Below are 994,316 nucleotides of genomic sequence, written 5' to 3'. Positions count from 1 at the left end.
GAGTTGTCACTGGTGGGTTTTTCTGTTTCCTGTTTGTTGTTTTTTTTTCTGTAACAGGTCAACAGGACCCTGGTGTCCAGGAAAAGGCAAATTTGGGGCTGTCTTGTGATTGGAGGATGGAGAGGGCATTTGGGTCCACTTCCCTTGCCCTATCTCATTTAATCCCCACCGTAACCCACGAGACACGGGTGTTGCTTACATCTACTCTACAGGGCAGAAGGCCGAGACTTGAAGAAGTGAGGTCATTTGCCCAAGGTCACACAGCTGGGAAGCAACAGCAGTCAGGCCCCAGCTGGCTGGCTCTAGAATAATCCCTTGTCAATGTGCACACGCTCTCTACCTTGGGACAAGCCCCCCGCCCCAACCCCCCCACCCCTTCCTGTCTGCCAGTCTGGAAGTCACCCTTGTTCCTGTCTCTGCCCAGTGATGTCATTCTTTACAAGTCTGACCCCTGTTCTCCTTGAGGACAGGGATTCCTGGGCCCCTGTGACTGTGTCTGGATCCCCGCAGGTGTTTAATGTATTTGTTGAATGGATGAAAGCCCCAAATAATAACGCGATTTTAGTGACTGGGGAGACCCTGTCAGGTAAAAAGGTGAATGTGATACCATGCTCTGGGCTGAGGTCTGTGCACACCCATCGTGAAGTTCAGACAATGAATTTGGGAACCTTCTGGGCTCCACAGGAAGGCTGGGAAACAGTCACCAGCTCTCAGATAAGCCTGGAATCCGGTTTTCATGTCGCTCTGCAAGATCAGCTTCCGAGAGGCCTGGACGGGGGATGATCCCTTCAGACAGTTGCTCCTGCTCCTGCTCCTGCTCCTGCTCCTGCCTGGGGGGCCAAGGGCCTCAGTACTTTTCCACACCAGGCTCCGAGTCCAGATCTGCTCCGCTTTGCGGCAAACCCGACAGGGCAGGTCCCGTCTATCTCAGAAAACCATCTTCAGAGCGTTCCTTTGAGGCCGGCTTACCCTGGCCAATCTGCGGAGAGGCTGGAGACGTTCTCGGGCAAAGCTGAGCCCCAGGCAAAGCTGAGAAGCTGGGAAAGGAGACGGTTTCTGTTTGTCATTCTGCCCTTCAGTGCCCTCTCCCTCCACGTGGTTCGTTCCTCTGAATCTTCCCAGGTCCTCTGTGCCCCGCTGATGACCCTGAATGAATGTACCTGCCAACTTATCCCACGAAGTGTGGGCTGACGAGGGCCTGAGATACAGGCTTGAGAAAGGAGCCAAAGAAAGAAATCTCAAATGGTGGAATTTCTGTTACCCATGACCATAATAAGCAGTGGGGAAGGTGACAGTTACCACCATATACTGGGCCCCATGTTTTTTTGCCTGCTCTGCATACATTGTGTTATTTAATCCTCACAATAGCCTTAGAAGGAATATTCTATTGTTCCAGTTTTCCAGGTGAGGCTAACTAGAACTCAGAGAAATTATGTATTTGTATCTTCTAGCACGTGGTAGAGCCAGAATTTGAACTGAGGTTAACCATTGCTCTTAATCACTGTGCTGGGAACCCCATGTGGTCGACAGAATCATGGTCTCAAAAGATGACTGCATCTCATGGCCTGCTGTGGTCTCTCCTCTGTAACTGGGCTCTGTGGCCTAGCACCCTCATTCCCGCCACCCCGATCATGGGCAGAGGCCTGAGAGGGGTCACCACCGAGGTTTCCACTGGTCCACAGCAAGAACATGGCAGCCATCCCCCTCCAGCCTCTGGGCTCAGGCCACCCATGACTATGACATGCACGCTGCCTGGGGTCCCCTTCTGGGAACAGCTCCTGTGGAGGTGCCAAGCACCTTGGGGAAGCCATCCCCCAGTACCCTGGTCTCCCCAAGGCCAACCCAGGTCCCTGGTGGGCGAGCTTCCTTTTTGGGAAGTCCACTGTCCCGTTCACGGCCACTGTGTTGGAGTCCCCAGAACACGCAGAATCTCCCCAGGCCTCCAGCAGCATGATCACCTGTGACCTGGCTCGGGCAGCCACCAGGAAGCAGCCTGGTGGCCAGCCAAGCAAAGCCAACGCCAGCCCCATCCTGAGCAGCCACCACCAGCCACCAGACTTCCAGGCACTAGGCCCTTTCGAGTCCCCTGCCCCGCCCCTCCTCCTCTACTCCTTCCCCCACTCCTCGCCTCACCCCACAGGCGAGGCAGGCTGCAGCAAGCAAAAGCAGGGGGCTCTTTTATACCAAAACAGCAAAACACCAAAGAGAGTGGGGAGAGCCCCACTCTTCACTGCCCAAGCCACACAGAAGCTTCCTGATGCCCCATAACCTGTGCCTCACACCAAGTGGGAAATAAACCACAAGCAGCCAGCATCGAAACAAACAAGCAAACGAAACCAAAGATGCTCACATGCTAATCCCCAGAACCCACAAATACGTTGTTCTCTTACATGGCAGAAGGGACTTTGCAGATAGGATGACGTTCAGGGTCTTGAGATAGGCAGATCATCCTGAATTATTCCGCCGGACCTCATATACTCACAGGGGTTCTTATAGGAGGGAGGCAGGAGGATCAGAGGCGGAGAAGGAGATGTGAGCGATGAAGCAGAGGTCAGAGCCATGCGAAGGCTGGAGGGAGCCACAAGCCAAGGAGCGTGGGCCACTTCTAGAAGCTGGAAAGGTCAGGAACAGATCCTCCCTTAGACCCCCCAGAAGGAGCATACCTCTGCTGACACCTTAGTTGGAGCCTAGTGAGATCGATTCTGGACTTCTGACCTCCAGAACTGTAAGACAGTCAATCTGTGCTGTTCTGAGCCATGAAGGTTGTGGCAATTTGTTATAGCAGCAACAGGAAACTAATACAGTCTGCAAACTCAGCCATGTAGGAAGATGTTTCCTTCACCTGCCTTTTCAGCTAACTGACCACCGTAAGGCTCTTCCCATAAGTGGCACCATGAATTATGGGTTTAGAAAGAAGGCAGGATTTTATCACATCTGTTTGGGTTTCTGAGTCCTCTGCCACTGACGAGCTGTGTGGCCTTGGGCAGATGTCTCCTCCTCTCTGAGCTTCTTTCCTCCTCTGTCCAACAGCAGTGCTAATGGTACCTACCTTGAAGGATCAATATGAGGATCAGGGGAACCAGAATGCGACCAAGTGCCTTGTAAATGGCCCAGTGTGACCTGAATGTGAGTCGTTCAGAGCATTAGCCCGTCCAGTTCTGAAAGTCTGGATTCTGTGAGGAAACAGTGCTCTTCTGAGCATTCGCTCTGCCTCAGTGGGCAGATGACTAATTTAAAATGTTGAACTGTCTCTAGTCAGTGACTAGACACCCATCTGTCATGAAGGGAAGCTGGAAAATCTACTTGCGGGAATATAACACCATGCAGGACTCATATATATGCTCAAGAACACATGTCAAGGATTTTTCATTGCCGATTACGGTGAAACACTGTAACCAACCTGAACGCCACCAATAGGAGAGGTGCTAAATAAATGATAGGGCAGGCCCCCGCCGGAATACTATGAGGTCATGAAAAAGGAGGCGGCACTATCTGACCAGGAAGAATAGCCAAGATGTATCACTTCCTGAGAAAGGCACTAGACCAAATGTGATGAAGCCACACAGTCAGCTTAAAAAAAAAAAAGATAGAGACATATGTATATTTGGTTATGCCTAGAAAGTGTGTGGGAGGAGTCAGGTCAAACTGTGGTTACCCTTAAAAATGAAGGAGGGGTGTGTGTGCATATGTGAATGTGTGTGTATGTGTTGGGGAAGGTTTCTTTTTTCTGATAAGAATGTGTTAAATCAATAAAAACTAAGAAAAAAAAGAGGCCAGGAGTCCCCCCGTATTGCCCACCAGGAGGGCACCCGCCTCTATCTGCCCCAGTGCTGTGGCCTTCCCCCACCTGCCACTCTTTCCTTTGGTCTGTGCTGAGCAGGTGACCCTTCCTCTTCCCTCTTACTCTTCACCGGGCTCATTTCTAAACCCTTGAGTCGCCGAGCAGCGTGTCTGCCGTGTGACTCGTGGCAAAGTCAGCAGTAAATCACACACGTCCACGTACTGGTAACCTGGCCTTCATCTGGAACAGCTCACATTAGTCACCGGGAAGGAATATGTCTCAGTGCAGGTATCATCACCTGTGATGCGTCGGCCCCACATCTCTGAGGGCTGAATCAGGTCTGTGTGTCAGGGAAACCGGGCTCATGTACTATAGTAACACTGGATAGCTGGACCATTTGTTTAAACAAAGCAATTTGCATCCCTTTCCTGAAAATTTTTCATTCAGGAAATATATCTCAGACTGCCGGCCAAGGTGGAGGCATAGGTAGACACGCTGTGCCTCCTCGCACAACCAAAAGAAAGACAACAAAAATTTTAAAAACAAAAAACAACCAGAACTGACAGAAAATCGAACTGTATGGAAGTCCAACAACCAAGGAGTTAAAGAGAAAACCTACAGGCAGCTGGGTGGAGAGGACTCATGGCAAGGTGGCGGCTGGTGGACTGGGCAGTCCCACATTCTTGTGAGGATAAACTGGGAGGAACAACTGGGAAGTGAGACAGACCCCACAACCCAGGGTTCCAGTGTGGGAAATAAAGCCTCAAAACCTCTGACTGAAAACACCTGAGGAACACCCAGCCTCACAGGAGAGTTCGTTGGAGAGACCCACAGGGTCCTAGAATGTACACAAGCCCACCCACCCGGGAATCAGCACCAGAAGGGCCCAGTTTGCTTGTGGGCAGTGGCAGAAGTGACTGAAAACCAGCAGAGAGCTGAGCAAGCGACCCTGTTCCCTCTCTGACCCCTCCCTCACGTACAGCATCACAGTGAAGTAACATGGGGTGCCCCACCCTGGCAAATACCTAAGGCCCCGCCCCTTACTAAATAACAGGTGTGCGAAGACAAAAAAAAAAAATGATCCAAATAAAAGAACAGATCAAAGCTCCAGAAAAAATACAACTAAGTGATGAAGAGTTAAAATACTGGTAATCAGGATGCTCACAGAACTGGTTGAGTATGGTCACACAACAGAGGAAAAAGTGAAGGCTATGAAAAGTGAAACAAAGGAAAATGTATAGGGAGCCAACAGAGATGGGAAGGAAACCAGGACTCAAATCAATGGTTTGGACCAGAAGGAAGAAATAAACATTCAACCAGAACAGAATGAAGAAAGGAGAATTCAAAAGAATGAGGAGAGGCTTAGGAACCTCCAGGACAACTTTAAACATTCCAACATCCAAATCATAGGGGTACCAGAAGGAGAAAGAGCAAGAAATGGAAAACTTATTTGAAAAAATAATGAAGGAGAACTTCTCCAATCTGGTGAAAGAAATAGACATGCAAGTCCAGAAGCTCAGAGAGTCCCAAAGAAGTTAGACTCAAGGAAGCACACTCCAAGGCACATCATAATTACATTACTCAAGATGAAAGATAAGGAAAGAGTCTTAAAAGCAGCAAGAGAGAAGGAGACCGTCACCTACAAAGGAGTTCCCATAAGACTATCAGCTGATTTCTCAAAAGAAATCTTGCAGGCAAGAAGGGGCTGGAAAGAAGTATTTAAAGTCATGAAAGGCAAGGACCTACATCCAAGATTACTGTATTCAGCAAAGCTATCACTTAGAATGGAAGGGCAGATAGAGTGTTTCCCAGATAAGGTCAAGTTAAAAAAGTTCATCATCATCAAGCCATTATTATACGAAATGTGTAAGGGACTTATTTAAGATAAAGAAGATCAAATATATGAATAGTAAAATGATAACAAACTCACAACTATCAACAACCGAACCTAAATAAAACAAAAACAAAAATGAACTAAGCAAACAACTAGAACAGGAACAGAATCACAGAAATGGAGATCACATGGAGGGTTATCAGTGGGAAAGGGGAATGGGGAAAAAAGTACAGGGAATAAGTAGCATAAATGGTAGGTAGGAAATAGACAGGGGGAGGTTAAGAATAGTGTAGGAAATGTAGAAGCCAAAGAACTTCTACATACGACCCTGGACGTGACCTAAGCGAGGGTGGGGGTGGGGGAATGCAGGTGGGAGGAGGTGTACAGGGTGGAGGGGAATCAAGGGGCAGAAATGGGACAACTGTAAGAGCATGATCAATAAAATATATTTTAAAAAAAGAAGTATATCTCTACCTGAGTTACCAATGTTACTGGGGCTGGGCTGATGAATCACACGGGCTAGGGTGGAGTTAGTAAGGGCCTCAGGGCTTTAGGACACGGTTCCTGAGACCCTGAGCCCAGCCGGCCGGCAGTTCTCCCTCCTTATCACCCCATGCTCCTTTGTGCCCCATCCTGCAAGTCCACCCTCTGGTCTCAGGATCAGTGCCATTCACCCAGCTACTTCCCCACGGCTGTCCCGCTCCCAAGCTCTCTCCCTTGAGTCCCTTCTCCACAGTGCGCGGTCAGCAGCGTGGGGCGGACCTGAGCGATGGCGGCTCCTCACTGCCCGCAGCACCCAGACCAGACCTCTCGACAAGGACAAGCCCTTGGCGATCAGGTGGGACCTTCTGATTCGATGTGCTCAGCCTCCTTATTCATCGCTCCCTCGGGCTCCGTGCTCTCTCTCTCTTCCCACAGGTCCCTTTCCCTCAGTGATGAAACCTTTCCAGAAGCTCCCAGTAAGCTTCCTTGAAAGTCGCTGGCCAGAGCTGAGTCACGTGCCCATCCCGAAATCCATCGGACTTCCACGGCTGAGCGGTCACGGAACGCGTCGCTTCTGCCCACACTCCGGACACAGCGCCCACCGGTGGACATTTTTGGAATGAACTTCGTAAATACATAAGGATTCCTCATGGCCAAATACTGAAAACAACCTGAATGTCCTTCAGTAGGTGAATGTTTAAACTGTGGTAGAGCCCTACCGTGGAGTTCTACACGGCGATAAAAAGGACCAAATTATGGCTGTATGTACTGACCTGGGTGGATCGCAAGGGGGTAATGCTGCGTGAAAAAAGCTGATCTCAAAAAGTTACATGTTGTAGGCTTCCATTTATATAATATTCTTGGAATTAGAGAGATGGAAAAGCATTGCCAGGGGTGGGGATGGGGGTGGTGGGGAGGGGTGGGGGGCTGCTACGCCGGAGAAGCATCAGGGTGCTTCGGGGGATGGAACAGTTCTGGATCTCGACTGAGGTGTTGGTTACACACACGCACACACACACGAGTGAACACATGTGCAACAGGAAACCTGAGCGAGCTCTGTGCCTTGTTTCAATGGCAGCTCCCTGGCTGGGGTGTTGTAGTTCAGTTATGCGAGGTGTTCCTGCTGGAGAAGGCTGGGTGGGGGACACGCAAGATCCCCTTGTAAGGGTTTTTTTGTTGTTGTTGTTGCAATTTTCTGTGAATCTATAATTATTTCAAAATAAAGATGTCAACCCAAAGAACACATCAATAAAATAAATACAAAGATGTGGAGGGAAGGACCTCACAAAACCTGTGCGGCACAGAAACGGTTAAACTGCCCAGATCTCCAGAGCAGGTGAGCGAGCCGGGCTGCATGCCTAAGCGAGCAGGAAGCATAACTTTTTCCATGACTCAGCCTAATTTATCTTCCGAGCCCCTGTTCTGCCAGGTGGCAGAAATGTTCTCCTCCCTTTTGCTGGGGTTGCATCTACATTCTGAAGCCTTACGTCCTGCCAAAGTCCCCCTAGGGGCACATCTGGTACAGGTGCCACCCATCCCAGTCCCCAGCCTGGCTGCTGGCTGCTGGCCCCTGCAAGTCCACGCTGAGCTGTCCCTCCCCCCTGACTCCCGCAACACGCTGAGCCCAAGGGAACCCTGGCAGAACAAATCCCTATCTGGCATTCTCTGATCCACAAGCTGTCTACAGATATGTTTTACTTGGTTCATTCAGGATTTTAAGAAATTAGTTGGCAATATTTGAAATGGGACTTTTTTTTTTTTTTTTACATAACTAGCTAGCTGGAGCAGATTGTTCTGGGCACACGTCCCAGTGGGTCAGTGATCTGCTGAACCGGCCTGGGTGGTGGCTGTCACTTTAGACCAGGCATGCCTCCATTGTGGGTTTGCCACAGTCCCCACCATTCCCTATTGTCCATCCGGCCTGGATTCACTCATTTGCAAAATCTGCCTGGCCCTGACTCTTTCCTACTTCTGTGTCACTTCTGGGTCCCAGGGGACCGTGTTCTGCCTGTCCCTTGCTGGGGTGCAGAAACCCACCTGCCTGGATGAATCGAATGGCTGTTCCTTCTGGGATCGGAATGATCCCGCACAGGGAGAGGACACCATGGGACACAGCCCAGGGCCGTTGTCCTCAGCTTCCCTTGTTTCCTTTCATACTCCCCTTCCCCCTCCTGATCTGGGAACTCTATTATAGCGTCTGAAGAGGGAGGGGGCCTTGGTAGCCCCGCACCTGTGTTGTCCCCACCCCCACCCCCAGTCTACTCTCTGGCCACACACACGGGGACTTTCAGTTTCCTTCGGCTTTCAAAAGCCAAAAGCCGGGGCTGTTTGCTTTTGCTTCTCTTTTTCGCTGTGCCATCCCTCTCTGCAGACACGTGGTAGCGGCTGTCTGCATCTCTCTACGGGACACGTGCTGTGCTAGGCTCTTCACATGCAAATTGGAAATGAGGCTGAGAGAGAGGAAGTGTTTGTCCCAGGTCAACAGCGACTGAGAGGCAGAGCTGGGACCACACACAGTTCCTGTCCCGTCAGCCTTTCTGTTCCCACAGAGGTAAGGTTTTATTTCATGCCACCTTTTCTGCTTCCTGGGCTCCCAGGTCCCTGGCAGGGGCCAGTTGGAATTCTTACCTGGATGAAAGTGAAAGGCCACTGGTTGAACTGTTCACAATGCCCGCCTACTACCCAGCTGATTGGCAGGGTGGCCGTGACTGACAGGTTGCTGATGCATGACACTAACATTTTGACCCTCCGCCCCTGCTTTAACCTCAAGAGTGCGGAGTCACGACAGCCAGCGCCTAGGGACTTCCTGCAGAAGAGCAGGGATAAAAATGGAAGGCAGAAGCCAGAGGTTGAGTCAGAGAGTTGGCTGATCCAATTAAGGAGAAAGTAGAAGCTGGCTGTCGTCAATTTGCAAATCATCAGCTCATCTTGCAAGCTGGGCAAAGCCATTTCTCCGAAAATCCAATTACAACGCAGAGCTGAGAGGGCAGCCCTGGGGTTTCTGCTCGGCTCCCTGTCTGCCCCACCGTCCCTTGGCTGTCTCATGTCCAAGGGCGTTGCTAGCAATCCGTGAGCTTCTCGTCGCGGGGGCTCCAGGAGGGCCGTTCTCTCTCAGCAGCTGGGCACCAGGCATTCCGTCCTCACCCTTGACTGCCATGGGTCCCTCCAGCCCTCTGCTGACCCAGAGACTGGCCGCAAAGAGTCAGCGCAGCCCCGGGAACAGACAGACCCACCCCATACCCTTGGATTTTCTCAGGGGTGGCATCTGGGCCTGGTCTGGGTCGTGCCACTGAGGCCCCCTGGCCAGAAAGGGTGAAGTGGTGTTTCTTAAAATTCAGCGTGATTTAACGTTTCACATTTTGTGTTCATTGGGACTGTGATGTTTTCCTGTTGGAAATGAAACCGTTTCTTCCGCCTTACATTGCCTTTTAGCTAACACGGGGCACCCCTCACAGAGCAGCTCTGTATCAGAGCTGTGCGTGTGGGAGGTGGTCTGGCCTGGCGCGTGGGGGCACGTGGCTCCGTAGCCGAGCTGCCTGGGTTCAAACCCTGGCTTTGCGATGACCGAGTCCAGTTCCTTGGGTGAGCCATTTACCCTTGTGGGGCCTCCGCTTCCTCATCTGTACAGTGGGGTTCGTGGCGATCCTGACCAGGTGGGTGCCTGTGACACCCAGCAGGCCACGCCTGGCTCGTGAAAAGCTGCTCTGTGAAAGGGAGGCTCCTCTCCTTTGTGGAGAAAAACTCCCAACGTGAATGGAGCAGTGTGGGTCCCAGAGGGGGTGGGGTGGTGGGTGGGGCGATGCTCCTCTGGAGTCCCGTCCCTGGTCTCAGCAGGGTTGTGATTTGAGAGCCGAGGACGACACAGTCTTGGCGGATGAATTTGACTCTCCAGGGTCGCAGCGGGCGGGCGCCTGGGAGAGAACCAAGGGTGAGCGCTCTGCGGACTCACTCGGGAGCCACAACGGCCCGCAGGAGCTGCCATTCCCTCCCCGTCTCATTCGGGATTATGCAGCACTGGTGGGGGGGGGGGGCGGGCAGGCAAAGGATGGAGACATGGGGCCCACTCTGAGGCCTTGGCTTTTGGGAGGCGGGAGGGCGGTGGGGAGGGGAGGTGGGGAGGGGTGCGAGGGTGGGGAGGGAGCCAAGCAGCCTGGGGGCAGAGGCAGCTGTGCTGAGTCCTCTGGGCTCCCGGGGCCCCGCTGCTCCGCTGCTCCGAAGGAGGAAGCAGTGGCCAGAGGTGCTGACTTCCGAGTTAGCGAGCTCGTGTGCTGCTGGGGGGCGGGGGGAGGGGTGGGAACTGCCACGCGACCCCGTGGAAACCCCCTGGTGGCGGGTTGTGTCCCGCTCCCTCCTCTGGCCCCAGGCCTTTTACTGCTTTTCATGTTTCCTTTTTTTTTGAAATATTTTATTTGTTTATCTTTAGTGAGGGAAGGGAGGGAGAAAGAAAGAGAGAGAGAGAAACATCAATGTGCAGTTGCTGGGGGCCATGGCCTGCAACCCAGGCATGTGCCCTGACTGGGAATCGAACCTGTGACACTTTGGTTCGCAGCCTGTGCTCAGTCCACTGAGCTACGCCAGCCAGGGCACATGTTTTCTTTTTCGCGGAGGTGTTACTTATAGTCAGTGAGGAACAAAGCTCTTTAGTAGACAGCTCCGTGAGTTCTCACTTACGTGTGCAGCTCTGTAGCCACCTCCCAGATCAAAATCTAGGGCATTCCCAGGACCCAAGGCGGCTGCCTCAGGCCCTGCCCCCTGTCAAGCCCCGCCTCCAGGGAACCCCCAGTTCTAACCTTCATCCCGGTAAGTTGGCTTTGCCTGTTTTTGAACTTCAAATAAACAGAGTCAGACAGTTCCATAGGTTCCCCCACTCTCAATTTTGCCTTCCACAGTTTCCGTCACTTGAGGAAACCCATACTCTGAAAATACTGAATGGAAAATTCCAGAAATAAACAGTGCATACACGTTAAGTTGCACATCACTCTGAGTGGCGTGTCCCACTCTGTCTCACCCCACGCTACACGTTCCACACGGCATTTTGAGAGGGGCGAGAGAGACCACATCCACGCAACTTGCGTTACGGCAGGTTGTTACCATTCTTCTATTTCATCATTAGTTATTGTTGTCAGCCTCGTGCTGTGCCTCATTTAAAAGCTGACTTTATCTTAGGTACGTATGTGTGTGCAGGGAAAACGTGGCACACGTCGGGTTTGGTGTGTCCGTGGTTGGGGGCTTCCCCTTGGGGTCTGGGAGCCTAATCGCACGGCGAAAGGGGACGACGTGCGCATGCTCTTGTGTCCGACTTCTTCCACGCGACGCTGTGGCCCTTGCAGGGTTTTTGCAAAGCTGCACCTCGCTCTTCTCTGCTGCTGGGTGCTGTTCCATCGTGCCGATACACCCTGACCTATGTTTTCGTTCTCCTGTGGATGGGCTTCAGGCTGTTCTCTCCAGCCTGGGACCATGGTGAACGAAGCTGCTGTGAACGTTTTTGCACCTGGATTTGCGTGCGCTGAGGCTCTGGTGTCTGCCAGGCGTACGCCCTCTCGGGTCTGTGGGCCTTTCGGACTTTTTATGTGAAAACGCTCCAAGATCAGGGAAAAGGGAACTAGAACGTGGCAGGCCTGGGGGCGGGGGGTGGGGAGCGGAGAGGAGAGCAAGAGCATCACCACCAGCATTTCCCCTTTCAAAGATGTCATCTGATCTTTGATTTTCTGCCCTCGAAAGTAAATTATCCCCCTCCCCCTCCTGGGGGTGCCTATTGAAGTCCTGAATATCGGTAGACCTCAGAGATGGTCAAGATCACGTGCATTCTTCCCGTTCTACAGATGGCGACACTGGCGCCCAGAGAAGCGACTGGCCCGAATCCTCGCAGCTGGGAAGGGGCAGGGCCAGGAACACGAAGACTCCTGGGGACTAGCAGCCTCGCCCGTGAACCGGGGGAGGAGGGGTCACGGTCACTGATCTTCGCCAGCGCTGTCGGGCGAGCCGGAAGCTGTCGTCCCCAAGGTTCAGAGACTTCTCGCAGTCATCTTACCATGCTTATTGCATGTCAGTTCCTAGATTTACTCTGTTCAAGAGTCAATAAACCCCCCTGACCACCTGCTACGTGCCAGGTACTGTCTCGGTCTCCGGGCATCCAGCAGGGGACAGCACCGACCAGCGTTCCTGCCCTCACATAGCTTGCGTCCTCTCAGGGGAGAAGGCCGGTAAATGCATAAAGAAGTTGGGTGAAGTTCGTGGGTTAAAGGGAAGAACTCTAGGACCACACAAAGCAGGACGGAGGATGGGAAATGCTGGCTGGAGGCTTGGGGACAGAGCGAGCTGGATGTCCACCAGGATGACCGGGGAAGGTAGCATTCAGAAGCCCTGAAGGGGGCGAGGGAGTGCTGTCACGTGGGGTGGGCGCTGCGGGGCGGGAGAATGTTCTGGGCAGAAGCAAGAGCAACTGCAAAGGCCCCGAGGCAGGACTCTGCCTGGGGGGGGGGGCGGGGTTGGGAACCTGGAGGAGGACCGTTGGGCCAGAGCAGGTTGAGCAAAGGGCAGGCGATGTGGTCAGAGAAGCGGGAGGGCAGAGGGTCCACAGGGCCACACAGACCGCGACAAGGACTTGGGCCCTGACTCAGAGTGAGGTGTGGAGACTGTGGAGTCTCCTTCAGGGTAGTGACACCCGACTCAGCGCTTCTGAAGACCCCGCTGGCTGCCATGTGGGGAAGAGAGGAGGACAAAGACAGCAGCAGCAGGGACACCGTTGAAAGGACTGTGACCATAATCCAGTGGCAGACGATGGGGCTTGGCTCCACAGGGACAGCGGAGGGAGACCCGTCCTGGTGACGTGTCGAAGGCAGCGATGACAGGACTTCCTGGCAGGCTGACATTGGTCTTAATGTAAGGTCACCTTACATGCAAGGCACGCACGCTTTGCCAAGAAGGCCACCGAGTCTCAGGCACCAGCGCTTCCTCGTTCTCCTACATCGTCTCTCCCTCAGGTTCTCCTCCCCGCAGTCAGCAGGGGAAGGCCTCCTCGGGTCTTCCTCCCACGCAGGGCCGAGCCCTTGAACCGAGTGCGTGCGTGTTGGGGCAGAGGAAGTCACTTGGACTCTGCCTCATCTGTCCCTTTATCTGCTTCTCCGCTTCCTCTTTTCTGGGGGGGGGGGGGGTGCATTTTGACAAAGCCTTACAAGCACCTGAATGATGGAACCTCCTGGGAGGCGACCCTGACCCTGGAGGCCTTGAATGCGCTCCAGCCCCACCCCCTTCCTCCTCCGGGCCGAGTCTGTGCCGCCTCTGGGCCTCAGCACTTGCTGTCCAGCTCCGCTCCTGGAGTGGCATTTCTGCCGCCTCCTTCATGCTTCGGTTCCTGGAAAACATCGCTTCCTCGGAGACGCCTCCCCTGATGTCTCTGCTCTCTTCAGAGCGTTTCCCACAGTGTGTGATGATTTACCTGTTTGCTTGCTGGTTGCCTCGGACCTGCGGCCCCTGAGGGCTGCGAGGATGACTGTCTCAGGCACTCTCCCCTCATTCTGCAACAGGGACCTGATCCTAGGTCTCTTTTACGAGTGTCTGAACCTTTAAACTTGCCCTTGCCTCGCCCCAAAGGACCCTGGCTTGACGACTGGGTAGGCTCACATTCCTGGAACATCCGTGGTGCCTGTGTCCCTTCTCCGTGTGTGGACTGTGGCACATTATTTCTACAGACACGCAGGGTTTGTGTACCAGGAGGGCTGCCTGGGGGCGAGCACGTCATCCTGCCCTCACCTCCCCGAGGGCACTTGGCAGGGACAACTGCACACTGAACGCAATCCTCAAGGAAGCTTCCAGGGGCCCGGCCCGTCCACACCTAACCAGCCGGTTGCATTCCAAGGGTTTCTTGGTGCGGGTGCGACGGGAATCAAAATATTTTCTCTCACTGCAAGGATGTTATTAAACCCAAGATGCTTCTCCGAGCTGGCCCATGAGAGCGTCTTGTTCAGTACCTGCCCTGGCTCCCTGCCAAGGCCACCTCTCTGGCTGAGGAGGTTGGGAGGTGAGGGTGGAGAGGAGTCAGGGCGAGGAGGGCAGGGGTGGGAGGTGGGGGGGGGGTGGAAGGAATGTTCACACGGGTGCCCCGGGGCCTCCTCCTGGGAGGTGGGGCACTGGAGCCATTTTCGAACCTGCGGGCCACACGGGGGCGGCGCGTTGAGATCAGGGACGTCAGAAAGAACACGGGTTTTGGAGTCAGGCAGAACCAAGTTTGATGCCGGCTTTTCCTCTTAACCCACAATGGGAAACTTGCCTCGAGATGGAGGCCTTTTTGTCCCTCCCTATCGGGGCTGTGCTAAGGATTGAGTGTGATTAACCTTGACCTGCCGCCTTGCCCGTGTCAGTTTCCTAGGGCTGCTGTAACAAATACCAGGAACTCGGTGCCTTCAGCGATGCAAATACGTTGCTTTATAGCTCTGTAGCTGAGAAGTGTGCCACGGGGCCGCATCAGGCTAGAAATCAGGGTGTCAGCAGGGCTGAGCCCCCCGAGGCTCCAGGGAGGATCTGCCGGTCTCCCTCTTCTCGCCGCCGGCGGTGCCCACAGGCCTCCTCCGCCGCCTTCAAAGCCGGGAACTTGGCTGAGCCTTTGTTCACGCCAATCACTCTGACCCTCTTTGGCTGTCACGCTTCTGTCCCCTCCTCCTCTGCCTCTGTCTACTTTTGCGGCCCCCTTAGGATTACTTTGGGCCCCTCCTCAACCCTGAAAAAGGATAATCTTCCTATTTTAATACGATCAGCTGATTAGCAACCTTAATTCACCTTTGCCACGTAGAGTGACAGAGTCACAGGTTCTGGGGGTTAGGATGGGGCATCTTTAGGGAGCTACTCACCAGCCCACCAGTGCTCGTCCACACTCGTCTTTATTTGCCCTGGGGTCTCCCCCTCGCCACACCCCACGCCTGGCTGCCTGATTGTCCCTGTGGGATCCTGACGCCCACAGGGCGAGGCCCTGTGTGGCATGCCCAGGGGCCAGGCGGAAGACTCATTTGTCCTGTAGGAACTATGAGGAGGACGCAACGCAGGTGGCTGGACAAGGTGAAGTTTACGGCCATTCTTCAGGTGCCCCGACTGTGCGTCTGACTCCCTCGGGGCCACCCACACGGCCCTGTGGGGCTGTTTTCATAGTCTTCTCTCCCTGGGAACAATGGCCCTTAAAGTGTCCTGCTGCTCCCCAGCTGCCGCACAGCAGATGGCAGGTGTGGGGCTCTTGGAGGCCACCTGCCTGGGACCTTTCAGAAGAAGGGAGACAGCTGGAGCCTCCTGTTGGGGACGCATCAACAGAGGAAGACCTCGTGGCTGGTGGAGGCCTCGTGGCTGGTGGGGGCCTTGTGGTTTGTGGGGAGCCTCGTGGCTGGTGGAGGCCTTGTGATTTGTGGGGGGCCTTGTGGTTTGTGGGGGGCCTCGTGGTTGGTGGGAAGTCTCATGGTTTGTGGGGGGCCTCGTGTTTGGTGGGAAGTCTCGAGGTTTGTGGGGGCCTCGTAGTTGGTGGGGGCCTTGTGGTTTGTGGGGGGCCTCGTGGCTGGTGGAGGCCTCGTGGTTGGTGGGAGGCCTTGTGGTTTGTGGGGGGCCTCGTGGTTGGTGGGGGGCCTCGTGGTTGGTGGGGGGCCTCGTGGCTGGTGGGAGGACTCATTCTCAGCTCACCTCCGGCTGGGCAGCCTGTCACCCTCGAGCATGGTGCCTTGCTCAGGGTCCAGGTCTCCTGGCTGGGATGGCATCTCAGCTGGTCAGCAGGTATTCTGATTTGTTCGGAGACCAGCTTCCAAATTTTCCTTGTTCCAGGGAAGGTGTGTTTTTTGCCTTCTGTGGGGGAAACAGACATTTTTTTCCACATTAAGAACCACCCAGGTTGCAGGGAGGGGACAGGGATAGTGAGGGGCCTGCCCCTTGAAGCGCCGTCTCTCCCGCAGGACCTCTGGGTGGTCTGGGCTGGTTCGCCTCTCCTGCTGAGCGGAACTGGGCTGGGCTGGGGCTCAGAGGGACGCCTCTCTCGCCATCTAGTGGAGAGTGGCAGAACTTCAAGCTGTAGTGGTCTGTCTACACTGGAGCTGGTTATCCAAGGGCAAGCGTCCAAACCCTGGCTGGGTCACACAATCCCCTAAGGAGGTTTTAAAACATACATATGCTCAAGCCCTACTGCATACCTACTGCATCAGAACCTCTGAGGTCTGGGATCTGCATTTTAGCTTTGGAATGCAGATCTCCAGGCCTTACCTGCCAAATCTGTTATTAGGCTTTTTTTATATAAAGATTTTATTTAGAGAGGGGAAGGGAGGGAGAAAGAGAGGGAGCGAAACATCTGTGTGTGGCTGCCTCTTGTGCACCCCCTACCGGGGACCTGGCCCACAACCCAGGCATGTGCCCTGACTGGGAATCGAACTGGCGACCTTTTGGTTTGCAGGCCAGCACTCAATCCAGTGATCCACACCAGCCATAGTGGAATCTGGATTCTTTTTTTTTAAGATTTTTATTAATTTATTTTTAGAGAGAAGGGAGGGAGATAGAGAGAGAAACATCAATGTGCAGTTGCTGGGGGTCATGGCCTGCAACCCAGGCATGTGCCCTGACTGGGAATCGAACCTGTGACACTTTGGTTCCCAGCCCGAGCTCAATCCACTGAGCTACGCCAGCCGGGGGAATCTAGATTCTTAACAAGACTTCTTCAGTAACTCCTATGGCTTGACCGGAACACCACTGACTCAGCTGTCCCCGAGTTAAACGAGACAACTGTGGGATGCGGGCTTCTCTTAAAAAGTGGATGCTATGGTTGTTGTATTACTAGAAGCATAATACCCCGGTTAGGGAAGGATATAATACAGAGGTTAGTATCCGGGTTTAAGCCCTACGTTTACTAATGCCAACTGTGCGACCTCGGGTCCACGTCTCAACTTCTTCCCGCTTCTGCGGACTCGGGGGTCAGGCAGAAAGCACGTCGTGGCGCAGGGCCTGACTCTTAGGAAGAAGATCCGGTGTGCACAGTCCCCGTGCCCGTATCTGCCGGGAGCACAGTGTGCGATTCCAGGGACACAGTTATAAAGGGAATGTCCGGGGGAGGAGGAGGAGCAGGAGGAAGGGGACAGGAGAGGAAGAGCCGAGGGACCTGGAGAAGGTTTGAGGGTCTATAACTGGGGGTAGGAGATATTTGGGGAGAGAGGTGTATGTGCTACTTAAACAATCCCCCACCAGGCACCAGGCCCCCCTGTGAAAGAGGCGGTCTGCAGGAGCAAACGCCTGTGAACCCCCCGCACTGGGAAGGCCGCGGACCGGCTCCCGGGGCGGCGAGATTGCCGTGCTGGGAGCCTCCAGGCGCGTGCCGAGGGAGAGCTCCGCGTGTCTGAGTCGCAGGGCAGTGGGGGGCCCACGGAGGCGCTTCCATCCCTCACGGCCTGTGGGCTGATCCGGGAGGGACACACAGACAGGCATTTGCCACAGTGGCTCCTTGTATGTTTATGTGCCTGCTCAGTACATGTATGTCCATATGGATGCATGCCTAATACTGAGGTTTCACAGAAGTAGGTGGCAAGGTCAGGCCTGAGCCAAACTTAAAATACATACCGTATTTTGCCATGTATACTGCGCACTCACGTGTTTGTGCGCATGATACACGGGATTATTATACCTATGGTTTGTAATCACTATATCTGTGTATAAGGTACATCCTTATTTTTCCCTCAGAAATTTGGCAAAAATGTATGCATTATACAGGCAAAATATGATATATATTACTGTTATGGACAAAATGATTGTATTTCACCCTTCCCAAGTTCCTATGTTGAAACCTGACTCCCCCCCAACCCCTGCCACCATGTGATGGTATCAGCAGGTTAGCAGGTTGAGCCTTTGGGAGGTGATTAGGTCTGAGGGTGGAGCCCTTAGGAATGGGATTAGTGCCCTTATAAAAGAGTCCCCAGAGAGGTCCCCGCCCTTGCACCCTGAGGACACTGAGATGACGGCCATTGGCACCCTGGACAGGGCTCTCAGCAGAACCTGACCACGTGGGTGCCCTGACCCTGCACTTCCGGCCTCCAGACGGTGAGACGTAAACGCCTGAGGTTTAGAAACCCCCCGTCTAGGCTACTCGGTTCCAGCAGCCGGAACAGACTACGACATGAAGTCCTAACTACAGAGCAGTAGTGCACGGGGCAGAAACAGCCTGGGGGTCTTAGGGCACCCACCCTCAGAGAGACTCCCCACGTGGGTCTGGAGATTGAGCTCGGTGGCGTGGTGCGCTGCTTCCCTGCCAAGGGAGACTGTCCCCCACAGCGCCTCCACTCTCAGGCGCCTGGGGTGCTGCCGCCCTGGCAGGGCTGCCTTCCGCAGGGACCCAACTTGAGGCCACGAGGACTGTGGCGGTGGGCTCACTGGGGCAAGTGGCCGAGAAGCCACGGCCACGGTGGTTCCGGAGAGGGAAGGCGCACACGGACCCACCCTTCCTTCGGCCCCCTGCCCACCGCACGCGTGTCTCCTGGGGCCTGCGCCCCCGGCCTCATTTGTTCGTTTCCCTCAAAGCACCCGCTTTCAGGGGGCGGGTGTCTCTTTGGTCCTGTGTGGCCCGCGGCTCTCCCTTGGGTGATGCTGCGTGCCGTCGGCCTCTGCGGGGCTCCTGGCAGGGCCCCGCTCCAGGCGTCCCCAGGCTCGGTGTCCCCAGGGGGCCGCGGCTACGTCCTCAGCTCTGGACTGACCTCCACCGTGAGCTAGAGCCCAGTCACCCCGGGGAAGAACCTGGCCTGGAAACTGCATTAGGATGAGGGGCGACATTCCTCAGGGTGTCCAAAGGGTGACATGGCAGTGAGGAGAGACAGGGCGGCCTCCTCCCAACACATGCAGCCTGGCCTCTGACCTTGTAAGGTCCCAGGTGCCAGGGAGGGGCACTCTAGCTAGGGAGATTGGGTGAGCTAAAAAAAAAAAAAAAAGAATTTAGGATTATCTCACCCTTCTGTGTCGTTCTGTGCAGTGTAGACAGAATGCTTGACGTGCAGGGGAGGTCATGTGTGCACACACGTGTGCAAGTGTGTGCAGGTGTGAGGTTAGTGGGAGTGAGGAGAAGGGGCAGGAGTCGCTTGAGGGCAAGCCCAGGTGGCTGGTGGGTAGCTGCACTGGGGCTCTTGGGGTCAAGCAACTGAACCCCAGTTCAAGGTGACTTAATCCAGCGGTGGGGGGAGTGTGTGGACTGAATTATGTCCCTCCAAAATTCACACGTTGAAGTCCTAACCCCCAGCACCTGAGAATGCGACTGCATGGGGTGACAGGGACTTCAAAGAGGCGCTAGAGTTAACACGAGGCTATCGAGGTGGCCCTGCCCCAGTGCTGCCGTCTTTCTAGGAAGAGATGAGGACACAGACACACACGGAGGGGAGGTCAGAGGGGACACATGGAGGAGACGGCCATCTATGAGCCGAGGAGAGAGACCTCAGAAGCAGCCAACCCTGCTGGCACCTTGACCTTGGACTTCTACCCTCCAGAACTGCGAGAGGTTCAGTTCCTGTGGTTTAAGCCCCCCAGCACTTGGTAATAATGGTGGCCGCGGCAAAATAATACAGGGAAGGGATGGGGGAAGGGGGCGCGTTAGGGTGTCACTCAGCCAAACCGCAGGAAGCAGGAGTGGACCAGCTTCAGGGACAGCTGGATCCAGGGCCTGTGTCGCCCCTCCCTGCACCCTTCTCCCATCTTGTGTTCTTCTCTGGTTGCCCCCACTCTCGGGGGCGCCTCCTGCGGGACGGACATGGCAGCTCTGCGGCACTGAGGCACATCTTATGGCTTGAAATCCAAAAGCCAGGGAAAGCTAACTTTTCGGAAAGGTCAAGGGAAAGATTCTGTTTCCCTGGAGCTCGGTGCCTACCATCCCAGGGCCTGGGGACTGCAGGGCTGCGATTGGTCCGGACGGCGTCATGTGACCTCGCTGAAGGTGGGGGTGGGGTGAGGGGGTGGAGGCCATGGGGCAGGGTGATCATCAGACCCCCACCCCCAAAAAGGACAGGAAGTGGGGGCAACGGCGGAAGCAGGGAGGAATCCCTCAGCAGGCGTCTGAGGCCCAGACAGGGACAGGCCACGCAGCCCGTGTGTGGGGCAGAGCCAGGGCGGCCAGCTCCGCCTGGCCTCTGAGCATCCCAGTGGTGAGAAGAATGAGGCGGCGGACACCCCGGCCACTTAGGAATTGGCTGCCAGGCCTCGGGCAAGGAGGCGTGGTGTGGGGCTGGCTGTTGGAAGTACTCACCCAACCAGGCCCTTGCAGTCCCGGAGCGACCACCTTGTTTTAAGTCCGGAGCCCGAGGAGCTGTCTTTCCCTTTAAACCTGTGATTATAGAGCAATTTTCTGCCAGGTGGAGGGGGCGGGCCCAGCCGGAGGAGGAGGTCCTTCCGCCCGCCCGGGACTGTCTGGCTCGAACTGGTCACCGTAAACAGCTGGGTGTGGCCAGCCCCCTGCCCACGCCGAGATCCGCGCTCCCACTGGCCAGCTCAGAACGCAGAGAATCTAGGTACTCACTCTGTGCCTCAGTTTCCCCATTCGTCAGGCGAGAAAAACAATGCCTCCCTGAAAGAGCTCCGGGGGTTTGGAATGGGCAAAAACACGTACCGCCGGCATTCTCGAGGCGGGATGATTTTGCCTCCCCAGAGGGCATTTGGCTGGAGCGCCGTGATGTGGCCCCTGGTGGCGGGGGGGGCAGTTAGGGACACTGCTGTCCCCGAGCAGTGTCTGTCCAGAATGTCAGTAGTGCCCAGGCGAGAAACCCCACCGCGTGGGACAGGGCAGCGCCCAGTCTGTGTTGGCTGTTACTAAACCTGGCCTCTGGGTCGGGGGTCCCTGAATTCTCAGTCCTGTTGCTGGGGCTCCCGTGAGCGGCTGGGCGCGTGGGCTCAAATTTCTTTCCCTCTCTGAGTAGCAGGGGCTGCTGCTCCTGGGGTCCGGCTGCCCTGCCCCACCTGCTATGGAGGGGGAAGCAACCATCGGTAAAGAGGAAGGCTCTCTGGCTGCATGAAAGGATCCCACACTGTCCCCTAAGAGTCATAGGACACTCTTCTCGCAGTGCATTGCCCCTTCAGGGCTTGTGGCCGGCGCCGACCCCGCCTGGCTCAAGCCAAGGAGGTCCCACCCTAAGACTAGGCTAGAACTACCAGAGAGAGGCCGTGTCCTGTGCGGGGCTGCTAAGCTGGGAGGTCGTGTGTCTCTTGGTCATTTTGCCAAAAGATGGGGCAACCTGTCTGGGAATGAATTTGACAGCGAGGAAAGCAAAGCCAAGAAATAAAGAGAGATGAAGATCCTGAAAACGGCACTTCACCCTGAACGCAACCTCGTCCAACCCAGCGGCGTGGTCCTGGGCTGTTCTTTATGTAAGCCGGTAAACCCTTTTATTTTTAAACCAGCTTTTGAGTTGGGTTTCTGTCACTTGCCACTGGCTAATACAGATATCCTACTTGCTCTGTCCTAGAATCTTTTTTTTTTTTTTTCAGTTGGGAAAGTTTCCCAGCAGGAGAAAGCATATCTGGGCAAAAATATCCATTTTTGAGCAGTTCCACGTGGTAAGGTAAGTCCTAGGCTGGAAGGTAGGGGAGGGTGGGATTACCAATTTTGCAGTGGGGGGTGCAGGTGGGGAGGGACCAGCCTGAAATTTGGGGGCAGATGACTGTGTGTGTGTTTCTTCTCAGTGATTTCTTAGCTTCATAGAGCTGGGCAGGCCCCTCAGCCTTTCCAACCTCAGTTTCTTCATCTGTGCAATGGGTTCATGACCTCCTCAAAGAGGCTGTGGGGAAAATTAAATGAGCACACACACAGAGAAAGGCCACTTCGTCGTCAGTAAGTGCTGTGCAGTAGTCTTTATTGTTACAGTGTTAAAATTCACTCTTGGGAAGACACTCGGGGCCATGACGGGCCGCCAGCAGCCAGGAACAGCAGCTGTGTTCGTGGGCCACTCGCCTCCTTGGCAGCCCCCAACCCCCTCGTGTGGGAGGGCCTGGGAAATTCTCCCCACCACCCGACCATCGGCAGCAGTGTTAGATTCAGAGGGTGCTGCTCCCCACAGGGTGTTTTTTCGCACAGGGTTTTTTTTTTCCTGCCCCTAAACTGCCAGGAGCCTGTTGGAACCTCGGAAGGTGGTGCAGAGGTGATAGTGCCCCGAACACACAGGTGTTGATGGGCAGGGGAGGGCTGGCCTTGGAGAAGCCGAGGGGCTGGGCGCCCCTCCGGTGAGCCTCAAGTCCCATCTGGCCCAGATCATCCCATGCTGCCCCACCCAGCCCTGTTCAGTGACCTCACGGTTCGGGGTCACTATTCCGAGGCTCCTCCCGCTCCACTGCGTCTGGTCAGGTTGTCTGCCGCCGGCCTCTCAACCCCTACTGCAGCCCTGGTGGGCTGGCTGCGATGCTGAGATTCCTGGGGGAGGGCTCTGTTCAGCCCAGCACAAAGGGGGCCCTCAGAGGCATCTGGGGTCAGGGAGCTGAGTCTGCCAAGCAGGTGCCTTCCGATGGCTCCGCCTACCCCGGTTCTCCTCGGCCTCTGGTCCCCAGCTCCCCTTCTCAAGGGGCAGCACCTGCAGGCCTGGGTGACGACACCTCCAGGGAAGCACTCTGTATCGTTCCCGGGTCCAGCCGGTAAGGACCAAGGCCAGGACTCAGGCTGTTGGGACAGGATGTGGCAGGCCAGCGTGCTGCAGGTGGCCACTCCGCCCGCCTTTGCCAATGAGCTACCAGAGCTTTGTGCCCCCTGCTCTTCTGCCGCCCTCCAAGCGGAGTTGGGGTTTTTTCCAGCAGACAAAGCTCCCCTGATGTGACTCTGTGGAGGTTGTTTAGTCATCAGCCAGCTTGTTCTCCTGTTGAAAAGCCAGCTCCCAACGCTTGCCTGGCCGCCAAGGATAGGAGCCTCGAGTGCCGTAGGAGGGACGGTGTGGTCAGCGCATCATTCGGACCAAAAGGTGCCTTTCGGGTTGCCCGTGTTGCCCCAGGGCCGTCCAGCCTAATGCCGTCCCTGCCAGTGACCCCCAGTTGTCTGCTTGCTCATCTTGTCCCCAAAGGGATGGAGTCAGGGGACAATGAAAACTTGATTTCTGACCACCTGCAGGAATGATTACCCTCCTGGTTTGCTGCCCCCAAGAGGCAGGCCCTGGGGGGCCGGGTCACCCAGCCTGGGTGCTGGCTCAGGAAGGATCTGGGGCACCAGCTTAGCCTCAGTTGGGGGGGGGGCGTTGCTCTCCAACCTTGGCTGTGAGCTCTGTGGCTTTAGTCCCGTGCCTGGCTGAATGCCATCCAGATCCTGGGGTTCGGGGCCTCTGCAAAGCCAAGGCAGGTGCTAGAGCGTCACCCCTCAGTCCCTGGAATCAGAAATGTGTCCCTAGGAGGCCAGACATTCAGACGAGAGGGGCATCTACCTGCCCGCCCACCGGGCAATTGGTTCCCCGGGGGGGGGGGGGAAGAAAGGCTGTGCTTATGTGAAGGTGGGAGAGAACGCGGTGGCTGGGGAGGAGTGCTCCTCAGGAGGCAGGCGCGGGGCTGGGGCACTCTCGGAGGCTGACGCCCGTCCCCTGCGAGTGTTGGAGATTCAGACCGCTCCTGACTCCCCCTGCCGGCGGCTTCAGTAGAAGTGCAGCGTCGCGGCTCCAGTGAAGGATTCGCTTTGACAGCTGAAGGGGAAGCGGACCCCCCCCGCCCCACGACCTTCCCACGTCGTCGCTGAGGTCCAGGAACTCAATCAAGCCCGAGCACTCAAACTGAACCGGTTTCCAGGGGCTGTGCTCGGGGGATTCCCCCCTCTGTGTGTGGTCGAGCCCTGTGGGGGGCTCTGGGGAATGGAAACATGGAACATTCCTTGTGCTCCTCCTGCACACGGCTTCCAACATCACAGAGGTACAGAGAAGCAGCTCCGTGTTGGCTCTGCGTCATCGTAAATGAGAAATGAGACAGCCGCCCACCGCCAGCTTCCCACCCGTGTCCTGAGAGGTTACGGAGTGTGTTACAGACATTAGCAAGGGTTAGTCCTCACAGCATCCCTGGGAGGGAACCGGGAGTAGAGCAGATGAAGGGGTTGAGGCACGGAGAGGTGAGTTCACCGGGGAGACGCCCCCCAGCGAAACAGCAGCCCAGACGAGCCGTTCCGACTGTGCCCTGCGGGGTTCATCTCAGTGAGGACCCTGGGCGAGCACACCTCTGTTTCAGGTGACAGTCGTCCCGGCAAAGGTTTGCCGGGGGAGCTGTGAGCATTTCCCTGCCGCCCACCCCAGATCTGTCGCCACATTTGGCGCAGCTGTCACAGACCCCCTGACTCAGGTGTCCCTGATCCTGCCATCACCGTGCTTTTCACCCCGATGACCCAGGCTGTCTGCACCTCCTGGGAGTGTCACTGCTAAGCCCCGCCCTGCATGGGCCATGCTCCAGCTGTGAACCTGTGGAGCTGCTCTGGGGAGGGTGGGGAAACAGCTCTTGTCTACCCCGAGTGGCCCCGGGGTTTTTAGGGGACAGGAAATGACTTCCCTGTTTTGCTTTCACCCAAGAGGGATTCGGGGACCTGAAGAAGAACCCAGGCTCTCAGTCCCAGGGACGAAGATGCTGGCGAGGGGACGGCCCTCCGTGTGAGGTCTCAGCCCGAGGCAGCACCTCCTGTCACCTCCCTGCCTGGGTCCCGTGTGGACTGGCCAACCTCGGGCTTTGCCTGCTCCAACCACGGTCACTCCCGGGCACTGCGTGCCCGGCTGGAGTCCCATCCGCGCCCCCTAGGAGGGTGCCTGGGGACCTCCTCCCACTGTGGCGGCTCAGTTCAGGGCTCCAGGACAACAGCTGCCGGTCAGTCACTCTGAGGGGCTGGGCACGGCGACAGATCCTCGTGGCCGGCACCCTCCCGTGGAGCAGGAGGTCCGAGGCGGGGGTCTCCCCGCCCCTTGCGCCCCGGTCTGGAGTTGCAGCGGCGTGCTGGGATTCTTCCAGGACCAGAGGAGCGTGCTCAGCCCGAGGTCGCTATGTACAGTGGCTAGGCGGCTACTCTTCCTCCAGGCGAGACCCCGTGCTGGGTCCGGCGGGGCATTGGCCCTTACACGTTGGTGACCTCCAGGCCATTGTAGCCTTCCAGGCGGCCCTGCTCGGGCCTGCCCTGCAGGTCGTCGTCGCCGCAGTCCTCGTTTTGGAGAGAGCCGTAGTCCTCATGGAAATCGGGCTCCTTGCTGCTGAAGCCCCGTCCTATCTTCCCCAGGGGCAGCTGAGGAGAGAGGAATGAGACCAAAGGACGGGGGGGAAAAGAATGGACCTTTCAGGTCTGGGAAATGCAGGGGCGGGGGGGGCTCTCATTCTAACTGCTGTGTGACCTTGAGTAACTCATCTAACCTCTCTGTGCTTTCCCTGTTCATAATAAGACTCCACCGTGAGTTAACATCAGGAGAGAGCTCTGTGTCCCCAACTGGAAGGGGCCCGCCGGCCACCAAGGGTGAGGACAGGTGCAGCCTGTCTGACTGTCCGAAGCCTCCTGCCTCCCTCCTCGGTGGGGGAGTGCTCGGGGACACGTGCGACGGAGCGGAGCTGGAGCACCGTGGGGGGGGGAGCACTAGCACGGTCTGGTGTGGCAGGTGGGGGGTGTGGGTTTCAGAAGCCCCCACACCAGGGCTCGGATCCCCGCTCTGCCATGTCCCTGCTGTGTGACCCTGGACAAGTCACTTGCTCTCTCTGAACCTCAATTTTGTCAGCTACAAAATAGGAATAATAATTCCTTTTTTTTTCCATTATCCCCCCACCCCCCAAATGAGCATCTTAGATACTTTTTCCCTCCTCACACTCCTGCCGTGAACTTATACCACAGATATACCGAGCTTCAGTCTATGGACTGTTGGTGTATCTCTGCTAGTTATGTAAAAAGAGTACTTTTTTTTTTTTAAATTTCTGCCTCCCGCAGACCAATTTTTCACCCTTTTGAGGGTGTCGCCCTCAGTGACGATGCTCATTCTGGGCAGAGAGCGCCTCGGGGGGAAGGTGGAAACTTATTCATGCTTATCCCCCGTGCTTAGCGTGGAGCCTGGGATGTGTCAGGGACCCCCAATCGTCCACTGAAGCAATGGGAGGATTTTGGGGTTATCCACTCCCGCCATCTGGGTCTACGCACTTCCATTCTGGGCCCTGGGTCGGCCTGCGTCCACGTGATCGCCCTGAACTGCGCACGTTTCCTCCCATCAGCGCCCCCTCTGCTGCTATTGGTCGGGTCGCCGGAGTTCAATCTAAGTCCGTGGTTCTTAGAGCCTGGGGCGCTTAGGAGCCCCCGGGGTGGCTTGCATGCAGGGTTCCCTCCACCCCAGCGGGTGGGCCCCAGGATCTGCCTGATGAGCACCCGCCCAGGCCGCGCAGCTGCGGGCGGGGGAGAGCTGCCCCGTGAGCCTCCGCTCTGAGCCTCGTGGGGCTTCCGTGTCGCATGAGTCCCCTGAAGGGCGACTTCTCCAAGCTGCACCTGTGTCCTGGCCCAGTGGCCCCCTCCACAGGCCAACACAGGAGCTGGGGAAGGGCGAAGCGGACCCAGATGATAAAAAACCCTCCCCGGGCTGCAGGACTCACAGGTGAACGCACGGGGGCGACTTACCCGGCCAGCCTTGTGCTTGAGGCCGCTGCTGTTCTCCTCCCTCCCCGCGCGGGTGACGCTGGAGGCCCTCCCGGGGGGCGTGCCGAAGCGCTCCGCCTCCCGGATGCCCGTGGAGCTGGGGGAAGACACATTTCCAGTGAGTGGGGGGCCCTCCCCCGCTCAGCCACTGCCTCACAGGGACATGCGCACTCACACGGCGGTGCCCTGCCTGCCCCGGGGCGGCGGTGCCCCTGGGGCTGTGTGCTCTGTAAGGGGGTGATAACAGCACTTCTCCCACGAGGTCGCTGCGGGGATTAAACGAGATGATACACGCAAAGGGCCGAGAAGGGGCTGGGACACCACGAATAACTGCTGTGATTATATCTCACTGAGACCAACACCTGGTCTGAGTCCCCTAGCTGTGCCGTTGTGCCAGCTGGTGACCTTGCTGGGCCTCAGTTTCCTCATCTGTACAATGGAGCCCTGCACGCGCCTCCGGTCTTAACAAGCTTTATACCCGGACCAGAAGGTGGCTGCCTCCAGGGTGTGGACGGGGGTTGGGGACGGCCCTGCCACCACCGTGCCCCAGTCGCTCCCCGTGCGTTTCCGGCAGCAGGTGAAGGTGGGGACCTTGTCGCTCCTTTGGACGAAAAGGTGTGAACGTACAAAAGCTTCAGGGAATAAACCGAGCACGGGACGAAGGGTTTTGGAGGCTTGGCATGGCTTATTCAAAATGTCTAGTCACTTCGTCAGACCTCGAGGGAATGGGACGGTGGAAGGGTCAGTTCTGACGAGGGAAGGTTCTGGAGAACAGGGCATCGCGGTGGGGTTTCCTGAGTCCTCCGAGACCCTGGGAGGCTTCCTGGTGCAGGAAGGAAGGTCTTCCGCCCAGGGGCGGGCTGAGTCTCACCCAATCAAATGAGGATTTGCTACGGGCCCAGGACGGAAGGAAAGGGTATTCACTGTGAGCCAGGCCTGCCCCTGCCCCTGGGTCCCGCACCCATGGGAGCTCCTTCAACCCCCTCGGAAGCCCAGACGGGGAGCAGTGGTTACTCCCACTTCAGGTTGGGGAGCTGAGGGCAAGATTCCTGCTACAATAAAGTCCCGCAGGTGGTGGAGGAGCCAGCAATCCCGTGCCCTCCAAACCCAAGCCCCGCCCCTCGGTCACACAGACCACGCCTCCAGGCCCCGAACCTGCCCCGCCCCCAGTGCCGGTCTCCCGGCTCAAGCTCAGTGAGCATTTGGGGTGCGGTGGCCAGGGATTTATAAAACACCACTTTCTCGTGGGTGCCTGGAAATCTCAACGGGCCCCTTCCATCCCTGCTCGGGTGACCTGCCGAGTGGCCCAAGAATGTCCCCCTTGCCCGTCGCTCGGGCTCCTGGGACCCAGGCTGGGGAAGCCTGGCTGCCAAGGAGGTGGAAAGGGGGGGCCAGGCCCCGGGTTCTGTGCACCTGGGAGTCAAGTCTCAGAGTTCCCAGGGGAATCGCTGGTCTCCCCTGAAATGATGAGGAGGACCCTTATGTGCAAATGCGCAAGGGGAGCCCCCAGGGGAGCCCCGCCCCCACCAGCTGAAGAGGAAATGCTTTGCTTTGCGGAAAGACTTCAGTCTTCCCGCGTGGCCCGGGGATGTGACCTGTCCATCACTGTGGGGCATCTGTGTGTCAGAGGCGCTGCATGCCACTGGCCTCCGTGAGTTTTTGCTACAGGGCCCCGGGGGGCACATCTACTGGGGAGCAGAGCCAGGTGCGCGTTGCCCCCCCTTAGAGCTTCCGCGTGGTGGGAGGTGCCACCTCGCCAATGACACCTGTCCCGTCTTCAGCAAGTCCCAGCACCTCTGCAGCCTCAGTTTTCTTATCCACAAAATGGGCATGGCCCCTTCTCACTTGGCTTCTCTCACGGGGACGAGGATCGAGTGAATGGAGGGGTGGGACCGCACTCTGTCGGTGATAATGCGCGAAGTAAGCATGTCAGGGTCCCCCCAGCCCGGCACTGGTCTGGGACAGTGTCCCGGGTTGGCCCCGGTCTCTGCTCGAGCACACAGCAAGTGCTCAGCGAACGGTCACCTGACCCTAGCAGCTACAGTCGTCTGAAGGGGGCGGCCCCGTGGGAGGACCCTCGTTTATCCGTCCAGGGGTTTATCCTCTGGTCACTTTTCAGATGGGGAGACGGGGCGGGGGGGCTGACACAGTCTGCTCACCTGGACCAGAGGACACCATCCACATGCCTGTCCCTTTCTCAGACCTTCGTCCCCGCAACGACCCCTGCCTGGAGTGGCCGCCTCGACAACTGGCGCTCGCCGCTGAGGCTGGTGCCAACTGTCCCCAGCTCAAAGCCACCCTTGTGCGGCCTTTGCTTACAACGTGACTCCAGACCTGACTGCCTCTCTCCCTCTTTCTGGCCCACGACGTTTGGGCTTAAGCACTTCGCTTCTCTGAGCCTCAGTTTCCCGATCTGTAAGCGGAGGCCGACCGCCGTGTGGCGAGGGACACGTGAGGCCCGGTGAGCGAGGGGCCGCGAGGGGAAGTCAGGGCCGCCCCGCTCGGAGCCCCGGGGCGCGGCCGCCGGCAGCCCGCACGCACGCACGCACGCACGCACCTGGCCGGGGGGAAGACGGCGCTCATCTCCTCCGCCAGGTGTCTGCGGAGGATGTGCTTCCCGCTGGGGATGCCCAGCGCGGTGGCCATGGCCTCGGCGTTGAACGTGGGCTCCAGCACCAGCACGGCGCCGTGGACCCCGCTGTTGGTCAGGTTGTCCGCGTACTCCTGAGGGCAAGGGCGAGGTTGGTGAGCCCGAGGGGCCGCCCTGCTGACCTGCGGGGTAGCCTGCCGGCCTGAGGGGGCTCCAGCTCCAGGTCGGGCTATGTCCCCAACAGCAAGGGCCTGACCCCTGGGGGACCCGTCATGTAATAATGAGGGGGAACCCTAGCCTCACTCTTTGAGGGCCTTGAGGGTGGTGACCGAGACTATTTCGTCCCTGACCCATGCCAGACCTTGGTGGGCAGCCCATAAATAAATCCTCGAGTGGGAAGATGGGCCCGATTCAACCCCACGCTCGCTGGGGAGAGGGAAGATGGCTCAGCACCCCCACCCCCACTGTGAGGAAAACAGTGTGGGGGGGTCCTGCTGGGGGGGAGGGCTGAGTGGCTCCCTCCTCTTGAGGGGGGGGGGCAGGGTATCGTTGCCAGCCTGGGTAACGATGCCCCCGCTCGCACATGAGTGGATACTGATTCCCACGCAGATATGCATGGGACCGACACCTGCCTGAGAGCCACCCCACCCCCGCCAGCACCCCTCACCTTCAGGTCGATATCTCGCACCCACTTGAGCACCCGCTGGTTGGTCCAGACCACAGGGTCTGTGTTCTGTGTCTCGCAGCGGGCCCGGCGCTCCTGGAGGGCCTGGCGGGGACGGAGACAGGGGGTTAGTCTGGGGGACACGGGGGCACGCTGAGGTCACATGGGGAGTGAGGGTCCACGGTGCTCGCAGGGACCTCGGCCGGCCCGTGCGGGGGTAAGCAGTGGGACCCTGAGGGATGAGGCTCCCCGTCTCCCTGGGATTGAGCACGGGCCTGCCCCGTGTGTAAGCAGTCGTTGGAAGGAGAGATGGAGAAAGGGAGAAATGGGTGCAAGCCTGGATGGTGGGCAGATGGATGGATGGATTCACGCATGCGTGGGTGGATGGGTGCACGGCTGCATGAGTGCCTGGATGGACAGATGGGTAGAAGGGAAGACGGCTGGGTGGACAGACAGTGAGTGCCGGAGGGGCAGGCGAGGCTGTGGAAGGTGCCTGCACCCCACAGCCTGGGTCTCACCTCTCTGCTGAAGTTCACTTGGTACAGCAGCTCGATGCCCAGCAGGATGCTGACCTGGTGGAACTTCTTGGACACGTTCAGGTGCTTCTCCAGGTCCCGCTTCATCAGGGAGTTCAGCATCCGCCCATCCACCAGGTGGTTCTGGAAGGCCTGGGAGTACTGGGACAGGCCGATGTCGTTCAGCCAGGCCTTGGCCACCCAGTGATGGTCCAGGTCGGCGGCTTTGGACAGGCTGGTGAAGAGAGACACGGCCAGGGAGAGGGGTGGGTGGGGAGAGGTAGACGAAATAGAGGGACGGGCGGAAATGGTGCAGAGATAAGCAGAGGTGAGGAGAGAAGGGGGAGCAATGGTAGGGGGGAGGCAGGGAACCAAGAAAATCAGAGAGGTAGGCAGGAACGGGTGTGGAATGGGGAGATCGGAAGAAAGAGATGGAGTGGAAAGAGAAAGCGGGGAGGAAGAGAGAGGAGAGAGAGAGAAAGAAGAGGCAGAGAGAGAGAGAGAGAGTGTGTGTGTGTGTGTGTGAGAGGGAGAGAGAGGGGGGGAGGCAGAGCCCCAAAGAACAACGGGATCCAGAGAGACGGGGGACAGGAAAAGAGAAAAGGCCCCTCTCGGACACACTGACGGTGACAAGGGACTGAGGCAGAGCAGCAGGGGCCTATGCAGCAGGAAGCAGCCTGGGGGCTCTGCAGCACCCCGAGGCCCACAGACCTGAAGCCCACAGACCCTTGGCCTGGCCCGTGCAGGTGTGTGTCCTTGGACTTCAGCCAGAGCCACGCAGCGGCGCGTCCTGGGATCAGAATCAAAGTCTGCCTTTTGTGTGTTCTAAGTCCTCTCTCCTCCCCGCCACACCTCAGATCTCTTTGTATCCCACACAGAACTTACCCCATTGCCACGCACACAGTAGGTGCACTACAAGTACTTCTCCCACGCACACAAGAGTGGATGCCCTGGCGGGGGTAGTCCAGTCGACTGCCATTCCCGTGCTCGCCACACGGTGGCAGCCTCGCAGAAGGAATAAGGACAGCATCTCCCACCCCCACCGCGGGGACTTGGAGAAATGACCGGAGGGGCTACTAGGTAGGGGAGAAGCGTCGTTGTGTAAGTGGGAGCCGCAGGGGACCGTGAACCAATCACAATGTGAAAGCAAGAAAGGAAACCGCGGGACTCACAGAGTGGTGCCACTCTCCTTCCCTTCCCCCCAGGTAGAAGCAACACCCCCCCACTCCTTCCCAGCTCGGGTCAGGGCCAGTGCACGCTGGGAGAAGGGTGAGAGGCTCGTCCCCGTTCACCCTTCTGTGGGGGCCGCCCTGCCACCCACCCAGGCTGGAGACCCGGGTTGGATTTTTCAACTCCACCTGACTCAGTTTCCTCCTTCGTACTCTCCACTGCTCCCTCCAGGTACCCCCTTCTCTCCCCTGGGCTTTGCCCGCCAAGCGGTGCCCTCGCCAGTCCCTCCCCCCAGACACAGCTAGCAGATCACGCCCCTCTCCCGCTGTCGGTCCTCACTGGTTCTTCCCTGTCCTTCGTTCGCTCCAAGAACACGCACTGAGCAGCTACTGAGCGCCGCGCCTGGGTGGGTACTGCCCTGTCGTGAGCACCGGGCCCTGGAGGCCCCTCCCCTCCTTTCTCCCCTCACGCTCTCCATCTCTGGGGGACACCCCTTCTCCGAGCTCTGGACTCCGTCTGCAAACGGGGAGTCCTAAATTCACGTCCCTCCTCTCTTCTGAGCCCCAGGTTCTAACTAACCGCCCTCTTGACCTCTCCTGGCGGTCGCAGCCACATCTGATGGGCTCCAATTGAAATGCCCCGTCCCCTTGCCCAGCTCTTCCCCACCCCCCACGGTCATCCAGCTCCCTGTGCTCACTTGCCCCGCCTCTTCCCTCTCCCACCCTGTCCTTCTGTCAGGTCAGTGTGTCTGTCCTTTTCTCTCTCCTTTTCTGGGTTCAAGCCCCAGCCACCTCTGGCATGGATTTCTGCACCTGCCTCCTGACTATGCCCACCCTCCCCGCCCCTGCTGATGCACGCTCCCCGTGGCTGCCAGACGGACGTGTAAAGACATCAGTGAGGGCACGCCGCTCCTCTGCTCAAAATGCCCCTGTGGAGGAACCTTAAATGCGTATCACTGAGTGAGAGAAGCCAATCTGAAAAAAAAAAACTACATACTGTATGGTTCTGAGTACATGATGTTCTGGAAAAAGCGAAACTATGGGGACGGTAAACAATGAGGGCTTGCCAGGAGTTAGGGGAGAGGGAGGGATGGACCGGTGGAGGGAGCAAGGAGGAGTTGTAAGGCGCTGAAGCTGCTCCGTGTGATGCTGCAACGGTGGATGCACATTGTCGTAGGTGTGTCCGACCACGCAGCATGCGCCCCGCCAGGAGCAAGCCCTCACGTCCGCTATGGACCGGGGTGCTGCTGACGGTGTGGCCATACAGGCTCAGTTGTACCGAATGTCCCACCTAGTGGGGGACGGGACAGCTGCGCGTGTGGAGGAGCCGGGGTGCATGGGAGGCCTCTGCACCTGTGCCCCAGTGTTGCTCTGGATCTAACGTTTCTTTAAAACAATGAGTCTTACAAAAATGAGGGTGGAAACAAAGACTTTTTTTAACCAGCAAAATTGAGAGAAGTCATCCTCAGAGGAATGGACTCCAAGAAAGGTGAAAGGGATTTCTTCCAGAGGAAAGAAGTCAATCCACCGGTGGCAGTTTGGACTGCACGAAAGAATCTAAGGGAGAACTCCTGAAACGGAGCCACAGAGAGGTAACCCGATTCAGAGATGGGCACCCGGCTTTAACGGGCATTTCTGTACAGGAGATCCAGGGGGACCCAAGGCACCTGTGACAAATGCTCAAGGTCACTAATCCACAGGGAAACGCCAAATCGAAACCGCAGCCAAGTGCCACCTTACACCCATTCGGATGGCTGTTATCCAAACCCCGCCCCCCCCCCCCCCGCAACATCAGTGTGGGGATGTGGGGGAATCAGAGCCCTCGGGCCGCTGCTGGCGGGGACGTAAAATGGTGCAGCTGCCGTGGAAAACAGTGTGGTGGGCCCTCCAAACGTAAACATAGTGTTCCCACCTAACCCAGAATCCCACTTCTGGGTGTGCACCCGAACGAATCCTGAGTAGTAGGGTCTTAAAGGGGCGCTTGCCCACCTGTGTTCCCAGCTGCACTACTCACAGCAGCCACAAGGGGGCGGCCACCCCAGAGTCCCTCAGCAGACGAAGGGGGATGAGCCGCAGGTGGTGAAGGCGTACTAGGGAATATTATTCAGCCTTTTAAGAAAAAAGGACACTCTGCAATATGCTGCAACATGAATTAACCTCGAGGACAAGGTATAATGGAGCACATTATTCACAAGCATGAGGACAACAGCACAGAGGCAGGAGGAGGGATCGCTGAACGCTGTAGACGGAGCTGTCTCAGGCCACTCGAGGGAGGCGCTGGTGCACCAAGTGGGCGTGTTGTAGCCCGCGGCGCGACGGCGGGACGCGAAACAAAGAGGCATCGTCGTTCATACGCCAGGGGTGGGAACACTGAACTAGTGGAAAATAAGCCAGTAGAAGAGGGAAAAAGGACGAAGGGTAGATTTAAATACAGTGGAACCTTAGTTTCCAAACTTAAATGTGCCCCAGGGGGCCGTTCGAGAAGCGGTTTGTTTGAAAACCGAATCGCTGTCCCCCAGGCGTCACAGCACGACAGGGTTGTGGGGTCCCCGAGACGGAAGTTCTGCTCGACAACCGAGTCTTTTTTCCCCCCGTGAACCACTTGGTGGTGGAGAACCCAACTGTTCGAGGTGGGAGAGGTTCGAGGACCCAGGCGGGACTGCAAAGTCAAACAGGAGAACTGGACCGTGACTTTGCTCTGGGGGAGGAAACTCGGAAGTCCTTGGAGGGGCCTGACGAAGCCTGCTCTCCCTTCCGGCGGGGGCGCCCCCCTCCCGCCCCCACTGCCGCCCCTGCACCCTTTCCTTCCAGCCCCGTCCCCAGGCTCGCTCCGCAGCGCCCCTGCAGGCCCCACCCCCACCCTGCAGAGCCTGCGCGGTCTGAGGTTGCCCTCCAGCCTGAGCCCTCCTCCTCTGAGCGTTTCCTGCTAAGCAAGAGTCACACGTGGAACTTGAAAATTCATCGATCCGAGTGCAGGGGTTGTTCTCTGCAAGACAGCCGGCCCGGTGCCCGCCCAGGGCAGACCCTTCACGGAAGGAATGACTGCAGGAGGAGCGCTGGGGTCCTGGCTTCCCACCCCTCCTTCCGCCCCTCCGTCACCCAGAACCACCGCGTCTGCCGCCACGGGCCAGGGCCTCCTTGTCTCCCCATCCACAGTCCTGCTCCCCAGCCCCGTGCACCCTCTTCACCTGCCAAACCCTGCAGGACTGTGCGGAGACACTGGGCTCTCCGGAGCCCTCATACCCCTGGGCTGCTGCTGGGTCAGGGCCCTGTCTGGGCCCAGAGCCTCTGGGGCGTCCTGCCCCCCATCCTGGCCTCCCTGGCTCCTTGCTGCTCTTCTGGGGGGCGGGACCAGTGGCGGCACATCTACGAACGCCCAGGGGTCCCACCTGGGCCCCACCTGGCTCAGTTAATGCTCGACAGCGTCCCACCCCTGGAAGACAGAGTGGGGTGTGGGCTCCGGGGGGATGCAGGCAGACCCCCTCCCACACCTCCAGCGCTGGCTCCAGCCTGGTCACTTCAGAGGGACCCCTCTCAGCCCCAGCCATCACTGCCCGGTGTCCCTTGCAGGAGTCGGAGCTCGGGGCTCCGTGCATCACATGCCACGGCACCTGTGCGGTGGCTGCTGGAGCCCAGAGCCGCCTCCTCTCCCGGGCAAAGGAGGGGCTTGCTCAGCACATTGGTGGTGCAGCAGGCTGTGGGGCGGGGTGGACAGGCCCCCTCACCGACTCAGGAGGAGCCCACTTACAACCCGCAGCGCCCCTCTGCATGCCAACAATGGCCACACGCCCGCCCTTCATGACATTCTCCTGTCATCACAGTCATCCCCATGGCACCCCCCTGGGCAGCCCTCCCTCAGCGGTGGGTCTGAGCTGCAGGGAGCGCCCAAGTGGAATAAAATGGCGTGAGAACTTACAAGTCATTCAAGACATTTTATGAAACTGGACTCTGGCCCCTCCCCCAACTGGGGCTGCATGAGACCCTGAGATCAAGTTTGGGCACAGACTTAGACATCATCCGGGTCACTATTCAACACAGAAAGCACGAGGCTGCACTAGCTCCAAGATCTTGCTCCTTTGTGCCTCGGTTTCCTCATATGCAAAGTGGGGTTGATCGTGTTAGCCTCCTAGCGTTGCGAGGACTAAGGGAAACGGGAAGGGAAGGCCCTCAGCTCAGGCCCCGGGGCACGCTGACTGTTCCATAAATAACAGTAGAAGGGGCTGTTGCTCTTGTTTCAACACAAAGGGGACATGGGAGTCAGTTCAAAGTTAGATACTTTGTAGCGTGACCTCATTCCCAGGACTTCTCTGGGGCCCCCTTTCTCCATCGTTAGTTAAAATGGGGTAAGGATGTCTCTCCTGCACTGGTGTTGTGCCGGGTGAAGTGAAATCGTACCCGTGAAGTGACGGGGGATGCTTTGGCACGTGCCGGTGAATTGCGTTGTCGGTATTTTAGAAATGAGGGGAACGGGCCCAGAGAGGGCAATGTCCAGCCCCAAGTCACACAGCACGTGTTCAGTATGTGGCCTGGGGTTCTTACCCTGGAGTTCTATGGGTGGGTCAGAGGATGCTAGGGTGCAAATTTGTGACGTTTTGTATATTTCTTCTGGCAAAAGTGTCAAACGTTTTTATTAGATTTTCAAAGGGGCCATGACCCCCCACAGTTAAAGAGCTGCTGTTCTGATTCACCCCCTTGACTTCACGGGGGGAGGAGTCCCAGAGAGAGAGAGCAAGGCCACACGGCAAGTTAGAGACAGGCCAGGTGTCCGCAGGGAGTGAAGGGGACCCTCGGTCGGAGCCCCTCCACCTCCAGGACGCCCTGCGGTGTCCAGTGCTGGACCCTGATCCTTGGAAACAGTCCTGCTTGCAGCTCTCGGGATTTTTCAAAATCCGTGTACACGTGGCTGCTGATGAGTCTGCCCCATAGAACCTTGGCTCCTGGAGGTGCTCGGGGTCAGCTGTGTTTCGGGGGAGCTGGGGCCGAGGTCCCACCCCTTTGAGGGGTGCAGCGGGCAGCCCCATCCTGTTCAGTGAGCACGGGCAACATTTACTGAGAGGGACCAGGGTGCGGGAGAGGGGGGCCGCTTGGGGGACAGAGGATGGTGAGCACTTCTGGGGACTCGGAGGAAGGCCCTGGTCAGGAGTGGGTGATGGGACGTGCTGTGGGACCCTCAGGAGGGAAATCTCAGCAGGCCGCAGGTCCTCCGTCCCTCACCTCCAGCCCTGGAGCTGTCACCCAGGACGGGCAGGAGCCTGACTCTCGGGCAGGGCCTGCACCTTCCGGTTCTGCTTGCCTTCTGTCACTGCCTGAGTTTCCGATCGGATGTCCTCATTTCCTGCCACCTTGGAGTGACGTCCGGGGCCCTCTCCTGGGCACACAGGTTTGGTTTTCCTGCTTCCAAACCAGCTCGATTGCCCAGCCCCAGCCCCCTGGTTTTTATTTATTTATTTATTTAACCCACAAAGCTGCCTCTGCAAATAATAGCACACACCACCAGGTTTGATTAATTAACTGCACAAAAATGATGGGGAAACCAGTGAAGGAGATAATTATGCACAATACAAGTGTCAGATCCACCCACTTGTTCCTTCTTCCCCCTCTGCACACACTTGAGTGAGTGTGTGTGGGGGGGGGTAGGGGGTCCCTCTTTCCCTGGGGCTGCCTGGTGAAGGAGCTTCCCCAACCAGTCCTGCTTGCGTAGGTCAGGGGATAGACGGGGTGGGGGGTGACGGGAGAGACCTCTGGCCATTCCCCGGTGTGCTTCCCGAAGGGTGCCCCCTCCCACCCGGCCCTGCTGGGCCCCCTCCCTGCAGGGGTCCCATCCTGCCCCTCCCTGCTTATGCCTCCTTCCTCCCCCTGGAACCCTCGGTGCCGGGGACTGAGCCAGAAGCAAGCAGAGCAGGCGCTGTGGCCAGATTCCCAGATCCACTCAGGCTGGCCCACCCGCGGAGACAGAGGAGTTCTGGGGGTGTGTGCGGTCTCCCCGACTCCTGCACTGCGGGGGGGGGGTGGATCACAGGGCACTGTGGGCCTCACTTCTCCCTGTTCTCCATCTTTCCGTGGGGGGACTGGGCCGTGCCTGGGCCTCCTGGCCAGTGGCGTTTGGGACTGTTTTAGCCTCACCCGGCCCAGCCCACAGCGCCCTCCATCCCACCTGTGTGACGGGAGGCCCGGGGGGCAGGCGGGGGGGCTTCTGTTCCTCTCCCGGGGAGCCCCGAGCGAGCGCTGGCTCACCTGCGGCCCGCCTCCGCATCGCGGTAGTCCTCGATGGCCAGCCGCAGCTTGCGCCGGTGCAGGGAGCTGCACACGCCCAGGCCCAGCTCCAGGTCCTCGTCACTCAGACTCAGCAGCATCTGCTCCCCGGAACGGAAGGGTAGGGACTGAGTGCCCCGGAGGGAGGTCTGCGGTGGGCGCCTAAGGCCGTCCAGGACCGCTGTTGGCGGGGGCTGAGCCCCAGAGGGGTCTGCCGGCTGCAGCTGCCTACCCCGCCCCCTCCCATCTCCCGGCCCACCTTCTGGGGGTTCGGGGCAGAGCACCTGGGGCGACCCTGCTGCCCATCTTGGACCAGGGCTCCTGGAGGTGGGCGGATGTCCATCCAGACGGAAAGAGCCCTCCTGTGCAGGGCTGCCCCCACTGCAGCCAGGTCAAGGAAGGCCAGTCCCACGTGAAAGGGGAGGAGGCGGAGGCTCAGAAGGGCTCTGCGCCTTGTTAGAGAGACGTGATGATTTATTATTGGGAGCACTGGCGCCTGAGCCTCGATCAGCCAGCTCCTGGGTTACAGCTCCTCCTAACCCTGTGGGTGGGGGTGGGGGTGGGGGTGGGGACCAGACTAGCTCAGGGTTGGTGAAGCTCATGGGAGGGCCAAGGGGGCGTTCCCACGGGGTCCCGGCGCCGGGGGGGGGGGCGCCTCACCTTGCCACTCTTCACGTTCTCCGCACAGGCCTTGACGTACATGGGCATGGCCATGACCACCTCCAGCCAGGCCTGCACGGTGCCCGCCTTCCAGTGGGACATGGGGGTGGTCCGGACCAGCTCCACCTGCTGCAGCCGGTCCACCTGCTCCTCGCCCTCCGACAGGCTGAGGCTCTGCCTCGTGGGGCTGCACTGGCTGTCCGAGTCTGCAACACAGAAGCCACAGGGCAAAGTTGGGTGGGGGACTGGTGGGGCGGGGCCGCAGGGGGCGGGGCCGCAGGGGCGGGGCCGGGGCCCGGCAGGCGGCAATCCGGAGTTCGCATTCCCTGATGCAGGAGGAGGGCAGGGACGTCTTCTCTCCACGCATGTCTTTTTTTTTTTTTTAAAGATTTTATTTATTTATTTTTAGAGAGGGAAGGGAGGGAGATAGAGAGAGAGAGAGAAACATCAATGTGCGGTTGCTGGGGGTTATGGCCTGCAACCCAGGCATGTACCCTGGCTGGGAATGGAACCTGGGACACTTTGGTTCCCAGCCCGCGCTCAATCCACTGAGCTACGCCAGCCAGGAACGCATGTCTTCTTTTAAAAATCAAAATGGCTTTTGTTTTGTTTTGCCACCCCTCCCCCATTACCAGAGTAACCTATGCCCCCCACAAAGATACACGTTTTAAAAACGTAATCCAGAGAGGAACACACATAGAACAGAAAGGGAAAACAGCCCCACACCCCACAGGTTCAGAGACGGCAGCTGCCGGTAGTTAGCTAAGTAGGCTGGGAGGTGCGCCCGCGCCCAGGCTACACCCGCGCCCAGACCCCCGCGCCGCGTGCCCGTTTTGGAACGCACTGTTCTCGGGTACAATCGGGGCCCCCCGCCCCCCTCGCAGGAGGGGCCTGCGCCATCTTCCGGCAGCACGACACTCTCCTCGCGGATCGCACGAGCTCCGTCTTGTCTTTCGCCCGCCTGGGTTGACGCACAAGGGCCCTTCTCCACGCCTCACTGTTACTGCAAACGATGCCGCAGGGATGGTCTCGGCGCAGCTGGGCGGTCTGTTTTCTTAGGACGATGGAGCCGGGCTCTGTTCCTTAACACACCGCGCCTGTTTCTGCAGTGGCCCTCCCAGGCAAACTGTCTTTCCGCCAGCACATCCCAACCCTGTTCTTCAGCCCCAGGGTGGGCTGCATCAACACCGGATGAGCAGGCCAAGTTCGGGTTGGCACGGAGTGGGCCAAGGGGGGCGGGGGGAAGCATCTCTTGTCTAAATACGGCAGGATTATCGAAACCCCAGCAGACGAACTCAACACCGTGAGCAAACGGCGAGTATTAACAAATGAGCCAATGAGAGGGTCCCTCCCGGGACTGTGCATCGTGGATCAGAACGGCGTAAAAAACATCCTTATCTGTCAGATTGGCCACATAGTTGACACATCGCGTATGAAGTGCACACAGATGTTCACAATTACGGAGTTTGGGATCCAGGAAGAACGGCTATTTTCCTCTCGCCTTTGCGTATTCTTGAAGTTCCATGATAAATATATGGGCATTTATAATAAAAATGGGGAAAACGAGAAAGCAGGAAGCAGCGTAAATGGTTATTGATGGGAGTTTATCTGAATGAATGATGGCCCATTCAGATATCAGAATAAATGCAGTTAAGAAATCTGTCACAGGAGATTTTTTTTAAAAAAATTAATCCTCACTCAAGGATGTTTATTGATTTGAGAGAGAGAGAGAGAGAGAAGCATCGATGGGTTGCCTCCCATATGCACCCTGACCAGGGGTCGAGCCTGCAACCCAGGCAAGTGCCCCGACCGGGGATCAAACCCACCACCTTTGGGGACGACCCTGCAGCCAACGGAGCCGCCTGGCCAGGGCGCAGGAGAATATTTTTGACACGGGAACGTGACCACAATCTGTCACTCAGCAAAGAAGCACAGCACACGCAAGACAGCAGGCGCCACGTTCTGCCACCCGTACTGTACACACGGTGTGCGAGATGGCCTGTATAGCTGCAGCCGTGTGCATACATGCACGGATGTGCACACTACTCTACACATGCACATAAAACACAAGGCGGGAGCCCTGGCTGGTGTAGCTCAGTGGATTGAGCGGGGGCTGCAAACCAAAGCATCGCAGGTTCGATTCCCAGTCAGGGCACATGCCTGGGTTGCAGGCCACGGCCCCCAGCAACCGCACATTGATGTTTCTCTCTCTCTCTTTCTCCCTCCCTTCCCTCTCTAAAAATAAATAAATAAAATAAAATAAATAAAAAGAAAGGAAGAATCGTTTTAAAAAAACACGAGACGGGTAAACGTGAGAGTCTTTGTCTCTGGGAAGGGAGGATGGGTGACGGTGTGAGAGCGTGCGCACACGCATGTGTGAGTGTTCGAGATTATTGGTGTCCACACGCTTTTCTGTTTCCCACGTTTTCTGCATGGACTACGTTACTTTTGAAATTAAAAACAAACAAACAAACAAACAACCCAAACCACAGCCTGGAAATCTCGCTTTTCCAAACTATGAGGCCCTTCCCCCTGTTTCTTTACCTCCTGCTGTTTAAACCCCTCGAACGTCCTGGAAAAGATGGCCTCAGCTCGGCAACTGCACACTGTTCTCTCACCCCCAAGGTGCTCCCCCAGAGCCTTCCTCCCCGGCGCCTGGGGCCTCCAGCTGCCTAGCCAAAGCCCCTCAGGCCTCACGGCAGCCGGGCCTGGAGGATGCCGCCCACGGTCCAGCAGGGCGCCGGGCAGAGCGCCCAGACTCTGGACGGCCCTCGGTCTCCACCTCTGCGAAGCTTGCACGACGCTGCTCCCTGTCACCTGCGTCACTGAGTGGCAGTGGGCGACAGACGGGTCTCGTCTCTGCCAGGAGGGTGGGGGTTGGGAGGTCACTGCAATGTCACTCCATTTCTCAGGAGGGCGGAAGGGCCGGAGGAAGGGCAGGTGACAGGTCTGAGCAGGTCACGGGTCTGCAAATATGTGCAGCTGTGGCGCCCGGGGACGCGGAAACTGCAGCTGCCTCTGCACCCCTCCTGGGGGCTCCAGGTTCTTCCTGGTGAGACAGTTGCCCCTAGGGGCACAGAGGCCCAGCCTAGGTGTCCCCGCCCTGCCTGCTGGCGCCAGGCTCCCAAGGACAGGCCTGGCTTGCAGGGAGGTCTTTCTGATCGGGCCCTACAGGAGTGGACTCACGAAGAGGTATTCTCCCTGGGCTGGAGGGAGCTGGGAGCCTCTGCCCCGGTCCTGTAACTGAGTCCTCTCTTGTTACATGGTGACAGGCGACATGTGGCAGAATCTGGTTACCCCAAATTCCAAGACACAGCCCCTGTCGTCTGTTTGGAGCAGGCCTGTGGGAAGAGACCAGGTTTTGGAATTGGACAGACCAAGGCTTTTGGCAAATTTCTTTACTGCTTGAAGCCTCACTTTTCCCACCCATAAAATGGGTATAATAACACACCTCCTAGATGAACACAACTACTACAAACTCTGAATGTGAAGCCGCAGCAGGCACTCCGTCCAGGGTGGCTGTCATCAGTAATGAAGGGCTCCTCCCTCGGGCACTTTTGTGGCCACGCCTGGAATGCAGCTGCCGCTGCCCCAGTCCACTGCCTTGCAGGGAGGAAACGCAGCGGCTGGCGCTCAGCTCAGGTGCTTCGGGAGCGAGCCAGCCCCACGCCTGGTGTGGGCAGGCACCCCCTGTCCCAGCCGACTCCCCGCCTGGTCTGGGTGACAGGGCCGGGGCCGCCTGGGGAGGCGAGGGGTGGGTTTGTGTGTTCTGTGCCAAGGTGGGGAGGGGGGTGTGTCTGCAGTGCTTGGCGATGTCTCCCCAAGTAAGGGGGATAGGGGGGCATGGGAAGGGGCAAGACGGGCAGCAGGAGTCAGAGGCAGAGAGAGGGGCAGAGAGAGGGAGAGAGAGGGAGAGAGAGAACTTCCCAGAGAGGAGGGAGGAGAGGCTCACCCAGGGAGGGAGGCTGCAGGAGAGAGATCCTGCAGGAGAGAGATCCTGCCCGGGACACAACAGATACACAAAGATAAACAGGAAGGAGGAGGGAGTGGGTGGAAGGTGGAGAGGGAATTGCAGATCAGTGGACAGACCAAACCAAAACCAGAAACCAAAAACAGGAACGGACTTCCTGTGAGTGTGTCTTTGGGAGGGTGTGCGGGAGGTTCTGAGCCGGGAGCTGGCTTTGCAAGGCACGTTATTTACGGGCCCAGGCTCCAGGAGTGCCGGCCGGAGGCCACGCTGAGGTCACGTGAGCGAACCACACGCTTCGGTTGCCGAGAAAAGACAGCGCGTCAGCACCCCACCTCCCTCGGCCCGGCCACCCCCCCAGCCCCGGGAGACTGAGCTCCCAGGCGAAGATGCTGCGGACGGCCTGGGGACAGGGACTCTTTGAATTACAGGCGGTTGGCAAATGCTGGCGTTATGGCGCCAGATTTAATGTCCGGGACTCCATCAGTCCTGGCTTTTATTCCCCCCGTCGCAGCCCTGAGAGCGGGAATAACTCATGTTTAGAGGGACTGTCTGGGCCTTGGCAGAGGCTCAGGAGGGGCCCCCCACAGGCAGCCAGCCACTCTGGATCCTTCTGAACGCTGGGGGGCGGTGGTGACTTTGGAACTCGGGACTCTGCATCCTCCCGCCCACCCCGCAGCACAGGCACGCGGGCGCCGCAGGGCGTTCGTAGTCAGTTACTGAGGTTTCCCCGGACCGGGCCCGCAGGAGCAGCTGTGTTAGCTGGGAACAGGAGACACCCAGGCCTGGGGGTTTTACACAACCTCGTCCCCGCTCTCGGTGTCCGGAAAGTGGGGTAATAGTTACGTCTAATCACATAGGTCTGCGTGAGGACTCACTGAGGTGACGTATGAAGTGACAAGAGGCTCTGCCTGGCAGCTGGCGTCTGGTGGGCGTGCGGTGGCTGGGTGGGGGGTCTCTGGCCTCTGCAGCTCACGCCAGTCACCTCCAGGCACGAACAGAGCAGCAGTTGCACACCACGTGTGGCCGCTGAGCCCCTCGGCCACCGGCACGCGGACCGGCGATCTGAACACCCACTGCGTTCTGAAGACTGTACAAATCACGTGCACTAGCTCGTTAATGGCTTTTCAATGGACCACGTTAAAATAACAATAGTTTGGGGTATATTGGGGTAAATGAAATGTATTACAAAAATCCATTTCACCTGTTTCTTACTTTTTAATACGGCCGCTAGACAGTCTAAAATTATGTATGTAGCCTGAATGATGTTTTCACTGGACAGAGTTGGTGTGGATGCAAGATTTTTTGTCTGTCCTCTCATTTCATTCGCAACCCGCCCCCCGCCCTCGGTCCCAAAAAGCCCCCACATGGCTGCCACGCCTGGGTTTAAATCCCAGCATCAATCTTCCTCTGCAGCCCCATTTCCGACTCCTCCCACAACTGGCCACAGCTGCCAGCATTTTCATATTTTTCCAGCTTTACTGGGCTGCCACAGTAAGTCCGGGCAGGTGTGGCCCTGTGGTGTGGAACCAATCATCTCCAAGCTCCCGTGCAGGTGCTGTAACCAGGGGGCGCTGCCTCCCAGTTACATCCTGGGTTAAAGTCACTCCCATCCCCCTGGCTCAAACCCCCCACAGCTGTTTAACATATCTATGAAACCAGTTAAAGGTTATAGACATGTTAAATGACCATTCTAGAGGTTATCTGCAAAACTGTTGCTATGCAAAACATCTCTCAATGGCCCTGCTCCATGTGTCCCATCCCCCAGCTCAGACTTGTGGGGGGTAAGGACATCCTATATATATATTCTAATATTTCCTGGACACCCTGAGTTCTGGACCCCATTACAAATCCCTCCTTGGGGCCCCCCTTGGCTGCACCCTGTTACAGTAAGCTCTCACGACTTCGACTTATCTGAAAAAAGCCCATTTCCCTGTTGTTCCTCAAAGCATTTTGCTGGGCAAGCGGTTGTGGGTCGCCCGTTATTTCTTTTCGTGCTTCGGAGACAGTGCCCCGCTGTCGTCGGCCTGTTTAGCTGACGAGAGGGCGGCTGCCGGTCTGATTGTTCTCGTTAGCTGCGTGCAAGGTTTTCTCTCTGTCTTTGGTGTTCTGCCGTTTCACTGTGAAGTGGCTGGATGTGGGCTTCTTTCTTGTGCATTCTGGTTGGCACTCATGGTGCTTCCTGAATCTGTGGGTTCGTTTTTGGGATATTCTCAGGCATTCTCTCTTAGCATATGACTTCTTTTCCATTCTGTCTTTGCTTCTTTCTGGGACTGGACTTCCCGTCTTCCTTGTCTTGTAACGGAATGCTGCCCGGTAGAACTTCCTGCAGTCGGAGCGAGGTCGTAGGGTCTACACACTGTGCAATGTGCCAGCTGGCGCCCCCCTGTGGCCGTGAGCACTTAAAGGTGGCTGGTGCAACTGAGGAACCGAGTTTTTAAATTCAATTGATTCACACATAACTGGACATCGCCGTGTGTGGCCAGTGGCTATTGTAGCCCATCAGAAAGCTCTCATTTCTGCTTTATCGGTTTCTCTTGGGGCAGCATTTCTGCATAATTTCCTTAAACCTATTCCCATTTTTTAAAAAATTCTCTCTTTAGCCTTTTAGTCTGCTGTTTAACCCATCTTTTGATTTTTTTAAAAAAATGCTACCAACTATATATTTCTGCCTTTGTTTTTAAACGTTCTATTTGGTTCTTTTTCAAGTCTGCCTGGTCTTTTTAGATAGTCTCTTGTTTGCTCATGTGTGTGAGTTCATCTTAAGTTTCTTTAAGTATTGCATGCATATTGCTTTGTATTTGGTATTGACAATGACTGGCTTGGAACGGCCTTGGAGGGTTTCAACGTGCGGTTTGTCTCTGCTGCCTCTCGTGCGTGCTGAGCTCACGTTGGATTTCAAGGGCCTCTGGAGTCGAGGGGAGGGTGACCATTAACAGCCCTGACGCCAGCCCCGGACTCCAGGACAGACCCCCGCTTCTGCATGGGGTCACCCCTCACTGCTCCTGTTCTGGTATTAGCTCAGAGCTTTCTGTTTTTGGAGGCGGGTACCCTGGGGGATTGTCCTGACTTTCGGCGAAGCCAGCAGTGCATGAACACAATATGTCTTAGTCCAGAGTCAGTGGTTTCGTAGAGGGAGGCCCTTCAGAGCCCACCCTCCTGCACACTGACCCCGGGGACACCCTGCTTGCCGCGTGCACGGCCCTCACCCAGCACTCTTCACATCCTGCTGGCGTTGCCCGTGCGTGGGTCTGCCCATCTGCCCCGCCACCAGGGGAGTCCCTAGGTCAGCGGTCAAGTCCAGTCCTCTCTTTATTAGCCAGGCCTGGCTCAGGGCGATGCTCAATGCCATTAGTGGCGGGGAAAGCCCAGGTAATGGGAAAGGGGCAGGCAGTTCCATCTGTCCGTTTTTAAACTTTGAATCTGCCTGGGGCACCTCTCCTGCCGAACACCCCTCCTCGGCTCCCTGGACGGAGCCCCAGCTCCGTGCATGCCGAGGCTCTGCCTGTCCCCCTCAGTCCGTCCCCCTCCCCTTGGCGCCTTGGCCACCGGGGGCCTCCTGCGCTTCCCCGGAGACCCTGCCTCCCTGCCCCCCACCTCCATCTGCTCTGCCCGCCGCTGGCTCTGCCTGAAAGGTGGCCTGCTGGCCGCTGTCGCCTCTGCTCGGTGAACCCCTACAAAAGCTTCAGGGCTCCGTTTACATGCGGCCTCTTTCAGGGAGCCCTTGTCTGGTTCCCTCGAGTAGGTCGGTCACCCCCATAATACGCACCACCGACGCCCGCACTCATGGGCGCACACAGTAACCCGGACACGTTCCTGCGCCGCACGGCCCGTGGCTGACATTACTTAAGGGCCATGTCCCGTGGCTGACGTTACTTCAGGGCCGTGTGATGGTGTGATGAGTGTCCGTGCCCCCCACCAGCCTGCAGACTCCCGGGGGACAGCGGACGGGCCTGTTGCTGCTCCCTAGCTGTCTCGGGCACCGGGCTAGTCCAAAACCGGTGCTGTGGGGGCAGATGCCTCACGACCGGCTCTCACATTCTGAGATGCTGCTTTGGCATGAGTAGCATGTGCCTGCCCGTCTCTGCGGTATAAATTCTCCCACCGTGGCCGATGGCAGTCACTGGCGTGAGGCCGCTGGACACGGATGTGGGAGTCCATTGGTGAGCCTGCTGGACCCGCTGGCTCCAGCCCGCTGCTGCCGGAACAGGAGCAGCTCTCTGCGTGGGGCCGAAAGAAGGCAGGCAGGGAGGGCAGGCGGGCGGGAGGGCGGGAGCAGGCCTCTCCGTCTTTGGGCTCATCTGCCAGCCCCACCCCTTCAGCCCCGTCCTGCTGCCGTGGCTCCTCGGATTGGCGGCACCGCACGGTCTCATCCCCTCTTCGCTGTGGCAGGGCCACTCGACCTTGGCACCGTTAGGTGACATCTGGGCCGGATCGCCCTTTGACACGGGGGCGTCCTGTGCACGGTAGGGCGTTGCAGCATCCGTGGCCTCCACTCCCTCGAGGCCGGCGGGCGCCCCGGCCTTCCGCCCCGGCCCCTCTGTTCTCAGCCCAGCGCAGCGCCGGCAGCCGGCCGTGGCCAAAACTCCCTGGACGTGGGCGGTGGCAGCAGAGCCCCTGTCAGCACTTCTGAAGCCAAACGCTGAAGCCTTGTCTTCTTAAAGCGCTTCATTGTCATGTAGAGCAGTGACGTCTCGCGGCCCGATAACGGCCTCTGCGCCGCATGGAGGTGCTGTGTGGGAGCTCTCGGTCACCGGTCCCTCGAAGTGCATGCAACGGACAGGCCGGGGAGGGCGGGCCGGGGAGGGCGGGCCACGGGTGCCCGCCAGCGCGGGTTCGAACCGCTCGGTCAGTAGCTGTGCAGCTGCTGGGGCGACAGTTGGACGCCGGTGGGTCCCCCACCAGCACCCCACACCCGGCCCCAGGGCCTAGCGGGCCCGCTGGCGGCCCTGAGCTGACAAGCCGATGGCCCCCCCACCCCCCCACCAGTCCCTTAAAATACTCCAAACCATGACGTGCAGAGGAAAGTCCGACAGAGTTCTGTCTTACCAGTGGTAACGACTTTATGCTTAAAAAAAAAAGATCACATACTTTCCTCACGCTCATTTTTGGTGCCACTGCCTGGCAAGGGCCTGAGCTGTGCTCACTGTGTCTGTCTGTCCCCAAAACCTCAGCGGACAGCAACCTCCTCCAGACACCTCTTCCCGCCGCCGGCCCCTCCTCCCGACACCCTGGAGGTTTTCCAAGTGGTCAGGAAATTGACTTCCTGGCTTGGTGGGGCTCCCCACCCCCGCTCTGCGCTCCCCCCCCCCCCAGGTAGGTGCTCGGGAAGTGTTTCTGGGTTCACAGACTCGGGAGGAAGAGGTTAAGAAAGGCTCTGGGAAGGCAGACCCTGCTGTACGCTTTCAAACTCGCTCTCCCAACGGCCCCTTCTCCTCCTCGCTAACCTGTCCCAGGGCCAGCGTGCCTCATGCAGGAAGTTCTCCTTAGAGTCTAACCTGCAACGGACAGACGGCTCCCGTGCGCTCCCACATCTGGTCGCCTCCCAGCTTGTTTTGCTGGGCAACTTCTCTAGCGGTGGGTGGGCCTGAAATGGAATTCCGTGAGAAGCTACAGGGGGTCTTCAGGCAGAGGCTGTGGGCAGGAGGAGAACGGTCCTTCTCCGCGTGTGAGTCTGCCTCTGTAGCCCTGGGGGGGCGGAGCTGGGGGCCCCAGCTGGACCCAGGGTCCTCGCTGGGTTTTCAGCCTCTGCTCTTCCTTCCCGACCTTCTCCACTCCCCTCCCCCTCCCGTGGGCCTCGGCACATCTCAGGCACCTTCTGGCTCAGCTCTCAGCCTGTTTCCACGGGCTGCGTGGATGGTGGTTGCTGTGATGGCTGCAAGACCCTGTCCATTTGCTCATGGAGACCCGGGGACCTCTGGCTCAGGGCGAGGCCTTCTATGAAATCGTGCTAAGCCGTTAACACAAACTGTCCAGTCCGCCGCCTCCTTCCAAATGCCTCCCAACTGCCCCCGAGAAACTTCCTTCACAGGGTGCGGTGTGTACGAGCAGTATTTCCTGCTCGCCATGGCATTCCAAAATGCCGTTTCCTTCAGAATGAAGAGAGCTTTGGCGAGGCTCGTGCTGGGGGCATTCTTCCCGCCTGGACACCCACAGGGAGTGTCAGGGAAGAAACTGGTCCTAGCCTGGGCTTCTGCACCCTGAGCTCGGGACCTGGCGGAGTCTGCAGCCCGGGCTGACCGCCACCGTCTGCTCTGTGCTCTGTGCTCTGTGGCCGATGCCCCTCCCAAACCCGTGGGTACGTTCAACCAGAGCCTCCACACGGGGCAAAATGGCCTAGGAGGTTTCCACCCATCTTGTCAAGCGAGTCCTCTCTCTCCTTTTAGGTGACCTCCTTTGGGTCAGGACACCCCTTGTCTGCCTCCGACCGAAGCCTCATCCCAATGGCTCGTGGTTTTATGCGCTGCACTCGTCTCTGCTTGGGAAGAGGTGCAGTGCGACAGCCTGTTGGGCCCCAGCGCTTAGCCTCGTCCCGTCACTTAGGAAGTCTCCCTGGTGACCCATCTCTCCTCTCTGAGCCTCAGTTTCTTCAACTGTACGGTTGAGACAATGGTACATACTCCATGTGATTTTGGTGAGGACTGCGTGTGGGTAATTCACATCCTCTCACCATTTACATCAGCATCCTCAGCGCTTGGCGCTAGGCCTGGCCCATAGAGGGTGGTCGGTCGGTGTTTGTCGAATGACTTAACGAGTGTATGTGAAGCACCTACACATGCCAGGCACAGTAGGCGCTCAGTAAGTGTAGTTCGGCATGTCATCCTCTCCTCTCCCAGCTCCCGTCACTTCCTGCTCCCCTCCCAGAGGCCAGTCTTTGTCCCCAGTCCCCAGCCTGATACCCTTTCCCTACGCCTGGGCCTCCGGGTCAAGGCTGTCTCCACATCGGTGACTAGCTATCCTCCTGGGACTTCTGGGAGAGCATGAGCCACCCTTCTGCCAGCTCCGCCGGCACCTTCACTGAAGGTGAAGCCCTGCCTCCGTCCCTCTCTCTCCATCTCTGAGTCCCACAGAGCCCGGCCACGTCCACGAGAGATGGCTGGGCCCCTTGGCTGGGCTTGGGCCGCAGGCGGGCTGCCCCCGGGTCCTGCCGCAGCCCTGGCCACAGGGCCACTGGAGGGGCTCAGGATTCCGGTGCTGACTCCAGGCTCCCGAGGGCAGCCCTGCTGCGACTCCCCCAAGAGCCCGCACCCTGGGGATGCTGCTCTGGGTTCAGGAAACAGTGTGGTCACCCTACTGCCCATCTGTCCAGCAGGGACGGGCAGGGGGGACTCTGGCGAAGGAAGATGTGTGCCACATCATGGTGCCCCTGCGCACAGCCGGGTGGGCCAATGAGACTCTGGCCCAGGCAAGACCCGGGACGGCGGGCCGGAGGCGCCCGCAGACAGAGTGCAGGCTGGAGGGGGCGGAGCCGGCGGCCCAGAGACAAACGGAGGCGTGGGATCTTCTCCCCTGGAGGGAGGGCACTGCATTTTTAAAGATTAGTCTCCCCTCTTAAAGAACTGGGGTGGGTTACGTGACATTTCTGTCTTCTCTGGAACGATCAGGGGCTCTGGAAACGCCGGAGCCCACAGGGGCTGCTCCCCTTCGGTGGAGAGTGTACGACCCCACGGCCCCACAGCCCCCACACACCCCCTTCACTGCCTCGCCTGAGGCCTCCAGGTTGGAGACCTAGTGGCACAGGGGTGTGTGAGTGCCCAGGACAGCACCGGCTCATGGCAGCCGGCCGAGGAGGGTCCCTGTCATCCTCACCCAGAGCACCCCTGCAGGGAGGCCGTGAGAGCAGATCTCACCCAGCCGCGAGTCTGAGTCATTCCCGCTCCCGGCGGGAGGCCTTGCAGCCCCGCTGCTAACGCTGCCTGGAATGAGCTCACTGCATCCTCCCCGGGAGGTGGGCACGAGGGGCCTAGAGGCCCATTTTGCAGACGGGAATGTGGAGCTCGAAACGCGCAGGGCACAGCCAGGCCGCGGGGCCTGCACTTTACCCCGCTGGCCCCCACTCCCTCTTGGGGGACCTCCAGCTACTACCCACCATCACGCACCTTTCCCACAGCCCTGGGAGACTGGCGGTTTTAGCTGCATTTCACAGTGCGGGCAACCGAGGCTCAGAGGGACTAAGTGACCGGCTTAGGGTCCCACAGTAAGTGATCAAACCCAAAGACCTGGCTCCAAAGCCTGGCTTGTTCCTCGACGCCCTTCCCTGCATTGCTTGGTTTTTAAAATCAGCTCTGCTGGGTTCGGGCTGCCACGGAAGGGGTTTGTGTCCCGCACACACGTGCAGGGACCGAGGGAACCCGGGGATGGCTCGTGCACCTGAGCCACAACCAGCCCGTAGACGGCCTGCAGTGTCCCTCTGCGTACAGAGAGCCTCCTGCCCTGTCACCAGCGCTGGTCCCTGCAGTGACAGCTGGCAGAGGTGGTTTTCTCCCTCCTTGGCCTGGGACCACAGAGTCCACGCCGCCCCTAGAGACATCGGCTTCCTAACACGGAAGGACGCTGGCACTGGGCAGGCCTAGAGCCAACTTGGATGTGACTCCCACGTCGCCGCGCTGTCCCAAGGAAGCAACGGGGCAGCTCAGAGCCGGTGGGAAGGCGGGGCAGGCGGGGCAAGATGTCCTGACGGGATGGCAGGCCCACTCCTCCCCCTGCACAGGGCCCTGTGGCAGTGGGCTCGGCCCCTCTGTCTACACCTCGGACCCGCGACACCCCGGGGCTGGCATTGCTCAGCCAGTCTGCCGGGGCCCTTCTGCCTCCTGCAGGTGCTGCGCACTGACTCAGGGTCTCTCTGACTCTCAGCAAAGGCGATGCTCGAGTGGAGGGAGGTGCAGACTCTACTTCACCTTGCATCTGGCTCTCTGTACTTCCTAAGGTGCACGGGACTCCGCAGGAGCCACAGGGACCTCCCATGGCTGAGCAACATCAGAAATGTGGGGAACTCAGAGGCCTTCAAAAGACTTAGGGCCTGCGAGCACAGAGCGGCGGCTGACTGGGGGAACCACCCGTCCCCGGATTCCCCAGAGGGCGCTCTGTGGAACTAGATAAAAGGCACAGGCCTATTGTCAATCACGTGTGGGGAACACGAGCGGGGAAAAGAGAAGCATTTCCCTTCACTGCAGAGCGTGTCAGAGCCTGGCAAAGCTAACGGGCGTGTTGAGCTCCGAGGGCCGGACACTATGCCTCGTTTCCAAAGCTCAGTGACCCAGGGGTTGACTTTGAACCTTGCGGTCTGTGGCGCGCTGGCCTGGGGGTCAGGAGCCTGGGTTCCTGAGCCGGCTCAGCCACAGCTGCCCTGCTTGGCCATGGGCAGGTCCCCTCCTGCAAGAGGAGGGGACCGGGTGGGAGGCCACTGAGAGCCTTCTCAGCTCCGGAAGTCCTGCCACCCCGGGCCCTATACCTGGGCTGGCACTGGCAGCCTGGGTGAATTGCTGAACTTACCTGGGCCTCAGTCTTTGCATCTGTACAAAGGGCCGGGCCCTGTTCTGCCTGTCTCACGGGGCAGGTGACAGGTGACAGGTGGAAGTGAGATCATTGTCATCGTGTCATCATCATCGTCATCGGGGCTAACATTCATCGCTGCCCTAGCTAAGCCTTTTATAATGTGCTCACTCATTTTCTCCTTGCAGCCACCCTCTGACAATATCTTACTGTCCCTTGTGTACACCTGAGGAAACTGAGGCACGGCCAGGTTAGGTAACTCACCCACCAGGGAGCAAATGTCAGGACTGAGGTTTGAACTCAGAGAGTCTGCCCAGAATCTACACGCTTAACCTTGACCCTGGTCTGCTTTTGCGAGCGTGTTGTAAACTAGCGCCCCGTGTGACCTGGGAGGGGCATGGTTCAACACAATCTCACTGGGGTTCACCCAGGGGACGTGTGTGGCCTCCTGGGGAGTGTTCGTGCCCCTTGATTTACAGGCTGGGGGGGCGTGAGCAGCCCCCACTTTTTTGTTTTGCTAGAGTTGGGGGAGAGGAGGCCTGGACCGTCTTTCTCTGATGCAGAGCAGAGGGAGTCTGGGTGCCCACAGGGAGTGACTCTTCCACAGTTTGCAGGTGGGGGGTGGGGAGGGCAGAAGGAGGCCCCTGAGGGAGTTTAAAGATGACCGAGCTCACGGATTCCCAACTGGCTCGATGTGGTAGGCCCTCCGCTCCGATGAAACCCTGCCTGTAAGATGAGTAAACCAAAACTTTGAGCTGAAGGGCAGCGAGTGTGAGAGGGGAGGTGGCTGAGGACACCAGGAACTCACGAGACTCCAGAGGCCACAGATGGGTCAGCGCTGCCCTGGTCTGTTTTAGAGGGAGCCTGAAGCCCAGAGAGGGAGACCGGCTTGCCCGTGGTCACACAGCGCGCCATTGGCCCAGCTGGGAACCGGGAATCCAGAGCTAGGCTCAGGCTTCCTGACTGCACTGGGCCGAGGGTGGTGGGATTCCGGGGTGGCAAAGGCTGGGCCTCTTTGGGGGCCAAGAGCAGAGACTGGGCAGGCCCCTGGGGGGCCCTGAGCAGCTGCTCCACCCCGTACCTGTCCCCAGAGCGCGGCTGGGGTAGCCATGCTCTCGATTTAGGGTTCACCACTCAGTGTGGCTGGGGCACCATGGGCCCCAGGCCAAGGCCAGCAGGCCCCTCCCCCACAGAGCTCAGCAGAGGTCTCGGTGACACGATGACAATGAAGATCACACTCAGAACCAGGCCCCGCTCCTGCCCTGCCGCTGCCTGGCTCTGTGCCTCCAGGGAGATCGGGGAACCTCTCTGTGACTCGAATAGGGGTGCTGCTGAAGCGCCCCGGGCCTGCCCAGAGGACGGCAGGCACACCATGCCAGGCCCCTCACTCTGCTCCGCGGGGCCCAGCAAAGCCCCTGGTCACCGGCTACCTTGGGGATAGCCTGGGGTCTCGCTGCGGAACCCCAGAACTGCCCCAGGAAGGTGGGCCCGACCTGCCAATGACGGCCCCTTGGGGAAGCTTTCCGACGGCAGTCTGCGTTCGAAACCCGCGGGCAAGATGCCACCTGTGGGCATCGCCCCATGTCGCCTCTCTCAACTGCGCCCACGCGGGGAGCTCGTTCCCTACACACACGGCTCCCCAATCCAGCAGGGAGGGGAGGGAGCCCGGGAGCCTGCACCCTTAAAACGCAGGGCTCGGTCGGGTCTCACAACTACTGAGCTACGTACGTGTGGTTCTCAAACCCCTTTTCCCTTTTCTCCCTCTCTCGCTCACTTGCTATCACAGGCCTGCAGTTCATTCCTTCACCAGCCATGGCAGTCTTCTGCGGGATCTCTGAGGAACCCCCAAGGGTTCCGCGGAACGCAGTTTGCAAACCCCTGCTTGTTCCCCTATCTTCCTCTATCGGGTACAGAAATGGAGTCCCAAACAGCTAGCTCCCACAGGGTTGGCTAGCGAGGCTTTCTCCCGTTCCCTGACGCTTCCTGTTGACCCCTTGCCCCTGGCGGAGCACTTGGGGGGCCTGCCACGGCTGGTCAAGGACGCGCAGCAGTCACCGAGAACGTGGGCGCGGGAGCCGGTCTGCTGGAGCTGAGTCCCGGCTCTGCCGCCTCGTGGCTGTGTGACTTGGGGCAAGAGCCCCACCTCTCTGTGCCTTGGTTTGTTCCTCTGCAAAGGAGGACGGTAACAGTGTTTATCCCGGGGTTCGAGGCACGCTTGCCGCCCGACCAGGCCGCCTCTGGGCTCTGACACGTCTCCTTACACGTGTGCCACCCCAGGGCGGCCCCTGGGACTTCTGTCTCAAGGACCCAGCCTTCCTTTGGCAGCCTGACTGCTTCTCTTGGCCAAAACTTGCCTGTGAGGCCACGGCAGAGAGAGTGTGTCTCCACTGGACTCAGACAGACAGAAGGCGCTCAGGGCTGGTGTGTCCTAGGGGCCAGCGCCTCAACCCCCTGCCCCGTCCCAAGGCAGGGAAACCTGGAGTCTCTCCCAAAGCGACAATGGACCTGAACTTGGACTCCAAGGACTGGGCACACAGCTCCAGGGACGGACGTCAGGGTGACGCCGCCCGAGGCCCCGATTTCACGCCCCAAGGAGGACATTTGGATCCATCACCTTCCTCTGGGCTGAAAGCGAGTGAGTGTCCGGCTGCTTCGCACCCAGTTCCTCCCTCAGGCTGAACTTGAACCCACTCAACCCGCCAGGAACACAGACTGGGTGGCCAGTCCTCTCCGGGCACCAAAACACTTTCAGCTTTTGTGTCTGAGCCTACTAGGAAAGAAGGGTTTTTACGCTCGTTTCAAAGAGGAGGCTGCTGAGGTTCACAGATCGACAGCTTCCTTGCGGTCCGATGCTGGGGCCAGAGCTGCAGCGATTAGCCAGGCACGGCCTGACCCCACCCGTGGGCTGCAGGGTCCTTGGGTTGGAGCACGACACGCAGTCATGCATGTTCCGGTATTTTGGTGCAATTAGCCGCTACTTACTGGTAACCTATCAAGAAAGCGATCAGAGACTTCCAAACCCCCACACTCGGGCCTGTCAGTGAGCCCACAGCCGGATGCTTTCTGGGGGCTCTGATTCTGAAGCACGGCAAGGTCACAAGGTTCCCCTGGGGACAGGCTAAGTGACAGGAAGGCCTGCCATTTTCAGCAAGACTAGGTCAAGGTTTTCAGTCGCTGCTATTCTTGCTCCTAAAGAGCAATCCTCTTGGGATCCCTTTCCCAGGGCTCCGGCTCGCCGGGGACGGCGGGCTCAGCCCTGTGCTGTGTGGGGCCGGGTGTCTGCCTGTTTTCCAGTGCCTGGGCTTTAAGGCACCTGGCGGTGGCAGTTCAGGTTGGAATTACCCGTCTGCCAGATGCGGTCAAGGTTTATACCCTCGATTTGCCTGTCTAGTGGTCCTTTGTTGGTGATGTGCTAGGACTTTGATATTGAAACAACTTCTAACATACAGCCGAGATCAAACTCCTGAGTTAGTGTTAAGTTTATAGGGCATTGTATCGTACGAAGTTGAGTCGGTCTTCTAGAAGGTGAATTGTATGTATCCCCTCTTGTCTATTATTACCGCCAGGTTCTTGCTCCACTGGGAAGTGGGAACAGGTGGGTTGCAAAAGCTTAAGAGCCAATTGTTAGGAGTCGATGGGAGCGGGGGTGGGATGTTTTGAGGCCCATTTTGTGAAAATGCTGGCTTTTGGTGCAAGGGCCCTATAGATACTTTTAAACGTGTATTGTCACAGAGCAGACGACCCCACACCTGGCGGCCCTGCCGCCTCTGGGTTCCCCGGAGCCCAGGTGAGTGAAACCTCAGCAGCTGCCCAAGGCAGGTGGGGGGCCTGCCGCCTGGCTGTGGGTGGAGCTGCCAACCCTCAGGACGGGCGGTGTGGTGCAGCCAGGGCACTTCCAGGCAGAGTGACGGCAGGCGGTCCTCTGCAGGGGACAGGGACCTGTGTGTGTTTCTGCTCTGCCCTCCGCACCAGCGCCTCCTCTCTGGGTGGGTTTTCTGGGCCTGGGGGTGCCAAAGGCTGAATGAGTAGACTCAGTCACAAAAGCAGGAAGTGCTAGGCTGCGCCAGAGGCTACTTACGGGTGGGTGAGGGGGGCTCCAACCAGGCCCTGCCCACGCACATGCAGTGTCCGTCTGCCCGCCTGCTCCGTCCCAGCCCCTCCCTGCCCAGCGGGTGCGGCGCTTCAGGGCCCCATGGCCTCCCTGGGTTTGAAGCCCAGCTCTCCTGTTTACGGGGCTCCCTGACCCTGGATGGTTTAGCCTCCGTTTTCTCCGTGACGCTGGCTGTCGGAGGGCTAACCGAGTTAATACGTGCCAAGTGCGCAGCAGGACCCTGGCCTGTGGTAAGTGCTTAATAAGTAAGTGTTAGACGTGGTTATTGTTACTAGTATTAGGTTCCAGCCGTCGGAGCCTGCCAGCACGGGTGGGAGAGCACACGGGGGCCAGGGCACAGCCGTCCGGGCAGGGCCTTGTGCAGGGAGGCAGTGCCCGGCCCGGGCAGCTGTGCCCTGGCCCTGGGCACCCAACCCTGCTTCAGCGTCTAAGAGGTGCCACCTGAAATTGGTCTGTTTGGGACCAAGTCTCAGAGAACATAAGGACATTGTATGGCTTTTCAGTAGAGCTACAAAGGTCTGAATAGGGTGTGGCCCAGCCCCTGAGAAGGTCACGTGGTTGTAGGCGCGACCGCGAGGGTCTCGGCCACATCAGTCTTCTGTGGGCCAGTTTCTCCCGCCTGCCCAGCAAGGGGGCCAGGTTGGTTTCGAGACGGCACATAGGGTTCCTCCTTGTGCGCCAACTCCGACCGACGGAGTCCAGACCTCGGAAGCCACTTTGGGCTGGGCGGGGAGGGCTCTTAATGGATTCGCGATGTCCGCATGAGGCCAGGCAGAGGGCAGCGGCGGCATCTTGGGGTCACTGGCCCTCCTTGGATGAGCCCAGGGGTCCTCAAGCCTGGTCACCCCTCGGAATCACCAGAGAAGGTGTACCTTCCAGCGTGGGGCCGGGCTGAGCACGGCTGGGGGCAACGTGCCCAAGTCCCTCGCAGCCCTGCGCTCTGTGCCTGCCTTCTCCGCGAGGTCTCGCTCTCCCGGAGCTCCGAGCTTCCTCCCAGCAGAAGCGATGGGGGAGTTAAAAGGCCAGCCTTGCGTCAGTTTTATTGCTGGGGCAGCTTTCTCTTTAGGCTGGGAGACAGAGGCTGAGGGCGCGGGCTGCCACCTCGGATTGGATTGGTGTGGCCGGGGCCTCTTCCCGGGACACACTGTGCAGGGGTGTGTGTGGGAGGTGGCTGGGCTTTGGGTCTGGGGGATTTCCCGGGGTTCAGAAAAGCCGGGCTTACTCTGCCTTCATCAGGGAACCCCGTGGACAGTTCAGTTTCTCCTTTAAGCTCCTCTTAGCCCCCTTGGGGAATGGGGGAAGTTGGGGCACTGCAGAGGCCCATGGAGGCCTGCAGGAAGTAAGTAACATGCCCCCAAACTCACAGGTCCCACCTCTGGGCCTTCGGAAGGCATGCAGTGGGGAGAAGGGAGCCGGAGAAAGCTGACCGGGGTGCTGAGCTGGAGGACGCAGGGCCGGGGTGCCAGGCTCGGGGCTGGTGCATTAGGACCATGGGCACCCGGGGCGCCCACGGTAAAGCCGGCAAAGGCAAGACGTCTCTGGGAGACCCGGCCCGAGCCCCTCCGTGGGCCCAGAAGCCGGCCAGCTTTCCCCGGCCCCTCCCGTCACTCTCTCAGGAATATTCCCAAGAGCAGGTCGTGCGGCCTTGGCCTCCCACCCGGAGCAAGATAGAAGCAATCAAATAACATAGAGTTCGATAATATTTTAAAATAAGCTTTATTTAGATTTTTTTTTAATATTTTATATTTGCATCCATGCCTTCGAGAAACCTTGCCCACGGGAAAGGTTATTTTCATCTAGCGTTACCCATAACTCATTCGCTATTTGACGTAGTTCTCTTAAATAAATCATCCTTAGGAACTCTTAGAATTATCTCCTAATTTACAAAAACTGAAATGAAAAGGAACTACTAAATCATGACCAGGAGTGGTTGCCATCTTATTTTCTCGTAAGGGAAAAACAATACAAATCAATCAAAAGGAAAAAAAAAATTCACGGTGGGTGGGGGGGAAGGGAGAAGTGTTTTCTAAAAATCTCTCTCTGCCGAGAAAGATGCCAGGCCTCGGTCTGTCTGTGAAAGCCCGAGGAGGCCAGAAAGCGCCTTATTAGGTGCCCGGCCGGCTCCTGCCCCACCCCCACGGGGGCCGGAGGAGAGGGAGCCGCTGGCTGGGGCTCTTCTGTGTGTGTTAGAGGCTCGGGACGAAATATCCTAACCGTTCTGACAGAGACACTCCAGCATTTGAAAATCTCGCTTCTTGGTAAGAGCAGACAGTGTTACAGTTAGCAGAAAGCGCAGCTACTACCGTTTAGAGGGGGTGTGAATGGAGCTGGGTTAGTAGTTAAGGGGGAGCATTGGGTGGGTGGGGGGCGTGGGGTGGGGGCATTCACCAGCCAAAAGAAAAGGGAAGCTAGTTTATGGCCTGGGGGGGTCCCTGGCTTCTAGCTCACGTGATCTCTATCACCCCATGTTTAATGCACACAGTTCCTTGATGGTGACGCCTCACAGGCCGACTCTGCTCCCCGAATAGGCAGACACTCCTGCCAGCCCTCTCTCCTGGGGTGAATGGGCTCAGGCTGCCTAAGGGACCCCAAGAGACTCTGCCAGGTGTGGCTGCAGGAGCCAATGAGAATGGGGAGGGCAGGGGCCCTGGTCCTGACACTCTGTCCCCCCCACAGCCCTCCCCGGAGACGAGAGCCTCCCCAGTGACACCTGCCTGGTCAGCGTGCAGAGCAAGCCACGGAGGAGACAGACACAGCCGCAGGGAGGGACGAATGCCACTGGGGGACCCCCGTGGGGCCGCTCGGCTGAGGTCCCCTGCGGTCAGCCCTACCCTGTGGCCGTGCAGTTGGCTCTCTCCCCTGTATATTCATTCACCCTCACTCCGAACACAGGCCCAAGAGCAGGTGGCTCTCACAGGAGGCGCTCTGCTCACCGAGCTCAGTGTTCCGCAGTCCAGGTAAATAGATACACAGGGGGCGGCCTGGCGAGAGAGCGCTACGGACAGGAAGAGAGGTGGAGCGCACTTCCATGCAGGGGCGGGAGAGCCGGCAGAGAGAGAGAGAGAGGAGGAACTAACATAGACCAGTGAGCTCTGAGACCCCACGCTCCCTGGGTTCTGGCCACCCCGAACTCTACCCGCCGCGGTCTGGCAGCAGCGTGAGAAGAGACTAGACAGGTCAAAAGAAACACCCACCTCCCCGCCTCCCACCCTGCCCCCCCGCCCCATGGAAAAATATACATTCCAATATTTATGTAATAATTTAGATAGAATAAGTCTTCTGCATCTGTGCAAATAAATTAAACGGAACAATGTTCTTTTTCTTTTTTTCTTTTTTCCACAAAGAAAAGAAATGGCAACGCAATTTAAAAACTGGCAGGCCATTGAAAAGAGCCCGTTGGGCCTCGGCAAACCCGGCTAAGACGAGGCCCCTCGGCCGGGTTTGTGAGAGGCTTGCGGGGAGCAGACCTTACCCTGACGACGGTGGCGTTCTGTGGTTAAAGTGACTTGGGCGCGCCCCGAGAACAGGGTCTGGTCCCGCGCGTTCACACGGGGGCGGGGGTGGGGGTGGGGGGGCGCAGGGAGGGGAGGACATAAAAAACAGACCACATCCTCGGGCAGACGGGCTCCAGGAGTAGCAGTGTGGACGAGGGACATTTACAAGCACGGAGTGCACAATAGGTTTTCGTTATTTACAAATACACAGCAGTCCTTCAAGTTTTCAAGTTTCGTAAAAACGAGGAGGGGAGGGGGAAGGGGGAGAAAAACCCCAACGAACCGAACAAAAGGAAACATTGAAAAAAAAAAAAAACAAAGAAAACAAAACGAACCCAGGTTAACAACACAACTGTATCGCGCCAAAGACGACAGAGTTGACATATTAACACACGTCTGTAGTATGTACATCAATTACAGAGGTGGCGACGCAGGGGGGAGGGGTCACACGTGTTTGCGCCCGGCCACACCCCGCTCCCGCGCCGCTGCGCGCCCCACGCACGCACGCACGCCCCCGCGCGCCCCACGCACGCACACACGCACGCACGCACGTCCACACGCACTGACACGCCTGCCGGGCAGCAGGCCAAGGGAGGCGGGTATCACCAGTCCGCGTCCTCCTCTATGTAATAATCAGGGGCGGTACCATCAAAGAGGCCGGGGTCGAGGGACTTCCGCTGCTTCCCTCTGGCGAAGACGCGGGAGATGGAGCCAAATCCCATCTTCTCTTTCTTCTTTTTCCGTTTTTGGTCTTCAAGATCCTCTAGTGACTGAGGAGCCGGGGCCAAGGGGCAGAGGGGCAGGGAAGAAGAGAACAGAGCCATCCTGAGCTGGGAGCACAGCACAGGAGGGGCGGGGATGGCCAGTGGGGTGGGGGTGGGGGCAGGGGTCACCCGTGGTCAGGAATGCCAGGGTCTGCCCGGCCCTCGAGGAGGGACTTGGGCCAGTCATCCAGGACTGTCATGAGGATGTCACTAAAGTGAGGATAAAAAGGCCTGCAATGGCACCTGGCACATAATCAGCCTCTCGTAATGGTTAGCTGCTGGTGACGTGTGCAGCCTCATTTTAATTCTTGGCCCGCGCCTTCTAGTGCCCCCTAAGGGCTTGGAGGAGTGCGTGCATGCACTGGGCCATGGGCCGCCACAGGGCCTGCCTGCAGGGGCATGGGGCAGCGGCACCAGTTCCTGTGAAAAAGTCCCTGGGGAAAAGGGGGCCTGGGGGAGCCGGGGGAACCTGGAGAGTGAGGACGGAGGAAACCTGAGCTTTGTGGAGGTGATGGCCAAGGACCCTGGACCTGAAGGCCTGGACAAGGAACAGGATTGGCTGAGGTTGGGCGAGGAGGCTGGGGCTTGAGCTCTAGTCCCGACTGCAGGGTAACTATGGGGACTTGGGGGGCAGTGTCTGCCAGAGAGCTCTGCAGACTGCCACATGCGTTGCACAGACGTGGGGCATCATTCTCCGTCAGAAAGGTAGGGGCTAGACTAGCCGAATGGTTCCCAAAATACATCCCCCAAATTCCAGGCCCAGCCCACACCTGGTGGGACAGAATCTCCAGGGTGAAGGGCTTGGGAAACTGCATTTGGGGAACTTCCCTGGTGGACCCTGATGGGACGGACAGGCGCACAGGTCATCAGGAGGGAGCCCCAGGACTAGAGACGGACCTCAGAGGCCCCCCTGACCCTCGGATTCTTGTTGTTTTCCTCCCTGCACATCCCCTCCTTATCCTGGTTGACAGACTACTGACATGTTAAAAACGGATGAAAGTTTCCTGCAACGAGGGGCCCAGTGAGCTCACGGCTTGGGTCGTCGGACTTTGGCTGCCAGGAGAGAGGACATTACCAGAGCAGCAGGGTGCAGGAAGTGTGATGCACTTAGTAGGTTTACAGGTTCAGAAGAAGGCACGGAAGGACAGACCCACATGCGACTCGCTGAGTGCTGTAACTCCTGTCTGCCCCGGGTGCCCAGGTATGGGGAGTGGGGATGCCAGGGCCCCGGGGATGAAGCCGTGGTCGGGTCGGGGTGAAGGGAGGGCCCGAGGACCAAGTGAAGGAGCACCTACCTGTACAATAGGGTTGTGCAGGTTCTTCTGAACTGGGCCGGGACTGTCGCCCTGTAGCCAAAGGAGAAGAGGAAGATGAGACAGCAGAGACGCAGGACACACGAGCGCAGAGGTGGCCCGTGAGGCATGCATGGGGTGTTCCGTGAGACGAGGCCATCCCTCAGGGGCCGCCCTGCCTCTGAGTGGGGAGGCCTCCCCCCACCCCCTTAGCAGACACTCCCAGATGGCCGATGGGGAGGGCCTGGGGCTCGCTGGGGCTGTCTGGGTCAGGGGTCCTGGTCTGAGGCCCTTGGGTGCTCCCCTGCCTGCTCCAGCCTCTTGAACCCCGACGCCCTCTGACTCACAAAGCAGTTACTTAAAGGCTTCTAAGTTTCTGTCTCAGTTGGTTGATTGTGTTGGAACTGAGGGTTGGTTATACTTGGTGCTTTTCCTAAATAAATATGATTTTATAGAAAAAAGCAAAAAAACCCAAAGAATTTTGGAACAAGAAGACTCAGGAGACTCTGTAGCCTCGAACCACCCCCCCCCCAACACAATGAATCACTTATTTTATGGAAGGGCAGAAGGATTCATTAGCCTGATTTACAGATACCCAGGCTCCACACAGCCCAGTTATCATGCAGCTAATTAAAAGCAGAGCTACAATGCAAATTTGGGACAGTCTGGTTCCTCCTGGCCTAGTTCCTCTCCCACAGTGTACGAAAGTGCCTGTGCAAAAGCCTTCACAATACTCCATGATCAGTCTGTCCTGCGGGGGGTGGGGGTGGGGGGCGGCAGCAGATCATTTCCATCACAGAACTCATTGCTAGGGAGACCCCTGGCGGTTGTTTCCAGAATTGCAGGCAAAGGGCCCATGAAGAAACAAAGTCTGTGCCACTTGCCACATCCATCAACTTTCTCCAACCTCTCTGTGCTGAGTCACCACCTGGCATTGCTCAAAAGTAGTGGCCAGAACACGAGAGGATGGGGAGGGGGGTGTTCTTAGTCCAGACGTGGCTGTTCTTGCTGCTGTCCGGTCACACGACTGACAACAGAGGGTTACCTGGGGCTATTTTGGGGCTCCTCCTGGCTTCCCTGTGTGCACATCTGTTGATGTGGGGGATGAAGGTAGTTGAGGGGACGGCAGGAATGGAACACATGAGAGTTTAGTCTTTAGTCCTATCTCCAGGTTTACAAGCAGAGCTCATAGCAGGCAGCTAAGACGGGCTTAGTCTGGGTAGGGCCACCTTCGCCCAATTTACGGGGAGAAAAACAAGGCCGGCGCCCACTGCAATGGACCCAGACAACCGGCTTATCAGAGCACCCACGCCCTGGCAGCAGGGCCCTGTCTTAAGTGAACTTGGAAATACATGTGCTAGACCTGCCTCCTGCAGCAGCAGGTATGTGCCAAGGCCAAGTTGGGCAAAAGGCTAGGCCTGCGCCAGAGCAATTCCACAGGCCTTTGGAGAACGCTTTCTGCAGAATGCATTTCCCAACGGTGCTCTGGCTGCCAGAGCCCCTTTGGGCCCATCAAGAGAAGACCAAAAAAAAAAAAAAAAAAGGCCCTTGAGAAGTTACTCCCATTTGGGCTGTGCACAGATACTGAGGGCACTGGGCCACACTGTGAGATGCCGGCCCCTCAGAACTAGGGAAGAGATGCCAGAGGCCCCTCTAGTGGCCCCCCTTCTCCGCCTTGGCTCTGTCAGTCAAGACAGCCTTTGTCACCAGGGTGCTCTCCTGGGGAGGAGAGAACGCATTGCTTCCTTTTAGAAAGCCCCAGTTAAAAAACCACCCGGCCCTTGGGGAGGCCCCCAGGCCTGGCACTGACCTTCTCTCCAGTATGACGTGGGCCGAGTAAGTCCCCAGGCCCGCCATCCTGCTGCCCATGCACCAGGCTGCGGCAACTTACTGTAAGTTCAGCCTTAGCTACTTTTATAAGTGCCTTTCATTGTCATTGTAGTGAGAAAAAAATGTTTCCATTATGGTTACTTGAATATAGGACAGTTACTGATTTTTATAAATTGATTTTCAACGAGTACTGTTATGTACTAGCTTATTATTAGTTCTGTGGCTTTTCAAGGTTATTCTCCTGCGTCTTCCAGGTAGATAATGGTATCACGGCAAGTAAGGGTTGTTTTGTCTTTCCTTCCCACTAGATTCATCTCATTTCTTTTTTTTATTATCAATTTCGCTACATTCATTGAGTTTTTGAGAAAGCCTTCCCATGCACTTGAAGGAAGACCTGTTCTATTGTGTCTCTGTCTTTGGGTCCTGGCAGGGGAGCCCTGAGTACCAGCAACCACGTGCTGGAGCAGGAATGAGGCGCGGCCCCACCCCCAGCCTTTCCTATTAGAGCCCAGACATGGCGCCCTCCTGTCCTCTGACCCTTGACCCACCTTCCTCATCCCTGTCCACCCCCACCCTTGGGAGCCTCTGCCTGCCTTACAAGTCATCAAGAGTTAGGTGACTGGGGACACGGGCCTCTTGGTAGCTGGCACCCCGTATGCAACCACACAGGGTTTGATTACATAGGCAAAGCAAACGCACTTAGAACAAATTCATGGACACCTCTCCAGAGCTTCACGCCAAAGCTTCTGGAAGCTCAAAAAAATCTGGCTCGTTCCTGGATGAAGACTGGGCACTGGCCCCACAGGGACATGCTGAGCTGCGGGGGGGTGGGGGTGGGGGTGGGGTCACATCTGGGAGGAGAAGCCCACGGTCTTGGCTCGGACACAGCCCATCAGAGGGAACCCCGGGCGGCACAGACCCCGTGGCCGACCCCGGCCCGCCTTCCTCTGGATTTTCCTTGCCCTCCCGGACACAGGGAGCAAATGGGCCTCCTCTCTTTCTCTCCCCACATCCGTCTCTTCTCGCAAAGGGAGAGAACAGAACAGGAAGTGCCTCCGCCAGAGCGCTCCCTGGGTGGACGAGAGGAAACAGCGAGTGTGTCTTCGCCCCTCCGCCCGCCCCCGCGGGTTCCGGGCAGGGCCCCGGGCCGGGCCCTGCGGCTGCTGGCCTTACGTTGCAGAGGGAGTGCGTCCGGTGTCGGGGGGAGTTGATGTCGCTTGGCGTGGACGACCGGTCGCCTTCCGCGGCAGAAGCGTCGGAGATGACCGAGGGCTGCCGGGAGTGGCAGGGGCTCACCCTGACCGCTGGAAAGCAGGGACAGGTGGGAAGTGAGGGATGGAGGGAGTGTCCTCACCTTCCCTGCCCGGCCGGCGACTCCACCAGTGCCCCCATTACACAGACGAGAACACTGAGACGTGGAAGGCACGCCTGCCCGGCTCTCCGCCCCTCTATTCTGCAGCCCCACTCGTGGTCAGAGAGCAGCTTCCAGCGGAATCTCCCATCGTGGCCTCAGGATCCCACTAGGCCCCCTCTTCACCGGTGAGGGGGAGGAAGGGGCAGAGTTTCCAGGGACCTCAGTGACTGTCCCCACAAGGCTGCCGCCACCTGGACGATCCCTAAACCTGCTGGCACACACCAGCTTCCCCAGCAAGAAGCCCCGAGGCCACCAGCAGCTCCTGTCTTTCTGCCACACCCGGTCCTCACCAGGGCTTCTCAACGGGACCCCAGACCCACCCGCTGCTTTCCAGCCCACTGTCGCCCCCTGGAGCCCAAGCCGCACACTGCAGAGAGAGCCAGCCATCTGGTTGCTGTGGGGGTGACAATGCTCCTCCTGGCCTCAGAGGCCAGAGGGAGTAAAGCCGGCCCCCGCCACCCCCCAGCCTCTGACAGCGCCGGACACGCCATCCCCCTCCCGCCTCCGTCTTTGCTGGCCCTGCTGCCCGTCGGGCACCTTCTTGTCTTTCGGGCCCGTCCCCAAAGAGGCCCTCCTCAGTGACCGGCTCTCCCACTGTCTCGTTTCCCCATCAAAGCACCTGTTTTCTGTTCATTCCCCTCCTGGCACTAATGACCATCTGTCAGCATTCTGTAAGTCGGTTTAGGCACATGGTGTTAGCTGTCTTCACACCTACAACGTCAGCTCCGTGAGGACAGGCACCCTGGGTGCCTTGTCCAGACTGGACCCGAGCTCAGGTGCGTGGCCCGTAGTAGGTGCTCACTTGATAGTCGTTGCCTAAAAGGCTCAGCTGGCAGCCTGCACCAGGCGGCACCCAGCAGACCGCCTTCCTGGGTGCAGGTGCAGGAGTTGGGTAGAGGAAGCACATTGTTCTGCAAGACTGACTGAGTACCTACTATGTGCAGGTAGCACGTGGGCAGATAGGGCTATAATACCAAGAAAGCCCTTGCCACTGCCAATGCCATAAGGCCGGGGTGGGGTCGGGCAGTGGCATGGAGGGGCTTTGGAGCCAGAACCTGGGTTCCCAGCGAGGTGACGTGACAGCAGGACTTCGGGGCTCCGAAGTCCAGCTGCCTGCCCCCGACCTGCATGTCACACCAAGGCAGCCACTCACAGGGGTGACGGAGAATGGAGCCAGGGGGCTGCAGGCATGCAGAGGAGTCTGGGGCCTGTACTGTGGCCAGTGGGTGCAGATGCTGCCCAGAGGCTGGGCCCTTCCTCCGCCCAGTGCCTACAGTGAGCACCTTCCCACACATCCTGGGGTCGTGTGGAGCTGTCAATCAAGGAGCTCAGCCGTCTCCCAGGCTGAAGAGTCTTTGTGCTGGCTGCCTAGACACAGTGATTGGTCCTGGGGTGGGCATGTGACTCAGGCTGGCCAATCAGAGTCCTTCTTTGGGATTTGTTATGGACATAGAGATAGTTCCCCCTTCTCAAGGCTTTCGAGCTGAAATCCTGCAACTGCTGGGAACTGTTTGATGCCTTGTGGAAAGAGACAAATTCAAGATGAGGCCAGCGGGAGGTAGGTGGAGCTGAGAGACAGACGGACGCAGGTACCGCCTAACAGGTGAGATGCACCTGCGTCTGAGGTCCACCTCTGGGGCTGCTCAGTTACCCGAGCCCGTGGCTTCCGCTCCACACTCCCCCGAGCAACCACTGTGCCTTCCCCACCGGGCCAGACGGCTACCTAAGAAGCCCCCACGGCTGTGGCTGGGCCAGGACTCACCTTGCCGGTCTGCGGGATGGGGGGGATGCGAGTGGTAGAGAGTCTGCTGGCTCTGCCGGATGGCTGCGGTCAGTGGCAGGTCCGCCTGCACCACCCACTCCTGGTTGCCGTTGAGCACCGTCTCGCCCGGCATGGCGAGGGAATGCCGCTTGGGGACGTCCTTGGTCAGCGTGGCTAAGGACTGCTTGGCCTGGAGAGGGCCGGGGGACAGGAAGGGAGTGAGGTGACCAAGGGGGCGTCCTGGCCTCCTGCTCGGCCATCACCCGTCATCCCGAGAAACCCATGGACGGACGGACCTGTGCTCCAGGGCACCTGCAGCTGCATCGAGTGCCCATCAGTAAGTTAGGCACCTGCACGGCCGGCCTCACCTGGGTTTCACCCCTTAGTTCCTGACACCACAGAGTGAGACCGGCGGTATGGAGAGAAAGGGGGGGTAAGCACACGCCCATCACCCACTCTTGGGGGTTCGCCAGGGACTAGCTGGGACTTGAGGGGCAGCGTAAGAAAACAGTGTTTTGATGTCCATTCCCTTAGCTCCCCCCAGATTCAGCCTGTGATCGCCCCTTCACGAGGCACTGTGCACTGCAGGCGGAGGACAGGGCAGGTCCTCAACCTGGCTCTCAGGGTCACACAGTGAGAAAGCAGGGGACACGGGGATGCCCAGGGACCAGTGCGGGGCTGGGTTAGGGAGGGGTGGAGACAGCTCTTCCTTCCTCTATCTGGTGACTGAGGTCTCTTCGCTTTGGGTTACCTCCCCCAGGATATGTGGGGGTTTATTAGAAATAATCTCAAATTATTTGGGGGAGAAAAAGGGCACATGTTAGAAACATGTTAATGTCTATTCCTTTCATCACGGTCCATGTCTACTTCCCAACTGGCTCCCCAGGCTCCTGCCAGGGGCGGGGGACACACAGAGGGGCCCAAGGGGACCCCACCGAGATCTCCAGTGAATCCCGTGCCCCAGCGAATCTGAGCCACCGCGGGGCTGGCTGTGCCCCAGCGTGAGCACAGATACAGTAAAAACCTTCATCTCGTCTCTCCTGCTCCAGAGCTTCCCAGGCCTTGCCTAAGGCCTCGGGCTCTTCCTGGCAGAGCAGAGATTCCCGCCGATCAATGGACGAATGGACGAAGGGCCTGATACGCTCTCAGGACACTGTTATTTCAGACAAGTCACTGCCTCCTCGGCCTCCGCTTCCAGGCCTGCACAACGAGAAGCCTGGGCCGAGCGACCCACAGGCTCTCTCCAGCTCGGAACCCCAGGGGTCTGTGAAATCACCTGCCTTGCGCCACCAGCCCCCCGGGGCATATGAACCTATCGGTTAGAAGGAAGTCAAATGGAGGGTGTCAGCCCCACTCTCAAGCCCAGTGACAATCTCCTCCGACACTCAGAAAACCTTCAGTGCAACCGTCCTGAGTCCCAGGGAGGGGATGTGCAATTATCTGTGCCCGACCGAGGAGCAACCAGAAGCTCAGAGAGGTCAAGCGACTTCGCCAAGAGTGCACAGCAGGCACAACATCCGAGCTGGGCTCCAAGCCCGGGTGTCTGGCCGTGAGCCCCCTGTGGGTTTCACGGGGCCCACGCTGTGCTGGGACCAGAACACAAGCAGACTTCGTGATGCTGACTCCGTCCACGAGGCAGGGAGTGGGGTACGTCTAGTCCCCGGGGAATCAATCCCCAGCTGCCGGCCTGGGGCTGGCACGGCCGCCGGAGCACTCGGTGAGAACCGGCAGGGCAGCCGGAAGCAGGCCTCCCTGCCAGCGCCGGGGCTAACTCAGGACAGGACGCCGGCGCAACCCCTCTGCTGAGGGAGCGAGCGAGGCCGGGTGTGTCCTGGAGCCGCCCGTGCTTGCAGCAGCGCCCGCTCCATGAAGAATCACATCTCCGGGATCCCCGCACCTCCCGAGGGACCGCCTCTGCTTTCCCCTCCAGGCGCACGTGTGCCCGGGCCCTCCACCCTGGCACCGCTCCTTGGAGGCAGCTGCTCCTGGGGGGTTGCCCCGCTCCCTTCCTCCTGCTCAGTCCATCTCGGCTGCCCAGAAGGTGGACACAGGGGACGCATGGGCACCCACCGGGGTCTGCCGCCCTGTGGTGATGAGCCCTCTGCTCTGCCCTCCGGCAGCACTGCTGGGCTTGAACACGGGAGGCACGGGGAGGTCCAAGGTGCCCCCGAAACAAGCCGCCTGTTACAGCAGCCCAGGAAGAGCCCCGGGCAGGGTCACTCGCCTGTCTCCCCACAGGCCTTCTTCTCCCAAGTGCAGCCTCGCCCGCGGGGGACGCGGAATGGCGCCTTCTACTCGGCAGGCCATCCGACGCCACTGGCTACCGGACAACGGGGAGGCCCCCTGCGGCTGGGCCTGCGGGATGGAGTGCTTTACCCGGGGGCTCTGAAGCACAGGATCCTCTCCCTAACTGCCTGTCACGACGTGAAACCTCTGACACGGAGCCACCACACGGACGTGGACCGCAGGCGAGGCACGTGGCGTCTTAGTCAAACCCTGCACGCCCCCTGGGCCCTGCCACGGCCCGGTCCCCGCGGCAAGTCCCACGGCGTTTCTGACTCATCTCTCCCACTAAATGCAGTAAGACGCCGGCAGCTCTGACACCCTCTCCTCGTCTCTGAACCCCGAGTTTGGAGCTCCTGGGAACTGGCGAGTTGCTCCCACGTGAGAAGAGCTGAAACACAGCTGGGTTCAGACTCCGCTTCTACGCCTCAGTTGCTGTGTGGCCTTGAGCAAGTGCGTCCATGGCTGAGCTTCTGGGTCCTCGCTGGTGAGATGGGAAAATCCAGAGGGAGCATGTCTATGTGAGTAGCGCCCCCTGCAGGTGGACAATGAGAGGGCCCGGCACAGCACTTCGGGGCTTGGGCTCTGAAACCGGATGGCCTGGGTTTGATCCCAGCTCTGCCGCCTCGTAGCTGAGGGCTCCTGAGAGAGGCCCCTCGCCTCTCCTCGCCTCTGTGCCCTCATCCGCCCAGTGGGAGTAACGTGGCTGCCGTGGAGACTGCTTGGTCCATGGTAAAAACACTCAGGAAATGCGAGTGGCTGTTACTATGAAACAGTGTCTACTGGCACACTCGACAGTAGCAGCCACGGTTTAGGATTATTTACGTCCTCTCTAAGATCAGGCGATAAAAGCCAGGACGCAGGAGGGGAGAGCCGTGCAGGGCGCAGCCCTCACCCACCCTCTGGGTCAGGCCGACGGAGGCCCCCAGTTGCCCGCAGGGTCTGCTGGTCCGGAGGCCAGGGTGTGTGTCCACGTCACAGAGTGAGCCTGGCCCCAAGGGATTCCTGCCCCTCTGGGGAACGTCTCTCCAGGCCAAAGGATGGGAGGAGCTAGGGGGCAGTGACTTCCCAAAGCAGGAAACTGGCTGCCACCCTCCACCTTCCCGCCGTGCCTGTGAGCTCCTGACTTCCTCCAGTGCACATCCGCCCGTGCGCTTACACTGGTCAGAGCTGTGTCCTGGGGCGTGCGGCCCGAGGACGGAGGCTCCGTGCAGGTGGGTCTCTGCCCTCTGGCCTCGCCCTGGCTGGCGGTGCAGTAGGGGGAGCTGGACAGCACCGCCTGGGGCAGGCAGCCCTGGCGGCCTCCAGGTGCTGAAACCTCACAGGTGGTGGGCAACAGAGGGGACCTCCCACCAGGTGTGCACCCCAACAACACTGGGGCTGCCCGGGTTCTTAGGAAAGCCCCTTCCCTCTGTGCTTGAGCCCTTTTCCTTGCTACAGCAAACCCGCCACCTGAACTGTAAACATCCACCCGCACTGTTCACACCTAGAGGGGCTTGATGCCTGCTGGGAGGAGGAGGCAAGAACCTGAGTTTTGCTGGTCGGGACGGAAGCAGGCCGGGTAGTCTGGACATGGGGACAGTGGAAGCAGAGGCGGGATGGCTCTCAATCCTGACAGACCCCGGAATTCCCCAGGATGCTTGAGGCCAGTGCTCCAAGGTGTGGGAGACACATCTGTCTGCCCACAGGGCACCGGAAAGACCTGGGAGAACAGGGCCCTTGCTTCACCCCGCACCAGGGGAGCCAGCGCTGGGAACCCCACCTCCACCCCAAGAGAAGACCTGATGGCTGCAGCTTCTTCCGGCCCTGGGCAGTTCTCACCACTAGGGGTCAGCATGGGACAAGGAGACCCAGGAGGCAGCGCCCTGAAGTGGTCCCAAGAGGGACCCGTGGATCCTGACCAGCCCCCAGGCGGGCGGGCGGGCATGGTCCTGAGGGGAGTGACCGTAGAGAAACTTCATGTCTCCTCGTATCATCACTCGCCACACACAGGCACTGCACTAAGCACTTCCCTTGCGTTATTTCATGGAAATGCTCTCACAGAGCCCTATGAGAGGGGTCCTGCCCAAGGTCATACAGCTACAGGATGACAGAGGCTGGACTTGAACCCAGAACCCATGGCTATAAACACACTGTTAACTCACATCAGTGCTCTCAGGGCCTCCCCACCCCCTGGGGGCTCCCTACAGTTTCCCAGCCACCTGGTGGGGCAGACTGGATGGGATAAAGACCCTCAGCCCCACCCCAGTACCAGATAAAGGGCAGCGAAGCCCAGAGAAGTTCATCAAGCAGCCCAAGGTCACAGAGGAGCAGGCAGAACAGAACTCAGGGCTCTGAAACCTCGGTTTTTCTGCCAGGCCCCCCGGACACCACCTGGGCTGTCTGTCCCTACATGTGGGCCGCGCACCAATACAGATAACACAGCGTTTGGAAGTATTCTAAAGGTTTGTTTTAGATCAGAAAAAAGTAACACCTTTTCCCCTGATGACATTTCCCAAGCAGTCATTCTTGCTATAGATGAAAATAGGACCAAAAAAAAAAAAAAACCAACAAAAGGAAAAAAAAAAAAACAACAAAACTCACTAGTAATCCTAGCACCCAGACATAACCATTGTTAATGTTTTTGGTGTATTTCCTCTTAAATGTTTACCTAAACAAATATGTATATTTTAAACAAAAATGGGCTTTTTTCTTTTTATAGCAGTCTGGGGAATGCGGGAGAGTGGATGGTCTCCCAGCACCCCACAGCCCCAGGCCCTGGCAGATAGATGAGTGAAGAGGATGCCAATCATCACAAACCCCGCCCCTGGCCCCGCCCCTCCTCCTTGGTGTCCTGCCTGACTCAGCTTCAGGATTCTCGGATGAACCAAGGTCAGTGCCCTGTCTCCCAACACAGCGGATACCTGAAGGCGGGGGCGGGTTGGCAAGGGAGGGGTCTCACCATGGCCAGCTCAGCCTCCAGCTCCTTCATCCGGTTGTCCTTGAGGTCCAGCTGGGAGCGCAGCGCCGTGGCGTGGTCCGTGGCCTCCTTGGCTTGGCGCCGGAGCTCCCACTTCTCCCGCTCCAGCAGGTCCTTCTCCTTGGCCAGGGCTTTGACGGCGTCCTCGCTCTCCTGCGGGGGGCGAACGCCAGGGTGTCACCGCGGGGGGGCAGGGGGCCTCCTCACGGCCCGGAGATGCCCAGAGGGGCCTTGACTCCCGGCCACAGGAAGACCTGGGAGGTCCCGCTGTGCGTGGCTAGGAGCTCAGGCTCTGCAGTGAGGAAACCCTGGGTTCGAATCCCGGCTGTGCCACAAACTAGCTGGGAGGCTGGAACGGAGGTAAACCATTAGTAGATGCTCGGGAAATATTTCTCAACGACTAAATGAGCAAACGCTTGTCATGGGTACATTGTTTCACGTCATCCAGTCCTGGTTTCTCTGTATTTAAAATTGCGGGGCGGGGTGCCAAGACTCCATGTTTCAAAGAGTTCGTGTGAGGGAGGTATTTAAACAGAGTGTGGCCACAGTGAGGGTCAATGGTGGGTTTGGGGCTTTGCTTTGTTGTTTGGTCACATGTCTGTCGCTGGGAGACAGGGACAGAGGAGGAAACACCTGCAGCCCCATCTCCTTGGCTGCCCTGGGGTCCTGCCCCCACCCTCTGCGGTCATAGCCAGTGATGACACAGGCCGAACCCCTCAGCTCGCTGTTGCATCTGAAGGCAGCCCAGGTCCCAGCTGGTCACCTGGCCTGAGCTCCGGGTCAGTCCCCCCTGCGTGAGCTGTTTTCTCTGTGACACTGAGGGCAGGGCCCAGGGCTCTAGCTGAGCGCGCTGGGGCACCGTCAGCAGGCAAGGGGCACGTGAGGGCATGGCCTCTGCCGGCGAAAGCCACGCTTCAGAACAGCAGCTGCCTTTCCCAGAAGGAAGGGTCCCAGCAGGGGGCCCTGCCCAGCCCCAGCTGCCGAGCCACGGCCTTCCTATTCACCAAACCAAGAGCCACATTCTAAGGGGCCTGGGAGGCAAGGCCATCTTGCCTTGTCTAACAACCCCTGTCACCGAAAGCCTGACTCCCAGGTGGCCAGGGACCAGGAGGCTGAGGGGGACACTGGCCCTTTCTCTGTGTCTGTCCTCAGAGCTGTGGCTACGGCTCGGGTTCCGGGGCGAGTCTGGGTCAAATTCTGGCTTTGCAAGGAGGAGCTGCAGGGACTACCACGTCTCAGCTTCCTCATCTGTGACACGGGGGTGATACCACATGCATGTGAGGGTGCGGCTGTGAGGACTGATGAGCTAGTTCACACGAGAGCTTGGCGTGACGCCGGGCACCCAACAGACGCTCACGGCCTGCACCCCCATGTTGGCTCCCTGTGGCCTCCCCCCCCGCCCCCCATCTCGGAGGGTGGCCCTGGGTTCTCTCCAACCCGTTTTCTTGTACTGGTGCCCGATACTGGCCACTCAACCAATATTCAGATTCCTCAGCAGTTGCGAACCAGACAGAAATCCCTGCACCGTGGAGCTTACACTGAAGCCCTACTGTGCGCTCGCTCTGTGCGAGCAGGGACGTGCCATGCTCATGCACCGGCAGGCCCGGGCCCCAGAGTGGCAGCCTGGCAGGGAGCCCCTGACAGATCCCGCCGGTGACGCGGACGTGCAGGACTCGGGTCAGAGGCCGTCACGTGGAGGCTCTGGCAGTGCGGGCGAGGCGGGGACACACTTCCTCCTCTGTCACCAGCCCCCCGCCGCTTCGAGGTGTGCTCTAGCGGAGGTGGTGCGGGGACAGTCCCTTCCGGGACGCGTCCCTGGCACCAGCACCCTGGGGTCAGGATGCCTGGGTGTGAGCCTCAGGCCAGTCCATTGCAAACTGCCGCCCGCCAGCTATGCAGCCAGTCAAGCCGTTTGCCCTCCGAGCCCCAGGCTCGGCGGTTGGGCAAGCTCTGCACCACCCCGTCACCATGGCTACGGAGTCACTAGGTGACAGGAGTTTTTCAGTTCCACCGTAATTTCACGGGGCTGCCGTCACGTATGTGGTCCGTTGTCGCTGCTCAAAACGTCATCACGTGGCACATGTTTTTGTCTGTCGTCTGTGTGTGTGTGTCCCGCCCAAACTCCCACGCTGGAATCCTCACCCCCGATGTGACGGTTCAGGGGGTGGACTTCTAGGAGGTGCTGAGGTCACGAGGGTGGAGCCCTCACAAAGCAGACCCCGCAGAGCTGCCGCACCCTTTTGCCACGCGAGGTCACGGCGACGGCAAGTCTGAGGCCGGGAGGACGACCAAGAAAACGGGCTGTGGTGGGCCCCCTCTCCTCTCTGTTTCCACAGGGGTCCTCCTCATTGCCACAGCTTATCTCCAAGTGACAGGCCAGGAGAGGCCACCTCCAGAGGGACCCAGCTCACCAGCCATGAAGGAGGCAGAGGCAGGCAGCGGAAGCTGGGGCCCTGCTGCTCGGGCCGGCAGCGCCCGGGACGGCTGAGAGCCCCAGGCCGCAGGCAGAGGCTGTGGGCCACCTGGCCTGGGTGCCCTGCTGGGCTGTGTCCATCACGTGTGGGCGGTGAGAGGGGGTTGGGGCAGGGGAAGACCAGGGTGGGCTGCAGGGAGGATGAGGCCTTTCCATCCCCCTCCCCCCATCTCCGACACTCTAACCTCTCAGCTCCCAGGCAGCACCCGCGGGTGCACTCGTGTGACCGGCCCGTCGAGCCTTCTGTGGCCAGCAAAGCCAAGCACACCTGCAGCCCCCACTTTCTCCCCAGCGTGCGCGTGAACCTTGGTCACGGCCCTTGACAAATGGTGTCATGTGTGTGAAGAGCATTTTTCCATAGTGTTTCTGCCCCACACACCAGTAGGTACCCTCTTCAGCGTGTCCACACCACATACACCAAGTTCCTCAGTTACCTGACTTAAACTCCTACCCACCCCACAGAGCCCAACTCATAGTCACCTCCTCTGGGAAGCCTGCCAGGACTGCTTCCCTGCAGGCAGAATTTCCATCTATCTCACTGGTGCCCCCCAGCTCTCTCTTCACACATTTACTACGATATTGTTAATAAGGTGCAGAGCTAACGTTCAGTGAGCGCTGACTAGGTACTAGGCACCAGACTGGGTGCTCCGCGTTCATCACCTCCAACAGTCCTTGTCACGGCTCTCCGAGGCCTGAGCCACGCGCTCGATGGAGCAGACTCAGAGATGGAGGCTCTGAGAGGCTGAGGTGTCCAAGGGCACAAACGTGGGGAGCTGGGATTTGAACCTGGGCCGGCCTTTATCCAGAGTCCCCACTGTCGCCGACAGAGCCACCCTGACCAGCCATGTCCCATCTTAGTGCCCAGCCCGGGCCAGACACGTCGACGGCCTCCCCGGGGGAGCACGAGGTGATGGGATTTGAGAGGCCACCCCGTGCAGGGCGGTGGGGAGGGGAGCTGGTGCCTGCAGAGGGGAGGAGAGGGGAGGAGAGGGGGCGAGGAGGGCGGACCCTGACCTTGCGGTGCTGCTCGTAGTTCCGGATGAAGTCCCGCAGCTGCTCCTCGCGGCTCTCCAGCGTGGCGTACAGCTGCTGCATCTGGTTCACCAGGTCCGTCTTCTCGCCCTTGAGGCGCTTCCGGTCGGCCTTCATGGCTGGGGGACGGAAGAGAAGGTGAGTTCCAGAGATCCGAGCTATCTGTCGGCCCCGGAAGCTGAGAAGGGACCCTATTTATCCCCCTTTTAACAGACGAGGAAATAGTGTTCAGAAAGATGAAGCTTCTCTCCCAAGCTCCCATGCCACTCAGTGGCATTCTCGGGATTCGAACCCAGATCTGTCTGTTCCTGGAGTCCTAGTTGTCACCTCTCCGTTTTACTGATCCAACCAGGGGAGCAAGTCCTTGCTTTAATGTCTATCCCTGCTCTGAACTGCTAGGTCCCCGGTGTGAGGGAGCTGGAGGCCTGGTGGGCCTGAGACCCCCGTGGCCCCAGAAGCTGGTGGCTCCCTGATCCTGCAGCAACGACCCCACGGGCTCCTCTGAGCCCACCAGCACCAGCCAGCCCAGCCCACCAGTCCATCATCTGCCCCATTTCCTCCACGGGAACAGCGTTTGATTAAAAACATGCAGCGGCACAGGACACCCCAAGCATGAGCAACAGAGGAAAAAACGGATACACTGAAATTCATCAACATTAAAAACTTTTATCCTTCAAAGGATGCCATCAAGAAAGTAATTGGACAACTCAGGGAATGGGAGAAAATATTTGCAAATCATTATCTGATAAGGGTCTTATATCTAGGACACAAGTGTAGAAGAACTCTTACAGCTCAATAATAAAAAGACAAACAACCCAATTTAAAAAAGTGGGCAAAGGACCTGGATGGGTACTTCTCCAAGAAATGGCCAATAAACACATGAAAAGGCTCTTACATCACTAGTCATCAGGAAAATGCAAATCAAAACCACAAGCTACCACTTCTCACTCACTACAATGGCTAAAATAAAAAAGGAGACAACCACAAGTGTTGGCACGGATGTGGAGAGACTGTAACCATTGTATGGTGCTGGCGAGAATGGAAAATGGTGCAGTTGCTGTGGAAAGCAGGCTGGCGGTTCCTCAAGTGATTAAACCTCAAGTTACCTCATGATCCAGCAATCCCACTCCCCAGCATGTGCCCAAGAGGAATGAAAACATCAGTCCACACAAATACTTGTAGGCAAATGTTCCTAGTAGCGTTAGTCACAGTGGCCCGCAGGTGAAACCACCACATGTCTGTCAGCTGATGAATGCAGTGTATCCATCTAAAAGGATATTATTTGACAATAAAAGGAAGTAAAGAGTCATGCTACATTATGACTGAACCTTGAAAATACTATGCCAAGTGAAAGAAGCTAGTCACCAAAGGCCACACACAGGGTGGGTCAAAAGTAGGTTTATAGTTATGAGTATGCAAAACAGTTTATTCTTGCATTACCATTTGTTAATTATTGTATTATTTTCTGTATGAACAACTGCAAGCCTACTTTTGACCCATCCTGTATTGTGCGACTTCATTTCTATGAAGTGTCCGGAGTAGGAGAAAGCCCATGGAGATGGAAAGTAGGCACAGAGTGGTTAAGCCGTTTGCCCAGAGTCACACAGCTGCACCTGAACCCAGAGCCCACACACTGGATCCTACATTATGCTGTCTCTACAGTGAAGCCCCCAAACCCAGAGGGGCCTGTAGCCACTGCCTGCTGAGGACAGTGACATGGGGTGGGCAATGGCTGTGCCACCCTACCTGGTCCCTGACACCCAGCCCTGCAAACTTGGCCTGAGGACCCTGGGCTCCTGGCCCAGTGCCCACCAGAAGCTGACATCCTTCTGGCCCTGCTGGATGGAGGTGGGGGTCTCCATCCTCCTGCCCTCTGCCCTTTCCCCTCCCACCCCTCGTAGAACAGGGTGGAGGCAGGTTAACCGGGGCCATGTCACCAGGTGCGAGGAGCCACGGGGAGACCCTGCAGTGGGGGCCCTGGGTCTTGGGCGGCTCTTTAACGTCCAACTCTGGGCTTCCTGACTCCCACAGCCAGACCTGTCCTCTTCGCTGCCAGCCCGGCAGAGCAGCGGCTCAGGTCACCAAGGCCAGCATCCCAGACCCACCGGGCTGGAACCTTGCCGGGCGGGGACAGCGGGGCCCGTGGAGGGCGGACTCACTCGCTCCTCTGTCCTGTCAGGCAGCGGGTGGCCGCACCAGGCCCGAGGGTGGGCGTGGGAGGGGGCAGAGCTGGGCTGGTTTCGGCCCTGCACCCTAACCCGGTGTGACCACGTCACCAGTGAGCCTCACTGTAACAGAACCCAACGTCTAAAGATGGAACCTGGTCAGAAGGAACCTCCCACAAGAGCTGGGGCCCAGCTGTCACCGAGGAGTCTGAAATTCCCATCTGTCCCCTCTCGTCCCGTCCTGGCTGCACTCCCTGTGGCAGAGGTGAGTGGGTGGGTGGGAACCTGCATCGTCCCATTTCACGGGGGAGGAAACTAAGGCCACACGGCCAGCAAACAGCAGAGCGGACACCCAACTCCCGGTCTCAGGGAGGTTTTGGATCGGCGGGGCGTGAAGGCCACAGGGAAGCCCCGTTGAGAGGAAGGACTCCTAGGGGGGCCGCTGACCCAAGCAAGGGGGCCACTGTGGCTTCTCAGAGGGGCCCTGGGAGGGCGTCTGCCCTTCGGTTGGAAGTCGAACCCCCTGGGCTGACCTCCTTCAGCCCCAGCTGGCTGAGAACCAAACTCCAGGCTTTGCTCTCGACACCGGAGCTTTGCAAGGGGCACCCCCCCCTTTTCCTGGTGCATTGCTGGACCTTCCTTCACCTTTGCCAAGTGGCCTTGGAGGGAGTGACACTACAGCCCCCTGCTGGCCCTGCAGAACTCCTCGCGCTCCAGCCCTGCATCATCCCTGCACGCGCTGCGTGACGGTGAGGCTGCGTGTCCCTCTCTGTCCATCAGCGGGGGGCTGCACATGAGCACGCGTCCTTGTGTTGGTGGCCTGGGGGGGGGGAGGAACCATGCCTCCCCCATCCCCTGGGGGCTCCCTGAGAGCAAGGGCTGACCTCCGCCTTCAGATCGGTAGCTCCTCCCTAAGAGGAGAGTGAGAGCTCCCCCAAACTGATTAAGCATCTTTTGTGTGCCACGCTCCATGCCTGCTGCTGGGAGGGGGCAGGGACAACAAAACAGGGTCCCTATCTTTTGGGTGGTGGCAGATCTGATCGAGGACACAAACCCATATATACGCATGGATGACACAGGTCTCCACCCACCCTGCTTCTTCCCGAGAGAACCCCAATTTTGCCTGTGCCTAGTTAAAACACTCAGCTTCCCAAGCTCCCCTGCGGCGAGTGGGGGCACGTATCACAGTTCTGGCCACTGTGCACACAGAAGTCTACTGGGAAATCCACTGTGTTCTTTATAAAAAAGGTCACAGTAGGCTGGCAGTCTCCCTGGCCTTTTGCCCTTCCGTTTTCTTCCTGCTGGGCACGTGGATGTGACATCCTGAGGCACAGCAGCCATCTTGTAGGCATAAGGACGAGGACACAAGCTGACATGGGGAGCAGACAGACAGACAGACAGACAGAGGAGCCTGGACTGCTGATGGATGGCATCACCCAGGCCAGAATTCCTGACGACAGGAGAACAACCAACCCCACTGTTCATGGGATTTCCCGTTACGTGCAGCCCAGCGCACCCCTAACGGACTCATCAAGGCAGGCCGTGAGAAGTGCCGGCGCCCCCCCTGCCCCGGCTTCGCTTCGGGCTTCGCTTCGTGCTCCCCTCCCACAAGCTCTCCTCGGGGGTTCCTGCTCTGCCCAGCTCTGGGCTGAGAACCAAAACAACACAAGAGTGGAATCCCTGGGATGAATGACAGGCGAAGACCACCTAATAACAAAGAGAGGCGACTCGGGAACCACGGTATGAACAAGGCTGCCACCATGCTGTCCCCCAGCTTTTCCGAAGCCACATGTCCACGGCCTGCTCACGAAGCCTCCCACGAAGGAGCAGGACCCGGGGCACTGGGGGCTCCTGCACCGGAGAGGTGGGCAAGAGGGCGTGTGGCTGGTTCCCCACTGAGCCTGAACCGCGTGGCTGTGTCGCCCCCATCGCATGGGGTCTGGTGTTGCGACTCTTAAGAAAACGAGGAGGTTCAGCAGGACAGACCCCCTAAGAAGTGCTTCCGGCTACACGCACACAGCTGTGACCGCCACACAAGGGAAGGCTTCCCTCAGCCCTTCGTCCTGGGTGTGCTTTTGTTTCCCTCTCCCCAGGCCGCTGTGACGTTCCCCAAGCATTCCTACCACGAGCGGAGGTCGGCCCGGCGTGCCCGGCCCTCTCTGCCTCCGCGGAGGCTCCCCAGCGCTCTGTCCGCCTCCCCAGCCACCGGCTTCGCCCGGGCGTGTCCCATTCCGGCAGCCAGGCCAGTGGAACCACTGCCATGGTGACGGGTGACGTCATGCCCGGCAGGCCCTGCAGGGTCACGGAAGGAGACAGCCTGACTCCTCGGAATGTGGGGACCCTGGGGTGGGAGGAGGGTGCGTGCGGAGGGGGGACCCGTTTCTCTAACTCTGAGGAGGCCGGGTGCATGCACGAGATGGCGGGTGTCACCGGGGGCCCAGCTACAGCCCACACCGACGGTACTTCTCCGGGGATGTCACTTTTCTCAGACCTCTAATGCAGCTGTGGGTCAGCTGTGGGGCAGCGTGCCGGCCTGTGTCACTTCTGCAAATGTCACTCCTGGCGGGGGGACATCAGAGAGAGGAGGTCTCTGCACTGACCCCCCTCCCCTTGGGCAAAGCAGACCCTCAGGTCCAAGGCCCAGGCAAGGGGGCCACAGCCAGCATGCAAAGAGAACAGGACAGGTTAATTCTGAGCTTTGGTGGGGGCTGGGGGCATGGAAGGGAAGGGATTTCTCCTTACCCACCGAGGCAATGCATGCAGTGAGAACCTCGCTGGGGAGGGAGGGGCCGGGTTCTCAGCTCCCCCCTCTCTGAGCCTCAGTTTCCCCCAGCATGAACGTGCTAGACTCTGCGAGCTTCCTCTGGCTTGAGATCCTCGGACACTTCGCCTTGGTGGCTGCCCCCGTCCCCTCGTGTTCATGGCCGTCATCAGTCACCAACACCACACGGCGGGGCAGGACGAGCATCGGCCTGGGGTCAGGGGTCCTGGGTTCTGTCCCCGCTCTGAGACCTTGGGCAAGTCGCTTACCTCCCCAGGCCTCCATTTCCTAGACATTAAAAGGGTCCCCACGTGCCAGGCATGGCACTTTTCAAAGCCCTTTAGGGGTGTTCGTCACTTAATTCTCACAATTAAGTCATTTCACATGTCAGACGAGGAAGCGGGCACCCAGGGAGATCAAGGGGCCTGGCCAAGTAGTGAGTGGCAGTGCCCACCTGGCCTGCCACCCCGCTGCTCTGCTGTCCCCACAATCTACTGCTACCCCCCCCAAGCAATCCCGCACAGCCCGGGCAGCCTCACTGGCTCCTGGGAGCTGGTGCTGGGGGCGGGTCCCATGGAGGAGGAGATGGAGGCTCAATAAGGCTCCACTCACTCAACAAGACCCGCCCAGCTCAAGTGGTGGGCCCTGGCCTGGCATTCCTAAGTCTGACCTTGAACCCTTCACGGTCCTTCACTGACCCCGTGGAAGCACCCTGCTGTGAACGGCAGAGCCTGCACTGATGCAGACCACCAGTGGGTGGTCCAGCAGTCCACGCCAGTCCCTCTGTCCCTGCGGTGGCCACTCCGTCGTCCCAGGGGGCGTGCTGAGGTTTCCATTAGAGGCGGTTTGGCATTCTCGTGTGCACCCCCCAGCTGTTTGGTGGCTGCTGGAAGAAGGAAGGGTGTGTGTGTGTGTGTGTGTGTGTGTGCATGCGTGCGCGCTTAAAAGGCAGAGAGCTCTTAAGGAATCTTCCACCAGTTACCCTCTCTTGCTTGCAGGGTCCTCAGCCAACCCCCGACAGTCTCGTTCCGCATGGCCAGACTTCCCCTCAGCCGAGCTCAGAAGACTGCAGGCCTGGCTATGGGTGGCCCAAAGCTAAGAGCCCTGGTGCAAATGTCCAGCCTGGTGGACCCCCAGGCAAACCTAGACTCAGGTGGGCAGGGGTAGACTTCAGCCTGTTTCTGCAGATCCCAGGTGCTGCCAGCAGGGGTCCCCCTTTCTCTTCCTGTCAACATTCCTGACTGTTGAGCCTTCAGCATCTACCGATTCTGGGAAAAGAGGGGTGGGCAGGCGGGAGCCCCGAGGGCCTGGCAAAGCACTCTGAATAAAAACCCACCAAGATGTTCTTCCAGCTCAACTTTGTATTACAGATGGGGACACTGAGGCCTAGAGAGGGAAAGGGAATATCCAGTATCGCAGGTCTCCTGATTCTTAGGCCAACACGCAGTCGGGTTAAAAGCACTGGCTTTGGAGTCTGCCTGCCGAAGCCTCGGCTTCCTCATCTGTAAAATGGGGACTGAGAGTATAATCACCTCTGCCCTACACAGAACAGACTGCCGCATCCTGGGTGAACCAGCAGGTGCCGACCTTGAGCATGCGAGGAGGAGAGAACCTCGGAGAGACACGGCTCCAGACCCACGGAGCCCCGGATTCCAGTCTGACCTCTGCCCATTAGCAGCTGGAGGGCCTTAGGCCTGCACGCAGCACCTCTGAGCAAGTGTCCCCAGCTGTGAAGGCGCGTGTGACATTACCCCACGCACGCATACAGCAGGGGGTCATTAAATGCTATCGTTTCCTCCTGTCTTCCCACTCTCCAGGCTCCCAGGCCTGGCCTCAGGCCCCAGGAGGCCTCGGAAGGCACAGCCCAGGGAAGCACGTTAAACGCCCACAGACTTACAACAGCCCCAGGACGGCCATACACCCGTTTATTTTGTTTTTTCCTGTTTGAAAGCTGAGCGTGGTAAGTTAAGAACAGGTTACAGTTCAGCCTCCCTATAAAGGTTAATAAGCAGGCTCATGCCCCATTAGGAGGCACTTGGAGAAGAGAGAAAAGCCAAGTATGCACTTGGGCAGGGGGCAGCTGGGAAAACCCTACCCGCGGCGCCAGGCCGGGGCGGTCCAGGGTCTGATCTGGGACGGTTCTGCTCCTCATGAGTGGAAACCCCCTTTTTCTTCTCACCACCCGGTAAAGCGGGTTGGCCTGCTCCCGTGGCCAATGAGTGGCGGAACTGGCACTTGACCCCAGTACTTTTGAGATTCAAGCTCATGATCTTTCTGGAATCCCCATAGCTCCCCTCTCCAAGAGCAGCCTGGAAAGTTAGGCAGCCTGAGCTTTCCAACCTCCTGGCGGGTGTAGGAAAGGCAAATACCAGGAACACAGGTTCTCATGGATCCATCCTGTGGCCGTGCAGACATGACTAATCAATCAAGCTCCAGAGGACCCCGGGTTGATTGGAGATGTCTGCCACAGCCCAGGAATGAAATGCAGGTTTGCCAGGGAGACAGATGCCATCACCGACTGATCAGAGTTGGCATGTCTGAGAGTCTGGTCTAGCCAATGCTGTGCTAAAGACCACTGCACCCCCTGGAACCAAGTCAACTCCACTCAACCAAAAGAGCAAGGAGCAATTCATTCAACTGGCGGAAAACCAGGGCATCCACACTGACGAGATGGTGGCAGGCAAACTCCAACCTCCATGCTTAAAGGTCAGGGAGCAGGTGACCTTTCTGACTTGGGTCACAGGCAAACGAAGGATCGCTGGGTTTACTCGTACACCTTTAGATGCATCCCTCACTGGCAATGTGTGCTTCTCAGGGGCAGACACCTGGCCTGCCTCGTTCCCCACTGTATCCCCAGCATCTAGACCTGTGCCTGCACATAGTAAGTGCTCAGTAAACACTGACCGACTGACTCACATACGAAGGACTGAATACCCCTTCCCCCAGATTTTCTTAAGTGTCTGTATTTTTCAATGTCAGCAATTGATAATACCACCCAACCACATCTGTGGGCTTCGCATGGGTGCTGGACCGCTGGTCAGAGCAGGTGTCCACAGAAGAGGGAACAAAGGAGAGGTCTGGGCCCAGACAGGCCCAGGCTCTGCCGTCAGAGACCTGGGTTCAAAGCCAGGCCCCACCATTCCCCAGCTGTGAGAACTTGGGTGCGTTTCTTAACCTCTCTGTGCCTTTTCCCTCCTATAAAGTGGGGATCCCAGTTTCTACCCCACCCTATGGCGGCGAGCATTAAATGAGAGCAAGAGCTCTGCATTGCACCTGACAACGGCTTTGCCGAGCTTCACCTTCTGAGTGGCAGCGTCACGGTCGCTTCAGAGGGGACTGGGCACCCTGTTGGGGGAGTTTGAACAGAGGCCGCAGTTCCACTGGGTGCTATGGCGCCTTGGAACCTGGGTGGGGGTCCCGGGAAGAGGGGGTGCACCTTTATCAGCCATCTGCAGAGATTCCCAAGCACAGATGCCCAGCAGCTCCCAAGGAAAACAAAGTTTAGGTGGGAGGGGATCAGATAGATACCTGAAGATACAGTGTAATCGGAGGGGCTACAGTGGGGGCTGGGGGATTTGGGGGTGCAGTTGGGGTCTTTTGCAGGCTGTGCGTGGTCCTGCCTGGGAGTGGGGCTCCTGTCCCTGCTGTCCCCCACCCCCCCTCAGCTCTGGGTTTGCTCAGCGCTCACCTGGAAGCCCCGAGGGCGGCGGCCCAGGGAGCCAGGCCCCGCTTCCTGCGGAGGGAAATGAGAGGGCCAGCGGGGCGGGGGGTGCGCTTGTTTTCCAGTCTCGGAAGGCGAGTCCAGGAAAAGTCCTCCTTCCTCCGAATCACCACTAAAAATAGTGGTAGGGGACGGCTCGATCACAGACATTCCCGGGACTCAGGGCGGTGGAGGTTTCTGGAAAAGAGGCATCAGCCACGGGCCCCGCGCCCCACACAATGAGGACTATTTTTAAAGGCCCTTGTTGGTGTGTGAGGTCATCCTCAGGCAAGATGACGGGCCGGCTTGGCCTCAGAGGAAGAGGAGGGGGAGGAGGAGGAGTTCAGAAGGCAATGGTGGGTAGAAAGGGAGGCAGGGCGCCAGAATGCAAGCTGGTGCGCTTGTGTGGCCTTGGGGACGCACACACGTTCTCTCTGGGTTTTGGTGTCATGCCCTCAAGATGGTCCATCGGGCCCTGGGAACCTTCAGGAAGCTGCCCTGGGCACCGGGGGTCTGGTCTCCAGCAGAGACCCCACGGGGCCATTTGAGGGCAGATGCGGCGGCACACTGGTGGCTGCGGCCAGGCCCTTTCCAGGCCAAGTTCAGAAGGAGACAGGCTGGACCCTCAAGGGCGCAGACCCTGGAGCTAGACGGCCTGGGCTCCACCCCCAGCTCTGCCACACACGCGCGCACCAGAGCTGTGACTGGCAGCAAACCGCACCGCCCCAGGTCTCTGCGTCTGTAAAAGGGGGATGGAAACAGCTCCCACCTCAGCCTGCGTCCGCAAGCACGCGCCGGAGCGTTCACCAAAGGGCCTGCACGAGTTCACGTGGGCGCTCCCCATGAAAGCTCCGCCCTGGAAACACCCTATCAGCAGAAGGGCCGCACCCCTCGCGGCCCCTTCTCACGGTGGGCCGCTCGGTCTACCGAGGAGAAGCGACTGAACAACCACACGCAGACGGAATGTCAGGGAAGCCAGACACACAAGTGTGTGATGCCCCGATAGCATGCGACACACGCAAAAACTCATCCCTGGGGAGGCGCAGGAAGAGGCTGTTCCCACGGGGGGACAGCGGGAGGAAGGGGACACAGGAGGCTTTCAGGGAACTGATGATGCTTAGCTACTAACGGTAGCTAAACAGAGCTTCTTGGTGTGGGTGCTGCTCACAGACATGTTTCGTTTCTGACCATACACCAAGCTGTAAACTTGAGACCTGCACTCTTCAGTGTGGGTGTTATTCTTTAATAAAAAGCTCTAAATAGTGTCCACCTCACAGGACTGGTTTTCTACAGGCAGCATGCTCAGACGGTGTCCCGTGCGGGGGTGGAACTCAGGGAATGTCAGCCCTCATCACCTGGGGGCTGGGTGGCCCCCCTGCCACCAGGGGACACCCCAGGAGATGGCAGCTCGGTGTGTGGGCCAGGGGAGTGGCCACCTCCCCGTGAATCCTGCAGGTCTGCTGGGGCTGAGGAGGAACGTGAACTTGGGGTTGGTCCTGGGTTCGGAGCCCAGCTCCATTCTACACGGGCAACGATGGCACCGTTCATGCGGGACTGGGGTGGGGGGGGGACTGACAGGGAAAGACGCCCATATAGGGGTATGGACAGTGCTCACGTGATGTGGGTCAGTGCGGGCTTCCCCGCCCTGGGATGGTGATGGTGGTGATGATGATGATGGTGGTGGTGATGGTGATGATGGTGATGATGATGGTGCTAATGATGATGGTGGTGAAGGTGATGGTGGTGATGGTGATGGTGATGATGGTGACGGTGATGGTGGTGATGGTGATGACAACAGCCAACACTGAGTATTTTATGTGGGTCAGGTCCTGTTCTACATCTTGTATGTTTTCACTGAATTCTCCTTCACAGCCATCCTGTGAGGTGGTTACCATCATGATCCCCAGTTTATAAGTGAGGAAACTGAGGCAAAGTTCGGTTGGGTTGACTGGCTGGTAAGCGGGAGCAGGGTCCAGCCCAGGAGGTCCAGCTCAGGGCTCCTGCTCTTCACTCCGTCCAGGGGGGCGGTGGTGCCCAGCGCCTCATGGCCAGGGCGGACGCCAGCCATGGCCATGGAGAGAGTGGAGCCCGATGGCCCTGTCACATGACATCTTCCAACTCCCTGTGAGCCGCTGGCCCAGGGTCCTCCTGGGGGACCTGCAGGGTCACCTTAGGGACCCAAGCCTGCTGCTGGGAAAACACAGGTCACAGCCCAGGTGGGACCTGCAGCGGGATGTCCAGGATCTCGGTCCTCCTCTGCCTCCCACCCGCTGTGTGCCTTCGGGAAACCATGGGACCCCTCAGAGACTCAGTGTTCAGCTCTGTGCAATGGGCACGACAAAACCCTGGCAGCCGCACAGCCTGAGAGAGAAGCGCCTGCAGGGGAGTTTCATCAGCCATTGAGGACGTCCAGGGCGTGGGGACAGCCGCTCAGGACGACTGCCCACCTGTGCGGTCTGGGTGGACGAGCCTGGCTACGTCCATCTTAAGCAGCGTCCGTGGCCACGGCCCTGAGCCACCTCCTCATTCTCAGACTGGCGTTTGCCGCCACCAGACTCGCATCCGATCTTCCCTCACAAGACTCCGGGGGGGCTGCTGCCAGAGCTCTCTAACTTGGCAGAGGAAGAAAAGGGTGCTTTATTTATCAACCCCCTAAAGCTTCCAAAGCAATGATTACGATTCTAAATTTCTGTTATTGTGCCTTTGATGTTCTCCTCTTCCAGAAGGATGGTGACAGCAGTCAACAGAGGTGTGGCAGGGAGATATCACAGAAACAGACACTCTCGTCTTCTCTGATCGCTGGCCCCTGCTTCTGCTGTGCCGCCGAAAACTGGGGACCCCGGCCACGGCCCCCCCAGCCACGGCCCCCCCACCCTGGCCCCAGCAGATGGCAGGTTCTTGTTGCCACCCGGGCCGGGGCCCCGAGCTAGATGACACCGCCCCTTTAATTGACAGGGCACACGAGATTGATGGCGGGACGGGAAGTGTTCTGTAATTAAGACCTCTATAAACTATTTAGACCGCATGCCCAGATATATCAATGATTATGTATTTAAGTGTTAATGAGTATAATTAGATGAAAGATTAGCCAGGCCTGTCACGGACTAAACACACGTTCAGGACTGATAAACTCCTGGACTGTGAAATTACACGTGTGTGAGCAGACGTGCACGCTTCGGCTTCTCTGATGGGCTGTGATGAAGGTCATTGAAGAAAAGCCCGAAGGGCCGCCTCGCAAAGGGAAGGTCAAGGGAGTCAGCAGACTAGGGGGGAGGCTGTGGGGTCAGAGGGGAGGACCCCAAAGACCCCACAGGGTCCTTGGAAATTGGGAAAACCAAATGAGTGACTATATGTAAAAATTTGCTTGCCTCCATGGGTGGAGAACTTACTCCTCTTTAAAAAAAAAAAAAGATTTTGTTTGTTTATTTTTAGAGAGAGGGGAAGGGAGGGAGAATGAGAAACATCAATGTGAGAGAGAAACATCACTCCATTAGCTGCCTCTCGCACGCCAACCAGGGACCTGGCTCACAACTCAGGCACGTGCCCTGACCTGGAACTGAACCTGTGACCTTTCGGTTTGCAGGACGGCACCCAACCCACTGAGCCACGCCAGTCAGGGCGACAAGGTACTACTCTTAGGAACAGCTGATTCATCTCACCCCGCAGACAGGCCTGCGGGAATGTTTTATAGGGGTGATACTGGAGTCTCCCCCAGAATACCAACAGTTTAAATTCAATTACGCAAGACTAAGGAGATCACAGTGTCTGCAAAAGGTGTTTCAAAACAACGTCCTCTGGGAGGTCAGGAACAAGAGGAGCAGGATTTTGCTATCAGGACTTACATTTGACAAAATCTTACTGTGGGCTGACTGTGCGCTGGGCATGGAGCCAGCTGCCGGGAGCCTGGGTCCACAGGACGGGCGAGGTCTGTATCCAGAAGAGACTGGGTTGGCGCACAGGTCAGAGGGCAGGGGGTGAAGTCGGGCAGGGGCTGGGGCTGGGCCCCATGGGCCCTGTGCAGATGAGTCTGCTTTCCTCTGAAGGGCAGTAGAAGCTGCCTGTATTTGTTTCCTGGGGCCGCCGAGGGCCAGAGAGCCTAAAGCCACACACATCTACTCTCTCAAGGTGCCGGGGGCCAGGAGCTTGAAATCAGGCTGTGGCCGGCCCGTGCTTCCTCGCCTCGTCCAGCTTCTGGTGTCGCCGGCAAGCCCTGGCATTCCTCGACTTGCGGATGCACCACTCCAATTGCTGCCTCCGTCTTCGCCTGGACTTCTCCCCGCTGGGTTCTCTCTCTTTCGTACAAGGACCTCCGTCCGGGGTGATCTCATCTCAAGACCCTTACCTTAACTACACCTGCAAAGACCCTTTTTCCAAATAAGGTGCACTCACAGGTTCAGGCGGACGTGATCCTCAGAGGAGCCCACGGCACCTGCCTTACGATCACTCTGCTGCCTTGTGGGGACTGGGTCTGGGTCAAGTAGAAGCAGGGAGCCGGGGAAGGAGAGGGCGGTGGCCTGGAGTGGGGTGGCGGCAGTGGAGACACGGAAGTGGGTGGAGCTACGATACACTGAACAGGGGACCGCGCCTTTTCACTTCCCAGAAGGGAGGTGGTTTTCAGGAAACCCCTAAAACATGGAGGACTCGGTGGGCCAGACCAGGCAAGGTGCACCCCGTCCTGCCCACACCAGCGCTTTGTCTGCGTAGCAGGTGCCCCGCAGAGGACAGGCGGAAACCCTGTCACTGCAGCTCAATGTCACCAGCTCACGGAGGGCCACCTCAGACCCCACCCTCTAAGCAAGAGCGAGGTCTAGCCACACCAGGTGCCAGGAAGCCACATTTCTCCTTGACAAACGATTACCTGGCACTATGGGCTATACATCAGTCTCTCGTGAGTTTGACTCCCATGAGTCTGTCCTGAGAAGTCTGACTTGTTGGAGCCGAAGAGCAGAGTGTGGGGTTGCAGCAAGGACATGCCACCCCTTCGCCAGTCACCAAACCCATCCAGTTCCCATACACCCTAAACAATGTCAAAGTTGCACAGCGCTTACTGTGCATCAGCAGTGTCCTCAGGACTCACTGTATTATTAATCCTTATGGAAGCCCTACGAGGAAGGCGCCATTGTGGTGAACTACTGTTACTCCCACTTTACAGATGAGAAAACTGACCGACACAGAGGTTAGATCATGAAGCCGAGGTCCCACCACAGCACGGCACCAGCCTGCAGAGCCTCGCTTCTCGTGACCCCCAAAGACAAGGTCACCGGAGCCAGGAACCGAGAGGCAGGGATCTGGCCGGGAGGCTGGTCCCAGACGGCCCAACTGTCCCCAGGGTTGCCAGCAGCTGTTCTCTGAGCAAGGGGCATGTGCCAAGACCTTTCGCAGGAGAACAGCTTTCCCGACAGTGGCCAGTGCCCGCGCCCCCTGCTCCCCCCGCCTGCTCCACACAAGAAACACAAAGCTGAATTTCGGGCTCTCCTTCCCAGAATGCTAGAGGTACCCTGCCTTTAAAAGTCACTCCAGCAGAGCTCGACGGGTTGATCGAAGACTTGGCCTGGAGACAGACTGACATGGAGACAAGTGACGGATCAGACGGAATTCTGCAGCGGCAGCAACGGCAGCAACGGCCACGCCTCCCCCCTGCTGTGACGTGCTCAGTTTTACAAAACACCACCCTAGTCCTTCCTAGAGGCCCCACGCGAGGAGGGTGCAGGGAGAGCCTCCAGTTCCACTTCACAGAGGTGGGCATCGGGGCCCAGAAAGGGAGGCACTTGCTCACACATGAAGCAGAGACCAGGCTGGATTTAAATCACAGGTGAGGCAGATGGAGGCACATTCTCTCCCCCAGCACCCTCCCGGTGTGGCTGCATCTGGGGGCACCTGGGTGGAGGTAGCCCGAAGGATCTGAGTCTCATCCAGAAGGACCACGGACGTGACCTTCAGCTCTGTTCCTGGACTGAAGAGCAAATCCTACTTCCTGCTCGGCCTGTGGGTCTGGGCCCCTGGTTTCCGCAGACAGAATCCTCCCCAGCCACGAGCTCCAGTCCCCGGAGGCTCACTGGAGCATCCCTCCCGTGATGCCCAAGGTGTGCTGCTGGGTTGGGCGGTGACACACAGAAGAGGAAGACACAGACTGCTGGGCCAGCAGGGACGTTCTGAACAGCGGAAGTGCTTCCCCAGGGTGCCCCGGGGCCTTTGCACTCACCACCTGCCCTGCCTGAAATGCCCTCCCCCGCCCCCAAGTGCAGGGCGCATTTCCCTGCCTCCTTCGGGTCTCCGTTCACCGGCACCTTTCCAGGGAGGCCTCTACGGTGTCTCCTCGTCTCTGAACCTACTCTCTTACCCGACCCCTCAGTGCCGACTACTTTCCTTCTACGCTTTGTTTCCAAAGCTGTTCCATCTGACGTCATGGACGTTTGCCTTTGCTTGGTTATCGTCCAGCCCAGGTGGGGCTTTCGCCTTTCTGGTTTCCTGCGATGCGCACAGCACTGAGACCATGGTCGGGCACACGGAAGGCGCTTAATCAATATCTGTGGAAGCATTTAGAAGGGGCCACAGTGGAGGTGAGTGCGGGGTACAGGCGGGGCAGGAAGGCGGAAGGTCTCCATCGCCTGAGCTTCGCTACACTGGGCGTTGGGAAGAGCGGCTCCCAGATGAGAAGCAGCTGACAGCAGGCACAGCTGGTCACAGGCCACACTGGAGCCGTGGGTTGGGGCTGGAGGGGCCTCCCTCCACCCAGATTCCTGAGCGGTGCCCTCCACTGGGCCTGGAAGAACCTGGGGTGGTTTAGTCGTAGACCCGAAAGCTGGTGGGTGGCCGCTTATGTCTCCGACCCAGAGGTGAGGCATCACCTGTGCTCCAGGCCCCCACCCTGCCAGAGCTGGAAAAGACGTGGGCTTCACTGGGTCCATTTCAGACAATTTTCTAGCACTGAAGACACAGCCGCCTCTGGGAGGCTCTCAGAACAGGGCACGCTCTTTCTCTACCCACAGGCGGCTGGAGCTGGCCGCCTGGTTCAAGTCCCGGCTCCCCCAGTTGCTGGCCGGGTGACTCTGGGCGAGTCTCTTAACATCTCTGCACCTCTGTTTGTTCCTCTGTAACCCTCTGGGCCCTGTGCCAGCCTCACGGAACACACAGAACTTCTGCCTTTGAGGACTTTACGGCCGGAGCAACAAGAAGGTCTGAATACAAATGATGAGAGTCATGTCTACGTATTTTGCCCATTCACTCACTCACTCACTCACTCACTCATTCATTCATTTGGGCAAACTGTATTAGCTACACTGAGCCTGGCACCACACTAGCACAAAACCAAAATACCGGGAGTGTCTCGAGTAACAGCCCGGGGCAGGAGGCGCTCCGATGGAGGCTGTGGGCGGACCAGCCCTGGGGAGGAGGGAGGAGGTCAGACAGAGACCGCAAGCTGGACGGACCCCTGGAAAGGCCTCCGGAAAGAGGCAGGACTGGGCCTCTCCCAGACTCCTGCTGGCGGGCAACGAGCCGTCCAACTGCCTCTGGTGGCTGCAGTCTGGGTGCCCACAGCGCTGGGCGCCTGCCAGACCTGGGGGCATTTGGACGGGGTAAGGGGACAGACTGCATCCTCAGCCCCGACGGGAGGCCTGCACCCTGGAGGTAACGTGAGCCCGCGGTGGCCTTGCCTCTGCCCCGGGCATTGTGCAGGCCACCCGGGCTCTCACACCGACGGGCGCCATAAACAGGCCGGTCCCAGTCTCTGGGGCTCCGTCTTGTCTGCAAGGTGGGCACAGCCCTCCTGTTTCTGCAAAGGCTGGGCAGGGGCTGTGAGACCACCCTCTTCGGTGCTCACCGACATGCTGACGCCTACAACACCTGCCCGGCACCTTGCGCTGTCTCGGCGGACGCGCCCTTCTGGTCCCCTGAGCTTTCTGAGTGGCCGAGCCCTTTACAAACGCACGCACGGCTGAAACCGCTCCCTGAGGGGTCGCTAACTCAGCGAGGACAGTGACGGATCCGACTCACTGGACGGCTGGGAACTAACGGGGAAAAGGGGGGCCTTTCCCCCGCCCTCCTGCGTGAACTGCACCCGTGGGTGACAGGGAAGGAACCCCGCGGCCACGCGAAGAAGGAGCAGCACACGGGGATGCCGCCGTCCCGCCGCGTTTGTTTCCCGGAGGCTGCGGCTCCGGCGCTGCGCGTCCCGGGCCACCCACGTCACGGAAGGCACAACCAGGGAGCACGTGTCTGTCTCCAGGGGGAGGACCCCACGCCTCCTCTGAAGGAATCTTGCAAAAAAAAAAAAAGTGAAGCAAACGGTCGAGCCTGTGGAAGAACCGCCCGTGTACGAGAGGCACGAGGAACAGGGGCCGCACGGCCCCACGAGACGCACTCGGCAAACGTCAGACTTCAGATCCTGGGAAGCGCACCCGACAAACACAGCTCCTCCAGTGAATAATCAGCAAGAAAAATAATTAAAAAAAAAAAGAAAGTAGATGACAAGACACTTGAACCAATCACACTGTGTGGGTCTAACTTGGCTCCTGAGTCCAACAGTGTTTAAAACATTAATTTAGGAGCCGATCATGACTGGATATCTAATTGTTCTTTTTTAGGTGTGATAATAGTTTGGAGGCTATTTTGTTAAGAGCCCTTCTCTGTGACAGTGACATACTGAAGTGTTTACAGAGGACATGACGTGTCCTGGATCGGCTTCTCCGTAACACGGGGGGGGAGGGGGGAGTGGATGAGGTGGGTCAGGATCGGCCGGGGGTGCCATGTTGGGGACAGTCATGGGCACAGGGGTCCATCTCACTGCTCCATGGACTTCTGCACAAAACTGAAATGTTCCCTTAAAAAAATGCCACCAGGACGAGCGGAGGGCGGTTGATGCCTGTGCCGAGGGCTGCCGAGGGCGGCGCAGTGAGCAGTACACAGTGCGAGGCCAGCTCCTCCTGTGGTCTCACCCTCTCCCTCCTCTGCTGCACGGCTGCCAGCTGCCTCACCTGCGGGAGCCCTCACAGCCACCGTGCCTCTCGCCTCTCCTGTGCGCTGCCGGGGGCTGGACAGCGGCCCCTGGCTCTTCAGAGTCCTGTGTGAGGCATGAGTCATCCCAGCTTCAGCTCCTGCTGCTGCCGGAGAGGTGCCCAGAGCTGTGGCTTCGGTTCTCCCTGTCCCCAGGTTCACGTCCTTCCTCTGCAGAGCCCGGACGGCCCCCTGAGATCATGGGGAGTGTGGGGTCACAGCGCTTCTTCCCTCACTCACTTCCATCTGGATTCGGGGTGTGGGAGGGAGGAGCAACTGGTGCTAACACCCACAGGCACTGCCCCTGCCGCACATCAGGCCGGGCTCCAGCCCCGTCTCTGAGTTAAAAAAAAAAAACCAGTCCCTGCCTTCGCAGATGTGGCGGAGGACAGGCGCAGGCCGCTCCAGTTTCCCCGCACCCTTGGGTCCCTGGGCGGGGCTGGCTAAGCTGCAGGGCAGGGGGCCTGCAGGTGGCCCTGAGAAACTGCCAGCTCAGCTCGTAGGATTTATTTATTTTTTCTTCTGCAGAGAGAAACGCAGTTGACCTCCCAAGGAAACAAAAGGGAAGAATTTCCTGGCCAATTGTCTGGGGGGAATAACAGGAACTGAGCTAGTAACGGCCCAAACAAACAGCGCTCAGTGGTGAGGAGTGGCCTTCGGGACAGGACCAGGAGGGAATGGGACCTCAGCATCATCTCTCCCTGTCCCCAGCCGCCACCACTGCAACTCTGCTGTCCCTGCCCGGGGCTCTGGGGCCCATGGAGGACTGGGGCTGACTCCCATGATAACAGCAGCGTCTGCTATAGACCTTGAACTTGAAAGGTACATGGGGCAAGGAATTAAAAGGCTTAGGCTGAGAGCCAGAGACACCAAGGCTGGAGGCCCTGTGACACCCTGGACAGGTCACAGCACCTGTGATCTCTGATCCTGCCCGCTGGATCCCACAAAGATGGGGTGATGACTTGAAGGCTCCCCAACAACGACCTCTGCGAAGGGCTCTGCCGAAGGTGAAGTGATGGGCGGACACGGTGGGGCAGGGCCGCTCCTCCCCGCGGCAACATCACTCACCCCCGCGCAGCTCGGTGAGTACCGCTGCCCCATCGTGCGGATGCGCAAGGGAAGGCTCGGGTGGCTTTAGTGACTTGCCTTTGGTCACACAGCTGGTAAGAGCCCAGGCCACCTCCTCCTTCAGAGACCTGCACGGCCCAGGCGCCTCCCGCAGACGGTGCAACCTCAGGCCACTCACTGGCTTGGGAAAGAAAGCCTGTTCCTTCCCAGCGCTGGCAGCTGGGGTCCAGCATCACAGCCAGGTCCCAGGCTCTGGGACAGTGACCTCTGGCCCTGTTCACGGACTTACGGTAATGAGCTTAGGGCTGAGCCCCCAGGGAAAGGCACAGCTGGAGACAAACAAAGTTTCCAGATCCTCACTAAGCCTCGTGGACAGAACAGTTATTTATTAACATGGGAAGGAGGCAGGGAGGCGGGTCCTCTGCCCCAGAACTCAGCAGGAGTTCTGCCGGCCGGCCCCCGCCCCTCCCCCGGCCCCCCCCCACCCCCGCCAGGCGGCCAGTCCTGCTCACTGGGCCGCCTCTGCACTGAGCCCCCACCCTGGGCTGCCAAGGGGGCACCAGGCCTCTGCACACGGGTGACGATCTGAGCTGGTAAACCTACGAGGGACAAAACTTATGCAAATTGGAGCCGAGGAGTTTAGCGGGTGGCAGCGGCGGCAATCAAATCTGTTGGCAAGCAGTGGCGTGGGGAAAGGAGGAGTGCACGCTGTTCCCAAACAGTCTCCTCCGGTTTGGAATTACCCACTTTGTGGGGCCTCTTCCACATCTGCTGGGAGGGCAGGCAGGCAGGCAGGCAGGCAGGTGGGCGAGGCACCCGCCCCGCCCCGCAGAAGCCCAGCCAGGACCTCCCTCCTGCTCCGGGGGAGTCCAGACACAGGCGGCCCGGCTGGGCCAGCGGCCACGCCGGCCGCCCTGGCCTCAAAGCGCACCCTCCCGCTTCCTGGCCAATGGCTCTGAGCCTCGATGTGCTCATCTGTGATGTGGGACCATAAAGCCCAGGCCTCGTAGGACTGCTCACCCGCTGGGTCTGGAGTGACAGCTCGGGGTTGGAGTCCTGACCCTGCAGCTCACTGATGACAGTTTTCTCCGTAGTTACTGGGGATAATTACACTAATCCCAGTAGTTACTGCGTATGGGCTTGTAGAAAGGGTTGCAGGCATTCTGAACCTATTAACTCATTTAATCCCCAGCCAGCCCCAGAGGCAGGTCCTACTGTTCTTCCCACTTCCCAGCTGGAGGACCTGGTGCAGTCTCTATGGTGATGTCACGGACCACACCTGGGCGCAAGCCAGGACAGTGACGGCTGGGAGGCCCGCCCCGCAGCGTCTGGTTCCTGAGGCTGGCCCAGCCTCCCAGAGTAGCCTCGGCTGTCACCAAAAGCCTCGTGAGTGCCTGTTGGGTTCCTCGCAGGGTGTGGCCTCTAGAAGGCACGGAGCTACAGAGCTATTGTTATTAGGGACCTCACTGCTCCCCTGGAAGGTTGTAGAACTGCCACTTCTGGAACTTTCGACCCTTCTTCCATGGGTTTTCTTCTTAGCACCCACTGACATATTTTCCTTATTTACTTTCTATCCCACAGCCCAAGCTGAGTGTCCTCTCTGCGAGGATGGGTGTTTCCTCCGTTGGATTCATTGCTGTGTCCTCGGTGCTCGGAACGGTGCCTGGCACAGAGCAGGTGCCTAACGAACATCTGTGGACTGAGTACGTGAACGACCATCACTGCCCTCACCCCACAGCCAACCCACCGGAGTCGGCTGGCACCTAGGCAGCCGCTGTGGATGGGATGAGATGTGACTGGGGGTGGGGGGGGTGGGTCACACTGCACACAGCCTGGCCCATCGCTGTCATGACCTGCCCAGCCCAGATTTTTCTTGCTCACGTCCTGTCCCATGCCCGTAGTACTCAGCAAGCACCTGCTAGGTCACCACCCTCCGCAGGCTGGAGAGGCCCCCACCTGGCCTCAGCCCGGCAGAGTCCCAGCTCAAACCAGTCGTGTCCAGGACAGCCCAAGCCAACCACCTGCACCCAGGTCACATCAGGCCACGGGGATCCCCCTGTTTAAACCGGATGCTGAGTGCAAATGTTCTGTGAACCCTGAAGCGTCTGGCTTTGGGTTCTTGTCCATGAAGAGCTCACCGGGACCCCGAGGCTCACCCGTGGTGGGGGTGGGGGAGCCCTGCCGAACCCCAGGCCTCACGGCGGGGGGACCTGTCCCTGAGCACAGCTCACAGGCCGGGGGCCACCCCAAGACCTGCCTACCTGGACGTGCACCTGAGCCCAGCATGTGGCAAGCGCAGGGAAAATGTAAAAGGCAAGTGCCACCGAGGTCCGCCGGGAGGTGGGTCTCACTGCAGAGAGGACAAGACAGCGGAGCCCTGACTCCCTGGCTGCTCTGGCACCAACACCGAACCTCCTCAGGTTACAGTTTAAGCTCAGAAGGAAACGGGGTGGGGAGGGAGGGCTGGGCGTGACTCTGTGCAGTGGGAGCCCCGGGAAGGTGGGACAGTCAGCTCGGGCGGGTGGCCCCCGCCCCGGGACTGTATTGCCAAGTGCTGGCTGGCCTGGCCGGGTTTAGGCTCAGGCAGACCGGACCCCTGGGAGCAGGTATGTGCCCCCAGCAACCCCACAGGCAAAATCTACAGGACAAGTGAAAAGAGTGTTTTTTCCAAATAAAACCAATGACCACTTTAAAGAATAGAAGCCCGTGAGATTCAGGAGTCTTTGTGCCTGAGAACCTCCCGCACTCAGGGGCCTGGCCTGCACGTCCTCCTCAACGCGTGCGGGGCTGCGAGCTCCCAAACGAGCGAGCTCAGAGTCTGAGCCCCATGCGCAGCACCACCAACGGACCCCGGGTCTGCAAGCGCCAGGCCATGGTGTTTCAGTGAAGCCCCACAGCAGCTCCCGCTGCGCGGTGCTATCATCACACCCATTTCACAGATCAGGAGACTGAGGCACGAGAGCTAAGGGACTCCGGTGCCATCAAGGGCAATGCTGGAAGCACCTCTGACTTCAGGCTGAGTTTCCCCAGAGACCGCAGTGCCGTCCTCTTGAGGATGGCGAACAGATTCACCCAATGCACACCTAGCCCTGTGCCAGGGGACACACCCATCTTAGCTCATGTAATTTTCAAAAGAAAACGGTCCCCACTTTACAGGTGAGAGAGTTGAAGCTCTGAGAGGTCAAGTCACGTGTCCACGAGACAGTCGGACAGTGGGGGGGGCTGAGAAGAGGACCGTGTGTGGGGGCTCTGGAGTCCGTGTTGTTTCCCTTCCACGCGTTCCACGCCCCGCCCACCTCTGCACCCCGCCCAGAGCCTCCCCACGGGGCGTGAGCTCAGATCTAGGAAGCTGGCAGGCATAATGCGCACGCATGTTTCAGGGGGCCTCCGGGGGCGGAAAAACACTGCCAACGAAACCGCTGCCTCACCTGGGGGAGGACTAGCTATACCCCGACTGCAGACCCGCTGAGATGCGAAAAGCATGCACGTGAGGATCGATGAAATGCGGGACCTCCTCACGTGACCTAGGACAGCCCTGTGAGATGGCCTTGACCGTGCACACGAGGACACGGAGGCTCCACTTGGCTCTGGAATGAGTCCAGGGTCACGCGGCTCATAGAGGCCACGTCTGGACACTTGTCCTCACATCTGTCCACCTCACTGAGCCGTGTCTTTGATCCAGGAATGCCTGGCACCTTCTATAGTACCTAGAGCACAGGAGCCTCGGGGGAAATGTCCCTTAAAGGAGAAGGAAGGAAGGAAGGAAGGAAAGAGGGAAAGAGGGAAAGAAGGAAGGAAGGAAGGAAAGGAGGGAGGGAGGGAGGAAGGTTGGTTGTTTTGTTCTTCCCCATCAGGGCCGGGGGCTCAGGCTTGCCACCTGTGAGCTGATGCCACCAGCCCAGGTGTAAGCCAGGACCTGGGACTCAAAAGAGGTGGCTTCTGGAGCATCCCAGGTGGGGAGCACTGAGGGAGACACCTGGGAACAGGGGGTGGGAGCCCGCTTCTGTGTGCCGGGGGCTGGTGCAGCAGGCAGGTGTGTTTTACGTAAAACACACCTGGGGAAACATTATCTGACTGCCAAGTGCGGGGGCGGGGGTGTCTGTGGGTGCCGGTCCTGAGCCGAGTGACTAGCAAAGGCCAGCCCTGTGCCAAGCACGACGACGGAGCCCCCTCCCACCCGCATCTCCACAGCCCCGCTTTTGTGCTGGCGCTTGAGTGTGGAGAACCCCTCTGAAGAACAGCCTGGAAAGGTGCCATCCCTCAGGTGGCCCTCCGTTGGCCAAACCCAAGGGGCAGGATGGATTTTCTGTATTTTTTGAAGACAGCTTCATGGAGGTGTCTGACATCAAGTGGACAATCTACACGTCATGGAATGCACATAATTAGACGCATATGGATTATGTGTAGATGCCTGACATCACCCCCGCAGCCAACAAGGTCAAGATGGATTCTGAGCCGCGTCCCCAATGCCGGTGGGTCACCACGCACCTCTGCTGACGGGCAGCAGCCGCAGCTGCAGACAACAGGCACTGAGTACTTGTGAGACCCAGGCGCTTGGCGCTTCACACGCGTCCGCCGAGGAGGGAGGGTAGGGAGCTCACAAACGCTGGGCGACCCAAGTGCCAGGCCCGGGTCTGCCCCTTCCCCTGGGTGTGGCCTGGGCACCTTCCTCCACCACCCTGTGCCCGTCCCTCAGCTGAGGGTCACAGGTATTGTGCTGAGGAGTCAGAGGGTGAACGTCCGTGTACAGAACCCAGGACGGCCCCCTGGCTCACGGTAAGTGCTTCCTGTGTCAGACGAAGATGACGCGGATGTTGATTCATTTTTTAAAACAGAAAGCGAAGTGACTCATCCAAGGTCAGTGAGATAACTTATGGCCGAAGCAGGCTTCCACCCAGGCCGTCTGGGCTCCTAACCAACCCCGATGCTGTCCTCTCCAGGACACGGGAAGCTCAGTGCCCGACGACGCAGCCAGGGGCCCTCACCTCCGGGGCTGCAGACCTGCGGCCACGGCCCCAACGGGCCGGGTGACAGCGTGAGCAGGTCAGGTGTGCAGGCTGCTCTCTGCAGACCCCGCTGCGCCCAAGCCTCCCTTCCGGCCGCCCGCGCCTCACGAACACGGCCGGCAGGGATCCTCTGAGACCCGTTTCGGAGGCTTCCTGCCTCCGATGTGTCATCTTCGAGGCCCGGGGGTCTCAGCCCCTGGCAAAAAGCAGCCAGTTGGGATTTCAGCTCTGCAGGGCCAGGTGGGACACAGCAGGCAAAACCTCTTCCCGCCCTGAATCACCCTCAGAGGGATGGACACCCTAACCCTAACCCACGGCCCTCCTGAGGGATGGCTAACCCGGAGGGAAAAGGCTGCTGCGTCGAACAGAGGTGCACCCTGGGGGCCGGGGGCCCTCCAGCTGGTCAGGGCGGCGCAGGGCGGGGTTGCGGGCGGCCCCACGAGAGCACGGCTAAGTTCAGCAGCAGCAGCACTGTGGGTCAGGCCCTGGGCTCACGGTCCTGGGGGCACTGTTCTCCCCTCTTACAGATGGGGAAACTGAGGCTTGCAGGGACCCCGCGACTTTGCCGAACTTTACCAGCAGCCTCCCTGCGTCTGTGAAGCTGGAATCCCCATCCAGGTTTCCATCGCATCGATCCAAACACACCACCGCTGAGCGAGGAGAAGCCAGCAACGGGCAGGACTAAGTAACAGTTTCGTGCTCACAGCCTGCCAGGGGCGGCCGGGGGCAGAGGCGGCTCACACCGTCCAAACTCACCCCCGACAATTCCAGGAGGAATGAGCCTCGTCCACAGACGTGTTACTAGGGGCTTGGAGGGCCAGGGGGGCCAAGCAGGATGCGAACACAGGTGGCACCGGCTCCCACACGACTCCCTGCGGCTCTAGCTTGCGGTGAGGTGCCCTGGGGAGGCAGGAGGGCGCTGGGCTGTGGCGTGTTAGGTTCCCGGAGCTGCTGTGCCAAAGCACCCCACGCTTCGTGGCTTCCAACACACATTCAGTCTCCTCTTGTTCTGGAGGCCAGAGGCCTACGTAGGTTTCCTGGGCCCAGACCCACGTGTCCTGGGCAGCACCACTGGGCTCTCCCTGGGGGTTCCGGGGGAGAAGCCCCGTCCTCCCCCTTTCCAGCTTCCAGCGGCTGCTTACATGCCTCGGCCTGTGGCCCCTTCCTCCATCTTCCGACCCGGCAGCGTGGGGCCTGCAAATCTCTGTCTCTGCCTGTGAACTTGGGCTTCCAGCATCCTATCTTCCCTCTCTCTGACCCTCCAGCCTCCCTCTTACAAGGACCCTCGTGGTTCACCGGGGTCCAGCCAGATAAGCCAGGATAATCTCCTTAATTCACTCGCACCGGTAAAGCCCCTTCTGCCGTACGTACGTGGTGACGTATTCACAGTTCTGCAGATGGGGCCCTGGGCATCGCTGGGGCCACTGTTCACCACCTGCCACAGCCTGGGGCCGTCGTGTGCCCTCCCAACCAGCCCCCCAGGGCGAGGCCAGGCAGGAAGGAGTTGAGCTGGACAAGGCAGATGGAGGGTGTCCCACATCCAGCAGGAAGGCCCAAGGCGGGGGGCACGGTGCGGGCTGGGGAGACCCGAGGCACAGCGCCCGCACGCCTCCAGTCCAGGCCTGGCTCCAGGAGGGGCCACATCCCTGGGCTCGTTCCTCGAAGAGCAGAAGTGTTTTTAAGTTCTAAAAATACCACCCCGTTGCTAAACACACGCCGGGGCTCTTGGGAAATAAAGCAGCAGCATGAAAGGCCTGGTGAGGGGCGCCCAGAGATTCCGATCTGCGAGCGGATCAGGGCAGCTACCTCCGCCAGAGCAGCCAGAGCCATTTCCGAAGCCCTCAGGCAGAACTCAAGGCCAAGGTCAGGCTCTGGACGGGAGCCAGTGCCTGGGGCTCAAGGTACGGGGTGGGCGGGAACGCTGGAGAAAGGAAGTAACCAAACACTCGTGGGGGCCCCCCGGAGGGGGGGCTTCTCATGCTACCCCCCTTCTGTCCTCCAAATCGTCCTGCAGAAGAGGTGTTTTTATGTCCCTTGTCCCGAGGGGACACGGAAGCTCTGGGGGGTGAGGTGACTTGTCTCCAGTCACACACAGCAGTGAGGCCTGGGGTTCCAAGCAGGTCCATCTGACTCGAAGAAGACCAGCGTCCTTTCCACTGGACCCAAACCACCGCCAGGTTGTCACACTTGAACCTGACAGGCATTGGCGGTCCGTTGGCCCCAGCAGGACAGCACGGTTGTGAGTGCAAGTCCTTGGGCCGGCAGCCTGGTCTGGACCCGGGCTCCGCCCAGCCCGGGCTCTGCCCAGAGGCGCTCACCCCTCTGTGCTTCGTTTCCTCCTCTGTGTAGGGGACCCGGTGAAAGCACCCGCCTGGCGTTGTGAGGACTTAATGCGTTCATTCAGGTGCCGTGTTGGGGCTGGGACGGCGCCACACCGCGGAAGCCCAGTTCACACCCCTCCGACCCTCCGAAACCTCCACCCTCCCCCGCCTGTCCTCTGGGGAGTGCCCCCTCCGGCCGTACTCCCAGTAGAAGCCCGCAACAGCCTACCTCAACTTTAATTTCTTTTTAATCCTCACCTGAAAATATACTCATTGACTTTAGAGAGATAGGAAGGGGGAGGAGGTGGAGGGAGAGAGAGAGAGAAATATTGATTGGTTGTCTCCTTTATACACCCTGCCCAGGAATCGAACCCACAACCTTTTCGTGTACGTGACAAGGCTCCAACCCGTGCTACCTCGCCAGGGCTTTACTTGACTTTCAACTGATACAAAAGGCAGGAGGAGAGGGCCCAGGCGGCCCCTCCGCCCCCCCGCCCGCCGACAGCTCAGAAAATCCACAAGCCCACACAGGCCCATCTTCAGAGCAACTTTTAGCTGCAAAACCGTCAGTGACCCAGTCAACAAACAGTGGGGGACTGTTCACGTCCCGCCTGCCCCGAGCTGGCTGAGGGGCCTCTGGGGCAGCAAGGGGGACAGGGTACACGGGTCAGAGGGTCTCCGAGCCCCGCCGCGCTCCTGAGCACAGACCCACACTTCTCTTCCCTGCCGGCTCGTTCCAAACCAAACACACTTAAAATCAGGCTCACCACTGGATAAGCAGTGTGCTCAGCCCGCCCCAGGGCTGTGTCCTGAGGGCCTTACACACTCAGTATCATTAAGGAGCCCCGAGAGCCGGAAGGCACTACACCCATTTCACGGAGGAGGCAGATGGAGCTGAGAGAGGTTAAGTAACTTGCCCAAAGCCACACAGCAGCGAAGTGGCTGAGCTGGGACTCGCCAGGTCTGCCTGATGCCTTTGCCCTGCGAGGCCCCCAGTGGACCGACCTCCAGGTGCCCAGGGTCCTGGTCAGCAGCCCTTGAGGCTCCGGGCTCTGCCGCTCCCAGCCAAGGCCCTGGTCCCATGCCCTCAGGGGGCCGATGCAGGTGAGCACCCATGATTCACCCACTCATTCTCCCAGCACAGCTCACAGGAGGCCACGGTATTTCAGCCGTGTGCTGGCTGTCAGGGACAAATAGAAACACCTCAGGCATGATTCTCTGCCCTCCTGCGGCCTGCAGCAAACACATAAGAGCCCAAACACAGAAAACAAAAACGGTGAAACAGGCTCTGAAGCCCAGGATTGGGGCTGACCTTGAGAGTAACGTGGGGTGGGGCTGGGGGGGGGGCCACAGGGCAGGTCTCCTGGGCAGAGGAAGCTCCGAGGGCCTCTCTGGGCAGGTGACATTTAAGCTGAGACCACAAAGGTCGAAGGTTGAGGAGCAGGGAAAGCTGGGGAAGAACACTATGAGTGGCCTTAGGGCGTTCGAGGAGCACAAAGGACAGTGTGACTGCCAGGGGGGTAGGCGCCCCTGCACCTCTCCCCCAGCCTCCCCTGTGCAGGGCCCTGGGGCGCCAAGAGGGGCGGGGCTCCCAGGGCCCAAAGCTTCCCAGGATGGATGCCTTCTTCCTGCAGACGGCACGTCTTTGGGAAGGTCAGCCCTTCCTCCAGCGGCTGGGAGAAGCCGGCGTGAGGCGGAGCTGCCAGGGCAGAGGGGGCTCCCAGACCACGCCTGGCTGGTGAGCAGCCCCCCTGGGCAGCGTCTCCCTGGCTGATCTGCAAGCCTTTTGCAGGGCACTGGCTATGAAGCACGTGGCTACTTCTCCCCACCCCCTGGTGGTGTGGTCAGGGCGTCTCCATCTCTCTCTGAACCTCAGAAGGCAGGCTGGGAGGGGACCTGGGAGTTTTCTTATGCACTCTTCATTCCTGGGGACGGCCTGACTCAGCCATACACACCCACCGTGTTAAAATCCTGCCACCAGGGAAGGGACCCAGGCAGCAGAGGGCAAGGTGTGAATTACTGCACTTGCTAATCTGGGTGGGGGGAGGTGCATGGGAGTAAGGCAGAGGGATGGGGGCGGGGAGGGAGGAGAGAAGAGGTCTCCAAGGAAAGGGGGAGAAAAGCCCGTGCAGTGACCGCACGTCAAAGGCGCTGGACACTGCAGGGCACCGAAGAGCGAAACCCAGAGGCCGAGCCAGCTCTGCTGTCAGAGGGACTGGAAGCTGACACGGGTCCTCAGGTCGGCTGCAGGGGGCTTGCACACCTGTAGGGGTCAGGCAGAGAGGCTGGGCAGAGGGGGCCGCAGGCAGCGAGCTCGCTCTGGCTTTATAAAGGGGCGGCTCCTGCTGGCCGCTGACCTGGGGCGGACTGGGTCTGGGGTGGCCAGACCTGCTTGTGTTCTAAATGAAGGTAAAATCCCACACTGTGAAGTTTCTGACTTTTCAATGAGGGCAACAAACTCGAAGATGAAACAAGGGGCACATGGGCTCCGGTGAACACATCTGAGTGCCACCAGTTTTACAGCCCGGAATGAAGGAAGGGCAATAAAACAGGTGATGGCGCCTGAGATGCCCCCGGGCGCTTGGGCTGGGCAGGAGAGGGCTTCCGGGAAGAGGGGGCTCCCGCGCAGAATGTTGAAGGCAGGAGACAGGAGCAAGTCCGGGGCGGAACTGGACAGAAGACGCCCCCTGTGCCCCCCACCAGGGCATCTGCTTTTTTCCTTGTGCAGCCGTGCAGGCTGGCTGCTGCCTCCTTCTGACTGCGCGGGTATGGGGACAGAGGGACAGCCTGGGGGGATTGTCCCCAGCCCTCCTGGTCTGATGGAGCTGGAAGGGGGGCAGGCAGACCTCAGCTGGACTCTGCAGGGCACCCCCTGGAAAAGTCACAAGGGCTCCTGCGGCAGAGGGGGGAGGTCTCTGGGGCTGTCGAACAGGACAGGCAGGGAGGGTCACACCTCATCCCAGGAATGCGCCCCAAGGCCCAGCAGGGAGCCCAGGTCTCACCTTGGAGACACGCCACCCTCTCTTCCAGCCCCTCCTTTCTGCCCAGCCGGCTGTGCCCACTGCGGCCAAGTGTGCAAGGCCCCTGCTCACACTTGCACTAAGAACTCAGCCTCCTCCTCCTGCTGCCCAGGGAGAACCGCCTGTACTGCTAAGTGCTGCTGGTGGCCTTGGTGGCCCACACAGCCTGCTCTGCGCTGGGACGGAAGCATAGCACGTGGGCGAGAAGGTGCCTAGAATGAGGGTGTCACTTTAGTCCTGGGGGCTGCCTGTGTCCCAGTAGTCTCCTCAAACCTCTCCTCAGGTGGCTGCTACTATTACCCCTGCTCTGTGGCCGAGTCAGCTGATTCCAGTTCTCAGAGGGCCTGAGGGACTGGCCCAAGGGCCAGCAGATAAGATGCATCAGAGGCAGGGTTTGAACCCGGTGCACAAGAGCCCAGCCCCCACACAGCATCGCCTCCATCGGGGCTGAGAGAAGAACAATGACAAGAGACAGATGACATTCCACAGCCTGCAAGGCAGGGGAAGAAAAAAATGAGCAAAAACTAAAAGATTGTGCAACCGTATCTTCCCAAGAACAAAAATGAACGCTCCCAGGTGGCTCTGAGTCATGGGGAAATGCTAACCTAGCCCGCCCCAGCCTGGCCGGGAAGGCGGGGCGCACGGGGCTCCGGGGAAGCTGCCGTCCCAGCTGAGGAAATGGAACCACAGCTGCACCGGCACCTGGAGCAGGGCCTGGGCGGACATCTGTGAAGGTGCTGGTGGAAAGTGTGGCGGGAGGAGGAACAGCGACTGTCAGCCAGGTCCCGTGCGGGATCCCAGGAGCCCCTGCGAGGGGCGGTGGTCTTGCATGTGGCCTGCAGCCGGGTTTTCCTGCCTCCCCCTCCCTCCTCCCCCTCCCCAGAGCCCGACCCAGCTCAGCAGACACTGAGCAGAGTTGCTCATGGGACCCCACCCAGGCCAAGGGCGGCCCTTGTGAACGACGCAATCCCCAGGCGAATGAGCTCTGCCCCCAAACACGTACCAATCAGAAAAGGGACACCCGTGACAGGGTCCACGCAGCCCCGCGTCCGACCGCACGTATCCCGGAGCTGCCGCACTTTCCGGCTGCAGGAGGCCCCGTGCCTGGGACAGCCATGCGGAGTGCGGCCGCCCGTTTTCAATGGCACTTCCCTCCAGCAGGGCCGGGGCTGGGCTGCTGGGCAGGGACGCCCAGTGCCTCTGGGAACTCTCCCTGGGAATGTGGTCCCCCCAAAGGAAGGGGAGATCTCGCACCCCCTGCCCCCACAGGGCATGGAGGAAGCCAGAAGGGGGAGGAGGAGAAGGGGGGAGTAATGGGGCAGGCTCCCTCGGCAAGGCTGAATGAGGAGGGAACGAGGAGGAAATGAGGCCCTGCATGCAGCTCACGCTGCCTCTGGAGGGGGAGCCACCTGCTCCTCCCCTCCTCCTCTCTGGCCCAGGCTGCACAGCTTGCAGCTGCATCAGCTGTTTCAGCAGCTTAGGCTCTGCAGCGCAAGCCAGCTTTTGGAGCCCCAATCCAATCCTGTCCCTCCCTGTCTGAGGCCTGCGCTGGCTCCCTAGTGCCCTCAGGCTGCAGCGGGAGTGGCCCTGCACCAGGCGCCCCAGCCCATTCCTGCAAGCTGTCCTCTGCCAGCAAGTCCTGTGGCCTCCTCCCCAACTTGTCCTGCTGTGACAGCCTCCCACGGCCGCCCCTCCCACCACCCCACCCTGCCCACCCCAGGCCACTCCCAATGCAGGAGCCACAGGGGCTCCTTCAAAATGCAAATCAGACCCAGTGGCTTCCCTGCTTAAAGCCGGCGCCTCCTGCCTTGTGCAGAGCAAAGTCCAAACTCCCCGCTCCTCCTCCACAGGGAACTGCCCATCATCTCACCCCCATCTTCCTCCTCGTCTCCCAGCTATAGTGGCTTCCTCCGGCCCCCTGCCTGGAAAGCGCACGCTGCCTCCTTCCCGTCAGCCGTGGGTTCAAGGTCCCTGCTCCAGAGGCCTCCTCTGGCCACTGCACGCGACAGAGCTCCCCTCCCCACCCACTGTCTCCGACGTTACCCCACTGTAATAACCCTTATGGCAAGCGTGCCATCTTACCTCGCCCTTGTCTGTTCACGAATTTATTCCTTGCTCCCCCTCCCCACCGCGGGGCTTGGGGGAGCCTGCGGGGACTGCTCTGCTCTCTGTGATACCTTCGGCCGGTGAGCCCCGGGCGGAGCACGCGGCCCGGGATCTGTCGATATTTCTGGAATGAATGACTGTTTCTGTTTCTGATGCCTGGCAGCGTCCGCTCCTGGGCATGTGATTAAACTAAATGGAGAAACGCAGGGCAGCGGCTGCCCAGTGAGGACCTATTAATGCTCAGCTGGGCGCCTGCAGGCAAAGCCCTTTGGGCCCCCCGCCCCCCCCCCATGCTGGCCTCTGGGACGGTGGCCAGCTGGGGCCCCCTCAGAGTCCCCCCACCCCCAGCACACAGCTGACCCCTTTCCTTAGATTCTAAGTGGAGCTCCACGTTCCTGAAGTGACATTAAAATAAGATGAGGACAGGTCACCTATGCCCTCGAGCGCCTGCGAGCCCCATTCAAGGAGGGACAGGGGCCGTGCGGGAGCCCCGCCTCCGCCGCATGGGGAGGCTCTGCGTGCTCCTCGGGAACTACGCCGACCAGACCAGCGGCATGGCCTGCAGCAGGCCAACTGAGCAAGGAAAGTGGCAGGTCAGCACTTTCTGGGGCCTGCTGCTTTCGCATTAAAATATTCATCAAGGGAAGCGACTGCACCGTACCCGAGTTTCCTGTCTGCAAACGCGGACCAACACCTGTTCGGGCGCGTGGCCAGCGCACCAGCAACCCTGCGGGACACCTGCATCACGTAAACTCAGGGGCAGAGCGGGAAGACAGGCAGGCACTCGGACCGGGGACCGCAGCTGGCCCCCGCGAGCCGGTCCCCACCACAGGCTTCACAGCCTGCTGCTCACGGGCTCTGCCCTGCCTTGCCACTGAGGTACCGACACCATCTAACACACAGTCCCCAGGTGTCCCCAGAGCTGCATCTGAGGCTTTCACACCGCCCCTCCTCCCCATCCAGGATCCCAGGATCCCTCGGGGCAAGGGACTGTCTGGAATCCAGGAGGTTCCCTGTGTCTCCGGTGGGTCTTCCATGCCCTCGAGGCTGCCCTGTCCCCAGTCCAATGAACCCACGGGTGATGCGGTGGCCTCACTGCGTCCCACAGGAGGCCCACAAGGGCCGTGTGTCCACTCCTGGTGATTTTTCTAACGGGTCCTCTTACATTCACTAACTCGTGTCCACCCTTCCCCGGCTTCCCGCTTCTGATAATCCGTCTCTCTCACGATTCCTTGGGATACGCCAGCCTGGCTGGGTCTCCCCGGCCTGTCTGTCTCTGCACGCATCCTTGCTTTCGAACACGACAAGATGTTCCGGTCACACTCGGTGACTCTCCGCTGCCCCACACCTGGGTTTTCGGCCTTGGAAACCTGTTTCAGGCTCTGACTTCCAGAACTGTAACAGAATACATTCGTGTTGTCTGAAGCCGCGTCCTGCCCCAGGAGAGAGACCCTGGCATCGAAGAGTGTACTGACTCATTGGCTCTACCCCATAATGGCAAAGTGGTTCCAGAATTACTGCATCAAGAGCACGGTCCACAAACCTACTGCACCGACTCTGAGACTTGCTTCCTGTCCTTCCATTCGTTCAGGCTTTCAAACGTGTTCTGCCGAGTTTGGAGTACCTTGGTTTCCTATCGTGAGGGGTCCTCCTCAGGGTAAATCTCAGAAGTGTGATGGTGGAGTCGAAAGCTAGATGCACCTGTGACTCTGCAGCGACACCTCACCTCCGTGTCCCTCCACGGGGCTCCCACCACCCTGCCTTTCCTCCCCGCCTTTCCACCCCGTGTGCGAGAGCACTATTCCCCACAGGCAGGCCAGGAGAGAGCGATCGTGTAGTTTCGGAATTTTGCCACCCTGACAGAGAGCAGCGGCAGCTCAGGCTGGCTTTAATGTGCATTCTCAGCAACTGCTTCTTTAATCCACGGTGCCCACTTTCAGCCCCGTGGCCCAGGCTGGCCCTGCAGCTAAGTTTGGGGCTCATCCTGAGGGTGCTAAGCTGAGCATCCCCGTGGGGTGCAGGGGGTATACAGCTTCGTGGTGCCTGCCCATTCACCCTGGCACAACAAACGATGCTCATACTGAACTCTGGCACCTGTGGGGGGGTGGGGGGGTAGGGGGAGGAGCGCTTTGCATATCCGGAGAAACCGCAGAAGCCCGCCCTCCTTTTCCTAGAGTACGAAGGCTCCCTGCTGTCTTCAACAGGCAACGGCAACCTTCCAGCCTGCTGCTCTGATGACCAAGGACGAGCTGCCTGGCTCCCGCCACCGTGCTCTGAGCAGGAGGCCACGGGCGCCCGTGAGGGCTGGCGTCACTAATTGGGACTTCTGTGTCCTGAGTCAGCACCTGCCCGTCCCGTGCCAGGCTGGTGGGCCACAGGAAGGTGTCTTTGAAATTCAGGTGGTGGAGGGAATCTGGCATTGTGCCTCCAGCCCTCCCTGCCACTACACGGTCACCTGCTTCTGGCTGGCCCCGTGCCCACTGCCCATTCAAGGCCTCAGGGCACCTGGTCTCCGAGGGGACAAGTGGGGAGCCCCTGTCCCATCCACCCCAGGCCCAAGCCTGCTCACCTCCACCCAACGGCTGCATCGTGAGGGCACAGAGCACCTTCAGGTGTCAGCAGACAGGTGTTTGGCCTTCACAGTGTAGTGGTTAGGAGCGCAGGATCTGAACCCAGGACGCAGGGGCCAGAGGCCAACCCTGGCTGCACCACCAACCAGCCACGTCCCCTGCAAGTTCCTCCCACCCCTGAGCCTCAGTCACCCCATTCGTAAAGCTGGAGGGACAACAGGACCCGCCTCACAGGCCGGCTGTGGGGATCGGACGGGACCCTGTGCACAGAGAGCCGTGCATGCAGTGCCTGTCTAACAACTGTCCGCTCTGCGGGGGGACGGCCTCTGTCTGGGACCTCGGCCGGCTGACCAGGACCCATCCCTTCCCACAGGCGCGTCCCTTCCCACTTGGCCGACTGAGAGAGCTGCCCTGGGTGGGACACCGCCCCCGGGGCGGGGGTGGGTCTCTAGTCTGGGCCACCTTGGTTGCCGCACCCCTGCCACCCTAAAATCCTCAAGATGCCAACAACAGGGGGCTGCCTCTCAGGCCAAGCACAAGCAGGCGGAGGAGCACTACTCGCACCCAGGCTCACGGACACAGCCCGGGGGTCTGGTCGGGGCCAAGAGCGGGGCCTGAAATCCAGACGGTGTGCGTGGTTCAGGGCAGGGCTGCACCCCAGACATGCTGCCACACACAGCTGCCAGGGGTCACCGGGCTGAGGGTCAGCGGGGCTGTGTTCGAGGGGAGGGGACGCCTTTTCTCAATCCGGCTTCATGCCTTTTTCTCACTGGCACGGATTTCATGGTGTGGGAGTCCATTAACACCTGACCATGTGCATTTGCAACCCACGGCTTGGCGATCGGACCGCATCTTTCCAACGAAGATCTTTTATGTGCAGGAATGCTCTCCTGGGCCAAGGGTCCATGAAAATACAGACATCTGTGTTAGGGACAGGGGCCATCATGAGGGAGGACCCCTGAGAGCAGTCGGCGGTGGGAGTTAAGACATGGGTCTAGGGCTCAGCTCCTAGATCAGCGGGGGCACGCCCCTCCCCCCGGCCCCCGCCAGGGCCTGGCCTCCAGCTCCTGGCTGCAGTCCCCCCCTCTCCCGGGAAAGCTGATGTGCCCCCAGCATCTCCCAGGCCCCCTGCTTTTAGCCTCCGGAGCTACACTCTTCTGGGAGGTCCAGCCAGAAAACAGCCCTGTTTTGGCAGGACTGGTCAGAGGGCCTCACCCACACCCCTGCCCTGCCAGCCCCTCTCAACCCTGGGTCCGCCCAGGGCCACCCCAGCCCATTTTGACACACAAGGAATAGAGCGTCCCCATAGTTGCAGTCACCTGAACTGTGGTGGGGAAAGGAGAGAGGGGTGCACCTTCCTTCTCCGCTGGCGCCGTCGCCCGGCTCGCACCCTGCCAGGCCCAGGCCGCCCCAGTGATTCAGAGGCACGGGAGCGTGACCCTTCCACGAGCAGACAGAGGTCAGCACTCAGGGCAGCACCCACAGGTCACGCAAACCGCAGAGCCAGGCCGAGGAACGTCGCCCAAGCACGGGGACCGCCCAGGGTCTGTGCAGGCTGTGGGCACGTCCACGCGGGGTGTGGGCCCTGCCTCTGCTCTTCACCCCTTCCTGCTACTTACCCGGCAGTAGCAGGAAGGGGAGAGTCAGAGATACAGGGACAACACACTTCAGACCTGACCTCAAGGTGCCCCCAGCCTTAAAAGGCTGAGTGGACAGCCACCTCCCCGAGGAAGTGACAGTTCCCAAGTCTCCACATTGTTCTCCAGCCTAGGGCCCTTCACCTCAGGGCCCCCGCTCTGAGTGCCCTGCCGTGTGGTGAGCCCGGGGCCAAACACTCTGTGGGGTTCGGGGACGGGCTAAGAGCACCGGGAAGGCCCCCCCCAGGGGCCTGGCAGGGATCAGGGACACTGACTGGTCCCCTGCCACCCCCCGCTTCCAGGTCCTGCTAAAGACCGCTTTCCTCGGGCACCATGACCTACAGGCAAGGCCCGAATCAGAACGATCCATCCAGATCTTCATGTTCCAGAGCCTGCGGGCGAGCAACTTCTCTGGAGTTCAGGGGCTGCTGGCGGGGGCGGGGGGGGTGGTGTAGGTTCTGAGGCATCTGTCTGGGCTGCAGCGAGTGGGGCGGCATCACGGCTGGGACGATCCGGTGACAGTGACACTTCTGTAGTCAGATGACAGCATTTGTTCCTCTACCCCGCCCCCCCGGGCATCCCGAGCACGCTGCTCGTGGGACATTAGGACGGGGCCTGTGAGAACACCCAGCCCACGCCCCCCCCGCCCCCGTTTTCCAGGTGAAGCCCGCAGAGGTTGGCAGTAACGCCACCGCCGGAGAGCCCAGGCCTCCCGACTTCCGGCTCCAACACGCCCCACTGCCTCTGATTCACAGGCCCAGCCTGTCCCCAGGATCCACATCACAAATCATTCATCACTAAAAAAAAAAAAAGTGAACCACTTAAAGAGACAGCAGCAGGCTCCCGATGGGGCAGTGCAGGGTACTGGCTAAATCATACCCATCCTGGAGCCGGGCACGCCTTCCTCGGTTTAAATTCCACCCCCGAGCAATAGTTCCCTCCTCTGTCCCTCAGTCTTCTCATCCGGAAAATGGGGAGGATTATGAGATAACTCACGGGGTTTATAGCCCATGCATTCCTGGCCCATAAAAATATCCATTAAATACATATACATTATATTAATTACATATACATCAGATATAAATATTAATTTTTAAAATATTATGGCGTCATTGGGGTTTCCCTCCGCTCTTTCCCCTGCCGTCGTGCCTGGCCCCGAGCTGCACTGGAACGCTCCTTTCCGAACCGGTCTGCCTTTCGAGCTCAGTGCCAACCCCCGCCTCTCCCCCTCCTGCGCCCCACGTCCGGCCCCGGCAGGAAGGCCGGTCCAGCTCGCCTGGTTGTCAGCAGCTTCCGTCTCAGCCACTGGCCAGGCCGTGAGGTGGGAGCTATTTAAAGAGCTGGGCTGGAAGCCCAGGCCACAGCCCGTGTGGCTTCAGAACGCGCCGGTCCGCCTGTTCCTGGAATGCGAGCCCAGGAGCCCCGGGTGCGGGGGCCCTGACAGGCAGGGCTCTGCCCAGGTGGGGCCTGTGGGATATTGAAAGGTTCCCCGCTCCAAAACGCCCCATCTCCAGGATTCCTAACCCACCTTATCCTCTTTAAAAAAAAAAAAAAGCTTTGTTGATCATAAAGGACATACGATACATTGGAGATCTTTAACATTTACCACTTGGTATGGTCTGACACAGATACACCCCCGTAAAACCGTTGCCCCCAAAGTTCTGCCTCCCCTTTGTGAGCCAGGCCCCGGCCCCACCTCCCCCATCTCCAGGCATCCACCGATCTTTCTGACCCTACCGATGAGCTTTCATTTTCTAGACTCTCACGGACATGGAATCATGCAGGATACAGCTTGTCTTTCTGGACTCTCCCTCAGCGTTACTATTTTGAGACCCGCCGTGTTGCATGTGGCAACAGTTCGCCGCTTCACTGCTGAGTAGGACTCCAGGAGGACGCACGAGTTTGCTGACCCAGTGGTCTGCTCGCGCACACCGGGCTGCCTCCGCACCTGGGCCATGACGAACAAAGCTGCTGCGACCCTTCGTGCACAAGCGTGCGTTTCCGGTGTGAGTGAACTGTGGGACGTGGGACGGCTCGGTCCTATGTTATCCCACTGGAAACTTTCTGTGTTCCCACGATGCTTACAATCTTCCGACACATACGATTTGATTTCTACTATGGGCATTGTGTACTGTTGGCCTTCTCCCTCCCTGCCGTGGCAGATGGTATTTTTGCAACGATGAACTCAATAATATCTCCCCCACCACCTGCTTTTGACAGGGTGGAGACTGGCTGACCTTGTGGCTGGCCCGCCACGAACAGAATGCAGCAGAAGTGACCCTGAGTGGTATCTGAGACCACGGAGCCTTGCAGCTTGCACCCTGGTTTTGTGGAACCCTCTCTGTGGGGGGCCCTGAGCCTCCATGCACAAGGCCCAACTGCCACGCCAGACTGGCCACGAATGGGTGCCATGGTCCCGGCAGAGCCCAGACGTCCCACCAACGTGGCAGACACGTGAGGAGGCCATCTTGAACTTCTCGGCAGAACCCCACTGCGAGACCCTCCCCACCCCCACCGCTAACGCACAGACCCGAAGAACCGCCCGGCTGAGCCCTGCCAAGCCACCGACGCACAAAATCAGCGGACGTAAGGAAAACGGTGGTTGGTTTAAAAAATGCCACTAAGATTTGGGGGCAGCCTGTCACACGGCAACAGCCACCGGCACACCCTTCTAGAACATAAGAGCCACGTGTGTCTAGTTTGCTCACGGATATACCCCGAGTGCCCAGAACGACAACAGGACCTCCACAAGCGTTTGCTAGATGAATGAGTGAGTGGTGCTCTAGGCAGGACTCTATGATCACTGACACGGTTTCCACTGAACAGAGCGAGTCCTGGTGCAGGATCAGGGACCTGCGTCCGGCACGACGGGACTTCAGATTCAAACACTGTGACCCGCCTGCTGCTTGACCCTTCTGGAGCCTCCGTTTCCGTAACTGTAAAGACAGGCGAACCCCACCTACACTGTGGGGATCCATCCCTGCCCTTCCTGGGAAGGACGCGGGGAGTCATGACAAGCAGGGGCTCAAGGTCTGCAGCCCACGCTCCCACCTTAAACATGGCCGCTGTGGCAGCAGAGACCACAGGGGCAGGGAGGGAACGGGGTGGTGGGGACAGGGAGAGGAAACTTGTGGCTCATGAGACCCAGACCAGCCTCAAAGCCTTTATTCCCAGGACGACGTCCAGAGCCCAGACGGAGAGGGAATCCACACATCCTGGGGACTCAGGCCACTCCATGGCACCCAAGAACCCTGTGCTCCCCAATCCAGATCTTCCAGATCTGCTCCTCTTCCTCCTCTTCTTCCCCGTTCACTTCCTTCCTCTGGAAAGCGACGACTACCCCCTTGACCTCCCAGTTCTTGGCTAAGTATTTGCCAAGAGCAGAGGCTTAGAAACCGGATTCACTGGGGATCAAATCTTGGCTTCAACAACCACTGGCCAGGAGACTTTAGAAAAATCCAAACCTCTCTCACCCTCTCTTTGTAGATGGGGAAACTGAGGCTAATGCACACTAGCCAGCTGACAAGCGTTGGGAGGGTCAAGGGGCTCGCACAGGCCAGGCAAGGAGGCGAGTGCCTGGCTCCGTCCAAGTGCTCAATAAACAGCAGCCGAGGTAATTACTGCTCGGAAGTGACCCGCTGTGCTCCACGCCTCAGTCACCTCGACCACGAAATGGGCGGACGAGATTTTTCTGAATCGGGAGGAGAGACGGGCTCTGGCACGTGCTTCCGGAACAGGTGTCAGAGATGCCCGGGGTGAGTCCTGGTGGGTGTCTGTGCGTTTTCAAATCAGCCAGTCTTTCAGTTTCTCTCAGGACACGTGGAAGGTTTCGAGAATCAGCACGTTAATACGTAGTGGGATTTACCAAGAACTGCACCCAAAGCATTGAAGGAGATGCCGGTAGGGAGCTTGTTTGGGAGGCTGTGGGGGAGGGGGGCTTCTGGCCCTGGCAGGCGGGAAGGGGGACGAAGAGGGGGAGGGGGAGGGGACTGCACCAGCTGCCTTTCTAAGTCACAGAGTCAAGGTCACAGTATTAAAAACCCCAGATGAGGATGAGAAGAGAGGCCATTAGTGGCTCAGGTATAAAACCTATAAAAAGCAAAGGAGTCAAAAGAGATACAGGGATAGAATGGTTGTCAGTCACCAGAACCCCAGACTCTAGGGCAGATTTGGATATTATTCTATTTACAATGCTTTTTGTAGTGGATCTGTATTAATGGCCATTTAGAAACCCCCACCTCCCTGTATCCTCGGCCTTGTGGAGTCTCCATCCACAGGCCGCTGGGCTTGGTCATGTGACTTCCTTCGGCCAATAAGAAATCGACAAAGGAGGCACAAGCCAGCCTGCAAAGTACTTCTGCAGGGCAGCCCCGGTAATCTAAGATGTTGGCGATGGGAAACTGGATATACGAGATTTTGCAGCTTTTCTGTAAATCTCAAACTATTCTAAAAGAAAAAAAAAATACATGTGCACTAGAGCACGTGCCCTTTTTGGGAACCCAGCGGCCACGTGATGCAGCTCACCAGCGGGAGACTCGTGGTCCACCGGGCGGCTGCAGGAGGACAGCAAAGACGCTGGACGCTTCTTCTGCCTGACTATGAATCAGAGTCTAGGTCAGATGTAGAGTCTAGAAGCTTTCTAGGGGGATCTGTTAACTATTAAAAGCTGCCAATAATACATTAGGAAGACATTCTCTCTGTAGAACTCCCACTGGATTCTAAGATTTACCAACTAGGTCTTCCGCATCATGGCTGTGGGTCAGAGGGGCTGGCTCGGGAGCGGGGCGGTGGCCCTGCCGCGGCCCCCGGGGCCACCCGGCTAGATCCGGGGGCCTGCCGCAGTTGGTTCTGTGTGTGTGACTTCCTGGACAAGAGCGCACAGTCCCAGCCAGCGGGAAGGGGCCCCACGAAGAACGGGGTGAGAACGGGGGCGGGGAACCAGGACACACTGAGTGGCTTCCCAAACCCACAGGGCGCTGTGGGGACGAGGGTGTGTGTGCAGGAGAGCGGGGCAGAGCCGTCCCAGCAGCAACGACACGTCACTCCGGTCGACAGCCACTTGGGCCAGTGTCTGCAGGCCTGGTGACGTCTGTAAAGGCAGCCAGACCATGGCCACGCTTGCTGGGAACATGAAGGACACTCGTGTCCCCTCCTGCCCAAAGCCTGAGGCATTCTCTGTACCCTGGAGCTCTCTGAAGCAGGAATATCTGTGGCCTATCTGCAGGCCTGGCTGTAGATAATACAAAAAATATTATCCAACCAATTTATACCGAATGTGTTCTGGCTCCCAGGCCTGGCGCCGGGGTCTGGGCGGAGCCTGGGTCCAATCTGCCTCTGAATTCCCTGAGCCACAGGCACGGGTTCCAGCGGGGGGACGTTTTCAGGGGACATGTGTTGGATGAGCCAATTAAATAACGTGGCTCAGTTCCTCCCAGAGCTCAGTCCCAGGCAGGTGAGTCATTCTGAGGCAGGAAAAAGGCCCCCACAAGCCTCATTCCCTCTGCTAAAGAGAGAAAACGTGGGCATCGTCTCTGCCCCACAGTGACGGGCCATCTGCTTTGTTCCGACAACAAGGCCAGCTCGGTGCTGGCGGCTCTGCCCCGCAGGAGCCTGGCCAGTGACGAGCCTGAGAGGAAGCATAAGTCCCCCCCTTGTGCTAAGTCCCGAGGGAGCTCAGCATCTAAGGCTGCAACGATTTCCATAAACGTAGCGGCTTCAGACAATACAAATTCACTTTCTCACAGTTCTGGAGGTCAGAGTCCAAAATGGGTCTCCCAGAGCTCCGAGCAAGGTGCGGTGGGGCTGGGTGCCTTCTGGGGGCTGCAGGGGAGAATCGGTCTCCTGGCCTTTTCCAGCTTCGAGCTGTGCCCCGGCCCCTCCTCCTCCACCCTCGAGGCCAGCAGTGCAGGTTGAGTCCTCACCTTGAACATGGCCTCTGTTCTGCAGTCACAGCATCTTCTCTGACTCTGACTCTCACTCTGACTCTTCTGTCTCCTGGTCCCCCTCGCAGGCCCCTTCGGACTACCTCAGGCCCACGGGGGAAGTCCCCGCATCTCAAGGACATCCGATCAACACCCCTGATCCCCTCTGCCACGTCCTCTAACCGGTTCACGGGCTCTAGGAACAGGGACGTAGACATCCTGGGGGTGAAAGGGCATGATTCTGCTGACCTCAGGCCCTGGACTATGAGGCAGAGGAGGTCCTAGAGGAAGCCGGACCTGAGGCAGGACTTGGAGGCAGAGGGACCATCAGGAGGTGGAGGCAGGAGGAAGAGCCAGTGGGAAGACCCCGAGGGGAGAGAAGGGGGCCACCCAGAGGCACATCTGGGAACCTTGTGTACACAACCACGTGTACGTCCACGTGCTGGGAGAGAGACAGATGCAAAGGCACGGAGGGAGTCAGAAGGGGGGACAGCCTAACACCCCATTTCTCACGCTGTCTCCTGCTCAAAACCTCTGCGGTCCCTGAACTTCTGAGCATGACCCCTGAGGTTCGCTGTGACCATCTCCCACCCCATCCCCCCGCCCACAGGCTGATCTTCTCGCCTTTGCTCGAGCCGTTTCCCTGCAGCGACACCCTCTCTGCCCCTGCCAGCACCCGCTCAGGGCCCCAGGGGCCCCTGCTGCGGCCTGACCCTGGTACTGCTGGGTAATCCCGGCACACCCACAGCCCATTTCATAGGCCTGTGAGCGTCCGACAAGCTGATGTGTGAAAAGGGCTCAAAAATCCCGGCTGTCATCACGATCCTCAGGGGCCCCAAGACAAAGACTATCCTCCCAATCACACTCTGGCGCCATTCGCCCTTTTCACTGTGTGAGCGTTTGCATGGCTGGTGCCCAAGCAAGGGCGGGCAGCGTGCTGACGTCTCGGCGGAAACCCCAGCAGTGGCACCGAACAGAATCAGCGGGCACTGTGCCCTTTGCCCTGTGCACCTGCAGCAGGAGAAAGGGGGCAGTGTTACTCACAAACAGCCCCGGGGAAGCAGTGCAAGTGGTTCATTTGTTCTGCTACCACTGGATCTCCAAGCACACGCCGTTTAATGAGATGCAAAGGGCACTTAAATCTCTCTGGCTGCACAGCGAAGAACCGTGACTGTGTCAGGAAAAACATCTGTGTGGCCGAGTTGCCAGCTAAACTAGCCACTTGTCCCTAGAACACCGTTTGTCCTCGATGGGATGACTGACACACACACTTTGGTGCCCTGCAAGCTTCTGAACTGTCACCAAATGGGAGAAGTAAGCCTGTCACTTCTTAGGGAAAGGGCTGACAGGGTTTGCTGCCATTGACAGCACTTAGGTTTTGAGCAAAAACGAGAATTCCGGCGAACCTGACCTGCCGCTCTGGCTATAACAACTTTCTAAGGCTTAAAGACTTTATGGATAATGAAATGTGACAACATCGGGAAGATCTGCATTGCTCAGTGAGTCAGTATTTCCAAGTGACCAACATCAAATGTTAAAAAAAATCCCACGTGGGAGCAAAAATCCATTCAAAGTACCAATCGGGCCAGTGGCTTAGACGACTGTGACCCATCACAGAAACAAGGCTTCAGATCCTACGCTGCAGCAAACCTCTGAAGAAACTTCCATGGGGCCAGTTTCAGTGCAGCATCGAAGAAAATTATCCACAACGACCTGATAAGGCAGTTACTATACTCCTCCCTTTCCCAACGGCGCAGGTGTGAGGCCAGATTTCCAGCCAAGGAAACAAATCCCAGCAGCCTGACCGAAGGGGCAGAGAGGGGAACGCGGCAGTCCTGTGTAAAACCAGACATTAGAAAGTTTGCACAAAAACACAAAATGGCCCTGGCTGGCGTAGCTCAGTGGATTGAGCGCGGGCTGCAAAACAAAGCATCGCAGGTTTGATTCCCAGTCAGGGTACATGCCTGGGTTGCAGGCCATGGCCCCCAGCAACTGCACATTGATGTTTCTCTCTCTCTCTCTCTTTCTCCCTCCCTTCCCTCTCTAAAAATAAATAAATAAAATCTTAAAACACACACACACACACACAAAATGGTGTTTCCCTTCTCACGTAAATCTTTCTGTTGGGAAAAAATAGAGTTGTTTTTCATTAAAAAAATACTTCTATTTTTATATTCACGTGCGATGGGCTTATGATTATTTTTAAATTAATTATTAAAGATTTAGACTTTTTTTCCATTTTAATTTCTAAAACAGTAGATGACAACCGATCCAAACCATGCAAACAAAACAAAGGCTCTTTGGGGTCCTCAGTTCTGCAAGAGTTTAACACGCTCTCGAGACCAGAGAGTCTGAGAAAAAGAAACCGATTCACAAACACAGGTCTTTAGCGTGTGTTATGTGACGGCAAAGATAAAACGAAAAACGTGGAAACCAACGTCCAATAATAGGGAAGTGGCTCCATCAGTTTCGGTGTCTCCATTTGGTAGAACATTATGCAGTCATTAAAAATTGTGTTTTCCAAGAGTATTTATCGTTGTGGGAAAAGGCTCAACACACTCCACGTGCCATTAAGAGATTAAGAAAGGGAGGAAGCCCATGTTCATGACCGTTTCTACAGCCCCTTGATGCTCGGAGGAACCAGTGAAACCGAGGAGGGCCTGGGGAAATGGACAGACACCCCAAAGGGGCACTGGGGGCTACAATCTCCCCATGGGTGTGGAGCTGGGGTCACTCGGGGACTAGGGTACGTTTACACACACACTAGGGTCCGTGTGCAAGTGTGTGCAGCGACACCATTCTTTCCTAAACCACCGCTCATGGCTTCCGCCTGGAAACTCACAGGGAGATCAGACTCCTAAAGCAAACATTCCTGGACTCGTCCCCACAGACACACAGGAACCTCCTAAACCCATCTCCCCCAAAATAGATTCTTCGCGTCGCTTTGATGTTGGGACCCGGGGCTGATATTTTGGGCGTGTAAGTTCCCACACCTCCCAAGGCTGCGGGCGGGCGGGCGGGCGCGGACCTGCCAGAAGTCTCTGGGGGGGGCGGGGGGGGGGGGCTCTGCGTGTCCCCACCACAGGGACCCTGGCTGCTGCTGATTTGGCTCGTGCGTTTATTCCCATTCTCCGACGGGCACGTGAATCCCTTTTCCTGCCCCGGCCTCCTTCTGCCACATCTGTCTGCAATTCACTCACTGTGCGCTGCGGCCGGGGAAGAAGCATCCCATTTACGGCCGGGCAGGACGCCGGGCAGGACGCTCCGGCGGCTGAGGGTGCCCACCGGACTGCTTTTCAGGAACATGGCCTACCCTGAGCTCGGATGCGCTCAGGGGTGCTCAGGTCGGGGCCCCGCCTATTGGGAGGCGGGAGACCAAATCTCCAAGCAGACCCGGGCAGGACTGCCAACCCCCTCTCATGCCATCATCCCCGAGTAATTGCGCTCATGTTCTGGGCACGGGGCCAGGCACTTCACATCTCATGTAACCCTCACAACAACCCTCCGAGGTAGCTACTCTTATTAGCCCCTATGATAAGAAAAGCAGGTGTGGTTACTGGTACCCTCAGTAAGGAAACTATGGTTCAGAGAGGGTAAGGAATCTGCCCAAGGTCACACAGCTAGGAAGCGGTAAAGCTGGATCAAGCCCAGCTCTGATGTAGGCGTCGGCTGCACCGTTATGGAGCTCCAACAGGGCCCCATCTCTCTCGTCTGGGCTGACTTCATCCCCAGAGGGGAGGTGTGGTGTGCTGGTGTAGCAGACACAATTTCTAAAAGAAGTTCTGCAGACGTGGCCAAGTTACCTAACCTCCCTGAGCCTCGTCCAGGTGGCTCCCTCTGTAAAAGGGGGTTCCGGCCTCCTAGCAGCACTGAGGTAAATGGTGGGTCGAGTGCTTAGAACGGTGCTGGCACACAGTAGGTGCTCAATAAAGCTTTCCTTTAACAAATACTGACAAGTTGTCACTGATAAGAGTCCTGTTCCCACAAAGGAGCCGCCCCGTCAGGCGGACCTTGGGGTCCCTGGGGAGACCTTTGGAGGCAGACGGGAGAGCTACGGCACAGTTCGGGAGAAATGCCGGCTTAGCTCTGTGCCCCGAGGGCTGCGCCTCACACCTCACGTTGACAGCCAGCTCGCACCGCAGGGGCGATCGCCGCGCCCTCCCCGTCACAGACATTACAGGAGCTGGGGGGCAGGGTAACTGAGCCTCCGCCCACTCCCCTGCCCGTTCCTTTGGGTCCAGAAACAGCTGAGCGGTTTTTCTACTCTCCATGGGTCCAGAGGGAGAATTCTCTCTGGGCCAAGGGCCTAGAGGGCAGGCTTTGCCATCCTGCAGTGAATGCTGGCCACGGTGGTCGAGGCGGCTGCTTCCTGGGGCAGCCCCGTCTCCCCATGGCTGCACAAAGCTCAGGGAGACCGAAGGACCGCAGCTCGTTGGACCGGGGCCCTGAGATGGGGTCCCTTCCTTCCCGGAGGCTCCTGGGAAGGTGGGGGTGGGGGAGGGAGGCACCCACAGATCGGCCTAGATGGCTGGCTGGCTGGCTGCTAGAGAAAGCAGGCATGCTTGGCACCAGGGCTTCCCAACCACAACCCAGCCCACCTGTCTGCCCACTGTGGCCTGCAGGGGCCGCCCACGGCGCGGTCTCAGTGACCCCGTGAGACAAAACCCCGGCAGAAACGGGCCTCCCTGCCTGGGAGAGGAATCTGCTTCACTGAGAAGAACTCAGGCGTACAGAGGCTGTGACAGCTGGGTGAGGGTCATGCTCAGAGACGATTTCCCAGATGTCCTGGGGGGGCAGCCAGCGGCTGCTGGACGGACAGACAGCCTGCTTAGCCAGGGTGTGAGTGTTCACGGCTCACGCCTCCCCTCCGGTCCAGAAACCCGCTGTGACAGAGCCGGCAAATTATCCAGCAACACCCACTCTCCCCTCCCCCACCCTTAGACTGGCAGCTCGGACAGGGATGCCGAGTGGGGAGCGACACTGCCCACACGCCCCGCAGCCAGGCCCGGCCGCGTGCCCCAGCTGTTGCTGGGGGAGGGTCTCTTCCCCTGCGTCTCTCACAGGCCGGGGGAGCAGAGGCCCCCCGCCCCGAAACGCTCCTGGGGATGGTCACGGAAGACGGAGACGGACCGATTCTCCAAGCCCCTCCGTGTTGGAGTCTCCGCTATAGCAGCCCCAAATCAATCTAAGTAATTAGCCTGCTTTGGCTTCAAAAACAGCGTCTTCGGAGTATTTATCATTCCAGTAAACGGTAGGTGGAAAGCAGGTGGCCAGGTTTTAATTGCCTCCCTGCCTGCCCCCGTCCACCCCCTGGGGGAACAAAGACGCCCGGGGAAGGCGGATGATCACGGAGACCCCGGAGCCGATTCTCTGTCCCAGGGCCTGGACGGACCCTCCGAGCACTGTCCGAGGATGGCCTCCAGCCTTTCTCGAAGGACCTCCTGAGGCCCCTCCCTGCTACTGCCCAGAGCGTGGGCAGGTGGCTCCCAGACAGATGGGGATGCGGCTGCCGGCATCCCAGCCGGCTCCCCGGAGAGCAGGCGGAACGTGTGGGCCCGGTGGTTCCCTTGCTTTCTGCAGCAGTTTCTGGTTACGGGCCTGTGGTCTGCTGTGGCGAGAGACCACCCGGACACCTAGACCACGTTCCCTCCCAACGCGCCCACCAGGGCTGGAGGCTGCCCTCCTTCGAGGGGGTCTCCGAACAACCCGAGAAGAGGACTGAGCCCGCCTCCCGACAGGGCCCGCCACGGGGCGCCGGAGTGAAGTGCAGAAGCCGACGTGTCCTCCGGCAGAGAGCCCAGCGCAGGCACACCGCCCGGGGAGGGGAGGCGCCGGAGGACCCCCAGGGTGTGGGAGAGGAGACGCAGCCGCCTGGTTCAGCAAAGTTGCCCACCCACCTGCCACGAGGGAGAACGGTGGTGGGCACACAGGGGACGACATGCATGCCCGGACCCTGCAAGAGGCGGCTTTCCATCCCGGAACAGGCACGGCAGCCTCAGCGGGGGCCTGGGTGCTGGGGCGCCCCCGTGTCCCTGTCACTCCCCGGACCGAGGCTGGACTCCGGTCGCCAGAGCCTGCGCGGCCCTGGCCCGAGCCCGAGCCCCAGAAGAGGGCAGCGGAGAACTCTGCAGACCCGTCACTCACCCTGCAAGGCTTCTTTGGCTCTGGCTAGCTCCTGCTCCTTCTGGGCCAGCTGGACCCTGAGCTCGGTGGCTGAGAGGACCTCAGAGGACTTGCCGCCCTGCGACTCCTCCAGGTCCTTCGCCAGCATCTCCTTCATCTGCCGGAGAAGGTGCACTTCCTCCTGGAGCCGAGACACTTCTTCCCGCAGGAGCACTAGGGGAGAAGGGCACACGGTTAGGGGGAGGGGATGCTGGCTCACACCCGCTCCCTTCTTCTGGGGACCGTTCCAAGGCGCTTTGGCTTTTCCTGTTTGCTCTGCCTTCGGGGCCTTTCCCACGTGTGTGCAACAAGCAAACCCCCAAAGCCCAGCCTACCTCACAGAGTCCCAGGTCCGGTCCTGGGCCCACCCCCGCCTGCAGAGCACCCCTGGCGGGGCCCCACAGCCCACCATGCTCTCTAGGGCTCCATGGCTGGTATCGCTGCCCCAAAGCATCCACGCCCACGGCCGAGGGTCTTCCCCTCCCAGAGGGAGGAGCCAGAGTGGACAGAAGAGCCGGCGGGAGCCAGCATCCGGGCCCCCGAGCCAGCAGCATGCTCAGGGGAGCTGTAGGCACACGGCCTCATTTAATCCCCCCACCCCCCACCCCCGCAGGCAGGTACAGTCCTAACCCCCATTTCACAGATTAGGAAGTGGAGGCTTGGAAAGATTAAGCAGCTCTACGAGGCCATAGTTAGTAGGTAGCAGAGCTCGGACTTGAACCCAGACCTGGCTGACTCCAGAGCCTGAGCCCCCACCCCCTGAGTCTGACATCTGGGAAACACCCTAAAAGACATACTCAACACATCTCACAAAACATGTGTCCCTCAGGGGCCCGGAAGGAACAGGACGTTGGCATTCAAACGTGTCTGTGCAGGGAAGCGGACTCTGATGAGCGGTTCCCACGGCGACACTGCGGGCAGAGGTTTCTGCGGCACTTAGATTAACCCCGACGCTACCTACGTGAGTGCGCGGAGTGAGACCAGGGAGAGCCCGGTATCCCTCAGGCCCCGGGGAGCCTCAGATGGTACGCAGGCGGTGCACCTTTGTCCCACAGAGCCGTAAGCCTGCTCAGTCCTGCAGGCTGATTGACACCGAGACACATGGACACATGGACACACGGACAGGTCCGCTCCTCTGAGCAACAGCAGGCGCCAGGCTGCAGAGGGTGCCGGGAGCAGGCGAGCGGCTCCCCAGGGGAGGTGCCCACTGCGACACCCACCGTGAAGAGGGCACCTGCACCTCAGGGGCTAAAGGAGGTTTGGAAACGGTCGTCACAGCAGGCGTGGGGGCTCGCCTCCGCCTGCACCACTAAGCCCACCCATGGTTCCGCCCCTCCTGCCCTCCCTCCCCCCACACTGGTCCCTCTCTCTGCAACACGCCAAGCTCTTTCCCGCACCTGGAACACCCTTTCCCTGTTCTGCCCGCGGCCACCTCCTCGTGTGACACAGGTCACATGCCTCCTTGGCGGGACCTCCTCGCACCATCCCGTCCCACAGCGTCGTGGAAGTCGGGGGCGCCGTCCTCACGGTGAGGGTGGCAGAGGGACGTGACTGGGCCCCAGCTCTCAAGTCACTGGACCTTCAGTCTGACTCCCCCCCCCCGGACCAGGCACTCATCCCTTCCCCTCCGAGCCTCAGGCACCCCGTCTGTAAGATGGGTCCAACCCTCACCGGGCAGGGGGCTTCAAGGAGACGCAGGACGAAGCCCCCTCCCACGGGGCTCGGTCCACAGGGTGCGCTCAGTACTGATAAGGTGGTGGCGGCCCCGCCCGAGGCGCCGGCACTGCTCGGAGGTCCTGGGCCTCCAGGCGGAGCCAGGTCTCTCCCGGGGCGGGGGACAGGCTGACCGGGAGCGGAGCCGAGACCTCCAGGACAGGTCGTCCTCGAGGTGTCCCTCCACCCTGGGCCACCAAGGGCTTTCAAGCTCTGGAAGGTGCGAGGCTCGTGGTGGCCAGGAGAGCTTCCTTCCCGTCCCCACAGGCGCCTTCCCGCCAGTGGGTCTCAGCCCCATTGTCGCATCAGAGGCCTACAGGGGCCCCCGCCTGCTGCCCTTTGGTGTTGACAGCACTTTGGGCAACCTGCACAGAGCCCCATATATGAGGGTAGCCCACTTGTTTGCCACCTGTGGGCCCGGTGGGCGCGGCTCGCTGAGGACGGGCCTGGCTGTACCCTTCACCACAGGGTCTCGAGCGCCCCAGACAGTATGCGATGACACATGGCCGGTGAACGACTCCCTCCATCCATCCACCCACCCAACAAGAGTTTATAGCCACCTGCCACGTGCCAGCCGCCACCCTTGGTACTGGGGACTCCCGGGTGAATGTCACAGACAGGTCCCGCCCTCAGGCTAGCCCTCCAGACCCCACTGAGAACACGGTTCAGAGGGCCCCCAAACCACACCCCCCGAGGCAGGCCGTCTGCAGGGGAGTGTCCAGCGGCCCCGACATCACCTCGAGCATGGGCTGGAAACTGTCCAAGTGTCTCAGCAAAACTGCACAGTAGGCGGTCTGCTTTGGGGGCCCCTCCCCTGCCTTCCTTCCCGCCAACATTTGTGGGCCACCTACATGGCAGGCCCAGCACGGGGCGTCCGGCAAGGAGCAGGGAGCACCGTGGGCCTCGGGCAGCCCCCCGGGAGCTGAAGGAGCGCACACACATGTAAGCACAGTGAACAGGAGGGGCTGTCTCTGCTTCCAGGCATGAGGACCTCTGAGTCGGGACCTGGAATATGGGTGGGGGAGGGAGGTGAGCAGAGGGGACGGCGAGAGCAAAGGCAAAACGGCGGGAGAGGTCCCTGGGTGACCGGTGTATGCGTACAAGGCGAGAAAGAGCAAGAGGCGGCCTGGAGAGGCACACGGGGTCAGATTATAAAAGGTCTTAATGCTTACCACCCCTCTGCACCCCGGCCCTGGCTCACCATCTCCATCTGCAGCTAGGACTCTGAAAACCTTCACTGTTGTCCTCTGCCAGAGACTATATATAATGCTTCTGTCTCAACGTTCACGTGTTGAAAGCTAATCCCCGATGTGTATCGGAGGCGCGGCCTCTGGGAGGTGATCAACCGACAAAGTTGGAGCCCTCAGGAACAGAACTGGTGCCCTTCTAAGAGAGACGGCAGGGAGCTCCCTCGCCTCTTTCACCACATGAGGACGCAGCAAAAAGGCAGTTGTCTGAACCAGGAAGAGGCCTGGGCCAGATGCTGAATCTGTGGGAGCCTTGATCTTGAACCTGAGGCCTCCAGAACTCCAAGCGACACGTTTCTTCTGTTGTTTACAAGCACCCAGTCTGCGGTGTTTAAGTTACAGCCGCCCAAACGGACTGACACTCCCTCCGTCAACACTTCTCCCCAGTTGCCCATCAGCTGTCACCAAAAGCTTATTTCAGACTAAGGTGTGAGTAACTGCTAACATGCCCGGGCAGGGAAAAGACAGGTTAGTTTCAATTTTTTTTTTTTTTTAGGCATGTGACTTCTGGGCTTCCTCAAACTGCCCTGCAGAAGCTGGTGAGGTTGTTATCAGCAGACAGCACGGGGGGTTCCATCCGACCTGGTGTCAAACCCAGGCCCGGTCAGGGCCTTGTCGTGCGTGACCTTGTGTGACCCCCGTCACTTCTTCGATCTCAGTTGTCATGCGCACCGCATGGGGATCATGCTCCTACCGCCCCGCCCCCCACACCCTGCAGGATCACCAGACTGAGCAAATGAAATGAAGCAAAGCAACACAAACAAAAAACCCCAGATGAACAATTAAATTTGAATTCCAGACAGATATCAAATGATTTTTAGTGTAAGCCTGTCCTAAACATCATGTGGACACACTGACACTAAAAATTTATTTGTCGCTTATCTGACGTTCAAATTCAGCTGGGTGTGCTGTGTTCGACCCAGCAGCCCTGCTCTCTGGCACAATGAACTGGGTGGTCTCAGGAAGGGTGTGGCCGGAGCCCCTCATGGGAGCGGTGGCGAAGGCTCAGCCTTGGCTGCGGCCCTTCACTTACGAGGGGGCAGAGAGCGTGATGGAGCTGGGCACCTTTCTCCTGCACGACTGGCAAAGGTGGATTCTTCCTGCGCTCACCTTTCTAACAGGTGTACCTAACACTTAGACCCCGCCCCTCAGGTCTGGCGCAGAATAAGCAGGAGGGCGGGACACCAGGTGTGGCACCTGCAGGAACCAAGTCTCAGGAGACCAGGCTGGAAAAACAACTCCACAGAAAGGGAGAGGTCTGTGCACGCTTACTCACTGCACCTGCCCCGGCTGGGTGTGTAAACCAGAGCTCGCACACCCTGGACCTCCCAGGGGCAGAGATTCGCGACAACTCTGGGACTGGGTCACAGAGAGCCTCAGGAGACCGCAGCCCGTTCGTCTGTGGGCTGTGGGACCGGGGACAGGCCCTTCCTCTCCTGGGCCTCAGTGGCCTCACCTGTAAAATGAGACAGGTGTATAATACACTCACATGTGTTCAGCCCAGGGAGCACTGTCCGTGCCCCATGGTACCCACAGCCTCTCTTCCCCCTGCACAGAGGGGACCGATCACATTCCTCAGAAACAATGAAGAAGCCGGAGCTGGACGACTTGGGTTTCTGCCGCAGAGGACTGCTCCTTTGCTGTGTGACCTAGGGCAACACACTGCCCCTCTCTGGGCCTTCATATTCTCGGCATCCTTGGAAGGTCCCACTCTATGAATCTAGACGAATGTTACTGATGGTGCATTTGTCCCCTTAGCAGGAACGGGGTCCCTGCTCTAGTCTCCAACGGCACTGCTCAGTGAGACAGCCACCGGTCACGTGTGGCTATTTCTGTGCAAATTAATGAAAATGGACAACTTGGTTCCTCCGTTGCACTAGCCACCTCTCAAGTGCACACAGAGATGACCATCACCCCTGCACAAAGTCCTCCCGGCCGGAGCTGGCCCAGAGGGTGCATGATGGAGAAGGAAGGAAGCAGTCAGGCCCGCAGATGCAGGGACAGGAGGAAGCCTTTAGCCTAAGGCGACAGGTGCTGAGGAAGGGGCCACTGCTTCTGGAGAAATCGTCCTGGGCCTAGCCCAAGGACAGATAAAGGAAAGATCAATTGTGTGCCTTCCTGTAGTTTTGGGGCAGCCACAGTGTCCTGGCTCCTGGGGTGGGGGGTGCGGTGAGTGGTGTGAGGGCGGGGTGTCACCGAAGAAGCCACAGACTCAGCAGAACTCCCCAGGCCCAGGGAGCTGCGGGGAAGTGTTGCCTGACAGTGTCTCCTGCCCCAGGAGAAGCTGCTGGTTACCAGCGGTTACGCCCTAGGGGCTGGCCTTACAGGCAGGCAGGCAGGCGGGCCCAGCAGTGGAAGCTGCTGGGCTCTCTTCCCCAGGGCAAGGGCGTGGGGCATCCTCCCACTGGGAAGTGTCAAGGGAGCTGGGGCAGACCCTCCCTTCTCCGGCACCTCCCTTTTTGTTTTCTAGAGCAATGAAGCTAGTGCTCAAAAATGCCATTTGTCAGCCTCCCTTGCAATTAGGGTTGCCCACGTGACCGAGTTCTGGCCGGTTAAGGTTGTAGGACAAGGTCCCCGAGGAGGATTGCCCTCGGAAAAAAAAACGGGATTTGCCCCTTGTCTGCCCTCTTGTCTGGAAAGTGGACTTGGGCTGGAGCTACAGCAGCCACTTCGTAACAAGGAGACAAGAGGCGCACAGGGCAACAAACACACCTAGGGGAGAGAACAGAGCCTGGGGCCTGGACGGCATGGCTCAGCCTGGTGGTTCCATCGAGACCTGGAGCAGCACCGTCCGGGCAGGGCTGCCCGGCACAGGGGGCCTTAGGTTTCCCTGCTGATTCCGAGTCCAAGTTCTGCTGGCTGCCAAGGGCCAGCAGCCTCTGCGGGTTCGCCCTGGGGCCAGCTCAGCTGTGGAATCCAGGGAGTGGGGGAATCCAGGAGGAAGTGAGGAGTGAGGACTGTGGGGAGAAGAACACAGCACAGAAAGGAGGTGCCTGCCCCGGCCCTGGGAAAGAGCCCCGGTTTCTGATGAGCCTTTTCCAGGCTGAGCCCTTGTGAGCTCTCGGGGGCAGGGGGAGAAAAAAAGGGAAGACAGTTGTTTTTTGTGCCTGTAGGGCACCCCCAAGAATGGCAGGAACAAGGCACCGGGGGACCAAGAGACCCTTTGGGAGCCACAAGTGTATGCCAGCACCGTTCTAAGTAAGCTACTTCTCTGTCCTCACAGTAACCACAGGGGACGCGCCCCCTTTACAGGAGAACCCGAGGCACGGAGAGGACACATGGTTAAACCCAGGCGGTCTGGCTGCAGGGCCTTTGCCTGCAGCCACTGAGCGTTACGATCATACCCCTTCTCCTGCGGGCACGGCCGCCTGCCCACCCGCACGCTGACCCCCGGGGCCACCAAAGCCCGCTGCTCCTGCTCGGGGGGGCCCCAGGCCCTCCTGGACAGCTCCCACCACTGGCATCCTCTCCCCGGCCTGGAAGGTCACAGAACCTCAGCCTTTGGGCTAAGCTGCCCAGCATCCACGTGGGGGAGGGAGTGTGGGTTTGGAGCAGCAATGCAGCCCTTGGTTCCAGCCCCGAGGGGTCCTCAAAGCTCTGTAAATGACCGGAACTGCCACTGGGGAATCCAGCCAGGTCGGTCTTGCATGTAATTAATGGTTTACCTGTGAGGAGAGAACTCTGGGAACGCTGGCCCGGGAAGAGCAGCCCCAGGGAAGAAGGGGTGAGGCGAGCCTTCCCATCAGCCCCTTCTGCTCAGCCACGCTGCAGGGCCAGCCCAGGGGCCCCTCCTGCCTGGTCCCTGCTCGAGGAGCTGAAAACAGATCTCTTGGGCCACTTCCGTCCCCCCTTCCCTGTGCCGCTCCTCCCCTGGCCCCCACTCTGAGTACAGAGACAGACCCATGAGGCCAGGGACGGGCCCAGCAGTAGGCAGGGAAGGGCTGGAACCACGGTTTGCTGGAGATTCCGTGTTCTCCAGGCCTTTGTCGCTTGACCATGACACTGAACCCCGCAGGGGTGACGGGAAGCTACATGGCACTTGCCAAGTACAGGAGCGTCTCAAGTGACGCCGGCTGCTCTGCAAAGGTGTTGATCCCAAGGCCACGCCCCAGGCCTGGAGAGCCGCCTGGTGACTCCTGCTGCAGGTGGGGTGGGGGTGGGCGTCGCAGGAACCAGGTAACACGGCCTCTGTCTTTTTCTCATATTTCAGGTAATCGTTTTTTCCTCCAGGCGCTGTTTAATCCGTTGGTCCTGCCCAGGCTGTTCTCGCACAGCTGCTGGCTGTTCTCAACCAGACTGCCTGGGGCCCGACCGCCACGCTAACCCTCCTCGTCTATGATCTCGGGGGCCCGCATTTCCCATGGGAGAGCTCTGCCCACCCAGCTCCTCATCCCAGGAATCCGATTCCCTCCAGGGACGGAGGTCTACATCCTTTCGTACCCCCTCCCCCCACCCCCCCGCCAAGCACTGAGTTGGCAATGCCGCCAGGTGCCAGAGACAGAGACGAGTCCCCTGCCCTGGAGCAGGGACGGTCACAGATTTAAATGCAGAGATGCCCCCGGGAAGTCGAGGCATTGTAAGCACCCCCCCCCCCAGCACACAGCCCCCTAGTTCTCAGGGATCTCCCCGATAACTCCAGGCTCAGCGCTGCAGAATGCAGCCCTGTGGGTGGCCTGGTCTGACCCCTATCAGGGGCCAGTTTGTCACTGGAGGTCCTCCTGAGTCCACTGCTCTCTCTGCAAGCCCAGGAAGGGCAGCATCTGGCAGCTTTTCTGGGCCTGTGGCTCGACGCCACCACGGCACTGGCCCACTGTCCTCGGCGGTCTGCAAAGACCGCTCTGCAGGTGATGCTCATTCCAGGGGGCCATGTGAACCTTTAAATACACCCCCTGGCTGGAGGCGGGAGATGCAGACAATCTCCTGTCACCTGGGTGGCTGAATCCCTGGTGGGCAGTGACAGCAATAACAGCTCGGTCCCCAAACCCAATGCCCAGGTGGCCTTGAGGAGCCTGCTCCTTATCGACTGGCTGGGCAGGAGAGGAAAGGAGAGAAGAGGGGCAGGAGCTTTAGGTGCTCCTCCTCGTCACCCCCTCGGTGGGGCAGCAGGAGTTCTGTCAGCTGACATCCGTGCCTCCTGTCTTCCTGACACAGCACCTCCCCAAAGGGCAGCCGCCGGCTCTCAAGGCCTGTGGTTCAGGGGTGGAAATGTGACCCAGTCTGGCCAATTGGAGCACTGAGTTGCCCTGGGCACTGTGATTGGTTCAGGAGGAGGGCAAGGCCCAAGTCAGGCCAATCAGAGTCAGTGTCTGGACCTGGAGCTGCACTCTTTAATGATGGCCACGGTGATGGCATCTGGAGATGCAGGTGGCCACATTGCCACTGAGAGGGGGGCGCCAACAAGACAAAGACTGGATTCGGGTAATCCCCGTGTCCTGGATCACACCACACCTGAAGCCAGGATCTACCCCTAAACATGAGCCAATACATTCTTAAGCCAGTATGAGTTGCCTTTCTATCCTTGGCAATGAAAAAAGAATCCTGATAGACTGCGTCTGTCTGGGACCATTTTCGGGGGACCTAGCATCCCCACAAATGTAAAAACCCCCTGCTGTGTGCTGAGCACTCCGAGCTGTGCCTCTCCTTCAGGAACTGGTCAAACAAAACGGGGAGCGGACTAGCCTCCACAAACCACGGAGCCCCTACAGTGACCAGTCCCCCTGGCCTGAAACCCAGGAAGGCGCGAACTTTCAAGTTGGGCCTCAAGGCCATTTACAGACATTTCCTGCCCCAAATCAGCCTTCGTCCTCTTCTCCCACCTAACAGGGTCTAACAGCACCAGTGGCACAGCCACAGGGCCCCCGTCCTTTGCCTGAGGGGTCCAGCTTCCATTCAGGCCCCATGTGGGCCACGGGCCTGGCACTGGGCACTGATCCCTGGCCCAGTGAACTCCCCGGCCCAGCCTGTGGAGGCAGTGCTAGCCCCTGCATTTTGCACATCAGAAACGGAGGCCACGGCAGGGGGACTGGCTCGCTCAGGGTCATAGGGCTGGTTCAGCAGGCAGAGTCGCATACTCACAAGTCTGTCTGACTGCAAAGCTCATGTCTGTAAGCACTGGACAAGGCTCCCGGCCCTCAGCGTCACGATGTGCACACTTCTCAAACTGCGTGCCATGACGGAGAGCTGACACAGGAGCACAGAGGAGGAACCGGGCCTTTTCTCGAACTCTGGTGGAAATGGCTGGGGGCCCCATCCTTGGCTTTTGCCACAGGCTTCACCCCTCCTCAAGGCCTGGCTCCTAGCAGCCGTATCTAGGAGAGGGACAGTAATCACTGCGAGGGGGTGGGCAGGGGGCAAGGCCTGTCTGTGTCCTCGCCACCCTCACCACGCGTGACTCTCACCTCTCTGCCCTCCTCCCTGTTTTTTCACCACCCGGGGGGAAAAATGGCAAAACACGAAGAGGAAAAATAAAGGAGAAGGCCCGGCATCGGCTACACCCACCACCGTGTGACATGGAGGTGGGGGGGGGGCTCGGGGAAGACACGCAGAGCGCCAAGGCTTATCACACACTGGGAGGAACCTGCCTGGCTTGGAGGGGGGAAGCCCCGCCCTCGCTTTCTTCCCCACCCTTGAGTCTGAGTCAGCAGCAAAACACTCACATCTCAGCTTCCTTCCCCGCCCAGCACAGAACGCACACAGAGGATGGAAGACCCTGCCTGTCCCACTTGTCAAGACAGCGGTTCTCCCGGGTCCAGCCCCTGGCGGGAGAGCTGCCTTCCTGGGGAGACTGGGGGAAGACAGACAGTTCTATCCCCGTATCGCAGACAGCCCATCGGGGCCTCGAGGAAGGGGTCTGGAACCCACGACCTTGACTGCCAGGCCACTGGCCACCTTCACCTGGAGGCCAAACTGGACACACGCTTTGGCTAGAGCATCCTGCTCAGCCAGTCCCAGCCAGCAGCTCAGGGATGAAATGCATGGAGAGGTGCCGGGCACGCCACCGCCGGCCCCTGCGGAGGTGAAAGGCACAGAGAAGGGAAGTAGGCGATCAGGGCCCAGCCGGCGGCTCTCCTAAACGCGTTTCTGCCATCACACGAGGGCGGCAAGTCCGAGCTCCCTGCACCTTCCCATCCGTATCATGAGCAGATCTGACCTCTCCCCACTGGTTAAGCCAAGCCCACACTGCGGCCCAGATGGACGGCGGGCCTGGACGCCCTGTCTCAAATGCGGCTGCAGAAGGTGCTACAGGAATGTGCGGCTTCTGCCGTGGCGCGACCTCTGTGTCCCCTGCTTCCTCCCCTACAAAAGGCCACGGTGGCGGTCAGGAGCGGCCGTGCTGGAGTGGGCTGCTGGGCCGGACCCCGGCGCTGCCCTTTAGTGGCTCTTTGACCCAGGCAGGGCCATTTCTCCGCCCTTTTCTGGGGGGTGGAGACGATGAGAGTGTCCCCCTCCCAGGGCTGCAGCCACGTTCTGCAAGTAACAGTGATGTCAGGAGGCCGGGCACGGCGTAACCCTCAGCAAATGCCGGCAGCCGCTCCGATGCCACCACGATGGCGGAGGCGGGGTAGAGTGAGGGCGTCTGGGGCTCCAGCCGCTCCAGTCCTCCGTGGCCACTTGCTGCGAAGTGCCCAAGGCCCAGAAGGCCGCAGGGGCAGCGCGCCGATCCCCCCTACACCCCGCTGCTGATCACTCCACAGCCCGACCGAGCAGCTGCTCCAGGAGGACATAAAATATGCTCTGCATACTTTAAATGTTCCACCAACGAAAACTGGCAGGGCTGCCTTTCCAAATTGTTTAGCAATAAAGTCAGCAATGAGAGAGCACCGTGTGAGGCTCTCACCGCTGGAGCCGGGTCAGGAGCCTGCGAGGGGGGGTGGGGGGTGGGAGGGGAGGACAGGCCGGCCGCCAGTGCGGAGCCCACGGGGGCTTCCAGAAGGCGCCATCTGGGATTTTTCAGAGGGGCACTGGGATCACATCCTGGTGTCCTGATATGAAACTGGATCCTCCCTCTGGGAGCCGAGCCCCGAGCCAGCGGGGGCAGAGGGGAGGGCCCTTCCGGCCTGGGACGCTTTCCCACACTCCCAGGATGCCCCGGATTCCAGCCAATCGAGTTAATTGAAAAATTACCTCGGGCTGAGAAAGAGCAGGCCCCTGGGCCACAGGGGCAGGCCACAGAGCCGCACTGGGTCTCCAGGCTGACCCGGGGTGGGGACACCTGGGGCTGGGGGGCCGGAGCCTGGCTCGGCATCCCAGGGACAGGGGCCGCCCCATATGCTGGGCACACATCACATGCAGCCCCAGCCGCCTCAATGCCCGAGGGAGGCCCGGGGGCCCACGGACACCCAGGCCGCCCGGCGCCCCCTGCGGGGTTTCCTCCCAGGATGCTGCTCTGCGCTGTGCCACAGGACACTGCGCCCCCCCCCCCCCCCCGCAACCCAGTCCCAAGTGCTGACATGACTCGGAAGGAAGCAGACGCTGGCCGGAGGCCCACTGTCTGGGCTGGAACAAGATGGCACTTCTCATATGCAGAAGGCCACGCTGGGGGTGGACACTGCTTAGCTGAACCTTTAGTTTTTTTTTCTTCCAAGTGCTCTCTATTGCACCCGCCACCCCAGCCCTCCGGTGGGTACAGTGTGGGTTTCACTGCCCTCACTAAGGACAGTCAACCCCGAGGTCCACGCAACAGCCCCTCAGTTGGCCGCCCAGGGCGTGTGGGCCCAGCCTCTCTGGGCTGTTCCGTCCTTTCCTGCCCTCCCAGGGCCCGGGTCTGCTCGCAGGGCCCGGGGCACCCACGGTTCCACAGCGGCCCAGCCCATGTCCAGAGACCTCCGCAGCCACAGATTCTGAGACTCCCAGCCAGGAGGCCAAAGGGGACCCCACAGCCCCGTCCCTTGCCCCTGTTGGGCTACAAACATCAGGACGGAAAACGAACAAACGGGTTAGAAAAACACCCCTATTTCACTCGGGGAGTTTCAGCAGCGCGGTCTACGAACCAAACGTATTATTAAGACAGAAAAATGTGGGCTATTTTGGGGGTGGGGGGTGCGGTGGCGGGATGAGGAGGGGAAACTTGAGTCCCTGAGTTCCTGCTGTGTGTGTGTGTGTGGACAGAACTTTTACCCCCTTCCTTCCCTGCCGGCCGCTCTCCCCCCTACCCCCCCAACCAGGGCAGAAAACTCAACCCAGCACAGAAGCTGAAACCTGACTTCCCGTTCTGACAAGTGCTCGCTGAGCACCGAGACCGAGAGGCGGCGTGGTCTGAGGGGCCGTGTGTGACCTCCGCAGGGGTGAGGCGGTCTGGGTTTGAGTGCCAGCCACTTGCTGACCCCTCTGTGCCCCAGTTCCCTCGCCTGTAAAATGGGGCAATAACAGTACCTGCTTTACGGGGTTGCTGTATTAAATGAGTGACTATACACACAGAGCGACTACACATAATAAAGAACAGCGCTCGTGCACGCCAAGTGCCATCCTCAAACATGCTCGCTCTTTCCCCTCCGTGTCCCCCTCCCCCTCTGGGAGCCACCGCCTTGTGCTTCTGAGGTCGGCCCCTGCCTGGCAGTTCCGTCCTGGGATCCCCCAGGGGCTTCTCCTGGAACTCCCAACCGGGCACCCCAGAACATTCTTGTCTGAGAGGTGTCCAGAGTGGGGCTCCCAGCGGCTGGGTGCCGGGTGCCGAGGAAGCAGCCGTGCCGTCCTAACCTGGAGGCCCGGGCATGGGACGCTCCCTGCATTCTGCCGCCTGCCCCCCTCACTGCCTCCAGGTTACGGGCTGAAAAGGGGAGCAGTCACTTGAGCTCTGGCTGCGGGCTGCCTCGGACTCGCCACCGAACGCTTCCCCGGCCTGCCTGGCCCACTCCGCCAACTTCTCGCAAAGGTCAAACGCTCATTCCACTCTGCACGCTGCCCCTTGGGGGCGCAGAGGAGAAAACTATTCAAAAAATGTAAATTGAAAAAACCCGTGGCTCTCGGCTCTCCCCACACACACACACTCTCGCATGCGCACTCCCATGCGCGCACACGTGGTGCACGCCCAGTTCCGCAGGGCGCACAACCGCGTCCCAGCACCTTGGCCTTATGGCCGAGTGGGGCGAGAAGGAGGTGATGCGGAACTTTCAGCCACGGTGACCGGCCCCCAGACTGTTTCTCTTGGAGGAACACCAATGACCTTGCCAACCCAGGCGAGGCCCTCTCTTGCACGGGGCAGCATCCTTCCAGCTTCCTCTGGAGCACCTCCTGGTGGGAGCCGCCTGTTCTGTGCCCCAGTACCGACCGTAGCCTTGACCCAGGAGCTGACCCCAAGAAGCATCCGTTGAGCTGAGCTCAGCCCAGGGCACAGGCTCAGGGCAAAGGGTGCCTTTGGTCTGGCCAAAGCCCCCTAGGACCGCAGGCTCCTGGACACAGGTGATTCAAGACCAAACAAACATGCTCTTCCTCCAAGCCTCTCTCTTCTCCCAAGCTCCGCCCCTCCTGCCCCCACCCCTGCTCCGCACCCACGACCAGGAGAAAACGACACCGGGAATGGCAGGTTCTCGGTTTGGTGGCCGCAGCGCCGAAGTGCCCAGTTTGAATGAAGGGAAGGGTCGGCACAGACACCGGATGGGAACAGGCTGGAGCAGGTCAAAGGCTCTCTGCTGGTCTGTGCATTTCACTCGCCTAAGTCATCCTCCCCCCCGCCCTGCTCTCCTGGGCTGAGCTTCTAGCTCTCCCCTCTATCTTCTCCCCAGGCCACCAACTTCAAACCTGGAACACGGAGCCCTAGCCTGGGACCTCCCTCCCAACACATGCAAAATACCGTGGACACTCGTGGCGACTGGAGTAAACTGAGAACAGTTATGTGTGACAGAGTATATACAGGACTGGTGAGGGTGTATGAGAGTGGGGGGGTGATAGAAAACACCCTCCCCCCCCCAGTTTGCAGATGCCTAAAAACAGCTTCCATGGTCGGCCATTGCTACAGAAAATAAGGCAACGGCCCTAACCAGGAGCAGGTGTTTGCACTGTCACTGGACCGGTGACAAGAAAAGGGCCTGTGTCCTGTGGGCTCGCTGCCATGTCCCCGTGGACTGCAGGCTGATCACCAGCCAGGCCAGTGAGGTCACTCCATCTGCAGCGGTGGATGGTACGTAATAGCTGCAGACATTCCAGGAATCCAAAAAAAAAAAAAAGAAAAAGAAAGAAAATAAAATCCACCCACACCCCACAATGCAAGCTCTGGTTATTCTTCAGCCTCGAGGCCCTGGACAATGCAGCCCAAACCCGGGAGGCCAGAGGACAGGGAGGGGCGGCAGAGGAGCAGCTGGCACCGCCCTCAGCAAAGGCCACGGGCACTGCCCAGGAGTTCCGGCGAAGGCCCTTTCAGTAATTACAAAGATGAAGCCGGGGTGACCCCGCTGCCCAGGAAATTGTTCCCGCTCCTGATCGCTGGAGAAAGCTATAAATCTCCTCCAAATTGCCGTTTTCTCTGCGCGCACACCTGCAAAAAGCTAATTTGGCGGGGGGGAGGGGTGTGAGGGGTGGGACCAAATCCCCAACCGAGACTGGCCAGCCCTGGAAGGTAGGTGGCTGACACAAGTTAAACATTTCCAGGCAGAGAAACTCAGTCTCCTTTCAACGGGTCAGCACTCAGTGTATTGTTCTGCTCTCCACCATGTCTTTTTGTAATCTCTTGGCTGCACACAAATATTCACAAGACCCTCTTGCCAAGAGGCGAGTGCTGTTTGTTTGGCCACGGATACTGCTTATGGAGTCCAATAGGAGTATGTGAACTTGTCACTGAACGTCTTTGAGGTCCTTTTGGCCTACGAGCTGTCAGCTCAAGGGGTGGGGGTCCGGGGTGGGCTGCAGAACGGGGGAATGGAGTCCTATTTCAGGAGCCCTGTCCTGGCCCAGGCGACGGACTGTGGCCGCCCCACCTGCCCTAAAAGCACTGCATGAAGTTTCTAGCTCCCAGTCCCCCTGCCCGTTCCCAGGAGGGCCTCCTGACGCCTCTAGGCCCCTCCTGCGTCCTCTTAAACAAACATCAGCAGAGCCTGGAGCACAGGGCAGAGGGGGGGACATTCTCTCCTTGGCAATTCTGGCTCCCACCGCTCTGTCCACCCTCACAAAGGGCTCCCACTGGGCGGATCGGAGCAAGACGCCCTGCCCTCCTCCCCAGCGAGATCTGCTCTGTCCCGGCTGGGAGGAAAGACACCCGGGGAAACGCAGCTGGTGCAGGAAGCGGCTGTGGCTGTCTCCTCACGTTGGAGGAAACAGATTTAGTGCTCAAGATCCTCAAATAGCAGGACAGGGGCCAGGGACTGGATGCTACAGTGAGATCAAGTTTTGGCTCAATAGAAAGGTGAGTGAAAGCTTCAAGTGAAATCAAAAATTGCAGGGGCTGCCCGGAGAGGATGTGAGTTCCAGTCTTGGAAGGCATTCAAACTCAGAAGGAACATCTGTACTGGACAGTATGAGTCAATTAGTCTTCCTCGCCTCACACTTCCTAAGTAACGACTTACTCAAAGCCCCTGGAAGGAAGCAGCCAGATACACCAGGTACCCTGCCCACCCTTACAGATGCAGCTGATTGGACCGGGGTGGGTCACCTGATCCAGGTTCTGCCAGACAATTGGTTAGGCAGGAACTAATCAGATTCTCTGTCTCCCAGGCACTAAGGAGACCGAAAGGTTATAGGCCAGGCCCTGGGGCCACTGGAGAGGCAGAGGAGTAAAGCTGGGGAGAGTCCTTGAGGGTAAACAGGAGGGAGGTGCGCTGGAGAGAGAGGGCATGACCCCAGGCTCCCAGCACTCCTGCCCAGTCCCTCCAGGGTTGGCGGGCTGAGGTTGCCCGTTGTGACATTAAAACAAGCCCAACTTTGCCTCGAGCTTCCCTGGCTGGGAGCGCTGCAGCAAGAGGCAGGGCCCTCCCTGGGGGACGGTGGGGCTGGGTGAAGTCTCAGCCAGAACCGGGCATTCCGAGGCTGGCTCCGGGGTCACACACACAGCCTGTGTGTGCCCCGAGGTGTACTTCCTGCCCAGCACGGGGCCCGGGCCCTGAATGCATGCCACAGAGAACAAGCTCGGTCATGGCCAAGACTCCCAGCACCCCAACAGGGAGAAAAGCATGTAGTGGGCACACACCCTCGGGTACACACCACCCGCCCCCCACCCCCGTGGAAAGGCACGTGCTGTACTGCCAGCGCAGACCTCCCGTTCGATCAACATCATTTCATTACACGCAATCCATTGAAGACGGCTTATTACACAACAGCAGCTCCACTTACTAAGCACCTGCAAAATGCTGTCAGGCCCTGCAGGGTGGGTGCATCATTCCCACGTTAGGAGACGAGGAACCTGAGGCTCAGGAAGATTAAGCAGCAGCACGGCTGGCAGTCCTGGTGTGGGCTTCCCTCAACTCACACGTTCCTGACCAAGTGCCGCCAGCCGCCAGCCGCCAGCCGCCCGCCGCCCGCCGCCCGCCGCCAGCCGCCCGCCGCCCGCCGCCCGCCGCCCGCCGGAGTCAGAGTGCAGGCCAGACAGAGCCGATGCCGTCTCTAGAAACTCCTCCCCAGCAAGACCTCCCCACGCCCCGACGACTGTGTCTCCTAGTGATCATCCGCCTGCATGTGTCCAACTGGGCATCTCTCTGGTCGACTCCCATCTCTCCGGCACTCATTTTGGTGCTGTTTTTCCTCCCTTCGGCACCTACCATGGACCTAGCACAGTGCTAATAAGCATTGTGCATAGAATCTCGTTTACCCCGACTAGCTAGGGATAGCGTCCCAATTTACAGGGGAGTCAACCGAGGTGCAGAGAGGTTAAGTAGCTCGGAACGGACTGCACCCAGGCAGCCTGGCTCCGTGGCCTGCTGAGCATTTGGTGCCTGGTCTCCACGTTCCCTCCTTCAGAGCCCTGGGTCCAGGGACTTGTCTCAGTGTGGGAGCTCACTCTCCTCCATGGGGGCAAGATGGGGAGCTGGCACCTGTGCCCTAAGCAGCCCCAGGCACAGAGGCAAGCCCCCTGGGCCCTTTTGCTAAATTCTTACATTCCTGAGCTGTGCAGTCTCTGCCTTGCTGGGAATGGACTCAGGACCTAGGTAGGGGGATCCATCAGTGATTTCCACGGAGACGGCCAAGCTCCAGCGGCAGCCGGGAAACCTGACTTCCAACTGCAAGGCTGAGAAAGGCAGATGCTACCTGGAGTGCCCCGAGTGCCACCTGCCGCCACTGACCTGCGTGGGCTCTGCCATACCGGGGACATGTCAGGAGGCTGGTCACGGCACACATTTACGCCCGCCCAGGAGGGAGCGGGCACACTGGGGTAGGGGTGCTCAGATCAACCCCACCTGGGCCCCACACTCAGCACAAGCCACCTGGGGCAGGTGTGATAAAAGCAACATACATGGAAGGGTGGGAGAGAAAGCAAGGGTTGTAATTACCTGAGACCAGGAGAGGGCAGAGACCCCTGGGAGGTGGCAACTGCTCACCTTAAAGAAAGAGAAGGAAGGAAAAGGGGAGAAGGCCTGGACAAGTAGTAGAGGACACTGAGCTACTCCACAGGGATCCAGCACAGGGTCTGGCCCACGGCAGGTGCTCAGAAAATCTGCAAAATAACTAGGCAATAGGGTCTGCACCTGAGGCTTTCCTACACCTACCAGGGGAACAAACTCACAAGGTGCTGAAGGAATCATCACCACGACACGCAGTGGGGGGAGGGGGCAGCTCCAGGGTCTGCCTCCTGGCTTCCATCCCCAGCGGTGAACATTCTTCCTGACTTTCTTTTTAGAAAAACCCCACTTTCAGCCTGAGGGTTTCACTGGAGGCCGACAACCCCAACTTTTTCCAGGGAAGGGCGCACGACCTGGGTCTGGCCAATCGATGCATTCCATGCTAATGGGCCAAGTGATTGGTGCAGAGCTGTCACGTGATTAAAGCTGAGCCAATGAGAGTCAGCCCTGGGATTTCTGTTGGATATACTGGGAATGAAGTGTGCTCTCTACATGAGAATCCTAGAAAGGTCTTTACCTTTCTTAGACTCGGTGGTCATTTTTGCCACCAGAAAGGGCAGAGCCCAAACAGATGAAAGGAGGGTTGGGAGATGACATCATTGGAGCCCCAGGTTGCAGCGGTGCCTAAAGTTAGCGCTACCTCTCATCATTTCAGTTACAGGGAGCTATTAATTCCCTTTTCATGAGTCAGTTCCAGTTGCGTTTCTAACATTTGCAACTCAGATGGTCCTGTAACTACAGGACTGCCTGGGCAGGTGGTAGGAAAGTGGGAAGCACAAACAATACCAGGTTAGTTTTTCCATTGATAAACAGTTACTGAGCACCAGGCGCAGGCCTCTCTGAACCTCGGATGCCACCCTACCCTGAACGGTGGCGATCGTGTCTCCCTGCCTCACAGGGTGAACGGGAGACTCCCTGAACCCTCCTCTGACCGCTGTGCTCGTTAACACATGAAGGCCAAGAGCAGCAGCAAACCTACGGCTCTCAGGGACGCCTGTGCAGGACCTGTCCCTACCTGAGTCCCTGGCTGGAGTTTGCGGAGCTGCCTCAAGACCCTCCCACTGCACAAGGGCAGAGCCCAGCCCAGGGAGGGGACCCCAGGGGGCTCCCCACCAGGGATGGGGCCTGAACAGAAGGGCTGTGCCTGACACCTCCGAGGGATGGCATCTGTTGTCCCTCACTCCCGACTCTGCCGTGCCACAGCCGAGGACAGACACAAGTGACGCTGTAGTGTTGGCTGCAGCAGGGACAGGAAAGTGCTGGCGACTTCGGGCTCCAGCCGGGCTCTTAGGCGGAATCTCGCCTCCTTTGCTTCCTGGCGTTATGGTCTGGGGCAAGTTTCTTAACCTCCCTGTGCCTCAGTTACTTCAGCTGTGAAATGGGGTGGTGAATGGACCGAATTTATTTGGGTTGTTTCATGCAGGCAAGTCTGCCAAGCAGGGGTCCTCAGATCAGGCTCCCTGATTTGAGAGACTGAGCGTGCTCCAGGCTGGGCAGTGTCTCTTCCGGTCCTGCCCCCCACCCCGCCCTCCCCACCGCACCCCACGCCCTGCCTACCCACCTGAACTTCCAGAACTGACAGCATCCCCGCTGGAGCAGAGCCAGCCTCCTTCCCTCCTCTCCACATGTCAGTCAACGCCTGTGCCCCTCTCTGCTCTCCAGAAACAAAGTAACCGGGGGTGGGAGAAGCTGTCAGTCTCCTGTGGCTCTCTCGCTCTCCTAAGCTCCTCTTTCTCATTGGCTGTCGGGCGAGGTGTGTGTGGTTTTTGCATTTTCTCCATGCTTTCACCCAGGCTTGCAGCTGCCTGGCCTGACAACCTGGTGAGGTGTGACGGTGTGGGACAAGGGAGCCCTCCCAGCAGCTCCGAGGTCACACTCTCCACCTGCCCTTTCCTGCCTCTGTCTCTGGGCGGGCTCTGCATTCCAGAAGGGATCTGGGGTATGTGTCCCGACCCCTCCAACCCCCCTGCAGTTACTGGTGGGGCTGCAGGTGTTCTCCAGGTGCTGGCCGGCCTGCCAGGTGAGGCTCACCCACTGTTGTGCCATCAGATCGGCCAGACAGGGTTCCTCCTGAGGTCCCGAGGGAGCAGGAGGGACAGATGGGAAGTGCCCCATGGTGTCTGCCCCTGAGGAGGTTACAGGTCAGCAGGACCCGGTCCTGGTTACAGTGTGTCCAGATGACACGCACCCACGGCCTCGCAAACACTGACACACAGGGGAGGGAGGGAGCAAGGAAGGTTTTGCAGGTGGGTTGGGGGCCCGGGACCAGGTGAAACCTAGTGCAAGGTGGAAAGCTGACCCTGGTAAGGAGGAAAAGGTGGGTGGTGGGAGTGAGCTGGCTGGTTCGCAGCACAGTGAGGATACCCCGAGCCCCTCAGTGGGAGTCAGAAGGGGGGCTGCCAGCTGTTGGGGGTGCCCAGCACCAAACTCGGGCAAGAGCAGGTGCTCGAGTCCTGCCGGTGGAAGAACCTGGACCCTTGTTGGATCTGAGGGGGCACCGAGGGGGCACACCCTCCTGGTACCAGTTAAGGCTTCTGGCCAGTGGAAGCCCGTCTACAGAATGTAGGCACTGGGTGGGCGGGGGCAGGGCTGGTGAGGGCCCAGGAAAGCTGCAGACCAGCCAGGATGAGCCGCTCACCGCCCGCACGGCCTGCGCTCACCAGCGCCCTGGAGACAACAAGATCACCAACGGTGCCGACCGCATCTGTAAGGTGCCTTGAAGTGTGCCCAACATGCCCACGTCCACGGGCTCGGGCCAAGCGACCACTTGGCACTGTGGACCTCATTCCACGGAGCAGGGAAAGTGAGGTTCGGAGGGGAGAGACCCGAGCAAGGAAGGCCCCGCCTCCCCCGCCTCCTGCACGCGCCGGGAAGACGGGGTGGACCACTGCGGTCTGTGGGGCACAGATGGGCGCCGTGCCGGCTTCCTCCAGGCTCCAGGCCCGGTGCTCCCGAGAGAGGGCTTGGGGGCCTTGGGGAAACGGGGCCATCTGGCCCTCCGCTCTTGCAATTGTGGCATGAGCAGAAGGCCACCACCTGGGACACAGGGAGAGGAGACGGGGGCGGGGTGCTGCCGGCCGCTGCTCTGCTCTCCTCTCCTGTGACACCCCCATTATGGCCACCCCGTGGGTAAGGCCAGGATCCCCGAAGGCCCCAGTAAAAGGCATGATCGTCTCGAGACACACCCAGCAGCCCCGGGACGTGAAGGGGCTTGGCAGCTCTTGGCAGCTCGTGAGAGAACAGATCGGGGCAGAGGGGAGGGGGAGGGAGACGAGAAGACAGAAGATCTGGGGGGGAAATTTAAGTGGAAGGAGCTTCCTAAAAAGAGTCTCCTTCAGTGACTGGTTTCAAGCTGTAGCTCCGTCAGCATCGCCTTGGGGCAGCTCGGTTAAGACACCGCCTGCTGGGACCCAGCTCGGGTTTCTGATCCTGCAGGTGGCCCGCGGGCTGAGAATCCGCATCTCACCCCAGTTCTCAGTGAGGCCGGTGCTGCTGGTCCTGGTGCCCCATCTTGGGAACCACGGGCCTGGCTCACGTGGTTGTGAGGGGCGAGGGACAAAGGCCCAAGGACGCCGAGGGGCCGCCGGAGGCTGGAAACCCCGTGGGAATAAAGTTGGAAGGTGCTAGAGGCCTGGGTCCTCAAACTCCAGGGTGGGTGGGTGGGGGAATGTGTCTAAAATGCAGATTTCTGGGCCCGCCCCCAGACACTTGTCTGTCCTGGTCTGTTAGGGACCTAGGAACTTAAAGCCGCACACCATTAGGTTGCTGAGTGATCCCGACGCAGGCGACTCGGGGGCCACGTGGGCAGCACGGTGGCCTCCGAGGAGCGCAGTGGCTGCGGGAGCTGGGACGGGCCAGCGCCATCTCTGTCGTGACTTGCTCTGAAGCACAGCCAGCTGTGCCGTCGACTCCAGTGGCCACTAGCCACGTGTGGCCGTGAACACTTAAATCTGAAACCCGGTTCTCCTGTCACACTAGCTATATTTTGAGTCCAGCGGACGGCACAGATATGCAACATCTCCAGCTTTGCAGAGAGTCCTAGCAGACAGCGCTGGCCTGGAGAGGTCATGTTTTGTCTGCCTCTGTTTCCCCTTCTATAAAAAGGGCTCCTCCTGGGTCTTTCCCAGGGTGCGGGAAAGAGGAGAGACTCCACCAGGGGAGACGTTTCTAGTCCACGCCGGAAGCCCTCCTGCACCCGCGGCAGGGGTGGCAGCCTGACTCGGCGGGGTGGCATCCTCGTCTGCCCCAGAACCAAGGGGAGAGAGCCTCCACTCCTGCAGGGGGGACCCCAGGGATGCAAGCTTCCCCTCCCGGTCGGCCGCTAGTGCAGCCAGAGGGGCCTCCGGGACGCACAGGAAGGTGAGGGCTGGCGCCGTGGAAAGGAGGGCTGTCCAGCCAAAGGCCAGTGGGGACGGAGGAGGGTCTGCGTGGGGATCAGGGACGGCCGTCAGCCCCGGTCGGGTGTCTGACGCTGACAGGCAGCAGGGCACAGTCAGGGCTGCAAAGTCACAGACCCCCCTGGTTCTGTCCCTCACCGCACACCCCCACCCCGCAACTCCACCTGCATGAGGGAGCCAGGATGGGAAAGCTGGGCAAGCTGAGCGCTTAGAGGGATGGCTGGCCTCAGCCCCCATCCGCACCCCGGGGCTGACGCATCTCCCCCGGACCCTGTGGGCACCCCCGGCAAGAGTGCTGTCTCCATGCCCCTCTCAGCATCATCCACGGCCCTTCGGCCCCAGGCGGATCCCCAGGGCCCTGCAGGCTCCTTCCGCCCAGCGGCCACAAGCACACCACGGAAACCAAATGAATAGAAGCCCGTGCTGTCCTCTTAAAAAGCTACATTGAACAAAGTCAACCAAAGAAAGATGACGTGTCTGTTTAATGCATGGGGATGGCAGAGGCATTAACAACATACTGGTTTTAATCACAGGAAAAGAGAAATGAACTTATTTCTTCCCCACACCCTCCCAGCACACCTGTGCGGTGGTGGTGTTTTAAAGGAAGCACGGGGTGAAGGAAACTCGGGGGGACACTGGACGGAGGATGGGGGGCTGGACGTGTGGTCCCAGGGCCGTCCGCCGAGGGGGCGGGGTGGGCCGTGTGGAAGTCCTGTGTGACTCTGCTTACACGAGGCTCCTGGCGCGGGCTGATGCGTGGAGCCAGACGGCAGAACAGAGATTAGTGGGGGGTGGGGGGTGGGGGGAGTAGCTCTTTAATGAGGACGCATTCAGTTAGGGATGATGAAAAAGTCCTGGAAACGGCGGTGCTGGCTGCCTCACTGTGAAAATATTTAAGGGCCCTCAACGGTACACCTAAAAATGCCTGCATTCGGGCTATATACGTTCCACCACCATGAGAAAGGAGAAAAACGGTGCAGGGCCCTCAGCTCCACCCTGGATCTACGGAGCCATTTCTGGAAGTGGGCCCCGAGAATCTGCATTTGAGCCCGCTGACCCCAGGCCTCCGCTCGCTGCAGGTCTCCCACGCAGCGGCGGAGGGCTGCAGGCAGAGAGCCTTCCCGCCCCCACCATCCAGGCCCCGCCCCCACCCCCAGACTCGGCGGCCGAGAAAGGGACGGCGCTCCGCCCCCACCCACAGCTCCCCTCTGCGTGTGGAAGCAGTGAGAGCCGCCGGAGGAAGCACAGAGGAACCGCTCACCAAACACGCCTGCCACGCGCACCCCACTCGGGCCGACCCAACGACAAAGGGATCCAAGTGGGGCAGGGCGGGTGGCGGCCGGGCTGGGGGCCTGGAAGAGCAGGCCCCGCGGTGGGGGGCGGGTGCCAAGTCTAAACAATCTGCCTGCGCCCGGGTCAAGGGTGTGGTCTCCTGTGCCCCTCGCAGCCCAGCCCAGGGCCTGGCTGGCTCCATCTCTGGGCTCAAGGAAGAAGGAATGTGGTTGAATAAAAGGCCCTGAAATGCTGCCGGCAGCCTGGGGCGCCGAGCGGGGCTTCTGAGCCGAGACAAAGCTGAACTTGGGCCGTTCTCTCATGGCTGCATGTTGTGAGCGCGCTCGACAGAGACGCAGGGGCCTCTCTCGCACGGATCCTGAACCCATGTGGGCCCGGAGGAGGTGGGGGGGATGCACGGAGACTGGGTTAAAAAAGGAAAAGTGGGATTTAACTAGGACGTCCAGATACCTACTGTCCACTCCGGAACCCCTGCATCAAAAATCACCCAGGGCACTTGATAAAAATACAGATTTCCGGGCCCCTCCCACGCCTACGGAACCAGAATGGAGGTGAGGCCTGAGAATCTGCATACCAACAAGCACCCAGACACGGGGCCGAGTCTGAGGGAGCCAGGGACGGGGGTCAGGAGAGAAAACTCGCCGCTTTGCCAAGACGCCCACGTGACACTGACCCGGGAAACCACCCCACGTGACAGCAGCTCGGTCCCCTCCTCTCTCCGGGCCTTAGTTTCCTCCCCTTGTGGAGGGAGGGAGTTGCCCCAGCACTACTAAGACTCCCGTCTCAGGACTCTGCATTCTGGGTTCCCAAATGGTCACGGTCAGACCTTCCGCCAGGGGCCAGTGGGGTGAGTGGAGCCGGGGGTGCAGTCTAGGCCCCAGAGCCCCTCACTCAGACTGCCCCTGGCTGACTGCCAGCCACGGTGCCCAAGATGCCAGGGACAGGGTCCCCTGACTCCCAGCGTCACAGCCTCCGCCTGGTGCCCTGGTGGCCCTCGGGGAATTGTCCATCAGCTGATGATGGAAATTTCAGGGGGAAGATGCAATAGTCCCAGAGCAGCCTGGAACAGCCACTGACTACGGCCTGTGCGACCTCTTGAAGCCTCAACTGTGTCACCTGTAAGACGGGCAGAAGGCCAGGTATCTTACAGGGGCGAGGAGAGATCAACAGGAACGCAAGTGACGAAGTGCTTGGGTCCTGGCTGGCCCTTCGTAAATGGTTCCCCGTCATTCACGGGACCTTACCAAAGGGGAAGACACCTCCTTCCCTGCCTGGGCGCACAGGACTTCAAAGCTAGCGGCGCACTGGTGAGGCTGAGCCGCAGGGTGAGGGACCAAAGCACCCGGGAGCTGGCAGCTGTTGTTTTTAATCCTCTCCGAGGCCCCGGGGAGAGCTTGCTGAAGCTCTGAACAATTAAGAGGCACTGAACACACTCAATGCCTCTGATAAAGTTACAGCCCAAACTAGCTGGGAGGCTGAGCCAACTTGCAGACCCGGCCAGCAACTGAAGCCGAGGCCGCCAGCACCTGCAGATGGGCCCCCAGGTGGGGGCTCTTCCCGGAAATAGCCCACAAGCCCGGCACGTGAACCTCGAACCAAGGAAGGTCGCCACCAATGAACCCCTGGGCCCCCCTTCTCCTTGGCCCAGGCCCAGCACCACCCGGGTGTGGGCCAGGACCCCAGGTGGACTCGCCTACCTGTCATACCCTTCTGGCTGTGAATTTCTTCCACTTTGGGGGCTGCGGCGGCACCTCCTGGGCTAATGCCTCTCGGAGAGGGCTCTGAGGAACTGCCACAGTCGATGTCCTCGAACTGGCCTCTCTTGAAGGGATCCAAACAGCAGACGAGAGCGAGCCCGAAGTCCCCACTCTCATGGTGGCTGCCGCAAGGCGCCCAGAGGGGGTGGTCCTCGAGAACAGGGGGCAATCCTGACTTCTCCCCTCCCGGGCGGGCACTCATCTGCCACGCTCGACACGAAGTGCACCGACGGGGAAATAACCACACACACGCGGGCGCGCACGCACCGCGTAACCACGGCTCGCCACCCTCTCTGGAGTGTTCGCGGCCCTCGGTGACTCGGATCCCCGCGGCGACGGCTTTGGCCAGCTCTAATGACGCGTCAGGCGCGTGAGTCTGCCGGGCTAAGATCTGGGGACACGCCCGTGCACCCGGCTCCCCCTTTTGTCCGCTGGCCATGGTGTGGGTGGGAGAGGCGATCACCGGGCTGTGTTTGCCAGTCTCCTTAAGCCAGTGAAGCTCTTGAAAGGGTGAAAAGGGAACTATAGTCTAAACTCTCCCTCCCCCAGAATGGCTGGAGGGTCCAAGCCAATCACCTACTTAACTGGATCGGAGCGTTACAGAGAACATGAAGAATGCACAATGACCTTTATGGAAATTTCCCGAGGACTGCGAAGGCCAAAGAAGTAGCTAGCAGTCCTTCCGAATCGCCTGTCTCGTCAAATCCCAGCATTTCAAACTTCAACAATTTTAAAAACTTTTGCACACACGCACACACACATACACTCACACATACACTCACTCGTTCAAGTTCTGCAGACTCTGGATAAATGGGCATGGCCCCACCCCCCTACGGCACAGATAGCACCCAGCTCTGTGGGGAGGAAGGATGCTACGCACTCCTGCCCAACAGCTCCGAGGTGCATAATAGGAGCCCACTTTACAGATGGGCAAACTGAGGCACGGGGCATTAAATGGCAAGTAAGCAACAGAGCTGGAGAATTCCAGTGTGGGGGGGGGGTTAGATTCCAAAGCTCGCATCCTGGACCCACTCTGGTGTGCCACCTGCCCTGGCAGGACACAGGTGCAGCCTGTCTCACTGAGCAGTCCCACGAGGCGCAGGGAGGGTGCTGGGCCACGGGAGACCTCCCCAGGAACACCAGTCTGAGTTTCTTCCAAGAGCAATCACTTTCACTCTCAACTGTCCAGGACAGCCCAGCCCCCCACTCTCTGCCCCACCTGTCAGCCAAGGGAGCTCCCGCTACACCCTCCCTGTCCCGGAGGCTGGCTGCCTGACAGCATCCCAACTCGAAGGGAAGATCTAATCTCACCTGTGACCCAGCAGAAACCTACTGCTGACACGGCTCAAGGCGCAGCAGAGATAAGCAAATGCCTGAGCTGTTCAAAACCAGGAATGTCAAGGAGAGGACAGAGCTTTTCATACAAGACAAACACCTAAAGAAAACAGAGACTGGAAACTGAATGCAGGTCTCTCTGCTTTCTTAAGATCAGGGCCAGGTCTTTCCACACTGCCTTGAGGTCCACAGTCTGGGACCAAGTCCCGGATGGGACACCTACCGGCTGCTCTTGGGCGAGTTACTAAATTTTCCTGAGTCCCAGTTTCCCCAGGGATCGCTGTCAGACTAAGACAAAGTTGGACGTTTGGCTGGTTCCAAGCCTCGCTCAGCAGCCAAGTCCTGGGAGCCAAATACACACATAAGCAAAGGCCGGGCCCCCTCCTCCTTGTACTTTCAGCGAGGGGAGGGGCAAGAGGAGCTAAGAACTCAAATGACTAATAAAAAAGGCGGGAGAGGGCCCAAGTGGCTCTGGTGTCCTGGGGCATTTAGACTGTCAGTTCAGAGAGGAGCCAGAGGGGACAGGGGCCTCGGAACTGGGCCTGGAAGTCCGGGTGGGCTTCAGACGTGGACGGGTAGGGTATCCCGTCTACAAAGACACTAACTTACCAAGAACTCCTAAACACTGACTGACTGGGTTTCTTTAACTCACTGGCCACACCACGCCTCCTGGGGGCCTCGGCACCCATGCACCCCCTTCTCGAGCTGGCCCTCTCTCCCACCAGCTCCCCGAACACTGCAGCGCACCCGCTGCCGTCACGCGGATCCCTCACCTGGTCTTATTTTCCTGCACAGCACTCACCGCCCCCTGACACGCCCGGTGCGTATTTGCCTACTGGAAATTTCCTCCCACAGAATGTAAGCTCCATGGAAACAAAGGCTGTGGTTGTCTCGGTTGCTGCCACATCCCGGGCAGCTACCACCCCGCCTGGCGGGAGTGGACGCGGGAGAAATGCGACCGAACGAACGGACAACCGAAGACAGAACGAGACGCGTTCTCAGCCCAAGCCGGTTCGCTCTGCTGGGGCTCCGCAATGCTCCCCACCCCCCAGACGGAGTCATTCCCACGGCGCCAGGAGGGAAACCGAGTTACCAAGTGTCTCAGCAGGCCAGGGTGCAGAGGGAACACGTATCTAGTGTCTGTGTCTCCTGCTCCGGTCCCCAGTCCATGTGCAAAGAATGGTAATCTTCCCCTGGAAGGGACCCCACCCTGGAGGTCAGAGCTGTCGTCAGCCCAGGGTCTGTCACCCCGCTGACCTCAGGAAGACACTCCCTGTGAGCGATGTCAAGATGTCCAGCCCTCCACCCTGCCAATCAGGCATCCCCTCTCCCCTCTCCCTTCCCCAGCCGGGGCTCCATCACCCAATGGGGCGCTCTTTCGGCTCCTGAAACTGAGCATCCCATACGGCTGGGGACCAATGCGCTGAGATCCGGAGGCGAGTCACCAGACCGCCTGGCTGAAGTGTTTATTTCAGCAGCAATATCAGCTGGTGGTTCTAAGCCGGAAGAGGTCTCATTCGTTGCCCAGAGGAAATCCCCTTGTAACAGCCAGTGGCTTCAGAACCCACGTCCACGACAGGCTGTCCTCAAGGCCCCGGCCCCATGGAAATTCTCAGAAACGTCATTGGATCATTAGGAACCAGACCCGGAGAGGGTGAAGGGTGGTGGGGCAGAGGGAACTCCACACTTTCTGGTTTCGCTGCTGGCTGCCTCCTGTCTCAGGCCAGTGGTGTCACCTGTGTATCAGCACAGGGGATCTGCACCGTCTCTGCCCTACGGGGCGACCATGAGGGCCACCGGAAAGTAACAACCACCCCCAGACCTCAGACAGGTGCTCTCAGCGACACCGTGTCATTAGGGTATTGTTATTATGAAACACAAACGGAGTCTACACAGACACAAAGTAAACAGATGTATCTCCACCCAGCCCTCTCCCAAACGTTTACATAATAACAACCTCCACTGGCACGACAGCGGCCTTGGATCGCTCAAGTGTTTTTACAGACCAGACAAAAGTTTATCTTGACACGGTTTGGGAGGGTGGGGATGGAGCCGCCAGCATCCTATCCTAGAGGGAAACCCAAGTCACCCGGGGGCACTGACGGGTGCCCCGCAAGCGGAGCCGGCGACTAAAATTTGTTAAGCATCAACTCTGAGCTAGGCGAGGTGTTTTGCAGACAGCAGCTTTGCATGATGTAAACATGCGTTGACACTATTATTATTTCCATAAACGGAGTCTCAGAAAGATTAGACAACTGGCCCAAGCTCTCGCAGTTGCTGCTTCTTCTTTGCATCTTGTGTTGTTCTGCACCAAGTCCTGGGCTCGAACTGTTCCCTGCGTCTGGGGTGGAGGCGCGACCGCCTCCGGCTGGCCCGGCCCCGAGGCCACAGGGCCGGGGACTCAAGCTCTTTCCAGGGCTCCGCACCCCTCTTCCAGGCCCTCGGTGACCCGAGATTCCAATTGTTCCGGGACACCAGCAGCAGCTCAGCTAATAAAAGCCATCTGGCTGGCAGTCCCGGCTCCTGTGGTTAGAACTATGACCCCCAGGATTCCATCTCCTGGGGAGACCCACAGGGGGCCTGAAACAAGGGGAGGGTGGGGCTGGCTTTTTTCTCATAAGAGAAAAAATTATTAGGTAAATAAAAATAAGCCTCGTGTTTCCCAGCTGGTAAACGTGCTGCCTTGGGGGAGGCACTCTGGTGTCTACTGGAGACCAATGAGAAATTCCAGCCCCAAGGTGTAGGGCTGTGGGACTTGGGGAAAGTTGATTAACCTCGGGCCCTTTCTGTTCTCATCTTCTTGGAGATAACAGAGCCTCACTCCGTGAGTTGTGACAAGATTCAAGGGGACACTGCAGTAGGTTCAAGAGCACGTCCGCTCCCCTCCAGTTCTTCCTGGGAAATGTATTCAAACTTCAAACTGCCCAGACGCTCTTCGCTTTCCATCTAAATTTCTTCCTATCAGAGTCAAGCGGATCCACGGGTTCCTATGCCCGCCGCCCCCGCCCCCAAGACCTACCTTGCGGGGTGGGATGGGGGGTGTTACTGGGGAACCAGCTGAGACCGGGACAGCATGGAGTGGGCACACCCACACGGGGTATTTCAACACTGGGACGCTGTGCTCCGCTCGGGGCGGAGGAGCCAACGACGCACAGCTGGACCACGGCGCGAGCCTCCGCCGCCGCAATTTCTGTGTGCGCACTAGTCGTTCAAGTGTATGAGAGCTCTGTTCGCTCCCAGCTCATGCGAACCACTACTTCTCCTCTCCGTAAAGCAGGGCTCTCCTGGCACTTTATGCGGCTACCAGTTGGGCTACAGGTGCAGACACAGCGGCCGCCCGTACTTCGCGCGGGGCTGGCCCCTTTTCCACGCTTCCCAGAACAGGCGCTGGGGCCCCCGCGCAGAGCTAGGTCTCCAGGTGCCGCGGGACCGCACCGCTCCGGCAGGCGCGGCCTTGAACTCCCTCTGCAGCCCTCGCTGGGGATGGGGGGTAGGGTCGGAAAGGCAGGGAGCCCCGAGGTCCCCGACCCCGCGCTGAAGACTAACTCTCCATCCCGCGCCTCTCCCCCTGTTCCCCGCTCCGCGCTCTGGGCTCCGCGCACAACGAGAACTTTGCCACCAGCGGCTACTTGATCCGGGCCGGGAGCGCCCCCGCGCGCCCGGCCCCGGCGGCTCCCCGGGCCGGAGGCCGCACCGCCCTCCCCTCCCCGCGCGCACCTACCGGGCTGGCTGCAGTCGCCATCCGCTCGAAAGGAGGGCGCCCGGGCGCGGGGCCGATCTCCGGGCCCTGCGGCGTCCGCATACGGCTCGTAGGCTGCGGGTTCCGGGGGGCGCGCCGGCCCGGCCCCCGCCCCGCAGGAAGGCGCCGGCTCGCCCTGCGCCGCCAGCTGCCTGACCCGCTCCCAGGTGCCCGAGTCGGCCGCCCGCATGCCGCCTGCCCGGGGGGGCGCTGCCCGAGGCGGCGCGGTGTGCTCCGACGGCGGGCGCCGGGCTCACAGCCCCCGGGGCCGCCGCCGCATCTGGGCGCAGCGGAGCTCCGCCCCCGCCGCCCGCCGGGCCGCCGGAGCGCGCGGGACCAAGGCTCTCTGTCCGGCCGGACGCCCGGCCGTCCGCCACCGCCGCTGCCGCACGCGAGGAATTCGGCCGCGGAGCCTCTCACGTGGGAACGACTCTCACTCCCGCGGCTCCTCCTCCCGCTCCTTCCGGGCTGCCGAGGGTCGACCGCTCGCCCCGCCCCGGCCCGCCCGCGCCCCGCCCCGGCCCCGCCCCAGCCCCGGCCCGGCCCCACCGCGGCGCCCAGACTCGCCCCAACGCCTCGGGGCGCACGGCGTCGCCCGGTTGCGCGCCCGGCCCTGGCTATTCGGTGCGTCCCCAACGTGGTCCTTCTTGGAGAAGCTGACAGTCAGAGAGGCGGCCAGTGCCACAGGGGGCGGCAGTGGCGGCCTGAACCCAGGTCTTTGAAAGCCCCGAGTGAGCGAGCGCATCAAGGGGAAGCTACCCGGCACCCCAGCCTGCATCTGGCTGCACTCTTCTGACGCCCTTGGGACCGACCGGCTTGCTGAAGAGCTGCAGTCGCAGGGACTGGCCTGGAGAGGGCGGCGGGGGCGGGCGGGAAAGCCGTGGGAGCCCCGGGGACTCTGACTTCGCCTGTGCAGTGTGACCCGTCGTGCTCTGAGAGAATACAACGCCGAGGGCACTGGCTGTGTGGGTGGGGAAGAACACTGCCACGGTCCAAACCCATGGGGCGGCTGTGATCTGGTGGGGGAGCCCTGTGTCTGCACCTCGCTTCCCCGAGCCTCAGTTTTCCCACCTAGAAAATGGGGTGATGGTCATTTCCATCTCCGTCCATCATCGGTGCAGCCAATGGACTCTCTAAGGCAGCCCTGCGGCACGGGAGGTGGCACCTTGGAGGGTCTGAAAATCGGAACCCGCCCGCTGGAGTGGGTGCTCCAGGGGCTGGCAGTACTCACTCACTGTCAGGTGAGTGTGCAGCTCTGAGCCCCTTTGATCTGGGGATTATGATGCTCTTTAGAAGGAAATAATTATCTCCCCGAAGCCCCAGGAGGCAGGTCTAGTCCTCCACCCCCGCCCCCACTGTAGACGCAGGGAGCCAGAAAACATCCCCGGTGAGGAGTCACCACACACCCTTCAAGGCAACTCCAGCCCCGCTCCTGGGCAGCCTGCACCCTGCCCTTCCCAGGCCTGGCTGGTCACCCGTGGCTCCCCCTGGCCCAGGCCCGAGCTCTGGGATTTTCTAGGCCATTGGCAAATGGTTCTCCAACAAGCGGTAGGAACTGAGTGACTCTCCCCCCACCCCAGGTCTCTAAAACCGTTCACCCTGTCACTCTCCTGTCTCTGGGTGGGGAGCGCCGCCTGCCATCACCCCTCATGGCTCTCCCAGCTTCCACCGCGACATCTCCCTCACCCTCCCAGACGGGGAAGCTGGCCGGCCGTGGAGGTCCCGCAGGGCAGTCTCAGACCTGCTTCCCTCGTCCACCGGGAACCCCGACTGCCCCCTGGAGGGCTGGCCAGTACGGCAAATGCTGATGGTGCTCCCAGCTGGGAACAAAACACTATTCATGGTGGGGCTAAACACCCACACTGGTCTGGGGGAAGGAAACTGACCCCGCAGCAAGGGAGAGGAGGCGCTGGGAATCCCCCAGGTCCACTGCCTTTGCTGGGGTAACAGGCAGAACAGAACAAAGGAAAGACAGCCGTGGGCCCTGGTAGGTGGAGACGCTGGCGCTGCCCTTGCATTCCGGAGACTTCTGGTCCAGGAGTCTCTGTTTTGGTGCCCTCAGGGACCCAGCCGGGGACATGAGTGAGTGAGCTGGGCTGTGTGGGGACAGCTGTGGTTTGTCCCCTAAGAACATTCCAGTTGTATTCTTTGGACTTAGACGCCCTGTACATATGAAACGTGTAGGGAGGTTCTTCCACAAAGAGACATACTCTTTCCCGTTTCCTGAAGCATGTGGAACTCTCGGTCTGCCTTCTCTCTTCTCACTTTGATACAGACATGCACTTCCCTCTTAGCCCCACGACAAGAAAACCACAGCACGGCTGTGACTCTGTACACTTTTCACTTGGATTCTGGGTCAGGGAGGCATTAGGGAGTGGTGGGGACTGTGGCAAATAAGAGGCCACCAATCCCTGTAGAGGGTGCAGTAGATTGTTGCCATGCAGGAATGTGGCTCTTCTGTCACCAGAGGTTCTAATCTGTTCCTAGAGCTACTGGAAATATGAATATTTATGTGAAATCTTAAGTTTGAAATGCTGGCAACTCTAAAAAAAACTTAAGAAGAAGAAGGAAACGAGGGAGAAGGAGAGGGAGGAGAAAGATCAAGTAAGTAAGTTTATCTAGAGGTTTTTATCCAGCCCTCTGGCCACCGGGGCTCATTCCACTGTTGCCCTTATCGGTCCCCGCTGCAGCCTCTTAGAAGTCTGCACGCACTTCCGTTCTGCATTTCAACAGTCCACGCCGTTCATCAAGCCCAGGGTCCTGGTGAATTTCCACTGCTGTCCTTATCAGCAAAGTTGGGTCAAGAAGTGACAGCCACTTTCTGCTGTGAGCAGCTTGGGCAGGCTCTCCCAGAAGGATAACTCAGGGTGGGTTTCTTTGGAGACCCCAAGACCAGGCTAGCTTCTGAGCATACAACCTGGGCAGAAGGGCCCTGTGCCAGAGTTACTCCGCTGTTGTTGCCTTAAAATTCTTTTCTTTTTAAAGATTTTTTAATTTATTTATTTTTAGAGAGGGAAGGGAGGGAGAAAGAGAGAGAGAGAGAGAAACATCAGTTTGCTGGGGGGCATGGCCTGCAACCCAGGCATGTGGTAGGAACCGAACCTGCGACATTTTGGTTCGCAGCCCGCGCTCAATCCACTGAGCTACACCAGCCGGGGCTGCCTTAAAATTCTTTATTTTTTTAAACTGGGGGTCTCACACATTCATTTTGCATTGGGATCCACAAATTATGTAGCTGGTCCAGCTCCCAGAAGATTTTCCCAGTCTCCCAGGGATGCTGGGAATCGGTGGTGGAGACAGCTGGGCCTGGGACTTGGCTCCCTCTCTCCCTCTCCAGGGCGCGCAGGAAGGGAGGACCTGGGGGGTGGGGACAGGCTGCAGGAACCGTCTCCAACCAGGCCCGCAGGCAGACGGCTCAGTGAGAAGCAGAGGGGGAGGGGGCAGTCCGACCAGAGCGTGGGGAGGCTGCTCTGGATCTGAGCTCTGAGGCCAGACCCTGTGCTCACATGACCCTGACCTCAGGCCACCAGGGTGCCACCAAAGAAAACACAAACAAGGCTGGGGACGGGGACCAAAGGGGTCGGAGCAGCTCCCATCCACAGCGGCCCCTCAATCCCAGGGGAACTCCCTCCCTTTAGAGGGAGGAGAAAAGGACAATAAATATTCGGCCTGAGGAACACACACCGAGACACGTCTCACCAAGGGACCCCACTGTATCTGGTGTCTGCTTGCAGTGGGATACTTGAGCCCACTGGAATTTCTCAGGTATTTTTTCCCCTTGGCTGTGGTTTCAGCATCCGGAGAAGTTTTACTGAGACCTTCCAGCCAGCACTACTGTACTCTTTCCAAGCACCTGGAGCTAAGACCAGGTAGCAGGTCTGGATTCCTGGGAGCACGCACAGTTTTGTGGGCAATGCCCCTGTGAACTCCCGGCAATGGTGTCCGGGAATCTGGAGACCTCGAGGGCCACGCCAGGTCTCCCTAGCTTGTGTGCGACCTTGGGACAGGGCCTTTCTGTCAATGCACCTGGGTGCCATCACCAGCAGAAGCAAAAGGAAGGGCTGGGTCAGCGGGTGGGAGCAGGGCCTCCGCAGCTCTGCCTGCTGTGGTTGAGTCGGTCTTTTCTACCCTTCTCACGCTTGTGGTGTGTGTGTTGCTAGTAGTGACAGCGAGAGTATTCGTTACCCCTCACTGCATATCAAATCGCCCCGAAGCGCAGTGGCTTAAACCACCAGCATTCCCGCATGTATCCTCCCAGTGTCTGTGGGTCAGGGACCCAGGGGGGCTGAGCTGGGTGTCTCTGGCGCCTGGACTGTCACTGGCTGTTGTCATGGTGTCAGCCGGGGCTGCAGGCAACCTAAGGCTCCCACTGGGGAGGGTCTCCTCCCAAGCTCACTCACGTGGCTCTTGGCCAGATTCAGTTCCTCGTGGGGTGTTGCATTGAGGGCCGCGCTGGCCGCTGGCCAGAAGCTGCGCCCGTTCCCTGCCACAGAGCTGTGGACCGGCTCCCAAAGGGCAGCTCGCGTCTTCCAGAGGCCTCGGGTGTGCGCGACAGAGGGTGTGCGCAGGGCGGAAGCCGCTGCCTCTTTGTAGCCTAACTTGGAAATGACATCCATCACCTTTTCCCCCTTCTGTTCCTTAGAAGTGAGTCACTAGGTCCCTCCCACATGGGAGAGACTACAGGAAAGTGTGAATACCAGGAGGTGAGATGGGGGGGGCACATCTTGGAGGCTGCCTGCCCCAGGAGGCTGGGGACACATTCTCTGGAGGCGGAGGGGCCAGGACTCCGATCCTGCCTCTGACACTCACTGGTGTACGATCTGGGACAACAGAGTTGGCTGGGGGAAGTCTCAGGCTTTTTACCTCTAAAGAGGAGGTGATCACGCCTGCCACCTTGTACGGCTGTGACGGGAAGTTCTGAGGATAAGAGGCACATGCCGAGCTCTGAATGGCGCCTGGCACGGGGCGAGCCCTCAAACCATGGGCGTGGGGGACACTGCTGGAGGGGACCTGGGTGACATGCCCATGGCTTCTAAGCCAGACAAACACTGCCTGCTCTCTCCACGGACATCTGCTGCCTTCGATCCCTTCCTGGGGACTCCAGAGTGCCTTGGAAGGCCTGTGGCAGGCCCTAGGATGGCTTTGTGACCAAGGCCCCCTGCAGGGCTGGTGCTGAGCTCCCCCGGCCATCCCCGTAGGACTCTGGGGCCCAGGTGCAGCGAGGAGGCTCCGACTGCGGTTTTCCTCCAAACCTACTTAGACCTTTGCCCTGGGGGAGCAGAGGATTTAACTGAGGTCCACTCTGCCATCTGTCCAGAGCAGGGCTTCCTGGCTGGAGACTTTTGTGTGCCTGCCACAGGCTCCCTGGTATACTTTGATGATCTTTCCGGGGCCCCGAGGGACCTGGGGAAGATCCTGATCGCCGCTGCTGTGGGCTTGGACCTGCTGGGAGGCAGAGGCTTAGCCCCGAGCGGGGCATCAAAGCCTCTCCACCGAGTGCAGCTGGCCTCCGTGCCCCACCTGTCGGACTGTCCGTGAATGCCCAGTCAGGTCCTCGAGGGCAGCCGAGGAAAAAGTCCTTCCTCATCCAGGGGCCCCATCTGTCCTGTTTCTCCTCAGCCCCCCTTTTGGGCTGTTCCTGTCCAAAGCAGTGAGGTTTCTGCAGGAAGTTACAATGTTGCAGCGTATACAGAATAAAAACAGTAACATCAGAAACACTACGACTTACAATGACAATACCGGCAAACAGGGACACAGCGTTTACTGTGCTGATTTACATTTAAGCTTCCCAACACCTGAGAGTTTCGTGTGCTGTTATTATCACCCCATTTGACAGATGAGAAAACAGGCACAGAGAAGTCGAGCCACTTCCCCAAAAGCACCCAGCCAGTGCGTGGTGCAGGCAGGGCTGAAGCTGACGTGGTCCACCTGCAAAGTCCAGTGTAGTAACCACGGCGCTACCTCGGCAACAGGGGTTATTGACGGAGCGCCCACCTTGGCCCAGAGACTGTCCTTTCTGGCCCACTCCACCCTCCGAAGCAGCATGTCCCCATGTCCCAGGTGAGAAAACCGAGGTTTAAGAAGACAAAGGGCTTATCCAAGATGATGTGGCGGATACATGTAGGGTTGGGAGTCTAACTCTCGGAAGGAAGGTGTGTTTTCTGGGAAATGCCTCTGACATCAGGGTTAGGGAGAATGCTGGCCTGTGGCAGGGCGGAACCGCCCACCCATTGTTTTATTACTGGTGTAGGATGAGTTCTCTGCTGCCCCTGGTGGCCACTGGTGGCACTTCACCTCCCCATCTGGGGCCCTTTAACCTTGGGTTGGTGGCTTCTGGGAATGGCACCTATGCCCCCCACAGCAATTTTAAGACCTTTTTGTCTCCCCTTGCTACGTGTGACTCAACAGACCCAAAGGGCCATGGACCAGTGAGTGTCCAAAATAAGAATAATGGTTACTGGTTACTGAGCACTTCCGCCTTTGTGCTGGGTTCTCTGCTAGGTGCTTATTACTTAGATGGTACTTAATTTAACAAATGCACAGAGATAGAGTCACCACTAAGGGTTATTCACAATGCTGGGTAGCGCACTTGACACATACTGCTCATTTTAGTCCCCACAATACTATGTCAGGACTATCATTACCCTCACTTTACCAATGAGGAAACCAAGGAACAGAGAGGTTTAGTAGGTTGCCTGAGGTCACACAGCAGCATCCGGTGGAGCCAGGATTCAGACGTAGGCAGGTCTGGCTCCAGAACCTGCTCTCTTAATTATGATGCCATTATTGTTTATTATTATCACATTAGTATTCTGCTTTTACAGTTGGAGAAACCGAGGCTTAGAGTAGCGAAAGGATTCATGTAAGGTCACGAATCCTTGGTAAGTAAGTTTAGGAACAGTACTTCAGTCAAGTCTGTTTCATGCATTCATTCGTTAGTTCAACAAATACTGACTGTGCGCCAGCCACGTGCCAGCCACTGTGCTGGGCTCTGCAGGCGAACCAGCGTGCCTTGCAGCCTGCCAAGGGCCCCTGTGGCGTGCCCGTGTGGGACACAAAGAGGGCCAGAGGCAGGACCCCCGGGACACACTGGCAATCTCTGCAGAGGAGAACTGGTCTTTCCAGCACTCCTCTGCGCTGCCCTCGGGCCCTGCCTCCTCCCCAACTGCCCCCGGGGAACCAGAAAGGGCCTGCGTTCCCGGCTCACCTCCCTCCCAACTCCGTTTCCACTACTGTTACTGGCAGGACACAGACATGGGCCGTAAAACTGCTCAGACTTGCGAGGGGCCGCGGTGAGGGTCCGAGGCACGGCGTGCTGCACTCGTCTTTGGTCTTCTACTGACTAGTCAAGCTGGGAGAGTCGGGCCACCTTCCTGGGGCCTCAGTTTCCCCGCCTGTGAAATGAGTATAAGAATGCTGGCCTCTCCCCCCAAGGCTGTTCTGTGAGGAGCAGAGGTGACTGTAAGTGGGAACCATGGGACTGCAGAGGGCCAGGCAGACAGACACACAGACAGACAGCTGGGCTCTGGGGCCCGTTCAGTAATGGAGCCATTTGTTTGTTGGCTCATTCATCAGTCTGCACTCGGCATCGCTGTGCGTCCTGCCCTCGGTGCTGGGGTTGGGGGGAGCACGGGAAGGACCCCAGTGTGCGGGAAGCTCCCAGTGCACATGCAGGTTCAGAGGAGAAGGAGCTGCTGGCAGACGTGTGACTTCGGTTATACTCTCTGTGCCATGGACGCCTCCTCTTTGGGGCTGTGGTGAGCCCCTGCCACCCTGCCACCCACCTCCTCGACGCCACAAAATGATCCCGAAGACCTGGCGACTGAACTGCTTCAAGATTCTTGCATGCAGGGTGTCTGCTGATGCCCAGAGACGCTGGCCTGGCTTACCCCTTTAAGGCTTAAAGTGCCCATATCTCCTAGAACGACTCAGCTCCCACAGTGGCTATGAGCAAGTTGGAATTGGCAGGTAAGAACCCTGTGCAAAGGCCTGGGCCTTCCATGGGAAGGTCTCTGAGCTACCTGCAAATAGTAATTAGGCATTTCCACACGGAGATGGAGGTAAAGGTTTAGTTGGTCAAAGACAAGGCCAGCTTCTCCTCCTAAGAAAAACAGGAGTCCAGAGAGGCTGAGACACTCGCCCAGGGGCACACAGCAAACCAGGGATCCCAGCCAGACCCAAAGCAGTGGCTCTCGGAGGGCCCCCAGACGAGCTGCATCAGCAACATCTGCACATTCATGAGACATGCAAATTCTCTGCCCCACCCCACCTCCTGAGTCAGAAACTCAGGGTGGAGCTGACAGTCTGTTTTCACATCCAGCCAGGTAACCTGGAGGCTGACAAAGTTAAGGGCCACTGCCCTGCCTTAAGAAAGGGCCGCCAGGCCTTCATGCCCTTCTGAGTGGGAAGAAGGAGGTGGCGGAGCGTAGCAAGGTCACTTGCTCAGCGGCGGTGCTGTCACAGTTACATAACTCCCCCTCCCCCACCGCAGTGGCTTTCTGCACCCAGAGTCCAAACTCCGGGGCCCTCCCTTGCCAGGAGGCCACCTGCCTGGGCTCCGGGAGGCCTGTCCACACATGCCCACGGCTGCTTTCCTGTAATTACGGGCTCTGCCTGCCTGCCCGCCCGCCCACCCGAGCCGGGCATGTCAGCCAGAGGGACTCTGGCTTCTCTGACTCTGCAGGTGGAGCTCACGGGGCCTCCATCATCACCACTCAAGCAGAGGAGGGGCTTCCACGGCTGCCAGGGCCCCCCAGCAAAGCAGGGAAGGGCCTGACTTTGCCTGCAGCTGCCCCCGCGTGGGCCAAGCCTAGGGAGGACGGCGGAACTCTCTGCGCATCGGGAGGTAACCCGAGGCCTTGGCCTCCAGGTTCTCAGGGCAGAGATCTGCCATGGCCCCTGGTCCCAACGGGACTCATTAGAATTTGTTCTAAGTTTTTCTTTTCCCAGAATTGTCCTTTAAATATCTTTGGAACCGGCTGCAACAGGCAGATTTGTCAAACAGATACGTGGGAAGGACTGGCACCTTCCCCCTGAAGCTCCTCATTAAAATAAACAAGCAAAATGTGTTTTGCTAAATGTAAAAGAAGAAGCTTCAGTCTGGATTTGAAAGGCCTGACCTTTGGAAGCGCTTTGTTTCTCCCAAATCAGAGCTCAGCGGCCGCGGCGGCGGCGCAGAGACACTCGGGGTTTCCTGGGGTGAAGGACGGGCCTGCCCGCTGCTGGATGGGCCTAATCGCACCTCCCCTGTAAAGCCGAGGCAGGGATGGGTCTCCCATTGATCTGTGCCCACAGGGCCCGGCCCACCAGGCGCGCACGCTGACTAGAACGTGTGGATCATCAGTGGAACGGCCCCGGTTCTGGCTCGGGGCTTCCCCGCTGCCCTGCGCTCAATGCACAAGCCCCTTCCCATTTCTCCTAAGTGTCCCCTGTCTTAATAAATACCAACAGCTACCACTGACTGTGGGCCCCGAGGTGGAACTGACCCTCTAGTGGCATCGTCGCCCTGAACCGCTCAACCGCCCTCTGAGAGTGGGGGACTGTTATCATGCCCACTCCGCAGCCCGGCAAACTGAGGGCACGAGAAGGGAGCAGAGGTTGCAGACGGGTGGCCCTCGAATCAAATGTAGTTTGCAAACGGGTTTTCTTTTCCTAGCACTCTAGGAAGAAACGTTAAAAAAAAAAAACTAGTTGCCAGCATTTTAACGTTAGGATAATTTATGCCAAAAAAAATTCAGATATTTAACTGTATTTCAGGAAAATCAGGAGAGCTGGTAATAGCGCACCCCCATTCCATCTTACCCGGTGGGGTGTGCCCTGCCCCCCACCCCCGCTGCTCCCTGTGGTCTTACCCCTGCCTCCCTCGCCCACGCGTGGGTGCTCCGGGCATGGAGCGCTCCCCGCTGGTCTTAGGGACGGGCCAGGTCAGTGCTTGTCCTGCGTCCATCTGTCTGTCTGTCTCTCTCGTACACCTCACTAGTGCCCACTCCTGGGAGACCCCGATGTCTCAGATCAGAAGGAGCACTGGACAGGGAGTCAGGAGATGGGGGCGTTTGTTCCGCCCTCGGACCAGCCCTCGGGCACCAATGACCTCATGACCCAGAACTCCCCACTCTGAGGTGCAGGGCGTCTGAGCTGGGAGGTGGGGCTGGCGTGTCCCCGCCCAGCTCTGTCTGGGGACAGGGACGCCTGCCGGGCACGTGGCAAGCCGGCTGGTGCTCCGTGCTGCCAAGGGGCAACGCTCATCCGAGTTCCAGGAGCAGAGAGCATGCTTCCAACTTCCTTCCACTTTCTCCTTCCTGAACACGTTCGGCGGAGGAGGGCACTGGAGCCCAGGGACGGGGGTGCCTGCCCGCGGTCACACAGGAAGTTGGTGCCTGCGCGGGCACAAGCCTGGGGTTCCTCACCCCCTTCTGGGCACATTCTCTCTCCCTTAGGAACTTAGACACCTCCAGCTTCTTGGAATGGGGCCTCAGAAGGGGGCTGGAGTGGCCCACATGGGCAGGGGTGTCTGGTTCAGAGGCACGGCACGGGGCTCGTACGTGGTGTCTAAGACACAAACAAATCATTGCGGAGAGGACGGGGACCCGCGGGCTCCGGGACAGCGCGAGCCGCCGAAGCTTCTAGGAGGGAGACTCGGTTTACAGGAAAGGCTGCAGCACCAGCAGACAGCAGCCCGCATTTGGCTCACAGACATATTTTGTTTTCCCCACAATGTTTTCAAAAAACTCACACTCACTTCCAACATTGAAGAATCGGGGGATTTCACATAAAAGACAGGATTTCTGGCTTCTCTCGAAGAGTTTCAAGATCTGGCCAAGGCCAGGCCGCATCTCCGCTCAGCAACGACGGCTGCAACAGACCCGGCTCCCCGTCACGCCCCAGGCTCGGCCACCTCTCCTGCTCTGTGTGCGCTCCCTGCACATGGGCTTGGGGGGTTCAGTCCCCCTCTGCAGCCTCCCATGCGGAAGTCACCCCCGTCTCACCCTGGTCACCCCAAGCGAAATTATGGTTACCAATGGTTCTTGACCTGGGGGCAGTTTTGGCCGCAGGGGACATGTGGTCATATCTGGGGACATTTTGGGTTGCCACAATGGGGGGGGGCGGGGTCCCACTGACATCTAATGGGCGGAGTCCAGGGATCCTGCTAAGCATCCTACCACGTACTGAGCTGCGCCCTCCGCAAGAAATTCTCTGGCCCCAAACGTCAGCAGTGCTGAGGCTGAGAAGCCCTGAGCTGAATCAAGAGACACAGCTGCTCCAGGCCAGGGACACGATCCTGAGAGGGAGGTTCACTCACACCCGGGAAGGCCCAGGCCAGCCCTGCAGACCAAGTCCTTTTCTCTAATTGATGCCACTCAGGAGAAAGCAGACAATGCGACAGCCACCCGTGATCCCAGGTCCGCACTGAATGTTAGAAGTCAGGAAAGTGAGGAGGACGTTCCTCCAGGCAGGCACCTCTGCAGAGGTGTCATTTGGCCCCAGCTTTGAAAGGTATGGTCAGGGTAGGCAGAGCGGGGTGGGGGGGGTGGGGGGGCATGCTGGGCAGAGGACAGAACCTACTCAAAGGTGTGGTGGTGGTCACGGACTCAGAGGCACACACTGGAGGTGACATGCTTTCTGTCAGGTGGGAGGGGAGGGGAGGGGCAGCTGGGTGTTGGAGGAGGAGATTGTGGGCAGCTCCTAAGGGGTCTCCAAGTCAAGCTGGGCGGGAGAGAGAGAGCAGCCCGTGGGGGGATCCTTGCGGACGCAGTGGAGTATGGTTAACAGTGCGGCTTCGAGGAGTCACTTAAGCTCTCAGAGCCCGTTTTCCCGTCTGCTCAACGGGGATAGTAAGAGTAACACCAGCCACCGCACGTAACACTTACCACGTGTCAAGGCCCCAAACTCTATGTGATACATTCTGTCCTCACAGCAACGCTACAAAGTACATACTGTTATCACTTCCATCCTAGAGAAGAGGAAACTTGGAGCTACGGGTAAGTGAAGTGGCTGTAACTTTCCCAAGGATATTGCAAACAAGTAATGAAGGCGGGATGGGAACCCAGGCAGCCTGGCTCCTGTGTGCGTGCTCCTCACCACCGTGGCGCCCTGCCTCTCTAGAACCTTCTCAGAGAGTTGTCGTTAAGCCTAAGTGCAATAAAGCGGGTAAGGTGCCTGGCACAATGCTGGCACGGAGCTGGACATCTCACATAGGGTCACACGGCACGCGGAGCAAGGCCCACTTTGCAGGACTGATGAGAACAGGGCGCCGGAGATGCCCTGGGTGCACGTCGGCTCCGGGGAGCGATGGGGGTGGGCAGACGCTGCGCCCACTCAGGGGAGGAAACACCTGAGCCGGGTTTCCGGAAAGGCATCTCTCACCTGCACTTCTTGAGCCCCGAGACGCCCTCTCCACCCACACGGCCTTACATGTCCGTGACTTTGGTGACTCTGTCACCCCCTTGCCCCACCCTACCACCTGGAATGTTCTTCCCACCTCCTTGAACCCCCTTCCAACCCAGCTCAGAGGACACGTCTTTCCGGAAGCGGCTCAGGACATGCCCAGGCAGAGCGGTCACGCCCTGGTCTTTGTACCCAGAGCCTTGTTTCGAACTCAGTTGGTCCTTTCAGGGCCTCCCCCCTGCCCACAGGCGTCCCAGCCTTCACCTTGCATGTGCGTCTCCGGGAGATGGTGCTGAAATGCAGGCGCAGGTGGGGTCTCAGATTTTGCTTTTGGAACCAACTCCCAGGAGACGCTCATGTTGTTGGTCCGGGGACCACGTGCCTGAGTGCCACACACTGAGTTACCAAGGCTTAGGTCCCTTCCCTGCGGCCACCCTTCCTCCGTGGACAGGACTCTCCTCTGGGGCAAGAGCTGCACGTTCTCGTCTCGGCCTTTGTAAATCCCGGCAGTGGGGCGGGGGGAGGGCAGGGGGGAGGGACTGCCAAACAGAGCGCCTCACCTTGACCCCCATCCTCTCTGCTTCAGAGCACTCCCCACTCTTCCCCACGCCAGGCCTTCCAAAGCGGGAGGCGTACCTGGTGGGCAGCCTGGAAATGTCTCACTGCCACCTACTCTCAGCCTAGGGCCGCTAGCTTGCCATGGCATGCTCACTGATTTTACAGGGAGGGGAAGGGAGGAAGAAATAAAGGGGGAGAAACATCCATCAGTTGCCTCCCGTACACGCCCGGACAAGGGATCCAACCCGCAACCCAGGCATGTGCCCTGACCAGGAATCGAACCTGCGACCTTTCAGTTTATGGGTGATGCTCCAACCAACTGAACCGCGCCAGCCAGGGCGCAGTGATTTTTAAGAATCGCACGAATGTTTCCACGGAGCAGTTTTACGTTTTGTGATGTTGAAGAGAATACAGAAGGCCCTGACTGAGGGTGGTTCAGTTTAACATTTTTCAACTTTGACATGGTGCGGAAGCGATAGGCATTCAGTAGAAACTGTACTTCGAGATTTTAATTTTGATCTTTTCTCAGGCTAGTGACACGGGGCACAATCCTCTCTTGCGATGCTGGGCAGTGGCAGCCAGCCGCAGCTCCCACCCGGGCACGCGGTCACCCGTGGACAGCCGATCCCCTACAGTGCACTGTGTGGCCAGCGGTTTTTGGATATTGTGTTCTGAGCACATTTAAGGGGGGGCAGGCTAAGCTGTGATGGTCAGTAAGGTCGCTGTATTAAGCGCATTTTCAACTTGATGACATCTTCAGCTTACAGTGGGTCTGTCGGGACGTAACCCCACCGTACGCCGAGGAGGGTCCGCGGAAGCGTGCCCTGTTTAACACGGTCGTTGGGAGAGACAGACAGCTGAGGGGCTGGACCGCACAGCGAACTCCGGGCTCCCGTGGTGGGACTGTAAACTGGTGCAGCCACTCAGGAAACGGTATGGAAGTTCCTCAACACATGAAAAACAGAACTGCCACACGGTCCAGCAATTCCACTCCTGGGTGCCACCCGAAGGAAAGGAGGCCCCTGCCCACCCCCTCCCCCACCCCCGGTCAGCAGACACGTCTAGGGGATCACTTCCTTTTCTCTCCCCGCCCCCCAGCCTTACTGAGATATAACTGACATGTATGTTATATACGTTTAAGCTGTCAATGTGGTGACTGGATACATGTCTATACTGCAACACGCCTGCCACAATCGGGTTAGGTAACACATCCTCCACGTTACATTGTTACCATTTCACTATTGTTACATACGGGGAGAACGTGTATGTTCCCCCGTCAGGGCAGCTTTCCTTGCTAATCGTAGTCCCCACGCCGTGCACGAGGTCCCCGGACCGTATTCTGTACTCCTCTTACCACCGGAAGTTCACACCCTTTCACTGACCCTTTAATCTCCTCGTTTTCCCCATCCCTCAGGCCCTGGTCACCTCCATTTTTCACGCTCTGTCACTGGGAGTCTGACTTTTATTTTTGATTCCACGTATAAGTGATACTACAGGGTGTTCGTCTTTCTCCGTCCGGCTTATTTCACTTCACATAATGCCCTCCACGTTCATCCGAATGGTTGCAAATGGCGGGCGTTCCTTTTTTATGGCTGAATACTATTCCATCATGGGAACTATATATGCTATGTAACACTTTCTCTGGATCCGTTCCTCTGTGGACAGACACATAGGTCGTCTCCAGACCCTGGCCGTTGTAAAGAAGGCTGCAGTGAACACAGGGGTGCAGACGTCTTTCGAGATAGTGTTTGCATGTCCTTCGAATGAGTACCCAGCAGTGGAATTGCTGGACCACGTGGTGGCTCGAGTTTAATATCTTGAGGAACCTCCATGCTGTTTCCCACAGTCCCACCACCGTGCACAAGCGTTCCTTTTTCTCCGCTGCGTTCCCTTTCTCCGCCACGTCCTCGCCGGCACTTGCTACCTCTGGTCTTCCGAGAGCAGCTGTGCTGACGCCTGCGAGGTGATAGCTCATCGAAGTTTTCCTTTGCATTTCCCAAATGATCCGTGACGTCGGGCACCTTCTTATATGTACCTGTGCATCCCTGGTGTGTCTTCTTCGGAAAAATTCATTTCTGCCACCCACTTTTAAACGGCTTGTGTTTTGTTAGCCTGTTTCTGTTACTGAGTGGTGTAAGTTCCTTATGCATTTTGGCTATTCACTCCTTATTCGATATACGGTGTGTGAATATCTTCTCCCGTTCTGTAAGCTGCCTTTTCATTTTGCTGATTGTCTCCTCTGCCGCGCAGAAGCTGTCCAGTCTGATGCCGTCCCAATGCGTGGTCTTCGCTTTTGTTCCTTGTGCTTTTGGCGTCAGATCAAACATCCAAGACCGATGTCAAGGAGCTCGCCCCTCTGCTTTCTCCCATGAGTTTTGCAGCTTTAGGCCTTATGTGTAAGTCCTTTATTCACCTTGAGTAATTGTTATGTGTGGTGTAAAACAGAGGTTCAATTCATTCTTTCCCATGTGAATACCCAGTTTTCCCACACCATTCATTGAGGAGACCGTCCTTCCCCCACGGAGCGTTCTTGGCTCCCTTGTCCGAGACTAGCTGACCATATATGGGTGGGTTTATTTCTGGGCACCCGATTCCGGACCATTGTCTACCTGTCTGTCCGCATCCCCAGCTTGCCTCTGAGGCTAACCTTTCCTCACTACGAGGCGTGTTCCTGCCCCACCCCTGCCGACCAAGTCAAGAGATGAAAACGAATTTTCACATCCGCTTAAGCGAAGCAATTAGGAGAGTCAGCCTGCTCAGGGGAGATAGAGCAAGAAAGAGGTGGGGGGAAAAAAGCCAGTGTACTTTGAGTGCAATCACAGCCAGTGCTAAACTGCCCACTGTTCACATCCAAGCTCCACCGGGCGGTGAATGGTAAGCTGAATCCGTGTGATGTGTTGCTTTCTCGTTAAAACTTTGCATTCGGTATTTGGTCCGTTCTGATCATGGACGTCTGGTTAGCAGCCCCTTGGAGGACGTCCTGGAGGCAGGCCTGCTCCACCTTTCTGCAATGCAGGCTGTGGGACTCGGTCCTACTTGAGTCTTTGGGGCCAGCGGCACCTGCGGGGAGCTGCATGTACCTCCGACGGGTGGAAACAACTCCATTTGCTCTGGGGAGACCTCAGCCGAGGCTGCTCCAGCCTCTCACAGGTGGCACACGGGGCTGCCTGTGCTGCTGCCCAGACTGTGAGCTTTGCGCGAATCCTACCAGCTGATGGCCGCGCGGCACACCGGGCGTCGCCGTTTGGAACTGCACTGCACAGCTGCATCCACGGCTATGGAACTCAGCATCGCTGCAGCCGTCACTCAGCCCCTACCACGCATTGGGTTTTTGTACGCACTGACCTCCTCAATCCGAGCCCAAGCTGGGGCAGTTCCTGTGGCCGTCCCATGAATGAGGAAAATCGAGGCACGTGGGGAAAGTGATCTCCACCAGGCCACACAGCTGCAAGTGGCTGCACTGTGATGGGGACCTGGGTGTGCTGGGCCCCCTGACAACTTTGCTGCTTCACTAGTCCAGTTCACCAGTCAACCTGCTAACCAACCCGTCGACCAGCCAACTGCTCACTAGCTGACGCGTTCAGTGGGTGCCTACTGGGTGCCGGGCACTGGAAACCAGGAGAGGAAGACAGAATCCTGTCCTGGCCAGATGTCCTTTAGCGGATACTTAACACCCGGGGCCTTAGTTTTCCTCATCTGTCAAATGGAACAGCAACGCTGCCTGCCTCGTCGGACTGAGTGAGCAAACGCCCAGAAGGCACTGACAGCGGCAGGTGCCACAGAGTAAGAGTTCCATAAATGTTACCTGTTAATGTTAGATGAATGGGATGGGGATATTTTAAATTAAACTAGTACATTACATTCGTCTCTAGTATAACGTTTTGTTTCCAGCGATGTTTTGCAGAGCCTGTAGCCAGGGGTGGCAGGGAGCGGGGAGCGCTTGTCCCTCAGCTCCGCAAGTGGGTTCCCACGCCACCCTCGCGTGTCCCTGTCTTCAGCCACAAAGAGACAACGGGGGACCTCGCGGCCCCCCACTCTCATCCTCCCTGTGCCCACCTGGCCAACGCCCTGGGCAGGAGGAGTCCTGAACTCCAGTCCCCTGAGGGCACCCGGCGAAGCCAGGTCCTGGCCCCCGAAGGAGGGACCCCTGCCCCCAGGCAGAGCGCAGGGGTGCTCACGGCTGCCCATCGGCAGGGCTGGGACGAGAGGGATGTTGCACGGGAGGCTGATGCACAGCCGGCCCCAGGGCCACTGAGCCAAACCTGCCTCCGCGGCCTCCTTCCAGTCTGACTCTCGGGCTCAAACAAACAAGCGTGGAGATGCCGTCAGCCACTGTGTGTGCTTTTCCTCGAGTTTCCCGTGTCTGGCATCCTAAGTGGGTGAGCAGAGCGACCACGGGAGGTGAAGGATGAGAGGGGAGGGAAGAGGTGCAAATAAAAACGAATTCACCGTTTACGTGTCTATGAGGACAATCGTCTCAATTTTCTAAACCAACGACAACGAACACAGGCCATTTTCTGCTGAGGATCTGCCTGCCCACACCCTTCATTCCCTTGCCGGGGGGGGGGGGCCTGGGGCCCCTCCCTTCCCGCTCCACCCTCATGGAGGAGCTTTGTACGAGAACATTCGCTGCGTTCACCTGGGCTTAACGAAAAGGCCCTGCCGTTTTCCGGCGCTCACTGCATCTCAGGCTCCCCTTAGAAATAACACGGATGATGAAAAGAATGTTCTCAGGATGACGGGTCTCCAAGCCGGTGAAGAGTTACGCCCACCGGAGCGCGTCCTCAGTCCTCGCTGGCTCCTGGCACCCTCTCTTGGGCACCACGGTTGCATGTGCACACGTACCTGTCAGCCGAGGCTTTGCAGGGGCTGCATGCTTTGCTGGGCCCCTGCGTCCCCGGCCTGCCCTGCGGGTCAGCTGCCCCTGTGTGAGCTGACCTTAGGCACCTGTGTAAACTGTCCGTATCGTTTTATTTGAGGAAAGTGCCTGCCACCACCACTGGAGGCCCTTGCAGCACTCCAAAGAGAGGGGATTCACGGGCTCCAGGGCCACGTCCCCATAACCTTGACCTTGGACTCTGGGCTGCCAGGGAGCTTCTCCCACTTGAGGCTGTTCTCAGGGTGGGGTCTGGATGCACCCTCCCCACTAGCATGTTGGTGCATTTTGAATCCAACAGCTTCTCAGTGCCCCGGCTGCCGCTGTCCTGGGCCGAGCGCTATTCTCTCTCTCAGGCCCCCCTGCCTCCATCTTACTCCCCTTCCATCCAGGCTCCGCCCAGAAGCAAAACTTATAGCCAGTCAGACCATGGAACACCCTGCCTAGAACACTGACTTCCTGTTACTCTTCGGATAAATTCTGAACTCCTGCCCAAGGCATAAGTAGGCGGGTCTACCCTTGGCCCCTGCCCCCCCCCCCCAGCCCCACGCCTTCCCACTTATGACTTCAGTCACTCATCTCCACTGGCCTCGTGGTGACTGAGCCAATCTGCCTCCGACCTCAGGGCCTTGGTGCGTGCTGTGCCTCCTGTCTGGAGTGCGCGTGCCCTGCCCCACCTGTGCCCACGTCCTTCTCCCCAGTCCGGTCTCTGCCAGGTGCCGGCTCTCGAGAGGGGCCGTTCCCACGACCTGCCCTGAAGCAGCTCCCCACCCCTAGGTGTCCCCAACGGATCACTATGCTTTCTTTTTTCACGGCACTTACGTATCTCTGAGCTCATTCGTTACATGCTTGCTGGCTGTCTTTCTCCTGGAGGACCAGGGCCACCTGTGTCTTGCCACCACCGTGTCCTGGCCCTTGGGACAGTGGTGCCTGGCACAGAGTGGACGCTCAGTTGTGTGCAGACTGTATAAATCTGCGGGCCGTGTGTGCAGCACAGCCGAGTGGCACTGCATCCGGCCCTGGATCACAGAGGGCTGCGCCGGGAGGCTCGCTGCCCCGGACTCGCCATTGCTAGACGACAGAAGCGGCCTGATAGATGTCACCAAGGCAGTGGGCGCACCCCCGTGCTAGGCCCTTCCTGCGAGCCCGACCATGACAACCCTATGGGGCAGTCACTACTCTCGCACCCATTTTCAGGTGGTGAAACAGAGGCACCGACGGGCTTCAACTCATGCAACGTGGTGGAGCTGCTTGCGGAGCCAGAGCTTGCGCCTGCCCCACACGCATCCGAAAAGTACAGGCTCTCTCCCCGGGGGGCTCTAAGCAGGGCTCAGGGAGGGGGATGATGGCTCCCCAACACGCAGTCTGGGTTGGGGGCAGAACACGCACCCTGGGGCCCCTGAGGTCATTCCTTCCTCTTGGCAGCCACCACCTCGTCACAAACCCCAGGCTGGGCGCGGATGAGGGGCAGGGAGCTCCAAGGAGCTGCCTGGTGAGCAAAGGACACTGAGCCCCCAGGGGATGCAGTCGCTGGACTCTCCCTTCCCAGCCGCCCCAGGCCCTCCTGACCAACTTGGCCCCAGTCCCGCAGGCCTGCTGGGAGGGCAGCCGCAGGGCTGAAGCAGGGGAGGAGGGATGTGGGGAGAAAGACAGGGCCCTGGAGGACGGAGGGGGCCGGCAGGAAGACAGGATTAGGCCGGCTTCTGTGGGCAGAATGGAGAGGGTGTAGGAACCTGTCACTCTGAATGCGCAGGGAGGAAACGCAGGGTCACAAAGGGACAGGGACATAGGCTGGCGAGCTTCCTAAGAGGGCGGTGGACGGCCCCAGAGGGAGAGAGGTGGTTGTTGTGGAGTCTTGGGTACCTCGCAGGGGCCCAGAGGGAGAGGAAGAGAGGAGGACAGAGGAGAGGGGAGGGGAGGAGACAGGAGGAAGGCGGAGAGGAGGGGAGAGGAGGGCAGAGGAAAGGGGTGGGAAGGAGGAGAGAGGAGTGAGGGTGCGGGGAATGCCTAAGAGAGAGGAGGCTCAAATCCTGGCTTCATGATCTTGGCCAAAACACTGCGCCCCTCTCTCAGCTGTCTTGGGGCACTGACACCGACTGGTGGGTAGAAGGTTGTGTACATAGTTTAGTGTCTCACAGAGGCTCGGCATAGTTCAGGTGCTCGGGAGCCTTCGCTCCCTCCCCGATCCCACGTCTGGAAAGAGGAGACTGAGCTTCTTCCCTTCAGATCGTTCTTGGCGGCCCAGGCCAGAGTTCACGGGCCTCAGCTGCTGGCAGCGTCTACCCTAAAACGCAGGTGGGGGCTTTGACCAATATCAAGTCGGAGGCTGGCGAGCACCTGTGGGCCAGCCAGGGCGAGGGGGCTCTGCAAAAGGGTTACCAGGGTCGAGAGGGGACGGCTCACCGGGTGCGGCCACAGCCGACAGCCCCCAGACCTACTATGACCTTTGGCTGACAGCCCACCTCCCTGGTTCTGCCTGTGACCCTGACCTGGCGGGACACCCCCTGTGCCTTGTCGCTGGGATCCCCGACCCCCTCATCCAGCACACGTTCTCAGGGGTCCCCTCTGAGGCCTCCTGCCACCCACCGGTGGGAGACCTGAGTCTCTAAGAGGGAAGGTGACAAACTCTAAATGACACAGTCACCTGGGGCAGAGCTGCGGCTGGAACCAGCGTCTCCCCATCTGCGGAGCAAGGCTCCTTCCACTGTCCGTGTGTGGTCAATGCAAGCACCCGGTCAGCCGAGGGCTTCCTGTACCACTCCTGGGCCAAGGGCACTCTGGGAGATGTAATCAGGGTGTGGGAGCTGGGGAAATTCTGGGACATTCTGATGGTTTTTAGGGATGAGAATACGGGGTCATTCATCCAACTAAGAGTTACAGGGTAGCCACTATGTGCCACCCCCAGATACTGGGGGTGCAAGTCCCTACCCTCTTAGACTCCTGAAACGGAGACGGTTCTGCCAGCTGTGTCCTGGGGCCAGCCTGTCGCATCAGTGCCCTTCCCTCTGCACCAGGACTCGCCGACTCCCACTCTCTGCCCAGGCCTGCACCTGTGTGAGCCGCCTGTGTGCATGCTCCAGCTGATCCTCGCAGGCCGGAGGCTCTGGCTTTGACCTAAAACCTTTGCTCCCAAGTCATCCGAGCCCCCTCTGCTCTCTCTTGTCCTCCTCTGACTTCCCGATGCCATCCAGTTTTCACCTGTCCCCAGCGCCAACCTGCTGACCAGGTGCCAGTATCAGATGCTTTGCTTTGGCCTCTGGAGCCTGGACTGTGTCTCGCTCTGTCTGCGTGGCCGCTGCTGAGAAAGGGCTCCCGTCTTGCCCACGTTGGGACCGTCAGCAAATCTGAGGCGCGCCCCAATGCCCGGCCAGTGCCAGCTCTGGCTTCTGCCTCTCACTCTGATCAGGGAAATTTATGCCGTCGAGTACGATGGCTTGGCTGGGCCCTCCCCTCTGTGGAACAGCACCCCGCGCTCCTTTCCATAGCAATTGTCCTGGCGTGTCTCTGCGTCCAGAGATGCATCAGGACCGGCATGATGGATGTGTGTGGGTGGAGGGGCCCTGGGGAAGGGAGCCGAGACGTCAGCTCCTCTGCGTAATGGACTGTTGCTTTTACCTGCGCTCACCAGGTGTCACTCGCAGACACCATTCAGCGCACCGCGTGTTGAGTGCTTTACACACACAATCTCCCGCAGTGCTCCACGGCGTGGGGATGACGACTCCCTCTGCAAACTGGGGGGGTAGGGTGTCTCCTCAGTACCCGTGCATCCCTCCCAAGGTGCAGCTGCCGCGTAGCTTGCAGGCCCCGACCCTGGCCAGCTCCAGGGCTATGCCCTGGTTAGTTTAAGTAAGTGGGTGTCAGAGTGTCTCGACACTCGGGGGTCCCCGAGACTTGTCCAGGAGGACTGCAAGGGCCTCCTGTTTCCCACCGTGCATCTGTATAAGGCTGGATTTTCTGCACACATAACGACCCAAGGGAGCTACGGCAACGGCCCGGGTGCGGAAGCAGGTAGGAGAAATCCTGCCGTCCTCGGTGAAGCCAGGCTTAAGAGATCTGCAAGAGTACAAAATGCCATTCACTTCACTAACACTCTGTTTGCTCTGGAAAGTGTGGTTATTATTCATGAAATATGGTATTTATATTAACATGTATAATGGGTTTACTGTTATTTCTAAATGGGTAAATATTTAATCTTTTTCCGTTTTAAACTCTAAAGTGGTAAACACGATAAATATGTATAATCCACACAAAAGCTTGTCGGGGTCTGCTCTAATTTTTGAAAGGGTACCACGGGGGTGGGGGGGAGCCTGAGAACAAAAGTCTGGGAACCGCTGGTTTAAGCCACTCACAATCATCTCACAGCCCTTGCCAGTGGTTGGCTCAGGAGTTCAGGCTTAAACCAATCAGCATGTGGCATTCCCTTGGTGCGAGCGATTGGTTGGAGAATGTGACCCAGTTTGGACCAATGAGATGGGAGGAGTGGTTTGCTGAGCTGCTGAGGGCGTCCTTCCCTGCTCTCTGGCTGATTAGGAGCAACGCTGTCCTTTTCTCTGATATTATGGTGCCCAGATGTGATGCCAGAGCTTCCGCAGCTGTCTCACCTCCAGCCAGGGGAGGGAGCGACACTCAGAGGAGGGCAGAGCCAAGGGAATCACCAAGAAAGGAGACGGAGCCACAGATCAAGTTGACCTACATCTCGCAGTGCAGTGTCACGACTCAGTGAACATCTCTGTTTTTGCCAGTGGGGTAAAAAACACATACCCTATTTTACATATGAGGAAACTCAGGCCCACAGAGGGTTAGTAAGTGGAAGAGCAAGATCCAAAGCCAGGTCCTTTGTGTCCCAAATCTTTTTTCCCCCACCAGGTTACGTAGCTTTCAATCAAGTTAAGCTCTTACTTTTCTCCATCTCGAATCCGGAAAACAGGAAAAATGTCACTGGGCAGCCTTGCACTCGCAAGTGTCTTCCAGAGGCCCTCTCTCAGCCCCAGAAATGATGAGCTCCCTCTCCCACCCCTGGGACTTTTGAGGCTGCTGCTGGGTCTGCTTGGGACAGCCTGCGCGTGCCTCTCAGATCAGAGTTCAATGCTCTCGTGACCTGATGAGGCCACCACAGTGTTCCAGTTAGGGCTGGTGGTTACAAGCAACAGAAACCAATTCGAGCCAATTTAAACAGAACAGGCACATTTGTCTGGCCAGCTCACACATCTGCCGGGTGGTGGAGAGCCAAGCTAGGAGGGTGTGAAGCCAAAATGAATGCCCCAAACAAGCCACTGAGTTAGTTCTTGTGACCAGGCCACGCTGTTGGGCACAGACGCTCTCTCTTGCCTGTTGCCACCACTGATGAGGAGCCCATGGGTGTCGACACAACCACCTTTGGAAGCTGAATAATCTGACTTGCACTTTTTGTCTCTTCTTTGGGTACTGGCTTCCAGTCCTAAGCATCTGATTGGTGGAAACTATGTCATGTGTTCCTTCCTTAGCTGCAAGAGAAGCTGGGAAAAATTCTGGCAAGGGATGCCGACATTTTCAACTTGATTGAAGGAAGCAGGTCTATCTTAAAGCAACTGGGGCTTCTTCAAGCCCAGAAAGGAGGTTTGCATGCTGCGTGGCCCAGGTGAGGAACACATGTCTACTCCAGAAAGGCACTCAGCACACTGGAGAGCCCCTTCAAGGCTCCCAACGAGTGGGTCTGGTGGGTCAAAGTTCCCCGGTGTATGGGCACAAGTTTTTCTCAGGAACAAATATGTGGCTTTGGCTGGGAATTGGGCTGCCGGTTCTGCAGCACGGCAGGTGACTTGGCCAAGTGCAGAAGCAAACTCTCAACAACAACTAGGAGCACGCGCAGACTCCGGGGCCAGCACCCGGGCTCAGTGCCTAGCTCCGTCCTTTACAAGGGCTGTGCCTTGGGAAGTTGATCTAACCTCTCTGGGCCTCTGTTTCCCCACTGTAACATGGTGATAACTGCAGATACCCATTGCAGGGTTGCTGTGACAAAGCTCGGCTATGTCCAGTACTTACTTGGCACCTGGCTCATTCGTTGGGACTTGCCATAAGACAGCTGAGGGGGCTGCCGCATGTGAGCACCATCCCCCCTGTCTGAAACCTCGTCTGCCAGCCTCCAGGGCTGTCCCTCCTCTCTCTCCCTGCACAGAATCTGTTTCTACGATGGGGGAGCAGAAGAGAAGCCGCGTGTCTTGTAGAAAGTGTCCCTGAACCCCAGGTTCCAGTGATCTCACGTCTTTCAATGCTGACAGCATTCATTAAATTCATTCATTCATTCATTCACCCGACCATTTCTTCCTTCTTTTTTTTTTTTTTTAAGATGTTATTTATTTATTTATTTAGAGAGGGAAGGGAGGGAGAAAGAGAGAGAGAGAGAAACATCAATGTGTGGTTGCTGCAACCCAGGCATGTGCCCTGACTGGGAATTGAACCTGTGACACTTTGGTTCACAGCCTGTGCTCAATCCACTGAGCTACGCCAGCCAGGGCCCATTTCTTCCTTCTTATCCCACTGCCCTGCCCACCCAACACTCTTCCAAGCTCCTGCATGCTGGCCTCCTTACTCTTCCTTAAAGAAACCATCCTTTTACTCACCAGCACTCACTGTCCCTTGTCCAGGAAGACTTTTCCTCAAGACTGTTGCCTGGCCAACTTTTTCATGTTGCTCAAGTCTCAACGAAACTGTCACTGCCTCTGAGAAGCCTGACTCCTTAAACATAAGCAACTGCCCCTCTCACCCCCCTTTGCCTGCTTTTATGCCCTGGGCTCAGGCGCTCTGAGCTGACCTGACTACACTCCCAGGGCTAGCCTGGGGTCGGGGGGGGGGGGGGCAGGAGGGCGGGGCCTGTGGCTGGGATCTGGGCCACGGAGCAGAGCGGCTTGGACCAGGGAAAGGACAGAGCTTTCTGAGGTAGAGCTCTGACATCTTTGCAACACTTAGCACAGGGTCACTGAGGGATGAAAGGGCCCAAAAGATTTGGGACGTGAGGCCCACACTGAATGTCCAGAGAACCCCGCCCCCCCATCCCCAGCTCAAGTCCTGCCCTTCAGGAAGATGAGCCCTGGTTGGGTGACACATCAGCTGCTGACAGGGCACGGCATGGCCTTTGTTGGCTGCCACAGCTGGCCCCCCACCCTGACTCCTGGAGCCATGGTGATCCGGGGGGAAGGCCGCCGAGGGGGACGGTCACGGGGACTCTGACAGCCGAGACAGGAGCAGATCACTGTTAATGAGAGGGCCTGCTGATCTGGTGTCTTTGCTAATTAGGCTGCGACAGCTCCAGACCCTGCCAAGGGAAGCAAGTTGCTTATGCTAATCAAGGCAGGACTGCACTTCCTGCTGGCAGAGTCGCCCCGGAGCCCGGGGTGTGCACCCGGCATGCCAGGCATGGCGGGGGATGGGTGGGAAACCAATGCTGGAAAAAACCCGGAACAGCCCATGGCTGCACCCTGGATTCTGGGGCCGCCCGGTGTCCCCGTATCAGGAGCGAGAGGCACGGATGATGGGAGAGGCCACCGGTGAGGCCGTGAGAGGAAGAAGGGACAGGCAAGTGCCGGAAGGGGCCAGTTACAGACATCTTGCCCCTGAAGGTGGGGAGGTGGATGGTGAGACTCACTGTCCAAAACTCAGCCTCGAGTGATGCTGGCAGGGCAGGCTGCATGATGACATGTATGAGCCCAGTCTGTGGCCACTTTGCCTAGTGGACAAGTGGCCCCGGGGTAGACAGCAGCTGAGTCAGAAGGCTGGCTGGATGTGCAAACCTACCGCACCCCCAGCAGGGCCGACCGGCTGCAGCTCAAGTGACTGATTGAAGCATTCGAAGTTGATGTCTTCATCACCGGTGTGACAGCAAAGGATCTCAGCCCCTGCAGAAATCCGCGTGGAGATTCACTGACTTAACTCATTCACTCACTCACACACTCGTTCATTCCCTCAGCACCTACCGTGTGCCCGACACACGCCACCGGAAACAGAGGGACGGTACACTTAGAGTCTAGCAAGGACCTGAAACCAGCAATCGAGTGACAGCGTCAAGTCAATGGCTAACATCGACAGAGCAACCATGACGGGCTACGCCACGCCCTCATCCTTGACCTCGCTTGCGTGTCGTCTTCCCAGTGACCCTACCCAGTGGCGACTGTGGCAGCGCCCCCATTTTACAGGTGAGCAAATGGAGGCACAGAGAGAGTGAGGAACTTGTGTTTGCCCAGCTGGGAAGAGGTACGTCGGGAGTAGGAGTGGGCGAGGAGCTCCAGAGAGCAAAAGGATCCCTGAGAAGAAGGAAAGACTGAGGTGGAAGCGCTGAGGGCAGCAGCAGGAGTGGCCAGAGCCCAGAGCCGTGGGTGGGGGGTGACGCAAGGGCAGACGTTTGGTTTGGACACTCTGAGTGGCAGCACCGTGGGCTCTGGCGGGTCAGAGAAGCGTGCACGGGGAACCGTTAGCTTGAAACCTGCAGCCAGAGGGCCACGGCCGCCCACTAATTATACTCTTCATCAACTATTTAGCACCTCCCTTTGTAGCCGGGTCTGGCGCGGGGCTCCGGCTGCCGCATCAATATTTCAGTGGTGTCTTCTTTGCAGCTAAAAATGAGCTTGTCACTCACACAACTTTGGAGACACCTCAGTAAGCAAGGCTGTCTGCTCCTGAGCCGGGGCGAGATTTTGACATTCGGAGGGTGCCTTCTGGGTAGAGGAAAACTTTTCAAACGACGCTTGAACCTTAAACACAGACTTCAAGGGGGACAGATCGATGCTGCCCACTTTGAGCTCTGACTCACTCTGGCTTCCAAGGACTGGCCTCTTAGACCCAGCTTCACGAAAAGCTCCAGACCACAGGGTCAGGGGGAGTGTTCCCGATTCTGTGTTGGCTGAGGGAGGTGACAGAGCAGGAGGGGAAGGAGCAGGGGCCAGGGAGAGGGAGGGCTCTGCTTTCACAGGGAGGCCTCCAACCCACCCCCAGACCCCACCGATCAAAGGGCCTCTGCCTCTCGGGTGTCGCTCTGGCCCCAGAGATATTTCTCTCTGCATTCGTTTAATCATTATTGCTTATGGCAGCTCCCTCCTGCAGGCTGTCGGCCCCACGGGGTGGAGAGCAGGCGCGGCGTTGCTTATTGGTGCATCCTGACCGCTGGGACTGGACTGGGCACCCAGCAGGTGCCCCTGGATGGGCAAGGGAGGAGTCATCTCGGGAGTAATCCTTCCTCTCCCTCCCTTTCTTTCTCCTTTCTGGAAACTTCTCCTGCGTAGGTGCAGAGCACACAAGATGAGTCAGATGATTTGGCCTCGGTCCTGGCTATCAGACGGCTGGGCTGTAGGAGGCCCCCGAGGCCCGATGGCAGAAGCTTCCTGGGCTCACCTGCCCACGTGTATGAGTGACAAACACATGTAACCCTCAGCGTGCATTGAGGATGGCGGGACAGAAGGTAACGCGAAAGTCTGCTCTGGAGACACATTTTGGGGTTTCCCTGCAAACTTCTGGCACCTTCCTTTCTGCTCTGTGCCTTGCAGACCCTGCAGGTGGGCTCCTGTGGGCTGTCAGGGGAGGGTGGGATGCTGGTGGTGTCGTAGGGGAAACTAGCCTTCGAACCATCCAGGGGTTGTGCGTGCGTGCACATATGTATGTGTGCGCGCGTGTGTATATGAGAGAGACAGAGTGAGATGCGTCTAAAAGACAGATGCCTCTCTTCCCATAACGAGGGTCCAGCGAGGGCATCCAGGGACCCAGGTCATCGGAGATGGCCTAGAGCCACGCCCTCAGGGCGGGGCCTGAACTCCATTCTGGCATCAGTGTCTCTCCCTGGAGTTCTGGGAGAATTTAGTCCTTGTGGCGCTGCCGGGCCAGGCTCCCAGGAGGCCTCGGGGCTCCATCCAGGCTGGGAACGAGAACACGGATGCCGGCACGGCCCCACCCCTGTCTGGGCTCTGCCTGCCGCTGTGGCCAGGCGCTTGCTTCTAGGTGGGGGCACGGTGCACAGACCCCTCAGAGGGAAGGAAGCGGAGACCACAGGCAGGAGGTGGGAGGGGGTGCCAGACTCTTCTCCCCACTCTTCTCAGGAGCTGGGGTCACACCAACAGGCAGGGCCAGACCCAAGAGCCGGGCACACTGTCACCCCTCGCCCCTTGGGACCCCAGCTGCGACAGGTCTCGGGGCACCTTCCACCCCACCCCCAGCCAGGACATTAGAGATCATTTTCTATTTTAAGAGAAAGAGCTGCTCCTTGCATAAATGTCAAACAAGTAGGAGAAGTAAAAAGAAAAAAAGTATCCATAACCTATAAAATCCCACTACCCTCGCTGGTACTTCTGTTGGCTTTTTCTTTCCCTCCGGGACAATCGTATGGCAACACCGAATGTCCCAGACCTCAGATAGCATTATACAGGCGACCTTAACTGTAAACAAACCAACGAAAAAAGAAACCAACAATGTCCCGTAGACATTTTCCCATGTAGGTTCGTGTGACTTTAAACTGCTGGGTTTTAACCTGGCACATACATTGGAGATACCAGGAGGCTTGATAAAATACAGATTCCAGGGCCCCATCTGGAAACCCCCTGGGGGATCCGCCGTGGGGTCTGGAAGTCTATATGTTGAAAAAGCCCGAGAGGTGATTCTGATTCTCAGAATCCTGACCTATAGGATGCTTTCAAAAAGCATGTTTTAGAAGGGGGAAGAGGGGGGAAAAACAATTTCAATTGGACATCAGGAATTTTAAAAAATTCAGCGGAGGATATAGATCAGGGGTGTCAATCTCATTTTCACCGGGGGCCACCTCAGCCTCTCGGTGGCCTTCAAGGGGCCGACTGTAATGTCAGCTCCTTAACAGTTAAGGAGTCGTCACATGTATACAGTCCTAAAATTATTTCGGCCCTTTGACACAGATGTTTGGCTGCAGCACCAGGCGACTGCGTGTCTTTATACTTTTGCTTGACAATTTACAAAGCCCAGCTCCTGGCTCACTGATGGCGTGGGGTTTCGGTCAGAACCCCAGGGCGGCGCAGGGGCAGGGAGGAGGCAGAGGGTGCTTGCTGTTTATGTAGGGAGAAAGGAAAAAAAAGAAAAAAAAAAAAGAAAAAGAATCGGCTTTAAGGGCATGCCATGGGTTTGGCCGATTCTGTTTCTTTGTCCTACACGCTCTGCAGCACAAACAATGTCCCCAAGTGGGGCCTGGGATGGGGCCTGTGGTGCCGAACACCACCCCGGGGCCATGGAGAGCTTCAGTGACATCCGCAAGATGGACTTGTCCCTCAGGAAGCCGGCTTCACGCGACTCGGAGATCTCTCCCCCGGGGCCGCACGGAAAGGATTTTCCGCTCAGTTTTCCATTAAAGGGAAAGTCCAAGTGCCCAGAGGGGTCTGTGCCCAGCGGGGCGCATCCCAGCTGCCCGAGCTGGGCTCGCTCACCCTCACCCCACACTTGCAGGGCTGAAAAGAACAGGGGATTGCTCAGCGAGTTTGGGGGAGGCCCCCTGGGGTTCCTGCCGCAAGCTGCCTCAGCCCCTCAAGCCAGATTCTAACTCGGGGGGCAGGGGTGGGGGCCTGGCTTTCCCTTCCAAAGCGTCTTCCACTGATGTTCCTGCCCGAGATCGCCCGAGAGTCGGCACTGGGTCAAGACAGAGGTGGACAAACTTTTCTTTGTTGGCTTGTAAAGACCTGGAGCGTGAATGTTGCGGGTGTTGCGGGCCCTGCGGCCTCGGCCCCAACCTCTCGCCTCTGCGGGTCGCCGGGCAGAAGTGGCCCAGACGACCCGCGGAGGGATGCGCGTGGCTGTGTTCCCCGAGCGAACTCCGTTTGTGGGCCCTGAAGCTCGGGTTTCCCGTGCATTTCACTTGTTGTGACACAGCGGCCTCCTGTCGATTTTCGCAACCGTTTAAAAATGTAAAAACCGTTCGTGATTGGTGGGCTGTATAGAAACAGGCGAGGGGGAGGGTGGGGGGCTAGATCTGGCCTGCGGCCTGCAGTGTGCACATGGGCCGGGGTGTGTAGGCTTTTCCTGATCTGGAGCTGACTCCCCTGGGGAATTCTGTCCTGGGAGACACGGGTGTTAGGTCGTGCTGCACAAGCACCCGGCCTGCAAGAAGCCGTCTCGTTTTGGGTTTCCCCTGCCGAGCCAGTCTCTGACAAGGGTTTGGATGCAAGAGGTTTATTTGGGGACGGTCCTGAGATGGGGAAGGGAGACAGCGAGGGCAGGCTAGGTGGGTTTGTGCTGTGACAACTGGGTCCATCCTCTGTGACCCTCCGAGCGACTGTCGGACACGCCCAGAATCGTCTCTTTGGGAGGGCGAAGAGGATGGAGGGTTTCTTCTCCAACCCCTGGACTCCATGGGGGGTGAGGGGAGCATGCTCTGGGGCCATAAGGTGTCCCAGGAAACCACCAGCATGGTGGGGACTGTCCACAGAGTGCCCCTGGGAACCGTGGTGACGGGGGCAGGACCGGGACCCCAGCAGCTCTCCGGGGATTCTCCCACCAGAGGGGTGGCTCACTGAAAGATCGTGCACGGTTCTATTATCCTAACGGACTGGGAACCACACCGACTCCTTTAAAGAGACCCCAGCAGCGTTTTCTGCCTCAGTCCTGACCTGGTCCCCGTAATCCAGTCCACTCCGTGTTCCCCAGTCTGCCCCCTCGGCTGACTTGGGACCCCGGGATTCACCAGTCTTACCCATCACACCTGGTCCCACTTCCCCGTGGAGGTACAACTTCTCTCCACCGTGAACTGGGGACCCTCCGAGGCTACCCTGCCGGGTCCGTGCTGGCCCCCGGGGCTCTGTGCCGGAGGCACTAGCGGTGCGCACTCACCAGCCCAGGGGACAGACCCAGCCCAGCCTTTGCCCAAGTGCGTGCCTGTGAAAAACCATGGCCCCATGGCCAATTCTTTACTCAGTAATTAATTATCAATCATCACTTCATAATATAATATCTCCTGCCTGGTTTTTTTTTTTTTTTTAAGCATTGACTATACGCCTGGCCTCATGCTAAATGCTCTCTGCGCGTCCTCTAACCCTTCCGACATCCTGGGAGGGAGCACTCAGCATTCCCACGTGGTAGACTGGATCAGGCAGAGCCTTAAGGTTGGTGGACACTAGAGGTGGGATTTGAACCCATGTCTGTTTCCAAAGCCCATGTTCTTTCTTTCAGAATAAATTCTTATATCATATTGGATCCATGGACAGTAACGTATGTGGGTGGTGGCCAGGGACCGGGAGAAGGGGAAACGGGAAGTCAGTGTTCCGTGGGTGCGGACTTTCAGTTCTGTGGGAGGAGAGGAGTCCTGGCTGCGGGTGGTGGCTGCACAACCTCGCGAATATGCGTGACACCCCTGGGCGGGCCGCTGAAATGGTTAAGGTGGTACACCTGACGTTATGTGCATTCCGCCACAATGAAAATTGAAAGCATGTGGAACATACAGGTAAGTTACGAATCATATAACAATGAAATAAACACCTGTCGATCAATATCATCAGAACATTACCTATTTGCCTCTCCCTTGTCCTAAATTCTTGCCTCCCCTCATCAGGGGCTGCTGCTCTTAGAGGTCCTGAGGTTTATTCATTTCTTCTTTGAAAACATCTGATATAATCACTATGTATTCTTAATATCTTGTTCAGTTCCTCTTTCTCTGAACTTTTAAAAATGAGGTCTAACACACGTAGTCTCTCGTGACTTGCTGTCTTCCCTCAGCGTGACATGTCTCACACTCGTCCCTGCCAGGGGTAGCCATGTCATTGCTGCATACTGTTCCGTTAAGGGGTGATATCGTGACTTCTACATTTTTTGTTTGCTTATTTGTCTGTTTTTGTAACTATAAACTGTAAGCCCACCATGGTACATGGTATTAATGTTCAGAAACATTCACTGCTTCTCTCTGGGGGAGGATTATACTTGTCCCCAACGATGGCAGCTCTGGCCTAGCCACTTTCTCTGACCGATGCAATGCGAGCAGAATTGGACGTGTGCCACCTCTGAGCAGAAGCTTCTAGAGTCAGCACGTGGTTGGTCTCGTTCTCTTTCCCTAGCAATGTCTCAACAGGGGCTGTTCCATCAGCCTGGGTCCTGGAGGGAGCTGCCCTGGACGTGCCGCAGGAGTGAGAAACAAACCCTTGTTCTTGAAAGCTACTGAGATTTTTTTTTTGGTGCCATTTGTTACTGCAGCATGACTGATCTTATCCTGACTGATACATCCTGCTCTTCCCACCACAACCCAGTGATTACCAGTGTAGGGGTCAGAGGGAGTGGCCATTTTCCTAGGAGACTCGATTAATCAGCAAGGCATAAAGCCACATTCAACAGGATAAATAGGGTCACTATTAGCCACCCCCCGCCCCTGCCCCGTCCAGTATGTATGTTGAGGGCGATTCGTCCAATAACAGCTGGAAAGTGCTTTGAAGATAAATAGCATCTGGGGACAGATCAGCACCTTCTACCTGACTTCTGGGGGCCTGCACTTCCTCTCCCCCACACCGTGGGCCTTTGCTGTTAACTCTCAAGCACAGAGGCTGCAGAAGGGAGGCAGCGCCAGCCTTGGGGGCCCAGTTCTAGAAATGCCAGCTGCCACATTGGAAGAAGAGCGTAAGCTGGGGAAGGGGAGCACGGGTCAAGGCCGGAGTCTCAGCCAAGTGGGGAGAAGCCAGCCTGGGCAGAGGCCTTTGTGCCTAAGCCTCCTGGGTGTGGAGCCTCGTCAGGGCACAGCTCCGGTGAGACAAGTTCAAGGGGGCCTCACAGTGGTGCTCCGGGCGGGTGCCGCACGATGACAGACATGTCCCTGGGGGACCGGTTAATTTCCCTTTCTCATTAAAGCAACGGCAGTGCAGAAGGACAAATGCTGCTGTGTGCGCGTCCTGGTCCTCAGTGATCGTCCGGACAGGCTGTCAGGACAGAGGCTCATTTGGTGCCATTTGTATTCCTTGTCACTTGTCTTCTTGCTTCTTTATTCCCAGGGCGAGGGTGGTCTCCTTAACTATCCCCATCCACATGGCGAGCAGGCTCAGGCACACGCACACACACACACACAGACACACACATGCGCGCGCGTGTGCGCCACGATGCCGCTGCTGTAATGAGGGAGCGGGCACCAGGAACTAATCCATCCTAATGATAAAGATCATTATGGAGACAAAGGAGGAAGGGAAACAACACATTTCATTCTAATTAGGCCTGAAGCTCATTAGTGGGAGCAGGGAAGGAGAGTGATCGAGGAGGTGCACCCTGAAAAGTGCCTCTGGGCTCCCCGGGAGCACGGTGGCATGGAACACCACCGCAAGGCCGGTGGTTCCCAAACTGGGGTTCCTCACGGTACTCCTGAAGGGAGGGGGGATGCAGGGAGGGCTGCACGTTTGTTTCGAGAACTAAAAAAAAAATGCTTACTGGAAATTATTATTTTAGTCCTGATAACTGGGCACAGGCAGATGAACTAAAAATGTCAAGTTCCTTTGTTTAGGGCTGGAATGTCATCAGCTCTGGGGTAACTAATGTGTACCAAGGAGAGGTCTGATTGGGTCCTGATAACATCCTAAGAATTTCTGGGATTTTGGGACCATGGGGTCCCACCTCCGGGACCATGGGGTTCCTACTGAAACGGGTGTGGGTCCTTCACAGGGAGGCCAAGGCCATCGCGCTGCCAACCACGTGTTTGCTTCGTTGTACGAGGGGAAAGGCATAACTTATTATTTTAGTATGTCAGGAAAGAAATCTTTCAAACCGCAGGGTCATGAGGAGTAAAAATTATCAAAGTGGTTTTTGGCAACTGGGGAAGGAGGGAGAAAGTGAGGGAAAGGAGGAAGAAAGGAGAATTATAGCTCGGTTCTGGGTCACGTGCTTCACCAAGCGCTGTGCTAGCCGCAATACGTGACCACCTCCCTTAGCCCCCACGGTCGCGCGTGGGGAGCGGTGCCCGTGCTGGTTTGTGCATCCATCCCCTTCGCACGCCCTTCTGAGCACCTGCTAGGCGCTGCGCCGAGGGAAGGAGAGACACGGCATCAAACACAACAGAGACCCTGCCCCCCGTGCAGCTTCCATAAACACGTGCACAGACGCACACGTGTTTAAGTCCAGATAAGAGGGGGACCCCAAAACCCCTGCAGTTTATTTATAACAAGTTGTGTGTTTATGCTTGCGTGTTCAAACCTAGGTCAGTCACCTTCAAAGCACTCTCCGTCGGATGCAATGCACCTATCAAGATGTTGTTCCCACGGCTCAAAACAGTGTTTGAACTCGTCAATTTTGATGCCTTTTTAGTGCTTCTGCCATTTTTCGTTTCACCCCTTCCACATCAGCAAATGTTTCCCTTTGAGGACTTTTTTCATCTGGTAAATACAAAAAAAGTCTCTCTGGGAGAGATCGGGTGACTAGGGAGGGTGGGGCATGCGGGTTATTTGTGCCATTTTGGGTCCCAAACTGCTGAACACTCAGCATGGTGTGGGCTGGTGTGCTCGTAAATCCCCCATCGTGAAATGGGCAAAAAAATTTCACTGAAGCCGAACGCAGCCTCTCCCAACAACGCCAGCTAGCACACTGACACAGATGGGGTCCTAGAACACTCACCTAGCGGGGAGGCCTGTACTACAAGGGGCCTGCCCTCCTGAAAATAATCCCGGTTTTTGGGGTCTCCCCTTATAATACATGTACATTTAAACAGATATATGTTTATGTGTGTGAGCATGTGTGAATGCCTCTGTGTGTGTGTGTGTGTGTGTGTGTGTGTGTGTGTGTGTCTATTCAGGGGTTCTCAACGGAAGATGCTTTTGCCCCTAGAGGACATTTGGGACTGTGAAGACTTCATTCATTGTCATGACTGGGGGACATGCTCTGGTAGATAGAGACCAGAGACGCTGCTAAAATGCCCTGCGATGACCAGGCCAACCTCCAACGCCAAGAGTGACGCAGCCCCAGGGGTCACGTTCTGAAGCTGGGAAACCCTCTACACGCATGCGCACACACACAGTTCGGGGAGGGAGGGAGGGGTGTTACAGGAGCGGCCGAGGGAGGGTGGGTTTCGAGAGAGAGGACCCTTGAGCATGCACTGTGGCAACATGCCGAGCTCGGAGGAGGAGAGCGGTGCAGAGACAGGACCTCTACAACGTCTTAGTGCAAAAGGCAGGCATTAACAAATGCTCATGCGCAGAAATGCGTTGTTTTTCTGATGAACGCTATGAGGGAAAAGAAGGGGTGCTGTGACAGCGTCTTTGGGGGGCCTGACTTAGATTGGGGAATCAGGGAATAGTTCTCCGGGGAGAGGGGGGCACTGAAGGGGGACCGCAAATGATGGCAGGAGTCAAGCAGATGGAGCGAGGGGGGCAGGGTGTGCTCAGCAGCAATGAGCCCAGCAGGCGTAGAGGTGGAGAAGGACTCGGGGAGCTCTGAGCACTTGGAGGGAAGCCAGAGTGGCCGGGAGAGGTGGGCAGTGGGAGGCTAGGCTGCGGGGGAGGGGCAGGGGGCTCCCCAGGCTGGACTCCTGGGTTCACGCAAGCAAGAAAGCGGCGATTATCTCCCCATTTCGCGTTAATGAAGGAGAACTTGGAGGTAATGCTATTTTTGTTGATTCTTGATTTCTTGTTAAAACGTTTTCAGGGAAGACTGGATGCTGAGCGGTAATAGCTTCCTCTCAAGCATTTTCCCGTGGACAGTCATGTCGTCCTGTCCCTGGCGGGTTCCTTGGGTGAGCCCGGCTTTCTGTGGCGTGGGGAATGGTGCTCGGTCTCAGCGGGTGGCTAGGGGCCACTCTGTCCCATGCTATCGGGGGACCTTTGCCACCGCCACTGCCACACGCTCCCTTCAGAAGCTCTCAGGTAACGGCGTTTCCTGTTCACTTGTGAAAAACCGTTCAGGGAAAGGCAAGAGGACGGGCCAGCCTCTGGCTGCACTCAGCGTGGTCTCCGCACCGGCAGCATGGGCCTCACCTGGAACTTGCTAGAAATGCAGAATCTTGGCCCCACTCCAGAGCTAGTGAATCAGGTTTTGCATTTTAATAAGAGCCCCAAGTGATTGTCATGCACAGGAAGTTGAGGAAGCTCTGCTCTCAATGACCTTCAAAAATGCACTCGGCTCTGGGCTCCCGTGACTCTGGCGACAGACAAACATCCCCCAGTTTGGAGAACTTGACGGCAGAAATAGTCTCAGCAAGGCCATGCCATCCATAGTTCTGTTACACGCCTGGTACTGAGTGCCAATTTTATTCTTTAAGTCAGCGCCAGAGTAGTATGCGATGTTTGGTGTTGAATGCTCTTTGGGCTTCCTTGTTTTCAGGCTGTGAAACTCTGGGCAAGTGATACCATCTTTTTTGGGGCTCTGTTTCTTCATCTGTGTAATGGGGAAAAGAACGCCTCCCTCACCGGGTTTGTGTGGGCGTGCAAGGAGGCATACACCAGCGTTAAGTGCCTGCATCCAACTCCTTCTGGCCTGCCACCCTGCTCTGCAAAAACAGACTGGGCCTAGGGGAGGGGTCTGAGGGATAAAAAGGGGGCTTCCTAATCACAAACAGTAGGTCAGGGGGGTGTTGGCTAATGACAGAAAGCAAGCAAGTGATTTCCAAGTAGGCTGTATGCAAATGAGTAGCATGCTAATTTCAGAATGACGCCCCGAGTTAAAGCGGGACCCCTACCTGTCTCTAATAGGAAATCAGTTTTCTGGTTCCTAACTGAAATGCTCGCCAGTGTGCACGTGAGGGGGATGAGCTAGCTTGGAGGGGGCGCTGAATCTCTTGAAACTGTATCCAATGCTGTGTGCCTGTGTATTCGTCTAAGAAGTTATGCCAGGTTCTACCCTGGGGGTAAAAGATGGGGGGCATATAAGGGTGTCCTCCCCCTATCCCCGCCTCCGGCTCTGTCTCAAAGGCTTGCTTTAGGACAGGGCACCGCTTTGGGGAGGACCCTGCAGGCCCAGCCATGCCCTGTGCTCCCTTTCTGGGGGAGGGGCGTCCTCTCTTCTGTGAGAGTCCTAAGGAGGCCCCTCTCCCCCAGCAACAGCCAGAGGGCCGCCGCTGAAGTCCCCAACAACGGTTAGGGAGCAGCTTCGGAGAGAGGTGTCTGGCTCTGCATTCCAGCTCCCCACTTAGTCCCTGGATGACCTTTGACAAATCTCTTCAAGGTCTGTGCCTCGGTTTCCCCATCTGCAGAAGGGGGGTAATAGCAGGGCCTACCTTGTTCAAGACATTTAAATGCACCGATCCATCTAAAGTTCTTAGCAGAAGGCTCTGGAAGTAGTAGGTGCTTGATAACTGCCGATCCATTTTTTTAAATGCTCTGTAATTACTCTTATTTTGGCAGTCATCCTGGCTCACCCCCCAGAGGGCGGGGAGATGAAGTGGGGCTTTTGGAAGAGCAAGGCTTGGGCGGACGGCGCTCTGCAGAGATGAGCTCCAAATGGTACTTTATCATCACCATCCTGGCCCCTCAGGGGCGGAGCTTCCCCTTGCACAAACCCTCTTACTCCGAGATCTGAGGCTCGGGACTGGAGGAAGTTCTAGGCCCACAACGATAACCCCGCCGCACGTAGGGTACTTCCCAGGCATCCCGGCAGCCCCCACGCCGGCCAGTCCTCTTACTTGGAAAAGGGAGCCACGATTTGGAGAGATGAAACAACTCGTCTCCAGCGAGAAGCTAAAATATGGAAGAGGAGTTTTCATTTCAATCCAGGACTGTCTTCCCAGGTTACCCTTCGGGAGTTTCAAATGGGCTTTCTTCCTTGAAGAATTTGGAGTTGTGCTAAGCAGGGATTAGCCAGAACTGATTCAAATGACCTTCAGAGTCACAGTAAAATCTGGGGTTCAGCAGTCTCGACCCGACAGGTACTCACAGAGCTCCGGCTCCCAGAGCAGCTCAAAGCGCAGCGCAAGAGACTGCGGGAGGAGCAGGCAGTCCTTGCCCCAAGGAGCTGATCGCGAGTCTGGAGGAGGAGAGGAAGCTGACGCTCACCCCTCCACCGGAAGTAGCAGCTACGCTTGCTAACTAGACTCTCACTGAAACAACCCTATGGGGAAGATCTGGTGATTATTTCCAGGGTCAGGATGAGGAAACAAGTTCAGAGGGAGCCAGAAGGAGGCTGAGTCATGAGGTCTCCTGGCCTGCACACGGTGAAACAGACACACTCAGGTGTCTGACGCTGCAGCCTGAACCTGAACCCACCCTCCAGTGCCCTGCAGCCATTTCAGACCTCGGAGCTATCAGCTCCCGAAGGCAGGAGGGACACCTCTGCTTTGCTCTGTGCCGTATCCCCAGGGCTCAGACAGAGCCTGGCACATGCGCAGCTCTCAGTAAACCCTTGTGGGATGAAGGAATGAACGATGGAAATCAAGGTAAGGTGGCCAACGGTGCCGTGGTATCTGTGACAAAAGCCTGCTCTCCTTGTGCCTCAAGGGCCTCACAAAGCAGCCCCGCCTCTCCGGGCTGGCATTTCCCGGGGCCACGGGTGTTTGCTGCTGCCTGTTTCTGCACCCGCCACTGGTGACAAGGGCCAGGAAGGGGTCCGCTGGGAAGCTATCTGACTGGTCAGTCTGGCTTTTCTGGTGCAACTAGAAACACCCTGCATATCACAGGAGAATTTGCTTTGGGAAATGTTCAGTTTTCCCTTGGCCATGCGTAACTCCCAAAACACAGCATCCTGCACACTCTAGGGACGGGCTCCATGCCCACAGTGCCTCCCAGAGGCCTGGGGAGCGTGAGGCATGCTGTGTTGTGATTCTTTTCTGGACTCCACCGTTTTCCTCACGCAGACCGGGAGGCACTCAGGGACCTGGGTTTGTCTTCTTGCTGTTCTCTCGGTCCCCAGCACTCGCCTGGAGCCCGGTATAAATTATATCCCATCCCCTCGAATCTAGGCTGGCTTGTGACTTCTCGGACCGGCAAAGTACAGAAGTGGTGACATGTGACATCTAGGGTTAGGTCATAAAAGGCGTGCACCTTCCCATTGTTGGTTCGCTTGCAAGGCTCCTTCTTGGAATCAAGCCACGGTGCTCAAAGACGCCCAGGGGGCCTGGAGAGGCCCCGCGCCGGGGCTCTGATCAGCAGTCCCAGTGGGGCCCAGCCTGAGAGTCAAAGCAGCCCACTTCTGCGGATGAGTGAGGGCACCGTCTCGGAAGCAGGCCCTGCTCCCAGCTATCTGAGTCACCCCCGGCTGAAGCTCAGTCATGAGGAATCAGTGACAACAACATCATACCCCGGCCCTGTTCAATTTCCTGACCCACACAATTCCTGAGCATCAGGAAAGTGTGTGTCTTACGTCCCCGAGCTTGGGGTGATGTGTCCTGTAGCAGTGAGAACTAGAACAGCTCTGCAGCCCGAGTGCCTGGGTTCAAATCCTAGCCCCACCAATGATTACAAAGGTTTCTCGGGCCAGTCAGCCAGCCCCTGCGGGCCTCAGCTTTCCCAGCTACAGAATGGGCGTGCGCAGGGGCTCTGCCTTGAAGAGCCGTTGCAAGCATTACGTGGGAAAATGTGCATGAAGGATTCAGTACGTGCCCGGCGTAGCTGCCATTATTGTCGGCTCAGAGTGTTACGGGGTACCTCCCTTTGGTCACGTCACCCCTCCCTCCCCTCACTGCCTGAACCCCTCCGAGTACGTGACAGACTCCCCATCCTAAAGGTGGTTCAGACACTTCAGCTGTGCCGTGGGGGTTGTAGATTCACGCACTGACGCGCACAATAGATGCTGCGGCGGCTGGCGCTCGGGCCCGTCCCACCCCACGTGCTCGCCGTCTCCGGGATGACGAGACGGAGGCTGACTGCATCTCAGTCACCTCGGCTCCGTGCAGAGGGGCGTATGTGCGTGTGTAGTCACTCACGCCAAGCCGCATTCCAACCATCCCTCCCGGAGCCCAGCTGGGTTGCATGGGCTGGGTCCGTGGGGTGGATTCCTCAGAGTGAGGCTTCGAGTCCCCCTGAGCCAAGCAGTCGGCTCCCCGAATGGTTGTTCCCGTCAGAGATGCGGGCTGTCTTCGACCCTGAAGCCAGCGTAAGCGATGCCTGATGCTGATGGACCGTGATGGCGAGAGATTGCCCCGGCTGTTTCCTGCGGGGAAGCCAGCAGAGAGATGCAGTGTCGATAACATCTTAGAATTATTTACTCTCGTATGTAGCCCTGAACCGTTTACAAAGCAGTGGATATCCATAATCCTCTCTGACTTCTCCGTCACAATACATGTAATCGTTGATAAACGATGACCTAGTGAGTATTCCCCGTGTGCCAGGAACTACGCCGTGTGCTGCACATACATTAACCCGACAGCCTCGAGAGAACGGGGGGTTCACTCCATTGTCTGCTACGCAGCTGAGACGGCGGAGGCTCGGAGAACCCTCGATCTGCCCGAGGCCACGAGCCAGGCCCTGGGCCCGGCTGGGGTCTGGACACGTGGGGCCTGCACAAGGCCCAGCTCAGTGCAGACACCGAAATACTCGTTGGATTGATGAAAGTATTTGCAGGATATTCGCGATGACGGTGACTGTCAGGTCGTTTCTTTTCTAAGTGCCAAGCGCAGTTCTGGCAGATTGTATCTGTTCCCTCATGTGGTCCCCAACAGTCTCGTGAAGTCGGCGCCTTCATCGTCCCCGTGCTGCAGGGGAGGACCCTGAAGCACAGAGGGAAGGAGTAACCTTGTCCTAGGTGACCCAGCGACTAAGGTAAGAGCCAGCATTTGAACCCACGCTATGCAGGCCTTCGGAGCCTTTCCTCTGGCCGTGACCTTGTGGAGAACCACCCCTTCCCCTTCACAGGGGCTGGGCTAGGCAGCGCTGACCCCACCTGCTCACCTCTCAGCTCAAGGGCTGGCCCTTGACTCAGGTCTATCACAGGCTCTCGCCCTGTGGCCGTCATGACTGGATGTACGTACGTGACTACAGAAATGGGCCCATCAGAGTTCTCCCTGGGACTCTTTCTGGAGCGGGAGGATGTGAGGATGATGCGTGAGGCCATCTCCCTGGCTCCCGGGGGAAGGCTCCGTCGGTGGGAGAGAATGGGGCCGGCACACAAGGAGACCAAGCGGAGGCGGAGCCGCCAGATCAATGGTGGGAGGTGGGTCTAAGAGAATTTAGGTGATGCCGCTTAAGCCCCTGGACCTGGTCATGGCTGAAGGATCCGCCTGGTATTTTCAATTAACCAAGCCATACAGCTATGGACCACACACACACACACACACACACACACACACACACACACACACGGGGCAGTCCAGAAAGTACCCATCTAGGTAATATGAAAAACAGAGGCATCTATTGAAGAAGACACAAGATACAAGAAACACTGTCCATAGGACATGGACACCTCGGTCCCCTTCAAAGTAGGCACCTTGGGACCTCACACGGTTCTGCGAGCACTGTCACTCACGGATCTTTGCTGACTGCAGCCCGTACACGTTCGGCATTCTCCCGTGTTCTGCTTGCTGCAGGCCTTCCAGAGCGTGGGTCACTCTCAACAGATTCTCGACCACCTTCGAAGCACTTGTGCCACGCTTTTATTCGTGCTGCACTCATTGCATCGTCCCCGAAAGCGCTCTGAGTCATCTGAATAGTTTCTGCGGAGGAATGTTCAAACTCAACCCAAAATTTGGCGCAGACTCGTTGCTCTGCCCTCTCAGTCATTTTGAACGTGACTGTGACACAGTACACATGCTCGCTCGACAGTATCTACCACCCCCGCCGGCCAGCACAGTGAAGCCGTCATCGTTCACGCATGCGCATTCCAGTCCACTCGCCTTGGCTGCCAGGTTACATGGATGTTGCACAAACCGTTCTCATTATATTAACAGTGGTTGGGTTTTTTCTGGACAAGCATATATATATGCTTTAGATGGTTTGGGTTAAGTTTTTCTGACCTGAAAAACCAAGGATGTCTGACTAATCCAAGTGGTTTCAAGTTGCCCAAAGACCTACTTGTTTTCTGAGGTTCTGATTTCAGTGTGAATGAATGACTCTGTAGTGTCCGCAACGGGAGACTGGGCTTTTCTGAGCCTTGACACGTCTCTCTGTGCAACAGCCTGGGAGGGAGTGACCAGAGCTCACACCGGTTAAGCTCCATGTACCAGGCATCGTGGTTAAGTGTGTTACATAGATTACTCATTGATTCTCACAAGCACGCTATTTTTTTGTGTCATCCTCATGATCCTCATCCTCATCTCATTTTATAGGTGGGCAGACTACGGTATACAGAGAAGGCGAACTGTGCTCAAGGTCACAGAGCTAGTAAGTGGCAGAGCAAGGCAGGAACCCAGATCCCCACCCCCATGCTGAACTACCACACAACACCGTGTCTGCTTACCCTGCAGAGACCTGCAGAGACATGATGGTTGGAAGCCCCGGCTTCCACCTACACACCCACGGCGCGCCCTCCCAACCGCCTGCCCTTCGCTTTGTTGTCAAGAGCACGCTGCATCCCCTGCCTGGAGCTCCGTCTCCAGCCCGCATTCTGCAGAGCCCGTGGCAGCCACGATCTGATGCCGTGCCGGTTGCCGCTGCATTTGTGCGTGTAATAAACACAGGGACCACAAGATTGGACATCGGACAGGAGATAACAGGGGCGGTGATGGTGCGGATAGACCGGGGACAGGATACTGATAACACCGACGATTCCATCACGCCACCTCCTCACTGGCTGTTTCTGCCTTTGCGGCTCGCCCGAGATGCCCGCATGAGATGAGATCCTAACACCTGTGAGAGCACGGCCCCATTCTGCTTGTCTCGGTTTACTGCTTCTTCTTCTCAAACAACTGCCGTTCATCTCCCCATTCACCAGGCCAGCCGCTCTCTCCCACCACGCTGCCGCCTCGCAGAGCTTGGAGCAGGGGAAGCCAACTCCGAAAGTCTGTAGCTGCTCCAGTCCCTGGGCGGTCTATTTTCATACTGGGCAGGCGCTGTGTCCACATTTGCCTGGAACAGCCTGTCCCTCTGGCTTCTCCAGTGCGGTGTTTGGTGTGGAGAAAGGTGTCCCTGGCCTTGGGCAGGAGGCAGAGTTAGAACGTTCTCCCACGACCCAGAATCTTTGCACGCCATGTTGACTAGCTTCTTGTTGAGCGCGTCCGTACATCTTGGAGAGGAAAAGATCCCACTGAAGACGCGGCCCCAGGGGTTTGCCATTTAATCTGATTGGCAGTGCGTTGTCACCGAGAGCAGTTTCCACGGCAGTGTCACGCGGCCAGGCCCTGGTGGCAGCTCTTCCCGCGTAGTAATTCTTTTGCAGCTCGGAACATCACAACTGCTTTGCGGGCTGAGCGTCGTGTTATTCCGTTGCACGCGTGCAAACAGAAGACAGAGGTCCAGAGAGGGGAAGGGACAGCCCGAAAGCAGCTGATACGTGGCCCTCGGGATCTGAATTCAGAGCAGAGCTCCCCTACTGCCTGGCTTCGGCCGCCATTTCAAGTTCAAAGTCAAGGGCTGTGCCCCGCCTGTCTTGGGCTTTGCAAATCCCATTTGGGAACCACGGCTGAAACAGTACCTTGACGTTGTACTTTCAGCTTTCCTCACTACTCAGTGGGAACCCATTCCCGAAGTTTCACAGCTGCCCCATGCGGAAGGATTTCAGCTCTCCAGACGATTCCTGGAAGCTTGTCGGTGGGGCTGGAATCCCCCCTCTGCCGAGCTCCCTGGTTTGGCAAGACCGAGCCCTCACCGAGTCTGGTAGACCTTTCCTCTCCTGACCCACGCCTCACTCGTAACCGACATGCAACAGTTGCCTCCTAGCTGGATGAAAGAAGAAGGTCGTGATTGAAGAATGAATGGATGAGCCCGGCTGCCTTTCAGCCGCACCACCCACTGCCCCGTTCCAGCCCTTGGGGACTATTTACTGCCTCAGACACACACCGAGCCTCTGCCTGTGTGGTCCCGCCTGCCCGAGACGCCCACGCCCTCCCCTCTGCTCCTGAACGCCTAGCCATCCTTCCAGCACCAAGCTGACCCCCATCCCCCTTAAACTTCCCCTGAAATGACTGCTCGGCTGAGTGAAGTCTGCCTCCCCCCGCCCTCCCAGCACTCCACCTGCGCACACCAAATGTCACCGCGGCACTTGGACTGCACTGTCGTTATGTGCATGTCTGTCTCTCCGTCTGACAGGCGAGACAGGGTTCCCCAAGGTTAGGAACCAGATCCAGTTCAACTCTGAGTCCCCAAACCCAGTGTTCAATGAACGTCTTTGAAAATGAAACAGGGAGTTCAAGTGTCGTGTCTCTAGCTGAGCAGAAGACAGGTAAGGACCACAGCCATGGGGCCTTGGTCTCCGCTTCTGCCCAGAGCTGACTTTGAAACACAGCGACACCTGTGTCCTGGAACAGTCTAGGTGAGCGCAGAGGTTCCGTCATCCACGTCTCGCCCCCCAACAGAGTGGAGCCCCAAAGTCCTGCTGAGGTGCAGGTGTCTGCTGCTGAGATGGAGTCTGCTTGCCGCACAGAGGGACAAACCTTGGCTGGTCATCGGACCCCGTCCCCACGGCAAACACGTGAGGACGACAGTGCACACAACACTCCAGGTACCTCAAAGGACTGTCCCGGGGTGCCAACACCCAGCTACAGAAAATGTCTTTTCTTGCCATACATGGAACTGGAACCGGAAAAGTGGGCATCCGTGCTGCCTGTCACTACCAGAACCAATGAGCAGAGACAAGGATTGAATCCTTATGGGCGCTTTATTCAGAAGCTGGAGATCTGAGAAGACAATGGGTTATGTACCCTCAAAAAATCATCTTCACATCTCACCCAAAGCTGACCACTTTTATAAGGAGAAGAAAGGGTGGGTAAGGAGTTTGGAAAAAAGGTTAGCGGGCTAAGATTTGCCGTCTGATGTTAATTTTCCTAGTACTTCTTTATCTGTCACTCAACAATTCTTTATCTGCATCACAGACGTTCCCTCCCTGGGCCACAATGGCTCAGATGCCATCTCCACGGGAGATGGAGACCCCCCTCCCCCGGGGCACAGAGGTTGACTTGCTCCTGGCCCTCCTGGAGTCACGTAGGTCCTGCATTCCAGCTCCTGGACTAGCAGCTTTCCACTTGCATTAAGCCTATCAACCAAGGCTAACATCTTTAACTGCCAAGTTCCCCCTGTCAGAACCACAGCAGCACCGGGACCCCCATAAGATCAAATCCCTACTTTGCATCTTCTTAGCCGGGCAGATGACTCTCTTCCCTGGCTCTGTAAAATGGGTACAGCATAGTCCTTGTCTCAGCGTTGTCATGAAGACTAAATGAGACCGTGTCTGCAGGGGTGATAATATAAAAAACGTTTAACCACTAAAGCCCATGCATTGTGCTGAGACACGGTAGTGAGAAGCCAGGGAGATTCCTTGGCCAGTGGAATAGGGAAACAGACAGATAGCTGAACACCACGACCAAGCGATTTACAGCCAGATACAGAAGGTCGCCTCCCTGGAGATACGACATGAAGACAAAGGACCCAGCAGGCGAGGGCTCTCCCTCTGGGGAGTAAGTAGTCCCTGCCATTCCCTTTCCCCTCTTCTTCCTCTGCAGGCCCACATCTCCTAAACTCTAAGGGGCCCCGAGACTGACATCAGGGGAACCTGTCCCCAAGGACCCCTTTTCTCTGACTTCCCACCCTCAGCTCTGCTGTTGCTTCCCCTATGCTCAGCTGCTCCTTGTTGCACCGTCCCCAGCTTTCATAAATGCACCCTCACAGTCACCAGGACGCGTGTTGTGACACTTTCCTACAAGAAGTCAAGAACCGCCCCTGCTCCCAGCTATCCCCAGGCAGAGCCACCCAGGGCCGGGCCCCTGGGTGGCAATCGTTCCAGTGACCAGCATCTGGTGAAACTGGCCCCGTGTGCTGGTCCGCATAGCTGAGTGCACCCTGGGATACGCGTGAAGGGCTCAGACGGTGCCGGCGGACTGTGAGCAGGTGGAAACGGCAGCTCCTGTAATTATCGTGGCTGTGTTTTCACTGACCTGTCACCATTTGTCAGAAAGCCCGCTCGTAGGCTAGGTGCACACGGGGATGCTGATTTGAAAAATTCGTTTAAATGCCTTCACCCCCGGCTGGTTTTCGCCGTTGTCAGTGGGGAGCCTCCATGCTGTGGCGAGTCTCGCTTTGTCCCTGGGCTGGGAGTGTGGAGGGCACCAGTGGCCAAAATCAATCTGAAGCAATTAAACTCCTACCAGGTCTGATTGGAACAGGGGCTGGACTGATGGGAAACGCACTGGAACAGGGAAACCCCATGGGGCTCGGCCCCACGGCACCCCCCGAGCGGCAGGTGCCTCCTCCCAGGTTCAACAGCCCAACAACACAGGCGCCTCTAAGCGTCTCTTGGAGAAAGGCTTCTGCAGACAGACGGCAAAAAGGTTAGTTACTTCCTCTGCTGGGGCCCCTGGCACCAGGTTCACACATTTGTTACAGCAACGGTCGAGCTGCATTGTCATGATGCCTTCCGATCTGTGTCGTTCTCACTCTGTTGTTGGAGCCCTGAGAGGTGGGTGTGTTTCCTGTTCATACTTAGACCCTCCCCCCCTTGTGCGTCCAGCACATTCTACAGGCACTGCGGTCAGGCAGGCCTTTCAACGACAGATGACGGACGACACAACCCAAGCGAGTTTAAATAAAAAGTAATGACTGACTCACACCACTGGGAAGTCCGAGGGTAGTTCTACACCCGGATACAAAGTGGCCAAGGAGCTCAAATGATACCACCCGCCAAGAATTACTTGGCTCCTCTCCCCGTGTTGGTTCCCTGCTCAGACCGGCTCTCTCCTCCTGGTGGCAAGATGGCTGCCAGCAGCTCCAGCCTCATCTTCTCCCTTGTGCGAGTTCATTCATTGGTGCGTATGTATCTCTTGTCCAACGGTCTCAGGAAAAGCCTCCTTGTGTCTCCCTAGTCCTGCCTGGGTCAAGTGCCCATCCTGGAACCAATCAGTGTGGCCTGGGGGCTGTGATGCTCAGGACTGAATAGTACCTGCTGTATTACCTGCTCGGGACCGAGTATTATTTGAACTGGGTGGATTCACAGTGGGGAGGGGTGGCTCCCTGGAAGGAAATCAGAGGATGGGCGGTGAGTGAAATACTGCAGGTCCGCTTGAGCAGTCCGTGAAGCAAGAAACATCAGGGAGGAAATTGGGTCCTTTGTTAGAACTCTTTAAGGCTCGATGATAATAATGCCTTTTTGGTATTCCTTTCCCGCTCCTTCTTTTACGCCAGGGCAGGAATTCTGTCTTCGGTGTCTGTCTTTCTATTCCTTCTAAGAGGAAAGAAATCACACGCACTAAGGACAGGGGGTGCTGAGGGAGGGTACAATGGCCCTTCTTGGCAACTCGAATCTGGTAAGAAGCAAGTGTTTTCAACACCTACTTGAGCACCCACGTGCAGACAGAGGCTTCCTTTGCTAGATGCAGCCTCCTGCAATAACTCAGTTCAGGTCTGTTGGGAAAAGACGTTATATTTCCAGCTGATAAACCTTGCTTCGCTGAGATGTGTTCTAAATGCACAACGCACACTCTCAGTGCAGCACATGTGCGTAGGGAGTGCACAGTACGGATATGTGGGTAGTGTAAGTCTGTGGGTGCCAAGCAGGAAACACCCATTTTCTTTGAAAGCCCACAGAATACTTACATCTTAGACCACAAAGGAAATCTCACTAAATCTTGGAAGAGAGTCTACGGGCCTCCCTCCCTGACCGCAATGCCAGAAAAAAGAGGACACCTTTTTAAGAAGGCTCCATGTAAGACGGCTGCTGAGAAGGCCGTGGTACTGTGCTCTCCCTCACCTGTCCTGGCGGCCCAGGATTCCGTGCCAGGAAACGAAGACCGGGGTGGGGGACCTCCAGGGGAGGCGTCAAGGCAGGATGGCCCCATCGCTACATCCTAATTACTTTCTTTTACTGCTCTTTGGTGTTTGATAGCAGAGGCTTACGGATACACAGTGGGAACGGATGGAGGAATAGCAGAGATGCTTTAGACACCCGGAACCGCCTGGAAAGACCAAATAATCCTACCCTCCTTGTTAGCCGGAGCAAGTGACCGGAGCTGTGCTAGGGAGAGGGCTAGACAGATAAGGGCTTTTCATATCAGGCGACCCTGATGGCTGTAAACCCAGAAGGACATTCTAATTAGGTTCAGGGTAGGAGAGTGATAATCAGATTTCAGGTCAGATGCGGGGGGCGGGGGGGGGCGGGTAAAAGAAAATAAAAAGCAGTGAATGCAAGAAGTTAAAGATGAAGGCAATCTATACGTCTCCTCCGCCTCTCAGAAATGATCTGAGGTGGGTTTTTATAAATGCATGTAGTCACGCGGAGTGTGGTTCGGAGCTCAAACTTCAGAATAAAAAAAAGATCTGATTTACATCCCAGCTCTGCCACCTCTTGCCCTGTGACCTCGCGCAAGTCACGTGCCTCTGATTTCTTATCTGCGAATCAGGAGTCACAGTAGCTCCTGCGTCTCCCAGGCAGACAAAATGGGCTAAGGCACGAGGTGTGCCGGGTACGGAACGGAAGCCGGCCGGGAAAGTCGCCTCCGGACCCCCCAGGGGCCACAGCCAAGAGGCCAGCGTGCGCAGCTGCTGAGATCCAGCGCCCATAAGCTACAAGGGAATTAGAATCCCGGTCCTCATCACACCGACTCGAGCAGGTTTCACCTCCTGGCTCTCCACAGGACGCACGTGGGGAGGTGGGGAGCCGGGCCTGCAAGACGTCTCTCCTGCCCGTGTCCTGGGTGGAGAGTTCCAGGCTCTGTTCCGCTAGCTGGGGCCTCTCGGCGCCTGCCCGTGCGATAAGAATGCAAACAGAGGCATTTGGGTGCCTTTCTCTAAATGTATTCCTTTTTAAAAGTATGTCGTCTTTAGTTCTAGTTCATACAGTCCACACTTGGTTTTTCCATGGAGCTCCGTTTCAGGGAGAAGCAGAACTGAATGGAAAACTTGTACCAGAACGTTCGCAGCAGCAGCATTATTTGCAACGCGTGGAAACAGCCCCGGTGTCGGCCAGCCGGTGAGAGGGTAAACCAAGTGGGCTGTGTCTGCAGAAGGCAACAGGATTCTGCCGTAAAAAGGATCGAAGTACTGATGCACGCTACAACAAGGATGACCCTTGAAAACATTAGGGGAAGTGACAGCAGCCGATCACAGGAGGCCGGTATCACACGGTTCTGTTTATGTGAAATTTCCAGAGCAGGCAGGTCTAGAGACACGGAACGTAGAGCGGAGGTTGCGGAGGACTGTGCCCTGTGGGCGGATTACAGAGCGCACGGATCACGTCTCAGTAAAATTATTATTATTATTATTTTAAGATTTTTATTTATTTATCTTTTAGAGAGGGGAGGGAGAGAGAAAGAGAGAGAGAGAGAAACATCAATGTGCGGCTCCTGGGGGTCATGGCCTGTAACCCAGCCATGTGCCCTGACTGGGAATCGAACCTGCGACACTTTGGTTCACAGCCTGAGCTCAATCCACTGAGCTAGGCCAGCCAGGGCTTCAGTAAAATTATTACGAGAAAAAAAGTTGGCCACCCTGGCCATCGGCCACACTCAAGGGACTTGGAATTTTTGAAAGAGCTGGAACGGTCTTTTCCAGGTAATGAGCAAAACGGCCTCGGGGAAAATCAAGGGACAATAGATTTCATTGGGAAAAAGTCCCCGAAATGCTAATGAATCTGTGGGTATTCTCACCATTGTAATAGATTGGGCCCCAGAGTCTCTCTCTACGGGCCCCCTTCCGAGCCACCCGTAGCCCGGTGCGTGGAGCCCCGCGGTCCCGGAGCTGGGGGGCCGTGGCTCGGCCCGCAGGCTTGCGGACCTGGGCCTGTTTCCCTTCTGACTTCTCGCCCGTGTCCCCGCGGTGCTCGCCCTTTGACAGTCAAGGACCGGTGGTGTGAATACGGAGCTGCAGGTCAAATGCCGTGTTGAGTGCCTGCCGTACCTTATTTCACCGGATCCCCCTAGTAACCTCCACAGGGGGTACTGCCGCCCCCTGTAGTTTACAAAGGAGATGACGTGTCTCAGAGAAGCAACGCAACACGTGCGAGGTCTTGACCCCAAGCCCCTCGGACTCCGGAACCTGCTCCTCACCTTCTCACACCCTTCACCTTCACCCCTTCGCTCCCCTGACATCGAATCCAAACCTCTCCTGGCGGATTTAAGCTCGTTTCCCTCTGTTCCGAGTACAAATCGGTGCCCTCTGCAGAAAGCCCTGCGTGTGGCTGAAGAAAATTTCCAAAGCATCTCTGGGCTTTCTCTGCTTAATTAAGCAGCTCACCTCCCAAAGAGAAGCACCGAGGGACGGCGGAGGAGGAGGAACCTGAGTTCCCGCTGAGTTGTAAAGTCTCTGACTGAGCCCGCAGGAGCCTGAAAACAAATAGACGCTCGTGGTTTATCTTAGAACAATGGGCACACTGGCTGCCGCCGCGAGCAGAATCACTTAAGAAACACGTGAAAGGCACAGGTTGCTCCGAGACCGGCCCCTGTGTAAGTGGGGAATGTGGACTCTTTACATTCACATAGCAAATGCCCGCGGGGAGAGGTATTCCTGGCCACCCTCCCCCTGCCCGCACCCCCTCCCCAGTTTCTATGGCCATTATCCTCACAAGCACACGGCATCTCTGAACACGGCAGGGGTGTCTACCTGCATCTGATTTTACGGCGCAGACCCCGCAATAACAACGACTGCCTCACTTAAACCCCAGCCCCCAAGGCAGCAAGCCTATTATTTATCATCACCCGCCTGCCCACACCCCAACGGTGCATTCCAATGACTTCCGTGCTCCTTATCAGTAACAGAAGTAGCAAATGTACCACCGTTTTGGTGGCTTATTGAAAAATCGATCCCTCCATAGACCTGCTTTGACAGAAGCAGCGGAAGCAGCCTCGTTTTTTTTTTCAAGAGGTGAAAGAGCCTTCCTTTCCTCTTTGTTCTGGAAACTTCTGTGCCAACGGCAAGACAAGCTGGTGACGCAGCACAGGGCAAGACCTCAGAGGTTGTTTCCAGGTCCGACCCCGCCAGTCGTCACGTGCACTTGGGCCAGCTCGGCCTGAGCTTCAAGTTTCCGTGCGGAGAGTGGGATCAGCCCTTGGGGTTGTGCAGGGCGCCCCTGCCCCCCCCGCCGCCGACCCCCAGGAGCTGCTCCACTGCGAGTGACTTTCCTTCCTGCTGCAGGACAACCACTGGCTTGGGGGTCCCGGCTGACCCAGGCCAGGAGGGCCCTGTGACATCTCACCCGGGTCGTGGGCCCTGGGCTGGGGGTGCAGCGATCCATCTGAGAGCAAGGCTGCACCTGGTCCCCCTTGTGCCTCTGGTGACAAACGGACCAGGAGGTGAGAAGCAGCGACCCTTCGGGTGTCGTTGTGGGTGTGTTGGGCTGAGCTGGGGGGGCGTTGACAGAAATCACTCGAGGTGGCCATGGAGCCAGATAGCAAGGTGCAAATCCATCCAGAAACTCTTCTTAGCAGCGGTGCTGAGAAAGAATTCCACGCAGAGCAAGAGGCAACAGATAGAAATAACTGCGGTGCAGCAGGGAGACAGGTACCTAGGCGGAGGACTGTGGGAAAGAAGCGTTCTGTTCTTAACGTCCTCCTCCGTGTAGTGGGCTGGAGGCACACTGCTAATGGCCCTCGTGTATGTTCTGAGTGACGTTCCTGGGCCCCTGACCAGGTATTCAAGCCCCCTCCCTGGAAACCCCGAAGGAACCTCTATGAACAGGTGCCTTTGTTCCGCACAGCCGCCGCAGCATCCCTCCCCAGGACCCAGGTGGGCAAGGCTCTGCCCTTGGGGGTGCTGGCGTACGACCAGAGGAAACGGGCATCCTATTCCGGGCTGTGCAGGAGCAGGCCCAGAGGGTGGCTGGCAGCTGGGAGGGAGTAAGCAGAGCCACTGCCCACCACCGCAGAAGAGTGTCCAGAGCCATGCGCTTGCACGACAGGCCTGCCCCACACTGGCTTTAGGGACGTGATCCCATCAGCTGGCATCCTGGCCAGTGGTCCCCTGGGCAGGCGTGAACCCAGTGTGGCAGGCAGGTGCCGGAGCGGCACCCACCCAGCGGCGGCTCCATAATGGCGTGCTTAGATGTGGGGCATCTGTCCAGTGGGGCTGCAGGGACATCTCCCAGGAGGGAGGGGTGAGGTGGGGACCAGGAGGGGAGTGAGGTCAAGGATGACACAACTGGCAGCAGAAGGGCCAACTGGACAAAGGCAGGTGGTCCCGCTGGGTGAACTCGTGCGAAGGCTGCTCTGAACCCGCAGGGTGCCCGGTCCCAGGGACACACGCAGAGCTGAGAAAGACGGAGAGGCTGCCTGTATGTGGGGTAAGGCGGGCCCTTGGCACCACCCCCCGAAAGGAGACTCAGGTTTCCTTCTGACATTCGGGTCTGGAAACCAGTGTACAACTTCCAGGGTCTAGGGCTGGGGGAATTCGGGAGGTGCACGCTACCCAGGGGTCGGCCGTGGTTGGGCACAGTGGGGCCGCCTTCTCAGGCACTAGAGGACAGCTCTTTCCCCGCCATCCTGGCGGGCCCTCCCAGGGGAAACCTCTCCGGGGTGGCAGCCACCTAAGCAAACGTTTCCCGTTGTCTGGTCGGTGCCGTGTGTCACGCTGCGTGCCGGGGCTGCGAAGAGCAACACACAGCCCCCGTCATCAAGGAGTTTGCAACAGTGAGCACAAATGTCCGCGCGCCTGGCGTGGCAGGGAGGCGGACGCACAGGACGGTGGCCGGGGTCACACGTTCAGGGGCAAGCTGCTTAGGGTTGGATCTGTGCTCTACTTTCTTGCTGCGTAACTTGGGGCAAGTGACTTAACCTCTCGGAACCTTGCTTTTCCCGTCTGTGAAGTGGGGACGACTGTAGCAGCGCCTGCCTCCTTGGGTTGGTGTGAGGACTTCAGAAGACCTAGTCTGCCTGTCGTGACTTCCGCGTCCGTGGTTGGTCAAGAAGGGGATGGGGTCCTGCTGATGTACGGGTGGTCTTCGTCCGCACGTTAGAGTCTGGGAGCAATCGGGGGCCAGCTTTCTCCAAACTGAAGAGAACACCTCAGCAGCATTGGAAGATCTCAACGACGAACAAATTACAAAAAGCAGAAAACCTCCCCGAGTGCCCGCCTTTGCCGCAGCAGCGAGACGCTGGCGCGCGGAGCCGCTTCTCCCCACGTGGAAACAGCCGATGAATGAATGACGAAGGGGTCAGCCTGCAGCCGATTTCCAGTTTTGATGAAAACAGTCTCAATCAGCGGCGAGTGCCCCCCGGGATCAACATCTCAACAGAGGAAGCATAAACCCTAACATGTATCCTTGAAGGGTGCACGCAAGTGACCCCCGCGGAAGCTGGGCACAAGCCCCCCTGTTCAGTCTCCTCGTAGGAGTCTCCTTTGCTTCTGAGTGCACTCTGGTTTCAGAGTTCCCCGGGTCTGGGAGCGCCCGGCGCCCCTCCCCACCCCATTCCCATAAGCCCCGCTATTTTCGGCGCAGGGTTTTACAGAACGTGGGGTTTCCAGGAACACACGGGACAGGACGGCAGAAGTCTCTGTGCTAAGGTGTGTCATGCGTTCACAGAGCCAGGCACACAGTAAGCTCTCAGTCAATGGCGGCTGCTCTCGCTGTTGCTGTTGCTACTGCTGTGTGGACGGTGGTGATGGTTGGAGCTGATAACAGTTGGGGTAACACACCCCCAACTGAGGGGCAGGAGGCCTCAGCTCCAATGAACCTCAGGGTGGCCAATGGCGGGGGCAGGGGGGGGGCGCGCGGCAGACGGGACTGAAGGAATTTAACCCTTCATGCTCAGAATGGTCAAACACAGAACGCAGCAGCCCCCACCTCAGCTCGCTGGTCTACAAAATGAGGGCAGGGACTGGAGGGTCCCCAGGCCCCCAGCTTCGATTCCCAGTGGCCTCTCCTGGTCCAGCCCTGTCCCCTGAAGCCACCTTCAGGCCCCCCCTGAGCTGGCCCTTGCCTGTGCTCCTGGCCTCTCGCTACTGTTCAAGCTCCCCTCAGCCTTTGTATCCAAGGTGCTCCGGGGACACACGGCCCTGATGCCAATGACTCTGTGTCCGTGCGGCCCATGGAAGATGACGAGGAAGCCCAGGGCCCACACGGCCCTGGATGAAATGCCAGGCTGGTTGGATGACGCACAGCGCGTGGGATGGATGGCGGTGTTTCAATCACCACGCGGAGGGCGGGCAGCTGCCTAATGGAACCGTCGATCCCACTGACAGGCACCGTCTGCGGCGTCAGACTGGAAGAGCGGATGTTTATGCCCCCCCGCCCCCCGGGGTCCCCTGAGCTGAACTCCAAAACCACGCCCCAACACGCACACCTTACAGAGAGACAGAGAGAGAGAGGGCGCTACTGCTTCCTCGACATGGAGGGGGTCTTCCGTGAGCACGAGCTGTGTCCGCCCACCTCCCTGACTCCTCCCCTTGCCCACCTGTTCTTGTGACACCCCCGCAGAAGGCACGGTGGGCACACTCTCCCCGTGCTACAGACGAGGAAACGGAAGTTCAAAGTCAATCCGAGGCAGAGCTAGAACCGTGTTTTCCCCGTTCTGGCGGCCTTTCCCCAGGGTCACCCCGAAGTTCTGAGCTTGGTGACGCCCTCTTGGCAGAAGGAGACGACGGACTGAGAAAGGGAGCAGAAACTCAAGAAACGACACGAGAGAGGAGAGCTGGGGAGGCAGATGCGATGCTGTGGGGGGGGCCTGAGGGTGGAAAGGGAGACTCGGGAAGAGAGAGAGGAAGGACGACGACCTGGCCCCTTCCTCCCGCACGTACTTGTCTCTCACACGCACGGGACACTCATGTATCCATCCAACAAGCACCTTCTGAGCACCCTCTGTGTCCCAGGCACTGTCCTGGGCCTGGGGACCCTGCACGGAACGGAGCGGAGGAAGCATCTCGGAGCTGACCCGCTGGCGGGGGGGAGGCTGTGACGTGCAGACGTGCGTCCCTCACTGTGAACCCCAGGTCGCATCGGAACGCGGAGGTGGGAGTCCGAAGCGCAGGCCCTTCCCAGGCCCGGGGCCCCTCTTTTGTGGCAGCCGCAGGCTGATTGCTGCAAATAAACCAAGACGGCTGAGACGGAGCTGCAGCTCTGGGCAAGGCCAGGTAAATGCAGCCCCAGTCTGTCCTCCATAGGCCTCGGCGGGAGCCCATGAGGCGGCCGCGGGGCGCCCCTGAGCGTGTGGCCCCTGGCGTTGATCGACAACGGCCGCTTCAGAAGCCCTGGGTGGGCTCAGGGGGCTGGTGCTGCGGTGCCTGAGACTAGCACGCAGCACAAAGCCGACGGCGCCAATTGGGGAATTGCGTAAGCTTTTAAACAGATTGCCCGCATATCTTTTATTTTTATTGCGCTAGAAACACAAATGAAAACAGCGACCATTTGCCTCTCAATAAACAAAGGCAGTAAAAGAAAGGGGGAGAAGAATCTCTACCCGCTTTGCATTCCCTGAGCCTACTTCCGGCTGTGGTGTAGAGCAGGTTCTAGAAAGCCCACGTGGAGGGGGCTTCAGGCCCCTGCGGCCGTACCCGCCGAGGAGGGGGCGGAGGGACTGGCCCAGCTAACCCGCTGGCAGAGGCCGTGGATTCAGACAGACCCTGGCTCGGCCGGGGGTCTGCGCGTGCTGGCCGTGTGACACTGAATCAGTCCCTTGACCTCTCGGAGCCACAGTCCCCTTGCTGTGCAGGGAGAATGAAGTCAATGAAGGCGGGGTTGCCTGGAACTTAAAGGGCCCGCAGTACTAACTTTAGCAGTTACCGCCACCACGGTCAATGCCATTGTCAGGAGCAAAATACGGATGAGAAGTCACGGCACACCAGCCTTTCCCAGCTCTCCCCTTTCCCTCACTCGGGTGTTTCCCCAATCAAGTCCTTAAGTGTTTAATCCCATCTCGGAGGGCCTGGGCTAGCGCACACCGCTTGAAGAGCGTCTGTTTACATCACAAGGAACACAGGTTATCGGTGCCGCAGAGAGGACAACTTGAGAAACGAACCTCTGGCCCATCAGGGACATTCAAAACTAAAGAGGGGAGTGGCTCACCCCATCCTTCCCTCCCTCCTTCCCTCCCATCCATCCCTCCATCCACCTGCCCACCTAGCCACCCGGCCCACAAACCAACCAAGCACTGGGATGGGATGCGGGGCAGGGCACGGCATCCCCGACCTTGAAGCTGCCCTGAGAACCCAGGGGGAGGCAGGAAGAGACTGGGGAAGAAGCTCCACCTCCTCTCTGTTGGAAAGGGACTCTGTCGTCGGGGTCGGTTCCCACTCAGACGGGATAAATACATACCCTACGGCTGTGCTCACGTCTCCCTCACGGAGAACGGTCTCACCGAAACCTTGGCCCCGTGCCCCCGAAGGAAGCCTGCGAGACACACACCTTCCAGCACAGACGGAGCCGGGCTGACAGCCCAGGAAGGAGGCTGTTACGCGAAGCACAGCCGTGACAGTGCGCAGCGGGTTCGTTTCGGGGAGTCCCTATCGATGACGGGGAAGGCGAGCAAATGGGGTTGTCAGGCCTCGGCTCCGTCCCAGGGCCTTAACTCACAGCCCCCCCCCGCCCTGTTTTACCCCCACAGCACCCCTCAGAGGAGGAAGGCCTAGTTATTGCCCCCATCTTGCAGATGGAGAGACTGAGGCCCAGAGAGGCAAAGCAGCCGGCCTGAAAGGTGCGTCTGGGAAGAGACAGCGGGCCGGCGGCTTCCCCGGGGCTGGGCTCCGACACACGCCCGAGGCGAGCTCCAGGGCTGATCCAGACCGTAGGCTGCTGCTGAGAGCCTGAAGGGGAATGGAGAGGGGGTCCCCCTGGAGGACCTCTGTCTGGTCTCCACTTCTGTGAAGGTTAGGGCGAGGGGCCCAACTCCACACGGGCTGGAAAGCTACTATGGTTGGCTGAGTGGCTGTGATGGCGAAGACACGTTCAGGGTGAGATCTGTGCGGAGACCCCCCACATCCCCGAAGGCCCACTGGCGGGTTCCACACACCCAAGACCCGCAGCCGTGACAGCCCCGTAACTGTGTCTGCGAGGAGGGGAGGACCCCGAGGGAGCGTGGAGAATAAAAGGAGGTGTTGGGGCAGCGAGACGGTGGGGGTACTTCCTTAAAAAACCCTAAGGTTATAAAATGAAGATGTCTGGGTCCAGTAACAGCAAGGCTGGTTTGCTGCAATCGGGCCCGCCCCTGGGTCTTGGCCTTGCCGGCTCCTGCCCTGAGCAATTTCCACCCGAGACCTGCCCACTGAGGAAACCTTGCTTATCCTCGGGGCCTGGCTGTGAGGCCGGTTCCCCAGCCAGTCTCTGCCTTTGCGTCTGGCTGCTGCAACCCTGAGGTTCAAAGGCCTGGGAGGAGGAGCCGTCACAGCTGCCCCTCTCCCCACAGATGCCCTGGGCTGGCTCTGTCCTTGTCACCCCTCAGGGCTCAGCTTCAATGTCGCCACCTCCCACCCCCTACCTGAATGGGTCCTTTCTGATTCTTTTTCTTATTGTTTCCTTCTTGGGTGCCCCCTCACCACTCCCGCTGGCCCGGGGCTGGCACACACCTACACACACACAGAGACACACAGAGACACAGATCTGAACCAGCCAGCCGTTCCGCGAGAACCCAGTTTTCTCCCGGACTCTGCAGCGAGCATGACGTCATACGTGTCCACGCTGACCACCTACAGAAACTGAGCAGTGTGCCCCAGCTGCATCGGGAGGACTGGGGAGGGAGGGGCAGGTGGAGGGGGCCCCAGAGCGCTGCACTTTCACCCCGTCGCAGGGCATCAGGAGGAAAACCTCTCAAGTGCAGAGGCCCAGGAACAGCAATCCAGCTGTGGAGGGTCTCAGAGGAGGGAGACGAGGGGCAAACGAAACAGCCAGAAAAGTGTGGGGAGTAGCGGGCTGCGGGCGCCGGAATCCGGGGAGGGAGGCTGGGCCGGGGATTGGCATTTCTCGTTATAAGTCTTTTAGTACCCTTTGATTCTTTTAATTATGTGCATGTATTATTCTGGGTAAAGTAAAACAATTTGAAAAGAAAAGAAGAAGAGCGCAAAGGAAAAAGAGGTCCCGTTGCGAATTGCACGGCGCCTCTGATTCCTCCGTGCAGCGCGCCCCGAGATGATGGTGGGACATCAAAGCAGACAGCTTTCCCGGGGAAGCGAGCGAGCGAAGAACAATGTAAACAGATGTTGACTCCATTCAGCGCGGTAATGAATTTTCGGTATTAGATCCCGGGGGGGATGTTTCACTCAATGGTGCAGGACAACGAGGCATTCCCGGAGCTGCCACCTCGCCGCACACTGAGACAGAGGGGCCCCGCCCTGGGCCTCCCGGCTGGGGCCACGGGTGGGTATTTGGTTGTAGGCAAGACCCTCGCTCCTTCCACTGTGCTGCCTCAGTGTCCTCCCTGAGACCTGCTGGGCCCCCGAGTCCATTACCGTTCTGGAAATGAGAGACGACAGCAGACAGCGAGATCCTGCAGAGGGAAAAGAGAAAAACGCAGACCAGGCCGTTCACCCACGTATCCAACTCAAGAAGAACAAATGCCAACTGTGCGCCAGGCACGGTTTAAAGGGCTGGGTATAAAACAGTGAGCGAAACAGACGGACATCCCCCTTTCCTCTGGGCGCTTGCGTTCTAGCTGGGCATGAGGCAGAGAATAGAGAAGATAAGTCAGCAAAAGCTGCTGTAAGTAAGAGGGCATTAAGTGCTACATTGGAAGACAGGGCGGCAAGGAAGACAGGAGGGGCAGGTGTCTCGGGAGGGACTCACTGAGAAGGGGCCGTCTTGGCAAGCCCGTGGGAGGTCAGTGAGCCAGGCCTGCAGATGCCTGGGGAGAGGGGAGCAGCAAGCACAGAGGCCTGAAGGCTGGAACACTTCGGCCAGTTCGGGGACCGGCCAGGGGTGTGGAGCGGCTGGAACGGGGTGGTGAGGGGAGCATAGCGTGTAGGAGGTGAGGGAGGGAATCAGTGGATCCCTCGCCGAGTGTGTTCATTCCCAGGGATGCTCTGTAGTTGGTGGCGCGCTGCTGAAAACTGGCTTTAAGAAAATCCCTGATTTGTAGCATTTGCTGATTTCTGCAGCGATTGTCACTGAATGCAGCGTTGGGAAGAGATGGGCGTATCCGGCCCCAGCTCCAGCCCCAGCCCCCAGCACCCCACCGCCTGTGCACGGCCGTTGACCCTTTAAACCTACAGTGATTTTTAAAAAGGAACTCCCACTCCTGGGACCCTTCAATAAACGCTTTGGACAGAATACACCCTTTTCATAGCCCGAGCCTCGTGCGCTGGAACACAACCCGCTTTTGGCTTCACTTCTAAGCGAGTTACCGACAAAAGCCAGCGCAGGACCACACACAGGCCAAGCTGACTGCACCGCGGGCTTTTCCACTAGTTCTCGACATTTCGAATGTCCTTCCCTTGATCTTTGCGTGATTGGCTCATTCTCCACATTCAGATCTCAGTTCAGAGGTCCCTCCCGAGAGCCCTTCCGGCCCCCCCTCTTCCCCCACGAATCTCTTCATATTACCCTTTTTAATTTTCTTCAAAGCTCTTATCACTGTCCGAACTACATTTTCGACCCACCCAATCGACCGTGTCTATCTCCCCACCATCTTCTTCAGCGTGAGGGCGACCAGCTCGCCTTTGATATCTGGGAGGCTGGCACGTCTCCACGCATTCCACACGCCCAGACAGTGTCTGCTGCAGAGGAGGAATGCATTTAACAAACACGAGTATGCGGCCCTTCCGTCTGGTATCTCCAACAAGGGTCCTTCCATAAATGACCCTCCTGCGTGGATCTGAGGAATTCGTCTCCTTCAAGGACGAGTGACATGCATCATGGACAAGAGGCAAATGAGTGAGAGCCAGCTTCCTGGCTAAGTGACCCGATGAGTGTGGCTCTTTCCATCTGGCTGAGGGTTGGCATTTCCGGCCGCCTGGGGTTGAACGGCAACCGTTCCTCAGCAGCTCAGAAAGTCACACCCAGAGCCCGTCCATCACGTGCCGTGAAGGGCGAGAGGACTTTCAGCTGGCGGTTTACAGCACCCTCGCTTCTTGGCACCGGGAGAGCCTTCATCCTTGAGTCCACGTTTAAGGGGACTTTCCTGTGCTTGCTGAATAATGTGTCTCCTCCCTGGCGCCTGGATTCCCACAGACGTGGTTTCCACACGGAGAGGTGGGCGATGGGGCCCCAATGTCTAGAAAGGGAGGGGCAGCTCAGGATCGGGGAGAAAAGGCTGAAACGAGGTGATTTGCCAGCAATTCTGTGTGTGATTAGATGCCCACCCCAAATATTCCCAGTGCCCAGCCATCCAATCATGTCAGTGGCCATTGTTTAAGTCAAGAACATACCTGACCACTACAGAGGTGCGTTCGCCTATCTGCCATCACCGCGCACGCCCTGTCCCGGACTCAGTTCAGAGCCAAAAGGGATTCTTAGCCTGAAGCAGCCAACGTGAACCACACAATGGGAGGGAAAGCCAGTGTTTTCCGTGGCCAGGTGGTGGGGAGGGTCAGAAAAACTAAAGGGCCAGTCGGTGGCGGGGACTGGAGGCCCGCAGGCGCCGGCTGGAACTCCTAGAGGCACTGAGGAGGGGCGGGCCCAAGGCAGGAGGCGGGATGGGATCCTCTGGCTCTTCCTCTCTCGGAATTACTGCGACCCCGTGGACACCGACAGGCAGGTTTCCCTGTCTTGCCCACTCTGCACCCATGGGAGAAAGTGGTAGCGCTGACGCACCTCAGAGACCCTTCCTTCCACAAACCGAGCACCTGCTCCGTGCTGGCCGTCAGGGCGGGGGGAGAGAAAGACAGCCCCTGTGCTGGAGGACGTCGTACTCTGGTTAGGAAAAGAGAGCAACCGCAGCAACGAAAACCAGCAACAGGAAAATGAAACCACAGCCAGACGGATGGGATTATGCGCTGGGAACCAAGGACTGTCGGGATGGGGAGGCAGGGGAGCATGGCTCAGGGGCTTCTTAGTCGGGCCTTGAGGGGTGAACAGGAGTTTCCTGGTGATGACAGCAATCCTACCAATGGCTCGCAGTTATTAAAATGAACTTGCTTTGCTCAAGACAGTTTGTGGGGTGTGTTTTAGCTATTATTTTACTTTAAAATGATGCCTAGCATTTCTTGAATGTTTATTCTATGCCAGACACTGTTCTAACCAGGTATTACCCTCATTCCAGAACCTGGAACCTCGGTAGCGCCCTGGTTTTGGGACACCAGGTGCCTCCTGCTGGCCACTTGCAACTAAATCCTCAGAACCCCAAGGGGCAGGGGGGATGTCTTATTGACTCCTTCGTCTGCCTGGTGAGGGGCAGGGTGAGGTGGCTTGGGGCCTGCGGGCCCGGACTGGAACCTGTTCTTGGGCACAGGCAACACTGCTGGCCTCTCCGTCCCTCACTCAGTCACTGCACGCTGCAGCCCACTCTCTCCTAATGAGGAGGCCACTGCCTGCAGGAAGCCCTCCATGCTGTAAGCCTTGGAGCAGGTCTCCGACTTAGGGGTGGGGGCCCCCTTGGCCTGTGGTTGCCCGGCAGCCCGTGGGGTATGTCACCTCATCAGAGTCCCGTTCTTGTCTCCAGCCCCGGGGTTCGCGGTAGTAGAGGTAAGGTTTTGGTCCCCATCTGCCAACACTTGTTTTCAGTCCCATTTAGTTATGAATCGGCAGGGACAAGGGGGAGTCATTTATTGGTTCCCTCAACCCCCAGTACCGAAGGGGAAGGCAATACCCAGGGAGCTGCCTGGCCTGGAGGGCTCCCTGGTCACCGGCTGGGGACAGGAGGAGGCAGGAGATGGGGCTGCGGGGACCAGAGGAGCCCCTGACGCACAGCACCCATTTCCGCTTCTGATGAAGGGCAGTTCCCGGCGGACAATGCTTCAGTGTACAGGCCCCGGGTTCAAATCCAACTCCGCCACTTATTGGGGTGTCACTTTGGGCAGATGATTCCATCTCTGTGCCGTAGTGTCCTCCCCTGAAAATGGGGTTAATCACACCAACCTTCCTGGGACAGCGCAGGGAGCGAAGGACGGAATGCGTGTGATTCCGGCAGCCGGGAGCCCCGAGATCCTGGCGCTCACATCGGGTTCCGGGAGAGACGCCCGGATTTCATCCGCATTCCCCGGGCTTCCTCTGGCCCGTCCGCGGCGGACTTTAAAGGCTGTAGACATTTGTCTGGAGCGGCAGCCCATTCCTCATTCTTTCCTTCTTTTTGGATTTGCGCTGCAGGAACCGTAAAACTTTACAGGGAATTTTAATTTCTCTCCAGCGGAGAGCCAGCCATAGATACCCCGTCTCGCCCACCGCAGCCGTTAAGGCCACGCGTGGGTGGGGGGCGAGGACGGGGCGGAGCAGGTACGCAGACAGGCAGGTAAGTCTACTATCCGCCGCACTGGGTGGGAGGGCTGGATCACTCCGCGAGGGGCCGGAACTCCAGCACTGCTGGCGCGGTGGGCATTTTTAACGCACTTATGTCACACACTCATCAATCATGACAAACGGTTTCAAAACCTGCTTGCTCCAACGGCGGTGACCGAGGACAGACACACACAGACCCGTTAGGGAACCTACTCTGTCGTGGAGGCCTGCGGAAAGAAGTCTTCTTTGGCAGGAAGTCGTTTAACACAGAAGAATCCCCCAAACTAGCCCTTTAACATCCACCCTATCCAGACTCGGTGTTATAACAATAGCCACTGTTACATCATCAGTACATAATAGTAATAATAATAATAATAATCCCACGAGGTTCTCCCTTTCCATGAAATGTCTGAGTGCTCCCTTTCCCATTCATACATTTCCAGTGCCTGCCATAAGGTTCTCAACAATTTTATTAAGTAATAAACTTTAAATGATGATTTCCATTACATATGCATGATTTTTAAGACATTATCATCTAAACTATCACACTCTTTTCCTTTTTCCTTTTTTTCTTATTTTTAAAGAGGGGAAGGAAGGGAAAAACAGGGAGAGAAACATCACTGTGTGAGAGATATATTGATTGGTTGCCTCTCCCACGCCCCCCACTGGGGACCTGGCCTGCAACCTAGGCCTGTGCCCTGACTGGGAATCGAACTGGCGACCTTTCGGTTCGCAGGCCAACACTCAATCCACTGAGCCACACCAGCCAGGGCGAAACTAACACACCCTTATAAACAACGCATGCCACAGACAAAGGGCAGGGAAAGAGGAGGCCACGTGAGGCTACTTGGAAGGACAGGGAGGTCCTCCTGAGTGGGAACAAGGGGACTCCAGGCCACGATCGGAAGCGGGCAGTCACCTCTGCTTGCCAAGTGTGCAGCTCACCACGGCTGTGCCGTGGCAACGCGCTCCGGGTCTCTTGGCAAGGGTTCTGGGGAGGGCGAGCAGAGGACCCCCCTTTCCAGGGTCTCGGTAGTGGCGCACTCTTTCCCCCAGATGTCCCTGGGCCGAGAAGACTTGATTAACCACTGACTGAATGGGGTATGAGGAAAGGAACCGCCTCACCGTCACCCAGAGAAGAAGGCACCAATGCGCACAGTGACCAGCGGCTGGCAGGGCTTGGAGGACGAACACCCCAGGTTCCTTGCCCCTCAGCTGGGATCCCTCAGGTGTGCGCCCCACAGTCTCCCAGAGCTCCCCAGCAGGGCGATCTCCACTCGCCCATGGCGGTAACCACTCAACAACGTACGCTATCTTGCTCTCCTTTCCTCCCTTCCCCTCCCCTTCTCCCCCCCCCCCCACTGCTGCTCCCTGGGACCTCCCCTGCCACGTCCCGTAAAAGCCAAGTGCTCACACACGTCTCAGTGTCTGCTTCCGGGTGGTCCTGGCCCAAGACAGTGGCAGAGCGGACATGCATTGTCCTGCCCACTCTCCACTCAGGTCCCCTCCTTCCTGAAACCCTCTGGCACACTCGTCCTGATGTCTGGTTCAGTGGGGCTGACTCCGCCCCCGGACTCCGAGGCTGAGAGCACTTGACCGAGACATGCCACTGGCTACCGCGAGTGCCTAGACCAGCGGTTGACGGACTTTCTCTATGAAGGAACAGTCAGTAAAGTTGTCTGGCCGGGTGAGCCATGTGGTCTGTCCCAGCTGCTCAGCCCCACACTGTAGGACAAGCGCAGCCGCAGACAGTAACTGTAGGCTGTGTGCCAATAAACCTCTTGGGTCACTGACATTGGAATTTCACGTAATTTTCACATGTCATGATACGCTGCTCTTCTTTGGAATTTTTTCAACCACTTAAAGGTGCGAAAAGCATTCTCAGTGTGTGGGCCGTGCAAATACAGGGGGTGGGACTGGACTGAACCCTAAATCCACGCCCAGCGCGCAGCCGGTCTGGGACAAGGACCGTCGGCTGCAAGATATCCACTGGGAAATTTGGGCAAGGGGCGCCCTCGCTCTTTCGAAGCGGCCAAGCTGTCCGTTGTGTCTGGAAATCCTAGGGGCCGTTATGGGAGACAGCCTGCTCACGAACGAAGCGTACATTCAGGACAGCAGACCCCACAGTCGGGGACAAAGAGAGAAAATGAATCAAGCCCTAGTGACATCGTTTAAGCCCTAGGATCCAGTCATGCCTGAAGCCAGCCACTCTTCGATTTTCACTTTCAAGAGCTAACAAACTCACTCACTTTTGCTTGTGCCCTTTTGAGTGGCGTTTCTGTCACTTGCGACCCAGAGAGTCCTGAATAACCTAGTGAGGATGTCGGGGGACGATTCCCAGAGAAGGCAAAAGTAGAGGCAGCCTTGAAGGACAGGAAGGGGGGCCCTGGCCCTCAGCAATGCTGCTGGTCACGACCTTGCCTCAGTTTCCCTTTCAGTGGGCAAAACACTCTGTTAGCCCAGAGTCCAGATGGGGACCGAGTCCTGTTTTTGTAAGACCTGGGAGGTAGGCTCGATCTCTCTTGCCAGACTGAGAGCGCTGACAAGCAGTCAGTGCTGCGAGCTGGGCAGAGTCAACCACAGCCTTCACGGTGGTGGGCTGGCGGGGCTGCGGGGAGACTGCTGAATGGAGAGCAGCTCACAGGGCCCACGTCTCCACTTCATGCAGCACTTTTTCTTTGTTAAAGACGGACTTGGCCAATGATGGTAGCCAGGCTCTGCGGGGGTGGGGGGGTGAAGGAAGGGAGGGTTCCCCTTTTCCTCAGGGGCCCTAGCGCCACAGCAGAGGGGACTGGAGCCAGGACGGTCCGGGGCCTGGGAAGCACTCGCAGCCATGGTGGAGGAGGACCGAGGGTCAACGGGGGTGGGGAGCTCGGGTGAGTCCTCAGGTCCGAGGGATGGGCAGCCGGACCAGGTGCGGCAGGGCAGAAGCCGGGTAAACACAGGTGTGGTCCGGATAATAGCAGGTGGGGTAAGCAGGAGGCAGGAGGGGCCACCGGGCATTGTCTTCCTGAGCATACCAGCACCTCCGTTTCTTCCTGGTCTCTGAGCTACCTGTGCAGGCTCCGAGGGCGGGCACCTGACCCAGACTGCCGATTACAGTGCAGCATCCCTCGGCCACAGGGGTCAGTTCGGGGGTGGCCAAGGTGGGCCAAAGAGAGCTCTCCCTAGAACCTCTGCGGGAACTGTTGCTCTTTCCTCTGGGGTCCAAGGTCCATAGAACACAAACCTAGAGCTTCTGATGGTCACTTGCAATGACCCAGGGAGAGCCTGTCCGAGACTGAACATAACACAATGAAGAAAGAGCCAAAAAGAGAGACAGATTCATGGTGACATGATTTGAGTCCCTGGATCCAGCTGTGCCTGAAACCACCTACTCTTGGACTTCTTACACCAGTAACCAACCTCCCCCAGTTTTAAAAATTAAACCATTTGCCCCACCTAAGCAAAAAAGTGCTAATATAGCCATGAAGAAGGTTCAGGTGTTGGCCACTTGCCAGTGGGGGCTAGTGGCTAATGCCACTCTTGCTGGCCCCTCACTAGCAAGGGCTGGGGTAGACATGACCTTTAGGACAAAGTCTAACTCAGGGCAGCTCGCCAGGCCCTCGGGTTTCTGGTGTACGGCTGTCCTTCCAGGTTTACTCTTTGCGCTCTGGCCACGCTGGCCTCCTCTCATCTCCGCAGTCGGGTCATGCCTTTCCTGCCACTGAGACAGTCACATGTGCTGTTCCCTTTGCCTGTGACACTCACCTCTCCCGCCACCTGCCCGTCCCGCATACACCTCTCTACCCCCTCAGCACACACATAGATGCACGCACACACACACACTCACATGCACACGTATGCCCCATGGGACAAGCTGACAAACTGAGTCATTTTTTATTCTTGGCTTACATGTAACTTCCTCTAGAGAGTTTCCTGTGTTGCCCTCTGTCCCTGTTCTTGGTTCCTTAGTAACTCTGTACTCTTCCTCCTCACCCAGCACAATTTCCGGCTCTACTAGGCACTGATTAGACATGTGTGGAATGCATGCATGAATGAATGAATGAATGAACGAACAAACAAGGATCAACAAAGTCATCCACAGCTGTATTATTCACGCTTGTCCTGTCTCAAAGGGACGTGGGGTGTGGTCTCCCTGAGGATCTGTCACAGACCATGAGCTGTGACCCCAACGTCCAGGCTGGCCTTCTGTGTTGCTAATAAAACCCTGCATGTCCCGAGTAACAGCGGACTCGGCCGCAGAAGGATCACGCTGGTCGGAGCCAACCAGGATAGCCAGTCCCGCACCCCGGCCTTCCTTGCAGCCAGGTGTCCCTGTCCTGGGCATTGAGACATAAGCAGAAGTCTCCTCGGGGCTCTCCTGATTAAAAAAAAGAAAAAGACAAATGTTGCTGCCACTGTCTCTTCTGCCTTGAATGGGACTGTGGCACGGGAACACCAGCAGCCACCTTGTGACCAGGAAGTGACAAGCCACCAGCCCCTGGCGGCCACTCAGGAAGGTGGAAAGAGACCACAGCCGTTCCAGTCTGCCAGCCTCCGGTTTCTTCTTTGCTGGGGAACAAAACAAACCCCACGGCGCGAGCTGCCTGCAGTCCGGGTTGCTTCCGCTGAAGGCGCTGCTGACAGATGGGGCGCCTTCCTCGCTGGGGGTCCCGGGGACTGCCACCCCGGTTTGCAGTCGCCGGTGTGGCTGCCCCCAGGGTTCAGGACGCTCTCTGTGAGGTTCTGAGTCCCCGGTGAGCTGAGGAACGAACCCCAGAACCCACACGCCCCGGTCAGGCCAGGAAGAATCTAATTACCCAGTGATTGTACTAATTATTCCAACCAATTGATCAGTAATCACTGTAATTCCTAAACATGGTTTTTCCAGTAATAATTTGCGATGTATTTATTGTTTGTATGCAAACAAATTGGGCTGATAATAAGACTGTTGAGATGGAATTCCTGGGGTCCTGCATGTTTACATGGTGCAGCGGTGCATTTTTTTTTAACTGTAACATGTATGTTTTCCTCCTTTTTAAAAGAGAAAGTGTTTGCTAATACAAGAATGCAACTGTCACATTTCTGGCCCAAAGTTCCCCGAACTGTCACTCAGTAATCTACTCCGGGGGCGGCACGGACAACACAGTGACCGATTGTGCATGTCTGCAGTGGGCTGGGAGGGCGGGGCTCGGGCCCACGAGCCAGCCTTTGTCACCTCTGGCTTCAGCACTGGCCTCCGTCTCCTGCTGTAGCGGTTACCCCCAAACCTCAGACAAAAAGGGGGCACAGCCGACTTCTGTGCAAACAGATGAACGACAGAAGGAAGTCCAGGCCATTTCTCGTGTTTCCCATGACAACGTGTGACACTCACGATGGGGGACCCTGTCGCGCCTCGGGGAGGCCGTCCGTCCTTAAACGGGTCAGGGTTCATAAATCCCATAAACATTTCTGGTCATCTCTGTGCCCCAGCCCCCCACGGCCGGGCAGCTGCTTCACACAGAAAACAGGAGCCCGCCAACACACAGGCCCTTACGGACATTCTGTGAGGGACCTGGGTGCGCGGCTGCTCACCAGCCTCTGGATCCACCCCCGCCCCCTGCCACCAGAGGTTAGTCTGGGGGACTCAGTCCCCTAACAACACTCCTCTGGGGTTCAGCAGCCGGTGCCCGAACATCGTTCTCATCTGCCAGGCCTGGCATGAAGGAGGAACCAAGAAAACCTTGCCCCAGGCACTCAGAGCTCATTCCTGATTCTCCTCAAGTCGGCCCCTAGCTCGGTCCACTGCCCGCGGCGGCATCAGGGACTTTGGACAACGGAGGCCTCGGGACCGGACCCTCCAGTCTCCGTCCTTTTCCGGGGTGAGGAGAAAAACCGACGTGTGCAGAGCTGCGAACGCGTTATTTTACTAAGCTCTCACAACGAGTCCGTCCGTTGAGGTTAATTCCCACAGCACAAATAGCAACTCTGAGACTTGGGGGGCGTGGCCAACCCAGATCACGCGGCAGCGGAGCCAGGGTTTGACCCCCACGTGGTCTGACCCCAAGTCTTCACTCTCTCCTCCGCACTGGCCTGTCCTCCGTGCAGACACGTGGGTGTGGTGACAGCAAAGGCACCGGGACTGTTTTCGCCCGCGGTTTCTGGCCAGGCCCACCGAGGGTCACACAAACAAGTCGGGCTTCATCCTTCAACAGGTGCATGTTGGCGATGTGGGCGTGCCCAGTTCTACAGAAACTGAGATAAAAAAACCAAACCCAGTTGCCACCCGAGAAGAACTTACAGTCTCACTGGGGAAATAGAAGGAAAAACGGACAGAGCCACCAGAAAGGGAGCGGAGGGGCCAAGGTGGGTACCCAGGCTCAGAAAGCACCGAGGAGGGGGTGGCACTCCTGGAGAACAGGCGTCTCACCCCTGGGAGCAGTGAGGGAGCGCTGCAGAACCTTCTGGAAACTGCAACCTGGCTCTCGGAGAGCGTCGGTGGAGTGAGTGCAGCCCGGGGAGCAACGGCAGAAGCAGATGATGACTCACCCCGTGTTCACCAGAAACTCTCATTCGAGACACAAAACCCCCCTAAAAGAAACCCGTGTGGCCAGCCTGGGAGCGCCCGGCAGGGAGGCGAGTTCCTGCCCGAGATGGGCACCAGCAGATAGGCAGTCCCCGCCCGTCCTCGGATGCCGGGAAGTCAACCCTTCGTTTCACCGGTTGTCTCCTCTTTCGCAATCTGGGAGGAACGGTCAGAGGAGGCAGCCAGGGCTGGGGACGCGGGGGCTGCCGCTAACCAGTTCCACGGGGCTCCCAGGGGGCAGGGCGGGGCTCGGAGGCCAGCGTGGACCTGCTTTTCCAGGTTCAGGCCCTGCCCCTGCTGAGCGGCCTTGGGTGGGTGGGCCATTTACCCTCTGGGAGCGTCGAGACCAGCCAGCCGTCCACTTCAGCATGCGTTCACGGAGCGCCTGCTGCCACTCCGTGTGGGCCGTGGGCTAAACGCCGGAGGCACCGGGGTCCTCTTGGGGGACATGAGTCAGAGCAACAGAGAGCTAAACAGGCAATGGCAAGGGAGAGGGGAGGGCTGTGGTCACAGGGGTCTGGGGGTGGAGGAGTGGGATGGGAAAGCCAGCCCCAAAGGGTCAAGGCCATCCATAGGATGGATGAGCAGGGCTTGATCAGGCAAAGAGGGGACAAAACAGCTTGGGGCTGTTTTGATGGGAGGCCTGGGTTCTAGTCTCAGCTTTATCACGTACTTGCTGTGTGCCTCTGGGCAAGTGACTTGGCCTCTCTGTGCCTCAGCTGCCTCTGGGCAGTAGGGCAACGATGACGAAAGGCCGAGTCACTGGGTTTTTGTGAGGACGGCAGGAGTCCCATCAAAGCCCTCACACCTGACGGAGGCTGTGCCGTTACACACGCCATGGTCGTCGTATTCCTCGGGCCCTGGGCACGTATCAGTACACGCTCATTTATATACAGTCCACGGAGAGTGCGGGGCGGGTGAAAAGATCAAGGTGAAACCCCCAGAAAGGGCCGAGATGGCATTTTCTCGGACAGCTGAGAGAAACACGGGCCAACAGGGGCCCTTCCCAGGGGAGACAGCGGCAGCCGGGTCAAGAAAGGAATAGCCATCCCACCGGGCCTCGCGGCAGCCTGAGCACCTGCGGGACGCTGGCCTGTGCTCTCTGGCCGGCGCCTTCACAGCCTGACACGGCCCATCCAGGCCTCCGGGGGCACGTGAATCAAGAGGCAGTGCTGGCTTTTGCCAAAGACGTGAGCGATCCGTTTAGGCCTGGTGGGGGGTGGCAGGGAGGGGAGGGCTCGGGGAAGGCTGTGGGCAGTGTGCACTGTGGCAAGGAGTGTGTTCCGTGCATAAGGCACACGAGACAGTGTCCGGGCTTCCTAGTGACAGGGGGACACCACGCAGGAAACAGAGTGCCAGCAGCCAAACCGCCGAGGCCTGCCCCAGGATCTGCGGAAAAGCCTGCCCCGGACAGTGGCTTAGTGGAGAACTCGGTAAAGAAACTTAAAAACAGCATCATGGTCCACAGAGCCACGCTGAGGACTTGGGTGCCACAGAAGCCCCTGAGGAGGACACACAGATGGACAGAGGCTGCAAGGATGCACGACAAAGGCCACAGAGAACCCCGATCTGAGAGGCAGCCCCGGGGCTTGATGAGGCCATAAGGGCATGGCTGTGACCTTATGAAGATACTATGGCCAGAGTATAATATACATATCACCGAGCCACCATTTCTGGGGCAGCTGCCCTGCTCTGCTTGTCCTTAATCCTTGGAACAACTTTAGGAGCAGGGGAGTGAAGGTCAGGGGGCAAGCCCCATCCTTTGACCCCAAAACCTGGGTAATGTGCTGCACGCACCACTCGGGGCTGCTCCCAGCAGCTCTGCCCGCTACCTGGGGCTGCACCCGCCACACCTGCGGGACTCTCCCCTGGCCGCGGGCCGGAGCGCAGGGCGCAGTACCGCTGCTCTCCTGAAACACCGCTCTCAGGACCAACACCGCTGATGCTGTCTGCAGAGAAGGTTCCAGTACATAGTAACCCGTGTATGCCTCCCTTCCCCCAGCCCCTCCCCCCGCCACAGGGTCACTAACACATCTGCTCACGAGCACCCTGCCGGAGTCGCATCTAAAACGCTGCTTCCGCCTCTGCCCGTCCTCTGTCCCCTCTCAGGTCGCCTCTTCCTGGAGCACCGAGCACACTCCCCTCTTCCAGCCCTCACCCCAAGTGGTGTCCCCAATCCTGGCCCCCTGGCGCTGTATTATCTGTCCCCTGCCCCCAGACTTTGAGAATGATTCCCTCTCTGTCTCTTTCAGTTCCTCCGCACGGCATAACTGGTGGGATGCTTCTAACAGGTGTATGCCCTGACTGGGAATTGAACCGGCGACCCTTTGGTTCACAGGCCGGCACTCAATCCACTGAGCTACACCAGTTAGGGCTCAATGACCTCTTTAAAGGTCCTGTCTCCAAACACAGCACAATCTGAGGGGCTAGGACTTCAATATTTGAATGGAGGGGGCACAGCTAAGCCCATAGTGGAGACTTCTAAGGATCCTTTCAAGCTTGAGAACCTATCACTTATCCGTTTTCTTCTAGACCGTACTAATTTGGTCAATGGGGTTTCTATTCTGCAGGCACCTGGACTCAGAAACACGTTGCTAGTTTTTTTTATTCCCCACCCGGGAACGTCTGGGGACGAGGTCCTGGAAACCGTTCTCTCAAGAGCTGCCCACCCTACGTGCTCCGGGTGGCCCCTGAGCACGTGCCAGCTGGAGAAGCACTGGGTTGGGTACTGCAGTCCAGGAGGAGGCAGGGAGGCGGGAGCTGGACCACACGAGGCTTCGGAGGCCGTGGAAAGGCGCTTGGGACCATCTTACAGGTTATGGGAAGTTGTATCAGCCAGGGGTTCTCCAGGGAAACAGAACTGATGGGAGATACTTATCTCTGCGCTTGTTTGAAGGAACGGGCTCACGCGGTTGTGGGAGTGGGCCAGTCTGATACCTGTGGGGCTGGCTGACCTCGGGCGGGAGTGCCATGCTACAGTCTTGAGGGAGAATGTCTTCCTTCTTCAGGAAACCTCCATTTTTGTTCTAGAGGCCTTCAACTGATTAGACGAGGCCCACCCACCTTATTGCCTCCTTTACCTCCGGCCCACTGTTTAGATACGTTCATGCCATCCCCAAAATACCCTCCCAGCAACACCTAGATGAGCTTCCGAGGGAACAACTGGCGCTGCAGCACAGCCAGGCCGACACACACACACTTCACTGTCACGGAGGGTCAGTTCCGGCCCTTTCAGAGGCCCCAGGATTTGGTTTCTCTGGGTTCCCCTCAGGCCCCCTCACAGTGAACCCTCAGTGATTCCTGGTGCTTGGATGTGCCCCTGACAGTGCAACCACATGACTAGGTGCTTCCAAGGTTCTTGTCTGCAGCTCAGGGGTCCACCCCCTGGGGGCAGAGGCCTTTGCTTGGACCTCCGCTGTGCTGGACATCCTCAGTGTACTCCTTCCTGCCCCAAGCTCCGGGGGGCTGCCCTGTATGGAATGCATCAGCACCTCCCACCTCTGGCTTGTACCTGGGTTTGGCCAATGAGAGACAGCAGGCGGAGCTTGGAGGATGGGAGGAGAAGGGGGTGGGGTCCTTTCACTGTCGTTGGGGGTGGGCTGCATGCCTTGAACTCAAAGCCGCAGCTGCTAGTGGGCTGCTCCCCGCTCTGTACAGGCACCCCCTCCACATTCTGGCAACGGCTCCCTGTCCCTCGTCCCTTGAGGCCTAAAGGGGGTATCGGCGTCCTGCTATGGCACCCCCAGAGTACTGACTGCGCTGCCTCTCTGGGTTTCTCCTCATTCAAGCGGAACCTTGGAGACGACTCTGTGATTGAATTTGCTGTATAGACTGAATGTATGTGTTCTCCCCAGCTCCGTAAGTTGAAGCCCCGACTCCCAAACGTGCTGGTGGTAGGAGGCAGGGCCTTCGCAGGTGGCTACATCCTGAGGGTGGAGGCCCCGGGAGCGGGATTAGTGCCCTCGGAGGAGGAGACGCAGCAGGAACGGCCCGTTTTTCTTCCTCGCGAGGACACTGCAACCCAGGCAGGGGCCCTAACCAGTCGCCCCACCTGCTGGCACCTGGACGGTGCCGTTTCCCTGCCTCCGGAGTTGTGAGAAATCAGTATTTGCCACGTAAGCCGCCAGCCTGTGGGGTTTGCTTATGGCAGCTTGACCCGAGATGGGACGCTTCCCAAATCACCTGCCATCTGTTTCCGGCCATCCGACCCGACCACTCCGGCAGCACGCCCAGGGCTGGCCCCCTTGTGACCGAGAGACACCTACCGATTCAGTCACAACAGGCAGAAAAGACACAGAACCCTCCAGGGGGGTCAGGAGCCACGAAACCCCAGTCTTGTCAGCCGAGGGGCCAAGTCTCCGTGCCCAAACGCATTGCTCAAACACGTCGTCGAGCAGCGACGAAGGTGGGGGCCTGGGCTGGGAGCAGAGCTGGATGGCACTGGGTGTGGAAGGAGTTAAGCTTCCGATGCAGGGATGGCCAGCACAGAGCACTGCGCCCTTTTCTGCCAAAATATTTTAAATGAAACAGCTGTGCAGGAGCAAAGTGGCTGAGAGCTGCTCCGGCTCCGAGCATGAATCTGAATCACTCATGTTCGGTGTTTGATGGGCTGTGTAATTGCTCCAAACCCTATTATCTTCCCTAGCAGTTGCTCAAGTGTCATTAGGACACCTCAAATGAAAGGCTAAATTCTCCTATATACACAATTTTAATAATTACGGTGTTTTTTTTTTTTTAATTCTGTTTGGAAATGCAAAGGTCCGCTCCAAAAGGGAGGGGCTGGGAACGCAGGAATGCGTCAGAGACGCTGGAGGCCGGCCTGGGATGCTGTTATGTGTTTTGTAACTTTCTCTGGATTTTTAGTCTTTTATGCTTTTCATTTTCTGCCCCATGTGGGAAAGAAGAGAACAAGGCACACCCGCTGATGGGACTAGCAACAATCCACCAGTATGACCCGGCACCTACTACGGGCCGGTCACTGCCTTAGGCCCGGGGGGCGTTAGGGATGGGCGAACCTGAGAAGGAGGCCACGGTAATCTTTGTGCCACACCACACTGTTGTGTGGCTGATTTATTTTATGTCTCGGCGCTGCTGGAGAGTGAGGCAGAGTAGTGTGTCAGTCATGGGTGTATCCCCAGTAGGCAGCCCAGCTCCACAGACGTTTGTTGAATGACTGAAGGACTGTTCATGCAGTGTACAGAATGGGCCAGGCGCCTCTCTGAGTGCAGGGATGAGGCCACGAACAAGATGGATGCAGCCCTTGCCTTCTTGGAGCACATAGTAGGGGTGTAGGGATAAGATGCGCCCTGAACAAGTTCATTATCAGCATGATGACTGTTGCCAAAGAGAAAGTACTGGAGGTGCTGGCCCAGGGCGGTCGGTGGAAGTCAGCACACGGACAATCGGCAGCATCACGCAGGGCACCGAGGGGAGCGTTCTGATGGTGGAGCGGACGCGTCCGCCGAGGGGCCAGCACGGTCTGAAACTCCGGCTTGTCCATTGGGCCACCTCTGGGGCTTTGGTAAGTTAGGTCTGTAAACCTCAGCAAGGCACTGGCGACAGGCAGAATTCTACGATGTCCTCTTTTTCTTTTTTGGAATGGCCATATGTATTTTATTTTTTCTTTTTAAGTGAAATTGACTGGGGTGACAATGAGTAAGATTATGCAGGTTTCGAGTGGACAGTTCCATGAAATGTCACCTGGGCACTGCATCATGAGCCCACCACCTGTCCGATCTTTCGTCTGCCCACAAGACAGAAAGGCAACCAGCCAAATGGAAGACATTCGCTAACAACATCTCCAATGAAGGGTTAATAACCAAAGTATATAAAGAACTCATACAACTCAACACCAAAGAAACAGACCATCCAATTAAAAATGGGCAGAGGACCTGAACAGACACTTCTCCCAAGAAGACATGCAGATGGCCAACAGATGTACGAAAAGATGCTCAACTTCACTGGCTACTGGGGAACTGCCAATCCAAATTGAGATGTCCTCTTGACCTCCACCCGCTGGCGTTACACAGAGCCTGTGGCTTGCTTCTAACAAATAGAATATGGAAAAGGGGATGGGAGCTCACTCCTGTGATTAGGTTTCTTTCTATCTAGCTATCTTTCTATCCTCTTCCTCTGCTCATGTTATCTGCACACACACACACATAACACACACATGCACGCATGGATCTGTGACCCCGTCTTGCTTGAACATACCAGAGAGACCCTCCTTCCCGAGGACGCCCACATGGCAGGGAGCTGCAGGCAGCCTGGGGGGTGGCCCCCAGCCAGCCCACAGGCAGCCAAGAGCCAGGCCTCACTCCCACGTCACAGGAGACGAGCTGACCGCAACCTGAGGGGGCGCGGAGGCAGATTCCGCCACAGTCGGGCCTCCAGGTGAGGGTGCGGCCCCGCCACCACCTTGACCGTGGCCTGGGGAGACCCCCGGCTGAGCACCCTGCTCCACTACGCCTGGACCCCTGCCCCCCAGGTGCTGTGAGGTAATAAATGGGTATTTTTTTAGGTCACTGAGCTTGTAGCAATTGCTCTGGAGCAACAGATAACTAATAGATGGCCGGCACATAGTAGGTTCCGAAAGTTGGAGGTGAAGGAAGCAGAGGACACGTTAGCTAGGCCTCCCTCACCTCCTTTTGCCTCGTCCCCTCCCCCCAAAAGCAGTGGTCACCCTGAGAGGCCCAGGCCTGCACCACCCACGGGCACCTCCCAGAAGGACAGACACCCCACGCCGTGTGCCATCTGGGTTGCCTTGCTTCTGCGCCGGCGGCTGCTGCCTTGGAGCCGAGAAGAGGCGCTGGGGAAATGACGAGACCCCCGTTATCTGCCCAGAATCCGGGGACAATGAAGCCGACGATAACAAACTGTTTGCTTCCTTGTCAAGGCTGGGCGACAACTTCGGAGCCTCTGCCAGGTGACGCGGGGGCCCCGGGTGGCAGAGCGCAGGCTCCGCCATCTGCTCGGAGGCACGCACGCGCCCAGGTGTGTGGGCACGGGATGGGAGACGGCTGCGGGTTTGCTTCCGGACGCGTCTGATTTGCGTTCGGCGCCTTTTCCGAAATGGCTCCGATATCTCGGATTCCCAGAAAGTGACTCCCTGTGCCCCTCCCAGGTAAGGAGACCCTGCCCCCAGCGGAATGAGCAACCCCGAGTCCTCTGAGCCTCCAGCCCTGGCACGGCGGCGGAAACAGGAGGGCTGGTGCAAGACGGTCATTGGCATCATTATCTGGAACCTGCACTGTGAACAGGTCACACCACACACTGGCGGGCCGGGGGCGTGAACATGGCGTCGCACGCTGTCCCTCAGCACCCTGGGAGGTGGGTGCTCCACGTAACACACGCTACAGTGAGAAAGCTGAGGCTTGGACAGGCCACCGGGTGAAGTGCTTCAGGTGACGCCCGGCACCCAGAGGGACACGCTGCTGGCTTCCCCTCCACTGATCCCATTACACATCGTGAGGCATTATCCTTATCACGTGACTGCCTTCCCAGTGACCTACACAGACCCCCGCTTTGTGATCTTGTTGCTACGCAGGTCACTCCCCTGTCAGCCCTGCCACATTGGTAGGACTGTGAGAAGGGCCTAGAACGCGCAGGTGACAGAAGAAGCCCCCAGGTGGGTGTGAAGCCCGCTCAACTGTTCCCACCTCGCCCCTCACGTCTTCCATGGCTGCTTGCTGGGCTGGAGCCCCGGTTGGGGGCACTGCAGACGTAAGAGGCTCCAGGAGCCCCAGGAACCTTGGGGTGCCCCATGGGCCTGTGTCAGGGGTGCTGACGGTTGGGTGCACAGTCCCTGCTCTGGAACAGGGCAGGGTGGGGGCCCCTGCAGGGTCTGCGAGAAGGTCTCTGCATGACCAGAAGGCCAGTCCCCACCGGCCTGTGGTCAGAGTGCCAGGCGGAGGCAGGCAGCGAGGCGGACAGAAGATGCATCATCCTATCCACCACCTTCGGTGACCGTGGAAAGCCATCAACTTTAAATCCAGAGAAACTTTCCCGCGTGGACATCAGGGAGAATGGACACATGATGATTTGTTGCCCAACAGCAAATGTGCTTCCCGACAGCTGATGGTGCTGCTGCTGCTGCTGCTGGCCTTAACCACGCACAGAGAGCAAAGTGGGGCCTCACTCACTCTGAGTGGTGGGGATGCCCCGCCTCCCCAACTCCTGGAGGGAGGCCAGGCCAGTCCCAGCAGAGCAAACAACTAGTCACTGAGTGGGTCATGCACTAGCTGTAAGGGGAAGCAAGAACTCAGCGTGGCCGAGTGCCTGCTGTGCGCTGCACAGCACACCACCCGCGGTGGGTACCGGACCTCCTTTGATTCCACACATCCCACTTACACCCCCAGTGACCCGTTTTTCCATCGCTGCATGAAAAACACCCTAGAACTTATTGACCTAAAAGGACAATCTCAGTTCACTCACAAATCAGCAATTTGGGCACAAGGACAGCCTGTCTTTCCTCCACGTGGCATCCACCAAGGCAGCCCCATGGGGGCTGGAAGACTCACTTCCGCCCTGGCTGGCATAGCTCAGTGGATTGAGCACGGGCTGGGAACTAAAGTGTCCCAGGTTTGATTCCCAGCTAGGGTACATTCCTGGGTTGCAGGCCATAACCCCCAGCAACCGCACATTGATCTCTCTCTCTCTCTCTCTCTCTCTCCCCCCCTTCCCTCCCTAAAAATAAATAAATAAAATCTTAAAAAAAAAAAAAGACTCACTTCCGAGATGGCTCATGTGCACGGTGGTGGCCTCGGGCCTCAATTTCTCTCCGTGGTGACCCTCCAAGGGGCTGCTGGGGGCGCCTCACAGCATCGCGGCCGAGTTCCGAGGTGCTCCCATGGGAACCACCAGGCTTCCCGCGTGACTGAGCCTCCGCGGTCCCAGGACGCCACTCCTGCCACATGCTAGTGGCCAATCAAGTCACTGAGTGACTTCCTGGTCACCGAGGCTGATCCAGATTTAAGGGGAAAGGAACGAAATCCCGCCTTTCACTGGGAGGAGGAGCAAAGGACATGCAGTTTTCTTTCATCCACTACACCTACTTTCCGGATGGGGAGCCTGCGGTTTCGCAGACCTTGAACACCTGTCCACAGAGGGCAGCTGCAAGGTGGCGGAGACCCAGATCTGACCCCAGGTCCGAATAAGCTCTGAACACAATCTCTTTCTGCTCCACCAAGTAGCTCTTCAGACCAGCAAGGCAATACTAACGGTGAACACTGATGGTTGGTTGGTTTGGCTAATACGGCACGTCTCCAGAAACAGGCACAGAAAGACCGTTCACAATACGACCACGTTTGAGTTTCTTAAGGCTATGTGAGTTTTCCCAAGCATTCCGCTTCTTTAGCGAGACCCAAGCTCGGTCCAAGTTTGCACAGGTTAAGACTTGACCCACACACAGAAACCACTTAAGCCACGCATGTGATCTAGGCTACAAAACTAACTTGTGGATTTGTCCCGATCTTCCTTCTCTCTGTCAAGCATTCTTGTCCTACCACGCCTCCACCGGAGACCAGACGGACACACGTGGGTGCCCTGGGCCAGGGCTGCTGTGTACAGGTGTTCCGGGTGTGCATTGTCTGAGGAGACCGGCTGAGGGTAAGAGGGGTGGACACACAACCTGTGCTCCTTCCTCCGAGCCTCCCTGTCACGTTGTGGGACCCAGTGCACCTGGAGTCAGCGGGCCATCTCCTGATTTCCGCGGGGTGGCCTCGGAGGCCTCACACCCCGAACCAAGGCTGTCTACACTGCCTGGAGGAGAGGCTGCATGTACCAAGGGAAAGGCGGAGGGGGAGAATGTGACAGCTGTCGGTCTCCCTTCTAACACCTCAAGCAGTTCTGCCCTGGCCCCGAATCTGTACACTCTGTTCAGACGAGCAAACATCCCTCAGTTATTGGGACCGTCTTGCGTACACGACACCTCCTCGACCACCTAACTCTCGGGTATTTACATGCCCTTTAAAGCTCTCGCCCCTCTTGGGTTCAAGTTCTGATTCTTCCATGTACTTGGACCTTGGGCCACTGGTGTCTCGGGGCTTGTCGCCTCCCCTGTGCCACATGGATCAGAATGATACACATTTCATTAACTCTAAGACACCATCATCCATAACGCGCACCACGCTTCGCCACATCACAGAGAAAACAGAGCTGCCAGTCTGACTGACGGGATTCTAAGATTTTGATTCTAAGACGTGGCCTGATTGCTGAGATAAAAATGGAAACGAAATATGTCTTAGAACTGGTGGATTTAGTCAAATAGCTAGCTGCCTCCCATACAAACTGGATGTTGTCCAGAATTGAAATAAATAATGTGCAACCCCCTCCACTCCCCCCCCCCAAAAAAAACAGGCTTTGTAAACGATAAAGCACTAAAAATATTAATCAGATGAATGAGCTTTCAAATGAATGCACCGCAAAGACCGATGCCCTGGTAGAGCCCCCCAAGCCTCACGTCATCATTTTCACGTCCTCACGAGGTAGCTCAAAAGGCTGAGCTTACAGCATCCAAGTGGCCTTTCTACATGTATAACATTCCCACCTCTTATGATTTATCTGTGTAGACAGAATCAACTTGTGAGTTTTCCCTCGAATGGGATTCAAGACTCAGGGCTTAATTTATAGCTGGAGTTGACTCACATTTGGAAACAATGAACCGTGTTGTCTAAATGCATAAATACCGCAGGACAGAGCCAAAGTGCTAATTACCGTGGGGGGCAGGGGCAGGGAGGGAAACACAGCACAAATCCCGCTCAGTCTCCGGGTTTTCTTACGGTCGGCTGGGGGCCGGGGGAGGGGAGGGATCCTCGGGGCCACCTTCCCCAGGTTGTGCGGAGGGGGGAAATGGCTGAGAGCTTTGGATTGCGGTTTCCCTCTGGAAAGAAAAAGAAACAGTTTGGAGGCCACTGAAGAGCAGCTGATTCATAATGCTTCTGATCTGAAAAAAAGGCAGCTCTCTGGGGCCTTGAGCATCCTGTATCCTCAGTGGGACCAGCCAGCCTTGGCACCGTGGCAGGCGCCAGGACGCGAGCTCTGACTCCTTGACCCTCTCGGGCCGGCGGGACAGCTGGAACTGACCCATTCAACTCGGAAGGCCATGTGTCCCTGACTCAGGATGTCACCGCCACGGTGCCGGAAGTAGCCCCTCCAAGCCACGCTGCTGTCCTCAGGGAGGCAGCCTGGCTGGCGTCCCCAAACGAGCCACACCTCGGAATCAGACAGACCTGAGTTTACATCTGTGTCAGTGGCTTGTTACCAGACTTTTCTCTGCTTCCGTTTCCATATTGGTAAGACGGAACGAGCTAATGCAGGGGAATTGCCCATCCGAATGTCTGGAAGAGACGCTCAGTGAATGATTCCTTTTCAGAACCCCCTGAGGGAACTCTCTGACTCAAGGCAGCCAATGTCTGGTGAACCCCTACTATGTGCCAGTCACTGTGTTGAGGGAGACAGACCTGGCCTCTGCTCCCACAGGACGTAGAGTCCAGGGCTGGGACCACATAATGAGCCAAAACACCAAACAAACAAAATAAGCCACATTCAGAGGGAGGTAAGGACCATGGGGAAAGTAAAGCAGGACATGAGGCTGGAGAGAGAGGGGAGGTGGGGACACTGGGTGCTACCTTGGGAAGGGTCTCAAGGGAAGACCATGCCCACCAAGGTACCTCAGCCCTCGCCTGTGATTCTCCAGCCCAGTGGTTCTCAACCGGGGCTGATTCTACCCACTCCCCAGACAACATCTGACGATGTCTAGGGTCGTCGTCATCATCATCATCATCATCATCACCTGTGGGTGGCTACTGGCACCTAGTGGATGGAAGCCAGGGATGCTGCTGAACATCCTACAGGCACAGGACACCTGCCCCACCCCCGCAAACATGCCCAAGGAGTTATCTGGCCCCAACTGTTAACGGTGCTGAGGGTGGGAAGCCCTGACCTAGTCCATTACCCTGTGTGATGTTTTCCATGACACTTAAGAGAGCTGATGACGGTGGAAACCCCTCGGTGGAAGGGACCTGGCCAACTAATAGCCCCACCATCATCGTGACCTGCCATGGGTGACATCAGAGAGCCAGCCCCCCCACAGCCCCTGTCTTCTCCATGGGACGCAGGGGCACAGGGAAGCCCAGCTACACTCTGTGAACTGCAGAGACTGGCTTCAGATCCTTCCCCTCCTGGCCTAGCTTATCCCAATAAAGCTTATTCTGTTAACTACCAATTTAAAAAAAATGAAATGAAATAGGAATCACCATCTGGCTCTGGTCAGCTTTGGGGAGAATGGGTCCAGGAATACTAGGTCAGCGCACCTGGAACCTAAAATAACGGACATCGTCATGGTCGGAAAAGTGCACTGTCCTCCCGCCTGGTTTGTAGACTTACAGCAGTGAAAGGAAAAAAAATCAGAAGCAGGGAGGGACGCTGTCTCTAACAGGCACACAGGTGCCGCAGGAAGTGGCAGCTGGCAGCCTGACAGTGATGGAGGAAGAGCAATATCCCCTAGAGAGAGAAGGGAGGATGCAGGAAGCATTCGGAGTCTGGAGCCACCTGGACTCCCCGGGTACCTCTGCGTTGGACAGCACAGGCTGAGAAACTAGGTCCAGGTTGTTCTGTTGCTACCTCCCCACCACCCATACCCATTCCATGTCTCCAGAACTCTGGTTTGTTTGGGTGATAACACGTTGAACTCTAAGACGGGTTAAAATCAGCCACAGCCATCCCATTCTTCCTTGTCAGTGACTGGTGTAGGGATGGGCCTATGACCCTCAATCGTTCCAGTCAATCGTGTATCAGGGCAAGTCACACGTCCGCCTAGGAGCTTCTGGGAAAGATTTTCCTCTCTGATAAGGCAGGAAGCCACAGGACCAGAAAGTCATTTTTTTTTTTTGCACCACTCCTTCCTTCCAGTTTGAAAAATGGGCTTGTGAGGAAGAATTTGATGCCTGCAACTGTGGCAGCCACTCTGTGACCACGAGGAAAGCCTTTCCCAACATGCTGAGGATGGAGGGGAAAAAAAAACACAGAAAGAATCTTGAGTCCTCCATGATATTGCTGAGCCCTAAACCAATTCTTCAAACTGAAGGCTTTTTACTGAGAAAGAAATAAAATGCGTATGTTGTTTAAGCCTCTACTTGTTGGGTATTCTGTTACTGGTAACCGAAAGCATCCTAAGTGATATAGTTTCTTTTTGGTAATAATACCTCGCAGAAAGATGTCCATCCCCAGAGGTTAACATTTTAAAAGATGTCATCCCTAAAATGCACAAAACACCGTTATTTAGAAGCCTCTTCAGTCTGGAATTATGTCCTCCGCCCTTGCAGATTCCACAAAGTTCCAAATTACTCTCTTTAATTGCGCCCGAGACCCATGATCTATGACATGGATCATCTCTGCTTTCACAGCGACGTAATGCTCATGATCTCCGTGCACAGACTCACAGAATCTCACTCTTGGAAGATGTCACTTTGAGCCAATTTCCTCTATAACCTCCTCCTTTGTTGTCCACCCCCACCCTAGGTAGGACTGGCTTATTTATCTGGTGAGTACAGGGTAAAGGACTGGGCACCCATAGCCACCCACTCCTTGCTCCTGCCTCTTGGAGGGGTGAGCTTTCCACAGAAGGTTCACACTCTGCACTGCTCTTCCACAATCTTGGGTGTAGGGGGGCAGCCTCTACCCCTCGGGGAGTAGGGCCTGCTCCAGGCCAGTGCTACCTGTGTCTCAGTGAGGAGATAGGTCTAATTAGGGAGTCCATTTGCCTAGGGAACACAAGACACATTCTCCACGATTAGCTTTTTCAGGAATGAAGATATTTTGATCTAGCATTGTGTGACCAGGGTCAGTTCAGAGAACAGACTTTATTCTGGCTACTCTAAGCAGGAAGGTATATAGTGTAGGATATTAAATGGGTTATGGAATTGCAGGAAGAGCTGCAGAAGCAGATCTTTCAGGAATGAAAATCTGCACTATTGAACTGGGCCACCAAGGGCTCTGTTGCCTCTTCCATGAGTCTGATGCTTGCAGCCCCACAACCTTACCTCCTTGGGCACAGTCAGGAAGCTGCCTCTCCTGCTGCTTCTCCTGAAAACACACTGTGCTCGCCAGGACTAGCACCAGCAAACTGACCTGCTGTGCTCACCTCTCAGGCCCTGCCATGCACAGGAACCATTACTGAAGTGACTGCAGAGAAAGTAATTGCCTCAGGAGCATGCTTTCCAGCAGAACTGTAGAAGCAGCAAGAATGTGCCTCTGCCTTACATCTACCTTCCAAACCTCATGTAAATTTATCTCAGTGGCCAAACCTGAATCATATGCAGAACTCTAGCTGCAAGGGAGTCCTGACACCAACTTCCCAGCTGTCCCACCTCTGCAGGACAGGTTGGCCCGAGAGAATGAGGGTGGAATGGTTGATGAGTTCATATTCTTTATCCCCATCTGCATGGTGGCTATGGGTACAAATGCTAAACAAGACTACCTGTGTTCAAACCCAGCTCTGCCACATGCTAGCCCAGTGACCTGGAGCATACCATGTAACTCAGTGTGCATCAGTTTCTTCATCCATAAAATGGGGACAACGATAGGTCCCACCTTATGTGGTTGTTACAAGGATTAACTATCCCTTCTATGTAAACCTTTCCTGCTTGCTACCAGGAACTCAGAAACAGAAATAATTCAGATAGGAAGGAAAACTGGGACATGCGAAACACAGAGAACTATAGCTGGTACCTTGTAAGTACCTTAGAAGTGTTAGCTATGATGGGTTCAAAACTTGGCCCCTCTCAAACTACTCCCTAATAATAGCTTAAGATTAGACAGAGATGGTAATGGTTAGGATGTGTGTGTGAGTGTGTTAGATTCTTTATAGCTCAATGATAACTAAATATGTCCAAACTCCTTAACAACAGAACTGTCAAGAGGCCTCGTGTGTTTTTAAATGGGAGCTGATGGCAGGAAAGAAAATGGAAGCTGGTGCCTGACTATGCGCTCGCTGACTCTCAGGGTCTGCCCTGCCAATCAGACCTGTGTCTGGGTCCTGCGAGGGCCGTCCGTCTGAGAAGGCTGCAATGAGGGGGGGTCTGCAGGGGATGGCTGGCTTCACGCGTAATTCAGTGTCCTGTCAGGAAGCTGGCCTGACAGCTGATGAAAACGAAATGTAATTAAATGTCGACAAAAATGAACACGGCAGGGCATCAGCGGAAATGCCAAGCTGGTCACCAAGACCCCGCCCACAGGGTGCCAATCATGCCTCCTAGCTGCCCCTCTGGGACGACGTGAGCAGAAGGAATTGGCATCAGACGCTGAGACAAAAGGAGCAGAGGTGTCTGGAGCACCTGAGTGAAGTGTGGTCACATGCTTGAGGGGGCTGGGGGCTTTTCCCTGCAGACCACAGAGCCCAGAGTAAGTTCTTCTGCTATCTGGGGCCGGACAGAGGAAGACCGTGGCCTTGAAAGAAAGAAACTCAGAGGCTGTGCCCTCACATCTGTGTTCTGGTCTGCCTTCCAGAACTAGCAAACTGAGATGAGAGATAATTTGCCTGTTCTTCCCAAGAATGATTCTTCCAAAAATGACAGCTACCATTCCCTGAGTCCTTACTACACAGGAAGAGTGTGCTAATTGTTCTTTAATTGCATTCTTTGGCTGGTGGCAAAGACGGCTAATTGTGTCCCATCATCCATCCGCTTCCCCTCCATATGCAGTTATGGAATGTTCCCTCCACCCCTGGCCTCTGTACCCCAACTCTCGCTAACCTAGCTGGGCATATAAACGTCCAGAGACTCCGTTTTCCCAGCGTCCTTGGCAGCTAAGTTTGGTCACATGGCATGTTATAGTCAATGAGAAGTGACCAGTAGAGGTTTCTGGACTTATGGATCACATCTGTCTAAAGAATCTGCCTCCACTTCCCTTCCCCCCTCCGTGGGCAGGAAGGGGGATGGAGAGTCAGTTTTATCCAAGAGGCAAAGCCTCAATGTGTGACAGAAGGAACCTGGGTCCCTGGGCAATCTCATGGGGCAGAACCACCTCCTCTAGACTTCGGCAAAAGAGAAAAATGTATTTGTAGCTCTTAGGACTTTTGTGACAGTATTTTAGTCTGTACCTCAACGAATACATCTTCAACCTTCACAATGACCTTGCAGGATAGATACGATTTTCTTCCCCTTTTACCAAGGAGAAGCCCAAGGTTTAGAGCGGTGACGTGGCTTGCCCACAGTCACAGCAGTAGGAATCGGCAGAGCTGGGACCTGGTTCCAAGCCTGGCTGTGACCCAAGTGCATGCTCCTGTCTGCTGCTCGGAGATCACGCTTCCCTCTGTAGGGTCTGTGCTGATGGCTCTTTGTCTAGGTCTGTGCCTTGTGAAAGTTGGGACAGAGAACCTGATATGTTCGCCCCAAAGAGAAAAGAAGTGGGGGGGGGGAGGCCTTCTTTTCCTTGGTAAAGCTGATCACTGGGAACTTTGGGGGTCACGGTGTGATAAATAGGAATCATGAGTTAATACCCATTATTTTTGCCTCCAACCCCCTTTCCGGGAATTGCACCAGGATCTTGTGTGGGGGACCTCCCCTGCACTCTCGATTCATGTGGTTCAGGCTGGCTGACCCCGCTGGGCCTGAGTTAGGCCAATGGACCCTCTGTCGCTGGTGCTGGAGTTTGGTGGGGAGACACAAAGTCTCTAAGATTCAGAGTTCGTGCCTCCCAGCAGCAGACCCTGACAAGACTGGCCCTGGTCCCTGCCACCAGGAATTCTGGGTCACCCTGAGTCCTGCCTTTCCCAGCTTTGCTCGTCAGCTTTGCCTTTGATTTGGAGAGCTCTGAAACATCCCCCTAATCGAGTTCCCCTTTGCTTTTTCCAGGGCTGGTCTCTATTCCTCGCAAAGCCTACCTAATCACTAGAGCCGCTCCGAGCCAAAGACAGAGGAGGGTGATGGCACTGACCACGTCCAGAGAGGACATCGAGGGCTCCCGCCAAACCATCCACGAGCCCCAGGGCTGGTCTCAGAGATCAGTGTCACTAGGCCAGGCACCGGCGGGCCCAGGAATGGGACGAGGGACAGAGGCGAGGCTGGAGAGAGGACCAGGACTGACTTGGGGTGGGGAGAATGTTTGTCTTGCTGGGTTCTGGGGTACAGCTGGGTTCAGATAAAATGCTCCACGTTCACTGAAGGACAGGATCTACCTTGAACCAGGCTACACGGACCAGACACATGACCCAGGCCACTAAGGCTCTGCCAGTTGGTTGCGTCCAAGGGCCCTGGAGCAGGGCCATGAAGTTCATTCGGCACCCCTCCCCAGGCCCGGTGACGGCAGAGCATGGGGCGTGCAGCCATAAAGCAGTGGAAAAAATCTATCCCCCGATGGCGCTGGATTTAGGGGGCCCACTTGGGGCTGCACCTCATTTTGGATGCAGACTCCCAGCCAGGAATCCTTCGTGGGGGGCCGCCTGAGCTGCAGGCACCCAGGGTGGAGCTCATGCTCTGGCGGGAGGTCGCCCCGGCCTGGGGCCCTCCCAGCACCACTGGGGACCAGACCAGGGCAGGTCCCGCTTGCAGGGGCCTTTGACGCATGGACTCTCTGATCCTGAGTGTCAGGGCTGCTGAGCACACAGGGACTGGAGGGACAGGTAGGGACTGGAGGGACAGGTGGGTCTGGTGGCTGTCCAGATGGGGCCCTGGAGACGGCAGGGGACAGCAATGAAGAATTGCTGGGTCTGAATCGGTAAGACAACTTGCTTCACTTCTCTGAGCCTCAGGTTCCTCCTCCTCTGCAAACGGGACAACAAAACGTTCCTCTTGGGGACATCGTGTGGACAAAGGGAGGTGTTCGGTGCAGCATCTGCTGTATAATTAGTCCTCGATCCTGGTGTTAAGCGTAAGGACACTTCCGGTGAACCACTTTTGCATAATACTTGCCTTCTGTTGTCATGACCACAGTGGGAGGAGGTCAGGTCACTGCTTCCACCTTCGTGCTGAGGGAACCAGGCCCTGAGAGGTCGGGGGCTTTCCTGAGTCCCCGTGTGGGCTGGGGATAGAGCCCACGGCCTTCAGCCCTGGTTCACTTCTCATTCCAGAGAGTGCCCACGGGAACCCTGCCCTCCAGAGTCCTGGCCCTGTGGTCCTTTTTTTTTTTTTTTTTTTTTTACTTTTTTGAGACATAACTCGTACATGATAAAACTCACCGTTAAAAGCATAGATTCAGCAGTTTTTAGTATATTCACAAGGTAGTGCAAACATCACCACTAATTCCAGACTGTGCTTCTCGCCCTGCAGGAAATCCTGACCACATAGCCTAGTCACCCCACCTCCCCTCCCCTCAGCCCCTGGCAACCACTAGCCTGCTTCCTGACTCCACGGACTTGCCGATTCTGGATACTGCACAGGAACGAAGTCGTATAACATGTGGTCTTTCCCTAGCAGGTTCCCCAGGTTCACCCACGTTACAGCGTGTGTCGGCGCTTCCTTCCTTTTCACGGCTGAAAATCAGCCCGTTGCACGTCAGATCACCCTCCGTGTCTCCGTCCATCAGCTGGTGGACATCTGGGTGTTCCCGCCTCCTGGCCATCGTGAGTGTGGCTGCCGCGAGCATCCCCGTCCAAGTGTTCGTGTGCCCACGAGCTTCTGCTTCTCTGGGATCTGTGTAAACGTAGGGGTGGAACTGCGGCATCATTTTACGATCTCCTGGTTTCGAGATCGTAAAAACGTTGAGCTCTGCCACCCTGGGTCGGTCCTGGGGCATTTGTGGGCCGGGATCCTGGGGCGCCCCAAGTGTGCTGTGTCACCATCTGGCTCATCACGGGACTCTCAAACCACACACACGTCTCTCGGAAGCTATTTATACCCCAGCCCGAGTCCCCACGGCACCTGCTCTCCAGGTACAAAGACGTTCTGACAGTGTCTCCGTAATTCAGTAGAAGAAACATGTCAGAGACTTGTAACTTCAATATGGCCTTTGGGGACATCTATTATCTAATACTGCTTTATTAGTTGCATGAAGATATGAAAAGGAAGTCGGGGAAAGGAACTCTGATTAGGGTCTCCAAGGCTTCCTGTGAAATATGGTGTAAGATTCCGGAAATTAAACTGAATTGTACATTACATTTTTTTTAATCTGGTTAAAGCCTACTTTTCAAAAAAAAAACAAACCAAAAACCAACCAAGTTCTTCAGGGGCCTCCGAGTGGAAGTCAAATCCGCTTGCTAATTGTATCCTGAGCTCGTTGTCATGTGAGGAGCTTTGTTTTCTTGACATTGACTTGATCCGATTAAGTTAATGGTCGGGGAGATGGTAACGTCCCCCGGTCTGCAGAGCGGGCGCTGGCCAGCCCACTTCCGGTCATCCGAACCGCTCGACGGGGTCCTCTGAAAACGAAACGGAAGCTAGCCTGGGACCTGGAGGTGCTTTTCCGGGCATTTACCGCTGGACCACGTCAAGAGTCTAAAGAGGTTTCAGGTGTTCCTCCTGTCTGAATAATTTATCCGAGCTAATGAAACCTTTAACAACTGCCTCACAGGAAAGCCAAACAGGCATTCCCGCAGGGGTCTGAAATGCAGCCGTCCAAGGTGGGAGGGATGAAAATGCCCATTCCAGCTTTGCAGCCCTCACACCCTTCGCCTGACGGCGCCCACCTCCGCCAGCTAGGCGCTCCCTGCCCAGCACCTCTGGGCTCACGCCCACCACGGCGCAGACAGAGCGCAGACCGGGAGCGGGTGGTGGGCAGGACGGGCCGGGGCGCGCTGCAGGAACGAGCAAGCCCCCTACCCACGGCAGGATGCTCGTTTCCTATTGCATCTCTGGTCGCCAAACGCTCAGCGAGAAAGTCAAGTTCACCTATTAGGGCGATTGATTTCTGCAGGAGAGAAAGGTGTCGACCGATGGAATTTTTAAAGGTGGTTTGGATGCTGTACCACTTAATTACTTTCTCTGTTATCAATCAAGGACCTCACGAGGCAGTGAGTTCTCTGCGGAGACCACCAGCCGTGTAGCGGTAGGACTGGGTTTTCTACTTTTCCGTTGGCTTTGCCGCCTCACTCCGGGGCCAGGCACGGAGCAGCTGGCCCGAAACTGGGCGGCGGCAGCAGAGCGGAGCACAGACAGGCTGCACGCGTGGGTTTCCGCCCCGCTTCCGGCAAACCTCAAGCTGTGTGGCTCAGGCGATTTTCTTAACCCCTCTGTGCCTCAGTTTCCTCATCTGTGACGTGGGGGACTGTCAGTCCCGCCTCCTGGGGCCCAATGAAGAGTAACCGAGCCAGTGCAGGCGAGCACTCCCCACAGGGCCTTTGGCCCATCGTGGGCGCCGTGTTTGGTAAATACATGATGAGGGTGTCTTTTGAGTGTGGACGTGGGGACTGCGCGGAGGGTTACGCTGTGACATCCTCTAACAGCTCAGTGAAGCGGGCACGTTCTGAGGCTGTTTTGCAGGTGAGGAAGCGGAGACGTGGAGAGGGACCTTGTCTGAGGTCTGATAACTAGCCAGAGGCGGAGCCGGAATTTCAGCCCAGGCCTTCCTGGCTCCAGGGCCGCCGATCCGGGCCTCGAAGCCCTAGAAGCTCCGTCTCGGAACAACGCAGACGCAGACGAGGCTTCGGTGGGTGAGGGGCAGCCAGTGTCTCATAGACTCCGCCTCCGTCTGCATTCAGCGCCTTCACATTCTCTGTTCCGACGTTCTTCCTAACCCTCCCACAGCGACCCCTCTGGACGCCTGTCTCCTGGGACGCATCCTACGATGCCACCGCACCGTTCTCCTGTTCGCAATTCTTGGATAAAACAATTAAGTTTAAAATAGCAACCCCCTCCCCCTTTCTACCTTCCTGGGCGTTACCCAAAGGGCCACCAAATAATTCGCCCACGTAGCTTAGTTCACGGGTTTTCCACCCGCACCGCCACCTTCCCCGTGCTCGGAACATAGGTACCGCTTTCACCAGCTGAGCTGGTGCGAGGCCTGCTTCTCTCGGCGGGGGGCTGTGCGGGGAGGGGCGGGGAGGGGCAGGTCACACCATCTGTTCGAGCCTCTCTTTTCCTTCTGTCAAGTCTGTGTCTTTCTTAGGCTGCCCCGTTCCTTTCTCAAGCCTTCAGGTAACTAACTGCGGGTGAGGACGGTTAATATTATGCAAAAGGCAGCTCTAGGAGGAAACGCCCAACGGGGAGATTTTTCTCGGTGCCGGTGCCGTGCTAAAGGTGAGACAGGCATCTTCCCAAATACGGCAAACACACGGAGCCAGGCCAAACCCGGCTCTAAACCTGTGCCCTTCTGCAGCAGAAACGCCACCCTGCAGGGCTCCTGGCGGCGGGTCCGGGGCTGCGGGAAGACTTGCCGCCTCCCCAGTCTCCGCCCCTCGCCTGCGACGCCAGGCTGTGTTCTAGGGACGGGGAACCAGAGCTGGACAGAACACGGTCCCTGCGTCCTGGGGCTCCCAGCCAGGGGGCCGGTGACGATGTGGTTGTCATGGCTGGTCTGGACGCGGGACAGGGACCCGCAGACTCACGAGGATGTTTGAAGAGCAGCGGCCTGAGCTCTGGCTGGGGAAAGCCCCGGCTGCGGAGCGGGGAGAGCGGTGCCCGGGAGGCCCTCGCACAAGCGGGGTGAGGCATTTTGGGCTTTGGTGCGGGGATGATACCCAGAGGCTTGGCTGTGGCACTGCAGGGCTCTGGGGCCGCAAGAGGCCAGAGCGAGGAACGGAGGCTGGAAGGGGGCTGACAGGGCATTTCCGGCCCGAGGGAGACAAAGTGCAGGTGGGAACGCAGGAGAGGCGGGGCGGACAGAGAAGGGGATGGGTTTTCTGCCACGAGGAGCTTGCCACTGGTGTGGTGGGGGAGGACAGGCACTAAACACATAAACCTATAGGCAGACCTATAAAATAAAGGTCGAAAGACATAAAGCAGGTTGTGGGGACGAGGAAAGGCTGAGCCGGTGATGTTTTCCTATTTCAGACAAGGCGTTCTGAAAGGTCACATCTGAGCAGAGGCCTGGGTGATGGGGGAGGTGGGGGGCGGGGGGGGCAACAGCACGTGCAAAGGCCCTGGGGAGGGGAGTGCTTGGGGTGTTGTAGGAGCAGCTGAGAGGCCAGGGTGGGCCCAGAACAAGGACGAGGGTGCATGGCAGGGGAGGAGGGCTGCGCGAGGGAGAGCAGTTGGGCAGATTGAGGTTTCATTTTGGAGGTTCTGATGGAGGGGAGCAAACACGCACTCCCAGGGTGCCGTGAAGCCTGACTCTGACAATGAACTTAACTGTGGACAGGAGAGCAACCATATCAATCAAACAATATAAAAGGCACTTGAATCCATCTCCAAGTGCCAGGGGGAGCACCGGAAGTGCGCCTTGCATATGGTAGAAACTTCCCGGCTGTCTGTTCCCGGCCGGCAGTATGGCCAAGAGCCCAGGCCGCCCATTTCTGCCCCCCACCCACAGTGTAACCTGTGCTTCCACGGCTGCTTCTCATGGCTCCTCACGGCCCGGGAGGCAGGAGCGGTTACGCCCCGCAGTGTGCAGGAGTTGGCTTCCCTGGCTCCTCAGAGCCGACTGTGTGCATCTCTTCCCAGCTCCACCACCAGGGACGGCAGGTTCGTAGCTCAAGCATGTACACCACGGAAACTGGCGGATGCCACCACTGGCCTCCCTCTGCCCCATGCCCTGCAGAACTGGTGCTGCAGCGCTCAGCAGCACACCACTGGCTGTCCCATCCGGCAGAGGAGGCACCTGAGGTTCTGGAGGGCGAAAGCCCACAGCCCTGGGGTGTCGGCGCTCCAAGTTCAAAGGTCTGCTGCCTTTGGACAGGTGGTGGGCGACGGTGGGTGATTCCAATACCGGCCGCTCACTCCAGCGGCGGTTTACTGAGCCTTCATCTTGGATGTCATGGGCATTTTTAGGGATGTGGACACGTCCTTTGGTTCCTGACTGTGCCTGGTTCCAGTTAAAGCCAGAAACCACTGCAGGGTTTTGCATGAAGAGAGCGACCCTGTTGTTCATCCCCTCCCTCCCCAAGGCTACCAACATAAGGCGAGAGGTGGCAGGGGAGCCACCCCCCTGGCAGCCTGCGTCCTTAGGGCCGGGAGAGGAGAGCGGAGGAAACAGAGGCTCAAGGTGAGGCTTCGGCAAATGCCACTTGTCTCACTGCCGGGGAACAAAAGGTCAGGCCCTGTGTGGTATTACTTTTGATTAAACTGAAAAAGCAATCCAGCTTTTCATTTCCTCAGGTGGAGGCTGCGGGCTGTGTACATGCACAGGGGCTGACCGGAGGGGCCAGCCTGCCACAGGAAGGCTTGTTTGTCACAGACCGGCCACCCAGAGGGCCCTGCTGGGGCTGACCAGGGACCCCTGGTACTCGGAGCTCCCACTGGGTTCAAGGACACACTGAGCTCTATCCTGACCCGTCTGGAGCCACAGAGGGCAAAGAGGCTCCAAGCAGGAAGAATAGCAGCAAATATTTATTGAGCACGTACTATGTGCCATGTACCTCATACACACATATGTACACACAGACACATGTAATCCTCCAACGCCCTAGGACTGGACACTCTCACTATCTTCATCCCCACGTGACAGCCGTGTGACAGGTACAGAGAGAGGTTAAGTCACTTGTCTGAGGTCACACAGCTGATAGGTGGAGGAGCTGGGGTTTGAACCTAGCTAGCCTGGCTCTAAACACTCAGCCCCTAACCACTCACCTGCATGGGAGAGGGGGGTGCAGAGGTCAGCCCAGAGCACTAGGAAATCCTCTGAATGGGGTACACATGTTCCCAGAGGAAACCGGGAGACCTCTCCCTTCTCTGTCCACCACGGCCAGGCTACCGCCCGAGATGCCATCGCCGCGGCCCACCTGGCCGCCCTCCTCCTCTCTTGCTGGGGCACCGCATTCGCTCCTGGAGGTCCCTGCCTCCGGCCTCGCCTCCTCTGCATCACCACCGTGGCCACGCAGCCCCGTCCCTCTCCTGCCTAAGGCTGTCACGCGCTCCACCGTCCGAGCACAGCCCGCAGGCCTGTCTGGCCGGACCCTCCTCTCCTCACTGCTGCGGCCACAGCCCCGCCACGGCGACCATGTCCTGGGTGCATGTCCTCAAATGCATACTGTCCTCCCTGCCTCTGTGCCTTTGCACATGCTGTTCCCTGTGCTTGGACCCGCACCCCCTCCCATTTTCAGCATCTGCTGAAATGCTGCTAGTCCAGGCTCCTCCCCTTCTGGAGACACTCAGATCTGCAGGTTGAGGTCAGCGACGCCCTGGGCTCCCGCTTCGCCCTGGGGATGGCCACAGAACCGCTCCACCCCTGCGTGGCGGCTGATATTCTTGTCTGCCCACCTGCTGGGCTATGAGAGTCTTTGGGGCCGGGCTGGAGTCCCACTCACTTTTGCTTTCTTATCACCCAGCACAGTATCAGGTGCGTCGAGGGTGCTCCATAGCTGACCAGTGAATGAACGGATGGGTGAGTGAGTACGTGGCTGGCCACCTTTGGATTGCCTGTACTCTCAACCAGGTAGCGATCCTGGTTGGTGTCCTGAATCGGACAGTCGGGGGCACCCTGTGCTTTGGGGGTGGCTGGGAGGTGAGAAAGGCTATCTGAAGGGGAGGGTCAGAACTCACACGAAAGGGGCCAGGGCAGGCGTTTGGAAAGTACAGGCCCAGTTGTGAGCCCCGAAGTCCCCGCAGCACAGACTGAGGTCATGCGGCGAATGTCGCTGCTTCCCGGGAAAGGCAAACCCACCCCCCTGAACCAGGTGGTGGCCGCAACAGCAGCAGGAACCCCGCCGCCGCCGCCGCCACCACAGATGGAACACGCCCTGAGTGTGACGCTGGGGGCGCGGGGATGAACGACGGCGGTGCAGCGTCCCTTCTGCCCGCACGTCAGTCTGCCCGCACGTCCGGCCGTGGAGCCCGCGGGCCCAGGAACCGCTCTGTGGTGACGGGGTGGATCAGGCCACGGGTGTTCCGGCAGCGTGCCCAGCTCCCTGATCGCCTCCCTCCCACCTTTGCGGGAATTCTCCGGGGGACTGGGCCCATGTGCACGTCTCCGGGAGTCCTGGACACGCGCCGCTGCGGTGCTGTTGGGTCGACGGCACGGCCAGCGAACAGGGTGGGCCCTCAAACAGGTCCCGAGACTCCGGGCTGGAAGTCACACCAGGTCAATACGCATGTTGGCTCCTCAGCCCCAAGGAGCCAACGAGAAGCCCCTTAAATGGCGGGGCTAGCGAACTAACAGACGAGGGCGGAGAGCACTGTCCGAGGACGAGGCCCAGAGCGACACTTCAGGACAGAAAAGGGAGCAGCAGGCCGAGCAGTTTCCGGTGCACACGTGTCACCGAGAAGCTTCCCGGCGCGGCCCCCAGCCCACCCCACGGGCCTGGGCGTCCCAGGCGGTGGCGAGGCCCCCCCACCCGCTGGTCAAGGTCCCCAGGTAATAAAATCTTAATAAACCGCCCCAGGAGGAAGGCTGTCCGAGCAGATTAACGGTGATGGGACAGAGTTCAAAGAGGGATCGCTTTTGGTGATGCAGATGCGTGTCAAGGCCGTGTGCAGTGCTGGGTTCTCCGTGGGGTGCGTCGGGTACAAGAAGGGACACGGAACAGGACAGACGGGGAAGCTGAGGGAGCAGGACAGATGGAATGCAGGCTGCCCCCCACCCTCAGCCCGGAAACCAGCGGTTCTTGCGGCTCCAGGAAACCGCGTCTGGAAAGCCAGGCCCCCCCCCGGCGGGAGCTGGACAATGACACCAACGATTTTGGAACCAAAGAACGGTCACCTGCTATAAAGGTGAGCGGCGGGCCCGTCGCTGGGTCAGGGCGCTGTGACCGGTCGGGAGCAGACAGCGGCGAGCGTCACACGCCTGTGTGACGATGCTGCAAGCCACGGAATCGTGCCCTTCGGCGCGGCGGGTTTTACGGTAGGTGAATGACATCGCAATAAAAAAGTGGGAAAAGCCCTTTTTACTCCACACCCCACCCCGGGTCAGAAGATTCAAGGAACACGGAGGCGTGGTAACTCAGGTACAGGAAACCATAGTCCACAGAGTTCCACGAAGAATGGAAACAGAGAGAAGAACCCTTTGAAAAGAGGAGACACACAGTGTCTTCCATCGGGTGCCCGCGGCAGCGTGAGCCAGGGGATAAACTTCCATCACACAAACGTATTCACCGTGCGCCAGACACTGTCTAGGCTCCAGGGACCGAAGAGGGACAAAGAGACGGGGGTCCCAGCCCCGAGAGAAAGAATGGAAGTAAGACGAGAAAACAAATCTAGGGAGCAGGAGGTGGGCATGCCGCGGGCTGGGAGGGAGAGGGGCTCTGGAGGTCAGCTCCCAGGAGGCTCAGAGGAGGGCAGGGTCCCATCTGGTCATCTGGGCCTGGGGACGAGGGGAAGAGACGCTGAGGACACGGACATGGACTTGGAGGACGGGGCGCGTCCCACAGGTGGTCCGGGGTCGGGGGGAGGGGGCCAGGAGGAGCGAAGGCTCGGTGGCTGGAAAATACGACGTGTTCTAATTTGCCTGCGAAAGGAGGGTGCGTGCAGGGCAGCGGAGGGAGGTCGGCCCAGAATGAGGGTCAGCTGGCCCCCATACCAGCTGACGGGAGGGGGGTGCTTCAGTCTATGTCGGGTCCTCACGGGGCATGACTTGGCCAGGTGCGTCCTTCCCTGCCCCGGGGTGGTCCTGGTTGTAAACAGTGAGGCAGGCAAGGTTTGTTTTGGGAGCCCCCCTCCCCCACCGCCTTCCCACCCACTATCAGATTCCCAGTGTGGCCCTGTCCCCAAGGTCCTCAGCTTTGGTGGGGATGCCCCCTAAAAGATGCTCAGTGAGTAGTAGATGATGCAATGAGTGAATGAATGAATGAATGCTCCCGAGGTGTAAGACCCTCATCTCCCTATCAACCCTACCCTGGCCAGCGTCCCGTTTCTCAGGGCTCTGCTCTTAAAGGGCCAGATAATCTAGCTGCGTGCTCCCATGAAGGCAGTTCGAGGAGGGAGGGCCAGCCTCCTAGGTAAGATGGCGGCACTTGTGAATGGATTCTCTACGGGAACTCTCAGCCCGGGGGGACTCTGGCGGCGGCAGGTCAGGCACCGGGCGTGCTGGGCGGAGGAGTGGGCCCACAAGCCTCAGACCACGGCGCCGCCTGTCGCAGGCTCGACCTGCCCAGCGCTCGGGCATCTGGGAGGCCACGCAGTTGCAGGAGGAAAGCCGTCTCTGGCTCGGCAGGTGAGTGTCGGCAGCGGTGAGCTCTCTGCAGCCAGACCCCGGCATCGCGTGCTTCAGCGGGGGCCCGTGGGTGCCCGAGTTTCTGCGCATCGTCTGTCCACGCCAACCGGTGACTGCAGCTCACGCCTCATCACTCCAACAGCCTCTTGGAGGGAAAGGAAACCCTGCGAGAATTTGTGCTGCTTCGGTTTCCTTGGAAAGGAACCACTCCTGACGGTTCTGGGAGCTCTCACGCCAAGAATTCAGCTCACCCACCCTGCCTTCCCTGGAGCGCTCCTTAGTATCCAGCTGTGGTTAATCACAATTCATTTCGGATGAAGAGTCCCCTTCCGGGCGCTACTCCTTCGGGAGTCCAAACCATCTCTTTCTGCCTGCTGCTACATATCTGCCTTGCGGCCGAGCTCCTGGGGGCAGAAATCTGAGGCTAACCCAGCAGACGAGTTCCGAGGTCGGAGGCCTGGGAGACACCGCAGGCCCGGCTCTAGGTCCTGGGGTTGGTGCTGGGGCAGGTGGTGACGCAGGCAGGGCAGGCTTCCTGGGCATGCGGCCTCCGCAGCGGCACAGGGCCCCACATTAGAAATGTCCTGCATTGGGTTGTGATGCTCTGCTGTTGCTGTTTTGAAATTCTTGACACTCTTTGTAAGAGGGACCCGTGTTTTCGTTTTGCCTGGTCCTGCACACCAGAGAGCGGGGCCTGCGCGGAGACCTGGCCTGGTTTCCTTCCGGGGCCACTGGCACAGCCCGAAGGCTGGCTGATCTTCTGAAGAGTGGAATCCTTGGTAATGGTGCTTCCCCCGAATTAGCTCCCCTCGCGCTTTTCTGCAGCCACTGCCCTGGAGTGGGCTGGCCGTCTCTTCCCCGGGCTCCTGCCGGGAAGCCCTGGATTCCTGACAGTTCTCTGTCCCTCCAGCCTCTGCCCGCTCGGAGCCAAGAGGGCTGGGGTGCGGCACAGCTCCTGGGGTGCCGCATCTGGGACCCCAGGGAAAGGTTGCCAGCAAGCCCTGGAGATGTGCCAGGCAGAGGCTCTGCAGAGCGCCTGTTATCTCAGAACTGACAATGTGAATCGAGCTCGCGCTGAATTCCAGGCAGCGAGCGTGCTAAGCATTCCATGTGCGTGGGCTCCAGCGTTCCATCATTCACGCAATCCCAGAAGCAGGTGTGAGGACTGTTGTCATTTTATGGATGGGGAAGGTGACACGCGCTGAGGTCGAGCTGCAAGCTCTAGCTTGGACAGGGGGTTGCAGAGGCGAGAGCCTTGCTTCAAAGGCCAGTGTGGCCGTGACGGCACCTTGACCTCAGGCAAGGCATTCCACGTCCCTGGGCCTTGGTTTTCTTCTTTTCATACGGGAATCACAAGAAACATGCCTACCTCGTAGCATGCTAAACCTAAGGGCTAAAAGAGTCAATATACGTAGAGTTATTAAAACACTTCTTAGTATAGGCTAAGTACAATACACGTGTTAGTACACACACTGGCTATTATTCACAGTAACACGCCCGAGGTCACACGGGTAGAAAGCAGCCGAACCGGGACCGGAACCCAGCAAACGAGACCTCCGGCTCTGTGAGTCTAACCACTGGCCCACGCCACCTTCCAGGGAGGCAGCCACGACGTGCCATGTGGGGAGACACCCGCAAAGTGTACCCGTCCATCCAACCCCCCAGATGCTGGAGCCGGGAGTCAGAAACGAACAAGCAGAAGAACACGGTTCAAAATGTGGACCCTTATCCCTAAACGTGTGCTGCTTGCTAGCTCAGCAATGGGCAATGTCGAAGCACTTCTAATGGCGCTCCACTCTCTCTCTGCTAGAAAAGTCACCGTGGAGTGTTGCCGGAGAGGGACACACCCTCACGGTGGGAGACATCAGCACAAAATCCTTCCATTAACGGTCTCACGGGAGCGCGGGGGACAGCACCAGGGCTGCGTGAGAATTACAGGGAGGGCCAATTGTCCAGGTGACGCTGTGTACAAAGGTATTTTTTTCCCCTTTATCCTGATTAAAAGAGAGCGAGTGAGCACCTTTTCGAGACAGGCACCGGGTTATTTAGATGCCAGGCGGTGGCCTTTCTCTGTAAATGGCAGATGAAAATTAAATACGCTTCCAGAGGCTCCTTATTTGACTTCATTTTCTTGCAATCCATTCCGGGCGCCAAATCACATGCTTGGCTTGGCCCAGGGTGGGGTTTCAGCTTTGTGTGCTCGCGGGGGACGCGTGATGGAGAAAGTGTGGGCTCCCCAATGCCATTGTGCAAAAACCAGGCTGCCGCGCCCCGAACTGCTGATGCCCTTGAGGCCAATGACGACACCGGCCAGCGCAGGAAATATGAACTACAGAGTCGCCAGTGGGTGAGGGCACAGCAGTCGGAACGGTGAAAGGTCATCAGCCAGTTCTGCGGGTGCCCGAGACACAAAGGGCATCAGGTGTAGAATGTGCAGAGGTCGGCTCTTGTCAGAGGGAGTTGGGGACTCGTGTATCAGGAGCCTATTGGACTAAATAAGCGCTTTAATAATAATAACAAGGAAGAGAGTGATAAGAATTCCCTCCTGTGGAGTTCCTGCTCTATACCAGGCTTTTTGCGAAGCATACGACCCCTGGGATGTCATCGGAGCCTCATAAGGGCCCTGCAAGGCCATCACGACACTCTCATTTTGCAAGAGAGGGAACATGCTCAGAGATGTTGGGCAACTGGTCACACGGACACCGAGTGGCAGGGGTGAGGTGGCAGTCGGCGGGGAGCTGGCTCTGAAGCCGTCTTCCACACCTTCCCGGGGCACTGTGCGCTACCGTTACTTTCCCCACACCCAGCTAGGCGGAGGGAACCACCACCACTGCTGCACCAAAAACAGTAACAACGAAAGCAATAACAACAATTTTAAGACTCAGGGCTGAATGCACACCGTCTCATCTCCACAACACTTCTAGTGGATAGGCATTATTTCCATCTCCATTTTAGAGACGAGGAGAGACTGAGGCTTCTTTGAAAGGGTACATCATTTGTCCTGGGCTATTCAGATAGAGAGGAGGCTGTTAGGGTCTGCAGTGGGGCAGATGGAGAAAAGATGGGAAGGTGTTGGTCAAGTTCAGGGCAGGAAGGCCCCTGGGGTGAAGGAGCCATATGAGGCTCCCACCAGAATGCCAGAGAACAGACCTCTCCTGAGATGTCCATTCTGTCCAAGGGCTGAGACCCCATGATACCACCCTCAGGCCGTAGCTGATTGGACTCCTGGTGAACACCTGACCCAAACCAGCCAATGAGATTCTTTCTCTCAAGCACTTGAACTGAGAGGCACTGAGCCTGGTGCTGTTTGAGTGCTGAGTTTGGTCAAGGCCAAGGGAAGGTCGAAAAGTTCTTGTTGAGGAGGTCCATGGGGCAGTCAGTCCTGCTTCCTGTTTCCTGACGCTTGGCAGTCAAGTGTTTTGGACTCCAGGATTCCTCCACTGAATTCCCTTTTCTGCACAATTTAGCTCGTGTAGGACTTTGTTACTTACAGCCAAATAAATCTTAGTTAACAGACATCAGTGTTAGTGAAGCAGGTTCTGGAAGCCTGACTAATGTTTGCATCTTTTTTTTTTTAAGATTTTATTTATTTATTTTTAGAGAGGGAAGGGAGGGAGGGAGGGAGAGAGAGAGAGAGAGAGAGAGAGAGAGACATCAATGTGCGGTTGCTGGGGGCCATGGCCTACAACCCAGGCATGTGCCCTGACTGGGAATTGAACCTGCGATTCTTTAGTTTGCAGCCCGCGCTCAATCCACTGATCTACACCAACCAGGGCTATGTTTGCATCTTTTTAAAAAAATATTTTTAAATCCTCATTCAAGGATGTGTTTATTGCTTTAGAGAGAGAGGAAGGGGGAGAGAGAGAAAGAGAGAGAAACATCGAGGTGAGAGAGAAACATCTTATCAGTTGCCTCTCGCACACACCCCGACTGGGGACCGAACCTGCAACCTAGGCAGGCATGTGCCCTGCCGGCAATCGGCCCGGCACCCTTTTGGTGTAGAGGAGAATGGTCCAACCAACAAAGCCAGCTGGCCAGTGCTAACGGTTGCATCTGAACCTCCCAACATACCTCGAAGGCATTATCTCATTTTACAGATTAAAAAACCTAAGTAGTTCAGCTGGACTTGAAATCAAGCTGTGTGGGACTTCTAGGACTACGCGTTTCTGGTTGCCGGGAGGAGAGACCGACCTCGGGCGGGGTGGTACCACTGCCGCACAGCGCCTGCATCCTCTCCTCCAGCCCCAGCATCGCCCCCTCTTTACTGTGCAGCCCTCTCCGGTGCAGGCGTGGCTGCGTGCATGGCTCCCAGAGCCCTCTGCGGCGGTCGGTGCGGTCAGTGCCGTGTGTGGACTTGGCCAGCCCCCGGGCTCCCGTTGTGCAGCCAGACACTCGTCCAGGTGTTGCTGCGAAGGTGTTTTACAGATGTGATCACAGTCCATAATCAGCCGACCTTACGTAAAGGAGAGTTTCACACTTAGATGACCCAGAGGGCATGAATCCACGCGTTGAAAGGCTGTAAGCGCGGCGTGGAGGCCTCCCTAATGGAGCAGAAGTTCCTCTGTGGCAGCAGCTTCGCCCTGTGCCGGAGGAGTCCCGCCTGCCCTTCCCGAGGGCTTGCCCTGCAGACTTCAGACTCGCTTTGTGATCAATCTCTTAATGTACATCTCCTCCTGGTTCTGTTTCTCTCATTGAAGGAGCTGGCACCCCCTCCTTAGGCACCCCCTGCTGCCCACAGGTACGGGCCAGCCTTTGGGCGCGGTTTCTACCTCATCCCCCGTAGGGTCCTCACAGCTGACACTCTCCCTGTCTCCAGACCCCACCTCACCCCACTCCACGTGCTCACAAGCTTTTCTTGCTGCCAGGAGCCTTTCACCACGCCCACCTGCTAGAAAACACCTACTCCTCAGCCCGGCCTCGGCGCAGGCCCACCTCCTACACGGAGCCTTGCCTGACTTCTTCAGACAAGCCACGGTGCCGTGCCCTTTATACTCAGATTGACGGCACTGGGATCCTTTTTTATCATTTTTCTGTTTCCTTGGTTTGGCAAGTCTCCCCTCAAGCACAGAGAGTTTATCTTTTTATCTCCCATCTCCAGGGCCTAGCTCAGAACCTGGCCCATGGACACATTTCTGTTCAATACATGCGTGAGTGCAGACACCCATGCCTAGGGTCCCCATGTTGCAGAAGGAATGTTCTGGAGCAGAAGGAGGCCAGACCACACCTGGCTTCTCGGGGTCACCCTGACAAGGCCAGCTGGTCCTGACCAGTTCTCCACCCGGGACCTTTTCTTCTCTGCAGGGGCTGGGTCTGACAAAGGAGCCTGGTGCTGAGACTTCCCCGGCTTCTCCTCCTGGTTCGGGGCTCCATTATCAGGATGAATTCCTGCATGACCTTTAAGATGAAAACTAAATGTTCTGATCTCTCCCCAGACAGGTATTAGGTCTTGGAAATGGCATTTTGCAAGGACCGAGTTGAGCAGCGAACTCCAAATATCAGCCTCATCACATTCTGACACGTTGCAGCCGGTCTGAGCTGGGCCGCGGCGAGGAGCATTTCAAGGCCGGGCGCTAAGGGCAGCCGTTCCTCGTTTTCCTGCTGGCTCCAGTGGGCGTCCCTTCTGAGTCCTTTGAACAGCCACCATCGAGGGAAACGAGGCCCGAGTCCTGGCTGTTGCCTCTCGCGGCCTGCCGAGACTGCCCGAGGAGAGAGGGTTATCTGCAGAGTTTATCCGGGCTGTCGGGGGAAACGAACAAGTCCTCTGGAAAATGCACCAGGCCTCTGCCGGCATCCCCCCTCAAATGAGACTGGGGGTCCCCCGCCAGTGGCCTTCCTCGGGAACGGTACTAAGAGTTCCTGCATTTGGACTCCTTGGATGAAAGGAACACCTACCTAGGTAATTGTTTCCATAGAAACCTAAGTGTATTTATTATTGCTTTTATGAGGCTCTTCAATGACCCAAAGGAGGGAACACACTTTTACCCTGATCCAAGTTTTCCCGGAAGGCAGGTGTCGATGAGGCGCAAGGAACCACGAATGCGCAGCCGCTCCCTTACAGGGAGGCGGGTTTGTCTAAAGAGGGCGTAAGTCTCATTCTCGGCATTTTCAACGGCTGGTTCCGAGTCACGATAATGTTGATGCCAATAATAGCAAACGTACAGAACATTCTTTATATGTGCCGGGCACTGCGGGAACCCTTTACAACAGGTCAAGAGGCAGGCTCCATTCTTATGCCCATTTTACAGATGGGGCCATTGGGGTTTGGGAAGGGGAGGGACTTGCCCAGAGTCACGCAGAGAGAGGCAAGACAGAGCTATGACTGGGAGCCACACAGCACGGTTGGGAGAACTCGGTCCATGTGTGAACTTCCAACTGGTGAAGATTTTTTATTACTGGGGGTGGAATTAACATTCATTTAAAAATAACAATAGCTTATCCTTATTGAGCACGCTTATCTGCTAGGGATTGTGCTAAATAAGCATTTTCCCCTGCATTATTTTCTAATCAATTCTCAGAACACACTGTAGGGGGCGCTGTTATTATTCCTAGTCTACACATGGGGAAACTGAGGCTCAGAGAGACGGTCCCTTGCTCTCCTGACGGGTTTTAAGGTACAAACGATTACTGGGGGCGCTGAAGAGCCTGGTCACTAGCATTCAGCCTTGAACTTGTCTGAGGGCTGAGAAAGCGACCTCCTGTTGGCGCCCTCTGCTTTCAGCCTCTTCACGTGCTGTTGGAAACAACGCCACATCGCACCTGTTCAGTCTGCGCTCAGATTCTCCCAGGCCCAAGTGCCGACGGTTGTAACTGCTCTCCTCTGAAGTTGACCCTGTGCTTAGAAAATGCAATGTCCGCTTCAGAATCTGATGGTCCAAATGAAGTTTTTCCAACGGACGCGTGATTTCCGAGCGGCTGAAACAGGCGTTTCGTGCCTTGGAATGACTGTTGTTTTCCCTCAGGTCCCGCCCCCTCTGCGGCCAGCACCCCGGGGGGCCGGGCACTGGGGCTGCAGGCCTGCGGGAGGGCGTCTGCTTTTCCAGAACCCCGATCCTCTGAGCTGCTCCCCTTCTCCATCTCTAAGTCCAGGTGAAGAAGACTTTGGAACTTTAAAAGTTCTATTGGTTTCCACCTCGGCCCATAGCAGAGCCTAGGACCCAACCCGATCCCGGCTGGCGGTGACCCGTCCCTGTCCCTAAACCGTCAGGAGGAACACCCCACACAGGGATCGCCTCTGGGCACGCACAGCATGCCAAGCGCTGTGCCAAACACCGCGTTTTCCAAGCTTCATTTTGCTGATGTGCCCTCCGTATCTGGAGCGGTGCTGCGTTTCCGTGGCCCCTTGCCTGCGTGCCGTGAATGCAGCGGGGAAACTCGTTTACAGGACCTGCTCAGTTCTCACGCCAGCCTGCGTGAGGCAGGTTCCGTGACCCTCCCCACTTGACAGGTGAGAGAGCCGAAGCTCCAACTTCGGGAACTCGTCAGGGTCCCGTAGGAAGCGAGTGAGCACGTGGGAGGAGGTGGGTCCATCTGTCCGTCCGCTCGGCAGATGCTGTGGGAGCCGGCGAAGGAGCAGCGGACCCACTAACCAGGATGGGAGAGACCCAGCAGACCCCCACACAGAAGCGGTACCTGCCCGTTAGAGGTACGTGCTGGGGACAGAATCACACAGGGCGTGTGCCAGACAGGAGGCTGGGCAAGGTGGAAGTCTCTCCGAGCTGTGACACCTGAGCAGGACCTGAGCGTGACACAGAGAGACGGTGCTCAGAGCAAAGATCGGGCCAAGGCTTCCAGACGGACGCACTATCAAGTTCAAAGCCCCTAAAGAGGACACACGTTTGGCTTAATAAAGCCTGTTTGGCTCTGACACCCCCAAAACCTTCGCATGTTCTCAAGTTCTCCTTTGGGTGCCTGCCACACCTGGGACTACACCAGGGCCTACCTCAAGGGTTTGTTGAGCGGAATTAATGAGATAAAGCATGTCAAGCAGTTAGCCGAGAGCCAGACACAAACTAAATGTTACCTGTTATTGAACAATTAGCATTAACCCCGGGTACACTGCAATTAGCACCAGCAAAGGAGGTTGCGGGTACCCAGCTGCCAGCGTCGCGGTATCTCGCACAGATGAGTAAACTCCTTGCATGACGCTTGCCTGTCACTTTGCTTTGGGGGAGGTCACTGGTAAATCGGCTGCCAAAAAAAAAAAAACAACAAAAAAACACGGCAGAGGAATGAATTCTCTGCGGGATGATTGGATTGTTGGGAACACAGAGCGCCTTAATCCCAGGAAAAAAGAAGCAAAGCAGAGCCTGCCCAGGAACTGTTCAGAGAAGAGTGGCCGTCAAAAGAAAATTAACAAAGTGCACAGCAGATAATCAATAGTAATCAGCCCAGGAAATCAGAAAGAAAACAATTGCCCTGCAGACCTACATCTTGTTTGTTCAATGTATCTGTGAGGTCAGGAGCGATGCCAATCCACTACGGGTTTTAGATTCCGAGGTAAATGCATTCGTGAGCTTCCTGCCGCGAGAGGTGAGTCCTGTTCGTCATCCACACACGACAGCAGCCCATTCAAAGGCGCTCTGGGAGGGCCAAGAGCAGCAAAGCCCCCAAGGGAAGGCGGAGGAGCCCACAGCGCCTCCTGGAGGCGGGACACACAAATTGAGTGCCAAAGTCTGTGGTCTGAATTGATGGGGCAACAATACTTCCCAACCTACGTGTTCTTTAGTGTTGTGGCCCTATTGAGAGGTGGAGACTATGTCCCCTTGACCATGGTCCCTGTCCTTTGTTTTGGCCAACAGAAGTCAAGGGACATGGCGATGGGTAACTCCTAAGTTTGGGTCTGAAGCAATCTGCAATTTCCACCTTTGCCACTGGCCTGGGGCAACGCTCACTCTGGGATTTGTCTCCGAGACTCAGATGCCCGAGCTAGTCATGTGACCAGAGGCACATGGAGAGGACAGGGGAGGTCTCGGGCTCGTGGCTGCCAGCCACAGGGGTGAAGCCCAGCTGCCATCTGAATGCAACCCGTGGGACCCCCACCATCTCCCTGTGGAGCTGAGCTGACCACCCCAGTCCGCTAACGAGCCCCGCCCACCGAATCCTGAGCCAATGAAACGGCTGTTTGCAGCCGGTCGATACTGGGTTGTTCATTACGTGGCAAAAGAAAGGTGACACGTTGGATGGCCAATGCTGGAGACGTGTGTGAGCCCTGGGGGCCGCCTGAGGACCTTGTGGGGACGAGGGGTTGTGACAAAAGGGGACAGTTTTGTCTGTTTGTTGGGTAGTGAGCCTCTGCCTTCAGAGGCACATTTAAGAGACTTTCCCTTCCCAGGTTCCTCTGGGCTCAAGAAGGCCGGAACGGTGGGTGCACCCTTGCAGCTGGGTGCGACCGGTCACTCGCAGGGACTTCCCCACAGATGTCGGGGCAAACCCGGAGTCCCGCCGCAGCGAGGAGTGGGGGACACTGCAGAAGCGGGAGAAGCAGTGGACACATTCCCACACGTCTATCGGACACTTTCGGGAAGACGGGCTCAGTGAGCAAAGCGTGACTTCCTGCCCTTGAGGATCTCACATTCCATGGGGTGGGGGAGGGACGGAGGACAAGATAAGACACGGGATCACCGCAGCCCTGGGAAAGCACCCCGAACAATAAAGAGAGTCACGTGACGGCAGTGTGTGGAAGGCGCTGTTCCGGCCGAGATGAAGGGAGGGCCTCTCTGGAACGTCTGAACTAGGACGTGATGGATGGGGAGGCACAGGGACGAGAAGGGCGGGGGAGGACAGTCCCCAGAAGTGAGAGCGATCGCAAGTCCTGGAACATGCGTGGCTACTTGGAGGGGCAGAAAGAAGGCCCCACCAGGAGAGAAGGGCCCGGAGGGAGCGTGGAGGTGTGTAAGGCGGACGGGAAAGGGCCCAGTCATGTGGGAGTCACGTGGGCCTTGCAATGGAGCTTGGCGTCCATCCTGGCAGCCACAGGAGCCACTGGAGGGATAGCCCTCAGGGTGTTTATACCCAAGGCGTCTGGGGTGGGCCAGACCTGAGTTCAAATCCCCGAGGTCTCAAATCCCCTGAGTTCAAATCTCTAGGTCTCTTACTAGCTTTGTGACCTGGGACAAGTCTCTGAGCCTCTGTTTCTTCATCAGATCAAAGGAGTAAAGAAAGTAAGTGTCAGCCCTGTCTGGCGTAGCTCAGTGGATTGAGTGCGGGCTGCAAACCAGAGCATCGCAGGTTCGATTCCCAGTCAGGGCACATGCCTGGATTGCAGGCCACAGCCCCCAGCAACCCCACATTGATATTTCTCTCTCTCTCTCTCTCTTTCTCCCTCCCTTCCCTCTCTAAAAATAAATAAATAAAATCTTAAAAAAAAGAAAGTAAGTGTCCACTTCAAAGAGTTCTTACAAAGATTAAGTGAGATACTGTGATGTGCTTAACAGAACACCTGGCAGGTCGCAGATACACAATAAACAGTAGCAGCTACTTTCTTGGGCAGCAACCAGAGGGTTGAACTACGTAAGAAGGAAAGATGCTCGAGGGAGACCCAGTCTCTGGCCCCAACGCCGAGTGCTGGGTCGGGCCGACTTGGGGCAGTGACGGCAGATCTCCAGGAGGGGCGTCTGGGTCCCTCACGGTGGTTGGACACGTGGGTCTATGTCACCTACCGGGCAGGGTGAGGCAGCCCCACCTGCACTTCTATTCCTTCGCTCCACCCCTAAATGCTGCGAGCGAACGGCTGGGAGGGGGTCGAGGAGGTCACACAGAACACCGTCGCCAGGTGGCTCCCCAGTAAGAGTGCCCCGGTGTCCCCAGAGGGAGCTTCCAGCGCAAAGACTTGATCCAGTGACCCCCTAACAAGGAGCCTCCCTCTGGGAGGACTTCCTCCATGGTCTTGGTCTCGGGATATTGAGCTTTTTCTGAGCACCTGGCTGGTGTGTGTCTCCTGGGCATAATGAATTCCTAACCGATCACCTCTCCTTCACGATGCAGGCTCCTGGCTGAGAGGAAACGAGGGGCTGTCTCACAGGTGTCGAGAGTGGCGGGGCGCCGGTTTAGGTCCTCCCCTCCTTTTTTGGCTCCACCGTCCTCTCCGGCCTCTCTTTGCCTCTTGTAGCTTTGTGTTCTGAGCGGAGGCCTTCTCTTTTACCCACAGAGGAGCGTGGCGGATGCCAAGGCTGGACTGACCTGGATTGCCCCTGTGAGCCCCACACCCTAGCTGGGCGACCGTGGGCACATTAATTAACCTTCCTCAGCGTCTTCCTCTGCCTACTGAGGCTGAAATGAGAGCGTGCCCATAAAACCCTAATGCAATGGCCTCCTGGAAGGGAGCTGTCAAGACGAGCTGTTAAGAAAGCCATTTCTGTGACACTGTTCTGGAAATTAAAGACAAACGTTATGAAGGATTCTGATGTTGGAGGAAACTGAACATGACAGAAGAAGACAGACTGCTCTTTGGTCCTCACTCTCTGCATCTGTGCACGGGGGTCCGCCTGCTGCCCACGTGGGAGGCTGTCCATCACGTGTCCAGGACTGACTACCCTAAGGCACCCTTGGGTCTCTTTGGTGCCCCAGGGTGTCTGCATGGCAGGGTGGGCCTGGGAGGTGGGACACGGTTGCTCCCGAGTCTGCCTCCCCCAGGACCAGAAGCCCCATGAGGGCAGCCCTGCATCTGCTTTTGGCCAATGCGCTGCCAGGCCAAGTCCCAGGTGTGTGGGGGGTTTTACTAAAGACTGTCATAGGAAGGGAGGGAGGGAGAGCAGATGGCTGGCTCCAGGTCCCCTTCCAGAGGTGTACGGATCTGCTTAAGAACCAAGAAACTGCAACACCGAGCATCCAAAGGGTGAGTGCCGTGGGAGATGGTGAGAGGGAAGGGATAAAGCTCGGGACTGCTTGCTGGGTTCCCACGTGTACGCGGCCCTGCACAAACCGCTGCATATGCGTGACTTCCCTACCCTCCCAGGGAGCCTGCGGGGCTGGCACCCAACCCCGCTTTGCAGAGAGGAGAAGCCAGCCTCTGAGAGGTGGCCCTGCTGAGCTCCACAACCAGTCAGCCAGTCAGTCAGTCACAGAGTAGGGGTTTGACTCCCTGCTGGACTCTAAACCCACTCTTCACCCCTTAACCTGCCTCTCAGGGGACACAGGGTCCCCTTGCGTCGGGGAAGGAAGCTGGGGAGTGGCGACGAGGTCAGTTAGGCTGCAGAAGAGAGAGAATGGTGTCTTGCACGTGCTGAGTCTCCAGACACTCTGGCGGACTCACTGCCAAGGCCAAGATGGCGGCGCTCAGGTGGGCGGCAAGAAAAGGACGCCCAGGCGGGTGGGCGCAGGGCCCTCGGACTCAGACTGCTCTCTTATAATTAGCGTTGACAGCTCTTCCTTTCCCTGCTTCCTTGCAGCTCCCCTCCGGGCCAGGAGGCTGGAAAGACGGTGTTTTCTTTGGAAGGGAGGGGACCGGAGGCCGGGGCGGGCTGGGCTGGCTGCAGCGCACGGGGAAGGCCGTGCTAATGAGAGAACACCACCGCGGGGCCCGCAGCCAACGCAGACCCGTTAGCAGCTCCGGGAGGCTCAACCGTGCGGGTGGGAGGCTGCTGCGCGGGAGCGCTAGCTATGGTGACTCTCGGGACCACAGGGGAAGAGGGTAGAAGACACCTGGTGGTGGACCTCGACCCATTCCTGTGTCCCAGTGACCCTGCAAAGTCAACGCCATTGTTTTCATTTCCCCGATGAGGAAACTGAGGCTCAGGGAGGCCAGCCCATGGTGCCGCCAGTGACGGAGCTGGGGTGGGTCTCTTTCCCCCAAAGGGGGTGTTGATGTTTTATGTCTTGGTCTTCCCTGCGGACGGGAGGACTCCTCAATGAGATAAATGGGGACTGCAGGACACGCAGGGAAATGTTCAAAGGCCCAGGAACGTCGGCTGAAGGGCTTGAGAAGGGCCTTGCCCCCTCCACCAGGTAAAGTATTTTTGTTGTTTTAGTAAGAGCCGTGTCCTACCTCTTTGGCATCTCAGAGATGCTGTCTGCTTGGATGGCGTCTTAGTTTTTACAACCAGGATGATTTTATGTCCTTGGACTCACTCACCCTCAAAACTTCATTTGAAGGGAATTTGGGGACAGTATTTCTATGCCTTTATGAAACCTCTAAGAAAAAGTCCTTGGGGGGTCTTCTTCAGCGGGGCCTTCCAGGACCACCACGCTGAGTCACGCACGCCCCTACACTCGGGTTCCTAGAGCTCTGTCCCAAACCCAGCACACGGAGTTACCGACACTTCTCTGACAACTACCTGTCCACCAGACTGTTAGCAACGGGCAAGTCTGTAACTTGCCCCGTTGCCAGCACACAGGGCCGGCCAATCCGTATTCACCGAACGCATGAGCCAATGAAGGACCAGCTTTGATTTCATTCAGGCACGCAAACACTAGTTGAGAACCTCCCATTGGTAAGGCACGATGCTGGGGACCTGGAAGGGGACACGTCTGACCCTTCCGCCACGTGGGCGCTTTCCGAACCTCCCCAAGTCAGTCACTGGCTTCTACAGTGCAGGTGGGGGTGACACCGATGACTGCAGTCCAAGCACAACCCAAGTGCCACAAGCAAGCCAAGTTCCTCGGAGTCTGGGGCTACTGATGACAGGGTCGTTTCCTTCCTGTGGCTGGTGATGCAGCTCACAGGCAGCAAGGCACACTCAAAGGGCCGGGCCTTCAGACGGGCTCTTTGCCTGGGATTCATTCATTCACAGACACAAACGTTCCTGTGGAAAGTCAGCTAGCTGTGATGGACTCTGCCAGGCTCTGGGGGAGACATGCCCACCACTTGGCCCGGATTCCACCCTGTGTGGGGGGCACTTTGTAAAAAGTTGGGGGGGTGAGTCACCAAGGATGAAAACACTGGGAGATTTTGCCTATCTCAACGCTCCAGCTTCTCTTGAAAAGGTAAACCGTTGAGCCACATTGGCCTGCGATGCTACAGGCCAGCGAAGAGCGGGAGCTGAGTGGAAACTTCTTCCTATGGACGGGGCCGGCTCTCTCTTTTATTCATTCCTCCCAGCCAGCGTCGGTGGTCTCCGCCTCCGGCTGGGCATCCGTGGGCACTGGCGTCGGCATTCCACGCTGCTCGGATCATTGACGGGTCGGTCAGAAGAGGAGCCTGCCCTAGAGACTGGCACCTCTCACTCCAGGTCGGTCACACCCGCCCCCTGCCCCCCTGGTGGGAGGGCGGGGAACCCGTGGAGTGGGGAGACCATTGCAAACCCTGTGTTTGTTTGAATTCCATAGGTTTTGCGTTTTATGGCAAGGACCCCGTCGGAGGCAACTTTCTGATACACTGACAGAGCTGATGCAAGACGAGGCCTTGGGACTAAAATTCTCCAAGCATGTCCGTTCCCACGCCCATGAAACGGCTGTGCTTCTGAGACAGGCTGGGGAGCCAGGACAAGTGGAATAGGGAAACGGAGGCAGACAGCTAACCGGCCAAGTGGTTCACAGCCATCTAGGAAATCACACAACCCCCTCTTCCCTAACCAGGGACACTAAGAGTGAATGGCTCACACTGCTCCTCAACCAGCGGGTCCGCAGCTGAAACCACCCTCCTCAGGGGGCTCGATAACAGAAACCCACTCAGTGCCCTTTGTGCTGGCCACACCCAAGGACGGGTGACATCAGGGGGATAGATCTCACTTGGGTGCAGCCGCACAGCTGGTGAGTACTCTATTGAGTTCCCCTAAGGCCTCCTCTAAACTCCCAGCCTTTAGAACCCTCAGCAAGAAGGATCCAGCCCCCCTCTCCCTCCCCCTCCCTCTCCAGAGCACACCTTCCCCCGTCCCCTCTTCCTCCCCCCCGTGTGTCACCTCTGCCGTTCTCTCTCCTAAGCTCCGCGGGCCCTACTTTTGCTTCTCTAACTTGTTTCCTGAGCCCACGCCGCCCAGCTGGCTGCCTTTTTCTACCTCGGTGACTTTCTGAATAAACTTTCTCTTGTAATCTGAGTGCTGGTTCTGAATCCTTCCTTTGCCGGACTCAAGAACTGAGGTCCGGCTGCGCCGGTAAAGCCGGTTCCCTTATTGCTGCCAACTTCGCCAGGAACAATCTTACCTCTAAGTACAACACCGAGAAATTGTTACAAAAGTTACACGGGTCCTGCACACAAGGCACTGGGCCCACAAGTATTGTGAAAATGCCAGTCCTATTGGTGTCTTTGCAGGTTCGTCAGTAACAAATAGTTATGTCTCGCCAGTGCGGCTCAGGCTCAGTAGGTCGGGCGTTGTCCTGCGAGGTGAGAGGTCGCCAGTTCGATTCCCGGCCAGGGCACAGGCTGGGGTTGCAGGTTTTATCTCTGGTCGGGGCACTTCCCAGTGGCAACTGATAGATGTTTCTCTCTCACATCATTGCTTCTCTCCCTCTCTTTCTCCCTCCCACCCCCTCTCTCTGAAAAGAAATAAAATCTTTACAAAAATAATTATGTTTCAAAATGGAAATCCACATCGAACCCTCATACCCAGATCTTTTTAAACATCTTCATGCGTTTTTTTTCTGGTTGCAGTAGGACTCCATGCTCCTCACCTGAAATGCTCAGAGAAATTCGCGCTGTAGTGAGAACAGATTTCTAATTAATTGGTTTTGGTCTCTGACCATGAAGAAATCTCTAAATCTCAACAATGACATGTCTCAACTGGACCAACCAAGGCTGAGGCACGCAGCTTGTCCCCCTCTGCCTGAACCTGGGTAATAGTCTCCGGAATGGAGGTGACGCGTATGGCCCCTGGGCCATCTCTCCAGCATGGCGTCCCAACAGCCTGGCAGCTCACTGAACATGCTGGAGCCCTGGCCCAGGAGGACCTGTGTCCAGGTGGTCACCCCCGGCCACCCACGGCTGAGGCTCTTTCAGTGTCAGCCGGGTGCTGCCTGTTCCCGTCGCCTGGTGGGACTGGTGGTACCGAGCTCCCCACTGCTCCGGGGCCACAGACCAAAGTAGGAAGGGGCTGTGGTCAGGACCCACATCCGGGCTTTTTCCCTGCAGCGTCTGGCTGCTCTGGGGCACTCTTCCAAGCTGCTTTCCCCAGGAGGGACATGCTGCCCCGTCCAGCTCTTTGCCCTTCCCCCTGCCCTGTATGTGATGCGGACCTGCATGGAGTCAACATCCTAAGTCGAAGCTGGAGCTCCTGCAGCAGCGGGAGCCCCCAGCCCCCAGCCCCCAACCCCCGGGCTGTGCCTCTATCAGCTCCGGGAAATCTGCAGAGAAATGAAAGCCTGGAGCGTTCTCGCTCCCTGGGACTCCGAGTTATCTCTTTTCGGCTTCTCTGGGTTCCTGCCTGACAGATAAAGCTGTCAGGGTGTGTTTGTTCCTCGGCTCTGGGTTTTGCATAAGACTCGCTCCCACTCAGAGTCATCATCGGTTCAGGTGGAAAACAGAACAGGCTCGAAGGAGGGGTGGGAACTTCCAGCGTGGGGAGATGAGAAGACTGCTATTGTTAGGCAAATCATCATGTTCCCTCGCTCCACGCATCCCCACCACCACGGTTAACTGTCACCGACCTCAGCCGCCAGGGCCCGCAGCACGGAGATGGAAACAGCAGGTGCCCGGTGTTGCCGCTGCTCAGCACCCACCGTCCCTTCTCCTCTAAGACTCAGCGCCGCTGCCGACCCTCCGTGAACCCGCCGTCCGTCCTCCCTACCACCTCCTCTACCAGCGGGTTCGGTCCCCCCGGCTCTATTTCCCCCAGACCGCGTGTTTCTCCGCTACAGCAGCGACAGCTGCAACAATCACGAAAGTCTATCGAGCGTTCACGGTATGCGAGCGCAGAGTGGGATGAGCCCCTCCAGCTGCCCTCGTGTCCGGTCCTCACAGCGACGCTGTGAGAAACCGTAGGGGTCTTCCGTTTACGGATGAAGAGACCGAGGGTCAGAGTGGTTAACAGCAACAGCATGCCTCCCCAACTGCGTGCACGGCCTCCTGTTGTAGGGCGTTTGCACTTGCTGACGCCTCTGGACCTCGGGCCCAGCAGGGCAGGACGGGCCCTCTGCACTTCTGTCTTCCCAGATAAGTGCCCCGTCCACGCTGGGTGCTCCGTAAATGTGTGGCAGAGACCAGGGGAGGATGCGGCTTCTTGCAGCGGCTTCCTCCGGCCGCCCTGGGTCTCTCCCTGTGGTCCCAGGGCACTGGGCACTGGGCTTTTTTAATGTCCGGTCCGGAGCATACTAGGAGGACGGCACCTTCCTTTCTCCTTCCCTCCTTCCTTGTCTCCTTTTTCCTCTTCTCCTTTCGTGGGCTGTATTTCTCTGAGGCTGTGAGCTTCTCAAAGCCCTTTCCCTGTCGTTTCATCTTCTGCCTTGAGTGCCTGGCAGGGAGGTGGGGCGGGGGTGGGGGGGAAGGCCACATATCTCATCTTACAAACAGTGGTTTCCTGAAGCCGCTTTGGGAAGGTCTGTGAGACCTCAGGGGGCTCCAGGAGAAGGAGGGTGCCTATCAAATACCAGTCGCTGCCATGGGTGCTGTTAGGGCCCCGCGTTGCAAAACTCCAAGGAACCAACCCCATTCCCATTACATTGTCCTGACAATGGCGCCCCCTAGAGTTAGGGAGTGTAGTGGCCTTGAATCCCAGAGAAGGGGAGCAGGTACTACCCGAATGGGAAATCCGCTGTTCTTCTCTGCAAGCTCCCGTCCAGCCCCCTTAAAGTCCAGCCATTTCTCGGTCAGTGCCGGAGGCCACCAGGGGACGGGGCTGGGAGAGCTTCCTGCCCTGCAGGTGGGAGGTGGCAGAGAACAGCAGGCCAGCCTCTGAAGACGCCGGAGGAGAACGGGCAAGAATGGACACGTCTTTGCTGACTGGCCACCAAACACCAGGCGGTGTTTCCTGGGCGGGGGACGCAGCCGTGAGCCAGACTGAGGCGGTCCCGACTTCCACGAGGCTCAAGGCAGCCTGGCGGACTGCATGAGAAGGCGTGAATCAAGGTCACCACGATGCTCTTTTAAAGCCGCCTGCAGAGGCTTTCGTGAGACTTCTCCTTGTGTTTGTCCACGTGGCAGATGGCATGCTTCCTCGGACCGGGCTCTGTTCACTGGCAACGGCTGGTAACCCTGCCACTCTCACGGGAGGGAAGGGCAAACAGACCCTTGCGGCAGCTTTTGCCCGTCAGTTCTGGGGCGGGCAGTGATGCATGTCCCCCCCCCGCCCCCCCCGCCAGGGGGCACGGGTAAAGGCCCCCCTGCGAGGTGAGAGAATCACAGCCTAAGTGTTGCTATCCATGGACGTGCCAGGCCGCTGGGTCAGAGAATAGTCCATTTTACCCAGGGCATCTCAGCGGCACCGGTTCTTCTTGCCCCGTCCTTCACGGGGTGACAACCCGCGGGCTGATGTCACCAGCACGTGCAACGGTGGGACACGAGGAGAGGAACCCTGAAATTGGGAGACTTGGAACTTATAGCAAGTGGCCTGGGTGTCTGCCCCATCTCCTCCCTGGAGGGAGATCGAGAGAGAAGCCTTTCCTCTCTCGTATAAACACATCAGCTCTGGGGAGGGGAAGGGGAGGTCCCTTGGGTCTCGCTGCCTCTAGAAAGTAGGCGCGTGTCTCCAGGGAAAAGAAGTCTTTACGCCCCTCCGGAGCAATCCGCAGCCTCTTGTTTCCAAGGCATGCTGCCCATTTAGGCATCTTTCGATTCCGCTTGCCAGAAGAAAGCCCGGACCGCGCTGACGTTTGAAAATACTCCTGGCCCAGCACCACCACTGCGGCGCCTCCTCCGTGCCAAGGGCCGTGCTAAGCGGCACACGTAGACGCAAACGTAGGAACGACGGCTTTCAACTCCACAGCGACCTTGCGAGGTAGGTGTTGCTCTCGTCCCCATTTCACAGATGAGGTCACTGAGGCCCAGGGGGTTTAGAAACCTCACCCAAAGCCACCTAATGAGACACTTTGGGTTTCAAACCCAGATCGCCGGGCTCCAGAGCCCTCGGTTGTCACCGCTGCCCTGGCTCCCTTTGTCACCGCGCATGTTGGTTTGGGGGCTTCGGAAGGAAGGGAAGGTCAGCTGCCACCCGGAGACCCCAGCAAAGCCTCGCGCTGCTGCGATGCAGACGTGCCCGCCGGTCCAAGCCTCCCGCTCTGGGCGCTTGGGAAAAAGCCCTCGCTTTCCCGTCTCTGCCCAAAGTGAGTGAGAGCAGCTCTCCCTGCGGGTTTTATAGTTTTTAAAGAAAACCGTGCCACAAAACTAGCCTCCGTCTAAAGCCGCTGCAGGGCATTGCTCACGACAGATGGATCTGGAGCAGAGTGGGCAGTTCCCGACCTTGTCACCCCCGGTCCCCCTTGTCACTCTCCAAGGCACTCCTAATTCTGAAAGCCCTTGCTCACCAAACAAACAGTGTTTGTTCAACAAGAACACATTTCTCCAACTTCAGTTTGTCCAGACGGTTCTGACCACTGGCATCCATGTGAGGCGACGGGGAGGAGAAGGGCCGTGGGGCTGGCCCAGATTTGCAGAGCTGTTGATCTCATTACTCTCCTCGCCTGTGTTACCTGACTACCCTCGTCCTCAGTTTTCCCATCTGTATATTGGGGTTAGGAACGGTACCCGCCTCTCAGGGATATTGGGAGAGTCTGACACACTGCTCTCTGCACAGTGCTCCTTACAGATCTGGGCTCGTGGGCATGCCAGCCAAGGGTCGATCTTTATCAGTGTCATCATGGTCACCCCCACCAGCCTCTTCCTCCACTGCCCTTGGACACGAACTAGTGAAATCTGCATGTGATGAATGGCAGTGCTAGTCTGGAAGTGAACCAGCCACAGCTCTGTCTATATGTGTGTGGCTTGATGTTTTGGGGAAACGCCCAAACTCCCCTTGAGGTGACTGGAGGGTGATCTGCAGAGGATTTGTGAAGACAGACCTTGCGACTGTACTGCACCCACCTGGAGAAGGTGTGGGGGCTCAAAAGAAGGGTGGGGGGCATGGAGAACAGCAAGAGGGAGGCAGAGAGGGCTGTCTCCCCGGCAGCCAACACGATGCCCGGGGTCTGGACACCCCCCAGGACCGCTGGGCGGGCCTGGGTGTCGCAGCCCAGAAACTCCAGCTGTGGGGTGTGGCACTCTTCTAACAGGTGACCCTGCTGAGACTGCCTCAGGGCTGTGCTGGGGTCTGAGGCTCTTCCTACCCAGCCCTCCTGCCTGCCCCCGCCCCTCTCACATGTGCCAGGCCCTCACCCGGCCTGAAGACCCCCCCGCCTCCTCCTGCCCCTGCCCCTTCGCTAGTTACCGGGCAGTTTCCCCGATAACTCTCCCGCACCCCCGATGCCACCTTAGCTGCTTCTCAGTGACCCACGTCCACACGGTGGAGCGACAGCCCGCATCAGAGGGGCCACATCCCAGTGGGACACCTCCAGGGGGCCTGGACGCAGGGCCAGTCGGTGGGTCTCCCTAGCAACAGCTCTTTCTTCCTTCCCTGAAGGGACTTGGGGCGACCAGCGCTCCTTCCATTTCATCCACAGCTGAGATTCGCACTTGGGGGTGACTTCCCCCCGCTCCAGTGGTTCCTTGGCAAAGTCTGGAGCCATTCTTGACTGTCACACTGTGGGGGCGGGGGATGCTACTGGCACCCAGTGGGGACAGGCCAGGGGTGCTGCTGAACATCCCGCGGTGCCCAGGACGGCCCCACCGCGGAGAACGGTCCGGTCCAACACGTCAAGAGTGCGGAGGCCGAGAAGCCCTGGGGTGGGGGTGGGAGGCGGCAGCGCCAGTCTTGGAGTCCGGAGTAGGAGGTCCAACTTGGACTTGAAGAACAAATGAATCAGTGCGGAGGCAGACGGTCATGGGTTCCAAGCCCAGTTCCGCTGCTCGCCGTAGCCCTGGGCAGTGCGTGGCTTCTCCGAGTCTGGTTTTCCTCGTCTGTGAGAATAGTAACGTCTCGCACAGGGACTGCTGGGAGGACTGAAGACGACGAGGTCGGGAAAGCATCCAGGGTTTTACTGGCACCGAACAGACGCTTGGAAACGCCTTCCTGCTGGCGTGGTTAGCCTTGGGAGCGGAGGCCTGCGGGCCCAGGCCTGGGGCTGGGAGAAGAAAAGTGAGGATTTGCTCGGTCGGGGGAAACCCTTGATGAGATGTTCCATTTAATGGATAAGGGATATAAAGACAGGGAAAGAGGAAGGCTTTTTGGGGTTCCATAGGTGTGCCTTACTGCCGAGATAACCACCTGAACTTCCCTTTCAAAAACTCTTCTCCAGGCAGGGGTGGGGGAGGGGGGCATGGCCCCAGAGACACCTGAACCAGCCAGTATCGACTGAGCACCTACTAGCTTGCCAGGCCCGTGCAAGGAGCTCACTTCACTGCAGAAAATAAGCAGATAATGTTGAAGCTGGCTTCCCACAGGGAGAGACAGACCACAAGGAAGTGACCGGGAGAGGACAGGAATCACTGAGGTGGTGCACAGCAGCGGGATGGAGGAGGTGGGGGGCTACCGAGACGTGGAGGCGTGTGGACACCTGCCCATTTGAGCCGGATGTGCAGACGACTCCATGAAGAGGGTCCCAGGCCCAGAGAGGGCCCAGTGGGCAGAAATGCCCGAGGCAGGGATGCGCTGGGTGCTCCGGGAGCAGTCAAAGGGGAGGACAGTGGGTCAGGGGGAAGCCAGAGGCAGGTGAGGGGGGCAGTGTCCACCTCACTCAGCTCTCTTATAGATGAGGGGCCTGCAAACCACAGCCTGCTGGTCGAATTGGGCCTACTTCCTGTTTCTATGAATAAAGTTTTATTGGAAGCAGCCATGCCCATTTGTTGACATGTCTGCAGCGGCTTCGGATCTACACGGCAGAGGCGGGCCATTGCCGCAGAGACCATACGACCCACAAAGACAGCACCATTTACTGTCCGGCCTTTTACAGGACACGTTGGCCAACAGTCATTATACGTCATGGCAGGAAGCTGGGACTTCATTCTTCGGTCAGTTGAGTAGCCACTTAGAGGGTCTTAGGCATTTGACTGATAGGTTGTAAAAGGCCACTGTGGCTGCTGTATGGAGGGAGAATGGGGAGCAGCAGGAGGGACAGGGAGAGCTTGAGGGAGCCTTTGTATTTCCCTCCCTCTCACATTGCAGACTAACCATGGCAGTGCACGGCTGACTTCCTGCTACGTGTCAATCACCCCGCAAACTGCTTCCGGAGCCCTCGCCTCTTCGAGACAACATTAAGGGAGAGTATGCATTTCGAACACTTAATCCCACGGCTGGCACACCGAAGGCTTGCATAACAGTTAACAAAATAGTTTGCAAAAAACTGGCAAGGAGCCCCCGCCTGCTCTGGAAGGTGGGATTCTCAGAAGCAGGGCCCGAGACAAGGACGGAGGCACGAGGGAAGCAGGAAAGGAAGAAATCTCACTAGAGGGGCGGGGGCCGGGGGGCTCTGGAGTGTGAGTTAGGCCTCAGAGTGCGTCCTCAGGTGGATGGGGTGGGGGGGTGGGGGGGCAGGGAGGTGGGGGCTTCCATCCCCCGACGCTGATCAGTCACCGGCTGAGGGCTGCCCTGAACGGACGCCGATTCCCAGGCCGTCCCAGCTCTGTGGGCATGTGGGCAAAGAGGCTGCAGAGGCCAAGGGCGATTTTCGGAAGCGGCACCCCAGACGCAGAGTGCGGGAAGCAGAAACACAGTGAAGTGGGCGGCGATAGAGCACAAGAAAAGGCTTAAAGGGGCGCAAGGGGATGCGGGGGACTGTTCAGACGAGGAGACGAGGCACCCCGCCTCGCGGCCCCGTGGTGGCAGTCGGGACTCCAAGCCCGTCCCCTGCTCTCTTCCCTCGCAGAAGGACCCCTCCCGCCTCCCTCCACGGCCCTGAAAAATGACAGCCCTCTGCACTCCCTCCTGCATGAAAGGGCCCCGCCGGTCCGCTGGCTGCACTCTGGCAGACTGTCTTTTAATGCCCGTAATTGCTTAATCAAAAACAAATGATGGTCGTAAAAACCGGGCATGTTCAAGTGTCCTCTGATCCGTCCAGGAAGGTTATCAAAATACCGAAGTTTGGATAAATATAGCTCCTTTATGGAGTGTCTCTAACGGCGGGCTATAAAACGCCCCCCCCCCAAGTGCGGGTGGGGGCATAAAGAATTTCCTGTTCCAGCAGCGATACATCAAACAACACTCCGTGGGCAGCGGAAATAGATTTCTCTCTCTCTTCACAGAGCCAGGCCCCCACCAAGGTCACGGCATGATGCTCTCCCAGTGACGAGTGTCAACGGAGCCACATCCCATTATCAAAGTAAGAAATGTCGGGCCCGGGCGGGCGATGCCATCACGCTGACTCGAGCTGCCAGGGCAGCCACCGCCTTACACGGGCTCCGTCCCTGTTCGTGGCTTTTTACTTGAAGCGTCATGAGACTTTACCAGTCGAAGCCCAAAGCCAGTCTCTACGAGAACCCTGCCTCCCTTCTTAGAACTCCCTTCAGTTCAGGATTTCCTGGCCTAGCCCTGGGCCAGCTCTCGGTCCAGACGGGACGTCAGATTAAAGTCTGTGAATCCCTCCTCTCTCTCTCTCTCTCTCTCTCTCTCTCTCTCTCTCTCTCTCTCTCTCTCTCTCTCACTTTTGTTCTCTCACACTTTCACGCCTTCTCCCTCAGTCATTTCCGGATTCCCCACCTGAAAAAGGTAGCCTTCCAGAACAATAAGAGCAGCCAATGCAAGGCCACACCTTCTTGTCATCTGAAAGGCAAGACAGATCCTCAGAGCCCCAGTCTCTCGCTCTGTTTCCTAACCCGTCCTAAGAGCGGAGGCACGAAGTTTGCGAGAGTAGAGACAGGCTTAGCAAAGCAGATCCAACAGCCCAAGCTCATTTCAGGCTTCTGCCTGTGTCCCACCAGCTAACAGCCCATTGGCCAGAGCAAGTCACATGGCCGGGTCTGAAGTCTAGGGGAAGTCCACTTGCCCACCACGTGGCCATGGCAACAGTGTGGATGCAGAGGTCCATTCCAAGGGGTACAGACTTGGGACCGGTAATTCAGCCCACCACACATTCCCATCAATGCAGCGGGGCCACTGCTGTCCAAATGGGTTCCTCTCTCCCTCCCTTTCTTCTTAAACAGAAGGCAAATCACAGTGATAACAGATGACACAAGCGATTAGGCTCGACATGCTAGCACATGCATTCTTAATCCATATTCCAGAGCCGACATCAGAAGCGGCCCCTGAGCCCACAGGAGAAATTCTGATCCTTCCAGTAAGACAACAGAGGGACACGGAGCTGTTCTGTTTCATCTTGGACAGGGTCCCTCAAAAGCGACGGGTTGCTTCCTAGACTCTCCTGCGTGCAATAAAACCACTAACAGCGTCCGACATTTGTACAACTCTTCAATACACATTTTCCATACATTTTACCCATTTCCCCCCCAAAAAACTCCCAGAGGCGGTTGCTACTGTCACCAAATTGCCAGTGAGGAAACTGAAGCTCGGAGAGGCTGGCTCATTTGCCAAGACCACAGAGCTGGTACGCAGAAGAGCCGGGACTCAAGTGCAGTTTTTGGAGCGCGCCCTCTTTGTTCCCGTACCTGCCCACCCTTCCTCCGAGCTCCGGTAGCCAGCCCCGTGTTTCTTCTGCTGTCGCTCAGAAATGGGGCATGGCGGAGAAAGCGGGGATGGGCAGGAGCCGAGGGAGCTGTGGGCTGTGGGGGCGCATAATTCTGTGTCCCGTTTAGTGCCGGAATATGGTTTGTGGACACTGAAAAAAAAAATGCAAAACCAAACCAAGCCCACCTACGAGAACAATTAATTTCCAGTGGATGCTTGGGAGCCGAGGCTGGGTGACGGGTGGGGTGTAAGTCATCCTACATGGCGCCCTTGAAATCCTTCCTCTGCAAATCCCCGGGCTGCTGCAGGGGAGAGTCTAAGGGACTCTCACGACCCTTTGCCAGGTAAACGAGGTGTGACAATTTCTCCCCCTTGCAACAGAATATCCAAAACCTCAACACATAGATGAAGAGAAAAGGTAAAAGGATACTGACGCAAAAATGTCTACCAAATGACAAGCGTATCCCTTACCCCTCTGCTGGCAGAAATACAAAAGGGTTTGTTCTTTTTGTTTTTTTTTTCTTTTTAGTCCTGAAATGTGGCCAAGCCGGTTATGATAAAGAGATTAATCGTTCTTCTGTTGGCAAACCCCTTAGGAAGAAGACATTCAAAGCCCACGCTTGCCCCTCGCTGCGTTCTCAGCGCGCGGATCTGGGACGGGAGAGGGGTGCGGTGCGGCGGATGCGGTGGAACCCTGGCGGTGTCCCCGGCTGCCCGGTGAAGAGCTCTGTGTCCCACAGGTTCTGTTCCCACCCTCGGCTTGCGGCGGGCTCCCACTGAAGTGGGTTTTAATGGAAAGTAAATGGGCAAGAAAGACACTGCCTGGTCTGATACCAGAAGGGCCATTTCCAAAACCTCACACCCACATATGCCGTTTTAGAAATCAGATAGACCGGAGCCCTGGGGTCAGGCTGAAGGTGGGTCAACAGGAGGACCGAGCTGGCTCTCCTGGACTCTCCTGTGAACTTGCTTTCCTCAAAGTGAGGGGCCAGGCAGCTGGGCAGAAGAAGCCGGAGGGCCGGCTTGGGATGGAGGACGGATACAGGTAGCTGAAGAGTGAGGAAGAGCCACCAATGGGTTCCTTTGAGATTAGGACGTCCACTCAGACGCGACGGCCACAGCTCCTGGAGTTAGAAACCGACTCGGACCTGGGACACTGATTTCTGGCACTGAGCTCCATGTTCACGGCGTGCTTGTACAAGGGCTTGTTATGGGCATGCGTGAGCTGGAAGTCTGAGATCAGAGTGCCAGCCTGGTCAGGTTCTGGTGAGGGCTGGCTGGCTGGCTCCCTGGTGCACATGGTGTGGGGGAGGGGAGGGAGACGAGGGAGGAAGAGGGAAGGAGGGAGAGAGAGAGAGAACACAGGTCTGCTCACCCCCATACAAATCACCCATCCCATCATGGGGGTTCCATGTCATGACCTCATCCAAACCTAATCCCCTCCCAAAGGTCCCACATCCAATACCATCACCTTGGAGATCACATGTACAACATAAATGTGGTGGGGACACCAGCGTAGGGTCCACAGCAGGAGATACTAGGAGAAAGCAGGAGGCACCGGTCTGGGCGGAGACCCCGTGGGTGTGACCTCCCAAGTTCAGGCCACAGTACAATCTAGAGGCAGGTCAGCCGTGCAACCGACTTCCTTCCTCTCCAGCCAGTGGGGGGTCTGGAAGCTTTGGAGGCCGTGGCTCCAGCCAAGGGGTAGCTTTGTGTGCCCGCTAATTCTCCAGGTTTCTCCTGAGTGGGCTAATTCCCAGAACATTCACCCAACTTGGCCAGTGCTCTTAATTGGAACCTAAATGCTACTTGAGCGATCATGAAAGTATGGTTCCAAGGGGCGCCCCGCGGAGCCTGGGCATGGAGGGCATCCAGGCCAGGAAGGGGCGGCCCTTCTCCACCCCCCCCCCCCCCCGGGCCCCGCCAGAGGCCTCTGCAAAGTGGCAAATGGGCGGCAAACCTCAGCGATTATGCAAATCCGAGTCTGCATCTCATTTCTTCCTCCGCAGCTTGTGGGAATCTGCTGAGGCCTCTCTCTTAATGAGTGTTAGTTACTTCTGGAGATCATAACTTCTCAGAGGCCCTTTATTCTTCCTTGCTTAAAAAAAAGTACCTATAACCACACAACATACAAGTGGATTGTTTAAATACATGTGTACGTACACACACACACGTGTACACACACACACACACATACAGTGTCCAGCAGAAGTAATGCCTGCTTGAGTGTGGCAGGTGAGCACTGGGGAGGAGCAGTTCCCCGGGACGGAGGGGGCGGGGCGCTGCAGTCCTAAAGCCCTGCCGGCCACCGTGGCCGGGAAATGGCCCACAGCCAAGTCTTCGGTCCCAGTCAGCTCTCTTGGCGATGACAGTGACCTTCGTGTGTCTTTCTCCCGCGTCTTTCACTGTCAGTGGAGACCCACCTGGGGATGGAAGGGAAAGGGTCCCTCCAAGTTAAGCCCCACAAGTACCACCTTGGATGACCTGTGGTTGTTTCATATGTGGAAACCCAAGCTTCTCTGCTTGAACACGAGGTGCTCATCATGTGCCGGCCGAATGCCGAGTGCCTAGACGATGGAAGGCGGCTTCCCGGGTCCCCCAAGGGGCCCCCCAGTCACGGGCAGTCTCGGCCACCTCTTGGCAACTGACATCAGCCAGCATTGTCTGCCCTCTGCGCTGTAGCCACTGTATACATTGAAAGTACTGGTGTTTCTAACGCACTTTGGCAATATAGTCTATAATGCGCATTATGATCAAAGGATTCTCCGTGGCCCATCCTCTCTCGTTAGCTCTGAGCTGACCAAGCGCACAGTTAGGTGCAACAGAACTCTGGTGACGACGTGTCCCCCAAAGCAGCCCCTGCTGATTTTGTTACATTGGGGGAAACAGAGGGATAGGGCGGGGAGACAGTGGGCCCGGTGACCGAGGGAGCTGAGTTCTGGTTTCAGCTTTCCCCCATCTGGGCCTGTTTCCTTACTCATAAAGGGAGAGAACAGCATGAAAGGGATCAGGGAAAGTCAACGTGCGAACCCATCCCAATGGCGTGGCTGTGGCTGCCGTGATGCTGTATGAAAAAGGGCCTCGTGCCAGTCTCTGGGAGCCTCAGGAAGAAAGGCGCGGTGATCGATTAGTGATGTCTGCCATGGAAACAAGGTGAATGGTGTTCTGCGTGCAAAGCATTTGCATCCCAGGGCCAACGAGCTCAGTGACACCTGGATTCAGGACTGAGCAGCAGGGCGGCCCAGTCGTTAAGAGCACAGACTGCTGGATCCCCGTCCCCATGCCGATGTTGACCTTGGGCACGTCTCACACCCTCCCTGTGTCTCAGTGTCCTCGGCTGTGAGTGCAGACGGCGACCGTGCCCACTTTACGGGGCTGTTGTGAAGATTCGGTGAGATAATCCGAGAGGACGTGGGAATAGAGCCTAGCCCTGAGTGAGTGCTGCTTATGTGTCGGCTGTGAATTAGTGATAAAATAAAGTTTAGAATTCAGTGATAGTGAAGATAAGACCGGTCATGCCTCAAACACAGTGGATGGGAAAGGTTGGTGTCAGAAGAGCATGCACATATACATTAAGCCCATATGCACACATTATATCCACATGTATATGTAATATCCACTTGTATATACACAACATCCACAGGTGTCTAAATGCCTGGAAAGACATAGGGATGTGCTCACAATGTTAGCCGTGATTGTACCTGGGTGGTTAGAATTTAGAGTTAATTTACAATACGCACGTACCATCAAACAGGCGAACATACAAAACCTCACACCTCCTCTCGGGAGGAAAGAGGCAGAAGTCTCTGGTACTGAAAGTGACCTCCCCACGGGACACGCCGGCCCTCACTGCGGCAATCGCGCCCTGACAAAAACGGAACCTCAGGGGCTACTCGGGGCCTGGCCGTTCACCCAGCAGAACCTGTTGCTTATTTCTCGTGACAGTCCCATGACGTGAGAGCCCTCCCGACAAAAGCTCTAAAACCGTGTGTTTTCCCGAGTGTAGGCACCCTGCACGCCACCCAGCCAGGCGGCTCAGGTCCAACTATAAGCCATCTGCGGGACTTTAGAGCAGGGTTAGGGGTTCCCCTCAGTGCAAGAGTAATTAACCAGTCTTCAAAGCAATCAGTTCTTCCCGGCCTTGGGCTCCTCAAGGCTGCACAGAGGGGATGGGAGACAAATGGGTTTTCAAGCCCCTTCTTTATAAAGAAACGTGGCCATGTACAGAAATCGAAGAAGCGGTCACTTTTTTTTAAAGATTTTATTTATTTATTTTTAGAGAGGGAAGGGAGAGAGAAAGAGAGAGAGAGAGAGAGAGAAACATCAATGTGCGGTTGCTGGGGGTCATGGCCTGCAACCCACGCTTGTAGCCTGACTGGGAATCGAACCTGCGACACTTTGGTTCGCAGCCCGTGCTCAACCCACTGAGCTACGCCAGCCAGGGCAGAAGTGGTTGCTTTTAAAACAGAAAACTACTGAGCATCCCAGATTATGGGTGTGAAAGGGGGGGAAAAAAAGATGCCAGTGTGGGAGCTTTGCCCGATCCATGGGGGCTGCTTGGCTGAGGCCTCAGTGGTTGCACCCGGAATGTGGAACAGCGGGAACTTTGTTCCTGTGGTGCACGCAGGCCCCCAGCTGACCTGCAAGACGGGGTGAGACAGCCATACTCTGGTGGCGCGGGAACGGCGGGGCCATACTGCTTTTCCGCAGCACCACCCCGGACTCCTGGGAGTGGGCGGAGCAGCTCGTGTACGAAGGGGGCGGGGCACAGCCCAGGAGCACCGTTGCAAAATTGCTCGAAGAGTTTTCAAGGATCTCATCGAAAGAGAACTTTTATTGTGAAATATGACCTGCTCACACAGCACTGCAACAATAGTACGGAGAGGCTCCCTGGATCCATAATGACGCTTCTCCCAGAGGCGGCGTCTTTGTACCCAGAGCACAAAACCCAGTGGTTGACACTGACAACTACTCACCATCTTCGGGCTCGCCAGCGTCCCCCTCTCTTTTCCGTCTTTGACGCTGGGGTAGGTCTTCGTTCCACGGCATTCTATCACGTGGATAAGCCCGCGGCGCGGGCCCGGGATGGCGCCTTCCTGGGCGGGCAGGGGATGGAGAAGGCCGGCGGGTGGCCTCTCCGGGGACGCACAGGTCCCAAGCACCAAGGCCAAAGGGTCCAGGAAAACCCGCCTAAGAGGAAATAGTCCCCGAGCCCCGCTGGGAACTGCGGGGGGGCCCCCTCTCCTGCAGCCCCCTCCCCTCCATCAACCACGCAGAGCCCGAAGAGCCGACTCTACCAGGGTGCCTGTCACTGCCCCTCACCACCGATTCCTTGATTTGAGCTCGCCTTCTCCTGCCAAGCCGGAGCGCCCCCTGGCGGAGGGCTAAGGGGGGACTGAAGAGCACCTTCTCACTCCATCAAGGGTGTTCTCGGGCATCTGGCCCCGGGAAGACATTCAGTGGTTAAAACTGATGAGACATTTTTTAAAGAAATCTTAGCACGTCTGCTCCTGTTTCTGGTGGTGCTGGAAAAGGGCTCATAACGGGATCGGGAAGACCACTTAGAGCATCCGACAGGTTTCAGCTCGTTAGCCGGCTGCTGTCGGCTGCTGGCTGCTGGCTGCTGCCCGCAGCAGTGTGTTGAGGAGGACTCTGAGGATAAGACTGGTCTCAGTGAAGAGCTGCTGGGATCGATTAGTGACGTCGGCCATGGGCAGTGATGTCTCGTGGACCACGCTTACTTACCGCTCTGGACAGAGCCCGGTAACAATAGGAAGGTGAGGCCAAGAGACTGGAGAGACGTGCCCGGGGTCAAAGAGAATCCTGGGGGCAGCGGGGGAGAACAGGTCACATGTGTTTCCTGACTACTCAGTGTTGTTTTTCCTCGAGCTCAGAAGACCATCGCGACGCCTGCAGAGAGTTCTTCGCAGAAGCTGTGGCTCCGTCACCTGGGTCTGGATATCATCACGACCCTCTGAGCCAAGTCCGGGGGCCAGGAGGGCAGCATTGGCCATGCTGGTGGTGACAGAATGACTTAGGCTTACTGGGCGACGGCCAGGCCCTCGAGAAGAGCTTTATGTGCGTTCGCTCCGTTGGTCTACACAACCAATGGAAATGTAAACACTATTGGCCCCGTTTTACAGAAGGAGAGGTTGAGGCTGAGAGGCACCAGCCTCGACAAAACGAATGCAAGTTAATGGATACAGAACCTTCACTGTACACCAGCCACTTACAGGTGACTCACAGGCATTTCTTCCTTGAACTGCCCCAGCAGAGTTATCAGTTATCACCCCCACTTTGCAGATGAGGTAACTGAGGCACAAAGAGACGAAGAAAGAAAGAAGTGTATAACTGCCCCCCCCACCAAAAAAAAGAGGTCAGCCTGTCCAAAGTCACAAAACCAGTAAGGTGACGGCCCCAGGTCTGGGGACTTCCAGCCGGTGATGTCCAGTCTATTTCCTGTTCCCCGGGATGGAGCGGGCTCTCTCCTGAGCTGAGCTCCCCACCCCCACATTCCTGTGAACTGAACACAGTCGGGAAGGAGGAGGAGAGCGTTTTGGCCCATGTATCCTGGAGGGCTTACTTAGATTCATTTTTTTAAAAGGCGATTTTTCTGGGAGAAAGCCCAGCAGAATCTGAAGAAATCTGCCTTTCTGGGTGAAAGGGGCTGGGCGGAGCCTGGCCCACTGCCGTCGAAGTCACAGGGAAGAGGGACCAGGGGCTTCACGTGTTAAGTGAAATAAGCCAGACAGAGAAAGACAGATACTGTATGGTATCCCTAATACGTGGAACCTTAAAAAAAAACAGTTTCACAGGAACAGAGATCGGAATGCTAGTTTTCAAGGGCTGGGAGGAGGGCGAATGGGGTGATGGAGGTCAAAGGGTACACATTTTCGGTTAGAAGAAGCAGTTCTGAGGCTCTTGCGTGCTGAATGCTGACTGTAGGTAATCATAAGGCATTGCATACCTGGAAGTGGCTGAGCGTGCATCTTGTTATGCACTCTCGCCGCACACATGCACACGTGCACACACACACAGTTAACTATGCGGGGGATGGGTGTGTCAGTGACCCTGACCTTGGTAACCCTTCTACAATGTATATCAGATCATCACATTGAACACTTTCAATATAGATGATTGCATTTGCCAGTTACCACTCAGTAAGGTTTATAAATTGTTTCAAAGGAGAAAGCCAGCTATCCTTATTGACCTGAACATTGGAGACTGTGTGTCGTTCCTTAGCCAGCCGGTCCTGGTCCTCGCCCTCACCCCAGCACGTGGCCCATCGGGGAGTCTGGATGGTTTTGAACTTCGGTGATAGCCTAGTTTGGGGTGTGTGCACGCCCCAAATGGCCCTTTTGTAACCAACCCACTTAGAGGTCGTGACGAACCCTACGGCACACACAACTGATCAGACTCCTCCTCCTGCAGAGCCAGCATCTGTTCCATTCAATTTCTGCCGGACTGTCAACTCCATGAAGGCAGAGACGGCGGGCGCCCATGGCCCCGCTGCCTAGCAGAAGGCCCTGCGCAGAGCAGGCTCTGGAAGGCCAGCTCGCGAGGAGCGAGACCGGCCCTCCCCAGGCAGACGGGCAGACTGCACCCAAGAAGACAGTGTCTAGGTCAGCATTTGCCCAAACGCAGCTTTGTCGTCAATGCTGTCATCGGCGGTCATAATTCCAGTGACAATGAAGACCTCCCTCTCGGGTCTTCACGGACACAACCCCTGTCCCCCACCCCAACCCAGCAACAACACGAGAGAAACGAACCCGGCCCCGGCTGATGGCTCGAGAAGCAGTGGAACCCCAGGGCTCCGAGTTCTGTCCTCGGGGCAGCCACTCCGCAGGGCGACGAAGCAAGCCTCCTTTCGGCTCTATGATGACGATCAGGGACTGTTAATGAGCGTGTTGTGGAAGTAGCAGTCACGGCCCCCGTTCTCACGGCGCTAATTACTCTTGGCCTTGCTACTGGCAGAAAAAAAAAGGCCCCCTAACTATTGTTCCAGGGGATTCTTTATTTACCTTATTGTACTATCTTCCTGGCAACTATTTATTTTGAGCTGCTTATCATTTAAAAAAAAACAACAGTGGAGGAGAAGGCCCTTTGTCGCAGGAAGAATGAGGTTTCCCTCTTTCCTGATAGGAGCCCAGGCTGGTCCGCACCCTGCACATGTGCATCAGGCTCTGTCTGGGTTTTGGTCGAAGGTTTTGGGTCATAAGGTCAAAGGTTTGGGGTCATAAGGCAGTCCGACTGCGTCAGCAAGAGCGCCTTCCATCCGGGTCACGTCCTGAGACTTGGACTGCGGGTTCGTCTGTGATGAGGTGACGTCATTGCCCATGGATGGGACGGCAGCTGGGCCAGGAACGGGGCTCTGGAGCCAGACCACCCTGGGCAGCTGCGGCCGCACTGGCGCCAGAGTTGGCGCTGTGGCCACTTTGGGGACAGGTAGTGACTAAGAGGGGCCACGGGTGCCTCAGGACTGCTTTTGTGGGTGTGGCCACCTGGCAGAACCTTCTAGCTATTCATTTATGAACTAACCTCTCTAGGCCTCAGTTAACGTATCTGTAAAATGGGGCCAGCAGTTCCGGCCTTAGAGGTTGCAATCCACACTGAATAACAATACTAAGTGGCACTTTGCCAGCGCGCGGAAGCCACGCAGAGAGTGGTGGGAGCTGTACCGATGCCGCTGTGGTCAGTACCACTGTGCGAACGTGGCTGTGTTCGTGCCACCTGGACATGGGGCCCCGTGTAGGGCCCCGGTCCAGGCCATGACGCTGCCCACGGATGGCAGCTCCACTCCTGACACCACAGAATCAGTCAGTCATCAACTCTCAGGCGCGGAGAAGTCCCCTCGGGTGACTTCCCAGCCCCACGGCTCTGCAGACGAGGGAAGGGAGGCCGAGAGAGCAGACGCAACTGGCCCGAGGTCACACAGCAGGACCAGCAGGTCTCGCCCCATAAACCACAAGACAGCCGCTCCGTGTTGAGCAGGCTCCTGGGACCTGCTCCTGGGACCCACTCCAATGACACAGCGTGGCGGGGAGGGGTCGGGGTGGTGGCGGGGAGGGGGGCCCGAGGAGGTGCTCAGGCCCTCTCATTGGTTTTTCTTGATAACTGTGCAGCGACCGGGAGGAAAAGCGGGGGGGTGGGGGGGGGTGGGGTCGGGGGGGGGACCCAGCTTCTATCTTCTACTCCTGGTACCAGACCCTGGTTTTGCTTCTGGAACCAACTTCATCCCATTTTCGGTCCCCGTAGTTGGGTCACCATTGACCCCGCTCTTTGCCCCGTCAGTAGGCACCTGACCCGGGCTGGGTCATCAGCACATTCCAACCTCCTGGCCGTAAGGGACCTGGGACCGACCCCAGCACTCTGGTTGGAGCGGCTGGATAAGCATCTCCGTCGTCCTCCTACCGAAGCGGAGACAGTTCACATCAGCCGGGGGTGGCAGAGGGTGGGGGACCCCAGGGGACAGCCCGCCTCAACCCAGCGTCAGCCCCAAGGGCAGCAAGGCTGAGAACCGAGGAGAGAGACGGATTCCAGCCACACTGTCGAGCCCTCCTGGTGCCAGGGACAACCTCGATGCCTCGGGTCTGGGACCTAATTAGAGTTTTGTTCTGTTTTTCTTGGTTAAACAAGCTTAGAGAGTACACGGGCTGCTATTAGAGAAGTCCTCTTTCTCACCACCGCAGCGACCCATTATTACCTGTTGGTGTCTATTACTGGAGGTCACACACGTCCGTCTGACCCTGACGCTGGGCTCCTTCCTCTGGTCCCAGCCTCCCTCGGGGTCCTGGCCAGGGACAAGCCACTCCTGCTTAAGCACACCGCCGCTCAGCTCGCTCTTCTCCCTCCCACATTCTGAATCCACCAAAGCGAGGCTGTCAAAGGCTGCACGTCCCATGAGCCCATTCACCGAGCGAGCGTGGGAACCCGTGCTTGATCGGACTCGGCGTGCGGAGCTGCGCGCAGTCACAGAGGGGAAAACCTCTGTCTCGGAGCCGTGGGTGCCGTTCTGATCTGGGCAGGCAGGCGGGCAGGGCGCAGCCGACTCCAGCGACTCTGAGGCTGGCTCTTTGTCATCTCCGCAGCCCTGGTTCCCGCCGGCATGGCCGCGCGCAGGAGGGGCTCGGCCGAAGGGTTTGAACCGCGCCCCCGGGCTGAGCATAAAAGTGACACAACACAACTCAGAAGCACGAGCATTGGCTCTCACCAGATGGGGTGGTTCATAGAAAGCCACTGGAGCCGACACTTTGTGGGGGGTTTGGAGGGGAGAGCTGGGGAAGGCGTGTCAGGGAGACCAGAGCAAGCAAGGAAATGTGCAGGGAGAGAACTCCCCAGGCTCGCGGTTCCGGAACCAGAACAAAGGGAAATGACACTGGTTATTGGCTGACGCATCAACCGGCTCATTGCTGTTTTCGTTCCTTCAATCGCGAATGCCCGCATGCATTGGTGAAGTCAACAAATAGTGCTCCAGGGCCCTGAGTAGTAATCCCTGGCGCACGGTGGTTGCTCGATGAGTGAATGAGCTTCCACTCTGTGCCTGCCACAGGGCCGCGTGGTGGCGACACACGAACGGACAAAACAGACACGACAATGGTCCTTCATCGCAGCGCCTACATTCTAGCAGCTCACCCACAGCTATTTATTCAGCACCTATTATGTGCCAGGCGCGGTCGTGGGTGCTGGGGACAAGCAGCGAACAGGACAGACAAGCAGGGCCCCTGCACTCCCGGAGCTGACAGGCAGGCAGGCAGGTGGCGGGGAAGGACCCTCCCGGTGGGTTTGCCCTTCTGCGTCTCCTGCTCCTTGAGTGCCGGCGACAACTGCCGCCCGCTCTGGGGTCTTTCCTGGGGTGAGAAATGGCTTGTGCATGGCTCAGTTTCCTACCTACTCACCCCACGGCATCCAGGAGGTGAGGGCCTTCCTCCGAGGAAAACCCTGAAGAAAACCTCGGTCCGTAGGCCACACGGACTCAGTCACCAGGAAGGCGGTATTTGGGTTCCGCTCACACAGTAAGATTTGCTCGTACGTATGTTTTAGGGTCCCTCGACGGTGTCTCATAAAACATACCATCGAAATGAGATTTTATCAAGGTTTACTTCCGTTTAGTTTACCTCGCAAGAGTTTTTGTCTCTGAGGGCCATCTTTGGGTGAAGAACAGAAATCTATTGGCAATGAAGCCAATCAGGTCCTGCAACCCTCCTGCCGCCAACCCTCCCCCACCGCCCTCCGCCCATGGCAGTTCAGTGAGCAGCTCGGCATCATTTAGGAGGAAAGGGCACCACACAGATTCAGAAACGGTACTGCCCTGGCCGGAGCAGCCTGACCCTTGACCGTGGACGGTGCCGCTCTCCCAGCCCTCTGAGCCGGTGGGAGGTCCTGCTGCACACCCGGGAGACCCGGGACAAGGGGCCAGAACCGTTAGAACCTCACAAGGCAACGAGTCCTGGAAAATATGCTAGGGCTCCAGGTCTCCACGCCTGCCTGGGCTGAGGTAACCACGGGGAGCATGCGGTCAGCCAGCCCCTCCCCCAGCATCCTTCCGTCTGAGCTTATGGAGCCATGAGCTGTTTCAGGCACTGAGCTGGGCGTTGAGGAGGCAAGGATGGTCAAGACAGCATCCCCACCTCGAAGTAGGAGAAAAGAGGAGAAAGGCAATTCCATCCATCCATGCACCCAGCCATCCATTCGTGCACTCATGCGCTCATGCGCTCATCTACCACCCATCCATCCACCCACCCATCCATCCACCCACCATCTACCTACTACTCATCCACCCATTCACCCATCCATTCATTCACCACCATACATCTACCATCCATCCACCCACCCACCATCCACCCATGCATCCACCATCTATCTACTACTCATCCACCCATTCACCCATCCATTCATTCACTATACATCTACCATCCATCCATCCATCCATATGCCCACTATCCATCCACCATCCATCCACCACCATCCACCACCATCCACCCATTCATCCATCCACCATCTATCTACTACTCATCCACCCATTCACCCATTCATTCATTCACCACCATCCATCTACCACCCATCCATCCATCCATATGCCCACTATCCATCCACCATCCATCCATCAGTTCATCCACCATTCATCCATCTATGTACCCATTCACCATCCATCCATCTACCATCCATCCCCCCAACCATCTACTATTCATGCATCCATCCATCTACCTACCCATCCACCATCCATCCATCCACCCATCCATCCCCTCACCATCTATCTACTGCTCATCCACCCATCCATTCATTCACCATCCATCTACCATCCATCCATCCATCCATATGCCCACTATCCATCCACCATCCATCCATCCATCCACCCACCACCATCCACCCATTCATCCATCCACCATCTATCTACTACTCATCAGCCCATTCACCCATCCATTCATTCACCACCATCCATCTACCACCCATCCATCCATCCATATGCCCACCTACCCATCCACCATCCATCCACCATCCATCCCCTCACCATCTATCTATTACTCACCCACCATCCATTCATTCACCATACATCTACCATCCATCCATCCATCCATCCATCCATACACCCACTATCCACCTACCCATTCACCATCCATCCATCCAACAACCAAGCACTAATTATAAATGGGCCCTGGACACAGTAGGGGCAGAAGCCACCAGGTCCAGCATCTTGGAGCAAATGCTCAGTGGGCACCCAGGGCCTCCACAGGAGCATCAAGAAGGAAATGGGGGCATGATTCTGCCCCAGCTGCGTGGGGGTGCGCACCCCTCAGAGATTTCTCAAACATGCAGAATCATCGTCTGTAGAACTCTCCCTCACTCCTTGCCTCTGAACAGAGTGCAGGACCCTGACCCCCACGGGCACCACGGACCGAAGGTCTAGGTCATCCCCAGGAACTGACAAAACGGGAACCCCGAGGGCTCTGTTATTCCCAAGGGTTGTCACTGGAACTCCTGGAGTCCAGGGAAGGTGGATCCTCCCATCTTCCTGAGGGTTGGCAGGAAGAAGAGCTAGGAGAGCTCCAGGCTACGGAGGGAGAAACAGGAAGGATGGCAAGAACAGCAGTGTGGAGCCTTGGGGTGGGCGCACGGGCAGCCCCAGCAGGAAGGCCTGTGGGGCCCAGGCCAGGTGACCGAGGGGTTTAAAGAAGCCAAGCAATGTGACCAGATTCACATTTTTTCCTTTGCAGATGGCAGGATGGACTCGGACTGGGAGAGACTTCAGGAGGCGGCTGTGAAAATCCTGGGAAGAAAAACGAACATCTGCAGTTGTGGAGAGAAGACGAGGAGGAAGAGGAACAAATGGAGGAAGGTTCTGGATGTCGGGGACACGTCAAACGTGGCTCCCTCTCCCCCAGCTAATTCTCTGTGTGGCAGTTAGGAAGCCGCTGGCCCCAGAGCAGGGCCAGCGTGCCTGGGGTGGCAGCTCTCCGGCCCAGCACAGCATCTTTGGTGCCTTTCCCATCGCCCCATCCGTCAGTTCCCCCGAGAGGCAAGGATTTCTGGAGCTGCGGCTCCCCGGGGCGGGACCGATTTTCCTCTGGGAGCAGCTGGGTGGTCGCCACAGCTCCAGGGCGCTCAGCTTTGTTCTGATCGACAAAGCCCCGGCTTTGCAAGGCAGATGGGATACCTCCCGCATCCTGCAGCTGCGTCTACGTGCCCGATTCCAGAAAAGGCTTGTTTCTTTCTCCAGCCCCACGGCACAGCCATCCACCCAGGGAACCAGCAGCTACCTCCCTGGTCCTCAACTGGAAGGGCTCAGGGGCACACTTCCTACAGCAGAATCCCACAGGCCCACTCCAAACCCTGAGAATAAGCCTCCTGTCTGTCTGCAGAAATGCCAAAACAGAGGCAAAGAAACCCTCCTTAGGTACGCACAGCAGTCCGCCCTGGGCCGGGTACACGTCTGCACTGGGGCAGGCAGGTAAACTGGCCAACATTTCATGACTCTGAGATGAAGAGAGGAAACTCCAATTTTATTTTGCTCTTTTGAACAAAAGGCATCTCCCCATGCCTTTTGTTCGGCCCCTTTGCCCCTTAATCCACTGAACCTGTTGATTGGAACTTTGCAGAATGGAAAAAGAAGGGGGCGTTGGAATGAAGACGCTGGAAGGTCTTTGAAGCATCCCGCAACGAGAAAACCACATCCCCTACTTCTGAGGCAAGGCCCAAGGCTTATGGAAGAGTTTGGGGGGGGGGGGGACTCAAGGCCTTTGAAGTGACCGCAGGGACGCAAAAATGTGCCTCCACAGGAAGGAAGACCCGCCAGAGAAGGCTCCTCCTCCCGTCTTGCTTCCACTTCCGACGCCGGCACCTAACGAGGCTGAGCTACAGCTGCGGACGGACGACACCGGCTCAAATACTTCTCGCTTTGTGCACCCCTGGCCTTGACATACGCCTCGACGCCGGCGTCTCTGTCTTAGATCCACATTTCCGGCACAGCGTGCAGTGAAAAGAACACGGCTTTCAGAGCTCAGAGGGACCAGGCTTTGAACCCAGATTTGCCCTCTCCTTGCTTTGGCTGTTCACCTTGCTGGGGCTGTTTCCTTCTCTGTAAAATGGGGATCATAAGCCCCTCTCTCCAGAGGATAATTTTGTGAATAAAACTCAGCGTGTAAACCTCTGAGCGGGAAGAGTGAGATCTTAGCCAGCACACAGGTCCCGTGGCTCCAGGAAAGGCCCGGAAAGTTACCTGCCCCGACCTCCTCCTCCCTCAAGCTCATGGGAAGTCCATTGCGTCTCTGCTCCATCAGCAACCTGGCCAGAAAGCCAGGGAGAAGCCGCTCTGCCTCTCTGAACGAATGGCTACAGGTTTATGATTTATTTGTTGATTAATTGGACGCTTGGAGACAATTCCATTTCAATTACCTTATTGGCAAGGCGAGAGGCACAGGGGCTGCCAACGTCAATCCATTAGGGCTGAGTGCGCTGGGGCGGCAGCCAGGGTGCTCGGCGGTGCTGTGTCTCCGTGCTACGGCCCACGGCGGCTTAGGGAGCATTTTCAAAGCGTGATCGCTTCCTCCGCTCCGCTCCCGGGGAGAGAAGGTTCCTGCACGCCACGGCCAAGTGGGGCTGGCCTGGAGGTGGTGGCACTGGGATCCCCATCCTGCCGCAGTCTTGGCCAAGGTTCTCCCTGGTAGAAGCACTCTGGGGATAACGCTGGGTCCAGCAGAGTAATCCAGGGTAACCCCCCCACGTCAAGGTCCTGAACCACATCAGCAAAGTCTCTTTGAGTAAGGTGGCATCTTCAAGGGGTTCTAGGGATTGGGATGTAGACACATCTTTGGGGGGGCATTATTCTGTCCACCATGCCGCTGGTAGTATTGCAACTGCCTCCCAAATGTCCCCCCCTTTCTTCCGTCTTTGCTGTCAGACAGAGCCTTTCATAGTTTAATGAAATCACACCGTCCCTCTGCTCAGCCCCACCCAAGATTTCCTACCTCCCTCAGCGTCCACGTCCTTACTACGGCCGGTGAACAGGTCAACAGATAATCGATGTTATTGTTCAGACTGAAAACTCTTCAGGGTAACATTAGGAACCATTCACCACTATGCTGGCATCTTGAGCTTAAGCTCGGACTGTCCTGGACACACTGGATGGGCCATACCTCTGCTGGGCACCTCCTCCTTTCTCCAACCACGTGTCCTACCATGCTGTCTCCTACTCACTCCCCCGCCACCTGCCTCCTTGCACACTGGGGAGCCCTGAGGTCCCCGGGCCCCTGGGCTTTGCCCCAGAGAGCCACAGAGCTCCACTCATGCCCTCCAAGTCTCTGCTTCAATGTCATTCTCTGTGAGAGCATCCCAGACCTCCCAAGTTGCAGCTGCAGCATTTGCTCCCGCCACCCTCCCTGCCCACAACACTCTCTTCTGCAGCATTTACCACCTTCTCACCTACTCTTAAGTGTGCCTGACGCGCCGGTGCCCTTGCCTATCTCACTACAGGGACAATCTGTTCTGTAAGAGAGGAAGCTCTTGGAAGTCAAGGATCTGGGTCTGCCTTAGTCTCCACATCCTCGGCAGCTGGCACACAGCTGGTGTTCAGGAAACGTTTGTTGAATGAATGAATGAATGAATGAATGGATGGAAGAGGTGGGCTGTGGCTGTGCCCCTCCAAGGTCTATAGCCTGAATCGATTCTGGAACACACTGCTTCTTGCCCTTGACCTTCCTGAACAACCGCCTCCTCTGCATTTTTACAGAAAGGAACATACCTGAGCCTGTGTTTCTCAAAATGTGACCAAGGAGCCACCAGCACCAAAACCACTTGGGGAGCTTGTGAAAGATACACATCCCCAAGTAGACACACAGCCCAGGAAGCTGTATTTCTAACTGTTAGCACGTGCCTCTCCTGCCCCGTGTTTGGGCACATGGAAGTCTGAGAATGCTGACTGACAGGGAACCCACCCCCTCCGCCCCCTCCCTCCCTCCAGAGGCTGTGGACAATTTCTGCAGTAGCCTAGGACGTGACAGAGCCAGCAACGCCAGCTGCACAGACACAGCTGGAACGCCGTGTCTCCAGGCTGCGCTCCCGCCGGACCTTCCCCAAGTTCCACTCGTCGGAGGCTGCTCCTCTAGCTGCAGCGGCTCCATGTTTCCCGTAAGTGATTTCCTTCTCAGGCCGCAGGTTGAGATCATTGCCAAGCTCAGGCTTGTGCTCGGGACTTACAATCACAGCGAGCCCCTTTTACAACCTCTGAAGCCCGGTGCGAGGGAAGGAGCTGGCTCTTACAATCATTGGCGTTTCTCCTGTGTGGCGCACGAGTGGCTATTACCCGGGGCGATGCTTTGGAAACCGGGACAGGTGGCGGGGATGATGGGAAGAGGCTGATAAGTAGCTTGCACGTCCCCTACTGCTTCTGCCTGAAGCAGCCCTCTGATGTTTGGGTATCTGGACCTCCATCTGGGGCTGCCTTGGGAGAATGCGCCCGTAGCTGTGCTGACGTCTGCCGTGTTATCTCAGAGCCTGGACGGTGTCCACACCTGGGCCCTGTGGACGGTGGGTGGCCCAGGGGCGCAGCCCAAACGCCCAAGGTGGCAAGAACCAGGGTGGGGCTGACCGGAAGAAGGAAGTCCTATTCCTCTCCTGTGTCCCCTTTGAAAATAAATGTCTTTCTCAAAACAACAGCGCGACCTGGTCCACGTCATAAAAAGCAAGATCTTCACACTGCACCCCTGTTACATGTTTGCTGTTTCAGGCCTCAGGGACTTTATGAGCTGCGTGGAGACTGGGGGACCCCACTGAAGTGTAGGGAGCTGCGGGGGAAAAAGGGAGGAGAAGCATCTAGCCTCAGACCGGGAGATGCTCTGGACACACGGCCAGGACACGTGGCCCGGAAGGAGGGGGCGTGCCCCGGAAGCCTCACATTACGTACAAGAGCAGCTACCGCTGCATATAACGCAGCGAGAAGGGCCTCTGGGGGTCCGCGTGTGGCCCCTCGGGCCAGGCACATCAGCATCACCCGGAGCCTGTTAGACATGCAGCATCTCGGGTTCCCCTCCGGTCCGCCGGAGTCCCCATCTGCAGGTTAACGGGACACCTGAGTGGTTCCGGTGCCCCTGGCGGTTTGAGAAGCACTGAGTGAGGGGCAAGTTTATCCTCAGCTCATGGGTGAGGGGGCGGAGGGAGGCCCGAGGGCTGAGCTGACGACTCGAACTCAGATACTCTGACCACGACTCTGACGTGCAGCCGCTGGCGGAGGGAGCGGTGGAGCTGCGGCTGCAAAGGGCAGGAATTTAGTGAAGGGCATTCTGGGCAGAGGGGTCAGCCTGAGCCACGGCAGGAGCTGAGCACGGCCCTACACTGCGGGGAGCAGGGAGCCGCCTGGACTCGCCGGGGCTTGGGCTGCAAAGTGGGCAGGAGGACGGTTCCACCTGGTGAGACCAGCAAGGGCCAGACCCCAGAGAAGCCGCTCAGCAGAGCTCCGATGGCTCAGGCCATGCGGGCTATGCCGCCCCCGAGGCCCCACCTTGAACATCAAATGGGTCCTGGGAGAGCAGGGGGCACCCGACCCTCAGAGAGGAGGTGCTGAACCCTCCAGAACTCCTGAGCACTCCTGCAAGAAGGGCCATTTGGACATCACACAAGGAGCACCTTCCCGACTCCCAGGGCTCCTCGGTGCCGCCCTATGACATGTGGCTGCATTGCAGGGGCCGCCCTGCCGCTGTGCACGAGGCCCTACTGTGCGAGCAGAATGCCCACATGGCGCGGGCACAGAGTGGGAAAGAACTGTCCCCGTGACAGCAACGTCCAGTTCAGGGCTCTGTACGTGAAACGAGCACCCCTTCCTCATTGTTGGCTGCGTTTCGCTGGGACGGGTCTCGTGCTGCTCTCAGCTCAACTGCAAGCTCCGGCTGCCAGGAAGGCGCACGAGCCTTCCCCTGTCACTCCGACCGCTGGATTTCTCACGTCCACTGCAGCGTCCGGTGCGGCGGGGCGGAAAGCCCCTTTGTCAGGGAGACTGGGAGCTGGAATCGGCACTGACGGCTGTGCAAGGACAGTCCTGGGGCACACTCGAAGGGCAGGAGTTAAACTCTCGGCCCCTCGTCCTCAAGGAAGTGGTTTCTCGAGGCTGAACCACCCGCAGTGCTGCTGGGGCCTCCGTCTTTGAACAGAGGGCTTCATCCACGACTCCCCAAAGTCATGCAGTGACCCTCGGGCCAGCACAGTGAACAGGGCGGGGAAAACAAGTCTGCTTCCATGTCTCCTCTCACTCAGAAACTACCGACAGGGGAGAACTAGTTTGCAAAGGACACTGGGAAGCCGCCGGGTGTGCCTCGGGGCAAAAGTGGCCACACTTTCTCACTTCCCGGCATTCTCCGAGTCTCAGTAATGTTTCTCATGGTGCCTCCAGGCCAAAAGAAATCACTAAACATTTTGTTTACTAAGTAGGTAAGGCCAAAAACTTAATCAGCATTTGTGCTCTAACAACTTAATGGTCAGTTGAAAGAAAATATCATTCACACGATGAAAATAAACAATAGTTTTATCTTGTCCTTAAATAATCGCAAGCACATACACGAGGACGGGTGAGCCTGCCGGTGGGCACTCCTCGGCCTTGACCTCCCAGTGGACGCCACCAACCCCATTTCCTGTTCCTCTCTGGCTGCGTTGGTATTTGCTTTTGATCAAAGGAACTGTCCAAACCCCTGCTTCGTAAAGAAGCGATGCCATCAAAGAGCAGGTAGCAGAGTCTAATGCGGAAACAGTGAATGACCTTGACTGAGTTAGCAATTCCCTCAGTGTCTTGACAGGTGTTACGTTTTCTTTGAAAACCAAAAACAGCCCACGGTACCCCAGTGACTTCCCTCTGGCACCGGGGGCGCCTTGGTGACAGTTTGGAGACCATGGCCACGGAGCACTTGAAGAGCACTCTCCATACCTGTAACCCCCCCCATGAGGTAAGTTCCACTGTTATCATCCCCCTTTTGCAGGGGAAGAAACTGGTACTTAACAAGGTGAAGATGTGTCCCCGTGATCACCAGGCAGAGCCAGGACGCATGCTCAGGCCAAGTGGAAGCAGATCCCGTGCTCTCCACCTGCCCACCTCCAGCACAGTCCAAGGACCTGGGTTCAAGTCCAGCCTCTGCTACTCACTAGCTGTGTGTCTTTGCTAGTTTTTGAACCCCTCTGGTCCTTCAGTCCACACCTGCTGTGTGTGCGCCTCAGGCAGCAGTTTTGCAAAGGGATGGTCTTTAAGACGACAGATTGAAGATAGGTAAGGAAGACTCAGCACGAACCAACAAGCAAAACCTTCTGGGACAGGAAGGAGAAAGCTGGAGGAGAATAGAAAGGAGGGGAGAGGACGGAAGAGCCCAGGGCAGGGCCTGGAGTAGCACGTTTGGGATGGGCACCGCCTGCCCAGCCACGCTGGCTCAGGCACCTCGACCACATTTGCCCGCAGCAGGCGATGCCTTTTAAATAACAGAGTTCAAAATGGATGGAAGAATGGGTGCTGCCTGATGAGGGCTCTTAGTCATAATTGCTCAAAAATAATAATAACCCCCCCTAGCCTCTTTAATTACTTGCAAGGCTCCCCGTGTTTTCATTAGGGGTTTCCATTTGCTCGAGATGGCGTTGGGAAGTGTTTATTGGCGCTAACGGCGGGTGCAGTTCTCCGGAGCCTCATTTTGTCAGGAGGGCTGTAGGGAAACTGTTAAACACATTTCCAGTGCAACCATACATCACCAAGGAGAGAGAGCAGAACAACGGCCAGGGCCTTCTCCCCGGCTAACGAGGCTGTCCCTTTGGGGAGCCTTGCAATCCACTCGGCCTGAGCATCCGCGTCGCCCATGGCGCCCAGGTTGGCATCAGAGAGTCCGCGCCCATGTGGAAGGGACCGCCACCTGGGAGTGGAATGAAGAGGAGGTTGCAGACACCAGGGTCGCTTATTTACAGATCAGGAGGGACTGTTCTCCCCAGGGTCTGTGACAGCATCAGCCCCTCTGGGCCCTAATGCTCAGGAAGAGGCTTGGACATTTGCACGGGTGCTTTCTGAAAGGAGCAAGTGTTGCAGAATCTGGCCGTGGGAGCTGGTGCGTTACCAAGAGCGTGGCCTGGGTTTGAGTCCTGGTTCTCCCCTTTTCTAGCGACGCGGCCTCGGGTGGATCACAGGAACCTCTCGTAGCCTCTGTTGCCTCATGGGTAAAGTGGGGATTTTAGGAGTACACGTCCTAGGGTGGGTATGAGGGTTAAACTCGTTAGAAGACGGGAAAGATATGTGCTTAGAACGCAATCCGTCAGGGAATAAACACGAGCTATCATGGTGAAGCAACAGCTTCTGAGAAGGGCCAGCAAAGGTCTCCTATCAAGGGCCAGAGGACAGAGCCACCAAGTCTCTCTGGGTCGCCGTGGGGACGAAGAGAGCCTGGTCTGTCCTCTGTCCTTTTGCTGCCCCATGTGGCCGTTAAAGGCCCTAGACAGGTCCGGGGGGCTTGGAGAACCCCCAGTGACGGCGCCCCTCCCCCACCGTGCCACCGTGCCCCAGAGCACTGGGCAGAAAATGGGCAGGAAGCTTTGTGGGCAGCGTCGGGGCTCCAGGTGAGGCGACTCTGCATCTGTCGCCTGGCAGGTACCTAAGAAAGGGACTTCCCAATCTTTACCCGCAGCCACCTGAGCAAACGAGCGACCTCTGGGAGCTACCCAAACCGCCTGTTGTGAATCTGGAGGAAGACTTTGTTGAGTGCCTAACTGTGGGCCAGACGTGCCTGCTTACCCACTGAAACCCCACCAAGGGTCCTCCGACCCCGTTTGGCAGATGAGGACACGGAGGTTTAGAGGGGTTAAGGGATTGGTTCAGGGTCATAAACTTCTGAGGCCAGAGGCAGGAATCCTACCTGAGACTCTGAACCTCTGTGTCCCGAGTGCCACGCTGGCTGTCACGCTCGGGTGCAGGTTCAAGAGCTCTGCCGTGCAATGTCCCTGCACAGGAGGGGGCTTTGAACGCAGGAAGCTAAGCGTCCAGACATTTGAAGGTCACGAAACCTGGCTGTGTTAAGGCAATCAATCTGGGGGCACTTTACTAAAATGCAGGTTCCTGGGCCCACCCTGGATGCCCTTGGTCCGCATCTGTGGGAGCGGGCCCCGGGAACCTGCATTTCAGCAGACACCCAGATGACCCTGAGAATCACTGAGCTGAGCCTGTCAGCATTTCCCAACTCAGTTCAGAATTAATTCACCAAATAGTACAGCAGGAGAGCCTGGAGCCGTGCAGCGCCGACTCGGGAGCCTCTGGGTCAAGTCCAAGGCCTGTTTAGTTCCCCTCTGCACCTGTGTCCCCTCTGCCCAGACGGGCTGAGCATGAAAGCAAGAAAAAAACGTTTGGGGGGAAAAATCCACTGTTTTGTGTATTTTATAAAAATATCAAACGAGACACGTAGGGAAGGGGCACCATGTCATTTGGTTGGATGTCCTCGCCTGTGTTTGACGGTTGACACGGGGTTTGTAGGCGGACACTGGTCATCGTGCGAACGATGGTGACAGCACAGCCTCTGGGGCCAGCGGCAGGGCCCGGCTTTGCTGCCACCCGTACCCACCGAGTGACTGTGGACCGGTCACACCAACAATTTTTACCCCACAGGGTTGCTTTCAGATTCAGTGGGTTCCCCTAGGTCTGAGGTTCTCACACCTGAGTGCCATCCAGGTGACCTGGAGGGCAGGCTCAACACCGACTCCAGGTCCACCCCCCAGCGTTTCTGCCCTGCCAGGGCTGGGCGGGGCCTGAGAATCTGCATTTCCACACATTCCCAGGCGATGCCACTGCTGCTGGCCCGGGGGCCTCGCTGGGAGAACTGCAAACACAGCAGACGGTGAAAGCGGTGTCCGACCCATGAGCGCGGCGGTCACCGCCACACACGCGTTCACGGCTTCTGCGGCTGCTCCGTGCAGGGGGCTCCATGGTCCTCGCAGGTTCACAGCCGCTTTACTCATCCCCCTGCTTTTCCAGTGCGTATTTATCACTCGTTAAGTCGTGACTCAGAATTCTAGGGTGCGGATCCTTATGTGCCCAGGTCCCCGCTCAGCACCCTGGGAGAAGGACCAAGGACAGGAGAGGTGGATGGAGCCAGTTTGGACGGTTTAGAGGCATCCAACCTGCAGCCCCGGATGGCTATGAATGCGACCCCACACAAAATCATAAATTGACTTAAAACGTTATGAATGGGTTTTTTTTTTTTGGTGATTGCATGTAGCAATATATTTAATGTGTGGCCCAAGACAACTCTTCTTCTCCTGGCGTGGCCCAGAGATGCCAAAAGGTTGGACAGCCCTGGTTTAGACCTTCCTGGGCGCCCCAAGGCGTCCTGGTCTGGTCCTAGTGGCCATGAAAGGGGGCGGTCTGGTAGTTCTTGGCATCTTCTGCTGTGGTGCAGACCCCCGAGCAGCTGGAAGCTCGGTGCGGCAGGGCCCAGCCCAGGCTGCATCCATGGACCGGTCACCAGGGAGGGCCTCTGCGGACAGGCCTGCGGCTAAAGGTGCGGGAGGGGCGGTGCCGGAGGATCCTGGGATGGAGCACGCCGAGGGTGCTGAGGTGCTGGGAACACATCTGCCAGGGGACCCGGCCTCCTGACGGGAAGCAGGGACTCCCTGGTGACGAGAGCCTCCGCCGCCCACACGGCCCCCCGCAGGTGCGCTGGTTCCCTGGGTTGTTCCGCAGGGTGCTTCTCCCAAGCACCAGCCGTCCCCGCCCAGCTGGGGCTGCTTCCTCGGAAGGCCGACTCCCTCCACAAGGGCTGGTCCCGGAACCGGCGAGTGCCCTATCCCCCGGGAACCAAACCGTCACAGGCCTCGTTCACAAAGCTGACGGCAGGCGTGGTGCCACTGGCATTCAGAACCCCCCGGGTGCCTGCCGTGCCTGCCCGGACGCGTGGACTGCCACCACAGCTGCAGACACTCAGACCACTGGAGGGAGACTGAGGCCAAAAGAGGACAGGGCCGAGGGCCACCTGCAGACCCCACTCAGATCTGTTCATTGGCTCTGAACCTGCCCTGTCCCCTCCCTCAACGAGCAGGTGATTCCTGGGGCCTCGCTGCTCAGCGCGGCCCGGGACCAGCAAGAGTGGCATCACCAGAGATTGTTACAAATTCAGCTTCCTGGCCACCCTGCATCTGCTGAGTCAGGATCTGTGTTTTACCAAGATCCCCCGGGGGGTCAGTGTGCCCGTTGCAGCTTAAATAGTGCAGAGCTCAGGGGCACCCTGGGGAAGGCAGCCAGCGGGACGTGAATCTCGGCTCCTCACACTGGCGATCAATGTGAGTGGCCCCCTGACGCTCTCCGAGCCTCAGTCTCCTCATCTGTCAAGTGGGGGCAATATGACACAGCTGTGAGGAGGCTTCCTTCACTCCTGTGCGAAATAGTTGAGTCCCTGCTACGAGCCAGGCACCCAGAGGAACTGGAGATGCGACAGGAACAAGAGAAAGGACGGCCCTGCCCGCAGGCAGCTTACGGGGAAATGTTGAAGGATGACACAAGCAAATGGCAGCTTCCACTTGAGGTAAATGCCACCAAGGACAAGCCCAAGCGCCATCGGGAGCCTGGGGGAGGGGGTTCTAGTGAAATGACGTCAACACTGACACACAGTGAAGTGTAGGCGGAGGTGAGGAGGCAGAAGAATGTCCCCTGCCCAGCAAGGAAGGGAGAGAGTGTGTATCAGCTATCTCCGGCTGTGTAACAAGTGACCTCCAAAGTGCTCCGCATTGAGGACTTAAAAAAAATTTTTGTTTTTTTTTTTGCAAACATCTCCTATGTGCCTGGTACTAACAGAGACTCAATAAATACTTTTGAATTTGTTTTTTTCCATGTCCCCAGGCTTCTCGGCCCTTTCCAGACCCCCAACCAACACTTGGGGTGCAGGGGGTTGGGGCAACAGCACGGAGTTCTCCCGAACTTGACAGGGGAAGCAGAATCGGGGAAGTGAAGTAAGGAAGGTGAGAAGGGAGTCAGCGGAGCCATTGAAAAGCCAGGCAGACCACGGAAGAATTGTAAACAGAAAGCTGGGCTCCTCCGTCCACCACCGCCCGCTGCAGCCGAAGGGGCGGTGCGGGGAAGGGGCAAGGAGCTCGGAAGACCCGGCCGGGAAACAGATTCATTTTAAAACTAAGGACCGTCTCTGCCCCGGAGACAAATGGGAACAGCAAGCCGAAACGAAGGCTCCGGCGATAAATCAGCGCAAGTGTCGCCCAGGCACCAAACGGGGAAGAAGGAACCAGAGAGGCAATCGGCTTAATTTTTTAGATTAATTGCGAGCAGTCAATAATATGACCCATTCGGGGACCCGGAGGCGTCTAAGCTCTTCCGAGTAATCTGCTTAGGTTGGTAATTATTGTTTGCACTCGCGGAATTAAGGCCACAGAAAGGTGGTTTAGAGGAAAGCCCCACGGAGCTGGGGACCGTCCTCTCGGCTTTCCCGCGGCACAGCTGTGCCCTGGAGAGAGGCGGCGACACCGCAGACAGAGGGACAAACATCTTTTCTGCCCCTTGTTCCGGGGCGGAGTCACTGCCAGCTCCAGAGAATTCACTTGTTTTCCCCCCTGTCTTTTTTTTTTTTAATTCAAAAATTAGGGGATTTAAAAAGTACATCAAAAACAAAGAAGGGAATAATCACGCCTGTTCTCACCACCCGGAATTAACCACGGTTCACTTCTTGCTCTGTGTGCTTTTCTTTGTGGGTTTTGTTTTGAGAAAAATCACTTTGTTTTTGTAAAAAATGAGATGGGTTGTTTTTTTTTTTTTTTTTTTTAAATAAAGCACACTCCCTTTAAAGAAAAATGAGTGCAGAACATTGCAAAGACGAACGTGCAAAGACTACCGCCGTGTTCGGTGCGTGTCGGTGCAAACATCTTCCTGGGCTCCCAGGTATGCGGAAACCTCCGGGGTGGGGGCAGGGGTTCTGTCTGTTCCCGTCACGCCTGGGCTCCCGGTGCCCAGAACGGTGTCTGGCAAACAGGGCGTGCCCAGTGACATAGCCGTGCGAAGACCGGCTGAATGAACAGACCGGCCCGGCCCCAGCAACATTACAGGAAAACCACCACCGCTCAGAAGCACGTGCCACGTGCGGTCACCGCTTCCCCACACCCTCCCCGTGATGCTCACCCCAGGGCCACAGGAGCCCCGGGGGAAAGAGCAGAGGTGGGTGCGGGGGACTGAGGGTGCGGAGCTGGGATGGGCAGACGGACTGTGAGTGGTCTGTGCGGGGCTTTTCGTAGCAAGCAGCAGAGTCGGAACGCTTTGGTAGTTCCGGCGCTTCCCCCGCCGTGACGCACAGACGTGGGATAATACGTGTGCTCTGCCCTGACCTCAGATCGCTGAGGTTCTCTGGGCCACCCCGTCTGCGGCCCTGATACCTTGGCCCTTGATACCCGAAACCCCTTTGGGACCCTCTGTCACCACTGGGAGGCTCTGATGGATGCATTCATTGGAAGGCAAGGCTCAGATGAGGGTGTGACAGGGTCACTCAGGGGATGGCGTGGGTATGAACAGCAGGCGGGGGCACCTGGAGGTCAGGATGAGGACCTTGTCGTAATGGCCCAGCCTCAGAGGACGTGACCCGCAGCAGCGATGGCAGGTTAGCAGGGTCAGGAGGAAGAGGCGGAGATGTTTAAGTGATGTCTGGGGTTTGCCCCAACCGCACACAGGAGCAGGGGCTCGGGTCGGGGATCCGGATTCGGATGGGGCAGGCCGGGCCAAGGGGTGATGGTGGTTGGGGCTGGGGAAGGGGTTCGTGGGGTTCACTCTGCTCGGGTACCTTCTCTGAGTGTTTGTCTCAATGAAAAGTTAAAGAGACAGAGACAAACAAAGCCAAAGACAAAGTCAAATCACTTGTCCCTCTCTCTTTTTTTTTTTTATCATGAAAAGCCAAGCTCTTGGGAAAGAATTCCAGCGATCCGGAAGGGTAGGTTGTGAAGAGCATCCGTCACCGCCACCCCCCCCCCGCCCCCCCCGCACTCACAGCCCCCGCCCTCGGGCCACCGGCCTTCGGAGGTGGCTGGGCCGCGTCCGTCCAGCCGTTCTCCAGGCCGGTGTGCAGACACCTGTCTGGACGCATAACTTTGGGGAGGTGACACGTGTTTCACGTCTATTTAAAAGAAATCAAAATTCCGACCAAATAAAACGGGACCACGAATGAAGTTCTTCAGGGTGTTAGCTTGCCTTTTATGATAACTGGCTAGAATAGTATAACCTCTTAATGACCTGAGAATGCTACAGCGGTTAGGATTTGTGAGGCACCTACCGTATTTTGCCGTGTATAACGCGCACCCACATTTTTGTGCACATGACACACGGGATTATTATACCCACGGTGTGTAATCATTATACCCGTGTATAAGGTACGTCCTTATTGTTCCCTCAAAAATTTGGGCAAAAAAAGTGCGCATTATACACGGCAAAATACGGTAATTTCTTTTACTAACAACATCACACTTGCCCTGCAGCGAATGTATACTTTTATTTTACAAAGATGAATCATCCCCTAGACACGGGCGTAGATAGCCACTTGCTTATTTTTAAACTGAACTCTGTTTCCTGGTCACCCCTCCGTGCCCACATCAATCAATCCTCACCCTATTTCATAACCTTACACTATTCCAGAGTTTACGGACTACTATTTATTTATCCGGGGCAACCTGCTGACGGATTGATAGACAATTAGGATTTCAATTTAGTCTTACAGTCACCCATGCTGCGGCTGGCAGTCCCCTCCACAGATCTCTGCACAACCCGCTTAGTAGTTCGCAAATCCCAGGAATGCGGTGAAAATCTCAAGCCAGGTGCCTTTCAGAAAGGCTGTACGGGTCTGTGCTCTCACTGTCAGAACAGAAATGTTACCTTCAGGGTCGATTCCCGACCGCAACATGACCCCGGCGACGGCCACGGCTGCGTGCGAGGCTCTGTGGCCGATTCACAGCCCTGTGGAGCTCGGTGCTTCCCCGACCCAGCTGCCGTCACAACCGCCGCCCGTCCTGGTTTCCCCGGGCAACCAAACAGAGCTGCGTGCAGCCAGAAGCACTGCCTCTGAGCAGGGGACACACATACAGGCAGGGGTCCCACCAAGAGTGGGGGAGGTCTCCTGACGCTCAACAGGTCAGGGGGTCTCCGAACCCACCCGGTTGCCCTGGAGGCAACAAGAGAGAAAAACATCCTCAAAAGTGAAGACGAGGCGGCAGGAGAAAAACGGGAAAGGCTCCTGAGGCCAGTGAGGGCCAGTCTGTAAGAACGATAAGAAAAGCGAAGAGGGAAAAGGGAAAGGGAGAAGATCGCGTGGAAAGTTAAGCAAAGAAAAATGTTGCAGGAACGCGAGGCAGTCAAGGTCAGCCGGGGAAGATGGTTTTGTCAGAGCGAATGAGCAAAAGCAATTTACTACCTGTGCAAGTAGAAGCCCTAAATTAAATTGATTCCCGGCCTCGATGATGAGGCTGGTCTCAGAAAGAGATGAGGATCTTTCGGGGCAGGAGAGGAAAACGTGGAAAGGGATCGGAGCCACTGCTGACATTGGACGACCAGGAAAGACACACGGGGGGCGTCAGCGGCACTTCGGACCTAGCTGGGATTCTGCGGACTGCTCAGATGGAAACGGTGGGGCTCCCAAGACTTGTCCCGTGACTGAAGAGGCCCACGGGAGTCAAAAGGGAGACGGAGTAATAGTTCTTCTCTCCAACTTACAGCTGCATCAGGCCGGCACCAAGGGCGCCACACCACAGAAAGTGCCGTCTTCCGGCAGACCCTCTTGTCAGGGTGAGAGGGGGCGCAGCAGCGGGAATCCGAACCCTGGGCTCCGCCCCGTCGCTTACCAGCTGGGGGGCTCAGGACCCGCCCCTTGGACTCCCTGAGCTGTCGTCGCCTCACCTGCCCACGGCGGGGAGGGCGGACTGTGGACTCTGTCCCTCCTGCTCTTCCTCTCGTCCACTCCGGTCCCTCTGACTTCCTCGCTGCTTCTCACACATGCCACAGGGCCTTTCCACGGGCCGCCTCCCCACCTGCGGTGTCTTTCCCTGCACCTGCATGGCTCTCTCCCCGCTTTCTCGTCTTTGCTCGCTCGTCACCTTCTCAAAGAGGCCCACCCCGATCACTCTGTTTAACACTGCACCCCCACCCTCCACCCACGCTTTTTCACCACAGTGCTCGTCACCTCCTGACAGGCCACTGACGAAAATCTACTTATGTATCTCACGGCCTAGATTCTCCCTGTAGATGCTACGTCCCACGAGGGCAGGGGCTTCTGCCTGGTAGATGCTCTGCCTGGACCCCAGCCTCTAGCACAGTTACCTGCCACCTGGTATGCATTCGACATACTGTTTAGTGACTCACGTAATGGGTCTTTGCATTCATAACAATAATAGTAGTCAGAGTTATTTCATGCACTCCACCAGGATGTAGTGATCCCCTACTGTATTGTACGCTGGACAGACCCCCCGAGGCCGGCAGGCAGACAGCCACGCAGTAATAGCACAGGTGCCCCGTCGAGTGTGGTTACTCGCACGCGCTTGGGACTGGACAGTGCCCACAGCCCCGGGTTCCCACGCTCCCGGAAACCGAGGCTGCCCTCTGAAAGACGCAGACCTCCCTGGTCCTGACTCCCACCTGGTCCTTCTAAGCCCTGGTGACCACGCCCTCCTCACAGGCACCCCTGGGAACCCTGCTGTCTCCGCCCGGGCTTCTCGAAGATAAAGGCAGAAAGGAGAGCGTGGAGGTGTGGCTATCTGGGAGGTAAAATAACCCCCTGGTGGCATTCTCCCCCCGGGAAGGCCTTCCTGCACTTCCGGCCTGTGCTCGACTCCCATGGCTTAAAAGCCCAGGGGCAGCAGAGGCCAAGCATTTCAGGGTCAGCTGAGCCGTGCACCGTGTGCAAACAACGCCAGGGGCACGGGAAAAGGGAGAATCACACATAATTCAAAGAAAATTATTCTCGCAAGAGCCCACGTTTGTGCAGATCGCCAGCAATTATTCTCTTTTTATTATTACAAAAAGGATATTGTGAACTAGAACTATCGAAACTCTCAAAAAAAAAAAAAATAAAAGGAGCATCCCCAAGGACACTGGCGTGCTGGGATGGGGGAGTCCGGTCTATGTCACTTGCAAAGCAGGTGCCTGAGGGCCCTACGGCAGGCTAAGGGGAGCCCAGAGAACACACAGCCTGCCTGGGTCTGAACGCAAACCTGAGGGCAGCACGCACCGGTGAGCGTGGCACGCACGGGGGACGAGCAATGTTTTCTCTGCAAAGAAAGAGAATCAGCCGCGAGGAGGGGGGATGCGAGCAGCTGGGAGATAAGAATGTGGAACCCGTCGAAAATGAGACTGGACAAGCAGCTGACTCCCCGGGGTATTTAGTTCTTTGTGCTCAGCTGGAGAGTGGTGGCCAGCGGCTAATGCCACCGGCCTTGGGCATTGTTCCCGGGGCTGCTACGGCGCGTGGGGCCTAGGCTCCACAGAGGGATGCCTGCCCGATCTCAGTGGCTGCAGTTCAGGCCTCTGACCTGCTGGGCTGGGAAGCCAAGATCGTTCCTGTGCTCCGAGCCAAGGAGCAGGCTGCGAACCATAGGCAGGGGGACAGCGGCCACACGCGCCTTCTAGAGGACGGGGAGTGGGTGCCGTGGAAGGGCACCCAGTCCCGAGGCAAAGGCTGGGTTGGAGCCCTTGCTGGGCCAAGTCCATCTGTGCAGTCCGGGACAAATTCCCCCTCTGGGATCGAATTCCCACCTGCATGTCGAACCCACAGGGACACTGTGGGGGCTGCTATGTACCCCCCTGGCAAATTCCTGTCCAACCTAAAGTGCAGGACCTTATTTGGACTAAGGACCTTTGCAGATGTAAGTAAAGGAAGGATAGCGGTGAGATCGTGCTGGACTAGGATGGGGCCTAATTCAACGAGAGAGTCCTTATAAGAGACAGAAGAGAGAGAGAGACGCAGGGAGGGAGGCCAGGTGAGACTGCGGTGATGCTGCCACAAGCCAAGGAACACCAGGAGCCCCCCGAAGCCGGAAGAGGAGAGAAGGGTCCTCCCCCAGACCCCCTGGAGGGAGCGTGGCCTTACTGACACCCTGATTTTGGATTTCTGGCCTCCAGAACTGGGAGAGAATGAATTTCTGTTGCTTTGGGCCACCCGGTTTGTGACAGTTGACTAAGACAGCCCACGGAGACGAATACAGCGGCTTGGAAAATGCCTGTGACCCTGGGCAGCGTGGGGCCTGAAGTACAGTAGTTGCCGTTCCTACTTCTGCCATTTAGATTTTCACCTGCAAACAGCACCTCCCCTTGCATGAGCCTGGTGCCCAAACTCCCCCACTGCCACCGCGGAGGAATCACGTGCCGAGACTCCGAGAGTCGACCACAGCTCTCCACCAGCCACCGTGCGCCAGGCCAGAGCTTCTCGTTGCCCCGGGAGAAGCCCACAGGCTCCGCCTCACCCCGCACTGCCCCCCTCCCCTGCCTCACCTTCTTCCACTCACTGGTGGCTGTCACGCTGACCTCACAGGGGCTACATGGCTTCAGGGGACGTCCCACTCTAGGTCTTGTGCACAGTGATCTGGAGGACAGGCATGCTCTTCTTATGACCCCGCCCCCACCCAGGCTCCTCCCCCAGTGCATTCCGACTCGTCTTTGCCTGAGCTGACACTTCCTCCCAGGCCCCACGGCCCCTGACCGGTACTCCCCCACTCCGCGCAAAGGGTTCTCCTCCCTGGCTCTCCTCCCACTTCCCACAAAGTTGTTATCTCCGTCCTTGTTTTTAAAACTCTCCGCGGCTAGGACGTACGACCCTTGAGAAAAAGAGACGGGTCTGTCTGGCTCATTGCCACAGGCCTAGCATCTCCTACAGGAGAGCGTTTGTGCTTCGGGGTAATGTTTGCAGAGGGAATGAATGAATGAATGAGTGAGCAGGTGAGTGAACAAATGATTAAAGAGATGGATAAGATACACTCGGGCCTGAGAATCCCGTCTCCAGTGAGTGGAGGAGGAATGGCAGCGATGAGACGGTGATGCCACAAGCTTGCGCGACTAAGGACACCGCACACGTCACAGACGCCCGGGAGAGAGGGCTCCTGCCCCGCCAGGGGATCAGGGAGGCTGCCTCTCGCTCAGTGGCACCGGGCCTCCCCGCTGGGTCTGGCCGGGGGAGGTGAGCGGAAGGAAAGGCACTCCGGGGGGCCGGGAGTGGCGAGAATCAAGGCGCAGAGAACAGAACGCGCCAAGTGCCTGGAGGGAACGCAGTGAGAACACTTCTTCCCCGGGGGCAGAGCCTCCCCTCCTTTGGGGAGAGCTGGCAGGAGCTGCGACTGGCGCTAGGACTTCAACAAAACCGAGCAGAGACAGGCCTGCAGCGGGCACAGCCCTCCTCGGGCCTGAGCGGGCTCTCCGTTCGGTCCCTTGCCCTCCTCAGGGACAGTGTGAGGAGCAGGAGCCAGGGGAGGGCTTGGGTGAGCTGGAGTAGCGGGGAGGCCGGAAGGGAAGGCTGCAGGCCACCACTAAACACCAGCCTGCAGGGGCTCGGACCGAGGCCGGAGCAGCGGGCTTGGATGCCCGCAGCAGCCCGCTCAGAGACATGCTGCCGGCGAATGACTCTCGCGGCTGGGTCCAGGGCGGGTTAGAGGAGGCAGCTGCAGGCGCGGAGGTGACTGCCAAGGTCCAGGGGAGGGTCACCGGGGCCTGCTTGCTGGGTGGCCGTGGGAACAGGAAAGGAGCAGAGGGATGTGAAAAGAGATTGGAAAGGGGGAAAAAACCCGGCTCCACTGATTGCACAGCCTCGAGTGAGGGCAGAGACGAAGACGGCCTGAAAGGATTCGCACTCAGGCGACGGGGACTCCGAGAGAACGCGGCGCAGCCTGAAGGAGAAACGGGCAAAAGCTGCTCTCACTAATGTACACGTGTCACGGCCAAGACCTCCATGGCCACGGCCTCCACGGCGGCTTTGGGACAGAGAATGCTGCAGGGGAGGCTAAAAAGTCCCTATCAGTGACACGCCTGCACACACACAATGTTTGTGTGCACAGTACGTATGATACATGTAATGTCTGCACACACAATGTCTGTGTACATGCGCACACACATGCACACATTGTGTACAGATGAAGGAATGCATTTGTGTGCACAAACACACACAATGTTTGCACACACGATGTCTGTACACACGTGCCCACACATATACACATTTGCACACACATTGATGCATACATTAGTATGCACAAACATACACACGTGCTTGCACACACATCTGCTCTGGGCTCCAGGAAAAGCAGTGCATGCTGGCACGTGGAAGCTAATGTCCGACCTCAATAAGCCCCCGGGCCTGCTCCTAAAACGCTCCTGATGAAGAAATCCAAACCGTTCAGTGATTCGAGGGAAACGGCCCTTCTTTTATTTGCTGACCGCAGCCTGATCGAAGGCCTTCAGCGGAGCCGCTTTCCTCCCCGTCTAGGAGCACACTCGGCCTCCTGCTGCAGGGGACACATGGCTTCCGTGCCCAGGGGCAGGGACCCAGGCCCCTGTCCCCCACCTCGGCCCGGGTCTCTGCGACGGAGCTTTGAAAATGAGACGGAGCTTCATTCCTCGGAAAGGCTTGTTAAATATTGACTTACCCCACGGGGAACAGAACACGAGGCTGTGATACTTGTGGCTCAATCAGGAAAACGGCTCCGACTGCACGTGTGCTGCAGAGCCCTTCAGAGTCACGCAGAAATGACAGCCCGAGTCAGGCCCTGCTGCGCAGTGAGAGGGTCCTCAGAGGAACGTGCGCCCTTGAGATGGGAAACACCCGCCACCGGGTGACCTGCCGGCCCCCCACACAGCGAGCCGCACGTGCAGCCCCGTGGGTCCCAGTGCCGGGCTTCCGACCGGCCTTGCGTGCAGCTGCTGTGCCCTGAGTGGCGGCAACAGCGGCATTTTCAGACTGTGTCATTCTCTGGTGCCCAGTGTCGCCTCCTCTCGGGGACTCGGCCAGCCTCCCTTCGGAAGGTAAAGTGCAGAGGCGAAGAGCACACCCTTCCCATCACATGGGGGAGCTCCCCAAAGGCTGTGACGGGGCCCCCCTGACACAGAAGCTGATGCACATCCAGGGCGACCCTCCTGGGTCTGTGGCCTTGTCTGTCACTGCCCGGTTCAACACCGGCCAGGGGGCAGAATTAAACACCAGCCGGGGCACGGCTGAAAAGCAAGGGGGTCCAGGGCTCGCAGGAATGGTGGACAAGGGAGCCCGCACTGTCCACAGGCCAGAATCCTCACCAGAGAGGAGACAAAACTGGGCAAGGGGATGCCAGGGCCGCCCTGCCCTCTGGGATGGTGAAAACCCAGTGCGGGGACTTTCCGGGACGACATCTGACATCTAACCCCCCCGGGCCTCCGTCTCCTCCTCTGGGAAACGGTGGGACATGGTGCTTCTGCAGAGAGGGGACTGGGAGGCTGACCCAGACAACGCAATGGCACGTCTGCCTCCGTGCCTGGCACGTCACAGGCACTCGACAAGTATCCCTGACTGTTTGCACTATCAGTTTCGGAGCTAAAAGAAAAGAATTCGTGAAGGGATTTGTACACTTAAACTAAGAGTAGCTGGGAAGACACAATCATTGCCTCGAGTTTACAACCCAAAGCCCCTCCCCAGTTCTTAGCGCCTCTCTCCTGGGCAGCGTGGCCACTGTCAGCTAACCCGCTGGCTCTGAAATTTAAATCCGTCTTGAACGCCGAAGCACACGCACCTTGCTTCCAGAAAGCACACAAAGCCGTAATTTGGTAAGTGCACCGCACACAAATGCTCTTACAACCGTATTCTTCTGTGATAAAGCATCGCAGACAGAACCGATTCACTCAAGAAGGAAAGAGCAGTCATTTCTTGGGCAAATGTCACGTTGCCACATGCATCCCTGTGCAGGTGTGACCAGTGTCATGCCAGCCACACGCAGAAACTAAGCTGGCGGTCCCAAGAGGCTCCCTCTGCTGTGTTTAATGAAGGGTGGGTGTGGGTGATGCACGGGGTTTCCGGTGGCGTGGGGTGAGTTTCTGGGTTCGTCCAAGCTCCGGTCCTGACTCCGACACGCCGAGTGACTGTGGGCACTCGCTGGAACTCCCCGAGTCTCAGTTTTCACACCTGCACCAGGGGGACTCCGGCACCAATTAAGGTTCAGGCTCCGGCTTAAGCTCCGCCCTCTGCTCTCCTCCTGTCCCCAGCCCTCCCTTCCTGACACCTGGAACTGTTTCCGGTCTCAGCGCCGCACGGCTCTATGCTGTTTCCCCTGGGGTGCCCCGCGCACCACTACATCTTAGTGACTTCTATTTCACCTCCTCTGAGAAGCCTTCCCTCACCACCCTCCAGCTGGCTGGGGTCCCCGCTCTGCTCCCCTTACGACTGCTCTAGGCCTCTCCCGCTGTGGTCGGTGGGATTCTGGAATGGCTCACAAGCTTCCCCCCCCCCCCCCGGGGTGCACACTGTATCATCATCCCTGCCCTGGAGTGGATTTTCGATCTGCGGTTGGGAACCCACAAATGTGGAGAGCTGCCTGTTTGCTTAGTTCTACGCCGTTTTGCACAAGAGACTGGAGCAACCAGGGGGTGTCCTGGAACCCGTCCCCTGTGGACACGGGGGGACATCGGTATTACTGCTACTGTACATGGGGAGGAAGGAGGCAGGGGGCATAGCAGCCGTGTGCCGAAGGGAGAAAGGACAGGACTAGAGGACAGGTGGCCCAGGTTCAAGGCTCGGCCATGTCACCTCATGTGGGCGAGCCACGGACTCTCTGTCTCAGTTTTCTCATCTTCCCAATGGGCGCGATGCTCCTGCCATCCTACCTGGCGGCCCCGAAGGCAGACAGTCTCTGCCCGCATGTTGCAAACAAGCACGTGTGAGCTACGGGGGAGGGGGTGCGTGGAGAGAGCAGCAGGGGTGGGGGAGGGCGTGTCTGTGGGAGAAGCAGAGGAGGTGCCGAGGGGCAGAGGCTGGAGGGGAAGGTTTCCGGAAGAGCCCCCAGGTCCCAGCGGGAGGACCTGTGGGCCTAGGTCAGCCTGCTGGGCCGTGGGGGAGGCTCTGCTCTAAGGCGATGAGACTTCAGGAGAGGGCTGCTCTGGGCACACCGTGGACCTTTAACGGGTGTTTTAGGAATTAGCAATTTTGAAAAGGATCAAGAAAGACACATGGCCCACTGACAGGGCCAACCAAGCAAAACAATCCTGGTCACTGAATCCTCTGTGTTCCTCAACACTTCCTTTAAACTCAGAATCTCAGTCTGAGGAACAGGTGCGTCCTTGTCCTGTGCTTTGTTGTTGTGGCAAAAACGAGCAGAGTGGAAATGCATCCAAGCCTCATCGGAGCCTGCTCCCCCCTCAGAGCGCCGCCGAGTAGTAACGCTGGGGGCGGGGGGACTGTGAGAATCACTCCCTCCAACCCGTCCCTACAGATGTGGAAACTGAAGGCCAGATTAGTCCGGGCACCACGTTACCACCTGTCCTGGATGCCACCTAATGATCACTCCATTGACCGTGTTTTGCACAAATGGGATAATGGAGAGGATGCACTCAGCATGGGATAATGGAGAGGACTCGTGCAGCCGAGAGCCTGGACCACAGCAGGTCCCCGCACCTCGAGGTCCGTGCCTTCCACACATGGGGTTCCATGTCGTGCCCGTTCAGAGGCCCCAGAAAAGCTCCCATTAAGCCACTACTCTGTGCCAAACACTTGGGGGCCAGGTCCGTGCAGGACAACAGTCCCCAGGGCTGCAGAGCAGCAGCCCCACCTCCTGGCAAAAAGCTAGGCTTTGCAGCCAGACAGCACAGCGCTGACCCCCAGCTCCCCCAGCTATGCGTCCTGCACCTGGTAGCTCCCGAGCCTTGGTTTCTGCACCTGTGGAATGGGGATGATACCAGAACCCACATCAGAGGACTGCGGTCAGGAATAAATGATGAGATGCATGCACAGGGCTAACACAGGGCTGCCCAGGTCCAGATGTTAGGGCTGGTATTGCTATTCCTCTAGGAGCCTCTAGGGGGCAGGGCACAGCATTCTCAATCAAGGCATTTGGAACAAACTTCTGAATTGTGTGGAAACTCGCTTCTGCATCCATGGGGCAACCCGGTGGTACTGCTACCCAAGAGAGAAAACCAAGACACAAACACATCCCTCTCTTCCTCACAGGAAGAGCACAGAGCAGGCATGGCACCCACGCGTGGGGTCAGCAGCTGCTCTTTCCTCAAGGACCCCCTGGGCTTTCATGAGAAGTTACCTGAGTGAGGGGATAGAGCCGGCACTAGGGGGCACAGAGGTGTCTGAAGTCACCCCCGCCCCCACACACAGTGGCCCTATGCCTTAATTAAGCCACACACATAACGGGAGGTTCCAGAGGGCAGACCAGGTGGCCATGCTAACGGGCTGGCTGTCTAGGAATTTTTTTCCCTTTCCTTGAATTTTTTTAAAAAACTGCTTCTCCAACACCACCAATGAGAATTTCTGTCTGGTGCCAACTACACAACTGATCGAGAATAAGCATCCGTTAACACTTCGCCTGCTCTGAAGACGGTATTCCCCAGACGCCTCTTGAGAAGGAATCTGTCCATCCGGTGGCCAGCCCTCCTACCTGGGAGCTGGACTAGGTGGCGGGAACCAAATAGAACTGGTACGAAGGCAACCTAATGGCCCAGATCTGAACCCAAACCAGGGGCCTCCTCATCCAGTCACTCCCTGGGAGGACGACGACGAGGTCACGTGGATCAGAAAGAAAGAAGGAAGTAAAACGGCTCTAACAAAACTTACTGCAGAGCGTAAGTGTCAGGATTCATGAATTAATTAGCCCAGAAGCTCTCAACCTCAGCACCGTCGACCTTTGGCGCTAATCTGTCCCCGTCACGGTGGGGCATCCCTGGTCTGTACCCACCAGACACCTTCAGCACCCTGCCCCTCAGGTGTGACAACCCAAACTGTCCTCAGACACTGCCAAGTGCCTCCTGGGAGACAAAATACCCCTAGTTGAGAGCCACTGAGTTAATGCAAAATAATGACGGTGCCAGCTCCGTAACTGACAGCGATGAGCATTGAAATAACGATGCTGCGGAGAGTGGAGATAATCAGGTGTGCGTGTCTATTAGGGAAGATTGCGGACGGCCCCATTCTTCACCCCTACGCTTGGCCATGTGACTTGCTTGGGCCAATGGAATGCCAGCAAACACGGAACAGCGGCTTGAGAACACTTGTGCAGTAAAGGGTGTCCCCTCTTGCACCCCCCGCTATTGCCGTGAGAACAAGCCCAAGCTGGCCCGGTGAAGGACGAGAGACACAGGGAGCAGAGCCTAGTCACCCCCGTCACCCCAGCACACAGCCAGATGACTCACAGGAATGGCGCGTGCTCGGTCAAGATCGGCGTGGTCCCGCTGACCAGCCCAGACAGGCGAGCACTGTGCACTCGTTGTCAGTTACGTTTTGTGGTTGTTTGTTACGCAGCACGAGTGCATAAAATAACGGATGCGCGAGCATGTATGGGGATGGTGGCCCCTGTGTCGCATGTAGACAGCCTAAGTCCCAGCACCACCAGGGCGGGGAGCACCTGGTTGCTCGTCACTGTGGTGAAGAGGGAGCATGGGGGAGGGGGGGAGGCATTCATTCCGCAGCAGCTGCAGGTTGGTCTTCAGCGATGCACTGTGCTAGGGAATTCCAGCCTGGTGCACTGCGCTAGAGAGTTCCAGCCTGGTGCCCGGGCTGTCTCTGCTCCAGCTTCCTTGAGGCCCAATTTCGGTTCTCTGGGTAGTAACGGGTGATTGAACACAGTCAGGTGCAGGCGCCAGGGAGGGCCTGGAGTGGCCTTTTATGAATTAAAGTGCAGCTTCCAGCGCGAGGCTCTCGGGCAGGTGCTGGTGTCCCTCAGAGCTCGGATGACCGCGAAAGGCCCCGTTTCCCAGGGCCCGGCTTTCCTCTCTCAGCGAGAGCCCCGCTCCAACCTGCTCGTCTGAAAGCAGTGAGTGCTTCTACGCTGAGCACGGTGTGATTTAAGCATCGCTGGCATCCATCTGAACCAACACAGCATCCCTATGGCCCACATATTAGGACAAAAATGGACACAAGGATTGTTGACACCCACAGATCGGCCCATGACAGCTTCTCGCTGAGCACCACCCTGGGCCCACCCAGTGAGTCACCAAAGCCTGTGGATTCTGGCCTCTGAAAAGGCATCAGGACACTCTCTCCTTCTCCACTGCCGGTGCCCGGGGCCAGGCCACCAACATCTCGGACAAGGACACGGGTGACTCTCAGAGCCTGCTGCCGGTGTCCCCACTCCCGCCCCTCCACTCTTGTCTCTGTACGTCAGCCGTGCAAACCGGATGTCTGTCCTGGGCTCTGGCCCTTCGGTGGTTTCTATTAGGTTTTCGGTTAAAGCGCAAACCCAGAGCCTGGCCCCTGGGCCCTTTCTCACCTCCACCTGTGTTCTCCTCGCCCTTAGTCATGGAGCGTTAGCTTTCTTTTCATCCTGAATTCCCTGCCTCGTGCTCCTTCTAGACGAAGGACACTGCTGCCCATGCCCAGGCCTCCCCTGTGTTCGTTATCTACGGCTGCGTCACGAGTCCTTCCAAACTCAGGGGCTTACAGCAACTTCGATGATGTCACAGTTTCTATGTGTTGGGAACTGGGCGCAGGTTGCTTCCTCAAAGCGAGCGGGTGAGCGAGGGCCAGCAAGATAGCAGTGGCAGTCCTTGGAACCTAATCCCAGGAGTGACATCCTTCACCATGGTCTATGGGTTAGACACAGGTCACAGGGGCCGGCCACGCTCAGGGGGAGGGGACTGCACGGGAGCGTGAACTCCAGGAGGTGGGGACGATGGAGAACCATTTCAGAAGCTGCCTGCCACAGCTCTGTCCCCCCTCACAGAAACCAGCTCTGACGCTCAAGCCAAAACATGGCCTTCGATGACGCATTAACCTCCTCAATAATTATTTATGAAAGGTCAGCTGTGTGCCAGGCACTATTCTCGGTCCCGGGCCCACAGCAGACTGAAGCCCTGCCCCCACGGAGCCTCCTTCCCACTGAGCAACACAGACAGTGAACAAATGAACATGAAAAATGCCGCCTGGTGACAACTGCTGTGGGGGTGAAGGAGACAGGAGGGCCGGGGCAACCATGGCATCGGGCTCTCCTTCAGGGCCCTGGAGCGAGAAGCAGTCCATCCATGCTGACATCAGGGGGAGGGTGTTCCTGGCGGGTGGAACAGCCCGTGCCAAGGCCCTGAGGCGGAGCCAGCTTGGGGTTTGCAGGAACTAGCCAACAGGAGGTAGAGCGGTGAGCTCCAGCGCCGTGGGTGAGAGGGCGGGAGAAGAGGAGGAGGGGCTGGCCTTGGCCTTGTGGGCCATGGTAGGACCTTCACCTCTTCTCTGAGTGACGTGGGAGCCGCTGGGGGTTTTGAGCAGAGCATGGATAGGGTCTGATTTGTAGTTTAAGAGACCCCTCTGGCTGGCCAGAGTAGAAGCAGGGAGGGCGGCTCAGAGACAGCTGCAGAACCCAGGAGAGACGCCATGCCGGCTGGGACCAGAGCGGCAACAAGGGAGCTGGGGAGAAGTGGGTAGATTCTGCACATTCTGAACGAGTCTTCTCTTTGGGGGCACTTATTACTGTTGCAAATAAGTAGTTGACTGTGCAACATGCCATTGTTCATTGTCTGTTTCCCCCTTGAACATTAATTCCATGAGGGCAGAGGCTGTGTCTGGCATGTTCCCTGTCTTTGGAGCCTGGGACGTGGCATGAATGGATGTAGGGACATTACTGCACAACGCGTGATCTCTGACACAGGAGGTCTGCACGAGCCACGTGGATAGCATGCAAAGTGATGCGAAGTCCAGCGACTTCCCTTGGGTGGAACCCTTATGCCAACTCTTTGCCTCTGGGTAGATGCCTTAACCTCTCCAAGTCCTGTTTTCCTCATCTGTAAACCATGGGGCAGAAAACAAATCTCAGTTCAGAAATGTTAACGAGAAAGTTGCACGTGACAGCGACTCGCACCTGGCAGACCCTGACACACCTGAGTTTGCACTAATACACTCACGCTCTGCTGACCTTTGGTCTAGTTTGCCTCTTCCCCAGCTTTGAGGGGAAGGACCGGGACAGCGTGGGTTCACGCCGGCCCTCAGCCCTGGCCACGGAGCACGTTCCTGTCCTCTCAGATGCCGGCTCGTGCGCGGCTGATCACCTTCCAGCAGGAAGGGCCAGTCCCCGGTTCTCGTCTCTGCTGAGCCAACCACATGGCTTTTCTTGGTGACCATTGGGTGTAGCTCTGCTCCCCTCGGGAGCACTGGGTCCTCTCCCGAGAGCATTTGGGCCCCTTTGGGAGGGTCTCCCGGCACTGGCTGGCCGAGAGCCGCCCTTCAGAGCTGTCTCCTTGGACTTTCCCGTCCACGTTTGTCACAGTCCTGCGTCACGCATTTGACGCCCACAGTGGCTCATGAGGCCGGATTCCGTGTAGCCTCCCTCATAAATGCCTTCAGACGTGGAAGAAACAGAACTGGGAAGACAAAGATTTTGCACTTCAGGAATCTGGTTTCTCACCCCTGAACTCAAGACAAGGCCAAGGGCTCTGGAGTGAGACTCACATGGCCTTGAACCTCGGCTCCCTGTTCACTGGCCCGAGCCCTTGGGCGGGTCACACCACCTCTGTGCACGATGGCTCCTCCGTCCCGTAAAGATGGTGATGGGTCCTCACCTGCTCGGGTGGTGCGACGACTCAGTGAGACGAGGCAGGCAGGTCCCCTGCCACAGTGTCTGGCACGTGGCTAAGCACTCAGAAAGAAGAGGTACCTGCCCTCGTCATCTTCACCATCGCCATCACCGTCGTCACCATCGTCACCTGCCAGGTCCTGCGTGCTTCCTAGAAGCCAAGCCAGAGACTCCAGAAGCAGCGGGAACAGAACATCGCGCTGGCAATGGAGGGAGACACTCACGGGCTCCCCGATTTCAGCGCTCAGAAGGATCTCTAGATTCAAGGGCCAGGTGAGGGCAAGGAAATGATAAAAACAACAACAAGAAGGAACCGAGCAAAAAAAAAAATCAAGTGACCATCCACATACAGCCAGTACTGCAGGGCAGAAACAGAGCAGCTCCCTGGAGCGATCCCACGGGCGGTGGCCACCCGCTGCGTGCTCCTCGGGCTGAAGGAGACGCCGCAGGCTGAGAACCAGCCGCTCCTGACTGGAAGGTGACTCCCAAGGGTCTGCGGCTGCAGCCTCCTGTGCTCCTTCCTGCGCGTGGCAGGGCTGCAGGCCCCCTCCATGTGGGGGCACCCCCCTCCACGACTCGGGCCCTTCGAAAGCCCTGTGTGTGGCTCCGAGAAGAGGCTACGTGAACAAACCCCACGATGCCGACCCACCACAGCTCTGGACCCGACACTGGCCCCTGGAAGAAGATAAGCCAGGTCTATGCGGCTTATTTAGAAAAACATCCTAACAGCCTCTCGTGGTCATTCAAGGGAGAAAGGCTTCTGGGCGTTGATGAAATCAGCGGGACCCAGGAAGCTCGGTGAGGACCCCGCTCTGGGGCTGTGAAATGCAGGTGGCAAAAGCAAGAGGCCACTCGTTCCTGCTAATGAGCCCCAAGTTCTCTTCCCCGGAACTTCAGAGTCCAAAGTCCCAATTCTAGCTGCATCACGGGCATCCGTGGGGCCTGGGCACTCGGGGTGAACCCTGGGTCTTCTCATCTACAGAAAGGCACGGCCAGGTCTTTGGGGGTGAAAACGCTTCTGATACAGTGAATTGGGGTGTCAGGGTGCATCGCCGATGTGCCCATGTCGGGAAGGAGAACGCCCCAAAGCCGGAGTGCGAGCCGGAGAAGAGAAAAGCCCACGTCCCCGTGGTCGGGTCTGGAAAAACACTCAACCTCCAACACGCGCGGGCCTGGACTTTGAGAGGGAGCACTTCGCATCCTGGTTTAATTTCAGTCCCTGCTGGCAGCGTGACAGGGCGGGCTGCAGCTCCAGCAAAGAAGGGGTTTGTGCCTTCCCTTCCCCGGCCCCCCCAGTGCCCAGCGCCGTGCGGGGCGTGTTGGACGGACTGCGCTTCATTAAAGAGGAATGCCGAGAAACACAAACCAGAGACATAAAGCCTTTATAGACTTCAAACGGCTCCTCAGACTCGCTGATGGCTCTGGTGTAAATGAATCAGAAACACATGGTCTGGGCTTCCTGAACACTGACAGGGCAAACAAATAAAAGAGAACGGACCTTTGGAACGCAATCTGGGTTTGAAAAGCACCCGGAGTGGGGAGTGGCGGCGGGTGCCGGGACGCCGGAGAGCGCGCCGGCGTCTTCAGTAGCGTTACGGGGAGAACGGAGAGCGAGGTTTGGCGGGGAGAGGAGCTCACAGCTTCAAAGGAAGACCCCTGCCGCCAGCGGACTGGTGTGGGGAGTTCTGGAAGACGGACTTGCTAAGACCAGGCAGCCGACAGCCTGGCTTCGTCCTCGGGACGGGCAGTGGCTCTGGGAGGCGTGGCGATGCCCTACGGTGACCTCGACATTGACTCTGGTCCATGGCTGTGGCTGGGGAATTGTCATTTCCTTGTACCCTTTTAGGAGCTCATCCCCCCCAGGTGCAAAGCCCTCTCCCCTCGCCCCGTGGAGCCAGGCCCTGCCGTCCCACCCACCCGGGGAGCTGGGCCCTGTGTTCCCCACCCACCCCAGCCCACCTAAGGGGCCCAGAGGGCGGCCTTCATCTGCTCAGAGGTTTGATGGCTCTGTGGATGGCTCAGCCCCGGTGTAGAGACCAGCCTTCCGATTCGGAGGTTCTGGGGGGCGGTGAGAGACACGGGGGCGACTGAGTACTGACCCGCAGCAGAGAAACGGCCCGAGGCGCCTCCCGGCAACAACCAGGCGGCAGGCACCAGATGGCGCGCCCCCATTATGGCGGCGAGATTGATGGGGGCCGCAGGGGACCCGGGGCGGTTCCACGCTGGATTGTGCCCCCCACCCCCACGCGCACCTCCGGGGCCTCAGAACGTAACTGTACCTGGAGATGAAGTTCTTTAAAGAGAAATCAGACGGGTGATTTTCAACCTTTTTCATCTCACGGCACACACGCACTCATTACTAAAATGCCACGGCACACCAAAAATATGCTTTTTGCCGATCTAACAACAAATAGGTATAGCTTTGATTCATTCACACCGAACTGCTGTTATTGGGTTGGCTGTTCTCATTTTTTTATGCGGCAGTTTAAGGGAAAGGAGGTCAGTGCCCCTGACTCAACAGTCAGGTAACGCATGTTTTAAAAATTCATGCGGCGCATCAGTTGAAAATCTCTGGATTAAGCCCAAATCAGGCCAAGAGGCTGGGGCCCTGACCCAGTATGACCGGTGTCGTCAGGGGGAAGAGACGGCAAGAGTGTGTCTACGGAAGACGCCCGGGTGAAGGGGAAGCAGGGTGCCCTCCACGAGGGTGCCCTCCACGAGCGTGCCCCCAGTACCTCCCCAGCTGCGCCCTGACGTCAACAGCGGGGGCTTTGGATGGGGTCTCACGGAGAGTTTATGAGGCTCCTGTGACTGCATGCAGATGTTTGTGTTTTCATGTCGTTTGGTGCAGGGGCAGGGGAGGGCGGCGGGTCATCAGTACCTTTTGGAAGTTTGCTCCTAACCTTTTGGGAGTCGTAAACCCATAAAAACCTCTTAAGAATGTGATGAGAGCTGCCTTCATGGAAAACACACACACACACACACACACACACACACACACTTGTGCAGACAATTTCAGAGCACCCAGGAAATCCATTAACGCCTCCGAGTTTTCCAAGTTCAGACCTCCTAAAAGTGGGTGTGCTTCCCCAGCCTCCTCAGCTGCCCAGACCTCGGAGCCTTTTAAAACCACCACCTCTAGGACCCAAGTGGAAACACCAAGTAAACAAAGAACACGGCCTCCCGTCCTCTCAGAGGGTCTCCCCACCCTCAGCCTCCTACAGGCGGGGCGGGTGATGGATAACCAGCCAGCAGCCCCATCTGTTCCTTCAGGAACATCGACCAGAGGCAAGGATGCGCCTCAGCCTGCAGAGGAGCAGGGTGTGGGGCCCGAGGCCCAGCGAGGGTGGCAGGCACGCACGCAGGGCCCCCCGAGGGTGGCAGGCATGCACGCAGGACCCCTGACAATCCCTGGGAGACAGCCATGCGCACAGACACACCTGTGTGGGGTGGAGGGGCAGCCTGGAAGGAAATGAAAATACGAGATGGGGCAGGGGGGTCACCTTCCTCCTATGACCTCTCTCTTCCTTGGGCGGAATCCTGATGGACAGTACCTGGGGGAGGACACTCATCTGCTTTTAAAAAATTATTCAGATGACACATGTTTTAAATTATATATCCACGCCCAGAGGGTGTGGGGGCATATCTTTTGAAAAGTCCAATAAATAAACGAGCAGCCTTAATTGAAGTCTTCCCCGGCTTCTTCATCAGAGCAAGATGTCCCTTTGAAGTCCGCTCATGGCACCGGGCCCCTCTGTGTGACGATGGCTTCTGGGGACGAGCAGACACGGGAGACAAGAACTGTCGAGCAGACTCGCCCCCCTGTGTGGATCCAGCCCACCTGACCCACCTCGCTAGGAGCCGGCTACAGCCGTCACGCCCCTGCGGTCGCCGGCCCCTTCTCGGCTCTGTGGCTGGGACTGTTCGGGCAGCGAATCATCAGGGCCCGGGAGTGGCCTTGGCCAGAGTCTTTCCTGGGTTCTCACACCGTGGCTGTTTTAGACACGGGTCACCCACGCTCAGCTTCCGTCCTGGGGACAGTCGCAAGCGGGGGGTGGGCGTGTGGACTCATCGGACACAACGACGTTGTTTTTCCGTGGACACACCCGATCCATCAGATCCCGGGGCGGGGGCAGGAAACAGACTGGGGCCGTGAGCCCAGTCTGACCAGCTTACCAGCCGGGTCAGGGCTGGTAACTTTTCAACAGCCACTGGGCGAGTCCTCCCAGTCCTCATCATGCCGTGTCGTCGTGGCTGCTGGCAATGACGTTGCTAGCAGCACCACCCTGGCACACTGCCACTGCCACTGCCACTCAGGGCTCTGAAAGAGTTTCCTGATCCCGGTTCCGTCCTATGGCCCTCGAGGCCCCGGGGGACCTGGCCTCTTCCCAGCACGACCCCCCGCAGCCCTTGCTGTCCATCCTCCCGTCTTTGCGCGGCTCGCTCCAGTGAGAGCTGTGCAACCGCCGCCAGCTCACCGGAGCGGGCTGCGCACACCCCTTTCCACGGCCGCAGGGCGGTAGCTTGAAATGGGCCTTGGTGGGGAGATGGGCGCCAAGGAAACTGGCACGCTGTACACCTCAGGGCTGGTTTCATTTTCCTTTTAAGAGAGGGTTGTTAAGCCCTGGCTGGCATAACTCAGTGGATTGAGCGCGGGCTGTGAACCAAAGTGTCGCAGGTTCGATTCCCAGTCAGGGCACATGCCTGGGTTGCAGGCCATGACCCCCAGCAACCACACATTGATGTTTCTCTCTCTCTCTCTTTCTCCCTGCCTTCCCTCTCTAAAAATAAATAAATAAAATCTTAAAAAAAAGATTCTCCCTTTAAAAAAAAGAGAGGGTTGTTAAATCGTGCTTTTCTTTTAAGAGAGGGTTGTTTACCAACACGCCACCGGCTGGCTCCTCCTTGTCACCCCGAGTCCTGCTCCAACGGCACTTCTCCCGGGAAGGCTGTCCTACCCGTCCTGCCTCCGTGCCACACGGCCTGTTTTTATTGTTGCTGTCACTTTCGCAATCTGGAGCTGGGTTACTTATTTGCTGCTAAGTGCTGGACGGCACAACCCTTCCCCACTGTAGGCTCGAGAGAGCAGCCCGCAATCCGTCTGTATTTCCCCACGGCTCCCCAGGGGCCAGGCATCGCGCTCCCCGCGGATCTGCTGACGTGGACCCGGAGTGATGGGCGGCCCTCTCAAACCTCCAGTTCACCGGGAGGGGCCAGGGAGGGGCCACTCCGCTTCCCGGGAAAGTGAGCCTTTAAGGCCTGGGGTCCACGAGTGTTCCGGCTCCTCCCTGGTCCGACCTACAGTCCGAACTGTCCTTGCCTTCCAGCTCTCCGCCGAGGGCTTTGCTGGCCCAGGGTCAGCTCAACTGTCATCTCCTGCCGTCTGCCATGATTTCATGATGCTGGACCTTCAGCCAGGGAGATTCCTGGGGGTTTGTGGGATCACTTCTGTCCTGTTGAGGGACACCCAGGAGTCATTTGCTGGGACTTTCTTTCTTGCCACGGCCAGGGAGTGGAAGCGTAGCTATAAATGGGACTTACCTTCTGGAGCTCTTTGTCACCTCGTCTGTCAAGACTTATGTCCTTGTCCCTGGTCCGTTCCAAGGTGCCTGCCCATTTTATTATCTTGAGGAGGATGCGTGGGGGACCAGAACTGGGGTCAGCCAGCTCTAGGGGCTTGAACGTTCTTTGCAATTTATTCAGCAAACTCTGCCCGCTCCCTCTCCCTCCAGGGCCCATGCCGTGTTCTGGGGACAGGGACACACACCAGGCCGGTCCCACAGAGGGGGCGGAGGCAGACACACATACAAGATTCTGCCATGGGACACTCAGGCTGCGTGGTATCACTCATAGCCATTCCCCTAAGCTCCCAAGGGGGGACACTTTGTGGAGAAGGTGACATTTGACTGGGCCCTGCGAGATGAGCTTGCTGAAGCCCCACACGGGTGGGACAGTGGCGTTCACTCCATACGCCATGGGACAGCCTCTAGGCAGCAAGTCCCCAATCCCAAGGGCACGTCAGCAGCAGCCGTGTGGCTCATGGCCCACGGCCAGAGGGGATGACAGAGGTGTCAGCGGACATCTGGGTGCACAGGTGACATCAGGAGCCGATGCGCAATGCCACGCCCACCCTGACCCCATCCCCTGGGCACTGTAAAGGCCTCCCCACCCCCACCTAAACTGGCACATGCCCACCGCTCAGGCCAAGTGGGGCTCGAAGCTGAAAGGGAAGTGGAGTGTTTTAAACTAAGTAAAATTTTTAAAATGTGCCCAGAAAATGCAACTAATTTTGTGGACTGAGATCAGACCTGTTCCTTAGACATCGGGGAGACGCAGCCTTTGGGAAGGATCCCGGAGAAGCCAAGACACAGGCGAACCCCAGGAACCTGGCCCAGGTGTGGCCAGTCTTGCTTCGCCCTCCAGAGAAGGGGGCCTGGGGTTTCCCGGCCACTCCACCTCAGCGCCCCCCATTTCTACTTCCGACGGCTTCGTGCTTTGGGGGGCAGCCTCTGTGCTGGCCCCTCTGGCGAGCGCCACAGACAAATCGGGTTTGAGACAAGATGCAGGGGGAAGGGAAGGCAGGTGACAGCCAATGACCCGGGAGAGAGGGCGCCATCCCGGGGGAGAGTTGCTGAGACTCCAGGACCACGGTGTCAACACAGAGCAACGTGACGCGTCAGAGTCTAGACTGGGGCTTCCCTGTGTCGACAAGAGCTTTGTCTCTGGGTCCTTCCCACCAACACTCTTGTCAGTGGGCTGAAGTCTCTGATGGGTCATTAGATTTGGGGGTGGGAGGACCAGAGAGGGGGTGTGGATGGGGAAGCTGCCACATTACGTAGGAGCTGCTGCCCATGCATGACGCTCCCCAAGGTGACCAGAAAGCCGGGAGAATTTAAATCAGTGAGAAACTATGCTTCCAAAAGAAGACCTTCAACGGGTGGTTGCTATGCTCCGAGGGAACAGAGACGGTTGGAAATAAAAGGGAAACGGGCTGTGTTTCCGGATGAGACCAAGTTGTATACGATTACGAGAAGGAGGCGATCATTTCTGCGGAGAGTGGGTGGCCCCTGGGAATGACCACCTGGGACCAGGAGCTCATGTTCCGGGACCCCCTGCCTGGCAGCGGCTGCCTCTACTCGGCTCCTGCCCACTTGCTCCTGGCCTTTTCTCTCTCTCCTGCGGGACGCAGGGGACACTGCCTCTCCGGGTTGACCCCCCGGTTCCTTCGCGGTGGTTCTCAGGGGAGACCCCTGGGCCAGCGGGGGCTGTCCCAGGTGGGGGCTTGTTCGAGATGCACGTTCCCGGTCCCACCTGAGACCCGACTCAGAAATTCTGGGGCGGGCGCCGGCCACCTGGGTTTCATCAGACCTCCCAGGTGATTCAGAAGTGCGCTCACGCTGGAGAACCATCGGCCTGTGGTGCAGGGGCTCCTGCCACAAGTACCCAAACCGGCCCCAACAGGGCACAGCGGGCACGAATCACTGCTTTGCTCCCTAAACGCTGCACCTCCCCGACTCCTTTTCCGGCATCTTGCTGCCCATCCCCTTGCCGTAATGGCTAAGACCCTCCTCAACCCCTGGTTCCTTCCTTGCATGCCACTCTCCGCTTACTTTCCTAAGCTCAGCATGATTCACCCACTTACACAGCACGATTTCCCACCGTCCCCCAGGCTCAGGCTGGCTGCTCTGCCCGGGCCCTGTCCCGCTGCCCCCCAGGCTGGGACCCCACCAATTCCCTGTACACATCTCTCAGCACTCAGTAGGACAGCTCTCAGCTGCTGACTTTGTGCTTTCATCGGCATGGGGCTTGGCACGCAGTGGGTGCTCGCCGATAGTTTCAGAGAGAATCAAGGGCTTGGCCACTGATGCGGGAGGGGGGACCTGGAGGAGTGGTCCTCAGACACTTCTGACGCCTCAGGCTCATGTGGCAAGAAGCTAGCTCAGCATGGGTGGCAATTTAAAAACACTGTTCATGCAAAATTAATTGGCTAGCTAAAGGAAAACTGAATTATGTATAACTTGCTGTATATTAACACTCCTCTTGGAAAGACTTTTTACTGTATTCACCCAAACAAGCAAGATTTACAAACAGATTTTCAGCATCACACCTCTTGTGTAAGTCAAGGTACGTGATTCCTGGCTGGTGTGGTTCAGTGGATTGGGTGCCAGCCTGGGAATGCAGGGTCGCCGGTTCGATTCCCAGTCAGGGCACATGCCTGGGTTGTGGGCTGGGCCCCCAGTAGGGGGCACGTGAGAGGCAACCACACATGGATGTTTCTCTCCCTCTCCTTCCCCCCTTCTCCATCTCTCTAAAACTAAATAAGTAAAATCTTTACCTAAAAGTCGTGGCACACGCATGCTAGCTGTGCATGTGTGTGGGGTGACAGAGGCAGCACCCCAGAAAGTTACAGCCTGGGGGAGTGAGTGGTGCATGAGATCGGGGCAGAGGTGAGGGACAGAGGCGACATCCCAGAGTCCCTGGGGCCTCGTGCTCCCTGCACTCCTCCCACGCATTCCTCTGACTCCCTGGGCAAGGGCAGCCTGGGGGGTCCCTTCCTGCTCACGGTCCAGGAGCGCTGGGCCCTGCCCCTGGCACCTCACTGGGCAGAGAGGAAGTGGCGTGATAAGAAGACTCGGCACGTCCGTTGACTGCAGGGCCCGCAGGAGCTGTCCCTGGACCACACTGCGACGGACTCTGATCTGTAGGTCTCCCCCCAGCTCCAGTCCCTCCCTTCTCGGGCTGCTCAACGAAGGGCAAGCAATACAATGCGTTCGTTGTGGTAGAAAGTGCTAGAAAGATGCACAAGGTATACTCCCCACCCGCAAGGCCTTTCTCACCCAGCAGAGGAGACAGGGATCCAATTAAGCACAGACTTGGCAGGCGGTGAACTCACGTGGGTGGCAGACCCTCAGAAAGACACCGAGTGGGACTCCCAGCTTAAACGTCCCCTCGTCAGGACACCTTCCCTGTGACATGTCCTCCTCGGACCCGGGACTTGCTCTTTCACCGCTCACAACGTGCGTTAATAGCGAACCCAACGATCACTGAATGTCTGTCTCCCTGGGGTGTTACTTAACCTTTCGAAAACCCTCTAAGGTAGGAACCCCTATTAGCCTCACAAACGAGGAAACCGAGGCTTGAGGAGGAGAAGTAAGTGACTTTCCCCTGAGTCCCACAGCGGGCGAGTGGCAGAGTCGGGCTGCAGAGCCCTGCCCCTCCATTTCCATCTCCATCTCCATCTCCATCTCCATCTCCAGTTCCTGCTCCTCTGACACTTCCCATCTCCCTCCGCCACTTCCCGTCTCCCTCCGCCGACACCCGCCCCACTCCCAGGTGGCTGGTCCGCAGGGCGCAGGCCCACCTGCTATGCTGGCACAGGGCACTGCGCCGGGTTCAGGAGGTGTCTGACGAATGCATGAACACATGAATGAACTATTCAGCCTGGGGAGCCCCAAGCAGGAAGGGCGGAGGCGTGGCGACGGTCGAGGCTGGAGTTCTGGATTCTTCAGTGCACCCGACCACCTCCCCTCCCCTCCCCCTCCCATTCTCCAGATGTGCGTTTTCTTCTTCCTTTCCTCAACATTCCAACTAAAGGGCACCAGGCACGCTGACCCCTTGCTGGGTCACTGACAGACAGGCCAGCGGAGGCTGCTGGGAGCTGCCTGAGTGTATCTCAGAGCTGTGAAGGTGGAGGTCAGCTCGCAGGCCGAAGTCAACCAACTGTCCACTTAAAGGCACAGAGCCCGGCAGCGTTTTGCAGCTTCAGCACAACAGAGGTCCCGCTTTTTTGGAGGGAGACCAATAAGCAATGGCCGAACGGCTTAACAGGATTGAAATATGATGCCATTCAGAGGGAATGTCAAAAGGATTAATAGACCATCTCCTCCTAGCTGGGCACTGAAGCCACACTCCTGCCGGAGTTCAGAAGATGCCTGGCCTGCGCGCTGCATTTTAAATCTTCCCCATTGTGTGGCCACCACCATCGCAGCGTGGCGCCAGCTCAGGGGGCCCCTCCTGGGAAGAGTCCCCCAGCTGGGCTTCCGTCATGGGGACCAAGCCGAGTGCCTGGACGACAAGCACAACTCAATACGCTGAATCTAGAAATAAATATTGGGCCCCTTTCTTAGAGTTTTCTTCCGGACTGGTCTCCAAACATCCCCAGGACAAAAAGGGTGCCTCTGTCAGTAACAGTGACCATGTGGCCTCCTTTGAACACCAAGTGACATGTGTGGCATAAACCAAATCCTGTGCACACAGCCACCCCCACACAAACAGGTTTGTGGGGAGAGAGGGAAGGTCAAGGGCAGGGAGATCTAGAGCAGGTTGTTTACACAGAGAAAGTCTAGGTTTCTGTGCCGGCAGTGGTCAGGCCCCGGGTTCAGGCGAGCACACCCCGTGACTCCGCTTGGCCGTCCCAGTCCGGTTAACACGAGACCACAAGTCCAGCGCCCACAGATTGAAGAGCTCCCCCTTTAACATTGGAGTACAGGCACTCCTCACTTAGCGCTGTCGACGGGTTCTTGGAGACTGACTCGCACCAAGTTTACTGTAGCGCAGGCTAGTTCACAGGAACGGGAGCTGACTTCCTCCGGCCCATCTCCGCAGGTCAGTTCGCCTGAGCTGGAATCGGTTTTGTGACGTGTCCACGACACTAAGTGAGGACTGACGGGAATCCTTTTCCGAGCGCAGGTTCTCGATGTGCAGACAGAACCAAGGGGTCCACCGAATGGCAATTTGCGATCTTGACTCTCAGAAGGACGGCGCTGTGGCTTCCTCTGCTTCGTGGTGGCAGAGACGCTTCCCACTGCTGTCCCTCCCGGAGCACCCACCCACCACCCGGAGGGACCACTGCCTCCCTCACTCAGAAGGCGGCTTTCTCTCCCCAGCTTTACTGGGGTACAACGAACAAAAATTGTAGGCATTTAAGGTGTACAATTCGATGGTTTGATACACGTGTACCTTGTGAAAGGATGGTCACAGTCAAGCTAATTAACATAATCTGCACCTCAGAACAGTTACCTTTTATGATGGTGAGAACACGTGAGATCTATGTTCTTCTTTACCATGCGATACATTGTTAACTGTAGTCGCCACGCCGTGGATTTGGTCTCCGGAACTCATTCGGTCTTGCCACTGAAAGTTCAGACCCTGTGACCAGAATCTCCCCACTTCCCCCACCCCCAGCCGCTGGTCACCACCATTCTTCTCTGTTACTGTGGGTTCAATTAGTTATTTTTTAGGCTCCATATATAAGTGACGCCATTCATTATTTGTTTTTGTCTGGCTTATTTCACTTAGCATATTGTCCTCCGGGTTCATCTGTGTTATCACGAAAGGCAGGATTTTTTTTTATCCTCACCTTTGATTTTAGAGAGAAGGGAAGGGAGGGAGGGAGAGAGGGAGGGAGGGAAACATTGATACGAGAGAGAAACATCGATCGACTGCCTCTCGTATGTGCCCTGACTGGGAATCGAACCCACGACCCTTCAGTTTACAGGATGACACTCCAACCAAGTGGGGCACACTGACCAGGGCTCCTTGTTTTTTTAAGCCTAAATAATAGTATTCCATTATATAGAGTCTATCCCATTTTCTTTATTCATCCATCCATGAACACTTAGGTTGTTTCTCATCATGGCTACTATGAATAATGCTTCACTGAACAAATATCTTTTCCAGATAATGATTTTATTTCCTTTGGATACATACCCAGAAATGGGATTGCTAGAATATATGGTAGTTTTATTTTTAACTTTTGGAGACATCTCCATACTGCTTTCCACAGTGGCTGCGCCGGTCTGCATTCCCACCAAGGGGCTCCCTCTTCTGTGCATCCTCGCTGGCACCTGTTGTCATGGCGTTTTGTCCACAGCCGTCCTCACAGGTGTGAGGCGATGATGTCTCATCGTGGTTTTGATTTGCATTTCCCTGGTGACGAGCCATGTGGAGCCCCTTTTCATCTACCTGCTGACCATTTGTCTATCTTCTTCAGAAAAAACTCTGTTCAAGTCCTTTGCCCATTTTTATCAAGTTAAAACAATCAGATTATTCAGGGATTTTTTTTCCTTGTGACTTTTATGAGTCCCGCATATGTTTTGGATATGAATGCCTCGTGTGATGTGTGGCTTGCAAACATTTTCTCCCATTCCCTACCTAGGCTGTGTTTTCGTTTTGTGGATTGTTTCCTTCACTGCGCAGAAACTTTTTAGTTTAATAGAGGCCCACTTATTTGTTTTTGCTTTTGCTGCCTGCGCTGTGGACACCAACCCCAAAATTCATGGCCGACACCAGCGTCACGGAGCCCTCCCCCACGTGTGCATCTAGGAGTTGTCTCGGGAGAGCAACGCGCAGGGAGGTGGTGGTGGGGAGGCCGACAGTCCGCCTGTCCCAGGGGTCCGTCCACACTGTCCGAAGGACAAAGTGGTTCGAGGGCCACTGCTCTTCTGGAGCGGAGACACGGTCATGCCCATTTAGCCTCGCAAATCACTGCGGGGCTTTGGACACCAGAGTCCAAGTCAAGGGTGGTTACGTAGCAACCTAAGCAGAGACTTGTCTGCATTGCCTTTAAAAATGACCCTCGATGAGACCCACACTAGTCGAATTGATCCTGAGACCTGGATGAGGAGCCGACAAGACGTGAATGCACAGCGGTGGGCTCACCTGTCTGTTCAGGTGGGTCCGGGTGAAACATCCACTTCCCACCTGGCTCGTCTCGTCACAGGCTTTCCACGAGGAGAATGAACGGTCCTGCTTAAAGCTGCAGGCAGCAAAACCCCATGAACCCGAGTTAACCTACAGTCATTCTTCCACATATGCATTGAAAGATGTCTAGAAGAATGAGTACATATATGCTAATATATTCCTGTGTACATGTATATGCACTATATATAGTTAAAAGCATGCAAATCACAGTTTATTCTTGTATTAGTAATTATTGCATTGTTTATCTGTGTTACAACTGTAAACCTACTTTTGCCCACCGTTGTACACAAAACACAAACTACAGACGTGCATGCTGTGTGCACATCCGTGTGCACACGCATATATAGGGTCACAGTGTAGGATCACATATACCTTATATATACTGCTGAAACCTTGGCTGGTGAACTCATCAGTATACTGTAAGCATGTTTAATGAATCAGCCACATGTTGCTAAGTCACCTAAACACACATGAACACCCTAAATGTAAAGGGCAAATTCGGGATATTTTCCCTCACCTGAGATTTGAAAGTACCGAGCCATCCATCAATAGTCAAAAATCCCTGAAGCTCTAAAAAAATTTAACATTGGTTTAAATATCTGAGCCGGCACTTGTCTGTCCGCAGAGTAATCCCCAGTCATGACTAAAAATTATATATTTGCCCTCAATTACCACATCCCTCTGCCTATGCACCCGAGGTATAAATGTAAATTCTAGAGTAGCCATTAAAATAATGCATTGGTTTTCTAAATGGCTTTACCCGGCAAGCGACTCTGCAAAGTCAGGAAGAGTAATAACAGACCAGGAGTGAGGAGTAAGGACCAGATATCCCAAGCTCTCTGTAAATCCGTGTGCAGCCTGGGGTGGGGGCGCGCAGTGATGCAAAATTAAAACAAACCGCAGCACGGCCTCTGGAGTCTGCCTTCCCAGATGAATCATGGATATCCGAGTGCTATCTAAGGCACCGTTATTAAGGAGCTTTACGTCTGGCGTACGACGGCCGTCTGAGTCAAAGCAGCAAGCAGTGCTGTTGCGAAGGGCTTTGGTCTGTCCGGGGAGCAGCGTTCCTCTGTGGTGGACAGCTCCGGCCAACCCCAGAACGTGACTTTCTTCTCCGATTTGCAAAGACCTGGACAAGGAGAACGTGAATGAAGGGAAAAACCCTTGTAGGCCTGCAGGAGCTGCGTCACCTGGAGCGTGCCACTGGAGCCCTGAATGACTCTGGGGACGAGGAGGGATCCCGTCCTGATGCCCCCACTCAGGCTGGCCTTGGAGAACTCCCAGCGGGGCCTTCAGCCTGAGTACATCAAGGCAGCGTGCCCCTCTCTCCCCGACGTATGTCCGCGTCAGCTCCACGGCCTCCTGAAATCCGGGCTCCGGGGGAAGGGCTTCCTCGGAGGCCGTCTCAGGGGCGCCGCTGTGTGAGCCGCACCCAGTGTATGTATGTTGTTACAGGGCCCCGTCTACTCCAAGCTCTTGAGAAAGGGCAGGAGCAAGCCCCCGCAGGCTCGCCCGTGTGTAGTTCACGGCGCGGGCGGAACCTGTGACTGTGACGAGCCCCCCGGAGGAAGAGTGCACCCCACCTCCTTTTGTTCGTGGGCAGCTGCCCTTTATCTGACTACAGGAAGTGACGGTGTCCACGCAGCAGGTCCCTGCGGCCAGAAAGGGTGCGTTCTGCCACCGTGGAGCCGGGCCTCGGGAACCTCAGCCAACTTTGAGAACGGACTTTGCCACCGAGCCGCCGGCTCTGGAGGGGACACTGCCGCTGTCCAGTGAGTCTGTTTCCCGGCGAGAAGCTGGGAGCTCTGCAGGCCCGTCGAGGCCCGTTTCACTCTGTGTAAAAGGAATAACCCTGTGAGATCGTGTTCTTTGGCTCGGGGACACAGGTGCCTGGCTCTGCACGTAGCTTGCATTTCCCACCAGCCGGTCTCGTTGCGTCCCCCTCTGCCTGAGGGTCTCCCCGTGCCCTCTGCCCCCGGACAAGCTGAACATTGTGAACGCAGCTTCAGCGCATCCCTGTGGGGGCTCAGCAGCCCCGAGGGGGCGCGTAGGCTTTTCCAGCTCCGTGGCTCCTTGCCATCTGGTGAGGCTGGCTGGGATGACGCTCCGGCTCTGGGCTCCGGGCTGCAAGGAGGGTCCTGCACCTGTTTCTGTTTCTGTTTCCTCTCGGCCGAGTGCGAGGTTCTCGCAGGGGAAATAACTCCAGCTCCTTCCGGCAGGGTCGGCGGGGGCCTGCTGGGGCCTAATCCAGGCAGAGCCTCTACATTTGATCCGTTGCCCATCGGAAATCCCCGGCCCCCTCCAAAGCAAGCAAGCGCTCCAACGGTGAACACTGGCTGACTCGGGAACTGTTGTTTGCAGGCCATTAATGCCCTCCAGCACCTCCACCCACACCTGGCCCCAGAGGTGAGCGCGTGGACGTGGCCTCTTCCACAGTCAGGCCTGGGTGGGGAGCAAGGATCTCACTTCCGTTGGCGGCTGTCACTTGGGTGTCAAGTCACCTGCCAGACCAGGTCCTGAGCAGCAACCCCTCTGCCAGTTTTCCGACCTGTAACACACACACCTCAGCGTGGTTTCACCAACAAACTGTTCCTGGCACTGTTTTTACAAGGAGGAAAACGATCTTGCCCAAATGCGTCATGTCAACTGTGAAAGGGAGTATGTGTAGTATTTGCACTACTTCCTGCCTGTAGGACAACAAGTAACTGCATCCGTGAGCTGGGAGAGGATGGACACTCAAATGGTCAGTGACCTGGGTGAGTTCCCCTCGGCGCCCATGCACACGCTGCGCGGAGGAAGTCCTGCCAAGCCTCCTCCGTTCGCTACAATTTACAATTCCCCCACTGAAATGCATCGGAATCGAAGAATTCCACAGAGCACGGCCAGTGACCCCTGCGTTTTCTACTCTCTGTGTCTTACACATGTTTGCACTGTGTTCTCATCATGGGCTGCCTCATTGATTTTCCCCACCAGATGCTGGGGGGCAGGGGTCTTGTTTTATTCTCCTGGGTGTCTGCCTGGGCCAGGGGCTGCCCGAGCCGGGGGCTCCTGCATTCGTTCTAGAACAGTGAGGGCTTTGGATCTTGCAAACAAGGAAGGCTGCTTTGAATGCTGGTAACCGCAACTGAGCGCCTGCTCTCTGCTGGGCACTGAGGGGCACGGCAGTGAACAGAACAGACACAGGTTCTCAAAGTTCAACACGTTCTTTTAATGAGTGAGGCAAGAGGCTCAGGGAGGGAGCGTGCCCAGTGGAACCAGCCCCGCTCTCCCCACTGTGCTGGCTGGACGCACTTGAACTCTACCTTGCAAATGGGCAGCATGTCCCTCAGCCTGTCGCTTTGGTGCTAGAGGCTGGGCATGAAGACCGGCAGACGCAAGAGGGAGGGACATGGTAACAGCAAAGGATTCCAGGTGAAGAGACGCGGCCAGGTTGTGGGCAGGGGTAGAATCGGGCCCTGTTGGCGTCTTCCAATCAGTGGTGGCGGTCAAGTCCCCGGCCACCCCATGCAGCAGGAGTGCTACAAAATCCCAACTCGAGTCCGTGGCGTGGGGCCAGGGCACAGGCTGCGGTTTCCATGTTGAAAACAAAGAGAATAATTTTTGCCTTTTGGCTTTGCAGAATTAAAACTGAAGAGCGGATTTGCCTCTCAACGTCGGCCCCATGAAAATGCATAGAAAACTCCTAAAATACGACGTGTTATTCCACAGATAAATCACCCAGGTCCCTGCCTCCCACTTGCGGCGAGTTCCGTGCCATAAAAAGCAGGTACCACCAGGGACTATTTCCAGGGTCAAATCCCAGCTTGTGTGCAAGACCCAAAGGTCTCCCTCTCCAGGCTGATCTGTGCTGGCTTCTCTCCCACACTTCGGCCCCAGCAAACTCCCTGAAGTTCTTCTCACGCACCCTTCCCACTCAGCTCAGAGGCCGCCTCCCATGAATATTTGTCGGCGTGCCCCCACCCCACAGATGGAGCTGGGGAAGCTGTCCACGCCCTGGGCTCCCACAGTTCTGTGTGTGTACCTCCCACATGGCACTTTCCACGTGCCTGCTGACCCCCCCTTTTTTGTCCAGCAAGGTGCGATGTCTCAGCTCCCCGCCCGCAGTAGCCCAGGCCCGACCACAGCTGGCACACAATAAATGGTAAGTGACTGGGGTCCATGCCCCCCTCAACCCAGCTTCATAAACGGCTACCGCTTCGACCCTTGAACGTTTAAGTGTCCAAATGACCATACCAACCAACTAGCCAATGGATAGTTCCTTTAAACAAAAGAAAAGCAAATGAAACCTCAGCGAAAACAAGGAAGGCTACTTTGAATGCTGGTAACCGCACCGGGAGCCGATCACGTGTCCATCTGGAGGCGAGCAGGAGCTGCCTCCGAGAGCCGCACGCCGGCCCGTCCCACGTCACTCACCGGCAGGTCCCCCGGCACGTCGGATCCCACCGGCCCTCCGGGCGCGAGCTCTGTTCCCACGCCAGCTCTGCGGGGGTCCCGTACGAAATGGAAGAAGAAACCCAGCCAGTCCAGGGGGCTGCTAACAGCTTGGTCAATGAGCTCTGCTCCAGTGACAGCTCTTCCCTGTAAACAGAATCCAGACCGAGCCCAGTTGCAGGCTGTCAGGGCTGATGTGGACGGCGCAGGCCCTGCAGCCCCTGGAACGAGGTTCCGAGTGATATTTATTCCCACTTCGGCCACAGTCCCAGACCTGGAGGCCTCTGAACAGCCAAGGCCAGGGTCACAGCCTCTCCTCCAGGCCTCCCGCTAGGCCCTGAGATCTGGCAAAGCAGAGGGAGATTCCCAAGAATTTTCTGCTACATCATCTTTGCTAGAAGGTGACGGGTGGGGCTGATGTGGGTATGATTTTTTTAGGTTTCCAGTCAATAAGGGAGCAGTGCCCCGTGGGCCTCAGTTTCTTTGCAAATAGTCAATGAAATGGGAATATTTCATTGACTACGAGACTTGAACACACACGTGCACACCCCCCACCCCCCTCACTCATCGTTTCTGATGTCCAGTGCGCGTCCCCTCACAGGGAGAAAGGACTGCTTTCCAGGACCCCGGGTTTCTCCCTTCTCCACCATCCCTGTCCACGGCTGTCTGGACCAGACCCAGCGGAGCAGCATTGTGAAAAGGGATCTACCCCAATGAAATCTTTGCCTCAGTTTCATTCAATGTCTGTTCATTCAACTTAGTTCCATTAGAGTGTTGTCCACCTGGCGTGAACAGGTGGGGGAACAACTACATGGCTCTTTTATTTTAAATCTTTGCCTAAGGATACACTTATTGATTTGAGAGAGAGAGAGAGAAACATTGACGTGAGAAAGAAACATTGATCTGTTGCCTCCCATACGCACCCCTCCCAGAGACGGAACCGGGAACCTAGGTTATGTGCCCTGACCGGGAATTGAACCCATGGCTTTTTGGTGCATAGGATAATGCTACATAACCAACTGAGCCACACCAGCCGGGGCTGTAAATGACTCTTGAGCAAATGACCGCTGGGAGCACGGGGCCCGCCCAGGTGTGGGGGTGAGCAGACCGCTGGCCGAGAGCATTCCGAAGCCCCGGGTCCCGTGAAGACACCAGGGGTCCCATTGCTCGCACACCCCAGCCTTTGGCACGTGGGTGCACACTGCCTGCCCTCCTTCGCCTGAGGGCCTTCTCTCACTCCCGGAACTCACACCGCTCCCCATTCAGCAGGCCAGGAGGGGCACAGAACAATGAGAACTCTCACAATGATGACTGGTGGGCACTGGTGGATAAATGACCCGGCTCCCTCGCCTGTAGGGGTCGCTAACTCCTAGGGATGCTCCTCCTGTGATTAAGCTTCTGTCTCCCCCAGTGGTCACTGGCTTGGAAGCTCCCCCTTTTCCAGCCGTCTTTCCTTCCACGTCTGACTTTCCTGAAGCCCTACTGGTGTCCCTGGGAACTCCCAGATCAACTATTTGCTCTTGAACCCTCGACTCCGTTGGCTTAGGGAGACCCGAACTGAGACAGCCTTAGATAGGGTTCACTCCGGGAACACAGAACACGGGGCATCGCGGCACTGTGGTTACATGAAGGTCTCTGTATATATTACCCCACCTGCGCTTAGCTAACGCGGTAATAAGAATCCCCCCAAACAACAGAGCTGATACGAGTGCGTGGTCAGTGCCCCTCGGAGGGTCCGAGAAAACCTAGAGGTAAGCGAAGCTGGGGTCTCCCAGAGAATGCGTGAGAAATCTTAGCACCACGTTTCTGCATTAACATCCTGGTAACATAATTTGTGCATCCGACCTCTGCTTCCTTTGGGGGATAGGCCACGGCCGTCAAATGTGAGTGACCGAGTTTTAATTAAGGCCTTTAAGATTTCTCTGCCCTTCTGAAGAAACTCGCCGTCCAGGCAAGGAAGCTCCGCCTGTTCTGCTCAGGTACATTCCTGCCACGAGACACTCGCTCGGCAGCTCCCGGGTCCCGGGAAGGTGCCGGGGTCAGAGCCCAGATGAATGGCTTTCGGCTCACAGTCCCCAGCCCACTGCACGTGTAGCAAGCGCTGCCTGCCTCTAGGGTCTGACAGAAAACCCTCAGTACGTCGCACGTGACAAAGAGCTGGGAAACAGAAGCACACGGATGTGCTTTTCCGAATCTGGTAGTTCCAGGAAAAAGAAATGGCCAAGATTTGAATGGACTTATGGGAAGCCAGGTGACATGAGAGGAAGGAGGAGCTGAGGGTGGCCGGCGAGCCGGTGACGGTCCTTATGCCCCCTGGCATTTACAATGAAAACAACAGTGAGTTCCACCTTGTGTCGTATTGAGATTTTCTGGATCTGGGACATCACGAGCACCGATATAGCCAAACGCGTCCTGCCTGAGTAAGGGAAGAGCCGGTGTGTTGGGCAATTGTAGGTTCTTTTAAAAATTCTTTTTACTAAACGAAAGTTTTCTCCATTACGAAAAGAAAGAACAAAAGGCAGGATATGCACTCGATGGAATATTACACAGCCTTGAACAAGGAAGGAAGTTCTGACGCATGCTCCCCGTGGCTGGACCTGGAACACGTTGTGTTGCGTGAAACAAGCCCAACACAAGGGGGTGAAGTTGTACGATTCCACTTATGCGGCGTGTGCAGACGAGGCGAATTCACAGGAACAGAGGCCAGAGTGGTGGGCACCAGGGGCTGGGAGGAGTGGATTATGGGAAGTCCGTGTGTAGTGGGGACAGAGGCTCAGTTTGGGAAGATGAGAAAGTTCTGAGAGGGTGATGGTGATGGTTGCACAACGATGTAAGAGCACTTAACGCCACCGAACTGCACGTCTCAGAGCGGCCACAGTCCTAAATTTTATGTTACGTGTATTTCACCACAATAAAAAAAAAAGTAACAATTGCAAATGCCACTCTTTCGAGCTGAAACCGCATCGTGGGGTTTTGGAGCTGCAAGGGATCGTGGTCGTGAGTGGGTGAGTCCAGAGTTTCTGGAATGACACGGCCCATTTGGGTAGGAAGGAGCTAAGACCAAGGCCCTGAACTCTCAGGGCCCCTTCTCCCATACCAAGCAGTCACCCTGAATCTGGGGTCTGACCTTGTCAGCCGTGGAAAGCAGCCCAGACCCCCACATAGTCCACTTCTGCACGGGAAGTTCTAGATGACTTCTTGCCCGCCACTGTCCTTTGCTCTCCGCAGTGATGCTGTTTTTAGTTGTTACCATTTCTTGTCACCGCTCAGCAGCTTTCTGATACATCGGTACAGACCTTGAAGCTATTTTGGGCTTGGAAGGCCAGATCTTTGGCCTCTCTTCACAGAAGGGAGCTGGCTCAAAGGGGCCCCATCAGTAATTCCCAGGCCTGGAAGTGGCCTCCTCTCCATATGATGTAATTCCCAAGCTGGTGCTCGACCGTTCCCAGAGGGAACCCTGGGGCAGCTGCCCTTGGCTTTGGGGTGGTGGGTGCCTGACATCACCAGGCCTGGGAAGGGTCCCTGAGGTGCCTTCAAATCTGTCATTCATTCTGGGAATTTTTAGATCTCATTTCTAATGGCCGAGGCCAGAGGCTGGCTTCTAGTCCCAAGCACAAGCCATTGGTGAGCCGGTCCATTTCAACCGCTTGGAAGTGTCACGCAGACTGACTGTGGAGATATTTCTGCCTTTCCAGGGGGCGTCTTAGGTGTCCTTGTTTACACTCTAAGAACCACTTCCAGTCAGACAACGGCCAGGTCTCCGAACAAACAAGACATTTGGTTCCATTCAGAGGTCCTTGAACTGGAGGCAGAGCAGCCCGGGCCGAAGGAGGAGGTCCAGGCTGGGGGTCGGACAGACCTGGGCTTGGGCCCCTGCCTGGCCTCTCGGCAGCCCGTGACCTTGGTCACGTGACCTGCTCTCTCTGATTCTCAGTCTTCCTCACAAAAAATAAAAATGACAAGCTCTGTTATGCAAGGCAAGGCAAGCAAAGTCGTTGTCACAGTGCCAGGCACACAGTAGGCACTAAATAAATGCTGGGATATGAAGACGATGCTGTTGATGATGACACTTTACAGGCACGCATCCTGAGAGCTGACTCGGCCCTTTTCTTATATATCGTGTGTGTGTTTCTTTCCTTTGCTGCCGAGGTATATAATTCTTAACACCCCAGAATTCACTCTTCAAAGCATACAATTCAGTGGTTTTCCGTGTATTCGCCAAGTTGTGTAGCCGTCACCACTACATAATTCCAGGGCATTTTCGTCAGCCCAGAAAGAACCCCCACGCCCACCAGCAGCCGCTCCCCACCGCCCCTCCCCTAGCGTCTGGGGGCCCCCAATCTCCGTTCGTCCACGGATCTGCCCACTCTGGCGTTCAACAGGAAAGAGGCACAATACGTGGCCTTCTGAGTCTGGCTTTTTCCAATTAGCGTGATTTCTTTTTTTTTTAATTTATTTTTAAATCCTCCTTTTTTTTAAAATTTATTTTTAAATCCGAGGACATTTTTTTCTTCTTGCTTTTAGAGAGAGGAAGCAGGGGTGGGGGTGGGGAGAGAGAGACAGACATCGGTGTGACAGAGACACCTGATCATGTGCCTCCTGTACGTGGGGACCGGACCGGCCACCTGCCGGTTGCCGGGATGACGACGTTCTGACCGGCCGAGCCACACGAGCCAGCCAATCCGTGCACCGCCCAGGTCATCCACGTCATGGCGTGCGTCACAACTTCATTCCTTTCTGTTGCCAAACAACACTCCGCGGTGTGGACGTGCCACTGTGGTTTATCCTTCATCCACTGGGGGGTGTCTCGCTGTCTCCACATTTCAGTGCCTGTCCCATCCTCACCACCTTCCCTGCAGGAGGGCAGAGCAGGTCCGACCCCGTCCACCACCGAGACGGGAGTGGAGGCTCAGGGAGGCGAGGTGACCTGCCTGAGGTGTCGCTTAGCTCTGTAGACACACGCCAGGGACCGAGGCCCTCCCTCCCGACCTCAGGCTCAGAGAGAGAGGAGAAGGGCCAGGGCTCTGTGTTTGCAGAGGGACTGGGGCAGCTCCTCACAGAGCACGTCAGCTGGGCCTCGCGGGCAGAGGGGTGAGCGTAAGCAATTACAGATCGTCTCGCTTCCTGCGCCTAGCAGGGGAGTCGGCGGCCAACTCCAGGTGGCTCGGGGCCAGCATCCGAGGAGGGAAGGGGCTCCTTCCTACGGACTGGAAACCCAGCGACAGTCGGTTTCACTCTGAAAGCCGTGCCTGGGGCTTCTGGAGGGGCGGGTGCCATTCACCACCCCCCACCCTCACCATTGATTCCCCACACGGTCAGGTCAGATCCTCCCGCATCTCCCCCAGGTTCTTTGTCCCTGTTCAGTTCTCTTGTGCTTAGACCTGGAGGGGCTGCCCGTACACGAGACAGGGAGCAAAGCCACAGGAAAGCCACCGGCGATAGAGCAAGAGGAGATGGAAATGATCCACGCGGGGAGAGGGGCCCTGCCCTGACACAGGCAGGGCCGGAGCGTCCGAGGACACCCTTGGCTATTGCAGGAAAGTCCCCGTTTTCGCGTGCAATGAACCAGCAGTGATGGAGCACATACTTTCATTCAGCGCTCGTTCACCGAAATATTTACTCTGCACCGACTGCGTGTACGGCTGGAGGCACCGGGAGACAGCTTCAGAAGAAGACGACAGAGTCCGGCTCTGAGATCCACGTTCTCAGGGTGGAGACAGGTAACGGGCATGCAAACAAAAGGGAAAGGGAGCGAGGGTGGGGGCTCGGGCTGCCCCCCTCGACCAGGAGCCACATGGTGGTCCAGGAACTGAGGATGCAGGCACGAAAGACTCAGGACCAAGGAAGAGCAGCCGCAGCAGGAGGGGGCGATTTAGAGAACGCTCCCCAAGGCCCCAGGGCCCCACCCGCCGCCTCGCTAATCACCCCCCCGCCAGATGTCTGGGGGTCACCCCCTCGGGACTCCTCCTGCTGCTGAGCATCTGTGACTTACTCCCAGGGTGTGACTTCTGGGGCTCCCTCCCAGCTGCCCCTCCAATGTGGGGTCAGAATGAATGCACCACAGCCTGGCGACAGCCTGTGGCCTTTGCTCCTGGCAGCCACGACATCCCCCAGAGGAGGAACGAACCAGCTGTCCCAATGGGCTACACAGAATACTGTAGCCAAGTCGCCCCATTCAAATAACCGGCACTGAGGGGCTGGCCCCCACGCCACCACGAGGCACTTGGAATGATGGGAAAAAACCTCACTGAGCACACCTGTGGACAAAGTGATCTCCCACCTGGTTTTGTTATAAACTAAACCTCCGTCTACCTCCAGCTGAGGGCACACTCCTGTGGCCATGGAAACATTGACAGCAGTGTCCCTAAGTCAGCCAAGGACCAGTGGCCGAGACGTTCTGCCCCAGTCCTTTGCTCGAGCCCGGAACTGCCCGACTACCCCGGGGGTCCCCTGGGGTCCAGCACTGGAAGAGCCTTGGAAGAACCCACCTTCGGCCAAGGCAAATCTGAGCACAGCTTAGCTTATTGTTGCCCCTGATGGGAAGCCAGGGGTCATGAGATCCTCGGACAGGTGTCCCTCGCTGGTACCCTGAAACCTCTAGCTCTCCGTGATGCAAAATGTCAAGGTTAGGCCTTTCCCAGGCTGTTGGGCACCTGTCACTCCTTGGGGTCATGCTGAACTTTCCCTGAGTGGTGGGAGTTTCTCACCTGGTGAGCCCACCTCTTTCCAAATGGAAGGTGAGGAACTGTCTCTTGGTCGGCTTCCTTTGCACGTCACCTGGGCTGCAAGGTGGAGCTTGTGGCTGGAGAAATGGGCACGGGGCCGATGTCGGCCAAGGGCACAGCTGCTCCATCCACTTCCCAGAGACGGCCGTGACCGCAGCCTAGAGGTGGCCCCTGGGGCTGGCAGCGGGGTGGGGTGGGGGGCTGCACCTCGCCTGTGCCCAGCGGTGGTGGCACCGGCATCCCTACAAACCAATTCTTCGATGAGACCTCGGCACGGCACCTACTATGCTTCTGCTGTTGGCTGCCCTTTGGTCCTCTGACACCCTGGAGGTCCTGTGAGTCCCCAACGGCCTTTGATACATTCTTTGTCTGCTTACATTTGCCAGAGAGCAATTCTGTCCCCTGCACGAAAACACGGGTGACACTCAGGGTACAGCTGGGGAGGGGAAAACTGATTCTGTGGGCGGGATCTGATGACTGAGCTTGCAGAATCCCGGGCTCCCTGCTCTTCAAGGACGAGCCAGGCGGCGGTGGAACTGACCTGATGGCGGGGAGGGCTGGGGCCAACACCGCGTTCACCGGCCCTTCCTTCCCTGGGTGCCAGCCAGGGCCTGTCCCCAGGATGGCCCCGCCGACACCGCCGGGCAGAGGACACTGGAGGAATAAAAACATGACTTCTTTTCCCTTCTTAATCTACTACTCAATTTGCAGGAAATGAACCAAAACCAGTGAACCGAGAAGCGGAGGCCGTGGGGTGGGGAGGAGCCTTTGTCCCCGGGCCTCCCCGGGAATGCAGATGAACTCGGAGCTGCTCTTCTCGTCGCGGTCCTGACCTCTCTGAGGGCACGCACATCAGACACGTCCCACCAGCCCGGGCTTCGTCAATAATAACCCCATGGGGGTGACAAGTCCGCAACGAGAAAAAGGACAGCATTCCCAGGCAAGGATGCCCATTTCTAGGCTGCAGAAGAGCTGAAGGAACAAGAGGCCAACGGTCACTAGAATGCGTTTGTGTAGCCGTGCCCTGTCTGAAGGCAGGCACACAGCCGGCCGGCCGGGGGCACTCTGGCTGCTGGGGAAACGGAGCGTCCCTCGCACAGGTGAACCGCACTCCCGGCTCGCTCCCCGAGGTCACAGACGCACTGTTCAGGGGCCGATTTCCCAGCAGGCAAGACAATCCAGGGCAAGAACTTTCTGGATGGAAATGCGGTTTAAAAAGAAAAAGAAAGGCAGTGAATTAAAGGAGATGGAGATGTTTATTTGCATTTTGACTTTTCCGTGTTACACAGAGATTCTCCTGCAAGCATCACGAAATCAGGATGTTTAAACAGCGCTAAAATATGTGGGCTCCTTGCCCCTTGGGGAACACTCTGCTGCTCTCCGCTGAGTGTCTGAGAGGCCGGGAGATAGATGTGGCCCAGCTCACCGCCTGCCCACGGACCAGTCAAGAGCGTGTGCCCAGGAGGCCAGTGCAAGGCAGGCCTTTAATGTATGTTTTATGAATGGGCGAAGGAAAGAGGACGAAACAGATGGGTTGCCACTTCCCTAGCCCGCGGCCCGGCACCCGTCTCCTGCCTGTCTCTCCAAAGACCTTGATGTCCAGCCACCCATTTAATAACTATTTATGGAGCCTACTATGTGCCGAGCACTGTTCCAGGTGCTGTGGCTAACAAAGTGAACCACGTGAACAGAAGTCTCTGCCCTCCTGGAGTTTACATTTCGATAGGGGAGGCTATAAATAAATAAGAAAAATAAGGAGCACAGAAGTAAAATACATACATTAGATAGCAGCGTGTGCTGGGGAGAAGGGATAAAACAGCAAGAGGGACAGGCCACATCAGGGGAGGGTGGAAACTGCGTGGTTATACACCAGCCCTACTGAGCCTGAAGGAAACCCAATATTGGACAATGGTCCTTCTCTGAGTGTTCCCTCCTCCAGGGAGCCGTTGGCCCGTTGATTAGTGGTTAGTCAACTTCTCCAAGCCTTTGTCTGCCCAGGGGTTATCAGCTTCGGCACTACTGGCATTTTGGGATGGATCCCGCTTTGCTGGGGGCCGTCCTGTGCATTGTGGGATGTTTAGCAGCAACCCTGGCCTCTATCCGCCAGAAAGATGCCTGTGGTACCCATAACCCCCTGCCGTGACAGCCGACAATGTCTGCAGACCTCGCCAGTGTTCTCAGAGGGATGAAAGCAGCCTGGCCAGGAATGAGTGGTCCACCCCTTGCTGTTCAAAGGAAGTCCCTGGACCAGCAACATGGGCATCACTTGGGAACAGGTTAGCAATGCAGCATCTGAGGCGTGTGCCCAGGTCCACGTCATCAGCATCCGCATCTCAACAAGATCCTTGGGCGATTCACACGCAGACTAGGTATGTGAGAAGAAAGCAGAGGTCCCCACCCTTCCTGGGACCCTCACGGCAATGATTCCCAAAACCCTGGTGTGCACCCAGGGCACCTGCAGGCTCATTAGAAGTACGGACGCCCAGGCCGCCGCTTAGACCTACAGAATCAGAGCCCGAGGGCGGGGCCACGGCCCCGGAGTTGTTAGCCAGCTTCCCAGGTCACTGATGCACACTGACACTCGGGGATTGCTGCCTCAGACCAGTGGTTCTCCAAGTGTGGTCCCCGGCCAGCTGGACCAGCGGCATCGCTGTGCCTGCTAGACACGCCAATTCTGAGGCCCCACCTCGGATGTCCTGACGCAGACAGTCTAGAGTTTGGGGCCCAGCCATCTGTTCTGACCAGGCTGCCGGGGGATTCTGAGGCTCGCTCAAGTTTGAGAAGCACCGCCTTAGACTAGGGGTGACAATCACATCGCCTTCAGGGGCGGGGCTTGCGGTGTGGGGCTAACAAAGATGAAATATCTTGGGAGGGTTTATATACGTGACAGAGTCTAAGTTCTTGCTCATGGCGTTTGAATTAAAAATAAAGGAAAAGCAAATGTGTGAGCCAGATAAAACACCTCTAGACCAGATCGGCAGGGTCACCCCCTTGCCACCCTGCAAGAGGTGGCATCTTCCACGGCTGTTCTCTGGCTGAGAAAACCTGGATGCTCTTCAGGACAGCAGTAATCTCCTTGAGGACAAGCTTCTACTTCTTGGTAACCTGTTAGGTTGGCGGTGCCCAGGAAAAGTTGGTTGGTTGCTAATGAATTCACATTGTGCCAAACTGTTTCAACACAAAGGCATAAAGAATTTCAGCCAAGAGATGTTTGACAGTGGGAGGCCGAGTTCCCATGGCCTCTGTTACATTCTTTGAAAATCAGCCCTGGCTGGCGTAGCTCAGTGGATTGAGCATGGGCTGTGAACCAAAGTGTCGCAGGTTCGATTCCCAGTCAGGGTACATGCCTGGGTTGCAGGCAATGACACCCAGCAACCACACATTGATGTTTCTCTCTCTCTCACTTTCTCCCTCCCTTCCCTCTCTAAAAATAAATAAAATAAAATCTTAAAAAAAAAGAAAGAAAACCAAAAGCATTGGATCGGAGCTGGGTTCCTCAGCCTTAGCACCGTGGATGCTTCGGGCCAGGCAGGTCTTTGTGATGACCTGTTCCCATAGGATGCTTAGCAGCATTGCTGACCTCTCCTCGTCCAGTTACGACAACCAGAAATGTTCTCACACACTTCCCACTGTCCTCCAGGGGACAGACTGCGCTGGATGAGAACCACTGGGGTTACAGGTAGGAAGGGGACAAAAGAAGACCGACATCACGGCCTCGGCCAAGGATGGAGCGAGAAGTCAGTCCAGGGGCCGGCGTTGCTGCCCAAAGCCCAGCTCCTCCACCAGCTCTTCCCCCTGGAGCTGCCCCTGGGCTGCCCGAGCTTCGTGGGGGACTCTGTCAAGGCCTCCCCTGCCTGATCCTCTTCTCCCCCGGCCTTTCACTCACGCTGCTCCCAGTAAATGTTCTGAAGCGCTACCTCCACGCCCACATCTGCTTCCAAGGTGTCAAAGTCAGTAACACACTGGGCCCGGCAGCCAAAGCTCTGAGCCCACTCCGCCCGCTCTCGGTGTCTGTCTGAAACCCCTGCAGAACCAAGAGCCCGTTAGTGGCCCGAGCAGACTGAAGATGCGAACCGAATCCGTCCCACCAGGAGAAGGAAGCGAGCGCTTCCCAAGTCGGGGCAGGGGTGGGCGGTGGACACACCCAGACTGGGCTCCCTGCCTTCAGTGGGGCTCCCCCTTACTGTAATTGCCTTTACAGTAATTCCCGTCATTCCCAAGCAATGGGAAAAGCTGCTTGGTAACAACGGGTTAAGAAATACCTATGAATAGCATACATCTTCGAAAACCCCCCTCTGTCCAAGACCATGATAAATGGTCTCTGCCGGAGAGGGTCTCCAGGTCTCTGTGCGCCTTCTTCCACTCCGTGCTCTGCTCCGGGAGGAGAGAATTCCAAACCCAATCCCTTTACACACATCACAGATTACAGTTACAAACTGACGTTGAGCAGCGTGAGCTGCAGCCGGCTTCAGGCCACGAGCACGCATCTATTCTTGTTTATTTATATTAAAAAACAAGAGCCCTAAGCTGCACGTCCTAGAAGGTCATATTCACAGTCGGAATTCCTGTGACGGACCCTCCCTCACCTTGCCTGCGCGCCAGTACGCAGCTGCCGACAGGTTTTTAAAGAAGCACCAGCATCCCGTGAGGAAGGAAGGAGGCACTACCTCCTGCTTTACAGAGAGGGGTGAGAGAGGAGGGGGAAGCAGGAGGGGAGGACACTGTGCTCTTTACCCAGGCGCTGGGGAGGGCAGTGCGGGGTGGGGTGGGGTGGGGGCAGGAAATGGTCCACCTCCTCCGAGGAGTCCGCCGGCTTGTCCGGAGGAAGGAGGAGTTGTGCACTGAGGATGAGAAGACCTTCGGAGGTTACCTTGTGACTTTAGACCTCGGTTTCCCCACCGGAGATACGGGGCCCCGAATCCTTCTCCTGCCCCTCCACACGGGTCCTCCGGAGGTCATGTGAGGACACGAGGGTGAGTGCTCACCGGCGAGAGTGCCACGTGAGACGGAAGGAAGAACACCCAGGTCCGTGCAAGAGAACGCCCCCCACACACACACTCTCGGGGGGCTTCCTGGTTCGGCTGAGGGCGGCCTCTGCGTCTAAGGCGTGGACGTCTTCAGGGGCCTGGGGGTCGGCCGCGCCGCAACAGCCCGTCACCGTCTCTCTGCACAGCCATCCGCCCCTGGGTCTCTCCTGTGTCCTCGTCCTGCTGATCCCGGAGAGGGGAGCAACGTGGCATCATCTGGGGTCGTGCGGGCAGGGGGGCCAGGGAGCCGATGGGGGGGTCTCCTCTGTGCACATGGGATTTCCAGAGCCCCTCAGAGCTTCTCAAATAAACGGGGGTGAACCAGCCTCTCTTTACCTGAAAATGTGGGGTGCAGGAGCCAGGGCTGCCGACAGCAAAGGCTTGTGGAGGGGGTCCGTCCATGCGGGACAGCCACGACAGAGGACAGCCACCGAGCCACGGGTGGACCCACGCAGGGGCGTGCGAGCAGCCTCTGAGGCAGGACAGTGGCTCCGCGGCCAGAGCGAGTGAGCTGTACTCGAGGGTCTACTCCAGACCCTTCTACTTGCGCGAGGGAAAATTACACACAAAGTTCCCAGTTTCTTAGGGATTTTGATCTCCCCTCCCCCCAGCACCACTTTCTTTCCTGTCGACTAGAGAATTTATTTAGAGGTACAGACAATTCTCTTCGGAGCCATAGAAGCAGAGCATTTTTAAGCGACATCGGAATGACCGGTCTCTCCAGCTTGGTCATCTTCCTACCTGAGTCTGTCGCAGCAGAGGTCACTCCCGTCCTGGGGCTGAAGGGATTCTGCTTTGCAAAAGGTAAGGAAGAAGAGGGATAAGAAGGAGTTACGTGCAGGGAGCCAGGAGTCTGTTCTGGTCTTCTGGCTCCACGCAAGTCCGACCACCGAGAGTTGCGTGGGCCGGTCTCTAACCTGAACGTGAGGTCTCTTCTCGGCGCTTTTCCTTCCTTCTTTGAAGCTCGCACCTGTGCAGAGCAGGGGGAGCTGGACTGCAGACGCCGGTTACCTGGTCACGTACGGACGCTGGGTGTGGCGGTTTCGGCGGGAGTCCTCCCACAGAGGCGGCATCGTGGGTCCCACGGGGACTCCCCTTCCCGTTCCTCTGTCTGCCCCAGATTCCGGACAACCCGCAGGAGAATCTGCCTGGGGTTCAAGTCAGGTAGGTTCAGCCGGCCCGCCTGGAAAAGCAGTTTATTCAGCGTGAAAGCACTGTGGATTAATTCAGACCCACAAATGCATACTCGGGGGTCTATGGTGAAGAGAATAGCATGATCCTCTAAGATTCTTGCTAAAACAACACTCTCTTTAGCTTCCATGGGCTCTGGCAGTTGGAAGCAAACTGATCATTGGCTGAATAGGTTCCCACACCCCCCCCGCCCCTTGCGCTCATCTTCTGGCCTCCTCATCGGGGCGAGTCTCACCCTTCGGAAAGGCCAGGTCTCAGGGAAGCCGCAGACTGAGAGCTCGCAGGATGCCGACGGACTGTTCTAGCTCCAGAGAAAGCGACAGCTCCGACCGCCTCTGTTCCCCACCTGTCCTGTGGGCACCGGGGCTGGCGGCGCGGTGAACAGCGGCGGTCGGTGGAACAGCGTCCCGCCCAAAATTCACGTCTGCCCGGAACCTCACATGGTGAACCTCATTTGGAGAAAGGGTCTTTGTAGATGTGATTAGTCAAGAATTCAGTGATGAAATCTTCTTAAATTGAGGGTGTGCCTTCAACCCGATGACCAGTGTCCTTGTCAGAAGAGGAGAGGACCCACAGAGACACGAGGACAGAAAGGCCAGGGACAGAAGAACGGACAGATGTTTATTGGAAACAGGCTAGGGTGATGCTGCCATAAACTAAAGAACTCCGGGGGCCACCGGGAGCTCTTTGCAGGGGCAGAGGGGATCCTCCCCTCGAGCTTTCAGAGGGGTCGAGGCCCTGCTGGCACCTTGATCTTGCACATCTGACTTCCAGAACAACGAGGGAATAAATTCTCATGGTTTTAAGCCAACATGGCAGCCCTAGGAAATTAATATAGTATCATAATTAGGGGCCACTCCCCAGCTTCTGCATCTCTGGGTTTCTGTCCTTTCTGGAGCCCCCAAATGCTCAAAGGAACATGTAACCTTCGGACCCCAGTGGTGGAGAGTGAGGAGCTGACTTTTACCCGAATGCGGCAGCCATGGGCTTTAAGACAACCACTAGAATACCAAGAGCTTTCTATGATGGTGACAGATGATGAGAGTTCGATGCCTGACAATGGGCCAGCACCATGCCACACAGTCCATGGGCTTCTCCCAGGGGAATCCTTGGGAGGCAAGGATGAGCGTCGCTTCCGCTTCCCCGTTCAGAAACCGTGCACCAGAGGGGATGTCACAGGCCGGAAAGAACCGGCTTTGATCCCGGGCTACAGCATCCGTGTCCCAATCCACCCTTCGGCCGCCCGCCCCCGCCCAAACCCTAAGAAGCACCCAAGGGTTGACTCTTGTGACATCAGGCTTCGCTACTGCAAATATTAACGTACGGCACTTAAATACTTAAATAATTGACTTTGTTGGGAAATCAAACCATTGCATGACTTATGCATCAATCACTCTGCCAGCAGAGCTGATAAATGTCATTCTTTCGGTTACAGACTAATCCACAGGATGAAATGCAGCAAACAGTGATAACACATTTCCAATGCATCTATTTCTTTTTTTTTTTTTTTGCACAGGCAGCCAGACACTGGACATTTCTGGGGATTGCTGGAAGATAACAGAGAGAGAGAGAGGTTTGCTCCGTCTGCTCCGCTCGCCTGACTCTGGCCCACTCTGCTGTCCTTCCCACAGGGATGCTGCTGGTGTGGTGCGGGATGGGGCTGCCGCAGCCTCTTACAGGGTCAGCGTGGCCAAGGCCACCTTCATGGGGGCAGGGCAGAAACAGGGACACACGGGCGGCTCCAAATGCCTTGCTCAGGATGCAGAGCTGGTCTTGTTTCTGGGCACAGGGATTGTTTTTGCTGGTGGTTCTCAACCATTTGACATCAGAATCAGGGAGCTTCGTAAAAATACAGATTCCTGGGCCCCACTGCCAGAGGAGATCTGAAATGAAGTCGGGAATCCACCTGGTATTTGTCACGGTGACTGGCTTACGGCAAGCTCACCGGAGGGTTCTGATGCATGAACCGGAGTCAGAATCACTGATTTTTCCCCATAAAGCAGAGGACTGGTCACACTAACCAGTCGAGACAGTTGCCCCTGGCAACCAGCCTCCCCCTTTCCCTCCCTACGAATTTGAGTACGCTTTAAGTACCTCACGCAAGTGGAACGACACAGTCTTTGTCACTTTTGGTAACTGGCTTATGTTACTTAGCATAATGTTCTCAAGGTTCATCCATACTAGAGCATATGTCAGAATTTCCTTCCTTTTGAAGGCTGCATACTATTCCATCATAGGTATATACGATATTTCACTTATCAATTCGTCCACTCATGGACTCCTGGGCTGCTTCTACTTGTTGGCTACTGTTACAATGCTGCGATGAACAGGGCTGGGCCAATACTCTCGTTGAGAGCATGCTGCCCATTGTCTGGGGCATACACCAAGAAGTGGAGCTGCGGCATCGTATGGTAATTCTAGTTTTCATTTTCGTGAGGAGCCACCACACCAGTTTCCATAGTGGCCGCGCTGGTTCACATGCCACCTACATTCCGTAAGGGTCCCCGTGTCCCCACGTCGTCACCAGCCTCTGCGATGTTCTCTGCGTGTGTGTCTTAAGTAATAGCCACCCTGATGCGTGCAGCTCGTTTTAACAAAAGGATATAAAAATATGTCGGTATTTTTTAACCTGACAGAAAAGAGCAAACTCCCCTGGAAAATACGTCACCTATTGGAAAAGCAGCCCTGAACGCCGGCTCTGTGGAGGGCCGGCTGAAGAGGGCAGGGGACAGGCCGGGGACCAAGAAAGAAGGAATGGGCTTCTGTGTCCCCGAGGTCTGGGCCTGGCTCCCGGCTGTCCCTTGTCTTGTCTGGGGCGCCTGGCAGTCCAGTTCCCTTCCTCTCTCAGACTCAGTTTCGTCACTTGCAAATAGGAATAAGAAGTAAGTATGCATGTATATATGTATGTATGTATATATGTATATGTATATATGTATATACACACACACACACACACGATAATGGGTGAAACCAACCCAGCTTAGTACCTGGCACATAGTAGATGCTCAAGAAATAGGATCACTCTTAAGCAAATTACATGTCAAAAAGAGAGGGAGGGGTACAGAGAGGCCCCTGCTTTCCGGATAAACAGGCAAAAGGCACAATGCAGCACCCACGAGGGACCTCTTCCCCGCACGACCGCTGTCCGCACCTCGCTGGCAAGCATTTTGGCGAGGATCACAGCTTCCTGGCTATTTGGTTGCAGGATGCGGGTGGGGATTGCTATTCAATGAAAGTTTTCCAACACATCTTACTCCTCTGCACTTAAGTGCTGGGCCGCCCAATCTGTAGCTCGGCGGTGGCCGTCAACAGCAGGGCCCTGCCACTGGCTGACCTGGTCTGAATCCCAGCTCTGTGGCTCCTCAGCTGGGTGACCCTAGGGGAGGTTGTTCCAGTCGCTTGGGTTTTCTCCTTCGAAAATGGGGCGGAGCATGTGGCTGCGCTAGTATCTGCTTTAGACCCTCAGCACCTAAGAAGCAAGGAGAACGCGCACGTGAAGGGTTCGGCACACCGCCCCCGGTACGTGGGGAGCAGCGGGTGAATGTTACATTATTCGTCTTATCGGTGAGGCCCCTGGCCTCTGGGGATGGCAGGGGGCGTGGCACCTTCGAGGGGAGAACATCCTTGTTTGGACCCCAGGCCGGCGGGCGGGCAGTCGGCGGAGGCTCAGCACAGCTCCAGCCTCGCCTCCGTCTTTCCCCTCCCCTCCCGGCCCCACTGGGGCAGCGCTAATCGCATTATCAAGATTATCTCCCGGCACTCACGGAGCCGCTGCCCTGGGACTCGGGCTTAATTCCGTTTTAATAACAGGTTCTTAAACACATTTGAAAACAAAATAATGATGCCCTTTCATCCCTTCAGTTGAGGAAAAAAACCCTTCCTAATGCACAGTAATGTGCAGGGGTTTATGTTGTCTATTGTTTCTGGTGTTTGGATTTTTTTTTTTTTTAAAGAACGCCAACTGCTTTGGAGACTGATGGGGGCTGGGATGTAGGGGATTTTCCGTTTCGAAAAGATTTCCCTGGCAACAAAGGAAACAGCCAGTCTTCCCAGATGCCAGGACCTGCCTTGTTTGAAAATTGCTTGTTGTGGGGCCAGCAGGGATCGCGGTTTCCAGAAGCAGTCAGCTCGCTTTGAGATGATCTATCCAATTCAGGGAGGCTCGGAATGCTTCGTTCATCTTGCACAATATTTACAGGAAAACATGCAACTGTACTTTCCCAGGCAAGACCAGGGAGATTCTAGAAATTTCCACCTACTATAAAAGGATACAACATGTAGTGCTGCCTGAGCAAGAATGGAAAAGGAACTCGTGGGGCTTAAAGGTGAGCAGAGGCTAGGTAATGGATGGTTTTCATTCCCGTGTCTTTGCCATACTTTCCCCCATTATGACATCTACCCCCACCCCCGAAATCCACTGTGTCCTACATTTCATCAAGGTTAAATGGCATCTCTTCTCTTTGACGACCTACAGAAATAGGTCAAATTCCACCATTAGTAATACATTCCTTTGGCTAGATCCTGCCTTTTTCTGGCAGCCTCCTTTGAAACATAAATACTGCCAAAGCAGGTCAAAGTAGAAGCTCTTGCCAGTCTCTAAACATTCCTTGTGCCTTGGGACAGCTCCAGTGTCACCTGGAGGGTCACCCAGGGTGCCCTGAAGCAGCATGAGGAGGACACCCTGGTCAAGACAGCACTGGGGGGAGCTGATGGAGGGGACTACGGGGCAGGGAGAGGGACTGTGAGGACACAGAGTACTCCCCAGTGGACAGTGGCCTAAGCGACTTATTTTGTGAGCTACCCTTTCATTGCTAAGACTCTAAACCCGGTTCAAGAGATGGCTTAAGCCCTGGCTGGCGTAGCTCAGTGGATTGAACTCGGGCCTCGAACTAAAGTGTCGCAGGTTTGATGCCCAGTCAGGGCACATGCCTGGGTTGCAGGCCATGGCCCCCAGCAACCGCACACTGATGTTTCTCTCTCTCTTTCTCCCTCCCTTCCCTCTCTAAAAAATAAATAAATAAAATCTTGAAAAAGAAAAAGAGATGGCTTAGGGGCCAAAGTCCCTGACTGATGTTCATGTATCACTATATATGTATTTTCCCAAGTCTACAGTTTTTATAAGATACTCAACGGCCTTGGGCCTAGGAAGGTCATGACAATGACAGCTGGCATTTCTGAGGGCTCTCTAGGCACCCTGGCTCTGGGCGCAGTGCTTTCTACACGGGCTCCTCTAACCCTCCCCTTCCACGGCGGGCCATGTAACCATTTTGTTTCCTTTTCACAGACAGAGAAACTGAGGCTTGGGGTTGGTTAAACCTCGAAGGATCACGATGATAAAAAGTCAGCTCACGTGTCCCTAGTGCGCACTGCACGCCAGCACCGTTTGCACGTCATCGCAGGCCCTCGCAGGGAGGGGGTTTGTGGAAGCACAGGGCATCTGCAGGGCAGCCACGGTCCCAGGGCTGAGGAGCGGCAGCCGCGGCTCTGGCCCGCTTGGGATTTGGAACACACTCTGACCCCACTCCTGACCACTGCTTCCGCAGTTTCTCCTTCCAGTCCCCACAAGCGTCCCCACCCAATTTCCCACGGGTGTCAAAAACCTGCAGCTGCAATGACTTTGCCTAAGGATGCTGGCTTTTCCTGCCCTCACACTCAGGGCCAATAAAGGGGAGGTGCATCCTCACTGGGTGACTACACAGGCTTGAGAAGCTGGCCTCGAACTGCCACAGTGGACCCTGCCCGGGTCTGAGGACACCGAGCCTGAGAGCTGCTCTGAGGAGGGTGTCACCTGGGGTCACCTGGCACCTGCATCGGGGAGTCCAAGACTCGTCCTGAGAGCCCATACACATCACAGAGGAACCCGGCAAAGCCCGAGCTTCAGGAGTGCTTGGGGAGGGCAGGCTTCTGGTCTCCCGTGCAGTGCGGGGGACAGCTGCACCTCCACAGGCCAGGCGGAGTGGGACAGCCCTTCAGTGTTCCCCAAGTGCGGTCCCTGGACCAGCAGCCGCATCCGCCTGGCCTGGGAACCCATGAGAAATGCAGGTTCTGGGGCCCCAACGCAGACCTACTGAATCAGAAGCTGGGGGTGGGGCCCAGACCCTGCATTTTAACAAGGCCCTGGGAAGCTGGCTCCCATCAAGAGCGAGATGGCCTGGCCCTTGACTGGACCGGTTCTGCTGTCCCCCGTCTGGGGTCATGGCGACCGCCAGGGGACTCTCTGAGCCTGGGCTCTCCTCACCTGTGAAATGGTGGAACAGCCCTGTTTTGCTCTGTTTGGGGATGAAACGAGACACACAGACCAAGTATCTGGTCTGCGAGTGTTAAACTTGGGTGAGAATTATGGGTATTGCTATTGCGTTGGCCAAAAAGCTTGTTTGTTTGTTTTTTTTCTGTACAATGGCTCTAGTAGTGCTTAGTGGTCTTGAACTTCATTTGAATCAATTCTGTTAGATTGTATTGTGACAGCTGTCGTATCAGCGTGCATTTGAAAAAAGTACCAAAACTGGTGAATTTTTGTGCAGCCATTTTAACACTGAAGGCGGAAGGAGATATGCAACATTATGCTTCATGATTTCAAGAAAGGTAAGAACGGAACGGAAACGCAAGAAAAAGATTTGCACGGTGTATGCAGAAGCTGCTGTGACTGATCGAACGTGTCCAAAGTGGTTTGTGCAGTTTCTTGATACTGTTGACATTCTGGCCAGATACTTCTCTGCTGCGGGGCCATCTGACGCACTGGAAGATGTCTAGCAGCAGCCCTGGCCTCTGCCCACTAGAAACCAACAGAGGGAGACAGCTGACACACTCAAAATACCCCATCAATAAAGTCACTGGTGACACTGAGAAATGTGTCTTTTATTTTACACAAAGGACTCAACAGGTTTTCTGGCCCAGCCAGTACTTTGAGATCTCCTGAGCTCTGCCGGCCGGGAGCGTCCAGCCACACCCTCCTCCGAGCTGGGCTCACCGCCCGGCCAGGTCCTCGGGGCGGAGGGTTCCCCGGTGGACCTTCAGGGCTCCCCCGCCCCGGGACAGTCCCGGCAGACTGGGATGAGCACGCAGCTCCCTCTCAACCTGAAGTCACCCCCCCACCCCGGTGGTTGTCCCCTAACCCCCCCAGGACCTCACCAGCACACAAACACCCGAAGGCAAATTATTTGGGACTGAACTGAAATGTAGGAGGCTTTCCTTTTTGGAAAAAGCAACTCTGTATCAGAGCTCCCAAAATGTCAGCTTCCCCGGCAGCGGAGAAGCAAATTGTTCTAATCTCTATCCATCCCGGCACCTAAGCCTGATTAGAAGGAAGCATTATGCACGCACTCGCCGGAGCAGGCCGCTCCGACGTCCAGTGATTTAAACCACCTCCGTTAAGCTCCAACAAACAAAAACCTATAAAGAGGGATTTCACTAATTCATTCTAATGACTGGGAGACCTGTCCAAATACACTACATTACCAAGGGAATGAGAAAAATAATTAAAAAACAAAGAAGCTGGTAGGCATATAAATTCACTTTATTGAACCAGCCAAGTACTTACACAGCAAGTTACAATTTAATTCAAGGCCACGAGTACTTGGCTATCGTCTGCCGGCGGGTCAGTCAGCCCCAGGTAGAGAACCCAGAATGAGCCGAACAGGCGGTCCTCTCTCTACTGCAGAAGAAACCAGGTAGAGGGGGGAAGGGGAGTGGTCCTCAAGGTGCGGTCCCCTGGGCCAGCAGCGGCAACTGCCCCTTGGAACTGGTCCAGTATGCAAATTCTTGGACTCCCTGCAGACCCACTGAGTCAGATACCTGGTGCTGGTGCGGGGGGCAGGGGGAGGGGGCGCCCAGCAGTCCCTTCTCACTGGCCCTGCAGGCGGCTCTCAGGTTCAAGTTGAGAGTCACCTGCCTGAGTCAGTGAAGGGTTTACACTGGCTCTCCAGAGCTAACAGCGGCTGCTTTCATTACAGAGTCCATCAAAGACCTGGGTGAGAGGGTGGCCCCCCATCTCTGAGGACACGCAGGTGGTGCTGGGGTCCCTGGAGTAGAGGCCTAGCCTTCCAGCCCCTTTCCTGCAGCTGGGCGGGCCCGCCTGTGGGCAGGTGTGAGCATGCTCGGTCTTTTCAAACGCCTCTGTAAACATTAACCAAAGACTCGGGCCTTGAATGGCCGAGCTCCACAGGCCTCTGGAGGAACACAGAGCCACAAAATGACCTCTGTCCAGGGTACCTGTCCTGGGGAGGCAGGAGGATTCAGAATGATAGAGACGCTCTTTCTGGTTCTCTACCTGGGGCTGACCCGTCCACCAAGAGACCTAAGAATTCATGGCACTGAGTTACAGTGTCACTATCTGGGCGAATGCCTTGCGGACAAGGTCTGGAAACATTCTGGCTGGCATCCCTGGGGGTCAGGGAGTGCTACCAGAATCTATGGGTGGAGGCCAGGGGTGCTGCTAAACAGCCTACAGTGCACAGGTAGCCCCAACAACAAGGAATGGTCCAGCCCCAAATGTCAAGCGTGCTAAGGCTGGCAAAAATGTCAAAGGCCTGATTCAGGCAATCACTTTTGACCAGCATTTATTGAGCACCTACTATCTCCCAGATGCCATACTGGGCGTCATACACCTTCGCTCGTTTACCTCTGAGGACCCACGTCACCACTAGGGGATGCAGTCCGCAGATGTATTGTTGGCCTGAGCAGTGCTTTTGGGTCTTGTTTTAAAACAAATACTGAATTAGTTGTTTACATTTAAAACTCAGGAGATTTCGTGTCAAGTCTGGGCTTCTCGCTTTTCTCCAAAAACCAGAAGGATCTGGTCACGCCGGGCTCGTGTTCTCGATGGAGACAGCTGACCGGAGCCGCTGCCTGTCTCGGCTGCTCTGGGGTTTGCCACAGTCCCCAGCAATCCCCAGGGGGCTGTATCGGCCACCGTCTGCCAGCGCTCTTGTCACCCTGCCTGCTCCCTGCAGGTGTACGAGCTTGTTACCTGTGCCCTAGAAGCTCCGCCCACATTCCAGCTTCCAGCACCTTCACCCCACAGCACGCCCCACGCCTGTATCTGCAACCCTCCCGGCATCCAACCTCTTTCCCTATTCCCGAATCCTGCGGGACCACGCCAGAGAAGAATCTCGTGGCTCCGTGTAGGGACCCGTTTCCGAACCACACTCTCCAAAGGAGAAACGGTGGGACACACCTATGACCTCGCCCGTGGCATCAGCACAACCTCCCTATGTAGGTCAGCTCCCCCTGCAGTCCTGTGCATCCCATAGGGCCAGGTGCGCAGTCACTTGTCTCTGAGCTGGCAGAACTTCTCAACCTTGGCATTCTCCGTTTGGATCAACTAACTCCCTGTTGTGGGGCCGCCCTGTGCCTTGTGGGCGCTGAGCAACATCCTTGAGCTCTCCTCACTAGATCTAGCCAGGAACACTCCCTCACTTCCGGCGTGATAACTGGAAGTGCCTCCAGACATCACACTAGGCTGGTGTAAGGCCTGGTGCACAGGCAGCCCAGAAGCATCTCCTGGATGGATGGATGGATGGAGGGGTGGGCGGGTGGCAGGCCCGACCAATAAATTAGAGAGCGAGGCGCCCGGGAGGAAGGAGGCAGAAAACTCCCCGCCCCAGCTAACTGAGAAATAACGGAGAGGGAAGATAATACGATGACACTCAAAGGGCCATTTTAAATGAAAGCGAATTGGGTTAAAAATCCCACACAAGTTTTCAAGGATGCTGACAGTTATTTAAAGTGAAGGGCACTTGTCATCGGTTCAAAACAGAATCGCAATTTCATGGTTGGGGTAAGTCCTTGCACACAGAGAGATACAGCTTCCTGCACAGACGCGGTCTGCTGCGGCCCGGCTTACTCTATTTTTGGTTTTCATCCTCGAGGCTGGCCCTGATTTGTGGCCTCGTGGTGTGCCCTGCGCCGACCTCGCTGCGGCACCGAAACGTCCTGCTCTTTCGGAACTAATTTAAAGCCCACAGAGGCTGACTACAGAGGGCCGGACGATGCTCCTCTCGGGGGGACTATTTCCATGGAGACAGCGTCTCATGGGGCCACCCGCATCATTCAGTGACCCCTCTGTCCTGTACAGAAGGTGAAGAGATGGGTCAGGGCCTCCGGGTTCAGGCACGCTGGCCACCTAGTCAGGGCTGGTGAAGACACGCGGCTGACCGTCAGAATCCGGGCCCGGCCACCCTCAGAGCAATGACGTGGCACCTTTGCCGAGGTGACAGGTCTCTGCCCTGTCATGCTCCGGTCCAGTGGCAAAGAGGTCTGGGCATGCGTCATTCTGAGTGGTTCGGGGAACAATTCCGGAAAACTTGCACATGACAAGTAGCCAGAACAAATGAGTTAATTCAAATTTCTTTGCTGCCAACATAAAAGTATTGGGTGTATTCAAGAGCCTGTTTTTCACGTGGAGATACGAACAGACGTGTCTCACGCGGGGCGGGATGGCCTCGTGCCCCAAGGACTCAACTCGAGCCTCTTGCAAATCACCCAGGGGAGAGGCCCGTTCCCAAAGGGAGGTGACCTACTGTGTGCGCCTGGTATCCACAAGCTCTGTCATGTTTCTACTGTCACAATAGTGACTCCCATTCTTGTACCCTTGGTGAACGTTCATGGAAGGAAAACCCGGTGAATCAGGGCTCTGTCCCTACACTTAACGAGGGACCAAGAAGTGCTCCCCTCCGAAGTGTCCCAGCTCCAACCCCTCCTGCTCAGGACGCCACCGGGAGATGCCTGGCCCCCCACCGCCTGCTGCAACGCTCCTCCAGGACACATACGTACAGCGGGGGGCGAACCCAGGACCCTCCAGATCCGTGGAGATTAGATGCCCCGCAGTTGGGCACGTTAAATACACCTGCGGATGTCTACCAAAGAACAGACAGTCCCGGAATGTCACTACTGAACTTTCTCTCTTCGTTATGTTTCTCACTTAGTAAGATTTCCTTTAGAAAATGTTTTCCATTAGGAGCACATCCCAGCACGAAAACCTTGAAAAATATAAGGACGTTGACGAGGGAAAAAGCGACCTCCATTCCCATGGCCGGAGCTGACCATTATCAACATTCTGCCTTGTTTCCTTCCAGCCTTTTTTCTAGGCGTAATTGATTACAGCATGACGTTGGTTTAAAATGAGCAATATGACGATTCGATGTATGTGCATATGACAAAACGATCACCACAATAAGCCTCATTAACACTGACCACCTCGTACAGCAACAATTTTTTTCTTGTGGTGATAACTTTTAAGATTTACCATCTTAGCAACTTTTAAACATATAGTATTATTTGTCTTATTACAGTCTTATTAACTATAATCGCCACGCTGTACCTTAGATTCCCAGGACTTGTTTCTCTTACGACTGGAAGTCCAGACCACTTGACCACCCTCATGCATCCCCCTCCCCCATCCCCGCCCCCGCCCCCGCCCCCACCGCCTGCCTCTGGCAACCACCTCTCTATTCTCTGTTTCTCTGAGTTTGGTGCTTTTAGATTCTACATGTAAGAGAGATCGTAGAGCACTTGTCTTTCTGTCTGAGTTATTTCGCTTAGCATAATACTTTCAAGGTCCATCCATGTGGTCACAGATGGCAGGATGTCCTTCTTTGTTACGGCTGAATAATATTCCATGGGGAATACACCCCAAACACAGTTTCTTTATCCATTCGTCCCTCGATGGACGCTTGGGTTGTTTCCAGATTTTAGTAATTGGGAATAATTCTATAGTGAAGATGGGGGGGTGGTCTGCAGATATCTCTCTGAGAGAGTGGACTCATTTCCTCTGGATGGACACCCAGCAGAGGGGGTGCCGGGTCATAGGATTGTTCTATTTTCAGTGTTTTGAGGAACCTCCGGACCCCTTCCCACAGTGGCTGTCCCAGTTCACAGCCCCGATTTCCTGGTGGTGATGGTCACACAAAGGGGATGGTTCCGTCTGTGCAATGTCACACCCTGCTTCCTTCCCTCGGGCGTTTCTTCTTGGGCGTGTCTCTGTGCTGCCATGCCCGGGGATAGACAGTGCCAGGGGGAAGGCTCCATCTTTATTCAGCTCAGCAGAGGGGAGGAGGGACCCACTCTCGCCGCAGATGGGCCGTTGGGGCAGCAGGGGGAACAGAAAGGCCAGCTGGGGAGGAAGGCCCCTGGAGGACCGGGCGGAGAGAGAACACCTGTGGAGGCTGATGGTGGGAGTGGGTGGCGACGACGCGGGACGCCCGGCTAAGCCTCCTCCTCGGGCTGCCTGCGGAGCCGACCTTCAGAGGATGGGCACGGGGGAGAGGTCACGCCTCCTGAGCCCTCGGATGTACCTGGCCCGCAGACCTGATCTTTGCCATCTGAACTCACTGCAGGGTTCACAGATCAGAAGGGGCCACCTAAAGATTCAGGTTTATAGGCTCTATCAAAAACACACGTGACAGGACAACGCAGCGCCCCGACGCCCGTGTGCCGACCATCGTGTAGAAGGAAGAAGCCACCTCGGTCTCCGGACCTGGCCTGGACCCAGTGACTGGTCCACGGAAGCGCCCGGTTGGCCTGCTCCGTCACTTGTTTACCCGCTCGGGGCCGGCGAGCGCCGCCCCGACCCGAAGGACCTTCCGCTCCTCTGATCTCCCCCGGTTTGAAGACAACGCCGTAAACTCCATTACTGGTTCCTAAGTCAAAGACAGAAACGAACGGGTGCTTCTCTAGCTCCCACCCCTAGGCCACCTTCGGAATAAACCCAGCCCTTTGCAAATACAGACTCGGGGGGCTCCACGACACGCACCCCGGGCTGGGGAGCGTGCGAAATGAGAAATGTAGCCAAGACGGTCCGGCGCGATGGGAAGGCGTGTGGATGTGGATTTCTTTTCGTCTCTTTTACATAATTTTTCAATTGGCTACTGGCTGTTTTAACCATTATTTTTTCATGCAACAGGAAGAACTGGGCCCTGGGGTATGATTATTAAAGTATGTTCCTCGTCGATATTTAAATAGTGGAATGGCTTCTCTGAGCTTTAACAGGAGCAGAGGGCCGTGCCTTGGCTGAAGATGGAACTGAAGGGCAGGCTTAACACCCCACCACCTGGCAGCAATAATACCTGGGACTCAGTCTTCTTCTGCCAGGTAATGGACACGGGGACACAGTGGGGGTGACGTGGGTGTAGAGGGAGGCTATGGAGGCTATGGGGAAGGTGGGGCCTTGGGGACAGCCGCCCCACACTGCAAGGAGCAGGAGCTCAGCAGTCTCGTGGGCCCCGGGGGCCCAGGCTTCAGGCGTATCCGACTTCCGCCTTGCGAATTGTCGGGCAGCTGTCACGAAAGAGGTGACGGAGACAGGGAGAAAGCAGATAGAAGGGTCTCTGAGAAAGGAAATGACCAATGGGAAGTTATTCAGTTGCAAGGACATAAGACAGACTCACCCCGTGGCGCTGAACCAGGGGCAAGTGGGTTCCCGTGGACAGCGGTCAAAGTCTGGAGACGTTTCTGGCTGCCGCACCCGGGGTGGGGGCTGGAGGATAGCAATGACATCTCGTGGGGGGAGGCTGGATAACATAAATGTCCTACAATGCGCAGGCAGCTTCCAAACAAAGACTTATTTGGCCTCACATGTCAACAGCTCCGGGGGCTGAGAAGCCCCACTCTGGCCCAACAAAGGGAATGTGCTGGAAAACGAGGCAGGAGCAGTCGGATCAGATGGCTACTGCCCCGCCCCCCATCTCCATGCCACCCGACCACAGTACAAGCACTTTTTACAGGAAGATGGATGATTCTACGTGTATGTGTACGAGGGGTATACGATTCTATGAATGTTAACATGCGTGCAGATTCAAGTGACCAGCACCACAGTCAGGAAGGTTCCTAAGGTTCCGGAAGGTTCCGGAACCATTCTGTCACCCAAACCTCCCGGTACTGTCCCTCACAGCCACACCCGTGCCTACCCCCAGCCCTTGGCAACCATGGCAACCATGCATCTCCTCCCCACCACTCCGGTCCTGCCTTCTGCTCAGTGCCCTACAAATGGAGTTGTACAGGATGTAACCTTTTGGGGCTGCAGGGCTTGTTTTCCCCACTCAGCATAATGCCTTTGAGATTCACCCAAGGTGCTTCATGGATCGATACGTCATGACTTTTCATTACCGAGCAGTTTCCGTCGTGTGGATGTACTGCAGGTTGTTCATCCGTGCATCTGCTGATGGCTATTGGAGCTGTTTCCAGTCTGGGCTATTATGAATAGACCTGCCACAAGCATCTGTGTATAGGGTTTTGTGTGAAGGTAATTCTTTTTTTTTTTTTTTTTAGATTTTATTTATTTATTTTTAGAGAGGGAAGGGAGGGAGATAGAGAGAGAGAGAGAAACATCAATGTGCGGTTGCTGGAGGTTATGGCCTGCAATCCAGGCATGTACCCTGGCTGGGAATCGAACATTCTTTTTGTTTTTTTAATTGATTTTAGAGGGAGAGAGAAATATCCATTTTTTCCACTTATTTATGCATTTATTGGTTACTTCTTGTATGTGCCCTGACTGGTATGAGAGCCCACAGCTTTGGTGTATCAGGACAATGCTCTAACCAACTGAGCTATCCAGCCAGGGCTCGAAGGCAAGTCTTTATTTTTCTAGGAGAAGAATCTGGGAGTGAGATTGTTGAGGTACATGGTGGGTATCTGTTTAACTTTATCAGCAGCTGTCGAACTGTGTTGGACAGTGGCTGTACTGTTTTAGTTTCTCATAAAGATCCAGTTGCTCTGCATCTTTGCCAGCATTTGGTATTGCCCGGATTTTAATTTTAGCCACTCTAACAGGTGTGTTGTGGGAGCTTCCTGTGGTTTTAATGTGCATTTCCCTAATAACCAATGATGTGGGACATCTCCTCATGGGCTTACTTGTCGTTTGTCCTGCATTTTCAATGACATTTCTGTTCAAGTCCTTGTCCAAGTTTAAAAACGGGGTGGCTTTCTTACCACTGAGTTAGGAGAATTCGTTATTTATTTTATCTTTTATGGAGTGTACTTTGGTGTAACAGAACTTTTGAGTGGCTCGTGGCCACACCCAGCTTTTTTTGTCACTAAGAGTGGCCACGTGACTGAGTTCTGGCCAATGGAGTGAGAACAGGGTGCAGTGGTAAAGGTCAGCTGCGGTCCTTCCTCTGCTCCTTCTGGCCTCTCCTGCCTTGTGTCTTGGAGCGGGGTCGTGACTGCTGGAGAACCGTCCTGGCCCTCAAGGTTACGACCGTGCGGTGGGGGCGGCGCGGTGCGGAGCTGACCGACACTGCGCACTGGGGGACTCTGGAGGGCCGAGCCCTCAGGCCAGCCCTGGATTGTCCACGTTGGCTCTTGGGGGAGAGAATGACAAGTGTCTCTTCCACTTAGACAACCGTTATTTTGGATCTTCTGTCATCCTTGGCAAATCCGGACAGATGTGATGCAGAAAGACATAGGGATCTCTCATGAAACTGACCTCGGTGTCCCGTGGGCTGCTGGGAGCTGGACTGGCCGGCTGAGGCATCTGCCTGCCCAGCACCCCACCTGATTTGGGTACTAATAATAATCTCAGTGTGCCTCCTGACTCTGGTGGTACCACCTCCGTGTACCACTGGGATAAAATCACACGGTTTGCGATGGACGGGTTCCCCTTCTTAACTCTATGACCCCGGCCTGGCCGGTCAGACTCATGGTAGAATTGCTTAATTGGTGGAGAAGTGACCCAGGATGTGAGCTGGAACCACTGGGAATGAGACCCTCAAGCTCACCTGAAGAACACGAGTTCACAGGTACCCATACCCATTACGGCACTAATGAGAGCATCTGCCTGAGTGCAGCCAGCTCGGAGAAAGGCTCGGCCACACGATGGAGAGACGTGGGCTGGCCACGGCACAGGGACGCAGAGCAGAGACCTTGCAGCGCAGTTAGCCTTTCTGAGCAAAGGGCATTTAACTGGAGACCTAAAGCAAGAACAGGCATCAAGAGGATGCAGGGGTGACGGTGAAGGTACAGAGAGTGAGGACAAAAGCTTCCCAGGCAGAGCACAAAGCATGCGCAAAGGCCCAGGGGCAGCCTGACTGCCGGTCACGCACAGGTTGCAAACTTTCTATTTGGGCCGAGCCTGAAATGAAAGGGTGCGATCCTATCAAATTATCTCTCTTAGGAGTTTTGCCCAGGAACCTTCAAAGCACCACACAGACACTTTGGGAAAGTATTAAGAAATAATGCATTACCCAGCACAGACACCAAGTACAGCGAACAGCTCCCATGCCTGCCCCTGCTAACGGCTACAACGAGGGAGAGTCCTGCCATTACAGACGGCTCTGGACCTCCAACCCTGTGTGTGTGCCGGAGGAAGAGGCGCAGGCACTTTAGAGGCCGATAATGGGATGATGAAAATCCCAACTTGTTGTTGCCTCTGCCGCAGCCACAGATCAGGGGCTCATCCCACCTGTGACCGAGTCTACAGCATCCTACACACCCCGGCAGGTCCCAGGCGGCTGAAACCTGGCAAACACAAACTAGGCAGCTCATTAGACCATAATTTATTAAACATCACTTAGCAGAGTGAATGATTTTGAGCTTTATTATCCAAAATATAAAGAGGTGTTTTTAAACTTAGCTGAGCAGCAGACTGGGTGTTGAAAAACACTGCTGTTTCAGGCCCAACAACCCGAGTATTTCTCGAACAACCTCTGCAGCCTTCCCGATCCCGAGCTGCACCTGCGGTCCCTCCCCCCCGCCCCCACCCCAGGATGCTTAGCCACCAGGTCCCTGACAGAGAGGAGACCTCGGGCGATCACTGTACATCACCTCTCTCTTCCCTCACTGGGGTGCGGCAGTGGAGAGCAGGGAATTACAAACTCTGGGAGCTGGAAAGATTTGAGGCTGATCCAGGGAGACGGGCCACTACCCCACAGGCAGCAACAGGCAGCCCCTGGGAACCAGAGCCTCGCCTCCTTGCCTGGGACGGCTCAGAAAATCAAAGCAAAGGGGTCTGAGTGCCCGGTGGCCGCAGACAGCCCTACCCTCTGTGTTGCCTTTGGAATTAAAAACAGAGGAACAAGCTGGGGCTGTTACAAAAAAAAACAAAAAACAACTCTGAAATTTACCAGCAGCTGGAGAGCACAGACCAGGGCAGAGGAGGCCAGAAGCCACTGGGCCTCTGGCCCGAGCCGTCCAAGCCCAGCTCTCTTCCCAAAAGTCCTCTGCCCCACCAGGTACTCACACTGCCCCGAACAGGCCTGCCGCCATGGTCCCCATTATCCCCTACAGGGACAAGTTCCAGACACGGAGCTCCACGGGGGACATCTGACCACTGAAAGTGTTGATACTCCATATTAATTCTTAACATTTCAGAAAGCCATGAAGCTGGTTGGTAGAATGTGTCACAGTTTTACGGCCGGTCATTTCATTGCCAGCTTCGAAAGTGGCAGGGGGCACCTCAGTGGGGATGTTTATTCTTCGCCCTACTGAGGTTTAATGGAGAGGCCCAGCAGGGGGCCCCCTTACCTCCCCCATCCCGTCTGTGGGCCCTCTGGGGAGCCAGACCCCCTGGCAGAGAGCATCAGGAGTCCTTGGGTTGGGGGTGGCGTTTGTCCGGCCTTCCGGGCAGAGGGACCGCACAAAGGATGGCCTGAAGGAAGACCCCAGGAGCCCTGATCGGTGTGGCTCCGTGGGATGGGTGTCACCCCACAAAGCAACAAGTCCCTTAGTTTGATTCCTGGTCAGGGCGCGTGCCTGGGATTCAGGTTTGGTCCCCGGTCAGGGCGCATTCCAGAAGCAACCGATGGATATTTCTCCCTTGCATCAATGCTTCCCTCCCTCTCTTTCCCGCTTCCTCCCATCCCCGCTGTCTGGGCATGAATAAAAGTAGCACTGGGTGATGCTGCAGACAAGAGACCTGAGAGGGGGATACGAGAGAGGCGGGGGGGCCCGGGAGGGGCGCCGGGCCCACCGAAGGGCCTGAGGCTGAGAAGGGGTAAGTTCAGCCTTGCATGGCGACTGACTGTGGGTGGGGTGGGCAGGGCGAGACTTGTGGAATGTGGAAGACAGGAGGCAGGGAGACTGCTGCTGTTTATAGGGGTGACAGACGACGGTGGCCTGGACTGGGTCAGTGGTGGGGGGGGTGTGGGGGATGGAGGAGAAGGGTGGAGGATGCACCACCCATTCAGGAGGGGCACTCAACCTCAGCCCTGGAGAGAGGACCCATCTCCCTGCCGCCTCCCCTTCTGCAAACACACACAAAGGTTTTCTACTGGGGCAGGGTCTTAGTTACTTTTACGAGACAGCCACGTCTTAACCCCAGTTACTTACACACACACACACGCACACACACACACACACACACAGTAGGTTGAATAGCGTCCCTTCAAAATGCATGTCCACTGGGTACCACAGATGTGACCTTAGGGCGGGCTCTAAAGCCAGTGGGGTCCTTGTAATGACAGGGACGAGCAGACAGAGATACAGATGCACGGAGAAGTCCACGTGCATACAGAGGCAGAGGCTGGCGTGACGAGTCTGCAAGTCAAAGAAAGCCAAGGACGCTGGCAACACCAGGAGCCGGCAGGGGGGCAGGGGACGGAGTCTCACTCAGGGCTCAGGAAGGAACCAACGCTGCCCACACTGTGATCTTGGGCTTCCAGCCCTCCCGAGCTATGGGGAGTAAACTGTTGTTTCAGGCCATCCAGTTTGTAGTACTTGGTTACACAGCCCCTAGGAACTAATACAATATGCACACGTATCTATGTACCTATATATGTTTGCATACCTACAACACACACACACACACATTTATACTTGACAGTGGTTGTTAACCTTGGCTCCCCATACAACCACTGGAGGGACTTTCAGAAAGATACCTGTGCCCAGGCCCCACCCAGGGGCAATGAAACCAGCCTCTTCGGAAGGCAGAGCCCAGGGGCACTCGCGTATAAAGCTCCTGGCAGCTCCACCCACAGCCAGCCTGGAGAGCCAGTGCTGTACGGGCCAGCTCAGGGGGCTGGTGACTGAATGCGTGGGTTCTGGAGTCAAGCCGCCTGCATCCCCACCATTTCCACCTCGTGGCCTCGGCAAGTCCTGTGACATTTCTGAGCCTCGGTTGCCCTCCTTGGTGGGTTCAGGATGACGATCCTGCCTGCCCTCTGGGGTCGTGGCGGCACTGAAGCGAGTTAACGCAAGCAGAGACCTTAGCTCGGTGCCTTGCGGTCCTCGGGGTGCCACAGTGGGAAAGCTCCTATCGCTGTGGTCCCTGGGTGATGCCCACAGCACCCCCGCCAGTCCCCACCCCGTCACCTCTGACGCTTCCTGGCAGGCTCCACACAGGTTGCTCTGGCCCCATCTTCACCGCACGCCTCCACTGCACGGCCGGGGGCCGCCGGGGAGCCCACCCCATGCCCCACGCCCCACGGAGCGGGTGTGCAGCCAGCCCACGGTGGAATGAGGAGTTGGGAGAGCGCTGGACTCCCCAGGCAGCCTGCGCGCCCTGTCTGCTCAGAACCCTTGGCAATGACCCCCCGCCTCCCCAGTGGTCTCTCCTTTGAAATCGGAGCTCTTCAGGGTTCGTCTTCCAGGGAAAAGCCTGAACTTCAGGTTGGATTTCCCCTCACATGCATTAGCTTGCTCCTTCCTCTTTCCACGTCCCCGGGCCTTCTCTCTCCCCTCCTCAGGAGGGTTGCACCCCAATACTGAGCATCATCGGGATAGTCAACTCTTTAGCTTCTCCTTGTTCACCAGAGGAGCAGGAGGGGCGGGCGTGGGCGATCTGGGAAAGGGATGGCTCCTCATGGCCTGGGGTGAGCCCCTCCCCCTCCTGTGTGGTGGGAACACAGCCTTTGACTCTCCCGGCCGAGATCGGCGGCTGTGGAAGAGCCTTCTCCTGCCTCCGTTTTCCCGTCTGAAGGTGCTGGAAATGATGGCCTGTGCCTCCTGGGGCCAAAGGGGACTGAGTTCAAGTATTGCTGGTGCCCAGCGAGGGCTCGCTGTCAGCTGCTCCTGTCACTGTCCTGATTCTAAGGGGGACATGATTTTCGGGGACAGAAGCGAGGCAGAAACACCCAGCGAACACAAGTGGCCCCTGGTCCCCGTGGCTCAAGGCATCGCTGAGGCACCAAGACCACTCCGCCTTCCTGTTTATTCTGCACCGGCAGCTGGGACTGGCGGCCGCCGGGCTGGATTTTAAGGTTCTAGTTAGGAACTTCAGAGCAGAGCGGCGACTCCCACCTGACCCACTCATCGGACAGGGGGACCCTGAAGCCCGGGGGGGATGACTTGCCCAAAGCCACCCCATCTAGGGAGCGTGAGAGATGGGCTCAGACCCCTGGGGTTCTGCTGACTGCGCCGGGGTCCCACGAACGCCCCCCTTCCGCTCCGTTCCCAGCCCGTCCTCTTCTGGGGGGAGCAGTCTTGTTGGGGTTGGTTTTGAAGGGTGGGGGGGGGTACATTCTTACTCCTGCCTTTACTTGGCAACCGTGAGCTTCCATGCGCCCACAGAGCTGAGTGTGAACAGACACCATCAATGGAACAAACTACTGTCGAATCAAGGTGTTGAGAACGGACACGGCACCCGTGGGGTCGCCTCGCTCAAGGTTTCTTGGCCTCGGCGTTCTCCACACTCGGATCCGGGCTCTCCCACGAACTGTAGGGTGTTTCGCGGCTTCCCTGGCCCCCACCCGCTAGGTGCCAGTAGCAGCTCCCCCTAGTGGTGACATCCAAAAATGTCTCCAGACTAGACCAAATTGCCCCAGGTGACAACCCCTGGTCCGCTGGTTTCACAACAGCTACAGCACCTGCACACAGCTGCTACACCTGAAGCAGGTAGGCGCCGGAAGTGCCGGTGGAGCTGCTTTTCCAACAATCCCCTCAGGGAACCTGGCCGAGGGACAGCCTTGTTTGGGGAGGACATCGAGGTGCAGATGAGAGTAGTAAGAATGAGAGCAGCAGAAGGAAATCTGACTCGGTTCCTGCTAGGTGCCCAGCGTGGACTGGGCACTCGCCAGGGACCTCCCATCATCCTCTCGTGGCTGGATGGGGGAACCCCAGTCGGAGCAGGGAAGGGGCTGGCCCAGAGCCCCAGTGCTAGGACACGGCACCGAGGATTTCGAATGTCCAAACCTTGTGCTGGAACAGACCCATTCCACCACCGTGCCCCATGAATACCAACACACCAGCAAAGCTAGTGTTTACTGAACACTCAGCAGGAGCCAATACAAACGACCGGACGGCCAATATATAGCCCCTCCCACTCCCCTCCGGGGCAGGTCCCACGCCTGTCCCCTCCATCCCCGCCATTTTAACAGGTTTGGGGACTTGTCCAAGTTCATTGGCGGCATCACAAGGAGAAGCCACGCTCTGCCTCAAGCAGTTGGACCCCACAGCCCGGCTTCTGAGCCACTGACCTCCTAAACATTTTTTCTCATGCGTACAACAAGCAAGGGGGAACTCTCCAACCCACCCAGGCATGGTGTGGACCCCTGCTGAGGAAGTGGCGTTAGCTGACGCGGGAGCAGACAGGTGGGCAGGGGGCGCTCTGGGCATCCCAGCTCTAGCGAATGTCTTTGCTTGTCAGCATTTTGTGACCTTTCGGAGCCCCCTCCAAAGGCTGCAGTTAGGTCACCAGGACGCCCCCCACTCCCCTGCCTGCCATCCCTTACACAAGGCATCTCAAGCAACACAGCCAGCCTGCCCTACACAAAGATCAGGGAGCTGCAAGGGGGTGGGGAAGGAAGCTGGGTTGTCTGTACCCACAGCCTGGAAGGTGGGCGTAGCTGCCCCGCCCCACAGCTGACAGGAGCCCCGCCCCACAGTTGACAGGAGCCCCGCCCCACAGCTGACAGGAGCCCCGCCCCACAGTTGACAGGAGCCGGGTTCCTCCTGCTTTCACCTTCACATTGTTTTCCGACTGCTGGATGGGCCGGGACTGGAGAAGAGGACGTGCCTCACTTACAAGGTGCTGCGGGCTTCGTGGCACCTACACGCTTGACCTCCTGCTAAAGCACAATGCATTTCTGAAGACAGATTCTCCATGTATAGTTTTACAATGGATGTTTTTTAAGGCAAAAGAAAAAAAAATCCTCCATGATTGTTTTTCTTTTATCAGCCAGGCTTGATTTAAAAACAAACACACACCCTGGCTGGCGTAGCTCAGTGGATTGAACGCGGGCTGCGAACCAAAGTGTCGCAGGTTCGATTCCCAGTCAGGGCACCTGCCTGGGTTGCAGGCCACGGCCCCCAGCAACCGCACATTGATGTTTCTCTCTCTCTCTCTCTCTTTCTCCATCCCTTCCCTCTCTAAAAATAAATAAATTAAAGCTTTAAAAAATAAAAATAAAAACAAACAAAAAAAGGAGCGGGGAGGTTTTTGATCCATCCCCCTGGGGAGAAGTTTTCCTCGGAAGGAACAGTTCGCGTGTGGGCGCGGGGCAAGTGCGGCGCCGGCACGCTGGTTGGGTTACAATAAATGCTGCCATTGCCTCCTAGACACACACACATAACTCCTCGTGACAGTAATGGGAGCTAGGCATGCAAAGAGCGGGAGAAGCATGGGTCCCTCTCGCCAGTTGCACATTTAGCATGGTCTCCGGTCCCCCAGCGTCGCACGCCGCTAAGGAGAGCCGCAGAGCGCAGGGAAGGCAGGCGGGACATCCCCGAGGGCGGAACCCAACAGCTCACCACCCTGTCAGGTTCTGGGGTAAGCGGTTGAGGTATTTTTCTTTCCACTCCAAGTGGAAATGCCAAGCCGTCTCTTAACCAGTGCTAATACCATGGAAGCGCATTTTCATACGCCTGTCCCTGAGGTACTGGAAGAACCTCCAGGAGCTTCTTCTGCCTCCTCAGAGGAAGAACGAACTTCATCCCGTGAGTCCGAGAGTCGAGGACATGTTATTCTAATGCTTCATGCGGTGGACGTCTGTATTAGTTCCCGGCTGCTGCTATAACAAATGACCACCAGCTTGGTGGCTTAAAAGAACACAGACTTGTCACCTTACTGTTCTGGAGGTCACAGGCCCCAATCAGCAGCTGTGTTCCTTCTGGAGACTACAGGGGGGATATGGGGGGAACCAAGTTCTTGCCTTTTTGTAGAGGTCACTTGCATTCCTTGGCTTGGGGGCCCCTTCCAGCAGTGACGTCTCTCTGACCTGTCTCTGACCTCTGTCCCCACATGGCCTCGGACCATGACCTCTTGCCTCCCTATTCTAAGTGTTCCCGTGGCAATGCTGGGCCCTCCCAACAATGGGCCATCGCCTCCCCACCTCGCATCTGCAAAGGCCCTTTTGCCAAGTGAGGGTTTGGGGGTGAGGACACGGACATCTTTGGGGGATCATTCTGCTACCACGGTGTCATCAGCAGATCTGACCATGGGAAGGGCATCTCGCCCTCCCTCCCAAATGGGGTGCTCTCATAAACAGCGAGTAGCTGGAGTTACTTGTCCAGTGCAGGACGGGCGATCACTCGTTCCGGACCGGCCACAGCCCATACCTGGCTCAGCTTGGAAGACCAGCACCAACAGAGGTGGCCGAGGGCAGGGGCGTGGGCGGTGCCCACAGGACAAAGCCGACCAGGGGCCTGAGCAGGTTTGCACTTGGAGTCTCAGTTCCATCTGCATGGTCCTCGCTGAGAACAACGCGGCTCCCTCGCATGGCAAGAGATCGTCACCCGTGGCTTCGGTGGGGCAGGACAAGCAGCAGAACGTAGACGAGTGGGAAAGCTGCTCCCACCGGGGGCTTGTCCAACTTCCTTGGAAAATTCTGGGACTCTACCGCGGAAGCATTTGCTGAAGTAGACACGAGGCTAATTCTTTCCCCTAAAGAAGGATTCTTCTGTTTACAAAAGGATTCACATCTAATTCCTGAACGAGAAACCACTGAAGGGACACAGTGCTTCATTAAAATTTGCCTAAAATAAAAACAAGCATGCAAACCACGTTTTGACTGCAAACACTACTGTACGCATCCTCCCTGGGGTCCCAGCTCTGTTACCTGCGCTGTACCTGTAAGCGATTCTAAGGGAAATGCAAATGACGGCAAAGCCCCCTCCCCCCCAAACCTGGAGTTGCCATGGCGATGTTTGACACAGCTGCTCCCTTTCCTGCTTTTTTTTTTTCTTTTTTAAACTTCACACTTTGGCAATCATGCTTTGGTTTGACAAGGAACTGTGAAAATGTGTCACTTTGTCTTCTCCAAACTTCTCAATCCAATCAAAATAACATTTAGGAAAGACCTGGGGGCGCCTGCCAGACTTCGGGGTGGGATGAGGAGGGTCGACCCCAGGTGCCTTCACAGAGTTCCTTTCCACCCGCACAGAAGCAGCAGAGGCTGCAGGTGCGTTTTATCCACAGGTTTCCCGGTGGGGGGTGGAAGGGGGGCGCTCCCTGGGGATTTTCTCCACTTGGTTCCCTGGGAACAATCCAAGCAGCCCGAGGCCGCAGGCTCGTGAGCATGAGCCCTGTCTCGGGGACAGCGTGAACTGAGGAGCCGTGATGCGCACAGCCCGGAGTGTGGTAATTCCCCACCGTGCGCACGCACCAGAGCCGCCGGCGGGAATGGTCCTCCCGAGGTCACGGTGGGGCCCTGGGGTGGAAGGGCCTGGCCCCATCTCTGCCCCACCACTCGCCGGCCCCTCGGCCTCCTCCGCCTGCACCGCCTTCCCGAGGCTCAGTTTCTTCAGGCGTAATGCAACGAACAGGGCTGTTCCGGTTGTGATCGATGGAAATTCCCAGCTCAAACTGAGTTGTTGTTGTTTTTTTAAAGAATATATGGTGTATGAAAATGAAATATGCTGGATGACGGGTTTGATGCAGGCTCAACCTGTGTTGGCTTCTGCCATCTTTTGGCTTGTACACCTTGGATCTCACCTCGTGGTGGCAAGATGGATGCAGCAACTCCACAGGTTTAGTCTCCCAGGTCCCCAGGACCGAGGAAGTCACCTCCTATAGCTTCCACAGAATCTCTTGGCTTCATTCTGGTCGGACCTCTGACCTAACTCGAATGGGATCAGGAGGCAGGTACAGGACCCTCATGAACCTCACAACCTAAAAGTCAGGGAAAGGCGGCTTTCCAAACCAACACTGGGGGCTGTGGCCAGCAGGGCAATAAATGACTTTGAGGGGAGGGGTAATCAGTGCATGCGAGGTTAAAAAGAACTTTTACGTATTATTGTGCCTTTATCTGCTTTGTCTCATTCAATCTTGGCAACGACCCCTCCGGATAAGGCAATTATATCTCATTGCATTGATGAGGAAACAAAGTTTCAGAGAGGTTAAGTGTCTTCCCTACAGTCACACAGCTCATGAACAGCAGGGCTGGGATTTGAACCCAGGCCTGTCTGACTTCAGATTCCTGGTGTGCCTGCTAGACTGCACTGGTGTTCATTTGTGGCTCATGTGGGGGACACATTGGATAGGCGTGATGAACACACCTTGTATTTATACATGCATGGTACTTGACGGCTGGCAGCCTGTTGAATCCTCATGACCACGACTCTGGAAGAGATCATTCCTAGAACCTTTTTGTGGCTGAAGGTACCGAGAAAGGTGAAGGACTTGCCTGAGAGCCCTGGCTTGGCCTGGATGTCTCAGTCCGAGTGAACTCCTCCCCTTTCTCCACGCGGGGCAGGGACACAGCACACACCCACCAGCAGCTGGCCTGCGCTGGCCCGGGGAGGACCAGCAGTGCGAATGCGGCGTCAGGTGTGCGCCTGGGCCCGGGCCGCCCTCGGGAGGGCCCGTCTGAGCAGCCCCACAGCCATGTCCCTTCCCCTTCTCTGCCCTTTGTGTGAGGACCCGTCCTCCCTCTCTGCGGCCCACATGTGACAGGGGAGGTGACACAGCGCTGCCCTGGCCCGAGAGCCAACTGTGTGCTTCTCTCCCAGCCCCATGCTCAGTGGCGTTGCTCTGGTTGCTTAAAATCATCGCGGGGGAAATATTTACACCACGGGAATTGGCAAGTGACGCCCTCCCCGCCCCCCCACCCCACCCCCGTGTTTGCTTCTCGGAGAGCCGTTGTTGAGCATGTAATGAGGGTTGAGCATGCCCTGCATTCAGAGCCGCGGCTTAGCTCTACGGAGACGGCACAGGCCAGCGGCCCCTCCTTCCCCCACTCCTCCAGCCCCGCGTCAGTGGCTGAATCAGGGTCGGGCATGTGACCCGGCTGATCCAATCAGACCTAAGTTTGGGACTTTTTCTCAAAGATCTGACCAAGTCAGCTCTTCCCTCTGGATGGGAATGAGGAAGCAAGGCCCCCCAGAGCCAGGGGCAGGCACCTTGGGACAGGAAGGGAACAGCACTGTGGACAAGAGAGTGCGCCCCGAGGAGGTACCGGGGAGGCCGGGCGTGGCCATCTCAGCCGAGCCGTGTCATGCGGCTGTGCTGCACCTGCATCGACAATGCCGGGAGCCTTTGAGGTTTCCCACCTTGAGAGCCCCCTTGCCCCTTCAGCCAGTTTAACTTGGAGCTTCTGTCCCTTGTAATGAACCCCACGGAAGCACATGGGAGGGACCCGCCAGTGGGGAAGGCGGCTGCCATCCGAGAGGAGCAGGGAACAAGGCGAACCCGGACACACAAGGCTCCCGGGGAGAGAGAATGTGCTTCGTGCAGCGGCCGACGCTCGCAGACGGGAGCCAGCACCTTCCCCAGCTACCCAGGAGGCCCCTCCGGACGGCCCAGCCACTGGTCTCTTTCAGGTGAATGTCGGAGACGCGCCAGTACTCCAAACTACAAACCACCGCACCACATGGATTAACAGCGGAAGCGCAGCCCGTTGGCGGCAAGAATGCAGGCGAGCGCACCAGGCTGTCCTCATCTCTGAAGTGGGGGGAGGGGGACAGTGGTGGTCCCCACCCCCTGCAGGGCGATAGCCAAGGAGCAAGGAAATCAGGCAGGTTTGGGAAAATAGATGCCCCAACAGGCCCCGCATTTTTGCAAAGGAATTCCACTGACATGTGCATCTGACCTGTTAAGCCACAGAAAATGCCCTCGCTTCACTTGGGACAATAAACGAAAACTCTCTGGACGTCCGAAGCATTTCACGTCTCTGGGCTTCCAGAGAAGCGTTCCATTTAGCTTGAAGGGGGTTTTCAGGGGAACTCGCCTCTAGTGTTATGAAAGCATTTCTCTCTCACATTGGGCTTTATCTAAATTTTTAAACAAGGCCTAATTTACAGGCCCCGAACGCGCTGGCAAATTTCCTGAAACCTCATTGAAAAAGTCCTGGCTGCCTATAGGCTGCGGGTATGTTGAAAGACTGCTTTGTCTGGGGCGCCAGCTAAAACTAAAATCGCTCCGCCAACAAAAGGTTGTCCTTTCAAACAAGCCCACGGAATCCGAACGCACACAAGGCGCCCCGAACCACCCGCACCCAATCCCCCAGGGGCATGGAGCTGCAGACCAGCTTGCTTGTCCCCGCCCCCCCAGCCCCCGCCAGCAATGGGGACTGGGGTGCCCCAGTCCAAGGGCTGGAAACAACTTCGGAGAAGACATTCAGATTCACTCCCGAGTGGATGCCGGCTGCCCGCTCCTGGGCAGGGAAGGCAAGAAGGTCAGGCAGGCCAGGGAGAGAGCTCCTGGTCACCCTGCCCACGCTGTCGTCAGCCGTCGGGCGCAGCGTCTGTATTCACAATGAACTCGAACGCTGACTCGGGGCCTGGTGAGCAGAGAACTGTGTCCCCAGAGAATGGCCTCTTTCCGATGCACCTGGGTGCACCTGCCCAGCGAGTACCAGGCCCAGGTGCGGAGCTCCCGTCTGGCTGGTGGTTGTTTTGGGGGGCTCCACTGCAGAGAGCAGGAACACCGGCCCCTCTATTTTTGTCGATGGTTATGGAGTCTCGGGGGAAGCCAGCTGGGCTGGGACCCACTTCACTTCCATTTATGTGGCACCTTTAAGGAGGCAGGCACTGTGCTAAGCCCTCAGGATGGAACGGCGACCAAACCAGCCTCAGGCCCTGCTGCATGGGGCTTGGGGGACAGCAGGAAAGAGCACGGACGCAGTCGCCAGCCATGCAAGGGGTGTGAGGACTGAATCCTTTACATTGGAGTCAGATCGCATCGGGCCTGGGCAGAGACGCCTCCTCCGGTTGGGCTTCCCAGCTTGCTAGCTCTGTGTTCTCGCCCACTTTGTAGCTCTGGTCCAGCTAACCCTTCGACCGCAGCTCTTACCAACCCTCCCTGCTCACTGGGTTCCAGCCACACCGGCCTCCTGGTGTTCCTCCAACGCACCAAGTGGCTGCAGCCTCAGGGCCCTTGCACCTACTCTTCCCCCTGCTTAGATGCTCGCCCCCGCACAGCCCCGTGGCTCACTCCTCCACTTCCCTCCCACTCTCTGGGCGAGGACTTCCGTGACCCTGATCTAGATGGGGCCCCAGCCCACCCTCACTCGGTGCCCCTCAGCAGGCCATTTCCCTCAGTGTCACCCGCCTCACCATAGACACACTTGTCTGCTGTCTCTCTCCCCCGCTCATCCATCTGTCCACTGCTTTATCCTCAGAGCCTCTAACAGCAACTAGAGCATAGTAGGTGCTCAGTATGTATGTGCCAAGAATCATGATAAGAGGCTAGCAGATGCTATGGGGGCTAGGAGCACAGTCGCTGCAGAGCTTGGAAGCCCTCCCGGAACTGGTGCTGGAGGGCCAGTGGAGGTTTTCTGAGCGGAGGACAGGGAGCGGGAGTCCGCAGGAGGCATGAACGGCAGTGAGAGGCCGTGAGACTCCCGGTGTGGCTGGGATGCAGCCCCTGTGTGGGACAATGGTCCGAAACGAGAGCAGGGAGGCAGGCCCTCCAGCCAGTCCCTAGGAGCCACAGTAAGAGGTCAGGCTGGATCCTGAAACATGGAGAGCTGTTTAGAGGGTTTCCAGAAGCAGAATGGCACAGAAAGACTAGCATTTTAAAGCCCATTTGGGCGACAGCTTGGAGAGAACGGACGTGAGGAGAGGCTGGAAGGGGCTGTTGCTGGGGGCTGTTGCTGGGGGCTGTTGCCAGGGTGCCAGTGGAAAGAGATGCTAAGACCCCCGGCCACGATGGCAGCCCTGGAGAGAGCAGAGCCTGGCCCCGTCTCAGGAACCCCATTGTCCCTGGGAAAGTCACCTAACCCATCCACACCTCCAATGTCTCACCTGCCAAATGGTCGCCCTAAACAGCACAGTGGCGTGTTGCGAGAACCTGTATACATAATGTGGCTTCTGCTGGAATGCATGGGTAAGGGTTCGACAAATGCAAGCGGTTATGGTGATGACTAGCGTTACTGGCTAATGGCTGAAGCTTCCCATTTCCATCCTTGCTTAGCACTTAGTGCCTGTGTCAGGATCTAAACCCCGATGGATTTAAATAATGGTGCCGTGTGATTGACAGCCAGAAGCATTAATTCAGTGCCGCGTGTACCGTGGGCGCGAGGGGAAGAGCGCAGGATGAAAGGCCCGTAATGGCACTTGCACTCTCCCAGCGGGGCTCCGCCCAGTGGGCGGGGCCTTCATTGTCCGGCGGGAAGAAAAGGACTCTTCTGTGCTCCGCGCGGCAGCTCCGCACCGGCTGGCCCAGGTCTGTACGCGGGGGACCACGGCAGCACGTCTGGATCGAAATCTACCACGTAGCAAATATCACTCAGAATCTCCTAGGGTCCCCGAAAGGTGAGAAACCAGCAGGTGTCCAGGGACGAACACGGGTGCAGCCAGGGAGGAAGGAGAGCTGCCGGAAGTGTCCAGCTCCCGCGGCCGGCCCGAAGGACCGGCCGAGGACCGCCCCCGCCACGTGCTCTCCCTTCCAAGGAGCTGGCGAGGGTCCGCTACCCTGAGTGTGCCGGTCCCCGGGCGGGGAGGGGGAACCCACTGCATGCCGTGTGCACCTCGCTCCCCTTAATTGCCTGCCGAATGGAGAGACTTTTGAAAGAAGAACGATAATTGAAATTTCTCATAATTACATTTTAAAGCAACGCTTTTAGCTTCCCCCAACTTCAGTCAAAACTCTCTCTTGTCAAAACAATCTCCAAGTTTTTTCTTTTCTTTTCTTTTTTTTAAACAGTGATTGATGAAGTATCACTGGAAATCTTTTCGCCGCTAATTATAAGTCAAGCCTCTTTGGGGGCTCTTTTTTTTTTTTGGATCTCTCTTTGACTTCTCTAAGTGATTAGTTTAGTCCTCTGCTTTCAAACTGTTCATTTTCCACTCACGGAGAGGAGTGGAAATTTCATCCCTGGTTTTAATTACAATCAGAGCATTAGCCTCGGATAGCCTAGAGAACAAGGCGTCACAACGGGAGGGGGCCACTCCGTTAATCAGGGATCAACCTAGTATGCTGGGAAGGCTTGCACCTTTCATTACGTTGCCTTGTTGGTCTAATTAATGGTATTACCCTCTGAACTGTGTGCGGCAGCTTAAAGAAATTTAGCGCATGCAGGAAACACACTCGAGGGGAAGGCGGAGAAAGCCGAAGACAGCCTGGCTCCTCGCACCCGGGGTCCGCTGCTAATTTCTTCCACGGCGGCTCCCTGCGGGTGGACGGGGCACCCTCAGCGGACGCCGCCTGGGCTCGGGCCGTTCTCTTGGAAACGGTGGTCCTGCCCGTGTTTTGGCTGCTGGCACACACTAGCAATTTACCTGGGATACTTAATCTGAAAAACCAGACATCACCTCATCAAGAGCTCAGCGGTGTTCCTGTTTGTTCAGGTGAAGTTTCTGGTAATGTCTGGCGGGAGCAGGTGGGGTAGGTGGAAGGACTGAGCCGAAGGAACACGAAGGTCCTTTCCCCTTGGGTCACTGCCCCGCCTCAAAGAGTCATGTTCCTGCGAGTGGCTGGACTTGGCAGTGCTGATTTCCCGCAAACCACGAGAGAATTAACTCCTTGTGGACAGAAGGCAGGTCGTGTTCAGCACAGGGGTAGGGCCCACTAAATGTCTCTCAAACAAATGAGTGACCTCTCTTCACTGACCCCTTCGCTGTCAAGGGCTCACAGTGCGGGCCGTGTCTGGTCTATGGGCATTTCGCTGACGCCCCAAAACGTTCTTATTTTTGTTATGAGAAGCGTATGTAAGAAAACTGACGCCCAGAGAAGTTAAGCAAATTTCCCAAGGCCACACAGCTAGTGAAGTGATGGAGGCAGGATTTGAACCAGGCCTGTTGGACTCCAAAGACAAAGCGTTCAGCACTGCCCAACATAAGAGGGATCGGAATAAAGAGATAGATTCATTCTCTGCATTTCATTTCCGGGAAGGCTTCCAGCTGACGTGCAGAGTTTGACAGGTTTTAATTTCTTACAGAAATGCAAGAAATCTCAAAGGTACCTTCTTTTACTAAACATAATGTCATTTGTCACGATTTTTTCAATGCCTCACGAAGGCCGACGATTAAGCAAACCCACACTTTCCAATCAAAGTACATCAACAGTCTCCCCTTCTAAGATGGAGTCTCGGCGGGCACACCCGAGGAAGTTTCGATCGATCGACACTAATCAATGCTCACTGCATCGCTAAAGAAGTCAGAGCACAGGAGACCTCAACAGCTCCCAGGTAAAGGAGGAATAAGTCTGTGCGCTCTTCTTCCCAAACTGCCCCTTCGACGGGTGCCCCGAGGGGAGGAGCTACTGTACAGGGGACTGTCTGCGGTGCAGACAAGGTTAGGGCCCCGGTCCCGTCCCTGGTCCGGCCCCCAGGCTCCCGCCCTTCCCACTCTGCCCAAGCCGAAAGCTAAGTGCATGCTGTGGAAGCTTTCCCAGGGTTAGCAGCATGCCCGTGCTTGCTACTTTCTCATCTTCTGCCTGGTTGCCCAAAGCAAAACCGAGGTCAACAGAGCAGAGGCCCATGTCTTCTCCTGAGATCTCATTCCGCAGCCAGTGTCGGGGGCAGACGCTGGACACCGGCAGGAGCGGAGACGTGAGGGAAGCAGACAGCATGCTGGGAGCGACGCAGAGAGGCGTTTGGGAGTCAGTGTGGCCCTGAGAAGCGGGGGGCACGGTGCGGGGCAGGAGCCGGCCCCTGTGGTTCCTTAGGTTCCAGTGTCTTGCAAGATGGAGAGGCTTCAAAGACACAGCAGAGATTGGAGGGAACAAAGCTCGCCTTCAGGGGTCACGTGGATTAAACATGCACTTCCTGCATTCAGAGATCTCTCTGTGAAACGCAGCACCCACTGCGGAGCAAAAAGGCTCCGGCGGCCCAGCCACTCCGGGGACCCCAGTGTGGATCTGCATGCTGTGGGCGGGAAGCCCCCCTCTTCCCACCCTCTGGCCACTGATTAGCCCCATTAGCAGATGACAAATGAGTGGGGTGGCCCGGTCCGATCCCCAGTGGACCAGCGCACAAAGGATTCAGCCTGCTCTCTAGTAATCGTCTTTTCACTTGGCAGCTCCTCCCCGGGGCTGCCGGGGGTAGGGGGGTGGGCGGGGGAGTGCGGTGGAAGCTCCAAGACAGTGTCCCCCCCGCCACGACCCGGAGCTGCCCATCTGCTCTGTGGTCGGAAGTTCCTACACAGACTGGCAGGCAGGACGGCTCCCGCTTCCAGGGCGAGCAGAGGCGATGCAGACCCTCTAGGCCACCGGACTGGCACATGGACCGCGGTGATGGGGACGCTCTGAAGTTTCGTACTTGCGAGGGGCTCCGCTGAGAGTCCTGCCTGTACCGTCCCCCGCAACCTTCACAACGACCCTACCGTGCAGGGACTGTGACCGTGTCCACATGAGGGATGGTAAGCATGAGGCTGCAGGAGATGGTGTGCTTTGCTGGGTAAGTGGCAGGGCTGGGACTTGAACCCATGCCAGCCTGCTCCCAGGCCTCTTGCCCATTGTGATATTCCAGCTAGCATCTGCCACCGGTACCATTCTGAGTCTGCCTCTTTTTAACTTGTGGATTCACTTCCCATAGTGCAAGTGTACTGTCAGTTGAAAGTCCTTGCAGAAGGAGAATCACTTTGTGGATTATCGACACCAAAGCATTTTCCAGTCCGCATGGACGACCCACCCGGAATCACTTTCAAGTGACCCTCTATGGGGCTCTGGGCACAGAGGGACCTGGGTTCAAGTCCTTTCCTCGACGCTTTTATGCCGAGTGGCCTTGGGTGAGGCCTTGCTGTCACCTGAAAAACGGGATTATTCACCCTAGTGGGATTGTTGAAGAAGCTTAAGAATGTAATCCATCCTTAAAAGGAGCACCACTTTGTAGGCATGTAGTCAAATATAATAAAACTGAAGGTGCTCAGCTCAGTTCCCGGAGCAGGGGAGCACTGGAAATCTACTTCTCCACAGAGTCTCAGATCAAATTTCTAGACTCCATTCCAGCCAGTTCTCTCTCCTTTGAACTTCCGAAGGGTATTAAAACACCTCGCAGAGATTCCGACTTACGTAATTTATGCACGTATGTGTTCTTCTCTTGACAAAAACTCAGGCAAGAGCGTATTAGGCACCAGGTCACCTTGTACCAAATGCTTTTGCATTCACCGCCTCCTTTGCACCTCAGGGTGTGCTGGACTGGACTGTGCTGTGCCATTTTACAGATGGAGAAACCGAGGCCCAGAGAGGTTAAATAACCTGCCCAGGGCACACAGCGAACCAGCAGTGGAGAGAGGACTCCATTCTAGGCCGCCCACCCTGGAGCCTGGGCTTTTCACTGTGTGTTGCGATAAGCACTCGACTGTAAAGGCCCCGGATAAGGTCTAGGTCAAAACCACTGCCCACCTCCATGAGGGGGCGTGGCGCAAGGGCTCGGTGAGTATCTCAGAAAGACCCGGCAGGAAGAAGAGGAATGCTTCTGCAATGACACTGTCACAAATCTCCTCTGGACAACACGCGCCCACAGCCTACCCAGCAGGGGTCCCTGGAAGACTGGCTGATGCTTAGGAGACATACCCCAGCTTCCCGCTGCCTGGAGAATGTGGGTGCAGTGAAGACCATGCTGATAACAAAGGTGACAGCGACAGGGGGGCAATCACAACAGCATTCCCCAGGCCCTTTGGGTCTGCTGAGCGCCCCGATCTGTGCCTTCTGTACATGAACATGGCCAGCAGCCTCAACAGCCCTCAAAAGTGGGTGCTCCCATCGGCCCTGTTTTATCCCAAGGAAGCTCTTGCTGGGATTGTCAGAAGAAGTTTTGGAGCCTCAAACAATTTCGGAGTTATCTAATTTTCTGTTGTAATTTAGGGCAAAGCAGAAGACTCAGTTTGGTAGACAGTATGCAGTCCCATGTGAATATACATGTGTGTGCACAGGCACATCTCCCCATTTCACAGATGGGTAAGCTGGCAGTGGGGTCAGAGTCACAGTCGACTGGTCCGAAGAGCTGACCTGAGCCCAAAACTTACCTTAGAGTGATTTAAGGCCACTATGCGCAATTGACCAAAGGTAGGATAGGGAACAACTCCCATGGCCATCAGATGATGAAGAGGTTAAAATGTGGTATAATCCAGGTAGTAGACTATTATTCAGCCATGACGAGGAATAAAATTTTGATACGCAACGTGGATGAACGTTGAAAACATTCAGCCAAGTGAATTGAGCCTGACATAAGAGGGCACGTGGTACACGGCTCCATTTGTTTTTGTTTTTTTTAAGATTTTATTTACTTATTTTTAGAGAGGGAAGGGAGGGAGAAAGAGAGAGAGAGAGAAACATCAATGTGCAGTTGCTGGGGGCCGTGGCCTGCAACCCAGGCATGTGCCCTGACTGGGAATCGAACCTGTGATGCTTTGGTTCGCAGCCCGCGCTCAATCCACTGAGCTACGCCAGCCAGGACATGACTCCATTTGTATGAAATGTCCAGAAGAGACAAATCCGCAGCCACAGAAAGCAGACTCGGGGCTGCCAGGGGCTGTGGGAGGAGGGCAATGGGTGGCTGCCTAACGGGCACAGGGTTTCTTTCTGTCCTGGGTGATTGTTGGGAACAAGAAAATTAAGAACTAAATGTGACTTTAGTAAACAGGAACCGCATTGTAGCAAAAAGGAACTAACAAGGGAGACAGAGTGCAGGATGTAGTTGAGCAAACGTCCTGTGTCGTGCAGATGTTCTCCCCTGGGTATGCTAGATAAGCAATGCTTTGTTTAGTTTTAAAAATTTGAATTTTACCCTGTTCCCGCGCGTGGTTTTGTAAGCAAATAGCTAACTGCCACATCAACTTCTGTGAAACGCTTACTTGCTTGCTCGCGCCAAAACCCCTATATAAGGACCTAGTTATAAGCGCTCGGCACGACTCTCATCTGCAGCCCTTGTGGGTACCGTGTCTCCGGACACTTTGAGAGTTCGTCCCTGCGCAGGTTAAACTTGGCCAATAAAGCAACATCTTTGATACCCTGAAAGTCTCCGACATTTGTTCTCGAGTTTGCTGGATGCAACAGTGATCAGAAAGTTCTGGCACTAGACCGCGGTGACGGTGTCCAACACGGTGAGTATGCTTGATACCACTGACTTACACTTGAGCATGGCTAAAATGGTCTGTTTTGTGTTAGGTGTGTTTTTACCACTATTTTTCACAAAGGATGTAATGCCCCTTCCACGGGACACAGCCATTGAAGGGGGTAGTAGAATCCGCATTCCTGGACTGGGTCCACGGGACCCTGCCACACCTGTCCCCGCCACCTGCACTCCCCCTGTCCTCTCTTTCTCTCTCAACGTCCCCTTCTCCCCTCACACCCGGACCTGGCGCCCAGCCCAAACACTGGCTGCCCCCCCACTGGCTGCTCCCCCGGAGCCACGATGGCCTCCCGCAGCAAGCCCGGCCCAGGCCCCTCCCACATCCGCTTCGGCTAGGGCAGACCCCCCTGTCCTTGGAGACTCAGCTCAAGCCCAGCCCCCTTGGCAGGCAGGCTGTCACCGAGACCCTCACCTCAGCCCGGGCCAAGGGTCTCTTGTGGACACCGATATCCCTTGCAGGTATGATTATCACGGTCCTTGTCACAGTGCATTGTAATTGTATGCTTCCGTCAGAGAGAGGCATGCAGGCTGGTTAGAAATACAGTATGGGTTTTGGGCGGGGTTGCGGGGGGATCACCGGACCAAAGTTCAAATCTCAGCTCTGCCCCCTGTGTGCGCAGGGACCCATTACTTAACCACTTGTGCCTCAGCCTCATTTGTAAACCCTGGTCTGATAATACTTGATGGGTTAAACACCGAAACAGCTGTATAGCTTTTAGAACAGTGCCTGGTCCTCCCTAAGCCACTAGTAAATGTCAGTGTCATCACCGCCCTCACCGTGGCCGTCACCCTCCCTCTGCCCCAGGAGCTCAGGAGCGCCATAAGCCCGGGACGGAGCCTGCCCTTGAGCAGACGCCCCAGAAATATCACTGCACGAAGCGGTGGTCCGCCTCCTCTTTTCCTGTCCTTTTACCGGTGGGGAAACTGAGGCTCAGACGTGAAACTGATTGGTCCAGTCACGCAACCAGTTGGAAACGGAAGGGGATCTTCCCGTGTCGAACCCTCACTCGCCCCCAGGAGGTGAGAGGTCGACATTCCAGGGCGTCTGTCTGTCTCCACGGACACGGGCTGGGGACCTCACGTGCCCCATCCTGCAGCCCAAACCGAACTGACCGATGCGAGGGAAGCAAGTGCTGGACTCGGCCGCTGCCTCTCAGTGCTCGCGGCCTTTTCCTCCTTTCTTAACAACAAGAGCTTGAAACATCAGCGGGCGAGCTATAAATAATTGAGAAAAAAATGATGCAGGAATTAACAGAGAGTCCGTCCGTGAGTTGGCGGGACGCCCCCTCCCGGGGAGCAGGATGCATGCGCCGTCGGAGGTAAGAATTCGGCCGGGCGCATTTAAGGTGAGATGGACAGCAGTGGGAGCTTGGTGAATGCCCCTACCACCGCCAGACCCCGTCAATCAAACCACAAAACGAATGAGGACCTTCAGGCTTCAAATACTCTGGGATGTGTACTCGAAACACCAAGATTCCGACTTAAACTAGCTCCTCCTTAAACGATTTTGTCGTCGCTTCCCCGAGAAGCCTCCCTTGGGCGCTAGGGGTCTTCCGTGCGAGGCTCTGGGGCGTCACTTTAAATACTCACGGCTGATACTTACGGAGTCCTCCGCACACAGGCGCCAAGCAGTTCACACGGGTGCGCATACATCAACTCAATTATTGTAAAAACCCGTGGGGGGGGGGGGTCCACCCTGCGGCCCACGATGGGTATGGATGTGGCCCCACACAAAATCGTAAACGTGCTTAAAACCTTCTTTGTGCTGATCCGTCTTCGTTAGTGTTTGTGTATTGAATGTGCGGCCCAAGACAGCTCTTCTTCCAGCGTGGCCTGGAGACGCCGAAAGGCTGGGCACGCCTGCCGGTGGGTATCGGCCCCACTACACAGACGAGAAAACGCCCACTAGGGACCCAACAAGGTGACGCGCTAGGAAGTGGTGGAACCGTTGGTTAAACCCGGGAATGTGAGTCCGGTTAAAGGGACGCTAGTCATATAACCCAGGCTGCTGTCTTGCGGGGTCCTTGAGAGACTCAGGAGGAAGGAGAAGTTCTAACATCCACGGTGGCTCGCCCAGGACGCCCACCGAACGATCAAAGGTTAGGGCCACGTTCTCCCCTAAACTTGTAAGCGGCAGCCCCGGCAGCCCCCTCAGGAGTGGGAGGGAGAGTTAATAGCTATTTGATGGACACCCACCACTCTATTACAAATGGTCGGGAGCAAAATAAATGCAAATGAGGCCACGGGGGCAGAAAACCAGCCTTCCCCAGTGTATCCCGCCTGCATTGAAATGTCCCGGTTCTATCCCCGAGCTTAATATTTCATGCAAAAGGCGACGCCGAGATTGCTGCTCCCAGAAACCCAGGGGAGGACAATCAGGATGACAAATGGAGCCCTCCCCCTTGTCTCCTGGAAATGCCGAGAGGGGTGGGGGATGGGCTAGAATACCTCCACGAACCGGGGGGAGGGAGCCTTGGGGCTGAGGCTGATTTATGGGCAGAGGGGCCCGGCCCTCACCTTTATTTACATTGCTTGGAGCACATAAACTCCAAGAAAATTTAGTGTTTTAATTTGGGCATCTGGCTGGTGCTTTATTATTATTATTTTTTAAATCATCCTCTTCTGTGTGCGCTGGGAAACAAGACCAAACCATCAGCTCCACGGAGGAGGGCGGCTGCTCCAGGTCCCACCAGCCGGGTGCAGGATGGCAGCTCCTGGAGGGCCCAGGAGGGGCATGTGCGTGCGGCAGCGGGGGCGCTGCCGGGCCCCGCGGCACGGGCCTGTGTCTTTGGGCTCCGGTGAGGACACGGTGCCGGGGGTGAGGGGTCAGGGGCACGCATGCCGGACTGGGAAGCCAGCGACACCACTCTAGCCCAGGCTCCGCTGCAAAGCACCACGAGACCCCCGTGAGCTCACGTGGGCTTGCCGGCCTCAGTGTCTCCAACTGCAAAACAAAGGCGGGATGAGACGGTCCTCAACGACCCGCCCAGGGCTGCGTGGACGGTCTGCGATTCCGTAACCCACACGCGTGCTTTGCTCGGGCGCTTCTATCTCTTCTCCAGCCCCATGTTCTGAGCCCCTCTGCCCCGCGTCCACCGCAGAGTACAGGCTGACACTGCCTCTGCTTCCCCCCGAGAAGGCGGGAGCCCCCCAATTAAACACACTCGTCCACCTTAAGGTGTTCTTTCACATGGAGCCGACTGACTCAGTGACATTGTGAAAGGTCACAAGCTGTGGAGTGCAGAAATGAGAGGAACTTCAGCGAAGTTCCCCAACGCGCTCATTTGGACCGAGCCCAGGCCCCTAAGTGGCCGTGTGGGGTGCCTCTTACAAGACATGGGGGCTGGAGGCGGGCGTGATGTGACCCCTGTCTTCCATCACACTGCTGGCATCACAAGCCACTGTGTCGGCTGGAACTGCCCAGTTCTCTGGAGCCCCATGCCGGGCATTCTCCTGCTGCCCTGGCTTCCCCTGGCTTCCCCTGGCTTCCCCAGAAGGCGACACTGTGTTTGTTCTGGCCCTGGTATCCCTTGCGCCCGTCACCTCGCTTGTCAATCAGAAAACGTGCTTCTTGACTGCTCACTGGAGGCATAAACTCAAGCAGGAGCTCAGTCTCTCTCCCCCGGTGCCTGCTGGGATGCCGCACAGTCACGCACATGTATGGCACTGTCTACGACCCTTAGGACGTTTATGGAGGATCTAGCAAGCGTCAGGCATGGGCTCACCGCTTCACACACACGTTCTCGGGGAGTCTTACTACAACCCTGCAATGCTGGGATTAGTGTTGTTATCTCTAGGAAGAAACTGAGGCTGAGACAGTAAAGCAACACACCCATCTTACGCAGCGCGTAAGTGTTAAGAGAACGGGAAATGCACCCACGCAACGGATCCCAGAGGTTTCTGTCCTATGTTATAAAATGTTGAATTGACAGGACCACCTTCATGTGTTCCCACAAGTCAGATGGCTTCACCGGAGCCAGTGAGACCCTCTTAGCGCTCACCCCCTCAGCACGTCTCTGGGTTGCGCCCAGAGGGCGGCGCATGTGGCTGCTAACCTCTTCCCCGGTCTCGCCCATGCCCGGTCTGAACGCAGAACACAATGACGGGAAGGCTCCTCTCCACCAGACCCCACTTGGTGTTCCACATGGTTTGTTTTTTTTTTCTGCTGGACCGAGCGGGCAGTAGCTCTGCTAACATGCCTGGCAGATGGTCTTCCAGGCTCCGGTGATGACCGTGCTCCCTCTGGACATCTTCGCAAGACTGTCCTTTCCGGCAGCTGAAACCTGCCTCTCGCTAATGGTCGCTCCTACGTCCTAAGTGGGCCACCAGCCAAATATGAACACAAAGGAAAAGAACCGAAACCCATTTACGTGGATCTTGCAGGTGATTTTAATTGCAGGTAATAAACCATTGTTAAAAGGAAGGTTTATAACAAGAACATACATAGCGGCTCCGGGTGTTTGCAACGGAACCGTGGAATGAGTTTGTAAATGCCATCTTCTCTAATAAATCTGAACGCTGCTGGAGAGATTAGGCCATTACCCAGCGCTGGTATAAATGAGAAAATGATATGATGGATCACACGCTTCAGGGGTCTCAGGAGTTAGATGGCGATGGGGCAGGATGACGCTAGTTAGCGCTGGCAGTTGGCCAATCAAATCGTATCGCCCGAAATCTAGTTTAGGGCCGGGTCTGTCATTCCGACTAGCCCTGGCGCTCTCCCATATCCAGCGACGCGGGGAAGTCGCTGTAGTCATTGTGGCTGAAATGAAGGAGTTCTTTTTTTTTAAGTCGAGGGACCAAATCACAGATTAAGCTGATGGTATCACAACAAGGAAGGGTGGAGGTTGAGGAAGAGAAGAATCCTGTGAGATCAGCAGAGACCCGAAGGCCTGGGGCGGTAGCCACGGCTTTCTGAGGCGCTCACCGAGGGCGGGGCCGCACACGGCGTGGCGGAGAACCGCACCGAACACGCCGCACACATGTGCCCAAAGGCACTCAGTATCAGCAGTTCCCGTGTGCAGGCCAGAGACTCTGGGTAGCCACCGTGACTTACGGGACGTCCAAAATCCACATGCCTCCAACCTGCAGCCTGCAGACAAAATGAGTCATTTTTCATCTATCTTCCATTATTTTTCAAATACATGCAGATGCAGGAGACGCATCCATTTGACAATGCTATTGAAGTCAATGTATTCTTCTGTATTCATGTATTATCTCAAACAGATAGAAAAAAATACAACTGTGACTATGCAGGGGCCAGAACTCATTCAAAATCAATCTCTCTTTCTCTCCCTTCATCATTAGAGTATCTGAGATATGTAAAAACTAGGGGCCATTGTTCCGGTGGGGATGTGAGCGGATGGTACAGAACTGCCGCCTTGGCTAAAGCCTACACCATTGGAAACCGGCCCCCAATGGGCGTCAGAAGTGCGTGCAGGAACACTGCGGAAGTGGCGCTTTTGCTGGAGCTGGTGTGTGGTGCCTTACCTGTTTCCTCTGAGTACAACCTCCTACACCTTAGCCTGCTGACCTTTGGGAGTTAAGCTTTTCCATCTTTAACCCTTTCCATCCGCTCCTGTTGCAGACATCTGGGTGGTTTCTTAGAGAACCATGTATGGGCTCACACTGTAACCTCAAATGCATGTCTAGAGCACACATGTGTTAAGAGGACTAGAAAGCACAGTCCACAGGACATCACGGGAAGCCTGGCTCCTCCCAGGAGCAAGGCATCTAAGTGACACAGAAATTGCAGAGAAACACCTGGGGTCTGGAAAAAACATACCCAGTCTTGCCTTTGGGAGTCAGAAATCGGCTAGGGAAATCACAAAAATCTCGTCAAAGGAGGGAGAATCCAGAATCCAATGCAATATGTTATTCACAAGGAAGAGTTCTATCTGTTGAATCCCGAAGTCTGCCACGCCTCGTGCCAGACACTACATGTTGTGCAGTTAAACCAGGGGCTCCCGCCTGGGGAGTGACTTTCCCCCCAGGAAAAACATGTGGCAATGAATGAAGACTCTTCCGGTTGTCATTATTATGGCGATGCTACTAATACCCAGTGGGAAGGAAGAGACTGGGATGCTGCTAAAAATCCTACCGTGCACGAGATAACTCCCCACAGCAAAGAATTCTCTGGCCCGGAATGCAAACAGTGCCAAGGTTGAGAAACCGAGTCAACCCCCCCCCCCCAATCACCCTGTGAGGGAGGTGGGAACAGCCTCAGGTTATAGGTGTGGAAACAGAGCTAGAATGTTCCACAGAGCCTGAGTTCTATCACCGGAACCAGAGTCGGGTCTGTCTACTCCCCTACGCCCATATATCTGTTACATGATCTTGAAGGCCGACGTGACCTCCTCCTTTCATAGATAAGGAGACTGAGGCTCAGATGCCAAGTGTGTCACCCTGGGTCTTACCATGGACCGTGATTCCTGTCCCTTCACAGTTCTCGTAAGGCTAGTGACAACGACTGAACCCAAGAGACTTCACCTCCAACCATGGAGCTACCAACAAATGTCTCTTTGTCCAATTACAACCCTAGTCATTAATTTCTCATTTCTGCTCCTTCAACCTCGTAATCTAGGGGCTTTATCGCTCCCATTTAATCCTCATTTATTAAGCTCCTCCTGTATGCTGGATGAAAATGGGTCAGAAGGCAAATGAAAAAAAAAAAACTACAAGGTCAGGGGTTAGCAAATGATAGCCCAAGGGCCACCTGTTTTTGTAAATAAAGTTTTATTGGAACACACTCACACCCATTTGTTTACTTAATGGCTACGGCTGCTTTCACATTACAGCAGCAGGGTGAGGAGATGTGAAAGATACTCTATGGCCCCCAAGGCCTAAAATGTTTACTCTCTGACCCATTACAGACACAGCCTGCCTGCTCCCATGTTAGCACCATCACTCAAACCAGAAAGAAGAGGCATTGCTGTGAACGCCAAACCCAATCAAGAAGCCCTTTCACCAACATACAAGAACAGTATCTATTGGCAGTGGGGATGGGGGAGTGGATTGTAAGTATTTAATGCTTACAGAAATCTAAAATTCAAAAGCACCAAAACATTTTGATCCGTAAAAATACTTCCTGCTTTTCTAGAGCCTGTTATAATAGATCCTTAAACGAAGCTCAAACTCTGTTATTTCTCACTGCTGCCAGACGTTTAGGAAGACCAAATGTTCCTCGTTGCACTGAACATGAGTCGCACTGACATGAAAAGATCGGACTGCCGGCGCTGGGTCAGCTGCTCAGGAGTCCGTGGACCGCCGCACGCAGGTGGTCTGTCTGCAGGAGCACAGAGGTCTCAGGGGAATGCTCCCCTTCCCTTCCACTGAGATGCACAGCAAAAGACCCCACTCTGATCTTCCCCGAGTTTTCCACCACACCCGTGGCCTTGGGTCTGCGGATGCGATTCCACGGCCCGGAGCACCAGGTCTAGGAGCAAACCCAGAGCACCAGGTCTAGGGGCAAACCCGGAGCACCAGGTCTAGGGGCAAACCCGGAGCACCAGGTCTAGGGGCAAACCCGGAGCACCAGGTCTAGGGGCAAACCCGGAGCAGGGAGTCCACCTACTGCTCAGGCAGAGCGGCCTCTGCTGTAGGGAGAGCACATACCCATGCAGCCAATAGGTTGGGAGGAAAATTTAAACCAATACTTTTGGTTGCATATTAACCCGAAGACCCTGATAAAGAGACCCTAAAGGTTGAATGGAGTGTCTCTGAAGGGAGAGTGGAGAAAGAGAAATGAGCAGATTTACTGTGATGGCTAACTGACTCCTGCCTCCAACTTGTGCAGAGGATGCACATCCGCATGCTAAGACCGGAGGTCTCCACACAGGTGTGCTCCTGTCTTCAAGAATCCTAAACGATGGTGGTGTTGGGCGCAGAAAGTTCTCCTCCACAGGAGAGTCATTCCCCAATGTGGCTCATTGGGATGCAGCTCATTGGGATGTGGCTCATTGGAGTCCACGGGCAGGTCCTGAAGGCAACCCCGCCCTGGTCTCCAGGCCCCTGACTGTGGGCTGGGCCGCCGGAGGAGACAGCGCAAGGCCAGGTGTCAAGGAGACGGGTCGTGGAAAGAGTCTCTGCGGTGGAAGGAAGCCAGATGACTAGAAAACCCCACCGAAATGATGAAAGGACAGTGTAAAAAATGGGATTACATTTGTAAGCGAAACGATGAAAGAACACAGTGTAAAAAATGGGATTACGTTTGGAAAACTGGATTTTCCTTTCACCGTGAGTGGACATCGGGCATGGGGGCTTAGCAGTAGAGAGCACAGTCTTGGGATGATGGTGTCACCCTGCAGGCCTTAGGAGACAGGGTGGCCCTTGCCCGAGAGGGCGTGGCCAAGGTAAGGCCCGCCCTCATCCAATCACAAGCTACGGGGCAGCCCTCTCCTGCCACTGCGCCGCAGGGCCTCATCCTGCCCTGGGAGAGAGAGGTGGTTCGATGACCCGCTCGGCAACCCTGGCCCCGTCAACTTAAATCACCGAGCCTCCATTTCTTTATTTGAGAAATATATTGCTGTGTCTACTTCAATTCAATCACAAGAGCCGGCCGGTAGGGTCCTCGGAGACGATGCCTGTGAGCGTCTTTGTTCACCACAAAGAGCGGGGTGATGAGCTAAAGCGCTTCCCTGACGCCTTTCTGGGAGCCAAGGAAGGAAGAATGGATGGATGGTGGGTGAACGCGGTGAAGTCCTGGCACGGGGGGCTCGGCGAGGGGGCTTTGCAAATGCAGGCTGCCCGACCAGGCTTTTTTGCTTTAGAGGCAAGGTGGTGACAATGACGGTGACGGTTGCGGGGGGGGGGGGGGCTCGGTTTGACCTGACCCACAGTAGAACCGAACCACGTGCTGGCCAGCTGAGTTTAACAAGGTTCTACACCTCCCGGTCGCGGCAATGACCCGCACCACAGAATAGCTGACAAGGAACCATGCACCTTCTCCGTGAGACTTGCATTAAGGCTTCAATGTCTCGAACAACAATAAAAAAAAAAGACTTAAATGTCTGTGAGCCAACTGGCTGACAGTACCCACAGAAATGGCAGCCCGGCCCTGGCTGGTGTAGCTCAGTGGATTGAGCTCGGGCTGTGAACCAAAGTGTCGCAGGTTCGATTCCCAGTCAGGGCACATGTCTGGGTTGCAGACCATGACCCCCAGCAACCGCACATTGATGTTTCTCTCTGTCTCTCTCTTTCTCCCTCCCTTCCCTCTTTAAAAATAAATAAATAAATAAATAAGTAATCTTTAAAAAAATGGCAGCCAGGCCTCGCCTTTCTGTTACCTAACTGTAAAGGTGTAGCGAATACTCCCATTTTTTTTCCTCGCTTGACACAGTAAACCGTGTAGGACTGGGAACGGTGACACACGGGATGGACACCTTAGCTGATATAATCAACACACATGTAATCGCGGGTCAGCAGTCCCCCGCCATCAGTTTCCATGCTCTGTGGTGCCACGGGCGCACTCTCCGGGATCAGTATCACATTTCTACACGTCATACCTTGCTGTCCTCAAGAAATGGTGAGCACGGACTCTCGAATGACAAGGATGGGGGGTGGTGGGGGGGAAGTGGCGTAACGCCCACGGTGTTCCAGGTGGCACTTACGGAATTAAAGCAGATACACCGTGGTCAATGGTTTAAGGAAAAAAAAAGGTCAAGTTCATTAAGGAAAATGAACTCATTCATTAGCGGCAGCTGACGAGAGGCCCCAGCCTTGGCCAGGAAGATAATAGAACAGGGGCGCTTATGTGAGAAGAAGATGCAGGGCTTCCTGAAATTTACTTTCTCGTTCTCTTTGGAGACAAAAAAAAAAAAAAAAAAAGCAGCAGCAGCTATTATTCCACGTCTAAACCCCGTCTCATCCCCCTCTTCCTCCTCCTTAAGAAATGCTCTTTGAGGGAGAAGGTCCCAGCCAGCAGCGGTGCCCGGCAGCGCCCCACCCCAGCCTGCCCAGAAAGCCATCCTCTTTAATCCTCTCGCCTGGGCAGCTTAACCTTGAGCGGCGAAATGAATGCATCCTCCCCGGCCTGCCTTTATTTCCTATCGCCATTGTCATGTTCGCCCGCGAGGGCTCCTGCGTTTGTCACGCCGTCATCTGTTTCCCCATTACACCTGTCTGGACCTTTCTTACGGAATGTAATTATGTGTCCGTGTCAGTCACACCTCCTAGACAGATCGCTAAGATAATGGAGCCCGCATCTTATTAAATCCGTGGCCCCTGAACCCCTGTGCCCAAGCTCGCAAGACAGATGGAGACAGAGAGCAGGGCAGAGGGAGACGGAAGAGGGGAAGGGGGCCAGTGGGAGGGGAGGCGTGTGAATGAGCAGACAGGAAACAGCATCCTGCCGGCGCATCTGTGCGCCGCCCAGCCACAACACCCTGGTCTTCTTGTCGCCGTGAAGCGGGCAGGCCCCGGGGTCGCCTGCACCTGTGTTCCAACCACCCTCCGACCTTCTACTCAGCCGATGACCCCTTTCTGCAGCTTGGGGACGCGACCTCGCTAAGCCCCCACTTCTCCGTCTGTAGAACGGGTGGCGGGGGCGGGGGGGGGGGACTACCTAATCACTGTGATAGGAAAGGAAGTGAAGGAATGTTCACCCAGCGCACGGCGCAGGGCCCGGGAAGGCCCACGAGAGGCCCGGCAAACTGGCTGTTGCCATCCCCTGGACTCTCAGGGGACCTCGGAAGTCTCTCCGTCTCCCCAGTTCTGGTCCCGGAGCACGGCTTTTCCTGAGAATGAACCACACCCTGCTGAGAAGCTCCGGGTCCGCTGCCCCCTTTCCCAGCAAGGAAGGAAGTTCAAGTCCTCTCTGTGACCCTCTCCGGCCGAAGCCCACCAGGGAGGCAACGAGAGGAGACGGTCTCACGTTGGAATGGGGCTCGGCCACCAGGCCGCCCTCCTACCTCTGGCCAGACAGACACCGCTTCTTCCTGGCTGCAGGTCCGCCGGCGGTGACAAAGCCTGTTTGGGACAGTGGCGCTCTGAGGATTTATGATGAATGACTTCGTGTCTGCCACGCATGCCCTGGTTATAATCGCCACGGTGCCAGCTTCAGAATGAAAACGACTTCTCAGCAGGAAAGCGAAAACCTCTGCAAAGCTGCAGCCCCTGGCTGGGGCCGCAGTCGGGCTCCTGGGCCACACCGCCTCTGCTCGTACCCTGGCTCCGCCCCTGGCTCGCTCAGCAGCCCTGGGCGAGTCACGAAAACTCTCTGGGCCTCAATTGTCTCATCTGTGAAATGGTCCTCATAGCACTTACTGCAGAAGGTAGTTTCAAGGGTTAACTAAGGTAACACAGGGAACGGGTTTAGAATAGTGTCGACCTGTGAACACGTAAAATCACCTGCCATTATAGCAGCGGTCTTCGGGACACCATGTATCACGTGGTGAGTAGACCAGGTTCCACGTGCTCTGCAACTGAGTCATCCAGGGTTCATCCCTCCATCCATTCATTCATTCATTCAACAACCACTCCCTGAGCCTCTGCTCCGTGCCAGGCACTGTTCTGGGCGCTGCGAATGGAGCAGGAAACACACAGACCGAACTCTGCTCTCACGCGGCCCGCACCTGGGACTCACAGCCAGGCCCCCTGGCTCCTGGCATAAAGCGCAGCGCCCTGATTTGGGCCCCAGTGGACACTTCGGCAACTTGCACAGACATCTGTGATGGTCGAGGCCGGGGTGCGGAGGGTTCTACTGGCATCTAGTGGGCGGAGGCCAGGGATGCCGCTGAGCGTCCTGCAGTGCACGGCCGCTCTCCCCACAGCAAAGAACTGTCCTGCCCCAAATGTCCGCAGTACCAGGGCGGAGAAATCCTGGCATGAAGGGATCTGTGAGAAGCTAATAGTTCCTTTGCTGGGTGTGGCCTTGGGCTACTGGAGGCCAGTGAGTCCACAGGGCGAGAGCCCAGGAAAGGGAAGGACGTGGGAGGGATGGAGAACGAGAGGCCCCCACATTTCAAGTTTTGCCTGGACACGCCCTTCCTAGGAGAGAAACATACGAAGTCCGTGAAGTGGAAGACCCCGGGGCCCAGGATGGAAATGGCCCTTTTCACGGGTGGCACGTGAGCCCTGGGTCGCCGACCTGCCAGGCAGCATGGGAGTTGCCTGGGGACGAGTTGTCTCCCACCTGAGAGGTGCGGATGCCTCCCTAACTCTCCAACATGAGAGTTCGGCGTCAGGCGCCAGGGCTGCCACTAGGCTAAGGCAAAGACAACCAAGCATGGAGATGCGCCTGCAGCTCCTTAGCCTTCCTCACGCAACAAACCAGAGGGTGCTTCTCACGTAGGAGGCGAGGCAGGGAAGCACGCACGGGTTGAAAGAGCAGGGAGACCCGGTGGGTTTGCATTCCCGGCTCGGTCACTGCCGCTCAGTGACCCTGGGCATCGAGGCGGAACGGCTGAGAGCACGGCCCTGGGGCCAGAGCTTGGCCACTTACTGGCCCCTTGGCAAGTCACGGCATTCTGTGCCTCAGCTTTCCCATGTGTAAAGTGGGTCCATGACGCCTGCCTCACACGTCACTGTGAGGACTGACTGCATTAATTAAAGCGCTAATACAGAAAAGCACTTAGAACCCACCGGACCAGGCTCTGAGTGAAGACCACCTCAAACCTTGCCATCATCCCCACCGTCACGGTCATTACTGCGTCAGGGTGGACAAGTGCCTTAACCTCTCCAAGTCCCAGCTTCTTCTCTGGAAAAATGGGCAGGGGAGCTGCCCTCTCAATGGGTTCAGGGTGCGATTATTCAGGCGAAGCCCTCGGGGCAATATTTGAAATGTTGTAAGTCCTTATTATTACTCACTGAGAAGTTTGACGACAGTTCTCAAACTGGTTCTCTTTTCATCCTGCGTTACACTAGGGACTTTCATGAAAAAGGTCCATGGGGTCAGGATGGTTCCAGGACCCAGGGTCATGTGACCTGCCCGGAAGTGAGCCCCCCCCCCCACCCCGAGCACTGTCACGCAGCCCCAAAGGTGAGCGTAAAATACGGGTGTGAGCAGAGGAGGTTTACAGCTCTGCGTCCGTGAAACACAAAATTCCTTCTGGTGTGACTCTTTATTAATCACTGTGTTACAACTGGAAACCTACTTTTGCCCTCCCCTGTACGAGCTCTGGGCCCATCGTGGTTTGGGGGCTCTTGGCTCTTAATGACTCGCGTGACTGCAGAGCACCCTCCCAGCCTGGCTGGCCGTCGCAGGAGGGGAGCCCAGGGGCCTCGCGGATGCTGCGCCTGCAGAACTGCCGCTCACCAGCTCTGTCGGAGCTCTGGTGCACGGGTCTCAATTCATCAGACGGTGAAGGGGACACGACCTTTTCAGAAGTCTGACCCAAAGGTCCAGCAAGGCCAAGTCGACAAAGCCACCAAAACAAACCGAGGACCAGCGAATTCCCGCCACACAAGAGCCGCCTGCTTAAACAGCGGTTCTTGTCAAACTCACTAAGACAACATTCAGCTCCTTTCATCTTCTCAGCAGCTTGGGGGTCCCAGAGAGAAGCAGGGATACCCGCGGAGCATGGCCAGGGCTCCGCAGCTCAGGTCTGAGGTCGCATCCAGCAGGCAAGCGTGCTCTGGGCTTGTCCCACCCCTTGGGGATTAAGAAGAGACGTGCCTTTGTTTGGCTGTCCTTGCACGTCTCCATGAGCAAGACGGACCTGGCAGGGGACCCTGGATGGTGACACGGCCAGCAGGACTCTGGCCTGCTCTGAGTGGTCAGGCACAGTCTGCCACCGTGGCTGGCCACCCTGCTGGCTTCAGGGAAGCTGTCTCCTCCTGCAAGTTCTTGCCTGAACCCACTCCGCCCGCGTCTCAGACGACTACAACAACGTGGCAAGGACGGCTGCTGGTGGCACCGCTTGTCATCCCACGTGTCACTCGCCCTAATCTCCAGCCCAAACCGTACGGACTAATTTCCATTTACAAGATCACTTAAAAACCCATTCCCTGGCTTCAGCGGGCAGGATGAGTTGTGCGCTTGCCTGATGGATGGCAGGGGGTGAGAAGCCAACCGCTCACGCTCCCGGAAACCGCTCCCGGGAAAGGCCGGCGAAGAACGGAGGAATCCGCACTGACTGCGCGTCCCCGAGCTCTGTTAACAGAGGGACCTGGGGACATGCCCCCCATATCCGTAACACGCGATGAATAGGGCCAGCACCCCGAGCTTGACCTTCTGGGCCCCGTAGGACCTGCACGGTGAGCAGGCAGCATTCCAGTGAGCACTCCCCACCTGCCAGGCCCATCTGCTACAAGTGCGCTGGCAGCCAGAAGTCACAAATTATAACCCACAGGATTCCTAAAAAGTGCCAGCAGCCCCGGGGAGGGGGGCGGGCGAAGGAGGGGTTGGAATAGGCCTTGCCTTCCTCGGGGCAGGTATGTGACGAGGCTTCCGCTATAAAAATCCGATTGGCTTAGACGTACGGTCCGCATACAAGAAGTTTAGGAAAACCTCAATAAATCATGAAAATGTGAAAGCATGCAATTAACCGGAACCAGAAACTTGACTTAAGGGGTCCTCTGAAGGCATTTTCTGAAGGCGATGGAAAGACAGTAAATAATAACCAATCAATAACTAATTTCAACCATGCCGCACTGATCTGTAAGTAATCTATCTCTTTGTGACTATGCACTGCGATTTCCGGCGAGGACTTCGAAGCGCCGGCTCACGAGAGGCCGGCAGGTCAGGGAGGCCCCGCCCCTCCCTCCCATCCCCTGACGGCGGCCGGGAAACTGAGGCCCTCGCCTGCCACGTGAGGAGCTGTCACTCCGGGCCGAGCTGACGGAAGGCCCCAGAGATCCTGCCAGGTTTGGGAATTCTCTTTCTCAGGAAAGATAAGAGTCTGCTCGGGGAAGCGAGGCAGAGGCAGGATGCACTGGGAAGGGGATGGCAAGACACAGAACTTCTTTTGCAAAGCGACCGGGGCCAGGTCTCCGCAGGCTAGACAGACACGCTGCTCAGTCCAGGGCTGATGTGCTCGTCACCAATGAGCAGTCAGACAGACCTGAAGCAACAGCCCATTTCAATGCCTGGCGAGAAAAGAATAAAACTTGCCTCTACTGACAGGAAGGTACGGAGGTGTCGGAAACGGCACTGCGCCCCACCCCCGCCCTCACCAATGCCACAGGCAGTGACTCCGCGCCACCCAGGAACAGTGGTGTCAACGCTCCCACTTGCACAGGCAGGTACGTACATTGTGCCCTTAAAGATGAAGCCCCAACAAACAAATGGCATCTTACTGGGCATACGTATTTTACGTTATACGCGGCGAACACCTCTCCCAATTGGGTACGGTGGCGCTTAATTGTTGCATCCCATGCAGAGCACAGCCACCCATGGGATCTAGTATTAGTCATTCATCAGATGAAACATTTTGGAAGAAACAAAGTGCTATCTTTTCCCCTCGAAGAACAGCAAGGATTTTTAAACACATTTTTTTTTTCTCAGAGATTTTATGCTGAGGCAAACAGCTGAGAAATGTTACTTTAAACAACTCCGTTCCTCTGGCTACCAACAGCGAGATGAAGGGGGACCAATGCGTGGCTCTGTGCCTTCCGAGGCTCCCTGTGTCCACCTGTCGAGGGCCGCCTGGACCCCGCCGGCCCAGGGGGCGGCCTCCGGAGGAGCCGGGGAATGCGCCACCCTGCACGGGCGCCCTCTGCACTGCCCGCCAGCATCCTCATTAGGGATTATCCAACCCGCTGGGAGTGGGGGGGAGGGAAGATGGGCCGGCTGCCAAGCGTTCTTTCAGCACAGATTCCGAAAGAAGATCCTGCGAAGTGTCGAAAGCCCAGATTTTCAGCAGTGCGCTTTCTGGACTGCTGCGTTACATAGCAACCACACCAGCCCACAGAGGGGACAGACCGAGTCACCGTTCTGTTGAAACGACACGCTGTCCCAAGTTTTCTTCATCAACCCACCTACTTACCGTCAGATGCCATCGCGGGAACAAAACATCCAGTGGCGGGTGGACGACTTTGTTTAATTCGCTTTTTAAAAAAAAATTTTAAAGAAAACATTTGAAGAGGTATCTAGCAATTTCTTGGCAGAGAGAGAGAGCAAAAGGTAACTCTTCCCGCGTGACCATTTGTGCTAATATTATTAAAAGCACATTAGGATTCATTGAGTATGTGCATAATGCCCTTTAGTTAAAAGACTGGCTCACACAGTTGCATTTTGAAAGATACTCTTTTCATTCAGGAACCCGGATTTGCAGAGTGATAACTCAATAGCCCTAAACACTCCTCCTCCGCTGTGGGCCCACGGAGTGGCGCCGACACACTGAGTTTAAGCAGAAGACGAATTCGGAAGAACAGTCAGGAACCCCCAGCAGCTGAGCTTTGGGGAGCCTTCCTGGGGGTGTACCATGGAGATGCAGGAGGACACCTATCAGCCACAGGGGACCATGAACTTCAGGGAAGCCACCACTCTCCTGTAGGAATACGGACGCACTAGCAGAAGAAGCCAGCAGGCCACCTCTGCGGAGTGTTTGTGCTCCGGCAGAATGCTGAGCAAAGGTCATGAGAAAAAACCCAGACAACGCAAACTCACAGAGGTTAAATCACGGGGACAGGACCGGACGGATGTCCTGTGGCCGTAAATGAGTAAATGACGCCCCACTAGGTTTAGAGTGAGGAGGCTGGTCTTTTCAACCATCACATCTGTTTACATTCACATGCCATCAGTTGAGAGGGATAGATGGCCAAGAATTAAGTTGAGTTAAAATTTTACCGTTTTATTTTCCGACTGTTAAATCGCTACCTGCCCCCTAGGAAAGGTGTTGCAAAATACCAGTGGTCCACAGAGGGGAAATCGAAGACCGGCCCTTTACCCAGCCACCCACGGACAGCCACGGACACGGCGGGCCACTAAGAGCAGGAGGGAGCTGCTGGTTTTTGCATGTTTTTAAGAATCGCAGGAGATCCTGGCTTTCGCCAAGTCCATTTCCAGAGCCTCGTGTGCTTTTTTGTAGGAAAAGAGAAAAGAAAACAGCCCCCCGTGGCTTCGCATCCACAATCTAACCACGGGCTAAGCATCGTGCAGCTCCCAGATTGAGTGTGGAGATCCCGGCTGCCGACCTCCTTAGCATGCTCCGCGTGCGGCTAGACCAGGGCTCGGATACGAGCTGCGTAACTTTTCCTCGGCCGGGGAAAGGGGCAGGCGGCGGGCAAGAGGCCAGCATTGTTCAGGCCCCTTCGCCATGGCCCTTGATTCTTAGCAAAATGCCAGTTCTTGGCTATTTCTGAACGTTGGAAGAGTTCCTGCCCATAAAGAGTAGAGAGCATGTGCCCTGCTCCCCCTCCGGCTCCCCAGGTACCACCACCAGACCGTCTTCCGCACACGACACAGCCAGGGATAAATGACGGGGTAAGCGGGCTACTACCGTGCAGCCCACACCAGGCTCGCGACACCTTCCCGGCATGACGTCATGGCTACTTCGGCTCCAGATGACAGCCCCCGTTCCCAGGACTTCGGACAGACTCCTGAAGTGCCAAGTGAGGATCAGACTTGCAATTCAACACAGAACGGCTCCTGTTCAGGCTTCGCATCTCACCCCCCAAAAGGCACACCCTCCCCAGGAGCGGAAACTGACCGAGAGCCGGCGGCAATATGAAAACAGCTTCTCCGCACTTAGGAGAAGCCCTGGAGATCACAACAAACCCAGAAACTCGTCACTTAGGAGTCCCTGAGCCCTGGGTACCTCATACTCCACCAAGGGACATATGTATACAAGTGACCCTCCTGGACTGGATTTTTTTTCCTTGTTGTGTTCTGGATTTCAGCAGGTTAGTTGACAATTCAAATGCTATTAATAACCAGGGGCACCCGGTTTCTTAAAGGGCAATTAGGCAAGGAAAGGAAAAAAAAAAAAAGAAGGCAAAAAAGCCTGAAAAGCCAGCTTTGCCCGTTTCACTTTTCAGCTCACAGAACACAAACAGTCCAGGTCTCCGGCTGCTGCCTCCCGCACCGTCAACCCTGGTGGGGGGGCTTCCAAGCCCCATCACCATCCATGTCAACACAGACCAGCTGTCTTTCTTCCTCCCCAACTGCCCAGAGTGCCCTCCAGCAGCCGCTTTCCGCTGCCCACAATCAAAGCCGTCACTCTGACCCTAGCCCATCCCTCAGCCTTTGAGATCTAAGCTTTCCCCCTGCAAAGTGCTCTGGGGGGGTTATATTTGCTGGGAATTTAAACTCCCTGCTGGGCAAGGGGCACCTACTGTTGCGTCGCTAGGTTCTACCGCCTGCGGGATCCGATGGGGGCGGGGGGCAGGGAATAAAGTCCAGATGCAATCGAGACGGAGGGTTTGGCATCCGTGGAGAAAAGTGCAAAGCGGCCCAATCCCCTGCCCCAAACACAGCGGCAGAGCCTGGAGCTCGCTCTCAGGGCAGCAGTCACTCCAAAGGAAGCAGGCTCCGGAAGCCGGGGGGAGCTGTGGCATTCGCCCCTGCCTGGGGTGGGGGGCAAAGGCCCGGGCATGAAAAGTTTGCCCACGGAGCTGGGGGCTGTGTGCCATCTAAAGGGCACTTTCCGCCGCCGGAAGGGGCCCCGCGGCTGCGCCTCGCTCGCGCCGCCCAGGGCCGGTGTGACCGTGTGAACCGGTGCACACTGCGCCGGGCTTTTCCTTCAAGACAGCCGCCTGCAACTCCCAGCAGGGGAGCAGCGGTGGCCACAGCCGGACAGAAAGGGTTACGAGCCACAAAGCAGCGCGATTTCACCCCGGGCACGGGGGACGCCGAGCCTCCGGCCCCCTCCAGGCCCGAGTCCTGCTCAACTCGCCTCTCCTCCCCGCCAGGCGCCGGGCGATCCCTACCTTGCGCGCCGTGCTGGTGGTTCTCCATGTTCGCCGCCGCCGCTGAGTCTGCAGCCGCCGAGGCGCTGGCCGCCGCTCCCGGGCCCGGGCCGGGGCCGGGGCCGCCACCTCCGCTCAGTTCCGCCAGTCTCCGGTTGGTGGCCGTGAGTTCAGCTCGCAGGTTGGTCACCTCCTGGCTGGCCGACTGGACCGCCCCATCGATGCGGAGCGCGAGCTGCTTATTGTCTTCCATCATGCTCAGGATTTTGGCCTGGGGGCGAGAGAGGTGACAAAGAGCTGCATGATGCGCGGGGGGGTGCGCGGCCGGGCACTCCGGCTCTACCTGTTGGGTCCCCCGCGGCCCGGCTCCCTCGCGCCCCGACCCCCGGGCACCGGCAGTGCCGGCTCCTCGGGCGCAGGAATGACAGCGGCGCCTCCAGCCGGAGTCGTGGCGGTAGCCAGGCGCTGGGGGAGGAGGAGGAGGGGAGAGAGGAGGAGGAGAAAGAGGAGGAGAAGGAGGAGGAGGAGGAGGAGCAGCGATCGCCGAGACCCCAGCGCCGAGAGCGCTCGCAGAAGGACACCGCGCGCCGCCCGGCACTCTTTCAATGGAGCCTACCATTCGGCGCGTGCTCGGGAGGGGGCCTGGCCGGGCCGCCGTGGCTCACCCTCGGCCTCTCGCTCCCCCCACTTGGGGGACACACCCCCAGGGCGCGGGGGCGGCAGGAGGAGGCTTGAAGTGGGCTGAAGTGGCGCCCCCCGCGAGGGGTGGGGAGCGCCTGGGCCAAGGCCGGCCTTTGATCCCCTCCCGTGAGCGGTGGGGCGGCCCCCGCCCTGGCGAACTCGCGCCCGGAGCCTTGCTAGGGCTGGGGAGGAGGTGGGTGCTTGGGAGAGAGGGGTGCTTGGAAAAGGGGCCCCGGAGGGGAGTGGGGAGGGAGCTCCGCGGGTGGGGGCAGCCTGCCCGAGCTTGGAGTGCAGTTCTGGCCTGCGGGTTCCTTAAAATGCGGGGAGGAAATTGCAGCGGGGAGCTGGGCGGGTGCCCCGCGTGCCTTACTCTCCACCCCCTCCCACCCCACCTTTGCCGCCCCACCCCGCGCTGTCCTCCCCTCCCGGAGCGGAGCGCTCGGCCCTTCCCCAGAGTGGACCACTCGCGCCCTGGCCTCCCCTGGTACCTGAAACCCAGCGTGCGCGCCCGGTGTGGAAGGGTGGCCTCAGCTAGGTCCCAGGCTTCTTAGCTGGGGTGGGGTCGAGAGGGATGAGGCCAGGAGAGAAAGCTGAAAGGCGTCTGCAGGGCTTCCCCTTTCCTCCTCCTACTGGGAGCGGGAGCTGGAAGCCCAGTTGCCTCAGCTTACCCACTCTCTTCACGGGAGACCTGAGGTAACCTTAAAGTTGATAAACCCATCCAGCGCCTCTGTCTCCCAGAGCACAGGCTTTGCATTTTTCACTGGGGCCCTGGATTCCAGCCACCAGACCTTGTTACCATAGCAAGCTTCATTCCATGCAAATAGGACAGTTTAAAGCAGCCAATGTAACCCGTGCACCGCCATTCCAGCCGGTCAGCCGGGGAGAGCGGCTCAGAGCCCACGGCAGAGGCCCTTGGTGTGCTCTTGCAGAGACCTGGGGTGGCCCACCCTTGAGATTCAAGAGCATTTATCGGAAGCCTACTGTGTGCAAAGTGCTCAGCGGGCGTTACCTCTCTCTGGAGGAAGGATTATTATTCCCATTTTAGAGATGAGAAGGCTGAGGCTGTGGCAGGTGTAAGCCATTTACCCAAGGCGCCCCCCCAGAAATCAGGACTGGGAGCGAGTGGTCACCTGATCCTGAGTTCGTGCCATTCCGCCTTCAGGAGGCAGTGGATGCTGCTGGGTAGTTTCCTTCCTGCTTCATAGGGAACCGTAAACATACACTTTTGCTCCATCCGCTGTGATCCCTAAAAAGCTTTTGCAAGAGAACAGAGCAGTGTCCGGTGGCAGCGCAGTGTTCACTCAGTCCACTCCGCTCAGCTGACAACTGGTCAGCTGGAGAATGACCCTGACCTTAGCCTCCCTGGCATGAGTTCTGACCCACTGGGCCGACACAGGCACTTAGACTGCTGGGGGTATTTGTAAGTCAGGACTCAGTTCTTTGAAGCTCTTCAGTGAAGTCATGGAGGGGCATTGAAATGATTGCTGTGTGGGTCTTTATAAGGGCGGGGCGGGGGGGGGGGGAGGGCATGGTGCAGCCTCAATGGGAAACAGCCTGCTGGTTCCCCAGAAAGTTAAATGTAGAATTACCATATGACCCAGCAATTCCACTCCTCGGTGTCTGCACCAGAGAGCTGAAAACATATTCAGACAAAAATGTGTATACAACCATTCACAAAGGCACCATTCACAATAGCCAGAAGGTGGAAACAACTCCAATGTCCATCAACAAAAAAATGGATAAACAAATTGTGGTTGAGCCACACAACGGAATATTAATCAACCGTGAAAAGGAACGTAAAAAGCACTGATACGTTACAACGTGGATAAACCTTGAGAACATTATGCTCAGTGAAAGGAGCCGGACACAGAAGGTCCCGTGGTACAGCATTCCGTTTATGGGAACTCTCCAGAGAAGTTAAATCCATGGGTTCAGAAGGCAGATTCGTGTCTGCCAGGGGCGAGGGGGAGCAGAGAGTGGGGAGCGACTGCTTCGGGGTACCCGGCTTTATTGTGGGGTGCTGAGAATGTTTCGGAAGCAGGTTATGGTTGCACAACGGTTCCCTTACTGTTCCCTGAATTGCACCTCAATAAAAAGTCAGCATATATGCAAATGCAAAAAAAAAAAAAAAATAGAGGCTGTCCTGGGAACAAGCCTGAGAAAACAGCTAAGAGCAGCTCCATTTGGAGAGCTCCCTCTATGCGTGTGTGCATGTTCGTGCACATGCGTGTGTGTGAGACGCGCACACCTCTGTTACAGCCCCCCTCAGAAGGCGCTGCGGTTTGTCTGTTTACATGTCTCTCTCCCACTTACTTCACCGGGAGCGTCTGCGTGGGAGAAGGAGAGTGGCCAGTGTCCGCGTCACTTATCCCTGCCTCCTCGCCATCGAGCCCAGAGTCGGCATTCTGCAGACCAAGGTGTGCGAGCGTGTTCGTGCCGTAAACAAACTCACCAAGGATTACTCACTGCCTCTTCCGCGAGATGATTCTCCCACATCAGCATTTTAAAATCAAGGCAAAACAAAATACCCAATAAGGGAAAGAGAAAGCCAAGATCCATTTTTCGGGCCCCTTCTCGTCTCTCCGCCTCCTCGTCCCCAGCTGTGTGCAGCCATGGAGCTTTCCGGAAACTCACTTTAGAAACTGCTGGGGTACTTCCTGGGGTTTTAAAGAATTTTATTTTTTGAGATTTGTTTAGAAAAGATTTTATTCACTTATTTTTAGAGAGAGGGGAAGGGAGGGAGAGAAACATCAATGTGTGATTGCCTCTCACATGCCCCCTACTGGGGACCTGGCCCTCAACCCAGGCATGTGCCCTGACTGGGAATCGAACCAGTGACTCTTTGGTTCTCAGCCCATGCTCAATCTACTGAGCCACACCAGCCAGGGCTGGGATTTCTTTTTTCTTAACACAAAAAAGGGGCTTTTTCCCAGTTGTGTCTCCTTATGTTCACCCCTACACAAGGGGTCAGATCTTGAAGGGAATCAATTAACCTCTAGAATCTACTTGATTTAACCCCCAAAGTTTTCTAGTCTACCTTTCTTCCCCCCAAACTTCCATCCCAGGTGATCTCAGGTAACAAACTAGTCAGGGTTTGCAAGCCCCCGCGCCTACGTGAAGGCTAATACACACACACGACTCATTTCTTGGGAGACACAGGCAAACTGCCGGGGGCGGGGCCCCAGAGCTGTCCGTCATCCGTAGCTCTCTCTCTCTCAGGGGCCACAATTGTGAGAATTCGGCAGCGCTGTGCCTTCCATTTCAGGCTACGACCTTCTTCATGTTCCTGCAGTAGCCCCTGCCTCACCTCTCAGTAAGCCGACGCTGAGAACCAAGCCAGAAAACGGGGTCACTTCCTAGGGGCTGGCTGCCACTGCCCCAGTGTCCCTAGTTGTCATCCGCCCCTAGCAGCCACATGCCATCCAAGGCCCAGACAAGGGCCCTGGTCCTCACGCGGCCACCAGCCCCCACCAGTGCTTGCTGCGTGCCCCATCTTCCTTTCTGAGCAGAAGGAGCAGGCGGTGCCGGGAGTGCGTGGCGCCTGTCAGAGCTTGTCTGGGCACTTCGGAACGTGCAAAGCCATCCTTGTCAGCGAAAGGAGACCCTAATGAGAAAGGACCAAGGCCAAGAGCCTGACCCGTGGCTGACGGCGACGCCACACGCACGCCCCTCCTCCCGTACATACGGTGGCCTTACCATGGAATGTCCAAACCGGGACACTTTTGAAAGGGAGGGAAGGTGCTGTGAACTGTGAAGCTGAGCCAAGCGGCATACGTTGGAGCTGTCACAGGAAACCCCACATACATGGTTGTCCCATCCCACGACCAAGTGAGGCGGTTTGGTCCTATGAAGCAACATTGGGACCCCTTCCTCCTGTGCCCTCACTGGATACCGATGGAGAAACAGAGGCTGGGAGACAGGAAGGAACCCGGCAGCCATGCTGGTAAAGGAGGCGGGCAAGGTGGAAACCCCAGTTTTCAGAAAATGGCCCAGCATGGACATGCGTCCAGCAGAACGGACGGTCAGGCTCTCGCCAGCCCACTGGTGCATGTGGCACCCCCCAAGTTCTAGAGGGAGAGGAGCGAGCCCACGGTCTGGTACAGCCTGGCCTCCGACTTCATCTTGCACCACACTCCCCAGCTCACTAGACCCTTGTCCCTGAATTCTTTCCGACCTCGGGGGCTTGGCTGTCCCCCTTACCTCTGCCTGGAATAATCTCCCTGGCTCTCTCTGCATCTGTTTCCTTCTTATCTCTCAGATTTCGCATTCAACATCTCCTTATTTCATAGCACGTATTGCCATCGACTGTTTGTATATGTAAGCTCTAGGCTGAGAACTTGAGAGGTAAGTCGCCATACGTTTGGCTCACGGGGGTGAAGGTTTTCAAACCCCCTGATCTGGAGGTCCCCACGGCCGTCCTGCTTACTCTGCTTTGTCTTGAAGTCCACGGAATGCAAAAGAAATCAATGGCCGTTCCTGGAGCTAACATGATGGTTTCTGTCCCATGCAACCCAATGCTCAGGCTGAGACTGCACCCCTCCCCCGACCACTACCACATGCTCCCACCTAGCTGCTCTGCGAGCCTGCTGATGGCAGGGTTCTCATTCAGCTCTTCTTTTTGCACCCCTGCCTGGTGCTCAGCAGATGCTTCCCCAGAGTCTGTGGCTGACGGAGCCCGTGCGTCCCTCCACCCCCCCACCCCCCATACATTCACATCCACAGACACGCTTGCCCCTCTCATCCCAACCCTCCTCAGCTTCCGTCTGCCCCAGGGGTCCTAGCCACATCTTACTCCCCCAAGTGCTTTCAGATCTCCCTTCTTACTCTTTCCCTGCAAAAACCCATCCGGTGGAAGGGGTGCCTGCAGCCTGCACTGGGCAGATTCCGATACTGAGGGTAAGGGGTTTGTCCTCACATCCCAGGTGCGTGCCCGCGTGTCCTCCGACTTTGAAATCCATGCGTGGCCCAGTTTTCTCTCTGACTCAATCAGGGACCTGGTTTCTGTCTGGCTAAGGGGTAGAAGGCAGCATTCGTGTGCTCCCCCCTTCAAGGTGAAGTTCATACACGGGACAGGGTGGGAAAAGGGGGGGTCTGGAGGAGAAGCCATGGTGTGGTGGAGCTTTTGCCCACTGGTTCCTTGGCAGGCCATGTGACTGCCCACAGAAGCCAGGGAGAACTGTGGTCCTGCCTCCCGAACTTCACCGGAAAGGTCGCATCCTGAGGACAGTGTCCCCCACCAGGCTCTGTGAAACACACCTCTGGCTTCGGGGCTGGCCCCAGGGCTCCTCTTCAAAGTGAAGAGGAAGACCCCGATGTGGAGTCCCCAGGAGATGCTTGTTAAATTCTAGAGCCTGGGCTCCACCCCCGGCCCAGGAGCGACTCTGGGGAAGCGCTGGGGGTACCTGCACTGGCAGCGAGCTGCCCAGGAGTGTGTGGTGCACGGTGAGGTCGGGGCTCGCCGCTCCAGGCGCCCAGGGTCTCACTGAGCACCGAGCACACGTGTGAGCCCGTCAACGCGAGGAAGCTCCCGAGCCTCAGCAATGGCCACCAGAGCTCCCCGCCCTGGCTCTTTTGCACGCTGTGGGTCCCGAGTCTTCCGCAGCCTGCACCGGAGGGTGCCCAAGGAATCACCCTCCTGTTCCGCAGACGGATGCTCTGGTTATTCAAACTGTCACAGGCACATCCCAGCCCATCTAGGAGATGCGTCCTTTGTGTGTTTACACGGCGCACTTGGACTAAGTGCATTTGAACATGTGCTCTGGGGGCAGGGCAAAGCGTCTCTGGCAGGGGCACCCGGGTCTCGAGGCCGTGGGTGAGAAGGCTGGGGGGAGGGGTGCGGGGCGGTAGATACAGAGAAGAGTGTGCAGGAGGCGAACCCCAACAGTGAAGCCATATTCCCTTCCCGGCCATGTCCCTCCCCTCCCCCCACTCGTCACCCTTACAACCACGTCATGAGACGAGGGGATGGGGAGAAAAAGAAGCCCGGAGCAAACACCAGGGCAGAGGGCGGTGGCGGGGCTCAGGGAGCCAGCCCACAGCCACGAGACGGAGCAGTGTGGGCGCAGGTGTCGGTAATAGACACGCGCGTGCCCCATCCACGCACACAGAGTCACGCCCTGCGCAAGGACTTTCGGGCCACAACAACGGACCACACATAGGACGATGGTCTCGTAAGATTACAACGGAGCTGAAAAATTCCTGTGACCTAGTGACGTCGTGGCCGTGGTGACATCACAGCCCAATGCGTTACATGCGTGTTCGTGGGGATGCTGGTGTAAACACACGCACCGCGAGGTCAGTGGCACACAAGTGCTGTGTTCCACGTGTTTACGGTGCCCCTTCCCTGTGTAGACGTGTTTAGATACCCAGACACGCTCTGCCGCGTTGCAGCTGCCGCCCTACTCAGTGCAGTGACAGCGCCGTGCGGGCGTGTATCCCGGGAGCAGCGGGCTGTGCGGCGGAGCCGGGCGCGCAGCGGGCTCGGCCGTCAGGTTTGCGCGAGGGCCTCTGCGGTGTTGAGACACAGACAACGACACAGCCGCCTCCCGACACGTCTCTCAGGACCTACCCTGTCAGTAAGCAACGCGCGCCTGTCTGGGGGTGGACACGGAGCACGGTCATCAGGGCGAAGTGACACTCTCCTCTGGGCTTCCCGAGCAGCCTCTCGCTAGGGGTCGGGAGCTGGCCAGGCGCCTTTCTCCCGTGTGAGCGTCTCACCGGCCGGCCAGAGTCGCTTCTGCGCGTTCTTCATTCGCAAGCGGTTCCTGAATAACCCCTTCTAATGCAGAAGCTCCTACGTACAAAATAGATGGACGTTAAACCTACGTACTAACCACAGACTTGCACTCATGAGCAGATACACTTCAAGCGCCTGTTTCTTGATAGAAGGGCAGCTTTTTCTTCCTTGAACATTGTTTGATGTGTTTCTGGCTGGGCGCGGTGTGGAGATGACAGGAGAATGTGCATGATGGCCTGGGCTCTTGGCTCCCGGCTCGGTCATGGCCTCCACGAGTGACGGTGGCCCGATCACAGCAGCCAAACCAAACGCAAAACCCTGAGACAAGTACGTCCACCTGCAGAAAACCGTCACTATGCCCCAAAGAACTGGCCTGACGCCCAGGTCTCTTGCTGCGCCTCCTGCCCTCTCCTGTCTTGGCTGCCTCCACGTGCTGGGAGCTCCCCCACTTTGCAGCCCACAGAGCCGTCTCTGAAAGGTCCCCTCCACACCGCTGAAGAGAACACAGCCGAGTCCGCCAGCCATCTGATCTTCAGCTCAGATTCCTCACCTCAGCAAAGCCCCCTCTCTCCAGCCTACTGGCTGGGAGATGCTAAGTGACATCATCAATGAGCTCAGCCTTCTCTGAGGGCGAGAGTGGAGTACAGCCTAGGCTCTGGGGTTAGACAAGGGTTCAAGTCCCAGCTCTGCCTCTTAAGAGCTGTGTGACACTTAGTGAGTTACTTAACCTCTCTGAGCCTCCGCATCCTCATTAGCAGAGCGGGATAACGTTACTACCCACTCCCTAGGCTGCTGGGGAACTAAAGGAGACAGCGCACGAGAAGGATCTGGCAGGGGGCCTGGTGCCTGGAAGGAACTCAGTAGATGCAATCAACGGTGCAGACACAGATGACAGTGATAGTAGAGAAGATGGAGATGACAGTGGTGAGGATGGTGAGGACGATGATGATGATGCTGCCAGCAATAGCGGTAAGGGCAGCTCCGAGTCTTTGGGTATCTCCTGCAGCCCGCCTCTGTGCCCACCCACTCACTTCCACGGGCTCTGGCTGAACCCGCCGCTACTGCACACGGGTGCTCCTGCCTCCTTTCAGCGGGGCAGGAACAACCTCACACTCAGAAGGTTGGCTCCCACTCACCGGGCTGCAAAGGAGCAGAAGCCGACGCAAGCCCAGGTGTGGTGTCTGGTTCTCAGGTCTCTCTGCCTTTTCCTTCTTCCCCATTCACCCCTGGAACACAACGCGGTCTCACCCCTGTGTGCGCCAATACACCAGGGGCTGGCCGTGTCCCTTCCGACCCCAGGCCCCCGCCTCCTGCAACAGGCGCGAAGCTGATGGAGAAGCAAGGGAGGGAGCCGCTCCTTGCCGCCTGGCGCTTTACTTCCTCCAGGCCCTGGGGACCCACTTGGTAAATTAGTTCCTTTGGTTCATGAAATGGTACCCAAGGGACTTGCAATACTTTACAGACCTACCCTAAGTGGGAAATTTATTCTTTTCTCATCGTTGGCATTATTTTTGTGGTCTCCATCCCATAAAAATTGTTTTTTCTTCTTTCTAGAGGTAGTGGGGTCGGGGAAATAGGGATGCGAGCGTTTTTGAAGAGTGGTGCCTTTGGCCCCGGCTGGTGTGGCTCAGTGGACTGAGCGCCAGCCTGGGAACCGAAGGGTCGCTGGTTTGACTCCCTGTCAGGGCACAGGCCTGGGTTGTGGGCCAGGTCCCCAGTAGGGGGCGCAAAGAGGCAACCACACATCGATGTTTCTCTCCCTCTTTTTTCCCCTCCCTTCCTCTCTCTAAAAATAAGAAAATAAATAAATAAAAAGAGAAGTGCCTTCACCCTGATACTCTCTTGAGAAGGAGCAGAGAGGGGAGTTTCTGAGAATGGGATTTTCAGGATCTCTCTCTCCCTACACTTTCATCTTTCTCCCTCACTCTTTCACTAAACGGTTTCGTGAACTCTTCAGCAGGAGACTTCCCCCCCGCTTATTTCTTCTCCTGCTTGGCTCAGGCGCTCAGGAGTTTCTGCTTCCCTCCTCTTTCGTTTCCTTCAACTCTTAGGTGCCTTTTGTACTAAGAACTCCCTGAGAACCAGTGCTCCCCCTGGGACCAGGGGAGACGCCACGCCAGGCACCGAACAGCTCAGGACATGAAGATTCTAATGCCCCTCGCCGACCCACGACAAAGGCATCTCAGACACGGCGATGTGTGCGACCCTCTTTCAGGAACCGGATGGCCAGGAACAGGCCTCTTGGAATCTAACTCCTTGAGTCAAGGGCAAACCTTTTTAAGCACTAACGTACCCTGGGGAAAATCTTCCTTAGCCCAGACATTTAGACCATTCAATCCAGTGCGCGAAGAAGGACCCGCCCTGCCCCCACCCACCCTGGTCCCAGGATTAGCCGTCTAATGGCAGGTTTGCAGGCACAGCTGGGAGGGAGCTATTTCATTCAATGCTCGGCTCATTGGGATAATGTGTCGCCAGCCAATAAATTGCAGAGTTGCCATATCTATCTTAATTGTTATCGTTATTTGTTTACCTGCCTTCCTTTATGCTGGGGAGATGTGAAACAATGTATAATCCCGTGTTTGGATGTGAGGCCCGAGGGGGGACTGTCTGTACTCAGTGCAGTGTCAGTTGTGGTGATATCGGTCCCGGCTCTGACACCTTCCCCGGGAGCTGCAGGCTGCCTGGTGCCAAGGGGAGGGGCTCCCTCTCCCTCCTCACTGAGTGCTCCCTGGCTCCCTGCCCCAGGTCCACAGGCCGGGGCCCTCTGTCCAGCACTCGGGCGCCGCACCTAGCCCCTCACACCACCGGGACCGTCAGTGCAAGAACGCACCTGTCCGGGCTCTGAAACAGCCACTAAAGAGGTGGAATTCCGGACGAAACCGGAGCTGACTTCTTCCCCTGGCCCGTGAGGAGCCCGGGGAGCCCCAGAGCTTTGGGGAAGACTGGTAGCCCCAGTCCGCTGGGCAGGTTTGGGGAAGAAAATGCAGGTCTAGGTTCTCATCATTCTTTGGGACACATCAAACCAGAATGAACTTCAGTGTCTCCTGAGAGGTGGCTGGTCCAGGGCCGTGGCCAGTCCACAGAGCCCCTTCTTGCCCATTAGAAAGGACGTGTCCCCTTCCTGCAGGGGGTGCAGCCCTGGATGAGGGCACAGGCTCAGAGAATGGGCCCCTCCCGCGGCGTGTGGGTTCCCCTGGGACTCCAGGCAGGAGAGGAGGGGATCACAGATCTCACCACCAGCTGGAGTCTCGCCGAAACCCAGAGGGTTTCTGTGGCAGAACTAGGTTCTACTTTTTTTAAAAAGATCTTTTTGTTATTGTTTTAGTTCAAAGCCACACATGTTTTTTTTTTTTTTTTACAAAGCCATGTAAACTTTTATATGAAGAGCACTGGATGAAGTGATTTCACGTATTTCATTACATTTGAGTGACCGTTTAAGCCTATCCTTCAAAGTTCTAGGCTTTCAAGAAGAGGCTAAACGAGCTGAGATATTAAGAACCTAGTTTTGCCTGAAAATATGCATGGAAGAGGCGCTGTTAATAATGTCTCTAGTGTGTTCTTTCGTCAAGCACGGTGCTGAGTACTTAACTTACATCCCTTACGACAACCCTATGAGGACGGAGCTACTGTTGGTGCCCCCATTTTACAGATAAGAAAACTGAGGCTCAGGGAGGTCGAGTCGCTCGCCCAAGGTCATACAACTAACAAGTGGCAGGGCTGGGACTCGAGTCAATGGGATGCCGGGGCATCCTTTGTTATCACCTCCTCACACCCCCAATTGCCATGGGTGCTGTCGAGAAGAGTGGTAAAGATGGGGTTTATAGACACCCCTGAAGTGGGAGTGATGGTGGGACAATATACCTCTTTTCTGGGGAGGTGGGAGGAGGGGGAAGGAGGCACGTGAGTGCCATCACCAGTCATCTGCTCCGGGAATTCTTAGCTTGACCACCGAGGGGAACCCGCACACCCCTGTTCAGTCCCAGGACCCTCGGGGCGTCTGCAGCTCTGATTTTGTCTGCACACACCTCTGTGATTTCAGTCACTCGCACGTGAGCAAAGACCGTCAGCCAGTTTGTGGACTCCAGGATTTTAGACCTGAAAGGGACCTCGGGGTTCCTAGGTCAAACCTGCTTTCTTACCAGCTGAAGAAGCTGAGATCCCGGGGGTCGTCTGACCGGCCAGGAGACCAGACACCTGATGGCAATACTTGCTATTATTATGCATTTTTGTAAGTGAGCACCTGCCACGGGAGAGGCTCAGCAAACATTTGTTGAACTAAATTAAACTGTGGCATGTCATTTATCCAGCTGAGGGGCACATCCTAAACAAACAAACAAACAAACAAAAAACAAAACTAGCTCTATTTCGGGCCGTTCTGCGGCAGGGGGAAAGCTCCCAAACTCAGTCTGAGGAGGAACCTCTGCTATGGAAGTGCCCCTTTGATCTCGGGGTTCTTTTTCTTGGAAATGAGAGCGAACAGGGCAACCGATCCTTCCAGAAATCAGTGTTCAAACTTTAAAACCCTTCTTCCGGTGATCTCCACAACTTACCACACAAAGACAAACAGTCCCTGTGGCACTTGTTCCCTGGATCTGGACAGCCCTGCGAGGACAGAGCTGTGTCCGCTGGACACTGGCTCTGATCTTCTCTGAAGGGTCCGGCTCCCCCGCACACAGGGCCTCGATGCGGTGTGCGCGGCGCGGAGAAGGCGCTGGGGTTCGGCTGACTCTGCTGTAATTCTAACAGACAGTCAGCAGAAGCTGCTGTGCCCTCGGGGACGCGGGCGACATGACACCTCGGCTGACATCCCTCTGGCGGCCGGAAGGTTCTGCTGAGTCAGGAATCACTTGGCTCCCTCTGCTCGTTCTCCCTGCCGATCGCCGGAGTATCGTTCCTAATCCTTCTCTCCTGATAATGTCGATAGTATCAGCTGTGCTGCCCTGCGCCTGCTGACCTCGGCACCTCTTGCCAGGGTCCGGGAGAACCTTGCCCTGCCCCACCGATACCCGGCCTGGCCACGGGGCTGGCTTCGGGCCCTGGAACGTTAGTGGACCTGCAGCAAGCAGAGGCCACGGCATCTCCACAGCGTGACGTGACCTCTTGCACTCCCATGAGCCTCCACGAGAAGAACACGCCCCAGTTACGGCCTCATTCGTCTCAGCCTGCAGACCGACCACACTCGAAGCAGACCCTCAGCCCAGAGTAAGGCCCAGCCAGACCCTAGCCGTGCCCTCACCCACGTGCAGATCTGAACATGAGAGAAATAAAGACTGTTGTAAGGCCTGGGATCCAGAGGCTGTGCCACAGCGAAAACCGATGACTGTGTCACAGGAAACTAGCGCCGTGGCCAAAGGTGACCCCCGCCCTGACTCCCTGCAAGCGGGAGAGAATCGGTGTGCACCCACTTACACTGACCAGCGCACAGACCTGCGGATTGGAGTGGTGCGTCCGACCCCAGCAATTCCAGGAGCCGAGGCCGTGCCCTCTGGTCTCCCTTCCTTGCCCCGCTCTGTGTATCGGCCTCATTTCTCATTCTCTCCAATGCCCCTGGCCAGTCTCTGTACAGAGGCAGAGGTCCAGGGTAGTTCCGGGCCGCTGTCATTCCACTTTCAACCACCAGGGGCAGGGGAGGGCAGAAGCTCCCTCTCCCATGGCTCCCTTGGAAAAGGTGGCCTATGCTTTGGGGCCAGCGCACGGTGCTACGTTGACATGGCCTGTGTGTGTCCCCAGCTGGATGCCTCGGGGAATCGGGTTGGTGTCCCAGAGGTGCAAGGAGTCGGAGGGAGCATGTACCCGTGGGAGGGAGAGGGATTCAGCAGACGGACACAGGCCACTGCCCACGGCAGCCACACCACTGCCCAACAACCACTATTACTGTATCTAGTGAGTGATGATGGTAACTTGGGAGAAGGTGGCAGGTGAAGGGAAGAGGGTGGCATGTAGGGGTGGCAGGTCCCAGGGACTCTTGACGACAGAGTCACAGGACTTGCTGGCAGCTGCACGCAGCAGGTGCGAGAGACAAGGAGTCAAGGACGACGTGAGTGGTTTGGATTCAAGCACCTGGAAAAGGGAGAACTCACTGATGGACTGGGGGGAGCTGTGGGAGGGGCCGCTTTGGGGTCAGGGTGCGTGCTGATTTCGAGATGCACATTCGACCCTCAAATGGACATATCAAGTGGGCCGTGGGCCCCAACCGTCTGGAGTCCCAGGACAGATGTGAGCTGAAAAGATGCAAGTGGAAGCTGTCGGCATCTCGGGGTTATCCAGAGGCACCAGATGGAGAAGGAAAGGCCCACGAACTGAGCCCTGGGGTCTTCCGACGTTTAGGGGTTGGGACGGAGGAGAAACCAACCACAGAAGCCGAGGAGGAGCAGTGAGAGAAGCGGGAGAGGAAAAGTGCTTGTGGCAGCCTGGAAGCTGCGCAGGGGGAGCGTTCAGAGGAGGCCTGGCTGAAACCCTCCGACAGGCCAGGTGGCGGTGGGGCCGAAGGCTGACCAAGGGGCCCCGCCACGGGAAAACTGGTGGCCCCCAGGAGGGGTTTCACAGGGCGGTGGGGAGGAGAGGGTGGGCCTACATAGAAAGAGCGCCTAGTTTGAACCCCGGGGCAGAGTAGATGCTCATTAAATGTTAATCCCCCTGTTCTCTGAATCCTTTACTTGCTACACAACTCGTCCCGCTCACAGCTGTCCATCCTTACTACCCCCACACCTTTTAATACCAGCCACAGAGCCCTTCATTCTGCATGGCTGTGCCACTCACATATTTTAAAGGCACCACCGACAGAGAACACTGACCTGACCACAACACGATTTAACTACCCCGGAAGCCTCAGAGATGGCCAGTGAATTTGCAAATACTCTAATAACACACCCTAAAAGCCACGTTGGGTTCCTGTTGCTAGGAATCATGATTGGTACTAATTATCTCTCACTTGGAAATTATATGAGCAGACAACACCCGCGCCACCCCCTCCCCGCCCCCCCCCCCCGCCGCAGTGGGGCAGAAGATTTCTATGCTGTCCTAGAAAATAATAACGTGACAGGACCTGGTATGAGAGGTGGCAGACCCTCTCACACTGGGCCCCCCCACCCCGCCACTGTCAATACCAGCCCGCTGCGTCCAGTTAGGAGGGAAGCTTCGCTCAGGGCCAGCAAGAATTCCTGCCCGGCTGCCCGGCGAGATCCCTGGCGCCTACTCCTCCTCTGACGATGCCCCAGCCGCTGAGCGTCCCCATTCATTTCAAACCAGATGATTAAGGCATGCTTAAAAAAAAAAAATTCCAGCAGTGGTCACGTGTGTGCTTATCTTAGCATTCCCGAGCGTCCTCGCCAGAGAGCGGAAAGTACCGTCTTAGAGCCTTTGCCTGTTTCCCACAACATACCAAGTGCTTTCCGTCTCCCCTCTCGTTTCATCATCTCGAAATTTAATTAGTGTAACGACTCCAGGAGGTAGATATTCTTAACCTTGTTATAAGCGGGAGTTCCGAGAAAAAAAAAATTCTGAAGGTCACAGCGCCAGTTAAGTGGCAGAGCTGGGGTTTGAACTCGGGGAGAGCCGTTGATAACGCGGGAGTCTGAACCCCCCTGTCTGTGCTGCCTTCCGAAAGAGGATTGATGTCTTGAGGAGAACACTTAGGAGGTTCTGCTTAATATTCAGCTTACGTTTTTTATTAGTCAGGCACGGGGGATAAAAAAGAAAAAAGACAAAAAGTCTTGGTGGCTGCCCTTAATCGGCGTATATTATATGCTGCTATAAAGTGGGAGTGATGATACTTCCCTCCGAGGGTCATTGCGAAGTTCAAGTAAGTTAATGGATATGAAATGATTCTCTTTCCTAAGCAGAATGAAGGGTGTAATAGGAAGCTGATTTTTAAAAATAAATTCATAATTCACATTAACGTCAACATATTTTAAGGTGCTGAACCAAATCCTAACAAATGACCAGATTTACTATTCCTTCTAACATTTCCACTTGTATGGGAACAGACCAATTTTCTCCCAAGGAAACATTCATTTTTTGGTGGTTGTTGCAGTTGACATAAATCTACTCAGCCCTACTATATGACTTGACTCATTTAAATGCTTTCCTTCTCAATTAAATAATCACCCAGAATTGAAAATGATGTATTTCCCTTAAGACTCCCAAACAGATGACCTTTGAGATCATAAGGGTTTATGCAAATGTTTCTGATTGCGCTTTATCTTCCTGTGTATCACGTTCCCTAAAAATCCTGTCAGTCGGTGTATTTAAATTCTTTTCTTATCTCATCGCGGCGCTATTTACAATAATGAGTCACAGCTGAATGGGACTGAAATATCACGGGCTTCTCTGAACATACGCCAGGAGGAAGGATGCTTTGCAGTTGGAAAAGGCTAACGCACAAGGGCGAGGATTTCCACTGCCGGTGTGAACTGAACTTGAAGTTCCCCTTAGTTACTTTCCAGGCCTTGCCCCACGGGTTTTTTGTTTTTCAGGCGGCCTCACTTTCTCGATGAATAATAGCAAACGTGCATTAGCACTCATGACGCATCTGATCTGTAGGAGTTCATTTAGTCCCCCAAGTAGGAGATACCTGCTCTGATTAGCTCCACTTCACAGCGGGAAAACCTGAGGTTTTGAAAGGCGGAAGGACATCCAACCGGGACGCTGAGCTCGGGTGTCCGGGAGGTGGGGCTTAGCCTGAGCTTGGGACGGGTGACGGTCCCCAGCCCCGCCAGCTGTGAGACCCCAGGCCAATCACTCTGCTTCCCCAACTTTAGTCCTCCCATCTGTGCAGTGGGGGCGATCATCATCTCGGCCGGTCCCTCCCAGGATTGCCAGGGGGCCACAGAAGTCACCGGGTGGGGAAATGCTTTGTAAATCGCCAGCGATGACCACCATCGTTGGGAACTGGGCACAGTGGGGGAAAGCCAATCAATTAGTAGAATCGAAGGTTACCCAACAAGGGGGCTCACATTCAAGGCTAAAACCAGCTTTGTTTAAAGCACCAGGGCCAGCGCTGCCTGTGTCCTCCACATAAGCCGCAGGGGCTCCCTGGTCCCCAGTGACACGAGGTCCCTTGTGCAGTCCAAGGCCACCCTTGAAGACCAGCCCTGAGCAGCTCTCCAAAGCCACTTCTCCCCTCCGCCCCACGCCACCGACGTCAGTTGCGCCACCCTATTTGATTCTCAGCACCGTTCCACACAGAGGGTGCCCGTGGAAAAAATCTTTATGTTCGGATTTATTAAAGCCACTGCTGCCTTAATGAATGACCGCAATCCAATGAGCCCGTGGATGGCTTGTGTTTAAGTTTTATGTGGCTGCCTCCAAAACCGGGAGCCTGAAAAGCAGAAATCAATGATTGTGACAAAATCTCGATACAATTTATCTCGAGTGTTCGGTTTGCGATTTGATGTATGCCACTGTCAGATACAGTTTATGCTCTCAGATGAATTTTGCACTAGTGACTCGAGGGGGTCCGCGAGAGCAGTGGGATCCGACGGGACAAACCTCGGAAGAAGCGTTGGGAAGCGCTCCCATCCACTACCGACTGGCTCCCAGCCGGACCCGTGTCCCGTTGTCACCAGCGGCGCCGGGAGCTGCACCTTCAAACTGTCAAGGGGAGGCCCTGTGTACCAGTTCTTCCGTCCATCAGGAAAAATGCATTTAATTAATGCACCTACTGTGAATATTTGATTTGCCCGTCATTGGGGAGGGTGCGGTCAGGAACCGGGAGGTAGGGGAGGAGGGAACACGTTGATGAGGAATCTTCCCACAGGAGACTTCAACTCCAGTAAGTTATTATTTGTTTGTTGTTTTTGTTTTGCAATATCCCAGCCACTATTTAGAAATAACCTGTTCATAAGCAACACCTGCGGATTAGCATAAAGTTCCTATTTAGAGAGGTGTCTAGACGGAACCTAAAATAAGAACTTTACATCGTCAGCGTGCAATGGCGGCAGGCCATGAGGCCTCCATAGAAACCGAGACCTGGTGGCTTTTTATATTTTCAGCTTAATCAGTGCGTCACGCAGATGCCCACAAAGTGGGACGAAGGGAGGCCTGGGAGAGCACGACCTGGGAGGGACATCCTCTTCAGAATGACCCTTTCCTCTGTCCCCTTGGCCATGGTCACTGCACCTACACATCCATTAACATTATACACATATGTATATATACACACATCCATGCATTCATCCATCCACCCTCCGGCCTTCAAGCCTGCTGGGCTAATTGGCAGTTATTCGTGTTTGTCTTGTGTCTGACACTCGGCTCAGACACTTCTGCCACGGACGACCTCCTGCAGTCCTCACCGCCCACTGTGGGGTCCAGTACGAAGACCACCTGCATTTCACCGATGAGGAAACAGAGGCTCAGAGAGGTTTTGTGACTTCTTCAAGTCACATGGCTCGGGTGAGAAGGGTGGGGAGCCTTCGTGCTCGTCTCCCGGCCCCGAGTCCAGGGCTCTGAGCCCTGCCACGGCCAACCTGGCGTCCTCAGGTGAGAAGTCAGAATGTTCTGAGTGTAACCCGGCTTATTGTCTGAGAAGAGACAGGACCACCCACCTGCCACGTTCATGGGAGGGAGTGACTTTTCTTCCATGGACATACCAGGTGCTGTGCTAAGTCCCAGGGGTTTGACAGTGGACAAGAGGGGCACAGACATCGCCCCCGCCCCCAAGCCTGCGGGCCGGCAGAGAGGCACATGGTGTGTGAGTATCAGTAGCATTATTCGGTGTCTGAAAGAGCGCGGTCCGTGGGGCAGGAGACGGATCAGAGCTCTCAGCGGTGCACTGCCAGCTCTTTAAGAGTCCTCCTCCTGACCGTCTCTCAGCTCCGTCCCTCATCTACCCACCACAGCCATTGACCTCGCTCAGGTACTGGTCCCTGGTCACCTTGTCACCTCCAGGGCTGCACAGCCCCCTGATCACCTCCGCCAGTCTGCCCCTCCCCCCAAACCCAGTGACATTCCACTGTACTGCCAGAGTGTGGCCCTCAGGGGCTACTGTTTAATCAGCTCCTTCTTTCCCCTTAACCCTTCATGGACCCTCACTATCTTCCGGAACAAACCCAGACCCCTGAACGGCCATGAAACGCCTGTCGGCACCCAGTCCCTGTGCCCACCAGAACCCTCCGCTGTGCCGTGTGCTCACGGGCCTGTATCTTTCCCCCTGCTCTTGGCTCTGCTGGAGCCCCTCACCGGATACCACCCACTCCTCTGCCCCCTGCCCTGGGCACTGGGAGCCAGCCCCTCTCTGAAGTCTTGGCTGAATGGGCAGCAGCCCCTGCCCCCGTTCTGGCCAGAAGCCTGTCCATCGTGGCCCTTCCTCCTTCGTCCTGTGACGGTCAGCTTCCTCCATTAGGCTGGCAGGTCTCGAGGGCAGGCTGGGTCCTCCCTCACCTTTCTTTCTGCCCTTCGTACCCAAGCCTCCAGCCCGGCCCACAGCAGGGCCTCAGGGGTGGATGGTTCAGTGAGTGAACACGAGACTTCACGTGCATTTGTGAGAAAGAGAACTCGATTTCATGGCTGGCGATGAGGTTCGGGAGATGTCGTGGGATGCAGCTTCCTTGTGCTATGAACGGGGACCCTAAGGCGGGAGGGGACATGGACCTGCCTAAAGCCACACGGTGACTGGTCCCCACCCTGCTGAGCATTCATGTTCGTGTTTCCCCGAGAGAAAACTCCCCAGATTCCTTAGAGTTTTCGAGATGCCCGCCTGCAGTTGTTTAGGGGAAGCTTCAGGTCGTGCAATCACAGCTCCTTGGATGAATACCAGACATGTGTTAGAGGAAAATCAACCAGGCCAATAGGAATGGTAGGACCGAGAGACGGAATCCGAGCTCTGGGCCACCTCTGGCAGCAATAATTCTTGATCTTAATGAAGACACTCTATTTTCTCTTAATGAACATGTTCCCTGTTCCAAGTGCTAGTCGCAGGTGCCTGAATTTCCCCTTCTTTCCCCACCCCCGAAAGTGGCAAGCGTGGGAGTAAAATACGGCGGCCAGCTCCGGTTAAAACGATGTTGCATGGGGAAAGCGAGAACGCTCCGTGCCAGGGTTCTCACGCCCCGGAACTTCGCCTGAATCGAGTTCTGACCTGTGCTCCTTTGGTTCGGGTTTAAGTGTATTTCTAATGCTTCCATTTTGCAGACAACCGGTTTATGGGAAAGCCTCAAGTAGGTTCCTGAAAGTGTACTTGGCTTTTGACAAAGCCTTAATTTCTTTTTGATGAGTGCTCTCTGCGTTGGTAGAAATTGTTCAGCTAAATTTCCCTAAATACAGTACGGGGACGGGGGGGGGGGGCCCTTGGAGGCGGGCTGCGGGCGGCTCTGGGAGGTCTCGGAGAAGGGGGCTTACTGACCCCGCAGAGAGAGGAGCTTAATGAGTCAGAAGTGTGTTGCTCCTCATGCGTGAAATAGGTCTCGCACCGTCTTCCCCATCCATCAGAGCTGAGGGGCACTTGAGAGGTCTGCTGCATTTTCTGGTCTGTTACCGCGTCGCGTCTGAAGGGTTTCTCCAGGCAGCACACGGCAGGGGACACTTTCTTTCTCTGTTCCTTTGGTGTCTCCATTCAACGATGCCCAGGGGAGTGCTAGGTATACAGCAGGTACTTAAGGCTTCCCTAAACGCTGCATCCAGGGAGTGTACGTGCTGATGTACAGAAATAAGAGTCCAAGTGGGGAGTCTTTCTTCTGGAACCTTGCCACCCTCAGCATCTCCCGGTCTTCCCATTCTGCTTCCCAGAGCAGGGGCACTCGGCGGCACCAGGGAAGCCACAGGTACAGTCTGCACACTTCGTGAAGGCCTTCACATGCCCCGCGCGGGCGGAGGCAGTGGCTTTGTTACTGCACTTGCTGAAGCCGCAGGAACAGGCTCAGTGACCAAGCTCCTGGCCGGGGGCACGGCAGGCGAACGTATTGGAAACCTCTGTGTCTCTGCTTCCCAGGCCAAAGGTCATGCAAGCCAGAGGTCTGGGGACAGGGAGGCTTTTCAGGGGGTCTCCTCCTGGGGGGCTGGATAGAGGAGAAACCCTTTTGGAGCCCAGGGCCCTTTTCACCCAGGAAGGCTGCCCAATGGGGACACTGCAGCCCTCTCTCTCCTTCCCCGGGTTCTGAACCGGTGCCAGGGCCTCCAGCGGCCACTCAGTCTGCCGGCTGGCCATGTGTAAGCACAGCCTTTGTCCGGTGCCTCCCCGATCCGCATCAGGGAGCACAGGGACCCCTCACGTTCCATTGGCCACCACTGAAATAACCTGTGATGCCATGCCTGAGTGTCCAGGGTTACCTCCTGAGTCATCTGAGAGCTCCCCACCTATCCATGCAACGACAGAAATGACGCGGCCTGCCTCCTAAGGGCTGGTCACAGCGTGGCAGTGGCGGTGACGGTCGAGGTGCCCTCCGGGCAGCTGCGGGGGCAGCCTTCCCCTAGCACCTCCTGGCTGGGTCCTGTCCGCCAGGAGACCTCCCCAGGGAGCTACAGAAATCAGAGTCATGTCCCCCTAGGTCCTCGGCACAGGAGTGGGGCAAGCAGGGGGGTCAGGCCCGGAGCGAGCAGTGACATTGCATTTGCTGTCGGCGTGCTCGCTGGTACCAGCTGAAGGCAGGCCCTGCTCCCCCTTCCCCGCCCCACACTGTGCTTAGCTCTGGCAGGCAGCCCAGGGGGAGGGGTGGATCACTTGATCCAGGGTGAATCCCGTGGGACCCTGGTGGCGAGGAGGTGCTGCTGTTCTCCCTGGCCTGCATTCTCACGGCCCACGGCGTTCCCAATTCAAGCAGCACAGATGGATGCAAAGCGGCGAGGGCCTGTATGGGAGCAGAGGTCTCTGCTCTCACGCTGGTTTCCTTAGCCTCCCACCAATCTGCCCAGAGGTTCCTCGCTGGGTTCCCAGAGCACGGGTGCCTGTAGCCATTGATCGTGCTGGGCAGTTGAACCGGCTTTGGCGGGAGAGCTGAACCCCCACCCCTCCCCAAAGAGCCCGTTTTAGTGAATTAGGCCAAAGCAACGCCGGAAGTTCAAGACTACTTGGCACTCTTTGCGGAGTCAATTCAGTGAGCAGAGGGCGTTCAATACACAAGAAGGATAAACAATTATGGGCAATAACACCGAATTTCTTTCTCTTTGGTGCACTATTGCATGAAGGTGGTATTGCGCTGTCTTTTAATGCTAGACCACGTTTTATTCCTCAATAGTTTCCGAAAAAGAGCAAAAGCATTCTGAAAAATTGATTGTGTCCACAGTTCTTAGTTTTGGATTCTATGTATGTTTTGCAAGGTTGGAGTCAGTCTCGTTTTTTAAAACAAAGAAGAAGAAAAAGTCTGCGTGAAGGGTTCTTGTCATGCACGGATCTTGGCAGACATCGAGTTGGGGTCAGGGGTCATTCAGGGAAGGTCCGAGCTTCAGAAACTAGTTTGTGCACCTGGAGGTGGTCAGCGGTCCAAGCCCCGAGTTTACAGGGCACAGGGAGAGGCCGGGGCGGGGGGGTCCGGTGGGTGGGCAGGGATCTAGGGCTCGGGAGTGAAGAGCCAACTCACGTGTGAAGCAGAGGTGTCGTGGGGGCATTGCGGTTGGAACGGAAGACGATGACGCCCTTTGGAAACCATGTCTGGTGACCACTCGCGATATTGAACACAGAGACCTGTCACCTGACACAGCAGTTCCACTCCGAGGTGTCCACCCAGGAGAAATGAAAACACGTGTCCACACAAAAGCTTGTCCCTGAACATTCACAGCGGCGTCAGTCATAACAGCCAGAACGTGGAAACGACCCAAACGTCCACCAGCGGAGGAATGGGTAAATGCAATGTGGTGCACCACACGGCGGACTGCTGTTTGGCAATGGAAAGATGCAAAGTCCCGGTAGGTGCTGCAGTGTGGACGACCTCAAAAGCACACGCCCAGTGAAGAAGCCAGACCCGAAAGAGCGCCTGCTGTGCTGCCTGCTTGTACGGAACGTCCAGAATGCGTCAAACCAGACACACAGAGCGCAGGCCCGTGGGTGCCTGGGGCTGGGCTGGGGGTCGGACTCAATGGTTCTGAGGTTTCTTTGGGGGTGAGGACAACATTCTGAAATGAGATGGTAATGATCACACAACTCTGTACATACGCAAAACATCGTTGAGCCCTGGCCAGGTGGCTTAGTGGGTTGGAGCATCTTTCTGTACAGCAAAGGGTTGTGGGTTCGGTTCCCGGTCAGGGCACATACTGAGGTTATGGGTTCAGTCCCCCATAGGGGTGCGTATGGGAGGCAACCGATCAATCTTTCTCTCCCACCTTGATGTTTCTCTCTCTCTCCTTCCCTCTCTCTCTAAAATCAATAAATATATATCCTCAGGTGAGGATTTAAAAAAAAAACTCACAATTAAATTGTACACTTAAAACAGGTGAGTTTTATGGTATAAAAATCACACCCCAATAGAACTGTTAAAAAACCAAACAAACAAAAGCAGAGGAATGAAGGGACTTCATTCATAAGACCTGGGGCGTGGGCCTGGCCCCCGGGACAGGGAAACGGAGACGGGCATCCTGGCTCTAATCGGAACACTGATGGGAGGATTCAGCCCCAAGGTGGTCCCAGCCTCTGGCTGCACTTTACCATGGCGGATGGGCCACTTCTAATTGGTGGGACATCCCCAGGGGTCACTGACTTGTGATTTCAGAGAGAAAATTTCCCAAACCAGGTAATGATGGATATTTCTGAGAATTTCAGTAAAAAGAGAGTGGCGGCAGTTTTGTTGTTAAGATTGGAAACTTGTATGAGCTAAGTGTTTGTACTTCAGGGCTTCTGAAACTATTGTGTAATGGAATGCCTAACACATTTTCAACATGCTTCCCCTCCGTATACAACAATTATTGTTGTTCCACACGACTCATGCAGTAGACCGGGGTAGTCAGAGGAAAAGAAAAAGAAATACGCGGCTGTAAGGCGGGTTAGCGTTCGAACGGAAATGGGGCAGCTGTCGGAAGTGTACCCGGGACGTGAGCAGTTCTTGTGAACTCCCTGCGGCGGGTTCTGCTTCCCTCCGTCCGGCAAGTATCCGCTGAATGCTGGCCCTCCGTGCCAGCCGACGCGGAGCCCTTGGGCTCTGTGTCCCTCGGAGCCTCCCTGGTTTCCCCAGGGTGAATGGAAAGGCAGGACACAGACTAGGTCCCCGATAAATATGGCGGCTGAGCTGCACAGAGTAGAACTGGGGAGACCCTGAGGGTCTGTTTTTGTTTCCTGCCGCTAGGGACACGCTCCACAAACTTAGTGGCTTCAAGTAAGCGCCCTCTCATCCTCTCGCAGTTCTACGGGTCTGACGTCTGGGCACAGCGCTGCGCGGGGTACCACGACGCTTACATAAAAACGCCAGTGGATTGTGCCCTCGCCTGCAGCTGGGATTTTCTTCCTGGCCCATGGGGTTATTGGTGGAATTCAACCCCTTATGGTTGGAGGATGAGGGCCCTCGGCCCCTGGAGGCCACCCACGGACCCCTGCCACGTGCCCATCTCCATGGGCAGCTCACATCCTAGCTCTTTGCTTCTTCAAAACCAGCAGGAGCCTCTCTCTGGCTTTCAATCTCTTTCTTCAGGTAGGGGCTGGACCTTCTTTTCAAGGGGTCGCCTGATTAGGTCAGGCCCACCCCCAGGAATCTCCCTTTTAATGAACTCCCAGTCACTGACTGAGGACCTTAATTACGTCTGAAAAACCCCCTTACCTTGGTGACATGAGTGAAAGCCGATCGTATGTACCAGACCCGCCAGCGCTTACAGGAAGGGGGTTACTCAGGCGTGCACACCGGGGGTGGGGGTCCTGGGGGCCACTCGGAGTTCTGCCTGCCACAGCACCTGAAGTATAATTGGAGAGTGTGGAATGAAGGGACCGAGGAAAGGGCTTTTACCTGCCGAATGGGGTGACGGGACAGCTAGGAAGGCTTCCCCGAGGGGGTGATTTTTAATGGGCTGAGAAAAGTAGTTGACTTGAAAAATACCATTTCTCTGAGTTGTATAGCTTTTTAATACAGCACTTGATACTTGTGTAACTAAATATCTTTTTTGTTTCCTTGGGTTTGGAAAGAGCAACTTATTGAAAAAATTCAAGGACCCGAAAGGGCAAGACATGCAGAGTAAGTCGGCCTGGTTCCTGGAGCAGGGCGGGGAGGGGGTGAAGGGGACCCACCCAGGGAGGGGCACCCAGAGGGCCCCACTGTGTGAACGCTGCTCTGCCCGTCCGCTGGCAGGTGGGTAGGCCGGTGCCTTTCATTTGTTATGCCTTTCTGATGTATGCAAACCTTTATAATAGTTTTTAATGCCCCCCTTTTCACTCTCGGACCTCCAATATCCAGATTCTCTTCTTGTAGGAAATAATGCCGACAATGTCCTGGTCAAGCATCCACGGATACTGCATTGGATGAGGATGATGATGATAATACATAGTAATCTGGGCCGGGCACCGTCCTAGCAATGAACACATGTTGCTTCATCTAATTCCGACAACAACCCCGAGAGGTCACCTCTATTATCAGGCCCACCCCCTACGAGGAGGGAAGGGCGCCGAGGCACAGGGAGGCTGAACGGGTCACACAGTCGGACCAGCAGGCGACAGCGGGCCGTGTTCTCTGTAGACCCACAATCCCAGGTGGGTGGTTTCTGGTCTCATGTCTAGAAGGAAGGAAGGAGGAGCTCACCAGGGGGACAGCGTGAGGGAAGGCATTCCAGGCAAATGGGACGTCGTAGAGTACTGAATACAAAACTCACTTGAGGACATGGGAAGCAGGACGGGGAGCCTGGGACATGAGAGTAGACAGGTAGGTAGCATGAAAGGCCCCAGATGCCACGTGCCTTTGTCCACTCGGGCTGCTGTAACAACGTATCACAGGCTGGGTGGCTCACACCGCAGTGACTGACGTCTCACAGCTCCGCGGGTGAGAAGCCCAAGATCAGGGTTCTGCGTGGTGGGGTTCCCATGAGGACCCCTTTCTTGGTTCACAGCAGGCACCTTCACCCCACGTCCTTGCATAAAGGAAGGAGCAAAGGAGTGCTCTGGGTCTCTTTTACAAGCACACTCATCCCATTTGGGAGAGCGCCCCCTTATGGCCTAAGCGTCTCCCGAACCACCTCCTGGGGCCATCACAGGGGGCATGAGAGTCTCAACGTTGGAATTTCAGCGGAGCGCCCACCTCCAACCACAGCACCACGTTGAGGAGTTTGAACCACACTCTGAGACGGGGAGCTAGCCTGACGATCAAACTTGCACTTCAACGCAGACCCATATGGAAATATGCAAATGAGAGCCCAGAGGAGGAGGGCGGTCGGGAGCTCTTGCCGTAATCAGAGTGAGAAGTGATGCTGCTGAACCTCCGCAAGGTCAAGAGGATGGAGAGGAACAAGCAGATCTGATTACGCGTCCGGGGCTGGAGCCGAGGAGCTGAGGACGAGGGAGCATCACGTGCTGTGGGTGGTGAGTGACCGAGAGTGACTGCCAAGCTGCTGGCTGCTGCCTGGGGGTGGCAGTGGTGCCATCCGAGGAGAGAAACCCAGGAAGAGGACCGGCCCACCATGATAGTTTGGGGACAGCTTGATACAAATGTTCACTATTTGAGTTCAGAAGAGAGACCCTGACTCATGAACCATTATTCTCCGAGCGTGATCTGGGGGATCACCTGACTGGGTTCCCTGGGGGGGGGTCCATCTCACTTAGGTTCATGCATCTTCCCAGACCCCTCCAAGGAGCTGGAATCGCTGGGCGTGAGCCCTGGGAATCTTCATTTTTGAGAAGCTACAAGATGACTCTGGTGTGTGACAGAGGAGGCCCCCTGGGGGCGTCAACCGGGCCCCAGGCACCCCCTGTGATTGGCTGCACCCATTGAAAAGGCTGATCAAATTCTCACTGTAGGTAAGTTCTGGCTGGATGGGGAGAACCCTGAGGTCCCAGGCCTGGGGGCTTGCAAGTCTGCACAGGGAGCTGTCCTCATGGGAATCCTTCCGCAGCTGGGAGCATGCTTCTGACCTCCTGCTTTGACCACTCACCCTGGCCCTCCTGTGCCCAGCACTTAACAAATATGTCCAAGAGCCACTTGCAGGGCCTCTTAAATGAGCCACAACCCTGTCTTCCACGAGTCCCCATCAGAGAGGAGTTGTCTGAGCTAAACACACTTCCAAGTGCTATGCAATCGAGCGCTTGGCTTGCCGATCATGACAATGACCACCTCCTGCTTCCAGCTGGAGTCTTGGGAAGCCTCTGCCCCATGGACATGTGGAAAGAATGAACGCTCTTTCATTCATTAGCATTTACCACAAGCTACTGGAAAATAAACGCAGGGTGTTCCTAACATGGAATAGGTGCTCACTAATCACCAGCAGAAATAGGTTGAAATAACCCACGCACTGTTCAGCACTCGTGAGACGAGACTCGGGAGAAAAGCTTTTTCCTGAATATCTGCAGGTATTTCAGAGACTGTGAACCTGCTGGAAGAAAAATCCGCCAGGAAATCAGAGGATTTGGGGATCAGCGTGGGACCTCCGTGAGAATCCCCCGTGCCGGGTGCCAGGAGCTATTCCTCCCGTGAAAAGAGACAGGTCTTTCGGAAGCGATCTTGTCGTTTGCTGAGGTCTGCGCAGTTAAATTTATCTAGGCGAACAAGCTACAGAATGCCTACCACCTTGGAACTGCCATCGATGATGACCTGCCCAAATCAAAGCCAGCACGCTTTCTTCTGCACGCCAACCAGTTTATACCCATTTCCCGTCACTTCCCTGTGGTTGGCGTTTGGTCTCAGAGGCTTGGATTCCCAGGCAATTGTTCACAACTGATTTGCTCTTTTCCAAATGAGAAGTCAGAAGCCTGTGCAGCTCCAAATTAGCTGGAAGGCTTTAATCTATTTGCCGAGCAAACAGAATGGCAGCCCCATGGCCCGAGGGAGTGGCCGCTCACCTAATAAAAGATTAAGATGTTACTACTCATCTGCTAAGTGATTCTGCGCCTTTGATGGGCAAAGCGGTCTCCCCAGCCCCTGGGTTTTTCAAAGGCTTTCCCTTTGGGGAGCCACTTTTTTTTTTTTTTCCCCAACCAAAAGGAAAGTCAGGGGCTGGTGGAAACTTTCTACACTCACTGTTCGGTCTTGAACTGATCTTTTCTGGACTCAGGGAAAGAGAAGTTTCCCACCTGAAGTCACTGGTCCGTGTTCCTGGTCATGTGATCTGCCTGTTCCCACACAACTGATCGGGGCAGGTGTGGGCCCCTGACCCCCAAAGCAGCCCCGGGCCCCTTGTGTTGCTCTCCTCAAATGTCTTTTCTGGCCCTTCCCTCTGGTGGATTGGTTGGAAGTTACTGGTAAAGTCCAGAGCAGCTCCCCTCCCGGAGATTTCGTAGGGCTCCAGGCTTTGGCCACGCCCCTGCCTCATCTGATTGGAGCAGTGAGGGGCACCTGATTCAAGGGCAGCCAATCCAGGGGCTGGTCAACACTGTATCGGCAACAGGGTTGGAGTGTTTTGTTTTGTTTTTTCCCCAGGAAGGTTGATGTCACTGATGAACCACGCAGACGCCCACTTCCATCACGGGGTGCCCGCAGGACGCAGAGTGGATCGGAGGCAGTGAGGGAGGATCTGGTCCATAGAGGGACACTGGCATGGAGAGCCACAAACTAGTATGCCTGAGGGGGCAACCTAATATCCCAGAAGCCAGCGCTGCCTCGGGTACTGTCCAGCCTTCCTCTTCCTGCCGTACCTGGTAGGGGGCCTGGCTACATCGCTTCTGCTCACCCCTGTTGAGATAACCAGCCGAGAGAACCAGACCCAGTATAGAAGCTGCTCACTCCCCCTCCTGGCCTTCCGCCTGGCTCTTCCTTCTGCCCCTCCCTCTTCCCCTTGCTTCTCCTCCCTTCTCCTCCTTCCCGATATCATCGTCGCTGTTCGCAAGCGGTTTCTTTGCTCCAGGCACTGCCCAAAGCCCTCTGTATACTGGCACGTGTTTAGTCCTCACAACAGCCCTGTCAGGTACGGACTATTATTATTCCCACTTTTCAGATGAGGAACAAAGAGGCCAGGTTGCATGGCCACCTCCTCCAGCTGAGAAGACTTCCTTCATCCTTAGGGTCCTCGCCAAGGCCCACAGCGCATGACAAGCATCACCATGCTTGTCCTCTTTATCTTATGGTAGAAATAGACCGCTTGCATACTTGGCTTCATGAAAAGTAGGAAAACAAAATATAGATCACGAGGACCCCATTTGTCAAGAAAAACGGCAGAGCTAAATTTCTCCATGAAGCTGGACTATTCTATGATTACCCTGATAGGTTTATAAAATTGATCAATTATTATAAATATTATTATGGACAATGTATTTATCATCTGACAATTTCTCTGACACCTAGCACTTTCACTTTTTGCTGTCACGCATGTGATACCTAGGGACACTTGTGTTTTGGACCTTTGGTTCAGTGACTTGGAAGACTTTCCCTGTAACAGGAACCCACTTGGAAAGCTGGGGTACACAAAGGAGCCTTCTACAAAGAGCTCCACTTAATGAATGAAGGGGGCCCGTGCAGTGGGCTCCCACGTTGTCCTAGCTTTAAAATGAATGCTGTTACCAGGTATTGAGGCGAAATAAAGTTACACAGTGAGTTTGTTTTTCGTATCACCTCCTTCCGGCAGTCTGCTAGAGTTTCATCTGTACTCTGTGCCCGTGGTATTTCTGTTTTGGTTGGTCTTAGAAAAGATCCTTCTTTTCCCTGGAACTATTTCATGTGTAGCTCTACTTTGCTGTGTTTGTAGCCCCGAGAAACGCCCATGCCCACCTGCTGCTCTTGGACACAAAGCGGGTTCTTTCAGCTTCCAAGTGGCCTGCCACTTATTGCTTTCTGAATATGGTGACAACCTGCTGCTGAAGATGAGCCAGGCAGCCAGGCTAGGGGCCTTAGGAATCTTTAAAACGGGACTAGGCGCCTCCGGTTAGAATTTGGTTCCTGATGGGCGGAAGTCCATCTGTTTACACTGTCTCTCTTTAGCAAGGGGGACCCAGGTCAAGAGGGGCTCAAGACCACCTGTTTGCCGTGGTGGTAATTATAAGAGGAAGAGGCAGGCAGGAATTCTCACACACGCTGTTACTTATTTGACAACGAGCTACTATCATTTTAGATAAACGAGAACATCAATTGAGACAACCATCCTGGAGAAAAACAGCTTTTGGTCTCTCATGGGTAAGCTGGGAAAGAAAGAGGAGGAAAATGCACTCGGTTGGTTGGCTGAAGGTTCAGAAGATCTCCGTCTAGCTCTCCAGGAGCCCCTCATATAAATATTTAATTTTCACATGCATAGGAATTGATGGCGTGCTGTCAGTGTTTAACAACTGCCCTTACACACACACACACACACACACACACACACACACAGTGTGACTTGTGGCATTTGCTAATCTCCGTGGTGTCCCTATGCCTACTGTGGCTGGTTTCAAGCTACCGACGTAACGTCCACGCATGCGCAGTTAGGAAGCCGTGCACATGACCGGATCTCTCGGTAATTGCTTTGCACGCACGTCTTGTTCAGAGGTCACCAAATTGTCATTTCAAGGCAACTTTTTAACTGCTGCAGATGTGATGCCTCCTAAGTCCGCGGCAAGCCCATGGCCCACACCCCTGCTCTGCACAGACTCCTGGGTCCCTTGTCGGGAGGTCGGCGAACGCGGATGGAGTGCCTTCTGAGGTCTGACGCCGGGAGAGGCCTGCGGGTTCAGCAGCAAACCAAAAACTCACAGCCCTCCACATGCTTGGAGCTCACGCAGAGTTCAGCAGCATTCTGGTAGTCGGTGTCTGAGCTATCGGCTCTTTTATTGATGAAATAACGTCAATGACGCTACTATGCCCTGAAATCACTGCCCCACCCCCCACTGAAGACTTACACCCACACCTTTCCTGCCCAGCCTTTAGGTCTCCAGGGCGGCGGGAAAGATTCCCATTCCCCAAACATCTTTCACGCAGACCCAGTGTCCTTCCCAAAGAAAGGCTACTTCCCATCGCACTGTTAGGGTGGAGGCAGTTCCCACCAAACTAAAAAAGGAAAGCGCCAAGGAACCCCAGTCACAGCAAAGTTGGAGTTCCCTTATTTATACCTTTTTGGGCAAATGTGTCCACAGCAAATCACCGGCACCAGGGATTGCAAAATGACCCCTTTTGCCCATTCTTCGATGGTTTGACCACTGTTCTGTATCGGTGTTGCCGGAAGTCCATATTCCCTGTGCTCCTGCCCCCCGTGTGCAGGTGCCAAGGCTGCAGGAGCCGACGAAGCAGCCACAGGTGTGTGCGCCGTGTGGCACTCTGAGCCATGCAGGTTTACGGGGCAGGCTCCGTGCCCCGTTGAATTGCCAGTGGCACAGGGGGCCCCCAGGCGGCCTGGGGTCAGGGCACAGGGGAATCACCCTGATAGGCCATGACAGCAGGCCAGAGACCCAACCCCGCAACCCTTGGAGACGTGTCTAATGATACTGTCTCCTTGGTTGTGACCGAAGCAACGAACAGCTTGTTCTCTGGAGTTAAATATCGCCCCAGGATGGGGGCCGGGAGAGCTGGTCTTCCCCATTAGGTGTATTCAAATGGGGAAGGAGCACCATTTGGGTTTGTGCAGTGGTGGGCTGGTCGGTGACTCAGTGCTTGTGTACGAACAATTGGTTGCTAACCATGATCTGCTGTGGCTGAGGCTTAGGGGGCTTGGGAAAGCAGGGGGGGTTCAATCAGAGGAGTCCATTCAGACAGGAGTCAGCCCGTTTTAATCCACTTTTAGGGGATTACCTCGCTCATGAAAACTCGGAGTCCACTACACAGATCTTTCCAGAGACCTGGAGAACCGGATTAATATTCCTAAGATGCTTTCCTCCAAATTGCCTTTGTCTCCTTCAGACGATATTTATGATAAGAGTTGGGGGGATGCCAGTGCCAGAAGGCACTTGGCTTTCAGAAGTTTCAAAGGAGACACATAAGTGGACCGGCTTATCCGGCAGACTCTTGCTTTGGCCTGAAGGAGAGGGGCGTGACAAGTGAGAGTTTGAGACGTTCCCCAGGGAAAAGCCTCCAATTAAGGGGCTGCTAAACTCGCCTGAGGATGGGCCCCACGGCTGTGTGGGTGACCCAGGGATGCAAGCCCAGCCCTCAGACTCTGCCCAGGTTCGCTGCTCTTTGCCCCGTACTTGCGCGGCTGTGGCCGGAGGCCGTCCTGGCTGAAGGCTGCATTGTTCTGAATGCCACTGCCTGCCGGGGCCCACTGTATTTCCCCAGGCGACCGCCCATTCTTCACAAGTGTTCAGCGGAGCTGCTACTAGTGTCCTGGTCACAGAGAAGAGAACACTGAGACTCAGAGAGGCGAATCGATTTCCCCAAGTTTCCCCAGCTAGCAAGGGCCGGTGTCAGGACTCGAACTCAGGCCTGTCTGCCTCCATTCCCTTTGCTCCAGATTAACCTTCTACCTTCTCCTCTTCCCAGAAGCTTGGGTTTGGCTCTTCAACAAGGGCCTGCAATTAAATCCCAGGTGGGACGCTCTTTAAAACACACTGCGGCCTGGGATCCGTTCCAGACAATCAAAGCAGAATTGGTGGAGACGAGGCCCAGGCACTGGTCATCATAAAGCTCTGCTGGCCGAGTCCAGCGTTGCCCCGGCCTGGATGCCTCTGGTCTAGCGCAGTGGTGGGGAGGTGGTGTTTGGATTGGAGTTGCCCACCATTCTAGTGGGCGGCGGTGGCAACCTGTGGCACTTGGGAGCCCCAGGCTCGGGAGAGGATTTCAGATAATCCATTCAGCGTGGACCACCTTGCCTGCTGAGCACCGAGGTGGCCCCGTCACTGGCCGTGTGGCCCTGGGCCAGCCACAGAGCTCTTTGAGACTCAGTTTTCCCATCTGAAAAGTGGAAGTTGTGTCCTTTCCCTCACAGTGTCCCTAAGGCCAAGGTTACAAATTGGTGACCGAGAACTGGACCCGAAAGTCATGCTGACTTTCACTTGCATGGGGGTGAACAAGGCTTTGAATTAGTCACCAAGTTTTAAGAACCAGGAGATTGCATATAAAAATCTGTATTTCCTGCTTCTCTTGGAAAACCCGGTCTCCTCAGCCTGAACACTGTGGGATGGGGGGGGCCCAGTCACCAGGGGCTGAGCCTGAGCTTCCCCTCTTACGGGGAGTGGGAGTCCCAGCCCATCCCCACCCCAGCAGCCTCACTGTCTCACAGCAGCAGCCTGGACTGGCCCCAGGGCCGTGTGCATGGTGATCCCCTCTTGGGCTTTAAATGAGATACTATATCTTTTTATATGGATAACCATTGCTCGGCCCGTGGCAGTCAATAACCAGAAATTCTTCCTACTTGTAGTTTACTATTGTTATTATTCTCTCTTGTTCAGCCATTTCGGGTCCAGTTGCCTCCCTTGGAGTTCTCACGCGCGGTCACGCACGGAGACATTCCTGAGGTTCCCCTCCAGCTTTTATGAGTAGAGGGGCGACCTCCTTTAAACACGCCCTGACTTCCCCAGACTTAGCTGCTACACACCAACTGCCGGTTTCCACCAGAAGACAACAGGGAGTGGTTTCCCTGGCAACCCCCAAGTTGCCACTGCAGGTTGGCACATGGCAGTTGGGAACCTGAGCCGCCAGCGCGTAGGGGAGGCAGCGTGTATGGAGGGTGGGGTTGGGAGTGGGGACCCAGGAGGCAGCTCCCCACTCTCCTGCCTGGCCGCTGTCTGCCCAGGGCCTTACAACCCACAGAGAGGTCTCCGCGCGCCCAGCCCAGGCCTGGCACAGAGCCGCCTGAGCGACACGTGGACAGGGTGCCAGGGGACGGCGGCCAAGAGAGAAGTGCTCCTGCCAACTCAGAGGAACCCTTGACCGCTTCTCGAGCTGAAATCATTCCAACCCATTTATCCTCCAAAGGGTAAGTTATATTTTAAGGGCACCAGAGGAATAATTCCGATTCTCAGCTTTGAACCGAGTCTTAGAAATCTTGGTCAAGGGCGCTCAGATACACGGTGGCATTAGAAAAGAGAGAACGAGAGAGAAAGCAAGACTGGAGAGGAGGAGGGGAGAGAGGCGCCCTTTTTCACGGTCTCTGACAGTCATGAGCGGGGCGGAGGACATGGGGTCAGGCGGCTCTCGAGCCCCACAGGGCAAAGGAGGGACGAGAAGGACTGGGTAGCCACACAGCCTTTGCTCCGCCGGGGCCGCATGGCACGCGCTGCCCTCTCTCGGCAATCTCCGCCCCCTCTCGGCAATCTCCGCCCCCTCTCGGCAATCTCCGCCCCCTCTCGGCAATCTCCGCCCCGGGGGTTAAACCTCACCGGCAAAAAGCTCTGCAGGAGCCTGAGTGTAAGGACCGGGCTGGGCGGCGTAGATGCCTCGCAGCCCAGAGTCTCTTCCTAAAACAACCCCTGCCACTGTCTCAACTCAGGCCACTATGAGCAGGTCAAAGGCCATGACCTAGAAAGCAACCAGTGCCCATAGCAGATGACACCGCACCCGAAGACGATGCCGTAGTGGTGCTTTGTTATTCGTAACCCACCGGCCAGCAGGTACTCACTGAGCGTCTCTGCACCAGGCAAGGCCCCGGGAGCACGCGGACCTCGCGGGACTTAGCGTCTTCACGAAAGGGCAGGTTTGCGCCCAGCCTCGCTGCGTAAATAGAGATGCCCTAAATCCTCTACGGGGTGGGGTGGGGGGGGGCGTGTAATGTGATTCCTCCCATTCTAGAGAGTTGTGCAAAGTTTTTGAAGGAGGACGACTCCTCGGTAATTGCTCCCCGTGGCAAGGAAGAGGAGGCGAGCCGTTACCGGTGGTGTGGGTGGGAGCGGGGACCGGCGCCCGGGGGCGGGGTTGGGCGAACACTGACTTGATGACCGCTCCGAAGTTGATTACCGAGGGAAGAAGAGTAATAGGGCTGATGGAATCAGGACCCAGGGGCCTTCCATTCTTATGTTCACGATGTATTTAATGTAAATGGACATTCAGATTAATGTTTACCTATTTGCATTTCCATTTGTAACCAGCACGGCAGCTGAGTAAAGTCATATTTCTGGGGAGCAGGGGAGGGCGAACAAAGCAGGATGTCCGGGGGGCATGCTTTCTAAGGACTGACGTTAGGAGCAGGAGAGGGTGGCGTTGCTGGGGAGACGGAGGCAGCGTCCCAAATGGAGGGGAGCCGGGGAGAGGTTGGTTTTGGAGACTTGGCGTGGGAAGGGACCACCACCCCTCGGGCTGGGGGCTGTCCACCTCAGGCCTTTCGGTCTGACGTTAGGGCTTGTGTCTGGGTGCACAGGGGCTGAGAGAATGCCACCCCTCACTGGCTCCTGGGACCTCTCGGACCGTGGGGCCCCCACCTCCTCCGCCTGAATGCTGGCTTCCACACTCGGGACAATTAGTGACAGAAATACTAGCTCAGGCTCATTATAAATGGGCATGTGACAAGCCCCTTACAGTGCTGACCTCATTCCATGCTAACGTCCCTGTGAGGGAGTCACTGTCCTGGTCCCCTTTCCAGGGGAAACTGACGCACTTGGTGGTGGATCGGACGCTGATGGCCAAGGTGCACAGGAAGGCAGGAGGCAGTCCCATCCCCGTAGGATGAGGGCACTGGAGTCCAGAGCCTAGAGATACGGGAGCCTCCTGAGGCCACGGAGCTCGTGAGGGGTGAAGCCAAAGAGACCGGCGCTCCTGGTTCCACCAGCTGGCCACCGCCATCGCTGCTTTTTTTTTTTTTTTTGCCAAAGCTGTTCTGTCACTTGGGAAACACACTGTTTCTCCCCAGCTCTTGAACAGCTCCCCTCCCTCAGGGCTCAGCTCAAATAATACCTCCTCTCTCAGGTCCTCTCCCGCTCAGCCCCAATCATCCGGGCTTCTCTCCACTCGGCCACAGGGAGGACAGCTGAAGGTGGACCAGCCGCAGCCCTTCTCCCTTCCGCCATCCTGGTGGCCCTGGCGCGGCACTGCGGGAAACAATGTAACCTTGTCTGCGGCCCTTCGCCTGGGCTGTGCTCTCCGGAGGGTAACACCCTGCCTGCGGGTTTTGCTAACTGGATCTAGTGAGGACTGCATTCTCTTTTCTCTTTTGTTATCTTTCAAAAAAGAGAGAGGGAGAGAGAGCTGAAGGGAATAGTCTGTCCAAGTTTCAGCTGCTGCTAATAAACTTACTCTAAAAACAAAAAAAGCCAAAAAAATTTCCCCAGTCTAAATTAGACATCTCTCCAGGCAGGAAGGATACATACTACCCACCACTGGCTCTGGGAAGAAACAAAGTAGAAAATGAAGAAATACTGCACTTCCTTCCAGCCTTGCGGAAAGAAGCCAACACGTCTCCAGCCGCAGGCGTTGGCGTCTGCCGGTGTGTCAGCCCAGAATCTTTGCACGCAGACTCTACCTGCCGGTTCCCGGGGCCTCGGGCCTCGGCTCGAATGCGTTGATCACCTTGGCTGATGTTCTGTCCTGTTCCATTCTCTTTCGCTTGACTCTGTTTCATTTCCGCCCTAGCACTTACCTCTCCCTAAAGTCTTCTCGTTCATTTGTTTCCTTATTTATCGTGTCTTCCCACTAAATAGAAGTTCCTCGAGGGTGGAGAGCTGGTCAGCCCTTTCCACCTCTGCGTCCAGGCCTCAGGCGGTGCCTGGCACAGGTAGGCGCCTGTAAGCACGTGCGGAATGGGGTGGACGTGCCCCCCCCCCACACCGGTGTGCGCATGTGTGGGTTTTGTCAACTGAAGCGTGAACTGAATCCTCAGCAGAAGGGACGGCTCTTTCCAATCTGAAAACTCTTCCACCAGAAAACATCGAGAAAAATTGGACAAAACGGAACAAGTCTCCCCTCAGATGCTTCACTGAGCTTGCAAAAAAGGAAGGGAGAGTACTGAGGACCGAAAATAAAGCAGCTGCAAACGGGGCGGTGAGCGGGGGGCGGAGGCTAGGGCCGGGATCCGTGGAGAATGCCCGCCCTCTGGGAGCCCGGGAGGCGTGGCTTTGGGTGGAGACAGGATGCTGCCTCCGGCTTGCCCGAGGTGGGGAGACAGAACTGAGCCAGATTGCCCACCGGGACTCTTGATGGTTCTGGGCCTCGGGGGAAATGTTGCTTGTTGTCAGAAGGAGACGGGAAGCACGTGGCCTGCTCTGTTGTGGATGAAACGGAGCACCCAGGGAACTCCCAGTGCATCATCCGCGGTTCAACACATGCAGCCCACGTGGTCCGGGAAACCTTACAGCGAGACAGGAACGCAAAGCGGTTGCTGGCTGCCCCGGGTCTGCACCCCGAGTGCGAGTACGGGGAGCCCCAGAAGCCTTTTCCTCTCGAGGCTTGGTCTTTTATCTAAGGGAGGCCTTTACCTCCAAGGTGTAAGTCTACAGCCGGCGGCCAGAACTCCTTCCCCTGCACCCCTCCCCACCCCCAGCGGCAGGAGTCCTGGCCTGAGAACTTTCAGCTGGGCGCCATGCTGGGCGAGTCATTTTCCATTCTGCCCACCAGAAAGCAGAGAGGGTGGACGCGGCCTCAGCCGGTGTCGTCAGCACGAGGTGTTAGGAGCAGAGACAACAGTGACCAGATGAGATGATTACCTACAGAGGGGACGGCCAAGACTCCCCTGGAAAATTATTAGAACTAATAAGAGCGAGCAGCATGCATGCTCTTAGAAGGCCGGTATATGAGAATTAATTGTGTTCCTGGAGTTGGGCAACCACTTAGGAGGGCGACGGAAACGCTCAAGTAGCCGGGAATCAATTAAACGATACGTACGCAAGCCAGTTATGAGTAAAATGATAACATTACTCAAAGACATGATATTAGCCTTAAGTGGAGAGATTGATCATGTTTACGGATGGGAAAAAGATCAATAGCATGAAGATAGAAGGAGCTCAGCTCTCTCATGTGCTCTGTAGACAAATGACAGCCTTATACAGCAGGGTGTTTTAACAGGGACAAGTGTAAGCAGCCGCCCAGCTTCTGTCAACAAGAGAATGTAAGTAAACTTGCTATACGCGTCCGGCGAAAGAACCTACAACCGTGAGAATGAATGCAGTCCATGTGCCAATAGAGCAGCTTCTAGAATGAGTGTTAGGCTAAAAAGCAAGTCACAGGAAAAAGGAAAATCCCCACAACAGTATTCCACCGGTGTGTGGTCAAGACACGCAACACAGAGCCGTGTGTCATTTAGGGACACGAACATAGGGAATGATAAGGAGATGCGCAGAGACAGCCGCCACCAAGTTCACGGTCGGGGAACTGCTGGGGTAGGGGGGCTGGTCTGGGAGGACGGGGAATGCTGCCCCCCCCCCCCGTGATGAGGAATGCAGAAGGGGCTTCCGATGTGATCCTCATGTTGAAGATCTTAATTAGAGTAGTGTCTCGGCGACGGCTCACTGCAGTGTTTTGATGCCTGGGTTTCGTCAACGTGAAATCTTTCAGAATGAGTTTTGAAAGAGCAGCAGGGAAACTTGTTTTGATTCCTGGAATGAATTCACAAACTATTTCCCGCGTCAACGTTTGGAGATGATCTATCCCAACCCCGCCCCACCCCCACCCCATCCAATACTTGCCAACACAGAACCAGTTAATGGCAGAGTCTCGAGGCCAGACCTCGGGCCCTTCCTTACATATACATCTGTTTTACCAAATGAGAGAGCGCTGCCATTCGCTAGTTTTGTCCATTAGGGTTTCTACGTATTGAATTTCTTAAAACAGGAGACATGGTTTTCCCCATAAAGAGAGGAAATAGGCCAAATAGCCTGAGTTCAGAAGGTTAACAAAATGTCACTGTATCTTTCCGTTGGTACCATGAGGATAAAGCTATTGACAGTCTGGCGCACAGAAAAGACACATGGGCTTTAAATTTGTGCCGATTCTGAGATTCTGAGAGTCTCCGACGGGGCTCAGAAAGCTGCGTTCCAGTCCGGATTCCGTCCCTTGCTCTCTCAGCAAATTTAAGCGAGTTCCTACCACCCCGGATCCCTGCTTTCCCCAGGGGCACAGGGGTGGAGGGGGCTGAACCATGTCCTTCTTTCAGGTGAATTCCAGACCCAGGAGCGTTCATCTCGGGAGGTAAGACTCAACCCTTTCGAGCACTGGCATGTTGTACCAGGAAAGATGCCTCTTGAAAAAAAAAATAAATAAAAAGAAGAAGAAGAACTCCCCAAAGCTGATTTGCCAAAGCGGATAAACATTCTCCACCTCCGTTGGCGTAGGAGTGTGAGGCCTGATTTTTCTAGGAAAGTCTATTTAGACCCTGCCACAGATTGCATTGCTTTTTAAAGCAACGAGAGTGATAAAGCGTCTTAGTCTAAAATCAATAGGAAGCAGTTTAGTGCCTCCCAGGTCTTGCAGGCGGGCAGCCTTGCCTTCGGTCCTCGCTGCAGGAAAGACGAAATGAGCAGTGACCAGCTTCCCTGTGTGTTTTCGTTATTTGCTGCGTAAATCTCTGAGAAACATTTAGCTTCGGAATGGGGAGGCATCTTCTCAGCTTCCGGGACCTCTAGCACCCTTAATGAGTGGGGCGGGGGAGAGAAGGCCCTCCCCTTGACCTAGGGGACAGAACCGAGGACCTGGGGTTAGTTTTCTTAAGCACTACGTCGTTATTTCTTAGACTTTGGAAGAAAGGAACAGAGAATTTTGCTTCTATTTTCTCCCTGGAAGCATTTCTTGCCATCTGCAGAGCAACCACCACGAAATGTTGCATTAAGACTGCTCAGAAGTGATTGGTTATTCACAATGTGTATCATTACAAAAGAATATCGGAGTGGGAAAGATGGGGGTAGGGAGAGAAAACGTGCTTTGCTGCAGTCTCTGCGGGGCTGGGAGAGAGAACTGGTAGTCAGTTTCCGTCCGCCAGAACCTTCCAGTTTTGTATCATGAACATTGTGTCTCTTTGCTTGTGAAACAGTGACGGGACATTGCCCCGGAGCCACTGTTACAATCACACCAGCGAGCCCCTGGCGGTGTTCAGTAGCACCGTATTTCCACGTGGTAGGGCTATACTTCCCCGGTTCTGTGGGCCACGTGGAGACTGGCTTCCGTCAATAAAACAGGAACGACAGTGCCATGTATAACTTCTGGTGGGGGACTTAAGAGCCAGCGTGGCTTGCCATTGTCTCTGTCCTCTCTTGGACGTGACATATTGGGGGCTGCTGCTTTAGCCTCGTTTCCCGAGTGACTTCCGTGAACAGACACCCCCGCCTACCTGCGTGGACATGCAGCGTAAATAAACAGTAAAACTCTGCTCCTTTCAGCCACTGAGATCTTGTCCCTTTGTTCCTGCAGCATGATCCAGACTTTACTGACAGAGGCACGCTTATTAAACTCTTACTGTGGGTCAGGTGACAGGTAAACCCTGGTATGTGGACCATCGCAACTTAATTCTTTCAACAACCCTGCAAATGGGCACGATGGTTATCCTCCTTTTCCTGAGCCAGCACGGTGGGCACAAGACATGGAGCAACTTGCCCAAGGTCACGGAGAGGGCACGTGACACAGTTAGGGTTCCATCCCGGGCGATCCCGTCTCCAAAGCCTGCCATAAAACCGCAGCACTCCACGGGCTGTCTACGGAAGTGGGAGAGTTGCCCGTGGGGAAGAAGAACAAACATCTTTTTAAAACCAACCTTTGACCTCCGCCCCTCCCGCCTTGCTTCCCCTGGGAATGAAGGCGGTATGTTAGTCAAGTCGATGACACCGTAGGACCAGGTACAGGAAGGGCAGGTGGGGCGGCTCTGCCCTTGAAGATGGCCTGCGCTTATTTCTAGGGGCAACTCCAAAGGGAAATAATAAGATCATAAGATGCACCTTGGGGCATTTCCTGAGGGAAAACGCCACACATCGACATTCGGGTTGGTCCAGTGTTCGCTGTGCCAGGGCCTTTGCTAGTGGACTTGATGTTCCTGAAGCCGTTGTCCCTGAGCTGGAGAGATGGACGTGAGTGAATGTGCGCCGTGCTGTGGGAGGGGTGCTCGGTGGGAGCAGGGGGTGGGGGCACTCTGAACAGCAGCCTGGGTGTCCAGAAGCTGGACTGGGCACCAAAGGGCAGGGGACGTGTTCTGAGCATCTTCAGCTCCTCCCCCACTGGGGATGCTCCCCCACATGAATACGAAACCCAGAGATCCCCCCAGACTCTCCCTGAAGCTGGTTGCGTGGTCAGGCTGTACTACCTCTTACATAAAGAAAGTCGTTTAAAATAGAGCCTCCTTTAATTTAGCCTAAAACTGTCTCTTGTAGGTTCCCAAGAAAGAAGGAAAACACGAGTATTTTTGACTTTCACAAAGAAGCCTACATTTTTACTTTGCCTACCTTCATGATTTTTATGGATTTGGGTCCTACCCACTCAAATTCTTAATCCCTTGGGAGGAAAGGGGACTCACTGTTGCTTCTTTTCACATTTGCAAGAAGTTTCTTTAAGAGGAGACCAGAAAAGCAAAACATGAACAAACACAAACCAAGCCAGCCAAACCCCCAGCCTCACAGCGCTAACGTGTGGTCTGCCTACACCTCGGTGGTTGGCATCAGAGATAACCTGAGAACATCTAGAAGGAAAAAAAAATAACCCCCCCCAACCCACTATTCAGAAATCTCTATTCAAAGCATTTTCTAAACCAAAGGAACATTTGGGTGTGTGTTTCCCAAAATTGTTCTTTTTCATAATGAGGTTTTTCTTTCAACTTCAAATTTTAATTAGTGCAATGCGAAGTGATAAGAGCTCCCTTCTTGTAACCTTTGGAAAAAAAAAAGCCTCTTTCAAAATTGGTTGGTAACAATATGCATTTCATGAGCTCATAAAAATAATGATCCTTTGCCTGGCAGAGTCCGACTAGACATGTTTTTAGACCCAATCTCAGAGAATCAATTCATTATCTTAATAGGCAACAGAGCGCACGGAGACAAGGAGAACTCTACAATTAATTGTCTTCCTAACGATGCCTGGGTAGTCCTTTTGCTTAATTGGTCATCTAATAATATGATTCCTTATTGATGCATTTGCTCACACAGGTAGCTCTAATGTATGGAACTTTCTGGGTTCTTGTTTTTCATGCCCGAAACACTCATGGATAGCGCGGCAGTCTCCACGACCTGACGCTGCGAAGCGGATGGCTCTCGCGACAAAGTGAGGGTGGAAACGACTACGGCACCAGCCCCACCATCCGTGATTGGTTCGCCTCGGCTTCAGTGCAGCTCGGACGAGGCGGCATCGGTAGTAAAACGAAACTGGCGCAGTGTTCAACATCAAGGGGCCCCACCGAGTGAAGGAGGCCACTTTTGATGAGCGGGTGTGATTGCCTGAGGGAAGCAGGGAGCCAGAGCATGCGTGGGAGGGCAGACCCTGCACCCTTTGGTCCTCTCCCCGCCCCCTGGCTCTCTGGAGTGACTGGCTCACTCGGAGACCAGCCAGCTTCCCAGGTGAGGGGCCAAGTTCATGGATCAGGGGATGAGCCTTCCCCAGAGCAGAGTCGGAGCACCAGTGGGAGGCTGAGGCTGCTCTGCAGGGACACACGAGTTCCTGGTCGGGCCAAATTCTCACCCATCATTAACAAGAGCGGTGGCCCCTTTGGTCTTTCCAGCTCGCCGCCCACCTTCATTCATTTCACTGACCAGAAACGCACTTGTAGCATCCGTCAGGCTGACAGGCAAACCCTCTGGGGTAGCCTTGGAAGGGCTTGTGCCTCCACCCCCGGAGCATGTGGTTGGTAATTACCGTGCCTCGGCCACCATTCAGGTGACCCGAGGAGGCAGGTTGCTGTTCCCTTGTACATGTGTCGAATGTTACTGTTTGTGACAGAAGGGTTGGACGTCTATGGTGGCACAGGCTGTGTAGCCCAGTTAAAGATGAGAAGCTGAGGCTCCGAAAGGTGAAGGGGTGTCCAAAGTCCCCCAGCTCGTCACCGGTCTTTGCTCCCATCACTCAACTGACCGTCACTCCCCGCAAATCCTACTTAATGCTAGTTTCCTTTCCTGTTCCTTCCATCTGTTCCCCGCCCAGAAGCGGGGATGCCCCCAGGGCTGGGCTGGCTGAGCCAGGCTCCACCGCAGACAGTGTGGACAGCGCCCCCTGGCGTTGCGTGGTGTGCTGACTCCGGGACCCCAAGCGGCAGCATTCCCGTTTGCTGTCCCGCCACCCCACGCGCCCGGGGTGAATAAGCACGGAAATGGAATAGGACGTAAAGAAAAACAGCGACGTTTTTGTTTGATTTTCGGGATCCTGAATATACGAAGCGTATCTATGAGTATTTGCGGTATTCTGTCTACCTGACCCTCTTTTTGTACATTCAAGAATATTTTCGTCACATTACACGAGACTGCCGATTTTGTTGCTTTTCAAAGGAGGTCTCCAAATAAGTAAAACATGTACATTATAGGTAGAGGGAAACGTACCTTAAATTTGCATCTCCCCCTCACACTCAAGCTGTAAACCACTCACATATTTTGTCTTAAAACACTTGGCTCAATGTCTGCTCATTTGTTTTAAAACCTGTATCATCAAACTCTCTCTTTAGACTTAAAATGCTGTTGAATACGACACTTTCGAGGACAGCGTGTGCTCAGAACTTGGGTGGGAGACAGTGGGCCCAGTGTGCTAAGTGTGGAATGTACTTTCTAATTTTACACCTAAGGCAAAACGATGTGCTCCCTAAGGAAAGACAAATACATACACAGGGTTACATATGGCTGCTTTGTCAAGCTGTTTGCTACAGTTTTCAGGATCAGAATGGTACTCTAACTCCAAAAGATGGCGTAATCTGGTAGCAGTGGGTTAGTTCAAATAAAGGCATTTGCATAATAAAATGGTGAAATATATATATTTATAGGTGTCGGTCATTACCTCATTCTTTTTGGTGCATGAGATATTTCTTTTTTAAAAAAAGATTTTATTTATTTATTTTTAGAGAGAAGGAAGGGAGAGAGAAAGAGAGGGAGAGAAACATAAATGTATGGTTGCCTGTCACGTGCCCCTACCAGGGACCTGGCCCCCAACCCAGGCATGTGCCCTGACTGGGAATCGAACCGGTGATCCCTTGGTTTGCAGCCCATGCTCAATCCAGTGAGCTACACCAGCCAGGGCAGCATGAGATATTTCTGTCAGTGAAATTGTGGGGCTTGTGTGAGCAAACCGAACCTCTGAGTCTAAAGGACACCCTGGACCCCGAGCAGGGAGCCACTGCTTTCTGGAATCAATTCACGCGGCCCTGGCTGTCTTGTCAGTCCCTGCATTTGGGGGCAATGTCCTGGGACAAATCGGAGAGGCTGGCCACTGCCTCAGCAGGCCCCCGCCTCGAGGTTGGATTCCTGGGCTGTCAAGGCCAATGACCGGAAGTCTTGATGAGATGCCCCTGACCATCAGATGAAACGTCTCTGGGTGACAGAGAAGTCCGCCTTTAGAGACCGAACAGCTATCGAACCTTTCTGCCTCAGGGAAGGGAAACAGATGCCTTTGTCTCATGCAGTTGAAAACTGAGGACCCACACAGCAGAACCTACCACTCAGCAGCTGGAAACAGACAGAGACATTTGTAAGAGCCGCAAGGCTGGTGCTTTGGGTGCAGCTCCGCGGCCCCAGCTGCACCCAGGCCCCCCGACACGCTCAAGGCCCTCCCGGAGCAACTGTCCTTTACCCTCCGAACATGCGGGTGCTTGGGAAGGAAGCACCGAGTAATTGACTCAAGGCTACCTGGTGCACCAGTAAATTCCGGATGAGTCCGCTGGCCCCAGGTGCCCCTCTGGAAAACGCATGCGTGGGATTCACCTTCACCATGTGGAACTGAACTTGCCTCGACCTCAGTGCTTTGTGGACTGAAAATGGGGAAAACATACATTTATACGTCCCAGGAAAGAACTTACTGTCTATCCACAAATCACGGGCCCAGGGACTCAGCTCCTTTCTTGTTCATCTGTCCCGTAAATTATCCCGGGTGTCGGTTTTGGCTTTGCCATTGCCATCTGGAAAAATGAGCTCATTTGTAGCTATTTCATTTGTCCTTGTGGGAAGCAGAAGCGTAAGACGAATGGTTAACCTCAACTTGATATCTGCTGACAGATGACTCCGAAACGGCTGCGAACGGCTGGGTCTGGGGAAGGCTGCGTCTGAGCACCGTGTCTGACGAAGACACCGGCTCATTCGCCTGCGTAGGGCGCAAACAGCCCGCGCCGCACCGAGGCCTACTGTCCGCTCACAGGGACGGTGCAAACTCCTGCACAGACTTTGCATCTGATGTGTCCCTGAAGCTCCCCTCCTTGTTGATCTGAATATTAACAGGGCTTTAAAGAGCAGAGAGAAGAGAACTAGAGTCTCTTTTTTAGTCGGAACTAGAATCTCTCTTTTTAGTTAGATACACACACATTTATGCATTATAAATACACTGTGACCCAGATTTGGCTACTAGAGAGAGGGAAAGGTAGAGATCACTTATTTTAGGACAAAGTACATGTATTTTCTAAAGTGGCAGGGAGCTGCTATGTAAGTTGAAGCCAAATTTTAGTACTTTTCCAACCTAGAGGTTATCAAGGGGCTGCCCATGGATGTACAGTGGGCCCTGAGCCACAGGGGTCTGAACCGCACGGGTCCACTTATACGTGAATTTTTTTCAACAAACACTGAGAATGTATTTGGTCTTCCTTATGATTTTCTTGATGACATTTTCTTCCTCTAGCTTTCTTAATACAAGAACACAGTATGTGATATATATATATGACATATAAAATATGTGATAATCGATGTTATGTTATCAGTAAGGCTTTCAGCCAACAGCAGGCTACTAGTAGTTAAGTTTTGGGGGGGTCAAAAGTTATATGTGGATTCTTGACTGCATGGGGGGCCAGCACCCCTAACTCCATATTGTTCAAGAGTCAGCTCTATACAGATGGCAGGCTTGCCTTCTTTGATGATTCTATCCTGCTTTTTTTTTTTAGATTTTATTTATTTATTTTTAGAGAGGAAAGGGAGGGAGAAAGAGAAAGAGAGAGAGAGAAACACCAATGTGCAGTTGCTGGGGGCCGTGGCCTGCAACACAGGCATGTGCCCTGACTGGGAATCGAACCTGTGATGCTTTGGTTCGCAGCCTGTGCTCAATCCACTGAGCTACGCCAGCCAGGACCTTCTTGTTTTTTTAGAAACATCTGAACACGGCGGCATGGTGGAGCAGCTCCCACGCTGCGGACTGGATGGATCATCAACGCCAGAAAGCTTGAGGCAGGGCACGGAGCTGTGAGTCTGGAGAGCTTGCTGCCTCCGGACACTGAGATGCCGATTCTTTCCTGTTTCCCCGATGTCCAATTCGCCCAGTCGGCCGGCTGAGCCGAGGCCACCCAGGCTGCAGTGCGGGGTGCACCCCATCCTCTGCTGCCTTTCCCTGGGGGCAGGTGCGTTTTTCCCAGCCTGTAGCTGCTGGAGGCGGGGCCTTTCACTGCCCTTCCTCTAATGGCTTGTCCTGGGGAACGGTGTTTATCCCCGAAATGTGAATGACTTCATAACTCAGTGTGAAATGCTCGGGGCCGTTTCTGTATTATTAAGGATTCTATGAAGTATCCAAAAAGGAAATGCTCTCCAGTGCCAGGTCACCCTTATAATTTGAGTCTTATTTTGGGGAGAGAGAAACTGCGCTTTTTCAAAATACCTGCTTTCCACCCGGAGAGCGGCTCCTTCAAGCCCGATGGCCGTCGCCGCCCTTTGGAAATAAGGTGCATGTCTCCCGACGCTCCTGGATGGGAGAGCTCTATCTCCTAGCCAAGGCCTGTCTGAATCCTGCTGGACCCTCAGTCCCGGAAGTGAGGGGAGGTCTGCAGTTTTGGCGAATCGGGTGGAGGACCTGGGCCCTGGGGTTTGGAGGGGCGGGATGGGTGGGGGGGGCACTGCTTCTGGTAGCTGAGCTGTGACTTAGCGACTCAGCCGGCTGCATAGATGTTCCAAGCAAAAAAGGTGACCAGCTGTTCTGAGAAAGATGCGAGGTGCTGCACCTTGCCCACGCCGCTTTCTTGCAAGCAGTGAGATCCGTTTTATCTGTGAAGGACAGAGCACGGGGAACCCGCCAAGTTCTGTGGCTGCTCTGGTTAAAATCACGATGGCAGGTGGGAGTCCCGTGCACCCAGACCTTCCCTATGACATCATTCCTGTCTCCCAAGGAGCAGGGTGGTGGCCCCGGGGCCCCCGGGATCCAGGGGACAGGGTTGGGCAATCATTGCCTAAAACGCTTTCAGAAGAAAACGTATGTGAAATGTTTTTTATGGATAATAGTAAAGCCCCTTAGAAATCCTTTTGTAATTATTAGTTTCAAAGCTTCCCTTGTGCCACTGAGCACGTGAGCCAGTTCGAAGAGGATGGCGATGAGGAAACCTGCTACGACGGATGAGGGACACCGAGAGCCTGGGAAGATGGAGTCCAGCAGCCGAGTTTTGCGGTTACCAAGTCTGGCGCAAAGCTGTCCGCCAATCACAGCCTTCCACGCCCCCCCCACTGCTTCTCCGGTGTCCTCCCGCCTTCTCCCTCCCACCCCTCCTCCGCCCCTTGCTCCACCCCAAGGGCCTTCCCAGTGCCGAGGCCTTAGGAAGCACCTCCCGGGTGAGAATGCTGTCCCGCCAGAATGACTCGGAGCAGAGGCTGGGCCGAGCCACCTCGGCTGTTGCCTTCCGTGCCCACCTGGTGAGGGTCACGACAGCGGGGTGTGAGGGTCTGGGCTCCACGTGCTTTCAGGTGACAGAGAACATGTGTCACTTTACATTGGTGTACTCGGGTGGTCCCGGGGGCCTTCAGTGTGGGGGAAGAAAATGCTCCGACTATGTCCGTGTTCGACAGCCTGCCCGAAGGTCAGCCCCGGATCGATCTGTTTGGGTCTGCGCACGCAGGAAGCTTCTGGAAAGGGCCCGTTGGACAATCGGCTGTGAAAAGGGGTCCTGGGCTCAGAGGTCGGGGGTGGGACGTTGACACGCTGCGGCTCAGAGGTGAAAACAATAAAACAGAAAGAAAGAAACATTGGGGCTTTTATAAAAATGTCCTTATCTGGCTCGGGAGGCCTGCGTTCCGCTGGCGGCGGGCAGCAGGCCAGGGATCGAGCCCGGCCCCAGCTGGGTGTTCACTCGGTTGGAGCGTCACCCCGATGCCGCGAGGCTGCAGGGTCGACCCCTGGTCTGGGGACAGACGAGAGTCAATCAATGAATGCATCGATAAGTGGAGCGACAAGTTAATGTTCCTCTTTCTCGTCCTCACCCTTCCTCTCTCACTCTAAAATCAATAAATTAAACACTAAAAACAAGCAAACCCTGCATGTTGCCTGTGGGCAGTGGCCCCGTCTCTCCCGGACTGGAGCAGGCCCTTTGGGTTGACTCAGTCTGGTCTGCGTAAATGTTCAGTTTTCCATTGTTCCTGCTGCTTCCTTTTCCTGGGCAGAGGGGCGCCCGCCAGCCCTCCCGGCACTGGGGAAGGGGGTCTTTCCACTGTCCTCCCCGTTGCTGGTTGTCCCTCAGGACCAGTGGTCTCACCCAGCCCCTGGGACGGCAGCCCTGGGAACCATAGACAGGCGGCTGGGACCATCTGGGGTTTTGGGGGGTGCTATGCTGTCGCCTACTGCTGAGGTCTGTAGGTGCTGTCCTGGGGTTTGGCCGTGGGGTCCCACCTTCTGTATGCTCTGTTCTAATCCCACTAGATCTCTTGGGTGGCTTTTTAACGAGAGCATAGAGCTTCATAAGGCAGCTGCCGGACAGAGGCATCCGGAGTTGGAAGGGGCGCTCCAGCAGGCCAAGGGGTCCTCTTTCCCTGGAGGTGTTTCCGGGAGGGGTTGGACTCCTCCAGCTGCTGAAACGTGGACAGCATCTACAGAGGGGCTGGATGAGATGCCTCCGAGGTCGCATCCTCTCTCCGGTGGGTCGAAGAGGGCAGTTACCTTGGCATTCCTTCCATCAAGAGGTGGGCTCTACATCCCTTCCTCTTGAACCTGGTGGGCTCCACGACCGCTTGGACAACTGAATGCCATGGGAATCGTGCGCTGCCAGGCCCGTGCACTAAGAGACTTCCAACCCAATCTCCTCGAACACTGGCTCTTGGAGCCCGAGGCTGCCAAGCAAGAAGTCTGACTGTTCTAACGTTGCCATGCTGTTAGGAAGCCCAAGCCAACCACACACACACTCTGTGAAGAGAGAGGCAGAGAGAGAAAGCAGTGCACCCGGATCCAGGCTGCCCCGGCCCAGGCACCGGATGTGTCTCCAGCCCAGATGACTCCAGCCCAGCCGCCATCTGCCCTTAACTTCATGAAAGACCCCAAGGGAGGACCACCCAGCTGAGCTTGGCCAACCCACAGAGTCATGAGATATAATAAAAAATTCTAATCCGTTAAATTTTAGGATGGTTTCTCATGCAATAACAGGTCCCAGCCCACAAACATTAGAGTTTATAATTCTACCAACTACATATAGGAGGAGGATTAGACTTAGTCATAGGTGAATCAGTTAAAACGATGGGAAAGGACTTAGCAAAGACTCTGCCCTGCACCCTCTCTCTTGGCCATGGCCCCAAATTACACCACAAGAGGATCACTCCTGGTTGACAGGCGATCTCTTTCAAGACCGATCGTTTGGTGGGGGAGGGAGGAGAACACAAACCTACTTAGCTCTCCTGCCCCTGACTATGAAGTAAGTTTCTGACGTCTGAAAATGGCCCCGGAGAACGAGGTTTTGGGTGCCCAGAAAGACAGACAGATCGAGGGATACACTTGAAATTAAGGTTGTTCGTGAAACCGGAAAACAGCCCTGGCTGGTGTGGCTCGGTGGGCTGAGCACAGGCCTGCGAACCGAAAGGTGGTTGGTTTGATTCCCAATCAGGGCACATGCCTGGGCTGTGGGCCAGGTCCCCAGTTGCGGACAGGTGAGAGGGAACCAATCGATGTATCTCTCGCACATTGGTGTTTCTCTCCCTCTCCCTCTCTTCTCCTCTCCCTCTAAAAGTAAACAGATAAAGGATTCACCTACACCTTGGTCGATCTCAGTGTGTCGGTTTTATCTGTGGCTGACCAGGAGGTCTGCCCGTCCTCAGCAACCGTGGAGCTTGCACAGACACTGACACGTTACTGACGATGGTGACCACAACATGTTTCATTTCCAACGACTAAGGATCGGCGAGCCTGCTCCCAGGCAGAGGCAGAAGGGTGGGTGATCAAACACCCGATCCCACCCACTCGGGAGAATCCCGCCCTTCCCCGCGCCATGGCACTGCCAGCGTGCTGAAAACCAGGGAAAGGGAAACGTCTGGAGCGTTCCAGGCTGCAACTCTGAGGGAGGAAATGGTATTCTAAGCGGCAGTTGGGCGAGGTCAAAGTGGAGCAGTTAGTCATGATGATGACAACAGTGACAGGGGACACGCCACGAGGGCTCACGATCCCCGAGTTGTGATCAGGCTGTGGAGCTTAGCTCTGAGAACCCAAGACCTTGGTTCAAATCCCAGCTCTGCAGCCTCTTCCCTGAGATGAGCCAGTCGCCTGGACTCTCTGAACCCGTTGCCCCATAGGATTGTTCTGGGCAGCAAGGGAAGTGATGGGTATGAAGAGCTATACACAGTGTCAAGGATAAACTTTGGAATGTGTCGGTTACTGTGCACGCCACATTTTTGGTTCTCCGCGGACTGATGTGACTTTTGTGGACGATCTGGTAGTCCAGATAAGATTACAGTCCCCTTTGTCCCTACGGGAAATGGCACGCTGAATTATATATTGGCAATTATATGTCGGCCAGCTCTGGCCTGCTGGCTGTCTGTGTTTGTGATTCGCAAGTTAAGAATGGCTTTTGTGTTTTTTCAGTGGTTGAAAAAGAATCAAAAGAGGCATACTATTCATGGCATGTGACAATGATATGAAATTCAGATTTCAGTCTCCCTTTCAAAGTGTCATTGGAAGACAAACACGCTCATTCGATTCCCTATTGTCCGCAGCGGCTTCTGCCCTGCAGGGAAGGGCCGGCTGAGTTGAGACAACAGGTGGCCCGGTGGCCCCTGCGCCCAAAAGATACACTACCTGTCCCTTAACAGGAAAGGTTTGCCAACCTCTGTTCTAAACGATAAAAAAGGAAACTAACTCCCAAGCAACATATTCAAACACAGCTTTCGTAATCGGCCATTACACCCTCTTTCATGTATATTTATAAATCCCTCTCCTCATGCAAACACCCGTGCAAACAATGCATATTCAAACACATGTATGTGTGGGACAACCCGGACCCACGTGTATGCACAGGTCCCCTGCTCTGGCCCCCAGGTGGCTCCGGGTGACCTGCCATCCAAAGGCCTAGTCACGCTGCTCAGCATCCGTCCAGCCTGGGTGGGTGGGAGAGCGTGGCAGGTAAGTGTGCCCGGCCGAGCTGAAAATGGCTGGCTCGCTCCATACCCTGCTGGGTCTCCAAAGAAATACATGAATATTGTATTGCTTTTTTTTTTTATGGTAAAAGATTTCCACGTTCCTTATGGGCTGGAGTCTTGAAGAACCCGTCCTCATCACAAAATCAGGTGCGGGAACTATTTATCATACATATGAGAATCAACATGAATAAACCCCCCTTAGGTACTGCTCACATTGCTTTTGCTGCTCACTCTTGGGCTGCTATTAAACTTTAATACATATAAAGTTTGCTGGGGTTTATGGAGCCGAACGGCGAAGGCAGAGCGGCATCGTGCCTGGGGGTTCAAGTTCACGCAGGCGTTCAGGAATCTAATGAGGCGGTGCCCTAATCACCATAGAAAAGCACCTGAAAATACTGTCTATGAAAAACTCATACCAGAGACCATCACCGCTGAAGGGGGCCCAGGGACGAACTGGTCCAACCTTTTATTTTTGGAGATGAGCAAATTTAGGGTCCGATTGGGGAATGGCTTCCTCCAAGGAAAAGGCTCCTTTGTGGAACAGGTCGGTCTGGAATGCGGGCCGGTCCCAAGCCCAGGTCTCCTGTCCTGGCTCCCCACGTCCGGGGTAGCACCCCGAAGCACGGAGATGACAGCCAATGGGCCTTTTGGGTGCGTGCTTCCAAAATAACACACTGCTTTCTCTTAGCTGTTCCATTTGTCTGACCAACGTGGCCTTTTTATTCCACCCGGTGTGGCTGTGTCCTGTCCCCCAGTGTCTCCCTGAACATGGCGGTCTCCGCCCTCCCCAGGCAGCCTCAGGAGCACGCGTGGTGCTCACGACCGTGAGATTTGCCTGCCGTGGGCCTCTCTGTCCACGCTTCTCCCGGCTGTCCCCTGGGTGGGGCCCCTGGAGAGAAGTGAGTCTCCGGAACAGCAGGCAGGGTGTGCGGTGAAATGTTTAGCTAGGGAATGGAGCTGGGGGAGGGGCCAGGCTAAGGAAGTGCCAGAATGCAGGTGAAGGCTGCTGGTTAGGGTGCAGGGAAGGAGCCCCGCCAGCTTCCCTCTCTCTGAAACGAGGGGTAACACCCATGGGGCTTCTCCCGTGTCCTCTTTCCATTTCTCAAATAGGTCACAAGCTCTGTCTGAGCGGGGAGCCACGGGGCAGGGTGGGAAGCCGGAGGTGCTTGCCGGCCGTTTCTCTTTTTAGTTTGGTTTGTCCGAGTTCAAAACAAAAGGGTGGGTAGGTGTGGGGATGGAGGGGCATGAAGACAGAAGACAGATAGTCTTTGAATAAAAATTGATTTCCTGGGGCCGGAAGCAGAAGAGCATTCTGAGCAGCAGTGGGGCCCAGCACTCTGCTTCCTGGAGGGGCGGGGCGTCAGCCGAGGGGCGGGGCGCCTGCCAAAGGGCGGGGCGAGGCCTGTCCCGCCTCACTGCGGTCCCCCGGCCTCCAAGCGTGGAGTGGGAGCAGCAGCCCCAGACCTGAAGGGACCAGCAGACTGGGACGAAGTGCGTCTCCATGGCAACCAAGTGTGGTCTGATGACTCACAGCGCGTACACGCTGGGGAGGGCTGCGGGTGGGGGCCCTCCAGCACCCTGGTGCTAGGAAAAGACCCTCCAGACTGGGGGCAGGGGAGCTCTGAGAAGTCAGTGGAGTTGATTTTCCTGCCTATGTGATGGCATGAGACAGTCACGGTTGGAATGGAGCTGCTTGGAAGCAAATAGAGATCTGATACTCATTCCACACCTGCCTCCGTGTGACCTGTGATTCATTCCTTCTCTCTGCATCTGAAACAAAAATCTGTATCTTCCCCACGAGCTGTCCGATGCATACTGAGTGTCCAGGCGATAGTGCGTGCGTTGCCTATTGTTTTGATGTAGGCACTGTCTGAGTTCTCCGGCTCCTGCCAACGGATGGGCAGTTCACATCAATACGCATTTGCATTTCTTCTCTTCCTGGCTATTTTTTTAAAACCAGGTTTTGAAAAACACCGAGAATGACTGCACAAGCCAACACACCTGACTGTACACGGCAGAGGGTTAGACTTGCAGGCAAGCCTTTCGAAGAGCCTCTCCCTCGATATCTTAGCTTGTTAGGACCCTGGTCAAGTTCAAAGCCCAGCTTTCATTCAAAGGAACAAACCTTTGTAAGCAACAAGGCATTTCGGGTGTAAACAGGTCTCAGATGGTTGGTTCCTCTGAAGAGGGGCTGCCGAACTTTTTTGTTTTTAAGGTGGGCCCCTTGCAGCCCTCTCGGAGGGAAAACAGAGCAGAGACAGTGGGAGCCGTGACCCTTCAGAGGGGCAGGAACCGAGGTCCTTCTGAATGAATGAAGTCGATGTGGGAGCAGAACTCCCAGGCAGAGAGGGGAGGCGCTCCCGCACGAGTCAGGGTGCGATTTGTCCTCACACTCCCCTGTGTGCGTGAGGCTGCTGGCAGAGAAGGGCCGTGGGCACAGGTCGGGATGACAGAGCCCCACGGCCGCTCCCTAACGCAGTTTGCATCTACGCTGAGAAATCTCGAGAGTGCGCATTCTCTCACGCCGAGCTACAACACTCCCTGAAGCGTGCTGATGCCTACGAGCGAGAATTTCTTTGTATGGTACACTTTCATCTGCTTGCTAAAGATGCAGTTTTTAGGGTGCCTCTGCCTCCGCAAAAAACAATTCTGATCATCCAAATCATGATGCAGTGACTCGACCCCCAACTGGAGGGTGATTGAAACCAAAGCTTCGGCAACCTTGCTGCTTCCCTGTCCCCTAACTTTCACGGAAAAGCAGTGGCTCGAAAACAGGACAAAGCCAGCTTCCTCCCCGGCGGGCCTCCCGCTGATCGTTGGTGGGTCCCTGACCTCAGTTCAAAGCCAGAGCTGGGCCACCGGCTTCCCTCTGCTGCGCCCCGGCGCTGACCGCGGGCTGTCATCTCGGGCGGAAGGCCGAGCAGAGACAGCTCAAAGCTCTGAAAAGGGAAGGGCTATTTTAATGTCTCGGCCCTACAACGCTCACATTCCACGGGCAGACCTGGCCTGATTTCCTCTTGAGTTCTTGCAGCCCAACCTGACTTTTTTCTGTGTTTATGGGCAGTTTTCACTTTGACTCCGGGAAGAGAGCACGAAGGAACCAGTTCAACCGAAGACGTAGTTCTGAAGGGTTTGGGGACATACAGGCCACGAGGGTGACATTTCGGTTTAAATGGCACATTGGGCACACCGGGTAAAAAGGAATTTGGCCCCTGAGGCCTTGAGTGCCGAGGTAAACGTTAGAGTCCGTGCTGACCAGTGTGTCTGGGGCGGCCTCAGGCCCCTGTCCCTCAAGTCTGGTCCTTACTTCCGTTTCTCCTTACGTGTCTTCCAGAAAACAGCCTCTTTCGTGCACTGGGCCCCTGCCCTTGGCATTGATCGGCCCACGTGACCGTGTGGCTGGACACACATTAGCTCCCCTGGGCTCCACCGTTGGCTGTTAGCAAAAAGTGGGGAACCCCTGGGGGTTCTGTTCTCTTTTTTTTCTTGCTCTCCTTATCCCTCCAGAGCAGCCCCTGCACGTGGGCCTCTGTTCCAGCCTCTCAAATGCCCTTCCCCCCAACAGAACAGTCTGGGGGAGTCGCGCTGAGTGAATGGACGGTTTGCTCCGGGCGCTGCAAACACTCTGCTCACCCGTCTGGTTCCACTCTTTCCCTTCCAGGATACTGTCCATCTCGAGCTGACACAGGTTAAGCAGGTGTTAAAACAAAACCACCTTTCATTTTGGTGCAAAAGAACCGAGGACTGGGGTGGAGGCGCTTTGGAAGGTGATCTCATGTGGTCAATGCTTCAGTTCAGTTCCAACCTCTGCCTGTGAGAGAAACTGGGGAAACGCCGGGGGGGGGGGCAGGGGGGCAGGGGGCGGGAGCCAAACCTCAGCGCAGCTGTGCTGTGGTCCGGCCTGGGCTCTTCCAAGCGTCCTCTCCAGCGCCATGGCTACGCTCTCGCTTAGGAAGAGGGGCTCCGTCTGGCTTTCTGTGTATAGGTGGTTGTCCTGTAAGCTGCTGCTTTTGATGGCGGTGTCCCTGGGGTCGGTGTGCGTGCTCACCCGCTTCCCTGGGTCCCCTCCCCCCTTCCTGGGGGCCTGCGTTCCACACCCCACCGTCCTCAGGGGCGGCTCCTGCTGATTCGGTGCCCGTCGCCCTCTCGTTCACGCCGTCCTTCCCTCCTGCTCCTGCTTGTGCCTCCTGCCCTGTGCTTCACTCCCATCGGTCTTGGCAGGCCCGGCTCCTCCGTCAGGCTGTGGCTGCTGGCGGGAAGAAAGCCTGTGAACCATGTGATGGTCGCCTCCCTCCCTAGGTTTCCAGCCTGGCCACGCCCTGTCCGCCATGTGGCTGTCTGGGCAGTGTCTGCGGAATGGAATGGGGGCGTCGTAGTGGCACCATCGTCTGATGTTCTCTCTGTCTTGTCTTGTGTCATCAGGCTGTCACTGCTATGTCCTCTCTCACCCCATTTGCAAGATGTTTTCCTGTCACCACCTGTGGCATGCCAGAGGACACACCTGTGCTGAATACCTGGGCTTTGGGAAGCACCCATGATTTCCATGCCCCGCTGTGGCTCTGAGGGTGTCTGGGAACCCTCTCCAGCCCCAGGTACATGCTTGGCACAGGGGACCATGTGAGGCTGTCTCGGGGCCACCCGCCCTTTGCTCAAACGTTTCTCCTGCTGCTGGGTCATGCCAGACGCCAGGGACTCTGGGCCCTTCCCGCCTCTCTGAGGTCCACAGGGGGCTGGTGTGTCCTAGACCTGCTGAGGCTCCAGGCTTAATGCAGAGTGCAGGGCCCTGATGAGGAGACATTTTCCCTGCGTTCCCTCTTATTCTTTCTGCCTTCCGGGCTAGAAGAAGTTCACCACCTCGGCTTCCATCACTTCCATCTTGTGCCCTGGCCTAGGCTTTGGAACTCCAAAGGTCAGAAACAATAGCCTTTGTTTTGTTCCAGGTCTGTTTTCCCCACGGGCCACAAATGCTACAGGGGTGGGGACTCCTGGGAGCGGGAAAATGCCGGACCTGGTGACAGGGACCCGCAAGGGTACCCACTGCACAGTAACCTCACCGGCCCCGCCGTTTCTGCCGTCTTGGCCACTTCCCTTTGCCTCCTTTCTTCTGTGGCTGTGTCGCGCTTCTGATGCGCCCGCCCAACGCCTTGGCCTCCGAGGTCATTGGAAGCGAAGTGGAGGCCTCCTTCCTTTGCACACGTCAGAGCCAGACGCCAGTCCTGTTTCTCCCCGGAGTTCTTTCCGAGCTGTGGAGCCAGGGGCTGTTTCTTTTACCCACAAACTTTTCATTTTTATTATTTAAAAAAAAACACTTAATGTCCAATTATTTAGATCCAGAGCAAGCCAGAGCCGTGGTGGATGAGCGTGGACCATCTCCTTCTCGGCAAATTCATCACTTGGGGCACCGGTAAGCTCATGTTATGAGTGCTTTATTACTTTTCCTTTAAACGTGCCTTCAGAGAGCCGCCAGTAAATAGAGCGCAGCCCTTCGATAAAGGTATTTACTGCCCCATTTGACAGACAAAGAAGCTAACTGGCTTGTTTAAGGTCTTACAGCAGAACTTACCGCGGCAGGACTTGGGCTTGGATCCAGGACTCTGATTCCGGATATAGTGACCCCAAGGACCTAAGACAGCTACAACTGGCTCTGGAACATACAGTAGGCGTTCGGCAAAGTTAGCTTCGTTGCTTACCCTCTCCTTCCTTTGCACTGTTCCCAAGGGCTGAGCACACACTTACAGCTAAAACGATCTACGTCCCTCCACTTTGTTTTATGGCGATGAAACAATGTCTAGCCATCCATCCACTCCACCGCTGTTGAAAAATAGTAACGGGATGATGTTCCCCCTGGCAGCTGTCTGAGCCTGATATTTAAGGAGCATCCAGTTCCAAAGAACTGCCCTTTAAAAAGAGATTAGAATTGCATATCCACCGTGCATGAACTGGAAGATAAACAAATGCTCTTTCCTGCCCAAATATTTCCAGCTTTTGCTTTATGGTATTTCTGATGACTGGAGGCCAACGTGCTGCATACGCGGCACTGGAAGGACTTGAGCTCATCCTGTGAGCCACGGACTACACGAAGGCGTGCGTTCCAAACTCCTGAGCGTCACTTTTAATTTCTGCATCAGCCTTTCAGTTGCAAATGACTGGAACTGAGCAAGGAATACATTACAAAGGGATTTGTATTGGCTCACTAATCGAAACATCCATTGGCAGACTTAGCCTCAGGTGTACCTAGATCTAGGAGTTTCAATGGCGTCATTCCTTCCTCTCTGTCATTATTGTTCTGGCCTGGTGCCTTTACTGTCACGTAGGCCCTCCTTGCGGTGGCATGGTGATTACTACACCAATTAGCAGCAGCCAGGTCACAGTCACAGTAAGACTGAGCTCTGCTTCCTAATAGTTTTGCATATAATCACAGAATTGAGTCTCATTGGCCTGGTTTGGGTCACATGCTCATCTCTGAACCAATCACGGTGGCCAAAGGAATAGAAAATATTGATTGGCCAGGCCTGGGTCACATGCCTCTCTCTGGATCCTAGTGGTGAGGTGGGTCCACCAAAACCACTCTGACTTGCTAGTGAGCAGGGATGGTTCCACCAACTAAAACCAATATTCTGTTACCAGAAAAAATAGTTTGCATTGTTGGCAGACAAAAAAACAGGTGACCACTATGACTATATCCCTTACTTCTAAGAGATCACAGAGGATTTGAGACAAGAGTTTGTTGATTGCTTTTTCTCACCAAAAAAGTCCACATGCGGAAATTCAAGGGGACAGAAAGACAAGGAAGCCTGGTCCCACGCTGAGAAATGGAGCTGTGAGGGGAGAGAAGGCACTAGGAGGCCAGGACAGATTCACGTCTGTTCCTTGGAGATACAGAGGCGAGATGGCACGTCTCCTGCCCCCGAGGAGCTCAGAGTTGGGCACAGAGTCAGAGCTGCACACCTCGGGGATAAATACCTCCACGTGACCAAAGCCCTTTCCCATCAGTCACTTTCTCGCTGGCTCTTTATTCAGTGAGTGTTTGCTGGGATCTCTCGTGTATGGGGGGAGGGGCGGGGGTAGACCAGGAGGACAGAAGAGAAGCAGGAGCCAGATCCTGCACTGAGGACTGTGCTCCAGCATTTCCCGAGGGCTTTGTGTCTTGCTCCTACCTATAGTGAGATGGGAGCCCGATCCCGTGCGAGCCATTCTCGGATGCGCTCTGCCCGCCTCCGCCGCATGCGCGCTGGCTATTAGACTCCCTGTGTTGCCCACAGTGGGAGGGTGTGATCCAGTGGGAAGACCCAGCGGGCAGCCTGGGCGGGCCACGTGGTAGCTGAGGAATGTCGGACAAATTGTTTAAATTCACTGGACAGCTCATCTGAATGCGGGGTGGGGTGGGTCTCTTAGCGTGTTTTGAGAATCAAGCAAGATCATGTAGGGGAGCATGCATAGTGCTAGTTTGTTCATTAAATGCTGGTTTTTCTTCTGATTTCATTGGCAAGGAAGGGAATTACGGCCTAGCATCAGGTGGGTTTGGGGGGAAAAATCTGTCTTCCTAAATTTTGTTCATTCTAGAAGACGGGGCACATGGGGACAGAGGTTTGGAAACGGAGTGTAGTGTGGAAGGAAAAGAATAAAAGGAGGTAAGATCAGAGTGGTATGTGTTTGGCCCACGAGTGATGGCAATTGCAAAAGCAATAACTACCATTTTTTTAGCTCACATTGTGAGCCATGAACCCGGCGACGTCTTTTTCGTGTCATCTGACGGAATCCATCAACATGCAGTAGGGACCCTGGTCACCACCAGCCTCCCGAGTCAGCGAGTTGGGCTATTACTCTCATTTCACGAACTAGATCCAGGAAGGAGGCACAGAAGTAAAATCACCTGTTAAGGCCATGTAACTAGTAAGCAGGGGACCCAAAATTTTTAACCATTATGTGGCCTAACTCCCCAGCTGGAATTATCAATACAAACACAGATTCTTGCTATGTTTGTCCTTGAGGGGGTTCAGATGCTTCTTACTCCCCCAAAATCCCCCTAGTCCCCTGACTTCAAATGATCAAATATGTACCATCTTCAAATAAGGAAATTAATGATAGTACACCTCAGAATAACTTCTTTTTAATTTTAGAAATTAAAGACACCCTTAAGAATGGTCTCCTAATTGTAGCAACCTACTTCGTTAAGGCTGAAAAACTCATTTACAATTCAGCTATTAAATGACAAACCATTATCACCATTTTTATTGCTTTATATTTGCCTAACAAATTTACTATGTAATTACCCTGCAGGAGAACATCATTTTTAGGATGTACAGTCAAAATGAGGTCTCCGTTCGATGAGGCTTATATTAGATGTTGTTACTATCTGGTGTATATAAACTATCCAGCACTGAAAATCAGGTGTTCTCTTCTGCTCCCCAGGACTCAGTAAATCAGTGCGGGACCCCGTATTTCCAGAACCTGACTCTCTGTTGCCCTCCGCTGCAACGTTAGAAAGAGGGGAAAAAGTGGATGTAGAGATTGCCCACTCCTTAGCTTGGTGACTCATTGGTTGAAAATACTTGGGCGCCTGACACAAGCTTTTTGGGCTTTGTGATGGGGGATTGTAAAAACGGCTGCTCTTCCCAACCACCCAGGGAGTCTGGGCCTTGGTGTAAACTGAAGGAGGGCGACCTGAGAAGGAGGACTTACGTCTCCCTGATGGTGCGGGAGTCAGAGAAGCCTCCCAGACAAAGGCTGGAGGCGGGGCTGCTGGGGCGGAGGTGGAGACCAGCAGATGCCAAGGCAGTGTGCTCCCCTGCTGCCCTTCCGGAAGACAGGGGAAACGTGACCTGCCTCGCAGGCAGAGGGATGGGGACGTAGTGTACCTGGGACACCCCAGGAGGTGGCTTGGGGGTCGTCACTATGGATTACAGACAGCAGAATCAAACCATAAAGAGCTCTTTTCTAAGCCACCGCATCGTGGGTGATATATCGGAGCGTTTTTGCTCCTGGGGCTGATTGGGAAGACAAACTAGGCAGGGACTGTACCCCAAACCTGCCTGCTTTTCACTCCTGAGAGAGGCGCTAGTTCTCTGGTCGGGGGCGGGGAGCCAGTCTGCCTGATCACTTGTGAAAGGCGCAGTGGGGAGAACAAAGTCTCAGCGGTCAAGTCCAAGTAAATTGGTACCTCTCTGCAAGTGCTGCCATAAATACGAATAAGACCCCCTGCTGCTTGACTGTATCTCCACTGTAATCTCGCTCATAAACCCAGCGAGACGGATCTGGGGAGAGAACATGCCAGCAATTAGAGGAAGCACAGCCCAGGCCCCGGCTGGCGGTGACCTTGGGTACGAACCTGCACTTCTCTGGAGCCGTTTTCTTGCCTGTGAAGTGAAGGGATTGGATGGACCGGATGGGTGCTTGGTGTGCCTTTCAGTGATGCACAGCACGCCGATGGTCCAGTGTCCTGAACCTTCCTCGTGTACCTAAGACAGTGGCTCTCAAATGGGGGTTCTCAATGCCACCCAGGGGACATCTGGCAGTGTCTGGAGACGTTTTTGGCTGTTGCACTAGCCAAGCTAGCACTGGGGCAAATGCTGCTGGCGTCCCATGGGCAGAGGCCAGGGATGCTGCTGAACGTTCTGCCATGCGCAGGACGGTCCCCACAACACAGAGTTCTCCAGCCCCAAATGTCCATGGTGCCGAGGCTGAGAAGCCCTGCCTCAGACCATCAATCAGACATAAATTCGCATTGTCCCTCCAAGTTGACACGTAAGCATTGGGCGGGGCCTACATAAGCCCCCTGCTCGTGTCCCCTGAACACCAGCAAGTCATCTTCAGAGCTATGTCTGTGTGAATTCCTAGGCAGAAAAACGCCTCGTGAATCTGGAGGCATCTACGATGAAAACTCGATGTGAATATGCATTTGCACCAGCAGGAAAGGGCTGGCTGCCCTCTGTGCCCCTTCCAGGAGGACAACCCTGCCTTGACCCCTCCTCACCGCCCCCTGACACATTCCTCGGTGGCCTCCTCCAGCTGCCCGAGTTATGCACAGAAGCTAAGTGGCTTTGTCCCAGTCTTCAGAATCCCACTGTTTAAACTTATGCATTTATTTATGCTGAATGCAGCCTTCCACCCAGAACATTACAAATTCTTCTTTGGGAGCCTTGAGTGAAATCAACCTCCCCTAGTCTGACTTTTAATATGTGATTGTCAAAGCTGCTGGCTTCCACTCCCTACATTAACGGGACCTGACTTTGTGGATCATTTAATACTTATCCAAACTATTTGACACACAGATAATGACATAATCACTCAGTCCCTCGGCCCCGACATGGTTGTATAAGCACCCACCAGCTTTGAAAATCTCCATTTTCCAGAATATGTTGTCAGTTAGTATAATGTATTCCGGAGCATAGATTTCTTGCCAAAATAATTCTGCCCGGTGAATGATAAATGTGTTGCGATTATTTCTTCAGCTTTTGTGAAAGCATACAGTAGGGATAGTGTCTTGAAAGCAACACACAGGCCCGAGGAACACAGTGCTTCTTTGTTTAGTTCTGCCATATTTAGAATCTGTTCCCTAAATTCTTTCCCCGAACTCTCTTTTACTAGATTCTGCTCCCTGCAGCGACTGGCGCTGGCGACGGAAGGCAGTGCTCAGCTAATACGTTCCTCTTGGCTCCGGTCTGTGTCTCTCTTAGTTAAGCCCACAAGAACTTAATGAACTGTTGTGTCTCTCCTGGGTAAAGGTCAGCGAAGCTCAGGTTTTAAAGTAACCTCATCTTTCCAAACTGGCTTGATGAATGGAAAAATCTGGAGCCCCAGATGTCTGCTATTTCTGGCTTCCGCCAGAGTGACTGGGAATGGGTATCACACGCAGCATGGAAACTGGGGTGGCCTTGAAGAACTGGACAGCACACAATATTTCATTAAAAATGCAAATGGTGCCCTGGCTGGTGTGGCTCAGTGGATTGAGTGCAGGCCTGAGAACCAAAGGGTCACCTGTTCGATTCCCAGTCAGGGCACATGCCTAGGTTGTGGGCCAGGTCCCCAGCAGGGGGTGCATAAGAGGCAACCACACATTGATGTTTCCCTCCCTTTTTCCGCTTCCTTCCCCTCTGTCTAAAAATAAATAAATAAAATATTTTAAAAAATGTAAATAGTCAGATCATGGAGTATTGGCCAAGGTTCCCAAATTAAGGGGGACCACCAAAAACCATCCCAATCACCACGTGTCTTGACCACCAAAGAGACATCTTGGGCTAGTTAACTTCTCCATCTACAAGGCTTCCCCAGGCATCAAATGCAGATGTTGGTCTCCTCTGGTAGCTGAGAATCATCCTGATTCTCCCATTCCCTCCCTCTACACCTCCCCATCCACCACCAGGACGGGGATGTGGGTCTGTGTCCGATTCACATCCTGAAGCAGTTTACTTCTCCCAGCCCCACGACTCCTGCCACCATATGTCTTTGCCTGCGGGCCTACAATACCTCTGTCCCTCTAATCCTCTTCTCCACTACGATCCATTTCCACACAGTAGCCAGAACAACCTTTTAAAAATGTAACTCAGTTCCTGTCACTTCTTGCTTAAAGCCCTTCAGTGACTTCCCAAGTGTTCTAAGAACTGATTCCTGAGGGCCACTAGGTGGGCTTGCCAGATTTAGTGAATAAAAATATAGGACACACAGTTAATTTGAATTTCAACAACAAACATTTTATTTTCCTGTAGTATAAGGATGTCCCATGCAACATTTGGGACATATGTATACCAATTCAACGTTCATTCGATATTCCATGTTTAAGTGGATGCCATGTATTTTATTTGGTGGCCCTCCTTATAAGCTGTGGTCTGGCACCTGCCTACCTGTCTAACTTCATCTCATACCCCTCTCCCTCTCACTTGCCCCTGCAGCTTTGGCCTCAGATATCCCAAGTCCTGTGTGACTTCTGGGTCTTTGTACCGTGACTCCCTCTGCCGGGAACGTTCTTCCTTTAGCTCTCTGTGTGGTGTGCTCCCTGTCACTCTTCAGGTCCCAGCTCCAAAGTCTCCTCTGCAGGCAAACACTCCTTCCCCATCCTTGGAGCTCATGACCATATCACATTGTTGGTTTATTTTCTTCCTAAGGTAAGTATGTGTTTATTTTTTGCCTGCTTGCTTGCTTTTTGCCTGACTCTTCTACAGATTTGGAGCCGGGCTAAGCCAGCCTTGTCTTCAGAGTCTGACACGGGCCTGGTGCATGGCAGAAGCTCAGGGAATACTTCGTGCATGAGTGAGTGTTTATCTTTTTGCTCTTGGAACAAGATCTGGTCTTTCCATGGCGTAGAGGTCTCCTTGCCTTTCTCTTTAGTGTCATCTCCGGTGGAGCCTTTTCTCAGGGAGCCTCATATGTGCAAAGCCCACAGCAGTGTCCCCTGCTGGGGGTGAGCCGGGTCACGTTACATGCGCCGTGGACGGTTAGTGCAAAGACTGTGAGCTTGGGTGATAGAAAGATCAGGGCTTCTGTCCCAGCTTTGACTTTGGCTAAGTCATATCTTCTTTGGGCCTCGACTTCTTCTCCTACATTACAGGGAAGGGAGACCGCGTTTTCAGGAATGCAGTGAAAAATGAAAGGCAATGGTATGTGTAAGCCACCCGTGGGAGGCCTGGTGCAGAGCTGGCCTTTAATAAGAAGTTGCTGAACGAACTGAACGCATCATGGAGGGCTCTCTTGAACACCTTCGTGGAACACTGTGGTTCAGAGTTGGTTAAAACCCTCCCCGCATCCCAGCATCTCCTGCTGATGCTGCCCACCTCTCCTTTCCCGTGGTTCTGTTCACCCAGGCTCCACACTCCTCGCACCACATTTCCATTTGTCCCGGTAAGTCCTTGGCTCTGTTTGCCCAGCTCTGTGCTGTCTGCTCTCCTGGGGGACAGAGCAGGCAGGTGCTGATCCCGGACAGACCCTGCCTGTGACCTGCGTGCGCCCAGGTTGGTACTCATTCCTGTCTGATCAGGTTCAGCTCCTTAAATATCCTCCGGGCTGGATCTGCCACAGATGTTGCCGTTGCCATGGTAACTGTTACGGCCGAGATTTTCCTCAAACTATGAAGACAGAACAGCAGAGTCCAAAGAACAAATGTAATTAGTCTGCGCCAGGCTTGAGGTGCTCCCATAAACGCTGGGCGATGTGAACCCAGACCCTGGGGCCTTTAACCCCCTCCGGTGATGACCACAGACGTCCTGGCTGGTGGACAGAACTTCCACTGAAGCCAGGAAACTCACTAGGTTATTGTCACACTACAGTCAAAAATGATTACCTATCTAGTAGGGAATTTTCTTTGAATGTTTGACATTGTCTCATTAAACTCTTGAAGTACGCCTGTAGTTTATTACTGTAGCTTCAACCCTGGCGTGGCGAGTTTAAGACGTGCCCTGCTGTTCTGGCCCGCTCACTCCCTGGGGAGACAATGTCTCCTCTCTGTGACTGGGGAGAAAGTTTAGTGTCAGTAACGTGCTTGTAACCCACTGACTAGAGTGGCGGTGCCTTTGCTGCTCTGCGACATGCAAGGCGGCGTCGTGAAAGGCCATGCTGGCCCTGGTTCTTGGTGTCTCGGTTATCCTGTGACTCCGCGTGCCCTGGGGCCACCATGCCGTGGGGAAGCCCAAGCCACTTGAGGAGATCATATGTCAGTGCTTCAGCTGACGGCCTCGGCTGAGGTCCCAGTTGGCAGCCAGCATTTGTCATCAGACATGTGGCACTGGCACAGGTCCCCAACCCCCGAGTCATCCAACTGCAGAGCCAAAAACCCCCTTGCATGCTGTATCTTCCCTGTGAAGGCTCCAGACAGCGTGAGGCCGAGACAAGCTGTTCTCACTAAGCCTTGCCCGGATTCCTGACCCACGGCATCTGTGAGCTTCATGCAAAGGTCGTGGCAGGCGGCTGAGTTTCGGAGTACGAATCTGCTGCAAGCTATCGTACTGGAATGGACGGACTGGCTCTCGCTGGCTGTCTTGGGCCACCTGCAACTCAACCTGTCCCACGTGGTACCCATGACTTTGTCTCCAACTGATGGCTTCGCACCAACACCCGTGGGCTCTCCTGGGGCGATATGTCCAATGTCGATAAACCAAAGTCCTCCAGCCTCAGGCACAGTGGCTACTTTGGGGACCCCTGCAGTGGTGTGGGGGGGATGGGGAGGTGGGCGGCCTGGGGGAGGCGAGCAGCCATGGCACCGTCAGGGACAGGGGAGCTGGGTCCGTGTGAGGGGGTCTTTTGCTCTGAGTGCAGGACTTGGAACCGCCCCTAGGCCTGCAGAGCCCTCCCTGGACTCCAGTGCCCGTGGGTGTCATCGCCGACTGAGCTCCATCAATGCGCGATTCACTGCCCCAGAGGCTTTCAGTTAAGAAAAGAAATATGGTTTCAATTTGGGGCAGAAAAGACCGCCTTCCCTGAAATGGATTCTGCTGGGTGGTGTCCGAGTTCCAGCCAAAATCTCGCACGCGCTCTGATCTCCTCTCAGAAGGAATTTGGAGCTGTCGGTGTGGTCCCCGGCAGAGGCACTTGCTACATAGTTAGCATTTGGCGCCTGGAACACAGACTCGCAGGTCTTCCGGCCCTGTCGCTCTGCAACTTTTGTTTCCATAGAAACTAATGTTTATGTTTATGTCTATGCAGGCTCTGTTTCTATCCGATTTTTACTTCTCAGAGCAGCTGTTGGAAGTCATTTCACCAAGATGGATGTCGGCAATAGGAAACAAAGCCCCCATTCTACCGAAACGAGCATTCTGGTCAGCATCGCTGTGGACTCCAAGGTCCGAGCGGTTCAAAACGAAAGTAAAAGGGGTTCGGGGAGGGATTTCAAGCAAGCCGCGTGGTCCACTGAGCAAGTGGTCCACCGCCGGGGAGGACGAATCTGCCCACGATTAAATCCCTGCTCTGCAAATATGCGGGGGCTCCATCGATCGCCGTCCCCAGGGAAATCTACACGCAGTGTGCATTTTTAAGTGCCAATCTGTTCTCCACAGCCAGGGGACAGAGCAGCTAAGTGGCATGAAAATCCATGTTCAGCCAGGGGCACCTCGTTTATGCAGATGCACCGAGGGGGGTGGCCAGGAACTTCCTCCAGGGTCCTCCCCAGGGCTCCCCTGTTTGCCGAACCGCCTCCGGAAACGGTAAGTTCCCATCCTCCCTTGCAAAGCCGAGGCCACTGTCAAGTGTAACAGGCAGCCCGTGCCTCTCTTCTCAATCTTCTTCCCGTTTGTTTGGTCACGACTGACAATTTGCTATATATAACACACAGTCTTCGTTTCCCACAGTTCGTTCATCCAGTCAACACACACACGGACTGGCCGTCGGGCCCCCGGGGCCGCGTGTGACAGTGAGTGACGCCGGCGAGAGACGGGATTCACGGAGCCCTTACGGGGTGTCAGCGGGCGTGCACGATGCTTTACGTGGGCTCCTCGCTTCGTGCTCCTGACGCCCGCCTGGGCAGGCAAACAGGGTGCCGATCCCCGTGAGCATGGCGGAGGAGAGGGAGGCACGGGAGGTAACGCACCCAAGCTCACACTCGGGCGAGGGGCAGGCGGGGCGCGGGGACCCCGAGGTCTGTTGTCATCACTACCATCGTGTCCTGTCCTCATCGGCCTGCCCTGGAATGTGTAGGCCACTGAGAGACACAGGTGTCTGAACAGTGATGATGGCCCATCACATACAGCGCTAACATCGTACCCCCATACGCTGCCAGGGGAATGGAAGGGACAGGACTGACTCCGCCTGGGGGAGCACAGCAAGGCTTAAGAGAGGCGGGTTGTATCGGCCGGGTCGTGAAGGACGACTGAGAGTTTCTCAGGCAAAGACGAGGAAATGCGTCCGAGCCAAGGGAGTAACGCACGAGCGGCAAGCTGCCTCCCCTCTGTGCTCTGCCCTCCGCTGATTTTCTCGAGAGCATTGTTTTTACTTCGCTGTTTTATTTAATTTCATGGTGGGACAAATATGCATCCCTGAGAACTGACCGCGTCAGCCATTCGCTCCCACGGGCCAGTGTGGGGGCGTCCCGTGCACGCACGCCGCTGTGCGCCGTCACCACCGCGCCTTCCCGCACTTTGTCCTCGCCCCGAACAGAACCCCTGGACCCGTGAAACGGTGACCCCCCACGCTGCCCGTCCCTCAGCCCGTCACCCCTCAGCCCGTCACCCCTCAGCCCGTCGTCACCACTGCTCTGCTTTCGTCTCTGTGAATTCGGCGACGCCAGTTGGAATCGTGCAGCGTTTGTCCCTCTGCGTCTGGCTCGCGTGACTTAGCATCACCCCTTCAACCCGGGCTGACCCTGGAGGGCTTGGTCGTGTGTCTTTCCAGGGGTGTCCAGCCTCGTGGCGTCTCCGCGCCACACTGGAAGAAGAGTGGCCTTGGGCCGCACATTAAGTACGTTGCCACATGGAATCACACACACAAAAATCTCATCACGTTTTAAGTGCATTTGCGATTTTGTGTTGGGCAGCATTCTCAGCTATCCTGGGCTGCCTGCAGCCCGCGGGCCGCGGGTTCGACACCCCTGCTAGGCCACACTGCCACGTGTCCCAGGAGGAGGGATTATAGCAGACACCTATTGGTCGTCTGTCCAGGACCTGTCTTCCAGGACCTGCCCGTCTTCCTCCTTCATCCACTAGCGCACAAGGGGAGGAGCCACATTCAGACCCACCCTGCTGCTGCGGCTGATGTGGCCACTGATCTGAGCTGCCATGAGCCTCCTCTCTGGGAGTTCAGATACGGCACCAAACGATTTCCATCAGTGTGGCTATTCTTGGGACTAGGGGACACTTGCAGTGGGGAGCTCCCAGTGGTGGCCGTTTCCCACCAGGTGGGCAGGGAAGCAGAGAAGCCCTTTTACAGCCTGAGGAGCAGAGAGGGAAGAGGGAGAAGGAGCCCCGAGGTCCCCAAAACCCATCGTTTCTGCTGGCATTTCCTTCCCGAGGCTCAGCTGCTTGCTGCCCCTGGGACACCCTGTAACCTTCTCATAGACCTCCTTCCCGCTGATGGTACCTCCAGTCCCGTTCTGCCCCTCGCTGCCACAGGCAGCTCAGTCAACCCGGAAAGAATATAAGAACCTTGCTCTGCCGACCTCCACCTGAGCCACATGTTTGGCGATTGTAGAGGAAGAAGAACCTCAACCTACAGATCTTGACCCGGTGGGAAAATTCTTTGATCAACGCTTGCAAAGAACTCCAGGAATTTTGAAACGATGCTCCCCCATAACTGCAGAGGGGGGCCTTCATCCAAACCTCCCACAGGAAGACAGGCTGCTGCCAGAGCATCCTCCCCGCTGATGCCCATCGCTCGTGATTGGCTTGTCTTCCTACAAATAACTCTTCCTTGCAGACAGCCTCCGTCTCTCCCGGGGCGACCGATTCCGTCACGTCAGCTGCTTGCGCTCCGTGGGGCGCTGTCTCTTGACTTCTTTTCTAGAATCCGGTTTTCCAACGAGGACGCACTTGTTGGAAAAGCGTGCTCAGGTGCTTCTCCCTCCACGAGCAGAGGACTCGGTGTCGGTCCTCTCTGTGCCAATGTCACTTCTTCCCGTGAGTCTTCCTGTCTTTTCCAATATTCGACAGCAAGGCTTCTGGCTTTTTTCACACTTCTCTCTCGTCCAGCTTGCAATCAATGGTGGGTTTGGCCAGTGCCAGCCTCTGGACTATATTGGACTCAATACTTCCCTATTGACCCCCGAGTCTCTTTCCATTTTATAGGTGAGAGACACTGGGATTTTGTCAGCTGCAAACACAAACCCTGATACTTTGTCCCCACTGTGACAAGGTCTGGGGGCTCTCTGAGTGGGGATACAGTCAGGGCTGGGATTAGGGTGAGGTGAGCGAGGCCCAGGATTTAAGGTGGGACTCCGTCTCAGGGGCCTGCCTTGCCCTTGCATGCCCCTGAGAGTGAGCACCTCCTTAAATTTTGTGTCACAGGTGCCCCACATCTCAACCCCTAGTTCTGGCCCAGGTGACAGCTGGCCACCATCCCCTGGGATTATTCAGATGCCACCATTTAACCGGGCCTTGTGGGGGAAGCGCTTTTCTCGAGAAGGAGGCTATTCCAAGTCCAAAGGGGTGCCACGGGTCCTGCCCTCCCCAGGAGGCTAGTGGCTTCGATTTGTCAAACCTGATTTGCATCTTAGCTTGCGTGAGACTGCCCTTGGAGTTCTCATCTGTACAATGGGAAGAAGAGAAGAATAACTCTTCTCCACCTGCACAGAGGTTGAGCGGTTTGGGTTTGGGGGTGTGGAATATGTCCAGCATGGTGTCAGGCAGCCTGCAGGCCGACCACATATATCTGCTATAATTGCTCCAGGTCTGTGTGGTCTGATGTGCAGTCGTGACTATTACTTGTCCGTTGGCCAGGAGAGCCAAGCCCTGCTCTAAGCAATACACCCATGGCCCTAACAGTACCCCTCTGGATTGGAATGGCTACGGGCCCATGTCCCAGAGAAGGGGATAAATGCAAGGACACATAGCTGGTGAAGCCAGAAATTCAAACCACCAGTGTTCTGCCCACCTGCCCCAGAGCCCACGAGCCTGCATTGGAGACTCGTTTCTTTGGATCTGCAAGGCGTTTGGGAATTCTGAAGGCAGACCCAGAAGGCAGTGCGGGAGGGCAGAGTGCTCGCAGGAAGGGAACAGTCCGGCTCCCGAACTCACTCACTGTGTCCGTGGCAGCCCTCTCTGAAGGGTGCCTGTAAACCGTTAAGATGCTGGGAGGATGGAATAAGATGCTGCCTGTAAAATGCCTGTGCTGCATCTGGCATGGAGTAAGCGGTCTGTCCACATCAGCCACTTGTTTTGGTGTTGCTGTGACCCACCTTGCGGGGAGTACCCCAAATATGCCGGCGGCCCAACAGATATCTGGGGTCTCCTCTCCACCCTTCAAGAGTTCCCAGTCAAAAGGGAGGACGCACCAGAAAGGCAAACACTTTAAACCACCCTTTTGCCAACAGCGATATCCTGATAGGCGCCCAGAGATGGGGTCGACCAGAAACCTGAGTCTACATGTACAAAGGAGAAAGCAAATGGATTTTTCTACCCAACTCTTACCCCGACCCTACAAGAGGCTGGACTAAGACACTGAAATTCAGAATGAAGTCTCAAGTGAGTAAGAGCTAAACTCTCTGAAGGCAGACACCGGGTCTGTCTGAGTTTATTCACGGAGTTGTGAAAGCATCACTACTATCTAACTTCGGAACTTTTCCATCATCTCTGAAAAAAAAAAAAAACGGTACCCATTAGTAGTCACTCCCCATCATCCTCTGCTTCAGGTCCTGGCAGCTGGGAATCTACTTTCTAGCTCTGGGGATTCACCTGCTCTGGACCGTTCAGATAAATGAAGTCACGCTATAGGAGGCATTTTACGTCTGGCTTCTTACACTTAGTACACTGTTTTCCAGGTTCATCCACATTGACGCCTGTGTCAGCACCTCATTGCTCGTCATGGCTGAGTAATAGTCCACATTTAGAGGGATTGTAGCTGGGGTTTTGGTGGAGATCGTTGTGTAGAAACTGTAGATCAGTTTGGGGAGCGCTATCGTAATGAAATTGTCTTCTAGTCCATGGTCATGGGAAAGCATCTCCATTGATTTCACTCTTCTTCAATTTCTTTCAATATGGTTTATAGTTTTTGGTGTTGAAGTCTTTGTACATCTTCTGCTAAATGTATTCCTGAGTATTATTTTTTATTCTATTGGAAAAGGAATGATTGCTTTTCTTAATTTTATGTCTGGATTATTTAGCCCTAGTGCACAATAAAAATACAGCGGATTTTCCTATGCTGATCTTGTGTCCTGCAGTTGTAATGAGCTCATTCGTCAATCCTAATAGTTCACTCTGTGTGTGTGTGTGTGTGTGTGTGTGTGTGTGTGTTCCTTTGGATTTACTACATAATGGATCGTGACATGTGCAAAAAGGTTTATCCTTCTAACCTACAATCCTTATATTTTTCCTTCTCACCTCATCGCCCTGGTTAGAACCTTCAGCACAACATTGAGTGGAAGTGGTGGGAGTGGACTTCCTGGCCTTGTTGATCTCATAGGGAAAATGTTCCATCTTTCTCTGCTAAGCATGCTGCTAGCTGTGAGACTTTGTAGGTGCCTTTGGCCAGGCTGGGGCAGGTCCCTTCTCTGTCTAATGCATTGAGGGTTTTGATCGTGAACGGGTGCTGGATTTTTTCAAATGCTTTTCTTGGCCTCTACTGAGATGATTATGTACCCTTGGTTCTTCAGTTTATTGATATAGGGGATTACACTGATAGATTCTTTGTATGTCGAACCAACCTTGCATTCTTGGGTTAAAATCCACTCGCTCATAACGTAGAGTCCCATGACATGTTATTGGGCTCAGTTTGCGAGCATTTTGTTGGGGATGTTTGTGTCTGTATTCACAAGGGATGCTGGGCTGTGGTTCGCCTGTGGTGTTCTTCCCTGGTTTTGTTACCAGCACGGGGTGACACTGGCTTCGTGGAATGTGCTGGGAAGGGTCCTGCTTCTAAGTTTTGGAAGAGTTTGTGAAGAATTGGTATTAGCTCTTCTCTACATGTTTAGTAGAATCACCAGTGAAGATATTTGCGCCTGGGACTTTTCTTTGTGGGCAGCGTTTTGATTTGTAATTCAATGTCTTTCCTTGTTATATAGGACTATTCAGGTTTAATATTTCTTCTTGGGCCAATTCTGTTGTTGTGTCTCCTGGGAATTTGTCCAGTTCACCTGAGCCGTATCACTAGTTGGCATGCAACAGTTTAGAGTATTCCCTTATGATTTGTTTTATCTATAATCCATTTTAATGTTCTAAGGTGATAGTAACGCCTTCTCTCTCATTCCTGGTTTTAGTTAATTCAGTTGCCTCTCTTTCTGGGTCAGACTAGCTAAAGGTTTGGCAATTCTGTTGATCTTTTCAAGGATGACTTTGTTGATATTTTCAAAACTTCTGGTTTTGTTAATTTTCCCACTTGTTTTTCTATTCTGTCTTTTGTTTGTTTCTGCTCTGATCTTAATCATTCCCCTCTTTCTGCTTGCTTTGGGTTCAGTTTGCTCTTATCTTTCTAATTTTTTTAAGGTGAAAGTTTAGGTTATTGATTTGAGATCTTGCTTCTTTTTAAAAAATAGGTATTCGTGGCCATATATTTCTCAGAGGGCATTTTAAAAATGAATATGAGATTGTACTACTTCAGTGCTGAGGACTTACCCAGGCTCAAAAGATGGATAAAACAAGTGTTTCTCCAAGTATTCTCTGGTCATATGAGTTTGGGGCTGGCTGGCGTGGGCAGGGCAGGCGCCTCTCTCAGTGCGCGGAGGCTCAGCACCCCCCCCCCCCGCAGCCACGTGGCCCGAGTCGGGGAGCTGGGCCCCCGTGTTCCCACGTTGTATTTCCCTTGGGACCGTCCATTGGGCTGGTGTCCAGCAGGGCAGGACCTCGTGATGACCTCGGTGGCCCTGGGCACTTTGGCCTTTGGGGGCCCTTTCTTCCAGAGCAAATATTAAGAATTATATTTCATAACCACATGGATATAAAGCAGATATAATCCATGCTGGGTTTATTATTATTAGTAGTAGTGGTGGTGGTGGTGGTTTATTTTTCCTTCTGAGCTTAAAAGAAATGGGGTGTCAAACATTTTCATGTGCCTTTAGCAGTATCTTGGGCCTTCTGGAGAAGCTAGCCTGTACAGAGAACCCCCCAAAGTGAGGGACCCTCTCAGGACAGTGGGGGTTTCTAGACCAGATGACAAGGACCTGAAATACAACTCTCTGAGGCCCAAGCCACTCGGACCCATGCAGGGTCATTTCCAGGACTATTGTCCCTGACCCATGTCCAGCGCTCACAAGGATTCACAAACGTATTCGGTCAGGAGCAGGGCGTCTTCACGCGACAAGGAATAGCCTGTCCATACCTGCCCCTCCCTCTTTCAAGACTGTGGTTTGCCGTGGGAGGGGGAGGAAGGAGGCGGGACTCAGGCACCTGACCTCACCCAGCTGGACTGCAGAACAATCGATAGTGGACAATGGGCCATTGTTATTCAGAAATACCACCCCGAGCACAATCCCTAAACCAACTGTCAGCGCCTCACACAGAGAAAAGCAGGACAGCAACGGCCAGGGATCGATACCTTCCCGCTTGGCAGGAATTGATCAGATGACAGAGCCTCAGGGCCAACGTCTCCCGTACCTGGGGCGTGGAGGGTGGAGGGAGGTGGGCACCCATCGCAAAAGCAAAGCCTGCCAGGGACCTAGTGCACCTGGTGGTGGGGGGCCTTGGAGGTCTCTGCCTCTAAGCTCCCTCTTGTAGTTGGGAAAATCTGGGAGAAGCAGAGGCTGTTACCACCCCCAGGCCTGCAAGGACAGGGGAGGGAGAGGTTCCCAGAATCGGGAGAGCGGGAACCGTCTGGGTGGGGCTGCCCCACTGGAGTGGTCGTCCCATGGGGTCACAGGCAGTGCCAGCCCACGGGGCAGAGGGAGGCAGCCAGGGCCATAAACATGCTGGCTCCTCTTTCTTCCCACTCGCCACCTTCCATTTATCATCTGTGCCTTCCCACGTGGCAGCCAGAGGGCAATGTCCAGTTTGGCATGCCTTTGTTCTGTAAAATGCATTCAGCGGAGTCAGAGCCTAACCCGACCAGAGATGCAGAGCCATGAGCCCGCGTGATGTCCCTCCCCAGGGCACAGAGCGGGGAGCGGAGCGGGGAGGATGGGGCTCCGGTGCTGAGTGGGAGCTAATCAGAACCACACAGCGGAGATGGGGATAGAGGAGCCAGCCCCTGGGCCAGGAGCTCAAGATGGGGCTGGGGGATGTGGGGCAGTGGGTGGGTAAAAATACACCGAACGCTAGCCACGTGAGCTCAAGGCATTATGGGAAAGCGAAAGAAGAAAACAGAAGAAGGCAGACAGTGTGAGAAGTCAGAGGCTCCCACAGAAAGAGATCTGGACTGAGTCCCGGATGTTGACCACAAATTACGTGAAGGAGGAGCCGCCTGCGGACGTGCAGGCGTGGGAGACACGTGGACCACAAGAAGGAGCAGGTGCCAGGCTGCCACGTTTGACTTTGAACCAGAAGGTAATGGAAAGCCATTAAAATGCGTTGTGCGTCCCCAGGCAAGGGCCTGAGATGACTTCTTTCTTTCTCATGATGGGTTTCGGCCACTCTGCCTTTCCATCCACATAGCGGACACCACAGTCTGTCACACTCAGGACTAGCTACTCGGTAGTATCCAAGGGGCCCCCCAGCTGTCCACGCATTGATCCAGCGGCCACACTGGAACCCAAGCCCTCGCCTTCTGAGTGCCCCAGATCCTCAAGGCCCTTTGGAAGTCTCGTCACCCAAATGATACATCATCACAGGCAGGGCGGGCTAAACAGTTTTTGACAAGTAATATTAAATTCCCTACATTTCACTCTGTTTCAAATCCTGCCCTCATTCATTCGTCTGGCCGACTGGAAACAAATCAATTATGTTCCTGGTTTCTCTATTCCTTACGAACTTGAAAACATCCTGAAAGTAATAGAAATTCAAGTGTTAAGGTAGTTGAAATGATTGATTTACTTTGGTGAAATGTTTTCCCTTTTAAAATGACTTATTACAGTCTGCCGCGACTCAAATCTCTTTAGGTTCTTATAGCCAAATTTAAGGAAAAGGTATTTTCTTTTATAACAGAATTTGGCGAAGGATGTAAAAGACCCGACTCCATAAATGCAATAAAAGTACCTTTCCCTTCTATCGCTCATAATTGAGATTCAGTTTCACTCTCTCCCCTGCCTCTGTTTCTTAGGCAGAGCCCCAGAGCGAACCGGGTGGAGCTGGCATTTTATTGTATCAGACTTGGAGAGAGAATGAGGCTTGCGGGGTTTTCTGCGCCCCCTTTGTGCTCCCTCTGTAATTGTCTAGCATTCTTTCGGTGGATATTCAATACCGGGAGATTGAATCTTGGCAGGGCTGGAAAATAAAACACAATGTCGCATTCAAGTACATATAATACTTTAGTCCGAGCAAGAAAGGATGATAAAGATGTATTTCTCAGTTGTCAAGTTCTGAGATTGGCGCGAGGGGAGGGAGCCAGCAGCTCTGTGGGTTTTCACGAAGCAGCTTCTGCCTCGTCCTCCTGGTCGCTGGGTTTGAATGCCAAGCCCTTTCGCTAAGCCTTCGAAGATGCTGGTTCTGCGTGTGGTGTTCACACGAGCGTGCATGGGAGTGGCATGCTTTGCACTTAGGCGCACGCATGTTTTCACGGATGCTTCGCATCTGAAGAGCTGCCCCCATGTGTGTCAGAGAGCCACGTGACATTCTTAGAGGCATTGCCACGCTGGTTTCAGCGGAAACTTTCAAGGGCGTGGGACATTAGGAGTCGATTTTCTTTGTCACTGTTCTCATCTGTCATTTTAACAAACGTATCCAGGAGTGATCACCAACCTTCTCAAGAACAACAATAGTGAACGCCTTCAAGAAGCTATTCTTGTCTCCAAAGGGACCCCCGTCATTTCTCCAGCCCTTACAAAAATGAAAACATCAACGATTACTTAAAATCTGTTGCCACCTAATACTTTGTTTACCAGTCTATGACAATCCATCTGGAGAATATATTCACATGCGTAAGCACCCCTTAACAGTTCACGATTTCTTTCCTCCTCCCATAGAATTTTCACATTTCTAGTGCACTTGCTGTTGTTTCCAACATTCCTTGTTTCCAGTTTGATTCTTGACAAGCAAGGAGGAGAGATTCACAGCCTTTCTTCCTTGTTAGATTCACAGCAGGGTTTTTTTTTTTTAATATGAAAACCACAGCTGGGTTTGAGAGAGTGTGTGTGAGTGTATGCGTGTGTGAACTGGCAACCAACAGCCCTGTAAAGTGTAATTTATTTAAAATTTAAAAATCAGCCCTGGCTGGTGTGGCTCAGCAGATTGAGTGCCAGCCTGTGGACCAAAGGGTCGCCAGTTCGATTCCCAGTCAGGGCGCCTGCCCGGGTTGCGGTCCAGGTCCTCAATAGGGGGATACATGAGAGGCAACCACACATTGATGTTTCTCTCCCTCTTTCTCCCTCCCTCCCCCTCTCTAAAAATAAATAAATAAAATCTTTTAAAAATTAAAAAAAACCCTAAAATTACAAAAGCACATGGCAACAAGGATCTTTCTTCTTCATTCTCTGGACTCGGCGAAGTGTGAGCTGCGCTAACAAACAGCCTCAGAAAATGTTGTCTGATAGACTCGAAATGCTGAGTTGGGAAAAACATTTCCAGAAGAAGTCCTGACTGTTGAGGAGAGAAGAGGAGACAGGAGGAGAAAGACACAATATTTTACTCCTAAGTACCTGCAATTCACACGGCTTCATGGGCTCCCGGAAGATAAACGCTGGGGAAAGGAAAGCCTCTTTTCTTCTCGCGTGGTAATCACTGCACGCGGCTGTGCCAGCGCCGGAGTCCCGTCTGCAGGGCCTGGCGGCGGTTTCGTCTTCTGGGAACCCCGTGCCACCCTCATTTCCTAACCACGTCCGTGGTGGATCACTGGGGTGCGCGTTCCCGGGCATCCCATTTCCTGCTGATGCCCCGAGGCTCCTACGCCTAATAAAGAAGGAGAGCTGGAGGGACCCGGAGACTCACAAGGCACCTCATATAATCACTTCTGTCAAGCTGCAATTCTGCCTCGCGCTAATTCACTGTGACCCGTCCTTGCCTGGAATTTGAAAGTAAGCTGGATCAGTGCTGTTAACTCCGATTGTTCCAACGAGCCCCGCCTGCCGGAGAGGAAATGAACGTGGATGTCTTCTCTTTGCCTGGGGGTGTGGATTGAACCATCTTGCTAACAGGGCAGGGGAGGTCAATATTCATGGTGGAGGGCCGGGGGCACAGCTTGGTGGGAAAGGGGTCTGGAGTCCCTGCTCCGGGCCTTGGTGCCTGGGCCGTGGTGCAGACCGCATTCACTGTTCTCCAGGGAAGGAAGGTCTGGCTGAGCCAAAAGGTTCCCATCTCGTTGCAGGACTTCTTTGTGGTTTCCTTTTGATCACCAAGCCCGAGTACCACTGCCTATCGATGGACCGTACATGAACCCTGCTTTAACCTGGGAACTCCACTGAGAGGACAGTGCAAGAGGCCATCTCGTCGCTGACCCCCACGGCCTGTGAATTAAGGGTGCACACCATTTTGGGAGGCTCATTATTCCTTCCGGGTTGCATAGTTATCCCAGCTCCTCGAAAACTTGCTGTGTCCTCCTCCCCCTCAGCCTCCGTGTCATCTCCTCTGCCCTTCTCGGAGAAGTGATTTTTTGTTCTTCTTTCCTTAGAATCAGATTCGCTGGTGCTTGCTGGGTCCTGAGTTCGGGTGGGGGGGGGTCCACGGTGGGGGCGGTTCCTTGACTTGCCCATCTCTCCCCATTGCCCAGCTTGTCTCTGCCCCGAGATCAGAGGGCGTCGGCAATGCCATGCGGCCCCGGAGCACCACACCACAGACATTTCCATGGGCACTGGGACGGGTCGCAGTTTGGAAGGAATGGTCCACAACAAACTTGTTTTCTCCAGAAGAGTCCTAGAAACAACGCCTGCTGGAGATTTTGGCTGCGTGCGGACGACACGGATTGGTTCGGGGTGTCCGGGGGCAAAGCACGGGGGGCAGAGGTGTTGGCTGTGTCAGCAGGGAGGCACAGGGGGACTGTGTGTCTCTCCACAAGGCAGACCGGAGCAGAGGCTGTGGACGTCCACCCGTCACCTGCCTTGACGTCGGAAAGGGGACCGGAATGCCACCTGAAAGGACCATGAGAAAAACTACGGGGGACTTGCTCTTCCATCTCTATAAATAGCCTATGTCTGCAGAAGCCTGTATCAGTTATGTCTCATTGAAAGTGGTCAAAGCCAGGGAGAAAAAAACCCCCTCAAACTCAACAACACGGGTTATGAGAAAAAACAATACTTCAGAATAAGAGACGGTAGCATTCTCCCCCTACCCCCATTCATCTCAGCCTAAACAAGGTTATATGCTCCTACTGTGTGCTCTCTTCTCACTGACACCTGCCCTACCCACTGCCATATTACTTAAAATCGCTCGTATAATTGTTCAGTTTCCCCATTTAACTCTACCGTCTGTGGGGACAGAGGCTTGCTGGCCGTGAACCGCCCCCAGGGACCCAGTTTGGTGCTGGGTAATGGGGAGACAGCCACCAACATCACTGTTGAATGAAACATCAGTAACGTGCAGAGGAAATGCGTGCCTCTGAAAACGAGTTACTCCAGCAGCCAGAAGAAAAGTTCAGAAACGGTGAGAAGACAGTGCAAGAGGCCACGCCTGCAGAGAAAAGACGTAGAGAGCCCCAGGAGAGGAGGCGATGAGGCTGAAGAAGGAAGGTCTGAGGTGTTAGTCTGACCTGGAGACAGGGCGGGGGCTGATGAGGAAGTCTGGAAAAGGAGCAACGTTGCGGAAGCAGAACTCAGATTCACTCTCGAGGTGGAAAGGGGCGGGATCGGCGCTGCAGGAAACCAAATCGATGATTTGGGTGTGCGCTTGAGAAGCTTTCCCAGAATGCAAAACAAGATGAAAACCCATAAAAATATAAGATCTAAGACATCTTCCGGGAACTGGAGAAGACAGTAGGGAGTAGGTAGGCATGCTACATCATATTTCGGGCAAAATTAATGGAAAGACTACCACTTCTAGACGCATTCCAGCAAAACTCACACGATAAGGGTGAAGACAAATAATACAAATACGAGTCCTGCCGCAAGAGGAACCACAATGCACCGTGGGGAGGGAGGGCTGCTCCCCCTTCTTCTGGCCCCGCCCACACCCTGCCCTGGCGGGGGGTTGGGGCACGAGTGAGGCCTGACTGCACAGATCGGCCCTTTCTCCCTCCCCGCCCTCCTGGGGGTCTGCCTGCCTGCATCCTCCCCACCCCAGTCCTTCTCTAGCAGTACCACCGCCTGTGCCACGGGCTGCTTCCCTCATTTAGTCTCTAGAAACGCAACACGCATCGAGTGTCTCCTTTGCGCTGGGCTCTTCTCTGGGCTGTGGATTCTGCAGAGAAAGTCCTTGCCCCTGAGGAGCTCACCCCCAGCGAGGGAGATAGGCAGTGAGCAGGGACACAGATGCAGAGATGCACCGCAGGGTCAGGCCGTGCTAAGGACAGAGAGGCAGAACGAAGCAAGGCAAAAGGATCTGAGGGATTCGGTGGGAGCGAGGGGTGCCATCTTAGGGAGAGGGTGATGGCCAAACGGACCTGAAAGAGATGGGGGCAGCTAAGGGGATGTCCTGGGGAAGAGCATCGGGGCAGAGGGAACAGCCAGCGCAGAGGCCCTGAGGAAGAAGTACTCCTGATCCATTGGACGAGCGTCGAGACCAGGAGGGCGGCACTCAGAGAGCAGGACAGAGAGAGGGGTGGCCCGGGGAGGGGTGCGGGAGGGTGTCAGTCTATGTAGGACTCAGGGGCCCTGGGGTGGTCTTCAAAGAAGTCACTAGAGGAGGCTCGTCATCACACTTCCACCACTGGACATGACCTTGTGCTCCCCCTGGTCATTGCCTGCTCCCCCCTGTAGAAGACAAGCCTGGTGATGGCGGGTACTTCTTACATCAACTCAATGGCTGATTTCCCAGCTCCTGGAGTGGCACCAGGTGCAGAGAAGGTGCTGACAAATGATCTATGGACAGGATGCGGATGCATGAGACAGAAGCTCTGAGGAGGCAGAAACTATGAAGTGGAGATGGAGACAGAGAGTCAAGGAGAAGCAGCTAGTTTCCTGAATCACGGTGGCGCCCTAGGGAGGGGTCCCCAAATTCCTGGGCCCAGAAGCACCCGAACTCCCATTCTGTCTGAGGCCCGGCCAATGGACCCTTTAGGGGTTATCTTGTGTGTCTATTTCTGTGACAAACCTTCAATCAACTCTGGGCAACCTTGCTGGATACTCTCCCCCCACGCCCCAACCCTGGGCCCGGCAGGCCCTCCCATAAGCCACTGCTGCCCCAGACCTGCCCACAGTAGTGCCCAGTTCAGCCTGGGAGATGACACATTTCTTCTGGAAGTTTCCATCCTCTTTCTCATCTTTGTATCCCAGAGATCTAATCCAGTGTTGGCACAAAGCAGACATGTGGTCAATATTTATTAAATGTCTACCTGAACGACAAGCTGAAAATCAATGGCATGGAAAGACGAACAGTGGAGAGAGAGGCAAAGCCTAACAGATAATACCAGCGAAAAGGTTTCGGAAAAGCAGGGCTGGCAGCTCCCACTTCAGATGAAGCAGAACTCGAAGGGGAAGAGAGTGATTACACTGAACAAAGGGGGACCTTTAAACAGATAAAAGGTGCAATCACAGCGTTATAAATAGCCACGTGCTGACGATGTATCAGATAACATTCAACACCCACTTCTAATTAAAAAGGGGGAGAAGACCTCTCTCGGAGCTGGAAAGGCCAGTCTGCTTAATCAGCGTGATAAATACAACCCAGCTCAGAGTGCTCCCGTCCGATTTAACAGGGAATGTGAGGGGGTTCTCATGAAAACCGGGGGCGGGGGGGGGGCAGCACAGGGTCCCTGGTGGTGTCAGGTGAACCCCTCGTCAATCTTTTAGACTTAATCAGTGTTTGATGAAGTGGATGGAACGGATTAAGTATAAAATAGAGAAAAGGCCAGAGCTTTACCGACCCCAGCAATAACCTGTTAGAATACCTAAACGGGAAAAACTCACTTTCTTGATTGCATTAGCGAACCCAAGATCCTTAGGAAAAACATTACCAGAAATGGGTTGGATCCCTGTTTAGTCAACATGATGAAAACTGGAAAAATCTTCTTGAGCTACGTGAAATGAAAGATACACTACTGTAAGAGCATCGGTTTTTTTTTTAGGAGAAACACTTGAAGCTTGTGACCATCTCAATTCTCTTGAAATAAACGTGAAAACTTAATATTTTCTCCATTGGTCCTTTAGAGAGCAAACGGCATGGCAATGATCGGGAATGCAAGAAAAGGGTACCCGTCTCCCCTGTATGAAGAGCTTTGGAAGATCAAAGACGGGGCTCTCCCCCATTAGCAGAACAAAGGGCAGAAGCTATGAACAATCCACAGAGGAAGGAGTTCGACTTCACTAGCAGTCAGAGAAATGAACAGATCACGTCTCTCCGCTTTTTTTCTGCCAATCAAACTGTCCGAGATGAAAAGATGGAAGGCCAGAGAGGCGGCAAATGGCCTGTCTTCTTCCTCCATGGCCGCTGGTGGCTGAATGCGCTACACTCCTCCTCAAAAGACGTTGGACAATGGTATAGCCAGGATTGAAAACGACAAAGGAATTCCATTCCTAGGCTGTGTGTTCTAGAGAAATAGATATGTGGCCAAAGAATGATGTACAAAGACATTTATTCATGGGAGAGGTTAACATCAAAATCATGCTTTGAATTAGACTTGAGTTATGAGAAAATTCTCCTGAAATGACGTTAATTGAGGAAGTGATTCAAAAGTTTTATTTGCTTCTAATTGATATAGAGGTATATGGAATATATAGGGATATATTGGCATATAGAATACACATAGATCTATAGACCCAAAATATTACCAGTGATTATGTCTAGTGGGATTATGGGCAATTATTATTTTTGTTATGTTATTTTTTCACTTTTCTAAGTTTTTACAATGTATAGAAATTACTTCAACAATAAGGAAATGCCCTCATGTTATTTAAAAAACCCAAAACATTAGTACCAATAACATTAACATATAGCATTATATTCATTTCAGGTGTACAATGTAACGATGTGATATTTCAGCATAGTGACTGTAGTTAATAACACTGTACTGTACATTTGAAAGCTACTAAGTTCTCATTACAAGAAAGAATCAAACTATGCCATATATTTTTGAATTGTTTCATTGCTTCCTCCGAACGAGAGTTAGCTTTGTAGCATCAGAAAAGGAAGTGAACAAAATATATCGTTGCGTGCCGGCCACTCCTTACAGAATGGGAGAGTTTCATTTAGTTATGTGGATAGCTTCACTGTAGCGAATGTGCCTTCTCCTTCCCAATCTGACCCCAAGAACGGAAGAACCGGGTCAAATGGAACAGGAAGCGAGGTGGAGGTCTGAGCGTGGAATCGAGCTCTTTTTGGCCCGGTGTGGAAGGCGGGGGCAGCCCTGGTGACTCCGCGCTGGTGCCCTCAAGGTCCACCAGAGAAGCCACCACGGTGGGTGGCTGTTAGCGGTGATTGATGGGATCTCCTCCGGAGCCCTTCCAGCCCCACCAAAAAAAGTTAGTCCTCCTGCCCGCACATGCGGCTCATGGATTCCTCTGTTCCGACTTGGCCACAAGCAAAACCACACTAAACGTGAATAATCGCCTCAGCCAAAGGGGCAGAGGCCATCATTTATCAGAAGCTACTACGGAATCTGGGATTTGGGTCACACCAATGGCCTGTCAAGGGTGATATTACCCCCGGCACCTCCCAGTGGCCAGCAGTACTCTGGCATTCGGCCAGGCAGTGCTGTGACCTTCCCTGCAAAGGACAAAGGACAGCATTCTCTTCCTACACCAGAAGGGACTGGTGGCATGGTGTCAACGCTTATTAGCTAGTTGAAAATTAATGATCAAAATGTGTATCTGCTGAGCCTGCCTGCCTTCACCGTCTTCACTGTGCATTGTCTTTCGTGGCTCTTAAATGTATGGACTAGGACGGTGGCCGGCTCCTCTCCGGAGACCACGCACGCAGAGGGAGAGGAAGAAGGTATCCCGTTGGTTCTCCACGAGAGAAGCCGGCGGCGCTGGGGCAGTCCGAGACAGTTCTGGATTTCCACCACGGAAGTTCACTGTTCATTCTCAATTTCCTCCCCTGGAATCGACAGTGGTCACCAGGGTTTCGGCCACCAAGGGATGGCGAGTGGGGACTGAGAGTCCCATAGCATAAGTCACGCTCAAAATCATTTCCTTTCTGACCCACCCCGTGGGTCTCAGCTGAGAACAGGGGACGTTCTCGAAGATTCCCCCGTAAAATGGAGTCAAACTTATCTGAAAGGCGGAGAGAACCTTCATCTCTTTCAAGTGATTCTCCGTCTATTTTCACTTGGGTTTGTGGTTCCTGGAACGGTCACGTCCGGGTAGTGAGTGGTCGGGATGGCCAGGAAACGACCCTCTGAAGGTGAATCTGGATTCAAAGCAGGTGGCAGAGAGATCTCAGGGCGATTTTAAGATGGTAGAGAGTGAAATGTGAGAATTCGTGTTTCCTTACATATAAAAGGTCCATTAAAGGGGGTGCCGTGTAATAGGCTCAGTGTTGCTTATTTTGTGGGCGATGCCGGCTTTCCTCTCAGTAGACTTGATCTCTCCTCGTTTTTCCTCTCTCCTTTCCTGCAATTGATGTTGGCGAGTTCTTTTGTACAATATGTGGGACAGACCCATCGGCAGATGAACTCAGTTCCTCGCCCCATCCGGACCCGAACCATCTGCTGTGTAACATTGCATTACCCCCACCTGGTGGGAGGCGGGGGGTGGGAAGGAGGGGTCATTCTGCCCCGTCTCTTGACTTTGGGCTCAGGCATGGGATTTCTTCTGGCCACGGGAATGACAGCACACGGGAGACAAGCAGAAACTTGACAGTTCGCTCTGGCATTTCCAATCCCTCTTTTGCCGTTGCTGTGGCATCGTGCCTGGGCGAGCCTGCTGGAGGACGAGACCCGCGGAGCGGAGCGGAGGCCACCAGCTGGGGCCCCGGCCATGTGACAGAGCCAGGCCGAGGAGCAGCTGACCGTGGACGTGTGAATGAGCCCCGCTGGGCCCAGCCTCGGATCAGCGGGACCAGGCAGCGGGCCCACAGGCCCGCGAGCCAAGACAAATGTTTACTGCAGGCCACCGAGGTTGGGAGGTTGTCTGTCATGTAGCATTATTGGGACGAGAGATAAGTCACTTTCTCCTTACATTTGATTCAAAGAAGAAGCACAAGCGCGGACCGTCTGTTCCAAGCAAGTTGTCCTCTGTTCCTTCTGTGACAGGTTGACGTTTCGTGCCCGAGAGCGTCCCCGTGCTGTGAGCCCCGGAAGGTGGGGGGTGGGCACCCTGCTGGGGGTTGCGCTCCTCTCTGGAGCACAAGCGGGAGACACTCTCTGGCTTGCGAGCCGTGGGAGGCCCCACCCTCTACCTCCGTCTAAACACCAGCGGCTTTAATATTCCTATTCTGATGTCACTCCCCCTAGCTGGAAAATGGCCTGGAGTTTGGATGGATTTTACTGTTGGCGGAGAGATCAGGTGGGAGAGCCTGAAGTATGAACTCGGCTGGAAGCGGACTCAGAGCAGTGAGCGCCAACGTTCATGGCGTGCTTCTGCCGCAGGCAGCAAGGAAAGCTCCGCGGAGCTCTGTGCGCTCATGGAAGCCTCAGGATAACTCGGGAATGGAACTACTGTTACCCCCAGTTTGCAGATGGAGAAACTAAGTTCCAGGGAGGTTATGTAACTTGTCAAGGACATTGCCCCAGCCTGCCTGTAACTCCTATACATCCAGGCAGTTGGATGCTGGGACCCAGGACCTTGACCACAAAATTGCATTAGCTGGCCTGCCTTGGAGTGCACGGGAACCCCATGCTTAGAGCACACAAACCCCACCTTCTGCCCCCTCTGCAGGCCCCTGAAGTTCTCACCATGTACCCGCCATGAGAGAGCGCTCTCCTGAATCTTCTCCACCAGAACTGACAGCAACTCTGTGAAGACCCCCCAAGCAGTCTTGCCCCAAGGCCCCTCCCCAGCTCCTTCCCCTTCTAATGATGATATTAACCTGCACGTGTTGAAGACTCGGGGTGAAACAAACCCTCCGGGGGTTTACATGTGATGTGTCTACTTAATAGATACAGTCTATTAGAGGGTATCATTGTGATGCCCATTTCACAGATGAGCAAACAGAGTCCAGAAGAAGTACATGATCGGCCTACAAGAAGCAGAACAGCGGCCGGCCTTTAATACTTCAAAGCACCCACATTCGTACTCATGAGCTCTAGCTGCCGTCTCCCTACAGGGCTCTCTGATTTTAGTTTTGTTCTGAGCATCTCCGAGACATAGAACTGCATTTCTACACCTGAACTGATTTTGGGCCTTGGTTCTCCCGTTGTGGTAGGCATTTCATCTCGGTCTGGAGTTCTGTGCTTTTCTTTCAGGTGGGAGGGGGAGCAGGGCGAGGTGCTGAGCGTCGGTCCCTCGGTGGCTGTCCCCGGCCCAGGAGGTGACCCCCTTCCTGTGTTGTCTTTGGCCGCCCGCCCCTACAGCTCACTGCTGCATCGCCTTTCATCCGTCAAGCATGGTGCTGTGCTCACTGGCTCTCGGTGCCCCACCTATCGGCACTCAGGGAAGCGGTGCACTCTCCCTGGCCGCTCGGGGCCGGGGACAGCCGTGAGGTGTCTCAAGCGCACTGCATTCCTGGGCCTGCGTCGCTCTTTCTTTTTTTTAAGATTTTATTTATCCATTTTTAGAGAGGGAAGGGAGGGAGAGAGAGAGAGAGAGAGAGAGAGAGAGAAACATCAATGTGCGGTTGCTGGGGGCCGTGGCCTGCAACCCACACATGTACCCTGGCTGGGAATCGAACATGCGACACTTTGGTTTGCAGCCCGCGCTCAATCCACTGAGCTATGCCAGCCAGGGCTGGCCTTCGTCGCTCTTGACTGACCTGCCGACTTTCAGCGTTCTGCCTGGGGCCTGGAGTTCCAGAGCATCCCTCAGGGAGGCAGGGCCCCGGCGCAGGCGTGCCCCCCAGCACCCCTCTCCTCACTTGCAAACGTACTTCTTTCTCAGCGCTCTCTCTCACCGCAGTTTCTGGTTGCCCCGTGCACACATTCCCCGTTTTCCCAAGTGGGCTGGACTTTTTTTCCTGAGACTAACGAAGAGCCACAACAGAAGCTCAGTGAGTCATTAATTTTCAAAGATGAAGTGCCCCGCTGGGTGAGACCCCAAGTAAATCAACGTGCTGTCCTGCTCCTTGCTGCCTGAGAACTTGGGATCACAAATGCATCCTTTTAGGAATCCAATGTGATCGCCACCACTGATTTCTGAGGTTCTGTGGCTAGAACCTGGAACCTGCCTTCTTTGATTAGACCAAGCTCTCTTCTTTCTTAGAATTTTCTAGAACAGCAGTACTACCACAGAATCACTGCCTAGTAACAGAAACAACAGGACAACAACAAAAGCATTAGTAACCGTAGCTGACCTCATTGCCAGGTGCTTTAAGAGCATTCTGACCTACTAACTCCTTTCACCTTAACTCAATCCTATGGAGCAGGAACTTTCATCATCCTGCTTGACTGGAGCGGGAACTGCGTGGGCGGGGAAACGCCTCACATGACTCGACACGTAAGAGGCAGAGGTGGGATTTGAACTGAGGTGGCTGAGCACGGCAGCCCTCCCTCTTCAACAGCGGAAACTGACGCACTCATTACATACGTGCTCCACTAGGTTAAGAAGAAAAGCTGTGTTTGGCGGGTAAAATATAGCAAATGCATTCACGATGGAAAGGCAGGAGACCCAGTGTACATTTATTTATCCTGGAATATCCTAGAATGTTCTGACAACGCCAAGGCCTTCTGGAGCTCCCACGATCCCTTGCGCACCTGTGCAACCCCCATGCACGGTGTGGCTTACACGGCCGCGGTCAGGACGCCACCCTGCCGTTGGGTTCCCGGGTGCCTGTCTCCCTGGCGGGTGTGTGAGCGAGCGGGGCAGGGGCGGCGGCAGCACAGCCCCAGGGTCGGTGCGCGTGTGTCGAGGGCCGCAGCTGCCTGCACGCACTGCAGCGCCCATCCTACCTGTCGACGGTCTCCTTCCAGACTACAGGTGGACCGCTCAGCCGGCTGCCCTCGCTCCAGGGTGGAGACCCGCCTGTGAGCCCAGGGGAGGAAAGGTGACGCCAGAAGGCCGTCTCCCCATCCCGGTGTGACGCCCCAGCACTGGTCACTCAGGTGCCCCGAGGCTAAAGGCACTTTTATCTCATCTTCTTATCTGGCGCCTGTAACCAGTGACTCAGCTCTCCAGCTCCCAGGCAAATGCTCTTTGGAGTGTGTCGGCCGTCAGAGCGGCCAGCCAGGCGCCCCCCCCCCTCGCCCCCGGGGACACCTGGGAGGCGGCTTGCGCGTCCTGAAACACCGGGGAGCGGATGGTGCAGCGGGTTTGGGTCCGGATCCAGTGAGCTGTTGCAACAAGATGCCTTCCTGAGCTCGGGCTCTGCTTCGCCTCAGGCCCCGCCTGGCCAGACGTCATGGCTTTCTGTCGCACGGGTCGGACCTCAGGCCCCGAGCGTGTGTGCGTGCAGCCAGCCAGCCAGCCGTCCACTCAGCCGCACCTCCTCTGCCCCACGGCCTCTCTGGGAATTTGGGAAGCCAAGCTGAAGAGGGCGCTCCTCTGCCCTCAAGGAGTTCACTGTCTGCGTGGTGGGGGAGGGGGAGCCCCTGAACTGGCGCTAGTTATAAACTATGCAGCGGGAGGCAGTGATAAAAATATGGGCGGGGGATCTAACTCTGCCTGGGATTGTCTGGGAAGGAATCCTGAGGACCAGTTAGTCTAGGGAGGAATGCAGACGGGAAGGGAATTTCAGGCAGAGGGAACAGCATCAGCAAAGTCTGGAGGCGAGGACCGTGGACAGCGCAGACGGCAGACAGTGGGTTGGGAGTCATCCCCAGCGAGGCTGTAGCAGGGGCGGGGGTGGGGCTACGGAAGGTCTCCCAAGCTCTGTGAAGCGGGCAGGATGGGCTCAGGGGAGGGATCAGGAGTCTTAACCACTGGGCGTCATCGCTGGTCTCGCGTTTAGAGATCGCTGTGCAGGAGACAGCTCTGGGGCCCCGTGTCACATGCCTCCATCTGCTTCTGATTTCAGCCGCAGCGGACAGTTTCACAGACGCTCGGGCTGTCCTTTCCGCTCTCTGTCCCAGGGCCTCTGCCACCACTGCAGGGGCCTGTGCCCAGCCCTCAGAGGCGTGACGGCTGGAGGCATCGGGATGCCTCCTGGGGGGCAGGGCCCCGTGACATCAATCCCTGCTGGTAGTTGCAGCGACCTTGATACTACACCCCTACAGTGATGGCTTCTCCTCCTTCCCCAAGTCTTTTCCTGCTTCCTCACCCCTGTTTCCTCCCAGCAGCCCCGTATCCAAGCCCTTCCCTCAGGCTCTGTTTCCTGGGGAACTACAACTGGGACCCATTCTGAGCACGGGTCAGCCTGGGCGTGGCTGGAGCAGGTGGGGAGGCCAGCTGGGTGGCTGGGGTACCAGTCACGGGAGACGGGAGACGTTACGGTGGCCTGAGCTGGGGCAGCAGCTGCGGAGCACACGGTAGGGACGGAATTGCAGGGACGCCCGGGAAGGACAATGAGGAGGGTGCACCGGTAGATTAGAGGAAGGTGGGTGAGGAAGGATTTGCGACTTGGGGAGGAAGAGTAAGAAGCAAGTAAAATGTTAAGGAAGAGAATGGTCACTTTCGTTTCAGACATGCTGGGTTCGGGGCATACGTAGAACAGGTTGTCCTGTGGATTGAGAAATAGTGACCTTTTTGATCTTTCATTCATCCCACTGGCTGCTGCTGAGTGCCTCAGACTCTCTCTCTCTCTCTTCCTTCCTCCTTCCCTCCTCTCCCTCCCTTCCCTTTCCCTCTTCCCTTTTTCCCTTAGTTCCTTCCTTTCTCTCTATACTGGTAAGGACCCTGTGTGCACCAAGAAATGTTCCCAACACTGGGCATTGCCTTGTCCGGAACTCTCTAGAAAACAGAGCTTGAGGCAAAGATTAAACATCTTATGTTTCATTGGGGAGGTGCAAGCCCCGGACAGAGAAGGTAAGGATGCGAAGGGCGTCATCACGCCGACTTCCGGTGGAGCTGGGCTAGGTGCTCAGCACACAGGCCCAGGATGGTGTGCAAGAAGGACTTCAGGCCTCCAAGTGCTTCCTGGGAGCAGGGAAGGAGAGGCCCTCTGTCTGCTGACTCCCCCAGCCTGCCCCGTTTATTGTTCCGTTTCCCATTGGCCATAGTTTGCTCAAGGAGAGCTGGCTCCACCGGACACCCAGTCCTTCAGGGGGACTGCGCCTTTGATGGTGTCTCAGGGACCAGCCCACGCTCTGCACCATGGTGCTTCCTTCCCACGTGGAAGTGGCAGAAACTCGGGACCTTTGACTGGCGGGTCTGCTGCCAGAGGCAGAGCCAGGCGGTCTCCAGGGGCGGAGTCAGGCCCAGGGCGGTGGGTGGGGCAGGGGGCGGGGTGGCGGGAGTCCCAGCAAGTGCAAAGACTGGCCTCCAAGGCACGGAGGACAGAAACGAGACAAGACTTTGCCCTGGTGAAAAGTAAGTTTAAGAGAGAAAAAAGATTACCTGGCTAGGTGAGGTATATCTTATTTAGGCCTTTCCGGATTGGTGACATTTTCGCTGAGACACAAAATGATGAATAGGAAATGGCTGGACACAAGGAGAACATTCTAGGCAGAGGGAACAGGAGGTGCAGAGGCTTTGAGAGGGGAACAAGTTCGGGAAAGCCGAAGAACAAGAAGAGTGCCACCGCAGCTAGAGAAAAGGGAACCAGGGAGAGCGCGGGGGGTGGGGGCAGCAGGCGGGAACCAGGGCACCTGGGGTGTGGCAATGAACTTGGAATCCTGTTGCCAGCGTGGTCATCATCTAGCCACACATTTCTGCAAGGCTGCCATCCAAATGGGGACTGCTGGGGGTTTAGACAGGAATTAGGTTTGGAGTTGGATGGGAACGGCAGCATCCGAGAATCGAGCCATTTCACCCTGAAGCTCCTTGAAGCAAGTTGAACCATGCTCTCTGAACCGCGTGGACGTGTTCACTGTTGCAACTAAGTGGGAACTTATTATCGGTGGTTATAACTGTATCAAGGAAAGTGGTTGCTGATACAAGTTTGAGAAGCTCTCGGCTACACGCCGCTCATTCCTCCCCTGCTGCCGCCTCTCCGGTCCGCATTTCACGGTGCCGCAGAGCACTGGGCGGGGGAAACATTTCATCTACTAAAGGTCGCCCTCGCATCTCTCCCACTCCGTGACCTGCCATTTACGGAATCACCCATTATTGCCCGAAGAACAAAGACGAGCTTCCCTAAGCAAAGGGATGATAAAGTTCACTCGGAAATTGGGGGAGAAATCGCAAAACTATGCGAGGCCAAGGGCACCATCGCGCACGGAAATCAATGGCTGTCAGCCGACGAGGAGGGAGGAGAATGAATAAACACAGTAAATAACGCTGAGAAATGACGCGGGGCCAGGCAGCCAACCGAGGAGAAGCCTCGGCGCGTGGTTAAGAGGCCAGCGCTGGAATCTGACGGGACTAAGTGTGAATCTCTGCTCCGCCAGCTGGGCAAGGCCCATATCCTGCGGGAGCCTCCGCTGACTCCTCTGCATGATGGGACGAGGGGTCCTCCTCCCTGTGTCCTGGGGGGCTGCGAGCACCCTACGCAAGAGCGACCCGTCAAGCTCTCCACATGTGAGCACATTTAATGCATCCTCATCCGCCCTCCTCCTCCCCTCTCCCTGTCATTCAAGGTTCGTTAAAATAACACAAAAGACAGGACAGCAGGGAGGAACCTTCCAAAGCCTGTTTTCTCAGGCTGTCTGAGAAGAGAGGAATCATAATAACCCCCCCCCCCCCACACACAAAATTATTTAGTGTAAAAAGATGCACATTGGGCTTTTCTTTGCCTCACATCTTTGTCAGGGAGAGGAGCTCCTTCCAACTTAAATTCAAACTCAAAAAAATGTTTAATTATTCACACACACTCACAGGAGCCTCCCTATGTTAAAAAACCATCAAAGGGAATTCAGGAGTGAGCGTAAAAAGAGTGAAACACTAAATAGTTTATAGCACTTCCCACATGACACTGTCTCTTCCTCTTGTTAAAAAAAAAACAAAACTTGAAACGTTCGATATAACTGGTTTTGTTTGTGCTGGGTTTGGGTACAGCCAGGGAGACTGAACCGTGTGGGACTAAGGGTTGCTGAGAGGGACGAAAAGACGACCTGGACGTCACAAACTAATAGGCAGGACACTGGTGGTAAGTAACGCTCCGTTCCGGCATGGGTGTGACGAGTGGGTAGACATTTCCCCTTCTACTCTTCATGCCATTTGGATAATGCACCTATGACTGTCCCGTTTTTTCAGATAAAGAAGGTAAGGCTTCTTAAAGTGGAGCTACTTCTTCAAGGTTACCAGCTACAGGATTCAGAAGGCAGTTGATCTGTATCCAGAGCCTGGGCTGTTAACAGGATGCTCTATTTCCTCACCTCGCTACCATCCATCCATCATCCATCTGTTCACCTGTCCATCTGCTGTCCATCCATCCGTGTGTTCAGCCATCATCTACTGTCCATCCATCATCTGTCATTCGTTTGTCCATCCATAATCCATCTATCTACCCATCCATCCACCATCCATCCATTCACCCATCCATGCATCCATTCACCCATCCATCTAGAAACCCACCTACCCATCCATCCACCCATCCACACACCCACCCACCCACCCACCCACCCATCCATCTGTCCACCCATCCATCCACCCATCCATCCACCCATCCATCCACCCACTCTCCAGCCACTGATGAGCCCACTGTCTAGTCATCTACCCCTCCACTCATTCTTCCATTAATTAATTAAGCAATTTCTGTTCATTTGGCCCCACAATTTTATCATCGATCTGCCCCCTTCTTTCTCCATTGCCAGTGAGAAAACCTAGACTAACCCAGCAGCCTCTCTTGCCCAGACAGCTGATGACTCTCCATCTGGTGTCCACGCCCCCCTTCTTTCTTCTCCATAGTCTATTTCCATCACAGCCACCAGAGTGATCTTCTCAAGGGCTCTCTTCCTCCCCTGGTTGAAGGCCTCCAGTGTGGCCTTTGGGGACCCAGCCTGTCCTGGCTGCCCCCCTCCCCACCTCTCTCACTGGCTGCTGGCTGGCTCCTGCCACCGTGGCCGGGCTACTCAACTGTCTGCTCCGCAAACAAGCCAGGGCCGTTCTTGCCTTAGGAACCTTCCCGTTGCTGCTCTGGCCTCACTGTCCTTCCCCTGGGTGACTCCTTCCTTCTCACGATCTAGAACCCAGCTCCCGTCACCTCCTCACCGCACGCCTGACAGTAGGCCCCACCCTCCTTGGTGTCCCCACTGGGTCTTCGGCCCATTGCCCTGCTCGCTTTATCCCTCACCACAGTTGCTCCCATCCGGAATTACATCATCTGGGTGTCTGCTCCCTCTTCTCTAACCTCCCCAGATACACGCACATGCTACGGGGCAGGAGCCTTGGAAGAAAACTGAAGTGGAACCCAATTCATGAATGTTTATGGCTCACCTACTGTGTGCCAGGCCCTACTATGTGTTGTCAGTGCTGGGATATAGTGAAGAATAAGACAGACACAGTCCTCGCTGTCAGGAAGGTTACGTTATAGTGAAGAGAGACACATACACCGTGAAAGCAGGCCCGTTGCAGAGACTGGCAACTGCTCGAGATAAACACAGCCGCGTGGTAGAGAGTGACGAGGCCAGGGCAAGAGGGTGTGGCTCAGATCCGGGTGAGCAGAGACAGTCTCTCTGAGAAATGGAAAGAAGAGAAGTCAGCCTCTCCAGAAAACCAGGGTGTTCCATGCAGAGCAACTAGCACCTGCAAAGGCCCCGGGGTAGACTCATACCAGGAGCAGGAAAGACACAGAAACGAGACCAGTGTGGCTGGCGTGGCACGTTTGTGTGGTAGGGGCACGGGCAGCGGTACAGAGTGAACTCACAGGGGGTTGGGGCTTCCCCGATGACGAGGGGACTTCTAAGGCAGGGGCTGCCAGAGCTAGTCAATGAAAATACATGCTACCCAGCAGTTAAATCTGAATGCAACACATGGACTTTCAGGTGGACCACAAATAACTCCTTAGTAGAGAGAGGTATTTCCCAAACGTTGCAAGGGACGTGCTTATACTACCATGATCTGTTGTTCATTTGAAATTCTAGCTTAACCGAACATCCTGGATTGTGTCTGGCAACCTTGTTTTAAGACAAATCCCACATCTGAGTGATGTCTGGCCTGTTCCAGAATCCTGGGCCAGGCTGCTGTCCCGGTCATGGAGGAAAAGTCAGAGAAGAAATTGGAACTGGCAGTTCGTTGAGTTATCACTCTTTCCCATCTACTTGGGGGAAAAACACTAGGAAATCGAAAAGTGTATTTATCTCTGGAACATATTAAATGATGGCTTTTCTAGGTGATTTACGCTCACAGTTGTGTTACACTGAGAGGCCGTGTGCCTCCTTCAGGAAGGAGTCATATGTAATTAACTTTGTATCTTTTCCAAAACATCCAGCGTAGTAGCTTGCAGATAATAGGTCCTTAGTAAATAGGTTGTTAATTCATTAAGAATAAGAAAAGCCAGTTTAGCCCTGGCTGGCATAGCTCAGTGGATTGAGTGCGGGCTGTGAACCAAAGGGTCGCAGGTTCGATTCCCAGTCAGGGCACATGCCTGGGTTGTGAGCCAGGTCCCCAGTGGGGGCCATGCAAGAAGCAACCACACATTGATGTTTGTCTTGCTCTCTTTCTCCCTCCCTTCCCCTTTCTAAAAATAAATAAATAAAATCATTAAAAAAACCCCCAAACAAAAAGAAAAGCCAGTTTAGTATCCACCTAGCTCTGTCCCTAGCTGACTGAAAGACCAAGATCTCAGGAACTGAAATTGTGATTCTCGACTTTCTCTTTCCAATAAAAAAATGAAGAAAAAGATGAAAAAAAAAAAACCTTTCTCGTTGTAGGCATTACTGATATGTGTGGCTATTCCATTCTCCTCTATTTTTAGGAATGTGTAAATAACACTTCTTCACCTTCCGGAAGATGGTGTTGCCACGTGGCTGGTTGCGGCCACGGAGATGGAAGGAGAAACGCCACGTGCCACTCCGGGGCCAAAGCATTTATCTCCAGCCCCCTTTTCTCCGTGGTGGTGCAGAAGTCCTGGGCTGGCGATGCCACGGGCTGGGAGCCCCTCCGTCAGCCTGCACCCACGGTGGCGGCCACGGGCAGACACGCCTCCACCTGCCCTGGACGTGTGGCCTCCACAAGAACGAGACTCCAGATGGTTTTAAGCTCTGAGCTTTGGGGGCCATCTATTACCATGGCAGCACGAATGGCTGATCCAACCCCAGGGTTTCTGAGAGTCCGCGTGACACTGTAACATTTCCAAAGATGGTTCTTCAGACCCAAGTTCCACGGTCTCAGAGCCAGGGAGCGGACTTGTCGCAACCTTTCTGAACGCTCGGCTCTCCCCCAGTTCTCTCTTCCTGGTGTTCGGATGGGCACTGAGGCGCAGACCGAGGGGGAAGGAGGGGAGATAGTGTTCCAGGTGGGGCCGAATACAAGTGAGCCTGGAAACACCTGAGGGCGGGGGCAAATCATCTCCATCGCTGGAGACGCCCCAGCACACACCCGGGTACAGAGCAGTCTGGGCACAGAGGCTGTTTTCTGGACGCGCAGCGAGGCCCCACCACACCTCAAAATCCTCTAATCCAATGGCATCTCCGTCTCTCTCGGAGCAAAGCCCAACGCTGGTGCAAATTCTGTTAGGCCTCGTGAGTGATGTAGCATTAGCCCTCAGACAAAATTATGCACGCAGGATGCCGCTTTATCTGGTTTTTATTGCATAGGATATATACTTTTAAATTTAGAATATATCAGTGATTGCTGGGGGGGCGGGTGGGTATAAGGGACTAAATGGTAAAGGGAAAAATACAATAAAGATTACATTAAATATAAATTTAGTATATATAATTTTACTTTCACCTGAATTTATGTTATTTGTTCTATTAGCTTTCTATATACAAGTTTGAAGTACTTCAAGATTATAATTACAGAAGCAAATTCCAAATCAAGAATTAAATAGCCAGCTCTATTAATTAGCTCTTGCTGCATAGGACTTTACCCTAAAATTTAGTGGCTTCACACGAAGAACATTTATTATCTCACAGTTCCTGGGGGGTTGGGAACTTAGGAGTCACTCAGCTGGGTAGCTCTGACGCGGAGCTCATCATGAGTTTACAGTCACGCTGTTGGCTGGGGTGGCGGTTGCCTACTGCCCAGCCTGTGTTTGGGGTCCCACTCCCACGCTGGCGTGCTGACACGGCTGTCCACGGGGGTGTCCGTGACTCGCCCCAGAGGCCCTGAGTGTCTTCACAGCCTTCGAAGCTGGCTTCCCCTAGATCAAAAGATCCACGAGAACGAGATGGAAGTCACACTGCCTTTTGTGACCTCATCTCAGAAGTCACACTCTGTCACTAGGCTGTGTTTTATTGGTCATACAAGCCAGCCTTATTCAGCGTGTCAGGGGACCACACAAAAATGACAGGAGGCCGGGGTCCCTGGGAGCCGCACGGGAGACTGACTGTCCCACTATATCTCCATAGTGGGGGGTGGGGGTGCAGGGGAGACACGCTGGGGAAACGGCTCCCCGCCCTCTCCGTAGTCGCCTCTGCCTTCCGTGGCCTGCAGAGTGAACTGGTGGATGGGGCAAGTCGCTCACCCACACTGACTTTTCAAGAAGAAAAGCATTCTCTCTCCCCTCCCTCAGTGCAGGGGGACAACATGTGGGCCGGCGCGGCTCTTCCGCCGAAATACACAAACCCCATTCAGCCCAGCACTCTCTCCAGGAGAGCGCCCGCGGTCGCCGGCAGGCGTGCCTGGTCCAGCGGCGGGTTCCTTCTGCACGGGCCTCCTCTCTGCGCTTCGGTGCGGGCACAGCGGCCAGCTGTCCTTCCTGTCGTTTTCCTTCCCGTGCTTCGTTCGGTCTGTCTCCACGGCCACATCTTTCCTACTTTCCCTAAGGATTTCTTGCTGTCCCCAAGAACTGACTAAGGGGACCCCAAGGACAGAGGGGACGAGGGACACGCCTCTTTGGAGGGGGCTGCTTTGTGCTTCCCGCCTCCAGCTGACAGAGCATTCTGCCTGTATCTCCATTTCTTGTTTCCCATCCCAGGACTTTCCAGCCGGCCGTCTTGCACGGCATTCATTCTCATTCTCTCCGTTGCGCCTTCCTAGACATCTCTCAACACAATTGTTCATGAAATATGGAAGCACACAGCCTTACAAAGGACCCGCTCCTCTAAAATGGTCAATAACAATAGCTTTGCTGTTCGCCATTATCGCCGCCGAGACTCACTTATTTCCTCCGAACGGTGTTCGCCCTACGGACGCGGCTCCATCCATTATGCGCCCAATCATGACACCGCTTCTTTGGCGTTTCACAAAACAAGACATTATTCAAAGCCTCCAACCTACACGGAATGCCGATAAGGAAGAGCTCACCGAGCAAGGACACGGAAAATAGTCCCTTCCTTCTGACCGCGGGCCTCAAATCCTCCAGGGAGATTTGCACAACAAGGTTCAGAGACATCGTTGAGCAACCCATCGTTAATGATAATAAGACTCGGACATCACGACTCCTTTTCTAGAAAACCCCAGGGTCCACCAGGATGTGCTGGGTAGAAAACACATCTACCATCTATACCTTCTTGCCCAGACCAAAATTCATTATTGCCACTCCGGAACCTAGAGGTATTTTTTTTAACTTGTTAATGCTGCTGAGGGTAGCAAAATAACGCCTCTAGCAACCCTGGATATTTGCCGTTGCCATCTTTTCTGAAAAACTGCCCAATTTTCTTAGCAAATTCAGCAACAATAACAGTTTTCTGCTAGCAAAATAACCTTTCATTTCACGAAAAAAAAAAATGGGATGAGATGGAAACGATGGGAGAGATTTCATGTCTCCTGTGAAGCCAACTTCCTAATTTTCAGTTTTCACTCGCCGTGGGTGGGAGCTGGGTTTTCATTCCTGATAAATAAAAGCGCTACATTTCACACGCGGACAGCGGCTGTCCTTGGCCGGCCGGCCAAATAACTTTGGTGGGAAAGATCTATTGCAACACTTTATAACTTCATAAGGGAATGTAATGGATGCTTTTTTTTTTTTTTTGGTCTGCGACATATACCCCCCCCATCGGATAGCAGCACCCCACATTTTTATGGCTAAGATTCTTGGTAATTGTGTTCAGCAGAATGTATTATGGGAATTCCTGCCTCACCCCATCAAAAAGAAGAGAAGCATTTTCAAAGAAAGATCTGGACGCAGGGAACTCTCTGATTTCAACACTGGTCATCCACTCCTGCCGAAGATGGGGCAGGAGAATGAAAAGGGAAAGAAAACACAAATGTGCCGATCCCACAGGGCCCAGCCCCGATGCCGAGGCGAAGCCAAAGACTGAGAACTGGGTGTGATACAGACTGGAACCAGAAGACAAACAAAAGCAAGAATCACGTGACCTGCCTTCGCTCTTGCAGACGGCTGCTGACGCCTCCCTCAGAGACGCCCAGCTGGGCGAACCAGGAACATACAAGTCACACAAACCACCAACAATCAGACGTGGATGCTGAAATGTTTTTCCAGTAAAGGGGAAGCTCAGAAATCCTGACTGCGTGCCTTGCTGCTGATCAGTCTTCACACCCCCCACCCCCACAACTGAACTCTGGTCCTACCATCCAAGCCCAGAGGTGCAGTGAAGCTGGCCTCCACCCTGGACGTGTTCTCGGCTTCTCCCCAGTCCCTGCTCGGGCGCGGACATGTAGGGGGCCACGGGGCTGCGGCACGGTGCGCAGTAAGACTCGGGCAATGAGCTTTGGGGGAAAGACCTCGGGCTCTGGGGCTGTGTTGACCTGCATGGCAATCCAGACTCTACTGCTCTCCAAATGGGCAAATCGGCCAAATTATTGATCTTCTCGTGTCTCAGTCCCCTCGTGCTAGAAAGGCTGAGATGTCCACCCGGTTCGGAGAGGTTCATACAGCTCGGGTGAGAGTACGTTTGGTAGGGAAAGCAGCCTGGTGTGCAGAGCAGGTGCTCTGTGACACGAGGTCTGTCTTTCCTCTCCCTCATCTCTCGGACCTGTGCTTCCGTGTGTTCCGTCCCTCCGGCATGCTGAAAGGGTTTCTACAGTCCATGGAGAAACTCCTTTGGACAATGAAAACAGGAACGCAAAGACCTCAGTCTGCACTCCTCCTAGGTGTCTGAGCTTGGCTTTTCTCCATAGTTACACAACGCCCTTCCAACCTAAGTCGACCCAGCGCATGTGTGGTGGGTGCTTGTGGTTTAGCGGCCAGCCAAGCATTCCCTCTCCTTTGCTCCAGTTGGAAGGCCCCCTGGACTTCACCGCAGGGCCACCCTCACCCACTCTCAGGCACACTGGTCAGCAGAGGCTAACCTGCACTGCCTCCGAATCCAGGTAAGGGCACGGGACTCACGTCTGGGCATGGAAACTGGCTTGGGTGCGGACATTTGACCCAAGAAAGCCAGTGAAGCGCCAAACGGGAAGTCAGGTAGTGCAGTACAGAAAGAGAAGTTTATTTGTTTCATTGGAGTCGCTAGGCCTGAAGCTTCTGGGGGCGGGGAGTGGGGGGGCACCAGGGCCGGGGAGGTGCCACATGACCTGAGCTGGAGCTAACAAAGAAGAAGCTTCAAGGACAGACACTGAGTCGTGACAACATCACCGAACTCCTCGCTCCAGCAGAGGTCGGCGCAGGCAAGGTCTGTTTCTTAGCTTTTTGGGCACGTGAGCTGGGCAGCTCTTGGCCCGCCCACCCTTCCCCTTTCCACCTGTTGCAGCTTTGGATCCGAAGTGTGTCCCTTGTAGACAATTACAGTGAAATCGTGTTGTTTTTATTTTCATTTTTAAATCCACTCTGCGGATCTCTCTGCCGTTTGACTGGAGTGTTTAATCCACTTACATGTAATGTAATTCCTGACGAGGTAGTATTGACACCTGCCACTTTGTTATTGGTTGTCTGCCTGGTTCATGTCTTTTTTCTGTTTCCTTTCTCCACGAATGACTTATTTTGTGTTAATTATTTTTCATCTACCATTTTACTTCCTGTGTTCTTTCTTTTATGATAGATTTCAAGTTATTTTTCTTGGTGGTTGCCCCGGGGATTGTAATGAGCGTGTTAACTTAAAATAATCTAATTTGGATTAATGCTAACTTAATTTTCATAGCCTACAGAAACTTTGTTTCGAATAAAGCACAATTCCCTCTCTCCTCCTCCCTGCTATGTTTGTCATACAAATTGCGTTTTTATACGTTATAAAGCATTGGCTCGGTTGTTTAATTATTTCTTTGTGTGGCTGTGTTTTAAATCAGATAGAAGAAAGGGAATTTCAAAAAACACACTTAGACTGCTTTTCATATTTAACTATGTAGTGGCTTTCACTGGGATGCATCAATAATTTCTTTTCTTTCTTATGAAAGCTTGAAGTTCAATTTCTCGTGTCCCCGAGTGTCCTGTGTAATACTGCACGCCATGGGGAATATCTAAAAAGGCAGGAGGCACAGTCTCCAGGGAGCTGCCTCTTAAACAAACCTGCCTTTCTGCTTCCGGGCTCAGTGACGTTGTGTTTGGAAACACAGCAAGTTATTAGAAAACCTTTTTTTTAGCCTAAGGAGTATCTTCCAATTCAGGAGAGTAGAATTTGGATAATAGACCTGGGGTAGATCAAACACGCCACCAATTCTTTCCTAGTCTTCCTGTGGAGTCTAATTCCTCTCCCCACGGCTAGGCTGGCCTTAGCGACCTGCTTGATGAACAGGCGGCGGCAGAAGGGATGCTCTGGGATTTCCAAGGCTAGGTCCCAGGAGGCCCGCGGCTTCTGCCTGGGTCTCCGGAAGGCTCACTGAGGGAGTGCTCAACCGCCATGGTGGCTGTGGTTAGCTCAGTTCCACGCGGGGCCAGGGAGGCCGCATGCAGGTGCTGCAGGTGACAGACCAAGCACAGGCCAGCCTTCCAGCCATCCCTGCCAAGACACGTGCGAAGAGCCGCCCTGGACCCCCATAGCAGCTCGTCCGCCAGCGGAACAGCAGCACGTGACCTCTGCCGCCAGGACACGGAACTGAGAGCACGTCCCCGTGGGCCCTGTCAGCGTCCTAGCCTGCAGAGTCGTAGGATGTGATGAAAGAGTGGTTGTCTGAAGCCACGGTGCTGGACAAGTTCGTTATACAGCAGTAGGCTATGTACTACAACGAGACGACCTTGTTCGTCTGGACCGGGCAGAAGAGACCCCGAGAAATCATCTAGACTTAGGGTCTAAAATTCAAGTGCCAGCAAGAGCCATCCAGGCGGGCGCTTCGAGCGGATGAGTCACCTGGGGTGGGAGGGGTCTGCGCGGACCGGAGAGCGTGTGTCACGTCTGAGAGGGAAGCCGGCTGCTGCCCGGAGGGGACATAAACCTCACGTTTCAGACGTTTCAAGAGCTGTCAGGCTTTTTAATGCAAAAATCCTAATTTTTAACTGCTGGGAACTAATTTTTTTTTTTTAGATTATAATGTTACCTGGCAAGCCAAGTGATACGTTCCCGCAGGCTACACTTTCTCCCCAGCTACCAGTCGGCAGTCTGACTCACGCCGCTCAGATACAGACGAGAAAACTGCTATCCAGACGGGGGATGTGTGGTGCTTAGGTTTCCACCATGAGCTGACGTCCTCGAAGCCTGGAGCCCGGGTCTGCACCACAGGGTCCAGGGCTCTTGTCACTGACCCGCAGCGTGTGGTCAAAACAGGGAATTCTCAGGTGCCCGGCCCTCTGGGGGGGTCTTGGGGTTAACTGAAATGAGAACAGCGCTACCTACAGGCTTGAGCAAGCTCTCAGAATGGACCCTTCTGAGACGAGCGGAACCACAGCCCTCAGCTCCTGGGAATGCCCAGGGCCCGGGGGACGGGGCAGGAGGGAGGTCTCTCCGGCCCTCCCCCAGAGCTGCACTCCGAGCAATGAGACTTTATGTTCGTGCTCGCCAGTCACGCTCGCTTTGTGTCACAGTAGCTTATGGTGCAGAAACGGATGGAAGCTGATGTCCAAGCTCATCAGAACTCGTTGGGGTGGCGGGCTCAGTAATTTGTGTCGTTTGTCCCGCAGAGCTGAAGACACGTACGTGTTCATTGAAGCAGGCTAACGGCTGGAACCAAGAATCCCAAAACTTAAACAAAAATTGTCGTTGCTCATGCAACCAACCACTCCGTGGGGGCGTGTAGGGTGCACTGCTGTTCACTGCCCCCCACATGGGGACTCGGAGGTCACGCCCCTTCTGTCCCAGGTCTCCCATGCTCCCTGGGGCCTTGGAGCGCTTCCCTTCAAGTCCCACGTATGTGGAAGGCTCAAACGTGGAGAGCTGCGCTGGAGTTTTTTGTTTTAGATAGGCTAGCCCCGGACATCTGTGTACATCCTATCTGCTCACACGTCATTGGCCAGAACCCAGTCATGTGGTCCTCTTCCACTGCAAGGGGGTCTGGGAAATGTAGTCCAGCTGCGTGTCCAGGAGGAGCAGGAGCTGGGTCCTTCCCCCAGGATGCCTTGTTCCTCATGTGAGGGACACTGCGAGCTGGGCTGGGTTGAGCTGGGAGCTAAAGCGCCTGGACTTCACAGGAAGGAGCATTTTGGAGCTTCTTCAGCATTTCAGAGACTATAGAGCTGCCTGTTCCTTCTGCCGTAGAAGGGCTCCCGAGCTGAGGACTGTGTGCGGACTTCATCTTGCTCTTGAGATTAGAAGCAATAGTAACTGATTTCACAGAACATTGTCTGGAAATACGTAATATTGTCATACTGCATATCAACATTTCAAGAGGGATGTATGCTGTCGATTCTAAGGGCCGTGTTACTAATAATAACCCCTAACGTTTATTGTGTACTGCATGCCAGGAACTATTATAGAAGTGCTCTACAGAAACACCCAATTTTAACAGAGATTCAAAGAAAGGGGAAGCCAGGGCTGGTCAAAGAAGCTTCATGCCAAGGCAGGTATTTAGGTGGGATGGAAGGACTCTGCGATCGAGGGTGGAATGGAGGTCCTGAGATGGTGTTCCAGGCCTGGGAGAGTGAGATTTGAATCCGTAGGGCTGGTGAAACTGTTGGGCTTCATTACCTGTGGAATGTACAAGTGGGAAGTGTGCTTCATGCCAGCAAAGCTTCAAGGGTGTCCAGAATGACCCTAGGGCCCTCCTCCCTCTCCTCTCTGCCTAAGTTGTAGACATTTTCTGCTCTCAGCTCCTTGCCCTGGTAGCCAGGAGTTTGGGGAAAAAACAGAGTAAAGCCAATAGTTTCATTCCCCCCCTTGCAAAGAGAAGAAGAGCATGGTCATTGCACATCTGGTGAAACTGTGGGAGAACAAAAGGGTTCAAAGCTGGAAGTCTCCTCCTGTTTATCTTGGGTGGGCACCTCGGCTGATGGTCAAAGAGTCCAAGATGATGTCAGTTCGTTTTCTTGATTTGCTTTATTTTCCCCCCTTCCTGGCCCCACGCAGGAGGTACGCATTGCCGGATATAACTGGACGGGCAAGGTCATAGAGCACTCGGGTTTCGTTCCCTTCCCTACCCCCACGGGGCATTCTTCTCTCCTTGTGTTTCCTCCGGCCACGTCCTGCTCCCTCAGCTCGGAAGAGGCCACCAAATAAGCTAATTTCAATTAAACTGTAATTACCCAAACGTCTTATCCCTCCTAAGACTATGTGGACCTGGGGAAGAAGGGATGGCAGCCCGGAGAGATTAACTTCTCTGTTGCTGCATTCCAAGTATGGTGAAGAGATTCGGTTTTCGTTGCGGGGAGGAAGCAGTGACTTCGCAAGACACAAAAACCTGCCCCAGGAGCCATTTTTACAGCCACGGCACAGCTGCAGATAAAAAGTCGGCCAGTGTCCTGGTTACGGGGGAAGACCAGGTGCAGCCCCTCCCACCCAGAGGTCGGACGCTCTGCCACTGACTCGCTGCATGGCCTCGGGCTGGTCGTTTTACTTTCCCGACTGAGAAATGGGCATGAACTGCCCTCCCCCACCCGGAAGGCGCTCGGTGCCTCAGCGAGATCACATTGATGAAGAGGTCGGGTCTGCCACAGCGCTCTTGAACTGCAAACGCCATGTCAAAGTGAGGCGCCTCTGTTTTCCAAAGGGCTCTATGCCGATTTCTGATTGGAGGGTCCTGATGAGGATGGGGCTCAGCATCTTCCGCAGCCACCTGGGGGACTTCTGCTTGGTGTGTGGGGATAGAGGGGTGTCCTGGACAGGGATGTAAGGAAATTAGGGAAGGGAATGTTGGAGAGCTGAGCAGGGGCGTTCTGGGCCTGCAGTAAATGCTGATGGGCCGGCTAGACAGCGGAGGCAGAACTTGGGCTCACAGGACATGGCTTGGGGACACTGGCCAGGGTCTAAGTTGGTGCTGGTGCCCTTTGGCGGGTGAGCGGAGCCAGAGAAAGAGAAGCAAACATCTCTGGAGAGTAAACCACCCCGAGGCTGGATCCTCATGCCACGCTCGACCTCCTGGCTGCTTCCAGACTGTGCGTGGGGTCTGACTGCACTCCCCTGTGTCAATGAATGAATGAGTGAGTGAATGAATGAATGAATGAGGCCCCAGGTGAGGCCGAATGTCTGGGGCAGCTTCCTGGGGTGGATCGGGCCTGGCATCCAGCATGGGGGTGGGTCTGGAAAGCAGAGGGGGACCGTGTGTCCCTGGGTGCTTAGCCACATGCTGTCTTGTGGGCAACTAGTGCCCTGGCGTTCGATCAGGATGGCAATGCCGCATGGTGTCGGCTAACAGCCCCAGGGCTCAGGTGTCCAAGCACCTTCTAGGGTCAAAAAGTCAGGAGCTCGAGAGCCATCCCCACCAACTAATTGAAACTTGGATCAGAGAAAACTGATTCGCTGTTACTCTCTAAATGCTTCATCTGCCTAACACTCGGCGTGTTGGGTAATAATTACTCGTGTGGCTCTGGTTTCTATGGGGTCACCTGAATGCAAGAAAGAAAGGGGAAAAAAATGAAGAAAAACACCTACAAAAATTAGAACATGGGCACCAGCAGCTCGACCCTCACCTTTCTCTCCCTCTACCCTTTCCGCATGTGCAAAGACAGCCCAATTATTCCCCACACTGATGCTATGTAGTCGCATGTTTATGTTGCAGTAAACAAGGAGGCCAGAACATTCAAGCTCTTCCATTATTCTAACGACACTGGACCAACATCCCTGGCTGCAGCTCGTATGTGACTCAGGAGCTGCCACCCCCCCTTCCTGGGCCCGTGGAGGGCGGCACCGATTGATCCGGTCATGCTTTTCCGCTGAGCTGGAGCCCAGCCTCAGAATCCTTCATGACACAGCCATCCGGGCAGCCAATTACCGATCGATTGGAATTGGTATAAGATAAAAACGACGTGTCATCCCTGATTGGATCCCTTTCTCGCCACCCTACCCCAGTCTGCTCACAGAAAGAATGTGGACACCTGCTGTCGTGTCACGCCCTTGACCGCAGTGTCTGCCTCACACTCATCGGGGCAGCTTCGGCTCCCCGAAGGGCGGTGCAGAGGCAGGGGCGGAGAATTTTGGAAGCTGTGCACACACGCAAGTGTTCCCGTTTGTTCTCCCTCTCTCTCTCTCTTTCTCTCCCCTGCCCCCACTCGCTTCTTTCCGCCCTCCTCCTACCCCCTGACTCTCAACTCCCAGGGCAGCGGGGGGTCCTGGATAACAGGGCGTGGACAAATGACCAAGTATCTGAAGAGGCCCACTAGTGCGGAGCGGGAGTGAGAAGGCTCAGCAGTGTCTATTGCTTTTTGGATTGGAGCTGAGGACATGGGCCAAACCTCGGGGGAGTCCAGCCGCTGGCGCTGCCAGGCAGGAAGCAAGCAATGGGGCCACCCAGTTGGAGAAGCAGAAAGGAAACGAGGGTTGCCATAGCTTCCCTCTTCTTCCAGGTTGGACTTCTCCAGAGTTGGCTGACTTCAGACCTTTCAAAGGCTGAGTCCAAGTTTAAATGAGACGAGTTTCTAGGATTGCTCCCTCATTCTTTCGTGCAACTATACTGAAGACCCACCAGGAGCCCTGCACTGGACCAGTACGGAGGTGGAGGGGAGGTCGTCCGTGAACAAGAGAGACTTCATTCTCTCTCCAGAGAACCTAATAAGCAGCCAGGAAAAAATGAAATGAATTGTCACGAAACCTGATGAGGTCTCCAGCAAGGGAAGTGCAGGAAACTGCAGGCGGTATTTATCCAAACGCTCACATACACATTGGCATGAGGTATTTTAAACCCACAGCTTCCCCTGAAATTTTGGCAACCCTGCCCTCAAGAGCCAGGACCAAGACAGCATCAGGGAGTTTGGTCTGTTAAGATGCTACCTGACCCGCAGCCTCTTGTTCACCCAGCGAGCATCCATGAAGCACCAGCTCTAGTTCACAGAGGACGACCATTCTGCATTTGCAGCCAGATGCCCTCTGAGCCAGAGGGCCATAGGCGGAACGCACAGTCCGGGCCCTTGAGGAGTCGGGTCTGGCAGACCTGCTCTGACTTGGAGACCACCCTCTTTGGTGTGGCAAGCTCCGTCCTGGCCCCACAATGAGAGGCAAGCGCTGAATTCATGCTGGCCCAGCGAGGCTGGGAGGACAGAGGCTATGAAGCCGATGCCTTTTCTGGAACTGCACAGGCCAGGTCAGCTTGCAGAGGGGTTCCTTGCAGACCACTGTTGACTTTCACTCCAATAAGTTAATATTCCTCATCCCTCGATAGAGACTCAATGTAACCTGCCAGCGTGCAGAGGAGAGGAGGAGACACAGAGAAGGGAGCAGCAGAAAAGAGAATTTTACAGTTTTCCAAAACAGAAGCCCCCACGCCTCTTTGCAATCAACACTGGTACTGAATACCCCCATTTAACGAATGCAGGCCCCCAAGCACCACTCTGGGATCCCTGCCTCCTGCTGTTCCCGCCCTCGTCCAGTCTTCCCCTGCAGTGGTGTGGCATTGCTGAGCACAGGTGACAAAGGACTTGAGCCTCTGTCCTGGACACTCTCTATTTTTTCTCTTGGTTCTCTGTCTGTCTCTCTCAGGAAAATCACTGCTAAGTACTGAGCAGAGCTCCGGAGAAGCCCACCTGGTGGGGGACTGATGCCGCCTGCCTCCAGCCTGTTAAACCTTTGGGAGACGGTGGCCCCGGATGACCATAGCTTGACTGCCACCTTGTCACAGACCCTGAGCTGGAAGCATCAATTAAGCTGCTACCAGATTCCTGATCTCCGGAAACCGTGAGGTGACAAAGGCTCGTTGTCGCTACGGGTTGGGGTTGGTTTGTTTTACAGCAATAGGTAACTCACACCTGACTCTATTTTTCTGATCAAGGATGGCTGACACTGCCTCAGTTCAGGGAAAACACCCTTCTCGTTTTCTAAATCCAGTAATACCTGAAGAGGTGATTTATTTGTTACCAAACACCTTTGTAGTTATCACTGCTCTCCTCGATAATGGCAGATGCCTCACGGTTGGTAGAATTCGTTTAGGTATTCAGTCAATGAACATTTCCTGGGCTCCTACTAATTACAGGCACGGTGATGCCTGTGGGCTGGGATGCAGAGGCGAATGAACATGTTCTCTCTCAAGGGGGAGACTATTAGACATGTCATTGTAATGCAGAGGAGAAGGTTCCCGATGATTCAGGGAATGCAGAATGAGGCACAGCATCTCTGTCCTCAAGTCGTTCATTAGTATCTAGTTGAAGAGATACAACTTCTAAATCAGAAGCAGAGATGATCCTCTTAGGCGAAGCCAGACCTGGAAAATGTTGTGACGACTGAGTAGATAAATGGCTGCTAACAGACAAGTAATTTCTCATCAAATAAATGATGTGAAATTTAGGTAAGTATGAAAGACTTTTTTTGATTCTTATTTTTTATTTAAGTTCCCTGGGTTTCAGTGAATTACTAGAGAAAAGAGTTTAAAAAGTCTCAGAACACGACAGCAAAAGAAAAATCTCCCATTTCCATTTTTGGACAAAGTTACACTTTTCTTCTTCCCTAGCTCCCTCCTGCACAGGGAGAAAAATGAATCCAAAATTTCTCAATTTTGTAAAGGTCCATGGAGAATTCCCTAGACTGGTTTATGCCACCCTATTGTCCAGTTGAAGGGAAAGGCTCATTGCAGGTGAAATACGCTAGAACCTCATTATAATACTGTCCTAAAAATGCACGCTCTAAAAGTTCTTCTTCGGAAGGTCCCTTTATGTCTTTGTTGAATATGGTAATAGAAGAAGCTACATTAAAAGTTTTATGTGTTTTTCCCCCATCTCCATTATATTCTGAATTTGGGCTTATGAGAGATAGGCTCCTGAATGCAGAGTACAGGAGGTAGAGTCAGCTTTACATCCGTGGTAGACCAGATGTCCCAACTAGTATTTTTTTTTTTTAATAAAGAATAAATTTGGCTTGCATGGTGCAGTTATTGTTTTTCATTAAGCAATAATTGAACATTTACATTCTCAATTATTACCCTTACATTATGGCTAAGGAGCCCTTCAAAAAATATCTCCTATAATGGAGAAATATTTCCCTCTGCCCATGTTTCTATCAAAGATGGGGAAATTAAAAGCAGGCTAAAAAAAAAGGCACATAATTCACTGAGAAGGGGAACTGTAAAACATTAATTCCTGACTTGCTTTTCTCATTACTGTCACTTGCCTGGTGCCTGTAGGCACTTAAGTCTTTGACCCCAGCAACAGACCTTGAGATGGCCCTTTCCCGATTCTCCTGGGAACCCCGTGATGCCCGGGCCTCAGTGTAGCGTGTGATTTCCCCCATCAAATTCGGCCAAGGGTAACTTCACGAGAGTGCACCTGTGAGCGGAGAAGCGCTCAGGGGTGAGGCTGTTGTGCAGAGCTGTCCACATGCTTCTGCCACGGTGCCCGTGTTTCAAGGTTCTGCTTCAGCCAAATGGCCGCTTGCTACACCTGGAGAGCCTTGCTGTACAGTCATAAACCCGGGTCCTGAAGGTCTGTTGTGACTGTGCCCTGGAGCTGCGTGCCCTTGGTCTGTCCTTGCCATCCAGACCCGCCATGGGTTGATACATAAATTCTCTTGGGTGAAAGCAAAACAGACTTTTTTAAAAAATGGAATGAATTGCATAGTAAATATATGGATGATGAGATACCAGGGCTTTCTAAAGGCCCCAGAAACTGTCTTCCAATAGAGGAGAAAATGGAAGCTCAGAGATGGCAGATGAAAGGATGCGCTTCTCAAGGTTGCCCAGCGGGCAAATTGTGGATTTTGGAGAGGAAGAGGGCAGGTGACTCCAAAGAAACCACAGGGCAAAGCTCACTGTACCAGTGGATTTGACACCAGTTTCCTCCAGGAATGTAGAGTAAGCCCTCACTTAGCACTGTCCCTAGGTGCTCGGAAATCACGCCTTTAAATAAAATGGCCTATTAGGAAAGCAGTTTACCATAGGCTGATTGATATGCACAAGAGTGAAGTTCCTACAGCATATTTCTGGTCACGAAAACACCGCCAAGCTCCTAAAGAAAGACCCAGGACACCTCCAATATTAACAATCGAAAGAAATGTCAGCTTCACATACATTTAAGAAAGATGAATGAAAACAAGTTAGATGATTATTTTCCGACCCGCTTGTCCTAGCCCAGGGTTGGGGGTGGGGGACTGGGGCCCTTCCACCCCAGGGCACACTCACACGTACCCTCACTCACTCCGAGGGGAACACCTCCGACACATCAGCTCCCCTCCTGTGCAGGTACTCGGGGCACAGGGTGGGGGTGGGGGGTTGGGGGGACCAGAGGCCAAGGAGAGCATCGACCCCACACAGCCTGTGGACCTGGCTGGGAATCGATTTTTTTCATCAATATTTTAACAAAACGATGTTATTCAAAGACTTGCTGTAGAGTCTATAGAGGTTTTTGGTGAATTCCAAGTGTGAGAGTTACTCTGGGTCTGTACCACACGCCAGGAAATCTGTCAAGAACTCTACTGCTAAGATCTAGGTGCCTTGGCAAAGGCAAGCACACTCTGCCATTAGCAAAGGAGTTGAGGCGACGACATTCCTTCAGGTTTGATGCTTTCAGTTTACCCAGCACTGAGTCAAGGAACAGTTATGGTTTCTTGCATGGGAGCTATGCTCATGTATTTATACATATAATGTATATTATATATAACATAGGTAACATATATAACATACAATACTTATTGCATTATATATATGCCACGAAGGAGCCCCAGAGCCCTGGGAACTCATACTCGACGTGCAGAACGGCACAGGGGGGCGGGCAGCTGCTGTGAAAAGACTTAGAAAAATCCTGCCCCTGGAAGACGGCAGAATGTGGTTAGAATTCTCAGGAAGGCAGCACCGGGCGGGCGCAGGTCACAAAGAGAGACCACGCCCTTTCCATGCGCGGGAGGCTCTGGAGGAAAGAGCCCCTGGGGATCAGCTTCTGGGATTGAGAAGGCTCGCTCGCTCCCCTGCAGTGGGGACAGCTAGCCTGCCCTTCCCATCCCAGTGACTCCCACGCTCCGACGCCACGCCGTCAGAGCCGTGGAGAAGGAGCAGAAGTTGCCAGCAGCCCCTCATCCCAGGACCAGGCTTCTGAGTTCCTTCAGCCAAGGGCAGGGCTCCGGGCAGGATGATTTGCATTTGCAAATGGGCTGTGCTGCCTCTGATTTATTTCACTGCCTCTTGAAGCTCTGCCCTTCATCTCCGGATGTGTCTTGTGTCTTATCTCCCGAGAGCCCGCGCGCTGCCCAAGTCGCCTGTTGGCTGGAACTTAATTAAGCCGTGTTTAAAGACCCGGAAGCCCTGCAGGCACCCAGCCACCTTATCTCCCAGTGCAGACATTCCCCTGGGAGCCCGGAGGGGAGGGGCCCGAGATGGAGTTTTGATTTGCAAAACAAATAATACAAAATAAGGCCTATTTTTAGTGTATTCCCTGGGGAGCCCAGGTCCTCTTGGGGAAAACCAGAACATTTTGGTGGCTGCAAGGAGCCTCACAAGGTTTTATGTCAAGGGGGCAGGGTGGGTGGAAGGAAAAGTGGGGGCTGGAGAGAGACCGGGCTGGTGGGCCTGGGCCAAGTTCATCCTGATTACCCAGATACCTCAGTGAGATGCGCTAATTGTTTCTCCAATGGGAGACGGAGGAAGAGAAAACAAAGGGGGCGATCCCAAGGACAGAAAATTCTACAAATGTCCCAAGTGCCCCAAAGGTGCGTGTCCGCTCACCTCAGCTGGTGCTATAGTGCTGAGCTGCCACAAGGTGGCAATGAGCAAGGACAGTTTGCTTGGATAAAAAGTGCTTTTGGTGCTCGATTTCATGCATTGGTTTTGGACTGAAGGAAGCAGGTCGACGGGGAGTTTGGCTGCGTTCACACAAGAATTTCATTTGCGCTCCCAATGCAAAGGCCAGAAAGGGTCTTCTCCCCTCGTCAGCATGAGATCGACGGAGTCCAGGCCGGGGTCCCCTCCAAGGGTCCACCGCCCGATTGAAGAGCATTGGGGTTCTGTGTGGGGGGCCCTCCCCCATCCCAGGCCGGCTTGGCCCCACCCAGCAGAGCCCCTGACGGTCTACCACTGAGCACCGGACCAGCTGGTGGCGAAGGTTTAGCTACAGCATCCTAGAGACTGTGACAGGTCTCTGCCAGGCCTTTGCGATGATCTCATAAAGGGGCAGCACCTTCATGGGCGCAGGGAGCTCCACAGGAGCGCAGAGTCCTGAGACACAGAGGTCTTGCTGGTTTCTCACGTGCCAGCCACGTGAGCTCTTGCGGATGGGAGTGATTTGTGTTCCGTGAGCATATCAGGCCTTTGGTAGGCCTGGCTGGATGAAGTGTCAAAATACGAGCATGTTGCTGCAGCAACGACCAAAATAAAGCCCTATCTTCTCGTATTCATACCACCCCTTGCAGTTGTGAAATTGCTTCTCACTCGCCATCTCTGGGATCTTCACAACTTGACGAGGCAGGCAGGGCCAGGAATCACCGAGACGCGGCCGGGCCGGCTGGTGGGGTGTCTCTGAGTGAGTTCCACAGACATGCCCCTTCCTCTGGGAGGGGGCAAAGCCTTCCGCTTGGCCCGGTCCCCTTGTGCAGAGCACAGCCCGCCCGGCCTCCCGTGGCAGCCCCGCATGCATCTCCGTCTGTTTAGGTGAAGAAATGAAGGCGCACACAGTCTGACTTGTCCAAGGTCACACCTCTGGTAGGGCTTTAGGTCACACACCAGTATTTCCTTTACCGTATATGTCTCTCTCCCTAACTCGCCTTCTAGCTTTACACCCACAAACAGCCCTTAAAAAAAAAGACACTTAATATGAGCATTCACCTTTTTTCTCTTATTCTCACCCAAGTATCTTCTTAGCTGAGTCAAATAAATGTCTTTATCAAGAACCAGCCTTACGGGATTTTGACTTACTAGGTAAAACACCACAACAGAATTAAGTTCTTTGAGATTGTCAAGGCTGCTGCTGCTGCAAACAATTAATTTGTGTTTAAATCCAAGCGTTCCTGGAAGAGAATGCTGTAATAAGTCCTGCTTCCCAAACTGTGCTCCTCGGGGCACCGTCTGGTCCTGTCAGGGGAGGGCCGTTTGAATGACCCGGAGCCTTGTGGGAACACAGACCGCTGGACCCCGCCCCCCATAGTATCTGACTCGGTGGGGTTGGGGAGGGGCCTGAGAATTTGCAAATTTGCATTTCTAACAAGTTCCCAGGTGAGGCTGCTGCTGCTGCGCCCAGGACCACCTGTAGCGGAAAGGAAGGTTCCGGAAGATGTAACAGGGGTTCAACATGGCTTCAGTGTTTTGCTTTTTAAAATACACTTTCAGGGCTCTCATGGAAGATAATTCCGAAGATGGTTTGAAACACCCCGTCACAAGCCATAAGAAGCCAACTTTGCCATCTGGGCTTAATTTATTAATTTCCTTGCAGCCATTTAAACAAACACTAATTAAGTGCTGAAAATGTGCCAGGGTCTGTTCAAGTCCCTGAGGGTTCTCACGCCTGGCCCCTGTTGTCCCGGGGCGCTCAGTCCACCAGGGGCGCTGAGAAGGAAACAGGCCGCTACAACCTGGCGGCTCAGCGGGTGCTGGGCGGCTGGGTGCTGGGTGCTGGGGGCTGGGGTCGGGGGGGGGGCGGTGGGTGAGCCAACAGCAGGCAAGAGGAAGGCCGTCTGAGCCACTCTTTGCCTCCGAGGCAGCGGACAGCTTTTATGCTGTTAGAGTTGTAGACCTGCGGCCCCTGCCTTTATCGGTGTGGGGGTCCGGGGGAGTCGCAGGCCGTGCAGGGGCGATGCAGAGGTCTGTGTGTTCCCTGGAAGGGCGGGCCAACAAGAAGTCCTTCCTGCTTCGGAGCGACCTCTCTCCCGTAGACAGGGTTCTTCCCTGCTGCCAGGAAGAAGTTGGGGTGTCTGGGGTGAGAGAGCAGGGGCAGGGCGTGTTCGTGGGACCAGTATGGAGAGTCCCAAAAGTTATGTGGTTTGCACTGTGGCCACTGAGACGTGAAACACAGGTCTGGCCATCGGGTGGCTGGGGAAGAAAAGACAATGATGACCCAGGCAGGCTTCATGAACGTGTGATCTGGGTGGACCCACTGTCCTCACACTCGGGGGATCCCCGAGCTTGGTTCCATGCTCTGCGGTGGCCGTCTCAAAAGTCTCAGTCATGTTTGAAAATGTTTAATGGCGTTTGAGCCTGCAGTTTCACTTTGCACATTGGGCCATGCCGGCGACGTAGCCGGTTCCGATGGTGACTGAGTCAGTCACCCACAAACTCTCCTTGAGCTCCTGCTACGTGCCACATGCTGGATGGGGCTGGGAGGTTCTCGATTTCTCAGGATGGGGCTCCTGCCTGAGGAGCCGTCTGCACACAGAAGACAGATGATGTGACTAGGAATTGACAAGTGAGTGCGCAAAGCAGGAGGAGAGCAGAACGTGCCCCACCTTTCGTGCCCGCGGAGACGGTTTCTCTCTGCCACACAAACCAGGGCTGTCGACAGAGAGCTCCGCATCCCCTGTCACAGCGACGGGGCACTGGAGCCCTCACCCCGGTAATTTATGGGGGCAGGTGGGGGGGTGGGGGCCCACCATGGAGAACATCACCTCGAGCTAAGTTTCACTGTCCCTCAGATAATGACATTAATCTGACACCATCACAGATTATTTTTAATTGAAATGCCAGCTTCCTACCCTGACCCTTGAATTGCACGGAGTCTTTCTTGCTTTTGGAATACGGCTCAACAAATAACACGACTCTAATTAGAGGACTGGAGGTGGGGCTCCACTCGGGACCACTCCACGCGACGGGTGACTTGCATGTCCTTCAAGACAGCGCCGCATGAAGAGGGCTCCCCAGACTCCTTGCACGCAGGTCGCCTGGGACGTGGGCTAAAACAACAGGTTTCTAAGCACCCCCACCCCCGACTGTGGAGTCTGCATTTGTGTTAAAACTTGCTCTTCAGCGAAGTCTTAGACAGGGGGAAGCGGGACAGGACAGAGTGGGGCAGCCAACGCCCGGCGTTTACTAAGAGAGTCATGCTAGGTGCCATCCTCTCCAGAATAATCCATGCTTCAGGGCCCTGTCGGGGGACGTCAGAGAGGACATGTCCCACCAGGAAGGAGGTGACAGTCTGCGTGTGGCAATAAGGGTCTCGCACAGACGCAGACCAGAGGAGGCAGAGCCGAGCTTCCTGACGCCGTGTTTGCCACGGGCAGGGGGCTTCTAACTAAAGCTCCCGGAATCTTTGGGGTTCACCCAGATCCCCGAGGGGCCTTCAGCAGACCCAAGAAGGGGTGGGAAAGGTGTGGACTCCCACCTGCCATGGGAACAGCTCCACTCACACCGGTTGTTTGGGGCTTCTGCGTAAGATCTCACCCGAAAGCGTGCCGTGAAACAGATGTTGTAGGATACGGACATTCTGGACACTCAACGGGGACAGGGACCAAAGCCAGCTTCAGGAACGGAAGAGGGAGTGGCAGGCCTGAGGCTCAGGCGGCCCCGGGGCCCGTCTCTGCTGGGCGGCCTCACCGCACCCCGGTGTCACCTGCATCGCATCCCGGTGAGCTTAGCACCTCAGTCCCCCTCCCCGCAGGGCCCTCAGCGTCTGCCGTTCCGGTTTGTTTCATTTTTCCCTCCGCGTGGGACACCCGCCCGGGTCCCACTGAGCTGGCCCTTCTCCTCCCTCAGACAGGCCTCCACGCTCTCCGTCCTGACCCTCGTTCCTACCCAACGCTGATTACACCTTTGCTTTCTCTGTGTGCTGCTCAGCGTCTGTGTCCTGAAGTGAAGGTCAGCCCCCTGAGGGCTCAGGGTCTTGGCTGCCCTGGCCCCTGCGGCGTCCCCAGCACCGGACAGCAGGCTGGCAAGGAGCGGGCTCTCTCCGATTAGCTGATGTGCGGACAGAGTTGGGGAAGCTGTGCATTCCAGGAGGAAGCCACAGACATCAGTGTGCCCCAAAGAGGATATGGGGCGCCACGGGGAGGGGTCAGCCTTCCCCGACTGAGTCCTCCTAACAAACAGGCACTGAGCACCCCGTCCAGGGCACCGGTGACTCAGCGGTGGCCACCCTGGACGAGCGGGCATGTCAGAGGGCGGACATAAAACAACAGACCTGAAAAGCAAGTGATGATGCCACTGGCTGGCAGGTGATCAGTAAAGTAAAAAAGGAAAGGAGGGTAAGGCAGGCGGAGTGAGAGCGGACGCGGTGGGAGGTGGGGTGGGCTCCAGCAGAAGGCCTGACGGAGGCCAGGGGCCACCCACGCAGCTGTCCAGGGGGCGCTTTCCACGCAGAAACCACACCCGTGGAAAGGGCCCAGAGCGGGGCTGAGGCTGGCATTTCCGAGGGGCAAACACAAGAGGTCGGCGTGGCTGGGACAGGGCGGGTGTGCGAGTCGGGGGACAGGGGAAGAGGCCAAAGACAGGGCAAGAGCCCAAGGGTGGGGCCGACTCACTAGGGCCCGGCGGGCCCGCACTGTGCAGCGGGGCAGCCACCGCCAGCCACACAGGACGGCTTAAGTGTAATCTAATTACAGCGAGAAAGGAATGGAGCAGCACTGACCACCTTCCGAGTGCTCAGCAGCCACGTGCGGCCTGCGGCTACCACGCTGGACATCACAGACATAGAGCCCTCCCTCCGTGCCGGCAGGTCCTGAGTGGACAGTGCGGCTGTGGGCCTGAGCTCCCACTCTGAGAGACAAGGGGGGCCGTGGAGGCTTTGAGCACAGGAGTGGTCGTTGGGCTTTTAGGTTGAGGAGAGAGTCTCAATGCGTAAGGCCCGGTGGCTCAGTTAGGAGGCTGTGCTCGTGGTCAAAGCAAGAGCCAGCGGTGGGGGTGCAGACCGGGGCGGTGGCAGAGGCGGCGGTGGGACGGGGTCAGGTCTCCATGCTTTGAATGCAGAGCCGACGGGACTTGCGGATGGTGTGGACGTGGGGCATGAACAACCGAAGGAAGGGGTCATGGACGCCTGCACAGCTCGGGGCGGGGGTCGGGGGGAGGCTGCGGTCTTCTGAGGTGGGGAGGCTGTGGGAGGGGCGGGCCGGGTGTACCGGGTTGGACTACTCACACCGGAACCGGGAGTGTAGCTGTGGATGTTCTGAGACCATGCCTATCACACAGGTGGGGACTGGGAGCGGGCAGTTGGGTGTCTGCACCTGGAGTCCGGGAGAAGGGCTGGCACTGGGTGTGTGCACTTGGCCGTGGGCAGACACCCTGTCCCCTCCTCTGCTTCTCCGTCCGGCGCACCAAGCACCCAGTCTATTGTCTATTGAACGTCCCGTCTCACTAAACGGTCGGCCCCCGAGCTCAGGAACGTTGGTTCGGTTCCGTTTGTTTGGAGGCGTCGCCGGCGCAGAAGACGGTGCCTGGCCCGCGTTACTGTCCGTGCGGAATAGACCGACACGGAGGGCGATGAAGGCCCAAGGCTGGGTGCGTTCGCTGAGGAAATAGAGACAGAAGATCTTCTCGCAGAGGGTGCAGGACCTGCCAGCACCGAGGGCTTCCGTGGGGCGGCAGCAGGCTCTAGAGGAGGCTGCCCCGCCGCGGAGAACGCTCCTGGGAGTCTCCTCGGCCACGGGGGGGATGCGGAGGGTGTGTAGCCAGCACATCGCAAACGCACCCTGACTATAATAATTTCTCATTCCTGGCATAAGGTTAAGAGACCACCTCACGCAGTGAACGCCAGGGAACTCAGGGTGGCTGGCAGAGCCCCACGTGACCAGCTCCCTGATACTTTCACGGCTCCTGTCTGACCTCCCAACTTGCCCTTCATGCTCCAACCACACCCTGGCACCTTGCAGCTTCTCGAACGCGCCAGGCCGCCTGCCCCAGGGCCTTTGCACTGGCTGTGTCCTCTGCCTAGAGGACTCGTGGCTTCCTCCCCCACCCCCTCGAGCATCTTTCCTGACACCCACGCTCCCTGTCCCCTCCTCTGCTTCTCCGTCCGGCGCACCAAGCACCCAGTCTATTGTCTATTGAACGTCCCGTCTCACTAAACGGTCGGCCCCCGAGCTCAGGAACGTTGGTTCGGTTCCGTTTGTTTGGAGGCGTCGCCGGCGCAGAAGACGGTGCCTGGCCCGCGTTACTGTCCGTGCGGAATAGACCGACACGGAGACGGAGCGTGCCTGCGGACTGGGGCTCCGGCCGTCCGAAGCGCCCACAAAGCGGTGACCGCAGACGGGGGGGCAGATGGCTGTGTTTCTCCACTTGTCCTCAGCCTCAGGGAAATAAAGCCTTTTCCAGTTCTCTCTCGGAGCTTAACCGGGGAAAACAGGGGGTGGGAGGGCAACAAAAAAGGAGCAAAATCTGCGATCAGAGCTAACCGGTTAGGTGTGCTACTCGCTCGCCTCGGACACGAGGAAAAGGGCGCAGGTCCTCCCCTCTCTGGCGAGGACAGCAGCGCCTCCTCTGCCTCCTCCTCCTCCTCTTTCTTCCTCATCTTCCTTTTGGCTGTCATTCAAACGCTGTCCCCTTGGCTTCTTTTAAGAAGCCGGGGCAGGACTGCGAGAGGGGAGGTACCGTGCTCCCTTTGAAGTCCGGTGCCGCCCTGTGCCACCCGCATGCACTGCAGCAGGAGACGCGTCCTGGCGCCTGGGGTCCATCTGATCGGGGCTGTCGGGCACGCGGCCACGGCCAGTCCTCCGGCACGTGGACTCTGACCGGGGGAGGCAGGAGAGGGGGACAGGAGAGGGGGTGTTTGACGGTGCTCCCTCCTTTTCTTCCTTTTAAAAAAATTACGGCAAATGGATCACGTTGGGAAAATTGGACCATCATTTTTCACAATGCCTCGTTCCTGACGGCCAAGGGCGCGGAGAGGGAGAGACAGAACACAGATGAGTTCTCTGTGTCCGGCATGAAGCACCGTTTCTCGTGGTGGTTGAAAAGGGCTCGCTGGCCCCGGCGAGGGCTAGAAAGGGAAGGGAGGCCCGTAAACATGCACATTGCTCTAGCTTTGTTCTGGAAATTATCCTCACGACTGTCACTGTGCTCGCGTCTCCGGCGTTGAGGAGCAGGAACAGACGGGTAGCAGGCCCGAGCCCCAGGCGGCGGGCGGTGGGCTGTGCGTGGGAGCCAGGACGCCTCTGACTGCTGGAGGAAGCCGTGCCCCGGTCGCAGGCTGACGGGGTTTTGTCTGGAGGCGACGCGGGGCTGTCTGACTCCCCGGGTCTCCACACGGGCTCTGCCTGGGACGCGTCAAGGGAACCTGAGTGGTTTCAGATGCAGCTTCACGGAGGAGGACAAGGACACATGTTTTTGGTCAAATTCCCCTGGAGGACAAAGGGTCTCGATCCAGGGTGGTCGAGGAGAAGAGATAAGGGTGAGGCAGAAAAACAGAACCAAAAAATAATGATAACAGAACCACATTAGAAACAGCCGAGCATGCCGGCGGTGTCTCCGCGCCCATGCTGGTTGAGAAACGGGCCCCAGATCAGACGGACCTGAGACCCTGCTCCTGGCGCTGGCTGGCTGTTCGCCTTCGGCAGGTGACTCGGCATCTGAGGGCCTTGGTTTTTCTCCCAGTAAAATGGGTGTAAGAGTAGCACCTGGCTCTTAAGCATTTAAGATTTAAAGAGTGTAAGATTTAAACATGAAAGGGTATCTAAGTTCCGGGTACAAAGAGCCACTAGCTGTCACCAGCACCACTGTCATCTAATCTGTGTTTTTGCTGTTGTTGTTGTCAGGTTTAGTGATCAGGGTAGAGTCGGGTTTGAGGTGAGGGTTTGTGTGTAAGTCCGGCAGTAAGGTCAGGTTCAGGGTCAGGTTATCAGCGAGGTCGGGTTAGGGTTAAGGTTCAGGTTAGAGCGAAAGTGAGAGCTGAGTTTACATCAGCGTCTATTAACCTTGGCTCCACCACCCTCTGCCTGAGAGACCCTCCACGGAGGGTCCGACCGTGTGTGTGTGTGTGTGTGTGTGTGTGTGTGTGTGTGTGTGTGAGGTCCCTCCTCTGCAAGGTGGAGCTCACAGCAGCGTCCGACTCGGATGGAAGGAGGCCATTCACGTCGAGGGTGCCACTCGGGGCTGTGGGTGGTCAGGCTCCACGCACACTGGATTCTGGAGAAAACCTGCACCTCCTTCAGGACGTTTCGATAAACCTCCTCCCAGGGCACAGGGGGCAGAGGTGGCTGAGAGACAGGGCTGGTGCAGAAGGTCCCATCCTCCCCCCAGCCAAGGTCAGGGGGTGGGGCAGCGGGGCCAGAACCCTGGTCTGGGTGCATCCTCAGGTCACGCCCGAGGCGCACCCTGCTCCGTGCGCTGAAACCCTCTCTCCTCCGGCCTTGTGTCCTAAACCCCCAGTGCACACCAGGGTTCCCCACAGAACTTCTACGTCCTGCTGTGCAGGGACCGGCTCAGCTACCTATAGTGACGCAGTCAGCGCCTGCTGGTGGCCCTGTGGCATTAGAACTGGTCTTGCCCGAGAGTACATAATCCCCCAGAAATGACACAATGAGGAGAAGTGGGGAAAGTTCTTCCCCCGAACCCCGAGGAAAATCTCCCTTTTTCATTCTCCACGAGAATCTCCAGCACTAGGTTACCAGACAGATGTGAAATATGTCGCCAGGTCACGGATGTCCTTGATCAGTGGAACTTCACTGTATCCGGGTCCCTCTGCCAAATGGATCCCCCGTCCCGGGCAGACGGTTCCGGCGGAGAACAGCCGAGAGTCAGTGCGCTTTCTCGAAGGGGCGCGCCCGCGGTGCAGCGAGGCCTCAGGGAGGAAGCAGCCGTCATGGCAGAGCCCGGTTTCCTTGGGAGCCTCTCACGGGGCACACCCTGCAGGCTGGTCCCGTGCCTGTCCCCCTGTGATCTGGCCAGAGGGGAGACAACCTGCCGGCCACGATCACAGGGGTGCAGGAGTGTCTCAAACACCACTCGGGTTCCTCCGGTTGGGGCGGGGTGGGGTGCAGAGGAGCTGACAGGGGGGTGAAGGGGGGGCCTGAGCAGCTGGCATTTCAGCTCCAGTGATGGAAGGGCTCCGTGTCCTTGCATCTCACCCCGTGAATCAATTACTGGACTATTTTTGACCTCAGGGCTGGGGGCGTTCTGTCATTTCGTGTTTATTTTTACTTCAAAGTGCTATGTATGGGCGCGTTTCCTTTTGCCCGCAAAATACAGCTCCCCTCTGAAATACCGATCCGCCGACACACCTCTCCTCTTCCTTGCCTTCGGCCTGCCCCCTGCTCCCGCCCTCACCTCTGCCGCCGAGCTGAGATCTGGAAGACAGCTCAGAGGGCGCTCTTCCCAGTGGATGCTCATTAAGGGCCACAAACAGCCATCACCCTAATGCATGTGGTGAGTCGGCTGAGCCGGGAGGAAGGACGGTGGTGAGATTGCAGGCCTGCGGACATTTGTCAGCCATTACAGGGATGGAGGGGCGGAGGGGGGGTGTGCACTGCAGCTTCCCTTCCTGACTCTCCCCCTCCTCCTGTTCCCCTCCCTCTAGGGCCACGGACACGAGAGGCTGGGGAGGGGTTTTCATGTGGGGCAGCTACAGTCTTTGATGGGTGGGCCGTGGGGGTGAGGGCAGCGCAGGTGAGCACACCTGGGGATGAGGACATCTGGCCCGAGCGTCCTTCTAAGACGAGCCCCTGTGAGGGCATCAGGGGACTGTGCACAAGTTCAGACACGAATTCTCAGCCAGGGAGGGGACAGGCAGTGTGGGAGGCCAGACAGGAAGCACAGAGAGAAGAATTAAACTGTACGAGATTGATCATAGCAGACTTATGCATGTGCCTCAAACTGGAAATAACCCGAATGACTGTGGCCAAGAGGACGGATGAATGAACCGGAGTGACTTCTGCCACAGGACGGAATGGAAATGGAGTCTGGTTGGGCTGCTGTCATAATAACATACCACAGCAAGAGACATTTTTTTTCTCACAGCTCTGGAGGCTCGAAGATGAAGGTCAAGTCCCAGATCAAGGGGCTGGACCATGGGGGTCCGATGAGGGCTCCACCCCGGACTTACAGGCAGCTGCCTTCCTGCTCAGCTCCCGCCGCCTTTCCCGTGTGCGTGGGCAGGGGGCGTCGGCGCCCTCTGGCGTCTCTTCTTATAAACTCACTCCTTCCACGGGTGGTCCCCCTCCCCTGACCTCATCTGACCCCAGTCACCCAAAGGCCCCATCCCCAAACACCTCACCCTGTGGCACTGGGGCTTCGACACGTGAATTCGGGGGAGACGCAACCATTCGGTCAACACTGAACTTTGGATAAAATGAACCACACGGGTGAACCTCGGAATATTCAGCTGAGTGAAACGAACCGGCTGCCAAAGAGTGTACGCCCTACAATTATTTTTAAGGGAGTTTCTAGAACAGGCAGAACTAAACTCTGAGGCGAGAAGGCAGAAGACAGCCTGGCGTTGGGGAAGGTGGGGGCTACTGACTGGGGGAGCCGTCCCACAGGTGCGAGCTCACGGGACTCCACGTGACGACCTGTGTCGGGAGAGCAAATGACATCTCTAAGGAAAACAGCACGAAACATCAACACATGGGGCTACAGGAGGAGCGTTGTGAGGTCTAAGGAAAACAAAGAGAAAGACTTTTGTCTCTGTGTGTGTGCGCACGCCCACCTATACGCACACACAGGTACGTGCAAGAAACTACACCCATCACAGCACCGCATCAAAGAGCTGAAGGACAAGGCACTTCGGCACTCGCCAGGAGCCCCGTCGTCACCTGTGCGCCGGGGACGGAAACCACGCAGGTGTTGCCGGGAGCAGACGAGGCCCCGGGGCTGGCTGCACCGAACCCGGGCTGGAAGCGTCGTGCCCTAAAACGCCATGGCCCATCGAGTCATGTCAGAGGGCCCCGCCCCCAGCCTTTCTTTTCTGTCTTGGCAGGGAAAAAAATTGCCATTCCCCACCGCTCCAGAACGGAACTGTGACTTGCGCTTCACAGCTCACGCAGTTGGTTTCGTGGACGTGGGGCCGGTTGGCAACGTTCTCGATGGTTATAAGGAAAAGCTGTCCCTCCCTCTGGGACGTTCAAGGGGGCGTTTATTTCGCTTCCCACCACCCTCCTCTGCCACTCGGCTCGTGAGGACACGCTGGGACTTGAGGGGGAGAGGTGTGCACGTTGGAAAGTCATGGGTTCCCGCGAGGTTCGGGGAGACCTCGCTCCTCACGCCGTCGTTTGGGCCCCGTTATCTGCCCGCGTCTTCCCCACCGACCCTCCAGACAGGGGCTTGGAGCGGCTCAGCGCTGAGTGACCGTGTGGCCCCTCAGCTTACTGCTTACGGGCGGTTTGGCCTCGGATAAGTTCACGAATCCAATGCCCTTCTCTGCCGGCTACTCGGAGACACGGTGCAGCACCACGGCCAGCGCCGGGCAGGGCCTGGAGGCCCAGAGCTGCTGCTGCTACAATTGACGCGCTCTCAACAGCATCGCCTGGCTCAGACGTGCTGGCCCCTCTTTGCAGACTCTGTTCTTTAACGGCTCGCTCCTCTGTCCACCCACCCATGTGTGTGTGTTTGTCCAGTCACTCCGTAGATATTTATTGGACATTTATAATTACAATTGTAATGATTTCTTCCCCGAAGAGAAGAAACGGTTTTCTGGCTCGGTGGCTGCAGAATCTGCCTGAGGTCGGGGGGGCCGGGGGGGGGGGCAGCGTGTCCAGATTGGGATTTCCCGAGAAGCGGGCATCTGAGCCGAGGTCTGAGGACAGGGAGGCGGAGCTTCCCATACACCCGCCCATTCCAGCCTTGGTCCAAAAAGTTCCTCAGTTGACAATGGGCTTTGCCCTCCTTTCCTCCGACCCCCAACCCTTCAAGTCCGAGCTCTAGTCCTGTCCTTTCCATGCATCCCTCCCCAATGGGACTGCCTGGGCTTGCACCCTGCTTTGGGCGTCTGCGGGGCTCAGAGTCTGTACCACACAACCCACAAGGGAACCGAGTGTCTCATCCTTTGTCTGAGTTGTGTGTCTCATCCTCCAGTTCAATGATGACCGCCCCCCCCCCCAGAGAGTGCCAGCCGTCCGGTCCACTCCTGTATCATCCCCACGATGTGGGATACCAGGAGGCTACAGAGAATTGCTTGCTGCCCGGACTTCCCACTGGACAGAGTGACATCATGGATGGAAGATGTCGGCCCCAGCTGTGCACAGAGGCTGTGCGGTGCACTTAAGACCTGGAGGACCAGATTGTTCTTCCACTAATGTGTGCTTTCTACAAACCTTCATTGCCTACCATGTGCGTTTATCAGGTGCTGCTCCAGTGCAGAGGATATGCCAATGAGCCAAAGCTCCCTGCTCTAGAAGAACTTCCCAACTAGTAGACTCAACACCTACACAATAAACATATATAAGTTAATCCCATAGTGGGTTAGAGAGTGATAAATGAAAAAGGGGGAAAAGGTTGGCCAAGGTAAAAGGTTTGGGAGGGCCTGGGGCAGAGAGGGTGGAGGCAGGAAGTGTTAGAATTTTGAATAGGAAAGTCACTGTAAGTTCCTTGATGTTTGCTGGGTGGTCACACAGGGGAGAGCACTGCAGACAGAGCGAGCCCGTGCAAAGGCTCTGAGGCCCAATAGGCTTGAGGAACAGCCGGGTGAGTGTGGCTGGAACTGAGTGAGCAGGAGAGTGATGCAGTGGGAGGTCAAGGAGCTGGGTGGGGGTGTCAGATCACGGGGGCCCTGTGGGCATTGCGAGGAACCTGGCTTTTACTCAGAGTGTAATGGGTTTATGTCTTCGCTCTGCTGCTCTGTTAGCTGTGAGAACCTGGGAGATGAGTTCGCCTCGCCAAGTCTATTTGACAGAAGTGATGATGTTGATGACGATAATGCTCACCTTATAGGTGGCTGGAGTGAGGGTCACGTGACAGGAAGCTCCCAGCCCCAGGACTGGTGCCCAGGAATTCCTCAGACACAAACGATTGTTTCCATTTGTTACCACAACGGTTGCCTCTCCATTAATTTCGGAAAGGGAAAGTTACTCTCTTTTAGCTAATATCTTTTGCTACTCAGAGTCAGTTGCTTCTGTTGTATCCCATCTAAGCCACTCCCAACCCTTTGGGAAAAGAGACCCCTCCCTCTTTTAGTTGATGTATAAATGGAGGCTCCAGAAAAGTGAAGGGGCTTGCTGAGGATCCCACAGCAGATTTGGGGTGGAGGCGGACTTCCAACTCAGGTCCGTCTGACTTCAGAGATTCACCACTTTCTGCTCAACCCGAATGAGAGCAAAAGGGAGCAGGTATAACTGGGTGTTTGAATGTTTCTGCCCTCAGCCCCTGGTGTGAACTGAGCACAGCGACCTGGGTGGGGGCCATGTGGGGCCCCTCCCTCGGAGACGCTGATGGGATGTCACAGGGCTCTTCTTAAGAGGGGACCATCCTCTCCATTCTGTTTGTGCCTTCAGATCCAATCGCCTAGCGCTTTGCTAATGGATCATAAAACTGTACGACTCGCAATGGGAGAGCAAAAGCCAACAGGAACCCCCAGGTATTGGCAAGAGACCTAAATCTTTACAGATACACTGAGACGGTCGTGGCTACCGCGTGGAAAGGAAAAGGGGTGAGCTGGCCTGGGCCCAGGAGCTGCGCCCTCGTCCGGAGGAAGAATGGCTGGCGTACAAATACAACACGTAAATACGAGCTTGGAGGCTTTGCAGGATTTAGAAAAGAGCCAGAGTTCAATGTAACGATTATTTGCGCCGAATTCTTGTTTGACCTAATTGAATGTTTCTCTTTCTTTCATGTCTTTGCACCTTCTTTATAACAAGACGTGGCAGGGACTCTCTTGAAAAAAATCACAGTTTCTAGGTCAAAGGGACATTTGAATATGGGGGGCAAGCCTTGCTTGGATGCTTAGGTAACTTATGCGTTCGCTCACTTGAAACCTTGGGCTGTTTTGAGCTTATTTATTCATCTAGACTTCCGAGCTAGCATCCTAAAGGGTCATTCGGGAATCAAGAGCAGAGAACGTGCTAACTTGGCCTCATTGAATGAGTTCATTCCTCCCGACAGTTTCTGATTCAGGTAAGTTATCACGTATGGCATTTAGACTTGGCCCAAACCGGAACCTGAGACTTACGAAGAACATGGCTACAACCGTGCCAGCACCCTCGTTCAAACCTGATTGATCACACGTCAAGGACGCCGGCCAAACGTTTATCGAATCCGTCGAGTATGGCCCTTGCCAACAGTCAGCTGGAAAGACATCCACCCTGAAGGTCTTGAGCTGTGGTCCACTGCAGTAGGATGCGTTCGGAAGGACACAGTCTGAAGTTCATTGACGAGAGATCCATTACGGATCTGAGCAGTAATGGGCGTTAACGAGGACTTAGGAACTGGAGTGCCACCGTGGGGTGAAGGAGCCCGTGTGATTTTGCTTTGCGATGAGGGTGGACTTGCTCGGTGAACCGCAAACGCACACCCAGCCGCATTCTCCCCAGGTCACAAACCTCCCGCAGCAGGGCCCACCAGTGCGACACGGACAGCACTTGGCACTCGTGCTGACAGTACTCATGCACACACAGCGCGCGTGTATATGGAAGGCTTTGCTCTTCGTTTTGTCTCTTTACAGTTGTTCAAAAGGCTGAGGGGGGTGGGACAGCCTTTGTGAAAATAATTACAATAGCGCTTCCTCTGTTCCCTAAATGTGTTGCGCACACTAAACACCTTAACAACACGGAGAGGCAGGAACGGTTACTTCCCCCATCCTACAGAGGAGGGAACTGAGGCAAAGAGAACTTAAGTGATTTGCCTGAGGAAGCCAGAGGGAGGGGTGGCTGACACCATGAGCCCCCAGTACATACTGTGGTCCCATTTCAAAGGTCCCTTTCCTAGGGGAGCATTTCCTGACCTTGCAGGCTGGGTCAGTTCTGCCTCAGGACACCCCCTCCCAGCCCTCATACAAGTTCACGACTCCGTGTTTATTTGTGGGGCTGTAGGGGAATGTCAGCCTCCCCCCCAAAAGTTTTGTGTTTTAACTTTCCACTTGCTCTGTGTTTGAGTTCTGTCATTTTAGGTGTTCTTCTTATAAAAGCACAGACTGCATAGATTTTTATTACAATTTGGTATTTTAATTCAAGCTTCTTTTTTATGGCCTCCAAGTCATGATTTTATGATTACTATTGTCATGGTATACAGTGGATGCTTGTTCATATTTAAATGTGCATTTTCCAGTTTCATCGGTTGGTGTAGCTTCTCACATCTCACTCCATCTTCCTGGATTTTTCATCTTTCTTTCTGAAGTTCACCTCTTCGCAGTCCTTTCTACAAGATTCCAGAATGTCGCATGCTTTAAATGTCTTAATTGTGCCCTCACATCGAACGATCATTTGTCTTTGTAGGCAATGTAACGATAGTCTCCCATTGTCTTCTGGATCCTAATAACCCTTTGAAAAAAAAAAGACTCTGTCTCTCTGTTCGATGTCCCCGCACTTTCCTCTCTGGATGCTTCAAAGCCTCGTCCCTGTATCCTGCTTCTCCAGGTTCACTACTGTGTATCTGGCTGTAGAATGATTCTTAGTTGCCCCGTCTAGAACGTGCTGTGCATTTCCAATGCATACATACACGCTGTATTGTTTCAGGGGGAAGCTGTAACGAATTACCACAATCTCGGTGACTTGTAACAAGTTCTCCTCCTCTCTAGTTCTGGAGGCCCGAGTCCCAAATCAGTGCCCTAGAACAGAGTGACCGGGCTGGCAAGGACATGCTCCCTCCAGAGGACTTGGAGACGCATGTGTCCCTGGTGCTCTCCAGTTTCCAGGGGCTGCTGGCATCCCTCGGTCACCGGCCCCATCACCCCAGGGGTCAAGGCCAGCCTCTTCCGACCCCTCTCTGCCCCACTTCCGGCGCCTTCTTCTCTGTGTCTATGCAGGGCATCGGCTTCCGCCTCCCTCCTACAGCGCCACTTGCAACTATATTTAGGGCCCCCCCTAAGAATGCAGAATCATCTTTCCGTCTCAAGATCCTTACCTTAATCTCACCGGCAAAGACTCTTTGTCCTATAAGGTAACATTTAAGCATTCTAGGGACCAGACCTGGATGTCACTGGGCAGCCATTACTCAGCCGACTCTACATGTCTATCATCTACATTCTGAAAATCCTCAGCCATAATAAATGTGAATGTTTCTTTTCCACGAATTCGTTCTATTCCCTAGTTCTGGATCTCCTACTATAAGCAAACTGAACTTCCATTTAATTTTTCTATTTCATTCCACCTTTCTCTCATGTCTTCCACTTTTTTACTTAATGCAATATATTCTGAGAAATGTACTCACGTCCACCTTCCAGTTTTTCACTTCTCTTTTCGTATCTGACTAATGTGCCGGCCAATGCCTCGTCTGAGGCACTTGGGGCAATTTTTATTTTTCTTTAGAGAGCCTACTGTTATTTAAAAAATCTGCCGTGTTATCCTCCTTCGACTATCATATTCTATTTTTAATAGCTTCTTCTACGCTTTAATTATTTCAGACACGCTTTGTAGTGTTTCAGATAGTTCTTTTATCTGAAGTTCCTAGAAGGAGTATCTAGTTCTTCGGTCTACTGTGATTTCTTCCTCGTGCATTTATGAGTTGGGACTGAACGCTCATCCTCGCGAGGGCTCCATCCATGGGGAACGTGTGTGACCCGGATTGGCGGTATGTCTTTCTCCGGACGTTTCGTGTTCGCTTCTTCTAGATTCCTTACGTTAGTTTCCCTTCTGAGCTGGGGGATTCTGGGAAGTAGAAATTTAAACCCCTAAACGTATGTGAGAGTAAATTCTTTATCTTAGTGTTCAGAGGATTATTTATTTTTTTTAACAGAACCTCGACCAAATAACACGAGTTCAGCTGCTGTCTCCCTGGGTGCACAGGTAGTTTCTCCCCACTTGGGCTCTCGTGGGGCGGGGGCCTTGGTTTCACGGGGAGGTTCTCGTGTCTCACTGCCCACCCCCCTTGAGTCTGAGACCTCAGTTTCTATACCTTTTTAGGCGCTAAAAACTCTAGCTCCTTTGTCCCTAAGATGGCTCTCTGCTTGCTTGCTTATTCACTCCCTTGAAACACTTTTACTTTCCTGGGAGCTCACCTGTGCTTCGGAAGTAATGTCTGCTACATTTTGTCGAGCGTTTCCCAGTGTTTGTGTGGGAGAATTGCCTCCTCACGTGCCATCCCCCAGCCATGCTGGTCGTTCCAACAGTTCCTGGACCCCATCACCATCTTCCTTGGATAAAGTCTCTGCGTCAAAAAAGTTCCCTCTGCCTGGACCACCTCCCTTGGCTGGCTCTTCTGCATCCTCCTTGGCTTAAATATCATCTCTTCTTCGAGGCCCTTGCGGACTTCCTTTTCGTAGAATGGCTTCATTACTCTCTGCCACACTCTCTCCGCTTCCCGCATGGAACTGATCGTGATCTATAATTGCCTCGATCACGTCTCCGTGCCCTTGTTCGTGGCCGCCACGCCTCCTAGGATAGACGACGCAGGAATCTCACCTGGCTCGGCCCACTGTGTCTCCAGCATGTACAATGCGCGGCCCAGGGTGAGTCACTTGCCAGTAAGCATCTGCTGGGAGGATACAGGAAAGTACCACAGCTGCAGACTCTCACGAGACCACGCTCATGCCCAGAACACACTCACAATAAGACCACGATGCTTTAGAGAACTGGGGAAGATGTGTTCCTCTGACCCGTGGGCTTAAACTTTTTCCTTGTTCTTGTGCACAAACTCTGATACTCAGAAACCCAGGCTTCTGCAAAAGTTGGGAGTGGAAGAGTGTGCATAGAACTTGCATTACAATCACATCACTGGATTTCTCAGCTTGATGGGTCCTTACGTGGGGTCGCGGTCGCCCTGTGCCAGCCTGGCCTGAAGGGGCCTGTGGAGCCAGGTACCGGCCTGCGTTGGCTGCAGTCCAGGAGGTCCACCCGCCGGCTCACCATGGGGTGGTAAACTGAGCTGACAGGTGTGTACAGAGTGAATTAAAGTAGCAGGTAGAATCCACACAAAGCGCCAGATAAGGGGATCTCTAAAAAACAAACTGATTTTCTAATTTTGAAAACAATATATTCCCTTTCCAAGAGCTGTAACATTAGAAAAAAAGAAACCACTCACCGTTGAAGACTGATCATAAGCCCCAGTAATCATGCTAGTGCCTATCTGTCCGGTTTTTAAAGGCATGTTTGGGGGTTGTTTTTGTTTCTTTTTCTTTTTGACCATTATTTATTGAGCACTTACTATATGCATGAATCCAGTTTCTGCAACACTCTGAACAAGGTGGGATTAATTAGTCCCACTTTCAATGGGCTCACAAGGTCATGGAGAGGTCGGGTAACTGGCTCAAAGTCTCAGGCAGGTGGTGGGCAAGGGAAGACTTGACCCCAGGTCTGTCTGATTGCAATCCCTGTTCAAGCTTTTTCTTACAATGCCAATCATATCAATATATTGCTTTGACCCACCTTCCTTTTCTATGGGACTGTGATCACATTTAACTTTGTATCCCCTCTTTCCCTGCAACTGACATCATGAACTATTTTTGCCGGTGGCTGGAGAGTCTTTATAAACACCTCCTTTATTGGCCGGCTGCAGGAGGGTATCCGATCATCACATCCTCATTCAACAAGGGCAGACTGACCACTCTGGGGAGCGATTTAGCTTGACCTGGTGAAATGGAACACTTGCATACCCTGTGACCCAGCAATCCCTCCCCCACGAGCATGTCCCGGAGATAACCTTAGCGGCGCCCCAGCGGCCGCAGACAGGGGTATTCCCAGGAGCATGGTTCAGAATGCGGAAGCCAGAGAGGAGTGCCCAGGGGAGGGTGAAGGCTGCCAGCTGGTACCGAGGGAGCAAAGCAAGTCTCCGAAGCCTCCGTTTCCATACAGCACAAAAGCAACCACATCCATTGCTTCAATACTTACACATGACTAGTGAAACTATACACGAAAGGCAAGAGAATGAGAAACGCAAAGTCTGACTGCACTCCATCCTGAGTTCGACACATTAATTCACTTGATAAATGTTTACTGGGCACCTAGTCAGTACCAGCTCCTCCGCCTGCCCTTCACACCCCGCAACTCATTCTCCCCTCGCTTCCACTCTATGAGCCATTTACTAAGATTAGCTGCATGGTGTAGATGAGGAACCCAGAGCCCTGAGAAGGCAAGTGTGATGGGTTGATTGTGTGTGTCAACTTGACTGGGCCTTGGGCTGCCCCAATATTCAGTCAAACATTTCTGTGTGAGTTTCAGTGAGGGTGTTTTTGGATAAGACTAATATTTAAATCAGGGAACCGAATAAAGCAGATTGCCCTCCCCATGTGGGTGGGCCTCATCTAATCAGTTGAAGGCCCCGAGAGAGCAAAAAGGCTGACACTCCCCCTGAGTAAGAGAGAATTCCTTCTGCCTCATTGTCTTCCCACCAAAGGGGTTCAGGCTTGCCAACTCACTCTGTAGGTCCTGGGACTTGTCAGTCTCCACAGTCGCGGGAAGTAATTCCTTATAATAACTCTCTTTCAGTGTATAGATACACGTCTTACTGGTTATGTTTCTCTGGAGAACCCTAATTAACACAGCAAGTTATGCCCAAATGCCGCACAGCTGGGAAGTGGCGAAGGAGGTCTCTTGGACTTTACAGCCAGAGCGTTTATCCATTCAACCCCACGCCTCTCCAACACAACACAAAAAATACTCCTCCAAGACTCCTAAGCTTTAAAAAAAGGGTTTATAAGTGTCCAAACTGTGTAATCTACATGGACAGCCTTTCCTGAAAACCTATCTGATTCTTCGTTCGGCTACTTCATAAATCATAACACTTTTTTTTCTGCCCGGGCATCCAACCAATTTCTAATTGCACATTTGGATTCCACCAGGCTCAGGTCCAATACAAAGTGTCCTGCATTCCTCCCTGGCTTCTATCGGAGCAAAAGGAGAAGGATCTGCATTTCAAATCATCGTGTTTGTCGTTATGACAACACATCTGTGCCGAGCGGCGGTCGGCAGAGTCCCGAGTTTGCCAGGCACGTCTCACGCGGGACTCGGGGGTTCTCTGAGTGGGGCGCACCTGTGCGCCCAGACGACTACTCCCCCCACCCCCGCCCCGCAAAGGTGAAGGTTTCTTAGCTACTTTAACACAATGCAAAAAAACAGAATGCCCAGGAGCACCTGATAAGACGAGCCCTCCCAGCGGGGAGTCTGGGCACGTGCTCTTGCTGCCACTCCCCTTTACATTAACGGGACAAAACGCCGGGCTCCGGAGAGCGCAGGGACACTGGGTGTCTCCTACAAAAATTACTGAGTGTCCTTTAAGTCACCTTCCCGCACGCTTTTACGTACATTCACGCCAGTGACGACGTGTTTTCATCCGTGGTCATGTGTTTCGTTCCCCAGTTTGGGTTTTCTCATCAGTCACGACGATGTTTTTTAATAATTTTCAATAGTGCATTCCTTTCGTGGTTAAGCAATCATCTTATGAACAGAGTCCGTTGTTTTTCTCCCGTGTATAGACATTGAAATTGTTTCTAAGTTTTTGTGTCCTTTCCAAGAGTCAACAACACGGCAACGAACATCTTTATGGATGTCTCTTTGGGTGCATGTCGGGGAAATTCTCTCCGGTCCAGGACTAGGATGGAATTGCTGGCCCAGGGTGAGTGCACTTTCTCGGTTTAGATATTAACTAGATTCTGCAGAAATGCTCAGCAAGGAAGTTGTCCCGATGGCAGCATCGTATGCAAGTTCTCATTTTCCCACCCCCTCCCCAGTGCTTGATATTGCCTGGCGTTAAGCTCTCCCCAGCGGGGGGCTGTGCAATGACCCCTTGTTGCTGGTTGCAGTTCCCACATTGCTCGTGAGGTCATGAGGTCGAGTCTCTCTTCCCATGCGCACCGGCCCAGCCAAGGCACATTCCTTTCCTGTTCCATTTCTTCTGCTCGTGGCTGCTCCTCTTTTTCAGATGGGTTGAGAATTCTCTACCTGCGCCAGATCCCTGTTCAGGTACCTATTGCAAATATCTCCTGCCCGTCTGTAGTTTGTCTTTTCACTTTGTTCGCGAAAGGCTTGTCGTGGAAATAAACAAAATTTATTGTTTTATTTGCTGACTTTTCTAAGTGGGGAGAAAAAAGGGTCTTTACTAAGAGCCCTGTCTGTAGCCTGGAGACGTAAAGATATTTTGTTTCATTTTTTTAAAAAAAAGATCGAAAGGGTTATTTTTTCATCGAGGTTTTTGATCTACCTGGGTTTTATTTCTGTGCATGGGATGAGGTAGGGATATATTTTCATTTTTTCCCCACTTACATGGAAAGCGAACTGTCTTGCATCATTTGTAAAAGTGTTTAATGGTTCGTGTTTTCCCCACCAGTGTGCTATGCCAACTGTAGTGTGCATTTCATATATTTATAAAATTTACAATATTTATAACATTATATATACATTTGTCTATCTGTGAGGCCTTCATTCTCCTGCATCCATCTGTTCATCTAGCTCTGTATTACTGTTGCATCATTTTCGTTATGGGAGCGTTCGTCTGGGTAACTGGTAGAGCGGACCCTTCCTTTTTGTTCTTCGGGTTTCTTTTTGGCTATTCTTAGATCTTTACTCTTTGGTGAGAATTTTAAAATCTGTTCCTCCAGCTCTGTTCCAAGAAAACATCCTGTTAGGACTTTGACTGCACTGGAATGCATTTAGGAATGAACTTGGGGAGACCTAATCATGGATGGCATTCATACGCTGAGTCTTGTCATCCAACACCAGGGCATGCGTGTCCGTTTCTGTGTGTCCTCATGCGCTTAGTGACATGTATAACTTTGCCTACGAAGTTCTCGTAATGCTTGTGTTCGGTTTATTCATAGTCAGATGAGGTCACAGGCTTGCTGTGAGAACGAAATATGGTAGAAAATGTAAAGGCTTACAACAGTGCTAAGAACTCCATTACTATTAGCAATTAACCTTATCTCATACGTTTGCTGCTTTGTGAACAGGCTGCTTCTTCTATTATATTTTATGATTTATAGAAAAGCTCTTGACTTTTTAAAATGTAGACCTCGGATCCAACAGACTTGTACAATTTCTCTCTTTGGTTCTACATTTTTATGTGTTGATCTTCTTAGGTTCTCTACCTAGACAGTTGAACTTCTGCAAATGATGAAAACGTTGTGTTTGCCTGTCCAATTCTGATGCCTATTTTTCTCCCCTTGTCTTGTCGTCCTGTGTTGGTGAAGAATTCAGACGAAATGCTGAATAGCCAATGGGAAAGCAGGCTCCCTTGCCTGGTCCCGAGTTTCACTGGAAATGCTTCTACAATTCGCCATCAAATATAATATTTGTCCTCAAGTTTTGGCAGTTAATTTATCAGGCTGAGAACATTTTTTATCTATTTTCAGTTTGGCAAGAGGCTTTCTATTTGCTCTTAAATGATGAATAAGTGTTGAGATGTATTGATCACCGACACTACATCTACTGAATTAATCATGCTGCCCTTTTTCCCTGTAATCAGTTAATGTGCTGAGTTACATTGATGGAGTTTAAAACATTCTTGCATTCTCAGGCCAAAGCTCATTAGTCACCATGTGTTTATTTTAATAACCTTCTGGATTCCATTTGCTGATACCTTATTTAGGGCTTTTCCCCGGTGCGTTCTGCAAGTGAGATTAGCTTATCGCTACATGTTCTCATACTGAGAGCGCCATAAAATTGGTCTTCTTTACTCTTGTGTTTCATCTAAACAATTTGCTTAAGGACGGGATTATCTGCTTTTTCGAGCTTTGGTAAAAGTCACCTTTAACATCTCTGGGCTCGAGGTACCCTCTGTCCTTCCCAACTCAAAAAACTCCTCAAGTGTCCAGGTCTCACTACGTGCTACCACCTCTGTGAAACCCTGTTTCGTTTGCATCCACCCCTCGCCCCCTCGCCCCCTCTTTGGAAATCCATCGCCCGCTCTCTCCCCGTGGCAGCCCCGGCCCAGCTTGCTGCTCCCTGCCAGCGGGATTTACGCTTTCCTTTTTGGATGGGGTCCCACGCCTGTCTGAGTGCCCACCACAGGCCTTCCTCTTCAACGCCCCAGTATGCATTTGTCCAGTGAATGTCTCTATGACACTATTGCTCTTGCTCATCACATCTTATCACAGGCACACACAGGGACCCACTAGGCAGACAGGAATATCATGAGAAAAGGGTTTTTACTTTTCATCAGTGTCTGATGCTGGTTCCTGTGGTCCAGCCACATCTGGCAGCGCCTCGCAAGAAACGGCATTACTTAGGCTCCAAAACGATGGGCGTTGCCGCAGGGACGGGGCCTGGGAGAGAGCAAGCAGGCAGCAACATTTACTGAGGATTAATGGGCTGAATAAAGCTTCGGCATTACGGGCTTATCGCAGAGGTTTATTACTCTGTACACCAGTCATTACAGCTCCTGCTGCAGTCCACAGGGTGGCTTGAAGACAGTGGCCCACCGGTCCCTTTCCATCCAGCTCAGCGTGGGGCGGGGAGTGTGTTCTACGGAGGAGCTGGAGGGCTGGGCGGCAGCCCCGGCCCTGCATCAGGCCCCGCGTCCTTGGGCTACGCCCACTATGCTGCACGAGGACTGTAAGGGAAAGCCCCGGCCGGGGATGCCTCCTTTAATGAGTGGACTGGACTGGATGATTTCTAAGTGTCTATTGAGTCCTGTGACGTTGCAGTTTATGACAGCTTACAATGCAAGGAGCACAACACTGGAACAAGCTTTCAACTCCCTGACGACAGGACTTGGCCACGTTATTTTCACATTACTCTCAAAGAAGCTGATAGTTCTTCCTGTGTGATTCTCGTAAGACAAATGTTGCCTCGGCTGCCATTCAAGAAAGCCAGGTGAGCAAAAGGAGCTCCCTAAACATGTTTTCTCTGTCTCAGGTGCCCCAAGGAGGCTAGCAGGCAGGGTTCAGAACCTCTACAAGCCACCGGAGCCTACCAGGAGCTTGGGTTAGGGGGTTATCACATGCGTGGGGAGGAATGAGGGCATCATCTCCTAAATGGAAGAGATGGCTGTGAAATCACTCATTCTTCTTCTTCTTCTTTTAATTCGATGAGTATTTACAGAGGGCTCGATGCATCGTAAGTCTGCCGGGTCCTGTGAGAAACGACGAGAAGGACACAAGGTGGCTGCTGTCTTCAAGGAGCTAACAGCCCCGTCGGGGACTGGAGAGACACCTTCGTGCAGGGCCGTGGCAAAGCCAGAGGAGGAAGAGGTAACAGACAGCTAGAGCCTCAGGGAAGCCTTCCTGGAGGAGGTGGCATGGAACAGGGCCGCACAGGTTGGGTTTGATTGCAGAGCAGGGGCTGGGGGAGGGGGTTGGCAGTGATTGGTGCGGGCACAGCACGTGCCACCATTCGGAGGTGGGATGATGAGGGCAGCAGGTTCCCACCGTTAGCAGCATCAACGTGTCCCGCTACTACTCAGGACAGAGGGCTCTGAGACGGTCGTGCGACTGCCCTCAGTGCGTCCCGCTGCCGACCCACGAGCCCATCTCAAGGCCCAGGATCGCTTCTACTGGGTGGCCACCTGCGCGTTGTGGAGGGTCCTGCAGGCCTACGTGCCCTTTAATTATCTTTACCAATGACCGGGAAGTCGTTTGGGTTTCCCACCATCAAACTCACTTTTCCGTGATAAAATACTGTTTAAGAAACATGTTGATAAGCAGCACATAGGTTACTTAAGGGGCAGGCAGGTAACATTAACCTATCAGCTGCTACCAAAAAATCCTGGTTTGGGGTGGCGAGCGCCCTGGGTGGGCCTCCACGGTGGTGGCAGCCTGTGGGCGGCGGTGGCAGCTCCAGCTGCAGAGTGATGAAATTCCTGGGCACTCTGGCTGCAAACACGTGAGAACCCCGAGGGCCTGGATGTGGGCAGGAGAGGGAGGAATCCCGCTGAGGTCTGCATCTCAGACATCTCTTAGACGAGGTGTGTCCATTTCTCAGAGAAGATAACAAAGAGTCACCTAAGAGAATTCTCACGCAGTCTTGGTTACGTTCCCTAGTTTGGGAACAGGGAGCTCATCTCGTGCTAAGACGTGAGGTCAAAGCCCTTTATTGAATCGTTGAGCTAATGCTACCTGGGCATCAGGCAACTTTGCCTCCAGCCTGCTCTTGCCAAGTCCCAAGTCCTTTGAAAGCGATGACGGGAAACACTTCTCCAGTGCTTGCTCTGTACGGGGCACAGCTCAAAGTACTTTCTATGCATCATCCCATTTGATGCGTGTAACTGCCCTATGTGATACTGTTACTAGATCCGTTTTACAGGTGATGAAACGGAGGCATCCTGCCTAAGGTCATGCAACAGAAAGTAGCAAAGGCAGGAATAAAATCTGAGAAGTCTGGATCTACTTCCTGTTTTTAAACACTACACTAACTTCCTTTCCAGGAAGAGTATAAAAAATGACTATCCAGTGGCCAAGCTGTGTCAGTTAACTATTGCTACATAAAAAGCCACCCCAAGGCTCAGCAACACAAAAGCACAATTATTCGTTACTAACTCATGCGTTTGTAGGTAGGCTAGTTGTCAGCTGGTGTAAGCTGGGCTCGGTTGGTCTTGCCTAGGCTCATTTGTGCAGCTGCGGGTCAACTGAGAGCTTTGTTTTGGCTGGAAACGGGTGGGCCACCTTCGCTGGGGAAACTCAGCTCTCTCTGCAGCAGAGCAAGAGGGATCAGAGGACTCTGGGAGCCTGTGATTTCGGTCTTATTCTATTGGTCAGAGTGAGTCACATGACGTTACAGAGTCAATGCTGTTGCATTCAGGAGGCAATTAGGTTCAGATGAGATTGTGAGGGTGGGGCCTCTGTGATGGGATCAGTGTCCCTGTGAGCAGAAGAAGGGGTCAGAGCTCTCTCCAGCCTGTGTGGGAGCAATGAGAAGGCAGCCATGTACAAATATGAAGGAGAGCTCTCACTGGAACCCAGCCATGCCAGCACCATGAATTCAGACTAATGGACTCAAGGACTGTGAGAAATAAATGTCCATTGTTGAAGCCCCCCAGCTGACTATGGGGTTTTGCAGTGGCAGCCGAGCCGACCAAGACAGGAGGGGAGGGCAATTAGACTCCACCCTTCTGGGAGTCCCTCCCCCAAAGTCACAGGATGGAGGGAATGAATGCAGGGAGGAGTCCAGTGGGGCCGTTAAGGAAATCAAACCTCACAGAGCAGCAAGGACTCTAGGCTCTCTCTAGAAAAAGGAGAGAAGTCAGCCGTCAACATCCAATGTCACAAATCACTGAAGGAGGAGCATGTGGGAACAGAGACGGAGACACAAACTTCCCGTATACCTTCCTCTACTTTTCAGGTGTCAGTCTTGTTCTAAGTTTAAAAAAAAAATAAAAAGGACTCACAGAGCAGAGGAGAGGGAACCTGTCTGAAAAGACGGCGGGCGCCAGCTGGAGGCACCCCCATGGCGGCGGCGGCACTCCTGTAGGCTCACTGCTGCACAGGGGTCCGGGCCACGAGGCTGGCGCTGCGTGGCGCGTTCCCCCACCTTTGTCACGGGTGTTTAGGACCGGCTCAGAGTTTCCATTCCCATTTTTCACGATGAGTTGCAGGGGCAAGGCCAGGACAGCGCCGGCCTATTTCTCCATTTGTGACTCGATTCCAGAAACCCAAGGTCACTGCCACAGGAGCCATCCCCCGTAATTTCAAGTTGGCGGAGCCCGGGCTAATTATCTGCAATTTCATCTGTGAGACTGTTTGGAAATGCATTCCGTGTTGAAAGAGTGAGTCCGATGGGAGGGCCTCTGCAAAGCCCTGGCACGCTCACAAGTTTCAAAAGGTGTCAGACGTTGGCTTGGGTAAAGGATGGTTCGCCCTCCCTGATTTTATTTTTTTGAGTCCGTACGTCTGCGAGCCATTGGGTCAGGGTCTGTGTCTGGCAGGGACTCGGCTCTTCCCTGGCAGAGCCACAGCGGGTGGCACGGCAGTCCCTCCAGGTGTGGCCGAGGTAGAGGAGCCACGTGCACACACTGTGTGAGCTTCCCTGGAGCCAGGAGCTCCCTTCTCCAAAGACCCGCCCTGGTGCGCTCCTGCGCATGGCGCAAGCCCTGCAAACGCACGTCGTGCTGTGACCGTCCTAGCCCAGTCCGGTTTAGCGCCCCCTGCTGTTCGCGTGGTTGGATAGTTTACACACCCTTCCTCTAACTCTGTGGGATATTCTTGCGGCCCCTTAAATCCCCTCTACATCTTTCCCTGGGAGGTTGATGTATTGATCAAGCATGCTCTTGCCTTCCAGCTTCCCACTGGGCTTGGCCGTGGGGGGTCAGGGAGGGGCTGGCAGGGGGTTGAAAGGTGAGAGGAAAGGCGTTGGGGTACGTTAGTCCCCTGGTGCCTTGGCAACAGCAGGACGGCAGGTGTGTTCCTCTGCCGGTCCCAGCAGGACCTACCCCTCCCTGACCCCTCCCTCAGACCTACAGGTGTTAAGAGCCCCCACCAGGCCCAGAGAGCTTCACCAGCTCCTACTGTTCGCTTTACACCCACCAGCACCTTTGTAACTAGATGCTAAATTAAACTCCCCTCAGTTATCCTGTTCAACTGTGCATCTATTTCCTGCCAGGACCTTGACTATTCCAAGCAGTTTAAAAAAAAGTGGTGGTAGTAGGGGATGCAATGGTGCGGCTAATGCACCAATACATAACAACACCGACGCTGGTGTCTTCCCTCCGCAGAGACAGGTGGACGCATCTAAAACCGAAGGACTTCCCTCCCCTCTACCCCCCTCCCTCCTCCCTTTGGGCCTCCATCCCCTTCTCTCCTCCTGTCCCTTCCCCCGCCCATCACCCTCCAGCCCTCACGGATTCACCGCTGCTCTGCGCCAGGCCCTGGGCGAGGTTCTGGGGAGACAGAGATGAGCTAGGCAGTCTTTTGACACCCAAGAGCTCCCAGCCTAGACCTGGACCCCTCCTAGAAAAAGAAGTAGACCTGACCAAGGAGAGGTCCATGTCCCTAGGTCTGGACCCTGTCCCTGTTCTGTCCCTCACCAGCTGGTGACCTGGATCGTATTAGTCCAGCTGATCTGCTGCTGTCCTCGTAGCTACAAAACAGGAACACTTTCTGTCTATTTCATGGAGTTCTCATGAGCTTCCGAGGAGATCACAGAGGTAAAGCACCCAACGCCAGGCCCAGCGAATAGTGGGTATCGATATGCAGTGGGATTTTGCTCTTTATTTCCAGTGGGGCGAATACGAACTACCTTCTGCCCTTTTCCCGGGGGGTCGGGGTTGAGTATGTATGGTCAGGCGTGTAAGGCCCCAGACGTAAAAGCAGGAAGAGCATCACCCACACGCCAGCGTCTATTATGCTAGGATGTTGGTGCAGAGTTCAACAAGCTCCTCACTTCTTTCCTTGAATCACCGGACAGGTGACCTCCCCACCTCACCTCATCCCAGGCTCCCTCATTACTTATTTACCAAGAGCCTTGAAAGAGTCTGGCCGGGGGAATATCGGAAATCAATCTGTCTGCTGAAATGGCGGGATGGCAAGAGGGTCCCAGGGTCCCAGGCCATTACTATTCCGAATCTGGACATACGAGCGTGTGCCGTGTTTAACCCTTGCCGGCTTCCCCACGCAGTGAACACACCAGAGAAACGGGAAACCCAGCATCACGAGCATGGACGGGCTCCCTGGGCACACCCTCGTCCTGCCAGGGTAGACGTCCCCACCACGGGAAGCAAGCTTTCCTCCCATCCCGCCCGTCTGGGGGCAGGAGGACATCAAGAGCCTGAAGCAGCCCTGGCTGGCGTAGCTCAGTGGATTGAGTGCCAGCCTGCGAACCAGAGGACCGCAGGTTCGATTCCCAGTCAGGGCACGTGCCTGGCTTGCAGGCCACGGCCCCCAGCAACTGCACATTGATGTTTCTCTCTCTCTCTCTTTCTCCATCCCTTCCCTCTCTAAAAATAAATAAATAAAATCTTTAAAAAAGCCAACAACAACAACAGAGGAGCCTGAAGCAGCTGCGTGGTGTCCGGTAAATACATGCCCCTGGGGACGGCTGCCTCTGATCCTCAGACCCTGACGACAGAGCTCTAAGTCCCCCGGGACCATGAAGAGTAGTCTCCAAAGGGCTTCCCGGCTGCGTTTTCCCAACCTCTCCCCCACTGGAGGCGTTTGCGTGACTTCTATAAGCAGGAAGTGTGCCCATTCGGGTGCTGAGAGGCAGCAATGGCGTCCTGGGGACCGTCTGAGCAGGCGTGGGTCACGCTGCGTCTCAGAGAGCATCACAGTGAAAATGACAAAGCAGCGTCTACCACTTGGTGCTCCTCCCTCCCCGCTGGGCCAGGTGCGCAAGTGCTTTCCAGGTATCATCCCAGGGGAGTCACGTCCATGGGCAAGACCAACAGGAGTGCGCGCACAAGGGTTCGTTGAGCAGAGAAGTTTGAGAAAGCGCCTGTTCGGGGCTCTGACCAGCCCTGTGTGCCGCGCCGAAGGCTGGCCCTGGTGAGTGCCTGCGGGAAGAGAGCCCAGAGCAGCCGAGAGAGGACCTTTGAGAAAACAATACTCGTGTGTGTGTTTGGACTAATCGTTCGGCGGGGGGAAAAGAGCCTGAGGGGCCGCAGAATGCTCTTGTCTCCCTGCACTTGACCTTGTGTGGATGCCCATCGCCCTAGAGGGGAAGGAAAGCCGAGGGGGACCATACCCTTTCCCTCCTCACTGGAAAGGGGACGCACTTACTCTGTAGACCCCGGTGGTGCCCCACCAACACCCGTTAGGAGAAGCCCCCAGGGAATCCCAGAAGGAGACAGGGTTCTGATTCCGTTGGGCTGGACCAGAGGTTATAAGGAGAGCAACTCCCCCAACCCCTAGGTGACATTTGTAGAAGTCAGGAGATATTCTTGGTTGTCACCAGCAGGGGGCATTGCTACTGGCTGCTAAACCTCCTCCAGGGTGCAGATGGCTCCCGCCGCAAAGAGTTATCTGGCCCCAAATGTCAGTGGTGCCCTGGCTGGGAAACCGTAGGCTCAGGAAGGCCAGAGACACGGCCCTCTCGGTGGGTGCTGTGTCTCCAGCGCCCTGCACGGGCCCTCACTGAGCGCCTGAGGACAGACTACACAAACAGGAACCGGGTCCAGCCCCGTTGGAAATAAAGCATCGCCTCCTGAAGTCAAGGTAAGGCACCCTGCGATCTCTCCTTGTCATCATCACAGTGACCAGGGAGGACGACAGTCGCGGCTGGGCACGCCCTGTACGCACATCGCTGCCTCTCGCACACCCTCACCGTCTCCCTTCTGTCCCAGAAAGATCGTTTCCCTCTCCGCCCTCTCTCTCGTCCCCTCTGCTAAACACCCTGCAGTGCGCAGCGCGGTCATGCCCAGGACAGAGGACGGCCCAGCCCCAGATGCCGACGTTTGAGAGGCCGAGAGGCCGGGGCTCAGACCAAACAGGTGAGTGTCACCGTGTGCCCGGGACCTCGCCTCCAGCATGGGTGCTAACTAGCGGGGGCTCTCCCCACGAGGGAGGCCACTTCCCTGCCCCTAGCAGACTTTGGGTGTTGAATCCTCGTTCCTGGCAGTAAGGCCCTTTGACCACTCAGTGTTACATCAGCTGTGTGGGCAGCTCTCTCTGCCACCAGGTGACCTGCCCCACTGTGAACGCAGAGCTGGAGGAGGCGGGGTCCATGGAAGCCCAAGCGGGCAGAGGCTGGTGGCATTGCTAGTTCTTACCTTTTCTGGCTGCCACTGTTGCCGTGGAGAGAGCATTTCTCTGAACGCAAGGGGAGTGGGGCCGATGGGCTGTCACAGCACGTGGTCTCCGCGCTGATGCGGTGGCCTCGGACCTGCCCTCTCTGGGCACTCCGAGGCTCCTACGTGTTTGTCATCTCCGGAATAGACAGAAGCCTGCACAGCAGCCAACTGATGGATGGGAATCTAATTACCGGTTCGGGAGATCTTTACGGCGGGCCGGTTCCCACTCCCGTGCTATTGTCAAACGCCTGTATTGTGCTGAGCACAGAATGTCACCTACTTAAACACGGCAACAAAATGCTCTCACTCCTGTTAGCTTTCACTCAGAAGGAACAAGAAAGGGAGCGTGGGTGAAGTCGCTACCTTTCTTCAATTGTTATGCAAGACAGTATCTCTTTTCCAACATAAAGAACACAGGCCGGTCTGGCTGACAGGGAAGATCTCCTACCCACCGAGCTCCACTTGCTACTCAGCAGACTCAGCAGATGCACGACGCCACGGGGGCCTTTGCTCTGCCAATGAAAACGTGCGTGGCCGAGACCATGTCATCTCTCCTCCTGCCTCTTGGTTTGTTGTTGCCATTATCTGATGCCCTGGACCTCACGGCTAAGATGCTCGCCACCATCGACCAAGTGCTGACTACACCTTCTACCTGGGTCCTCCCCTTTACCTGGCTCCGCCTGCTCACGTGACTTGCCTGAGTTTACACAGCCCGGACGTGGGGCCAAGTGACGCTCCTACTGCTTCTGATGTCACTCCCGATGACAGGAACGACAGGAATGTGTTCTTTCTGGGTGCCCTGCACGTGCCGGGCCGTGCATATCAGGCTCTGAGTGTGCGCCCTCGGAGATGACCAGGACGGCAAGACTTCCCCAGGAACGCGGAGCCGCGCCACGTCCTGCTTCACGGTGCTGGGGTGCTGCGTCCCGGCACAACCCCTCTTCCCTTTTCAGGCTGACGTTTTTTCGGCTTCACGGAGATGTAATCGGCCTGCAGCACTGGGTCAGTTGAGGGTGTATGGCGTGTTGGTTGGATACACGGACATTGCAAACCGATGACCTCTTTTCTGTTGTTTGCGTCACTCTCACCTGTGTGTCAGCTGAGGACCTGGAGTCACGCCTGCCTGGGGTCTCAGGGAGTGTTCGCAAGGGGGCCTTGCTTCTGTACCGACTCCGAGGACCACCTTTGCACCGAGCTGATCGTGCACACAGACAGCTCCTCACGTCACTGCACGCAGCGACCTCACGCCACCTGGTGTGTGCCGGACGGGGAGTGCAGAGCCACTGAGGTGTCAGCGGGTCTAGTTCTCAGGGTCTCCCGGGTGTGAGCGTCTCCCCGTAGGAAGCGTGTGACCCCGGGGCTGAAGATACCCAGTGTTCCTGCCACATCACCGCACACACAAGCCTCCTAGGTCCCCCCGGACTCAGCTGAAAAGGAGGCATCTCTCTGCTCCGGCGCTGGGCACAGGCTGCCCTGCTGGGCTGGCTTACAGAAAGGGGGTCCCCAATACACCTGGGGCCTTCCAGGGTGGGGGGTTGCCTTTTGGGTCGCCCCTTCCTGTGGAGTCTGACATCCTGCACTCTTTGTCAAGCATGTGCAATGCAGCTGCGACTAACAGAAGACAAATTGAAAGTATTGCTGAATTCATAACAACTTTTCATTATTATCGATTTGCTCAATTAACCGGCACTGAAGTACAAACGCCTTCTGGCAAAAGTCGTGACATTAGGGGTCGTCTGCTGGAAACGGCCGGAGACAACGAACACAGAGCTGCCGCAGAGGTTCCTGAGTCAAGTTCGAAGTCTGCCTGGGCCTCTGCCCCCCAAGGGGGACGTGCTCCAGTGCTCAGGAAAAGTCTATTGGACTGGAATTCTTTGGAAACTGGCCGTCCCGATACGATGCATGAGATCACTCTTGGTGACTCAGTTTATTCAAGTTACCAGCCTCCCTCCTCCCACTCCCGTTCCCTGTGGACTCGGCCGGTGCCTGCTGCTTGACGCACACGGCTCACGTAAGGTCCTGCGGCACAGTGGGCGTGACCTGCGGTGTTCGCTGGCGGGTCTACGGTGCTCCCGGGGCAGGCGGGGCCTCGGCCAGGAATGCACTGCCCCCAGTGGGGGCCCCCCCGCTCTCACTCAGGAGGACCGCACTCCTTCACCTTTCTCTGCTTCTGAACTCTGATCTCTCAGAGGCGTCTCGAGTGGGCTCAAAGGAGAGTCCCAGTGGGACGCCCCTGGCTGACGTGGGGCTCGTTGTTTAGCAAAACAGATATCAGAACGGGGTTTCCATTGGTGGAGCTGATGGCGTGCAAGATGTGTGGTTTTTCCAAAACACTTTCCAGAAGCCCCCGACCTTGCCACAAGCAGATACGAGAATCTCACAGGCACTTCTCCTGTCCCCCTTTGGGATGGGGCTGGAGACTTGAGCCCCAGACAGCCCTGTGCCCAGCAAACAGTCTGGGGGACTCTGGTGGCCTGGTGGCCCCTGGGAGAGGGACTCCACCCTCCCTCTTCAAAACGGTCTCGCCCGCATTGGGCGAGGCTTCCGTGGGAGGCGTGTGGGGTTGTGTGTGGCTCACAGGACACATCGTACCATCTGGTGTCTGCTTGCTGGTAAATGTGTTTGAAATGGGCTTTTGGCAGGACCTGGTCGCAGGGCTGCAGGAGAGCTGCTCACTCCCAGCCCCCTCCAGCTGCCGGTGGCTGTCGGTGAGTGCCAACAAGAACATAATAGGTGAGCACGTTCACGGCGGCCGAGGTCAGTTTCCACAGTTGCTTTGCAAGAATGGCGGGGATTTCTTTTCCGATTTTATATGAAATCCATTTCATACACAACCCAGACAGCCACACCCCCAGCAAATGTCCCCTTACTCAGGGCAGCGGCACAACTTTGATCTCTGAAAGAATCCTCAGTTCCCTGTGAAGTCTGAAGCTCTCTTTCCACCTGACACATTGCCCGGGACCAGAGACGGAACGTGCCAGGGCACGCCTGCTCCCCAGGGCTCCGGGGCTGTGTTGGAAGCATCCCTTTCCCTAGAGAAAGAAGACAAACTTCCGTTTGGCCTGCCAGGCTGTATCCGAGTCCTAGAAAACTGCCCTTTACAGTCCTTGTCTATTGTTCTAACTTTCTTTGGTCCAGTCCTTTTGTATCAACTCTGGTTTGTCCAGCTATTCACATGGCTTCTTTCTACGAATCCTGCAGGACTGAGCCTAAATGTCACCTCCTCAGGGAGGCCTTCCTGGATTTCTCTGCCTAGATAGGCTGTTGCTGTGTTAGTTTCTGTGCCCACCCTCTGTTTCCATCACATGATTTTATTTTTTATGATTAGTTATTACTTTGTTTACTCATTGGTCACTGACCCTCCCATGAGCCTGTGGTCTCATTGAGGGCAGGGACCTTGTCCATCTTGCTCAAAACCCAGTGCCTGCCACATAGTAGGTGCTTAGCACGTATTTGGTGAACGAGTAAAATGATCCAGAATAGTTTCCCTTCCACTTGTGACGGAACTAACCAGGACCTGCGGGGTGGGACCCCACTCGTGATGCGGGCCTTGCACTGAGGAAACTCCACACAGAGCTGTCGGAGTGAGTGGGGTTGCTGACTGTGCGTGTCCACGGTGTGTCAGGGCCACGAGGGGACGTGTGGTCATGGACAGGGGCATCGTCTGGCTGTCACAATTGGGGGAGAGACTGGCACTCAGGGGGTAGAGACCAGGCGTGCTGCTGCGCACCCTACAGTGCCCAGGGCAGCGGGGCCGAGGTGGAGGAACCCCATCTGACAGCGATCACGTTCTCCAGACCCCCGTTACCACTTCCAAAGGCGCGAAGTCCAAGAAAATATACTTAACCCAAGTCATCACTCCGTGGGGACTGCAGACACCTTTTCCTACTATTGACCTCAAGCAACACGACGACCCTAAGGCCTGGGTGTCAAACTCATTTTCACCGGGGGCCACATCAGCCTCGAGGTTGCCTTCGAAGGGGCCGAAATAATTTTAGGACTGTGTCAATGTAACTACTCCTTAACTGTTAAGGAGCTGAAATTATATTCAGCCGTTTGAAAGCAACCGCGAGGCTGATATGGCCCCGGTGAAAATGAGTCTGACAGCCCCGCCCTACGGCATCACAGGGCGGCCTGGGTTGACCCAGCGGAAGACGGTGGGCATTCAACAATGCATCTCTGATGCAGACTCGCCAGCTGCTTCTCCCACGGCGAGCCCGCTCCGACCCCCCCGACATGAAGTCGCGAAGCAGACACGGTCGCTGAATGAGGGGGACGGTTATGCTCGTTCGTAAGTGACTCTTCTGTTTCCACAAGGACTCCCTGCCAGGTCCCTTCAGACAGCTGGCTCCGCGCACCCCTCTGAAACCGCACTCGGTTCACAGAAGCGCTCCTTGATGTGAGCGTTTCCATTGTGAGAATCCAGCCACAATCTTTCAGGAAAGCGCCTCGCCCTGCCCCCCAAAGATAATTCTCCTGTTTCCTGCTGTTCCCTTTAGAATGCGCTCTCTCTCTTTTCTTTAAAAAGATTTTATTTATTTATTTTTAGAGAGAGGGGAAGGGAGGGAGAAAGAGAGAGAGAGAGAGAATCAATGTGTGGTTGCCTCTCACATGGCCCCCACTGGGGAGCTGGCCTGCAACCCAGGCATGTGCCGTGACTAGGAATCGAACCTGCGATGCTTTGGTTCGCAGCCCGCGCTCAATCCACTAAGCTACGCCGGCCAGGTAGAATGTGCTCTCTTTGGAGAATAAGCTCTGTGTCTCCCGGATTCTTGGTTCTGCTTCCGAGCACCCCAACCCTTTCAGGGGGCCGATGCATATTTATTGATGCTGATGAGTGAACAGAACCAGGGGTGTATTCTCACGTCCTTGTCATGTTTTCTGTGGGAGTATTTTTTTTTATCAGCATCTGTAAAACGAGCACCAAGAAACTCTTTTCTTTGAGTACTCAGCCTCTTGAAGGGACAGGGCTGCTTTGGGGGGTCCAGAGACCACACTTCTCCGATTCAGCCCTTGCTAATCTCTGGCCACACGTTCCACAGGCACGACTCCCCATGCACGCCTAATTCTCAGACTGTAGCTCAGCTGCGTGGGTAGCCCTGTCTCTGGCCCCTAGAAGCGTTCTCTCTATTGTATGACACGGTTTTGCAGCTGGGAGCAAGCACACAGTTAACGTCTCAGCGTTGCAGTGAGGAACTCAGAGACAAGGAGAGCTTTGATTTGTCTTCCTTTCCAGTCCTGCTAGAGCAGTCTCTCTCAGTGTGGGGCCCCAGGACAAGCCACTTCAGCGTCACCTGACAAGGTATTAGACGGGGGTTCACTAGCCCCCCCCCCCAGACGGACCGAGTCAGGAGCTCCTAGGGTGCGGCCCGGCTGTCTCTGTTTCATAAGCCCCCCCAGGCAATTCTGAGGTAGCTCAAGTCTGAGAACTGCTGTGCTGGAGGCTTTTTCTCGAGTGCTAAGCTCATCGCCCCCTTACCCGCCTCTGATCAGAGGCAGTCTGTAATGTTCTATTGAAGATGTGAGCCAACTTTTGGGCTGCTGAAAGGGGCTTCAAGAACTCAAGGCCATGGAGGAGCGAGGGTTTTCTGCCCAGGAGGCAGAGAGGAGGACCCAGGTGGGAAGAGGCGAGGGCTCCACCTCTCCAAGGGACGGCGATCCTCCCCATCGCCACCTCTGCGTTCTCAGTTTGTAGCCATCCCCCCACAAGGTGGCCACGTCCCTACCCTCTCTTGGACTGCGGCACCCTTGGTCTTCCATGGCAGGGGGCTACGGGGGTGCGGGAAGGGGAACTGAGCCTAGACGGAGGGTCCCGAATGCTCAGAAGCCGAGCAGCTGGCTGCTGGGTTTGTCCACAGCCTGTGAGCAGCGGCTCAGCAGCGCCTTAGCAGCGCCCATGTGCTTCCACGCGGGCCCCGGCCTCCTGAAGGAGGAAAGTCCTTGTCCCGCCCTTCAACCCCGCCCAGGACTAGTGTTCCCCGCTCCTTGCTCTCCTTCCTTCCTAGCCCAGGTGTTCCCCCCACCTCCCCCCACCTCCTTCACACCCCCCCCCCCCGGTCCCAACCCCACTCTCTCGAGTCCTGATCTTCTCTAGTTTCGGGGGGAGGCTCCCGGTAGAACTGTTCCGTCTAGCACTTTCGGTGTTTCTGTCTCTGAGCCCATCATCCGTCTCGGGGCCTCATGCAAATTCTCACGCTTGATAGCACGGGCTACAGAGGGGCGGAAAAGTGCTTCATGCGTGTGTGGGGGGGGCTGGGGGGGTTTGGAGTGCACCCAAACACAATAATTAGTTCCTGGGACACAGTGCCAGTACACAGTCGTTAACTCACACTGATAGCGACTGACCCCTCACCCTCGTGAGAACACGAAGTACCGTAAGGACGGTTTGTTTCTGACTTAACGTGACTTAAGCCGTACTGGCATCTCAGAGCAGAAAGGCTCAGGTTCTCACGCAGGTGTGTGATGGCAGACACATCTTGTGTGACTGACCCAGGGCTGTGGCGAGATTTACCCCCTGGGGTCCAGCTCTGCTTTGCTTCTGTAGGAACTACCTCCCCCAAAAGACTCGGCGGCTGACAGCTGAAGCTGTTCTGAGCGGCAGGTCGGAGCTCAGAGCCTGTCCCAGCCCGGGAAACCGTCACACCCGCTCCTCCTCGCCTTCTGAACACCTCCTGCCCTGTCACCGCTCTCCAGACAGCGGCCCCTTCCCACACCTGCGCAGGTCCGTTGCCAGATCCCTCCTCCGAGGAGGCGGGACAGGTTTGGCCATCTAGACGTCTCCCGTTGCCATGCCTACACTTTAACACACCCCCCTCCGCCCCCACCACCACCGCCCCCACCACCACCGGCGCAGGCGCATCCCTTAAGGTGAATGCGATCAGGAGAGAAAGCGCTCGGACGGACGGTGTTGGAGTTAACGACGACGGGCACTCGGGGTGCGGAAAGTGCAGAAGAAATGAAAGGAGGGACGACACGCTTCTGCTGTTTCTGCCACCCAGACCGCAGCGACAGCGTTGCCCGCGCAGGCGCGAAGCACAGAGCCTCCCTCCGCAGAGCACGGACGCGTTCAGAGGGAGGACGTCATTTTGTGTTTGGAAACCTGCCTCCAGTCGGACCCTTTCCCGGGGCTCTGCTGCAGAAACGCGCCCGGGCGTCAGGCGCCTTCCGCCTCCAGCAGTTGCGCCTGCGCTAATGAAAGTCAACACAGTTTATTCAACTCCCAGCGAGCCCGGAGCTCCGCCTTGGCCGCCGTTGGAAGGGTGGGCCAAAGGCGGGCGAAGTGAGGAAAGATCGGGACTGGAGATGGACCCGTGCAGAACTCTGCGGGGGGAGAGAGAACTTGGAAAAAAAAACAAAACAAACCAGCCAGTAATTCTCCACTTGACCATTCCGTTATGTATGTACGTATGTATGCATGTATGCATGTATTTTTACCAAGGGGCTGTGAATTTAATGAGTTGCTTTCGACACAATGAAAATCCAGCTGCTGACCGTGAAAGCAATACCTTCTCTTGCTTGCATTCGGCTGCATGGCCCGAGCAAAGGACGGCAGGGGCCACCAGCTGGAAGGAGGATGGAGTTGGAGGCCCGGCAGGTAGAACGTATCACAGGTAACACCCATCCATGCAGATTACCCTGGACCACCGTGCCTGCTTGTGAACTCTCCACCAAACTGATTTTCCAGGTCCCGAAGGTGGTTATGAGGTCCGGTTCTGGTACCGGTTTCGAGAGTGGCTTCTGTGGCTGGTAAAACAGGCTGAGACCCAGGCCCATCACGGGAGGGCCTAATGGATGGACCGTTCGTAGTCCCTCTGATACCAGGGTGTGATTTCGTGCTGCTTGGAAAACAGCTGCTTTGCACAGCCGGTGCCCAGGAGCGGAACTCCAGCGTTTAGGTGAACTCCGTCAGTAAACACCTCCCCACTGGAGTCACCACTGCTCTCCAAAGACGAGGCTGCTTCCCGGAGCCGCGGACAGGTGCGATGGGGTGGCCGAGGAGAGGCCACACCTGCCCTTGTTCCCTGTCTTCTCTCCATGCCCTGCACCCGTGCAGCTGTCAGCAAACGTGTACTGAATGCCCCGCATGTGGGGTCTCCCACTAGACACTCCTGCGCGCTGTGTCTGCCTGCACGGGCAGGTGTGGTCAGCCAATCGGGTCTTCCCAGGGGGCCCGGAGGCTGACCTCACTTTTGCAAGTGGCTGAGGCTCAGAAGTGAAATAGAAATCAAACTTCAATCACACTCCACGCTCTCACTACCCACCCCTTTGTCCTTCGAGGACTCTCATACCTCACGTGGTCTGGTCCTTCTGAACGATATAATGGGTCAGTGGGTCAGGTGCAATCAAACTGAAGCATCCCCAGGGGACTGAGAGAAAAGGTGGGACTTAGAAAATGCAATAAAAGTGGCACAGGAGGGGTAATCATGTAGGGGCGGGGTCTCCCTGGGACCCTCTCCAAATCACATGACTCAGTTGGCCACCACTCTCTTTGCACGAAGCCAGGGGAGGTTCAGCTTTTGATTGGTCTGCATGGAAGCCAAGAATACCCATGGGAAGTGATGTTGACGTTGTTCCTGACTCAGTCCAGGTTCTCTAGCTCTGTCGCCCTGAGCGAGGTGACACAGGTGACCAGTCTCTGGATCACTGCCCATGCAGCTATGACACTTATCTTGAAAACCTTGCAAGTTTCCAGTCTACAAAGGAAGGACTATCTGTTTCATTGTCCAGGAAACTGCCGCCTCCTGCCCTGTCCCAGCAGGATCTGAACCAGTGACACTGGATGGATGGCCAGCAGCCTCCGTGGAGACGCGCTCACAATGCCGTCTTTCCCATTTGTATACCCAGAGGGCTCCGCGAGACTCACGCCCCAAGTAAGCCACACCTAAAGGCCAAACCATTTCCGCAGGCTTCCACGAGTATGTTCTCCACCAATTTTGTGCTGTAAGGGGTTGTGTTTGGAGGTTTGGCTTTTTAAGTGCAAACAGCTGCGGTGGACTGGCAGGCAGCTTTAGAAACAGATGCGTGTTTCTGGAGCAACCGGTTTTCCCTTTTACTGTTATGTCACCAAATTTGGTTTATTTCCCGGCAATGTACATTTTAAGCTCTCGCTTGTGAACTAACGCTGATAACGGTGGCCTCCAGGTGGGGGAATTTATCTCCGCAGAAAGATCTGCTAAGCAGTGCAGAATTTTTAGCGTTTATTATCAGCCACATGCCATGAGGGGGATAAGCCACACTTCACAAACTAACTGGTGTAGCAGCCACTTCTGCGGTCTGATCGGAGGGGACACTTTTGTTTAGTGTTGGTCTAGAAAGTATAGTATTTTTTTTAAGATTTTATTTATTTTTAGAGAGGGAGGGGAGGGAGAAAGAGAGAGTGAGAGAAACATTAATGTGCGGTTGCTGGGGGCCGTGGCCTGCAACCCAGGCATGTGCCCTGACTGGGAATCGAACCTGCGATGCTTTGGTTCGCAGCCCACGCTCAATCCACTGAGCTATGCCAACCAGGGCTGAAAGTATTGTATTTTTAACCCAACCGTTCTCAACCAGGACAGGTGTGATCCTCGGAGGATACCTGGAACTATCAGACGGCTTTTTCGATTGATATGTCTGGGGGAGGGATGTGATTGGCACCCGGTGCTGCCAAGGATGCTACCACATACCCAGCAGTGCACGGAACGGCCCCCAGAACAAGGATTATTTTGCCCCAACTGTCAGCAGTGCTGAGGCTGCAGAACCTTGCTGTTGGGAGTTGAATTGTGCGTCTGAAAACACGCGTTCAAGTGCTCACCCCCGGCGCCCCGGAAGGCGGCCCTCTCTGAAAGCAGGACCCTTGCCGGAGTCATTCGTTAAGAGGAGGTCATACCGGGCTAGGGTGCGCCCTAACTCTAACACGGCGGGTGTCCTTGTAAGAAGAGGAGCGCCAACGTGCAGACAGTCACACGGGGAGAGTACGTGAAGAAGAAGGCAGGGACCGGAGGGAGGGCGTCACAAGCCAGGGAGTGCTGGGAGCCGCAGACACCGCTGGAGTCAAGGCAGGACCCTTCCCCAGAGGTTCGGGGGAGAGGGGCTCCGCCGACCCCTTCGGCGCTCCGAGGAAATATGTTTGTTTTAAGCCGCCCAGGTTGCTGGGACTCTGTCACAGCAGCCCTGGGAAGCGAATCCACGTCATTAACATGAGTAAAACTTGCCTTCGTCGGAGAATGGTAATAGTTCTGTTTTCATGATGGGCAGTATTTTGCAGGGAAAATACACTGCTCTCTCTCTTTATGAATCACTCCCTTGTACATTACGACGCTCCGTCCCCAGGCCTCGCCATCCCCGTTGGAGAGATGGATGGCGGTGAGAATCAGCGTTTCTCCAGAGCTTTCCTGGGCCGGCCGCCATGCCCTGTGCTTGACGAACAGCACCTCACGTGACTGGTGCCCTAGGGCGCAGCAGCTGAGCGCACCCCCACTGAGCAGCAGAGGAAGCGGAGGCGCAGGGCGGGGCGTGCCCTTCCCCAGGCCCCACGGGTGGCCCCCCAGGACCCTCCCTCTTAGCCACGGGCTCTCTGGCTCTGCGGTTGCAGAGGCCGAAACAGCCACAGGGCCGCCAGGGGACGCCGATGGCAGGGCCTCATTCATGCAGCCGGACCCCATGACCCTGTCAGCAATGCCGCCCTCCTGAAGGCGGCCTTACTATGTGCTGCTCCTGAAGCTCGTGCCATGAAAAAAAAAAAAAAGTTCAGAGGCAAACGAAGGGTGAGATCATCACGTACGATATCCCTTTGTTTGAGATTCAGAATCGGCATCCATAACGGCTCTGACAAGGTCTACACTTACCAAAACCAAAACCAAACCCTGCTCGTTGTTTTAGTGCAGTGGTTCTCCAGGTTACCTGACCACGCAGGAAGGTCCGTGCACGACACAGTTAGAGTCTAGAGCCGGGGCAGCTAACTTCCTTGTCAGGAGCCAGTGAGTGTCTGAGGGCCTGCAGGCCAAACGCAGTCTCTGTCGCTTGGGTTCGTTTTCCTTTGTCCACCCTTTAAAGATGCGAAATCCATTCTTAGCCTGAGGGTCCTCAAGAAAGAGGCCGCTGGCTGCATGTGGCCAGCGAGCCAGCCCAAGCTCGCTGACCCCTCCGAAGGAACAGAATGGAGAAATATGCAAGGGAACCCACCTTTGATGTGTTGTTTTTCACTGGGGTTGTCCTGAGGGAGAATGGCTCACAGCCAGAGGGTGGGGGTGCGGGGGGCGCAGGGGAGCCCGTGCAGGCCTCTGCTGGGCTGGGGCACCCCCCACCCAGGCCTCAGAACAGCAAGGTGGGGGCTACAGATGTTTAAACATCACCTCGACATCATTCCGATCATTTCCTCTGTCTCTCAGGCTGAAATGGATGCCTGCCAGGGGCGGTTTATAGAGATTTCAGCTCTTTCCGAGTCCCCAGCTGCCAACCTTACCTGGATAATGAGGACTTTCATGGGCGCCAAACTGGATTTCCTTTAAAAAATGCAAGCAGGGCTCCCTGGAGGGGAAGTGCGGGGCCTTCTGGGGCAGGATGGCGGTTCTGGGAGCTCTATATTTAATGGCCCCTCGCAGGAGGAGAGAGGAGGAGGCAGCAGCGCCGGCCAGCAGGCAGGGCCTGGGGCTCTGGCAGGGGCTGTGCGGGCACTCCGGGGTGGGGGGGCTCACGGAGGCGGGGCCCCTTTCTGCACTAGGTTCTCTCTACGTGGAGCGCCTCCAGGGGATGAAATACAGATAGCTGACGTGCACGGAGTCGGCCCTTGATAAACAAGGGTTTCAACGGCGCCGTTCCATTGATAAGCAGATTTTTTTTTTTTCTTTTCACTAAATGCAGTGGGCCCTCCTGGCCCTGGGCTTCAGATCCAACCGTGGATTCCCAAGCGTGGATTCCTAAGCGTGGATTTCCCGTCGAGCGGGTGGTTGAATCCAGGTGTTCCAAGGTCTGACTGTAGAATCCTAAGTCGTAGGCGCAGCTCTGCGGGAGCAGGGGTAGAGGGGCGAGGGCGTGGAAGGGTGGAGCAAAAAGGAAAGAGGACTCCTGGACTTGGACACCAGTGTGGCGATTGTTGAGGGGGTGGAGGGGAGATGTGAGGGGGTTACATAGTAATGGGAAACTACAATAAAAAAGAAATTTTAAAAAATTATAGGCGGGTTTTCTGGCCCCTAGCCCCTGGCACTGCTCACTGTCTGAGGGCCAACTGTACATGTAAATCGGCAAATGTTTGTCAGGGCGGTGAAAGGAAAAGGAGGAAGAAAGGGAGTCACATGAGTCTGAACTGGAATCCTGGGTTTGTCGTTTTCCAGCGGGGGGACGTCGGATGAATGACTTAGCCGCTGCAGAGCTCAGGTTAGCCAGCTGTGGAGGGGGAAATAATTCTGATCTTCACGTGTTCACGGGGGCTTCAGCTATCCATAGTCCGTGTAGACAGCCTAGAACAACGCCTTGTGCGTAGTAGGTGCGCACCTTAGACTTCTAGCCACACTGGCTGTGGCAGGCGGACCAGAGTCTGTGGCCCCCTGATCCCCGCCCCCTGGCGTTCACCCCCTTGTGTGAGCCCCTCACCTCGAGGGTGGGAGGGACCTGGGCCTTGCTCCTGAGCGAACAAGACACGGCGGAAGTGATGAGATGTCACCGCCGTGATTACGTCGCACAGGATCGATGCCTGTCGTGCCAGAGTCTCTCTCTTGCTGCCGGCTCTGAAGAAGTAAGTTGCCTATGATGACGGCCATGTGGCCAGGACCACAGCCATCCTCAGTCTGACAAACCAAAATATCTCCAGCCACTTCCACGAGCCCCTGGGGAGAGAAATGCCCTCCTCCATGGCCACCGCTCTGGACCCTTCTTAGTTATTAACAGTGACAATGACAACACCGAAGACAAGCATCTTAGGAACGGGGTTCTGTGCCAAGTGCTCATCACACCTCATTTTGTTTAACAGTAATACTGTTAGGCATTCCTTCCGTCGTCGTTTTATAGGCTTTGAGAAGACTCAGAGAACTTAAACACTTTTCTCAAGGCGGGTAACCCGTGGCCATAGCTTGGATCTATCTGCTCGCCTCTGCAGTGGGTGCCAGGGTCAGCTAGATCCAGAGGGGCAGTGCGCCTCACCCCTGACCGGAGGCCGGTCTCCCAGCGCGTGTCCTTGTCACAACCTGACCACACGCAGTGCTCCTGAGTGTCCCCTCCACCAGAGCTGCAGCCTTCAGCCCCCATGTGCCCCAATCTCCTGTTACGATCTGACTTTAGACCAGAGTGCTCTCTGACCCTGGGTACGCTCCACTAATTTGACTTTGGGGCCGTTTCTTTCATTTCAGATCTCAAAATGAGGTGTCTGTAGGGAGCTAGGAGGCGAAATGAAAAAAACAAAGCGGGCTCAGTGCAAGATGGTGAAAGGCAACCGACCTCTCAGCCTCATCTGGGGAGACTTAGGGAATGGTGGAGACTGTGGCAAATTAGACAGCAGCTCCTTCTGTATCGCGTCCTGTGGGACTGCGGACTGGGATTGTTGGATATTTGCAGTTTCTCAAGAAAACTTGAATTTGGAATGATATGTGTAACATCATTTAAAAATTTTTGGTAGGTTATTCAAGTTAAAAAAATTATCTTCGGCCTGATTCTGGGCTGAATCTGGGTCTTCTCTTTAAAACTAATCTCCTAAGGCCTTTTTCTGCATCTACCTGAGTCCTTCCCATTGTCCAAGGCTGGGCTCAGGGCTCCCAACCATGCATCCCACCCGGACCACCACTGACTCCGCTCCAGCATCCTTCATCACGTGTACCATCCAGCATCCTTTATCACGTGAACCATCCAGCATCCTGTATCATGTGTACCACGGGCCCCCGATCCAGTGTACAGTTTGATCTGTTCTCTGTGTCACATGCTCCTTGGTCTTGTCTTCCCAATAACAAGGAAGTTGCCTCCTGTGGTAGGACCACGCCTTAGGTTGTCTTACGAATTTCTCACAGCACGGGACAAAGCTCAACATGCAAAATGCACTCAGTAAATACCCATTCAACTGAGTGAAAGTCCTTTCTCGTAGTCAACCCTGATTGGCTTGCGCTGGAATGCAAGCTTGCTTCCTCATTGGTTCTCTGCACCCACCACATCGAACCTCCGATGCACGTAACGTCCCTGACCTAACTGCTCCTTAAGCTTTCTTGATCGTAAGGCCAAGGGCTCCAAGTATCTGGAGAAAATCATGTGTGTGACGCCACACCCGCCCCCGATTGGCTCCGCCCTCATTGGTGTTCGAACACCATCTTCCTGTCCCCGCACATTTCTCTGCTTCCTCTTCCGTTTCCCCACTTGGAAAAAGGGAAAAATAGAGATTGTTCCCCCCCTCTCATTCTTATCTAAGTGATAGACGTCAGAGGTGCATAGAACTGACATCTTTGTGTCGGTCCCACCTTGGAGGCTCAGAAATGGCCAACATTTGAGCACCCCAATTCTCCACCAACTGTCGACAGCCTCTGGGGTACCCATCATCACTCAGAGAACCCTGCAGGCAAAAGGGAGGTGGCTGCCAGCCAGTGTTAAGTGTCTCAAAATGGGCCTCAAAATCAATTAAAGCTAAAACTAATTAGCAGAGGGATTCACTGAAAGGAAGATTTAAAAAAAAAATGTCCACTGGTTTCGAAACTCTTATATGAACACACTTCAGTTTGTGGCCCCAGTGTACATCAACCCGGAGCGAATGCGGCTCCTGGAGTCCGGCTCCCGGGACCAACACGGTGACCCACCGCGGGCAGCTCACTGCCGGGCCCGCGGCTGCAGAAGCAGGGCCTGTGCAAAGCGCCCGGTGCTGCACGGGGACAGGAAACCGGCAGACCATGCCATAGAGCCCCTCCCCCCCGCCCCCGAATCTGCTGACCTTCTATCAATAGCTCTCCACCGAGGAGGAGGAATTATCTCTCGCTCCTGCAATCAAGCACTTCCGTGCAGAGCAATCTCCACGTATTTGTGCCAATTTTCCCCGATCGCTGGCGTGTGGCAGAAATATGCATGAAGTGGGCTCCAATAGCCTCCCTAATCTTCTCCCTCAAATCCCCCCCACCCATCCTCAATTACTGATGCTCTCTCGAAGTTACGGTGACTTCCGTCAGAACTTGGCCCCGGCTGGAACGTGGCACGTGCCAGCTAAGCACTGAGGGGCCTACCGGACAGGAGCGCGTGAGAAATCACACCTGATTCGGGTCCCGCGGGCTCTGTGTTCCCCCCGCCGGCCCTCGGCCCGCCGCTGCTCCCGCAGGGGCCCCGCTGGCTCCCTTCTCACTCCGTCAGGAGCCCTGACTTCCTCTCCTGACCCCTTGCACCACCCAGATGCCCGCACCTTCTTCTTTGCTTCTCCTGTTACGGCATATTTTAGACCCCTTCCTGTGTGTCCAGCGTTGGGCTAAGGGCTGCATGTGAGTTTTTTTCAGAGCGATCATTAACTGAGGGCCTTCTGTGTGCAAAGCACCGTTCTAGGCGCCGAGGATAGGGCAGTGAATGTCACAGACAGAGAGCCCTGCCCTCAGGGAGCTCACACGCTTGTTGGGTGGGGGCTGGGGGGGAGGAAATACCTGCTACAAATGAGTACGGCCCACAGCATGTCCCCAAGTGGTCATGCTCAGAAGGAGGCAGGGCCGAGGGACAGGAAGAGGTGGTTGGGGGACGGGGTGGAATGACATCCCAGATGCACAGCTAGGGGAGGTGACACCCGGTCAAGGCCTGGAGGAACTGAGGGGTCAGCTACACGACGACCTAGGGTGGAGTAATCCTGGTGGCGGGGGGATGACGTGGGCCAGGGTCCGGAGGCAGGGGCGTCCTGTGTACTGGCAGAGTAGCAAGAGGCCCTCGCAGCTGGGAAGGGATGAGGGAGCGTGAGTGGGCCCCACAGATGGTGGGGGGGGGGGTCCCGAGAGCACGCAAGGACTCATGAGCTGGGAGCCACGGCAGAGCTCCGAGTCAAGGAGCAACAGGACCTGACTTCAGGTGCGACGGGGTCGCTGCCCCCGTGCTGTGAACAACTTGGCGGGGAGGGTCAAGGGCAGGACATCACGTTGGATCGCTGGAACAACCTTTTGAGACCCCCATCATCTCCCCACGTCAAGTGAAACAGTGACCCTCATGCAGATACAATTCATTCAAAGACACACCGGTAGCCTGGGAATGTCGGGGTGCACGGCAGCTGGAGGCAGAACGGACTTGTCCCGCAGGGAGCTGGGAAGTCAGCGGGGCCCCCACAGGAGGACAGAGCATGGTGTACGTGTCTGCCGACAAGAAGTATTTTGCACTGTTATCAGCTGTCTGACTTAACACAAATCAAAAATCAGATAACCTGGAGAGGGAGGGGTCTTCTAGATAAAGCATAACCTTGAACTGCAAGGCACATTTTTCCCTTCCAGGAAAAAAAAAAACATTGAGGCGGAGAGAGGTTACGCAGCATGCTGGAGAGCATGCAGCAACTGCTCAAGCTGGGATTCGAACCCGCCTTTTTCTGACTCCCAAGTCAGGGCCCTCCACGTCTCACAGGTGCTAGGGACTGGCTGAAATGTCATCAGAGATTTGGAGAGCAGTAAAACCTGGTTAGGTACAATCACCTTCTCAAAAGAACTGCGTAATTTAATATCCACATCCACACATATTTCCTGAACATCTGTGTTGAGTGAAGCACGGAGATGGGACACAGGGGACCCAAAGATAACTAAGAAGTAGCTTCCAATGAGCCAGCAATTTCCTGATGCAAAGAGAAATTCTGGCACCATGGAAATGCTCAGAACACACTGCATGCATTAATCTAGCGCCCTGATGGAAGACCCTCCACCCCACTTCCCTTGTTTGTGAGGTTTTTACCGGCCGCACTTTCAGCAGCGAGGGGTATGGAATATCCGGATATGTAAATGTGTCCACTGCCGTGCAAAATTCCACAGCCAGCCACAGTCTGGGAAACTCATGGTGAAGCTGGTGGGAAGGCTGCCCGGACTAGCGGGATAAAAAGATAGGTGTTACGTGCACGTTTGCGTCCCCAGTTCAGACGTGCTTTCTTAACTGGGATGAAAAGAGTCTCAAGACAACTCATGAGAAGGAGTAAAAACTATTTTTAGAAAGAAGCTGTTGCTGCCTGTGATGGTTAATTTTATATGTTAACTTGACTGGGTCACGAGAGGTCCAAAACTACATTACCCTAGGCATTTTAGGGTAAGTTCAACATTCGAATTGATAGACTGAGTAAAGCAGATTGCTCTCCCTACTGGGGGTGGGCCTCGTCTAATCAGTTGAAGGCCTGAAGGGAACAAACACTGCCTATCCCTAAAATAAACGGGGGTTTCTTCTGCCTGACTGCCATGGGGCTGGACAGTTTCCCCTCCTGCCTTCACACTTGAGCCGAGCCATCAGCTCTCCCTAGACCTTGGATCTGCCAACCTTTGGACGAGAACCACCCATTAGCTCTCCTGGGTGTGCAGACTTTCTACTCAGGCTGCAGGCCCTGGGACTCGCCAGCCTCCATCCTCAAGCGAGCCAATTTCTTCTAACACGTCTCCACACTTAGCGACACCCGCTCAGCTCTGCGTCTCTGGGGTGCGCCGACCCCTCCACACCTCCTCCAGCTCTGATTTCCCTCCCCTCCCCCCGTGCCTACCGCACAGTCAGCACTGCATTCCTGTTTAAGGAATACTGAATTGGCTCAGGTTCTAGAGTGGGTTGAGCATTCACCTGTTGGTGGCTTCTCTCTTCCTCATTCAGAGAACCGGAACAGGAGCGTTTTCCGAGGGGTGACGGCATTTGGGAACTTTGAATGTCTGCCTTTATGGTTTTGTTTCTTTCCATGCTATTCCTTTCCTTATTTCATAAGGAATCCAGTCTCTTTCTTTTTTACCCCTGATATTACACATCCATGAATTCCCAACAGAGAAAGCCAGAAGTTTGGTTGATTTTTTTTTTCTTTATCAGAGCTCAAACTGTAACACCTTCACCACACTGGTCCTGAGAATCGATTCAGGCACCTGCCCAACCAGGCGGGTGCCCCTTCTCCCATGGCTGTCCTCTGCGGGGCTGTCCTGAAATGGGACAACCTTTAGAGTGCTTTTAGCTGTTGGCAACGGAAAACTTCACCAAATGTCTGCGAAACAGAAAGGCCACTCGGCAGCTCATCTAGCTACGGAGAAGTCTGAGGATGGGGCAAATCCGGGGGTTGCGGGGGCGGTGCTAAGAGACTCAGCACCACCAGCAGAAGACCTGGGTGTTTTCTGAGCCACTGTGTGGGATGCGATGGACCCCTTTTGGGGTCCTCGTTGGCTACAGCAGTTCGGGCTTTGCTTACAGACACAGCGGCGTACAGCGGAGAAGAGAAACATGTCTTCCCCTCAGTTCTTTTCATTCCTGAGGACGCCTTTCCCAGAAGCCACGGAGTGGACTCTCTGTCACATACTGATAGCCAGGAGACAGTCCATGCCACTCCTAACTCAATCACTGGGTGGGAGGAGACCGAACCCCCTGTGGTTGGCTTAGGAAGCCTGAGACCCTCTCTGGGGAGGGTGGGAGAGGGCCCAAGCTCACCAGTATGACGGGTTACTCTGGGAACAGGGTGTCATCGCCTCCTGTGAGCCACAACCAGGAGCGACAGCCACAGGCAGCAGCAGAACCAGCTCCTCAGAGAGAAGGGGCCGTGCTCCCCTTACACACGAGCAGAGAGCAGCCAAGGTGGAGTAGAAATCGGGAGGGGAGTTTTAGGGATTTTAAACTCCATTTGCATGCATCCAGATTTGGTGCTATCTTTTTAAAAAATTTAAAAAATCTATTTATTGATTTTAGAGAGGAAGGGAGAGAGAGAGAGAAACATCAGTGTTGAGAGGGAAATATTGATTGGTTGCCTCTTGTTCGCATCCCAACCAGAGACTGAACCCACAACCTAGGCACGTGCCCTGGCGGGGAATCAAACCCCCAACCCTCTGGTGTACAAGACGGCGCTCCAACCAACCGAGCCACACTAGCTAGGGCTCAGTGTTAAGTCTTGACAACGTATAAGACTTATTGAGGGATCATAGTATTTTAAAATCGAATCCCGCAAAATATTTTCTCCCGAAACTCCTGAACCTCTAAACTAGTGGCATGTCAGAGGGGGGCGGCCCGTGTAAAAGCATTCACGTTCTTTTCTGTTACGAAGCTCCCGATACCATTTTCCCTTTCCCCTGCCCCCAGAAATGACCGCAGTCACTCTGGCTAGAGCAACCTTTCTGAATTTATGCGGCAGACACGTGTGCTCGCTTCAGGAAGAGCTGTCGTTTACCAGACACTTGCTCCGTGCCGAGTGCCTGGCAGGTGCCGTCTCACTGACTCGTCAGGACCTGTGACGTCACTGGTTGCCATGGAGGTCCGTTGCCGTGCCTGCCTAGCGTCTGGTCCCAGGTCTTTCTGATAACGCCGCCACATTTTTAACTTGGATATGTGTTTATGCCCTGTCCAGACAAGCAACAAAGGAAAGTCAGATACACGGGACTTCATCAAAATTAAAAACTTTGGGCACCAAAGGACACTATCAAGAAAATGAGAAGACAGCCTATGATGGAGAGAAAGCATTTGCATATCACATATCTGATAAGGGTCTAGTATCCAGGCTTATAATTCAACGAAAACCGATAATTCAACCAGAAGACAAACAAGCAAATTAAAAAATGGCAAAGGATTTGAATAGACATTTTTTCAGAGAAGACGTGCAAATGGCCAGAAAATACCCAGAAAAGATGTTCAGTGTCATTAGTCCGTCAGGAAATGGAAATCGGAACCACAGTGAGACGCCACTTCGCCTTCACTGGGGTGTCTAAACTGGAAAAGACAGACGGTGGCAAGTGTTGGTGAGGACGCAGGGAAATTGGACCCTTGGACACAGCTGGCGGGGATGGGACATGGGGTCACTGCTGTGCGGTAGAATTTGGTGGTTCCTCCAAGGGTTCGCCGTGGAATTACCACGTGGCACGGCAATCTGACTCCCAGACACCCAGTGGGAAGAACTGAAGACAGTCAAACATCTGTGCAGGAACGTTCATAGCAGCATTCTTCGCCATAGCCCCAGAGTGGAAACGAACCAAACGTCTGGCAACTGAAGAACAGAGGAACAGTATAGACGTCTGTGCCCCAGACAGGACGCCGTCCAGCCACAGGGAGGGAGGGAGGAAGTACTGGCGCACGCCACAACACGGACGACCCCTGAGAACAGACATCGTGCTGCGGGAGAAAAGCCAGACACACAAGGCCCCATACTGTGGGATTCCACGGATGTGAAGTATCCGGGGCAGGTTCATCCGTAGAGACAGAAAGCAGAGTCCTGGTTTCCAGGGGCTGGGGGAGGGGCAAACTGGAAGTAACCGTTTATGGGGCACGGGGTTTCCGTGTGGAGTGATGAAAATGTTTTGAAACTAAATAGAGGTTGCAGCTGCCAACACGGTGAATATGCTAAAGGTTACTGAACTGTACACTTTAAAATGTTAACTTGATGTTATGTAAATAGCACCCGGAAAAAAAAGTGCCACATGCTCTCTCCTGGCCAAGGAAAGGCCACCTAGCCAAGCCAAGCCCCGCCCCCAGATCTGTCTCCCCTGGAACCCGAGTCTTCCCTCCCAAACTGCCTACCTGTTATCTGCGTCCGAACCATGCTCCTCATCCCTCCTCCTCCCCCAAGCCTTCCCCCGACAGCCGTGCCATCTCAGCTAAGGCTCCTGCACCCTTTGCTGGCTTAGGCGAGAACACCTGGATGCGTCCTTCCTCATTTCTCGTTCTCACACCGCACAGGTGACCAGGCAGGAAGTCCTGAGGGCTCCGCAGACCAGCTGTACCTCCAACCTGAGGCCGTCTCCCGCTGCTGCGGCCACCTGCCAGGTGGGAGGCGTACCGGCAGCTCTTCCCTGGACCACTGCGGGAACCTCTGCACCTATTCTCGGTCCCTCCCCTTTGTGTCTGTGCCCGAGGTTGTCCCCAGTGTCCCCCCCCCCCACTCCTGGTATTCACTCCCTCGTGTACTCAGTCCCTTTCTGTCGAGTGTGGACAGGACTCAGCGACTTGCTCCCATGGAGCAGAATGAGGCAGGAGGGAGGTCTCTCTGTCTCCGTCTCCGTCTGGAGCAAACCCGTGGGGAGGCCCCTGTGCGTGGTCAGGACCTGCAGCCTGCTGCCGACAGTCCCACGCACGAATGTGGCTGCCTGCCTCCTCGCTCCTCTGTCGTGACCCCACGGTGACTTCCCGTTTCCTGCAGGGGGACACCCACAGTCCTTGCGATGGCCCACGGCCTCCTGTGGGCTCTGGCCTCTTATCGCCTTTCTGACCTCGCTCTGCCACCATCTCCCCTCCGCGGCCCCCCTGTGCGCCAGCCGGCCTCCAGGGGCCAGGCACAGTCTCAGCCTGAGGTCCTTCACGCACATTCTCCTTTGGCTGGAACACTTACCCCCCAGGTACCATACCTTCCTTCTCGCTCACCTTTTCCAAGTCTTTGTCTACATGTCTCTCTTGCAATGGGGTCCACCCTGTCCACTTTATTTAACAAGAATAGCCGCACGCCCACCCCACCTTCACCACCTCCAACCCTTTGTCCTACTGGATTCCAAGTTCGGAGGGCAGTCTGGCAGGCATGTAGTAGCTGCACAGGAAATGTTTGATGAGGGAAGGAAAAGCAGAGAGGCACGGAGGCTGGCCTCAGTGTCTCCTGCCAGCAGAGGCCTAAGGCGATGTCCACAAGACCCTCCTACGGCGTCCCCGAGAGGCTGTCACTTCTCCAGCTGTTCCCTACGCTTCCACTCAACTGCACCTTTCCTTGGTACTCAGAGTGACTTCCTGTTCTTTGCCGCCACGTAACGAACGGAGGCACAAGTATTCCCACTGCTTTGCAGAGGTAACAACTGAAGTTCAAAGCCATAAGTGACTGGCCCGCAGTCGGTGGGAAACTGGCAGGGCCTGGATTGAAGTCCGAGTCAGGTGCCGCAGCCACACTCACACTGACTGTTCTACACCAGGCTCCAGTCGAGCTGCTGCCGCAGAACGTGCCTGGGAAGGAATCATATTCAACTGGGTGGTGAAGGCACAACAAGTAAAACCACCACACAAAAGACTAGCAGAGTAGAGAGAGTCACGAATGGGCAGTGCAGGGCACAGACAGCTGGGGAAGACGGCTCCAGGGCAGCACATTTCAGAGACAGACAGACTGGTGCTGCTGTGTCTGTGAAAGATGGATATTCTCGTGTGCCATTACTCAGAATCCTGCTCCTGGGGAGGTCCCCCAAACAAGCTTCTGCAACGTACAACAGGAGACACTGAGAGCACATTCTTGCCAGTAACACCAAGAGCCTAGAGATGAACCCAGGACCGTGAATGGAAGAACCAACTAATAAGCCATGGCCCTCGATACTTGACAGCAACCATAGTGGGTGAGCTGGAGTGGGGGTCAGCCCCCTGCATGGCCCTGGTTTTGCGTGGTCTGCGGGTTTCCGCACTGTGAAGGGTTAGGAAGCAAACCAAGAAGGGCACGCGGCACACTGTGTGTGGCTTGCGGGGACTAGATTGTTCCCCGTATGGTCCTTCACAGAAGAAGCTGGCAGACCCCTGGCCTCGAGCGAGTTCAACAGTGTGGATGGATCTCCGAAGTACAGCAGTACGTGGAGAAAAGATCTCAGCATTTTTATATGGAGCATGCCACTCTTTTTATAAAGATAAAACCAAGTAAATGAAAAAGCTTTTAAGGAGTCCGTGCAGATGCAGTAAAAATACCTACGGAGCAAAGCCAGAGAGCAATCGAGTTTGGAGGAACGGTAACCCGCCCCAGGTGGGGAAACCGTTGGCGCCTCCAGGGGATGGACGGGTTGGGGCGGGCAGCGCGGCAGGTGGAGGCTGAGTGTGGTCAAGGTTCTACCTTTCGGTGTGGGGGCAGACAGCTATTGCTTATTGCTTTTTAACAGAAATAACGAATTAACTAATTAACTAAATAAAAGTAGACTCTGCATGGACCAAGGATGAGAGTGTGGCATGAGCCAAGGCTTCTAATGAACCCAATTCTGGCACTGAGGTCCAAGACAAATAACAGGCAAAACCTACTAACTGCTATATATGTATGTAAATATATATATATATTTTTAAATAGGAGCATGTCAGGTAAAAAAAAATAAAGTAAAATAATCACTTGTCCACTTCTAGTGCCATACCTCCGAGGTGACCACTGTCAACTATCTGGGGGAATTTTGCTCGTCTGAGGATAGAACCACAACTAAAACACAGACCCCAAATCATGCAAGTGCAGAATGAGACTGGAGCTAATGTCTCTCCCCCATCCCTGCGGACCGTCCTGACGGTAGTGACTGCCTCTCAGTTGGGAATTCGAGCCCCTTCTGTCTTAGTGTTTCACTGTCTCCCTTGTCTGCATGATAGGAGAGAACCCAGCACCACTCCCACAGCAAGGGGAAAAGGCCACCAAGACATTCCCATTCCACCTAAGGCAATGCCCGGAAGTTGCACTTATCACATGTTCATGCCACCAGGCAAATCGTAGCTGCAAGGGAGTCTGGGAAGTGTAGTCTTTATTCTAAGGGGCCATGGGCCCAGCTAAAGTCCAGACATCCTAGCATTCTGTATCTCAACCAACCTATACATGTATGTGCCTGTGCCTTTATTTATCAAACTGTACATGCCCTACATAAACTCTAGCTGTTCTTCAGGCTGCATTTTTCGGTTGCGACATATCCCAGAAGTTTTTCCAGGTGAGCACATATGGCGCGTCTCCTTCTCTGTGATGATCGCACAGCGTTCCGCTGCCTGTATGCAGCACAGCATACACAACCGACTCCCTGCTCAGCAACATTTCAGTGTTTCTCCGGTGGCCCGGCCTCTTCTGAGAGGTTTGATGACCGCATCCATGTATTTGTGCCGTTGCAGAGCAGAGACACACACAGTTCCTGATGAGGGGTCCCGAGGAGGAGGGATGGCCCTGGATTGACCTCACTGCGTGTCAGTACCCAGGTCTTCAGGCTGCTTCTGACACGAGCAGTGGAACTTCTGGGGGGCGGGGATCGGCTGGTGCGGCTGCGGTCCTGCTGGGCGGAGCTCGACTGTTCCAGTGAAACGCCCCTTCCCTTCCCTTCCACTGGCACGAAGCCTGGCTGCAGCCGGCGCGGAGGGAGACAGCCTCAGTCCCCTGGGTCGGCGGGGGCCCTGCTGGGAGTTCTGAGATGCGGCGAGAAGGAGGGCGGAGCAGAAGGAGAAGCCAGCTCTGGGTTTTGTCCTCTGGCTGCTCCACAGGGAGCCATCTCCCCCAGTGCGACGAGACTGCTTTTGTATCCGGGCAATACAAATAGGCGAAAGACAGAAACAACATGTTCTCTACGCAAGTTAATCATGTTCCCTTTGTCTCCCGGTGCCCACGTAACACGACGATCCTTTCCCTTGCTGATGGGTTCCCTCTGCGTCCCTCTGCAGAGGCGCCACGACAGTGAACGCGGAGGGGACCACACGGCTGTCACAGCTGCACAGCCCAGGGCACTCCCAACAGCTTCCAGGTGCTCGGAGTTGGCCCTACGCTGTCTGTCCTTGGTACGGCGCGTGACCAGCAAGCTGGAGGAAGTGTTTGGAGTCCTGTAACTGCAGGCTCTGTGAGGTGAGACTCTTCCGTCCCAGAAGGCAATCCTGAAACAAAACCCCGTGAGACCTGCCCGGAGGGAAGGGGGCGGCCAGCGCTCACCGAGCGATGACCCCCAGAGCTAACTTCTGAGCTGGCTGTGACCCAAACGTGGCTTGTCTAAATTCCCAAAGTTATTCTTTGAATGTGGGGAAGCTGACCACCAGGGTGTCAAATGACTCGGCTGAGTTACTGAGAGGCGGGGCTGGGCTTCTGCCCTGGGTCTGGCCGGATTAGCGCCCCCTTGCTTTGGCCGTTCTACAGCTCGGCAGGGATCGGAGGAACCAATGCAGGCTTGGGGAGTGGGCAGAGGGGGCTCACCCGACGGACCCTCGCTCTGCTCTGCTGCATCCCACGGAGATCTCGTCCCAGGTCTGAGAATCCAGTTCCCGCCAAATCTTCTCCCATGTGCTTGATGTTTCCCCATATGAAGTAACAGAAGGAACATTTGTCGTTTTTCCCTGACAATGTCAACTCCCTCTCCTGGTGACGGCACTCTGAGTTTCCTTTGCGGGCCATCTTCTCTCGTGAGCTCGGTTTATGTGGTTTAGCTGGTGCTGACCTCAGTCTCCTTCCCTGGCCACATGATCAGCTAACTCAAGGGACAATTTCCCTGGGACCCGCTGGAACCACTGAAACAAGACGACTTCCTTCTGCTCAAGCTGCTGTTCCAGCAGGTTGTAGCCTCAGGGCTGTCAGTGGCCATCTCGTTGTCCTATGGGAAGATCATCCCTCAGACTGATGCCAGCAATGGAGAAAGCAGAGCTGAGAAGGAGAGAGTTTTCTGACGATGCGGTTTCAGCACCTGGATCTATCTATGCCTGAAGCTGGTGAACAGGGAGACTGTTTGGTTATCTGAATCATTAAAATTCTTCTTTTGGTTAAGGTAGTTTCCTTTCTTATATCCAAAAGATTCTTAAATATGTGTTCTATAACTTTCTACATCCTCATCACTTGTCTTCCTCTGAGTAACCATTTTGCTAATGTTTCTCTTAAATGCGGCAGCCTCCCAACTCATTTTGCAGAAGGAACTATCTTATGAGGTACAGCTTTAGAAGAGTATCTTGATAAAGGCACCTCCTTTGACCCTTTTCCCTGTGTGTACAGGGAATCTAGAGCTTCTTTGGTTGGGAATGTTTTCTCTGTATGTGCGCACACACACACACAACTTCCCAAAGTTAAGGGAAGATTTTTTTTTGGTTGGGGGCGAGGGGTGTAGATTAAGAACAGAGAAGAGATGCCAAAAAAAAAAGTGGAAAAGCATAACAAATTCTAGCAATAGATCTCGGAAACCCACACATTCATGCCTATTGCCGCTAAGGAGACTTAGGATTGCTGGAAGGAGGGACATTCGGAATAGGGACAGAGAAAACGGAGGTAATAGATGAAGGGCAGTATGAACACTGCTGGAGGCTTAAATTATTCTTCACAGGGGAAGAAATAGGTTAATTTTTCCGTCTGCCTGGTCTGCAGTCGAAGAAAAAGACCAAAGGCCACTCCCATTACATGAGCCAGATGCTCTTCTGTTCCTTGAACATCCCACAATATTCATAAGAAAAAGTGAGAGATCCAGGGGCTGAGATCTGAGAGCCTCGGACACTGATGTCATCTTACCCTGGGAGATTCTCTCCCAGAGAGCTTGGCAGACCGTTGGATTTGATTTCCCCTTCTCTAAGCATTCTTACGTGGGCACTAGCGAGCTCGCACCGTCTGTAAGAGCGGACCAGCCTTTGCTGCAGCCACCGGTGAAGGGCGGATGTGGTGCCTGGCCAGTCTGTGCGCGGTGACACTGCGGGGCCCGCGCCAGCCCGTTGTCTCCCGGGGAAACCGAGGGGCCGCACACCCACGGTCCCAGGAAAGGGTGTTAACCACGGAAGGTAGGGAGTGAGTCGACTGCAACTTTCTAGGTCTTTAATTCACCAGATCTTTACGGATGGCCACCTGTGTTCAAGGTCCCGGGGAATCAGGCGTGAGAGGGAGGCAGCTCTCACAGAATCAGCCCCTGGATGAGGGCTGGTAATATGAGAAATATGGAATGTGTAGCCCCAAGCCCCATTCTCCAGAGATGGGAGAGGAGCTGGAAGGGGAGGTAACCATCAATGGTGCCTGAAGTCTCCATGAAATCCCCAAAGGACCGGGCTGGGAGAGCTTCCGGGTGGGTGAAGACGTGGAGGGCACCCAGAGACGCCGTGGAAGGTGCACGTGGTTACGTGGGGAAGCACGTCACCTTCCGAATGAATACGCACCTTGAGGCAAGCAGGTTGGAAAGCAATATGATAAGGGCGTGTAGGTTGCTGTTGGCTGTCCCTGGCCAGGGATGGTGAGGATGAGAGAAATTCCGACAAGAGTCATCAGTCGGTTTGCAAAGAGGGAAGAAAAGGAAAAGAGGGGTCCATGAATTCAGAGACTTGTCAGGTAGGAAGGGGACAGCCTCCTCCACAACACACACTACCAGCTGGAACTGCTAAAGCTTTGGAGCAGTGACGGTCAGTTAAAACTCAGTCGGTGGCAAGGGTCGGATGCAGGGTACGGCCATCGTACCTGCTGCTCGTGCCTTTGAGTGGGTTACGGCGTCTCAAGCAAAGAGCCAGGGAATGCTATCAGTGGGGCCAAATGTACCAGGAGAAAGAAAACAAGCATGTGACTCCCCCCACCAACCCCTGACATGTTCCAGATACAGTGAGTGCATTCAGTGGGTAAAGGAGGCGGTGGCGGCGGCGGGAAAGCGGAGAACGGCAGCAAATAGAAGGACTGTGTTCTGAAGGGAACAGCAGAGATGGATGAAACGAATGGGGCCAGCACAGGCCAGCAGCTGCCATCAGAAGGTCAAGAAGCCATCTGTCGGGCGGGGGACACGTTGTGCTGATACAAGACACGGCAGCTGGGACTAAGAGAGCATGTGATGGCTCCAGACCTCACATGACCTCTGGGGTCCCCCGTCCGCCCACGCGGAGTGTGAGCTGAGAAAGGTGCTCATCTCCCAAGGGGGGCGTATTCCCTCATGCAGACGGAGCCGTGGGGAATGCTGCCGGGGAGAGCGGAATCTCTGAGAGAACAGAGTCACGGTCTGCAAGGGGCAACGGGCAGGGGGGAACCTCCCAGGGAAGGAACAGGCCGCCTATTTGGGGAGCGGCTGCCATCTTTGGGGAGGGGAGCCTCCCCACGTCTACTGAGGAAGACTACAGCATTGCCACAGACCGGTGTCCCTCCCCCCTCTGAATGGGAGGGAGCATTGATCATGCCTACGCTGGCCCCGTGCTCCCGTTCTGTACTGGGTGTGTGAGGGGAAGCCCCTCCGTCTTTTTAGCGCTGGATCCAGACCTGGTATAGAAACCACCTTACATCACCCAGAGATCCTGGACCTTGAACTTGACCTCCTGCCTGAAAGGGGATATTCATAAGGGGGTGAGGGTATTTTGTGTGTAAGGAAGAAGGTCATTTGGTGACCAGAATAAGAGACTTTGTAGTTATTAGTGCCGTTCATCTATATTTTCAGGGCTTCTCATCCCGGGCCCGTGGTGGGGTTGCAGCCTCCTGCTCACCCAGCAGGTGTGGCCACGGAGCGTGCTTCGGCCAGGTGAAATGTGAGCAGAAGTGCTTCTCAGAGAAAGGCTTTAAAAGCTAGTGTGCCATTTGGTATGTTCTGGCCCTTTCCACAGTGACTGGGAGCCACTCCAGGTGATAAAGGGTCCGCTGGTCTTGGCTCTTGAGTGAGAGGATATCAGAATACTCATCCTCCTCATGTCCCCAGCATGACTCAAAACTGAAAGACAGTGTGAACAAAAACTGAGCCTTTGTTGTTACAAGTCACTGAATGTGCAGGCAGACATAGTCCATCCTGTTTATGGGGAGAGCCCGTTCCTTTAGATAAAAGATTGGAAACCTCTGGTTTTAGATGTCACTTCCCTGTCACACTCGCAAGCAAGAGGCTGTGTGTAGAAAGGATGAGAGACCAATGCCACTGGCCCCAGAGAGCCCTTTGGGGGCCATCTGAGAAGCAAGACGGGCGAAGAAGCTGAAGGGATGGGCATGGGGAGGAGACCCGACTGAGTCTTCAGATGTAGATAGGAGTTTGCTGCCGACACCAGATCATTTTCCACGGTTCAGACGCGACCTGTTAGGCAACGTCATCACCCCGTACTCGGTTTCCAGGCCGTGTTCCGGACAGCCTCGAGCGAGTCTGTTAGGACTGAACGGGCAGTGGATAATTTGAGGCTCAAAAATTAGGTCTTGCCCTGACTGGCGTAGCTCAGTGGATTGAGCGCGGGCTGCGAACCAAAGTGTCGCAGGTTCAATGCCCAGTCAGGGCACATGCCTGGGTTGCAGGCCATGACCCCCAGCAACCGCACATTGATGTTTCTCTCTCTCTTTCTCCCTCCCTTCCCTCTCTAAAAGTGAATAAATAAAATCTTAAAAAAACATTAGGTATTGAGTCTTCACAACCGTGTCTGGCTGTAGAGCCCTTACGGTGAATGGAACGTGCGATAAATAACACGGAAGCAACCTGGCCCTGGATGGGTTGCGTTCTGACACGTGCCACCAGGGCCCCGTGAGAGTTCATTGCTCCACCTTCAGAACCCAGTGTCCGCCTGATTTCTAGGTCTGTGACTTCTGGGTCTTAAACCTGGGCCCGAAGCAATCCTTAATAGGAAATCTGCTCTTTAATGATCTGTAATCACTGAATTTGGACTCTATAATTCATCATAGGAAAATATAGCCCACCACCTGCCATTTGAAATTCCTGGCAAGGTCTGAGTGAAACTCTCCGGGGATCAATGGTAATGGGAGATGAATGATTCCTTTATAGTACACAGTGATCATTTCTGATCCAATAAGTGCAAATAAGGGTAACGGCACAGCTGGCTAGGGCTGCCTCCGGGAGCCAGGGACGAGATTATAAATGCTACGTTCTGTTGCTATCTTTCACATCCTTGGGAGTAAAATCCAAGTTTCGGATTAAAATTGCTGCATGTCCCTCTGTGGTTAAATACCCTCTGTGCTACCCTGTAAATAGGAGCCATTCAGCAACTCATAGTGTCTCAGAACCCAAACACTCCCATGTGAGTAAAGCCCAGACTGGGCAAAACCACTTCTTAGCACAGATAAAAATCTCAAGTCTTTTCTTTGCTTGTGTGTTCTCAGTACAAAATGTTCTGGTGGGTTTTGACTTTGAGTTAGATTTTCTTTTTTTGGAAAGACAAACACTCAGCGTTTTCTTCGATTGTTTGCTTATGCTGAAATCAATAAATCTTCTTTACCCTGATGAATCAAATTTCGTAAGCCATGTTGTACACCTCAAAGGGCCCAGACCGGCTGAAATCCTCTTGCTAAGGGTGCCTCCTGGTGCACTTTTGCCACCTGAGGCTGCCAGGAATTTAGTGTGAATTCCAGAAAACACAATTTTTAAAATAGCTTAAAAACAAAGTGAGAACACCGATAACTTTCTTGCTATTTATAACAGCTAATGTTTCAGATATCAAAAATTCAGAGCTGCCAGAGACTTCAAATATCCAACCCACTAACTGGAAAACCATGGAAACTGGTGTGTGGTCGGAAGCTTTGTGATTCAAAGCCAGCGGACCGGGAGGCTAATTGAAAGCCTGCTGACTTCCGGGGTTTTTCTAACAAACAAGTCGCTATATTTAAACGCAAAGGACAAAGAACAGATTCTGATAACTGCTAGATAACTGCTAGGAACCGTTTGGGTTGGGGGGGAAGGTGATACAGGTCTCCGAGTTGGGCTGTGTGATGCTGGAATTGGGCAGCAGTGGTGAGTGGTAGGTATGCAAAGGCGAGACTATCATTAGGAAAGCAATCGAACCCCTAGTTCTGTAAGAGTAGCGATTCTTAAATCTGCTTGTGTGGAGGATACACTGTATAAGGGTCCTTTGGGAGCCTAGATGAAATTACAGATAATAAGTGTAACCACTCAGAAATAATGACTTCTCAGACTTTTGGAGGTAGAACCCAGGAAACTGTGGCCCCGTTCCCTCAGCTTGGGAACCCTGGTACGAAGCTTCTATCCACTCGAATGAAAGGTGCTCTCTCCCCTCCCTCTTCCCACCAAGGGTCTGGGGAGTGTAAGACACACGGGGATGGGCGCAAAGGAATAGTATTTGAGTTTGAATCCGACTCTGGCCTTACCATCTCCTCATCTTTAAGACAGTGATAAAAGAAGGAATCGTTGTCAACCTCTCAGCACCATAACTGGCAAAATAACAAACACTTCATAGCTGAGAGTTATTATTCTTTTATGACTTTAATAACAGCAGCAACAATAATAACAATAATGTCCTGGCCAAATCTGTATAAAAGGTTGCAGTGGGAATACATTATTAATGGGTCAGGGGTTGGGGATACAATAATCAAATGGGACTCTGCTTTAGGATGTGTTTTGAAGGACTTCGGCCTCCAGTCGTGATGGGAAACCAGGGGGCAGACTTACCCTCCTGCCGTCAATAACTGGGAAACCGGACACAGTAGACAAAAGAACAGTTCCCAGACACTGGACGACAGACAGATCCGATCTGGGATCCCCGGAGAAGGGAAGCAAGTGAGACAAGACTTAGGACTGCCTGCCCACCTGACGGGAGGCAGAGGGCCCACTGTAGGGGAGGAAGGAGGGTCCCACGCTGGGTCCCTCTAAGTTGAGGGGACAGAAACCGGAGTTTGAAGGACCTGAGGCCTGAGTCCTGGAGAGGATGTGGTTTTGGATCTCCAGGTAGGGGATCTGGCGTCTTTGCTCCAAACAGAGACACGCATGCAGAGGACACATCTCCATGAAGCAGGCGAAGACCAGCCTGTAAGGGGTGAGCTGGGCAGCCCCCAAGCCCACACAGGCTCCGGGGCCATCCATGCCAGCCAGAGCTCTCTCTCGCTGGTGATCCAGCAATCCCACTGGGGTCATGCCGTGGGGACCCTGGAAAGCCCACACCTGGAATTAGTTAAGCAAGAAAAGGCTGCTCCAGACCCGCCCCAGCAAAGCCTGAAGACAAGCCTCAAAAGGCTGAAGCTGGCTTGCAAGGAAGTGAACTGCACCCTGGGGACAGAGTCCAGCTCTTTGCAAAGAATGGCAACAAAAGTTAAACCCTCAAATGTAAAATATATAATGTCCAAGACCCAATAAAACATTACCTGACAGGCTAAGAATCAGAGGAAAAGGACCCATGACAAGGAAAAAAGTACACTGAGCAAAGAGCTAAGTCCAGCATCACTCCTAACAGCCCCACAGTGGAAACAACCCAATTGTTCACTGACTGATAAATGGGTGGACAGAAAGTGGTGTACCCATCCAGCAAAACGTGGTCTGCTGTTGAGGTCCACCCTGCCTGGTCTCAGGAAAACTGTAACTGCCTGTGGCTAAGGCTGAGTAAGAGACCTCCAAACCAGGAGACACTAAGGAGACAAAACTTATTCCCCTGGCATGAACGCTGCCTGTTCTGTGCCTGGCCTCCAATGCTTGATCAGTTAGCCAATGACAGGTAAGATTTCCCACGGGGGGAATCGCCTAAGACAGGCATGATTACGTGAAGCCCTCAAGGAAGGACTTGGGGGGCTGTGGAAATGAAGGGGTGATCGACATTGACCCCTGCCGCCTCGGCTTTGCCAATGCCTGAGTCCTTGTCCTTAGTTGTAAGAAACCCAAGTCTCTGGGCTGCCTTTGTTTCCCCTGCCCGACTCAGATAACAGGGGCGGTGTAGTCCAGACCAGACTCGGCGGACCCCGGGGGTAATCAGGCCTGAGACATAGACTACGCAAGATCCTGTGAGATCTGCTTGCTGGAGGATGCTCTTGAATTAGAACATGAAGGCACAGGCAGGAAACGAAACTACGTTTTTAAGTCCTGTAGTCTTTTTAAATGATAAAACCCCCAGATCTCTGGCTTAGGATCCCAGCAGGAGATCTGCCAGCGCCTTTCAAAGCTAACTACTTGTAATTTGAAAACGGGATCAGTCTGTTTAATACAAGCCTGCTTGGGAGGGAGAACAGGGTGCTCTCCCCTAGAGAGGGCGGCCAAGGGGATCTCCACTAGAGAGAGTGGCCGTTTCGTACCTATTTCCCCACAGGACGCGGTTGTCCGTGTGCATGTTTTTTCTGGTGTTTCGACGAGCATCCACAGGCGCAATGGGTACCGCTGGCCCGGTATCCGTCTCAGTCCGCCCGTACAATGGCATTTATTCAGCTCTAAACAGGGAAGGGATTCTGACACGGGAGGCAGCCCAGGGGAACTTGGAAAGCCCTGTGCGAAGGGAAGGAAGCCAGACGGGTGAGGCCACGTGCAGCAGAGGTGTCCCATTTCCATGAAGTGTCCGGAGCTGACAGATCCACTGACACAGGCAGCAGGGGAGTGGCTCCCGGGGGCATACAGGAGGGGAGACGGGGAGGACTGCCGATGGGCGTTTCGTTTCTTTTTGATGAAAATATTCTGGAGTCGGGTACCAGTGACGACTGCGAAACTAGGTGAATGTACTGTGACCACTGACGTGTACACTGTCAAAGAGTGGATTTAATGGCGTGTGAAGTAGGTGTTGGTAAAGGTTTACTTTTAAACTAAAAAGTGACTGTAAGAATGATGGCCTGCACATCGTGAGACTCCAGGTGCCGTGGCAGAGAAGGGCAGGGAAGCTGCTGGGCGGGGTGGGCAGGGGGGTGCCTCTTGGGAGGAGCTTTAAGAAAGGGCCAGTCACATGTCAAAAAGGCCTAGAGGCATAGAACTGCTCGGTCTGCACCTGGGATTGATGGGGATCCCCTGCGACCAGGGCGCAGGGAGTGGAGGCAAGGGTGCTTCACGATGAGCTCTGTGAACATGAACGTGAGCCTAAAGCCAAGTCAACTACAGGAACTGCCCCCCTTACCCTTAGGGGGTACCTGCCAAGACACCCCCCACTACCACAGATGCTGAAACCACGGAATGTGTTCTCCTATACACAAATACTTACAGTAAAGTTTAATGTATACAGTAGGCACAAGAGATTAGCAACAAGAACAACATAACAGAACAGAACAATACAGCAATATGCTGGAATCAAAGTCGTGTGAGTGTAGCCTTGGGAAATGAAACGAAGGCGCCTTGAACACAAGCACTGTGATACCTTGACATTCGCTCTGATAACCACCACCTACGTGGCTGCTAAGGACTAAGGGGCGGGGCATGTATACGGGGCGGAGTCGCTGGACCGAGGGGTGATTCACATCCCAAGTGGGAAGGGGCAGGACCGCATCACGCTACTCCGAACAACATAGGGATTCTTTATTTCTGGCATTTGCCATTTCATATTTTCAGGCTGCAGTTGACCACGGGTCACCGACACTGCAGAAAGCAAAACCGTGGATAAGGGTGGGGGTCACTCTACGTCAGAGTGATGAGTTTGGATAACGCTTCTTGTCATTTGCTTGAATAAAACAGAGGCTTGGTAAGTAAGTTGTGGAAATTCTATGGTGCTAGATTTGATCAGCATTAAGCAGCGCGCTATCCTAGGACTTTTAGACAAATACAGCGGCAAAAACCTCATCGGAAGTCCCAGGTTTAGGGTAAAATCAGTGCCTGGGATCTCACACCCGTATTCCTGAGGAGCACGCTTTCCTCCTGGGGTGGGTGCAGGCACCCACGGGGCCGCTCAAAGGCTGAATCACCCACTGAGAGTATTTACGTGTATGGATGTGGAGAGAAATTGCCCATGGAAGTGGATGTGTTTCCATTCAAGGCTACATTTCCAAATCTGTGTCTCATACCACACAGTCAATGGCCTTTTCTGGGACTAACCACCCAGCCACCCACTTACCCATCACTTGCCGCTGATTAAGCACTAGACCATTATCGCCGCGATCTGTCTGCATTGGCCTCGTTTTCCACTTGAAAAAGCCCAGCCGTTGTTTCTTCCCCCCAAGGCCTGTGACTCCCAACCCTCTCGAAATTCACATCCTATTTACTACTTATTTCACTTCATGATCTCTCTCCACCCCAAGTGGTGGCTGTGTTGTGTGTCTTTGGGACAAATTAACATTACACTGGGTTTTGAAAATTGTTTAAATGTGTCCACAGGTCTGAGTAAGAGGGTGGCATCGTGGGCTGTGTCACGACCTAGACCAGAAGTTCCACTCGTCAGGTGGAACTTCACGTTAGGCCACACCCCCTAGTGTTGCCCTAGACGGAAAGATAAGTGGCTTACCCAGAGTCTCCTCGTCAGTTCTGGGCAGAAAAGGACAAGGATAGAAGATCCTTTTAAGGTAGTTCGAGCTCTTCAAATGGTTTATAAGAAAGGATAAGCTCCACCTTGTCACAGGCAGGAAGAGCTGCACTGTTTTCAGCTACGCTTTGGGGGTAATTTGTTATGCAGATCACATATGCAGATTAGCTACATGGATGGACCAACTGCACAGGATCAGCTATGTGGGATGGGTGGAAATCATGGCAAGGTTAGTACTGAAGTGCATTTGCTCCACGGATGAGGATGAGGAGTTGAAGGCAGGCTCCACGGGAGAAGTCAGACACAGAAGAGCACTTGCCCCCTGGTTCCGTTTACACAAAGTTCACTGTCAGGCTACACTGTGATGCTCTATGTCAGAGAGAATTTCCTTTGGGGTGGAGGGGTGTGGGGACTGTGAGGTGTGTGGGCAGCATCCAGGGTGCCGGTGATGGTCTCTGTCTTGGTTACATTGATCTCTCAGTGACTGGGCACCCAGGGGTGCCTCCTTGGTGAAAACTTCACTGAGCTGTACAAGTGTGATCTGTGAAATTTTCTTTCTGCACGTTGCGTTAGTTATCTATTGCTGCATAACATGCGACCCCGAAACACAGGTGATTAAAACAACACCATTTATCATCTGACACTTCGCACTGGTCAGGAATCCAGGCCCAGCCGAGCCGGGCCCTCTGCTTCGGGGTGCCTTCTGAAGCAAGATGGCGGCTGGTGCGCGGTCTCATCTCGAGGCTCAACCGAGGCCGCTCTGCTCCCACCTCCCTCGTGCGGCTGTGGGCAGGGCTCACTTCCTCGTGGGCGGTTGGACGGAAGGCCTTCTCAGAGGCTCTCTGATTGCAAGTCAGAGGCCGCCCTTGTCCCGTGAGCCTGCCCCACACGGCAGCTTGCTTCACCCGGGCAGGCACGCCGAGAAAGACACCCAGGTGTGCTGCCAAGATGCAAGTCACAGTTTCTGGCAACCTAGTCATGGAGGTGACATCTCATCACCTGTCCTGCTCCATTCACCAGAAGCAAGTCGCCAGGTCCAGTCCCAACCCAAAGGCTGTGAGCCCCAGGAGGGAGGAGCCACTGGGAGTCATTTCAGGAGGCTGCTTGCCACATGCGTGAATGCTGCGGTGAAAGTGCATTTAAAACGTAATGAATACGGGCTCAGGCACCAGATCTGTGTGGCTGTAAACCCCGCCTTTCCCATCACCTGAGAGGGACTGCTCCAGTCATTAAACTGCCCTAAATCTCAGTGTCCCCATCTGCGAAATGGGACTAATAATGCCAGTTCCTAGAATCGTTGTAACTTTTAAGTTCGGGGAAGCAGAGAATGCCTGCCAGGCCTTGGTGCAGGGCCTTCCAAAAGTAAGTCCTCGGTATTATGTGTTGTTGTTGTTATTATTGTTGTTGTTTAAAAGTTAGCCCCAAGGTGATTTTGAGGGGAGGAAGGGAGAGCACTACGTGTCCGACATTCTGAGGAAGCAGAGATTCCGAGGTGTCGGGCCCCTTGTCTCACGCCCCTACCGCCGAGCCGGGATTTGAACCTGGGGCTGCTGACTCCACAGTCATTTCTATTCCCTGTACTCGCTGCTTCCCAGTAGCAGTCTCTGACTGGCTTTGGCCTTGTATTTTCCTGCCTTCCAGGACCGTCTTCACTCTGCTGTAAGAAAAAGCGCTTTGGTGTCTCTTCATTGGATGCTTTCCCGCAGGAGACACGCCCACTGACCTCCGTGTCGGGTGAGCATTCTCTTCCCAGCCCAGGCAGGGGCCCAGACTTGATGACGATGTCTGGGCACTTAATTCCCTGCAGTTTCCTAGCGCACGTTCCCTGCTCCGAGCATCATGAAGTCATTAGTAGCCGAAACAGGTCACGATCCCCACCTGCATACGCTTATACTGCTTTTCCTACTCTTTAGGATGTTATGCCCTTAAAATTTATTTAGATCGACTCAACCATCCATCATCCATCTATTCACCCATCCATCCATCCACACATCCAATATGTATTAATCCATTTCTGGGTGTCTTGCATTGTACTCAACACGGGACCCTCTACCAGGAAGAATCAGGCATGGCCCCGATCATTAGCGTCAGTCATTTAACTGAGGTTGAACGTGTTGTGTTAAATTCTGCTGCGGGCGAGACCTGCAGAAGCCCAGTTGGCATGCTTCTCACGGCGCAGTCCCCAGCCCTAGTTTCTGGCCCCCGGGGGGCCTTCCTAATTACCCGACTCCACCAACGCCTCTGCCCTCAATGTCCACAGCCCGCCCGCTTCACCGTCCATCTGACGGCTTCCTGTAGAAAAGTGCCCTTACACAGCTAAAAGAGAAAGAGATTTTAAAGCTTAAAATATTAAAAATAAGCCTTTAATATGATTAAAGACTGTATACACATCATTCTATGACATGACCCCCGCCACTGCAGAAAGTAATTCTTATTATGCCCTTGTATAGGCAGGGAAACTAAAGACTTAGGTGAAGTTCAATGTCTTATCGCTACTTAGTGCTACAGACTGGACTGAAACCCAGGTCTGCTTGCCTGCAAAGTCCCCGCCTGCTCTTAACCTTCCGTTCCACTCCCCTCCCTTCCCCCATGACGCCGCGTGGAACGTTGGAGCTGCGACTCCATGTGTGATGTGAACAGCTTCTCACCTTTAGTCCCTCATCCCAGGTACAAAGGCCTTTCACGTTCACTATTTCAAATATTTACTGAGCGACAGAATGACCCACAGAAGCCCCAGACATGCCGTCTCACCTACAGGACAAAAAGCCTGGCAGATCTCTCTTATCAAGGTCACCCTCGCAGGTTTCCTTTGGTGTTGAACTTCCAGACTCGCTGGGCACATGGTCGGGGCCGGTGCCTCTCTCGTGACGGTCTCACTCCAGCTCAGTGCCTGCCCGGCGTCCTGTGGGACATGCTGGGGCTGACAGACGGCCTCCCGCAGAACCCCCTTCCTTGGGAATTCTCGGACGTGGCGGCGAGCAGACGCGCTCCGAGGGGCTGTGCGGGCCGGTGCCGACAGAACGCCGTGCGTAGAAATCGCGAGTAAACTTCACGACCGGGAAACACAAAGATCTTTTACTTGCAGAAGCTGGAGTTTGTCATTTGAATGTGTGAAATTGCCGACAGCCTGGTAAACGCGCCGGCCCACCAGCAGCCTTTAGAAGGGAATTGACACCGTTTTAAAAACCAGTGACGTAGGCCACGCGTAGGCGCGTGTGTGTTTTCCGCGGAGCCAATGGAGAGACTGATGCGAGGTGCTAAGCGCTCTCTGAGTCACTGAGCACAAGAGTGCGTCCTTAGGAAGGGGGGTGGGGACTTGTCCTAACCTCCAGGGGCCTGCTGGGAGTTTTCCAGCTTGTCCCCACCGCGGCCGCAGCTCCATGCGGCCTGCAGGAGGGCATTCGCTTCCTTTGGTCCGGCATTTCCCACTCTGCCTCCAACCACGTGTCCCTCCTCTTCCCTTCGTGCACCTTATTCTCCATAAAAATTCCAGTGACTCCTGCGTCCCTGCACAGGAGCTGGGCTCTTCCCTTCATGTGTCTCTGCTCACACTTTTTTTGCTTTAGAACACTCCTCCCGCCCCGCCATGTTCAAGTCCCACTCTTCCTGCACAGCCAGGGTCATCCTGGCTCCTGACTTTCCCTGGAAGGGAGTGGCCCTCGCTTCAACCCACCCGAGGCTCTCAGCCAGTCCGGCTGGCTCCGCCTCCAAACTTAGGGTGACCGGGAACTGGGGTCTCCCCACCGTCCTCGCCCTTGTCCAGCACCATAGGCTCTCGTCTGATGGACGACGGTGGCTTCTTCCTGGGTCTTCTTGCTCTGGGCCGTGCCCTTACAACAGCTAGAATATGTGTTTTTTCAAAATGTGTATTAATTAATATATACATTATTAATAATTATTAATGTTAATTAATAAACACATATTGATTAATTCCATCCCTATGCCTAAGCACCCTCCGGTGAGTTCCAATGACACTCGGCATCAAGCCTAAATCCCTCCCCGTGGCCTCCGGGGTCCAGATACCGGGTCCGGCCACTGCTGCCGCCTCGCTCCAGTCCACTCTGTCCCTCTGGTCACTGGGCTCCGGACGCTCCAGTGCTCTGCCCTGTAACTTGAAGAAACCAGGTCCGGATTTTATTTACCTTCAAGCCCCCAGTGGTGGCTTTCACAAGGCCTTGTAACTGGTGCCATAAATCAATCGTGACTGATTGAATGAAAATCCTCTGACTTAAAATCGGAGTTTCAGACAAATGAGTGGAGTATCACAAAAATCTAACCATCCTGTCGCAGCTTGGGGAGAACCCGTTTCTTTTCTTTTCTTTTTCTAAATTCGAGTTATTTTTCTCAGGCTCCTGCAACTTTAAGATAGCTGACGTTTAGAAGAATAAGTACATAAATCAGGCGAACCCACAGGTGGCATGGCGCTGGGAAAAAATGCAGAAACCTAATTAGCATCTACACATTTTGCCTGGGCCAAAAATATCAGGCTGCCAATTTCTCATGAATTCTCGTTAACTGCACTGCACTCGAGCTCTGCAAGGACAGCATGTGTCTGATGAAACAGCCTCCCGATCTAGCAACAATTTGCCTTAGAACCGCCCCCCCCGGAGGTCAGCTGACAAACCAGGAATCCGTATGCATCAGGACAGTACTGAAGAAGTCGGAGTGGCTGACCTTCACGTCTACTGATAATCCCAGCTAGCCCTGAGTGTTGCCGAAGCATTCGGTTTTTTCATCTCCGTGTATTAGTTCATTTAACTATCAGAAAGTCCTACAAAGAAGTACTGCACGAGCTCCATTTTGTGGTCAAGGAAACTGAAACACAGAGAGGTTGTGCATCTTGCCCAAGGTCACACAGCCAGTACTTGGCAAATCTAGGATTTCAGACCAGTTGGTCCAACTCCAGAACCTATATATTCAATAACTACTCTAAGAAGGTTTACAACTTTTTAAAAATTTTTTAAAGATTTTATTTATTTATTTTTAGAGAAGGAAGGGAGGGGGAGAGAGAGAGAGAGAGAGAGAGAGTGAAACATCAATGTGCGGTTGCTGGGGGTCATGGCCTGCAACCCAGGCATGTGTCCTGACTGGGAATCGAACCTGCGACACTTTGGTTCGCAGCCTGCACTCAATCCACTGAGCTACGCCAGCCAGGGCAAGTTTTACAACTTTTAATTGTGATATAACTTCGAAAATTACAGAAAAGTTGCAGGGATTATACAGAAAACTCTTATATGCCTTCAGCCAGACCCAACAGTCCATTCCTGTCTCACTTGTGTCATTATTCTCTCTATGTAGTGTGCATACGTAGGCACATTATGTTTCTCTGAACCGTTGGGTTGGAATAGGCAACCTATTTTGCCCTTGTAAACCTAACTACTGTAGTGTGCATTTCCTAAGAATATCTCCCATATAATCACAGTACCGTTACGGAAATCAGAGAACTAGTACTACTACAACACTGTTATCTGATCCATAAGCCACTTCTAATCTCACTCATTGTCTCAGTCATAGTTGTGAGATATCGCTCTTTCATCCTGGTTCAGGACACCACCCAGGAGCAAGCACTGATCGGACTTGGTTGTCTTGAATCTGGAACTTTTTGTGCCCTTGACCATGGAGCAGCCCCTTAGCCTTCCTTTGCGTTTCCCTGATGCAGCCAGTATTTTTGTGGCGCGCTCCTAATCGTCCTCCTAATCAGAGTCCAGCTGTGTGTTCTCGGCAGGAAGACCAGAGCAATGTGTCCTGTGTGGGACATCCCGACAGGAGACACCAGACGCCCCTCTGGCCCAGGCCGGATGAGGCTGGCTTTGATCGCCTGGGTAAGGTCATAGCTGCCTATCTCTCCGACGTGAAGTTACTTTGTCTCCACTGGTAAGTAAAAAATAATTTGGGCAGAGATACTTCGGGACTCTGCACACATGCTACTGTTTCTCATCGAGTTTTCACCAGCTGCTTCAGCCTCCCTTGGTGGCTAGCCACTGCATGCTACCACTTTTTTCGTATGGAGGGCTTGCTTTCCAACTCAGCCATGGAAACATGGGCATCTGAGGACAGGCAGTACCCCCTGGGGATGGACAGCACAGTCTTTGGAGTCAAGTGGGGTGGAGTTCAAATTCGGACACTAGAGCAGCTAATGATAACATCTTCCTGCAGAGGGTCGTAGCAAGGGGTGGACACGTGACTTGATATAGCCAGACAGCCTGGACCACTGAGGCGTCCGCGATAGCTCTGTGATTATCACTGGAGGGAAAAGCAGCCCCAAGCGTCAGGGCTGGGCAGCCTTTATAAGTTACCAAAATGTTCATGCCAGTTTCTGAGTGTCTCCCGTGGCAGTGGGAGAATACAGAACGGGGACCCCACATGAACGAATAAGTCACGCTCAGACCATGTGGAGTGTTGGGTCAGACAGGTGCACAGGTGGCAGGGGCGGGAGAAGTGACTTATTTCAGTGGGAAGATCAGGGAGGACTTCCCAGAGGAGCTGGCGGCACACGGACTTGCGGGACCACCTAGCAAGTCCCCTCTGTTATTATTGTGCTTTCTGCTGCGCGCTTCGGCGGGGGGCCGCTCAGGGAGGGGGGCGGGTCCTGGAGAGCAAGGTACTTGGCACGAGCGGCAAACGTGGGCCCCTTGCTCGTGACACTGACTGAAATACAGAGAACTGGAGACATGGAGGCCAAATGTTGCTAACTTCACCCACAATCCTCCAAAAGGGGCCAAATGCCCAAAAAGCAGAAAGAATGAACTTGGACTGTGAAGGTGTCTTCCTCGGTGGAGCGGGAGGCGTCAGCGGCTGCTGGTTTAGAGCTAAACTTGGCAACATCGAGGCCCTGTCCGTCTGGGAGAGCCCGTCCCGGCAGCTCGCCCAGCACCCCTTGGCCTGCGACTGGCTGCTCTTGGTCCCTCTGCTCGCTCTCATTTCCCTCCGCTGTGGTCAAGGGGGTGGAGCCCGCCCGCACGGTGGCACGGAACAAGGCCCACCTTCCCTAGGAGTTGCCCAGAACAGCTTCCTTTCACGGCGAGGGCGGGCCAGGCGGTTTTCAGTAGCAGAGTGTTTGGTCCAAACGGGCTGGAAGAAGGAGGCCAAAGCCCCTTCCACCCCAAGCTCACGTCCTTTAGACGGAATCATCCCCCTCAGTCCTTTCTTGGTGGCCTGTCTGTGCAGAGGCTGTGAGCCTCGGACAAACTGGGCAGGAGTGGCGAGGACCCCAAGGCGATGGCCAGTTGGGATGGAGCTCGGCTGCGGTCCATGCGCCGTCTGGGCCAGCTGGGGTTTGGGGAGGTTTTGGCCTTTGAAAGCCGCGCCTGGGGAGCAGTTGCAGAGATGGAGAAATATGGGGATTGTGTTTTCCCACAAAGCACTTGTGCCCAAGCTGTGCTTGTGTTCTCTACATACACACTTTCCAGGACGACCCACCAAAACACGCAGCTACGCATTCCGTTCACAACGTCTGCTTTCGCCCCACCCAGAGCCCCCAGAGTCCGCCAAGCAACTGCATCTCTCAAAACAGAAATGGTTACGTTCCCCGCCCCCGCCCCCCGCCCCCGCCCCCGCCCCCGATGGGGAGAAGGCACGTTAAGAAGACAGGCAACATGTGTGTGCTGCTCAGCGGGAGGGAAGAGCTCCTGTTTTCTGAGCACTCGGCGGTTTCCAAGGGCAGCGGGGTCTGCCCCTCCATCCCGTTAGCACCGGGGCGCCACCTGGCCGCCGAGCCCCAGGGGCTCCGGCTGGATGTTTTCCTGCGGCAGAGCGGAGACGGGTGAGCCGTAGTTCTGAACGCAGAGGGGGGGGTGCCTCGCCTCTCACCACAGACGCTGAGCCTGTCCAAAGGGGAGCCGAGGCCGATGCATCCTTGGATTCTGGTTCCCAGCAGAGCCCCTGACGCCTACATGTGCAGTGAAAGTTTCATGAATTAAAAATAAATAAATAAACCGAACAGCCGACTCTTGTCCCTTCGTTACATCGCTCTCCAGTCGGACAACCTTGTGTCCTACATGATCTGGGGTCTTTTCCAGCTCAGAAACCACCCCCCACAACATCCCGCAGTCTTCACAATTCCCACCATTTTGCCCTGTGATGAGGTCCGCTTTCAGGTTCGGCGAGGAGGCACGTTTGATCTCGAACGGAGCATCGGGTCCGCTTGTCCCTCTTTTCCAAGGATCGCAGATAATCGGGTAAGAGTTATGGACACGCGCCCCCTTGAAACTCAAGCTGCACACGCATCTGCAGTTTTGCAGTCCATTCTGGGAGCTGCCAGACCCCCTAAAGTGTCCGTAAATGCCAAGCCACAAATCGCTTCCCAAACGCAAAGGTGTGCACTGCGGGGTGGGGGGAAATGCCTGCTATGGCCCCAGCTGGGGAGGCAGGAGAGGGGACTCAGCCTCATGCTACCCATGGGGCCCTGCTCAGGGACTCAGGGACACGGCCGTCCCTCGGGTCCCGGGCCGTGTTAGGCGGTGGCTGTCTGGGGATCCCCACCCCGCTCGGTGGCCCCGAATTCCCTTCCGTGTGAGATGGCTGCACCCTGTCGTCCGGCTGACCGGGGCTCTGTGTGCGGCAGCCCCATGGCCGCGGCCGCTGCTGCTGTGGGGGAAAGACACGTGTGCGTCTCAGCTGCCTCCGCCCCTCAGGTTTGGTGGAGAAGGGGGACAGGGGGTTTGCAGACTGGGAGGCAGGCCCAACTCATTCACGAAACCCAACCAGAGTGGCTCCTGGATGTTTGACCAACCAGATCGCAGGAAGCCGAGAGAAATCCGTGCCCTCCACGTGGTTGTGCCAGCTCAGAACGGTCAGAAATCACTGCAGAAATACCCAGTGGAGTGGGTTTCCGGTGCCTTTGGGCCAGCGCTCAGGGCTCCCAGTTACAGTGGCAGGTTCCCGTGTGGGTTTAGCCTGCGGGCCCCACAGACCCCACACATGCTGGGTCGGGGTCCTGCCCATGTGGCTGTCAGATGAGCTGCTTACCCGCTGTGCCTCAGTTCCGACCGCTGGGGAACAGGGGTTAACAGGACCTGCCTCCTCCCGTTGTTGCGGGGCGCGGTGAGGCGGAGCACGCGAGGCACCCGCAGAAACACCCGCCGTGGGTGTGGGCGCCCACTCAGCAAAGGCACAGTGCTGTCACGTCACCGGCGGACAGCGGCACGCGCAGCGGCCTGAGCTCCCAGGGCTGCGGGAACTGAACCACCAGCCGGGTGGCTTAGGCAGCAGAGATTTCGCCTCGCGGTCCCGGGGGCTGGGAGTCCAAGACCGAGATGTCAGCTGGCTGGGTCCTTCCGAGGACTGTGCGTGGAAGTCCGGCCCAGCCTCTCTCCCCACTTCTGGGAGACTTACTGGCGATGCTTGGCATCCTCGGCTTGCAGAAGCCTCTCCCCAGACTCGGCCTCCGTGTCCACGTGTATCTGGGTCCCTGTTTGCGTCTGAATTTCCCCCTTTTATAGGAAGCGCAGCCACACCGGGTGACGTCATAACGACTCCAGTGTGACCTCCTCTGAACTTTACTTGTGTCCAGACAAGGTCGCATTCTGAGGGGCTGAGGGCTGGGACCTGTGCACATGCGTTTTCAGGAGGCGTGCTCTAGCCCATGACAGTCATTCACCTGACAGACTTGTGCATTTTTCTGCCTGGGACAACTTTGTGTCCCCTCCCCTCACTGCCCCCACCCCCATAGGCCAGCAGAGACGCCCCGCTCTGGTCTGCAGCCCCCCCCCCCGCCACGTCCCTGTCACGGCTGGACTAGGGCCTGACGCCTTCGTGAGGCAGCGGCCCCCTCCCCTGCCCATCTGCGTCCAGGACACCGCCTGGCGCCACGCAGACACCCCATAAATATTTACTGCGGGAACGGCTGCGCCGTTGCCTGTAATCTTCAAACAACTCTGGGAGACGGGCATCATTGTCTTGTTTTGTGACAAAGACAATCTGTTCGTGCTCGGAGCTGCTGTCTTTGGACCGCGGTACCCTTCGTGTAACTGCTGCTTTCCCAGGCCCTTCCGGACCCCCATCAGTGCTGAGCGCACAGGGGGCGTCCGCCTCACACGCTCCCAGGCCCGCGCACGAAGCTCTGAACCTGCGAATCCTGGAATCTCTGTTTTCCACAAATGCTTCCGCGTGGTTCCGCTGGGGCCCCTTTCCTTGGGGAGCACCTGCCTTGAGATTATAACTGGGAGGGTGGAGAGAGCAGGAACCGATTTTCTTCTGACTCCGTGTTTTCCTCCGGAGGAACAGTGGTTTAGAAGCACCGCCCCCTGCCCGCCCTCTCTCCGGCCCTAGTTCAGTGTCTTCTCTGATTGGTGAGTTGGGATGAAGGTCTGAGCGAGCGTAACTTAGCCCCGCCTCCCATTCCCTCTGCCCGCCTGGTCTGCCTGCTGAGGGCTCACCTTCTGTCCGCCCTCTGCCAGGCGATGGGCGTTCTTGATGGGCAGGTGGGGGAGGGGGTGTAAAATTGAGTCAGTATTTAGATTACCTTGGATACCTTTAAACAAGAAATATGATCATTTTTATGTCCCTATTTATAATATACTAGAAGTTGCATCCTTTAAAACTCCTTAAGACGATGATAACTATAAATTACACGGCCACTTAAACATTTCGTGTCTGAGACTTTCCGCGCTTCCTGACCAGCGCACGGCGCAGCACCCGCCGCGCCTGGGGTGCGGTCTCGCCCCCCAGAGTGAAGCTGAGCCCGACCAGGGGCCTGGGTGTGACTAGCGCGAGGGCATAAAAACCACAGGAGAACCCCGGTCGGGTGGCTGTCGGTTCCACGTGTAAGTGAAACCATGTTTGTCTTTCTCCGTCTGACTAATTCAACTCAGCATCATTCCTTCTGGGTCCATCCATGCTGCCGCAAATGGTAGGATGTCACTTTTTATGGGCGAGCGACATCCAAGTGTACATATATATACACACACACGTACCACAACTTCTTTATCTGTTCGTCACCCAAGCACAGGACGGAAGGCACGGGGAGGCTGGTACAGGGACTCGCTCTCGGCCTCAGCTGGGAGCAGCAAGGGGGACATGGCTTCGGCCGCTCTGAGTCCCTCTGCATCTTGTGTGTGGACCTCGAACAGGGAAAATCTCCTTTGCCTCGAGAAACCAAGCTGCAAGCCAGTCTTGGATTTCTTCTTGTTTTTTTTTTCTCAGATTTCCAACCTCTCTACCTAGAAGGAGGGTTGACGAGGAGTTCAGAGAACCAAATCTAAAAACCCACTCTCAACCCTGAGAAGCCTGTTTATGCCTGTTTACAAATATTACCGTGTTCCGTGTTCACTCTGCCGTGAAACCGCCCAGGAGGCCCTTCCCCAGGGACGCCCTTCTGCACAGGTGCTGCGGCTGCGCATTCCGGGATGCTCAGGGTGGCATCGCTCGGAACGGCAAAACCTCAGCAAACACCCAAGTGCCTGCTGGCTCTGCAATGTTTACATACACTGCCACGTATCAACTATGGATGCTGTACAGCTGTAAAGTGGGAGACCCTACGAATACACGTATGAATATGTATCAACTTCAAAAACATAATCTCAGGGAAAATACCAATGAGGCAATAGAATACATGAAATATGATATCCTTAAAATAAAGGTCAAACTCGGGTGCAATTGAATAGCGTATTACTTGGAATATGATAGGGGTACGCACACACTGTTTTTCCACTACAGAGCCGTGGGGTTCCGTGTGCATCAGAATCAGCAGGAGGAATTTTTAGGGCTCAGATCCCTGGATCTCTCCCCCTGGGCTTCTGATTCAGGAGGTCTGGGAGTGGGGCCCGAGAATTTGTATTCCTAGAAAATTTCCAGATGATACTTAAACACTGCTGGTTGATGGGTTACACTTTGTAAACCACTGCCACAGAGAAATGCACGGGAGGGATGAATCCCAAACCCTGGACAGTGGCTACGCTGGTGTGGGCGGCAGATGTGACTAGCGAAGAGAAGACGGCAGATGTCAAAGACCTTGGTCACGTCCTATTTAATAAGTGTGGCACTCGGTGGCTGGCTATGGGGCACGGGTGGTCTTTTAAAGATTATTCTTTAAGATATACCTACCTATGCATTATAGTCCTACTTTTGTAAATGTAATTTATTTCATAATTTTAAAATGTAAACACAATAAAAGAAGAAAAAAATTGGTCTCATACAACCATTGCATGCAATGCCAACTCTTCTCTGATGAGTCATATTCTTGAGGAAGAAGTGAGTCAGAAACACCAGGGCTAGGCTTAAGAAATATTAAAGGCAAATGGGAAAAAAAAAGGAAAATGCACTGAGTTCCATCCAGATACCAGAACTCATCACTTCAGATGGTGCTGCAGTGTATGTATCACACCCTATTTTGCAGGTGAGGAGAGCCAAGCGAGTAGTACCTGGTACGCACTTCACCATTATTCCATGAATAGAGCTAGAACTCAAGGCCAGAGCCCGCCCCCTCAGGGACCACACCTGTTTCCCGAAGTCTCAGCCACTGATCACCTGCATCGTACTCGCTCAAGGTGTTCCACGAGTCAGATTCTCCAGCCTCAAGGCAGCCTACCACATCCCACTTGGTGCAGGTGGGCCTTGGGACCTGCATTTCATTAAGCTCCTTGGTGATGCTGACGTATCAATGAAGTCAGAATCAGGACCAGTACTTTGCCAGGTCGTGACGGACAACAGAACTCATCACACCATTGGCCAGCCTCGTTCTGTATGTCTTTGAAAGGAGGACACGCATATTGTAAAAAAAAAAAGTGAGTACGCATGAAGGCGGGGTGGAGTCAGGGTGGGAAGGGGTGTGTGTGGTCGAACACACCCAACAAGAGAAGCCAGCAAGACCAGCGATGTAAAGCAGTAAGACAGGGATGACATCAGCAAGGGAGATTGCTCATCTCATATGAGACGGTGCTCCTACTTAAAAGTCGCAATAATTGGAGATGTGCAAATTGTGCTCGGTCTCAACCCCGAGGCTGCGGCTGCAGCTCCCAGCCAGCACCCCTTTTAATATTCACAAGCAGACGATGACAAAAGCGTCAGAATCACACTGGGGGCTGCAGCCTCCCTGCGCGCTAGCACAGGTTGCCCTGGAAAGGAATGCATGCACAGCCAAAGCGAACCTGCAGCCCTCCCAGATGGGAGAACCCCGTTTCATGGCAGTGGGAGTTGGCTTCTGTCCTCGCTGCAGGAGGAGGGCTTCGTCATTTGCATACTTCGAATCTGTTACTTGTAGCCAAATGCTTTTCCTTGGAAGATCGTTTTTGCCAAGGCCTGAGAGAATAACAAAAATAGTTTCCCCAGCTTTCAGAACTTGAGAAAAGGCTTGCTTATAGAAGGATAATCTTGGCCACCAGGAAGGTGAGGATGGAGAAGGGACAAGAAACAGGACGTATGATGAAAATGGCTCAAAGGAAAGAAGACGACCCAGCGACATTCCTGTGTGGGGGGCGGAGAACATCAGAGCGTGCTTTGCCCCATCTGTATTTTCACTAGCATTCCCCCCCCCGCCTCTAATCCTGTTCCTAGCATTAAGTTTAAACTGTAATTTTTTAACTAGGTGATTCTCTAACACTTTCTTCACCTCTGGTTCCTCTACCAGCAATATTGCCATGACTAATAATCAAATTCCTGCAGCAGAGGGGCACAGATAAGCAATTCGAATCAGAGGCCCATGTACATATATACACATGTACGTATACACATGTACCACTTCGATTTATTCTGTTATGGGTTTTAGGGCCAGCACACGGGTGCAAAGGCTGGCGGGCAGGCGGGAAAGGACCTGCTCACTGAGGTCCCCGCCTCCACTGCCGGGTCTCTGTGCTCCTCTCCCACCTGGCAGCTCACTCCTTCCTGTGTCATTTTTCGGCTTCCAGATGGGGTCCAGGAAGCGATGGTCATTACCTCTCAGCTACACCAAGCTAGGTCTGACCCAGACAAAAACAGGAACGCATTCTCAGATATGCTACTGTGAAGCTGCGATTCCCTGACAGCATCAGGGTCTGCAGACTTAGTCTGATCCTGTGACAGGACATAGCTGAGCAGTAGCTATTCTTAGGTAGGAGCTGACCAGCAGCCTTTTCCGAGGCAACAACCAGTTATCTCAAGGTTGGACACTAACTCCCTAACCCCTCTGCCTCTGGCTTCAGTAACTTTGCTTCGCCACGTAGGCAGGAAGCCCAGGGCTATTTAAACCCCGGGAGATCAAAGCTTATTGCTCAGAATCTGGAGATTCTCCTCTGAGCCCACGCGTAATAAAGGATCGCGCTTCGCCATCTTCCCCCGCATGTGAGTTATTTTCCGCAACAATCCCAGTTTCACTAAGTCCAAAACTACAGGTACTTAGCACTCGTTTTGAAGCCTCGGGTAAGTCCTCCTCTCTCCTTCTAAAATTCAGCCCCCTTCCTTGTGAAATGAAAGAGAAATGCTGGGTCTCTCCTAGGTCTCCGTATTCTAACATTTTACGGGGTTCTATAGTTTAAGTAAAGAATTCAGTGTAAACATCCCTGAAGAAGTAATACTTAACTGCATTGATAAGAATGTTGAATGTATGCACTTTGCTCTTTGTAGTAAGGGGTCCCTGTGAAAATCACACATTGACACAAACTCAAAACACGAGTCCCAAATATATTTCACTGTTGGCCATGATAGTACAAATGATTTGCTGCATGTGTTACACTTATAGAGCTGTGACCTAGGTGGCCCACCTGGTATCACTAGGACGGTATCACATTTAAAGGGAAAAAACTAAAGACAGATGCCTGGACATTAAGGTGTCTAGCGGTTTATGCTTGCATTCTTGAACTTCTGCCACTGCCACGAGGAATACTTATCCTGGCTAGTCCCCCGGTCCCAGCAGGAGGTGAGAGACACCTGGAGCTCAGCCCCTGCCCCCCCCACCTGAGCCCAGCCGAGGTTAGCCAACATCACATGACCCGCACATCCATGAGAACAAGTGAGTGTCGTTTTTAGTGATTTGTTACGCAGCAATTTTGTATCAAGAGCTAACTGATACAGAGACAATGTAACCAGGAAGCTCCCGTTCAATCCTACAAAAACTTATTGCCTCAGGTCACCCAAGGATTCTGCAACTCATGATCTCATTCAGTGTTTAGAATGACTGTGAACTGTGTAACGTCATGGCTACTCTATAAAGGAAAAGGCCGAGGTTCGTTTTCTGCGGTGAACCTCGTTTGGGATGTCCATCAGCCCACCCTTGGGGATGTCAGCCCCCATATGTGAGAATTCCCCTGCCTCAGGACTTTCTGGATGAGCTGCCCTGGGAAACCTCTTCTGTATCCCACAGCCCTGCTCCCGCCCCTATGGCTGGGGCCCAGCTGATTGGACCAGCCACTGGCACCTGACTCACGATCAATCAATCAGGGCTGGCCAATGACTGATCAGCTTTTCTCTCTTGAGAATCTGAGTTAAGACTTGGAGAATAAGACTTCTCAGTGATAACACATCATATGAAGTTGGAATTCACTGCTTTGGGGGGCCACACGTAAATAAGTAAAAGACGAGAAGGAAAGAGAGACGGTATGTGAGAGGCAGGGCGTGGCAGCCATGTTGCCCGTCCCGAGAAGCGGAGGCGAGGGGGGCCGGACTGCAGGTCCTGAGTCGGGAGATTACACCTTGTACTCTTTGGGTGGCGGTCCTTTCGCCTGCACGGGCTTGAGTGGGTTTAATTCCCTGCCTCCGAAAGAGCTCACGTCACGCTGAGTAGTAAGAAGCCTTGTCCACAGGCTCAAAGCTTAGAAGGGCTGTGATGGCTCCTCCCTCATAAGTCCTATGTTTAAGTCCTGACCCCGGCACCCCAGAATGTGGCCATGTTGGAGATAAAGTCTTGAAAGAAGCCAGTAGAAACTTCTACAGGGAAACACAGGCAGGAAACTCTTTGACATCTCTGGTAGCGATATCTTTTTGGGCGTGTCTCCTCAGGCAAGTGCAACAAAGGGAAAAATGAATGAAAATATATCAAACTAAAAAGGTTTTATACAGTGAAGGAAACCATCAACGCAACAAAAAGACAGCCAACCTAATGGGAAAAGGTGTTTGCAAATGATAGAGCTGGTAAGGGATTGATAGTCAAACTGTGTAAGGAACTCAGACAGCTTAACACCAAAACCCCCAAACAATCAAATTAAAAAATGGACAAAGGGCCCGAGTGGACACTTTTCCCAAGAGGAGACACAGCTGGTCAACAGGCACATGAGAAGATGCTCGATGTCACTCATCCTCACAGCAAGGTAAATAAAGCCACAGTGAGATGCAGCCTCGCACCTGTCGGAATGGCTGTCGTCAATAAATCAACAGGTGCTGGCGAGGACTCGGAGGAAGGGGACCCTCGTGCACTGTTGGCGGGAATGCAGACCGGGGCAGCCACTGTGGAAGACAGTGTGGAGGTCCCTCAAAAAATTAAAAAACAGATCTACCACGTGACCCAGCCAAACCACGTCTGGGTATCTATCTGAAGAAAACAAGAATACTAATTTGAAAACATATATGCACCTTAGGTTCATTGCAGCATTACTAGTAATAGCCAAGGTATGGGAGCAGCCTTGGTGTCCCCTGATTGACAAAGGAATAAAGAAGATGTGATATATATATAATATACATACATATATGTAAACACATACATATATACAATGAAATACTATTCAGCAATAAGAAAGAATGACATCTCGCCATTTGTGACGGCGTGGATAAACCCAGAGGGCACTGGGCTCATTCAGACACAGAAAGACAGATGCCCTGTGATTCCCCTTATGTGTGGAATCGGAAGAACCAGGCAAAGCAGGAACAGACCCTTAGACATGGAGAACAAGCTGATGGTCTCCACAGAAGAGGAGGAGGAGGGGTGGGAATTTTTTTTTTAAAGGTATCATTAGGGTGGGCTCTAGCCCAGCATGACCAGTGTCCTCATAAGAAAAGACGGCACACAGACACACATAGGCACACAGACACGCACAGACACACAGACACGCACAGAGGAGGCCACGTGAGGACACGGAGAAGACGGCCATCCATGAGCCGGGGAGGGGGGGTCTCAGCAGACATGGACCCCGTGGGCACCGTGCTCACCGGCTTCTGGCCTCCAGAGCGGGACAACACATTTCTGTTGTCTGAGCGCCCGGTCCACCGCCCGTTGTCAGGGCAACCTGAGCAAACCCGCACAGGGGCAGACCCTTTCTGGGTGCACCACGGGGACAATTCCCCTCCTCGGGCTCTGCACCCCACTTCCAGGCACTATCCCAGTGAGGGCGGGAGGAGGCGAACACCGAGATCAGAGAAGGCCGTGCACTGAAAGGGAGAGGTGAGCGCACCTGTGCCCGATACGGTCTGGAAGAAAGAGCAGTGTTGAAGGAGGGGGAGAGAAATAACCCGGTGGGTGACCGGCGAGTTCTTCAGCCCATAGAATGCACAGTTACTGAATGATGGATTTCATCACTGGCTCTCCTTGTTTGATTGCCGATTGTGGGCACACGCCCATAACACAAACCACACTTGTATGGTGGGACAGGGCCTCTCAGTGAGGAGAGAAAAGGGTCGCACTGACCGAGGACTGACGGGGGCCAGGCGGGCTTCCCCACCACGCCGTCCAGCCCCCCACCAACCCTACGGAGTGGGTGCTGTGGTCCGCCCCGGTTCGCAGACGGGGCGGAGCCCAGGCTCAGAGACGCGAAGTGTTTTGCCCCGGGGGCCCGAGCCAGGACTGGGAAGCAGCTCTGTGTGACACCGTTGTCAACATCGGTTGTTTTTCCTCCCCCAGCGTTCACTCTTTGTATTTCTGGCGATAAAACATCCTAATGGTCTTTGGAGATGCCCCTTCCTGCACGGCCCTCTGCCCCACTGCCGTCGATCCCAGGCTGGTATTGCGAAATGGTTGATCAGGAGTTGGTCCGATTAGAGGTACCGCTCACACCTGGGAGACACCGAAGAGATTTCCGAGCCCCTGATGTTCCCATCTCCCGAGCTGCCTTCCCGAGAGAACGTGGGTGGAGACGCCTGGCCCTGGCCCTGCCTGAGGTCACCCCACGATCCTGTCCGTCACGCCACTGACTTCTGCCCCTACCTGATGCTGTCCGTCCCTCAGGCTCCCTGTTGCCGCCGCCCGCCCTGCTCCCTGAGGTCCCCCTGCAGCCCCCTGCCCGCTGACTGCTCTTTCTCTCTCTCTCTCTCTCTCTCTCTCTCTCACACACACACACACACACACACACACACACACACACACACACACACAGGTGTTTCTCCCACTGTCTCCCAGGCCTAGGCTCTGGTCACTCACTCTTCTCTCCCAGCCTCACGTCCCCCCAGTTCTCCAGCAGGGCGTCCGCCAGCTCACTCCGACAATGGACACCTTTTCTCTCTTTCCTTTTTTGAAATCGACTTCTCAGTTGTCCGTGTGCAACGCCTGTCTCAGGCAGTGTGGGCTGCTGTAAGAAAGCACTACAGGCTGTGGGTTATGAACAGCAGAGACCCATTTCTTGCAGTGCTGGATGAAGGCTGGGGTCCACGGTCCCGGTGCCTGCACAGCTGGGTCACCTGGGCGGGGGTCTCTTCCGGGTCACAGGTGGCCTCCTTCTCGTTGCATCTCAACACGGTTGAAAGACAGCAAGAGAGCTCCCCGAGGTCCCTTTGAGGAGGGCGCCAATCCCCTTCCTGAGGGCTCCACCCTCACGACCTAATCACCTCCCAAGCCCCCCCCCCCCCACCTTAATGCCATCACAGTGGGGCTTTCGTCATCTTGGGGGAGGACACAAACATTCAGTCCGTTTCAACGACATTTGAAAATACTAAGGCAGATTTACTCTCACAAAGTGGGTTTGAAATCAAGTACACATAAGCCATCCTATCGGAACCGAAGTCTCAAACTTCTTAAAAATCATTATGATCTCACTGAGGAGTCTTTTTAGATATTTTTTCCTATTTACTAAGTCATCTAGTGAAATTTTAATGCTGCAGATACACTGCATAGGCCCATGCAATTTTAATATCTAAGTGCCCCCCCCAAGGACCGATTTTTACCCCTTTGGGGGTAACATTGCTCCAGTTGAAAATGCATATAGGGAAGGGGGGAGAGAGAGAGACAGAGAGACAGAGAGAGAGAGAGAGAGAGAGAGAGAGAGAGAGAGAGAGAACCTAGCCAAACCAAAAACTCACTCACGCGACGTCTCTGTAATTACTCTGTGCTCTGTAATAGGCAGAGCTGGCCCAGCAGCAAGCCTGGCAATTTGTATCCAAACACACTGAAAGACATTAAAAACTTCCATTTGCTTCCAGCACATTAGTGACCCTGCAAGCATGAGAAATGGACTTATTCCGGCTTAGGGTACGCCTCTTGGAAAAATGATGGACGTTGCTTTTTGAATTAAGGTAGCAACACCTTATCAATGGATAATTTAAGCATTGCAGGCATTCCCAAATGCCGCGATTTGCAACACCGGCTTTAATTAATGCCTGCAACCCAGCTGTGAAAATTGGGACCTCTAATTTGTGAGTTACAGTAACTGCTAGTGTTGATTAACCTAGCGGGTCAGAGTCTGGTTCCGTGGTCTTATATGTATATGTATATATCATCTTCCTATTAAACTGCAAGTTGAAAGCCAGCGGGAGATAGAAATAATCACTCTTAGGTAATGTGTCACCTCTGGAAACAGGGGTGGCGGCAGAATACAAGATTTTCTCCTCCCCCTGCTCCCCCACCTGTCTGGGTTAACTCCTCCCTCTCAGTGTGTTACTTAGTTTCTTCCCCCTTCTCTACATGCTGGCAGCTCCGTTACTGTGTCATCATCCTTCCCATCCCACCCAAAATGGCCTCTGGTTTTCAAACCGTGTTATACAGTAACTCCTGGGGGTCTCTTCCACCTCGCTACCTTCCATCCCTGCATTTGAGAATATGAGTGGCCGCCGTGCGCTGGGCTCTACCGTGGGCCTTGGGATACGATGAGAAGAACATCGCCGGCATAGGTAGCTCTTACAGAGCACTGTGGAGAGGAACCATGCAGAGGAACCAAGCAAACCTCTTTACAGATTCTAACTTCTTCAGCCTCAGCGCCTCCTGGGATAAACCAGACCTCGCTCTCACCCTCTGGTGTTCATTACGTGCTGGAACCAGCAGCGCCGGCCTGGGGCTGCAGGCACTGCAGGTACCTGGACAGGTCTCGGTACCTGACGCAGAACAGGGGCTGGGTTCTTTTAATGTTGGCCGATCCCGTTGAACTGGCAGCAGAATGAGCTTGAGAACCTCTTCAAAGGTGGGGAAGGATGGGACATAATGGAGACATATTAAATATTTGCCTTTGGCCTTGAAGAGCCAGGGAACGTGGCGGTTAAAGACACAGGCTTAGATGTCGGGCAAACAGTGGTTGGCTTCCCGGTCCCATCGCTCATCAGCAGGGCGACCCATGCATAAGTTCCCCAGCCTCTAAGGGCCTGTGGGTGCATCTGAAAAGCAGGAATATCGCTCCTAACATGCACGACCCTGTGGGGGCATTCAATGACAAACTTAAGGGCTTAATGCAGCGCCTGGCGCGGGTGGTGCTGTCAGCCACAGTCGACAGGCGTGGCTATTCTTGGTGTAATAATCCATCACGTTCTCCGCGGCAGCCCGTGGAGACCCACCCGCAATATCAGGACACTGGAAGCTGTCAGTTAATTAAACGGTTTTTGAGCATCTACTCTGTATGCACGCAACGTAGACATGGTGGGGGTCCGAGACCGTCTAGCGGGTCCCTCGTGGCACCTGTGCTAATCACAGCCACGCTTACAGATTGGTGCATGGTAATAATACCTGTGTCCTTCATGCCGGCCGGCTGTGGGGGCCTGCACCTGCGTGGTCGCACGGCCCCGTGTGGACCGGGACTCCAAGCCTGGCTTAGTGTTTGATGGTCACTATCTTGAGCTTCTTCTAAGTTTTGAACAAGGGGCCTCATTTTCATTTTTCACTGGGCTCACAATGACATAGCTGGCCCTGCCTCCACCGGCCTGTAAGTTCCATGAGGACAGGTTCTAAATCTCCTCTGCCCACAGTTGTACCCCAGCAAATAATTACTGAATAAAGGGGGAAATGATGAAGACTTGCAACCCAGACAAACCCACACCTTGGCTCAGACTTACCCGGGTTGGAAATAGAGGAGAGGCTGCTAAAAACTCCATTATGTTTAAGGGCCTGATCACAAGAAATACTGCCTGTTTCATTTTTTTAAAGATTGTATTTATTTATTTTTAGAGAGAGGGGGAGGGAGGGAGAAAGAGAGGGAGAGAAAAACACTGATGTGCTAGAGAAACATGGATCACTTGCCTCTCACACGCCCCCTACTGGGGACCTGACCCGCAACCCAGGCATGTGCCCTGACTGGGAATCGAACTGGAGACCTTTCAGTTTGCAGGCTGGTGCTCACTCCACTGAGCCACACCAGCCAGGGCTCTTTTATTTATTTTTTAAATAGACCAACCACATCTAGCAACTTGTGGGGGCTTTGTTACTAAGTTAACCCCAAAGTGGCAAGAAATGGCAAGGTGCTCTTTCCATTCCATTCGGTCATGTCACACAGTTAAGAGATTATTTTAAAAATATACTATCATATCTGAGGGGCATTGATGGGTAATAAAAGCCATACATATAGGAAAACAAAAATACAATTTTTAAGAAAGCTGATGAGGAAAATACACAGTGGAGGGATGGATGAGCATAGAGGGATGGATTTAGATGTCTTCCTCCCTGGGGGGCATTTTTCTCCTGCGTCTCCAATGGCGGAGAAACCCTTTAGAGATGGCGTGTGCTCATCCCTTCACTCAGCAAACGGGCACTCGGGCTGGTTTGTGCACGGCTCTGCAGCCCCGTGTGTGCGGATGAGAAGGACGACTCTCGCATGGTGACAGGCACCGTTCCACCACGCCGGTGCTGTCCGGGAGAGACGCACCCGCCAGTGAGACATCACCGAGAAATGAGCGGGTGGCCACGCCCAGGGACGGGAAGACCCCCCCCCCCCACCCTCCAAGGACAGGGCGAGGAGCTGGCTCCCAACTTCCTTGGCATCTCGGCTGGTTTTCCTCCTCTGAAACACGGGGATGGGAACTTTTATCTGGAAGAAGTTGTCGTGATGAGACATCATCATTGCAGTCGCTTTGCAAGGGACCTGTCCCAGGTGCCACGGCTGTCCTTGAGAAGGACTCCCCGAACACGCATGGCTTCCCGCTCAGCACCCCCTCCCTTCCCCACACTCCCACTTGCCCGTCTCTGTGAATCAGAAGGACGTGATCTGAACGGGGGAGGACCCTTAGAACAAGGAGCTACAAGAGTTCATTTACAATGGAAGGAGACTGGGTTGTAGAGAGACGCCGACAGTGGAGAGCGAGTGAGTTCTGATTCTTAACCAGCAGCGTTAAAAACTACCTTTCCCATCAGGATCACCCTCCGTTTGCTCTCTCACCAGAGCTCAATAACCCGGTCACTTGCCTTTCGAAACAGATGCAAAGATGTCGTGAATATGACAGAACAGCACACCCCGTATCACACCTCGCGTGTGCATGCATGTGTGTGTGTGATGGGAAGAAGGGAAAGAAAACCCATTGCTAGCTACCTCAGCACTCATCTGATGATTAATGCCCGACAGTGGGGGACACTCAGGACCCTGACTCCGTCGGGAGAGTCAAGGAGCTCCGAGACCACAAAGATGACTTATCTGCCCGAAACCATTGCGGCAACACACACCCACGGTAGCTTTTCTGGGGGATAGCTTCTTTTAATCTTTTAATCACAATCATATATATTTCTTGCATGGCTTGGTTATAATTCTTCTTAAAGCAGAAGTGCTGTTCTTTTCAATTATGTCTTTATCACGCCACCGCGATGCCAGCAATGTTGACGCGGTTGCATCTTGGCTGCCTGTTAAGTTTCACATCACAACCACACATAGGTAAAGGCTCGCCAAGGCATAATTATCTATTATTACATCCACCTGTCCATCCATCTATCCATCCATCCATCCTCCACCGCCCATTCCTCCATCCATCCACCCTCCCTCCCATCCGTCCATCCGTCCATCTCTCCACAGTGCCAGGCACTGGACACTGAGGAAAAGGCAGCTATTTTACCAAGTGGAGGCAGGCTTCACACTTGTCATTTTTCATTTTAAAAAAGCAACACTCCAGGGAGTGTCTGAGCCAGGTAAGCCCCACGCTGAAACACCTGTCAGTTATCTTCTCTGCAGAGTCGTGTGCGGTTGGTTCCTTTCCGGCCGACGCGCTGAGATGAAAGTGGAAATTAAGGGGAAATGCAAATCGCCACCTGCCTGGTAACTCACTGGGGAGCACCCCCCACTGGCCGCACTCAGGAGCCCTAAGTCCTGCTCCCATTTTCGGCACGGTGTCATCTTTGATGAATTACTTAATCACCACCTACATCTGTTGCTTCCCGAGTCACAAGAGGCTGTGGGCTCATATAAAAATGGATTTGGTCGGGAGGAGGGGAAAATGCAGAAAACTTCCACATGGAGCATTAGATTTCTGATTCTCTGGCAGGGAGTGGGGGTACAGTGGTTGCCTCTGCAACCTCAACCTCGTGGGGCCAAACTTGGGTCGAGCACAGCCGTAAAGAAGCCTCCTGCTGACCATGCCGATGACCCTCACGGTCACTGCGTGTCCCCTGAAGGCACCTGCTCCAGGCCAGTGCCCGTTCCTCACCGTTGTGTGTCTTACCACGTGGTCAGCAGCCGTGGCGGCTACCCCTTTACCCTCACGCTTGCCGGGCCCCTACCCATACCGACCGTGGTTATGGGGAAGTAAGGGAGGCACAATAATCTCGGTGCCCTTATAGCCATTTCCCTACAACCGACCTATCATCTTTGATTAATTAAGCCCATTCCTAGAGCCCCAAAAGAATACCATCTCTGAGCCTGCAAAACGGAGAGCTTACAAAGACAGCAGACAGATCCCTCTAGCCTCGATGGTATTGGACCCTCCCTTTCACCTGGTGAACCTCCGTTACCTTGAACCTCGATTGTGTGGAACCCTGCGTGGCAGCTGGGAAACGGCCGGCGCCACAGTGTAACTCGGCATCGTCTGCGAAACAGGAAGCATTTGCTAGGCTGACGTCGTTAACGCAGAGAAGATCCAGGAGAGAGCACTCACGGAGATTAAATAGTTCCATGTATGCATGGTCTCCTGGGACCCATTCAGCTTACCTTCCCTCCCTCCCCTAAGACGACTGTGCCCCGATCCCTGGCCCCCCGGGAGGCATTGCGTGATGTGGCAAAGGGACCGGGCAGGCAACACTGAGGTTAGAGGCCTGAGCACAGGGAGACAGAAGCTCCTGAGTTCTCTGGAGCGCCCCGGTCTAATCACAAGGACAGACACAACTTTCTTCAGTCAGGGTCAGAGAGAGGCGGCAGAAGGGGCAGGTGGAGAGACCTGCAGCGTGGAAGGGGCTTGGCCCACTCCTGACGGAAGACGGGGCATGCGGAAAGGGGGAGAAGGACAGAGACGGCCTCTGGGAGCCGAGGCCGGGCCCCCGCTGGCAGCCAGCAGGGAGGCTGAGACGGCAGCCTGACCTCAGGGAGCTGGCTTTAACCGGCAAGCTGAACAAGTTTGGGAGCAGGCCCGCGTCTGGAACTTCCAGAAGGGACAAGGCCCTGCGACACTTTCGTCTTGACCTCTTCGAAGCGGAGGACCCGGCGGAGCCTTGCTGCACCCGGACTTCTGACCTCCGGACCTGTGAGGTCATAGAGGCGTGCCGTTTTAACCACCGCTACATTTGCGGCAGCTTGCAACCACAGCAACAGAAAATCCATGCAATGGGGGCGGGTGCTTTTTATTTATTTATAAAAATATTTAGCAGCTAGTATGGCCAGCAACGGACAGCCGATCAATCAGAAGGGCCCGAAAGCTCGCCAGTGAGCCCTGAGAACCGACACCGGCCTTGCAGGTGAAGACCCGACAAGACGGAGATCTGTCACCTTAGCCATCCAAGCCCACAGGTCTCTGAAGGGGTCTCCTAGGCAACATCCTAGGAGTTTCAGCTCTGTTCCTGACATGTCCTTACAAGTGATAAAAGGCTGGCTGGCGTAGCTCAGTGGTTTGAGCGCAGGCTGTGAACAAAAGTATTGCAGGTTCGATTCCCAGCCAGGGCACATGCCTGGGTTGCAGGCCTCGGCCCCCAGCAAACGCACATTGATGTTTCTCTCTCTCTCTCTTTCTCCCTCCCTTCCCTCTCTAAAAACAAATAAATAAAATCTTTTTTTAAAAAGTGATGAAAGGGACATTCCTTAATAGCTATGAGAGATTCGGTTCAGTTTTCTACCTCGTCCAATCAAAAATTGTCCTCTCTGACAGTGTGCTTTTAACGTTTGGCTGGACCACACCCACCCCCCAACACACACACATACACACACACTCTCACTCGCTCGCTCACTCACTCTTTCCCAGAGCCTCCCCACCCGGCGCCGGCAATGACCCCCGAGCCCAGAAACCCCCCCTGCACCAGACCAGGGTTCTGCCTGAGTTCGGTGGCCTTCTCCCGGGGGTGGGGGGGGGGGGCCGGCCGGGGCTGACGCAGCGGCTCCGAGAGAGGCCTGGTGCTGCCAGCCTCCTATTAGCGGGAACGAAATTAGACTAATATGTCTGCCGGCCGCCAGCAGGCTCAGCCTCCGCAATTACCCCGTCTAATTCGATTAGCAGCTGACAGCCGAGCGCACACCCTGCGACATTTGGGTCTGCCACCTAAAAACGAGGGGCGCGCCACCCACTTGTCTCCCGCGTTTACTCCGGGTCCTGTTTTGAGTCCCTCGAGAATGGATTTTTGTCATTAGCCGTCACTTGTATTGCATTAGTTTATCTTCTCTGCTCAATGTAAAATAGGCCGGGAGGAGTCAAGAGAGATGGTAAGAACCCCGGGGAGTAAGACGGAGCTCCAAGTGTCATCAGAGGATTTTGTAAAAGGCACAGGGACACTGAATTGGGGTGTCCCCCGAGACAGCAGAGCAAAACTGTGAGAGTTGCAAAAGGTGACTAAGGAGGTTTGAGTCAGCTCATAGAGCTGCAGACACACAGACACACACACAGACACACACAGACACACACACACACACACACACACACACACACACACACACACACACTGCATGGTCCCGCTCAGAAATGTAACTCACGGATCTCACAGTGGGACTGCCAGGGCTGTCCAAACTCTTGGCATCCACGTGCCCCACGGGCAGAAGAAGAGCTATCTGGGGCCACACATTAAATACACTGCGACACATAATGACAAAAAACATCTCATCACGTTTTACAGTTTTGCGTTGGGACACATTCATGGTCATCCCGAGTCGCACGCAGCCCGCGGGCTGCAGGCTGGACACCCCTGGGAGACGGAGGCCGTGCAGAGGGTGCTGCGTTCCCCTGAGGTGGTGAAGGAGAGCGAAACGCCTGCCCCTGGACCGCGAGCCTCAGCCCCAGCTCCGGGCCGGGCGTGCTCCTGCAGGTCGCACTCTGGCTGCTTGCAGCAGCGACCGAGAGACGCGCAGCCCACATAAGCAGCCTCAGCAGAGGCAGCTTGGGCAGCAGCCCACGGGAGGGCCCGCACTCCTCCGGCAGAGCAGCTTCAACCCATACATTCGAACAGGAGGTTTAACAAGGTTTTGAACAGATTTAAAGTGGTTTTATCATGGGGGACCTTCCACTATTAAAGGACATTCATTGGACAGCGGCCAAGGAAGGCGACCCACCTCCCGTGGCTGGATCCCACAGTATGAAATGGGAGTTCGAACAAGGCCGGGGTGGGAGTCGGCGAGCACGGAAAGCAGAGGGGAAGAGGCTGGAATGCCAGGCGACGTCTAGAAAGCCCCACCTTTTCAAGGCGGCCCTGGCTGTCCAAGCCGCGCCTCCCCGCCCCTGGAGCCCCGGCAGGAGGGCTTCTCATGCCACGTGTGTTCTCTGTCTCAGCTACGGAAGGGCCCGCGGCGATGAGCTGTGCCCTCACGATGCCCTGTGTGCATGACTGGCTCAATATTTTTTAAAAGCAACTCACTTTTCTTACACACATTGAACTTGAAACATTTGCTTCATTGGTTCGATAGGCGGGTCTCATGTCTTCTTACACGTACTGGCTACATACGTGACTGCTAAAACCTCAGTGCTCCTCCCCTGAGCGCCGTCTGCCCGTCACCATTTGGGGACCGCGACACGTGGGCAAAGGGAGGCTCCCACCCCCCCTGCGGTTTAGTGGCAGGAGGTGGAGCCTCTGCCGCCCTTCCCGCTGAGTTCTGGAGCCTCTCGGGCGAGGAGGGAGCCAGGCACGCGGCCCAGGACAGAAGCTCTGAGCAGCATGTTTGAGCTGCCGCTCGAGCGTCACAGGAACTCTGAGACCAAGGCAGTGGCTTTCCGAGGTGGCGGCGTGCCCGCTGGACTCGCAGGGGAGTTGGAACGCCTCACGGGGACAAGGCACCTTCCACCCCCAGACGTGCAGGCTATTTTACAAACGATTGCTCTCTCTCTCTTCCGGTCCTTCTGGAAGGGCCAAGGGCCGCATGGGTTAAAAACACGCTGAAAGGAAGGTGAGGCTATGGGGCAAAAAGCCACGTGGCCAACCAGCTGCGGAGAAAGCAGACCCCTCCAATGGGGCTGGTGGGACCCTCTGGACTCTGCCCCAGCCCACCGTACCCCAAGCCCTGGGCATGGAGGCGGCGTGGACAGAGCACTGGGCAGGGAGACAGGAACCCATGATTGTACAGGGGTGGGCAAAGGAGGTTTACGGTTGTGAGTGTGAAACAGAGTTTATTCTTGTATTATTATTTAGTCTTGTATTACCTGTGTTTCATAGGGACAACTATAACCCTACTTTTGCCCACCCCGTAAGAAGTTGATGTAGTGTTCACAGCCAGCATTTACTGGGTCATTACTGTGTGCCAGGATATTGAGATACATGATCTAATTTGACTGGAAAACATCTCGGGAAGCACACACTGACGGCAACCCTGCTTGTATGAGTTTGCTGCCGCTGCGGAAACAAAGAGCACCAACTGCGTGGCTTAAACAACAGAAATATACTGTCTCGCTGTTCCGCAGGAGGAAGTCCAAGATCAAGGTGCAACAGGTTTGGCTCCTCCACTGAGTGAGGACCCCTGGCCTCTCGCCCAGCTTCTGGTGGTCTGCCGGCAGCCCCTGGCATTTCTTGGGCTGGAGATATATCATCCCAGACTCAGCGTTCTTCTTCTCATGGCACTCTGTGTGTGCGCGTGTGTGTGTGTCCCCAAATGCCCCCTTTTTACAAAGACACCCATCATACTGGATTAAGGGCCCACCCTACTCCAGTGTGACCTCACCTTAACTTCAATTATCTACTCCCTAGATCCTGGAATTTAGGACGTCAGCACATGAACTGGGGGTAGGGGACACAATGGAACCCATACCACCACTTGCAGCTATGGAAACTGAGTCTCAGGACAGGGAGGTCACCTGTCCAAGTCACACAATAGTAAGAGACAAAGCCAGGGTTCTAGCCCAGAAAGTCCAACCCCCCACCTCCCTTTCTTAAACAGTGCTATGGACCGACCATGTCTGTCCCTCTGAAACTCGTGTGTCGAAACCGACCCCCCACGGTGTGGGTATGTATCTAGAGGGAGAGAGTCTTTGGGGGGTGATTAGGTCATGGGGGTGGGGTCCTAGTGAGGGGATTAGTGCCCTTACAGAAGGGACCCCGGAGAGGTCCCTGCCCCCTTCTCACCACATGAGGACACACCAAGAAGATGGCTGTCCATGAACTGAGGGAGTGGGTCTCACCAGACACCGAATCCGTGGGTGCCTTGATCTTGCACTTCCCACTGAGTCCATGATGATTTTGTTTTAAGTGCCCAAATGGGCTAAGACACACCGTTTTAAAACCCATCCCATGAATGGTCTTACCCAAGTTCCACAACTTCTCGAAGACACTTACTGCCTTCCTTTCCTCTTTCCCCAAGGGCATTACGAAAACCAAATAACACGGTAGGTGTCGCAGCACCTTGCACATCAGTGGGGGAGCACTCCATGTGACAGACCCGTCGACCAGCCAGCACTGAGGGAACACTGGAGGCAGGCGGCCTCGGGTGAAGTTCAACGCCTCCCCTTACCAGCTGTGCACCCTGTGACCTGTGACTTCGTTGACCTTTTTCAGCCCCAGTGCCCTCTTCTGTAAGAGGGGACAATCCCACGACCCATCGCCCAAGGGTGCGATGAGGGTCGGAGGCATCACAGTGTGCAGAGGGCATAGACCGTGCCCGGCACACAGCAGCCGCCGTACAGGACAACCCGCAGATGGGCACAGCTGGGCAGCCTGGCACCTGCCCGCTCACAGAAGCCTGAGCTGTTCCCAGAGTCAGGTCCTCTTCAGGGAGTTCGTGGTAAGTGACATCTCCATCCAGCCAGACACTTGGACGTGATTCTCTATTCCTCTCTCGTCCCTCAGCTCCTGCCCATTTACCTCCTCAATATCATTCTGACTTCCAAATATCTCCCACCACGTGCACTGCTCCCACCCCCGTCCAGCCCCGATCCTCTCCCGCCCCCACACCGCGGGGGTTCCCTGACTGGTTTGCTTCCATCCTTGCCTCGCTGTGGTGTATTCTCAAAAGAGCAGCCAGAGAGAGTGTCCGAACATGCCAGTGAGATCCAACCTCTCCACTGGTTCCCGCATCTCTTAGAGTCAACCCATACCCTTTGCCGCAGCCCCGCGGACCCTCTCCCATTGCTCCCGTGGCTCGCTCTGCTCCAGCCACGCTGGCTGTCTGGCCGAGTTCAAGCACACCTGAATGTCCCTGCCTCGGGGCCTTTGCACCTGCTCTTTCGTCTGCCTCAAGGGCTCTATGGGTGGCTGTCTCACCGCCTCAAACCTCTGCACCAACGTCCAGACCTCCCTCCCTGCCTCAAAAGTCCTCATGTTTGCCCTGGCTGGTGTAGCTCAATGGATTGAGCTCGGGCTGGGAACCAAAGTGTCCCAGGTTCCATTCCCAGCCAGGGTACATGCCTGGGTTGCAGGCCATAACCCCCAACAACCGCACATTGATGTCTCTCTCTCTCTCTCTCTCTCTCTCTCTCTCTCTCTCTCTCTCTCTCTCTCTCCCCTCCCTTCCCTCTCTAAAAATAAATAAATAAAATCTTTTAAAATAAATATCAAGTTGTTTCTTTAAAAAAAAAAGTCCTCATGTTCTCCGTGCACTCACCCCATCTGACGTTCTGTATGTTTTTACTTGTTTCTCTTGTTTGTCGTCTGCCGACAACACTAGAACGTCAGTTCCACGACGCTGGGAATGTGTGTCTTCGGTGCCTGGCCCATCATGGGACCTTAGCAAACATCCATGGAACGAATGAAGAGGCCGAGGAGGCAAAGAAAGAAGGCGTTGCCCTCAAACGTTTGCCAAGACACAAGAAAGACAGGCTTAAGGAGTACGGAAATCAGAAAGAGTGATAACGGCCCACTGAGGAAACAGAAGGAGGTAAAAAGGACGAGGCGGGATCATCCCATTTCCTAGAGGAAAACCGCGTGCTTTGAGCCTCTGGGAAACCGCGCAGTTCGGGGACGGCGCACTCGCGCGTTCAAAGGGAGAGTGAGCAACATCTCAGCGGCTCTCAGGTTTCCTGGACCTCATCAAAGGGCTCAAGGTCACTTCAGGTCACTGCCACAAAGAGGAGGATTAAGTCACGGAGAATTTCTGGAGCTCAGAGAGGACACTCTGGGTCGTTCAAAGCCTTCTCCAGGCCTGGAAGCCACGGTCTGTCTCCGCTTTGTCACAAAGACTCCTTTCACACCTCTGCACTTTCTTACTCCGCGAGGAGGGGACATTAGGGGGAGCAGAGTCTGTCGCATGTCGGGAGTTCCTAATATCTCCTTTGGCAAGAGAGGCTGATGCGCCCCAGATGAACGCCGTGAATGTGCTTCGTCCAGATGGCTCCTGACCCAGAGCCAGACCAACGGGGTGGACGGGGGCCCTGCCAGGATGCTCAGGGGGGAGGGCTGGAGGGCTCCCAAGGCCGGAGGGGAGAGGCCGCCCACTGATGGTTGGACAGTTAAAGAGGAGATCTCGGTGCCGATGCCCGGGGCGCCTGGGGACATCATGTGCCTCTCTCTGTGCCGTGGCCGCTGTCCCAGCTCCGCACAGAGAGAGCTTGTGCTGGGCTAGTCGGGAAGATGGGGGACACAGCACAACTCCTACAGAAAGCCTGGGCCCTCGGCTCTCTGCGGCCCGCAGCTGCGTGCATCTGGAACGAGCCGTCCCGCGCAGAGCAGCAGAGGCCTCTGCCTCCGTGACCCCAGCTCCGAGCGGAGGGCGTGCCTGTCGCTCGCCTGCTCTGGGTTCTGCTAATGTGCCAACCGCCCAGCAGGCCTTCGCGTCTCCTTACCTCTCCCCGGCCCCCGTGATGGCCTCTCCCCTGCCCCCCAAGCTGGAAGCTGCTCTGAATTATGTTATCAACATCTAAACTCCCATGCAATAAACATTTGTTGAAAAGGCAGCGATGGCAGGTGCCCTGACTTCTACTGAATAATTTCACCCTCACGTATTCCTGCGGGGTCGATATCAGCTGCCTGTCATGTGAGATCCTAAAAACAAAAGCAGCTTGCAGGAGGCTTTAGAGCCAATAAGCGGAAGAGCTGGGATGTAAACCCGGGCTGGTCTGACAACCAGCCCACCCGCTGCCATAAAATCAAACACTTGAGAAATGAATTTAATATTCTGAGTCAAAGCAGCTCAACTAGCCAATGCATCTGACTCTCCCCAGTAACGATTCTTTATTAAACCAATGGCAAAGGAAGTCCCACTCCCAGCATTACAACTGACCTCTGTCTTCAAAGAAAAAAAAAAGTAATACTCTTGAAATGTTCCTCAAAGTATAATGTGGGGACTGCGGATGTCTTGTTGTAAGATCCCACGGCGAGGGCCTCGGCCTCTCTCCCGTCTTCCCTCTTTCTTTCAGGCTTCCGTTAAATGGCCTCATGTTTTTCTCCTTCCTCACCCTCCGCCCCTTCTTTTCAGGGCTGCCTTGAAAAATGAAGATGTATACTGCATTCAGGGCTGAACAAGCAACACTACGGATTACAGCAGAAGGGACCTAGGAGATCAGGGCGGACCCTCTGATCGAAAGGGTAACGAAGTATCAGCGTGGCCTCGGAACGAAGAGTCGGTCGGTCCAGCAGTGACTCTGGGAGTGGAGTGGAGGCTCCGGGTGTACCGCGTGGGGCGGGGGTGGGGAGAGGAAGAATGACTGGGAAAAAGGGAGGCAGATCTATGCCTTTCCCGATGGAAAGCCCTCCCTGGGGGAGAGAAACTCAATTTGGGGGCGGAGGGCAGGGGTTAGGCAGTACCCGCTCTTTGCCATATCTACTAAATATGCCATCCCATTTAATTCCCGCAACCATTCTTTGGGGTGCGTGACGGTATTTTTTTGTCACTTCACAGAAGACAAAGCCAAGATTCGGGACTGTTGGATGAGTTGTCCGATCACATGGCCACGGAGGGAGCTGCTCCGAGAAGACCTGACTTGAAAGCCAGTGCAGCTTTCCCTGCCCTTGTGTCCTAGCGTCACCCGGATGGTCCTCTCCGGGGACAGGTGGGCAACATGGCGCCCTCCTGTCTCCCTCCCGTTCCTTCCCTGCCTCCCTCCATCTTTCTTCCCCTCCTTATCATCTGAGGATAGACCATGGCTTTGTGAGGCAGAAGTCTAAAGAGGAGGGGAGTGAGATGGGGTATCTGTTTTCCAACATCAGTGTGCACATTAAATATGAACTGTGGCCAAAGCCACGTGGCTCATTTCTGAGGGTGCAGGGAGCACCTGCGTGATGTAACATTCTACGCGCTGCGGAAGCCTTGGCAGCTGGGAGCAGCTGGTGGACACGGGGCTGCAGACCTCCCTGCTTCCTGAGTCGCAGGCATAGGATGATGCCGCAGAGAACGTCGGACGAGGCTTTGACATCAGGGAAAGAGAAACTCTAGAAACTGAAGCCACCGAGTACCCGCATCGTATTCAGGATGTGTTGAATGCAGACAACCAGAGATGAGAGAGCCTGGAGCACAGAGAGACCCTGATCTACACAAGAAAAGAAACACCAAGCGTCCTTTCCAGGCTTAGCTCAATTCCAACCATTCTCTTGCCCAGCGGGAGACGATCAGTGAAGATCATCCACAGGGTGATGTAGCCCGGAGGCACGCACTTCCGAGGCAGCCAGACCTCGGTTCAAGTTCATTTGCTCCCTCTTTACTTGAGCAAATGATTGAACCTCTCAGTGACTTACCGTCCTCATCTGTAAAACCACCTAACTCACCAGGTTCCTGGGAAGATGAAATGAGGGCACACTCGTGAGGGGCTGACCTCCCGTCAGCCCTCGGTGAACGATCATGCACAAGTCACACCGGACACCATTTATGGGGGGTGGGGGGTGGCGGTTCCGACAGGGTAATGACAACACAGAATCGTCTATGGAGAGACCGTTCTGGCCGGTGCACGTAATTCTGCCCACTGCTGCACTCCGGGTGCCTCACATGCCCGTTGTGAGATGGCAGGACGGAACACACGGTGCCTTTATCGACCTGAGACGTCTCGCGGGGCTGACTGCGTTGGACTACACACCGATAGAAAAACCAGACGTAAAGGCCCCTGAGATAAGTCCCTTACGATCTCACCTGGTGCCTACCACTCACGCAAGAGCAATCTGTTCCGGTTCCGGGGGGAAACCTGTACGGGCAACTTAAGGGACTGTACTCGGACCACTCGAAGTTTTTTACCGTGTTCACTGCTTTCCCAACGCCACCCCGCTGTGCCGTGGATGTTACTGCTCTTTTGTTCAGGAGCCCGTTAGGGGCCACTGGCTGGAGTTGCCGGCGTCGGGAAGGGCTGCGTGCAGCCCTGACTCCTGCGGAGCAATGTGGAGAAGAATGCGGGGACGCCCATCACGAACCCCGCGTTCCGCGTTCGATCCCCGAGAAATGCTCCCTGACTTTCCGCAGATGTCAGGGCGAACTTCACACGCATGCCGAGATGCCGCATGCGCCTTATTAGCACAAGTTGCTGGATACAACAAAGTCCATCAAATTATTTGATAAGGATCTATTCATTACCCTTATCCAGCCCACAGAAAAATGTAATTGAAACACGGTCACACGTTATAATGAGCACAGGGATGCAACGTCCTCTCCTTTCCTCCTAATTAGAGGACCAGAGGCTTAGAAACATGCGTGGAAGTGGATCAGATAGCAGAACAGATTTTATGGTTTGAGGCAGGAAATCTTTGCTAAGTGACTTGCCAGTTCAGGCATTTTAGAAACTCTGAAAAATGAAATTGCCTAAACCAAACACACGTGCCTTTCCCCTCTATTACAGAAACATGATGACGCCCCTGCTTGCAGAAGCCATTTGTTAGATACTTGTGGGTGCTCACCTCTGCAGTGGGGCTCTCGGTCAGGGGGGTCCAAGCAACGAAAGGGAGTAGTACACTGATGAGCAGGCGAGGCCTGCTTTGTATGCCGAGCGCCCCCCAGCGGTCGGGAGAGGGGAGAATAAAAGAGGCTGCATCGTGGGCAGTGGGAAGTCCCAGTACATGGAGGAAGGGAGGGAGTGCCCCCTCCCCAGCAGTGACCGTCACACCGGGAAAGGACAGAAGGAAGAGGCTTCCCTCAAGGTCGCCACTCGGGCTGTGTCTGAAAAGACAAGGACGCTAGGTCAACGCTTGCCGGAAGCCTGCGTGTCTCCCCGCAGCTGGCTCGGGTCCTCTCTGCCTCTGTGCATCTTACTTCCCATGCAAACGGTGCCGTGGACGACTGACTGTACATGGACCCGTTACTAGCCATGCGCTCAGGTCAGAGGGCTTTTAAAAAGAACTGTTTTCCGACGTGAGCAATACTTCTCTGTGATCGTGATTCTAGAGTTCTGAAGAAATATGTACGACCCCGGACCGAGAAGAGTCAGTGGACAGGGAGGGAACTTGGGAGGGGCGGGGTCCTTTCCACAGAAGTCATGCCTGGGTAGATTGCTAAAATGAGGCAAGGGTTGGAAACAATGGTTGTAATTATAATAACATAGCAGAAAACCTCAGTGCTCACTAACACCCACAGGGCTGGCTCCTCTACCAGGAGTACAGCTGGGCCACACGTCCCTACCCCAGGTAATCAGGTGGGGCCACCTGGGAAGACCAGATGCAAAACCTCTTGCACAGTCCCTAACCCTCTCTTCTCTCAGCTGTCAGCGGATGTGGGTCACTCAGTGGTGACTTCTGAGGCTGCTGAGGATGCTGGAGTCATACAAGGGAACCACCCCTATCCACGGACCCTCACTGAATTGCAAGGGAAGTGAGAAATAATCTTTTGTTGGGGGAAGCCCTGGAGATTTTGAGGCCTATTTGTTGATGCAACTAACATTACCTATACTGGCTAATAATATCGTGGTTATTATTATAGCTAATACCCATCGGGTATGTGTCTAAGGATTTGTCTAAGTATTTTAACCCCCACCATAGCCACGTATACGAGGTGCTCTTATCTCCATCCACCTTATCATCTTAGACGAGAACAAGAGCCTCTCTGCACGGGACAGACGTGACAGGGTCATAACAGATGAACAGACGGGCCACCCACAGGGTCATGTGCTTATTGCCACTTCCAGGGGTGGAGTCCTGGGGCCCCTGCAGGGGGGAAGATCCAGAATTATGCTGAGGGATCACACAGGCATGGATCCCATGGATGAGGTTCAAGTCCAGGGCCAGGACCTTTTTACCCCCGCTCATTCATTGAGGTTCGCTATGGGGCATGGAGTGTGCTAGAAGGGCGATGGGCTTTCTTTTCTGTTTAACACTCACACTACTGTTTCTATGATGCAAGTGGTCCCCCCTGCCAACCTTGGACATCTGTGCTTCTCATCCCCTTTTATCCATAATGTATAAGGGATCTTTTGAATGCCTTGCTGATTTTCCTTCCCTGTTTTGTTCCGTTTTATTGATTAGCGCCCAGAAAAAGTCGATCTCACGCATGCGTGTTTTCGAAGCCTGAAGTGGGTGGCAAGCTCCGACGGGAAGACTTTGAAGCATCAGCGCACGCAGCGAAGGACGTGTGTACGGAGCTTGGGGCTTTCTGTGGTGCTACTGGAGAACCTAACGATCAGAAAAAGGTCTACAAAACCATGTATTTGCTGCTTTTTAACGCCAGATGACTACCTTGAAGGAAATTCAAATACTTCAATATTTCAATTGTTTAATAATAAATCAGTGTGTGTATAAATAAACCCATCATTAAAATTTAGGAATGTTTGTTAATTAACAACGACAACAAAAAGACTGAGAAAATGAAGGGGTTAGGATTAGGCATCCCCAGAACTCTGTAAGTCTAGGCAATATTTTTTCACAGTTGTGTTGGAGGCATAACTGCTCTGTTGTTTTGATGTCAAAGAAAACTGCAAAGGAAATACTTCTGTGAAACCTGAGTAGGATTAGCTCATTCCAAATGGGTATCTGTGGACAGGGCAAGAAGTTTCTGCCAGGGAGACAGGGTGTGTGTGGGGTGTGTGTGTGTGTGTGTGTGTGTGTGTGTGTGAGCTTTTATTTCTCCTTCTGATAAGCAGTGAGAACCTTCCACTGTTAGGGATTCACGGGCACTGTCTTCTGTCTCAGAACGTGGAAATATGGCCCAGGCCTGGCCAGTCAGGGCACTGCCCTCCCACGGCCATAGTCATGGTCAAAGGCAGCTACGGAGTCTGAGCTGGGGTCCAGTCGAGACCCAGGAACAGCAGTGAACCCCGAGAGCTGTGCTGGAATGTTCGGGAAGAGACGCCCCTTTTCTGCAGGTGCTGACTGCAGCCAGGTCACCTCCCCCAGGGAACAGGGGGCTGCCTAAAAGAAGGGCAACCCCGAGCAAAGCAGGGTGGGGGGTGGAAAGGCCCGGATTCCGACCATCATGTGGACACCGGGCCCTGATCTGAGGGGTTCACAGCCTCACCTTCCCAGTTGGGTGAACGAGCACATTCTTTTCACGATAGAAACCCGTTTGGGCGTGTTTACTTGAATTTCTTTGATGAACTCAGCGTCTGTCTTCATGTTCTCGCAACTGGTTTTCTTCAGACCAGAAGTGCATGTGTGCAGAGCTCTCCTTTTGAGGAACAGGGGGATCTGCTGGGGCTTCACAGGAGAACCAAACGCTAGAGCTGACAGGGAGCTGCTTGCACTCCCTGTTGCTGCACAGCCAGCTCCTCCCAGATGAAGTATGCAAAACACCAACCACGGCGTGAGGCCCGCGGCCCGGGGCCAGGATTCTGAGAGCTCGGCCGGGACGGCTGGCCTCTGCGTCAGGGTGTCAGAGGCGACAAGATGCACATGTGTGCAGTTTTTGTTTGTTGTGGTTACTGTTGTTACCCCTGGAGTCCAGGCAGCCATGACCCAGAGCCTGGGACGTCCCAGCAGAGCAGCTACCCCTGGCCTCTCCCTGCGGCTGGCATGGGCGTCCTCACAGCGTGGAGTGGGGATGGCTGGGTCTCTCACTGGGCAGCTCAAAGCTCCAGGAATGAATGTGCCCATGAACGAGACAGAGGCTGACCTTCAGGGTCTGGCCTCATGTCACATAATGTCCCCCCAGGCCTACAAGCCTGACCAGACTCAAGGGAGGGGACACAAACACCCAGGTGGCCGAGGAAGAGCACCAGACGGTTTGGGGCCCTGTATTTTTTTTTAAGTTTTTTTGTTGTTTTTGTGTGGGGTTTTTTTAGATTTTATTTGTTTATTTTTTAGAGAGGGAAGGGATGGAGAAAGAGAAAGAGAGAGAGAGAGAGAGGGAGAGAAACATCAATGTACGGTTGCTGGAGGTCACGGCCTGCAACCCAGGCATGTGCCCTGACTGGGAATCGAACCTGCGGCACTTTGGTTCCCAGCCCGTCCTCAATCCACTGAGCTATGCCAGCCAGGGCTTGGGGCCCTATTTTAAGAGCGCCATCATGCTGCATCTTTCCCCTCACACGTCAACACCTTTGTGCAGAACTCCCATCTGTCAGGTAACGTTGTCACTCATCCTTGCCCTCTCAGCGACTGTCCCCTGCTCCTCCACGGCTCTGCAGCATGTCACCTCCTGAGGAAGCATCTCCCGACTTCTCCGGAGCGGGGCTCGGGGTCGTTTGGCTCCGCTTGTCTCTCTACGCCTCAGAACTGTCTCATTCTTCTTTGTCGCTTATCTCTAAATCTCGGTCATTCGAAGAAGCACAGGCCTTGCTTTTTATTGCCAGAATTATTATCTTGACTTCTGGCACATAGAAGATGCTAAAAAATACGCAGCTGGTGCAAATGTCAAACTCCCTCACTTTGCAAATGAGGAAGCACCAGCCGGGAAAGCGAAGTGCATTGCCCAAAGTCCCACAACTCATGGGCAGGGGTCCAGAACACGCGTGTCCCGTCTGGGACCCCCCTGCTCCTCCCCTTAGGCCACCAGACCGCTCCCAATGTCAGGCCCCAAGGGGCACTCAGGAGGGCTGGCCCGTGGTGGTCACAAACCCAGGAGCATCTGTGCCATCGGCCCCTGCCTGTGAAACCTCTGGCTTCCCAAACCCACTCATTTGCACCACCTTCGACCTGGAAAGAAGACGCGGTAGACCAGTACACCGAGAGTGGCGTTTCGCACCTGCAGACACAGGAGCGCGGGCCTGGGCGTCCGCCCCTCATCAGCCCACACGCTTTGTCAGCAGGCTCTGTGCTTCCTGCTCGAGTGCTGGGTTCAGGTGCCCCAGCTCCCTGCAGGCAGGGTCCCAATGTTCAGGGGACCGCCACCAGGAAAAAAACAAAACAGAAAGATGAGCAGCTGTTCTGCTGTGTTTGAGAACACTGTGAATAATTTCCCACGTCAGGAACGTGTCACAAATGCAGAAATGCCCGTCTTGCCCAAGAACTCCGCATGCAGGCACTCGGAACAAGATCTAGACGGCGGCGGCACCCCTCCCGCGGTTCCATCAGCAGGTTTGGCCAATCAGCAGGCACTTCCCAGAACACAAGATAGCACATCTCTTTGCCGACTGGTCTACCTCTTCGGCTTTGTGTGCCAGAGCAAATTGAATGTTTTTACGTGTCGGTCCAGAAGAAATTAGCTCAGGAATTGCTTTCATTTGTTTCATAGCTCGTGCTCATACTGATCTCCTCCAAATTGCCTCCCAGATAGTCCACTTTTTCTGGCTTTAAAATCACCTGTTTCAAGTGAAAGTTCTGATCATTTCCAGCCTAATAAAAGTGTTAACTTGCTTTCTTAGTATTTGAGGAACAAACAAAAGAGTAAATGTTTTTAAAATCTATAGTTAAAAAAATCTAGCTACCTCTTCTAAGAGATTGTTTTTCTTTCTTTAATAAAAATATTCCTTGTCTGCTCCTATTACACAGGCCCTGGACCAGGAAAATAAGTGAAAATGCCCAACAATAACATGTCTTAGCAAAAACGTGGACACATCAGAAATTTCACAGGTATCTCTTACCAAAGTGTTAATGGGTAAAAGCCACTCTGGAAAATAACTTGGTGCACGCTGGTAGATTTTAAGGCATGAGTTGCTTGGGTCTCAGAAATCTCACCTCCAGGGAAGTTCTTGCGCAGCTGGCCTGGGCAAGATGAGCAGCAGCACTAGAAAGAGCCTCCCCCGACCCCCATGTGTAAGAGAATGGGAAGGTCAAGGGCAGGGAAATGGAACCCGGCCCCAGCACCACCAGGAAAAGGGGTGGGACACGCTCAGTATCAATACAGAGGAGACCTACCCACAGCACTGTTTAAACATAACAGGTCATGGATGAATACACAAACTTACACAGAGCCCGAAACCCTGCAAAACGGAAACCATGCTGTTTAGGAAGACCTACGTGTGGGCTGAGTCTATAAAGAACGACCAGGAAGCCATCACCGTCAAACCCAGGAGAGCGACGGTTTGGCTGGGGACAGAGGGAAACACCACAGAAGCATTGAGAACTCCCCATCCCAGGCGCCGGGTGATGGGCACACAGGTTTTTGTTCTACTTAAGTCCTTATACCTTTTGTAAGTGCATTCTATATTTATATGGATATTCTACGTCATAATTTCCAAAACAAAAAAGGTTACGAGAAAGTCCTTAAACATGTGCAACATGAGTGATAAGGTGTTAATATATTTCATGCTCTTAAAAATCGCTAAGAAAAAGGCCAATAACCCAGCTAATAAATGGGCAAAGCCATGAAGTGGCAAAAAATAGCAGCAATAATAATACCATGTTTCAATCTGTCAGGTAAGCACAGAGTAATACCGAACACTGAGCCAGGTAGGAGGGGCCTTTCTGTTCTCCTAGGTGACTTAGCAACCTGTATCAGATGCCTTCACGCCTTTGTAGACGGTGACCCGACAGCTCTCTCTCTAGGACTCTGTCTTGGAAATACTCAGACAAGTGGGTGCTGGAGGGGGCGGGTTCAAGAACGTTCACTGCGGGATTATTTATCAGAGAGAAATGGGAAACTATAGGAGTGTTTAATTCAGGGCTGGCTAGATAAATGACGGTGTATCCCAGCAAGGGAATACTATGCAGACACTAAAAGTGTAACTTCGTGTTTATTCCTACAGAAAGATACGGTCGGCATATTGTTAAGTAGGCAGTGCAATCATAGAACAGGAGACACGGACACAAGTTCACTCTGTGGAGTGTGTAAGGGTGCTCACGCACGTGTGCCACCAACATGACCCTGCCTCCGCCCTCTCTTGCTGGGGTCAAAGCTAGAGCTTCCTGAACATTCTTCTGCCCTTGTCTTCCTGCAGCCCATCCTCCACACAACAACCTTTTAAAACACAGGCCAGCTCACGTCACTCCGTCATTAAAGGTGTTCCAGCCGCACCCACGTCACCCCGAACCCAGGTCAGAGTGTTCAGTGCCTTACAAGGCCGTCTGTCACCTGACCTCACTCGTGCGTCTCCTGTTCATCAGACATCCCCGCTGGCCCATGCCGCTCCAGCCGCTCTGGCTTCCCGATTTTCTATCCTTCTCCTCAATGTACTTCTGCCTCAGGGCCTTTGCACGTGCTCTTCTCTCCGCTTCAAACGCTCTTCCTCCGCCAATCCTCCTCCAAACCACCTGCTCAGTGAGAGCTTCTCTGACCCCCTGCTCGCACCTGCAACCACCCTCACCGGCATTCCTTACCCTCGTCCCCACTTCAGGCCCCCCAAGCACTTCCCACCCTCTCTGTCCCCCCAGGGGCCCGTGCACCATGCCCACTGTCTATCAGCTCCTGTTACAAGGGCAGCTGCAGAGGGCAGGGGCAGCTGCAAAGCAGGGGTCTGCTTTGCTCCCTGTGGTGTCTCCAGAGCCTAGAATAGTGCTCGGCACGTAGTAAGCCTTCGGTAAATAGTTACCGCATGAGTAAATCACTGAATAAATGGACATCCAGATGCAGAAGGCCATTTCAGGGAGTGAAATGTATAAGAAAATGGGCAGAAAGAAGCCAGAGGTGGCTTCTCTGATGCAGTGACCATTGAGCAAGACCCAAACGGAGAGAAGAAAGCAGGCACTCAAAGACCCGGAGCGGAAATGTGCGGGGGGGCGGGGACAGAAAGCCCCAGGGTCCAGGGGCAGGAGCTCCTGAAAGTGTCCAGGGAACGAACACACGCAGGAACTGGAAACCGGGGCCACAGCCGAAGACGTTGCAGCGGTTGCTACCGTGGCCACAGCGGGCGATCCTCAACGACCACGTTCCTCTCTTTGTTGGGTGTTTCTGATACTTGAACAGCGAACGTGGACTGGCTGCACCCCCAGGGAAGCTCAGCTCCACACGTCTGTGCCGGCCCGAGCCAGGAGGCCTGGCCCCCATCTGTCCCGTGTGCAGCCGTGCGGTGTGTGAGGGCGGGTCCCCGGCACCCGCCCTCTGTAAGGACGTCAGGGCCCCGCATCCCACCTAGTCGGACACACGCAGGTGGGTGTGCTCCCCGTACTCCCCAGAGCGAGGCCAGAGCCTCCTTTCTCTCCCCATGAGCACAGCGCCCCCCCTTAAGTTTCCACAGAGCTGTGCAAGGTCGCCCCCACTGACAGTGGCAGACACGCCTTGGCACACTGGCAAATTCTGATTTGCCAAGAATTTCATGGCAAATTCTTTCGTTTATGTATTTGTTTGTGTTGATTGTGGCAAGAACACTTAACGTGAGATCTACCCTCCTAACACACTTTTAAGCGCCCAGTGTGGTGTTGCTGACCACATGCAAAGTCTTAACACCACGTCAGTGGCCTCCTTCTCCCCGACGTCATCCCCAGAGCTGCTGGGGCAGAGGCGGGGAGGGCCCTGTGCAACCCAAGCCGAACTTGCAGCTGCTGTATGTTCTGAATGAAGGAGCGTCATTTACTTGCCCACGTTACGATGAATCGCTCTGTTCTCTCCTCCCCCGAGCAGCGCCTGGGAAAAAGATCAGGGCTGGGAAAAGCCAGGGCCAGCCTGGGACCCCCCCACCCAAGGTGGGCAGAGCTCCTGCCTGACTGATTTCTCAGGTGTGCGCAGGGGCTGTGCGAGGAGAGGGGATGAGTCTGCACTCAAAGAAACGTGGCGGATGCTGCGTTTCTGGAGACGGCCCACGAGCAGGAACACTTACGAATCAGAGAATCAAGGAGAAAAAGAAAGGCTGTGTGTGCCTGTTGGACGCGGTGGCGGAGTGGGGAGGGCAGGAAGGGGTGTTTTTTGAACAGTGGGGCAGGAGGCCCACGGGGGTGTGGCTGGGGGATTTTAACTGTTCGATGTCCAATCTGAAGCTGTCGGCCACGTGCCACCGTCACTCCCTCTCGGCGGTGGCTCAGCAGAAGTCTGCTGCCCGCGAACTTGCCAGCACGCAGCATGCTTCCGCTTCAGGGTGCCCGTTGGTTTGTGCGGTGGGGTGATTGTGGGTCTGTTTGCGGAGACTGAGAGAAAGGGCCTGGGTTCTGCACCGAGCAGGTCCGGTCCAGAACGGGACGTCTGATGGTGGGGTGCTTCTGAGAATCGGAGACAGCAAGGACTGGGACAGTGGGAACTAGTGAACAAGTCCAAGTTCAAGCCTGCTGCGTGCCTCCGCCGTGCCTGGTCTGCATTAGACTGAAGCCTTTAGCGCCATATTTTATTTTCCTGCTTAGCTCTCATCGTCTCCTGAAACAGTGTGCTTTAATTTCTAGGCTCCCTTCCTCTCGTCCCCCCGCCCAAATACAAGCCCCACCCCAGCAGAGCAAGGCCTTAGCCTGCTTCGCTCACTGCTGTAGTCCCAGCTGGCACAGCGTGGGAACTCAGGGAATAGTTGTTCGAATCCACATGTGCCTTTTTCGGGGGTTTCTCTCTCTCTCTCTCTCTCTGAGTTTGCCCTCTTCCTACACATGGTGATACTCACGTGCTGTCCATCGATTAACCATTTTTCGCAAGTGGCATCTACAAATGAGGTATTATCCTTTTATCCGTGTGCTTCTCCTCTTGGTTGGGCAGTTTACAATCTCTGGACTTATTTCCTCCCCTACATTTAGCATAATTTTTAAGTGCCAGAGTATGACATATCCTTGGGGAGAATCTGAGCCTTTCTGCCAAAGGAAAATGCGGGTGGGGCCACACTCTCTGGAGAGCGTCGTTGACATGATATTTCATGTAGCCACAGGTCAGAACAAGGGGCGGAGTCAGGTCACGCCGCTGACTCGTGCCTGCACCTCCGGGGCTTCCCCGCAGCTGCTTTCTGTAAGGCCCCGGATTGTTCCCTGCAAGGAAGGAGGCTGGGCACGCCTTGGAGGCGAGGGTAGGAGGACGTGGATAGCAAAGAGCAAACATCATACCGTACTTTGCAAGAGGTGAATGATTTTTAAAAGAGAGATGTTACTTAAAGCGAGTACTTGTATTTTCCGACTCTTGCAGGGAGTTCAAGGTTCCTTCCTGAGCTCCTTTAATCCTTTCCGGGTTCCAGATCCCTCCTCCCACTGTGGTCTTGACTAGGTGCCCCCATGAGCCTCTCTCTCCTCATCTGTCTGAGGGGAAGGAGGAAGGTCAGGGGGCGAAGGGAGGGGCTCACAGCAGATGCGCAGGAACTGCTTGGGGACGCAGTTGGTGCCGGCCACTCTCTTGTTCCTGTTCTAAACCCGCGCTGCCTTCCAAACAGGCCGAGCGTGCAGGAGTTGCCTTCACTGCTTTGATCCAAAAGAGACAACACGGGCTTTTCGGGACCAGCAGACAGTGGGGAGCCTGGCCTGGAAGGGTGGTCGGTGGTCAATAGGTGGGTGGTCCCCTCATTGCTCTGTTTTCCAAGCAGCTTTATCGAGGTGTGATTGATACACAAAGAACCGCATGTATTGAACGTGTACAATTTGAGGAGTTTGGACACCCGCGGACAGCAGGGGAATAGACACAGTCACGCCTCCCAGTTTCCTCGAGTCCTTTGGGTTTTTCATTTTGTTTTTGCAGCAAGAACACTTAACATGAGACCTACCCTCCCGACGAACTGTGACGTGCATGATGCCGTGTTGCTAACTCTGGGCTCTACGTGGTAGAGCAGGTCCCCCCTCACCTGCTGAGATGTCACACCCACGGAACAGCCACTGCCCAGGCCTGCCTGGCCCCTGCTAACCACCATTGTGGGCCCTGCGTGTCTAAGTTTGACTATCCCAGATGCTTCCTGTGAGCGGGATGGTGCAGTGTCCATCCTTCCGTGGTCAGCCTTTCCACCTAGCACAACGTCCTTCAGGTTCATCCACGTCGTCCCCAATGGCAGGATTTCCTTCCTTGGAAAGGCTGAGTAACCTCCCATCGCACGTGGACGCCGCATTTCCTCTGTCCAGCCACCTGCCCGCGGACCCCGGGGTTGCTTCCGCATCTCGGCTGCCGCAGACAGTGCTGCGGTGGACACAGGAGTGCGGGGGTCTCTGGGAAGCCCCGGTGCCTGCTCTCTGGGACGTGCACCCAGGTGGGGCTGCGGGATCACTCCGATGCCCACTCTCCGGGATGCACACCTGCAAGTGGGGTGCCGGATCACACAGCACTGGTCCCTCTGGAGAGGCAGCAGATCCGTGTAGTCGAGGCTCGAGTATCTTAGAGACCGGAGGCCTGGGTTTTTCTCTTCCTGCACAGGGGACCTCTCTGCAGGCACAGAGTTGCTTTCTGTACCCGCAAAATGAGGGGGACGACAAGGCCACCCAGCCTGGGGTTGCTGGGGTAGTTACTAAGAGGAGGGAGGCGTGGTAGGGCCCGATACATGTTCTTTGCCTCCCCTCCATGTAGCCCGGGCTTGAGCTGCGCTCCTGACACTTCATACCTCATGTAACTTCTATACCCACCTTTAGAGGGAGGTACCAGGGTGATGCCCACAGGACGGATGAGACGAGGAAAGCTCAGCAAAGCTCACACAAACGCCCGTTGCAGGGCGCACCCTCAGCCACGGTGGAGCGGGGATGTGAACTCGTGCAGTGTGAATCCATGGTGCCCTGTCCGTGAAATGCACCCGAGTCAACAGAAACGGGGCCTTCCTGAATCCAGCAAAGCTGCCTCCCACAAATGGAGATTCCGTGACCTCTGCCATAGGAGGGCAGCTGTGGCCCAGGGAGAATTCTGAGGTCCCAGAGGGGGACAATAGGCCCAAGAGATGTGGCTCTCCAGGTCGCAGAACGGCCGCCCCCCATGGAGGCTGGGTTTTCGGGCGCTGGCGAAGCAGACCCTTGCGGCCACAGCAGGGGGCCCTGAGGGGGCCCAACGCAGTTACTCCTTTGTTTGGGGGCTTCTGGGGCCGGGCAGGTATCGCATCCTGGGCAGCCTGCCATCACCCCTCCCTGCATCCCCATGAAGGGCAGAAAGGGGGCACAAGCAGGCCCCCCTTGTGTGACCCCCTGGTGGGAGAGGAGTGTGGCACCGGAACCCAATGTGGCTGGCCTCTATCCTGTGCACCCTGGGGTGATGGCGTCTGCCTGGAGGATACTAATGCCCTTGTGTGGGCCCACGGAGCAGCGTGGGCGCCCTCTCTAGCCAGACACAGGTGCCGTGGGGGCACAGGAGGTCCAGGTACCGGGGACGGTCCTTGCCCCAATACTTTCTGTCTGCACAGTCCTCATTTCCTCTGTGCTGCCGGTTCGGTCTGTGCAGACGAATGACCAGGACCCATGCCTCTCATCCCTGCCCCCCTCGAACCCAGGTCCAGGCCTCTGGGACTTGAAGGGCCTGCTCTGATCACGGGGCCATACTGCCTGTCTGCAAGACTGAGTCACCTCAGGTGAGGTCCCGAGACCAAGGGTGGCAAGTTGCAATCATGGCCACTGGCCCAAATCTCCATCAGTGTCCTCTGGAATATGACACACAGTTCAGTACAGGACTGTTGACATTTGGGATGGGGGAACTCATTGCAGGGGTGGATGCGGGGGGAGTCGCTCTCCCTTGCCTTGTGTCATGTCCAGCGGCATCCCCGCAACCTCTACCCACTAGAAGCCAGGAACACGCCCCACCACCCCTTCTTGGTTGGGGTGACAATAAAATGTCCCCTAGGAAGCAAAATCACCCTCAGCCAGTCTACAGAACCCCAACTGACATTTGTAAATCACTGCCAGGAAAAAGTCAGTGTAAACTCTTTAGTTCTCTTCTGGGTTTCAGGCTCCTGAACTCTGAGGGTGGGTGCGTGGAGCTGACCACAACGGCACCTTCCGTGAACCAGCCCCCGGAAGACTTTGGGGTGGCGGCATGGAAAACAAAAATGGTTAAAACTGCCATATTGCTGAAGGCCAAAGTCGAGTTACTACCTCTGCTCGTCCTTGTCCAGCAAAGCCTCTGATGGATTGCTATATTGCAGGGCAAAACAAACGCATGATGTACTGCAAAAGAAGGGGAGTTTCTGGCTTTGTTAAATTTTTTTTTTTGATTGGAGAACACACAGTTCAAAATTTTCGTGCCAGAAAAGAGAGAAAGAGAATCATTAATTTGAAATTCTAAGAGAAACTAGGAGATCACAGCCAAAGTTTTCATCCAACAGAAATAGAATCAAAATCTCCAAGTCCTCAGCTGTCTGGGTGCACGTGGGCGTGCCAGCTTCAAGAGCTTGTCATTAAAAAGAAAGAAAAAAAAAAAAAAAACGCCAGCCTTGATTATGTAGTGTCCTTCTGCCCGGGGCACCCAGTGCAAGAGCGGGGTTTGTGTCGGTGACTCGGACACCTACGAGCACTGACACTCACACTGCGGCTCTGCTGGGACTGGAGTGTGCGGGTCCTCCGTCCTCTCTCTGTCGGGACTGCGAGACCCCCCGCAGAGGGGGCCGTCTGGCAGGCGCTCCAGCTGCTGTGCCTGGCCGAGCGCCCTCTGCAGGCCAGCCGCGGTACGTTAGCAAATGAGACCGGTCCAGAGGGATGTCTGGGCCCCGGTGCACCCCAGCCATAAGGGGGAAGAAGGGGTCAGTTTAGCTTCACCATGGTTCATCTTGGAAGCAGGCTGCTCCTCTGCTGGTTTGTCCGTTAGGATGCTGGTGTACGGCCGCCAGACAGAACGGTACGCGGTTTTGCAGCCTTAAATTTAACCCACCCAAACCAGCTCCGGAATGGCTCTGTTGAGTCATTTTACTTGGCTGGATGCTGGGAAGTAATCCAAGAGCTGCTGAGAAGGACAGTCTGTCACCCCCATCTGGTGAGGACACCCAGGCAGAGTGCCCTCCCCCCTCTGCGCCCCTCCCCCTCTTCGCTCCCATCACGCCGCTCCCTCCCCGACGCAGGCCCCGGCGCCAACTCCTGCAGCAAGAGCAAACACCAGCAGCAGAAAAACGCCTGTGCATGGCCCGCACCGAGTCTTCCGGTTCAAACACACGATCTCGTTTCACCCCCAGACTGACCCGGCGCGGCAGGCGCTGTCCGGAGGCGGCGAAGGCCGCACAGCACTGACCATACCCAGCCCCACTGAATCGTGCGTGCTACACGGGTGCGTCGTGTGGCATGTGCGTTATACCACAACAGAGCTGTTAAAAATACTGTTTAAAAAAACCTGGAGGCTGCTGAAGAAAGACGTGTACAGCCGGAACTTTGCACGGGAGGAAAGAAGGCAGGCTGAAAGTGAACGAGCTCAGTATCTGACTGCGTAGGTTGGGAACGGAAGAGTTTGAGGCAGATTCCCACGTCCAGGGTCACTCGGCTTCTCAGTGGCACAGCCGGAAGGCCACCCAGGTCCCCCCGGCCTCGCCCCTGGTGTTCTCACGGACCCTGCACGGTTCCTGGTCTCCACCCATCACGAGCGCCCAGGACGGCGGTGTGCGGCCCCGGCGCGGCATGCACCTGCACGTCCCCACGGCCTCACACTCGGCAGGCGCTCAGTCAGTGTCTGCCCGACGGGTCACCTGCTTGAACGGCCCCAGCGTGTCGGTCGCCCCGACCCCTTCGGCACGATTTGTGTTTTCTGGGTGATGTGTGCCGAGTTCTCCCAGAGCACCCTTGCTCACTGCCAGGAGGAGGAGGAGGGCACCTCTCTCCAGACTGAAGACCCTCAGCAAGAAGTCCCCGCAAACTAACCCACCCGATGCGCTTGGAAAGGGAAGGAGGAACCAAAGACCGCTGAGTGTTAAAAACGATTTCCTGGGATTTGGAAATGATTTAAAGCGAAAGGTCAGCGCTCTTTGCAATTAGTTTCCTACGGAATTGGTCCCCGGGGGTCTCTGGGCCTGGCCCGTGGCTGGGCTCTCGGAGGTCGTGTTAGTGGGAAAATCCACTGGCCTTCAGCCCAGGACGTGCCAGAGGTTCGTCAGCGTCTTCCTCCTGTGTATTTCTTCTCCACTGAACGCCGTTTCCGCGGAAGATCCACAGGAGGAGGTTAAGTGTCTCTCGCTCAATCCAAGCATCTCCCCACTGCCCCGGTCCCCTGCAAAAGATCCCCACCCAGGACGTACCCAGGGAGGAAAAGAGTGCAAAGCCGTGAAAGGTAATTTCTGATGACCGCTGGTGTTTTGCATCCAGACATTTCCCCCTGTAGATTAGTCCACTCTGGCTGTTTAGCTGTTATTGCTTATTTTTTTCTTTCACATGATTTCAAGAACACGCCCATATGCTAACACTTACTCGTTATAAAACTCGGCCGTGGGTGTGACTGGTCCCACCGGGTCGGATTTGAAGGAAACTCCCGGGAGAGGGGCCAGGTGAGCTGAGCAAGGTGTCTCTCTCTCTGGTCTGTTCTCCTTCTGGGCACCAAGGAACGACCTGCTTCAGGAAAAGGTACTGAGGGCAGCCACGCCCCTGGGGGGCGGGGGGCGGGGAGACAACATTCCCTGAGTGGTCTTCAGATGAGGCCAGCCCCGGCGCAGGGGCGGGAGACGCTGGCCGCGGACCTTAGACTAGGGAGAGAAGGAGGACCGCCCCTTCTCTCCGGGGGTCCGGGAGTCAGCTAGGCCTTTCTTCCTGGCTTCTCTAGACCTCAGTCCCCCGACACCACCTCAGGAAGGCAAAACGGGAGGAAGTCAGACAGGCGCTGACCGTGAAGGGGGCTCTTTCCAGCATGAAAGCCAGAAGGGGGGCTGGGCAAAGGGTCTGAGGGGTGCAGATGGGCGGTCACACAACAGTCCCGGGGACGTGACGTGCAGCACAGGGAATGTGGTCCATGATGCTGTGATAACCGCGTGGCGAGGTGGGTGCTCAGAGCAGCGGGGGGGCCACTCTGCAAAGTACGTGACTGCCGTACCCCCAGGGCTGTGCATCTGCAACTAATACAGGACGACACTGAATATGAGCTGTCATTGAAAAAAATAAAATTTAAATTTCAAAACAAGCCAGAAAGGTGTCCTGTCGTTTGAGTGAACAACTGTTCACACACACACCCCCCTGAGAGTCCAGCTGGTGGCCACTCCTTTTCTTACTCAACTTGTGGACGCTTAGATTGCTTCCAGCTTTTCGCTCTTAGAAAAAAAAGTGACGATTTCATCTTTGTGCATAGAATTCTCTTCTAGTTCTTTACCGCAGCTTTACTGAGAGATAACTCACATGCCATAAAATCCAGTCTCCAAAACACAGAACTCAGAGGTGTCTAGTATGTTCACAGAGTTGTGCAACTATTACCGCCATCAAATTTTAGAACACTTTTTTTTTCTCATTTCCCAAGAAACCCCTTCTCTACCAGCAAAGTGGTCCCTCCTGTACCCGCCCCCTCGTCTCCTGACCGACACTAATACGTGCTCTGTCTGCACAGACCTGCCCACCGGGCCTTTCGTGTGAAGGCACTCACACAGTGTGTGTTTCTTTTACTTAACACCGTGGTTTCAAGGTTTGTCCGTGTTATAGTGCCTCCTTCCTCTTCTTACGATCAAGCAATAGTCTATGGTACGGCTTCACCACACACCATTTATCCATTCCTCGGCGGGTGGAGTCACTTTTGCGTTTCTCCTTGTTGGCTGTTAGAGTAACACTGCTGTGGAGGTTTCTACGCAAGCTTTGCTGGGATTGTTTTCGGTTCTCCTGGGTGCATACCTAGGAGCGGACTTGCTGGGTTGTGCGCGAACCAGCTCTCCCACAGCGGGGGGAGTTGCTGAGCTATTTTCCAAAGTGGCCGCACCAGCGACGGAGCTCTATTCGTCTTGAGTATTCATTCCACGGGCGAGAGTTTCACTTGAACGTCTCTCGATACACATTGCCAGGCTGCCTTGCTGGGAGGTAGCGTAAGCAATTTGTAATAGTTTTCTTTGGGCTTCTTTAACTCGCATCCATCACCGTCCAAAGCTGGTGCGGATTTCGTCCGGTCCGGGAAGGATGACGGTCCCACGTGGTCCTTTACTCTGCTCTGCACGCACCACCCCCATCTATCACTGCTGCCCCCCGACCCCCGCCCGGATCGTCAAGTTCCGTTTGTAAGGTCCGTGCAAGTTTTTTTCAAACACCCTCCACCTGTGTGTGCTTTCCAAGCTCCTTAAGGTCAGGGACCGCGTCTTCAATGTATTCTCTGCTTCCAACAGACCGAGCAGAGAAGGGCTCTGTCCACGAAAGATAACTCAGCAAAGGCTTGCAGAGCTGTCACTTAAAAAGCATGCAAGTAGGGCAAATGGTGCTGGACCTGATCATTCCAAAGTGGCCCAACAGGACTAAGTGTCCTGCCTCTGGGTCCTCCGTGAAGTGCAGGACCTTGGAGGGCAGAGCATCCGCCGGTGCTGGCTTTGCAACGCCACCAACTGCGTGAGGACAAGGAAGCGATTCGGGAGCAGGCAGTGCCGCGTGCCAGGCGCATGCTATATGCCCCATAATTTACTTCACTGAGTCTTCAACGCAAGGCCATGCAGACCTTCGCCACCGAGTGCTTCTGTCGTCCTTTTGCTCAGGGGAAGACGGAGACCCAGAGGCACGGTCTTACACAATGAGGGTGTGACCACAGCCTGGAAGCCACTTCACCCATTTTATGCTGCTTCCTAGGCGCACAGAGGCCCTCAAAACATAACAAGGCTGTTAGGATGATAGGAAAGAGTCAAACACTGCAAATATCAAAACTCTTCATTCTTTTCCCTTTATCTTTTTTAAATGCTCTTCACCCTAAAAATGGTGGCCATGTTTACACATGGTATCTTTGTCTTGTTACCTCGCAGGCTTTTTTTTTTTTTGCAATGGATATGAATCTTGAGAAATTGGTTTACTAAACTGTTTTGATTTCAGAATATTCATTGCTTTCTTGAAACGAGATGGGCTATGCAAGGAAATTAATAAAAAATAATGGGAGAAAGCCAAGCAGCAACGAAGAACATCTGTGCCACAGGCGCGCACCGGAGAACTGGGGCGATGCACAATGTTCCTTCAAGGCAGAGGGAGAAGCTTTAGGTCTTGCGGTGAAGATGGTATCATTGCGTGTCAGTTCTGTATCGACCTGGACGCGGTCCCTGTATGAGTAGCCAACTCAAACAGACGGCCAGATGTCAGCATACAAGGAACAGAAGGGACATTGCTGGCCTCGGTGGGGGAGCTCAAGGCTTCCTCTCCTCATCCCCATGGACCCAGAAAGAGGTGGGACCTTCGTGTCTTTGGCACCAGGCACTAGCCACAAGGGGTGGAACTCCATACGTTTTGGAAAGAGGCTAAAACCCAAGGACATACAGGAAAGAGAAAACGACTCAACTATTTTCAATGTTTCAAAAAGTTTAATAGTAATGTGATACCCCCAATTCCTCTATAGTCTCACACACACACACACACACACACACACACACACACACACACACACAACCATCAAACTACCTGAAAGTCCAGCTCTCACTGCTTCTGACCATAAGAAGAGACACCTGGTGTGTGTGAGCACCACTCACCCGATACTCCCGAGAGGTACGGCGAAGGCGCGTTTCCGCCTCCTCCTGGGCGCCCAGCTCGGTCGTACTCCCAGCCCCCCTTGCAGTGCGATGTGCTGGCCAGTCTGAGCTCTGCCTGGAGCATGCCACTGGAGGTGACATGGGCCACTCCCAGGCCTGGCCCGTAGAAGCCCCACACAAGCCACCCCCCGACCCTTCCCCTGAGCTGGCGACTTCGGAATGAATGACGAAGACTATGCGGTCTAAAGGCAAGAGGGGCCTGGGTCCCGGAGTCCCTCTTAGAGCAGGGCGATGTGCCCATTGGGAGCACCTGCTTAGCCTTTACGCACGTGGGCAGTGCACGCTTGTCATGCTGAGCCAGTGCGCTGGGAAGGACTGTCTACTCGAGTAGCTGGCATTACCCTAGCTCCCCCAGACACATGAAGTGGCCGTTGACGAAGTTGTTCCTGAGTCCTAATCGGTGCCCCGGACACGGATGATCGGCGTCATCCCCAGGTGGTGTGTGAGAATGACTGGCGTTTAAATTCCTCATCTCTCAGGTGGACCAACCGAGAATTCAAGAGGTGGGAATTAACCCTGACCCATGGGGCCCAGTTGGTTGGGCATCGAAGTGAAAGGTCGCCGGTTCAATTCCCGGTCAGGGCACGTGTGCGGGCTGTGGGTTCAGTCCCCAGATGGGGCGTGTGCGAGAGGTAGCTGGTGGATGTTTCTCTCCCTCTCTTTCTCTCTCCCTTCCCCTCTCTCTAAAAATAAATAAATAAAACCTTTTTTTTAAAAAAGAGTTGGGAATCAGACCTAGATTTTTTTTATTCTTCCATAGTCTCTTTCTAACCTACTGTTTGACCTCTCTGTATACTTTACTTATTACTCCAGCATGAACAGTTGCAAGCCAGTGGTAAGTATTAAAGAGGCAAAAAATTGGGCCATGCTGGGGGCTAAAGCCTTCTCTTCGCTGTGTACTTTGTTACTCGTGAGGGAAAGTAGCATTTTCTCCCAGGGTTTCCATTATGCACAAGCCAGCAATTCAGAGGCTCATCGGACTGTGTTTACATCTCAGCAGAGAGGAAAAGTCAGCTGCCAACAGTCATCTCAGTGGCTTGCAGCCGTGTGCTGTCTGCGGCCATTCTCTCCTTCCCTGCTAGTGAGAGTCAGGCAACAAGTTAGCCATCAGCTCAGTGTGAGCCCAGGCGGGCAAGAGAGCAGTAACAGTAACTATAGCACGGACATTTATCGAGAAGCTTATTTCCATTACTGTCCAAGCTAAATACTTCGAATACCATATGATTGACCCACAGAAAAGAAACGTATGCCTATTTTAGTGTCCATGCTAAATACTTCAAATACATTATTGTTGACCCACAGAAAGAAACTTGTGTCTGTTGCAGGGATGACAAAGCAGAGGTTGTAAGGGTTAAGCAAGATGCCTGGGGTTATACGACGCCCTTATGCATTAGACATTTTTGAGATCGTAATCGATGATCTAGTACTAAACTGGACTGTCATGTGACAACATAAAAATGCAGATGCAATGTGTTCTAGCACCTGAAGAGGTCATGGATCGTTTTTATAATTTGTGTACTGGAAAAACAGGGCCAGCAAGGGGCCAGTGGACAATTCAGGTGTCTTGGGGTCACCTTCCATGGCAGAGCTAACAATCCTGTAAGACTCTCAGGTGGAAAGAGAACTTCCCGGTAAGGGGCTGGGTTTGATCCCGGCAGTAGGCCCTTCCAGATTTCGAGCCAGGAGGAGGTGTGGATGCTGACAAACTCTTAAAGAAGAGTGTGGACAAAGAAAACCGAAAACAAACTGATAGACACAGAGGACAAACTGAAGGTCACCAGATGGGAGGGGCTGGGGGCTCAGTGAAAAGGGGGACAGGGATCACGAAGTGCAAACTGCCAGTTACAAAACTCTGGGGAACCACTTCGCATGGCGTGGAAATGCAGCTCAGCCCTCACGTGGAAAACCAGTGGGGAGCAAGTGGCACACAGGACCACGCCCACGGAGAGGTTTCCCCGTGGGGAATCAGGCCCGCACTGTACCTAGGCTGCTAGGAGACTTGCTTTTGCTAAAACTCCCTCATCCTGAATTGAGGCAGCAAGGGCTTACTGCAACTTCCTAAAATCTGAGCTAAACCTCCCAAGGATGGAGTGTGACCGGTTCAGCCACTTGGTCTGCAACATCCTTCTCTCTGAAGTAATTAGCAACATTCTTCCCTTTGTCATCTGTAAAAGGCAGTCCCCTGCAGTGACCCTGTGCCTAGCAAATGAGCACCGCCCTCCAGGTAATGTACCGAGAGAAGCAATAGAAGCTTCTCCAGGCAGGGACTGGGCTCTCTGGCCCTCTCACCCGCCCTCTCTTAGAGAGCGGCCATGCCGTCCCTTTTTCTCCACGGGACTTCTGTTGTCCGTGTGTATTTGTTCGCGAGCAGCCACAACGTACACGGATCCTTCCGGCCAGGATCCGCCACATAAAACCAGACACGGGGATGCAAAGCGCAGCAGCACCGGGGAACAGTCAACACCACTGTAACAACCACGCAAGGTGTCAGAGGGGCCCCAGACTTGTGGGGGGATCGCTCTGCAACTTATACACAGGTCTAATCGCTATGCCTACACCTGAAACTAACAGTAACATTGCATGCCAACTGTCATTGAAAAATAAAATGTAATTAATTACTTTTAAAAATGAATGTGAAGTGGGGCACGCAGGCACTGGGCTCGGACCTGAGTTCAAAGCCTCCCTCTGCCAACAACAAGCCGTGGTTTTAATCTTCCTGAGTCACGTTTGTTTCACCCGCTGCTGAAAAAGGCAGGCGGATGAGGCAGAAGGATGTCATAAGGGTTAAATAACAGCTAAAGCTCTAAGCTCACTCCTTGCCTGGTTTTTAGGTGGTGTCCAGTAAATGGTACGGTTTATTTCAAGGGTTATTAGCTTGTAAAAAGTAGTCCTGGAAGAGTTTTATTCCAATCAGACCAAACTCTGACTAGATTCACCTTTGGGTTTTTTGTATTATTATTATTATTATTATTATTATCACAAATCTCTTTCAATAAGTCAAGGCTAGACCCAAGGCTATTTAAATCTTAAGCTAAATTTAAATTGCACTAGGCACATCTCGAGTATGCAAAGCCACTTGAGGCCAGTGGCCACTCTCCTGGACAGAGCCGGTACAGAAAATTCCCATCGCTGAAGGAAGTTCTGCCGGATGACGTGGAACTGGAGGGAGAGCAGAGTGGGAGAGAGTGGAGGGAGCCCACTCGGTTGCGTGGGGGGCAGTTTGCACGCAGCTCTGCTGGAGGCGGGACGATGGGCCACAGGAGCCCCGGGGGGCTTCCTGCATCGATGAGAAGCTGCTGCCGCTTGAGGAGACGCTAATTCTTCAGAACGTCAGCCTGTGTGGGTGTTTCTTAAATAACGACAGCAGGTTCTCCAGGGCAGGAAATCTCAGAAACTAAGGTGGTGTCCCCTAAGTGCTTGACCACCGTCCAAGCCTGGGACCCTGAAGGGGTCCAATGCCGACTGAGATTCGGCAAGGGGCGACCTAAGAGGGCCCTTGTGGGGACCAGGTATCTGGCCATGCTGCAAAAATACTACTCAAGGAAAACATAAAACATTAGAGACATTGTTTGCCATGGAATTAATGGCCCCGAAAGCAAACAAGAGTATGAATTTTCTTTACATCTGTTCATCTCTTGCATTTCCCCCCACCAATATGACCATATTTTTATATAAAATATGTTGCATGGGCATGAAATAAACTGTATGCAGTCTTTTTTAAAATTCAGAGAATAACACCTCAACAACACTTCTTTCCAAAAATGTTGTTATACTTCCAAGAAGCACTCAAAGGCTTTTATAAACACACTTTCATAAAACAGATATTCACTGTTAAAGCAGGATATGTGCTGCGCCAGGAAAACATTCATATTATAAATTTGTTTTGTTTTTTTAAAAAAAATGCTAAGAAGAGAGAAATCCAGTTGGCTGCAATTGAATTAAGGAACAGCAGCGCTATTTTTCTTTCTTGTCTTTTTACAGTTCACGGTGCAATTTTATTCTTCCCATGTTTAAAGATCGTACAAAATAGAGCTTCTAAACGACTTTCTTGCTAAATGAGACAACTCATTAGTAGCTGTGTGGGTACATAAAGCACTCCTAAGGCTCCGGATTTCCTTCTGTTGAAATGCAGGTGTTTGAAGCTCTCCCGGGGGCACGTGACTGTGGAGTTCTACGAGTCGCATGGGTGCCATTCTGGAAACGCAAACCAGGGCGGGCGGAAGGGGTGGCCACGGCAGGGATGCTCACCACCGCCCCCCCTCCCCCCCCGCCCCCCGCCAGCGGTGTGGGGGAAACAATGCAGATGACCTCCCAGGCCAGGGAGCAACGGGTAGTCCAGCTTCCTTTCTCGTAACAGGATCTCAACTTCTAGTCTGACCTCAAAAGCCCCCGCCTCCTCCTCTCTTTTGTTCGGTATGAGACCTGCATTTGCTTCATTCTCCAAGATTTCCACAGGTGATGGGTCGGGATGCCGCCGCCTCTTCTCAGAGATGGGGAGGTCGCTAACCCGGTCCAGAGAGCAGGCTAACGTGTGTTACCGTTTCTCATCTACTTTGAACTTCAGTGTCCTCTTGGCCATTGTTCCAGAGGTCATGGCTCCTTCCTGCCTGTTGTCCTCTTCCAAGGAAACGCCCCCACGTCCACACAGAACACCACCCCTTCCGCCTCAGCCAAAGCCGACTGGGTGGAGTCACAATGTGGTCAGAAGCTGTCCAGAGGCCTGGAGGGGCGGGGGGAGAAACCAAACCTCTCGGTTCTGCAGTTTCCAGCTTTGGGATCTTGGGTAGGTTATGTAAGCGTTCTAAGCCCCAGCTGCTTCGTCTGAAAACCGAAGACAGTGATACGTGCCTTGCGGCGGTGGTTGTCAGTGTGCAGTGAGGTGGTGCCTCAGGTAGCGTAGCCCCTGGCAAAACGGGAGCACCTGGTAATGTCAGTTGCTGGTGTCATTGTCGTCGTCGTCATCATCTTCATCATCATGATCATCGTCGTCACCATCAAACGCAGGTGAGGGAGAGGGAGATGCTAAAAGGCTTGTAGATCCAGGGTTGAGAGAGCCATTTTGGTCTACGAGCGATGCACCGAGTCAGTAGGAGAAGCCAGAGTGCAGGGGACAGACAAGTGCCCGGGTGCGGGGGGGGCAGCACTGGCATTTAGGGGGCACAGGCCAGGCCTCCTAAGCATCCCGCAGTGTGCGGGAGTGTGGCACACCGCGGAGAAGCAGCCTGTGTCCCTCACGACTTGCAAAAGTCCCCCTGGACAAATGCGGATAAAGATCAGACTCTAACTCCATCTGACATATTCACATAACATACTGCTTAGAAGGCTTCGATACATTCAGAATTTCCCGGGAACGCAGTTACTGTGTGATTCAAAGAAAGGCCACAGTTGGTTTGGTTGGAAACTTGCGAAGCGCCGGTCATCGTGGTGGTTTCAGACACGACTACAAATTGCTCCACGGTGCCTCCATCGGGAGGCGGGACCTAAGTGCACAGCCCCTCCCACCACCTCCCACCGCACCCCAGATGGCTGCTTCGACTAGGAGTACAGCGGAAATGATGCTGCGTAACTTTCGAGGCTAAGCTCCTAAAAGTTCGTGCAGCTTCTGCTGGGGCGCTTGTCCTTGGAGCCCTGACCGTCGCGTACACCCTGAGATGGCCACGCAGGATGACCACGTGCGGGCAGTCTGGGCTGCAACGGCCCAGCACAGAGGCCAGGCAAGTGAGTGAAGTATAGGCACGTTGGAAGTCACTCTCTAGCCTCAGCTCACCCGGGGCCAGTTAGCTACTGGAGCCGTCCCCGGGGACACCCCGGCATCCCAGAGCAGGGAAGAGCCATTCTCGCTGTGTGTCTCCTAAATCCCTGACCCAGGGGATCCATGAGCATCCTTAAACAACTGTTTGGGCCGCTGAGTTTTGATTTGTTATGCTGCAGTCCACAATGGGAAGGCTCACCCTTTTGGAAAATCATGTTACTTGCACAATCTGACTTAATCAGGGTGTGTGTGATGGTCACATTCACGGGGGTTCCACACGCAGGTGCAAATGCTTGGCTGCTTCACTGGTTCTCCTGCCTAAACTCTGACGTATTCATTGACGTCTTACTTTGTGTTCAGATGAATCAGTTTCCCTATCGTCCACCACCACAGTTCAGTTCGGGCACGGCACTAATTTATTTTGAATTAAACATTTAGGGAGGCTACATTCTCTAGGAAGTTCATTTCAAGACAGGGAAAGGGACACTGTGAAAATATTTGTTATAAAAAGGGAGAACTGGGTCCGACAGGTTGAAACCACTGAGCGGGAAGGTTTTCCCCGAGACCCAGAGAGGGCTGTCGGTTCTGTCAGCACCTGGCTGGTCCTCCTGCACTTGGGCTGCACTTGGCGTCCCCTCCTTCGGTCCCAGGAGGCTCTGTGGCCTTTCTGTGATCACATTATTCTCGGCTGGCGTGGGTAGATTCTCTCAATGCAAGGAGCCTTGACTAGGACATCTAGTGTAGTTCCAGTAGGGGACATCATGGAGGCTCTTCCTTTTCCTAGACGGAGACACTGGGAGCCCACAGAGATGAAGCAAAGTTGCATTTCCTCTGGCATCTGTTGGCATTGCCTGGCTGGACCCTGAGGGACCGGCATCCTCTTCCGTTTTCATCGTGTTGCTCTTGCCATAACCATTAAAAGTCAAATGTGATTTCCTTTTTAAAAAAATTTTTCCCCTGTTTTTAAAAACAACATTTATTTATTTATTTTTTAGAGAGGGAAGTGGGGGAGAGAGAGAGGGAGAGAGAGAGAGAGAGGGAGAGAGAGAGAGAGAAACATCAATGTGCGGTTGCTGGGGGCTGTGGCCTGCAACTCAGGCATGTGCCCTGACTGGGAATCGAACCTGCGATGCCTGGTTTGCAGCCCATGCTCAGTCCACTGAGCTACGCCAGCCAGGGCTAAATGTGATTTCTTTTGGTTTCTCCTAGAATCTTCTGTTCTTCATTGTTTGATTTGGTATAACCTTTAAAACCTGCAAACCAACCCCAAGTTTGTCCTTTTGGACCAGTGTCATGGTCAGGTTTCTTGTTTTATCTGGAAAAAAATCAGTTCTAAGAAGCTTAACAGCAATTGAAGCAGGATTTCCTGATCAAATGTTGCCTACTATTTAGGAAAAGAACAGTAATGTTTGAGAACATTTAAATTTGTTTTTCTCCTCAAAAAGACGGACCGAAGAACTCGAGGGAGGAGAAGCACGGGAAGAGCGTTACCGGGGCAGGTTACAGAGTCCCGCCCCACCCGGAGCAGCCTGGGCAGGACAGGCACCTCTCGGGGGAGCCGGCGTCCACAGGCACCGAGTGGGGTCCCTCTCCAGTGGCTTGCTGACGACAGGGTGTTTGCACAGCCTGGCTTCACGCAGACCCCAGTCAGCCACCGTATACATTCCTCGGGCATTCGCCCTGGGCACACACACGGTCCGTGCCAGGACAATGCCTGCTGGAGCTGACCTCTGCCCGGCTCAGGTACGGAGGCAGTGGGAGGAGCCCGCTGCTAGGCAGCCAGCGCAGGCCGCCGTCCTTGTTTCTGCAAGGTGAGATTTCGGTGTCCCAGCACACTGTGGCTCGGTTTTCGGGCGGCCGTGGTTCAGCTCTGCCCTGGGCAGCCCAGAGCATGCCTCCACCATCAGGGGCTGCAACCACGCCTCTCCAACGAGGGCCGGAGGGGCACCCCGGGCACTGTCCCTCGGCCCTAGCGTTCCCTCTAGAGCCCTTTGTATCTTTACAGTTAGCATGTTAACCACAGTCCAACAGTCCTTTAACTTCCCCAGTTTAAATAACAACAAGAATAAAAGACACTACATAAGGTAACTAGTAGGTCGTAAGATTATCTCAAGATGCCTAGGCATCATGGCATTTGCAGGCTCAGCAGATGGGGCGTCGTGACCTCAGTGGAGTCACAGCCCCAACCCGTTGGTGAAAGAGCGCCGTCCTTGGATGCAGACTACATCAGCTTATATTTATCTCAAGAGAGCTGTACGGGAGCCCAGTGCCAAGATGTCCTCCAGTTTCGCATGGTATCTTAATTTGGGGGGATGGGCACTCTACCACTCAGCTGATTACATTCCAGAGCACAGTGGGGTGTCGTGCTGACTTTTAGGAGGTTCTGCATGTCTTTGGACGTGAAAGCAGATCTAAGGGCACCTGCCCTATGACTCCCAACCACCACCACCACCTCCCTCCACCCACGGACCAAAAGCAGGAAAATGGGTGGCTTGACGACAGGGGGTGTCTGAAGAAGGGGAAGCTTTAATAAGGCCCCCAGGTCCTGCTAGAGGCACTTAAATATTATGTGGATTAAAAGAGAGAGAGGGGAGATTGGAGAGAGGCTCCCGACGTCCATTTCCAGTAGAGACTACGCTTCTGGTCCTTTTCCTCCTGCTTACCACACAGGCGTAACCTTTTCACACAGAGGATAGAAATGACATCCCCTAAAGAGGCAAGAATTTCCAGAGCAGAAATTCTGAGATTTTCACACCTTCATTTTTTTAAAAGATTTTATTTATTTATTTTTAGAGAGAGGGGAAGGGAAGGAGAATGAGAGGGAACGAAAGATCAGTGCGTGGTTGCCTCTCGCATGCCCCCTGCTGGGCACCTGGCCTGCAACCCAGGCATGGGCCCTGAGTAAGAATCAAACCAGCGACCCTTTGGTTCACAGCCTGTGCTCCATCCACTGAGCTACACCAGCCAGGGCAATTTGTACACCTTTAAACTCATCGAAGAACTCAGAGCAAATAAACCCATGCCTCTACGCAGGAGAGGAGACACGGCACTCCCACCTTCACGGACGACGGGCAACGTGGATGAGTGAGGCCAAGAGAGGAGAACGACGGCTTACGGACTTCCTAAGGAAATCAGTTTTCAAAGAAACCCCAAACATCGCAGAACACAAGCTGCTTTGAGTTCTTATTCACGACCTTCCTCTGCCTTCTCCTCCATCAGGCGGACGGAAATGTGTCACTCTGAGTAACGGTGACTGCTTCCTGCCGTACGTCAACTAAAATGAGATGTTTTATCGTGGCAGGTTTAAGGGGACATGGGTGTAGAGTTAAGAGGCCCATTTAAAAAAAAACACTCTTGGTCACCCATGGCACTTAAAAACCTCCCACCTCCCCCCCTCCCCACCCACTGCCCCCTGCCCTGCAGTTCTGGAAGGGCAGAGAAAGGACATGGCGTTCGGTAGCATGGGACCAGGGCCTGGCATGCAGCTGTGTTGTTCACGACACTGTCGTACTAACGTTGACCGGTATCAGAGCTGTGATGCGCCAGAAAATAAACCTAGCTGGCAAAGTCCTCCTATGGAAACAGCACCCCAAACCCCTGTTCTTAAGGAGAGCTTTTATGCAATATATCATTTCCCTTCAGGGAAGCACTTGTCTGTGCAGGGCGAAGACAGAAACTAAAACAGTTCAGGCTGACCGCGATCACAGCCACGGTGAGTCTGGAACACACATCCCTAGAGGGCAAGGTTAGTGTGAAAACCCGCATAACATTAACCGAAGACCCACGGTGCAGGGGTCAGCTACGGGTTTGCTACTGTATTCTCGAGTTCAGCGCAGGCCTGTGCTGCACTTGGAACTCAGTAATTATCTGCTGAGTATAGTTGTGAAGGCCAAACAAGGAATCCAAAGCACAGTGGCACTCATTTGCAAAGGGATGTGGGAGAGGAGGAGATTGGAAAGGAAGTATGTGCATGGATGGATGATGGATGGATGGATGGTGGATGGATAGATGGATGATGGATAAATAGACAGACGGATGGATAGATGAACGAATGAAGTGATCACCTCCTCAGGGCCAATTAACACTAGGCAAGCAGGCAGAAGGAGTATAGCCGTGACCTAGAAGGGGAACCCCTTGGTGGCAGGAACCACACCACCCCCATGGACCAGCAGCGCCTGGCACCACAGTCAGCTTCCAGTAATCCTTTCTGAGCAACCAAACAGATGGACGAGTGGACAATCCTGCTTCAACCTGAACCTTTACTTCCAGCCGCAAACAACAGCTGTCATGCCTGTAATAAATCTTTTTTTTTAATTAATGTAGGCCCTGGTTGGTGTAGCTCAGTGGATTGAGCCCGGGCTGCAAACCAAAGTATCGCAGGTTCGAGTCCCAGTCAGGGTACATGCCTGGGTTGCAGGCCATGGGCCCCAGCAACCGCACATTGATGTTTCTCTCTTTCTCTTTCTCCCTCCCTTCCCTCTCTAAAAATGAATAATACATAAATAAAATCGTTAATAAAATTAATGTAAATTTAGACCATTTTTCCAGCATAAAACAATAACCGGACAAGTGTGACTACGGTGAGAGACACACGCCCACTCGGACAGCCCCCACCCTCTCAGAGGCAGCGCTCACAGCACTGTTCATGTCTGGCTGGTTAGGAAGCAGCCATGGTCACGTGACCACACATGGCCCAAGCGACTGGTGGGAAGTCCTCGGATTGGTCTGGAGCCCGAGAACGCCGTCGCCACATGAGAGGCAGAGGTAACCCGGTCCAGCAGAGATGCGGGTGGACTTTGCCAGTGAAGCCACCGCAGGGAACCTTCTCGCTGGGTCTGGATGGAGCCCACTGAAGGCCTGGCACACATGGGGGCTCCGGAGAGTTCCTAAGTCACCCGCACGCAGAGACAGGGAAGACTCCCAAGTCTGGGACATAACCTATCCCCAGGGGAGCTAGGGGTGCGTCAAGGATTCTAAGTCCAAACCAGGAAGGCGTAGAAGCTATTCATCGAATTGGCAAGGTCGGGAGGAGGCTTTGGTTTGGGTAAGAAAATGGGCTTCATGCGGGCATGTCACTTTTGAGGTGACAGATGGCCCTCCAGAAAGGACGAGCAGGGAGTCGGGACGTGTCTGGGGCCCCCGCAGGGCAGCAGTCTGTAGATATTTCACTGTGGACAGTGGACGGGACATCGGGTGAAGCCGGGGCAGGGGGGTGGAGGAAAAAGAGCTGAGGGCACAGCCACGGAGGAGGAAAGAGCAGCCCACGGACACTCATGGACACAGGAAGCTAGGAAGGAGGGCGGGGCTCCTGACGGTTCTGCAGAAAAGGAAGAAGAGGGCTCCTTTCCCATCCGTGTGTTCTCGAGGATGTGGGCAGCTCTGCATCCCCGGTCCTTGGCGCGGAGCCTTGGACGCAAGGTGCCTGCCATCAGGGCTCGTGGGGTGAATCGCCAAGTCCACGTTTTCCCTCATTATTCAGATTGTGGTGCCTCCTTCTTTCTTTCTCCTTTATTGGGTTCAGGGAACGCTACCAACTGCCACGTGCCTCTGGGAAGTGAGTTAAGAGATCATGTATCTTGAAAGTGGAGCCATACATCTTGCTGCTTGTTACTCGCACCTGCTAGGCATCCATGGGAAGGAGCAGAGTGAGCAGGTGGAGAGAGCTGGGTAGGATGGGCTGGGGGATTAGTCCGGGATTTGTTCATCCATTTCCCCCGCCAACATTTCCCGGCCCCACCGTGCTGCCAACACCGCTCTGGTGCTGGGGTGACAACCAAACCAGCCAAGTCCTCACCGGAGCGTCTTGCCTTGGGGTAGGGGAGGCTGATGATGAACAAATAAGTAAACGCACGGAACGTTGCGCCGTGACAGGCAGTGACACACACTGTGAAAAGAAGCACAGCCAGAGTGAGGCGGGACGGGCCAGAGAGTGACTCTCCGAATGCGGGGAAACGGAGCACAGATCTGGATGGAGTGAGGACGTAACCAGCGCCACCGTATGACGCCGTGAAGGACCAGTGCTCCAGGCAGAGGGCACCGTCGGTGCAAAGGCCCATGGGTGGGCATGCGCGCCAGAGCAAGGGCCTCAGGCCACTTCTTCCTTCTCTTACACTCGCAGCGACGCTGAGCTCATCCAATCCCACGGCTCTGAGCGCCGATCACACGCTGACGATCCCCAGACTGAAGCTGCGACTTGCGTGTCCGGCTGCCTCCTGTGACGCCTTCCCCGTTGGACACCCCCAGAGCTGCCCTCTGGAACGCCGTGCGCAGTCCCCGCTCTCTAAGCCGGGGTCCCCTCCAGCCACACTTCCCTCTGTTTTGGGCTTTTTCACTCTCTATGTGGGATCTGCCCAATCTTGTTGCATCTTAATGAACATGTGAGACTCCTGACACGCCCACAGCTACTGTGCTGATCCAAGGGGCCGCCACCACTCCTCCGGGTCAGCGCAGTGACCTCTCAACCTGTCACCCTGCTTCTAATCATCATTGCTCGCACGTAGTCTCCACACACACAGCCACGATGTTCCTTCTAATCACGTCCCTCTTGGCTTCAAAACCCTCCACTCGTAAAGGCCAACGTCCTCTTAAGGGCCCAGAAGTTACCTTCCCCACTGGCTCACCTCTGCATTGCCCAGCTCACGCTGTTTCCACCACACTGGCCTCCAGGTTGCTCCTCAGTCGCAACAGGTGTACTCTGGCCCCAGGGCCTTTGCACTTGCTCTGCTCAGGCCTGAGTTCTCCTCCCACATATGCTTCCATGGACAACTTCTTCAACTCTTTCTGGTCTTTGTTCCAAAAAGACCTTCTCTGACCATCCTACGGGAAACTACAACTCCTACCTCCGTTACATATTCATTCCACTGTGCGTCCTGGCTCTGCCTTCCTGTCTGGGCAGGAGGAAGTGGGAGGAGATGCAGGCGGGAAAATGGATACATCACTAGCACAACAGAGGGGCCCTACATGAAGCGGCAATGACAGTGAGCCAGCAACGGAGGAGTGCGACACATTTCTGACACTCTTTAAGAAAGATACGAGTGCTACAAAGATAAATGGTTGTCTGTATCTACTTAAGAAATAACCGGTTAAATTTCCCTTAGATAAATATATAAAATTTACCTGTGAGAAAATCTTCCCAAGTAAAGATTGTTAAATACAGGTGTGTACTCTGCTGTATAAAATCAACACGGCCCCGAAGAGTGGAGCGTGCATTTAATCTCTGAATGCCAGCTGGCGTTCTGAATTCCTCGCAAGAGTTTGTCGCTCGAATGGACTCCTGCGAGAGCCCCGGGGTGGAGTAAACCATGGGTATCTTCTTTAACTCCATGGAGAAAATGGATTTTCACGTATTCAAATCACATAATGTCAGGGCATAGAATAAGCTAGGTGTCCAGGTGCATTTTCAGAGACCTTTCAAGGACAAGAGTCGTAACATTTTTGACCAATGGGGACAGACAAGTGTCATCTGCTTTGTCCCTAGAGGCAGGGAGTTCAAGACAGTGAGCTTCCCTGTCTTGGGCCGGCATTGGTGCCCAACGACTGGGTACAATAGAACTCTTGCGAGTGCACCTGCGGGGGGGCGGGGGGGGCTCCTCCCCCTGCCGGCAGCGGGGCTGCTGCAGAGTGAATCACTTTCCAACCTATTCAAAAGGAGTCGCGGTTTCGGTCTTCATTAAACACACACCCGAACAAGATCTCATGTCGCTCTTTTCTCCCAGCTGGTAACCTGTGGCATATTGACCTGCAGAAAAAAGAGCTGGTTGTCTTTAAAAAGAGTTTTCTGTTTTCCTTTCAAATGAAACTTGAGAGAAAATGGATGCGCGTTTAACATAATTTCCCTCGATTTCGAAGGCTGTGGAAAGCAATGCCTTGAAGCGAATGCGCAGATGGTAAGAGGGAGGTTCATACATTACAGCTCCCCACTCTCCTCCCGGAAATAGGGAGCCGTCATTAATTTCCAAATAATAGTAAATCGACACACGGGACGCCAGTGATCATCCATGCCAGGCCCCAGGGCTACTCTGTACTCCAGAGGAGAGGATCGATTGCCGTTCTTAAATCATATCGCCAAAACATCAGTGGCAAACGCCACCCCTGCAGCATCAGGGGCAGGAGTGAAACCATGTACGTTGCAGAAGGGCCGGTCCAGCCTCCATGCAAAGGAGGAAAAGCCGGGCCCACAGAGAGGAACGTAAATGCCTGTGAGGACTAGGATCATGTGAAAGAGTCCATAGTGCCCTGGCTGGCATAGCTCAGTGGATTGAGCTCGGGCTGTGAACCAAAGCATTGCAGGTTCGATTCCCAGTCAGGGCACATGCCTGGGTTGCAGGCCATGGCCCCCAGCAACCACACATTGATGTCTCTCTCTCTCTCTCTTTCTCCCTCCCTTCCCTCTCTAAAAAAATAAATAAATAAATAAAATCTTAAGAAAAAAAAAGAAAGAAAGAGTCCGTGTGAACGTTTGCATCATGCTGGGCACTAGGACAGAAAGAACAGGGTAAGGGGGCTATGGAAATGTGGAGTGTGTCCGCCCACGGTAAGGCACTCATATTAAAACAATAAAACAGGAAAAAATAAGGCAAACAAACAAACTCCACTGTGCTAGCATAAATAAATAAATAAGCACATGGGGTGGGTAATGTCTTGCGTGGACACCTTGAATCTGGTGTAAGATCTGTAAGAGGTACACTGATAAGCCAGCTCTCTGAAAACAAAAATCCCTGATCTGTATCCTTCGCCCATTTCCATGGTGTAAATACTTCCACCGTGGCCGATTTCAGGCTAGCCATGGTTTAATAACTGGCAAAATTCCTGAATAGTCAACAATTAGCTTCCTTCAGCTCATACGAGCAAGTTCCAGAACACCATTGGCTCTGGTTCTCTGCCATCAATTCACCGTCCAATCTCATTTCCCCTGTCTTCACAATGAAAATTAAACATAAAAAAATGAGCCTTGAATTTTATTTTTTTATTTTTTTAAGATTTTATTTATTTATGTTTAGAGAGGGAAGGGAGGGAGAAAGAGAGAGAGAGAGAGAAACATCAATGTGTGGTTGCTGGGGGCCGTGGCCTGCAACCCAGGCATGTACCCTGACTGGGAATCGAACCTGCGATGCTTTGGTTCGAAGCCCATGCTCAATCCACTGAGCTACGCCAGCCAGGGAGGCTTGAATTTTAGACAACTGTTTAAACACTGTGACTCAATTCTAAAGAATCCTATTAGATTTGGGTGTTTGGGTGCCTTTGAAACATGCATACCTACTATGGAATTCCATACAATAGGGGTTTGCAAAATGTTATCTGGGAAGATCTGCCTGTCCCCAAAATCATTTCCGGGCACCAGGGAGGTCAAACGTATTTTTCTAATAACTCTAAGATGTCGCTTGTCTTTTCACTCTTATTCTCTCACGAAGACACAGCCGAGTTTCCGGTGGCTAAATGATGTGAGGGGTATTCCAACAGATCCACTGCAGGAACAGGCGTCCGACCCTGCCTCCTATTAAACCACACATCAAAGAGACCTGCAGAACCGTAACATAATGCCACTCTTCCTGGTGCTTCGGGTTCAGTGAGATGTCATCATTTTTCATAGATGTCATTTATGTTCATAGAAAGTAGACTTGTTTTCATATGAGTTAATAATTTAAAACTTCCTCAGATTTAATTGCTATTGTAGTAAATATGGATAGCTCTCACACTTAAGCGAAAACTCTTAGGGGTCCTTTATAGTCGTTGAGAGTGTGACAGGGTTGGTTCTGAGACCAGCAAGTTTGGGAAACACCACCTACCGCACGGTAACACAGGCCCGGTTAACGCCTTCGCTAGAGACAAGGTTGAGTGAGACCCCCGCCCACAGCCGTCTCGCCCCACTGCAGCGGGCAGCCCGTCGGAAGGCGGCTATGAATGTGCCCCCCTGGCTCATTAGGCTGCAGGAAGCACAGCCCCATCACAGGCCCAGGGCCAGCGTGAGAGTGCTTCCTGAAGGCACGGACGGGAGCGGGAAGAGCATGAAGTCACCTCAATCCCCTAAGGACCCCAGGAACGCTCCCTCGTGTGGAAGGGCAGCCCTCAGTGGGGACCAACACGGGGCCTGGCCTCCCACTGGTGTCCACGGCCTCATCTTTGTGCACAGAGTGCCATCTCCCGGGACAAAGCACCTCTGCGCAGGTCACCTCTGCACAGGCGTACCCAGCCAAAGGCATACTGGTAACAGGTGCTGGGCCGCTATACAAGAAACAGCAGTTACTAATTCTTGATACACGTGGTGTTGTCGAGATAGTCGCCCACCCAGAGAAGTAGAACTGGGTCTGGTCTAGGTCTATAGGTAAACAGTTACAGGTAAATTTATTAGGGCTGTATTCGCCCTACATTACCTGCAATAATCACCTGCTTATTTAAAGTCGTGTGTGTGCCTTAACGGATGTTCATCCTTATCACTATCAAAGAAAACATACCTCGATTTAGAAGTATTTGTGAACAGCAGTCAAATTATTTCCTAAAGTCACCATAGCGCAAAAGGTACATAGGGTTTTACTTACTGTGACTAAGAAAGGGGTAGATGGAAACAGGTGCATGCTGGGAAAAGCAGCTCCCCCAATTCTGTATGTCCCCATGGAGGGCCTCCAGGCCCCTTGAGCCAGCACCTCTATCTGCTGCGCCAGGGGGCAGTGAGCAAGTCCCCTAACCCATGGGTGACGGCCAGTGGCTCCTGGCTCCTGCTTCTCGGTGGACTGAAGCCGATCTAGAAAATCTGTGAGCATGCGACAAGGGTTCTCTTTTCTTCCCTCCCTGTGGCATGTGAACGTGAGGCTGTGATATTCGCCAATGACACACGGACATACACTGAAGATTCCAACTTCCCTCGACGGCCTGCCCCAGGCCTAGTAGGTGGGTGGCGGTGGCCGCGCAGGGGCGGGGCCGAGAGGGTAAACGGCATTCCAGCTGCAGAGCAAAGCTGCGCTCCCCAAGCAGCTGTGTCCACAGAGGGCACGGAGAGGTCCGCCTGCTGGGCTCCCACACCCACCTCTCCTGTCGGCTCCAGACTCAACGACATGAAGGCAGGAACACCATTTGTGAACCCGTTAGAACCTCAGATGAAGGACGGGGTGGGGGCGGCTAGCAAATGATCGGAGAGGCAGCCCGTGCCAAGACAGGACAAGATTCGACCCTGCCACCACCTTCCCGCCCCGTGTTGTACACCCGCCCCTTCTTTCACCTGGCTGTTGAGACCCGGGGCGCATTGCTGGTCAGTATCCGCCTTTATTTTCTCATCAGTTAAATCAAGGAACGTGTACCCACATCACAGCGTCGTTCCGAGGACGAGAAGACAGAGCACCACTCAGCAGCGTGCAGGCCATTGGGAAGCACTCGGTGAGCGCTCTGCCCCTCCCTCCACCCAGGACAACCTGCAATCACAGAGCGATTCTTGTACCTGCGCACCGTCTCTTGCCCACCCCACTCTCCGCTCCAGGAGGGCAGAGCTGGCTTCCCGGAGACTAGCCACGGGACTCGGCAGGTAATGAAGGCTTTGTGCGTTTTGAATGAAGGACTTAATGAATGGGAGTTATTAGTTACTGTCCCGTGAATTGCCTTAATGGATAATTTCATAATAGCTGTTTTTCTGCAGCCTTGAGCACTGACACCTGTGTGCATGTTTACATGAGGAACGTGTCCGGATTCAAATGCAGACTGATTTCTGAACACAGATAGCCCGCACCGGGCGCCCAGCGACCACCTCTCTGCCAGCCTTTGTCTCCCCCACGCCTAGGGGACAGCGAAGTGTCATTATGGCTAGAGGAGATAATCCTTGTTTGCTTTGGTGTTAAATCAGCACAAACAGCATGGACGCTCTTTGGGTCTGTAATTAGATGCAAGAAGATCAAAGCCAAAGCTAAGGGCGCACATGGCTCCAGTAAACGGTGTTTCTGACTGATGCAGGGAGGGGGGTCGCGGGAGGGATCTCTGCGGAGTGTTTGCTTCGGGAGAAGAAAACAGCTTGTCGCTAAAGCTTCAAAGCAAGTTCCGATATCGCCAGCCAGAGCGGGCCCTCCTCGGCCACACATTTCCAGCCATTTAGACGCAAATCCTAGGCGTGCACACTGCCCCATGGGAGGTCTCAGATGGCCCTCCGGTGGTCGCTGGTGACTGATCTTTGCATCTGCCATAACCCGGGCACCGAGGTGCTGCTTCCTGGGTATTGCAATGCCCCTGGACACATGAGAATGCCTCGTGTGGGTCCTGGGTTCAAATCCCTGAGGCCGGGACTGCAGTGGGGTGAAGGAGGCACTCTCCTTGGGTGCAAGACAGAAAGGGGGGCCAAAACAAGTCAGTGATCAAGATGAACAATATATTTCAATACAGTTTAAAAAAATAAGCATGATGCAAAAACAACCCGTGAGGTGCAAAATGTCAGCATTTGAAATAAAGACGGGATCGGATGTGGTCAGGACTGGGGGGCGCGGGGGGCGAGGCTCAAGCCCGCGCCCAGAGGGTTGGATCGGATCTTGATTTCAATTTTTGGTATTTTGATGGTCGAGGCAAAGCTTCGAAAAGCCCAGTGCTCAGGTTGGGAGAGGACACCCACAAGCCAGCACCGGCAAAGGGGCTCCGCCTTCTAAGGGTCAGGAGCGTGGCAGTAAGCAGTAAGATCCTCTACAAGTGTTCATGGCCTTTGGCCTCTTAGTAGAACCTCTAGTAATGTACTGTAAGGGAAGGCCGAGAAACGTGCACAAAGATTATGTACAGAGACACTTATCTCAGTGTTATTTATAGAAAAGCCAAACCTGGGAACGACCTTCATGTCCAGTCATAAAGAAACGGTCAGCGAAATGCTGACCCGGCCACACGACGGCGTGTCATAGACATGTGATTAAATTCAACATGGCTCCTTTTTTATGTACAGGACTAAGGAAAAGGAAAAGGAAGAGATTAAATAAAGGGTAAAATAAACCTCTGCTTCCAGCTCTGGCTGGCGTAGCTCAGTGGATTGAGCGTAGGCTGCGAACCAAAGCGTCACAGGTTCTATACCCAGTCAGGGCACATGCCTGGGTTGCAGGCCACGGCCCCCAGCAACCGCACATTCGTGTTTCTCTCTCTCTCTCTTTCTCCCTCCCTTCCCTTTCTAAAAATAAATAAATAAAATCTTAAAAATAAATAAATTTCTGCTTCTATCGGTGGAACAAGAAAAAAACAAAACAACGTTTAAATCTTGCTCCATTTCCAATGTGTCGTGACTTAACCTCAGTTTCACTTACTGTCTGCAAATACAGAGGGGAGCAGGTCCAAAGCCGTCCGATGGGACGGTCCTCCTCGGGAGATCACACCCGTGATTGCTTCTCCAGAGGATGGGTGTGATAAGTGAATCCCTCCACGTCCTGTGCAAGGTGTGGATCCACACTACTCTACTTGTTTACGAGGAGAAAGAGTACCAGCGAAGAAGTCATTTCCAGTGATGCTTGGAAAATAATGGAAAAAAACTCCCAGTGAAATGGGAAAGAAACTGCAAGTTTAATAAAAGAGGTGAATGGTTCAAAAGGCAAAATCTCAAAAGATGGCTCCACTGGGGTCTTCCCTGTACCATTCCACTTCCAACCTTTCTCCTGCTTCAGAAGAAACACCCCATGACACAAACGCCCAAAGCTGCTTTCTTGGGCTTTCTGTTGAAAGTTTAGTTTGCCACACACCCACACGTGGGTTCTAGTCTCTCGAGAAAACGGATGGGTGGGGCCCCCGTGGTGGGAGGGGCACAGGTTGGGGGCTCAGGAGGGGGCCGTTCATTTCCCTCGGTGACAGGACACTGACCCCGGTGACAGCTGCCCCGCTGCTGCCCCTGTTGCTACAGACATTTGGGACACTGCGATAAGCTGATGGCACCAAAAGATGCCTTCACTGCCCCAGCCACGTCATCCACATGGGGAATCCATAGCGCTCTGAGTGGCCTCTACTGCGGCAGTGGAATGAGGGCTTCCCAAATGACTTTGGCACGTACCGAGCTGTACCCAGGTTTACCGGGTTATGGGACAACATTTCAGCTCAAGCGAAGGCTGTCATTCCAGGGTGCCCCCGGACTCTGAGTCCATTATTCCTTCCTCAAGTTCAGGGACGTGAATTTGACCAAAACCTCCATCTCTTCCTTCTGCCTGAAATGCCTTCTTTTCCTACACTCCCAAACATGTTCTTATATCCCAAACAAAGACTGAAGAATGGTGCAGATTCTGGAAGACGGCAATTAATACAAATACAATTCCAAGGAGAGGACGAAGGAGCGAAGGCAGACAACCGCAGGGTAACGCGTGTGGCTGTCAGCCCCAAGGCCACCCTGAGACGGGGAAGGTCCTGGATCTGACTTTGGCCGTGTGCTGGGGCTGTTCTTCGTTATCCACTTGCCGTTGAGCCGTTCTTGACCCCCCTCCTCTGTCCAAGCCCTGGACACGTCCTCCTGCAGCCCGTCCTCCCAAAGTCTGCTCAACACCTCCTTTAGTGTGAGACAACGCATTTCTGTCTTTGCAGAGCACCTGACTTTGTAAAATACTTCCCTATGCGTGGTCAGGCTTTTCATCTTCACGCACTCAGTGCACACCTCGGGTGGGAAGGTGTGCCCACACCGGCACCAGTGCCCGCCACTCATAATATGAGGTGCCTCCCTCACTGTACTCCTGAGACTGCTGGCTAAAATAATGGCATCCCCATTTTTGCAGACACGGACACTGGCCCCGGAGATTAAAGGACGTGTCAGAAAGTCACCAGGGAGGTAGTAGTTGCACTGGCCCCGCAGCTTGGTGTCCCCAGCCCCTCCCTGCACTGTCCCCATGAGTCTCGGGTGTTGGGAGCTCGGAATCAACAGGAGAGAAGTTTCCCTTCTGAACAAACTTGCTCCCACCAAACCCCCTGTACCAGGCAAGCTCAGATGAGAAATGGTGTCTGATCTGAGGAAGTCACACATTTAGAATGCCTGCCCTTACAAACCTCGGGGGGGAGACGATGAAAACCCACGGCTGTTCCGAAGCAGCCCCAGCGGCCGCAGAGGGCAGCCGTGTCTGCCGTGGGTCTGACCCAGCCGAAGAGGACCCGGGGCACAGGGTGGGAGTTACACGCAGCAGCTCCGGCTCCAGGGTCTCGGTTCCAAGCCTCCCTCCAGCCCTGACTGGGTGCTGTTGCCTCTCCCCCGATTGTCCAATCGTAACGCGGGAAAAATTGAACACTTAACCTCATTGGGTTGTCCATCGGATTAAATAAATAAAAGTGCTTAGAACAGATCCCGGCACTTGGTGATTAATGAGAACACAAAGATTCGATGAAAGGAGCAAGGAGCGACATCCCAGGGCCAGGAACCTCACCGGGCTTTCATAGACGGAGTGAGCTAGCGCGAAAGGGGATTAACTACGAGGTGAACGTTTGCTGGGGCTTTACCCTTGGAGCCCATACGCAAGGGCCCCTTCAGAGCAGCCAGGCCAGCCCGGCGGGGGGTGCGAGGGGGATGCTGGGAGGGGAGGGCGCGCTGGCCTGCAGGGCGCTGCCAGGCTCCGCCAGCTGCTCCAGGGCAACCGGGGCCCAGTGCCAACCGGCCCTCCCGTCCAAGTCACTGGGCCTTTCCAAGGCCCCTGAACTAGAGAGCTCGGTGCCAGCCCAGCTCACCAGAGTTCTCAGCTGCTGAAACCAAATGGCACGCACGCCATCTGCCCCCTAGAGAGAGAAGGACGCAGAGACTGGGAGTTGGAGGAAGGGGGAGGGAATGAGGAAGGAAGGAAAAGAGAAAAGGTGAGAGCTTTACTTAAAAAAAAAAAAACATTCAAAAGAAGTACCTATTACAGGCATTTGGGAGCCGAGAATCTGTTACCAGTCAAGATGCAAAACTAACGTCTAAGGGCCCACTGTGCTCCCCATTCCTTGTCTGACCCAACACCACCCACCCCGCCCCCCAGATAAACCGGGCTGAGCAAGGGTGCACCTAGCGAGTGAAAGGAACACAGGTGTGTGAAGAAAAGCTTGTGCGTCACTAGCAAATACCAACGATGCCGCCTGGAGCTCCAGGGCCCCTGAATGAGCCAGCCAGCTGGGTGTTTTATGTTTAAAAACTGTCTCATTTTTTAAAAAAGTAACCCAGGGTTGTTTGTAGGTGTTCAGCTGTAGCGCAGGTGAGCCGAGCACAATGAGAATATGAATCCAGTATCTAAATGCGATCTGCAGCATTTCACTTTGAAAAGCAAATTCAGCCCTGGCTGGCGTAGCTCAGTGGATTGAGTGTGGGCTGCGAACCACAATGTTGCAGGTTCGATTCCCAGTCAGGGCACATGCCTGGGTTGCAGGCCATGACCCCCAGCAACCGCACATTCATGTTTCTCTCTCTCTCTCTTTCTCCCTCCCTTCCCTCTCTAAAAAAATAAATAAAAATAAATAAAATCTTAAAAAAAAGAAAAGCAAATTCAGCACAATAATATACTCAATTAAGGTCAAGGTATATGCTAATAAATTATATATAAAATATAAAAAATTATATGTAACATATAGATTTATGTATACAAGCATGGTTATACCATGAAGCCTGTGCCATATGACACATTTTAATAGTATGTTTCCCACATCTGCATGTATGTGATCTAAAATATATTACAAAGAACATATATATAACATGTTTATATACACAGATGAACCAGGCTCACGCTGAACCTGTGGGAGACTAAGGGTGGTCTGTAGGATAATGAATATTAATGAGATACATTTTTTTTGTCTTGGAAAGAGGTTTTCTCTCCTGGTTATGTATACATACTCACTGTAGAAATTAAGAAAAACAGAACAAAATAAAAAAGAAATTACTCTCACTATTCTGAGATCACATTTGTGAACATATCTGTGTATTTCCTCCTGTTTTTTTTAATTTTTATTTACCAGTGTATCGCGGCCACCTGCCAGGAAACACAGATCTACTTCATTGTGTTTAATGGTTCCGGAGTCTTCCCACTCAAGGAATGAGTCAGAATTCATGAACCCAATCAAATCATATTGGATCTGAATGTAGTTTCCAATGTTTCACTGTTATGAGCAAGAGTTCAGGTTTAAAATTGTACGAAAACAAGCCGCCTAGGACGGGCATCGATGAAAGAAACGTTAAACAGCTGACACGACCCCCTTTTGTCCAGGACGTGAGTCACTGAGCAGTCATGTCCCTGGGGAGGCGTCCCCAGCTCTCAGCTGTGCTCTTTCCAACAGGGATGTGTGGAAGGGAGAGAGAGGCCAGGTAGCACACAGCATGTAGAACTTATCACCTGTCTTATCCCTCGGCCCAAGACCCACGTGGGGGCTCTGAGCCCTCTCCTTGCTGGAACAAAGGCAGGACAAAGGGCAGCAGCAGAGGGAAGAGCTGCTAGGCACGTGATGACTCGCCTTAATTCCTAGCTGCCAGCTCTTTTTTAGGAGCTTCCGGTAAGGAATTCTCTCCCCATGCCTCAGTCAAATGCCTCCAGCTGCAGACATGGGCGGGTTCCCTTTAATGACTACGTTCCAAGCACCTGCCTTACGCAGGTGAATGACACAGACTCGGGCTCAGCCCTCGCGGAGCTTATAACCTTGCACAGGAGTGATCAGATAAGTCAACAAAGTCCACGACCCTGAGAGAAGTCCTGGGGGTAGGGGACTCTCTGGGGGTTGGGCTCCAGGGCGGCCACTGTGAGAGGTGACATTTCAGCCGAGAGCAGAGAACCGGAAGCAGTAGCTGTGCAAAGCACCAGCCAGAAAGCTGTCCACACGTGGGAAAGACGAGAGCCAAGGCCTGGGTGGGAGCATCCCGCCCACCCGCGTGAGGGCCGGTGTGGCTGGGCAAGGTGTGGGCGGGGGAGGGGCAGGAGGGAGACCAACTCCTCCCGGTTTGCCTGGGGCTTTCCCGCCTTTAAAATCGCAAGCCTCCTAAATAAATACATAAATAAATAAATAAAATTGGAAGTCTCGTGTCCTTGGAACCCTTCGTTCCTGGACAAACTGAATATTGGCCATTTGTCTTGGCACGCTTTTGAACGCAGAGATGCACAAGTCATGGAAGAGAGAGTGGATTTATCCCGGACCCAGTGGGAAGTAATTAGAGTTTGCGGCGACGTGAAATGATGACTGCAAGCACCGATGGCTCCGGACAAGAATGCAGGAATCGTTCTCAGATAATTTCTTACCCTTGTCCCCGTCTCAGCCAATGCTGTCTCCCCACTCTCTCTCACACCCATTCACTTCCTTCCCAGTTGGTACCCCGCTAGTCCGAAGCCCTACGGGGTGTTGATGAAAAGGGTGGGCTCTGGCGCCGGACTACCCAGGTTCGCACCCTGGCTCAGCCTCCTACTGGCTGGGAGACGCCAGGAGCCTGCTCAACCTCTCTGTTCACTGATGCCCTCACCTGCCGCGGTGAAGGTTGAGCGAATGGACGTAGGTGGTGTGTAGACCAGTGCTTGGAACCGCACCAAGTCCCCTTGCCCCAAACCCTCCGTGGCTCCCCTGCTGCTCGGAGAAAGAGCCAGAGCCCTTCGAAGCCATTCTGGTTTATTCCCTAAGACTCCCCGCCTCGCCCACCCTACTCCAGCCACATGGGTCTCCTGGTCGTTCCTTGAAGAGTGCGGACGTCCTCCTGACTCAGGGCCCTGACGCCTGCTGCTCCTTTTGTCTGGAACTTTCTTCCCTTTTACACACCTGTGTGGCTCGTCCACTCCTTCCCTTCCTCGAACCCTTTTCTGACCATCCTATATGGACATGTCTATGCTCCGTTCCCACAACTCTTAAACTCCTGCAACTCCAACTCTGCCTTCTTTCTCCCCACAGCACACACCACCTGACATATTAGGTGTTCCCTTGTGTCAGGAGTTAGTTTATGTCTCCCCGAACTAGACTTTAAGCTCCAGGAGGACCGGGACCTAGCTTCTTTGTTCACTGCCGACCCCACAGGACGTGAGCTGTGCCTCACGCAGAGCGGCGGCGGGAACGCGCCGATCTGATCACCGGTGGCACCGATGAGTGGATGATGCCGGATCTCCGCTCCGGTTCCTTGGATGCAATGTTCTGTGTTATCTCTCTGAGGATGTTAATTGTCCTTCTTGTAACATCCTGCTCCAAGTTCTCTGTGAACCATTTTCTCAGATGGAAGTTTCTCCATTGATCGAGTCTCTGATTCTATCATTTGTCTCATCTTGTTGGCTTTTAACTGTTTGGTGATTTTTTTTTAAAATTGTGAGGCATTTTTGTCATTGAAATCCCTAACAGATAAATCTCGAGTTTTGCTTAGATGGCCCACTCTGGGCGGGCCAGTGCCCCCCCACCGTCTTGGCTCAGGGCCTCTAGGACCGAGCCCTAAGGGACACGGGGGCACAGACCAGGGGCTGTCGGCGGCACGGGGTAGAACAAAGTGTGTGAGGTCCCCAGGAGACCAGGTGGGAGAAGGGAGAAGGACAAGTGACACGAAATGAGACCAATCACTTGGCTGTGGAAGAAGAAAACTGTCCACAATAATGAATGGGAAAAAAACAGGCTTATCAGTGAATTAGAAGCATTTCATTAATGGAAGAAATTCAGATGTGCTTACAGGAGAAAATTCCTTTTTTCCTCTATAGGAAATTGTTTTTGTAGAGAATTTCTATAAGAAATAATTAGCTCTTTCCCAACGGGTTGACCCCTTTGGCCAAAATGCAGTTCCCAGCCGATGGTGCCAACAGCGTCATTTTGTTTCACTGAAATAAAAACTACACTCAGAGGCGCCACCAAAACCCAGAGGGGCTGTCACGGGAGGAACATGGCCGTCCTGGGCCAGGCCGAGAGGGAGATCACTTTCGCGGCTGAGATCTCTCAGCCCCGAATCTCTGTCCTCGCCAGACTTCAATGCACCCCTTGCGGCAGTAATGGCTGGCATCCTTTCCCCTTCCCACAGCGACGCTCCTCCCAGAATTCCAGGCTTCTCTCCCCCACAGTCTCCCTGCTCTGCGGGACGAGGGACAAGGGACAGCCTCCCAGTTGGGCACAGGGCACTGAATAAACCCCTGTGCAAAGACTCGCACTTTCCCTGGGCCGTCCCAATGTCCACATGCAAGCAGGATAACGTACCAACAGCCTTCCCGAGGCCTGGTGAGGGGGGGCGGGGTCTGGGAGCCCAGAAAGCAGTGAGCGTGGAAGGGTTCAGCCTGATGGAGGGAGGCACTGGGCTCTGAGCGGCGTGGGCCAGGGAGACGGAGCCTGATGGGGAGGAAGGAGTAACAACAGTCGGGCAAGGGACCTTTAATCAGCGCCGCAATCCCACCAAAGGCGGAGGCGGTGGAGGAGGGGATGACAAGGAGCTCTGCTGCACTGAGCCACATGCCGGAAGCTGGGAGAGACCCAGCCTGCCCTTCTTGGGGGAGCAGCGGCCAGTGAACTTTGCTAACTCTCCATTTCACTTGTCCCTCTGCCCCCACAGTCCTGCTAGGTGACCGAGTTGCGGCTGAAACCGGCGAAAAAGCCCTAATGATGATAGGAAATGTCACACGCTCTTCCACTCTAAAACTACACATCCAGAATACTTCCCGGATGAGAGAAGACACGCTTCCCTTTGATTCGGAGTTGGACGGGTGACAGAGCGGAGGCAGTCGGGATGATGAAAAGGAAGGAGTAAGCCAGGTGACAACTCCCCGTCACACGGAGAAACCAACAATGGGAATCAACAAAGTACGTGCCGTGCCAGCATCCGAGGCGTAAACAGCAGTGATACCACCTACAGCAACTGCTGATAAAACACAGCCACCTGCTACGCCTCCCGGGCCCCTACAGGATCCTTCACCAGTCTGGGATGAAATACAAACCTCTAGGTCCGGCGTCTAATGCTGTTGCTCTTTGGAGAGCAACACACACACACATTGGCCTTCAACGGCAATCACTTTTATTGCATTAAATAGAGAAAGAAATATACTCCTACTAAAGCACAGTGTGCCTGGTGTAAAAACGTCTCGTTTCTTTCTCAATTTGCGACTGCCTCGGCAGCGGTATATTGGTTTCCCGTGGCTGCTGTGACAGAGCACCAGAAGCCAGGTGGCTGGAAGCAGTCGCAATCTGAGCTCACAGTTCTGGGGGTTAGAAGTCCCAGAGGAGGGGGCATTGGGTTCGGTACCTTCTGCAGGCTCCGAGGGAGAACCTGCTCCGTGCCCTTCTGACTTCGGGGAGCCCCGGGCATCCCTTCGGCTTCCGGATGGGTCAGTCCAGTCCCCCATCCTCCCCTGGCTTTCTCCCTCCGGGTCTTCCTGTCATCTCCCCTCTGTGTGTGTCTGTCTCTGTCTCCAAACTCCCCCTTTTTATAAGGACACGAGTCAGATCAGCTAGGAGCCCACCCTAGTGACCTCACTTTCACTGGATTACCTCTCTGAAGACCTGATGTCCACACAAGGGCACATCCTGAGGTTCTGGACGTTAGGACTTGGCCATACATTTCTTTTATGGAGGACACAGTTCGACCCACCACAAGGGAGTCGATCCCTTTCTACACCCTTTCCAGATTTCGCTCTGTGTCACTGTGGGGTTTTGTGGAGGTACTTCCAAGGTCCTGCAAACACGGATCCAAATCCATTTAAAAATACACTGCAAACCCTTCGCAGAGACTCAGATGTGATACACATCATAATGAAGGCCAGCGTACAGCTTGTGCGTCCAGAATAAAAGTTGTGTGTTTTTCATTCTTGTTCCCCTTGTGCCCCCTCTGCACATATATATTACATGTATCAGTAACCTTAGCACAATAGGTTACTGGTTTGAAACACCTGTCACTTTATAATGCTCTTCTTTGAATGCACACCCTCTGCGTGACTGCACACGTGCACACGTGTAGCTTCATTACGAGTGTCCAGACGCCTCTGCTCAGGGCACTCGGTCCCCTGACCAGCCCTGTAAAGGAACACGTGGCACAATGACAGGACGACCCTGGGCAGAAAGGACAGTCTTTCCATAAAGTCTGGAAACCCTGTCAGTCAAGGCTGCTCAGGTTGTGAGTGACAGAGACAACCATGTCAATCTAGCCGGAGTGAGAAGGGGACTTGGTGGGCTCCTCCATGGAGCACGTCTCCCTCTTGTCCTCACTGTACAACTTCCCTGTGTAATGTCCTCGATGCTCAGATTGGGGACACCATGCCCTGGCTCACTCACACCCATTCCTTCCAACACTCCCTAGTCCACTTCCCTGAACTACAGAAAAGGGGAAGCTAAAACTACATTTCCCAGAATCCTTGGTGGCTAAGGTCCTGAATGAGGTGCTAGTGGACAGTGGTGTAGCCACCCAGAGGGAGGGGATTGGCTCTGCTCTGGAGCTGGAGGCAGGAGCACCTGGTTCTTCAGGATGGCTCTGGGGCGGATCCTGGGGCCCTGTCCTCAGTGTCAGGGGTGCTGCGTGGTGAGACCCTGTAGCTGCTCACATCCCATGAACAGTCTCGCAGGGCAGTTAGCTGATTTCTCCTGGCTACTGTCATTCCTGGCTCTGTGGCCTCCAAACCTAGTTGTTAAGATGATTCTGTGAGCTATCGGAATCCCTAAAAACTAAATTTAAAGGCCTTTCTACTTAAATTAGAGTGGACTCTGTTGTCTGCTGCTGGTGACTGTGACGGACACCGCGTGACTCCTCCAACAGGCCGGTAAATCCGCGAATGACAGACCCGCCTCTTCAGCCAAGCTCTCTCTGAAGCCGAAGACGGATACAGTGTGCTGCGTCACACACCACCCACCTAGATGTCCCACAGGTCGCCCAGGCTTCAGAGAGCCCAAACCCAACTCACAGTTCCCCCCGTCACATCTGCCACCCCTCGGTCCCCTTCCTCCGAGGCTGCCCTTTTCCCGGGTACCCAGACCAAGATCTGAGACTCCTCCGAGACGTGTCCCTCCCCTTCACCCCCAAACTTCCATGAGTGGCAGTCCTACTTCTTCGGCACCCCCTGAACGTGCCCCTTCTTCTCTGATCTTCCTGCCCCTTACATCACAGTGTCTCGCCTTACCATCTGCCGCCAAGAAAAACTGCATCCCGTCTTCTGTCTCTGGCCTGTCAACCCATCCTTCCTGCTCCCTCCACAGTGATCTTTCAAACGCCTAGATGTAACCGCGTCATCCCTTAGCTTAGATACATGAATGGTCCCCCACCATTATTGCGGTTTCGAGCTGGACAGACGGTGGGAAACCAGAAGGCGCATGTGCAGAGACTGGCTAAAGCCTCACCGGCTCCTTTTCTCTTTCTCCTGAGAACATGGCTAGGCCACACTGCCCAGGCTCTCTTCCAATTACAGGGCGTGGTTGTCCGTCAGACCTGACTCAGACACTGGCTCTGCTAGTGTATCAGTCAGCTGTTGCTGTGTAACAACCTTGAAACAAATAGCTTAAACCAAGCCATTTATTACTTCTCACAATCCTCCAGGAGCACTGGTGACTCTGCTACTCTTGGCTGAGGTCAGTGGGCATTAGCTGGGCTTGGTCCTGCAGGGGCACTCTGCTGCATCAGCTGGGGGCTGCCTGGTCTACGGTGGGCTCAGGGGGGGACTCGTCTCTGCTCCACATAGTCTCGCCTCTGCCAGCTGTCTAGCCCAGACTTGTTCTCGCAGCAGAGGTGAGTTTCCTAGAAAGAGAAGAATCACGCAAGGCCTCTCGAGGCCTAGGCTCTGGACTGAGCCACTGATTCACCACAGTCTATTGGCCAAAGCAAATCACCGGCCAGCTCAGATTCAAGGCGCGAGGAAATAGACTCCAGCTCTTAATGAGAAAGGCTACAGAGGCACATTGCAAAGGGAGAAAGTAAAGAATGACAGCCATTCTTTGCAATTAAATGAGTGCAGTTACTGACTGGACGCGTGACCTTAAATAAGTTCCCTTTCTGGGCCCTATTTCGTCACTGATAAGAAAGAGTCGGTCACGCACAACTCACAATTGAGCTGCGGAGGGAAGGAGACATCCTTAGCGGAGTGTCTGGCACATGGTGAGCACTCAGTGACCCTCCACCACGTTTAGTTGCCACGTCTCCCCGCAGTGATCACCACTGTGCTTTCATGTGGTGGTGGGGGGAGGGAGGGAGGGGAGAAGCTCCGGAATTGTTTGCTGAACAAATCAACCAGGCCCCCGGCTTGGAGGACCAGCTAGAGCTGGGGTCTTGTACTGACTCGTCCTGTTTCTGGAGCTGGCGCCGGCCCGCGCTTCCCACACTCGGTCATGGGCCCGTTTGAACCGTCCCGTCCAGGCTGGACAGGGAGCCCCTTTCAAATGTGTCCCACAGCTGTTCACACACAGTGTGTTCTCCATGCGTGTGCAAGGGCAGAAGAGCACAGTTCACGTCCCTCTAGATAAACGGACTGGAGTTGTCTTTTCAAAGGAGAACGTGCACGAAGCTGCTCATTAGGACACTTCAGACCCCCTTTCCCAACAGACCAAAAATCACCAAGAGTTACACTAAGAGGTGTTCTGCTCATTGGCCGGGGTTTTGTGGCGCATTGACCGTATGGATGGCGCTGATGTTTTCTATCTCCCTTTGGCGGTTGCTTCCCACTCCAACTATGCTTGGTCCTGTGCCTCGCTCTGGCCCACAGAACAGCAGCAAACTCGATGCAAACACAGGCTGTAAAAGGGACTCCTCTGCTTCTTCTTTTTATGGACCCTGCCGCCACTAGGAAGAGTTTCCAGGAGTATCCTGCTGGATTCAGGGATAGGAAAAGCACCTAGAAGAGAGAGAGCTGAATCACGCCCGCTGAGGCCATCTCAGTCCAGCCAGGCCCCGGTGACCCCGGATCGATGCGTGAGGCCAGTCAAGATCAGCCACGCCTGCCCGCCCTGGTAGGAGTGCCCGGGTGACCCACTGACTTACAGAGGTAAATGAGTAGCTGTTCCCAACCACTCCGTTTGTTACACAGCAGTGGTTCACTGACATACATCCAGGTCATGGTTCTCATTAGTAATTCTGTTTAAAAAACTCTTCTCTTTGTTTTATACTTAAGGGGGAAAAAAGGAGAGGTTCATATCCATAACCCAAGACAAGAAGACCCATCCCGAAGTCAACTCTCTGGACTGCCAAGCAGGCCAAGGAGACTGTCTCCTGTCCACTGGAGCACACGGGCACTCGGAACAGCCGACTCCCTGTCTCACCATCAAACTGCTTTTCACTGTGGTTTGGTCAGAGGCCGGGGGGGAGAGGAACGTGGGAGATCAGCCTGAGCTGGCGTTTGAGTAGGAGATCTGCTGGCTCTACTCGCAGTCAGATTTGAGTGATGACATCAGCAACGCCGTGCCTCGATTTACCTGGCTGCTCTGCGGGGACTGCGAGAGCTTCCTGGGAAGAGCAGGCCCCAAGGGCTCCGTGTACGAATCACTGTTCTGAGCGTAAGTCATTCGAGGTGATAATTCCATGGCGTACATTCGGCCCTCTGTTCTCTGACTACGGGACGGGAGCCACAGCGTCAAAACCAAACCAGCAAACACGCAAACACACAGGTTATCGGTACTCAAACCCTGATATTGAATCCCATTATGGGGAAAAAAAATATTGACAATAACATTACCTTTGTAATTATGTCTCATTCAGACGAACGTTGGTTCACAGTTCCCGGGCACAGGCCGCCAGAGAAGAAATGCTTTGCTCACGGAGGATCCGGGAGGGCACAGCACCAAGCTCCACGCGCACAGCTGAGAACTGACCGTGGGCCAGGTCCCGCGCGGCGGGACTCGGTGAAGGGGCGGCCGCCTCGTGTCTTCCTTTCCTTGTGCAAAACTGGCCTCCGCGTCCCTGCTCTCCCTCGTGCCCCTGACTCAGTCTCTTCCACTGGCCTTCGTGTGTGTGTGTGTGTGTGTGTGTGTGTGTGTGTGTGTGTCTGTGTCTACAGCCTCAAGCAAGAAGACACAGAGGTCCTGGTGCCTCTGTGTTCAAGCCCCAGGCAGAGGATAAAAGACTCCCTGCTCTTCAGGGGCCAGCAGGAATTTTCACTTCCCCTAAATTAAATGTAAATTTCCAGAATGAATCACGTGCCCAGATCTGTTCAGCGCGTCCCAGAGGATCTATCTCCAGTCACCTCCCGGAGCAGCACTAAACACACACCACTAAATTAGAGCAGAGACGCGTGCGATGGACGGAGCATGACTGGAAGCCACATTCTCCCTCTCACTCTCGCCCTCGCTCCCTCTTCAGATCTCCGCCGACATGCCACAAGGAAAAAAAAGCATTTTCACCCTGACCTACATCTTCAAGGGGGTATGGAAACGCCTCGTTATTTGTCACTTGCGTGTTCCCAGTCGCTCGCCCCTCCTGCAATACAAGGTCCTGGAGGGCCGGCACCCCTCCTGGGGCTCCCGCGGGAGTTGCCCTCAGTCTGGCGCAGCGCTGGGCCTTGCCGTGGAGGCTCAGAGAGCGAGCAGCGGGAACAAGAGTGAGCAGGGAGCTAAGGCCTCTCTGCAGGATGCACGGTGATCCTCTGCCGGACTCCGAAGGACACGATTCCGAGGCCGGAGGAGCTCCACGGACAACGGAAAAGCCGGCCTGGGGCCTCAGTGCAGGGCTCGCAACAACCCTGACGCCACTGACGCTGGGACAGACACGTGTGTTGAGGGGCCGCCCCAGCACCCTGGGAAGTGCGTCAACACGCCTGGCCTCCGCCCACCGCGTGCCCGCAGCCCCACCTCCCCTGCCCCCCAACCCACACTCAAAAACATCTCCAGCATCGCCCAATGCCCCTGAGGGTCGGAGCAAAGCTGCTCTCCTCCTCTTTCCGCCGGAAAACACTCACCGAAGGGAGACGGTGGGGCTGGGTGTTGTTTGGGGAACCACAGGTTTGACAGTGCGGAAACAGGGCCAGAATAGTCCGAGGGGACGGGTCACACCTTTCATGTTCTGTTTAACGATGTTTGAAAACCACGTTCTGGGAGGCCCAAGCCTTCTAGGAACCTCAGAGGGTGAAGCTTCACTTTGGAAATGTGTTGCGTATTAATTAAAAATTTAAAAAAGCATTTTGCATCATGAGTGCTGTCGTATGTCTGAAGCTAGGTTTTAATCTGTCCCCCCACCCCCAAAATGACATCCCCCCTCTCCCTGGACTCACTAACCCCTTCAGGAAGCAAATACTCCGGAGTCACCAAGTACAGGGAGGAAATCAATTGTGCTTGCTTTGTGATGGGCTGGATGGAACAATACAAAAAAGGCTATTTTATTGTGGCTTAATAGCCAGTTTTCAAAAGAGGGGTGATAATACCCAACCTCTTACACCTCTCTTGGCTGACGGAAAACGATGGGAAAATGCGGGCAACGTGCTCTGTAAACGGCAGAGGGATCTGCACATATCGGGGGCGGCCTCCTCTCAGCTTCCGTAGCCCCCGACACGGCTCCCTCAGTAGTTAGCACAGGGTACTGTGACGACTGGTTATCTGCCCCCCATACCCCGAGTCCCCCTAGGGCAGGGACCTGGAGCTTCGTGCAAGGCCGAGCTCTGTTCTGGGACTCAGGCACCAAGTTCAAGTGTGTGGAATGCTCGGTAGATCTATCACCGCTTGCCTCTGCCCAGCATCCACGCTCCCTTCCCGTGGTACCCATGCTTCCGCCCACACCGCCTGTGGGCTTGGTGGGACCATCCGTCAGTGCGCACACCCTCCCACGGCCAAGGTCGAGGAGGGCCCAAGGAGCCTAAGACAGACCCGTCAGACTCTTGCAAGAACTGGCACCTTGATCCAAGTGACACAAAGAGAGAAAATGTTTGCGGCCCACCTGTCCTGACCACGGCGCCCTGGAAAGACTGCTCTTCGGTTCTCGACTCCCTCCCTCTCCACAGCTGCCCCCTTTCCTGTCTTGTCGGAGAGACGGTTCTTGGGTTTCTCCCAAGTGCTCCCGTATTTGCTTCCATCACATGGCGCCTCCGTTGGGCCCGCCCAAGCTGAGCCCTGTCGCTGACCCTCCCCCCGGCCCTCCCTCCCCCCAACCTCCCTCCCCCAACTTCGGTGCTATGTCACATCCCTGTCGCCGCAACTTGGACCACGGACGGCTAGAACAACTCAAATTCGGTCTAGTTACCATTTGAAGTGCGAATCACTAAAATAACCACTTACATCTAAAAGTGTAACAGAACGGTTCCATGGTGGGAAAGCAAATTCCCTGAACACTCTCGAGCGCCGTGCGCACCAGGACGGCTGCCTCAGGAAGGAGCGGGTTGGCAGAGACGGGCTCCTTCAAACGCCGCCCATCCTTGGAGATGCTCCCGTTTTTCAGAACACGGCCGCGGGCAGGAGCTCGTTCCGCCTGGATCTTTGCACGGGAAACGCCGAAAGCAGCTCTGAATACCTCAGACCTCCCCCTAAAGTTCTGCCTTACAGGCTTTACAACGGGGGCAGAGGTCTCGGAAGAGGCTCTTTTTCTCTGCTGACTTTAGCAGAAACGTGCCCGGGCACGAGCCTGGCGGGGAGCCGCACCGCTCTTTCCTCCTCCGCGCAGGGAGAGATCGCGGGAGCTCTGCCTCCGAGGGGCTTGCACCTGAGCCTGGCGATGCCTGCAGGTGGAATTTTATGTATTTATCTCTTAAACTGGAGAAGACCAAAATCGCCGTGGCAGAATGGGAAGTGGGCCTTACAGAAGGAACTGCAAGCTTCAGACCCACTGATTTTAGAGTTTTGCACCTGAGAGTGAAAACAAAGCATTGCCTTTGCACACACGCACACACGCACACTGATTTCTGGCGTGAGGGCGTGAGCTGAGAGCCCTGGGACCGACCGGCTTACCCTGGTAGCTCTGGAATTAAGTGAACTACATTCTTCAGCGTCCATTTCTTTCTTTCTTTCTCCTACAGCCTTTAAGGGGTGGACACCTCACGGTATGAGTGGACTTAAAAATATCACAGAGTAATTTTCCTGGGGTGAGAACGGTGCCTCTTCGCTCTGGTTTAATTTCAGAGTCTCTTCCCTGCCTGCCGCAGCAGAGGGCAACAGTGCCAGTCCTGGCTCCAGCCACGCGTCACATTTCAAGAGAGAATAAGAAAAATCTCCCTCCACTTGGGGCCCTCCTCGTGGCCACCGCCAGCGCCTGCGACCTTCCGATGTCGAGCGTCCTGCTGGTGCCTCAGTGGGCGAGGGGAGGAGGGCGAGGGGTTCTCTAGGGCTGTCCGCGGGGTCGGTCCCGTGGACGTGACCGTGGAGCCGACAGCAGCTGGAAAGCACCAGGTAACCTGCACTGGCAGTGAGCACACGCCCGTCCCCTGAGCGAGGGCTGGCTTTGGAAAGGATGAAACACGCTGGTGATGGGAGACACCATCTTGAAGCACACCTCTGCCATGAGCACGTGAACTTCCTGATGCCCAGGGTCCCCCTTTTCCTGCACAAGCTGGCACCCGCTGTGCAGCGCTGACCCTCCTGTTTGCCAGGAGCCTGGGCCGGGGCTTTCTCTGGTGGACACTCAGCTCCAAACTATACCTCCCCATCCGAGGCCAGTCCAGGGAGTGAGAGCAGCCAACCTATTCATGTGCTATCGGTCTGCTTTGGTGTTTGCTTTTGTGTTTGTTTTGCCAGAAATTACTCAGAGCATCATCAGCCAGAGGAGAGGTTTTTTTTAGAACATTTGAGGAAAGAAGAGGAAGCCACCCCAAATCGTATCGCGTCTCTGACCCTGGCAGGGCCCTGGCTGCCTGCTGAATGCCAGGTGAGCCTCCTGCCCAATCGCACCCCCAAGTCTCATCCCACATCACAACTGAGACTTTGCAAAGCGGAAGAAGAGGAGGCCAAGGCAGGAGGAGTGCGAGTCAATGGAGAGGAGGAAGAGAGGACAGGAGGGAAGGAGGGGACATGCCGGGGGGTGGGAGGGGTGGGGGGCAGGATGGAGGGAGGAAGAGGACAGCAAGAGTAAAAGGAGGAGGATGAGAGAGTCGGGAGTGGGGGGGACAGGGCGGAAGGTGAAGCAGCTTTCATTTCTCTCCCGCCCAACGTTTGGCTTTGCCAGGTTGTAAACACGTGGTTGCTTAGAGGTGAAGGGTATGCAATTTGTGTGTGTGTATGTGTGTGTGTTTAAAGGTTTGATACTTCGTTCCTAGAGATGGACCCCTGGGCAGGCGCACCCGTGGCTCAGCTCACTTACACCAAGCTAACCCTCGGATGCCAGACAAGCCACAGCCTCCCGCACTGCCAGGCCCGGGCAGCCCTGAGGTCAGGGCAACACGAGCCCTTTCGTGGCCACTCGTGTTCCGTGGCCGGACACCATGAAACCACCCCCACCCCCTGCCCAGAGCACGGCACGGACGTCTCTGCCTTTCAGCTGGAAGCCAGCCTCGGAGGGGAGAATCTAAATGCCGACAGAGTGGTCTGACTGTTCTCCCAGGCATTTGTTCAGCCTTTAATACGTAATGATCTAAGGTCTTTGGGGGGAAGAAGGAGAAAACTGCCAATAGGAGATTTAATTTGCTGTAATCAACCCCTCTTAGCATGCAGAGGCACACAGTGCGAGGAAGAGAATTAATCTCGACCAGAAAGAATCGCCTCTTCGGTGTTATGAACCTAATCGCTCACGAGGCTGAGTTGGCAGTTGGGGCTTACACGGAGGAGCTCTCGGCAATAAGGCTACCAGCTCGGGTTTCTGGTCTGAGTGGGACACTTCAATGACAAAGGGACTGGAATGCAAACAGAGGCATTCTCCACCCTCAGACACCCCCTCACAGAAGCATTCAGGGAGAGAATAAAAAAATTGCTGGCCTCCGGCTGCCTGCGTGCAATGTTCTCCTCGATTCCGCTCTCTGGGGCGGACGGGCAGACCTGCCAATCATCTCCAGCACCGCTGTCACTCCTGGGAGATGCGCCTGCTCTGTGCACACCGTCGTATAATCCTCAGAGTGGAACTGCACAGCCCAGCGATGCTTTTTGCCTCTGCCATTCTCCTTGGCGGGATGTATTGCTTCCAAGACAGATGTGACTCGAATCAATCATGGCTTTCAAGCAGTCACTCTGGAGGCAGCGCCCAGGTTCCCCCGAACGCCTGTTGTCCGACTTCATGCAACTTGTAAGCTGAGGTCGGAGTATGTCCTCCCACGGCCACACTGTGGAGAGTCCGATGAGTACGGAACGGAGACCGCTGTGGTCACTACCCTTGTAAAGCTCGCCCCCTGCCACACGCAAGCCTGTCCGACGTCCATTAATATTACAAAATGCAGCCCGAAAGGAAGGAGCTACACAGCAGTTATATTTACATTCTGCGGCCCTCCCCTTATTGATGAGCTTCGAACACGAAGTAAGTACAGGCATTCGTCTTTGGAATGGAGGTAAGAAGTAATGTCCAAAGTGAATGGGAAATAATTGACTTGCCAAGAAGGCTCAATAAAGATTCTCATTAAAATGAACCTGTCTTGAAATGTCTCCTTCAAAACTGAAAACCACATATCACCCCTGGCCGTCCCCCACATGCTGGGGTTCCTTAGCGTTTCATAACCTTGGCAATGACTCATTGCACGGAGAGTTTATGTCCGTGGCGCTCTGGGCCTGGGGGCATTCGGTAATGTGATTCCAGGGCCTACACTCAGAACCACAAATAATGTTGCAAAAAGTTAGCGGTTTGAGGAGGAAAGAAATGAGCGTGGTGTTTTTAGACTACACTAATCACAGCCCGCCTCATCCTGGACGAGTCTGAGAGACAGGAGGGAGGAACCTTCCAACGACAGGAGGTGAAAAAAAGGTTCCCCGGACGCCACACTGCTTTCCTCCCTGGATTTCTGTGATTTCCGTCCCTCCAGAGGAAGCCCCATCCACCTTCCTTTCAGGGAGGGTGACTTAGGGGTGCCCGCCACAGCCTGCTGCGCTGTTTCTGCGTGAGAAAATTCCAGCAGGCACGGGTGTGGGATCCGGAGAGAAGGCGATACAATGAAATGTCCCTACTCTGTGATCCCATTACATGGAATATTTTAGACCCATTAGATTAAAAAAAAAAGGAAAAAATTTGGATGGAAGTTGTCAAATGAAGTCAACATGGACAGGAGCAAGTACTTCCTTAAGCAAGGTTAAACACTTTTGCGACCTGGTTCCAGGCACTTGTTCCCGTGTGAAGGAGAGGGAGAGGGTGGATGATCTCATTCCCTTAGATTCTGCAGAACTGGAGTTCACACGGTATCTTTGGGGATTTGTGTAGAGAGCTTCCTTGGTTGGGGCGTTCGCTGCAGGACTGGTCCCGGCACGGCACGGAGGAAAGCTAATCCTTTCAAGGGCAATTTGCTCTCTTTTATTTAGCAAATTGCTCTACATTTCCCTTTCTTCTGAAGGTTTAAAACTGGCTGTCGGAGCTTCAGAACCTTTCCCCGTTTTCTCCCAGACAGGCTTGGGGAGGAAGGGGAGGCTGAAAGGGCTGTTCGTCACAAAGGGGGGAAGGGAGAGCATGAATAAAATGAAAGGCTTTGCATAATTCAGGCATCTCAACGCGAGGGCTCCGGACTCCCCCAGGGGAGGCTGCACACACGCACAGGTGAGGAGAGGACAAAAGCGTTGCCATTTAAAGTCTTAACTGGTACAAGATCCAGGCTTCAGAACTGATTCAAGAAATAAAGCATGAAACGCCGCCACGGTAGAAACAAAAGCAAAAGAAACCACGGCGCACGATCGGATTCAGAGCAGGACGCAGGAAATCACTGACCATTCCGACCTCGCTGTTACGGAACAGAAAGGCAGCTCGGGAAGAATGGTCCCGGGAACACGGACACAAAAAGCACCAAACCCAAAGAACGTTTCCTGAAACGTTCCTAGGTACCGAAGAGGCAGGAATGACAACAAAATCTAGCTCAGCTTGGCTTCACTCGCAGAAAACTAGCAATTCGCTTTCAACACCTGGTGTTTGCTCACCAGCCTACCTGGAGAGACCCACCAACAACACCAGGTGGAGTAAATACATTCCTTTTAAAATATTGCAATAAAAGAGTGCACAAGGAGAAACCTGGAAGAATAGCACTTCAACGACAGCATGCGAGGAGCTAAATACCTTCTGCAATTCATTTATTCCTGGCATTTAAACAAAGCAAAGAAAACCAAAAACCCAGCCCAATGCTGATGCACTTCCTGGTGGCGCATCCCATGCACCAAAATATCCATTAGTTCCTCAGCGGTGCTGTCGGGGATAAGGACCGCCCTGCTCCAGAGCCTGTGCCAGCTCCAGTGCCTGCCAAGTTGGTATGTAAATGGGCTTTCACTTTTTCTAAGGCTAATGGGAGATCTGTGAAATTCTCAGAGACAACACATGCATTATTTTTTAAGCCCTATTACTTTGACTTCAAAACAAGCTATTTTAATACTAAATCCCAAATAATACCCTATCACAAAGCCAGCCTTCAATATACTCAAAACAGAATGTCTGTTTCTCACGACGGCAGTTTTAAATAAGGGCGGTCGTTAAATGTTTCTGCATCACTTACGCCACGAAACCACCACCAAGGACCCCCGGCGACCGGCTCTGAGTGCCGCCGGTGGTCTCCGTACCTGGGCGTCCATGAGCAGGTGCCTCATCAAGGTCATGGAGCTCTTCAGGGTCTCCTTCTCAGCGGGCACAAAGGGGTCTTTGTCCTCCTCCAGCGCCTTGGACTTGGTGACGATAAAGTGGGATATCTGGTCATTGAGGGTGTGCAGTGACTGCACCGCTGCAAAAAAGGAAAGAAAGAAGGAAAGTGGAATCACAACAGGTGACATTCAAGGAGAAGTTGGCTAGTGATTGTAAAGGCAAAAGCAAGAGTGTGCACGTAAGGCATAATCCAGGCAGCATTGTTCGCCCACCCGTGTCTTCCACACATGCTGACAGCGAACACATACTTACTGAACACCCCCCAGGTGGCCAAGTCTACGAGCGGTGCCTGGGGACACAACTGTGAGCACAGCCAGACACGATGCCCACCCTCACGGAGCGCCCGGTCCTGCTGGGGAAGCTGAAGAGACGCAAGGTAGCAAGATACTTCCGTGAAGGTGGTTTTGGGGTGAGTGCGTTTCTGAAGCAAGGAGATGAACAGGGCTCGAGGGGGCAGCCCTGGACGAGATCTCCACTTGTGGCAATAGAGTTGGCTATTCCACCTCTAAGCAGATGGCCGTTGTCACCATGGTTTATGAAGGGACAGTGACCGTGTTTTCCAATCAGGGCCACGTGTGGGCTGGGAGGATTCATTCTCTGTAATTCCGTGTTCGCTACCTGATGGGTTAAAGATTTTAAGACTTCACTTGTGATGCTTGTGGCCTCCTCATCTCCTCCATAGTGCATTCGGTACGAGCAGAGATTTTTTAAAAACCTCTTTGTTTGTGGTTATACCCCCAGCGACTAGAACAGCGCCTTGCAAATTGAAGGTGCTCCGTGAATATTGTTGAATTCATTTCCTTTCGTCTCCTTGGGTTGACTTTTTCTTTCTTATAGAACTTCTATAATTTTCAGGTGAATTTATTCTTTTCAAACCAAGAATAAGTAATTCTAAGGATTCTTGGGAAAGCCACTGCATAATTCTTTTCATTATTATTAGTTAGTTTTAGAGAGAGAGGAGGCAGAAGGGAGAGAAACATCAATGTGTGGTTGCCTCTCGCACACCCCCTACTGGGGACCTGGCCCACAACCCAGACATGTGCCCTGACTGGGAATCGAATTGACAACACTTTGGTTCAGTCCACTGAGCCACGCCAGCCAGGGCCCACCGCACAATTCCGACAATGAAAAGTAATCCTCAAAACCTTGTGAGGGATGGAGTGACTGAGGACTTCCGCTTTTGGCCAGGAGGCGGGGAAAATGCAGACTAGCCTCTTGCTGCCGATAATTAGAAAACTGTATGACATCTTAGAAGCAATTACTTCTAGACATAGCACGGGACTGGGATCATTCACAAAGGAGGGAAAAAACAAGTTGAGCTCTGTGATCACCAGGTATTCTGGAAAAACACACACACACACACACACACACACACACACACACACAACATGTCCAGCCTTCAGCTGGGGAAGACGAACCCAAGGAGACCCCAATAATCTCACTGAACTGAGGAGACAGAGATTGAAAAGGGTAAATTTGCTGAAATTTGCAAGACAGAGTATTGCAGAGGAGGGCATTGGTCACACTGAGAGCCTCGGAAGTTGGCACAGGGGAACTTTGAATTATCGGCTGAATACCAATCCTGTGTGTGGGTAAGGGGAAGCCCCACGTGAACTGGCAAGAAAGTACTCCAGGAGAGGACAGTACCCTCTGGGGAGCTGTAAGTACCTTGGGGAGCAAGTAATCCCAAGGGCTCTCATGAAGCCACAAGTCATGCTCACGTTTACCAGCTGAAGTGGAGGAGCTTTGTTGGAACACGGAGCAGGTTCAGTAGGGACCCTAGAGAGGACAGGCTTCAGATACTAGTCTAAATGATTCCTGCAAAAAAAGGCTACTCTAGGTCCATTGAAAAGGTTTAAAAGTAAGCCTTGAGCCCTGGCTGGCATAGCTCAGTGGACTGAGCGTGGGCTGTGAACCAAAGTGTCACAGGTTCAATTTCCAGTCAGGGCACATGCCTGGGTTGCAGGCCATGACCCCCAGCAACCACAAATTGATGTTTCTCTCTCTCTCTCTCTATCTCCCTCCCTTCCCTCTCTAAAAATAAACAAATAAAATCTTTAAAAACAAAAAAGGAAGCCTTGAAAGGATTGAACCAATCTGCAAGGAACTAAACACCTGCCAGAATAAACTTGAGCATTTTTTGAACAAGTACAACAAAACCTAGCACCCCAAAATACAAAAGTCATAATGTTCAGTATTCAATAAAAATAACCAGACATATAAAGAAGCAAGAAAGTGTGACTCATATCCTGGAGAAAAATCAGTACATAGAAATAGACCCAGAAATAACAAGCAGCAGTATTAGCAAACACGTCTTTGAAGACAGCTATTGTAGATATGTTTTTCGTGTTCAACGTTGTAAAATAAAACGTGGTCGTAAGAAGAAAAATGGAATATTTAAATCAGAATCAAATGGAACTTCTCAGGATGAAAGATGCCGATATCTGAGATAAAATTTTACTGAATGAAATGAGTAGCAGATTAAACAATGCAGAAGATCAATAAACTTGAAATTATAGTAATGAAATGACATAGAATGAATGAACAGAGCCTCTTTGACCATTAAAGCTGTCTGACATACACGTGACTGGAGCCTGGGGGTGTGGTCGGGGTAGGAGCAGAAACTCTATTTGAAGAAATGAGACAACATTCTTTCCACATTTGATAAAATTATAAACCCACAAATCCAAGGAATCCAATAAACACCAAGTGGGACAAACACAAAGAAAACTACACTGTAGCCTATTGTAATCAAATCGCTAAAACAAACAACACAGTGAGAGAGAGAAAATCTTGAAATCCGCCAGCAGAAAGAAAACGCACATTGCACTGGGAGGAATAAAGATAAGGATGAGGTCAGACTTGTCGTCAGAATCTACGCAAACCAGAAGATAATCCATGCATCTGCTAAGTACCAAAAGACAAAAGAATTCATCAGCCCCAGAATTCTAAAACCAACAATATCTTTCAAAAAAATAAAGGTGAAATATGGACTTTCTTAGGTAAATAGAAGCTGAAAGAACCTATCACCAACAGACTTTCATGAAAAGAAATGTTCCAGAAATTTCTTTAGGCAGAAGGAAAATGACATGATCTGGAAACTTTTATTTACAATGAAGAAAAGGATGCTTGAAAGGGATACCCTATGAATAACAGAAACCTACTTTTTCATCTTTCAATTAATTAAAAAAATAGATGGCTTAAGGCGAGAAGTGATGTAGGACTAACTGCTTTAGCCAATTAAACACGAGCAGACGTGAGCTATGCCCTGTCGGAGCACAGGCTTTAAGAGGCATCGTGTGGTTCCACCACCACTTCTTTCCCTTGGCCATGAGAACAGCCAGATCTCACAACAAAGAAGCCATGTAAGTGGACAACACACCTTTGCTACTGTAAAGCACCAACGTGTCGGGGGGATGTTTGTTACTGCAGCACAGCACTGACTGTAGCACCGTCTCTGGGCTAAGCAGTGACTCCGCTGAAGGCAAGATTGGGGTTTTGTTCACCACGTTTCACCAGTGTTTGACACTGGTGAAAAGCAGAGGCACTTGGAGATGTTCACCGAATGAGTAGAACAGTGGGCTTAAGGGTCCAGATGCTAAAAGCAGACAGCCTGGGTCTCTGTCCCACCTGCCCCTCTGACTAGCTGTGATTATAATGAGAATGACAGTCTCCTGAGTGCCTGTCATGTCTCAGGGGCTTTAAAAATCTTTGTGCAAGCCCTGGCTGACGTAGCTCAGTGGATTGAGCGTGGGCTGTGAACCAAAGTGTCGCAGGTTTAATTCCCAGTCAGGGCACATGCCTGGGTTGTGGGCCAGGTCCCCAGCAACCTCACATCGATGTCTCTCTCTCTCTCTCTCTCTCTCTCTCTATCTCCCTCCCTTCCCTCTCTAAAAATAAATAAATAAAATCTTTTAAAAAAATCTTTGTGCAGAATGGTGAGTCACAAAGAATGTAGGTCCTGGGGTCAGAAGCCCGAGTTCAAGCCCAGCTCCGCTGTGTACTATCTGGGAGACATGATACAGGTTCCCTAACGTCCCACCATGCCTGGTGCGTTGTGAGTTCAATACCTGTTAGCTGCTGTGATCGGTAGAGATCTGTCACAGACCAGGAATTTGAGGCTCAGAAAGGCTCCCCCGACGGGGAAGATGAGACCCGTGGCCGTGCGTCTCCAATGCCGTGTTCAAGGTCTCATCCCCAAGCCACACTCCTGGCCCAGAATAATGTCCACACAGACACAGCACAAGTGGGGCGTTAGACCCCCCACACCAGCCAAGGGGGGCACGATAAAGGTAGAGGCAGGGCAGAGGACATGTCCAGATTTGGGGGGGTGGGGTTTGCACATGTGAAACAAGCATGGAGCCCCGTGCCTGGCACACGGCACACAGTGCGTGTACTGGAAGTGGCCAAGACCTGAAGCCTTTCCCTGCTGCTTTTCCGCCTGCATTTCCTGAACCTCTCCTGTCCACTTCATATGTTCTTCATCAATAATAATCATGACTAATAATACAGCAAACACCTAGATTGTGTCGCACGTCTAAGAAGCATTACCTCATTTAACCACCCCAACAACTCTGTGAAAGAAAGTGCCACGATGCCACGGTGGGGTGGGGGCTGGGGGGGCTCGGTTGGTTAGGGCATCGTCCCAATGCACCGAGGTGGTGGGTTTGGTCCTGGTCAGCATACACAGAGGAGTCAGCTAGTAAACACATAAATATATGGAACCACAAATCGATGCTTGCTCTCTCTCCCTGTCTCTCCAAAATCAATCAACAGAATTAAAAAGAAAAGAAAGCGCCACGACGACCGTTCCCGTTTCACAAAAGAAGAAACTGGGATCAAGCGGCTTGCCCCGAGCGTCATCACCACACTCCACGCGACCCCTGACCCTCCCGCCCGTGCCACACAGTGCGACCCGAGGTGCCCAGTGCCAGACCGTCCACCTGGCCACCCCTGCACTTGCGCAGGTGGGGAAACTGAGGCCACGAAAGACGACTCAGCTCCCTGAGACGCGGTGGCGCCCCTTCGAGAGCACCCGCCCGAAGCCAGCCAGCCGGCCTGGGCCGCAGGCCCGTCTGCCCCTCCAGCAAGCTGTGCCGCCTCGGCCGGCCGAGTCGACCGCTCTGTTGCCATGCCCCGAGTCCTTAACTCACTGGTATTAACTAGTTGCTGTGTTTGCAGTGGAGGTTGGTTATTAACGTCTTGTTATGTAAATAAGCCAAAGATGGTCTCTGAGTTTTGGCTGGTAGGTTGTTTATTTCTCCGCGCGGCAGATTGAGACACATTAGCTCAAAAGCCTACCAGTGCCAAGCAAATTTTCACACATTGTTTCAAATATAGCCCAAATCGGCGTCTTTGTAGCTATTTAGAGCCTTTCTGCTTTGCATACTCCACGAAGCCGTGCCCAACATCTGCCCGCCACAGATAAGATAAGCCCAAGGAAACAAAGACCGCAAGCCCCTGGCTGCTCTCTGACCTGGAGACTCCCCACTGGGCTGCTGACTGACATCACCGGGACACCTAAGTCCCCTCCAGGCTGCCCCTGTCCCACAGGAGTTCCTCTGCCCGGTCACCTTCTGAGGGTCTGCCCCTTGTAGTTAGGGGCAGTTGCCTGCTGTGATGGGCTTCCCCTGTCAGCCAACGGGTCACTGCGTCCCCCGGGGAAGCCCGTGTGTGCTACTGCCACCTAGTGGTCATATCTTTTCCTTTGATGCACCCCCCCAGACCCCCTGACTCCTCCCTGCAGTACCCATTTGTCTGTTCATCCCATTACAACTATTCCCCCGCTTCGTCCACAATGAAACCCAAGAGAGTGCACGTTGAATAACCGGGAGTGATGAGAGCAGGGAGGACTGTCCTCCCGTGTGTCCTTATGTATTCGTCTGGTTGGCTTCTATCTCCCTCTCCTCCTGATAAAAGAAGCTCTCTTTCCCTTTTGTGGAACCACCCACGCCCACTTGTGGCTCCTGTAAGGCTGACCCCACCCCCCCCCCCCCAGGTCCCAGAGGTGGGCCCAGAGTCTGGGCCTGGCCAAGCCACCACGATCGAATCCCAGGACCGTTTGCCAGAGCTGTTAAGAAAGAGCCTCTTCGTCGCCGGGATGGCTAGACAGCCGATCTGCAGCTTTGCTGGGGGCCTTGGTACCTGCCCTCCGGGGAGCCTCCCCTGAAAACAAGACCTCCTGGGCCCAGAGGCAAATACCCCTGGCAGACAGGGAAGGAGGTTCTTGTCCGCACTGGGACGGCGCCGGCTCAGCCGCAGGCTTCTCAGTCAGGTGGGTGGGCACCGCCCCTTCCTCCCCGGAGCCCGCCTGGCTCGGGCATGCGTCTTTGGCCTCCAGGAAGCCCTGGGAACTGCGTGAGCCTGTTCTTTTTCTTCCAGGCGGTGGCGCTGCCTGTGATTATTTCTTCGGGGTCTGCCCCCCTCTGGGGCAGGTTCAAAGTGATCTTTTTTAAAAAAGATTTTGTTTATTTTTATTTTTAGAAGGAAGGAAGGGAGAAAGAGATAGAGAGAGAAACATCAATGTGCGGTTGCTGGGGATCATGGCCTGCAACCCAGGCATGTGCCCTGACTGGGAATCGAACCTGCGACCCTTTGGTTCGCAGTCCTCGCTCAATCCACTGAGCTACGCCAGCCAAGGCTTCAAAGTGATCTTAACATGGGTCTACTCCTCCCCCCGAGAGGTAGAAGGTGTAAACCCCTTCCCTCTGAGTCTGGCTGGTCTCGGTGACACAGCTGACCGACAGTGAGGGGCAGAGGCGACATTCGGGAATTCCTCAGGTTGGGTCACAAGAGGCCCTACAGCTCTGGTCGTGATCTTGGACTCTCACTCACTCTGGGAGGGGCCAGCTGCCGTAGGAAAGGTCTCACTGCCCAGAGACCACGGAGCTGTGAGGAGACCCACATGATTGGACTGCAGAGAGAGAACCAGACGCCCCACCAGCCTCAGCGCCTCCGACCACCCATCCGGCCTAGGTTCCAGGTGCGTGCGCAAAGATGCCATCTCGGTACAGAAGAGGCAAGGAATCCGGCCGTCGCCACGCCCGAGGCCCTCGACCCTCAGCCTCAGCCGCCTTCGCTGTTCCAGTCTCCCCCAGTGAGGCCTCAGGCACCCTGGAGCAGAGCGCAGCCGGCCCCCGGCACCACCCCGAGCTCCGGGCCCCCGAAACCACGAGCCCAGGGAGGGGCTGATCTTCACCGCGCAGTTTCCGGACAGGCTGTCCCCCGGCGGCGGCGGCAGGTAAGAGCACGACCCGCACTGAAGCGTGAGCCCAAGAAACCCGCAACTGCGTCCTCTCCGCTGATCAGCGCATGCCCAGCTCTCGGCGCCGCCCCGGACACACGGCGGAGCTCGGGTCCGCGAACGTGGGTCCGACAGGGAAAGGGAGGGTGGACCGATGAAGGGAACGGCCACGCTCGCTCCACTGTGTGTCCCCTCCGCCACCCCACAGCCCTAAAATCGGGGGCTACGCACGTTCTTCTCTGTTTGGCCCATGAAAATTTCAGCCAGATAATGCCGTTTTTTAAACTGTATGATGGATGACAGAATGGAGCACCGCGTCTGTGCTTTCTCACTTACACGAGTTTAAGAAATTGGGCCATAAAAACGACTTTATTGGGCTGGTGGTTCTGAATGTAAAATGATGTCGGGTTGATTTCGTGTTATTTTGGTCTACGCATTCGCAGAAACGGGCGTGTGTATGGCTGGCTTATTTATATTGAAGTGCTCGTCCGATTTCACTGTACATTAATGAGTATTTATTTGCGTTTCATGGGAGGATGGCACGTTCATGGGTTGGCAGAAGGGAAAACTAACAAGTTTCAACATTTTATGTCATTAGCAAAAATAGAAGGTGCTCATAAAATTCCTTAATGTCTTCAGGAGGCGGGTAACAGCCTACCACACTGTGTCTCTGGGTTTACAGGTCAGATACACACGGACATGAGGACATGAGGACATGAAATAATAATACGACCCTCAGCACTCATTTTATGCAGATGCACCCAAACGTCACCGAGATGGCCTATGGTCCACTTTTGCAGAAAAATACTCTAAATGAATCACATCACGGGACACAGCCTCGCCGCAAGAAGCCCCCTGATTTTATGATCTTGTCATCTGGACGGCCCACAGATATTAACGCGGAATCGAATTTATCCCTGCACGTTTAACAACCCTCGCCTTTCATGCATTTCCAATGCTGCGCTGCATTCCGCATTAATACGCTCATGAGTTTCCAGTTCTTGCTTTAGTACGGTCTCATTAAATAAATGAAGCCTAAATAATTCAGGTATTTTCCCCCCATTGTTATAATAAAACTCATTCCGCAAGTCAGAAGTTGATATTGGAGGCAAGGAGGTGGAGAAATTGAAACCCTCATTTGTCGCTGGGGGGACTGGGAAGGAGGGGGGGCCGCTGCGGGGGCATCTGGAAGTCTCTCCACTGGCTACACCCTGAAGGTCCGTAGGAACCGACAACTCTACTCTTCGGTGCATAACCAAAAGAACCGAGAAAAAGGTGTTCCAGAAAACGCTTGGCCACCAATGTTCACAGCAGCACTGGCCCTAACAGCCAAAGGCAGAAGCAACCCAACCGCCCGCCAGCTGAGGAGTGGATGAGCCTCATGTGGCGTCCACACCACGGCTACTATTTGGTCACAAGAAGCAATGAAGAGCTAACACGTGCAGGGGCCACGCCAGGGGCGACCCCGGAAAACGGTCCGCCGGGTCGAAGGCGCCGGTCACAGAGGCTGCGTGTTACGCGCCACGCCCAGAACAGGCGAGTCCACGAGAACAGCCAGACGCGGGGTGGACGAGGACGAGGGGAGGGAGGGAGGCAGTGACCGCTTCGTGGGCACAGAGTTTCCCTTCGCGGCGATAAAACGTCCTGGCGCTGGGTGGAGCTGATGGTCACGCAGAACTGTCCGTGTCCGCCACTCCCCCGAACGGTGCGCTTTAGAATGGCCCAGTGGTACACTGTACGTGGTTTCTGTTTTAGAACAACTGAAAAAACGTTGGGCGGCCAGTTCGAGATCATACATTTTTTAAAAAATCAATGCTGAAACACAGTCCCAGAATCAGAGGCTTGCGTGTCCCCTGTCGCCCTGTACGGATGACACTGTGCACCCGGCAACTGGGATCTGTCTTTTGGCAAAATGAAGGCAGAAGCCAATGTGCCACCTGGGCACCGAAGGAAAAAGTGTTACATTGCATTCCCGGTCAGGGTAAAAGGTAAGCGACAAAATGAACCCTGAGCACCCCTTGAGAGCCAGGGGCTGCGCGTCCGCGAGGAGCCGGAGCGAGCCCCATGGCGGTGACGTGGTGCTGGCCGCATCTGGGAAGGTGAAATGTGACCTGAGGCTGGGACACCCGAGCGCACGGCCAGGGAGAAGCCTGGGGACAGTCCATCCTCCCCCAGCCCGCTGAAGGTGGCCCGTCATTCAGGGGCATCGGTAGACTTGGGGTGGCGGCTTTATGTCCTTGGGCATCGCTTTGCTCACGTGTCACAAGGATATAAAACCATGCCTGACCTGGCCAGGTGGCTCGGTTGGTGAGAGCGTCATACCATCCACCAAAAGTTTGTGGGTTCGATTCCCAGTCAGGGTGCATGCCTAGGTTGCAGGTTTGATCCCTTCTCAGGGTGCATATGGGAGGCAACCAATTGATGTTTCTCTCTCACATTGATCTCTCTCTCTCTCTCTCTCTTTCCCTTCCTCTCCCTCTAAAATCAATAAATGTATCCTCCTTGAGTAAGGATGTAAAAAGAGCCGTATCTACTTCACAGCAATGAAGATTAAATTAATTAATGTGACAAAGTTCTTAGAACAGTGCTGGCCAAGAGTGACAACTCAGTGTTCATGCTCCACTGTCATCATCATATTATTGCTGTGGCCACAGCCTGGTTTCTGTGACCCTGGAGCAGGCCTGGTACCAATGTAGCGCTGAGTCTACCCTGCCACACAGGGATGCCCGGGGGTCACCATCCCTGTAGCTCTGGAAGCTCGCTGGGAATCAGCCCCTGACCACTCTGCCAGTGCTGTTTGCCCAGCCCACGTGGACACTGTCCCCATTCCACTCTCAGCCACTGTCCCCAACCCACCTGACACTGTCCCCATTCCACTGTCAGCCACTGTCCCCAGCCCTCACTGACATGTCCCCATTCCACTCTCAGCCACTGTCCCCAACCCACCTGACACTGTCCCCATTCCACTGTCAGCCACTATCCCCAGCCCACACGGACACTGTCCCCATTCCACTCTCAGCCACTGTCCTTGACCAGCACTGCCCAGTGGTCTGAACAGGCGCTCAGATGCGGAGTGCATTCGGGTGGCAGGGAGACCCCATTGGAACAGCCGGCCGTACCCTCGGGTGCAGCCTGCATGTAGAGGAGCAGCCAGAGGGGCAAGGACAGGAGAGAGCAGGGGTGCAGAGCAGCAGGGTGGACAGCCACCCTGCGTGTCCTTGCTTTCCATCCGTTCTGAGACCAGGCTGCCCCCTCACCCCTCCTTTCCCTTAAGCTTGCTTGTGTCAGTTTCTCTATGAAGAGATCCCTGCGTGATGCAAGCCCCGCATCCGAGGTCCTTCGTCCCACTGACACTGTCTGCCTTCAGGTTCTCCAGGCTGCCAGACGGACGGCACAGACACTGGGCTCTCTGCTTGGGCTGGCGTTCCCCATGCCTTGCTCAGAGGAGGGTGGCAGTAGCAACCAAAACACCGCCACCACGGCCACCGGTAACGGCACCTGCTCCTTATTCAGCACTTATGGGACGTCAAGCACTGTGCTGAGCACTTTATATGCATCATCGTGTTTCAACTTCATGTAACTCATGCTTTAGGTCCTACAGGCTCCATCCCTCTGTCGGGGAGACTGAGGCTCAACAGTATGGGTCGATCGGCCCCAGCCACACAAGAAAATACTGTGAAAGGCCCCGTGGCCGTCTGGTTCTCCCTGCTGGGCTGGACAGACACCGCCAGATGGGAGGGAGGGCACGACCATCTATTGCTTCGCTAAATCTATGCAGCGTGGGCTCTAAGATCCAGCAACTTGGTATTCAAGCAACGCAACCTGGAACCAGTATCACCTCCATCCTCTGCTGCAGTAAGAAAGCTGGGTGCCTGCCAGGGCCGCCCATTTCCATCAGAGTTAATACAAAAAGCTACCTCCGTTGGAACAGGGCTCTGGGCACTCTCGTGCAAGCAAGCGGCAGACAGGCATCAACTCGCACAAAGGTAATAGGTGCTTTCCCTCTCAGCGTCTCCCTCTGTGGGGCCCCATGAGGCTAAAGAACTGTCCATCACTCTGCGGTCACCCCTAGATGGGGTCTAACCGTGCACTGCTCCGCCGGGGTTCAAAAGGTGCCTCCCTTCTCTTCGTACACACGTTTCCAAGTCACCAAGGCCGCCTAATGGAAGCTGCAAGGGAGTAAATTGCCATCGAATTGCTCTGTAAGAGACGGATTCTGACAGCATCGTGGAGCCAGAAGGCCCGCCCGGGCAGAATGCCGGGGTGTCCGTTTGCATGCCGTCGTCCAGGGAGAGACTGCAGTGAAGAAATGGGCTTTGGCCCGAGGAGGAAGAAATGGAGCCAAGGACATGTCACCCTAATGATGACGGAAGATTGAACGCTGTCACCGTGGTCCTGACGGGGCTCGGTCTCCGCTGGCAGGAGTCTAAGTCCACTCCTGGAACCAGTTACTTTCCTGAAAGGAAGCAGGGAGGCCGCACTTGTTCCGCGGTTCAGTGCGTCTCCCGCGGGACCGGCACCCGACGACGGGCGCGTCTGGGGGCTCGCACGATTGGCCGCCCTATTCCTGCCAGGCCCCGATTCCAGCCTGCATCCCCACCCAAGGCCTGTCACCCCTTTTCTTCCTTATTCTTCCTTGTTTCTCTGAATTCCACTTCCCACACGTTCCCGGATGCCTCCTTTGTACTGACTGCAGTGGCTCAGCCTTCCTTTTCAGACAAGACTGCTGGTCCCTTGTGCCCAGACGGAAATGGCCTGTTCTCTCTCCCAGCGCCCAGGGGCGGGGAGGACCCAGGGGAGGCGGGCCACACTTTCTATGACAACACAGGCACAAAGAAATACGGAATGGAGTGCAAACTTCACCTGGAATTTTAAAACAAAACAAGATTTCAAAGAACATTCCTGCTCTGTTCTGACTTGGGGGCTCCCGGTTCTCTTCGCGCACCTGTGTTTTCACGGCCAAGTTCGAGGTCCCTGGAGGTTATCACCCCCAGCCCAGACACGTCGTGGCCCTTTCGCACGGCTCAGGGGGGCTCTGGCCCTCCCACTCTTCACACGGAATTGGCAGCTTAGTCTTCCCTTTCTCACTGAGTGCATACAAGATGTTTGTTCGTTTTTTTAAAGATTTTTATTTTATTATTTATTTTTAGGGAGGGAAGGGAGGGAAGGAGACAGAGAGAGAGGGGAGAGAGAGAGAGAGAGAGAGAGAGAAACATCAACGTGCGGTTGCTGGAGGTTATGGCCTGCAACCCAGGCATGTACCCTGGCTGGGAATCGAACCTGGGACACTTTGGTTCCCAGCCCGCGCTCAATCCACTGAACTACACCAGCCAGGTTCAAGATGTTTTTAAGTCTAAGTGAAATAAATTGAAAAAGCGAATTTCCCAACTATGCAAAACTCAACATAAATCAAACGAAATTAAATAAAACAGAGGACCTGCTTTTAATAACAGAATATTTGCAAGCAGCATGACAATTGCACCTAAATAAGCATCGCTGAAATGCGAGAGCATGCTTCAGAAGTTGAAGTCTGGTGGATTCAAGTATAGCACAAACGTATTTACCAAACACTTAATAATAATAACGCTATTAACAACAATAATGGCGACGACAAGGATAATAACGAACAACTCCTACTGACTCAGGGCACCACCCCCACGAGAGCGACCCCCGGTCAGAACGGAAACAACGGTGCACTCAGCGCGCTGAGCACCGCTGTGCCCCAGGGCCCGTGCCTAGCTTGTGTCATGTTACGGGTCTTACAAAGACCCGGTGAGGGTCTGCTGACCTGTATTTTGCAGAGGAGGAGCTTGAGGGTGGAGACATCACTTGCTCCAGGTCATGCAGGCACTCAAGGGCAGCGCTGGCATCCCGACCCTGTGTGGTCCACCTCCGAGGCCCTGGACCAGCACGTGAAAGCATCGGCCAAACCGAACCATCCGGTTTGAGATTATGAAGTGAGGTGCACCCTGTGAGTTATTTGACCTTGAGGAAGCTAAGGACAGTCTTTCTGGTCTTACCCACCTTCCACCTTCTGTCAGCTGTTGGTGCCATCTCTAGAGCACCTGCTGGAAGGTGCTCGATAGCCCACAAGGCGACAATAGTCATCAACCCTGGGGACCCTGGGTGGCAGCCTGGCCTATTCGCGGAGCCCTGCCATGAGCTTCTGCAAAGACACTGAGCCTTGAACACTGCGGTGGAACCCCAGGCCCCCGGCACCGCGAGGACAGCAGGAGGCCCTGCCAGCCTGAGGCCGTGGGGGACAGCAGACCGTTCTTTCCTTTCCAGAAAGAATCCAGACAGAAACCGCCCTGAGTGGTTTCCTTCACTTTGGGAGGCGCCGTAACCTCAAACCCCCTGGTGTCGAGGGGCTGACATTTCATTGTGTGAGGCCAGGCCGGAGGCAGCCTGTGCAGCCCAAGGACACACTCTGCTTGCAAACGCGATTGAGAGACTCCCCAGGACGCCGGGCGAGCTGTGACCAGGGGGTGTCCCACCAGTCATTTGTGCCAGAGGCGAAGAGCATGGAGCAGGAGAAGCAAATTGCATGTTAAATAGATTCTGGCATTCCTGCTCTTCACGGGGAGCCTGCACCGGGGTGGAGGTGGGGCCCTGCACCGGGGTGGAGGTGGGGCCCTGCACCGGGGTGGAGGTGGGGGCCCTGCACCAGGGTGGAGGTGGGGGCCAGGCCGAGTGAACGGGACACCTGGCTGTCCCTGGGAACAGACTGTCTTCCCGGGCCGGATGTGCCCTAAGCACAGTGTGACGAGGAAAATGAAAATAAAAATAGTATCTACCTTGAAGGGCTGCTGCGAGGACTGAAGGAATTACTCTGCACCAAGAACTCACACCAGCGCCCGGCCCCTGGCAGAGACCCTGTGAACTCCCGTGTTTTTATTACTGCTACTAATTCTGCTGCAGTGAGACAGGTAATGGCGGCTCCCGTTGCTGTCTTTAAAGTTCCAGATCGAACAGCCACGGACACGATGGAGGCACCGTCTGGCTCACAGAGCTGACGGTGTGGAGGGAGACGGGCGGCGAGCAGGTAACTCCGAGTGTAAGGAGCTCTGGGCCTCAGAGTGCAGGCGGCCACGGGGAGAGGAGACATGCCCCACGCACGCACACCGGAGAGGGACACCCTGTGGACCCGCACGGACAAGTTTTTATCACCTCCCATCACGGCCTCCACAGGCATCCTCGCCCTCCCACAGAGCCAAGAATTCCAGACAGAGCATGAAGCCCTCCTAAATGTTTATTGCTCTTGAAAATATTTCTTTAATAAACCCATTTCAGACTTTCAACGGGAGACAGAGGCAGAAGCCCCTAATTGACCTGCTCGCTCCCTCAACATCCAGCGAAGAGAGAGTAAATGCATTTGCAAACAAACGAACCCACAAAATAAAGGAAAGGGGGAAAAGGTTAGAAACGCATGTAGTACCTTGGAGCAGAAGGACAAGCAGATCTACCTACACAACCAGAAGCCTCAAGCCTCAGCCAGGAGGGGAGGAGGCCAAAGACCAGCCTGCCTGAGCGCATCGGGCACTGGGGGCTGGGGGTGGGGGGGCAGAGGGGAATCAGGCCTGAGAACAGGACATCCGACTCGGCCGCCTGTGTCCATGCAGCCAGGAGGCTGCCCGGCCCCAGCCCCAGCCCCGGATGAACGCTGAAAAGGATGATACAGCTAAAGGCAGGGGTATCTGATTAAAAACAAGGGCCTCAATAAAAGTTGGCTGATGTATTACACGTTGAGAACCCCGGCCTTCGTCCCTAACTCAGCCCTGATGAAGATGCAGCTGTCGATGACGATGATCATTCCCTCTCACATCTAGTTCGTGCTTTTCGTTCATCCCAGGGGCTTTTCTAAGCGCTGTATGTACATTAGCTCACTTAGTCCCCGTAACAATGCTACTGTTCGGTGGAGGTTAGAGTCGTCTCCTGCCCTCCATCTGACATCCGAGGAAACTGAGGCGCAGAGAGATGGTCACTTTACCCAGGTCACACACTAGGAGCCGGAATCAGGTTTTAGTCCAGGCCGACGGCAGGCAGGACGATTATACTCGGGGTGCAGGGCTGACAGCTCTCCTGCGGAACAAACCAGCCCAGCAGACGTGAGACGGAGATGCTGGCCTCACAGATTCTCCCATGAGACAGCTCGGCCAGATTGCCTTACGGAAGGCCTACGGCCCACCAGCTGCCCCTCTGTGCTTAGAACTGATGGCCTGTTTAGTGTCACCTCTGCAACCTATGCAGACAGCAAAGGATCACCAGGCACATGAGGAAAACCTTCGATGAGAGAGAAAGGAGGGAGGGAGGGAGGGGGAAAAGAAAAAAAGAGGTAGGGAGAAAGAGAAAGAAAGCAGAAGAAACAGACTTTGCGGGGAGATGAAAACTTTTTATTTTATTATTTAAAAGATTTTATTTATTGTAAGAGAGAGGGGAAGGAAGAGAGAAAGAGAGGGCGAGAAACATCGATGCAAGAGAGAAACATCCACCAGGCATGTGCCCTGACCAGGAATCGAACTGAAGACCCTTGGCTTTGTGGGATAGCACCTAATACACTGAGACACACCGGTCAGGGGAAATGAAAAGTTTTTAAAATTCCTACTTATATCTACAGAGGGAATAGCTTCATGAAATTTCAGACATTAGAAATAAAGACATTATCCTACAACCAGGGGAGGGGAGGGGAGGGGAGGAGAGGGAAGGGAAGGGAAGGGAAGGGAAGGGAAGGGAAAGGAAGGGAAGGGAAGGGAAGGAAAGAAAACACTTCCTGTATTAGTTATCTACTGCTGCAGAAAAGTTAATCCTCAGCCTATTGGGATAAAGCAGCAAACGTTTATCATCCCACAGGGTCTCTCAGGGTCAGGAATCTGGGAACGACTCCTCTGGGGGGCACAGGCTCCGGTCTCTCGGGAAGGTGTGGCTAAGCTGGAGGCTGCTGATGAAATCCTAGTGTGTCTGAAAGTGTTTAGAGAAGGTTTTAGACAAGGCAAAGAGTTTAGAGAGGAATTATTTTTAGAATCAAAGACAAATAAACAAGAAAAAACGCAATTTTTTACTCTAAGGTGCAGTACAAAACGAACAGCAAGAAAGTAGCCGGGGCCAATGCAGTCCATGACAGCGAGGGTTGTACCACTGTCACGGCCATGGTTGTCTTGTCTCAGTCACGGCGCAGACCCTGACTACCGAGCTAAGTGATTTATGTGTGTCGACGTGGTGCTTGGGGAGGGGTTTATGGGAGAGCTAAGTGCTTGCCTTCCTTAGCTGTGACCAAGAGATGACTAAAAAGGAAAACTCAAGGAAGCATTATAGAGATGTTATTTAGACATCTAGAGATAAGATTTTAAAAGCATGGTTAAAAGGAGTTGAGAGAGACTGCCTCTGGATACACAGTCCCTCTCAACTCTGTCTTTAAGAAGTGATTGCTAATACACGGGTCTCGGGAGTCTGAGGTTTCACACCCATCGCTACAAGCTGGCACGGGGAGCCAGACTGGGAGAACTCCCGGTGCCTCTCGCCTGCCCGTGCTCGCAGCCGGGGGTGGTGCACTCCCGCGCTGTCTCAGGCCAATCTGCAGGGTGGGCGGGGTTTGCAGGAATCAGGGACAGTTACTTCGGAGGGGAAGTCACCAAGAGCCTGGCACTTTCTCTCTCAGGTCACTCACTCTGAGGGACGTCAGCTGCCATGTCAGGAGGGTACTCAAGTGAGTCACGTGGCGAAGAAGTGACAGATGAACAAAACAACACAAAACAAAAGCAGACACAGAGACAGATATCACACTGAGAGTGGCCAGAGGGGAGGGGGGTGGGGGGCAGGTATAAAACATGAAGGGGAACAGAGTCACTGATACTGCGATGAGTTCACACAAGGACAGATGATTCCTGGACTAAGTGAGGCGAACGCATTGCCAGGCACAGAGTTTCATCACTGTCCTGTACACCTGAGACAAATACAATGTTGTAAACCAAGTACACTGAAATGTTAACCATTCGGGACTTACTGGTTGGGGGAAGTCCCTTCTCCCCAGATGACCAACAGGGCGAACATCAGGAAATGGTTCCGGGGCAAAGGGCGAATTTAGGGCCCTCTTGGGAAACGTGGTATGAAGATGAAGTCGAGGGTGTAGCTACATGATCTTTTGTTCAGACCTTAGAAATATCTATGGTGGCGCCTCAGAACATCATCCAAACAATAGGGCTTCTAAGAAGGTTAATGCTGTCCCTCAGCAGTGTCAGTAAAACCCTAGGTAAAAAAAAAAGGGGGCTTATCACGGACAGATGTGAAAGGTGGCGTTTTCTCTCGAAATAAACTCCAGTGAGGTTCACAGGAGACTCACAACGTTTCTGAGAGGTCAACACTAGCAGATATGCCATCAGTGCGGACTGTAAGGGGCAGAGACCATATGAAAGCAAAAAATGTCCGTGTATCCCCAGAGTTCTACCGGCACAAATCAGACTAAGAAAACGGCAGCTGGACACACGAGCCAGCTCTCTTTTACGTAAAAGGGAGCAGCGGTTCCGAGGCGCAGCCAAGAGCCCAGAGGTTGATCCGAAAGCCGTGAGGAATCATTCCCACTCCTGGAGTCCTGTAAGGGTCTGTTGAGCTGGGCCTGCCGCGTTTCAGAACTTGTGTGGCCCGGCACCTCCCGTGTGCGTCGCACCTCGCCCTTTAAAAGCAGGAGGGTCTGCAGCAGTCACCCTCTGCTCGTCCCACCATGGCACGTGTGGGAGGAAGAGGACCTCCCGCTTTCGTGCCCAGGTGTTCCGGTCGAGGGGAATGGAACTGACAGGCTGTGCTTAAGGAGTTACACTTGGACGTGACTTAGGTGACAAGATTCCAGACTTTGAGCTGATGCTAATGGGATGCCACTTAGTGGGGGAGTGGGGGGGGGGGTGGTCTTTGAAGGAGGGCGTGTACTTTGCATGTGAATCACCAGGGCACAAGGGGGACCGTGTCAGCCAGCCTCCACAGGAGCCCCCGATGATTCTCGCCTCCCCGTGTTCACACCGGTTTTCGGCGGAGGTTCCCTCCCACACTGAGCCGGGCGGACCTGTGTAACCACCGGGATGTCGTACAGATGTTGGAACCTGACTTCTGGGACTAGAACGGGGAAGTCCCTGGGGTCCCCCTCGTGCGCTCTCTCTGACCACCCACCGTGTGGGGAGTCCTCTGCCCTGCCGTGAACACGGGAGTCATTCCACGAAAGGGTCTGTGTGGCGAGGAACTGCACCCTCTGCTGACAGCTAGGACCCCCCGGGTCCCTCGGTCTGCAGTTAAGTGTCCGATGACCCCCAGCCACCACGCCCACCGAGCCAGCACCACCCAGGGAGGCCACTCAGCACCGCTGCCCTGAAGACACTGCGAGACAATAAAGGTGACCGTTGCTTTAAGCCACAGAGTTTAATGTAATTTTTACACACAGCCATAGAAAACTAATAGGAGGCAGGATTACTAAGTGAAGACGAAGCCCTGTGATGCCATCACAAATCATGTTGCAGAAGAAGATAGTGTGTCGTGGCGAAATATTTTAAAATGTGAGCAGTGTGACCTCAGTATGGAAGCAGACTGCACAGAGCACCCTGCCCACACAGCTGTGCAGTATATATACACATACAAATTATATATGCATACACGGAGTATGTATATGGAGTATCTATCTTTCGATATATAACATATAGACATAAATTATATACAAATACAACACATACAAATGTTAACAGGGTTTACTGCTGCTTGATGTGATTCCCTGTGACTGATGATGATCTTCTTTTCTGTGTCTTCATTTTTGATTTCCCACATTGATTTTACATTAGTTATGCTATGCAATTAGATTAGAATTCTTTATTGACTGCACTAAAAATAAAAAATGGAGCTGGTGCCAGGAATTAGCAGAAAGAGCACAGGCGCGTCCGCGCTGGATGGTATCTCCTTCCTTATCTCCAAGTGAGGTCGAAAGCCTGTTGTTGCATTTCAGCTGTTTGAGGATCGTTCCCGGGAACGTGAAATTATCTCTCTCCAGACTTGGAACCGATAATGAGTTCGTGCTGGCCTGGTATTTGATACCATCTTTTCACAGGCCCCGTGGCATTAGCATACAAATGGGCGTACAAGATGTAGGAACTGTTTCTCAGGTGATAACTCGGAGCAGAACACAGAGGCACCGACTGGAAAGGATCGATTTCGGCGGCTCCAGTGGAGTCGGGTGACCAGAGGGCGCGTGGTTCTTTGCTGCGGGCCAAGTGAAAGGGCGCAGGTTGGGTTCACACAGAGACGCCGCTTTCTGGTTTTGGAAACCTTTTACCGCAGAGGAGGATTAAATGGCCCCCGAGACACTAAGCCGAGAAGCAAAGGTTTCGGGTTGTATAAAGTTACACAAGTTATTTGGCACCAGCCTGCAGCTGGGGCGCCCGCTGCGGTTAGTGCCGTGCGAATCCCTAACGGAGAGAGGGTGGCAGAGAGAGGGTGGCGTTGTGGCCGAGCAACCGTCACACAAGAGCCGTCAGCGAGGCTTGCTGCTCAAATCTTCGGCAAATCCGTGGTCTCTTGGCTGAAAAACGAAAACACTGGTGCTTCCAGGAAAAAACGGTGTCTGTAGCGCTGTAAGAAACCATAAAATGCTGGGAAAATACAAAATACGATGTCGCCGCTGTGAGGAGTGCTCTTGCTGCAGGTATCATCATTTTCTGAATTCGCAGAGAAATATTCCGTTCGGGAGTTTTCGGAATACACCATCTTAATCATCAGAAAGACGAGCTTTTCCTCTGTCGAACCTGTGAGCTGTTCTACATTCAGGTCACACAGAAAATGTGTATCTTTCAAAACATGGTATTTCCCTCCCACGTTAGATCCCAGCCTTTCAATTAGGCTTTTAAAAAATCATGGCATTTCATCATGAAGAGGCGCTAATATTTATTTATCTCCTTGCTTGGCTCGTTAAGATGAAGTAGGGGAATAAAACGAGCACAGACCCACGGCCATAAAACGGAGGCTATCAGCGGCTTAGAGATTCCGACACATTTCCTTACAACATAAATCACGGGATGTAGCGCCGCCTAGGAGAGGGTGCCCGAGCGGGAGTGGCATCCAACAGGCCAGGGCGAGGGCGGCCAGGAGGGGGTGAGGGTGGCCAGGAGGGGGTGAAGGAGCCCCACAAAAGCAGCAGGCACCCCTGGGCTCTGTGGCACTCTGCAAAGACTGGGGCCCGGGCAATGTCATCGAGTGTGGCAGCGTGAGGGCGCTCCCGCTACGGGACGGTGCCTGAAGGGTTGTGTGTGGAAGCCTGGGCTGCCACCCCTGCCCCCAACCACCCGAATCCTCTGCAGCTTGGTGTCACCTGGGCAGACCGAAAAACACCAGCCAAAACAAAACGCAGCCGAACAGAGGTGAAGCGCTCTTTGTCAAAGGAGGGGACCGAACCGTCTGGAGGGCATGAGGGCGTCCGAGGTGGGTGCGGGCGCCCGCAGCAATGCTGCCGAGATCCTGGCGTGTGAGGGGCTCTGGCCCGATGGCCAGCCCCCACCTGTCACCACGGCGCCAGGCCCGCCCGACGTGGACACAGCGCCCCACCTGCGCTTGGACCTTTCCACTCGGAAGCGCAAACAGACCACCAGCGGCTTCCTGACATTGAAGGCCATCTGAGACGGGAACGAGAACTTCACAGAAAGAAATGACGTGGCCTCGGGGAAAACGAAGAGTTTGGGAGCAGAAGATAACATCCAAACACAAGAGAGTCCGGATTATATTTTATCCATAAGGCAGGAAAGGGGGAGCGCAGCTACGGGACGACCAGAGAGAAAGGAAACAGCCTTGGAAATGAAAGCGACTGTTGCCAGAATAACAATTCAGTCCGGAGGCCGGGTGTCCAACGTGAAGGTTACCTACCAGCACCGAGGTCAGAAGTCAGAGGAAGAGAAGGGGCAGGGATAGGGACAACAGAGAGAAGGGCAGTCATCAAACACTAGTGGCAGCGCACGCCAGCACGACAGGGGCCAACCTCAAGTTCAAGGAGACCGTCAGAGTGAGCGGCCATAACAGTAGTAACAGCTAAAGGTTATCGAGGTTTCTACTATGGGCCAGGCACCACTTTCAAAAGTGTTATGTGGAGTGGCTTATTTAATCCTTTCAATAGTTCTAAGAGGCAAGAGTCCATTTTTATCCCCATTTTACAGCTGAGAAAACGGGGGCACTGTCCGGGTGAGACATTTGCCTACGCTAGCAACTGGGACAGTCGGACTGTGAACTTGGGCCCATGTGCCCCGTACGTAACCTGCGCTCTGGGATAGGTGACTGACCGTCGCTCCTAGAACACCCTCACTTAGACGACACATTCTGAAATTTAAGAAGACCGAGGATAAGGAAAATATTCCAAAAGCTTTTTCCACAGGAGAAAAAAAAATAAAAGGGTACCTCCCAAAAAGAATAAAGATCAGATGGATATTAAATCACTCTCAACATCCTTTAAAATTAGAAGAAGACCACGACAAAACAATAATTTTCAACTTTTGAGGAAAAACTAATTTCATCCTACAACGCCACTCCCAAATGATTAGTCAACTCTGAAGACAAAATAAAGACATTTTTGGACCTACGAGGGTTTAGAAGGTCTCTCAGCGTCCTCTCCTTGAGAGCGATTTATGGAGCGCTCCAGCACTTGAGGAGTAAAGTTAGCAAGCTCACGCGGGGCTCGGGCAGCACTGAACACGGCTGGAGGACTTTGAGCGGGGGCGGGGGGGGGGGGATCGGGGGTCGAGATCAGGCAGGGCACCGGAGAGGTGGGAGTGGAAAAGCGGGAAGGAGAGGTCCCCGGGAGAAGGAGATCCAGAAATGAAGAGGGATTACGAGACGATACTTAGAGAAGTGGAAAAATGTTTAGGATGAGATAAAGTCAGACAACTAAAAAAAAAAGACAACAATTCCGAAGTTGGAGCGGGAGGAAGCTACTTAAAACAAAGGAGATGCAGGCGAGGTAGACTGTGTGTTAGACGCGGATGCTGTGAATCTCTGTACGAAGCAGAGTTCGTTAGTTTTACCGGGGACGTTTTTTTACCGTGAAAGTAATCATGAAAGCCAAAAGAACACTAAAGCAAGAGGAGAGCATTGGAGGCTGAGGGGCCACAGCTGTGGAAGGAAGGGTGTGGGTAATAACCTTAAGGTAAAAGCTTCGTCTTGTACAGATATGATCTCAAACGCATTAAAAAAAAAAAGAAGTAAAGATATGGTGTGAAAGTAACCAAGTCAGGAGCTAAAAGGGACATATCTGTCATGTCCATCTGTCCAGAGTCTCAGGAAAAGGTCACCTTTTCTCTGGGAAGTCCTGGCAGCTGTGGTACACTAAAGTGAGGGGATGGACAAGGGCAAGAGGCAGGTCTGCTCTCCGGGAAACGGGGGGTCAGGCCCAGGGCCAAGGCCAAGGGAATTCCTAGAACGATGAAGCAGGGAAAGCCCAGGACGGCGGCCCGGGAGCAGGGGTAGAGAGGGTCACCGGTCCGAGCCGATGAGGGGGGCACAGCTGCCCTCACGTCCGAGACAATGATGGAAACGAGAGACCGCCCGATGCACTTGAACGCGTTCGGGAGAGATTTACGATCACAGATGAGGGTTGCCGTTGGAATTGCTGCACACGTAGAAAACGAGGGGGAAAATAATGGGCAATGATGAACTTCGTGGGAAACAAATTTTTTTTAAGACAAGTAGAATCACGACTGGCTTGTTAATAACACGTATACTCCTGTAGTAGCAGAAACCCTGAATCGTAGTTTCACAAACATGCTGATGCAATCACTTCGGAGGGACCGAGGCAGTGACGGTGTGTGTGTGGGTGTATGTGTGTGTGGGGGGGTGTTCTGGGGGTCGGGTGCAGGAGAATCCAACCTCTCCAACCTCTGAACCCTCACCTTTCACCGCAGGAAGGCAAACATCAGCTCGTAGAACCCCCAGATACCAACCCCACACCATGGGCGTGTGTTTCAGAAACAGGGTGGCACGTATAGTGAGAGGAGGGGGAGTAGGAAGCTGTCGTCTTTCATTCGAAGCCACAGAGAATACTCTGACTTTTGCACACTCTGTACGTGAATCCTAAAACAAAAAGTCAGATTAAAAACTTCAAAGTGATTCTACGCGATGCCCCTGGCCCCGGCCCTGGCAGCGCTCCCCCGCCGCAGGGCTCCGCCGAGGGTGGCCTTGAGACCAGCGCAGGCCTCATTAGGCCACGCCCCCTCCAACTGCTCCGTCCCCACAATAATTACTGGACTCTGTGCCTCACGCTGCCCTCAATTAGACGCGTCCTTCCTCCCAGGGTCATGACCGCTCAGCGGCGGCGGCCCAGCCAGAGAGAACCAGCAAACACTCGAGAAGAAACGTGGGCCCTGGTCTAATCACGGGCACGAACCTGCGGCTCGGGGAGCCTCCTCTTGAGAGCTTAACCACGGAGGCAGCCCCCGCAGTCCAGTGGCCCGAGAACAAACACTCAGCGCTGCGGCTGTGGCGTGCAGGGGCCACGGGCTGCAGAAGGGGCTTCACCATCTGAGTACGAGACGCCCGCCAGCCCCGGCGGCTCCCTCCGTCTCACGGGGTGGTGGCCGTGAAAAGGAAGCGAGACAAACACCATCTGGAGAGTTCTCCCCCGCTCTCTAAAGAGCTAACAGCCAGGGCGGGGGTGGGGGGAGGAGGGTGCTGAAGCCCCTTTCTGGCTGAAGTGCCTCCTTCACACGTGAGTCTTGGCAGGGATGCAAGGAATGTGCAAACCTGGCATCTCCTCCTCCTCCCATGGTAGCGGCCACCCCGCCTGGCAGGTGAAAGTGTGCAAAATGCGCTGCGGCTTTTAGAGAGAGAGTGCTCGCCCGGTGTGTGCGGTGATGCTGACACGCGTCCAAAGTCACGGTTAAGGCGCGCAAGCTCCCCATCCACTTACGTGTTCTGTTAGGAACGACCCGGTGGCTGGGGCGAAGGCATTTTATTTAGACTGTGCGTTTTATTGGCATTTTAAACACTTCTAACCGTGGATGCATGGGGTGGCATTGAACACCGAGAGTTTAAAGGCTTCAGGCAGACACAGCTAGACACCTCAGTCGAAGGTGGCATTTCCCTGAATTATTCTTTGTGATGGGGACACATTGTGGTCTTGGGTTGAGCCTGTCAATCTACCTCCATCTGGGTCAAAGGCAAAGCCAAAGGGGGAAAGGTGAGGGAGGGGGGAGGGAGAAGCCGGGGAGGGAGGGAGGAAGAACAGGAGGGAGGGGGAGAAGAGATAAGACAGGGAGGAGAGAGGAGGAAAAAACCCTCCGCTCCAGAGTACTTAAATAAACTGACATCATCAAAAGTTCACCCTTCACAACAGTAAGAGAACAAATAATGAGGCACAAAAAAAAAAAAGAAAGAAAGAAAGAAATCTCCATTCCCCACAGGCACTAACTCTTAACATTTTCACTCACAGCCTCCAACTGAACAGCATCTAGCAATTTTCCATAATCTCAGTAATGGCCAAGACATTGAAACGTGCAGTGGTAACAAACAAAAACACGCCGTTATCCGCGCTCAGGTGTAACCTCACCGCACAAAGAATTTTCCGCAGGACCCGAGAAAATTGCCTTCAGTCTCGCACGCTGCCGAAACGCGATTTTTTTCCCCCTCTCTTCATTCAGCGGGTCGTGGGCTCAAACCACCGACGGCCCAGAGAGGGCCCCGACCCCACTGGGTCCCGAATCGTCGAAGGCGAACTGGCTTGCGGGTGGCTTTGCCTCTCACCGCAGAGCTCTGAGGCCCGAAGGGTACGTTCCATGGGGGATCTGTTTTGCCGCCATCACCCCCCTGGCTGTGAGCTCTGGCCTCACCACGGATATCAAAGGACTTGTGGGGTTTGGGGGATTTTCATGAGTGAACCCTTTCTCGTGTCTTGTTTCATCAGCAAGATGTGGTGCCCCCCCTGAGGAGTCCCACGGGCTGACTCGGGGAGAGAGTTTGTGCCCACAGGTGGGCCCCGGAAGCCTGGGGCCCACGTGCCCCCCCTCAGACAACACACCGGGCCCACGACCCCAGGAGAGCCCGTGGCCGGGTCTCCCTGAGCCGTGTGCTCCCCTGTGACCCCTGGCGGCAAGACTGCCGTTTTTTCCTAAGCCACTACTGTTACTTTTTTTAACGGTAATCATTTCCAACAGCATCATGGAGAAGATCCAAATGCTTTCCTGCAATTTCCAAGTCTTCCAACGGCTTGTCTGGACGTTTTATGGGGACGTTCCAGAGAACGATCTAGAAACAGCCTGGCAGCAGAGCCAAGCGGCCGGAGCGGCGCCCGGGGTGCAGAGCGACTTGGCGGCAAACGGATCCTGGGCGGCGACCTTCCGGGGCCGCAGGGACCGTCCTCGCCGGGGCTTGGGCATCTGCCCAGAACTGCTGAGCGCAGCCTCATGCACATGCCACTCACTGGCGGCCGGCGAGGTCCTAGAGACCTCCGTCTGCGGGCGGGCGTCCTCCCTCCCCCACCACCTGCCAAGGACCAGACAGGACGCCTTTTCCCCCAGAGAGCGAGGGCGTCCCCCCAGCCAGTTGCCCATCACCTGCCTGGGCCGGTGCACACCTGGGCTGCTTGTCCCTAAAAGTATCTGGGATGGGGGACGTCAGGAGAAGCCCGGAACTTCTGGGGAGGATCTGTACAGGGTTTAAGAGCCACAGGTAGGACGGGTGTGAAGACCTGCTCCATAAAAACAATGAAAATGTGTTAACAACTTACAAAGAAGAATTGAGTTGCTGCTTTTTAAAGTTGAAAAGGAGAGGAAAGGGAATCACGGGAAAGCAAAAGAAAAAAAAAGAGGGGACCCCCTCCCTCCCTCGCCAGAACCCTAAGGCATGGGCGCTGTCAGAAGGCGGCAGGTGTCACGCAAACATCACCCAAGCGAGTCCCACGGGGGTGTTTTCATCTTCCTGCCTCACGAGATGCTCACGGGTGATCCTCGTGACTTCACTGTCTCTCTGCCAGGCCCTAGGCTGGGCGCCTCAGATTGCTGAGTTTAATTCTTACAAGAGGCACCTCGGGTATATTAGCAAAGTTAATCCTCCTTTCATCCCAGTGTTTCAGATAAGGAGACGAAGGCTAAGATTAAACGGTTTGTCCAAAATCACACTTTGTAATTGATGAGCTCCGTTCCCCTACCAGGATCTGCCCCTCCCCCCATCTTTCCTCCTAAAAGGGATAAGTCAGTTCCAGCCTCAGAAGGCCAACAGGAGAAATCCTTCCAGAACTTCAAAGACAAGTTCCCCACCCCAACAGAACAGTGGCCTGGACTGGCAGGAGCTTTCTATCCCTTGGCCTTGGGTGGCTTTTAGTGCCCCCTGTCCCGGACCTCAACCCCTGCCCCCACTTTAGTCTGATGATCCGCACCCCCACTCCAGACCTAGTCCTCATCTGACCGCCCAGCAGGGCTCCCAGCAGCCACCACTAATGCTGCGGCTCCTCAGAGGCCCCGCCCACCTGGGCAGTGGATTGGTGGAGAGCAGCAATTCGGAGCTTTCTGTTTACAAACCAACTGCCCCTATTAGAGACACAGAGCCAGGAGGCAGCCTCGGGGTCAGTGCAGCACCTTTTGCGCACCTGGGTCCTTGTTGGGGGCCGTGGAAGACTCGAGGGCATTTGGGGAATGCCTTCTGCAGACGTCCGTCCTGCTTGCATGACCAAGGAGGACATTGCTGCTGATCCACTACATTTCAGCAAAATTTTCCGTTAGGATGCTTTGCAGGAGTTTAATAACACTAATGTACCAGGCCCCGTGTTAGCACTTTATAAGCCGTACGCGCATTATGTCGTTTAGTTCCCTGGGCAGTCCGTGAGGCAGCTGAGGGGCTCGGCGAGGCTGAAGAATAGGCCCAAGGTCACAGAAGGGCAGGGGGAGCCACAGGAGGACCCGCTGCGCCCGGTGAGCTGGGGTTCCCGATAACATCACACACTGCTTGCCCAGGGGAACACTCAGTGCACCCCCAGCCCCACCCCCCGGAAACCTACACACCAGCAATTTTACCTTCCCACTTAGCTCCGGCTACACAAAGAACCTCATCCTCCCGCCAACCCGCTTCTTCCCCTCAGCATCTCCTGCCCCTCCCCGCACCCTGCAAAGGCACCCAAAGACCATCGCTTCCTGGGTACCAGCCAGAGCAATGCCGGCTCCCCCCACCGGGCTTGAACCCAGTCTCTATCAGCGGCCCTCTGACACGACAGCCTTCCTTGGACCCAGTCCCCTCTCTCCGTGACTTCAACTCCTTCCCTAGATTTCAGCAAAATGACAGCAGATCCATCCTGTTGGAGTCCCTTGAGCAGGCTCCATCCTGATCCAAGCTGGCCAGCTCACCCTGCCCCGGACGGCAGCTACAGGCCCGCCTCCTGGTGCGGGCGCCATCCCCGAGTCATGCTCTGAAAGCAGCCCTCCTCCGCTCTGAAAGTTAGGGACGAAAACAGGAGCCAAAACCACGAAATGCCCCAGTCATCCACTTTTGATGAGACCTTGCTTCCTTGTTATCAATTAATGAGCAATTAAAGCAGCTTCCGACTAGACTGCTCGACACCTCGGAAGGAAATGCTCTCGAGGTGAACCTTGGCTGCCCGAGATACTCGTAGATAATATCGCAGTCGTCACCTTCAAGGGCCCCAGGATTTGTGAAATCTCAACCACGTCCATTTAGCTGTTTCTATAACCATTTCGCACAGCGGGCTAATTTCGGTTCCCTGGAGAGGCCCCCGCAGTCAGGCTGCACGTCCGGGAAGAATGTCAACGTTTGAGAGATACCCGGAGCCTTGCCAAGACTGAGAGCCAGACTCCAGCTAAGTTGGCTGGCTTCTCACCTGTGCACATCACTCACCGCACCTCAGAGCGGGAGATCAAGCGTGACTCTGTCCTGCTTGTAACGGAGGCAACGATGACGGAGCAGGTAGTGTAGGCAGCGCCCCCTGCAGGCTGCTGCGAGGGAGGCAGAGACGAACCGGGCGAGGGCCCTGCCTTTGCGGGCTGGTGCAAGAAAGACGACAGGACGCTGTCTAATGCATACGGAGGGTCTGTGTGCACACGCGTGTGTGCACGTGTGCAGGTGGGAAGCAGGACACTGCAAGGACAACTTGGAAAGAGAACATTTAATCTAACACTTAAAACCATAGCTGCTTTGCCTAGTTTTCAAGTTCTCCTTGTTTTCGTGGCTGTCAAATTGTGCAATTACTAACGATCGGTCTGGGGATGATGAGCGGGGATGAAGGCCGATGCTCTCAGATACCACAAAGACAGAGGCCCGGGAACCGGAAGGCCACAGCGGGTCGTTTGGGAGAGAACATGCTGTTAACATCCAGCTTCGAAAGCAGAGTTATGGATTTGCACGCTTGTCCGCCAGCGGCATGGTATATGGGCACGCCACCCAGGAAACACACAGATTCCTACCTCTGCTAACACTCACTGGGATGGAACGGCGATCCCATGTTGACGGCCGAGCTCACCCGAGCACAGCCGGCCTGTCGGTGGAAGCACTGGCTCTGCTCTGTCCTGGCCGGGTGACCTCAGGCACGTCCCTCCATCTCCTCAAGTTCAGTTTTCTTGTACTCGGTTTGAGAACAGTGGTAGCGGTGCCTGCCTCATTGGGTTGTCAGGATGAAATGAGATAACCCGCCTAAAGGCGCCTTACATTCAGCCCTTTAAAAGCAACTGCAAGAGGCTGGTGTGGCCCCTGGTGAAAGTGAGTTTGACACCCCTGACCTTGAACAAGGGCCGCATGCACAGAATCAAGCTGTCGCATGACCAGGAGGTCAGATACTGGCACCCCGCCAGCTCTGTGCTCGCTGAGGGTATGAGGGAGTCAGGGCTTTCTGCTGGTGCCTGTGGGTCGCCCACCCCAGAATAAAGGCAGGTCAGACATCCCACCAGCTCCATGCATTTTCTTCCGGCTGCCCGAATCCCGCATTAACCTGCCTGGCCTGGAACACTGGCAGGACACCGTGTCACACAAAGCACAGGTAAAGAAGCCAGGTGTGTCCATCCCGGATGAGAGAAGATAAGACCAAGGGCAGACGTGTTAACCATCAGAGGGACAGTGGACGTTTTTCGGGTCAGTTTCCCAACATGCACCACTCCTTTCTGTGGGAACAGCACCTAGGTTTGGTCCTTGGGAGATGCCGTATTCCATCTCGTCACACAGAGTTGGAGCAGCTCCCATTGCCCGCTGCGAGGACACAGCCCCTGACCATGGTTTCGGCAGATCTGTTCCATCCATTGTCCAGGCCCCAGGCCCCCATTGGCAGATGGTCTCCAAGCCCTTTGGCCCACCCTGTGATCTCGGCTGAGCTGGGGTGCTGCATCCCCAGGACACTGGAGCACCGCTCCTCAAGGCCTGGCAATGTTTCTTTGTGTTTTGTGAAGCCCCTCTCTGACCCCTGCTCATTCAGTGTGAGTGGGGGGAGATGGGGAAAAAGTATAAAGGATTGGCAAGGATAATCCTAAGGCAGCGGGGACAGGGGATGACCCACTGTCCTGTCCTTCAAAGGAACAATTCTGAGACACATCCTAGACAATTTCTCAGAAGGTCCCCAGTGGGACGGAGCTGTGTTTGTCCATAGCAATAACCAGTTCGATAATATAACCTTTATTGCCTTCCCTTCCTCCACTACTCACCTCACAAATTAACTACCTGCACTCAAGTCCAAGCCTCGGGCTCTGTGGGTGGGTGGGGCTCAACCTAAGTCATTAAAGAGTAAATGTATTATTCAATCTAGGCCAATGAGAGAATTCCCCAAGTTAGGAGGGAGCCTTGGGTCTGGTATCATGAAAAGAAAAAATGAGCCTGCATTTGTCAGAAGCCACTAAGCAGAGGCTGAGAGTGGAGCCCACGAGAAGCAAATAGAGCTGAATCTTGGCAATCCCCTTTGTGCCCTAGATCAAGCCGCACCTGAAGCCCATCGTAATTAGAGTCTTAAAAATTATGTCCCTTTTAGCTTAATTAGTTTGAAGAATTTTCCCCCTAAACTTTCAACCAAAAGATTCTGAACTAAAACCACAAAGAAGTTTCAAACTGTTAGCACTGTCTAACAATAAAAAAGCTGCCTTAAAAAGTGCTGAGCTCCTCACGATTGGAAAGATTCAAGTAGAGCACAATCAAACATACACTGAAGGTGCAAGGGAAGGTTTCCCTTCCACACTGAAGTGGTCTGAGGCATTTGGGAGGCAAAACTAGACAAATTCTAAGATCCATTTAAACTCCATAGCATCTGATTGACTAAAAAAAATGAATAAATTGGTGCAAAGCTATCTGGCTAAGAAGAGAGCAAGTGACAGTGTTTCTTTTTTTGACCTTCCTTATTGGTCACACTGTCACATTGCCATTCTTTCATTGTCAATAAGAAATGACATTTCATTGCTGAGTCATTGTTTCTCCTGCCCTCTCCTGACCCTCTGGCAATTTGGATTGCTGATACTTATTTAAAGATCTTCTCTTCAGATGCATAAATCTCCATTCTTTGCTTGTATCATAGGGTTGAGAGGACAATCAGCACACAGAGCATTAATTAAGGACCCCCCCCCATCAGAAAAGATGCTTTCACTGAGGAAGAATGGGCCGCCCCAGAGGCAGCGAAAGAAGGGCTCGCAGCCTCCTGACTACTGGGGTAATAGTTGCACACCAGGTCTCTCCCTGGGGTAAGCCTTGCTATTGTCATGACGGCAGGAAGTTCAGAGGTCTTACACACAGGTTCACCAGTCTCCCCCAAGGGCCGGCTCCAGTGACACAAACTACATTAATATTTATCTTTGCAGGATTAGCATGCATTCACCAAATGAGTCAGGCAGCAGGAAATAACTGGTCTCAGATCTTTTTTTAATTAAAAAAAAAAAAAGATAGAACCCTGGCTGGCGTAGCTCAGTGGATTGAGCTCGGGCTGCGAACCAAAGCATCGCAGGTTCAATTCCCAGTCAGAGCACATGCCTAGGTTGCAGGCCATGACCCTCAGCAACCGCACATTGATGTGTTTCTCTCTCTCTCTCTTTCTCCCTCCCTTCCCTCTCTGAAAATAAATAAATAAAATCTTTAAAAAAAGATAGATCTGTTCATGGTGAAAAATATACAAAGAGGCTCTTGTGCTAAAGGGAGCCATCCTACACTGCGCACAGAAGGAGCGATCCGGCATAGCTGGCTGGAGCAAACTCCACCAAGTCCCCACCGAAGGCTGGGTGGGGGGCCCAGCCCCTTGCCCCCACACTTGGAAGGAGAGACCACAAGGCTGTGCCCGGGGCTCCGAGAAGGAAGACGGGAAATGGGAGGACAGGTGATACCGCTCCCACCTCTCGGCCAGAGGAAGGAAAGTGTTCAGTCAGAAGTCACTAATTCAGGTCTGGCCAGCACAAAGAAAGTGAAAATAAGACCCAGACTTCCTGACTGTCTTCAGATATAGTTGATATGGTTTCCGAATCTGACTCATGTGAAAAAGGAAGTCTCTCTTTTAAACTATTACATGCACAGTGTGTTCACTCTATTCATTTTTTTTCCAATTATCTGCACACAAAGTGTGACAAGGGCTGCCTCTCTCTTACTTTTCCGATCCACCGAGTTCCGTCCAGCAGGCAGCGGAGACGTGAAATGTCTCCCTTTGTACAAAGGCCAGCATTTCCGTAAACGCGCAACTGAGTAAAAATGCACACATTCTCTCTCTCTCTTTCTCCCCTCTCTCCTTTTCCGATGCCGGACCCCCTTTTCCCAGGGTCGCTGGGAACACGGAGAGGTTTGTAGCGCCCGTCACGAGGAGCCTGGAGGGGGTGGAGGAGATGCGCTCCGTGAGCTCCGACGAGGACGCCTCTCCCCCCGCGAGGCTGCAGCCCCCGACGCAGCTCTGCAGAGACACAGCACAGCCCCCCAGATGGACGGCCAGCCCGGGGCCGCCCCCCATACCAGTTCTCTCCCTGGAAGGTCGGGGGGTCTGGGGAGAAGACGAGGCACGTGGCTGTTTCGCCTTTCACGCCCCCTGTAATCAGGCCTGGCGCTTGAAGGAATATCCCAAGACACGGCAGGTGAGCGAAAGAGCTGGCACATTGGCTGGGTTTTTAGAACCGGCAGCGAGTCTGCTAGGCAGGGTCACGGCGGGGCGTCCGGGGACGGTAGAACGCAATAGGGCGTTCCGAAGGCTGAGACGAGGCCAGCTTCTCTGTCATCTGGCCTCCAGTTAAACATCCCTTTTCACGTCCTCCTTTCTAGGCACAGAGGCCCATTCAACTTTGAACATGAATTCAATACATTCAATTCCACAGGAAGGTCCCTACTGTGTGCAGGGCTCGGTTCAGGGCGGTAGGTTAGGAAGAGGACAAAGCAAAGTCCCCTGCCTTGTAGGGGCCCGTGGTGTAGCGAGAGAAGCAGGTATATCCATAAATAACTCGAACAAATGTGCCGGCATTACTACGTGTTCGGCTTACGCTGAAACCCCCTGGAAGGTGCCGTGGCCGAATTCTGGGCTATTCTGGAAATACAACAGGAGTCATATTTCTAGCACAAGCAGGACTTGTGAGCACTACTAAATCCGTGCTCCGACGGGGGAGCCTTGACAGACTTGGCGATGAAAACCGAGATTTCCTGATGCGGGGTTACCGGGAGCGAGCGCGAAGCCGGGCGGCACTGCCGCAGCCCCAGGAGGACCCCCGCCCCCGAGCTCTGTCTGCGCTCGGACTTTTTTATTCCAGCCCCACGTGCCTCTCCGCCTCCCTGGCAGCTTTTGGATTTCAGCCCCATCTGGCCACCCTGGCCGTGGCTCCTCCCCCTCCTGCCCCCAATTCTATTCAGTGTCGGGGGGGACCACCCAGGCCCCCCGGCGTCGTGAGCTGACTCAGGGTCTTCTATATATATGTTACAGCAGCGCACGCTTCTTCCAAAGCTCCCTTCTCTCCAGACGGAACCTCTCCGCCAGCAGAGATCTCGGGTCTCCTTTCTGCCAGTGGGTCCCCGGCACCTGGCACCCCACCCCCACAGAGCCTGGCACACAGTGTGGACTGCACCTGTGTCCTGTGACCAAATCTGTAGGCTGGACCATCGGAGAAGAGTCCTTGACAACTGAGTGCCTTCTTCTAAAGCAAGACGGGCGGGTCGGGTGGCAGCACTGCAGGCTGTTTGTTTAGAACGGAGTTTCTCTCTTATCAAGGGGGCAGAGGGAGCTTAGGAGGCCCTGGACACTTCCCCATCCGATACAGACACGGAGGAAAGCACAGCGTCCACAGCTCATGTCCCCCAAGTGGGGAAGGCCCCACCGGAGGCGGCACGGACGCCCCTGGACTTCCGGCTGCATTGCGGCTCCAGTCTGGAGTGAGCTCTGGCTCCCAGATCACACAGAACCCACGTGGGGGCCATGACCAGTGGAGGGGAATACTCCTCTCGGCCGTCAGGAAACATAGACGGGCTTCTTGGACCCCGCATGCGTTAGCTCTAAAATTGCTTTCGGATCCAGCACGTCCTGTATGAACCCCCTTCCTTGTTCCTTTTCTTCGCAGCCTCCACCGGGAAATAGTTGTACGCCTGGACAAAGAAACCGAACTGGCCCAAAGGGCAAGGAACAACATATAATCATAAATTGAAAACTTGCAGGTTGGAAAGAGGTTGCAGGAGGCAGAGATGGTGGAAGACTTTACAATTTAAGGGCTGCCAGCACTCTCTAAGACCCAGCGGGGCTCGGGGGATGGAGCGTTCTGGGAGGGGTTGATTGGAAGAGCTAAGATTGATTGACAGGCCATCATTTGAAAGCTCTGTGACCTTGGGGAAATGGCCTCCCCTCTCTGATCGCCTTTATTTTTAATTTTGTGCATGTATAAAATAAGGGTAACATGCTTACACTGTATGTCTTACAGGTGACTGGAAGATTCAGATGCGGCCTTTGGTAACCGCACTGCCCTGCGCAGGTACAGAGAGCGCATCACGCAAGACCAGGGGGAGCTGGGGCCCGGAGTCCAGCTCTGCCGGTGAGAACCTACTGGAGGTGAGGTGGATGCCACACCCTCCTTTTACGCTTCCTTCTCTTCACCGTGAAATGAAACCAAAGAATAACAGCCTCTGGGGTGCCTTTCGCCTTTACAGTCACAGAATCAGCAAACGCCGGGCCTGCTGGTGGAGTCACTCGGGGAGGAGTTGTGTTTACCAGGGCGGCCTCCCCTGGGAGGTCCTGGACAACAGAGAGGTCCTCGTGGCCGCCCCGGTCACAGTCCTGCCCACGTTCTCTCTGTCCACTGCGGCCGCCTCCCGAGGAGTCCCAGCTTGGCCTTTACCCATCACAAGCTAGTGGGAAACGTTTGCTAAATAATACGTAAGCTGGAACAGTCCCTGGCTTCCCAAAGCCTGCCGCGGGGAACGCGCCTCTCACTGCCCTACACTGTAAGTTCCTTACCCCGGCGGCCTTACTCACTGCATGCAGCTCCAGCCTCCTCGTCGGCCGCGGAAGTTCCTCGTGCCAGCTCCGATCTTGCTCACCTGAAACGATGATGGTTCTTGACAGAGGAGCTTTTGCCCCTGTATCGCTTTTCTGCGGCTGCGGTAACGAGTCACTGCCAACTTGGGATGCAACAGAGCGGGTCCTCTCTCCGTTCTGGAGCTCAGAGGCCTCAATGCAAGGGGTCGGCAGGGTCCTGCTGCCCCTCCACCCCCCAGGGTTCTAGCGGACAATCTGTTCCGTGTCTCTTCCAGCTCCTGGTGCCTTTTGGTGATCCTCGTGGCCACGTCCCTCTAGCCCCCCTCTGTTTCCCTGGGACCTCTCTCCTCTGCCTCTGTCCTCACTCTTCCATCTCTGCTTGCCCTGGGCTTTTTGCAAATTGTGTTTTTTCCATCATCATCAGCCCCCTGGTACCTCCTCCCCCCGCTCCACAACCACCACACTGGTGTCCGTGTCCATGAGTCCTTTTTCCTTTTTGCTCAATCCCTCCACCCCCCACCCGCCCTTAGCTGTCATCCTCCTCTCTATGAGTCTATCTCTATTTTGCTTATTAGTTCAGTCTGTTCATTAGATTCGACATATGAGTGAAATCCTATGGCATTTGCCTCCGACTGGCTGATTTAACTTAGCATAATGTTCTTCCATCCATACCGCAGCAAGGGTAAAACTTCCTTCTTCTTTATGGCCAGGTAGTATTCCATTGTGTGAATGTCCCGTAGTTGCTTTTGTCCACTCACCTACTGCTTCCATATCTTGGCGACTGTAAATAGTGTGGCAATGAACAGAGAGAGGTGCTTATGTTCTTTCAAATTGCTGTTTGGGGTTTAAGCCTTACCGAATAATCCAAGATGAAATCATCTCAAAACCCTTCACTTAATTACATCTGCAAAGATCCTTTTTCTGAAAAGGGCCAGGTTCTTTTAGGCTCCAAAAATTCACGGGTTCCAGTGGGTAGGGGTCACCATTCCACCCACTGTACTCCCCACCCCCAGACATTTGGCCGGTGTCAGAAGACATTTTCGACTGCCTTGACTGGGCGGCGGGGGAGGGGAGGAGTGTGATGCTGGCATGTAGTGGTTAGAGGCCAGAGGTGCTGCTGAACACCCCACAATGCACAGGACGGCCCCCCAACAAAGAATTATCCAGCCCCAAATGCCCATAGCCCCAAGCTTGAGAAATCATGCTTTAGAGCGCTTGCGCCTCCACTCCCCCCTCCTCAGAGACTCCCCCGCCATATGAGCCCGCGGGGGACCCTGTCTCATCACTGAGGCCTCCCCACGGCCACCCCCGATCATCCTCTCCGCCTCTGCCATCCCAGGTTGCGGTTCCTCCCGAGCACAAGTCTTAATAGGAATCACCTCTTTGTCCACTCACTCGTGTGCTGTGCCTCTCTGCCCCCTCTCCCTGACGCATGCACGCACGCCAGCCTGACCGCAGGCTCCGCGAGGACAGGACTTCATCTTGTTCAGAGCCGCATCTCCGTGCGGAGAACAGAGCGCACGCCCTGACTCCTCCGCCTGACGGAGGATGGGTGAACGAGTAAACACCCGGGAAGGGGGCGGTACCCCAGAGCGCCGCCCAGGCAAGCACCCCCTGTGACTTTCTGACGTGGCCGTGCCCTTTGGGGTACGGATGGGGCTTCGGGGACTGAGAGGGACCACCGGTGGAGGGACCACCGGTGGAGGGATCAAGATCTCCTTGCCAAGAGATCTTAGATGACAAGAAAATAGTTTTCTTCTCCCCTGGTAGGTTTAAGTCAACACGAGGGTTTAGTCGGGTCTGTCCTGTGCTCGGGGCTGCGGTGAGTGCCGTGGTACGGCAGAGGAGGCTGAGAGCACTGTCCCTGCCTGCACCAAGCGCAGATCGGAGTTCCGGAGACAAGGCAGTCACAGGTAAGACCGTCTTTGGTAAGCTGGCAGGCCGGGTGCAGCTGGAGAAAGCAAACGGTTACACAGAAAAGTGACGCCTTAGGTCAGCCCGGGCTGCTGTAACGAATCAGCATGCACTGGGTGGCTTAAACAACCCCGATGTCTCACAGTTCTGGAGGCTTGGAAGTCCAGGATCAAGGTGCCAGCGGATCCCGTTCTTGGCAAGAACCCTCTTCCTGCCATGCCCTCACATGGCGGAGGGGGGGAGGGAGCAAGCCTTCTCAGGTCTCCTCTTGTAAGGGCACGAATCCCACCGTGGGGTCTGCACCCCGATGACCTCATCTAACCCTACTCACCTCCCAACGCCCCTCCTCCTAATGCCATCACACTGGGGCTGAGGGCCTCACCTGTAACCCTGGGGGACACAAACAGGTCAGAGCAATGGCCAAAGAAGTCATCATAGGAGAGGTGGGCCGTGACCTGGGCCTGGGTCAGGCTGGACGTGGAGGGTTGGTCCTGGGGAGAGCCCTCCCGGGGGGCAGCCACCTCAGTGTAGTCCTCGAGAGACAAGGCAGGAGCCTGGGCCACCGGGGAGCTGGTGGCGTGGAGGGTGGCAGCACGGACGGTTTGAAGTGCGGTCCAGGTACATGCTGCCCTTGACCACTGGGCTCCACTGTGCACCCTATACTCTTGAGGCAGTATGGGGCCACTCGGGGCATTTTCCCCAAGACTCCAGCTTTACAGAGCAGTTGCTGGTTCGCAGAAAATCGAGGTGAAGGTGCAGAGATTTCCCACACACTCCCCGACTCCACCCGTGCACGGCCTCCCCCATCACCAGCACCTCAACGTCCCCCACCAGAGCGGTCTGCCTGTCACACCGATGAACGTCCACGGGCACATGATCACCAGCCAAAGCCCACAGCGCACGTGGGGGCTCCCTCTCGGTGTCGTGCCTTCGATGGCTTCGGAGAGACGCTTGCGATGACATGGACCCATCGTTACAGTGTCCCACAGTGCGGTTTCACTGCCCCCAGGTCCTCTGTGCTCTACCTGGGCATCCTCCCACCTCTGTATGGAAGGCTTCGATGAGGGACAGCGCCACGGGAATGGTGACTGGGGGAGATCTACCTTAGAGGGGCCGAACGGCCAGGGAAGGGGGGTGGCGTGTGGAGGGAGACGGCAGCCCGGCTCCCAGGCAATCCAGGCATGCAATGGTTAACCCCAGTGGAGTTGCTTGTCAATCTTACAAGGAGATGCCCACCCCTCCCCCGAGGTTCTCCCCTTGCCTCTCTCATCCCTGGAGGTCGGCATTCTCCCTTGAGAATTCATTTGAACGTCTGTGTGCTCAGCGTGAGTCCCTTCTCCACGACTGTGCGTGCGTTTCCACCGATGAAAATGGGAGTCGCGGACGTGCTGGAAGGGACTGTGGCCGATGCCGAGGCTCAGGTGGGTGTGTGCGACCAGGCTAACGATTGCCAGAGACGACCATCTCGTGGAGCACCCTGCATCCACGGACCCTGACTTAGTTACAGTCGGTGGCCTTAACACTTCAAGAGTGCAGTAATTTTTCAAAAAATCACATCTTTGAGTTTCATTTTTTTAAGATTTTATTTATTTATTTTTAGAGAGGGAAGGGAGGGAGATAGAGAGAGAGAGAGAGAGAAACATCAATGTGTGGTTGCTGGGGGTCACGGCCTGCAACCCAGGCACGTACCCTGACTGGGAATCGAACCTGCGATGCTTTGGTTCGCAGCCCGCGCTCAATCCACTGAGCTACTCCAGCCAGGGCTTGAGTTTCACTGTATACATTCAAAGAGTCAGGGTGCAGAAAAGCGGGGCTCCGTCCTTTGCAAGAAAATGGCAATAAACCACAGCTACGTGATTGTCTCAACAGTTGCCCCTCCTCCTGGTTGCCCAAGCAGTAGCATAAAAATAGTGACAAAAAAGTCCAGGAAACAGCTGGCTGGGCACGTGGCACACACTCCCAAGTCCCTTCTGCATCTTTTCTAGATTTCGGAACTCTGTCTGTTTACCACCCATGCCCCGGCTTTGCCATCAAACAGAGCCTTGCTTATAAAATTAGAAAGGTAGAAACATGCGACGTCTCGAAGATCGCTCATCAAGGGATTGGAACCGAGGACGGAAGAAACAGGTCCACCACACAGCTGCGTGTACAACCACAGAACCCACAACAGCAGTGAAGGCGGCCGCTCCAATCACGCAGAACACGGCACACGCATAGCGTCTTTCTGCACAAAAGCGGGGCAAAAAAAAAAAAAAAACAACGTAGATGTTGAGGCATCATCTTGCAGGAAGTTACAACGATGGGAAGAGAAGCTTCCAGAAGGACTATCTGTGTCAAGGATTCTGACATGCTCACCTCATACAAGCTCTAGAACTCGCAGGTGATAAAAACTGAGTCTCAGCCCTGGCTGGCGTAGCTCAGTGGATTGAGCACAGGCTGCGAACCAAAGGGTCGCAGGTTCGATTCCCAGCCAGGGCACATGCCAGGGTTGCAGGCCATGACCCCCAGCGACCGCACATTCATGTTTCTCTCTCTCTCTCCCTCCCTTCTCTCTCTAAAAATAATATAAATAAATCTTTAAAAAAACTATCTTAAAAAAAGACTCAGCAAATCTTATAAAAAAACTGAGTCTCGTAGGTACCATGAACAGTTTTATAACCAGGAGGCTACTGCTTGTACTGTGATGTAAAAAAATGCAAAATATTCTTCTCCTGCAACAGAATAGAGAGTACTGGCAATGTGGGCCGGGTTGGGTGAGCGATAACCGCCTGGAGCCTCAGTTTCCCTAGCTGTCAAATTGGAGTAGCAGCTCAGGACCAGGGTGGGAATGGGCGGAGGGGTGTACACAGGAATTCCTCGTCATAGAGCAGCGCACTCATCCGAGGCGGCACTTGTGGCTAAAATAAGACACAGGAGAAAAGCTCTTGTTTGTTGGCCAAGGGAGTGAAGTTCAAAGAGAGCGTGTGTTCTATTGAATCACTCAAGTTTTCCCCCAAACTTAAGAGTTCTCTTTGAGTCCTCGCTTTCTTTCTGCCCTGCACCCGAAATGACAAATCCTTTCATCTCTTCCTTCAAAACACATTCAGAATCCGACCACCTCGCTCCTCACTGTATCTGCCACGCGCCGCCCAGGGGCGGGTCTGTCCCCTCCCCGATTAGTGCTCAGATCTCTGCCGCGCTCTCGGGTCCCTCCTGCACCTGCCATCCGCAGCCCGTCCTCCTGCAGCACCCGGAGCCAGACCGCTCCCTCCTGGGCTCAAAACCTCGCCGAGGCCAGGAACCAAGTCAGCGCAGAGCTCGGTCTTATACGCCGGGTGCCCGACGTGCGCACCGCTGTCTGGCCCGGGAGCCGCTCCTGACTGCCCAGGAGGAAGGTCTTCCTGCGGGGTCAGCGCCGCAGACGTTTGTAGGAACGCCTCGCAGCGCGCCCCACACTGGGCTGGACTCGCACTAACTACAGCTGACCCATCGAGTCAGCAAATCGCTCCTGCCCTGGCTGTTGCTGGCTAATGAGAAGGCGGCTGAGTCTGTGGTGGCCTGAGATGAACCGAGTGGAAGGTGGAAAGAGAATTGTCCCCAACTGCATTGGTGACGAGACTCGGGACGCAGGAGTGGTAGGGGAAAGGTCACATTAGGACACGTCCCAACCAGACGGCTGCAAGTCCCCGGACAACCCTTTGGCGTCCAACAACCGACTGTGTGAGCGGGGAGTGATCGCCCCGACGTGGTCGGCTGAAACCTCCCATCTGCTCTCAGCTCCTACCCTCCTCGGATGAGGGCGGGAGGCCCGTCAGTAGGGCAACCCTCGGTGGTTACGTCCGGGCTTCCGAGCTGAGCTGGTGACTCTCAGTGAGAGGCGGGGGCAGGGAGAAAGGGGCTGCCCGCTCCGCTGCCAGCCCCTGGGCACACGGCCTCCTCATCACGAAAACCCCAAATCTGAGCCTGAAGGAAAGAAGACTGGGGCTTTTTTAATTTTATTTATTTATTTTTAGAGAGGGAGTGGAGGGAGAGAGATAGAGAGAGAGAAGCATCAATGTGTGGTTGCTGGGGGTCATGACCTGCAACCCAGGCATGTGCCCTGGCTGGGAATCGAACCTGCGATGCTTTGGTTTGCAGCCCTTGCTCAATCCACTGAGCTACGCCAGCCAGGGCAAGAAGACTGTTTTCAAAGGGGTTAAAGTCAAAGGGTTTTCATGGGTGACTCATCTTACCTGGTGTTTGTCTCCGGGAAAGGTTGGTTTTAGCAGGGGGCTCTGACGCCAGCAGGCTTTGTAAGGCTCCCCTAGGTTACCTGGGCAAAACTAAAGCCACCTGTTTTCCCGACAAGTGAAGGGGAAAAGCCAGAAAACCGACCTGCTGCATTAAAAAAACAAAACCCTTATGATTTTTGAGCCCAATTTCAGGTCAGATATTTAATCAGCACACAGGACAGCCTGGTGCCATTAAAGCGTCCCCAGCTCAGCCCCTAACGACTGCTGGGACCCGTCCTGACCCATCAGTGCCACCGGCACTCGGCTCTCCCGCCTATAAAATGGGGGCACTGGATCAGACGACCTCTGAGGTCGAGCATGCCCACGGGTGCTCTGTTCCTAAGGAAAGCTTGCATCTGCAGTCAGCACCCGAGGCAAAAACCACCCTTGGAAATTGTTTACACTGCCCGTTCAGTGCCCTGGCTTCGGGTTTTATTTATTCAGCCCTCTGCGTCCAATTTCACGCGCTTCCAAGTTTGAGGATCACTGAGCGAGACAAAGAACGGAGCCAGAGGAAAGCCTGCAGGCTGGCACCCTGCTTTCCACCCCCCTGCCTGTGGGCTAGCTGCCCCAGCCCTGGGGGTGGAAAGGGGCGGGGCAAGAATGAATGAAGAGGGGCGGGGCCCCCACTTGACCGTGGGGGCTGACCATGGAGCCTCACCCCATGCCACAGATGTGCTTCTTGCTACAAGGATTAAATACGATCTTACGTGGGGAAAAAAAGGGTCTCCAGAGCCCAGGACCTGCCTCCTGGTGAGCAGGCGATACATGTGGCATTAATCTAAGGCTTGTGTTTTCAACGTTCTTTGGAAAGACCGTACAGGAGAACGTGCCTGCCTATCTGCTAAGCTTGCAAACTGGGTTTTCCCGTCGTGACCCCACCGCACAGCTGTCCCGTGTGCGTCCTGCTCTCCTGGCCCTGGCCCTGGGGAGAGGTTCCAAAGTCAGCGGGAGAGGGAGCCACATAATTCCATGGTGAGCCCTTGTTTAGGAAACCCATTTGGAAACAGGAAGAAAGTACGCACGGAGGACAAGCTATTACTTCCATCCACCCGGCCAACGAGACAGCGCTGGGCCACCCGTCCGGGCTGCTTGTTAGCTAACATTGGAGCGCTGACCACGGCCAGGCAACGGGCAGGGATTTCCCTGCAAAGCCACCCCCTCACAGCAGCGAAGCGCCTGCCATCATCATCGCCAGACCTGTTTGTGGGGGGAGCGAACACAAGTTAGGAAAGGCTTAGTGCCTTGGCCAAAGTCTCTCTCTCCCAAGAGCAGAGCTGGGTTGAGTTGGTCTGAAGGAGAGACCACCTTTCTTCTTCACCTCCCCAACCGCTGCTTGAGACCTGCCGAGCCTCCTCCACGCAAAAAGGCCACTGGGGACGGAGCCGTGTCCCCCACATCTGTACACTGAGGCCCTAACCCCCAATGGGGGGTGTCTGGAGACGGGGCCTTGAGAAGCGATGAGGTTGGGTGAGGTCATGAGGGTGCAGCCCCTCGGACGGGACCAGTGGCTTTATAAAAAGAGGGCGGTCCACAGGAGGATGCAACCAGAGGCGGCCACCTACAAGCCAGGAAGAGAGTTGTCACCAGAAACGGAATCACTCAGAACCTTGACCTTAGACCCCCAGCCGCCAGAACTGGGAGAAAGAAATGTCCTGTGAAGCCCCGCCCCGGTGCGGCGCATCATCCCCGCGGCCGAGCTGACCGAGACAGACGTGCACAGAGGTGGGGCAGGGAGGGCCGCGGAGGGCGTGGGGTGTGGGTGCAACCGACCTGGACCCCAGGACAGAACCTCCAGACACTCCCTGGGTGCATGGACCCACCACCCCTGGTTCACAGTTCTATCCTCTGTGCGTGGGACGAATAACAGCATCGATATGGTGGAACCATTGTAGGTGATGCAGACCCTGGCTCGCAGTGTCCGAGTCATTATGGATGAAATGAGACATTCACACAGACTACTGAGTCCGGTGGAGGAAAAGGGACAGCATGGCTTTTCTCTCAAGGGGAGCAAAAGCTGCGGCCCCTGCCATGACAGGCCTTTATTTCTCTCTTCTGCCCTTTACATGATGGTCCTCATTTACTGTGCACAGGTTCGCTTTAGGTGGTTGCCTTTTACAGAAAACAAAGGAGCCAATGCTGCTAATCACATCCCAGAAGAGGGGTATTTGCAAATGAAAAGGCAAAAGTGGTTGAACCAGTTACACTCATCCTTGGAAGGTTTAGCATGGATTTTAGGAAGTTACTTTGCAGTAAGTGTCTTCAATTCAGGGTGAGGGCAAGACTCAAAGCAGCCTAGGCACGTTGCAGGCCTGACTGCCCACAGGAAAACCTATCCGTGGGCGTGGGTCCTGTGCATCTCCGAGTGGGAGCTGGGCCCACACCACGCAGAACGGTCTCCTTCAGGGACAAAGTCAGACGTGCTCAGCGTTTTCTGGTCCAGAGTTAAGCTCCCAGTAAATATTAGACTGAAAGACACACTGATGCTGTGTCTAAACTGTCACCATTATCAGGGGTCACGGCATTGTAAGTCGCTACTTAAATGACAAGCTGATGTCTGAAAAGGGAAATCCGTCAAACCATTATCCTCATTAGTGGTGAACCAGAGAGTGTGGCGGAAAGGGCTTTGAGGACAGAGCAGTCCTCAGGGCACAGGCCCCAGTGTGGTGGAGAAGGACAGTGGGGTGGGAGGTGGGGGCGACAGGAGGGGTTTAAGATTGCTCTGGGCTGGAGAGGTGACAGTGGTGTCAAACCCAAACCGCCTCCTTCCCCGCTCTGGAAGTCACCTGTGCCGTGTCCCGTCCCCCTCACCCCGAGTTAATAGGGAGCCCCGGGTGGGCCCAAAGCCCTGCTCTAGTTAGGCTGGGCAACCCTGCCCCCCACATGGAGCTGAAACACAACACTCTGAGTCACCCCATGTGCCTCCACTTGGCCTTGGCTCTGAGAGACAGGTCCAAGTTCAGGGCCGCGGCCTGCACTGCTGTGGCCTGGAATGCAGGGTTTCCAAGAGGCTGAGCACACTGGGCGACACTGTCCTCAGAGCCCTTCCTCCCGCGCTGAGGCCTCTGAGGATTCGCTGGGCTGTGAGAGGAGCACCCTCCCCTGGACGTCCGCCGCCAGGTTCAAGGCCTCCACCAAAACCACTGCGGGAGGTTGCCCTTCTTCCCAAACCAGGGTGAGATTCAGGCAAATAAATGCCTGTCCAGTCTAGGAGGTCACAGGTCACCAGCCAGTGATTGCCACACTGTCTTCTTGGCTGTGATCTTGTTTGAGAGTGTCCACCGTGCAGAGCCCTTTCCGCGAACGATTTTGTTGGTTTTTCACCAGAGCTCTCATGGAACAGGAGACCGAGGTTCAGGAAGGTTCCGTGGTTGCCCAAGGTCAGCAACAGAGCTCCAATGGCTCCCCAAGGTCAGAAGCTCAGACTCCGCAGCTAGACTGCCTGGGTCCTCATCCTAGCCCTGCATTAGCTGTGCAACTTAGGGAAAGTGACTTAACTTCTCTGAGGTTCAGTTCCTGGATCTGTAAACCAGGCATAATGAATTTAACCATGGAGAGATCTTCGAGAAATACCAGGCACAGGGTGAGCTTTTAATAAGCGCCATCTCTGGTCCCCCTCCTGTGTCCAGGAGCTCAGAGCCCTGGCTACTTGCTCCCTGCATTTCTGAGTTCAAAGGCAGACGGGCACAGTGGGCTCAGAGTGCAGTGTGACGTTGGCTCCTCCCTCCCACAGTCCTCGGCTGCGTGCCGCAGAGTTGGCAGGGCCCCTGCCACCGAACATGTGCCTTCTCTGCCAGCCTCGCCTCTGCGGAACACCGAGATCACACGGCTTTCAGGCCGGAGACGCAGCTGAGGGTGAACCACGCCGCTGCTGTCTCACTGCCGGGCCGGCCCCGAGACTGCATGGGGCTCCCTGACGCAGAGGAAGGGGAGGGCGAGAAGGAAGGAGTCGGTCCCCAGAGACAAACATACCCATGGAAACAAAGAGGGAGACTTCTGGGAGGAGGAACGGAGAGAGGAGCGGAGGAAGTGGGTGACATCCTCGCCGGGCTGGGGTGCCCCGGACACTGTGCGTGCGTCCTCTTGGGCTCACGGGCGCCGGAGGGAGGCAGGTGCTGCTATATGCTCCCATTTTACAGATGAGGAAACTGAGGCTCGGGGAGTCCCTCGTTCATGGTCATACAGCTAATGGGAGGCAGAGCCGGCTCCCAGAGGGGAGAACTTTCAGACCCCTGTGCTGAGCGGCAGACCTCTGTTCCCCGTTAAATGTCACCCTGGTGCCAGGACCTGTCGGTTACCTACTGCTGTGGCGCAAATTACCATGAACTTGGCGGCGTCGAACAATATTCACTCACTTATCGTCTCTCAAATTCTGTCGGTCAGAAGTCGGGCGAGCTTGGATGGGGTCTCTCTGTGTGGTCTCTTACGGCCAAAATCAGGGAGTTCACTGGGCCAAGGTCTTCGCCGAAGGCTCCGGAGAAGAACCCGCTGCCAGACCCATCCAGGTTTGCAGAATTCAGGTCCCTGTGGCTGAGGGGCTGAGGGGCTGAGGTCCCCTGGCTGGTTGTCGGCTGGGGGCTGCTCCCTGCTCCGAGAGGCCACGCACACTCCTCACGTGGCCTCTTCCGTCTTCAGACCAGCAAGAGCGAGTCCAGTGCGTCTTGTGCTCTAACCCCTGTGACCCCTTCATCCGCTGCCAGCCAAGGAAACACGGCTTTTGGAGCTTCCTGGGACAGCATCAGGCCGATGTGGATAATGTCCCTTTGCCAAATAACAACATGACTGCAGAGTGACACCCCATCATGTCCACAGTCCCGCCCACAGGGAAGGGGAGGGGCTTATGTAAGGGTGAGGGTCACCGGGAGTCACTCTGCCTGTGAGTGGCCGAAGGCTAGAAAGGAACCCAGGAGTTTAAATGTCACCTAATTCGACGGAAATGTCGAGGCCGCACTGCGGGATGCTGTGAGTGGGAGGCAGCTCCCACTCACTGTAACCCTGGCTACATGCATGGAGTCCTGGCCTCAAAGCCAAGGGCACAATTTTGTGACCCCACAGCACGCAGTTCATGGAGACACTAGTAAGTTGCTAAGCTAATATAGAGAAAAGAGAGCTGTGCAGAAAACCCTCAGGGGAGGTGGAGTGTGTGAGCAGCTCCCCCCTCACCCAGATGCCACGGGCTGGCCCTCACCGCCACCTGATCACGGAGTATGCCGGCAGTGTCCCGGGTGCTGCAGGTGCACTAAGGAGCACTCCGATCGGGAGCTTACCTTGTAGCGAAGGAATCGGAGAAACCGTAAAGAAGAAGACCGTTTCAGGCACGGAAAGGGGACCAAGGAGACGCCTCACTAGCCTGATTGGGGCAGATGCACCCTGAGAAGTCAGACGAGCTTTGAGTCACAAGTCTGTGCTCAGACAAGGCACAGCAGCAGCTGAGCCCCTAGGCCTGGAGGGGGTCAGCTCAGGGTTCATGCCAGAGGTTAGCTACCGTCTGGGCCAAGGGTCAGGGCAGCAGGCGCAGGGCCCCAGAAGCACTCCGGCGCTCAGGACTCCTAGTCTGCCCGCTCGGTGAGGGCTAAGGCAGGACCGACGGTGGCCATCGAGGCTCTTGCTCCAGGCTCCCCAGTGGACGAATGCAGCCTCCAGAGCTTAGGGAGAAACTGTCCATTTGTGTGAAGGGGAGAAGGAATTGCTTCCTTCAGGCGCAGCAGCCCTGCGCCAACTCCCTGCTTCCGGGCAAGGTGCGGACTGGGCTGCCCGGAATCACAGGTGCGCTTGGGTTGGCCCCCAATGAGAAGCAGAGGCCCTGGGCACAGACGCTGTTCGTATCTGCCCTACCCGCTCACCTCCAGCGTTCTGCCTGACACCTGGTGCACAGTAGGCCCTCAGCAAACGGCCTGCGAGGTGGGCGGGTGGTAGAGGAAACCTCGGCCTCCCTCAGCAGTGTTGGCCACTGCAGGGAGGACAGGAACCAGCCGCGGCCACGTTAACCCTGCGCCCGCTAGCGCCCTGTCTGAGAAAACGCTGCGTGGCACAAACACACGGGACACGCACGCCATGTACACCTCCCAGCAGCCTCAGCAGCCCAGCAAAAGAAACGCAAGCGAGAGTCATTTTAACAATGCATTTATTTACTTAACCAACATATCCCAAATAACATCGTTGTCAGTTTGGCATGTAGTCGACATAAGGAGACAATCAGGCAGACATTACACACTCACTATTTTGTGCTGAGTCTCTGAAACCCGTGGCGCGCGCTACACTTTCGGCCGTGGCTCACATGGGCAGCGGCCACACACGGCTTTTGGCTCCCAGATTAGAGAAAGCCCATCTCGAGCCTATGGTTTCCAGGGGGTAAGAAATTTTGAGACCTAGAAAAAAAATGTTTTATTATTTCAAAACGCTCGAATATAACCCTGAGACATGGGGAAACACACCACACAGGTCCAGTGAAAAGATGATCATGCAGATCACAGAAGCCCCGCCCCCTGGTGCCGGCGTGAACTGTGCGTAAGTCACGCCCCCCACAGGCTCAAGAGTGGGCAGGGCCCAGCGCGCAGTGAGATTTATCGTGTTAAGTCGCGTGCAGCTAAGGCCTGACTTCTTCCTTAGTTTCACAAACTTGCATTTCAAGGGAGATGGGGTGGATGTTCATGTATCTTACGTGATGTGGGTGCAGCCTCCAAAAACACGCGTTCCCGAGGTCTGGACAGGTACGGAGTGACCCCACACCCCACCCTGAGCGCTGTAGGCGGAGGGTTTGCAGGCGAGCAGAAACGGAATGCCCCGCGGAAGCAGGGAGCTCAGGCCCAAGGAGCTGGCCAAAACACGTCCTGCTGACTAAACACACTTTTCAGAAAAGAGCAAATTTGCACAGCACCCCCGATGCAATGAATCAGACTTGCTTTTTTCCCTGCCTGCCGAGCCACTTATTAATCACAACATATTATTGCTCTGCTAGCTCAATCTGCGGCGTGGAACACCAGGATCCAGCTGAGAACGGAACTGGACGGCAAGAAAAGGACAAAACGGACGGAGGCCCCAGCGAAAGAGAAACGCCACCCTCCAGCCTCCTAGAGCAGATCTCCAGAGCTACCAGAAAGATCAAGGGAAACTTCAATGAAGTGCTCACGGAGCTGCGACCCTGGGCTTCGGTCTCCCTGAAAGGGAGTGGCATTTGGAGGGGGAGGCCCGAGGGTGAGGAGCTCAGGATGAATGCGGTCGCCAGTCCGGCCTTCGCCCGTCACCCTTTCCGAAGCGGTTGTGAATTAGGGTAATTACTCTCCGCTTCCTGCTGGGCCATGCAGGTAGGAAATCACATTGATGTCAGGGGGGAAAAAATGGAAGAAAAATATCAGAGCGTGGAGAAAGCAGGATGAGGGTCAAAGTCACTCCTGACACAGCAGAAAGGACATTACGGACTCTCGCGGAGAATAAATTACAAGGAAGCAGCAAGGTTATGCCCCCTCCTGGGAGGCACCTCCTGAAACTTGAAAACAGGCGAAGGAACTGGTAGGAGAAAAAGAAGATTCACACGGACACACACGCACACGCACTTCAGACACACATCCAAGTCCTCGAGAAGTGGATCTATACCCGGCTGCGGTCAAAAGGAACTTCAGGAGGGGGGCTAATTTTCACGGCTTCGTAAGTCTTTGAAATGGGTCGTGGCCAATACTAAAGGCCACTAGCCTGTCCCTGCGCAACTCCTCTTGGTCCCCTGTGCGGAATGGACAAGGAACCACCTGTGGGTTCTCCATGACCTGACTCTGGACTTGAGGTTGAACTCTTCAACCCATTTCCCTTTTAAATCATCACACAGGAACCTCTGGTGCCCAGGCCCCGGCGTCTTCTATACGGCAGCGACTCTCAGCAGTGGGGCCCCATTCCTAACGTCAGACCGGGCTTTGGTCCTCCGCGGAAGGAGACAGTTCACAGATGTCGGTCACATGACGTTCCTGGCTCAGCCTGGACGTTCCTAGTCCCGGCTGTGAAGCTCCCCCACCACACACACACACGGTGTTTGAAAGCATCTTCAAATCCTATTGCAAAGGCGGCACGTATCCATCCGCGCTTGATGGAGCGAGAAATATGTTGGGGTTGGCACGTACAAAGCTGCGTGCTCTCCTTCCTGCCAAAGACGGAAGATGATTGACTGAATGGGAGCAGGAAGCTGGCTTGCCAGGGTGTCTCTAAAGCGGGATGAGCGTGCTCGGTGGGGGCTTAACGCTGTGCTACAAGACAGGGAAAAACAGGGAAGTCCGCATGTGTCCCAGCTCGTTCTAGAGGTAAAGGGCCACTTCGGGGCAACGTGAGAGGGCAGGGAGCACTGGACGGAGACCAGTCTGCCCCCTCAGAGACAGTTGGGTATTTCAGGAGGTGGAGTGACCACCTTTTAGAAGGAGCCAGGCCCTGGCTGGCGTAGCTCAGTGGATTGGGCGCGGGCTGCGAACTAAAGTGTCACAGGTTCGATTCCCAGTCTGGGCACATGCCTGGGTTGCAGGCCACGGCCCCCAGCAACTGCACATTGATGTTTCTCTCTCTCTCTCTCTCTTTCTCCCTCCCTTCCCTCTCTAAAAATAAATAAATAAAATCTTAAAAAAAAAAAAAAGAAGGAGCCGGCGTCAATTCGCCAGAAAGCGTTTGCAGTGAGGCCTACTGCCCGCCTCTTGGGAGGGAGGTCCATGCGGGCATAATGCCCTGTTCTGGGCAGCAGCACGGCCTCTGGCGACAGATAGTGACAGCTGATCTGCTACATGTCAGGCACTGTGATAGGAACTAGGGATGCAACGCAAGCAGGACACGGCCCCATCCTTCAGGATGATGGAGACAGAGAAGTAACAGGGAGTCCTGCTGGTCGATAGCAAGGACAGTGACGGCAGCAGGTCCAGGATCACCTCAGAGATGAGCCTCTGCCAGGCTTGAACGGGGTGGTGGGAACGGTCCTCTGAAAAATGTGACCTTCAGGCTCAGACCTAAAGGATGAGTAAGACGTAGCTGGTTGGGGGAGCGGCGGGGCTGGAGGGGTTCCAGGTGGGGAAATACAGTGTTTGCTGAGACCTGGGGGCCACGGCAGCTTCCAGAGCTTCATGTGGTCCCACACAGCTAGAATGCGGGCGACCGCAGCATGTGACAGGAGATAAAGCCACAGGGGCCAGTCTTAAAGGGCCATGGATGCCTGGTGACGAAACTGGGACTTCACCTTGAGGACAACAGGGGACAGTAGATATGTTTCAAGCAAGGGAGAGCCCAGGCCAACCATGTCCTTCAGAGTGAATGTGCTGGTACCATACAGGGGACACATTGGAGGCTGGTCACATGGAGACAGCCTCAGAAACGTAGCAGAGGGAGGCTCTCAGAAACCTTGCCCAACGCCCTCGCTTTGCACCTAAGGAAACCGAGACACAGGAGGAGAAGTCACTTGCCCAAGGACACAAGGCCGGCGTGTGAAAGCGGGCCAGGCAGGTTTGCTGCATCCGGGCGAGCAGGCTGCCTTCACCGCGCCGAGGAGTTCCCGGGTTCCCGTCCCCACTCGGAAAGTCACCGACAGGCACGTGTCCTCTGAGCATGCGCAGCTCAGGGGCTGGCGTGCCTGGTCCCGTTCAGGAGGGGCTCCCACCCGCCCTCCCCAGGCAGGCTCATCCCTACACGTCACGCTCCCGAATGACTGGAGGAACCAACCCCAGTGGCTTCAGTGGAAGCCGTCTGAGATGGGCAACGCCGACGCAGGGAACCACACGTCACGTGTCCTTGTTCCGGGAGTCCTCCCCAGTCCCTCCCAGGTGCCCCTCGCAGCCCTGCCCCCGCCCTTGGTGTCGGTGTGTGCGGGGCTGGGGAAGAAATTGCTCTAATGAGGCCTTTCGGCCCTAAAGAGGGGTCTTGATGCAAGAAAACAGAGCAGGCAAAGGTCATGGGTTAATGGGAGCGAGGGCACAGCTGTGACACAGGTGGCCGGCTCGGGCAGATCCCACGGGCGCCTCCTCCGACTGTCACTCCGCACCGGACCCCGGGGCCCGGTTCCCACCGCGGGGCCGGTGTCACCCACCGCCACTCCTTAGATTCAGGGTCGCCAGCCCTCACACCTGGGCTCCAAAGTGAACCTGGGGAGAAAGGTCCCCAATGAAAACAAGCCAGTCCTGCCCCCCACCACACTTTCGAGGACAGGTGGCGAGAACAGGGTGACGAGCTGGAAGGGAGAGAGGGAAGGCGAGAAGGCGCCGTGTTACCAGCCAACTGGAGAGAAGGGGTTATTTGGCACGTGGTGATGCCTCCGGTGGTAGCCGAACACGTACCCACAGGCAGACGGTGCCACAGTCCCCTTTTAGGGCGACCAGGGAACACCCCTTCTCTCCAAAGACAGCCCCGCGCCTTCTGGGACCCCACCGGACGGAGACGCACTTGGGTTGATAGACAGCGGAAACAAAAACACCTGTCCGTGGATGATGGGGGTCGTCGTCAACCATCCCGCCTTAGTGACTTCAACTTAAAGTCTGTCCTGCGCTTAGGCAGGCCCCGAGCAAGATCGGGACTCCGGGTGTGGAGGGAGCAGAAGAGGGAGGGGGCGCGTGGGGGCTGAGCCCGTGGAGGGAAGCCTGGAGCAGGTCGGGGGAGAGCTGGCTGGAGACGGGCCGAGGAAAGGGGTGGGCGTCGTTCCAGGGGGAGGACATGCAGCAGCCACATTAAGGGACACGGGGCAGCTTCCCTGGAGACCGTTTGTCCTAAACACGTAACAAGTGTTGGCTGAGCCCTGCCTCCTACCGCAGCTGTTACAGCCATTCTCCGGGGCCGCTGGGGACCGTGGAGACAACATCCCTTTGTTTTCTCTGCAAACACTGGGAGGGAAAGGGAGCTCGGGCCGGAGCCGTGCTGGGTTTTGTCGGGAGGCTTGGCGAACCCTCAGAGACGCCTCAGATTTGCAGACGACGACGACGACATGAGTGCAGGCGATTTCTGGCTCTGCCTTCTGGTGTCGCTCCTGGCAGGGTGGAGCATTCTCTGGGGAGTAGTCCCCGCACCCCCCCCCCCGGTTTCCCAGGCATCCGTAGTTTTTCTCTCCCCGACATTATGTAGCTACATCACAGTGACTCATTCAATCTCAGATACTGCAGGCCAAAAGATTTGCGGAAGGGGGCAGGAGGAGGTCATTTATTAGGTTGACAATATCCTTCCCATCACTTCAGATCCAACTCTGGTATCGATTTCTCACGGCTCCTTTTCGGAGACGTAGCTCGTCTGGCATTCCAAAAGGGGCTCTTTCACCAGAAGCAGACTTCAGCAAGCATCTGCGGCACGTGAGAGCCTTCCAAGAAGTTCAACTATCGTAGCTCAGTGGATCTTAGTGGCAGTCTTTGCACCACCAAGTTGGGGGACCCTGCATGACTGCGTTCACTGGGAGAGGCAGGGAATTGTTGGTGGCTGCAGGTCAGAATGGGGAAACCAAGCAGATGCTCGTCTCCTTGGCTGTGTTCTCTTGGGTCCCTGTTGGACAAGGGTCCCTGGATGAAGCCACACTTCAAAAAAACAGGTTCTAGCCCTGGCTGGCATAGCTCAGTGGATTGAGCACGGGCTGTGAACCAAAGTGTCTCAGGTTTGATTCCCAGTGAGGGCACATGCCTGGGTTGCAGGCCATGACCCCCAGCAACCACACACTGATGTTTCTCTCTCTCTCTTTTTCTCCTTCCCTTCCCTCTCTAAAAATAAATAAAAATAAAATCTTTTAAAAAACAAACAAACAACGGGTTCTGGGCACAATATCCTGGCAGGTGATAGATGAGGCCCAGAGACACGAGGTTCCCAGGGACAGGCAAGGCCCAGCAACAGCCGAGTCAGGAACCAGACAGACGGAAGGACCAGAACAGATCCACGAACAGTCCAAGCCCCTTCCCACCCCAGGGCCTTTGCACGTGCTGTCCTCGCTGTATAGGCTGTGCTTTCTCTGCCCAGCGCCGCCCACAGTCCAGCCCTTGGTCACGTGGAAGCGCTTTCCAACCCCTTCCCAGCCTGTGAGATGCCAACCAGGCCAGGCAGCCTAGGTGAACGCTGTGGCTGAGGGGCAGAGAACGCCAGCTGTGGTTTGTAAACCAAAGGGCACAGATGCTCAGGCAGCGGGGGGTGGGATCAGCCCCTTCTCTCCACGGCTCCCGCGGTCGGAGTCTGAGTGAGGGATGATCAGCGACCCCTGATCCCTCTGGGCCGCACAGAGAGGCCGTGTGGGCGGATGAGCCTGGGCCAGGCACCAGCAGTGGCCTCCCCAGGATCCTGGACCTTGTGCTGTTGAAAGTTTTCTTCGGCTCCAGCTGGGTTTTCTCTCCTGGACTTCTTTGCGAAAGCCATAAAAATAACACCCCACCTGTAGGAGACCAGGCACTCACTCACTGACGTTCGCGAGATTTAAGCCCCATCCTGCTTCCATCTTAACTTATTTAAAAATATCTACTGTGCCCTCCTAACTGGGAAGGTTTGAGAATTGCCAGAGACGGATCTTGGACTCGTGATGGGTGTTAATCAAGGGCTTCACCCTCTGGGGTAATTCAGCTGGGCCGCTGGAGGGTGACCTTGGCCCGTCCGGGGAAAAGCTTTGCTGAGCTAACTCGGGGTGTGAACAGTGGCCCCAGGAACACGTCTAACCACAGAAGAGGGCACAGGGGCTGCCAGGGTTCGTTTGCATCCTGATGGTGTGTCTGCCTTTATCATTGGGTTTATTTATGTGTTAAAGGAAACTCACCAAAAGCCTTACATAAATTATTTTTAAAGTTTCTGATTAAATCATGTACATCTATGGGGGGGCAGGGGGGGTGGTCAGATGGTACCACTGACCGAAGAAGAAACAAGAAATCATCCGTCGTATCTCCACCTGGGAATAACGTCCACATTCTTTCTCCCCTCTCCAATCTCTACTCACCTGCCCCCCACCCCCACCAGCCTTCTATACACTTTGCAGTCCAATGAACCTAATTCTAATCCTGCCTTGACCACATATTTGCTGTATCACCTTGAGCAAGAGAGTGCATCTCAAATTGCTCATCCACCAAGGAGGATGAAACGGTACTCGGCTCACACACGGCCGGCCACAGAGGCGGCTGAAGTCATTCTCCGGACGGAGGCAGCACCTTGCCCTTACTGAACACGCAACAAACAGGGTGTCGTAGTTATGAGCTGTGCAGAAGAGAATCGACAGAGCAGGCGTGACTGTTTTACGAAAGGCGGGCTTGCAAGGCTGGCCCTCGGCTGGCACCTGGGAACTTGGATGCGGGGAGAGTTCCAACATTGCCTAAATGATAAGCGTGGCTCTCTGTGTTTAAGCCGCTTGTGCAAACAGGCTGAACACCTGCTCTCCTCCTGGCAGCTGGGCATCTGGGCCCGTGCCAGGCGGGAGGGTGCTTACACGAGCAGCCCCCAATGCAGCCCCGGGCGCTGAGTCTCCAGCGAGCTTCCCTGGCTGGCAACACTCCCCCATGTTGTCACAACTCACTTCCTGGGGCAGTGCGCGCGTGGGGGTCCCCCAGCTTGCTCCGGGCTTCCCCCAGACCTTACCCCGTGAACCTGTTCCCCGTGATCTTGCTTTGCATCCTTTTGCTGTGATAACCCCTAGCCAGAAGTCCTGGGGGTCCTGCTTCCGAACCACCACACCTGGGGGTGGTCTTGGGGGCCTCCCAACACGCGAGCGTGTCCCTGGAGTTGGGCTGCGGGGCTCTAATCCCCGTTCGACCACGATTGGCCTCTGCATGATTCAGGCCCCCGGCGGGACTCGGATGACTTCAATGGAAGGTCCTTTATCAAGGCGTGGGCAGGGTCTGGGAAAACCAGTGAGGGTCAGTGCAGCATCCCGCAGCTACGGGGGGCCGGTTGTTTCCCACGGGTGAAACGGCGGACGGAGGTCAGAACAAGGGCCGGTGATGATCACTGTTATGTTGGCTGCAGGTGTGGTTTTCACCGGACCGTTTCTCTATTACTTTATAGCCATGTCCAAACGCTATTCATCCTGGAAAGAGGGGAGAAGGAGGGAGGGAGAGGGGAAGGGAGGGAGGGAGAGGGGAAGGGAGAGAGGAAAGGAGGGAGGGAAGGGAAGAGGAAAGGGGTCCACCCTTGGCATTTTAAAATCTGATGTGTCTCGCCCTGGCTGGCATAGCTCAGTGGATTGAGCGCGGGCTGCGAACCAAAGCATCACAGGTTCGATTCCCAGTCAGGGTACATGCCTGGGTTGCAGGCCATGACCCCCAGCAGCCGCACATTGATGTTTCTGTCTCTCTCTCTATCTCCCTTCCTTCCCTCTCTAAAAATAAATAAATAAAATCTAAAAAAAAGAGTATAGGTTGGTAAGTGCTTTAAAAAAAATTTGATGTGTCTCTCACTCAGTCCTTACACAGATGTTTCTAGAATCTAACACGAGGAACATCCTGAAGTTAAAGGCCCTGACTTTCCTGGTATTCAGCTCCACTCACCGAACTTCCCGCGGGGCATCTCATGCCACCGTTCTTGGAGTGCGGTCACAATGAAACTACCCACCAAATCCTAAGTGGGGTTGAGGGCCCCCCTGCCCTCCCCAAGCCTCAGCCCAGGTCCCAAACCCCAATTTAAGAGAAAATGGTAAACACCCCTCCACTCAGGGCTAACGGGCAGATAGCAAACTCTCCCCTCCAGTGTCCTGTGGACTCCAAATGTGTGGCACAGCCACCTGGTGCACGATCCACGATAACCCTGCTCCCCACCCGCCCACTCACTGCACCCCATCCCTTCCCCAGAGAGGGCGGAAGCAGAAGGTATACACACGAGCCTATAAACTGAAGTAAATCGAAGACAGGCCTTGGGTAATGAGGCAGCTGGGAGCCCCGGGGAAGCTCAGCGGTGTCCAGAATGCACGAGCTGTTTGTCAGAACTTAAAGGCATAGTCCCGAATAGAGTTGCAGGAGGGGAGGTCACTGGGCTCCAATCTGAGAGCCATGATGGAGGAGCAGATCAGGTCAAGGAGAGGTAAAGGGCGCACAGCTGGGCAGGTGACGCTGGGAAGCTGGAGGCAGAAACACTTGGAGAACAGAGCCCGTTCCTTAAACTCTTGGCAACCGTTTCCTTGTGGTCATTTACATAATGTTGCAATTGTCACTGCTATTTGCTTTCTATCGCAAAGGGAGACCCAGCATCAAAGGAACAAACTGCTAGGTTAATTCAACCCTCATTAGCCACTGGCAACATGGAACCCGGTTAATCACCCACTTAACTTGAACACGGAGTACAAAGCCGTCTTTTGTTTGGAATGGGGCTTCCGGGGGCAGGTGCCTTCCAGCAAGCCACACCCGCCCTCGCTCAGTCACTGGGCTGGTCTGCAGCGGTGGACGCCAAGGTGTGACGTATCAGAAGAGACTGTGACCAGAGGAGCCGTCGGGGCCTCAGGTAGAGGACAGATAGCACCACAAAGCGAGGTCGGAGGCGCCAGTTCTGTGCCAGCTCAGAGGCCTCGGGCAACCCACCAACACCTCTGAGCCCCAGTGTCCTCTTCCGTTACATGGGGATAACAAAAATGTCAACTTAGGACATCGTGCGGGGGATGCAATGAGATAAGGCAGGGAGACCTCTCCAAATGCTTGGCTCACTCAGCACATGCTGGTCGCCAGTATGTTCATTCGTGCATGCTGACGCTACGGCCTCCGTCTCACCCTCACACCGCTCCCTAAAGGAGGCACTTTTGCGTCCAGGAAGGGGCACAGAAGATAAGGCCTTGACTCCTCGGAGGTGCTGATGTGACCTCTCCACCTAAAGTCACCGATGGCTTCGACTCGCCGAACGGAACTTGCCAGGACGCTAACACAAACCGCAGCCGGAGAGGAGCACCTGAGGGCCAGGCTCAGCCAATGGCCTGCAGATGAGAGGCACAGGGCTTTCCGTGGTCCAGTGCAACTCACCAAAAATACATGGATCGTCGCTGGGTTCCCTCCTGTCCACACACACACACACACACACACACACACACATCATTCTGCGACTGGGGGAATGTCGCTTCCTTCCTTCGCTCTTTCAACAATATCCACGCCTCCCGGGCAGGCAGGGAACCCTCTGAACCAGAGAAGCTGACTGTCTTTGCGGTGTCTGCCTCCGCGACAGCGCTGACTCGCAAGGCTAGGCCACGAGAGGCCGGGACACCTCTGCGGAAGCTGGAACCCCCACCCTGGGGGCTCTGAAGCCACCGTGCAAGACACCTGCAGCCGCCAAGGGTGAGGAAGGCCCAGCCGCGGGAGGAAGCTGGGGAGGATCGGAGTACGTTCCTGGGAAACGTACCACGTTCGAGACAACTGAGAAACAGGAGAGGCAAAAACCAAATGGAAACGGGAACTCTCTGCCTGCCGCTGCCCCCGCTCGTGTAAAGACAGGCGGCCACTCTTCAGCACGGGAGGCGGCTCCAGACTCCTTGCCCAGACACCGCGCTGAGAGGCACGCGGGCATCAAGCCTTCCTAAAATAGCCCTCGCCTTCCATTCGTTTCCCTGGACATTTACCTTCCCGCAGTCTGCAGCCCCCGGAGGTCCAAGCCCCCTTCCCTTCGCCTTTGTGCTCCTCTGCGAATGGGCTGCTCTGTGTTGGGATGCTTTGTGAGCCCCAGGGGCTAACCACCCTTGGAGGCACTCGGCACCGGGTTTCTCCCAGGTGCACGTGCACTACCTGTGCTAATAAACTCTGTTTTCCCTTGTTAATCGGTCTTTTGTCAGTTTAATTTGCAGGACTGCGAGCCACTGGACCTAGGAGGGTAGAGGAGAGAAGATTGTCCTCCCCTGCAAGGCCGTTTCAGGGGCTCCAGCCCCTTCGGTTGAGACGGTAGCCCCACCTGAACCCAGCCTTGGGGCAGTCCTTAAAGCCCAGGAGACAGTGAGTGAGTGAGGAAGCCCCCGCGTGACTCCAGCCCCCAGCCCTGGGGTCCACCCAAGCCTGTGAAACCCTCGGACCCGAAGTCCCGGACATCGTGAGGCAGAGCCTCATGCTGGGTCCCGTCCGGACTCTTGATCTGTAGAAGCCACGAGCATCATAAAGTGGGGTCTTCTCACGCTGCACTGTGTTCTAGGTGGTTTGTCATTAAGCAACGGAGAACTGAAAGAATAGGGAAAGAATAGGGACACCGCCCCCCCACCCCACTTTGAGCACATGGCTTATGTGAATTCAGCTACATAGGCTCAGCAACAGAAAGTGAAAACCAAGTCCTGGGTAAATAAGCAGAGCGGGTGATTTCGCTCACCGGTCACTGCACTCCGTGGGCTACAACTAGACGAGGGTGAGAATGAGCTGGGGGACGAGGATCCCACTCCAGCGGGTCTCAGCCAGGTGAGGCACTGCCCCCTAGAGGCCGTGAGAGGAAGAGTGCTTCATCGTGCAGCGAGGGGATGGTGGTGAGAAGCATCCGGGGCAGTGAGGCCGAGATGCCGACGCCCAAGCCGCACACGCCGCCCACCACCGACGGCCCTGCCCTAAAGGTGTAGATGCCCCAGCTGCGGAGCACTGCGTGGTCTCGGCTTCAGAGGGCCCACCGTGGGGCGAGCAGCTGAAAAACAGGTGTTTCTGTTGGCTTGAGCAGTGTGGCCCCGAATGCAAGCTGCCCCTTTTCACATTCCGCCTGGAGAAATGGCTGAGTGGCTCCGACTCGGCCAGATACAATATCAAGCTTCGCTGGCTTCGTAACAGACATTCCAACTTGACCTGGGAACAGCGTGTCCCACAGGGGTCTCAGGAGTACGTTTTGACTGCGCCCAGTTGTCACCTTGCTCACCAACTTATCTAGAACCTCGGTGACATTCAGTTTTCCTGGAAGGAACACGAAAGTTCCACACATACGGACACACAGACACACACAGATTCTGTGGGGTGTGTCATTAAATTGTCAGGGGTATAGTCTAGTCGTATTATTTCTAAATGTTTTTGAAACGTGTGGGGGAGATTTTGTTACTACGCCGGGACTTAAGGGTCTGCTCCAGTCTCTCAAACTGCGGAGGAGGAGGGGCCTGTTGGGTGGGTTAACTGCAGTTACGTCCACGTATTGGTGGACATTTCGTTGTTGCTTCCCCGCCCCCCTAGTTTTCTGCAATCACAAACAATACGTCAGGGGAAAAAAATGCTTGTCCTTGAGTTTTCGACTCCCCTGAATGCGTCTCCCCGGGTGAGGAGTTGCTGGGACAACCATTTATAATCTTAATAGGGCCTGCCACCCCGCCCCGCACAGCGGCTCAGCCAGCGTCCCTTCCCCCGCCCCCAGCCGTGGTCAAGCGCAGCCCGGTGGTCTCCGGGGTTTTCCTGGGTGGTTCTTCAAAGGCCCCAGGCAGCCGGTGGAGGCGATTTCTTGACCTGTCACGTCGGGCAGAGAGGGGAGAGATGTACCCAAATAAATGAACATTGGTAAGTGTGTGGTGTCCCCTCCCAGGCGACCACAGTACCGGAGGGGTGTCCGAGCGCGACGGCACGGCCTCTGTGTTCGAAGAGATGACAATCTCTCACACGAGCAAATGTTAGACTTTTGACATTAGAGCTGAAATAAGCCGGTGGAGGAGTTTGTGGTCCAAGGCTTCCAAGGAGCCGAGATGGCCCCCGGTGCAGGGGGCCATGAGACCCAGCTGGACCAGAAGAAGCAGGTGCATCCCAAACGGGAAGTGAAGGGTGGGAGGGACTTAGTCACTTGAAGAGGAGGAGGCACAGAATTCTACATGGGTGGTGACAGGGGTAAGGGCACAGGTACACATGGCAGGGGACAGGATGCAGAGGGGCCGGAGGGAGGGGGCAACACCAAGACGGGCGCCATGGCGATGCGTGTGCTGCGGTAGAGGGCCGGCGCGGTCACAGCTTCTGTCCCGCCCACGGTGGGGAGAGAAGGGGGAAAAAAGCAGCCCAGCACAGGGCAGGGCCGAAACCCGGGTCAGTTCCTGCACTGGGTGGGCGCAGCCTACACTGAATAACAAAACATAACCCGTTCAGAGAGATGCCTGAGAAAGATTATTCCACAAATTGCATCTTTATTGATTTTAATAGCGCGGAAAAATGAATTTCACAAAGTACCTGACACAATGCTTACTTGTAAATCGATGCAAAAACTGGATAAATGTGTCAAATGGCTTCTCCACCAGGAGATGCGAAGTGGAGAGAAAAGAGGACAGGAACCGCATTTCCAAGGAAACAGACGCTGTGCCGTTGCAAATACTTTTTGAAAAATAAGTGTGTGTGCGCCGCATTTACATGGGTGTGTGTGTGCATGTTCCCTGTAAAGTTAAGAAGACACTAAACCACTACCTTTTTGAAAACTACCTAAGAGCCATTATTATAAATGATGATGACAGCAACATCAGTACCGATCATCATCACAAAAAAATATGCTGTATTTCCATAACCCTTTTGAAGTTTTGTGACATTGCCAGCGCGATCTTTCGCAACAACGCTGCAAGGTAAGACGGGGAGGAAATTATACATTTTTTCATCAGCAAAGTTAGCAAGCAAAGCTCATGTGAATTAGAGCAAGAGTTTTTTTTTTAATTGTAAAGATTTTATTTTTATTTATTTTTTTTTAGAGAGGGAAGGGAGGGAGGGAGAGAGAGAAAGAAACATCAATGTGCAGTTGCTAGGGGTCATGGCCTGCAACCCAGGCATGTGCCCTGACTGGGAATCGAACCTGCGACACTGTGGTTCGCAGCCCGCGCTCAATCCACTGAGCTACGCCAGCCAGGAGAGCAAGAGTTTTTCACCTGCAGCCAAGCAGTCTTCCAAGGGCCGCAGGGGAGATCCGGGGATCAGTGTGTACTTTCCAATTTGCATGCTAATGTGCGTGCGTGGCCGTGCACATTTTTTCAGAGCAAGGGGTTCGCGGAGTCTCTAATGAATCCACAAATCCCCCCAAGTGAAGAACTGCTGAAACAGAAAAAGAAATAGCTCTGAGTTTGACATTGAGCAAAATGTTGACATTAGCAAAATGTTTTGACATTTTAAAATATGCTACGGTAAGATGTGTGATAATTGAAGTCTTTTACCTGTAGCTATATAGATACATGCGAATGAAGTTATGAGCGTGACTTCCACTTCTGGCTGTGATACCGTACCCGAGGCAAAATTTACCTTCCTCCCTGACGACGGAAAGCTGTGTGTTTTTTCCCAGCGTCGGACAACAAGGCGCACAGGAGAACCGCCTTTCAGGGATGAGAAGCAAACAAGGCAAGCCCCGCAGTTTCGTCAGCGAACGTCGTGGAGAGTGTGTTTTCACATCCCAGTCCGGGAAGGAGGATTCGACAGAGCCCAGGCGCCCTGCCGAGTCGGAGGAACGGAGTTTGGAGTTTGGGGAGGTCCCCGTGGCTAGGATTTTCATGACAAGAAGCAAAAGAGGAGGGACCTGTACAGGCAGAGAGCTCGGAACATTTGTGGAGGGTTCCCTCGGGCCTCTGGCTGAGGACTGAGCCTCGTGCCCACGGGAGGGCGCGCCTCAAGGTCAGGGAAGGGCAGCCGGAGAAGAGCAGACCACGGGGCCTGGGGAGCCGAGAGCGATGTGAGGCTCGTGCAGCCAGTCTGCAGACGCCAAGACTCGAGCAGAATTCCTGGGTGGATTTCGCCTCAGTGGCGAACGAAAGGTTGCTCTGGACCAACCTGAACTTGAATTAGACGCCCATCTCAACAAAGTCAAACTAATTTCAAATAGCTTGAATATGTTGCAGGACGGCATCCAACAAAATGAAAGAACCAGAAGAAGACCCAGTGACCGACTGTGTAAGAGTCACACTGCAGACACCCAGGTAAGAAGGATGAGGGGTGAAAAGACAGGGGGAAATACTACCCACAACCGGAAGGAGTAAGACAGTACCTTTTATGGTGCGCGTAGTTCACCACATTTAAATATTTTAATAAATAAAAACTTTAAAAAGACCTGGAAACAAGTGGAAGTGCAAGTCACACTGGGAGAAAATGTGTGCATAGTGTATTTGTGAAAAGACCTGTGTCTGGAATTCCTGAAAACCTCTTAACATTTCACTGTCACAAACAAAAGTAACCGAGTGAAAAATGGTCCAAAGATCTGAGTAGGCGTTTCACCAAAGTATACAGATAATGGCAAATAAAAATATAAAAAGGTACTCAATCCCAGAAATCACTAGAAAAGCATACATTTAAACCACTATGCAATTCCACTGCATACCCTTTGGATGGCCATAGTTAAAAGTACTGGAGAAGATACGGAAAAACTAACAATCTCAAATGTCGCTGAGGGAGGAAGCAAAATGTTACAGGCCCTTTGAGTTTCTCATGAAGTTCCATACATCCTTGCCCCATGAGCTAGTAGGCCCTCCCGTGCTACTCATTCAAGAGAAAGCCCATTATTCCACACAAAGACGGGCATGTGAACGTCAAGGGCAGCTTCATCCACGACTGCCTAACGCGGGAAAGAACGCCAGTGCCCGCAGCTGTGAACTGGAATATTACTCAGCAGTCAAAAGGAGCAAACTACGGATGCAAGCCCCAGCGTGGGCGACTCTCAAAAGCATCACGCTGAGTGAAAGAAGTTCCGCATGAAAGTTCACCATCGGAACGATTTCCGTTATATAGAACTCTAGACCGGGCAAAACGATGGTGTTCAAAAGCAGCCAAGGGCTGTCAGCGACTGGGGGCTGGCGAGAAGGGGCGGCTCTGACAGGCCACGAGAGCACTCGGACAGCGAGATGCTCCACGTCGCGAGTGCGGTGCTGGTTCTGAGATGACACGCACGGCCACGGCTCGCTGAAGTATACACGAACGTGGATTAGCTGAGTGTGTGTAAATGATGCCTCAATAAAAGTGACAGGAATACACTAAAACATCATAGTCCAATTTGCTAGGAATTACCTAATTACAGTGCAAGCCAGATGAGGCAGTGCATACAAACCACTGTGGTTCTCCGAGATGGGCGGTTCTCTGTGTGTTCTAACAGCACGGCGGACTCAGAGGGGCCAGTGTCACTGTTTGTGCGAGGGAGTGTGGCATTGCAACCCGGAACCGGGAGTCTGTGAATGACAGACCCAGGGATCATCTCGGGGATGCAGGAGGGGCCTCGGAGTCTCCGGGGAGCCTCTCTTTGCTGGTAAGGCTCCAGCTGCCCCTTGCTCCGTGATGCTCCGTCTCCTCACCCCGGGCTGCCGGAGCAGGCAGGCAGTGGTCGGTGTTAGTCCAGGATGTGTGCAGTGTGTGAAGGATGAGTATGACCCCTGCGTGGCGCTCACAGGTGGGACCAGGACATTCAGGGGTGCAATGTCTCTCGTCATCCCTAACGCGCCCAACAGTGAAGGGAACTCCTTTGAGGCCCGTAGAGCTAACATCTGACCAGCACCCCACCTGGTTCCCCAAATGCACCCATATCCTCTGCCTACAACCTGGGCTTCTTCTGGAGTGTTCTCCCCGCCACCCAGGGCCACAGCCAGAAACTAGATGGCCAGTCCTGACCAGCTCCACCTCCTCCTCCAACCCCGCCCTGGTCGCTCTCACTTGACCTTCTGGTCATTCCTGACGGGCCCCGATCTGTGCCACCTGCCGCACAGCTCGGGTCTGACCCAGCATCATCGGGTTCCTGAGCAGCCCCAGGAGCCCCCTCGGGGGGTCTCCCCGCCTCCACCACTGCCTTCCACCCCGTCTCCTCACGGCAGCGAGATACCTTTGCCTTTAAAAACGAGAGTCCACTGTGGTGACCTGACGAATGCCCAGCTGGGCTGTAGAACAGACTGTTCCTGCTTTGCTCCCAGGTCCCAGTGTAATCCGAGACGCGGTGTGATTGATGCACATTTGCTAAATGAAGGGAGCATGGGAAGATCTGCCTGGTTTCACGCAGTTGGAGGAAAAGGAAGGACGCTGCTGAAAACGGCCTCTGGGCCCACGCCGGCCGCAGCGACGCCGCGAGTGAGCCCTCGGCCCAGTGTGAAGCTGTCATCCCCGTCGCCCTGGGCTCTGGCTGCGGGGGATTTGGACACAGGTGTATTTCCGGAGGGGGTGAGAGCAGAGATGGCTCTCCCGACTTTCCCAGGTCTAAGCCACTCAGGTGCTCTGCATTCCAGGTCGGACTGAGGAGGTTACCTGGCAGGACAACAGTGCCACGGTCGGCTGCCATGCACAGACGGCTCGGTCTGAGCTGGCCGCGGTGCCGGGCATCTGCACAAACTGCTCATCAGAGCCACTCACCCCGACGCTGTGCGCCATCCGAGCTTGAACAGGGGACGACAGGGGTCCCGAGAGATCAGTAAACTTGCCCAAGGCACACGGCCGGCGAGCACCAGAGCGAGAACTTGACTCTAGGTAGCCGATTCCAGAGCACGCTCCATTTCTAAAGCGTGTCGCTTTCCACGTGGGTTTCACACTACAATGTAGCCATACCCTGTCCATCCATCAGTGCTCTTTATTGTCACATGGGCACACCAAATTAATAATTAGGAGAAACTGCTCCGTGCACGGAAGACTGAGAAGCAGCGGTGGCTGGGAGCAGCGGGAGGCCATGCAAGGGTGAGGGCCATTTGGTGTGGCCCCCCCATCGGGGGAGCAATGTCTCCCTCCACCTCCACCTCCACCTCCAGGGTCTGTGAGGTGGCAGGGAAACCTTGGGTCAGCCGGGCCAGCGCAGGAGGAAGCAGGGGGCTTAGAGGAGCAAGACCCACGCACGGGGGTTTGGCAAAGACACACTCCCCTGCCTCACCAGGTTGCTCCGAGTTGGCCCCGGACTCGGTTGCTGTGGCACCAGCTGCAACTCTGTTACCCAAAGCCCGGAACACACCACTGACTCTGCCCACAGGACGCAGCCAGGGACTGACGTGTGTCTCAGGACAGCTGTGTCCTGAGCAGCAAATGCACCCCAGACCTGGCCCTTCTCCTGAGACAACGAGGAGGGGGTGTCCACTTCCCCTCTGTGGGCACCTCTTCGATTCCCGATTCTCCTTCCCTGGGCCTCTCGGGGCCGATGCCAGTGTTCCCCTCCCTCAGGGTGACAGCTAAGACGGGGGACAGTGGGGGTTAGCCCAACTCTGAAAGGACAGAGTGGAACCCCAGCACACCTCGGGATTGCCTTCCACGCCTGAAACTCACTTCCCACAGGAGCACAGGTGAGCTATGCTACGGACGACACCGGTTTACCGCCACGGGGGTGAGCACTCCATGAGCGCTTGGTGTCCAGGCAACGCCGGGGAGAGATGCTGGGGGAGAAAGACAGAGCGCATGCGTGCGAGCTTGCGTGTGTGTGTGTGTGAGCATGCATGAACTCACAGTGAGCTCAGGTGTCACAGTGGTCACTTGAACCACGGGCGGGCCACAGCCAATAAGTAAATGAACGGCCGTGGCTGTGTCCCCATGGAACTCAAGAACACTGAAATGTCAATTCTATGTGATTTTCATGCAGTATGAAGTATTGTTATTCTTGGGATTACTTTCACCCATTTAAACATGTAAAACCCTTCTTAGCTCACGGATCATGCAAAAACGGGTGGAGGACAGTGTTTGACCTGGGAGCGTGAGCCTGGTTTAAAGCATCCCGGGAATGTAACTCCTCTCCCCCAAAAAGCTGGGCAGCGTTTTTACAGTAAACCCAATCTTCGGTCTTCTTTCTTGGGACTCGGGGAGGTGCTCTGTGGATAATTGTGGTCTCATTGTGGGTAAAATATTGCAAATTCCCGGCCCTCCGCTGCCACAGGGCCCCAAGTGACAGACCGACGTTTACACCGGCTTGCACAAGGCCATTGTCATTAGCACTCCCACTTAATTGACAACGAATGGCCGGCAGGCTCTTCTGTGTGATAAAGCAAACAAAGGATTTATTTGAAGAAGGATGAGTTTTTTTTTTAATTAATTCCCTTTAAAAAAATCTCTCTGTGTGCCCACAGAGTGGTGGAAAGAGATGTATCCTTTGGATAATTTTTAATTAAGGTGAACGAACCCTGGAAAGCTAAAAGCTTTTCTCAGGGGAAAGGTCTCAAACTGTTAACACGTCGATACGTTTCTCCATCTGTTAGCTTCTCCCGGGGCGGCGAGTGTGGCCTTCATGGCGATTTCAAGGAAGGTTCTTTCTGGAAGGTTCTTCAGGGCTTGTTTAGCGGTGAGGTCTCAGAAACCACGGGACCTTCTCAGAAAGGGGGAGGGGAGGGTCAGATTCCAACTGCAGGTCTCAGTGACAAATTGTTACCTGGGATTAGCAACGCGAGTCACGCCAGCCGGCGGTGTGCTGAGCTGGAGTTCAGAGCAGGTAAACACGCCCGAAGCTCTCCCTGCCACCAAGGCTTTTATAAACAAAGATGCAGGGAAAGACTCAAGCAGGAAACATGAGCCCCGGCTGGCGGCATGCATCGTGCGTGCCTCGTGTGGCCTACGCAGATTCTCTCGGACTTCTCACAGCGGGCGGTGACGTGGGCGCCGATGACTGATCTCTGCCCTCGTCTTCCCGAGGCTTCTTCCTGGGAGCTCTCTCTCTGTGTCCCAATGTCCCCTTCTTATAAAGATACCGGTCCTATCGGACTGGGGTGCACCCTAGCGACCTCTTCCTAAGTGACCTCATCTGCAATGCACCTATTCTAAATAAGGTTGCATCCTGAGATACTAGGGGTTAGGGCTCTAATGTATTTACGTGGGGTGGGGCCACAATGCATCCCGTTACAGAGGCTAGGGACGCTGCTAAACACCCCATGATGCCCGGGGCAGCCCGTCAGCAGGGAACCAGTCAGCCCCAATGTCAATGCCATAGGCAGGCCACTTTCCAGCAGGACTGCCCGCTGGGAATGGCAGCACAACCACCCGGAAAGAAACATTCCGTTTTTTTTTCTGCGCTTACCCATGTTCAAAAGCTTGGGTTATTTATTTATTTTTTTTTAGAACGAATTCCTTCTACTGTCATCATGTTCGACTCCCAAACCCTTATCTGCCCTGCTTCGAAATTCTCCGTGAGTACCGCTGGAGTTTTATTTTCTGTACCTTGACGTGGGCAGAGGTAGATTAATACTGCTTGTAAAGAAATTCATTTTCCCCTCTCCCACAACAAAGGTGATACACGGGAGAAATAAATCACAGGAAACAGCCCTTAGCTCCAGAGTGGGTCCTACCCACCGGCCGGCCGCTGCGGGAGGAGCCCCCCCCCCCCCGCCCCCCCAGTCGCTCTACCTGATGTATATTTCAGCGGGGGGAGAGCGAGCGGTAACCAAAACTTAAAATTATCATCTAAATGAGCTCTGATTGCACTGAAGATTTCTGTTATTCACACGGTTAAGTGTTCCACTGAAAAGAGAACCGATGTATATTCGAATTCCCCGTTATACCACCCCTTAGTACTCGTAATTAGCCACGTGAGTCGAGTATTTCATTGCTGGCCTCCCCCCACCCCGGCTTTCTTTCCCCTTAGTGACCGGAAGCACCAGGACACTCTTCTCGGGTGAGGAAGAAAGTGGATTGCAAACCACTGTCTCTCCTAACCTTTGCCCAAAATCCAAGTTTATCGTGAGCCGATGCAAATGGAGGTGCACGGGTGGAAAAGATTCAGCGGGCGGAGGAGCACGTTAGGGATGACCCGGCGCCACACCGCCGCCCCGTTCATGAGGACACTGAGGCCCTGGGCGAGGCCACCTGCCCAAAGACAGGGGACCGCAGTCAGCCACGGGTCCCGGCCTGGCGCTCCCTCCCCGCACCTCAGCCTGCTGGCTGCCTCCACGAGGGGCAGTCGGGGTTCTTTCAGACACCGAATGAATGAACGCCTAGAAGCCTCCAGAGACATCTGTGGCCAGTTCCGCCCTGAGGCCTGGGGGAGAGGGGCCCTGCCCTGGTCCTCCCCCTGCTCAGCCCTTCCACAGAGCAAGGAGCCCACAGCACTGTGGGGGTGTGCCCACTCTGAGCCGGCAGCCCCCAGCTTGTCCCAGCGTTCAGGTTCCTGGGATGTCAGAATGACCCTAAGCCCCCTCCCAATGCTGGGGCAGGCTCTTCCCCAATTGAGCCCCAAGAGAGGGTCTCGCTGCTGGTGCCCCGCCCCAGCCCAGGGGAGGGTGGAGGGTGGCGTCTGCCTGTGGACAGACTGTGGGCATGCAGGTTAGTATGTCCCCACACTGTGCTGGGGGCTGCTCGTGGGGCAGAACAGACGCTAGGCAGGGGGGGAAGGGGCTGTGGCTAGGGGCTGGGGGCTGAGGCTGGGAGCCAGCACACCCCATAGCCACCCGCCAGTGCAGAGGAGCCCAGAATCCCACGTGGGAACCCATCTCTGCAAGCCACTGTGAAGGTGCAGCTGCAGGGCGAGATGATGGAGCGCACTGCACTCAGCAGTTCATGAAACATTTCGACAGTGTGGGTGGGTCTTCCTTTGTGCTCTCGTCCTGGGCACGGGAAAACACGTGTCCCGCAGACTACAGTCAGGGCCTCAGGTTTGAATCCTCGCTCAGCCTCTTACCCACCGTGAGCTCCTGGGCAGGCTGCTTCGCCTCTCCGTCCCCCCCCATCCCCCGCCCCACTGCACCGTGGAGGACAACAGCTTCCTCCGGGGACCCTGCGGGTGCTTTTGTCCCCTGCAGCCACCGTCCCCTCCTCACTCTCTTGCCAATGGGGAGGGTGGGTTCCACCCACCCCCAGCTCCAGGAGTGGGCCAGTCAGGACAGCCGAGGCCCCTGGGGGGCCCCAGATGGTTCAGCGATGAGTGGGTAGTCAGTTCGGCCAACCCCAGGCAATTCTCCTAGCACCTAGGGAATGACAACTCCTCTTCCTGCCGGGGTTGCTGGGGTTGCTGGGGTTGCTGGGGTTGCTGGGATTGCTGGGATTGCTGGGGTTGCTGGGCTGCTGGGGTTGCTGGGGTTGCTGGGGTTGCTGGGGTTGCTGGGTTTGCTGGGGCTGCTGGGGTTGCCGGGGTTGCTGGGGTTGCTGGGGTTGCTGGGGTTGCTGGGCTGCTGGGGTTGCTGGGTTTGCTGGGGCTGCTGGGGTTGCGGGGGTTGCTGGGGTTGCTGGGAAGAGGGCCTCCCCACAGGGCGGGTCTGTCTGAGCCAGAGAGACTGAAACGAGGCAAAACTGAACCCTGATCCCATCGCTGGAGCCCCGGCCCCATTGTGGGTGCTCCAGAACGTTCAGGATTTTGAAGGAAGTAATCCCTCCTCCCCTTCTTCAGCAAGCTTGAGTTGGGATCCTGTCAATCAAGAGAGTCCAGGAAACAGAACAGGACAAGCCCAGAAGCCAGAGAGCCGCGTGAGGGCCCTGGGCAGGAGGGGGAGGAAGCCGGTGTTAGTTACCAAATGATTCCAGAGCCCCTGCTAGGTAGGCACCAGGCGCTGTGTCAGGTGTAGAGACACTGGGTGATGGGTCAGGCACTGGAATACAAAGAAAAATAAGCCCCAGTTTGGGGGAGGGGCGGGTAGGAAATGCAGAGTTCTGTTCTCCAGTCGCAGGGAATGCCACGAAGCAACTTTCAAGCTTTAGTTTCCCTACAGGCACAGTTAAATAGCTCTCGTCTTCCCCAGCTGGGGTGGCTCAGTGGGTTGGAACGTCACCCCGTAACACACCCAAAGGGTGCAGGATCAATTCCCAGTCAGGGCGCATACCTAGGCTGTGGGTTCAATCCCCGGCTGGGGCATGTTCCGGAGGTGACCAGTCGATGTTCCCCTCTTGCATCGATGTTTCCCTCTTGCATCGATGTTTCCCTCTCTCCCCCCACTCCCACTAACACCACCTTCCTCTCTGGGTAAAAGCAAGGAAAAAATGTCCTCGGGTGAAGATAAAAACAAATAGCTCTCATCTCTTTTCTCGAAGGATCGGGGAGAGTGCCATCCTCTGCATCTTACCCAGACAGTAAAGCCAGCAAAGGAACAGAACACGAAGCCCTTTTATCCCCCCACCCACCGTGCGTGCTCGGTGCCCGCCGGGGGCCAAGGCGCCTCGCTGGGCCCTGGACCCGGACCCCACCAGCAAACAAGACAGACGGATCCCTGTGCGTGTGTCTTTTACATTCTTTTTTTTGGGGGGGGGGAGGGGGCGAGGGCAGTAAAAAACAGTGAGCCAGCGAATAATACCAGTGAGTGACCGGTGGCATGGAGGGAAAAAAAGTGGGTGACGGGCACGACACCCAGGGACTGGGTGGACGGGGAGCTACTGGAGACAGGATCGCCAAGCAGGGCATTTCAGAGCAAGTGACATTTACGCTGAGTCACAATTATGGGTTTTTTTTCCCACTGATACGGTTCTTGTTGGAACACAGCAGACAGAAAGCAAGGACTTGGGGGAGCTGATAGACACCCCAGTTCTCTACTGCTTCTGTGCCTGATTGCTAATACTTTTTTTAAATCCTCACCCAAGGATATGTCTATTGATTTCAGAGAGAGAGGAAGGGGGAGAGAGAGAGGGAGGGGGGAAGAGGGAGAGAGAAACACTGATATGAGGGAGAAACATTGACCCGTTGCCTCCTGTATGCACCCCAACAGGGGATCGAAACTGCAGCCGAGGTACATGCCCTGACTGGGGATTGAACTCACAGCCCTTTGGTTTATGGAACAACGCTCCAACCCACAGAGCCACACTGGCCAGCGAATGAATGCTAACCCATTTTGCCCACGTGGAAGAGTCTTCCTGTGACGTGACCACGGGTAGGGACGTGGCAGGGGCGGGGACGTGACGCTTCCAGCTGCCGACTGCTGTGAGTCACCCAAAGAGCCTGGCAGCCGCGTGGCCCTCCAGCCTTGCGAGCAAGTGCGGGGATGAGACCGGGAGGCAACGGGAGCCCGGCTCAGAGCCCTTGTGCAAGAAGGAGTTTCCTTCTCATGGTGACAGGCCCAAAACTCATTCTGCCGTATAATAAACAGCGCGTTCTCCTGCCTGGAAAAGTAAAGCAAACCTCATCAGCATGGAGCCAACGACCTCGACCTCCCAGAAGCAAGACCGAGAGGAGGAGGCCCCTTTCCTGTCCTACTTTGACAGAAGCCACTAGCATGCTTGCAGCAGGGCTGCAGGCCCGCAGGAAATGCCGAGGCCCCGGGGTCCAAGGCACCGATTCTCAGACATGCGGGGGGGGGGGGGGCGGTGTGGGCCGGGTGCCCAGCTGGGACCTGCTGAAGTGACTGGGAGACCAGGTGCCACCTTTCGTGTCCTCCTGGGAGCAGTGTCCCTCTGGGGGTTCCCTTTCTCAGTGCGTTTCTGGTTTGGCCCCGGGGTCTTAGAATGGTGGTAGCTTCCGTGAGCTCAGAAAGCTAGGAGAAGAAAAACGAAAATTTCAAATCATGCTTCTAGCTTTCAAAGGCGAGCAATCTTGGCAGCACCTGCTTCAAAATGCATTAGCCTCTTTCCCCCTGGAATGCCATTTGCTCTTCCCGCTCTCCTCCTGCGTGCCCATGTGTGTGTGAACACGTAAGCCGCATGCCTCTGTCCTCAGGTGTCAGGGCCTGCCAAACCCACACCAGCAAACGTTCACCCCAGCTGGTTTCCGCCGGACGCCCTGTCCCTGTGCCACCCACGTGTCTCCCGGAGCTAACAAAACAGAGGATGACGCTGAAAGGTTGCCCCTGCTGAGAATGTTCACGACACGCTGCGTGGCTTTGCATGCAATTCCCCCCGGAGCGTGGTGCGGTCAGAGGAGGTCTCCCCTAACACGGGCAGAGCCCAGGACAAGGACACGGGTGGAGCCTGGACACGTCGTGCCTGAACACCCAGGAGGCACGATCCAGATCCACCCAGGCCCGTAGCCTGTTCCCCGAGACCCACCTTCTTGACCTGGAAGCTGAAGGAGCCGCGCTGCCCCTCGCTGGCCACTCGCTGTGAGCCTGAGGGGGTCAAGGACTCACCGGCACGGGGCAGGACAAACTCGGGGCCGGGAACCGGGGCTCCTCGGGTGACTGGACCCGCCCAAACGCGGGCCAGGGCCAGCTCCCCAGGAGCCGGGTGCACAAGGTCCCCTCTGCTGCCTGCGCATTTCCCGAATGACACAGTCCAAGCAGAGGGGAAGGACAAGCGAGGCCATCTGGGGGAGCTGGGCTAGGTGATCTGGAGCAGGCAGCCGGGTGCAACGCTCCGACATTCCCTCCGGGTTCCCAGGCTGGGCCTCCTTTTGTCTCCTTCCCCCCGCCACCGCCACCGCCACACCGTGGCTCCCAGCAGCGCCGTGCCCTCTGGCCTGGGAGCCCCGTCCGGCTCTCCCAGCCCACAGACGCCCATAACGTCCATCTGCTCGAGTGGGTACCACACAATGAACATGCTTTCTTGCAAAACCAGCCAGCCAAAGAAAGCCTTTATATTGGGGGCTCCGACCAGCAGGGGTCCTAGGCAGGGGACCCTCTCGCCCAGGTCTAAGGAGAGACGATAGCAGAGCAACTGGATTGGCTGTGGGCCTGGCAAAGTGCGCCGGCCAGTTAAGGGTGGTGGGCGCCAGCAGGCGGTGCCTCTTTGTCCATGGTGAATAGCCCTGGTATCACCGTCCACCCTGGGCTGGAGGGGAGCCGCTCAGAGCTCATGTCTGGCCATTTGAAAACCAGGGTGGACCTGGCTGGCATAGCTCAGTGGATTGAGCGTGGGCTGGGAACCAAAGTGTCCCAGGTTCGATTCCCAGCCAGGGTACATTCCTGGGTTGCAGGCCAGAACCCCCAGCAACCGCACATTGATGTTTCTCTCTCTCTCTCTCTCTCTTTCCCTCCCTTCCCTCTCTAAAAATAAAATAAATAAAAAATCTTTAAAAAAAAAAAAGGAAAAAAAAAAAGAAAACCAGGGCGGAAGACGGCCGGGGATGCTCCACCTGGCGGCGGCACCCTGCAGAGACGCACCTGAGTGCCCACCTGTTCCCGCCTCCTGGCTCCTCGCCAGCCCTATGGTGTCTGCTCTACCCAGAGCCTGTTCACCCTCTCCGTCCCCCTGCGAGCGGCTCACGTATACTTCCAATAAATTCCATTCCATTAAGTTAGCCAGAATTGGTTCCCATCACTTGCTTCCAAACAGCCCCAACAGATACATTAATCACACAGCCTCTGTGGCGCGCAGGAGAGAGCTGGACTTCATCTACTCCAACCTCGGAGCACAGAATCCCATCTGAACGAATATTAGTTTCCCTTTGTCACCCGCTCGCTGGAGACCAACCAATGGTTGGCATCCTCTCTCCGTCCTCCCCAGTCCCCAAGGAATGTCAGGTGACACATTCACAGGTTCCAGAAACTAGAGTGAGGACATCTTCCGGGGGGAGGGGAGGCGTTATTCAGCCTACCCCAGGGGTGCAAACACCTGGCACACTGCGGGGGCTCGACAAAGGTGAGTTGCTTTTCCAGCAGAGAAGGCTTTGGTACAAACTGGATCCTGAGGTCAAGGAGAAGGTGGATTACGAGTCACCAAGCAAAGTGGACACACTGTCAGTCGGGATTAGGGTGGAGGAAGCGGTAGGAAGCAGGCCAGCGTGACCAGGACAGATAGACTGAGCAGTGGAGGGGTGACGGGGACTCTGGGGCCCGACAGGAGACCCGTGAGCCAGGCCCCCCGGGAAGTTAACCTTCGCTCGCTGAGCCCAGCCCAGGGCCCACCTGGAGGCTGGTGTCCTGTTGTAAACAACTACGTTCCCCGGCCCCGTTCTGTCCTGCGGCCGTTCCGGGAAGCAGCCCTGGGCTCGCTGTGTTCTGACCACCCCACGCCTGGCCGAGGGTCTCCACGTCTACCTGCCGGGAAGCCGCGGCGTGGTGTGGGGTTCGGGCAGCCTCGGAAGGATCGGGTTTACGGGGAACTGCCCGCTGAACCCCCACTGTTGAGAGTCCGTGGGGGCAAAGGGCCTCCCTGTGTGGAGGCCTGAGGAACCTCCACTCGCCACCGAACACACCAGAGAAGCTTTCAAGATCGCTGTCCCCCCGCAGCCTCAGAGCATGACCTCTCCCTGTGGCAGTCGGGGCTTTCTAGAACCTTCACCAGCTCACCTGGTTCGTGCATGTGTCTGAGATCCCAGGGCCCTCATCACGTGTCCTGAACACCCACATCGCTGTGAGAGGCAGGCTGCAGTCCCTTCCAAACCACGTGCCAGCGCCTGTCCCTGCAACAGTGACACCAGTGACCACGGACATTTATTGAGGATGTGTTGTGTGCCAGCCGATGTTCTAAGCATTTCACACAGTCACCTCACGGAACCCTTGCTCTGAGCCTGTGAAATGGGTCCTAATTTGTGCCTAGGTCAGAGGTAAGAAAACGGAGGCACCTACAAGTTAAGTAACTCATCCTAGTTGCACAGTCGGCTTTGAAACAGTGGTTTTCACCCAGTAGAGACTACAGGCACCTGGTGGACAGAGGCCGGGGCATGGCTAAACATCCTACCGTGTCCGGGACGGCCCCGCAGCCAAGAATCACCCAGCCCAAACATCGGCAGTGCCCAGGCTGAAAACCCTGCACTGGAACCAGGAGGTTGCACACCCGGCAGCCTCCTTGAATGTGCTTTTATTATATCGATAGCTCGCTACACGGTAGTAAAATAATGCGTCTCCTTCACTAGCTCCCGAGTTTTTCAAGGGCAGGGACCACTTCTTAGAAACGTGTATATTGCTCATGCATGACCTATAACTCAATATATGTTTGCAAAATAAATGAACCGACCAACAAGCACATGAATGAATAATTGCTGGAATGGAATCTTCTCCTTCCCTGAAAGGTTCATTCTCTTTTTTGTCTTCGGCCCTTCTCATCTTCTGCCTTAATTTATCATCATTTGGATACTTGTCTCATTTCCACTAATATGATAGAATGTTCCAGAAGGCAAAAAAGGAGCCACCCTCCTCCTTGCGGCCTCAGTAGCTCCAGCACTGGACCCACAGGAGAGCTTCTGTGAATATTTGTGGTGGCAGAACGTTCTCCATTTCTTCCTCCTTGCCCGTTCCCTGCTCCCTCTCTCCTGTCTCCTCTCATCTTCCTGCACGTGCTCAGTCTCCTGGGAACTCCAAAGTGGCTGACAGCATGGGGAGGTGGCGGCCAGGGGGATGTGCCCATCTCATCATTGTAGATGCACACGAAGGACCCAATATACTTTTTTAGGGGCCCATAAAGATATGTACATGTTTTCATCCGAAGAGAAATAAGCCTTGGCTGGCGTGGCTCAGTGGATTGAGCACCAGCCTGTGAACCAAAGGGTCGCCAATTCAATTCCTAGTCAGGATGCATGCCTGGGTTGTGCTCTATTGGTTGTTGGAAGCAAGTCTCGAGTCCTGCCCACACCCAGGGGATGGGAGTACAAAGTGCATGGGTTGCAGAAGGTGGGGAGCATGAGGGTCCCCTTAGGCTCTGTCTGCCATGCCAACTTCACGGGTGTTAGGAACTGCCCTGCCTGGTTCAGAAGCTGTAATTCCCCCTGGCTAAAGCTGAATAAAGGACCTCAGGACCATAAGCTACTTAGGAGACAAAGCTTATCTTCCTGGTAGGGGCACCACCTCTGCCCCCTTTCTCTTCACCCTGCTTGGCCCCGGGAGGATGACTGGTTACCCAATGACGGGTAAGATTCCTCAAAAGAGGGACGACCTAAGACAGGCACAGTCATGAAGGGGCCCTAAGAGAAGGACTTGGGGAGCAATAGAAAAAGGGGGGTGATGGACCCTCATCCCTTGGCTTTGACATAGCCTGAGTCCTCATTCTGTCTGCAAGAAGTCTCTTAATCTCTTGGCTGCCTTACTTGCCCTGCCTGACTTAAGCCTAAAACAATGCTGGAGGTGGGTGTTGCCCTGTGCTGGAAAGGGCGGGTTCCCTAAGGTGATCAGGCCTAAGAAAGAATGCATAAAATCCTGTGAAACCTGCTTCATTAATACCCTCAATTTAAATGATAAGGGTCCAGGCAGGAAGTGAGTTTGTTCCCCAAAGTTTTATGGCCCTTTAACTATCTGACCCTGACTCAGAATAAGCCCTCAATAAGTTCTTTGAATGTTATCTATTGCTTAATCATTTCTGCCTGATAATGATTGCTAAGCTTTATGTATACACCCTGTATTCCTGTGCAAATTGAGCCCAATAAAAGCTTGTCAAGGTAAAGGTGGAGGCACTCTCCTCTTGAGAGAGTGGCTGAGGTGCTCCGAGGCACCCTCTCCTTGAGAGAGAAGCCACGCAGTCCCACAGAACTCGGTAGTCCGTGTGAATTTGTCTCGTCTCATCCATAACGCCGTGGACCCCAGGAACCAGATCCATGTCATACGGGCATTCCACAGGCAGCAGGAACACGAAGGCCGGCCAACCCGCAGGTGGGTCCGCAGCATTCTGCCAGCTGGTCCCACTCTCCGGATGTCTGCGCTCCCCAATGGGATGCCCATGAACTGCCCCCTCGCGTCATCCAGGTGTCTGCTCACATGTCACCTCCTCTCCGAGGAGACGTCCCCTGACGTCTTCCGCCCACCTTTGCTCTGCATCTCCAGCAGAGACAGTTGGAACTGACCGAACAGGCCTGTGCTCTCCCACTCAGCCCGGCAGCCCAGACCATTGGAGGAGGGACAGGGCAGGTGACGCCACAGAGCACCCAGTGCTAGCACTAACCCCTCCCCGAGACTGTTCTCTTCTGCTCCGCCCCTCACCACCCTCTCCTTTCCATCGAAGAGCTGGCTAGCAGGACAGGAGATGATCTCAACTGTAATCTCCCAGAGGGCAGCCTGCGTGGCTTGGTTATAGTGGCAGCCACCACCCAGCCATGCAAAGGCAGAGGAACACTTGTTCTTTGGTTTTTTTTAAGATTTTATTTATTTATTTTTAAAGAGGGAAGGGAGGGAGAAAGAGAGAGAGACAAATATCAATGTGCAGTTGCTGGGGGCCGTGGCCTGCAACCCAGGCAGGTGCCCTGACTGGGAATCGAACCTGCGACACTTTGGTTCGCAGCCCGAGCTCAATCCACTGAGCTACGCCAGCCAGGTGGAACACTTGTTCTTTAATGATTGTCATTATCACTTTTTTTTTTTTATGCAGTTCTGAAATACTGATGAGGCCGCTGACAGAGGAGGCTCAGAAAGCTTACTGTCTCTGCACAGAGCGTGTAGACATGTAGACACTTATCACAGGCATTTTTGTAGGACCCTCTCTCTGGCATTAAGAGTAAAGGCCTGGCCTCCGGCCGGCCCCTGAGAGGGGCACATATGGGGCATGAGCCACGGGCCAGCGTTGTTATCAGGGGCACCTGGAGATTTGGGTTCTACATTCAGGGTACTTCTGCTCCAGCAAGGGAGAGAACAGGTACCTGACGCCCAAACCACAGGGCTAAACAGCCCATAAAGGGACCATTGTCGCACCCAGAGTGTGTGACTAGCCTCTGTGCTTCACGAGGGGGGGCCCAAAACAAACCAGAATTATCTTCTGGAAGGCAGGCCCCTTGCAGTACTGGCTTCCCCCCTAGGTGAGTGTTCTAGGAACCCATCTGCATCAGTGTACCAGCTGGCGTTGTGGTGAGAGGCTGCGTTTGGTTTGGTGAATTTTCTTTTGCAGACTCTTTCAATGCACTTGTCCATTTCACGGTGGGTGACTTGCGAGCCCACATCATCCTGAGTGTTCAGCAATTTTTTACCAAAATTGGCATGACCTATCCTGCCTCACCCTCCCTATTCACCTGATCTCACCCTGAGCAACACTTTTTTGTTTCCCAGATGAAAAAAGTCCTCAAAGGGAAATGTTTTGCCACTGCAGAGGAGGTGAAAAAAAAATAGCAGAAGCACTAAAAGACATCCAAATCGATGAGTTCAAACACGTTCTGAGCAGTGGAAACACCTTAATAGGTGTATCGCATCAAATGCGGAGTACTTTGAAGGTGACTAAAGTTTAAACATGTGAGAATAAACGCACAATTTTTTTATGAACAGATTCCATTTTTGGGGTGGGGGGGCTCTCCCTCGTGCTAGCGGCTGTCCACATGCAGATTAGCAGGCCGAGGCTGTGTACACAGCTCCTGTACACAATATACACTTAATAAATACTAGCTATTCTTAGACTTTCTACCTTTTGGTCAAAGAGAAACAGAATTCAATACGCCACAGTGCATGGTGCAAACATGCCAGCTCCCCGTGAAGCTTCTCTTGCACCCCATTTACATCTAGCGGCAATATAGAGGGGTGCAGAGAGGACAGCAACCACAGCAAACAGACAGAGACCCTCCCCCTGGCCAAGTTCAGGCTCCTCTCCACAGGATCTCATCCTTGGACTCTGTCCTCGGCCCGCCCAGCCCGATTTAGCAAGCAACCTGCTAGGTCAACTGAGCAAGGATCCCACCACCTTCAATACCTGGTCACCCTCAGTATCCAGTCAAGTCCCCTACCCACTACCTTTGATATCTAAGTCCTTTGCCTGCCTGTAGCAAGCATCCTGTTAGGCCAATTTAGCAAGAATCCCCTCACCCTCGGTGTCTCCTCTTAGTGATTTTCTACCCACTGAGCCCCTCACTCTGCACCTGGCTGCAAATCCCCAGCTGCATGTATGTGCGTGTGTGTGTGTGTGTGTGCAAGGGTGAGCTCAGTCTTGTTGAAGCTTCTCCTCCCTATGGCAATGGAATTGAATAAAACCAGTGTTTACCACCTTTGACTAGCATTCAGCTCTAATTCCCTTTAACGAAGCAATGCAAAAAAAATAAATAAACCTTTTGAAATTACTGCAACCAAATGATGCCTATTTGTTGGAACGCCACGTGATGGCTTTTCCAGACAGTGCTCTCGATCTCCCGCTTCATTCCGAGGCTGTGGAGGTGGGGCTGGGCGGTGAAGTTGCAGGGAGGCCCGCCGAGGACAGGCCTGTCCCCCTGCACTGTCACACGGGTAGGCCCGCCCACACAGCTGGCTGGAACCTCAGAGGGCCAGGAGGAGGCTGAGCTGAATCTGGGGGACCTCACTCAGTTTGGGGGCTGGCCTTTACCTCAAGTTACAGTGCACACACACAAACACAGGCAGCTCCCTTTCCTTTGCTTCTGCCTGGTTAACTCCTCCGTCGAGGCAGGGCCACCGCCTCCAGGATGCCATCCCTCATATCCTTGTCCAGGTCACGTGTCCCTACCACTTCAGGCTCTCCAGGTGGCAGGGTCACCGCTGCAGCTGGATTCTTGTCCCCTGATTCCTCATCAGCACCTGCACTCCCATCTGTTTTCTGCCATGTGAGGTCCCCAAGGGCCAGGGATCTGCCAGTCTTCTCTCTGCAGCACCCCCTGGTACGAGGCCGAGCTCCTTACAGACTGAAGGTCTCAGGGGACCTGGGCTGAGCTAGACAAGGAGGGACAGAAGGAAGGAAAGAAGACGGGGAAGGAGGAGAGGAGGAAGGGGAGGGGGGATAGATAGCATGGAGTGTGGGTGCTGAGGCTGAAGAAGATGGCAGAGGTACCCCTGGGAACTGCGGACGATGCGGGGCTCCTTGCTCGCTGAGGGGGATGGAGCTTTTCCCAATGGGCAATGATACTCTTTGATAGGTTTCAAACAGGAAGTGGGAGGTGATGCGGTCACATGTTTACTTTAAGGAATCAGTTCGGCTGTTCGGAGCGGGAGGCTATCAAACAGCCCAGACAGGGAAGCGTGGAGGCCTGAGCCAGGACAGGGATGGTGGGCAGGGCGAGGAGGAGGCGGGTTTAAGGAACGCTGAGACCCACATGGCCAGCAGGACTGCCTGGAGACTGACGAGAACGGTTAGCCAGCCCTCACCAGAAGTGTCCTCTAAGCCCAGCGTGGCGCTCAAGGGTGTGCAAGCGCTAGGCCATCTCACCTTCAAAGTGCTCTCGATAAGTGCTCTCCCATTTTGTGGTTGAGAAACCTGAGAAAGAAAGAGGCTAAGTAATTTGTGCAAACCGCACAGTTAGACACTGGCCACGGCTGGCTTTGGATCCAGACTTGTAGCCACCGGATCCAAGAGGCCCCCAGGAGACAGAGTCACACAGGACAGGAGTTCTGTGTCCCTTCGAGGAGCTCACAGTGCAGTGTTTGTAAACCTTTTCTATAGAAGCAGCAGAATTGCTATTAAAAAAAGAAAGAAAGAAACAGTCTAAATTTCAGGCTTGGGCAGAAAGGGGTGGGCAGCGGTACCAGCATCAAAGATGGAAGAGGGGCTTTGTATACAGAGTGGGGCTGGCGGGAGACGGGTCCCACCTTGAGCGCTGTGCCTGAGCAACGGCGGGGACACCCAGGAGGACAAGGACGTCTGATGGGCCGCTGGATGCCCAAGTCAGGGTTCGAGAAGAGCCTAGAGAGATGTCTGGGAATGAAACTGGGAATGAAAGCTGAGAGTTAGACAAATGAACAGGATCCGCGGTTCTCAAGCTGTGCTTCTCAGAGCCTGGGGTCCTATGGGGGTGCTTCAGGGGCCAGCAACGGGGCCGAGAAGGGGTCTTCATGTTTCCCACCGTAACTTCCATCGGGGAAGAGCTCCAGGGCTCAGGGTACAGCTCCAGCAGGTCTGCTTCTAAACATGAGTTTCACATGAACGAATGGATGGACAAATGGACGGAGAGGCTGTCGAAGGCACACATAAAATAGACACGCTGGACAGAGAAGGCTTTGGTTCCAAAGAATCCTACAAGCATCCTGGACAACCCAGTCCCAAGCCAGGTACGTCCCGAAACATCACAAGATCATTTCGGATCATCTCTCTGATAGGAAAGAATGTTCTGGCCAAAGGGCTGCCTTGCTTCGTGTTTGCTCAGGAACGAGTAGGGCAGTCCAGAGGCTGCCAACAACCAAACGCTGGGCCTATGGCTGAGGGACCCTGAGACACTCAGGGGCCGAGCCCCTGGGCCCTTGTCCTGGGACCCTCAGTGGCTGGCAGTGAAGACAAGGAACGTGACCAGTCCTGGACACGGTCCATGTACGACTTGGTAAACATACCTCCGCCATCTCCCGAGACAACGATGCAGGGAGACTGTCCAAGGGTCCGCGCACGCATGGGGTCTGGCCCACACGGCTGTCTGCAATCAGCTCTGCAAGCAACGTTCTGAGTGGGAGGAAACGGGGTTTCTGCTTCACGTCAAGAGCCAGCACACAAGAGGTGATGCCGGAATTTACTTGCATCTCACGTAGACACCCTCAGGCTTCTTTCCTCCTCCTTTTTTTTTTGTTTGTTTTTTATTTTCTGGCTTTAAAAAAGTATTAGTAATAAGCAAGAACACAGATGTGCCGATTTCTGCCCAACTTTCCCACGACAGATATGAATGTGAAACCACAAGGGCACCGTTCCCTGTGTATATACTTGGGATGTATTTTCCCCAGTTTTTTTTTTTTTTTTTGGCTCCAGGAATGTTTGTTCTGGCTGCATCTGAGATGGGGATGTTTAAATTAATTTTTCATTGGATGAGAAAGAGTGTGTCCTATCGAAAACGGTTCTCAGGGAAGCGGCAACAGATGCTACCACCGAACACCCATCATGAGGAACCCACTGTCCGTGGTTCCTATTAAATTTTTATCAGACTGCTGGTGATTTCCAACCAGATCATGGAACCTAATTTTTTGGAGACTTGACATAGCAAGCGGTTCTCTAGAAATAGAAAAAGGGGGGGCAAATGGACCTTGCCTGTTCTCCGCGCTGGGAGATAAAATGCCCAGGCTCTCCTCCGACAGCGTGTCTTCCCGTCTCGCCCCACAGTTTCGTGCCACCCCCATTCATGTGCAGGGAAGCAGTGGAAGTCTCAGTTCCCCTGAACAACAACAAGCCCACTGATCTTATCCCCCTTTTACAGATGAAGCAGCTGAGGCTCAGTGATGAGCAGCCTGCTGGTGGAAATGCACACTAGGAAGCCCTGGCTGGCGTAGCTCAGTGGACTGAGCGCGGGCTGCGAACCAAAGCATCGCAGGTTCGATTCCCAGCCAGGGCACATGCCTGGGTTGCAGGCCACAGCCCCCAGCAACCGCACATTGATGTTTCTCTCTCTCTTTCTCCCTCCCTTCCCTCTCTAAAACTAGGAAGCAACAAAGCCTGGATGGAAGTTCTCTAACTTCACACACACGTACATCCCACCATTGGGCGGGGATGGGGCAGGGGCACTTTCCAGGCATCCTGCGTTAGACTGGAATCAGGGATTGCGGATTCTGATCTGCTATCAGCTACTATTGGTCATAACAATTGTAGACATTACTGAGTGTTTCCTGTGTGACAGGCATTTGCAAATACGTTATTTCACTTAATTCTCACAGCCAGACTATGAGACTTAAGGGTATGAATCTTGCTTAATTGGAAAATGATCAAGCTTGGCTTCAAACCCAGGGGATTGAATCCTTCCCACATAAACACTCCGCTGTTGAAGATACTTCCCGCCCCAGTTAACTACGCCAGTGTTGCAAACTACCCCGAGACTTAGTGGCTTGAGACGTTCCTTTTATTTGGCTGATGCTGCGGGTCAGGAGTTCAGGGAGAGCTCCGCTGGGGGGGTGGCAGTTCCCCTCTGATCCGTGAGGTAGGTGTCAGCTGCGGAGGCTAAGGCTGGAAGATCCACTTCCAAGTTCTTTGTCATCCACAAACCTCACCCTTGGTGCCTCCTGGCTTCTCTCCTTACGCACGGTACCTCACCCTGCAGGTCCTCTCTTAGCACGGTGGTCTCAGGGTGGATGGGTTTCCTACACGGTGGCTGGATTTTCCCAGACTAGAGCATTCAATCCGAGCTCCCAGGGCAGAAGCTGCAAGCCTTGGGACTTAGCCACAGAAAGCCCATCACATCGCTTGTCTCACCTTCCACGGTCAAGCCGATCACTAAAGCTAGCCCAGATTCGGGGGTGGGGCTGGGGAGGATCATGTGCCCTGAGAGCAGCTGCCAAGAATTTCCACGACGAGGCTCCATCCACAAACTGAGAGCATATTCACCTACTTCTGGGGCCGCACAGGAAAGGGATGGAGAGGAGTCTCACTCCCCATTTCCTAGTTCAGGGAGCATTCTAGTTCATCCTGTGTCACTGACCAGTCAGCGATAATAATAATAATAATAGCAGCTGTCATTGACTGAACCCTCACTGCATGCCGGTCCCTATTCTCGGCACTCACGTTCCTTAATTCTCCTCCTCCTCCTCACGGTCCCGTAGCAGGTTCTGTTCAGCAGGTGTGGGGTTTCAGGCGGGGAAGGTGAAAAAGTTCCAGAGGTGGTGGTGGTCGCACACCAATGTAGATACACTAGTGCCATTGAACTGCACACTTAAAAATGATTAGAATGGTACTGCTGTGTTACGTGCACTTGTCAGAAAAAAAAAAGGAGCTTTAGAAAGTCAGTCACAGTCACTGTTGTGAGAGGTGCTGGAGGCCAGTTAAGTGAGCGGGGACACCACCATCACCCACTGCTGCAGTTTAGCAACATACTAACAAGGTATGAAGAAATGGTGCTTTGGGACATTTTTGTTACTTAAGATCCTAATATAGAGTACCACAAGACATGATTAGTCACACGTCAAACGATCCAGAGGAGCAGCTTAAAGGACTCTATTCTAAACAGGCAGCTTCCACCTAAACCACGGCAGAATAAAGAAGTCTCTGCTCCTTCTCCTCACGAATCAACTGACGACAAAACAGGAGGACAGAAACAAGAGACCCGAGTGCAGTGTGGGTGACAATAGATGTCATCAGCACCGCTGAGTCACGGTGCAGAAAATAAGAAAGTAAATGAAATGAGGGGTAGAAAGTGCAGTTCCAGTCCTGGCGGAGAGACACGTTCCTGGAAGGTGAGGTGATTTGCCCGGGAACCCTACGGCTGTCCGGGAATCTGAGGCTGTCCAGGTACGAGGAGATGGACGGAGGTGAGGGCTGACAACAGGAACCTGGAGGGAATTCTGGGCAAGGAGCTGCTGGGCTCCTGGTTTTCCTGCCCACCCCCAACCCCGCGCAGGGAAGTGAACACCCCTCCTCTACGCCTGGAAGAACTGGGTTTATTTTCTGAAGAAACTGCACTAGAAGGGGTCTGGAATCCAGAGCATAACTCTTTGTAAAAGAGACAGTTTTGCTGAGGATATTTCCTGGAATGGAGTTAAAAAGAAAGAAGGTAAAAATAAGAAAGTTCGTTGTTGTGGTCGATATCTTTGTTCCTTGACTGATAACAATGCCTAGCACAGTGAAGATATTTGATAACACTGGTTAAATGAGTGGATTCTATATAAAGGACTTTGATAGAATGCAAAAATAATAATAAGAAGAAACAAAGTTAGATGATCCATCTAGAAAGCCCTTCTAAGGTTTGCAGAGGGAGAGAACAAAGAGTAATTTAACAAAGATAAAGTGCAAGAAAACCTCCCTGCCCCAGACATGAGCCCTAGTTGAACAAATGCAGGAAAATCCACACTAAGATCCACCACCATGAAATTCCTGAACCACAGATAGAGAAGACCCTAAAAACATCTCAAGAGTATTAAAATGTCACATACAAAGGACCAGGAATCAAGGTGGCACAGAAATTCTCAGCAATAACACCAGAAGCCAAGAAATAATTAATGGATGCCTGAAAACAATGAAGAAGAAAAACCCAGAATTCCATACCCAGCCAAACTATCACCGTACAGTTCAAACAAAACTGTTTGAGACATGTGAGGTCACACACAAAGTTCCTTCTCATGCATTCTGTAGGAAAGTACTGGAAAAGAAATGCCATCAAAATGGGGACATCAGCTCAAAAAGTAATAATAAAATGCATTAAGGAAACTCAGAATCCAGCAAAGAAGAAAGCAGAGGGGATTCTGGGATAATGGAGGAGAAATGTCAGGATGAGGCTGGTGCAGCCGCCCACGTGGGAGCAGAAGCAGCGCTGGGGCAGGGACGTTCCAGGGAGAGACCCAGGAGGGGAAAAAAAATGAACTGATAGATTATCTGACAGGTGCGACTGAGAGAAAAGTTGTATTGCGCATACATAGAAAGACTGAGAAAAAGATTTCTAAAAAATCCAAGAAAATGAAGAATGAAAATTTTATTAGTAGGTTGAGAAAAAAAGAAAGTGTAATCATAGATGTAGAATCTTAACACACTCCCTGACTCAGCCACAAATGATATTTGCATAGTAATATTATGGAAACAACAATAATTACGATGAAATATGGAATTATACTGTTGGGAGCGTAGGGAGAAGGGAAGGAGGGACATAAGAAATCCAGAAATCGCCCTGGCTGGCGTAGCTCAGTGGATTGAGCGTGGGTTGCGAACCAGTGTCGCAGATTCGATTCCCAGTCAGGGCACATGCCTGGGTTGCAGGCCACGGCCCCCAGCAACTGCACATTGATGTTTCTCTCTCTCTTTTTCCCTCCCTTCCCTCTCTAAAAAATAAATAAATAAAATCTTTAAAAAAAAAAAAAGAAAGAAATCCAGAAATCCTCACCGAGGCATAAAGTAAAAACAGCAGACAATGTCCAAAACTCATCATTCAAGATACAATACCCTGATACAATTTAGACATACGGGAGGAAACGGTGAAGAAACAATGAAAAGCGTACAGAGGTGGTTCCTTCCGGGGAGCAGGCGGGGGGCGTGTAGAGGGAACAGGGAACCAGGCACTGCTGCTTTTTGTTAGAAGCCTTTCAGCATTATTTGATGCTTAACCACACATAAGCTTTACTTTGTAACAACACGTATGTTAAAAATAAAAATAGCTTCACTCTCTACTTTAAAAACAGAGTTCGATTTTCATGTCAATTGTATTAACTCCCAATGCATCTGAAGAGCATCTAAAGTGAGCACGAACAGCGAGGCCCTTAGCAGCCACACCCGGGCTGTAAGTCTATCAAAGTCGGCTGGAGAGAGACCCTCCCCCCTACCCCACTCGACCCCCCCACCCCTCTCCATCCCCCCCACCCCTAGCCACACTTGCTGGGGCTTTGAAACCTCCCAGACTCAGCTCCTGCCATCGTCTGACTCAGCCTGGCCTCTCTCCCTCCCATGAGCTTTAATTTCCTGCCCCAGCGTCAACTCTGCAATCTACGGAGATCAGGTGTGAGCACTATTTCTGGGCAGTCGCACTCGGTGAAAATGGTTCAGGCAGGATCAGGTTTATTGCTCCTGCCAGGTAAACAGAAATCCTTCCAGTTCAAATATCACTGGAAAAAAAAAATCCTCACTTTTCACCAAGTCCAGCTGGCTGAACTTATTGCCCAAATAAGGTTCCCCTAAAGTTTACATAAAAATGTGCAGCCTACAGCGATACGCCTGTCAGTACCGTTCCCTGCAATCTGATGCTGAAACAGATCAGCAGTGCAAGCCTGTCTACATTGATTGGATACAGGCATATGTGGCGATGTAGAAAAATCTAGATAACCCACAGTTATCTGCACGCCTCTTCCCTGTGCAAGGGAGGGCTGGAGGGGCCACTCGGCACGCCGAGTGCACTCATGGGAGGTTTGTTCTGAATCTCCAAGGACGCAACAACACCGGGCTGCTTACATTGATCATGGCCTGCATGAAAGTTAACATAAATCAATTAGCAAAACGCACACGTGGCAGCCATGGCTAAACCATACTGTGTAAATAATAGTCGGAAGCGCAGAACATGACGATAAAATCCATTCATCGCGCTCAGCCCAGCTGAGTCCCTCGGTGACCTTCAGCGGCAGAATGTTCAGCTGTCACTCAAAGGCCACCGCCGACTAATGTGGACAATTGTGAATTGCTAGATGCCAGGGTCATCTCGGCATTTAACCCGAGCCTCATCTGTAATGACAATGACGATGTGCGTTTATACAGCACTTGACCGGCTGCCGGCCTCTTCCAAACAGCTTATTAATTGACTTCGTCTTCCCTGTAAGTCTGGGCAGAGTCAGAGAGGCGGGAAGGCACAGGGAACACAGAAGGAGACAGGACCCATTTCGCCGTGACTTTGCCACTTAGGGGCAAGTTCAGTTCCATCCAGCAGGTGCTGGTACTCATACAGCAGCTACTGCTGCAGCCCCCCCTTTTACAGGCGGTGAAACTGAGTGGAAACATTGGGATTCGCACCCAAACCCACCGGTCTCATCCCCAGGCCTGTGCTCTCCCCACACGGCTGTGGGTTCCTGGCTCCCCCTGCAGCTTCGTCAGAGCCCCCGCCCCCCGGGACTCCTTTCAAGGGAGCCCAGGGAGGAAGGCGCTGGCGTCCAGACTGCGCACTCAGCTCTCCACTGTCCCGCCCCATGACCCAGCTGCCACCCTTCGCTGTGCGTGGGTTACCGGCAACAGGGAGAGGTCCGCGGAGAGGGGAGGACAGGCTGCAGGCTTCTGCTCAGACCTCGCCTCCTTTGCCCTCCCCCAGGCTCCTTCTGACAGGGTCACAGGTCCCAGGGGTCATTCCTTATACATACAGGGTGCCCCTGCCTGCGTCCTTCGCCCTGATAGCTCCCCTTGCCCTAACTCTCCCCCTCCAGATACCCAAGTGGCTAAGTCCTTCACTCCTTCAACTCATCGCTGGAGGGCAAACTTCCAGATGGTGTCTACTGTTAAAAAGTAACTCATGGACCCTGGTTAAAGCGCAGCGAGGCAGGCTTTAGTCGAGGGGGGCTACCATGGTGGGTACAGGGATGACTGCAGTGGGGGGTCTTGCAGCAGAGGGGAGAGACTGTGCTCCACTCCAAATGCAGCAAGGGAAGGTGGGAATATACCAGCAAACAGCCGGGGGGTGGTCAGTGGGTGGGAAGTGACTAGGAGGAGACCTCAGGGATAAGGGGGGTTCTGGCTAAGGTGACCTACACCAGGATTCTTGCTCAAGGGAGGCGGGGGGGTGGGGAGGAGTCAGGCATCCCCTGGGGGATGGTGGAAGATGAGGAAGCCCATCAGATATCAAGAATGGAGGATTCTGACTAAATTGACTTAGCAAGATTCTTTTGCTAAAATTGGACAATGCAGAAACTAACATGGAAATCCAGACTTAGAGGCCTGGTTGCAAAGGAGCTCAGGGGAGCTTAGTTTGGTTGCGGAGAGAAACTTGGCCAACACCCTCAGCCCTGTACTTAATTAAAATCACGACTGAGCCTCCCCCTCCTGGCCGGGGCTCCAGGCTCCCCAGCCCGCCCTGCCCTGCCCCCCCCGCCCCGCCCTTCCCGCCTCCTACCTACCCTGTAGTGTGTGCTAGGCTCACCGCCTGCCCCCTCCACCACCACTGTGCATTCCACAGAGTGCAGGGGTTCTGTCATTTGTTCCCTGAGTGAATTAAACACTTAAAACAGAGCCTGGCGTCTAGTAGATATCTGACAAATATTGTTGAGTGAGTAAACACACGGATGGACGGATGATGGACGGACAGATAGGCAAACATTTAGACAGAACTGCCCTGCTACCTCCTCCAGGTCACACCACGCTGGGGCCTCCCCTGCAGGCTTCTCCCCGCAGGTCACACGGGTGCTAATTTTTCAAGCCCCTCGTGAGGCTGGTTCCCCAGATAGTCGGTCTCTCGGCCCAGAACCCAAAGCTCTTTGGATGTACACACGTATGCCAGGGTGCACACACCACAGTACACATATACACACCAGGACACATGCACACCAAAACACACACACTGTGGCATGTACATATCAGCACACACACATGTACACAACATACATGCACACCATGATACACCCCATATCTACACCAGGACACACACACACACATATCGTGACACATAACATATCCGGGCATGCACACACACATCCTAGCACATACTCGTATATACCAGGGCACACACCATGACACACACACACACACACACACACAGGGCACGCACACCACAACACACTCGCACGCACACCAGGAAGCACACAGCTTCCGGTCACACAGGCCCGTTAGAGAGCAGCCTGAGCAAACGCGCTGGTGCAGAAACACCGCTCCACTCGGCCAGCGTTTGCGGAGCGTGGACCCGAATGAAAACACCAATGGCTGGGAGACTTAAGAGGCTTAATTGAATCTCATTTCTCCACGATGTGGGTGGCTTGTTTCTGGCCAGGCTGCCACCACACCAAATGCACTGTGACAAATTTTCAGCTGCCTCTGGGCTGCGGTTCTTAGAAGCCGCTAGAAGAGGGGAACGGCCACTTCTAAATCACAGGTTCTGTCTCACTGCACGCGGAGCCATTGCCGCGGCTGCAGGAGCCATGCACACAGGACTCAGGGCTCTAAATTCGGTCTCCGGTCCTCTACCGGCCGACAAGGGGAGTGCACACAGAACACACAGCAAGGAAGCACAGCTTCGGACGCGAGTCAGTGGGGAGACTCCCGCTCTGCACGGAAGCCAGGGGAACAGCGCCTCTCCGGCAGCAGGGGCCGCCTTCGGCGGACTCAGGGAATGAGGCCCAGTGAACGTGCGGAGGGATACAGTGGCCTGTCATGCAAACCGCACGGCCAACAAGAGGCGAGGGGATAAACGAATGCCCTTCATCTTATCAAGGGACTACCACGTGTCATTAAAACCAGTCTGGTAGAACTGAAAGTACTGGCACCGAGAGACAGATGAGATACATTCAGTGGAGAAAGCGGGTTATACAATAATCCATACTATGTGACCCTGTGTTCAGAAAAATGTGTCTGTATAAACCACAGGCTCCTAACCTATGAATGATGGATGGGGTTATAGAAGATTCAAATATCTACTGTATTCTAAATATCCTAAAACAAGTATTGCCAACATTCAGATCCTAGGTCAACATTCAGATTCCAGGCTAACACGTGGGAAGGAACCTGCCCATGCCCCGAACAAGCGCCTCCAGCCAGCACCTTCAGAACGCGCAGGCGCTCCGCTCGCTGAACCGCACTGACTGAGCCCGGTGGCCACAACGTTTGACCTCCGGAGCTGAGACAGTTCCTCTCAGGGAAGGTCTTGTCCATTCCAGCTTCCTCCCTCCCACCCAAAACTGCCGAAGTCCCCCCATGCCGCTGACCTGAGGCCGCCCAGGTTGGGACACAAACCCCTCTGTCTATCTCAGCTCCTTCCCCACCATGCCAGACTCCAGCTGGTCCACCAGGCATGTGTTTGTGCTTCCTCCCCTTTGCATGGTGGGCCGGTTCCCTCGCTAGGGATGCTCCTTCCTTTCGAGGGATGCCTAGAAAACTTCTTTTCAGGTGTCAAAACCCAGCCCCAATGACACCTCCTCCAGGAAACCTTCCCAGATTCTCCCGGAGAATCACTTGCTAAGATCTGGGTATTTGCCTCTAGCCAAAGTGCACTGCGGACAGGCTTGAAGCCCGAGCCTGCTGAAGGACCCCCCTGGTCGGCGGTTTTCCTCCATCACCGCAACTATATTGGCGCCTGTTGTTGCCCACAAGATATTTGCACCTGATGAGTGGGCAGACGCAGACCGAGACACTCGACCTGTAGGGATATGGGGTAGAAAAGAGTCAAAAAGTCAACATGAGACTGGCAAAAGAAACTTCTCCTGTCTGGCCAAATCCTCGCTTTGGGACGAGTGAGCCATCTGCAGCCGTCATTCCCGGGGGGGAGTCTGGAGGGCCCCAGAGGCTGTCCCCCCGAACAGGGAGAACTCCATGCTGTTTCCTGCCTTAGGAACACATGGCCTTTGAGCGTCCAGGAAACTGCGCATCCTCAAATGCCGCCTATTGGCCAATGCTCATCAGTCTCAGCACAATCCCACCCGGCAGCCAGGGACCCCCGACACAGCGGCCTGTCACACTGTCGTGGAAACTGCTGCCAGTCTGCCCCCCATGAGACAAAGCCCTCTGGGGACTCGGGAACCACAGCGTGGGCACACCTCCTGATGGCCCTGCATAACGGCCAGAGGAAGGGGTGAGCTGGGCGTGCAGGGGATGCTGGGACATTCCTTACCGCTTTGTCGAGGCTCAGCCTGGGGGTAGAAAGGAAGAGACTTATGACTGCTGCTCTCTGTCACCTAATGAGAGTTTTGTCAAGCCCCCTGTGCCTTGCTGACGGCACAGAGCCCACCCCCCCCCCCCACCGCACCACGCCACTATCACTGCCTGCCAAGTAAGCACCCTGGGGATGTCGCTGAAAGGCCAACTCCGTCCTCAGTCCCTAATGCCTCCGACCAGTCCTTACTGGACGAAGAAAGGCCAGCGAGCCAGACCTTGCCCCTTGATGACACAGGGCGGGCTGATAACCGAAGAGTAACTGGACTGGTGGCACTCTGCATGTGGATCAGCCACTGCATGTGCCCAGCGACCTCAGACTCTCTCTCCTGGCTGTGTTTCAGCTGCGCCAGGGGTAATGGATAACATTATGCATATAATGTAGCGCAGTGCTATTCCCCTTTTTCCCCTCTCGTGGCACATGTAAACTAATTACTAAAATTCTGCGGCACACCAAGGTATATATTTTTGCCAACCTGACCAAATAAAATAGCTATAATTTTGATTCATTCACACCGGACAGCTATTGTTGTGTTGGCTGTTGTCATTTTCTTATTTGACAGTCTAAGGGAAAGGAGGTCAGTGCCCCTGACTAAATAGTCAGGTATTGCATGTTTTAAAAAAAAAATCCTTGCAGCACACTGGTTGAAATGGCTGATCTGCCTGGCTGGCGTAGCTCAGTGGATTGAGCGCAGGCTGCGAACCAAAGTGTCGCAGGTTCGATTCCCAGTCAGGGTACATGCCTGGGTTGCAGGCCATGACCCCCAGCAACCGCACATTGATGTTTCTCTCTCTCTCTTTCTCCCTCCCTTTCCTCTCTAAAAAATAAATAAATAAAATCTTTAAAAATTTTTTTAAAAAAAGAAAATGGCTGATCTGGGGCAGGGGTGGGGGGCGGGTAGGGGTTGGAATTGCACTGAACTCCACAGACCAACATTAATAGCCACTAGAATTTTGAAACCGAGCACATTTAATTCAGAGTATAAATGGCAAATGCCTTGTTCAGTAGAAAAACAAAGAACCAAATTGTGCATGACCCAGCTCGGGACCTTTGAATTATGCTGTTTGTTAAGAATACTCTGCATGCATATAATTAATCCAATTTGGCTCCACAAAGAAGAAGTTGCTTCCCTTAATGATGAAACATTAGATTTAGCTAATTCAGTCCTTAGTGCACATTCTTCTGCGAGCCGCCAAGCTAGATGGCGTCTCGTGGGGCTCTCAGACACTTTTGCAGAGCTCAGGAAAAAAAAAAATACATAAATAAAAGATTGGCTGAAAGAACAGCCTCTCCTCTGCTGCACTAAAACCGGCTTGTGATCACGTACAGTTATTTTTTCCTTTGGTAGTGTGAGCACCAGTCTAGCCTCGCCATCCTCTACAGCTCCCTGATACAGGCTGCTTGAAAAATCAAGGCAAAAAGAGGCACCGTTCCAGCCGGAGACGCCCTGCGCCCCCCTCCGCCAGCCCCGCCCCTTGCCCGGACGGAGGCGTCCGTCTCTGACAAAGCGCCAGCTGGGTTGGCGAGGACTGAACGCTGCTCCCTGGGTGCACGTCCCTTGGCAGACTCTGAGTCTCCCTTGCGTGTGTTTGCGGAGGGAAGTGGAGAGAAATGGTTTTGCTGGAAGAGGATTTCGATTTCAATTTCACCTGCTTTGCTTAACTGACATGGGCTTCTGGAAGTTCTGTAGTGTCTGCCGTGGCTGGGTATCGACCTAAACGCAGGCAGGCCGGGGAGAACTCGTGAGCTTTGGATGACCTTCCAGGGGCTCTCCATCGCTTACACAAGAAAATCACAAGCTCTCTTCGGCAAGGCTTTTTACCCGTCTGCCCCTGCAGCCCTAGCCCGTGGCTAACCGGGTGTTTGCACTCCCAGGAGAAGGCAAACACTGTCACTCAGTACATGGAAGGAAGCCGGTCCTCAATATCAAAAAATGCTGCTTTAATGTCTCCAGGACCTTCACGGTGGCCCCCTGCGCAGGCGTGTGATGTTCCGAACCACCTGGTTTGCCTCTTGACCCCACCGGTCCCCTTGCTGTCTACTGCTTTTAATGCTGCCTCTCAGGGTGCAGACAAGGCTAGTCAGTCGCCTACCTGTAGCTCTCGGGTGCCATCCTTGCCCACCCCTGGTTTTACTCCCCTGGCTTTTCACTGGGCTCTGTCTTGTTTTGTTGGGGTCGTCCCCCCTCTGATGTATTAGCGGCTGCAATGGATTCTGAACAATGAGACATCTTCTCTAAAGTTCTTCCATTCATTCAGCAAAAGTCTTTCCATGCCAGGCACAGTGCTAGGCAGGGGGAGGCTCAGGATCAGAGGTAAGAGAACATACAGCTCTCGGGGGAGGGGGGGACTTCAAGCTGGCTGGGTGCCCCCCAGGGTGCAGCAGGCACAGGAAGGAGACAAGACGGCTGGGAGCCAGGGCCGGGAGTCCCAGCGCCCTGCTCTGAAGCTTCTCTGGCTCTGATGAGAACTGCAGGGAGGGTCCAGGGACATGGTCCCCTGTAGCACATGTGACACTTCGCACATGCTTAATCAATAGCAGCTCTCATCACCATCAAGGCCATGGGCATTTCCACTACCAGTTTAAGCAGGAGCCAGCACACGCAGTCATCATACGTACATTGAGGGGCGAGGGGATGTCCAGAAGGCACGGGGTGCCCATGGGAGCGGCTGAGCCAGGATGGGATGGGATGTGACTGTGATGGAAATTCTGGACAACCACTACGCTGGCCACATGCAGAACACTCTGGCAAGAGGCCAGACTGAGGGACACGGACAAGTTCGGGAGGCTGCAGCAGGGATGTCAGCAAGAGACGGGGGTCTAAGCCAAGGCGCTGGTGATGGCGATGGACAGACGTTGGTGGATGATTCTACAGGCACGGGGCAGACAGATGGGGAGCTGGCTGCAGACACAGTGGTCAAGAACACAGGCTTTGGGTTTGGACCCTGCCCCCGCCTCTCCTGCTTTTTGTGGCCTTGAGCAAATAAGTTGACCCACCAGCCCCTCTGTGTTCTTAGCTACATATCGAGGAAGAGGGGAATGTTACCAACCTCACAAGGTGAATACAAGGTGGTTAAGTTTGTTGATGCACGTAACACACCTAGAATGGTGTCTGACGCTGAGAAAGCACTGAACGAATAGCTTATTGTGCCAAGAAATAGCAGGGCTCGGAGGCCCAACAGACAGACTGGGAGGAAGCAGTGGTGGTTTGTTTGATGGTCGGCAGCCGTCAGGCATACCATACACTTTCCCATATTGGCAATCGCCTTGTTTGGGGGCGGTGGGGGTTGGGGGAGTGGTAGTTTGGCCCTGTACTTCAGCACTTCAGACAGATGCTATGGGTATGAAGGCAGTCTTGGTGAACGGGAAAATCCAGTTATTTTAGAGTGTTCTCTCCAGCTCGGAGACACAAGGACGCCACCCTGTACCCAGCACCCAGGAAGGCAGGCACGCCGCCCACCCGCCTCCTCAGCTGCCGTCCAAGGCTGTCTGTCCTCCTGCCCCAGAAGCAGGGTTTCAAGGAACTTTCAGCAGTTCTCGAAATGAAAGTGGTGCTGAGGAATCAGACACAATATCAAAGCTACCACACGGGGATGCGTTGCCATGACGACCCGGTTCCATTATTGTCAAATACTATGGGAAAAATCTAGCCATCAGCGGAACTAAAAGGAAGCTTACTGCCTTTTATTCCTGGGGGAGAACAGTGCATGTCCTACAATGTATGTCTTCACATTCTCCTTGAACGTGAGACAAGGCCAAAGCAGCAACTTCCCCGCGCATTTCCAGAACAAAGAGAACCCCTCTCTCTGTCTGTGTGGGCCGAGGAACTGTGTCACCTGCCGCGTCCTCGCCGAGCGTCCTTCGTCTGGCCACAGTGAGCCGCTCGGTAGGAACGAGCTCATGATTCTTCATGACAAGGAAGGAAACAGAGATCATTTGTTCTGGGAACCCTCCCCGTACTGCCGATCAATTGTTTTGGCATCTAATTGTACCACTGCAGGGCCCTGTAGAAGCCGACTCACTGATTCACATGTGGTGTCTGGATACGCCCCTTCATCTGCATCCCAACCCAAACCTACGAAACAGATGCCGGTCAATCACAACTAGACTATGAATAAACAGCAGCCACGACCCCAATTATGCGGCAGGCCAGGTGGCCGCGGAAGTCCTATGACGGCTTTTCAGCCACCTCCCGACGAACCTTTAAGAAGGAACATATTATATCTATTCTCAAGTCAGGAGGAACAGCAGGCACAAAATAGATTAGAAGTTTGCACAAAGACAAAGAAATACGAGGCCTTAAAATACACGTTCAATAAACATCCATACGCGGCAGTGTTTGGGTCGGGAGGCCGAGTTGCTGGTGTAGAAGAGACTGTGAATTCAGTTTTCCTGTGTGCATAAAACAGGTAGCTCCCCTCATGCTTGTAAAGCCTACGGAGTCATTCTTTTTAGCACCCTCTGCTCGCATCTTTGGTAACTTGTGGTTCCCTCGTTCACTGCAACACTGTACCAGGGGTGGGCGTTTATCTGCCCAGGAGCCCTGGGCAGATAAGAGAAGCCACGGCAGCTGAAGGGAGACGGATGGGTATGCACAGAGCGTGTGCGTACTGCGCAGACTTTGTTGGGGTTTTTTCCCCCTTTCACATCCCGAGACAAACCTCTGGAAACTGCGGACAGGGACGAGCTATTTTGGAGAGAATATTTGACTTTGAAAGATAAACGTTTTTAATGAATGTAAAACATCAAAAGGGCCTCTGCAAATCAATAGAAGAAACAGCAGATAAAATTGTATTTCCCTTTAATTTAAAAAAATCCCAATAATAAAGAAGAGGGTCACGTCTCTGCTCTCACACAGGTAGGCTCTGGGCAAACTTTCCTTGTTCAGCTCTTAATCCCCGGAGCCCTGATACAGAGGCAGGCGTGTCCGAGAACGTACTTGGTCAATATCCGGCTGGCTGGCTGGCTGGCTGGACACGTGTCGAGGGCTCCTTAGATGGCAGACAGATTTGAGCCCCGGGACCCCCGGGATACCATGCACCATGCCCTAGGCTACAGCGTGAGCAGGTCCCTGGCACACCCAACTGGAAAAGGGCAGCGTTGGCTCCTTTGGAAACCTCCCCGCAAACCCTCCAACATCTCCTGCCGGAATGAAGACACAAGCTGTGGGGAGTGTCCGCAGCGTGCACCTCGCCTCCGTGCCGTTTCCCAGACACCAGGTTTGCCCACACGTAAACAGCTGTGCACCAAAGCGTGCGGAAAGAGGCCAGGGCGTGCTAAAAGCTGTTGGGTGAGAGTTTGGGGCGAGAGGAGGCGCTCCAGGAAGATCAGCAGGGCTCCCACCGGGCAGCATCCACGCCCCTGCAGAGAGTGGCCGGTTCTAGGAATGTAATCTCATTTGGAGGAACCGGGTGGTCTCTGAGAGACAGAGGATAAAGAGCCAATGCTGGCTCATCTGGGGCCAGATGAACCCACTGGCTTGTCCGCCTCTCCTCCACGATGGACCAAACCCCCTGGAACCGCAGTTCCTAAAACCAGCACCGCCAAGTCGCAGGGGCCAGACCTCGCCAGCCCTAGAAAGAGACGGTTGGATGCTGAAAAAATAAAAAAAGATTGCAAAGAGGGAAATATGGAGACAGTCAACCCAACTCATCGTACAGCAGCCGCCGCTCGGCCTTCCAATATTTTGGATACATATTTAAAAAATTTAAATGCTTATAATTATAAGTTAAGTATCTGACAAGACAGCTGACTGTAGACTTGTGAAAAGCAATTATTTTGACATTGATTACTTTCCACAGAGGAGCCGAGTATTGTAATTGCAGTTGGCTGGAAGCTATTGCAACCTTCTCTGATGTGCTCCCAATTTGGCTGGAGTTAATTAATGGATGTTGGGGGGTGGGGAGGGCGAAGCCAGCACACAGCTTAACATACAAATTAATTGACATGAAATAAATGAATACATTTCATTTAAATGCTATTAATTCACCAAACAGAGAGAAACAGGCCCAGGCTTTGGGGAGCTACCGCATTAGCATCAGCTACAGGGATGTCACCCGGTTACCGTGGCAACTGCCTCATTAGGTTTCCAGAGGACGCCAGCCCATTGCATGGGGCTAAGGAGAAGTGGGCAGAGGATTCCAAACATCAAACGGGAAATCAGAAATATCAACTAGAACCAAGCAATGCTTTGAGGATGGGATTCACAGGAAGCTGTTTATCTGCAGGCGACCTGGGCTCCAGCCTGCGGCCAAGAGAAGTCAGGGTTTGAAACGCAGCACGCCGTCCTTTAGATAAGGCATTTGCCCTGGCAGAAGCAGGTGCACCACAGGATGTCAAGATGGTTTTCATATGCCCCCTCCTTCCGGAAGCCTCCCACCCGCCACCCATGCCGTTCTTTCTCCCTGGGATGCTGTCGCCTCACTCTCTTCACCTGCCTCTCCTGCTGTGCCCGTTTCAAGTCTCAGCTCCGACGTCACTTCCCCCTGATGTGCCATTTCCCTGTGAGCCCCACCCACCCTACTGTGTCCTATTAGAGGGATAGTCACTGTGCAATGTCATTGTGAACCCCCGCCCCCGCTCACCCGCCCCCCAGCAGTGAGCGACCGGAAGGCAGGGCTCTGAGGGTCACTCTCCAAGGGCAGTTTTTGGACCAGGCACTCTGGCATCTCCAGGAAGCTTGTTAAAAATGCAGGCTCCCAGGCCCCACCTAGGACCTACTGAGTCGACCTGCATTTTAGCAAGATCCCCGGGACAGTCTCATACACATGGAAGACTAAACACCGAAACACAGCACTGCTTCCCTGGGCCTTCAACCAACATATTCAAATCAGGCCTTCCTCTTGTACCTGAGCTTCCAGCAGCTGGACTGTCGTCACTGATTAATGCCGTGAGACCGGCTGGTTCCCGTGCATGGTGCGGAGACGGGATATGGAACGCCCCCTACAGGGGCTTAAATCTTTGCTCTGCCACTCTGCACACTCGGGGAAATCACTTAACTGCTCCGTGCCTCAATTTTGTCAGCTATGAAATGGGGGTGACAGTGTACCCATTCGGCAGGTATTTACTTGAGCATCTACCATGTGTCACTCACTACTCCACGCCCTTGGGAATCCACAGCGACCGAAAACCGAAAACCTCCCTCCTCCTGAGGAGACGATTGAAAGAAAAGATGCACGCAGAGCACTTGGCCCAGGACACGGAGAAGACTCAGTGCCTTACCACCCTTACTCTCTGCAGCTCCTTACATACTCTCCTCCTGCACACGAAGGCGTCCGCCTTCCTTCCCCAGAGAGAATGTCACGGTCCCGACTGCGGGCCCTCCTACTGGCAGAAGCGGAGGGTGCCCTCGGCGGGTGGAAGCGAGGGAGAAGGGAGCCCACACCTCCCGCAGCTCAGGCCCCGTACTCTTCGCCCTCCGTGGAAGAGCCTATAGCCGGAGAGTGGGGTTTTTCTCCTCTTTCTTCGGAAAGATGAGTAACCATAATGCAGACGGCCCCCTGGAGAGGTGGGAAGGAGCCAAATTGTAGAGGAATCGAAAGCCGTTCAATGTGGTAGCCATGGGCCATATGGGCTATTTAAATTGAACATGATTACACTTAAGTTTAAAATGCAGCTCCTCAGCGGCCAGAGCCACACGCCGAAGCGCTCAGTGGCCACATTGGGCAAGCGGCCACCACACTGGGCAGAACAGGCACAGGCGTTTCCGTGACAGGCTTCCCTGGGTCGCGTTGGCCGGCAGCCGAGTCTCTCCAGCTTCGGCGTGCAGGGGAAGAGCCTGAGATCTCGTTAACGTCCAGATCCCGACTGCATGGGTTTGCCGCAGAACTCTGCATCTCTGCTTCTAGGTGATACTGATGCCGCCGGTCTACCAACCACACTTTGAATAGGGAGGGTCGATTGTCACCATGGAGACACAGACTCGGAAGGACATGTAACTCCCAGATCTCACTGAGACGGGCCTGAGTAGAGTTTCATCAGAGACCGAGGCTCACGGCGCCCTCACCCGGCGATGTTCTGTTGGGAAGTGACGGAAGCCAGAGTCTTCAGGGCAGCCGTGAGCTTCTAGTGATGCCTATACAGTGGGGTGCGCACTGTTCACATTTTTGACCACCCTGGGCTATCCAAATTCAAACCCTAGGAATGTCTTCCCCCCACGTGCCAACTCCCCAGTGGTGCTGAGAATTCTGGAAGGAACCAAGGAAAATTCAGTGGAAGGACAGAAAAGTTATCCCACATGATGTTCACCCTAAGACAAAGAAAATATGCTTTGATCTGACCTGGTTTTCCCCTAGTACATCATCAAAAGTCTCATCTGGGGTTTTTGCTAAGGCTGCCCCTTCCCTCTTTGGTCCTTGGGCTTCACTCCCAGGTGCATACTGTAATGAGCTGAAGACAGTATCCACACGCTCTTGCCTTGTCACCGCATCCAGCAAATACTTTACATTGGCACGGGCACGTGTAGGTACAATGTACAGCCAGGGAGCAGATCCCCCCACCTTCAAATGGCCAGCTTCCCCATGCAAAGGCGCTGCTCTCTCTCCGGGGTTTAGCCCACGCCCTGACTCCATGCTCTGCTGCCCCTGCACCGTCAGCCTGGGTGTGACCTGCTTCGAGCTCCCCACCTGCTCCGGGACATCCCTGCAATCCCGCCTTCCCGTTCTGTGCCCTGACAACTGGTGAAAAACACCCTCTCTCTGTCCCTGTCCCTTGTCTGGTGACCACATCACAGGGAGAGGGGCTGAACATATGCCTGGATTTTTCTAAATGAATGACATGACACCAACTAGATTATTTTTTAAAGAAATCAATCATTACTATCTTGACCACCACCAAGGAATTCGCTGTTTTATTTCTGTCTCCCCTTAGTCCTTATGCAAAGAATTTTGGTATTTTGAAAGAGTTGACATTGGCACCGTTTCCCATGACACTGCGTAGTTTTTCTGGCCATCACTCTGATGTCTACCCACATGAACTTGCACTGAGATGACCACTCATCATGTGTGTCCGGGCTGTCGGGCACTGGGCCGCCTCCAGTGCGTCACTGTCGATGAACAGGGCTGCGCTGTGAGTCCTCCTGCTCCGAGCTCTCTCGGGGGCAGGGGCGTTAGGGGGTCGCCCCTGAGCCCTGGTGTGCGCTCTGCTTCGGCCAGGCCGCACTCTCTGCGCATCCCCGACCAGCTCTCTGACCAGGCAAGCCAAAGCGGAATTTCCTCCGATGCTTTTCAACAGGGATCTCTAGGCCTTTGGGTGAGACAGTGCTTCACTGTGCGGGACTCCCCTACACACTGCAGGAAGCTCGGCCTCTCTGTCCAGTTTGTTGGATGCCAGCCACGTCCCTCGGTTATTGTGACAACCCAAAGCCCCCTGTGGTCTGAGAAGCTGGGGTCGGGTGGCCTCTGCAGGTTGCATGTCAGTTTCTGTCTCAATTGCCCAGACTCTGGCCGGAGTCCCTAGAGGAAGAACTCCACACGAGGGGTCGCCGGCGTCAGCCACGCACATGGGGTCAGCCCCAGTCGCCCCCCAGCGGGGAGCCAGCAGCTCCACTCACCCACCGCCCCTCCCGGGGTTGAGTCTGGCTTCCCTCGATTCCACCACCTCCTGTTCATTGAAAAGACCCTTTTCTTTTTTTTTAACCTTTCCTTAGTTGTCCCTCCACGAACATCTCCTCCAGCATCTGCTCTTATGAAACCCACAGGCAGGGCACTTCCCAGCCGGCACCCACCCAAGAGACACGGCACAGCCTGTGTGTGTTTGGGGGGGGGGGTGAAGGTCACAAACCCAGAAGTAGAGGACTCTGGTTTGAATCCTGCCTGTGCCCTTTGCCAGCAAGGCTGTCCAGGCCCGGGAGGCGGGGAGGGGAGGGAGTCTCTGAGGCCCAGAGAGGGTGCATTTCCTCATCTTCTCAAAAGGCACAAAAATACTTCATGGTGTAAATGGGATTTAAGCCCAAGCCAATCACAAGCCAAAAATTTTTTTTTAAAAATATCAATATCTTTCCACCAAACGAGCCCTCCTCACTTTCATTAAACTGTAGAGACCTTAATTGTATCACACTGTCATTAATTATTTCAGGCACCTGGAAGAAGAAAGCACAAGGCTGGAATTGGTACAAGCTTGGGAGACGTAGAGAGAACAGCTCTGTGTTCGCGTAATCAATAAGGATTACTGAAGGTCTTCGGTCTTCAGATCGAAATGGAGTAATAGAGAAATGCTACATCGCATAACATGGGAAGCCCAGGTTTTGATTGTTTTCGCTTTAAATAAAATAACGAGGGCTACAATGCGCTCTGTTCTTTTTGAGACCCGTAGTGTAGATAGGACAAAGCCTTCCTAATAATCAAGATTGCTATTGTTCGTGCCGTCCTTGCATTTCTCTTATAATTGTAGCCCTCAGGCTCCCATTCATGCTGACTTCCAGTGGATTTGCGCAGGTGAAGCTATTGAAAAAGATTTTAAACCATTCAGATTAGACAGAAACACCACAACTGTATTTACTGAACCGGAGAAGAAGAGAAGTCAATTGTTGTCGTGTATAAAGAAGAGGCTAGAAAGAGTAAGCGTTTACACACACACACACACACACACACACACACACACACACACACACTGAATCCAAGGACCCCAGTCCCTGTGCAGACCCCACTGGCCCCCACCGTCACTCAACAGGACATAGAACCAATTGTCACTCTCTAGTTGCCAGGCGCAGCATGGAAATTCGGGCTGACATCGACGCTTATCCAACACATAACAGACGAATGCATTGCACCTGAGGAGTCTTTAGCCAAAACACATCATGTTCAGCGACATCTCATTTTCTTCTTAAAGAGTGTCAACTCCAGAACAAGCCATTTCCAGTTTGCACCTCGTAGTTACAAATACTTTCTACATTTCTTTGTGGAATGCAGCCCTTGGGACGAGTCAGCCTCCCTAGAGAATGCCAAGCGTCTGGTCCTCCAGGGCCTGACCCATGATAAGATGCCGGCCACCAGGACACCTTGCTTGGGCCCGTTTAACACGCTTACTGCACCTAAACTTTTCCTTCCCGAATTTTAAAATAATGCGTGGTCCCTGACCTCAGTGCAGAGGGGGCCTGTTCTCCGACCCTGTGGTTTTAAGGCGGTGGTGCGCCCACTTTGGTCAGTGTCAGATCCCCCGAGGAGCTTGGAAGAAATACAAAGACTCCGGTCCTTCGCTCCTTCAGCCGGCCTGGCATCTGTGAGCGTCAGCGACTGGGAAGGTGACCTGCGTACACACCCACGTCGGACAACTGGGACTGCAGGCCACTGGACTGCCGAGCTCCTCACACTGCTGTGTGCACGCAGGCCACCAGAATGGGCCAGAACTCGGACCCTGCTCCAGCTGGCTGCAGCAGGTTCCAGAGTTGGCATCTCCACCACTCCCAGGTGACCCCGGGTCCACGGAGCAGCAGGGCTCCAGGACGGCAGCTCTCAGAGGGGGTGATTCTGTCCCCCAGGGGACACTTGGCAATGTCTGGAGACATCTGGGGTGGTCATGTCTGGGAGGGGGATGAGACTGGCCTCTAGTGGGTAGGAGACAGGGATGCTGCCAAACATCCCACAACGCACAGGACACCCCCTCTCCCACCCAAACAGGAATCCGCCAGCCCAAAATATCAGTCAAGTTAAGAAACCCTGTTCTAGGACACACACACACACACACACACACACACACACACAGATGGTGAAACGCCTGGCTGAGAAATAGGGTTAAAGTGGCAACGTCACCACATTGCTAAATTAGAAAGAATGGTGACACTAACCTCCCTCCCTCACAGCTACAGCTGCAGCCGCAGGAGGGCTCACAACTTACAGAGGATGGAAGGAAACCTGTGTGGGTGACCCTCAGGTTCCCAACAGTCCGCATGAAGGAAAAGCGACAACCGCTGGTGACCATCGGTCGGTCTTGTTACAAACGTCCTACTGTATTCGGAACTCCAGATCAATGCCTACATCTTATTTTTTACTTTCTACCCAGATATTGCAAAACCACATAAGCCCACAGAGGAGAAGTCTGGCACTCAGATCTCGCATGGTCCCACTGACTCAGTCAGTTACAACTGAAGTCTAAGGAGGGGCAGGCGCCCGGAGGCGAGCCCCTCCCGGCACGGCCCCCGCAGGCCGACTGGGCCTTCGCGGTCTACCCAGCCCGTGCATCCAGACACCATCACTGAATCACACAAAACAGTTTGAATGATGCTACAGCAAGAATGAGGCTGCAAGACTGGGCCCCCAGCCTTTGTATGGAGAAATGATACTTTCTGTCGGCCTGTCCAGCAGTGAAAATGGGTTCGGTCCTCCGGGTCTGGGGGTGCAGTGAAGTGAGGTGGGAGGGAGACGCTGGGACACTGCGCGGAGCTCCTGCCCAGGCTGCTGCGTGTCCCAACCAGCAAGGGACGGGTGTCGGCAGCGTTGAGACACAGAGCAGAAAACGAGTTGGGCTAGGAAACTCTGGAAAATGCCCGCTATTCAAGAGTAGGGCAGCCTGACACCCTACGGTTGGTCAGCCAGCGTGGAGACTGTGCGCCCCTCGTGCAGCAGTCCGCTTGGGGGAAGGACCCTGAGGGAGAGATCTCCACTGCCGAGTGATGGGTGCGTTCTTGGCATCACCCCTGGGCTGGAGGGGTCCTGGTGGACGAGGCTGCGGCGGCCGCAGTGGGGGAGGGACACCTTGGCTGAGGTGTGTGTACAGAAGCCTGCGGGCGAGATGGGCGGATGCTTAACGAAAGTTCAAGTGACGCGCATGCGCAACGCATTAGGACCGCCAAACCACAGCGGCCACTAGCGGGGCTACCCAGAAGGGCTACGAGCAGCAGGTGTACACTCGGAGATGAATAAGCTGTCTGTCCGTCTGTGTTTTGCTTGTCAGTAAGTTCTGCCTAGGAGCAAATATCGTACCGTGACAGCCACTGTGTTTGGGGGTGGGGGGGGGGGGGGGGGGGCACACACAATGGAAACAAACCGCACCCTGCAGGCCGGCACCACGAAATCTGCCAGGAAGGGCCAGGAGCCTCGCTAGCTCGGACGCATGCGGGAGTTTTTGCTCTACTCCGAATGCGTTAACCCGAGGGCATGCGCCCAGCCGCGCCGAAGCGGGATCCCTCCTCTCACCCGGACCGCAGGGAAAGCATCTCACGGGCACACTGCAAACACCTTTGTCTCCGAACGAGGTGCTGTGAGTGCATGCGCACGTGTGAGCCGAGGAGTGGCAAAGGGGAAGAGAGAGATTTGTGGCCCCACAGTCCCCCGCAAGGGAAATTTTATTCCTAGGAGAACAAGCTGGGTCAAGGATCGAAATGGGACTTACCTGTTTAGACGAGTCTTTCACTAATCCCCGAGGGGGGAGGGGGACCCTCCCATAAGGCCTTCGCCCGTGTGCTGAGGAAGGGAGAAGGGAGGCCCCGCCCGATTACACAAATAATCTGAACATGCCCTGTGTTGCTGTTTAAAACAGTTTGCAAATATACATGTCAATGTAAGCTTTAAGAAAGCTCATCGAGTGTTGTTTGGAGAATTTTTACTGGTGTTTGTTTTTGAGTGTTTGCTGATCAGTCAGAACCAGCCGACAGGTAAGAAAATACACGGGATCCGAAATGACTGTGGAAAAAAGATGGAAACGCCTGTCAGGACAATGCGTGTCAGGAGAATGTGACGGCTTGACTGGGTTCAATAAAGGAGGGGGGACAGAGGTGGTTGGGAAGGAGGTCAGGGCGGGGGGAGACAAGCCAGGCAAGTTTGCTAAGAAAAAGGTTTTGGGAGGGGGTGTTTGTTCATTCCTTGTTTTTGCAAAGGGGAACAGCTTTCTTCCTCTACAGCCTCACCTTCCTTGCCTCAACTGTGACTCTCCTTTCTGCCGCGTACACTAACGTGCATGAAGGCAACCACAATGCAGCGGCACGCCTGTCTGGACACACGTCCTTGGAGCGCCGGCACCAGGGGTGGTAAGGAACCCCGGTCCTCTAGGGGGCAGCACCTAGTCTCCGTCTCTCCAGCCCTGACTCTTCCTGGTTTAAGTTTCCACGCACAGAGTTTCCTGCCACCGCAGTTACTTACTTGTCATTCCTGCAGACAGTCTGTGCCTACCGAGTCCCAGGTGCTGCACCTGGCCGCGGGCGGTGCCTGCAACATCACAGCGGTTCCAGATAGAGGCAGCTACGGGGAAGCACCTGTCCTGCCTCCTCCAGATGCCCCTGGACCATAGGCCAGTTGAGCCAAGTGGCCAGTGGACAAACACATGGAAGTTCGGGAGAACATTCCGGCTCAGCCTGAGTGGCTTCTCTCCTGTGTCTGGTCCACATGACTTCGTCCCTTCCCCGCTGTTTGTGGAGCTCCTACGAGGTGCCCAGCATCCTCCTGCCACGGTGAACTAGCCAACCTACACCCTGCCCTCATGGAGCTTACATTCTAGGGGGAGAGACAGATAAACAAGTATAAAACGACCATGAGTTAGCCAGTGATACGTGCTAACTTAACTGCTTGTGCCTCGGTGTCCTCATTTGCCAGACGGGGATAATAACGTGGCCACAGGGATGTGGCCAGAATCTAATGAGTTAATTCGCAGACAGCATTTACCAGTGCCCGGGCACACATGTCCAGCGAACGTCGCCGGTACTCTTGTGACCGTTAGCCCGGCTGCTGACCAGCATACAGGTGGCCAGAACTCAGCAACAACACGTGGCTTCTGTGGAGTCTTCGCGAGGGTGCTTGGCACCCACGCACCCAGGTGCGACGGCTCTGGGCGTAGATAAATCACGCTTTGTTTACACTTGACAAGTGGGAACGGAATACCGACCGTCTTCTCCCAGGCCGGAAAGGTTCCACACGGCGTGTATGAATGCTTTTTCAAATTCGCAGGGAAAGGATTAGGGCACGACGGAGGACTTGAGTCAAAAGGGCAAGAACTGCATTTAACCCAGCAGGGGGCCTTGGAAGCACGGGGAGGCGTCGGGCTGCAGAGGAATTTCCTCTGTGGTCAGGGGAGCCTGGCTACATCTCGGTTTACCACGTACTCGGTAAAGTGACTTAGACAAGTCACTCCCCCCACCACCCAGGCCTGTAAAAATAAACTCGGAGAACACAGAGTTTTATGGCAAGAACCAATGCATGTAACTGGACTACAGAAAGAGCTCAGCTAACGTTGGTTTACACCCCCACACGTACACACCTTTCCTAAGGAGGAGAAATTCACTTCTGCACTAGCACTGCAAGCCCGTACAGGTTACGCTCGGAATCCAGGCTTCGATCAGATGGTAAATGTTTACAGACACGGGTTTGAGGCTATCGAGCCTTTTGGAGGGAAAGAAGGATGAAAGGAAGGAGTCAAGACCTAAAAAGCAGGTGGGTGGGTGTTAAGGACGGCTTCTGCAATGGAAGATGGGAAACGGAGAGGATAGGGACCCCAGCCTCTGCCTCCAATTGGCTCAGCATCCCCAAGAGAAACCAGAGGAGATGGGATCTCTCTCCGCAATCACACACCTGCGCCCGAGATAAGGGAAGACACGTGTTCTCCTTGCCTTCTGCCAGACTGACAGGAAACAGACCGGAATTGCCGCCAGCTCTTCTCAGAAAGACATTTGTTAAAAAAAAGAAAGAAAGAAAGAAAGAAACTATAAGAGACAAGCTTGATCAAGATAAGCTAGTTTCAAAACTCCACCACAGAAGCCAAAGCATTTTTATTCATGAGAACTGCCACAGACTTCACCCGGAAAATAAAAAACCCCAAATGCACACACAAAAATCACCGCACTTGTGTTTTTAATGCCATAGGAGCAACGCAAGGGGAAACCAGTTTCTCTTCTCTCGATGGAGCTGCGAGGACAACTGCAGGTTCCTGCGAGTTCTGTAAAATCGGCGCGCTCCGTGACACGTCCACTCTGAGCCACGAGCGGGGAATCAAGGCCACGAACACAAGGATGAGGATCTGGGAGAAGCAAAACCGTGACAAACCCTGTCTGGGGACCAGAGGATGGGAGCCTAAGAGAGGAAATTTGGAAAATGCACCCCAGGGTGCTTCTCTGAGATGCTCCAACAGTTCACAGTGGGTGATGCACAGCCTCTTTCATGTGCCCCAAAGGTTCACCCGTGGGGAGTCCGTGTTGCGGAACCTCGGGGGCATTACTGCGGTCGGCTGGGCCTCGGCGTCCCTGCCCGTGAAATGGCTGTGATATTTAACCCGAGGGCGTGTTTATGGAAATGCCCTGCGACCACAGGGTCCTGGGCTTGTGGGAACAAGCGCTGGGTCTCGCACACAGAGGGAGCCCTCCCTCCATCTCCCCTAGCACAACACGAAACGCGTGCGAAGTGTTTAATAAACACAGCGACAGTTCACCTCAGAGCCCCAGGCTGCCCTTTTCATTTAGCACCAGGCTCTGGCAGCGCTCCCCGCACCGGGAGAGGAGAGACGTGAACGCCCCACCCCGGGATGTGCGGAGCCGAGCTGTGCTCTAATTAGTTTGCCTGGAAACACCGCCAACCTAGCAACGCGGCTGAGAACCGTCCTGCTCTTAAAGAGACACAGGACTCTCGGGTTTGGGCTCCTGTGGCCTTCTCCTTGGAGGCCTCTGAGGTCTGGGGTGGCCGGTCCCAGGGTTGGCGGTGCCCCCTAGGAAGGCCCTGAGTCCCAGGATGGTGGAAAGAAGACGGTGGGGCGCTGGCCCAGCCTGGGCTGGGGGGCTGTGCATGCTGCCGTGTAGCCGCCATGGGGGCCTGGGTGAAGTGTTTCCACGCTATGAACCTAGTTTCCTTCCTCTGGCACTGCCCCCCGTGAATCCCGCCTACCTCCCAGGATGACTAAAACCACAGATGTAACCCACTTGGCCTCGTTAAATAATTTAGGACGACAGGGAATGGCCAAAGAGTTGTGCTGGCGATGCGCAGGCCTGCTGAGGGAGCCCAGGCCCCCTTCCCAGGTAGCTCTAAAAGCGCTTCCCTCCACACACGGCGCCCCACGGGGGCATCCCTGGCCGCTTTGGCTCTTCCTTTAAACCAGAAGAAGACTCGGCGGACAGAAAAGTCTGGCAACCCGAACATGTGATTTTCCTCTATGGGCACACACAGATTGGCCAGCAGTAGGAAAATATAATTATCATAATACGTTTTCTCGAAGATTGGTTTTTCTATCTCCAACTGTGCTAAAATGTGAATTTTGTCCAAATCAAGAAATAACTTGAGAAGTGTGAAAAAAAAAAAAAGAAAGGGGGAGAGAGATTATAGCAAAATCAATATTAACAGGAGCGAGATGGCGAGGCTAGAGGCAATAAAAACCTTTCTCAAGCCGAGGAAAGAGATCTCATCATAAAATTATAATAAATTACTTTAGTCTTATCGCTTCGTAAACGGCCTGAATATTAGCATCACTGAGCCTGCATTTCCTTTCGGCTAAAGAACTCGAGTGGCTCTCGCTCTCCTGCAAATCGGATCCAGACAGCGGCGGCGGCGTGCGAGCTCGTAGGGTCGTAGGGCGCTCGGTATTCTAAACGCGGCTCCCCTCTCGCCCTCTCGGGCTTTTCCGCGAGACATCGTTTCTATTTAGGGGCCGCGTCCCGCTATTTCCAATGGGCTGTTAGTGGACATTGATACGTGAATGTCACATCACTTTCATGGGTTACGAAACATTATTTTTCTTCGGGTTATATTCTCAACCGTTTAAAGATGTGAGAACCGTTCTCAGCTCGCAGGCTGAGAGAAAGAGGCAGGGAGCCCGGGTCCGAGGCACCCGCCAGAGGTTGCTGCCTCCTGCCGTCTTCTGACGCGGTCCCCGCTCCAGCCCCTGCGGACACGTCAGGAGCCAAGAGTCCAGGCGTCCTCCCCTTCTTCCCCCTGGGTCCTGGGGTGGCTCGGTGCGCTCTCCCGTCACTGACCAGCTGGGGGAAGGACTCTGGTGGAAAAGGCTAGGGATTCCTGTCGGCGCAGTGAAAAGGACAGGGATGGGAGGCTGGCAGGGTGTAGAGCTGTCATGAGACCGTGACACGGAATGGAAAAATGACAAAAAGTGAGAAGGAGATACTTTTCCGAGCGGAGCGCCCTGGGGCTGTGTAAGGCAGAGAGGCACAGGATGCTCCCTCCTCCCGAGATTCCCAGGAGCCCTGCTGGGACGCCTTAAGAGGTCACATCCAGACCAGAATTCGCGGGACCCACCCCAGCTTGGCGGGAGGCCCTGAAAACCACAGAGCATCGTCATGGAGATCTGGAAGCTTCCAGCGAGCCTGTTGCCCGGTCAGATCAGAGGCTTGGCCCCTGGAGAGGAGCTCTCCGAGCCCGAGGCCTGCAGCCGGAGCTGGTCTCAGCACGAGCTCACTGTTGGGGAGTGTCCATCTACCCCGAGGCCACAGGGCTTGGCGGAGTCTCTGTGTGGTTGTGGTGCCACAGAAACGTGGTCAGGACAGAGATCTGGCACCGTTGAAGGCAACGGGGATGAATGTTTTGGAAAAGTGAAGACTCAGAGGCCAGGAGGGGTGAGCCGATGAATGTTGTCACCGTCTTCAAATCACTGAAGAGCTGTCACGGGGAACGAAAATTAGGAAGCAGACTTCAGATCCAGCGAGAGGTGCCACGGCGCAGGGAAGCTGATCTCCGCCAGACTTGAGGTCCTCTGTTCATGACAGATGCTGGAAGTCCCCTTTCACTACCCTGCTTGCTGGCAGAGCAGAAATTCAGTGAAAGGAAAGGCAGTAAAACAGTGTTTCTCAGGCAAAACTAGTCGCTCACCCTGACCTCGTTTGCAGTCAAGAAATAAGCAGATTCAATATTGTCGACACTCATTCCATATCTGGGATTTTGGAGTCACCACGACAGCTACCAGTTGCACACGCTGGTTCAGGTGGCTGTTCTCTCGACTCAGACACCAGGAGGAGGCATGTGTGCCTTGGATGAATACTTTCAAAACAGAGAACCCCTCCCAGTAAAATTCCAAATAAAACATGCCACAGTCTTCCCTCCATTTACATGTAGTTGCATTCCTAGAAAATTCAGTGTAAACTCAACCATACCCCAGAAACTCACAGTCAGATTTGTAAACACGTTTTCTTTACTGTTGTTGTTTTTTTACCGACATCCACATCTGGCATCAGATGCTTCGCACGTGTGTGAGACACGGATAGATTCTTTCCTATGAATTGCAAGACAACAAGCATTTCCCCCACCCACCAAATGCCAGTAGCCCCCCTCCACCACTTGGAGAAGCCAGCACCTCCCCCCACCCCCACCGCAACAGATGCTCCGGAGAGGGCGGACCAATCCGCAGAGAGAACTCGTGCCACAGGAGACAGACGTGACTTCAACATGCTGATGAGAATCCCTACCAGCCTACCCACTTCTGTGCCAGGCAACACTGATGCACTGTGCAAGTGGTAACTCCTGTAATAGTCCTGTGGGTCAAGGTCTAGTACTGTTAGTTAATTTAGGAAGGAAGTGCCGAGGCTCTGAGAGGTTAAAGAACGTCCCCAAGGTCACCGAGCTCATGGCAGAAAGGGATTCAGGTCTATGTGGTCTGGCTCCATATCCAGGCTCATATCCCCCACAGGACCCATAGCCCCCCTACAGAGACACTACCATATGAGAACTCCCAGCTGGAAGGCTGTCCAGTCCCAGAGGCTGGAAGTCCAAAGTCAAGGTGATGGGAGGGGTGGTTCCTCCTGAGGGCCGTGAAGGAAGGCTCTCTTCCAGGCTCTGCTCCTTGGCTGATGGATGGCCATCATCTTCCGATGGCCATTGTCTTTTCTCTCTGTGTGTCTCTAGATCAAAACGTCCCTTTTTTTGTAAAGACACCAGTCATGGTGGATGAGTGCTCACTCTAATGGCTTTGTCTTAATTCCATCTGCAACGACCCTATTTCCAAATAATGCCGAGGCACCGGAGGTTAGGTCTTCACCATGTGAATTCTGCGGGGGACACAATTGGACCCATAAAATTCTTCATTAAATCAGGCGATACCTATCTAATGCACTTCGCACACGCTGTGCAGATTCTAGGTGTTCAATAAGTGGCTTTTATTATCACTATTTCTATAATTAAGTTTTCTCTCTTCAGAACCATCATGGGAGACAAGGAAATAAAAATCTCAGCGGCACTCAAATCGGTTAGATCCATAAATTTCCAAAAGACGAGGGAAACAAGGCGAGCCTCCGGCTGGACACGCCTTACTGAGCGTGCCCATCCCTGGCCCAGCGCGGGCCTCCCCTGCTGGGCGAGGCGGGTTCCAGGCTAGCCCACCCCCTGTGCTGCACGGCCCGCCAAAGTCTGCAGTCTGTTCTATGACACTGTGAACAAACCCGTTGTGCGGAATTTAACCAGCATTTATTTCAGCTCTCGTTCATTCATTTATTCTTTGATTCAAAAAATACCCACACAGTGACCTGAGCCAGGTCCTACTGTAGACACTGGAGGTATAGATAGATAGATAGATAGATAGATAGATAGATAAATGAACACAGAAAAAGGCTCTGACCTCAAGAAGCAGTCTACCGGGCAAGACAAATAAACAACACATAAGACCATTCAAAAAGATACTTGGGGATAACAAGACGTGCTGTGAAGGAAATAAGACTGACGGAGAAGAGAGGGACAAAGGAGGACTTCTCTGAGACCAGGGGCTGGGGGAGGTTTCTCAGTAGAGCCGAGACTAGAACGGTGCAGAGGCAGCGGCCAGGTGAAGGCCGGGGAGGACTCCGGGCAGAGGCTACAGGCAGGAGCCAGGCACCGTGGGGACCCGCGAAGAAGGGACGGGCCTGGGGCGTGACGAGCGAGGGAGCGGATGCAAGACAAAGCTGGAGGGAGGGCAGCAGTCAGCCCCTGCAGGACCTTCTGCGTCAGCGGCCCCCCCCCTTGTGGCACCAGGGAGACGATTTGTCCACGGATGGAGTGCAGAGGGGGGCTGGTTTGGGGGTGATTCAAGTGCATCACATTCGAGCTCACCTCCTGCTGTGTGGCCCGATGCCTAACAGGCCCAGCCTGGGACCAGCCGGCAGCCCGGATGTTGGGGACCGCAGTTCCAAGTCGTGGGGAGGAACCTGGCGTCCCCACGTAAAGCTGTCCCACGTGTTGTAAATCTCATCCTGGGACACCAAGGGCACACGCCCCGTCTTGCCAACACAGCAGTGCACATCCTCTTGCCTCTGGGGCTGGGGTTCCAATGACAAAGGGGGGGTAGAACCCCAGGGCGGAAGCCACCGGGGGAAGGGGAAGGCAAGGAGACGGGAGTGCCGGTGGGAGACTGGGAAAGGAAATAAGGCGGAAGGAAAGGCGGGCACGCGGCTGGAGGCTGCAGGAGCTGCCAAGGTGTTCCAGCCAGTTCTTCAGATGGGTCATTCGCACACCGACGTTTTTCCCCTGGCCCCACGGTGCCTCGCCTAACCTCAGGACGTGGGTCTCTCCCATGAGGCTGCCAGCCTTTCTCTGGTGCCACTCGGATGATTACGGCCTGTGACGCGCCTGCGGTCCACCCCGAATGCGTGTCTGGCAGCCTGGCATCAAACGAATACTCTCTGACAATGAGATGCGAGGCTCAGCCCTGCTCCCGAAAGGGCACGATGAAGCCCGAAGTGCCAGCTTCCAGCCGAGCTGTAGGGCAGACTGCAGAGAGGCCGAGGGCGGTGAGACTCGGGAACCGCAGCAGAGCCACCACGGGCCACCTCCCGTGCTGGACAACTTCACCCCCGTGTGCCTCTACCCAAAACAGGGCTCTGCCCATAAGGTGGAGTGGTGCGTTAGAATTTCAGTGTTTTTATATGCTACGTGGGCACCAGCCGACGTAGAATGAGGGTCTCATAGACCCGAGAATGAGGGACAATTCAGAGTCCAGAAGATGATGCCTCATTCGCAACACAACAAAGACAAGTCCTCCGTGGTGGGTGAGCCACGGGGCGATTTCATATGGAACAGGGACAGCTTTGATCGGGATTATTACACGTTTATTTGTACATACATCGGGAAGAAATCTAATAACGAGCACCTCAAGCTAGGATGTGTGTGAGTAAAAATAAGGAATCGACTTACCCATAGTTGATTTTTTAAAAATTCTTATTTAGGTAATAATACTGACAATCCTGACAACAAGACATCACCAGCAAAACCGTCCCGGTGTTGCCGGAACCCCCGAGCTCCGTCTGCAAGAGTCTTGGCCGACACACTGACTCAGACGTGCACGGGGGCAAGGGGTGTTCCTGGTCATTAAGGGAACTGCTCAGCCACCGCGGTGTGCACACGTGGGGCACCGACGTCAACACGCAACCCCTCCTACACGAGCCTGCAGAGGGGGTTCCCGTCCGATCCGGCCCCACGGCATTCTTGCCTCCCCCCCCATAGACTTGTGCTCTGTGGGCTGTGAGGTCCCCCAGGACAGAACCCGTGTCCTTGGGGCCCCCCACCCTCCGGCCCACAGTAAAGGGACAGTAACGCCCACTGAGTGAATAGTTGTCTCAGGCACGGAGAGCCGTCGAGAGCAGACAGGCCCACGCTAGGCTGTGAATTGGCTATATGACCTTGAACCAGCAACTTGAACTCTCTCTGCCCCAAATGTCATCATCTAAGTTAGGTCATAACTATAACACACTTAGCACGTGCCGTGCACGCTCTAGGGGTTCAGTAAGTGGCTTTAGGAATGAGAACAGCACCTCCCTCAGAGGGTTGTCAAAATCAAGTGGGTTTGTGTACGTGAGGCGCTTACAATAGTGTGTGGCTCTATGGGCACCGCTACCATCATCATCATCCTCACCGACATCTTCATCCGCAGCCAAAACAGAGAACTTCAGAGCAATAATGGCACTGCTGACCTGGTGATATGGACACGGAATCACCTGTTTACTTGCTTGTCCCGCTAACTTTAGGCTTCCTGGGACTGAACCCCCTCTCCAGAGCTGCCGCCCGGTACTCCAGTTTGACACACATCAGTTACTGAGTTCTGGGCTGATGTTTGAATGAATGAACAAATGAGCCCCTCCCGAAACCCTGGGAGTCCCCTTTGACACACAGGCATGAACAGGCTTTGTATAAGCACCCCAGTCTCCTCTTCATGGAACATGTCAGCATCCTACGGGAGCACACCGCTTACTAGACCGAGAGGGACTGTGGCCAGCAGCCGTGTGGAAGCTGAGGGTAGTAATGAACGTGAAATTGCTCGCCCCTGGGGAGAGTTCTCGGGAAATTATTTTTATCCTCAGATGCATTTAGGCACAAGAGTCTCTTTTATGCCAAACTTAAATTTCAGGTTCGCAAATGAACATTGAAACACGGGCACTGAGAACAGCACACCTTGACCTTTTCACAGGAAAAGACACAGGCCGCATCTCCAACTAATTACCTCTGGCAGAACCAGGAGTCTAACGTGCCAGTTAAATTTACAATCAAAGACGTGTAGCAGAAATACGGCTCACGGAGACAAAACAACACAAACCCCTCACATGTCAGACAAGGCCACCGGAGGCCAGAACGAGGTCACCGGACGGAAGGCACAGGATCACGGTCAGGGGAGTCGGATTCCAGCCCGAGATGCCGGACTCCCGGGCAACGCCTTCCCTCACCTCCCGACGGCCTGTCGTTGCATCACCACCACGGGTCTCTGCTGAGCCTGCTGGTCTGCAACAGCGAGTGGGACCCATGCTTCATGCGCCCGTGACTAACGGCCGCACACCTGTGCTTGCACACCGATGAGCCAGGACCTGGACTCCCACATAATCTCCCTGCTGCTGCTGCTGCTGCTGCTGCTGACTGGGACACTAACGGGACAGAGCCGGGGCTCCCGTATCGGCAGTGGAAAAGGGAATGTGGGCCCCATCGGATAGTGGGGGCGTCAGCCCTGCACGTTTAGGGTCAGACGCGGCTACCGCCCCTTTGCGACCCTGCCTGACGGTTATGGGTCAGCTGCACTGGGTGGAAAACGTCACTTTCTGCCCCTATGGGTGTGCGTGCTTGCCTGCAAATGGCATTACATTTGAAATGCACCAGAGGAAGCTTCCCATCTGCAGTGGATCTGTTTATGAGAATCCTTTCATACCGCTGTATGATGGGGGAATTAGAATAATAAAAATAGCAGCTAGTTATGTTTGAAGTATGAACTCTGTCCTAGGGATTTTGCTAAATACTTCCCGTGTATTATCTCATTTATACCATGCAGCCACCCATGAGGAAGGTACTAGTGGCCTTCCCATTTTATAGGTGGGAACACTGAGGTGTCAGGGCAGACGGGTGCTAAAATGGCTCCTAATGACCCCTGACTCCTGGTGTTCACGCCCCGTGTTCCCTTGAGTTTGGACAGGACCCGGGACTGGCTCTAATCAACAGAATACAGCACAGGTGATGAGATGCCGCTCCCATAATATATCATTTAAGATTGTAACCTCCGTCTTGCTGGAAGACTGGCTTTATTGACCCTCAGTGTTGCTGGCTTTGATGAGGTAAGCCATCACACAGAGAGACCTAGATCCCGAGGACCTGACGTGACCTCCACCCGACAGCCAGCAAGGAGCTGGTGCCCTCGGTCTGATACCGTGCTGACAGCCGCGTGGCTGGAAAGCAGGTCCTTCCCCACGTGAGCCTCAGATGGGACCCTGGCCCCAGCGACCTCTCACTGCGGCCTGGGAGAGAGCCTGAGCAGAGGACCCAGCTGTGCGGTGGCACCACAGGAACCCTGACATGACAAGTGACTGCCGTTTTACACCGTGCGGACACCTCACGCAGCAACACGGGACTAACATGGGCACGGACCAGTTAAGTGATTTTAAGTATCGCTTTGCCAGCCCAGCGTCCCTTAGCTGGCAGGTGGCTTCATCAGTCTTGAACGTGGACAGTTTATCTTCTAAACCTGATATGGGAAAACCCCAGAGATCAAATCTCTGAGCTCCTTTCCAGACCAACAGACAGATACACGCAGTCTTTTCTTGAAGATGACGTCTCATGGGGTCCAGGATGCCGCAAGCCCACCCAGAGGGGCGTGCGAGTCGGCAGCAATGCTCGGAGCTGTAAGTCAGAAGGTCCGACTGTGAACACGTCCCTTTGTCCTTCTCCCCAGCCCTTCCTGAAGCTCCGCCCATCGACCCGATGTCTGTGAACCCTGCCTTGCTCTGTGGCAGCGCTGCTCTCGCAGTGTCGCCCTGGGCATAGAGAGGTCAGCTGTTCGGCCCCATGGTGCCTGGCACGTGGATAACTGGTCTCTTTATCCAAGATATTCCATTAAGGTTCCACTTCTTAAAGGTCAGCTTATTAACAAATTGTGTTTCAACAAGCCCTGGCCTTTCCTCTAGACTCTGGACCCCCCTGCCTACACAGTGAGCCTGCTGATGGATCTCTTTCAGCCCTCGATTCCCAACACGCGCCTCATCTCTCCCAGCCACCCTGCCCAGAAACCCGGTCCCCTCCAGTGCTCGTCTTCCCTGGGAGGGCAGACGCCTGCCCCCTGGTTACAGGAGTCCGAACCTGGGGGTCAACCTCGACACCCCCCTACACACACACATCAAATCCTCCTGGCTAGCTCCTTCAAACCTCCGGGAGTCCATGCCGCGATTTCTCTCCCACTGTCAGCTTGGACTCTCGCAAGAAGTGCCCACTCTCCACCCAGACACGGCCGCTCTACCCTCCTCTGTGCTCTATGGTAAGGATGTTTATTTTGTAAAGTAAAATCTGTATTCAGGTGCAACATTTTGTATAAAATGCAGGCAAATCATATGTATACAGCTTAATGAGCTTTCGCACAGTGAACACACCCCCAAAACCAGCACCCAGATCAAGAAACTGAGCACCCCCAGTACCCTAGGGGACCCCTCGGGTCCCTGACACCCTCCCTGTGACAGTGGTCCATTCACTGAAGATGGCATTACTTATTTATGCATCTTTGTGGTGGAGATTTTTGGGCTGTGTCCAGTAGCACTGGCATTTCTTTTTTTTTTTAATTTTATTGATTTATTTTTAGAGGGAAGGGAGGGAGAAAGAGAGAGAGAGAAACATCAATGTGCAGTTGCTGGGGTCCATGGCCTGCAACCTAGGCATGTGCTCTGACTGGGGATCGAACCTGCGATGCCTGGTTCACAGCCCACACTCAATCCACCGAGCTATGCCAGCCAAGGCCAGCACTGGCATTTCAATGTACTTTTCTGGTACGATGAAAATGTTCCAGTGTTTACACATATGGGGTGGAGCAACAGTAGGTTCATATGGAAAACATTGCAAGAATTAATCAATAATAAGGCAATTATTTAAGTTTATTCACTGCATTTTGTGAGCTCACAAGGGTGAGCACATTTGCACTTCTGATGGGCGTGCCCACACAGAGGGGCAGTGGTGTGGGAGTGTGTTCGACATTCGGGACACCGCTGGTTCCTTCTGAAACAGTCGTGCCCACCGACACCCTGCCGGCAGTGTGCGCGTGCTCTGGCTGCTCCCCATTTGTTACAGCGTCGGGTACCGTCTGCCATCTTCCTCCAGTTTAGCTGTCCTGGCGGGGTCATATATCATCACATTTTAAATTCACATGCCCATGGCTGCTAATGAGGCTGAGCATTTTAATATTTGGGGGGCTATTGAGATATCTTCTTTTGTGAAGCGAATGTTAAAATCCTTTGTTCCTTTTTCCAGTAAGTTATCTGCCTCTTATTATGGACACATGGGCATCTGGATGTGTTACGGAAATGGTCCTTGGTCAAGGACACGCACTACAGATCCCACTCTCGTCCCACAGACCACCTGGTCACCCCCTTAATGGTGTCTGTTGAAGAACAAAAGCTCTTAGTTTTAATGTACCTCAAATTGTCGATTGTGTTCCTCTTTCTGGTTAGAGATTTTAAATCCTATTTTAAGTAATTTTGCTACATTTTCTTGTAAGACAGTTTTGTTTTTGCTTTTGTTTTGTGTTGTTGTTTTTTTTCCACTTTGTCTTTCACCATTAAGGTCTACCATCCACCTCACTTCTATTTTCATACGAACGTCCAATTGACCCAGCAACAATTTTTTTTTAAAAAAACCATGATTCCACAACCACACTGCAGTGTTACCTTCTCAGCCGAGCGACTGCGTCGGCGTGGGTCTGGTTCTGGGTCCTCTGTTTTGTCCCGTGGGTCTGCCTTGTCCGTCAGGCTGCAGCACCGCACTGAGTGTTTTTAGTGACCCTGGGTGTCTAGTGGTCGCGTCCTGCACCCCGGTTTTCCTCCTCTCGTTTGCCTTGACTCGTCCTAGCAACTCCGCATCTCCACAGGCTTTAGGACCCTCTTTTAAATGGCCAGCCCCCAGAGCTGGAAGGTTTTGACTGGGATCGCCTTCAATCTATTCATTGATTTAGGGAAAAATTGACATTGACATCTTTACAATATTGCATTTTCTGGTCCACAGACATAATGAATTCATCTATTTATTTGTCTTTTTAAATTTCTCTCAGTAATGTTCCTCCATTGTCAGGTAAATATTTGCTAAACCTATTTCTAAGTATTCCATTGTTTACGGTAGTGTAAACTTTTTATTAAAACTTTACTTCCTAACATATTGCTGCTAGCATGCAAAACAGCTTATTTTTGTATACCGCTCCTATATCCAGTAACCTTGCCAAGTTCATGTATCACGTCTGATGCTTGTCTTCTGGGTTTTCTAAGACACAATCATCTTCACCTGCAAATAGTAACAGGCCTTTCTCCCCCAACCATTACTATTTTTCCTTCTTTTCCTACCCTTATGTCACTGTCTAGGACTTCCAGGAAGCAGTGATGACCCTGGTTATTTGATTCCTGGTGTCAAGGAGAAAGACTCCTGAAACGCCACCACGAGGCATGCTCTGTGTGACAGACCTCCCGTGGACCTGCGCTGCACGAACCGAGCGCCCTTCCATTCCCAGTCGGCGTGCTCTCCGTGGACAGGAGTTTGGTCAGGTCCCTCCCTCCATCCTCAGGATTTTACTGTGCCCCTGACTCTCGCAGGGGCGTCCAATCTGCAGCCCGAGGGCCACAGGCGGCCCAGGATGGCTATGAATGCAGCCCAACACAAAACCAGAAATCGACTTAAAATACTATGAGATTGTTTTGTTTTCGTTAGTGTTTGTGTATTTGACGTGTGGCCCAAGACCACTGTTCTTCCCCCCGTGTGGCCCAGAGACGCCGGCAGGTTGGACACCCCTGCCTCAGGGTTGGGGCCCCCCTGAGGGACACTGGGCTCCCTGCCCTCTCCTCTCCAACCTCAGTCACTTCCCGTTTCTTGACCCTCAGGCCACACTCCCATCACCAGACGTCCTTTGTAGGTGCCTTTCCCCCCTCTCTGGAAGGATCCACAGCACCCTCTTTACATGGTAAAGGTCCTTTTAAAGGGTCCATTTACATGGTAATTGTCCATGTAAAAACTCCAGGTAAAGAATCCATGTACAGGACCCACTTTACATGGCCGTCTCCTGGCTAAACCTTGCCCACCCGTCAGACCCCTGCTGGAGAGTCATCTCAGGGAACCCTCCACTGACCACCGTCCCCAAGGCCAGATCGGGCTGTTGAAGGGTGAATTCTCATAGAACTGTCTGCCCTTCCTTCACAGCGACCATCTCCGCTGGACTCACTGCACTGTACGCTTCCTAGGGACCAAGACAACTTTGTGCCCCATTATTTTCCTGGAGTCTAGCTCGGTGCCCAGTTCCACGTGAGCTGGGGCCAGTAAATATTCGTTGAACGAATCCGTGAATCAGAACAAATGAACCAGTTCAGACCATTCGTTCTCATCACTCTCGGCCTCAGTTTGCACAGTGGCAAAACGATGAGCTTCGCCTCTTTTACTGTTGACATTTGAGGATTCTGGTGGAAGAATCGAATTGTTGCAATGACACGAGTCAGCTCTCGGTGGACATGAACAATTCTTCTCTACCGTTCTGATCTCACTGGACTGGTTGCATTTGGAAACACAAAAGCCGGTGGGTGGGCCTTCGTGTCCGTGACCGTTAGCGCTCTGGGTTCATCTCAGCGTGGCTGGAGGCGGAGGGCGGACTCGGCCCACGGGGGACCCCTGGCCAGAAGACAGAATGCCCTGGACCAGGGCTTCGCCAGACTCCCGGGGCCCATGTTCTGGGGCTGAATTAAAGTAAACAGCCCTTTCGTGGGTTTTCTGTGCCCGCTTCAGAAACAAAGTCCTGTACGAGTCATCCAGGAAGCGTTCTCTTCTGTGTCGGAAACAAGTCCTTTCACGGATGACGATTCAGACTGAACTCCAGACAAATTAGAAGATAAATGTTTGCATCCCTAAGCGGATCATTTGCGAAACGAAATGCTTTGCATTCTCCCTGATGTGTGATGAAAGGCTTTGACATAACAAGAGGACTCCATTAAACAGAAAATGAGTCATTTGTCCACATCAGTTCCATTTCTTTCCAGCGTGAAAAGAAGTGCGCACATCCGCGTGAGGGGCCCAAGTGCCGCTTCCCCTGGCCACACGGTTCCTCTCTGTTACTTCACCCTGCTGCGTCCCTCTTGGGAACTAACCCGTTTCTGAAACGATCCCGTTTATTATTTGGTCTTTTACTTTGGTTTTGTGTTTGACTCGCAACACGAGTGAAAGCCCCGTGAAGACCAGGGTGTCGCCTGCTCTGCTCCGCCCTGAGTCCCGGGACCCGCCACAGGGCTTGGTTGACAGCAGGCCCCTGACACTTGTTCGCTCAGAAAACGACCAGATCAGCTACCAATCAACTTCCGTGCAGAAACAGGAAAGATAATGCCAGGTTAGAGACGACTGCATAAAGGGGAAATGTTTTTGGTTTTTTGTTACATAACGATTCCCTCATCTCTAAAATAAAAATTGAATAAATTAATGTTGACTGAAACTTTTTTTTTAGGTTAAGCTCTTTCTGTGCTTTCCTTTATGAAAACCAATTTATCAGGGAAACCCCTTTAGTTTGGCAGTGCATCAATCAGCCTACAATAGGATTTACTATGGTAACAAACAAACCCCACACCACAAAGGCTTCACCACCACAGGGTTTCATTCTCATTTATGCCACACTCTCCCCTCAACCCCCAGGTCGGCCTCACGTTGTCTTGACTCTGAGACCCCGGCCGGTGGAACGGTCTCTACTGGGGGTGCTGCCAGCCTTGGGGGAGGGAAAAGAGACCTTGGCAAACCAGGCATTGGCCTTTAAAACGTGGTCTTCGACGTGACACAGGTTACTTCTACGCACATGTCTTGGCCAGAGCAAGTCACGTGGTCAAGCCTGGCATTCCTGGAGTGGGGGAGCCCCAGAGGAGTAGAGCCAGATATTTGGTTGACCAGTTATACCCTCAGTCACACTGTGTTTTCAGCTCTGGGAGCTGGTGAGAGAGAGGATAATGGGGAACTCCAGGTCCGATAGATAGATAGATAGATAGATAGATAGATAGATAGATAGATAGATAGAATAAGAACTGTTCTACCTTTGAGAGCCATCTGGGGCCACACTCTGCCAACTGTGGACTCACGGAGAAACAGGGAGGGTGGGCTAATGCCTCTCCCCTCGGAATGCTCAGAGAAGCCCCCTGATTGAGGACCACTTTGCCCACTTTCAACCAACATCAGTGAAGTGACTGCTGAGAGCTCAGAGTCCTCCCTGAAGCTCTTCCTTTCACCTTCTTGGATAATGTGCCCCTAATCGAGGGGCCCCATTCTGGACCCCGCGAGGCTGGAATTCCTGGGACACTATCTGGAGGCAGGCCGGCGTGGCTGAGAGCAGCCAGTTTGCAGGAATAGCCTTTTGGTGAGAGGTCTTCTTCGGAGCCACCGCTTTTAGGAAATTATTTCTCCCTTCCTGCGACTCGCTCCTTAGGGGGAGAGAATTTCTTCTCGGAGACTAAGAAGGGACACCAGAAAAGAGGCGTAAAGACAGGAGCGTTTGAGACTCAGTTTCCAGCTGTGCACATGGGCCGGATGAAAGGACTTGGGAAGACAGCCATCATGGTGAGACGAAAAATAAAGATTCACAAATTCGGCAACATTTATGGATCTCCTACTGTGTACTGTGACGTAGTGTATTAGGCCTTAAAAACAGCTCTAAAACAACACAACCCATATCTTTGGAAGTGCCTACAGTCTAGTAGGGAGACAACAAATATTTTCCACGAAGGGTAGAAAGGGGGGTTGTTCTGAAGTAGGATAATCACTCAGCCGGCCTGGGACCCTTGGGGAGGGACCTGTAGGTGTTCAATCCAGAGATAAGAATGGACAGCAGTGAGCCGGGGGGACTGGGGGGCGGCTGGTTGGTAGTATGGTGGGGCAAACGGCATCCAGGCGGAGGGCCCAGCCCGAGTCAGGCCCAGAGGGGCTGGAATGAGAACAACTACAGTCTGTACCCTCAGCTCAAGGAGGCTTCACACGGGTACTACACACAGCGAAAATGAGCCCGGAGAGAGAAGCCAATCAAGAAGGACCTCGTCAGCAGCGAAATTCAATGAAGGAACCTGGGCAGTGGCGGGAAGCGGGGTAGTTCCAGAAGGCTGAGAGACGGTCTACCCCACGGCCGTTAAAAATTAGCCCCATGGCCCTGGCTGGCGGAGCTCAGTGGATTGAGCGCGGGCTGCGAACCAAAGCATCGCAGGTTCGATTCCCAGTCAGGGCACATGCTTGGGTTGCAGGCCACGGCCCCCAGCAACCGCACATGGATGTCTCTCTCTCTCTCTCTTTCACCCTCCCTTCCCTCTCTAAAAATAAATAAATAAATCTTTAAAAAAAAAAATTAGCCCCACTATCCCAAGCGTAAACCATTAGCTGAAGTCTTCTCTCAGTCAGACCCCAAACACAACTAGAGGAACAGCTGACCTTGGAGAAATCTTTACCGAAGGAAAGAATGCCTGCTCTACATGGGTTTAACAAACTCCTCTCTCTGGGACGCCACCTTGGATTAGACGGTCCCTTCCAGCAGAAAATGTGGCATCACTGTGGTTTTCCGCCTCTCCAGGCCCACGCTGCCCGGACCCTGGGGCGACTCCGGGTCTGGGGTGTCACGGACAGGGCTTGGCCCGTTTCCTGCCGTGGCGTGCAGAAGCCAGCTCTGGCCAGCTCGCACACGTCACATGCTCAGGAATTTTGTGAGCCAGTAGTTACACATAATGATGTAAACTTGCATTTAAATAAATTATGCTAAAAACAAAGATAATAAATACTCCAAATGCATTACCCTCCTAATTATTTTTACTACATTCTGCCGTTGTCTTTGTTCTTGAGGAGATTTACATTTATCTGTGTGGTAGAAATATTGCATTTCCCATTAGTAATATCACAGTGGTAGCAGGGAATCAGTCACAACGGGACTATTTACAGCACAGAAATTGGCCAGTGCTACAAATCAGCCCCTCCTCCACCCCCTTATTCCTCTCTCCAAGAGCCGGTTGTTAATATTTACCAACACACCACTGATTTCATGGGCTGTGTTAAATCAAATCAACACATTAGCTATTCTCCCTGTTCTTGCTTCTTTACTCCCCACCCTGCCCCACATGCCGTGTACACATGTATACACACAGATCCACTCTCTCTACCTTCCTTCGTCTCTCTGGATCAGAGGGCTCATCTTTACTCTGGAATATACTCTGCTCTCCCCCCTTCCTCATGAGTTAATTCCATACAATTCAAGCCCTATGTTGCTGTGCTCCCAATAAGAACTGTACCTCAGTTTTCCCACCTGTAAAATGAGAGGGGTAGATGAGAAAATCTCCTAGGTACTATAAACAATTGGACACTGGCCAAGTGGCTTAGTTGGTTGGAGCATCATTCCGTACACCAAAATGTTGTGGGTTCAATTCCCAGTCAAGACACATGCCTAGCACACACCTGGGTTTCAGGTGCAATTCCCACTCAGGGTGCATGCAGGAGGTAAGCAACCAATGCTTCCTTCTCACGGCAGTGTTTCTCTCTCTCTCCCTCTCTCTCTCTCTCTCTCTCTCTCTCTCTCTCCACCCGCTGCCCCCCCCCACCCCCTTACTTAAAATATCCTCAGGTGAGGATTAAAAAATAAACACACACATTTAAATTTTTTAAAAATTGGAAACCCTTATTTTAATATACTGTCCCTTAAAATACTTCATTGAATCAAAGCAGTTAAAATCTTTTTTTGAGAATGAGGCAGACACCAACTTTGCCCATTTTACCATGTGTTTAGTGTGTGACCTCAGACAAGTTACCTAAGCAACTCCGCCTCATTTCCACTCTGCTAAATCCACCATTGCCATGGCCATCACCACTGTCCCAAGCACTGCCCATTGGTTCATCTCAGTTTGGAAGTAAACAGCATTGCCCACTTTAAAGATTTCAAAAATGAAAAATTGGAGAAACAGCACAGATACACACAAAATCCTAATTAAGTAGGTAATGAGATTTTCAGAAAAAGGATTTACCTTAAATGCAATAAAATCAACATTAAACAGATTAACAGGAATTTCTAGCCAAGGTGCAGGCGTAGGTAGATGCACTTTTCCTCCTCACACAACCAAAAGAAGGACAACAAATTTAAAAACAAAAAACACAACCAGAACTTCTAGAAAATCGAGCTGTATGGAAATCTGACAACCAAGGAGTTAAAGAAGAAACATTCATCCAGACCGGTAGGAGGGTCAGAGACAGGCAGCTGGAGTGGGGGGGAGGACATACTGCAAAGTGGTGGCTAGAGGACCACGTGGGCAAGGAAGTATCTGGCAGAACTGGTAGGCCCACATTTGCATATGGATAAACCAGGAGGAGCAACTGGGGAATGAGACCACAAAACCCAGAGTTCCAGCTCAGAGAAATAAAGCCTGGAAACCTCTGACTACAAAAACCCCTGGGGGTAGTGGTGGTGAGAGAAACACCCAGCCTCACAGGAGTTCACTGGAGAGACCCACAGGGTCCTAGAACATACCCAAACCTACCCACCTGGGAATCAGCACCAGAAGGACCCAATTTGCTTGTGTTGGAAGTGACTGGAAGCTGGCCAAGAGCCAAGCAAGTGGCATTGTTCCCTTTCTGACCCCTCCCCCACATACAGCACCATAGTGGAGTGATGTGAGTTGCCCCGCCCTGGTGAATACCTAAGGTTCTGACTCTTACAACATAACAGCTGCACTAAGACAAAAAAAAAATAATATGGCCCAAATGAAAGAACAAATCAAAGCTCCAAAAATAGAACTAAGCAATGAAAAGATAGCCAACCTATTAGATGCACAGTTCAAGACATTGGTAATCAGGATGCTCACAGAAATGGTTGAGTATGGTCACAAAATAGAGAAAAAAGGGAAGGCTATGCAAAGTGAAACAAAGGAAAATGCACAGCGAATCAACAATGAAGGGAAGAAACTGGGACTCAAACCAATTACCTGAATCAGAAGAAAGAAATAAACATTCAACAAGAACAGAATGAAGAAACAAGAATTCAAAAAAAAAAAATGAGGAGAGGCTTAGGAATCTCGGGGACAACTTTAAATGTTCCAACATCTGAATCATAGGGGTGCCAGAAGGAGAAGAGGAAGAGCAAGAAATGGAAAACTTAGTTGAAAAAATAATGAAGAAGAACTTCCCCAATGTGGCAAAGGAAATAGACTTCCAGGAAGTCCAGCAAGCTCAGAGAGTCCTAAAGAAGTTGGACCCAAGGAAGAACACACCAAGGCACATCATCATTACATTACCCAAGATTAAAAACAAGGAGAGAATCTTCAAAGCAGAAAGGGAAGAGGAGACAGTTCCCTACAAAGGCGTTCCCATAAGACTGTCAGCTGATTTCTCAAAAGAAACCTTGCAGGCAAGAAGGAGCTGGAAAGAAGTATTCAAAGTCATGAAAGGCAAGGACCTACATCCAAGACTGCTCTATCCAGCAAAACTATCATTTAGAATGGGAGGGCAGATAAAGTGCTTCCCAGCTAAGGCAAAGTTAAAAGAGTTCATCATTACCAAGCCCTTATTATATGAAATGTTAAAGGTACTTTTCTAATAAAAAGAAGGTAAAAAATATGAACAGTAAAATGACAACAAACTCACAACTACCAACAACTGAACCTAAAAACAAAAACAAACTAAGCAAACAACTAGCACAGGAACAGAATCACAGAAATGGAGATCACGTGGAGAGTTAGCAGTGGGGAGGGGGAGGGAGGACACTGGGGGGAAAAGTACAGGGAATAAGAAGCATAAATGATAGGTACATTTTAGACAGGGGGAGGTTAAGAATAGTATAGGAAATGAAGAAGCCAAAGAACTTATATGAATGACCCATGGACATGAACTAAAGTGGGGGGAGAATGTGGGTGGGATAGGGGGTGCAGGGACGAGGGGAATAAAGGGGGAGATGGGACAGCTGTAATAGTATAATCAATAAAGTATATTTTAAAAAACAGATTAACAGAAATCCTAAATCACCAATTAGTAGAATGGGTGTTACCTCTTCAAAAGAACCTTCTACACTGCAAGGACACATAAAAATAAGCCTATGTCTTTATGGTCAATATTTGACAAAGGAGGCAAGAACATACAATAGGATAAAGACAGTCTATTCAATTAATGATGTTGGAAAAATTGGACGGGTACATGCAAAAGTAAAACTAGATCACCTTCTTACACCATAAACATGGAAACCTCAAAATGGATTAAAGATTTAATCGTTAGACTTAAAATCATAAAAATTCTAGAAGACAACGTGGGCAGTAAAATCTCAAACGTTTCTCGTAGTAATATTTTCTCTGCTGTATCTCCTTGGGCAAGGGGAACAAAAGAAAAAATAAACAAATGGGACCACATCAAACTAACGAGCTTTGCACAGCAAAGGAAACCATCAACAAAATGAAAAGACAGCCCACTGGACGGGAGAACACATTTACCAGTGACACCTCTGATAAGAGGTTAATATACAAAATTTATGAAGAACTTACACAACTCAACACCACAAAGCCAACCGATCCGATTAGAAAATGAGCAAAGGACCTGAATAATCACTTCTCCAAAGAGAATACACATTTGTCTGTTTTCATACGGCCAACAGACATATGAAAAGATGCTCAATGTCACTAATCATCAGAAAAATGAAAATTAAAACCACAATGAGGTATCACCTCACACCTGTCAGAACGGCTGTCATCAATAAATCAATAAACAAGAAGTGCTGGTGAGGATGTGGAGAAAAGGGAACCCTCATGCACTGTCAGTGGGAATGCAGACTGGTGCAGCTGCTGTGGAAAGCAGTGTAGAATTTCCTCAAAAAATTAAAAACAGAGCCCTGGCTGGCGTAACTCAGTGGATTGAGTCCGGGCTGCGAACCAAAGTGTCGCAGGTTCGATTCCCAGTCAGGGTACAAGCCTGGGTTGCAGGCCATGACCCCCAGCAACCACACATTGATGTTTCTCTCTCTCTCTCTCTTTCTCCCTCCCTTCCCTCTCTAAAAATAAATAAATAAAATCTTTTAAAAAATTAAAAATGGATCTGCCTTATGACCCAGCAATTCCACCTCTGGGTACATCTCTGAAGAAACCCGAAACACTAATTTGAAACACTATATGCACCCCTATGTTTATTGCAGCGTTATTTACAATGGCCAGGCTATGGAAACAACTCAAGTGTCCGTCAGTACATTTACACAGTGGGATGCTACCCAGCCGTAAAAAAAAAAAAAGGAAGAAGGAACTCTTACCCTTTGTGACAGCATGGATGGACCCGGAGAGTATGATGCTAAGTGAAATTCGCAAGTCAGAGAAGGGTGAGTACCATACGATTTCATTTATATGGGGAGTCAAATAAATAAACAAAATAGAAACAGACTCATAGCAACAGAGGACAGGCTGACAGCTGTCAGAGGGGAGGGGAGTCAGGAGGCTGAGTGAAAAAAGTGAAGGAATTAAGCAAAAAAAAAAAAATTCAGCAGCACAGACAATAGCACGGTGATTACCGGAGGGAAAGGGGGAGACAGGAGAGGGTAAAGAGGGGACAGATGATGACGGAGGGAGGCTGGACTTGGGGTGGTGAACACACAACACAACATACAGATGATGTGTTACAGAACTATACAACTGAAACCCACATAATTTTACTAACCAGTGTCACCCCAGTAAACTCAATAAAAAATAAATTGTGTGTTCAATTAAGGGGAAAAGCATATTTGTGAATCTAGGGTTGAAAGGCGGAGGCAAGCGGGTCCCTCCAAGCCATCCCCTGGATCGAGGCAACTCCACCTCTGAAAAACGTTCCGTAAGCAGAGGCACCCTATACGGCTTGTCTGAACCAGGCCCCTCGGAGAGGGAGACCGCACAATTACGCTGCAACAACGCGCTCACACCGACGCAGCCCCGGGCACGCTGGAGGCGTGGGCCTCACACCCACAAACCGTCCTCCAGCTCTCTGATCCGAAACCAGAACACTCACTCTAGGCCACCAGCCTGGAATGAAACACTAATGATTCAAATAGGCAAATTCGCCACCAGAAACAGGGACATGCCCTCAGGGACGCAACCCAACTAGAGCAGGCAGGAACTGAGTCTGATTACGATGCTGTGAAGGTACTTGGACTTCAGTCATAAACCTGGGGCAGGGAATTTGTAGCTGCGCTATAGCAAAGACAAATAAAATTACCATCTCACTCTTACCCAGAGATGAGTCCAGGTTTCTATAATGCAAAACATATATAATTTGGAAGCCTTTTTAAAGAAAAAGAACTTCAAATGATAAATTTGAAATGAGATTAAGAGTAAATATGTGGCCCCAAATGGGTGGCTCAGTTGGTTGGAGCATCATCCCATACACCGAAAGGTTGTGGGTTCGACTCTGGTCAGGGCACATACCTAGGTTGCGGGTTCGATCCCCAGTGGGGGCGCATGTGGGTGACAACCAGCCCATGCTTCTGTCTCACATAAATGTTCCCCCCTTTTTCCCTTTCTCTTTGAAATCAGCAAAAACCATATCCTTGGGTGAGGCTTCAAGAAAAAAAGTAAAGATTTGTTTAGAAGGAAAAAAAGAAATAATGTACAAGCCATTCTTAAAAGATCGCAAGTGACACATACACCACAAAATTCTGAAAATCTGGCAAAATGGCATGGTAATATTCTTATCAATGAACTTCTTAACATACCCCTAAAATCCTTTCTCCCTACATAATTTGACAACATTCTCCTCCATTAACTACATACTTAATATTGATTTTATAATATTTTCTTTAAGGAATATGACATGTAAAATAAATAAGGCAATCTGTCCCGCAGAAGGGCTGGTCAAAAAAATTCGGTAGACTGAAGATGGCTATGAACCCTTGTCCTCCCTCCCACTGAGAGAGGAACGCTCTTTTCCCTCTACTGGAATCTCAACGCAGCAAAATTAATACTGCGGATCTCCCCACCCAGGCCTCAAGCACGCCGGCAGCCTCTGTCGTTTTCCTCCTGGGACCCTCCTCTGGAATCCGGCCACCAAGCTGTGAGGAAGCTCACCAGTTGATAAAGCTCACCTAGCACCCCCGATTATTCCTTCTTCCACACACAGGAGGCGAAGGTGAGCCCAAACACAAGACCACTTGCTCTGTCCCAGGTTCAAGTTCACTCTGCCTCTTAACAGGTTCCCTCTCCTCATTGTTTTCACGGTCTGCTTAGCACTTTGCACTTGACCAAGCTCCGTAATTGCAGGAATCTATTGAATGTTTACTCCGGCAGATTAAAATACGGCAGCAAATCCTATGACATTTCCTTCCATGGGGTCTTGAATCTGAGCGGGCTTGTGACTGCTTCAACCGTAGAATACCGTAGAGCGGAGATGACGCTAGGGGACCCCAGGTCCAGCCACCGTTTGAATACAATCATGGTAGAGATCCAAAGCCAGATTTGCTCAGCCTACCAAAGAGGTGACACCAGGGGAATGACCCACGCTGTTTAAGCCACTAAGCTCTGCCATGGTGCGCTCCCCACAGTATATAACCAGGATGCTTACAATGTACCAAAAGCTACCCTAAGAATTCCGCTTTTATCAACTCATTTAACCCTCACAACATCGTGGGAGGTAAGCATGTACATTGCACAGATGAATTCGGTTCTGGAGACGCATCCAAGAAGCAATGGAGGGCCGAGCATCACTAGGGAGCCCTTGCTGTGTGGTTCCTCCTGGCTGTCACTCCAGCAGCTCTTCCATCATCACGATGTCATTTGTACATCCTTTTGGTCAACAGGCACTTGTTAATCACTGCATGCCAGACACTGTGCTAAACGCTGGAGATGCCAGGATCGATTAAAGTCATAGCTCCTACTCTCAAGGAGCTTGCAGTCTAACAGGGGTTAAAAGGTATCCATTCAATGTGCTAAAAACTATGATAAATTACACCCAGAATTCTATGGACCACACAGGTTGCGGGAGGCTGGGAGGAGGGGCCGGGGGGTGGCGGGCAGAGGAGGACAGGGAAGTCTTCTTTGAAAATGTGACCTGAGGTTTAAAAGGGGAGAAGAGGACTTAGCCAAAATGAAGAGAGTGAGTATTCCAGAACAAGAGCTGTGCCAAGTCAAGAGACAGTAATGTACCTCCAGGAAACTGCCAGTGATTTGCAGGCATTTGGGCACATGTGAGGGGAGAGGATGGCTCAAGGCCAGGAAAACCCATCCTGGTTTTCCTGAGACTTTCTAGATCTTGACACTGACAACTTAACATCCTGTGACGTCCCTCAGTGCCCAGAGAAGCAGGAACGCTGGTCATTTCGGGCCGGCCAGAGCGGGGCACACGGAACAGCGCAGGTGCTGTAGAGGCCGGTGAGGGGAAGCTGGGAGGCAGTGAGCCCCCTTGGCTGTTCCGGGGCCGTTTTGACTTCATCCTCAAGACAAATAGGAGACAATGACAATACTTTTAAACAGGGCCAGCGATCTGATTATCTGACAGAGTTGAAGTTGGGCTAGAGCTGAAACCTGAGGACTCCTCCCTGTGCTTCAGACGCGGCAGTCTCCTCGTTTCCCCACCAGCACTCGGGGTGAGAGCTTCGTGAGATGATAACTGAAGTCATTGATTTTTTCCTCAACTTTTCTGTCTAACATATGCTTTCTGTGTTAAAATTTTCTTTCAAGCATTGTTTTAGCTGCATTGTAACAGCTGGAATGTCGTATTTTCATTGCCATTCAGTTCAAAATACTTTCTAATTTCCATTATGATGTTTTCTTTGATTTATGCTTTATTGTGCAGTGTACTGCTTAATTCCTAAGCATTTGGGGATTTATCTTTTCATTATTGATTTCTTGTTTCATTTCACTGTGGTCGGAGAATATATTTTATATGAATTGAAGCCAGTGAAATTTACTGATATTTGTTTAGTGGCCAAATATTTTTCTTATTTTGGTGAAGGTTCTATGTGCTCTTGAAAAGAATGTCTATTCAGCAGTTGTTACTTGCAGTATTCTATGCTGATCAATTATGTCAAGTTTATTCATTTTTCAAATATTTTTGTCTTTTTTTATCTCCTCGTTCTATCAATTACAGAAGTATCTTAAAGTCTCTAGCCATGATCATATATTTACCTACTTACCCTTTTAATTATATCTATTTTGCTTTATATGTTTCCAAGCTATGTTAATAGGTGCATCCAATTTTAGACTTCTTATATATTCCCTTTCACCATTCTAAAAATTTCTCTTTGGATCTAGTCATTTTTATGTCTTACAGTCCACTTTGTCTGATATTATTATTACTCCACCAGCTTTCTTTTGGTTAGAATTCTCAAGGTATATCTTTGTCTACCCTTTTACTTTTAGCTTTTCAATGTCTTCATATTTAAGCTATACTTCTTATAAGCAGTATACAGTTATTGCCTTTTTAAATCGAGTCTGACAATATTTGCATTGAACTGAAATATGTAGTCCCTTTATACATAGCATATGTTGGAGTTAGAACTCATTTTTCACTATTTGTTTTACATTTGTCTCCTCTGTTTATTGTTCCATTTTTATTTTGGTTTCTTATATTCTTTTGAATTACTCGAGCACTTTTGGTTGTCTTACAGTCCTCCTTCCATCAGACTCTCATCTATATACTATTTTAGTACCATATTGCTGGTTAGTATGGAGAGTACAAAACCCACGTCTGCCTTATTGAAGTCTACCTCCATCAGGACATTGCCGTTTCTCGGGCAATGTCAGGACCTTCCAACGCTTTCATTCATTTACCTACCTTCTGCATTTTTGGCTACTTCTGTCATGTATTTTAGTTTTATGCATATTTTAAACCCTAGGAGGCATTACTACGATTGTTTGACAAATTTCACTCAGATCAACCACAAATATATCCTTCCCGCTCCTTCCTGAAAAGCTACACTTTCATCTAGAAGCACTTTTCCTTTTGACTTAAGTATTTTTTTCAGCGCATTTTGTTTTCTGAAAATTTCTTTATTTTACGTTCACTTTTGAAGGATTCTTTGCTGGATATAGAACTATACATTGGCACTTACTTCTGTCAGTAATTTAAACATGTCATTCCTTTGTCATCTGGTTTCTATTATTTCTTCCGAGGAATTGGCTATGGGTGGTATCGCTGCTTATTTGAAGATGATGCATCTTTTTCTGTTTATCCTCCTTAGATGCCCTTTATATTGGGCCAGCAGCATTTATTATGATGTGCCTAGAGCGGTTTTCTTTGTGTTTATCCTTGGTGTGTAGTTTCTTAAATGTGGGGCTTGGTGCTTTTGATGAGTATAAAAATCTTCCCGTCAGTCTTTTCTTTTTTCTTTTTTTTTTTAAGATTTTATTTATTTATTTTTAGAGAGGGAAGGGAGAGAGATAGAGAGAGAAAAAACATCAATGTGCGGTTGCTGGGGGCCATGGCCTGCAACCCAGGCACGTGCCCTGACTGGGAATCGAACCTGCGATGCTTTGGTTCACAGTCCATGCTCAATCCACTGAGCTATACCAGCCAGGCCAGTCAGTCTTTTCTTCAGACATTGCTCTGTCTCCGTCCATTCTCCCCTCTGTGCACAGAACTGTTCTCACACCCGTGTTCAGCCTTCCAGCACGTCTCTTAAACTCTTCTTAGTGCTTGTCCCCCCCTTTTCCTCTGTGCGGTTCAGTCCGGACAGTTCCTACTCGCCCGTCTTCCGGCGCGCTATCCTCTTCCCACTGCGTCCGATCCACTGTTGAACCTACACATCGAAGTCCCGATTTCACCTATTTTACTGTTAAGGTCCAGTATTTCCATCTAGGTTTTTTTTTTCAATATATCCTACTTTTTTGGTAAAATTCTTCATGCATTCTTCTATTTTCTTTAACAGATAAACCATAGTTATTTTCAAGTCTGGGTCTGCACATTCCAAGGTTTGAATTACCCAGCAATCTGTTTTCCTTGTGACTTCCAGTCATTCCGTCCCTGTGCTGCCATGCGTGGTAACTCGCTAAATGCCGTTTTGCGTGCAAAGACTGCAGGGGGTCCGCGTAACTGCTGGAGCTCCTGCGTGCCTCCGTAGGCTCCTAGCAGCTGCTCTGCACTTGCCTGCTCTCTGAGTCTGGCCCCCCAGGTGTGCAACTTCAGGATTCACCAGTTGCATCACGTTACACTGGGCGTAGGCTTCTGAGCTCATCTTTCTGTGATTTCCTGCTTCCTAGGGCATCTCAACTGTCTTGCCATCAGCAAGCTCTAACCCCCAGAGTCTCTCCAGACTATCAAGACCGCTGCAACCCACGTCACCCCTTTCTGTTGCACCCCCTTCCCCTTTGCTGCGGATCAGCAAACGCCTGCGGTGGAAAGCAGACACAGGTGTGGGCGCACCTGAACAAGATGTTCTTGTCTCCGGGATTTGACCTCTTGGGCGCTGATTCCTTTGGTCTCTCTCCGATTCCTTCAGTGTTCTTTGTTTCTCTTCTGGTGCATTTCATCTGGTTTTATCATTGTTTTCAGAGGGAGGGGAGGGTCCGTCTATCCAAGCTATTCAAGCTGAAGTCTTACATGACTTCTTTAAAACCTCAGAACAACCCTCTGCAATAGATAGAATTATCCCCATTTCACAGATACGGAACTGGGGCATAGCTGGTTTAAATGATCTACCGAGAAAACCATTTAAATAGCAGGGGCTCAGTTTCATTTTAAGTTCTTTCCAATCTACCCCCTGATACCTCGCCACCACCACCTCTCTTTGGGTAACATCTGGCACAGAAGAACTCATTGAAAAACAAGGATAGAGGGTGGTTTCTGTACACACCCCACCCCGTCCTGCAGAGGCAGGCCTCTCTGCCTCCCCCCATATCCCCACCCACAACAGGAGCTGATCTCTATCTCCGATGTGGGAAACTCTTAAACAATTCACAGGACAGGAAGGCTCCTAGCTCAGCCAAACCTTGGAGGAATTGTCTCCACGGCTCTACTGAGATGAAGAAGAATATTTCTCGTGTGCAGCAAAGGTGGTTCAAAGAGGAGATTCATCAAGTAAGACGCTATTTAAACATAAACATTTTTCTGACTAGTGCCACACTTTTAACAGAAGGCGACACTTAATAAGTAGAGATACTTTCATCTCTCTTCACACCGACTTCCTAAATTCAAAAAACATGCAACATCGCCACGGGCATTTTAAGGAAGATACGGGGAGGCGTCCGTGCATGCTTCACGGGAAGTGTCTGCTCTGTGAAGGCATCTGTTATTGGCTGTAATAGCGGGAGTCGTAACAAAGGCATTTATATTCATGTGGATATAATCTACCCTCGCACAGGTGTCCCGATGTAACGTACAGTTGCCTAATGAACCCTTCAAACAACACGCCGCCGATGAGACCTGAGCGCGCCTCTCCCATAAAGAAAATGACACTCCATCAGGCTGACACCCAGGAAATCCGGCCTCCTGGATGGTTCTAATAGGATGGCTTTCTTCCTCCAATTTCTTCGGGAAGTAATATATAGGAAAATGATGTTTCTCCTTGGTGATTACATTACCATATGGAGTAATTTTTCTTGACGGGGAGGTCGTTTCGTCTGATGAATTCCCGACCGGGGAACTGGAAGCTTGGGTCTCTGGTGGCAAAGGACACACTGACTGATTAAAACTCCCGACACTATAGATTTTCATGAGTCCACGCCGCGCTTGCTCTTCTGCAAGATCGGAAGCGTGAATGAATGGACCTTGGAAAGCCCATCAGGAAATGCGGAGGATAAAATTTAGACAGAACGGTTATTATTACAAGTGGGAAAATTATCTGGAAACTAAGGTTCTAGAGGCTGACGCTAAGATGACTCACAAAGACAGTTTGGGGAGCAGGACAGATGGGGTGTAAGCATTAATGTGAGAACCAGTCTCCTGAGATCAATGGCCAACGTTCTAGAAAAATCACTCAGGCATCTGGATGTAGGGCACACTGCCCTGGACTGAACAAAACCCATTGCCCGGGACAGAGGAAAAGAGGCCCTAATTTCAGAGAGACTTCCCAGGCACTGAGATTGTCCCTTTATTTATTTTTTATTTTTTTTAAGATTTTTTTTATTTTTATTTATTTTTAGAGAAGGAGGGGAGGGAGCTAGAGAGAGAGAGAGAGAGAAACATCAATGTGCAGTTGCTGGGGGTCATGGCCTGCAACCCAGGCATGTGCCCTGACTGGGAATCGAACCTGCGACACTTCGGTTCGTAGCCCGCACTCAATCCACTGAGCTATGCCAGCCAGGGCGAGATTGTCCCTTTAAACTTCTCACTGGAACACCTTTCAGAAGCTGGGTTTATCGGGCATGTGCTTGTTCTCATTCAAACTCATCCAGTCATTCAGTCACTTGGCCTTGACTGACCCCTGGGGCACCAGGGCCACGAAAACGCTCTGACGCAGTGTGGGCTGCCAGGGAGCCCGCAGCCTGGCAGGGAGACAGGTGAATGGACGCGACTCGCGTGGTGGGGCGGGAGGGCCTGCGAAAAGGGAATGTAAGGTTCACTCGTTCATTCCCCCAAGGTTTCATGAGCACCTGCTACATGCCAAGCTCCATGCTCAGGAGTGGGGACATAAGAGGGTCCTTGAGTGGCTGCGATTTTAGCAGGGAAGACAGAGGATAAACAAATAAACACGTAAACGAAGTCCACATGGTGGTTCACGCCACCAGCAAGCACCGTGACACGGCCACGTGAAGTAGTTCACCATTCAAGAACTCACCAGACGAAATGACCAAGTGCTCTTGGCAGCACGTGGGTCTAAGCCCGGAGCAAAGGCGAGACCCTATGGCGCATCGCCCGGAGCCCAGTGAGAGCTCAAGCTCCCTTCCAGGTCAAAGACTCGGAACAAAGAGACCTTTTCTCGTGGGCTTGGCCTGGGCTGTGACGAAGCAACCTTGGGTTCTGAACGGTGTGACCTTGCCGCGCCAATCAAACAATCCAGCCCCACCGGCCATGGGAGCCACGGCAGAAAGTGATGAACTCGACCCGCTGACTGAGCCACTAGCCCGAAACGTGGTGGTCCATCTTGCTACTGCAGCTTCTCATTGTCAAATCTACAAGGGCAGGGTCCCTGTCTGTTTTTCTTATCAATCACCGTATACTCAAAACCTAGCACAGTGCCTGGAATATAGTGTGTGATCAGTAAATATGCATTATGTGAGTAACTAGACAGCAACGTAATTAAGGTAAGAGAAGTGCTCTCAAGATAACAGAAGTCCTGTGATGGCAAACAGCATTGCCAATGGTGGGGGCTCGTAAAAACGGGTTAACTAGCAGAGCGGAGACTGCAGCCCTTAGGAGGGCCTCCTCGCGCGGCTGGCCCCTGGCTGGTGCGTGAATTTCCTAGGTCTGCCATAACGAATTGCCACAAACTGGGAGGCTTCTTATGACAGAAGCCTCTTCTCTCACAGTTCTGGGGGCTCGAAGTCCCAGGCCTGGCAGGCCCCAGCTCCCTCCGGAAACTCTGCAAGAGGATCTTGTCCCTTGTCTCTGGCGTCCGGTGGTTCCAGGTGTGCTCTGGCTGTGGCAGCCCCACTCCGATCTCCCCTCCATGTCCACACGGTCTCATCTCTGTTCCTGCATCTTCCCCTCTTCTACGTCACGCAAGGACACCTGTCCCTGGATGCAGGGCCCACCTAGGTAATCCAGGATGATGCTTTCATCTGCAAAGGCCCTCTTCCCAATAAGGTCACGCTCACGGGCTCCAGGAATGTGAGGTGGACAGATCTTTAGGGGGTTCGTCATTCAACCCACAACAGCTGGCGCCTGAGCCCTGGAATTACACACTGATGTAAGAATCCCCTGTCCTGGTTGGAGCATCACCCTGTACGCCAAAAGGCTGCAGGTTCCACTCCCAGTCAGGGCACACACGTGTGTTGTGGACTCGACCCCCAGGTGGGGCTCGTGTAAGAGGCCACTGATTGATCTTTCTCTCTCTCTCTCTCTCTCTCTCTCTCTCTCTCTCTCTCTCTCTCTCTCTCTCTTTCTCCCCCTCGTTCCCCCTCCCTCTGTCTCTAAAATCAATAAGCACACCCTCGGGTGAGGATTAAAACCCTGGACACTGAGTCTCCAACGAGCTTCCCTGCTAGACAACAGGTTACGCGTGTTGTACGGTTCAGTGCCGCAGGATGGAGATGTCCCTCCCGTGTGACCCCGGCACAAGGGACTCTCGGAAGCACGTGGCCAGTTCTCACCAGATGTCACTCCGTGCACCTTCTGCTGGCGCTGACTTTGTTTTAGATCCTTTCACTGTGATGCGTCACGGCCACGAGTGTGACTACGGGCCGCGTCCTGGGAGTCCTCCCGGCGAGTCGTCAGACCGGTGGGTGGTCCCGGGGTCACCTTACACGAGGGACCCCTGGGGGGAGGGCACCAGGGAAAAGGCTTCCCTGCCGAGGGAGCATTTGAGCTGCGTTCCAGGATGATGAGCACGTGGCTCATTAGCAATGGGGCCGGGGATGGAGCTCGGTTTCCTCATCTGTAAAATGGGGGTGTATCCGTCAAGGCCGGCGGGAAGCCCACGGCGCACTCACATGGGGTGATTGGAAGGGGGTTCAATCAAGGGATTACACACAAACGTGAGGTCGACAGCAAAGGATGACGCGGGAGCCTGGGACTGGCAACGATGGAAAACTGAACCCCCCCCCCCAGGCCTTTAAGGCAAGAGGACAGCGTGGTCGCCAGAATCCCGAGAAGGCGGTTGCATGGAGGGGCTGCCTGACCACAGCTGGAACCCGTGGCAACCGGGAGCCACGGTGGGAGCCAGGGGAGCAGGTCCTCCGACCTCCCTCCCCTCCGGCCCCCCGATCCTCGCGTCCTCCATCAGGGTCTCCACTGGCCAAACCCCGATGGAATCGTGAGAATAAGGAGGCCAGCTGACGAGGACCACAGGGCCAGCCTCCCAGGGCATCAAGAAAGGTGGAAACCTGTCTGTCGGCTGTGGATCTGGAGGGGCAATGGAAACTACCCAGTCAGGGGCAACACTAGTTCTCACCGTCGGGGCGTTGTCATGCAAACCGAATGGGACGGCACGTGTAACGGAGAATTTAGAACATGGTCTGGCGTAACGTCAAGTCCAAATCACTGCTTTATAAATGACGGATGATGAAGAAGATGATGAAGATGATGACGAAGAAGAGGAGGAGGAGGAGGAAGAGGAGGAGGAAGGAGAGGTGGAAGAGAAGAAAGAGGAGGAAGAAGAAAAGAGCCTTTTAAGAACAGAACCTCGGAAGGACGAGACTTCCATTACTGCCGTTGTGTCTGCGGTGCCTGGAACAGCTCCTGGCGCGCGGTCAGCATTCAGCACACGAGTTAGTTACTGAGTCACAGACAGGTTCTCACACTCAGATTCTCAACCCTGACTCCACGCAGGGACTTGGCCTCGGAGACGCACCACAGCGGGTGGGGGCCCTTAGACCAGAACCTTCATGTCACCCGTGAAGACCACAGCCCAGAGAAGGGAAGCGACTTCCCCAAAGACGCGCCGTACGTCGATGAAAGAGCTGACAGCAGTGTCCAGACATTCTGATTCCAGTTCAGGTCCCTTCAGATAAAGCCAGGCTGCCTCTGGGGCTATCATCCGAGAGCCCCACAGGGGACCCCCCTCCAGGGTGAGAGATAGTTCGGGGCTCTCTGTCTCCAACAGTCCGTCAGGGTAAGGCGCAGGGCCCGCCTTCTGGGCACTCGGCCGGCAAAGCCTGGTGCTCCAGAAAGACCGCAGGCCCCACGGTGGACTGGAGGACCTCCGGCAGCGCGGCCTGACTGCCTGCCTGCCTGCCCTCTCACCACAGCGCTCAGTCCTGGCTTTGGGGTTAATAGCAACTAGCAACTAAATTCCTTTTAGCTCAACAAACGTTTAGGGGAACATCCTCACATCCCTTTGTTTTGTCAGTACAGTGGTATTTTGCAGAAGCGTACATTTGTAAGTTAGTAGAGACCTCTTCGGCGCTTGCTGTCTTTTCCTTCTTGAATTTTACTGTCCACTGAAATATTCTGCATTCCCTTTGCGCATGCCTTGTCCACTCTAATTTAACACAAGACCATTCTCCTTGGTGCCGCAGCTTTGCAAGCGAGACCTTGTGACGTTCTTCCACGATAAGCCAAAATGAAACTCCCAGCACACCCAGTGAATGTGCATTCCTAACACCAGAGACACCCAGCCACCTGGGCCCGTGAAGACGGCCAGGCGCACCACTCAAGCCCGTAGGGAGAATGCATCCGTCCATGAGCACACAGTGTGGCCGACTGGCTGTATTGGTGACCCCAGTGATGGACCTCCCTGAATCCACACCCTCTGGACAGAGTCTGATTTGGACTCGGTGCTCCATCCTATGACTCGCTGTGGATTAGGTGGTGTTTGCAAAGGTGAAGAAGGTAGAGACTTTGAAATCACACGCTTTGCTTCCCGTTGTATCTCTGTTAGGCCATGAGGCATAGGCGTGCGTGCCCGGACCGGCCTGGTCGGGGAGGTGTGAGTCATGCGCAGGAGAGCAGAGCTGTCATTCAGGCCAGTGAATGGTCAGACACCAGGGCAGGCCCCAGCCTACAGCTCCCTGTCACGGGAGGAGTCCGCTGAGAGCAGAAGAAGCCCCCACTGAGCTCAGCCTCATGTGCCCCCCGAAGTGGGACGAGCAGACGCTTGTGTGCTGAGGCGCGGAGTTTTGGGGTCGTCCGTGGCAACAGATCACTGGTACACAAAACAGTCCACCCTTCGCTTTTACTCCCATCTGTAACGAGGTTTGAATTCAGCAACGCCATGTTCGGTTCTCATCGCAGTCGGCAGAATCAGGACATCTGCATGTTCTGATTCTCTTGTTCATCATTGAGCATTCCGATTGGCTTAGAAGCTATAGCCCCCGGAGAGGGCTGGGATGGCCGGGTTGAGACAAAGGTCTGAAGAAGCAGGTGAGGAGGCCATGACAGTACCTTGGGGCAGAAGTGCAAGCCAGGCAACCCCAACGCTTTCCTCTCCCAGAGAGAGGCTTTGTTAAGGATGAGCGCTGGCTCTGGGACAAGCACGGTTTGGATCAAGGAGAAGGCTGCACCCCCGGACGGCCCTGCCTCTGAGCGGAATCGCCCCAGTCCAGTGCAGATGGACAGTAAGAGGCCCCACAGCGCCACCCAGAGTCCACCTGCTGCATTGCTGAGGAGGGGACACGTGGGAGCCGGACCCTCGGGATGCACGCTCCGGCTCTCCGCGCCCAGGCCGTGTGGGTGCGGGCGGTGACTTCACTCTGAGCCTGTCCCCTCACCTGTGCAGTGAGAGGAACCTCAGCCTGTCCTTTCCAACGTGGTCATGCGATGAGTTGAAGCGTGGGTGGGCTTAGCACATGGCCCGGCACGTGAAACACCCTCAGGAAACACCAGCCATGGGTACCCTTGGGCGGCCAGCCTCCTCCGCTGGCGTTCAATGCCGCCGTCACTCACGCACAGGTGCCACTTTCTCCCGCCACGAGAGAGGCCACAAACAAGGACATCTGCAATTCTTCCTTCCGCTTGAAAACCAAGAATATCATCGTTGGACTGTAAACCTCTGTTTCTTCTGGGTTAAGTATTCCTGGAGGCTGGGACATGAGTGACAGATGCGCGGGGACAGTAATCCACTCGGCGGAGGGGAATCTCCCTGGGCATGGAGTGGGCCGAGGCCTACATCCATTGCTGGCACCTGCCAGCTGTGTGACCCTAGGCACACGCCTCACCCAATCCGGGCTCGGTCTCTTCTCCTGTGAAATGGGAGTCGCCATCTGCCGGGATCATGTTAAGAATCAACAAGCACTGGCCATTATTTGTCATTAGCTATTACTCGTTTCCCTGCGGAGTTCTCCCTGTGAGCGTGTCCATGTCCTCTCTTCTTTTCCAGGGCACCGGTCCCCTGGAGTCAGGGACCCCCACTACTCCAGGGTCCCCGCATATTCCCTGAGCAGATTGCATCTGTCACCCTACTTCCAAATAAGTTCACGGGCTGAGGGCCTGGGCATTCGAACTTCAACATGTGACTTTTTCCAGGACACAATTCAACCCATGACACCCCCCTCTAACTACAATATAAAGTCCACGAGAGCAGGAACTTGCTTCTGTTTGCTGCCGTATCTCCAGTCCCCAGAAGACTCCCCAGCACACAGCATATTCTGAAAATATGTTAGTTGAGCCCTGGCTGGCGTAGCTCAGTGGATTGAGCGCGGGCTGTGAACCAAAGCATCGCAGGTTCAATTCCCAGTCAGGGCACATGCCTGGGTTGCAGGCCATGGCCCCCAGCAACTGCACATTGATGTTTCTCTCTCTCCCTCTCTTCCTCTCCCTCTCTCTCTCCCTCCCTCCCTCCCTCCCTTCCCTGTCTAAAAATAAATAAATAAAATCTTTTTAAAAAATGTGTTAGTCAGGTGAGGGAAGGAATCGAGAAGGTTGAGAGGAGAACTCACAGAGCTCCATACCCACTATCTCCCCCCTGACTCGTTGTTTGAAAGGCTTATTGGAAATCTGAGCAGAGACGTCCACCAGGCGACTGCGCACAGGATCTCAGCGGGTGGGCCGTGGCTGTGCTTGTGAGTCTGGGAAATACCAGCAAGTGCGTGGCACTTCAAGCCGTGACAGCAGATGACATCACCGGGAGGAGAGTACCCAGAGAGGCGGTCAGCAGAGAGAGATGCAGGAGGGTCCTACACTCCAAGCTCAAACGGAAGAGGAGGAGCCAGCACAGGAGACCGGGAAGAAATGAGTACACGGGCGGAAAAAAGCAGAACGGTGCAGGGGCTCATAAACCGCAAACAGAAAGCATCTCAGGGAGGATGTGGCCACCTGTGTCAGATGCTGCTAAGAGGTCAGGTGGGAAGGGCGACCATGGAACTCGGCAAAATGAAGGCCATTGGTGGCTTTGACCGTGGGGATACGGCCGGCTGGAAGGGGCTGAAGCCGGGGGGGTTGCAATGATGACACAGAGGCAAGAGGTGGGGGCGAATCTTCTGAGGAGTTCGGCTGTGAAGTGGGCAGGAGCAGACGGGGTCAAACACTGACGTTCGGCAGCCAGGGTCACAGAGGAGAACGGGGCAGCCATGCGCAGCTCTAGCCCACTGCACATCTCGGGGTCCACAGTGCGAGCCCCAGAGGTCTGGCTCTTCTTCCCAGACCCTCCCCCACACCCAGCAAGTCCGTCCCCTCGGGTCAGAGAGTCGGAGGCCCCCTGCGGAAACCACCCTCGTGTAAGGGCCCCTTCAGGCGTTCTCGGTTCCCTTGGAAATGGCTCTGCAGGTGCTGGGTGGGCCAAAAAGTTCATTTTTTTCTGTAAAATAAAAGACACAGTTTTCATGTTCAGCAATAACTATCGATTTGGATATTCTGATACATCGGCTGTCTCCCGCTAGTGGCTTCCAGTGGGCAGAGGCCGGGGCTGCTGCTGAACATCTTCCCGTGCGTCAGACGGCCCCGCAGCAGAGAAGTATTTGGCCAAAATGCCAATAGTGCCAAGAAACTTTGCAAACCTCTTTGGACAAGTGTAATCAATCACAGCACCTTCTCCATACAATGCACAAGTCTTTTTCTTTGCTTGTTTCTGTTGCGTTTTTACCTTTCTTGAAATAAAGCACAGCACGCTAAAAATTTGCCTAGCTTCTTCCATCTTCTATATTAAGATGGCTGCCCAAAAATTCACCCATTTTGATAAGTGTTTTTAAAAGCATGCTGATAGGACAGCTGTCACAGTACAAGCTAACAAAATTGCTTTGCATGAAGTGAATAGACAACCAAGTACAGCCAGAGCCATCGTACTGGAAAAACCCAGCGGGCTTCTCAGCCAGCCCAACACCTGAGGGATGAGTGTGAGGTCCCAGGATGCCCTCATGACGTCACTTTCTCTGCTGCCCTCATGACGTCACTTTCTCTGCTGCCCTGCCCACTGCCTGCAGGGCCGCGGGCTCCCCAGTGCCAGAGCCACCACTTAGCGTTTTAAAATTCATCTCTCCAACTAGTCATTTTCTCCCCAAGAAATCACAGTGGAAAGTAAATGCCCTGGAATGACGGAGCTGGCAGCAGGAGGAGACGCCGGGAGGCCCGCAAGTGTGAAGGCGGAGGCCCCGCAGCCCTGGGAGCTGTGCTGCTCAGAGACCCAGGGGGCCTGCTGCCGGGCTCCTTGGTTCCCATGGTTTCCATCCCCACTGCCTCGGGACCGCCCATGTGCGGATCCTGTGCGGGAGGGCACCGGAGGAGGTCTCCGTGTTCCTCGCCAGGCCCAGCCCCGCCCACAGCCGCTAAGCGGCGCGTGCTTGGATGCCGAGGTCCCTGGCCCATCTGTGCTCGAGGCTGTGCAGGGGAAAGCAGCGTCCGCCCTGGCAGGTGCGGATACCACCTGCGTCTGCTTCTGGCGGCCGAGAGCAGACCCACACCTGCTGAGTGAAGCGCCTTCTCTGGTCTTAGGGAAACGGGAACTGGAGATCTGAACTGGGATCTCGGGGTCCAGCCAGCTGGGGGAGCCACCACTTCACCCAGCACTGAGAACCCCCTACTGACACTGTCCCAGTGGTCGGAAGGGCATGAATTGCTGAGGGCAATTCACCAAGAAACTTACAGTTTACCTGGGGCAGGGGCAGGGTGCCGGTGGGGGGGGGGGGGGACGGGGCTGAGAGCCAGGGCAGGGTAGCTGTGCGGACACCGCACCACCCAGTGCTTGAAAGGCTAAGGTCTAGACCCGCACGCCCAGCAGAACCGTAATGTGAGCAGCATCTATAACTTTTAGTTTCCTATTAGTGTGTTTAAAGTAAAAAAAAAAAATGAACTTAATTTTAATAAATCTATTTGACCTAATTACCCTCCGAAATATCATGTCAGCGGGTAATCAGCGTGAACAATGACTCACACGCTGTTCTACCCCCTGCCGTCACTCCGACTTGGAAGCCCTGTGCACACTGACCCCTGCGGCCCGTCTCAGGGCGGCCCACCCCCTGCCGGGCCCAACCAGTCTGCGCAGGGACGTCCTGGGTGGGTTCAGGTCCTGGCTTCCCCACTCACAAGCCGTGGGGCCTTGGAGAGGTCCTGTCACCACTCTAAGCCACCGCTTCCCCCTCACGGACCCCTACGAGGATGATGACGTAACCTTCGCCTGTCGGCCCAGGGCTGCGAGCTCCGAGAGCTGGCACTGCGCTGCTGCTGTTACCACCACCGTTACTCGTTACTCGGGGCGGGCCGAATCTGGGGCCAGGAGGAGCCCACGCAAGGAGCCTCGGGATCCACAGGACTAAGTGAGGTCCCCTGCCTCTCTCCCCATCACTGTCCCTGGAAAGATGGTCCCCTCCTGTGTCCTTTTTCCTGGTCCCTCAACAGCCCTTGCAGGAGAGCGGCTCAGGGGTGCTGAGGAGCAGCCGTGGCCTCCCAGGAAGAGGAGGGCTGAGGGGCAGAAGGGCAGGAGAAAGGGGCTGTGACAGGGTGCCAGGGCAGAAGGAGGGGGGGCGAGAAGGAGGCGGCCAGAGGGTGAGGGGCGGGGGCAGGGCTGAGGGGGAGACAGGTGAGGCTGGGAGAGCTGGGCTCAGCCTGGAGGCGGAAGGCAGCGGCCCCCAAAGCACCTGGTTGAAAACCACAAGGACCAGGAAGGAAGCCGCCCGCTCCCTGGCTGGCTCCCCGTCCGCGGTCCTCTGCCTCCCTCTCCTGGGCTCTGCGCCCAACAGTCCTGTGAATCGGGAGAACAGAGCCCCTGGGCCCCTTGTGCAGGGGACGAGCAGCTTGGCAGGACGCCAGCTAGACTCAGGGACCCTGGGGGGCTGTGAGAGCCTTCTAAATCCAAGGGAAACGCTCTACATTTAACTGAAAACGTGAAAGCACTACCATTCAATCGGAGGGACCTACTGGTGACGAGGGGCTTGGTCCTGGGGAAACAGGGGATGAACATACAGCTCCCGGCCGCCTTGATGTCGCAGCAGTGAATTCAGTCACCCGCCCAGGGACCCAGCCTGCCGTAGGTATTGTGGGCGGAGCTGGAGTTCCGGGAATACGTAGTCCCTGACTTTCCAGGGCTCACAGTCTCGCTGGGGAGCAGCAGGGCAGGTACACGGTAGTGCTGCAAGGTGGTCAGGGCCACACGGGAAGCTACCAAGGACCAGAAGGTGATTCCTTTGGAAGCAGCGCTGACTGACTGCCCCCACAGTTACAGAAACCCGCCCCCACCCCCACTGCTCACCCTGGTCACGCCCCAGCACACCCTCGGCATCGCCACCCCTTTCAAGTGTCAGAAGGGCCCCAGGAGGTTACCGCCCCCGCCATGCGGGGGGCGGGGGGGGGGGGCAGGCACTGCCATTGCCCGCTGGCCCGAGCTGCCCTCTCTTCTCCATCTGTCACCCCACAAGCCTCCCAACAGGCCTCCCTTCTTTGACTCTCGTCCCCTGCAACCTGGTCTCAACACGCAACTCAGAGTCATCCCTTGAAAATGCAAGCCAGGTTCCGTCCCTCCTCTGCCCGAAATGCCCCCACTCGTGTCGCTCAGTGTGAGCGGTCCCTGTGTGCACAAGGCCAAGATCAGTGCCACCAACACTGCGGGCAGTGCGCCTCTGAAGCCCCGTAGGACGGTCACTTGCCTCCCTTCCCCAGGTCTCCGGCCTCACCTCCTGCCCCTCCCTCTCCCCCAGCCCCCAGCCGGCACACCGACCCCTTGCTATCCCTCAAGCTCCCACTCTTGGGCCTCTGCAGCTGCTGTTCCCACTGCTTGGAATGTTCCCCCCAGATACCCACGTGGCTCACGTCCCCATGTCCGTCAGTCCTTCCCCGGGAGCCAGCACGGCAGCCTGTGCTCCTGTGTGGCGACCGTGCCAGCCAGCAGGGAACTGAGCTGCACCTCTGCCCTGACTTACTGCCCCTGGGTCTGCTGACTACCCAACGAATGAAAACACCATTTCTGGGGAACGCTGGGTGGGGGTGGGGGTGGGGGGTGGGGAGAACAAATTGTACTGCCCCGGGAACCTTTGGCTTTTCTTAAATGTTGCCTTATGAGCAAGATGTCCAGCCCACCCCACATAAGATTGGCACCCACCGCCCTGGCTGGTGTGGCTCAGTGGATTGAGCTCCAGCCTGCGAACCAAAGGGTCACGGGCTCAATTCCCAGTCAGGGTGCGTGCCTGGGTTGTGGCCAGGTCCCCAGCAGGGGGCGTGTGAGAGGCAACTTACACATTGATGTTTCTCTCCCTCTCTTTCTCCCTCCCTCCCCTAAAAATAAATAAAATCTTTTTTAAGAAATAAGATGGCTCCCACCCACCCACCCCTCCACTCTCTACCCCCCCAACTGGGTGTTCACTTCCCTCCCTGACCTACATCATCACCTGCTCACTGTCTGTCCCTCCCCACGAGGAAGCAAACACGCGGAAGGCAGTGCATGTGTGTGTGTGTTGGTTTTCTGGTGTGTTATTCTGCATTCTCAGTGGGGTGGAAGGAGGCTCCTTGCCCGTAATAGGCACTCGGACTCTGCACCTACCTGCACAGGCCCCGAGAGTGAAGTCATCACACACGCAGCTCTGCAGGTAAGGAGAAGGGAGCACAGGGGGGAGTGGGGAACGGCCCAAGGGGTGGGCCTCCTTCTCCTACCCCGGGAGAAGGAGGTGGGACGTCTGGCTCCTGTGTTCTCTGTTTGTTTCTCAGCGCCTGGACTGTGCCTGGCACATGGCTAGGAGCTCAGTAAATATTGGGCCCAACGAACGAGTGAATAATAAGCTGGTCCTCTCTCAGCCAGGGACTCGGGTGCCCACAAAAGCTGTGCCTAAGTGACCTGGGCTGAAATACACCTCGCAGGCTGACCTGAGCACCAGCAGGGGGCGCTGGGGTGAGCTGTGTCCAGGGCTTTCCAGAGGCAGGGAGAGAACGCAGGGGCCGAGACATCTCCCAGTCCCCGCCACGGCCCCATCCATGGCCCAGCTCCTCAGAGGCCACCTTAGGAGGCTTATCCTTCCGCGTCTCCTCAAAGACACCAGCACAAGTAGATGACCCAAGTGACAAATCCAAACTGGCTCCAGAAAACCCAAATATCCCCTCCGTCAACCGGCATATTCATGCCATGCATGTTTTGACCACAAGAGGTCACTGTGGCTACACATAGACCCGGAGACGGACCGGTTCTGGTGGAAGTCTTTTCTGATTTCCACTCCTGTGGCCAGGGCGCGTGGGGAGGTGCACTCCGTGAGAACAGTTTGGGCACTGATTCTAGAATGACTAGGCCACGCACGACCTAAGTGCATGTCTAGGAAGGTGACAGATTTAATCAAACAAAGGTGGGCCCTATAGTCAGGGTACCTGCCTGGGCGATCTTGGGCAAAACTCTCCACCTCAGTTTCCCTTTCTGCAAAACAGGATAATAACAGCGCTCTCCGCAGAGGAGTTTTGTAGGACCAAGCGCGTGACGTGCACAGAGCTCTTAGAACAGTGCCCGGCAGAGCCTGAGGAGCTGCCCAGGTTAACTATTCATTGTCACTTCCCCTCCAGATCCCTAAGCATAGTTTCTCAGCATAATTTCTAGTGATTATTTGAATTTTGTCATTATTAATGACATTTCCCCCCACGGTTGTAACTCCCACGAAGGCTAGAATGGGGCTTATATTTTTTTAAACTTTTTACCATGAAAAACGTCAAACATACATGAAAGTAGAAGGAACAGCCTGTATCTGATCCTTTTCATCGCTGCCCCCTCCCCAGCTCCCGGAGCAGCGCCCGGCACATGGTGGGTCTCCCACAAATGGTTTTCCAGTGGCTATTCATTAGGTGCTACTCAGAGCACCTAATCAGAGCCGGACCAGAGTCAGGCACCAGGGCTAAGGCCGTGCATTGCACCCAGGACCCACACGCTCAAGCAGCTCACAGCCCAGGGAGAAAGGCTGGCTCCTTTCGGCAATTCCCGAGCACAGAGGTGAATTAATGGAGGGTACGATGCCCCCCCCCACCCCCAAAAGGACCAGTAGGGCTGATGGCCGATTGATTCTTAATACAGCTCACTTGCCTGAAGCATTCTCCAGGCTGCCCTGGGGACTAAGGGTCATGAGAATTAGTCGTAACTCCTGCCTATTAGCAGTCCTCCCTGCCAGCCTGCAGTCTGTCCCAGAGCTGTCGTGGTCCTCTGGGTGGCCCTCTGGGGGACTGCACCCAGCTCTGGAAGGGCAGAAAGCCGAGCCAGAGAGATCAGTGAGGAGCCGTTTGCAGCCACCTGGACGTCATAGGCCTGGGGCTGAGCCTCACCACGGGGTGATAGTGCACCTGGTGATAGAGGGGCTGTGGGTGGGGCCAGTGCGGAGGTGAGAACAATGGGGTGGTCTGGCCGTGCACTGGGCAGAGGACACAGAGTCAGACCCCACCCACCCAGGCCAGGCCAGAATCCTTACCAAGGACCCAGGCAATCTGGTGCCCGAGTCTTTCTCCAGATGCACCTCCATTCACCCCCACCCTCCCCCGAACCAGCTGCACTGCACTCCTTTTGTCCGGGAACCTGCCAAGCTCTTTCGTCCCTCGGGGTCCCCCCTCCCCCGACTCCCCTCCCTGCCCAGAGGTCCTCCTCACACCATCCCTCCTCCCAGGCCGGACCATCCCCACTCAGCCTCCAGGCCACCCCTTAGACGTGACCCCGAAGAGTCCCCTGACCTTCCCCAGACACAGATTCTCCACCGATAATCTCCCTAATTAACTCTGTGCTTTTCCTTAAGACTACACCTATCAAAGCCGGGAATTGACCAGCTAGTCGTGCAGGATTAATTTCTGCCCCCACTCCACCACGACTCTGGCGGCACACACGCCGTGGGTGCAGTGTTCCTACTGTGTGCCCCGTGTCTGACCCGCGCTGAGCACCTGTAAGTGCCCAACAAATATTCGAAGGAAGGAAGGAAGGAAGGAAGAAAGGAAGGAAGGAAGGAAGGAAGTCAGAGTTAATGTAGCCGGCAGGATTACTGCTCTCAGGTGCCCATTCTTAAATGTCCAGCCAGGACTGCTCTTGTCCTCTGGGTGTCGCTTTCACTATCATCCTCATTACCACATCATGTTTAACAATGACAGTTGCCCCCCAGGTCCTCGTAGAAACACGGCCGCTCACCTCAAAGTCGCCCCCCAGCTGCTCCACATCCCGTCCTCTCCTGACTGTCTGAAAACACTCGACACTGTTACACTGTAATTCATCTTGGCTACTTGCTCGTTTATTTTTTTTTTTTCTGACTCCCTGCCCCAGAAGAGCAGGGGCCTGGATCACCTTGGCCACCGCCCGTGTCCCCAGCATCAAGAACAGTGCTGGCATCCAGGAGGCACTCACTGTCCCCATTTGCATCTCACGCAGCTCTGCGATGCAGGACGCGTGCAGCCCGTGTTCAAGTGAGGGGACAGGGGTCCGGGAAGGCCATCTGACTTCTAGATCAGGGCCAGAGGGTGGCAAACAGCAAACCCCGGAGCTCCCACCCCTGCTCCAGAGCTTGCCCCCAAGCACCCTGGCGGCCCACACGGCTCTGTCTGACACAGGGCAGGAGTTCTTCTTCACTTGGCAGCTCCTGGAACTTCCCTTCAAAACTCAGAGCTGCCCTGGCTGGCGTAGCTCAGTGGATTGAGTGCAGGCTTCGAACCTAAGTGTCGCAGGTTCGATTCCCCGTCAGGGCACATGCCTGGGTTGCAGGCCATGACCCCCAGCAACCACACATTGATGTTTTTCTCTCTCTCTCTCTTTCTCCCTCCCTCCCTCCCCTCTCTAAAAATAAATAAATAAAATCTTTTTTTAAAAAATCAGAGCAAATGCAAGGTCATCCTGCAGGGAAGACCCACACTGGCCGTCCCCACCTCGTCAGGCCCTCACCCGCCCACTGACCAACAGGCAACATTAACGAGCCATTTCCGTAGGTCTGGGCTCATAATCCAGGATGCCACGGCCTCCCTTGGAAACCAGCAACCGCCATGACTTTGGGAGTGTCCTTTCCTTCGATGCATCTTTACTTACGTATCGAAGAGACAAGAAGCAGACAGCAGCTCCCTCATCTCTTCCTATCGCTAAGTCCCGTGGCGTTTTTCTTGTCAACCCCGAAAGGACATCGTGGGTGAGCGACACGCCCCCCGGGCGTGAGCACAGTCCCGTTCTGAGCACAGCTCTCCCTCCTGTGGCCAGCGACAACGATGGCCACGCCGTCCTCGGGCCGCCCCGGGAGGACGCAGACTTAGTGCCCAGAGCCTGGGAGGAACACCCAGGAGAAAACGACCACAGGCGTGCTGGAACACTTGCCAAGGAATTCTCCTAGAAGTTCCTTTCAAAACGTGCGCTGGCGAGGAGCTGGAAGACAGACCCGTTGCAGATCAGGATGGACAGGAGCTGAAGGGGAGGGACAAACTAGCGTGTCTCTGGGCAGAAGACTGTACACAGTGAGTCCACCCAGAGAATCGGGGCTGGAACCGGGCAGGTTTAACATTCTTACAAATGGTCAGAACGAGAGATGACAGCGTCACACCTACGGACACCCTTGCAGACCCCTGCCGGCTGGCACGCCAGGCAGAGGGTCAGCTTGAAAACCGTACCATCAGCGACGGCGACAACCTAGAGAACGCCAACCAGGGGAAACACAGGCTAATGGTTTACACAGAATTAACGCAAAACGACTTCGGCTCAGTCAACAAAAAAATGGGAGCCTGTTTCCCATTCCCAACGGAGGTTAACGCGTTTATCACGCATGCACCCAACAGCCTTCCAGAACCTTCCCCTCGGGTCTCCCTGGGCGCGGGGAAGACGGGCCGGGGACGGGTCCTCGGGGACCACCCTCCCCGGTGGGATTGCTGGTGTGACCCGGGCTCCGTGGGCAGCGCAGCTGCACCTCTGGGAGAAGAGCCGCCCCGTCCCAGTGAGGGGGGACTGAAAAGACCCACACTCTTCCCTCAGCACCCCTTCCTCAGTTTCCCCTGCGGTCTGGGGGGAGGGAGGTTGTGTTCATGTAGGAGCAGCAAGCTGCCTCTTCGGACAAGCTACCGGTCACGCCGGGGTCTGACGTTAGAATCTCCACTGAGGGGTTCTCCCCTGCACGGCGGGACACCTCCCGCGCGCACACACCGGACTCCTGTCCCCCCTGTGTGCCCCTCCTTTCCGGACTGCCCCCGAGTTGGAGGACTCCTCTGTGAGTCCCGCACGGCTCCAGAACTTGGCTCCAGAACTTGGACTCGGGGCAGCGCACCCACCGCCTCTCTGGATGGAGGGCGAAGGAACCGGGAGCCAGCCGTCTCCCTGGGGCAGGTTCCCCACAGGCCCCTGCCGCCTCCCAGGGGTCCCCACAGCCCCTGCCACCTCCCAGGGGTCCCCACAGCCCCTGCCACCTCCCAGGGGTCCCCACAGGCCCCTGCCGCCTCCCAGGGGTCCCCACAGCCCCTGCCACCTCCCAGGGGTCTCTGCAGCCCCCTGCCACCTCCCAGGGGTCCCCACAGCCCCTGCCGCCTCCCAGGGGTCCCCACAGCCCCCTGCCGCCTCCCAGGGGTCCCCACAACCCCCTGCCACCTCCCAGGGGTCCCCGCAGCCCCCTGCCACCTCCCAGGGGTCCCCACAGCGGACTTCCACGCTGTGCTGTGGTTGGCACGGGGACCTGTGGGAAGTTGGGATTATTTAGACGTTGTTCATTTCTTCGTGAAAAGCTGGCTCAAGACCGCAGATTGAAAACATGTGCTTATCCCTTCCCGCTCCCCCTCGTCTCTGCCTCCAACCCTATGAAACAAACAGGAAATACTTCCTGAAGGCTAGAACTCATCAAACTCTGAAAGATAAAAATTAATTTTACCAGCAAGCCCAGATTTGGGGAAAGCTTCAAAAGGAGAGGGTCAGAGGAGGGAGAGAAGTGAAAAGAGGGGAAAACCGCCGTCCGCGCCGGAGCCAGGGGAAGGCCGCTCCGGAGGGAGGAGCGGGGTTACGATGCTCCAATCCCCCCGGCGTGGTGCGCGGGCGGGACAAGGTCCAGGGCAGGCGCGGGTGAGCAGGGGCCCCGCACTTGGAGCACTGGGCGGTCAGCCCTGCCGGCCGCTCTGCTTGCGCAAGCGGGGGACAGCTGTCCTCCCCAGAAGCCGTCCGGGTGCACCCCGGGGCCAGGGAGCCAGGGGAGGCCCGGCAGGGCCTGGAAAGGCCGGAGAACCCCGCCCCCAGGAGATAAACTCACCAGCGGCACAGCCACCACGTCCCAGGTCCCGCTCCCCCTTCCCGATCCCGGGACACAGGCCGCGGTGAACAGGCAGAACACTCCCGAAGACAAAGAGAAAACCTTACACTGAGGGAGAAGCCCGGAGTCCAGACGCCCCCACACCGGCGGGAAACCTCGACCTTGGAAAAGAAGCTCCGAAAGGAGCTCAGAAAGGAACTAACCCTGCAGACGCGGAAGGAACCAAGCCAACGATGGGTTTGTAATGTAAGTGTAATTAGTAGCCTCCAAGCGATGGAGTCTATTAAGTCTTTAAAGCAGGAGCCGCCTGCTACAACCAGAAGCAGTTAGAGATCGCCCACACTTGAAAACGGGACCCTCTGAACCAGAAAGTCAGCAGGGGCTGAGCCGCAGAGTAGACGCAACTGGAAATTAATTGGGCAAGCTAGAAGACTGAGCTCAGGGAGTCCCCCCAGAACGCATTTCAAAGACCTTAGAGGTATGAAACATCACAGGAAAAGACATCGGAGCTACAGAAAGCGTAAGCGAGAACTTGAAAGACACGTGGGGGGAGACCGCAGAGGCTCCAGCAGGAGCTGATACAGGTCGGCACCGCGGACACGGGAGGCAAGCTCTGTATGTCGTTTACACCTTCTGGGAGCTACTTAAGGGTAAAAAAAAAAAAAAAAAATGAGTGAAATAATTTTGATAAGCTGTTAACATGTTATGTGAAATAATACTATTTAAATAGGTCATCAATAGGAAAACGAGGGATTTTCTATTCTTTCTTTAAAACTAAGTCTCGGCAGTGTGGAGAGTATCTTAAACCCCCAGCACATCTCAGTCCAGCCTGGCCCCCGTCACGTGCTGACCGGCCCCGCGTGTCTCGTGCCGGCGGTGCTGGACCCTGCGGGACACTCGGAGGGAGAGGACAGCCCGCAAGGAGCAGGAGCGCTAGGAGACAGGCCGAGGGCACGGACCGTCAGCGTCGGAGAGCCGCCGGGGTCACGACACTAGACCCCTGTGCAGGACGCTGGGGTGAGCTTCCAGAACAAACTAGACACATCCCTCCAGGCCCCGGAGAAGAAAAGCCGGGTTGTGAACACGGCCATGAGCCCCGACGGGGCGTCGGCAACGCCCCGTGTGGGGAGAGGAAGTGGCGATTTCCGAGGAGACGTTATTTTGAATCAGGAATTCTCTGCTCAGAAAAACTGCGTTCAGTGTTGTGCTGAAAATGAAATTTGGACGTGCCAGCACTCAGCAAGCTCCTCCAGGGACCCTCTCTGGAACCTTTTCCAAGCTTCCCCCTCCCTCCCTCCCCCTCCGCTGTCAGGCTCAGCCAGAACAAGCTTGACCCTCACGACATTGAGCACACTATTGGCCAAATCCTACTTCCACATCCTAAGAGCTCAGTGCCCCTGCCGACCAGTCCAGGCTCCTGGGAGGAAGTCAGAGCTCCTCCCTGAGGACAGGAACCCAAAACCCACCTCCAGCACTCGAGGGGTGAGCGAACGGGAAGGGTTATGACAGCTCTGAGCCTCCCAGGCCAATGCCCCTCCCCAAGTCAGGAAGCTTTTCTGTATCTCCCCACGGACTTCTGTGCCTCTGCTTGAATGCCTCCAACCATGGGCTTCTCACTACTCCTGAAATAGCCCATTCCATTGATTGCTGGTGATTTGGGCTGTTGGACACCCTTTTATGTTGAGCTAAAAATCGACCTCCCTGTATCTTAGGAATCAAAGAATTACATGGTTGGGAGGTAAGTCAAGATCACTTCGGTCCCTCCCCCATATTAAAGTTGCAGTGGAGGTCCAGAGAGGGAAAGGGGCAACCCCCAAATCACACAGTACCCTCGAATTTCAGCTGTCGCTTCTGGGATCTGGCCTTGGTATTCAGGTGAGCCAGTGGCCTTGAAACACGGGGGCTTTCCTTGATGACCTAAGGGAGAGCTTTTTCGGGGTCACGGTCGGAGCAATACAAGCGGGAGGTGGCCCCTGTGCTGTGGCCCAGAGGCTGACCTTATTGAATAAAGTTCCCTGAGCCCTTCGGCCTCAGAAAGGGAGCTGCAGATTGTATCGGTTCCCCGAAGACACCGCCCCAGGTGCCTGCCTGGCGGGAAGGCCCTGCCCGAAGCATCTGGAGCACTGAAGAAAGCTCAGGGGAGAAAATAAAGAAAAGGCAGCAGCTCTAAGGAGCCCTGTAACCCTTTCTCCGGTTCCAGTAAGAAAGCGCTGGAAGGAAGATTGCACACCTGCCCTCAAACAACCGGCAGCTCCCACGGGCCCCCAGGAATCTGGGTTAGGACTCTGCCCTTCACTGACAGCCAACGGGCCTGACCCGGTTGGAGGTTTCCCTGGGAACCGTCACCAGCACGCCCAGCTGAGGCCCCCAGGTGACCCGGCCCACTGGGCTGTGGGCCGCGCCTTCCTGTCGGGAGGTCTGAGGGCCCTGGGCGGTGCGTTCCCCCCGCCGCGTTTGCTGCGTTCGCTTCAGAGATCATTATGAACGCATGGAACAGGCGGGGGACCCCGAAAGTCCCTGCACGTGCCTGGACTCGGGGTCTGAAGAACCACAGACAGCATCTCAGGGACGGAGACCCACCCTGCACCTGACATTCTGCCTCATCCTCACCCCCAAATCACCCAACAGAGCATCATTGTTATCCCCGTTTTTGAGCTAAGGCTCAGGACAATTAAGCCGTTTGGTCCAGCATTCAGCATCAATAAGATCTTGTGGGTAAGACCATCTGAGCTATTTCCAAATCAGAACTCCTTGGAGAGTGAGTGGGTGGGTGGGGGGAAGGTGGGGAAGGTGGGGCTGAGGAGCGAGGCAGGGACGAAACCCGGAAGGCGCCTTCGAGCCTGTCAAAGGCCCTGGGGCCTCACCTGGTCCCAGGAACTCAGCATCTCCTGTAGGAATTCTCCTGAGCCCGCAGGCAAGTGTTATCTGGGCTGCGTCCTGAGTAGCACGTCCCCAGTGCCTTGCCCCAGGGGCTGGAAGCTGACGCTGCAAGCTCTGGCGTCCGTCTGTCTGGGTCCAGCTCCCGTTCCCACCTACCACCTGGGGCAGCCCGGGCAGGTCAACTTCTCGGCGACCCAGATCCCTTTCCCGTACAGTGGGGGGTGGTCACGGTCCATACCAGATAGGAGGTTGTGAAACCGGATTGCAGAAAAGTCCAAGGAGAGCTTAGAACACTGTCTGGCATGGGGAAAGGGCTCTGTGTGTGTGTGAGCTGTTATTGTTACAGGATGCAGCCAAGAGGGGGGACCTCAAATAGGGATTTGGAACGGGGCCTATAACTCAAGGTGTTCAGGAAATATTAGGATGTCCTCACTGCCACCACCCCCCACCCCACCTCAGGTGTGGGTTGGGGGAAGGGACACATGGAGCAGGGCCATTGAGAGCTGTTTTGCATAGCAACAGCTTTGCAGCTGACCTCTGGCACGGTCATTTAACATATGTGTAACCTTTAACTGGTTGCATAGATATGTTAAATAGCTGTGGCCATGCTGTGAGCCAGGGGAATGGAAATAACTTCCCCACCAAGACGTAACTGGGGGGCAGGTCTCCCAAGTTACAGCGCCTGCATGGGAGCTTGGAGAAGATTGGCTGCACGCCATGGGGCCACGCCTGCCCAGACCCACGATGGCAGCCCAGTGAAGCTGGAAGGATATGGGAGCCCTGGCAAGTGTGGACATGTGAGAGGACCACGTGGCTGGGACCCTGGCAGGGAGAGAACCACTCGGTCTTTAGCAGAGTGGGAACCCCCGCAGCCCTGAGAGGGAGAACCACGCGGCTTTGGCAGAGTAGAGACTCCCACGGCCATTGTGCAGAGAGGACCACGCAGCTGGGGCAGTGGAGAGAGAACCACGCTGTTTTGGCTGAGTGGAGACTCCTGTGGCCCTGGGAGAAAGAACCTCGCGGCTTTGCCAGAGTGGGGACCCCCACAGCTTTAGAAGGGGGAACCACCACCTGGCTTTAGTAGAGATCCCAGCGACACAGCTGATGGTGCCGGGAACTGAGGGAGGCCTACCAGCTGAGCATGGATTACTGGGAAGAACTGGGGGCTGCCTGAGCCACGGACTTCTAGTTCTTTTCCTGAGATATAGTACCCCAGACTGGACAAAGGGGGAAGGAAGGACTATGTGTGTTTGTGGGTGTTTTAAGGGACTTTGGGATTTTGATGGAGATATTAGGTCACTACTTTAAGTCTGTGTAGCATTAAATAAACATTTCCTTTCCTTTTCACAAATCTCTGGCATTGAGAGATGTCCTTCCTCTGGCGGCGGACATAACGAACCTGGGGGGTTCCTTTCAGGTAATAGCATATCGTCCCAGCTCCCTCCCCCACCCCCCACTTTGTTCTGTAACATTATGAGCATCATTACGGACCCCCGTATGAAGGCCTGGGGGAAAAAATCGCACCTTACAAACGCCTCCCAGAAATGCTCCTGAAAGCCACGCAGAGGTTATTACCTGTCGATAAGGACCTCTGCCTGATGTTCAGCAGTTGGGGAGGCTTATCTTTTCATTAAGCCCTGAGTGATCTAATTAGTGATTGTGTTCAAAGCCAGTCGACCTTGAATCTCCTGCTGCCGCTGAACCAGGAGGCGCTTCCGCTGGCCCAGGGCCCCGCAGAAGCCGTGTCTCCAAGTCCAAGAGCACGCAGGGCGTTCCTGGGAATGATTCAGCAGCCAAACGGCATTTTGTGCTGGCAGATGTTTTGCAGTAATTAAGTGTGGTCCCTGAACAGGAGAATCAGAGCTGCTGAAAATGAAAATCTTAAGAGGAACTGCAATTTCAGGGAAAGCTACTCCCTCTGGAAACAAACAAAAAAAAATTATGTCTTTACCAAAATGTTGGCAGGAGAGAACACCAGATTAGCTCCAGGAGACCTGAGTCTGCGTTCTGACTCAGCGTTCACTGGAATGTTTATTGAGCGTCTAGTCCACGCCAGGTGCTGTGACACATGAAACTAGAGAGGCTGCTCTCCTGTGTCACAAAGGGGCTGGGACCCTTGAGTCACGTATCATGTCGTCAAGAGCTTGCTCCTTGCTACTTGAGTGCCTTTGAGCAAGTCACTTTGTAACAGGGTGCAGCCAAGAGGTGGAACCCCAAATAGGGATTTGGAATGGGGTCCAGAACTCAAGGTGTTCAGGAAATATTAGGATGTCCTCCCCCACCCCTCCCCCACACACAGGTGTGGGTTGGGGGAAGGGACAAATGGAGCAGGGACATTGAGAGCTGTTTTGCATAGCAACAGCTTTGCAGCTAACTTCCTGTGTGGTCATTTAACGTATCTATAACCTTTAACTGGTTACATAGATATGTTAAGTAGCTGTGGCCACGTTCTGAGCCAGGGGAAGGGAAGTAACTTCACCCACCAAGCTGTAAGTAGGGGGCAGGTCCCCCGAGTTACAGCGCCTACATGGGAGCTTGGAGAAGATTGGCTCCATAGCATGGGGCCACGCCTGCCCAGACCCACGATGGCAGCCCAGTGAAGCTGGAAGGATACGGGAGTGCTGGCAGGTGAAACTGATGGTGGGAGGAGTCGGAAATGGGGCTGCAGAGGAAGATTGGCGGGGGATTTAAACCCAGACGTGGCAGCCATTGGAGAGAGAACCACACAGTTTCGGCAGAGTGGAGACTCCCAAAGCCATTGTGCAGGAAGAACCACATGCCTGTGGCAATAGAAAGGAGAACCACGTGGCTTTGCCAGAGTGGGGACCCCCGCAGCTTTAGAAGGGAGAACCACCACCCGGCTTTAGCAGAGATCCTGGAGATACAGCTGGTGGTGCTGGGAGCCAAGGGAGGCCTACCAGCCGAGACAGATTACTGGGAAGAACCAGGAGCTGCCTGAGCCACAGACTTCTAGTTCTTTTCCTGAGATACGGTACCCCAGACTGGGCAAAGGGGGGGGGGAGGAAGGACTGTGTGTGTTTGTGGGTGTTTTAAGGGACTTTGGGATTTTGATGAAGATATTAGGTCACTACTTTAAGTCTGTACAGCATTAAATAGACATTTCCTTTCCTTTTTACGAATCTCTAGCATTGAGAGACGTCTTTCCTCTGGCGGCGGACATAACGAACCTGGGGAGTTCCTTTTGGTAATAGTATATCGCCTTTGCCCCCCCCCCCTTGTTGTTCTGTAACAACTTAGCTCTCTGAGCCTTCATCTTCCCCTCTGCAAAATGGGGAGGGGCCAAGGGCAGGACCCTGAGCCACACCTGCAGTTCCGAGAACGACAGCCTCACAAACAGGAGCCGGCAGAGCCTCCAGGGGGGTTGAGGGGAAGCAGGAGACCAGGTGGGTGTCGCTGACACAGGAAGGAGATTGTGTCCGAAAGAACTACTCCGAGATGCCAAAGGTGGCAAAGAGGTCCGGGGGTAAGGTCAAGGGACCAGCTGGGTTTCAGTGTGGGCAGGTCCCCTCTCGCACACAGTGTTCCACCTGCACGTGCTCCCCAAGCGGGGTGGCTTCCAGTCACCTGACGTTCCCATAGTCCTCTGCGCTTTCCTTTCCCTACCTGCAGTGGCTGAATAAGGGCCCCCAAGGAAATCAGTTCTCAGCCCCTGGGCCCTCTGAATGTTGCCTCGTATGGGAAAGTGGTCTTTGAAGGTTCGATTCGGTTAAGGGCCTTGAGATGGGGGCAGGTTATCCTGGATTCCCTAGGAAAGTGGTAAAGGGCATCCCAAGTGTCCTGATGAGAGAGAGGCAGAGGGGTTCTTGGCAGATACACATGAAAGAATGGGTAGGGGAGGTCACGTGACCAGGGAGGCAGCGGCTAGAGCAACACAGCCACAAGTCCTGGATTCCCCAGAAGCTGGACGAGGCCAGGAATGGGTTGTCCCCTGGAGCCTCAGCGGGGGGTTCCGCCCTGTTGTCACCTTGATGTCGAACGTCCGGCCTCCAGCACTGGGAGAAAATAAAGTTTTGTCATTTTCAGCCACCGGGTTTGTGGTAGTTCTCAGCCCCAGGAAACTAAGTCACTGCCTAATTTTAAACTATGAGATCCTTTCATAGGGACCAGCTGCAGCCCTAGTCACAGAGTTACAGGTAAGACGGATTATTATCAATGATTACATCATCTTCAGGACTGTATGACTCAGCCGTTCGGATCTTTGCGTGTGCTCTGGGGCACTGAGGCAGAGGTTGCGGGCCCTTTGGAATAGTCTCAACAACTGTTTGTGAAGAACCTGCTAAATGCCAAGCAGTGTCCTCGGTGCTGGAGGGGCAGGTGAAACCATTATAATTCTCCCCAGTGAGTCTCAGCAGAATCAGCACTGTCGATCGCTGTGTTTGCAGGGTCTGTGTTCAGGAGAAGTAGTTTGCCCGAGGTCACTCAGCTAACAGGGGCAGCGCCTGGTTTCAGAGCCCAGGAAGCCTGGCCCCAGAAGCCGGACTCTTCGCCGGGCCATCACGTGCACACGCCACGGTCAAGGAGATAAACCCTGGCTTTCAAAGCCAGCCATAAAGAGTTCTCCTCTTCTATCGATAAGACTGTGGTAAGCAGATTAACGGCATTTAAATCATGACAGGAGGGATTCGGGTTCGCCAAAAGAATGCTCTTGATAGAAAAGCACCAGAAACTGCTGACCAGGGAAGACAGAAAGGCTAACTCTGGATTTATTTATAAATAGGAGAGTTTCATCTCTCTGAGTGACTCCCTGGGAGAGAGAGAGATGGGGTGTGTGTGTGTGTGTGTGTTTCTCTCATACATACACACACACACTCATAGACCGCACCACTGAGGGTGAATATTGTTAAAAAATAATAATCCTAAAATAGTAATAATAATAATCCTGAAGAGGCAGTTAAGAATTGCCACTGCAATTGTGACTATGCTCTTAGTTATGTGTGTTTGTATACACACACATGAGTGCATATATGTATATGTCTACGTATACATATATGTACACATGTACACATACATACACACAGTGAAGTGATGTTAACAGACTCACGAATTTTTAATTTATAATCTTTCAGATTTTATACCTTTCAGGTGGACTGAGCCTGTCTTTGCTATCATAAGGAAACATTTCTTCTGATATTGAGTGATGTCTTTTGCCTTAAGGTCTGTCTGCTTTGTTTTATATTAATGCGATGACATTAGCTTTCTTTCAGTTAGTGTTCACGTGGTATGCTGGTTTCCTTTCACTGTAAATCTTTCTGTATTTTATATTTAAGGTTTATCTCATATAAGAACACAGTGTTAGATTTTTTTCTTTGTTAATTGAAATATCTAGTCTATTTACATATATAATGTAATTATTGACATCCCTGGGTTTAAATCAACTGTCTTCCTATTTGTTTTCTATTTGGCAAACTGTTTTATGTTGCTAAGTCTATCCTGATGTCTTTTGGATTGAGTACTTGCATTATAATGATCCATTTATTAGCTATTAAGCTGCACATTTTCACTCTATTGGTGGTTACCATAGAGACAATGACACACACCTTTGACTTATTAGAATATAAATTATTACTTTTATCACTTTGTGGCCAGTTCAAGATAATTATAACACTAAGTCTTTGACTTCCCCTGCTCTTGTGTTATTGTGGTTATGTATTTTAATTTTCCATATATTTTAGACACGTGTATTCAGGTACAATATATTTTACCTACCACAAAACTCACCCATCTCAAGGGTACAATTCAATGATTCTTAGTAAATGTCCGTAAGTGGTGCAACTATCACCCTAAAAATGGAATCACAATGTGTGGTCTCTTGTGTCTGGCTTCTTTCACTTAGCAGAATGCTTTTGAGGTCCACCCATGATAGAGCACGTGTCGACAGTTTGTTCTTTTTCATTGCTGAATAGTATTCCATGGTGCGCTAGACCGCCATTGGCTATCCATTCACCAGCTTGTGGCCATACGTGTAGTTTCCATTTTTTGACTAATATGAACAACGCTGCTATGAACATCTGGATGGAAGTCTGTGTGGGCCGTTGTTTCTATGTCTCTTGGGTAGATAACTAGGGGTGAAGTTGTTGGGTGGTATGATAGTTTTAACTTAGAAACTGCCAAACTGTTTTCCAATGTGGATGCACCATTTTACATTCTGACCACCACTGTATGAAAATTATCATTTCTCCGCATCCTTACCAAATTTGTTGCTGCTTGTCTCACTTATTAGAGCCATTCTGTGGATGCTAAATAGTATCTCATTGTGATTTTAATTTGTATTTCCCTAAGGACGCATGATGTTGACTATCTTTTCATGTGCCTATTCATCACTTGTGTATCTTCTCTATACCATACAGGCTTCCTTTGTGATTGGATTGTTTGTCTTTGCATATATTACTTCTTTACAACATCAGCATATATTTGGATTTACCCACAATTACCCCTTGAATTGCTCTTAATCCTTTCCAGCACTCCTGTTCTTTCTGGGATCATGTTTCTTCAGTTTTCACTGAAAACTTTCATTTAGTATGCTAGTGTCTCTTTTATGATGATCTGCTGGCAACAAATTCTCTAGGTTTTGTTTGCTAAAACACCTTTATTTCCCATTATACTGTAAGGTTATTCCCTCTTGATATGAAACTTGAAGTAGCTATTGTTTTCTTTCTGTGCTTCTATTGTCTCTGTCTTTCAACACATCTTTAGAGAAGTCAGCTGTTTATCTTGTTGCCCATTTGAAGACTTCCACTTCCTCCCCATCTTTGGTTTTCGTAAGTTTGATGAAGAATTACCTTGAATAGTCTTTTTTGTACTTTGCTTGGGGTTTATAGAAATTCTTGGGCCTATTTCCTGATGTTGTTCATCAGTTTTGAAAAGTTCTTGACCAGTACATCTTCAAATATTGCTTCTGCTCCAATATATGTCTCTTTTCATTTTGAGAATTCAATTGCACATATTAGATCTTTTTACCATGTACCATATGCCTCTTACACAGTTCCCTGCATTTTCCATCAGTTTTTCTCTTTATGCTTCAGTGTGTATATTATCTCCCAGGTCATTAATCCTCCTTTCTACTGTGTCTAATCTGTGGTTAAACCCGCAGATTGAGTTAATTTCGGCTAAAATGTTCCTCAGTCCTAGAACTGTCACAGGCTTTTTAATAGATTCTAGTTCTCTGAAAAAATTCTCCATGTTTTAGTTCATTAGGCATATTAACCATAGTTATTTTAAAGTCCAAGTCTAAATAACTCCAAGTTTTCTGCCTTGGTATTTGGTTATTTGCTCCTATTTTCTAATATGCCTGGATTTCTTTTTTTTTTTTAACTGAATGCAAGATATTCTGTATGGAAAAGTATGAAGATAACTTGAGGCTCTGGTGAATTACATTTTCCATCGGAAAGGATTGATCTTGCTTTGGGGTAAAGTAGAGGAAAATCATCGGAATCCAGTTGAGGACTGAGGAATTGGAAGCTGAGTTTTTCTGAGGGCTACTCTGTTTTTTAACAAAGTTCTAGAACTTTCTAAGTTCTAAAAAATAGCCATCCCAGGACACTAACCGTGAGTCTGAGTGTTTGCCAGGGACCCTCTTCTTTAGCAGACCCAGATTTCAATACTGTTTTCCCAGACCCATGAGACTTCCAAACTTCCTGCTTGGTTTTCCAAACTTGTGACCATTGCTTTGTGCCCAATTTCTTACCCACTCAGCTCCATGCAGCTTGAAATTGTCAAAAACCTTATGGGGAGAGACACAGAAGAATACTGGACTAACATCACTGGGCTTCCCCTGCCCCCAGGACCCAGTTCCCTAAGCTCTGGCTGCCTCAGTAGCTCTTTGATGTTCTCAGATGCATGAGTTCAGTTGTTTAGTTGCTGGCGGTGGTGATGGGTTTGGTTTCGTATATTCAGGGCTAGTTTTTCTAGTCGTTCTCAGGAGGAACATTTTCCTGCAACAAGTTTCTTTTCCATTACTGGAAACAAACATCTGAAACACAGCTGTGCTTGTTCTAAATGCCACTTGCTGCCCAGGCTCCAGAACATAGAGGCCCCGGGAGAGGATGCTTCCTGGGAAAGAGTCCACGAATCCCATTTGCTTTACCTAGGTGCTGGCCAAGCAACCCTATCCCCGACTTGACTTGGCAAGTTCTGGGCTGCCAGGGTGAGAGGTGAGCAGAGGGGAGGCTCGTGTAAGCTAAATAGGAACCACAGGGTGGGTGAGCATGGGCAGTGGGGGACCACCCGTCTCCCGAGCTGTGTGCCCTATCCATCTGCAGTGCAGAGCAGATGCTCAGTGTTTGATGGAGGGAAGGAGAGTGTTGGGAAGAGTGTGGGAGCAGGCATGGAAGAGCCCATTTTCCTTACAGAGTGGTGGCTGACCACACAGACTTCCCCGCTTAATATCAGGGATGTATCTCAGACCTTTTGGATATAACGAAAATTCATGTTAATCAGATAATCCAGATAAATTCCAATTAAGTTTCTTTGTAACAACTCATTCTGAAAATTAAAAAAAAAAAAATCTTCCTCCATTAAGAATTACAGCTTGGCCCTAGCTGGCATGGCTCAGTGGATTGAGTGAGGGCTGCAAACCAGGCATCGCAGGTTCGATTCCCAGTCAGGGCACATGCCTAGGTTTCAGGCCATGGCTCCCAGCAACCGCACATTGGTGTTTCTCTCTCTCTCTCTCTCTCTTTCTCTCTCCCTTCCTTCTCTAAAAACAAATAAATAAAATCTTAAAAAAAAAAGAATTACAGCTCGAATTTTATCAGCTCTAATCACATACAAAGAATACATGTTTTTTTCTATTAACCTTTGAAGTCACTAACCCTCTTTTCTGCTGTCCACCCCATAGACTGAGTTAACTTCAGTTACAATATTTTTGAATTAGAGTTGTCACTGATTTTTTTATAGATTATGTCTGATATGTGTATACTGTCAGGAAACTATGTGGGGAGACTGGGGCTCTGATGTTTATATTTTGGGCTTTCTTCATTCAGGGTGCAACCTACGCATTTGCGTGGGGGTGACGCACAGCGCCGGCTCTCTCGGCTAGAAACGTGACAGCCGGAAGGAAGGGTCCTGGACAAAGTCCGGGACGTTGTCTCGGGGAGCCTGGTGGCAGCACAGGACAGTCACTGAGGACAGCTCTGGTTGTCAGGCTGCCTGGGTTTTAGTCCCAGTTTCCATCCGTCCCAGCTCTGGCCCCTTCCACAGGTCTCTTGCACTTGCTGGGCTGTACTCTCTACATCAGAAAGTGAGAAGTAAAATAGTTCAGCTTGTTGGGAGGGTTAAATACAAAATGCATGTAAAATGCTTAGCATTTATAAGTAGTGAAGGATTATTATTGTTGTTGTTATTATTATACTAATTCAATTCCACTTCCTCTCATAGTAAAAACATTCATTGACTATTTGCTACAGGCGGGCCTGGGCGAGGCTTTGGGACAAGGTTACTAAGGAAGACCCAGCCTCCAGCCCCCACCCTCACAGTGCACTCGGTTCTGCGAGAAGACAGGCGAGTGAACAGAGCCCAAGGAGACCAGATGAGTCTCCCTCAAACACCGAGCCCAGTGGGAGCCCAGTGGGGAGGATGACTCCTGACAACGGGCCATGGACAGGGAAGATCCCAAAAGGAGGAAAAGCGGGAAACAGCAAACCAAAGTCACGGTCACACAAAACTGCGCAGCTGGACGGTCGGTGAGAGTCTGGCATGACGGGAGGGCGGGGTTAGAGAGAGAGAGAATGACAGAGGGGGGCTTTCCCAGCAGCGGACCACCCCTTGGTGGTTTATCCTGCACACACAGGGGTCCCATGGCCTCCGGCAAAAGCACAGCTGACATCCCATTCATAGGGGATGACTTGCCCCCGGCTGAGCTGGAGGCTCATCCTTCGAACCGCCTTTTCTTGGCAGCCTTTTCTGAAAACTTCCCGCAGGAGTGAAGTCTTGAGGCTGGGGCTCCTCCCACACACGCGTACAATAGTTACTTTTGTTCCTGTGAGTCTAGTAATAATTCATTGCTGTTGCTTCTTTCTACTCATCCGTTCTGTACTACTTACCGGGGAGAAATGCCTGTGCTATTAAAAAAGACTTGTATAATCTATCTCCATTTATCCAGAGGTAGGGGAGGGTGGATGTTCTTGGTCGTCTTGTTGTCTTTGCGGGTTTGTTTGTTTTCTTGGGGGTTTTTGTTTGTTTGTTTGTTTGTTTTTTACTACAGGCTAGCTGCCTCTTAGCATTCAATACAACTTTGGCCTCAGATGACAGTCTTTAAGGATTCATTCATGCATGCATGCATGCGTACATTCCCAAAAAATAGTTAAGGGCATCGGCCTCAGAGGCAGATAGTCCCGGGGCAGAAAACCGAATCTGCCCCTCACCAGGTGTGCGACTTTAGGCAGCTCACTCGGCCTCTCTGAGCGTCAGCCACCTCGCGGGGCCATAGCATCCATCAGAGGAGCCTGGCACCCCGCCGGCGCCCAGCGGACGTGCAGCCAGTATTCGCTCACTGCGGGGATCATTCATCAAACCGCTGCATGTCAGCGTGGCTGTGCCCCCGCAGCGCCGCGACCGAGGCAGCCACAAATCAAGGCTCAGCAAACGCTGATGGATGGACGCACGAGCACCCAGTCCTGCCAGACAGGCCAGGGCCCACGGATATTTTTTTTTAATGGGGAAAAATGCTACGTGGGGTCCGCAGAGTACGAAGATCACATTGATGGCAAAACTGGCGAAACCTGAATAAAGCCTGGAGTCCACGTAATAGTGAAACGGCAGCACTGGTTTCCTAGTTTGACCAAGGACACTGGCCGTGCACGGTGACCTTGAGCCAAAACAGGAATCTCCGAGGGCTGCACGGAGACTCCGTACCACCTTTGCAGCTTTTAAAAATAAACTTCTTGTTTTGGAATAATTTTCAAACACGACTACGTGGGGCTCCACTGCAGTGACTGCGGCAACGCGGTCAGAACAAAAGAACTCAAGGAGGATCGGGGCGCGCATGCGCGGCGTCACCCTCCCAGGTACCGGGGCGGCCCTGGGGTCAAACCAGATCGAGAACGCGTGCGGTCTGGGGTCAGGAGCTCAGACCCCGCAGTCGGGCCCCTTGGGTTTGAGTCCAGACTCTCCTGCTTGGCTCGCTGTGTTGCTATGGCCAAGTCACTCATTCTCTCCAAGCCTCCATTTCCCTATCTGTGAAGTGGGGATAAACGGTGCCTGTATCGTGCAGATAATATAACGATTTATGCAGTGAATGCGTTTGAAAAGCTAGGAATTGTGTCTGGTACCCGTACGTATGGCTGAGCTAGCTAATCTTCTTCCTTCTCTTCGTAGATGAATTGTTAAATGACCAATCGGAAATTTTAATGGGGAGAAATTTGCATCCTGATTGATGGTTCTGAAATAGCTCAGTCTAAGCCATAAAGATAATTAACATTAATATGCCAGGAGACACACACACACACACACACACACACACAGAAAATGACAATCACTGGGGATCCTCCATGTTTTCGATCGTCCACGCCCCTGATCAGCTCTCATTTGTCAGGATAATGGGGACGTGAAGACGCCGCGCGGTGCGTGACTGCGTCCGGCCTAAGCTCCCCAGAGACGGCGACGTTAAGCCGCCACCCAGCACCGTTCAGGAAAGAGACAGGTGTCTGTGTGCGCACACGCGTGCACACACGCACGCCCCTGTGGCTGGAGAACATTGGCAACTCTCAAAGAAACAATTTGCTTCCGTCACACCCTGCCAGGTTCTCCGGCACCGCAAAGCACAGCAATTAAAACGCATCGGGGAAGCTGCGCTGGCATTTGGAGGGAGAATTACTAATTTATGCTTGCAGTTTGCAAACCCAATCATAGCCGTGTACTTGGTCCATTACAGTCATGTCATAAAAATACGGTGACTACTTTTATTTTGCGGGAACTGTCATTTCCTTAGATCTTGCAATTCGCCATCGTTAACTGGCAACATTGAATTCTTCCAGCGTGAACAGAGATGAATGGTGCTTCGTTATCTAATCAGGCGAACACCAAAGGCCTGTGCGCAGATGTCCTGACCCCAGGGCTGGATTGGAAACCTGCAGGGGCTGCTTCTTGCTTCAATCAAGCCCAAACAAGTAGGAGAGGCTTTGTAGGGGAAAGGGGCACTCCAGGGACAGAGCTCAAGACCTACAAGGCACAGCAACAGATCTGCTGGAGCGAGCTCGGCCGGCTGAGAGGGTCAGGCCAGGCCTTCCTAAGGACCTTCAGGATTTTCTCCTTCGCATCCACGACTGCATGGCTGTCCCATAGCAGACCTCAGGGAAGCAGAGACCATGCAAGCACTCCTGTGCTCTAGAAGAGTGGTTCTGGCAAACTCCTATGAACCCTTCAAAGCCCAGGCCACATGTTATCATCTGGGTGAGACCTCCTCCCACCTCCCAGGCTGTCAGTGGCGCGCATGCTTTGCTGTGTTTCCGGCGTAGCGTTGGAGTTCACCTCCCTCTCGATGATCTCCCCCACGGGACTGAGACCTGGGGGTCGGGGAGGACGCAGCCGAGTTCCTCAGCCCTCACACAGCACCTGTCGCATAGTAGGTGTTTAACGGGATGGAGGGCAGGAAAGAAAAGAGGAAAAGCCCTGACCTGTGTGGCTCAGTTGGCTGGGTATCACCTCAAAAAGCAAAAGGTTGCCAGTTTGATTCCCGATCAGGGCACACGCCTGGGTTGTGGGTTTGGTCCCTGGTCAAGGCACATACAAGAGGCTACTGATCAATGTCTCTCTTTCAGACTGATGTTTCTCCCCCTCTTTCTCCTTCCCTTCCCCTCTAAAAAAATAATACACATTTTATTTTTAAAAAGGAAGAGGGAGGAAAAGAAAATGATTTAGCAGATCCCATTACATCCATCAGCTATCGCTATGGTAACATGCAACAACCTCGAACCTAGGGCTTTCCAAAAAGCGTGTATTTCTCACTCGTAGATCTGTGAGTAGTCTGTGCTCTGCCGCTGTGGCTGGGTGCAGCTGCAGGCTGGGCTCAGATCTCACGCAGGGAGAAGCGGCTTCCCAGGGCATGGTCTTGTCACCGCGGAAGGAGCACTGTGAGAACCCGAGCTAAATCACACCGGCACATTTCAAGCCTCTGCCTGAATCACATTCCCTGATGCTTCTTTGGCCAAATCAAGTCACACGGCCAAGTTTAACGTCAAGTGGTGGGGGGAAGCGGGAGGAAGCTCCCTCTGCTCTATTGGGACACGCAGCCGAGTCCCACGGCAACGAGTGTAATAGGTATGTGACACGCAGGGACGGAGTAGGAAAGTAAAGGGTAATGGCTGAGAATTAGATTTCGAAATCAGATGGCCTACATACAGATTTTTACTCCACCCCACTAAGGTCGCGACCTTGGGGAAGTGACTCGTTCAGTGCCTCAGCTTCCCTGTCTGCCAAGCAGACATAACAATAATACCTAATTCCGTGGTTGCCACGAGGACTTCATGAAACAGTCCTCAGAAAGCATGGAGCACCCGGGCTAGTCGTGGCAGCACTTAATGAATGTATCCGCTAGTTCAATCCTCTCCTCTGTCTATCGGAGACTCACCCAGAAAACACCCCACGCACCCTAGACCCCGCCCCCCACCTGTGCCCGTCCTCTCACAGCCAGCCTCCCGGGGGTCCCCCAAATCTGGCCTGCATATTTTATCTCGTTAGTGAGATGCTTTTATTAGCCAGAGTGGACCTGTAGCAGCTGCTCCAAGTGCCCCCAGCCATCAGGCCCCAAGGCCAGGGCTGCCATGGGTGTTCACGGCCCCAAAGTCATCCTGCCCTTCAGGATCAGCCATCCTCGGTGACGGACGGCTGCAGGCTCAGCCGCCGCCGTGTGCCTCCCGGACAATCCGTCTCTCCCTGGGAAGCCAGGGCGCAGCCGCGGAGATTCGCAGCGCACAGCACACAGTGGGGGTCGGCTGCACGCCCCCACAGGTGCCCGGGGTGCGTCTGCAGCCTGAGCTGCTAGCTGGGTTCAGTCTGTTCCAGACAAAACACGGGCGGGGGCCTGTCAGGTGCCACTCCGGGGTCTCCATCATCAGAGTCAAAGAGAATCTCATTAGAGTGCGTTAGAATTGCAGCTGGCCCAGACCTATTTTACAATCTGGAAAGCTAATTCCCAGAAGAAGTGTGTACGATCACACAGTTTGGGGGCCGAAAAAGGATGAGAGTCTATCCCCTGTTCAGGCTCTTGCCCAAAATTAGATACGGGGGGGGGGGCGGGGGATGGGAGAGGAAAACAGGTTTCCTCAAATGGAGCTGTCTGCGCCACTAGGCACCTACCTGTTCAAAGACGGCAGACCACGGTGCCCTCCTCCCCGGAAGGTCGGCGTGCCCACATCTGTCCCAACCATCACCACCACGCAGAATGTTGCATCTTTTATTGAGGACAAAAGTCATCTTCCAAATTTTTTTATTGTTCGTCACACGCAGTACAGACAGCGGTGTCCTGGACACGGTGAGTTTCTCACCTCTGCTTCCAAACTCACTTCCTCCCGATTCACGTCCGGAGGAAACGACTCTGGAGGCGGCGCTGACACCGCGTGACCCCGGGCCAGTCACGTGCCCCCTCTAAGCCTCGGAGTCGCCAGGACAACAGGGGAGTGTACACAGTTCCCGACTCACGGGGATTCGAGGAGGGGACCCACCGAGTGCCCAGTGCATGGAGTCCTCAGGGTGAGCTGTGGTACAGCTGTAGTTGTCACCGCTGTCCTCTCTTCATCGTCGTCATCTGTGACCCTAACAGAACCCAGAGCAAGGGAATGACACCGGGGAGCCTCCTCCCAGGCTGGTTAAGAACGTGGGAGAGCCCCTGCAGAAAGAAGTCCGGAGGCTGCAGGAACCAGAAGCGCAGGCCGCTGCTGCGCAGGAGGCGATCATGCCCCAGGGGCCTGGGCAGGGACACCTCTGACTGATTGTGGGAACACCCCCCACCCCGGCCATCAGTTCACACCTGTGTGAGCAGCTCGGCTCCGTGGTGAACAGTCTGAGCTCCGAGCACACCAAGCCAGCTCCCACCCAGGGCCTTTGTGCCCACGCTGCCCCTGCTGGCTGCCCGTCCCCTGGACGCTCCGGTGACTGACTCCCCGCCATTGCCCCATCTCAGCCCCAACGACGGCCCTTGTAGAGCGGCCTCTGAGCCCCCGTCCACACTGTTCTCTTCCACCCCCACACGTCTAGCTTTCACACTTACTGTGTCACCTTCTCAGTATCTGGACTGTTTTTTCTGGTGCCCCCACTAAGAGGTAAGCTCCAGGAGGGCAGGGTCCTCCCCTGTCCCGTGTCCACTGCATTCTCCGAGCCTTGAAAAGTACCTGGTTCAAAACCGACCCTCAGCCAAGCGCTGCCGCAGGTTAACAGTGAAGTCTGGATTTGGACGTGAGTCCCTGACTGGAGCGAAGACCTGTCCTTCACCGCCACCACCCACCCTGGGGCTTCTCCCAGCAGTCGTGACCCAGCCTTCCGAGGAGACGCGCAGAACAAACAACCTCCCCCTGCTTGGAACCTCGCAGGTGCCCGGAAACAGCTCCGAGTCCCCTTTTTAAGTCTGCTCCGCCGTGTCCCATCATGCTCAGCGGTGTGATTCAGAAAGGTTCCAAGACCCGCCCATGGGTCCCTGCGAGACTCTCCCACATCTGGGAGTCCTTTGTCAACTTCGCTGCGACTAGATTCATCCCAAGAAAGGTGGCCTGACCTGCCCGAGGGTGGGTCTATTAGCTCACGCACCTTGACCTGATGCTTCCGTTAACAAAACCCACGATGGCAGCCCTAATCTTATAAGGCTCCTAACGGGGCTGTATGGACCAGGGAAACCGGGTCACACAGAGAAGAGAGACTCCAGCTTGAGGTCGCAGCAAATGCGCATCTCTTCATCAGCACAGCTGCCCTGCCCCGGGGACAAGACCCTGCGGGGAGGGCTGTGTGGGAAATAAGGGGTTAAGTGAGGGAGTTCACTCTTCTCCACTTTAAAGCAAATGTATATTTAGGCCTATCTTTTTGCAGGGTTTTTTTTTAAAAAGCACAACAGCAACATTAACCTTTGAAAGAGAGTGAAAAACTTCGATGATGAATGTTTCCTGTCTCCCTCCCTATTCCCTTTGAAACCTCAACATGGAAAAATAGCAAATGAGGGAGACGCTGTTTCACCTGTCACCTCCACGTTAAAGATCATCCGTCACTCCCGCCCAGCCTTTCATCACCTGAACCTACTGATTTGTGCGCGGGAAAGTTTACAGCCATTTATTTCAGTAATGCAGTGAAGTTCCCGGGAGGTGTTTAGCTCTTAAAACAAAGATAAATCTTCCTTTCTCATTTTCAGTGCCTGGCCATTTTTACTCATTACTAGCAGGAAGCTGTCGGACTCTTCATCGGTATCCAATATGTCTTCCTCGCGGGCCTGCCTTCACCTGCAGGGGCACAGACAAGGGCTCATAGGCCGGGGAAATGTAGAAGACGGTTAGTTATCGGGAGACCCAGAAATGCAGCTGAGGGCTGTACCTTGTTTCGCTCTCGCCCTGCACGTGAACAGGAGCCTTCGGAGTGAGAAGGGGAAGCACCTTCACGTCACGTAGGCGGGGTGCCACCAAACCAACAGAAAGCATCCCCTGCACTCTCAAAGGGTGTGTGCGGTGTTCCTTGGCGGTCCCAGCTGGCTCGGGGCGGAGGGTCCCAGCTGGCCTGCCCACCTGTGCAGTGACGCCGCCGTGCGCTCAGGGCCATGGGGAAGGGAGGGGCTGTCAGGACAGCAGGACCCTGGGTGAGTTGCGGGAGGAAGCGGTGAAAGCTCCCTGGGAGGAATGGTTTGCACGTGGAGACCAGGCCTAGCAGCTTTAACAATGTTCAGGTGCTGGGTCACAGCTGGACTTTGTAAAACGTAGAAGTGAAGGTAGAGAGAGAACATTACCCGAACCATTACCACTGAGCTTTCCCCATCCCCCCACACTTGCCCCCCCCCCCGCAAGTCTACGGGTCAGCCAGGGGCCACTCCTTCCTCCCAGTCCCTGAGGGCAGACCCTAACCGTGGCCACCGCCTCCTCTCTCGTCCACACACTGCAACACTCGGTCTATCGTCAAGGCCTGTGAGCGTTACTTTCCAACACACCCCGAGTCCAGCCACATCTCCCTGTGCAGGGGGGTCCAGTCATGGTCGTCCCCGCTCTTTCCAGCGGGACTGGCTGCCTGGGCCCCCTAGCTCAATGGTCCATGGTCAACACCGCAGCCAGAGGGGTCCTTGAACTTGTACGTCAGTAAACTCACTCCTCCTTTCAGAGCCTTCTCACGGCTCCCCATTGTCACCCAGAAAGAAAGCCAGATTCTTCCATCAGCCTACAAGGTCCTAAGGGAGCTCCCCATCCTTCTCTCTGAACATCTCCAACCTCACATCCCGCTGCCTTCCACCGGGTCACCACCCGCCCTGACGTCCTTGAACTGCCTGGACATGCTCCCATCTCGTGGTCTTCGCACCTGCCACTCCTCCGTCTGGGGCACCGCCTCTGAGGTCCCCGGACCTCGTTTAAATCCTTGCCTACATGTCACGTCTGCACCGAGGCTTTCCCCAGCCACGCAACTTACAGCTGAACCCCCACCCCCCACACTCCCACCCGCTTCCCTGCTTTGTTTAGCCTCGCACGTGAGAACGTTCTTTCAGCGTAACCACGACCGATTGCCCCGTCTGCTGGGAAATTTCCTTAACTCCGGGGGAGGGCAAAGAAGTCGGGCAGCCGAGAGGAGAAGCGGGGCCCTGGTGCACACCGCAGCACACGGGAGCCATGGGCACATTGTGCCGAATGAAGTCAGTCTGACCCGAAGGACCACGGGCTCTATGAGTCTATTGACAGAAATGTGCAGAGCAGGTCAGTATATGGAGGCGGAAAGCAAATGAGTGGTTCCCTAACTGGGTGGCCGGGGGGCGACACCGAGGGGTATGCGGGGTTCGTGAGGTGGCGACATTGCTCCCAGACCGACGCTGGTGACGGCTGCGCAGCCCCGTGAACACCCTGAAAACCGCCGCACTGCACAGCGTGGAGCGGGTGAACCGGATGGCATACAAGTTCAACCTCGATAAAGTGGTCTTTCCAGAACAGAATATAACATCACCCACAATTTATCAATGACCACTGTGCCATATTTGCTTCGGATCTGTGTTTAACTGGAGAAAACATCGATGAGGTTGAAGTCTCCTTCATACGTGCTCTCCAACTTCAATTTTGCTGCACTAAAGAAACTTGTTTTTAAAGGTTTTTTTCCCAAGACTTTATTTATTTTTAGAGAGGGAAGGAAGGGAGAGGGAGAGGGGGAGAGAGAGAGAGAGAGAGAGAGAGAGAGAGAGAGAGAGAGAAACATCAATGTGCAGTTGCTGGGGGCCATGGCCTGCAACCCAGGCATGTACCCTGACTGGGAATCGAACCTGCGATGCTTTGGTTCACAGCCCACGCTCCATCCACTGAGCTACACCAGCCAGGGTTTTTAAAGTTTTTAATTGCAGTTTTAACATTAAAGTCCTAAATTCTTAAATCTTTTTGACACCCCACCACCACCACCATTACTCAGTGTGAAATTTTAGTCCCTGTTTACGTGGAGGGACCCTGAGGGCCCTTTTCCATCCCAGCCACCTTTGCACAACACAGAACACTGGAGGCGGTGGATGCAGGGCGGGGGTGGGGAACGACACCGGACACACACAGGACAGTTGGCGACCACCACTCCAGACCCTCCGTCGTTCCCCTGACCCTTCTGTCTGCCAGGCTGGCCCTCCAGCCCCTCTGGTTACATCCCCGGTCACTCACTCAGCAGGGCTGAGGGGGGCCTGAGCCTGCACCGTTCTAACCAGCCCCCAGCTCACCGGCCCACACGAGCGAGTGGATTAAACAGAAGGGCCCTGAGGCCCCGCAATGAGAATTCTGGGGCGGGACTGTGAGCCCGTGTGTCACACAACCTTCCCGAGTGACTGGGAACCAGAAGGGGTCCTCCCCTCCGAGCGGGCCAGAACTGGAAGGCTGGAGAAGAGCCAGCCCAGGGGGGAGCGGGGAGCAGAGCCACCGCGGACTGCTGCATCCCCGGCGGGCAGAAGAGGAGCAGCCCCGACTTGCGGGTCTGGGAGAAGTGCCTCGAGGAGAGGGGGCAGCCCTGGATGGAGGGTCCGCTGTGGCCGCACCATCAGTTCTGACCTCGCTCGCCCAGGACTCTCCCACGATCTAACCAAACCCCTTTGCCTTCCCAGAGCCAGCGGCCTGCCCCGAGCTCCACCCCAGGCAGGTAGGAGCCGGGGAGGCCGACCCAGAGAGACCAAACCCACAGCGCAGGGCATCCAGAGAGAGACAGATCCACGCCAAGAGCCACCAGCCCCCACAAGCTTTCTCTGCCGGACCAGATAGAGGCCGCCCAGGACGCTCGCTCGGTCCCCACAAGTGACAGCCTCTCCCCCTCTCGTGGTCTGCAGTCACTGCCAGCCCGAACAGGGGGCAGGAGGCACGGCGCCCCTGCTGTGTGTGCTGCCATGCCTCGGTGTGTGGGAAACTCAGGGGCTCCATAAATGCCTCTCACGGCTCTCACAGGAACATGAGCAGGGGTCCCAGTGCCCTCGCCCCAGCACCCCTGACCGCCCGGAGGGTGGGAGAGGGCTCCCGCTCCACTGGGAGGCAGCCCTGCTGCACCCAGCCAGGCTCTCCTTTGGTGTCCCTGCCACACCCGGCCAACAGGTAAATCTCGGATGGACGGACAGAACTCATGGCAGGATTTCATTTTTGCAGGCGTGCATGGAAACTCCAGTCGACTGTCCATCAGGTTTACCAGCTGATTTTTTCAATGCCAGACTTCCTCTTCCCCGCAGTGGACAAGAGGCGGCACTGTGGGGTCCACCACAGCTTTGCCCGGACACCCCAAACCCCACTTGGGGCTGAGGCCCCTCCCTCCAGGTGGGAGCTCGGGCCTGGTCCTTTGGAGGTGACCGGAGGGCACCAGATGGGGCCTGTTTCTCCTATCAAGTGACAGATTTGCACAGCTTGTTTAAAGTGTGTGCTCACGTACGGATGGGACAAAGAGCCATTGCCACAGCCACCCAAGCAGCCGTAAAACACAGGAGTTTCAATGAGGAACGTCAACGGGCTCCTCAACTGGGGGGAATGAGCGGATTCCCTTCCGACCTGAAAGCACAGAAGCCCTGGGCGCTCACGGACAGTGATACTTGACCTGTGCCCCGGGGCGGGGGCGTGTGGCAGAAGCCAGGCGGCTGTGCTGCCTTTGATCGGGGACAGACCTCTCTGGGCCACTCTAAGCACGTGGCCCTTGGGCACCTTCCAAGAGTTCCTGCATCATCCTCAGCGCGCCTGCCTGTGGGAGTGCCGGCACCATCCTACACAAAAGGCTGTGGTTCCGAGAGTTTATTTCAAACAATAACAATGGGGGAAATGACTTGTCCAAAGCCATGTACATCAATAAACAGGGCATGGCTTGAACTTGGATCCCTGAGAAGGGACCTCCGGGGGTCAAGTCCCAGCCCCGGCTTCAGGCGAACAATGGCCGTCACCCTCTCTCAGGGCAGCGTCACGTCTCATAAAAATTTCGAGGACATAGCTTTTACTCAAAATGCTTTTCCCATCTGGCTGGCGTAGCTCAGTGGATTGAGCGCAGGCTGCAAACCAAAGCATCGCAGGTTCGATTCCCAGTCAGGGCACATGCCTGGGTTGCAGGCCATGGATCCCAGCAACTGCACATTGATGTTTCTCTCTTTTTCTCCCTCCCTTCCCTCTCTAAAAATAAATAAATAAAATCTTAAAAAAAAAACAACAACAGTCCTTTAAAAAAAAATGCTTTTCCCTGGGCCTCCAAGTGGTGGATGGAGCGGGGTGGGTTTTCCAGGGAGATTTCTGGAACAGCAGAATCACACCAGCCCTCAAGGAGCAGCGTGCAGAAAGCGGAACTCTCCCTCCGACACTTCCGAGGCAGCCGGGAAAAATCACAGTCTCGTCCCATCGTGGGAGACCCCAGACCCTGGGTGGGAGTCCGCACCCACGTCCAGGGGGTAGGTCCAATGTCCACTTTGGGGGCGCAGCATCAGAACCCGTCCCGGTTGGCCACCCCAAGCTTTCAGGGGTGAGGCTGATGGCAGCCATGTAGGCTGAAAGGAGGGCTCCACGCACCTTGACATTCCTAAAGCCAGCCTGGAAAACGGGCTGGCGCCACTTCCGGTCTCCCTTCCACATCCCCCCCACCCCCTTATTCTCACAGGGTTCGGCTCAGGCTGCATCTTCCGGCTTGGCTGCCAAGGACTCCCCTCCCCCTCATAAATGCTTAATCAGGCGCACTGCATCTTCAAACCAGGCTTTCCTCGTGTGAAGCCAAGAAAGTCATTTTATCCTGAATAAGCCCAAGTACTGAATGTTGACTCGTGATTCTCCGAAGAAAATGCAGGCACAGGAACAGGTGGGCGATGCAGCAAGTGCAACACCGCTGGGGAGGGGGCCCCCCCGGGATAGAACAAGTCCAGGCAGAGTCTTCCTCATTCACAACCGCCCCGCCCTCCAAGCCTAGACGGGCTGCCCCCTCTGCACCTGGAGAGGGAGGGACACCCATCCCCCTCCTGCTCCCGCTGCCCCCGACTGAAGCGCAGCCTTTTGAAGGGTTACAGGCATTTCTATGATGCCAGGCGTCCCGGGAGGGAGGAAGACCCCGAGAGCCGCTCACTGAAATCACCCCAGCGTTGCCCAGACGGTAACTTCTCTTGCAGACGCATTCATTAGTGCCGTTGATGAAGAACCAGCACAATGAAATATGGTACGTTGACCAGCTGCCCAACTCAGGACAGGTACCGGCATTCTCAGTCTCCTTGTGTTCGTGGGCACAAGAAACTTGCACACTCAAGCCCCACCCCAGTGCCCATCTGGCTTCCGCAGGGAGGCCTCCCAGGAAGGACCGCACCTGCCTTCTGGGGCTGGCTCAGGAGAAGGTCCCGCCTTCTGCAGGTCATGACTCCCAGGAGAGCAAACTCGCAAGTTCTACCCACTTTGCAAAAGAAGGCCCCCCGGGCAGTGGTCCTGCCCGCCCTCCCTTCGGCCTCACAGACCACGTGTGTCTCCTGCCCTCTCCCGGCTCACCAGAGGCCCGAGCAGCCCTGCCCCTGTGCACCAGAGGCCCGAGCAGCCCTGCCCCTGTGCACCAGAGGCCCGAGCAGCCCTGCCCCTGTGCACCAGAGGCCCGAGCAGCCCTGCCCCTGTGCTACTGGGGGCGAGCCCGGGGCGGCAACCACAGATCTGTGCAAACACCACGACTCCTGCGGCTCAGCATCCTGGCTCAGGCCCGTTCCACCGCTCGAGAAGTTTCTGGCCCTTGGGAGCGAAGTGCAGGCCTCCCGATTCTTCAGTCTACCGAGGACCAGGTAACAGCCGGGCACTCTTCCCGGGCCGCCCGGGGCTCATTTATCTGGGATCCACCCTTCACCGACGGAAGCGCTGAAGGCCCCTCGGGCTGCCTTCTGGCCTGGCCATGGCTCCAGGTTTCTATTCCCAAGCGCCAGTGGCCACAAAGGAACTTTTGTTTAAATCGGGGACAACCAGGACCTGACATAGCACCTGACAAATGGGCGTGTTCATGGGCTCTTGGTACTCAGGGGAATGAGCTATTTCAGCTGGCGCTTTCTTAGCCAACGAGTCGTCAAGGCCGAAGAGCTGCACTCGGGCCTCCAGTGATAGGCTTTGTGCTAGAAAGCCTGTGCTCCTTTGACACCCTTTGACTTTCTCACAACCTTTCTCGTTACCCTCAAAGGCAATGGGCCTGTCCTTTGTGCTAAAGCAGGCGACAGCCTTTCCAGGCCACGGGGCACACCGTGGGGCCACAGTTCGCTGCCAGGCCGGCCTTGGGACCCACCCTCACCGCACAGTCCCTGATGGTTTTCTATGAAGACGCAGTTTATTTTTGGGCAAAAGTCCAGCAATTGTTTCAAGCAGACAAAATTGGCTGGCGGCTGCAATGTGGCTGGAGCTTTCTTCAATCTAAGTAATTCCATTCCTGCAGGCCAGGCTGAGAGCAAGGGCCCTGTCCCTGGCCTTCCAGCTCTACTGCTGCTGACCCCCAGAGTCAGTGTATGGATGGGTCAGTCAAAAAAGTCGTTTATCTATACTACTGAATCATAAAGAATCCTGTTATTTCAATTTTTAAAAGAAATGGATGGGTATCACCTTCTTCAGACCCCAGTGCACCTCCTAGAGAAGCAACTGTAGTTCAGGATGAGTATATGCTCTTGTTTTCTGCACACTGGACAATTTGATAATCCCACCCAGTTCAAGCACCAGACTAACCATCTAAGTCCAAAAAAAAAAAAAAATTGTTACAGGGGAAGTGACTCCCAACCCCATTCAGAAACTTCCAGTTGGGAGACTGAGCTTTCGCCAGAACCCAACCTGAAGGCCACCAGACTGACCCGACCTCGTGTTTCCTGGGAAACATCTTGATACTGAGCGAGGACGGCCAAAGTTTGGTTTGCCGGCGGAAGGGCTGTGGGACAAGGAGGTCGTGTCAGCAGCAGACTGGATGTCTTTAGAATCTCCACCGGGAGAGGCGGGCTTGGGCCAGAGGGAGGCAGGAACACAGGCGACGCCGGGGATGTCTGGTCCGGCCCCAGACGCCAAGGGGAGAATGAGGAACCTACCCCAGGTCTGTTACCGGCGGTCAGAGTGGGAGAGGCTGAGGGCCCAAAGGGAGCAGAACCCGGGATCAGTCACAGAGGAGAAAACCAAGAGGCCACGCTGGAGACTGGGAAGCGGCGGCCCGGGGGAGTTAGGAGGGGGGGCTTGGACCGGTCCTGTCGGCAGGAACCGAGCCCAGGCTCCGCCCCACAGGGCTTCGGGAGGTCCCGTCCTGGCCCAAGTCAGCACTCAAACCTTAGCATCTCCGACCCCCAGGCCTCTGAGAAGCAGCCCCCTGCAGGGGGTTGTGAATTTCTTCGGCCTTGACACTCTGGTGTATTTCTTTCTCAAGGGGTGCAGGGAAGGAGAAAATGCCACAAGATATTCTAAATAAAACGGGCATCGTTGTAAATACAAAGCTGAGCTCTCTTTCTCCTGGAGATGATCCAGCGACAGTGGTTGCACACGCCCCGCCCACAGTCAGCCCAGGAAGTCAGCCCAGCTCACCCGACCCATGTGGACCCCGTTCCAAACCAAACTTTGCTCCTTCCATTGACTGTCTTTTGACCCCCAACCACCGCCTCCAAGAGCAGCCGCTCCACATTTTATTTAGTAACGTTTGAATTTTACTTGCTCAGCTGCGCCTCCTCAAGGCGGACCATTGGATACATCACGCACACAAGAACACGCCTGAGAATGAATGCAGGCGCTGTTCATAATTATACCAGGAAGAGAGACAGGACCTGGGCCTGTCCGGGTAAGCGGGGTCCCATGGGGACCTTCTTCGCACACCCTCTGTGCCTGGTGGATGGAGACTCTCACAGATCTGGTGATTCCTGGCCTTGGGAGTCCAGAAAAGAACAAATGTGGCGTTTGGAGGCTTTCTGAGCCACAGTGACTAGCCCAGGGAAAAGTCGTAGCAACTTTTCACTGGCGCAAAAGTCACGGCCCCAGGAATGTATCCTCTCTGCGTTCTGTCGTGTGGGGACACCGCGGGAGGACAGGAAGGGGACTCTCAGCAGACACCGAGTCTGTGGGGCCCCCTAATCTCAGACTTCCCAGCCTCCAGGACTGCGAGAATTAAACAGTATTTTTGGTTAAGCCACCCAGCCTATGGTATTCTGTGGTAGCAGCCTACACAAACCCAAACAGGCAGCAAAGGTTTGTATATAATGCATTCTGTGCTGGGCACAGCGATGAACACTTCACTCATATTAACCGGTTGTCAGATTCGGCACAACCCTGTGAGGTAGGTCAACTATTATCCTTACTTTATAGACGGGAAAACCGTGGCACTGAGAGGCGAAGATACTTGCCTGAGATCGGTCAGTGTTCAGCAGAATTGGGATTTGAACCAGAGCATCTGAGCTCTGAAGTCCACACGAATAACCGCGTGGCCCTGCTCCTGGCGAGCAGGTCCCTGGAGAAACGGGTCCGCGAGAGACCAGGCTTCCGATGTCTGGCCCGTGGGACAGCTGTGCTGCTCAGGAGCTGGGGCTGCTGCCCACGGGGCCCATTCCAAGGCCCCAAGGACCCAACTTGTCCCCATTGCTTTTCCCTCGAACAAGCAGCTTTGGCGGAAACCTCTGAGGTCAAGGTGTGGTCCAGGGGATGTTGCCGGCCGTGCCTGCGTCCTTCTGAGAAGATGACCAGGACACTGAGAACACCTTCCCATAAGACTGGGACTGGGCGGGGAGGAGGTGCTGGACGAGGGCAGCGTGTGGCCGTGCCCACCTCTTGTCCCTCGTGCACAGGAAGCGGGTCTCGTGCGCTTTCAGAGACTGGGGATGAGAGGAATCCGTCTGGGCAGCCCAGGGGACGATGGGGGTAAACCATCCAACCCTCTGCCCTGGGTTCCGCACGCAGACCCGAGGGCTGTGAAGAGTCAGCCCTTGGAAAGAGGAGGAGCTCACCGCGTTGCACGAACACCTTTCCACCGCGCTTGTCACGAGCGCGGCAGCCAGCCTGGAAGAGCGCGGGTGGTTTGGTTGAAAGCAAACCTGTCTGGCTGGCGTCTTAGTGACGAAGACAGACCTCGGGAGACTCGGGGGCTCATGAAGGCGGCCTTGCCCAGGAGCACTCACGGCACGGCACAGCATGACAGGAATCACGTGAAAACACAGAGGACAGAGGTCGCCCCTCCTTTAGGCGAGAACCTCCTGGAGGACGGACACCGCCTTCCACGCCTCTGCTCACTGCAGACGCCACGCTCGTTCAGTGCACACCCACGTGCCGGCACACAGCGGGTCAGCGGGCGTCTCCGTGGGTGGGTTCCGTGAGGCGCCGGGAAAACTGACCAGGTCCGGACCGAAGACCAGGGCTACTCGGGGACTTGGGACCCGGACGGCCTGAATCTGAACCCTGGCTCGACCACTAACCAGTTAAGAGGAGGATTTCCCCGTGGGCCTCAGTTTTCTCATCTGTGAAGCGGGGATGATTTCACTTGCCTTACGAGGGTACGACAAGGACGAAGTTAGTGACACGTGAGCACTCACACAGTGGCGGTCCCAGGACACGCACCGGCGACGGCCCGGCTCCGCCGCCTCTGGAGGGTCCAAGCCCTCTGTTCCCACTGCAGACCCTGCAGGCACTGCAGGCAAGGGCCGGTCCACGCCGGCCACCTCCTGGGGGTCTAACAGGAAACCTTTTTAAAACCGCGTTTCCCGTCCCCACGCATGGCAAGGCCGGAAACGGGGCCCTTCCCTCTTTGCTCGTCCTTATTTCAAGTTTTCAGAAGCAGCCGGGTGCTGGGCTCCCGGCAGAGGCCACACGCCTCAGCGCTCTCCTCTCCCGGTTATGAGCGAGGGAGGGGCTGCCGAATCCACACCGGCTGTGCAGTCTGCTGGGTCCCGTGGTTTTCAAAAGGCGGGGAAGGGGGTCAGCGGGCAACCTCCACAGGGGACGAGGTAAGACAGTCGAGAGCCGGCCAGACCCCGGCCCCAGGCGTCAGCCTGACTCATGGAACAGACAGACAGGCAGACGGACAGACATGGCTTGCACACAGTGTGGAGCTGGGGCCTGGCCCCTGACTGAGGGTGGCTCCTGAGCTGCGAGACGGGAGGGGACCCGAACAGCAGCAGTCCGGGCGCCCCAGTCCTGTCGCCCAGCTGTCCTCGCCTCTTCGCCACCCTCCGCCCTGAGCCGGGCCGGGAGGCACGCAGTGTCCACAGCACACATCGGACAGGGTGGCTTTCGTCGTCCTGGTCAAATGAGGCGACCCTGCAGAAAGGCTTTCCTCTCACAGGGGACGGGTTGGAGACCCGCTGGGACACCATGGGGGCAGCTTAGCCAGTCGGGGCAAGAGATGAAGTCCCTGGGAGCCATGGCTACAGGCTGGGAACTCCCACCCCCTTGATTATCAGGAGAAGGGGCGAGTCAGGGGGGCACCCGGGTCAAACATTCTGGGGGCCAAGGAGGAAGGAGATGAGCAAGTATAATTCAGCTACACGGGGACCAACGGTACCCCCGCGGGAGTTTATACCACCCATCGCCTGGAGTCGCTCCCAGCATCCTCGGGGAGATGTCAGAACCAGCCAGACGCCAGGGTGACGCAGGGTGCCCCAAAGTCAGCCTGCACCTGCCTGGGGACGCGGTCGTACGCCCCTGCCTGAAGCGGCTCAGGCAGGAAGGCTCGAGAAGGCAGCCTGTACCCGTCAGCCTTGCCCGGCCAGACTCACGCCGCACCTACCGCTTTGGGCTACAGCGGGAGCCCGCGGAAAGGGCAAGGAATTCAGGCCCGGGGGTGAGAAGAAGAAGAGAATTCACTGCACAGGACTCACGGTTCTGCAGTGAGTCTGCACCCACCTGGCACATACACAGTCACTGCAGGGTCATTGTCCACACTCCCCGTGCCGATGCTGCCCCTCACGTCCCCGAGGCCAGTGTGTGAGGACGGGCTCTGAGGTTCGCTGGCGGGAGCTGAACATCCACACTTCTGCCAACATCTAAATGTCCTCATTAAATAGAGATGAGCCCTTTATCTGCAGGGTGGTCGGGGGGGGGAGGGGAGGGGAGGGGGGAGCGTGCTGAGCTCAGGTGCTGCCAAGCTGCGCACACGGTGGGGGACTCTAGGCTGAGCAGGACTTCCAGATCTATGCTAAATGCTTCCTGGAGTGACTCCAGTGCCCCATGTGGAGGGGCGGGGGGTTGGGTAGGGAGAGAGGAGCGTGGCATCAAAGGTGCCAGCAAGGAGGCAAGAGGCAGAGCCAAATTCTCAGGCTCGAGACCTCTTACGCCTCCCCCACGTCCTGTTTACCCTAATTCTGCACTGTGTACAGGGTCCAGGGCGGGGATCAGCACCCTTTTTTCTGCAAAGGGCAACATAGTAAATATCCTCACCTTTTCCGGCCAGGCCACGTGGCCTGGGTCGCAGAGGCTCAACTGCACCACTGCAGCACACAAGAGGCCACAGGCAGAGTACATGCAAACAGACATGGCTATTTGGCAATAAAACTTTATTTGCAAAAGCAAAAGGACTTTGCCCCCTGTAGTTTGCAACCCTAGCCTAGGGATTTGGGGTTCACCCAGTTTCCACAGCCAGCCAACAGCTGCATTGGGACTGAATGAGGAAGAACTCTGTACTCTTCCCATGGCCCCGCGCATATCCAACCACACCTTTGCTGCCAGGGGTCTCCTTCTGCCCCCCTAAATGCAGTGTGCCTCAGTATGCTCATCCCCCCACCTGCACCCCACTAGGCATGCTCCATCTCTCAGGACTCAGCTTCTCCTAAGACATGAAATACAGATGCAGAGGGTTAACCCCAGCCAGCCCCAAAGACCACAGGCTGGGGAGGCTAAAGGCACCTTCCCCTTTAACTGCCTCCCAGCTGCATGAACGGGGGTGCCGGGGGGGGCATGCAGGCAGCCCCGCGTGTTTCCCTTGCCCGTGGAAATTGGTCGGGGCTTTTGCAAATGAAGTAGGGGCTCAGCGAACACAGGTGGCAGCTGCTTCCCAGGTGGGAACGGATGTAACACAGCTCTAACCCCCGGGGCCATGGGGTCATTTTCACCTGCCTTGGGGATCTCACCCGTGGCACAGCCCACTGCAAAGGGCTGGCTGCAGACAGGACACGCGGGCTGCCGACCCCCTCCCCCCCTCCTCACTGAGTGAGCTCCTTGGACTTGGAGGTGAATTACTCCCCTTCATGTCTCCCCAGGGAGTGTGTTCTCCCTCAAGAAGGCCGGTCATCATGATGCCACGTTGCATTACTCTGTTGACATAAAGGACTTTTTATTTAAGAAAAGGAGACAGGACTTCACAGCCTGATTGAGGCCAAGGTGCCTCCCAAAGGCGCAGAGAATAAAGCCACAAGGGACAGCGGGGACACACGTGAGAAAGCCACCTCGCCTTCCCACCGGAACTTCAGAGACGGAGAAAGGTATGTGGCACCTCGGCCCGGGAAGGCCCCCAGGTCCTCCTCCTCGTGTAGAAGCAGAGGCAGCCGAGCCACTGAAGATCACGGATCCCACAGATACATGGGATGGGGGATTCTCCTCCTCCTGCGCCAGCCAGAACCAGGGTACAGGTGCAGACCTTTAGGCCCGAAGGCAGCAACCCTGCTCTCTGCAGAGATGTCCTCACTGGCCCACGGAGAGATGAGTGCCCGGTGTCTCCCGCATCCCCCTGGAACTATTGGCAAACACTCGGCACTCACAGGAGTGCTGGTTAGGTGCCAGGCACTGTTCTACTAAGGCTTTCCACGCATTAACCTATTTAACCTTTGCCATGACCCTACAGACTGGTGCTTAGTTGTCCCCATTTTACCAGGGAGGGAACCGAGGCACAGAGATGCTAAGTAACTTGTCTGAGGTCACACAGCCTGCAACTGATGGAGCTGGGACTCAGATCCGAGGAGCCCAGCCACAGAGCCCTCCGTCAGCCCCTCCACACGCCGGCGCCCGAGCCAGGTGCGCCTGTCCCTAGAGCCCAGCCCGAGCTCCGCTTCTCCACTGCACCGGGCTCCTCTGCGCTCACAGGATCTGCGGCCCGGATGGCCCAGGCCGCCTGGAGTCCTGTTCCCTTGTTTTACGGCTAGAGACGGATTCCCAAGGGAAAGGGTAGGGTCCGCGGCCACCGGGTGAGAGCATTAACACCGACTCGGTACAGTGAGTGCCCTTCCCACCTTCTAGAACTCACAGCCGAAACGCACACTTAACACCTTAACACCCAGGAGACCACGGGAGAAGCACGTGGTCCTCCTCCCAACAGCGGCAGGAACGGAGTCCGAGCGGGCAGGGAACCGGGCCCCCGGTTTCTCGTGTGACTCCCGCGTAACCGTAACCACGCACCTGCCATCAGTCTGCACCCAGCCGCTCAGCCTCACCTGGTTTTCTCCATGACCAGACGCAGTCCTGGCAAGACGGCTGCGCAGGGGAAGGCTGCAGCCCACACCGAGTTTTCCCTTCGGCGTAGAACACGAGCCACTTGGGAGACAAAGTCACGAGCAAAGGCTAGCGAGGACCCCCCCTCACACAGCAGGGCCAAGGGCGGGGAGAGGCCGCTCGGGGCAAGGCTGAGGCTGAGCCCCGGCTGCAACAACACGCCGGACAGAAAGCCGGGTCCGGGATGGGCACCTGAGCCCACGTAACGACTGCACAAACAGGGCCCTCACCTACCCTGCCCAAGGGGCACATTTGGTCTCGCGGCACATCCTAAAAGCTTTGGAGGAAACATGCCAGGCGACCCCGTCCCTGGCTATTTGAACCTCGCATTCCAAATCACGGATGAGAGACAGAGCAGACACCTGAGGCGCGGGCCTCCGCCCCCCGCACGACACGCGTCCTACCTGCTTCCATCAGCTGGCACTGCTGCCCGAAGACGTGGGAGAAGGTGACGGGGCCCGTGGCCGAGCCGGACGCAGCCAGGGCGGACTCCATGGCTCCCCTGGGGTCTTCGATGTTGGTCACGGGGCAGCGTCCGGACCTCCCAGAGTGTCCGAGCAAACGATGACGTCACTGGCTCTGGAACTGCAGGTCTGAGGCCACTTGCCACTTTCCAGAAAATGTCTCCACGCCCCCCCAAAGTTTGTAACGTCTCTTCCTCTCGTCTCCCACTTCTTGCAGTTTTCCTCAAACACCAACCGAGAAAAATGAAAGCCTCCAGGGCTCGCTCAGCAGACCTTGCTCAGCTCCAAGAGTTCGATGCAAAAGGTAAATCTAAGTTCCACCCGACAGGAGTGGTTTCCTCTTGTCCGGGAGCGGTGGCTGGGCCCTGGTCCCCCACTCTGTCTTCCCAGGAGTCACGACGGGCAGAGGGCACGGTGCACGGTGCTGCTCAGCCCCACTGCCAGCTGGGGAGAGCTGAGGCCCCAGCTGCAGGAAAAGCACTGCTGGGCTCCTTGGAGGCTGCTTATGGGGGGTGGGGGGTGGGGAGGGCAGGGAGCAAGGCTCCCCCGGGGAGCTGGCCTCGCAGGCCTGGCGCTCTGGCAGCCCCAGCGGCTCAGGCAGCTAGAGTAGCTCCAGCCCAGTTCTCCCTCCTCCCCAGCCCGAGCGCTGCTGTCCAGGGTCCGCGCGCCGCCGCTGGGCGGCCAGATGCAGACAGGGGAGCGGGCACGGGAGAGGCAGCCAGCCGGCACAGCAGGGGCACTCCGCAGCTCAGGACCGAGGTGTCCGCAGTTCATCTTTCACTCCGCCGCCTTGCTCTTCCTGCAGCCCCCTCCTCGCCGCCGCCGGGCTGTGGGGAGGGGAAGGAGACATGGTTCAAGAGCCCCTGCGGGGACCCCCCCGGGGGCCAACTGCAGCGCAGGGACCTACTGCAGCGGGCCCCCCAGCCAAGGACACCACCGCTCTTCCATGCTGCAAAGGGGCCTGTGCTTGGAGAGGCTCTGGATGCAAAGCGAAGTGCTAACTCAGCTCAGCAGGCTCCCGGCTGCTGTAACCTCTTCGTGCCCACAACCCAGGAGGTGCCAGGCAGAGGAGAGTGCCAGCGGCAAAACCAGAGACCAGAGAGAGACGCGCACGCCCCTTCTCACTGGCGCTCCGGTGACCTCCGGTGACCCGGCGGTGGTCTGGGGACTGAGTCTGTGCGCAGAGCAAGCAGGCCCCTGCCCCAGCTGAGGGGGGCCGTGGCTCTGGAGAGGGGGGCGGGGAGGGAGAAACCTTTCGCAGGATTACGACAGCTGTTTCAGTGGGCGCTGCTGCGCCTTTATTTTGTAGCCCATCTGCTGATCGCAAAGGTGCTAACTTTAGAGAGAGACGCAGAGTCGTTCTGGAAAATTCCGTGGGCATCTGGCTGCGATGCTGGCAGGACCCTGGCAGCACCACACCCACCAGGAGAGAGACTGTGACCCGGCACAGCAGCCGCCATCAAAGCGCCCATGTCTGTTTCCCCAGGAGGACTTTGGTGGGAAGGCCACTTGCCTGCTCTATATATACGATACAGAAGGTCAAGTTTAACTGATTTGTGGGTCAGAAAGCCTCTCAAACACCAGCTTTTCCCACTTGGACTCTTGGCCAGCAAAACCCAGGGATGTTTGCTGGGCTCCCTGGGATGGTGGAGGCGAGGCAGCAAATGCCTTGAAACCCTTCCCAGAGTTCAATGAAGTCCATCTAGTTCTTGGTCACGGTCTAACGTCGCTTGAACTGTTGAGGCCTTTTTTGTGTGGGATGAAGTTCTTCTCCAAGTAGCAAGGTGACAGGACATTAGAGTCCATTCCCCCGACCACTGAGGCCCAAGACCACCAAGGGTTCAGGTCAGGAGAAGACCAAGTCCCCTGCAGGCTGGGAGATGGGCCGACTTCCGCCTCTGGCTGACCATGTAAGTTTTAGGGCATCCTGGCAAGGTGCTACTATGTTGCCCTAAAAAAACTCTAAGGTGGCCTGAACAGGAGAGGCACGGAGAGTTTGGGGGCCGTAAAAAGTCCGTGTACAATCCTATAATGATAGAGACATGTCGTCATACATGTCCAGACCCATAAAACACACGCTGCCGAGCGCGACCCCTCACACGCACCACAGACTTAGGGTGACACGACGCGTCCGTACAGAGTCAAGGGCAGGAACCAATGGGCCGTCTGATGAGAGATGCTGATCACCGGGAAGGCTGTGCGTGGGGGGTGGGGCAGAGGGTATATGGACATCTCTGTACCTTCCTCTTAATTTTGCTGTGCACCTAAAACTTCTCTTTAAAAAACAAACTCCAAGGTAAGCCTTTATACACTCATGCGCCCTGCACGTGTCTTTTGTTTGGAAAACTGGTTTTACTTCTCTCCCTTCTCTCTACACTCAGTCCACTGCTTCTCGCCCTAGCTGGGGTTTCATTGACCACGTTTGCAACCTGTTACCCTGCTTCCTTAGCACCGGGCACCCGCGTCCCCTTGTGAGCCCTGCCACTGTACACAGCACAGCTACGATGCCACCTAATGGTTGGTCACCAATATATCATCCGGTCAGGACACACAGTGAACAAACAGAACCGCTGTAATAATCACCCCCGGGAAAGGGGGCAGTGGCTGGAAGGGACGGGTCCGTGTGAGAATGTCCTTGGCTACTTACACAGGAGAGGAAGGGTGCGAAGACATACACAGATTTGGTTTCAGGAAACACTGACAGGTAGCACTCCGGGAGGGCGCCTGGTTTCCGCTCTCACCGGGACTGCCACGGGTCCCCACTTTCTCGTGTCTCTGCCAGTCACTGTTGTTGGCCCAAACTAGGAAGCCGGGAGAGCTAATGGGTACGAAGTTGTGGTCCATTGTTTTGACTTGCCTGGCCTTAACCTCTAGTAAGGGGAGCACACCTTGGAAAAGCTCACTAACCAATGGTGTCTCCTCTTCAGGAAATGTCCTGTTCGGAGCCTTTGCCCAACTGTCCAGTCATTTTTCTATTCTCTGGCTCCTGTTCATTCACACCGGCGCCTGGACTTTGCTGGATAGCCATTCAGACTGAGCCGACATCCCCTCCTGCTCCGTCGTCATCCAACGGAGGCCCTTGCCCACGGCATCTTTTCTTGACTAGAAATTCTCTGTCTCTGTGTGGTCCATTCCCTTCCTCCCTCTGTTTTGAGGGCCTTGAGTGAAACATCCTTCTCTGCCCCGGGCTGCAAAGTCGGCTTCCTTTATCGCTTTAACTTTCATGCTTAGTCCTCGCCCATCTGGAGCCCAGCTTTGCTTTTCTCTAGAGCGGAAACCAGTTTTCCCCAAACCCTCTTTCCCCATCCCACCGTCTCCCTGCTGTGGCCCCGCTAATTTCATCTCTCACATTCCCACTTTCATGGGTCTGTTCTTGAGCTCTCTCCCAAACTGTGGATTCTCCCCTTCTGCGCTAACAGTTTAGACTTAGAGTTAACACTCTGGATAGTAAAAATTCTGGGTTCCAAATCTTTCAAGACGAGCCCGATTGGATGATGTTAACCCTGTTTGTCTCACATGAGCCATCAGCCAAAGCAGCAGATGACCCCTTTCTAAGGGACACACGCAAGCCTGGCCTGCCTGTTCCTCACAGAGATGTGCCCACATATCCAAAACATCACCAAAGATAAAGTTCAAGAAAAAAACCACAGGGGAGAAGGCGTAACTGACTTACAGGACTCCTGATACCTCTGTGCCGATAAAGGTCATGCATTAAAGATCTGTTTGATACTGACCCTGTGCCACAGGAAGACTGAGGAGGGGCGGGGCATGGAAAGTGGCAGAAACCAGGGGAATGAGGAGACGGCGTGATAAACACAAAGAATGATAACCAAACGAGTGGGAACACATTCCACATTGTGAATTACAGGATCCGGAAAGTTCCTGTCGTTCCAATGCAGGTGAGGGCTGTTGCCTTAAGGGAACCCTTCAAGGGAGGGAGTGTCACTGCTGGGTCTAACGAGACACGTTGGATTTGCATCCGTAGAAGGAAAAGACCGGGCTGGGGTGGGGGCTGAAGCAAGGGAGTCACCTGGGTGAACCCGGTTTACACGCTGCCTGATATTGGAAAGGTTTTAAAGTCCACTTAGGGCTCTTTAGATTGGGAAGGATACAAATGTGCTCCACGTCAAATCGATGGCCATAGCTGTGTTTCTAAGCTCTCCCCTGGTGCATTTTCAGCCCTGCAGACTTTAAGTGGGCCTGCCCCGGAGAGCTCCCTTAGCTTTGCTCAGACGCATGTTCCCCGGGGAGCCCATCGTCTGACCCAGGCTCCATCCATCAGCTGTTACCACCGCAGCTCCCGAAAGGTGCCGGGGAGCACGGCCAAGCCTTGGGGACGGGGGAGGCGAAGTGAAGGGCCACCGAGGACACCGTGACACCGAGCTCAGAGCCAAAGGCCACTGAGGGGAGGCTGCCGAGTGCCACGAGCCACACTGTGGCCACAGACATTCTCATTGGGTAGCGGGTGCTAACGCGCCCCCTTCCCGGGTGAGGAAACCCGGGTTTGGGGAAATGCGGTTTGCCCAACATTGCGCAGCCAGTGACAGGAATGTGCAAAGTGAGCATTTTACGGTCCTCTGCTGTGCAACTAGCTGCCACCTGTCCCTTCGAATGGTTGTGCGGTTGGCTCATGTTCCACAAAGAAGTCCATGTTGACTCAAGGTTCCTAGCGGATCACAATAAACATTTTTTTAAAACAGATCCTTTTTTTTTAAGATTTTATTTATTTTTAGAGAGGGAAGGGAGGGAGAAAGAGAGAGAGAGAGAAACATTAATGTGTGGTTGCTGGGGGTCATGGCCTTGCAACCCAGGCATGTGCCCTGACTGGGAGTCAAACCTGTGACACTTTGGTTCGCAGCCTGCGCTCAATCCACTGAGCTACGCCCGCCAGGGCAAACATATTTATTTTAATGAAATTGTTAAACGGCTGTGCTAGGGTATCACTCACATGCCATAGGATTCACCCACAGAGAGTGTACAATTTCACGTCTTTTAGCGTGTGCGCGGTTATGTAGAGTCATGAGCACACCTGAGACAGAAACCTACACGCTTCAGCTGTTACGTCCTACATGCCCATCCCCCTCGATACTGCCCCGGGCCCGGACTTCCATGGGAACGGAACCGCAGAACACTCAGGGCACCGACACGTCTCAGTGCTGGGTACTCAGCGCTGGGTCTCAGTACTGCGGTACTGGGTGCTACATGATCCCAGCAACCTTAAGGGCAGCAAAGGCTAAAATAGTCATTGGCTCGAAAGGAGCTTCATTGACATTCTAAACAGACTCATCCAGAAGGGTAACCCTTTCTTTCGCTACAGAAATCACTGATCAGTCAATCCAGGCCCGAAAGCGATGATATTGCCCTTTTATTCTGTCCGACTAGAGCCTGTAGAAGTAAACACTGTCCGCCTGGAGGAATGGGTCTTGAATTAAATTCCGGTAATGCTAGCTCTTAAATTGTTTCTGTAATGTCATGTATACTTTCCAGCACAGAATCAAAAACAGCCAGATACCCACTTTCCTTTCTTCCTTTCTGAATAATCCAATTCCATCTAAAAGCCGGGGCAAGACAGATGAATGGAAATCCAGGCCCGAGGTACGGGCGGGTGGATCCCAGTGCCGAGTCAGGGCCCAAGCAAAGGGGACCAAATGGTAATGGGAAAATATAATAAAGATTACATATTTTTGCCCTGGCTGGTGTAGCTCAGTGGATTGAGCACTGGCCTGTGAACCACAGGGTCACTGGTTCGATTCCCAGTCAGGGCACATGCCTGGGTTGCAGGCCAGGTCCCCAGTGGCGGGTGTGCAAGAGGCAACCACACATTGATGTTTTTCTCCCTCTCTTTCTCCCTTCCTCTCTCTAAAAATAAATAAATAAAATTGTTTAAAAAAAAAGATTATATCTTTTTTTAAAAAAAGAACCGAAGCAAGATGAGGGGCCTACGCCAGCGAGGAGGGAAGGCAGGAGAGCCGGAGCAGGGGAGGTGAGCGGGGGCCCCCACGCCGAGCGGCAGCAGGAGCCCGGCTGCACGCAGAGGGACACTGAGCAGCAAGCAAACGTACTGCAGTGATGCAAGTCAGACTTCTCGCCGTTCGGGAAGACGGGAACGCTAGAATGAAATGTTCGTTGTTAAATGGGAACTGTAAGTGTTGGCGTGGACTCGCAGTTTTCTATAGGTATGTTAGAGACATAAATCTAGATTTAGGTGTGCGCATGCGTGTGGGACGTCAGTACAGATACACTACACTCCCCCATTCCGTCCCCTGGAAGGCCCGGGAGCAGCGACAGCCCCCCAGCCACGCGAGCCCACGGGAACCAAGAGCAGGTTCTGAACACCAGTCTTCCCCGGAAGGAGCCAGAGTCGGCTGGTCCCAGGGCTGAGGCAAGGAAAACACCAGAAGCATTTAAGGTCTTACTCAGCTAGAAAGTAAGAAAACGCTCGAAGATGGATGGAGATACTCCAAAAAGACACAGAAGCTAGTTTAAAGGGGTTCCCACTCACCAAATCAAGGATGATTCGAGCATAAAAAGGCTAATAATGAATTCAGCACATTGAATAGAAACTTGTGAGTCTGGGTGGATACATAACATACCTACTTACACACATCAATACATAAGTAAATACACAAATAGATGAGAGGGGAGGCTCCTCTTTACAGCAGGATGCCAACCAAGAAATGTGTTCAAAACGACATAACCAGGAAAGGCACATCTGACAGCCATTCAGAGGAGTGCGTATCAGACAGGAAACACCAGTGGACCCAAAACCAGGGGGGAAAGCCGGATGCCAAACAACAGGCATGTGGCCTCAACTGTGTCCCCACAAAACATGCATTAAGAGGAAAAGTAGTGGCTTCACACTAGGGAAACGTGATTAAGACACCATCTTACAGCCCTGGCTGGCATAGCTCAGTGGATTGAGGGCTGCAAACCAAAGTGTCGCAGGTTCAATTCCCAGTCAGGGCACATGCCTGGGTTGTAGGCCATGACCCCCAGCAACCGCACATTGATGTTTCTCTCTCTCTTTCTCCCTCCCTTTCCTCTCTGAAAATAAATAAATAAAATCTTAAAAAAAAAAAAGACACCATCTTACTCAACTCACCAAAGTTAACATTAGTAGTAATAGAATAAATCAAAATCAGGAATCATAGAATAGGATACAATAAGATGAACTCACCATGACTTACATAATGTTCCTAAAAGGATCTGTCACATGAATCTCATCAGGAGGCAATCGGAGAAAGCCACACTGAGAAACATCCCACAGAATAACTGCCCTGCAATCTTCCGTAAAGACAAGGTCATAAAAGTCAAGGAAGAGGTGAGGGATATACCGGGCCGAAAACGACCAAATGCAACCTGTGCTCCTGAGTTGTTCCAATGGAAGTTGTATTGAGTCTGTGGATTCTATGGGAATGAGGGATCGTGTTAAACCCCTCGAGGGTGATGGCTGCACCGTGGTTAAGTAGCTGAATGTCCTTGATGGGGAGGAAAAACGCCCTGGCCATTAGGGGGTAATGGAGTATCGTGTCTGCAACGTACTCCCAGACGGCGTGTGGAGGAAAAGCTCTCGGCATTGTGCTCTGCAGCTTTGCAGCGGGTTTGAGAGAGATCAGCAGACCTCACAAAAGGCAACAGGACCAAAAAGCAAGAAAGAGATGGTAGAGAGTGAACCAAGGGTAGTCGAGGTAACTCTCGCATTAGATACAGACTGTAATACGTTCACTAGATATGCGCAGGGAAACGGGACGAGGTAAAGACTTTTGGCAGAGCAGTGGACATGATAAAAAGCTACCGAATTGAAGAAATGAGTCACCAAGTGACATCAGACACAGGTCGAAAGAACTCATGGGCTGGAAAAGCAGAAGAAAGTCGGAACGGAGCAACGAGAAACGACAGAGCGGAAAAGGTAGAGGAAAGAGCAAGACGCAGGGATTCAGGTCAAAGGTCTAACATTTTTCATTGGCAACCCAGAGAGAGAGAGAAAAGAGAAAACAGAGTAGAAGCTCCATCAGAAGAGATCCTTAGTAATATTTGAAAAAGCTAAGTTAAGATTTAAGACGCTCAGTGAACCCTAAGCAGGACGAATAACAGTAAAGTCTCACCCAGGCAAACCCGGCAGGACGCTGAGCACCGGAGACAGGGGGCCTCGCCAGCCGCCGGAGGTGGGGCGAGGACCGAGATGCCCGCGTGGCGCCGCAGAGACCGACCCTGACCCTGACTCTGACACAGTCTAGGGAAGCCAGGAGCTAACGGGACGGTATCTTCAACATGCAGAAAGGAAATAATCACCACATCAAATGCTACACTCGTTGAAAACATCCTTCAAAAATGAAGGTGAAATGAAGACACCTTCGGACTAAAGAAATCTAGGGAAGTCTGTCACCTGTGGACACGGTCCCAAAAAATACTAAAGGGAGTTTCTTCAGGGAGAAGAAAAGTGACCCCCGGCAACAAAGAGCAGTGGGAAGACTAATTCTAAATGAAATACAAATGAATATTAACATGTAATATTAATACACTCTCATATAAATGTGTAACTATTAACTAATTTATTATATATAAATAAGCCCCTAATAGGATATAATCACTATAGGGTTTAAAGTATATACAGAAATATAATACAAAGTAAAAATGACTTAGAAATTGAAAGACAGTAAGTAGAATAAGGTCCTTGTATTGTCCAGGAGAAAACAGGAGTATTAACTTAAGGAGGCCTCCATAAGTCAAGGACACATGCTGTGGTCTGCAGGTGTACCCACTGCGTGTGTGGTGAGGGAGCACACCCACTGAGTGCTCGGTGAGAGAGTGCACCCAATCATCAGGCTAACAAAGCGGGAGAGGAAAATAAAAATAATCCAAAATAGGCCAGGAAAGGAAAGAAAAAGAAACCAAAAACTAATGTAGTTATATTACTACCAAAGTCAACTTCAAGAAAAAAATAAAATAAAAGCAGTTCTAGCAACAAAAACTGTGCTTTATAATAACAAAATGATCAATTCAAGAAGCCTGAAAATGTGAAACAAAAAAAAATTGATGAACTATAAGGAAAAATAAACCCACAATGAGTGGGGGGGCGGGAACTAAACAAAAAGCAAAAAAAATAGAAAAACCGAACATACTGACCAATGGGCATCATAGAGCATCATGCCCAACTGCCACCGAACATTCTTTTCTTTAAAAAAATGCAAAACCTTACAAAGATTGTCCCTACGCCAGATTTTAATTCAAGTCTTAATAAAATGTCGAAGGAATAAAAAGGAACTTGCTTTATCTGGTAAAGAATTTGCACTAAGAGGCCCGTAAGGCGGGATGAACAGGCCGAGAACAGAGGGTGTTCGGGGCGGTGGGAACGCTCTGTGGGACAGCTGAGGGCAGACCCAGAGACTGTCCAGCACCGAGAGGGAGCCCTGACGTCAACTGCGGACCCTGGACAATGATGAGGCGGATTCGTCGGCTGTAATAAATAGACCGCCCTGGCCAGGGGCGCTGAGAATGAGGACGGCCGTGCCTGTGCGGGGAGGGGACGAGGGCAAAGGTGAGCACTCTGTACTTTCCTCTCAATTTTTCTGTGAACCTAAAAGCACTTTAAAAAATAATCTACATTTTAAAAAAAATCTAACAAGTTTCTCCCCGCTAGGATAGGCATATACAGGGTCTGGCACAAATAATGCCCCTTTTTAATGAGCTGGTTATCTATACCAAATCTTGTATTAAAAAATCATAAGTGTGCAATTCTGTAACAACAATGTCGCGCTGAAGCACACCATCTGACATTTTAGGTGAAATGTTCAAGTTGTTGTCCATCTCGTGCCGGACCCTATAAAAAATAGCCAAATAAATAAATGTGCCACATATTCAACTAAAAAAAAAAAAGCCTGTAGAAAATATCACTCATGACAGTGAAATGTTAGGTTTCCACCTAAGATTAGGAAGGAGATAAAAATGACCACTATTATCACTTCTACTCGACATTATACTGGAAGTATTTAAAAAAAAAAAGATTTGAGTTTTGAAATGAAAAAATAAAAGTCCCTATTTGTACCTGACATGATTGCTGTAGAAAACCCCAAAAGCAAAGTCTATAGTTAAGCATTACAAAAAATTCCACAGGGATGAAATAGACAAAGCATACATAAAAGAATAAATTATAATTCAATAAATAAAATAGAATATAACTTTAAATATATATCATAGCATCAAAACATTAAATGACCAAGAATAAATCTAATGGAAAACATTCAGACCACTGTACAGAAAACTAGAAAAGATAAAAAGCAAAAAAATCTAAATATACGAAGAAATCCATCGCTGAGTCATGGATTCAATGATTGCATGTTACAAAAGCTTCATTTCTCCCCAAGCTGATCTACAGATTTCACCTACTTAAAACTTGAACGCTTTTTCTGCGAAAGTGGACGAAGCGATTCTAAACTTAATTGGGAGGGCAAAGAGCCCAACTCTCTCAAAGATGACAGAAAATGAGAGGATTTGCCACACCAGGTGGTCAGACAGATTGTTAAGCTGCAGTGACGAAGAGACCATGGCATTGGCTCCAGGACACACACGCAGACCCAGAGATGAGCACGAAGAATCAACAAGGAAACTCCCCGTGCAGAGCAGTGAGATGCTCAACTCCAGGTGAAAACCTGCACAAGGCGGGCGGGCAGGCGGGCGGGCAGGGAAACTGGACTCCAGCCGCACAGCACACACAAATCAATTACAGATGGATTATGAACCCCAGTGCGAGATCACAACCAAACTGTTCTATTACAATAGAGACTACCTCTATGACCTTGGGTCGGCAGTGACTTCTTAAACAGGATGCAAGAAGTACTGGCCATAAAGGGAAAAAATGATAATTAGACATCAAAGTTAAAAATTTTCTTATTCTGTGGCTTGTCTTTCCTCTCTTCAATAGCGGTCCTAGATGAAGGGAAGAAATCTGAGCCACTGGTAGCCAAGAAAAGATTCCCACTCTCATTACAGAAAGAACTCTGTCCAGTCAGTAAAGGCAAGGAACTCCGTTAAAACACAGACAAGAAATTCAAACAAGCACTTCATGAAAGAAGGTATTTCAAATAGGAAAAGCAAATAGAAACCATGATGAAATGCTCGCACATATCCACCACAAAGGCCAAAACTTAAGGATGACAATTGCAAGTGTTGGCAAAGGTGCAGAGCAACAGGAACTCCCGTACGCAGGTGGTGGATAGGACACAGTGTGAACACTGCCACACTGTCCAGCGTTATGCCGATGTGCACCACCCACCTTCTCTCTGACCACGCTCTTCCGCTCCCAGGCATGCGCACTGTGCGGGATATTCACAGAAACATCCGTCACTCCTAACCGCACCAAATACAAACAAGCCCAATGCTCACCAACAGCCGGACAGGATAAATGAGTATATTCATACGACAAGACAGATGCAGGGATGAAAGTGGACAGAGGACATGTGTCAGGGACAATTTTTAAGGCTGAAAGGGAAAGCCGACATAAAATGCACAGATGGCTCCCTTTAGTTTTGACCTGGGGACTTGGTGTGCTCATCGGTGGGTGGGGTGAGGATAGTGGTCGCCTTGGGGAGGAGGGCGAGGATGATTGGCAGGACCCCAGCGGGACCCCTGGGAGCTTGCTGTGTTCCCTCAGCATAGGAGCCCCATCAAAGGTTTCGTGCTGTGTTTGGGGCTATTGCTGTACTTGGATAAAACTCGCCTTCTGAAGTCTGGGTGGCCACACATCAAACTTAGCGACTCTCACCCTGAAGCAATAGGACAACGGGGGGGACTTTTATTTTCACTTCCAATTGCTTAGAACTAAGTTGTACGGTTGAAACTTTTTTTAAAGATTTTATTTTATTTATTTTTTAGAGAGGGAAGGGGGGAGAGAGAGAGAGAGAAACATCAATGTGGGGTTACTGAGGGTCATGGCCTACAACCCAGGCATGTGCCCTGACTGGGAATCGAACCTGCGATGCTTTGGTTTGCAGCCCGAGCTCAATCCACTGAGCTATGCCAGCCAGGGCTGGTTGAAACTTTTTTAAATAATTAAACACTGAGGTGGGGCAACACAGCTTTCACCCAGAAGGATTTCTCTTCCCCAAACCGCTGTTACAGGAAGAAAACTTAAAATTGGAGACGTGAGCTCTTACGCAAACGTGGACGCCACTTTATCTCGGCGCTGTCTTTGTCTTCCCTCATTCTAGCTTTCCCCGAGCATGGCACAAACCCCCGTGTGAGTTCCTGCGAAGTCTGTCTGCCTGGTTTTTGCAACAGGGCCCGGCGTGAGCGAGCCCTCAAACATCAAGGGACAAACGGGCACGGCGAGGCTCCGTGGCTCTTTCTCTGCTAGAAAGGATTTCTCTAAGGAGCTGGTGGTGAGCCCATCAAGTCTGGGTTTGGTTTCCTCAGCTCTGCATCCCTCCGGGGGACATGCCATTCACTGCCCAAACGGGCGCACTGGAAGGTGAAAGGGGGAGCCATTAACAATGACATCGGCACCACCGATCTAGGCAAAATGGGCTATAAGGTTACACGCTAGCCTGAAACTAAGAACTCGCCGGCTGGGGAAACCTCAACGCGCACAGCAAGGCTCCTCCTCGATTAGAGCTGTGCCGTGGACCTTGGTGGAAAAACAGGGTAATTGCGTTCTCTTACTTTCCACAATAACCGCGAGCGTTATGAGCTCCGAAATGGAAACCTGGGCTAAATGCGTCTTTTGTGCTGGCCTTTTGTGCTGCCCCGGCCTCATTTGCTGGGTGCCAGATACCGTCGCTGGGAGAAAGACCGCTGGGGACCCGCTTCAGCGGGGGCGCAAGCCGAGACCTGTCCTTTGTTCTAGCGGCCTCTCCCACTCTCACAAGTCAGCAAGCGGTTGAAACTCTGGCTTGTTAAAGGCCAGCAGACCCCAGGGCTTGCTGCAGGAGTTGAAGAAACATTTGCCGCCCTGGCTGGCGTAGCTCAGTGGATTGAACGTGGGCTTCGAACCAAAGTGTTGCAGGTTCGATTCCCAGTCAAGGCACATGCCTGGCTTGCAGGCCATGACCCCCAGCAGCCGCATATTGATGTGTCTCTCTCTCTCTCTCTTTCTCTCCCTTCCCTCTCTAAAAATAAATAAATAAAATCTTTAAAAAAAAAAAGAAACATTTGCCAAGGGAGTCACGTGGCACTCCACGTCTTTCTTGGCCCCTCCCATCTGTGAGATGCCCTCCAGGCCTCTGGCTGTCGTACCTGCTGCTCCCTGTGCCTGACAGGCTCTTCCCATCCCACTGTCCCTCAGGTGACTCCTTCCAGCCCTGGGTGCTGCCGAGGACAGTCGTCTCTGATCACCGAGTGAGCCAGGTGTCTCTGCCCCAGGCCCCGGACCTCCCGGGGAGCTCGGGTCTCCACGTGGGATTCCAGGGCCTTGGGTTTCTCCAGGGCCCCAGTGAGGCGAGGCACTCTCTTCAGGCACAGAAGTCAAGGAGGCACCGGAAGACTAGGTAGTCCAGACAGACAATACCTTACTGCTACGGGAGTTTTGGGGTTGACTTTTTTTTTGGCTTTTAAATCAAAATGAATGCAAAAAATTTTCACCATGATTGCAACGTCAAAATTTAAAATCAAGGCAGGACCCCAGGCAGGGCTTGTGAAGGTACAGACTGCTGCACCCCATCCCTGCGTTTCCGATCCAGGAGGTCTGAGGCGGCCCCGAGAACGTGCAGGTCCAACAGGCTCCCAGGTGAGGCTACTGCTGCTGGTCCAGGACTGCACTCGGATCCAGAACCACTGCTGCAGGGCACACTCCCCTGCACACGCTCCCCTCCCACAGGCACCAGAAGAATGACTTCAATGCCAGGAGCGGAAATGGGTAGTACGGCGGCCACGGCACTACAAAAAAGATGATCTGGTCCCACCCTCTGGGCTGGGCCGAAGGGTGCACCCTCCCCCTGCCCCCAATATCTCCTCGCCCTAATCCCCGGAACCTGAGAACGTGTTCCCTGATATGATAGAAGACTTTGCAGAGGTGATGACGTGAAGGATCGTGGCCGGACTGTTGTGGGTTAACCAGGTGGGCCCGACGTACGTGATTGTGTAACAGAAGGCAATACGAGGACAGAAGCAGAGGCTGGAGTGAGGAGCTGGGACGATGGAGGCAGGGGCCACAGGCCAAAGACCGCAGGGTCTAGACGCCGGGAGAGGCCGGGAATGGGTCCTCCCCTCGGAGCCTCCGCAAGGACAGCGGTCCTGCCTGGCTCCACGCAACTGCGTCAGACCCCTGCCCTCCAGACCTGTCCGAGAACGAACGTGTGGTTTTAAATCAGCAAGTTCGTGGTTACTTGTCACAGTGGCGAGAGGAGACTCACGCAGCCCCCAGCTGCAAGGGTGGGCCCCAAGTGCAACACCGAGTCGGCTTCGGGAGGGGCGTCTGCGCCAGGCGGTTCACACGCACCAGCACCGATCTTCCGGGCAGCTCTGCAAGAAGGCACCGGGGCTCCACCTCACACGTGGGGGCGGAAGCACTGCGCAGCCCCACGCCACCAGCCGGTCAGGGCCCGTGGCGCGGCCGACACCCGGACCGACGACCTCCAGGCCTCACACCTTCCCTTCACCCGTGACGCCCACCCGGAGCCCTCGGCACCGAGCACGCGAGCGAGCCCTTCACAGGCCTGATTTTATTTAATCCTCGCCGCTGTCCGAGGTGGAACGATTTTGTTGCAATTATACACATAAAGAACCAAAGTCAGACACACAGTGACTTGCCCATATTTTCACAGCTTGTCAGGCGGAGCGGACAACCAAATGCAGGTTCTACATCGGAACTAGCAGGGAATGTAATTAGCCTTGAGGCCTCACTGCCTTCTATGGGGGAAGACCCAGCTGTAGGTCCTTCCTTGTTAGGGACCACCCACCTGGTTTGCATTTCATTTTGACCTCTGACCACGCCTTGTGAGCACCAGACTCCGAGGGCGCCACATTGATAAGGCCACACCGGGCACCTCCCTGGGGCTCTGAACCCTAAACACGGCCGACAAGAAACAACGTCCCGCAGGTTGTGTAGACCAGCATCCCCTCCCCCCACACACGTGCGCACACGGGCGCGCACACACACACGGTACAGCCCAAGGCAGGGCTGGAGTCCTATCCGTCCTTCTAAGAACCCGGTGAAAAACATTAGCCTTTTCTCAGAAAAACACGCACAGCACTTCATGCGCTCTGGGGGCCCACAAGTCGTCCGCCCCCACCCCCCTTCCTCCCGCCCAGACCCTGAAGTCGTGTTTCTCACCCTAATGCCACCACTCTGCCCTCCTCCGGCCCCAGGCCTCGGGTCCCCTTAGACGAGTGTGATGAGCTGTACTCACCCTGCACGTGTTGCAAGTACAAGCCAGGCGTGGGCCGCGAACTCAAAGCAAGGGCTCTTCCTCACGGTGCCTCGGTGACACCGGTCACCACAGTCACGGCAGAAACGTAACCCCTGGGGACGCGGTGCGACGAGCCACCCCGAACTGGGCCACGAGGCCGAGAGGAGGGCGCGACAACCGTGGAGAAAGGGGCCGGCGTTTCCTGCGGACATCGGCGCTATCTCGCTTCCGTTCGTCTCTTCCCGGAAGTGGAACGTTGGTGCGGGGATCTACTTCCTGGGCCTGCGCACGGAAGTCCCCACCCCCCAGAAAAGGAAACGGGGCAGTTCCTGGAGCACGTGGCAGGGAGAAGGTGACCCCCCATTACCAGAGGTTAGAGCAGGCAGTCCTACCGAGATTTCTTCCCGCCATTCAGGTGGACCACGGGTAACCATCACCCCCCTTGGCGTGAACAATAAGGGACTTGTCACCACATAGAGCTAGTCCTGGGGTACATATTACGGATGGAATCAGACCCACCACCCCGGAAGTTCATCTGTCGACATCCTGACCCCCCAGTACCTGAGCATGTGACCTCATTAGGAGACAGGCCCCGCACAAAGGCAGTTAAGGTTAAGATGAGATCGTGAGAGTGGGCCCATCTGACTGCTGTCCAATAAGAAGGGGAAATTGGACTGATTTTCACCCCATGGAAACATGAGGACAGAAATCCAAGTGGCGTTTTCAAAAGCCAAGGGATGCCAAAGACTGCCCAAAAACCACCCGAAACCGGGTTCTTCTTACAGCCCTCAGAAAGCACCGACCCTGCCCTGATCTTGGACGGCCAGCCTCCAGACCTGAGACAGGACCTTTCTGTCTTTTAAACCTCCCACTGTGTGGCACGCTGTCACAGGAGGCCTGGCAAAGTGAGATGACAGAGTGGCTCCAGTGCGGATTAAATCCACAGCTCGACAGCATCGTCTGGAACCCGGACCTCCTCCTCTTCTCCATTCTGCCTGCCTCCCACAGTGAGGCGGCTCTGCCTCGTGACCACAAAACGGCTGCCACAGACAGGCGCGCAAGGTCCAGAAGAAAAACTGTCTCACCCTCACGTATGTCATTCAGAGAAATGAAACCCTTCCCAGGAGCTCCCTGAGACACGTTCCGTCCCCTCTCACTGGCCGGCTTGCATCCCACGGCTCAGGTCCCCAGAACCAGGACCGGTCCCCCCGAGCCCGGGGTTCTCTGTGGAGCTGGCTGGCAGGCCACCCTGCCCCGAAGAAGGCAGGGGAAGGGTGCACGCAGGGCTGACTTGGCTATTACACAGAGTCAACACAGGGCCTAGAACCGGCAGTACTGTTGGGGGCCCACGGAAATGCTTTATGAGGGGCTTATGTACTTCGAGTGTCATTTGTATAATTTAGAAACATTTTGGAAGGGTCCTCCAGAGGCAAAGGTGCCTTGGACTCATAAGTCGCAATGTGACCCTGGGCAGACACCCTGACAGCGAAGGAGGCGGGTAAAAGGCTGCGGGGGAGGAGGGGGGCCAGTGGAGTGTGTAGAACTCCGCACATGGAAGGGGGGACACACAACCACCGGTGACAGTGGTTTGTCACTGGATTCTTCCAGCAGGAATGGGGCTGGGGGGATTGTGCAGCTGGTAAAAAGCCCTCTCTCTCACCCAATCATCACCACCCCCTGCGGAGGAGTCAACAGCCCCCTACACACACACACACACACACACACACACACACACACACACCCCTTTTCTGGTTCGCAAGCTCCACCTTGTTATAGATGGAACCGTGTCTCCCCTCCCCTACCTCTGCCAAAAACAATTTACACAGGGAAGCCCTAGCCCCCAGCGTGACTGTACTTGGAGATAAGGCCTTAAAGGAAGTAATTAGGGTTAAATGACCTCATAAGGGTGTGTCCCTAGTTCAGCAGGATGGATGGGTGCCCTTGGAGGAGGAGCAGCAGCCACCAGAGGAAAGACCGTGGGGGACACGCGAGGAGGGAGCCACGTGGAAGGCAGCAGGAAAGGCCTCCCAGAGACCAGACCACAGCTGCCCAAACTTGGACTTCGGGCCTCCAGAACTGTGCGAATACACTTGCCGTTCAGCCCAGCCGCCTGACACTCTGGTCTAGCTGGGTCCTCTCTCATTCTCCAGGGGCAGCTATGCCGGAGAGAGCCAGTCGCTGGTCCGGGTTCTGGCTGGTCCAGGTTCTGGCGGAGCTCAGCCTGGAGCCCCGCCCACGCTGGGGTCTGTCTGCCTCCCACAGTGACACAGACACGGCAGGTCAGCAGGTTGTGGGTGCCATTCAGCTTGCTGACCGCAGGATTCACAGGGCCCCTGCCCACACTGCAGTCTGCGCTGCAACGGGTCTTTTTATCTCTAGGCTGGCGGATTTGGGCTGTTCCCCGAAAGGAAAGGGGGCCCAAACTCCTCCCCCAGCTCCCCCCATCATCAGCATGGAAGCAACAACCTCGCAATGAGGAAAAGTGGGGGGGGCGGGGCGGGTTGGCCGTCGAGGAGGAAACGACTTCATCATCTTAATCAGAGAAACACAGTAGTTCTCAGGCCAAGCACTAATTTATCCGACTTTCATCAGCCCAGCGAACACCATACAGGAGCAATTGAGCATAAGAGGCAGAGAACAGTAACTCCTGCCCAGGAGCCCGTGGGTGACTGAATTTTTCACGTGAATGAAGGCGACAGTAGCAGCTGCCTGCTGCGTGCCGAGACACCGACCAGGTCTGAACTGGACAGTCCTTCTCCCCTGTTCTAAGTTTGCTCGGGGGGGCCCCCCTCCCGTCGGGATGAAATGCGACAAGAGCAGATTTTTAACAAGGCCGCTGCTCGGCCATCTCCGCCTCGCTCCTTTCCCTAAATAATCAATACCCGTGCGTCGCGGCTGCTATAAACGTCAAGCCCCAATGTGTGACTGATGCTGGTGCAAACCAGCTCGGACCTTGCGTGCCCGGAGGCCCCCCCCACCGGAGCCCGAGTGGAATAACAAAAACGCTGAAGACTGCGGAGCCATTTTTCTTCCTATCAGCTCGCAGTGCAGGAGGCTCAAGGTCTTATTGAGCCCTGCTGACTCCCTGGGAGGGGAGTGGACTGAGGTATTCGGTGACATTCAGTTGACCTCAGGAAGCTCAAGGACTCCAAGAGGATGAGCAGAGCGGGGACCCTGGTCTTTAAAAGCGCAAGTCATTGGGCAAAATGGCCTGTCACACGTAGGGACCAACGGAGAAGAGTCGTTTCGTAGACGAGTAACAGCTCTGCTGCTGGGCCTTTGCACCCGCAACTGCCTGAGCTCCCTGAACTGCTTCTTTGTGCCCCACAGTTAACTTAATTGTCGTTCTGGCTTCCGAGCAGCTGTCCTTCCTCCAGGAAGCCCTCCCTGACCTCCAGCACTAGGCTGGGCGCTTTCCCCCATGTTCATGGCACACAGGGACGCTGGTTTCACTTGCCCGCCAGCACTTACCCTTCTTCCAGCAACAGGAGCCCAGCGTCCTCTGGGGCGTCCTCTCCACCACCGCACACAGGCTTGGTGCACCGTCCACCCAGAGTCCTGTCCACTTCCAGCCAAAGGAGTGGACAGAGGGCCAAAGTCAAGTCGGATTCTCGTGCTGCGGCTACCTGATGTCGGCCAAGGCGAGGAGAACGGTGAGAACCGGTCTTTCCCCGTTGGTCTGTTTCCCACCCTTCAGGCCGCTGGGGCTGCTGCCCACTCCCGTCTTTCCGGAGGCCACGTCCAGCTCCTCCTCCGGCCCCGTGAGCCGTCCCGGCACCTCCTGGCACACCATCTCCAGCTGAGGTCAGCCAGACTCAGCTTCTGTTGCCCACGACCCAAACCCTGGTGTCCTCTGACACCCCACCCACCGCCCTCGTGCGCCTGCCTGAGATCAACAGCCGACACCCATCTGCTCAGCCTCAGCGCCCACCACAGGGCTGACACGGGGCAGCCGCTCGCTGGTGTGCAGCGTGGGAGCCCGTCGCGCGGATCGCTGAGTGCTGCTGCTTTGATGGGCTTGTCAAGGGCTGTCAACCCGGCCGACACGCACCGCGCACTGATGAGGCCGCTCAGGGAGGCCAGCCCCGGAGACAGACGTGACAGGAGGAAGCACGTCAGACTTCCGGGAGTGCGGGTCTGAACTTGGATGCCCACCTCGCCATTTGCAGGGTGTGCCTCGAGGGCACAGAGCCGGCCCGTTGGTCCCTGCAGCCGCCGCGCTGTGCCTGGCACCCGAGCAGGGGCCCAGGAAGCCGACCTCCTGCACTGAGACCCCTGATGCAAGGGTCTTCAGAAGAGGACCGTGCTGTCTCCTCTGCGCCTACTGAGGCTCCAGCCCCAGGGAGGACGTGCAGTCGGCCAGTGTCCAGTGTGCAGCAGTCCCTGTCCGTCCCGAGCACGTGTTCCACCTCCCACTTTTCTCCAAAAGCAGGGACTGTGGTGCGCCAGGGAACCTTGTTGAATCCTCTGCCCCGCCCCCTCCCTCCAAGTCCTCTGTCTGGTGTCTGTGGGGCGGAGACCCGTTGCCTGCACCCTCCGAGGTTCCCCAGCTGGGGCCCTTGCACTTTAGACGGATGAAGGACAGGTGAACAAGAGAAAAACACACACAAGTTCATTGCCACACGCAGCACCCGTCCAGGTGGAAGAAACTCAGCGCTGAGTAACTCGACGTCGAGGTTAGAACTTGAGGCCAATACGGCACCTTAACAAACACGATTTATAGAGAAGCGACAACACAAAGGAAAGCGAGTTTTTAGGCTTTTAGGGGAGGCAAATGGGGGGGGAAGATACATAGATGGGGCAAAACCAGTGGACGATAAGGTGGTTTTAGTATAAGGTGTGTTACGCAGATTCCTCTGGTGTCAGCTGGGGGCCAAAGAGAATCAGGGATTGTCTCCAGTGTTTAAGAACTACAGAGAGGAGAGGGGAGAGTGTTTTTCTTGTGTCCGCTTCTTCTCAACTGCCTTTCGCTAAAATAATTCGTATTTAAAGTGCCATATTTTTTTTAGATTTTATTTATTTATTTTTAGAGCGGGAAGGGAGGGAGATAGAGAGAGAGAGAAACATCAATGTGTGGTTGCTGGGGGCCGTGGCTGGCAAGCCAGGCATGTGCCCTGACTGGGAATCGAACCTGCGACACTTTGGTTCGCAGCCCACACTCAATCCACTGAGCTACGCCAGCCAGGGTGAACAACACGTTTTTAGAGAAGTGACAAGACAAGGAACAACCTTTGAGCTTCTAGGGCGAGGATAGTGAACGGTGCGAGGATGGTGAAGGTTGTTATGTAGGCTCCTCTGGTGGTGTCTGTGGACGGATCAGGGTGTAAGGGTCCAGTGATTAACTTCTCTCCTTCCTGGCAGGGAGAGGAAGGGGGGATACCTTTAAAATGTATGTCCTGTTTTGGGCAAGTAGGGGGAAGCCAGAGAGCTCTTTGTGTATCTGCTTGTTTGCAATTGTCTTCTGCTCAAAATAATACTCATGCCAATGTGGTGTTATTTTGGGGTGCCATACTCTGATACCTTCACAAGCAATTTGTGGGGTCAGTGAGGGCTGTGGGTGTGACTTCCCCCTCTGTCCAGCCCTGATTCCCCTCCCCTCTTTCACAGAGGCAGACCCCAGGAGCAGTTTCCCATAAAATCCTGAGCACTCACTCTGGCTCCAGAATCTGCTTCTCAGAGAACCCAGAGGGTTACGGCAGAGCTATTAGGAGCACGCCCTCCACAGTCAAACCCCGTCACCGGGGCAAAGTGATTTCGTGCTCATTTCTGAGCAATTGCCTCCCGCCCCCATGATCATGAACTTCTCAACAGAAAGCCCTCCAGCGGGACTGGGCCGAATGAGGTGGAAGGGCCGGGCTGATGCCGCTGCTCCGTGTCCAAGGCTCGACACTTACACTTCAAAGAACATACAGTGGTACCTTGGTACGCGCCATTAACTCATCCCCTGGAACTCATGACGAGTGCCAATGCCAACAAGCACGGAACGACGAAGCATTTTCTCTTGTGGGGCAGCACTCTGACTCAAACAAGTCCCAGCAAGGGCAATGAGTCCCAAGCAAACACCGAGTGCGAACACATTTTTTTTTTCTTGTCAAAGGTGACGAGTACAGGGTTTGACGAGTTCAGAAGCCGCCGAGGACCGAGCCCTGACTGTAGCAAGCTCTTGGGCCAAGAACTTGAAAAACACTCTTCACGGCCAGTCCTCACTAACCTGCTATCGGCAACAGACGTGCAGGTCATTTATTCCCCTGAACACGACGGTCCAGAGCATGGAGTAAGAACACACTGGGAGTCTGGACTTCGAGATCTCCAAACTTCTACGGCGCACTGACAGAGTTCAGATGAGAGCAAAGAGACATACTTTCATTAGAGATCACTGAGGACAAGACAGAGGATTCTGGCTAGAAAACAAAGAGGATTTATTGGAAAGCATTCAGGGATTTGAAGAATCCATATACTGGCATAAAAATCGGGGAGCCTGGAATGGAAATCAGCAGCACGTGGGCCTGCCCAGTTTTGACGTCTAGAATCCGACTTCCTTCCTTATGCTGGGGCGGGTTCTGATCATGTGAAGTATTAGCTACTTTACCGTTAGCTGTGGAAGTCAGAAAGAGGGGTCTTTCTCCTTCTGCCCCAGACCCCGGCAATTCACCAAGCAGGTGACCCAGGCTTGGCACATGCCACCCTCCCGACCAAGACTTTACTGTCTGGAGAGCAAAGCAGAGAGGGAAGGGCAAACAGGAATATTCCAGAACGGCTCTAGTGGGGCAGTCTGAAGACACAGCCGCATGCCCGAGCAGCTGCAGCTCGGTTCTGGCGGACTGCTTCTGCGGAGACCTGATCTCGTGCCTGCTCTCTCTCGGCCCTCCAGAATAGCCCCGGTCAGTGCCCACGTCCCAGCTGGGTCCTCCAGCCTCCTTCCTACCAATGTTCCCATAGAGAGATACTTGGCTATTCCTTAGGGAAAACCACAGTCAGCACCGCAGCTTGCAGCCAAAACTCCAAGTGACACAGGCCACCTAAGACATCCACAGGGACTTGGGAGCCAGAACTGTGGGCGCCGTGCTAAGGCGCAAGTATCTGGTCAGGGAGCGGGCGCTGAGACGCATGACCACCAGCCACTTTTTCCGGTGTTGTATCCCTCTCTCGGAATCCACGGTCTCAGACAAGAGCTAAGGGTGGGCACCCTGCTCAGCCCCGGGGCCGTGCCAGGGTGGTGAGAGGAAGCACACGCCCCTTGGGCGGCTAAACAGGGTGCACAGTGACTCGACCTGGCCCTCCTGACCCAGCCGCGGAGGGGAGAAGCTACGCCCTCAGAGCAGCAAGACACTGTCAGGAAGGGGACTCGGGTGCCAAGCAGGGACAAGGGCATGCCCCATCGTGGAGGGTCACCCTTTGAAAGACACCGGAGCTCCCGCCCTCCCCACAGACTCCAAGTGCGGACAGGCACCGTGCCCCCAGTCGCCTCTGCACTGCACGTGCACGTACACAACCACAGCACGCGGAACCGCATCTCACACGCAGACGGGGCTCCAGGCACGCATCATGCCCTCTGCTGGAAACAGGTTCCCAGGGGCCCGGGGAGGAAACGCAACACTTTTGGGGGAAAAAGGAGAATTCCCTAATCCACGCTTGGCTCGTCCTTCGCTTCTCCCAGATCAATCCCCATCCTCCGCTCACTCTTCTCTGCAGAGGGGACCGGGCGCTGTGCAAAGCCGCCTTCCCAAATGCGCCATTCCTGGGCGTTCCTTTTCAACGCATCTTCACCCACACGCTTAGCCTGGAATCGTTTTAAGGATGAAGTGCTTCCTCTTAAACTAGTACAGGAGACCCTTGAACGACATGAGTTTGAACTGGGCAAGTCCACTCACTGGGTTGGCCAAAAAGTCCACTTAGCTTTTTCCGTATAAAACAAAAGACACGCTTTTCATATTCACCAATAACTATTCATCTGGATACTTTGAGTGTGTTGGCTATGTCCTGTGTGGTGTAATGTTGATTGTTCTCAGTTAATGTCTCGACTGGATTGCTATCGACTTCAGCTGGTGTACCCATCCATAAAGCATCATACAGTGAGAAATTTCTAGCACGAAACGTTGCAAAACACTTTTGACACATTCGACCAGTCACAGCACCTTCTCCACACACTGCACAAACCCTTTTTTTGTGTTTCAGTTGTACTTTTACCTCCCTTGAAATAATAAAGCATAATATGTTGCATATTTTCTTCCATCTTCAATATTTAAATGCCTACACAAAAATTCACCAATCTTGATGTCTTTTAATGCACACTGATAGGACAGCTGTCACAATACAATCTATCAAAGTTGTTTTGAATGAAGTTAAAGACAACTAAGCACTACTAGAGCCATCTTTAGAAAACAAACAAACAAGCCTTTTGGCCAACCCAATATATCAGATATTTTTCAACAAATCAGATCTTTGTGTTTAGGAGTTTTGCATCAGCAGATTCAACCAACCACAAACCGAAAACAGTTATTTTCACATTCTCAACTGCAGATTCCCAACTACAGATCAAAAGCACTACATGGTGACCACAGTTAATACTTCCTCGTGTATTTGAAAGTTAGTTTCTAAAAGAGTAAATCTCAAAAGCTCTCATCACAAGTAACAAATTATAACTATGTGAGGTGATGGGTGTTAACTAAACCATTTATGGTATTTGTTTTGCAACATATGTGAAATATGATTATATATAATGATTTTTTATATATATCCTGTTGTACACCTAGAGCTAGCACAATGTTAGATGCTAATTCTATCTCAACGAACCTGGAAAAATAAACCTCAACAAATACAAAAGATGGAAACCACCCAGTGGACGATCTGACCAATCAGACGCCAACTAGAAAGCCGTAACTGAGGAGAACAGGAGCATCTCCTGGGACTTGGAAACTAAGCAACACGTTTCTAAATCACTCATGGGTCAAAGAGGAAGTCTCCAGAGAAATCAAGAGCACATCGAACTGAATGAAAATGAAAACACAACAGATCGAAGGGACGCGGCGCCGAGAGGGGAATTTAGAGCACTGGATGCACGTATTAGAAAGGAGGCAAGTCTCACGTCAATAATCTAAGCTCCCGCCTCAAGAACCTAGAAAAAGAAAAGCCGACCAAATCCAATGCAAGCAGAAGGAAGGTGACACTAGAGATGAGAAATCAGCGAAAGTGAAAACAGAAGAACAACATGAACAATCAATAAAACAAAGAGCTGGTTTTTTGAAAAGACCGATAAAATGGATCAACTTCCAGCAAGACTGGCAAAGAGAAAAAGAAACAGTGTTGGGAATGAAATGAAATGCAATGTGTTGCTGTGAACAGCTAGACACACACAGATTTGACGACTTGAAGAAATGGACTCATTTCTTCTAAATACACAAATCACCACAACTCACCCAATATGAAACAGATCATTGAAACAACCCTATAACTATTTTATATTTTGAATTCATGATGCAAAACCTCCCCAAAAAGAAATCTCCAGGTCTAAATGGGTTTCACTTGAAAATTCTACTGAGTATGTTAAAAGGAATTAAAACTAATTCTACACAAGGAAGGGAAACAACAGGCATACAGACCAGAAAAGAGGAAATGAAACTGTGCTTATCTACAGATGACATAATTGTCCGTATTTAAAAAATCCCAAGGAATCTACCAAAAACTCTCAGAACCACTGAGTGCATCAAAGTCACAGGATATCGGATCTACACAGAAAATCAATTGCATTTTCTTATACTTGCAAGGAAAACCAATGTCAAAAATATAATATTACTTACATATGAAATATTTGAGTAAATCTCCCAAAGTGTGTTCAGAGCTTTCATGCTGAACCTACACAACACAGATTATGCAAAAATCAAAGAATATCTAAATAAATGGAGAGACATATCGTGTTCGTGGATGGAAGATCAACAGAGTAAAAATGTCTAGTCTCCCCAAATTGATATGTAGGTGTTTTTTTTTTAAGTAAGATTTCCTTCATTTTTATTTTATTTTATTTGTTTATTTATTTATTTATTTGAGAGAGGGAAGGGAGGGAGAAAGAGAGAGAGAGAGAGAGAAACATCAATGTGCGGTTGCTGGGGGCTGTGGCCTGCAACCCAGGCACGTGCCCTGAGTGGGAATCGAACCTGTGACACTTTGGTTCGCAACCCGCGCTCAATCCACTGAGCTATGCCAGCCAGGGCAATATGTAGGTTTTTAACCGAAGTCCCAGCAAGATTTGTTTCTGTATAGACCAGATTAATCTGAATCCTAAAGTTATTTTAAAACCATATGTAAAGGCAAAGGAACTATAACAGCTAAACGACTGGTTGGGGGGTGGGGGCTGCGGAGTAAAACTGGGGGAATCGGTCTGCCTGGTCTCAGGACTTACTGTGCAGCTGCCATAGCGAGGCTGCGTGGCCATGGCGCACAGCCAGCTGCCACAGGAAGGCCGGAGAAAAGACACGCAGTGACCCGTGCGACGGAATAGAGAATCCAGAGGGAGTCTGACTCACACACACGGGCCCGGCTGATTTTTGAGACGGTGCAAAAGCAATTCGATAGAGGAAATGTAGCCTTTTTGACAAATAATGCTGAAGTATGTGGATAGTCATAGGGGGAAAAAAAAGCCCTGACTTACATCTCACACACTACCCAAAAATTAAGTCAAAGTGAGTCACCGGCTTAAATCTAAGAAGTAAAACCGTGAAACTTTTGGAGAAGAAACCACGGGAGGAAGTGTGGGCTCCAGGGCTCGGCAAGGACTGGTGGGGCTGACGGCAAACGCGGAGGAGAATAAATGGGTACGTTAGACTTCGTCGAAGGTTTTGTTTTTGGGGTTTTTTTTTCTTGCTTTATCAAAAACCCTGTTAGAAGAACCAAACAAGACAAGCTACAGACTGCAAGAAAATATTTGCAAACCACAAACCTGACAAAGGACAGCTGTCTGCAACATAGAAAGAATTCTCAGAACTCAATAGCAAAACCCAAACAGTGCAATTCTAACGCGGGTGAAAGACACGAACAGACGTTTCCCCGAAGAGGATACCCGGGTGGCCGATGAACGCAGGGGAAGCCTCGCCCCATTAGCCACTAGAGAAATGCAACTCCAAATCACGATGGCTAAAAAAAAAAAAAAAGAGTGACAATGCCTAGTGCCGTCGGGGATGCAGACGAAGGGGATCGCTTGGACCTTGGGGAACGTACGATAGTTCGCCAGCTTTAGAAAACGGCCTGGCAGTTGCTACGGCGGCTTCGTCCATCACAGCCCCAAACCGGAGATGCCCCAGATGCCTGCGAAGGGGCGAAAGGTCAAGCTGGGGTGCATCCCCACCACGGGAACCTCCTGAGCAACAAAAGCGACACCCTGGATGACTCCAGAGAGTGGCGCTGCGTGAAGGAGGCCAGCCCCTAAAGGGGGACACCCTGCGGGATTCCACGCACATAACATTCTTTCTTGCGCTAACAAAACCAGAGACGGGAGACAGGTGAACAGCCAGCTGTCGGGGGCTGGGGAGCAGACGGGAGGGAGGGAAGCGGGGCTGGCCGTAACAGGGCGGCGGGAGGAGTCCCCAGGGATGGAAACCTTCTCTGTCTTGACCTTTCCGATGTCAATATTCCGGCTGCGGTATCGCGCCACGGTCACCACGGTCACCATGGCGGGAAACGGGGCACAGGGAACCTGGGAGCTCTGTATCACTTCTTACAGTTACGTCTGAATCTACAATTAATCTCAATAAAAAGTTTAATTTAAAAAAATAAAACAAGGAAACGAGTCTATGAAAGTCAGGACATGGGTTACTTTCAGAGGGAAGTCCCAGCAGGCCTGAGGACGGGGTGACCTGCAAGATTCCATTCCCGCCCCCGGTGGCCGTGAGGGGGGAGTTCACTTTATATAACGCACCGAGCTGAACACTTGCTTTGTGTGAATGTTTTGTACCTGTGTTTCGTTTTGTAATAAGTTAAAGAAAAAAAAGATGGCAGCTGTTCTGTCTTGAGCCAGGAGTCAGCGACCACGAGAAAAGTGATCATCTACAATCATATGTTGTATGAACAAGAAACAAGCATCTGTCATCAGCAGCTAAGATTTTGCTGGTCACTCCTGCAAACACAGCCCATCCTGACCAACACCTGCACAGTGGGGGGGGGGACCAAAAAGATAACAGCTACCCAAGTTCCTACTTAGGGGGACGCCACCAATTATGAGCCCAGCAAGGGACAGTAACGTGCCCCCGGGGAGGGTGGGCAGGGCCTTTGGGGTGAGGTTAATAAAGCGAAGACCCGGACCGGTGTCCGGCATCTGCCCAAGACCCACACCTACTACATGCTCAGCTCTCCCCTCCGCAGACCCCCCTGTGATGTCAGCTGGACAGAAAATACCAGGATATTCGTGTTCTAGACCGATTGTGCCCCCTCTGCCCCGGTTCCTATGTCACAATCCTAACTCCCAGGACACTTAGAATGTGTGTTTAGAGACAAAGAGGTAATTAAGGCTCCACGAGGCTGTAAAGATGAGCCCAAGCCCACGGGACCGCTGTCGTTACAAGAGGAGAGGCACCAGGGGTGCAGGTGCACAGAGGAAAGGCCACGTGAGGGAGGAGACTGAGAGGCGGCGGCCACCTGCGAGCCAAGGACAGAGGCCTCAGGGGACAGCAACCCTGCCAGCACCTTGACCTTGGATCTCCAGCCTCCAGAACTGAGAAAATAAATGAGCTGTTAAAGTCCCCCCCCCCCCCCGTGGTGTTGCATTATGGCAGCCCCAGCAGACTGATACCACCCAGAGCAGACGTGGCCACAGAAACACAGAGGGTGACCACATGCGGATCATCACAGACTGCAAGGTCCCAGCAGGGTCATCCCTCCTCCACTGAAGTCTCTCCACGTGACAGACGCCAACTGCATCCTCCAGTGCCTTCCCTTCCTCCTCAGAACACCCCACACCGGACACGAGGACTCACCCCCACAGGGGTTCCGTGCCCGGCCAGGCACGGGGGCAGGGCCAGGGTTAGACCCCAGACGGCCTGTAGCCCAGGCCCCCACCCATCTGTGGCTGCCAGTGCTGAGCCTCCCTCAGCAAGGAAGGGGACAGTGGCACAGGGGCAGGTGGGGGACAAGGGGCGCCAGTGCACTGGGGATTTCTTTGGATTTTTTGTTTTTTCTCACATTGCTGTAACTTACATTTTCTAGTTTAAAAATTTAAAATTTGCTGGCTGGCATAGCTCAGTGGATTGAGCGCAGGCTGCGAACCAAAGTGTCGCAGGTTCGATTCCCAGTCAGGGCACATGCCTGGGTTGCAGGCCATGGCCCCCAGCAACTGCACATTGATGTTTCTCTCTATCTCCCTCCCTTCCCTTTCTAAAAATAAATAAATAAAATCTTTTTTAAAAAATTTAAAATTTGGTATGTAAGGATTCGTGAGGACTGGCCCTGAGGCCACAATGAGTGCTGAGGCAGCCCACGCAGGGGCCCCCCCACCACCACCACCACATGGTCCCAGGAAGGACAGCGCCCCCCAGCCGCCATTCCCCAGGGCTCTGCAGTGAGTGTCGTGCGCTCCCAGCCCTCCGCACGGGCCGTAGCCCTGCCAGCAACGTCGAATGGCGCTTGGGTAACGCGGAGCAGAAGTAGACCACGTGACAGCTGGTTTGCAAGGGCTCGCCCAGCACGGCCTCCGGGGAAGGGGCCCAGAGTCCCTCAGCTCCGGGAGCCCTTCCTTGCCCAAGAGAGATGGCATTTGGCAACATCCTCCCAGCCAGGGCCCAAACCGCTCCGCTGTCGGCCCTTGCGCCCAGGAATCCCACATCAGATGGAAAGAAAGGCAAGGTGGTTTATTTTTTTGTTTCTGGTTTTTGGTGTTTTGTTTTTTTTTTAAATCATAGGCATCAAGCAAAAGTCAGAGCCACAACCCCAAGCTGTAGGCAGGTGTCAAGAGCCACTTGAACATTCTAGAAGGTCCTCAGGGCCCCACTTGACACTTGGTGACCTTCCCGTCCGAAGCATGAGCTGTAATTAACAGCAGGGGACCCGCTGACTCGGCTGCTGGGCTGAGGGCCAGCGCTGACTGACAAGCAATCACAGTGACCAGCTGGGACCAGCAAGACGTCCCCGAAGAGAAGGACATTCCCAGGGGCTTGGCCCTCTGAGTAGGGTTGCCGGATTCAGCAAATAAAAATAAAGGACACTCGGTTACATTTTTATTTTAGCTCAACACCATTTTTTTTTCCAAGTATAAGTACGCACCATGCAGTATTTGGGACATACTCATGCTTTAAAACATCATTGGTTTATCTGAAATTCAAATGTAACCGGGCGTGCTGGGTCTTATCCGGAAACCCTCCCTCTGAAACAGTGGCATTTACAACAAAACCCCCCTCACCCCCCTCTGGCCGCTGAGACGGCACGGGAGTAAACAAGCACCAGCCCTCGGTTCCCAGGGGGCTGACGTTCTAGAGAAGTCGAGAGACTAGACAATCTCAGGCGGGCCCTGGCTGGCATAGCTCAGTGGATTGAGCGCGGGCTGTGAACCAAAGTATCCCAGGTTCGATTCCCAGTCAGGGTACATTCCTGAGTTGCAGGCCATGACCCCCAGCAGCCGCACATTGATGTTTCTCTCTCTTTCTCCCTCCCTCCCCTCTCTAAAAATAAATAAAATCTTAAAAAAAAAATCTCAGGCGCCCAGGAGGCCACTTTAGACTGAGCGGCCAGGGAAGGGAACTGAGGAGACAGGCTGAGGGCCATGTGGTATTGGGGGGCAGGCGGGTGTTCATTGCAGGCGGTGATTAGCCGATGCCAAGGACCCGTGGCAGAGAGGACTGACTTACTTCACCCAGATGCTGAGAGCCAGTTGCTACGGCCGGAACGGAGAGGGTGGGGAAGTGGTGTGCACAGTGCGGCTGGGGCCCCAGGGCCTTCCCAACCAGGAAAGAGAGTTGGATCTTATTCTAAGTGCATGGGATGCTGTTGGAGGGTTCTTAAAGTGACATGATGCAATTCGGAGATGTTTACACAGCCCAGAGAGACACACACGCAGCCTCACAGGTTGCCAGGACCAGAGTGAGGAGAAAATATGGAAGGCATTAGGGTGCAACATTTAAGGAGACCCTCATTCTTATGTCTATGCAAGTGCTGACACTCAGCGGCCCCCAGCCTCCGTTCCCAGGCCCGGCTGCTGGAGTAGGAGGGCAGGTCAGGAGGGGAAGGGGGAAACTTACTTTGTGCCCCATCCATCGGGGACAGGCTGCAGCTTCTGGCTCCCACCGGGCTGGGCGAGGCACGCCTGTTGTAAAGGGCGGGGGGGCCCCGGGGCCAGGTGCCCCCCTTGAAGCACAGGTTCCCTCCAGCCAGGGGTCCGCCATGTGTCTTCTCGGCTGAGCCGTGCGTGGCAAGGCTGCTGGGGCATTCTGACACTCCTGGTCCCCTAGCCTAGTGGACACGCCCTCCGGACCCAGCGGGTCAGAGGGAGCTGGACACCCTACCACCGCACCTCAGACCACTGCTTCTCTGCCTCCGCCTCCTCCGCACACCTCAGGCCGCCCTCGTTGGGGCAGCGAACTCAGAGAAACACCTCCCTCTCCCTTGGCCAAGCAGCAAGCTCTGCAGCCTCAAGCCCCCTTTTGTCCTTGAGCAGCGTTAACAAGGAGCACCTGGCTCACCCGCGGGCCCCGAGACCACGGTGGTCTGGCTCGGGCCAGGAATGTTTCTTCCCCATCGTTGCCATGGCTGCAGTCTGCGACCTTAGCAGGCATTAAACGTGCCGGGATGAGTGGGACGAGCTGACAAAATCGTAGAGCCTAGACTACCCCAGGGGCTCTGATTCAGTGCGGGCGGCGGGTGGAGGCCAGGAATCTCCCATTCGACAGTCAGCCGGGTGATGTGGGAAACAGGTAAGTTCACTTACCTTAAGGAGACTCCGTGGTAGCTAATTTATCTCCTCACTAGAACACAGGACGGTGGGTGCAGCGATCGATCCCTTGTAAAAGTAAGGAACCACGCTGAGGTCGGTGACCAGCCCCAGGTCACGCGGCCAGTAAGCAGCGGAGCTGGCAATGAACCCTGGCTGGGGACCCCTGAGCCCGTACTTTTAAGTCTGTGCCTCTGATATGGCCATGCACCTGGGGCGGAGCAAGAGCCCGGGGCTCGGGGAGGCGTGGGGGCTGAAAATGCTCTAAGACGGACAGCGGTGATGGTCGCACAACTCTGTGAACTGAGACCACGGATCTGCACACTCACGTGGGTAAACGACGTGGTGTACGAATTAGAGCTCAGTAAAGCCGTTTAAAGAAAGTAGTACATGGGCAGTCCCCGGCGGCCTTTGTAGTCTTCGTGTGATGGCTCCACTCACCGCGGGCAGGGGGGAGGGGGCGTGAAGGCAGCGTAACTTTGCTCACCTGGTGAGCCATGTGCACCGTGAGCTCCTTGACACCTGAGCTCTCTCTCCTTGCAGGAACGGCGTCCTCCAGGACGGCCCCGCCACCCCCAGCCCACTCCCACGCCGGCCACACGGTCACCACCAAAGCGGGAGGCCCGAAACCCGGAAACCCCAAGGACCACTCGCACGCTCCTTCCTGACAATCGCACTTCACGCTTTTATTGTTAGTTTTCTTCACAGGGCAGATACAGAGCGGAGGCCCAAACCCACGCTCCGAAGCCACCACGGGCCAGGAGACGCCGCTCCTCGTCAAACCGCTCCCCCTTTTCTCGACTAGACGGCTTGTAGCAGTTTTCCCGACAGTCCCCGAGTGTTGAGAGCTGGCCGGCGCCTTTGCACACGCAAAGAATGAGCGGCTCCCCATCCCCCCCACACGCAACATTTCCAGAGCTTGCCATTGGCTGAAGGTGACTTTTCAAGTTTTGGGTTCGTAAGCCTTCCTCGCTGCTCCACGGGGAAAACCCTCGAGAACTGGGAGGCTGGGTACGGTTGGTAAGTGCTGGCGTGTATGGGACAAAACCGTTAGGACGAGGAACAGCCCCAGATGTTCACGCTTGTGAGGGTCCCTTTTGGGAGCAGGCAAAAGGCTGCCTTCTGGTTTATGACCATCGACAACAAGCCACGGTTGTCAGCGGGTCGGAAACGGGAAAACTGCGGCGGAGGACAACCATCAGCATTTGTTCTGCCCGTGTGAGGATCTCACGAGAACTTTCTCCTGGACCGTCCTCAGAGCCCGCACTGCAGCCGGTCGACTGATTCATTAAATAACACAAGTTATAAAACTTTAAAAACGGGTCATTTACAGTCAGGGACATAAATACGTGCTTTGAAAACTGTCTACATACATATTTACAGAGTTGCAAGATCAACCATAGTAGCCCTGAAAAAAAAAGTCCCTTTTTTGCACGTGCCCACTCGGCTGGCTTCCAAAGCCCCTCCTTCCACGTTGGGGGCGGATACGTTACTGTCGGACGTGGGGACGAGGAAGCAGCGCGAGTGGTCTCAGACATCCTCGTCCGGGGTCTGCCCCAAAGGCACAAAACCCAAGACCCTCACTGGGTCCCAACTCCTAGCCCAGCGCACCCGTTTCTCCGAGGCATGGACGGTCCCCCCAGCGAGCGGGAGCCACCTCCACCGGTCCCTGGCCGGGGACGGAGCGCTCCCAGGGTCTCTTTTCCTCCCCGCTCCATGCTTTCTAACTTCCCATCTAATGTTCATTTCCCAGCGTCTGTTTGTCCGTTTCCCTTTGCGGCTACTCTGAGAAGCTCAGACACTGGAAGCGTTGATGGTCCCACCCGGGGAGGCAAAGGAGCCCACGGGACATCCCCTCCCCCCACGCGCCCGTCCCACGCGAGAAACCCGCCCCATAAATGAGGACAAGGGCTTTCTCCCGATGCACGTGGACTAAGCACAATTTCAAATCTGGAAATGACTCAAGTGCCGGCAGCCCAGAAGACTCGGGCCAGGAAGGGGGTTTTCCAAGCGCACAGGCCAAGGGGGAGGGGCAGCGAGGCTCCCGCGAGTCTACGCGCCATTGATTCCCAGAGATGGTGGGGGATTCGGGAGGGGGGGCGGGGCGGTCGGAAGGGGAGCCTGGCGTCCTCCCGAAGGCCTTCCTTGGACAGGACTGGAGTTCACCCCCTGGGCCAGACCAAGGTCCCCGCCCCAGCAGAGAACAACTTGAGAAGCAAAAAGCAGGATCAAGGAGCTCTTGAAAAATTGCATAGTAGGAGAGGCCCCGCCCCCTGCAGGGAGGCTGGGCTGCAGAGCACAGTCCGGGCGGGGGCACCGGAGGGTCCTCCTCCGCGGTGTGAAGTCTGCTGCCGCCCCGCCTCCGTGAGGCTCGGGACGCTCGGCTGACGACGGCGCGGACGCACGCGCACACATGCACACGCACTCCCACGCGCGCACTCACTCACGCACTCCCGCTCTCGCACAGGCTCGTGGAACTGGGGTAGGTCGGTGCTGCCTGCAGGGCAGGAGGCCAGTCCCTTTGGCTTCTCTGGTTCCAGGTCACTTCAGGTGCTGAGGAGACAAAGAACAGAACAAGACTAATGGCCACCGCACGTTCAGTGGGCTGCTCAAGCATCACCCCACCTCATTTTTCCAGCTGAGCTACTTATTCAAGTCCAGCAAACACGCAGAGAAAAGCAAAGCCTGGAGAATTTTCGGTGAACGCACGTGCGCAAGCAGCACCCAGATCAGGAGATAGAACGGGGCCAAGCTCCCCTCAGCCCCGCGCGCAGCCCTCTTTTCGGGGGCTGACCACGGACACTCTCACCCCGGAACAGCCGCCATCCTGACCTCTACCAGCACGGCCAGATGCCCCGTGTTTTCATGTGGATAAATGAGGCTCATCGGCACCCGTCCTCTGTGCCTGACTTCCTCCGCGGAACGCGCCTGCGCCTGAGCGTCATCTGCTCCGAGCGCATGGCACGGTGCGTCTTTCTCAGCCTCCTCTCCCCCCGCGGAGGAGTTCAGTGGTGGGATCACCGCGTCACCTGACCGGCCTACTGCCCATGCCCGGCCGGGCGGTGCGCAGTCTGGGGCCGCCCTGGGTGGCGCTGCTGGGACGCTCCTGTGCACGAGGACGTCTCAAAGACGTGCGTGCACCGGTGAACCTACTGACGGACGGTGGAGGTGCCAAGGGGTGGGCGTACCTAGGCAGTGTGATACTCCTGTACCCGCTTTCTGGTGCACACACGCGCACACGCCGGCTGCGTGCAGCCCTGGCAGTGGCAGGGCTGGGACCTGGGGTATGTATGCATCTGTCCGGCTTCAGTGGGTACGGCCAAGAAGTTTTCCAAAGCAGTTCCAACGTCACTGAATTCCATTCCAGTGCTCACAACCACCCTCCTGGCAGGCGACAGGGACCCTCATTTTGCACAGAAGGAACAGAGGCTCAGGGAGGAGCAGTAACTTTTACAAGGGCAGGCTGGTGAGAAGTGGCAGAGGTGGGACTCGAACCCAGGTCAAGCACACTCCGGAGCCTGCAGCACGTGCTTTCTGTTTCAAGGGAATGGCCGAGCCGTGCTTCCACAATGGAAACCCCATGTATGGAACTTGGCGCAGAGCCAGGCACGCGTGAGCGCCTGAGCGCGTCTGCCGCCTGGGGTTGAACGCGAGGCTGGAACTGGGCTGAGGCAGGTGCAGGGGTTCAGCCCTCTCACCCAGTGAGCCTGGTTAGCATCACCATGACTGGCAGTCTGGCGATAACCTCTACCATTACTACTGTTCCTCCTACCAACAACGTAACGATTCCGTGAGAACAGCAGTGCCGGGCTACGGATGGCTTACTCCACACCAGGCACTTTCCTGAATACTTTTCACGCACTAACCGGCCTATGAAATCCTTACAGCATGCCCGCTTTACAGATGCACGAACCGAAACGCGGAGAAGTGAACCAGCTGCCAGGATTACTGCAGCTGGGATTCAACTCCACTCCAGACGTGCGCACTCAAGTCACCATACGGTCAGTTCTGACCTCCCCCAAACCTGGGGGAGGAGCCCCAAACCCGCTGGGGCTGGAGAGACAGCTGCTTGCAGAGGAGCATGAACCTTGGACAGAGGCAGCCCCCTGCCCCGTGCAGGCCTGCGTGTGCCCACGCCCATCCGAGCACGAGTGGGGGAGAGTGTGGTCAGCGCGCGAGACTTTCCTGTGGGTTGTTGAGTGGGATCCAAACAGAAGTCACCTTGCTGGTCTCCTACCCAAGAGGCAGCCCTCTGGGGAGGTGGCCCCAGCAGCAGAGACTGTGGGCTGGACCCCTGGGCGAGAGGTTGGCAGAGGCTGCCCCCAGGGGGTTTCTGCCAGCAGAGAGCCAGGCAAGGTAGACCCTCCACCCACCCACCCGTGGGAGCCAAGGTCAGAGGACCACTGTGGAGTCCAGACAAAGGAGAGGTGCCAGCCCCTCCCCGGGACCTCCCTTCCCAGACCCTCGGGCACGAGGCCTGCTGGCCCCGTGGACCGGAAAGAGACAGAGGCAAGATCGGATGCGCCACGCAAGGCTCGGCCTGGACTAGGCGGTGCGGCGCCTTCTCAGACGTGAAAGCCGAGAGCATGCTCTGGGCTTTGCGGGAAGTGTCGTTAGAGCAGAGCAGAGGGGGCACAGCTGAGACGGTGGGCGGCAGAGCTGGACAGAACCCCGCTCGGGCCACGCTGCCCAGGAGCCTGCAGCCCGCCACGGGCGACAGCATGAACCCGGGTCCGGGGTGCTTGGAGGACATCATCCTCTTCGCAGGGCAGAGCCCACACGCAGGTACGGTCCGTCTGTGATTTCGGGGAGGGGGGCACAGCCCACAGAAAGTCCGCCGTCCTTCCTGGCAGTGAGGAGGGAGCCTGGACTTCCGCTCCCAGGCCGGCCACGGGCCCCCCTCTGCCGGTCTCCCCCTCTGTAAAAGCAGGGTGTTGACCTACGCATCCCTTCGTGGCCTTTTAACAATCGTTCTGGAACTGGGACGGACTGCACTGTCTGTCCCCCGAAGACTGGGCCCTAACCTCCAGTGTAACGGTGGCACGAGCAGGTGGGGGCTCTGGGAGGCGACTGGGTTTCAGTGAGGTCATGGGGCGGGGGGACTCGTGCTCTCGTAAGAAGGGACACCGGCACTTGCTCTCTCTCCACGAGAGGACGCGGCCAGAAGGCAGCATCTGCAAGATAGCGGGAGAGCCACCACCCTGGCCTCGGACCTCCTGGGGAAGCTGCGTGTGTTAGGAAATGAGGCAGAAGAAGGCGCCCATGCGGGGCCGCGCCCTGACCCCGGGGGAGAGGCTGAGACTGCAGGGGTCCACAGAAGCCCTCGGCCTGTGCGGGAAACCAGTCCCGCTGCACCCGGCTCTCCCTCGGGCTGCAGAGAACACCCTCTCTGGGCTGGGAGGCATGCCCTGTGAGCCCATCCACACGGAGGGCCACAGGGAGGACCCCAAAACACACAGGGGACCCCGAGTCGGGACCCGCTCACCCTGGCACTGCCTCCCATTCTCCAGAAGGCTCTGGCCACGCCTCCCCGGCCCAAACCCCAGCCTCCTCTCTGTGCGAGGGGAGGGGCAGAGAGCGGGTCTGGGCTTTCCTGTTCTGTGCAGTCTCAGTGTCCGTTTCCATGCTCAACCTGGCTCCTGAGAGGCGGGCCCGGCTCTGGCTGCAGACAACAGCCCCCCTGGGAGGATGGATTTGATTTCTGTTCCCCTCCTGGACCTCCCCCCACCCCGAGAAATAAGACCGAGCTCAGAATCCCCAACTGCTGAGCGAGAGGTGAGCGAGCTACCTGGTTGGGAGGGTAGGTGGAAGAGAGAACAGCACAACCCAGAGACCCTAGACTGAGACCCCGGCCCATCCTCGCCTGGAACCACCGTGAGCTCGTCCCCAACGACCCCCGACCTGAGCGCGCCCCAGAGCTGCCCAGCCGCCTGCTAACGCCAGCCCCCGCCTGTGCTGGCTCCCTGGACTGCAGTGGGGGCCCTGAGGTCTGTATTTTTAATTGGCGCCCCACTGTCTCGGTGCACGAGGCCCTCCGGTTGTGCTGGAGAGGCTGGTCTCGGGGATACGATGGCAGAGGGCAGGCTGTGTCACCAACAGGGACGCCCCGGCCTGCTCCGACCCCCGACACCACCCAGGCCCCTGGTGTGGGTTTGGTTCCTACGGACGAACTCGGGTTTTACCATCAGGAAATCTAGAAAGAGACTTAATGCTGGTTCGACGTATATCTGCCATTTAGTATGTTACAGGTTAGTGTTCCTTTCGAACGCGCTGTGGGAATGGGGACTTCACGAACTCCTCCGGGCTTGAAGCCTCTGTGGGTCTCGGTTAATAAAGGCCGAGCATTGTCACCACCGCGATCGTCACTCTCACTGTCCAAACGACAGCTGCTAACACTTACCTTGTGCTGCGGTAAGCGTGCCACGCACTGTTCTAGGTGCGCGGCGTATATTTGACGCTTGGAAGTCTCGTAATCCTGCGAAGTAGGTACTGCTGTCCAGTTTTATAGATGTGGAAATGGGGGTTTGGAGAGACTGGCTCCCTAAGTGGCAGAGCTGGGGTCTGAATCCAGGGTGTCCAGGGTCCCCCCCACATGCCCTACCTGGCCCACAGAGGGTACTCCACAAGCCACCACGCCCCCCCCTTCTCTGCCCACCCAAGAGCCAGGTGCAGCCTGCTGCCGCCCCCCGAGCCACCCAGAGGGACCCAGAAGCTGCTCCACCCCCCTCCTACCTGTCGGGGAGCAGGTGAAGCCTCTACTCTTTGAGGAGGGGTCCTTGGAGCTGCGCGGCAGCCGTGGCCTTGACGCTCCTACACTGCCGGGTGACGTGCGGGGCGGCCGGCGCCGGGCACCGGCTGGCCAGGCGGAGGCTGTAGCTGTGCGGGGGAGAAACGACACACGCCATCACCAGGGGCCCGGCCCGGGCAGCACCCGGGAAGCCTCTGTGGGCCCCGCTGCTCGGGCCCCGAGAGGCCGATGGGACGTCGGCTCTGATCGCCGTGGGAGCCCCGCCGAGCCCCAGCCACTGCCCTCCCTCCCCCCGCAGACGGGGCCCGCAGCAGCGTCTGCCCGTGGGCTCTGAGACCCCGCATTGCTCGGGGTGACCCAGGGACCCATGGCTTCAGGTACCTGCAGACAACTCGAGTCCAAAAACATGAAATGGAAAATTCCAGAAATAAGCAATTCTTAGGTTTTAAAGGGTTAAATATGAAACGTCTGTTAGACACCCAAGGGCGGTATCGATAAGCGGGTGGCCGAAATGCACCTCCGGTGAGTTTGGGGTTGGTGAGCACCAGGGTGGACCAGGTGGACTGGGGGTGGGGGGCCCCTCCGGGGTGCGGACACGAAGGGGAGGCATCCAGGGACCGAGGAAGGGATCCGGGGCAGCACCGGTGCTGCGGCAAGGCACAGGGAGTGGTCTCAAAGGCGGCGGGCGGTGCAGGGAAGAGGGAGGAGCCACAGCGTCCACAGCTGCCAATGGGCCAGGACAAGACTGAGCACCAGCCGACCATGGCACTCGGCAGCCTCGGGGCTGCTGGTAACCTTGGTCACGGCAGCTTCCACGACCAGGCGCAGACAAACACCTGAAGGAAGTGAGTTCAAGAGAGGAGGGAGCAGAGGAACAGGGGCCAGGGTCAAGGGGATTTTGGTCACGGGGAGCAGAGAGGGGACAGGGTTTGGGTGGAGGAGCTGCCCCTTGGGGACCCGGTCCCCACCAGGCAGACACGACCAGCCTGGGTCCCCACCAGGCTGCCCAGGCCCTGAGCTGAGACGCCCCGCCCGCCACACCTCCTGCCACCCCTTCTCCCTGCCTGCGTCGGGAGGGACCTTCTGGAAGGCAGTCCCCAAGCTGGCCGGGCCACACGGCCGCCCCTGGAGTCTTACACAACTCTCTGTAAGCCCTCAGACAGCAATCCTTTTAAGTCGGCGTCTGATGTTCCGCAGTTTGGCCGGAGGCAAGGGAGAAGCAAGGAGTGTGTGGGAGAAGGCAGGACAACCTGAGATGGTGTTGCAACTCCCCAGGGGCTGGGCGAAGGCCACGGGCAGAAGCCACAGGAATCACTGCCTCCTTCCTGGCACCGGCCACCGAGCACCTTCAGGAAGAGTTGGCTCCAGCTGCCCACGCAGGGCTGCCCCTTCTGCTCCAGCGAGGCCCCCACCCACCGCACTGAGGCCCCGAGGCTGGGAGGCAGAAGCTGCAGCTTCAGCCCTAGGTCCCCCCACTGACTTGCTGTGTGGCCGCTGGAGAATGCCTCTACCTCTCTGAGTCAGAGAAGCCTCACTCTAAAACAAGGATGTCAACCAAGGAAAAAAATGTGTAGCATCTCCCACGGAGCATGTGATGGGCCGGGAACATTTCGGGGGCTTCCCCAAGCCCCTCACACCCTCCCGGCGGCCCTGAAGCACAATGTCTACGCTCCCTCGGCCAACAGGGGGCGCGACCAAGTTCAGGGCCACTGGGCACCAAAGCCTGGAGCCCCTCCCCGACACAGTCCTTGTAATGATGGGGACCAAGGACCTCTTTTCAATATCCCAAAAGCCTTAAGGAGTTGAGCTTTTGCCCACGGACAGACACACAAGCCACCCACGGAGCCCGGGGGCAGCTGTGGCTGGAACCACGCCGGCTGAACGGCGCCCTGGTGCAGGGGGGTCTCAAACTCCTGGGGCGCAGCCTGGGCTCCGAGCCACTCGTCGAGGTCGGCGATTTTCGAGCTGCTTCATCTCACGGCGCACAAGCTCATCGCAAAAGTTCTGAGGCACACCAGACAACACACTTTTTGCCCATGTGACAAAGAAATAGGCGTGATTTTGATTCATTCACACGGGCTGACCCTTGTTCTGTGGGCTTTTTATTTGACAATCTAAGGGAAAAGAGACCAGTGCCTCTGGCCAAAGAGTCAGGTGCCGCGTGTTTTAGAAGTTTTAAAGGGCACCTGCTGAGAGTGGCTGGTCTGGATCCACCCACTCAAAGTGCGGCCCCAGGGCCAGCGGCATCGGAGGCTCTGGGGGGCTGGTTCCAAATGGGGCCCCTCAGGCCCCGCCCCACCTCCCACCTCAGAACCTGCATTTAACAAGGTCCCTGGAGAGGTCTCTGTACACCGAGGCTGGGAGCATGAGGCCAGGGGACAGCTCCCAGGGCAGGCAACGTGCTGGGGGGCTAAGAGGGGCCCGGTCCTGAAGCCTGGGGTGGGGTGGGGTGGGGGGCGGTCCCTGGGACCTAGGGACCTTCTGTGGGGAAGGTCTTTCCAATGCGAGGCCTCAGGGAGGAAAACAAAAGTGACCCCCGGGGGACAAGGGCAAGGGTTGGGAGCCACTGGCCTGGGCAGTCGGTCACTGGGGTTCCCACACTGGAGACGCAGGGCCGGGGGTGGGGGCTGGTCGCTGCTAACAATCAAGGGCTGGCGTCAGGGGCCCTGCTAGCAGCACGGGGCGGTTTTTTCAGTTAGTCGTCCCTTTAACCCTGCGAGGTGGGTCACTAACTCGTTTAAGGTCGCAGGGAGAGGAGTGATAGAAGGGCAGGAGGCGGGCAGGAGGGGGAGGGAGGGAGCCAGATTCGCACAGATCGGACTCCAGAGCTGCATCTGCTCCCAGCCGAGGGATTCCCCTCCCTCTCACCGGCCCCGGGGAGGCCCTGTGACCTGGCCAGCTCCCGGCCTGGCCTCCGCGCATCCCAGGGACCAATCACGTCCCTGCCCCGCGGGGCTGGGATGCCAGGCTCTGAGCTCTCCGGAGGCCATTAGTGCCCCAAACACATTTGGCTGGAACTCCAAATACCCAGCGTGTGACAGCCCATAACCCAGTCCACAGGACAGCTGCCCCGGCCGGCCGTGACCTCCACGAGGGGGACATCCCTGCTGTGGCTGCCTGCCACCCAGCCAGGACAGGACAGCGACAGGGGGGCCCCAGCGGCCACGCCAAGGAGCCCTTCACTCAGAAGAGGAGGTCACACAGCATGCTGTTCTTGGGAAGAAGGGAGGAGGCACATCGGGGCTCACTGATTATCTGGGGACACTGATGGTGGGGAGGGAGGGTGGAGTGAAGCCCCAGTGGACTTGGGGAAAGGAACCTCCGGCGAGGGCACCCCTCACCTCCCCCCCCCCGCCGTCCTTGCCCCACCCCCACAGCCTGAGTCTATTCACTTCTCCCCCAGCCCCCTGCCCGCCGCCGGGCTGGCCCGAGGAGGGGGCTCAGAGACGGGCCCTGAACAAACCAGAGGGACGCCTGGAGCCAGGCCCCCCGATCTGGTCCGACCCCCACGGGCTCCTCTGTGGAGCAGGAGGATCCGACTGCCCAAGGAAGTGGCTGCTGGGAGTTTTCTCCCGCCTCCCAGGCCCGCCCAAACCAGGGGACTCCGTCCCCACTTTCACAACAGATCTCTGGGCCCACCTCCGCCGGCCTCTCCCCACCACACCCTCCTGGCCGGCTCGGCACAGCTGCTCCGAGGGAGCACCTGCAGGGAACAGTGGCTGGCTGGCGGGGCGAGCCCGCCCGCGGTGGGCGGAGCCCCGGGGCAGCTCCCTCTGCCTCGATGCCCGGCGAGGCACTCGGCTCCTGACACCGCCCCCCCCCCCCACACACACACCGGGCCTAAGTGCCCAAACGCCGCACCGTGTCCTCCTCCACGGCCGAGCCGGGGCGGTCTGCTCTCTCAAAGGGAATGTCCAGGAGGCAGGCCCAAAGGGGCACACAGACACGTGTGTCAGGGCATGAACGCAGACTCCCGGAACGGGACACAGGCACCAACGGCCGCCCACGAGGTCCAGATAGATGGCAAAGCTCTTCTCAGTGGCAAAACTCCGTGAGGGACGCTAAGCCTTCGCTGTTATGACCACCCCGTCTGTAACGCTGGCTCAGGCCAAAGAAGTTACAGGTACAATGGCGTCGGCTCCAGGAGCAACTCCCACGTTGGGGAGTCCGTGGGACTGACAGTCCCGGGAGCCCCGTGGGGCATCAGCCAAGGGACCAGGATTTGCGGACCGCGCCGTCTGGAGCCCGTCCGAGGCTGCTAACCAGCAGAGGAGCCTGCCTCCGTGGAGAAGCCTCGTGGGGGCTCAGGGGGCTCCTTGGCTCCCCGAGGCGTCTCCGAGGCCTGGGCGTGCCGGGCTGGCAGGGCGTCCCAGACGCAGGGCTGGCATCACTGTGAGCCCAAGTGGGGGGGTGGGGAGGGGCAGCATCAGTCAGCAGTGTGATGGCTGCCCGGGGCGCAGGGGAGCACGGTCTGTGGGCCCAAGGCCTCCTCCTCGGAGGGCGCGGGGGACTGGATAACATCAGGCGCCTTCTCCCACCCCCGAACCCCAAAGTCCTCACCCACCCTGTAACCTGGCTGACCTCCACCTGGGCACTGGGGTGGCCAGGGCTGGGACAGACCAACCTCTTTTACAGAAGGGGAACCGAGGCGGCCCGCAGATGCCAAACGATGTGGGTCCGGCCGGCCGGCCGCCCGTGCCGGGTGCTGGCCGGACCAGGACCCTGCACACTGCTCCTCAGTTTGGGGACCGCTCGTGGGCTACGACGTGGAGGCTCCCTGCCCACAGGGCCCAGCCATGTGGCCCAGCCCCGCTACCGGCCCGCCCGCGGACTCGTGTCCAGGCAGTGGCTGGCACGCAGTGAAAACCATCCTAATGTGTCTCCCACATTGCCAGCGTGGCCCCAGCCGAGGTTCGGTGGAACCGGTTCTCCCAGCAGCCGCACGCACCGTCCTCATTATCGTCTGCATCGGAGCCGCTAGCGTTCCCCTGAGTGCCGCAGGCCGAGCCCTGTGCCCGCACTTGACCTGGAGTAGCGAAGCTGACCTTCACGAGACCTTTATGATACGGGCACTACCCCATGGCACACACAAGGAACCGTGGCACAGAGAGGTTCGGCAGCTCGCCCAAGAACACACAGCGGGCAAGAGGTGCAGCCGGGGCAGAAGCCCCAACTGGCACCTCCAGAGCACGGGCTCCCGAAGCCGAGCTGGCGGGACTGCGGAGCCTCTAACGGGCGACAGTCGGCGTCCCAGGGGACACACAGCTTGTGACTGACCCCACACGGAGCTCCCCACTTCCCTGGGTCACTGACCGCCGGCCCCAGGCCAGGCACCGAGGGACCCCGCAGGGAGCCAGGCACTCTGAAGGCAGAGAATTCTGCACAGGACAGCTTTGATCTCTGAGCCTTGGGGGGGCACCCTGGAAGCACCCAACTTTTTTTAAAAAATGTGTCCTTTTTAACAGAAGTGTCCTAAAAGCAGCCACATGGAGTGATGATGGGCCCAGAATTCGATTGACCGTATTTTGTCACGGACAGTGCACTCCCATACGGGATGCACACCCACGTTTTTGGCCCAAAGTTTCAGGAAAAAAACAAATCTTTCATTGTAACTTTTCTCCTTCGATTATTTATTTATTCGTATGTAGAAACAAAACTGATGAGCATATTCCAGGCTATTGTTTTGCACACAGATATCGTTATTGCTCTCTGGAGTTCCACTTTCAATGCATAAGAATAAAGGAATTAAAAACATTTATATAGCTATATCATTGGTACTACCCATGTATAATGCACATCTTTATTTCTCCCTCAAAAACTTGGGCAGAAAACTGCGCATCATACACGGCAAAACACGGGCAGTACTACTCTCCCTGGGAGTCCGACCTGCAACCCCGCCCTCACAGGCGCCACCACGAGACACTCTCGGAGCCTGGGGAGGAGGAGCGGCGGCCGCCTGGTCCGCACGCGAAACAGGACTGGGCCTGCCGACCGCTGTTATCCACACCAACCCGTCACGCCTGTTCCACCCCTGACCCTGTGCCAGGTGCCGGGCACACGGCAGCGAGACGCGCACACCTGGTCCCTGCCCTCACGGGGACGGGGAAGGCCTCCGGCACTTGCCCGGCGCAGGGTCCGGCAGGAGCGACGCCGGCCTGAGCGTGGTTGGTAGGGTAAGAATACAGGCGTGATCACTGATCGTTTCAACTTGCACGTCTCACCTGAGAAAGGTCAGGTGGTGTGCCTGAGGTGTGGCACTGTGACGTCACAGAAGGGCGTGCTTCTGATCTTGTAGTAAAAGATTTTGTAAGGGGAGAGCGGTGTTGTTCGTGCTGGACCCTGTGCACAAGGAAATACAAAACTACAAAGTATGACTGGCGTGAAGGAGGAAGCGTGGAGGCTACCGGAGCTCAGAACGTGGAAAAAGGGACCTCACACGTGTGTGTGTGTGTGTGTGTGTGTGTGGACACACGTGCACACACAGGTTCAGTTACTGTGTGCACGGAAGACGTGGGCTCTCTGCAGGACGCCTGGGACACCGTCAGGACTCGCTTCACTCGGCCGTGTTGTTGTTTTGCGTGACTGTGCGGGTGGGAGGGAGCAGCCCAGAATATCCACCGTACGTCACCCCCAGGACAAAAAAAGAAAGGATTTCTAGAAGAGGTCATCTCTGTACCCGAAGGCCGCTCCTCGGGGACAGAAGGGGCCACCGTGACTACCCACCTTCGCCCCCCAATCTTCCCTGCCCTCACTCTGTGCCCGAGTCTCGAAGCAAGCTCTCCACGGGGGCGTTGGGGAGTTGGCGAACTGCGACGCGAGGCTGGGGGAAGAACTCGTCGCGTCTCCAGCCCACGCCTTTTTCTGGCCCGCAGCGAGCAGATCTGGTTACACGCGGTCTCCTGCTTTTCCCAGGGCGCAGACCCGAGGGCACACACAGGAGCTGGATTTAGGAAGGGGTCACGCGGGGCTGGCAGCAGACAGGGCTCCTCAGATGCAGAGGGCCCGCCGTCTGGAGGAATGGCAGGAACGCCGGGGGCGGGGGTGGTCAAGCTGCCTCCCGGGACCGGTCGGGGGCCAGTGCCGCCTGCTGCGCGGGCCGCCACACGTTCTTCCACGCTGAAAAGCCCCTCAGAATCGCCAAGGCCTCCCGCCCAGGAAGGTCCCACCTGGCCCCAGACCCCATGCCACCACCCGTCCGATGTCACAGCCTCGGCCAGAATTCCCCTGGGCTCTCCCAAACCTCCCCATCCTCCCGACACTGGAGCCCGCCCCATCGGACTCCACCCTTGGGCTTTGTCTATTTATCTACACTCGCTTCCTCGGGGACTCCGACCGCATCGTTGCAAATACGTGCACTCGGAGATTTCCTAAATTTATTTCCAGCTGGGTCCTTGGCTCTGAACTTCAAACCGGTACATTCGCCAGCCCCTTCCCCATCTCCCGCCGAAGGCCTAACCGTGCCTCCAGCTAACAGGCCCCACTGCCAGCCCCGCTCCCGCTGCCGTCTTCGCCTCGTCGCTCAATGGCTACTCCGCCCCCTGCCATGGGTGCGGGAACATCTCGTCACCCCCGACTTCTCGCTCCTCCAGTCTTCGTCCCACCCCCAGCAAATCGTGCGGCTCCACCTTCAAAATACACCTGGAGTCCGCTGCCACTCACTGCCCCCCCACCTACAGCTCTCTCCTAGGTCCCCGCCTTCACCCCCCCAGTCTGTGTTTCCACGGCTGCCTCCTTTGGGTCTATTCTAATACGTCAGCCAGAGGGTTTCTTCCAAAGGGAAGCCGTGCCCCAGTCCTGCTCAAAACCCTCCAGTGACTTCCCCTCACTCCGAGTCCGAGCAGAGTCCTTACAAGGGCTGCCACAGTTTGAGTGCCCTGGCCCCTGGTCCCCTTCCTGGCCCCCTCGCCCGCCCGTTCCCCTCCAGCCTCACTGGCCTCCCGCTGTTCCCTGAGCGCACCCGGGGGCGCGTCCACCTCAAGCCCCCTGCACCTGCCATTCCCTTTGCCGAGTGCGTTCCTCCCCTGTGCACAGGCCTAGTCCTCACCTCCAGGGCCCGCTCGCACCCCAGAGCTCCCTCCTCTGGCCTTGTCCGCTTCCCTCCACAGCACTCATCCGGCACCGTCCTGCATAGCAGCTGGCTAGCTGCCTGCTGCCGGGGACAGTCGGGACCTTTGCTGTTCTGGTCCCTGCTCCATCTTCCCAGAGCAGGGCCAGCACGGCACAGCAGACGCTGGCTCCGCAGTCACCGCTGAACGGACGGCTGGCCGGATAAATAAAGACGGGGCCAAGGTCCCCACTCTTCCGTGACTAAATCACACCCCTGATGCATCGTCTCTGAATCCAGTTATTGCTGGAAGTGGGGCAAGAGCTGAGGACACGTCACAAAAGCAATCTAAGTGCAAAATTCTTTCTATGCCTTTATGCAAATTTTTCATCGTTTCTCACGCACACCTCATTGGATGGCAGTTTTTAATTAAGCAAATTACGATGAGCCCTTCTAAGCGTTCCGCTTGCTTTTCTTAAACAACCCTGCTCACATTTCATTGGCCGGGATACTATTTAAGTTATACGAGCACAACAATAAATACGGCAAATACAACCGACCCTTGGCCGCATTTAGCTTGACGGCCGGGGCTCAAAGGGCACGGGCCGGGCCCAGGAGTGCTGTCCGGGCGCCTTCCGGAGGCAGGGAGGAAGGGCACCCACCGATACGGCCGCACGCAGATCAGCTGAGCTTCGACTGTTTCATTTCCCCGGAGTCGGTACTCCTGTCACAGAGGGGCACCTCGACTTCTGGGACCACCCTAGCCCCCAGGCCCGGACTCTGCACCACGCCTGCCCCGCCAGTCACGCCTCGGGTGACGGTGGCCGCGCTGGCCGTGACAACGGCGCCCTGTGCACGGGGGACCTCCGTGTCCCCCTCATGGGGTCCGGGCGCCGCCCTCGGACGTGTCAGCATGACCACGTCAAGCGGCAGGCGTGCCTGGCGAGGGTCACGGAGACGCCGCCCGGGTGAGGGACGCTGCCTTGCGAATCCAGCGTGGGGAAGGCCTCGTTCGGCCCCTGCCGGCTTAGGCTGACATCGTGAGACTGACCAGCGTTCGGGCGCCGAGAGGAAGGGATGCGTTATTTTGAGCGAAAATAAGCAAGCCCGAGGACAGTCAGCCGTGCCACGTGTTTCGGGGGCTCTGAGACAGAGAGACCCCCTAGGAGATGTTGGGAATTAAAGTGGGGGACAGAGAAAGAGTGCCCCTGTTTTTAGCGCCAAAAGTTGGGGGAAAGGATTTTAAAATGGGAGGGGAGCCCTTGGATGGCGCCCCCCACCCGCCCCCGGGAGGTTGCGGGTGCCAGGTTACAGTGGCAGGCGGTCTGTGCAGACCGGGGGCGGTGGGGGGGCAGGGGGCGGGGACACGGCCCCCCCAGTACCTCTGAGGCCGCGCTGCACTTGGACTGTACGACCTCCTTCCGGCCTCTGCGGCTCTGCGACCTCCCTTCCTCAGCCTGGAGGACCGTGCCCTGCGGCAGTCGTCTCTTACTGCTGCCTGGCGTTAGCGACGACGTCACAGACGGTAATTAACCAACCAGCCAGTCCTTTTCTTCCTGACCTCGACAGACCATCTGCTTGTCCAAGCGACACTCTATTCGGTTGCCAACAATCAACTGTCCCCCAGGTCCCGAGTTAGGGTCACACAAGTTATTGTCACTTAGTGATTTTTCCCCTTTCTTCCCGTGTTGATTCCTCAAATACCCGACCCAGCACCTACTGTGTGCCAGGTGCTGCGGCGGGCGCTGGGGTAGAGCGGCGAACAACTCCCCCCCCCCCCCCCGCAGGGCACAGTGGGACACCAAGCTTGTCCCGGTTTGAAGGACCAAAGGCCACGTCTCCCCCGAGCGGCAATGGGCAAGTCCACCTCGGCAGACGCGTAGACATGCCCTTGACTCTCGAGCTGCTCTGACTCATCTGCCGCAGGACGGTTATTAGGATTACGGAGAAATATCAGGGGAATGTTCTGAGAATTAAAAAGTACTGTAAACATACCAGCGATTGTTAATACTCAAAGGAAAAGAATTCAAAACGGAAGCCAGAAGCAAACTGGATGACGACACAGGGTGATCCTATGGCCACTGTCGTTTTTCTTCTCAGGACCCAAAGGAAGACTCGGAAGCCCGGGCGAACCTCCTTCGGGAAGCTGATAAAGAGGAAGATTTCAGGGATGACAGTTTCGCAGGTCTGGAGTTTGGGACAAGCCCCCAGGGCTCTGTGGTGCAGGCGGCCCACCCACTAAGTGAACATCCTGGTGGGCTATGCCCACCGAGCCCCGCCCCCCACCCTGCACTCCTGGGGGCGCAGGTCCGGAGATGCCCTGCCGCTCGCTGTAATTAACAACGCACACACTCGACACCCCTCACCCGAACCCCTGCCCGACGCGATGCAGGCCACCACCTTACCAAAACACCTGTCGGGAGCCGGCACTTGTGGGTGGTCACGGTCATTTTCCTTAAGTGCTTCTAAGGGGTACAGACGCACTAAGTACAGTGAAGTGAAAAAGGCAGAGGGCCCACTCCCACTACAATACCCAGCACCAGCTTGCAGAGGGGCCGCGGAGTGGTCTGCACCTGCCCGAGGGTAGAGTCAACCCAGGCTGTTTTCACGGAACTCACCCGGAACACGCAAGGGAGCCTACGCACCAACGAAGGTGAGAGCACAGAACACCCGCGACCCTCTGCACTGGTTGCGAGAGAGCCCGGGAAACTGCTGGTGCAACGTGCCGGCTCAGAGGGGACGATCGCATCGATGGGCAGGCTGGCACGGGTCTTCACTGTCCGGTGACGGGGCGGAACGGACCCCGGGTGCGCCCTGACAGGGTCACCGCCCCCCCTTAGCACGGGGCACCGAAGGAGAGGTTGGCGCTAACCCTAGATTAACGGGCAGGGGCAGGAGGGAGAGAGAACAATGCTCTTCCGTCCCAGAACCTGGGTGCTCCGCCGGGCGGCACACCTGCCAAGAGACGGTGCCCTCGGCCCCAACGTGCATGTCCTTCTCTCCACAGATAACTCACTGAGCTCGTGTCGGCTTCAGGAGCTTACAAGGAAAAAGGAGCCGACGTGTTGGTTACGCTTTCACACGCTACTACCCAGAGGCCATCTGTCCCGCACACGTCACTGACCAGCGAAGAACCAAGGGGCAAGACACAATTTTTAACGAGGAGGCAAACCCCGCCAGCAGATCCGGTGCTGCTTCCGGGGAGGCCCCTGGTGTGCTCTCAGGCCCCGCCCACCTCCTTACTTACAGGAACTACTAACGGGACCACTTACGACCCAGCGCCCCTGGAGGAAGCCAGGGAGTGCAGACAATGTGCATAAATAATGAATGAAAATGGAGCCGGCGAGAGCATCCTTCCTGAACGGTTTGAAGTCGCGTCTCGGGCGTCTGGACCCTGCATGCCTGAGTCACCGCCAGGGCATCGCTTCTCCACCACAGGGGTCACTGGTGGCTACTTTGAGCCCGCCAGGGAAAGGCAAAATTGTGTGCAGTGCGGATTTTAAAACCAGGGGAGCAACAGATGCATTAGGCCCAGAGCAAACACCTGTGTGGCAGCACCGTTCACCCCGCCCCTTTCCGTATCCCAGGCACACACCGGGCGCCGGGCCCTCCAACCCTGAGCGTGACCTCGGAGTCCAGCCGATGCAACAACCCAGGCAGCAGCTCCCCGGGCACACGCGGAACCCTACTTGGAGGGACTTCTACACGACAGAAGGAAGTCGACACCAGGGAGCCAGGTTCGGACGAGTCAGGACCTGGACCTACCCCTTCCCTCGCACACCTGGGTGGGCCCAGCTGCAACTGCACCATGGGGCCTCCCAAAAGCAGGTAAAATGAGCCAGGATCGGGGAGGGCCGAAGGAGCACGTTTTGGCTCCTTCAGATCAGTGGGTGCTTCCCCTCCACACTCAGCAGTTGCTGACCAGCAGGCATTCTCCCTGCTCCGCTAGGAAGACCCGGGCCCAGCCCGAGGGGGTTCCCTCCCAGGCCGGCGGATGGGGCAGAGCAGACCCTGATTGACAGCCGTGGCCACACTGCCTGCACCTGGCTCTCTCTTCCCACCTGTGACCCTGGGCAAATTGCTTAGCTTCTGTGTCCACTTTCCCATTTGTAAAATGGGAGAATGTAAAAAAGTACTTCAGAGTTGGTTTTCTTTTTTCTGACTAATTGGGGTAATACAGGAAAATCCCTGGAAAGTGTGGCTGGAAGCACTTTAAAATACCAGCCATTGTTCTTACACTATTTCAATGAGTTGGGGTCCCTTAGTTGTTGTCCTAGAGCTAATGAAATGTTTTCTTCCGCAACTACCTTTTAAAATGTATGTTTTGGCTTTGAAATTCAAAACTGAGGGAAATCAAGTTACATGGACTGTTGATAGAATAAAACTAATCTTTTTCTCTCACCATGCTTGAAAAATGACTGCCTGTGTCCTGGCACCTCCCTCTTAGTTCAGGTGGGCGGGCGCACCTGGCGTGCAGAGGCAGCAGCCTCGGTCCGCACACGTGGACAGCTGGGCCCAGATGATAACAGCAAAGGCCTCTGGGGCCAATGGCAGCAGAACCAGGGGTCTCTGGACGGCCCTCTGTGGACACAGACGGGAGAGGATGGGGGACGTTCTGGCTAAAGCCACCAGCGCTGCCATGAAATCACCTGCGTGGCAAGTCCGCTTGGAGCGGAATCCCCAACCTCAGACTGAAACAGAGATTCAACAGGACACCTTCCAGCCAGGGATCATCACTGCGACAGTGGCTCATGTTCACAGACCGCTCACTAGAGCAGGCCGCACCTGGGGTCCTCACGGGCTTTGCCATCTTCACAAGCATCCTTGGTGGTCCGACCCATCATTACACCATTTCACAGGAAGGAAAACTGGGGCTCAGGGAGGTGACGTCATTTGCCCCAGGTTCCAGAGCTAGTAAGTGGTGAAGCCAGGATGCAAATACTTTATTTGGTTAACAAGTATTTATTGAGCAGCTACTACATGCCAGGCAACATTGTACATGCTGCAAATGCAGCAGTGAACAGCCTCCCTGGGTGGACTTCCCCTCCTAGGAGGAGAGACCTTCAGCAAACCAATGTAGCAGGTTGATTACAGAGCACGTGGAAGTGCTGAGTGTCTCCAAGAACAGTACAGCAAAGAGCTGGGGAGGAACGAGAGCACTTATTTCAGAGTGGGCGGGGGGTCAGGGAAGGCTTCCTGGAGGAGGTGACAGCTGAGCAGCACTCTGGGGCCAGCTGAACCAGTGCCCTTACCTACATCCCACTGCCTGCTTTGGAACCACAGCGAAGCCCCCACACCAGGCCAGTGCTGGCCTGCACACCACCTCCATCACGGAAGGTAAGGGGCCTCGTGGGAATCCTGAATGTGGAGTGTGTTGATCACGGCGGCCACTGTGATTTGAAGCTATGGATCATGCTGCACCCCCTCTCTGCAACAAAGCCCCTTTGGGCAATGACGTCAGCACGAGACGTTTGGGGGGCGGGGCACAGAGAATGAAGAGGTTTCTCAACGCCTTTAAAAACAGGGCTTTGCAACCACACTGCTGGGTCTGGGCTCCGTCACGGCTGTGGGACGCAATGGGAGTGAGGCCACCTCCCAGGCTCAAGGTATCTGCACACGCCGAGAACCCCGCCTCCCCCTCGGTGGCAGGGGAGCTTCGGGCGAGCAAAGCCACACAGAGACCTCGGAGAACAGTGGCCCAGAGCTGGCCAACTACGCCCCAGGTGCCTCTGGGAGTCCCAGGACCCAGGACAGAGTCCACAGACCTGTGGCCCAACACCTCCGCGACCCAGCTGGGCCGTGAAAGGGGCCTTCTGCGTGGCCGGCCGACTGAGTCCCTGCTGGAGGGCGTCCCTGATCTCAAGAGCCCGGGAACACGCGGGAAGGGAGGCCGCCTGCAAGTGCGCCTGCGCCTGCACTCAGGCCTGGCTGGCGAGCATCAGGCGCGACTGATCGTCAAGAGCCAAGTGAGAAGAGAATGTCACTGCAAGAAAAACTGAATCCACGTGACTTTTAAACAACTTCATTCCAGTAAGAACATTACAACATTACAGTTAGGGCAATTATTAAATACTGAAAAAAATGCTGTGCTTTAAAATCGGAATTCTATTTTTAAGTTAAAAAAAAATGAAAATTGCCACCACTGTATCCTAAATCCCTTTTCGTTATTGACTTACCTGTGCAACAATTTTTCCAGGTCTGTTTTTCCTTTTGATGATTCCTACTGAAAACTCCCCTTTGGACCGGACGCGAGGCCTCAGGCGCTACCCAGGCAGCATCCCAGAGCGCCCAGGGAGCTCCCCCGTCCACACCCTGCTGTGCGGTGCTCTCCACTGTGTTCTGTCCGACTCCGAGCAGAAACCTATGCTAGAGCATCCCCCTCCAGAGCACTGGCGCTGCTGAAACCACACCCGGGTTCTCACCCCTGCGGCGGCGTCTACCAAGGAGTGCTGGAAACCCTGGGTCCTGGCTGGCGTCCTGCTCTGGTGTGGAAGCTGGGCACAGGAAGGCACATTCAGGCACTGACTTCCTCCGCCAAGGCCTTCCGCTCTCTGGAACAGCCGCCCGAATGCCGGGCCCCCTTGTGCACGAGACAGCGGGAAAGGAGTCCCTCGGGGGAGAGGGAGGCGGAACACGGAAGCACGTGCACGTCCCGCCGGCCCGGCAGGCTAACCCCCTCCACGGGCTCCCAGCTGTGCTGCAAGTAATCTAATGCGGCCACAACGGTTTTCCCAATTCTTAATCTACAAAGTAAATAAAACCCACACACACCCTCCTGGCTCTAATCCTGTACTTTAAAAACAGCTTCTTACTGGCAGGAATTTTTAACTCTTTGTTGTGCCTGTAACGCACTATTTACTGAGGTGACAGTGTGACATCTGAGGACACTACCAGGACCCCCAGGCCCTCCTTTAGAACCACTTCCGAGACCACAGGACATTATTATCATGAGTGCGGCTTCCCTGCCACAGACCTTTCGGACTAATCAGATCAATCTAGAAAGTCAGCTGGACTCGGACGGCCCGTGACCGGGGCAGGAGCGACCCCCACGGTGCGGAGCGAAACCGGACACGGCTTCCGAGCAGCAGCTCCGGCGGATCAGCAGTCTGGCTGCGGCAGCAAGACTTCCGTGCCCACCAAGGGGCAACTGTGCTTGCTTACCAATGCAGGGAAAGCCGTTCAAGAGGGCTTTACGTTTAGAGGAAATGACGCTTTGAAAAAAAAAAAAACCTATACAAATGATAGACACCATGGTGCAGGCTGGAGGCTGTTCAAATCCCGGCTGGCCACTTGAGAGGCGGGTGACCTTTCAACTCCCCCCAGTCTGTTTCCCCATCTGCAAACGACACCAACCTCTTGGTGTCATTGTTAAGGGGTAAGTCTGGAAAAGGCTCAGCACGGCACCTCGCACAGGGAAAGCCAGCGGAAGCCGTGCCAGGTTCCCCAAGCTTGTCACCACTTGCGGAGGAGGAACGCAACTGGACCCGCTGGCTGGCGGCAGGGAGTGGGCCGGGCGCTGGCCTGGGCGGCTCCCAAAGGGGAGCCAGGAGGCAGGGAGCCTGACCCCCTCAGCCAATGAGCCGTCTTCCATTTTTTCCCTCTGCATCTCACCCACTCAAACCTCGAGGTTTGCTCCAACATTTTTGTTCTTGACACTGATGTTTTGTCTACAAAGAATTTTAACAGGAATATGCAACCTAGTTTCTCTCCCCAAAAACGCCCCACGGCACTGCGCATTTCAGGCCCTGCATCGCGTGGGCCACGTCCCAGGGAAAGGTCGCCAGGCGGGCCCCGGCCTTGGAACAAACATGCTGGGAAAGTGCACGGCAGGCCGGAGCTCTTCTCCCCCCCGGCCCCCCACCCCGGAGGCCCATCCGCTCTTCTGCCCGCAGAGCACGCACGGCCTCCCACAGCCCAGGGCCGCCCCACGAACCCCGCTGCCTTCGGGAAGATGGAACAAGGCGAGCATCTACTTTGCGGGACGGTTGTCAGGATGAAACGGGAGGCACAGTGGGGCTCAAGTCAGAGCAGCTACTTGAGCCATTAAGGGCAAGACGCGTTATTTTCCCCACGTGAATTCAGAAACTTCAGTGTGCGCTGAAATGACCCGCCAGATTTATTATGCAGACTACACAGGCCTCGCCCCCAACTACCCCACTTTATTTTTATCCGCACTCAAGGACACGCTTATTGATTTTAGGGAGGGGGAGAGAAGGAGAAAGAAATACTGACTGCTTGCCTCTCGTGCACGCCCCGACGGGGGATGACCCACAACCTAGGCATGTGCCCTGACCAGGAATCGAACCCATGCATGACCTTTGGGTTTACGAGATGACGTTCCAACCAACTGAGCCACGCTGGCCAGGGCAACCGGTCTCATGTGAAGGGTCACCTGTGGGGCTTTGGAGCCGGCAGCCCGACACCCTCTCTGGGTGACGCTGGAGAACCACTGAGGAGGGGGCAGGGTGTGGCTCTTGTCCTCTGCCAGCAACACGAGGCCTCCAGCAGCGGCGTCTTCACTGGGTGGCGAGGCTCTCCCGCCTCCCCAAGTCCCTTGGGATGGCTCGTCCACCACCAACATGTGTGTGTGCATACACCCCCAAGAGTGCCTGACCGGGACACCGGCTGCGAGACCGGAGTCCGAGGCAACAGCAGCGGCATCGGTGCCGCAGGGAGGAGAGGCCGGGGCTGCCGGACCTCCTGACACAGGACGGAAACACAGACCTCTCTGTCGGCCCTGTCTTTGGAGCCCTTGAAATGCGGCCTGTGAAGCTACCCAAGGTGACCTTTTTGTCGCCCGCCTGTGCTCCAATCCACGTTCAAGGTGAATTGCCCTTTAGGTACCTTTTTACGGCTCCAAGTCCGTCTGTTCAAAGAGGTGCGCTATCAAGTCAAAACCCACGCAGATAAAACATCACACGCACTACGCGAGCTGTGCTTTCGTGGGTCCCTGTGACGTTATTACGGCCCGTGCTCACCCAGATGCCCACACTCCGGTACCAAGCTAGAGGCGTCCTCCTGCCCACCAGCCTCTGGAGGGGCTGCGGCTCGGCGGCAGGTTTCGAAGGTGAAGAGTAACAAAAGAAAACAGGCCCCCGTGCCCCTTTAAGTTCCCTACTGGGCGGGGCTTCCGTCCACTGAGGTCAACGCCTAGGACACAGCCGGGTCACACTGTGCTCGAGAAACCGGTGGGATTCTGCGTTAACATCTAGAAAGTACTCGTGACCACCAAGTGGAAAGAGCCATCCGAGAGAGAGACCTGTCATCAGCCACACCATGACGGATGCTGAACACAGCAGCAGGGACACCAGGCTTTCGTCACCAGCTTTCAACATTTTAACGTTTAGCTTTTAATTCCTTAAAGAGTGAAAGCAACCGAAGCGGGCAGCCTGTTCCTGGTGAGAGGAGAGTCAAGTGACTTCTCGGGGACCCCTCCGCCGAGTCAGGACCCGAGTGCCGCGACGTTCAGCTCTGCCGCTAAGAGCCCGGCCTGCTCTTACAAGACAGACCCTGCCCTGCTCCCCAGTCCGTGGGCGGCTGAGAGCCTCCAGACCCAGCAAAACGACCTCCTCCGAGAAGGAGAACCCAGAGACCTCTAGCCACACCCACTTTCGGCACACTGGGAACTGGGATCCGGAAAGCAAAGGAACTGCCCGAGGCCGAGCTACCGGAGACCTGGACGCAGAAGGCTGGGAGGCGGGTGTTTGATGCCCATGGGCTGCCGGCACGGAGGGAGGGGTGCGGTGAGCAGACGCCAAGCCGGAACCCACCTCCTCCCAGAGCTGCGCCCTGTCACCTCGGGACACGCTGTCCTCAGGCAGGAGCCATGCGGGCTCAGGCCTGTTTCAGGGGGCCGCTAAAACAACGAACACTGAAGGCCACTTTGTACCTCCCTCTGACCTCTCCGGCCACCTCCCCCCAGCCTTACTCCTGTGTCCCCAGCTCCTCCCGCTGGGGTTCTGTCCTGGGAGGGCCGTAAAGCAGAAATGAGAGCATCTGGCCAGGAGACACGGATCCCGCCGGCAGCCTTCCCGCCCTCCCCTAAAAAGGAACGAGACACACAGATACGAAGCGGGAGAACCACAGGGCTCTCACGCAGGACTGTGTGAGAGTGCTGACACTCAACCATTTTCAGTCCGAAGATGGAACAGCAATCACGTACAAACTTACAACAGACGTTCCAGCCTCTTCGCTTCGTGCTCTGGGGATCCTTAATCATCACCACCCCCCGCCCCCCATTAGCGAGCACACAGGGAGCCGAGACCCTGCAGAGGAGGCGAGGCCGTTTGCAGCGCCACCAGCCGCCCGGCGTCACGGCTACCCCTCCCCCAGGTGGCAGGGGAGCCACCTGCACGGCGCGCTCAGTCGCCGCCCACGGGCGCGGGTGAAGGCTGCTGGGTGGACTCGCCACAGGCCCAGCAGAGCGCGTGGCTGGGCGCTCTGCCTGTCCGGTCCTCAGCTGCCCACGACCACGGACAAAATGCAGGCCTCTCACAAGCTTTTAGAAAGTTTTTATTGCTTACAATGATATAAAACGTATCGTTTAAATTTCCCCCTACTCATTAAGTGCTTGCTAGCGACAGCATAAAAAACCCTCAGTACCTCTGAGCTCAGCGACTCGGCTCCCGCTGGGAGGGGAGGACCAGCGACAGAGCGGCCCTTTCGCTCTGAAAAGGCCACGTGGGTGCAAATCAACGGACAACCCTTTTGTACGTCAAACTGTAAATTTTAATGTTTTCATTAGAATAGTCTTTCATATCATAACTCTCCGACAAGAAACAATAAAATAACTGACAGTAAACTCCAGTACAAGTACACTCTCCAGATTAACAACTCAAACAAATGTAAAATGTGAATCACATATAATACAATTGAAGCGTCCAAAACAATTTAAATAATTTTAAATACTTTATTTTTAAACGGCTACAAATGCTTTACATATATTTCAACATAAAAGTCCCCAGAACAGAAATGTAACAAAATGGGAATGATAGTGAAAGGGTTAAAGTGGCACAAATTCACCAAACAAGTATTAAAAACTACAAATTTTAAGAGGTAGATTACTTTCAAAGTTGAGAACAGCAACAACAAAAATGAAACCATGAAGAACCTAGCCGTTTCCCACCAACTCGGCCATGACTCGGGTGGAAGCGTACGATGCAGAGGGGAGGGGTGTGCTCAGGAGGAGGCCCGCCTGCGGTCTGTGCATCTCTCTGAGAGACTCGAGCGTGAAACCTGGTGCGCACACTCGTTTTTACTTGCACGCCGACACACGTCTTTACAGGCCTGTGACGGACGCCTCCTGGGCATTGGTATATTGCTACATCGTCTCTGATAATATAATAGTTATAAATTAGTGCCAGGTCATTGCTGGAGAGGAGGTCCATCTGGATACACACACACAAAACCGGAAGAGGCGTAAAAAAGGAGTCCATATCCAATCTGGCGCCCTCTCCATTATGCTGGCAATCTGCCTGTGATAAAGAAGCAGGCTAAGAGAGAACCTAATCGCCTCTCTCCGTCTAGAATTAATTTAAAAGAAAGGCATCAAGAGCTGGTGTGTGACCAAAACATCTAAAAAAGAGTGCATTCGAATTTGTCATCCCTGAAATCTACAACAGTCTATTGATAAAACAGAGAACTTGCTTCGCAAGGTTAAGTTCAAATCATTCCTTTCTCTGCGATGTGCCGACAACCAGGGCCACACTCACATCTGAGCGGCGGGTCCGTGAGGACGGCCCGTTCACCGAGCCGTCCCACAGCGCCCCCTTGCGTCTCGGTCACCCGGGGCCCAGCACCGGCAGCGGGCACCGGCGAAGCAGCGGGTGCCTGACTACCCAGGGCGGCGAGAGGCCTGCGGGCCATCGGTGTGCGTGAGGGTCTGAGTCAGCTTCACCTGGTCTTGCAAGCGTGGTAGATTTCGTGTCCTTGGTCGTAGTGCTTATCCTAAGTTGAGCATGCATTACCTTTGTTTAGTCAGTTAAGGTTTGGTTTGTGTGGGGGGCTTTCCTACAGGAAGTTCCTAGAAAATAAGAAAACTGGAGATAAATGACAATGCAACACAACCTTACACGAACTGACCACGTTAGAGAGACACAGTGAGCAGACCACACGACCGAACGTTGTTAAGACAGCAACAGATGGCTCCGAAGGTGCACGGGCCCGCGGGCCCGACCCAGAGGGCTCGTGCTGGCAGAGGCCCGGCCCCCTTGGAGTGGCGTGGCAGAGACGGACAGGTGAGGAAGTTAACACCGCTGTATTTCTTTAGTGACTCCTGGTGAGTGGGAAAACGTGGAGTTTCATTCTGATTCTCCACCTTCAGAAGGGTGTTTCTGACCGGCTGCCATGGAGAAAGAGCCTTTTACCAAAGAGCTGCTCTAAGAGGAACAGCGCAGAAGGTAAACGCACCTGGGGGTGCACAAAGACCAAGGACGGGAGGGAGGGGAGTAGAAAAGGTCTCTCTTTCCTTGTCTCTTAGTCTTCTATTCCAGCCCTCGGCGTCCACCCCCCCCAAGTTCGCTAGGGCGGGCTCCGGCTGCTCATGGGGGCAGGTGAGCCCGCCCTGAAGGGCACCTCAGAACGGAGGATCTAAAGATGGGCAGCGTGCCCAGCAGCCTCTGCCGCGCTGTGCTCAGAAGAGGATGTGGAGTCCCCGTCTTTTTCACACCCTGGCTGACACAACGGCTTATGCTCCTGGAAACGGCCAGTCGGCACGTCCTGCGGGGCCCTCTGTTAAACGGAAAGCTCTGCCTCCATGCGCATGGCTGACTGCAAGGATGTACTTGGAAACCGGTGTCCCAAGCCGGCCTCAGAGGTCCGATGCCTAAGTGCTAGGGGCTGGCTCCTAATCCCAGACTGTGACAACGAAACACAGGAAGAGGGTGCCTGCTGGTGCGATGGCAAGTCTGGGCACAGGCCACGGGGCACACGGAACGGAACCCCCGGAAACAGAGGGAGCGAGCATCTCTAACCCTGCGCCAGGCACCATCCCCGAGTAAGACCGACAAGGAAGACGGGACTGAAGGGAAACCGACTGCAGTCCAGCAACTCCTCGCCAGAGTGACACAACCAGCACGCACGCAGGATGAGACCTGCGCTCCAGGCCCTCATCACGCTCCCCGGCCCGAGTTCGGGAGCCCCGGCCTCATGCCACGTGCGCTCCCAGACACCAGAGACCACGGGGACCCCCTGAAGAAACACCCCCTCTCGGGTCTCAATCATCTCGATGATGTCCTGCACTTCACGAGTGTACGGTCACTTGTCAGTGGGCCCCTACACCAGACACACGTCCTTCTGGTGGGTCCACCACATGGCTCTAGCGACTCACACACAGAGGGGACAGCCACTGTGGATGCCTGCTGCTACTATCTGCCAGGGAGAACGACACTGTGTTCTTCCTATCTGATTCTGCGTTTCCTTTTAGGCCGAATTTCATTCCAGCAATGTAACCCTCGGTTAACTATCAGACGAAGCAGAGTCATTGAAATGAACCGGAGTAAACAGAAACACAATTTTACTGGGCACTCTGGTCCCTGTGGTCCCAAGGGTTCTTCAGAAAGCACTGGACGAGCAAGAGGTCACTACCTGAACGAGCTTCCTAAATTTATCGCTACTCAGAACTTCGCTCTACAGTATCTTAAGTTCTCCTACCAACTTTCCCCAACCGTGCGGCATAAACAGGGTGCAGCACGAAGTGACTCTCTCACGCCACGCTGGAGATAGGAGGGGACACGCACAGTGTGTTCTACAGCAGCAAACACCCGGGAGGCGTCCAGAAGTCCAGTCCGTAAAGAGGACAGCGCACTGTGGCTCTGTGCCCTTGAAGAGGAGCCAGAGTCCAAGAGCATCCCACTGCGGTGGGACTTCCAGAACACAGACTGCGTACCAGCAAGTACAGGTGAACTGCTACGAGCGGGCCGCTTTAAGGGCTAACAGACAGGGGTTCAAGCACATCCCACGGCCGGAGACCGAGAAGCTGAGTAAGGCCTGAGCGGTTCTATAGTACAGCTCCACGGCAGCTTTTCACAAACCGGGCCCTGCGCTCCGACAGCAAATCACTCCCATCGGCCACGGCTAACGGCTCTTCTCCCCGTCCCTCTTCAGCCCTGACTGCAGGCACGCACGCCGGCACCCAGAGCTCCACTGCATCAGTTGCGCACGGCTAACAGCGTCTGTGAGTGCCGGCGACCTCCCCAGAGCGGCAGTCCACTCCCCAGTCAACTCTAATTCTGTTTGCCTGAAACACCAAGGGTTTTCAGACACCGAAAGCTACAGCCAAGAAAGCCTCGAGTCAGGCAGCTCACCCTAAAAGCCTGAGACTGTGAAGTGTTTTGCAGAAATTCTATCTGATGATTACTTCACAAGCTTGACCTATAGGCAATTTTCAGCAGATAGTAGGAATTCCAAAAGAGTGTATCAACCAAGGTTATTTAAGTAGCTTAGAAATTTTGAGAAGTCAATGTGACAGACTTAACTAATGCCCTAGGTTTTGTGACACACAACACTCCTTAACGGAGGGAGGACACAAACCACAGTGAGATCACCTCGAGCACAGGGCAGCTCTGACGGCACTCCTGGGAACAGGCACCGACAGGCCGGGCTCACGTGCCCTGGGTGCCGGCACGTGCCGGAAGGCCCGCAGCGGCCAGGCCTCTCGGGGTTCTGGGCACTCTCCTCGCTCCTCCCCCTTTGGGATCGGGGCGCCTGTTTATCGCCCCAGGCCTAGAGACAGGAGGGGGCAGGGAAGGTAAGGCACTGAATGAATATGGCGTATTTTGTTCTAACCAACGAGGCAAGTTTTTACATGAAAACAGCAGAAGCAAGCGTGGATAATAGAAGCATTCCCAGTTACTACAACTGCGCTTGAGTCACAGAAATATCGAAGATGGCAATGCGGTTTTAATGACCTCAGCGATCCCTTACAACAGAAGAAAGCGATCTGTGATCCGGAAATAATGTGACACTGACACATTACCCAAGACTGGGAGGGAGTTTAAGAGAATTTCACCTTTCCCTGTAAAGGTGCTTCTGAGAGCTTTCCATGGTTTCAAACTCACTGCACAGCTGGCCCTAAGGGAATGGCACCGCTGTGAGTCCCAGGTCTGAGAGCAAAGCGGGGTGGCATCCATCTCTGCAGCAGCCAGGGCAGTGACCCTTCTTTACCTGCCTACAACTGAAGCAACGGCCACTTCCTTTAAGTGCTTATGTCAAAATCATACAGGAAAGGGGGGAAAAAAAAGCCATTGGGCAAACATTGTTTTCTTCCAACCGTCCTTCCCGCCCCCATGCTCTTGGGCCCTGCGCTCCTCGGCCCGGGGGGACACGGCTTACCTGAAGTCCTTCAGCTCCTGCTTGCTGCCGCCGCTGTCCTCCCTCCTGCTCTCACTCGGGTCGGCAGCAGCTGCCAGCTGCAGGCTCCGGGTGATGGGCCCTCCGCTGCGCTCTCTCGATTTTACATTGAACCGGTCTGTTCTTTTCTTACTGGCCAGGGCGGATCTGCTTTGCAGGACGGCCTTGCTTTTCTGCACCCTCACGTGCAGGCTCCGGGACGTCTTGCTCGAGAGCTGCGCAGAATGGTTCTTGGCCACGGCTTTGGGTTTCTTCCCCTCGGTGTGAGCTATCCTGGCCACTCTTATGGGGCTCGAGTTCCTTAAAGAGGAGCTTGGCTTCTTGGACTTCACTGCCGCTGCGAATCGGACATTCTGCTTGGACCTGAAGGACGAGGAGGGCAGGGCAGCCTGAGCCGGGCCCGCGCTGCGAGCTCTGGTCTTGCCCAGGGGAGCCTGCGAGCTCTGCATTTTGATCTCTGCATCCGCTGTCCGTCTGCGGCTGCTGTTACTGTTTTTGTCGCTGCTTGCAGATGACGAGTGTCCGCCTTTCTTGGATGAATGGGAAACTTTTTTTTTGGAAGGAGAGAGCGGTTTTTTGGGACAGCTGAAAGCGGCATGCTTGTTCAGGCTGCCGATGTACGTGAACTCCCTGTTGCAGTACGGGCAGATGTGGGAGGAGCACTCCGAAGCGTTCCTCAACTCGACCTTCTGCTTGGCAGATTTGGTTTTCTGCAGGATTGCTTTCTGGACAAGCTGGTTTTTTTTCTTCAATGCATTTAATTTGAGCTTATTGGGGGATACTTTGCTGAGCTCGACACTGAAGTTCAGCCTTTTGGGCTGTCCCATTCGTCTGAAGGTGTTTTTCCCAGAGTTATCCAAAACCACCACACCGTTTTTGGGTTGCACAGTTTGCTTCAGCGGCACCGGGTTTTTCTTCGGGGTGTACCTCTTCTTGTCGCTCGCAGAGGCACACGCCAGGATATGTTTGTGTAACTCGGGCATGTTGTCCACACCTTTGCCACACTTTGTACAGCGAATGGCAGTGCTGAAAGTCTGTGGAATGTTGTGGGTAGTGAAATTGGTGGCCGTCACCCCGATGCCCATGGGGTTTCGGTGGTGGTACTGAAACGGAGGTGGCTTAAAGCTTGGGTAATGCTGATTGAGGCCCAGTCGAACATCTGGATCTTTTGTCTTTATTCCAGAAGCCATTATTTTGATGGTTGTGTAAAGCTCTTCAGAGGAATCGTTGAGCTCCTCTTCCTCTTTAGACGTTTCTAAAGGGTCTTCCGGCAAACTCTGCGCGTGCTCCACGCGGGCCTTGCTGGGGTCTGTGAAGTTCTGCGGCCTCAGGGTGCCACTTTCAAACTCGTGGTGCGTGCACGCCTTATCTGGGTGGAGATCTCGCTGGTGCTGCTGCAAATTGCACAGAAAAGCAAACTCTTTTTTACACACTGAACACACAAAGATATTCCCAACTCCATGAAGCAAAAAGCGATGCTCTGACAAGTCAGTTTTAGCCTTAAAAAGCTGCACACAAAATTCACATTTGAAGGGCCACTCTTCAGCATGAACAGATAAGTGTTTGGTTAGATCTTTAATGGAAAGAAAAGGCGATTCACAGACATTGCAGACAAAGTTTTTGCTGAATGTTTCCTGAACGACATCGTGTTCAACTGCAGACTGGGGTTCTTCCCTGGGCTCTGTTTCTTCGCTCTCTAACTCCTCCTGCTTGAACGATATCATGGGGAGAGAGGCTTCCAGATTATCCCCGGAGGAGACGACGGATGACACTGCTGAGAGGGGAGGCGGGGAAGGGGAAGAGGAGGAAGATGAAGAGAAGGAAGATGAAGACGAGGAGGAGGAGGAAGATGAAAGTGTAGGAGGCCCCGGCGAGGCCGCGGACACGAGAGGCTCCACAGAAGGAATGGGAGACGCCGAGGGAGACACGGTGGGAGAGAGAATCGGGAGCGGGGACTGCGTCGTGGCGTTGGAGAGCGGGGAGGGACACGGACGAGGAGACGCCCCGGAAGAGGGGGCTGGAAGAGGTATGGTGGGAAGGAGTGGGGGCGGCGGCGTGGCAACAGTTAACACAGGAGGGCAGGGCGGAGGGGAGGAGGGGCGTGAGGGCATCAAGAGAGGAGGCAGCTGCCCAGAAGAAAGGGAGGGTGTCTGGAGGGCAGGAGAGGAAGGAGAAACGTCAGGTGGGGACTCCGCAGCAGGGGTGGATAAACTAGCGTCAGGGCCAGCGTCAGGTTCGGCCTGAGGATCTAGGGATTTACAAGGACTCGGGCTCCTGGTCGCATCTGAGGCGTTTTCGGCAGGCACGCCGATGCCATTGTACTCATTGAGAAGAACCTTCTGCAGCATGCAGGTGGTCGGCTTCTTCCTCCTGACCACGCTACAGGCCGGCTGCGCCACGGCACTGTCTCTGAGTTCCCGGCCTTCCGAGTCGCCGCAAGGCTTTTTGTGCACGCTGAGGTCTAACACGGACTCCCACGGGACCGGGGTCTTGGCTGCGCCCTCGGCCTTCTGCTTGACGCCACTGGACAGGTCCAGCGGCTGCTGGTTGCACACGTTGCTGTACGTGGAGCTGGACGCCCACTCTTTAGAGACCTTGTATTCATCAAAGCCTGGGGGGCTCACGGCCTCTCTCTCGTCTCTCCCAGACACAGTCCACACTGGGGAACTGCTGTGACTCTCTAATTTGGGCTTTTTGGAACCCAGAACCACGTCAGTCCACACTGGTTTGCCGTCGCTCTGCTTCCCGAAGTCTCGGAGGGCAGGGCTGTGCTGTGGAGAACTGGGAGGGGAGCTGGTCCGCCGCTTAAACCTACTCGCGGTCACGGGCAGCATGGACGCGGGAGCGGACACACAGACAGGACCCAACTTAGGGAGCTCAGCGGCCGACATCCCCGCGGGAGGAGTCAGTTTATCCTGGGTCTGGAGGAGCTGTTTGAGCTTGGATGACAAATACACGCTCTTCTCTTTGTGGAAAGACGCCACCTCCGCGGTGGGTATGCTAAGCGGCAGGCTCAAGGAGCACGAGGGGGCGGCGGGCTCAGACTCGGCCTCTGCTTTAATTTTGGGTAGCACGGGAGGACTGGCAGTTCTGCGTTTCTTGGACTCGCTGCTTGTGCTGCTGGAAGGCTCTTTAGGAAGATCGTCTGTTATGGAGACCTGCGTGGTCTTTATGTTTTGAGTGATTTCCACCGTGACTGGAGTGAGCAGACAGTTTATACCGTACAGGTCTGCCGAGTTGGATTCCATCTCGATCACATCACAGTTACTGGTGCTGCTGCTGGTCTGAATTTTACCATCAATGTAGTAATTTAAGTTTTCAGAAATATTGCTGGAAATATCCATGATGTACACGTCATCCCCCTCCCCTTCCTCCTCTGGTTCTGTGCTTGGTACGTAGACATTCTGGGCGGGCTGGGCCTGCTCCGCGGGCAGCGGCGGCTCTTCCAGGAGGCCGCCTTTCCTCCGCACGCCTTTGGGGATCAGGTGGCGCTCGTGAACTCGGCGCTGATGCCGTCTCATGTTGGTGTGAGTTCCGAAAACCTTTTTACAGTATTTGCACGGATGAAGCTCTTTAACATCTCCGTTCTCTTCCACGACAGAAGAAGTTGCTGTTTCTTGGGAGGCTTTCTCTGAGCTCACGAGCAGACAGTCTTGCCCCAGGCCGGGCGGGTTCGAGTCATCTTTCGGAGTGGCGCCGTCTCCAGACCCTCTGCCATCGGCGGGGTCTTCGGGCGGCTGTAGTGTCTGGCTGGGTTTCCGCTTCAACCCCACCTCGTGGCGACGCTCGTGCCTGCGCCGGTTGATCTGCGTGCCGAACGCCTTCCCACAGTACTTGCACCTGAAGGCGTGGCTCACCGTCGACACGTGGATGTGCATGTGGCGTTCGAGCCCCTGTTTGGTCGCGAACCTCCTCTCACAGTGCTGACACGGGAACATCGACGTCCCGAAGGCGTCGCCATTGGCCTCTTCCTGCGCCCTGGGGAGTCTGGGGACAGGCGCCACCTCCGGAGAGTCCTCCGCAGCTTCGTTTGAAACATTTTTTGGTTCTTCTAATAAATCTTCTAGCTTCTCATCACACCGTATTTCTGGCTCTTTCAAAGGACTTTCATTTGGCACGTCAGCTTCCTCTTCCCCCTCTTCCTCCAGTTCGTCATCTTCCTCCTCTTCCTCCTCCTCTTCCTCCTCCAAGTCGTTCACCTCACAATGTGTTGCTTCTAGCTGCTCGTCTGGCTCTGCCTGCGGCTCCCGGGCGGGGGACGCGCCGACTAGTTCCGGAAGCACATCCTGACAGACCCCCTCCTGCAGGTCGGCTGTCTGCTCGGCTGTCTGCTCGGCCGCGGAGGCGGAAGGCTTCTCGTCCTCTTCTTTGGGACCTGGAGAGCACAGGGAAGCAGAAGCACGGTGGTGAGGGCAAACCCAGGCGGGGGCAGGGGCAAATCCTGTCATTCAAGGGAGGTTATGATCAGCTTAATACACAACACGCTCACCGACCAAGTTGTACTGGACCGGAATCCATTTCATTCGTTCAGCGAACATTTACCGAGCACCTGCTGTCACCCAGGCAACACACTAGCCGCCGCGGAGACACACGTGAACCGAGTCACATGGAGCCCATACCCGCTGCTGTGTCTGGTCGCACCCGTACACGCACAGTTTCATTTACAGGCACTGTAGTGCTGAAAACCGTGGTGGGGCAGCTGGCACTGGGTTTCAGAAGACTAGCTGTGAATCCCAATTTTTTCTCATGATTCAAAACTGAAATAAGAAAATTGCCAAGTATATCACCAGATTCGATTCTCAGTGGTCTTTCTTGAATGATTCTTTCCTACCTTTCTGACTCAATCCATGTATTTCGAAGCCTGAACATTTTTCAGAATCATGTGATCAGAATTTTTTCAAGTAAGGTCATCTCTTCAAAGCCCGGGAAAATGAATAAGAGCTCAGGAGTCTCGATGCCCAGGAAAAGCCCAGGTGGTCGGGAAGGACTCGCTAGTCAGGCGACAGCTGAGCGGAGGCCTGAAGAACGTGAGTCACGCCGCCACCTGGGGGAGGAAGCCCTCTGGGCAGACGGCAGATGCGTAAGTTCTGAGTCAAGAACTTGTTAGATGTGTTCAAGGAAAAGGCTGTGGGTGAGGGAGGGGCTAGCGGAAGGCAGGGGAGTCGGGGATGAGGTCAGAGGCCAACTCAAACAGGACCCTGGAGACTGCTGGCCTCTATTCCGAGTGAGACAACGAGCTACCAGAGAGTTCTAACAGAAATAACTCACACCCAAGAATCACCTGAGCTGCTCCGAGGAAGACGGAAGACTCGCGGTGGATTCGGGTGGAGGCAAGGAGACGAGAAAGCTATATTCTCCAGGAGAAGGGTGGGGTGGAGGGGACCAGGTGGTGCGGGGAGGTGGCGGGGACAGTCAGACTCTTTGGAGATGAGCTGACAAGACGTGCTGGCTGCCTGCCTGCGGCAACAGAGGCGTCAAGGAGGACCCCGGAGCAGCCGCAATAACCCTGCTGACTAAGCGGCAGGAGACTGGGGGAAGAGCCGGTTGGGTCGGTGCACGCGCTGCAGGAAACCGGGTTGACCTGGATGGGCTCAGCTCTGCGGTCCCTAACAGGTATGCGGGTGAAGGTGCTCGGTGGTTAGCGGCAGCTGACTCATCAACAAAGGGGGGAGCCCGGAAACGTCCAGGTCCTCAGATTCAAAACAGCGTTTGAGACACGGGGCTGGACTGGGTCCCCTGGAGAGTGGATGCAGGCAGAGAGGTGGGCAGTGTCCCCCGGATGACCTCAGTCCTCAGAGGTCAGAGGAAAGACCAGTGAGGCGTCCGGAGAGCCAGAAGCGTGGTGGCCCTCAGGCTCAGTGAAGACAGTGTCAGGGAGGGAGCGGTCACTGCGTCCGGAACCGCTGCCGGGCTGGGTGAGACGAGGGGAAAGGAGAGGCGCCGTGACCGTGACAACAGTGTTAGTGAGGCCGTGGGGACACACGCCTGAGGGAGTTCCTAAGAGAACATAAGAAGGAGGGAGGGTCAGGGAGACTACAAGAGACTCTTTCAGGTTCAGCTACAAAGAAAAGCAGAGAAAGGGGATAGTGATTGAAAGAAAACACGGGGACAGCAGGGGGACTCTGGGGCCGGAGCTGCCACAGTGCCTGTAATGAGAATGCAGAAGGCCCTTTCCCCACACTGCCACCCGAGTCTCTGTTCGACCAGGCCCGCTGCACTGCGGTCACTGGGGGCTCGGAGAGGCTCTGCAGAGGCGGCGGAGCTGCTGGGCCCTCGCCTGGCTGTCGGCCAGCTCGCCCCACACTCGCCGGGCAAACCCTGACGCACGCCAGCACCCGGTGAACGGGCCTGCCGAGACCCCTACCCTGAAAGAGCTTCACCCGAACAGGAGCTACATGGAAGGAAGCAGGCAGCGCTGCCAGCACGAGTTCATGGTTGTGCTCGAGAAGCAGGAGCTGCTGCAGAAGCACACGGGAGGAACATCTTATGTGCCTCAGTTATTCAGGGAAGGCTTCTTAGATGAACCTGAATCTGAAGGTCAAAGGTAGAAAAGGAAAAGTAACAGGAGGAATCAGAACAGGCAGCACACTGTGGATCCTTTGGATTTACCCGGGGGCAATGGAGGTCCACTAAGCTGCTCTAGAGCAGGAGAATGCCCCTCTCATGAGAGATGGGGCTGCCCTGGGGATGCAGGGCCTGGGAAGAGACGTCACTGCAGGCAGAAGACGAATAACGACGCAGTGGCACCGGGAGGGAGACAGAAGCAGTGGAGGCAGAAAAAAGGTGGCCAGGCTGCCAAGATGAAAGAGGCCTGTCACAGACCTGGTGACCGGAGACAGGGGAGAGGAAGGGGCTAAAACGCCAAGTGTTCCGAGCTCTGCAAATGCAGGAGATGAACACGAACCCGACTGCTCAGCCCTAACCACCTGGCCGTTTCCTAGGCAGATCAGCCTTACTTTTACCCATCTGTTACTGTATCTACGAGCAGTGAGGCTTCTGTCTCTCAACAGAAACCAGCCTTCTCTCCCCCAGACGAATTTCATGAACTCCATGAGTTTTCCGCGAACTGGGAAACCGGGCATTTGATGGTGGTGATTTGTTTCAGATTAGGAACTAACTCCCTTTTCAAATACATGCTCAACACAGCCTCCCCGTGTGGCTAAAAAAAGGCTGGAATGAAACAACAGAAAATGAACATAACTTCTCTAGGGCCCAGAGTTCATTTTTGGTAAAACGTGTGGCTTTTAATGAAAAAAAAAAAAAAAACCAAAAAACAAAAAACTGTTTTCTTTCTCTGTGACTGGTGAACAATTCCAGATTTGGAGCTGTCCAGAGCCATACGATCTGAACCCGCACAGCCCTGCTCCCCAGGAGGCCCGCGCCGACCTGGTCCACACGCCCATGTGCTGAGCTTGAACGTTGGGGAGGCTTTGGGAACATGGGGGCGGGGGGGGGGGGCGGGTCCAAACCGCGGGCTTAGGCCGTTTTCAAGGATGTGCAGAACTTTCAGGAGAGGCTGACCACTACCCAGCACAGAACCAGTCATGTGACCGGCTGCTCCACAAAAAAGCAAACATTAAGTATCTTTTTCCATGGGACCTGATGTTCTAGCAGGAAAAAAAATAACCATCTTTTTGAGTTTTTTGAAGGGAAGATGGGACTGCTGGGTTTTCTTTTTTAATTCTGCCACTAAAGGTAGTGAGGTTCTTTAGTATTTTTGTTGCTGAAATAAATGTCCTAGCCACTCGGCTGCCGGTGGGCAGACCTAGTTTTATAAGGTTCTGGGGAATAAACGAGTCTATTCTTGCTTCATGAAATGCCACAGGAAATTACAATCCTTTATGAATGTCATTGCCACAGAAGTGCTCATAACATGGCTTAAGAGGAATCCAAAATGTCTTGTTGGATTTCCTCCCCTACAAATGTTTCTTGAAAGAGTCACGGGCCTCCATTTTGAAATCCGCCTGGACGACTCTGGAGCAAGCTCCAGTGTCTTTGCGTGAACCGGCCGCACGACACACGAAGACGGGGCCCCCTCCTCGGGAACAGCGCCAGTCTCCAGACAGAGGCCAGACCAAGCGATCCGCCTCCTGGACCAACTTCCAGCCCGTGCCTCTCGGAATTCTTACAGCACGAAGGGCCGGGGATACTGATCCTCAGAAAAACCAGGAAAAAGAAAGTTTGGTGGGGAGAAAGAGGTAAAACAGGAATTCAAATCCTACTAAAAAACACTTTTCATTCTGTACACTTTTCGTTCTGAAATATAAGATCAAGGGTGTTTGATACTCAAGGTACTTTTTTAACTGACGTACAAAAAACCCCTCAAGTATGTAATTTGTTAAGTACAGAGCCAGATACGACGTTCATAAGGTAAACACGCCAACGCACCCACTCCACAGATGGGGGACAAAGTAGTAACCACACCCGTCTGCCCCTGTCAGCCTGACTTCTGTCGCCATAAATTTCTTCGATGGTTCTAAACTTTGTGAATTATTTAGAAATGCAATCATACAGAGTGTTTCATCTTATTTTAACCAGGGCAGAATTTCGTTTTTAACAAGGAAGGTCTTCCATCATTTTTTGAAGGGGAGGCGGGATGTGGAGGGCTTGTAAGGCGCCTTCTTGCTATGTACTAGCCTTTACAGTTCTTGAATGAGTCTCAGAAGGGAGTTCCAAGGAGACAGGAAGCTACACTAACCGGGGTTAGACCCCTAAGCACACACGCCCCAAGCCCCAGCTTACCTTCCGCAGAATCTCTCATATTTGCAGGGGCGGAATCTGGCTCACTTGTCTTCAGCTGTGTGTCTTCAGTTTTGCTTCCTTTGTTTTTATTTTCCTGGGGCTTTTTCTTCCCTGGAAGACATGATTCAGTTATTTGTTCGTTCAGTCGTTCACTCACTATTACCCTGAGTTCCTGAAGACGACAACTGCTAATTCAATCCCAGCAAACTGTCTATCTCTAGGCGGCTATCGCTTCAGGCCCCTAAAGGAAGGAACACACGACGAACACAAATACTTTCGAGTCATGTCAGAGAAGAGGGAAAACCCACAGATCCGTATTTTTGAGAACCCTGGGCATAGTGCCCTCTTAGCTGTAACACCTAGCACACGAGTAAGAAATATACTCCAGAAAAGTTAACGAGAGTGATGCCACAGGAGAACGACAACAGCCCCAAGTTCTAAGACCATACACGTAAGAGGGACTGGCAGAAGGCTGGTTATTCATTAGAAGTGCACTGGGAAAAACAGCACGGGGTGACTCGGGGCCCGTGCAGTTCAGATATGACTGTAACTGTCACAGTAAAACCGCAGCAGCAGAGAGTCTGCTGACTGCAAGAACACACACGCACGACGGCCCGACGTCAAAGGCAGAGCAGTTACGAACGACTCACTGTCGGCTGGCAGGGCAAGGCACGCCGAGGGTCCTGAGCAACTCAGCGTTTCACTACCAATTCGGAGGCTGGAATTCAGAGACCTTAACTGAACGCCAAGCGACACCACAGTTCAGGAGGTAAGAGGAAAACGCAGCCCGTTTCTGACAAGCGGGAAGAGCGGACTCAAGTCACCAGCACACTGGGGAAGGATACACGGTTCTCGACAGAACTTCCTACGCCTGGACGTCCAGAAGTTCAGCCTCTGGGATTTAACCAGAAGCTGCCGGCCTTCTTTGCCATTTTTAAAATTCTAAGTTTCTCATGCCTGGTAGTTTTTATTTTTCAAGTTTCAGACTCAGACTCGGTTCCTATCACCCTGCCCCAACACTGTCCTTGTACCTCCGCAATCTCTCCTCGGCCCCCGGGCGTTCCCTAAGAGCCTCCAGCCACCTCCCTCTCCGGGCCAGACACCCTGGAAACCGCTGCTGGCAGCTTCCGGAAAGTGGCAATCTCCGTAACAGAGAATCACTACGGAACAGCATAATTAACCAAAATGTAGGTAAGAGATAAAAATTAAGACCAGAAACACAAAATATCACCACTGCAAAAATCATAATGGTTAAAAATAAAAACATCAATTACAATACAGAGCGAATATTAATCCTAAAATATATACCCAGATTTTGAGAAATATTTAGGAGGTTCAACAAGGAAAAAAGTACAAAATACTTAATAATCAGCCATTTAATGTTAGTCTTAAAAAGAAAATTCTAAAATACCATTTGAAACCTCTAATTCTTCGGTAAGAAAACCGGTTTTCTGCAACCATGTACGAGTTCTCTCGAACAATTTCTGAAAACGAGTCAACCCGCTCATTTCCAAAGGCAGCCGAGAAGAGAGCTTCAGGGGAGCCGCGTGCTGGTGGGGACGGGGGCAGCGTCTTCGGGGGAAAGGTAGATTCGTGTCTCCAGGTGGAAGGGTTATAAACCAATCCCCTCTGCAAGGGGCGAGGCCATGAAAACACGTCACCACTGCAAAAAGTCGCCTCCTTTCTCAAGTCCTTCCCGTCAACAGCACTATCTGATGATGACGACAGCTCCTGAGGAATCCCGTTGTGCTTCAGGGAACTGGGATCCTAACCTTTCGGCCAGTTTTCTGGTCTCCAGGATGACTCGTGCCCGGCCCACAGCAGACTGCTGGCAGCAGACAAGGCAAATACCAGCGACTGGCTGCTAAGGTTAACTGCTCTGGTTCTGCGGGTCGCGTCTCATGAGATCCAGGTAAGGCAGGGGTGACAAACTCATCTCCACCGGGGGCCACATCAGCCTCGTGCTTGCCTTCAAAGGGCCGAATGTAGTTTTAGGACTGTGTAAATGTAACTACTCCTTAACTGGGGGCAAGGAGCTCGGCACTACCGCCAAGTAGAAACAAGGTGCTGGGACGGATAAAACAAGGTGGGGGGGGTGGGGGCCTGTGTTCACCACCTGTGCTGTAAGGGCTCTTACTCGTCCTCAGATGCTTCATTCAAAAGTTACGTTCAGAAAAGTCTTCCCCTGGGTCAAAATCAGTGATTTGTTATAAGACATTTGTAGCTACCTCATGTCTTCCAAATAGGTCTCTTACTTTCTACTCTCTACAGATACACGCTTTTGAAATATAGGGAAACAGGAGTACGGTCCAAACTTCCCTCTTATGCGTAAACCTCACATGCACTAAGAAACACTGCACTGTACAATTTAACAGAAATACAGATGTCAATTTATTGTAATACAATCCCTTGCAAAGGGTCTTCTTTGACCTCTCAAGCACTATAGGGGCTAGTGAGCAGGTGATACAAAAAAAAGGAAACTGGCCTGTATGTACACAGCATACTGAGATTTCTAGATTTTGATTCTAATAAAACAAAGCACAACTTTAATAATACCATTCCTTAACATGTACTCGGAATGAGACCAGATGACTACCTAAAAGGTAAAACTACTATTGGAGGTTTTATTCTTTGCATAGCTGACACTGAATGTCAAATGTCTATTTTTGGACTCTCCGAACCTAACCAGTGAGAAGGATCCCTTCCGTCCCCAGGTGCCCTCTTTCAAAGTCACCACCAGGAACAACCCTGACACCCTGGGAAGAGAAGCCACTTGTGGTAGGGACATCTGCAGCCTGTTCCGAGGGTCGCCAAGAACATCCCACCCCCGGCCACCGCAGCCAGGAGACAGCGGGGCCAGGCCACGCTCGGCTCTGGGGCGGTCCGAGGCATCAGGGGGTACTCAGCCACATCACTGACCTCCACCCGCTAGATGCCGGTGTCACAACCACCCTTCAAGTGTGACAAGCGGAAGTCCCCAGATGTGGCCAAATGTCCCAAATGGTCTGGGGGGGAGGGGGCATTCTCCTCCAGTGAAGAACCACGAGGTTAAACCAAAACAACATGGGCCACTAAAGACCTGCAACTCTGCAGTTTATGCATTTATTAGAAATTTTAAAGTATCTGGATGACACTAATAAACCAATTCTAAAATCAAAGAAATGGAAAATTAAATTTACCTCCTAAGTACCTTTCGATGAACACCGATACACTTAGTTTTATGATGGAAATGCATCTATCATGAATCTAATTAACATCATTCACTCATGGAACTGAAACCATCTGATACACGAAACGATTTTCTCCATCTCTATCAGAACGTGGAACACTGGAGCTACCTCCCACCAGGACTGCAGACTAGTGGTGAAGGAACTACTGAAATCACCTGTCCTGCCTGCTATTTCGCAAGAGAAACCAAAGGCCAGGCCCCCACAGGGACCACCCAGTCCGGGACACACCAGAAGCCAGGCCCTGTGTGTCCTGACTCACACTGCGGTGTGCCTGGTGTCCCTCACAAAGGCAAACATCGCAATAACAGGTGGTGGAAACAGTTCCATTTCCTTAAATCAGTATATTTCCCCCCCTGGTATTTGGTTTCAGTTCTATATATAATCAAATTAAAATGAAAAGCAAGCCTATAACCAAAAATACCCTGAGTGATGACTTTTACACAGGGGAGGGGGTGGCTGGTTTCTGTCTGTGCGAGCCGGTGCGGCAGAGCCCACTGGGAGCCTGGTAAGTACACGTGTGCACTTACCATCAGGTTCCTGCAGGGTCCTACACAGAGGCTACTGCCAGCTGCGTGCTCCACTTGCTCTAAACAAGAAAGATACAGGAATGAAACACAAGGAAAGTGAAATGGAAACAATGACAAAGAACATAATGAAGCACAGAACAAAACTGTATGCTTATATATAAGGAAAAGAAATATACACACAAAGATGAAGAAAACGAAATGAAACAGAAGGAAAATAGCAATTATCTACTGCATCGAGGTTCTCACCAAAAAGACTGTAAACGACCCCCTGTCCGTGGTTCGGGTGGGAGGCGGCGTACTTACTCTCAGGTCTGCGCCACACCCGTGCTGTGAGGCTGATGCTGTCACCACCTGAGCACCGCTCCGCGAGACCCAAAAGGGCCACGCCGTGCCTCTCCTTTTACAGAGACACTCCAGGACCAGAGAGGTAAAGCCCTCTACCTGAGGCCACACCACCGAATTAGCTCCAGAGTCGGAATTAAAACCCAAGAATCACGATGCTAAAAGTGCTCCCTCTACTGCACTTGTTTCTGAAGACCTAAAGTGGCATAATAAGAATAACTCAGTCTTTAGAAAGCACTCTGTATTCATTATTTTACTCAAAGGCAAAGGAAAGTGGTATAAAGACTCCCATTGCATTTATACAAAAGGAAAAATCAAATTGGAATGCAGATTTTTTTCCACTTCAATTTCATCTATGCCAGAAACAAGTATAAGCTGACAGCAGAGAACCCCAATCTGAGCAAATATGATTCACCATTAAATAATATCAATAAAACTGGTTTTCTTGTAGAAGAGCTACCATACAGAAAAACCTGACAGCCACAATGATGAATTTGTTTAAAGATTTTATTTGTTCTTAGAGAGAGAAGAAGGGAGGGAGAAAGACAGGGAGAGAAACATCATCATGCAAGAGAGACATCGACTGGTTGCCTCTCACACGCCCCCAACCAGGGACCTGACCCACAACCCAGGCCTGTGCCGTGATCCAGAATAAAACTGGTGACCCTAACCCACGGAGCCACACCAGCCAGGGCTGCAATGATGACTTCTTAAACACAATGTGAGGCATTATACCGCTGCCACATGGGATGCGAGGCGCACGACCAAAACTGCCTACAGGGTCACATGAGTAAGTTCTGGACTACGTTATCCTCTTCCAATAGGGTAAACACACACCAGGAAATTCTAGAGAATAGTGTTTCATTTAAAAGTGTTCAGGCATCAGATAGAATGCAAAATTCTAGGAGGCTGGCTCAAGTTTCATGAGAAATTCATTACAACAGTGAAGGCTCACGCATCCGGTGATCCGACGGAATTGAATTTAGAGCCCCATGCGACTCTGCGTGCTCTGCCTCCTCGCCGGGAAGCAACTCGGAAGTCTCAAGTCAGAATTCCGTAACAGCGGGTCTCTGCAGTCTTTGGGGAGCCCCCCATCTCACTCAGCGGACTCCAAGCCTGCACAACCCCTCAGGGGAAGCTGCCCAGGGCACCGGGAAGCTCATTGAGGGAAGGAATGGGCTGCCCGAAACAGAAACTGACACGGGCTGCGCCTGCAGCCTCCAGCTCCCCCGCCGCTCCCCCCAGCCCATGACCCTGCACTGGACTCTCACCCTCTCCGCTTCCCACGATTACCTCTGGTCGCATCATTACAAAACCCAAAATTTGTTCAGCCTTTGCCAGCCCAATTTTCTCCTTTACGTTCGCCAGTTTGATGGGTCTTACATTCTTATTCTTCCTTTTTTTGGCGGGGGGGGGGGGGGGGGTCTTACTGTCTTCAGATTACTCTCCCCAGCCCTAAGATACTATCATCTAGAATTTCCTACTTTTTGTAACTGTTCTTTTATAAAATCTTCCTCTTCTCCCTGCCCTCGGAACTGGAAGACTGGAAGCATGCTTTCACGTGAAGCTGAAGAAAGGCTGCAACCACACGTTCTGTCGGGGTGCGGGCACAGAGCTACGCGGACAGAGGAGACACAGAATGACAGAATCCAGGGGCTACATTAAAAGGTGAGAGAGAGCAGAGGAAGAAGCCTAAGATTTGGAGCAGGAGCCATAAAGATGGTCTCGGCTGGCTTCCCCAACCCACAAACACAGCTCTCTGAACTCCATCCCATGACATGAACGAAAATCTCACAGCAAGTCTGTAGCAAAACTGGGGCTTTCATCCCATCCGGTTCATTATGCTGTTCACTGTGTTCTAGCAGCCTTGTTAGTGACACTTCCCGGGTTCCAATTCCACCCTTAAAAACGAGAATTCACAGTGCCATCTGCATTTCCGGCAAGTCTGGGAAACTCATCACAAACACTTAAAGTCATCACACATCTTGCTGAGTTTCTGAAAGGCAAGGGCGTGATTTTCCTGAGCGCCGGCCAGCGTGGCACTGATACCAGCCCCAGAGATGTCTGGTTTCGAGAGGTAAATCAGGGCCCGGAAAGCAAATGAAAAGCTTAACTGGAAAAAAGCATGAAATTCACGTTAAATGATATTTTTTATAGGATTAAAAAAAGAGCAAGCTCTCCAACAGATCAGGCAGCAAGGACTGGCGAGAACAGTGGGAAAGACCCTTAGACCGGGCAGGCTTCCACAGAGGTCACCGCACGGCACACAGGGTGTGCCGTCGGCCGCTCGGAAGGGCCCTTGCGAACACCCGGGGGAGGTCAGTGGGCAAACAAGCCACTGGGAGCCTCAGCCCGCCAGCCGCGGTGCTCGAGAGAGAGAAATCTGAAGCAGAAAGATGCTGTAACAGTTGGTTTTTGTGACAATACTATGGTATACATTTTCTATAGACTTCTTTCCCACATAAAATAACTCTGAAATGTACCTGACGGCAAAAAAATTCTGTTAATCTCCTTGGACATTAATTTGAAATCTTTTTTTGTGAACTCGCCAAGAGCTGTCTGTAACCTAGAGGCAGACGATAAAAATGAAACCTCTCCGGTTGTAAGTTGTTAGGCCTTGCTTCCAACAGAAACAATGGAAAAGTTCTGGCTACTTCGGCGGTGCGGCTCCCAGCACAAATTCCTGGGATGCTTGCGTCCCGCCAGGGTGTGCAGCCTTCTCCCGCCTTCACCGCCGGCTCCGCTCCCCGCCCCTCCGAACGTCGGGCTGATGGGAAAACAGCGAAGATTACATCTGAAGGGGACCTTTCCATTTCTCTAAAACAAGGCTTTGAGTGGCTCTGACTGGATAATCCCAAATACTAGAAATAAACTTTTGTAAATTCAAATTAAGAAAGTAACTTCCTTATTCTCTTTGGAACCTCAAAAAGCTTTGTGGCATACACAAAATCATAAAATAGACTAGTTACATAGTTCTGTTTTTAAGTCATTTTAATTTCTGGGATTCTTCTCATGGATTTTCAGGAGCCTTCATTTTATAGAGAAAAAATATATATACCTAAAACCTGAAACCTCTCATATAAAAGAGTGAACTGGCGACTACAAACTGAAGAACTGATTTCAGGCCGGGATATGAGTCCCCTGTGGCTGAACCGCCGGGCCTGGGGGCTGAGCGGAGAGGCGGCTGGTGTGTTCCCAGCGCCTGGCAACCCCCTAAAACGGAGGAGACGGCCACCCCCTAGAGGACTGGTTAGTCTCACCTAAAGAAAAGGCGTTTTTTTCCCTGTCAAAGCCCATGACAGATTTTTACAATACAATACACCGATGATTTTACTTAGTTTAGTTTAAAAAAATTTTAAGTTTAAAAGTATTTTCAAGGAGTAAAACCTAGATATCAATCCTAATCAAGACTTCGAATTCGTTCTTTACGGAACTGGTCATGGGAACAATGGCCAGACCATATCACTTACTAATACAATCAGTCCAGTTCACCCATCGGTGCAAACCGAGAGGGTCCACAGTAAGGTGCTGGCAAGGGGCTCCCACTGAGGTGAGCACCGATGAGGGGTGTGGTGCCTGTTTCCCCATCTGGTTGCATTTTCTCACTTTTCTGAGCATTTGCTTACATTACGCAAAAATAATAATAAAACACCTTTCTAAAAAATACCTGAAAAACCAAAATTAGTGAAGCCATTGAGAATGTTTCTGTTGGCTGACATTAACGTATGTAATTCTGTAAAAGTACGGTTTGGAAAAGGCCTCCCTCCACTTTCGCCCTCGCCTGCAGAGAGAGCAAGGGTCCTGCCGAAGTGTCCCTCGGTCTCCTGGCTCCTACCTGAACACGCCAGTTTAAGTGTCCAGAAAAAAAGCACTGATCCCCAAAACACCCAGTCCACAGCAGGCGGTTATAAAGATTTAAGAGAGACTTAAAATATCCCTAGCAGACGTTATTAAACTGTCAAAACTGCTTCAGCATGCAGACGACCACTGCCGGCTCCTGACGTGCACCCCCCACTCCTTTCCCGAGCCTCGCGTTCCCTCCAACGAAAACTCTGCTGCCTCCCTGCGAGAAGCCACACGCTTCCCATTCTCTTTCTGTTTCACCCACCGCTACTCCAATCGGAAGTCTACTTTAAACGATCATACTGGTGCCTCCCAGCTGTGAGCCCAGGCTCGGGGTTTGGGCAGTGGCCTGTCATCACCAGGAGGGTACTGGTCACCAGCCCTGTTTTGCTTCTCCTAAAATGCAAAAATTAGACGATGGCATTGGAATATGCCGCATTTTGGCAGAGGTTTAAGCAATTGACTTATAAAAATAAGAGAATTTACAGAGCTACTAAACTCCCTAGCGCCTTTGTTCTACCATGAAATGACGCATTTCATTCCAGGATAATTTCTAAGACGTCATGACTATTGCTAGGCAATCTCATTCCCTTTTGTCCAAGCCCTCAACTGTCCCCCAGCCCCTTTCCCGCCTGCTCATGGACCGAGGCTTCACTCACCGCCCCAGAAGGAAGAGCGTGGTCCACTCCAAGCTGACTCATTCGCCCTGGCTAGCACAGAGTCACCCACTCTGACAAACTCCAGACTGCCAGGGCCATCTTTCACACCCAAGAAGCAGAGAAGGAACTAAAGTGTATTCTCACACATTAATTATTTTTAAATCAAAAATTACATTTAAATTCTATTCTAGTTTTTCTTCTTATTGATGTTCACTAAAAACAAACCCCTACTACCCTATTTAACAATGTATCTTATTCTCTAATGTACTAGCCTGTATCACACTCTAGTATTATTCAAATTCAGCCCAAGCTCACTATATCTGTGGAATCAAGTTTTTTCCAAATGCTTTATAAAGTTTCTGAAGGAATGGTGAAGAGGTATTTTGATACTTCTCCGGTGCTTATCATCTGCAAGGCCCTTCGCTACGAGCTACGGGGAATGCACGGGTTCCACTACAAAGCTGCCTGCCCTGAAGGAACGCACCACTGAAGTCGCGCATCTAACTCCGTAAAAACAAGCGAGCCCCTTTGAGAAAAGGCCCAACTGATGTCGACAAGACACAAGTTTTGAGTATAAAAATTGTTCCAGAGAATCTGTATTTCATTTAAAAACTTTCTTGAAGGCAAGGGAAGGGAAGGGAAGAGAGGAGGGAGTCGGGAGCAGGCTGGAGGGTCGAGAGAGGGAGGGAGGGAGGGAGACACATACAGAGAGGTGGGGTGACGCCAACACCCCCGTGCCTCGAGGGGCCGCCAGGTGCGGCCAGGGCACTCAGGAACCTGCTAAGGGAGCCAGGAGCTGTGGCCCCACTTAGGGGCAGAGCCTCGGACCCCCAGCTCCTCCCACGGACCCCAGCACCGAGGGCGCAGCCTTTCAGAAAGAGCAAGTTGCACACGGCGCAGGTCTCCGAGGGTTCCCCCACACTGCCTGCGTGGGTGCTTCTCTCTGGTCAGTCTGGGGGGGGGGGGGCGGGGGATGATGCCCCTGGGGAGCAAGGGCTCCCAGAGGACCAGGGCTCGAAACCCAGCTGCCTCCCAGGCCGATGTCCGCACGGGGGGAAGGGTCTCACTCTCATTCCGGCTGCTCACTCGCCGGCTCCCGAGAGGTTCTGTGTCCCCACAGGTTACGCATCTTCCCTGCAGAGAGCTGGCTCCAACTCTAGGCAGACCTCCTGGACCAGGCTCTCCTCTCCCTCCCGCTGTTGAGGGGGCACTCCGGATACAATAGGTCCTCAAAGGACAGAGGCCCCCAAAACTGAAGCTGTATTGTGCAGCCTTAGGCCACAACTGCACTCACAAGAAATAATTCTGCCCAGGGCAGATGCGAAGGAGCTATGGCAGACGCCGGAGATAGCCACCCGCTGCGGTCGTCGGGGGGAGAAGACGAGATGATGGGCGCAGGGAACTTCGCACACTGCCCGACAGGCTCCGTGGACGGAATCGATTGTCAGGATTAGCCGCAGCAGATTCTGCTAAACAAACTGCAGAAACCCCACGCCTACGAGCCTGGATCCTCAGCATATGTTCCTTCTTATGGAGACAATGGCTTTCTGCTTCCACTAACAACCGCGGATGCATCCATTTGTTTCGTTCATTTGTTCCCCATCAAATCACACAATCCCACCCAGACACCAGCATGGAAACGTACAACCCAATGGGAACGGGAGTTTAACTGAGAGAAGAGAGGGTGCTGGCAAACACCAACCTCCCCGTCAGTATGTATTAATGCCCTAACAGCAGAAGTTGTAAATACATTTCACTTTTAAGGCTGTAATCCACTGACTTTATTGTTACTAACTATGTTTAATTTTTTTAATTAAACATATTAGTTCATACTTTGTTGGTTCCTAATCTTTTTGGGAAGAAACCTCAGACCCTTTTGAAAATCGGAAAACACCTAAGGCTCCTCCCCCAGATAGTCACAAACAGGCATTAACACAAAAGCGGAGGCTCAGGGACCCCTGTGTCATTACCGAGTCAGGTTGTGAGTTCCCGTGGATGTGCACATACCAAAGGAAGTATGTTTGTGCTTCTGAGGGGAGCGAGGGGGAAGGACTCTGCCTCCTCAGATTACCCAACACAAATGTTGCACAAATAATCAGGGCATTTGTTTCCTTAAAACTGAGACCATAAACTTAATTAGTACCACCTCCTCATTAGAAAATGACCCTTTCACACTTCTGGGTTTTTTCCTGACTTCACATCCAGAAGGATGGGAGCTGAGAGATCCCTCCTCTGTCCCGTACAGCACTGAAATTGCTCCCACATGACACGGTGACTTTCAGGGCTGTCTGATAATTTAACATCTAAGAAAATGTGTCCAAAATTCATCCAAAATGTCACCTGCCTTAAAACTTGGTTATGACAGTCAGGTAGAGCCACTCGGAGTGGTCTGGACCGTGTCAAGGTAAGACAGAAGATCAGGAAGAAAACAGAAAGCCCTCCATTTGGGCAGCAAGCAAATAATGAAACACGAGTTCTCTGTCCGCCGACCTGCAGCCGCCGGTGTCCCAGTTTGCGCAACTAGTGGAAGCGCACAGCGCCGGAGAGAGATGCGGGTCTCCAGCGTCTGAGGAATTCTCCGGTGCTGTGATGTTTGTCCAGTTGCAGATGGAAAGAATCCCTTTACTCTTTACCTAATTTGCCATCTACTCCATGTCACCAGAGCAAACTACATGGATGTTTAAAGGACATCTTAAAAGATGTTGCAACTGTTCATCTTTTTTAAACCAAGAAATGCCACAATAAGCCAACGAACAGGCAGAGCTGCCACAGGCCTGACTGGTGCCCACCAAGGACGAGGGAAGAGCCCGCGGTCAGCGTGCCACATCCGCGCCTGCGAGGGTCCCGCTCACAGCTCACAGTAACCCTACGAAGGAGGGCCTCACCCCCATTTTAGAGACAGGTAAACTGAAGATCAGAACACGCAGAGTAACCCGTCCAAAGTCACACTGCCTGACTGGTGGAGCCGGGCCTGGAATTCAGCCTCGAAACTCCAAGGGTGCGTTCCGGCGCACCACGGTGAAGTCCACGCACCCCACAGCGCCCAGCACCCAGCTCCGGTCTCCCCCACCCAACACGCACGCACATTTCAGGATCCCCATAAACACGTCCTCCCTTGGCACAGTGCGGACCGAGTTGTGTTTCATACAGAAGAAAGAGGGAAGCCCCAGCGGTACACTTCCACCCCACTAAAAAAAAAAAAAACTTCGTGTGGGTGGTTGTTTTTATAATTTGCTTTAGCATAAAACTTGAAGTTGGGGATGGAGCGATCAAAAGGATCATTCACTACTAACACTAAGTGTACCAATTCCCCGTCCTTTCTGACAGTGGTCCATGATACTCAGAGGACCCTGCCTCTCGAAACCTGAAGAGAGTCAGATATGGTTGAGCATCGCCTCTTTGTGATTTAGTATTTCCCATACTCTACTACAACTATGGACTTCATTTACCTTGACATACGTGATTTGCCTTATTTCCTACCCTCAATTCCTGAATTTATCATTTTGATGGAATCAAACTTCAAAAGGCATTTGTTAAGCTTAACACTCAGATTTGTTCGTAATCAAATAATCCTCTGATCACATCTCAGGAGGAAAAGATACCTCCTGTGATAATACATTTAACAGCTAGTAAAACTCCTCAAAACAAGCCCTGAACAAGGGCTTAGAATCTTAAGCCCTTGTTCAAAACTCCAACTAAGAGTGAGACTACTGATAGCCATTCCTTTTTATTATTTATTTTGAACACCAGGGAGAGGGGAATTGTAGTTTCAACTCCAATGTTCACCCTACAAAAATCACAATCAAAAACGTGTAAACAGACAAAGAAATTGTTCCATGTATAAAAGCTCAAAACTGTAACTACCCAGCTCCTGCTGCCTGCACCATGACCCGGGCAGGATGAAGAGCAGACGGACGTCTCCTCCAGTGCCAAGTTCACGTGCTCAGACAGGAGGCACTAACACGGGGGCGAGGGCAGGGAAGGCCTCCGTCCTCACAGGGACCTTGGACATTCTGCTTCAAGCCAGCAGTCACTTTGTTCCATGAGAAACAAGTAGTTTCTGATAACCTCATGCATTAAAAACAAAAAACACAGCCAACAGAACCAGAAAGGCATATTTCACCCCTGAAATTGGCAAGAGGATGAAAACCGACCGGAAAAAGTCCAACGGTGGAAAGAATAACAGAAGGCACAAAAATCGCCGTGCTGCCCATTCTCAACTGTATTACCACTTCAAGCTCGGCACAAAATGCCATTCAGAGGTTCTAAATACGGGCGAACAAACCAGTTTGTCTTCATTTTTGTGACTCGTGATGGCTTAGGAAAACTACAAAAGACTATACACCAGGAGTTAGGATTCTGGTACAAGAGGAAAGGATTGTCATCCCTGTAGCTGTACAGAAATGGGAGGGGGGGAGGCTGGATTTTAACTTAAGTTGTACTTAGTGCTTTTCTTTTTTACCAGAGCAAAGACAATCCTCTACAACTGCCCATAACCGACAACAGATAGCTAATTAAGGGTGAAATCAGGTTTCTGATTTTCAGACACTGACTAAACTAATAAAAACATATAAAAGTCACAGTTTTGAAAGGATCAAATTAGCAATTTTAGATGTCATAATCTCATTTTAGAAATTGGTATTTGTATATACCACATACATACAATATCATTATTTCATCATTAGAATAAATCTCTTGCCTTTGAAACTATTCATATAATGTTTGTTCATTAAAAATATATTAACCAATATGTAACACTGAAAATATATGTGCCAATTAAAACTTCCATCAAAAAATATTTCAAATTTCAGAGTCCCGACTACAAAATGGGAAGAAGAAGTAGCTGTAACCAATGCTACAGCATGCTGAAAATTTTCTAGTCTCTTACCCATAGCCCGTCAGGACTTTTTCTTAATACATGCACTGAGTTTCCACCTTCCAAACAAAGTGACTGCTACCTAATTTTTAGAGAAGAGGGTAGGGCAGAAACGAAAACGCCTAAGCAATCTGAAGAAGGGAAACCCAGATCGCTGAGCGGCAGTCCTGTCGCGTCCACCGTGGCCTCCCAAACCAGTACAGAACAACTGAATAAAGTCGGCTCAGCAAAAGTTGCAGGTAGAAAAGGCCATTTTACATTTTATTTCAAATTCGAGAAGTTTTTAAAATTCTGTAAACATATGCGCATCCTAAAGACTCTTTGTGAAATGAATACAATGAAGAAAGCAACCCCTGCCCTTCGCTAGGAAAGGCGAGGGCGCGCAGGGACAGGTTGGGGCAACTCCCTTCCCCTCCTCACTTCCTCTCTGCTCTCCTCGGGAATGAGTCAGGCCCCGGAGCCGCACACTCCATCCCCAACCAAACCTCTTCAGCCGGTACCGCTCCAAACAGTTCAAATGAGTTCCTCTTAATGGAAAAAGTAAAAAATAAACAGCTACCCCCCACAAGCGTTTGACAAAAAAATAAACAACAAAACCCCTATCTTTTACTGAAAACAGTGAAAGAAACGAAGAACAAGCACCATTTGACTCAATTATAATCGCAAACAAATCAGAATTCCACTTAAGGTTTCTATATTTAATTTTTAGAGTGTATGTTAATTACAACATGTTCAAGATCCATAAAACTCAGCTTATGAAAATGTTAAAAATTATATTTCACTCAGTCATTCTCAGCACTTGGCCATTCTCAACAACAACAACAACAACAAAAAAAACGCACTGGTGCAGAGGAGGCAGCCAAACACCTTGACATCGTCAGGAGCTCCGCCCTCCTGGCCCGCCCCCGCCCCCCACCCCCCACCCTGCAGGAGCAGCCAGCTCACTCTGTTCCTGTGGTTTCTCAACTGCTTTCAAAAATCATAGAAAACTTAGGAGAAATGAAATATTCATAAGAAGCTCAAACCAACAAATATGTTGCTAAAGAACAGACAACAGCCAGCAAGAAATAAAATGTAATCTGTCAGCATTTTTAAAAGCTGTCTGAGGTACTTCAAGGAATGTAACGAATCTGTTCATCCCATAAGCCCCCAAAGCAAGAATAACGGAAAGCGCTGGATCTCATCATAATGTAGCTTTCTGATACCGAAGACGTCACTGACTCACATTACACTGCCTTATTATTTGGGATTAAAGGGGGTGATTCTAAAGTAGGTAGTGAAAGTTCATCTTGGCTAATTGGCCAAGTCTTCTAAAACATTGCTACTTACTCGGTATAACTATTCTACTTAGAAACATCATGAATGAAAACTGCATTTAGGCCAAGCCAAGTAATTTAGTAGCTGGGTGAACACGAGCAAACCACGTGACCCCTCTCTGAGCATCGGCTTCCCTGTCCACAGAGGGCAACGCTCGCTGCTTTGTGGGGCGACTGCGGAGATCAGCAATGATGCACAGACGCGCCTCCATTTACAGTGCGGTCACTTCCTGATAAACCCACAGTCAGCTGAAGATACCATAGTCAAGAATGCGTTTAACCTACCAAACACAACTTAACCTAGCTAGGTTCTAGCGAATGCATCGTCACTTTTGCACGATTGTAAATCAAAAAATCTTAACTGAAACTATCTAAGCTGGGCACTGTTCTCACATAGAGCCCCAAATACAGCACTAGGCACTTGCAAGGCGTGTTGTGGAAATGAAAGCAACTGCTGTCACAGTTGCCACCAACAGAAAGCATGATTCGTCACATACACAATGTGCAGACAAATGTCAAATTATGAGGTATGTCCATATCAAAATACATCACAATGAATGAATCTGGCCAAGAATTCTTGTAATGCCTGACACTGGTTTAATCTGAGTGGTTAAAAAACATGGCTGCCTTCAGTTCTATCTTTTTCACTTTGAGAAACAACAGTAGTGGTTTCAAATAACTCTTGCTTCTACATGTCATTCAGCCTCCCTAAACATCACCCAAAATATTAACATTAGTAACACCAAACTTCAGGCCCTGGCCGGGTCACTCAGTTGGTTACAGCATCGTCCAGATGCACCAAGGTTGCAGGTTCGATTCCCAGCCAGGGCACATGCAAGAAGCAACCAATGAATGCATCAGTAAGTGGAACAATAAATCGATGTTTGTTCTCTCCCTCTCCCTGCCCACTTCCCTCTCTAAAACTCAATAAATTTTTAGAAAGAGAGAGAGACAGAGAGAGAGAGGGAGGGAGAAAGGGAGGGAGGGAGGGAGGGAGGGGAGAAGGGAGAGAGAAAGAAAGAATAAAGCCAGCCTGCAAAACACAGGATTACTGGTTCGATTCCCAGTCAGGGCACCTGCCTTCATGACAGGCAAGGTCCTCAGTTGGGGACCTGTGAGAGGAAACTGTTTCTCTCTTGCACAATGCTGTTTCTCCCCTTCTCTCTCTTTCCCTCCCCCTCTCTCTGAAGACAAAAAAGAAGAGAAGAGAAGAGAAGAGCAGAGACGAGAAGAGAAGAGAAGAAGGGGGAGGGGAGGGGAAAGGGAGGGAAATGTAATCATAATCAAACTTTTTTCCTGTATTAGGCCAAGGCTCACCTTCCAATTTACATAGGGATAGGAGAACCAGAACAGCCACCTGGGTATAGACAGAACGTGGCATATTTCCTAATTCATTCAATTCTGATGTTTTCAATCACAGCATACTTCAGGATTTTTTTAAGGTCATTCACCAAAATATGGGTAAACATTTTGCAAAATGCTTTAGAAATTTTTAGTTAATCCACATAAATTTCCTTGTTAACAAGGTTATAACATAAGAATCAAAGGCACAAAGCAAAAATACTGACCAAATGATTTACCTAAATTTGGGGCAATTCAGTAGCAGCAGAATTAGGAAGTTTGAAATTCTGACTCTTACTGTCGGGAAAATATTAAAACTGTTCTGAGCTTTCAAAAACAGACCACGCAACTGCAGCAGCAAACCACCTGGCAGGCGACCATCAGGGACGGGACACCCAGCGCTCAGCAAGGACATCACTCAACTACAAGGCAGCAGAGCTACAAGAGGGGACGAGGAAACCCTTCACTCGGGTGTATGACAACAGTCTTGCAGCCACACAGCATTTGCGGCTGGGGTGGCATTTCCGCAGAAACACAGCCACCTCCAACTGCCCCCACCCCGCTCCAGCCCCTGCCAGCCAGAGCTATGGTGAGCACCTGTGAGGAGTGGACAGCGGGCCTGCCTACCACACCCCCAGGCTGCAGGCTCGAGACTGGTCTGCCACCACCCACGGGCACCACGGTCAGGCTTCTGCCCCTCAGCTCTGGCCAAGGAGCCTGGAAGAGCTGGGCGCTGCTATGCAAGGGGAGGAGAGCAAGCTCCACCCAGGCCCGCCTGTTCTCTGCATTTTATTAAACGTACCGCTAATTTTAACTTTCGATGGAACCCACGTCGTCATTTCTGCTGCTGCCCGCCACACGGGAAAGTGGACAGGCAGCTGCATTCTCTGGAGGAACGGGCATGGAACACCTGGGCTGGAGTTCCGATTGACATTCACTTGGACAAATTACCCCACCCCCCGCATTTCCACATCCTCGTCGGGGCTGGCACAAACCACAAAGGTGGTCTGGATGCCACAGAAGCCCAGGCCAACTTGAGTGCCCGTGGGAGAGAGAGCACGGCTCTAGGCAGCGACCAGCCAGCCTCAGGACCGTCCGGCAGCAGTGCCACACGCCTCTGCCCACGGCTGTGAGTCTCCATCAGAGCCTCCTGCTGCACCCATCGGCTTCTACTTGTTGTCTGGCAGTGTCCTGTGCCCTCAAGTCCGTGTGAGTTCTTCTTTCCCCACCTCGTGCACTGCTCTTGTCTTCCCCTCCTCCCTTTCCTTCTTGCAGGTCCTTCCCACTGCGCTTCACTCTGTGGCCACGAAGCAGCATCGCCTCCTCTCCCAAAAGGCTCCTGCGTGGCCCCTCCCTGTCCTGGACCCCATACACACCAACGGAAACACCCAGTGCAAGTCTGACCTGCCTCGAGCTGCAATAAAACGGTTAAGCTCCCCCCTGGGTAGCTGTGAGCCATCTCTCCAACGCTCCCTACCAACCCAGACCCCAAATGCAGTGCCTGGGGGAAGAGAAGCCAAGGTGTCTATTTGCAGCACTGGGTTTCATAACTCAGAAATACTTGTGTGAGTTACTAGGTGGCCCTCACTAGGCACCGTCCCAGCAATACATTTCCCAAAATGCTAGTAGTAACGCCCAAACTGTCCCTCTTCCTGGAGCTCTCAGCCCCTGAACTTGATGGATCCCACTCTGCATCATTCATGTCATGGCCTCCAAAAAGCCACTGCTGGCTACCCATCTGCAGTCACGCACACTTCACACACACTCACTCTAGTGACATTACGAAGACCTGTCCTGCGCATCTTGCTGGAAGATTCCCTCCCTCTCTAGAATGTCAGTTCCTTGAGAGCAGGGACCTAGAATTGCAGCACCCGGACTGCGTCCTGTCTGACACCATACGGCACTTGTTTGTTAAGTGACTGGGGGGAGACCACCCTCACACTCACAACTCTGGGGCCTGCTCCCGGTCCCCAGGGCTCCCCTGCTCCCCTCCCTGCTCTCTCTGTCCTGAGACGCCCCCATCCTGCCCCTCCGTCTAGATGAAGACGCCCCAGCCAGCCCAGCCCAGAGTTCCCCTTTCCTTCTCTCCACACCAATGGTCCTTTAGTGTAGCACTTAAAAAAATTAAAAAACATAAATAAAATGTAATAAAATAAACTACCTCAGACCGTTATCTTGTGGATCCCTTAACTCCCTAAAGTGATTATAAATTTTTATACGCTTCGTTGCCTTTGAAAAAAGAACTTCAAATATGTACAGTGTCAAAGAACTTGAGTGTTCGTCACAACACCAAGGTTTTTTATTCGAATGATTTTGATTATAGAGACAGATGAAGTATATTTCCTTTTTATGCGGATTATAATTTTTAACTGTTCTGTGGTGTCTAAAAGTCACCTAGATAAGTACTATAAACGAGCTGATACTCTCAGGGGCTATTTACAATTTTTATAAAGCTCCACCTGAACTGCTGAGTGACCTTAAGGACCTGTGCCCTCTGTCGTTCACTCCTGACTCTCGAACACGCTTCCTGTCCTCTTTACCGCTCCGCGATCAGCAACACCACCACCACCTGCTGCAAGTAACTCTCCCTTTCTAATTCCCTACTAATTTGCAGCAAATAGGAAAGTCAATAGATTAGAACTAGGCCTTCAAAAGAGTTGACCGGGCACAGGGGGAGGCTCTGCCTCGGGAAGGGAGGGGGAGAGACCCACCAAGTCTCCTGACCTCCCACGGGGGCTCCACAAACACCGGTGACCACTGGCTGATGGACTGAGCCACAAATTCGGCGGCTCCTCTGCAAGAAACACCTAAGTAGCTGGCCGCTGCATTCTGTCGGTGGCCCAAGCACCACGGACTCAGAGGCCACAAAGAGCTGCTCCGTTTTTATCTCATCTGCTCTGACAGCAGCCCTGTGGCGTTCCGGAGCACAAGGCCCATCCATGTGAGCACGAGGCGCCCACTTTCACAGCTATGAAAATGATGCCCCAGAGAGGGGACAGGATCTGCCCAGTCGCCTGCTAAAAACCGAGGGGCCCTGCATTCTTCATTCCTTCCATCAAACCCATTTGTATAAAGCCCCTGTTGTTTATTTAGAGTGAAATAAGTTCACATAGGGCTCTCATGGAGCCAAAAGAGGGGAGGGCAACAATACATTCTGCAATTATATTCTATCGGATTTGAAAAGAACATTTGCCAAAAAAAAAAAAAAAAAAGGTTTGCCCACAGTCATTGTTTATTGCTAACAAGTAAATTCAATATTTTATACTAACAAATAGGAGACTGAAGTGGAAAAAATGGTAAATGCACCCAAATTTGGCCCTTCTGCTACTTTACAGATTATAACCTCCCTATGGTTCAAATTAAAATAATCAGAAACACCCGACAATAAAAACCCTCCCTTCCTCTATACCTGAAAAGTTTAATCTGTCCCACCCGAGGGACTTCTCCTGTTCAAACATGTAAGAAGTCAGACTGAATTACAAAGCCGAGAATCCAAAGTTCTAGCTCAAAATGCCCAAGGTGTGCACGTCGCTGGCCTCTGGCAAACCGCACGCTCCCTGGTCAGAGACAATACACACTGTGTTCTCACAACACCGTGTTCCTTCCTTCACTACAGGTTTGTGTGGGTCTTTGTTTGCCAACCAACGAATATATTTATTGCAGGCCCAGTCCGTGCCAAGCATCTAGGCGCTTGATCAGCAGCTTATTGATTTAACGTTTGTCGCTGCACTACAGGTGCCGTGAGAAGAGTCACCGCTTCTTTTCCTCTCATCACTGCCCAGCACTACCTCGCAGAATGCCTGGCACGCGGCAGGGGCTTAACAAATATCAAGGACTGCGAGACAGAGACACAGGAGGAGAGGAAGGGACCCCCTTGGATGTAAACGAATTGGGACTTTTCACTGCCTGGAACTCGCCTCGTGACCCCCCCAGCAATCTGATGAATTCTGAAAGGCACCACATGCACGCACAGCTGTAGGCAGAGCAGCTGCCGTGCAAAGGAGCCGAGGCCCAGAACTGTGCAGAATTCAGCCCTTTGTTTCTGTCTGCCTGCCTCAGGGGGAAGTTGGGTCTACTGTCCATCTACCTGTCAGCCTGCGCGTCTTCAACATCTGGCCTTCAGAAATACTAAGTTAACACTGCTACTGCGTGACATGTATGTTGATTGACTCACTGACATCGCTAACTGAAAAGATATTAAAATGTCCAAGGTCACACACACAGAAAAGACCTGTATAGAACCAAGTTCATATAAAAAGTCCCCCATTTCAGGTCCTTCAAAGCTGTAAATTAGCTTTCACAGAGTACTTAATTTAAAAACAAAACAGCTTGACTCATTATTTAAACTCTCCAAATTTTAGGTCATAAAGTTCAAACATGACTTTTTACCAGTAAGCTGTTCAAAACAGACTAAGTTCCAATAGTGAGCTTCACTCAAGTATTTTAATTAAAACCTAAGATTCAGTGGGTTATATGTTGCTCAGAGTAGTTATAAAAATAATAGCAGGATAAAAAGAAATATGAACCACTTAACTCGACATAAAAACTCAGTAATTTACACAGGCATGAAAATGAACATGTGTAAGTTCATTAATCATTAATAAACAAAAAGTTTATTTTCAGTTCTTTTTCCCAAACTAAATGAATAGATTAAAAAATTAAGGAATTAAAAAGAAAAGCAAAAAGCAGTAAAATGTTTTAAATATGCATGCCAAAGTACGCCAAACAGAAAAGCCTTAGAGTGGTTTCCATTAACCTATAAATATGCTTCAATATATGAGCTAGTTATGCTTAGCAGAGGGGTAAACATTTTCCCTTCCTCCCAAACTCCAACCCCTGCAAATCACAACTCACCTGGAAAGGCTGGTGACATTTAGTTATAAACAAAATGAACACTAAATAAAGGAACAGGCTGAATTATGTGAACACTTTGTAAACAATTATGCACTAAGCCTAATGTCAACAAAACCTCAATACCCAGTTAAAACAGCAAAAGAGAGAGAGAGAGGAAGAAAAGAAAAGAGAAAAGAAAAGAAAAGAGAGAGAAAGTAGCAGCAGCAGCAGAAAAAAAAAACTGGGAATTTTCTAGACCCTGGTCATCTGATTCAGGGCAAAGTATTCAATGACCTAAAACAGCAACAAAATCACTTCGTCAAATAAAGAACAAGTAAGTACTTAGCAAAAGGCCCAAAACTGTTCCTTGGATGAGCTAGTTGTAGTCCTATGACACTGTGAAATACAAAAGAATATGTGACAGAAAAACCAAAAAGGAATTCTTGCCTACACTTTTAAGTACTATTTTTACATTTTTCCAAAATCAAGTTTATGTTGTGATTTTATTTGCAGTATCACTTCCACGGATTACTTCGCAATGTACTGAGTTAATAAGGAGTAACTCCTAGGTTCAAATAACTACAAAAATTTACTTAAGACTAAGGCAAGCAAAAAATAAAAAGTTTTATATTAGCAAGAAACTGCCATATTGTGCCCTGGAATACAGTCAAACTAGGCCCTACAAAAGATTCACAAACTCACATTAAAATTCTTCCTTAAAAAAAAAAAATCCCAACAACGTGTCAAAATGCCAGCTAGAAATATGATACATCCAACCCAACTATTTTCCTACCAGGATCCCCTCCCTTTACTAAGGGTGACTACGCTTTACCTTGGGTTGAAAATATCGTAAAACAAAACTCTTGGAGTTGAGTCAAAAGTGACAGAACAGCACGCTCTTCAACTTCCATTTTGTTAATGGCCTAATTTCAGGAAGATCTGCTGTGCTAAGACCTTAGCCTCCCCCTAAGAGTGTTGCAATGTTGCGTGGCGCGGCCTGGCCTTGGCGTGGAGTGGGATGGAGAAGAGTGGCCGGACCATCCCGGAGAGGAGCGCAGTGGCGTGGCCGAGGTGGGGGGAGCGCGGAGCAGTGCGGAGTGACGCCCAGTGACAGGGCCCGGCCTGTGTGGAGTAGTGACAGTCCCCGCCCGCCCGCCCGCACGGAGTTGCAGTGTACAGCCCAGAGCGGCCAGTTCTCTGCCCTCCGGGTAACGCGAGCTCATCAGCCACAGCGCGCCCGGCCCTTACCGCACAGTCCCGGGTGGACACAAGGGCACCGAATCTGCGGACCTGGAAATGTCACTGTAGGAACACATTTTTATGACGCGTTCGCTGGCAAATAGCACAAAAAACTAATATGCCCGGAGTGCACCGCTCTGAAGAGACGGGCTGCTGCTCGCGCCCGCAGGTCCAGCTATTTTGACGTCCGTGAGTGCAGTGACAACTAGCCCTCAGACCGCGCTGGGGTCCGCGCACTTTTTCACGCCCAGATTCCCAGCCCCAAGTTTAGAAAAGAGCCCAAGTGGCGTCCGGAGCCGTGATTCAGCAGCGGCCCGGGGGGAGGGGGACCAGATCACGCCGGCAGCCGGTCCGGAAAAGGTCACTGAGAGCTGCAGACTCCGCCCAAGCCCGGATCTGGCCAGCCCAGGAGCAGAGGGGGAACTGGCGGTGGCAGACTCCTACCTTTCCGGCTTTTCGGAGAGCTCCGCTTGCTCCGGGCGCTGGCTCGCTCTTCCTCAATCGCAGCTGCTATCTCGGGGTTGTCTTCCCCATTGTACCAGACCAGGAGCTCCTCGCCCGGCGCGATTGGCTGCAGAGAGAGAAGAGACAGGGCCCTGCCCAATCAGAGCGGTGGTTGTTGGTAGGGCGGGGGCGGGGCGGGGCTGCCAGACTTCGGCCAGCTAGGCAGGAAGGGTTCCTGCGGGCTGGGAGGCTGCGGGAAGGGACCCTCTGCTGGAAGGAGGACCTCACTTCCCGCAGCCTCCTCTCAGGGATCCGCAGGGCGGTCTAAGGATCTGACTAAACGAGATCGCTTTAAACTCAGAACTGCCATATGCTGCCGAATCTTACCGTTCAAAGCCTCACGACTACCCACGCAAAAGGAAAAACCAAACAAACAAACCCGGAACCATTTTGCCCACGAAATCTAGCTGATGAGACTTTTAAAGCACAATTAGAAAGGACCAGGAGGTTTGGGAGAGAAGTGCTGAAATCCAATTACCAGTTTACAGTTCAGATTCCAAGAGCAAGTTAAGCACGACAAGGAAGAACTATATGCCACTGCACATCTTAGAGTCGCCGCTAATTGTATCACGGGAAGGCTGCAAGCAGAGGGCACGCAAGCCTCCTGGCGGTATATGATCCATGCACGGGAACGACCTGCTCGCGCCCGCGGACAATTTACCGTCTTGCCCTCTGTACCACACACCGAGTTTACACGACAACTTAAATTCTCTTAACAAAGTTGGGGTTTCCCAGGGATATCAGTGTTCATCTCTGCCATCTCTCCAGTTCCAAGATAGTTCTACTCCACTCAAGAAATTTGAAATATGTACTTGGAAATCCTTAATAACATTAGCATTTAATTGTTTTAAATTTAGAAGGAAGTATGTAACAACACCTCACATGTATTATACTGCTAAAACATTAATCCTTAACAGCCATGTCTGCAGTGAGGACATACACCACCCACAATCTGATTACACCTAGAACTAGGCCCTGAAGAAAAAAAACACACCGAGTACAAAGATGACACTCCTAAACAGAATTTAAGGAAATGGCCTATTGGTTTCTCTCACCATGACTCAACTGTTCAAAAAGTTCCAACAGGATCTCACAGGTAACATCCCGCCTAAAGTCTAATGCATAAAATAAGAATCAATGAGTCCACACTAATATAAATGAATGAATGAATGAACGAACAAATGAATGCACAAGTAAAAAAATAAGGAAAGCTCTTCCTTAAAGCAGATCCCAGATAATCAATGAAGAAGAAATAATGGAGGCAGGTAGAAGAGGGTAAAGGAAGACAGTGATGGAAGGAGACAAGACTTTAGATGGTAAACAATACAACATACACATGGTGAATTAAAGAATTATACACTTGAAAACTATATTGCTTATTAACCAATGTAACCCCAATAAATTCATTTTAAAAAAACAATGGATTTAGAAAATCACAACTTGGCAATAATCACAGTAGTAACTGATTCAGGCAAAAATCATCAACAGATGCTAAAACTTAGTAAAAGTTTGAAGAGCAATAGAATTATTTGCATATAAGATGTCCTGAGTTAAAATAACCATTACAGATGCCTTTTGGCACCCTGATGAGCTCATCTGTTTCTGTGAAGAAACAGGCTTTTTATTTAAATAAACCATTTATGATTCCAAATGTATAGTTTTCTTCTCTATTTTTTATTGTTAAGTTACATATTCATGACACGGTGGTATCATAAAATACTGGAAATGATTAGAGTTCACAGAAATACATAAAGACTTAAATAAGCCAAAGTAAAAAGAACATGGGGAGGAGTGAGTAAAAAATGTATTCCCGACTTATTCCGAACCCAACCGCATAGGCACAACACTGGGGACGGACAGCACCGCACCCCTCCCAGGCGCTTCCTGGACACAGAGCCCGAGCTTCCGTGCTCGTCGCGCTGCAGTCCTCGGAGTGCCACTGTCCTAGCCACCGGGTGAGGTCTGGACCAACACAAACTCTTTACGCAGGTGGGCACCCTTCTGTCTGCCAAAACGAACAAGATAAAAACATACCAGAATGTGTTTTCACCTAAACATATTATAAAGTTTCTAAATGGCTAATGACCTCATGAATAACTAGATTAAAAAAATGTGATTTGTTAGCCATTGAATAATCTTCAAAACCGTTAGCAACTAAGGAAATCATTATCTTATTGGGCTATATACTTCCCAACTTCACACTGAAACAGCTATACAGATAACCGATCTTTATGAAGAAGAAAATAATATATCTTTTTAAATCAATGGTTGTTTGTTTCTGTAGTTTTTCTTTTTATAAGTCAAAACTTAAAAAAAATTATTTGTTCTTAAACACAGCAAGTATAAACCTGCAAAAAATAAATCCGTGTTCGCATCATCAGCACACGTACTAAAACTGAAAGAGTAAGTGAAGATTAGCATGGCCCCTGTGAAAGGATGACGTGCAAATTCGTGAAGCGTGCCACATTTTTGTCAATAGACGCTGAAAAGGCACCTGAGAGAACCCAGCACCCATTTATAACAGAAGCACTCAGCAGAGTGGGAACAGAAGGAGCACACCTCAACATAATAAAAAGCCATATACGAGCAACCTGCAGCCAACATTATACTCAATGGTCAAAAACTAAAAGCTTTTCCCCTTAAGATCAGGAACAAGACAAGGGTGTCTGCTTTCACCACTCTTATTCAAAATAGTACTGCAAATTCTAGCCACAGTGATCAGACAAGAAAAAGAAATAGAAGGCATCCAAATTGGGAAGAAGGAAGTAAAACTGTCATTATTTGCAGACAGCATATAGTACATGTAGAAAACCCTACAGTCTCTACCAAAAAACTACTCAACCTAATAAGTGAATTTGGCAAAAGAGCGGGATACAAAGTCAATATTCAGACATCAGTGGCATTTGTGTATACCAGCAATGAAATAATCAGAAAGAGAAACTAGAGAAAACGTCCCATTTACTCTAGCCACAAGAGAAATAAAGTAGCTACGAATACATTTAACCAAGGAAGTAAAAGACCTGTACTCGGAAAACTACAGAACACTAAAGAAAGAAAATAAGGAAGACACAAATAAATGGAAGCATACACTGTGTTCATGGAATGGAAGAATTAATATCATTAAAATGTCCACACTACCTAAAGGAATCTATTGATTCAACACAACTCCTATTAAAATACCCATGGCATATTTCACAGATATAGAACAATATTTCAAAAATGTATAGGGAACCAAAAGAGACCATGAATAGCCTCAGCAACCTTGAGAAGAACGAAGTAGGACAGAACCCAAACCCAATATCAGACTGTACTATAAGGCCACTGTAATCAGAACACTCTGGTACTGGCATAATCACACACACACATAGATCAATGCAACAGAACAGAGAACCCAGAAATAAACCCACGTTTCTATGGCCAGTTGATATTTGACAAAGGGGGCATGAGCATACACTGGAGTAAAGAAAGGCTCTTCAATAAGTGGTGTTGGGAGAACTGGACCGGTACATGCCAAAAAAAAAAAAAAAAAAAGGAAACTAGACCACCAACTTACACCATCCACTAGAATAAACTCAAAATGGATAAAAGACAAAAATAAGTCATGACACCATAAAAGTCCTAGAGGAAAACATAGGATACTTCAGATATCCTATGTGGTGATATTTTTGCTGATATATCTCTTAGAGCAAGGGAAATAAAGGAAAAAATAAACAAATGGGACTACATCAAACTAAAAAGTTTCTGCATGGCTAAAGAAACCATCATCAAAATGAAAAGGGAACTGACCATATGGGAGAACACATTTGCCAGTGAAACATCAGACAGGGTTTGATTTCCAAAATATATAAAGAACTCCTATGACTCAACACCAGAAAGACAAATAATCCAATTAAAAATGGGCAAACGACCTGAATAAACACTTCTCCAAGGAAGACATACAGATGGCCCATAAACATATGAAAAGATGCTCAGCATCACTAGCCATCAGAGAGATGCAAATTAAAACCACAGTAAGATATCGCCTCACACCTGTCAGAATGGTTGTCATTAATAAACCAACAAGGAACAAGTGCTGGCAAGGATGCGGAGAAAAGGGAACCCTAGTGCACTGCTGGTGGGACTGCAGACTGGTACAGCCACTGTGGAAAACAGTATGGAATTTTCTCAAAAAACTAAAAATGGAACTGCCTTTTGACCCAGCAATTCTGCTGCTAGGAATATACCCTAAGAATCCCGAATCGCCAATTTGAAATCACCAATTTGAATCACCAACTTATGCATCCCTATGTTCATAGCAGTACTGTTTACAATAGCCAAGTGCTGGAAGCATCCTACATGCCCATCAGTACATGAGTGGATCAAAAAACTGCGGTACATTCACACAATGGAACACTATGCAGCAGAAGGAAAGAAGGAACACCTACCTTTTGCAACAGCATGGATGGAACTGGAGAATATTATGCTAAGTGAAATAAGCCTGGCAGTGAAAGACAAATACCATATGATTTCACCTATAAGAGGAATCTAATGAACAAAATAAACAAATGAATAAAATAGAACCACAGGCATGGAAACATGGAACAGACTGAAAGTGACGGGGGTGGGGGGGAGGGGAGATAATGGTGGAAAGAAGGGGAAGGAACTAGACAAACAACGTGTGTGAATGACCCACGGACATGGACAACAGTGTGGGAACTAACTGTGGAAGTGGGGGTGGGATGGGCAGAAGGGGGCAAAGGGGGAAAAGTGGGGACAACTGTAACAGAATAACAGTTTAAAAAATAAGACAAAAAAATTAAAAAATCAAAAGTCCAAACAACCTCTTTTTCATACATTATATTTTGATGTTTAACAAAAAAATACACAGAAAGACTTTAAACATTCCCAGCTTTTCCTCTGGGTTCTGACAGGCCTTACATAACCAAGCATACTCTCTTCTCTAAACACCAACACATATGAACTTGAAATTCTAACAGACCGAATAGGCAGAGGCAAGAGTTCTAAAGATTTCTGACACTAGTTCAAAATAAAACCCTCCAGAATTAACAGGAACACAAAAAGCATGTTCATGCTTTCCCACCCACAATCTACTCCCCTATATGACCTTTTAAAAGTCACAGGCCAGAAGCCTGAACTCTCAAATGAGTGAACTGAACTGAAAACCAAAACCCACACTTCTTTCTCCCTTCTGAGCACCCACCGCACCTGGTGGGGCCCCTGCCCAACTTACCAGCCTCATTTACTCTTCCTCCCCTTGCTCCAGACACAATGGCCTTTGTTTCGGTCCTTATTTTAAAAAATCTAGCTTATTCCTACTTCAGTGTCTTTGCCTCTGTGGGGGCCTGTCTTCCCGGACTGCTCTTCCGGCAGAGATCTCTGGGTGGCTGCCGCGCACGGCAAGGGGGTTCCTTATGTCCTGTCTTCCCTGACCCACCAGAGCTTAAGCAGCCCTCCCCCTACCCAGTCCCATCACATCTGATGGTCTTCAAAGCACTTCTCACTATCTGAAATTAGTCTGACTGCTTCTTCACTTGCGTATTATCTGCCTCCTCCCCCATAAATAGGAAGTTCCATGAGACCCAAGATCTTATCTGTTCTGTTCACTACTACGGAAGAATACCTGGTACATTCTAGACAATAAATATTTGTTAAACTAATACAGAGAAGAATGAGTGGATAGCGGGCTAACAGTTAACTTCCAGAAATTTGAAATACTTTTTAATCGCATTACAAACAAAACCAGCACTGGGATTTTCCAACTACCTGGGTGATGGTTGAGAAGGTGACGCAGTGCCCAGAACATCAGATGTCATTTATTTACAAAATCTAACCCACAGAAAGCCTGATCTGTAGTCAGATAGTCACTAGCAAGAAACCCGAAAGGTCTCGAGCGTGCATGAGCAAATTGCAAAGGTCGGGAACAGGGTGTCTGCAGAGACCAGGACTGCGCCGCTGCAGACGGAGACGGGTAAAAACAGCAGCAGCAGGACGGCTGGTGGGCAACGAACGGTGAGTGCTGGCGTTGGACTGGGACACTTCACAGAACCCTACACATACCATCTTGTTGAGTCTTCACCACGACTGCAAGTATTATTTTTACTCTTACCTCCATTTTTACAGATGAAAAAACTAAGACAGTTTAATTTACTTCTCAGGGTCACACATCTGGAAGCCAAAACCTGCTCACAAGCAGCCAGCTACAGGCCCCACCCCAACCGCGACCCCACAATACCGCGCCAAAAACAGCACTTACCATTTACCTAGCACTTATTACGCACTAGAGCTCTACCTGTAATCACCGATGACGCCGCCATGATCACCCTATGAAGTCCATGCTATTATTATCTGAACCTTACTAATAACAAAACGGAGGCACAGAAAGGCGACTTGCCTAAAGTTACACCGCTAGTCAAGTTACAGTGACTTCCCTCGGGCCATGAGCAAGCCAGGATCTAATCCAGAAGTCAGGCTTCAGAGTTCACTCTCTTAAATTCTCTCTCTTGCTCCTCAAGGTGTCTCAGACTTGCTACGGAGACAAACAGTCTGATGAAGAAACTTCAAAGTGCCCTGGTATCTCCCCTGTGACCTCATTTCTACTCCCCTGCCCACGTCGGAGTCAACCCCTGCTGGCATTTCCTCCCCGACAGGACTCTGCCCCACCGACCCAGCCAGGTGCAACCCTCACTTCAAATACATCTGAGAGACACGATGAATTCCTGAACCTAATTTCAAATTCCAGTATAACAAAATTGTACAGTTACACCTGCACACCTCTACTAGAAAACCGTGCTATTACAACACAGAAGAAAGAAAAGAGAAAGAAGTTGCAGAAGTTTTAAATGAGAAAATGTAGTTCCTACAGGGATTGGAAGCAAGGATGTGGGTACATATGAGGCAGAAGGCAAGTCCAATCGGCTAAAGGTGGCAGGAAAATTAGGCAGGTATATGCTCACTGGACTTCCAGAGGCCCTAGTGTACCAGACAGGCAAAACCCAGCAAGCCGCAATGCTGCCAATCATCCTAAACGCCTGCTCAACTAGTTTTCGACTCCACAGGAAGAATTATCATGGACTTTTAAAAAATCCATGACATTTAAAAAAATATTTTATTTACTTATTTTTAGAGAGAGGGGAAGGGAGAGAGATAAAAAGGAGAGAAACATCAATGTGTGGTTGCCTCTCATGCATCCCCCACTGGGGACCTGGCCTGTAACCCAGGCACATGCCCTGACTAGGAATCGAACCGGAGACCCTTTGGTTCACAGGCCGGCACTTAAACCACTTAGCCACACCAGGCAAGGCCAATCCATGACATTTTTAATGAAAGTAAGCGAATAAAGAGAAATCTGCCTTCAGCAGTTTTAGCAAATGCATCTATTTCAAAAAGCCGCAATCATCTACCTTCAGAGCCTCAGGACGCCGCCTTCCAGAACATGTCTGTGCACAGTGAGCACAGATTTGCCTTCGGAGAAGACGTGACAAGGGAGCAGAGAGGGGCCTGCGTAGTGCAGAAACGCAGCCACGCTCAACGCTTCCTAACACTAACTTCCCCGAATATACTGAGTGACCTCTGACCTCACTGCAAACCCTACAAAAGGACTGTCCGACTCCGTGCGTCTCACCAACGAACCACCGTAGCTATGGACAGTTTCTTGCAGCTGACTAAATCTGCCCATCAGACAGTTCCTAATGCATTTGTCATCTTAGGAGGAGGAAGCAGCTGCCAGATGCTTAACTCATGAGCATCTACAAAGGTGCGATACGTGATTACTTAACAGACCTTCGTGCTTTCTTGCCCTGATGCACGCACATGCAGGGGCGGCGACTGGCCAGGTCAACCACAGACTGTGACGTGCCTACCGCTGTCAGAAGCGATCCTTTCAAGGCCTGCAAAGCTATTACGGTCAGTCACAACTAAGGACAATATTTGCAAAATAGAGCAAACAACAGCAGACCGGTTCTGACACTCTTACCTTTAGAGTTTTATAGTAGATGGCCCTGTTGATCTCCAGGGGAAATAAATTCTGCTCTTCTCCTGAGCACGCCCAGTTCACATACCGCAGCCAGTTCCCCTTCTCTGGGTCGGTGGCGTCAATGCACATCCATCCCAAATTTGGGTAATATACCTTGGAAGGGGAAAGAAAACGCCTTTGTTAAAATGGCGGTAACTTTACAATGTTTCCATTTTCAACCTTTAAGACAGTTCTTTTTCATTATATGTAAAAACACCATAAAGCAGTTCACAGAAACAAAATAAATAAGCAACAGGGGAAAGAAAAATAAAAGATGGAAACTGAGATCCCAAACTGTGCATTCCTCTTTAGTTATTTCTCTATCTGGGCTTGTGTGAGTGATTTTCTCCTCAACTTCAAGAGCTGCAGTAAATAAATACGCTGGTGACCTCCAAATGCTCCACAAAGATGTTCATGAAGACGAGCGACAGCTCTGCTCCCTGAAGACAGAGCTGGAAGAGGGAGTTGGCAGCAACCCCCCCCCCCGCCCCGAGCCCGCTGATTGCTGTGCGTGTCACCCAGTCCCACGGGCTCCGTACCTGGACAGGTCCCTTCCCTTCGGGGCTAATAGGAACTGCAGTGGGTAAACAGGCAGTGTGACCCTCCACGTGCATGACGGGATGTGATGCTTTTGCCAATGCGGTTGACCTTTAAACCCTCCCCTACCCAGGGCACCTGTCACGACTGAGGCGCTACGGAAATGGAACATCCTCTGGGGAACACCCGTGTCCCTCCAACACAAGACCCCCCCCGCTTCAGGGGTCACATCAAATGCGCTCTCGCAAGAGGCTTTCCCTGATCATCCATCCAGCCGCAGCCAGTTCCTTCTCCCAGGTGCTTCTAGCGCTTAACAATCCTCCCTTTTAGAGAAAATCTACTTAGCAATTATTTTTAACTTTCTCTTTGTACATACATATTTACATACATACATGTTTTACTTTCCCAAAACTAGACGGTAAAAGTCTTGATCAGGCACTAAAATAAAATTACATAATCAACTGGTGACAGACTTGTCAAACACAAAACAAAGAAAATGAGTCTCTTAGTTTCTCTTAAGAAAGAAAGAAAAAAAGAACCTCGATGCTTCCATTTCTGCCCTGCACATACACAGCCGAGACTCCCGCCACCCATTTCTTCTTGTCGCCCCCACCCACACAAAACTCTCTTCTCCACCCGCAGCCCTCCTCCCGAACAAGGCGAGCAGCTCCGCCCTCCAGCAGGCCTGCGTCTCACTAGTGGGCACTCACCGGACCTCCCTTCCCTTGGGAGTCAGGTGTCGGGCATCCTGCTGCTTGCTTCCCATATGATCTCATTCAGCCCTATGCAGCAGATTCCTTATTATCCTTTTATAGCACGTCAACACTGAGGATCGAAAGTTAAGCAGTTCTCCCAAAGCTGCCCAAATAACTAGTAGCAAAGACGGACTTAACCCCAGATCCGCTTGACCCCTGCTCATCCGTCTGTTCCCTGACCACCCTGGTTAAAACTGCAGATCCTCCTCTTCCCATCAGCAGCCCAGCCAGCCCCTCCACTCACTTTCCTTCACGGCGCTTACACTCTTTCAAAGTACGGGGTCATCTACTTACCTTACTCAGCGCCCGTCCCCCCACAGCAGAGTACCAGCTCCCGAAGCAGAAGGCATTTTTTGGCCTTTCCCTACCCTGCAGTACCCACCCTACCTTGACCAGTGCCTGGCAAAGAGCAGGCTCTCAATAAATAACTATGAGGTGGATGAAAGGACAGCATTACATACAAATGTGTGACTGCCACCACTTACTGAGCACCTACTCCGTGACAGGAACCATGCTAGAAGGAGCTTTGCAGCTGGTTTATTTAACCACCGTAGGTGCCAAGGGGGTTCATCTCACTGTCCTACAGTACCCCACTCAGTAGATTCAGAAACTGGTTGTTTACTAAAACGCCCACCCACACCATTCTAAAGACAGGCGGCCACGCCACACGCGCACTCCTCTCCATTCAACACGAAGAGAAAGAGTTGCCCCCAAATGGCATGTTATGAAGAGACAGCATTCCAGTGCAAAACTGAACGTTAAAACTTTACACACCAAAATATTATAGCCTGCTTGACTTAAAAATGTTTGAGAGACATTTCTATCATGTTCGTCAGCATGATAAAATAAGGAAAATTGGTCTTTTAACATTGTCTGTCTTTAACATTTAACAAAAGCATTAGTTACTTATTACTAAATTCAGGGTAAAAGTTTGTTTCTGTTTCATTGATATTAGAGAGAGAGGGCAAAAGGCAGGGAGGGAGGGAGAGAGGAGGGAGAGGGGAGAGAGGAGGGAGGGAAACCGGAACTTCCTGGCTCCCAGGTCAACACAAACCTGTGCAAATAGCAAGCTGTGCTACTTGAGTGAACTCTTTATATGTAGCTCACTTTGGTCCAAAAGGGACTAAGGCATCTGCTAGGTCACACTTAAACTAAAATACTTAAGTTTATAGAAAAAAATGAGCATTTCCGTTTTTTAAAATGTGCAAACAAGTAACTCACAAAGAAATACACATGGTCCAAACCCTGCGAAGATAAAAATTAAATTTAAATAATAATAATCAAAAATAACTTCAAATTAAATAGTTTTCTCCTATCAAACTGGTGAAAATTGTTTCTTAAGGACAATGCTGATCAAAGAATAAACTGGAATCACTTTTTCAGGTGGAATTTAGCAGTACCTGACAAAAACAGAAACAGAAACACCCTAACTAACAGGCACACGCACGCTAACACCTGTAGGGCCGTATGCCTGTGAGATCACAGGGCAGGGAGTCGAGGTGTCTGCACAGAGACATGCGTGCGCAGCAGCGAGGTTCACTGCAGACCGTGTCCAGGTCACTCCTACGTGGAGAACTCCACGGGCCAGGTCACTGCGCTAACACGTGCACATAGCAGGACACTAAACAAGTGTTAAACAGTCTACTGCAAGGGGGCTCAATGGCAATGGAAAACAATACAATGAAGATTCAATGAAAAGTAACATAAAACAGAAAATAGATTTTTAAAAAAGCACTACTGCATAAATGATTAACTGGCTCATGTGAAAACTTATTTGCTGTTAGATAGTTCTACATTCCTTAAGAATTCTTCCAATAAGCACACAATATTTCTATTACTAGAAGAACACAAAGATAATCAGAAGTTATGGAAATATACTATTTGTATAAAACACAGTCACAATACATTGATGATTGAATAAAGCGATTTACAGAAAGTATGGCTTATATGATACCATTTTTGCTTTAGACATGTGAATGTATATGAAAAAAAAATAATCTGAAACCGAAGTAAAAATGTTAACGATGGTTTTCTCTGAACAGTGAGATTACTCCTTTTTTTCCTTTTGTTTATCTAAATTTTCTACTTTGTCTCCATAGATCTAAGTATAATCTCCAAGTAAACAAGGGAAGAGGGTGAGGAGAGCAAGTTAACCTTCTGAACGAAAACCTAAGTTTGAATGAAGGCAGTGGAGGTCTGCTCCCTGAGAAGCTAAGCCCCTCCCCTCCCCTCCCCGCCCTTCCCCTCCCATCACCACACACACGCATTTAAAATACCAGGTAGCTTTCTTGTTCTTATTGGGAGTCTAAGCCTACAAGTATGAACTGCAATAAAAATGTGTTTATATACAATTTACTATCTCAGCTGGTCAAACCTCAGTTTCCAATTAATTTCAGTAGCTGACACACAAAACCTAGTCTCTAAAAAGTGAAAGAATTTTGTGTAATGTAAGCTACAAATTACAAGGCTGCAAAAGTGCCATCACACCACTAGGCTGGGGTAGTGGAGAGACCCTGGAGACCAACCAGAATCCCTCTCTTCAAAGACAACGAGAAGGCAGGTGAAACTCCCGCCCCCGGGCTCAACAGAAGATACACAGCAAATCTATTTCCACATCTTTACGATAACCAAGAAAGAAATACTCAGCTGACTTGATCCAAAGGAGGACTATTTCCACGTAATCAATAGTTTTTTGCATTCAAATTTATAAAACGGTCCCTTTTAACAAAGCAAGAGCAGCCAACCACACACCAGGTGTTATGAAACCATGCTGACAAGGCACCTCTCAGACGGGAACCCTCTACTGAGAGAGAAAGACCCGAGGGAAGGGAAGCACCTCCACGTCAAGCACTGGTCCAGGAGATGCTGCTGGATGTGCTACTTCACCATGTCGGCCTCCACGAGAGCCCTGCACGATGTCACTAACCCCCTATACACGAGGGCACCGAGGGAGGCCAGTCGTACTACCAGCACGCTCACGTCACTGGGTCAGAGCCGGGACCCCACGCCGGCCCCCTTCCTCACGCCTGCTTTTCTACGCTGCCTCTCTCCGGCGCCTCCTCCCACCCTCAGCCCTTCCCAGGTTACCAGGCCGGACCTCCTTTCTGCCCCTACCATCAAACATGAGTGTTGATTCTGTCAAACAGAACATAATTTCCAGACCACCCAACTTCCACTCAACTTAATCCAGTCGTTTCCAAACAGTCATAAAATGACCTAGACTGAAAATGTAGTGCCCACTCCAACTTAAAAACACATTCAAAAGTAAATACTCAAGACATACAGAAGAAGGACTGCAAAGAACCACCCAAGTGTAAAGCACGGTGTCCTTAGGGGTGGTGATGAGGGTTTTAACTTACACCCTTCCTCGCTGTTTACATGTCCTATTGTATATATAAATTCAAGTTTGTAAAATAAAAAAACAATTCTCATTCAATTCGTGCAAACATACCATCATCTGAATCCTAAACTGTCTGCCTGTGAGGAGGTCCTTACCCGGTCTCTCTGCGGGAACCAATTTGCTCGGCCAAAACCACGCCCAGGAATTAAGACACCCCTTCCCACCGTAGAGCCCCAGGCTGAGGGCCGCCCCCCTCATCCTGACCAGCCCTGGAGGGTTAGAGCCTTAGAGCCTTAGAGCCCCCAGTACCGGCTGCAGACGCCCCTCCCCTCCTGCGGCTCTAACACGTCTGTTCCGGGGGGCAGGCCCTGTCCTGGGTGAGGTCCCAGCTCCACCGCAGCAGCTCCAGTTTGTCCTATGGTCTGAGGCTCCTTCTCACCCTGATTTCTCTGGGGCCCTGGCTTGCTGGACGTCCCACAATACGATCTACACACCATTTCCCACTTTCCCTGTCTGCTCCTGGAGGCGGACGACACCTAATCACACCCCCACCTGTTTAGACAGTCACAAGGGCTGTGAAAGGAGGCGAGACAGGAGGTCCGCACAGCCCGCAGGGCATTCTCCCCCAGTGCGTTTCCAGGAGCGAGGAACTCGGACAGCACGCAGAGGGCAATTTCAGGGTTCCTCTACCACCAGTAATCTTATTTTTTTGGTTCAAAATATAGCTGATACATTAGAAGAGAAAATATTCTAAGTGAAAATGAAACACTGGTAATCTTTTAAGAAGGAGGCAACTGTCAAAAAATGTTTCTATCCTCTACGTGGTAATTCAAGTGTTTTTCTTCAATGTTCAGATTCCATTAATGTTTTGAGCTAGCAACATCCATGTCAAGTAATTTCATGTACACCATCCAATCTGTAGCCCAACAGTTCTGTGAGGGGGCGTGCACTACCCTCATTTAAAAGTGACAACAAAAAAATTCTTCAACAACATTACGTTAAGGTCTTCTCGTTAGACAGACAAAACTTCCCTATCAATTTTAGCTGCAATGCAATAGTGCGCTTTCCCTCCAGCCTCCTGACTCAAAACGTGCTGCCGGAATGAATAACGTGCAAACAGACATGGTGAACTACCAGTTTCATCTATGACAATGGGGAAAGCCTACTTAAAAGTTTAACGATATCCAGTTTTAAAAAGCTGGAGAGAAATAGGCACTTGGGACATTTACGTAAATCAGTACAATCCTTCTAGAGGTCTGTTAAAGAAAATTTACCAAAGATGAAAATGTACAATGTAGTTTTTTACTTAACAATTGTATTTTTAGGAATTTATCTTCAGAAGATAAGTCAGCCAAGACTTACCTTCTATACTTGCTTGACTTCAGCTAAGTCAGCAAACATGTCTAGTGAGTTTCATACTTTAAAGAATTGTTAATACCATGAAATAATTAAAACTATTGAAATGTTCAACTGGTTAAACAGTGGAAGGTACAACAGAATTCTAAGCAGTGTAAGAAATAATGATGTAGCCCTGGCCTGTGTGGCTCAGTTGGTTAGAGCGTAGTCCCATAACCAAAAGGTTGTGGGTTCGATTTACAGTCAGGGCACATACCTAGGCTGTGGGTTCAATCCCTGCTCCAGGTGCATACGGAAACAACCAATCGATGCTTCTCTCTCGCATCGATGTTTCTTCTGCCCCTTCCACTCTCCCTTCCTCTCTCTCTAAAAGCAATGAAAAAACGTCCGCAGGTAAGGATAAAAAATTTCTTTAAGAAAGGACATGCAAGTAAAACCACAAGAATGTTAGAAAGAAATGATGTTCAAGTAAAAACACAAAAGCATTAGAATGCACGACCCCAAGAGTGAACGAACCCTCATGTACACTACGGACTAAGTGATAATGTCAATGCAGGCCCATCGACACAACGAACGCAGCGCCACTCCGGTTCAGGGGGTTGGCGGTGGGGAGGGAGCCTGTGTGTGTGCACGGGGGTGCGCTTTAAAGGAACTCTCTGTACTTTCTGCTCGACACTGCTGTGAATCTGAAAGTGCTCTAAAAAAGTTAAGTATTTTTTAAAGACATTAAAAACAATTCACATGCAAGCAATCCAAACCTTTTGTTCATCAGAAGCAATCTGAGCCCCACAGAGGTGAACCTGAGGGGCTCCGTCAGAAGCTGTGTCAGAGGACTGCAGACGGCTGGGCAGCTGTGGCAAAGGCAGGGGAAGCGTTCCTTACGGGACCACAGCACTTCAGGGGGCTGGCAGTTCCCCGCCAGAAGCTGAGCAAAGAATGCTCTCCTCTCTGCAGAACCTGACTGTTTTCTGCATTTACCCTGAGAATACTCTATTGTTGGGAACCGACCTGCCTGGTATCAGAAGCTGTAACCCCCCACCAAGGCTAAGGCTGAGGGAATGACCTTGGACCATAAGCCAGCAAGGAGACAAAAGCTTATCTCCCTGGCAGGAGCACCACTTCTGCTCCTTTTACTTCACCCTGCCTGGCCCCCAACGTTTGGTCGGTTAGCCAATGACAAGTAAGATTCCCGAAGGGGGGAACAACCTAAGACAGGCACGCTCATGCGGGAGGCTCCCAAGGAAGGACTTTGGGGGCTACAGCAAAAGGGGGTGATGGACCCCTGCCCCTCGGCTTTGACAAAACCTGAGTCCTCCTTGTCTGCAAGAAAATCTCCTAACCTCTTGGCTGCCTTACTTCCCTTGCTCCACCTAAGCCTAAAACAATGACAGAGGGTGGTGCAGCCCTGTGCTGGAAAGGGCGGGTTCCCCTGGTGATCAGGCCTCAGAAAGAACATGTAAAATCCTGTGAAACATGCTTTGTTTAGAATGCTCTCAATGAAATGATAAGGGTCCAAGCAAAAAGTAAGTTTCTTCCTCAAAGTTTTATGGCTCTTTAGCTATCTGACCCTGACTCAAATAGGCCCTCAGAGTTCTTTGTTATCTATTATTTGATCGTGACTTCCTGGCAATGATTAATGAGCTTTACCTGAATTCCTGGGTAAATGAACCCAATAAAAGCCTGCTCCGGAAGAATGGGGCGCTCTCCCCTAGAGAGAGTGGCCGTTTCGTACCTATTTCCCCACAGGACCCGGTTGTCCATGTGTATGTTTTTTGTCGTGTTTCGACGAGCATCCGAGCCACGATGGATACTGCTGGCCTGGTATCCGTCTCACTCTATTGTTTTTCTCCTGTTATTTCTGACGTAATAAAATGTTTTCAGTGAAAGCTTAGAGGACTTAGTATCGTGCTAAATAATCAAGGGCTCAAGAAAAGCAATTTACAAGTGTCTTTGCTTAGCTTTAAAATAGGAGTTCTGACTAGGCTGGTGTGGCTCAGTGGATTGAGCACCAGCCTGAGAACCAAAGGGTCGCCAGTTCAATTCCTAGTCAGGGTACATGCCTGGGTTGTGGGCCAGGTTCCCAGTAGGGGGCATTTGAGAAGCAACCACACATTGATGTTTCTCAACCTCTCTTTCTCCCCCTCCTTCCCCGCCCTCTAATAAGTAAGTAAGTAAATAAATAAATAAAACCTTTAAAAAATGGAGTTCCAGCCAGGGCAAAGGACCAGACTGCTAAAATATAAGCTGTTTTTAAGGGGCTTGAATTGAAGAACAAATACCAAAATGGGATTTTAATAATAAGGAGTTTCTGTTACATTAATAACAGCCACTCTGATGCAAGTCTGAGGACAAGACCAAGGCTGGAATAAATGGGCTAATACTAAATGTTACCTGGGTTCTCACTTTCTTCTTTGTAAGAAATAAGTACATTATTTATGCTCCCTGTACTGTGCCAAATGCTACTTCTTCATATATACACACACACACACACACACACACACGCACACACACGCGCGCGCGCGCAAAAGGCTTAAAGGTTTCTGTGTGGAATACATAACTTGCAGTTGGAACTACCTAAATGACATCCAGATTTTCCTTCTTTATTGAATGTACTAAGGTGGCATTAATAAAACTATATAGGTTTCAGGTGTCCAGTTCCGTAACACACCATCTGCACACGGTACTGTGTGCTCACCAGCCCAAGTCTCCGTCCGTCACCAGTTATCCCCATTTACGGCCTTCTCCCTCCCCCACGCCCTCTCCCTCCAGTCATCACCACACTGTCGTCTGTGCCCGTAAGTCATGTACACGTACACATACACACATACACCTTTTTTTCCCCTTAATCCCTTCACCCTTTTCACCCAGCCCTGCCACCCACTCCAGATTTTTTTTAAACTGCAGGAAGGAAAAGCCAGCCCCGACAAAAGCTGAGTCTGCAAACCTGACCCCCAGGACTGGCAACGTCACAAGGAACCCCAAACTGTGGCAGAATGGAAGCAGAAGTATCCTGTGTGAACAATGGAACGTTAACAGGTTTATAGGGGAAATCGAACCCCTAACATGCCGTGGCTCCAAATCACAACTCCCACCAAGCTACTGTGAGTTCATGGACAAAAGCACCACTAGTAACTTCCACAACATGCCCGACAGTATCGAACTGCTATGCTGGGTACAAAAGGCGGCATAAGCGTGGGTTTAACACCAGTGGCATTTGCTCAAGCTTTGCATTCCGCACCCACAACCAGAGAGCACATTTCCCGGGTGCCTGACACTGTGCTCACTCAGGTGGCCGCTAACCTGAATGGGCGTATTCATTAGCTTCCCTGGGAAACTTCAAAAACTAAAACAGAAGTTTGGAGCATAATCCTGCGGCCAAGGCATCTGTGACCACGCAGGGGAGCAGCACCTTGCAGCTCTTCTGCAAAGCCAGACGCGGAAGTCTCTCACCTCAAAAGCGGTGAGACAGCACCACGCGGCCGGCCCCGGGCAAACCCTCACTTCCTGACATCCCCGGGGTTAACTGTCATTAGATTTAGTGTAAGGCACCAGCAACGAAGAAACTCACAATTACTGGGAGAAACCGTCGAAATTTTCAAGTTAGAAAACACTGCTGTCCTGACTGGTGTGGCTCAGTGGGCTGGCCGCTGTCCTGCCAACCGAAAGGCCACCGGTTCAATTCCCGGTCAGAGGGCATGACCGGGTCATGGCCCAGGTCCCCGGTTGGACATGTGTAAAAGGCAACCAATCCATGTTTTTTACCCACATCAATGTTTCTGTCTGTCTCTTTCTCCCTCCCTTCCCCTCTCTCTAAAACTAAATAAAATCTTTTTTTAAAAAATTGCTTATGGCATTGAGAAGAATAGCAATAAACTTCAAACGTACAAATGCCACAGAACTTCTTGATGGAAAGTGTCCAGACATTTCCTATGCATATTTTATTTTTAGGCTTTTATATGCTTACATATGAAACAGATGTGACTCAACGTAAAACAGTCTGATAGGAGTGCTCGTCCTCCCCACTGAAACCCTCACTTCTTTAAGAAGGAGTCACACCGCAGGGTCCCGAAGAGCACGGGGAGCTTCCGGGGGCACCCGACCCAAACCAAACTCCACACAAACGGGGGACTCACGCGCTGCTCTCCACACAAGAGCAGTGCATTTTATCTTCGCAAGATCCTAATGAGACGTTTCTTTATTCTCTACGTTTTAAAATTGAGGTGTTACAGTGGTTCAATGCGACCAGGGTTTATTTAGTTTACAATTCTGTTGGTTGACAGTGTGGGCTGTGCTCAGCTGGGCTTACTCATGTGTCCGCCACTGGCTGCCGATCTGGCGTGGGGGTCACTTGCGCCTCACTCACTCGGGTCGCATCCAACAGCTGTCCAGGGGGGCCGAGGGAAGGGTCAGAAGAGCACAGGCTCTGCTATGTGAGTGTCTGTCCAGCCCCTGCTGGTGTCAGGTGAGCCTTGCACCCCACCGCCCAGCGCAGCTCATGAGCAAGCCCCGAGTGGGCAGGTCCTCGGTCGCCCAGAAGGGGTGCGGGCACAGGCAAGCCAAGGTACAGCAGCTATCTCTGCGGTCGCCACAGGGCCACTGTTCGTACCGCAAGTGTCCAGAGGAGAGGGAATAACTCTCATACGGATGACACTGACATGCAATAAAGTACAACCGTAAAAGAAAAAATAAATAAATAAATAAATAAATAAATAAGATTGAGGGTGTCAGCCAAAGTCACAAAGCTAAATGTAGGGTATGACCCAATGAAATGTTTTTGGCTGCCTCACTGTCCAGCAGGAGACACGGGTTCCAGTTCTGCACGGACGCCCCTTCTCAATACGCGGGCCCCACGGGATCAGCAGATCACCTCTGTTCCTAACCGCTTCACCCCCACGGGGAGGGTGCCAGCCTTCAGCTCTGTCTTCCAGGATTGTTGGGAGAACATGAAATGAACAGAATAAAAGCCTTATGAAAAGTTCAAAGAGCTACATAAATGTGCTGTGTGCTAAATATATTCAACTCTGAATATTCCAGCAACACAAAGATTTCTAAAATAGAGGACCCTAACAGTGTGGCCACCTCGGGGTGTCTTTCACGGTGTCTATCTGGAAGCCTGTAAAGTGACAGATGAAAGTCTTGGCTCCAGAGCAAACACCCTGAACAAGGCAGCATAAAGCGTGGATTTGATACTTACTGCTGAGGACGGCCAAGAAGTCTCAAAAAACAAATGTAAACAGCCATCTGTATCCAAGGAAACCCATTTTCTCATTTATAAAAACATTACTGATTTTAAAGGACATATTAAGTGTAATTTTTTAATTTCAAATGTCAAACCCTAAAATAGAATTTTTTAAAGGTATAGGATGACTCTGATAAATGAAGAACCAGAATTCTTTCTTACCTCCCACATGTACACGTTATTCTTAACCTGAGATCTTTTTTTCTTATCGCCAACAAATGGTCCAAACTTTTTCCCTTTTAAAATTGGTTTAGTGGCCCAGACACCTAGAAAACAAAACCAATACTTTTATGATGTATGTGGTTACTTTAAAGACTAAGGCACTAGAGCTGTTCTCTCTTACCGCCCACGCCTCCCCTCCCTCTTTCCTTAGGTGCGTGTCCTCTGCTTCCTTTCTTCTAAGCTCCAAAGGCCCTTCCTTTGCCTCTGTAACTTGTGTACTGAGTTCCTGACGCCTAACCGGCTCACTGCTTCTGCCTCTGTGACTTTCCCTCCAAAAAGCTAAAAACACTATTTGCACTCGAGTTCTCGGCTCTGAACTCCTTCTTTGCCAAACTCAAGAACCGAGGTCTACCACCACCAGTAATATCTGGTGCTGTGACTCAGGCTGTCTTATCACCCTTACTGGTCTGGAAAGAAAAGACTGAAGCAATAAAACCAACCTAGTTTCACAAAATATTGGGTTGGCCAAAAAGTCCATTTAGTTTTTTCTGTAAAATAAGAGACACATTTTTCATTTTCACCAATAACTTCATTGATTTGGATATTTTGAGCACATTGGCTATCTCCCATGTGGTATAATGTTGATTGTTCTCAATTCATGTCTCCATTTGATCGCTATCAACTTCAACTGGTCTACCTCACCGTGGAACATCGTCCAGAGACAAGTCTCCAGGACAAAACTTCGCAAACCACTTTGGACACGTTTGATCAGTCACATTGCCTTCTCCACTGCACAAATCGTTTTTTGCATTTCAGCTGCGTTTTTACTTTCTTGAAATGATAAAGCATAATATGCTGAAAATGTTGCTATTTTCTTCCATTTCAATATCAAAATGGTTGCACAAAAATTCAACAATTTCAAGTTTTTCTTAAATGCATGCTGATATGACAGCTGTCACAATACAAACAAAATTGTTTCAAATGAAGTTAAAGACAACTTAAGCACTACTAGAGCCATTTTATGGAAAAAAACAAATGAACTTTTTGGCCAGCCCAACAGTTAAAAGGCCAGACAGCCTAAAAGGAAGATAATGTTAAATCAACTCAAATCAGATGAAATCAAATTAAGTGACATCTTCAACAGTGATTTTTATTTTTCTTCTTTATATTCTTCTATATTTTCCAAATAGCCTGTAAAGAACCTGTACTGTTTTACAATAGAAAAGCATGTTTTGCATTTGCTTATTTTAATTTTTACATGTAAAATTACCCAGACAGTACAATCACAAACAGAAAAAAATACTGGAATGTAATGAAACTACAAATAGTTTTTAAACTCCTCTTTCTACTTTTCTAGAAATTTCAAATACCTCCAATAAACATGAATTACTTTTATAAAGGTTTGGAAATGTTTTTTAATAAACGTTTTTACAGTTTGTTTGCTCACAGTGAAAAAACCCTCTCCTCTCTAAGCTTCCTAAAACCTGAGCTCCTAGGACAACTCACTCTGCAGAGTTTCAAAGAGCCAAGGTTCATGCTGCTCTGTGGTGCTCTCACGGGTATTTCTGTTTCCTGCGCACTGACCATCATCGGCTAACAGGACGAAGAGGCAGTGGCTAAAATGGCAGGAGGCCACCCCGAGTCAAGGGCACCGGCGCCCAGCAGTGACCCTACCGACAGCATCACTCTGAGCAGGTCCCCAAGTCTCCTGGCCTGCTTCCTCACTATCAGAGGGCAGCTCTCAGCCAGTCCTGTTCAGCTGGGACACACAAATTCCACTTTTCTGTAAGTCTGCTATGAACCCCATTTGATAACACAGCTAACAGCCAGTTAGCAGAGCTGTAAAATCAAACACTTTCATGTGAACAAATGATACAATTTAAATGCTCACAAGTTACTCACTGAATCATTTTCAATGAGAATTAGAAAAATCATTTATTAGAAATGTATTCACACACACACACACACAAATTTGAATATCAGAAGTACACATTTTTAAAAGGAAATAGGGTATACACATGATATGTTCCAAGACTGTATTTTGATTTTTTTTATCATTTACTTCCTTAGCCTTCTGACTAAATATTAGGACACAAACAAGACCAAGTACAAAAAAGCTTGCATTGTACTAAACAAGACACCTCTGCCTGAAGCATTCACATACACTCAGTTGTCTTCGTTCAAATATGTTCTGAGATCCACAAAGTGTCAGATACTGGGGACATAAAGACAAATGAGAAATGAAGGTTCTCAGCCCCCTACCTTAAAGGCCGCATAAGAAGCCTGGCTGCAGCCCGCCACCCCTTCCCCCGCTCCTGCTCTGACCCCAGCACTCACCAATCCGCGTCTTGTCAACAGCAGATGGGGAAAGCCTCACTTCCTCCGGAAGTCCTCGAAACACATGTTCAGGTACCTCGGCCAGGGTCTCAGCAGCTGCCACGGGCTCAGCAGCGTTCTGCAAGTAAAGAAACAGAGGATAATGGCAAAATGAAGAAAATCCGGTTAGCGTTTTGTGGTTTTTTTTTCTGGTCCAATAAGCAACCGTATTGCAAACACGTAACTGAAAGCTGAAACTGGCACTCCAGACCAAGATAATGATGCCAAGCATTTCAAGAGCTGCTTTGATGCTTGTTTGTGAGTGTCCGAAGGAAACCACTAACCTTCAAGCATGTCAGTGCTAATGTGTTTTGTTCCAGCCACCTGTGGTCATTTTCAAACTAGGTAAATCTCTGGTATCGCATGCTTTAAACTCCCAGAGAATCTGGCAGGGAGCTCCAGCTTACGTTTAAAAGCTACCAACAGTATTTTACAGCATTTAAAAACTCAAAATCTCCACTCCCTACTGAAATGAATACTTTCGGCACATACTGTAAAGGCCATGATGGACGGCCGCCCGACCCATGCGTTTATTCTCCAGCAGCAGCCCCGCTGACAGGGCGCGGACTAGTCCACGCAAGGGCACTGCGACCCAGCCTGGGCCTCCGTGGGAGGCGCGCCCGCTCCGGACACAGCACTCTCCCCCCGTCCACCAAGCTGCCACAACCTCACGTCTCTGAGAAACACAGAATTTTATACAACCACTAACCACAGGCCATGCTCAAATTCACTGTAATCTCAAGATTATGACTGCTTATGTATATAATGGGATAAAAGGGAGAGAGTAGAGCCAACTGGTAAAACATGACTGTTATTTTAAAAATAGCTTTCAAATCAAAGGGAAGCCCGGGGTCTATTAACTGGGACCTCATCCACCCTAAGAACTGAAGCGTGCCTCACGACCCCCGAGAACGATGGGTCTGCAGTCTGCGTGTTTCTATTCCACTGCAAAGGGAAACATTTCTCAAGGACTGTCACAGAAACCAATGTAGGCAAAAAGCAAACTATGCTAAAAGATTAATTTTCCCACAACAATCAGGCTCTTGTAGTTTTTAAGAACGTTCTGTGCCAAGGAAAGAATATCATACAAATTTGAGTACTCGCAGTGTTTTCAATTAAAAAAAAAAAAACATCAAAAGGCTGCTTCAGGAGAAATAAACCCACAGCAACGAGCGAGTCATTACGAAGCGCTGGAATGCGCAAGAGCGGCCACCTGCAGACCCGGGTCCGGGCCTGGGATGTTGCAGAGTCCACGGCGCGCATGCGCATGCCTCAGGAGCGCAGCTGCTTTGACCCGGCTTGATTCGCTCTTTGGTCCCGACAACATGACCACGCACCAGTGCCCTCCCAATCGTGGGAATACCAAATCTGTCCCCGGAAAATTACCTTACGATATTTTTAATTAGCTAAAATGTAAAAATTTCTCACTTCTAAATATAGTGCCCCCCCTTTTAAAATTTTAATCTATAAACTAGAATTTTAGAAATGTGAATGCATTTTTTTTCAAAAGGGAAAAAGGTATCTTTTCCTCCACCCACTAACCTACCCACCCCCGCCCCATAATCATCCTGGTCTTTCTCCATCAATGAGTCTGTCCCAATTTTCCTTGTTAGTTCAGTTTGTTCATTAGGTTCCACATATGAGTGAAGTCATATGGTATCTGCCTTCCTCTGACTGGCTTATTTCACTTAGCATAATGTTCTCTAGGTCCACCCACACTATCACAAAGGGTAACATTTTCTTCTTTTTTACAGCCAAGTAATATTCCGTTGTGTAAATGTCCCACACTGATGGACACTTGGGCTGCTTCGGTATCTTGGTGATTGTACATAACGCTGCAATGAACACAGGGGCACTTGTGTTCTTTCAAATTAGTGTTTTGGGTTCCTTCAGATTTAACATCAGAAGTGGAAATGCTGGGTCAGAAAGCAGATCTTTTTTTAACTGTTTTAGGTATCTCTATACTGTTTTCCACAGTGGCTGCACCAGTCTGCATTCCCACCAACAGTGCAAAAGGGCCTTAGTTAGGTTTATTTCTAGGCATTTTAATCTTTTTATAGCAACTGTGAATAGGATTGCTTTCTTAATTTCCCTTTCTGTTAGTCTGTTATTGGCATATAAAAATGCAACTGATTTTTGGATATTAATTTTGTATCCTGCTACTTTGCTAAATTCATTTATCAGTTCTAGTAGTTTTTGGTGAAATCTTTGGGGTTATCTACGTATAATATCATGTCAGCTGCAAATAATGACAATTTTACTTCTTCCTTTCCAATCTGGGTGCATTTACTTCTTCTTCTTGTCTGACTACTGTGGCTGGGACCCCCGGGCCATGTAGAATACAAGGGGAGGGACTGAGCAAAAAAGGAAAAAGGCCTCGTGGACACGGACAACAGTGTGGGGATTGCCGGCGGGGGGGGGGGGGGGTAAGGGGACTAAATGGTAATGGCAAAAAAAATAATAAAGATTAAGTTAAAAAACAAAAAACATAGTCAGAAGTAACATAAATACCCTGCAGATTTATCCATACAACTGAAAAAAGGAATTCCACTGGAATATAATCTGCGAACGGCTGCCCTACAACCTCCAAATGTCTGGGGAAATGGAGGCAGGAGACGGCACCTACGGCAGGAATGGTCATTCCCCCAGGAAATCTGTAACTTCATTATAAGCTGGAGACCAGGTACATTAAAATTTGTGAAACATCTATGAATATAAAGGACCTCAGCAGAGCTGCCACAGGAGAAAACATTTTTTTAAAAGTTCCTATTTATTTACCTGCTTTCGGCCAATACATTACAATACAACTTGGGCTCATTATGTAGTTGAGAAAAGCCTTTTCTCCATTTACTGTGGTATCCTTCACGGTACAACAGGACCCAACTAGAATGGGAGGACCTCATCCACGCAAAGCCACCCGACGCGGGCCGGCTCCCAGGCGGTCTCCCAGGCGGTCTTCTCGCCTCTCTCGGGCTGCTGGAGTCCCCTGCAGTGGCCTGAAACTGCCTGGGGTGTTTTTAGAAAATCAGCAATTCGAAAAGCAGAAGGTAGGCTGGCCGGCCTAGGGAGAACCTCCCTTTCCCCTTCCTGTGTTTCCTGCACAGCTCGTATCACAGTTTTCAACAATTATTTGTATACATATGAGTTTAATGTACCTCCCAGCAGACTGCAGTGGACACAGATGGTGTCTACCTCACTGGGTGCTGCAGTCCCAAAGCTTAGCAGGAGGTGTAAAAAGTTCGTCCCTTAAATACTTGAATGAATGAATGATTGTTGTAAGCCAACTTAAATCTTTTTTTAGAAAAGGGAGGGACAGAAACAAATAAATCAGCAGGGTCAGCTATCGGAAAGTATTTTCTCCACGTGTGCCTACATCTCCTGAATCTGAGACAAGTATTTTTCAGGGTCAATACAAGAATCCTTTATGTGTGATATGTTCTTAATTTCAAGCAACTGGTTTATAAGTAAACTCTGAAACAAAAAAATTGCTTTAAAACATTTCTTTCCGTCACACACTCATAAATTGGAATCTCATATATATATATATATATATGAGTTTATACACACACACATACCTTGATAGTACTACATATAATATATTCTAAACAGGGTCACCTTGGTTCTTACACTAAAGAATCACAATTTGACCCTGGGAATGCTTCCCAGATCAATTGTGTCTATAAGAAATTGCAATATCCACTCAATTAACTTATTAAAAATATTTCTGAGTCCCTTCTATGGGCCAGGCAATGCTTTGGGCATCACACTTGCCTCAACAATGTGTCACTGCAGTGAGCAAGGCAGAAAAAGTGAAGCAAAGAGACGCAGTGCCGGGTAGGTACTGGTGCTCGGAGGCAAATCCAGCACTAGAAAGGCAGTGCTGGAGAGAGGGCAGGGTGCTGCTTTAGCCGGAGTGCTCAGGGAAGACTGCTCTCTGGGTAGGAAGGGTCGTGTGACCACGTGGGAGGAAACCTGCCAGGGAAGGGAGCCCACAAGGCCCCTTGCTGGGTTAGGAGAAAGCCTGGTGTGCGCAGAGGGCAGACAGGCAAAGACCACTGTGTCTAGAGAGCAGAGAAGGTGGGGCAGGCGGGGTAATGCCTTAGGAGAAATGTGTTGCTGTTCGCTGATCTACAGAGGAGGTAACCAACCAGAGACCAGACTCCGAGCTCCAGGGCGGAACCCTGGCTGCTCCTTCTCCCAGGACGGTCCGGTCCGGCCGTCCCAGGACAAAGGCACAATGCCATCCTAAGGCTTCCTAACACTGATCACTGTGACAAGCATGGGGGAAATTACAAGGACTTCCTCACTTCCCTACTGTGTAACGGGAAACACGAGAACTCTTTATTTCACTGCCTAATGAAGTAGTTTCCAAATATGCATCAATGAACTGATCTGGAATGGTATGCACTAAATCTAATTAAGGTATTAAATTTAAGGTAATTTAGTAACTTAGTTATTGACTATTAATTGATCTCATCCATTTGATATTGCCCACTTCTTACTTCCATCTCAAATTTAGTCAATACTTCCTCCCTTCCCCAGTAAACGGCCAGGCGTCTCCCTGGCTCCCTGTCCACCACTCCATCATTCATGAGCACTCGGGCCGCCACTGTGCTGAGCGGTGCAGATACGATGGTCAATAAAGCTGTCTGGCTTCCTCCCCACGAAGCTCACTGGCTGGAGGAATGGCTCTTTTCCTGCTTCCCCACACAAAAAATCCTTAGAGATACTTTGATTCTCCAGCTCTGTCACAAAGCCTCTGAAAGGCGCTTCTACTGCTCTCTGCTAATCCCCTCCCTCTGGCCCAGCAGGACCAGACTATCATACGCTGGGGGGATGGGGGTTGCCTAGGGAGCTACCCCTTCCTCTGGGCCGAGATCTAGGCTGAGCACCGCCCAGGCGTCACCCCCCCACCTCCCAGCAGCAGTCTTCACTAGCACTGGCCGAGCATGCGATGCCACTCGGACACCGCTCCGAGCGCTTTCCACGGCACCATCTCATTTAATCTTCAGGCCATCGCGCTGACTGTAATTTTAAGACCCCTTTACAGCTGAAAACCGAAACCCACCCGCAGTGGCAGTCGGTAAGTGGCAAGGCTATAGCTGACTCGAACCCAGGCAGCCAGGCAGGGTCTGGACTTTCAGAAACGACGCTGTGGAGCAGCTCTGTCAGGCAACCTCGCCCAGCTGCATGGTCACAGCGGTGGAGCCAAGACTGCCTCCAGCCAGACGCCCGAGTCCGCACTGTAACCACAGACCAGCGGGGTCTCGCACTACAGGCCAGAGGCGCCTGGGAAGTCCCTTTCGGGGTTCCATGAGATCAGAGCTACTTTCTGTGAGAATACTAAGATGTTATCTGCCTCCTTCAACGGTGTGGACGGGCCAGTTTTCAGGGAGCTATGACATTCTGGTGACTAGTAGAATGTGGGATTGTTAAATCTCACGCTTCAAAATTTTCTGATTTATGAATAAGGCCACGTGTTAAGGATTGAGCACTCCAGGGAAATGTCTCAAGGGGACAAAGGGCTCGGCATGTTCAGGAACAAAAAGAGGCCACAGTGGCCAGGTCAGAGGGAGCCAGGGAGAACGCAGGGTCAGCCACCACCGGAGCCTGCAGAACCCTGAGGGCTGGGTACAGCGAGCGGAGGGCGTTTGGAGTGGTGGGTGCCGCCAGAGGGTTTGGGTCAGGGGAGAGATAAGATGCCATGAGGCTTCCTAGCTTCCGGTCTGTTCCATGTTCAACTTTTACAAACCCTCTGCCCTCTTGATTGATCATCCTCTAAAGCATCTGGTTCAAAACCCCTTTTAAAAACTCCCTAAATAAAACCCAGCAGGTCCCCTTACTGGTTTCAGAGACTTTCCAGGTTCAGAGGCAGCAGAGAAAATTAGGTACCTGAGAGCTTTCTCGACCAGACATACATACTCCTCCCTCTTTCCAGAAGATTCTGATACAGGTTGGGAAAGGGGAGTGGTGAGCCAGAGCAGCTTTCTCCTGCCTCCCCGTGAGTGTGTTACAAGTGAGCTTTGAGCTGCAACATCTCAAACGATCTTCATCCAGGGCAGCAAACTGTGAAGCTACAGCCTTTCAAGTCACGTGAAGGTGTCTGCTCTACCCAGCTGTGTTTTAAGTAAAATTCTAGTCCGAGAAATCACACACACACAGATATCCCCATCTTACAGAAGTTCCTCCGTGACCCCTACCTACAGCCATACCCCTCCCTGGCTCCTCCTCCTTCCCCCACACTGGGTCTCCTGCTCCTCCGGGTCTTGCACAACTCAGCCAATAATGATCCTAGGCTACTTACTGGTCCTCCTGGCCCGCAATTCTCCAGCCAGTCAATATCCTCTACATCCTTCCAGGTCAAGTTCAACTCCCAGTTAGTTCATCCACGAAGACATTCCAAACAACTCATGATGACTGTCCACTTTCCCGATTTCCTATGTGGCCAGTTTCATGTTCTCTGAGTACAGTGCTCGAGAGACGTGGACCATGGGCCCAGTGGAGGGGGGCCTGTCAGTGAGGCAATCAATTAGGTGGTTTCCATAGCAGCCCAACCAAGCAGTGTCTGGGTCTGAACTGGAGCAGTGACAGTGGTAAGAATGTATTTTATGAAGCAGAATCAAGTATTAGTCAATGGCCAAAAAAGAATAATGATGATATAATAGTACTTACACAGCGTTTCCTGTGTAAGGCACACTAGCCTTAGTGCTTTATTTATGTTTATTAACTTCGGTCTTGACCACAGCAGCATGGGGTGGACACCACTACTATCCCTAGCTAACAGGTAAGAAAGCAAATACCAAGAAGTCAAGTGACTTGCCCCAAGGTCACACAGCTGGAGCGGCAAAGCCAGGACTGAAGGTGGAATGCAAGTCACGAGACAGCCAAGGTGAGGCGGAGCCAAACACTCCGGAGACCCTCCTCCCCGGGGTGGGGGGGGGGCGGGGGGAGGGTCGTCTTGTCATAGCGCCTTCCGCGGGAGGTGCTATTCTAGTTGCCAATTATTTTTTCAAATTTCAAAAATAATCAAGTATTTTCATTCAGAAAAACTCTGCACTAGATTTTATTTTTTAAATCGCTAATTTAGTTAATAGAATATATGACTCAAAATGAAACTTAAGTGCCATTAAACACATCAATTTCCTAAACTATACACTCATTAATTGAGGTTTAAGTCAAAACAGATAGAAACAACCTTAGTTGGAAGTCCTTTTTTTTGGTATGAAAAATCAAATTTGCATTTGTAATTACTTATAAGACTATAATTTGATGTTAATAATATGCTAAAATAGCAAGAGCGGTTTCAATTTTTTTTACACGATATGTATTTTTAAAACTAGAAAAAAGCGGAGGGGCTACCTAAAAGCAAACAGAAAGCCATCCTGAGGTTTCACCAACTTCAGCAACATGATTACTAATGGATTTATCATGACGGCTGACAACGGCCCCTGAGATACCGTCTGTGAAAGGAATAAACCGCTGGCACACACGACAACACGGGGACGTCTCGGACACACCACGTGACCAAACAGAGACCAACACCGGCAGCACGTACTTTACGACTCCATGCGGGAGAAATTCTAGAACGGGACAGACCAATCCACAGGCACAGGGAGCCGACCAATGGTCGCCTGAGGTGGAGGTTGAGGGGAGGATTTTGGGGCCACGAGAAGGAACTGTGGGGGCGATGGACAAGTCCCACATCTTGACTGTGACTTTTGACTTTTGACATGGGTGTCAAAACTCAGGACTGTACGCTTCGAATGAGGGCATTTTACTGCCCATAAATAAGCAAAGAAATCCTACACTCTCCTCTTCAAATCACGTTAAAAATGATCCAAGAAAATTAAAAACAAAAATACCAATCTGACAGAACAAAAATTTGTTAATCAAGATTTTTTTTAACCCAACTCAAAACCCTCCGACAGCTTCCCTTCTTCCAGGGCAAAGTCTACTCTGGTCCATGCCTACAACGGCCACTGAGCCAACGGACACCTCTGACCCCTCACCTCCCGGGAACCAGCCTGCTCCCCCGCTCCCCTCGCACTCCTCACCAGGGGAGTACCGAGTACCGTAACTCTGCCTCACAGCACTGGCATGGGGGGCCGTTACAGGAGGCTGCGTGCACCCCCGACATAGGCAACAGGGACTAATGATTTTATTGCTTAAAAATACAAGAATAAGCAAGTTTTCCTAGTATCTCATTTAAGTTTATATAAGTGCCTCCTTTCACACACTGTACCCAGGGAATGGCCATAAATTATTACATCAGATTTAATCAATTTAATTAAAGCGTCTAGGTTTTTGTTTTTTATCCTCACCTGAGGACATTTTTTCATTCATTGCTTTAGAGAAAGCGGGAGAGAGAGAGAAACGGCGCAACAAAGAAGAACTGATCAGCTGCCTTCCCATGCATGCCTGGACCAGGGACCGAACCCGCAATGTCAGCATGTGCCCTGCCTGACCTTTCAGTTACTGGACAATGCTCCAACCAACTAAGCCATCCTGGGGAGGGCAAAGCACCTAGTTTTTTATTGGGTTGGCCAAAAAGTTCATTTGTGATTTTTTTTTAGTATGATGGCTCTAGTAGTGCTTAGCTGTCTTTAACTTCATTCAAAACAATTCTGTTAGATTGCTTTGTAACAGCTGCTGTATCAGGTGCATTTATTAAAAAACTTACCAAAACTGGTAACTTTTTGTGCAGTCACTTTAATATTGAAGATGGAAGAAAATACACAACATTTTCAGCACATTATGCTTTATTGTTTCAAGAAAGGTAAAAACACAACTGAAACACAGAAAATATTTGTGCAGTGTATGGAGAAGGCATTGTGACTGACTGAACATGTCAAAAGTGGTTTGCAAAGTTTCTCGGTACTACTGAAATTTTGGCCAAATAAAGTTATTGGTGAAAATGAAAAATGTGTCTTTTACTTTACAGAAAAAAACTAAATAGACTTTTTGGCCAATTCACAATGTGATCTTAAACTGACACTGGAGACCAATATTGTTTAATATTAAGAACATGTACTAGTGTCCTCAAAATAAGATACATATTATTGCTACAACGGGCTAATAATCACCAGAGTAATCACTGTTACCAGCTAAAGACTACCAAGAATTAAACAGCGTTAAAATATTCAAATTCTATAAACAACTTCTTTAAACTAGCAATCAAGACTCATAACTACTATTCTTGGGGCAAACAATGGGGAGGAAAAAATCAAACAAGCTCCAGTTTACAGAAAGAGCATTCAATTGTACTGTGTGAAGGAATGAGCAGGGCTGCAATAACAATAAACAGATGGGGACTCCGAACAAGAAAATCTCGCACGCCGTCTCTGGCAAGGAACAGCGCGGTCAAACCGGCTGTGGCACGCAAGAGCGCTCCCACGAAGCCGGAGGTCCATCAGGTTGTCCAGGGGAGGCAACTGTCCTCAAACACGTGTTAACCTCGACAGTGAACACACACACTACCGCACGCTTGCCCCTTACCATCCAGTCTCCACGGCACAGTGAACATGATGTTCTAAAAGTGGAAATCGAAGTGAATGTCACTGTCCAGTGGCCTCCCACTGAACTTAGAATAAAACATAAACTTCTTTCCATGGCCTTTAAGCACCTCCAAGTCTGGCCCTTGCCTCTCAGCCCACCTTCCTCCTGGCCCCGAGTCCCAGATGCTGGCCAAGCTCCAGCCCCCGCTTGCTCCTGTGCCTGGGACTAGCAAGCTCACTCCCACCTCGAGTCCTCTGCTCTATTTTGTTCACTCTGCCTAGAATTTCCTCTCTCCAAATCCTCACATATCTGGTTCCTGGTTATTCCTTGGGTCTATTATTCAAGTATTAGTTGTTGTTATTATTAATGTGATTGGTTTATTATTATTCTGTTGCTAGTCACCTCTCCAGAGAGCCTTCTCTGATCATGCCATCCAGAGAACCCTCACCTCCACCCAGCATACCTGGGCACGCTGCCGTGCCGCACTGCCTCCCTCTACACATGGGCAGGTAGCAGGGCAGAGCCCGCAGCACCCTGGGATGCCGTGTGTGCAGGATGAGGGACGGGCTGAGCATTCACAGCAGTTCCGATAATGGAACTCTGGGTGGCTTATCACAATTTTCAGGGTTGGATTTGCAACATCAAGTGATGAAAAGCTTCCTTTGTTATTTTGTTATATAAAACTTGAAAAATTTAGAAGGCTAAATTGCCAAGTTGCTTTGCTACTGGTTACTGGCAATACGATAGATTATTGATCAGGATACAGAGATGCTATAATCATATGCTACTACACTGACAGAAAGTTTAAAATATCAGTAACAATTTGAGTTACACGGATTCTTTTTAAAAAATTAAGCATGACTGTCAATTAGTAATCAAGGCCACTGTATTAAGTCATTATGGTCAGAGCCTACATAATGGCATAGGCTAATTATATCTCAAGAAGCTGGAAGAATCACTGGGACTGCACCCAAATACTTTGGTCTCCCCTCCTCCAGTCACCTCACGGACAGCACTGCTCCCCCAGCCTGAGTTTTCAAGTAGATGCAGCCAGGTGGCTAACCGGCCAATTAAACATAAACAGAAGTGGCGTGTGTTGAGACAAAGCCTTCACCACCCTCAGCTCTTGAGCAACTCCAACAGCACACCCACAACGGATGTGCGCTGAGAACAAGAAACAAGCGCTGCTCTGCGGAGCCCCTACGCCCTCGGAGCCGCCCGTCCGGCGCGGCAAACACAGCTGCCCTCACTGGCACGGCGGTGCGGCTCGCCAAGCAAGAGCCTGGGCTCTGCGATCCGCTGGGCCCGGTGTGACCGAGCGGTCTGCCACTCACTGTCTGAGTGGGTGTGGGCAAGCCACGGCTGCCTCCCTGGGCCTCAGTGTCTTCAACCATAAAATGGCTCTAAAACCTGTACTTCCCAGAGTAGGTGCAAAGACTGAATTGGTAACAAAATGTATGTTCAATACACTTAACGAAGTGCCTGGCATGTTGAGTAAGCACTCAATAGACAGGACGTGGTACTAAACTCTAGCATATCTGCGTTAAGGTACTGTGGGCATATTGGCATTATGGAACCTCACTCACCTTAGATGTTCTGTAAAGCATAGGAAGTCCTCATTTAATGTCGATAGGTTCTGCAACTTTCAGTGAAATGTCGTAAAATAAAACTAATTTTACAAAGGACTAAGTGACATAAGCAAGAGTTCACTTCCTAAGGCACCTCACCAACATTATAACAAAAAGGCATTGAAGGAAAGGTGGTAAGAAGCTACAAAGCATTCTCAACTCTTTATTCAATGAGAGAGCCCTTTGTACGGTTCTGGATTCTCCTAGATACGTCTAGGGAAAAGAGAGGGAAGATAGGGGACCGTCTCAAAGTTAAACATTAAGGTAGGTGTGTACAGTGAATGGAGCGAAGGACACGTACGATGCAAACGGAGAGAAAAGAAAGTGGACAGCGAGGGAAGAAGTACAGACTGCTCCTCCTGCCTGCCGACCAGGCCCCGGCCCGGCTCGGCCGGAGGGACAAAGGCCCCCATGCAGAGCCGGGCTGGGTTCTAAGTCGGGAAGACAAGAATGGGGAGAGAGGGATGAGTGCTGAGTGGAGAGCGGCCCGGAAGAGAAGGACGGACAAAGAACATGTAGGCGTCGGGGCTCCGGGAGCCCAGGGCTGAGGCTGGAGGGACAGCCTGGCCAGCGAGTGCACCAGGCAGGACTGGAAACACATCGACAACGCCCAGCAGTCCGGACGCCGCTTCAGCCGTCAGTGCTTCAGATGCAGGGGCTGCGGGCTTTGTACTCGCGTGTCCTCGGAAGGGCTAACTTGTAAACAACACGGTACGCTTGCTCCAAGGGTCCCTCGGTCCCTGAAACTCGCCTGTCCAGCACACATAAATGAGTGACTCTGGGTGACTGTCCTGGAGACCATGCCCATCATAAGGCACAGATCTGACAGCCAGCACTCACCGATGCAATGCAGGTCGGTCCCTAAAGTGAAAAACCTAACCCTAAACTCACCACCAAGGTTTAACTTAAAAACCAATCTGCTTCAAGTGAAAACTACTTTAATATCTAAATTTTGTGTAGCTATTTTGACACTTTCAAGCATTTATTGCTCATTTTCACTGGCTGCAAATAAGAAGAATAAATACAAGAGATAAAAACATACAATGTCCTGAAACAATTCTTAAATTTTAAAAATTACTGGAACAACTGTTGAAAAACACTCATAGATTTTATGCCATGACCTAATAATCAGGACTAAATATCATGTAACTAATATTTCTTGAATAATGAAAATATAACTAAAGTTGCTGAAAATTTTACTCATAAAAGGCAGACAATTTTTATAATACAAATGAAAGTTTCGTTACTACCAGACCACTTAAACCATACCCAAACCAGAAACGTGCTAACCATTAGAAACATGAGAGGAACTGGTCCTTGACATTTGGCATCAAAGGCAGCCCTCCGCGGATCTGATATTAAAACTTGTCATAAGCAAAATGAAATTGCAAAAGAGCCAAAAAGTGAAATGATTACAACTCTTTTGAGTGGTATGTGGACTCTCTTGAAACTCAAGCTCATTTGCTATAAAAATGAAATATTAAAGCAAAAGTGTGAAGTGTCAAAGAAATAAAATAACAGAAATAAAACACTACCAGCCAAATAAGAGATAGGAATTAAAGTATCATGAAGCCTAAGGTGAAAGCTGTGGCCGCTGACGTGAATGACTCGAAGAGCAAGGCAACAAAATGAGGTCAGTATTTCAATTCCACTTTGGAGACGTTCTGGGTCATTCCAATCCAAAGTCCAGACTCCTCTAACAACAGTTCCCGGGCCACTAGCAAAGCAAGTTCCTCTGGGTGACAAGGTCCACATGAAGGGTCAGTCTTAGCCCGGGGAGACATGTGAAGTCCGTGACATGCACACGCGCGAAGCTACGATGGGCGAGGACCGTGCAAGCCCGCTCTGTTCTCTTCCCTCCCCAATTTCCCCGTTTCAAAAACAATTTGTCTTCAAAAGCATGTCAGTAAATCTCCAACTTTTAAAATAATGGAAACCGTGTGCCCCATGTGTTCACCAGATTCATTTTTTATGACGTATGGCCCTTTGTATTAAAATAAACATATTTTGATAAAGAAAGTAATGAAAAGAAATCAAAGAATCCATTCCAAAAATTTCACATCTCTCAATGCAACACAGGACTGAATTTATTAAACTTGGCCACCTAATAAAATTGGACTTGTGATCTCAGCTACAGGCACCTGTAAATGATAAAAAGGTGTCCAGAGTTTCAGTTGATGAGATACAAAAAGGGGATACAAAATATTTTCAAGTCTGGTAGTTTTAAGCTAAGCACTAAAAATTATAGACTTCACATTTTTAAGTTTTGTCCTTCATATTTTTTTAAATCTGGTAATAAAGATTTCAAAAAAGAATGGTTCTTTAAAAAAATGTTTCTGACACCCATAAATTTCTATAACTGCAAGTGAATAATATTAAGACCAGAAAATAAGAATCCTGCTTTAGGATGTATTAAATCCACTGGTTCTATTTCTCAGAAAGAACGCCCTTGAGGCCACAGAAACGCCCACAGCAGAACTGTTTAATCTCCAGGCACCCCCCCCCCGCCCCTCCCCCCCGCCCCCACCCCGTAAGGAGAAGCACAGGGGGCACACCTTCCATTTCCATATCTGCCCTCTTTTTGCTACTCCCCGAGCGGGTTTTTCAAGGACAGAACAGCTTAAAGGTTCCCATTTGGTCAGTTTTGGTCTCTCAAAGAAAAAGCTTCCCATCTTCTCCTTTCAACCCAATGGGGATTTACAAAATAAAAAGTATTAAAAATGAAAACTTGGTGAGCTTCAAAGCAAAAACAACACATTAACACCAGAGTGGCAGGGGAGAGGTAAAAAAAAAAAAAAAAAGAAGAAGAGAAAAGAAAGCCTGAACTCAGGTCCGTAAGAATGAATGAGCCCTCTGCTCAGGGTCCCACAGAGGTGCCAGCCCACGCCCGCAGACGCACCCTCCACAACAAATGCAAACTAGGGAGCAATGAATGCGTTAATGGCTTTAGGAACAGAAAGGAAAATCTGGGAGGAAATTAATGTGTGTTACTATCCTTTAAAAATCAAAAACTAGTCTAACATCTAGGTAACGTATTTGTATAAATGCTTACATTTAAACTCACCTGATTCATTTTCAATTCCTGTTGTGTTCTGAAAAGATACACACAACAAAAACTTCTTTGATTACATGAGCCCTAAAAAGAAAAACAGACAATTGTAATATGTACCTGCCTACAAATTTACAGCGATTTAAAACCACATACAGAACTACAGAGTTCGCTCAAAGGGCTATTCATAAAGCAACTCCACGCAGATCAACTTCCACCTGTGCTGAGAGCTTACTTCACAGGTGTATTATCTACAATAAGACAGATCTCTTGCTCACCTTTACCAGGGACACATTGTACTCAGCAAGTGAGAGCAGACACGTTAGAATGACATCAAATTTTTGCTTTGGAATTGCATCATTCCTAAGAAGAAATATATTAGCTTTGTTACCAGAAACGCAAAGCCTTGCTGCGTAATTGCAATCACATTGCAGTTATGCAATGTAATCATCCTTCTCTTACTGATATCGACACTGTATTGAATACAAATACAATTAGACCCCTTTACATTATTCCGTTTTTCAAGTTCCCGAAGTAGAAAGGTGGATTCAGTAACATTTTCATTAGGCGTTCTCTTTGAGGGGCAGACCAAAAGCCTTGTAGTAAAATGCAAATGTTTCGATAAAAGCTGTTTGGAAAGAACTACGATTAGTCCTTTAATTTTTTTTCTACAATATATTCATAGTATCATAAAATAATGAGAAGACAAAAATCGTTTCTTACCAATGCATATGACATACTTGTTTCTAAATAATGACCTGCAAAGACGGTCACCTCTGCAACACACATCCTAAGAATCAGTTGAAGGCTTTCATTATACATGAAAATCATGCTACTTTAAGTAGCACTTCCACGGCAGTATTTTCTTTTTTTTCTTAAGCTTTTATTTATTTTTAGAGAGAGGGAGAAACATCAATATGCGAGAGAAACGTGGATCAGTTGCCTCTGGCAAGCACCCCAGCTGCGGACTTGGCCTGCAGCCCAGGCACATGCCCTGACCAGGAATCTAACCCGCCACCTTTCGGTCTGTGGGACAAGCCCAACCCACAGAGCCACACTGGTTAGCGACCCACTGCAGAAGTTTTGAGCTTATACACAGACACGCACCATTAAGCATAATTCTCCTATTTCTGCATGAACTTCCTTATAATTTCTCCTTCCTAGAACCCCGAGGTGCTCTCACCTTGGAACTTTAGGTTCTGATCATTAACAAACCAAAGAACAGGTAACTCAACGGCAGTCTTCGCACTAGAAGAGGATACTGTGCGCCCCCTCTCGTGAGCGGTGGCGCTCTGACGTTTTCTCCCCCTTCTCAGCTCAGGTTGGGGATTTTTCCTAGAGCTACTTAACCACACTCACCTGGTCACCTGCAGCAGTCGAAGGCGCCACCTTTGAGTCAGGGCCTGGCCATCTGAACTGGCTCTGACCCGTCCTTGGCACGGGGAATGCATTCCCTAAGCTGCACCTTGTGAGACAGCTCAGAACAGCCAAACCAACACAGACTGGTAGGAAACACTCAGTGAATCCAATTTCAGATAACTGGAGGTTAGCCCATGACGTCCATCCCTTTCTCACATACATGGGCTTCTTGAACATACAACCTACACTGAATGTAACTGGCCCTTCTCTATGATACTGGAGATCGTTTTCAAGTTGCAAATGTGTAACGGGGTGTCCAACAGTGACGAGACTAGTGGCCCGGGGGGCGTGCCCGCCTGACCCCTCTACCACAAATGCCTACTGACCGCTCTAAGGTTCCCCTAGGAGAAATCCTGTGACACCGCAGGACCCCCGGAGCGAATAGAAGGTCAGGGTTTCCACTTGCCTTCTAAGTTTTAGAGGTGGATTTACTAACATTGGCCACAAGGTGTTTACTCTTGAGGAGCAGAACAAAAAACATCCTATAGTAAAATGCGATGTTTCAATGAAAGACCATGGGTGAAAAGCTACGGCGTTGCAAAGACAACGCTGTTTACCAGGATGGCTACAGCTCTTCCGCCCAGAGGCTAACGGTGGCAGGAGTGACTAATGTGACTTAGATTTAAAGAGACTAATCGGTAGTTACAGAACAGTCACGGGGATGGGAAGTAGGGCACAGGGAATGTGGCCAACAGTGTTGTAGTGACTACGCAGAGTGCCAGGTGGGAACCTAAAATGCCAGGGACACTTTATAAAGTACATGCCTGGCTTACCTCTATGCCGCACACCTGAAACTGGATACAAAGTAACACTGAAGAGAGACTGTAAGGGAGTAGGGTGGAGGCAAGCAGGCCTGTTAGGGGGCTGAGCACCCATCTGGGCAAGAGGTGACGGTGGCCTCACCCAGGTTGCAGAAGAGATGTGCGGTGGGACTGCTCCTGCACACACATGAAAAACAGCCACAACTGGACGCCAGATTAGGCGCTGGGCAGGAAAGAGGGGGAGTCGGGGGTCGCGCCGGGGTTTTATCCTCGGCACACAGAAGCACGGAACTGCCGTTTTCTGAGACGCTGCCTCCTTTTCGTGTGCTTTTCATTTGGTTGGTTTTTTTTAAAACACTTTCTCCTTCCCTTCCCTCCCCTTTTGCAGTCGCTAGTTCACAGGCACAACTCAAACGGCAGAGACATCCTGACGTCTGAAACCATGTAACTAAAATATTAAAGGGCAGTCATCCCGCGGAACCTCGGGGGCCAGGCTCCAGGACCTGGCCCCAACCGCCCACGGACACCCACACCCTCGGATGCTCCAGCTCCTGAAATGAAATGGCGCATCTGCATAAAACCTGCGCGCATCCTCCCATGTAATTTAAATCCTTTCTGGATTACTCATACCTAATACGAGGCAAATGCCATGTAAATAGTTGTTCCACTGCACTGTTTAGGGAATAATGACAAGGAAAAAAGTCTGTAAACGTTCATCACGGGCCAGGCTCCCTACTCCGCAGCACACGTCAGCAACGACCTAACTTACTTGCCCTAAATATTCTCAATCCTTGGTTGGGTGAGTCTGCAGACGCAGAATCTGCGAATACAAAGGGGCAACTGTACTTAAAACATTTTATTCTCTTATTTGTCATCTCAATGAACCTCGACTTTTTCTTAATAAAAAAATTTACACTATAATTCAGATTGCTACATGATCAATAATCTCTCTGACTTTCTATACTGTCTGTTCCCTCTTTGTCCAAATACAAATGTACTCATCATTTCTTTCCAGAGAAGAGAAAGACCTTAACTTTTTTTTAAGAATTCACTATGTACCTGCAAGCTTAGCCCCTGTCAATCACTTCTAATCCTGAAGGCTAAAACCAGACCCTCACTTTTTCCCTCCCTCTGGACTCACCACGCTGCCAGGTTGTGGACCTAAAACATCTCACAGGGTCAAAAGCACTGTGACCCCAACACTGACTTCTCTAATGACATTGTTTAAGTTCCATTTTGTGTTCATCAATACTAAAAACAAGGGATGTTGCAACACAAGAACTGATGCTTTGTCTGAGGGCCACTGCATTCTGGGCTGGGCAGCTCTTCCTTCCGGGGACTGTCCCTCCCTCCAGGCCAGTGAGCACGACCCTGGTGCAATCAAAGCCAGGAGTGCCTGCACACGTTTTGTTTCTGACAATCAAAGACAGCTACCCACACCCCAAATCCGTCCCAGCTGAGAACCTCTGCACTGTAGACTCTAACAGCAGTGACCGAAGTAACTTCCTGAACATTCCTCCAGCCCCACACAGCCCCGCACAAATGTCCTGCAGCCCCATGTACCTTCCACACGCAGCGGGGACTTCAACAGCACTGTTCTCACAAACCCACTTAAGTAATACAGATACCTCAAGGTCAAAGTTTTATCAAACGTGAGATCCTATCGGTGTGGAAGCAGAGAGGAACCTTTCCACCCATATCACTGAAACTTAACAATTCTATTGAATTTTTAAAAATGCAAAACAATTAAGCTCCGCTGGTTTTCCAAAGGTAAATACTGAAACTCTTAAAATTCCTAGGACTTCTCTGACCCTGGCTTATGCCTTAGTTTTTTCCTTTTTTTTTTTTTTTCATTTCTATGCCTGACCAAACCTTCTTGAATATTTCTACACATCCCTCTCATTCCACCTTGTTGATGTTTACCAGGTAAAGGACAATAGGCAGATCTACAAATACAGAACATGTAACTATCTATCACCAGCTATTCTTTACTAATATCATATACTCCTAGAAAAAATAGGAGCTTGATCTTAATTTCTGCATATTAAAGGTTTTAATAATATACATGTACTTAATTTTTTAAGATATTCCATATTCTAGGACAAATCGTCCTTACAAAAATTTAACTTAGTAATCACATAAAGATGATTTGATTATACGTGAGAAATATCAATGCAGAAATAATAAAATGACAGTCTTTAATCAAACACTGGTCCCTTCAAGTGTCAGGACAACGTCACCAACTGTGTACGCAGCTGTCACCTGATATGGAGGCCCAGAAGCTAGAACACTGAGATAGGACCAGCCCTGCAGCCCAGCCGTGTCTGAACCACCCACCCTTGTGAGAGGGCAGATTAACAAGAGACAGGCACAAAGGAACAGTAACACACATCACAAGTTGACCTGTCCTGTCTGCCCTCTGTGGATTTGGAGAAACTACAAAACTGTATGAAAGGCAAAGTAAAAGCAATTACATTTCTTTAAGATATAAGTCTGGGAGGGAGGACAGAGAGTTAGGAAAATAATTATTTGATTTGATTTGCATATTCACCTGTAAGTCACTGATACTATTTTATAATTATTCTTTTGGATCAATGTAGATCCTTTGGGGTTATTTGTAAAATAATTAAATTTGCGACATCACTTAGAAGTCGCTAATATTAATTATTTAAAATTACTTTCTGAAGTTACAAAAGAAATCCACATTGAAGTACAAACACAGAAGAAACTTTAAATTTTAAGACTCAGGAAATAACATATAGCTTATGGACAAATAATAAACAAAAATAAGAGAACTAATATGGTTATAGCATGGGCTACACGCAAAAAAGTTTTTTAAAAAACATTTTACGAAAAGAGACTTGGAAAATTGATGGCCCACAACATTTAAACAATGGAATAGTACACTGCTGTAAAAAACAATGAACTCGTATGCTCTGCAACAGCATGGATGGACCTGAAGATTATTATGCTAAATGAAACAAGCCAGTCAGAGAAAGACAAATCCCACATGCTTTACTCATATGTGGAATCTAATGGGCAAAATAAGCCGACAGATAAAACCCGCGGCACAGACACACGGAACAGACGGTCAGACGCTGAAGGGAGGGGGTGGGGAGGACCGGAAGAGATGAGAACACGCACGCGCACAAGCGCCACCCCTGCACGCAGGCAACCACGTGACGAAGACTGGGGAGTGGGCGCGGGGCGGAGTGGGCCACAGGCGGGGCACACAAGGGGCATCTGTAATAGTGTCAATGAAAAAAATCACCTTCAAGAAGTTTTATAAAAAAGAAGTAAAAGCAAGTTACATTGGCCATTTAATAAAGAATGTAGGAAACAATTTCTTCCTTAAAAAAAAAAAAAAAACAAACTATGACCTACATAAGAAAAATGTTCTAAAACTATGTCAAGCAGATCTTTCATGTTAAATCAATACGAAGTAGCAAACACAGAAATGAATGAGCTATTAATGGAGTAGATTCACAGTTTTTAACACTGTAATTTATCCTGACCAAAAGGTTCTTGCAATTAAGAAACTTCTGGAAAAATAATCTGACAGCCTAGAAAAATCTAGGGGGAGAGTCGAGGGGGATCCAAACTATGCCAATTTCTCAAAAAGAAAATTTTTATTAATGTGCAGACATAGCTAATGTACTGTTATAAAAAACTACCACTCACCATTCCTAACAGAAGAATGGAATCACCAAATTACAACCTACAAATTCTAGGTTATCAATATGAAAACATTTAGCACCTATTCACTGAATTAAGCAAAAGCACATAACTCATAAATATTGAATCTGCCCAGGAATTTGCTAAATGAAAAAATCATTTTCCTTTTCTAAAGTAACAAACACAATTTCACCATGATCATCTAGAACATCTAGTTTCATGCTAAAAAAAAAAGATACCCCCAACTTCCCTTTTAAAAGGCCAACTATATTAGCACATTAAGTAAGCTAAAGCGGAAAAAAAAAAAAATCAAGCCTGCTGGGCTCATCAGTGTCAGAATGAAGACGCCATGGGGGTGTGTGGGTATGTGCGGGGGGCATGTGCGGGGGGGCGTGTGTGCAGAGGACAACAAGGACGGAGAACACAGCCAATGTGTGGTGGTTGCTGAATCAGAGGGTGTGAACTCTTACTGCTGGAAACTGGCTGCTCATGTCTCTCACCCTCTAGAATGATCTCTACCCAAGGCAGAAAGGCAATGGGTTCACAGAGTACGTCACACGCGGGAATGGCCCTGCCTCCAAAGCATGTGCGAGACACACAGACCAGCACACTCACCAGTAAGCCAGCGAGCTCTCCCACTGCGATCAACTGCTTTTCCTCCAGAACACCACAGGCATATATCCAGGGGCGCGACCCCCCAAATGCATAGAGCAGTGTCCTGGCGCAAATCTAAATACGGAAGCAGCGTTCAGCACTTTGGTCCAGGTGGGAGAATCTGATACAGACAACACAGTTTCCACGTTAACAGGCAGGAAAAGCTGAGGGTCTGCTGTCCTGAGCGATTTTAAAGGAACAGAGCTCCGACGAGAAAATGACGCTGATGAGAGCTTTTGTTTGCACTAAGTTAAACCACACCACTGTAAAATGTTAAATAAGAAACCTGTGGATGTGCTAGGAAAGTACCATAAATCTAAATTTAGATAATGGCCCTCTCAGGGTATTTTCCTCCCCTAGAACCTACTTTGCAAAAAGGGGGAAAAAAGATTAAAGGGAAATTTTTCAGAAATACTGCTCCAAGCCTCCACTAATAAAGCACTAGCTTAGAACAAACACATAGCAATTGCTATTTGTTTATCATTTACCTGGTTGGTGTCATGGATAGCTCTTAACACACGCTCTCCCTTTTTCTTCTGATTAAAGTCACACAAGCGTGTCATTGTATTGTAGTGAATGTGTGATCTATTACATCGCAAAGTTCAGGTTCTGTTTAGGATTTCTACAACAATTCCCTCCCACTCCACAATGAACACTACCTAGTTTCTCCGCAGAAATTAAAACACATTACTTTCACTAACAGTAGGATACTCTGATGCAAAAAAAGAAAAATAAAAGGTAAATTTTCCTGGATGAAGTAACTCCATCCTATCAAAACACTCCTGAATTAAAAAGTTAATTTCCTTATTTTTAGTACTAATTGCTAAAAAACACAGATGGAAAACACCCACGTGAAAAGGTGGGTGGGTGAAAACACACATGCCCCCCAGCCAGCCGCCGCTCTCTGCTGAGCGCTGTGCCACGGAGCCGAGATCCCCGCAGCTCCCAGCTCTCCTCCGAAAAGCTCGCCTTAACCAGCCGCCGGCTGTGTGCTCTGCAAAGCGGGCCTGGTGTCCCAGAAGTTCCTATAAAACGACACTTTTCTAACATTTTCCCAAGTTAGACGCGTAAAAACTTTGGATATTATAGAAACTAAATTGATTCCTTCCTAACACTGAAATGCCAAACAAAATTTCTAAACCAAGATGCCACACGATACTTCATTTCACAATTCCCAAAATAAAATGTATTCTCAGTTAACACCTTTCCTGTTTTTCCACTGGGGTTGCTGATATGGATGTTACCTTTGTGGTTAAACACTCAAAATTCAGAGATTTTCAGGAACCCTACAAAAACACTTCTGAATTTCTGGAAAAGGAGACAAAAGCTTCAGCAACACCGCACGCTGGCCCTGACACCGGGCACTTATGTCATCACAGAGAGACCCCCTAGATGCTAACACAGTCGCTACGAGTGGCAGCTCGGAGCATCTGGGGGCTTTCCTACACAGAAATGTACACAGAAACTCATGTTCCACAATTGCACGGAACTGATAAGGGGCTTCCTGAATTCGTAAGTGAACGGCCTAAAGCCAAATCGGAAGTTACGCCAGACAGAGTGACGATTCACTCCACTCCGCCGAGGCACACGCATCACAAGATTCTGCAGGTCTTCTCCCAAGCTTATGAAGGTATTTACTATTTCGGGAGGGAGTGACTCTTCCATTTTAAATAAAACCTGAGGTTTGAAATCTATCCTCTAAATATGTCACTGCTTCTGTTCTCAAGAACATTTTAAAATAGCAATGCTGATATATTTCTCTACAGTTTAAGAAGCTCTTGTACGTACATGATTTTATTTTTTTTTTAAAGCCAAGTAGGCTTGCTCAAAATAAATGATCTGCAGTTCTTGTTTCAAGGTAAAGATAAACGCCTCCTCATTTATGATAAAAATGAAAGACTGTCTCTCGGCGCCCTTGGCTGTGGGAAACAAGTGGGCCTCCAGAAGACACACCCAGACAGCAGAGCCGAAGACGGAGGACCCGGCTTCGTGAACGGACAAGGGACAAGGGACGGGCCCCTCCAGCAGGTTCAGCAGGTGCAATGACAGAGCGGATGGGCCCGCCAGAGGCTGGAAGCTCCAGGTCAAATGTAGACTTGACCCTGTGGTTAGGGCTCCCCAGGCCTCGTGTAAGGGGTAATTACCCCACCCATCCTCCCTGCAGACCCACTCCAGAGTCCTGACGGCCTTCAGCGAAGGATGGAAGAGGAGTCCAAGGCAAAGGCCATGGACGCCTGCAGGCCGGAGGCCGGGGAAGCCCTGGTTTTAGGACTGCCCATCAGGAGGGCAGCTGTCGCCACCTGGGGTGGGCAGCCACCTGGGACGGGCAGCACGGGGCCAGGAGCTGTTTCAGACTGCGGGGGTGGAAGGGGGAGGGGGCAAACCAAACCCAGATGGCAATTCAGGAAGATTAAATCGACAGGGAAGAGGGAGGACAGGTGGGAAGAAGGCAGCCACGTCTTCCGGCACGGCAGGAGGTGAAAGAGGACGGTGAAGATGCGTCCACAAGGAGTGCTGGGCCGGCGGAACGACGAACGTCCTCTAAGGGCAGAGCAGCCAGGAGCGGGGTAAGTGGGCGGTGATGCGCTCTGTTTCAGGGACTGTGAGGGGAGCCCGGACATCCCCACGGAAAGCTGCATCCTTCACATGGGGGGAAAGGCCCCCAGCAGTGCCCGCCCTGCCCTCAAGGCTGGGGGCGGAGATTTACAAGGCTTCGGCCACAAGCAGGTACCCAAGGACAGAGGAAATCACCACGGGGAGGAACACCCAGAGAGAAGAGGAGAAGCGAAGAATCTGGCTTGGTGAAAGGTATGGAAGGGCCTAGGGAAAAAAGGTGCCCCTCCACCACGTTCAGCAGGTGTGGGGGCTGGGGGTGGGGGACGCTGGGCGGGGGGCGGGGGGGGTAAGGCCAAAACGTTAGGCCTCAGAGAGAACTCGGAAGGGTTGCTCTAGACCACTGTGCCACGTTACCCCTCAATACTTATTGTAGTAGGAGAAATTCCTAAGGAAAAAAAGGTATGTTTTTGAAAAACCTACAGCACCTCAAACTGCTTGCATTTCCTCATCTATTCATCTCAAAACGTCCCAGTGAAAGACAGAAATGATGTAAGCCCCCACTGCACAAAGAGGAAGAGGCCAGAGGGTGGCTGGCCCGCCCCCGCCCCCCTCCGCAGGAAACAAGGGTCTCGGGCTCCCTCCGCGGCCGCTTCACTCCCTGCCCGGAGGTCGGGCGCAGCGCGCGGGCCGGCAGACCGTGCTGACACAGGGTGTGTCTCCCCACACAGGTGACCAGCCTGCTCCGTGGCCTCTGACAGGTGGTACCAGAGCGTCACCATCAAGAATCTGCACTCACCCCAAGAGCCCTCCTTTTAAAAACTCCTACTTTCGGACGGACTTCCAAAGTAGGGCTTTCGGAACTGTGGCAAAGTCCCTAAAATAAGCCTCACAGAGCACGAGACATTTAGAATGTCACTTTTACACTCCAGATGATGCCTAATTCGTACTGTCTTCAGAAGGTCCTGGGGAATGCACAGGGTTCATACTGACTGACGCTGTTTCGTGTTTGGCGAATCTCAAAAACTCTTTCAATTCCTTTGGCATCATTTAAATTAGTGGAACATGCCACACAACTGCCCCACCAGAGCTCAACAATAGTCTCGGGGGGTCTATTCAGAAGCACCTATGAAATCTGGAGGTTTCACCCACTTCCAGACAGGCGGCCCGCGGTAATCACACCAACAGTCGCACTTAGCTCTACACGTTTCAGGCGAGCTGTGCCAAGAAATAAGTCAGCTCTTTCAAAGCAAAGCCTATCATATGATTTATTGCAGAGCTACAAAGTACTCTTTTCACCAAAATGGCTGGCAGACGTGTAAGCTATTCAGCGAAACCTCCCCCCAGTGCACGTTCTGGAGGACTAATAAATAAATGAAAACACTGTACGGGCACGACATGAACCAAGACTCTACGAATAAATACCACGCGGCACTAAGAAAAACACTGTAAGCATATTTCACTCCAAATGAACCAGATTCACTCTGCACAGTAACTCGCACGCCTCAGGGAGGCGGGAGCGGGGAAGAGAAGGCACTCTCTTTGAGAAAGAATATGGAAATGACACGCGCACTCATTCCAGGGAAATGATGCAGATATTGGGTGCTTCGGAAAGCCACGCCATGAGCAAACAGTCCTACACTGTGTCTCTTTCACTATGTTTTATTTATCACTAAGTTCTAACGAAAGTGAAGAGCACTTATTCCACATTCAAAGTCAATCTACACTATCCACACGCTTAAGGTTTACGAAGATGTGACAAGGACACTTTTTCCACCCAGGGAAAGTTGCGCTGATGATGCAGGTTCGCCGTGAAGCTCAGTAAGCGATCTTTACAACACAAAGCAGTGAGTTCAAGTTACGTAAGCACTTCATAAGAAAACCTTATCTCCTCAGGATAAACGCATCACCTGTGGCACCTGTGAACTGGATGCTTTAAAAAAAGAAGAAAAAGATTTTATTAGAAAAACCAGTTTGGTTCCTACTACCAATCTTCAAGGGGGCGCTCCAATAAGTCTCCCTTTCTGAGCAAAAGACAGCTGCTTCTGTGCTACGCTGTGTACTAGGTCACCAGCCTACATTGTTCACTGTGCATCGACTCTATGCAAATTAATTTAATCTACATAGTGGGGAGGCTGGTCCTACGTCACTGTCTCCAAGTTACCTCCCATTGCTTCATCCCACGCAACAAAGGGACACCAAAAGCAGAGCCGCTGAAAGTGACCATTCAGATCAGTCATAAAACCAAACACAGGAGGAAACTTCACAGGCCACTAGTCCTCTCCCCGTCTTCCAGGTGGACTTCCTGTCCGCCATGCAGTCGATTCTGAGTTTCCCATAAACTGCGTCAGTGATTCCACCATCCAGCTAGATGGGCTTTCCTTCACTGCAGTGGCTGAGAACTGGGGTGATCTTGCCCCTCAGGGGCATCTCTGGCAATGTCTGGAAACGTCAGCAGGTGTCCTGACTCGGGGTGTGTTGCTGGCATCTCGTGAGCAGGGGCCAGGGATGCGGCTAAACATCGTACAATGCCCAGGACAGCACCCACCACGGAACCGCGCAGCCCAAGGTGCTGACAGTGCCGGGGTTAAGAAATGCTGCTTTCATGGGACCTCAGCACTGCTCTTGGTAATGGAGTCCACAGCTTGCGGTCTCTCGGCAAAGATGATTGTTATGGCTCTAACTATAAACTTCTAACTTCAAAAGGAGCCAGAACACCAGCCCAGGCCTCTAACCAAATGCTGGCAGGGGGAACAGCAGGGCAGACGGGCACCAGGCAACCGCACAGCACTGCAGGCACGCCGGCTCCATCAGCAGTGACGCCTGTCAGGCAATGTCCCCGTCATTGGAAACTCCCCGGATCGCCATGTAAGTTTGACAACTTTCCCCAACTGTCCCTTTCCGCTCCCCACTATGGCACTTTCTAGTGACAGCCGAGTTTGGGGGTTTTTTACTTTTCCCCTGAGTAAGTATTAAAAATAGCGTGAAAAGTCAATCAAAGAGACGAAAATAGTAAATAACCCTAAGGTGCTTTCCATCCTGGAAAGTCTATGATTTAACAGGACATAAAAGGTTTGTAAATCAGATCTGGAACTTGAAAAGAGATCGGCAGCTTAAAGAAACAGCCCCACGAATAAATAAAACATCTAACGTCAAAGGATCATCAAAAGAACGTGCGTGCAGATCTATGCGTGTAACTGCACAGACCCAGCTCGGGGAGGAGGGAAGGGGCTGAACCTGACGGGCTGGCAGGGAAAATACATCTTTAGGGACTGAAGAACACAATGTACATTCCACATCTCTTGGGAAGAACACAGAAATTTAAAATTCACCACGGAAAAGCCTTTTTTAAACAAATCTTAATGAAAAGAAAATCTCGGGCGACAGAAACCTTACTAATCAATATAGAATTGATAAATAAATCACGGCTCATTCATATATCACGGAGCCATTCAAATCATACGGAGGAAACCTTGGTGCCATGGATACACATTCACAAGGTCTTAGGGAAGACAGGTCACAAACAATGCAGACAATACGATAGCAACCCTGCGTAAAACAGAAACACACATGAGTGAGTGAGTTTACATAAGAAACGCACGCGCGCGCACGCACGCACGCACGCCGAGGGAGACTGCTCACGGTGGCCATCTCAGGAGCAGGAGCGGGGAAGGAAGGCTGCGCCTGGTTTCTACTCCTCCTCCGCGCCGCTCTCTGTTTTCTGATTGTTCCACAGTGAGAGTCGCTTGCACTGTTTTGCACATGCAAAACTAACACATCATTACAAATTTAAACGGTAATATTTTAGGAGCTGTCTACAAAAAAAAAAAGAAAAACTCGGAAGATGCCAACTTTCCGAATTAAAGAAACCGGCGTGGGAGTCAACAAAAGCGGACCTCTATTGGGCATTATTATTACGTGCCCGGCGCTTTTCTAAACACTTCAAATGCATTCACGTTTCCCACCAAATCAAAAAAGATGTAAGAAAGAGGCTGGAATTCCACACGCTGTGAGCGAATGTTCGTCCCCCCGGGACTTTCCACGTCAGTTGCCACAGCCTGAAATGAGGGGCTCGGCTGTGGTCATCTTTACGGGGCCCCTCGGCGTCTGCAAGGAAGCTTCTAGAGAAAGACACAGCAGCCGCATGCCGTGTCAAAAACAGAACCCTACTAAGAAGAACATGTGGCTGTGTGTCCCACTTGCTCCTCAATATTAATTCCTAACAGGTTAAAAAATGTAAAGGCCTAAATGTTCCCAATACTTGGAAATATAACTGATCAAAATGTTACGATGATGTCGAACTCCTTCGACATCATCGTGGAGTCGTAAAACACTGAGGTTGCTTTCAAAACAATAAGCCTGCAGCCAACAAAAACTTAAAAAGATATATTTTAATCACGTTCTGGGTAGGACCATTTTCGTGTCTGATTTAAGGGATCTGAGGACCTAGTGGGAGTCACCGAAAGGCGTTCCATTTCTAAAATAAAATCAAAACCTCAAACAACACTGAATGAAGATGAGGGGCCAGCATGGGTGTCCTCTGCGGGGAATTCACACAGCTGCGTCGTGAAGGCGGAACGTGGGCTTCCCGCTGAGCTGTGAGGTCGGTCCCGCAGGCCACCCGTGACACAAGGAGGCCAGCCATGGCTCGGCGGTCCCCGCGTGGGCTGGAAGGAACCACGGCGGCTTGGGAATAAACCCTGACCTGTTAGGTCCCCCTTCACGTCTCACTTGCCACCATCAAAAAAATAGGTTCGTGAATATGTTCATCAACAACAACAAAAAAAAATCTACAAATGCACGTTACGTTAAAAATAAGAAACGCCGGTGGGTCTACGACAGGAACATGAAGGGAGATAATTTCCAGGTTAGAGCCGCACAAAAACTATTTGGCAAACACAAAGACGCAAGACGCAAATTAAGGTTGCAAGTGTGAAAGACACGCTCGGTTTGCACACAAAAGAAAAGCAGCAAAACGACTCGAAATTGGAACGGCCCCGGGACCCCGCGTGAGCCTCCTCCCGGGGGCCGAGCCTCCTCCGGGGGGCCGTGCCGCCGCCCGCCCCGCGCCGCCGCCCCGCAGCCCTCCGCGTCCCCCTCGCCGGGCGCGCGGCAAACCAACGGCGACAAAGCGAGCCCGCAACTTCGCCGCCGCTGGCCCCAGGGCGGGCCGGGGTGCTGGGGCGCCGTAGCGGGCGATCCCGGACGCCGGCGGGCCGCTCCTTGTTCTGGAACTCCCGCCGGCCCGGGACGCCCGGACCTCGCAGTGGGCGCGTCCGCCCGCCAGCCGCCCGCCCGGCCCTACGCGCCCGGGTCCCCGGCGTGTCGCCGCCGCCACCGCCTCGCGGGCAGGGACCAGGGTCCCGCCACCGCGCCCGCCGCCGTCCCGGAAGTCGCCCGTCCCTGTAGCCTCTTACCTGCGCCCACCGCCCCCGCGCCTCAGAGCGCCGAGAGCAGCCGCCCCCGTCGCCGCCACCCCTCCGCACGCCCCGGCGCCCGCGGTCGCGGCGCCGCCATCTTGGCCCCGGTCGGAAGTGACGTCGGGCGGCGCCGGCCGCGGCCTCGAGAGCCTGCACCACGCGCGCCGTCGCGGAGCCCCGGGCCGCACGCGCCCCGACGCGCAGCCGGCCCGGTGGCCCCGTCAGGCCGAGCAAGAAGAAAGCCTCGGGTCGCACACCCCTCGACGACTCGTGCTGCAGGGCCGGTCCTCGCGGGACTCCGTGGAGCCCACGGCGGCGCCTCTGGAAGAAAACCCCAGCGGCCAGGCGGTCGGACCGCACCGGAGGATTGGGATTCTGCGCGATTGAAAGCCAAGAATCCACAGCCTTTCATAAAAAGCGAGGAGGGAAAAATGGGTTCATCACTAAGTACCATCAACCCCATTCTTCGCTCATCTCCAGAGGACCCGTCTGGTTTAACCAAAAAGAACCAAAACTCCAAGAGGGCAGGTGCATCTGTATTTATTGCCCGCTTGCCCTGGTGCCTCGCACCATTCTAGGTGTTGTGGCTCTGGCACAGCACGTGACACCTCCTATGTAAATAAGCCCCTTTGGAACTAATTTACATACAAGGACACAAATAGAAGGCCTGGGTGCAGAATGCGGGCATGGATGTGAGTTGAGTTGAATTGGAGGTGTCTACTAGGCATCCAAGAGGAGATGGCTAGCAG

At 54.4% G+C, this 994,316-nt stretch overlaps 2 protein-coding genes, 2 long non-coding RNA genes and 2 other non-coding genes across 14 annotated transcripts; 4 read left to right on the top strand and 2 right to left on the bottom strand.

Moving 5' to 3' along the window:
* Positions 1–8,476: 8,476 nt before the first annotated feature.
* On the top strand, positions 8,477–12,200 carry LOC123832353. Its single transcript, XR_006788026.1, has 2 exons — positions 8,477–8,649; positions 11,921–12,200. It is a non-coding gene; the product is annotated as an uncharacterized LOC123832353 (long non-coding RNA).
* An 11,579-nt stretch (positions 12,201–23,779) lies between these two features.
* KAZN (kazrin, periplakin interacting protein) lies at positions 23,780–850,376 on the bottom strand. 3 transcript variants are annotated; one of them, XM_045858950.1, is made up of 17 exons: positions 850,241–850,376; positions 665,080–665,237; positions 398,418–398,667; positions 122,804–122,995; positions 75,373–75,509; positions 71,868–72,038; positions 66,644–66,833; positions 64,641–64,771; positions 61,641–61,691; positions 60,228–60,351; positions 38,518–38,723; positions 37,840–37,958; positions 30,440–30,671; positions 29,925–30,026; positions 29,225–29,391; positions 26,650–26,764; positions 23,780–25,287 (listed from the first exon to the last, which is right to left on the bottom strand). In XM_045858950.1, exons 1-17 carry the CDS (start codon positions 850,329–850,331, stop codon positions 25,123–25,125), a joined length of 2,601 nt encoding a protein of 866 aa, XP_045714906.1. In that variant the 5' UTR covers positions 850,332–850,376; the 3' UTR covers positions 23,780–25,122. The 3 variants fall into 3 exon arrangements, with proteins under 3 accessions (XP_045714906.1, XP_045714904.1, XP_045714903.1); XM_045858948.1 differs by lacking the exons at positions 23,780–25,287; positions 26,650–26,764; positions 29,225–29,391; ... (5 more) ...; positions 665,080–665,237; positions 850,241–850,376 and adding an exon at positions 152,765–153,242 and having other exon boundaries at positions 57,788–60,351; XM_045858947.1 differs by lacking the exons at positions 23,780–25,287; positions 26,650–26,764; positions 29,225–29,391; ... (4 more) ...; positions 665,080–665,237; positions 850,241–850,376 and having other exon boundaries at positions 60,186–60,351; positions 64,646–64,771.
* Positions 93,494–96,760, top strand: LOC123831764. 2 transcript variants are annotated; one of them, XR_006787957.1, is made up of 3 exons: positions 93,494–94,092; positions 95,271–95,464; positions 95,660–96,760. It is a non-coding gene; the product is annotated as an uncharacterized LOC123831764 (long non-coding RNA). The 2 variants fall into 2 exon arrangements; XR_006787958.1 differs by lacking the exon at positions 93,494–94,092 and adding an exon at positions 94,558–94,671.
* On the top strand, positions 510,079–510,243 carry LOC123832383. Its single transcript, XR_006788041.1, has one exon. It is a non-coding gene; the product is annotated as a small nucleolar RNA U85 (small nucleolar RNA).
* Positions 850,377–882,220: 31,844 nt separating the features above from the next.
* PRDM2 (PR/SET domain 2) lies at positions 882,221–993,652 on the bottom strand. 6 transcript variants are annotated; one of them, XM_045858538.1, is made up of 10 exons: positions 993,565–993,652; positions 979,101–979,172; positions 964,875–964,992; positions 962,538–962,641; positions 951,110–951,262; positions 943,078–943,204; positions 920,428–920,538; positions 911,668–916,060; positions 888,278–888,421; positions 882,221–884,098 (listed from the first exon to the last, which is right to left on the bottom strand). In XM_045858538.1, exons 2-9 carry the CDS (start codon positions 979,107–979,109, stop codon positions 888,301–888,303), a joined length of 5,136 nt encoding a protein of 1,711 aa, XP_045714494.1. In that variant the 5' UTR covers positions 979,110–979,172; positions 993,565–993,652; the 3' UTR covers positions 882,221–884,098; positions 888,278–888,300. The 6 variants fall into 6 exon arrangements, with proteins under 6 accessions (XP_045714494.1, XP_045714497.1, XP_045714496.1 ...); XM_045858541.1 differs by lacking the exon at positions 979,101–979,172 and having other exon boundaries at positions 993,565–993,597; XM_045858540.1 differs by lacking the exons at positions 979,101–979,172; positions 993,565–993,652 and adding an exon at positions 971,218–971,238.
* Positions 945,503–945,608, top strand: LOC123832399. Its single transcript, XR_006788053.1, has one exon. It is a non-coding gene; the product is annotated as a U6 spliceosomal RNA (small nuclear RNA).
* Positions 993,653–994,316: the final 664 nt, after the last annotated feature.

The sequence above is a fragment of the Phyllostomus hastatus genome, unplaced genomic scaffold (genome assembly GCF_019186645.2).
Source record: "Phyllostomus hastatus isolate PE091 unplaced genomic scaffold, TTU_PhHast_1.1 phas_scaffold_182, whole genome shotgun sequence".
Taxonomy (NCBI): Eukaryota; Metazoa; Chordata; class Mammalia; order Chiroptera; family Phyllostomidae; genus Phyllostomus; species Phyllostomus hastatus.
The sequence above is the reverse complement of the archived record's forward strand: the minus strand, read 5'-3'. Positions and strand labels throughout refer to the sequence as shown.

Coding starts and splice junctions, on each gene's coding strand:
- KAZN (XM_045858950.1), bottom strand. CDS start 850,331: ATGGAGTCCGCCCTGGCTGCGTCCGGCTCGGCCACGGGCCCCGTCACC. Junction 64,772..66,643: donor CCATCCCGCAGACCGGCAAG/GTGAGTCCTGGC, acceptor CCTGCTTTCCAG/CGGTCAGGGTGAGCCCCTGC. Junction 37,959..38,517: donor AGAACGTGAAGAGTGGCAAG/GTGAGGCGCCCC, acceptor TCCGGGGAGCAG/ATGCTGCTGAGTCTGAGTGA.
- PRDM2 (XM_045858538.1), bottom strand. Junction 962,642..964,874: donor TGTTGACAAGACGCGGATTG/GTGAGTGCTGGG, acceptor TTTGTTTTCTAG/GTGTCTGGGCCACTAAACCA. Junction 888,422..911,667: donor CAGGAGCTGAAGGACTTCAG/GTAAGCCGTGTC, acceptor TCCCCCGCACAG/CTACAGCCTCCGCCTGGCCA.